At 42.3% G+C, this 1,126,453-nt stretch overlaps 5 protein-coding genes across 14 annotated transcripts in view; 2 read left to right on the top strand and 3 right to left on the bottom strand.

The window, feature by feature from the left end:
• Positions 1–240,502: 240,502 nt before the first annotated feature.
• On the top strand, positions 240,503–884,035 carry DLGAP1 (DLG associated protein 1). Of its 2 annotated transcripts, XM_054020172.1 has the most exons (13): positions 240,503–240,696; positions 357,556–357,704; positions 478,326–478,435; positions 648,239–649,264; positions 668,841–669,055; positions 732,281–732,458; positions 735,916–736,156; positions 844,846–845,219; positions 852,761–852,852; positions 863,627–864,048; positions 872,910–873,001; positions 877,007–877,159; positions 880,221–884,035. In XM_054020172.1, the coding sequence occupies exons 4-13, from the start codon at positions 648,311–648,313 to the stop codon at positions 880,428–880,430; spliced, it is 2,931 nt and encodes a 976-aa protein (XP_053876147.1). In that variant the 5' UTR covers positions 240,503–240,696; positions 357,556–357,704; positions 478,326–478,435; positions 648,239–648,310; the 3' UTR covers positions 880,431–884,035. The 2 variants fall into 2 exon arrangements, with proteins under 2 accessions (XP_053876147.1, XP_053876148.1); XM_054020173.1 differs by lacking the exons at positions 240,503–240,696; positions 357,556–357,704; positions 478,326–478,435; positions 648,239–649,264 and adding an exon at positions 650,268–650,363.
• A 25,391-nt stretch (positions 884,036–909,426) lies between these two features.
• Positions 909,427–920,963, bottom strand: TGIF1 (TGFB induced factor homeobox 1). The gene is made up of 3 exons (XM_054019294.1): positions 920,051–920,963; positions 912,035–912,261; positions 909,427–910,469 (listed from the first exon to the last, which is right to left on the bottom strand). The coding sequence occupies exons 1-3, from the start codon at positions 920,064–920,066 to the stop codon at positions 909,906–909,908; spliced, it is 807 nt and encodes a 268-aa protein (XP_053875269.1). The 5' UTR covers positions 920,067–920,963; the 3' UTR covers positions 909,427–909,905.
• A 51,675-nt stretch (positions 920,964–972,638) lies between these two features.
• On the bottom strand, positions 972,639–981,689 carry LOC128832021 (myosin regulatory light chain 12B-like). The gene is made up of 4 exons (XM_054019028.1): positions 981,579–981,689; positions 977,753–977,951; positions 977,417–977,578; positions 972,639–973,159 (listed from the first exon to the last, which is right to left on the bottom strand). The coding sequence occupies exons 2-4, from the start codon at positions 977,934–977,936 to the stop codon at positions 972,987–972,989; spliced, it is 519 nt and encodes a 172-aa protein (XP_053875003.1). The 5' UTR covers positions 977,937–977,951; positions 981,579–981,689; the 3' UTR covers positions 972,639–972,986.
• A 21,388-nt stretch (positions 981,690–1,003,077) lies between these two features.
• LOC128831627 (myosin regulatory light chain 2, smooth muscle minor isoform) lies at positions 1,003,078–1,012,968 on the bottom strand. Of its 2 annotated transcripts, none has more exons than XM_054018228.1 (4): positions 1,012,811–1,012,968; positions 1,005,730–1,005,928; positions 1,005,323–1,005,484; positions 1,003,078–1,003,585 (listed from the first exon to the last, which is right to left on the bottom strand). In XM_054018228.1, exons 2-4 carry the CDS (start codon positions 1,005,911–1,005,913, stop codon positions 1,003,413–1,003,415), a joined length of 519 nt encoding a protein of 172 aa, XP_053874203.1. In that variant the 5' UTR covers positions 1,005,914–1,005,928; positions 1,012,811–1,012,968; the 3' UTR covers positions 1,003,078–1,003,412. The 2 variants fall into 2 exon arrangements, with proteins under 2 accessions (XP_053874203.1, XP_053874204.1); XM_054018229.1 differs by lacking the exon at positions 1,012,811–1,012,968 and adding an exon at positions 1,008,148–1,008,246.
• Positions 1,012,969–1,068,782: 55,814 nt separating this feature from the next.
• The window catches only part of MYOM1 (myomesin 1), a 107,383-nt gene continuing 49,712 nt past the window's right edge, over positions 1,068,783–1,126,453 (top strand). The window contains exons 1-23 of one of the 8 annotated variants that reach the window (XM_054017449.1): positions 1,068,784–1,068,924; positions 1,072,218–1,072,286; positions 1,072,436–1,072,799; positions 1,072,926–1,072,967; positions 1,086,853–1,086,990; positions 1,092,017–1,092,227; positions 1,092,846–1,093,003; positions 1,096,739–1,096,831; positions 1,100,096–1,100,184; positions 1,100,312–1,100,374; positions 1,101,809–1,101,973; positions 1,102,585–1,102,746; positions 1,108,264–1,108,405; positions 1,111,907–1,112,106; positions 1,114,177–1,114,233; positions 1,114,742–1,114,866; positions 1,116,671–1,116,854; positions 1,117,526–1,117,700; positions 1,119,786–1,119,907; positions 1,120,878–1,121,204; positions 1,123,073–1,123,269; positions 1,125,324–1,125,450; positions 1,126,436–1,126,453. The exon at positions 1,126,436–1,126,453 is cut by the window's right edge and continues 167 nt beyond it. In XM_054017449.1, coding sequence (XP_053873424.1) covers positions 1,072,498–1,072,799; positions 1,072,926–1,072,967; positions 1,086,853–1,086,990; positions 1,092,017–1,092,227; positions 1,092,846–1,093,003; positions 1,096,739–1,096,831; positions 1,100,096–1,100,184; positions 1,100,312–1,100,374; positions 1,101,809–1,101,973; positions 1,102,585–1,102,746; positions 1,108,264–1,108,405; positions 1,111,907–1,112,106; positions 1,114,177–1,114,233; positions 1,114,742–1,114,866; positions 1,116,671–1,116,854; positions 1,117,526–1,117,700; positions 1,119,786–1,119,907; positions 1,120,878–1,121,204; positions 1,123,073–1,123,269; positions 1,125,324–1,125,450; positions 1,126,436–1,126,453 — 3,097 coding nt within the window. In that variant the 5' untranslated portion in view covers positions 1,068,784–1,068,924; positions 1,072,218–1,072,286; positions 1,072,436–1,072,497. Of the gene's footprint in view, positions 1,068,925–1,072,217; positions 1,072,287–1,072,435; positions 1,072,968–1,086,852; positions 1,086,991–1,092,016; positions 1,092,228–1,092,845; positions 1,093,004–1,096,738; positions 1,096,832–1,100,095; positions 1,100,185–1,100,311; positions 1,100,375–1,101,808; positions 1,101,974–1,102,584; positions 1,102,747–1,108,263; positions 1,108,406–1,111,906; positions 1,112,107–1,114,176; positions 1,114,234–1,114,741; positions 1,114,867–1,116,670; positions 1,116,855–1,117,525; positions 1,117,701–1,119,785; positions 1,119,908–1,120,877; positions 1,121,205–1,123,072; positions 1,123,270–1,125,323; positions 1,125,451–1,126,435 lie in introns of all 8 variants that reach the window. The other 7 variants (XM_054017445.1, XM_054017452.1, XM_054017447.1 and 4 more) reach the window with 7 other exon arrangements.

Here is a 1,126,453-nt window from a genome sequence, read left to right as displayed (position 1 = left end):
TCATCACTCTCGTCGCCGTGCTGCAATCGCCTCCTCGCCTGGTCCGGGTTTCGCCTTGGCATGTTCTGGCTCTGCATATACTCCAGGACAATGCGCGTGGTGTTCATAGTGCTCATAATTGCTGCGGTGATCTGAGCGGGCTCCATGATCCCAGTGCTAGCTATGGCGCCTGGTCAGAAAAAAGGCGCGAAAGTAGTATCTGATGGACCAGGAGAAGGAGGGAGGGAGGGAGGGAGGGAGGGCCGAGTGACGACATGGCGTACAGGTACAGGAACAGGGAGAAACACAAACAACTGTCACACAGAATGGTCCCCCCAAAGATTAAACTGGAAACCCTGGGCTTAGCAGGCCGTTGATTTCACGGAGGAAGGGGAAGCAAATGAACACAGAACAAATCTATTTTTTACATCTTAAGGTGGCAGCCGACGCTGCAGCATGAGTGACAGCCATACCAGTACGATGATGATGGGTACCAATCATAATATACCATCATCTGCCAAAAGGCAAGGGGCTGCTGCTGTGTAGCAATGCAGCCCCACGTCTGCCAGCCCCACGTCCGCCAGCACCCAGCATCGCCCTCGGCCTCTTCTGGGTGCTTAGCAGACAATATTGGGCAATTGGCAGAAAATAGTATATTATGACTGGTAACCGTCATCATCAAAACAGTAGCATGTCTGCCCAGGTGGCCATGATTGACAGCCATACCAGTATGACGACGACGGGTACCAGTCATAATATACCATCGCCTGGAAGGGGCTGGTGCAATGCAGCACTACGGCTGCCAGCCCCACGGCTATCACTCATGCTACACCGTCTACCGCCAAAAGGCAGTTAGCAGCTGCTGCTGTGTAGCAATGCAGTCCCATGTCTGCCGGCACCCAGAGGACATATGGTGACGGTGAGCTCAGCTGAGCTGAGCTGAGCGGGCTCCATGCTTGCCGTGGTATGTTGTCTGCACAGGTAACCCAGGTAAAAAGGCGCGAATCTATTGTCTGCCGTTGCTGTGACGAGGGGGGAGGGGCCTGACGACATGTACCCAGAACCGCCCGCGACACTGTTTTGCATCATCCGGGCATTGGGATCTCAACCCAGAATTCAAAGAAAAGGCGCGAACCACTTCTCGGCTCGAGCTGTGGCGCAAACGTAGTATCTGACGGCCTAGGGGAAGGAGGGAGGGGGGCCGAGTGACGACATGGCGTACAGGCACAGGGAATTAAAATAAAGAACGGTGGCTGTGCATCAGGGAGAGACACAAACAACTGTCACAGACTGGTCCCCCCAAAGATTAAACTGAAAACCCTGGGTTTAGCAGGCCGTTGATTTGACGGAGGGAGGGGGAAGCAAATGAATACAGAGAAAATCTATTTTTTTACATCTTAAGACGACGGTGCAGCGTGACTGATAGCCCTCGGCATCTTTCTGGGTGCTTGGCAGCAAATACGGGGCGGTGTATGACGATGGTCTTCAGGCCTATTGCACGAGCTGCTGCTCAGGGAAGACTCTGCTAATGTGCGATGACCCGACTTGTAATAGGCCGGCTAACAGTCATAATACACCATTTACTGCCAAAAGGCAAGCCCCACGGCTGCCAGCACCCAGATCGCCGATGAAGGCTACCAGTCTACTGCACCGTCTACCGCCAAAAGGCAGTTAGCAGCTGCTGCTGTGTAGCAATGCAGTCCCACGTCTGCCGGCACCAAGAGGACATATGGTGACGGTGAGCTCAGCTGTGCTGAGCGGGCTCCATGTTGTCTGCACAGGTAACTCAGGTAACCCAGATAAAAAGGCGCGAATCTATTGTCTGCCGTTGCTGTGACGGGGGAGGGAGGAGCCTGACGACATGTACCCAGAACCGCCCGCGACACTGTTTTGCATCATCCGGGCATTGGGATCTCAACCCAGAATTCCAAGGGGCGGCGGAGACTGCGGGAACTGTGGGATAGCTGTGGGATAGCTACCCATAGTGCAATGCTCCGGAAGTCGACGCTAGCCTCGTACTGTGGACACGGTCTGCCGACTAGAGCACCTAGAGCATTTTATTGTGTGGACATACACAATCGGCTGTATACAACCGATTTCAATAAAACCGGCTTCTATAAATTCGAACTAATTTCGTAGTGTAGACATACCCTAAGAGAAGGAAGAAGCTGTTGTGTTGTTGTCTTTTATGGTCCTATGACAGATGGCTGATAGGAGGTATCAACCTTGAGCGGAGAGATGGCTCCTGTCTAAACAACCAGCATACTGCTAGTTTCTCTGGAGGTCTAGAAAAGTAGATCGATAGCAAGGTCCAATTCTGAGTCTGCCGGGCAGGAAAGGTCAATTTAGAATATGATGTTAGTTTGGAGTGACTCCATAGTTGGAGACTGAGGATGCTTTTCAGCAACTGAAATTCTCACTTGGAGAGCAAAGGAAAGGAGACACCCATCATCCCTTCATGGATATTCTTTCCGTTCACAGAAAACATCCCAGATTATCCTTTTCCTTCCCAAAGTTGCTTCTAAATTGTCTTTTTAACCCAAACAATCTTTGCTTAAATACATAAAAACCTTCAGTGCAGTTTCAAAACTAAAGTGGAGTGTGTATCATGTTCCTCCTTAGCTTAGTGGCAATATGGCCTCTCTGAATTCTAGATCACATTTCATTAAGTTCAGTGCCTTAGCTATTCTTAACACTCTTTTCCACAGGTAAGTCATGTTCACCAATTCCATTGTCATGACAGAAGTCTGAGTTCTGGGGAAAAGGGAAAATAATTCATTCTTTGATCTAGCTGCTTAATTTTCAGATTGAAACTATTCAGGCCTAATCACACTAGATTGAAACTACAGATGGGACAAGGAGGAAGCATTGAAAACAATAGTTATCTAAATAGTATAAGGTATCAGAGGGGTAGCCGTGTTAGTCTGAATCTGTAAAAAGCAACAGAGGGTCCTGGGGCACCTTTGAGACTAACAGAAGTATTGGGAGCATAAGCTTTTGTGGGTAAGAACCTCACTTCTTCAGATGCAATCTTGCATCTGAAGAAGTGAGGTTCTTACCCACGAAAGCTTATGCTCCCAATACTTCTGTTAGTCTCAAAGGTGCCCCAGGACCCTCTGTTGCTAAATACTATAGTTTCTCTCAGAAGTACAGTGTGGGTCTCGTATCCATAGTGTGTATCTGTAATACATATTGTACACTTAGTCTCTTCTGTTGACAATGGGAGTTCCCATATATGGGTTGCACCCAGAATATGTAGCTATGATCTGCCCTGTGTGTAAGTGAGCAGCAATGTAGCTCACAGAAGAAAATTTTACCCTAGCTTATTGCATACTCAGTATGGTAAAGAAGCATAATCTGCTGCTTGGTATTTGGTAGAAAGAGTATGGTTTTGGAGAAAAATAACTGACTAGAAATTATTTCAGATAAAATGGAGGCCTTTTTACCAATACTCAAAAATGGCAGGTGGTGCACATCTCTAATGGGTGGGTGTATATCAACAGCAGAAGAAAAGCAACCTTCACTAGATGCTCTTCATAGTGCACAGATAGCAGAACATGGGGGAAGATGAATGCAGTGTTCAACCCAAACACTCATCTTTTAACAGAGTTTGAGACAATCGAAATATTTAAAGTAAGATATAGAATAATATTGCATACCACTTGCAGAAGAAATAAAAGGAGATATGAATAGCTAGAAGTACTCATGCTCAGCCAAAACCAAAAATGCTAAGTAAGATTGGGTTCTTCTGTGACTATCCCCAGCCATGCCTACTGACATCCTTCATGCTAGGTTAACTTCTATAACTTATTTCCAGGTAACTGAGCTACACTATATTTGTGATCAAACATTTCCTCTGAAGATTTTGGGAAAAATGGAAGCAAAGTGTTGTGTCTAATTGCCTGTGCAATGTATGTCCATACTTTTCATCTATTATTTGGAAAGACACTTGTTTTAATTTTAGTGCATATACATTTTATTTATGACTTAAATTAACATTGTTGCTAGAGTTCGAACATCTTGTATATCTGTTGGTAATATCACAAAAAGAGCATTCAACATTTTAATTATAGTTACTGTTCACCATTGCGTCTAACTGATTTTCCACTATCATTCCAGCACCTGAGAATGGAAATTGTCAATAATAATAATAATAAACATACAAATCAGTTAAGTTCCATCAGTAAGAGGCACTTTTAATTGAAATATATAGATTGTCCTTTTTATATGTGACATGAAATACAAATGCTATTAAGTCACTAGGTTTATATTAACAGAAGAAGGAAAACAAATCTTGGATTCGCTAGATAATCTCTCATAGTGTACAAATAGGAGATGATGGGGGAAGCTGAATGCAGCATTCAACTCAAACACAATAAGAATAAAGTTCGTCTGTGTGGGAGAGAGAACCTTCTCTGGGCCTGGTCCAAGCCTATGGCATGAACTCACCCAAAAAATGACCATCACAAACTTCACTGCTTTTGACTTCCAGTGCAAGGTGCATTTCTTTCACCTTGTCTTATCAAAGTACATAGCGACAGATATATCTATTGAAAAACCAACAACAAAACCCTACCAAAACAAGGCACTTTATTGCATGTGCTTCTTCTGCTGGGTGTGTGGGAAGGAAGAGGGAACAAACAACACAAAAAAGATGTTAGTTGCTGTGACCAGGGTTCCAGGGAGCCATGCTGAAGTTACTCAATTAAGGTAAACTGCAAAGAATGGGGCAGACAATCCCCAGAGCTGGTGAATATTCCAATACTTAGATTTACCAGACCTGCACAAAATAGCTTCTATAATACCTCACTGGTCACCCAGAAGCCAACAACACAATTCCCTTAAAGCAACCCAGCCTCAGGCCTCCACCAGATACCCAAGTCAAATATGATGAGGATTACTGAAAATCTTATTAACCATATAAGAAAGTTCTATCAATCCCAAAGGATCGGACACATTACCTTCCAGGTTAATGAATGTTCCAGATCTTACCCAATTCTTATTAACTAAACTAAGATTTATTAAAAAAGAAGAGAGAGAGAGAGAGAGAGTATTGGTTAAAAGATCAATATACATATAGACATGAGTACAGTTCTGAGATCAGATTCATAGTAGAGATGGTGAGCTTTGAAGTTGAAAAGAGTTCTTTTAGAATTAGTCCATAGGTTATATTCCAATGCCCATATTCACGGTGATCCAGACAGGACTCTGGAGATCTCAGTCATATGGTTTAAGCTTCCCCTGTATGAAGCATCGAGCAGATCCAAGATAACAGAATCTGGACCTAAGGGTTTTTTTTACAATTCCAGGTCTTCTCTCAGCAGCTCGGAGTCCTTAGGCAAACAATAGGCAATCATGGAGACTTTGAGGTAGACCTATTTCCTAAACATCACCAGTAATTAGCTACACAGATTAACGTAAGGCAATTTATCCATTGGGCAGTTTATCACAAACTTTAAAGAGACATATAGACAATGATATTATTTCACCCAAGATTCATCTAAATGTTAATATTCCCTTTTGATCTCTGAATCAATAGCTATAGTGACAGACAGGAACTGTCTGTTTACATGGCTAACATCTAACAAGATACAAATAAACACATACAATTAGTATCACTAATTCTCTAACAATACAGGTTTGAACTTCAGAGTTCTAGCCAATCTAACATGGACTGGCCCTAATTACCATTCATATACTTTTCTAACATGTCTCTAAAGGTTGACTCTGGGTCATTTATCCTGCAGATGCTTAACCCTTTCTAGTTATGCATCACACTTTGTTTAAGCTTCATTGCAATTATATAACAGTGGTAGCAACAATGATTTGCATGGTCATATTTTAATCAGATAATGCCACAGTCACCTTGGTTAATGTGTAAGCAAAAGCCTAATGGGAAGAAATTGTCTCAAGAAAAATTGTACTCCGTTTTGCTTATTTTGCTTTATACTCCATTTCGCTAGTTTTAAATTAGTAAGAAGAAATTGTTCTGAGTTTATTCTTTATTGATTGTGTTAATAATTGTTCTTAAAAGGATAGAAGTTTTATGGCTGTAATTGCCTTATTTACTGTTTGGTGTGAGTAAAAAATGTATGGTAATTAACTGAAAAAGGACAGCTGGGCCAGATGGTCAAGAAGGAAGTGGAGGAGCTGAGAGGCACAACTTTCACCCGGATGGCAGATTGATGACCCTAAAGCAAAGGCATGTCCCCAAGGACAAGATAAAGAGTGGAGCCAGAGGGATGAAATAAGAAACAGCTGCGGATAACTCCCACTAACAGCCCAAATAATGCTGATTGGAGCAATCTTGAACAGCTCCGGTGTAACACAGCAAAGTCCAGAGACTTGTATGGGAACTTACTACTATGAAAAAAGGGTGTATTGCCATGGGAATTTGGGTTCATTCTGGAAGATGATGAGATACTACAGTGATGAGTGTGGTATAAAAACCTATATAGAATAGCTCTGTTAAAGGAATACTTTTAAGGAGACTGACCTAGTTGAATTGGAATAATTGGGGATAAAATAGCTACTTGAAAGGATATGGGACAGACCACTTTCCATTGGTTACCCACTCGGGACTCATGAGGGAAAAACCCTGGGCTTTGCACAGCCTTGCTGATCTCAATGGGGCCCTACAAGAATGTAGGGGTCCACCTGTGCATAACAGCTTGCAGGATCATGTACTTAAGGGGTTAAGAAGTAAGCCTCTGGTAACATATTCTTCTTCACAGTAGTATGGGATTATCAAAAGCAGAGTTTTTACTCATTAATCAGATAGAGGTTCTATTTTGCTTACTTAAAAAAATGTAAGGGCATTATTCTCCCAGATCCTGCTTATTTTAGAATATTTCTCCTAGTGATTTATTTATGGGGGTTTGTGTATGCACCTGCTAGTCTTAAGCCTTAAGAAATACTAATTCACTCATTTTTGCTTATTTTATTGACTTCTACTTCAGTAGAATTATAGGGCGTGCTATGATGTTGTGGGGATTTTTCCCCCCATTCATCAAGAGTTTATTCAAGTCTAGCACCAGCAATAAATAATATTACAGAGGAAAGGAAGCATTTTTCAACTGTCTTTAGCAGGTGTTCTCTCAGAATACATTACACACTTCAGGACCTTCCAATTATTTGCATTTGTTTTGTAACTATAGCTAAGTTTAGAAATATGGTGGGAACGCATCCTGTTTGCATACCGGAAGAGGGACATTTAAATTTGGTGTGAACATTAACCTAAAAAGCCTCTGTCACATGGTGATGGGTGCTCAGAGGGGAGATAGATCCAGTCCTACCTGTGAATAATCAGTGTTGTGGTGCTAGGGAGCAGGTGATAGCTTGAGGAGCAGCTGGTTCTCATAAAAGCCAGAAAGAGTTCAGCTGAGGTAGAAAGGCTGTAAGAAGCAGCTAGGTTTCTCTAGTAGGTGTAGGAGAAAGAAACTGTTAGGTGATTGCCTAGGTATTTGGTTTGGGGAATAAGATCTATAGGGGGTATAGAGTGGGGAGAAAGGTACCTGGTATAGAAACCAGAGCCTGGATGATGATGTATTAAGGATGCCTGCACTGAATTACAGCACAGCCCTGGAACTAGGGGAAGTAGTTTGTGAGTCTAGGCTCGCTGAAGTGAACCACAACCTGGCTATTGATTATGGGGAAGCCTACCTGAATGGCAACACAGTTCCAGAAAGGAGCCCTGGAATCAAGGGGAAAATGTTTGTGAGTTTAGGGCTTGGAGGGGGGCCTAGTGAAAAGACTGCCTAGAGAGGTCAGGAGCTAGAGAGGGACTGACAGAGTGACCTGGATTGAAGGGCACTGGGGGCAGCTGGAACCTGAAGCCTTGGAACAAGGATGAGTTAGAGCCCAAAAAGGAAGGGCTTGGGGCTGAAGGGGCAAAAGGTATTCTGTAAGAGCTTAATAAACTACCCCCCTCCCCCAAGAGTGGGAAATGGCATAGTACTCTGGTTTATGAATGAATTATTGGAAGAAGTAGGAGGGAATTGAGTGCAAGGGGATCTACCGTGACAGATGTATTCTGTGGCTACAGCCTCATGGTATGTGTGCCTGAGAAACAGCCTTTTTTTTTCCAACTCTCACCACAGCAGTTGAGATCACCTGATGTAATTGAACTAATACTCACTAGACTTAAAAAATGGGAGTCTGGTGGCAGGATTTTGTTAGTTGAGGGACTTTAGTTCTGAAATGCCATTCCCCCACCCATACACAAAAGTCTGATGCTCAATCCCCTAGGTTTTTTCCTGAATGGTGATTATATGGATTGGGTGTAGCTCAGTGGTGGATGAGAGAGCTCACTGAAACTGAGTGAGCTAATGTAGCTGATTTTTTTTAGTATTGTTCAATAGTCCCAGACTACCTGATGGGAATTTTTTTTAATTATTATTTTAGTTTAAAAATCAGGGTTTTTTTAAAGTCCAATTTGGATATGTTCAACTCGGATCTATGGGCCTATGCTACTACCTAAACAAAGTGACTTAAGGAGAAATCAAGAATGGTAGACTGTAAATCAATGTCTGTAACTTACAGATCTGTAGGTATTACAATATTCAAACATAAAAGTATAGCTTCTGCTGTCTCACGTTGTCTCTGAAATAGACATGGGAATTTATTTTTCTTATCGAATGACCCTGTCACCTCCCACTTTTGCCAAAAACCCCTTTCATTAAAAATATCTTTAGGGTAAAGCAAGTATGTCATAACTAATATAAATTCTCTGTGAGAAATAATTCACTTCCCAGGTGAAGAGAAATTGCTTGTAACTGAGGCTAAGAAGTACAGAAAGGGCTCTTGTGAAGAGGCAGACTAAAAAATAACGCAGGATTGCAAAAACCAAAAAAACCCTGATGTAATCTAGCAATAGGCCACAGAAAGCCAAATGGCACCAACCAGCATAATAGGATCACTGAAAAGTCCTGATTACATTAAATAGGAAATATAAAAGCTATGGGTTGACTCTTGGAATCCTTATTCAGGCCAAACTTTCATCAAAGTCTTCAGGAGTTTTGAGAGAATAAGGATCGTAGGCTCTGGTTCAATACTTCTTTAAACAGAGCTTCACCTTTCAGGACCAACTCAAGCTTTTATTCATAGAGACAATTTTTGAAAACAATTGTCCAATTAACATTAATGTATTTTTCTAGCAAATGTGCATAATACTTTGTTTTTTGTGGCACAAGGATCATGAAAATACAATAAACTAGGGCATTCTAGAATTGTCATTCATTCATTAATAGTCCCAGGTCCAAATTGTGCTCTTGCTTCCATAAGTTTCAGGGAAGAAAGCAGAATAATTGGTGCAACCTCATTCAAAGCAGCAGAAGTCTGAGTGAAGAGGGTCTTCTACATCCTACCTTCTCTTCCAGCTAGTGCATGTAGACTCTCCATTACCACTCTAGAGTGAGACACTACGTGTGGATGAGATCAGGGCATGGATGAAGCTAGCTGGCTGAGACTCAATCCAGAGAAGACTGAGGTGATGTAAATTGGTTTGGAGAAAAAGCTGGAAGAGATGGCTGAGAGCATCACAATCTATCATTGATGAGGTTTGCTCTACATATGGTGTGTGTGGGGGGGTACAAAATCTGGGAGGCTAGATGGATTGTAAGAGCAGGCAGCAGCTATGGCAACATCCATTTTTTCTGTTTGTACACAGCCAGAAGATTGCATTCGTTTCCTTTGGATGCAGACTTTGCAGCTGTTATGCATGTCTTTGTCACCTCCAGATTATACTGCTGTGGTGTACTCAATGGGACTACATCTCTAGGGGCTATCTGAAATTGAAACAGTTGCAGAATTAAGAGGCTTGTTTGTTATGATACATCTTGCTGGGAGCACATGATGCTACTGCTTTTGGATCTGTACTAGCTACCAGTTAAGTAGCTGGTAGACTTTAAAGGATTGGTTCTGGCCTTTAGACAGGGCTGGCTCCAGCCTTTTTGCCACCCAAAGCGGTGAAATGAAGGGGGGGGGGAAAAAAGATAAAGCCGCAATCAGCAGCACTTTGGCGACAGCTCTATTGCGCTGCTTCATTCTTCGGCGGCAATTTGGCGGCTGGTCCTTCCCTCCAAGAGGGACCCGCTGCCAAAGACCCGGACGTGCCGCCCCTTTCCATTGGCCGCCCCAAGCACCTGCTTCCTGCGCTGGTGCCTGGAGCCGGCCCTGCCTTTAGAGCTCTAAATGGCCTGGGGATTACTATCTGAGAGACCACAACTTTCCAGACCATACTGCCCTAGATGAGATCAGTGAGGGTCTGAGTATGAGTGAGCAATAAACAAGATTCCTGTCTGATTGCACGTAGCTGCCTGCCAGTGAGCTGTGCTGTTCTCTCTCTCATCATCATCATCTGATGAGTTGAAAGGATCATAGTGCTGAAGGTGCCCTTCACAGTGTAATTATCTAGTAAAGAAGGCTGCTTCATTTCTTTATAGTTCTAAGAATAGTGATATTACTATGTAATGCCAATCCTGCACAGAAAAGAACCTAAATGCTCTGTCTGTGCCTTGGTTGTGGATCTTGCTGGAGTTTGGTACATAAAGTTTTGCTGAGCCAGCTTTCCAGGGAAACCTTAGAATCAGCTCCTCGCTTATCGTGACTACTTTCCAGATTATCCTCTGCAAATTTCCCCTGTCTGCCCTTCCCCCAACATCAATATGAAAATTAACAGAGAGTTGTAATTGTACACCTGGCTCTTAACACAGCCTTATCTGCACACCCACTGTGAGGGTCATGTATGACTGGGGAAAGAGTATTTCAGTAGTAATTCCAGTGACTCTCAGGGAGTGGAGGTTACTTCATATGCTATGAGCGTAATCCTGGCCTCACTGAAGTCACGCCAGTGACTGTTGTGGAGGCAGGGTTTCACTTAATGACTGTAGCCTTTATCTGGCCGGCAACTCTAGCTCTAATGATCTGTCAAGGAGTGGGTTAATATCCACTTTGCCCTTTAACAAGTTAGCTAGTATTTGTGTTAATAGGAAAGCTTGCTTTACACATCCACCTGATGGAAGATTTGAATACCATTGGCATGTTTACTTTGTGTGGTGAAGAGTACAGTGTGCACCCAGGAAACGTGTTTACAGGCTCAGCATTTGGATCCTAGAGAAGGATGACAGGGCGTGCATATGAAGACTTCGGCTTGATTGCATATCGCTCCTGGATCTGTCTGACCTGGAAAAATGCTGTAGTTAGATATGCAGTAATACACAATTTTTAAGAGATCATGATGTCTGTCTCCCCCCGCCCCTCCCACATGAGGCTGTCGTGTGTTGCTGGAACCCTGAGGAGGGCCCCCTCAAGAGTCTGTCACCTGTGGCTGGAACCTTGAAGGGGGCCCCCTGAGGGTGCTGTCACCTGTCGCTGGAATCCTGCCAGGCCCACAGCCCCTGGGGCTAAAACAGAAAATGTCAGGGAGGTCTCTGGAAGTCATGGATTCCATGACTTCCATGACATAAATGTAGCCTTACCTATGTGTAAAGTGTGTTTGGTTTAGAAGTTGCTCTGCAAAGTCTGTGCATTACTTGTGTCAACTATTCCTGAAGGGTTAAAAACTAGAGTGCCTGTGAGGGTGGTACACTCAGGAGGGTGTGTTTGAGGGACTGGGTTTTCTTGGGGGATTAGTGTTGTCCTGTGCCCCAGGGCAGCAGGGCTGCAGCAATTCATTTCCTAGAAATGGCATCAGACAGACAGAGCATGCCTAAAAGGCCAAAGTCAGCCATTGCAGATGGAACCTACCCAGACTAAGAGGAGCTTAAAAGCACCTGGATTCACAGCATAGATTCAAACATAGATACCTGGTGAGTACACCTCTACCTCGATATAACGCTGTCCTCGGGAGCCAAAAAATCTTACCGTGTTATAGATGAAACCCCGTTATATTGGACTTGCTTTGATCCACCGGAGTGCGCAGCCCCCCCCCCCCCCCCCGAGCACTGCTTTACTGCGTTATATCCAAATTTGTGTTATATTGGGTAGCATTATATCAAGGTAGAGGTGTATCCATAAAAGGGAGCTAACCCCACCCCCTTATGGATACCCAGCCAGCAAGTTAGCTATAAAATCCCTCTTAGTAGCTGTTCTCTACTTGCTTTACCTGTAAAGGGTTAAAAAAGTCTACAGGTAAAGGAAGGGAGTGGACACCTGACCAAAGGAGCCAATGGGAAGGCTAGAATTTTTTTTAAATTGCAGGGGGGGCGGAACTTTCCCTTTGTGTCTGTTGTTCTTCTCTGGGGAAGAGGGCAGCAGTTATGCTATGAGAAGCTGAAGGCCAGGTATGAAAATCATCAGAATCAGCAACCTAGAAATTGCTTATTTGGCAAGCCAGATATGTAAGTAGATCAGAAATGTCTAGAAAGATGTGATTAGGTTTATTTCTTTTATTTTGTAAGGCTTGTGGACTCCTCTGTGCTAACCCCAAATGCTTTTGTTTTGCTTGTAACCTTTAAGCTGGACCTCAAGAAGGTTATTCTTGATTAATTTTTGTAAGTGGGATTTTTAAATCTAGTAAAAGCCTAAGATCCAGATATATTTTCTTTCTTTTTGTTTTTAATAAAATTTACCTTTTTATTTTTAGAACAGGATTTGGATTTTTGTGTCTTAAGTTTGTGCACATGTTTTTTAATTATCTGTTGCAACAGCTGATTTCTTTGTTTTCCTTTCTCAACTCTTCCCTGTGGGGCAGGGGGTGAAAGGGCTTGAGGGTATCCCACAGGAAGGAAATCCCAAGTGCACCTTCCTAGGTTCTCAGGGGTTTTGCATTTGGGTGGTGGCAGCTTCTACCCAGTTAAGGACAGAGGAAAAACTGTAACCTTGGGAGTTTAATACAAGCCTGGAGTGGCCAGTATTAATTTTGCAGGCCCCTACCTTCTGTACTCAAAGTGCCAGAGTGGGGAATCAGCTTTGACAGAAGCTCAGCGAGGACTGTGAACACCTTGCTTGCAGGAAGCAGATGGTTTGAGGATCAGACTAAGTTGTTCATTCAGTGTTGTCTGGTCATTTTTATTAAACCCCAAGGTATGTAAGGACAGTCAAATTTTTTGTGAACACGTTGCAAAAGGTGAAATCTGCTGTCTTTGAAGGATAGTCAACCATATATGACATAACTGACGGCGATGGGGTATACCAACCACACACTGGATCTGAGAGGGTTAAAACACAATATCGGGCCAAGGAAGCCCTGCCCCTCCAGAACTGCCAAGCATGCTCTGACTGGAGGAGTGGGTTAAAAGGAGTTCAGAAGCCCAAGCAAAGGGTGGTGGACTGGCTACAGGAGACTTCTCCAGGAAGCTAGACAGAAGAGCCTGAGAGGAGACCACAGAGTGGGTAAGGCTCACAGGCAGAGCTGTCTCAACCACCACTTGTCACCCATTGAGAACCAGCTGGTCCTGCAGGACCCTGCTCCATTTGACTCTTTTGTTATGTGATTGATGGTTTGGACTGTAGGGGCCAGGCCCCAAACTGAAGGGATATATAGATAGGAAGTAGCATCAGGCAGCAAACTTAGACTCGCTGCAGGGAGGACCCTGCCAGTGTTGCTTTCCACAGGGCCCTGGGCTGGGACCTAGTAAAGAAGGAGGGATTGGGTCCCCCTACCATACCTCTTAAGGGCCAAGGCCCAGATGTGGTTGGAGAGCTGAAGATTCCCAGTTTAGGGAGAAGAACAGGCAACTCTACTGTCCTGAAAGAGAGGCAAGGGACCAGAAGTCCTATATGCTATCCACTATGTCTGCTAGGCCACCAAGTCTTCTGAGCACCCTATCACACTGGTTCATAAATCCCATGATGCCTTATGTGATTCAGTAACATTTCACTTGCCATTGTGGACGTACATGGTAGAGTATCAAGACTTTCCACAATCTGTAAAAGTTCATGGCATAAAGGTCTTATAGAATGTTCTCCTTGTAGATAGTTATACCTACCTGTTCTTCTGATTGAGCTTCTGCTGGTAGGGCTATTAAAATAATAAAGGCAGCTTTTCTTGTTTTGTGGCTAGAATAATTGTTTTCCTCCATGTAGAAATGAAGAATACCAAATTTTGATTGAAATTGCTAGGGAATTGAGGGAGGCAGAATATTATTTAATCTGAGTTTGGTACATTAGTAGGTCTAGTAATTGTTTTAGAAAAGCAAACATTTATTTGAGAACTGTAAAACTGAGTCTGTTTTGTTAATACATACTAAAAAACCTTGATTCACAAGAAGTGTACTTCAGAACTAAATGTCCTACCTACAATCTTGCTATCTGTCATCCACAATGACTGTAAAATCTCATCCAAGCAGCTTTTGATTTCACATACATCTTCATGAATACCTTCCAGATACAATACAATGTTGCATAGCTGTCACTTTCTATCAAGGGGACTAAAGGGTTACAATAAATTGTCTCTTTTTGGAGGCAAGTTGTACCTGTCTTTTTGCAAAAAATAATCTGCCTAGCCAGCCATGATGCAGTAGCCTGTATCAATCTAGACATACCAAAAAAGCCACAGGCACTGGCTGATGTGTAGAAATCTGACACGTTTAGGTTTTAAGTGTAGTAGAAGTATCTGATCTCACTGTTGGAAAGGCAACTGGCTGAGTACTGTCTCCAGTCCACTTCCCTTATGAAACCTACACTATGTCCATTTTTATTCCAGAAGATTTAATTAAATGGATTAATATTTTGAATAAGATGTAACTGTTTTTTCTACATGAAGAAAATCTTAGCCAAGCTCTTACTAATGTAGGATCTAGACAAAGTTAACAATGAAATCCTAGCCCCACTGAAGTCACTGGCAAAATTCCCATTAACTTAAGTGGGGCCTGGATTTCACCCAATAAAACTTTTATCACTGACTTCAATGAAAGCACAAACAACCCCTTAACCTAATAAAGCTGCTGCCTGCACACAATGCAAATCCTACTCTATGTCTTGGCAGCAGAGGTATGCAACAAAGCAAAATGAGCTCAGCTAAATCTATGGGGGGCACATCTGGACCTTGCTAAATTTATGTGGCATGACTAAGGTCAGTAGTGAATGCTGTGTGCTTTTAAGATTTTAAATCAGTGTTTTAATGCCCAATTTCAAACAAACTATATTGGAAAGGTTGGACATTTGTCTGTACTGAATATTTCTTAGCACCCGTATCCAAAAGTGACTCATTGGATACTCTGTGGAGCACTGTGTAGCTCTCTTGTGCTGAAGTAGAACAGAACCTTTAAAATAAATTGATTTTTAAAAGAATATTTTTCCTGTGCTCCCTAATAAGGAAATGGACTGTAACTTCAATGCAAATAGTTTTATTCCATTACCAAGAGATTTCCTGCTGCAACCACAGGCACTCAGGCTTCAATAAATTTCTAGCTATGGTATAATATTTTGTTACAGAATATACACCACTGATTATTTCTGTGCCAGGAAATTCATATACTCAGAATACCAGAGACTAGGGATGAATATGCAGGGTCGTCCCTACCCATATGCAAAGTATGCAGCTGTGTAGGACATCAGGAAATGTGGGGCACCCCTGCTCCGCCTCTTCCCCATTGCCCCTGCCCCTCCTCCACCCCAGCCCTGCCCCCACACCCCTGAGGACTGCAGCGGGGATGGGCCTGCACTCACAGGTGGCAGTAAGTGGAGCGACCTGGCCCCAGCCTGCTCCGCTCCCCTGGCTCCCAGCTGCGCTGCCAGTGAGTGCTGGGGGGAGGTTCCCCCCTGACCCCCAAGGCTCAGAGCCAGGGGAGCAGAGTGGAGCGGGCTGGGGCCGGGTCGCTCCGCTTCCCTTGCCCCATGAGTTTGGGGTCGGGCCTGCCCTGCACTCACCAGGCAGCAGGAAGTGGAGCGACCCGGCCCCGACCCGGTCCCAACCCACTCCGCCGGCTCATGCTGGGGGGCAGTTTCCTGCCAGCCCTCCCTGCCCCCACAGGGGCGCTGTGTAGGGCACCAAAATGGCTAGGGATGGCCCTGTGAATATGAATGACTAAATGTCCAGAGTCTGTCTCCCTGTCTGTCCATGTGTGTTCAGCACAGCACCTTCTCTATAGTATAATGTTTAGTCTAGTTTTCTAAGTTCCAAACAAAGCAGTGGAGTTTCAACCATTTCCCTTGGGAGACTAACCAAAGCCAAACATAGCTCACTGTCAAGACGTTTTCTTGGTATTTATTTGGGGCAATAAAGCCTCCTGTACAAATGGATGCCTGGGGTCTGAATGTTAGGGCCTGGCATGGGATTTATTAAGGAGAGAGTGAATGACTAGAGAGGCAAGACAAAGCCGTGCAGCTGGAGATGCAGGCTTGCAGAGAGAAGATATAGCTGCTCACAACTGGGAATGCAACCAGGGATCCAAATGATCCCTTTTTTAACCTCTGTTAAAAGGACTCACTGGGGTTCCACACAGTAAACACATATCTAACGTCCACTGGCAAACTGAAGGGAGCAATGGCTGATTTGTGTGAATTGCTCAAAAATGATATTTCAATTAAACAAACCATGGTGTATTCACTTTTATTGTATTAATTTAATTCCTTTATTTACTGAAGACGAGCCTGTGATGCTGGTAAACTCTGACCAAGGCCACCGGCTTTAGCCAAGAACTGACAAACTCATAGCTGGAAAACAAACTAACTCGTATGTATGTTAGTTTTGTTCAAAATAGATATTAGTCTTACAAGAATGTATTTATTTATTGTTTAGAGTCTACGAAATGCTTGTATATTGCTGGGTCCATTAATCTCACTTGCAATGTCTGTATTCCATGCTGTAAGGAAATATGTAGTGTAGTTGTGCTGGTCCCAGGATATTACAGAGACAAGATGGGCGAGGTAATATCTTTTATTGGACCAACTTCTGTGAGAGAGACAAGCTTTTGAGCCAGCGAAGAAGAGCTCTTTATCACTCAAAAACTTGTCTCTCGCCAACAGAAGTTGGTCCATTAAAAGATATTACCTCCCCTACCTTGTCTTTCTAATAATGAAATATGTAAGTGTAGTAGGTCCTAGCCGGGGCTCGACCCTTCCGGACAGGAGGGGAGCCAAACCGACTCACTACTGTGGGAACAAGCAGTCAGTTAGTCCCGAAACTCCGGCTCTTTAGTGCAGAGTCGGAGCGACCACAGTTAAAGCTCAGGCCCTTGACTGCAGGGGCTGAGCGAGCAAATAGATCAGAGCCCAGGCCCTGGATCAGGGCGGGGCAAACACAGTTAGCTCAGGCCCTTGGTTGCAGGGGCTGAGCGAGCAGGCAGTCAGAGCCCAGGCCCTGGATCAGGGCGGGGCAAACACAGTTAGCTCAGGCCCTTGTTTGCAGGGAGCTGAGCGAGTGAATAGTTTAGGGTTACCATTCGTCCGGATTTACCCGGACATGTCCTCCTTTTTGTGCTAAAAATAGCGTCCGGGGGGAATTTGTAAAGCACTCACAATGTCCGGGATTTCCCCCCCCGGCCGAGCAGAGCGAGCGGCTGGGAGGGCTGCAGGGAAGTCCCGGGCTGGACTCAGGAGCAGCTGTAGAGGAGCCGGATCCGCCCTGCATTCTGAGCCGGCAGCTCCCTTGCAGCCCAGTCCGGCAGCACTGTGCAGGGCCAGACCGGGTTTTGTTGTGCAGGGCCAGGGACCGGGTTTTGTTGTGCTGGGGAGCTCAGCCACGTGTCCGGCTCGGCTGCACAGAGCCCAACACCCTGTTCTGAGCAGCAGGGTAAGGAGGTCAGGGGGCAGGAAGGTTCTGGAGGTGGCAGTCAAGAAACGGGGGGGGGGCTTTTTGGGGGGAGTGGAGAAAGTTTTGGGCAGTCAGGGTACAGGTAGGGGGTAGGGTCCTGGGGGGCAGTTGGGGGGGGTCTTAGGAGGGGGCAGTTAGGGGACAAGGAACAGGGAGTCTTAGGTAGGGGGTGGGGTTCTGGAGGGCAGTTAGGAGCAGGGGTCCCAGGAGGGGGCAGTCAGGGGACAAGGAGCAGGGGGGGAGTGTTTGGGAGTTCTGGGGGGGGCTGTCAGGTGGCAGGGGTGGGGAGATGGATCGGAGCAGTCAGGGGACAGGGAGCAGAGGGGTTTAGATGGGTCGGGAGTTCTGGGGGGGGGCTGTCAGGGGGTGGGGAGTGGTTGGATGGGGCGTGGGAGTCCCAGGGGTCTGTCTGGGGGTGGGGGTGTGGATAAGGGTTGGGGCAGTCAGGGGACAAGAGGCAGGGAGGCTTAGATAGGGAGTGGAGTCCTGGGGGGCAGTTAGGGGCAGGGGTCCCAGGAGGGGGCAGTCAGGGGACAAGGAACGGGGGGAGGGTTGGGGGTTCTGGGGGGGCGGGAAGTGGGAGGGGCAGGGGCGGGGCTAGGGCGGGGCTCCTCCCGTCCTCTTTTTTTCTTGCTGAAATATGGTAACCCTAGAATAGTTCAAAGCCCGGGCCCTGGATCAGGGCGGGGCAAACACAGTTAGGCTCAGGCCCTTGTTGCAGGGGCTGAGCGAGCAAATAGTTCAAATAAGGTACGCCTAGGCTTCTGTAGCCGAGCGTTGGGTGAGGGGGAAGCCTGCCACCCGTGCGGAGGGTGGCAGGGGGGAACGCAGGCCCACCCACTCCACTGCGTTCCAGCCCGGGGCCCTAACAGCGGTTGCTGCCGCTGCTGGTCAGTGGGGTATCCAGACCGCAACACACTGACATAGGCTCACACTCAGTTGCAGCCGGACCGGGGTCGGCTACCCCCGTGCTACTTCCGTGATCCCCCTCAAAGCCTACCTCGTTCGTTGCGCCGGGATCGGGCCAGTCCACCTGCATGGGCTCCTCTCTGCCCGGGCTCGGCGGCAAGTCTGGTAGCTCTGCCGGGAAGTCCGGCCAATGGTCCTCAGGCGGCTCCTCTGGATAGCAGCAGGGGCGAAGGGGTTCGGGTCCAGTCTCACCCTCAGGGTTAGTGGGGTGCGGTTCCCAGGGATTCTCCCAGTAGCGGGCGTGAACGGGCTCCGGCGGCTCCTCCTCGTAGCGGGCCCGGGGTAGCTCAGGCCAGCTAGGGTCCAGGCCTCGGTCTTCGACGGTCTCCTGGCCGGGAGCTCCCGGCCACACGTCTGCTCCCTCCGGTGGCTGGCCGCCGACTGAGCTCTGGCGGCCGGCCTTTATACTTCCTGTCCCGCCCCTTGACTTCCGGGGGGCGGGGACAGGCGGTGGTGGTCCCACCCACTCTGGTGCCTGCACGTGGGCTCCCTCTTCCGGGCAGGAGGGGAGCCACACCGACTCACTACAGTAAGTTTTGCTTTATAACTTTGAAAATGTTTGCTCTGAACTTGTGAACGCAAGCACAGGAATCATCCCACCCACCCTCTCAAGAGAATTACCAAAAATTAAGTTGGCCGATCTTAAAACAAAAAACTTTAATTGCCACAGCCACCCTGGAAGAAATACATGCAGAAGGCCTCATTCCATTGGTTTGAAGGCTGAAAGCAGTAACTAAAAATAGTTGACATGAAGATTTTTCATCTCTTTGCTGTTTGAACTCTTATAGGGCCAACAACATCAAAGAGATGCCCAGGGGTTACCCATAGGCTGCCTGAAAGACATTTTGAATTGACAGATTATCAAATCTCTGCCATCTTTAGGACTCACAGATGGTAACTCATTTGTGTGAGTGTGTTTGCTTGCTTTAATCTTCAAATAACTCTCATTTATTTTTCCTAGTTATCAAAGGTTTAGTTATCAAACCTTTAGATAGTTTATTACAGGACTGGCTACAGGCATTGTCTTTGGTGTACGGTCTAGGGCAGTGGTTCTCAAAGCTGGTCCGCTGTTTGTTCAGGGAAAGCCCCTGGCAGGCCAGTTTGTTTACCTTCTGCGTCCGCGGGTTTGGCCAATCGCGGCTCCCACTGGCCGCGGTTTGCCACTCCAGGCCAATGGGGGCTGTGGGAAGGGCGGCCAGCACATCCCTCGGCCTGCACTGCTTCCCACTCGCCCCATTGGCCTGGAGCGGCGAACCGCGGCCAGTGAGAGACAGGATTGGCCGAACCTGTGGATGCGGCAGGTAAACAGCCTGGCCCGCCAGGAGCTTTCCCTGAACAAGCGGCGAACCAGCTTTGAGAACCACTGGTCTAGGGTACCAGTTGATCTGGGGTAAGTGACTGGTCTCTTGGGACTCGAAGCAACCTGAATATTTTGTGATTTTTTTGGTGTAAGTGACCAGTCATCATTAAGTGCAGCTTGCCTGGTTGGTAAGGTAGACTGGAGAGTCTGAGTAGGCTGTCTGACTTCCAAAAGACAATGATGAAGGAGTTCACATTTGTTACTGGCTTGGTCAAATCTAATTATAGAACATACCACCAGTTTGGGGTGTCTGCCCTGCTTTTGACATTCTGCCTTGAGGTTGGCACTCATGGTCATGAACCACTCCAGGCAGCATGACAGAGTCCACAGTCTATAAGGAGAATGTGAACTACTACTGATCATTGATTTGTGTAACAGTAGAACCTAAAGGACCCTACTGATATTGGGGCCCTATTGTGCTAGGCAAAGCTGTAAAAAATGGTCCTGCCAAGACTTCACAACCTAAACCGATAAGACAGGTGGGTCAGAGGGGAGAACAGAGGTGAAGTGACTTGCACAAGGTCACACAACAGGCAGATAGCAGAGCCAGGAATGGAACAATCTGACTCCTACACCAGTGTCCTGGTGGCTACAGGACCATGCTGCTGCCCCAAGCGGCAGGGGAAAAAAAAGCAAAAAAAAAAAAAAAAAGCCGATTGGCGGCACTTCAGCAGCAGCTCAATCACTCCACTCCATTCTTCGGTGGCAGTTTGGCAACGAGTCCTTCACTCCCTCTCTCCCTCTTTGACAGCGCTTCGGTGGCAGCTCAAAGAGGAAGAGAGGGACTGAGGGACCCGCGGCCGAATTCTCACCGAAGACCCGGATGTGCCGCCCCGATACCGGAGGGAGTGCCACCCCTTAATATTGGCCACTCCAAGCACCTGCTTCCTTAGCCCTGGCTACCGCTCAACTATATAGATAGTGGAGAAAATACAATGAAAGTACATCCAGTCATTGAGACAAACTTAGTGGAAGAATGAATATTGCTGGGGGAAACTTGATAAGACTGATACTATCAACTGGTATTCAGCCCCCAAACCTGGAAAGGAACAGAGATTAGTGGATGGTGCGCTACAGATTGCTGCTGCTACAGAAAGAGGTTTACTAAAAAGCTCTTAATGCAAGTGTAGTAAACTACCCATGCCTGAAATAAAGTTTCTGAATTAAAATTCTCATTAGGTAGGGAGGATTGAATGGTTTTCAGTGCAGTTTATGTACAAATGTAGATGAAAATGCTATTTAAATGCATGGCTTATGATGGCAAAAATTACACTGATGCAGAGTTAAGGTTGCTTGGTGGAATGTCAACCTCTTGCTGAGTGCTGACCTGAGCAAAACTCAAACTTCTGAAAACCAGGTAATACCCTCTGCCCTCTTGCACCAATGATCCAATGCACCCTATTAACACACATACCTTTACTCTACCAACCCCATCGTTGCTGAAATGTGCAAGCTCTTCATCTCTTATTTTCTACCCACAGGATCTAACACTATTACAGGGGACGGACACACACATTGTCCATGCCACCCTGCCTCTGTTCTCCTGGCACTGGCAGTAGCCAATGGGAATTATTTGCATACACTCCAGGTGTAGTCAATGTATTAGGTGTACCTACACTAAATGATAGAGGCAAATGGTGCTTTGCAATGGTGTTTGCAACATGAGAACATATGTGGATTACTTTGAGGTGAGTAAACAGAGCTGCGATTACAATATGAGGAGATCTATGTTTTGTACCCTCTCGTGTGAGCAAAGGGAAAAGCTGCATGTGCCCCTTCAGGACCAGTGTGCATCATGTCAATGCAGAACTGTGTAAGTTATGTCAGAAGTAGGGAATAGGGCTATTATTATTAGCAGTGAGGTGGAACATGATATGAGAGGATTCTAATGCTTTAACGATGGTTAAGTGAATGTGTAGATTGAGATGCTTTGTAAGGGAGTTATAAAGTAGTTCCTAAGGGCTTGTCTTCACTACCCGCCCGGATCGGCAGGTAGAAATTGATCTCTCGGGGATCGATTTATCGCGTCTCATCGGGATGCGATAATCGATCCCCGAATCAACGCACGTACTCCACCAGCCTAGGTAGGAGTAAGCGCCGTCAACGGCGGAGCCACAGCGGTCGATTTGCCACCGTCCTCACAGCGGGGTAAGTCGGATCAGATACGTCAAATTCAGCTACACTTGCTAGTCCAAGCAGCTATTCGCGTAGCTGAATTTGTGTATCTTAAATCGACACCCCCCCCCTTAGTGTAGACCTAGCCTAAGTTGTACACATGTAGTATTCTTTCTGGGGAGCTGGCTCAGTGTGGAAATGTATGCCAGGATCTGGAATCTCCTGAATCGTACAGTGCCAAGAGGCAGTGTGAGTATGTGCATATTGAGGCATTGCTCAAAGAGGGTAGAGGGAACGTGATGTGAGCAAACTTCTTCCTCCTTCCCCCCCCCCACATTTGTCATTTAATGGTGTTAGATCAGTGGTTCTCAAACTTCTGTACTGGTGACTCCTTTCACATAGCAAACCTCTGAGCGTGACCCCCCTTATAAATTAAAAACATGTTTTAATATATTTAACACCATTATAAATGCTGGAGGCAAAGCGGGGTTTGGGGTGGAGGCTGACAGCTTGCGACCCCCCATTTCTGTAATGTTTTTTATCTTAAGAATAAAGTAGGCTTGCTAGAAAGAGCTGTGTGGTAGCTTATATCTGTAGCAACTACACTGTTATCCGTGTCTGAAGAGAAAGCAAGCAGGTGTCCTAGAGGAAACCTGTCTAAGCTGGGAATGACCCAATGAAGGCAGGGAACTGTCCAGCCTGGGAATATCCAGGTCAGAAGGGAGAGACACACGTCTCCACCCAAGAAAGGTAACAGTTAGGGAGTTGAAAGCCAAGCGTGGGTGCCCTTGCTGGACTACTGAGGGGAAATACAGGTGCCATTGCCCTGAACTGTAACAATACACACTGCCAAAACTGAAACTAAACCTAGTCTCTCTGAGTCGGACAGTGTCTCCACTAAGGAGCTCAGCACCCCTGGCTCATTATTGGCCCAGGAAACTATTTGTCCAAATTATCCTATGCAGAAGCCTTCCTACTGGTCTCAGCAGGAGTTTCTAGTCCATTCCATCCCCACTCCTGACTCCAAACATGCTGGGAAATGGTGTTAGAGGGCTTTGGTAGCCATTGCAGTTGTAGTCCTTTGTATAGTCTGTCTGGCACTCCACAAGCTAGCAAGGTCCAAGTGGCGGTTTACACTTTTACTTAGTATTTGTTAGCATGAATGTTTCAGCTGAGGTCTTCCTGTGGTAATTGTTCAATGTTACAAACTTGCATTAGAATTTCGAATCCCAAGACTTTTGGGGCTCCAGGATCAGTAATTAGTTTTCTGTATTAAGATATGTTACTTGGTAGAGATGTAGAAAATCAATATTGTCAGATTATGGTTATCCCTTTAAGTGTAAAATGGTTAGTAGGGAAGGTAAATTCCAGTTTTAATTCATTACTGGGATGAAAATAATCAACAGCTAAAACCAGTTTGAGACCTGCAACTACCAATTTGTTTATTAGGATGATGCCAACATCATGCCTCTTATAATTTTACTCACTGGTGATGTGGTCACTGATATAAAATATATTGTTCTGTAAGGGAAGGAAGAAAGCCATGCTTCCCATTGGTTAGTGTTTATTCTCTATTCCGTCTCTTTTCACGTGATAATTTATCTCAATTTCACCTTCATCCTCTCGATGAAGTTAGCTGAGCTCTTTTCAGTATCAAATTATGCAGAGCACATAGACTGATGATTTGGAGCCCTAAGCTCTTTTAACTAGCTTTTCCTTCCCTAGGCAAACCTCTTTATTAAAGATTTATTTCATTTGCCCATTGAAACTAGTGAATTACTTTCCATTTGGAAATTTTGCTAAGGTTATTCCCCGGCAAAAAGAGGAAGCAAAATCAATCTAAGCCACTGCAAAACCATTCCGATTATGTCTGTATCATGTAACCTTTAAAGAAATTTGATTGCAGTCAGGTTTCAGATTACCTGACCCAATATTATTATTTATTATTATAATTTTAACACTGCTGCAATTTGATTTATTTTTGAGCTTGATGATTCCTCTAATTCTGCCCTTTGGAAAGCTGAAAATGATACTCTGAGTTTAAACATCTTGCTAGGATCTTTATGGATCCCGGCAAGACTTTTAAATTGAGAATTTAGGCTTTGATGTTATGAATCATCTTCATATATTCATACTAATGGAAAATTTGATTTCAGTGTTATTAGCAATATTGCACTCTAGTTGGTTGTGGGGTGCAGTACTGTTCAAGCATCCACAGAAAATGACCATTGGCAACCAATATCCTGATAATAGACATCTATCATAAGTTTCTACCCTAAGACCATTGTTGTTAATTTATATAAATAACATTGTGTGGGAGGTAGGTTGTGGCAAAGTAATGTTCTCAGGATTGATCCAGGGAGACAGACCCCTCTGCGAAGCCTCATTGACTTTGTCCTTTAGGGTCTCTCTCTCTCGCTTCTCCCCCCACTCACCTCCCACTCTATCATGGACCTAGTTCCAGGAATCTGACCCCTGTTTTTTTCAGTTTTGAGGCGATCTGTTCAAATCCTTCTAAGTTCAAAAGTAATAATGAGTGTGGGGATCTCATTCCCACTCCTAGCACTTACATCACAAAGCCACCCCACGAGAGCCAGCTTTTGCTCATGACAGGAATAGTATTGCATGCCATTATTGCTGTGAATTAGCAGAGCTGTGTGGGCAAGGCTTGCTCAGTATTATCCTGCATTATGTCCGCCTCCATCCAGTGTTATTAGTTTGTACCGTAAGTACCATACAAAATTCATCCGATTTATTTTTAGGAAAAAAAAAGTCTTATCTTTGCAAGGCTTGGGCCTTTTCCTTGACTTCATAGAGTTTTCTGGGCATTCTGATTTGGCTGTGTTTTATGCACAATTGCACAGATGCAAATGAGTACACTGCATATAAGGCAGTGGAGAATCAGACCCCAGGTCTGTATCCATGGATGTTGAACTTAGCGTAGGACTTCATTTTTGCCAAGATGCATATAATCTCCAGTCTGTCTCTAACAAAACCCAGTCTGGATTTAACAAAACCCACACAGTATTTTATTTGAATTATCTATCTATCTATCCCTGATAGGCCCACTCACTGATCGAGCTTGTCCAGACAGCAGAAGGCAGCAGTAGTGGGATCTCAAGAGGCTGGTTGGGGATTTGGTTGCTGCTCAGGATTTGTCTATAACCAGTTTATTGCATCAAATGGTGAGTTTTGGCAAGAAGAGAGAATTACACCCTGATTCTGTAACTGCCTTTGTGCATAAATTCACAGAGTTCAGTGGGGCACCACGTGGCTGCAGAGGTCTGTAGTTGCAGGACTGGACCTTTATTTGGGCAGGACAGATTGTCCCTGTATGTTTTAACCATCCCTGAGAAATCAGTGAGCTGCACAGGAACCACACAGGAGTTCACTGGGGGCATAGAGAGATGGAGGGAGGACTTCAAACTTCCCTAGCTCACAGGAGAGAGACAATGAAGGAAGACACCTGGAGGCCCAACTGATAGACAGCATGGAGAAGATGCTGCAAACCTCCCATCCCCTAATAGAGAAAGTGCCAGACCCCCCTGACTATGCCAGAGGGGGAAACAAGCCTGCTACTCCTTCCTGAACAGGCTAGGGAATTGCAGACCATTGAACCTACCCACACTGACACAAGACAAAAGAACATATGGGGATGGGGACTTTTTGAAGAAGAGATCACCTGGGGAGGAGACTCCAGGGGTTCTGGCTGTTTAGTTGAACGCACAACAGTCAACAGCCTTGAATTGTTCATATCAAAAGAATCTAAAATTCCACATGTGATCCCCTCTCACACTGGTCAGCCCTCAAAGTCTCAACTTCTTTTCAGAATCATTTCAGGGATTTAAAGTATAATGTTGACAACTATATGAATCATTCCTCTTTTCTCAGAATATTTCCTGATTTCCTCTGTGATTTACAGTTGTTGTCATATATGTCTCATATATAATCTATAGATTCTGTCAGTAAGGTTGCACATGGTTTCAATGTATATGTTAGGACAAATCCCACTTATAGAATCATAGAATATCAGAGTTGGAAGGGACCTCAAGAGGTCATCTAGTCCAACCCCCTGCTCAAAGCAGGACCAATTCCCAGCTAAATCATCCCAGCCAGGGCTTTGTCAAGCCGGGCCTTAAAAACCTCCAAGGAAGGAGACTCCACCACCTCCCTAGGTAACGCATTCCAGTGTTTCACCACCCTCCTAGTGAAATAGTTTTTCCTGATATCCAACCTGGACCTCCCCCACTGCAACTTGAGACCATTGCTCCTTGTTCTGTCATCTGCCACCACTGAGAACAGCCGAGCTCCATCCTCTTTGGAACCCCCCTTCAGGTAGTTGAAGGCTGCTTCTCTTCTGGAGACTAAACAATCCCAGTTCCCTCAGCCTCTCCTCATAAGTCATGTGCTCCAGACCCCTAATCATTTTTGTTGCCCTCCGCTGGACTCTTTCCAATTTTTCCACATCCTTCTTGTAGTGTGGGGCCCAAAACTGGACACAGTATTCCAGATGAGGCCTCACCAATGTCGAATAAAGGGGAACAATCACGTCCCTCGATCTGCTGGCAATGCCCCTACTTATACAGCCCAAAATGCCGTTAGCCTTCTTGGCAACAAGAGCACACTGTTGACTCATATCCAGCTTCTCGTCCACTGTGACCCCTAGGTCCTTTTCTGCAGAACTGCTACCTAGCCATTCGGTCCCTAGTCTGTAGCAGTGCATGGGATTCTTCCGTCCTAAGTGCAGGACTCTGCACTTGTCCTTGTTGAACCTCATCAGGTTTTTTTCGGCCCAATCCTCTAATTTGTCTAGGTCCCTCTGTATCCGATCCCTACCCTCTAGTGTATCTACCATGCCTCCTAGTTTAGTGTCATCTGCAAACTTGCTGAGAGTGCAGTCCACACCATCCTCCAGATCATTAATAAAGATATTAAACAAAACCGGCCCCAGGACCGACCCTTGGGGCACTCCGCTTGAAACCGGCTGCCAACTAGACATGGAGCCATTGATCACTACCCGTTGAGCCCGACGATCTAGCCAGCTTTCTATCCACCTTACAGTCCATTCATCCAGCCCATACTTCTTTAACTTGGCGGCAAGAATACTGTGGGAGACCGTATCAAAAGCTTTGCTAAAGTCAAGGAATAACACATCCACTGCTTTCCCCTCATCCACAGAGCCAGTTATCTCATCATAGAAGGCAGTTAGGTTAGTCAGGCACGACTTCCCCTTCGTGAATCCATGCTGACTGTTCCTGATCACTTTCCTCTCCTCTAAATGTTTCATAATTGTTTCCTTGAGGAAAACTTGTTAACATTAGATTTATTTTGACACTAGATTTATTTTTAACATTAGATTTAACATTAGATTTATTTTGACACTATTAAAATGGTAATGAATAGGATTAGGGTCATAGATGACTAATATCAACTCTTTTCACTAAGATATACTGTATTTTCAGGCAAAAATTAGAGCATATGGGTCAAATTAAAAATATTTTATAGTTTTACATAAAAAAGAAGTGAACAAAATAAAATGATACTTTCTTAATATGGAAAAATACTAGTACATAGCATCCTAATCCCACTTCTTCTCTTAATTAATAATGATTTAATGTAAATTGAAGCTGCCAGCAGGAATAGTCCAGCAGCTATTCTGGTCAACCTTGCTTTAGGGTCCATAATCAGTAAGAGTTTGCATGTTTTAGGCATACAAAATCAAAGCAGAAGTGTCCTAATACATGCATTTAACATTTGTAATATCAATACATATTTGAATAATAGGGGTTTGTGAGGAAGGGGGTTGAAGGAGCTCCATTTTAATTTGATACAGTTACCAATTTTTAAGGTGAAAAATATGCACATATATTCCAAATTTGTTGAATATGTTCAACTGTTATAATAATTTGTATCAAATACTGCATTTTGGAATGATTACTAATGTTCTGTCTCATTCAGACTACAGCGCACTGTCCAAATATGAGAAATACAGGCACTGCTTGTCATTGCTGTTTTCATCTGCAAATATTAATGCTGATATTGTTAGGTCATTGCAACACGCCACACCTTCTGGGTATGCACAGTATATAGAACTTGGTAGTTTGGCACTGTTAGAGCTACGTCTCGTAGATTTATAACATGCATCACTCTCACAAGAGCACTTGATTAACTTCAAAGTATCTGCAGGCACAAGCGTATCACTGGCTGGTACAGTTTTTTGGAAACAGACTTGGCACTATCGTCGCACATCTATCCATGCTGAAGGGTGGTGCGACTGGATCCAAATCACTCTTCCACATGTATGCCTGAAGACATGCTCATTGTACGTTTTCTAGAAATGCTTCAATTATTAGTGGTAAGGCGTTGAGCTTTGATGTTGACATGGTACCTTTGCCAATTTTCACTGCCAATTATTCCTGCCATGCTTCTGACACAGTAGCACACTATGATTGTCTGTAGCATACAGCCATGAATTTGGTTGCCTATTCAATGACATCAGACATTGCTGCTTTAATGTCACCCAGCAGAGAGGGAGTATCCAGCCCACAAAATCTTCAATGCAGTGTTTTTGCCGAGGTTAAAATAGGAAGTTACTGTATCAGAGCCTGAGAGTATGTGGACATCTAATAGTCCTGGTACAAAGTTCTGGGGTTTTTTTTTTTGCAGTTGCACAAATGTCTATTACAGCTCTCTCTTGGACTGTGCATTCTATAATCACTAAAGATGTTGCCCTATTCAAGGTAATGGTGCAAAGGTAAGACAAATATGTCAGGGTCAAATGATAATACTGATATTCCCGCCTGTTTCTCTTTTGCAACCATCATCATTTGTTGAACAAGGATATTGTCAACTTCCTTATTCAAGGTGGTCATATTTTCTCTGTTTGATCCCCACACCATTTGGTTTATTTCAGGGGGCTTTGTCTCTTCCTGTGATAATTAGCTTGTGGTTTAGTATGTGTCGTTGGTGAAACTTCTTGTCTTGAACGAGTTCTGTACAAATGATGTCAGTCAACAGTTTCTTATTTTCAGTAACCATCAAGACCATGTTCTGTGGAGGTAGCCGGATACTTGTACGCATTGGATGCTTCCTTCTGTAGCTCTGCTGGCTCTTGGGACTCTTTGTGCTGAAGTCTTTGTACTTGTCACAGGCAAGGTATACATTACCCGCTGCCAGCTTGTGTTCCGTGTAGGCTTTGAAATTGATCACAAAGCCCTTGATGATACCACTGGCTGGTGTCCTACCCGAAGAACCGTCAATGACTGCAGGTGATGTCTTCTGACGTATGTCTAGTTTGACACCTCTGCAGCTGTATTTTTAGGCAAGACTTAGCCTTGGCAATCCTCGTGTCACCAGAATCAGTTTACGCTGCTGTTGGTACAGGAGCCAACTCATGTGGCAAAATATTCTTGATATCAACTTCTCATGAACGTGCTTGGAGGTTTATCAATCACTCTTGAATAGATAAAGTTAGTGTCAAAGAACTATGCTGGACCAACTTATATATGCTTTTTTGTCACTGCCAGTGTCTCTAATATCTGTAAAAAGAACAGGAGTACTTGTGGCACCTTAGAGACTAACAAATTTATTAGCGCATAAGCTTTCGTGGGCTACTGACCACTTCTTCGGATGCATATAGTATATATATATATACTATATGCATATAGCTATATGCATCCGAAGAAGTGGGCTGTAGCCCACGAAAGCTTATGCGCTAATAAATTTGTTAGTCTCTAAGGTGCCACAAGTACTCTTGTTCTTTTTGTGGATACAGACTAACACGGCTGCTACTCTGAAATCTAATATCTGTGGTACTGTGCCATAGAACCCTGGGCGCCAACTATGTTCAAAATCTTACTTTTGATGAATTCCAATTGTATGGGTGTCATCTACATTGATTGATAGTGGTGCCACTCTACCACTGACAATGTTTACTTTTATCTCTGGGTGTTTGATGAGGTCTAAAGACCTATGCACAGCTCTAGCTTCTTACTAGTGGCTTTTCTGGCCATTGCACCTGCAGCAATCCTTGAATTCAGACATGATACAAGAGATCCACAAAGAAGAAATGGTGTGCGGTGTGTGTTTGGTTTATAATCTGTTAATGTCTATAATTGTCCAATATTTAAAAATTAATTCTCATAAGTTAGTATGTAAGAATTTAAGTGAGCATGCTCTGAGACTACAAGAAGAATGTCTTGGGTATGGTTCAGGGGTGGGAGGGATAGGATGAACTAGCAAGGTATACCGCTGATACAAATATAACATATGTACCTCCTAACTAATTATGTTCCATAACAAAATATTAGTGTGACGTTTTCATTGAAAAATAAGTGGAATTCAATTCAATTTCACTGTTTCCTGACTTTCGTGAATCAGGAGGCGGTGGTAATTGTTCATATTTCAAAATGCTCAACAGTGACAAGGTGTCATCAGGTAGTTTCCTTGAATGTAGGCACTTAAAATTCAGAATCCACAAAACAAATTGTATGGACACTAAAACAACATACTGCCAAAAACTTGCGTTTGACTATTGGACAAGAAAAGCTCTCTAGGGAAATGTGGCTTAGGAAGGGTATTGCTCGATAGAATGGGCAGGGCAAATGCTAGGGGCCCCTCACACTCCTGGATCCATACACCCTGTCCTATTTTCCCTATAGATTACTGCAGGATAGCTCCAGAAAAAGTTAGGACCCCTTTGAGCCTGATTTACTAAAGGTGTCTGCGATGCATTCGTAAGAGAGAGGCACATATGGAGTGGGCAGGTTCTAAAAAGGGAGCTGCCAGAAGGAACTGTTTCCATTTTCCCAGAGGCAGTGCTAGCCCATAGGGGGCCTTAAGCAAGATTATTTTTGCCTCCCCCCACCAACACACACAACACATAACAAAAAGCAAATAGGGGGCTCTCTTGAGCTGCTCAGGACCCCTAAGCAATAGTTTAATCTGCTTGTGCCTAGTGCCAGCTCTGCATTTTCCCCAGGAAGCTTGTGGAGTCTGTTTGGACATCTCTCCATGGTATGTTGCCTGTTTGTGGATATTCTGCTTTTGTTTGAGTAGCTAACCCAAAAACACTGCACAGAAAGTTTAAATCCGACTTCTTTTTCTGGTAACATAAACAAATAAAATAAATGAGGCCTCTGAGAAGGGGTGTTTCTTTTGTTGTTGCAAAAGAGGCACTGGTGGCGGCAGAGTTGGGCTCCAGCCATCATATCTCAGCCAGCTTTGTAAGGAGATCTGACTTCATATGCTAGGGGCCAAATTGTAGTTGTTAATTGCAGCCCTCTGTTGGAGATTGCTAGCGCTACAGGCTGCAGAAGGGAGAGGATAGTGGGGACTTGGTCCTGAGCTGCTTGCTGAAAGAGAAGAAAGGAGATCTTGTCCAAGACATCAAAAATAAGGGAGTGGTGAAGTAGGAGGGGATCAGAAATATGCAGAAAAGGAGAGACAGTAGGGTTAATATTTTTAAAAAGACAAGGGACTTGAACTTGAATAAGGTGCTCTGGTACATTTACAATTTAATCAGACCGGACAATGCAGATTTTTTTGATAGTCATAATCATAATACTTTAAAAAATGCTATTTACAAACTAATATAGAAAAATGGTCTCCTAAGATTACTTGTCTATGTTAGAGTACGGTGTTTGTCACAGTGATGTTGCAGGATCTGGAGCTTGGGAAGGGAGGTCATCCATGAAAGGGAACCTCCTAACAACTACTCTGCACTCTGAAAAAGTTTAAGACCTATAATGTGCTCCCCCTGTGTGGGATTTGAACTTTCCTTCACCTATAGCTGTCATGCATGTTTTTGCAGCACAAATGTGGATTTTGAGATCCTTAAAAATTTAACTCAGTAAAACAGGTGTCCTAAAAAAGTCACTTTGGGTAGCTTCGTCTTGCATGATGGTCCATAACACAGCAGGTGATGCTGAGTTTAAACACATTTTGGCAGCATGACAAGACAGTCTTCATATGAGCAAAAACTGTTCCAAAAAACTCATCAGTGTGTTAGACATGAACAAGCTGCTTCTCAAAATCAGGAATGCAGAGCTGCTTAGTCTTTATTTTTTTCTCCTTTGAATGCACCTTTACTTTGGACACAGTAAGGAAAATGCCACTCAATCTATTTTCAAGTTCCTCCACTGCACACCTACTAACCCAGCGTAATGATACCGTAGGTCTTGTTTCAAACTCATGCATTAAAAACAAATTGCTTTTTAAGCCAGAACTGTCAGACAAGCAAAGCTTGGATAGTGAACTGTCCACTGTGTGATATAGCAGATAGGCAGGCTATCAATGGCTATCAAGGTAAAATCCATTTCTTTTTTACATCCTGTAGTGAGACAGAGTGGCCTCCCTCCAGTACAGAGGGGGTTAATTCCCACTGGTGGGTGCAACCAACCCCATCCTGCCCTCCTCCCAGGAAGTGCGGGGTTGGGGCAGGAAGTATAAAAATGGGGCTCTGCAGTTCAGTTGCAGCCAAACCAGGGAAGGAGGCAAACATCCCACCCAGGGAACTGAGCCCTCAGCAGAGCCTGCAACTGGCAGTGGGGAGAAAAGACAACCCAGGGCCCCACAAAACAGAAGATCCCAGGGAGAGACAGGAGGAAGGGCTACCTGACCGTGAGACTGAGAGCCAGGTCCTAGAGGCAATGGAGCAGAGCCAGCAGGAGCCAATAGGAAGTAGCCCAGGGAAACAAGACTTTGGATCGATATTGCTGCTGGGACGTGAGGCACTGACTGCACATTTCCCCGCTGATCGAGAGGTAGGATCGCCCACCACTGTTAGGGCCCTGGGCTGGGACTTGGTGGAGCAGGATCGGTCTGGGTCCTCCTATCCCTTAACCTCAGCCCCATACGTGGGGCCGACAGCGCGCTAACCCTTAGGCCAGAAGGCCAGCAACATAGACTGTTGAAGTGCTTCGCCCATGCCCAGAGGGCCGGAGTCCTAGACTCTGCTGTGCACCCCAGCCAGGAAGCCAGGGCTACCAGCTGACTCATGCTGTGTCAAATCCTCCTTTTGGAAACTGGAACTAATATCTGGGTGATTGCGTGGCCACAAGGTGGACCACCTGGACAGCTGAGGGACATACTGACTCCCCCATGCCACCTCCTTGACCTCGAGAGGAAGGATGGTTACACATCCAGAAAGCACTGGATTTGATCCTTTTTATTTAGCAGTTTCAATCTGCTAATGGGTATAACAAAAGTTTAACAATTCTACATTTACAGACATCAACAGAGCAGGTTATTAGCACTGATTCAGACTTGCAGACGACACTTAGGCAGAGTCAGGGTGGCAGAGCAGTGATCAGCATTGTGGGGCAATGGTAAGGTAACCCTGACAACACAGGTTGTCGGTGCAGCAGTCAGGATGGATCAGGGCTCAGGATGATGTGGTCATATGTAGTGACATAACGCAAGGCAAGACATTGGAGTCAAGTTAGGGACATGAAGTACTGAACATCTCTCCCAATTAGAATCATAAATTCCACCCTGGGGGCACGATAGTGCTGGTAACGATAAGTACTACAGGCACCCAACCCACGTTGGGTTGTTAGGAGCATTTTGCCTGAGAAGTTGCTTAGAAAACTAGACGCAACATGGTGAATTCTTTTCCACTCTGTGGTAACCGCTATTTCATTTGACCTTTTCAAAGCAGTTTCTTGTGTATTGTATACCTTGTAATTGAAAAGGTCATGTCGACTAGCTTTGGAGGTAGCCTCCTGCCCCTAAGCTTGGCTGACGAGTGCTTTCATACAATAGCTGCGGCAGCAAAATCTTGAAGATTAGGGATTGAGAATGCATAGTGTGCACAACACAGAAAAAAGAGTTGCTGCCAATAATCCAGTCATTTAAATGTTCATTTAATGATAATTTTTTACAATTAATTATAATAAATTAAAAACACCTGCGGTACTGGATGTCTCAATCTGGTACAGATTTTTTTTTCCCCTCAATAATTCATATTTTATCTAGGGTGGAAATTCTGGCAGGAGGGAGTTTATAGTGAGAAGAATGTATGCTGTCTCTTTATTAGCAAACAATGGGTTGGTTTCAAGGTCAACAATAATTTTACTTCCTTTCTACTTCCAAAGGGCTCACCAATTCAAATTTCAGACCAAGTTAGTATTGAGAGAGTATTTGAGTAATGCTCCAACCTAGATGTAAATAGCCCCAGACTCTGGAGCAGAGCTGGCTCCAGCATTTCTGCCGCCCCAAGCAAAAAAAAAAAAAAAAAGCCGCAGCCGCGATCGCGATTGGCGGTGGCAATTGGGGAGAAAAAAAAAAAAGCCGCGATCGGCGGCGGCAGTTCAGGGCAGGTCCTTCGCTCCTAGAGGGAGTGAAGGACCTGCCGCCCCTGAATTGTCGCTGGTGCCGCCCCTCTCCCTTGGCCGCCCCAAGCACCTGCTTGTTAAGCTGGTGCCTGGAGCCGGCCCTGCTCTGGAGGATTATATCTGAATCCAGCTCCAATTTTCTCAGCTCTGTAATTGGCGAAATCCAAAACCCTGATTCACACACTTCAGAACTTTTGGGGTGGGGAAATGTAAAATCAGGCCTGGATTTTGCAGCTTTGGCCCTTTTTTAATCTTTCAGAGCCTGGTCTATGAAAAGCAGATGTAGATGTCCACACTGCAAATGGCACTAATTAACTCCCTTATGTGCAGTTTCAGCTGACAAGTGCTAATGCAAATTCTATCTGTCTGCCTCTTCCAAAAATAGAAGCAAACCACAGGTTTTTACTTTCTTCTCTGACAGATATATAATCACTGGCAAGAAATTATTTGACTCATACACAGTGAATACATGATGCAAGACTTGCCTACAAGTGAGAAGAAAAGACCAGACCAGTGTCTCCTCCTTGCTTTGACTGCTGTAGTTTGATGCCCCTCTACCTTTGCCAATGTGTGGTATTAGCCCTTAAAGTAGACAACAAGCTATCACAATGCAAATAACTAGGTTTTCTACTTGGGTGTCTGTAACCACTTCTCATTCAGATACAAAAGTGGAATGCAAGGTTGGAAGAGAGATGATGGGTTTTTTAAAATGAGGCAGAGCAATTCCAAACAAGAAAAGGTGTGGATTTATTTTAAAAATAAACAATAAACAAGATGATGTGTGCCTAATATCTCTCCTCATGTTGTATGCCTTTCTTCTATTCTTGTCTGTGACTACAGACTGCTGGTCCTATCTCTCTGTTGTGTGTATATATTCACTTAAAGAGTTAGATGCACTGTAAACAATAACAGCCAATAGGACCAGATTTTCAGAAATGTTCAACGCCCAGTCGTGTCTATTTTCAACAGAATTTAGTATAGTGGTTTCTTCTTATTATAAAAAGAATTAAAAATAAATAAATATCTGGACCATTTCATGTACAGAGAACATGCTCACGAGTTGTCTCAAAAATGCTCCCATTCAGGTGTATTTCATATACAATTTCAGCAGAATGAGAATTATGCACCATTACCTTAAAAAAAATGGCCCATTGAAGAAAGAATGGGTTCTGCTCTATCTGAATTCTACATTTGATGACACTGATGACAATTACCATGCTCTGTTACTGAGACTCTGACAAGCTGTCTGTTCCTCTGCAGAGAAAAATGGCTTAATTAATCTTCATTTTAACAGTCTAGCATGAACATCATGTTGACAGGTGGATCAATACTGCCAGTCACAATTCGGTAACAAGAAATGGGTTGATCATAGATAAGCAGAACTCTGAGGATTTAAAGCAACTGGGAGAGAACAAGAAAGTGTATTAAAGTCTCACATAGAGACCTAGGGACAAAGTTGGCAGAGAATACTTAATCAAATATTTATTAAGACCATTCTGCATCAACACAGTCTTTCCATTCCTTAGTATTGCATATATTTATCTTGGGATATTTTAAATCAACATTTTTCCTTTGGTCATATATTGATCACAGACTTTAGTGCAGAATGTGATGTCTTTATTTTTAACATGTTTTATAGATGAAATACTTTTAAATCTGTTAATAATTGAAGATATGTTTCCCAAATGGAACATGAAAATGTCTGGGATAGATTTAACAGAAAAAGCAGTTGCAGCAAGGGACTGATGTTGGCTTTGGCCTAACATTTTTTAACTAGTTTGTCTCTCTACTGAACCTGATTGATGACTCATTTTGGAGATCAAGATCAAAATATTCAGTCTCTTCAAAGGAAATCTGAGCAGTCGGCTTGCTAGAAAGGGGTATTGGGGGGGACCTATTAATGTTAAGGACCAAAGGGATTCCTCTGTAATTAAAGTCAATGTAGATGTGCCCAAGTGCTCCTGCCAATATCAAGAAAGAAAATTATAGCCCATTTGGATTCAACCAAACCACTAAGAGTCCTGTCTACACAGGGACCAGAAGAGAAGCTGGCATTTCTAGCAGACAAACAGTCCATCCACAAGTGACCAGAGAGACATCTGATCTGAGGAACCCACACTGTTCAACTAGAGCATGTATTGAGGAGTCAACACCACAGTTGATGCAAGTCAGTCAGTGAGACAGTATCAGAGAAGCAACAGTGGAACTAGAGTCCATGGCAGGACCAGAGCAGAATGAGCTGTGCCAAACCACAGTGCAGTGTCATGTGGTGTCTAGACCCAGTGCTGGCCTGACAGCTAATGCAGCAACCACCAGCCTGTGCTGATTGGCAGGGAGAATAAAAAGCTGAGAAGCAGAGGGGCAGGGTCACAACTGCCAGAGACGCAAGCAGGCTTCAGAAGGAAGGTCCTGCCAGCAAGCTGGTGAGAAGACACCCCGGAAAAGGGACGACTGGACCTACAAGCTGGAGAAGCCTACAGAACCAAAGGAGGTAGGAAGGAGTTCAGGGCACAGCAGGAGTTGTTGTTGAAGCTTGATTAAGCCTGTCTGGTTTCAGGACCTTGGGTCCACCCACTTCACTCGGTTCCAGTTCAAGTTTCCTTACCGATCCCTCAGCAGAGACCTAAGATCCAAAGTGGTTTCCAGACCCCCGGAGGACTGCACTGCTTACTCATCTAATCTTGCCTAATTTTAATTCTGTGCTCATTGACTTACTACTCAGGAGTTTGTACAGTTTTGTCACTTCAAATGTTTCTATTAAATAAGGCTGCATCTTCCCACTCTACTTGGTCTGTTCAGAATGGTCAGTAGTTCTATGTCTTAAAGGCAGCCTTACATTTAAGAAAATTCTTATTTCTTCCATACTCACTATCTCCTAATATTGTTGGTGATAGATTTCCCTAATTCCAGTTATGTCTCTGCTGGTCATGGGACTTACAAAGGAGTATTTTTGGAGCATCTAACCAGCCTTTTATAATTTGTTTTCAAAATCTAACCGGAGACACTTTTTAAGCAGTTTGATTTTCAATGCATTGAGCACCGGTCTGTTGAAAATCAAGCCCCTCTATGGCATCTCCAGTAGAGTACCCATAATCACTAGCCACTTTTGAAAATCTTGGCCTATATTTACACCACCAAAAAAAGAAAAAAAAGGGGGGGGGGGAAACGGCAAGTGAGAAATACTAATGAAAAATAAATTCAGCCTATAGACTAGCCTTATTTCTTATGGAAATTCTTCCATCCTTATTGTGCAGCACTTGGCTGTACAGTCTTCAGCCTAAATAGAATCACCACTGAACAAACATAGTGAATGTTTTCAAACAGGGATGCTTAAAGGTAGGTGCCTAAATAAAAGTGAGATTGTTTTCAGAGGAGGTGAACAACTTCAGCTCCTTTGGAAGTCCAAGGAAGCTGTGAAAATTAGGTCAGCTTTAGGCATCTGACTTTGAAATTTTTGGCTCATAGATTTAAATTACAAAGGTGTTGCGGGGAGTCGTCATGTTGCAATCATGACTTCCCTGTATAAACCCTGAAACTGTATCCAGGGTTTTCAAATATCTTGAATTCGTCAAGGTTCCTTTTACCCTAATATACTTATTAACTTGAACCTGTTTTATTGTAATTCATTAAAAGAAGATTCATGAGGGGGGAGGTGCTTTTGAAACATTTGATTTATATTTAAGAATGGGAGATCTGAGGAGGTCATAGATGAGGGAAAAACTATATATATCCTTACACAAAAGATCAAGGCAAAGTGCAAGGGCAATATTGTATTGAACAGCATAAATGTGAATACACAGTTTGTGTACTGTAAATCCTTGCAGGGTTTGGGTGGAAGATATGCTTCAGATAGGAATATGGAGAACAGTGCAAGTCATAGTGCATTTGCATGTTGCTTGGTGTTGGGGAAATAGCCCTTATAAAACAATCAGCCCATTGTTGATTAGTGCAGCATGACTGAACTGCCTTTTGTGAGGCTCCTAGGCCAGGTTGCCTAGTAAAGTTGGTCTGATATGCCATTTTAAGGTAATATTGGTGAATGATTTCATTCCAGTTAGAAGATTACACTGAAAAAGTTTGAGCAGTTATAATAGCTTCATGAGTTAGGGTTGGATAACTTGATGCTTCACAGGGCTCCCTGCTCACACTACATTCTCTCAGTTGACTAGGAAGTCTCAAACCCTTACTATAATCTTCCAGCCAACAGTTAACCCTCTAGCACCCTTGAAATGGCTAAGCACACAGAAAACCTTTGTAAGTCCTCAGAAGATAACTATTATGCGGGTCAAAACAGAAGACCCCAAATAAGTCATCCTGACAATACTTATTCAAGAGAAAAAGGGAGCAGCATCATTAATAACAAATTTCTCAAACAGAGCGTCCATAAATAGCTTCAAATGATTCTTTGTCCACCTATTGTCCCTAAACGATAAACTGAACTCTATCTGGAAACAAATTAGAGTCTACTTCCTCATAGTAGATTATTAAATACTATTAATGCAACAGATGACTGTTCGTTACACTGTGGAACCTGAATCATCAAGGGTTATCTTAGTAAAATGCTATGTCTGTGGAACAAAACTTTGGCTGAAAAATAATGTTATGAGAGAGGTGATGGGAAAGGAGGATTTCAACCTAAAAAAACAACAAGGTTGTCATTTAAGCTACTTAGAATAATTGGAAAGGGCATGGTGGGGAGGTGGGAGGAAAGAGAAGGAATAGTCATTCAGGCCTGATGGGGAGGCAAATGTTTTTAGCTTAAAACATTGGAAATATTTTTGGAGAGTGGTTAATGATTAAATAAATATTGCCCCATAATGCAGCCAAGTAATAATTCTGTCCTGGGAACCTTAGGTTATCCACTATTTAAGTGCTATGACAGACCAGTTAAAGCTGTTTGCATTTGTCATAAGTAGTATTCAAATGAATATGGCCCATGAAGCAACATTTCATCAAATTTTTCATGACAGATATGCCACCAAGTGGTAGTGGTAGTGTTCAACCATAACAGGCAGACTTTGAGGCAAGGGAAATGTGGTAGGGAAGGTACATTCCAGTCAAGTTATTTTCCCAAACTTATATAAAACGACTGTGGTAGAGATAATAATTTAAACCTGTGTCTCCTGAATAGCAGTCCAATGACTCACGTGAAAACAATCCTTCCACTTTTCTTTGTTTCTCCTCTATAATGGAATCACCTGGTTGTTTTTCCCAGCCAGAAGGAGAAAAGAGACTTCAGAACTAAGTTCCCTCTAAGCTGCATGACCACATGGCTGCACAGCAGCCTATTAAGAACCGTGCAGGCACTCAGCGCTACGGCGGGGAGAGATGCCTCTCCCCCAGCCCAGACCTGCCGCAGTGGGAAGAGGTGCCTCTCCCTGCCGGCCCCAGCCCAGCCCGAGACCTGCCATGGCTGGGGAAGAGGCGCCCATCCCCGGCCCAGACCTGCCACAGCCAGGGAAGAGGTGCTCCTCCCTCAGCCCCGGCCTGGACCTGCTGCAGCCGGGGAGAGGCACCTCTGCCCCCCAGCCCAGGTGTTGCTGTGGGGAGAGAGCTGGGGGGAGTCCTCTCTCCCCGCCATAGCCCCAGGGCAGCCTGCACCCCAAACCTCTCATCCCTGGCCCCACTCCGGCGCCCTCACCCCCAGCTGGAGCCCCCAAACCCCAACCCTCTGCCCCAGCCCTGACCCTCCTCCCACACTCCAAACCCCTCGGCTCCATCCCCACCATATGAATTTTGTTTGTGCACCAATATGGAGGTGATGTGTCACACATCACCTCCATATTGGTGCACATAACAAAATTCATTCTGCACATGTATGGGCAAAATTAGAGGAACACTGCTTCAGAGTAGCTTTGATCAAATCTAGCTCTGGCTAAATTTCCTGGCAAAGTGATGGGGGCGGGGAGGGAAGGGACATGACTGTTCTCAGTATTTAATTGGCAATCAGTGTTAAGAGGTCTATACATGTGACACACAAATAAGATCTTAATACCTTAAAATGTTGTTTTATTTGAAAGGTTTTTGTTTTGTTTAATGAAAACAGCATAATTTCTCTCTTGCTCCAAACATTTTAAACAAATGGTTGATAAAGTGCATAATAGCTTTTATATTACAATTCTCAGTGAAATCACTGTGCATTTTGCTATTCACTGGGAGCAGGAGTGAGTCCCTGGGATAAAAATTCCCTTTCAGATTTTATGATTCTGCCAATTACAGGAGTGCCGAGGCTATTACATTATGTACTTAGAAACAAGTATAGAATGTAAATCTTTGTTGATATATTAGTGCCAAGCTGGTGTGCATGTAGAACTTTCATTAACTTTAATGGGAGCTATATGGGCATTAATAGAGATGAAATCGCTTACTTAACACATAAGGTGGGCAATAAATTTTGATTTTAAATTTGATTTATTTGGAATTTGGGCCTTCATGCAAAGCTTTTAATTTTTGTTAATAAGGTGACATGCACCGTTTTAGACATGAGAATGGGTTTTGAAAGAGAAAGTCAGCTGCAGAAAAGAACGAGGATGTTATTTATTGTATGAAAACCATGCTCACAGTCCCCAGCGAGGATCACTGCTCCATTGTCTCAGGTGGAGCGCAAACAAACAGGTCTTGGTTGCTGTGTTTTTTTTTCCCTGATGGCCAGCCTGAAAAGGTTTATTGTTGTGTTTGGGAGATGTAGAAAGGACTGAAGTTTTCAGCATCTCTCTGGGAAATAGCTGCTTAAGACTTGATTAAATATAGGTATTTGGGCCCATCCCTTGAAACAGTGGTGCTGGATGACCTCAAATCTCCTGGACTTCAATAGGAATTGAGAGAGCGAGCAACACATTCTAGATACTGGAAGCTCCTGAGAACTGTCAGGCCTTGTCAAAGGGGCCAGCTACTCACATGAGTAAGGACCATTCATGTGAGCAAGAGTTTGTAGATAGAACTGGGCAAAATTTTTCAGCCATATATTTTTTTTCCCACCCAAAAATATAGAGATTTGGGTTGACCAAATACTTCACAAATTCATGTTGAATTTACTAAATTGTTTCAGTCGGGGGGAGGGACCCCAAAAAAATCAAAACATTTTGTTTTAAAAATGTTAATTCAAAACAACTTTTTGGTTTTGAAATATATTTCAATTTTGTTTTGTAAAATAAAATAAATAAATACAAAGCTCAAATGAAAGCTTTTGGGGTTGAACAAACATCTTTACCTTTCCATTCGCAGCAAAATTTTCATTTTGGTTTAACCCAAAACCAATTTCTTTATTGAGGGGTAGGGCCAGCAGCCTGAACAATCAGTTATTCACATAGCTCTATTCATAGGACTGGATTCCTGGTATGGCGCACGGAAATTGTCACAAAACTGGAAAATCCCTAGCTCATGGCAGAATTCTTTAATTCTCAAGAGTAGTATTAAAAGCAGTGTGTGATTTTGTGCAATGATTCCAAGAGGCACCATTTAAAGCTTGCAGCATAGCGGGAAGATGTAGGGCTTTTAATCCCTTTTTACATAGAGTGTCCGGGGGAAAATAAGTATCTTTTGTGAAAAAAAAATTAAGAAACATTTTCATTTGGCAAAATTCATTTAGGTGGGGGTAGGGAACTGCTTTCTCTTTTTCTTCTTTCTTTCCCTCTTCTTATGGAAAAAGGGAAGGCAAATGTTTTTAAAAGTAGAGTGAGATGTTTTCCCCCCCACCAAAACGAAATGAAAAATGTCAACCATTTTTTACCAAGTAGGAAAAATCTTCATCCAAAATGAGAACAGAAATTTGGTTGAAAAACCTTCTGTTTCCCTCTTCCCTCCACCAACTTTGAGATGGAAAAAAATTTGACCAGCTTTCCCTTTGTGCCCTCCTGATTCCATCCTGCTCTCAAGGCTGAGACGATTCAAGGTGTAACTTAGGCAGCCCAAACTAAATTTCCTCTGGGCAGCAGCCCTGCCCAGAATCACCAGAGTGGCATCTGCAAAGGCCCACTTCTGGCATACTATCTACAGTGGGGCTTGCAGAATGGGACCCATAAAACTGTCTCCAGGTGTCCTACTCATTTTCTGTTCCAGAGGAATTCTCTCCCAGCTAGACTTGGGGAGGGGGTTCACAGCCACTTTAGCTGTGGCCACAGCGAAAGGACCTTCCTGGAGCTAGGTAAAAACCTCTGTATTCTGCAAATATTCAAATAGAAACCTGTACTTGTTTTGCACATTTGATTTCTGTGACTACTCTACAGGGCCAGCTCCAGGCACCAGCCTGGCAAGCAGGTGCTTGGGGCAGCCGCTCCGGAGAGGGGCGGCATGTCCAGGTATTCGGCGGAAATTCGGCAGACGGTCCCTCACTCCCGCTGGGAGCAAAGGACCTCCCGCCGAATTGCCACCACAGATCACGATTGCGGTTTGTTTGTTTTTTTGGCTGCTTGGGGCAGCCAAAACCCTGGAGCCGGCCCTGCTACTCTAGCAAATGAATGTCTAGGCAGGAATGTTTGGAGAAACAGTGAATTTTGCATTTTGTAATGATTGTCCATAGTGAGCTACTTTTAAACATGAATATTTGCAGTACAAACCACATCAAGCTTCTCCCCTCCACTGCGGGAACAGATATCCATGTGAAGAACTGCCAATACAGCATGAATTTTGAATATACAATTCTCACAATGTATAGACAAATATTTATTTGTGGACATGATTTGCAAAATAATTTCCAAAAACAAATCTAAGAAAATCATAAGATGCTCATGGGTGGCCTATGAATAAAAATAGAGGCCAAATCAGCTGAATAAACTATTCACTATGAATTATTTAGTCATCTATAATTAAAAATGGAATGCAATGTACATATTTAACAAATTATGTTTACACTAATTATATTAAGGAAAATAAATAGTCTCCCGTTTTCTCCGTGACTCATGTGCATTTTAAAGTATTTTTTTATATAAAGAGCATTGGGAAGTAGACTACATAACATAAAAACAGAACAATTGTGCCACCTAATGCCCAGCCACAGAAATGTCAATCTGATTTTTCTTTTCCAAAGATCCTACGCATCTTACAGCTATTACCATAAAATATGACATCACTTGATCGAATAATGCTATCACTCAGTGCAACACAAGATTAGTATTGCATGTCCTTGTGATGACGGTAAATGACAAAGTTAAAAGCAAAGCTCTTCATTTATAATCATTTGCATTTTTATTTTTAATAGAAAAATGTTAAGAACAGTTTACAGTGGTTACGTGACCATAAGAATGAGAGAGGACAAAAGCAAAACACAAATGAACAAAGACAAGCTCTGTATCTCAGTGTCCAGGAAGTTATCACCATTTGTTTACTGTAGTAAAAAGAAAATAGGAGACCATAAAAGTTTTAGAACTATAATATCCTACTAATAAATTTTATAGTTATCAAATCTTATCAATTAGCCTGCTCCTGTGAAGTTTAGGCCCTTAGTCTTGAAATATTTTTAATATTCTTTCATAGGCTGCTGTCCTGGCTGGAAGATCGGTTCTACTGATCTTTTGATGAGTGTGAAGTGCCCCATCGGGTGGTAAAGGATTATTTGTTTTCCTATTTGTGCTTTTTGTAACACTCTCTTCTGGGTAGTTAATATTCACAATGGGTGGAAAGCTTGGAGCTGCGTGCCAGATGTCTGCCCCCTGTCCCAGAGGGTAGAACCATTCAGTTGAGAGTGCTCTGCACATCAAGGACTGAGCTCTTGGTGAAGAAAATTGTTGTTATCTTTTTTGATTCAGCCACTACATGTACTTCAAGCAGGGGGGAGGGATAGCTCAGTGATTTGAGCATTGGCCTACTATATCCAGGGTTATGAGTTCAATTCTGGAGGGGGCCACTAAGGGAATCTGGGGTAAAATCACTATTTGGTCCTGCTAGTGAAGACAGGGGAATGGACTCAATGACTTTTCATGGTCCCTTCTAGTTCTATGAGATAGGTATACCTCCATATATTAATAATTATATATTATTTAAGGCAGTACAGGTGTGCTGTATTAATAGAGGATACTTCTCTGGTAGGAAACTTTAGATAAGACTGAGTAGTAGTTTCAACCTTCTTTCTCCAAATAGGTAGACAAAACAAAACCCCTTTGATATTGAAACTTCCCCGGCTTGGTATAAGCATGAGGTAAACTAGGGAAAATCAGTTCCATTGTAATGTGTGAGGGACGAAAATAAACCTCTTGACTATTCTTTTTGCATGTTTAGGTCAAATATTCGGGAAGAGAGCCATTAATGTGCCATGTCTTCCACCTCATTCCTGCCCTCCGTTTCAGTCAAGCTCCCTTCATATCTAGAATGCCTTATATCACTGCCTGTGGATGAATAACTACACAAAGCAGCTGAAGTGTTAGAGATTCAGAAATATCACACATACCATAATCTACATCTGGATTCTCCTATGCAATTACAGGGTGTGGAAGCAGAGAAAAGAACTGACAGAAGGGAACTGCAATGCATGATGGTTGTTAGCAAGAGTCAGGCTTCGTTAGCAAGAGACAGTCTTTGTTAGCAAGAGTCAAGCTAGCTGTGACCCTGATAACCCTGATAACGCGAGATTTGTAGAAGCGAGGATTGTGTGAGGATTGTGTGAGGATTGTGTGAGACGGGTGAGAAAGAGCTGTGTAAGAAGTCATTGTGACCTCAGTATAGATAAGGTGTAGAAGACCTTGTGTAGATAAGGTATAGAAACTAATTGTATGTAGGCAAGAGTCAAAACAAGTAAGGAAATGAGATATCAAGATGGCCTATGTATAAACAAAATGCAGCTGTCCCTCATTATTTCTGTAATGAAAGGTATAAATGCTTGCTGTAGTTAGTTACCAGAGAGAGACCTACTTGCTCTCTCCTCTGCACATGTGAGAGTTAATAAAGCGTCTGACTTGCTGCACCTAAACAAAAATAGTGAGAACTCAGTTTTTCTCCGACAATTTGGGGGCTCGTCCGGGATGGCAACGCCCACTGAGGCAACGGCAGCTGCTACGGATCGTTCCCCTTCGAACCCCATGGCGCCACAATAGAGGTAAGAGACCTTTTGAAATCTCTATTGGGGTGTCGGAGGAGGACTGTCCGTGGGGCCGTCTGCCCCTGTTGGGCTCACGCCATCCGAACTTATTGACTGTGCAGCAAGGTCAGATGCTGAGCGGCGTAATAGGGGAATTGTTTGCCGCCCCCTGTAAGCATATGCGAGGTGCATAGGGTTTGCACCTGTATTGAGGAGTTGTTACTGCCTCAAGAGGGGTTTTTACCGCCTCAAGTGATGCATCAAGGTACTTGGGAATAGTACCTGGAGGTACTCAGGAGTAGTACCTGGTATAAGGCCTTGGTATGTTGGAGTGTGTGTGTGTGTGTGGTGTGTGTGTGTGTGTGTGTGTGTGTGTGTGTGTGTGTGTGTACACAGTGTGAATTGAGTGTTACCGGAAGACGCCCAGAGTACTCTGCGAAGTCTTTTGGCTCGTGACCAGAACTACTCTAACGCAAGCCCGGTAACTAGAGGATCTTTTAGGAGATCCGACCCATGTAGGTTGACTCGGCCTGGCATCGTCCGGCGAGGAGGCTACCTGGGTCTAGGAGTGTGTGCACCCATCTTCCCTCCCCTTTTCCTCTCCGTGTGAGCCACTGACAGTCTGACCATCTCACTGGATGCAACAGAGTAAGCGGCGCTTTCTCTCTGAGATTAGCCGACGCTCTTTGCTGAAGGGAGGTGTAGGGGGTCATGGCTATCCTCGTTAGTCACTCCTGTGTGAATACCCTGTAGGGAGAGATCCTTAGTTTATGAGCTGCTAGCGCGGACAGGGTATCCTTCCCCCTTTGAGTGTGTGATTGGAAAATGGGTGGGGGACAGTCTAAGTCTTCCCTCTCACCCCCTAAGGGTACCCCAGCTTATTTCATGTACGTACATTATGGCCCGAAAACCTGCAGGTATTTAGATAATTGGAATCTTTACACGCGTGCAAATCCATCTAAACAATGTCCACTAGAAGGTACCTTTGATTTAGACAAACTTAAATACCTTAAAGAAACTCTGGCTTCACCAAAAGCCTCTGATACACAGTGGGAGCAATTTGTCTGTTGGTGGGAGGAAGCAACAAAGAGACTCCACGAGTCTCGAGTGCGGAGTCTAAAGGACTCCCAGGAAAAGTTAAAAGCCCAAGTGCAACATTTACAGCTTAAATGCAAGGCATCCAGCTGTTTAACCCCTAGAGCGATTCCTTCTGCTCCTGTGTATCCTAATCCTGTTCAAGCAATTCCTTCTGCTCCCCTTTATCCCCAATTAGTTAGATCTGACAGTGAGGAAGAAACTGCTGAGGATATTTTAGATTTCTTCAGTAACATTCAGCAGCAGCAGCAGCCCGTGCTGCCTCCTCCCCCTGCACAGCCTGGGTCTGCTAACGAATCTCACCCGGCAGTGCCAGTTTCACCACCGCATGTATCAGCTGCATACATTGTTCTCTCTTCCCCTGGGAGAGAAGCCTCCTCTTCACCACAAAGAGGTGATTCTGAGCCTCCCAGTAGCTCCCCTGATTCTAATCCCTCTGAGGAAAGTACCCGTTATCTTACTAGAAGTGTGGCACATGCACTCCAGGTTCCTTTAAGAGGCCTGGAACTATTTCTCAAATGCGTACTTTTCTTGGCATGACTGGGTACTGTAGACAATGGATTTTAGGCTATGCAACAATGATTAAACCCTTACAGGATCTGACTAAGTCAGGTACCCCTGAGCCTCTTCCTTGGTCTCCAGAGGCTGAACAAGCTTTTGTTGCTATCAAGCAAAGTCTGTCCAGTGCACCAGCCCTGGGACTTCCTGATTATGCTAAACCATTCACTCTTTTCTGTCATGAGCGTAATGGGTTTGCTTTGGCTGTATTAACGCAAAGGCACGGAGACAAACACCGTCCCATTGCTTATTACAGTACTGCCCTAGACGCTGTGGCAGCTGGATTTCCCCCTTGCCTGCGTGCTGTAGCTGCAGCAGCTCTTGCTGTTCAGGTATCTGAATCTATTGTCTTAGGATCTCCTTTGATTGTTGCTGTTCCTCATGCTGTGGCTGCTCTCTTGTTAAAATCTAAGACACAGCATCTATCCACTTCTCGTCTTACAAAATATGAACTTGTCTTGTTGTCTTCATCTCATATTACTTTGGCTCGTTGCCCTGTTCTAAATCCTGCCTCCTTGTTGCCTGGGCCCGAAGATGGAGACCCACATGACTGTGTGTCTGTGACATCGGTTCTCTCTCGTCCAAGAGATGATTTACTAGATGTGCCTTTGCAAAATCCTGATCTTATTTACTTTGTAGATGGTTCGTGCTTGCGAGATTCTAAGGGCAAATTGGTTGCTGGTTATGCTGTGTGTTCTGCACATGCTGTTATTGAAAGTGCTTTCCTTCCTTCTGTGTTTTCTGCTCAAGTGGCCGAACTTGTGGCTTTAACTCGAGCCTGCATTCTCGCTCAGGATCAAGCAGTTACAATCTATACAGACTCTCGTTATGCTTTTGGAGTGGTACATGATTATGGGTTGCTCTGGAAGTATAGAGGTTTTCTTACATCCACTGGTTCTCCTATTAAGAACAGTCTGTATGTCTCTGCTCTTTTAGATGCTCTTTTATTGCCCAAAGCTATAGCTGTCGTGAAATGTACAGCTCACCAGACCCCTCATGATGAAGTTACCCATGGAAATGCTTTGGCAGACTCTGCAGCCAAAGCAGCGGCCCTTTCTGCACCTCAGACTGAATATACTTGTGCTTTGATTGAACAGCCTCCACTAGCCTCCCTTGAGGATCTGGCCAAGATCCAGGAAGCTGCACCGGCAGCTGAGAAACGTTTATGGAGTGCTAATGGCTGTATTCTACACCCTGATCATCTTTGGCGTGCCCCAGCTGGTCGCCTGGTTGCACCGAAGATGCTAATGCCCTATCTTGCTCGTGTATACCACGGAATGGCTCACGTGAGCAAAGGGGGGATGGTTGCTGCGGTTAACCGAGATTGGTGTGCGTTCGGGTTCCCAGTCATTGCACATCACTACTGTCAACAATGTGTGATTTGTCAGCAGCATAACATTGGTAAAGCTGTTAAAGTTAGGCAGGCAGCTCACCCTCCCCCTTGGGGACCTTTTGTAAATATTCAGATTGATTTTATTCAACTGTCTAAATGTTGTGGCTATGAATATGTATTGGTTTTGGTGGATGTATTTTCAAATTGGGTTGAAGCTTTTCCCTGCAGGAAAGCAGATGCCAGGACTGTTGTGAAACTTCTGCTTAAAGATTTTGTACCACGATTTGGCATCCCTGTGAGTATCAACAGTGACCGTGGAACTCATTTTACTGGACAGATTGTAAAGGAGTTATGTGCAGCTTTGCAGACTCAACACAACCTTCACTGTCCCCACCATCCGCAGTCTGCTGGGACAGTGGAACGCCAGAATGGAATTCTGAAAAATAAACTGGCCAAGATTTGTGCTGAAACAAACTTGAAGTGGCCAGATGCCCTTCCTCTGGCACTAATGAGTATGAGGGCCACTCCCAATCGAAAGACTGGACTCAGCCCTCATGAGATTCTGACAGGGCGCCCGATGAGACTACCAACTGCGCCCCCACTGACCCTAGCTCAGATGGACATTCATTTAATGGATGACACAATGCTTAAGTATTGTCAGGCACTAATGAAATGTGTTAAGTCTTTCTATACACAGGTGAAAGAAGCACTACCCAAGGATCCTGTGCAGCCCTGCCACTCGCTGGAACCAGGAGACTGGGTCTACATAAAGGTCCATCAGCGAAAGACTGCCTTGGCTCCACGCTGGAAAGGCCCTTTCCAAGTCCTGTTAACCACTAACACTGCTGTGAAGTGCCAAGGACTGCCCACCTGGACCCATGCTTCGCACTGCAAAAAGACCCCTCCGCCTGGAGAGGATTCTCCAGCTGCTGATCAGCCTATTTCTCCTGCTAACTCTGCTGTGCCTCCTGGACAGCAGGGAAAGAGGACAAGGTGAAGTGCTAGTAACCTCTCCCTTGTCCACTGACAGATCTACTGTGCCTTTGAATTCTTTTACAGGAATCACACCAGTACAGGGTGAAGTGCTAGTAACCTCTCCCCGGTATCATGGTGAATCACAACTGTTTTTGAAGAAGAAAAGAAGAAACACTCGCTCTGCTGAAACCACCAAAGTCCAGAACTTTCTAACTACAAAAGACATTAAGAACTGGCCCTGGTGGAAGAAACGAAGTATTGTTTATTGGCAAGGAGGGAACTGTGGGGAACGTTCCTGGGAATGTGGGGTCCAGTGGTGGGGTGGATTCTTTCCAGGATCAGGGCTTTGTGCTTATGGACAGATACCTTCAGGATGCACTGCCCTCCCTAATTGGCTTTCAGGTGATGAATATCAAAAACGCCTTGCCACCACAAAGACTACACCTACCACTAGTCCCTTGACCCTTGCCACCACCACTGTAACTTATCCAGATACAAACAGTACTACACATTCCAATGATGAGAAATTGGGCCAACTAGAGAAGGCCATAGGCCTTGTTTCTGGAGCACAACTAACCCAGGTACAGGCTGGAGTTGGTGAGTTACATGTTATCTCCGCCCTTAGTTCTATGACCCAGAAGTTACTGACAGAGATGGTATTGAATATCACTGAGGCTGGGAAGGCATTGCAGTGGGATCTAGCATGCTCAGAGATTCAGGATTTCTTGAATGACCAGCTAATGGCCATTCGGAATGATCTAGAGCACCAGGCTTGGCCCACTGCCCTTACAGACACGTCAGGAGTGCCATCTGACCTGTGGCCATGGAGACATACTTGGAAACTTTCTGGGTGGAAGTGTGGACGTTCTCAGTGCTCCTTCCAAGCATATGGACCGGTACAGGGGGTGTGGGCTCCCACATACCGTATCCTGCCAGGTCCATGGGGAGGATGCATATGGGATTGGGTAATTCATCGAGACATCTGGGAAATTAGACCACCTGGTATGCCCAATCGATTTTTAGTTAGTGCTCCTAGGATTACACCTAACATTTGGATGGGGTTAGGTAACCTGTGGACATTCTGGCCATTAGAACCCCCACAGCTTCAGTGTACACGTAAACTGAAGCCAGGAGAAGTTGTCACTGTCTATGACTACGTTTGCTGGGAAGGTAGGGGACAAGGAACTACCCTGACAGGACACTTACTCTTCCAAGCTAATGATAGCTGTGTGTATGTTAATGACACCATATCACAAGACATACATTTTAATCTCACTACCACTGCAGGCAATCATATCATTTACTGGCCTGCAGATAGAGTTTTTCAAGTAGCCCTTAGGTTCCAGATACCCTTTAATTGGACTAGCTTACTATCTGATAGATTTCAAAACTTGCTTTCATTGTTACCTGAGATTCAGAAAATCTCTGAGGTACAAGGGCAAATTCACATGCTTCAAAATGTATATCAAGTAGAAAAGTATGCCTTTCACACTGCTTATAGAGTATCTACCTTATGTACTAAATATGATGTATTGTGCTTTATGACAAAGGCTGTACAACAACCCCATTATAGTATTGCTATGGGAATGTTATTGCTTGTATTGTTATTAGTTAGTTTAGGATTATGTTATTGTTGTTGTAAAAGACGTAATAATAGTAATACCTTTCATGTTCATGCTAATCATGCATTATCATTGCATCCAATCAAAACCCCTAAGGTTGAAGCATCTAATTTAGAATCTGAAGTCCAGGACTTGATGCAAATAGAGATTTGAGAATGTTTGTTGTACTAGAAGTACAAAAGGGGGGGGTTGTGGAAGCAGAGAAAAGAACTGACAGAAGGGAACTGCAATGCATGATGGTTGTTAGCAAGAGTCAGGCTTCGTTAGCAAGAGACAGTCTTTGTTAGCAAGAGTCAAGCTAGCTGTGACCCTGATAACCCTGATAACGCGAGATTTGTAGAAGCGAGGATTGTGTGAGGATTGTGTGAGGATTGTGTGAGACGGGTGAGAAAGAGCTGTGTAAGAAGTCATTGTGACCTCAGTATAGATAAGGTGTAGAAGACCTTGTGTAGATAAGGTATAGAAACTAATTGTATGTAGGCAAGAGTCAAAACAAGTAAGGAAATGAGATATCAAGATGGCCTATGTATAAACAAAATGCAGCTGTCCCTCATTATTTCTGTAATGAAAGGTATAAATGCTTGCTGTAGTTAGTTACCAGAGAGAGACCTACTTGCTCTCTCCTCTGCACATGTGAGAGTTAATAAAGCGTCTGACTTGCTGCACCTAAACAAAAATAGTGAGAACTCAGTTTTTCTCCGACAAGGGTTAAGGTGCTGATGTAAACAGAACACTAAGCCATCAGCCTAGCACTAATGAGTTTAATTATGCATAAAATGACAACCTTCTTTAAGCTCTCTTGCAGTTTGCATATTTCTGTGATTATATAAATTACATAAATAGGGAAAATCTCATCTACCCATCCATGTTTGACATGCCTAACATTCTGTACACTATGCTGGTTAGAATGGTATTTAACAAAACAAACTATTCTGACATTGATCTATTTTCCATTTATAATGGTTAAGACTAAATTTTTGTCATGGATATTTTTAGTAAAAGTCAGCAACAGGTCATGGGAAATAAATCCCGTGACCTGTCGCTGACTTTTACTAAAAATATCCCTGACAAAAGGGGTAGGTGGGTTCAGCACCCACTGCTGCTTGGGCTCTTGGGTCCCCCACTGATGCGGTGCGTGGGAGCTCTGGGGCTGGGTTACTGCAGGGTCCCCTCGCCCCCGGTAGCTGCAGGGTCCCCCAGCCACAGCTGCAGTTGCACTTGCAGCTGTGGCTGGGGAGCTGTGGGGAATCCCCGCTGCAGCTGGGCAGATGCAGGGTCTGCAGCCCTGGTCCAGCAGCTCTGACTCCAGCAGCCTGTCAGCAAACTAGATACCATTAACTTGGGTTTGAATAGAGACTGGGAGTGGCTGGGTCGTTACACATATTGAATCTATTTCTCCATGTTAAGTATCCTCACACCTTCTTGTCAACTGTCTAAAATGGGCCATCTTGATTATCACTACGAAAGATTTTTTTTCCTCCTGCTGATAATAGCTCATCTTAATTAATTAGCCTCTTAGAGTTGGTATGGCAACTTCCACCTTTTCATGTTCTCTGTATGTGTATATATCTTCTTACTATATGTTCCATTCTATGCATCTGATGAAGTGGGCTGTAGCCCACGAAAGCTTATGCTCAAATAAATTTGTTAGTCTCTAAGGTGCCACAAGTACTCCTGTTCTTTTCATCCACACTCAGACTTCCACCTGCCTTGCTTTCTACTTGCAGGGTGACCCCAACAGACTCCCAGTCCTGAATTTTTCCCTAAATGTGTGTTCTGCACTGTCCAGCCCTCTCCTGGACAGATCAGATATTATAGGTCCATTGCTCCTGTAAGGGATCAATATCCAACAGCCTTTAAATGGAGTTACCAAACAGCACAGTTTAAAAACAATAGTGGACTAGTTTTGATTTAAAAATGAAACTACAAAGAAAGATTTTAAGTGAGTACAAATGTAAGGTATTAAAGTCAGAAATGATTACAAGAGAAATAAAGAGAAAATGCTTGCTGGGAGCTAAAACTTAAATTAGACATGGTTCAAGGTAAAATCCTTACCACAGGTTCCCAGCAACACAGCTGACCAAATTTTCAGGTCAGGAATTCCCCCAAAGTCAGAGGGCTGGTTCCTTTGTCTTCTTGGGTAAAAGAGAAAGAGAGAGAGACACACAGATAACCTGGGGTATTTTTTGCCCCTCACTTTTATAGTTCAGTCAGCCTTTGAAATGCATTTTCCTGAGGGTTACCCCTAAATAAAGTTCCTTCCTCCTGTGAGGATGGAGACATGGAGTGTCCAGGTGAAAGAGGTTCCATGTTGTGGATCTGCATTTTAGCAAGGAACCTGTTCCTGCCCCCCTTCATTGCCAAAGAATGGGGTGATTAACACCTGGCTAAGGCAGCAGCTTGTCCTTTGTCTTTGTGAAACTGGTTTACCCCGTCTTTCTGTCCCAAGGACCCTGTTTACTACTTATATGTAAATTGAGGAAAACACACATTTCTTTGTTTAGGACAGACATATTTAACAACTTCTGCCTAGTCAGGGCTAAGAGGGTTTGAACACATGCCATCATCATCATACAGGGGCAATTAGTAACTTTACATATAATGTAGGTATATACATTTCACCATGATATTACTGACCAGTGAGTTATTAGTTTTCAAAGGATACCTCACAAGGCATATTTTGTACAACGGGTATTACAATCGTGTTTAGGGTGTTATTACAGGGTGCGTTCGATCACAATCTCATCTACAGTGAAAGCAAACCAGACAAATGTGTAATTTCCTAGCGAGGTGCAGCCCTTCTAGCTAAACAGGCTATGGAGAATGGATACTGACTGTACAGAACTAGCCAGCCAGTAACTCCAAGGCCACAAGAGCAGATAAGTGAGAACAAGACAACTGTTGTAAGAAATATTGGAGTACATGACATGAATGAACAGACAGCTGGATTGAGTAATGTATCAGTTAAAAGGATTTGGAGTTTGTGTGTATGAAAATATACTTAAAACGACCTCATCTATAAACAGTCTATTCTAATCATCTGCACCTGTGTGATGGTACAAGCCAAGGCATGATCTAAAAAATAAAAAGGAGTCATATAAAAAAATGGAAACTAGGACAGATTACAAAGGATGAATATAGGCAAACACAGGAATGCAGGGGCAAGATTAGAAAGGCAAAGGCACAAAATGAGCTCAAACTAGCTACAGGAATAAAGGGAAACAAGACTTTTGCTTCTAATGTATTGATAAAGAGGAAGACCAAAGACAGGGTAGGCCCATTGCTCAGTGAAGAGGGAGAAACAGTAACAGGAAACTTGGAAATGGCAGAGATGCTTAATGACTTCTTTGTTTCGGTCTTCACCGAAAAGTCTGAAGGAATGTCTAACAGTGAATGCTAATGGGAAAGGGGTAGGTTTAGCAGATAAAATAAAAAAAGAACAAGTTAAAAATCACTTAGAAAAGTTAGATGCCTGCAAGTCACCAGGGCCTGATGAAATGCATCCTAGAATACTCAAGGAGCTAATAGAGGAGGTATCTGAGCCTCTAGCTATTATCTTTGGAAAATCATGGGAGATGGGAGAGATTCCAGAAGACTGGAAAAGGGCAAATATAGTGCCCATCTATAAAAAGGGAAATAAAAACCCAGGAAACTACAGACCAGTTAGTTTAACTTCTGTGCCAGGGAAGATAAGGGAGCAAGTAATTAAGGAAATCATCTGCAAACACTTGGAAGGTGGTAAGGGGATAGGGAATAGCCAGCATGGCTTTGTAAAGAACAAATCGTGTCAAACCAATCTGATAGCTTTCTTTGATAGGATAACGAGCCTTGTGGATAAGGGAGAAGCTGTGGATGTGGTATACCTAGACTTTAGTAAGGTATTTGATATGGTCTCGCATGATATTCTTATCGATAAACTAGGCAAATACAATTTAGATGGGGCTACTATAAGGTAGGTGCATAACTGGCTGGATAACCGTACTCAGAGAGTTGTTATTAATGGTTCCCAACCCTGCTGGAAAGGCATAACAAGTGGGGTTCTGCAGGGGTTTGTTCTGGGACCGGCTCTGTTCAATATCTTCATTAACAACTTAGATATTGGCATAGAAAGTACGCTTATTAAGTTTGCGGATGATACCAAACTGGGAGGGATTGCAACTGCTTTGGAGGACAGGGTCATAATTCAAAATGATATGGACAAATTGGAGAAATGGTCTGAGTTAAACAGGATGAAGTTTAACAAAGACAAATGCAAAGTGCTCCATTTAGGAAGGAGCAATCAGTTTCACACCTACAGAATGGGAAGAGACTGTCTAGGAAGGAGTATGGCAGAAAGGGATCTAGGGGTTATAGTGGACCACAAGCTAAATATGAGTCAACAGCGTGATGCTGTTGCAAAAAAAAAAAGCAAACATGATTCTGGGATGTATTAACAGGTGTGTTGTGTGCAAGACACGAGAAGTCATTCTTCTGCTCTACTCTGCTCTGGTTAGGCCTCAGCTGGAGTATTGTGTATTCTGGGCACCGCATTTCAAGAAAGATGTGGAGAAATTGGAGAGGGTCCAGAGAAGAGCAACAAGAATGATTAACGGTCTTGAGAACATGACCTATGAAGGAAGGCTGAAAGAATTGGGTTTGTTTAGTTTGGAAAAGAGAAGACTAAGAGGGGACATGATAGCAGTTTTCAGGTATCTAAAAGGGTGTCATAAGGAGGAGGGAGAAAACTTGTTCACCTTAGCCTCTAAGGATAGAACAAGAAGCAATGGGCTTAAACTGTAGCAAGGGAGGTTTAGGTTGGACATTAGGAAAAAGTTCCTAACTGTCAGGGTGGTTAAACAGTGGAATAAACTGCCTAGGGAGGTTGTGGAATCCCCATCTCTGGAGATATTTAAGAGTAGGTTAGATAAATGTCTATCAGGGATGGTCTAGACAGTATTTGGTCCTGCCATACGGGCAGGGGACTGGACTCGATGACCTCTTGAGGTCCCTTCCAGTCCTAGAAATCTATGAATCTATGAATAAAGAATGAGTGTTTAACAACAGGAGGTGCAGGAGCAATGCAGGACTTGCCTCAGATCAGACTGACATAGATCTGATGATGACCATAACAACCTATCTGTACCCCAGGACTGGGTAATTGATCTTTACACTATCTGCTTTACTCGTGCTTTATTCTCATGTATAGTAATTGACATGGATTGTGCTTTTCACTCATCAGGTCTGTGGGAAGAAAACACACCTGTGAGGTGAAGATATGACCCTATGTCTGCAGAATAAGAAAATGATTGTTTGATTAGGGATGAGTCAGTCACTAAAAATGCTGATACATACTGTACCTTAAAACAAATCTGAACTAAACTTTTGAGGGTCACAGGAACTTGGTTCGCTTTCCCTTCCACCTCATTTACTTGCTCATTTGCACTTGCAGGTGCCAGGTTGTGCTGAAAGCAACACTGCACCAATCACATGATAAGGGCTGTTTTGGGGATGGGGGGTTGACAAGAATGTGGATTGTGAGGGAAATGTATTTCTATAAATAATTAAATAAGAGGTAATGGATGTGAAAATCCCACTACTGAAAAATATAGTTATTTACAAGATTGCATCATGTGCTTGCTACTACAGAAGATTTTTAGGTGACAGATTTCACAATGCAGTGTGCCCCCTTTTAGCCAGAAAAAGCCAGGAATTCCTTAGGTTGTGGTTAGAGCAAAAGCCAGTCCCAGTTATATAGATGGGCATCCTTCAGAATGCAGATGCAGGGCCCAACAGGCATTAAAGCTCAAAAATATATAAAACATTGAGGCAAACATAACTAGGAAAAGTAATTTAGCACACAGCTTCAAATGCCCCGTTGAATGCTTATTAATGGTCAAAAGAAGAACAGGAGTACTTGTGGCACCTTAGAGACTAACAAATTTATTAGAGCATAAGCTTTCATGGACTTTCGTGTATATATATCTCCTCAATATATGTTCCATTCTATATGCATCCGAAGAAGTAGGCTGTAGCCCACGAAAGCTTATGCTCTAATAAATTTGTTAGTCTCTAAGGTGCCACAAGTACTCCTGTTCTTCTTTTTGCGGATACAGACTAACACGGCTGCTACTCTGAAAAATATCTCCCTAAGCTCTGGGCCAAGGGTCAGCAAATTAGGCCATAAGAGAGGAGCCAGAGTGCATCATATAGTGTACATGTAAATCCAATGACCACAAAATGCCCCTCTGCTCTGTGTTTGGACCAGCTTGTCAGATTTTGTGCCAGATCATCAGCTGGTATAGACCAGTGAAACTGCTTTTGGCTTTCACAGAGCTGCAGTGATTTACAGCAACTGAGGATCATTATAAACAATGCAGTTCTGTGCAGTTACAGTTCCACTGGAAGAAAAGCCTAAGTGATTAATGTAATGACCAGAACTCCCTCAATAGAATAATAGCTACATAAATCACAATCACCCTTTTTATATGTAACACAGGTATCTGCATTCTATAGTCACACCTTGTCTCAGCCACCGCTCTTTCCTTGCTGCTGTTTCCTCTCCACACTTCTCCATTCCCTGTTGCTATCATCCTCTTCCTAACCCTTACTCTGTTCACCTTCATAATGTTGCTCATTATTTCTTTTGACTCTTTCCAAACCCTATCCCACCCTGGCCCCATCCCCTCTGTTACACACCCCATACCTTTTCTATGTCAAGTCTAGTAGGTCTCAAAACCAGGCCCATAGAGTTGCTAGGTAGCAAACAGCACCATACTGCCACCCAGCAGCAGCTGTAACCATCTCACTCTCCATGACTCACTGCTCAAAGGGTCCAACAAGCAGCAGCCTCATGGCTCCTGATTGGCTCCCTGCCCTATATAAACCTAAGGGACATTCCAGGAAGTGTCCAGGCAACAGTGTGGATTTAGGGGAGCTGTCATGACTATGTCTGCTCTTGCACCCCTGGCTTTGACTCCTGCTTGATGTGGACCTTTCCTCCTGACCTGGGCCCTGGAACCTGAATTACTCTCCGATCCTTGGTACTGACCCCAGCTAAAACTTGACTGAGAGCTGCTCTGCTATTCTTCTCAGATTTGACCCTGTTCTGACCCTTGGTCCTCACTGCTTTTGTCAGAATCCCAGTGCTGTCTCTCTCCCAACCTTCCTTCCCCATCTCTCGGTTACACTGGCTCACTCTGACTGCTCTGTTACTCCAACTCCATCTTTTCCAGCAGCTTAGCCATCATCTACCACTCCCAACAGCCTGCTTTCTGCCCAAGGGTTTAGTCTTGTAAAACAAGCTTAGAACTGTCAGGAACTGAGGATTCTTTTGCAGTGTTAAAACATTGCAATCCAGCTATTGCTATACTTAGAGCTCTTGCATCTGAAGAAGTGAGGTTCTTACCCACGAAAGCTTATGCTCCCAATACTTCTGTTAGTCTCAAAGGTGCCACAGGACCCTCTGTTACTTTTTACAGATTCAGACTAACACGGCTACCCCTCTGATACTTAGAGCTCTGTCTCTTTATCTCGAGACAGTAGTCCCAATAGTTCCACTCACTCCTCTATTTTTGTTTCAAGGGGAGAAGAGGGGAAAGGAGGAGGAGGAGAAGGAAAAGTGAAGAGTGGGAAGGGAGTGGGGGGGGTTGGTTTTTTTTTTTTTGGCTTGGTTGGTTGTGGCTTTTTTTTTAACCAGCTGGTTATAATTTAGTCATACTAATGTTCATTAGGAAATTGACTTCTTTGAAAACAAGGGAATAGTGAATTATTCAGTTTCTGTCATACATTTGTACAGCAAACACTGTACCTGCAACTGACTACACAAGTCATTGTGTAAGTATAGAGAAGCAACTCCAGTGAGTACTGCAGTATTTAGCTGGGAGAAAGATGGACTGGCCAGGAGAAAGATGGGCATAGCTGTGATGAACCCTTTCCCTAGCACTCCCTAGGCCCTGAACTGCGGAGGAGTGACCCCCCCGCTACATGAGCATTAGGACTCAGGTTGTACCCTGCTGTCCTGCGCCATGTGGACTTTTGAAACAAATTAAATCCTAAGGAAGACCAGCCCTGGGGGCCAAAGAAACTGAAGATGGCAGGAGCAGACACGGAATCAGACCCAACTGTTCCTACTGCAGGGACCATCTGGCACTGATGTCTGCAGAGTTTTTTACAACTCTGACTGGATAGTGTCTTCCTAGTGCAGTTTCCTCCAAGCTCCTCTTATCCCCTCCCTCCATCTTTTCTCCTACTCTCTGTACACCCCTCCTTGCTTCCTTCCCTCTTCTCCCCTGCCCTACTCCCTTCCTCCCTCCCTCCAATGTCCTCTCTCTTCTTTCTGCTTAGCTAGCCTCCTCCTAACTAAACCCCATCCCAAAATTAAAAAAAAATCTTTGACCTACCATGACATTTGCTGGCCCCCTCTCTGTTCAGTCCCCTTGTGTGTTCTAGTCCTTTCCCCTACCCTTTGTAGGGTCTATCTCAATTGCAAAGCTTTTTGAGGCAAGGACTGTCTAATACTGTGTATGGTGCCTAGCACAATGGGGCTCTTTTGAATCTGTTCCTAGGCACTCCTGTAATAAAAAATAATAATTATGCTATTTGATTTATTCATCTAATTCATCGCCATTGTCTTCTCCATAGCAATAGTGTGGTTAATCAAGATGCAGTCTTCAGTAAATTAATATACACAAGAGTAGTCCTTGATTATGCTTTTAAATTACCTAAACAATACATGACTTTGAATCTCTCCTAATCTGTAGGAATGAGGTTTGTATCAAATTGGAGGAAGGAGATACTCCGGGTTAAATATTTATGAAAATAATTAAACAAGGAAAAAAAATCACAAAGGAAACTTCCACCTAAATGTTTGCTATTTGTGTTCTGGAAACATGTAATTAGCACTTGGCATTGTAGAGTATTGATGTCCTTATATTACAGGACACAATATATGGGTGAAATTCCCATTGAAGCCAATGTTGGCTGCTGATGTATATGGCTCATGGGGAGAGGCGAAGGCGGGGCAGGGGCCTGCTGCTTGCTGCGTTTGGCTGGGCCCTCCACCTGGGAGCGCAGACCCCGTGGCTTGCTGCGCTGGGGAGTGGAGCCATTTGCCCACCCCTGCATTAGGGTGTGCCTGGGCACACCCAGCACACCCCGTGCGCACGCCTATGCTTTGGCAGATCATATGTCTCAAAATATGCTTAAATATATTTTTGGGAACAACATTGCTCCTATTATATCTTGTATGGATGATTCTTCTCTGATTTGCTTACAACTCACATTGATTTCAACAGGAATTGTGCGCAAACATGTCAGGGCATAATCTTGCCCAGGCTTTCTGTTTTCTCTCTTTTTTTTATTGCTAGGGTCCTTTCCATGACAATGACCTCTTTGTTTCTTAGTAAGAAATCTGCTCTTGCTGTTCATTCAGCACCCAACATGCTAATCCACTTTAAACACAAGTGTCTCCACATTACAGTCAGTGACATCAGAAACAAAATTCTGACTTCAGGCATGGAATAAGCAGCAAGAGCAGATGAAGCCCTAGATGTTGAAATGCGTTCTTTTTATGTAAATATTTTTACAGTAAAAACGAGGAAAAAAACTACTTCCAATGACACAGAAGCAGAATTGCCCCTGAATAGGGTGATAATCAGTCATTGTTTTGGAGAGTCTCTACCTTGAAGTCAGTGGAAAGTCCTGTTTAAAAAAATCAATGGTACAATATGGCTTTTGGAGCTCATGGGGGCAGTGAAGTGTCACAAAACATTTCAGAGAAGGATTGGGATTACGGTCTGTGGGCCAAATTCTGAGAAGAATTTTAGTGAGTATAATTTATGCCTTCTTCTGGATTTCCCTTAACATTTACATTACATATGAGGAAGAGTAGAGGGAGTTTAAATGAGTGTAATTTATATCTAGGGTGACCAGACAGCAAATGTGAAAAATCGGGATGGGGGAGGAGGGGTAATAGGAGCCTATATAAGAAAAAGACCTAAAAATCGGGACTGTCCCTATAAAATCAGGACATCTGGTCACCCTATTTGCATCTATTCTCCACTGGGACTTGTCTCTGAAGTCTGTTTGCTTAACTCACAGGCCAGAGAGCAGGATGCAGTGAGAAAAGCAGTTAAACCAAGAGTATAAATGACAGTAGGCTACCCAGATCTTGCAGCTTCTCAGCATGTAAATTACACAGATTTTTTTTCCCTACACATCGATGAATTGGTATAAGCCAGTCAAACTTACCAATTATTTGGCCCTGTGAATGCCAGGGGGGAAAGATTCATTCCTCCCTTCCCCTCATCCCAAAGCTGTGCAGGGTCTCAATGTGTGGATGAAGCTTCAGAATTTAGTAGCAAAAAACAATACATGCATTGTGAACACTTGTGACAACAAAAAATTAATATAATATGGGCACAACCTCTGATCTGCAAGTTACTATTAATTCATATTTCCTCAGAGAGAAGATGCAGCTTTTGGCTAAACATAAGTCAGTTGGAGCCCCACATACATATGAGGCAAGAAGTTAGCCCTTTTCACTTTTTAAAAAGTGACTTTGCTAGTTCTGCTGAATAAATTCCAAGTAAAATTAATGAGTCAGTTGTGATTTATACTTAGAATTAACCACTTTGTGGGTTTTGCTCAAAAGATAATTATCATTTAAATTATACTGACCTGAAATGGTCTTTTTTTGTTTTTACTTCTATCATTTAGTGTTGTACTTTATTCTTAATGGATTTCTGAGTTGCTTTAGTCACTTTCATTTGTATTCTCAGCAGATCAGTAATATACAAATGTGCTGGCCAGATTCAAAGTCCATTGAATTCAGTGACTTCACTGGGTTTTCAATCTGGCCTGTAAGGCACAAGAGATGGTTGAATATGTATTACCTAATTTTGAATTTACTTGAACACTGTGGAAAAATTATGGAATACTATTGCTATTACATATCTAATTGTTAAGGGCCCTGTTCTGATTCTGCCACCCTTACTCATATGGATTAGTAATTTACTCTGTGGGTATTTTCATTGAAATCAGTAAGCTCTCATTGAATCGTAAGGTACCTCTCAACATTGCAGTAGCAATGATTGCAGAATTGGATCCTAAATTACTCTACATAATCTTTTTATTAAGCAGTTTTGAAATATAACATTTAACAAAATGCAAAGGATTGACGTGATAAAAAATAACTTGGCACATAAATATATTGTAATTTTACCTTTACCTCAAAATGCTTTGTTGTGGTTTGTAGAAATATTATTTGCTCTTTCTCTGTTCTTTCGGGTCTAGATTTTTTTCATTAGCCCAAAAATGTCAAGATTAAGGATAGTGGCTAGAAGGACTTGGAAGAATTTGTAGACTTGGACATAATGGGTCAGATCCTTAGCTGGTATAAATTTGGCATAACTCCCTTTACAGTACTTGAAGATCTGGTGCAATGGCATCATGGTTTATGGGTTTCCATGAGAGACTGTTACATATGTCCATATGTCATGCATATGTTGTGGCTTATTTTAAGCATATGTCTTGAAGTCTCCACTTCTTAAACATTGTGCCATTATCTGCAATCTGACAGTGAGGGGAGAGATGATCTGGGATTATAAAAAATATATCTGAGGAGAATCAAACAATAGGAGAAAATAAAGGGGAAGAAAATAATGGAGATTGGAGGAGGGGATACAGTAGCCAGTGCCCGTGTACTGTTGTGACAGGGTTGGGACTCACCACCACAGTGTCTCCTACTGGTCGCCGCGAGGAATCGGTTCGATCCAGTAGCGCACCTTCTGATGGTGTCCTGTCTGTCGTCCCGCCAGGGGTTGGCGTGTGGACCCGCTGTGCTCCCGACGCACAGAGTCCTCCTTCTGGAACACTGCCCTCCAGCAGTGTCCTTCAGTCCATTCGCGCCCCCTTCCAGGGAGCAGGGTGGGGTGGGAGGTGATCAACAATCTCACACCTTTAAATCCGATCCCTACAGTCCAGGATCTGGCGTGGTTCCGGCTGACCGCTCCCTGCAGCCTATGGCTGAGCATATGGCCGAGCATATGGCCAAAGGGAACACAAAGGGGGGGGGGGGGACTCAGGCCTACCCACTACTCTGAGTCCCAGCCCAGAGGCCCTCTAGCAACAGCCTTACTGTCCTCCTTCTCTTTCCTCCTCTGGACCGCTTCCCCAACGGCCCTTCTCCCCGCTAGGCCTTCTCCTTCCAGACCTGCCACCTGGCAGGCTACGGAGTAGAACCTTCTCCCGCTCTCTAAGGCTGGCCTGCGCTGCGCTGTCCATGATGCTGGCCTCCCAGCTCTGGAGACAGCCCTTACCCTCTGAAGGCCTGGGACAGACTAACTGCTCTTGCCCTGAGCAGTCTTTTATATGGCTGAGCGGGCCCCCTGATTGGCTGGCTCCAATCTGTCCTCTGACTGGCTCCCAGTAAGCCCTTCTCTGATTGGCTGCGTGTCTATGCAGGCGTCCGGGCTTGCTGCAGCCCACCCTCTCCGGGCGTGGGGGCAGCCGCCCCACCACAGTGGTCTTTTCATTCTATTATAGATAACCAGCAGAGAAGGTTGGGTAGGGCTTTAGAAACGAAGGCATACTTTCTAAAATAGTTGTAATGAAGTGAGCTTAAATAGTAAGAGCCAGATTGTGATACTCTTGCTCACACTGAGTAGCACCTTCTTCCACAAGCAGCCTGACTGAAGTGTATGGGACTTGTAATGGTTAGATTCTACTCCCAATGAATAAAGGTATGAGAGCATGATCCTAAATGGATTCGATCAAAAATCTTGATTTTTTTTTATTAAAACATGTTATTACATTTTACAAATTTTGGGTTATTTTAATATCATAGCTTCTTTGGTCCTTGGAAAAGAGAAAATGAATGTGTCACGCCTGACAGCACACAGATACCAGTGTGAGGCAGGAGAGATCACTTAGCTGAGTCAATTACTATGAAAACTGGAGGAGCAGACAGATGACAAGAGAAATTAAACAAATATCATGTAATTAATTCTCTCGATACTGGCTAATGCTCTATGGCATGCCTTTCACTACCATTGTTTGTCAGAAACTATAAGTGAAACAGAGCTGGAATAATTTTCAGGCAACACTAGTACCATTGCCTGGTGGAAGAATGCTATTCTAAAATGGTTGGCTCTGATCTGGTACACAGCTCAGAGTATTTGTGAAGACATAGAATTTTAACAAGCTTAAGTTTTTCTATATTGATTTTCCTTTTTAAAATGACATTTCCTTTCCAACCAATATTTATTCCAGTTGACACACACAAATATTTTTTCTATTTTACTTCCCTTGAGGACACTGAAATTACAGAAACTACCACAGAAGCATACTAATATATGCTTTTGGTGACTTTCTCATGCTTACAACATTATGCTTCCTTCTATTCTAAGGTGCTACTATTCTATTCTATTCTCCCATTAATGCACATGGGATTGATGTAGGCAATTATACAAATTGATAGGAGAATAAATCCTACATTTTCCGATTCATTAAGCACAGTAGAATGCCCACCTCCTATCTTATCATACCTCCCAGGCAGATGTATACATATAAAATAATAATTAATGTGCATACCTTCTTCCTTTGTACTGCCATATTTTCTGGATCTAGCTACAACAAAAACTTCTTTTGGGGGGCAGTGCTGATTGAAATTATAGGTGGCACTGGTAGCATCACTGATAGTTAAGGTTGCATAACATTTTCCACTGTAAGCAACTGAAAACAGGTTCTTACAACTTTGTCCAACTTTAAATGTTCTCATTGAAATTTTTCATGCCAGTTGAGTGTTTCAGGCTGAATTATTATGGAAATCTTCAGCTAAAATGGTTCAGCCATTTCCGAGAAAAAGGCTAGTGAAAAATGCATTTTTTTGTCCACATTAAAACAACTCTTACAACTTCGTTGAGTAGTTCTAGTGTTTCTATGCTTTGGAGCAGGGACTTGAAATTTGGCAAGGAGGCGGCCTTTGTGCCAGGGATGTGCCTTTTGCCACCCCAATGAAAATGTAGTCCAAATTTGGTCAAGGTATAAGCCTTTGAAAAATCTTGGTTTACACATCGTCAGTAGAGACTTGTAAGAGTTTGGCCGCTAAATTCTCTGGAGATTCTATCTATGCTGTACATGCTCTATCCCCTCACAGCTCCTATGTGCCAATCAAACTGTGCATGCAGTAGTCCCCTAGAGTGACTGAGCATTCTCCAGCCCAGGGGTGCATGGACTGAGCACAAGTTTTCCTGCAATTGCACATCACAACTGCCAGAGGTGACTGGGGACAGAAACTGAACGCAGGGTGATTCTCTGTCCTGTGCTGCTGCTACCTAGTCAATGGGGAGAGGGTGGAAATGGCCTGAATTGAATGCAGAGGGCTGATGGGGAAGGTCAGGAGCTGAGGGGGAAGCAAAAGAAGCCTGGCCATGGTGGGAGGAAACAGAGGAAGAGTAGGACAGGAGCTGATGGGGGTGCAGTGGACAAAAGCAGAAAAAAGGGAGCAGGTGGTGGCTGAGTAGTATGTAGGCACAGAAGTATAGAACCGAAAGAACTTGATCTGCTTGTCAAAGGTACAACATGGTACCACCAATGAAAGGCACAATGTGTTGGAAGAACCAGTGTGAGGTAACATTGTAATGGCTGCTACAAAACCTGTGGTACTGTATTTAACTCCCTCACAGCCTTGCGAATCCAGGGAAATGCTGAACATTACCAGAAAAGGTTCAAACAGCAATTTGAACTATATATGAAAGCCACAGAGCAAAATAAATGGCAGGATGGGCAAAGAATTGTTCTGCTCTTAACAGGGGCAGCCACATAAACCTTAGATGTCTACAACAAATTCCATACAAATTGTGGCAGGGAAAGAGAGGGAAAACTGTGGAAATAATGAAAATGAGGATCATTGTCCCTTGAAAAAATATTACTTATGAAAGAGATGTATTTAGGATGAGAACACAGAATGAAAGAGAAACAATAGAGGAGTGTAGTGAGGGAGTATGTCCCTCCCAGATGAATGGCGGGACAGCCCTGACTGCCTCCTGGTGGGCAGAGCCGGGATACCCAGCCCACTGGAAGCAGAGGGGCAGGACAGGAACTAGAAATATAAAAGGCGGGCTCTCCAGCTCAGTTGGAGAGGAACTGCCGGAGGAAAAGGACGTCACCCATTCGCTGCTGGAGCTCGGACCTGACAGCAGCCGCTACAGCACCAGAGAGCCAGAGGGACTACCGGAGACACCAAGGAGCTGTTGGGGCTGCCTTTAGCTGTTTATCCCGGCAAGATGAACGATGAACCCGGGACCCAGGTACCTCCCCTGAATGGGAGTGTTGGAAGTAGCCCAGGGATCCAAATATAGTTCGACTGCATTGCTGACTGACAGCCGGCCAGTTCCTTGTGACTGGATTCCCTGCTGATCCAGTTACAGACCACTCTGCCACTGTTAGGGCCTGAGCTGGGACCTGGTGGATTCGGGTGGGCCCGGGTTGCCCTACCTCCTGTAACCCCACCCAGGGGGGCAGGCTTTCCATTCTCGACCAAAAGGCCAGCATTTGTCAGCGGTCTGCCAGCGCCAGGATCCCTGACTGTTGGGGCCCCGCCCTGTCTGAGGGCCTGGGTTTATAGACATTGCTGCTGTGCCCTGACTGCAGGCCAGAGCCCATTAATTGTTTGGTGCTCCGCCCTGTCAGAGGGACTGGGCTCTGAGGTTACTGACTGCTCTACCCAGCTGAGTGGCAGGGGCCCCGGTGCTAATTCCCCCTGAACTGTGCCCCTCCAGAGGCCTTGTAGAGAGGGAGCATGGCTTCCCTACCAGATGGACAGCCACAACCACCCTATAAGGAATTTGTCCTTAAAAAAAAAAGTTCATGAATGGTTACTAAGGGAGGTGGATCTGACACTAGAAATGATAAAATGTATATGTCATGCAGCAGAACAGCAAAACAAACACAGATAAAAACCCTAGAGCAGTATTTACCAAATGGTGCATCATGGGAAGGGTCTAGGTGGGTTGCATGTTCTAACCACCTTTCCCCCAATCTAACTTCCCCTGGGCAGCAGGCTGCCACAGCAGCAGCATGGAGAAAGCACCTCCAGGGCACGCGCAAAGCAGGAACAGGACGCTGCTGCTGCCCAGGGGAAGTGCGAGCACAGGAGGGAGCACTTCTAGGACACGTGCGGAGTGGAGACAGGCTTCTGACCATCTGCTTGCTGGCTCTGGCTGCTTCCTCTGCGTCGTTGCTGCCTAGATCTCACTCTCACTTCCTCCAAGCAGCAGGCAGTGGCAGTAGCAAGGAGAAAGTGGCCAGAGCCAGAGAGTGGACAGTCAGCAGCAGCCTTGTAGCGATGTGCAGCCTGGACAAGGGAGAGAGAGGTCAGCTGGGGCTTCAGGAAGGGGCAGGGCTGGGAGACTCAGAGCAAGGGGACTGGGGCCAGAGCCAAGCAGGGGCCTTGGGGACTGGGCTGGAGGGCTGAAGTGGGGACTGGGGGCTGGAAAGATGAGGGAGAGCAGAGGACTGAGAATGGGAGGGGGAGGGAGCAGAGGTAATGGTGGGTCCCCAAAAAAGAGAAAATGCAGTTGGTGGGTCACCTTAGTCAAAAGTTTGGGAACCACTGATTTAAAGCATCCGCTCCAGTGCTGCAATTTTTGACCCATTGAAAGTTATCCAAACCCTCAAAAGGAGCCTTGGGAGCAGTACACTTATAGTGGCATGGAACTGATTGGTTGCCAGTCTCATATGCATCGAGGACTATGACAGAGAAGATATACACACAAACTGAAAAAGAGATGCAAGGTCTGGTGTATGGATGTACAACACTTCATGACTTTCTCTATTGTCTTCAAAGTAGAAACTGATCACAAACCTCTGATTGCAATACACAGAAAGGAACTTGGAGAAACACCACCAAGAAACAGTGATTACATTTGAAAATGCAAAAGTATGATGTGACCCTGGAGTTCTAATCTGGATGCCACTTCTTAATGGGAGATGCACTCTTAAGAGCATACACTCTATCTGACAGTATGCAGCCTGATGATCTGGAACAAGCAGTAAACATACATGAACATGGTAAATGCATCATGTGCTGTACTTCCAGACATATGGAATTAAGTGGAGACAGAAATAACTCAAGATGAAATGTTGCAATCAGCTATATAAACAATTATATAAAGGGGTGGAGGGGAGGAAACACTTCCTACCTGCATATTCCCTCTATAAAAATGAGCTTTCAGTGATCTCAGGAGTGCTTTTGAAGGGAACATAGACTATGGTTCCCACAGTGATGAGAAGAAAAATATTAGAACAAATATAAGAAGGACATGTGGGAATGACCAAATCCAAAAGGAGAGCTAGAGAAGTTGTATTCTGGACACAGAAGAATATTGATATTGAAGAAATGGTGAGCAGGTGTGGAGCATGTCAGAAGTACAGAGATTCCCAGCAGAAAGAACCAATGTTACCGCATGAATAACTCATAATTCTATGGGACAAAGTTGAAATGTACTTATTCAACTTGAGAAGATGTGATTTCCTGGCTATTATGGACTACTTTCCAATTTCCCAGAAGTAGTTGTAGTAGGAGGAGAGCCAGAGACATAAGCCCTCGTATCAGAGGCCTGGTATGAGGCAGGACCTGCTCACACAATCTGGCAAGAACAGGGCTGATATTACAGAAATACACATTTCTAAGAAGTACTAAGCACAGAGTACTCACGCAAACACCTCCCGATATCAAGTGGTACCAGAACATTCCAATGTCAAGGATGGTACAAAAACATTCCCGAAGGATAACAGGAACACACCGACCCTTCCTAAAAGATAAGATCAGGATGACAGTATATGTTTTGATTGAACCAACATGTACAAGATGATAACTAGCCATGTCAGGGGGCAGTAACTAATTATGTTAGTGGCAGTACTAACTTGTTTGTATCAGGGTATAAAGATGTATCTCAGAGGGAGTATGTTTGTCCAGCCGAGGGGGGAATGGAAAGTCCCACCATTCACTGAGCTGCATCCATTGTCATGGGCATACATGTGTTAGTATCCTCGTAGAGTTTGCCAGGTGCTATTACCATGCTTTGTTAACAATAAACCTGGGCTGGTGCCTTCATACCTTAACAGAACTTATGGTCACTGGGCGGTTCGCTCGAGGTCTGCTGTGATGGTTGTCTGTACAGAGCTGGGGCAGCTCACAGGGAGAACACACACACACACACACACACTCACACAGCCAAACATCTGACCATAGTAGTCACACTTGAAAATATCACAGTAGCAACAATTGTGAGGCACATTAAATCTGTATTTGCATGTCATGAAATTCCAAGGACAGTAATAACTGACAACAGACCACAGTTTAAGAATAAGGAATTCCTGAACTCTGCTAAAATATATGATTTTCATAACATGACATCTAGTCCTAGATAGCCTCAAACTAATGGATTAATTGAATGTGGTACGCCTGGGGGAATTCTGCACCACTGCACACATGCAGAATTCATGTCCCCCACAATTTTTTTTTCTCCACAGAATATAGATTCTGCTGAAGAAGCGCTGCAGTTACACCTTTTGCCAGCCAGGGGCTTCTGTGGTGCCAGAAGAGAGGGCAGCGCTGGCAGAGAATGAGAGGGAAGAGGCTGCGTTCCTCACTGCAGGGCCAGGTGAGGAGGCACAGGATGGACAGAGCAGGGCACACAGGGCTGCTGGGTGGGGTCACAGACTGGGGTTCAGAAGGGATAGTGGTAGGGACAGACTGAGTCTTAGGAGCTAGTGAGATGACAACACTGAGCCAGGGCCACATGGGGATGGGGAGTGCAGGGCCACATGGGAATGGGAGGTGCAGAGACACATGGGGATGGAGCAGATGTGCCTGACTGAATGGGAGAGGCTAGGGGTCAGCCAGGGTCTGCATGGGGGAAGCTCTCCAACTCCCTAACAATCCTTGCCCTCCCCCCCAAAAAAAACCCTGTTCCTGGGGTGACCAGACATCTCGATTTTATCGGGACTGTCCCGATATTTGCTCATTTGTCCTGCGTCCCGACCAATGTTAACAATCCTTCCCCCATTGAATAGCTCCCCAAATCCCTGCCCTGGCCCCACCCCCTCACTGCCCCATTGGATCCCTCCCCAAATCCCCGCCTCTTTCCGAAGCACACTGCATTCCTCCTCCCTCCCAGGCAAGCGCTGGAGGGAGGAGGCCCGGGGACGGCGGGGTGAGTCTGGCCTGGCCCTGGCTCGAGCACAGGCAGGAGGGCGGGGCAGTACCTGCAAGGGGGCAGCCCCGGGTCCGGCCTGGGGAACCGGCTCCCTACACGCCCATGGGTGGGGGTGAGGGGGCAGCAGCTGCCCGCGTGGGGACTCCGGTTCCTCGGGGCTTCACCTCTGCCACATGCGCCCTGGCCCCAGAGGGGTGTAGTTGGCGCCGGGTGCCAGGCGCATGCCTCTGCCTGATATGCGGCGAGGGAGAGGCAGAGGAGCGGCTGGAAGGGCCGGTCGGGTGGCGGCTCTGCCGCGGTGCTGGGGATAATTAGAATCTGTGAGTCTGTCTGCCTCCGGGGGGCAGGGCAGGGGGAGCAGTGCGTGCCTGGCTGGGTGTGCGACCCTAGGTGAGGAGATCCCGTCCCGCGATGCTTGGGTGAGTCCCGGCCTGGGGGCTGCGGCAAGGTCCTGCTTCTCCAGCGGGGTGTAGCCCAGTGGCGCGAAGGTCGCTACAGCTCCGCACTCCCGTGCCCGCGGGGAGCTGGAGCCCGCTAAGGAAGGGGCTGCCCCACTCTGGTGCGCCCACTGCCAGCCCAGACCGGTCTCCGTGCAGGAACCTGACGGGGGCACTCCCCTTGTCCGTGCCCATCTCCGTGGCGTCGGGGTGTCAGTCCTCGGGCTCCGGGCAGGGTTTGTTGCGTCCCAGGACCCGGGGGCCGCTGTTTACATCTGCGTGTGGCCAGCGCCAGCCTAGGCGCTTCCCGCTTGTATGTGCTTTTTTTTTTTTCTCCCCACTAGCTTTTCTATTTTTTGTCTCCGCCCGCCCTCCCACTCTCCCCCGCCCCACCGCGTCCCAATATTTCACCTCTGTGATCTGGTCACCCTACCTGTTCCATACTTCTCCCTCTCACACCCAACTCAGAGGCTACTTCCCTCTCCCTCTGTTACCCTTGTCTCCCCCAAGCCTTGCACTGCTTCTGAAGGGTGTAGGAAATATGTTTCTGAATTGTAGTTTAAATGAATTATTACTCAAAGTTCTTTATTAATATGCCTAGTAAGGAATCTATTTGTCAAAAAATATTTCCTGAATATTTTTGTTGTCTGTATTTTTACAGACATACTTGCTGACAAGCATTTTGAAATAAATTACCAAAATAATTGAAACTGGCGTGTATTACTTTGACAAATAAAACATGCAGAATTTTGCAAAGTTTTAAAATATTGTGAGCAAAATTTTAAAAAAAATTTTTGGCACAGAATTCCCTCAGGAGTAATGTGGAATAATTATAGTGAAGAACTTGCTCAGAAAAGCAATGGATGCAAAGAAAATCCATATTTAGTATCACTCGACTATAGAGCTACACCACTGTAATGTGGAAAGTCACCAGCTGAACTCCTCTTCAACATGTATAAATACTCGATTACCATATATGGGACAAAAACAACAGATGATTAAGGAGTCTGATAGCAAAGAAAAGACTGGGAAAATACAATCAGACAAAATGTTACAATAAAGGGAACAAGACCTTTTCCACAGTTTAAAAAACAAAGACTCGATGAGAATGGGGCAAAATGGGCACTGGCCAGTCAAAGCTACAGTAATCGAAGAAGAGTTGCTTTTTCATACTCAGTGATCACAGATGAAGGCAAAACCTCACAAAGGAATCGGAAGCATCTGCCAAACTGCTTGGCTCTGCCAGCTGTTTAGCAATATATCTTCAGGCTTCCCCACTGGTTAACACAGCACTCAATGATCTCAGCTCAGCAATTTTAGCTCTTTTAGTGATTTCAGCTTGTAGTAGGGGAGCCCCAGTGCTGGTGCACCATTGGCCCAAAGTGAATTCAGTTCAGCAACTTCTAGCTAGACTCCTAATGGAAGCAAACTTAGCTCTGCTATTCAACAGTGGAGAGAGGGGGGTGGTACAATTAGTGTTTCAGGCCCTCAAAAGGGGCCCATACCATCAGGTACACATACCTGTCCCCAACTTCTCTCAATTCACTGGGTTTTGTAACCCATGCCCCTTGTCTAGCGAGTGCTACTTAGTTACTGGTAAATCCCTCTGTCAGACAACAGTTCCACTGGCCTTGATTCACAGAATCAGGGTAACAATACTTTATTCTTCCTACCCCAAATAACAGAGAAACTGGGGATCCCACACCAGCCAAAGTAACCACTTTCAGTTGTTGTTGTCCCAGGCTAGGCGGGTGGGTGTGCCTATGCAAACAAGATCAGCCCCTGAAGTTCTTTTCCACCCTCGCCATAATTCACCACCAGATGTCAGGGTAGAGCTTATCCTGACTCTGCTTACACTTGTAATTTAACTCTGTCATTGCATATTTCTCTTTTTAAGATCTCACTCAGTTCCTTCCAAATTTCAACAGCGTCAGCAATAAAACAGTTATTTCCCTGCATTTTATTTGAGGCTACAGAAATAGGCTTCAGGGCACTCAGCATATATTCAACATTTCTCTTACACCCAATGTTGAGAACTTTGGCTGTGACAGTGCCATCTATTTTTTTTTCACGATTTTGTTCACAAACTGTCATCAGATGAGGCCAGTTCTTGATATAGCGCTCAAAACAGTCCACTACTGAGTTCCATTGTCTTGTGGGAGAGTTAGCTTGGTTCCTCCCACTTTTTTCAGAGCAGCTGCTGCAAAGTGGTTATGGAAGTGTTTTGCAATTTCAACATTAGCCTCTATTTCTGGAACACTGAAGTCTTTGGCTAGGAGGTGCATCAAAGGAGCACTGCAACTGTATATTATTAGCTTGGGACTCTCTTCTAAATTTCTTCTCACCTTGAATACATTTGCAGCATTGTCTGTGACCAAGCTGCGTATTAGACATTTGATTTTTTTTTTTCAGTTTGTTATAGCTTTTACTGCTACTTCTTGTGTAACCTGTGTGTGCATTTCCTGATGTATCAATTGTTTCTGTAAGGAAGACATTCCCTTCTTCTGTTGTCACACAAGCACATACAACAGGATCATTGTGGACATTGCTTCATGCATCAAGACTCAGGCTAACAATTTTACCCTCTAGACCTTTTGCACACTGCTCAATTTCTCTTTCATATACTTTATTCAGCAATTTGCCTGCAATATCTACTCTGTTGGATGGACTACAGCCTGATCTTAATAACTGAACCATGTTAATGAAGTGTGGGTTCTCAATCATACGGAAGGGAGAGCTTGTAGCATAAACAAACCGGGCAATTTTTCATCAATTATCTCTTTTTGTAATTTGCTGGTTCTTATCAGAAACGTATCTATGGCTGTTTCTGGATGGAGGTATGGGGTTGTTTTTTTTTTTCTACAGGTGATATACTGTGGCTATGTCACATACATGATGTGACTGAAACACTATCACTGGCAGAGAACTATGAAACTATAGAAAATGATGGTGATCTTGAAGGTGGATAGTCTTCAGAATCCTGTATGTTGAGGATGGATTCTCCTAAACAAAATAAGTCAATGCAGTTATTTAATTATCATACTGCTCATTTAGTATTCTTCATTGCATTCACTGACACTCAGTACTACTTTAAAGGTGAAATTGTAAAAGGAAGAGCTGCCTATTTCAGCTATTCACTTTTATCACAACTGCATCTAAAATGATAGTACCATAGAGGAATAACTATATTTTTTGCTCAAACATGAGAATTCAAGAATCTTCCAGAAGGAAGACAAGCAGTCCTTAAGAGAGAAGTATGAAATAAAGTTTACCAACCTGAAGATCCTGCATGTTCAGACATGTTCCTTTCATCAACTTCAACACAGCTTCCTCCTGAGAAGGAACACTTCTCATGATGATGTTGTTTCATTCAGGCAACCAGGCCTTGCATTTCTTTGTTGCACCGTTTGCATTTTGCATGCATGCCTGTCTTACCCACAGGTAGAGGAACTTCATTCAAATATTCCCAAACTGAGCCTCTTTTATGGCCTGCTGCCATGATAGGTTTTTCTTTCTAGTGAGAGAATGGTATGGTAGATCTCAAATCAATGAAGGCTACACTCAGAAAGACCTCAAGACTTCTGGAATATGCTGCTCGGACAGTTTCACTTTTATTTCTACTGCCTGTCCCTCCCTTGTCACATTATCTCCAGATGACTTCTTGTCCAGACCTATTCCACCCCCAGCAATCTTCTATTCATTTAACTTTTTGAAACTTTCCACTTTCAGGGGTAAGGAATTGACTCTGTGTACACAACTTTGCAAAGGAACAATAGGGTTGAGGTCTTATTTCTCACCTCTATGTATTTTATTTAAAAACATTTTTGCTGTTAACAAGCATGTTATCTCAGGAGACACAAAGCCAAAGTCTGAGAACTGCAAAACTAAGCATCTCCGATGGTATCTTCTAGACTGAGCACTGAGTCCCATTGGGTAGCTAGAAAGATTAACCTAAATCTATTCAGAAGCCCCTGGAGCCCCATAAGATTGGGTCCCTAATCCATGAACTACTGGAACTCATTTACAAAACTTCTTAAACATTACATGAATATATTGTCTTCTACTATAGAATTTATAATCCCTATTCCATAATGAGACATTATAGCTCAAAGATATATCTTAATTAAACCTATCTTTAGATTGGATTTTTTTTTTAAATGAGGAAAAAAACCTATTTAAATAAAAATCCCCCTTTGATTTTTATCCACCCTGATGGATTTACTCCCTAATCCTCTGTCATTGTCTCCCTGCTGCTGTACCAGAGGAGGGGCAAAGAGACCAGCCTTTAGTGATCCACATTCCTCCCTCTATCGCTTGAGGCTGCCACTGCTCCCAAGAGAAAATGAACATAAAGACCTGAACCTGTGAATTGCTGAGTACCTTGTGGAAAGTGCTGACTGCCCTCCTCTCCCACTGAATCAATGATAGTAAAGGTTCTTAGCCCCTCACAAGATTTGGCTTGAAGAGCATAGAGAGTTGCACTCCCCTCCAACACTACTACCTAGTCTCCAAATAGCTGCCATCCAGACCGCGATCCAGCTGCTGCTGTCAGGAGAGAACAAAGGTGGAGGGTGTCAGGCCATAAGCATTCTAGTAACGTGCCGTTTTTTTATCCCATTATTTATTATTATTCTTAAATCTAGCAAATGGGCAAATATTCCTTTCTCTTCTGATGACTCCAGAAGACCAAGAAAAATAACTATGGATATTTTTTTAAGCAAAGAAAAGGTCACTCGTGGAAAATAAATTGATCAAAAATGTTTCTGATTGAAACCTTCTTTAATGAAGGAACATAGGGCATTTTACTGGCTTCTGTGTTAAAGATGTTGCTGGGATTCTTTTCTCTATCAAGTCTGAGGAAGTCCTATTAGGAGTTCTAGCTAAAGCAGTGGTCTGCTCAGACCACAAGTCAGACATGATACAATCCTCAGTAAACTGGCTAGGTATTCAAACTAATGATCTACAATAAACCACAGAAAATAAATGCGTTTCTATTTCAGAAAATGAGTTTTCAAAAAAACGACCTTTCTTTTTATACACACAAACTAATTTCCAGATTCAAGGTAGATTGGCTTGAGGCGGAAACTTGAGAGGAACCTTACATTTTGTTAATTTTCTTCTTATTAAGCCAGAGGAGTCCATTTTGGACATGAAGTCCTATTTATGGTAAACTATTAAACTGTACTGCAAAAAAGTTCCCATTATTTATGTAGGATTTAATTTCTTATTTCCACATAAGAACTTTTCTGAGCAGCAAATCAGGATAAGCTTTCTGTTGTGAAGCATAATAAAGTTCTTGAATGAAATCCAGCTCCATGGTAGTCCAATGAGAAATTTTTGATTGATTTAAACAGAGCCAGGATATCACTCCTAGATTTGGTGCATGTTGTTTCTATTTTAATTTCTGAGTGTTCAACAAAATCTACCTTGGAATCTGTAGTGCCATTCAGGTATCAGTTGCAAATAGCACAACTTTGACCCATCTACCATTAATTACTGTATTTGCAGTAACAACAAGGAGTCTGGTGGCACCTTAAAGACTAACAGATTTATTTGGGCATAAGCTTTCTTGGGTAAAAACCTCACTTCTTCAGCTGCATGAAGAAGTGAGGTTTTTACCCACGAAAGCTTATGCCCAAATAAATCTGTTAGTCTTTAAGGTGCCACCAGACTCCTTGTTGTTTTTGTAGATACAGACTAACACAGATACCCCCTGATACTTGTATTTGCAGTGTTGCCAACTCATAGTTTTATGACAAGTGATATTGGGTGTTTTCATTAAAGCCATGCTCCTAATTATGTGAAAATCTTAGCTTTCAATTAAAATGCTATGCTATGAATATCATTTCTGGAGAGGAGTTTTGCCTGTTTTTCTGTCACGGGAATACCTATAAACAGGTCACAATTTTCTCTAACATGTCAACATTTTCAAAATTAATTAAAAAAAATCTTTGAAATATCTCTCTGAATTCCAGATCAGAAATTCTGAGCTGTTTAGTTGTGATTGGTCATATAAGTCACATGATATTGTTTGTATTTCCTGAATGATGAGCATAAATCATCAGCTTTCTGTTGTAGATTCTTGTAGAAAGCAAATTTTCACAGAAAATGAATACATGAAGCATGAGAACTGGTACAAATTGGTTTAGAAATTAGAATGAATATTCAAGAGTTTATTTTACAATGTTAATCCAGTTCTAGTGATAACTTATGATCCTGAGGCTTACAGCTATCTTAGAGCACGTGCTATATGATCTGTGGGATACGCTTATTACAAGTGGACTGCCAAAAGTTTACATATCTGGTAAAAGTAGGTTAAAGCCCCGTAGTAATCACTGATCAATTTTTATAGGTTCTCCCCCTGATTCTACCTCAAAGTGATCACAGAAATCAATACTATAAATCTTTAAACTATTCTTAATTACATTCTAGCATGAATTAATGCCCCTTTGGGTACATCTACACTACAGGGGGGAGTCGATTTAAGATACGCAAATTCAGCTACGTGAATAGCGTAGCTGAATTCGACGTATCGCAGCCGACTTACCCCGTTGTGAGGACGGCGGCAAAATCGACTTCTGCGGCTTTCTGTCGGCAGCGCTTACTACCACCTCCGCTGGTGGAGTAAGAGCGCCGATTCGGGGATCGATTGTCGCGTCCCGACGGGACGCGATAAATCGATCCCCGAGAGGTCGATTTCTACCCGCCGATTCAGGCGGGTAGTATAGACCTAGCCTTCGTGGCAGAAGTCTTTAATCCTCCTTTGTATTAATCAGAGCAGATTTTCAGAAACTCTGGCAGAAGTCCAAAACAGGGAAATATTTTTTTCTAAAATAGGTCATTGGCCAAAAGAGCCTGTATGTCAGGGACCCACAGCTGAAGACAGACCCTGCCCATTGCCCTCAGCTGATCAGCTAATGAAGATTCCAGTAGGCACAGTCTTAAAACCTGCAGGGGTATTTGCTTCCTGGCTGCTCAATAGTGTTCCATGGTGGCTGCAACTGTTTCTGGGCCTGATACCTGCTCGTAGCCCTCACTCCAGACCCCTGTTCCCACTTCCTGTTCTTTGTCCTTGGTTCTGCTTCCGACTCCAGCTCCTGCTCTGAACCCTGATTCCTGGCTTCCAGCTCTAGCTTGCTCCCTGGACTTGATGACTTGGCCACAAGACCTGGCTACCTCCATTTCAACCATTAAGACAGCCGCCCGCTTTGACCAATAAGAAAGGTTGCCCATGGGCTGTTTTTTACTGTATTAATATTGAAACCATTTAATTATGATCAGGTGTACTGTATATAATGCCTCCAGTATGTCCCCTGACTTGAGAAAGCAACAGTAAACTATCAAAATGTTAGGAGGCAGATCTCTCTCTTTTGGAAAACAGACCAAACTGCTTGGGATCCTCCCTGGAAGAAAAAAAACAACTGAGACTGGTTGTGACGGGATCCCTGGGCTACAACCTAGAACTGGGGAACCACTGTTCCTCTCTTAATTCTCTCCAGCCTGGGCTGTCTCTCACAGTGCTTTGCTAGTGACAAGCAGCAAACCCCTCCAGGTGCTGTTATCATTCAGTACAACAGCTTGTGAAGCCTCACACCCAGCCAGATTGCATGAATGCTCCCTGAGCCACTCATGAATCACCAGCCAGAAAGGGACCAGCCAATTCCACCCCCAGCTCCCCAGCCTTGCATCCCAGAACTGTACCGTCTTGCCCTAGTCAGAAGCCTGACCAGTGTAAGTTTATTACGCAGTCCACCCCTCCCTTGTTATGGAGAGGACATACAAAAGCCATTGTAAACTGAACTGAGATTTCCCAAGCACTTCAACCAAAACAGACTGTTTTAGGTAAAATATAAAACCACTTTAAAGTGATTATAAGTGGATGGCACAAAAGGTCAGAGATCGTTACCAAAGAAAATAAAAGTGCACAGTCTAAATCTTAAACCTTAACACACTAGGCAGTATTTGGACCAAGAAATTTTCTGGATGTTAGTGTTCTTAACACACAGGCTTCCCCTTTTAAGCCTGGGACCAGTTTCCTCAGTTGAAGTCTGTCTTCCCAGCATTCTTATTGCTTCGAGCATAGGTGGGGGAGGCAAAGATATGATATCACTGTCCCTTATTTTATACCCTCAGAACATGTCCTGGTGGGCTTTGCTGAGGCATGGAGTTGAGCAGTCCCCATTGTGTGGTGCTTGTGCAACCATCATTGAATTGTTTATCCCTTGTTTACAGCTCCCTTACTGTTTAATGGTCACTTAACACCCTCCTGGGAATGGATCACTGGCTTTGTAGTAGAGACTCTGAAACTTACAGCAAAATCTCGTAACTTCATACACACTAGCAATATTCATATTTGGACAGAACAATGGGTTTCAGTAGATCATGACCTTTCATATAACTTGCATATCTTGCTGTGTATGAAATATAGCATAATTATATGATGGGTGAATAGGAAGGTTCCAGGGTGCTGTTTTAAGATAGAGTGCCACGCTGGTCAGCCAGAGAAGGATATAACAAATGAGCAACAGTATCAGAAGAATGCGGTTGGTCAGTTTTTATTTCTCCGAAGGACAGATGAAGAACTGGTTGCTTTAAGCCTCAGAAGTAGGTTTCTGATGGCATGACAAATACCATTTCCAAATTCCAAGGTCCACAGCAAGGTTTGACATTCTCCATTCGTGTTCTAATCTTTGACCTAATACTTCCATTTTACTGAGTTGGTTGTTGTAATTCTTTTTCTGCTGTAACTGACACAGTGGCACTGTTGTGCAGTCATTTCAGCATAACCTCCATTAGAGTGCCCTGGCTAAACAATGTACCAGGTTGTGAACACCCAGCAAATCACACTGCTACAATTCAGAACTCATTTAAAGGAGTAAATGACATTACCAGATCCATAGACAGCATGTGGGGTGGGCAGTTCTCAGTGAGAGGAGCCCTTGAGGATGGATAAAGATCGATAAAATCATTGCATGATGTGACAGTAGTATCACATTAAGAGTAATCTTGGTGACAAAGTTTAAATTTAAACTTTATCTAATTTTGACCCTAAAATTTAACAAATTACTAAATTAGAAGCCAAAGATAACTTGAAGTCCTCCAGTATCAAAACTTCAACAGCCAGAATCCTCAAATAGAAATCATTTGTTTTATGGGGGAAGGAAAATGTGTACTATTTAAAAATGAAGGACAAGCAGAAAATACTAGGATAGTGCCATACTGCAAGGAAAGACAAATTAAAGAAAGTAAGCAGTTCCCTCCCTCCGTGCTCTTCTTCAAAAAGAATGGGAATTATAGATTATTCCCAGGAACATACTCTAAAAATTGCCTGACCAGGCTACTCTTACTACAAGTTCTCTTAAAGTCAAGAACAATACTTAACCAGGGGTTCATGCAACTTCTGCCACCAAAATCCTATGCACAGGGCATCAGTGGTATAAAGTTTAACCACTGGAGGTTGGAAAATAGCCAGAACCTCCCCACCTATCCCTCAGGAGGCTGAGGGTCAACCAAAACATGGTAGAAGGATTGCTAAGGTAAGTGGTGAGCCAATGCGTCCCCCTCAGCAGCACTGAGCCATAACTCTCTCCTGAGAGTGCCCTGACTGTAATCTAAAGTTACACTGCATGAGGACAATGGTAGTTAAAACTGCCACTGATCTCCCACTTGCCTGGGTGAAGTCATCCTGGGATGCAGAATGCCAGGCAGACACAGGAAGGTGTAACATATAGGTTCAGTGAATCTGTCCAACACCATTATATTCAGGTTCTTATTCTGTGCCCATAACCATGGTATCTGAGCACCATCCAGTGCATTAAGTGACCTGTCTTTCACTTGTGGCTCTTTCAATCTTTATTTTCTTCCCCAACCCAGGGGGGGAAATTGCATGTGGATTTTTAAAATTATTTTTTTATTTGTGTGCAGTGTGTTATTGACGGTAAGGTTTTGCACTTGAAGTGGTAACTGAGGTTTGTGGGGATCTGTTTAACCTTGATAAAATATTTCACTTTATGAACTGTTTTAATGTTGAACAGAGACATATTGATAGTGGTACAGGGCAGGCTGGCCCTTTAAGGGAATTGGGCTCAGCCCCACCTGCAGCCCCAGATGATGGGCATTGAGGCTTCCTACATGAGGAAGTCTGCTGTGGTTGGGAGTGGAGGGTGATATTTGCAGAAAATTAAGAGAGGAGACAAACACCCCACTCAAGGAGTAGGAAGGCACTTATGCAGTAAAGTCATATGGATGTTAGAAAGTGCTCATAGGCAGTCTGTAGTGGGAAGAAACTGAGTGAGAGAGAGCCCCAGAAGGAAATGTGAAAAAGGCCTAGCGACAGGCTGGGTTAGAAAGTGGTCCAGAGAGATGAAGCAAGTTGGACCTTTGTTTGCTACAGGACTGGAACTCAGTAGAGTAGAGCAGTCTTAGGTTTCTCTATAGGTCCACCAAGGCAGGCGGTGTGAAGATCTGACATGGAGGGTGGCAGAACTAGTGAGCTTGGAGTTGGGCTGCAAGATTGGCTACAAGATTCTTGTATTGGACTTTTGTTTATCTCCTGAAGGGGTGGGCTTTGGTGAGTGATCCAGCAGCATTGGGAGCTGGAGGACTATTTTGGGAAGACACCAAGTTGACCAGAGTGGGGAAATTGAGGCAGGTGTCTGCCTGGATGTCGAGAGCTAAAGTGATTGTCACAAAGACCCATATTAAGTTTGTTCTGTGGGTGTATATATAATTGCTTATTACATTATTTGATGCAAGAAAAATCTCTTAAACTGATCCCAACTTTTGAAAAATGCTTCCCATTAATCTTACAGAAACCTTTTGCTTATAGAGATTGTAATCTGAATCTTGACACTAATACTAATAGTTTGTCACATAGTTATGCAAGGAGTTTTACAAGAGGCAATCAAAGTCCCTATACTGAAAAATTACTCTGAAATAAAACTAAAATAGAAAGATAATGAAGTTGGGACTGGGATGTCTTCTACCCCCATCCATGCGTGAGGGCAAAATCTGGCCCTTAGCATGTGACTTCTCTAACTCAATAAGAGAATAAAAAATAAAGTGTCGGGGGTGGGGGTGAGGGGAAATAGGCCAACAGTTGTGCAAGAAGCACAGTTTCCCTGCTGTATGCTATTTGTTAGCAGCAAAAAGCATGCTGCTGAGAGACATGAATAGCATGTTACATTTTTAAAGAATAGTGTGCAGCAGGTAATCTGCGGTGGGGTTTTTTGAGTTATATGTAGAACTATGCTACAGGAGGACGTGGGTGGCTTACAACATGTTATTTATATGCTTGAGAGCACTTGATAAGAGACAGTTATTAGGTCTAAGTCCTTCAGAGAGCTTTTAGAATCATAATGTCTCAAGTTTAACACAAAGAGATGCAGCAGAGCAGGGGAAGGATTCATGAAGGCTGTGGTATACTCTATTGGCATTACTTTAAAAATAAATTAGAATAGCTGGATGATAGTACAGCACAAGCTAATTTCAGTCTCCCACAAGAGTGTGGAGCTGATGGTTTGGTTTTGTTTGTTGTTTGTTTTAAGAGAATCAAATCTAGAAAGGCCCTTTCCTGTCACTCATGTATATGGAGTGTTGAGGTTGTCGCCTCCAGAGTGAAATCAAGTGTTTCCAACATGGATGGTTGAAAAGTCTTAATCTTTTGCTTCCTTCATGCTTTTGAAAAATTTTAATAGATCTACTAGATTTTTATTGATGCTTGCTAAAAATAGCAGTGAAGCTATAGCAGCATAATGGTGTCATGGGTAGCCACCTGAGTACATACCAGGGTCCCTGGTGGGCTTGTACTCAGATGGCTAACCTGTGCTGCTGACTTAACTGCTATTTTTACCTCCATCAAAGCTAGCTCGGGTATGTCTCCGTATGCTGCACTCACACTTCCCAGTTGCCATGTAGATGCAGCCTTAGGAGGCATGTTACTGGTGTGTTCTAGGGACGGTGGTTGTTAAAGATGTGACTGATTGCAATCCTTTTAAAAAAGGAAGAGGCGCTGCGGGAGGGAACCTTCTTTGAGGGCAGTAGTAGAGCTAAGTTGGGCACTGCACTACAATCCTTCTACCAACAAAATCTTTGATCCTGCAGACCCTTATGCTCAGCTGTAGGCATCTGAGTTGTCTCACTGAAGTCAGTGGGTCTTGTGCTCCTGTGTCACAGAGGGGTTTGGAAAATCCCACGCTTAAAGATGGTCTTAGAACCCTAACTTTGGCTAAAAGTTTCAAAACTAGTAGTGACTACTCATGCATGTACATAACTTTGCATCACTCGTTGCAGGAGCTCAATGACAGGTGTAGATAACAGCAGACTCAAACTAGCATATTTGCAGATTTTTGATTTATCTTTGTTTTAAAGAGGAGGGCAGAATTAAAAGCATCCCTCCACCCCCAGGACTGTGTGCCATATTTTAGGCAAGAGGTAGGGGCATTGTGTACTTGTGGGTCATTTTACATTGAAGTTATACAACATTATATAAAACATTTATAATAGGATTGTCTCCTTACTTCCAACAGAAGTGCTGCTTCCAACTGGTGCTCTAAAGGTTTAAAAAAAATTAATTGGTCCCAGAATATAAGTTTAGGATTGATGTTAGATTCTCTGGGCATGTAGATCTAGAATATACACCCCAATCTACCAAAAAGCATATATTTGCATAGTTTCTGCATTAATTTTTAATTGGGTGCTAGTCAACAATGCAAATCGAATTGCAGTTGTTCAGCAGCCCTGTGATTGTGCTGTCCACCCTAATTAATGAACAGCTTCCTCCTTGAGTAGATTAAAGAAGGTAGTCCCATTACCCAAAGCTATTTCAGTCACGGTTATCGTGCACCTCATCAGAAGTGTGAAGTGAGGCAGCATTTCAATTAGCTGTTATACAGTAGCTGCTTTTTAGTTTCTCAGCTATTTTTTTAAAATGAGTTTTTAAAAACTCTCCTGACCTATCTCCCCATCATCCCAATGTACACAATAGAGAATGTCTCTCTCAAATGTCACTTCACTGTTGAAAGTAAAACTAAATCTGATCACATTCTCAGTGTTACCACAGAACTGTGAAGTGAAATTCAGCACTATCCTGCTTAATGTACAGAAGAGGGGCCTCTGGGCTTGACTCTCCATCTAGCATCACCTGCACAAAGTGGGTGTAAATGCTACTACCTGATTAAAATGGCAGCTTACAATCACATTACACGGGTGTAAACAGCTATTAAAGGGGCCAGGCCATAGCAAATTGAACCTGTCGTTTGTTAGTTGCACACAGGGCCAGCTCTGGCTTTTTGGCCACCCCAGGCAAAAAAAAAAAGGGGGGGGGGGGGCAGAACGGCAAAGCAAAAGAAAAACCTGCGGCGCGGCCGGAGCGCGGGTGCAGGGGGACCGGCTGAAGGGGGGAGGGAGCGGGCGGGAGAGAGAGAGAGAAGGGGGCTGCCATGCGGCCCATCCCGCTGGGCTGCTCCCTGCTGAGAGGGCGCCGCTCCAGTCAGCGGGGAGGGAAGGAAAAGGACTGCCCTGCAGGGCGCTCTGGTTCTCCGTGTCACCGCCCCCTACAGGGCGGCTGGAGCGGAACAAACAAAAAAGGGCCGTGCCGCCCTAGGATTGGGCGGAATGCCGCCTCGAACAATCTGCTGCCCCAAGCACCAGCTTGCTCAGCTGGTGCCTGGAGCCGGCCCTGGTTGCACATGGCTTTCGCACATGGAAGCCTGACAAAGATGGCAGAACAGGTTATCACCCTCTGTGGTTCTAGGGCCTGATCCTACAAACAGGTAAGAGCCTTCCACATGGACCTGAGTACCCTCACCTGACACTGAATTTAGTGTAAAGCCCTTAAGCACAACATTGAGTCCCAGTATCAGTTTAATTTAAGCACATGCTTAAGCTTTAAGCAGCTGCTTAAGTGGTTTGCTGAATTGTTTTCTAAACCAGCGGCTCTCAATCTTTCCAGACTACTGTACCCCATTCAGGAGTCTGATTTATCTTGCATACCCTTAAGTTTCACCTCATTTAAAATCTACTTGCTTACAAAATCAGACATAAATATACAAAAGTGTCACAGCCCACTATTACTGAAAAATTGCTTGCTTTCTCATTTTACCATATAATTATAAGATAAATGTATTGGAATATAAATAGTGTACTTGCATTCCAGTGCATAGTATATAGAGCAGTATAAACAAGTCATTTTATGTTCTCTGGTTTCTCTGTATTGTTTGGAAAATCTAAAGTCTGCTTCTGTAAAAGAAATACAAGTTAACTCACATTTCCGACAGGTGCTTCCAGTTGCAGCTTGCCACTGACGGAATCATACTTATCAGAATGCATGTGGCTCTGTATATCACCGACCCTATGGTTATAAGCCAAGGTCTGCTTAAAAAGAAGCCATTTCAGTTCAGGCCATTGGATAATATTTTTATTTTATTTATAATATTAAAGAATATACTCAACACACACAAATGACTTGTGGTACTGGTAGTCCTGAAAAGGGCTCAAGGACACAAGTATGAAAAAAACAGTGGATCTAGTGGAACAAATGTCAGAATTGTATTCAGTTCTTCTCCTCTACCATATCCATCACCATAGGATCTGTACCCATTGCCAATTTGGCAACAGGTATACTTATGCAAAGTTTCTTCATGGGGAAACTGCAAACAGACTTTAGTTCTTGGTTTTTGGATGGGAATAATCTCTGAGCAGTTTATTGAGGATGGTGAGAAATTGAGAGATCTGATATGGCACTTCTTCTACAGTCAGCCCATGTATGAAGGTAAAGTAGATAGTTAAGCGGTCCTATCAAAAGTCAGAACCTCTGTCTGTTAGCAAAGTGTAGATGTACCTGAGGAAGAAATACATATATTGGCATTTTCTCCAAGAGCATTTGGCTCCAATTTTTTTTAAAAGATCCTAACAATTTGTGGTTCTCCTAATATCACATTTAACTTTTTTGCAGAAGTTGGAGTGTTAGCTCGGATGTTTTGGACACATTCAAATTGGGCAGTTTCATTCTGCCTATAGCATTAATTGTGTAAAATACTCCTTTTCCTGCTCTGCAATGTTGAATGGTGTGGCTGTTAAAACATCTGCCACATTTCACTTCAGTGGCAGCTGAATTTCTGTGATGGGTAAAGTGAGTTCATTCACTATATATTGGTGACTTCCAAACTTGTTTTGGTTAAAGCTGCCTTTTTTCCTTTTAATTATTATTATTGATGCCTTGGATTTCATTACTACCTACCCTCTCCATTCCTCTGACTTTCCCTTTTTTTCTCAGGCCCTGGAATGGGGTCTGCATGTATTGCACAGAGTGCATCTAAAATACCCCTCTTTAGTGAGACTGAGAATTTTAAATAGGGGTGGTCAGAACCCAGAATTTCCTTTCTATGGGAAATACTGAATTAAAAAAACATTCATTCCACATCAGAACGAACCTCATTTAGAAATATCCCATCAAACAGGAATTCTGAAAGGTAAATTTGAAGTCAAAAGAAAATGTCATGTTGATATTTTCAAAACCCAATTTATGAGGCTCCCTCCGCTGCCTGGAGATCTGACAGCCCTGCATCCAGACTCCCAGCTGTAGACTGGGGAAGCTAGAAGCCCTGAGAGTCCTGGTTCTAGCTCTTGTTTCCAGGGCTGCCAGGCTCTCAGCTCAGGAGCAGCCCACCAGGTGGGCTACCAGGGAGGAGGGAGAGCTAGCAGGAAACCAGGCAGGTTTCCCTAGGCAACCTGCTTAGCTTCCATTGGAAGATGATTAATTGAAAGTGACATGCTCCCACAGAGCATTCTGATTTAATCAAATTGGCATTTTCCAACAGAAAAATGTTCCTTTAGAAAATTTTCTGACCAGCTGAGTTTAAACAGACCCAGTAGACTCTGATGTGTCCCTGCCCACAGGGTGTTAATGCAGCTGCAGCCCTTTATCAGGGCTGGGGTGCTTCTCCAGATACAGGGTTTTTGGGAAGGACTGACTGACAACCCCTCAGAAAGCCACTGGATTTGTGGAGGGAGCGGGGACATCAGGCCAGCTTGCTGAAGAAGCAGGAGGTGGGACCAGGCCTGTCCTCTGTCCATTGTCATCATCTTAGTAGTCAGCTGGTCCAGAGGGGAGACCCCAAATCAGTTGGCGGGGGATAATAAAAGACTAAGGTGAGGGAGAGAACTTGGCTTTAGGCTTCACGACACCTATGGCCACAGGCCCCTCCTATTTCTACATATCTAGGGCAATCTAGAAACATGAAGGAATCTTGGCTTTGCTTTAAGATTTTTAAAAAGCAAGTTTCTAACCCTCTTTCCTTTCTAAGAGCCTTGTAAACATCACCTGTGTAAACTCACTCACTGTGAGATTTAAAAAGTAGTAGTAGCTAAGCTCCCCTTCTGCAGCAGGAGGCTGGGATGGTGGGAGCTAAAGAGCCAGTTATAAATGGGGTGACTAACCTCATCAATCCTTTCCTGATTCCTCAGGTTGGCCATGTACTCATGAGGGACAGGAATTGGTTGGGGGGAGGGGGGGAAGAGGCGGCATAGGGACACTGCAAAAATGGCAGGGGTAGTTCTGCATAAGGGCCCAGGGAATGGTTGGACTGTCTCCATTCCCTTTTGTGAGGGAAATGGTATTGGCAAGTCATCTGGGTTCAAGATCTAAACTGGTTGGGGAGGGTGTGACTCTTGGGGTGACCAGGATTGTGGGTCACTTGGTTACACCCTGCCTCCAACATGAGGCAGTCTTGTGGTATCTGAGTGTGAGCACCTGTACAGTACCAGCCTTTATACCACTGCAACACTCTTCAGGACTCAACCTGCAAAGCAAAATTAGGACTGGCAAACATTAGGTGCACCCAATCCCTTGAAGAGCATTCCCTGTAGTATCCAGCCCCTGTCACTGGACACTCTAAGAAATTACCAGGTGAGTTGCATCCCAAAAAGAATGTATACACACAGCTGGAAGGTCACAACTCAGGTTTCACATTCTGCTTAATAACACAGCACTGAGATATATTCATAATAAAACAAAAATATACTTATTAACAAAGATGGAGATTCAAGTGATACTGAGTCAGGATAATGGACACAGAATTGGTTACAAATAAAACAAAAGTATAACTTGCTTTCTAGACAGTAAAACTTAATTTAACAGGCTACAACCCTTGTCTAAAGCAGTTTCTCGCCCTCTAAGTCTTTCTGCAGAGCTTGCTGGTTTTCAGTCAAATTGCCCATTTCCACCCAGGGTGTTCTTCAGTGAAATGGAAAACAAAAATGGCCTCTTGCTTTTCCTATTTCTCAAAGGTCATTATCCTGATTCTGGGGACAGAGACGACTCCATGGGGCTCAGACCCAGAGCAGGGGTAGGCAACTTGTGGCATGCAAGCTGATTTTCAGTGGCACTCACACTGCCCGGGTCCTGGCCACCGGTCTGGGGGGGCTCTGCATTTTAATTTAATTTTAAATGAAGCTTCTTAAACATTTTAAAAACCTTATTTACTTTACATACAACAATAGTTTAGTTAATATATTATAGACTTATAGAAAGAGACCTTCTAAAAATGTTAATGTATTACTGACACACGAAACCTTAAATTAGTGAATAAATGAAGACTTGCCACACCACTTCTGAAAGGTTGCCGATCCCTGCTCCAGAGTGTTTTCCCCTGTTGAATTTACATCCCCCTGTCAGTTTCCTCCCAGGATTGCTGGCTCCAAGTTGCCTTCTCTTCCCCATGTTAAACTTTTTTCCTTTTGCTTCACCTGCAAGTGTAGCATCCATTGTGTTTGGCTCACAGTGCTTAATTTACATATGACAGAGCGAGAACTACTTTCCCTCCTGTCAGGAGGAAACTTGTTTCTTCCTTGGTTTTGTTACAGACTTCAAAGCACGATATCCGTAGGCGCACATAATTCCTTGTAGAATGTCAATACATTTCACGCAGATATTAATGACCAGTTTGTCACCAGCTTTTATCTAATAACCAAAAAGTGGGTTGTAAGGTATGTACTATGAAAATGGTATTAGGCCTGACAAACTCGCTACACCTGCTAAGAGTTGCTGACAGAGTGAACTGCTGATGGGCCTCTGTCACAAAGGAGATTCTATCCAAGTTGGTTCACTTATCCCATATGGAAAATCCTGTTGTTCGGGGGCTCTCAAACTGTGGTCAGGACCCCAAAGTGGGTCACAACCCCTCTTTAATGGGGGGGCTCCAAGGCTAGCTTAGACTTGCTGGGGTCCAAGGCCAAAGCCTGAGGGCTTCAGCCCTGGGTAGCAGGACTCAGGTTACAGCCCACCTGCCTGGGGCTGAAGCCCTTGGGCTTCGGCTTTCTCCCCCCTCCTGGAGTCATGTAGTAGTTTTTGTTGTCAGAAGGGGGTTGCAGTGCAAAGACGTTTGAGAACCCCTGCTGTAGTTAACAGGGATTTGTGTGCTACACACTTGCCTTATTTATACTAGCAAACACTGTTTATGGTTGGAAGAAGTGTCTTCCACAGAACAGCAATTATTTTGGGTTCACAAGAAAATGATCAAATTGAACTTCGAATCAGTATAAATAGATTCTAAAGTGAATTCTAATAGTCACTGAAGCGTTTCAATTTCTGTCATACCTTATAAGTTAAGCAAAACATAAAGTAATTCTACAAATTGTATTCACTACTTCTAATCAGGCCTTTCAACCATAAAATGAACTATTTAAGGATGTAAAGCCTAAAAATACAAAAGAATGAAACAAGCAAGATTTCTCCTCTCCAATTACTTATTTTATCCTTGTAAGGTAGTTTATGTAAATTGCAACTAACGGAGATTGTCGTTCTCCAAGAGAACAGGTATATTCAGTATGTTTGAGTTCTACTAATTGAGATGAACTTCGTCTTTGTTACACTCAGGAAAACTTACTTTGTAAATTAAACAACATTCTAGAGAATGTATATATGGAGATCCATAGGTTCAAATATAACCTTATTTTTTACTTAGGTTCTGAGGACTGTAGAAGACTTAAAAGATGGTATGGTATCTGTCCCAAGGCATGTAAATCTAGTTACATGGTAATGTAAAAATACACTGGGAGACCTAATCTGAGTGTTAGTCTTTACTTTTAGTCTAAAAAGTGGCTTCCTTTCATAGCTGTTTGATCAGGATTCATGCTGATTCAAATTTGACCTATGAACTTGGGACTTAATAAATAAGGGGATATTGCCTTTCCAGTGATTATACAATTCAACATTATTTCTTATAATCTAGGGAAAACTCTGGTTATCTGTATAGTCTGCTCAACAGACATCTTCATTTTCATATATGTTTAGTTTCCACTATTGCATAGTTTTCCTATCAGCCAAACAGGGAGAGGCACCCAGGTCCCCTTACAGTTCAATGGAGTTGAATGCCCTGAGTCTCCTTTGACAATCCCAGACTTAAAACATTCATTATCACCTGGCTTTTAACTAGTCATTCAACATTTTATGGAGGATGTGAAGAGTTACCTAAGGGGTGGCTCTGTCTAGAATTCAAGAAAGATAATCTATCTCATTTCCCACCAGTCGCCATCTATAAGAATTGTTCCAAAAGTGGAAGGATTCTCACTGACTTCCAAAGGGGTTGGATTGGGTACCAAATAAGGATCGTGCAAACTTTCCTTTTTAAAAACAACTGATGATGATGACTGGTCTCTGAATCAGCCATAATTTCATTAATGAATATCATTCAAGTGCTGTTTACACCCTTTTCCAGAGCACTACTGACGATGTTAAAGAAGGCTGAACTGAACAGTTACCTCCAGACCACAGTAGATACCTCATTTAACTCCATAATTTTCCACTCGTTGGAGTGAAATGAGTGCAAGACATTTAATGGATTCATGGAATTTTCTTACATCTGCAGTCAGAGAGAGCTCTCTAGCCTCTTGTAATTTCACACGTCTTGGCACTTACTCTAAAGAAAACAATATAAAATCCATTACTCAAGGATATCATAAGGATTTTGATATTTTATATAGTCTTCTAGAAAGTATGACCTGACATAAAACAATGAGATTACACTAAGCTCTACCTTTTTTACATCTGTAATAGTTACAGTATTGATGATCTTCATTTAACAAGCCATCCATATATAATTTGTTACTAGCATAAGTTAACTCTATTTTTAATTTAATTTAACTATTAGAATGTTGATGGAAACATCTTTGGATTTAAAAAAAAAGGGTGCTACAGCATTGCATAGCTTTTCAGCATTCGCTAAATACTTTTGTTCCATGAAACAGTTTTTCTTTTAGGTTTCTGCAAAATCACTCAGTTAAGGTGACTACTTTCCCATAGTCCCTATTAGACACATCTTTATTGGTCTGTTTGCAACCATGCACCTCCGTTAACCCTGTATAGAGAGCAGGTTACAGAAAATTATTTAATTACAGCATTAAGACTTATTAGTTTTAGTGAACATACCTACGCTACCTGGACATCTACACAGCAGTGACTACAACTCCTGAATCCTGTCTTTGCATGTACTGTGTCCGGTTTAAAACCTGTGAACTACTTGAGTGTTGTCCCTTTCTTCAGTTCTGCAGGCCCAGCTTGTAGGATCTGTTGTGCAGAGGCCTTGGATCAAAGTTGGCCAAGGTAACAAAGGTCCAACTCAGAATGTTTTATATAAAATCCTTTAGGGAAAGGGAAGCAGACTGAATTAGTTCAAACAGAAAGCTCTACTGATGCTGCCCAAGAGTCTGTTGATCATGTCTAGTAAACAAGAGGAGAATGGGACCAGAAATTAATGGGCCAAAATTGGAGTGGTGGAAGTCAGGGTTAATTGGTGCTCAAGGTAATGAGGGACGCATTATTCCACCTATTATCCCCCTGGGGGGTCCCCAAAAAAGGCTTTGGGTGGGGATCAAAATGGCTGGGAGAAGGGTGGACTGAAAGGAGAAAACCTCATGGCTGCCACGGTCTCCTGGGATCCCAGGATCCACCATGACACCGTTGGGGTTTCATCATCCTGATCCTGAGAGAGATCGCTTGACCTGGGCAAGGGACCTCAATGATATCACCACATCCACCATCTTTGGCTAAATCCTGACCAGCTGGAATCTGAGACTTGGATTCCTGCTGTCACCTCCTTCCTTGGGCATTCTCTTCCTTCTTCCTCCACCCCCACCTTATTTCTTTCTCCAGCAGCAAGGTTGCAAGTAAAAATCCACACCAGGGACTGACACTGCACTTCCTATCTTTCCTCATTTTGTCTCCAAGGAAGCAGGATAAAACTTGGACTCCAGCCCCAGATCATTTTCTAATAATTTATTTTCACTTCCCTAAAAAGGACAGTTACTACCATCTTTAATGTCATCTAAATGATTCAAATAGGGAGATTCCTTATTAAAAATTCTACAGCTAAAGGGAATAAGGGATATTGTTAAAATAAAAGCCTTATTTAATACTTCACATCATAAATGTTTCAGCTGTTTTTCCTTTTTCTATATCTTTAATGAAAGTTAATTTTAAAAATTAATGGTGATTGCCATAGGACTGAATAGGCAAAGGTCTCTATCTGAAACCCTGAACATCCTGTTATTGTACAGCACTGATAACACTTGGAACACTCTGGGCCACTTGTTTTATCAAACGTAACGATGTAGGAAGATCTGTTGCATTAAAAGGTAGTGTTTTACAGAGGAAGTGTCTAGTTCATTTCAATGAAACATTAGGCATTATTTGCATGGGGATTTTTTTAAATGGAAGTATAGGAGTGCCCTTATTTTGATCAGTTTACAATGAGGACCAATCTGTGTTTTCAGGGTTTGTATACTCATTTGTGGATCTCTCACTGCTATCGTTGGATGCTAAGCACATGCAGCTATGGGCAGAATTTTGTTTTTCCTTGAACTGCCATTCTCTGAGAGCTGCTACAATTTTGGATCTTTAAAACTCCTTCTGTCTTGCAGGGGATTTGATACAGATGAAATTATTGAGTTCCTGACTTAAGGAAAAGACACTTCTCTCTCTTCCCCCCCCCCCCCCGTAAGATGGTGCAAATTTGAGGGCTTGAGGACTGTAACTGTAGGAGAAACATAGAATACAAGTGACATGGCCTGGATGGAACTGGGGGACTCTTATAAATGAATGGAGGTTTGATTTATTGAAGACCTTTCCTGCCATGCTTTGAAATGCAGAGATGATTGCTTGGAGGTACCTTCTCTTCTCCTTTATGCAGGCCTACATCAAACATGCCAAACCTGTGGGGGGAAAACACCAAAGTTGGGCTTGTTTTTTGGCTTGTAGCTTGTTGCGTGTAGTGTGTTGTTTGGTTTTTTGTTTTTTTTTTTGTTTTTGTTTTTGTTTTTGGCTCCTGGCAAACAGGGGCTGGGGGCTCGGAGAGTCAGGGGTGCACAGTGGGCCCACCATAGTACCAGACTGCACGCCGGGGGATCTAGTCACATAGAGTGCTGGGGTTCTTGGGGACTGGCTTGTTTTGGCTTTGTTTTGAAATGGGATTAACTTGATTTTTGGCTTATTGTGAAAGACAGGGTTCTTATTTACCTCAAGAAAGTTGGCAACTGTGGCTTACATCCTATTTTCTTTCTTTGTGTGAAGGAATTGGTGTTAGTTGATTGGGAAGAAACCCCAACAGTGAGCAAGCTAGGGCATAATTAACCATCTTGGGGTTTATGAACATTCCTATGAATTAGAGATAGGATGCTGGAGTAGATGGACCAGTGGTCCAATACAATATATGCTAATTCTCATGTGCCTGCTGTTCCTCCTTCTTACCAACTTCATCCGTGCTGGTCACCTATAAAGTCCCATTTCTCTACCACTAAACAAGACTGGAAATGAGGTGTACATTTTTAACAATAAGAATAATCATTGGAACAACTTTCCAAAACTCATGCTGGAGTCTCCATCTCTGGTGGTTTTTAAATCAAGATATGCTCGAGTTCAAACAGGATTTTTTTTTCCAGGAATGTTCTATGGTGTGTATTATGCAAGAGTTCAGACTAGATGATCATAGAGGTCCCTTATGGTATTAGAATCAATGAATCAGTATAGAAGATTAACGAGAGCAACAATTCATCCTTCTGAATATGCTTGGACACTAAGAGTAGTTTACTGGTACAAAACTCAGCAGGCAGTCTTATGAAGTCAAAAAGTGACCTGGTGACATAAGGCTCACATTAAGAACTTGACTGCAGCTATAACTTTTCAAACTGAAAACAAATAGGAATATATTCTGTGATCTTAATGCTATGGAAGGAAATCATGTGTGTGTGTCCAGTCTTTCATGACAACCCAACCTTCTTTCTTTTTGACCATGTGCTGCTATTGATGTGCACACTACTCTCAGCTGACCTCTGAGACAGGTCTCCTAGTACTTAAACTCATTTCACTGAAAGTCCAGGAGACCAGCTCTGAGATATCAATGGGACCTCTGTGGACTGAAGACACAAACTAGCACTGCAGTTTGTGTGGTGCTGTACTATTTGTCAATAGTTGGTGTGTTTGTGTGTACATCCTGCTTAGTCAGAAACCTAGTGAGCCAAGCCTACTACACCCAGAAGTCTCATGAAAGACACACAAGTCCTTTAATGCCAGTCCACAGTAAAGCTTTTAAACCACATAATCAAAGCTCTTCTGAAAAAGTTAACAGGTTCTCAAGTAGGAAGTAGCAGAACTTTCCTCATACGCTGCCTCACAGGGGAGATTATCTATGTCCAGTGATTAGAGAAATTGAACTGACCCCTAGAAGATCTGGAGAGGCAGAAATAGTAGTTTTTGAAGTTGTGGAAACTCTTACAAAAGTTCCTTCTTACCATTATCTAAGTACTGGTACGGCTCCCATCCTGGTAGGATCTGAGCACCTCACAATCCCCCAGCAATTTTATCCTTGCATCACTCCTCTGAGAGGCAAAAGCACTACTATCTCTGTTACAGAAAGGAAACTGAGGTGCACAGAGATTACCTGCCCTAAATCACATGGAGTCTGTTGTAGAGCTAGGAACTAAATTCAGTTCTTCAGAGCCCCAGTCCACTGTGTTAATCATGGGGCCGCCTCCTACTCCAAGAATGATTTGGACAAGTATACTTGGTTTCTCTAGCTGTCTGCAGCACAGAAGTGGTACTTAAGCTACTATACCCCAAGTTAGATGGAGACCCATGTACAGACTTAGCCAGTTTCCATAACATTTTAGGTCCACCTCTAATTAGCTTCATTGAGTTATTTATGCTAGCCTGTGCTCAGGAAGACTAAACAAATTATCTCACAATAGGAGAAATTCCAGGTCTTTTCATTCATGGATGTAGCAAATGAGCACTTTCATATTTACAATGGAGCTACAGCTAAACAGTGACTAAAATCTGAAACATGAAGCACGAAAGAAGCTTCATTAATCAGTTTTGACCTCTACAGGCAGTTTACTTCAGTGTTAAAGTGACTGAGAAGCACCTATATTTCATGCCTGTATGCCACAGCAATAACCAATTAGGTACAATATGCTAAGGCTAATTATAGAAATGATGCTAGCTGGGTATGAAAGGCTGAACAGAACAGCTCACAGCTGGTATAATGGAATCCTTTACTCCTGAGATCTTGCTGAAAGCTGTATCTTGCTACTGTATTTTCTTCCTCGACTTTCTTTTGACAAACACATGCAAATATTTTTTCAGCTTTACATAATAAATTGTTTCAGGGCATGACCTGATCAAGTGTTCCCTGGTGTAAACAGTGTGTGGTATTTACACAAATTGGGTTCCACAACTTATTAAACTAGGGCTGGGTTTCTTTTATTGCCTCGGAATGATTTTTTTTTCTTTCCAATTTCCTAAAGGAATAAATGATCTGTGAATTTTTAAATGGAATAAAAGACCTATTACAGCCATATCTGCCACCAGCCTATCACAGGGAAGTTAGTAAAGCACTCAATTAGAACTGAGCAGTAGCAGCCTTGCAGCTGGAATTCCATTATGTTGTATTTATAAAGCACTCTTCAGCCTGGGATTCCAAAGCACATTGTATAAACTGAATTGCTATGTAATCACTGAAGTACAGTCACTTCAGAAGTGCTATATATGTATGGGGATTGCCATTGTGTTGTCACACCTTATTAATGATTTTAAAGTTCTTTGAAGACGTAAAATGTTAATTCCCAGCACTTACATAGGTGGGTGCTGGGCATGACCTGCTATAACTAAAGTTGCATAATAGTTTCCATTCTAATTCTCAGTTTTTCAGTCATTCATAATGCTCTCAGATTTTTATCTTTTGAGCCAATGTTTTCCAACAGCATGGCCTCAGACTGAAGACATTTTTTCCCAAAAAGAGTTTGAAGATAAACCATTCAAACACTTTTGATTAAGAGAACAAAAGTGGAAGATAGGTCCATCAATGACTATTAGCCAGGATGGGCAGGAATGGTGTCCCTAGCCTCTGTTTGCCAGAAGCTGGGATTGGGTGCCAGGGCATGGATCACTTGATAACCTGTCTGTTCATTCCCTTTGGGGCACCTGCCATTGACTACCCTCAGAGGACAGAATACTGGGCTTGATGGACCTTTGGTCTGACACAGTATGGCTGTTATATTCTTATGTAAAAAGGAATACTCTTCCCATCTGTTTTAAAGCTGCCCCCCCCCCCCCCGCCCCCGATTTGCTCCCCCCCACACACACACACAAAGCTGATATTTGAAACCTGAAATTTGGTATAGAAATGACTTTGGGGAACTGTGCACGAGCTTGTTTTGAAAGAAACTGGCTTTGATTTCTCCGTTATGAGTATCTGGAAAAAATGCACTTGGAGCAGGTGTGGTAGACTTTCCCCACTGCACTCATTAAATGCTCATGTAAGGAAAGCTGTGCTGCCTGTGCACTCAGATCCACAGTAAATTAGCTGTGCCATCAAATGGCTTGTCACCTATATTGCTGAATTCAGTAGGGAGAACTGAGGAAGAGATGTTGTGCAGACCTTGTAATTTGTGCAAGACTTGAGGAACTTGGATGCAACAGTGACGGGAGTTAAACATTTACAGAGCTACAGGACGGGCAAGGGCTGCTAAGGCATCCTTGATTACAAGGTGTACAGGGGCATAATAACATAAAAACATAACTGGGTTTGTTTAGTTTGGAAAAGAGAAGACTGAGAGGGGACATGATAGCAGTTTTCAGGTATCTAAAAGGGTGTCATAAGGAGGAGGGAGAGAACTTGTTCACCTTAGCCTCTAAGGATAGAACCAGAAACAATGGGTTTAAACTGCAGCAAGGGAGGTCTAGGTTGGACATTAGGAAAAAGTTCCTAACTGTCAGGGTGGTTAAACACTGGAACAAATTGCCTAGGGAGGTTGTGGAATCTCCGTCTCTGGAGATATTTAAGAGTAGGTTAGATAAATGTCTATCAGGGATGGTCTAGACAGTATTTGGTCCTGCCATGCGGGCAGGGGACTGGACTCGATGACCTCTCGAGGTCCCTTCCAGTCCTATAATCTATGAATCTATAATGTGCCCAAGGCGTGAAGGAAGTATTCTACAGAGCTCCTAAAATGTGTAGGAAAATGTCTCTCCCTTCTGAAAACATAGGTTTTAGGAAAAGGGTTTCTTTTCCTGTCTGCCCAAAAACAGCTTCATTTATTTAATTTTACTATTTGACATGGTAAATCATGTAATTAAGCTCTATTTCTGAGTGGGTATACAATATTGCACACGCAACCTCAGTTGTAGTTTCCTGAATTTCTAACGTTTAAGTGTGCAATATTGATCTGTTAACGTTTTTATTGGTGTAGTTTTTTGGCCATATGACTGCTCCAGCTATGCAAATTGAATTGGGTGGAACGCTGTCGGAGATGCTGAGACTATCAGAAATGAGTAGAATGTACTTTTGTGTATTATTTTTAATTTTTATTGTTTTTACTGAGTGACAAGTCAGTGCTTAACGTGTTAAGTGTGGCATTAAATATGCCCTCAAAAAATGAAGTACACACTCACTGCAGGTCAGCAACAAAATATTACTGGTATTGTATGTAGTTAATGAGAGAGACTTAAGATGCCACACTGTCATTTTTAAATAAATTTTGAAAAGGATCCTTTATTTAATGCTATGGATTGTGGGACTGGCTTAATAGAACACCAGCTGGGAGAAGGAGTGTTCTCAACCTAAGATCTGAAAAGTTACTACTTGGGTTGCAGGGGAGAGTGGTCATTCAGATCCCCCTGAAAACAATGATAAGGAACAGAATGGACTCCCCTATTCCTGGAATGGGGCAGTTATTCTGGTCCTTGACAAAATCTAAAGTTCAGGGGTCCCAGAAGCTGACTGGAAGGGGGTGGCTGCAGAAAGACAGGTCGGAGTTGCTTGTGTAGACTGAAGTTTCCTGGAACTAAGTCGTGCTTGCCAATTGCATAAGAACCTGAACTCACCCAGATTTAGTCCTGTGATAACCAGGCAGGCACAGAGCTCTCCTGTGCACCCACCTTTTGGTAAAACCTGGAGTCAGACCTTCTGGAGTGGAACTCTGAATTTGTTGTGTTCAGCCTTCTAAATTGAAGGGTTGAGTAGGGTTACAATTCAGAACTAACTGCACCTCTGATCCCTTTTCAGGCCTTTCTGAGTGCACCTCTCCCCTAGTACCACCGGTATAAGACCTCATGCCTTGACCTACATGGGGTAGAATTCCATGACTGCCCTATTTTTAAAAGGGGTGCGACAGGTCCAATAGCACCACAACAGGTCCTACTTGACTCAGTACATGTGATTCTTCCCTTAGGGAGCCACGAAGCAGCAGTGAATGCAGTGACCCAGAACAGCCTTCCTAAAACAGATTATTTGCTTGTTCCTACTGTTAAGAACAAAGTATATAAGAGGTATTTTGTTTTTTAGCACAGATCCATATACATATCTTACCTAAAGGCTTAGACAGGCCTATCTTTCTCTAAGCTTCTCTTGAAGTTTCCCTGTCCTTCAGGGACTGCCCTTTTAAATGCAGCTCAAAGTCTTTGTTCCCTGCTGTTTTTCCTGAGCCTGGTTAACCTAGTCTGGGCAGCGCCGCAGGGGGTCAGTGGTGGACTTCAACGTAAATAGCTCTGTATTACCCCTAAAGTGTTTGTTTGCCAGGAGCTGGCTTTCATCTGGAGCCATTATCTGGCCTTCCTGTAGTCAACCCCTGCTTGAAGTAACTCCCTACAAGGGTCTGCCGAATATATAGCATTCATAAATTATTACAGAGAGACTCCAAATCTGTCTTAAGTATCATAACGTTTGTTTGTTATTGGGGAGGGGGAAGGGCTAGGCTGGAAAACACAAGTGTGAACCTGACAAGAACCAAAAGAAGGAAAATGATCAGGAGCAGGAAAAAAAACCACAAGCTGAGAGCAGGTCTATGCTATAAACTTACAGTAGTATAACTACATCGTTCAGGGGTGTGAAAGCCATACCCCTGTGTGACGTAATTATACCGAGCCTAAACCCCCTGTGTAAACAGGGCTCTGTCAATAGGAGGGCTGCTCCCGCCTCCATAGCTGCCATCTCTTGGGGAGGTGGAGTACCTATGCAGATGAGAGAAGCTCTCCTGTTGGCATAGGTGGCATCTACACTGAAGCCTTATAGAGGCGCTGCAGCACCAGTGCAGCTGCAGCATTTAAGTGTAGACCTGCTCTGAGTTTCCTTTCTATCATTACCCCTGCTCTGCCCTATTCCCTCAGTTCCCTCCCCACACACAGGGACACTCACTTCCATCTACAGCCGAAAAGATTACACACTGTAAAAGTGGAAAAACAAACAGCAGAGCTACATGGTTCAGCCATAGCAGAAGCTAAAGATACTGCAGTTTCACTGCTTCTAACTTGAGAGGCAGAAACTAGTACAGCAGATCATCCTACTTCAGTCACAAGAGTCTCATTTCAGAATTCCATCCGCATCAATGCTGGGCTGGCCCTTTCTTCTATGAGTCTGTTGTGTAACTGACTGGAGTAAAAGTATGGAATTGAGCACCATTAAGATATCTTACATTAGCAGTTTCTGTTAGAGGATGCAGAGTGCATCCAGTAATCTGCTTTATGCCTCTGAGGCTCTCAGCCCCTTTTTTTAACTTGCAGTATTGATGTACTGGGTAATACTGGAGCTCCATGGGATAGTGCTGATGCTGCATCAGTGGAAAGATGCTTAAAATATACCTCGAGCACTGAGTCAACAGTGATTCACTAATGGCTCCAGTGGTGCGGTTTCAGTTTTTATTTGGGGGCATGGAGCGTGTCCGACAGTAGTTTTGATCCACTGGTGACAGAAAAGATGTTTCCTAACTTAGATACAGGGCGCCAAGGTGACGCTACCATGATAGGAAGAGCATTAGAAATGCATAGGTATTGCAGATAGTTGGACTGTAACCTCAACCCACACAAGGACATTATGGTAAGAGTACATTTGAGGGGGGTGTTTTAAGGGACACTTGCTTATTCCAATTCCCCCTGCTCCACCATAAGGGAAGCTTATTTAACATGACAAAAGGCCATCTCTTCCTGGGATTTTTGTGCAATTGACTGATGGTAACACTTCAGTCAATAGGCCAGATTCAGCTCTGATCAAAAAGCTTGACTCCACCTGAAGTCAGGGGAGTTATACCCAAGAGGAGTAAGGGAGAAGACCCAGCTTTGCAAGAGACCCATTACTGTAAGATGACTAGTCAGTCTATCAGGGCTGAATATTTCATAATGAACAAAATTAAAACTTTTGAGTAAAAGTCCCAGTATTTTAGGGCTTGTCTGGGTCATTGAAGTCAATGGGGAACAGGAACTGACCCTTATTCACACTATAAGATTTTTGTTGAAATACCCTCCACCCCAAGTTTCTTACAAATCCACACAATCCTATCTTCCTCACTTGTCTGTTTTATTTTCTTTCGATTTCTACATAGCTATGACACTGATAGATGTTAAGTGCTGCACAAAATTAAAAAATGCAAGTGCTCAGGAGGGACAATAGGTGAGACAGAAGTAATAAGAACTTAAGCCCCACAGCCCAAGAGTAGTCATCCCTCATGTGTAGGAGATCTTTGCAGTAGATCATTAGTGTAAAGTCAATGAGGTTGCACAGGTATAACAGAGCAGAAAATGGCCCAATGTGCCTTCAGTTCACAGCTTCATAGTGACAATTATATATACTTTAAAAAGTTATGCAATAGTGTGCTTGAGAAATGATGCATACTATTCATCTACCTAATCAGGTTAACAACCTAATTTAATTGATCCTAACCACAGCTTTGTTTAACAACAAGATATCAAAAGCCATGCTTAGTATCTCAGATTTCTGTAATAAAAATGTTTTTCCAAAATGAGGGTAACAATAATATTAACCTGCAGAATTAGTTTTTTTTCTCTGAATATAAATGGATACAAAAGTGGGTATGCGCACAACTGCTCCTCTAAACTTCCAGCACAGGCATGTATGATGAATGCATTTGGGCAAATATTTCAGCCTTCAAATGCTAATCCACAAACTACTCATTTGTGCTCCTGTTTTTATAAGCATCATAGCCATTAGACATTTATTTGTTATAGTCATCAGCCACCTTTCCCAATGGCAACAATCTCTTATGCATAGTCACATACTCTCAACTCTGCCATAATGAGCCTACTTCCATAGTATGACACATCCTCAAAACTCCTTTTCAATTGACTACCAAAGGACGGTTTGGCTTTATTTCTGCCTTATCCTCCTCTAGTAATTTTCCAGTCCAGGTAAGTGGAGATGGGCTATGATTCGTACTTGCCAAACCCAGTTGTTCTTGGTTTTGTAGGGACACACTCCACGTGTGTGTGTGTGTGTGTGTGTGTGTTTATTTGAAGTTGACTTACAGCTGAGGAACATGTACAAAAACCACAACCCTCCACTTTTCAAGTCTCCCCTTGTCATTCATGAGTACCTGAAGCTAAATACTTATGATCTTAGAGTTACAAGAGGAATAAACTAAAAATATACACACCCCAGGCTCAGCATGGCAAATCTAGATGCTATATAGGCGCATGCAGTAAAACAACCTCCCACATTGCCAAAATGCATACAGAAGTACACAGTAAGGCATCCCCTGGTATTTTCAATGTTCATATTAGAGAATACAGTAAACCAATGCCCATTATTGACCACATGTGCACAGAAGCATCCACAAAACTAGCCTCCATCATTAACTTAAACAGAGGTTCACACAGCAAATCAGTCCATTAACAAAAATCCATCATAGTATTAGCAAATGTATATCGGGGCCTGGGATCAACCAGCCCCCACCTATGCACTTTTGCTTTGAGTCAGGACTACTGCATGCTTCAGTGTGAATTTTTTGTTATAAGATAATGCTCCAAACTGGGTGGCTTCAGCATAGCAAAATGCATATGTATGGAGTAGTTCATTTTGTACTCTTGTGTGCATTTTTGTTAAAGTTGCTTTCCTGCATGCTGTCCTGTGCCCTTTTATTAGGAAATAGGGGGAAACAGCCATATAGTCAAAATACATGAGTTCAAAGTACACTGGCTCCCGTGTGTGAGCCTAGGGGTGGGAAATATGCTGGTGTTTATATTTTCTTCTTTAATTGGATCCAAATCCTATAAGCCCATTTCTGGCTTTTTAGTTTGTAAAGTGTAGTTCCTGAATATATCCTCCAAAATGTACATTAGGATTCATTGTATTGTGTAGAGTCCTTTTAATAAGGAAGAAATCCAGTTTGCATGCTTTAAAGTGTATCTGCTGATTATTAGCCAAGTAAAGGAAGTTTCTTAGCAACACTTTCTTCTGTGATATGAATTATGCAAATTGTTTCGTCAGTAGATTGGCTAATGATAACCTGACTTGCCCCATCTATATAACAAAATGTACGAAATAGTACATCTGAAATTCCCTGTAGAAAGTTATAAATAATCCATGTAATTCAGAATAAATGAATATTGGGAAGAGGAATGAGAAGGCCAAAGAAATGCAATGTAGGATGGAAGATTGTGTTTGAGCTGCTGCCAATCACAGCTGAACAGAGAAACCATGGGACCTCTTCCTTCCATGTATGTACTTGTTCCTCCTCTTTCTCTTCCCCCCCCTGGGGCTGACTGCATACTAGAAGTGAGGTGCCATATTTTTCAATGTGTGAAATATACATATTCATGGGAGGAAAATAAATGCTTATGCAAGAACAGTGCATACACTACAGCCTTCACCTATGCCCAAGTGACAAGTGTTATATTGTATAACTGTCATCTGCTAACTGATTTTTCAAAAAGGTGTGGTTACCACAGCAACTGCTCTATACTTGTTATTTACAGTATGCTACCATTTGAATATTGTACTGAGCAGATTCTCTTTACTCCTAAGATTAATTTACATACTTTCTGTTCTACTTAAACTGTGGCTTTCAGAACTCACCAAAAAATTAACTGACCCTCAAATCTGATAGATTTGCAGAAGAGAAGCAATCTGTATCCTTCAGTTGAATTCTGACCAGGTCAGGGTGTTCAAAGTTTAACTTTGAATTTAATGTCTGGACTTAGAGGTTCTACAGTTGTACTGGTTCCATAGCTGTAACTAACAGTGAAGAACTGTAGCTGGTAGAGACTAAGGGTATGTCTACACTACGAGAGTAGTTCGATTTTACTTAAAGCGAATTTGTGGAACCGATATTACAAAGTCGAACGTATGTATCCACACTAAGGACAGTAATTCGACTTTGAGTCCACACTAATGGGGCAAGCGTCGACATTAGAAGTGGTGCACTGTGGGCAGCTATCCCACAGTTCCCGCAGTCCCCGCTGCCCATCGGAATTCTGGGTCGAGCCCCCAATGCCTGCTGGGGCAAAAATGTGTCGAGGGTGGTTTTGGGTAACTGTCGTCATTCAACCGTCACTCCCGCCCTCCATCCGTGAAAGTGCCGTTGGGCAATTAGTTCGCGCACTCTTCTGGTGAGTGACAGCACGGACGCCACAGCACTGCGAGCATGGAGCCCGTTGCGATTATCGCTGCAGTTATGACCGTTGTCAACACCTCGCACCTTATCCACCTTTTTCAGTGGCAGATGCTGAGAAATCGGGCGAGGATGCTACGGCAGCACAGTGAGGACATTAAGTCTGAGAGGGGCACAGACCTCTCACAAAGCACGGGACCCCACGCCGTGGACATCATGGTGGCAATGGGTAATGTTGATGGTGTGGAACGGCGATTCTGGGCCCGGTAAACAAACACGGATTGGTGGGACCGCATAGTGCTGCAGGTCTGGGATGAATCACAGTGGCTGCAAAACTTTCGGATGCGTAAGGGAACTTTCCTGGAACTTTGGGAGTTGCTGTCCCCTCCCCTGAAGCGCAAGGACACCCGGATGCGAGCAGCCCTGACTGTCCAGAAGCGAGTGGCCATAGCCCTCTGGAAGCTTGCAACACCAGACAGCTACCGGTCAGTCGCGAATCACTTTGGAGTGGGCAAATCTACCGTGGGGGTTGCTGTGATGCAAGTAGCCGACGCAATCGTTGAGCTACTGCTCTCAAAGATAGTGACCCTGGGAAATGTGCAGGTGATCATAGATGGCTTTGCTGCAATGGGATTCCCAAACTGCAGTGGGGCTATAGATGGAACTCGCATCCCTATCCTGGGACCAGACCACCAGGCCACCCAGTACATTAACCGAAAGGGCTACTTTTCAATGGTGCTGCAAGCACTGGTGGACCATAGGGGATGTTTTACCAACATCAACGTCGGATGGCTGGGCAAGGTTCATGACACTCGCGTTTTCAGGAACTCTGGTCTGTTTAGACGGCTGCAGGAAGGTATTTACTTGCCGGACCACAAAATAACTGTTGGGGATGTAGAGATGCCTATAGTCCTCCTCGGGGGCCCAGCCTACCAGCTAATGCCCTGGCTCATAAAGCCCTATACAGGCGCCCTGGACAGTGAAAAAGAACTCTTCAACTACCGGCTGAGCAAGTGCAGAATGGTGGTGGAGTGTGCTTTTGGACGTCTGAAGGGGAGATGGAGAAGCTTACTGACTCGCTCTGATCTCAGCGAAACCAATATCCCCATTGTTATTGCAGCTCGCTGTGTGCTCCACAATCTCTGTGAGAGCAAGGGGGAGACGTTTATGGCAAGGTGGGAGGCTGAGGCAAATCGCCTGGCTGCTGATTACGCCCAGCCAGGTACAGCCGGGTGATTAGAAGAGCCCAGCGGGATGCGCTGTGCACCTGGGAAGCTTTGAAAGCTAGGTTCCAGAGTGAGCAGGGTAACCTGTGACTATTAAGTCTGTTTAAACAGAAGCTGAACCTGCCCCCATTTCTTTACCCACTTCTGTTGACTATCCTTTCCAGTTACCAACCCCCTTCTCCCCCTTCCAACACCTTTAAAAATAAAATAAATGAAACTTTGTTCATTAACACCATTTTCTTTATTACGGATTTCGCGGTAAAGTGTTGAAACTGGGATGCAGACTATGGTGGGGAGCGGGTGTAGTGATGGAAAGGACACTTCTAAACTCAAGGAATGACAGGCTTCCGCTCCTAGAGCGGTCCGCAGTGGTGGACTGGTTGTTTCAATGGAGCCTGCCACCCCTCCTTTTCGGGACTCTGTGTGTGGGGGCTATGTGACTTTGTGGCGTGGGAGGGCAGTTACAGATTCCCTGCTGCGTGGCTCTGTCATCCAGGCTAAGGACCGCTGCATAAGATCTGTAACCACCCTCCCCTGCCACAAACTCACATAGCCCCGCCACACAGAACATGAAAACCACCTCCCAAACTGACCAGGATGCCTAGTGACTGCAATGTGTGTGTGACCTTCTGCTGAACTTGCCCCCGTGTCTGTACCCTGGTAAAGGTGACTGTCCTCTCCAATTACCAACCCCGTCCCCCCCCCCTCCACCCTTCAAACACACTCTCCTCTAAAAGAACATGATGGAAACAGTAATTAACAGAAACGTATTTTTTATTAACTACACAGTTAGGGGATGAAACTGGGACAGGGGCTTGGGTGAGGTGCTTTTGGAGTGAAGGAAAGGACTTATCAAATCTTTGGGAATGAGAGCCTTCTGTTACTTGAGCAGTCTGCAGGGGTGGAGTGACTGTTTTCACGGCCCTTGCCGCCCCTCATTCTTGGGACTTTGGGTGAGGGGGGGGGATGGGACTTTGTGGCGGGGGAGGGCGGTTAGAGAGAGAATGCAGCGGGGCTCTGTCCTCCTGCCTTCGGTCCTGCAGAACATCTACAAGGCGCCAGAGTGTGTCCGTTTGCTCCCTCATTAGTCCAAGCAGCGTTTGAGTCGCCTGCTGGTCTTCCTGCCGCCACCTGTCCTCCCGTTCGCTGTGTGATCGCTGATATTGCGACATGTTCTCCCTCCACTGGGTCTGCTGTGCCGCCTCGGCTCGGGAGCAGCCCATAAGTTCTGAGAACATCTCGTCCCGTGTCCTTCTCTTTCGTCGCCTGATCTGCGCCAGCCTCTGGGAGGGGGATGCTGGGGTAGCTTGGGAGACACTCGCAGCTGTGGGATGGGAAAAAGGGAGTGAATTCCTCAGAAAGATACAGTTTTGCGAACAATGAATATAGTCTTTCTCTGTGAACAAGATCATGCACAGCACCTATCACATGCACACTCAGTACAAGGTCGAATTTTCGGCCTTCCCATTGAGTGCCTGGGGTCTTGCTGTACAGATCACACAAGCAGGGCCGGACAATGGAATTCGGCTAGCAGGCGGACATGGTAAGCCATAGACTTTTGGCTGCTTAAAGCTTAATTTATAGCAGTGCCCTCCTTTCATGTTCCAAGCAATGCTCCTAGCATTGGTCAGTTCCTGCTGCCGGCAATCCAGCCAGCATGAACTCTGCCCCTGTCCCACCCCCCTCGCGGCTGTCCCCAGGAAAGATCCCTCCATGCTGCCCCTGTCACACCTCCACCGTGTGGCTGTAAACGGCCGGTTACAGTTATGTAAAGGAACAGGCAATCAGTCCCAATACTAACATTCCCCTAATTCAAAGAAGGTCACCATGAGTGATATCACTCTGATGAGGATTTCGGAGACAGAGAAAGACCTCATGCTGCGTGAATGCCAGCAAGCACCAGGGCCATATGCCGCCATGCTTTGCGAGGCAATAATCCCGGAGTATCTGCTGCTAGCCTGGCGCAGAAAAGTTTCCTACCATGGAGGATGCAATAAGGCCGCTCTCCCCAGGAACCTGATGCAAAGGCTTTCACAATACCTCCAGGAGACCTTCATGGAGATGTCCCAGGAGGATTTCTGCTCTATCCCCAGACATATTGACAGAATTTTCCAGTAGCTGCACTGGCAAGGACTAGAAACTAAAGCGCCTAGGGCAAACTAATCATGAAAAACCCATTGTTAAGATACCATTCCTATTCTGTTCAAAATAAATGTTTAAAGCACTTACCTACTGATGTTTCCCCTGATTCATGGTCTGGGTTACTACCTTGGGAGGGTTGGTAGGGGATCTCCGTGAGGGTGATGAAGAGATCCTGGCTGTCGGGGAAGTCAGCGTTGAAAGCGCTGTCGACTGCCTCGTCCTCCTCATCTCCTTCCTCATCTTCCCCATCCACTAACATCTCCGAGGAAGCAGCCGTCGACAATACCCCATCGTCAGAGTCCACGGACAGTGGTGGGGTAGTGGTGGCGGCCGCACCTAGAATGGAATGCAGTGCCTCGTAGGAAGGGCATGTGTGGGGCTGGGATCTGGAGCGTCCGTTTGACTCTTTGGTCTTCTGGTACCCTTGTCTCAGCTCCTTAATTTTCACGCGGCACTGCATTGCATCCCAGCTGTATCCTCTCTCCGTCATGGCTTTGGAGATCTTCTCATAGATCTTCGCATTCCGTTTTTTCGATCGCAGCTCCGAAAGCACGGACTCATCACCCCACACAGCGATCAGATCCAAGACTTCCCGATCGGTCCATGCTGGAGCCCTCTTTCTATTCTGCGATTGCATGGTCACCTCTGCTGGAGAGCTCTGCATCGTTGCCAGTGCTGCTGAGCTCGCCACGATGTCCAAACAGGAAATGAGATTCAAACTGGCCAGACAGGAAAAGGAATTCAAATTTTCCCGGGGCTTTTCCTGTGTGGCTGGTCAGAGCATCAGAGTTCAGACTGCTGTCCAGAGCATCAACAGAGTGGTGCACTGTGGGATAGCTCCCGGAGCTATTAGCGTCGAATTCCATCCACACCCACCCTAATTTGACATGGCCATGTCAAATTTAGCGCTACTCCCCTCGTCGGGGAGAAGTACAGAAATCGAATTTAAGAGACCTCTGTCGAACTAAATAGCTTCGTTGTGTGGATGGGTGCAGGGTTAATTTGAGTTAACACTGCTAAATTCGACATAATCTCCTAGTGTAGACCAGGCCTAATACAGCTAGCCCACTCCAGTGTTTTGCTTCCAGATGCAGGATCAGGCTGATCAGATCAATAGCACACGGGATTCAAAGGAGAACTGTACTACCATGAGCAAGCTGGTCTGCTTCAGGTGAACTGCAAAAGATAGTCTCATTACAGCATTCAATGCCTTTTTCTTTTTTAACATTATCACAAGAATGCTTTGATATATATTCATCAGCAATGATACAAACTTCTACCTCCGGGGGGGGGGGTGGTATGAACGTGTTTTCATTAATGAATGTACATATCCATCTGCCAACCTCTGTTATGTACTTATACAGCCCTGTCATTGTGGTATCTTAGTATCTAGCTATGTTGGAGTAGTAAGTCCATGTAATGAAGGTAAACGTAATTAATGGTGATTGCCCATTTTTTCTTCAAACAGCATGCAAGATTCTCATTTATGTGCCCTGACCTACTTGACTTGACTTAAACAGTCACAGCTTCTGATTTGGTCCCACAAGAGTCTACTTGCTTTGTCCAGATGCATTTATTTGCTGAGAAGCAATGTAGCCTGTTCTATTAGTTTTAGAAAGTTGCATCTTGCTTGAAAACCTAAGGTAGTACCTAGAAGCAGTGAAATTATGGACTGAAATCTTCTCCATTGAGCCTTAGCAGACTTGTGGGGGGGAAGCAAGGACTGAGGAAAATAATCAGGAAGCCAGTTCTGAGTCCCCTGTCCTGCACTCTCCAGACCAGCAGAAATTAGAGCTGCTAAGGTGTATACCAATGCAAGCTAAGCTAATTTTAAGCAAACTACTGCATTAAGCTCCATCAGAAAGGGCTAAACCTGTTTGAGTGGTTTAAAATCAATTTGTCTGTCCACACTACAAGCACCCCACTATAGACACTTGCTACAGGGATGGAAGGGGGATTTCCACCCTTTCAAGAGGCATAGCTAGAGCAACGAAAATTCTTCCATTGACCTAGCAATGTCTATACCTGGTCTTAGAACAGCTTACCTGCATCTCTTAGGGGTGTGGTTTGGTTGGTTGGCAGTGGTTCTCCCTCCCCTCTTATTCTCCTTCCTCTACCCCCACTCCTGAGCAATGTAGCTACGTTGACCTAAGTTTTAGGTGTAGACTAGATCTCAGTTAAGCTGGTGCAATTTTTCTAATATAGACAAGCCTGAGTAGGAAAGTAAGAGTGTGTCTCCATTGCAATCCAAGGTGTGACTGTAGCATTCATAGACACACCCAAGCTAGCTTTGGTCTACCTCACTTGAGTAACAATAGTGATTAAGTCACAGCAGCACAGGTTAGCCACTCAGGTACATAACCAGGGTCCTGGGCAGGCTGGTACAGCCACGCTGCTGTATGTGCTGAGGTGGCTTCACTGCTATTGACATTGGAGCCAGCTTTGCTCTAGCTAGCTCCAGTGTCAAACTTGTGTACCTCTACTGCTGCAGTCTCACCTCCTGAGTGCAGTGTAGACATACCTTAAGAAGAAATTAGGACAGAGATGTTACATAGGCAGGGGCTATACAGCTGGCTGACAATGAATTCACAGTGATATATATCCCATTACCAATTCCTTGAGCCTTCAGAGAACAATTGGCCACAAACACAGATTTTTGGTAGGGTGTTTTTTTTGTTGTTGTTGTTTTTGTTTTTTGCCTATGCCAAAACCTGAACGAATTATAGGCAATCTAGTAAAGGAACACTTCAGAGAAAACAACCCAGCAGGAAAATAAGTTTTTACAATGTTATGTAAAGGAACACAGGCAGCTTTAATAGCAAGGAAACTGTTTTGCGCAGAATTAGCCATCAGTACTAAACATCTAGGGAGTACTCAAGTACAGCACCAATGTGATATTGTTACGATAGCATACATCTCCCTGGCTTACTTGTCTCATTACTGGTTTAGATTTCAAATAAAATACTAATAATATGACAAGCTGTAGAGAAACCAGAGAATTTTTATATAACTCGTATCTGCCAAGATACAAGAATCCAGGGAGAAATGACACTAAATTTGTGTGTCATAAAGTTTTAATAAATTCTGGCAGCTTTTCCCAAATCTGCTTTGAAAACCCTTAACCATTAAAGATAATGGTGATGAAATTGATGGAGAAAATTCCCACATTTAAAGGAGAAAGCAAATTGGCATTTTCATGTCTATAAATGCACACTGCCATGTACAAATATTACAAGATTTATGTAATATTAATACGTTATGCAGCAGTTACTTACCATGAGCTCAAGGCAGATAATACAAGATAAAGCCAGTTCTTATGTAACTTAGATGGAAAATATAAATATATATTTGGTCCTACTCCAAATCAATAGCCTCCTACTGCATTGGGAAATAAATACATGTAGGACAGTCTCTAGGTATGAGATTAAAAGAGTTTCAAGTCAAAAAGATGAGAAGAAAAAAAAAGTTACACCAACTGTTACAGGCAAAATGAAATGAATGAGCTATTTATTTATTGCTCTATCCTAGCTTCTGGATTGTGCAGCTGACATATGTAGTATGTATAACCCACATAATGCCTGTTGTCTTCAATAGAGTTGTGCTGGATTTAAACTGGTCCAAGTGAGATCAGAATCTGGCTGACTGATTTTGGTGGCATTATGGGACCCTTTCTTTGGAGAAGCTGTCTACTCTTGTGCAATGTATTAAATATAAATAGGCTCAGGTCTTTTTTTCAGTTTATTCTTTTAAAATGATGCTCTCAATTTAGTGCAAGCCCAGTGACATTACAAAATCTGAAGTAAATGGGAAATATTCAGTGTTTTGGGGTGTTTTTTTTTTTTTTTAAGTCTTTACAGATTTTTGGATGTAAGTGGTCCCTTGCAACATTAATAGCCCACATATAACACCATAGCTATGGAAAAACAGAAGTTGAGTAGAAACAAAAATGAAACTCATCTATTTGCACTGACATTTTTGAAAAATAAATGAATTCAATAAATTGTGCAAAATTATTTTTAAGTGGTACATAGACCTCATCCTCGCCTCCTGGGTGGGATGAGTTTTCACCCAAAGCCTGTAAAATAGTGTCGAATTTTTTTATATGGGATCTCTGCTCCAAGGAGAAATTTACACGTTTCTGAAACACTCCACTGACCAAAAACTTGTATCTTTATTATATACAAAAGTAAGGCATAAAGCATTCTACATGTTCTTCTGATATTTTGATCAAAAGATGATTTTAAAAACATTTTATTGCAGTGGAGACTACCACCATTTTTCTCCACCAGAAAAGATTATTTTGAATTTACAGTACCCTGGACTGTTTATAGTGTAGTGCTTCAATAGAGGTGTTTCCCAGTCTAAAACTTTTACACAGAGAAAGTACAGACATTGTATTTAGATTTGTTGCTAGTTCACTTGACCTTGATGCATGGGGACTCTGGTTTTTCCTGAGCGTCTTTAATGTCATAATTCTTGCCAACAGATACATTAATGCTTGAAGAAAAACTACTTTAAGCTAAATCTCACTCATCCGGGTCCTGTGAAAAATGTTTGAAACTGTTTAAATTTGATTAACACTGCATAACTTCCTTTTCAGGTTGTCTGAAATGAATGTACAGTATTATGAGCCAAAGGTACATAGATGCATTTAAATTGCTAGGCACAGAATGAATCTGAGGGCAGAATCTAGATCAAAGACTGTAGAAAAAAACAGTTTTAGTACTTCATAAATAAAACTTAGGTCCAGATTCAGCAAGGTATTTAAGCATGTGCATAATTTGTAGATCCATGGAAGTCTATGGGAGTACTCACATGCTTAAATTTGTGAACATGCTTAAGTAGCTTGATGGATTGGGGCCTTAATTAGTAATATATATGCAAACAATGTTAGCAATACCTGGAAAAGCAAGCTGGGTTTCTTACATTATATCTTATAGGGAGATACTTGGTGCGCTCGGATTGTACCAGCCTTTTAATCTTAGATTTAATGTAGGTGTCAGTTTTAGATTTTGCCACAGCTGGTCTGTCCTATTTTCTTCCCACTATCTTGTATGAGTTGAGGATCTGGCCTGATTTAGTATCATGTTAATTAAGCTCTATTGAAGTCAATGTCACTCTGGTTGTGGTTCTGGCTTATCCTATGCACTTCAAAATACCTGCCGGATGTTTGACACACAGAGTATGTGGCAAGTCAATTAATCTTTTTGTGCTGCAATTTATCCCTCTACAAAATGTTTGTAATAACAGTTACCTGCCTCACAGGGTTGTTGAATGAATTTTAATTTTGTTAAGAATTTTAAAGAATCTCTGAAAGGTCCTGTAAAATTGCTACTATGTAATACACATGCACTTCATACTTCACTCTGCAGGGTCCTAGACCCCAGGCTCCAGCAGTGAAACAGCCCCTCAGTCCAACCCCACCCCATGAGCCCAAGTCAGCTGGCACATCTAGCCATGGATTGTTCTTGTCTGTGTAGACATACCCTTAGGCCTGGTCCACACTGGGGGGGGGGAAGGAGAATCTATCTCAAATACGCAACTTCAGCTACGAGAATAGCGTAGCTGAAGTCGACATCTCTTAGATCAAATTAAAATTACTTACTTCACGTACTCGCGGCGCTGGATCGATGGCCGCAGCTCCCCCGTCGACTTTGCTTCCGCCTGTCGACTGCTGAACTCCAGCAGTGCGAGCGGAGAGCGATCAGGGATCAATTTATCGCGTCTACACTACATGTGATAAAGCGATCCCCAATAGATCGATTGCTACCCGCCAATCCGGCGGGTAGTGTAGACATACCCTTAGAGTTAAACAGTAAGCACAGAAATGCTGCAATACTAAGTGTCCAGTGGAGGCTGCGGTGAGTCAATCCTTGCAATCCTGGATTTTCTTTTCTGCCTTAATTCAGTTTGAGGGTCAGTGAGGAAATTCTGATATGTGCTTTCAGAGCTGAGCAGTTTCATATCCTCAGTCTTGGTGCATCATGTGTACTTATGTCTTCAACATACCTGATAGACAATGTGGGGCCTAAAGAAGAGCTCTGTGTAACTAACACTTGTCTCTTTCACTGACAGAATTGGACTAATAAAAGATATAATATCTCATCCACCTTATCTCTCTCATATCCTGGGACTGACACAGCTACACCACCACTGCATTCAACATACTTGACAGATGTTTGACACAAATCAAAGTTCTTGATTGTGGTGATTTTATTTATCCAACACAGAGAAATTAGGTCATATTCATATCTAGCTTAACTCCCTTGAAATCAGTGGAGCTATACCAGAAATAAATATCTCCTATACTATTTTTATACATGATCCTTCAATTGCCATTTAACATTTCAGGGGAGTTGCTTAATTTTCCTCCTCAGGGTTGTTTTGCTAAAATGCTTGTCAGTATCTGGCTATTTCAAGCATACAGCCCATGTTTGCTGCTTGGCAACAGAATGTGTCAAGTTAGCATGTCTTTGATATGTCAATTATCCCTTTCCCAGCTGCTACAAAAACATCTGTTAACCCACCAAACATAGTGAAACTATTGGGTAACTATCTTTCTTGCCTGCTGCTGAAGATTGTGCTAATGCACCTGCAATTTTCCAACTCCTAAAGAGAGTCTATCTGGATTTGGCAGCACAGAAAGGTTAAAGGCAAAGTACTTTAGGTAGGCACAGAAACTACATTTTTCTCAAAGGTGCTGAACCATTGCTTTTGTATTTATTATGCAATGAATTATAAAAACAAGAAATAAGTGTAGTTTATATGACACCCAGCAGTAGAATAAATTGGATTTAATATACTATTAAATATAAAACTTTAGGAAGGGATAAAGGAAAACACCACTCTCCGATAAATAGAAGGTAAAATATTTTTAGTGGTACTTGGAAACTACAGGGGCTACCGTTGCCTCTTACACAGCAGTCAAGCACAAAGGCTTCTTGCACACCCTGGCTGTGGCCAAGGTCATCTCTGGCAGCATGACTCCAGTGTAGCCAGAACTCATGGGAAGCCATGGGGCAAAATATGGAGGTAGGCCCTATGGCTAATTCTGGGGTAGGTGTGTGGCCAGTCCTTATGCACTGATAGTGAGCAGGGAAACTGCAGGGATTGTGACCCAAGGACCCTCTTGATGCCAACTCGGAGTGTATATGGGGTGCAAAAGGGTTACAGGGATCCCGGGTCTGGTATTTATACTCCAGCTCACCAAAGAGTGCCATGTAAAGTTTCTACTGAAAGCACATGTCACACTGGTCATCAGAATCTCTGCGAAATATGTGTGCAGATAATATGTAAGGAGAGGTGTGTGTGTGTGTGTGTGTGTGTGTGTGTGTGTGTATATAATCTGGTCTTAAGGCCTTGTAGTTAAAGGCAAGTCACCCAGAGGTAATATGCCTTGAGACAGATTTCACCAGACAGGTGGTGGGAGACACTTATCTCCCTAGTTGACCATTGTGCATCTTACAATCAGATGCCTCATGCGCCCCAATAGTGGGGGGCGGCAAAGTGAGGGCAGCTGCCTTCTGCAGTGTTACTGAACATGCTCAGTACAAGCCAAGCAGCAGATCTGGAGAGGCACATGACCCTGCATGCCCTCTCCCACATGTTGCCTACGCTTACAATAAGAAGTAACGAGTCAAATGCTAATTAAGAGATTGCGGGGAATTTAGAAGGAAAAATTAACAGGGAAGGTAAATAACCGGGTGGGAGGGGGAGGACCCTGTTTTACTGAAGCACTGGTCTAATATATTTAGTGGCACAGAAAATTGCCCTGGCATCCTTCATCATGGGGAGACAAGCTGCCAGTGGGCTCCTGACAAGAAGGTTTCAGACTTCGGGGTATGCAGTACCTTATTAGACACTAGGGCATCTTGTGAGCTGAGTTAAGGCTCTAGAATGCATGTTATGATTTTATTTTATACATAACCTGGAACCGAGGATCTGGGAATACTATGAGCCTCCAGTGGGTTAGGGGCTAGACACCACAGGGAGACACTAGGAGGTTGGAACATGCTTATCTCTAACCTTTGTGAGGGACTGCAGAGTCCACATGGGCTGAGAGGGGAATGCTTGTGTTGCCTATGGCTGAGAGAGTCAAGGAGCTGATCCCTGGCAGGCACAGACAAAGTGTCCACACATGAAGGGCGAGTGTTAGCCAGGTTCATCACAACTCTGGGTATCCCCCATGAAACATTACAGGGTTCCTCACTTAGATTGCCTACCTCAGGGTGCCTTTGGCTCACCACTCCCTTAACTCTCCTATTTCAGTTCTGATCAGCTGCTCCCACGGGCACTGAATTGTACCAAATGCTATAGTGTTTTTATGATGCATGTTAGAAATTTCTATCCTAGAAATAGAATGAGACCATGAATCTTGTTCATAAGTGAGCTGTGTTGAATTGAACTTAGGTCTAATATAGGTGAAATTTCTTATGTAACGGTGTCTCTCTTTAAAGCTGCCATCTGGCCATAACTTAAAGACTCCGTCATCAAGGATCAGTGATTAGTACATGAGTTGAGGTAGAGTGGGAAGCAGGCTGCTGGATCTCTGCTAATAAAATAACATTGGATCTGTTCCTGTGTGCGAATTGATTTTCCCCACTCCCTCTGACAAACTGTTTTTAATCTAAGAAGTTTCCTTCTGTCATTCACACTTCCTCTGAGTCAGTGCATTGCAGACAAGATAATTAAAAATTAAAAACCTCCACCATACTGTACACCGTAATGTGAGCATTTGCAGTTTAGTTAGACATTTCACTTCCAACATTAAACCTAACGATCAAGAAGATGAGGGAAATGATCTTGGATAAAATAAAATGCAGAGATCTTACCCATCATCTGAAAAACACAGCGACAAATTCTGCTGATGGGATTTGTGCATGTTTTACCATTTGGCCTCAATGGGAGCTATGGGTGTGGCAGAGGGCAGATCTATTCCTCTCAAACAATCAACAATGCCTGCTTGGTTAAGGTATTTTGAAGGTATTTAGAAACCACTTCCTATCTCCCTATCGCTTCCTATAATATATATATTATACCCAAGATTTCCAAAATAGAGATACCTTCTTTAAAATGAAGCTGCATGTGGCCAATGTACTGAATCATGGGAAGGGAACCCCTGTGCTATCAAAATTAATCACTCTACAACCACACACATGAGAGCTAAGTGTCAATAGGTTTCTTTCAGGTGCTTACAGTCAGTACTCTGTTAGTAGGATGCATTCAACTTGAGAAGCCTGGGTAATGGACTGGGGGAGGTAACAGTACTTGCGGTGCATGGGAAATCTTTGCATAACCCAATTTTAGCAAAGATTATCTGGTTCCTTTTGAGCTTTGTTTTCTGAGAGTTGTGACTTGGGCCCAAATCATCAAAAGTATTTAGGTGCCTGGGAATTAGGTGCCTAAATACTTTTGAGGATCTGGGCCTTAGTGTTGATCATATAGATGCTGTATGCCCTGGGAGGGTGTGATAGAGTGCTGAGAGCCAGCATCTGACCCAGCACTCTGGTCACTTCAAACTAACTAGTTTCCCCAGAGAAGCCCTGAATGAGGGGTGGAAGACTTAATTACCTAATCAGACTGCTGAGCTAAGGGGCTAACTATCCCATTAACTGAGAAGGTAGTTAAAGCACCAGAAGGATGCACAAAAGGAGGAGAGAGGGATTAGCAGAGCTCCCTAGGTCTTTGGCCGATGATGGTACAAGCTCTTCCTGGTGAAAGGACTGAGCATTGAAGAACACTGTAGGTAGAAGTGCTGCATGGAGATTTTGATGGTGGCTTAGTGGTGGTACCATAAATGAAAATTCACAGAAGTGTGGACAATCAAAAGGTCTCCAAAATTGTGTGTGACCTTGTGGGGGGGAGAGAGTTGCCTGCCCTGTTACAGAGGGGTTATCTACTTTATGGCATTTTTAAAACCTCTTTGTGGGTTTTTGTGGCACATCCTTATTTCCTGTTTTTTCCCCTATTATTTCTGTAAAACTCCACAGGATGAAATGTCTTCTCCAACCTTTTTTTATTTGTGTGGCTAGATAAACTACATTTGTGTGATACTACCTACTTGAGGTCAGTGGGGAACTGCAGGTGTCACTAGTTGGGCACCCATCTGTCCCTGCCAGCAGGTATATGGGATCTTGGGGAGCAGTTACCACACAGGTGGGATGCCAATTAATTTTTTTATTAAAGGAAAAAGGAAGTGGTGGGAATTTAACAATGAAATACGATGGGAGGAGTGTATAGGGTGTTTACAATAGACAATGATGGGGGGGGGTTCTTCTAGTAAATGGGATAGGGGGTTTCAATAGTGGGGTACAATACAGTTGGTAACCAATTAACACTGAAGTATAAATGTAACAGGTAGATAACAATTTCTATGTAAAGAGTGTGTCACAGCAGCATATAACCAACTAACAGTATGGGTAAAATGGGTTAAATAACCAACAACTTTAGGTAAAAATGTGTCACAGTGGTGTAAATGTAAAATGTGAGGTGTGTTAGAGAGAAAAGGGGTAACCAATGGGGTTTTATGCTAGAAAGAGAGAGAGCAGACAGGCTGTAAGTTTAAACAGCAGAGAGGAAGAGAGAGAGAGAAAGAAAGTGGTAGAGAAGTGAGGTTGGGGAATGGGGGAAGAGAAGCATGTGGTGGAGGGAGATTTAAACTCAGGGAGACACAGAACAGACAGGCTGCAAGTTTAAACAGCAGAGAGACAATTATACAAAACACAGCAAAATCTTATCTATGATTTAACTTAACCAAAACTACACAAATTAGGAAGTAACAAAACACAATGCAACAATTCTTTAAGCCTAACTTACAGGGTACAATGCAAGCAATTTTCTAAACCTAACTTAACTACAGCTATGCAAAATGAAATTACAACTTATCTAGACTAAAGGACAAAATCTAACCTAATGGGTGCACCTTATACTAGGGGTAGTTCCAGAGGGCAGAGTGGTGTGTGCCCAGGATACAGCTCCAAGGGGGGAGGGGGATTTAACTAGTGGTGGCTGCAAGTTGGGGGGGGTGGCTGCAAGCTGGCAGCCCAGGATACAGTCCAGGAAGGCTTATTTCTAGCAGCAAAGGCGTTGCAAAGCAAGAAACAGATTACAGATACAGACCAAGGAGTTTAAGAGAGGTTTTAAGACACAGACCAAGGTTTAGCTTGAGTCTGTGTGCTGGGGAAACAGATCCAGCAGCTAAAGTAATAAAAGTATAGAACATTTCACAGAGGGATTCTTACCAGTCCCCAAGGCAGCAGCAAAGGCAGAAGCAGCAACAACATCAGAAGAAGAAAGGAGGGCTCGGTACGGTTTTGATAATCAGGAGGTCTCTCAGGCAGCAATTTGTTCTTCGTGGGGGGGGGGGAGGGTTAAAAACTGAGGTATGCTCAAAAATAAAACGAGAGCAGAGAAAGGACCCCCCAGAACCCCTGGCTGATCAGACCAGGTAGCAATGCAGGAACCTTTCTGATGTTTGTTTCAAAAATGCCTGTTCTTAAAGGCAATCTCAGGCAGTTTCCCTACCTGTCCCTGATAGGCTCCTTCTGTCACAGGGGATGAGATACAGGGAAAAACTGCAGGTGAGCATAGAGACGTGCGTGGGCAGAGTCCTGGACCATAGGCGTGAGTTCACACCTCAGGACTCAAAAGCACATGAGGCCTATGACTCATGCCCAGGATCTCAAAAACACATTAGGTCTTGCAGCTCTGGACATTGCCTACCCTACACCGAGCCCAGGTTTAACAAGGTGATAACAGGACCAACCCTTTGAACAGGGCAGTGGTCCCACTTAGCACGCAGCACAAGTGGCCATCCCTTTGAGAAGGGCAGTGGCCCTGGTAAACAACTGAACAGCCAGGAAGGGGCGGCCACAGGAGGAGAACAAAAACAAAATGGAGTAAGGGGACAGCTGTAAGAAACAAAATGGAATAGGGAGAAAGCTGTAACAGACACCATCCATTGAAACACACACATTATTGCAAAACTTTTGCTTGACCTTATGAAACAATCCAAGTAGACTAAATATGTAACTGCATCCTAGAGCTTTTATTAGAGATCTCAAGCTCTATTCCACTTTGGTTATCTGGGGAATTTAGAGCCTTCAAATTTCAACCTTGTCTGGAAGCTCTTTCTAACATGAACATAATGACCTAACTTTGTGTTTCTGAGCATGGATGCTGTTGTCAGTAAAGTCCATTGTAATGGCAAACGTTGCCTTGTCACCCGTTGCTTAATAATATGCACAACTTTTTTTGTTAAGTTGGATTTAATATTCCTTTTCAAACTGCACAGTGAATCCCCTTTTGTAGGGGAAACTTCTATGTGGTGTCTGTTTCTGTTACTGTATTGTTTGTCTGCTCTTTTTGTAGGCAAATACTCATTGCTGAAATATCATCTACTGTATGTGGGTGTATTTCATCACCTTGCATTCCAGCAGCATTCTCCTGAGCTGCTTGCAGAAACTATCAGAAGCCTGCATACCAAGAAAGGGGGAAAAAAATCATAGGCAGCAGTTGTAGACCAAGCTGGATGAGCAAGCATCTCAGAGAGGTGATTAAGAAAAAGCAGAAAGCCTACAAGGAGTGGAATATGGGAGGGATCAGCAAGGAAAGCTACCTTATTGAGGCCTGAACATGTAGGGATAAAGTGAGAGAGGCCAAAAGCCATGTAGAGTTAGACCTTGCAAAGGGAATGAAAACCAATAGTAAAAGGTTCTGTAGCCATATAAATAAGAAGAAAACAAAGAAAAGTGGGACCGCTAAACACTGAGGATGGAGTGGAGGTTAAGGCCCAGTATCTAAACAAATACTTTGCCTCAGTCTTTAATGAGGAGCTTAGGGATAATGGTAGGCTAACAAATGGGAATGAGGATTGGAGGTAGATATTACCACATCTGAGGTAGAAGCCAAACTCTAACAGCTTAATGGGACTAAATCGGGGGGGAAAGGGGGGCAGATAATCTTCATCCAAGAATATTAAAGGAACTGGCATATGAAATTGCAAGCCCATTAGCAAGAATTTTTAATGAATCGGTAAACTCAGAGGTTGTACCGTATGACTGGAGAATTGCTAACATAGTTCCTATTTTTAAGAAAGGAAGGAAAAAAAGTGATCCGGGTAACTACAGGCCTATTAGTTTGACATCTGTAGTAAGTAAGGTCTTGGAAAAATTTTTGAAGGAGAAAGTAGTTAAGGACATTGAGGTCAATGGTAATTAGGACAAAATACAACATGGTTTTACAAAAGGTAGATCATGCCAAACCAACCTGATCTCCTTCTCTGAGAAGGTAACAGATCGTTTAGACAAAGGAAATGCAGTGGATCTAATTTACCTCGATTTCAGTAAGGCATTTGATACAGTTTCACATGGGGAATTATTAGCTAAATTGGAAAAGATGGGGATCAATATGAAAATTGAAAGGTGGATAAGGAACTGGTTAAAGAGGAGACTACAATGGGTCATACTGAAAAGCGAACTGTCAGGCTGGAGGGAGGTTACTAGTGGAGTTCCTCAGGGATTTGTTTTGGGACCAATCTTATTTAATCTTTTTATTACTGACCTTGGCACAAAAAGTGGGAATGTGCTAATAAAGTGTGCGGATGACACAAAGCTGGGAGGTATTGCCAATACAGAGAAGGACCGGGAAGATATACAGGAAGATCTGGATGACCTCCTAAACTGGAGTAATAGGATGAAATTTAATAGTGAAAAGTGCAAGGCTATGCATTCAGGGATTAATAATATTTTTTGTTATAAGCTAGGGCCACATCAGTTGGAAGTAACGGAGGAGGAGGACCTCGGAGTATTGGTTGATCACAGGATGACTACGAGCTGCCAATGTGATATGGCCGTGAACAAAGCTAATGCGGTCTTGGGATGCATCAGGTGAGGTATTTCCAGTAGAGATAACGAAGAGTTAGTATCATTATACAAGGCACTGGTGAGACCTCATCTGGAATATTGTGTGCAGTTCTGGTCTCCCATGTTTAAGAAGGATGAATTCAAACTGGAACAGGTACAGAGAAGGGCTACTAGAATGATCCAAGGAATGGAAAACCTGTCTTATGAAAGGAGACTCAAAGAGCTTGGCTTGTTTAGCCTAACCAAAAGAAGGCTGAGGAGAGATGATTGCTCTCTATAAATATAACAAAGGGATAAATACCAGGGAGGGAGAGGAATTATTTAAGATCAGTACCAATGTGGACACAAGAACAAATGGATATAAACTGTCCATCAGGAAGTTTAGACTTGAAATTAGATGAAGATTTCTAACCATCAGAGGAGTGAAGTTCTGGGACAGCCTTCCAAGGGGAGCAGTGGGGGCAAAAGACATATCTGGCTTCAAGACTAAGCTTGATAAGTTTATGGAGGGGATGGTACGATGGTATAGCCTAATTTTGGCAATTAATTGATCTGTGACAATTAGTGGTAAATATGCCCAATGGTCTGAGATAGGATGTTAGATGAGGTAGGATCTGAGTTACTACAGAGAATTCTTTCCTGGGTGTCTGGCTGGTGGGTCATGCCCACATGCCCAGGGTTTAGCTGATCGCCATATTTAGGGTCGGGAACGAATTTTCCTCCAGGGCAAATTGGGAGAGGCCCTGGAGGTTTTTCACCTTCCTCTGCAGCGTGAGACAAGGGTCACTTACTGGAGGATTCTCTGCACCTTTGAAGTCTTTAAACACGATTTGAGGACTTCAATAGCTCAGACATAGGTTAGGGGTTTGATACAGGAGTGGTTGGGTGAGATTATGTGGCCTGCGTTGTGCAGGAGGTCAGACTAGATCATAATGGTCCCTTCTGACCTTAAAGTCTATGATTCTATTAAAAGAAATCTGATGAGGTTCAACAAGGACAAGTGCAGAGTCCTGCACTTAGAATGGAAGAATCCCATGCACCCCTACAGACTAGGGACTGAGTGGCTAGGCAGCAGTTCTGCAGAAAAGGACCTAGGGGTTACAGTGGATGAGAAGCTGGATATGAGTCAACAGTGTGCCCTTGTTGCCAAGAAGGCTAACGGCATTTTGGGCTGTATAAGTAGGAATATTGCCAGCAGATCGAGGGACATAATCATTCCCCTCTATTCAGCATTGGTGAGGCGTCATCTGGAGTAGTGTCCAGTTTGGGGCTCCACACTATAAGAAGGATGTGGAAAAATTGGAAAGAGTCCAGCGGAGGGCAACAAAAATGATTAGGGGTCTGGAGCACATGACTTATGAGGAGAGGCTGAGGGAACTAGGATTATTTAGTCTGCAGAAGAGAAGAATGAGGGGGATTTGATAGCTGCTTTCAACTACCTGAAAGGGGGTTCCAAAAAGGATGGATCTAGACTGTTCTCAGTAGTAGCAGATGACAGAACAAGGAGTAATAGTCTCAAGTTGCAGTGAAGGAGGTTTGGGTTGGATATTAGGAAAAACTTTTTCACTCGGAGGGTAGTGAAGCACTGGAATGGGTTACTTAGGGAGGTGATGGAATCTCCTTCCTTAGAGGTTTTTAAGGTCAGGCTTGACAAAGCCCTGGCTGGGATGATTTAGTTGGGGATTGGCCCTGCTTTGAGCAAGGGGTTGAACTAGATGACCTCCTGAGGTCCCTTCCAACCCTTAGATTCTATTATTCTATTATATGTTGAGCAATGTGAGGTCCTGCATTCAAGTCAATAGCAGCTCTGTCTTTTTTGCATGTGTCAGCTCATCAACTTCAGGGAACATTCTAGGCATCAGTGGGCATAACATTGACTGGTGAAAATTGGGGGCTAACCCCCCCCCTGTTATCCTCCTCCCCCGCTCCTCCCACAGGAGCCTAGTGCGGCCACAGTACCCCTAGCCCCGGTGCTGTTGGCACTGGGCAGCCAGCCCCCATGCACCAGCAGCGCCCCTAACCCCAGTGCGCCTGGAGGGCAGTGCAGCCCCAGCCTCCTTGAGACCCCTGCAGGAGGCAGGCTGGCCAGCGCCAGGCAATCTGGGCTAGGACAGAGCATTGGGAACTGCAGTAGTGGGGCCTGGCAGTGGAGCGTGGGCTGGCCATGCTAAGCTGTTTAGGGAGGCACAGCCTCCCTCTGCCTATGATACCTGCCACCCATGAGGGGGTGGGAAACAAAAGGGGCACATGAGACACATACAACTCCTGCCAAATGGTTAGCACAGCCAGTAGTTTCACCACTGTGTCAGTCTGTCTAGCTCAAAGAAATGATTGAGGGCAGCCCCCCATGCTCTCTCCTCTCCCAGTCCCAGAAAATAAGAAATGGGAATGAGGGCACAAGGAACCCCTGCTGAGGGTTGTGGGGGCAATATGGTGGGAAGAATGCATAGGGCATACAGTTCCTGATATGAGGTAAAGGAAGAATGGGGGGCCACAGCGTCCTTGGCATATGGAGAAAATGGGGGACAATCCCAGGGTATGAGAGAGGGGTCGGGCAGTTGCAGGGAGTCTCTGAACCATTGAGAGATGGGAGAGTGGAGCACAAGGAGCTTGTCCGGAGCAACTCAAGATTCTCTGTGTGCAATGTCTTGGCCTACAGACAGAGATGATACATGGGAGGCGGGCATGCGGGGTCATGGCGGGGCCCCCGATTTGCTGCTTGGCTTGTACTGAGCATGCTCGGTAACACTCCTGAAGCCGGCTGCCCTCACTCAGCCCTCCCATTATCTGTAGGTATGAGTTGTCTCTACCTACAGAAGCAACTGGAGGCCCTGAGTATGATCAGGGCCCATTATGCTTGGTACTGCACAAAGTCAGGTGGGCAAGAGTCCCTAAAGAACTAACAATTAAATTAGACAAAGGGCAAAAGGGGGAACAGTCGATGAGAGACTATCTTCACTGTTCCTCCTAAGTTGAGTCCTATCCACACACACAAAACCCCTTCATGGGAGTGTGGAGATGCTTTTAATATGAGTTGGCTGGGCCATCAGAAAGTATTGGTTACAGCTTGAGGTAGCAACTGACAAGTTGTGCTAACACAATCCCTCTGAGCAATAATATAATTACTCTGTCCAGTTTGAGAGTTATTTTGCAGTGTGGCTGCTAGGTGAACTTTGAGAGGAGCTAACTCTGCAATGATTTGCCAAACATCACACAGAAGCTCAGAGGTAGAGCCAGGAATAGAACCCAGGTGTCCTGACTCCCAGTCTAGTGTCCTATCTGGTAGATGCTGCATTTAGTTTATTGGAGCTAGCTGAATTGGTCAGTTTTTCTAGAATTCATTTTCTTCATCTAAAACACTATCACTGATTCTGGGAGAATCCTATTAAGGGTTAGTGAGTTTTCACTATTTTACCGTGCTCTGTAAAGTCAGACAATGCATCCTCCTCTTAAATGCTTGAAAGCCCAGTCACTTCAAAGAGCTTGTACATATATATGACATGCTGTGGCTTTCATAAATCTGTAAATTCTGCTGTGTTTGTTTCTGACTCCTCCTGGAACTCTCAAAGCTTTGGCTTTGCTTTTGGCATAATGTGGTGTATTTTGTTTTGTTTTACACTGTTAGCATCCTTTTCACTAAAATTCCACACTCAGTTGCCTGATTTCTTTTGGTTTTTGGTCTATTTCTGAGAAGTTGTCAGATTTACCAGACATTTCTGGGTGCTCAAAAGACAATATCCATAGAGGGCATTAGTTTCATTCTGTTCTGACATGCATCCGTGTATGCTGTAAGAAAACAATTGTTACTCCAATTCACATCTGCTCATTATGACTCCAAATGGAAGATTTCCTCTGTATAAAAGTCCCTCCCTCCAAAAATGGCTCAAGAAGGCTATAGTGCAAAGAAACAGATTAAAGCAAATGACGTAGCACATTCTGTTACAGGTTACAACTCTAGTTTAATTTAGACTTAAATGTCAGCAAATAGTCATCCTGCAAACCCTTCAAACTACCAAGTTTTTCTTATTAAGGGGAGGCAATAATTTTATGTCCAAAATAGTTACAGAATAACAAAAATCTGAGAAACTTTCTTGCATTGGGAGACTAAGACAACATGTAAAAAGCAACAGAGGGTCCTGTGGCACCTTTGAGACTAACAGAAGTATTGGGAGCATAAGCTTTCGTGGGTAAGAACCTCACTTCTTCAGATGCAAGATGACTTGCATCTGAAGAAGTGAGGTTCTTACCCACGAAAGCTTATGCTCCCAATACTTCTGTTAGTCTCAAAGGTGCCACAGGACCCTCTGTTGCTTTTTACAGATTCAGACTAACACGGCTAACCCTCTGATACTTAAGACAACATGGTTTGTTGTTTATGCCATATGTGTTGCTCTGGTGCAGGCCATTAGAGGATGGTCAGAATTCTTCATAGAGGATTGGTCTGCGTGTGAGCATCTGCTACTGCAAGGATTTGCTAACTACTGGATAGTTTGGGGTGTCTGTTGCTGGGACCTTTTTGAGGTAGAATAGTTGTGTGTGTTCCTCTCCTCTTCCCCCTTTCCCCCTCCCCCAACCCATGAAAAGAAATCACATTTTAGCTTAACTAAAGCTCTTGAAAACAAGATATCAACCATCTGAGGTGGTTGTGGGCACATTGTAGGTAACTGTGAAGGGTAAGAGGACTAGGGAATTCCTATCAAATCATTCTGTTAGTGTTCCTTTTCCTCCCATCTCTTCCCCCAATCTCTCGCCCTACGGAAGGGCTTTCTCTCTCTCTGTTCCCCAGGCCACCTTTTTCCCTTGCAGAAGATGCACTGCCATTACCAAACCTTCTTTGGGCTGTGAAGTAGTATTAATAGAGGGGACCCTGTGGTAACAAATACTATCTTGAATACCATTAACACCTGCATAGATTCCTAATAAATCTGAGGCATTGGCAAGGAACAATGCCATAGAGCACTGACTTAAGCTGGTCCCTTTGCTACTCCCATCTAGTCCTACCTACAAAGTACTGCAGATCCCCAAACTATACGTGGAGCTTCAGAATCCTAGAAAGGTGGCTAGTGTCAATGAGGTTGTCAGACCAGTGCATCTCTGTGCTCCCTACCATGAATGTATTACTGACTTTTTTTTCCACATCCTTCCACGTGCAAACCAAGTGCCTTGGTTCCCTTACCACTAACCCAAGTGTACATGGCTCAAAATGAGGGTATAATTGTATCTAATTTTTAGAAACTTTTATACATCACCCAAAAATAGCTCTTCCATCCATGATACATTAGAAGCTAGAGTTATGTATTGCTGTGTAACAGAGAAAAGGTTTATTGAATGTTACAACTTGACTGGGTTTTTTTTAACTACAACTTGAGATTGTTGCCTGCAACATCTTGGTTCTCTTTCATCTTCCCTATAAAAGAAAGGGAGAGTGGGACTTTTAAAAACGTTCTCAACTTCCATATACTGCGTTTTTTCTCTTGTGTAAAATCATCTAATGGGGGGTGGGAGGAGGGAAGGAAAATGCTGGAAAGTCTCTCAAATGGCATCCAATGCCTTTGTTTGGGTAGTGGGAGGGAGAGCTCTTAGAGACAGGCTCCTATTTTAGTGACACCTGTTTTATGACAAAGGCAAAGAGCGAAAAGAACATAAGATGAAAACAGAGCTGCATTTTTCTAGGTTACTGGAAGCCAGCAGGAACAGTATACAATCATATCAGCAACTTCTGGACTCTGGTTATGCACCCTTCGCTCACAAAAACTGACTTGCTCTGGCTGAGTTGCTCTGACTTTTGTGTCTCGCAGGGTTGAGGAAGGCAAAACACGTTTTTTCAGGGTCAAGTGTCTGAAGCATAGTCTTCAATCTGCCAAATTGATCACAGGAAAATGCTAAAGTTAAACTTGTCCTGCAGTAACTCTCAAAATTGGACAGTTATTAGACCAGGCCAGAGAGAGAGAAGAGGCCTGAAAATGAGAAAGTAATGAGTAAGAGAACAGGGAGCTAAGTTTCATATTGTAAGAGGCTCAGAACAGTGGAAATAGTAACTTTTCTCATCATCTGGCCTGCCCAGAACAGATCCAATCCACTGCCCTCCAGGATCAGGAAATATCATGATAATAAATCCTGGTTCTTAGTATGTGAAGGTAATAAGTGGTGCTGAAAATGGCAAATGTGGTGGAGCTGCCCCTGAAATTGCCAAGTCTTTCCAGAAAGATGTGCAAAAGGGGTGGCAACCTTAATCAAAGGGTTGCATCAATGTAAGTTTCTGCTAGTACTTTACTGTTGACAGGCCTGAAGTGTGAGGCTGTTAATCATGTTGGTGATCACTTACACAAGGAATCATACTGAAATGAATGGGACTACTCCGGAGGAAGCGCCCGTGTAACACCAACAGACCCTGGTGGTAGGCAGGCAGGATCGAACCTGGGATCTCTGGAGCTTAGTGAATGAGCCTCTACAACGTGAGCTAAAAGCCAACTGATTGTTAGCTAAGGCTGTAGAGCAGACTCATGTTAGCTCTCACTTAAGTGGTCTTGGTGTCACTAGATGGGACAGAACTCCACACTCAGAAGGTGTGTGAGTTACACCCCACCATGTGTAAAATCTCCATAAACTGGCTCTGTTTGAATAGGACCTCGGCTTGTTACCATAATCACTTTTTTTTAGTGCGAATATAGCAGTCTTGAAAACTCCTAATAAGCAACTTTTCTAGTCCAGACAAACACACTTAATGCCATTTCTCTGACCTCGTACTGTTCCAGCCATTTTACATAACGTTCAGAGGTTTAAAATGACTGTCCATCTATTTTAGCTCACATTTTTAACACCTAGCCTAACACAAGTGTTCACCAGAAAATGAAATGTTCTATTCGCAATGTTCTAAGGTTCCTAGTCCAAATGGTTTGCAGGATGTGTCACACTGAATCTGTCACTGTGTGGGACTGAGAGATGGCTCTCCTGCAGCTCAGATTTGTGCATTGTTGGGGAAGAGAATTCTACCTTTTTTGGGGAGGGACGCAGGGGAAGAAAAACAACTGGCTACACACAAGGCAGCTGCTTGGGGAGTTGGTGTGTTAAAAGTAGCCTCAGTAGAGACAGATTAGGATTTAGGATACAACTAGGGATGATGGCAGGAGGGTAGAAGGTGCACGGCTAATGCAACTTGTCACATGACATAGCAATTTTGGATATCAATGCCAGATGTGAGATTTGTGTATGTAGGCTCCCATCTTGGAGCAGGAAGAGGCTGTTGCTTGTAGGGGGAGAAAAATCTTATTCTCTAGTAGGGTAATAAACCATTGTGTATCTTTTTGTGTTTTTAATTTCCTCAAACAGTGAATTCCTAAGTAAGCTAGCACTAAAATATCAGGGGCTGGCTGTTGATTAATCTAGCCAACTGTTATCACCATAGCAACCATACATTCTGGATACATGCTGGAGATGTCTGACTCTTCTTGGATGTTAAAATATGATTCATTTTTTAAAACAATTTATAGCAGATTAGATACTCTTCTCTTCTTGCATATGAAGGAAAGATTTCTTTAAATCCTGTTGCAGAAAAGAGTGGATGTACTGTACATTGCAGTATAGTCTGTATACCTTGGCTTAGTTCCTAGATGGTCATATGTGAATTGCAACAAGAGTGTAAAATCTATCAAGATCAGGAAAACTCTACAGAAAAAATATTAATGCCAGACATGAGTTATTGCTTTCACAGGAAGAAATTATAACCCTAATCCAAAGATCCACTAAAGTCAATGGGACTCTTTTCTCCCCACTCCCCCTCCCCGCCCCATTGGCTTCAATTTTATTTGCATCAGGTCCTAAAGCTGAAACTATGACTGTTTTTACCACTGTTGTAAAATGAAATAAATATCTTGCTACGTTTCACAGCGTGTACAGTGTTTGGTACATCTGTGGTCCTCTCCAACAATTGGAAAATGAAAACAAGCCAAAGTCTTAAATGACCTCTAGTTTTCCATTGAGGAAACTGCCCAAAAATCTGTGTGGAAAAAGGTTGGACTAGATCAGCCTGGGGCAATTCAGCATGCCTGTTTATCAGCTGCTCTTGTTTGACATGTTGTTCCCCTCCGTGAAAACAGCCAAACTGCATTTTTTATTACTGTATTTTAATACTGGGCTAAATTACCAGGATTAAACACTTCTTTTCATACAGTATAAATCCAGGCCCTAAAATGCACGCTGTTTGTCACTCTTAATCCGTTGCTTTTGTCTTGCAGAAAATGCACTATTTTGCAAGATGACTGTCTTTAAAAATTGGAATTGGCACCCTTTATAGCAGTTGGGTGCACTTGTATTGTATACATGCACTGTGGCTACAGGAATAATGCCCCCTCTTTCCCTTCTAATCAGAATTGGCACTGAAAATTTCCCAGTGGCCTTATGAAAAAGGTTAAGGCACAAGACTGCTTTTGCGACCTGACTGCATGCAATTTGTCCAAGCTTTTCAAAGTGGTTGCTGATTTTTGAGTGCACAACTTGGATACCTTGCACCTGATTTTCAGGTTTCTGTAACTTGTATTGATTGTTAGAGGAGCTCTATGCTTCTGAAATCTAGGCAAATCTTGAGATGCCTAGAGCCCCTAAAACTCCTAGTCAGCCTTGAAAATGTTGGTCTTAATCTTTCCCTCACTTCCTTGTTAAGGATAAGAGCTGCTACCTATGATCTAATCAGAAGAGGTGACCACAATAACTGATGTTCTGATGGAAGCATTATTTTGGTTTCATATTGAAACATTAACAGACAGACATCTCTGCAGAGAGAAAGAGAACCTACTAATCTATTATATGCCTTTTCCACAACTGATTCGGAATTTACAATGACTGGCTAATTAATCACACATCCTAAATTGTAGGTTATGAAATGGAATTCTGATATCACTTGTACATTAGCTGTGCTTTTTCCTTTTTTGAAGTCACTGACAGCAAGAGGTGATATCTGGCTAGACAAATTCAGTCCTGGTGCAAGTGAGCACAACTCCTGTATGGTCAATAGGGTTATGGCAAGGCTGGCTTTCACCAACTCCTGATAATGCACCTACATAGTCAGTATGTGTGTGGGGAGGTTATCTCTAATATAGTCTACGTGTGTTATACCAAGGCAGTTTGCTTCACTTCCTGCCATGTTTTCAGTGTAATTAACGGGCAAGTTGTTGAATGTCATACCACTGCCTAATGTTTCTACTGACTCCACACTTGTTCTAGAGCTTTCCATGTTTAAGTCTTCTAGATAACATTTAGAGAATGGTGAATTTAGAGATGGGATTGAGAGAGGGTCGGGGGAAAAGAGGAGGGGATATAATCCTTGACTACAACACACTCATTATTTGAACCTTGCCGTTTTTCATTGAATAACTTAACATACCTTTTTTTAATGTGATCAGCTGTACTAATTACCCTCTCAAAAACTATTGGCTGCCACCAATCCGTTCATGGAGGGAGCTCCTCCCGTAGGAGACTCACTCCCACATGCTCACACTCCTGGGAAAGTAAGGAGGGGCAGCCATGGACTATGAGAGGCTATTCAGGGAGGTGTTAGTACAGCCTGGGGAGGAGTGGGCAGGCTTGGGGAAACTGCATCACAGAAAAGCAAGAGTCACGAACCTTCCACAATTTTGGCCCCTATTACAGGCAATCTTGCAATGATGCAAAAAGTGCTTGCTGCCCCATAATTTTGGGAAAGCTAACTCAGAGCGTGAGGAGCGCTCTTGCACATGATGACCTGTTGCCACGAAGAAGGTGCACTAAACAGCAAGCCGGCAAATCATGAGGTCTAGTCCAAGCTCTTCTGCTGCCTTGTTAATATTTCTGTGCACTTCACAAGCCTCATTATGAGCCAAGGTTTCATACTGCAACTTTCTTGGGGTATAGCCATCACTCACTTGTCTCAGATAAGATAATGGAGAGCAATAAGGGGACAAAATACTTTCAAATCTTGGTGGGGGGGAAGGCTTTTGTTTGTGCTCTTTGTTTGGGGGTTGTTCGCTCTTGGGACTAAGAGGGACCAGACATCAATCCAGGCTCTCCAAATCTTTCTGAACCAGTGTCTCATATTTCAAACTTGTAAGTAAACAGCCAGGCAAGGCATGTTAGTTTTTATCTTTTTCTCAACTTGTAAATGTACCTTTTTGCTAGAGTGTTTTATCTCTGTTTGCTGTAACTTTGAACCTAAGGCTAGAGGGGATTCCTCTGGGTTCTTTAAGTTTGATTACCCTGTAAAGTTATTTTCCATCCTGATTTTATAGAGATGATTTTTACCTTTTTCTTTAATTAAAGTCTTCTTTTTAAGAACCTGATTGATTTTTCCTTGTTTTTAGATCCAAGGGGGTTGGATCTTGATCCACCAGGAGTTGGTGGGAGAAAGGAGGGGGATGGTTAATTTCTCCTTGTTTTAAGATCCAAGGGGTTTGGATCTGTATTCACCAGGAAATTGGTGAAGAGTCTATCAAGGCTACCCAGGGAAGGGAATTGGCACTTTGGGAGTGGTGGCAGTGGACCAGATCTAAGCTGGTAGTTAAGCTTAGAAGTTTTCATGCAGGCCCCCACATTTGTACCCTAAAGTTCAGAGTGGGGAAGCAGCCTTGACACAGTGGCACTGCTATGGGTACCCGCATGGCCCCACGATATGCCAACATTTTTATGGCTGACTTAGAACGCTTCCTCAGCTCTGGTCCCCTAACGCCTCTACTCTACTTGCACTACATTGATGACATCTTTATCATCTGGACCCATGGAAAAGAAGCCCTTGAGGAATTCCACCATGTTTTCAACAATTTCCATCCCACCATCAATCTCAGCCTGGACCAGTCCACACAAGAGATCCACTTCCTGGACACTACAGCGCTAATAAGCGATGGTCCGGTAAACACCACCCTATACTGGAAACCTACTGACCGCTATACTTACCTATATGCCTCCAGCTTTCATCCAGACCACATCACACGATCGATTGTCTAGAGCCAAGCTCTAAGATACAACTGCATTTGCTCCGATCCCTCAGGCAGAGACAAACACCTACAAGATCTCTATCAAGTGTTCTTAAAACTACAATACCCACCTTGGGAAGTGAAGAAACAAATTGACAGAGCCAGAAGAATACCCAGAAGTCATCTACTCCAGGACAGGCCCAACAAAGAAAGTAACAGAATGCCACTAGCCATCACCTTCAGCCCCCAACTAAAACTTCTCCAGCACACCTTCAAGGATCTACAAACTATCCTGAAGGACGATCCCTCACCCTCACAGATCTTGGGAGACAGGCCAGTCCTCGCTTACAGACAGCCACCCAACCTGAAACAAATACTCACCAGCAACCACATACCACACAAAGCCGGTTGCCAACTCTGTCCACATATCTATTCAAAGGACACCATCATAGGACCTAATCACATCAGCCACACCATCAGAGGCTCATTCACCTGCACATCTACAAATGTGATATCTGCCATCATGTGCCAGCAATGCCTCTTGCCATGTACATTGGCCAAACCGGACAGCCTCTACGCAAAAGAATAAATGGACACAAATCAGATGTCAAGAATTATAACATTCAAAAACCAGTTGGAGAACACTTCAACCCCCCCAGTCACTCAATTACAAACCTAACTTGCAATTCTCCAACAAAAAAACTTCAAAATCAGACTCCAAGAAACTGCAGAATTGGAATTAATTTGTAAACTGGACACCAGTAAATAGGTTTGAATAAAGCCTGTGAATGGATGGGTCATTACACAAAGTAAAAACTATTTCCCCATGGTTATTTTCCCCCTACTGTTACTCACACCTTCTTGTCAACTGTTGGAAAGGGGCCATCCTGATTATCACTACAAAAGTTTTTTTTTTCTCCTGCTGATAATATCCCACCTTAATTAATTAGTCTCATTATAGTTGGTATGGCAACACCCATTTTTTCATGTTCTCTGTGTGTGTGTGTGTGTGTGTGTGTGTGTATTGCTACCGTATTTTCCACTGTATGCATCCGATGAAGTGGATTTTAGCCCACGAAAGCTTACGCTCAAATAAATGTGTTAGAAATGTTGTGTTTGATATGTTCTTCACTGTACTGGCTTTCCCTGAAGCTCACAAGTTCTTTAGGGCTGATTAGAGCCTCACTCTGTGGTCGTTGCTGAAAAGCCTCTGCCTGCAGCAGATGCAGTTTTATCCAGGAGAATCCAAGGTGGTCTCTCTTCAGTGAGCTCATTATTAGTGCTTTGACTGAGCCTAGCCCTTTCTCCATTTTTAGATGTCCTCTGACATTCCCCAGCTCCTTCAAGAGCTGTTAAACACAGCAGGCACCAGTGTCTTGCTGGGGCAATTTCCTCTTCAAAGGGCTGTTTCCTTTGCTGCAGCTATTCAATTCTATGAAGGGAGCAGAAGCCATAGGCACAGTTGAGGTTTCATTATGTAGGTGGCAAAATGTGAATTCTTCCCACACTGACCGATGTCCCTTAGGGCATGAATGAGGCTGTGCCATCCCTGTCTATCATGCTACTTGCTGGCATGGCTACCTGCTTATTTCTATAAGTAACTTGCTTGTTAATACAGGTTGTTGGCCTACCTCTCAGCCCCCAGTCTGGAGGGCCAGTGGACAGCTCTGTATCTGCATGCTACCTGATTGGGATGCCCAGACAAGGAGTTAAAACTCCCACCAGCATAGATCTCAAGGTTGTTGGAACACACAAGCCTTCCTACTGAATCAAAGGGCTGGTCCACACAAAGCCCCCACTTCGAACTAAGATACGCAACTTCAGCTACGTGAATAATGTAGCTGAAGTCGAAGTATCTTAGTTCGAACTTAAAGGTACTTACCACGGGTCCACACGCAACAGCCAGGCTCCCCCATTGACTCCGCCTACTCCTCTCGCGGAGCAGGATTACTGGAGTCAACAGCGAGCACTTCCAGGATGGATTTATCGCGTCTAGACAAGACACAATAAATCGATCCCAGAAGATCGATTGCTTACCGCCAAACCAGCGGGTAAGTATAGACGTACCCAAAGAGTAGTCCCCGGGGAACAAGGTGACCATAACTAGAAACCATTATAAAAGAGCTACTGGAGTTGCTAAAGATCCTTTCGGTCCTCATAATTTAGAACAATTATAAAGGAACAAGGATTTTTAAAAATCTAGTTACTGCATTGCAGAGCTGCATCGGCTAAAAAGGTATCTATTCCCTACATAGAGCTTCCTCCTCGAGATTGTTGCTATGGCTGCTTGTTTCTATCAGTAATGGCAAGTCTCGATGACAAAATTAAGTCGACCTAAGGTACATCGACGGACAGCCACCGCAGTAACTGAATCGGTTTTACACCTCCACACTACACTCATTGTGGCAGCAGTACGCATCCTCCCCAGGAGCGCTTGAACCACTTTAACTGCCACTGTAGGGTAGTGTGGGACTGCTTCTGAAAGGCAGCAACAGTCGATGTCAGCAATACAGTGTCTACGCTGACACTGCATTGACCTAACTACATCAACTGAAGCACTATGCCTCTCGCAGAGTTGGAATTAAGTCGGAGTAGTGGGCGAATTACATCAGTGGGAACACCATTGTAGTGTAGACGCTTACAGAGTTAAGTTGATGTAAGCGGGCCTCACTCTGTAGTGTAGACCAAGCCTTAGTAAGTCCAAAACAGTATTTTTTTGTTGCAGACTCAAACCGTCCTAGAAGTGCCACAGAACAGCAGAGAATCTTTCAGGGAGGGTCCAGATTTAAAAAAGCCTGAGGAATTAACTAAAATGAGATTCCTGCCCTAAACATCCCCCTCAGACAAAAGCAGCCATAACTGGAGCTTTTTTTCTTTTTCTTTTTTTTTTTTCAGCCCCAAAATTCCTGGAGAGTAGTGAGTGATTACACAGGGAAGAGCACCTGTGTGGTGGGGGGAGGGGGGACATTGTCTTTTTTATTTTTCCTCCTGTTCTTTGAGAATTTTAACTTCAAGGCCTTTCTCCTGAGCATCCTGTATTTCCCCATCCACTCTTTCCCTGCCCTAAAGTGGTTAAAACATAGCTGGAATGAGACTACAGAAGAGCTCTGGTCAAGTGTAGGTAGTCTCTTGGTCCATCCAAGGCTGTGATCAAGTGTCTTGATGTTTTTGGTCTTTTGGCCTCGAGATGAAAACCTTGCCTTTGATTCTGGGACCTTGAAGTGAAAAAATTCTCTAAGTTATATGTGTTCTGCTTGCTGAAGAAGCTGTATAATCCTGGCATTAATATCCACCGGGAAATATGATATGGCTTGAAACTTCACACCAACCACATCAGTTGTCATTCAAAGCTATTTCGTAACTGTCCTAAGATTAACACTGACAGATTTACCAGGCTGGCTAGCCTCTGCTACAGCTGGTTCAGACTGCTCCTGTATAATATCAACATACTCCTGTATAATATCTTTAGGGCTCTTCATTTTTTGTTTTTTTGTTGTTTAACTTTTCCGGGGAATTTATCAGTGTTTATTACTACAACAAAAACCGCTGAAAGTTTGTGCAAAAAAACTATTACTATTTTTTCCTGTTAAACATTGGGGTTTATTTTGGTGTATGGAAGGACGGGGCGAGGGAGGGGGAAGTATTCAGTAGATTAATGCTTTGATGAATGGAATTCAATGTGGTTTGCTGCAGAACTCAAAACAAAATGTCACCTCTGAGTTTAAGAAAACAATATATCTAATCCCCAAATAAAACTTTTCATTTGAATAAACAGTTTATTGTTGTAGACTTAGAACTATTAGCCTATCAATATTTACATTTAATAATTGGGCCCAATATCTTAAAATATTTATAAACACTCAGTCGTGTGTGAAGTCCTTCAGTGTCATTTCCAAAAATCCTACATACCATAGGCTCACAGCAGTCTTTTAAAGGAGTCATTTTGAAGGCCCGTTTTTTGTTAACCGCTTGAAATGTGTATGTGGTGGGAGTGAGATTCATCAGTACATTCAGACGCACATGCACTACAGACCTTGCATCCATGCCTATTTGTGGAAAGGCTATCTATTAGTCTAAGATACACACTTCAATGGGTAGCTTTGCATATACACATAGACTAATGTATTATCATAATACATATATCTCATGCAATGTATCATATTTTCATAATAAAACAAGTTTTTTTTATATATTTGAATGATACAAAAATAGGTGAGGAAATCAGGGGGAGGGAGGGAGAAAGGAATAATACTTGTAAAACCTGGGATTTTTTTTTTAGTAAATCAATTTTAAACTGAAAATGAAGGATCTTAAATATCATTTTTTACAGAAGTTGCTTCCTATTCTAAATATTGGGGCGGAGGAGGAGGGGAAATACTGCAGTGTCCAGATACTAAGGCTTGGTAAATGTTGGTGGTTTAATGGCAACCACTGTACTTTCTATTTTTGTCTTCAGCAGTTTTTTTAATTGTATTTGTACTGATTTTTAAAAAAATTGGAGCAAAAAGCAGTGTGATCCAATTTAGAATGCATAGCAACACTGGTGCACTAATTATAATTTTGCCATGAGCAATTGTCAAAATCATAAAACTGCCAGTCTGTCTGGTTATGGGCAGCATTCTATATCACAGACATCTGGCAGAATCAGCAGAGGATGATTGGCTTGTCAGACAACTGGCAGTGTGCAGGAACAAAAAAATTCACTGTGTGGGAGATTACTAGTTGTACTTCGTAGCTGAAATGGTGCCTCCAGCCCTCCCTCCCCCCATCATACCCCATCACCACCTAATGAAGTGTCAATTGGTACTAGGCAAATGACTCTGTGACTGCTACCCCAACAGTGGCTGTTACAAATATTAAGGGGGTATGGCTCAGTGGTTTGAGCATTGGCCTGCTAAACCCAGGGTTGTGAGTTCAATCCTTGAGTGGGCCATTTAGGGATCTGGGGCAAAAATAAATAAATAAAAAAAACTGTTAGGGACAGTACTTAGTCCTGCTACTGAAGGCAGGGGCCTGGGCTCAATGACCATTCAATGTCCCTTCCGGTTCTGTGAGATAGGTATATCTCCATTTTTATTTTATTTACACTCTTGCTGCTCTCAAACTTCTCCACCACTCCTTACAGAGACTTGGAGTATTACTGTATTTGTCTAATAATGCCTAGCACCTTTTTGTAATATACAAGGGCCAAAGAGCTTTGCTGCAAGATCCATGTATATGCCACTGCCCTAGGAGAAGAGTGAGCAGCTGTTGCATGTGGACCATTGCATTGTCTTTTTGCATTATTTCAATAGAATATCAAATTAATCATTACATAAATCATCAACCAGGTTAACTTGCTAAACAGCTTCTAATTGACTTCAGTAGATAAGGTCTTTGGGGGCAAGGACCATTTTGTTTTAGGCCCTGTCTACACTGGCAAGTTTCTGCACAGTAAAGCAGTTTTCTGCACTGTAACTCCTGATGTGTACACACTGCCAAGCCACTTAGTGCGCAGAAACTGCGCCGTTGTAGCAATCTAAAAAAAACCACCCTGACAAGAGGCATACAGCTTTCTGCACTAGGGCTACAGCACTGTGGTGCCAGTGTAGATACCATGGCCATTACAGCACTGCGATTGGCCTCCAGGAGGTGTCCCACAATGCCTGTCCTCGCCTCTCTGGTCATCGGTTTGAACTCTACTGTCCTGCCCTCAGGTGACCAACCGTCATCCCCACCCCATACATTCCTTTGCATATTTGAAAGTCCCCTTCCTGTTTGCTCAGTGATACATGCAGTGGTCTCAGCGAATCTTTCCAGGTGGCCATGCTCCATGCACCAGGTGATCCCCTGCTTGGAGCAATACCGAGCTGCTGAACCTCATCAGCATTTGGGGAGAGGAGGCTGTGCAGTCCTAGCTGTGCTCTAGCCATAGGAATTATGATACCTATGGACAGATATCACGATGCATGATAGAAAGGGGCCATGACTGGGACACATTGCAGTGTAGGGTCAAAGTGAAGGAGCTGCGGAACGCCTACCACAAGGCACGGGAGGCAAACTGCCGGTCCGGTGCTGCGCCCTTGAACTGCCAGCTCTACAAGGAGCTGGAAACTATACACGGTGGTGACCCCACCTCCACTGTGAAGGCCCCTGTGGATATTTCGTTGGCTCACGTGCCAGTCGAGAGCTGGAAATATTGGATGAAGAGGGGGAGGGGGACCCAGAGGCCGAGGATGACTCAGAGGCCAGAGATGCATGCAGCCGGGAGCTCTTTTCTACCCAGGAGGAGTCTACCCAGTCACAGCTGTCGGCTCTTGGCAAAGTGCAAACAGGAAAGGAGCCCCGTGGTAAGTGGATCTGACTATGGGAATTGCTGAAGCGAGTTGTTGGGGGCAGGAGGGTTGCAGAAAGCAGGCTTGTCTCCTGCGGCATGCCTAGTCTGAGGGGCGGAACAGGCTATTGATTGACTCCCTCACTTCACAGGAATCTCCCTCAGATCTCCAGGAAACTCTCATGGAGAGACTGGGCAATCTGCTGCCACAGGTTCCTCGGCAGAGCTGCTTTGTTTCTTGCCCCATTAACGAAACTTTCCCATGCCACTTTGCCATCATGGGGGTGGGGACGACCATTGCTGAACACAAGCAAGCCTCAGAGGAGCTAGGCCAGAAGCTGCAGGCTTGGAGAAGACCCTCCCTTGATTCCCCGCTCACTCTCAGCAGCGAGATATCTTCCATAATGATCACATCCTGTGGAAAGTGTGGGGACAGGAATGCTTATCAGGGTTCTCCCCAAGAGTCACATGCCCAGTGTACAGCAGGGTCTGGGAAGAGAGATTTACCCTGCCCCTGAGGCTACTCACCATTTTGGGGGTCTTATGGCTCTTGTGTGCTTGCCTGGGATCGGACAGTTAGTGACAGGTGTGTGTTGTTTTAAAGCACTGAATCAGTGTTGTCTGTGTTGCAAACAATACTGCTTCTGTAAAATGTTGCATTTAAACTTCACAGAGATGACCTTGGGAGGCCAGCCTCCCTCTTTGTTATCGGCGGCAGAATGGCTGCACAGAATTAGAAAGCAACCAAGAAGAACTAAGGAGGACTTTCTCTGTGAGGTTATGATGCACTCCGCTGCCGAGAAACAGGAATTGAAGGAGTGGTGGGACAGCAAGAAGAGGGACCGAAAGGAGAATGTGGCACACCAGAAAGAAACCACGGAGTAGCTCTTAAACGTTATGGAGCGCCAAGTGGATATGTTCCAGGCGATACTACCTCTTCAAACTGAGCAGCTCCGTGCCCACCCTCCCCTGCAGCCACCATCGCAAAACTCTTTCCCATGTGCCCCCAGACATTGCAAACACACTGTCATCAACCTCCTGGCCTCACTCTCTACTCACAGCAGTCCACTCCCACTGCACTCAACAGCCATCCCGCTACAGTTTGGCTCTCCTGAAGTACAGCACCCACTGCATTGTACTCCAAAGGAGAAGGTTGTGTATGATCACTGGACATACACAAATCTGTAGCTGTCCCAGGACCCCTCCTCCTCTTGGGACCTTCCTATCCCCTCCCTGCTGATGAATTTTTTCATTTGACTCTCTCCTCCATTTGTAGTCTTTTAATAAAAGAATTGTGTTGGTTTGAAAGCAATCTTTATTCTATTAAGCGAAAGCAAAAAGAGCACTGCAAAGCAACATACAATTATGTTAAGGCCCCTTCTTACATCATGTTCATCCATCCCCTCCTAGCATTACAAGCACTGCAATCCCGAGCACAGCAACAACGATTAGTGGCTTTCAGCTTCAAATTGCTGCCTCAAGGCATCCCTGATCCTTATGGCCTCACGCTGTGCCCCTACTAGCCCTGGTCTGTAGCTGTTCAAACTCAGCCTCCATGTGCTGAGCCTCTGCGGTCCAGCCCTGAGTGAAGCTTTCTCCCTTCCCTTCACAAATATTATGGAGCATACAGCACGTGGCTATAAGCATAGGAATATTGTCATCGGCCATGTCTAGCTTCCCATACAGGCATCCCCAGCAGGCTTTTAAATGGCCATATGCACACACAAGAGTCATTTTGCACTTGCTCAGCCTGTTCTTAAACTGCTCCTTGCTGCTTGTCAAGTTACCCTGTGTAGGGCTTCATATTCACAGCATTGAGGGGTAGGCACAGGGCTGGCCGTGCCATGAGGCGAACTGAGGTGGCTGCAGGACCCGCTCCAGCTTTTTTGCCGCCCCAAGCAGCGAAGCGAGGAGAGAAAAAAAAAAAAAGAGAGAGAGAAAGCAGCGATCAGCAGCACTTCAGCAGCAGCTCTACCGCACCACTTCATTCTTCTGCAGCAATTTGGCGGTGGGTCCCTCACTCCGAGAGAGACTGAGGGACTTGCCGCCGAAGACCCAGACATGCCGCCCCTTTCCAAGGGCTGCCTCAAGCACATGCTTCCTTTGCTGGTGCCTGGAGCCAGCCCTGGGCCTCAGGTGCCAGACTGTGGGGGGGCGCCACTAGGACCCCGAGTGTAGAAAATTGTGTCTGCTGCTGGTGCATATGTATTCTCTCTGCTCTAGATGCACAGAGATGGTGGAGTGCTGTGCTGGAGGAAGGAGGGCACAAGAGACATAACAGGCAGGCAGGAGACAAGGTGAGAGGGAATAACAAAGCAGCAGGAGCTGCAGGGAGAGGAGGAGGATCCTCTTATGTACCTCTCTAGCACCCCCAGGAACCTGAACTGATTCACACCAGCTTCTCAGGGAGCTTCCTGTTTCCTGCTGCTTCCCTGAACCCACTTGAGGAGAACAGGCAGTCAACTGAAGTAGTAGGAGCCAGTTAGGCCCTTAAGACGCTGATATCTTCTCTCACTCAGGCCCTGCTACCAGCCTACTTATTTGTCCCCTTCAATTGAGTGTTGAGAGCCACTATAGCTGGCACAGAACAGCAGTCATGAGTGAAAGAAGAAAACTCCCCTCTGGAGCAGCATTCAGAAGAAAGCAAGCAAGCAAAGGAAGCTTTTCTGTCTAAGCAAGAAGGAGCTCTCCTGAGATACATAGACACAAATGTTCACGGTGAGCCTTCCGGCCCCAGTGAGGATGTAAGTGGTGAGGAGATGCCTGATCTTTCAGTTAGTCAGAGTGCAGGTGACCTGGCAGTTACTGCCGCATCCATATCTCCATCTCAAATGGATGTAACCATGCACATTCCTGAAGAAAAGTGTAGATCAGAGAAGAGTGTGGTGGAGGCACAATAAACAGCTTCTGCTGAGTTTAGTTCCTTAAGTCTAGATGATCCAGGACTGTGGACCCACTTGAGCAGTAGCCTGAGGGACTTCCTTGTACTGCATGGGCCACAGCAAGTGAAAAACTTCATGTTCCCCAAAGACAATGAAAATAGTTTCCATCCAACACATTGGAAATCCCCAAGGGTGACAAAGTGGAGAGGCCATGGCTTATGTACTCAAAAACCCAGAATGCTGCATACTGTTTTTATTATAAACCTCTTCCAGTCTAATGTTCCAGCCACATTCGGTTCTATAGGAACAAAGGACTGGAAAAATCTGGCTAGAAATCTGGCATGCCATGAGAAGGCAGCAAATCACCAGAGAGCATTCCAGAGGTGGAAAGAGCTTGAGATGAGACTAAGGTTAAAGGCCACCATAGATGATCAGCATCAAGAGAAGATTGCATCAGTCTCTCTTTACTGGCAAAATGTTGAAAATGCTCATTGCTTGCTACCCAAAACCTAGCACTGCGTGGCACTTCAGATCAACTGTATGCTCCAAACAATAGAAACTTCCTTAAAATTGTGGAGCTGATGGCTGAGTTTGATGCTGTAATCCAGGAGTATCTAAGAAGAGTCACCACCCAGTAAATGTACACACACCACGACCTTGGAAAAACAATTCAAAATGAGATCATACAGTTACTGGCAACAAAAGTCAAACAGAAGATTGTGGCAGATCTGAAGTCAGCAAGATATTACTCTGTTGTTCTGGACTGCACCCCTGACATCAGCCATACAGAACAAATTACTTTAATGGTGCGTTTTGTAACAACAACAGAACCTAGTGAAAATGTCCCTGCAATGGTAACTGTCAGATTATTTTCTAGAATTTATTGACATTGATGATACTACAGGAGCTGCTATGACAAATGTGCTTCTTAAAAAGCTGAAAGATACGGGAATTGCGATAGCTGACGTGAGAGGTCCGGCTACGATAATGGTGCCAACACGAGAGGAAAAAAACAGAGGAGTGCAGACACAGATCCGAGAGTTAAACCCTCAAGCTTTTTTTTGTCCCATGCAGTTCTCATTCATTGAACCTGGTGATGCAGCATCAGCTTCTAGTGAGGCTGCTGAGTTTTTTAATGTAATTCAAAACATCAACGTATTTTTCTCTGCATCAACTCATCGATGGCAAATTTTTAAGGAACATCTGGGAACATCCTCTCTGACACTGAGACCACTGAGTGCCACATGATGGGAAAGTCGACTGAAGGCAATAAAGCCTATCAAATACCAAATTGGGAAGATAGATGATGCCATAGTTGCCATTATGGAGGATAATGCTATGACAGGCACTGTTTGTGGGAGAACAGTAGCAGAAGGAAATGGAATGACCAGAAACATACATAACTTCAAATTTCTGTGTGGCTTAGTGTTGTGGCATGACATACTGTGTGAAATAAATGTTGTAAATAAGAGACTCCAAGTTGTTGACCTTGATATATCTGGAGCAATGGAACAACTGAACAAAGCAAAGTCATACCTACAGTCTTACTGGTCAGATGAGGGATTTCAAAACGTTCTGAAGAGTGCTCAGAAGTTGGCAGAGGAACTTCACACTGAAGCTATTTTCCCACCCATTCAAGAATACAAGAGTCACCAAAGAAGAAGACATTTTGATTACAAGGCACAGGATAATCCCATAAGAGACCCCAAACAACAATTCAAAGTTGAATTCTTTAACCAGGTGCTAGATTGTGCAATACAGAAAGTTGAACGTTTCATGCAGCTCAAGGAACACAGCAGTATATTTGGGATGTTGTATGATATTCCAAAACTCCTTAGTATACCTGAAGAAGACCCTAGATGCAAGGCAAGGCACTAGAGACCGTGTTAACATATGACGACATGCGCGATATTGATGCGAGTGATTTAGGTGATACCCCCTGATACTTGAAAACCCTTTCAAGATACATTTCAGCAGGATCAACTCGAAAGGCTGTTCTGGAATATATGTGCACAAATAAGATGGCCACCCTCTTTCCAAATGCTTTTGTTGCTCTGCACATACTTCTAACACTTCCTATAACAGTTGCCAGTGGAGAACGCAGCAAAAATACATCTACGCTCCTCAATGACACAGGAGAGGCTGGTCGGCCTTGCAACCATCTCAATAGAGCATGAGCTGGCCCAGACTGTGGACCTTCAGCAGAAAGCAGTTCAAATCTTTGCAACCAAGAAGGCACGGAAAGCACCACTTTGATTATTTAAACAGATAAAAATGCCAGTGTTTACTATGCAGACAAGAAAAGTTACAGTCGTTGTTCAGGCGTTTGAAAGTTGTGTTACTTAAAATTTTTGAACAAGGCATTTTAAGTTGTTTGTTCTCCTTTATTGGGGTAGATAGCAAAGCAGTGCCATGAGAGGAGTAGAACAGGAAGAAGGCAGAATTGAGACCTTTCAAAGTTTTGGCCCAAGCGAGTGGGCACAGGGGCATCATTTGAGCTCCCCGCCTCAGGTGCCAAAATGTTGTGGGCTGGCCCTGGGTAGGCGTGGTCTCCCAGGATCACAATGGGCATTTCGACTTCCCCTATGGTGATCTTCTGGTCTGGGAAGAAAGCCCCTGCTTGCAGTTTCCTGAACAGGCCAGTGTTCCAAAAGATGCATGCATCATGCACCTCTCCGGACCAGCCTGCGTTAATGTCTGTGAAATGCCCACGGTGATCCACAAGCACCTGGAGAACCATTGAGAAATACCGCTTGTGATTAACGTACTTGGTGGCTAGGTGGTCTGGTGCCAGATTTGTAATATGCGTGCCATCTATCGCCTCTCTGCAGTTAGGGAAGCCCATTTGGGCAAAGCCATCCACAATGTCATGCCCAGAGTCATGGTCTTTCGGAGCAGGATGCGATTAATGGCCATGCACAGTTCCATCAACATAAGTCCAACCATAGGTGCCGAGTCCATGGGTGCTCCGTGGCGGAGCACCCATGGGGAAAAATTAGTGGGTGCTCCACATGCACCGGCAGCCAAGTTCCCCCCCCCCGCCCAAGTGCCCCGTGTCCCCTCTCCTCCCCCTCCCACCCAGTGCTTCCTGCCCCCTCCCCCCATCACCTAACAGCTGTTTGGCGGTGCTTAGGACTTTCCGGGAGGGAGGGGAAGGAGCGGGGACGCAACGCGCTCAGGGGAGGAGGCGGAGAAGAGGCAGGGCAAGGATGGGGACTTTGGGGAAGGGGTAGAATGGGGGCAGGGCGAGGGCAGTGTAGGGGCAGGAAGAGACGGGGACGCAGGGGTGTCGAGCACCCACCGGGCAGAGGGGAAGTCAACGCCTATGAGTCCAATGGTCGACTTTTCCACTCCAAACTGGTTGGCGACCGATCGGTAGCAGTCTGGAGTAGCCAGCTTCCACAGTGCAATCGCCACACAGGGCAGCTCTCATTCTCGTGTCCTTGGGTCACAGGGCTGGGGCGAGCTCATCACACAATCCCATGAATGTGGCTTTCCTCATGCGAAAGTTCTGCAGCCACTGCTGCTCATCCCAGACGTGCATCACGATGTGATCCCACCACTCAGTGCTCGTTTCCCGAGCTTCTTTCCTGGAGATGTGCTGAGGCAACAATATCTACTGCTATCGATGCTTAGCTGTAGGCGTAAAGACCTTTCCTCTTACAAATTTATTTAGCAGATAATTAACTTGCTCTCGCACTCGCTGTCTCTTTCTCTGTGTATATATGTGTAATGTGTTTATATATAAAATGGTATGCTAGAGATGTGGGTTTTTTTAGGCTATGGCTATACTAGAGAGCCTACGGTGGCTCAGCTGCACCGATGCAACTGTGACACTGTAAGCTCTTTTTGGTGTAGTGGTTCTAAGCAATTAATTACACCAGCCCCTGCAAGCGGCAGTAGCTATGTCTGGCAGGAGAACTTCTCCCACCAACATGGTGTTGTCCACACCAGCACTTAAGTTGTCATAAATTATGTCGCTCAGGGGGCGTGGCTAATTTACACCCCTGAGCAACATAATTTATTTTGACTTATGCTGTGGCGTAGCCATAGCCTCCAAAGAGAAAATTAGCATAAGGGCGCACACACACTTGTAATAGTTTAAAAACCCTGCTACAATAGTCACATTTGAACTTTTCCCCCCTTATTGATGGGGGAGGCCTCTTCTGCCCTGATTCCAGCAACCAGTGGGGCTACACCATGGAAACCCCAATCATAGACAAGGAAAGTCAGACTTTGTACCAGTGGTGCTTAGGTCAGTTTTAAGCAAATAATGGCTTTCCATGTCTGCACTATGGATTTGTACTGGGGCAGAAACATTGGATAGTGATATCTGGGGAAAATTCCCAATGTAAACAAGGCCTAAATAACTTCGCACAAATACTGTGCGAACATTAGTTAAGGAAGAATCGTATTCTGGTGGAAATCTATCGAGGGAGGGAGTGACATAGGTAAAAGCCAGGCCTTCATGGGTTCACAATTGTCACAGAAGCATGACTTCTGGAATTTTGTTAAAATTGAAGAGATTTACAAAACTCTTCTTAACTGTAGTCCTTATTAGTATACGCTACTTCCGTACATTATAAAGCCGTGGGTGCGAGTGCTACTAAACATGAACAAATATTTTTTTAAATAATGGAGTCAGTTCAAAGCAATTGTTACACAAAATATCATGCCAAATAAAAATGGTAATATTGCCTCTTCTGTAATGTCACCAATTACACCTCTACCCCGATATAACGCAACCCGATATAACACGAATTTGGATATAACGCGGTAAAGCAATCTCCGGGGGGGGGCGGGCCTGCGCGCTCCAGCAGATCAAAGCACGTTCGATATAACGCAGGTTCACCTATAACACAGTAAGATTTTTTGGCTTCCGAGGACAGCATTATATGGGGTAGAGGTGTATATGCAATTAATCGCTTTAATATTCCAAAGCTAGTCTAGATAATGATGCTAAGGCTAGGGAATACTATAAATGCTGTGGGGGGAGGAGGGGATCAGAATTATTGGTGGGTTTTGTTGTATTTTCTATTTTCTCTGGCATTGGGCGGTATAAAGAAATGCAATGAGACTTTGTGTCGGTACAATAATCTTCAGTGCAATGCCAGAGAATGCTTTGCCTGCAGTTGAGCACCGTGAATAGCAGGTAGAACAGGGCTGGTTTTAGACTACAGACAGAATAGGCTGTAAACCAAGGCAAAAAAAAAATGGAGGGTTTAGATGCTCCACTTTGCTGAGAGCCCTGATTATTTTGTAACCTGAATAAAAGGACTTGGGAGCTAAAACATCCTGATGTTTTTCTGCTGCTTTTACCTGCTGTAAAAGAACAAAGAATTTTTAAGGACTTGTCTACAGCTAAAATGCTACAGCAGTACAGCTGCGCCACTGTACAACTTCAGTGTAGCCACTACTTGTGCTGATGGGAAGGATTGTCCCATCGGTATGGCAGTCCACCTCCCTGAGAGGCAGTAGCTGGGTGGATGGAAGAATTCTTCCATCAGCCTACTGCTGCCTATATGGGTGCTTAGATTGGCTTAACTACGCTGCTCAGGGGTGCATTGATAGTCAGATGTATGGGTAGAAATATGTTTCAAGAGAACACATTGAGCACATATTGTAATTTTTCACACCCTTGACTGACATCGTTAACCCAACCTAATTTTCTAGTGTAGATCAGCCCTAAGTATAAGACAATGGAGAGAGAAGCTCTTTGTGGTGCAGGATGGACTCTACTGTTGCCCTATCTGGGTTGCAGCAGTGGGGGAAGGGAAGCTTTGCAGGGCCAGGAAGAATCTTCATAGGAACTTCACCAGAGTGAGATTCTGAGAAGAGCTGCTGGAGCTGAACTGGTACATTCTGAATGAGTGGATTTTTTTTTTAACTGTGCTAAATGCACCCCCTTTGGTAGTGCTTCCTTATGATAAGCTCCCCTCCCCCACATCAGGTAAATGGATTGCAGACTTTCTGCCACTGCAGCTTGGTCCCTGTGGATACCTGCCAGGAGTTATGCTGAACTTGGCCCTGTGTTTGTGATCTCTCTTTAAAGCAGCATACTGAAAAGTGCATTATGAAGAGAGAGAGCTGCATTTAATTTGGAAATTCTATTAAACATTGCCTTTCTGGAATGAAGTATTGCTTGGCATATCAAGTTCCAGCCTGAATAGAATTGTTATCATGGAATGGTATAGTGCTGTTAGCTAATTCTAGATGGGTGAAAGCTATTCGTTATAATTGAAAAACATTGTATATTCATTCCTTCTCTCTCTCTATTTTGGTTTCTGTCTAGTTGGAGGAAGCTTTAAAAGTACCAAATTTGCTGCATTGATCAAACTGGCTTAAAAGCTAGTGACTGTGCATTTGGATAGTCCCTTAAGCTCACTTTTTTCTAGTCCTTTATTCTTTTAACTTTCTCTCTGATATTTTTCAATCAGATTTGTCTTCTGACATTCTTTTGGCTCAGGTTTGATAGTCAGATGTATGGGTAGAAATATGTTTCAAGAGAACACATTGAGCACATATTGTATATTTCCCTTTATTTTTAAAGTGATACACTTAATTTTATCTAAGCTATTTTCCTTAAATTCTTTGTATGTTTAAAGATTAATGCTACCAGTTTGCCTTCACAGGACCTCTGACTAAGAATTCAGAGAGTTATTTCAGTCAGGAACTAACTTTTTGCATCTTATTGCTACACCATCACAGGAGTTTCCCAGGGAGAAAAAGTGTGCCAGATGCCTTTCCCATTTAGTAGGGGGGAAAACTCTTATGGCCTAGTGAATATTGATGAAGGAGGATGTGAAGGAGACTTTAAGCATGCAACTTACACTGGCAAATATGAAAATTACAACTCCACAGTCCGTCCATCTAGAGATTAAGCTAGCCACTAAAATAATCTAACTACCGTCAGGGAGGTTAGGGACTCTCATGATCCGGATACCCGAAGGGTAGAACAAGGGTTGAATCCCAAAGAATAAGGAGTCAAATCAAGTGATTGTATACAATGTTTTTGGGCTGTTAAAACATGTTGAGGTTTAAGATTGCTCTAAACTTAATCACTGAGATGTATCCAATGTATCCAGGCTATGGTTAAGAATTTATGTAGTTGTGTATAGTTGAGAACTGAGCTTACAAACGTCAGCTTGGACAGTGAGTGATCAGCCAGGCAGAGGCACTTCCCACACCCGGTGTTGGGTATCTGGACCTGTTTTCAGTATAGGACATTTTAATCTTTATTTACAAAACTCTACCATATAGTTGGTGGTTTTTTGTTTTTATTTTTTTACTTCCTTAGTAAGCAGAACTTTTGGACAGAATTTTAATAGTTGGAGGTTTTATAATGTTTTTCAATGGCTGCTTCACCATTCAAAGTAGCTTTATTGTTCATAATTAATAATCTGTTAAAAGAAAACAGCATTTGGATGGTACTTTTGAATAGGATTTTGGTGTTTAGGCTTTACTGATATTTACTGGTTTTGTTTCTTTTTCCTTGCTGCTGGGTTGGTTTTTGCTTTCAAAGCACACAGCTCTCTGAAAAAGAAAACACAATATATTGACTCCTTTTTTGAGCCCTTATAGGATTTTAATTAAGTAGCACGGCTTGTTTACTTTTTTACTGTATACATTGCATGTTGCATGGGAATGCACACTTTTGTATGTTTTACTGTTTATTTGCTATAACATCAGATTATCCATATTAAATTAATTATAAAATACCTTTTTTCAGCTTTTTCAGGTATTGCTTTGTTACTGAAAAAGATCCAGGTATTTTCCACTATCCTGGTTTTGGTCACCCTTTTACTTCCTATTTTTATTTACTAATTTATGTTTAACATTTAACTTAATTTAAAAAGTTAAACTTGGTAAAAGCATTGAGACATCCAAAAGGTTAACTAACAAACTTAAGACTGTATGCAGTATTGTGTAGCCATGGTGATCCCAGGATATTTGAGAGAAAAGGTGGGTGAGGTAATACCTTTTATTGGACCAATTTCTGTTGGTGAGAGACAAGCTTTCAAGCTTACACAGAGGTGCTCTTCATGTCTATGTAAGTTCAAAAGCTTGTCTCTCTTACAAACAGAAATTGGTCCAATAAAAGATATTACCTCACCCACCTTGTCTCTCTAAACTAAATGTAAGATTGCCAGGAGATGTTGGCTGCTGCCCAAGGGGTGTGTGTGTGTGAGCTTTGCAACGCTGATTGAAAGGTTTGGGTGGATGTTTAGTGGGATCTTTTGAAAGCCAATTCATTTTACTCATACACTTCTTTGTAAATAGGTGTTTTCTTAAATTCTGTGGTCCTTTGCTATGTTGTGAACAGTTTATTATGAGGGACCAAATAAACATTTTAAACTTGCTCAGCTTAGCCTTGCTAGCGAAGCCAGTGAACCATCTTCTTTCCTAAAATGGTTTTATCTACTGAAGTTTTCCTTTTGTAAATTGTAAGTTATGAACAAGTGACACATTTAAGTTGCCTACATTTCTGCAAACTCTCTTTTTATATTTAAGCCTTTGAATAAGTTCTTCATAAGTGAAAACTTTTTTGGCCTAGACTCTGATAATTGCTGTATTCTAGCAATGTATTACACTACCTTTTTCACTCCCTTATATTTCTTCTGTATTTCTGCTATCTGAGACTTTAGTAAGCTCACTGTTATACTTAACGTTTTCTAACAGGCAGTTTCAGCTGCTGTTTCATTTATTTTTTGCTTTAACTTACCATTACAATTTATTACCTTCCTTTTCTGTGCCCAGGTTGCATCCCTGCTTGTACATTTGGAAGCAGTTAAGCCATATAGGGATTTCTATTTCCTTTAGTTGTTTTAACTAAATTGTCCATAGTCAAACAATTTAAATCAGATTGTCTCTGTGCCTGCAGTAGCCAGCACAATTGATTTACAGACACATTCATCGGTAAGGCCCCAGTTTCCTTTCAGAATGGCTGTAAAGACTTCTTGGAGGGCAGGGAAAAGCATAGCGCCTGACCTCCCATTTGCGTAATTTGTTCGATTACTCAGGATTTCACCAGGCATGACTGCACCAAGTTACACTTCAATAACTGGATTTCATTATCAAACCAAGCATTCACTTCTTTAACACTTTCACTGTTTAACATTTCCACAACCTCCAACTGCTTAATTCCCTCAGAACTCTGAAGTATTCCTTTGCGCAAAAATCTCCTTTTAACTTCTCATTCTCTTTCCTTAAATCACTTATCTCCCAAAATAACACATTTTCTCCGCCAAATTTTTTTGGCAGCTCTTTGTTTATGACATTTTTTGCACTTATTGCTTAACTTAGTACACTGTGCCAGCAAAGCTGTACTCACTAAATACAGTCCTTGAAGGATGGCCACTTTTTCCTTTAGATTTATGCAAATGGGTAACAGACACTGTTTTGGGTTTTTTCCCTGACTTTTCAGGATTCTTTTCCATTTAGTTTGTTTCATATTCTACAACTTTGATTTATGCTTTTTGCATTCATCTCTTAAAGTGGCACATTTCATTTGCAAAGTTTTAGTCATCAGAAATAATCCTCATGAAACTGATGCCTTGACTTGGGCTCTCTTTGCCAGCGGATTAATAATAATAATTAATAAAAAACTAGATACTAAATTTTCCCTGGCTGTCAGTGGGTCTCCTCTATAAAAAAAATTCAGTGGCATTTAACAGACCTCTACTGTACTCTGCCAAGCATTCTTTTACACAGGTATTTAAAGTACCTCTCTAATTTTGTAACAACTTTTACTTTGTTTCAAAAATGCCTGAGACTGAACCCTTATATCTCTTTGCTCTTCCATGCCATTCTTTTCTTTTTCAATATTTCCCACATAACTGACTAACTCTCTTACTTCTCTACACAGAGCTCCTATTCCCAGGATTAGTCCTGCAATCAGAAGTGCTGGAACAATTTTTATAGTGGGGGTGCTGAGCCATTGAACCGAACTGTAAACCCCTGTATAGGATGGAAAACACTTCAAGCCAGGGGGTATGGCAGCACCCCCAGTACCCGTAGTTCCAGCACCTATGCCTGCAATAACTGGATTTTGATTTGGGGTTTTTTGGGTTATCTTTGCATTTTTTTTAAATCCAACACTATTCACTGGAGTTCCTTTTTCACCCAGTCCCAAGGTTGCCCTAATACCTTTCTTGGGAATCCATAGGGACCACCTTATATTTAACCTACTCCTCCAGTGCCCTGGAAACCTCCTCAGAGTTAAGCCCTTCTAATGCCACTGCTAAATGGCTAGACTGCGAATCTTGACAGTAAAGTTACACATATAACAAACTATATGTTACCTACTCCAGATGACTGGATCTGATCGAAGTCACAGCACCATTATGTTGGGAAGGTCTCCAAGACCTCTTCCATTCAATTCCCCATGAACTCACTTTGACTCTCATCACTCTGGTTCATTTAACTGGCATACAGTAAAGCTACATTGAGGCCTGGTCTACAATGTAGAGTTATGTCGACATAAGCTAACTTACGTCAACCTAACTGTAAGCTTCTACACTAAAATGTTGCTCACGCTGATGTAAGTCTCCACTACAGCGACTTAATAACTCCACCTCCACGTGCTTAAGTTGATGTAGGTCGGTTGAGGCAGTGTCCATGGAGACGCTGTGTTGCTTACATCGCCTGTTGCTGACACCTGGAGCCCCACTGCCACCTTCCAGTGAAGGAGGGAGGGGAAGGAGATCTCAAGCCGGGCTGCATCCCAGTGAGGGATTGGAAGGAAGTGGGGGAAGGAAAGCCAGAGCCTAAGCAGCGGGGCTCCAGCTGCCAGTGCCCCACATCGTCAGTTAAATCAGTGCAAGTACTCGTGGTGAGAATGCGCACCACCGACAGAAGGAGCATAGTGTGGACATTAAAAATTGAATTAATTACTGTGGTAACTGTATTTTAACTTGTAGACTTAGTTTTGTAGTGTAGACATGCCCTGAGTTGATGAGACTCAAGCATAGGGGGTGGATATAGAGCATACTTCACATCTAAAGTTACACAGCAAACCTCTTCCTTTATATACACTTACATGTTACATTGCATTCACTATACAGTGCATCACTTGTTTGGGGATTGGCTCGGTCACTTTGTAGGAACCAACCCTTGTACAGCATGCTCTGTCCATGCATGACTTACTCTTTACCTCACCTTTGTCCATTGTAAATGGTTCCCTGAGTATTCCCCCTTATTTTAGGTGTATAGACATTTTGTTTCCAGCCTTCTGATCCATTTATCTCCCTAATCCTGTCTCCCAAAATATGAGGCCTCATCCTTGTCCAATTACTCATGTCAAACTAAGCCTACAGTTGTAAGAAACACTTAAAAGGCCACACCTAGAATAAGGCCTAATAGCTTCTGCCCAGAAAGTAGCTCAATGGGGGTGCAGGGGCTTTTAGTGTGTGTGTGTGTGTGTGTGTGTGTGTGTGAGTGTGTGTGTGTGTGTGTGTGAGTGTGTGTGAGAGAGAGAGAGAGAGAGAGAGAACACACACAAACTGGAAGAGACTCAGTCAGGCAGACAAGCCCAAGGAGAAACTGAAAGTATGGTGTCTGATCCTGGAAGAAACCTGGGGAGAAGTTTTTGGGTCAGCGGTGCAGGCTGAAAAGACCAAACTTTGATTAGCTGCTCAGCTTAAAAAGGGGTAACAGTATTAAGAAAGGAATACATTATGTTCTTTCTAATGGAATTCTATAACTAGATGGTATTGCTTCACCTACAATATGTACAATTCTAGATGCCATCCAACATTTTAGGAAGTATTGCAAAAGAGCAACAGAAATGATGAGGAATAAAAAGATCTCCAAAGGGGAAAGACTATAAACTTTATAGGCTTAGATGCTATGGTGAGGCATGCCCTAGATTAAACTCTAAAATAATTTAGACTTAAAGAGGAGACAAATAAAATGTGACATAGCAGCGTATAAAATGTGACCTGCTGCGTATAAAATAAGGATAGAGATCAGATCTTTATGTCCAATTCTGAAATGCTCTAAAAATCCACATGCTGACTCTTACTGTCTTGAAATTTGCTGTGCCACACAGGAATATGGGCTACAGTTAGTGGAACAAAATTTGGGTTTGTTTGAGCAAAGGGATTCCTGATATGCAGCCCCCTAAATCATGTATTTACAGAATTGTCTGGCTGTTCTTCTGCACACCTGGAAGTAAGACTATATGGCTTTGATCCTCCCCAAACTGCTTTAACCCTTTTGATTTACTTCTGCTAGGGTATAGGACCTACTGGCCCTTTGGAAAAGCAATATTGGAGTTATCTGGGATACAGTTAGTGATGCCAAATCAGCACAAGCTTAACTGACACACTGGAGGTGAAATGTGCAAGTGCAGTGAGATGAGAGCTCCAGTGCTAGCTAGATGCTTTACAGGCAATCTGTTATCACAGTGGCTCAAGATGACATGCTGTGGTCCCTGAACCTGAGCTGCACCTATGCCCTGGGAATTGGAGCCCTAACCATGGCAATTTTTCAGAGAATGTCTGTTCTGTATGCTTCTGCTTGCTGTTAGGGGTTCCTTTGGAAAGCTTTGCCCCAAACCTCTGCTCTAAGAGCAATATTCTAAAATTCAAGTGCCAACTTTGATTTTTCTTCTGGAATATTGACAGAGAAAATAGCATCAATTAAATAGAAGGAAGATGAAAGGCTTTCGTATGCAGGTAAGATAATACAAGCATGACTCGTACTCTTCACCCTTTCCCTGAACAAGGGGACGGAGTGTGACCAAAGGAAAATAAGGTCACGAGCCATTTGGTCAAAGGGTTCCTGATACATAGCCCCCAACATAAATTGCTGATAACATTTTCAGATTCTTATTCACTACCTCTTCACCAAAAAATTATATGTGTCGGGATTTCAGAGCAATGAGGGGGAAATATTTGGTGGTGGGAAGCAGTGTGGGGGTTTGAAGGCAGTTGATAGAGGAAGCAATGAAGGGAGTGTGGGGACTGGAAGGCCGTAGCACCCCAACACTATCTATAACCTTTTTTATTTAAAATGAATTTAGTAATTTTGTATTACATTACCATGGGTTCAGCTCTTGTTACTACAATTTCAAAACTCCAAAGAAGGAAAATTACCTCTGGTGCTTTTCTCAAATGTGGAGACTCTAGGAACACACACAGTCCAAAGATAATGACCATAGTCATTCATTACTGACCATTCCCAGTGGCTATTACCAGCCTTATGGGGGTGACATGTACCTTAATTTTGTATTTCCTGGTTTTCAGAGGTTTGAGTACAGCTGAACGCATTGCTCTGAAAAGCACAGTGAACCACTGGGCAACCTTAACTTTGTGTTAAGTTTGGGGCAGTTAAGAATTGATCTATGGAACTTACTGCCACAAGACATTGAGACAAAGACCTTACTTAGCTGGATTTAAGAAATTATTAGATGTTTATGGGTAGAATTTGGTCCTGTGGAGAGGCCAAACATAGTCTTATTTACCACTTGAATCCTCAAAAATAACGCTGACTCCTGGGCAATACTGAATTTCACTCTTCTATAAATAACAATAACTGCAGTTGCACTAGCTAGTATAAAAACTTAAGATATATTTGTCCTAATGATTCAGGCTATATACCAATCACTAACTGCCTGGGACTAGGAAGAGAGGCCCAGATCCACAAAAGCTATGTAGGCTCTTAACGTCCATTGATTTTGATGGACGTTAGGAGATTAAAAACCTGTATGGACCTGAGCCAAACTTCCTGTTCCCCATCTCCCTCCTCCCTAGCATTTTATTGCATATTTTTTCACTTCAGGATTTTGCTCTTTCTCCGAGGCTAAGGATCTGGTCCTGGTCCTGTCACAGACTAGATACATTACTTGTGTGCACCAGCCTGGTCAGTTGTACAGCCAATAGGAAGTTGGGTTTTTTTAATTCTGGAATAAATTCCTGAATGAGGATCTACTTTCAATAAAACAAACACTGTTTAGAGATGGACACGCTAATCAGAGAATGATCTGTTCCCCTTCTAGTATGAATAGACTATAGACCTCTTGTTAGTGAAAATGAGTGAATAGACCCCAGAGAGAATAGTGTATTTACATACCCTCTCACTTCAAAAATTTGATTAACAAAGGGTTGTTTTTGTGGAGGGTATTAAAAGTCTTGCTTTCAAATTACCTTAGGAATCAAAACCTAGACAAATTTTTCAAGAGTTTCAGGGGGAATCTATTTCCTAGAGTTTTTGAAAGTGAGGGCAGAGCTGAATTTAGTTTCTCCACTAGATGGTCCCAAATTCTCCTGATCCTTGGACCAATGTGTACTAAATTGACCCCTGACAAATCCTTAGAAATAGTTATTTTTTAAAAGGTAAGATATATTTGCTGTTTCTCTTTTACATTTTTAATCACCAGCTTTATGTAAATGGAAATTTTAGTTAAATCTTAGCATTGTTTTGGGAGGTATTTTTAATGCAAAAGATGGAGCTGATGACTTATGGTCTATAAATCGAGACTGAAGCACAAAAACTCCTTGAAAGCACAGTTTTGACCCCTACTGGTCTTGACTCAGCCTCTCATGCTTCTGGGGTAAATGAAATGAGCTGCAGTGAAGATTGTGTCTTTCTCAGGGGACTTTAAACAAAAAATTCTTATTTGCTTTCTGCAGACAGAAAAGATCCAATGACCACTATCAAAAAGTTAGAGATATGTCCTGGTTCCCTTTGCCAAGCTCCTCCTGTCGTCTTCCCCCAAAATTATACCACAGAGGATTACAACCATCTGACTGACATAGTAATGACTGTGTTTTAGCTCAGCTTTTTTTTCTGTTTGTGAATTGTCCAAACCAACTTCGATTGTTATGAATATTAAAAATTACTCAGATTTTGTGAACATATTTTAATCTCCTGGATTGTTCATGCACTATTCATTTTGGCTCTACCTTCAGCTATTTAGTTATTTGTTCAAGATAGAGGATTATTGCTCAGGTCACATGGTATAATCTTTGGTCCTGATTGGATAACTGAAACGTTTATAAATAGAGGGAAATTGGAGACTTCAAGATGTCTACAAACACTTTGGTGGAAATCTTAACTTGAATGCATTTGTGAAACCTTCTTGTTTTCCTCAAAGATTCCTGTGAACAAAAGCAAATCACTCATATAAATGTGATTTAAAAGGGCCATAAATACCATCACAGAAGACTGCAGTTATTACTTGAACAAATATTTAAATGTTTTTGTAGATTTTGACACCATCTATTATATCATTAACTCTCTAACCCTCTACATTAAGTATTATGTGTTTAAAGAATCTGTTTTATAAATGCCTGGAGTTGTTTTAATTTTAAAATGAAAAAATGAGTAATAGTAAACTGTTTTTGACTAAATACTGTGTTAAGTCTTGCCAAATTATACTAATGCATGTTGAGTAATATCTTTATTGCAAAAAGAAGAACAGGAGTACTTGTGGCACCTTAGAGACTAACAAATTTATTAGAGCATTAGCTTTCGTGGACTACAGCCCACTTCTTCGGATGCACTTCGGAAGAAGTGGGCTGTAGTCCACGAAAGCTAATGCTCTAATACATTTGTTAGTCTCTAAGGTGCCACAAGTACTCCTGTTCTTCTTTTTGCGGATACAGACTAACACGGCTGTTACTCTGAAACTTATCTTTATTGCAGTATGGCAGAGGTTCTCAAACTGTGGTCTGCGGACCACCATTCAGGTCGTCCGCAGATAGTTCCCTCTAAGGTATGCACCTGGGTGGCCACACACCTAATTAATGGAGCCGCGCAGGCATGGCTCCACTAATTAGGTGCCTGAACCACATGTAAGGTGAGGTGGTGGCCTTGGGAGGTAGGTGGGAGGGGACAGTGGGGTGAGAAGAGGAGGTGGGGTGGAATTTGGGACATGCAGGGCTCTGGCGGCCAGCCAGAGAAAGAGGCGACTTTCCTCAGCTCCAGGGCTGTGGCTGCCGGGGAGAGACAGGCCTCCTTCCCAGCCTCAGCTCTGTGACTGCTGTGGCAGGGGAGAGAGGGCACATCCATCGCATTAGAAAGGTAAGACTACCGATATTAAAATATGAGTTGTGTGCTTTTATTTGTAGAACAAAAAAAGTTAATTATTAAAAAAAAAAATGTATCTACCGCTTTTATCCAAAGTGCTTTACAATAGTTAGCTGACGGTACAAAAAACATTTAGAAAGATCATTAAGTGGTCCGCCGAGACTCTCAGCAATTTTCAAGTGGTCCACGAAAAAAAAGTTTGAGAACCACTGCAGTATGGGATACATGTAAATAGTTAGCATGTGTAAAGAATGTGAGGATTCTTTAAAACAATGCATATCAGCAGAATCAACTAGTACTGAAGTGACTAAAAGGTATAAGTGAAAACAGTTGCCAAAAAAGTGTTCTTAACAATGGTCTCTATAAATACAGCCTGTTATCATGAAGTCTAGGCCTATGACACATGTGATTACCAAGCCTTGTGTAAATTTAAAATATAATCCTCTTTTGTACAGTAACATGTGGATTCTTTATAAGAGCTTAGAGAGTAATTAGCTGAGGATTTTGGATTTATTGACTGCATACAACTAGAGCAGGGGGAGGGAAAGACTTGAGCAATTTTCTGTCCCATACTTTAGTTCTAGTTTTCTCCAGCACATAGTAGCTCTAAGTATAATTCCATCAGGTTCTGATACTCAAATTGACTCTGTCAGTGATTCCTCTAATTCATCCTCTGCTTTTTAAGTATTAGTCCTATTAGGGCTGTTGAGTCTATTTACTATTAAGTTAGTGTCTAATGATGTCTCCACTGAGAATATGCTCTGTGTTTTTGTATGGTAGGTGAGAGAGGGGAGGGGTGATGGTCTGTGAAGACATGGTAGATAATCTGTGATTTTTATTATCTCAGTCTCACTTCTTATAGAGACCTTAATACTGCAGTTAAAACCTCCTCCCATTTTGCATTCAGTTATCACCTCTAATCCCCTGCTGATTAGTAGTGATGAATTCACTGAGTGAGCATTATCGTGTACTACTGTATTAGCTCTTACTGTTTGTAAGATTTCCACATGCTTACCTGTTTAACTGACAGTGATAAGATTCTGCATTACCCTACTGGCCTCTTAATACAATGTGATTCCTTTTTTAAAAATTAATTACCAGTGTTTGAAATGCCCTGTACCTACACAATTCTCAGTGGCATCAGTCATCTCTTTTAAAAGCTGTACGTTACTTTGTTCTGCTGAAAGATTAATGCTATTTTATGTGCTATTTCCACTGCGCACATCATCTGTGTAAGTTCTTGGGTGATAATTATTTCACTCAGAAATAGCCTTCAGTAGCAGACAGATCTTTGTGGGGAGGGTCTCCCTGAGGGTGCACTACAAAGTGTAGGATGAGATGGAGTTCCAAGACAACTGATATCTGTGCCATTTACAATGATCCCGATTCCCACTCTGCTGGAAAGATAAAACTTGCTGGCAGCGTTAGAAGCTTGGGCTCTTTCCCTTTGCCCTTTTATCTGTTGCAACCTATTCCTGTCTGAAGTGTAGCAAGAAAAGAGCCTTTTTCTTGTTGAAAAGAATGGGGTTGGGGCTGGCCTTTTGGTGGAAATGAGGTTAATGTTTGAAATCTCCTGTCAGGTTTTTTCTTTCTTTGAATTGTAGCAGGGTAAGAAGAGAAAAATCATGTGAGGCAAAGTCAACACGGCATTTGAAAAAATAGAAGCAAAAAGTATGGGATTTTCATTGTCCTATCCCACAGCCTGCCATTTTGGATCAATGGGTTAAGAACATTAGACTGAATGGAAGTCAGGGAAGAGAGAGAAGGAACAGAATGTTTTGAGGGGGAGATTGGGGTCAAGTAAAGAAAGTGATCTCAGGAAAAACGGAGAGATTTTGGTGGAAATGTGGGGTTTAGGTAACCTAGGGAGGTTTATGAGGAAACATTTTGGCAGCTAGGGTGAATATTATGGTGGTGTTAATTACATTGAGTGTTAGTCTATACTAGAACATGTTGCTAATATGTGTTGATGTACTAACACCAAGGTTCCATCCTTCCATCTGATCCATGAAAACAAGACTAGCTGGAGTCCCATGGAAGTCAATGGGGCTGTACACAGGTACAGGGGTCACTTACATGGATCAGATTGCAGGGGATCTAATGGAGAAGACACCGAGCTGATAGGTGACTTGGATAGATGAAGTTTATCTGTTGCTGTTGAGCAGGAACAACGAAACGTCTAGCAGTACATAGCTACTCTTTCTAGCTGACAGTATGCAGCAAGTATGACAAGGTTTGCATAGTATGACAAAATGAAGGAAGCTTGTTAGTATCTAAGACTGTCTTTGTTTGCTCTTTTTAAATTGGATGGGGTCATCTCTTTGATTCTCAAACCACCCATTTATCTAGCACAGAGATTTCTTGGCATGCTTTTTCAGTCACTCAACTGAAACACAGGCCAGCTTTTGGTGGGGTAAGGAAGATACTGTCATAAAACAGCTGTAGAGACCCATAGGTCAGCAAGAAGTAGGCTCAGGCAGGAAGTTTCTCTATTGAAGGCTTTTTGAATAAAAGGACAAATTCAGGCAATTGTGCACAATCAAATCATCCTTTTATAGTAGAACTTACCAAAAAAACAACACAAGAAATAGTTCTGCAAAAAGTTTTGGGTTTGTTTTCATTTGAAATGCCCAAAACAAGACTCATTATTTAGTTTTGGGGGGAAATGTGGGAGGTTTATATTCTTAATTTTAGTTTATCACATTGTTGAAATTTGTTAGTCTCTAAGGTGCCACAAGTACTCCTGTTCTTTATTGTTGAAATTATCATTTACGTTTTATTTAGCAAAACCTGTTTTTGGTTTAAAAAAATCAATTTTTGGTAAAAATTGAAGGAAGGTTATTTAAAAGCATAACTTTTTTGCAAAAAATGAAAAATTATGTAGACAACTTTTCAGTTTTTAAAAGGCCTTTTCCCCCCAACAATTTGTTCATTTTTTTCAACTTGTTCAAATAAAGTGGAGTGGAGTGGCTCTAATCTAGAGCCAGAAGTTCTAGTCACAGTTTACTTCTCAGTATCCTTCACTTAAGGCCCTGGTCCTGCAAAGACTTAAATTTTGTGTAATTTTATATGTGTGACCAATCCTATTGACTCCAGCTCATATATAAATTTGTACACATGCTTTAAATCAATTTGGTGCCAATTTCAATCTTTCTCTATATCAGACTCCAACATTCCTCCAGATTATTAAAAGAGAACTGAAGTGATTTTCACTACTTTCTTATACCCAAATCCTGCGAACACTACTGCACTTATTAACTTCACTGAAATGAATACTAATCCCATTAAGACAATTAGACTATTTATGTGAGTAAAGTTAAGCATGTGTTGAAGTGTTTGCAGGACTGGGGTCTTAGAGAGCTACAGACTCTTTCACTTCACATGGAGATATCAAAGAAACGGCAAACTGCTATCTAAAATATCTCAAGCTGTTTCAGATATTCATTGATATGAATTAGGCAGCTGTGTATTCCCCGGGGGCTGTCATTTTAATGATTATTCCAAGAGAAATCACAGCCTGATTACTCTTATCAAGATAAAAAAATCAAAGATGCTGGGAATAGCAGAAGATTCCAAAGCTCTTTCTATATTAGAAATTTAAGTATCATATGGATATGCATTTTCTCTCGCTCACACACTCACACTTGTCTGAAAAGAACTGTTCAAGTCTCCTGTTATTCCTGTGGCTACAGTGCAAGGTCTCAAGATACGGTAGAAGTGGGATTTGAATGGTGCATAGGTCTTTGACTGGTCTCCTGCAGAATTGTCCCCTGTGTCTCCAGCTACAGCTCCTCATGTTCATATGCTCATGCTTACAATACGGTTGACTCCTGCTTGATATGCAAGGGATTGTAAAACAATAGTTATTAACGAATTAAGATCAGCAAACACTTATATGCATGAGTAATTTTGAAAAGGACTACTCCCATGCATAAATTTACTCACCTACATAAGTAAGTATGTGGTAATTGTGGTATGTAACCTATCACTTAAATCAGTCTCTACTTGATGAGTGGAGGATAGCTACTGTAACACCAATTTTTTAAAAAGGCTCCAGAGGCGATCCTGGCACTTACAGGCCACTAGGCCTAACTTCAATACCAAGCAATTTGGATGAAACTATAGTAAAGAATAGATTTATCGGACACATAAATGAACACGAAATGTTGGTGAAGAGCCCACACAGCTTTTGTAAAGGCAAATCATGCCTCACCAGTCTATTAGATTTCTTTGAGGGGGGTCAACAAACATGTGTACAAGGGTGAGACAGTTGATACAGTGTACTTGAACTTTCAGAAAGCCCTTGATAAGGTTCCACACCAAAGAGTCTTACGCAAAGTAAACAGTCAAGATATAAGAGGGAAGGTCCTCTCATGGATAGTAACAGGTTAAAAGATAAGAAACAAAGGATAGGATTAAATGGTCAGTTTTCCCAGTGGAGAGAGGTAAATAGCAGGGTCCTCCAAGGATCTGCACTGGGACCAGTGCTGTTCAACATATTCAGAAGTGATGTGGAAAAGGGAATACAGAGTGAAGTGGCAGAGTTTGCAGCTGATACAAAATTGCTCAACACAGTTAAATCCAAAGCTGAATTCAAAGAGTTACAAAGGGATCTCACAAAACTAGGTGCCAGGGCAACAAAATGGCAGATGAAATTCAATGTTGGTAAGTACAATGGAAACACTGGAAAATATAATCCCAACTATCCATAAAAATGATTGGATTTAAATTAGCTGTTTTCATTCAGGAAGGAAGATCTTGGAGTTATTATGGATAGTTCCCTTAAAACATCTGCTCAGTGTAGATCAGCTGTCAAAAAAAGCTAATGCTAGGAACATTAAGAAAAGGATAGATAAGACAGAAAATATCATAATGTCACTATATAAATCCATGGTACACCCACACCTTGAATACTGCATGCAGTTCTGGTCACCCAATCTCAAAAAATATATTTTAGAACTTGGAAAAAGTACAGAGAAGGGCAACAAAAATGATTAGGGGTATGGAACAACTTCCATATGAAGCTAGATTAAAAAGACTGGGACTGTTCCTCTTAGAAAAGAGATGACTAACGGGGGATATAATACAGGTCTATAAAATCATGAATGGCATTGAGAAAGTGAATAAGGAAGTGTTATTTACTCCTTCACATAACACAAGAGTCAGGACTCACCCAATTAAATTAATATGTTTGTTTTATATATGCTACCTAAGGAAGTACTTCTGCATTCAATGCACAGTCAACCTGAAGAACTCATTGGCAGAAGATGCTGTGAAGACCAAAATATAAGGGAGTTCAAAAGAGAATTAGATAAATTCATGGATAAGGCTACGGTTTAGTCATGGGTATTTTTAGTAAAAGTCATGGACAGGTCACGGGTAGTAAATAAAAATTCACAGCCTGTCCATGACTTTTACTATATACCGTTGACTAAAACTTGGAGGGTCCCTGGCAGCTCAGGAGGGTGGCCTGGGGGTGTTTGGCCTGGGAGGGCAAGCCTTGGGTGCTGTGGAGAGGGGGTTGGGGAGACTGGGACAGGCTTCCTACCCAGCTCTTGGGAAGTGGTGACCCTAGCTCCATGTGCTGCCTCCGCTCCACTCCAAGCCCCAGTTCTGCAACTCTCATTGGCTGGGAACCGTGGCCAATGGGAGGTGCGAGGGCGGTGCCTGCGGATGAACGGGGGAGGGATAACTCAGTGGTTTGAGCATTGGCCTGCTAAACCCAGGGTTGTGAGTTCAATCCTTGTGGGGGCCACTTAGGGATCTGGGGCAAAATCAGTACTTGGTCCTGCTAGTTAAAGCAGGGGGCTGGACTCGATGACCTTTCAAGGTCCCTTCCAGTTCTAGGAGATAGGATATCTCCATTTAAAAAAAAAAAAAAAAAAGCAGCATGTGGAGCTTGGAGCTGAGGGAGGGGAGTTGCTGTTGCCCATCCGGGGAGCCCGCCCAGGTAAGCACTGCCCTGTATCCCAACCCCCAGCCCTGAGCAACCCACACACCCAAACTCCTGGTGCTGGGAGGCAGGAGGGCCCAAGACTGCCCCAGCAATGGCCAGGCACACCACCTGGCCCAGGGGCTGCCCGAGCTGCTCAAGCTCGGGCTGCTGCAGAAGTCACAGAGGTCACGGAAAGCCACAGAATCAATTACTTCTGTGACCTCCATGACAAACACAGAGCCTTATTCATGAAGGATAGGTCCATTTATGGCTATTAGGCAAGATGGTCAGGGATGCAACCCAGGCTCTCGCCATCTCTAAACTTCTGACTGTGAGAAGATGGGACTGGATGACAGAGGATGGATCACTTGATAATTGCCCTGTTCGTTCCCTCTGAAGCATCTGGCACTGGCCCCTGTCAGAAGACAGGATACTGTGCTAGATGGATCATTGGTCTGACCTGCATGGATATTCTTATGTACTTATCCTTGTGCTGTTACATTACCTCTCATTTCCAGTGCTCTGTATGTTACAGCAACCTAACACAAACATTTATCCAACATATAACAAGCCTGATTCACTACTGCATTACTCCAACTTTGTGCCAGTGTAACTTAGGTTGTAACAATATACCTACAGTGTGCCCAACTATTGTCTTTTTTCCCTCATGAATCTCATGATAGTTGTTTTTCATTAAATCCCCAGCTCCTGGAGTCAAGTGATTACATCAGACTCTCAGCTTTCAATATGTTTTTAAGAAAAGTAAGCTTTTAGCTCTATTTGTTTCAGAGAAAAGTTTGAAGACATGAAGTGAATGCACCCTAAAGGCTCAAAAATGAGAAAGCAAATAAATATAACCACAATTTTATTATTTTTAAAATATCATGGTTGTAAGGGGCCTTATTTGAGTATTTTGAGTACTTGATGTTGGCATAAATTTTCATTTGAACATCTTAACTGTTATTGTTCTGATTTTTCTTTAATTATTTCTTGTTATCTCATCATACTCTTACATGGTGTTATGAAAATTAGCAAGGCTTATTTTTAATTTTTCTAGGAATAAGAGTCACTGATGCTTAAAAGTGGCAGTGCTTTGCTAAAATAACTGACACTTATGTAACTTTGGCCACAAATATTTGGAAATAAAATTTCAAGTAAAATTGCATCACACTGCAGTCAGGAAGTCTAGCTACTGCAGAATCCTAGAAAAGGAATGATCAATAATGGCTAATTAACTTTGGTGTGAATGTGGGTGGAATAATTATTGTGTGGGAGGAATAATTATTGTAAGACATCGGTGGGAGATCAGATAGGGTTGACAGTTGAGCTCTGAAGAAAGAATGGTGGAACAATTGCCTTGTGATAAGGAAATATGAACAAGCCTGGTATTTTGTGAATGGACATTGTCTCTTAAAAAGACAATGATCCACCCATATTTTATTGTTGAGATAGGAGAAGTTTGAATACTGGAGTTCCAGTGGTTCCACCCCTCCCCCACCAGGAATCAACCATGAGGTGAGATTTTTTTGAGGAGAAGGGGTTTTGTTTTATGCAATATTGATTTAAACTTTTAAATAAGAAATTAATGGTCTTTATGCTTGTTTTTATCCTCCCTCCCCACCCCCAATATCCCTGCAGGTATTTCCCATGTACTTAATACTTTTGTGTTTGTGAAAAGAACTTATGAGTTGCCTAAAATAACTTACATCTGACTGAGACAAATGAAGTATAACCATGAAGTGACAGCTGCCAACTTGCAATTAAATCCTGGCTCTGACCAGCCAGTGTGCCCAATTTCAGACTGAAAATGAAAACTGGCTTCTTGCCTCTAGTTCCTTGTAAATGGCTCTGAATAGCAGAGGGAATCAGTGGTTTCCACAGCCTGCTATAGTGGGAGGAGAGCAGATGACTATATATGTACTCTCTCCAGAGAACACCATGAAGAGCTGGTGACGCAACACAGCCTGACGTACCTGTAGCATGTGATTGATGCCAATCCTCAGTGCAGTACACTACAGTGGAAAAGCAGTACACCATCTCCAATATTCTTCAGGACAGATGTCACATGGTTCACTCCCAGGTGGCCGCAGCAGTACAAGCAAATCTCACCTCAATTTCCCCATGCTGTCCCAACATGTCAACCGAGTTGCCCATCTTCCTCACAATAGACCAAAGGGATAGTTAGCTCCCCCTCCAGGGAAAAGAATGATGTTCTTTTCCAATTCAAGTCCAGTTTCTGGGTAATTTATTAGTACAATTCCAGGCCTCAGCAGATCCCTACAAGTAAATCAAATCACTACCCCCCAAAGTAAAACAGCTGGAAAGGCAGTCGTGCTCCATCCCCACCCCAAGGACATTATCTCCAGGTCCCCCACCTGAGAATCCATAATCAGTCCATTTCCCATTTCCTCTATCCTTATTCCAGCACCCATCCTCCAGGCCATCTACCTGGGATGGAACCAACCCCATTCTGTAAATTCCTGTGCTTCTATTCCAGGCCTCTACAGCACTGGCCATTCTTCATACTACTTATTACTGTTCCACCAAATCCTCAAGTCAGGGCTTCTACAATAGGGCTCTGCAGCATTCTGCTCCTCTGACACTGTCACTGGTGAGTCCCACCACTAAAGAGCTCCTCCAGACACTCTCCCTTGTTTTGGGGGGCCTCCACATGAGCCTTTTACCCAGCAGTATGCCCCAGCTCTGGCCAGTCCTGTACTACCAACTCTCTTCAGTTATTCCTCTACACCAGGTCTCCACTACTGCTCACTCTCTCTCCATCCATGCAGGTATCGTTCCCCTCCCCCCTGAGAATTCCAGTTAGTACCACTACTGCTTCCCATTACTCTTTAGCGAGGCCTTTTGCCCTTTATCAGGAGGCACCTAATTAGTCACAGATGAAAGGGACCTTTTAAAGAGGCAAATCACCCTGGATGGGATCCACACAGATACTTAAGTGTGTAAATCTGGGGTTTAAGAACCTAAGTCCCAGTTTTAGGCTCCACTGCAACCCACAAACTCCTGCCAAAGCCATAGGTTACTAAATTCACTTGGTGCCTAAGTTTTCAGGATAAATGTTCTTTTGGTGCCTAAGTTTCTGCCTCTGGGCACGCATGCTGCTGCCTGCCTCCGTCCACACAAATATTCAGAGGGCAAACAAGGATTTTTTTTAATCCCTTCAGAATCATTTTAATTTTTGTAAATGAGTGAGAGAAAATCAATCTGCAATGGCAGGAGGAGAAAATACATTTATAATAGTTGGAAACAAACCCCCTTCAGTAGCTCTGCAAATAAAGTGAAATCAAATGACTATAACAGGCATGATCTAGCCAGAAGAAATACTGCAGGTAAAGGAAACCTCAAAGATTTCTCCCTACCCTCGCAGGTCAGAAAATGCCCCCAAAAGATTTCCCCACACACACACAAAACTCTTTCCTGGCATCATTGCTCAGATGGAGGACCATCTGGTTGTTGGTACATATGTAATAGTAATGAGTGTTATGCATTGAAGAGGCACTAGGCCTCACATATTACCTTTTTTCCATCCCCTCGGAAATGCACTATGAGCTTAGAAAACCAGCATCTAGTTGTAACAATAGCTATTTCCTAAACCCAGCATTTTAGTCAATAAGATGGAGAGATTTCAAAACTGTAGGGGGGCAGTTTGATATTAATATGTAGAGATTTATACTTCTCTCCCATTAGGACCCTATCCTGCAAACCCTTATGTATGTTCTAATTATAATTTTGTATCCAGGAAATAACTAAAGCCCAATTACGATCACTCAAGTGTCAAACGCTGTTATCAGTGTATAAGCACCACCCAGCTGATACATTTATCTATTGCATTACCGGGATGTGGTGAATTACCACCTTAGGCACTTTATTTATGTTTTCCCCTTTGTCCATCTGTTTTTAGGCCCTATTGAGAGTGCACTTCATTTATTGATAAGATATCTAGTAACTCGATCTAATCAGTTTATTAAACATAGATAAATCAACACAAAGAGGTTTGTACTTTACCAGTCTGGAGAACAGGCTTGCAGCAGTTACATCTTCACTCTTTTCAAAACTATGAGATCAGTTCTGCTCATATTTATATTCCCCTTGTTCATAACAGATAGAAGATTCCACTGTATTACCACAGACCTTACATATTACTTCTTATCCAGCACAAAGACATCTGTACCACTTATCCCAAGCATCTGTACCCACAGTACCTAGCACACTGCTCATATCTGGCAATCCTCAACAGAACATATATCTTGTTTCTGACAGATTCTACACATTCAGAAGAAATAGATATTACAATTGTTTAAATCCTAGTAAATTTCCACAAAAAACTTAGCATGAATACAAAGCATTCTGGGAGTACAGTTCATAGTTATACAAGTTGGCATGAATTTAAACCATTCTGGAAATGTATGATATTGACTAACGGCCCCAATTCTGCAAACACATAAACCATGTGTGATGGAGTGTACAAACCACACACTGGGCAAGAAGGGGTTAATAACAACTTGTGGGCTCAATCAGCCCCACGCGGCTACATCTGCAGTAGGTGTCAAATCTGAAGGAAGGAGCTAAAAGGGTTAAAGCTGGGTCAGTAGAGGGTCTAGAGGGAAGTAAAGCAGATCTCTGGCTCTTGCTCAGTGAGAGAAGCCTGGCTAGAACTTGGTAGGTAAGTTGGGTTCTGATAGACAGAGCCTCCCTTAGGGAAGGTAGGTCTGAACCAGGACTATTGTTTAAGATCCTTTCTAGTGTCTTGCCTGTTGGCCCTGGGAGGGATGGCTGCATGGCACAGCCTTCCTGAGCGAATGTTGGCCTGAAGCAAGGAGCCCATGGTAGTTGTGGTGGAAAGCTGGGAGAAACTGAGTTCACTCAGGTTTCTTTGCTCTGGTGGAGAGGGCATCAAGGTCAGGGAGTGACCAGTGAAAATAGCAGTAGCAAAATGCTACTGAAGCAGAACCAAATGAGTGGCAGAAAGTGCTAGATAGCTGATGCAGTGGGCCTAGAGAATCTCACAGGTTCACAATGAGCCTGAAAAGAGCTGTGGGAAAGGCCTAAAGACAGGTCAAAGTAGGAAGTGGCCCAGGGAGGAAGCGTGGGGTCCGAGTACAGCAGCGGTTCTCAAACTGTGGCTCGGGACCCCAAAGTTGGGTCACAACCCCATTTTAATGGGGTCACCAGAGGTGGTGTTAGACTTGCTGTGGTCTGGGGCCAACACCCAATCCCCACCACCCAGGGCCAAAGCTGAAGCCCATGCCCCACGACACAGAGCCAAAGCCCAAAGACTTCAACCCTGGGCGGCAGTACTCAGGCTACAGTCCCCTACCCCGGGGCTGAAGCGCTTTGGTTTTAGCCCACCCCACCCAGGGCAGCAGGGATTGGGTGGGCTCAGAGTTCAGCCCCTGCTCTTAGGGTCACGTAGTAATTTTTATTGTCAGAAGGGGGTCGCAGTGCAATGAAGCTTGAGAACCTCTGGAGTAGAGGGACTCTGACTGTGTGTTACCGTCCTTGGACTGGATCCTACAGTAGCAGGAATCCTGGGTTCCTCTCCAGGCCAACAAGGAAGGTTGTACAGAAACCCCCGATAAAAGAAGTATTGAGTCTGGAGTTGGGCTGGAGACCCAATTTGAGATTGGCAGACTACTGTTTGTTGCATTATTTGTCTAACCCAGAAGGTGAGAGACTGTGTAATCAGGCCAGAAGGCTTAGTCAAAAGTGGCTCACCAGCAGGCCTGCCTGACTATTGGGTGGGGGTGACTGAGGGGAAGGCCCTGCAATGCCAGACCAGGCCACAAGGAGGTGCTCTGGTAGTGAGTCTTATTCTTACACCATGCTTAGCATTGCCCCTTCCCTTATGCCCACACATACTCTTCTTAATCTTTTTCCCAATCCACAGTCAGAACTGGTTTTAAGCAGAACAGGTTTTCAAAGCTGTGTCACACAGTAGCAGCTGTCTACTCAGCATAAACTCTTGGGAATGTTCTATCTGCCTCTCTCTATCCATCTCACTGACTCTCTTTGGCTATATACATAATATTCATTTAAAAGCACTCAACATACTCTTTCCACTGGCAAAAATCATTGAGCTCTTAACCACATGGGACCTGATTATTCAGTAATCTAAGTGTGTACTGATGCGAGCATATAAATTCTGATTCACATGGGTATGGATAGATGGAGGCCTATCTATCTGTGTGTGCATGCACAATAAATGCAAACGTGCATATATACATCCATTAGTGTATGTGAAAAATGTCTTCATTTGCCTACTGCGATGCACAGAAAATCAAACCTCTTATCTGGGAAGCAGTGTGGTCTAGCAGAAGATGTGAATGCAAGTCAGGAGGCCTGGTTACTCTTCTCCACTCTGCTCCTGGTTTACTTGGGCTTACCTCACATGTTTAAGTTTCCCATCTTTGTATACTGCTGTGAGAACTGTAGATGAAAAGCAAAATAAATGCAGATGATTATGACTAGATATGACTATTGTTTAAGTCAGTGGTTCTCAACCAGGGGTACGTGTACCTCTGCGGGTATGCAGAGGTCTTCCAAGGGATACGTCCGCTCATCTAGCTATTTGCCTAGTTTTACAACCGGCTACATGAAAAGCACTTGTAAGGTCAGTACAAACTAAAATTTCATACAGACAATGACTTGTTTATACTGCTCTATATACTATATCAGTGTTTCTCAACCTGGGGACTATGATTTATTTTGTAATTGTATGGTAAAAATGAGAGAATCAGCAATTTTTCAGTAATAGTGGGCTGTGACACTTTTGTGTTTTATGTCTGATTTTGTAAGCAAGTAGTTTTTAAATGATGTGAAACTTGGAGTGTGCAAGACAAATCAGCCTCCTAAAAGGGGCACAATAGCCTGGAAAGGTTGAGAACCACTGATTTAAGGTAAAATGTTAAAAGCACTTGTACCAAACAGAAAAGAAGAATTTATGCAATGTGATGTTGATTTATCACAATATAGGTTACATGTAAAAAGGTCTCCTAAAGGATTAACATAAAATCATGGTGACTGTCTTAAATATTACACATATGCAGGGAAAAATACAGTGTTGTTAAAATGTGCGATTGACTGACAGAGTCTGCAAGGCAAGAATTCACAACATTTTTTCTCAGTAAACATACCCCTTCTGTGCCATGATGTCCATTCCTTTGTACAGGGGATTACTAAGCCTTTTGTGAGTAATAAGCCACTTTTGTACAATAACACATGTGGATTCTTCCTAAGAGCTTACATTGTAATTAGTGAGGCTTTTAGATTCATTGACTGGATACAATTGTAGCATGGAGAGAGAAACCCTGGCTGTCTTGTCCTTTTTCTGACCTGTACCTTAGATTTTCCCATTATAAAGCATCAGCTACATTAAACATCATGAAGAAATGTAGTCTAGTGGGTAGAGCCTGGACTGGGACTCAAGAGACCTAGAGTCTATTCAGGGCTCTGTCACTGGCCTGCTGGGTGACCTTGGGCAAGTCACTTCACCTTTCTGTGCCTCAGTTTCCCAATCTGTAAAACGGGGACAATGATACATTAAGCATCATTAAAATTACCACTGACACTCATTCTATCTGGTGGGGTATTTGAGAGGTTTCTCAAGAGAATACTACAAATCCTGTTTTTTAAAAAAAGATAAATACAGCGTAGTATTTTTAATGCTGCCCACTATTTCTCCAGGACAGCACTACGTGGGTCTAAAGCCAGAAAAGATTGATTAGCTCTCTAGGTTCTTCATAAATCAGTGTACACTTGTCCGGTACCACTCTTCCCTTATGGCTGTTTTAAATTGATCTTCAATTCACTTTGTTCTTCACTCTGCTCCATTCAAAAAACAAAACAAAACTCCTTCCATTTGGCATTATTAGCTCTAGGTCCCAGCAGAGTCTGATGATCTATGGTGCTAAGTTCAGCCAATGTGTTACCTCTCAGAATTTTTCAGTTTTCCACATGTCTTTAACTGTCATCAGATTTCTCACTGCTATTGATTCCTTGGTCCCTATGTTATTTCTCTTGGAATCTTTGAGGTAGTGAAACTCTGCTTGTGGTCCCTATTATTCTTCAACTGCATCTACTTAGGAGTAAGGTAATGCAATAAAGGTACAATGAACATTGTTCTAGAAAAATCTGGTAAGTGTCTAACTCTGGTTAACCTAGTTCAGGTGAATGTAAGGTTCTTGAACTGTTAATGATTGTCACAGAGTGATATTGCTCAGGGGGAGCAGGGCCAGTACACACATGACTCATGAGTTTACCCTAAAAGAGGGCACCAGGACCTTAGAAGTGAGAGAAACCTGGTGAGTCAGGACTGCTTGGTTCAGTGAGGAAAAGCCAGATGAGAGCTGCCTGGGAGTCAGGAGACTGCAGGAGGTCTTGGGAAAAGCTACAGAGAGCAGAAAGGTGGAAATTGGGAGGCATTGTCAGGAAAGCATGGAAAGTGGAAAGGGCTGAAGGCTCAGAGCAGCAGAGGGAGATGTGGCCAGAGAGGGCTGAAGGCTGGGAGTGAGGAGTGGTGAGAGATGACAGAGCAATACCTGTGTGGTGAGAGATGCTGAGAGTCAACTGACTCGGGCTGGCACTGTGAGCTAAAAGTAGCAGTGTAGATACTGGGGCTTGGGCTACAGCCTGGGCTCTGAAAGCTGGAGAAGGGGAGGATCTCAGAGCCTTACCTCTGGTCTAAGCCCAAACATCTATACTGCTATTTTTAGTCCCATTGCACAAGCCTGAGTCAGTTGACCTGGGCTCTGAGACTTGCGGCTGTGTGCTTTTTTGCTATGTACCAGTACCCTTGGGGACTTGGTTATAATTTATGTACACATGACTTTGGGGGAGAAAAGTAATCTGAACACTGAGTTGCCCTGCAAGCTGTCCTTGTGGCAGTGAGCTTAGTCACAAAAGGCCAAGATCATGTCATTTAGGCAGCGCTGTGCACAAGAGGTAGACCGACTCAGGCAGTATTTAAGAAAGCAAGGGTCAGTCTGTCTGTATGGGAGAGTGTGGAGAGGAACAGTCCTTCCACTTTCCTGAGAACAGGGACTATGGTTGTGCTAGGCCCTTCTTGCATGGGGGACAGAAGAAGGTTCCTTGCATACTCTCCCCAATCTGGCTGGTCATAGTTTGTCCCAGAAATACTACATATTTCATTATATTTCCACTGAAGCTCTGCGACTGATAATGGATCTGTCAATGCTGCTTTTAAAAATTACTATTTAAGATGTGGTTTTTCTTCCCCTTCAGAAATAATGCTGGCGGGAAACAACTTACTTTTTTTTTTTTTTTTTTTTTTTTTTACAAAAGCTATTGGCATTCCAGTGGGATTTCCAAACTTCAGGGAACACTAATGAATGTCACTGGATGTGCAGGAAACTGCCTTTCATATTTTTAACCTTTAAGGTGGGGATGTACCTTGGCAAATAACCAGAGATTGGTTAAACTACTGCTATTATCAGTTCATTTAATATTCGATACAGTATGCAGTTGATAAAATTGGAGGCAGAGATTAAAGAATAAAGGCACCAATCGTGCAAATTCGGAACTATGTCCTTAAACTTCCATATCTGAATAATACCAATGAAATCAATGTGACTACTCATATGAGTAAAGTTCAGCATCTGCATAAGTGTTTGCAGACTCTGGGCCCAAAATACTTATCCAATTTCTAATGAAGTAATGGAAAATGAATTTCCTGTCTAAGGGCTCGTCTCCACTTACCAGGAGATTGACGCGCGGCGATCGATCCACCGGGGGTCAATCTAGTGAAGACATGCTAAATCACCCGCCGATCGCTCTCTGTTCACTCCAGTACTCCACTGGAACGAGAAGCATAAGGTAAATCAAGGGAGATATTTCTCCCATCGACCTAATGCGATATAGACACCACAATAAGTCGACCTAAGGTACATTGAGTTGTGTAACTAAGATCGACTTAGCCCCATAGTGTAGACCTGCCCTGAGAATTTGAAAGGGAAATCTTTAATGAGATGAACTCTAAGTCCTTGTCCAGTAGGATATTTTAAATCAGTATGGTTGCTCAGTGTTAGAGACCCTCTGTGTGCTTGCAAAACAGTTGATCCACAGTGTAACTATTTATAAAACTAAAGCAGGCTAAATGCAAACGTGTACAGAATTCCAAACTTTGAATTATTTACTACGAGCACATAGAGGACTTTCCGTAGAAGAGGGTAAACATTTTGCTGTCTGAAGGATCAGTTTACTCAGTGAATAAAAGCTTTTGGTGATATCTGAAGGAAAATAAATCTGGTGACAAGCCTGAAGACATTTCTCTAGCTTCAAACTGCAAGAAACAAGATGTATCTATTTGTAAAAGGGATTGTTGAAGAAACAGATGAACTAATGGTTCATCTTCAGTATCTCTCAGCTTGAACTATAGTGAAGAATGGAATATCCCTGAAGCTAATCAGATCTCTTCACGAACACTGGTGACATGCTGAATTTTTTAAGAAAAGGAACGGCAGTCATTAAGCTTTTCAATAATAGTATAGCTGTTAGGTGAGAGTCCTAACAACATTTGAAATACTAAAAAGTACACTTTCAACCTACTGTCCTGCTTAGCTTCTGAAATGTACCTTTTTGTCAAAGAAGGTAACCTTCTAGGACTCTTCCATTGAGTCCACATGTACATGGACTAGGAGGAACCTTGAAATGTGAGATTAATTCCTTTCTAATAAGCATGCTATAAGATCTCTGTATATATTAAGCAGAAGTTTGCTGAGGAAGGCTGTAGTTTCTTTGCTCGGGATTTTGAGTTCTCTCTCAGTATATTGTACATCTTATGCGGGGGGCGGGGGGGGGCGTATTTTTGGTCTTACTAATGTGCATGTGCCTAAAGAAACTATAAACTACAAGAAATGTTTTTAAACTTTTTTTTACAACCTTCAATTCAAGTCAACCTGTCTGTTTACAGTACAGTAGTTGTGTTGGTCCCAGGAGAGTAGAGAGCGAAGGTGGGTGAAGATTTTATTGGACCAACTTCTGTTGGTGAAAGAGACAAGCTTTTGAGCTTACACAAGTCTGATTTGAAAAGCTCTGTGTAAGCTCCAAAGCTTGTCTCTTTCACCAATGGAAGTTGGCCCAATAAAAAACTGGGGAGACAAGATGGATGAGGTAATGTCTGTCGGAGACACAGTAAAAACTGAGCTAATGCTAGGATTGTGTGAGACAGAGAAACTTGGATCTAAAATGAGTGAAAGATCTTGTAGCAATGAATTACAGTTGAGGGATATGCAGGCCATAGCTGCAAGATCCATTATACAATATGTAGATATATTTTATTTAAAAATAGATTTTTGTGTGACTCGGATACTTCAGATGTCGTTTTGATATGCATTAACTTTGAAAAATTCCTTTGATATAAACCAGAACTCTTTTCTATGCATCATCAGCATGACTTATTTGCATGTTGTGTTGTAAGATGTGAGGAAAGGGAAGATGACTGTTCTTTGACAAGCTGGAGCATTCTTTAAGTGCCTGCCTACAAACAACATCCGCACTGCAGTAGAATGAAAAACTGGTAAATTTTCCATAAGAAATGGGAACACCTTTCTCCCTACTCCTGCAACTTGACTCCATCCTCTGCATAAGAGAACTAGGTAAATTACCAATCTTTAAAACAAATGTTGCCCTTGCACAAAAAGAACCTGAAGCTTTTGCTCTATTGTCCTTCACTAAGAGCAAGTGTCACCTCTATCTACTAAAAAGACTGGGGAGGGATATTTTTAAAAATCAGATTCTCTGATACCAAAGGCCCTCTGTGCTCCCCTCAGGTGGCTGTCTACTTCTCCCCTCTCCCCTGGGAAACAGTGCAGGTGGGCAGCTCTGTTTTATGCTAGGCGTCCATAGGAGCCCTAAAATGGAAGCTCCATTTGGAGGTGCAGTGAACAGGCATCTACCATCCCCTCCCTTTGTAGCCAGCATCAGCCAGCTTTAGATCCCTTGCAGGGGTTATGGGCATCTGACACTACTGTATTCCTATTTCTTGTTGGAGAGTGAGAGACTTAAAGCCTGTGTTGCACTGCTTGGGAGTAAACTGGGCACCGCATCTTAAGGATTCAGCCCATTTCTGATTAATTTAATGATGGAGCCTCTGAGACATCTGAACATCTGCTTTGTCAGATTCCATGTGTAGGTCAACTTGTCCAAGGGGGCACAGAGTCACCGTCTCTGTTTAAAGCTGGAAGCTTTCACTGACAGGCGAAGTACACATTTTTATGCCAACACATTAAGAAAAATCTGCTGGTTTACATTCAAGCAAGCCTCTTAGCAGAGGTAGAAGAATGTCTGGCCGGGGGGCAAGAAACCCAAACAAATAAAGCTTTGACTACGGAGGATTCCACTTTTCAGTCAGTACCAAGCATTGCTGCACCTGCATGTGAATGATTTGCTGTTTTACATATCTAACTGGTTACTTTTCATGCCACCTTGGTTCCTCAGTGAACATATTGACAATTTATCTATGGTTTGGTGTATTAGAAGTCACACACTTTCTTCCTCACTAGGATTTAGTACTCATGTTTCAGACATGAACATGATTGATTAATAAAATAATTGTAGCAAACTGACCTGCTGTCCACACACCAACACCATATGCTGTACAGTTGAGAGATCTTGTTTACCTTATATCCAAATTGTGTGTTTTAAAAACAGAAGAAACTACTTTGCTTGCCATCTTGGTGCAGAGAGGACAAAGTGCATGCACCTATGACCCTTCCTTCCTCCTTGACAGGCCCTGAGATCAAAGATCCCTGGGTTTGGAAGTGGAGGCACGCCTACCATGGTACTGCAAAAACTGAAAAGTAAATGGAGTTGTGCAAAAATGCTGTAGCTAAACCTATTTTGTTACAAAAGCAAAACTCTTGTAGGTTCCCAGACCTCAAAACAGATTCTGCTGAGCAGTCCTCAAACAGGCTCTGGGATTCTACCTTGTGTTATGCAGTCCTCAGCTGGAGGAGTGACACAGTGGCTTTGTCCTTCAGAGTGACAACCAGCTGGCCTCTGAATTTTCCCTCCACCCTTGAAGATTCAAGAGCAGTCGTTCTCAACCCTCAGCCCCTAGGCCACTTGCAGCCCAATCAGCACACAGCTGCAGCCCATGTGCCATCTTCAGGGTCATACAGGTAGTATATATATTGTGTGGATTCAGCCCACATAACACATAGAGAACTGCATATGTGGGCCACACTGGTAAATAGGTTGAGAACCACTGTTCAAGGGTGACTAGGTGAACGGGCCCATTGCTTTCACCCTCATTTCTCATGTTGCTTTTATATAGATTCAAACCTTCCATTTCCAGGAGGCAAGCAAGATGGGTCTGCTCCATTGCTTCTGTTGCTTGCAGGAATTCCATTTGGAGTCATGTAATCTTGGGAAGTCTTTCAACCTCAGAAAGGAGTAAGAATAAAGCATGATGGCAGCATGGAGACTGCCCACAGAGGTGTTTGTACTTTTACTTTTGGTAATGTATAGGAGATTTTTTTTTCCCTCTCCCTTAGTCTGAGCTAACAACTTTTAAGATAGTATCGGGGGTAGCCGTGTTAGTCTGTATCTACAAAAACAACAAGGAGTCTGGTGACACCTTAAAGACTAACAGATTTATTTGGGCATAAGCTTTTGTGAGTAAAAACCTCACTTCTTCAGATGCATAGAGTGAAAGTTACAGATGCAGGCATTATATACTGACACATGGAGAGCAGGGAGTTACTTCACAAGTGGAGAACCAGTGTTGACAGGGCCAATTCAATCAGGGTGGATGTAGTCCACTCCCAATAATAGATGAGAAGGTGTCAATTCCAGGAGAGGAAAAGCTGCTTCTGTAATGAGCCAGCCACTCCCAGTCCCTATTCAAGCCCAGATTAATGGTGTTAAATTTGCAAATGAATTTTAGTTCTGCTGTTTCTCTTTGAAGTTTGTTTCTGAAGTTTTTTTGTTCAATTATAGTGACTTTTAAATCTGTAATAGAATGACCAGGGAGATTGAAGTGTTCACTTACTGGCTTATGTATGTTACCATTCCTGATGTCCGATTTGTGTCCATTGGTTCTCCACTTGCGAAGTAACTCCCTGCTCTCCATGTGTCAGTATATAATGCCGGCATCTGTAACTTGCACTCTATGCATCTGAAGAAGTGAGGTTTTTACTCACAAAAGCTTATGCTCAAATAAATCTGTTAGTCTTTAAGGTGCCACCAGACTCTTTGAACTTTTAAGATAGTAACTTTAACAGAGAACAGATCCAGATAATGGCCAGCTAGGATGATGCTCTTTATTAAAAGGCCATGAGAGGTGGGGATTTCCAGTTGGGCTAAAAGTTATAAAGATTTTTCTGAGCATGGACTTGGGTGGAATCAAATTCTGCAATTCCTTGAGCTGTGTGCCCATAGGAGGCGCATTAAGATATCTTTTTTTGAAAATTTTATAGGTCGCAGATTGTGAATGTTTGTCCATTTCTCTGCTCATGACATACTCCCTTCTTTGTCATTCTCCCACTCTAGGGATAAGCTCATCTAGTGTCAGGTTTTTCTTGGCCAGCTGATTGCCAGTGGGGCCATTCCTCTGTTACTATAACATAGTTTCAGTTTCAGATTATTTTACTGCAACAATAGGAAATCAAATGGGCTCCTCTCTCTGTGGGCATGTGCTCCCAGAGCTCTGAGAAACATCTCCTCTCCTTCTCTTATTGGTGGTCTCCTGATATTGACTGACCACTCTGAAGCATGGCATAACATCTTTGCGATGCAAAATGTCGCCTTGGCGGATCAAATCCCAAAGATAGTTTGTCTGCTGCCAATTTGTGTCTGCAATACTTGGATTCAGTCTGCAAAATTATGATGTAGCCAGTTTGGGCACGTTTGGATTTCTGCCTGAACTGTTTGCTTGACGATAGCCAAAATGCTAAAACTACCAGAGTTTAAAGGGATACTGGGCAGAACAGAATTTTGATATATCAAAGTCATTTCACTGAACACTCTTGATGGGAATGAGTCACTTGTTCATTGAGATGCAAAATCAAGGCCTGTAATCTCTCTGCCTGGCCAATCATGTTTGAATGACAATATAAAGACAAATGCTATTTATAAAGATGACTAGAAAGAGTTAGCAGGCTGATTGGATAGCACAAATTTCAAAGGTGTAGATTAATCTCTGAATTACACAGCTCAGAAGAAATGCCCTTCAGTTAATGAAGTTGAATGCAGTGTACTAGTAGCAGGACATATATGTACATTAGGCCTGATTTTTTCCACTGCCTGGCAGCTTGTGGATTCATTAACACTTGTGGAAGGTGTTAAAATGCTGCTGAATTGGGTGTAAAGCACCATTCCACTTTCCACAGAAGTAAATAACTCCCCAAGGGGCAAGGCATATGGAAATTCTCCACACAGAAATGTTTAATTACAATAATGCAACCTTAAATACCCTGAAATGAAATTGCCTCTACCAAGTGGAGTGCAGGGATGCTGTATTGACCCACAGTTCTGTAGTTATTTCTCCATTACAGACGCCTGCACTCTGAGGCCATGTCTACTCTACCACTTATATTGGCAAAACTTATGTCGCTCAGAGTTGGGAGGAAAAACACACCCCTGAGTGACCTAAATTTCCCTGGCATAAGTGGCAGTGTGCACAGCGTTATGTCAGCAGGAAAGTTTCTCCCACTGACATTGCTACCAGCGCTGGTTGAGGTGATTTTATTACGTCAACGGGAGTGCTCTCTGTGTCGGCATACAGAGGCTACACAAGTGATCTTACAGTGGGAGGGAAGGGATAGCTCAGTGGTTTGAGCATTGGCCTGCTAAACCCAGGGTTGTGAGTTCAATCCTTGAGGGGGCCACTTGGGGATCTGGGGCAAAATCAGTACTTGGTCTTGCTAGTGAAGGCAGGGGGCTGGACTCAATGACTTTTCAAGGTCCCTTCCACTTCTAGGAGATGGGATAGCTCTATTAATTATTATTATTATTATTAGCAGCACAGCTGCCTCGGTACAGCTGTGCCTCTGTGAGTTCGCTAGTATAGACATGGCCTAGGGTGACCAGATAGCAAATGTGAAAAATAGGGACAGGGGGTCGGGGATAATGGGCACCTATATAAGAAAAAGACCCCAAAATCAGGACTGTCACTATAAAATCAGGACATCTGGTCACCCTAACATGGCCTGATTTGGCCGTTGCCTTCAGACCTCTACATTCATATGTTGATGACAAACATGGCTGGTTTGGCTTCTCGTCTTCTCTTGTTTCAGAGGAAAGGGGTGAGAAGGGGGAAAGCATGTTCCTGCACATGCAGTACCCACCAATTATAATAAGGCCCTTCATGGAACTTTCTCCCCCTCTGGCTGCCTTTTTTCAGCTTTGTCCTATTCCTGGACCCTGCAGTGTCTGGTTTGCAGTGCCCACCTCAGCTGGGATCTCCTTCTAAGAGGTGCAGTGCCAGGGACACGGAGATGTCATGTTGGGGCCAAACCCCAGTCTCTTGACAGAATGAATATGAAAAAACTTCCAGGAGGAAAATGTTGTGGAGACTTTTTCCACTTTACCCTCCCATGCAAATTTTCCCACAGGAGAGGGCAGCTGGGCCCATAGTAATTCCAGCATACTGGGCTAATAAACAATTTAGTCTCTGCCTTCGTTAGCCCAGGATGTGGTTATTACTGAGTTAATCTGAATTAGTCCTCAAATGAATTTATACTGAAACCTTAAATTGTACCTTTTTAAATACAAGGAGCTGTAATAGAAACAACAAAATTGACCATTGAACTGCTACAATTTGAAAAATAAAAGTGAAATGCTATGGTGGGCTTCTGCATCATTTCCCTTTATATCTTCTCTTTCTCCTTTCCTAGGCCACTGAGGTTTATATTGCTTTGTAACAACATTAGCTTCCATGCAAGCTGGGAGGAAGTGGCTGTGTTCAGCCTCTGAGGATAAACAATCTATGGGAACAGGACTGTTGTTTTGGGGGTTAGTTTTTTTGTTTTTTTTTCATGTGGAAGCAGTGAGCTGAGGAGAGTGGGAGGAAAGAAGGAAAGCTAAATCAGACTCTAATTCTCTTTGATTTTTAAAGGAGTTTCCTAATCCTGTTTTCTCTGCTTTTTGAATTCCCCCTCACCCTCCATCAGAATGTTACATTTTCCGTTTCAGATGATGCTTCGGGGGAACGGCTTGTTTGTTAACACAATATGAAAAAAATTGAGTCCTAGATGCTGCTTAGTGTAGCAAGATGAATAGTCATAGTACAGTCATTCAGAAACGATGGTTTAGGGCCAGATTCTGCCACCCTCTGCTTTGTATGGGACTATCTGGAGTAAAGCAATACTCAGCAAGAATAAAGTTTGCAGATTCTGGCCATGGGGATTATTCAAATTAAATTTAGACCAATTGAAAGGTGGCATCTTTGCAGTCTGTCTATAACTATTCAATTTCAGTGTCATATCTCAAACAAGAACCACCCCTGAGCTATTACATCACATACTTTCTGATAAGTTTGGGTAAAACCACAGGATAACCATTTCTTATTTTGCATTACAGAAATAATGGAGTAAAAACTGCAGTGCTAAGTTACTTCTTTTTAATGAAATATTGTGTGCTACTTTCTAAAACACATTAGAGGTTTAATATTTAAAAATGTACAGTTACCATAAACTTAGCCGCATGTGGTGGCTAACAAATCCCTTTTGGTAACTGAAGTCTCTCTCCCACTTCATCCTGATGTTACGGATTCCATACAGGAAGATACACAATGCTTGCTATACAGGATGATTTACCAACAAGAGTACCAGAGACCATAAACAGGATAGCTCTGCCAGGAAGGACTCATTAAACAGCTGTTTAAATTGCCAGAAGACTTCACACAAGTCTGCCAGGTTTGGAAGCACATCTATCATTCATAGGGACAGGATTCAGTCATAAAGCACAACAGCAAAGTGAGAAAGAAATGTCCTGACAGTAGAAATGTCATCTTATTTATAATTTGACCATATTACTCTGAGTGATGGTTCAATCACAATCTTTTTTTCAGATTGAAATATGACTCATCAAAACTAAGGATAAACATCAGTGATGTACTTTCATTCAGGCTTGTATTTGCTAAGGGGAAGAGACAATAGGATCTCATTCTAGGCAATGGCTAGAATTTTTATGAGCAGGAACCTGTAATTATTAAAGCTGAAGGTGTCAGAGTGCCCTGTATCTGCTATAACTGAGCATTTCAAGTTAAAATGGAAGATTATTTTATCTGCCCCATGCCCCTAAACCAGAGGAGGAACATTGTATCCAATCACCAATCCTGTGCTCCTTTTTCCTCAACCAGAGTATTTTGCTTCTACGTGGCCAGTTCGAAACCAGCTCAGATCTATAGTGATCAAAAACGAATACCATCTGATAATAGTCAGCAGTCTGTGACGTGAGTTAATAGAAGAACTGGGGGTAGAGTAGTGGACAAGTGCTCTTATCTTAACAATCAAACTTGATACACAACACTCAAGAGTGTTCAAGGATTGAATGGATATGAGGACTGAATTATCTTTGGTAAAGTTCTATTTAAATGTGGGGATACATCATTTTCTGCTGTGAAAAGGTTTACATTGTTAACTGTTCTGTGGATGGAGAAGTATGAGCTTGAGGGCTATCAATCTAGGGCTCATGAAAGGAAGCTAAGTCAGTAGCCTCAGTGTGCTACCCACCCATGTTTGATCACATTTTTCTGGTTGTCTGGATATTCATGATGTGGAGCATCACGAGGCCCATCTCGGGTGGAAGGTATTGGAGGCACTGGTGGTTTCATAGCACTCACTGGAACAATAGTGGTATCAAGCTGTCTGGCCAGACTTTGGTTATTCAGGAATGTTTGAAGCAGAACTTGACATTCCTCCACCTTCCCCCTCCCCTAAAAAGGCATTTTGGGGATAATTCACCTACAGTCCAGTAGCAGTGAGCCCTAGTTCTTAGTTCCTTGGGCACATTATCATCCCCCTCCCCTCCTCCTCAGGCCAGTCTTGTATACTGTGTATCTGTCAGGGGTAAAATTATCATTCTAGACATTGGAGGCAGCAGCCTAGGAATGTGGTCCTAGGATGACCAGAGGGTGAAAATCCTCCACCCATCAGCTATCACCTGACAGGAGCAGTCAGTCTGCTATAACAGCTGTTAGGGACAAGTTTCAGAGTAACAGCCGTGTTAGTCTGTATCCGCAAAAAGAAGAACAGGAGTACTTGTGGCACCTTAGAGACTAACAAATTTATTAGAGCATAAGCTTTCGTGGACTACAGCCCACTTCTTCGGATGCATATAGAATGGAACATATAATGAGGAGATATATATACACACATACAGAGAGCATAAACAGGTGGGAGTTGTCTTACTAACTCTGAGAGGCCAATTAATTAAGAGAAAAAAAAAAAAACTTTTGAAGTGATAATCAAGCTAGCCGAGTACAGACAGTGTGATAAGAAGTGTGAGAGTACTTACAAGGGGAGATAGTCAACGTTTGTAATGGCTCAGCCATTCCCAGTCCTTATTCAAACCGGAGTTGATTGTGTCTAGTTTGCATATCAATTCTAGCTCTGCAGTCTCTGTTAGGGAATTCTCCTTGATTCTGATCCTGAAATCAGTGGGAGTTACAATACAATCCTAGCATTTGACCCCCAGTTCGTGCATTCAGCTCTTAGGAATTATAGTATAATGAACTGGAGGAATTATCAGACAGAGCTTTAATCACTATGTAATGGGCTGGACTAGACCCAGAGGCCCCTTGCTGGCTTCAGGGTCCTGCCACACCCATCCCAGGAAAGGAACAGTGGAGAGGTCCTCCAAGTAGGCCAGAGTGGTTGCAGGGAAGCAGCCAATGAAGGCCCAGCAGGCTCATATAAAAGGGGCTGCAGGGACAGACCAGAATGAGTTCAGTCTCCTTGCAGAGACTGAGGGTGCAAGAGGTACTCCTGGCTGGCTGTAGGGGCTAAGGTGAGTAGTTGCTGGCAGGGACTGGGGAAATGAGGGAATAGCTTCTGGTGGGCTGCCATGATCTATTCAGACAGGCTACAGGGAAGTGTCCCAGGGAAAAGCAGTTAGTTAAAGGGATGTGGCTGTTACTTAAAGGGTCCCTGGACTGGGACCCAGATTAGTGGGCTGGCCCAGGTTCTCTCCCCCACAGGGCTGGAGTGCTTGCGACTAACTCTAAATGGCTAGAGCCAGCTCCAGGTGGGCAAAGTTAAAATTGCCTGGGCACCTACGTTAACTCTGTATTTCCCTGTTGTCAGAAGTATGAGTTTTGCTGAACTTGATGTTCTGGAAGGCCACAAGCTATTGCCAAGCAATCATAACTGTGTGTTAACAAGGGTTTTGCTATTTAACTTCCTAGAATTTTTTTTAGAGAAATGTTTGTTGGTAGGAGCTAATGCTCATTTAGACAGTTGTCCTCGTGTAGGTTTGCAGCTGATGTGTGGCTGTGATAGGTGATTAATAAAAAAAATCTACCTTTTTTTATTATTTTTTATATAGTGCTTTTTATCAGATCTTAAACTCTACAGCATTCACATTTTACAGATGGGAAAATGAGACACAAAGAGGTGAAGGGACTTGCCCAAAGTCACCCAGCAGGCCAGCAGCCAAGCTAGGTATAGTCCCAGTCCAGTGGCCCCTCCCCTAAGCCACCTTGTCGCTATGTGATTCCTCAGTGTTCTTCCCCACCCCCTGCTCTCCTGCACACTTTATTATAGTGGAATGGGGATAACGGTTGTGCTTTGAAACATTTGCAATGCATAGCTGTTAACAGGGCTGGTGAGAGAAATGTTATCCATGGTCTATGCCCCACAACCTTGGCAGTTGTATTACATAGTTGTTACAGTAACTTTAAGCATATGAGAGAAGACTGGTGTGTGTCTCCTTCTCTACCTTCTGCCCCACCTTTTCCTGCGACATGTAGCCCACCTAGGGTGACTATATTTCCCAAAGGGAAAATGGAACACTGAGTGGGGCTAGCCTGAGTCCTCCTCATACCCTTCTCCACTGCGGGGCTGGCCCGAGTCGCCCTGCGGGAGGCTGGCATCACTGCACATTCCTCGACATGCCACTTTTTTGACAAAAGGGGGCATTTGTCCCATTGGCTCTTGCCAACTGATCAAGAGCCACTGGTACAAATGCTCACTTTTGCCAAAAATGTTGGGACAGCTGGGACAGAGCTTAAAAAAGGGACTATCCCGGCCAAAATGGGACATATGGTCACCCTAAGACACTTCCCCTTCAACTTTTCCAGCTCCCCACTGCTTCCTGTCCTGTGGTTGGCACTGTAGAAGACACTAACTTGTAGGAAATTGCTCCTATGTCTCCTGCCCTGTGCTGCTGCATTCATGTCACAGGTTGATTACTGGAAGGCTGCATGCTACCTTGGTTACGTAGCCTGAGCTGTGCACTGAACTGGGCCCCTCGTCCACCACCCTCCCCGAGCTGGGACTACTGCTCACTAGGCTGCCCATGCCCACTCAGTCCACCCCACCTCAGCTAGGCTGCCCATGCCCACTCAGTCCACCCCACCTCCAAACCAGCCCCCTTCCCCACACACTCTGGCCAGACCCCCTCACACACCTCACATGGGTGACTTATCTTAAATATTCACATTTCTGGATTTCAGGTGTTTAAACTGGTTACCTTCAGTCCCCCAACTGTAAATCCCAGCTCACATGGAGACAAGCTCAGACATCCCCTGGACAGCAAGTCCCTTCAGAACCTAGGGGGTCAGAGGTGGTACAGTCAGAACCCCTTACATGTGTAGAGACCCTCCAGAGCCTGACCCACATGTGGGAGGCAAGGCATGGGGCTCCGGAACTTGCAGAGGTCAATGATCCCAGCTCGTGTAGGGGTATAGGGAGAGGGGCTCAGACCTTCAGATAGGCAGGCTTCCTCCAGAACTTAGCTCACATGAAGGGGGGAGGTCAGACCTCTGTAGATGGGGAAGCCCCTGTACTCTGGCTCCCAGGGGGGAGGAATGTGGACTTGACAGGTGTACCTGCCCCTATTCTTCCCCCAGTCCCTTTGTCACTCACCTCCATGTCCCCCTTTCCAGAGTCTCACCACTCTCCCCTTATTCCTACCTACTCTTCCACTCTAATCACCCTCCACTCCTATCAAGCATTTGCTGTGTAGCTTCCTTCCAAAAAATACTTTCAGCCCCTTCTGAATACTCTGCTGTACTTGGGTTGCATTTCTCCAAAATTCATTCTGCATTGAACTGAAACCCACTTTGCAAATATCAAAATGTCCCACAAACCCCACATTTCAGCCAGCATTAATCTTAAAACGCTGGGATTGCAGCTGCACATTAAATAGGTCTTAACTGAGATATCAATGATGATGCACAGGTCCCTTTTCTGATTCGATACACTTAATTTAGAACCTAGCAAGATGTAGGGGTAATTCCCACCCCCACCCCCACAAACACCTGACCCTGAAAAGCTAAGGGACCACTTTAAAATCCACTGGGGGAGGCTGATCCACTATCACTGTGATCTCACTGCACCCTAGGAGTCCAGCTGATGATGGCTGTAGGAGAAATGCTCAATCGGGGCATTTTCCAGCTATTCTGTCCTGCTCTCTCCCAAGCCACCACCACACAATGTTTGAGCTCTGCTAGCTTCCACTTGAACCACTAAAAGAGTGGAGACTATTCCAATGGAAGATGGCTATAATCCTACACCTGTGTCTCTCACATGCACTCCCCTTTCTGACCCAGGGGGTCTTTCTGGGGTCTGCCATGATAGAAACAGGCATAATGCCTGAATGAACTTACTCCTGTGTGGTTATGCTGTTAAATTACAATTCTTGTGCTGCAAAGGACATCTGTTCTTAAGGGCTCCATCTCTAAAAACTCACCTCTTTGGGAGCAGGGCAGGGGATATAGTGAGAAACAGAGCGCTGGCTCATCCCTACGTTTTAAGGTGTGGAGTGTATTTTGTTTTCTAAATGTTAAACTAGTCCATGCTTTGCTGGCAGGTAAATGCTTTCCCTTATGACTCAGTTTGCACCTGATGAAACTCATGTGGCTTTTTCAAGAGGTTTGGGGGGGAAAATTGATTATTACAAAGTTGGCTGTCTCACTTGCACAGTGGAGTCTTAAACATTCAGTCTTGGCATTAGTATAGCCATAGAAGATTGAAATGTAAACCAGGCTTTCTCAGCATGTGTCTCCAGATCATGGAAGGCAAAAAAGCAGATCTCCTCTTGTTTTAGTAGTACCCTGGAGAACAGAGCAAATCAAATAACCCAGACTCATTTAAAAACTTTATTTCTTGAGGGAGCATTTCTTCTACCCAAAAACTGTCTGGATCAGCAGAGAGCTATTTGAGTAACTTTAAAAATAAGCAGCTTAGTACTTCCTATTTTGACAAGGTTTATACATTTTGTTGCAGCCAGCTACACAGACTTCTACACACCAAGCTGCCCTGGACTCAGTTTCTTCTTTTTTTAAAGGGAAGATACAATGTGCATACACACACCCAATTTCCAACTGGTTTTATGGGGCGCTGGTTATACAAGAGCCCTCATTACAAGGCCTACTAAAAAAAAATTACTATCACCTTTGCTCTAGCTTGTGATGGTTGTGAATACCTTGACAGACTTAACAGATACTAAGTGGTGTTTAAGCAGGTGACATTCTTCCCTCAGAGTTCATACTGAATTAATGTTCTAGCAAAGTGGAGCAGGTCATAGCCCTAAATTTGCAATGGAGGAATTTCTCTGCCTGTAAATCTGTACCTGGCCTGTACTGTACATATCAAACACTTCCATAATACCATTTCCATAACTCTGCTTCCCTCCTGTATCTCACCAGACCTCAGACTCTTCTCCGGTCTAGGAAATCGATGAAGATGAAGAGAAATGTCACAGTGAACATGGGGAGGGGAAAGAGCATCCACTCTCCCAAATCCTGTAGGATCTCTGCTTGCTCAGCAGTTAATAATATAGCCTCAGGATGTAGTAACCGATGAGGAGGCTCTTTGCACTCTGGGGGTTTCTTCACTTGAAGGGGGGGAGGGTGGTCAAAGGACATCTGCTAGCAGGGGAATGCCTTGTTGGTGTGACTAGGAGCTATGCTGATAGTGATACTCCAGGGGGGAATTCTGCGCCAATGCGCACGCACAGAATTCATGTACCCTGCAGATTTCTTTGCTTCCTCTGCAGAAAATGATGGGGAAAGCAAAGGGAAACTGCAAGAGCAGTCACGTGCCTCTCCCCAGCAGTCCAGGCATGTCATTTTGGGTGCTGGGAGCAGCCAGCAGAGAGATAAATCACTGTGGCGGGTGGGAAAATAGCTGGGGATGCTGCAGCCGGTGGCTCCTACCCTGTGCCAGGCTTAGCTGCTAGTACTGGCTGGGCTGGGGATGAGGGCCGATGGGAACTTCCTCTTCCCCTTCAAGGAGCGTCCAGGTCCAGGTCAGACCCATTCCCATGCCCAGAAACCTCCCCGGCTGCAGAAAGCTCCACAGTCTGCCTCCCCCGCTTCCTGCCCCCACCACCCCTCTGCCACAGAAGGAGGGGGTCACTATATGGGTAGCTGCTCTCCCATCTGCCCAACCCCCATGCATCCAGATCCCCCAGACCCCCCTGCCAAGCCTCACCCCCCACACCTAGAACTCTCCACTAAGTCCCCTCACACCTGAACCCCCACCCCACTGAAAACCCACCCCTTGTATCTGGACTCCCACCCCTTCACACAGACCAGCTCCCATTGAACCCCCACCCCAATGAGCTCCACCCTCCACTGCATCTGGACAACCGTGATGAGCCCCCCCACACACACCGTACTGAGGTCCAACCAGCTGCACCCAGACCACTGCTGATCTCCCCACACCCCCCAAAAAAAACCTGCCAAGTCCCAACCAGCTTCACCTGGACCCCCCCTGCAGAGAAACCCATCACCGAGCCCCTGTGCATTCGGATCCCCCCAGACTCCCATCCAGATTGCCCCACACAGAAAACTCTCACTCCACATCAAGCCCCTCCACACTTGGATCCTTCCAGCCTGAGCCTGCCTGCCTACACCTGGATCAGGGCTAGGCATGTGTGCAAAACTCTGTCACTGTTGCTTAGTATCTTGGTGTACCTGGCGTGGAGGGGTAGGGCCCTGTGGTGTTTCTGGGGCAGGCCTTGCCCTTTCACTGTGTCAGAATTGGATGCAGCCTCACCACCATGTCTGTGTCCGGGGGGGAGAGAGGAGGGCTGCAGGATGATCTCCCATCTCTGTGCAGCCAGTGGCCTGTGCTTCCCACTGCTATGCTGGAGTCTCCACATTTATATATTAACAAATAAAATATGCAGAATTTTGCAGAATTTTAAAATATTGTGTGCAGAATTTTTTTTTGGGGGGGGGGGTGCAGAATTCCCTCAAGAGCATAATGAGCCAGGGTAGATCAGCAAGGGCCTATAGGCACAGACATAGAGAACAAGACAACTAAGGGTGTGTCTACATGGCAAAGAAATCCCACAGCTGGCCCATGCCAGCTAGCTCAGGCTGCAGGGCTGTTTCATTGCTGTGTAGACTTCTGGGCTTGGGCTGGAGCCTTGTTTTAGGACCCTGTGGGGTGGGAGGGTCCAAGAGCTCAGGCCTCAGCCCAAGTCTGGGACTCTACACAGCAATGAAACAGCTCCGCAGCCTGAGTCCCACAAGTCCAAGTCAGCTGACTTGGGCCAGCTGCAGGTTTTTCTTTGCTGTGTAGCCATACCCTAAGCCTCCAGCAATCTCTCTAAGGTTTCTAGATATCTTTGGGCTATTACAGGGTTGAAGGCCAGATTTACTGCATGTAGGAGAACAGTGGAGACCCTTGAACCCAACAGAAGACTGTAGAAGTAACTTCCGTCTCTTTAGACCACCAGAGTGCTTCACAAACACTTGAGTTATACACACAAGGATCAGATACTCATTAATTTTCCCCTCTATGGGAGGGGGTGTATTAGAGATGGTGTTACCAGCTCTGCCTATTACTGTTGAGGATGTCTGACAATTCCCGTTATAAAACCCTATTTTCAGTTGCTGATAACTTTGACAAACTTTAACTATTTGGTCTGAATTCTTCCATACAAGATATCTGCCTCAGGGTGGCTTTTTGTAGGGATGAGGGCGGTGAGGGGAGTGGGAGGTGGCATGCACAGGGCTTAAGCTCCAAAAATGGTTCAGCTGTTTCTAAGAACAAGATTAGGGGAAAAGACATAGTTTTGTCAATTGGTAAAAATTCTTACAACCTTTTTGCTGAGAAGCTCTAGTGCCTTCTTACTTTGGAGCAAAGGCCTGAAATTTGGTGTGAGGAGAGAGTAGTCACCTTGGTATCAGTGAGGTGCCTTTTTCTGTTCCTGTGATTGTAGTCTGGGCCACTTCATATTTGAGACCAGCAGCCAGGGCCAGATTAACTTTTTGTGGGCCCCGCGCCAAACATATTTGTGGGTCCCCATTGGGGAAATAGGGCATGTGATAGGGAGGTGGTCCGCAGAGCGAGGGGTGGTTGGGGGCAATGAGGCACAGCAGGAGTGGCCCCACTCAGCCCAGCACAAGGGAGGGTGGGAAGGGAGCAAGCTGTGAGAAGAGGCGGGGAGGGGGAGCTTGGCTGCCCTACTGCAGCAGGAGCCTCACTGCCGGGGCACCAAGCTTCTGACCCCCACAGGAGAGAGCGGGGGTGGAGAAGAGTGGGCCTGGTCAGGGCCCCCCTGGAGTGTGGGCCCGGCTCCATGGCACCAGTAGCTCCATGGTAAATCCGCTACTGCCAGCAGCAAACTATAAATCAGGTATTAGGGATCCAGTCTCTACTCCACTTGTTTGCTTTCAAACTGGCAGATGCAGAACACTAAGGCTATGTCTACATTACCACGGTAAGTTGACCTAAATTATGCTACTCCAGCTACGTGAGTAACTTACTGTGGTGTCTACACCATGCTGGGTCGACAGGAGATCCTCTCCTGTCAACTTACCTTACTCCTCTCATTCCTGGTGGAATACCACAGTCAATTGGAGAGGGCTCTGCTGTCAATTTAGCGGGTCTTCAGTAGACCAACTAAATCAACCCCAGGTGCATTGATCTCAGCAGCATGGAGGTAGTGTAGACATAGCCTGAGCCCTAGAGGAAGAACTGGGAAGGAATTTCCTCATAGTGCTTCTTAGGGTGTCTTCTGCCTGACACAGGAGTAGCACTAATAGTCTCTGAAAATGTTATTCTGGTTGAATACCCTAGCACTAATTTAAAATGATGTTAAATCAGACCTGAAATGCACTTCCAGTTTTAGGGGTTTTTTCCCCTTCAGAGCTTTAACATTCAATTATATGTTACCTAGAAATATTGTAAAATTTATAATCCTGCATCTGATCTGTGTACAAATAAGGGTTAGGTTGACCGTGGGAAGGACTGAGCCAAGTGAATTGCAAAGACTTTTCAAAAGATTTGCTTGTTTGGAGCCCTAATCCTGGGTTTATTACAGTTTAGTCATCTGCAAAGCAACTGATTGGGTTGGCAAAAGTCTTATGACTTAAGATGTGGAGTAAGCACAAAGAGTAGAATATACTTTGATGCATACTTGGGTTTTTAATGCAAATCTATAGAACTACTTCCAAAAAAATTCCTGGGAATATTAACACACACTTAATGAATTTGTCAATCACGCTATCTATTGTTTGCTTTCCATTAATATTTGTGTGATTTAGTCTTATTAACATGGATAGTCACTGAAAGCACACAACTATTTGTATCAAAAGTACATGCACATGCATTCAATTAGTGAATGGAAACCCTGGTCATAGGTAATATGATAATTGTAACTAGCCAACAAGCTTGAATAGCAAATATTGAATATTAACAGAACTCGGTTCAGAGAGCTAAAACACAAAATAATGATTTAATTACAAACTAGAGAAAACCTCAGATCTACACACAGAAATATCATGAATATAAAGAGGTAATAGTCAGGAAACAACCTGCTCATGTCTCTCTAGGTATTTTATAATGACCAATAACTGTATCGAATAATAAAAAGCATGAAAGGAGATACACAAGGGAATTATATGACACTAGAATGCTTTGGGGTTTCTTTAAATCTTACATGATGTGTTAAAAGGGTACTCATACCACAGGGATAAACTATAAACATTTAAAAAAAATTGGGTGGGGAGCACCCATCCAGAAGCAATCGCTAAGGAATGGTTATCTTACAGCGTTAGGAACACTAGAGTTTTTCTGTCAAAATAGTTGGCCAGTTCGACATCTTAGATTGGATTTCAGCTTTTTTGTAGTTTCTGTTTATGTTCTGACTTTTCTTCTAGGCTTTCCTTTAGAAAACGTCTCAGCTAGTACTTGCTGCCTTTGTGTGAAGAAGTCATTTTGATAATTTAACATCCTTCATTTTTGAATGAATACCTCTGTTGCTAAAGATAGGGATATGACATTTCACTTTTAGATAAGTGGTAATTTTTTTTTTCAAAATTGCCTCTCACTTAGGTGCCCAAGTATCATTGAAAGCCAGTGAACCAGGCCATTCCAATCAGGTTAGTGTCTTAAAAAAAAAAAGACAGGCATTTTAAAATTTTCTTTCCTTTGATTAATTTAATTTTGCTTTTGTGCTAGCCTAGCTGGTATAAAATATTTGATTTCAAGACAAAACAATTTTTAAAAGAAAAAATATTGTAAAACAATGCACACTGGCCTTGAATCTGTTTCCATTATGCTGCTTTGTCGATGTTGATTTAGCCAATTGTCTCTTTTGTAAGAGCAATCCCTGAGTTCTACAGAGCCATTTCAAGGGCTCTATGCCCTTTCTGCAGCCTTCAGTGTAAGGGGCATGGCCAGGGGAAAAGAAGGGAAAGGACAAAGTGCATCTGGGCTCCAGAAATTCCTACTGCCAGAATGGTCTGGCTGTGATCAGCTGAACGTAAGTTCTCTAACTTATTCTGTGGGTCAAAATAGTCCCCCAAATCAGGCCCAAAATCATAATTATGAAGATGGTGTAATGTCAAACTTGTCCCACCATCTCCCCCAAATTCTGTACCCAATACAGACTTATCAGACCAGAGAATTAGGTGCAATTGTTCATACATGACTGCACTCTATTTGCTCTCTTCCTTTTTTTTAAATACTGTGATTTTCCACTTTTTTTTTAAGTGCATCTCAAAGGGAAGAGAACTGCAGAACTTTCAGCAGAAAGTCCTAACTCAGTGTTCTTAAGGTGCAATGTTTAGTAATAACTTTCCCAGGTCATTAATTAGAAGCTGTAGGGTAATTACGTTAAATCTTGAAATACTGCTTTGCATTGATTACAGCTGGACAGTAAATGTCCTTGCTGTATTGTTTAGCATTTATGCAATACTAGACACATACTCTGACAGCTAGTATGGTTTCCCACAAAACACAACATAGGATTCTTCACTTTACTACCTGTGTGTCAGAAAAAGAATTGACAGTTACAGAAGTGAGGGCTATTTCATAAAAGAAGTGGTCACATAAATGTCTACACCAGCAATTAGAACTGGTAGATGAAACTGATTTTGCTTCATGACCATGTCCCATTAAGTGGAACTTTGAGTGTGTTTCTATAGATTCAGAAATAGTTATTGATACTAGATCACATGATATAGCTAACACACTCAGATTCTGAGCATGTCTAAATTTACAGCAAAATGTGCAACTCATGTCTACTTTTAAGTATGTTCTAGAATTGCAGTAAAGCATTTTGATCTACTAGGGTTACCATATTTTGTGCCTCCAAAAGGAGGACACTCCACGGGGCCCTGGCTCCGCCCCCTCCCCAAAGTCTCCGCCCCCTCCCCTGCTTCCCGCGAACATTTAATTCGCGGGAAGCCTGGGCAGGTAAGGGGCGGTGTGGGGGGAGGAGGTGCGGCCCAGGCTGGCCCCCCGGCGGCTCCAGCCTGGGTCGGCTGCGGCCCTGGGGTGCCGGCCCCGGCCCCCGGCCGACCACCCCCGGCCCGCCCAGCACTGCCAGCCGGCCCCGGCGGCCCAGCGCACCCCCCGGCTCCCGGCCCCGGCGGCCCAGCGCACCCCCCGGCTCCCGGCCCCGGCGGCCCAGCGCACCCCCCGGCTCCCGGCCCCGGCGGCCCAGCGCACCCCCCGGCTCCCGGCCCCGGCGGCCCAGCGCACCCCCCGGCTCCCGGCCCCGGCGGCCCAGCGCACCCCCCGGCTCCCGGCCCCGGCGGCCCAGCGCACCCCCCGGCTCCCGGCCCCGGCGGCCCAGCGCACCCCCCGGCTCCCGGCCCCGGCGGCCCAGCGCACCCCCCGGCTCCCGGCCCCGGCGGCCCAGCGCACCCCCCGGCTCCCGGCCCCGGCGGCCCAGCGCACCCCCCGGCTCCCGGCCCCGGCGGCCCAGCGCACCCCCCGGCTCCCGGCCCCGGCGGCCCAGCGCACCCCCCGGCTCCCGGCCCCGGCGGCCCAGCGCACCCCCCGGCTCCCGGCCCCGGCGGCCCAGCGCACCCCCCGGCTCCCGGCCCCGGCGGCCCAGCGCACCCCCCGGCTCCCGGCCCCGGCGGCCCAGCGCACCCCCCGGCTCCCGGCCCCGGCGGCCCCAGCGCACCCCCCGGCTCCCGGCCCCGGCGGCCCAGCGCACCCCCCCGGCTCCCGGCCCCGGCGGCCCAGCGCACCCCCCGGCTCCCGGCCCCGGCGGCCCAGCGCACCCCCCGGCTCCCGGCCCCGGCGGCCCAGCGCACCCCCCGGCTCCCGGCCCCGGCGGCCCAGCGCACCCCCCGGCTCCCGGCCCCGGCGGCCCAGCGCACCCCCCGGCTCCCGGCCCCGGCGGCCCAGCGCACCCCCCGGCTCCCGGCCCCGGCGGCCCAGCGCACCCCCCCGGCTCCCGGCCCCGGCGGCCCAGCGCACCCCCCGGCTCCCGGCCCCGGCGGCCCAGCGCACCCCCCGGCTCCCGGCCCCGGCGGCCCAGCGCACCCCCCGGCTCCCGGCCCCGGCGGCCCAGCGCACCCCCCGGCTCCCGGCCCCGGCGGCCCAGCGCACCCCCCCGGCTCCCGGCCCCGGCGGCCCAGCGCACCCCCCGGCTCCCGGCCCCGGCGGCCCAGCGCACCCCCCGGCTCCCGGCCCCGGCGGCCCAGCGCACCCCCCGGCTCCCGGCCCCGGCGGCCCAGCGCACCCCCCGGCTCCCGGCCCCGGCGGCCCAGCGCACCCCCCGGCTCCCGGCCCCGGCGGCCCAGCGCACCCCCCGGCTCCCGGCCCCGGCGGCCCAGCGCACCCCCCGGCTCCCGGCTCCCGGCCCCGGCGGCCCAGCGCACCCCCCGGCTCCCGGCTCCCGGCCCCGGCGGCCCAGCGCACCCCCCGGCTCCCGGCTCCCGGCCCCGGCGGCCCAGCGCACCCCCCGGCTCCCGGCTCCCGGCCCCGGCGGCCCAGCGCACCCCCCGGCTCCCGGCTCCCGGCGGCCCAGCGCACCCCCCGGCTCCCGGCCCCGGCTCCCGGCGGCCCAGCGCACCCCCCGGCTCCCGGCCCCGGCCCCCGGCCGCCCAGCGCACCCCCCGGCTCCCGGCCCCGGCCCCCGGCCGCCCAGCGCACCCCCCGGCTCCCGGCCCCGGCCCCCGGCCGCCCAGCGCACCCCCCGGCTCCCGGCCCCGGCCCCCGGCCGCCCAGCGCACCCCCCGGCTCCCGGCCCCGGCCCCCGGCGGCCCAGCGCACCCCCCGGCTCCCGGCCCCGGCCCCCGGCGGCCCAGCGCACCCCCCGGCTCCCGGCCCCGGCCCCCGGCGGCCCAGCGCACCCCCCGGCTCCCGGCCCCGGCCCCCGGCGGCCCAGCGCACCCCCCGGCTCCCGGCCCCGGCCCCCGGCGGCCCAGCGCACCCCCCGGCTCCCGGCCCCGGCCCCGGCGGCCCAGCGCACCCCCCGGCTCCCGGCCCCGGCGGCCCAGCGCACCCCCCGGCTCCCGGCCCCGGCGGCCCAGCGCACCCCCCGGCTCCCGGCCCCGGCGGCCCAGCGCACCCCCCGGCTCCCGGCCCCGGCGGCCCAGCGCACCCCCCGGCTCCCGGCCCCGGCGGCCCAGCGCACCCCCCGGCTCCCGGCCCCGGCGGCCCAGCGCACCCCCCGGCTCCCGGCCCCGGCGGCCCAGCGCACCCCCCGGCTCCCGGCCCCGGCGGCCCAGCGCACCCCCCGGCTCCCGGCCCCGGCGGCCCAGCGCACCCCCCGGCTCCCGGCCCCGGCGGCCCAGCGCACCCCCCGGCTCCCGGCCCCGTGGCCCAACGCACCCCCCCCCGGCGGCCCGGCTCCCGGCCCCGCGGCCCCGCGCACCCCCCCCCCGGCGGCCTGGCTCCCGGCCCCCGCGCACCCCCCCGGCGGCCCGGCTCCCGGCCCGACCCCCCGGCTCCCGGCCCCGCGGCCCAGCGCACCCCCCCGGCGGCCCGGCTCCCGGCCCGACCCCCTGGCCCCGCGCACCCCCTCGGCAGCCCGACCCCCCGGCCCGGCTCCCGGCCCGGCACCGCGCGCCCGGCTCCGCGACCCCGGCCCAGCCCTCCCTCCCGATTTTCCCGGACATGCCCGGCTTTTGGGGGATTTCCCCCCGGACGGGGATTTGAGCCCCCAAAAGCCGGACATGTCCGGGAAAATCCGGACGTATGGTAACCCTAGATCTACTAAAGAGCAGGCACTACTTCTTGCTCCCTGCATTTTCTTCAGCCACTTTGGCTGCACATGGCTCCATTTCTTCCAAATCTATGTAGGTTCTTATACCACCTTTATCATTATAGTATCTGAGGGTCTTCGAGTAATGCATCAGGTGAAATGTGGTTCATTCTGTCTCATCCTCTCCCCAGGAGCAGAATTGCAAGCACGTGTAGCACGCTGTTTTGGTAGATTCCCCAAAATAAAACAATTTCTCTTTAATGTTCATGCTACTGTGTGAGTGTTAGAGGAGGCAGGTTGAAGAAGTGAGCCTTGCACTCAGATCGGAAGGGGGTGAGGTTTGTGATGGCCCATAGTTCCTGTGGGAGTTCTTGTTGGCTGCTGAGAAAGCTCTGAGTAGTGCACAGTTGAGGTTTACCCTTATTGTAAAAAGTCTCATTATGCCTGAGGTGTGGAGTTGTTGATCACGGTCCATCGCCCTCGAACTTTAGGTGATCTTTTAGATATGTTGGGCATAGGCCATTGAACACCTTGAACTTAACTCTCAGCTGGCTTCCCATAGAATAGAGAGAGGAGGACTGGTTAGGTATGCTCATGATAACCCATTTTGCTGAGAAGTTGTGCTGCAGTGTTTTGTAGTAGTTGGAGTTTCCTAAGGCCGGTGGCTTCGTGTCCAGGCATACTGCACTGCTGTAGTCAAGATGGGAAGTAAGAAAGGCATGGCTAACCAAGCCCAGTTTGCCATCTGCCAGGATGAGATGGAGTGTCCTAGCCAACTGAAGATGTCAGAAAGTGTTACTCCTGGATGATGACCTTAATGTCCACTCTTAAACTACAGACAGGACTGACAAACTCTGGTTATATAGCTTTCTCCAAAGGAGACTGTGCCATAGTACCAAACTCCTCAAAGTGGCCAACCACAAAGGGTCTCCTCCTGTGGTGCTCCTAAAGAAGGGAACCCTTCATCTTCAGTAGCTCTGCACCTTTGGAACTCCTCAGGGCAAAAGTGCCCATCATAGCCTGACTCCTGCCACCTCTCTCTCTTCAGCGTCCTCCTCTGGCACTGCCTGGTGCCACTCAGCTTTTCCCTCAGGCCTGACAGCCAGTCACGTGTGGCAGAAAGAGAGTCATGTTGTAACGTCGCAAAGAGAACTTTTTGGTTGTGTAACTGAATGGTTTGTAAGGCCTTGGCTAGGCCTCTCTGGATCAGCCATGCATACGCTCCAGTCTCAACTTTCCATGTTACAATGTTACTACAAAGCTGCCAGACTGATCTCAGTGTTTTGTAAGTATACAGGGGGTTTTATTATTGTACATACTCACAGGAAAAAAAAATTCAATTCTGTAAGCGCCATTGCCAATTCCAAGAAGTGGACAAAGAGCATGAGGCACATCTTCAAATTGAGACTTCTACGTGAGTAAATAAATATTGACTCTTTATTTGCCTTCTGTTGTTGCTTTTTAGCCTTTAGGATGCTGTCAGGCTTTTCACATTTTCTCACTTTTCTCTGCACCATAAGGCCTAGAAACATATTTTAAAAAAAACAAATAAAAGCTGAGATTCTCATGTAATCATTTTAGAAATCTGGGTCTTGTTTAATAAATAAATAAAGTACTGTGAGGCTTGCAATAAAATTCTGAGTTGTCAACAGTGCATCAGTAACTATGTAGGTTGAGATAAGCAGAATTTTGTTAAAGTAGGTAATTGATATTCTTGAGGTTCAGAATAAGTTTCATAACAAGTAGCATTCACACACTAGATTTATTTACACATCCTGTGTTTCACAGTTGTACTCCACATCTGCATAGCTCTTCCACATGAGCAAAAGAGAGCTCACTTCTCTGCTTGTGTGATTATCATCAGCAATGATGAGACTTAATTACTGGAAGAGGCTGTTTATAATTAAAATAACACCTGTTTATTGACCTGTACATAATAGCCCAGGGACAAATACTGCTCCCTCTTTAGTGCAGAGAGCTTCATACTCAGTGGAACAGGTGCAGTTTCATTGTGCAAGAGGCTAGGATTTAGGAGAGATGGGTAAAGGTGCATGACAAGGGATGGAATGGTTGATCTGTGGAGATGTGGCTCCACCAACACTAAGATTGCAGTAATGCCCAGGCTGCCTGCATTTCTAGCATACAGGCACAATGGCTGAAGTAGCAGCTCCTCATCTTGGGCAGGGGTACAAAAGGTTCCTTCCCTCTGGGCTTCACAGCGATCACAAGCACACAGCCTGATACTGGAGAGAAAATAGATGGAAATGCGTACCTCTTGTAGACTTGTACCCATCATACTTCCATTTATAGTCGGACACCTTTGCCACCACTGGTATTGCATTCATTACATTTAAGATATTTCTATCAGACATGCTGAATCCAACCTATTCTTTCGCCAGACCTTGTTCAAAGTCTTAGTGTGAGGTCACTTTAAAGTTTAGATGTCTGATGGAAAACTCTGCCCCTTAAGAAACAGCCTTTAAAATAGTAACGGATGCTATTTTTCCTTTTTTTAAAAGGAATTGTTAGCATATTATCTGATAGTGTCTAATTGGATTTAACTGTCAATCAGTTATAAAGCTTTAATTTAAGCAAATAACACTTTAAAATAATGTTGAAGTAATAAACATATTTGATGTTAATAGATTTCAAATAAGTTTATACTGTGCTTGTATGCATGTTTATGCTTTGGGAGGACTTAAATGTAAAGCAGATTGGAGATGAACTTACTAATGAGGATCTTTGAAGATACCATTTCCTTGGGGGAGAATGCTTACATGCTAATATATTCGGATTAATTTTCATGTAGTTATCATTCACTTTCAGGATTAAAGTTAATGCTTGGATTAGGAGTAGGAAATGGTAAATCATGAAGTCAACACTAAGTTCTTATACCTGTAGAGATTTTAGTTGTGGATCTGTATTCAGTCATTTAATGCTTCATGTCCATATACAGTCTTTTCCAGAAAAGATTGAATTACCTTAAATTATAGAATTCAAAACTGAATTAGGTTCATGGTCAAATTAACAAGAACAGTACAAAGCTGACACGTTTAATTTATAATTCCTGACAGAATGTGGGTGTGGGTGTGTGTGTGTGTGTAAAACCTGTTTTGTGCATCTGTTTCCACTTCCTGGATTAAAATGATCAAATGTGTTGGAGATATCACTTTATTTTGGATTAGTTTCCTGTGATAGTAAATTTATCAAATCCTAACATAAAAGTATGATGAAGGACTTGGGCCATGCAAATGTATTGGCATAAAGAGGAGAGATGTGTTGCACTGCTGACTTTTTTCAAAAGGATTAAACTACATTAATTCAAAAGACAAAGAATGCAAGAGCCTACAGAACTGATGATTTAAGAAGTCTAAAGATAGAGTATTGTTCAAGAACTGAGTGTAATGTAAGCAACATCACAGGATTCTAAACGTCAACAAAGTAGTAGATTCCAGTGAGTCCTCAAACAAGAAATTAATTGTACAGACATGTATAGATAAGAAAATGAGAAACTTTAATATAATTTCGCTGTTCATGCTTACCAGCTGATTATCAAGGCAAATGAAGTGATCTGAGGATATAGTCTATATACTGTATCAGTGTGTGAGGTGCACTGGGATCTTTTGGAAAGCAAGATACTATATAAATACAAGAACCTTCTGGATGTTCAAAAAATATTAATTAGCAATGCTAGGAACGTGGCAACCATCCTGTCAAGTAAGCAGTGGGGTGATGCATACCCCATGTGTCCAATGGTGCATGAATATTGGGACTGTACTTGCAATGTCTAGTTTGTCAAGTATTTAAAACAAAACACTGTACCACCGGTGTATAATAGGGTAGTTGGACCCTTAAATGAAATTGGGACCAGCGCTCCTCTTCCGGACCTAGTTTGATGTAATGAGAGGGTGGGGCTGTCCCTGGGAGCTATAAATGGGAGACAGTCCAAAGGCAAGAGGGTTCAGAACCTAGAGTCCCGATAAGGAGAGAGATTCCAGAGTCCTGAGTGGAGAGAGATCAGAAAAGAGGAGCTGGGCTGAACGAGTCAGGGAGGGAGTGCCCCTGAAGGAGGGAACAGTGGGAGTTCCCAAGGGAGCAGTGGTGCCAAATCAGGTGATGAAAGCAGAAGGCATTTGGGGTGTGGGAATGTCACCTATGAACTGCCATGGCCAGAGGGCTGGAGAGAGCTGAAGGCTAAGAGCAGTAGGGGGAGATGCTTGCTGTCTCAAGCTAGACCGCTGAGGCCAGAGGGCCAAAGAGGGCTCAGCGCTGAGGAATGATGGAGTGAGTTCACTGTGGGCTCCAGGCATGAGCTGGAGCCAGACCTGGAAAGGAAATAGGGTGGAGAAGTACCCCAGCTTTAGGGGTTTGGGTGAGGGGTGGTCAGATGCTGGAGCCCTGCTTGAGAGCTAGGGCATGGTGAGATGCTGGTGCTGTACTTGCTGTGTTGATGAACTGGTGGGACTTGAAGGATTGAATGTACTGTTCAGACTGTACTAGGGAATGCTGGATTATGGTTGTGAGATCATTTGTAATAAATTAACACCCATAAAAGACTATTGGTACTCTAAAAGCATGCAGAGTATTACTGAGGTCTCCAGAAGAAAGGGAAAACTCAGGCAAGTGCATCAGTCATGCAATGGCCTGAACTAGGAGGGTGCCCGAGGTGGAGCTGCTTTTTTATAAGATGTTTAAGGACTAAAGACCTCATAAGACTGACTCTATTAAATGAACTTTAAAAAAAAAATCCTGCCTTTCTCTTATTTCCCAATTTGTCACAAATGCATACTTGTGCCATTACTGACATCCAGTCTCTTGGAGGTGGCAACATTCAACTAGCAAAATGAGAGGCTATTACTGAAGTCTCTTTAATTTTCTGAGTGTAAATTTGTGCCCATAAAATCAAAAATTTGGGTTAAAGCCTTGCTTTAAAGCCAGGCCCTCAAATGATTGTTAAATGGCATTTATTGTACTTGCTTGTGAATGATTTGGAAAAAAAATAAAGGCACATTGGTCACACACAATAGTCCTGGTATCCTTAAATGTAGCATATGGTGGCCAGTAATCTACTTTAAAATAGCGGAGCTATTTATCGGGGTTTCACCATAATGGATATCAGAGAGAATTTTTTTTAGTACATTCCAAGGATATGAATACTGTTTCATAACAACAAAACTAGATAAAATTCAACATACATCAATATGACTTCAGAAATAATAACTACATGCCACTAATTTAGCTAAAAGTAGTTGGGTTGCATTATTCAAACAAAACAAAGTTGTGTTGAAGTAGGAACATTACGGTATGACTTTTTAAAGAATCGAATTCTCAGTTTCCCTTTTCACTGTGTTAATTACAATGACTCATCATGACATCTGTTGAAATGAACTAATTAAGTGTTTAAACACCTTTACTTCCATCTGTCAATATGAAGGTCTTCTTGCCCTTGCATTTGCTATTTATCTAATGCGTTTTTCCTAGTATACCTTTTTCTAGTTCTCAAATTAGAAATGATGTTCTCCCCCCTTTTCCCCCCCCCCCCACGGCCTTGGCGATGTTACTATCAATTATCTGCACCAGCTTAGAAAAATACGTTAGCAACAATTAAATCTTGTTTATTTTGCAATTAAAATTCTCAGTCAGGCATGCATCATTCGCCAGCGGGTTGGCATTCTGTGTTGGTCATAACTTGGCCTGCTACCTATTTCTTATTTTTATTTTACTCACCATTCTACTGTTTCTGCATGTGTTCATCTGCACTTAAAAATAACAAAACTAGTTGAGGTATTGGCTAGGTTTTTTCCAGGCTATCCAATGAGACAGATGGAATGGAAGAGGCTAACATGTATTTGGGGAGGGAAGGAGTGTTTTCATTATGTATCCATGAGCTCGCAGGGTCAGTTCAGGACAGATCTCAAATATTTTCATAGCGTGGGCTACAACAAAATAGCTTCATGGACCCCTTGCCCCTGCCCCTTCACAATTGCATATAATCTCTGCAGCAACTACAGCAATTGCTTACATTGGGAAGGTAACCTCAGAAGAATTTGTGTACTGAAGTCTTTAACCCCTCCACCTGTCCTCTCAACCCAATCCCCTGTTGACTGCTAACCTTCTGCACTCCCACTCCTCCTCTTCTTTTTCTGTTCTGTTCCATTCCTAATACAAAGCATGCTCCAGTATCACCTTCCCCCACACTCCATTTTTATTGTTAACATACTGCCCTCTCCCCATGTCTAGAATTGCTTTTGACTGCTCCCTCTTGTTCAACACATACACATTTGTGTTCAAGTCTTGCCACATCTTCCTCAATAACACTTCTAAGATTGTCCCTTTCTTTCTGGTTAAAACTCTCATACAGGCTCTCAAAACCATACTGAGTACTGTAATTGCCTCACTTCCAATGCAAGGGGAAAGATACTCATCAAATGGGGAGAGGAAAGGAAGCACAGTACCCTAGTAAGGGATGTCTATTCATTCTGCTACTTTGATATGCTTGATTTTGCTGATTTCGCTCCCATTCTCCTTAATTTGATTCCTTTCCTTTACCAGTACTGGGTCATCCAACTATGTGGGCATTATTAATCAATCAAATGAGAGATCAGGAAGTCAGAGCCGTACCAGGGGCTCTGGGGGTCTTCCTCTGCTTTACCTACTGGTACACCTGGGAACTAAATTCTAAAGTCAATATGTAAATTACTGAAGTCTTCTGTTACAACTGGATTTTTTTACATCTCAAAACTGCTGATTATCTTCAAAAGATAAGACTCATTTAGCTGCACTGATATCAAATTTATTTTCCTATTTCTGTACTGCATTGGTACCTTTCTTGTTCTGTTCTGACTCCCATCTTCCTTGGGACAGGTACGGTATTCTGTTGCTTTAGTTAACTGTTCTGAATTAGGACCCTGGTACAGGGAATCTCATTCCACCATTTTTCTTTATCTTCCTGCACCATCAGATGCATGCCATCAATTTCTGCCATTTATTTCAGTCTTGTGCTGGACTGTTCAGGCCTCTGAGTGCCATGTTGATGGAATTTGGCTTCTTTCTCTATTCTGTGTAATGTTTCTGTCACCCTCTTTCTCTGCCCAGGTGGTGTCCATATCATCATTTGACATGGAAGTCATGCTTAAAGCATGTTCTAAATATGTCAATTGTCATCTCACCATGTGGGATACTTAAGGTTGGTTTGTTGTACTTAGAATTTCTGATGCTGCAAGAAACCCTCTAACAGATGCTGAAGATTTTCTGTAGGCATTTATTCTTTCCATCTACTCAGGAAATACTGATTCTGACTCCATAAGAAGCAGATATCTACTAACACGGGGCTGAGTCCTGAAGTCAAAGGTCAATGTCCTCCTACACTTATGCAGGTCAAAGACTGTGCTCTAGCTATGGAAGACTAGGCACCTGCCTAACGCAGCAGATTTCTGTAGACTTGCCCCCCATTCCCTCTATGGGCAGTGGCAGCAGATGAAGTGGAGGGGCTGCCTGGGGAGGGGAGCAGCCCTGAGGCGGGACTCCGAGAAGCAGGAAACAGCCCCTGATTGGGCTTCCCACCATTCTCCCCAGCTGCTCCCTGCCCCCAGCCTAGGTAAGATTGCAACCCTGGCTATAGCTTAGGGCTGCTCTTGGTAACACTGTGAGCACTGCTGGGGCTTTGGCCACAACCACAAGCTCAGTGACTTGCCTTGCTCCTTGTCAACATCCAGCCTGCACCTGCTGTTCCTCATCCAGCCCCTGTAGGCACCTTTGCTACCAGGCAGCCCTGGCTTCCACTGCTCTGGACTCACACAGCAGTTGCTGCTTCAACTCCACTGAGCCTGGGCTCTGGAGGCACTGCCAGGTAATGAGCCTGACAGCAAGGAGCTCATCCAGAAAGGTGTCGGGCAGGCTGGGATGGGTTGGGGGGGACAGAGTGTAGGGGCTGAGGGGAGCCAGGTATGGGGTCAGGCCAGGAGTGTGGGGGCTGACGTGTGGGAACCTATGCAGTGGGAAGGTGCTCTCTGTCCCCTTGCAAGGGGGAATCAATGCCCCCTGCTTGGATGGCTTAGTGTGGGGTGGTGGGAGGGTCTATGTTGTCAACTGGGTCCTACAGGCTGGGAGCTGCACCCTGCTGGTATCCAGGTCCTGTTGCGGTAGAGTTGAGTGGCTCCCCTTTCAAGTCCTGTGCAACTGGTGCCAACCCACACAAAGGGACACTAGAAGGAGCTGCCCAAGTGGATGGCGGGGGAGGAGGTATTTTCTACTCCGAGAGTGGGTCTTGGCCACTTGTAGGGCTTCGGGCAGAGGGACTTTCTGCCTGGCATGGCCTACCTCAGCTTGCTTCAGTGTCACACTGTTCCCATCCCACAGAGTCTGTTGCCAGGGCCTGGTGGTCTCTGCAGCCCCATCAGTCTCTGATGCTGCTGCATGAGGTTTTGGGGTGGCAGCAGAAGGGGAGGGTCTGCCATGAAATTCTAAGGCCGTAGGATGGGGGGAGGGAAAATGAAGTTTTGTTTAGGGCAGCAGGTTGTCTTAAACAGCCTCTGATGCAGGTAGAACTCTCTGGGTTGAGGGGCACAGAGATGGGGGGGGGGGGGGAAGCTGGTTCTGAGTATGCTTTACCTGCCTGGGAGGTAACAGAATTTCCCTCCTCAGGCTTACCAAGCATTTAGGATTTCTAATTACTGGGGGGAGGGGGGGGGAGCAGATGTTTTACATGGCATGTTTTGCTAGAGAGGTGATGGACTTCTAATTAGAAGTTTGCATGAGAATTAATGGTAGTAAGGGTGCTCCAAGCAGCTGTAACTCCCTCTCCATCTTGGCTTCCTGCAATTGGCTCTCTTCTGTTTAGAAAGTACCTAGTACACAGTGGGGACTACCCGAAATAAATTATAAAAACTGCAGGATTTGACCCACAGTGAAGATACTCCTATTTTTTCACATTGTGAAATTCTTGCTGTGATATTCTGTATACAGGATGCTCTTTCTTTCTTTGTTGTAGTTTGCAGTTATTTTACAGCTGGCATAGAATTTTTTTTAAAGGTGTCTGGTTACTCTCTCATTCCTTTGTTATGTAATCCAGTAACACTAACTATTCTAACAAGATTTTTTTCTACATTAATGAAAATGTTTTAGCTGTACCATAATTGTATTTCCATTGAGAGCTCTTTACTCTCACTAGAGAGCATATTTCAATATGAATGTCTTCTTTTTTTCCCCTTGAATGTTCCATTCATCACTTAAGTTTAAGTGCCTGCACTTCTCAAAACACTGGTTCTAAAGTTTGATTTCACAATCAAATATGATTGAACGTTGCATAGTGAAGGCCTCAACTAAGCTGACTTGATTGTCCAGTCATGACACCAAGTCTTATCCATAGCTCTACATAAGCAGAATAAAAGATGACCTGGGCATACATGACAAGTACTCTAACAAATAAGTACCAGGGCAAGATTGCCATTGAGATTAGGGTAATTCCACTTTGAACATCAAAGCTAATTGTAAATTGACTACAATTCTCTTCCTGCCCTGACATACGATACTAGTATGTTACATAGTATGGGAGAATCTCAGATGAATTCAATTAATTCAAAATATGGACAAATCCCAAACTTCTAGTCTATTGTTACAGATATAACATGCTAAAATATTAATTTATGCTGCTTCATATCTCTACTTTTCAAGACTTTTTCTTCAGAAAACTCATGGTCTCTATTTTCACTCTTGTACAAAGGCTTATATTGCACCTAATGGTGCTGCTAGAGGGATGTTCAAACCAGGAAAGAAGAATGGCATCAAAAATGAGGCATTCTGATTAAAAAATTTGCATTATGCACACACTAAGAGAATTGCTATAGTGACTAGGAGAGGGGCCATTTAAATGGGATTTGAGCTGGATGGATGCTGTAATATTAAATACTGGACAATGTCCGGTATGCAAGGGAAATCATTGCATGTATTCAAATAATTTGAAAGTAATTTTAATTAGACTAAGCAACAGAGGGCCCTGAGGCACCTTTGAGACTAACAGAAGTACTGGGAGCATAAGCTTTCGTGGGTAAGAACCTCACTTCTTCAGATGCAAGAGACTTGCATCTGAAGAAGTGAGGTTCTTACCCACGAAAGCTTATGCTCCCAGTACTTCTGTTAGTCTCAAAGGTGCCTCAGGGCCCTTAGTCTGAATCTGTAAAAAGCAACAAACACGGCTACCCCTCTGATACTTTAATTAGACTGTAATTTGTATTCAAAGCTAAGATTCCACTCATACAATGGTAATGTCTACTCCACAATAAAAGACCCACAGCTGGCCTGGTTCAGTTCTGAGACCCTGTGGGAGGAGGCAGGGAGGTGTCTGAGCCCAGACTCCAGCCCCAGTCCAAGCCCAAATGTCTACATTGCACCTTTATAGTCAACTGACCCAGCCTCTGAGACTCCTTGCTGCAGGTTTATCACAGTGTAGATATGCCCAAAGGAACTAAAACAGTTCACAATTGAAGTATGTGGAATTTACACCATTGATTTCACTAAGAGCAGGTTGAGCCCCAAAAGAGATCCCAAATGGCACTACAGAAAACTTACAAATCTCCAAAAATCTAGAGGAGATATCCACAAATTCTGCGGTTTGGAATGTAATGACATTAAGTACCGTACTAAAGTATGGCAAACATGCTTCAGATTTACAGTGGACAATCCTGGCCTAATAGGCGTGAAATCTTAGCAGCTTATACTCAAACTGAGCAAATTAGAAACTAGAATCAGTGGGGCAAGATCCAGACTTTAGAGGTGTCTGAAATCTGAGATGGGATTTCTATACAATATTTAGATTGAGATTTTATAATAGACAAACACTCATGAACCCTGGGGTATTAGAAATCTAGATTTTTTTACAACTTGAGCCCATTTCTTCTAGTAATAGCTGTCACAGTTTCAGGCTCACCTGCACCTTTGACCTCCTTCCTGGTCTTTCTGGAGGGCACCACCTTACGGCTTCAAGTGTCCAGTAGTCACTTCTCTCTGGCATCTAACTGGGAATCCAAAACTGAACCAATTAACTGGTTTCAAATGAAAACAGTGACTGGAGGAAACTCGGGTTTGAAGATCCTACGTCTGGAATTTGAGCAAGAAGTCTGGGTGGCTCAAATAGTGGGTGAATTAATATTTGGCTTGGATTTCATTATGGCTAATAATTGTGTAATCAGTGTCAGGAAAGGTGTCTTACAAATTCAGCTTGTGGAAATTTTTGTTTAAAGATAGGGCCCAGGTGAGACAAATGACTTGTAGGCAATTGGTTTTCCATGAACAAATTGTCCTGCCCCCCCAAGCAAGGGAAAGATGGGAGTGGTTGAAACCTATTTTGAAACTGAGGGTACTGCGAGAGAGAGAGAGAGAGAGAGAGATCTTACCTGCTAAAGCTCTTGTGGATCTAAAACAACCTGTTCGCTTGTTGAATGCTGCTGACAAGCAGCAAATAGTAAAAAAGGGAACTGCACTTGCAAAATGAATTTGAATACTAGTATAGAGGAAAATTACAGGTGAACTCCCTGAGTTTCTATTAGACTTGTTCTAATGCAGTGTTGTACGCTTACAAGAGGAACAGCGGAACAGTCCAAGACTTTCTGGTTAGGAATCAGTTGTTCTCCTGATGCAGCAAAGATACAGGTTGTACTGCACTGGTCTGGGACAAGTTTGATAGTGGAGGAAACCAACTCATTAAATAGCCACCTCAGTACTTGCTAGAAGGAAGAAGCATTTATAGGCTATTAAGGACATATATCAGGAAGACATAACTGAGCCTCCAACTTTGGGACTTACCCATAGTTCTGGCTAAGAAAAAGATGGCAGCACCAGATTCTATGAACTACCGAAAATTAAGTGAAGTTGCAAAGGATTCTTCTCCATTGCCATGAATAGAAGATCCAGTGTGAAAAACCAGGTTGAACCTGTTACAGAATATGGGGTATTTGTCTTTTGGATCCTATGATGGTTGGACTAGGCCCAGAGCCCTTCTGCTGGAGGCCTCAGGGTTTTGCCATACCCATCCCAGGAAAGAAGCAGTGGAGCTAAATCCTCCAAGTTACCTAGAGGGATTGTGCAGGAAAGAAGCCAATCAGGAGGAGGTTGGAAGGAGCTAGCCAATCAGAGGGTTGCAGGCTAGTATAAAAGAAGCTGCCGCAGTGCTGCAGATTAGTGTTGGTCCTTGATGGAGCCAGAGGAGTGCAGAAGGTGCTCCTGCTGGCTGAAGGGAAATGCAGCACCCTGGACAGCTCACTACTGTCAGAGACTGGGGGAGCAAGGACTACCTCCTGGCTGGCTGCTGGGCCTGAACATAAGAGTCCCCAGGTAAGGGTGAAGCATTAGTGAAGGCTGGGGCCATGGGGAAGTGGCCCAGAGAACTGAAAGCAGTTTTGTTAAAGGGACACAGTGGCACATGGCTGCTATTCTTAGGGTCCCTGGGCTGAGGAGGGAATTTCCACTCATAGAAACTTAAGGTTATACAGAGTTACTCCCCAGACACTTTCAGATTTGCAGTTTTATAGGGCTCTGCTCCTATTACAGAAGGTTCATTTGTGGGTTGGCCAATATTGCACAGGATTTTGACCCATGTGGATTAACAAGAAACCCTAGAATACAAAACTGAAAAAGTTCACACCTTTGAGGATCGCCTCTGATAAAATAAAGACTCTAGAGAAAGAAGGGTAGAAGCACTAAGATGGACCCTGTACAGTATGGATCCAAATAAACCTGGGTACATTTCTGTCCCAGGATTAAGCCCCAAATCACCCATAATCATCCATCTAAGGAGGTATCAGGGAACTTCATTGTGGCTTCCCCCTGAAACTGAGAATGTAGCTGTGGAAGTTTGACAGTGAATTCTATGTTTTAATTGAATGGGTGGGGACTATCACCACTAGTAAGTACCACAGAAACAACAGACACAGCTCAGGAACACTCTGAAAGGAAATCCAGGGAGATAAAAAGCCCCAAAGAGATGTAGGTGGGAAAATTTTTTGTTGGGTGATGATATGAAACTATCTTGACAGACACTGTATATATCTAGATTGTTACATTTGTATCACCTATTTATTAAATTACTGTATTTTTCTTTCAGTTTCGGATTGGTGGTTAGCTGTCATCAATTTAGCCTCATTGGGAAGATGAGCAAAGCTGAATTGGTATTACAAACTGGGTGAAACCTTGTTATGGATTGAGTGAAAACCTCATTGAGATTAATAGATGTGAACATACCCTTTAATTAAAATAAGTGGAAGAACATACCCTTTTGTCTTGGGGAGGAGGGGTTATGTGAACTTGTCCAGGAGTTTTGAACTGTGTGGGCAGAAGGGCTTTTGCTGAATGTTTTGGGTGTCTGGGAAGGCTGAACACAACATCACATAGTGGCAGAGAGCCTGGAGAAATCCAAACAGAAGCCTCTAAGCATGGTGTGACAGTGGAAGAAGTGAGGGAGAATGCTTTTGGGCATGGTCTGGCTAACAAAGCTTTGGACTGTAAGCTAAGAAACTTCTTCTTTTGCCTTTAGTTCCTCCTGCTTTCACAGAACATTCCTTTTAAACAAACAAGATTCCATTAAAAAAAAATTACCAGACTCCCATCATCCCAATCTCTACTCCAGACTGGAACATTCACAGGGCCTGTAACTTTTGACTAGCCAGTCAGGTCAAAATATTAACTCTCCAAGATTTAACAAGATTATATAGCCTTTCTTTTTTGTTTTTGGGGGTTGTTTTTGGCAACTACATCACATTACTGACTCATTCAATTTGTGATCCACTATAGCCCGCAGATTCTTTTCAGCAGCACTACTGCCTGGCCAGTTATTCCCCACTTTGTATTTGTGCATTTGACTTTTCCTTAAGTTCAGTATTTTGCACTTTAGTGAATTTAATCAGGTACAAATTATTTTTTAAATTTTTGCTGATCTACAGTGGGCTCACTCTTTCCCCAGGGGGCAGGATCTGGACAAACTGCTCTAGTAGGACCCATTCAGCGACCTGCACCCCCATCTTTGCTTCTGGTCTGAGCCATCTCCAACATGACTCACGCAGCTTCTGGGTGACCAGGCGGGGTTGGGCCCTGGCGCATACCTCTCCCCTGGGAAGCATTGCCGGAACCTTTTCTCTGAGATATCTAGGGCATCGAGGATCACTGCCTTGACCTGGGCATAGTCCTGGGTAACGGTGGGGTCTAAAGCGCGGTATGTAGTCTGTGCTACTCCAGTTAAGTATAGGGCCAGCACTGCAGCCATTGGTTTTGGGACCACCGGACAACCATGGCCAGCCACTCAAAAGTCTCTAAGAAAGCCTCAGGATCATCATCAGGCACCATTTTGAGGCAGGGTTAGGCAGCTCTGCTGGGGCAGCAGGTTGCACAATGGAGGCCACCTGTTGGACTAGCTGTTGCTGCTGCTGCTGGGCTGCCAATTTGCGAATTAGCTGCTGCGTGGCCATCTGCTAGAGGAGTTGCAGTTGTTGCTGTTGATGATGGGTGTTTTGCTCAGCCATCCATGTCAGCAGCTGTTCCATCTCCATTCCAGGGCTTGGCCCGGGGCTTCTTCTCACTCTCTCTCCCCCCTTTTTTTGTTTTGCTTTGTTTTTTGTTTTGACTCCCTTCAGCAGGGAGTGGGGTCAATGCCCACATTTTCCACCATTTCCAATAGGGCCTTCAGTGGCCGGGCAGCCTAGTGGCTAGATCGTTGGTTAGGGGCTGGAGGGGGGGGGACCTGCCCTTCTTTCCCTCAGGTCCTGGCTCAGAGTCCTGGGCCACTCACACCCCTAGACAGGGGAGATGGATCTTGCTCCCTGCCATGAGGGAGTGGGGGTCCTCAGGACCTGTTGTTTGAGCTGCTCTGTATGTAAGTTCTTAGTTTGGGGCATGACCCTGCTAGTTCAGTTTCCCCACAGTTGGGGCTTGGCGGTATATTCCCCTTGGCAGGGGAAGACTTACTTGCTTCCAGTGGCTGTATTGGCAGGCAGGTGGCGTCTGTTCCTTCAGGCAGACAGACACAAAGCTCCTGCCTCTTCACCAGTCAGCCCCTGACTGAGCCAGGCTCCCTTCTTTTCTCCCCCTTCCAGGCCTGGCATTGGCTGCAGTTATAACGGGGCAGGGCTGGCTGAACCCACAGGTTTTCTTTAACCCCTGTTGTGCCTGGCAGTCATCTCTGTGCTCCTTCACATGATGTAACTACTTTATTTCTTAAAATTCAGAATGATAACCCAAGAATGCAAAAACAGACAAAGCAGGGTGCTCCCTAAAACAGAGGCACAACTTACCTCATCTTACTTTAGGCTGGCTTCCTGCAGAACTGACTCTGATCGCATGCTCCCCTATAGGGCCCTCTAGTTTGCAAAGAGAACCAGGAAACCCCTTGCACTTTACGTGATAACTTGTAATTTTTAACAGTTTCAATACACCAGAACCTTCACCTATCCACATTGACAGTTACAATCCGCTTCAGTGCTGCAGCTGAGAGTCTTGATGGTGGAAACTCTTGAAATCCATGGACAGGGTAGTAGGGAATCCCCACCTGTGGAACTATCTTCCAATGGAGCCGGACTCCTTTCAGTAACTCCTGTTTTTACATATTAAATTTATTTTACACTTCCTGTTTTTAGTATGCTGTATATTTTCATCTTTGGGTTGTTAACTCTGAAACCAACTTAGATGACTAGAGTAGTTCATACCTCTCAGTTATTGTCACAAGCTGTAGGCAAATGCCTGACAGTATCTTGACCTCAGTTTTCACCTGGTTTGCACTTTCCAAGTTTTGCTCACAACTGAGAGCTAGAAACATACATGTGTGTTATTTAAATGAACACTGGAAAACAATTCTGTGCCAGCGGTGAATTTTGCAGCGCCAAATCCATGGCATACAAGGAGTCTGTCATTACTAAGATTCAGTTTCATTCTCTTTGTAAAATGCTTTTTTATCATACACACTCAAACTTTTATTTTCTGTCATTGTCAGGACTTTTTTTTTTCTTATTAGGCACTGTTAAATATTCTGGTATCAAATTGAAATAACCTCATGTTTGGCTACAGTGGAAAATACACACTGGGTAGAGCAAATTGTACATTTTCACTCATTCTGCAAAGAAGTATTGGCCAAATTTATTTCAGTTTCATTCCAGTTTAGCACAAATGCTAATGATATTTTTAATGGTATCTTGTGTATTATAAATACTAAGTTTGGGGAGTCTTGCTGGCAAGGTATCAGGAGTTGAGGTACATCTGCAAAGTCATAAAGCTCATTTGCTTCTGATGTCTTACTTATAAATAACAGAGGAAATTAGTTTTACGCAATTTCATACCTATTTTGCAGTTCTTCAGAGAAGCAGAACCATTATCCTATGAATATTTAAATTTTATGTTTCCTCTTTATTTATTGCAAACATACATCTCCTATGTTTCTTGGATAGTAAGATCCTAAGAAACTACCTAAATCATGCTTTAATTCTTTTAAATCATATGATAGTTCTTTCTCATCTCCTCATGCACCTACTCTATTTGCTATAGCACATGAATAGATTACTGTGAGGTGTATTGTTGCTTGAATAGCAAAACTGGAAAATTCTGCTTTCTGGTAAAGAAAAAGTCAAATTTTCTAACTACAAGGTGGCAGTAAGGCTATTTTTTAATACATAAACACAAATCATACTTAATATACTGCCAGTCTCTCTGTCAGCAGTATAAAGAGTGCCATTTAAGTACATCATTGAACAAACTCCTGGCCACGTCAGTACCAGGCAAATTAGCTGAAACAATAGTAAAGAATATTGTCCGACACATAGAAGAACATAAATTGTTGGGCAAAAATCAATATGGTTTCTGTAAAGGGAAATCACGTCTTACTAATCTATTAGAGTTCTTTGAAGGGGTCAACAAACATGTGGACAAGGGGGAATCCAGTGGACATAGTGTACTTAGATTTCCCGAAAGCCTTTGACAAGGTCCCTCACCAAAGGCTCTTATATAAATTAAGTTGTCATGGGATAAGAGAGAAGATCCTTTCATGGATGGAGAACTGGTTAAAAGACGGAACAAAGGGTAGGAATAAATGGTAAATTTTCAGAATGGAGGGGGGTAACTAGTGACGTTCTCCAAGTGTCAGTCCTAGGACCAATCCTATTCAATTTATTCATAAATAATCTGGAGAAAGGAGTAAACAAGGAGGTGGCAAACTTTGCAGATGATACTAAACTGCTCAAGATAGCTAAGAACAAAGCAAACTGTGAAGAACTGCAAAAAGATCTCACAAAACTAAGTGATTGGGCAACACAATGGCAAGTGAAATTTAATGTGGATAAATGTAAAGTAATGCACATGGGAAAAAATAACCCCAACTAGACATACAATATGATGGGGGCTAATTTAGCTACAACTAATCAGGAAAGATCTTGGAGTCATCATGGATAGTTCTCTGAAGACGTCCACGCAATGTGCAGTGGCAGCCAAAAAAGCAAATGGGGTATTAGGAATCATTTAAAAGGGATAGAGAATAAGATGGAGAATATCTTATTGCCCTTATATAAATCCATGGTATGCCCACATCTTGAATACTGCATACAGATCACTTGATCATTACCTATTAGGTTCACTCCCTCTGGGGCACCTGGCATTGGCCACTGTCAGTAGACAGGATACTGGGCTGGATGGACCTTTGGTCTGACCCAGTATGGCCATTCTTATGTTCTTATGACTGAGTGGACTTGTTGGCTCTAAAGTTTTACAGTTTTGTTTTTGAGTGCAGTTATATAACAAAAAAACACTGCATTTGTAAGTTGAACTTTCATGACAAAGAAATTGCACTTCAGTACTTCTATGAGGTGAATTGAAAAATACTATTTCTTTAGTTTCATTTTTACAGTGCAAATATTTGTAATAAAAAATATAAAGTGAGTACTGTACACTTTATATTCTGTGTTGTAATTGAAATAGATATATTTGAAAATGTAGAAAAACATCCAAAATATTTAATAAATTTCAGTTGGTATTCTATTGTTTAACAGTGCAATTAATTGCGATTAAATTTTTTGAATTAATCGTGTGAGTTAACTGTGATAAACAACCCTAATGTTTTTATTTTTCGCAAAATGTAAAAACTAAAGATTCTCTGTAGTAAAAAAAAAAAATACCCCCCACACACAGACTCCACATTTTTCCATGGCAAATGGCTATCTCGGATCCCTGGTGACCATGTAATTAAAGACTGTACAGTAATGCATATGCGCAAGGGGGCCACATTAAGGTGGCACAAGTAACCTTAATTCTGGCATTTTCCTAGTTTGAGATAATTGTATCTCTATTTGGAGCCTTTCAGCCAAATTCCACTTTCATACAGCTATAAATACAGGAGTAACTAGCAGAGTCAAATCTTCCAGTTGAAATCATAACAGCCAAAGTGGAGCTTTCAACTCCCATTGACTTCAGTAGGCGTTTTGGGCTCCAAGCACAAGTAACTTTGTAATCTCACAAGTTCAGCCCTCAGTTTAGTGGGGGTCATGAGAGTAAAGATAGTTACGTGCTTATATATTTACATGATTGGGGGGGTCTTAGTCTCAGATATCCAACACCCTCTTCAGGTTATTTTAATGTTACCATGTTCAAATGTAAATCCCCCTTTGTTCAAAGCACAATTCACCAGGCACATCATTGAGAATTATGAAAGATATATTAATTCTTCTACATCAACTTTTCTACTTAGTATTTGTTGCCTTTATTTTCTCTTTGATAAGAATATTTGTGAAAGAAAAGGAGTTTTGCATAGAAGTCCTTTTGGTCCTATGTGTTTCTACCCTAAAGTGACAGACAATCTTTGACACCACACAAACAGTCACTGTTTGTCTCAGGACTGTTACAGTTCCAGGTGGAGAATAAGTAGCCAGTGAAAACAGTGACCAAGACATTTCATTTCATTATATAAATACACTTACACATTTTGCATTTAGAAGTCACATCATTTTTGTTCTGTTTGTACAGCGCCTAGCACAATGGGGGCCTGGTCCATGATGGGGGTTCCAAGGAGCTAACAATACTAGTGCTCAATTTTGAAAACGCAGCCATGCTTTGTACACTCTTCGTAGTCTCTGCATCAAGTTATTCCTGCGACAGCTGTCATTCCCACCCCAGTCTCCATTGCACTTTTTGTTGCGCTATGTGAAACTATCTGAGCCTGAATCTTTTTTAAACTTGTATGCACTGTAACTATTGGGGCTGCTCAGTAACGGAGTATACCAAACCTTTCAGGTGCCAGTAGTGTGCCAGGTGTACTGCAACTTGGAGGCAAGCACTGTAGGTGCTTCAGCAGATAGGCCTTGTAGGCAGTAGCCTTGGGAGTGTCTGAGTTTGGACCATGGCTCCGGGAAAGATTGTTTTACTATGGCTGGAAGGAAAGGGAAAGGTTGTAGATACCCTAAGTACAGAGGCGTAAACAGTTGCAGTTCAAAGTGAACAAAAGAAGTATGTGTTTGGGTCCATGGGGCGGTATAATTGAGAGTTAAGGCTTGTCTGGCCGAGAGTCTGGGCTGCCCTCTCCAGTCCAGTCTCTATTCAAGCAAATAGGTGCTTACAGGTTCCCAGGTCAGGCTCAATTAGTGTCTCTCATAGGGGCCCCTCTGCATTGACTCCCTGCCCAGCTGCTGCTCCCCCATAAGTCCTGCACATACCCGCACCCAGCTGTAATGTCTGGCTCTCACTCTTTTCCACACATGCAATTCTTGGGGAATTCTGCCTCCAGTTTCTCTGCATCTCCCGACTCACTGTGCAGCTGCTGCTTCCCAGAGTCGAGCCACTACCTGCTTCAGCATTTTTCCCCTTATGTGACCCAGGGAAAGGCAAGTGCAGTGGGGAGGGAGGTGATGGGAAATAGTTCTTGCTTAGCAGATCCATCACAGTGCTGTGGGCCACCTCTTTCAGGTACTGTACAATAATAAATATGAAGGATTCCTGATTGAGTCCTTCAACTTGAAAGCATCTTTAACATGTCTTACAGACTATATCACCTTGGACTTCAGATGGTGTGCCAAGTCTCCAATACTTGAATATGAAGTAGAAACCTGAGATTTCCAGTGATTTCAATTCAACTTGCTCGCAAAGAAGTTGGTTCAATGTATGACTCTTTTCAGAGTAGCAGCTGCGTTAGTCTGTATCCGCAAAAAGAACAGGAGTACTTGTGGCACCTTAGAGACTAACAAATTTATTTGAGCATAAGCTTTCGTGGGCTACAGCCCACTTCTTCGGATGCATGTAGTGGAAAATACAGTAGGAAGATTATACACACACACACACACACACACACACACAGAGAGAGAACATGAAACAATTGGTGTTACTATACACCGTATAAGGAGAGTGATCAGTTAAGGTGAGCTTTTATCAGCAGGAGACCAAAAAAAAGTGTGGCTGATGTGATTAGGTCCTATGATGGTATTCCCTGAATAGATATGTGGACAGAGTTGGCAACAGGGTTTATTGCAAGGATAGGTTCCTGGGTTAGTGTTTTTGGTGTGTGGTGTGTGGTTGCTGGTGAGTATTTGCTTCAGGTTTGGGGGCTGTCTGTAAGCAAGGACTGGCCTGTCTCCCAAGATCTGTGAGAGTGCTGGATTGTCCTTCAGGATAGGTTGTAGATCCTTGATGATGCACTGGAGAGGTTTTAGTTGGGGGCTGAAGGTGATGGCTAGTGGCGTTCTGTTACTTTCTTTGTTGGGTCTGTCCTGTAGTAGGTGACTTCTAGGTACTCGTCTGGTTCTGTCGATCTGTTTTGTCACTTCAGCAGGTGGGTATTGTAGTTGTAAGAACACTTGATAGAGATCTTGTAGGTGTTTGTCTCTGTCTGAGGGGTTGGAGCAAATGAGATTGTATAGTAGAGCTTGGCTGTAGAAAATGGATCGAGTGGTGTGGTCTGGATGAAAGCTGGAGGCATGTAGGTAAGTATAGCGGTCAGTAGGTTTCCGGCATAGGTCCTAAATCACATCAGCCACACTATCAGAGGCTCGTTCACCTGCACATCTACCAATGTGATATATGCCATCATGTGCCAGCAATGCCCCTCTACCATGTACATTGGCCAAACCGGACAGTCTCTACGTAAAAGAATAAATGGACACAAATCAAATGTAAAGAATTATAACATTCAAAAACCAGTTGGAGAACACTTCAATCTCCCTGGTCACTCGATTATAGACCTAAAAGTCGCAATATTACAACAAAAAAACTTCAAAAACAGACTCAACGAGAGACTGCTGAATTGGAATTAATTTGCAAATTGGACACCATTAAATTAGGCTTGAACAAAGACTGGGAGTGGATGGGCCATTACACAAAATAAAACTATTTCCCCATGCTTATTCGCCCCCTTCCCCCACCCACAGTTCCTCATATCTCCTTTTCCATTGCTGGAAATGGGCCATTTTCATTACCATTACAAACAGTTTTTTTTCTCTCCTGCTGATAAAAGCTCACCTTAACTGATCACTCTCCTTATAGTGTGTATAGTAACACCCATTGTTTCATGTTCTCTGTGTGTGTGTGTGTGTATGTATATATATATATATATATATATATATAATCTTCCTACTGTATTTTCCACTACATGCATTGGAAGAAGGCTGTAGCCCACGAAAGCTTATGCTCAAATAAATTTGTTAGTCTCTAAGGTGCCACAAGTACTCCTGTTCTTTTCGTATGACTCTTGTTTCAGCTCCTAAGAAGACTTTTGGTGGTAGAATTCCATATATCCGTGCTTTTCATCACTGTGTCTCCTATTCTGCATCAAGATAATCTCCACTGTGAAAATCACTTATTTTCATCCCTGTTTTTAGTGACAAAATTGTTGATAACAATTTACAGGAATTTGTTAAGGAATTTTAAAAATTATCTCCAAAAACTCATTAAGAGAACCAAAAGCAAAACCCCCAACCAAAAATCTGCTTCAACCAGCTGCAATAAGTCACTTAGGTCATCAAAGTTTTGAGTTGACTATCTCCCCTTGTAAGTACTCTCACACTTCTTATCACACTGTCTGTACTCGGCTAGCTTGATTATCACTTCAAAAGTTTTTTTTTTTTTTTTTTTTTTCTCTTAATTAATTGGCCTCTCAGAGTTAGTAAGACAACTCCCACCTGTTTATGCTCTCTGTATGTGTGTATATATATCTCCTCATTATATGTTCCATTCTATATGCATCCGAAGAAGTGGGCTGTAGTCCACGAAAGCTTATGCTCTAATAAATTTGTTAGTCTCTAAGGTGCCACAAGTACTCCTGTTCTTCAAAGTTTTGAGTGACATTGTCATGCCCTGAGAGAGAAAAAAGCAGAAAACCTACTCTTCAGTCCAGAAGCTTCAAGCCACTGAAGTATTAAACCCTTCAGTTCTGTGTTCACATAACTGCCACTGACTTCAACAGGTGTTACAGGTGCATAAATTTGCAGGGTTAGGCCTTACAAATGGTGAAAAGGGGGCAATTGTATGAATCACCAAATTTCGTTGGAAGAGAGCTAAAGCAACAATACCAAAACTTGAACTACCAAATCCCTGGCTACTGCGTATGAAGCAGCATTCTGAGATCTTAACATACACCTAATTGTGTAGCTATTTTGCAAATGGTGGGTTACCTCCCTCAGTCAGGGGAGTTATAATAATCTGCAGAAGTTCTTTCAATTGCTTGCTCCAACTACTGGTGTTATTTCAGTCTTGGCTGGCTGAAGCTAAATCCAGATAACTCCCATCCACCCCCAATCTCAAACACTGAATCATTCATTCCACTACACACGTGGAATCAGAAATGGAGATGTAGAGTTGTGTATCATTAGCATAAGGATATTAATAATCTAATTAAATGCAAATACTGTATGCATATTAAAATGATTATGCAAAAGTCTAGATACAAATTATGTAAAACAACTGAAATTAAGAAAACACACAAACATTGAGTAGAGTTCCATGCAGGCAGAATAAAACTTGTTATTTTTCAGTCCCTGTGATTGAGATGGTTGATGACATTGATGACCCTTCATAGAAATTTGGTAAACATTGATATGGGTATGTGCATGGATGTCTTATGATTTGTTAACTTTATAATATCACATGGTCCTTCTGTTGCTCTTTGTTACACTAATAACCAAGTCTCAGTGGTGGTCCTAGTGACCTGTGAGAGTAAAGTGAACATTAGAATGGCCATACTGGGTCAGACCAAAGGTCCATCCAGCCCAGTATCCTGTCTACTGACAGTGACCAATGATAGCTGTCCCAGAGGGAGTGAACCTAAGAGGCAGGGCCGGCTCTAGGCACCAGCAAAACAAGCTGGTACTTGGGGCGGCACATTTTTTGGGGCAGCATTCTGGCACGGGCCATGCCGCCCCTAAAAATGTGCTCCGGCCGCCTTAACTCACCTCCGCTGCTGCCGCTCGCGCGCCGCTGCTCGCCCTCCCTCCCAGGCTCTCAAACCCAGGAGGGAGGGGAAGATCCCGAGCGGCCGTGGTGTGCGAAACAGCTGATTCGTGCACCGCAGCTGCTCGGGGTCTCCCCCTTTCTCCCAGGTTTGAGAGCCTGTGAGGAAGGGGGAGCAGCGGTGCGCGAATCAGCTGTTTCACGCGCCACAGCCGCTCGGGATCTCCCCCTCCCTCCCAGGTTTGAGAGCCTGGGAGGGAGGGGGAGACCCCGAGTGGCCACGGCGCACGCGCTGCTTCTCCCTCTCCCTCCCTCCCTCCTAGGTTGAGAGCCTCCGGGGAGGAGGCAGGGCTGGGGATTTAGGGAAGTAGCGGAGTTGAGGCGGGGCCGGGGGTGGGGTAAGAAAAAAACGGGGGGGGGGGGCCAAAATTGTTTTTGCTTGGGGTAGCAAAAATCCTAGAGCCGGCCCTGCTAACAGGTGATGATCAAGTGATCTCTCTCCTGACATCCATCTCCACCCTCTGAAAAACAGAGGCTAGGGACACCATTCCTTACCAATCCTGGTTAATAGCCATTAATAGACTTAATCTCCATGAATTTATCTAGTTCTCTTTTAAACCCTGTTATAGTTCTAGCCTTCACAACCTCCTCAGGCAAGGAGTTCCACAGGCTGACTGTGCCCTGTGTGAAGAAAAATTTCCTTTTATTGGTTTTAAACCTGCTGCCCATTAATTTCATTTGGTGGCCCCTAGTTCTTGTATTATGGGAACAAGTAAATAACTTTTCCTTATCTACTCTCTCCACATCATTCATGATTTCATATACTTCTATCATATCCCCCCTTAGTCTCCTCTTTTCCAAGCTGAAAAGTCCTAGCCTCTTTAATCTGTCCTCATATGGGACCCGTTCCAAACCCCTAATCATCTGAACCTTTTCTAGTGCCAGTATATCTTTTTTGAGATGAGGAGACCACATCTGTACACAGTATTCAAGATGTGGGTGTACCATGGATTTATATAAGGGCAATAAGATATACTCCATCTTATTCTCTATCCCCTTTTTAATGATTTCTAACATCCTGTTTGCTTTTTTTATTGCCTCTGCACACTGCGTGGACGTCTTCAGAGAACTATCCACGATGACTCCAAGATCTTTTTCCTGATTCGTTGTAGCTAAATTAGCCCCCATCATATTGTATGTCTAGTTGGGGTTATTTTTTCCAATGTGCATTACTTTACATTTATCCACATTAAATTTCATTTGCCATTTTGTTGCCCAATCACTTAGTTTTGTGAGATCTTTTTGAAGTTCTTCACAATCTGCTTTGGTCTTAGCTATCTTGAGCAGTTTAGTATCATCTGCAAACTTTGCCACCTCACTTTTTACCCCTTTCTCCAAATCATTTATGAATAAGTTGAATAGGATTGGTCCTAGGACTGACCCTTGGGGAACACCACTAGTTACCCCTCTCCATTCTGAGAATTTACCATTTATTCCTACCCTTTGTTCCCTGTCTTTTAACCAGTTCTCAATCCATGAAAGGACCTTCCCTTTTATCCCATGACAGCTTAATTTATATAAGAGCCTATGGTGAGGGACCTTGTCAAAGGCTTTCGGGAAATCTAAGTACACTATGTCCACTGGATCCCCCTTGTCCACATGTTTGTTGACCCCTTCAAAGAACTTTAATAGATTAGTAAGACATTATTTCCCTTTACAGAAACCATGTTGACTTTTGCCCAACAATTTATGTTCTTCTATGTGTCTGAGAATTTTATTCTTTACTATTGTTTCAACTAATTTGCCCGGTACTGATGTTAGACTTACCAGTCTATAATTGCCGGGATGACCTCTAGAGCCCTTTTTAAATATTGGCATTACATTAGCTATCTTCCAGTCATTGGGTACAGAAGCCAATTTAAAGGACAGGTTACAAACCATAGTTAATAGTTCCGCAACTTCACATTTGAGTTCTTTCAGAACTCTTGGGTGAATGCCATCTGGTCCCGGTGACTTGTTAATGTTAAGTTTATCAATTAATTCCATAACCTCCTCTAGTGACACTTCAATCAATGACAGTTCCTCAGATTTGTCACCTACAAAAGCCGGCTCAGGTTTGGGAATCTCCCTAACATCCTCAGCCGTGAAGACTGAAGCAAAGAATGCATTTAATTTCTCCGCAATGACTTTATTGTCTTTAAGCGCTCCTTTTGTCTCTCGATCATGCAGGGGCCCCACTGGTTGTTTAGCAGGTTTCCTGTTTCTGATGTACTTAAAAAACACTTTATTACCTTTTGAGTTTTTGGCTAGCTGTTCTTCAAACTCCTCTTTGGCTTTTCTTATTACATTTTTACACTTAATTTGGCAGTGTTTATACTCCTTTCTATTTACCTCACTAGGATATGACTTCCACTTTTTCTTGTTCAGCCAATTGCTAAGAGAAATACATGTATTTACATTTATGGGAGATAATGCTGCCCACTTCTTAATTACAATGTCACCTGAAAGTGAGAACAGGCATTTGTGTGGCACTGTTGTAGCTGGTGTCGCAACATATTTATGTGCCAGATGCGCTAAAGATTCATATGCCTCTTCATGCTTCAGACATTGTTCCAGAGGACATGCTTCCATGCTGATGACGCTTGTTAAAAAAATAATGCGCTAATTAAATTTGTGACTGAACTCTTTGGGGGAGAATTGTATATCTTCTGCCCTGTTTTATCTGCATTCTGCCATATATTTCATGTTATAGCAGTCTCGGATGATGACTCAGCACATGTTCATTTTAAGAACACTTTCACTGCAAATTTGACAAAATCCAAAGAAGATACCCATGTAAAATTTCTAAAGATAGCTACAGCACTCAACCCAAGATTTAAGAATCTGAAGTACCTTCCAAAATCTGAGAAGGATGAGGTGTGGAGCATGCTTTCCAAAGTCATAAAAGAGCAACATCTGATGTGGAAACTACAGAACCGAAACCACAAAAAAAGAAAATCAACCTTCTGCTGGTGGCATCTGACTCATGATGATGAAAATGAACGTGCGTCAGTCTACACTGCTTTGGATGGTTATCAAGCAGAACCCATCATCAGCATGGATGCATGTCCCCTGGAATGGTGGTTGAAGCATGAAGGGACATACGAACTTTCAGGTGACACTGTACACAAGAAGCAGGCAGAATTATCTTCTGCAAATGTAAAGAAACTTGTTTGTTTGAGTGACTGGCTGAACAAGAAGTAAAACTGATTAGACTTGTAGGCTCTAAAGTTTTACACTGTTTTATTTTTGAATACCGAGTTTTTTTTGTACATAATTCTACATTTGTAAGTTCAACTTTCATGATAAAGAGATTGCACTACAGTACTTGTATTAGGTGAATTGAAAAATACTATTTCTTTTGTTTTTTACAGTGCAAATATTTGTAATCAAAAATAAAGTGAGCACTGTACATTTTGTATTCTGTGTTGTAATTGAAATCAATATAGTTGAAAATGTAGAAAACTTACAAAAATATTTAAATAAATGGTATTCTATTATTTTTAATTGCTTAACATCCCTAAAAAACATATTAACTAAATTTTACTGAAAGTGACATCACTTTCAATGTGTGCAGCTTCTCACTCTTGTGGTTGATTTTTTTGAATGCCCTTTAAATTTACATAGCTAAACATACTCAAGTAAACTGCTTCCAACATGTAAAGGTTCCTCAACATAGTATAGGGTTAAATGCACATCAAATTTCACTTCAGCCTCCAGAAGTAAGTAAGTAAGGTTATGAAAAGATGCCAAAAACTTTAAAAATCACCCCCAAAAGACTGTCACAAGTTTGGCAAGGACAAATTTCACGTTGATGATAATGTGCTGTACCGGACACAGCAAGGCTGTAGATCACATTCGACGGCAGACAATTGTAGAACACAGGGAAAGCGCTAAACAAACTGAATGAAAAGAAGTGAAAACAAGAGGCTGAAACAGCAGGGCCATCGACAACAGTAAAGGAATAATGCACTGTGACTGGATCATTCCAGCGTTTTGCAACTGCCAAACAACAGCATGAACCTGTCATTTCAAATTTTGTTTGAATGTGTGTAAAAGCAGACATTTCTCTGCATAAAATGGATTTATCTGTTGTCAGAGATTTTTTTGAGCAAGCACTTTAAGGGAGTTGGTGTCATTCCCAAGTCAGATCAATTGTATTCCCATTGCTTACCAATTCTTTTTGAAGAGGAAAAACAGCACCTTATTCTGAAAGGAAACTCCATTGCCGTGATCGCCGATGAAACAATTGATTTCCAAAATAGACCAATTTTCAACATTTTATTTCAGGTGTTCAAGGTAGAGCCTCCTAAGCATGCTGACGCTACCGCACCACAGCTTGTAAAGACAATGTACCTCGGGAAAGTTAATCATGCCACCATTTCACAAGCCTTGATTTCCTGCATGGTGGAATTCAGCATCCCACTTGATCAAATATTAGCATTTGTAACAGACAGTGCGAGCTACATGGCAAAGGCTTGGAATGATGTGCTTTGCAACCTGAAGTCAAACTGTGCCCACATTCATTGCTATGCACATATAGTCGCTCTGGCAGGGAACACCTGTCGAGATTCCTTTAAGCAAAGCATCTTGCTTTGATGAAGTCACTTTTAGTAAAAGCTCCAGCTCATGGTGCACGGTTCTTGAAATACCTGAATAAACAGAGTGTTGATTTGCCAACGCTTCTACCCAAATCAATTGTTACTAGGTGGAATACATGGTTCAATTGCGTAATGATTGCTGCTGGTAAATGTCAAACTTGCTTAAAAATTGTAAATATATCAATAAGCTATTGTGTTCAACTGATACCTATCTGTATATTGTGGCTAGGGAAACTAAAGTTCAGCATTTCATTTTAATTGCAAAAAAAATGCTGTTTTTTTTTTTTTTTAATTAGAGAATTTGGGGATTATTTTATCATGGAAACTAGGATCCCTCATGATCACATACCATTTTTTTCCATGGGACCCCCATCTTATTGTGGTGAGGTTCTGGCATAATTACATGACTGCAGGAGCTGAAGTTTTAAGAAGAACACCAAATACCATCAGATATTGACAAGAAGGGGTGAGCAACAGTTGGGAGAAATTAGAATTGGGGAAATTAAGTTTAGGTTTTGTAATGACCCAACCACTCCCAGTCTTTATTCAGGCCTAATCTAATGGTATCCAGTTTGCAAATTAATTCCAGTTCTCATTGGAGTCTGTTTTTGAAGTTTTTTTTTATTGAAAAATTGCCACTTTTAGGTCTGTTATTGAGTGACCAGAGAAATTGAAGTGTTCTCCTACTGGTTTTTGAATGTTATGATTCCTGACATCAGATTTGTATCCATTTATTCTTTTGCGTAGAGACTGTCTGGTTTGGCCAATGTACATGGCAGGGGGCATTGCTGGCACATGATGGCATATATCACATTGATAGATGTGCAAGTGAACGAGCCCCGGATGGTATGGCTGATGTGGTTAGGTCCTATGATGGTCTTCTTGTCAACTGTCTCTAATGGGCCACTCTCTTACCACTTCAAAAGTTTATTTTTCCTCCCTTAGTATCCTACTGTTAATTGATTTTATCTCCTTAGACTGACCTCACACTTGGTAAAACAACCCCCATCCTTTCATGTATTTATAGCTGCTCCTGTATTTTTCACTTCATGCATCCGATGAAGTGGGTTCTAGCCCATGAAAGCTTATGCCCAAATAAATTTGTTAGTCTCTAAGGACTCCTAAGCACAAGGACTCCTCATTGTTTTTGCTGATACAGACTAACACGGCTACCACTCTGACACCTGTCACCAAATATCATGAGACTTAATTTAAATAGAACGACTACAACACTCACTCAAACCCATCTACTCCTCTACTAATAGTGTTTCTTAGTAGCAAGGGGAACAAGAGCATGACATGGCCAGGGCTGGGAGGAGTTAGAGCAATTGATCCACGCACCATGTTCCTCTTGAAATCCATTTGAATTTAAGATGCATTAAGATGTATTAAGCGTAAATGACTGCTACTTTCTGACCTGTGAACAACAACCTCTGAGGGACTGAACATGAGTATCCGGGGGAAGGAGCTCTATGGGCTGATCCTGTCCCACTGAGAGCAGAACACTCACATTGATAAGGGCTGGCTTTGAGGTAAAACAGAGATCTGCAATCTCTGCTAATCCCATTTTCTATAAATATTTCACAGAAAATTCCCATTCCCAAATTTTCATCCCTACAGGCCTCCCATTGCAGCAGGGATGATAATACAGAGACGCAACCTTCTGCTTTTGTTTTAACCTAAAAAGGGAGAGATTTGGCTGTATATACCTCTCCCTGTTTACTTTACACTTTGATTAATGTGATGTCTATAAGAACATGTGTGGATGTTAATTCTGATTAACTTTAATTGCACTGCTTGCACACCCTTAACTTTGTAAACTAATTGACCTTGTTCTTTATCATTCCTTTTGTAAAGGGTAACTGTCCAAGACTGTGGTGTGCAGTAGCGCTTAACCTTTTCAGAGCCATGGCTGTTGTACTGTTTTCAGTAAAACTGACTGGTTGAGCCTTTGTTTCCCCACCCAACACTGCCTCTAGTTAATCAGAGGAAGTTCTCAGAGCCAAAAGCGTGGCAGATTTACACAATTGAACTTTGAATGTTTTGATTTAAATTAGAAATTGAAAAGGCCATTCTCAGCCCAGCTAAGCATAACAACCTTGTGGGCAACACATAGCCTGTGTTCTAGTCATGAAGACAAAAGAAAGTGAACACAAAGAGCAAAGGAAGAAATATTAGCACACTTTTCTGGACCCTTGCTATGTCTCTTAGTGGAGACAGGAATCTTATGGTCAAGTGTGTTAGTAAGAATTCTATATTACGAGGTCCAGGATGATAAGAATGTCTGATCATCATCCAATGACAGCAGGAAATCATCCATCAGTATCACTAAAGCTGTTTCCATCCTGTGTCCTGGCTTGAATCCAGATTGTCCAAGGCCTAGGATATTGGCTTTAGCTAGATCAGCTTGTTGTTGGCATTTGGCTAGCTTCTCTAGGAACCTTCTGAGGAATTTAAGGTTTGATACTGGGTAGTAATTGGCTAGATCCAATATATCCAGGGTGGGTTTTGTCCGTGCTTGGTTGGGTTAGTGTGTTTTCAAGGAGAGAGGATTAATCCCTGAATGACCCACTGGCTACCTCAATCATGAGATGCATCAGTTTGCTCCAGATTTTCACCAATCAGTACAGGTACTGGTAGAGGTCAGAATTGCAGGTGTTGGGTTGAGACTCCTTCAGGGATTTATAATACCTCTTCCAAACTGAAGGGACTAATCTCAGGGAATGATGGTGGGCTGTTTGGCTGGTATAGTCTGTTCCCTTCTCAGAATAAAGTAAGATGATAACTACAGGAAGAAAAGCAAACTACTACATTTTCTGGGATGGAGTAACATCAAACCTCCTTTTCACACAATCACAGATTATAAATTATTACCACCTTTTAAGCCTTCCTCCTTTATTTTAGGGTTATGGATTTATCATATAAATAGGCATGCAAATCAATACAAAGTCTGTCTTTTTGAATAGACCTATTAAGCTATTTAACCCACTACTTTGGCAGTGCAGGAATGTAGTCTCAACTGCTTTGTCCAAGCAAATTTTTAATAATGAAGATATGAAGCTTTTACTACTTCCCTCAGGAGTCTTCCACAGACTAATATCAAACATGTATAGGCTAAATATCAAGAAAAATGTTGCAACAGTCTGTTTCATCCCTCACACTCACACTCTCTCTCTCCCTCCAAGAACCACATTGCACTGCAGTTATGGTCAGAAAATTTGCTATTTGATTTTAAAACATCACATTCTTATTCAATGATTTTTTCCTCTTTGTGTGTATTTTAAATCACATCTGCTTAGTTTTCTGAAAAATATTAAGTTTTTACTATTTATACTCCTGTTAGTCCTGCAGAACCAATGCAGCAAAAGTGAGTTTGATTTGTTTCTGGCCCAAACAATAACAGAATTATTAACCAAATTCCAATGGCAGAATCTTAATTATTAGTAATTTTCCCTGAGCCAGAAAGAATACAACATAACCTTGGGACCCTGGTTTGAATTGCATAGATGGGAGTTTTCAAAGCCATCTTTCAACTTGCTATCTGAAAAATACGTGGTGAGACGAACATGGGACCTTACTGTGCCATTCCTAGTGACTTTTGAGAGTTTAACTACACTTTAAATGATTTGTCTCCTTCACTTCTAAGTGGTTATCCTATTCCCCCTTGATTGTTTGTTGAAGCTATATATATACTTTTCTCACAAATCCAACCCTCCCTAGCCCATGAAACTATTCCTCTGTGTGTGCAACCTAAAACTGCATTTGCTTTTTTGCTTCTACTTTCCCTCCACGGTAATCAGTTAAGTCAGCTTTATGGCCCCTTTGTCACTGAAGCATTGTGAAAGAGTGGTAATGTTGCAGAGAATCTGGCCGCTGGATATAAGGAATCATAGAATTACTGACTACCCTACACTGCAGTATTTTTCATAAGTGAGCAGTTTCACCTGGTAACACTGGTCAAACTCTTTTTTTCTTCCCCTCAGTGTTGTCTAATAAGCTATGTACTAATTTTCTGTCAGATGACCTCTACCCCAAAGATGGCTGTGCTATAGTGGTGAAGTGATTTATTTATGTTAATTTGCTCCCCGTACTGAATGCCTTTTTTACATTAAAATAGATTTTAAATGTGTTTTTAAAAGACTAATGACTATACACACCTGCTTGTATCACTGAAATGTTTTAACATGTATTATGGTTTTGGATCAAAAACAAATCTTTTGTGATTCTCTGTTATACAAGGAATGGCATTTGGAATAGTGATTCAAATGAAAATGCTGTCAATGTATTTTGTGTCTGTCTTCTGAAAATTGAGTAAAGTATACTGTGGACTTTTTTCATGTATCTGCAGTTTTCCAAGGCTGTACAAACTATGAAAGGTCATGGAAACTGGCTCTACCGCTAGATGCCTGATACTGGGGGAAATCAGCTTGCAAAACACACGCACTCTGAATATCGGATTGTTGTCAAGAAGTTTGGAGGGAAGAAGCTCATATAAACAAGTTCCTCATTTTCCTTCTTACAGGAGGTATACAAGTGTGTTCCCTAACATCTTACAAATCTGTTGTTTTGGAGTTGTATAATCCACTTCAGCTGCTGGGAAGCAAGCAATCAACAGTGACAGCATAATGTCTGAAGTACACTATATGGCTGCTACCAAGGGGAGAGAAGGCTATCAGAATCAGAGTAATGTCTGTGGCTCTGCAGACAGGGGAACTGCCCTGGGCAAGTAGCAGCTGCTGACTTGCTGCTGGTAAGACAAGTATATTGAATCAATTGTCCCCTCTGCCTCCATGCATTGAGAAAATGAATACCTGGCAGATACCTCCCCTGGGGGCTACAGCAGAGAATTAGCTGCCTTTGTGGCATCACACACCTTACTCCCATGGAAGACATGGAGATATGACCCATGTGTGGGAAGGGAGAGGGTATAAAGGGGTGGATATGCCATTTCCTCTCCTCAGGCGATCAGCAAGATAGTCACTGAAAAAAGAATAGACTGTATTAACTTTACATGGCATGTTTCTCTGTGTTAGGGGGCTGCTAAGGGCAAAGGAAACCAAGCCCTGTCAACTTGATTCCATGATGGTAGGGAGAGAATCACTGGAGGGTTAAGGAGCAGGGTGGAGGTCAGAGGTTCCTGAGTGGATGTTCTTGGCCTCCGGTGGATTACAAAGACCTGGAAATATTTGGAAGTTGGAACACTTTGTCCTTACACTGCGTGGAGCAGACACTGCACCCTAAAATGAACTAGAGGTGGTTGAAAATTTTCAGATCTCAACGTTTTTCAACAAAACAGTGGGACATATTTTTCAAACATTTGGAAATAAAGGGATGATTTTTTCATACAACTAGTCTAGGAACAATCTTTTGGAACTCCATGGAGTTTTTTGTCCCTATATCCCCTATATCGTTTTTTCTGTTTGTAGGAAAAATCTAGGCCTTTATTGTTGCTACCAAATTAATACTGCACTATTTATATTGTTTATTAGTAACATACTTTACACTCTCTCTCTCTCTTCAGCACTAAGGAAGTATGGAATAAGCAATAGTTCATATTTTTAATAAGCAAGAGGTGTGGGGGGGGCAGTCAACTTGCATAGCCCATTAAGCGATAGATTTTTTTTAAAGTGATGTGCAAGAATTCTCCATGTGACTCCAGCTAACATCAACAGGAGTATCATAGTCCCCAGATGTCACTTAAAGTTTTTTACCCATAGACTTTTTTTAAAAGGGGGTTGTTGTTTCTTTGAATAAAAAGAAAAGAAAGGACTTCTGTGGGATTGCAGTAAGGGCAGATTTTGGCTGATGAAATTTAGAAGCCTAGTACGTTTAGGAGGGATCCAAGAAATGCTCACTTCTTAAATTCCTAACATGACTATTTATTATTTAACATTTACATTCTAGTATTAGAGACTCCATTCAATACCAGGGCCTTGTTGTCCTAGGAGGTACTGTACAAACATATATGAAGACATGCTTACACTCTAAAATATCTAATACATTTTCTTTTGCCCAGTTTCAAGTTTGTTTTATGGTAGAAATACTAAATTGCTGTATGTTCTCATAAATTTTTCTTTAGTAGCTCACATAAATTGTTCCTGTGCCTCTTTTGGTTTAACTACAGGTTCTGTAAGAAAGACCATCCTTAATTTTAATTACGTTTTATTGAGGCATGTTATTTTTGTGTGAATGATCACATAAATTGGGGCTGAAAAAGGAATTTATTTATTTCCAAATTGCCTGATCCTGCTGCCATTAAAATTTATTTCAAAACTCCCATTGACTTCCATAGGAACAGGAAGAGACCTGAAATGTCATCTTATGTCAGTTTTCAGTCTTTATTGCACCTTGAGATAATCCCTTTCCCATGCTTGACTGACACCTTTATTGATGTAAGTCTTAATCACCGATTGCTTTTGTAGTGTAATTCTACTACAAGTTCCTGTTAAAAGCTTTCCTCAAAACTATCCTAAATGTGAGAGATCACCATATCTTCCCACTGAGAAGTGGAGAGCAATTGAGCATGTTATAAAAATGTGTTTTAATTTTGGATATGGGGCATCTTGATTGATTGGTAGTAATGTTCTTAGGCAAGTGCTTGCCACTTGACTTATCAGGAATCATCTGCCCATGCAGCAATGACAAAAACTCACAGAAAGGTTCTTTCTTTTAACACTGGAGAAGGAACTTCAACAGAATAAAGACAACAGTTTTGTATCTCTACAGTATGTCTCGCTCTGCTTCATTGCAAAGCAGATGACTACTCCCCTCTTGCCTGACTCTCTGCTATTGGTTTAAAGAAAAGGCAAACTTCACATTTTTGCCCACTCTCCTTCTCTTTTCTATATAAACAATCTTTAATAGGAATTAATATATCATCTGGATAAGGCACTGGTTCCACCACTTATTCACATCTGGACCTTAAGGAGAGTTTTGTCTGGTTGATTCATTTGGATAATCATCACAAAGTTGTCCACTCCTGTTGAATAAGTTTAGGACTCCTCTCAACACAATTATCTCCCTTCTGTAAGGTAGTAGCATGAGCACCTTTGCTATGAGGTTCACTCAACAATTCAATTGATTTAGAATCAGCTAAAAAGGACAATCTTGTGGTTATCGCACTGGCATGGGCCACAGAAAATCTGAGTTCAATTCCTAGCTCTTCCAGAAATGTCTTTTGTGAGAACTATCTCCCATCCTTCTGTTTGACTTGTCTGTTTAGATTGTAACTATTTAGGGCAAGGACTGCCTCTTACTATATTTGTAACAGCAACTAGCACGATGATGGCCTAGTCTCAATCGAGGGTCTCTAAACGCTGCTGTAATACAAATAATAATGAAAACGCTATCTTTTTCTTCAATACCTCAACTGTATAGTATCTCTGGTGCAGCTATGTCCACTGACAACAGTGCCACTTAGGACAAATATTTATTTCTAAGGTTTGCAAAATTGTTCTGATATGTCAGGGGAGATTTTGACAGCCCAGCTAAATGCCGAGGCCACTGCCAGTACTGGAATATTGATTATTATGCTTATTGCCAAAAGCAGCTGTAAAGCCTTTATAACTAAGCAGGCCAGGAGGGGAGGGAGAGTGACCACAAGAATTGAGCATGATCCTGCACCATCCTGTCTTGCTTCTTTCAAACTGCTGAAGTATGCAGTTTTGGAAAGACAGGAAGTCTGTCTATATTTGAATTCTGGTGTGCGTGAGTTGGGGCCCAGGAGACTGAAGACTCTGCAAAAACACATGTATAACTAACCACTTGAAACTTCTTGCTTAACAAACTGCTTGTTCAGCGGTTATTGGTGATTGACAAGCTATGTGACATTTTGAGCATAAAAAGGGAAAGAGGTCTGCATGATTTGGATTTGAACCTTCGGGACATCTCTTGGAATCCCCAGCAACAGGCAGAGGGCTGGTCACCTGAACCTTGTCGTTCAGGTGGCCAGCCTCTCCAGATTGTGGGTAACTATAGATTTGGGGAGTTCTAATCTCACTTGCATCTGAAGAAGTGAGGTTCTTACCCACGAAAGCTTATGCTCCCAGTACTTCTGTTAGTCTCAAAGGTGCCACAGGACCCTCTGTTGCTTTTTACAGATTCAGACTAACACAGCTACCCCTCTGATACTAACCTTTTGCATATCTGTGTATGCTGGAGCTCAAATACAATAGTAATTTTGGATACAAGCACTTTGGGTTTGTGCCAATCTTTAATCAGACAGAGGGGCTGTGTCCCTAATGATTTATTTTCTGAAACTGCCTCGCAAAGAGTAAAGTTACCAAGAACTTTGGGTTGAGAGAACCCTGGATAACATGTCAACCCTATAAGCAGCCGAACTGGGTCTCTGTAACTTGCTGGCTATGTCATGTTCCCCACTAGTTGCTGGTCTACATACAGGAGAAGGGCCTACTACTGTTACCTGTTAAAAGTACTACTTAGCCATAACGGCAGAGGGTAGTGTTTTTTGGATGCTGAAGATCCCCACTGATGCCCAGTAGCAATGGTGGCTCTAACCTAGCTCTGACTACTGTTATTTGCATGATCTGTTCTAGAGTTAGGTCAGACACTAACTGTAATGTTTCTGAAAGCTCCCTGTTTAAAACTCCAACTACTAGACAATCTTCTGAGTTTTTTCTTACTGATTCCCATGTGATGCTGCTCTGATTTCTTGTATGAGTCCTTGTAAGACTTCCATGCTTTCTCCTGGCCTCTACACCCTTGGGTAAAAACCTATGTGTTCTTGTGGAGCATTCTGGCTTTGGAATTAAATTATGCACTTGTTTTCTCCTTTCTCAGTAAAGGCAAATGATTTATACAAATTGAACTTCATTTCCCCACTGCATACGTCTATGAGATGACTTATACTTCGTCACTCTCTCGGTTAAGTTTTGTTGTGGTTCAGACTCAGGAAAGGACTCTTTCCACTCAGGCCATTCCCTAGGTTTATCAGTGTGAAAGTCTCATAGAAGGCTGAAGTTCAGCATTTTCTTTTCCTCCTTATTTGTGCTTATTCAAAATGACTCTACTTCTGAAACCATTGTCATGTGATAATGGTAAAGATTCATGAAGAGTTGCTAACTTTGTATAATGAACACGGAACTTTTATTTGAATAAGGAAAATAGTGTCATCCATAAAACTGCTCTGGCTGTGTCTTGCTCTTTCTGTGCTTCGCTGTGGAGATTCTGCCTAGAACCCTCCCTAGTCCACTTCTGCCAGGCTTCCTGTTACAGATCTCTGGCACTCAATAAGATAGGTCTCTAGTAGCAAACTAAAATTGGGAAAGAGAGTTATAAATAGAGAATATTTTTGAGATGTCTGCTACTACTCCTTGTCCAGGTACGTTCGTGAGCAACATACATAAAACTACAAGTCTGGCTTTGAATAACTCTGTACTAAACAAAAGGAAAAACAGATTGACAAAAGCAATTAATAAAGTCAGAGGACAGTATAACAATGGAAAATGGCAGAGATCGGTTACCCTTCTATATCCTGCCATTTAATTTATTTAGTGTATTGTTTTAGATATTTGTTTCAGTTTGCAGGCAGATTTCGATATAGGAAATACTGAAAAATTCATAGATATGGCATTTTCCCCTCAGTGATTTGTGTCTGACTAATAATCCAATTTCATCTCCTAGTCAGAGCTTCCTGACCCTTCAAATCGTTGATAATATTTTTGCATGCTCTGTTCTGAAATATTTCCTGTAGATTTTAGGATGGAAACAAGCCCTCGCCACTGTGATAGATGCATTGGAATTGAATGTTCGTTTGATAGCTACAGCAGGGATCGGCAACCTTTGGCACGCGGCTCGCCAGGGTAAGCACCTTGGCAGGCCGGGCCAGTTTGTTTATCTGCCGGTTAGTCTGCAGTGTCTGCAGGTTCAGATCGCAGCTCCCACTGGCTGCGGTTCGCCGCTCCAGGCCAATGGGGCCAGCGGGAAGCGGCGGCCAGCACACCCCTCGGCCCGCGCTGCTTCCCGCCATCCCCATTGGCCTGGGACGGCAAACCGTGGCCAGTGGGAGCCGCAATTGGCCAAACCTGCGGACGCAGCAGGTAAACAAACCAGCCTGGCCCGGCAGGGTGCTTACTCTGGCGAGCCGCGTGCCAAAGGTTGCCAATCCCTGGCCTACGGGGTCATAAGAATGATTTCTTTGACAAAATACTTAATTTTATTTGTGAATCAGAAAAGAAAGAAATGAGAGAAGTGCGTGTAATCAGGTGCAGAACAAGGTCAAGCTTTTTCTAATGTGTCTGTATCAGTTGTGCTGAACTAGCATTGTATTTGGATTGCTCTACACCATATTTCAGCAACTCTTCTTCCTTACACACTGGGGGATAAGGGGGAAATTTATTACAGTGTGTTTGTCAGATAACCAGGCACCATGACATGATCCAATCTGAGAAGAGCAATGTATGTAACTTTCTATGATGTGATCTGCTATAGAAGCTCCATGTGATGCAGTAAGAAGCAACAAGTAGCCTTATGATGGGCACAGCTCTCTATTATGAGTTCTTTAGATTACTAATTATAGGCAGAACTGGTAGTGCTGCCTGTAGCCCAACACTTCCCATTATCAGACATTCTTTCTAGGTGTTTGTCTCTTATAACTGCCAAACTTTAACCATTTGGGCTGAAATTTCCTATGCCAGATGTCCTCTATACTCTATAGGCTATATTTTTTAAGTGATAGTTAAAATGATTCATCCATTGCAGATTAGGGGGAAGAAAAGTTCTTTTGCCTGTTTTTTTAAAAGAAAAAAAAATCTACAGCCACTTAAGAAGCTCTAGTATTACTATGTCTCGGAGCAAGAACTTGACATTTGGCAGAAGGTGCGTCACACTGATGTCAGGGAGATGTCTTATTGCTGATCCTTGGAAAATTCATCCAAATTTGGCCACCTAATAAAAAATCTCAGTGCATGCTCAATCGAGACTTATTAGAGTTTGGAAGCTAAATTATCTGAAGATTGTTTGTCTATGCTGGGCATGCTCGATCCCTTCACAGGTCCTGTCTATGATCAGATTGTGCATGGACTATCCTGCAGAGCAACTGGGCATGCTTCAGCCCAGTAAGGCAGGAGCTGAGCTGAGCAGGACTTTTCTTGAAATTGCTCCTTTTGGCAGGCAGGGGTTGTAGTGGTACCAGGAAGACAGGAACTGAGAGCAGGGTTACTTGTCTCTCCTGTGCTCTCAATGCTTCTGTTACTGGCATTCAGGTAGCAGGGAAGAGAAGAGAGAAACAGTCTGGACGAAATGCAGAAGGGTGAGACGTGGTGGGGAGAGTGAAGGGGGAAGGATCTGGAAGAAGGTGGGGGGTTGGATAGCAGCAGAAACGGGGGGCCCTCAGGCACACATCCAACAAGGAAAATCTCAACCCAAAAGGTTAAAATTTGGCAAAGTTATAAACAACTGAAAACAAGGCATTATACTAGAAAAGGTTGAGTGACCTTAATAGGCAGCCCTACCAGTTCTACTTATAACTAATATGTAAAAGAATTGGTAACAGACAGCTGTAAAATGTGCATCAGATGTAATATGGCCTAAACTAACTTTGAACAAAATTTCTCCTCTTACTGAATTGTAATAATTGTGTGTTGTAGGTAGGTTTAACAGTAAAAATCCAACCTCTCTGGAGCAGAAACAAGGCTGATTCAGAGGAACAAGATCTAGTTTTGGAAAGCAACACATAGCCAAAGTTAGGAATTCATGCCAATGAGGTAATACTCCTGGAGATTCTTAAAGCCAGGGAGTGAATTTAGACACATCTTTAATCGAAATTAATGGAAGAGATGGGCTTGTTTGCACAAACAGAGTGTGGCAAGCTGGGGTATGAATTTACCCTGCATTAGGCTGCCTCACTCTAACTATTTGTGTGCACCTTACAGATGTGCCTTAACGGTTCACTAGAGCGCTTTGAGCTAGGCCTGTTTTTAAAAGGAATAGATAAGCGCACTCTAATGAACTTCTAACATATGTCAGTAGGATGCACATGAACAGTTAGATTGTGGAAGGCTAGTGTGGGGTATATTTACACCCCAGCTTGCCATGGACCAAGTGTTCATGTAAACAAGCCCTAAATTGTCTCGATGGCTTTGAAAATCTCAAGTATTCCTTAATAAAAGCTTTGTGAGAACAACCCTCTTAAAAGTATACTCATCCACTTGTTAAGATCCACTACAGAGAGTAAGATTTACGATCAGCCAGTTTAATTCATATTGTAAAGAAAAACAAACTTATTACTACAGGTACAGGCCACCTCTAACTTCTTGGTTGTAACCATGGGTTGAAGTTGGGTCCTTCAGCTACACAAGAGAAACTTCAATAGCTGTAGCAGTATTAAGGCTTATTATGACATATAATTAAACAGTTCTAACTTTCTACCCAGTAGAAGGCAATGGTACATAAAAACTGATTGTGTATTACAAAAGGCTTGTTGCCTGAAGCTTGAATTGGTAAATGCTTGCATTTGGAAGGGCAGCATATGAGCATTTATGCAATCATTTTAATTTGCCACTATTGAAAACCTGTATTAGGATCTCTCTGTGCAGTCATGAGAAAGAACACTGACTCCTGGAAGTAAGAGGATGAAGTAAATTACTAAAAAAAAAAATACTTAAAACTGCAATTTAAAATTTGGGATTATTTAAGGAGATTAATAATTAAAATATCTCACCTACTCAGGCTCTTGTCAAGTCTAAGGGTCACCTTCCCATTTTCACTGTTCTTGATCTATACATGATTTCAGATCACTTCCTTCTTCAGCATTCTGTCTTCTCCTTTTGCTTCTCTGACACCTATATTCTTCCCCTTGGGGTGTACTGCCAGTGCTGTTTCCATGCCTTCTTGAAATGCCCTCTTCACCCCAGTGAAGTATCTGTGCTCTCCTCTTTCACACCCCTCCTCAAGAAAAATTTCTTTCAAGATAAGTATTACTCTGCCACTAAGCCAGGCACTATTGTTTAATTTAAAAAACAATCACACATGCACAAAAAAATCTGCATGGTTATGGGATGAATGTACCTCTTGGAGGAACAGAAAGCTCAAGCTTTCCTCCAGCCTAGCCCAGGAAACTCCTGTTCCCACCCCAAAGTCCAGGAAGCAAGGAGGAACTGAAAAATTGACCATTCTGCTTACAGATATGGACTACATTGTTTACAAGAAACAGTGTAGTTCGGAGGTGCTGATAAGAAAAGACCATCACACAAGAATGGATGCTTTCTCCTTTCAGCTCTCTCTAATCTTGAAAGTAAAGTGGAGCTACCTCTTTTCCTGGGACCCTTCATAAACTCAGCCTCTGCTGCCACATCATTCATGTTTTAAGGGGTTACTAGCATCTAATTCCTTAGATTAGGCAGAACGCAGTTAACCCTTCTGCTATATTTTTTTCAGGCTGACACAGGTAACTCTGCTAAACCCTGAGTTACAACTTCATAGACCCACTGCTGGCAGAAGAAATCTTTACATAACTACATATGGAAGATTACATGCATTCTAGTATGAGGTTGTCACACTTTTTTCCCCTCAAAGTTTCAACAACAGAATATGCCAGGTTTGAAGCCAGCATTAAAATATAGTTCATTATGACAGGTCAAATAGTTCTACTAAGACACAGACGAATCAATTGCATACTGAAAGTACTAAACTGCTCTATGTAGAAGCAGAAAATAAAACAACAAATCCTCTATTTTTAACTATTTATCCAAATTAGCTCAGATCAGATTCAGCATCTGGTTTTCAGTTAAAGGAGACTTGCAAGAATTTTTGTAACTTTTTTGTGTGTATGTGTGTTCAGCTTTTATGCTGTATAAAGGCCTGAAAGGGTGTGGATTTTTGTTTTACTTTCATTCTGTTTGTTCAAAAATCAGGCCACCTATGCAAATCATAAAGAAGCAAAACAAACAACAACAAACACAATTTTTCTCCTTTGCAAGTTATTTTGTCTTTTTTAAACATAAACCCAGTTTTACAGCTGGATCACTACAAGGGTTACTGGTACAACTTGCTCGTAGGGTGGTACTCTGCCTGGTTTGAAAGGCCTGTGCCATATCCCTTTCTACTACATAAGCCTGGTTATGAGGCTGCTCGAAGCCAAACAAAGCAGATTTCATATGAGCATCTAGGTAGGCAATGGAACTGGCTTCAGTGGGGGGAAAGTTACCGGATTGATTTTTACCTGAATCCAGTGGTCCTAACACTCTGCTCAAGTTATATAGAAAGGCTGAAGTTGCAGCCCACACCCATATACAGAGATAGCAGATGTAGGAAGAGGGCTGAATTTACACCAGACTAGAGGGATAGATTTTTCCCTTCCTAGCTCTCTTGCACTTCCTCCCTACTTCTCATTGAGAACTGGTTTTAATAAAGGGCATACTAGCTTAGGGCTGGTCTTCACTACCCACCCGGATCGGCGGGTAGAAATAGATCTCTCGGGGATCGATATATCACGTCTCGTCGGGACACGACAATCAATCCCCGAATCGACGCGCGTACTCCACTAGCCCAGGTAGGAGTAAGCGCCTTCGACGGGGGAGCTGTGGCGGTCGATTTGTCGCCGTCCTCACAGCGGAGTAAGTTGGATCAGATACGTCGAATTCAGCTACGCTATTCCCGTAGCTGAATTTGCGTACCTGAAATGGATCCCCCCATAGTGTAGACGTAGCCTTAATGTCCATCATTGTTTTAAGATTAGATTTAAATTTGGAGAGGTGAGAAGAGAAACATGGGAATAAATGAAAAAAATAAGGAACCATGGAATGTAGTGGTTAGTAAACTTTATTAATCTATATATAAATCTCCTAAACTAGAACTCAGTGTCCTGAAATAGGGATTGGGGTTGTGGAGGCATGAGAAGGGGAAAAGTAGAACAGTGTTTCATGGGAAGGTTAAGGGATCAAGGCAAGGATAGTATATTTCCCACAGACTTTTTCTCTGTATTCACATACCTAATGAAGTCACTCACAGAAACATAGTGGAGTGCATGTTGCCCAGCACTAGAGTTAGCTGGGAACAGTTTATTCATCAGATCTAGCCTTTCTTTCCCTCTCCCTCCTGCCCCCCCCATGAATTGTCTGTGACTAGATCTCAATTTACATTAATTTATTCATTGATTGAATGCACCATCTTTGATCTTATACATTTCCCAAGAACTCTTTGTTGCAAGTATTGCTTTAAGTACAACATTTGAAATTTGAGTGTATTTGATTGGACATATAATTGCCACAATGTTTCTGTTCTCTAATTTGGATGAACGTAACCCTAAATCAGGTTTCCACTTTGAATACTTGCAAAAATAAATTCAGAACATTCTTTTCTGTGAATATTTTGCAGTGCTCACTCTAAATTTTGCTGTGAACACAAAAAAGAGATGGAAAGCAATTATGGCAAATTTGTTCAAAAATTCTAACAAATGTTCATCCATAACTTTTTGAAGTATTTACGCATCATTACCCAGCACTCTCCAGTCTGTGCATTCTTTAAAGCCATTCTGGCCAGAGTCAGCCCTACAGGGATGGTACAGGGATGATACCTCCCAACCCCTGTTCTTTTGGGGCCCTGTTGTCACTTATCCATGAGCGAAAAACCCCTTTCCATATCTCTTTGCACAAAGTCCTCCAGAATTTACAGCCAGCCATTATTACCACTGTTTATTATTTTGATATAATAATCATAGGACTGGAAGGGCCCTCCAGAGGTCATCTAGTAGTTCAGTCCCTTGCACTCAAGGCAGGACTAAAAATTGACCTGACAGGTGTTTTTCTAACCTGCTCTTAAAAATTTCCACTGATGGAAATTCCACAACCTCCCTAGGCAGTTTATTCCAGTGCTTAACTACCCTGACAGGAAGTTTTTCCTAATGTCCAACCTAAACTGCCCTTGCTGCAATTTAAGCCCATTGCTTCTTGTCTTATCCTCAGAGGTAAATGAGATCAATTGCCTCTAATGCTTGGTGAAATTTTTCAGACAAAACTTTTTTTTACTGAAAAAAGCAGATTTGGTGACATGAAAACATTTTGCAAATTCATGTCAAATTTGCCTAAATTGTTTTTGCTGAGAAAATCTAAACATTTGGTTTTGATGCTTTCAAAACAAAACATTTCAGTGTTGATTTTTTGATTCAAAATGACTTTTCGTGTAGAGTATTTGTTTGTTTTTTAAAAGGTTAACCCCCCCACAAGAAATTGTTTCAGGCTGAACAAAATGTTTCATTCAACCCACACTTTGACCTGAAACTATTTTTTTCCTGGTTTGTCTGGGAGCTAAAAAACAGTTATTCAGTTAGCTCTATCCTTGACACCCGAATCAGAATTCAGCTCTTCACTAGTCTAGGTGCAGTATAAACATGTAATAATAGGAGTTCCACCCCTGACTATGCCCTGTCTACATTGGCCAGGGCAAGGATGTTAGCACCTTCCTCAAGCACCAGATGTAACCAGGCTTTTCTGCTGTAGTCTGGCCATTGTAGAGAAGGCCTAATGGCAGCAGTACAGACTGTTACTAAACTGCTGTGGGCTAATCCCTGCTACCCAAGGAACCTGGTATTACATTTCTGGCAAGCCCCACGTGTAAACCACTTTCCCCAGTTCCTCCAACCCCCGCCCCCAGCTGTGAGTGATTTCTAGTCCCTGGGTGTACAGGTGGAGGGTCTTTCCCTTACATAATCTCTCGGGGATTGGGGCGCACCGGGCGGGCGTCTTTCCTCCTCCCCTCAAGGGCCAGGGGGGAGGCAGGCTCGCCCGGGCACCCCGCGGCCAGCTCCTGGGGGGGCCGCGGCGGGGCACCGCGCTGGCTGCATGCGGGTGCAGGGGCCAGTAGCAGCGAGGGCTGCAGCGAGCGCTGTGGTGGGTGGGCGAGGGAGCGCGGGGCTCCTCCCCCTCTCCCCAGCAGCACTAACGTGCGCACACGGGTGGGGGTGTGCGAGCGGCGAGTCTCCCTCCCCGCTCCTCTCCACGGGCGCAGCCAGAGCCGCGCGTTGCAGGACTCCACTGCAGCCGCCCGCGCCTGGCCAGGAGGGCTGCGCGCTGCCACGCGGGGCAAACGCGCCCCGCACACGGCTACTGCGGGAAGCCTGGCCACAAACAGGGGATTAGCTGCAGCTGCCTCCCTCTCCTCCCCGACTCTCCCGCCAGCGCTGGACAGCCGGAGCGCGGGCACCTCAAGGTAAAGACGCGCTTCGGGTTTGTTTGCTGCCCGTGTAAACGGGCGGCATGGGGGGGCGCTGCATTCTGCCCCTGGCAAGCCGGCGGGGCCCCCTCCGCCTGGCCCGGGGGTGGCTGCTCCTGGGGGCTGGGGGACTCCCTTCCCTGGGAGAGGTGTCGCCCCTTGGCTCTGCGTGGAAGGGCGTGTGTGTGGGGGGGGGTGCTTAGCAAACGCGGGCCCCGCTGCAGGCTGCTGCTGGCGGGGGGTGTGAGGCAGAGGAGGCGAGGTTTTGCCATTGCTGCCAGGGAGGCGGGCATCACTGGTGGGGGGGCTGGAGAGTGGCGAGGGAAGGCGCCTGAGCTGCCCCCACCCCTCATATTTGCTGCATCGTAGGGCTGGAGAGTTCGTGGCTGGCCCCACGTTGTGGTTTGCCGCGGGTGTCTGGGCGAGAGCGGCTGGTCTGCGCGGAAAGCGGGGAGCCCCTCCTCGCTTGCCCCTCTGAGTCCCCCGGGCCCCGCTCGCCCGCCGGGTGTGTCTCTCTGTGTTGTTCTCGCAGATTTCCAGCCCCGATCCGCATGGACTCATTCCTAGTTCACAACACCGCGGGGATGTAGTAACCATGATAACGATCGCTGGCCCCCCCGGTGCACCTAGCACAGAGACGCGCGCACACACAGAGGATGATAGTACAGCAGAGGCTACTAAAATAGGTCCCTTGCTTGCTGTGTGGGCTTGACAGCTAGTTCGGCTTGCATCCGCACCCCCCCCCCCCCACACACACACTCTAGAAAAAGAAGTAGGGTGAGAATTGTGTGCTCTCCCAGCAAAGCCCCGGGTTGGGTATTCCCTGACACCGAGGGAAGACCCTGCCTGTATTCGGTAGTTCAGAGCGAGCAAATTGAGTAAGCCGGGCTAGGTTTAAAAATCAAACAATGCCCGCTCCGCAGGGCTGGAGGGAGAGGGCTAACACATTACACTTTCATTTTCTGGGAGTGCGGCTGCTGGAGAACCTTTCGAGGCAGAAAGGGGGAAGAAATGAAGACTGCATTCAGGAGTCTGCGCTGCTGATGTATTTAGGAAGTGTAAATCTCTCTCTGTGCGAGAGAGGATGGCTGAAAACCCAGGGAAGGCTGAATTGGTCATAGTTCCTTGTCAGTTTAAGCTACTGCGTTTGGCTCAGCTGATGCTAAAAGAGGTTCAGCACTGAAATGTCTGGAGGACCCTCGTTAATAAACCCCATCACTAGTCAAGGAACAGCAAACCTAGTCTGTGTGTTTGTATGAAGGGACAGACTGGGGAGGTCAAGGCTTTTAGATGAACTAGAAGCTCATCATCCCAATCCCTTTCACAGTAGAGAGATGTTTCGGTGTGGCATTTTCCCTCAAAACACCTAATACACAAAAGCAGCCAAATGTAAACAACCTATTGTAAAGATCAATAAATGTTAACTGGACAGTTTCTGAAAAGCCAGGATTATTTGTCTCCCCCCTCCAGGGGGTAAAATGGCCAGTATTCAATTTGGGCTAGGACCTGAGGACCACAAGGTATTTGAAGTTGCTGTTAGGGATAGTTGGGAAAATCTATGACACAGAAAAGTCTCATTTATGCTATTTGATTAGGAATTTTGGTCCTTTAACTTGGATTGGGTTTAGGGAAGGCATTTTTACTGCTCATGGTACTCAGTATTCATAATGGGGATTTTCATTTGATTTGCATTTTTGAGCAGGAATGGTGTACAGAAAGTAAAGGGTGTAAACATGCCCTCCCAGACAATCACCAGGAGATTTTTCTTCTTGTGACTTGATTGGTGGTAGAAGTGGGGATTTAAGGTATTTCAAAAGCAAATTTGGAGAACGTGTAAATCTTGCACTTTTTTTTTTTTTTTAAATCATTTTCTAGATTTCTGAAGAGGCAGAGTGGGAGAAATGGAACATATCTTGTTTTGGAAGATTATTCTCACCTACTGTGAACAGATTCAAACTTATATAAATCTCCCAGTATCTTGAGAAAAATATCACATTTAGCAAGGGCCGTTATGTAATTGTGGTTTTATTTTTGTAATCTAGATAAGGATAACAGTCAGAAAACTATTGTACTGTGTTTATTTTAAAACAAGATTGATGTACTTATTTAGTCTGGGGGGAATGCTGAGAAATTTAATATTAATCAGGAACTACTTTGATTCTACATGTGATTGATTTTTTTGGATAATGTTTTATTCATATTTTTATATTTACTAGAAGTATACTGTATACATTTTCTATTTAAAAAAAATGTAGCTGACCTATGATGAAAACCGGAAAACACTGAGAATAGTTGTCTAACGTTCTGATAATCTACTTCTAAATTAATATCAAGGGCATAGATGTGATAATCATAGATGACAGATGCTCTCCCTGTTGCATTGTACAATACATTTCTATATTAATAAACATATACTATTTTATATAGTGGTCAATTTTAAAAGGTAACATTAGCCTGCAAAGGTCTTTGAGATATAGTAGCGCACTTCAAAAGTTTCTGCTGGTTTGATAGATGTTACCTGTTCCACCAGTATTCCCCCCTGTTAAGTACAGGGGTTATCCTGAAACAACTGGAGTATCCAATACCACTTTTAACTGTTGGTGAATACTGAGTGTTTAGTGACAATCACTGTATTTCTTATTCCTTCTTCGCTCTTTATACTTGTTTTCCTGTTATACTTCCGAATTATTGAAATCAGATGTCAGCTAATGAAAACAAACATCAGCACAAATGCTGTATTTTTTTTACTAGAGAGGTAATTAGGTACTTTATTTTTTAAGTTAACAGTAGTGCTTTGCTTTATGTATTTTTCTGAATTAAAGGGATTTTTTTTCTCAACTAACCAGGCATTTTGATACTACATTTTGTAAATAGTCGCTTAATCAGAGACCATTCTAATCTATTTAGTGTTGGATGGGCACTTTAATCATATAAATATAAAATGTGCGTGAGAGATATTTTGTGATGTTGCCCTTCGTATAATGATATTACAGCTGAGGGCAACTGAATTAGTCACGCTAGCATCTGGAAGTACAACATGTAATGTGCATACAGTTGTTAAAAGAATATATTAGATAAAACTCAGTTCCTTAACAAATAGCTTTTGAAAGTACTGTCCACACAATTTCACATTATGATTTTCAAGCTATAGTCTCAGAGTGTGAAACTTGATTCAAGATATTCTAACTGTAACAGACGGGCACAATGCCGTCAAATCTGTGGTGTCATTTTAAGACGATAGAGCTCAAGGCACTTAATCATGAGATATTGTATCCTATCCTTAATCTCTGTAACCAAAATTAATTTTTACGGCTTCTACAGTGTAATCTTTCAAGATTTAAGAAGGCTGTTTTTGTCATAATACATGTTGTGTGCCTCTGTTAATTCCAAATTCTGGACCTCTGCACAAAGTCCAGCCAAAGGAACCTGAATAGGGGATCTCCATGGGAACTAGAGGAATGGAATCCTTTCCCTTACCGCAGGACAAGAATACAAGCATATCCATTCTATAGCTTCTAGCAGCAGTCACTGGCACCTTCTTCTTTTACATGGGATTGTTGTTGAGTGACTATGCATAGCTGTGCCTTTGCTGCTCCCTAATGCTTCCTCTCCGCTATCTCAAACAGAGCGGTGGTCATGCGGAGGGTGCACAGTATCCTTTCACATGTGCAGCACTGCTGCAGTTGTTGCCCCCCACATTTTGTTCCTTCCACCCCATAGGTTTGCCCTTCATGAATATGCTTTTTGCTCTTTGAAGAAAGCACTTTTTTTTTCTGTCAGGCAGTTGGTTTGAAGACCTGCCACATGCTGGTCCTATCTATGTCTAAGAACTCAGAGAACCTTATTTATTTCATTTCTTTTTATTCCACTTTGGAGGAATGATGGACCTTTCTTCTTTGTTATGTAGGACTTTCTTGGACAAAGTTTCTTATGGTGTTATGATGTGGCTTTGTATAATTTGAAAACATTTGTGAGGGGCAGTGATTTTCTTTTTGTGTTGATATCTGATGTCCAGATTTCTATTTGGGTAAAGATATGTGATATTGGATCATTTGAAAACATCTGCTAGAGCAACCAGCCTTAATACAAATACTAGTATCATTTGTGGATCTGTAATTAGAAGGCAGATACTAATTCCAAGTCTAGCTCCTCAAACTACTCTTACTTGGTGGTGAGTTGTTCAGGTCTATACACTCTTTAGAATGCTTCAGGATGCTTTGGAATCATGGAACATATTTCTGCTCCAGGAACCCTCCACTTCCACCATGTTTCTATGGGAACTACCTTGTTATCCCTTCTTTTTTAGAAAACTATTCTCTCTATCACATCAATACCAGCTCAAGAAGCCATCACTATATGCAAAACCAGATACCTTTGGAACATGACCTACTAAAGAGAACTGAGTTTGCACCTCTTTTCACTGTTTTCTAGTATGCGGACAGCTGCATTTTATTTCTTTTAAGCTGAGGGAACAGTATTTGATCAGTGAGAAGCCATTTTCAAAGGGTTCTCTATAGGATGTCAGTTACCCTTCCCATATCCGAAACTATCATTCCAGTTCCACACCACGATGTTTATTCCTATATTGTAAGAATTTCAGACCAGCATGTTGTCTCACAGTTCTTTCTTTTCCAACCTCAAACCCACATAAAAATATCCTTTCTGAATTCCCATGCACAAGAAAACTGGTGATTTGAGAACTGTGGGCCCTCTGTATAAGTGTGTGAAGAAGAGTAAACTTTTAGATGCTGGTAGGTTGTCTTCCTTCAGGCTGTGACTCAGTTGCTACATTTTTATCTCCGGACCTCAAAGATGTGTATTGCCAGTTCGTATTTGACTGTCCCACAAATTATGCCCAATGTTCTCCGGTTCAATAAAACTCCATTCTGTGCAGGACCTGGGTGAGGAGAAGAATGTATTTTATCTTGTGATTCCCAGGACTACTGGGGGCTAGTTTTATGCACAGCACCAGTAAAACTAACTCCAAGATTGCTCTAATTTGTGTTGGCTTGTAACAGCTCCCAGCAAACACTTCTGATGTCACTGTGGGGTGGCATAGAAGGATGTAGAGCCTATGCTGGATCTTACTCCAGCTAAGATTCCTCAGGCTATTATTCAGCAGCCTGGTCTGAGAACCTGCTTGGACACTTTTTTTTCTTCCAGGCTCAGTCTTAATCCCTATCTAGAGCATACAGGCGGAAAGTAACAGCTGCAGATAGCAACTGGAGCATTCTCATTAAAACCAGCTAAGGTGGGTTGGTAAGATGGCAGGCCAGTGTTTAATAAATAAATTAAAATACCATAATAGAGAGTGGGGGTTTCTGTGGCAGCTGCCCCAAAAGTAACTTCTGTAGCCAATTCTTTGTTGGTATTCTGCAGCTGTCTTGGGAGATGATGGTTTCATAGGCTGAGCATGTAAGTATCTCTCTGATTAACATGTTGAGAACTGCTTTGTCTGATGTTCTCACCTTGTCTTACACACAGTAAAAGTGTTGAGAAATGAAAAAGAAACCTTGGTTTCTATTAGTTGGTAATAGACTCAACTGTACCTTTTACCCACCACCTTATTAAGGGGTTAATGTGGAGATGCACTGCTCCAGCAGAAGCACTGGGTGGCATCATGTCTCAGAGAAACACAATGCCTCATGGAACTCCCCGGTACTCAGGGAGGTCATGCCTCGTGCTGTGACTTCAAGGGGTTGAACATTCTCCTATGCCAATGGTACATCTCTGTGGTGTACGGTGGGACAAGGGCCATGGCCCAGCTGCTTCCTCTCCTTTTGCTGTGGGCCTAGGGATGCTAGAAGCTTGAGGTTTCCAGCTGTGTCTAACCACAAGGAGGCTGACAGAGGCTTCTTGTTCTTCCCAGTTCGCACCCATTCTCTGCCTATGCACCTGTAGAGCAGCCGGGCATAATTTAGCCCAGTATTTGCTATTGTGGTTGATATTCCTCCTGTCAACTATATTGCTGCCATACCTCTGTTTTCATATTTTCTGCCACAGGACAATTCTGTAGAACTCAGGAAGAGTGAATTCCTGTAAGTTCTTACAAAATGGGATCCTGTCGTAGCAAGTCATCTACCCAACTGTTTGCCTCATCTCAGAGAGAGCAGGTCCCTTCCTCATGGAGTAAAGGCTTATTTGATGAAGAGAGGAACTTAAACAAATGTTCTTAAATGTATTTTGTGAATACCATAATCTCTCTCTCTCATTTTTTCTCCCAGTGACAAGAGGTGTATTACATGGCTGAGAAGCAAATAAGAATAAACGGGGAAAAAACTCACACAAAGGATAAATAGTGCAGCTAGGACTCACTTTTATGAGTTCTTAGGTGGTAGCCACGCTGGCTGTATCAATAAAATATTACAACCATTGTGATGTCAAAACAAGTTAATTTCATCCAGATCCAAACAGGCTAGTATATTTGTATAGTTCTGTTAGCTGAAGAACATTAGTATGATGTAACATAATATATCTATCATATAATATAGTATAATTTTATGTATAGCATACAATATTATTGAACCATTTTCTATGGGAAAATCACCTTGAATAGTTAGACATTTCTGTTTCTAGCATTAATAGTTTTAATAAATATATGCAGTCTGTTTATTTATATATAGACTCAACTAGCATTGACAGTTATTAGACCAGTAATTGTGTATCCAAAAATATACTGTATAGAGTATTGTTGTTTTTATTTTTTTACAGATTACAGGGAAATGCTTACATTTATTTGGGAAACACCTTTTCTCACTAAGAATGACTATTATTTTTATTGATGCACTTATTTATGATATTTGGTCAAGAGATTAGATATTTGCTGCACTAAATAAACTCAAAATTGCACTACGGAGCCTTTGTTTCATGCCCTCTGAATGTTTTCTTGCCGATAGAGAGAAGATGAATCTAAAAGTATTTATAGTAGAGGTACTGATGTTGAAGTCAATAGAGGCTAATGTGCGGTGAACAAACCAGCTGGCTGCTTGCTTATCCAAGAGAGCAGTATTTATAAATCTACCTGCTAAGATGCTATGAACTCATTTGTTTTATTGGTTCTTAGATTTCCATTTTTAAAACTATAAAACACATAGATACGGCACAGACAAAATCACTTGAAAGATGAGGGGTTTTGTTTTTTTCCCCCCAAGAAATTCTGCAGAGTTGTCATAAGGCCCATATCAGTTCAACTACAGTACTTAATGTTTAATTGCAGATGAATAACGGTTAATTTCTAATAGGTTAGTGACATAAGGCAATATAGTACCTGGTAATTACCATTTTCCTCTGAAAATCTGCAAATGTGTGATACCAATAAAGATCTCTTACCATAGATCAGCAACAATGCTCTAGTAGATTTCTGGGCTGCAGAATGCTCGTGATGCTATTTTATTTCTCTGTAACTGAGAATGGTGGTATGTTTGCTATCTGGGAATTTGTACACTGTTTTATAATGGAAGATATATGGCAAAATTATGTGTGAACAAGGGTATTTATGCATGAAAAGGGGTATTTTCTATTCTTTCATCTATTGCTAGTTAAGTGTTTCAGTCATCCAGTCAATAGACAGAAACAACATTGCATGGCTTACGTGACAATACACCACAAATAAATAATGAATGGGCTAAGTGAACAGTACATTTACAACCCACAGATAGTTTATTAGCGTAAAGTATTTGGCAGCTACTTGCAAGTTACAGGGTCAGTTTGCAAACGGGGGGGGGAGGGGGAGAGGGATAAATGTAATCCGGTAACTTGTTTGCAACCAGTAATTTGTCCAGTTCTATAAATAATATGCTGCTATTAACAATTTACATCAGTAAATGGGGGATCTAGACAAGTATGAATATCCTTATGAAGACAAGCCTGCCCCCCCCATTCATGTAAACAAAGGCCCAATCATGTGAATGTTCAAAAATCGCAAATAATAAAGAGTAGAAACATGGACATGTTCTGCAATACAGTATTTGACTAGCTTTAGTTACAAAGCACCAATAGTGTGCTAAGTACATATAAAACCAACATAGCATGTTTTGAATTAATTTACCTTTTGCATAAATAAAAAATGGAGTTTCCTACAAAAACACTTCAGTTTGTACCCTGGGCTTGATCCTGCACTCACTTTAATGGAGATCTGTTTTGAGCAGGGAATTCAAGACAAGCTCTTTGACCTATCAAAAGCAGATGAGTTTATGTGAACAGCAGGTAGGTGGTGTGTTACATTGGGGATGTTCCATTACCCAAATGCTATGCAAACACCTTAATTGATTATGCTTAGCCTACTGCTTACCTGTTATTTTTTTGCACTACTTTTGGAGATATATATGGTAAGGGATTCGATCATACCATCTTTTTAGAAGGCCAGACTTCTCTCCAGAGCATGGAAAAAGTGAACAAGGTACATGCATTGCATCAATAATACTCCCCTTATTCTAGGCTTAGATTGTCCCTGGGAAAACTTGTCTGTAGCAGAGGACCTTACGAGAAAGAGAAGGACTCAGCTTCATGTTTCAGTTTCTTCTGAACTCTTCAGTCACTGAGACAAGGTTCACTCCCCTTGGAAGACGATGCAGGGACTTGGCTCTGCCACCATACCCACTCTCTTGGCAGACTTTCCATTTCTGTGGACACTTCAGGTTGGCTTATGCTGCCATCCACCTTGCTGAGTATTTTGGCTCTTGAACTTTAGTATGGCCAGAAGAGAGTTGGACCTTTTGTATTAGGCTGGAGAAAGGTTTAATTTATGAAGAAAGTCTTTCCTCTAAAACTTAGTAAAGATCAGATGTGTGGCAGTATATCACCTGGGAACCATGTATATATGTAAATCAGATCTGCAAAAAATCTCAAACTATTGAAGTTAGTTATTTGTGTATAATGATCTCATGTTAAACTGTTGAAGAGCAGTGTATAATACAGTACATTATTATTTAGGACTAAATCATACAAGTCTTTCACACACAACTACACATGGAGAACACTGGGAGAAGGTTTGCAGGGTCAGGCGCTTATTCTGTAAAACACAACATAGTTCAGAAAGACTTGTTGTTGTAGGAAGAGATAATAAATGGAGGATTCAGGGATCCAATAGGACTTTGTGTTTTTACAGAACAATTGTGACCCATTGGGAGCTCTGCTGTCCCATTTTAATCTTCTTTGTTTCCCTTACCCTAGCAGAGAAGAATATAGGGCTTTTATAAGTGGTTCAGAGATTGATTTAGACATGCTGACCTACTCAGGATATTTCATGTCCACTTCCTTCACAACTATAATGCATTCAAAACTGACTATTATGTTGGTCCCAGTACTGTTTGAATAGACTAACATTGTGTTATCCCAGTTGTGTTGTATGAATTGGTCTTTTACAATTAAAGACAGATAAATCTATTGACATTTCATTAGCATTGAGCTGAAGCTTTACATGCAAACAATTGGCCTTGTTCACTGTTCCTCTCTCCCATCCCACAATGGTTGCTGGCCCTAAGTCACAACATGGGTGGCAAACCTGGAGTACATGCTGAGATCGAAGTTTTTCTTCCTTTTAGTTTTTGCATTTTTGTCTAGGCAGGATTGATCTTTTAGGATTTTGTCTTACTCAGCCAAACAGGGAGGGGGTAAGATCCCTTAACCTCCATGCCTTCTTAGCCTACTTGCAGTTTAGTTCTGCCCCTGGTCTCTAGAAACTCCCCACAGTGTGGAGAGAGGCTGGGAGTAGCTGGCCAAATGCAAGGGGGATGCAAGTGGAATCCTTTCAGGAGGAATTGTGGCTGTGAATTTCTTTCTGGGGCTGCTTCTGTGGCAGGACGCTTTCTCGGGGCTAACCTGAAAGCCCAATCCAGCCCTTAGTGATCAAACCCTTCATACTACCCTTGAAAACATACTCATAATGGTGAGAATTAACACTGTTAGTCAAATACCACTGGCCATGTAATATCACCATGGATACAATCACAGTGGAATGGGAAGGTTTACCACTATAATAACCACAGTAGATTGACAATGGCAGAGCAAATAGTATTTTGAAAGAATTTTATATAAGATGATGTGCCCCTCCACAAACTAAATAATCACTTCATTATTTAGTGTGCCATGATATATGAATGAATTTTTAAAAAATTGACTACAGTACAGCTGTACTGTGAAGCCTAATGTGATAAAGGTTTTCCTACCACCAGTAGAGTCCAATAACTTATTACTACAATTAAGATTCATAGATGTGATTCATTCTGTCTAACCAGATACAAATTGGTTTTTATTTGTGTAGTAAGTTGTTATTCAAAGCCATAGCTGAATTCATATGATACAAGAATATTTAAAGGACCACTGAATTAACTATATTTCATATATATTTGAAACAAATAAAACTTTTTGACCAAACAATGTTGAAATGATTACTCAAACTAAAACACAGGCTACTAATCAAGAGGCCAGTTCCTATGCCTAGTGAAATTAATTGCAAATCTCCCATTGACATCCCTTGGAGCAGGACTGAGTCCTGTGTTAGATACTGAAACGTACAATGTTTGTAACCCAGATAGATGGTCATTTTCTGGTTTGTTCATCCTTGCTAAGTATTGTTTTAAGCTTTACTGCCTGCTGTGTCTTTTGCAGAAGACAAATTATAGCAAAGCCACAGTATAGTGAACAAAAACTTAATTCATTTTAATCAGTGTGTGGATTGCACACATTGAAATCTGTCAGAAATGGATACATTAAATAAAGGAAAAAAATCATGTTTTGGTGTCTGAATTACCAGATTAGTCATGGATTGTTGCCCACAAACAATTTTACAGAATCTTAACAGATAGTACTTCCTGTCTGCTAGGTTCCATTATTGTCTTTACAGTATTCTGCTAGTCACACTGAATAAATTCATTGGATTTTCACAGGGATAAGTTTGAATAAATGCTGTAATTTATCAGCGTGCTTGCTTAAGTTAATACACATAGTTTCAAGGGTTTTTCCCACCCACTGTAAAAATCAGAAGGAAAAATGCTGAAAATGTAGGATTAATTTTGGCTGTATTTAGAGTTGGGTAAATACTCTTTGGGGGGGGGGAGGCGGGAAGACAATTAATCATGACTTAGTCACTAACTATTTTTACTAGTTCTGTTTGTATTTAATAAAATACGAAATCAAAATAAAAAATACTAAGGAAATAGTTCTGCCAAAGAACATTTTTTTTTTTAGCCTTTTCATAATGTCAAAATAGGCCTGATCCTGTTTTCCTTGTGCACCCACTATCCATTGATTTCAGGTAAATTCCTACCTAGTGCTACATGGAAGCACAAATTACATTGTCATTATCCTATCTCTCAGGAGACATTAAGCACCAAAGGCCAGGTTCTTCTCTAGCGCATCATCAATGAAGTAAATGGAGTTATAGCAGGGATGAATGTGACCCAATGCCAAATTCAAGTAGGTATGAAACTAAGTACTTGGAGCCAACTACTGAGTTGTTCATTCTGGAATTCTAATTTTTGGCATATGGTATGTACACATACTTAATTCTCTTATCTCATCCAATACTTTTCTAAAGAAAAGGGGAGAGAGAAGAAAAGTGACTGACAGGAGTATTGCATCACTGGCTAAAGAAATGGGAACAAATTCACCTGTGATGTAAACCTGTTAGATTATGTCAGGAAAGTATTTGGTCCTTCGTGACTTAATATTCTATAAGTGCCATATTAGGCATCACAGTAGACGGAGGTTAAGATAAACAAGCATGAAAAGTGCAAAGGAAAAGGCTTATCTTCTATGCAGTAAGATTATAATTTGACAAATCATACGTATGAAGCTGAATACAGTAGCAAATAAGTGAAACCATATTTTTTCTCCTTGTTGCTTTAAAGAAATGTTTTCTATTGAGCTTAACTCTATTGTCAGGCTAATGAATTTGAAGCAAAATTGTGCTTTGTAAAAGGAAAAGAATTTATATATAAATTATGACTTGAACCACAGAAGAGAACTACATCAAACTGAAACAGTCTAAATAATTTGTTTTTTGTCTAGCTTAACTGTAAATAAGCACTTTGTTCAAGTGACCTTTCTCAAATGAAGTAATAAAAATGTACAGCAAAGCATGAAAGTAACAAATCAGTCTCTTCGAGCTTTAAAATATTTAGGCCTGTATTTATGATGATAATTCAGAAGTGACTTTCCCGTTTCACAGATGGTAAATTAAATAGTTCATTTCTGCAGTTTCAGACCACTTAAGTTAGTTAAATAAAAAAGGTTTTGTTACATATACTTAATATAATGCCACATTAATGTGAAAATGGTAAACTTATAAACAATTTCAGTGCTAAACAAACCGTAACAAATACCATTATTTTCCATATAATTGTGTGATACATGAAATTAGTAAGAGGTTAGAAGGAAAGTATGCTCGTATTTCTAAAATCTATCATTAATCACAAAATTTAGTTTATCAAGAACCTGAATTGCAATCCATTTATATTAATTTCAGTAAGATATTCTCTAAGGTCACACTGTTAGAATTGTTGATGTCGTTATAATTCATATATAGAGTAAAATCCTCCTGGCCATGTTGAAGACAATGGCAAAACCCCCATTGATGTAAATGGGGCTAGGATTTTATCCATTGACTCTCACTGAGTTGCCCCCAAAAAAGCTTGTCACAAATCCTAACTGTAAAATGTACATCTAAAATATTTATCAATATAGAAATAATTTATGGTTTAGTACAGGGTTCTCAAACATGGGGGTCGTGAGCTGTCGGCCTCCACCCCAAGCCCTGCTTTGCCTCCAGCATTTATAATGGTGTTAAATATATTTAAAAGTGTTTTTAATGTATAAGGGGGGTCGCACTCAGAGGCTTGCTGTGTGAAAGGGGTCACCAGTACAAAAGTCTGAGAACCCCTGGTTTAGTATAAATGGAACAATCCATAGGACCCTGATCTGCTGTTCATTGAAGTTGAGACTACCGTTGACTCCAATAAGCACTGCATCAGGCCCTCTGTACAAAATTTTTAAAATTTCATCAGTGATTCATGTGTCACTACATAACACACATTTGTGAGAATTTTAGTGTTAGAACTAAAACAGTGTATTACTGAACAGCATAAGCATCTATGATTGTGATCATGTGGCTAGAAGTAACACAAAAAGCAAGAACATGCTGGGAAAAAAAAGTAAATGCACCTCCAAACAGAATTTGATGATGATCAAAAATGGTTTTTATTGACAAAATAAACACAGAAAAAAGTGATAAAACTGATATGCTAATAAATTAATCAAATGCAAATTTTGAACATACCCAGAGACAAAACCATAGCATTATTAAAACAATATATAAAATACAAAACAGATGTTTATTGATAAAGCCTTCTAAGCTCTATTAGAAAGCAGCAGGATTACTAGATTCCAACAGATCAGCCTGTCAGTAATTGGGGAAGTGCTACTATATATACTGTATTAGGCCCCAGACTCCTTCTTTTTTCTCAGGTGGAAGGATTAGCCTATTAAAGTAGATGACGTTCCTTGTGGTATTTCATTTCTCAGGGTGCCTTGCATGCTCAGAACAGTGTCAAGTAAAGGCAGACTTGTAAAAGTAAAAAAGCAACCACCTTCTCCTCCCCCCCCCAACAGGTTCAATGATGTCTCATTTTTATGCACGGGAATAAAAGTCATGCAAGGTAGCATTTCACAGTAGCCTTTCTAACTACAGTGGGATTTATGCATGTGCTTAAGTGCTTTGCTGAACAGGGATGGACTTAAGCACATGTTGATAGCTGTTCTTTTGTTCTACTGTGCCCGGAACAGCAAGTGTCCCTTATTATGTGTTTATGACTAGCCCAATGGGAGTCCAGACTCTCATGGGACCACAAGGTGCTACTGTAATAGAAATAACAATAATGAATATCCACAATGGGCAGAGCGTTCAGACTCCTTTCCTTTTTCTTGACTGTTGAGTGCTTAACTGATCAATCTTAATACTCTCTTAATGTAGGTTTTTTGTATGGAATGCTGTTTTGGATAGTGAGGCTCACATATTACTCTGTGTGCTGAGAACCAGCTATTCGAAAGTGCTCAGGGCACACAACTAGGGCCAGATTTTCAAAAGAACTCAGCACCCAGCAGCTTACTCTGTTCTCAATGGAAAGTGCTGAGTGCAGAGCACTTCTGAAAATCTGGCCTCTAAACATCATTCATTCATTTTTTTCTTCATTTATTATTTCTATTATAGTAGCATCTTGCTGTCACCTCTTTTCCTTTTGTATTCATCTAGTACTTGTGAGCCCCTCAATATTTTTCTTAACGTCACTTGCACATATTGTGAGTCTATCAGGAAAGTCCATTGTGTGCCGTCAGTGTTGGCTTTCATGTGTCTCTGTCTAAACTCGGGTGGAGTTCTAGTGATCTTTCTCTTAAGACTCTGAGTTTGCACCACTGTGTAACCAGGACATTCACCTATCTGACTTACTGGCTTGTGCACTAGCATTTAAAAAGGCACAAATATTAAGGGCAAACAAACAGACCCATAATCCATGACCCTCCTGACAGTCATGACATCACCTACTCATTAAAATATTGTTCTCAACCTGAACTTCAAAGGCTAAGTCTTTAAAGCTCTGTATCTGAGTTGAGCTTGCAGTACACATATGGACAATCTGGTATTTGTGTAAAATGTATATTTTTTTCATGTTGAAATATTGTGCATGTCTGCACCAATTTTTGGAATCCAGTTTAGGCTCAGCTTTGGAAAATATAGGCAAAGCAACAGAAAACATGAGCATGCACAATTACATAGTATCCTAGTTTTAAGACTACAAGGTGAAATTCATCTCTGTGCGGTGGGCCTGCATAGGGCCTTATGTACCTCTTATGTCCCACCTAAGACATACATTGAGGGTTTAAGTGAGGTTTAATCAGTGCATAGGGCCTTTTACAAAGAGATGAATTTTTCCCATAGAGAATAAAAGCTAGTGGTTATTAGGGTTACCATATTTTCACAAGCAAAAAAGAGGATGGGGGGGGGAGGAGCCCCGCTCTAGTCCTGCCCCATCCACTCCCTCCCACTTCCCACCCCCTGATTGCCCCCCTCAGAACCGCCAACCCCCCTGCTCCTTGTCCCCTGACTGCCCCGACCCTTATCCACACCCCCACCCCATATTCGCACCCCCGCCCCCAGACAGACCCCGGAGCTCTCCTCCTCGCGCCTCCCCACCCCAGCTTACATGCTGCTGCCTCCCGCTTCCCCCTGCTTCTTTTCAGACTTCCCGTGAAGATCTGATTCGCAGCAAGCAGGGGAGGGGGAGGAGCAGGTGGGCGGAGCGTTCAGGGGAGTAGAGGAGGGGGAAGACAGCTGCGGGGCCGGACAGCGTGGTAAGGCTGCAGGGGATGGGGAGAGCCGGGAAGGGGCTTTGGGTGCCCAGCGGTGCTTGGCCGCCGCTTTTCTGTCTATAAATAGCTGACCCGGGGGAAATCCTGGATATTTTTAGTTTTTTTTTTTTTTTTTTTTTTTTTTTTTTTTTTTTTAAATCCCCCTCCGAGCGGCTAGTTATAGACCGAAAAGCCGGACATGTCCGGGGAAATCTGGACATATAATAGCCCTAGTGGTTATGCTGGAAGATTAAGATAGTGTATATTTCTCTCACTGAGGACTTAGAATACTTAAGACTATCAAACTCATTTCAATGTCAGTTGCTTTTCTAGGGGTGAAAAGTCAGCCAGGCTTTCAAGAGAAGTTTGCTAATTGGAGCAATGAACATTTCATTAATATTCCATTCACAATAGAAGATAATTGCACTATGATGGGCTGTCCTTTTGATTCACATACAGAATAAGACCACAGGTTGATCTGCTCTTGTCAGATCTTGGTGCCTGACAACAATATGTATGTGTCTGTTGTAACGTTTCTGAAAGACTTTTTCTGTAAACCCCTTATTTATTGCCACGCTTTAGTCTGTGATTTGATGTTCCTCTTTTGCTTCATTTAACTTCTTTTATACCTCAGACATCTGCCCCTTGACATTTTATTCACTGGCTTGAGTCTGCAGGGAACAAAACATCTCTGCACAAGAGATGTGGTATAAAGATAAATTCTAATCTATGGACACGGAACTAAAAAAATTACAGTAAAATCTTAGGACTGAAGAGGAAAATGACTTGTGCTTGATGTTTAGGAATTAAGTAACTTCTTTAGAGTAGTGGGACCACTGGGATGTGTACTAACAGTACTCTGCTCCCTTCCTGTGCATGCAGCTTAGTCCTGTGATCATGAAGCTTCTGGTGCTGTTTTATGTAGCTGAGGTATCAGCCTTCTAACGTGACTCTGGGATCTACTATTGATGGTGTGATGGATCTGCTGTGCAGAGGACTACAATGCCTATCAGCACTCTTTCTAGTGCACTTCCCTTTCCCCTGATGAGGTAAGGGAAAAATCCTGAGCCAGGAAGTGCGAGGCTCCCTTGGGATGAGGTGGATGCATGGCAAAGTGGGAGCTGCAGGAGAAGATGAAGCATGAGCCACGTGGCAGACCTGGAGCTGAGGAGAAGCCCTAGGAACTGTACAGAGCTGCAAGTGGAACAGGCTGTGACTGCAGGTCTGTGTGGGACACATGGGAGAGCAGCAGTGACTGTGCAGGGAGCCAGTGCAGAGGGGCCCCGATGAGAGACACTAACTGGGCCTGGCTTGGAAACGTGCAAGCACCTATTCGCTCAAGTAGAGACTGGACTGGAGAGGGCAGCCCAGGCACTATGCCTGACTCTCCGTTATACTGCCCCAAGGACCCAGCAAGAACTGCTATTGCCCACTTTGAACTGCAACTGTTTAAGCCTTTATACATAGGTATTTGCAACCATTCCCTTTCCTGCCAGCCCTATTAAAATTCCCTTTCCCTTAGCCATGTGTCTGAGTGGTTACTGGGACCCACCAGGAATAGCGCCCACAAGACCTGGGTGCTGAAGCACCAACAGTACTTGCCTCTGAGTTGCAGTATACCTTGCATGCTACTAGCACCCTGGGGGTTTGGTGTTCTGGGCAGTCCCAGTAAGTGCAGTACTGAAAATCTTGACATGAGGCCCAATAGACAGCAGACGAGGGGATTGTGTGCTGGGAGGTGCAGCACAAAAGAATGTCGGAGGGAAGGCAGGGACTGCTCTTCAGAGCTACTGACTATGGTCTTGGGGAAAGGATTCCATTCCCCATGGAACATCAGAGGCAAAAGCCCATTTTCCTGGGTTTATCTTGTTCCTCAATGACTGAAGATCAGAAATATATTGTAATGGTTGTGGTCATGTATGCTTAGATGCATCATACATTAAAGGCAAGCTAAGGTCGCAACGGTAAGCATTATACACCTCTACCCCGATATAATGCGACTCGATATAACACGAATTCGGATATAACGCAGTAAAGCGCAGGGGACGGGGCTGCACACTCTGGTGGATCAAAGCAAGTTCATTATAACGCGGTTTCACTTATAATGCGGTAAGATTTTTTGGCTTCCGAGGACAGCGTTATATCGGGGTAGAGGTGTAGTTGCAGATGCAGCCCCTTTCTGTATAAGCACTATGACACAGCATGGGCAAGCTTAATTCTGATATTGCCTGGCTTTTCAATCCTACCATTCTTTTAAAGTGCTAAATTTTTAAGTAAAGAAAACTGAACTCCTCCGCCCTCAGAAGTTCCATATTGTAGAATCACATTCATTCTCACATGGGTCAAGAGCAGTATTGGGACTGCTACAGCACAGAGTTCCAACGAGCTACTGGAGAAAGAGGTAGCAGTAGCAGGCTGTTATCCTTCAGGGTGGCTAGCATGGTATTGCCCCTGCTTCTGTGGCTGCACTATTTTTAGTGTGCTAGCTCAAATGAGAACTAGCATGAGTATGTGTATGCAAGCTGGGAATCACATCCCCTAGCTCGTATTGTAGACCTAGCCAAATAGGCCTCCAGATGCGATGGTCTGCAGTACTGCCTATATTGTTAAGGGGCAATCTAGCATGTCTACTTCTATGTAAAACCCTCTTCCAAAGCCTCCAAACTCTGGGGATATACCAGATATGAATAGAGCTACAGCTATTAAGATTTCTTCAGATGCTGTAGCTTCCAAACTTCTTGACTGTGAAATTCGAAGGAAACAACCCACTTAAAAACTGAAGTGTGTGGTCCTTGAGAATAACCAGAAATACTGTAATTCAAAATTTGAAATATTTCCTTTTTTGGCAAACCCATTTACAGTTCAAGTTGCCTGTATCACCTTAGATGCGCTGTAACTTACTAAGACTTGCGTTACAAGTGCTACAACAGCACAGCTGTCGCACTGTAGCTGTGCTGCGGTATGTAGGCACTTTAAAGTGACAGAAGGGCGTTTTCCATCACTAGTAAACCCATCCCCTTGAGAGAAGGTAGCTAGCTGATGGAAGAATTCCTCAGCAGTTGGGCTTACGTTGGCTTTACTACGTCTCTCAGGTGTGGGGGGTTTCCACACCTGCTGAGTGACATAGCTAGGTACACCTAAATTTTAGGTGTAGACCAGGCCTTAGAGTTTTACTGGCCTTGTTTAAAAGATTAAAAACTGCTGCTTATAAAATCTTTTTAATGAAGTACTTGCTGTGTGTGTGTGTGTGTGTGTGTTTAAACCCTCCTCTCCCCCCCTTTATTGGTGTTCAACCAAAAGCCTTATTGCTGTAATTACAGCTGCTGTTTCTACTTGCTCTGAGTTGGTATGGAAACGTTCCCAGATAAGGTGGCAGTAGAGGCTTGACTGACTGACTGCAAACAAGTATTTGCTATTTCAGCACACTAAAGGGAGTGCAGGAAATTGTTATCCACGCTCAGTAGCTACTCTGAAGGTGGTGTGACATTTTTCATTAGGGGCAGACATTCCTGCATGTGCACACTTCTCCCTTGGTTAGAAGTTGGAAGCTCCTAACCAATCACTAGTGAGGTCTCTCGGGGTAAAAAACTGGCAGCCATTTTGAGCACTAGTCAGATCCAGTCCAGCAGGGAGATGATAGAGCTGCCGGGGTAACCCAGACTGAATCTGTGTTTTGGATCTCAATACAGTTTCCTACAATTTTATGGAAATCAGTGGCATGGAGACTGTGAAAACACCATGAAGGAGACATTGTAGGCCAGCAACCAAATATCTTTGAGTTGTATCTCATTGACCCAAGGACAATGTATGAGCCTAATAGCTACAGCAATTTTTAGGGGTGTTTAATTTGCAATTGTGCATGTGCTCAATATGTGTCTGCCATAGCAATTGGTTATGTGGTACAACTAAATGATTTTATCTAGTTATCAGCATAATACCAAGGGTGAGCCTACATGAAAACAAAAGATCTCTGACTGTCAAAAGTCCCAATCTCTACTCCTTTTGTGCAGTTTATATATATTTTAGGGTTTAGGTGCTGTTATATTCATCTTAAAGGAAAATAATGCATCTCTAGTTAATGTTAGTCTAGCTAGGGAATGCTCTAACTGTTATGCTGAAATGGTTTCTTTTGGAGTGTTCGGAAAAGAAGAAAAGCATGAAACTTAAATGTGTGTGTAACTGGTAAAGACTGTCTACTACTAATACTAATATGGAGATATTCCTATCTCATAGAACTGGAAGGGGCCTTGAAAGGTCATCAAGCCCAGGGCCAGCTCTAGGTTTTTTGCTGCCCCAAGCAAAAAATGTTTTGGCTGCCCCCCACCCCAGCCCTGGGCTCTCTTTTCCCCCCCCCCCCCCCCCCCGCCGCCCTCAACTGCACCCTCCTGCCGCCCCAGCCCTGGGTCACTGGTAACTCGCTCCCAGAGCGGGTCATTCAGCAGGAATTTTGGATGTGCACAGAAAACAGACAGGATTGGTTCCCATATGGTTACAGAACTGCAGTAAAGTGGAACAGTTTTCAGCTTGTGTGACTGGAGGATATCTGGATGCATATTATAAGACTGTCCTACATAAGTGAGAAAAAGTTGAGGTGCCTTCATTATTCTTTTGTTCCCTTCTTTGTTTCTATGGGGAATGCACTATCATGGTCTTCCTTTTAAACAAGTAAAACTAAAACTTAAAAAAGCAATGGCTGTTGAAAATAGCAATTCCAGTCCTAATAACCACTGGGAAGCATTTCTTGCTCAATTTATTCTACTTTTTCTACAGCAAGTTACAGTGAATCAGTGTATTTGATTTGGGGGAAATGAAGTAACAGCTGCCCAAATTGAGCCTGAGCACTCCTGAATTTTGAGGGTGTTCAAATCTGGAAGGCAGGTGCTAGATTCCCTTTCTGAATATTAGCTATATCTGGAAAGGAAAAGTCAATTTCTGCTTCCATGGCTCAGAAGTGGAAATCCTCCTAAGTGCCTGGTACTGTATCTAAAGCTGCCCAGGTCCAGAGCCTCCCCTCCCTTACTTTTCATTTTAAATTCTAGTGGGATCCACATACCTCCCTTGCTAGGCTTCAGATAGAGAGGTGCACCATCCATTTAGTCCACCCAATTCTTTCTTTGGAGGAGAGCCCAGGGCTGGGGCGGCAGGGGGTATGGGGGGTGGGAAGAGCCCAGAACTGGGGCAGCAGGAGGTGCGGGTGGGGGGAGAGCCCAGGGCTGAAGCAGCAGGGGAGTTCAGGTGGGGGCCAGAGCTGGGGCGGCAGGGGGTGTGGGAGAAGAGCCCAGGGCTGGGGCAGCAGGAGGGTGCAGGTGGGGGCCAGAGCTGGGGCAGCAGGGGGTGTGGGCAGGGGAGAGTCCAGGGCTGGGGCAATACAGGGGTGTGGGGGGAGCCCGGGGAGGGGGGGCGCCCGGGGAGGGGGGGCGGGTGAGCGGCAAAAAACCTAGAGCTGTCTCTGTTCCTACCATTCACAGCAAGCTGCAGATTTCAGTTCCACACTCCTTCCCCCACCCTTTCCTGTTGCTAGTGGCCAAGGGAATGCTGGGAAATGTAGTTCTTTCCCTGCTCCAGGGCTGGCTCCATAGGCAGGGAGCTAACCAAGAAACTACAGCTCCAGGGCCCCCTGTTGATTCTCAGCTCCCATGCTGGATTCTTGCGCCCCTTGCAAATCTGCCGCCCCAAGCAACTGCTTGCTTTGCTGGTGCCTAGAGCTGGCCCTGATCAAGCCCAGTCCCCTGCCTTCACTAGCAGGACCAAGTACTGTCCATGACAGACCCCATCCCATCCCTAAATAGCCCCCTCAAGGATTGAATGCACAACCCTGGGTTTAGCAGGCTAATGCTCAAACCACTGAGCTATCCCTCCCCCCAACTGGTAGTGGATTCCTAAAAAAAAAAAAAAGTGAATCCTATTATCATGTTCATCTTCTAGCATTTAGAGGTTTCCTATAGAAAAACATTTTATACGACTGTAGAATAGAAATGTGGCATTTCATATATTGTGGTGTTGTCATCATCAAACACATTCAGTTTACTGAGGACTGCTGCACCAACCAGAGTAACCACAGTTGATAAAATCGTAAAATGAAGTTCCGAGGACTGGCACAATGCTGCTAATCCATAAATCTCTGGGACGGCCTCACAGGTGAAGCCAGGGAGGTTAAGGCATGCACCCTTCACATGTCGATGGAGATCACAGTGTGCTGATATATTTTTGTCCATCCTGACAACATGGCTGACGAGTATACAAAGCTGCTTTTAACATAATGAGTGATTGGAGGAAGCCCAGATCTCTGTAAAATTATGGCATATCACTCACAGTTGAACCACTTTATGAACATAAGTCTGAGTCAGACCAAAGGTTCATCTAGCCCAATATCCTGTCTTCTGACAGTGGCCAATGCCGGGTGCCCCAGAGGGAATGAACAGAACAGGTAATCATCAAGTGATCCATCCCCTATCGCCCATTCTCAGCTTCTGGCAAACAGAGGCTAGGGACACCATCCTGCCAATCCTGGCTAATAGCCATTGATGGACCTATTCTCCATGAATTTATCTCATCAAGGATTTGATATGCTCAGGATTTGGTGCTGACAGTGCATGTGGAATGCCTCTAGCCATTCCAAGTCTCCCTGTAAGAGGGTCCAGCTTTCTGACTCCTATAGCAATATGCAGGTTTGACAGTTCCTAAACTTTGTCTCAGCGCAGACATTTTTGTGCCATAAGTGAGACGTTGACTTCATGCAGGAGGCGGTTGGACCTACTTGTTGGAGTCCATCCTGTTTACAGCGATTGTTTGAACTGTGATTGCAGCATAAGTAGATGAACTTGTCAACATTCTTCACGGTGCTTGACCCCAACCTGCACCAGGGGTTCTGTACCTTGGTCTTGTGCCGTGAGTCGTTCAACCTCAGTGCAGGCAAAATCTTGGCAACTTGGCAAGTAGTGTGGTAGCTACTGCAGACTGTATACTCTTTTTAATGGCTATCTCTTTCAGTATTACTCCTGTATACAAGATATCCTGGCACTACAAAGTATGCCTCTTAGTCTTTTGACATCCAGAAAATATTAATGTTACTCAAAAAGGGTGTGAAGTAGCCCTTTTTGTTTAGGCTAAACTGTGCTTTCATTTCCCCTAATGCGATGAATGATATTGGCATTTCAGCCCAGTATCAGAGAAGCTATTTGTTCAGTAGTTGAACTATATGCTCCAAAGAGAACTAGTTGCTGTCTGATTAATTGCAACTTTGTAATGTTTCATTTATTTAACTACCTCATTGCAGCTGGTTGTTTCCCACTGAACATAGAGGTTACCTGTTGGTTCAAGTCTATTTTTATTTTTAGTAACTGTGCATGTGACTAACTTATTTTTGTGGCAGTGGCAAATTAGATATGTTTTTCCTAACTCTTGAAATGTTATATTAATAAGATTGCATTTTAGAGACATTATTTAGTTATGAACAGAGTTAGTGGATTAAGCTACACTCTTACTGAAAATAAATGCATTTTATGCTTCAACAATTAATGAAATTTGACAGAAGCTAACATGTGTTTCAAAATAGACCAAAATTAAGAGTGTCTATAATCATTTCAGTGGTTGCTTTGTGGCATTGATATTATTCCATAATCATATCTTTTGGGATGACTACAAGTAAGTTAGCATTAACCAGTTTACATAGACACAGGAAACTTTTTGAATGTTTAATACTCTGAGTTCACATGGTAGTTCTGAGATATATCTGTAGGCTGAAATGTCTTCACAGAAGATTTTGGTGAATAATTTTGCAGATTGAACAAATGCTTAGAAATCATGATCTCCTTGTGGATGACTTTTTTGTGTGTATGTACAAATACAGGACTAAATTGGATGGGAAAACTGTCTAAATAGACCTGTATAAACTATCTGTAGTAAGCTAGTTGTATATAGATGGTGTGGTAAATGATGGTGGAATACTTACAAGATTGAGTGAGGATCCTGATTTGTCTAGCATCTGAGTTGGGGCCACGCACAGTGACAAACTGATCTTTTTTGACCTCATTGTAGGTCTTGGCTGCTTAAATGTAGCAGGAAGGATAATTGCTAGAGATTATATCCTGTTCTACTGAATGGCAGAATCGGAAGGATCATTGTTGCAATACATAATGCAGGAAGGATTAAAATGATAGACTGTATTAACAAGTGTATATATACCCTTACTACTATCCAGTAAACACAAACTTTCTCCTACACATTTACATTAGGAAAATACATATGACTATACAATTTCATAGATAAATGTACTTGGAATTATACATGTTTTCTTCTGTTTAGATCACCTGAACTTTACTGAGCCAGACTCATTGTAGTAAAGTATAATGATGTAAATTACTGTAGGTCACAGCAGACAGTACAAAAATATATGAAAAGATGGTCAGAAAATTCTGACCTACATTGTGGGCCGTTGTAGTCAGAATCCATAGGCCATTTAGAACATACCGGAAGTGGCACCTACAAATTCACTTATCTCTATCCTCACTTTACAAGTATGAGCAAAAATGCTTTCTTGCCAGACCAGAAGGAATTAACTAGAATGCTGTTCTTGTTCCTTCCAATGTTATAATGCTTCATGTTCTTAAAATATTCATTTGTACTCACCAATATGACCTAGCCTTAAGAGTCTTATCATTCAGACTTCACACAACTTCCATTTTAGGAACATGTTAACTCTGGTGAAACAGAAGCTAATAGAATTTGTGTGGGAGAAAGGAAGATGTTCTAAGTAAAATTTTAATTAAATAGTGAAATTTCTGTTTTGGGACCTCTGAATATTGGTGCTCTACTTCTTCTTTTTTTTTTTTTTCTTTTTTTTTTTTTAAGTGATTATTGAAGCATATGATCTGGGAGCCAGCAGTCCTGAGTCATAATTCCAGTTCTGATAATGACTCCCTTTGTGTTCCTGGGTATATCACTTCACTTGTCCTCTTTGCTTCAGTCTTTCCCCCTGGATAATAGGAATAATTGTACTTTCCTATTCTGATATGTAGGTTGTGAATGTCAATAGCTAAGCTACTAGAGTCTGTAAACTTGTAATCTATTTAAGTTTACAAAGAGAAGGTTAAGGGGTGACTTGATCACAGTTTATACGTACCTACCTGGGGAACAAATATTTGATGAGGGGCTCTTCAGTTTAGCAGGCAAAGGTATAACATGATCCAATGGATTGAAATTGAAGGAGGACAAATTTGAAATGAAAATAAGGCCAAAAAATTAACAGTGGGGGGTAATTAACTATTGGAACAATTTACCAAGGGTTGTGGTGGATTCTGCATGGCTAGCAATTTTAAATCAAGTATGGATGTTTTCCTAAAAGAGATCCTCCAATTTCAAACAGAAATTAACTCAGGGACATTGTATGGCCTGTGTTATTCAGGGGGTCAGATCATAGTGGTCCCTTCAGGCCTTACAGTCTAGGAATCTGTCACTTTGAAGAGAGAGTAGTAAATATTAAAATGGTGCTATACTTACATTAGTTGGTATTTGTGAATATTTTGTTCCAGGGAGCTGTAGTAAGCATCAGTTTGCTATTCTTGTTTAGCAGCTTTCCTAATCTGTAGAGAACCTTCCTTGTGTGGAAACATTGCCACTGGGGGGAGTGGGGGGGGGGGGGCTATTGCTTTGACAGGTCTTTCCTTCACTCCTCTTCCATTCAGGATTACTTGGAAAGGACACCCCTTAAGGGATGTAGTCTCCCCCTTATTCATATGGTTAACTTAGATAAAGGTAAAAAGAGTGTCTCCTATGCATCAAAGGGAAAACAGTCGTTAATGCTAGAATGTCATTTGTTTTAATAACACTGCTCTACAGCCAAAATGCTTCTGAAATAAATGTAGTCAAACTTTACTAAGTCTGGGTCACTGAGAACGAAAATGATGCTTAAAATTGTTGATTGGCTCTAGTTTTCAAGATATGCTGTTGGGTCAGTATATACAACCCTTGACTTGGGAATGGCGGAGGATAAGTGAGTTATAAAGGGAAGGGATCTCAATTTAAACCAGAAATGACTAAAATACATCAATAGGTAGGTCTACACTTACCCGGTAGTTCGGCGGCGAGCAATCGAACTTCTGGGTTCGACTTATCGCGTCTTGTCTGGACGCGATAAGTCGAACCTGGAAGTGCTCGCCATCGACTGCGGTACTCCAGCTAGACGAGAGGAGTACCGCGGAGTCGACAGGGGAGCCTGCCTGCCACGTGTGGACCGAGGTAAGTTCGAACTAAGGTACTTCGAACTTCAGCTACGTTATTCACGTAGCTGAAGTTGCGTACCTTGGTTCGAATTAGGGGGTTAGTGTAGACCTGGCCTTTGACTGGATTTATGAATAAATCTGACTGGGTTTGGACAGTACTTGCTTTTTAGGCAAAACAATGAATGATGCAATCTGAAGCTGGTATTGCGTCATACATGATATGAATTGCATCATGTTATTCCTAGAAGTCATGGATGATGCAATCATAATGAAGCTTACATCACTCTGCTGAACAAATTGCCCTATATCAGCTCTAGAAATCATACAGTGTCATGCTCTTATTTGTCAGTGTTTGATTTTGCAAAGGGACACATTTCTGTTTAGCCAAAGTGAGCAGAGATGCCTCATACTTGTGTGAACAGTGCAGATAACTTCTGCTATGTTTGTGGTGAAGTGACTTTTGCATCACAAAAGCGCAGTATAACCACTATGGTTAAGAAAGCCTATCACCTTTATTTTGGCTGCAAAATTGGAGATCAGGACAAGAGGTGGGCCCCACACATATGCTGCAACACTTGTGCAACAAATCTTCGCCAGTGGTTGAACAGGAAAAGGAAATCTATGCCTTTTGCAGTGCCAGTGATTTGGAGAGAGCCAACAGATCATACCAGCAATTGTTACTTCTGCATGGTGCCTCCAGTTGGGAAAGGTGTGTCAAAGAAGAAAGTGGACTGTGCATTATCCAAGCATTCCATCAGCTATACGCCCATTACCCCAAGGAGAAGAACTTCCGGTTCCTGATGCACCAGAATCATTCTCACTTGAGTCAGACGAGGAAGAGGATGAAACTTCTGGTCCTGAACCATCAATGTCACAGGACCCACATTTTCTCCCATCCCCCTCCTCTGGACCACACCTCATAACACAAGGTGAACTGAATGACCTTGTCAGGGATTTGGAACTATCCAAGAGTAAGGCAGAGCTGTTGGGCTCCAGACTACAGCAGTGGAATCCCCTGGCAGGTGATGTTAGGGTTTCCATGTTCCGTGACCGTCAAAAGGATCTTGTCCCATTCTTCTTCATGGAAGATGATCTTGTAGTGTGCAACAACATCGATGGTGTGATGGCAGCCCTCAACATTGTTCACGATCCAGATGAGTGGAGACTGTTCATTGATTCATTGAAGACGAGTCTTAAAGCTGTTTTACTGCATAATGGCAATGTTTTGCCATCAATTCCAGTTGGTCATGCAGTCCATATGAAGGAAACCTATGACAACATGAAACAACTTTTGAGGTGCATAAACTATGACCAACATCAGTGGCAGCTTTGTGGCGATTTGAAGGTTGTTGCTCTCTTGCTTGGTCTGCAGACTGGATACACAAAGTACTGCTGTTTTCTCTGCGAATGGGATAGTCGTGCAAGAGATTCCCACGACATCAAGAAAGATTGGCCACTCCGACAGTCATTGGAGCCTGGGAGGAAAAGTGTTCAGCATCCACCACTTGTTGAATCAAGGAAGATTTTGTTACCACCCTTACACATCAAGCTGGGTCTGATGAAGAACTTTGTCAAGGCCATTGACAAAACACAAGCATCTTTCAAGTACCTCTGTGGAAAATTTCCAAGGTTAAATGAAGCTAAGATAAAGGAAGGTGTCTTTGTTGGTCCTCAGATTTGTGAACTTCTTCGAGATGATGCATCTGACCATGCACTGCGTGGCAAGGAAAAGACAGCATGGAAAGCCTTCAGTTAGTGGCAATAAACTTTCTCGGAAACAACAAGGCAGACAACTACAGGTTGTTGGTGGAAAATCTCCTCAAGGCATAGAAAAGCTTTGGTTGCAACATGTCACTAAAGATACATTTTTTGCACACTTATCTAGATTTTTTTCCACCGAACTGCGGAGCAGTGAGCGACAAGCACGGCGAGCGATTTCACCAGGACATTGCAACAATGGAGAAACGCTATCAGGGCAAATGGAGCCCATCAATGCTTGCAGACTATTGCTGGACAGTGACAAGAGATGCTCCATTTAATGAATACAAGAGACAAGCGAAGAAGCGCCGAGTAGACACTGAATAGGACTAAACTGTGTACATAATAGTTTTTTGCCTTTTGTTTCATAATCAATTTTATTTATATAACCCTTTTGCTGATTTTTAAAGTGTTACATAAACAGGACAGGTGAATTATTATCATGTAAAGCAACCATAAACACATGAAAAGACCTAGGTTTACAATTTAGGATTAAAACTCTATCTACACAATATACAGAGACATAAAATGTAAAAACTTAAATATCTTAGAAACAGCCAATCAGATGTTTTAATTGTCATATTTGAATTCAGCACATCAAAATACATAATAAATAGCACATTTTGTCTCTGAAACAGACGACTTCTCAAAAATTGTAGACCAGTGTAAGGAAAAGTTAAAAGGTATTTGGATACAGTAGCACACTACATGCAGCCATAGGATCTGGGAAGCAGGTATATTCTGAATGCTGTAAAGAGGTATTATTTAACAAGCCATTGTAATGAGGATTAGCGGAGTTGGGAGCTCAGTTATAGTAATTTTATATAAGATTGCAGAACATTTTAGGAGGTGTTGAAATGTATTTATATAAAGTTGTTGTATTCCTGCCAAGTTCTGCATGTGAATAACTGCTTTAATAGTCTGTTTTACAGTTAAATCTTCTAGAACGCAACAGCTGTTATATATTTTGTCCCTATAGTTCTATCCAGCTGAATTTTCCTATTGCCCTTGTTAACCCTCTGCAGTAGTGCTCATTAACTACTTAATGAGAGAATGATTAATAGGTTACCTTGTTGATGAATTTGGACAGCAAATACTTATGACTCTAGAGTTTGATCTTTATGTCACCCTTAAGGCCACCCTTAAAACGACTATTTTGTCCTATTACTGAAGTGTTTTTGCAAACGTTGGGTGGCTTTCTGACTTTTTGTTTACTGCATGGAATGGTCCACTGTGGCCTTCCAGTGAATGTGACTTTATTATCATGATTTATGACTAGAAACATGACTCCTTATTCCCACTGTGGAATAATGGCAAAGGTGGAGATAGTGAATGGAGGCAGTTAGGGGAAGGATGGCGTTCTGAAAGAAAGTATAAGGACCTGGTTGGTTTGGGTGGAGTGAGGAAGAAGCAAAGACATGGAGAAGGAGGAAAGAAGAGATCAAGATTTTCAGTGCTTGCATGAATGGAACTCTGAGTATGTTGGAGTTAGCCCTCTGTGCTATGTGTAGTAATTGGGGGAAGAACCACATGTGGCACATCGTTGTACCACCTTCACTGTAGCAATTAAATAGACAGGGTAAAATGCCGAAAGCCGCCTGCCTGTCGTGCTTGGGGTGGCAAAAAACATAGAGCCGCCCCTGGATACTAGACAGTTGTTCTAGGGCATGGGTCGGCAACGTTCGGCACGCGGCTCGCCAGGGTAAGCACCCTGGCGGGCCGGGCCAGTTTTATTTACCTGCTGACGCGGCAGGTTCGGCCGATCGCGGCCCCCACTGGCCGCGGTTCGCCGTCCCGGGCCAATGGGGGTGGCGAGAAGCAGCGCGGGCGAGCGATGTGCTGGCCGCGGCTTCTCGCCAACCCCATTGGCCCGGGACGGCGAACCGCGGCCAGTGGGGGCCACGATCGGCCGAACCTGCCGCGTCAGCAGGTAAATAAAACTGGCCCGGCCCGCCAGGGTGCTTACCCAGGCGAGCCGCGTGCCGAACGTTGCCGACCCCTGTTCTAGGGAGTCATTCTTCTATCACTTTTTTGCTGTGGTAATTCTAACAGCAACTAGGAGATGAGTGATCAGTTGTTTATAGATTGTATACACGGTTTTCAGGATAGTTCACTATAACTACTAAGATTACCTGACAGCTGATCTCCCTTATGGAGTCTCCAACAGTTTTCCAAAATTTCTTAATTTTTAGATACATGTCCAACAAATATGGAAAAATTCTCCTATTTCATTACATTGTATCCAGCATTTACCCATTCTTGTACTATATACTTGTTTAAATGTAAGGGCAGTTACAGACCATGGATAAAGAATTTTAATGTTTTCTTTTATTAATGTTTATTGAGGTGTGAGGATCATTTCTCCATATATTCTTCCATTCTTCTAAACCTATATCAACTTTTTGTATTTTCATGAACAGAATTATTTCCTCTAAGTAATAGTTAGACATTACTTTGTATAGAGTGGAAAGTAGTTTTTTCAGATTCCGTGAATTTTCTCCCGTTGATTTTCAGTTAAGCAAGGATTTCACCACACTATTTTAGCAATCTCTACAAAACATTCTTTTAAAATTATTTTTTAAAAATCATTACAAATTGACCATAACACATTGAATTAATAATTGACTATCACATGAATTGGCCATATTGGGACATAATAGCCCACAGTATTTCATATCTGAAAATAAGCCCAGTGCTATTTAAATTGGTTTTTATTTTTAATGTCCTAATTGTAGAAAAATATTACTTTTTAAAAATTGCTTTTATTCCTGAGTGAATTTTGTTATAACCAAGCTATACATTAATGAAAAAGAGGATCTGTAGTGAAAATAGCAATACAGAATTTAACTATCATGTGCCAACAGCTATTATAAACTAGAACTGGTTCCCAAACCCTAAACTATATAGAATATTTGTACAGTAAATGTATAATTCCAGTAGGCATTCAGCAATTCAGTTTTAATTAGCTAATCAAGAGGATTTCTCTGTTCTGGCATTTTGTATAGATTAATTTCCAATTGAATTTATTTAATCCAAACTCTATTAGTCAAAGTTTATGATTACTAAGGGACAAATACTTCAGTTCTTAGCGAAAATGCACATTCATTTGAATGGGAGTTTTGATTGGATTAAATATTATGGTATTTGCCCCTAAATGCCATTGAATCTATAAATGTTGCAAGCTTAAATAAATATTTCCAACTTTTCTTTTAAAGAGGGACTGCCACTGTAGAATAAATGTGTATATCAATTAACCCCCTTTCAAAAGAAGGCACTCCTATTGAAAAATAACATTAATTCACATATTAAATCCAGTTTCAATTAAACCTTGTAGCCATCCCTCCAACATAACACTGCAAAGTCTGAGACAGGCAATATAGAATCTAGGAACATTTACAATAGCAGAAAATGTATCTGTTCTTTTAGGAAGATTTTGTTGTGGCTTGTGCTTAAGAGATGTTAGTAAGAGTAAGGGTATGTCTACGCTGGCAGAGTTACATCGCCACTCAGAGAGTGATGAAGGGAAACCGCTGTTGTATGTTCACACTGTCACCTGTCTATGCAATAGCGTCTTCACACTTGCATCAGTATTCGGAGCGGTGCACTCTGGGCAGCTATCCCACAGAGTATCTCTTCCTCTTCTGCCGCTAAGAGTTGTGGGAAAGCAGAGGGGGTTGCAGGGCATCCTGGATCCTGTCCCAATGCTCCGGGATGCATTGCTTCACATCCCAGCAATCCCTGTGCTTCATCCGCGTTTGGTGCCATCTTTCAATGGTTTGTGTACTGCGTGCTCTGCCTCTTTGGTCCTGCACTGCTGACCAATATGCTGCTCGCTCTCACTAACTCATCACTAGTGGCAGTGGAGTTATTCCTTAAACTACAAAGGCAAGAGGAGTTTGACATCGATCTCGCCACTTGTAGTAGCTACGACACAAGATTGCTTGTGGCATTCACAGAGGTGCTGACCACTGTGGAATGCCACTTTGTGGCTTGGGAAACAAGAACCTAGTGGTGGGATCACATCATCATGCACATCTGGGATGATGAGCAGTGGCTGCAGAACTTTCAGATGAGGAAAGCCACATTCATGGGACTGTGTGATAAGTTTGCCCCAGCCCTGTGGCACAAGGACATGAGAATGAGAGCTGCCCTTTCGTTGGAGATGCATGTGGTGATTGCACTGTGGAAGCTGGCTACTTCAGATTGCTACCGATCAGTCACTACCCAGTTCAGAGTGGGAAAGTCGACCAGTGGACTCGTGTTGACGGAAGTGTGCAGGGCCATTAATTGCATCCTGCTCCGAAAGACCATGACTGTGGGCATGACATTGTGGATGGCTTTGCACAAATGGGCTTCTCTAACTGTGGAGGGGCGATAGATGGCACACACATTCCAATTCTGGCACCAGACCATCTAGCTATCAAGTACATTAATCAGAAGGGGTATTTCTCTGTTTCTCCAGGTGCTTGTGGATCAGCGTGGGCGTTTCACGGACATTAATGCAGGCTGGTTCGGACTCATGATGCACGCATCTTTCGGAACACTGGCCTGTTCAGGAAGCTGCAAGCAGGGAATTTCTTCCCGGACCAGAAGATCACTGTAGGAGAAGTTGAAATGCCCACTGTGATCCTGGGAGACCCTGCCTACCCTTTAATGCCGTGGCTTATGAAGCCATACGCGAGGAACCTGGACAGCAGTAAGGAGCAGTTCAACAACAGGCTGAGCAAGTGCAGAGTGACTATTGAGTGTGCTTTTGGCCATTTAAAGGCCCGCTAGTGCTGCCTATATGGGAAGCTGGACCTGGCCAATGACAATATTCCTATGCTTATAGCTGCGTGCTGTACACTCCATAATATTTGTAAAAGGAAGGGTGAAAGCTTCGCTCAGGGCTGGACCACTGAGGCTCAGTGCCTGGAGGCTGAATTTGAACAGCCAGAGACCAGGGCTATTAGAGGGGCGGAGAGCGAGTCCATAAGGATCAGGGATGCTTTGAGGCACCAATTTGAAGCTGAAAGCCACTAATATTCGTTGCTATGCTCGGGACTACAGTGCTTGTAATGCTAGGAGGTGATTGTGATTGGTGCAGATGATGCCTGTGAAGGTTTAAGAAAATTGCCTGTTGCTTTGCAGGGCTCTGTTTGCTTTCAATTAATGGAATAAAGATTGCTTTCAAACCAAAACAATTCTTTTATTAGAAAAACAACAACCAGAAGAGAGAGAGAGAGACAAAAACACATCAGCACTGGGTGGGAAGGGAGGGTCCCAGGAGGCGGTGGGACCCTGGGGCGGTTAAAGATTTGTGTATGTCCAGGTATCATATGCAACCTTGTCCTTTGGAGTACAGTGCAGCGGGTACTGTTCTTCAGCAGGGCTAAACTGCAGAGGGACGGGTGTTGAGTGCAGTGGGTACTGGGAGTCTGCAGGGCTGGACAGTGAGCGGGGAGGAGTGGAATGCAGCAGGTACAGACTGGAGCCAGGAGGTTGATAAGAGTGTGTTGGCGGTGTCTGGGGGGTGCATGGGAAAGAGTTTTGCGACAGTGGCTGTAGGGGAGGGTGGGTGCAGAGCTGCTCGGTTTGCACTGCTAATATCACCTGGGGTGTGTCTGCTTGACGCTCCATAACATTTAAGAGCCACTCCGTGGCTTCATTCTGGCGTGCAGTGTTCTCCTTTCGGTCCCTCTTCTTGCTGTCCCGCCACTCCTTCAATTCTTGCTTTTCAGCCGCAGAGTGCATCATGACATCACACAGAAAGTCCTCTTTAGTTTTTCGTGGCCGCTTTCTGACTTCGTGCAGCCGTTCAGCTGCCAATAACAAAGAGGGAGGTTGAACTCCGAAGATCGTATCTGTGAAGCCAAAATGCAACATTTTACAGAAGCAGTATTGTTTGCAACACACAGACCACTGATTCCATGATTTAAAACACAGCCACTATTCACATACCTGTCACTAACTGTCTGACCCCAGGCAAGCACACATGCGCCACAAGACCCGCAAAATGGTGAGTAACCTGCTGAGGGTGAGCAGGAAATCAAGGGAGAGTCTTCTCCAAGACTGTGGCTTCCGCCCGCGCCCTTATGCGGCTTGCCTGTGTGCAGCAATGCTGCCCCCACCATTGACTGCAGAGTGGTGCGGGAAAGTTAACCTTAACGGGACAAGAAACAAAGCAGCTCTGCCAAAAAACCTGCGGCAGCGGATTGCCCAGTATCTCCATGAGAGTTTCATGGAGATCTGAGGCAGATTCCTGTGAAGTGAGGGAGTCAATCAGCACCCCGTTCCGCCGCTCAGAGTAGTCATGTGGTGGTACGTGCATCATACAGAGACAAGCCTGCTCTCTGCAGTCCTCCTGCCCCCAACAACTTGCTTCAGCGATTCCCAAAATCAAAGACACTTACCAAGGGCTTCCTCTCCTGTTTGCGCTTCGCCAAGATCCGAGTTTTGTGACTGGCTAGCCTCCTCCGGGATAGAGAGGAGCTCCTGGCTGCATGCATCTCTGACCTCCAAGTCGTCCTCTTCCTCCACATTCTTGTCCAAGATTTCCTCCTCCTGGCTCAGTCCACTCTTGACTGGCATGCGAGCCACCAAAGTATCCACAGTGGCCTTCGCGGTGTGTAGAACTGGAAGCTCGTGGGCGCAGCACTGGAGCAGTGGTTTGCCTCCTGCGCCTTGTGGTAGGCATTCTGTAGCTCCTTCACTTTGACCCTGCACTGCACTGTGTCCCAGTCATGGCCCCTTTCTGTCATGCATTGTGAAATCTGTCCATAGGTATCATAATTCCTATGGCTGGAGCGCAGCTAGGACTGGACAGCCTCCTCTCCCCAAATGCTGATGAGGTCTAGCAGCTTGGCATTGCTCCAAGCGGGGGATCGCCTGTTGCATGGAGCAGGCATGGCCACCTGGAAAGATATGCTGAGACCACTGCAAGTGTCACTTAGCAAACAGGAAGGGAACTTTCAAACTTCCCAAGTAATTTAAGGGATGGGGCTCACAGTTGGTCACCTGAGGGCAGGGCAGTAGAGTTCAAACTGATGACCAGAGAGGTGAAAACAGATATTGTGGGACACCTCCCGGAGGCCAATTGCAGTGCAGTAATTGACCATGGTGTCTACACTGGCACTGCGGCGCTGTAGCCCCAGCGCAGAAAGCTGTATGCCTCTCGTCGGGGTGGCTTTTTTTTAGTGTTGCAACTGAGCAGTTTTTGCGCACTAAGTGGCTTGGCAGTGTGTACACCTCAGGAGTTAAAGCGCAGAAAGCTGCTTTACTGCGCAGAAACTTGCCAGTGTAGACAAGGCCTAATGCTCATGGAACTGGAGTATACTACCAATAACAGCTAGTCTAAAGCCGCAAATATTCTCAATTTTTTTATTTAGCAAGCACCTGTTTCAAAAGATCAGAGTAAATTATGCAAGAGTAGATTGAAAGCAGTCATCATAAAGCTCCGCTCCAGCAAAACACCTGTATAGGGCAGGGGTCTCAAACTCAGATGACCCCGAGGGCCGCATGAGGACTAGTGCATTGGCCCGAGGGCCGCATCACTGAACCTCCCCTCCTCCCTGCTGTCTCTGGCCCCGCCCCCACTCCACCCCTTCCAATTAGGCCCCGCCCCCTGCCCCACCTCTTCCCACCCCTTCCCTGCTCCATTCCAATCCCTTCCCTGAAGTCCCCACCCCAATGCTGCCCCCAGGGGGTGCAGAAAGGGTGCAGGGTGCAGCGGGGGCTGAGGGCAGTGAGTTGAGGTGTGCAGAGTGCTCAGGACAGGGAGTTGGGGGTACAGGAGGGCTGTGGGATGTGGCAGGGGGCTCAGGGCAGGGAGTTGGGGTGTGGGATGTGGCAGGGGCCTCAGGGCAGGGAGTTGGGGGTGTGGGATGTGGCAGGGGCCTCAGGGCAGGGAGTTGGGGTGCAGGCGGGGTTCGGGATGTGAACTCCAGCCTGGTGCCGCTTATCTAGAGTGGCTCTGGGGTGGCAGCGGCGCTCACTGGGGCCAGGGCAGGCTCCTTGCCTGCCTTGGCCCCGGCTCCATGCTGCTTTGTTCCAGGAAACAGCTGGAACCGTGTCCCTGCAGCCCCTGGAGGAGGGGGAGGGGCTCAGGCTTCCCTGCTTGTGTGGCTTTTGCCGCTCTTCTAGGTACCTCCCACGAAGCTCCCATTGGCCGCGGTTCCCTGTTTCCGGCCAATGGGAGCTGTGGGGGGCGGTGGCTGGAAGGAGGCAATGCCGGAGCCCTCTGCCTCCTTCCCCCTACCCCCAGCCCCAAGGGGTGTGCTGCCGGCTGCTTCAGAGAGCAGTGCGGCGCTTGCAGCATCAGGAGGCAATCCCATGGGGTAGGCAGAGTGTGTGGGGGGGTGCGGGGAGCTTGGCGGGCCACGCACAAGAGCTGCGGCCTGCGTGTTTGAGACCCCTGGTATTGGGGAATGCGTGTGATCTGATGGTTTGAAGCATAAATACGTAGTTCTTTACCCACTTAAAGGAAAGCTGATGTAATGTAGTTCTCGGCTCTGTGAGCTGAGGGGTGAAAACATTATCTACTACATCTATAGTCACAGCTATAATCTCTGGGCCGGATAAACTGTGGTTGTACTAGCAGTAAGTCCACCATGAACAGGATGTAGCAAGTCCCTGCTTCATTCGGAGGTCTGGAACTTGCCAATACTAATCTCAAAGTGGGTTGGCCCATCTGGTTGGGGCAGGGGCAGGTTCTCTAAGAAATGCATTATTAATTACTATTTTCTTGGGGAGCCTCCACCAGCACTTAGTTTCCCTTTTCCCAGCATTTATTCCACCCGTGATGCAGCTACGCCAGCAAAGGGTGCAATCGTCATTCCCTCTCCCCACCTGCAGCCACTGAGGTTCGTAAATTCTAAGGCCAGAAGGAACTGCGGTGATCATGCAGTCTGACCACCTGTATAACAAAAGCCATAGGTGTGCCCAAAATAACTCCTGCTTGAGCTAGAGCATATACTTTTAGAAAAAAAATCTAATTTTTATTTAAAAATTGCCAGTGATGGAGAATCTGCCAGAATCCTTGGTAAGTTATTCCAGTGGTTAATTATACTCATTTTTAAAAATGTGTGCCTTATTGCTAATATGAATGTGCCTTGCTTCAACTTCCAGCCATTGGATAGTGGTACACCTTTGCTAGATTGAGGAGCCCATTGTCAAATATTTGTTCCCCATGTAGGTACTTATAGGGTGTAACAAAATCACCCTTTAACCTTCTCTTTGTTAAGCTAAATGGACTGATGTACTGGACTCTGTCCCTTTAAGGCATGTTCACTATGAGGTGAATCTGGTCTACTCAGCTGAAATATAAAGAAGGGTAAACTTTTAAAATATAACTAAGTTAGTAGATACCAGAATATAATAAAAATAATTTACAAACTGTCAAGAAGCTGTCCCCTTTTAAAGCCCTTGTTTTGTCACGAATTCAGACCATGAGCCATGTATCTCTTCTCTCAAATAATGTAATCAAGCTGGACCACTGAAAAGTGTGAGTACAATGGCAGCTCCCACTGGAAGCCACCAACTCCGTGGAGAGATAGAAACAGTAACAGCTCAAAACATTCCATAGAAAACTATGCTATTGGAGCAGGGTTGTTTTGAATTCACATTTTGATGGTGAGCTAATAGCTTTTGTGCTACAGTGTTGTTGTTCTGACTTCAGACTCTGTATTGTACGCTGCAGAATGAAGCACCAGAGGAGAAATTCTTGCTGCTTCTATGAAATAAGTAATTGACTGAATTAGGGAGGCTTAAGGATATGTGGGAAACGTTCAGCTGATCCCATCCTATATAGGAACGGATATTTGGTTGTGTCAAAGAAGCACTCATCAGTCAGGGGTGTATGTTTGAACATGTACATGTGTGCAACGATAATTAAACTCTTGTTTGTCCTCCCCTAACATCTATATTTTTCTACTTTAAACTTCTTATGTCTGTATTAACTATAAAAAGAAGAACAGGAGTACTTGTGGCACCTTAGAGACTAACAAATTTATTAGAGCATAAGTTTTCGTGGACTACAGCCCACTTCTTCGGATGCATACAGAATGGAACATATAATGAGGAGATATATAACTCAGAGTTGGTAAGACAACTCCCACCTGTTTATGCTCTCTGTATGTGTGTATATATATCTCCTCATTATATGTTCCATTCTATATGCATCCGAAGAAGTGGGCTGTAGTCCACAAAAGCTTATGCTCTAATAAATTTGTTAGTCTCTAAGGTGCCACAAGTACTCCTGTTCTTCTTTTTGCGGATACAGACTAACACGGCTGTTACTCTGAAACTTGTATTAACTATGATGCTAATTTAGGCTCTGATCTTCAGGTGCTCAGTTGTAGCATCTCTTCTGATCACTTTAGTGCTGGAGTTGGTGGTATAGCTTCCAGTCATAGCAAAAGCTACTATTGCACATTGATGAAACTGTCTGATCGTGCCCCTTTAGGTGCCTATGGTAGCTTTGCCATTTTCTTCAGTGCAGCTGGCTCAAAAATTAGCCTCATAACTTTTATATGCTTATTTTTAACTCTTGAGGAAACAGTAAAAAGGCATGTGTTCTCAGTAAGGACTAGGCCTTCTGATTTCACATGGTAAAATTGATCTGTGTTGTGATCTGTGAGCAAAAGAATTGTTTTAAATGATGAAAGCATATACAGTACTTTCAACTTAAAAATAGTTGAAGGGAATTCTATTCTGTCCTTCAAAAAAATTGTCTGAGCTGAGACCAAGCAGAGAGAATATCTGCCACAAAGGAGCATTTTTCAAAAAGTCTGAGCTTGTGAACCAGGATATTAAAAAAACAATACTGTACTGACACAACCTTAACTGTAACATGTTTTCAAGAGTAATGGGACTATTTTGACTCATAGTAATAAAACCTTATACCACACCATAAGTATTCTCTTTCATGTGTCTCTGCTGAGTGACTCGGTGAGGTGTTGAGTGCCCTTCACTCTTGCTGGATCAGCCTCTAATTACAGAAGTGCGATGGGGTGTTCATAATGCATACGTACTCTGTGTGTGTTTCTAATATATGTAATGTAATATTAAATGAACTTCAATAAGGTTTACAGTCTTTGTGCATGCCCAAATATCAATTAAATCACTAAGAGTAGGATCTGGTCTGTTGAATGCAATCTTATGTTTGCCGGAGTCGAAGGCTATGTCTACGCTACTTGCTCAGAGGTGTGAATAAAGCATCCCGAGTGATGTAAGTTACACTGACATAAGCGCTGGTGTGGACAGTGCTGTGTCAGCGGGAGAGCTTCTCCCACTGACATAGCTACTGCCACTTGCGTTAGGGTTACCATATTTTGTGCCTCCTAATGGAGAACACTCCCAGGGGCCCCGGCCCCGGCCCCGCCCCCCGCCCACGCCCCCGCCCCAACTCCGCCCCCTCCCCTGCTTGAAGTCTGAAGCAGGTAAGGGGGGGGGGAGGAGGAGGCGCGGCCCAGGCTGGCCTCCGGCGGCTCCAGCCTGGGTCGGCTCGGGCCCTGGCCGACCACCCCCGGCTCACCCCCCGGCTCCCAGCCCCGCCGGCCGGCCGGCTCCCGGCTCCCAGCCCCGCGGCCCGGCCCCGCGGCCCGGCTCCCGGCCCCGCGGGCCGGCTCCCGGCCTCCCGGCTCGGCGCCCGGCCCAGGCTCCCCGACCCGGGCTCGGCTCCCCGGCCTCGCGGGCCCGGACCGGACCGGCACTGCGACCCTGGCCCGGCCTGGCCCCCGGCCCGGCTCCCGGCCGGGCACCATGCCCCCGGCCCCGCACAAAGAGGCCCCGGCCGAGCCTCCCGATTTTCCCAGATATGCCCGGCTATGGGGGATTTCCCCCCGGACGGGGATTTGAGCCCCCAAAAGCCGGACATGTCCGGGAAAATCCGGACATATGGTAACCCTAACTTGCGTAGGTGATTTTAGTATGCTGACAGGAGAGCTCTCTCCCATCAGCATAGAGCATCTTCACCAGATATGCTGCAGTGGCACAACTGCAGTGCTGTATGTGTAGACTTGCCCTAAGTCTTTGGACTGAGATTTCAAAGGTTGCCTGTTTAAAATTAATGGCAGTTGTGTATCCAGATCCCTTTAGATAGCTTTGAAAATCACATCCTTTAATGTCTTAACGATATTAAGAACAACTTCGGTAGTAAATTAGGTGCAATATTACTTTGATATTATATGCAGTACTGACTGTCAAATGGAACCGAATATGAACAATAGGGGACAGCAATGTAGAAGGCCTAATTTTAATATGAAATCAAATAATTTAATGTGTGTGCAAAATCAGCAGTTGAGCAACTACAACTCCCATTGCTTTTCTATTTCTTTATTTTTATTAAATCTGAAAATTCTAAATTACAATTTAGACTACAAAAAGCACTAATGTACTGTATATTTTGTTTTAAATCTTCGTGCTTTGTAAATTTGCCATATTTGCATTTTAGTTTAAATAATTTTAATCTTACAGAAGATAATTACTTCTAAATTAGATCTATATCTGAATATTATTCTCTAGGTAATATTTTCATTTTGAGTGAGATGCAAAATAACTGCAAGTTTCGTCTTAATTATGTGGATTGTATGTGGTTTCTTTTTTTTAAGGTAATGTTAACAAAATACAATAGGAGAGACACACACTGCTTTTTATTTCCTCGCTGCCAAAGAGGAATGTTCTGCAAGCACTGAGAGCTTGGAAATACCATATGACCAAAGCAAGGTCTGCAATGAGATAGATGCCCTCATTTCCCATGGAGATTAGTGAGAATTGAGAATTTTCAGAACCGCCGGGGCCTGGCATCTCACAGGACCAGGCCTTAAATGAACACGTTGACCAAAGCAACCATTAGGGCTGGAACTTTCATGAGGAAAGGTCATACATTTAGGCTCACATGTATCCCGGGGTCAAAGTCATTCCTAGTGTAATTCCAAGCTTCATCAGATATGAATTTGACCATTGTTTCTGTGCAAGGGTTTAATTTTTATCCAAGCTAGATGGCCTACAAAGGAGAGCTTAATCATAGCATCAGAAAACATCTGAGTAGTTTTGCTTTGCTTCTCTGTTTGAAATACTATTACTGTTCTAGAGGAATTTCCAACAAGTGTGCTCTGCAACGTCCAGGGCAATTGTTCCTCCTCCCCAGTCCTGACCAAAGGAGAAGGTAGTTGGCACGCTGATAACAGAGATGTTGCTTGCTTAGAATGGCAAGATTCCTTGGGTCATACTCACTCCTTCATACTGAGCTCCAGTTTTCAACCTGTAAAAGTAGCATGCTCCCTAAAAATTCTGTTAAAGGTGAATTGCAAAGAGGGGAGCCCTCCCACACCCTAACAACAAAAAGCTTTATCTTTGATTGTCTGTTTTGTCTAAAATGTGCCTCAAAGGTGTGTGTGCTCACACACACTCACTCTCTCTGTCTAATCTCTTAAAAAGCAAAGATTGTTTAGCAAAAATCTGTGGCTTCTTTCTGTACACACAAATCTACCTTTATGATGCCCTCTCATGCTTGGACATGGTATTGCAGGGGACTTTGCTTCTTGTATCCCCCCTGCTGGACACCTCTTTGGCCCTGTGATGGCCAGTCCAAGTCAGCGTCTTCTCCTGACTCCCTCTCTGAGTCTTCTGTGGCTCTGCCCTCCTGTTATGCTCATACAAAGCACACGGGATCTTTATAGAGGAAGGTAAATACACACAGGGTTTATTGAGAATACCACAGTTAGCATATGCTTTTTAGACACACACACACACACACACACACACACACACACACACACACACACACACACACACACACACACACACACACACACTCCTGCAGTGATGTTTATAGTTACCAGTCCAGAGTTTGGATCAATCTAGTGGCCAGCCAGATTGGTCGCAGAGGGGAGCGGGGTTCTATCGGTCGCGATCCGATGCTCCTGGAGTGTGGCAAGACGAACCCAAAGTCCTATGGCAAAGCACCCTGTTCTTATAGGTTTTCTTCTCTGTTGAAGCCTATGGATTTTGCTGTGTCACTTTGTGACCGGTTACTTCTTAATTGGTGTAAACATTTCAATACACCTCCCAGAGGGTCATCCTGTCCTTTGTTCCGATTTAATCAATTGTCCGTAGGGGTGCCAGCCTTTACCTCAGGGTCGTCAATCTGCCCTTCATTATGGATGCGCGTTGATGATTCTTTGATGTTTAAGTTTCTTCACTCCTCCTTCCTTGACTCTGGCTATAACAATGGCCTTCACACCTTATCTTTTTCTAATGTATACATTCCTCATTCACACAAACAGATTGAGAATACAAACAGTAGTGTTTTATATTGAGCAAAAGGGCATTGCAACTTAAACCTTGCTAAGTTTTACAATCAATAACCAAGCCAATTTACATTGAGACCCAGGCCTTCAATGTTCCTCTAAGCTACTTAACATAGACACAATAGAGAATCCTGTCTCTTACTTCCTAATTTGTAATACATATAGGAAACCATAGTAGCTTTATAACTTACTCTAAAACAAAAGGATGACCATAATTAGTCATAAGGATTGTTCTGGTCTGTCATTCCTTTTTGCTATTCAAAAGGGGTGGCTGACAGCATGAAATCAAATCATACATTAATTCTCATAGTACATTATAAAATCCAGCTCCTACACTCCAGCCAACTCATGTGATGGTTCACTCCCCTTCCAATGTAGCTAAAGGTCCAACTTAACATTGTTTGTCAGTGTCCAGACGTCTAGTTCTTGTGCCCTTCTCAGACTTGACTGAAATCTTCTGTTTCCTGGCTCCTGCAGATTCTCTTGAACTGCTTCTTCCTCAGCAGGATCCCCGCACTGCTTCCCTTCAGCAGGGACTCCAGCAGTTTACCTCTGAAGCTCTCCCTGCAAGCCTTATCTCAGGACTTTCCTGCACATGAGCCTTTCCTGCTCTCTGTGGATGACTCAGTCTGACTTCCTCAGGGTTTTCCCAGAGGGGATGCCTACTTGTGCCTCTCTCCAGGGTCTTCCCCCTCTGCTGAGGTCCCAGCTCTATTTAAGTAGTGCTCTCCTTGCTTATTAACCACAGCTGGGGTCAGTCTTTCTAATTACGCCCCATTACACCTAGCTGTGGTAATTAATTAGCCGTTAGGTTGCCAACACATCAATTAGCCTGAAGGCTAGCTGCTAAGTCCTCAAAGGGCCAGTCCATCGGGGACATCTTGTCACGTGTAATTAATTATTTCCAGAATCTAAACATTGTCACTTTTGCCTACCCATAATTTAATGTTGGAGAGGGACCTACAGCAAAATCTTGGATCTTGCTGTCATCTTGGCTAACAAACCAGGTATTGAACCAGGGGTGTACAAAGCTAAAGCATAAGGCTACAGCTTGAGTAAGAGAGCCAGGTTTTGTAGCTGAACACTATGAATCGGTATAGAGGAGGAATGTAACGCTCCAGTGGGTTATACAGTACAAGTGCTTCTAGTCTTTAGAAAAGAGAGGATCAAGATCTGAGCTTTGGAGCTAGCTCCTGTTCCTATAATAGGCTGGACCAGACCTCTGAACACACCCAAACTATGCATTCATTTGGATCTTGAGCTAAACTTTGCATTTAGAACCTATCTCTCTCCAATAAAGTGATTATTTCAGAATATTTTTGTATGCCTTGGGTTTAGTTTCCCCTTCTGTCTGTCTGCAGACACTTTAACCTCTGTTCATGATCATGGAAATTACTGGTGTAAATCCCCATGTCTCTTATTTAGAAGAGACCCACTTCTCTCTTCTGTATGATGCTGCACAGATATTATAAAGGGCAACTCCTACCCCAGCATCCATAGAAGGCCCCATGTATAGCAGAATCCACAGCTAAATGGATCTGCCAGTTCTCCTCCTCCTGGGAAGGGACTCACTAGCATTGCAGTGTCTACTCCTAAATGTCTTCATGCTTGTATTCTACAATAAACTATAAAGTTTACTATGAAGTTATAGCTACTATGTTAATGTATTATGAAAATGTAAAGTAATTTCAATGAATAACTGAACATGAATTTAATTCAGAAACCCTTGGGGCTATATTCTCATTTCAATGAGAGGAGGTTTATCCTTAATAAAAGTCTTAAGCATAACTCTCGGTGCATTGAGATGAGAATATGCCCAGTACTACTTGAACATGAAAGTTATGAACAATCTATTTAAAGATTTTACAGTCAAAAGAGCGGGAATTAAAAAGTAACTAGTTAGTCCTTATTTACGTAGGAAAATTAGCTCAAATTTGAGTCTCAGGAAATTTCAAAGGACTGTGTGTCACCTCTATTCCGTGTTATCTGATCAAATTGGACATGAAAGCAAATGGTCTAATCCTTCTTGTTATATAAGCCTTGCAAAACATGCTTTATAAAATATAAATTGACTTTAAAAAAGCTTGTTTCTAAAGAAAATTGTTTTGTTGCATTTTTCACTAAATGAAATTAGTCTTGATTATGAAATATGAACATTCCAAATGCTTTCCAATATATTAAATACAAGTTATTAATGATTTTGTTTTGTTTCAATGAAATTTAGTGAGTCTGTCTTCTCAAATAAACTTTATATTTCAGACTCACAGTAAGATTTTTTTTATATGCCCTAGTTTGCTCTAAAGAAAATACATATTAATATTACTATTCTTTGTGAAAGAATTACATCATTTGGTACAAAGCCCTCATCCTCTCAATAGGTAGGCCATGGGCAGGGACGGTATTGGCTTCCCACATCTGCCTCATCCCTGATCTAATTGGGCTTTTGGGAAGACTCCCATGTCGCCTCAAAGCCTTGGTATCCCAGTTGAGACTGACAAGATGGGTGTCAATTAGTGTGGTGATTTTGTGATCTCAGCAATATGCATTGGAAACTACACTGAGACTAGCATCTTGTATTATACAGGCCAATAAACAGCCTTTAGATAATTATAAAGTTTGTTATTGCAGAATAGTGTAGATTTGAGCTAGTTATCTGGCAGTGAAAGATCTTTATAATAGTGACCAATCCACTTGACTATCTAGTACACTGAACTCCTGCTTCTCTTACTGCTTTTATATCACTTTTCCAATTGAATTTCCATGTATACATTTAAACTTTTTTTTTTTAATGTTGTCTGGAGTTAAAATGAACCATGTTCATAGGGTCCATTTCTTATCAGTGTGTAGGATATTGCTTTTTCAAGTTATTCTAATCAAATTTTTTTCATGCAATCAATGTACTAGAATTCTTTATAACCCCACATGGTGGGGGAACAGTGGAAAGAGTCTTGGCCAAAAAACAACCACCAACCAAACTTTTGCAAAATATTGGGGGATTGAGTTTTCACACACTTAATTTTTCTCTTGTTATTTTAGTCACAGTTATATGGGTACTCCAAAGATGAGGGAGAAAGTCTCTCTCACTCTACAAGCTTCCTAGCTTGCTTATAGGAGAGAAGGTCTCATTCTGTACCCAAATTTAGCTTGTTGCTCTTAGCATTCTGTATCACCTAATTAAACCTAAATGTAGAGCTGGTCAAAGATTTTCAGAATGAATGTTTTTCTATATTCAGTCTGAATGTAGCTACAGCTGCATTGGAATTGTAATGTTCTATGGAAACATTTTGATTTTGACAACTTTGTTTAGAGGAAACAAAAAGCATTTTGTTATGGTTGACCTTATCAGAATGGAATGGTTTGTTTGTTTATCATTTGTAACAGTGATTTTTAAACAAAAAAGTAAGAAATAAATTGTCTAACTCAAAACTTAAATGATTATTGACACAAAATGGTTTTAATGGGAAATCTCAATTTCAGCTTTTTGTTACAATTTGGAATTAATTATTTTTAAATGTCAGAATTTCCCATTGAATGGAAATTGCAGTTCCTGACCAGCTCTACTTGAATGTTTTATTTTGATGTAAATGTATACATTTCAACTGGTTTTGATGTAGAGGGTCATGGCCTACATTGCAAAGTTGTCCATATTGTGACTATATGATCTGTCCTAAGTGAGGGCCACGTGAGCAGCCCTCTCCCTCTCAGTACTTGGTGCGTCTTTTCCCTCCCATGATGCAGGAAACTGGTGAAAGTGAGTAAGGGAGCACTTTACAGCCGTTTCTCTCTTCCAACCTTCAAAAGTTGGCTTGAGACTTGGCTATAAATTCCAGTTTCTCTTCTCCAGAGATTTTTCTATAATTTAATTTACAATTTATTTCATAACCTTTCCTTTTAATCAGTCGTTTTATAATGCTGAAATAAAGTACAGTTGTCTTATCTTTACTTAGTGAGCAACTGTGTTTTTCACACTAACGGTGTTATTTCCCCACTCTGTATAGGAGCAGTTTTATTGTTGCTTCAGAGTCCAGACATTTTCCACTGCAGAGAAGAATACAGCTTCTGCAATTTATACTCAGTACTGTTAAGATTCATATGAAATTCTTTCTTTTACAGTAATTAGTAAAATTGCTTGTTACCAAAAAATGTAAGTTTTAATATGCTATTTTATTTAAAGTATGCCTTTTATTTAAAACTATTATCTGACATATTACCTGCGCTTTATACATTTTGGTAATGTGATGTCAGAGTTTACTGCCAAGCAGAATTAAAATCTGAAATGATTTTGGCTAAATGATTATTCCTAAACTTGTCACCTTTTGAAGCTGGGGCTCAAACCAAAGCAAGTGGGATTCTTTCGTTAAGTTTGTGAGCTTTAGATCAGACTCTAGCTCCCCTTCCATTTAAATACATAAATAAACCAAAATAGAAATTTCCATACCCTCTTAAAAACATCATTAAGAGGGTAACAGATCTAAATCAACTTGGTCAAAGTGATTACTGGTCATATTGGAGATACAGTGCATGTCCAAAGGAACTCAGAAAGGATTCTGATACATGAAATTAATGGTGGTGTTCTGAATTTGCACAGTAGCAACTGAGATCAGAATCTAGACCTTTGATTATCAGTTTAATCAAAATTATAATCTATAGTGGAGGAAAGATTCAGCCCAGAGGAGGAAAACATTTAAACTCGGCTCTATTTGTTGGTGTACCAAGAAGCCATGTTCTTCAGCAGAAGAATAGCCAGAATGAGATAGTAGGAGAGAATGGATTTATGAAACAGGAGTATGTGCCAAAAATAACTATTGGCAATGCTGGAAAAAAAATATTTTAGAATGTTATATAAGAGAGCTAGTTTAACAGCTGGTTATTGCCTGTGCCCACATGCAGTGTTTAAAATAACTGCATTATATTCAGTGGGATTATTTAGACTTTAGGTTGATGAAAAGAGCTATTTCATGCCTTCCTATGGCTGTATGCAGTTTAAAGTTTTTAGGCTTATACTGAGTTCACTTCAGAAGATCTGATGTACAACTAATACCACCTGTTTCAATTATCCTTTGTATATTGGGCATATTACATAAGTATTCTGTCATTAATTTCAAACACATTTCAGCTGTATCAACAGGTTAAAATATAGACAGTTAAGTAAACAAGACTTGTTTAAAATTTTAATAGTTTATTACACATTCTGCTATTAATAATGTGTCCAAAGAATTGGAAAGATGTAAAATGTGGACTCTCAAACTGCGATGAAATAGTAGGATTTTAAAACACCAAGCAGAGAGATCTTCCTTGTAATTAGAGACCTGAATGTAAAAGTGTTAGCTCTCATAAATAAGTAATGGGAAACTATATGGCCTTGGTTTACAAAATGAGAGAGGAAGGCTTTTAATTGAATTCTGCTGCTCTAATCACTTGGTCATTATAAACTCCATCTTGGCCCTAGACATTTATATATATGGACATCACCCGATGGTATGACAAAGAATCAAACTGAGTATGTAATGCAATGCTGGGGATTGAGCATCCAATGGGTGAAGACTTTTCCAAGGTCAGACCATCAACAGTTAGCCTCAAAAATAAAATTAAAACTTAAAGAAAGATAAGATGTTTGGCAGGTCCATTGCAGTTGGGTATGTCCAGCATCAGCAAAAACTATGATTTCTGTCAAGAATGGGTTTAGGCATTGTCACAGGTGAAAGAGGACAATAATCCAAATGAATTTTGGAATAAACTAAAACTATTATGCTTGAAGCCGCCAGAGCACATATTCCAGAAAGTCCACATCGGACTGCATCATGGCTGCTTGAGAAGGTGTTTGAACTGGAGAAATGATGGGACTGAGTGAAAAAGAATGACATGGGGGCTGAAGAATGAAGGAGACAGTACAAGGAACTGAGCAGTCCAATCTGAAGACAGTATAGATGAGACGGAAGTGAATACATAAGGGTAAAATGCATGGGATTTGTGAACTGCAAAGAGGAAAAAATATAAAAGATATGTTCACAGTGGTTAGACTTACCAAAAAGTTTTCCACGTGACCAAGTACAATAAAAGATCCTGATGGCAGAGTCCTCACTGAAAGTGATGGTATCAAATGTTGGTGAAGAGAGTGCTGTGCCAATCTGTATGCCTCGGAGCCACTCACAATACAGGATGACAGAATGAATCTGAAGCTGGAGGTATTAATCCTGAGAGTGGAAGTGGTTTGTGCTATGAAAATGAAGCCTGGGAAGGCACCAGGGTTACCTAACATACCTGTAGAACTGTTAAAAATGATTGACTGTGGTATTGATTTCATGTGGAAAATTTGCAGTGATGCATGGATGACTAGTAATAGGCTAAATGACTGTACAAATGGAATCCTTCTGCCCTTACGAAAGAAGGGAGACATAACTGAGCGTAGTAACTATAGTGTCATCTCCTTGATATTGCAGGTGAGCCAAATTCAGCTCTATATAATCCAGGATCTCATTAAGCGAATGGTAGAAGCAGAACAAGCTGGTTTCAGAGAGGGATGAGGCACACATGATCAAATTGTGAATATATCATATCCTTGAAAAATGCAGGGAGTACAATCACCTATTGATTGTTTGTTTCCATTGACTACTCAAAAGCATGCAGTATCATCTGACATGACTGTCTTTGGAGCATACTGGCAGATATGGAGATTCCAAAGCATCTCATTGACCTCATTGAAAGTCTGTACTGCCAACCACAGACCAAGGTGCACACAGCAACAGGCAATACCGCGTGGTCTTATACTGGGCAGGTTGTAAGACAAGGGTATATTCTGTCCCAAAGCCTTTTCAACATGTATGTAGAATGTATTATGAGACAAGCCTTGGAAGGTTTTGATAAAGTAAAAAGAATGGGATTTCCATTGGTGGCTGCTTCTTAATGACCCGATGACATGACACTCTTTTGCTGCAGTTATGGATGGAATGCAACAAAAGTTGGTCTGTTGGAATCTGCAAAAACCATTAGGCGTATGGATAAATATGGACTATTCCTGAATACGTCAATGTACATGCATTTTATATTCACCATGATTAACAACAAACAGGACGCAAGTGGAATCATGATTAATGGCCGAGTTTGTAGAGGCAGTAGATGAATTCAGTTATCTGGGATTACGTTGTTTGTCCTTCACATTCAAAGATGACCATGACATCACTGGTTGGTTTAGTCTTTGTGAACACTCAAGTAGCTGATCAGGCCAATTTGAGCTTTGACCTCTATTTGGCACACTGAACAAGAGATGCCACTGTGGGTTATTTGATTAACAGCGGATATGCTGCTATTGCGAGATTTATGCTGCTAGTGCTTCTGCTCTGCCTCAGCAGTTCTCCAGTATCTGAGACTTTGCCAAGTAGAACGATCATGAGCAAGATCTTCCCAAAGCTCTGGGTCAGTGTTGAAACATACCAAGGATAACTTCAGGGAGTCCTTAAAATGTTTGTTCTGGCCTCCCTGAGAGTGCTTTTCCTTCTTTAGCTCACCATAAAATATGTTCTTTGGCAGTTGCTTATCTGACATTCTGGTGACATGGGCTGCCCATCTTATCTGTGACTTCATCAACAGAGTATGGATGCTTGGAATGCCTGCCTGTATGAGAACCTCAGTATCTGGAACCTTGTCTTGCCATCTTATCCTCATCCGTTTCCTCAGATAGCTCATGTGAAAGTGATTCAGCTTCAGAGCTTGATGTCTGTACACTGTACAGGTTTCGCATGCATACATCAGAATTGGCCACACAATAGCTTTGTAGACCTTCAGTTTTGTCTGACTAATACCTCTGTGCTCCCACACATTTGCACATAGTCTGCCAAAGGCCATACTTGCATTGACAATTCTGGCATTGGTGTCATCATTGAGGTGAACTGCATGTGACAGTGTGTTGCCTAGCTAGGTGAACTTGTCCCCTGCCTGGAGGGTTTGGCCATTCACTGTGATAGTAGGCTCTATATAAGGCTTTCCTGGTGCAGGCTGGTACATAACTTCAGTCATCTTGATGTTAATTGTGAGACTGAAGTTGTCACAAGCTGAAGAGAAATAGTCCATATGTTGCCGCATGTCAGACTCAAATTTGGCATGCAGGGGACAGTCATCAGCAAACAGAGGATCATGAACATTCACTCCCTGTACCTTCATCTTTGCCTGTAGTCTCCTCAAATTGAAGAGCTTTCTATCAGTCTGGTATCTAATGCCAATCCCAGTGTCTCCGTCACGATAGACATCTGTAAGGATGGCAGAGAACATCCAACTGAAGAGGGTTGGGGCCAGCACACAGCCCTGCTTGACTCCATTGGTGACTGGGAATGGTTCAGATGACTCTGTCCACAATGCTAGCAAGCATGCCATCATGGAATTGCTGAACCATTATGATGAATTTCTCCAGGCAACCAAATTTTGCCATGATCTTCCAAAGGCCCTCCCAACTGACTGTATCGAATGCTTTTGTCAGGTCAATAAAAGTCATATACAGGTTGGAGTTCTGTTCCTGGCATTTCTCCTGAAGTTGGCGAGCTGCAAACACCATGTCTATAGTCCCATGTCTTCTTGTGAAGCCACACTGACTCTCAGCAGGAGCCCTTGTTCGATGTGTTGCAGAAGGCGATTCAGCAGATTTCTGGTGAGAATTTTGCCTGCTATTGACAAGAGGGAAATACCCCAATAGTTGTTGCAGGATTGTCTGCTGCCTTTCCACTTGTACCAAGTAGATGATGGATACATCCTTGTACTCCCAGGGTATAGTTCCTTGAGTCCACATTGATTGGAAAAATTCAGTTTCAGAGCCATGTGTGAGCCTCTGGCTTGTAGATTTCTGCTAGTATAGCGTCTGCTCCAGGTGCTTTACCATTTGACAGCAGGTAAATTGCTTTCACAGTTTGTCAGTATTGGAGAATCAGCAAGAGATATATGGATATCGTTCTGGGGCAGTTGATCAATTGCTTCCTCACAAATAGATGTTTGTTGATTTGAGGATGTTGTTAAAATGCTCTGCCCACCTTTTATAGTATCTTTTCTTTGTCAGTGAGCAGCGTGGTGCCATCAGCACTCAGTATTGGAGATGTTCCTGATGACTGTGGCCTGTATATTGTCCTCAGAGCATCAACAAAGTTCTTCATGTCATTTCTGACTGTGTAGGATTGAATTGCATCTGCCTTGTTGCTCAGCCATGAGTTTTGCATCTCTCAAACTTACATAGGACAGTCCTCTTGAGGTTGTTGAAAGCTGCTTCCTTAAATGTTGAAGTGCTGTCTCCTAAACAGGCCTTATGAAGCTGATGTTTCTTGTTCAATAGTCTCCCTATGTCAATATTTTTATCAAACCAATTTTGATGTTTTGGTGTGATAGGACCAAGGGTATTAGATGCAGCTGACTACACAGAGTCTCTAAAGAATGCCCAATTTTCCTCACTGTTAGAGTTTGCTTAAATTGTTACAAGTTGGTTGCGCAGTTCTTCAGCAAAAGCCTGTTTCACATTCACCTGTTTCAATTTGGAGACATTAAACTTTTTGGATGCTTTTTAACCTTGTGGTCACCTACTAAGATGTATACAGATATTCAGCTTGGAGATTATAAGCCTGTTATCAGTCCAGCATTCTGTACTTCTCATGGCCTTTTGCCACTCTAACATCCTGTCTGTCTCTTCTGATGATGATGTAGTCAATTAAATGCCAGTGCTTGGAGTGTGGATTCATCCAAGATGTCTTGTTATGGTTTGACAGGCGGAAGACTGTGTTGCTGATGAGGTTGTGTTTGGCGCATTTCCCAAGGCCATTTTTTCTAATGACACCTGGCCATGCCTGGTAATCTGCGCCAACTCTGTCATTGAAGACACCAAGGATGATGAGTTTGTCTGCTTTCAGCACTTAAGGGATCTCAAGTCTTTGTAAAATTTGTCCTTTATCATATCTAGGTTGGTCGTGGCGGGTGCATGGGATGATATAATTGATAGTTTCACATCTCTTCCTGGACAGTGGGAGTCTCACTAGCATGAATCTATCATTCACACCCTTTGGGAAATGTGTAAGCTTGCCAAGCAGCAGTGTTTTGATGGCAAACCCAGCTCCAGCTTCACGTTGCTTTTCTTTACAACCACTCCAGAAGAAGGTATAGCCAGGTCCTTTTTTTTTTTTTTTTTTTTTTTTTTTTTCAGTGAGTTATCCTCCTTCAGCTAGGCAAGTTTCACTCAGGGCCACTATCTGGATTTTGCAGCAGCTCTAGTTGGTATTCTCTCAGGTCCATCTACTGTTGTGCAGTCCATTAACGTGCGCTCATTCCAAGCACTGATGGCGAGTGGTGATATAATCTGGGATTATATGTATGCGAGAAAGGAGGTTGTTCCAAAGAAACTGGAAGATCAGAAATGGCTTGTTTAGCCTTCCTCACAAAAGCTTGGAAAAAAAAAACATGGCATCATGAAATGTACAAAAGTTTAATTTTCTCAGTAACAAACTATAGATATGAATCATTGGAAATTAATGCTGCTGAGAAGAAGAAAATTGAAGCCTTTAAGGTGTGATTCTGTTGAAGAGTCTTTTCTATATCCTGGACATAAAAGAAAAGAATGTGTATGTTAGAAGTGCTACTGGACAGAAGCAGACCTTGTTGTCGGAAATCAACAAACTTTTATGTACTTTGGTCACATCAGGCATGGAGATGGAAATAACCTTGAAAAAGTTATCATGGAAGGATTGGTAGCAGGTTGTCATAGTAGGGGACCAGCAAGGTGATGGATAGATGGTTTGTGACAGATCACTGGGAGCCAGCTGCTGAGTGTTCGAAGTTACAGATGGATCAAGAAGGCTTCCAAAAATTCTGCTATGATGTCATCAATATTCAGACATGTATAAATGAGTTTTATTTACTTACTTTTAGTTAAGAGCTGAATAGCACCTTTAACTTGAAAATTCCATCTCAGGCAATGGGAAGCTAAATATATTGTATTTCACAAATGCAGGTGAATAACTTATAAAGTATTTTCCATCTTCGTAGGTGGTAAAACCTATATTGACTTCAATAGAAGAAGAGTTAGATCAGTACTTCTGAAAATTCCATCTAGGTTACATAAAGGAAAATATTTCTATATCAAATACTCTTTACCACAAGTATTCCAAGAACTGTTTGCTAAGAACAAGTTAATAGTAGCTTTTCCACTTGGATCAGATTATCATAGCTTGTAATTTTTATAATGTTTCTTCCTTACTGACTCAGGCTCTGCTCATTCAAAGCATTTAAGAATTTTAACTAGTAGGGTATTGGGCAGTTCCTTTAGTTTCAAACCACGGGGACTACTCCATGTTTAAGTTAAGCATGTACTTAAATGCGCTGAATGCCAAGGGACTCATTAACAAGATCAGGTTCTGTGCCTTTTTAGGAGATGATGGCCGTTGATGTAAGAGCAGCATCCAACAGAACTTGGGTTCTGCAAGCTTTTCCTTCCTGCTTCCCAGGTGAAGTGAAATGGCTGTGGTTCTGCAGTGAGCGAGAGGAGCGGCAAGAATATCAGGTGCCTCCATAGGGGTTGTACATGGCACTGTGCAGTACAGAATGTTGCCCTGAAAGGGCTCCATGAGAGCTGTTGTGTAGGGCATCGGGGACATTGCTGGCATATCTGATCATATGTTTTCATTAGCTATTGCACTAGAAAGCATTAGGGCTGTGGAGAGATCTATTGGAAATTTTCCTTCATCCTTGCCCCATGCAGGTTCCTAACATCCTAGTCAGCCCCTCAGTCTGGATGCTGGGAAGATAATTTGTGTGCGTGTGTGTATTTGCATTTGCCTTGTATAAGGAATTATTTATTCTCAAGACCCAAGCCAGAACATGGGATAATTCCCATTAACTTTAGTAGGATTCGGTAGAGAGTACACGTAGGATCATGGAACTAATCAGAGTTACAGTACCTGAAATTTTGTTCTTTGCTGTCAGCCAATACAGACTTTTCATTTCAGCTCAAGGAAGGATTTCTCTCTTTGAATCCTCTCTTCATATCACTTTAATGTTTTATCCCACAGATAAGTCAGACATGAAGGAAGAGGGAGGGGAAGAATGTGGTGGTTTTTTTTTTTTTTTTTAATGCTTTCTTTTGTGCTCTCAAATTCAAAAGACACTGAAGGCTGATCCCAAATCACTGAAGCAGAGCTTAAAACACTCTTAAAATAGTTTGCATGGTTTAATTATTGGACATGTAGAGGGCCAGTTTACAAGTGGGCCAAAGATCAGAATTTGTAGGTGAGAGTAAGTGAGTGGATTTCCCATTCTACTCCGAAAAGAATCGACATGTGCTATATTTACAAATACTCTCTTGCTGGGATTTCAGTTTTATTAACTTTTATTACCCACAGCAAAACCGTAAACCTTTGGCTATGCTTTCTCCCTAAACATAGCTATTCCTAGGGTTTCCCTGCAGAGTACTTACTGACCTTGACCCCAGGTTTCTCTCAAAGAGCCATTCACCTCTTATTTCCAGGACAGTGGTAATGAGCCATATCTGCAAACTGTGGGGTCATATCCGTTTTATGAATACCTGCTAGCGGGGTGAATGAGCAGAAAAGTCCAGCCACTACGTTACGTTGCGTTACCTTGGGTATAACAAAGTGCCCAGGATGGGATTCTGAAATTTAATAGACCTAGTACAAAGTTCAAACACACTATTTTAATCCATAGATTTAACCAGGTGTAATTGTTATAACATCAGCTTGTAATTTATTCTTGCTTCAGGTGTTGATGGCATAGAGCAGTGTTGTTGTTGTAGTCAAAAGTGCAGAACATAATGCAAGACCTCTGTGTCCAGGGTTCCAGAGGAGGCACGCTGAGATTGCTCAGTTAGGGCAATCTGCAAAGAGTGGGGCAGATGATCCCCCAAACTGGTGGTCATTTCTAATAGTTAGATCAACAGTTCTCAAACTGTGGGTCAGGACTCCAAAGTGGGTCGCGACCCTGTTTTAATGGGGTCATCAGGGCTAGCTTAGACTTGCTGGGGCCCAGGACCAAAGCCCACGCCTGACCACCCAGGGCCAAAACCTGAGGGCTTCAGCCCTTGGGGGTGAGGCTCAGGTTACAGGTCCTTGCCTGGGGCTGAAGCCCTTGGGTTTTGTCTTTGGCTGCCCCACCCAGGGCAGCTGGCCTCGGGCGGGCTCGGGCTTCAGTACCCCTCCTGGGGTCATGTAGTATTTTTTTGTTGTCAGAAGGGGGTCGCGGTGCAATGAAATTTGAGAACCCCTGACTCTAGATTCACCAAGCCAGCAACAGCTTCTACAATACCTTAGTGGTTACCCAGAAGCCAAAACACAGTTCCCTTTAAGCAACCCAGTTTTGGGCTCCCCCCCGGCCCAGACAGCCGAGTCAGATATGATGAGGACTACTGAAAATCTTGTTCATCATATAAAAAGTTCCACCTATTTCAAAGGATCGGACGCATTGCCCACCAAGTCAATGAATATTTCAGATCTTACCAAAATACAGGGTTGTAGTCAATTCTTATTAACTACACTAAGATTTATTAAAAAAAAAAGGGGGGGGAGAAGAGAGCATTGGTTAAAAGTTCATTATACATACAGATATGAATAAAGTTCTTAGGTCAGTTTCATAGTAGAGATAGTGAGCTTTAGAGTTGCAAAGAGTTCTTTCAGAATTAGTTCCATAGGTCATACTCCAATGTTCCCTGAGAGCCACACAGTTCATACAGAACTGTGCCCAAATGACATAATTAATCCCTAAGTAAGAACCTCTGGACTTCACCCGACGTGAATAGTTCAGTCATCATCAAAAGCAAACCATTGCTCGTATCTGTCTACCTGAAGTACTTTGAGAGTGTCCATTACTGTAATAGCTAAGCCTTAATGAGTACCCTATAGTCACGTGACTAGACCCTCTGTAACCCATAGAGGGAAAATGCCACCTAATATCAGGGCTAGGCACTGTACGGACACGGAGTGTCCCTGCACTGTTTTCGCCCCTGCGTGCCCGTGGCAATCCACGTGCACCAAAGAGTTAACAGTCTAAATAGATAAGACAGAAAAAAAGAGTATGAGAAAGGAAGCTTTATTATCCCGGTCTTAGAGAGATCATTATAAAAATAAGTGGTTTGCCCACATGTGGAATAATGTGTGCAATCCTGGTTACCCCATTTCAAAAAAGTATATTACAGATTTAGGGGATAAGATAAGGCCATTGAAGATGTTTAGGCCCATAGAAAAATGCTCATATGAAGAGTGACTGAAAAGATTGACATTTGTTTACCCTAGAAATAAGACATAAGATGGGACAGGATAAAAAATATACAAAATAATATACAATATAAAGAAAGGGGATTGGGAGTTTCTATTCTGTTCTGATCCAGGATGACCATTCTTGTGTTTCTATGTGGCACTGAGGGATGAAATGATTTGTCCAAGAAGAGAGCATGTCAGTGGCAGATTTGAGAATTGAATCTAATTCTGTGGACTACCAGTCCATTACTGTGACTGGTTGGATCACAGAAGCCTCCTTGGGGCTGCCAAATGATGTGCCAAGACTACTTCTGCCCCTGCTTCCCATGCCAGCTTGGGACTCCAGCACCCTGTCTTGTTGAGCCAGACACGCCAGTCTGCTCCAACACAGACACAGGATCTGAACCACGTGTCCCAAAGCTGCAGACTTAACTGAAAGCAACTTATAGAAGTGTTCCTGTCTTTAACACTCAGATGCCCAACTCCCAATGGGGTTTAAACCCCAAATAAATCCATTTTATCCTGTATAAAGCTTATATAGGGCAAACTCATAAATTGTTCGCCCTCTGTAACACTGATAGAGAGAGATGCACAACTGTTTGCTCCTCCCCCCCCGGTATTAATACATACTTTGTGTTAATTAATAAGTAAAAAGTGATATTATTGAATAGAGAAAGTAGGATTTAAGTGGTTCCAAGTAGTAACAGACAGAACAAAGTGAATTACCAAGTAAAATAAAATAAAACATGCAAATCTAAGCCTAATACAGTAATAAAACTGAATACAGATAAAATCTCACCCTCAGAGATGTTTCAATAAGTTTATTTTACAGACTGGACACCTTCCTAGTCTGGGCACAATCCTTTCACCTGAAACAGCCCTTGTTCCAGCTCAGGTAGTAGTTAGGGGATTTCTCATGATGGCTGCCCCTTTGTTCTGTTCCACCCACTTGTATATCTTTTGCATAAGACGGGAATCCATTGTCCACCCCTCCGTCTCAATGGAAAAACATCAGGTTAAAGATGGATTCCAGTTCAGGTGACATGATCACATGTCGCTGTAAGACTTCATTACCCACTTGCCAGCACACACGTATACAGGAAGACTTACAAGTAAAACAGAGCCATCTACAGTCAATTGTCATGGTTGATGGGAGCCATCAAGATTCCAAACCAGCATTAAGGGCCCACACTTTGCATAATGACCATAGGCCCTCAGAGTTATATTTCATATTTCTAGTTTCAGATACAAGAGAGATACATTTATACAAATAGGATGGCCACACTCAGTAGATTATAAACTTTGTAATGATACCTTACAAGAGACCTTTTGCATGAAGCATATTTTAGTTTACATTATGTTCCCACTCATCAGCATACTTTCATAAAATCATGTAGAGTGCAACGTCACAATTACATTAACCACAAGCCCATTCTTCCTTTCACATGTAGAGCATATGATGCCATTGACCATCTGGAAAACACTGCTAACATGGCTTTCCATGAACAGACTGGAGCCTGCCTTCGGTTACTGGCAAAAAAACAAACAAACAAAAAAACACAGTTGAGTTGACACAACACCTAATGCTTCTGTAATTATGCTGTGGCACTTTTTCTAATGCTTTTCTTCTGGAGGTTTAGTTACAGACTGTATTATACATGTTCAGTGTTAAAATTAATTTTCACCCAAAGGTTTTGAAGTTGGTCTCTTATAAGTTAGGTCAGTGAAGAGAATGCATGTACACTTAACTAATACAACTTTCAGGGCTCCCTGCAGTTAGTGTACCTCCATTATGAGGTCTTTTCCATCCTGCTTTCATTGGGTCAAAATAGAAGATGATTCTTGCAGGGAAATTGGTAGGCATTTGGAGCATATCACTTAAGGTATGTCCACACTGCAAATAAACGCCTGTGACGGGGCTGTGTTGACTGACTTGGACTTGCAGGGTTTGGGCTACAGGAGTGTTTCATTGTGTACGGACTCGGGCTGGAGACCGGGCTCTGGGACCTGAATCCTTCCCAGGCACCAGCCCGAGCCTGAATGTCTACACTCCATAGCCAGAGTGAGCTGACATAGGCCAGCTGCGGGTGTTTAATTGTAGTGTAGTGTTAGAGAGTGTTGAGCAACAGAGTGGAACCTATTTAATTAAATTGATCTCTTTATTTGACTTAAAAAAAAACACGTGGTATGAATTTTTCATATGGAGATGCTTCATCAGAATGGTGTCCAACCTCTTTTCATTCTTGACAGTGAGTGGCCGTGTTTCAATCCCTTACATCAGAATACTGATTACTAAAGTGTAATATCTTCCCCTTGTCTTTCTGCTTATCAGGGTCTCCAGTTTGCAAAAGGTATTTTTGTTGAGACACTCATTTATTGTGAGACTACCAATAGGATTTGATAATGTTTGATGGACTATTTTGGAAAAGGGGTAAGAGAACATAATAAACAATAAACTGTGCTTTGAACTTTATTTAAAATAAAAAATACTTGAAGTTTTATGACTTTTAGAATATCTTATGTAGCCACAATGACTATCTAATATTGGAATTGTTCTGGATATTTACTAATTATCCTTCTTTAGAAGGCAGCTCTGATACAGAGTGACACAGTGACAAAAGATTGGCTGCCAGTGATATCAAAATGATTACAAAACTCATAACTATTTAGTTCTATAAATGTTTCATCAATGCATATTTAGTGACATTAATGGAAGTTGCACAAAGGCATTGAAGGAAAAATGTATCCCTTTGTTTTTAGATGCTAATGGTGCCTGTATTCAAAGAAAAGCTTCTTAATGGTAGGGACATCAATAATGGCTAAATGTGAAAGATTGATGGTTGGAGTTGCTAGGGCAAAAAGTAGAGTACACTGTACAAAGCAGATAATGTTTAGGATGCAGATTTATGGCATCAGGTTGGTATGAAAACCTTGTGACATTCAGTGATTGCTGTAACTTCTGAATCACTTCAGCCTAGTAAATCACTTTTTACATATTGTGACTGTGATGTAGAGCTATACTAGTCCACAATGAAAAGATCTCTACTGTGTGTATATATGTGATTAGCATATGCCCACATAGTATATACCTCTCTATTTATTGTACCATTAAAAAAATTCAGTTTCTTCTACATTCTTGATCTTTTCCATGATTAATTTTTTTTTTAAATAGTAGTGACATGGCTCAGGAGTGAACATAAGTGTTTATGGTTACAATTCTGCTAATAGGTCCCAGTCAAAAATAGGCCCCAATCAAAACTCACTCATACTTAATGTATCTCAGAGGGACTATTCATGTATTTAAAGTTAAACATGTGCTTAAGGGCTTTCCTGAATCAGTGCCTGATTGTAGATCTTTAAGAGCACATTTTAAAAAATGAACAAGATTCTTAAAGATAATACAGAAATGTATTCATTGAAATGCAGAGCTGGAAGAGAGCTTGAGGGGTCATTTAGTCTGAGGTGTATCTCTAGACCATTACTGACAGGTGTTTGTCTAGCCCGTTTTTAAAACGTTCAATGATGGGTGTTCCACAACCTCCCTTAGAAGCCTATTCCAGTGCTTAACTAGCCTTAGAATTAGAATATTTTCCCTAATATCTAACCAGTCTCTCTTGTTGCAGATTAAGTGTGTTGCTTGTTGTCCTACCTTCAGTGGATGTGGAGAACAATTGTCACCATCTTCTTTAGAACAGCCCTTAATGCATTTGAAGACCAACAGTTCCCTCCTCAGTCATCTTTTCTCAAAACTAAACATGCCCAGTTCATTCAAACTTTCCTCATAGGACAGGTTTTCTGAACCTTTTATTATTTTTGTTGCTCTCCTTTGGACTCTGCCGTTTGTGCACATCTTTCTTAAAGTGTGGTATTCAGAACTTGACACAGTACTCCAGCTGAGGGCTCACCAGTGCCAAGGAGAGCAGGAAAATTACCTCCCATGTCTTGGCATACAACGCTCCTGTTAATACACTCCAGAATATTAGCCTTTTTTGCAACTGCATCAAATTGGTGAATCATATTCAATTTGTGATCCACTGTTACCCCTCGATCCCATTCAGCAGTATGATCACCTAGCCAGTTATTCTCTACTTTGTAGTTGTGCATTTGATTTCTTTCCTTCAAGTGTAGTGGTTTGCACTTGTCTTTACTCTGTATTTTGTTGATTTCAGACCAATCCTCCCATTTGTCAAGGTTGTTTTGAATTTTAATCCTGTTCTCCAAATTTCTTGGGACCTCCTTCTCCTCCCCCACCCCTCACCTTGGTGTCATCTGCAAATTTTATAACACTCCATTATCCAAATCATTAATGAAAATATTGAATAGTACCAAATTGAGGCTACACCCCTGCAGGACCTCACTAGATACTTCCTCACCATTTGGTAGCAAACCATTGATAACTATTCTTTGAGTACAGTCTTTCAACCAGTTTTGCACCCACCTTAAAGTAATTTAATCTAGAGCATTGGGGGTGGGGGGAAGAGAGAGAGGAATAGTTCAGTGGTTTGAGCATTGTCCTGCTAAACCCAGGATTGTGAGTTCAATCCTTGAGGGGGTCATTTAGGGATGGGGGAGGGGAGGAAACAAAAACAAAAACAAAAAACCAAAACTGTCAGGGACAGTACTTGGTCCTGCTAGTGAAGGCAGGGGATTGGACTTAATGACCTTTCAAGGTCCCGTCCAGTTATATGCAGATATACCCATCTCATAGAAGAAGATAAGCATGTTTCTGTAATTAGTTTGAGAATGTCATGTGGGATTGTCAAAAGCCTTACTAAAATCAAGATATAGCACATCTACAGCTTATATTCACTAGGCCAGTAACCCTATCAAAGAAGTAAATTAGGTTGGTTTGGGATGTTTTTGTTTTGGCATGTTTGACAAATCCATGTTGGCTATTACTTATTAATACTATTATTCTTTAGGTGCTTACAAACTGATTGTTTAACAACTTGTTCCAGTATCTTTCCAATTATAAAAGCTAAGCTGAATGGTCTTTAATTTCCTGGTTCCTCTTTGTTCCCCTTTTTAAAGATAGGAATTGTTTGCCTTTGTCCAGCCCTCTCTCCTCTGGGACATCACCCAATCATGAGTTCTCAAAGATAATTGCTAACAGTTTTGAGATAGCTTCAGCTATTTCCTCAGGTGAATTTCATCAGGTCTTCTTGACTGGACTACATCTAACTTATCTAAATATTCTTTAACCTGTTCTTTCCCTGTTTTGGTTTGCATTTCCCCCCGCTTCCCCCATTACTAATATTAATTCTGTAAAGTATACAGTCACAATTTACCTTTTCAGTTAAGACTGAAGCAAAATAGGCATTAAGCACTTCAGCCTTCTTGATGTCATCCCTTATTAGCTCTCCTTCCCTGCTAAGTAGAGGGACCTACACTTACCTTTCTTTCTCTTGCTCCTAATGTATTTATAGAACCTCACACTCCTCTCCCACTCTTGGCCTGCAGCGGGGAAAAATCAAGATTCCTAATAGTTTAGTGGAAAGAAGTAAAAAGTATTGGAATAAGGTGGTGTTGGTCTTGGAATCCACATTTGCCAACAATATTTGTGTAAAAGTATGAGTGATCTTAAAGTCAATGTTAACGGAAACAGACACATTTAAGAACAAAACTGGAAGACATTACAATGAGACCGTACAGTTATGTTTTGAAATTGGGATTGCAGATGTTGGAGAACCTGGTGCTGCACTAAACTCACCTGAAGGTTGTTCAAAATTTAATGTTGATGGCTGAAATAAATTTATAAAGGATATGAGGGGAAAAAAACACCCCCATATATTATGTAATCATCTGTGTAACAGTCAAAGTAACAATGTTCTTCATTTTCAAACTGTATCTATAAACAGTACAAAGGAGTTTTAAGGTTTTCCTAAGTCAGCAGAAGAAGGGGTGTTTTGGAGAGAATCTTTGGTTGCCAAGAGACTTACACTAAGGCACTGAAAAAGCAAAAGTGCATTCTGCATCTAGTTAGAGATGTGCTCTCAGAGCCTAAAGGTGTGAGATGCTGAGACCCCCCCCCCCATTAAAGGGTGGTGACTTAATTCCAATTAAAATTCGTTAGCATGTCTATAGGATCAGCCCCATCAAAATAGCTTCATTTTAGGTTGTTTTTAAAAAACAAAAATGCACTTGCTGTTGTCCTAGGCATATATACAATGAAATCATTAACAATTACTAAATACATGATGATTTTTCTTTATGCCATTGTCTGTACAGAAAGAACAACATTTATTTCCTTTTAACCCATGCTTTCCTGAGAAGCCTTGTACCCTGCTTCAAAGTCAGCAAGCTCAAGCTGTGTCACAGCAAAGGAGAAAGCAAGTACCGTTGCTGACCGATCATTTTCAGTGAGGGGCAGTCTGCAGCTGCCCCCTTTTTAAACCAATATATTGCCATCTTGAGTGCATCAGCTGATCTCAACTGTGGGCATATATAGAGTTTTTATTGTTTTTTTTTTTTTTTTTAAGCTTGAATTGCACTTGGAAATTAAATGAAATTAAAGCTAGTGTGGACATTGAAATACAAATCAGAAAACTTCTATCAAAGTGTTGACAAAAATGAGTGGAGAAGGGGAAGCTACATTTCCCTCGCCCCTTTCCCCGTTTTCCAACCAGCTCCAAACACAGGTGTTACTACTTTAAGTGGGCTGCCTCCTTCTGCACTAGGTGTAGCTTTTAAATGGTCAGAGCCCCAGCTCTGGGACTGTCCCACCTTGCAGGGTGCTGCAGCCTGAGCCGGAACATCTACACCACAATTAAATAGCCCCCTTAGCCTGAGTCCTGTCAGCCTGAGTCAGTTGGCATGAGTCAGCTGAGGGTGTCTAATTGCAGTGTAGACATACCCATATACATTGCAGTAATCCAGGTTCAAAGTCCGAATAGATGGATAACTGCTGTAAGGTCCAGCTCTGAATTAAAGTTGACAAGCACAGATGGAGAAACAGTTGCTGTTCTTCATTGCTGATACCTGACCATCCAGAAGCAACTGGTATCTCCAGAACATTCAGGCTGTAGATGTATGTCCCAAGCACTGGGCATATCTCCCAATCACAGAAGCTGAAATAAATTCTGCCAAATCCTCTGTTTGCTTTGCCAGATTATGGGCCTTTGTCCATCATTTTATCCAGACTGAGTTTCACCCAGTTAGTTGTCATCCAACCCCAATCTCTGATGACAGTAAAAAGATTCTCTGAATAATTGTAATGATGTGCTTGTCATTTATGACTTAACTTGGAAACCCTTTCTGGATTTATATTGCAAATAAGTGCATATGGTTCTCCTCCCACTTGTTTTAGTCATGTGTGTCCATGTGTTGTGTGGTGAGACTGAATGATTCACTTTTGTTTTTCTTTTTGAAGGGCAGTTGTTTTTTATCTTTTATTATTATTATTATTATTATTATGACATGGAATTGCACCTTTCTTGAATTAACACCTTCTGTAATATCTCTAACTTAACAAAATTTACTGTAGTGAGCCTTTTTATGAAGCAGTACCAAACTGGGATTCACATTGGGAGCTCATTGGTGGAGACTATAGACTGCTCAAAGAGACTGGGACTGGTATGAAGAGCCCAGAGGGGTTGACACCGGAACTGGCTAGGTGAGAAGACTGAGATTGGAACTGGGATGAGAATCTGGGGAAGGGGAAGAGACTGGGACAATGAGGTGGGGGAGCATGGAGGAAGGGGAGATAGGAGTAAGATGAGGACAGAGACAGAAGGGTCTGTGACTGCTGGGGATGAATTAGGGTTGTGTAGTGAAGGATAACGTTGTCTGAAGGATCACTGCTTCATCTGTTGCAGAAGTTGGAAGGTTGTACAGAAAGAGATCGGAAAATGCAGGCACAGAAAGGGAGGGTTTTTCTGCTAAGGCGTTCCCTGGAGACTTGGATTTTATCCCTGCATCTGCCACAGAGTTCCTGTGTGATGCTGGGCAAGTCACTTAAATCAGATTTTTCACAGATTATCACTAATTGTGTGTTCCTCATTTTCTGGGTGCTCAACTTGATACGGTGAGGTCTGGTTATGCAGAAGTATTGAGCACTCACAGCTGCAGTTGAAGTTATTGCATACAGGCAACCTTAATTCTAGTGTTTCCTAACTTTTCAGTGCTTGACTTTGCAACCTGAACATTTTTAACATCGTTTTTTTTATAGTGTGTAATATTGTGACAGCACGTTGCAAGCTAGTAGCTAACCCAGTACTCTGATCACTTAAGTATAAATTAGCTCCACCAGGAAAGGTCTGATGGAGGATGAGTACTTAATTGCCTAAGCAGAGTGGGGAGTTGATGAGCTAAGGAGTTGTTTATCCCACCAGCTGGAAAGGCTAGTTAAAAAGTGGGAGGAGGTTAGGGGAAGCTAGGACTTTCTCGCCCCTCTCAATTGAAGAACCTAGTGTCATTACATAGGATTGTGATGGTGGTGGAGGTATTGTAAAATAAAACGTGCAGAGATATTAATAGATGATGAGGCACCTAAAGACTATGAGGGGACCCCAGGATGGGAGAGAGATCTGCCTTGTTATAAATATCTAAGTTAGTGACAAACGTAAGTGTTTACTGTGATTTATGTGTTCTCAGAGTCAGCACAACTAAGGGAACATGTAAATTGGAATCTGTTCTGTGTTTGTGTATTGTCATTGCAAGTTACAGCCAGTTATAATTGTGCAAATCCACTGAAGGCATATGGTCCACATGTGTGTGATTGAGAGCATAATGCACCCTGCAGAACCTGCATTACAGGTAATAATACACAACAAAGAGAAGTTTCAGAGTAACAGCCGTGTTAGTCTGTATCCGCAAAAAGAAGAACAGGAGTACTTGTGGCACCTTAGAGACTAACAAATCTATATGCATCCGAAGAAGTGGGCTGTAGTCCACGAAAGCTTATGCTCTAATAAATTTGTTAGTCTCTAAGGTGCCACAAGTACTCCTGTTCTTCTTTTTACAACAAAGAGAGAATCTAGCTTGACTTTTAGACCCAAGATTGAGCTTACAGGACTGGCAGTTAGAGGAAACACCTCTTTTTTTTTTTTTTTTTTTTTTTTTTAAATTGAGTGTGTTTGACATATCAAAGATGGTGATGCCATCTTTACAGAGCTACATTTCAAACCAGAACCACACTTTGAGATGGCCAAATGACATAAAAACTGATTCTGGGCTGTGAACTGCTTCTCAGGTGTAAGGGCAGAGTGACCAATTAAACTTTTTATTTCGTTGCCATACTAGCATCACTTTCCCTTTACTCTAGAAAAGATTAAGTTTAAATGCTTTTCATTCTCTACATTGTGTAATGTAAACTCTAACTCTTACACAGTATTTTGTTTATGCGGCTATAATTGGATTTGACTGTTAATGTTGCAGAAGAGGTGCTGCCTGAATGTTATAAAAGACAAGAAAATATGTGGACCCAGCAGAGTATAGGAAAATGGGCAGTGTTAACAATTCTAGAAATACAGTGCCCTAGGACAGTGGTCTTCAAAGTGGGGTGTGCAAGAGGATCCTTGAGGGTGCGCGGCAAGAGGAGGGTGGTTTTTTATTTTTTTATTTTTTTTGCTTTGGCAAAAAATGGTAGAGCCGGCTCGGCAAGGGGTGCGTGCTCAAAAATTTTTTACTGATAGGGATGCGTGATCAAAAAGGTTTGGAGACCACTGCCCTAGGAGATAAGAGAATCTAGAGGTGATTTGTGGTCTTTTTCTATAGAAATAGTACAGGTGGTAAAAAGGTGTCTGTACTGGCATAAAGTAAAGCACTTAGCAGCTCTAGGGCATGGTTATCCACAGGTACATCTTACCTTTAGTTAAAACATAAATTAGCTACTTGAATAGCAGTATGTGAGACATTGGCATTGAGCCAGTGTATTTATTCCTTAATATTTACCCTCTATGTAGTCATATTATATTATATTGTTTGTATTTTTGCTGAAAAATAGATCTTAATTGTAAAGCAAAACAAACAAACAAAACCCCTCACATTGGTAAGTCCTATAGTTCATGTTCATGGAAAGCATGTACGGTATATAGGAGGAAATCATTCCACCTACTGTATGTTATAAAGGTGATTAGTGTAACCAAATGTAATGCAGGGAGAGGCACTTGGTTGAAAGATGGCTGCACTGCTGTGATGCCCAAGAGTGTGGATGCATTTTTGTTTCTGTATGCAGCTGGATGGGAAATTTTTTTTTTAAAAAGCATTGGTCACATGGTTTTAAAAATTCATCCCAAACTGAAATACATGCCACCCTTAAAGCCGTATAATTGTTCCTGTTGCATATATTGTACCTTGCACATATAGCTGTCTTTTCACCCGTACAAAGCCAGATTGTAAAAGTTATGTAGTTGCTCAGTGGCCGGGAATGCACCCTGAAAACCTGCCGCACACCATTGTGGGAGTTTTGGATTGGGGAACCACATAGACTATAGACCTGCTCATGAGTCAGCTCTTACAGGCAAGCCAGCAACACCTCCTGTGTTGCCCTGGTGAGACATGCCATGGAAAATTCTGCTCTGTGCCTGTGTGAGATCTCTGCACAGCATCATCTTGCCCTTCCCTGCCCCACCCATGCAATATGGCCATGTACACCCAAACAAGGGGGATGAGGAAACATTTGTCCGTCAATGGGGTGTGGTTTGCAGGGAGGGTTTCAGTATTGCCATCCAGTGTTTGTTTAAAAATCAAAATCAGACCCTCCCCCCCCCCCCCCCCAAATCATGAGATTTTAAAAATAGCTTTTGGTGTCTTTTTATTTGTCTTTCTTCAGGGAGTCACGTTTTCAGGCTTTTTCTCCAAATCATGAGGGCTAGACCCTATATTTTATTTTAACGAAGGGTGAGATTCTCATGTAATCAGATGAATTCAGGTTTAAGGAGTTTTAAGGAATTCACAATAAAATTGCAACAGTTGATGACACAGGGGCTTGGTGGCAACTCTTTCCTACATCTCTATCCTCTTGTGATTGCATGTGCTTTTATCTTATGCTCATGTGAAATAATAATTGGTGTGGCATGTAGGGCCAAATAATGTATTCTTTGAAGTCCATGTTTAAGTACACTATGTTGTCACGAGGTTATTTGATTTGATCTTTTTAAATTGATGGATCTATTTTTGTTTTTCTTTAGTGTACTTTCAAAAGATTGTCATGGGGCCCCAGAGCATTGTACAGATGCTGTTCATTTTAAAGTAGTAAAAATCCAAAGAGATTCATGAAGTTGACATTTAAAAAGTGGCTCCCTAAATTGCACCTGTATAAACGTGTGGAAAATGGCTAATTGTGCGTGCAAATCAGCATTCAGATGTGCAAAAACAGATTAGTAAATTCAGGATAGGCAGCAAACTTTAAAAACTTAATCTTAACTTTGTCTTTTTGCTATTTAGAGTTGAAAATCAGTTATGGCTCTTGGAGGTAGCCCGGGCTGGGAAATAGCATTTTCGTTGTATATGTGCTTTTTGGGGAGGAGGAGTGGGGTGAATGAGGTGATGGTGGGGAATTCAGCCTAAGAGATCAGTTCATTAAAGAGCCTGCTGATGCAGTCAAAGAAAATTGGATTCAAGAAGCTGACTCTGTCTGTAGGTGCTACTGTTATCCCAAAACTGAAAGAGTATGAACTTAACAATGGTAGAGAGCATAAATTCTAGGTATTGAAAATTGCTCCAGGTGGTTGCTATTTATCCATAGGGATGAGTTGAGGGACAGATTGGATCTGTAGAATTGTCCATGGGTTTGAAGATCAGTTTGTCCTTTTTGTGTAACCTTTTAAAGAATTTGCATATTCATGAGCAAAGTGGCAGCACAGATTCTGTTGGATCATGGCGGATTCTTACATAAGGCAAGCAGTTCCACTCTGCATATGTTTCCAGTTGTGTATCAATAGATGTAACAGTTAATGTAGAGAAATAGAGAAGTCCAGCTTTTGCTTGTGTATCACATGGGGCTTGTCTTCTCTAGACTTTATCTCTAACTGGTTCACTATCAGTTAACTGGAGGTACTTATGTGTATGTAAAGGCTGTGTGGACATTCCCCACAAGTTTAATCCAGGCTACAAACATTGGTTCTTTATCCTAACCTGATTGCCAATTAACTCAAGATATTTAATTTAGGAATCAACTCAAGGTAAAAAAGTGTAATGAAAACGTACCATTAGTATTAGCTGCCGGTCATGACAATAACTGGCAATAACTCCCAAGAACATTTCTGTTAGTTTGACTTGATCAATTTTTGTCCTACAGTAAATATCTGACAACAACCTAGCTAACCTTAACTTTAGTTTACACAGACCTATCACCAAACTTTTATTCACTAACAAAAAAAACCCACCATTTTTTTTCAAATAATTGTAATTCAAAGTGCTTTAAAACAAAGCAAACGTTGGAAATTATAGAATGATACAGTTAAGGTCACCCAAGCAACCTTAACTTTGCCCCGGCATACACTCAGAGTCATGTACGTGCTCTCATATTCACTCAGTTGTTTGGATGGACTCATAGACTTTAAGGCCAGAAGGGACCATCATGATCATCTAATCAGGCCACAGACCTCTCCCACTCATTCCATAACCTCTGGCTGAGTTACTGAAGTCCTCAAATCTTGATTTAAAGACTTCAAGTTAGAGAATTTCCCATTTACTCTAATTCAAACCAGCAAGTGACCTGTGCCCCAGGCTGCAGAGAGGGGCAAAAACATTGTTGGCTTGTAGTCATCTTGTGATCAAGCAATACACTCAGGTCTTTATCTGCCTTTTTCGCTTCAAGCTAGTACATTCCCAGCCTATAGCAAAATGTCTTTGTCAGTCTCTAAAGGCATGACTTTTCATTATTGAATTTCATCCCGTTTCTATGACTCTAGTTTTCAAGGTCTTGCAAATCTTCTTGTATGATATTCCAGTCCTCCTCTGTATTGACATTATTTCTCAACTTTGTGTCATCTGCAGATTTTATTAGTGCACACCCACTTTTTTGCCAAGGTCATTTAATGAAAATCTTTACACAATAAATTGCTCACAAAGGTTTTCACAAAATCACACCTGCACTCAATTTCACCGTTGTCTAAACTGATTTTTCCACTTGCAGAATCATTCTTGTGCACATGCATGCTCACATATACGCCCATTTGTAGTCTTGTGTGCTAGCACATGTGCATACCCAGTTGGTCTCCTGCATAGTATCTGTCAGCCTGCTCTACACACCCATATTCACAATCACCCATGAGCCACACAAACATTCATCCTCCCTATTTCCATTATCCCCAGCACGTGCTGACAATGGGGAAGTCAACTTATTTCCTGACCTTGCCTTTTATATAGACAGGGTCCTTGAAAGTCTCCCACAACAAGCAGGATTCCGTTGTACTAAGGGAAGTCGTTAACTCTCTGAGTAGGCATATTCCTTTTACTGAGGAGGAAATCTTGCCTACATTAGTGGGACCTTGCACCAACACTCTGTAGCAATTCTAAACATTTGGGGTAGGAGGGTGGCATTTTCCCATGTCCCTACTTGACCTTTGTGGAAAGTACTCACTCAAGGGTCTTCCACGGCTCTTCGTTCAGCTCTTCCCTCTGAAGTACTCTGTGATGATATGGAATTTAAGGCTAAAGTCAGATCACTGTGTGAGAAATAAGTAGACATGTCTAAGGCTAAATACTGTGTGTTCATGGAGGTTACTTACAGGTTTCTGTTCTGGATTCCACAATTATGATGGTATAACAAAGAAAGAAGGCTTTATTTCCAACTCTTCAACTTAAAATGATTGCCGCTAGAGATAAAATATTCTCTTGGTGTACAAGTGATGCGTGTTTTCATAGTCGCCTTTCCTTCTAAGATCAGGCATGTCTGATTACAGTCAGATACACTTGTATGTCTTATGTTTGAAGTTTCTTAAAAACTGGAAAATTATCCATTTGTTAGCCACATCTTTGTTACCAAAAATAAGACTCTGTGAAACAAATAAAATACCAGCAATGTAGGTATAGAACGTATAATAAAAGTAATAATGAATAATAACACTTCCTCAGCATGTTCATCTAGGATCTCAAAGCAATTTATCAAGTAAGTCTCTCAATGTGATGTCAAGGACATAAGTTACAATAGAAAAGAAATGATTATTCTTTGATTTAATTTCCATAAGGATGCAGGTTGTGGAAGTGAAGCTATTTTCTGGGGACCCCACTTTAAAGATAGAAATGATGAAGGCAAGTGTCTCTGTCCAAGGAAATGAAGACTTGCTAAATTAAAGATTTAGTATTGCATTAAAAATATGCTGTCTGTCTCAGTGATAATGGTAGTTATAGATGTGATTTCAATGCCACCTGAATTTGTATAAATCTTCATACTAGTAAATCACAGGACCCCCCTCCCCCAAATTGGTCAGTATGAGGTGCTAGCTACTAGAAGCCGCTGGCAGTGATTTATCTGCAGCAAACAAGCTAACAATTGGTCAGTAGAATGGATTATGTAATTCCTTCTTAATATTCCTTCCTGTGGAACGTTCATCACTGTCAAGCAGAACCTATAAAGGCAAAAGCACTGAGTATCTGCTGAGCCTGACTGAGCTAAATATAGCTTTTTTTTTAAAAAAAAGATGGATATGACTTCTTGATGCTCTTCATAGATCTTTTCTTTAGCATTAAACAGGTTTAAGGGTTAATCAGAATTAGGGTGACCGTATTTTCCTATGCTGAATACAAGATACCGTGTAAAATTACTCATATTCAAGCAAGTTCAATAGCAATCAATCACAACTATGCAGTACAAACGTTCAAATTAACATAAAGTTGACTGAACCCCTGTTAAAAAGAAATACTGCATAATTGGATTATTTTTATTTACCTTTTAATCTTTTTATCTTTCAGGCTTAAGGGCTCACACGAGGAGAGGTGACACACACGCTCCTGTACACCTCTTTAACACAGGGGGTGTGACCGACTGACCCTCCCTTCCCTGCCTGCCACACTCTGCCCTCCATGCCTGGTTGGGCCCCAGGGATGGACCCTCCTCTCCTGGTACCTGGTGCCATGTCTTCCTGAGGTAAAACGTGGACGGGGGCAGGCAAGTTCACATGCCGCCCTCCCACCCCAATTTCTGTCAGGGTTCACACCAGAATGTGGCCAGCAGCAGCCTTTTGGCACCGTGTGGGAGGGAAGGGATGGCAGCTGCTCCCAGCCGCAGGGGAGGAGGAGGGCAGGAAGGGACGACCATGTCAGGAGGGCTTCAGAGTAGACACTACTTGTGCTGGCGGGAGGGGTTTTCCCGTCGGTATAGGTAATCCTCCTTCCCAATAGGCAGTAGCTAGGTTGACAGAAGGATTCTTCTGTCAACCTAGTGCTGTCTACATGGGAACTTAGGTCGTCTTAACAATGCCATTCAGGGGGTGTGAATTTTTTGCACCCCTGAGCTACATTAAGCTGACCTAATTTTCTAGTGTAGACCCAGAATAGAGCGCTCTCAACTTAGCATCTAGATCTGACACTCACTTTGGGAAGACAGTTCTGCAATCTTTCTTTAACTGGTATGCCTCACCTCACATTCCTTGGAGGTTGTACTGCTCACTAGATTTCCACAAGGAAGAAAGTAGTCTGACTGTTGTATTGTGACTACACAAATGCCTGATTACCTTCCTCTCTGTCCTAGAGTTCTGCTCTCTTAGGCCTCTGGATGGTGATGGGCGAGGACTTCTTACAGCCTTGATTCCAAACATTCAGTGTAGAGAATGGTGTGTCTGCTGCCCCAATGGGCATTGAACTGGTGTGTTTCCTGGCCAGTAGCAAGTTGCCTTGTAGAACAGTCAAAACTTTTCCAACTGTCATTTATTTATTTTTCTGTTTAATTTCTATTTCTATGGGAGAAAAGTAGGATTTAAAATTTGTATCTTCATATACTTTTAACTGCTACTTGTACTGGATTAAAACTCTTTTAAATCTTTGCTTCAATGAAACTGAAAACGTCTAGATCGCTAGAATGTAAAAATACGGACCCAGATCATCAGCTGATGTAAACTGGCAGAGCTTCATGCATGTAGCCCATAGTACAGTGTTTTCCTTAATTAAGTTAGCACAAAAATCTGAGATACATAATTGTGAATGACAGAAGAGCAAGGCACTACAGTAAATGTGGTACCACAAATGATATATGCAATCTTTTGAATACTTATCAGGGAACTTTGGTACATGTATGAAAACGATTTGTGTATAGCCCTTCCTTTTTTTCTTACAGCCTGAAAAATAGGCCTATGTGTCATATCTCACAACGTATTGCAAATGTTAATCATAGCAGAGGAGACAGGTAATATTTCATTTGGCTTTACTGCAATCAAAAAGCATTAATTTCTTTTCATTGCACCGCTTGCTCTGGAAGAACTGAGCTGTGTATAGCTGATTTCAATTCTTACCGACAGAAGTACAAAAGAAACACATGAATAAAACATTACTATAAATATGCGAACATCAAAGTTACCTTCTTAGAATATTATTTTATATTTGACTGTGTAAAATAAGGGCTATTTTGTTTGTTTTTTTTTAAAAGCTGAGCATTATTTAAAGTACTACAATACATTTCAAAACTTGCTATGTTCCCATATCAGGTACCAAATTCTGGATTACAGTTGAGAGAGCTTGCTTCCTTTTAACATTAAAAAATATGCAGTAATACAGACTGAAATCCACAATGATTTGTTCACAGATAGGCATGCAACCTAGTGTATCTTTTTGTGAAAATAAGGGATTGTGTGATTCCCCAAATCTGCAGAATAGCCCCAATAGGCTATTCTGGGCGATTGTTTGAATCAGGGTGGACTGAGAGTCAGCATGGTCTAGTGCAGGGGTTCTCAACCTTTTTCTTTCTGAACAACCCCCCCACACCCATGCTATAAAAACTCCAGGGCCCAGTGGGGTGAGGGGTGAAGGAGGGTGAACTCTGGGCTCCAGCCACTGGGTAGGTGGGGGGAGCCTTTGGCATAGGCATAGTTTGACTTCTGTTTGGGTGGGCAGGGCCTGGTAGGGCTCGGGCCAGGTTCCACATGCAGGGCCCAGGGAGGGAGCGCCACGTCCAGGGCCGGTGCAACCGATTAGGCGACCTAGGCGGTCGCCTAGGACACTAACATTTGGGGGGCAGCGACCGCGGTGGCCGGACCTTCCGCCGCCTCTGTCGGGGGCGGGACCTTCCGCCGCGTAGGGCGGCAAAAAAGCTGGCGGTGCTCCTGGCCACCTTCATCCCCTGACTCACCTCAGCAGGCCTCCCAGCCTGTTGGGGTTGTGAGGGAGGGGGTTGCACCAGCTCAAAAAGTTAGAAAACCACTCAGGGTGCAGGGAGAGAGAGTAACTAGGGGCTGTGTACAGGCAAGGGGTAACTCAGAGGGCAGACATGGTTGGTAGGGCTGTGCATGGGCAGGAGGGTAGCTTAGGGTTCTGGGCAAGGGTAGCTAGGGGCTGTGTGCAGGTAGGGGGTAGGTAGGTGCTGTGCATAGGCAGGGGGTAGCTCAGGTGTAGGCACTGGGTAGGTAGGGGCTGTGCAGGGAGAGGAGAGCTGGGGCTGTGTGCCCCCTCCCCTCCCCGATGGCTCTATGGGCCCCAGAGCTGAGTCCCCCCACCTGGGCAGCTCTTATCAGTTGCACAAGTAGTCAAAGGGGTCTGGGGCTGAGGAGCAGCCATAACCTTGGGCACCAGCAGCAAGAGATGGGGAATGCCAGGGCTGCCTATTCCATATCACCAGCCAGGGCAGCAGCTGCCCCGCACTGCCCAGCTCCAGCTTTATGGTTTCTGACCTGCCCAGGGGACAGGGCCTCGAGGGAGAGCCGGGGGGAGCACTGGGTGAGAAGTAAGTGTGTGTGTGTGTGTGTGTGTGTGTGTGTGGTGGGGGGAGGGGGGCGGAGCTGTCCCTGGAGCTGTCCCACTCTGGGTAAGGCACTGCAGTTTGGTGGGGCAATAGCCCCTGTGCTCCCGCAACTCTGCCCATGGGTTCGGGGCTTCTGTCCTGCCCTGTGCCTTAGTCTGGTGCGGGATGCTGGGACTTGGGCTTTCAGCTCCCTACTTTAGCCCCCTGGGGGGGCAGCATGACTCAGGGCTTCAACCCCGGGGTTCCCGACTTCCGCCCTGCGGGGGGCGCTGGAATTCAGCTGTGCAGCTCCGGGCTTTAGCCCCACGGGGGTGCCAGAGATCAGGGCTCTAGGCTTCAGCCTCGGGGGATCTGCAGCCCCCCAAAACAGCCTCTGCTCTAGTGTATGTGGGGCATGGGATGTGAGAGTAGAGACCTGGGTTCCTAGCTTTGCCACTGATTTGCTGTGTGGTGTTAGGCAAGTTCCTTCACCTCTCTGGGCTTACGTTTTTTGCTCCCACCCTATCTCTCTCATTTATTTACATAGTAAACTCTTTGAAGTAAGTGACAGTCCCTGTGGTATGTTTGTGCCTAGCATGGTGGGGCCTATAAGCAAATAAATAATGAATCTTGCAGAACGAATAGTTTACTCAGTGGTTGTACAGTGACCATTTTTTTTGGACTAGATGGACCTCTGGTTTATTCTGGAATAGCAATTCCTACCCATACCAAATATATGTTTACACTGGTCTTTTAAAATAAACCTTAAACGTCTGAAAACAAACCATTCCATTTTTACATTGCAATACACTCTAACTAAGAAAACCAATAAACGTGTGGTGCTCTCCGACTGGTTGCAGGCATCTATTCCACTCATGTCCACACATACGAGAGGTGGCACTTGCTCCCCCAACTCCCCTCAAAGCCCTTGCTATGGTTATTTAAGAGCAGCACTGCCCTGACTCACCCCTCAGTTCCTTCTTGCTGTTCGTGGCTAGAGTCAGTGTGCTTTGTGTGACCTTTCCTCATGCTTGTCTTCACAGCTTTTTGTCTTTTGTAGATAGTTATAGTTAGTACACTTAATTAGGAACCGTTAGGTAGTTTCTCCTGGTGGGATGCTCTTTGTGTGCATATCTTCCTCTACACTGAGGGAGGGAGCAAATTTCATGAGCTTACGCTATACAGATTTCTGTGCAGCACAAAACAAGACAATTTTGGGTTTACGCTCCAGAGGGGGTGTGCACTTGAGTGCTGGGCAATTCCCGAGCTGAATCTTCCCACACAGAGCTGATCTCAGTGTCTGTCTTTCTGCAGCTGGTGTGGGGGTGTGTGTGTGTGTGTGCGCGCGCGTGCTGGAGGAGGCTTGAGGGCTTGGCTCAGCAGGACAAAGAGGCCCAGGCTGGTGGAACGGGTGGGCTCAGTGGGACCCCAGTATATCAGGTGGCACCCTAGAGTGTGTGTGTGGGGGGACCTGTTACACCCACTTTTTGAGAAATGGAAAGATATGAATTCCCCTCCTTCTGAGAGAGGCTGCCACCATCATAATGCATTTGGTAAAGACATGTGGGACTGGTGACAGGCTGAAGGAGAGAACCATGTACTGGTAGGTGATAGCCTGCGAAGATTGCCATGTGAAAATAAGCATCCTTGAGATCGAACGCAGCAAACCAGTTGTGATTCAGAGCACAAAGAACGGTAACCAAGGTGACCATAAGGTTTGTACCTGCTGAGAGGGGTCCCTGAAGAGGGACAGAGTAGGGGTGACAGGACAGAAAGGGAAGGGAGGAATGGATAGGAACTGAATGATGTAACCTGATCCCAGAGAGCTTAAGGGCTGTCTGTCCATAGCTGTTGTCTCCCAAGCACTGTAGAAGCAAGACAGCCTGTCCACAAATAGTTGGAGAGTAGATAGGATATCAACAACTGAGGCCCGCTTTCGAAACACCACTCAGACTGTTTAGCCACAGAACGAAGAGGACAGACCATCTCACTAAAAGCAGACTGAGATGGTTTCCTCCTCTGTGATTTATGCCCCTTGCTGCCTCGGAGGATAGGTGGGCTGACAGAAACATCACCGAGGACAAGATTGTTGCTGCTGTTGATGGTTCCCAAAATTCTGTCTCTACAGCCTAGGTATAAATCCCTAGTGAGAGTAGGGTGGCCTGGGAGTCTTTGAAACAGGGTTATATTTCATCAGTTTGGAGACTACCATCAAACGGCAAGTCCTCTATGCTTTGCTGGGTCTCAGGAGCTATGCCAGAGTTTTGTAACTATGAGATTCTTCTCATTGTTGCAGCTGAGGCCATGAGCCTGGACGAAGCATCTACTATATCCAGGGCTGATTATGAAGGATGTCTTGGCCACTAAATGACCTTCCATAACAAAGGTCTTGAACTCCTCCCTGAAGGATTCTGGTAACTCATCCACAAATTTGGACAGTGGCCCAGTTCACAAAATCCTATTTTGATAATACAGGCTGCTGGTTTACAAAATGCATCTGCAAGGAGGGAATCAAGTATAACTTTCTCTCCACCAAATCTAGCTTTTTGAACTCTTTCTTTAGGCATATCTTCCTTGTCTCACTTGCTGCCATGTCAGCCAGGGAGTTTGGAGCTGGATAAGTGAAAAAGGATTCGAAGCTCTGCATTGGCACATAGTATCTTTTATCAGTGCACTTTGCTGTGCATGTTAGAGTTGAATTATTCCAAAAAGATTTAGCAGGCTCTAGTATTGCTTCATTTGTAGCAAGAGCAACTCTTCCAGGAATCAATGGCTGAAGGATATTCACCAATTTATGGATGTTTTCCTGCACAAACTTGTCCTGAATATCTAAGGATGTTGCCATGCATTTGAGCAGATCCTGATATTTCAAACCAATTTCACTTCAAAACTAGTTCAGGAGTCAGACATGGCAGTTTTTCCACAGTATTCCTCTGTGTTACTCTGCTTTTTCCTGTGTAAACCCATGGATATCTCCTGCTACAATTTAGCCATTAATTTGGAAGGCTATATGAATACTGACATTGATGCATTTTGCTTTGACTAGTAACCAATATTTAACAAAGTTTTAGTGTACCCAGGATGAAATGTTAAGTTCCAAGTTACTGCTGACCTCTATTTTAAAATGTCTTACTTTTCAAAATTAAAGCTACATTTGTAAACGTTGGGTTATTTTTAAAAAGGGTTGTAATATTGCTTAATCATAGCAATCTGCTATCTAATAGGTTTATCCTTTGGATGGGTTGGAGTGGAAAAGCTTGCACAGCTGCTACCCATGCTGTACCTGTTTGGATAAACAGAGAAATTCATTATCCAGTGCTGTCAATATAGCACTCTTAAACACTAAAATTCAGAAGGGAAAAAATGGCCACTAGATCTACATCAAAATTGCATATCTTTATTTACTAGCTGTTCTAACTTGTACAGGTCAGGTTTATTGCTACATATAGCTGTAGAATTTTTACTTGGGGCATGATTCTCATTTGCATTGAGGCCCATTTATATTGCTCTGGTAGTAAAGGGGCCTTGATATGGTTGTAAATTAGTGACACCAACTCTGAGCAGTATAAATGGGCCTTGAGCATTTGTTTTATTAAATGGTCATATTGCAAATGGATACCACCTTGTTGCTGGCATACTACGCTTGTGCTACTCCTCTCTTAGCACACACATTTTTTTTTTTTTTTTTTTTTTTAAATGGAGCTATCCTATCTCCTAGAACTGGAAGGGACCTTGAAGTCATAGAGTCCAGCCCCCTGCCTTCACTAGCAGGACCAAGTACTGATTTTTGCCCCAGATCCCTAAGTGGCCCCCTCGAGGATTGAACTCGCAACCCTGGGTTTAGCAAGCCAATGCTCAAACCACTGAGCTATCCCTCCCATCCCATTACACTTTTGGTGGCTTTTCTATTGCACAAATTTTACATGAGGCGAAATACTGCTAGTAACAATGAAGTGCTAAAGCTGTTGACATTTATCGTCATTTCAGCCAAGAATTGCCTGGAAAGTGTTCCACATAGATTAAAAAGTTCCCTTGTTGCTAGTTCTGTATTTTTATGAACGTCTTTGAAAATGCGTTTGGTAACAAGTTATTCTAATCACAGCAAAATTTCAGGAATATGCATCCTTCTGACATTATATTGACATTATAGTGACATCCTAGACCTAGTTAGCAGAGATTCTTTTGCATATAATGAACTGAATTACAAAGAACAGGAAAACCCAGATTTAAGGTTTCTCATGTGTCTCTATGTTGCAGCACATCAAGATTGCCTGCTGGTCTCCATTCTCTGCAATATTTAGGATCAATGGGATGAGTTTAGGACTGAATTATAATTATAAATATAGAAAAGACTAATATTCTTTTAATGTAATGCAATTTAAAAATACTAGTCAAAAACCACTAAACAATTAAGGGAAATAGCATAGGGAAATACAGCTAAAACACCCTGCCACTAATGTTAAAATGGATTTGTGTGACTCTCAGTGCTCTGTTAAATAATAATAATTAATAATAATACATAGCTTTGTATAGTCCTTTTTATTCCAGTTTACATTACAAAGGAGAGCAAGTATCATCTCCATTTTACAAATGGGGAAACTGAGGCATGGTGGCGTAAAGTCACTTTCCCTAAGTCACTGGCAGAGCTGGGAATAGGCTGCAAATGAACAGATGGCTGTGTGGGTAGCTGTTCTTTCATGGCACTTGACTCTCTGACCCATTTCCCCCCCAGTTTTCCTGTGATTTTTTGTTTTGTTCCTCTTTGCACTGGTTAGTGGTTATATAACCTTAATTAATTATTATTTGCCTCCCTTCCCCACCAAAAAATGTACTTGAATGAAACCTGATATCTGGGAGGATATCTGAAGGGGAAAAAATGTCTGAAATACAAGGAATGTTGTAGAGTTTACATATCTTTGTATGAAAAGGACCAACTTAAGAGTTCAGCCCATCTCCAGGCCCCTGTGGGTTGCACACCTTTATCTCAGGTTTTACAATGTGTCTATCCCCCATTATCTTGGGGGTGGGGGAAGAGGAGGGTTTTCTTCCCGCTTCATGAGAGGGTGATTGGTAGGAGAGCCTGGGCCCTCCCTGAGGTTGCCTCCCTGGGTCACCACTTACTTTCCCATTCTAGGGCATGGTCATAATCTCAAACAATCCAAGTGAATCCTTAAGGACAAGCTAGTCTCTCCTCTGGGACCAGGGATAGCTGCTGCTTGCAGACCTATACTTTCCAGCAGCAAAGGGCCCCTGCTATATTCTTATTCAGGAACTCTCAGGATAGCTCCATCTTTCCATCCTATGTGCTATTTACCCCTCTTACTGAGCTGTCTGTCTCTCTTTTAAACTCCTCCTCCAGCTAGAGCAGGCAGAGTCAATTGGGCCCAGAACTGCCTCGTTATCCCTTCTATACGTGTGTGTGTGTGTGTGTGTAATGTATAACCCCATCACAAGGATCAAAAGGGATTATAAGCGAAGATGAAGTGAAAGATGCAGACAGCGGTGTCCTTGTCCTCCTTGAGTCACAAGAGATTCATATAAGGTATCCCTTATTCACAACACAGTACCAACAAGGTAGAGTACTCCATACTTGTATTTCACAGATATTTAAATATCTTTCTCACCTCCCAAAAATTATAATATTCATCAATAGTAGAGCAGCAGCACTGCATAGCCCAAAAGGAAAAACAACAATGATGCCAATAGTGCTATAAAGTACAGAAAGAAAGAGACACAAATAGACGTTTGCCACTAGAGCTGGTTGAAGTTTTTTCTATTTGGAAAAAGCTTCCTCAGGAAGGACAGGCAGGGAAAAAAGGGAGGAGGTGTTGCCTTATATATTAAAAATGTATACACTTGGACTGAGGTTGAGATGGAAATAGGAGACAGACTTGTTGAAAGTCTCTGGGTAGGGATAAAAGGGGTAAAAAACAAGGGTGATGTCATGGTAGGGGTCTACTACCTAACTAGGAAGAAGAGGTGGATGAGGCCTTTATTAAACAACTAACAAAATCCACCAAAGCACAGGACTTGGTGGTGATGGGGGACTTCAACTATCCAGACCTCTTTGAGAAAATAACACAGCCAGGCACAGATTATCCAACAAGTTCTTGTAATGTATTTTTTATTTCAGAAGGTGGAGAAAGCTACTAGGGGAGAGGCTATTCTAGATTTGATTTTGACAAATAGGGAGGAACTGGTTGAGATGAGAAGTTGGAAGTGGAAGGCAGCTTGTGTGAAAGTGATCGTGAAATGATAGAGTTCATGATTCTAAGGAATGGTATGAGGGAGAACAGCAAAATAAAGACCATGGATTTCAAGAAGGCAGACTTTAGCAAACTCAGGGAGTTGGTAGGTTAGATCCCATGGGAAGGAAGTCGAAGGGGAAAAACAATTGAAAACAGTTGGCTGTTTTGCAGAGACACATTGTTAAGGACACAAGAGCAAACTATCCCACTGCGTAGGAAAGATAGGAAGTATGGCAAGAGCCACCCTGGCTTAACCAGGAGATCTTCAATGGTCTAAAAATAAAAAAAGAGTCTCACAAAAAGTGGAAACTAGGTCAAATTACAAAGGATAATATTAAAAAAATAACACAAGTATGTAGGGAGAAAATTCGAATGGCCAAGGCACAAAACGAGATCGAACTAGCTAGGCACATAAAGAATAACAAGAAAACATTCTAAAAATACATTAGAAGCAAGAGGAAGACAAGGACAGAGTAGGCTCATTACTCAACGGGGGGAGGGGCGAGAGAAATAACAGAAAATGTGGAAATGGCAGAGGTACTTAATGACTTCTTTGTTTTGGTTTTCACCCAAGAAGGCTGGTGGTGATTGGACGTCTAAGAGAGTGAATGCCAGAGAAAATGAGGTAGGATCAGAGGCTAAAATAGGAAAAGAACAAGTTAAAAATTACTTACACAAGTTAGATGTCTTCAAGTCACCAGGGCCTGATGAAATGCATCCTAGAATACTCAAGGAGTGGACTGAGGAGATATCTGAGCCATTAGCGATTATCTTTGAAAAGTCATGGAAGACGGGAGAGATTCTAGAAGACTGGAAAAGGGCAAATATAATGCCCATCTATAAAAGGGGAAATAAGAACAACCTGGGAATTACAGATCAGTCAGCTTAACTTCAGTACCCAGAAAGATAATGGAGCAAATAATTAAGCAATCAGTTTGCAAATACCTAGAAGATAATAAGGTGATAAGTAAGTCAGCATGGATTTGTCAAGAACAAATCGTGTCAAACCAACCCGATAGCTTTCTTTGACAGAGTAATAAGCCTTGTGGCTGGGCAGAAGCGGTAGACGTGGTATATCTTGACTTTAGTAAAGCTTTTGATACTGTCTCGCATGACCTTCTCAGAAACAAACTAGGAAAATACAATCTAGCTGGAGCTATTATAAGGTGGGTGCAAAACTGGTTGGAAAACCGTTCTCAGAGAGTAATCATCAGTGGTTCACAGTCATGCTGGAAGGACATAATGATTGGGGTCCTGCAGGGATCCATTATGGGTCCGGTTCCGTTCAATCTTCATAAATGAATTAGATAATGGTATAGAGAGTACACTTATAAAGTTTGTGGATGATACCAAGCTGGGAGGGGTTGCAAGTGCTTTGGAGGATGGGATTAAAATTCAAAATGATCTGGAGAAATGGTCTGAAGTAAATAGGATGAAATTCAATAAGGACAAATGCAAAGCACTCCACTTAGGAAGGAACAATCAGTTGCACACATACAAAATGGGAAATGACTGCATAGGAAGGAGTAATGCGGAAAGAGATCTGGGGGTCATAGTGGACAACAAGCTAAATACGAGTCAACAGTATACACTGTTGCATTCCAGAATGATGTTCACTTTTTTTTTGCATTAGCGGGAGTGTTATAAGCAAGACACGAGAAGTAATTTTTCTGCTCTATTATGTGCTGATTAGGCCTCAGCTGTAGTATTGTGTCCAGTTCTGGGCACCCCATTTAAGGAAAGATGTGGACAAATTGGAGAAAGTCCAGAGAAGAGCAACAAAAATGATTAAAGGTCTAGAAAACATGACCTATGAGGGAAGATTGAAAAAAATGGGGTTTGTTTAGTCTGGAAAAGAGAAGACCGAGAGAGGACATAACAGTTTTCAAGTACATAAAAGGTTGTTATAAAGAGGAGGGAGAAAAATTGTTGTTCTTAACCTCCTGAGGATAGGACAAGAAGCAATGGGATTAAATTGCAGCAAGGGAGGACATTAGGAAAAACTTCCTAACTATCAGGGTGGTTAAGCACTGGAATAAATTGCTTAGAGAGGTTGTGGAATCTCCATCATTGGAGAATTTTTTAAGAGCAGGTTAGACAAACACCTGTCAAGAATGGTCTAGATAATACTTAGACCTGCCATGAGTGCAGGGGACTGGACTAGATGACCTCTCAAGGTCCCTTCCAGTTCTTTGATTCTGTGATTTGACAAAACGAAACATTCCATGGGAACATATTCATTTTGCACTGCAAATTTAGACAAAGTCTAAAACAAAGAATTTCAATAACGTCAGTGTTTAATTTCAGTAAGGTCAAAACACTATAATGTAATAAATTTTAATATAAAAAAAAGTCAAGTCAATAAAGTCAAAATGAAATGTATCAACCTAATTGAAACCATCTACCCACACTGGCTTAATTGGGAGGTGAGTACACAGCACTATTAAGTCAAGACAATGGTAGGCTTATTTAAAAACAAAACAGATAAACCCACAGAACAAATCTGTACTACTCCTCAAGATTAAAATATATATATCAGCATTTGATCACATTCTTGTATCTTAACTATCCATGACAAATACATGCCAACTTGAAGCCATTTTATTGACATTTTGTTCACTTAGACAAATATAGTTAGCCAGGGATAATACTAAAGCAGGTTTTACAGTGATATAATCTGGTTTATTCAGATAATTTAATTTTAACATTGTCACAATTCTGGTATCTCAGACGAAATCCAGCTATTACAAACACAACAAAACTACTTCTTCCTTCTTCCTAATATTGAACTATAGCCTTCTAAAAATGTAAAAGCTTTTTTAAATAGACATGGATACTAAAATGATGAGCATGGTCAAAAACCTTACTGGAATAGAATCCGATAACGATAGCTTTTGGTAACAAGTCACCAATAGTGAATTAACTCAAGACAAATACACAGAGTATTATAACTAAAGAATTCCTTTCTAATGCCCACAGTGCTTACTACTAAAAGTAGACCCATTGACTTCAACTACACTCCACAGTATTTGCAGAACTGGCCTTTAACTCAGGAAACTTGTCTGGTTTTTGTTTCATCTGTGAAGGCTTATAATTCAGATAATTGTCATGATTAATTATATGTGTAAGGGCCATGCATACTTAATAGAACAACATGAATAATAGAAATATTATACCCAAACTGTACAGTTTACTGAAGAAAAGGAAATGCAACCAGTATCCTTTTTTTATAAGTGGTTATGAAAGGAAAGAATTAGTTTACAAAAATAGCTTTTGATAGATTATTAGTAGTAAGAGGGTCAGCTTGTATTGGTGGTAGTCCATTAAATATGATGTAGATCTTCCAAGTTTTGAATGAAATATCCTCTGTTTCAGTTGGGTTTTTTTGGGGGGGGAGGAGGGGGGAAACACACAGATTTTGGGTTGAGTTCTGAATTTCTAGTTTGAAATAGGTAACTTAAATCTCCATGGTTTATTTTGTGTTCTTTGCTGGCATCACATTTTCTGCTATCTGTGTTGAACTCCAGACCCAAGAACAGGTTCAGTTTATCCAGATAAAAGCCAATGGCTGTTCTGCACAGCCCACAGTCAATCCCTCTGCTGTAAATCACCTCAGCTCAGTTGCGGGTTAAACTTGAAACCTGTAGAGCTAAGGAATTACCGTAGTTGTTCACAGCTGAAATAGTGTCAAAACCAGGCTGCAAATATGGGAAGAGAAGGAATGTGACTTAATTATACATGTTACAATCTGTTTCTAACAGAGGCTTGTAGCAGTTTTTTAAACTATCCACTGTGACATTTTATAATCCTGGTATCTTTATAAAGTGTGGCTTGTAGACAGCAGTTATGATTTTTTGTAATCAAAAGTCCACAACCATATAATGTTTTAATAAATATTTCCCTGTTGAAGTTATTCTTTTTTGAGAAGCAACTCTTAAGTAGTTGAATACAAAGAAATAGGTCAAGGTACTCTGTTCAGTGGGAAACCTTTTTTAATTGTAAACACCTATTAGTTTAATAAACAAAAAACTGAGCAGAATTCAAAATACCTCCTGGAACTCCCTTTGTTAGGAAGTATAAAAAGGATAATATAAGTTGAGTTTTTTTATAAGGAAAAATCTGTTTGCAGATTTTCCTTTAAATGCGTCATGCAAATGAACAACTGATTCTTTTGTTTGTTTTTTCCAGCATTTTAAACAAGAACTCTGTAACAGAACTTTCACCAGGTGTCCAGATATAATTAATGAATAATTTGGGCAGGCTTTTCAAGGAAAAATGGCATAATGGTTGTCAGACTGTCTTGAGTAACCAACCTCCAGGCAGATTGTCAAGGAACAGGGCACAAACCCCAAACTGGTTGCATCTTCTATAATTAGATTTCACCAACCAAGAAACAAGAGTGAACTCTGAAATGGAGTCACAGATGGTCTCCTTGGGCACTCCGGTCTATTTTGCCATTGAGGCAAGCCTGCCTTTGTGATAGTTCATCCCTTACACCAAAAATCACAACAATATTCAGATTACTTCTAGTCCCAAAGGGCCAGTCCCCAGTAATGTAGCTAGGCGGGGAAGGGGGCACTGGCCGCTTCCCCACTGAGCATAAGTGTCGCCTTGTCAATTTCTTGACGCCTTTGTACTCACCCGGGGGAGCGATTTAAAAAAAAAAAAAAAAAAGCGACACCTGCTGTGGCGCTTTTATTTTACTCACCCGGCAGCGCGCCGAGTCTTCGGCGGCGGGACCGTCACTCACTCCGCTGGTCTTCGGCGGCAGGTCCTTCAGTGCCGCCGAAGACACCCGGAGCGAATGAGGGGCCCGCTGCCGAAGACCTGGATCGCTGCCGGGTGAGTAAAAGTCCCGCAGTGGGTGCCCCCCCTTTTTTTATCGCTCCCCCTGTTCCCTCCACCTGACTACGCCACTGCCAGTCCCTTACCCCAGATCAATTGTATGCTAGATCTCTCACCAAAGTCAACACTTACAGCCAATCCTGTAATAAACTAACTAGACTTATTAACTAGGAAAAAGAAATGAGTTATTTATAAGGTTAAAGTAGGTAAATATACATGCACAAATGAGATACAGTCTTATGTTCTAAAAGGTAATACTAGCTGCTATAATGTGCAAGCTGTATATGTCCTTTAGGGCTAACCCAAAACAAGCAGCTTGGGGATCTCTTGCTTCTGCTAAGTGTATTGTCCTTTCCAAATTCCAAGCAGCATAATGATAACAATTTCTCCTTAACAGGGATTTTTATTCCCTTCCCCCGGTGTCCAGGCTGTGATGGGACGAAGGCAGGCAATAAACCAAGTCTTTTGGTCACTGATGTTTTACAGTGACTTGTCTGATGTCAATAGGCCTTCTTTTGTTGCAGAGGAGGTGACGCCTCTTGTGGTAAACTAGTATTTGACACTTGACAATGCTTCTCCCCTGGCTGTGGGGAGTTAGTTTTGGCAAACACTTATAGATACAGAGTAAATGCTTAAATATTACCATTAACATGAGATACAGATATTAGTGATATTAATACATGCAGCATCCTACAAAGATTTCATGAAGTCTAAACACAATCTTATAATTATAAAATATCTCTTTTTAATAATAACACACAGGTGAGCTAGACTGGCTTCCACCTATGCGTTTGTCAGTGTTCAGTGAGACCCAGGGCCCTTGGCGTGAGTTGGCATCTCATCTGCCATCATCACACCACTTTCCTGAGGAAAATTTACATTAAATTGTTGTTTTTGTTTTTTATTTTATTGTGTTTAACGCTGGTTACTCATTGGTTTTCTGTATCTCAGGTCATTCTGGGTCATATTCTGATCTCAGTTACACAGGAATAAATCTCTAGGATCTGTTTCTCCTTTATACTAGGGCCCATTTGCACCACAACTGGCAGTATAAAGTGAGTGTCACTATACACCTGAATAAGAATCAGGCCCATGGATTTAATTGGGTACCAAGGAAAGCATCCTAAAAGATGTTGTGTTGCAGTGTGTGCACTTCCACAGTGTTCTTGGAACGCTTTTTTTTATTTATTTGGGGGGGGGTATGGGGGAGGATGGATATGCCTTCTTCCCAACACAGGGCTGTGTATAATCTTTCAATCTGGTGTGCTGTCTCTGTAAATATATAAATATTTATATGACTTGTACTCACCCATTCAAAAAACCCCATGAAATTAGGGCATCAGAATTTAGCATAAGCCAGTTCTGTATTTTACTCCCCCCCCCCCCCCCCGATTTCACTAAGGGGAGGCGTCAGTAGCTCTGTGACTTATGCAGTGCTGATGAATGTACTGATTCATAGATTGCCTAGATGTATCTGCTAACAGAACTCTCAAGGCTACATCAAGGATAGCTTATTCCAAGCCCTATGGGAGAAAGAGGACCCAATTCACTAACTTATTTTTCTGGGAAACTTATTATAGGACTTAGGGAATGTATACGCTACAGGGGGTGGTTTGGGTGGTATTTAAACTAAAAGGTGCAGCTGTGTGATTTTGAAGGGAAATGGGAGAGCACTTAATTTGCCTGGGTTGACCCTAGCAGTTCAAGTGGGAGCTACAGTATCCCTCATAATGGGAGATCATACTAAATCCTCATTGGCCTCCAGATTTGGCAGCTGAATTCTAACACTGGATCTTTACCAGCACTGTGCAAATAATGTGTCTTGAACCACAAAATTACACATACTTAGTCTCAGTTCTCTGTTTGAACTGGATCCACAAACCAATAATGGTTTGCTCAAATTTTGTTTGTATTGGTGATGTGTCCATAAAATTGTTGTGAAAACTTCTTTTGAATCATCTGGCTACCTGCACATTTTTTTCAGGCTGTGCTTCAGGATCTGTTTCTAGCTAAAGCCTGATTTGTTAGGATAGATCATGTGGTACAAGTTACACGGCAATTTGCCTGTGTCTGACTGAGCCTATCTTGTGTTCAGGAAGTTTGAGTCCTGCTCAGCAGAAGCCACTTTGGACTGGATTCTCAGAGGGAGACTTTGCATTTTTTTTTTTATTGAGCTTCCTGAGTCATCTGTAATAATGTGTGTGTTGGGGGGAGGGGAGTGGAGAGACATAAAAGCAAAACAATTCTCTGGGAGCCCCTTTCTTTCTGCATCTGGTAAGTGGCCTAATACATTACCTTAATCAGTTTTCTTTCAGTGGGAACTGTACAATTTCTATTTGTAAAAATAATTTATGCATTGTATTGTCCTTCTTTTCCAAGAGCATCTTGTTTCACCTCTTCTGTTGTGTCAAAAGGAGACCCACAGCATATTTGTTTTGGATTTGAGAGGGCCAGCACAGTCTAGGGTCTCTTCACCCCCAGCCTGATACTTTGTGTATCCTCTGTGGTGTATGCATGAGTGGTGGTGGTCATACAACACAAATGGTGTTTAGTTTTTTAAATGTAAATCATTGCTATGTTTAGAAGAATCATTTGATCAATGTCAGCAATTAATGGTGTCACCACTGTATAAAACTGCCAGAACATTTCATTTTAATATTAATAAGTAACCTCCATGTCAGTTATAATGGATGGTTACGGTATATTTGACAGTGGCATCCTTCTCTTGAATCTAGTGAAAGTGAGGAAAAGCCAAAAAATATTATGATAAATACACTTTTCTTTCTTGTACACTGACAATTTGTTTTAAATAACTTAGGTAAAACTTTATTCAGTTTTAGGCATGAATGTTTATACACTTGCAAATTCTCCTATTAATCCTGAGGAATATGTTAGCCTTGGGGCTAGTTGGCATGCTATTGTGCACAACCCTGCATTGTGGGTATTGGGGGAGCCCAGGGAAGAAATATGACTCAGGAGGCACAATTCTTCTTGGAGCTCCATCTCACACAGAAACACTGCACCCTCTCTTCTATCCCTCAACAAATGCAGCAGTGTTCCCCGCACCCCCCCCTCCCCCCAGCCTTCACACCTGTCTAGTGGCAGAGAGGGATGCGTGGTCCAGGCCTCTTTGTTATGGTTGGAGTGGGTTTCCCCCCTCCCGCCAGGATCACTTGGAAGGAACGTTCCCTGAAATCTAGCAAGCACGGGGATTATACTGAGTATTGCCTTTTATAAGGGAAACTCAAAGGAGACAACTTCTTGCACCCTCTTCTGACCCCACAGCACATCTGGGCAATTGCTAGATGCAGACTAGCTCTTGGTGAGGGGATGATATACGTATGGTAATATTTGCCATCCTGTTGCACAATAACATTGCTTTCCTTTTCCTTTCATTCCTCACCTAATGAAGGGATGGGGGGGAAAGTTGCCTGTATTATTTACTCTGCACAGATGACCCCCATGTTAGCTTTGCAAAGTTCCTTCCTGACAAAGTATGCTATAATTACAAGGTTTGCTTCTTACTGGTGTACAGTATTTGCACAGTGAGCTCCCTTACATCCAAGAGAACATATTTTCAGGGAGTTTGTTCATATACAGAGAAAAGTGGGATGGTGATGCACCAGAAGGTCTCTCTGCAGCCCTCATTTCTTTTCTGCAGTAGAATAAGCAGAAAGTTAGTGATGCTAAAAATATCACCCTTTTGAGTTTCCATGGATGTCTTGGGTTTCCATGGAGGTTGAGGTATTAAGTGTTAAGGGCATCTTTAATTGTTTGAGTGAGGGGGCAAAAATGGAACTACATAATCGGCTTTGATTGTATTTACAGGAGGGGAGCGGGGAACACTCAAAAAGCAATATGAATCTCACATTCACCAAATCATCCATTCTCTGCCTGCATTTACCTCCTACTCATTTTTCACTGCTTTTCTGAATTGCATAAGAGGAGTGGGGTGTAGTGTGGAGGTGTCTGAGAGAAGAGAAAGGAAAAGAAAGTGAGATAGAATGACAACTAAGACTCCTGAAAAGAATTGGGGACTATCCTATATAACTCCATTAAAACCCACTGAATATTTCAGAATGTAAGTAGTTTTATTGAAGCCATTCTATATTAGGCTGCTGTTTTGAATGCGATCTGAGATGAATGAAATAGGTAATGTTCTTATCAAATTGGCACATTCCTTTTTGCCCAAATAGTGATGTCACTATCTTCCAGTACCACTTACTAAAGAAAAAGACGTAGGCAGCAATAAATAGGGAGGTGAAAGGGAAGATAACCACATCCATTATTGTCTCCAAACAACTTTGATTGTGTCTGTCTTAATCAGGACCATATTCTCCCCTCTGCTGCAAGGCATAGTTGGAATTAAACTACAGTAAATATCAGCCATATCTGGCTAGCAAAGGTGGGAGAGAAAGAGCAGAAGCTGTGAGGCATTCTGTCTCTCTCCTCTGAGATGGCAGATGCCCCTGCATACAAACACAGTATGTTCGGGGTTCTCTGGGTTTTCTGGGGGAAAGTGACCTGTTGGAGACTGGATGAGCCCAAGATGAGCTGCCAATATTTTTAACAAGGAACTCACAATTTTTTTCCTCCTTAGTCTATAATAAAGCTTGGCAAAGTGAAAGATTGGAAATCTATTTACTTTTTCATTTAAAAAAAACAGGAAAACACATTCTTATCATAACCAAAGGAGTTAACAATTATGGGGCACCATCACTTACTACTCAGTGATATTAAGCAGCGTACTGTAGGAAACATTCATACTTTGTTCCTGAAAAATGAGTATATGAATATTATAACACTGTTGAGCCCATATAACTTGACATGAGGGCTAAGACTTTATTTTCTGGTGAGTCTGGCTTTATCCTCTTCCAGAACATTTTTTTTTTTTTAAACAAATGCCTGTCATTTGGTGCCATCTGGCCCAATCTGCTTACAAAATACTTCTAACGGGAATTAATAAATACTCTGAGCAGCCTCTTTCAAGGCTTCTGTCTCTTTGGTAAGTATAATGTGCAACTGCAGTTGGACCACCAAAGACAGCATAGCTCCTAAAGTAGCCCATACTGCCAATGGTAAGGGACCAAGGGTCTGTGTGGTGGTGCTGGCTCTATACCCAGAAGCCTCAAAATCTACAAACTGCCCTTTGGATCTTGGAGCATCTGTAGGGTCAGAGGGTCCAGCCCCTACCCTGTCTGCATTGCTACAAACTATTTCCCTGGAGTGAATTATCTGTTCAGAGCTTTCAGTACAACTTTCTTCTCATCTACTTTTCCTCAGGAAGTGATGAAAAGACCTTTAGGTATAACTCCGGGAAAGGAACTGGGAGGAGGATAGGAGCAAGGGGAACAAGGGCAGGAGTCGGACAGAGAGGATGTGCGGGGCGTGGACGGGCAGGAGCTGAGAAAGGGGCATAGGAATAGAAAAGGACAGGGAGAAGAGGCTGGAAGGGACAAGGACAGAAGGATCTATAAACCACAGCGAACATTCCCCTACAGAACCTAGAATTTGAACCCATTATTCCTGAGTGTCAACATTTCTTTGCTCTCTAGCAAATAATTATCAAACCTACTAATGAAGTGTCTTACTATCCCTCTACAGTGGCATAGTCCACATACAAGATAACAGCTAGGTGACTGTTGGCTGAAGAGGTAGCACTAAAGATCTCAGAACTCCTGTTGGCCCATGTTGAGTGGAGTGGCCAATGTGGTTCATGACACACTTTCTGTTTTTTCAATTTAAGTATGTAGGAAACTACATCCCCAAAAGCTATGTTAAAAGAACATACAAATTAAGAAACATCAGAAATAAGGTTGTTTTGTTTAACTTTCTTTAATAGCTCTTATGTACAAACAGTTGAGGGCAAAATAGACCAGCAAGCGTGTGGACAATCAATTTTTCAGGTAGAACTGGTGAATATAAGTGCTCATTTCTTCTTTCAATACTTCAGTATTGGAGTATTGCACCAAATGCATAGCCCCTATTTTCACCATGCAGAGTGTTAGGAAGGGCTGGTTGATTGCCTTTTAATGCTTAGCACTCTGGAGTATCCTGCTTAGTATTGTGTTTTTTACCAGTGGTTCATGTCTCCTAGAAATAGGTCAATGTATTTTTAATCATATATTTGATTTTTAACTATATCCTGTTTGTTTGAAATGTACTTAATAAATATTTCAAATACCTCTGTTCACTTGCTAACTTGTTTTTAATTAAATGCTTGTTAAATTGATTGACTTAATTGAATTGAGTGTTAACACTCTGATGAGAACTGGGTTATTTTGAATCTAGTTAGCCTTCAAATGAAGGTGGGTTTTTTTTCCGTTTTTTCTGCAGCATAATTGCAATTGAGATTACATTATTATGTGCATAATATGTGACCTCTCATTTCATGCAGGGTAAAGAAATGATCTGAGCTATTTAAAGTACGAACATAAAGTACATGGGTTTTAAGATAAGGTATAAATGTTACTGTTTAGCATCCAAAAAGCACTGTTGCTCAGATGGAAACATTATTTATAAAGTGTAGAAAGGGCCCCAGGCAGGCCAGGGCCCCATTCTGCTAGGTGCTGTACAAAGCCTGGAACAGAATAGTCTGTTCAACCTCAGACTCAGTTTTGATTTTTCAAAATGAAGCTTATGGTTTTTAGGTGGCCTACAAGTTGAATTTGTCATGTCATGAATAAAAATGCATCCGCTTCAGAATTACTTTATTATTTTCCTGCCGTCAGGCTTATAAATAATACTCAGTGCAAAAACAATTGAAAGCCTCAGCGACTAGTGTATATAGGTCTCAAATGTCGAATCCTTCTCATCAAGGCTTCTGTGGTTTTTCAAGGATCCCACTCATTGGGAAAACTTGTTTGTTTTTTTTTTTTTGTTCAGTCAGGAATTTGTATGCTGTTATTTCATTTAAATAGTGACATGGGATACAGTACTGTTGGTTTTTAATGAGTGCAATGATGACTTCAGGCACTTCAAGTATGTAGAGGAAATAACAAAGAAGAATATAATTATGCCTTAATTGACAGCATCTCCATAATAGGGAGCATCCTAAGAGCTGCCATAGTGGGTCAGACCATGGTCCATCTTGCCCAGTATCCTGTCTGACAGTGGCCCATACCAGAGCTTCAGGGAGAGCATACGAAATGGCAATTATGGTATGATTCTCCCCTGTCTTCCACTGCCTGACTTCTGGTAGTCAGAGATTTAGGATTTTCCTGAGCATGGGGCTACATCTTGACCATCTTGGCTAATAGCCATTGATGAACCATGAATTTATCTAGTGCTTTTTTGAGCTTTTTTGGTCATAACATCCCATGGCAATGAGTTCCATGGGTTAGTTGCATGTTGTGTGAAAAAGCACTTCCTCTTGTTTGTATTAAACATGCTGCCTGTTAATTTCATCAGGTAACTCTAGTCACTTTTTCCACATGATTAATGGTTTTATAGATCTCTATCATGTGCCCCTTATTTGTCTCTTCTGAAAGAACAGCCCCTTTTCTTTCATATGTTTAACAGCAAGATGACAATCCCCCCCACACACACACTCTAATTCACTGCTATTTTCACCCCTCTTTCCTAATGAAGTTTTCATTGTGGGCTGACATTAAGTGTTAAGAAATCATTCAAAGTCAGATGATTCAAAGACACATGAGACGCTACTTTCAGATGCTGATTAGCTCATAAAATGACTAAGTCCATGAATGATAGTCTGTATAAAGGATTTAATAAAACGTCACAACTAATAATTTCATGGGATTTTAAATCCCACTTTTTTTGGTTGATGTATTATGGCCCAGACTGTCAGCAATGAATCATTGGTCTCTTCTCCTATCTTATTTGTTCCATTTTTATTACTGGGATTTGTGAAATATACTGAAAACAAAGATTTTTTTTTTAAAGGGGAATGGCAAGAGTTCTGTGTCTTGTGCATCTTATCAAAATAAAACTGATCCAAGTGACAGGTAATTCATAATGAGAGACAGAATTCAGAATCATAAATGAGCCTGCAGTAATAGTAGTGTGTACAGGAACATATACGATGAAAAAAGCACCTAATGAGAATTGTTTTCTTGTGAAGTTTATAAGGGGGTTAGGCAATTGTCTTAAAGCTATTGTGGGCCCACTTACACCAGTGCAACTTCGTTGAGTTCAGTGGACTTACACAGATCTATACTTATGTAAATGAAAGCAGGATGAGGGCCCAGGTAGTTAGGCAGAGATGAGGGAGGATTGAAACTTGAAGTATCTAAATATATTGAGAATTAGATCCATTTTCTTGGATATGACCTCATCCTTTCAATTTTGGGTCTAGTGAAGAGCCAGACCCAAGAAGTGTGTGTTTTCTGGATCCTGTTTACATGTAGCCCAAGATGGCAGAAATCTCACAACCAGTTGTGAGTTTGGTGCCCTTGAATTCACACCCAAAATTTAGCTCTAGTTCAGCCTTAGATCCAAAGTCTTAAGCTTGCCCTACTCTAATCTTGATCCGAACGATGCTACTTATGCTCATCTTTAATTTCTACCTACTTCTTGCCAACAAACTTGTTTTTGTCTAATTTCAATGTCATAAGTTTTGAATGGCTGATTTGAAGCCAGCCATTGTCACAATCTATAAAACTATCTCCGTATCATCCTTAAAATTCCCTCTGCTGTGATACCTACAGAATACTGCCATCCAGTAAAGGTTATGCAGATGGCAAGATGTGATTACTGCTCCTGATTAGTTTATTATGACTGTGAATTGTACACAGAGCTAGTCATTGCTAAAACATTTTATTATTAACTCATCTTTTCTCTATAGCGTCCTCCAACTACTTTTTTTCCCTTCCAACCTGTTTTCTTGTTTTTTGGATTATAATCTCTTGTGAAAAGGGAAAGTCACTTGCAGAATGTTTGTACAGTGCCTAGCACAGTGGAACCCAGGAACTGCGGCCAATGGGAGCTGCAGAGGCGGTGCCTGCAGGCGGGGCAGTTTTTTGGATTATAATCTCTTGTGAAAAGGGAAAGTCACTTGCAGAATGTTTGTACAGTGCCTAGCACAGTGGAACCCAGGAACTGCGGCCAATGGGAGCTGCAGAGGTGGTGCCTGCAGGCGGGGCAGTGCATAGAGCCGCCTGTCTGCAGCTCCCCATAGGAGCCGGAGGGGAGACGTGTTGCTGCTTCTGGGAGTTGCTTGAGGTAAGTGCTGCCCAGAGCCTGCACCCCGAGCCCCTTCTGTGCCCCCAACCCCCTGCCCCAGCCCTGATCCCCCTCCTGCCCTCCAAACCCCTCAGTCCCAGCCCGGAATACCCTTCTGTACCCCAAACCCTTCATCACCAGGCCCATCCCAGAGCCTGCACCCCCAGTCAGAGCCCTTCCAAGCCCCAGCCCTCACCTACCCACCCACCCGGTGCCCCAATCTCTTGCCCCAGCCTGGAGTCCCCCTCCACACTCCGAACCTCTTGGTCCCAGCTTGGAGAATCCTCCTACACCCCAAACCCTTCATCTTCAGCCTCACCCCAGAGCCTGCACCCCCAGCCAGAACCCGCACCCCCACCCCAAACCCCAACCCGGAGCCCCCTCCTGCGCCCTGAACTCCTCATTTCTGACCCCACCTCAGAGCCCATACCCCCGGCCAGAGCTGTCACCCCCACCTGCACCTCAACCCCAATTTTGTGAGCATTCATGGCCTGCCATACAATTTCCATATGCAGATGTAGCTCTTGGGTCAAAAAGTTTGCCCACCCCTGTTCTAGGTGCTACCACAATATAAAATATAGTGACTAAAAATTATTACCATTTGACTGCTGTTCAGTGGCCTTTGTGAATTGCATTTGCAGAACATCACAATATCGCTACCAAAAGCATAACTGGCATACTTGGTAGCATTTTTAGTAGAGGTAAGAGCAGAAAGAGTAGGGCCCTACCAATTCATGGTTGTGAAAAACATGTTACAGATTGTGAAATCTGAACTTTTGTGTACTTTTACCCTGTCCTTCAGAGCTGGGCAGCTGGAGAGTGGCGGCTGCTCTCCAGGCACCTAACTCTGAAGGTTACGCCTCCCCACCAGCAGCAATGCAGAAGTAAGGGTGGCAATACTGCTGCCAGCTGGTGGGGGGGTCGTAGCCTTCCGAGTTAGGTGCCTGGACAGCAGCCACCACTCTCCGACCGCCCAGCTCTGAAGACAGCACCGAACTAAAGGTGGCAATACCGTGACCCCCCCCTAAATAGCTTTGCCAGCCCCTTTTGGGTTGCCCCCCCCCCAGTTTGAGAAACGCTGAGTCTTAAGGGCTTTATATGTTTATATTTTGCTGTTTTAAAAATACATATTCCTGGTGGTTACAACACTGTGAAATTTAAGATTTTTAAAATGCTATGTCTGTGAAATTTACAAAAATGGATCATGAATGTGGTAGGGCCCTATGAATTTGCATGGAGATTGAACTGCCCTGTCCAGAGGAAATCCTCCTAGGTCAGGGATGAGGCACAGGATGTGGGTGATTTAGGAAAGCTTATACTGCCATTTTATGTGCTGTAATCATCGGCGATTCCTCGAGGTTGAGAATGATCTCTTTCACAGGTTTTATTTTTCATTGGTCCGTCAGTGACTGAAGAGTCCCATTCTTGAGCCAGAGGCTCATTTGCAGACATTGCAGGTGGTGCTGGAAGACCAGGTTGGGCCGCAATTGCTGTGTGACTGTTGTCTTTCCTTTCTTTCCTGGCGTTTTTCTGCGACCAGGGCAAGGCGATTTTCCTCAAAAGTAGACGTTCCCTTCTGACAAGTCTTCACCAGTTATCCCTATCCTGGGATGCTGTCTCCCAGTGTGCTGTAATCATTGTGCAGATAAATAGAGGACTCTTGTCTCCATGGCAGTCAATCCAGAACTGTAAATAAGCACTAATTTAATTTTAAAAATAAAAAAACCCAACTACAGTATTTATTAAAGCGTGCTTTCTTGGTATTATGCATGCTAGGTGATAGCAATAATGGCGGGATGCAGTCATTTTCTGAAAAACAAAATCTTGTTTAAAAACAAATAATAAACGAAATACTAACAAATTAAAGTTAATTTGTAAATACCTTATGCCATTCATATCTCAGTTGAATATGTATGACTTTCAAGTGTCCCAATAAAGGGATATATTATTTTAATTCCTCTGCAGTTGCCAATAAATTAAACTATTATACCTGTCAGTCTGCCCTTGGTCTTTCTAAAGGGCTCTTAGTTAAGTTTTCTTGCTGCTTAATAATTTGGTTCTACTTGGCTGAAGCTCTGAAGAGGTGAAATTTATTTTCTCTGGAAAAATATATGAACTTTTTCCTAATTTGAGGCCATGATATATTTCTTAACTGGAGCAATATACTGTATATACACTGTAGGGATCAATTCAGTATTGGTAGGGAGATGGATTGATAATTGTTGGGGTGTGGATAGATAATGAACTACAAGCAAAATAGTCAGTAAAGGTATTAATTCAAATATATAGGTGGCCCTTAAGATAGTAGGTAGCATTCTAAAAAGTCACCAACAACAATTTATATTGAAACAGAAAAATGAAGTCTCAAGAATTGTCAAGTCACTTAAACTGATTCTGATTTTTAAAAGTGCATCAAGTCTAATGTTTATAGATCTTGAATAAAAGCCATAGAAGCCAGTTGGAGTTTTGCCATTGACTTCACTGGGGTCAAAATTTCACCCTTGACTCCTCCTCTGAGATGTGCACTCCACTGTTCTGAAGTGAATCTTTCTTTAAATATGTCAGTTGCACCCATACATCACCCTCTATTCACAATAAAGGGAGGAATACAAATGACTCTTCCTCACTTTGCTCCAATCCTCCATATCTGCATAGTGCAGGAGAAGATCATGCATGCTATTTAAGTGGGGAAACTGCCACCAATATAAGTAGATACAGCAAGGCCATTTTGCTCAAGAGTTTAGCACAAGTGTATTGTACTCTGATGTGATAGCAAAGCCATATAATACCAGCCTTTAAAATCAGTGTAATCTATATATTTCATTTTCTAGCATGTTCATTATCTTAGTATCTGAGCACAAGGTTTGAGCCTCTTTCTGGACTCTTAACATCAAGAGTAAATGAACCCTCATGGGCCATTTTTTAACTGCCAGTTTTGTCTGGCTAAGGGGAGGATTCATCGATTGAGAGACCAGGAGGGACCATTATGATAATTTAGTCTGACCTCCTGTATAACATACGTCAAAGAATTTCACCGAGTAATTTCTGCCTCAAGCCTGATTGAAGCTAGAATATATTTTTAGACATCTAAGTTTGATTTAAAGACTTCAAGTGATAGCGAATCTACCACTTTCCTTAGTAAGTTCTAGTGGTTAATTTACCCTCACTCTTAAAAATACGTACCTTATCTCTAGCTTCCGCTTCCAGCCATTGGCTCTTACTAGGCCCTTGTCTGCTAGATTAAAGAGCTCTCTACTGTCAGAAATCTTCTCCCCATGTAGGTACTTATAGACTGTAATCAAGTTGCTTATTAACCTTCTCTTTGGTAATCTAAATAGACTTAGCTTCTTAATTGTTTCACTGTGAGGCAAGTTTTCCAGACTGCAAATCATTCTTAGTTTTTTCCTGAACTCTTCCAATTTCTCAATATTCTTGTGTTGTTTTGAAGTGTGAACCCCAGAACTACTCCAGTAATTGTCTTACCAGTGTTATGTATAGAGATAGTATCACCTCCCTGATCTTCCTTAATATCGCCCTGCTTATGCTTCCAAGAATTGTATTTAACGTTTTTAGCAACAGCATTACCCTGGTGATTCCATGTTCAGTTGGTTATCCACCATAACCTCTACGTCATTTTCAAAGTCATTTCTTTCCAGGATACATTTCCCCCCATCCTGTAAGTATGACCTATGTTCTTTGATGCCAAATGTATGACCTTGAATGTTGATCAAATGAGCCCCACTTACTAAGCAATCCAGATCTAGATGTTCATCCCTCTTTCTCTCAATCCTTTTGTCAACTTTAATGCACACAAATATATAACAAAATAAGATGCAAGAAGCACTTAAAAAACAAAACCAAATCCCACAGATTACTTTCTTCCCTTTAAGTCAGAGGTTTAGGAGGAAAACTGACACAGGATTACTTTGGATCCTAAATGGCCCAGCTGGGTCTTAGGTGGAAGCTAGTATACTTGCAAAGATAATGAAAGAAGAAGTTTGGAGAGCTGTTAGCCAATGGACATAAGATAATAGTGTAATAAAACTCCATTACTTCACAGAATTCACACTAGGGCTCATAATTCATCATTTTTTTTTTTTTTTAAGATCCTCCAGAGAGAAAAGACGGGGATAGCTGTCTCTATATTGCAACACCCCATAATATCCTAAAATGGGGAACATGAAGTTTCTCCCTTTTGTCTTCAGAAGTTCCCCTTCTCTGAAGAAAGAAACACTTAAATACACTTAAGGTTCTACAATGAGTGTATTCCTGTGAAAACTTCTGTGGCAATTGATATTGCTATACAAATTTCTTTTCCCAGAAGCCCCTGACTTACAGGCAGCCCAAGTCCCACAATGACCATTCAGGGCTGAGGAAAGGAGAGACAATTGTACCAAGGCCATGAGCTCAGGGTCCCATCCTAGAAATATTTGTAACTGGGGTGAAATGGGGGTAAAAGCAGGGTGAGAGGCAGCATGATGTGCCAAGGTCCTAGATTTCTCTTGACTTGTATCTTTTCTAGTTCGTATTTATGTATAAACAATAACATGGGGGGTGCATTTAATTTCTGTAGTTTATTTTTTAAAAGTGAATAGTTGCATATTGTTGTAAATAAGTTACCTTTATTTAATTCAGTGTGCAATGTAATAGTGGGATGACTTTGCAATGAAATAAGCACACACTTCCAAGGCATGCACCATTTTCTGTGTGCATGTAGTTCCACGGTAGACCATCACTACAAGACACACCAAGCCTTAGAAGTAAAGTTAGGGTTTTAGGATGCCTGCTACCATATTCTTGATTTTGAAAAAAAATGTAAGTGACACCCTAGTTGATTTACCTGATGTTAAATGATGATCAAGGTGTCAGTCTTCACTGTCATGTATCTGTAAACAAATGTTAGAGCAGCTTTATCTATCTGATTCAGTAGAATGTCTCATGCTGCATTAAAAAGACAGCTAATTTTAAGAGAAGGGAGGCAATGTACGTGCAGAAAGATTTGTTGAGTCTCAAAAGGAAAAAGGCCAAGTTAATATTTTTGTTAAACCAAATTTTTGTTGGCTTCTGTGAAAGTGAACTGTTAAGAATAGATTGAGAATTCAATATTAATTTTTGCATTTTCAGTTCCGCTCTTCAGGGAGTGGGCTAGCTGTTTAAATCTTAGATTGTTTGTTGATATTGTCAAAACTGATTAAGAAAAAGTGAATTCATATCCTATTAGTGTGTGACACCTAAATAGCGGATTTCTGAACATGTTGGGGGGGGGGGGGGGGAGGAGGTGATGATGAAAGGATAAGATGATGGACTTTTACTAAGTAGCTTTGCAAAATTGTTATGAAAATTTAACAGCTTGGCATAAAATCTATTCTCCAGCTTTTTACTATGAAGATTGGGTTTTTTTTCCAGATTTTATTGGTCACAAAAAATTATTCCCCTTCAGTGAGTAGAATTTTCAATTATTTTCCAGTAATCTTGTTTCCTACACAAATTTGTTTTATTTTTTCCATTAAATCTTTTGGTAGAATTGTCTATCTCTTAATAACAGAGAACTTTCAAGAGAGAGGCCTTGATCTAGCTCTAAAATTGAAAGATAGGCATTGCTGCATATTTGTTAAAGCCATCTATTGCCTGTGAGTACATAAGTTCAGTAGCCAGTTTTGCAAGATTCAAGAAGATGATGTGTGTATTTAGCCTCAAGTCTACATTTGCAATACAATGCAGTATTCCAATAGTTCTCCAATTTTTTAGGAAGAACTGCATAGAGAAGGAGAGGAATAGTCTGTTTATGCGTGCGCATGTAAAATATATTATATATGGCAGGGGTGGGCAAAGTATGGCCTACGGGCTGCGTCCAGCCCACCAGCCATTTTAATCCGGTCCTGGAACTCCTGCTGGGGAGTGGGGTCGGGGGCTTGCCCCGCTCTGGCGCTCCAGCCGGGGAGTGGGGTCAGGGGCTGCTCCGCGCGACTCCCAGAAGCAGCGGCATGTCCCCCCTCCATCTCCTACGTGTAGGGGCAGCCAGGAGGTAGTCTGCACGCTGGATGGGGCAGTGTGCAGAGCCGCCTGGCCGCACCTCCACATAGGAGCCAGAGGGGGGACATGCCACTGCTTCCGGGGGCTGCTTGAGGTAAGCCCAGCCTGGAGCCTGCACCACTCACCCCCTCCCACACCCCTGCCCCAGCCCTGATCCCCCTCCAGCCCTCCGAACCCCTGGGTCCCAGCCAGGTGCCCCATCCTGCACCCCAAATCCCTTATTCCGGCCCCACCCCAGACAGAGCTCTCACTCCTCTGTGCCCCCACCCTCTGCCCCTGATCCCCCTCCTGCCCTCTGAACCCCTTTTCAAGGCTGTATCCCCACTTTGAACTTTAGGGTACAAATGTGGGGGCCTGCATGAAGACTTCTAAGCTTAACTACCAGCTTAGTTCTGGTCCGCTACCACCATTCCCAAAACCTAATTCCCTTTCCTGGGTAGCCTTGAGAAACCTTTCACCAATTCCCTGGTGAATACAGATCGAAACCCCTTGGATCTAAAAACAAGGAAAAATCAATCAGGTTCTTAAAAAGAAGGCTTTTAATTAAAGAAAAAGGTAAAAATCATCTCTGTAAAATCAGTATGGAAAATAACTTTACAGGGTAATCAAACTTAAAGAGCTCAGAGGACCTCCCTCTAACCTCAGGTTCAAAATATAGCAAACAAAGATAAACACTTTAGTAAAAGGTACATTTACAAGTTGAGAAAACAAAGGAAAACTAAGACTCCTTGCCTGGCTTTTTACTTACAAGTTTGAAATATGAGAGACTTGTTTAGAAAGATGGGGAGAAACTGGATTGATGTCTGGTCCCTCTCAGTCCCAAGAGCGAACGACTTCCCAAACAAAGAGCACAAACAAAAGCCTTCCCCCCACCAAGATTTGAAAGTATCTTGTCCCCTTATTGGTCCTTTGGGTCAGATGCCAGCCAGGTTACCTGAGCTTCTTAACCCTTTACAGGGAAAAGGATTTTGGAGTCTCTGGCCAGGAGGGATTTTATAGTACTGTACACAGGACAGCTGTTACCCTTCCCTTTATAGTTATGACACCCCTCGATCCCAGCCCGGAGCACCTCCTACACCCCAAATTCCTCATCCCCAGCCCCATCCCAGAGCCTGAATCCCTAGCCGGAGTCCGCCCTGCACCCTAGCCCGGAGTTTCCTCCCACACCCTGAACTCCTCATTTCTGGCACCACTCCAGAGCTTGTGCCCCCAGCCAGAGCCCTCACTCCCTCCTGCACCCCAACCCCAATTTTGTGAGCATTCATGGCCTGCTATACAATTTCCATACCCAGATGTGGCCCTCTGGCCAAAAAGTTTGCCCGCCCCGATATATGGTATGATATACAGTATTATCTTACACTGTGAGTATGTGATATAGGTACAGTTTCCCATCCTATTCCCACACTGTCCTCATCTCAGAACATTTTGAGTTTTTGCAATACAGATGCTCCCTGGGTTATGCAAGACCCGACTTGCGCAAATCTGCACTTACGGAAAAAGTTCCGTAAGCTAGAAATAAGAGGGGTGTGTGTGTGTGGTAGTAGACAGGCAATATAATAGAAATAATACTCTTTGGAATTACTGCTTCCATTAGGTTATTTTTATTCAAGTGATCTATTACATCATCTAAACTGGATTTAGAAGAGTTTAAAAGTTTCAAAAAGAGAACCACCAAGAGAGAGAGGCTTTATTTTATTTATTTTAGCTTACAATAATACATATTAGCTATGCCAGGCTTTAGGCAAGGTGTCTAGATGCCACAAATTAATAATACTGCCACATAAAAGATTGAAGGAGCTGCTGCTCCTCACCCCAAAATCAAAGGAGTACACGAGGAAAATAAAAGTCTAAATAAATACCCCTTCATACCATGAGCACTCACCTTTATCATGTCCTTCCCTGGGTAAGTAGATAGGTCTTGTGGAGTTCCCAGAAGGCCAGATCTGGGATGCTTTTCTTGAGCACTTGTCACTAAGGCTAAGGTGCACTTGTCATGGGTATTTTTAGTAAAAATCATGGACAGGACTCGGGCAATAAACAATAAATCACAGAAGTCCCAACCCCTCTGCCTGACAGCTGGAGCCCCCTGCCATGCTCAGGGCTGAAGCCGAAGCTGTCATAGAGACCTGTTAAAATCACGGAATCCATGACCTCTGTGTCCAAATTGTATCCTTAGTGATAAGTCTGCATTTATATCACTGTCTTCTGAAATTGAAGAAATGGGTAAAAAGTTTGCGACCCATAGAAAGATTTCATGTTCACTAAATAGCAATGATACAACAGTAACAAGAGTCAAAGCCAATTAATGCTTACCTGTGCAGTGTCACTGCTGTAGTATAACAGGTTGTCAGATTTAATTTATTTTAAATTTTTCAAACGCATGCTGCTGTCTTATCCAAATAGTCTAATAGAGCTTTCTATTGGCTTATTTCACAAGAGCATCTCACACTTCCATGAAGGGTATGAGAACAAGCCACCTCAAAATCACTTTTGAACTAAGTTTTTAAAATATTAACATAATAGGTTTATTACTTCCTAGTAGCAGCGGTAGCTCCTCCATAGTTGATTCAAGCTAGCTTCTCATTTCAAATCCCAGCTTCAGTACCCACCTTGGTCCCTAGATCAAATAACTTAATGTGATATCTCATCCCAGGGTACAGCTTTTATGGAAAGTTTGGAAAAAACTTAAACAGGAGTTTAAAAGTTTTTTTTTAAATGGTCCCATCACTGCCTTTCTGAACATTTCCCTAACATTTCCCTAACATTTTTTGGATGATCATACCTTCAGAATGGCTTGGCCTATAAACTCAAAATTTCATGTTCTTATTTGGACTTGACGAATAAAAGTGCTCTTTTTTTTTTCTTTCTTTCTCTGAGTTGATAGGTGCAATGGGGGACAATACCAATATATACTTCAATTTTATAAAGCTTGTACATGCTATGGCAGGCGGGAAAGAGATTAAGTATGGGCTCATTACAGCAGAGACCCTGTGCCTCCTCTTCAGATTTCTCCGTGCCTCCTTATCCAGATCGGAAACATTGTCAGGAAGGTCTGGGGCCCCAACGAAAGCAGCAAGGAGGAATTGGGAAACAGACTATTTTGCCAGTTTACAAGAGACGTAAGTTTAGGATTGTCTGCTCTACCAGCTGAAGCAAGCCATCTTTTGCTATTTTTTTTGGCTTCTGGAAGCTAATACCAAACTACATGGTCACCCATACTTTAGGGGAGAGCCTCCAGCTTCTCCTCTGTGCTGTTTTTTTTTTTTTTTTTTTTTATATGGAGAATGGGCCCATTTACAAAAACTTTGTCTGTTTGGGGAGTATAGTGATAGGAGAGCAGCAGATCTTGGGTGTGCAGTAGTTTGCTATGTCCATTTACAGAGAAAGTGGAGCATAGTGACAGGATTTTCTTTTCAACATCTTTATTTGCCATTAGAGAGGCAGCATGGTCCAATTGATAGGGCATTGGCCAGGAATCCAAGAGAATCTAAATTCTATTTTTGGCTTTGCCATTGGCCTACTGTTTAACCTTGGGCAAGTCACTTCAGGTCCATCTGTTTCTCAGTCCATCTTTTGTCTGTCTTATCTATTTAGATTGCTCAAGCTTTTGGGGGCAAAGCCTGCTCCTCACCATGTGTTTGTATAGAACATATCACAAGGGGCCTACTCTATTATGGGGCCCCTAGTACTGCTATGATACAAATAATTTAAGAAAACCTATAAAAGCAACAGTATACATTTGATAACACATTGTCTCTACAGAACAAAGGGAAAAGTTCTGGATAAATCCATTTTACTGCAATAGAGCTTTGATGATTTACAGGCCCACTGTGTCTATAACTAATCTTTTGTATCCCTGCGCTTAAACCCATCTGGCTAAATGGCAGTCTGCTCCTTCACACTGTTCATGTTACCTCTCTAAGGATAGATGCCAAGTGATCCTGCCGGAAGTTTCTCCACTGTGACAGCATTGCCACATGGATGACATATTTCGCTTTACACCTGCTGGGACTTGTGTGTCAAAAAAAACAGTCTGCATAGGTGCAGGAACTAGGGTATGCTGGGGTGCTGCTCTACCCTTTGTCTTGAAGTGGTTTCCATCATATGCAGGGTTTACAGTTTCGTTCAATGGCTCTCAGCATCCCCACTATAAAAATTGTTCCAGCATCCCTGACAATGGTGAAATGAAAAACAGTGTTCATGGATGCTTATAGCTATACTGCAGCTAAAGGTTGGGAAACCATTTGAACTACATGGGGGTCAAAACCTAAGTAAAGTGAGTGTATAACCTACAGGCACTCAGAGAGAAGACAAGTCTCATGCAGGCAACAGGGACACATTACAAAGGAGTGAATTTGATGAAAGATAACTGCAAAGTAAATATTTATAAAATGACAATATGGGAATCTTTCTGCCTGTGCACTATACACTCCATTCACAGTCCCTATAGGTATGGCATAGTCAGCTAAATTATTAACAGCATATATTACTTAGTGTTTATATGGGGCTTTTCATTTTTAAGGAATTGTACAAATATTAACTAAGTATTATTAATACTGGTCTATATTGCTGCTCTTCTCATTGCCCTCCCTCCCCCACTCCTTCGAATACCCTTTTTCAGCAATACAAGGGACTGGTTAAGGGGAAAGGAAAACTCTGCAAGAGATCCCTTGCGTTGTGTACATAGGGACCCAACTAAGATCTGGGCTACATTGAGCTAAATGTGATACATCCACAGGAGGTTTGTCTACACTGTGCTTTTGTCCACACTAGACAGGTGTGAATTTTAGTGCGTGCTAAAGTGCTGCTCACCAACTGGCCTGTGTGGACCCTGTTGGTGCACACTAAAAGTTCCTTAGTGCATGTAATGTAGTCCCGTTTCAAACTAGGGAACATGCACTAGGGAACAGTTAGTGTGTGCCAGCAAGGTCCATGCTGGTCAGTTAGTGCAAAACACACTAGAATGGGCTAAAATTCACTTCCCAGTGCTGTGGACTAAAATACTGTGCAGACAAGCCCTGAGTAAGAAACAATCCCTGTCCCAAAGAATTTACAATCTAGATACACAAGGTAGACAAAGAATTATTATCCCCTATTAAATAAGGGGAGCCATGGCATAGAGAGATTACGTGATTTGCCCAAGGACACCCAGGAAGCTTCTGGCAGAACTGAGATATGTATACAGATCTTCTGCGTGCCAATCCAATGCCTTAACCACAAGACCATCCATCCTTCCTAAAAACGAACCATTGGCCAAATCCTGTAGATCTGCCAGGAGGCCAGAGCCATCTGAGTGTCTGTATGTTTCTGTCACCCTATGCAGCTTCCTGGCTGTTGCTCCTCTGACACTGGACAGTCATAGGCTCTCTGGCTGCGTTGCAACCTGTGACCCTCCTTAATTGGGAGGACCCTACTGTGGTGCTGGAGATTGGAAAGGGGAATGCAGCCTCCGCTTTTATTACCTTTCCTGCCTAATCTCCCCAGAGCTAGTGGGAGCTGATGGGTAGATTATGAAAGTTTGATCTGGCCTATTTATTCATATTATTTGTACGAGGCAAAATCCACTTTATTTGAAAAACACGGTTAAAATGTTTTCTTGCCTGTTTATTTTTTCCCTCCTTATCCCTTTTGTTCCTCATCATTTAGTTTGCATGCGTTGACTCCTTTGGTCAGTGTGCTGGCTGTAAAACTGAAACTATACATTTATGGTTGGGACTACAAATAGGCAGGGTGGATGAAAAAGAATGAGAAATTTGAAATCCATTATGCTAGAACCCAGCTTTTCCTTTTCCTTTGGAATTTTTGGAAGGTCAACAAATACAAAGTGTAAGGAACATTTTAACAGTTTCGTGTCTTTGAGCACTAATCACGTAGGGTGTTCTTGTGGAACTGTCAGAGCATATAATTTTTTTAATATATGGTTTCCAGAGGAACATATTGATGGTGCATACCATGGAACAGTAAATGGATCTCATTGCACTTTATAAATAATGGAGGTAAGTATAACTTTTCTTTGGGTATATATCCCTGTGGGTGCTCCATGTTGTGTATATGTGCGTATGCGCCTGTATGCCTTCAATTGGAGATTTTTCTTCAGTAGTGTTTGTGGGTCCATGCCTGCATGGTACACATCCTCATACTCTGGACCGAGGATGTATAGGGAGGGGCAGACCCGCTGCCACTCCAGTTCCTCTCAACTGCCTGTGCCTAGAGATGAGTGTTGTGTCCACTACTTACCTGATATCTTTACCTTCTTTGTTCTGTATGTTACTTAAATACCTTATTTTTAGTTTTTCACCTCAGCACTGGTTTTCAGTTTCCTTCTGCCGTTGGAGGGACATCACCCCTCCATTCTTCTTGGCCATGGCTTGGACCTCCAGCCCTGGGCCTTTCTTCCTCAGCTGGGGTATAGTCCATGGTAGGTTATGCCCAAAACTCTGGGCTTCAAACCCTGCCAGACCTGCCACAGGTCTTTCCCTCTCAGTGACGGGTGCTCTAGCTGCCTTGAAGGGTCTCGCATCTCATTTAAATGCAAGGTCTGTGCTAGATTTTAAAAGCCAATCTCACAAGCTTAGAGGAGATGGATTGAAGCTCTTTCTCATTGAATGATCTCTGAGACCACAGGGGCTGACTCTCCCCTGCCCTTAAATCCCATACATCAGTATGTCTCTCAATGTGTACTGGTGGCCTCTTTGACTTCGGCTCCAGGGAGCAAAGGTAAGAGGTCTCTGGGAGAGATCTCCCCAAAAATTGGGGTCTAAGGAGACCTCATGCCCAGCTCTAGGTACCGGCTTCTTCTAGCAGGGTCTAGTACTGCCAAAGAGATCTTCCACCACTCCACCCAAGGAAAAGTCACTTGGTTAGCAGCCACATTCAACACTATCCTCAATACCCCTAGAGGCCTCTGGATGCAGGGATTCAAAGAAGCCACTGTCCTTGACTTTGGCATCCTCTGTGGGCCCTGGGCCTAGTGAGAGCACAGACCGCTCATCCGCACCATCTGGTATTGCTTGAGGAGTACTGGAGGAGTACTGCCCCGGATCACCAGTACCAACTTCATTTCTCTGACAAGAGAAGCAAGTTCCCCTCTCCTGAGAGTTGCAGATGAGGAAACCTTTCTTGGTATCGACACACCCAGTGGCTCCAACTTACCCATCAGTACAGCCACATTCCACCTCAAAAAGCTGGATGCTGATACTAACTTGGATCCCATCTCCCTTCAGCCACTCATACCTATCCAACTGCCAATACCAAACCATCTGCTAGTACCACTGCCCTTGGCTTCCCGATAGTACACGGGATGATGCAGCTTCTAATCGGACATCTCTGCCGGGACTCAGCCATCTTTCCCTTCCACCCCTCCATTCCCTTCACCATACCCGTAAGAGGAAACTCGAGGATCTCGCCATCGTCCTCCCTGCCAATCTTGGCAGGAGCACTCCTGAGGTGGTCCTGCCATTTCTTAAGCCCTGCCCCATTAGGCATTTTGGAACTCTTTGGTGACCAGTTTTACAGGGTGCCATAAATGGACCCTCAAAATCTCTTCCCCGGGAAGTCCCCTGAACTAAAGAGGACTTCGAGGAGCAGCGGGGTCTAAGAACTGAGGAGGAAACACCTCCTTCCAACAAATCTTCATCTCCTGATGCAGCAGGCATGCCTCCACCCCCATCCTCCAGGTATGACTTTAAAGTTTGTCAGGGCTTGATGAAGAGTGTGGCCAAGACTTTACAGATCCCCCTGGAGGAGGTGCAGGAACCCTAGCATTCCCTGTTGGAAATCATCCATACCACATCACAAGGCAAGCTAGTGTTGCCTGTTAATGATGCACTGTTGTCACCTGCCTGTAACATCTGGCAGCCACCTGCAACCATTCCACCTATGTGCAAGAGGGCTGACAAAAACCACCATGTTCCAGCAAAGGGTTCTGAATAGCTGTTGTTGCATCCCACCTCCTCATTGGTAGATATGGGCAGTGGAGGAGCAGCTAGCACCAGCAGAGATCTGCTCCGCCCTACAAAGAACTTGCGTTCCTTGGCTGCAATAGCTGCTCCTCAGCGACATTACAGTATTCAGAGTTGCAAATTATCACGTCCTACTAGCAAAATATGATCACGCCAGCTACTCAAAATTCTCTCCATTTATTGATTATCTGTCACAGAACCAAAGGGACTAATTTCAAGCCCTTATTTCTGAAGATCAGACTGTCGCTCGGGCATGTTCCTTGATGCACTTGACACAGCAGGTTGCTCTGCAGCCACCGATGTGATTATGTAGCAAGCTTTATGGCTGCAGTCTTCCTCAAAGTGTAGATAACCATAGAGTTCATACCCTTTGAAGGGCCTGAGCTCTTCAGCAACACGAAGGACAAGTCCCTGCATTCTCTCGTGGACTCCTGGGTGGCTCTTGGTATTTATGTTCCTGCAACCAAGAGGAAATTTAGTACATTTCAGGTGGACCTATGATCTCACCTGGACCAATGATCTCACCTGGCTCACTTTTATATTTTATCCCCTTTGAGCCTATGGGAAGTTGCTCTCTCTTCTCCACTGATCCTTCTAAGACGGTGTTCCTCCTACCCATTACCTCAGCCAAATAAATAAATGAACTGGGAACACTTATAGCTGACCCATCTTTACACAGTGTTCTACCATGACAAGGTGACTCTCGGCCCTCAACTTCGCTTCCTGCAGAAAGTCACTTTGGACGTTCACATCAATCAGGCTATCCAACTACTGGTCTTTTAACACAAATCTCACTCCTTCCTCCAGGGAAGAGGCTACCTTACATGCTCTAGATGTGAGAAGGGCCCTCACTTTCTGTCTCGACAGGACCTGACCTTTCAGATTTTCACCTAGTCTTCATCTCTATTGCTCATGCAAGACAGAGACATCTGCACAAGACTGTCCAGTGTGGCATGCTATGAAATGACCCAAGTTGCACCTTCCATCTAGGGTGGTGGCCATTCTACAGGAGCTCAAGGAGTTCTTCAGTAGCCCTGCTCAAGAATGTATCTATTGCTGATTTGCAAAGCTGCTACTTGTTCATCAGTGCATACATTCACTCAGCACTATGCCTCCATCTGTGCTTCCAGATCCAACGCAGCCTTTGGTGAGGCTGTCCTCCAAACTGTTATGGATTCATCTCCTTAGCGCCTTCCTCCATATTGAAATACTGCTCTGGAGTCTCACAAAGTGGAGACCCATAGGGACATATACTCAAAGAAGGATAGGCTTTTCACCTGTATAGTAATTGGCGTTGTTTGAGATGTTATGTCCCTATCGGTGCTCTACCACCTGCCTTCCTTTCCCCTTTGCTTCGGAGTCCTTGTCTTTGGACTTCAGAGTTAAGAAGGAACTGGGGTACCAGCAGGTCTGTCCCTCCCTGTTTACCATCAGTCTGGAGGACGAAGATTATTTCTGACGCAAGTGTAGACCCGTGGACACTGCTGAAGAAAAATCTCAGATTGAAGATATGCATATGCAGACAATATGGGACATAACATCTGAAAGAACTCCAGTTCCTGCACAGGTAAATAACCTCTCCTTATTTCCGTTGTATAGAAAGGGAAACCAAGGCAAGGAGTGGTGAAGAGACTTGCTCGAGGTCATGCAGCAGGTCAGTGACAAAGCTAGAGGTCTCCTGACTCCCAGGCCAGTGCTCTATCCTCTGAACCACTCCTCCCTCCCCGTTCTGTGGGGTAATATATTATCATTTTTATTTTTAGTGTAATATATGGTAATAATTTATTCAACAGATCATAACATAAGTATTATAAATAGATTTTAAATGTATTTATGTACTATAACTCTGAACTTTTATGATCACAAGCAAATCATATTCTCTGTTAAGAAAGATTTCTCCATCCTTATTCCTCCAGTTCAGCGGCATTATTTAAGAGAAAAAGAGAGAGAAGTGAGCCTAAAAGTATTTTAGTTATAACTTGATGGTTCTGACACAAACCAGTGAAAGCTAGGAGAGTCAAAGATAAGGCTTATACGCTAGGGGTACGTCTACACTGCAATTAGACACCTGTGGCTGGCTTTGCCAGCTGACTCGGGCTCTCTTGGGCTGCATGCAGGGCTGTTTAATTGCAGTTTTGACTTTCTGGGAGGCTGCAGGCTGAGCCTCACAAGCCCGAGTCAGCTGGCACGACAAGCCCTGGGTGTCTGATTGCAGTGTAGACATACCCTAGCTTTCATTTACATTTGTGGCTTTTCCCCTCTCCTTCTTCCCAATGGTCAAAGTTAAAGATGCATTGTTAATCTTCAATGTTCTTGGTTTTTCCAGTTTGGTTTCATATGTTATGATTTAATGTTTTGTAGGATTTTAAGCAATAATAAAACACTTATTTCATAAGTGTGGGAATGTTGATGAATGGTTAGAGACAGGGACTAAGTGCTATGACTCCCTGGTTCTCTTCCTGGTTTTGTTACTGACTCGCTGTCTGATCTTGGTCAAGTTAGTTTAAACTCTCTGGGTGAAATCCTGGCCTCACTCAAGTTGACAAGTAAATTCATACTGACTTCGGTTGGGGCCAGTTTCACCCTCTGTGGCTCAATTTATTTGCGCATTAAATGAGGTTAATGATACCTACCTCATATTGGTTTTGTGAGGCTTATTTAGGATTTGTAAAGAGTTTTGAAATCCATGGATGAAAGGTGCAAAATATTTGCTTTTCCTTTTAAATGAGTGATTGTCTCTTTGCTATATGATAGTTATTCGTAGCTGATATAACCAGCAACCAAAGCCATGATTATGACATGATTAAACATTATATACACATGCATGTAGTTTTGCTTAATGGGTGTGAGACACAATAAATATTTTAGCTAGAACAAAGCTTTCCTTCAGTTCTGATACAGGGATTGTTGCCTTTAGTGTTCACACAGGCATTAAGCTCTGTTGAGTTAGCAAAGGTAGAGGCATTAAAAAGTAATCTGATGTCTGTGAAAACGCACTGGTCTTTTGCCAGGCATATTGAACAACCTGTGAGCTGTTTGCGTCAGAACAGCCCATCCACTGTTGTAATTCACAGCTGACTGAGGAGGATAAGAAATCATGCCTTAGAGAATGACTACACATGCCTGCAGTGTGAGTGGCAGTAGCAAGCAGTGGTGATTCATTCTCTTGATGCTGAAATTGCCAGCATCCAGAGAAAAACTATTTGTTTTGAACAAGAAATATTTTATCCAACAGAGAATGTAGGCATTCTAAACTATTAATCAGGACCTTCGTCCTGAAAGTGTTTTTAATTTGCAGATTTAGTGGAGAGGGAATCTCAGATTAGTCTATGAAGGCGGTAGATTGAACTGCAGGTTTTTAGGAACTCCTCAAATTGCACCTTAGAAAGTTTCAGTATGTAAATGCTAATGAAATGTTTCCTATTTGTATGGCTTAATGTTTTCTTGGAATGACATCTCTCCAATACAGATATAAAACAGCCAGTTTAATTTGCTATGGCTTTTCTACAGAAATAGCACCTGAGGCTGTTACTTTGCTAAATCTCATGCATTAAGCAGGGTCCAGCCTAGTTGCTAGTTAGATGGGAGACCTCAAAGGAAAACTCAGGTAATTGTGTTGGTGATTCAGCCGGTAGTATTCTTTCCTCTGAATCGCTACTGAACCATTCCCAAACTAGGTGTTAGGGACATTATATTGCTGGAGCAGCTACAGCTATTATCTGGATGAGCCATAAAACTCATAAATGCTGCCTCAGCCCTGATATTGTCATGAGCTCTGGAACAGTGAACCGCCACTGGAGTTAATGAGGTTCCATGCAGGCTCAGGGGTCTGTTCAGATGGAGTTTATTAGAATCCTAGAATATCAGGGTTGGATGGGACCAGAGGAGGTCATCTAGTCCAACCCCCTGCTCAAAGCAGGACCAATCCCCAACTAAATCATCCCAGCAAGGGCTTTGTCAAGCCTGACCTTAAAAACCTCTAAGGAAGGAGATTCCACCACCTCCCTAGGTTACCCATTCCAGTGCTTCACCACCCTCCTAGTGAAAACGTTTTTCCTAATATCCAACCTAGACCTCCCCCACTGGAATTTGAGACCATTAATCCTTATTCTGTCATCTGGTGCCACCGAGAACAGTCTAGATCCATCCTCTTTGGAACCCCCTTTCAGGTAGTTGAAAGCAGCTATCAAATCCCCCCTCATTCTTCTCTTTTGCAGACTAAATAATCCCAGTTCCCTCAGCTTCTCCTCATAAGTCATGTGATCCGGCCCCCTAATCATTTTTGTTGGCCTCCGCTGGACTCTTTCCAATTTTTCCACATCCTTCTTGTAGCGTGGAGCCCAAAACTGGACACTTCTTTTAAGCTTCTTTTTAAGATCAGCAAGGATTTCACTGTGAAGCCAAGCTGGTCGCCTGCCATATTTACTATTCTTTCTACACATTGGGATGGTTTGTTCCTGCAACCTCAATAAGGATTCTTTAAAATACAGCCAGCTCGCCTGGACTCTTTTCCCCCTCAAGTTGTTCTCCCAGGGGATCCTGCCCATCAGTTCCCTGAGAGAGTCAAAGTCTGCTTTTCTAAAGTCCAGGGTCCATATTCTGCTGCTCTCTTTCCTATTGCAGGTTTGGGACCTTAATTGCTAGGAGGAGAGAGAGCCCCAAAAGTTCTTAGCAAAGTAACTGTAAACAGTGGAATCTGTGCTCCACAGCATGGAATGCACTGGAAACCGCTCTGAAATTGGTATGATGTGCTCTGAGAATATAGGCAAAAAAGAACTGTAGAAATACAGAAACACATTTTTAAAGTGTGGATACTATGAACGAGCTTTTAAACACTACAGAAACTTAACCCTAAAACTCACAACTATAATTGCTGCTGTGCTATTGCGGGTTATGATATATTGTACTGTGTTGCAGTTCTTAAATATAGATATACAGTAGGGGGCTGATTCTCTACTGCCTTGTGTCTTGTGTAGTTACACCTGTGTAAAGAGGTATAAGATGCTACCAATCTTATTTGGTAGTGTTTTGCACCAACTCTACACAAGTATGCATGTCCAAGGAATGAGTATATGCATGTCCAAGGAAAGAATCTGTCTCAAATCTATGCATAAACTGATACCATGGCACAAGTATTTTCATCACATTCATTAATGTTGAAAATATAAATTTGTGTGTGGTAGCTGCTCGCCTCTCCTCTGTTTACTCTTGTTAAAACATTTGCCGAACAGCCTCGAAGTTTTCAAGTTTACCACTCTGTGAGTCATAAACTAACAAATTATTTACAACCAAGCTGTTACAAATATGCTCAGAGTGGGCTTTCTGTGTGATCTTTATGGAATGTTATGTGATTAGATAATCGGTTTTATCACAAAATTAACCCAGCCTCCCATTGACTTTTGACTTCGTTCATATGGATGTGTGTTCTGGTTCTACTATTATTATGGAGATTCATATCTTCATAAAAAGCAACAGAGGGTCCTGTGGCACCTTTGAGACTAACAGAAGATCTTCATAGTGACTGATTTAGCAAGAGAAATAGAATCTAGAAGTGAAAGATAACTACAGTTGTATGCTATGCAGTTCAAATAGATTGTTTTTCTATTATGTATGTAAAATAGAACTTGAATCTGTAGCTGTGTTTTTCCTGGAAATTTCATAACACATTTTCTGCAAGAATAGAATTAAAAGACAAATGCAGTATAACCCAGAGTTTAATTTTCATTTGTCTCAGACTGGGGAGCTTGCTTTGTGTGTTCAGAATTTTTCTGCCAAAGTCCTTAAATTCCCCCAAACATCTGAATAGAAGTGATTCAGGATAGCTGTGTGATTTAAGGAAGCGTGTGTGCTGCCCTGACAGTACATACTATGTGCAGATGTGTAATGCTATATATTTGGGTTTGATTATTTCTGTGTCCTTTTAATGCAGATTCCATCTATGATCATGGTGTAGTGCTTGCTGCATCTGCCACTGATGGCAGGAAAGTCACATATGTCATTTAAATAATTAGATCAGACTCTGTTGTTCCATTTAGGCAGAACCTGGAGCTCTGAACTGTGCAGAGTCCTCCCCTCTCAGGAGGAATTAAGTGTCAGGAAATTCCTCCTGGTGCTAACTGGTATGCAGAGGACACACATTCACTGCCACAGTTCACAGTAGCATACTCCCTCAGCACAACTGGCCAGATCAGCTGGGTGAATCGTGGAAAAGGCAGTGACATGGCCAAACCCTTCCCTTTGGGGTTTTTGGTCCCCAGAAGGTGCATGGAGGGAACAATCTTTGTGCTCCAGGGAGATCAGGAGGCCCAACTGCTATACAGAGAGACAAGAAAAAGGAACCCCTGACCCCTGCAGGGTCAATTGTACATTCACAGAGCAGACTTGCGCAGTCTGGCCCATCAGTATTCCCTACATCTGGCCCAATCTGTTGGAGGAAACTGGAATGCTGACTCAAGATATTTTTATGTTGAGTGAAATCTCATGGGGGACTGCTTTTAAAGATAAAGAGTGAAATCCTTCCCCATTGGCGAGGTTGGGAATTTTTCTATTGACTACTTTGGGGCCAGGATTTTACTAAGCTCCTTATGTCCATAGAAAAGTGCAGTATCTCATGAATTGCTGTTTTGGGTCTGTTGTGCATGATTTGTGGTACTGTAGCTCATGTTAAGAACAAAACTCCAAAGTGAAATTCAACTTTATTTGCTGAAGTTTTACACGCAGCAGCAGCATATTTGCTGATCAGGTTCACGTTGCTGATGTGCTTCCAGGCAGTTTTACAACTAGAAATGTGCAGTGAGCTGAAATACTTGTGACTGACTGAAAATTCCTGTTAACTTCATTTTTGGGTTGTTTATTCAGAAAACTTTTAAAAATAGCGCAATGCTGCCATGTTTGCTATTAAAACAATAAATAAAAAAACCTCCACCTTTTCCTCTGGTGTAAATGGAAATGGGCCACTTGCTCATTTGATCAGAAGAAATTCACGTATGTGAAAACTGTGTAACTCCCTTTTATTTTTATGGGATGAGCAAAAATATATGGAGATGGAGAGGACAGGTGTATCTATGAAGCAATAGAAAGTTTAGGAATAATGTGTTTCATTGAAAGTGAACGTGGTGAATTATTATTATTATTTTTTGAAGGAGAGAGGAGAGTAGCTGTAAGACACCTTTACCAGAAATGTCAGGTGTTTTTTTTGTTTTTTTTTAAACATAGATACATTGTGCATTTGGATTATCAATCAGAGAAGGAGCTTATGAGGATAAAACTAAGCAGCCCAGAATGTAGTAGGGAGAGGTTCTCAAACTATGGTTTGTGGAGTACTTGGTGGTGGTTTACAGAGAGGTGGCTAGTCATATGGTCCTGATTCTTCTTTCAAGCCAATAAGTCATATAAAAGACAGATAAATACACATTTACTACTTTCCTGATATTATTTTTCCATGTAAGCAACTGTTGTAGTTGCCGTAAGGACATTATGTGTGGAAAAGGAGGTGATTTGTGGCCCTATCTTTGGTTCATGCTATGAAATATTTGAGAACTCTTGTAGTTATGGATGAAAATGTCATGAGCTCTGCCTGGACTAGTTCAAAGTTTAAAGATCCTGAAGCAAGGGCTTTCTTTGGCTACAATCTTTCTGGCGCATGGAGATGGGTGAGGAAATCGTATTGCTAGTTTCTTTGTGCGTCTTGATATTGGGTCTGTTTTCATTAACTTTCCTTTCATATTTACATTGTTTCTATTTATGTCCTCTTATCTAAATTGGACCAAGAACAGGAAACTGCCATGGATTATCCATGCCATTAGGAAGAATTTTAAATGCTATAATTAGTCTTCTTTTATCAAAGCCCATTACTTTGAGTTGCTGGATGCTGCAGCTAAAAATTTATCCAAATCTCTTTGTTTCTTCCATTCCTGCAGTGATTATTAGCAATTTTAAAAAATCTGACAAGAACCCTAAATATCTGTATTATATGGTTGTTTAAAATGTGTTGAGTATGCCATCAGCAAAGGAAGAAATATCCCAACTAATGAAAGAAGTATGAAAGACAGAAATTTATCCACTGCAATCAGCTGCTATCCGTGTGGAATGTGTAACACAGCTTGAGCAATGAATAGATTGGAGAAAGAGGGAATGATTTTTGGAGGGGGGAGGAGGGCTGTTCTTTAGAAGACAGAATTATTACAGACAAACTATCCCTTTTTATGTGCAGCTTCAGTTAATCAAATGCTTTGCGGCATCTGCTGATTTTAACAACTTGGGTGGTCAATGATGGATAGCTGGCTCGTTTCACTGTGGCTTTCCCACCCTACCTGCTGTCTGCTTTGCTGTGTATTGAACTCAGTTTATGGATTTTCTTGGCTATACCATATGATTTTTGGCAGCATTCAGTGGTGTCTAACAGTATGTGCTACCTTGCTCTTCCTAGTTTTTCAGACGCCTTTGTACAAAGATTAGTTGCAGTTAGAGATGTGCACCTGCTAATCTCTCTTCCTTTTCAATGAAAGGCATTATTCCTAATCTTTATATTGCTTCATAGATATACCTGTCCTCTCCATCTCCATATCATTCGTTCAGAATCCTACCTTCTTTTTTTATTATTTGTAAGGGTAACAAATAAGGGCTATGTTCATGAAATGATGAGATACCATATGATGTGTACAATATAAACACCTAGATACAGTCAAATAGATTCTTAATGTCAGCCAGGAATGAAAGTGTACAATTAAGTGCATCATTCAGCTGTCACAAGTGTCTCCTGCTTTGCTAGTTAATTAGAAAGTCTTAATTACTTCTAAAGAAATACTCTTCTGTAATGAGGAATTATATATATCTCAAGGGCTTCTTTTCACAGTTTCAAATAAGATTTTATTAATCTAAAATCTGTAGCTCTTCAATTGACTTATATTTGTTTGTCTTTTTTCTTTTATTCCTTTGGCAGACAAAGTTCCTAGGAAATCGCAAGAGTCATATTGTTCAGGATTTCAAAGAGCTGTCATTTATCTTTGTGGATACAAGTAACGGACAATGGTGCCCCAACCATCAGTTCAAGCTGCTTGAAAAAAGGCTTCTGTACAAACGGCATGAAAGGTAACCTAACCACAGCAGGAGCCCCGGTGTACTTTAGCTCTGCTTGACATCTTTTCTCCCCCACCCTTCTTCCTCATTCAGACCTCCTAATTCCCACTCTGAGTAGTAGTTAATTAGACTGTTTAATTCCAGGATTCTAACTAAAAAAGGATTGTTTCTGCTCTCTGATACTTTTCTAGATAGAAAACAGCTCTTGAAGACAAATGGTACGTGCCTCATATTTGTGCTCCTTGCAATGGAAGGCTGTTGGTTTTAGTCAGTGTTTTTCAAGAGGTATAGAGTAGTAAGCAAACAGGGAGTGGTGAGCAGTGGTTGGAGATGTACTCTTCTGAATCTCTGTCTGCTATGGAACCATCATATTTTGACTTGGCCAGTTCTGAGGCATCTGAACAGTTTCACAGAGATCCAAGTCTTTGACAAAGGAGCTGTTACAGAAGCTGTGGCTTTGACAAAAATCTTCTGAGATGAAACGTGAATGTCCTGGATTAGAAGAACCCATTGCCTTTCATTGAGTTAATCCCCCCCTTTCAGATGCCGGGAATGTTGTTGCAGTCATATAACAAAAAAGAATCTTGCACCCTCCTCCCACCCCCAAACTGTTCTGCATTGCCAGATCAATGAACAGAAGTAGTCCACATAAACCATGTTTTCTGGTGGCTACCCACAACACATAAGGATTCACTTATAATGAATTATGCTAACAATATTTTGATAATTAGCAAAAAAGTCTTACCCTCTGACAGACCTAATTCTCACTATGTATAATATTTAAAATTCCAACAATTGGGTTCTACTAGCGTAAAAATACAAAGTAGTTATGAGACTCCTGAATGTGATCTTCTTTTAAGGGTAATTTTAATTTATTAGCATTTGGAAACTGATTAAGAGATTTGCTTGAAAATAGTTCAGTTTTTTTTTTTTTAAACCATCAAGCTTTACTCAGGATTTCTGCGCCAAATTTACACTTTTTTCCCCCATAGGAAACAAAGATGTTGAACATCTGCTTTAAATGCAGAATGGAACCTAACATTCAGCGGTGTTGCTCCTGATGCAATTTTACCCTTAAAGAAATCTGAGCAGATCTACTTCTGAGAGAGATTTTTTTTAAAAATCCAGAAGAGGTGGAATATAACAGATTTCAAAATGTTTTATATAACTTTCAACAAGAAGCAATTTATAGCAACCTTAGATTTATATAACTTCTAACTCTGATTTTTAGTGGCACAATTTAGAGAAGCTGTAGTGCTTTCACTATAATTTTAAGGAATATGTAATCAGTCTGTCTAATCTATTTTAAGCATTTCTAAGGAATACATCACTATAGTTTCTAGGTGCTAAATCTGAATACAACTGACAGCTTGCCATAAACTTGTATTATACAGAATATCAAAAAGGAAAATGTGTGTATTTGTTTTTAAAGACCGTCTGCTTACTGCAATCCCGGGTTCCAGAATTGTGCCATTAGTAAAGCCTATATTAAGGAATCTGTATTCATTATGAATCTCACTCTTTGGTCTGTGGGAAACTCAGTTTGTCCCAGAAAAGTGATGCTTTTGATTTGTTGAGGCCAGGTACTTGTTGTCGTAGTCAGACAATACTGAGGAGTGTCAGAAACATCAAACAAGGGTGATTTCATATCATCTTAGCCGAAAAGTGATGCATGCATGCATCCAATTGCAGTGGCCCAGATTTGGAACATAATGAACAATATGAAATTTTCAAATGAAGAATAAAAGATACCTAGGCGAAACCTGCAATATGGCATAATACCTTTTGTATGCATATAACTGGAGGTAGTTGAACAATCTTGAATAATTTATTCAATTAAATTTATGATATTATTCAAATAAATTATTCAGATATTTTGCTCATTATTTGCTTGGTTTATAGAGATGGGTGAATAATTCATGAACATTTTCATTGAATGGTTTAATCAGGGAATCTTCTTAATAAATATTTTCATTATTTGTTCTGTTCTACCAATAGCAGCATCTGCCCAAACCCTTCTCTTAGACGTGCAGTAAGTATACACTATTGTGCAATTGTAGGAATTTTGTTATATGCTGTATGGTAGGGTATACTACTTGTCTGGGTCTTGGGAGAGGCAGGAGAAAGGTGGCAGTTAGAAAGCTGTGGAGCTCCAGGCCAGGGAGGTAAGGCCAACAGTGGGCACATGAAACACCTGAACCCTGTGGGCCTTTCTGGAAGCCAGTTGGCGCACATAAGAGGAAGTGCAAGCTAAGAGCATTGGACTGGGAATGGCTAAAAAACCAGGAGCAAGTGGCCAGGGGGGCCAGGGAGTAGATGCTATATAAACATACCAATAATAACATTCCATTTACTGGTGTGTAATTGTCTGCCATCACTGCAGCCTTGGACACAGTGCAGTTGTGAGTGTACATCCTCATTGCACAAGCTGCAGTCAGACCCTTTCTGATTCATGTAACTGCTTCTTGGCTAGGGCCATGGTGACAGGTTTTGAGAAAACCTTCTCCCTTTTGTGTTAATAAGTAGTGCCCCACATAATATTCATTAGCTGCCTTCACTGATCTAGTATTGCTAGACTCAATCAGTAAAAATAATGAGTCAGCCCCTCCCCCTATAATAAATTTGGATTAAAAAATGATGCCACTTTTAAAAAATAAATGCTGGATCCTGTTTGTTTGCCTCTTGGGTTTTGACCCTTCAGGATTCACATGATTCAGCTTTTCTCCACAACCACGAGGACTAGAAACATATTTTCATTTTTTAAATGAAAGCTGAGATACTCCCCTAATGGCATGATTCTAGATGATGGAGGTTTCAGAAAATGTCATAAAACTCATGGTGAAATTGCAAGAGTTGGGAATACTGCTGCTGATCAGCACACAGTAAGGTGTAATGGTAGCAAAGGAAGGAAATATGTCCGTTTCAATAGGCATGTTTAGGCCTAAACGCAAGGGCCTAGTAATCAAATTAGTACCAGGATAAAATTGTCTTCACCACCAAGACCTTCATCTAGTCACAGGCCAGAATATTCTGCTGCAGAGAAATGTTTGATTTTTTTTGTTCTCTTTGAAAAGGGTGGGGGAGGCCTACCTTTTGAGTTCAGAAGATGTATATGTTGTGCGGTCAGAGAGAGCTGTCAGTTTGCTATTATCTGGAGCCAGAAGGGTCATCTGAGGATGAAAGGGGATAGATGAGGATGCTGACACATTGCTCAAAATAATTTACATCATGGGGAGTATTTAAAGGAAAGTATTACTAGAATTGGGCAGGAAAGAACAGCACAGTTTTTTGAGCTAACACCTATGTCCAAGGACAAAGTGTGCTTGCCATTCAGGAACAGAGTAGGAAGGATAGTTTAATGTTCAGTGCAGTGGACTGGGAACTTGAGAGTTCAGGATTTAATTTCTAGCTCTGATTAATAATTGAGAGTGGCTCTGATACTATGGTTATGGGAGCACATGCTGAGTTCTTAAAGTGATCACAACTGGTAATGAAAGTGGGCATATCCCAGATGTGATGCTTATAACACCTTCATACTAGATGATCTAATGAAAATAATTCAAAGGTGTGCAATTTATTGGGGAGTAAAAAATTAAAATGGATTTCATTATAGATCCTATATCATGTTTAAAAAGTAAAATAAAGTAATCACAGGTGGATCTGACAGTGCGGTTAGACTTCTTAGTGGCGATGAAGAAACTACCCACAGAGTTGACACTGTAAATAGATTCATGAGATCTCAGAAAGGCAATCAAGCAAGAACATTACCTATTGATGCCTAAACTTGCAGATATAACAAGTAAATTGGCTGATGCCCATTTTCTCAGTTCTGGAGGCTAGATCTAGGTACTAGCAAGTAAAACAGGGCAGAAGAAGTTCATTCTAACCATGTTTAATACCGTAATAGGCACGTAAGATTCACTTACTCTTTGGTATTCATTCAGCCTGTGATGTGAGGTTCCAAAAAAAAATAAAAGGGGGGGGGGGAATATATGCTGAGCTTTGTGGACTCAGCTATTGTGGGTGATGTATTGATGTTTGGTGCTGTCGTGGAAGAATATGATGCCAATCTATGTACTATGCTCCAAAATCTAGAGGAAAAGGAGTTAAATCTACACAAAATCATCACCGACTAACTAAGCTAAAATATTTTGGTCATTTTCTCAGTGGAGAGTATGAACCTGATCCTAAAAAATGGCAACCATCACTGAGATGAGGCTATCTAGAGAATTATGCTGAGCAAGAAAATTTATCCAGGATTTATCTTTTTGGGTTTATGTGTTACCTTGTAGAAATTTTGACACCAGGTTTTCTAAAAAGAAACTGAGTTTCAATGGGATGCAGTATTTGATTTTCAACAAACTGAGGCAATTAGCTGTCAATGTTGACATACTATGATAAAAATAAAGAAGTAACAGTTCAGGAGGATGTGTTACAGGATCTGATTCAATGCCCAATAAAGTCAATGGGAAGCTTCCAGTTGGCTTTAGTGGGCTTTGGATTAAGTTCAATGTCAGGGCTTGAAACTGCACTACTTCAAGAAGAGAAGCCAGTAGTTTATGCATCTTAACCCTCTGACATGTATAGAAATAAATTGTGCACAGAAGGAGATGTTTGCATGTATGCTTAGCTAGGAGTGCTTCCATCAAAATACATACGGGAGAAAAGATGCAGTGGTGTCTGAGCAGAGCACTTTGGAGGCAGGCATGAAAAATCATGTTACAGCCTCACCACAACTATAAAGAATGATGTCTGAAAAAACATGATGTTGTAGGTAAGAAAAATGCCAGATGTTCTTAACTTGAGCAGGTGGAGTTGACAAGGCTTTTGACCACACCTAAAAACTACCTGCATGAATATATGGGCACTTGACAGTTGTCATCTTACTTAAGCAGGCCAGGTCTTAAGGCCCACTGAGGGACTGAATGTGTATATTTTTTCTAATGCTTTTGAAAGTTAAATATCTGCCTTCTAAAATATTTGCTTCTAGCAAGCCTCAAGTTTGTTAACAGTACATTTTATATGGCTTTTTTTCCCCCCTGTGTGAAGGGAATAGTCAAATCAGTGGTAGTCAGCAAAAAACAAGATGGTTTTGCTAGTTTTGGTTATCTGAATGCATAGGAGTTAGAGCTTGAAGAAATGCCTCTTGTTAGCTTTTATGCAGTTCTTTTTAAGATGCAGTCACATGTAAAGTTTGTTCTGATTCTCTCTCTCTCTAAAATTAAGAATAGTTTATTCTTATGGATTAGTCTCACATAAAGAAACTATTATTTCGGAGCCAAAACATTATTTATGTCCCTTTTTTATTTTATATTAAAAAAATGATTAAACACACAACGTCAGTGAATCTAGACAAGTAGGAAATTCCCAGGGTGGATGGGTAGGGGAGGGGATATTCATACAGCCATGTGTAATTAAGTTATGGTAGTTGAGAGGTTTTTAAATAGTGTCAATTAAAGTACAGGAGAGAGACAATGATATATGAAGAGTGAGCAGATAAGATTGCCTATATACCACATTCCAACAAATAAATACTTCCTTGACTCCTTTAGTGCGTCTTCTGTTGTTTCATTTCTCTTATTTAATATATGCTTGACATCTGGTGTGAAACATTGCCTCTGTTAGAAAATTTTCTGATTTTTCTCAGCTTTGGAAAAAGCTGTGTGGGAAGAAGTTGTCTTTTAATCCTGCATTTTGACTACGTAATACCTTTATTGTAAGTCTCCCTGTAAGAAGTTGTGTATATATTTAAAAATGGGGAAAATGCTCATTTTATGTGTAACAAGTTTAGGCCAGTACCTGCCAAGTCTAACAGTGGATATTATAAAAAGGTAGCATGCTAATAGCTTAGTACCAAAGTGGTGTTACGTGTCTGAATAACAAAAATTAAAATGCAACAGAGGGTCCTGTGGCACCTTTGAGACTAACAGAAGTACTGGGAGCATAAGCTTTCGTGGGTCAGAACCTCACTTCTTCAGATGCAAGACTTTAAGGACCCTCTGTTGCTTTTTACAGATTCAGACTAACACGGCTACCCCTCTGATACTTAAAAATTAAAATGAGAAGCTCATTTTGTGAATAAAAGATAATTTAGGAAAGATTTACATCATGTTGTAACAGCCATTAGAATATCAATATTATGGTATTGGCCAGCCAGCCTTAAAATGAGGATTTAATTTCTGTTCCTCTTTGCTGTAGGGTTGTTACAGATTTGGTTTGTACCTTTTTAGTTGCAGAGCAGAACTTTTTCATATGACAAACAAATCAGTATGAGTGATGCCAACCGTTGGTTGTAAATGGAATGACAGAGTTTGCAAACTTTACCAGCAATTTTAAAGACGTTATTAAAGTAAGATATTTTTTGGAACGATTTTGTTTCCTGTCTGACTGATGTGTAGCCCATGGCTTTTCTTGAAAATGTGATAGATATAATTAGTACCTTTCCTGTGAAATAAATGAGGAGGATTTATTCTAAAATTTCACTAAGAAAAAACTGTGCAGACAGGTGCTCTTTGCTTGTTTCGAGAAGATATTCAGTGTTTACTTTCAAGCTGCAACAGTTTAACTGGGAAATGTGAAGCCGATCTCCTATTCTACTTAGCACTTAGAAGAGGAAGTCCCTCACCCCAAAGAGTATTAATTTGTTGGGTGTTGATTTTTTTTTTTTTTTAAGAATTGGCTTTTTTTAATGTCCTTGTGACGGACCTCAGTTGGACCACACTAATCAAGCTATTCAAGATTTCTGATAGTTATTCTTTGAGAGCATGACACTGTAGAGGTGTGTGAACAAAAAACATATCATCCACGCAATTTACCTAGTTGTACTTTTTTTAGTCGCTAGATTCCCTCTTTTTTTTTTTCTTTTATTTCGAACTTTATTTCTTAGTAGTATTTTCCAGCCAGGAGGGTCATTGTGCCCCACCCAGTACTGGGGGACCCTTACCATGGTCCTCAGATTTTAGATTTACTCAGGCTGCAGAGTGGCCGTGCCAGTCAGTGATCTTCAGTTGCACTGTCTCAAGTGCTTGAGTGAGGGTTGTGTAAGATCAGTTTGTCCATTAGCCTAGTTGTCATGGAATCAAGACCAGGAGAAGGAAGTTGAGGGAGGAGCGTCTCCATTACCTTTTGGTTGAGGATGCCCTTAGACTGGAGTTGGAACCCCACTGGTCATCCAAGGGAGGTACTTTGATTCCTTCCCAAAGTGCTTTCCCCCAGTTTTTCTGCAGACAGGAGCTGAGGGAGATCCCTGTCAGTGGGACTATCTTCTTTGAGGCCCAAGACTTCAGAACAGTCCTGGCCCCAGAAACACAAGAAGGAGGCATTGGGCTCTTTAGAGTCCAAAATGCAAGACTCCTATACAGAAGATTGTTCAGGTACTGATGGTAGAGCGAGCCCTTTGGCTTGCTGCTCCCTGGTACTAGCTTATACAGAAAGACCTGAGACATCAATGCATCAGTCCTCCCAAGGACTGGCAAGACTGGCTAACTCTTCAGCCGCAGTGGAGTAGTCATCCCAAATCACTGTGGGACAGCCACCCATATCCGTACTCACTATGCCAGAGGCTTTTGCTGTGCCCAGGGACTTGTTATGCCTGTTGTATCACCTTCACTATTGCTTCAGGTCGGCGGCATGGATGCTGAGATCATCTGCAAAGGAATGCTCTATTCTGGGGTCACCAGCTTTGGGCTTGGTACCACCTCCTTCGACTTCTTTTGGTCCAGTAAAAGTTCCTCCACACTGCATGTAACTGGCGGCTAGGAAGCTGCCTATACTTTCCCTAGTGCCACATCCCTGTTGCAGATCTAGATCTCAGTTACCGAGGTCCCTTTCCAGTACCGCACCATCTCAGAATACTCTGTGTCTTCATCAGACTCTGAGGTAGGCTGTCGAGTATCTCAATACTAGAGTCTAGAGCTTTCTAGATCCCAATCCACTTCCCACACTTATCAGCATGGGTTTTAGAAGAGCTTAACCAGGGATTGGGATGCTTGGGCCAGACATGCCTGGGGCCCCGCCCCGATACTGTTCCAGCCCTATCAGTGGCCCTGTTAGTTGCCCTATAGGATGCCTCCAGCATCCAGCTCTATATTGCCAATAGCTCATACGAGTAGATCCCCCGCAGAAGAGAGCCATCTCCTGCCAGTACCAAGAGACTGTGTTGGTTGATACCGATCAGCCTTCGGAATCTTAAGCTCAGGATTTACCTGTTCAGCTTTGGAGCTGCAACCTGCCTTGGTACCACAAGAACAGCCTTGAGCGCTAACTCCTTTGCCTCCCCCTTATGCATCCTCCTCACCATGCGTCTCTGACTTTAAGGCATTTCAGAAGATCTTCAGGAGAATGGCAGCTTCTTTGGGCATTCAAGTGGGGCTAGTGATGGAGAATACCCGCAAGCTGACTGACACTCTCCATCCCGCTGTGGTAGAAATGGTAGCCCTGCCTATCAAGGAGGCCCTTATGCAGCCAGCCAAAACACTGTGGCAAAGTCCTTCCTCCATTGCACCTATGGCCAGATGAATGGAACATAAATACCAGCTTCTGTCCCAAGGGTTTGAGCAGTTTTATTTACATCCCACACCTGGCTTATTAGTAGTGGCCATGATGAATGAGAGGAGTTGGCAGGGCTGGGCTAGGGCTACCCCCAAAAATAAAGATCCCCAAAAGCTCAGACTTTTTGGTAGAGAAAAATATTCTGCAGCAAGATTACAACTCCAGATCACCAACTATAGTACTCCTGTTGACAATGTATGACTTCTCTAACTGGGAGGCAATGTCTCTTTGCAAGCAAGCTGCCCAAGGGTTCCGGAGAACAATTGCAATCACTCATCACCCAGGGCTGCCTCGCCTCTCAATCAGCTCTGCAGGCTTTTTTGGATGCAACAGATTCAACAGCCATGCTTGTGGACTGCCCACGAGGGCAAGTTACACACAAATGTATTTAAGTTGCATGCAATATTCCAGGCATGTTGGCAGTTCCTGCTTTACATTCAGAGCAAAACTGTCCAACTACTTGCTGACAACATCACAGCATTGTCTTATGTAAACACGCAAGAGGGTACCAGGTGAGACAGTTTCCGTCAGGAGGTAGTCAAGTTGCAGAATTTCTGCATTCAGAGTTTGGTCACTCCCAGGTTATCTCACTTGCTGGGGTTCAAAATGGGCTGGTGGACTGTCTGAGCAGATGCTTCAATTTAAACACATACATAAGGGGTTTTTCATTGGTGGATCTGTTTGCAGCTGGGCAGAACAGGAAATGTTCTTGGATCTGTTCCAGGGCTGCTCACAATCTTGGATCAATATCAGACGCTTTTCTGTTGCCATGGGACAAGGGTCTGCTGTATGTGTACTCACCAGCACCCCTGATTCCCAGGGTCATCCTCAAGCTCAAACAGGATCATGGTAGAATTATCCTTATAGATCCAGCCTGACCAAGACAGACTTGGTATTCAGTTCTGTAAAAATTGTCCACTCAAGATCACTTGTTACCAGTGTAACTTTAGCACCCTCGTGGCCAAGATGGAGTCTGCTCTGCAGGCAGCTCTGGCCAAGAGAAGGCGCGTGCAGGAATGCAGCAGGAGAAATCCCTTCCACCCCAGGGGCACCTATTCCAAACCCACCAGAGTGGACACACACACCCCCAGGAATCGTACAATGGATATGACAAAGGGAGATATTTATTTACAGAGGGATGAAAGGAGAAATACAACAAGGGAAAATATAGGGGGAGCAGCAGAACAGGGTTGCCTCCAAAACAAGGCCCCATAGGCCCAGTGGTAGCACAGTCTGGAAGGGCAGACACTGAGCTGAACTCTGCGTGCAGACACGTTGAAGTCCTGAGCAAAGTTCCAGTCGAGTGGTGAGTCTTGGGAGCTCCTGGTCGTCTTCGGAGCCAGTGAACTTTCCCCCAACAAACCCCTCCGGTGCCCTCTTCTGCCGCACTCTGCAAAGCCACACAGAGCGACCTCCCCACTTAACTAGCTACAGCCTCCCTCCTTGTTCCCAATGCAGAGTCCCAAGCCCCAGTACTCACAGCCCCATGCAGCTATGGGCAGCTGTGATATTAGGTCCAGTTCCGGCCTGTCCTTCTCGGCAATTCCTCCCTGGCACAGTGCTCCTCCTGGCTCCTGTCCTTGGGGGTCCTCAATCGGCCACCCTGCCCTTTGCAGGCTTCAGGCAGGTTGTCTCTCTGCTTCACTTTTCCAGGGCCTGCAGGCTGCCTCTCTCTCTCTCTCTCCTTGGAGCTCCAGCGCTGCCCCCTGAGTTTCCCTCCTTTTTTCTTACTCTCCCCGTCCCCCCTAGGAAAAATATTTAAAGGGACCATGCTCTCTAAACCCCAAAGGGATTACACCAGTAACCAGAGACTTCATGACCCAGAACCAGTTCCTTGTGCTGCATCTGAATCCTCAAGTGCTGCATCTCACAGCCTGTGAGTGATTGAATGCAGAGGCACATGGTGTTCAGTAGCAGTTGAGAATGCTCTTCTTAATAGCAGAAAACCTTCCACAAGAGCTACTTACCTGAGTAAGTGGAAGCATTTCTCTATCTGGGCAGCCTCCCATAATATGTCCTTGGCTCAGATTAAGAGTCAAACAGTCTTGGGCTATCTGTTGCACCTTGAGGAATCAGATCTAGCCATCAGCTCTATTCGGGTGCATCTCAAGGTTTCACCCTATAGATGGGTAGACTGTGTTCATTAACCCTATTACGACCAGATTCCTGAAAGTTCTAGATAGATATCCAGCTTGGGATTTGAATTTAGTGTTGTATGTTCTTATGGATCTTCCTCTGGAGGCCCCAGCACCGTGCTTGCTCCTACATCTGTCAGTGAAGGTAGTTTTCTGAGTGGCCATTGCCTACCTCTTCTAGGAGAGTAGAGAACTGAATGCATTGGTCACTGACCATATACCGTTTTCTTCCAGGACAAGTTTCAGCTTGGACCACACACTAAATTTCTCTTAAAAGAAATGCCACCTGAATCAGTCTGTATATCTGAGTTTCTTCCAAGCTCTTTATTTCTTATGACGAACATCTGAGAGACAAACCAGTCGTGACTCAGAGACTCTTGAAATGGATCACCACCTGCATCACCATATGTTAGGCTGTCAAAGGGGTAACAACTGCTGGCAAACTCACAGCACACTCAACAGAGCACATTCAGCCTGGGCAGTGTTTGTGGTACACAATGTCCAGATTATGGGCAACAAAGTGGTCTTTTCTTCCAACATTCACTAGAAGTTATGCACTTTCTGCTGCATCGAGGGAAGAGGCAAGTGTAGGTAAAGTGGTTCTACAGCCCCTCCTCCTGGGGAGATAAGAGATTTATGAGCTATAGTTCTATAGTGTCAGTTAAAACGGAGAGTAGGTTTGTAATGTGATGTATCACATTTGGAAATCAGAAAATGTAAGCCTTGAGTCAGTGGTCAGCTTGTATCATGCAGCCTGTGACAGAATGCAGGTAAGCAAACAGGTAAGCTTGAGAAAGCTGATGGAGGTCATTAGACAATCAGACTGGCCAGCTGGATGGTCTAAGGAAGCCAAATACCCCATCAGCCCAAGGCTGATAAAGAGGCAGGAAGAAAGTGCCAGGAGGGAGCGGGAGGGGAGACCAGGGCTAGTTGAGCTCAGAAACACAGAGGCCTCAAGGGAGGGAGATCTCTGTTCCCCTCAAGAGTGCTGTTGGAGGGTGGTGGTGGTCAGGGACTCCCTCCTCAGGGGGACTGAGTCATCTATCTGCCGCCCCGACCGGGAAAACCGAGAGGTCTGCTGCTTGCCAGGAGCTAGGATACACGATGTGATGGAGAGACTGCCGAGACTCATCAAGCCCTCGGATCGCTACCCCCTTCCTGCTTCTCCATGTGGGCACCAATGATACTGCCAAGAATGACCTTGAGCGGATCACTGCAAACTACGTGGCTCTGGGAAGAAGAATAAAGGAGTTTGAGGCGCAAGTGGTGTTCTCGTCCATCCTCCCTGTTCAAGGAAAAGGCCTGGGTAGAGACCGTTGAATCATGGAAGTCAACGAATGGCTACGCAGGTGGTGTCAGAGAGAAGGCTTTGGATTCTTCGACCATGGGATGGTGTTCCAAGAAGGAGGAGTACTAGGCAGAGACGGGCTCCACCTAGTGAAGAGAGGAAAGAGCATCTTTGCAAGCAGGCTGGCTAACCTAGTGAGGAGGGCTTTAAACTAGGTTCACTAGGGGAAGGAGACCAAAGCCCTGAGGTAAGTGGGGAAATGGGATCCTGGGAGGAAGCATGAGCAGGAGAGCGCAAGAGGGGAGGACTCCTGTCTCATACTGAGAAAGAGGGACGATTGATGAGTTTTCTTGCCTATACACAAATGCAAGAAGCCTGGGAAACAAGCAGGGAGAACTGGAAGTCCTAGCACAGCCAGGGAACTATGATGCGATTGGAATAACAGAGACTTGGTGGAATAACTCACTTGACTGGAGTACTGTCATGGATGGATCTAATCTGTTCAGGAAGGACAGGCAGGGCAGAAAAGGTGGGGGAGTTGCGTTGTATGTAAGAGAGGCGTATGACTGCTCAGAGCTCCGGTATGAAACTGCAGAAAAACCTGAGAGTCTCTGGATAAAGTTGAGAAGTGTGAGCAACCAGGGTGATGATGTGGTCGGAGTCTGCTATAGACCACCAGACCAGGGGGATGAGGTGGACGAGGCTTTCTTTTGGCAACTAGCAGAAGTTGCTAGATCGCAGGCCCTGGTTCTCATGGGAGACTTTAATCACCCTGATATCTGCTGGGAGAGCAATACCGCGGTACACAGACAATCCCGGAAGTTTTTGGAAAGTGTAGGGGACAATTTCCTGGTGCAAGTGCTGGAGGAACCAACTAGGGGCAGAGCTTTTCTTGACCTGCTGCTCACAAACCGGGAAGAATTAGTAGGGGAAGCAAAAGTGGATGGGAACCTGGGAGGCAGTGACCATGAGATGGTAGAGTTCAGGATCCTGACACAAGGAAGAATGGAGAGCAGCAGAATATGGACCCTGGACTTCAGAAAAGCAGACTTTGACTCCCTCAGGGAACAGATGGGCAGGATTCCCTGGGAGAATAACATGAAGGGCAAAGGGGTCCAGGAGAGCTAGCTGTATTTTAAAGAATCTTTATTGAGGTTGCAGGAACAAACCATCCTGATGTGTAGAAAGAATAGTAAATATGGCAGGCTTGGCTAACCAGTGAAATCCTTGCTGATCTTAAACGCAAAAAAGAAGCTTACAAGAAGTGGAAGATTGGACAAATGACCAGGGAGAAGTATAAAAATATTGCTCTGGCATACAGGAGTGAAATCAGGAAGACCAAATCTCACTTGGAGTTGCAGCTAGCAAGAGATGTTAAGAGTAACAAGAAGAGTTTCTTCAGGTATGTTAGTAACAAGAAGAAAGTCAAGGAAAGTGTGGGCCCCTTACTGAATGAGGGAGGCAACCTAGTGACCAAGAATGTGGAAAAAGCTAATGTACTCAATGATTTTTTTTTTTTTTTGCCTCTGTCTTCACGAACAAGGTCAGCTCCCAGACTGCTGCACTGGGCAGCACAGTATGAGGAGAAGGTGACCAGCCCTTTGTGGAGAAAGAAGTGGATCGGGACTATTTAGAAAAACTTGATGAGCACAAGTCCATGGGCCCGGATGCGCTGCAACCGAGAGTGCTAAAGGAGTTGGCGGATGTGATTGCAGAGCTATTGGCCATTATCTTTGAAAACTCATGGCGATCGCGGGAGGTCCCGGATGACTGGAAAAAGGCTAATGTGGTGCCCATCTTTAAAAAAGGGAAGGAGGAGGATCCGGGGAACTACAGGTCAGTCAGCCTCACCTCAGTCCCTGGAAAAATCATGGAGCAGGTCCTCAAGGAATCAATTATGAAATACTTAAGAGGAGAGGAAAGTGATCAGGAACAGTCAGCATGGATTCACCAAGGGGAAGTCGTGCCTGACTAACCTAATTGCCTTCTATGATGAGATAACTGGCTCTGTGGATGAGGGGAAAGCAGTGGATGTGTTATTCCTTGACTTTAGCAAAGCTTTTGATACGGTCTCTCACGGTATTCTTGCCGCCAAGTTAAAGAAGTATGGGCTGGATGAATGGACTTTAAGGTGGATAGAAAGCTGGCTAGTTCATCGGGCTCAACGTGTAGTGATCAATGGCTCCATGTCTAGTTGGCAGCTGGTTTCAAACGGAGTGCCCCAAGGGTCGGTCCTGGGGCCGGTTTTGTTTAATATCTTTATTAATGATCTGGAGGATGGTGTGGACTGCACTCTCAGCAAGTTTGCAGATGACACTAAACTGGGAGGCGTGATATATACACTAGAGGGTAGGGATCAGATACAGAGGGACCTAGACAAATTAGAGGATTGGGCCAAAAAAAACCTGATGAGGTTCAACAAGGATAAGTGCAGAGTCCTGCACTTAGGACGGAAGAATCCCATGCACTGTTACAGATTAGGGACTGAATGGCTAGGAAGCAGTTCTGCAGAAAAGGACCTAGGGGTCACAGTGGATGAGAAGCTGGATATGAGTCAACAGTGTGCTCTTGTTGCCAAGAAGGCTAATGGCATTTTGGGCTGTATAAGTAGGGGCATTGCCAGCAGATCGAGGAATGTGATCGTTCCCCTTTATTCGACATTGGTGAGGCCTCATCTGGAGTACTGTGTCCAGTTTTAGGCCCCACACTACAAGAAGGATGTGGAAAAATTGGAAAGAGTCCAGCGGAGGGCAACAAAAATGATCAGGGGTCTGGAGCACATGACTTATGAGGAGAGGCTGAGGGAACTGGGATTGTTTAGTCTCCAGAAGAGAAGAATGAGGGGGGATTTGATAGCTGCTTTCAACTACCTGAAGGGATGGATGTCGGCTATTCTCAGTGGTGGTAGATGACAGAACAAGGAGCAATGGTCTCAAATTGCAGAGGGGGAGGTCTAGGTTGGATATTAGGAAACACTATTTCATTAGGAGGGTGGTGAAGCACTGGAATGCATTACCTAGGGAGGTGGTGGAATCTCCTTCCTTGAAGGTTTTTAAGGCCCGGCTTGACAAAGCCCTTGCTGGGATGATTTAGTTGGGAATTGGTCCTGCTTTGAGCAGGGGGTTGGACTAGATGATCTCCTGAGGTCCCTTCCAACCCTGATATTCTATGAGATATAAGGAAAAACCACACACTTTCCCAAACCCATTGCAGTATTAAAGGAGGAGAGTCTACAAGCTGAATTTTATGAGAGGAACTACGCCCTTTGGCAGAACTATTACGGTATGTCTACGCTGCAAGGGAAGGTGTGATTGTAGCATGGGTAGTCATACATGTGCTCGCTTTAATTGAGCTAGAATGGGTAACAATAGTAGTGTAGATGTGGCAGCATGAGCTAACAAACTGAGTAACAGGCTCCCTAGTTGCTTATACTCTGGTGGCAACACCAGGGTGAAGGCCATTTGTCTCATCTGTAATTACATTATTATTTAATTTGTCCTTATTGAGATTGCTTTGTAATCCGTTGTAGCCACTAAACATAGCAAAACAAAATAAACATCTGGTGAAGTATTAAGCACTGTGTACACTGACATCATATAGCCCATTATGTATTAGTAAATTATAAGTAATGAAAAAAACCTCCAACCATTGGTCCTACTATATAGGATTACATCAGTGAAAGGCATTTAATAAACTAATGAAAATCTAATTTATGCAGTTCTTCTTTGTACAGCACCATTCATGTAATTAATAATTAAATCACCTCCATTTACTCCCTCTATATTAATGAAACACAATGTAGCAAAGTAGTTGGAAATTGAAGTTGGAGGGGATATAATGAGATAACACGAATTGAAAAGTACATTAACAACTCTATTTGTACTGCAGTTCAGCACAGTGATACAATAGCCTCTTGAGCAATTTTTTCTCTTTTTACTCGTTTATTCCAAACAAATACCCTCTCAGCCTGACCTTTGAAAGCAGCCCAGACTCTCTACAAATGAATTCTATCAGAGCTGGTCAGATAGTGTAAAACCCTATTCACAAACAATTAAATGAATTTGAAACTTGGTTGTGATTTAGCCCATTTATAACACTTGATGGCCGGAAAGCCAATTTCATTTCCATGCAGAATTTTGAGGGAACCTCAAACTGGGAAGAGAAGCCAAAATCTTGAAAAAACTCAGACATGAAATTCTGCAATATTTTGCTTTAGAAATGTTCCCGCAGCAGGAATGTTTTGGTGTTTCTGAAACAACATCCCTGGGAGCCCCAGCTCCACAGTAGCCCGCCAGGCAAACTGCCGAGGAACCAGGGAGCCTGGGGAGTCCAGCACCCGAACTCCCTGACTGGAAGGTTGCTGAGCAGCCAGCAAAGCAAGTGGAGAGGTAACCTGTCAGGAAACCAGGCAGGTTTCTGCCAGAAACCTACGTGCTTTCCTTCAAACGATTCATCAAAATTCCCACAGAAATGTTTCTCTTTCAACAAATCAACGTTTTCTGCACAGCTCTATTCCTGAATCTTCATAGTACCTAGGTTTAGTTGGCAAACATTTGTTCCAGTAGTAAATTTGGGGGCCATATCCAAAATATTGCTCATTCAGGTACAAAAATTGTTTCATGATGCAACTAAGTTTGTTTCAGTGTACATATGGTTTAAAATGGTCATCTAATCAAGGAACGGGAACAGCACTGCATGATTTACATGACCAATCAGAAAGCTTCAGTAATGTATTCCTTGCAAATACTGAATACTCACTACAGATATTTTGTGACCATTCCAGAGTTCTAATATAAATGTACTCTGACAATTTCAGACAACAAGTAAATTTGTAAAAATCATGATTTGTGGACAATTTGTACTCAGAAAAAATAGGGGAAAACTTGAAATGCCATACTGAACCCATGGACGGCAATGGCAGAAATCCCATTACTTCAGAGAGGTCAGGATTTCATCTTTGGTGAATCAGTTATACTCCGTAAATAGTAAGACCAGCTCAAGCCAGTATCTCATTTAACAAAATATTTTTTCTATTGTAATACTGGTCAGAAAAGTTAGAAAATTAGAAATTTCTACCAACATTTTTATTTTGGAAAATTTGTGAAACATCTATGGAAAATTTGTTACCTGGTGAGGAACATAAAGAACCTGGTGAGAAGTGGGGGAATTTGAAAGGTGTAGTTGGGATAACCTTTGGTATAGGAAGGGGAGGCTAGGTCGAAGGGGATTGAAATTCAGTGAGGGATGGGAAAGGAAGGGGGAGGTTACATGCTTGTAAAGGGGGAGAAGGGAAGCAGTGTTGGAAGCAGAGGCGTAGCGAGCACCCTCCGTACCCTCCAACTGGAGGGGGCCCTGCAAGGAAGAGAGCCCCTAAAAGTGGCAAAATAAATACCACATTCCAGTTTCTGCATTGTAAGGGGCCTCGCCCGGACATATGTTTGGAGGGGACCACCGTTCGGAGGGGGCCATGTTCTTTGTTGCTACGGCCCTGGTTGGAAGTTACATCAGAGGAGCTATTGTAGGAGGGGAAAGAGCCCCAAATTACTTAATTGGTTGATTTTATTTGGGAAATCTGAAAAGACTTCGGAGGAGGGTGGGAAGCCAGAAATATTTTATATCCAATTCGCAGCTCCACCGCTTACTTTTGGCACCAGCTGCTACTTGTTTGTACCTGTGTACACCAAGGCCATGTCTACACTATAGGTGTTACAGCGGCACGGTTCTGGCATTATAACTATGCCACTGTAGCTCCATAGTTTAGACACTTCCTACAGTGTCCGAAGGGATTTTTCCATTGTTGTAGCAACTCCACCTTCCTGAGCGACAGTGGCTAGGTTGACTGAAGCATTCTTCTGTTGACCTCTATGCACCTACACTGGGGCTTAGATCTGCCTAGCAACAGCACTCCATGGTGTGATAAACTGACACCCCATAGCAGTGTAGCTATGTCAACTTAACTTTTAAGTGTAGACCAGTCCAACAACCAGATGAGATTCATCGATCCTTTTTTATTTTAAGGCCAGAAGGGGCCATTATGGTCATCTAGTTTGATCTCCTGCATAACGCAAGCCATAGGACTTCCCTGAATTAATTCCTGCTTCAAGTCCAATAGCTGTGGTTGCACTAGAACTAAGGTGGGCACTCTCACATTCCCAGAATACCAAACATTCTGGTATTTCTGGAAATGGTATGGCCTGCCCTCGCTGGTGTGTCCACCCGCCTCCCCCCCTCCCCCACCAAATCCAGAGCATGACTGTGCATGTAGGGTGACCAGATGTCCCGATTTTATAGGGACAGTCCTAATTTTGGGGTCTTTTTCTTATATAGGCTCCTATTACCCCCCCCCCCCATCCAGATTTTTCACATTTGCTGTCTGGTCACCCTATGTGCATGCAAATTGACGCTGCATGGAGAGGCACAGTTTTGAAGAGCATGCCTCACCTCCTCAGCTGGCATGACTTTATGCACACGGTGTGTGAAAGGTCACTCTAGCAGACAGAGCAGTACATTCTTCATTCTGGCACCCTCCCATCTGATAACAGACAAGACCACTTCCGGTTGTTTCTTAGTTCTGGGTGGGGGACAAGCATTAGAAAAGCAGGACTATCCAGTTTAAAACCGGACTAAGGTGATCTTTAGAAATATATCCAATCTTGATTTAAAAATGTCTAGTGATGGAGAATCCAGCACAATTCTTAATGAATTGTTCCAGTAGTTAATTACCCTCACTGTTAAGAAATTGCACTTTATTTCCAGTTTGAACGTGTCTACCCTCAACTTCCAGCCTTGTTATCTTTGTCTGCTCCCTTGAATAGCCCATTCTCTAGTGTTTACTACCCAGGCAGGTAGTTAGAGTGTGATCAAGACACCTCTTCACCTTCTCTTTGTTAAGATAAATAGATTTAACTCCTGCAGTTTCGGATTATAAGGCACGCTTTCCAATCTTCAGTCATTCCTGTGGTTCTTCGCTCAACTCTTCCCAATTTTTTAACATCCTTCTTGACGGTTGGCAAACGGGAACCAAGGCAGTCTACCTTGCTGCTCCCCCATTGTTGGCAAGTGTACCCCAGACCATGATCCTGATCCAGCAAAGTACTTAAACATGTGCAAAACTTGAAGCATCTGAGCAGGGGTTCTGGAACAATTTGTATGGGGGAGGGGCGGTGCTGAGAGCCATGGAACCAAACTGTAACCCCTGTATATGATGGAAATCACTTGAAGCTAGGGGGTGCAGCAGCATCCCTCGTTCCAGCACCTATGCATGTGAATAGTCCCATTGACTTTAATGTTGTTTTGAATTACAGCTGCTTCTGTATGCCCCATTCAGAGATTGAAGCCCCCGTTGTGCTAGATGCTGAACAAGCACAGAGCCGGAGATGTTTCCTGCCCTTAAGAACTGACATTATAAATAGACAAGTCAGACAATATTTTTACCTCTGTGTTTGGCAGTGGTGCAACCGCTGCTGGCATACTGTATCTAGTTATGGTCTCCACAATTCAAGGAGGATGTTGATGTATTAGAGCGGGTTCAGAGAAGAGCTATGAGAATGATTTAACAATTAGAAAACATGCTTTATAGTGATAGATACAAGCCTATTTAGCTTAACAAGGAGAAGGTGAAGGGGTGACTGGATCAAACTCTAAAAGTACCTATACAGAGAAGGAATATTTGATAATAGGCACTTTACTCTAACAGACAAAGATATAACAAGATTTGATGGCTGGAAGTTGAAGCATGATAAATTTAGACTGGAAATAAAGTGTAAACTTTTAACAGTGAGGGGTAATGAATCATTTGAACTATTTACTAAGGGTTGTGGTGGATTCTCAATCACTGGCAATTTTTAAATCAAGATGGATAATTTTTTGTAATGATATGCTCTAGTTCAAAAGGAATTATTTTGTGGAAATTATATGGCCTGTTACACGGGAGGTAGGGTGACCAGACAGCAAATGTGAAAAATCGGGACAGGGGGTGGGGGGTAATAGCCTATATAAGAAAAAGACCCAAAAATCAGGACTGTCCCTATAAAATCAGACATCTGGTCACCCTAACAGGAGGTCAGACTAGATGATCACACTTAAGACCTTGCAGTCTAGGAATCTGTTAATCTAGGAATCTATAATAAACAGGTGGCATACAAACAAAATGTTAAGTACAAAACTTGGTGGTGTGTTTTTTTTTTTTTGTTTAATTCCCCTAAACTCCTTTATTCCAGTTTATCCTGTGTACAAGTGTTCCAAGCAATCTGCGCTACCACTGTTGATCCATAGAGTCCTTTCTTCAGTCAGACCACATCTATCTTAAGCACTTTGCAGGACTGGGTCCTTTGTGCCTACTTCAGCCACATGCTAGCCTTTAAGCAATAGTGTTCCCTATTGTCAGCATTCATTGAGAATTCTTTAAAATTTGAAAACTACTCTATGGATAGGCACAATGAGAATGTATCTTTACCCGTGCTGGTTCTCTGTTAGGAAGAAAGTTAAAATTATATGGTGTCTCTTGTATATCCATGTCCTTATTGGATTTGCTATTACCCTTCATAATTGGACTCTTCCAGTAGCTTGCTGATTGAGATATTTGAAAAGACCACAATGAAGTAAGCTTTAATTTTAGAGCTCAAATTCTTTCTATGAATGTGATGAAAATGTTCAATATCTAGTAAAGGACTTCTTTCTAGACGGAATTTTTGCAGTTATTGTAGCTGTCCAACTTTCTCAACTCAGTCTTTGTAAATTCTGTTTCAGAAATGATTGCTGAGCTACCAACTATATTTTTGCAGAAGCTTCTATGGCTGACTCCATTCCAATAACAGTAAAATATTGTAGAAGAAAGGGAGAGTGGTTATCACATAATCCAGACATTTTCAGATTCTCTGATGCTGTTATTGCAAAAATGGTTTTACAGAGGGCTGGGAACAAAACTGATTTATACTGAAAATAAAATAACCATTTTACAATAATGTGAAGATTCTTGAGTGGAGATAGGCAAAACCCTGGATTCAAATACCTACAAACTTTAGGAGCTTTGAAATCTAGATCTTAAATTTTGCAGCTTGAGTCTATGATTAGTCTATTCTATGATTCTAAGTCCATCCTTATTTCTGAGTGACTAAAACCAACAAAAGCTAGGAAATTCAGCTTGTAGACTCTCCTCCTTTAATACTGCAATGGGTTTGGAAAAGTGTGTGGTTTTTTCCTTATATCTCATAGAATATCAGGGTTGGAAGGGACCTCAGGAGGTCATCTAGTCCAACCCCTTGCTCAAAGCAGGACCAATCTACAACTAAAACATCCCAGCCAGGGCTTTGTCAAGCCTGACCTTACAAACCTCTAAGGAAGGAGATTCCACCATCTCCCTAGGTAACCCATTCCAGTGCTTCACCACCCTCCTAGTGAAAGTTTTTCCTAATATCCAACCTAAACCTCCCCCTCTGCAATTTGAGACCATTACTCCTTGTTCTGTCATCTGGTACCACTGAGAACAGTCTAGATCATCCTCTTTGGAACCACCTTTCAGGTAGTTGAAAGCAACTATCAAATCCTCCTTCATTCTTCTCTTCTGCAGACTAAACAATCCCAGTTCCCTGAGCCTCTCCTCATAAGTCATGTGCTCTGCCCCCCACAATCATTTTTGTTGCCCTCTGCTGGACTCTTTCCAATTTTTCCACATTCTTCTTGTAGTGTGGGGCCCAAAACTGGACACAGTACTCCAGATGAGGTCTCACCAATGTCGAATAGAGGGGAATGATCACGTCCCTCGATCTGCTGGCAATACCCCTACTTATACAGCCCAAAATGCCATTAGCCTTCTTGACAACAAGGGCACACTGTCGACTCTTACCCAGTTTCTCATCTACTGTAACCCCTAGGTCCTTTTCTGCAGAACTGCTGCCTAGCCATTCGGTCCCTAGTCTGTAGCAGTGCATGGGATTCTTCCATCCTAAGTGCAGTTGTCCTTGTTGAACCTAATCAGATTTCTTTGGGCCTAATCCTCTAATTTGTCTTGGTCCTCTGTAGCCTATCCCTACCTTCCAGCGTATCTACCACTCCTCCCAGTTTATTGTCACCTGCAAACTTGCTGAGGGTGCAGTCCATGCCATCCTCCAGATCATTAATGAAGATATTGAACAAAACTGGCCCCAGGACCAATCCTTGGGGCACTCCGCTTGATGTCGGCTGCCAACTAGACATGGAGCCATTGATCACTAACAGGAGCCATTCTATAGAACAATGGAATTACTTAACATCTGCTTTCTTCTTTATAGTATATGAGAATATATGTTATTTTCTTGTTGTCATAAGCTTTTTTGATCCTGTATGTCCTTGGCATGGTTCTTGCTAGATGTCTGACTTTTTTGTGCATATTGTAGGATTTTGCATAAATGTTGTGACTGTTTGCTTTTATTTTCTCAGCAGCAGCATCATGGTGGCATGGTATTTGAAACTCTAAGGACATGCCTCTCATTGATTGTTAATTGTAAAGGAAATCATTTTAGCTGTGCACTCGTGTATTGTGTTGAAATACACCAAATTTGAAGGTGTATTAAGGATAGCTCTGATGTGCCCCAAAGGAACGTGTGTAACCAGGATACCCAAGGCTCCTGAGAACATTTTTGATACACAATAAACACAATGTGTAATGTGCATGTTAATGTCAAATCCATACTATGGAGATATTAATATGTGGGACTTATTTCCAGCTTTGTAGTAGTGGAAAGGAAGTTATTTCAGATCCATTGATTAGTATTTAAGCACATGTTTAAGTCAATGGACTTAAAATTAGGCATATGCTTTGGTGAATTGGGGCCTTAATTCATATGGTGGCAGGGGTTGTTTTTTCAGGAACTTAGGTGAATTCCAATAAAAAACATTAAGTGGAACTGATCACCTTAAGTGGACAAGAACTGTGTTGTAAATAATTTTAAAACCATAAGTTGTAAATCGGATATTTCAATTTTTTTAAATATACAACGTCAAGTAAGGGATAACTGTCTGAAATGGCTTATACGTTAAATGTCAGCTTTTTTTCCTTTTGTTAAAATATGACACAAACTATTTATGAAAGAGGAAAAACATATATCTTAATGGCGCTAATAATGAATAAAAATCAGATCCTGTGTTGACAAGCATGTGCACCAAGTTTCAGTAAAAATGAATTCGAATAGCCTCTTTTGGGATTTAGATTAGATGACTGAGGATGTTCCATGCAACCATGTCAGCTGTGATTTTGTGATGTATACTAGAAATGCTGATAGAGCCTTAGCTGTACCAGTCCACTCCTGAGTGTGACTAGAATTAAGTAATAAGGCATGACAGAGAGAGCATTTCTAGGCAATTTTAGCTTGTTTGAGGTGGTTTTACAAGACAGAGTGCAAAAAATCAAGAGCCTAATTCTGCCAGCCTTAGTAGTTCGTTCAATCAGTGTGGGACTATTTGCATAATAAAGCACAGTTGTTCACTGTGAATAACCTGACATAATTGGGTCCCAGGTGATTTGAAACTTGAGAATTACTACTTGACCACTTGAGAATTGTAAGAATGACTAGGCATGCACTGCTTTTTGTTCTATTAGTATTATAAAATGGAACAAACGCATAATAATGATAACTGGTCTCTGCATTTATTAAGCTTTAGTGGTATGATATCGTTGAGAGCCAGCCAGAAATCTCAGCTGATGTCCTAAATTCTAAAGTAATTTTATAGTAAACATTTACTGTTCTATTCAAGCTTCCTGCCTCGGTTTCTACATTCTGCTAAAAAGAGAGATGATGCCTTTTGTTTCATCCTCATATTTTGCTTTATTTTCAATGTAGCAACAGCACCCAAGATATATAATGTAATAGTCATTCTTTCTGGCACCAAATCCTTTTGCATTTTAAAGTAATTAGTCACAGGTAAGGTTGCTAGATTCAGTGTACCAAAATGTGGGGCTGCGTGCTGATACTCTCCAAAGGGAGAGATCCCTCTAAGGAATTTTTCAGTCCTTCCAGACAACTTGTCAGGATTGAAAATGGAAGTTGCAATCCTGATTCATCAAGTAAATGATTGTAGAATGAATGTTTCCACTGCTCCCCACTGCATTGCCTACAGCATCTTTTGCATTGCTTGTTCTAAGTAGGAAAGCAGTGAGCATGAAGAATGAGAAATACCACATCGAAAATCTGGAGTTCCTCTACAAATTCTGGATTTTTTTTTTTTTGACCACCTTCTTCAGACACATGCCTGTACTAGTAGAATTCAGCTAAAAAAATCGACAGTTGATTTTTTTTGTTTGTTTTTTCTCCTTTGTTGTGCACAGACCTACGTTCTGTATAATATTTATGTCAGGACATCTCTGTCCTTTGGAACTATACTGCATATAAAATCTATTCTGATATTTTCACATTTTGAATGATGCATGATCTTCTACAGCAGCTAACTTTATTGGCTGATTTTTATTCACTTTACTACAAGCCTTTAAAATATTCTTAGCAAAAAACACAGAAATAATTTTTAATCAAATTATCTCCGAGATAGATAATCTTTCAAAGAGAGGGCTAGAAAGTGACTTAAACTTGAAATCCTCAAATCCACTATGATGATGTAAAAAAAGATCTTATTTATCATGTCTAACAAATTACAGTCTATTACAAGCTTTTAGTGATGCTGTCTGATGCCTCTGCTGAGCCTGCTTTATAGCAGTAGTGTTTCTCTGCTTTTTATTGTGCATCTGGAGAACTAGTGAGTGATGATAAAATCCTTACATTTACTGAAGTGTTTCTGCCAAAAAGACTAGCAAAGCATATTATAACTATATGCATGCAGCACATATCTAGGCTGGCGGTGGGCAACCAATCAATACACAGCATAGTGAATAATAATGAAAGGAGGGAAAATTCTGCACCAGGAAAAAATTCAGTTCTTACAATGGGATCATGGTATTTTTAAGTTGCTAAGGTCTTGTATGAATCTGAGTCTGTTGGGGTAGAGCTATCCCTTTAAAAACCATTGAATGATGAACATTTATTAGTAGTTTTTTGCCAGACACCTATTGGCTGCCTGTGCAGTTGTCAGCCTTGTAAAGAAGCTACCTTTCTCAACCTAGAGATATGGCAAAATCCTCCCATCTGGTCCATGGAGGAGATCTGGGATAACTAGGGGGAAAGGGTTTCAGAGAAGAAAAGCCTTCCTATTAAAAGGTGTACAAACCAGTCCAACATCTGTGCAAAAGCATGGGGGTTTTTTTGTTAAAGTAATTTTTACCATGACTAGGGGACCTCTTGGTTGTTGTGAGTCTACATGGCATAGAGTGCATGTCCTGGTAAGATAGGTGCTAAACCCAGGGTTGTGAGTTCAATCCTAGAGGGGGCCATTTGGGGATTGGTCCTGCTTTGAGCAGGGGGTTGGACTAGATGACCTCCTGAGGTCCCTTCCAATCCTGATATTCTATGAAATAATATATGGAGATATACCTATCTCATAGAACTGGAAGGGACCCTGAAAGCTCATCGAATCCAGCCCCCTGCCTTCACTAGTAGGACCAAGTACTGATTTTGCCCCAGTTTCCTAAGTGTCCCCCTCAAAGATTGAACTCTCAACCCTGGGTTTAGCAGGCCAATGCTCAAACCACTGAGCTATCGCTCGCCCCCTAGATAAATATATCTATATGGGTCCAAATTGTCAATACCAGCCATTTCTTCACCCACTGTAGTTTGGGGGGAGTGCATAAAGGGTTATGCCAGCAGGGTGCGTAAAGGGGAGTGTCCGCTCCCTGAGCTGGGGCTGCTAAGGACTAGTCTAATTACAAATTAAGTCTTAGAGGAGCCTTTGCCTGTTCTAAATTGATAGCCCCAAAGGGCCATTCTGTCAAGTGACAGAGACATAAGAGGTGACATACTTCAGCAGCCCTACGCCATATAGTGATTTCCCCGGGATGTGGGAGTTCCTGAATATCTGCTTAGGATGAATTTCAAGTTGTCTGTGCTGCTAGATCAACACTGAGCAGCCTCAACAGTCCTGGGAATCTGGCCCATATCATTTCTCCTGTGAAAGAGAATGAATGGAGTTGTACAATATCTTTACCATCAGTGTTTCTCACACAGATACAAACTGTCCTAAACTCCCTGAGAAAATACTGCATGAGCAGTAACAACTCCTGGAATTTGCTAGTAGAGTAATCAAGCTATTCAGAAACACTAATGATGCATGGTAGCTCCCTGTTGAGTATACCTCTTGATCTGGGCCATGCATCATTTACATACTCTACCCTATTGCTTAGATTGTTTTTACGAGAAAAAGCAAGAATAAAAATATACTGTAGCTTTTATTCGTACAAACAGTATATGCAGATCTAGACTTCTGCAAACCTGAAGGTTCACAAGAGAAAAGAAGAAATTGTTTTGACAGCCAATTCTGAGCATAACTGTAGTGAAAAGCAGCTCACTTCATGGTGCATGATTTTGAAGTATTGAGTATGAGGACTCCATCAGAGTTTCATCAGTGGTTGAATGTGGCGCTAGGTGCTCATTCATAGACGACCACAGTGCAGCAAGCAAAGGTCTGAAGTCATATCACTGCAAATCTAACAAATTGATTCTTGCAGCATTTAATAGATAACACCTTTGAAGCAAAATTCAAAGTTAGGAAATAATTTTTGTTACAGCAAATGTAGCATATGATCTGTACATTGAGATTGTCTGGGGAGGGGAAAGAGATATCACAGACACCCCAGGGGAATGCTTTTACATTTCTCTAGGGGGTGGCTCTATTATCTTGACTAGCAATAGAAAGCATAGTTGATTGTTTCCATAAAGAAAAGCTATCTAGTGCTGTTTTTCAGATGAGAATTTCATTTCCCACAAAAAGTTTCCTAAGCATTTTTGTCCCTAAATGGTAATGGAAGCAGGATTGTACCTCAGCTTCCAATTTGCAACTTCTATGTGTATACAAGGCACTTGCGCTTCCGCTTCAGCTGAGTGCATCTTTGGACACTAATGCTTCTAACTTCAAGAAAGCCATCTTTTATGATTGACTATATTGCATTATATAATCTATATTACTAGGTTTTGGTTCTCCCACTGCTATTGTACTTATCCTGAGTTACTTTCACTTTAAAAGAGACATTCCATCTTCATCTTTCTTTCCAATCTTTCTGACTTAATGATTGCAACTTGATTACAATATATACCTCATTGAACATGGCTCTGTTGAATGTTTACCAGCAGAAGATGATGGTGGCTTTTTCCCCCCTCAGCAATATTTTCTTTTATAATCAGCATGTCATGCATTGCTAGACAGTTGTCTTTCAGATCTTTACATTCAGTCTTTGAAACTCAACAATAAGGACTCATTTAGAGAAAATCTCACCCTCGGTTGTGTTATATTCTCCACCAGTGGGTTTTCCATACAAAATTCTTAGCATTTTAATGCTTTGTTTCTTTTCTTGCTGTGAAGTTTTATTCATTAGTCATAAAAAAAGAGGGGCAGAGGCTGAAGGGAGAAAGAAGCATGCCCTAAGGTGCGGCTGAGTATACTTTGACAGAGTACAGATATTTATAGAATGACACAATTACTTTCAGTGCTAAGATTTATCAGTAATCTGAAAGTAAGAATAGCTTCATGTAGGCCTCAACTGGGGAGGATCAGTGCATGTACTTTATATTTAAAGCAGGTGGTGATCTTCATGCAATGTCTAGTATCTGAGCCAAGGGAGGATTTTTACAGCTCACGTCAAAGGAAATAAATCTTATGTCTGCATTGTTTGAGGAGAACTAGCTTGTAATCATATTTATTGTAATTTTTTTGCAATCATTTGGTAGTAAATCTATTAATTTACTGCCATAGATAATTTTCACTTGTTTCTATGGTCCTGCTAAACGGAGTCCTAAATGAAATAGACAGCACTGTGACACCGCACAGTGGGATACGAGGAAGGTGTCTTTTTTTAATTCTTTTCATACTGACAATGCCTAGTTTTTGACTCCGTGCAAATAATGAGGAAAGCTAGTATCAAACATAATTTTTCGTAATGGAATTCAGCTTGTAAATGTCATTAGAATGCCATGAGCCACTCTCTTCCTGAAGAGTCAGTCAGCTCATTGTTTTCTTCTTTTGAGGATAGTATGTTTTGTTTTTTATGAGATCTTGAAAATACAGGGGCATCTACATTCCTGATACAACACTGGTCTACAATTTTTGAGAAGTCGTCTGCTTCAGAGATAAAATGTGCTATTTATTATGTATTTTGATGTGCTGAATTCAAATATGACAATTAAAACAACTGATTGGCTACTGTTTCTAAGATATTTAAGTTTTTACATTTTATGTCTATGTATATTGTGTAGATAGTAGAGTTTTAATCATAAATTGTAAACCTAGGTGTTTTCATGTGTTTATGGTTGCTTTACATGATATTTCACCTGTCCTGTTTATGTAACACTTTAAAAATCAGCAAAAGGGTTATATAAATAAAATTTATTATGAAACAAAAGGCAAAAAACTATTTTGTACATAGTTTAGTCCTATTCAGAGTCTACTCGGCGCTTCTTGGCTTGTCTCTTGTATTCATTAAATGGAGCATCTCTTGTCACTGTCCAGCAATAGTCTGCAAGCATTGATGGGCTCCATTTGCCCTGATAGCGTTTCTCCATTGTTGCAATGTCCTGGTGAAATTGCTCGCCAGGCTCGTTGCTCACTGCTCCGCAGTTCGGTGGAAAAAAATCTAGATGTAGAAGTAACAATTGCTGGTATGATCTGTTGGCTCTCTCCAAATCATTGGCACTGCAAAAGGCATAGATTTCCTTTTCCTGTTCAACCACTGGCCAAGATTTGTTGCACAAGTGTTGCAGCATATGTGTGGGGCCCACCTCTTGTCCTGATCTCCAATTTTGCAGCCAAAATAAAGGTGATAGGCTTTCTTAACCGTAGTGGTTATACTGCACTTTTGTGATGCAAAAGTCACTTCACCACAAACATAGCAGAAGTTATCTGCACTGTTCACACAAGTATGAGGCATCTCTGCTCACTTTGGCTAAGCAGAAATGAGTCCCTTTGCAAAATCAAACACTGACAAATAAGAGAGCACGACACTGTATGATTTTTAGAGCTGATATAGGGCAATTTGTTCAGCAGAGTGATGTAAGCTTCGTTATGATTGCATCATCCATGACGTCTAGGAATAACATGATGCAATTCATATCATGTATGACGCAATACCAGCTTCAGATTGCATCACTCATTGTTTTGCCTAAAAGCAAGTACTGTCCAAACCCAGTCATAGATTTATTCATAGATCCAGTCAAAGATGTATTTTAGTCATTTCTGGTTTAAATTGAGATCCCTTCCCTTTATAACTCACTTATCCTCCACCATTCCCAAGTCAAGGGTTGTATATACTGACCCAATAGCATATCTTGAAAACTAGAGCCAATCAACAATTTTAAGCATCATTTTCGTTCTCAGTGACCCAGAATTAGTAAAGTTTGACTACATTTATTTCAGAAGCATTTTGGCTGTAGAGCAGTGTTATTTGCATGCAAGATAGATAAGCAGTTTGTAATGAGTGAAGGGGTTGTTTGGATAAACAGCATATACTTTAAATAACTCCGTTTCATTATCAGCAATACTAATAACACTAGAAATGGTTAGAATGGAAAGTAGAAAAAGCAAATTTATTTTCCAGTGTTTTTGCCATTCTTGCAGTGATCTAGGGCAGTAACATTATGCAGTTTGGTTGCACTTTCTGGTGGATCTGGGTTTCTGACATTTCTGGGAATATTTTCTTTTTTTAAAAAACATTTTTAAAAATAAAACTGAAAATATTTGTATTACGTTTTTAACTCTTACCTCTGTTTTTAAGATAACTGAAATATTGTCCCAGAACAATGTGGCAGTGTCCCTTTAAACTGCAAAAGACCTTGACTGAATAAAATAAAGGAGTAAATAGAAAGATGCACAGCCCAAGTGCATGTAAACATGACGTTATACACCCATTTGGTGTGAATTAACTTACTGTTTTCCTTCAGGCGATGCATAAGAAGGGGTAATTCCCACACACAAAGACAAAACAGACTTTGTGTGAGGACCACTGTGGGAGTTCGTAGGAGGGAAACCTCCCACAGCTTGGGGTATGGCCAAGTATCAGCGCAACCAGGATGCAGCTGCTCAGTTTGTATGAAGTGAATCCACTCCTTTTGCAGACCTATTGGCCCCATCCTACCACTCCCATGCTTGACGCTCTCCTCACATGCTAACACTTAGAGACCTACAACAGAGCTCAGCTCTGTAGAGCACAGGAAGATGTAGAGTCCCCTGTCCAGCCTCTCTACTCTCTATCTTCCCTCACTGGACTGAATCCTAGTGTCTCTGGTGTATTTTGGGGCTTCCACAGCTTTGAGGTCCCTGGAGGACTTTGCAGAGCTAGTTGGATTATTTTGTAGCAAAGAAATTAGCTGGATCAGGCCCTTTATGATCATGAATAATTTGCAAACTGATGCAGATGTATTTGTTGATCACAACTGTTCACCAAATAGTTTGAACAAGCAGTTTTCGACTGTGGAGTTTTTATTAGCTGTTCAGTTCATCTTTTCATTATTTATTGTTCATTGCATGTGATTGGCCGCTTAAATCATTTGGTATTATTTCTGCTCCCTTATATGGATCCCTGAAAGATTTTTAAACTGATGAATAATGGTGATTAGCAAATGTAGAAGAGTGAATACTCATGTTCATGCATAAATGCCCTGTGGTCACAGTGATACTAGTATTGAAACAGGATGAAATTCATCCCCATAACGAGGACCTGCACGAGACCTACCTACTGCTTAGCCCCTTAAGTGGGATTAACTGTTACAGTGGCTTCCTTCTGGTCGTCTGTGCAGAGGTGAATTAATCCATTTAAAAAAAAATTATTCCCCAAGCAGACATAACAAAAACCCACACTTCTAGCTATTAACAAATAAAAGGGGCACAAATATGGGGAATCGGCCACGTGGAATATGCACACATTTTTGCAAACTCTGTTACAGTATTTGACAGTGTTTCTAAATGAGTACAAAATAGGTAGGTAAGGTATGAGGTAATTATAATTATATTTATAATTTCCTTAAACTATTACACAGGCTACCCTGATTTTGAGTCAAGGCATGCAAGCATAAGGGTGCTGTGCACACCCCCGCTTACCTTTGCAAAGGACTGGGGAAGGGAGAGGAATGGACATAGACTTGGCCTGCCCCTACTGATGAGTGTGTCAGTGGAGCTGAGCCAGCAAAACTCAGTAGTTTTCTGCTGCTATTAGGCCAGCAGCAAATTACTGTCTCCCAGAAATAAGAGGGAATAGGAAATGAATTGTGGCCTGCTTCTGGACTGTGTCCTTGGGATACAATCTTAAGCAATCAACAGGGGGAAACTATAACAGAGAGAAATGTACTCCTAGCCAACAAGTACAGTTGTAAGGGGACTATGGTGATGAGAAATGTATGTGCTGTATTAATAAAATTCTTATCCATGTCTGATTCAATAACAGATGCTTATTCAGATGGTACAGTTTAGAGCCTCACATCTTATGTAAATACATGATTAGATTTCAAGTACCTTTGGAAAAGCTGCCAAATCTGCCTGTATAAATCTAGCCAAATCTGTCTTGATAACTCCAAACAATCTTGCATGTTTTCAGGCACTGGAAAAAGTGACAGCAGTAAGAAGGTGTTTTCACTCTGCTAACAGAGTGTGACAGTGTGCAGGAGTGATCCTGCCTAGTGCATTGACTGATCTTTCCTTTACCAAGGGGCTGTCCTCACCTCAAGCTTCCTTCCCTCCTCTTTACACAGGTGCTTAGGAGAAGGAATATAATAGTGCTATGGTGATTTGCACCAGCTGAAGATCTGTTTAGAGAGAGGAAAATGTCAGTGGAAGGCAGGACTCAACACCTCAGGGTCGCAGAACTGAGCTGAACCTCATCTGGGGAATTTCTGGTCACTCTTTTTCTTGTGGGTAACTTGTTTTGATTTCTTGTTATAAATATGATCCCTCGAGGAAAAAGCCTTGCTGACTGCACCTCCGTTGTGTTTGTGCTGAGTCATTCCACCAGGTTATAGGGAGAATGCAGGCAAAAGGTTAGTTTTTTCTAATTCTTTCAGAGGAGTGAGTATTTCAGTAGGTGTGACAAACTGAAATGAATAACTCTAGGGAATGAAGAGAAAAGAAGTTTTCATGTTTCAAGTAATACTCTTACAAATTTGTCACTGCTAAAACTCTTCTTGGTTACAAAAGATATGTACATACATGGTTTATTTGAATAACCATTAAGAAGGAAATGGTTGTTTAGACTGTGCAAATGAGAGCACCTGTCTCCAGGGTAGGTAAGGATGTTAATCATGATGTGATTTTGAGCACAAAAATATGCCCCTGAGTTGTTTGTAAATCGGAGAAATATGTGCACATGCTTAGATGCATGCAATTGCATGATCAGAGCTTTTAATTCTGCACTGCTTAAAATGTCTCTCATTTACCAGGTTAGGTATATACACACTAAGGGCCAAATTCTGTCTTTGGGCTGCAGCTGCTATTGAATTCAATAGGAGTCCGTTGTGTGCTTGATTGGGCAACAGTTGGACCTGAAAAGCTATTAGAAAGCTATCAAACTAGAATGTACTGGGAAAATGCAGATACCTTGAATGTACAAGCAGACCCCGTGCAAAAAAAAAAAAAAAAAATCGTATTGCAAGACATTTTCAATTATTTAAACTTAGTGAAAACAGAACATGGTTCTAATTCCTCCTGTTTTCCTTTTGAAATTACCGTTGTGCGCACACAGTATATAAGCATTTATACCCAAAACATCCTGTTGGAAAGTAAGGAAGATTTGTTTTCTACTTTCTGCTCCAAGCAACCAAAGTAAATAAGACATTTGTTGTAAGGCTAGGACTCTGTGTTTAGTTTCATCTTAGAGCAAAAACTTGTGGTCCTGAAAATAAGGGATTTTCATGGGAACACTAACAAAACCATAAGTATAGTGGTATGAAGGTCAATAATATTCCCTCTGGCCATAAAAATGAAATCTGTTGGGAGGAAGGGGTTACGTAATTTGTTCCTAGTTCAGAAATGACATGTTTAACAGTTCCACCTGTGGTGATGCTTTAGGGCAACCTCTAAGCCTTAATGCTGAACTCTAATTAGTGTGGACAGGATCACAGTGCTGGCTTTTTGAGGGAACACAAGATAACATGCAGACAACATAAATTACCAGTGAAGTAACATGACTGGCTTTGACATTGTGATCAGTTCATTTATAAAAATACATCTGTCCACTATTCCATTTCGTAATAATTTGGCGATAGCTACCAAAACATTTTGCACCCTGGTGCTGTAGGGAACCAGACTTCCAGATAAGTATAGAAGTAGCTATGTAGCTGGAGGGTTTATGGTAATTCTGTAAGCAGTAAAGTGTCTCTGCAAGGGAGAGATAAACAGCTAGTAATCCTCATAAGTCCCCACTGATAGCCTATCCATCTCTGCTATAAATTAGAAAGCCTAGAGATTAGGAAAGCTAGGCTGGGTGTAGCTCACAGCATTAATCACAGATTTAGGACAGCAGTGTGCTGAAATACTGTCCATGGTATTTTACTCCAGGTTACATTAGTACATAATGTAATTTGGCATAAATATATAGGAAGACTGATTTTTGTTTAACTTTTGCAGAGAAAGTTTTGCAAAAGACCCTATTATTTCATAAATTCTTTAAAACTAAAAGATCAACTACAGTGTATAGATAACAGTACATTAAGTTTGTTATGAAAAAAAATTGTGCTGTTCTGAAATTCTTCCATTCCTCCAAATGATGAAGAATTTTTGATCTGTTTTTGTTTACATTCATTTTATATGCACTTAGGGCGAAATTGACTTCAGAGCTTGTGTGTGTTTTTGTTTGCATGGGAAGACAAGGTGGGTGAGGTAGTATCTTTTATTGGACCAACTTCTGTTGGTGAGAAAGACGTTACTTTTTGCTTTCAGAATCTATATTTGTTTATGCAAATTGGGCTATTAGACATGCAGTCACTTGATTTTTCACATGCAAATTTCCATTTCAGCATGCAAAATTTGCATGGGCTCTTCTAAAAATATGGATTTCAATGGCTAGAAGCAAATGGTTGAAACAAATGTTCTTCTATTAGTGCAGAAGTTATTTTAAAATGGTAGCAATCATTTCATAAATAACATCGCAGACTCATTTTATTCAGATCCATAATGAGGAAATAATGAATCATTTCAGTCAGCAGAATAAAGAAATAATTTACTCAGCAGAAAAGTCTGATACCCATATGTTTTTATGATGATAATTCAAAGGCAACCAGGTTAGATGACCAAACTGTGTCATAAACAGAATGAATATGCTTTAAAAGACCATTTCATTTTCTAAAGTTGGTTAACTTTTTTATTTTGCTTTGTTACATACCACATTCGTACCATGATGTTTTATATTCCAAACCCAATATAAAATGTTTTAATACATATAGTTCTAAAATTGGATATTTTATAGTATGTCAGAGTCTTGAATTTTATATCCGATTCTTCTGCCAAACATTCATATCTCTTAAAATCTGGAATTTATGTTCACGGGTTATTTTAAAGCTTTCACAGTGGTTGTAACCTGGAAACTATATTTTTCTATGCACTTGATTTAAATCTTTGAAAGTGTGTGCGGGACTGCAGCTTGAACGTTTTAGATAGTATCAAATTCAATGAACTATTGCTTAAATGATGAACATGGATATATAGCACCAAAAACCTCATTTCATGGGTTTTTATGTACTGTAACTGTGTGTGAGGTCTAAGATACAGTGAAGGTGTTTCCACCATGTTCTCTATGGGTATGTCTACACAACGAAATTAGGTCGAATTTATACAAGCCGGTTTTATAGAAATCGGTTGTATACAGCCGATTGCGTGTGTCTCCACATAAAATGCTCTAAGTGCGTGAAGTTGGCGGACTGCGTCCACAGTACCGAAGCGAGCGTTGCACTATGGGTAGCTATCCCACAGTTCCCGCAGTCTCTGCCGCCCATTGGAATTCTGGGTTGAGATCCCAATGCCTGAATGATGCAAAACAGTGTCGCGGGGGGTTCTGGGTATATGTCATGAGGCACCTCCCCCTCCGTCAGAGCAACGGCAGACAATCGATTCGCGCCTTTTTACCTGGGTTACCTGTGCAGACAACATACCACGCCAAGCATGGAGCCCGCTCAGCTCAGCTCAGCTCACCGTCCCCATATGTCCTCTGGGTGCCGGCAGACGTGGTACTGCATTGCTACACAGCAGCAGCTAATTGCCTTTTGGCAGTAGACGGTGCAGTATGACTGGTAGCCTTCATTGGCGATCTGGGTGCTGGCAGACGTGGGGCACACAGCTGGCAGACGTGGGGCACACAGCAGCAGCCCCTTGCCTTTTGGTAGAAGATGGTATATTACGATTGATATCAGTCGTCGTCCTACTGCAGTGGCTGTCAATCGTGTACCTGGGCAGACATGCTCAGTCCTATCGAACAGTCTCAATGATGATGGCTATCAGTCGTAGTATGCTATTTTCTGCCAAGTGCCCAGTATTTTCTGCCAAGCACCCAGAAGATGCCGAGGGCTATCAGTCATGCTGCACCGTGGTCTGCCAGCTTAAGATGTAAAAAATAGATTTGTTCTGTATTCGTTTGCTTCCCCCTCCCTCCATTAAATCAACGGCCTGCTAAACCCAGGGTTTTGAGTTCAATCTTTGGGGGGGGGCCATTCTGTGTGACAGTTGTTTGTGTTTCTCCCTGATGCACAGCCACCTTTGTTGATTTTAATTCCCTGTACCTGTACGCCATGTCGTCACTCGCCCCTCTCTCCCTCCCTCCGTCAGATACTAGTTTCGCGCCTTTTTTGAGGCCGGACGCCATAGCACTGGGATCATGGAGCCCGCTCAGATCACCGAAGCAATTATGAGCACTATGAACACCACGCGCATTGTCCTGGAGTATATGCAGAGCCAGGACATGCCAAAGCAAAACCAGGACCAGCCAAGGAGGCGACTGCAGCGCGGCGACGAGAGTGATGAGGAAATTGACATGGACATAGACCTCTCACAAAGTACAGGCCCCAGCAATGTGCAAATCATGGTGTTACTGGGGCAGGTTCATGCCGTGGAACGCCGATTCTGGACCCGGGAAACAAGCACAGACTGCTGGGACCGCATCGTGCTGCAGGTGTGGGATGATTCCCAGTGGCTGCGAAACTTTCGCATGTGTAAGGGCACTTTCATGGAACTTTGTGACTTGCTTTCCCCTGCCCTGAAGCGCCATAATACCAGGATGAGAGCAGCCCTCACAGTTGAGAAGCGAGTGGCAATAGCCCTGTGGAAGCTTGCAATGCCAGACAGCTACCGGTCAGTCGGGAATCAATTTGGAGTGGGCAAATCTACTTTGGGGCTGCTGTGATCCAAGAAGCCAATGCAATCAAAGACCTGGTGATATCAAGGGTAGTGACTCTGGGAAACGTGCAGGCCATAGTGGATGGCTTTGCTGCAATGGGATTCCCAAACTGTGGTGGGGCCATAGACGGAACCCATATCCCTATCTTGGCACCGGAGCACCAAGCCACCGAGTACATAAACTGCAAGGGGTACTTTTCAATGGTGCTGCAAGCCCTGGTGGATCACAAGGGACGTTTCACCAACATCAACGTGGGATGGCCGGGAAAGGTACATGATGCTTGCGTCTTCAGGCACTCTGGTCTGTTTCAAAAGCTGGAGGAGGGACTTTCTTCCCGGACCAGAAAATAACCGTTGGGGATGTTGAAATGCCTATGGTTATCCTTGGGGACCTAGCCTACCCCTTAATGCCCTGGCTCATGAAGCCGTACACAGGCAGCCTGGACAGTTGTCAGGACCTGTTCAACTACAGGCTGAGCAAGTGCTGAATGGTGGTGGAATGTGCATTTGGATGTTTAAAAGCGCGCTGGCGCAGCTTACTGACTCGCTCAGACCTCAGCGAAAAGAATATCCCCATTGTTATTGCTGCTTGCTGTGCGCTCCACAATATCTGTGAGAGTAAGGGGGAGACATTTATGGCGGGGTGGGAGGTTGAGGCACATCGCCTGGCCGCTGATTACACGCAGCCAGACACCAGGGTGGTTAGAAGAGCACAGCAGGGCGCGGTGCGCATCAGAGAAGCTTTGAAAACGAGTTTTGTGACTGGCCAGGCTACAGTGTGAAACTTCTGTTTGTTTCTCCTTGATGAACCCTCTGCCCCAACCCACTCTCCCCTTCCCCTTCGAGCACCACTTGCAGAGGCAATAAAGTCATTGTTACTTCACATTCATGCATTCTTTATTAATTCATCACACAACTAGGGGGATAATTGCCAAGATAGCCCAGGATGGGTCGGGGAGGAGGGAAGGAAAAGGACACACTGCAGTTTAAAACTTTAACTCTTATTGAAGGCCAGCCTTCTGATGCTCGGGCAATCATCTGGGGTGGAGTGACTGGGTGGCCGGAGGCCCCCCCACTGTGTTCTTGGGCGTCTGGGTGAGGAGGCTATGGAACTTGGGGAGGAGGGCTGTTGGTTACACAGGGGCTGTAGTGGCGGTCTCTGCTCCTGCTGCCTTTCCTGCAGCTCAACCATACGCTGGAGCATATCAGTTTGATGCTCCAGCAGCCGGAGCATCGAATCTTGCCTTCTGTCTGCAAGCTGACGCCACCTATCATCTTCAGCCCGCCACTTGCTCTGTTCATCCCGTGATACAGCCCACCACCTCTCCTCTCGTTCATACTGTGCTTTTCATAGACTCATAGACTTTAAGGTCAGAAGGGACCATTATGATCATCTGGTCTGACCCCCTGCATGCTGCAGGCCATAAAACCGTCCCTACCCCTTCCCTGGACTCTGCTGTTGAAGTCCCCAATCCTGTTTTTAGTGACTTCAATCGGCAGAGACCCTCCTGCTAGAGATCCCTGCCCCATGCTGCGGAGGAAGGCGAAAAACCTCCAGAGGCTCAGCCAATCTGCCCTGGAGGAAAATTCCTTCCCGACCCCAAATGTGGCGATCAGTAAGACCCCGAGCATATAGGCAAGAGTCTCCAGCCCAACCCCGTTAGCCATTATACTATTTACCCACCATTGCTTGGCTTTCCTTGACTACTATGTTTTACCATTAAACCATTCCCTCCATAAACTTATCTAACTTTATCTTAAAACCAGACAGGTCCGTCGCCCCCACCGTTTCCCTCGGTAGGCCGTTCCAATATTTCACCCCTCTGACGGTCAGAAACCTTCGTCTAATTTCAAGTCTGAACTTCCCCACGGCCAGTTTGTATCCATTCGTTCTGGTATCCACGTTAGTACTAAGCTGGAATAATTCTTCTCCCTCCCTTGTATTAATCCCTCTAATATATTTAAAGATAGCAATCATATCCCCTCTCAGCCTTCGCTTTGTCAGACTAAACAACCCAAGCTCCTCTAGTCTCCTTTCGTACGACAGCTTTTCCATTCCTCTGATCATCCTAGTGGCCCTTCTCTGCACCCGTTCCAGTTTGAGTTCATCTTTTTTAAACATGGGAGACCAGAACTGCACACAGTACTCCAAATGAGGTCTCACCAGCGCCTTGTACAACGGAAGCAGGACCTCCTTATCCCTACTAGATATACCTCGCCTAATGCATCCCAAGACAGCATTGGCTTTTTTCACCGCCACGTCACATTGTCGACTCATAGTCATCTTGCGGTCTACAAGAACCCCTAGGTCCTTCTCCTCTTCCGTAACTTCTAACCAATGCGTCCCCATCTTGTAACTAAAATTGTTATTAGTCATCCCCAAATGCATCACCTTACACTTTTCACTATTAAATTTCATCTTATTTCTGATACTCCAATTCACAAGCTCATTCAAGTCTCCCTGCAGGATATCCCTGTCCTCCTCCGAATTTACAACGCCTCCCACCTTTGTATCATCCGCAAATTTTATCAGCCCACTCCTGCAATCGGTTCCGAGGTCAGTTATAAATAGATTAAATAAAATGGGTCCCAAAACCGAACCTTGAGGCACTCCACTAGTAACCTCCCTCCAACCTGACAGTTCACCCTTTAATACAACCCACTGCATTCTCCCCAGTAACCAATTCCTTATCCACTTCTGGATTTTCATATCGATCCCCATGTTTTTCAGTTTAACCAATAATTCCTCATGGGGTACAGTATCAAACGCTTTACTGAAATCCAGGTATATTAGGTCCACCGCATTTCCCTTATCTAATAAATCCGTTACTTTCTCAAAGAAGGAGATCAGATTCGTTTGGCACGATCTGCCCTTCGTAAAACCATGTTGTAATTTATCGCAATTGCCACTACCCTCCAGGTCCTCCACTAGTTTCTCTTTCAGAATTTTCTCTAACACCTTGCACACTTCAGATGTTAGACTAACAGGCCTGTAGTTACCCGGATCACTTTTTTTCCCTTTCTTGAAAATAGGAACCACATTAGCTATTCTCCAGTCTAACGGGACCACCCCCGAGTTTACAGATTCATTAAATATTATCGCTAACGGGCCTGCTATTTCCCGGGCCAATTCCTTCAATATTCTCGGATGTAGATCGTCCGGTCCTCCCGACTTAGCCCCATTAAGGCGTTCAAGTTTTGTTTCTACCTCGGATACGGTAATCCCCCATCCCGAGTGCCCCTCTATAGTGGTGCTAGTATCCCTAATACCTTCATTGGCCTCATTAAACACCGTAGTGTCTGTAGTCTGACATTGACTGCCTCCACGCATTCTGCTGTGCTCTTTCAGCGTGGGAGGACATCTGGAGCTCCGTGAACATGTCATCCCGAGTCCGCCGTTTTCTCCTTCTAATTTTCACTAGTCTCTGTGAAGGAGAAACATTTGCAGCTGGTGCAGGAGAAGGGGGAGAGGTGGTTAAAAAAGGCACATTTTAGAGAACAATGGGTACACTCTTTCACGTTAAATTTTGCTGTTCACATTACACAGCACATGTGCTTTCGTTACTAGCCACAATATCTGTGAGAGTAAGGGGGAGACATTTATGGCGGGGTGGCGCATTTTTCCTCTTATATTGAGGGCCTGCCGGTTTGGTGTGAGAGATCACTCACGCAGTGCCAGGCAACAGATTTCGACTTGCAGGCAGCCATGGTAAGCCACAGTCTTTTGGCTTTTTTCACCTCCTTACCATGTGGGAATGGTTTCAAACAGTAGCGCCCTCATTTCCCATACCAAGAACTCATTGGGTTGGCCATTTAAAATGGGTTTGCAATGTAAAAGGAGGGGCTGCGGTTCCCGGGTTAACATGCGGCACAAACCCAACTAACCCCCCTCCTCCCCCACATCCAATTCTCTGGGATGATCACTTCACCCCCCCCCCCCCCAACTGCTTGGCTAACAGCGGGGAACATTTCTGTTCAGCTGAGCAGGAATGGGCACCTCTGAATGTCCCCTTAATAAAATCACCCCATTTCAACCAGGTGACCGTGAATGATATCACTCTCCTGAGGATAACAAAGAGCGATAAGGAATGGATGTTGTCTGCATGCCAGCAAACACCGGGACCATATGCTGCCATGCTTTGTTATGCAATGATTCCAGACTACGTGCCTCTGGCCTGGCGTGGTAAAGTGTCCTACCATGGCGGACGGGATAAGGCAGCCCTCCCCAGAAACCTTTTGCAAAGGCTTTGGGAGTACATGAAGGAGAGCTTTCTGGAGATGTCCCTGGAGGATTTCCGCTCCATCCCCATACACGTTAACAGACTGGCCGCGATTGCCAGGGCAAATTAATCATTAAACACGCTTGCTTTTAAACCATGTGTAATATTTACAAAGTTACACCCACCAGAGGTCCCCGGTGTGCCCTCAGGGTCTGGGAGCATGCCTTGGGTGAGTTCGTAGTGTAGACCAGGCCTATGACTGCATTGCTTGTTTTTGTTTTCAAGCTGCCTCTATACATTTTCCAAGTTTAGGAGGAGTCAGAAGGTGCTGACTTTGCCTGAAAGGACAGGCAGACAGTTAACTGTCAGACAAACTGTCATAACTATAAAGGGAAGGGTAACAGCTGTCCTGTGTACAGTACCTGGCCGGAGACTCCAAAATCCTTTTCCCTGTAAAGGGTTAAGAAGCTCAGGTAACCTGGTTGGCATCTGACCTAAAGGACCAATAAGGGGACAAGATACTTTCAAATCTTGGGGGGGGAAGGCTTTTGTTTGTGCTCTTTGTTTGGGAGTGTGTTTGTTCTCGGGACTGAGAGGGACCAGACATCAATCCAGGTTCTCCACATCTTTCTAAACAAGTCTCTCCTATTTCAAACTTGTAAGTAAATAGCCAGGCAAGGCGTGTTAGTTTTCCTTTGTTTTTCTCAACTTGTAAATGTACATTTTACTAGAGTGTTTATCTTTGTTTGCTGTACTTTGAACCTAAGACTAGAGGGGAGTCCTCTAAGCTCTTTAAGTTTGATTACCCTGTAAGGTTAATTTCCATACTGATTTTACAGAGATGATTTTTACTTTTTTTCTTTAATTAAAAGCCTTCTTTTTAAGAACCTGATTGATTTTTCCTTGTTTTAAGATCCAAGGGGTTTGGATCTGTATTCACCAGGGAATTGGTGAAGGTTTTTCAAGGCTTCCCAGGAAGGGAATCCATTGAAATGGTGGCAGCGGAACCAGAGCTAAGCTGGTAGTTAAGCTTAGAAGTTTTCATGCAGGCCTCTACATTTGTACCCTAAAGTTCAAAGTGGGGATCCAGCCTTGACACAAACTTTGAGACTTTCATAAAATACTGTAGTTATTAATCAACTGTGTGTGTGTGTGTGTGTTTGGGGGGGATTAATGTGGTGAATCGGGGGGGGGGCGGTCGGAGATTTTATATATATAAATATAATAATAAAAAAATGGGTGTGTGGTGTTTTCCTCTTGCAAGTCTCCTGTTCCTTTCGCATCTCCACTCCTGTCATGTCCCTAACAGCATGTATGCCCCATCCTCGCACCGAATGATGTCTCCCTTCAATATTGCTCCTTTGCTCCAGAGCATGTTGTCAATCTACCTGCTTATTACAAGTGTCAATCTGAGGAACTAGTTGCCAGTGATCCACAGGTGGCTCTCTCGGGAAATATCTCAGCACCTGAGACATCATCAGCTGATCTCCCCTCTCACTGCTCTCTCCCAACAAAATGGGGCCTGGAGGGAATAAAAGGAAGGTAGGAGCAGAAGATTTCTCAAGGAAAAAAAGCTATAAGCTGTGCATTTTAGGGAACCTTGTGCATTCTGTGCAGTATGGCATATGTGATTAAATTTGCCTGCTTTTTCTGGTGTCCTTCGTTTCATTTTAGGGGAACTTGTCTCTTTTTAATGACCAGATGCTTCTTGATTAGTATGAGGAAAGTGCTTACAGGTAAGAAAATACCTAGTGAGCTCACTGTGTGCTTTGAGATCAGGATGCGGAATCCTGGATTAGCATAAATCTATCCCTAAATATGGGAGTAACTATTAGGCAAACACTATGTTTCTGAAACTTAGATATGAAATCCCTCCCACACCAATTTCCTCAACATTATGCTCTTTATCAAACTTTGATCTAATCAAGTAGAGGTCTAGAGCCCTCATGATGTATACCTGTTACAAGAATATGAAACTGATCATAAATCACTTGAAAGCACATCTGGGGGAAAAAACACTCTTGTCTTTTACCACCTAGAATCCCATGTATGACATTGCTGTGCTCTTCTAATTGTCCTGGTGTCTGGCTGCGTGTAATCAGTGGCCAGGCGATTTGCCTCAACCTCCCACCCCGCCATAACTGTCTTCCCCCTTACTCTCACAGATATTGTGGAGCATACAGCAAGTGGCAATAACAATTGGAATATTGGTTTCGCTGAGGTCTGACTGACTCAGTAAAATGCGCCAGCATGCTTTTAAACATCCAAATGCACATTCTACCACCATTCTGCACTTGCTCAACCTATAGTTGAACAGCTCCTTACTACTGTCCAGGGTGCCTGTGTATGGCTTCATGAGCCATGGCATTAAGGGGTAGGCTGGGTCCCCAAGGATAACTATAGGCATTTCAATGTCCCCAACAGTTATTTTCTGGTCTCGGAAGTAAGTTCCTTCCTGCAGCTGTACAAACAGACCAGAGTTCCTGAAGATGCGAGCGTCATGTACCTTTCCCACGTTGATGTCGGTGAAATGTCCCTTGTGATCCACCAGTGCTTGCAGCACCATTGAAAAGTACCCCTTGTGCTTTATGTACTGGCTGCCTTGGTGGTCTGGTCCCAAGATAGGGATATGCATTCAGTCTATCGCCCCACCACAGTTAGGGAATCCCATTGCAGCAAAGCCATCCACTATGACCTGCACATTTCCCAGAATCACTACCCTTGATAGCAGCAGCTCAGTGATTGCCTTGGCTACTTGGATCACAGCAGTCCCCACAGTAGATTTACCCACTCCAAATTCATTCACGACTGACCGGTAGAGCAGCGGTGTCGGTGAGCTGAGCAGGCTGCACGCTTGCCATGATGGCGTCTGCACGGAAAAAAGGCGCGAAACAATTGTCTGCCTTTGCTTTCACGGAGAGAGGGGCGACTGATGACATGGACCCCAAACCACCCGCAACAATGTTTTTGCCCCATCAGGCATTGGGAGATCAATCCAGAATTCTAATGGGCAGCAGAGACTGCAGGAACCCAGTGCAACTCTCCGAAAGTCGATGCTAGCCACGGTACTGTGGACGCACTCAGCCGACTTAATGCACTTAGTGGGGACACACACAATCGATTGTATAAAATCGCTTCCTAAAAATGGACTTCTATAAATTCGACCTAATTTCATAGTGTAGACATACCCTGAGGTTGCAGAGCTAGATGGGGGCTAGATTCTTCAGTGCGGTGCCGCTGCCCAGTGAAATAAAATATAAGTAGCCTTGAGAGGCATTAGGAACCAGGTCACAGGAAAAGTGGCTAGATAAATATACATCTGAAATAAAGTATAATTGATTGATTAAATGACTGACTGAAAAGTATTTCAAAATATGTTGGCCATATATATGTAAAGTTACTTCCAATTATCATAGAGTAGTTACAGTTGCTAAAGAGAAGGATACATGGATGGATAGATTTGCTCCTGAAAGGATGACTATGCTAATCAGATTTTGCAATTTTAGCATGCCAGTGCTATGTTAATGGCTGTGACATGATGCTGAGCATGCTCAGTATGAGATAGCTCAGTGGTTTGAGCATTGGCCTGCTAAACCCAGGGTTGTGAGTTCAATCCTTGAGGGGGCTACTTAAGGATCTGGGGCAAAAATCTGTCTGAGGATTGGTCCTGCTTTGAGCAGGGGGTTGGACTAAATCTCCTGAGGTCCCTTCCAACTCAGATATTCTATGCTTCTATGTTAAAGTATATGGAGTCAAGAGCTCATGCACTCAATAAAAGTACTGTGAATTCTCTTCTGACTAACCTGCGTTGTTGAGTGCTTGCTAACAGTTATGTATATCTGATGATGTTTCACTTATGGGGAACTACTAGATTAAAAATCATGGGCCAAATTCTGCTATTAGTCTATTTGTTTTACTAAACTAGAAAGAATTTTAAAAATCTACAACTTTTCACAATAATACGTTTTTTACATTTTGCAGTTTGTTCACCTTGGATGATGATGATTATTTCTATGAAAATAGAGCCATGTTCCACATTCATGTTATAATATCCTACCAGGCAATTGCAATGTTTGGATTACAAACAAAGCCCCAGTTCTTGTTGGACAAGCAGTTTTTTTTTCCAAAAGTGATTTGGCCTCAATATTAATGGCTTACTATTAGACCCCTAAAATTAATATTGTCCTAATGAAGGGTGGGGAGGGCTAACTTTCATTGTTAGCTTATTTTTTTCTTCTTCTTCTTTGTTTTCTCTTAACAGTCTGGCATATTGGAATTATAGTATAATAATGGATTCCTGAATTAAAGTTATTAGCAGATGCCAGAGAAATGAACTTGCAGCTCATGCAGCAGATAAAAGCTATAACAGATTTTTTTATTGTTTGTGTAGTTTACGTTTTGTCATCTTATACACTGCTGTAACGACATGACATATACATAGATGAACACCATTTGTTAGAGAAGAGTCAACATGGCTTTTGTAAAGTGAAATCATGCCTCACCAATTTATTAGAATTCTTCGAGAGGTTAACAAACATGTGGACAAGTGTGATCCAGTGGATATAGTGCACTTGGACTTTCAGAAAGCCTTTGACAAGGTCCATCACCATAGGCTTGTGATGGGTTGGACCCCTTGGGAAGCCACCTGATGTGCTGAGATACTACTGAGTGTACCTGTTCTACTAGCATGGGCCCCCTTTTACCTGTCTTGCTGAGCCAAGCTCTTAAAACCTCCTCTAACACGCACACAGGCAGGGCCACACCCAGCTGCAGATCAGCTCTGGGAAGACTCAGTTTAACGGTCTTGCTCCAGCACTCAGATGTCCATCTCCTTTGGAGTGCAGACCCAAAGATATATTATGAAATTCGCCCCCTCCCTCAATGGGGAGAGAGGTGTGCACACTCTTTCACATAACGCAAGAACCACGGGTCACCCAATGAAATTAATAGGCAACAGGTTTAAAACAAATAAAAGGAAGTACTTTTTCACAAGACACACAGTCAACCTCTGGAACTCATTGCCAGGGATGTTGTGAAGGCCAAAACTATAGTGGGGTTCAAAAAAGAATTAGACAAGTTCATGGAGGATAGGTCCATCAGGCTGGTCAGGGATGCAACCCCATGCTTTGGGTGTCCCTAGCCTCTGAGTGCCAGAAGCTGGGAGTGGATGACAGAGGATGGGTGTTTCAATGATTGCCTGTTCTGTTCATTCCTCTGAAGCATTTGGCATTGGCTGCTGTCAGAAGACAGGATATTGGGCTAGTTGAACCATTGATCTGACCCAGTATGGCCGTTCTTATGTTCTTGAGACATATTTCAATGATTGAAGCATGCGTTGCTTACTGCCACTTTAAGAGGGAGCGCTGTGTTTCTACTGTTCCACCATCTGGGGAGAAGGAGAAAATGCTGTAAGACCAAAGAGTCTAGAGATGGCTGCCAGACAGGCAGATCTCTGCATATGCTGCTTTTTCCAAGCCTGAGTCCTTTTTCTGACCTTCAAAGACTTTGGGCATGGCTACACTTGCGAGTTAGAGTACATTAAAGCAGCCCAGTGTGCTCTAACTCATGACCCTCCCACACTGGCAAGGCACGTAGAGCGCTCTGACTCCGCAGCTAGAGCGCTCCTGGCACTCCACCTTGTTGAGTGGAATAATGTTTGATGTGGCCCCATCAAGCACCCCAGTGCCAGTGTGGACACCCTGGTCTGTTAATGCGCTCTGATCGGCCTCCAGAAGTGTTCCACAGTGCCTGTTCTAGCCACTCTGGTCATCAGTTTGAACTCTACTGCCCTGCCTTCAGGTGACGAACCATCGGACCCACCCTTTAAATTCTCTGGGAATTTTGAAAATCCCTATCCTGTTTGCTCAGCCAGGTGTGGAGTGCTCTCAGCACATCTTTCCAGGTGACCATGCCTCCATGCGCCAGGCGATCCCCAGTATGGAGCAATGGCGAGGTGCTGGACCTCATCAGTGTTTGGGGGCAAGTAGCTGTCCAGTCCCAGCTGCACTGCAGCTGTAGGAATTATGATACCTTTGGGCAGATATCAAGGGACATGATGGAAAGGGGCCATGACCGGGACACTCTGCAGTGCAGGGTTAAAGTGAAGGAGCTGCGAAATGCCTACTGCAAAGCCCACGAGGCAAACAACCGCTCCGGTGCTGCCCCCACGACCTGCCGTTTTTACAAAGAGCTGGACTCAATACTTGGGAGTGACCCCACCTCCACTCCGAGTACCACCATGGACACTTCAGAGCCCAGTCCAACAAGGCAGGAGGAGGAGGAGGAGGAAGACACCCTGGCATCCCTAGATGCATGTAGCCAGGAGGAAGGTAGCCAGTCGTGGTGGCCGGTGCTTGGGGAAGGACAAACACCAGAGGAGGTTCCCGGTAAGCGGCTTTTATTTTGGGAAGGAAGTTATTTGGTGCGGGCTCTTGGGGCGAGGAGGGTTAGGGCTGCATGCGTGCCTAGATGCGGAATAGGGTGTTGATGTGCTCTCTCACATCATGGTAATCGGCCTCAGTGATCTCTTCAAAGGTCTCAGCTAGAACTTGGGCAATGCGCTTGCGCAGGTTTTGTGGGAGAGCCACTGTGGTCCTTGTCCCAGTCAGGCTAACATGTCCACGCCACTGTGCCTTGAGGGGCGGGGGGACCATTGCTGCACACAGGCAAGCTGCATATGGGCCAGGGCGGAAGCCGCATTGTAGTAGAAGACCCTCCCTTGCTTCCCAGGTCACCCTCAGCAGCGAGATATCTTCCAGGACGAACTCCTGTGGAAAATGTGGGGACAGTGTTCAGTATAGGGGCCCCCTTCAGCTGTTGGCTTTCCCCAAGGCACAGAAACCCAGAGGACAGTACAGCCATGAAAGAATCAGTCCCCCTTGACTCTGTGCTTACTTACCATTTTGGGGCTCCCGTGAGTTATGTGCATTCGCTTTGGGATGGGCAAAGTATGCTATTGTGTAGACTGTGCTTGCCTTCCTTCAGTATAGGGGAACCATTGCTCTGTCTGGTGTGAACAATGCTGCCTCTGTTAAATGTGGCATTTTGCCTTTACAGATGCAACCTTGAGATCTCCGCCATCTGTGTTATCACTGGCCGAAAGGCTGCAAAGAATCAGGAAAAGGCCACGTAGATGCAAAGAGGACATGCTGCATGTAGACATTCAGCACTCCCTTAATGAAAATCAAAAAGGGCAGGAGTGGCGGGAGAATGAAAGGAGGGTCCGCCAGTAGAACGCGGATCATCAGCACCAAGCACGGAGCAGCTGATAAGTATTATGGAGCACCAAGCGGACTCGATCCAGGCGCTCGTAGCCATGCAGGCGGAGCACTACCGCACCAGCCCTCCCTCCCACCCCAGCAGCCCTTGTCCCAAAACTCTTAACTCTTTCCCTTGTGCCCCCATGTCACCTCCAACCCACTTTCCCCAACATCCGGATTCTTATCACCACCAGCTGTTTCCAACACTTGTAGCTTCACCACTCAGCCCTGAAAACTACAACCCTTACCGACTGTACTCCCATTACCATGCAGTATAGCCATCCTGAAGTGCAACACTCATTGTATAGCACTCCAAACAGGAAGGCTGAGTATGATAACAGGACATATGCAAATCTGAGATTGTACCATTCCCCACCCCAGCCCCTTGCCCTTTCTGTTTCCCAAGCAGTTGTTTCTTTTCAATCAATGGATTTTCTTTTCAATAAATGAATTTTTTGGCTTTGAAAACATTCTTTATTATTGCATAAAGTAAAAGATACCTTAGCCCAGGAAAGCAACAGGCACTGCAAGTCCGTGTATCATGTGTAGCAAACACAGATTCCTGTTAACATTGGAACCACTGCATTTTACTCCCATTCAGGGCACCAGACATTACTGGGGTGGCTTTCAGCCTCAAATTGCTCTCTCATCCCTAATTCTTGCAGCCCTGCGCTGGCCCCCTCTAATAGCCCTGCTCTCTGGCTGTTCAAATTCAGCCTCCAGGTGTTGAACCTCAGAATTCCATGCCTGAGTGAAACTTTCACCATTCCCTTCACAAATGTTATGGAGGGTACAGCATGTGGCTAGAACTGCGGGGATGCTGTTATCGGCCAGGTCCAACTTCCCATACAGAGAGCACCGGTGGCCCTTTAAACGGCCAAAAGCACACTCTACGGTCATTCTGTACCGGCTCAGCCTGTTGTTGAACCGCTCCTTGCTGCTGTTAAGGCTCCCTGTGTAGGGTTTCATGAGCCAGGGCATTAAAGGGTAAGTGGGGTCTCCAAGCATCACAGTGGACATTTCAATTTCCTCTACTGTGATCTTCTGGTCTGGGAAAAAAGTCCCGGCTTGCAGCTTCCTGAACAGGCCAGTGTTGTTCTGAAAGGTGCATAACGCATGCATCTTTCTGGGTGAGACAAATTGGAGACAAATCCCACAGTGATCCACAAGCGCCTGGAGAACCATTGAGAAATAGCCCTTCCCATTAACGTACTCGGAGGCTAGGTGGGCTGGTGCCAGAATTGGAATATGCGTCCCATCTATCGCCCCTCTGTGGTTAGGGAAACCCATTTGTGCAAAGCCAGCCACAATGTCATGCATGTTACCCAGAGTCATGGTTCTTCTGAGCAGGATACAATTAATGGCCTTGCAAACTTGCATCAACACGATTCCAATGGTCGACTTTCCCACTCCAAACTGGTTAGCGACTGAGCTTTCTGGAGTTTGGCAACTTCTAGATTGCAATAGTCACCTGCTTCTCCACTGGCAGGGCAGCTCTCAATCTTGTGTCCTTGTGCCACAGGGTGGGGGCGAGCTCCTCACACAGTCCTATGAAAGTGGCTTTTCACATCAGAAAGTTCTGCAGCCACTGCTCGTCATCGAAGACTTGCATGACGATGTGATCCCACCACTCAGTGCTTGTTTCCCGAGCCCAAAAGCGGCGTTCCATGGTGGTGAGCATGTCGATGAATGCCACAAGCAATCTCATGTCGTATGTGTTATCTAGTCGATATCATTGGAGTCCTCACTGTCACTTTGGATCTTAAGGAATAACTTGACTGCCAAACGTGATGTGCTGGCGAGACTCATCAGCATATTCCTCAGCAGTTCGGGCTCCATTCCTGCAGACCGAAAGGGAAAACAGAGCGCGCAGTACAAATAACGTTTAAAGATTACACCAATTGTGGACGGAAGCAGAGGGATTGCTGGGATGTGAACCAATGCATCACCCTCTCCCCCTTCCCACAAGCCACAGCGCCAGAATGGGAAGAGGTGCTCTGTGGGATAGCTGCCCACAATGCACTGCTCCCAAAGCCGCTGCAAGTGCTGCAGATGTGACAACACCAGTGTGCTTGCAGCTGTCAGTGTGGACAGACTGCAGCACTTTCCCTACTGCGCTCTACGAAGGCTGGTTTAACTCAAAGTGTTCTACATTTGCAAGTGTAGCCATGCACTTTATGTGAGCTTCTGCATGAATGAAGTTGGATCTGGTGTGCATGGAGGTGGGTGTGAATTGCATTTGTTTTCTGGGGCTATTGCCAGTATGAGATCATCCGTTTATCTCACGATCCTGGTCATCTCAGAATTTTCATTATTATTCATGCAATGTAGCTTAGACATATTAAGAAAACATGCTGCTAATGACAATCAAGCCTTGGCTGCCCTTGAAGTGTTATATTATGTCATTGCAAAAAAATAATTCTAATGTTTCGGCTATATACTTTTTCCTTTAGGGCTGAGAAATTCACACAGTTATGTCGCATCTTATTTTTCAGACATTAAATTTCTCACAAATGCAGCTGCTGTAAGTGATAGGTGATAAACTTTAATGGGTATGAGAAAAAGGGAAATATGATAGAATGTGGCTTCAATGAACAAACAGACGTCTCTATCAGGAGAAAAGAGTGTCTGGAATATATATGTGTAATTCAGTGATGTTCTGGCTACATGGTCATTGTAGTCTACATTTTAAAGAGGATTTTATTTTTTAGACTCCTTAAGAAGGTAAATAACTGCAATTGATATCTTGGAGAACTTTCTCAGGGCAGAATCCTACCCAGGTTTGTATGTGTGTGGTTCCCACTGGAATAAAAAAAGAGTTGCACACAGAATTTGTCCCTTAAGTTGCTGGCCTTGATTATAGTCAGTGTCGTAGCAAATAATATTGGGACTTCAGGCATGAAAATGTGAATGCTTAACGTTGGAGACAAATATCATTCAGTTGGTTGGGCCTGAAATCTGAGCTACAAGTTTTTCTTCTTCTTACTGTTTGCAGGATGGAAAAAAAACACAAATCCTTAGACTAGCAGCCCTGTAATAACAAGATAGGGCGGGCCTGTGCGGAATAAAAGAAGATAAGACAGATTTAGGGATAAATCATGGCTCTTCAGTCACAATCCTCTAATAAAGGGGTGCAGAGAGGGAGGTACTATGGCTGAATCAAGTACCATGCTTCTGGGAGTGCAGATCAGTGACACCACTGCTGTACTCACTACCACCCTTTCAGAATGTGTCCTTCTACATATGCCATTCCAGTTCTACTGGCCAATGTGAAAGATGGGAAGAGAGGACAGAATCCTGCTCTTTCTTCTTTGGGGAATCTGAGGTCACTTTTGGCACTTGACTCATAAATCCTTTATTCTCCCGGGGCACAAGGATCATGATTGTGCTTGGCTTGTTACATGGGAGTTCAAGAAGTTGGAGAAGAGCTTCTGGTCCTTCTTCCTGTGCATCCACATATGGGTAGTTAATTAGTAGTGAATTAAGGTTTTTTTATTAATTGTAAAAAATGAAGTGATCCTGTGTTAATGATTTTCATTTCCAGATCTGGTAAAGGTGCAGTAGCTGATTACTATTCCTGGTCCCAGTCTCTTGATCAGCAGGCTGGCAAGTGCTGGCAGTGCTATAAAATAAACCCATTAGAAACTTTGCATAAATAAGTTCCTTACATAACTGAAAAATGATATTTCCTGCCAATAATGGAGAAATCTTGAGGAACTCAAAAAGAGGAAGTCCCTCCCAATTTCTCTGTATCAGAAGGGTGTGGCTGTGACATTATTGTAGCGTCCTGAAGTCGGGAATGTAAAATGAGAAAAATGAAGCCTTGAGAAAATAATTCTGAATACAATCGTTTTAACTGAGTAGTCTGATTTCCCCATATAAAAGGCAGGAAACATTTTGTGAAAAATGTCAGGAAATGTTTGCATGGGAAAATGTCTTGTCAGAAAATAGTGCTATAAAATATGGTTTTACTGGTGCTGACTACCTTTGAGAGATTTGGATGATAAATCTAGCACTGGAGGGTGTTTTAACAATAATACTTAATATTGCTCTAGTTTTATTGGGTTTACATCATTTTATATTTTACTGGGGGGAGACAGACCTTTCTTCTTAGTAGGTAAGTTCTGAGCACTTTCCTTTAAAAATCCATGTATTTTCCTAGTGATTACACTCAAAATTCCCTGTGTTCTCACTTTTCTGTCTCCCCTCCCTTCCCCTGATTACTCTGTTTTGGTGACCTTTCCTCCAGGGAGGGTGGATGGCTCTGCGTCCCTTAAGATCCTGCCGGTGAAATTCCTTCCATCATCCATAAGTGACTGCTGGAGAGTGATGAAACACCCACACTCCCCTCAGAGAGTGACTGTGTTGTCTCTATAGTATTCTGAGTTGATGCCAGTCTGAGGATGAGAAACTGATGTAGGAAGCCATATTAGATCTCCCACTCTGCAATGTGATATGGGAGATCTCTCCTAAGTACAAAACGCATATATTTATTTGTTGAAATATCTCCAGTTCTGTTTTTTTCCTGCCTTACGTTAGCAATATAAGGATATTTTATTCTTTTTAGTATTGAGATAAAACTTAATTATTTTTACAAAATGTATTGACTATATATTTATTAGCACATTATGAAACCTCATCATAAATAATTAATGCTAAGTTACACAGTGGGCAGACTGGAAAAAATAGGTGATAGTATTCACCAGAGTAACTATAAGTTCTGCCCACTTGTGGTGCCTCAGTAAGATGCTATTCATAAGATAGTGAAGATCTTCACAAAATAATATCTCACTTTTTGGTAAGCTTGGATCAGTATAAGAAACTTCCTCACTACCTTCTGCATCCTTGTGTAAGGGGCCAGACACAGTCATGGTCCTCATGCTCAGGAAGTGTAAGGAAATTTGAGATAAGTGCTCAAGGTGACATTAGTGAGCAGACATTTTCCCGTGTTATAGCCTTCAGAGTCAAGAGCCCCTTGAAAGGAACAGGAGCAGCTTGCACCATTCTGAGAGTTATTGATTCAGGCTCTCTGCAAACTTGGACAGATATGAAACTGATACAGTAATATTTTGAAGGTTCTGTTCACAATCATATGAACTAGAGACTTATTTTAGAGAGACGGAACTTATTTTATATTTGATAAAAGTTAAGATTCTGGAGCACAAGATAGAAAATTACCACTTCGCTGAACTGCTGAGAGTAAGTGCAATCCAACTGCTTTAAACTATCACTGAAAAACCCAAATAAAAAGAGTACATTTTGTGAAGCTTTATGCTTGCTTTTAATTGTCTATTCTCTAAGCACCCATTTCTGCAAAATATATGCCTCTGAGTGCTGAACGTACACAACTCTCATTAACTTCCTTGGGAATTGAGGATGCTCACACTTCTCATGACTTAATCCCATATTCACTACATTTGCAATGAGTCTCCCAGCTGAGAGAGGTTCTCCAGAACTATAGATTTTGAGAGAACCTTTCCCTAATTGTGCTGTAAGAGCAAATAGATTATTTATTGCCAAAGGTCACAGAGTCACTTGCCTAAATTGATTTTTGCACTGAGGACCCTCCTTTCTGCATAAACTGTTGCACTAGACGGGTTCCCTACTATTAAATAATCATATATATTCAGCCATGAAAACATAGTGAGTTAATTGTAGCAGCTCGTTTCTTTGGGAAGTGTTTTGGGGCCTAATCCTGCTCCCATTGAAGGCTGTCATTGATATTAGAGGGAACAGTAGCACGTGCTTCATATTAACATTGTGTAAATCATCCTGAAAGAAAAACCACGAGTGCATTGGGGGAGGAGGGGGGAAAGGTAGGAATACAAAATCAACTTAACATAAATTATTATTTTTTAAAAGTTATAAACATCTATCACTGTTACTATTGCAATATTAACTGTGTACAAACTGAAACTGAAAAAGGTTTAATTTATATTTATTTTAGTCTGAAAAATATGGCAAATAATATTGCTATTAAAGTAATGCAAACAAATTCAAAATCTTCTGAATATGTATGCCTCATACGAATTACTCAGCCTTCTGTAAGTGAAAGAATTGTGTCATCAGTTTGGCCAGATGACAAGGCATATGGCAGGCTCTTTTATGATGCCTTTGATCTGTAATGATAGCTGTATGTGTAGCTGTACCATTTGAGTGAGGATAGAACAGTAGTGCAGCACATGCTGCTAAATGGAGCAAACTGCTTTTATCGAGGACAAAAAAATCCCCAAAGAGCAACATTTCAGAAAGAGGAAGGAAAAAGAAAAGCAATGCAATCACCCAAGGGAGTTGCTATAGAAGCAGTAATCTCAAGCATCCAGGCACGTTGCCAAGAGCTCCAGTACGTTGGGTTAATCAAAACTTCCAAGTTTCCTGCCAATCTGTGGTGCTGCTTTTTGGACAGCTCTGTGCATCAGAGGGGAAAAAGAACCTGAAATGGTAGTATATGTGCATGGGGTAAATGTATATTTTAATTGTCTGTTAATTTGCATTCTTACCCTGTAGATTTTTCTTTTTTGCTCCTCTAAAGAGATTTCCACAGTATTAGATTTTTAACAGAAGTAAATGTATTTTTTTACAGATACAGGATCAATTCAAATACTCTCAGATAATATATGCTCTTTCTTTATTAATTAGTTAATGTCCTAATGGTAACATACTATACATTTGATGCTTCCTAGAAGTAGAAAAAGAAATAGTGCTAGGAAATTTTTTTTAAGTAAACTATTTTTAAATAAATAAGAATAAATGTTATAAATTCCCTGTTTATTTAGGTAGTTGTTGGATTAAAGTGTTTTTGTTAAATATTATCAGACCTCAAGGAAGTTACATTTTTTAATTGACTTTGATGAGCCTTGTGTCTAGAGAATGTACCACAGGAACAGTGTTACATTTGTAGAGGGACAAATTATAATTTTAAGTCCTCTTCATCTTTAATTTCTGTGAGATGGATTTTTCCCTCTACTCCTATGAGCAGAAAGGAGCAGGAATCAGATGGATGCAAAACGAAAAAGTGTTGTGTAGTTTGATTTTCTCCACACCTGTCCTATGGTAACCACCAGAAATGCTGCAGGGGGAACGGGCTGCACAAGCTGGGGAGGCAGTGCAGGAGTTAGAAGGAATGGAGTGTCGCCTCCACCGCTCCTCTTGAACCCTACTGCAGTCTCCACACAAAAAACAATCATGGGGTCAATGTTAACTTATATGGTATGGTACACTTTAAAGTGAAATCCCCCCGCTTCCCCAGGGAGACTGGACAGGTGCATGTAGGAAAGCCTGGGAACCATACTGCCATAGAAACTGAGAGGCTACACAGGGGTATTGGCCTGGAGGCAAGGGCAACGCACGGAGCCCTGTGCCTCCTGCCCAGGGGCTGCAGAGACGTGGTGCTGGCAGCGCCGCGGGCTGGATTTAAAGCCCTGAGGGGCTGGATCCGGCCTGGGGGCCATAGTTTGCCCACCTCTGCTCAAGAAGGTCATCCACTGATTCCCTGCACCTACAAGGAGGCAGCTGGCCCCAGTGTAGCGGCTGGGCAGGATAGGTTCAACAAAGCCCCAGGGTGAGCCGTTATGCATTCTGTGCTGCAACCCTCCACCCTTACCCAGGGATAGTGAATGGGGGACTCTACTGAAAGGACTTGAGTGGGGAGCCCCCTCTCCATCAAATGCAGACAGTTTGGCTTAATTTAGTATAGAGAAGACATTTATGTGAGCAGGGAAGCCCTATGGATTTAGCAATGCCCAGGCATTAGAACAGGTTTCAGAGTAGCAGCCGTGTTAGTCTGTATCCGCAAAAAGAAGAACAGGAGTACTTGTGGCACCTTAGAGACTAACAAATTATAAGGTGCCACAAGTACTCCTGTTCTTCTTTTTGCAGGCATTAGAAGGCTCCTGTCAGTGACCCAAGTAGAGTGACACTTCCCCTTCCACATCTACCCCTCCCCCCAACAGGAGAATTTTGAAGGAAATTCTTGAGTCTAAACTAGTAGAGTTCCCACTGCTCCTTGGTTTGACTAAGATATTTTTAATGGTGGGAAAATATACCCAGAAAATTAGATTTGGAATAGGACTTCATACTTTCCAGAATATACCTCTAATTTAACTTTATTTTAAATTTACCCCCTGAAGTTTCCCACTCACTATGATTTCAAATGTAGCAGTGAGCAATTGGCCTCGTGATATGACAACTTTGGGGCACTGTTGTAGCTGAGTCGCCATCTCTCTTACACTCATTCTTTTTTCTTGTAAAGAAGGGCAGAAAATAGTTACACTGTGGATCAAATTTAGACAAAACTGGATTCTGATTTTTTTTTTTTTTTTTTAATTCAGGATAGGCCATGTATTATAACCTTAATCTCAAAACTTACAATCGGCCACATGGCAAACTATATTCTAATCATATTGATGGTACTGGCAGTCCATTTGCACAGAAGTAGATAATTTCTTTGCTTTTCTCAAATATTTTGGCCTTTCGAAATTGACATCTAGAATAAGACTCTTTGCACACCAATTATGTTTCAAATGTCTGTATTACGGAAGATGGTTTGTTTAAAATGTCACAGACCGCCATTTATTAGTATCCAGAGAGAGAGTTTTCAAAAGAATATGAAAAAGACGGAGACACTTTAAGTCAGTTAGATATTTTAGGTATTACGGGTCTGGATTGGTACATTATATGCTATTACTACATAAAAAAAACCCTATATATGTACACATTTTATGGAGGGAGAACAGTCAACTGCAAAGCTGTACCATTTTAGTGATGACTTGCTAGACATTCAAATATTTAACTATTATTAAAATAACAGAAAACTGTTCTAAAATGTCATTGCCATAAGTGGGGTTTTGGCTTTACAGCAGAGGTGTTGATGTTTTGATAAATACTGTGAACTTTAAATGCAATTTCAGTTACTTATTGCTTCTTTTCATAGGACAGAGATTAGTAATTTGCTTATTAATTTTACACAATCAGTTCTTCTATATACAGCTACTTAACATAAATCTCACCATGGCAATCAAATTATGTCAGTTTCCTTATTGCAGGTGGCCAGGCTGCAATCCATTACACTGCAGCTTATTTGATGTTAACAAGAAGGGCCTAAAATTGGGGCACCCGGGATAAGCTGGGATTCATAGGACTGAAGCTGTGCAGGAGGCACTTTCCTTTAAAATCACAAGTGATTAGTTTTTATAACCGTCCCTGCTGTAGCACCATGACTCATCAAATCCCAAAGGCAGCTTTACAATTACTATACCGCATTTAGAGGGGGAGTGCCTAGTGAGTGCAAGGATCATCACTCTGGATCACTCATTCCCCTCCAATAATGTTCTTGGTTCTGCTATGGGAATGTTGAAAAATAAATACTGCCAGTCTGATCCTCAAGTCATAGAAGGGCCAAATTCGGCTCTGAGACACAAGCACAATTGCCACTGTCTCATGAAATACAGTTGGGATTTATAATACTGTACATGTCTTACCAGCCTTTCTACTGACAAGAAAAAGGGTCTCTTCCCTGAACTGCATTTAATATACCTCTGCTAATTTGCACATTCAGCCCACATGCTGCTACATCTACATAAGACCAGGCTTGTTTTCTTTTTTTAATCAGAAACGCCATTTAAACCTTACATGCATAAAAAATCTGCATCAAAATTAACACCCCCATAAGCATTTTTCTTCATGAATCAGGCTCCAAGTCCCCTTTAAAGGGAACTATTTATAGTGCAACTCCGTCACATATTATGTAAACTGACAAGCTTCCTTCCCACTGTACAGCTGGCAATAATAGATGAGATCGGTCCAAAGAAGCCACATTTCCCCCCCAATTCAAATAAAATGTCAGTCCCTGCTCCATAAGTATTGTGAGTATTTACTGGTTACTGGGGTAGTAAGGAACCATCAGAGATTTTTAATGTAATATAAAGGGATTACCTTTTTATTGGGTCTCAACCAGAGGAAGCTGAGAAAAATGTCAGCTGTTTAATTATTAACACTGAGTCTAAATCAATAGAAAAATAAGCTTTGATGGTGATCTTCAAAAGGGTTTTTATCATTACTTTCCCAGTTACAGAGAGAAAATGACACTGAATTCCAAGGGTCTAGTCTGTGTTTCTGTTAACTGTATTAGAAGGTTACAGCTATGGGAGATTGCACAAACATTTATATCGATGATTAGTTTAGCACTGTGCTTTTTAAAAGTATTAGTGTGTTCAGCTTCATTATCCTCTCAATGTACTTATGGGTAACTGCTGGAGAACAGACCATAGGCTAATGATTAACACTCCATTAAGTCCTATTGATGTTAATGAAATAATGTGATGTGGAAGTCAGTGTAGAATTTGGACACATGTGGTTCTGGGGCAGCACACAAATGTGGACTGCAAACAATTAAACATAACACCATTTTAAAAAGATAGATGCATGCCACTTACGACTGGCTGGACTGCTGCTGTTTCTTCCTAGGTTGCTATATGAAAATATACATCTGTGATTGTTTTTGGACAATGAGCCTACATAGATCTTTTCATATTCCTGTAGTTTAGGTTATGTACATACATTTTATTTCGGAAAAATATATTTAGTACTACTGAAAGTTGCTGGATTGACACTTTCGGAGATTGCAGTCCTTAACGTATACATAGAAAAAATATAACATGAGAGGTAGAGATGGAAAAAGAGTTTTGAGGAATGAAACAAAGCTAGGGGAGAACTGAAAATGTGGGTGCACTGCTCTGAAAAGGAGAGCTGTTGAGCCAAGAGGTTGATGATGATGATGATGATGAAAGAAGAGAATAAAGTTACAGTGGAGGAAGTTTGTCTGGTCCTGGATTTCATTCAAACATAGCCAGTGGTGTGGCGGTGGGACCTTTTGATTAGCAAACAGGCTGACTGCTCCAATTTGCCATATTGGTCATTCGACAAAGTTTCCAGTCAGTGGGTGATGCTATACAAAGCAGAAATAAACAATATTTTTTAGATGTTAGCTTATACTGGATGCAGCTAACCAATAGAAATCTGTAGTGCACCATTTAGAAGTATGCCTAAAATAGTTGTTTTTTTAAACCCACTTATTTCAAGGGGTTTGGTCTAAAAAGATTTACTTTAGCTAATGCCATAAACCAGTCCTTGGCATTCAAGCTCAGAAGACTGGTATCTTGTGCCATTTGCATAGCAGGATTGCTTTGTTTGTGGCTGTTTTCTGGTGTGATGATACTAGTAGTACAAAAGCATTTTCCCTTTTTTCTCAATGTAGGGAGCTTTAACTGTTGCACTATAAAATGATAGAGTACATTCCTTTTTATTTTTCCCCAAGCACATTGCCATTGTGGTGCTGATTTCAATGTACTTTAATTTAGTTGGGCAAGTAAATGGGCCACTACTGCTGTTCACTTTGTGTTGGTTGGTCTGGGGTGAATAGTACAAATTACCATATTTATTGATTCATTGTCAGGTCAATAGCTTAAGTACACCACAAGAGACTCAATCTCTTCAGTTTCTGAGTTTAGGATCTGTAGCTGGCTTTTAAATGTGGGTCCCCCACTTGAAAACAAAAAGCCCTCCTGCTAGGATGAAGAGTTTTCATAGATTGAGCTGTCTAGGTTATCCCACCCTAAATATATATAATAAATCTTATAAAGCAACAAACTTTCTCTCCTCTAGAAATCGCTTTAACATGTTTTAAAATGTTTAAAAAGGGAATTTTTCAAGCTTTTTGTTCCTTAAGTTTTATTTGTTTAAAGTGATTAATTTCCCACCCCCAATGATATTTCTGTTCCTCCTTTCAGTCACTTTTATCACAAATCTAGATGCTGTTTAAGGAGTGACTGTCCACATAGAGTTCACTCTTGGCATGCCTGCACCCCATTCATGCAAGATCTTCTTAAATAGCAGTGTCCAGTGGGTCTGCGTCTGCACCCTGCAGCACTTGGAATCACCGTTAGTTGAAGGTATAAGGGGCTGGGTGGCTCAACCACCTCTTAGTTTCTTCTTACCGTCCATGGTAGAGATAGAACCTTGTAGTGTCCATGTCTTTTCAACCTGCATGAGATTTATTAGTTATTGCTCTAATTCATTATCTGTAGCTGTTATTTTAGCATACTCCATTGGTGTAGAAGCATGTACACTTTCTTACTAATTAAGTATCCAGTTTCAGGAAATAGCCCATTGACTAATTTGGGTCCTCATGCAAGAGAAAGTCTCTGTTATCACCAGATTTTTGCTCAACCATCAGCTTTCAGCTCAGTAGCTATTCACAGCAAGCTGACACTGCAAACACAGGTGGAGCAGAGGACTGACACGACTTTATAGTCTTTTCCTGGTGTGCTAGCAGGCAACCCAAGTTGCAAAGAAAGAGACAGTTAATGGTGCCTATCTGAGATAGATACTAGATATTACCCAGAGGATTCTCACGTGGCTGGTCCAAGACTTTGGTCTTCTCCCTTCCAGGTGTCTTCAGCTTTCAGGAAGCAATGTGCTGAAGGAGACAGGCCATTTTATCCTATTTCTGCTGGGTAGTCAACTTGGTTCCCCTTCTTTGAGATGGTGACATGGACCAATCAGATGGCGACCCATAGTTCTGATGAAGATTTGAAATGTCTAGTCAAAATGAGAGTTGTCCCCTCTCACCATCCAGTCAGAGAATGATGCATCACTCTTGAATTCTTGGGGCTGGAATAGTCTAGTTTCTTTGTGCAGAATGTCTTGTCATACCATTTTTTGTAAGACAAGGCCATAGCTATTGATACAGCCACTTTGGGACAGCCATTTAAACAACTGCTGGTTAGCTCCAGCCAGTACCTTACCTCTGCAAGCCACTTTCCATGAGCCCCAGTTGCAAAGCATCCCTTGGCCAACTTTGCATGCTCTGCCTGCTCCAGGTGCAGTTTCTCTATTAACACCCTGCTTTCACTGACATGTCTGATTTAAAGTTCACGTAGTTTATACAACGTCCCTCCATGTTCTTTGATGCTCTTTAAACTTGCTTTAACAGTCTATTATGAAATCACAAAATCACTTCAAGAGCTGTTGTTCTCCAGCAGGCTGGAACAGCTGAATAAATCTTCCATTTTTGTTCTCCTTATTTTAACAACAATGGGGGGACCTTTGTATATGTGGCTGAGCTGTGCCTGTGCATTATTGATCAAACAGTTATATTTATGATTATTCAAAGTTGTGATCAATACACCTTATGACACATTATTTGGTTTCAGTCCCTTTTATTTACTGCCTTTTCCAGCACAGGTGTATTTCACTAAATTGATAACATAAGCATGCTTGATTGCAAATATTAACCACCTTCACTTTATCACTGAGCTAAAAGAAACCAATATGAATATGACCTGCTTCTTTCCATAACAGTACTGCCCATAAGGCAAACCTTGTCATTAAAGTTTGATATTTTGCCCAAAGTGGTATCATTTATAGTAGACTCCTGTTTTACATGTAACTTCATTGAATCAAAATAGTTTTTTTCAGTCTAGTTTCCTATTTTTTTCCTTTCTGCTGCATCTGACAACCTCTTATATCGTATCTTTATATTTAGTATCTGTATTTTAATTCATTCATTCATTCACAGTAGATTAGAGAATGGGTACAAGGGAAGTCTATTCAGTTGCAACAATGGTGGGATTAACAGGCTTCCTGTCTTGCCTGTTCTGGGTTATATTTCTCTCTTGAGAGAGGCTGTAGAAACTCTTGAGCCTCAGACTACTCGGTAAGTCTGAGGAAACTCAGAAGAAACCGTGCTGTTAGACTTCAAGTTTTTACTCTCTAGACCCCTGTTCTTTCCTTTCTAAAAGACCTTGATACTGGGAATTCTTACATAACAATGGCATTGCCCTACATCAACAGGCAAGGAGGGGCCTGAACATCCCACTCTGCCAAGAAGCCATGAGTTTGTGGTTGTGGAGTATTTTGCACCAGTCACCCTGGAGCTCTGTCTCCTAGGTCTTCAGAAAACCCTGGTGGACTAACTCAGCAGAGATTTCTCCAAGAGCCATGAGTGGTTGCTCAAGCCCTTGGTCCTTCAAGACAGTCTTTCACAGATGGGGATACCTGACGATAGACCTCTGTGTGACATTTACACAGTTACAATTACAAATGCCAAAGGTGGTGCTCCAGAGGAAATGAGAATCCAGGATCCCTCACCAATGCTTTCCTCATGGCCTCCAGACCTCCTGTATGGGCTTCCATAGATACCCACGGTCTCCAGTGTCCTGTGGAAACTCAGTTAGGACTCAAGAACTATAATCCTGATAACCTCAGTTTAGTGTGACCCAGGAATCTCTTGGTACCAACTGGCAGAGGGTATAGGGGTGCATAGGGTTACAGGGATCCCGAGTCTGGTCTCTACATAATAGTTTGTCAAAGGGGGGGGAGGATGTCTACTGAAAGCTTGTCTCACACAGATCACATAATCATTGCAAAATGGATGTGCATAAGGAGTTGAGTGTGTAAATTGAAAATTATGCTCTTAAAGTCTGTGAGTTGAGGCTGATCACCAGAGGGAGATTATACAAGTTTCTTTCAGACAGGAGATGCTTATCTGCCTGTCTGCCTATATGTAAATTGACTATTGTATATTTCACAATGAACACCTATTTTGCAGTCTGAGCAAAATGCTAATCAAGTGATTGCAAAGTCTCCAGAAGAGGTTCTACACAGGAAAAAACAAGCAGCGGGGGTTATCCTGTTTACAAGTAAAGAGAATAGATGGTCGAAACTATATATCTGGGAGTGCAGAGGTACACTCAGGTATTCTTCACCTAGGGGACAAGCTGCCAGCTGGCTTGTCTTACGAATGAAGGATCACAGCCAGTCTGGCTGTTCAAACCCGGAAGAAAAACTTTGGGTGAACTAACTTCTGAGACGGGAGAATGAGTTGTTTAGTTAAGTTTAGGCTCTAGAAAGTGTTATAATTTTATTTTGTATGTAATTATTTGTTGCCACTAATTCTGCTTGCTTCTTCTTGAATGTCTGCCCTTTGTTAAATAAACTTGTACTTGATTTCACTATACAAATCTAAGTGCTGTGTGTTAAGTGGAGTGGGAAGCCTGAGGTGTAACTGATAAGGTGGAGTGTACCATTCCTTTGGAAGTAGTGGATCTGTGAATTCTGAGAGTGTCCAATGGAGCAGAGGCTAGACAGTCCAGAGGGATGCTTGGGGGTTGGAATGTGACTATTGCTTACTTGCAGAGGGACAGCAGAGCCTGCATGGGCTGAGAGGGCAGTGGTTGTACAGCCTGTGGCTGGGAGAGTCAAGGAGCTGACCCATGGGAGGCACAGACAAGGCTTCCTCACTCTAAGGCAGATAACAACAAGATGCCTTGCAATCCTGGGTACCCCAGGGAAGCATCATATTGGGCAAGACTGTTCTGGTACTCCGATATATGAGACTGTCAATCTGGAGCTGTTACTGAGTCTGCCTGACTTGCTGTCTAAGAAGAGCAGCTAGGGCCTACATCACCAGGAGTTGCTGCAATGCTGGTTGGCTGACACCCACTGAGAGGAGTTACTGAGCATTTGTCCTGGACGTCGCCTTCCAGAGCAGGAAACTGTCCATGAAACAATCTAGGCAACTTAAATGGAGGCCGTATTCCATTTGGTCTGAACAGTAGCATGTGACATCCCTACAGGGGTCGCTTCTGGCTGTTCAGGACTATTGCTCTCACTGAAACAATTGTGGCTATCACTCAGCTTTATTAAGGGCCATCTGGACACCATTTTGGCTCACCATCCCACTCCCATTGAGTGCCACTCAATATTTTCTTTCCCTACCATGACAAGATTCCTTAAGGGACCACCCATACCTTTTCACCAACCAGAGAACCTCCTCCTCATTGTCCTTTTACATGGATAGGACCTGTCTGAGACGGTTTATGGCATTCACAGAATGGACAAGGGGTCAGCCAGTATCCTCACAAATACTGTCCAAGTGGTTTCAGAATGATATTTACCTGCCATGTTCTTGTGAAGAAAGATCCACCTGGATGTATTAGAGTTTGTTAGACTAGAAGTCAGATCACTTCTGTCACCCCTTTCAATTGATTTCCCTGAAGGAGATTTGTAGGGCAGCAACATGGAGTTTGATCTATACATTCACCACTCACTGTGTGTTGCTGCAGGCCTTTAAATCAGATGCAAGCTTTGATAGAGCAGTCCAGTCGGTATTACAGTAGGACTCCTTACCCATCTCCAAGAAAGGATACTGCCTACAAGTCACCAAGAGTGAAATCTGTGTGGACAGTCACTCTAAGAAGAAAATAGGGTTACTTACCCTACTATAACTGTAGTTACTTGAGATGTGTAATCCACACAGATTCCACAACCGGCCCTCAATCCCTGCTAATAGGAATCATGAGACATGGGATTCTTATGGGTGGAGGAACTGAGCACTGATGGTTCTTCACCACTTCTACCCTCCGCTGTGGAAGTCACAAAGGCTCCCAGGGTGCAGTCACAGCCCCAGTTGGATCTCACATGCATGGAGTGCATGCGCACCAAGAGTGGAATCTGTGTGGACTACACATCTTTGAAGAACTAGAGCAGCGGTTGTCAAACTGGGGGTCGGGACCCCTCAGGGGGTTGCGAGGTTATTACATGGGGGCTCGTGAGCTATTAGCCTCCACCATTTATAATGGTGTTCAATATATAAAAAAGTTTTTTTTAATTTATAAGGGGGGGTTGCACTCAGAGGCTTGCTATGTGAAAGGGGTTACCAGTACAAGAATTTGAGAACCACTGAACAAGAGTTACTGTAGGATAAGTATTTTAAAAGGTCTTTTTAAAAACCTATTTTTCCATCCTAAAATGGTAGACTCTTCCTAGATATTTATGATGTATTCATGAAAGAACCCAAATTGACGAAACAGATTCAAGAACCAGATCTGTCAACTTTGGAAAAAAATCAGGTAAAAATGACTTTAAAACAGCTATATAATGATATCCAGTAATCCAGAAAGAAAATTCCTTATGTTTTAGAGTATGAAGTCAGTGTACTGAGATGCATGGTAAGGTAAATGACAGTACACAACCACAACCTATATGCTCTGAATTACCAATATATGGGAAAAACCCAACCATTTTTGGCCTGTTCAATAAATGTTTCCACCTTCTCTATTTCCAAATAGCTCCTAAAGGATATATGATTCAAGAATGAACCAGACCAATTCATGCAACAATAGTGAATTATGCATAATTGCTATTGGAATTATATTTCATAACCCAAAACATTACATTTGAATTACCACAAATATTTAAGGAAAGAAATCATTTTCATATGAAATATTTACCAGTTTGAGACTCAACCAGTTAGCATTTGGATCTGCTCTGCATCCTAGAATTGATCAAATTAATGCAAATTATTCTATCTCACAGTTGCAAGTACAGTAAATCCTCACTTCAAGTCGTCCCAGTTAACGTTGTTTCATTGTTACGTTGCTGATTAATTAGGGAACATGCTCGTTTCAAGTTGTGTAATGCTCCCTTCTAACATGGTTTGGCAGCCACCTGCTTTATCTACTGCTTGCAGGAAGAGCAGCCCGTTGAAGCTAGCTGGTGGGCACTTGGAACCAGGGTGGACCGGCAGCCCCCATCAGCGCCCCCTATCAGCTCCCCGGTCCCCTAAGTTCCCTGTGAAGCAGCTGCCTGCAGTTCAGCTGTGTCCCTCCCCCCACTGCCATGTGCTGCTCCTGCCCTCTGCCTTGGAGCTGCTCCCCGAGACTCCTGCTTGCTGTGCCGGAGGGGAGGGAAGGAAGAGGGGGGCTAATGTCAGGGTGTCCCCCTCCCCCCTGCTCCTGTACCCCGCTTACCCCATCTTCCATAGAGCAGGGCTCAGGCCGGAAGGAGCTTGCAGCAGCTGCAGTCTCAGCAAGCTGATCTAATTAACAAGGCAGTGTACCTAAGGGAAATGCACATATCTCCCTCCATTACTGCTGCCTTGCAGAGTGAGAGAGTTAACCATTGAGGGCTCAGCCAATTGCTAGTTCATCATTTAGCAGTAAGGGAAATATCCCACTCTCTGACTCCTCCACCTCAACCAAGCTTCACAATCATCATCACTGTGTACCAGTATTAAATTGTTTGTTTAAAACTTATACTGTGTGTGTGTGTGTGTGTGTGTATATACATATATATATATATATATATATATATATACACAAAAACATAGTCCTTTGTCTGGTGAAAAAAATTTCCTTGGAACCTAACTCCCTCATTTACATTAATTCTTATGGGGAACTTGGATTCGCTTAACATCATTTTGCTTAAAGTCATGTTTTTCAGGAACATAACTACAACGTTAAGTGAGGAGTTACTGTACAAATCGTATGGGAACTTGTTCTCTGTAGAAAGTATCTCTAAATTTTTGCTGTTAAATAGACTTCTTGCCTGAAAATTGTGGTATGATTTTTGCAGCATGTGTGAAGAATGATTTTATACATTGATTTCTGAGATGCTTGCAAATATCAACAGTAGTGTGTGTCATACCTTTAGGTACACTTGCTCCCTTCCTCTGTGGGCTCTGAGAATGTCTAGAAATTTGTATATGTATGGGTCAGTTTGTTCCCAGGTAATCTTGTCTCTTGAATCTCGTAAGGAAATAGCATCTTCTAATCAAACCCAGATATCTTTTGAAATTGGAGAATCCAGTCATCTTATTTGTATTTTATTAAATATTAGTCACTCTAATTTTTCATAGTCATGGAGTTCAGTCGTTTAAAGCATGCATAGTAGAACTTAATTTGCCAACGCAAATTTTCTTAGTGGATTTTATTTGCCTGCCTGGATTCTGAGTTCCTGCACTGCATCCATTTTTTTACAAAGTGTGGAACTAATTAGGCATGGACTTGCCCCGTGTATGAAGATTCTTGTGTGTCTGAGTACTTGTGCTGAGGCTTAAAAATAGAGCTACATGTTTCTTTCTGGTCTGCAATATTGTGAATAGTTAGCCCATCATGTACTCTGACCAAACTGTAGTACATGTCATCTCTTCTGTAGAGCCCACAATAAGTAATTCAGTGTTTTTTATATATTCAAAATTATTGATTAGGGTATAAATAACTAACCGCCTGACCCACCAAGATGTGTGCATGTCTATACCCTGTTGCCACATGATCATGCTACTGTAGACTGTGTCCATCTGTACCCTTTCCCCCATCTACTGTTTGTCACCATTGTTCATTGTGTCAGGAGTGTAATTTAGACTGTAAGCTCTTTGAATACTCTTTTTTTTGTTTTGTTTTGTTTTTTTCTCTGAAGTGCCTAGTACCTTTTTGGGTGCTATAAAATAATGAATAATAGCAACTGTTTGCTGTGGGAGAATCAGAGTTGTTGGCATAGGCAGACTGTGTGGAGGATATATTTTGCTTTCAGTGCTATGGAAACAACCTCTTCTTTTCCATTTCTTTCTAACAGATGGTGCTTCTTCGTTAATTAATAAAATGTAAAGTGATCCATTTGTGGCCCCAATCCTGCAAACAATTCACATACAGTATGTATATATATTTAAACATGCAAGTAGTGCCATTGAAATCAATAGAACTATTCCTGTGCTTAAAGTTAAATCATGCGCTGAAATGTTTTTAGGATTGGCACCTAACTTGAGATTGTGCTGTTAAAAATATACACAAATGTGGTTAGGCAAGTCCTCAGGCAGAAGGTGATACACAGGAACTTATTTTGATGTTCTGTGTGGTGATATGCAAGCTGCATATCCTTTTGCCATACAGAGAAGTTGCTTGCACATCAAGATCCGTCTCCACAACCCATCTGGGAAAGACTTGGAATTTAATGTCCTTTAAAATATGTGCTCCTTAAACTTTAATATTCATATTGTATCTTTCCTGCCAAGCAATTAGTTAGAAAAGTATGACAGCCAAAGATGATGATGTTATAGTGGAGGACAAGGCTCCTGAGCATGTTGATTATTCTTTCTAACTCATTGCCTATTACCTTTGCTGAAGTTGTATAAATCCTGATTATTGCATGCAACTAGTCCTCAATTGATTACATTACTAGGAATTGTCAGTGTTGTCATCATCAGGGTCAGTTCTTATCCTTGAAATATATGGAGAGCTCTTTACAAAATTATCTTTAACTCTCTCATTTCAAAGCTCATATCCTTTCAGCCAATTTGGTGGCTAAATCTACTATCTCACTGTGTTCTAAGTATCATAGTTTGAGTTCCCATTCTGTCCTGGTGGTATGAGGCATACCTTTCCATTTCTTTTTCCCTCTGTGCTTGATATATGTAATATACTATTTAACATCAGTTATTTTAGTAAATATTTTTCCCATTTCTTGTAACCTATGTTAGCTTTTCATTCTGCTGGTTTTTAATTTTTATGCCCTATATTAAGAGAGACTGCAAATCATAATAAAATATTTCCTTAAAATTCTTGGCCAAAATTTTCAAACATCTATATTTAGGTCTGATTTTTTTTAAGAGGTGCTGCTTACACACAACTCCTTTTGATATCATTAGGAGCTACAAAGGCAAGCATCTCAAACTCAGACAACTTTTATTTATGTACATAAATAAGGATATATATGCCTAACTTTATGTACCCTTGTTTGAAAATTTTGATCCTTAAGTATGTTTTTTTAACATGCTATAGGAGTAGTCCACAAACTCTGGGATGCATGCACCTAGAGGGGTGTAGAGAAACAATTGGGGGGGGGGGATATGTGGTGGGGCCCAGGCCAGCCTCTTTGGGGGTGGGGAGGGAGAACCACCTAGCCCCACTCGGCCACCAGACCAGCTCTACCCCCATCTACAGCTCCATTCTGCTCCTAGCCACAGCTCCACTCTGCCCCCTGCTCCAGCCCCAGCTGCAGCTTTGCTCTGCCCCCAGGGAAGCTCCACCCCCATCTACAGCTCCGCCTCTGGCCCCAGCTCCTCCCCCATTCCCAGTTCTGCCCCCAGCTCAGCCTTCAGACCAAGCTCCTTTGAGGAAGCCTTAGCTGTGTAGAAATGGAGGGAGTGTGTGGACAGATTCCATTACTGGTGAGGGTGTGTGTGAGACCAGAAAAGTTTGGGTACCACTGTGCTGTAGTCATTACTCTGTCCAACAGAAAGCCATATATGTTTAATTTAAGGTTACAAAGTCAAGCCCTCAAAAGTTAGGAAATGCCCTAATTAAGTTTGCCAATGTAACCCTAATACTGCCCCCTTGTAGGTATGCATTATGATACCCGTTGCCTCATTCAGTGCATCTCCTCACCCCTGCCCTACTTTCCCCTGCATTCGAGTCAATCTGGTTGCTCCTTCTCTTCCATGGGCACCTGTTGGGGGACCATTGAGAGCGCAGGAGAGACAGCCTCTGTGCTCTCTGTTTTGTGTGTCAACTCCACAGCAGCCTCTGGCAACTAGAAGGAGCAATTGCAGGGATTTTCTCTGCAGTCCTGCGCTGGATCATGCCCAGTGCCAATAGACTCTTTGGAGGATTTAGCTGCCAAACATCAACAAACAGAGCACAGGAAAACTGATCATTTTTTGGAGGGCTATCTTTTGGTGGATTTTGTTTAGGGACAGCAAAAGGCACATCTCTGATGCCAGGACAATTTCCCCACCAAATTTCAAGACCCTGCTTTAAAGGATGGAGGCACTAGAGATTCTTAATGAAACATTTATAAGAACTGGAGTACTTGTGGCACCTTAGAGACTAACAAATTTATTAGCGCATAAGCTTTCGTGGACTACAGCCCACTTCTTCGGATGCATCCGAAGAAGTGGGCTGTAGTCCACGAAAGCTTATGCGCTAATAAATTTGTTAGTCTCTAAGGTGCCACAAGTACTCCTGTTCTTCTTTTTGCGGATACAGACTAACACGGCTGCTACTCTGAAACCATTTATAAGAATTGTTTAACATGGGTAAAACAATGAATTTTTCTCTTACCTCATTCTTGGAAATAACTGGATCATTTTAGCCCCTGCCCTGAGTAGGATCAGATGCATTATTTGAGTTTTTCACAAACATTAGTTTTCACAGAACCCCCCCTGAAGTGAGTGGGGGTATTATCTGCATTTTACATATATATCTAGCAAACTAAGGCACAGATAGGTCAAAAGTATCCTGTAATTTTCTGTACCCAACTTTAGATATCTAGGGCTTTAGTTTTGTATAGTGTGCTTAGTTTTGTATAATACTTTTTATATTTGAAGCACAGCTACCATTGACTTCAGTTGCAGCTCTGAGTGCTTAGTGAATGCTACTGGCCATGTCTCGTTCGCCTCGATTTTGTTTAGAATTCTTTACACATTTTCAAGTGGCATGCTTGATTCTTCGTTCTCAGTGAGATGAACAAAGTAAATCCCATCAGGGAATGGAATTTATTTTTTCCAAGTCTTGTAAAGCGCACTTGATGTAAACATTGGCTAGATCCTAATAGAACCACTAGAATGTATCAGATGCTTATCTCTCTGCAACTGAATGGAAAAGTTAAATGTTGTTTTTATGTGAAGTGTCTCCATTTCCCCTCCATAAGTTCCCACCCATTTTCATAGCAGTAAAGAGGTTTTTACTACATTCCATGTTGCATAGCAGAGGGGAGCATATAGGTCGCCCTTCAGACAGAGCTATCTGGTAAGTTAATAGACTACACAGGCTTGAACTGGCACAGCCACAGGCATCATTTCTGTTTTCTACAAGTCTGTCTGATGGACTGAGAAGCATAACCAGTTTCTGGGTATCTCTTGGAACATATACCTTCTTGAGAAGTATCTCTTTATGGGACCTCTGCCCCTGAGCTAACTAGTCTCTTCTCCCTGTGCATCTGGAGTGGTGGGGGTGATGTGGGCTTTTCCTGTCTGATGTCTCTGCCAACCATATCTCCCTACCAGGTCTAGAACCAGAATAAAGGAATTCCTGGCTCCTGGCCCTTTGTGGCAAGTCTGCTTGTACTTATTATTCTGGGCTTTCTTTTAACTTCCTTTTCATTCATTTTCTCACGTATTAAGAGAATACAGTGACACATTTTGTCTCTGGGGTCCAAAGGGCAAGATAAAGTATATTGTATGGTTGTACAGCATGTGTATTATGCCATTTTATTTGTCACTTCTTTCATGTAATTTTATATTGTTTTTATAATATGTTTGTCTCTTGGCTGTTTGGTTCTTTCACTCTCTCTGTGTTTGTAAATACAAGGCTAAATTCACCCAAAGCCTATTGTGGGAATGATTGGCATAGGGCCTCTTGTTGTAAAACATCCACTGGAAGTTAAATAAAACATTTTCCCCTCCTTATTTAAAAAAAAAATGTAAAGTGTCCTAAGGTGAAGGTTTCTCTTTGGGAAGTCACCATAAGCATCTAGGGGGCAGGGAGGATAAATACACACTGGTATTTCCTCTCAGGTGGCTTCTGTTCAGCCTTACAAGTGGGATAGAATTTGGTAGTGTCCGCCTAATGCAGGGGTAGGCAACCTATGGCACGCAAGCTGATTTTCAGTGGCACTCACGCTGCCCGGGTAATTTTAAATGAAGTTTCTTAAATATTTTAAAAACCTTATTTACTTTACATACAACAATAGTTTAGTTATATATTATAGACTTATAGAAAGAGACCTTCTAAAACCGTTAAAATGTATTACTGGCACGCGAAACCTTAAATTAGAGTGAATAAATGAAGACTCGGCACACCACTTCTGAAAGGTTGCCGACCCCTGGCCTAATATATGGTTATTCACAATACTATAGACATTAGTGTCAGTTTCTGTACGGAGAGGGATTGGATTGGAAGACTCTGGATTTGGCTGTTCAGAATAGATGCATATATACATAAATGAATAATAGTATAAATCCAAAGGGGTAACATACAACCATGCAGTGGAGGATTCTCAGAACATTTCTAAAATTGTGGTTTTATTATCAGAACCCTAAAATGGAATGCTTTTGTATTATGTTTCATACTTGTATTTCTTAGAGTTCTGTTAAAATGTTGGTATTTCATATATGTTGATGTTCTGTATTCAGAAAAGCATGTGTCACATCTGTACTTTTAAAAAAATTTGTTTTAATGTTGACAGTTGGCCTTTAGGAATCTTCAGCGATCATACGTAGTATTTTGTATAGGTTTGCTTGTGACAGAACAGCTGCACTGAATAATATGAAACAATTCAGATGTCCCTAAATCCACACAACAGCAAGACTTTTTTTTTTTTTTTTTTTTTGCAAACTTGTAACAATTAATTGTTTCTTCCTGATTTTGTGGTCTCTTGAGGTTCTGTTGTATCTTCAGTTTTGCACATAATAGCTATTGTTTAGGATGTGGAATTCAAAAAATAGATTTATTTGAATTTCTAGGTCATTTATTATCTCTGTGTATTTGGTATATAGCTGAGCACACACTGTACCGTATCTAGAGGAGAGATTGTTTTGAGGTATTATTTTTACCACCAGTGTTGTACAAGCTGAGAGACTGATTAATATTCTCTCTTTTCGAACTTGAACTGTATAATCATAGCTGCTATGTCATAGCCATAGGGACAGATTTTAAAGTATCTCAGTTTTTCTACAGGATTGCAGCCCTATCTTGTCTAAAAGTTAAAAATGAACACAATTTCCTCTCAAATAACTAGCAATAGTAAAGATATTTGTAATTAAAGCCAGTGTTCCATGCCAGCTTTCCATTTTCCCTAAACTCAAAGAAAATCAAATTTTAATCAACTGGATTAAAAATTAGAGCTATGAAAACAGTGGTTGCCTTGTGTTAGCTCTTATGTTATCTTTGGAGAAAGGTAAGTAAAGTATGTTTGTGGGAATGAAAAATTCTGAACACTAAAACAATTCTCATTGAAACTTAAGGGCCTAATCCTGCTCCCACTGGATTCAATGATAAGACTGATGGATCCTCAGCTGATGTAAATCAATATAGCTTCAGTAGAGCTCTATGCCTGTTTACATTAGCAGATGATCAGTCTTATTACCTATTTATTAATTTCTATTATTGTATTATTAATATTAATATTATTAATATTAAATTATGTTTAATATTCTAGCAGAAACACAGCATGCTGTAATATATGCCCCAAATTTCTGAGTTTTTAGTATATTTCCAGCTTCCTTTGTTTAAAAAAAATCACATCCAACTCTTTTTAATATTGCACTACAAAGCTGCAGTATCATTGTCACAGCAGCAAAACTGCTTCTCAAAATTGTGCTATTGACATCCAAACTGTCAAACATTACACTTCAAAATGCTTTAAAAACATCAAGGACTTACAGTGAACATAAAATTAAGGCAGAGTAAGGAAGTGAGATATCTGTGGGTTTGTATTTGATTTCTAATGCAAAATTACTCCTATTTGGGGGAAATAAATCTCTGGCAAAAATGTATTTTTCTCTTTCTCTCTCTCAGTACTATTGGGCATTTGTTCAGAAATGTTTATGAACATTCAGACACAAAAGAGTAACAATAGCTTCCCACAGTGAGGAACACACATGAAAATGCAAAAAAAGATGCTCTCTCAGTTAATTGAATGGTTAGGAGTTCAGAAGGGACACATTTTATGCTGGAACCTGTGGGCACTTAGGTACAGTACCTAACTTTACTAATGCGAGTTATCCTATTGGAAAAAAAAACTCAACTTGTATGAGAAAAGTCATTCATATGCATAAGTATTTGCAGGATTGAGCTTTTGACTGCATTACTTTTTTAGCTGTTGTATATTAAAACATTAAGCTTTCCATTTACATCTCAGGGGCACTTTATTCCAATTAGTTTAATATGGTCTGTCTTGTGAGTTTTACTAAAATAGTTTCAGAAACCAAATTTAAAAGCTTGTATGACATTTTGAAATACAGAGTGTATTGGCTATTAAATGGTGAATGACAAGCTGCTATCTTGGCTGTTGTCAAATGGAAATTGAAATTAAATTTAGCACGGCTTCTTAGGTATTACCACACTAAAGAGCTCTCCATCAGCAGCAAGTGTCATGCCCAATTGAAACAAAAGCTGAAATCCGACAGTACAAATTGCTGTCTTTAGCGTGCTCTCGATGAACCATTCCAATTCCTTGTCAGGTTCTCTGGCTGCTACTCACCTAGCACAGTCATATTAAGGCTCATTTGGAGTTACTGTCATGGTTCCATGTTTTAGTATCATTTCTGTTCCTTACAGAACCTGGCTCCATGTTCATGGTGCTACAAAACATTATTTGAAGTGGGTGTCCTTTTTGTAACAAGCCCCAAAATCATATGAAACTTTGCTGGTTTCTAGTTTCATTCCAGACTTAAAACTTGGCCCAGTTTCACTAGGGTTAGTGACCTGGATCAAATTTTGAGCAATCCATCTCTCTATCCTTGAGTTAAAGGAGTTATTTATGAAAATATATTAAACTCTGCAACTCAGCTGTGGCCATAGATGCCCTGCTTTAGTTGTGAAACCTGTCCTCCTGCTTCCTTAATGAAGTAGTCTCCTGCTTTAGGAACATCATGAAACAGAAACTTTGTTTTTTACTGGGTATTTTAAAAATCTGGTAAAATTGATGCTTTAAATTGTTTCTGGAAGTGTATCTTACTGTGGCCCTGTAATAGCAAATCACAAGTGTGTCTTAATAAAGATTAAAAAATCCTTCTTACTTTCTCTAGCAAACTAGGAGCAATATCCCATTTGATTATTTGCCATGTTATCTCTTCCTTGTCCGATGCTCCCAAATTAGGTAAACTTGCCTTCTTTAATAATGTCCAAATAATGCCTTCTTTAATAATGCTTTCTTTGGGCATCTATCATTGTGGATCCGTGCAATGGAGAACCTATATATGTTTTTTATTACAGTGGTAAGCATTACATTGGCAACATTTTTCCTAATTGCCATATAATACGCCATATAGGTACATTTCCCAGACCTGAAGAAGAGTTCTGTGTAAGCTCAAAATCTTGTCTCTAATAAAATATATTCATTCACCCACCTTGCCTCTCTAATATAGTGGTATCTGAAATACCATTATAATGTCCAAAGTGCAAAGGAAATTGCTGTGTTTCCTGAATGACAGCTATGAGGTAGTTGTACATAGATGTTAGCTAATATTTTCAAAAGTGATAAGGGACTTTGAGTGACTCTAATTGGCCATCCTGAAACCAAGGCATGGTCTACACTGGAGGGTGGGGTGGGGGATTGATCTAAGTTATGCAACTTCAGCTACATGAATAACGTACCTGAAGTACTTAGATCGACTTACCGTGGTGTCTTCACTGCAGTGAGTCGACTGCTGCTGCTCCCCCATCAACTCCGCCTGCGCCTCTCGCGGTGGTGGAGTACAGGAGTCGACGGGACAGGGCTCGGGGGTCGATTTATTGTGTCTAGACTAGATGTGATAAATCAACCCCCACTGGATCGATTGCTGCCCGCCGATCTGGCGAGTAGCGTAGACATACCCCAAGTTACCTTTTAAAGGTGGGGATATTCAGAGGATGGCGGAAAGTCAGGCCTCCTTAAAGTACATCAGGTTGGGCATCCAAGACACTTTTGAACATCTTGGCTGTTGACTGTCTATAATGGCTACTAGGATGTGAAATTTTTACAATTTGGATGTAGATCTTAGGGTTTTTTTAGAAGCTGTGTAGCACTTCTAGATACTTTCTTTGTTCACATTAAGCAACAGAATGTGCTAGTTGCTTAGTGGGTGTTAAAACTGATAAAGGTGGCTTGGCAAAGTACAATTTCCCTAAAGCGGTTACTTTTGGTTTAAGAGCAAATCATCCTCTTTACTGTGACAACTTAGAGGCTGCTGAAAATGTGAGTGAAGGGAGTCCTCTTGGCACCAGTATTAAGAGTTATTTAAATGTTCTTTTCTTTTACTTAAGAGAATTAAGTAAACCGTTTTGGTCTCCCTTTCTCAGGTGAGCTCAGTTCCAGCACTAGAATAGTGCCAGTAAAGAAAATCAAACTAACAGATTCACTAAAGCAGAAAAGTCTCATTAGTGGAGTGAGCTATGATGCCCGCTCTGGAATGGCATTTGATCACTCAGCTGTAGTGATTCAATCATTCCACACAGCTAATTTAGTGTGTTTCTCAACTCATGTCATGGAAGATTATATGAAGATTCTGGCCGTTGTTTGCCTGTGTAGGCAGACTGAGATAATCTGTGTTCTTATGTGCAAGGAGGAAGATGCTGGATCATAATCAAAGTTATTAGGCACTAGTATGTTTTATTTTTACAGTCCTAGATGTAATGATAGTAATAGTGAAGCAGTTATCAGCTACAGTTGTAAAGATGCGAGGCCTGTTAAGAGTAGAAAGAAATTGAGGTCGTACTCTTAGTTACATCAAGTCAATTCAGGTATGAGTAAAAATACTTGATAGCTCAGATTGGGTTCTGATTCTACTTTTTACTAGACTATCAATGTCACTAATATTTATATATTCCCACACATCAGAGAGAAACAAGAACAATTTCCTCTAATCCATGCTCAAGAGTTTATGAATTCTTTAGTCCAATTGTTGTCTGCTGTGTGATACCATTGATTGCAAATAGATTTCAGAGAGAAATCATCCAAGGTAATTTAGGATTCCTTAATCTGCTTTTGGAGAGCCAGTTCAACTGAATTTACTAATATGTTACTGTGATGAATATATATAATTAATGGTAAATAGTTGAAGGATAAAATATCGTTCTCTTGAGGCAGAATTCAAAGCCATTTATACAATGCACAACAGAAACACTAGTACAAGAGATGAAGTGGTAGCAAACAATATGGCTTTCTTTGCAGCAAACAAGATGGCTTCTTTGCATACTGAAAGGTAGGAAAAGGGATGACCACTGTGCAGTGCTGCCCACTTCTTGACTCTGAGCTGATCTCCTCAAGTTGTTTTTCCTCCACTCCCCTAGTCTCAATGTCTTTTACATCTGTCTCTCACAGGCATTTCATGCCTTTTTCCATATTGCCATTCACACTTCACTCTTCCCAAACCTGTTTGCCAAACAGTCTCCCTCCTCACCACATTCATATCCCTCCTAAAAATACCCTTTTCTCTTCCACTTTCTCTCTCATCTGTGAGACGCTAGAGGAGGCATAGTTAAGTAAGCAAAAATAAGTGCCTGATGCATCAAGATGCATACATGCTTTCCTGACTAATTTTATGACCTGACTACTGCTACCTTTGCCTACCCTCTTCTCTTTCTCACACTTTTTTTTTTTTCTGGTTACAACTCACTAATGCATCACGATGAAGGTAGAGTGCCTGTTCCTCAGTCTATGGGCCACGCCTCTTAACTATTTTTGAGGCACGTAGCACATCTTGCAGTGCTTGAGCTATAATTCCTATTACGTTTTATTTTTTCATTTGGGTTGAAAAAGGCTAGTCCACAGCTGAAGTCATTGTTAATATTCTTTCCTAGTCATTTAAAAAAAAAAAAAAAAGCCCTCCCCCCAAACTTTATTTAATAATTTTCAATAGATGCTGTATTAAGACAATAACATCACTGGGGTTTGCGGAAGAGCTATTGCTCTTAGTAAAAGAGCTTGGTATCCAGTTGGGAAATCTTGTTTGCCTATTGACTGGATGAAGATTATGGTAAGGCGTACCTCCTGCATATCCATGTGTCCTCTCAAAGGGGTAAATACTATATTGAGAAGTAAGAAAACACTTTTCTTGGTCCCATAGTATGCTGTGACTTCCATGGGAGTTGGACGCTCAGCACTTTCGAAAATCAGTTGCCCACTATGGACATGGGAACCTAACTTTAGGCACCTGATTTTGAAAATGTTGGCTACTTGTGGATAGTAGTGAGCATGAATAACCGTACCAGAATGTTGCACAAAGCCACTGAACCTGAAATGCCTAAACCCAAAGAGAAAATCATCTCACACAGAAACAAAACTGAATGTAAAAACTCTGCTGTCTTCCTCTGATATTCCAGCTACATCTCCTGCAACTAAATCCCCCAAAGAACCATTTAAATGCATTATCGAATAAATTAACAGAAAATTTCAAAGCATACATGTTATAGTTTCAGCCATGGATGGAGAATTGGATTCTGTGAGGCAAAATGTAATAAAATTGGATATATGTGGTCAACAACAAAACCTTTAAAGCTGAAAATGACTATTTAAAAAAAAGGTATTAGAAAATGGATTTTTTTAATCTCAAACTGTTAGTACACTTACAAAGAAGAATAAAATCCTTAGCAACAAAATAGAGCCCAACACAGACTACAAATATTAGATTACTTGGATTTTTAGATAGTGAAGATGACTTGAAATTGTTTATGGAGCTGCTGGTTCCTAAATTATTAGATTTAAATCTAACAAGACCCTATTCAATTTGAAAAGCTTATCCTGTCACAATAATAGTACCAATTTTGAATTAATGGATAGAAAAACAATTTTTTTTAAAGTTGCTGAGCTATAAGGTAAAGGTAGAATCTTACTGAGACCTAGACAAATGAAAGAAATGCTCTATAAAAATACACAGTGGATTTTGCTTTTTCCAGACTTGAGTCCAAGCCCTCAGACAAAAAGAAGATTGCTCACACTTACTTAAAAGGTTTTAATAAGGAGTAAGTTGAAGCTGCGCTCTTCTTTTTTTTTCTTTTCCCCATGCAAAACACTGGAAGACTCAAATTAACCGTTGTTGAGGAGCGCTAGGTCAGATCGTAGCATGTTTGAAGGGTGCCTATGAACCACTATTCACTTCTGAAAGGGTCTCTGTCAGCTCTACCTTGGCCAGCATGGAAAGCTGCTATGAATCTGGGCTGTGGTGGAGCCAAAATCCATACTGATGTGGATCCAGTGTTCTCATTTCTTGACAAACACTAGTATAGTGTTCCATGCTGATCTGGAAGCTATATGTTATCTCTGGTCTTCCAGTACAAAGTGTCATAACGGTTCCACTGTTTGTCCTAAAATGAGATTTGTCAACATGACCAACCATAAAGCACTTTTGTACCCTGAAACAGAAATATGTAACAATGCAGTATCATAACAGACCTGCTCTTTTGAGAATTTGGGTTCATGCTTACTCTAAGGACAAAAATTAATTCTTGCTGCTTTTTACTCCTATTAGTACTTACTCTCTCCACATGGTGTAGGCTTTTAAGCTAGATTCTATTCCTTCGTGTGCACATACAGACTTGTTTACTGAGGTCTGCTCAGCTACATTTAAGCAAACCCACTGAATGCAAATAAGTTGCATAGGTGTTGCTGAGTGACTAGTTTGGCCTGCAGGGCTGGTGACAGACCAGATGAAGAGTCCAACTTGATCTGAATTTCCATGTCCGGTTTGCAGGGCTGGTGGCTGGGGGGGAACCCACGCTTTTTACTTCTAACCTTAGCAAATTTGAAATGGAAATCCTTGTGTGACAATAAATGTTGAATTTCACTATGCTACTTCTAGTGTCACATTTCAGATTAGAGCTGTGCTTAGTGGCAATACATAGTTGGCTCCCCAAGAGATATCTGCAAAATGTGAAACCATTTCTACTCATAGCAACAAATTTATGGATAACAAAAGGGGGCATGCAAGTTTAATGAAATAAAGCATAAGAGGTGAATTTGGACAGAATGGACTGTTAACATTACTGTTATATGAAATAATTTAAATACTCTTATGTCAAATAACTCCTACTGTAAGTAAAATACATGAGAACCATATAATAGACCAACGAGAAAAACATTCATTGTACCATTAATGAAATGTTGCAGTTTTATAATCGGATAAAATTATATAAAATTCTTTGTTTTAGGCAAGCAGACACTAACATAGTCACATCAGTTCATCCCTGTACTTTTATTGAGGTACAGATCTTCTGTTTGGTGGAAGTTTTCTTTTCCTTTTTTTCCCTAACCAGTAATTATCTGCAAATAAAAGACAAACATCTAGCAAGCTAATTGGCTCACATGGAGTTCGTTGCATCAGTTTAAATTAAATAAGCTTTGGAGAGAGTTAGAATTGACACACATTTCTGACGGGAGGGAAAGGCTGATTTTTAGTTAGAAAATGGTCTCCCATGGAAGGCCTGCCCAAGATGGTAAACACAGAAGAATGCACTCCTCATAACACTACTAATGTCTGCCTTTTTCTCTCTTGTTGAATCTCAGCATACCCTGGAAGATGTGAATTTGCTCAAAACTATGGTGGGTTTGCAGAAGTTTTTTCTCTACCAGTGCTAGCTTATAATCATTGCTGAAAAATGACAATGCTGTAGATCAGTGTGTGCCTATGAAGTTGTTTCAAAATTAGTGAGGAAACGGCTTGATGTGCTTGCAGTGTGCTGCTGAGAGATAGCTTTTCTCCGTATTATCCAGTGCAGAAGATACAGGTATCTCTTAGTGTCTGAGCGAAACTGAGGCGTAACTGATAGCGAGTTTGGTCTGAGGCTCAGTCCAGCTAAGATTGAGGAGCTGATGGTAAATTGGGGAAAGCATGCTCTATCACGTAGAGCTGGAGGAATCTTTGTTCTTTCTGGAACCTTACCACTGCTCTGGTGTTTCAAAGTCTAAATTCTCTGGCAAAGGTAAGCAACTGTCTAAGTCAAAATTAATTAAAATTGTTAGCAGTGATATTAAACAACATAATCCTGTTTAGTTTTATATCGTCAGCATCCATTTTTGGCAATGGAATACAAGTAGGCTCAGCTTTGTATCCTAAAAACCATTAGAAACTTGGCAATGTACCTTTTACTCCAAAATGAGAAGTTATTAGGATAAGACCATATTTCATCTCATTTGTAAGACTGTCTAGTACCAAATTTCATAAAAAATTGCTATCCAGAAAATATGAGGTTAACTAATAGTCTGATAAAGGAATATGTAAACATTATCTTAAAAGTTGTTTAATGAATGGCTCTAATTCTTATATTTTCATCTCATGTCTGTCTGTTGTTGCATAACCAGGCACCTGAATGATGATGTAGACTAGAGAGAAGTGAATTGTTGGTATCTGTGTGGGATTTTTTTTTTTTTGAGTAATTTTTTCTTTTGATACTTCCGTCATCCCTTTTTTCACATATCCTTAACTGCAGAATCATCTGTGAACCATAAACTTAAGATAATTATATCAATAACAATAAAAGCTTTTTTTAAAAAGTCTTTCATTCTACCTATCCCGATGTGTTTTGTCGGTGATATACACGCAGGAAACACTTTATTACTGAAATTTATCCAAGTCTGCAATGGAGGACAGCTGTCAAGGAGACCATCAGCATTTCACAATTGGAGGAAGAGGGGTAAACCTCCAATGTTATGCAGTCTTTCAAATCTGTTTGCCATGAAGTGAGACCAGAGGTCCATGTACATTTGTGCAGTTATGATGCATTTGTATACGTTTGCCATGACTGAATGTAGTTTTGCCACTTAGAAATGTAAATGGCTCATGCAAATATCAGATTTGCAAGCACAATTGCAGCAGTTGTATTCAAAAATGCATTTGGAGCTTGAACTACATATCATGAAAATCAACATATAGGAGTTTGTTTTTAGGAGCTGCCCAAAAGACCAACCTGTAAACTAGATATTATTTATCCTAGCTTGGAAGGAAAGATGATGAGCTGAGTTAAACCTGTTGGGATTTGAACTTGTAGTTCAAGAGAATCTAAGTGTTTCAGCTCTGTGTTAAGACTTCTAAACCATCTTTTGACATTATAAATTAGCAGTAATTGATTTGGCAGACTTTTTATTTTTTATTTTTTAGTCTTTAGAAAATGTGATACCTATAGAATGGAATGGAAACACATTAAGCTTGGGATTTTCAAAGGCATTTAAGGGCACTAGACCCAATTTTGTCATTGCTGTGATCAAGACCATAGAAGAGAGATTATCTCTAATTGCTTCTTGTTTTTAGCTGACAATTTAAATGGTTAATCTTATTTTGATATGGCTAGGGGGGTTATATTTATTACATACAAAAGAGCTACACTAAGTGTTAAGGTTACAAAGTCAAGCACTCAAGTTAGGAAATGCCAGAATTAAGGTTTCCCAGCAACCTTAATTTGGCTCTCTTGAGTGTATGCATTGTGATAGGATGTGTTCACGTAATTAAAAATGCTGTCTTTTTCCACAGGACCTCTGCCTCATTCGTGCACAGGATGAACAGTTCTCAGGGAATGAACGTGAATTTATTTAGTGACTAAGACTACTGTCTTTAGGATCCAGGCTTCATTTGTTGCACAAATTGAAAGATGTGTAGTGACTAAGCCAGGGGAATGCAGGAAGAGAAAAATGATTGTGTGGTTAAGGCAGTTGAATGTTGTCCTGTGGAAGTGGAATCCATCCCTGCCTCTGCCATGGAGTTTTCTGTGTAATACTGGACAAGTCACTTCAACCAAACTTTTCAAGTTTTCTTCTGTGTGTTCCTCATTTTCTGGGTGCCCAGTTTAAGATAGCTGGAGCCTGATTTGCAGAAAAGCTGTACATTCACAACTGCAGCTGCAGTCAGTGGGAGCTGTGCTTTGAACATATAAAGTGCTACAAACATACTAAGTAAAAGGCCCTAAGCATCTCAAGATGGTGACCCAAAATTAGTGGATAGTTTTGACAATTATGGATTTAACCTTTCTGTGCCTCAGTGTCCCATCTGTAAAATGGGGGTAATAATCTAATTTTACTTCACAAGGATGGTGTGAAGATATATTAATATTTGTTGTGCATTCTCATACTACAGTGACAAGCACCCTAAAAGACTGAGGAAATTAATAATTCTGTATTAAGTCCAGGGTTTGGATAGTGTGCAGTAAATAAGGCCTAGAGCCACACATTGAATGATGAGGATAAAAAAAGAAATATTGAATAACTACCTATTCAGAGAACACCATCCATCTTGTGCAATCAATGAGGCAGGCGTCGTGTGGAAAAACAGTATTTGATCATGCAATTAAAGTCTCGATTGAAATGTATGCAGAAGGGATCGGTGCAACCTTAATTCTGGCATTTTTTAATTTCTGAGTGCCTGATTTTGCAGCCTTAGTGTTCTCTTAACATATTTTTGGTATGTAATAAAATATATTTGATGTAGTCTGAATTGATCTGTACCCTTCTATGGAGGAAATGGCAAGTGGATCCACATAGTCATGAAACAACTATCTCCAGCTTACTTTTCCCCCACCCCTTCCCAGATCCACTCCCCAAGGCAGGATGCAGGAAGCCCTCATGGAAGTGTGCTCTATGATGCACCATGGTTGTGGGCTTATCCAGTCCTTTCCACTCTGCAGTTGAACCAAACCACATCTATTGGTAGTCAGGACCCATTATCCATATAGAAGGAAGTAGGATTCTTAGGGCTTGTCTACACTACCCGCTGGATCGGTGGCAGCGATCGATCCAGCGGGGGTCAATTTACTGTGATAAATTGATGGCTGAGCACTCTCTCGTCGACTCTGGTACTTCACCAGAACGAGAAGTGCAACGAGTTGACGAGAGAGTGTCAGCTGTTGATTTACTGCAGTCAGGGCCGGCTCCAGGCACCACTGCAGCAAGCAGGTGCTTGGGGCGGCCAACAGAAAGGGGTGGCATGTCCGGCTCTTCGGCAGCAATTCGGCAGCGGGTCCCTCAATCCCTCTCGGAGGGAAGGACCTGCTGCTGAATTGCCGCCGAAGCAGCTTTTTTTTTCCTTTTCTTTTTTTTTTCGCCGCTTGGGGCAGCAAAAACGCTGAAGCCGGCCCTGACTGCAGTGAAGTCACCACCAGGGCCGGCTCCAGGGTTTTGGCCGCCCCAAGCAGCCAAAACAAAAAAACAAAACAAAACAAACAAAAAAAAAAAGCTGCGATCTGCAGCGGCAATTCGGCGGGGAGGTCCTTTGCTCCCAGGCAGAGTGAGGGACTGTCTGTCGAATTGCCACCGAATACCTGGACGTGCTGCCCCCTCTGGAGCTGCCGCCCCAAGCACTTGCTTGAGAAGCTGGTGCCTGGAGCCGGCCCTGGTCACCGCAATAAATAGATCTAAGTACGTCGACTTCAGCTACGCTATTCTGGAACGGATGTGTATTAACATCAATACATGTTTTTTTCCTATTTTGTAAATCTGCCTTTTTAATTCTTTCATAATGTGACTTTATTCTTAATTTCTGGATGAATTTTGGCTCATAAAATGAGGGAGATGAATTGTACTGGCTAGATAAAGACACAATGTGAGTAGCTGCTATGCCATATTGACCAAAGCATCTTAGTCCTGACCTGCAGCATCCCTTATGTTTCATTGCTGGGCTCTTTTGAGCAACTATTGCTCCCTATGGGTAGAATTTTCAAAAGTGTTTAGATTACTTGAAATCTGCTCCCATTGAAGTTAGTGGTAAACCTCTCATTAATGTCTATAGAAGTTAGGTCAGCCTTGAATACTTTTTAAAATCCCACCCTCTGCTAAAATATGTGATTTTTCCAGTACTAGAGAACCACTGATCTTCAGAGCTAAAAATGCACTTGTTTTCATTCAAATTCCTAGTATCGCTTTCCATACTTACTCCTTTTATTCCATTCCCTTTTTCAGAGGTGCCACTTTGAGGCACTTATCACTCTGCTACTATTTTGTAAACCATTACTGCTGCTCTTCTGAGAAGGTCAACAGAGTCAAACGAGACACTTCTTTTAGGGACTCGTAACATGCATCTTTTTCTGTGTTAATGTAGCTATTTTGAAAACGACAATAATATGCCTGTCAAAAACTAGGGGGAACAGTCAATAAAAACTTCTTCCAATTTCTTTGTGGCAGGGAAGCACAATTGTCTATTTATGTGTGTGTGTGTGTGTGTGTGTGTGATATGTATAAAAGGCATTGTGTATGTATGAGAGAGAAAGGCTTGCATGAAAATTTGCAGTGCTGAAGATGAATAGAATTTTCCTTGACTCCTATCCATGTAAGAGTGTCTGTTTTTAAACATACAGCTGGCTGTAGCACTTTGGGGAATTATTACTCGGTCTACTTGTATGTGTACTTGATGAGTGCTCTTAGCTATGCTTTCCTCTACAAATTGTTAACCACGTGTTCGTCTGGGAGAGTGGCTCTGTCAGTAATAGTTGTTTGTAACAGGGCAGAATAATGGTTACTTTTAAAACTTAAAAGGCGATGAAGTGTGGAGTAGTTGAAACAGTGGAATTGTATTATTATTTGTATTCAAGAAAGGTGATTGGCAGATAGTATTGGACACTAAAATATCTGGAAAGGACACTATTAGGCATGAGAAGGTAGTTCAGTCTTCGTGCCTATTCAGAGCTTGGCCTTCTTGCTGAAAGTGTTGACAGTTTGTAGTGGTGTCATCACAAAAACACCCACCATCTCAACAGCTATCGAATGGTCAGAACCAGCTTAAGCTGAATTTGAGCCACTAAGCAAGAATTAAAAGGGAAGTGCTTCTCATCATTTGAGTGCACTGGAAAAGCTACAGACTTGCTTCAAGGTAATTTCCAGTATTCGTTGTTTTTTTTCCCCTCAAGTAACTTTGGTTTAATAAAAGCAATGTACACATTTAATAGGGTGGCAGATTGTAAGACCCTGCATAGCAATGTGTTGCTCTTCTGTTGGGTAACCCTAGGCTCAGATGGAAAAAACACTGTATTAAGTTTCAGGGAAATTACTGCAGAGTTAGGCTGGCAGGAAAAACATACCATAAAAATGGAGAGGGGATCTGTTTGGGTCAAGGAGGAAATTCTAGAAACAGTCCAACTTGCTGCGGAAGCTTATGTTGAGGTTTATGCTGGGTTTTTTTGTGGGGAGGAGGGTTATAATAAAGCCAAATCCCAGAAAGGGGGTGAAGTATTTAGGCAATTAAAGGTGCAGATAGGTGTCTATTGAAATTTTCAAAGCACCTAGCATCTAACTCCCATTGATTTCAAATGGAGTTAAAGGGTCTGAATTACTGCCCCAAAGCTGCAGGTTTACCAGAAAACAGCTTACAGAAGTGTGCTTATCTTTAGCACTGAGATGCCCAACTCCCAATGGGGTCTAAACCCAAACAAATCAGTTTTTACCCTGTATAAAGCTTATACAGGGTAAACTCATAAATTGTTCACCCTCTATAACACTGATAGAGAGGTATGCACAGTTGTTTGCTCCCCCACGTATTAACACATACTCTGAGTTAATTAATAAGTAAAAAATGATTTATTAAATACAGAAATAAATGTTGGGGGGAGGGATAGCTCAGTGGTTTGAGCATTGGCCTGCTAAACCCAGGGTTGTGAGTTCAATCCTTGAGGGGGCCACTTAGGGATCTGGGGCAAAATCAGTACTTGGTCCTGCTAGTGAAGGCAGGGGGCTGGACTCAATGACCTTTCAAGGTCCCTTCCAGTTCTAGGAGACAGGATATCTCCATTATTAAAAATTAATTAAAGAAAGTAGGATTTAAGTGGTTTCAAGTAGTAACAGACAGAACAAAGTAAGTAATCAAGCAAAATAAAATAAAACACGCAAATCTATGTCTAATCAAACTGAATACAGATAATCTCACCCTCAGAGATGCTTCAGTAAGTTCTTTTTTCTCAGACTGGATACCTTCCAGGCCTGGGCACAATTCTTTTCTCGGTACAGCTCTTGTTCCAGCTTAGGTGGTAGCTAGGGGATTCTTCATGATGGCTTTCATCTCCTTCTTTGTTCGCTTCCACCACTTTATATAACTTTTGCATAAGGCAGGAACCCTTTGTCCCTCTGGGTTCTCCCCTCCACTGGAAAAGCACCAGGTTAAAGATGGATTCCAGTTCAGGTGACATGATCACATGTCACTGCAAGACTTCATTACCCACTTGCCAGCACAGACGTATACAGCAAGACTCACAGGTAAACACAGCCATTTGCAGACGATGGTCCTGGTTAATGGGAATCATCAAGATTGCAAACCACCATTAATGGCCCACACTTTACATAATTACAATAGGCCCTTAGAGTTATATTTTATATTTCTAGTTTTAGATACAAGAGTGGTACATTTATACAAATAGGATGATCACACTCAGTAGATTATTTATAAGCTTTGTAATGATACCTTACAAGAGACCTTTTGCATGAAGCATATTCCAGTTATGATAAGTGAATATAATGTGTTTTTATAAAACCATATAGACTGCACAGTGTCACACCGTCCTATAGACTACACAACATCACAAATGCAACCAACAGGAGGTTGATTTTCCTTTTTGGTGGTTTGGGTTCTGTAGTTTCCGCATCAGAGTGGCTCTCTCTCAGATTTTGGAAGGCACTTCAGATTCTTAAACCTTGGGTCGAGTGCTGTAGCTATTTTTAGAAATCTCACATCGGTACCTTCTTTGCATTTTGTCAAATCTGCTGTGAAAGTGTTCTTAAAACGAACATGTGCTGGGTCATCATCCAAGACTGCTATAACATTAAACATATGCAGAATGCAGGTAAAACAGAGCAGGAGACATACAATTCCTCCCCCTCCCCCCCAAGGAGTACAGACACAAATTTAATTGATGCATTATTTTTGTTAATGAGCTTCAGCATGGAAGCATGTCCTCTGGAACAGTGGCTGAAGAATCAAGGGGCATTCTGATGTTTAGCATATCTGGCATGTAAGTACCTTGCAACGCCAGCTACAAAGGCACCATGAGAATGCCTGTTCTCACTTTCAGGAGACATAAATAAGAAGCAGGCAACAGTATCTCCCATCAGTGTAAACAAACTTGTTTGTTTTAGCGATTGGCAGAATAAGAAGTAGGACTGAGTGGACTTGTAGGCACTAAAGATTTACACTGTTTTGTTTTTGAGTGCAGTTATGTAACCAAAAAAAATCTATATTTGTATGTTACTCTTTCATGATAAAGAGATTGCATAAAAAGGTGAATTGAAAAATACTATTTCTTTTGTTTATCATTTTTACAGTGCATATATTTGTAATAAAATAATAATATAAATTGAGCACTGTGCATTTTGTATTCTGTGTTGTAATTTAAATCAATATTGAAAATTTAGAAAAACATTCAAAAATATTTAATAAATTTCAATTGGTATTCTATTGTCATAAGTGCAATTAATTGTGATTAATTTGAATTAATTTTGTGAGTTACCTACGATTAATGTACAGGCCTATTAAATACCTTTGAAAATCTGCCCGTAGTGGCCTGTGTGCTGTGTTGGTAACTGAGTAGGGATTCAGCCTGTCCACTTGCCTTAAATTGTGGTCCTATTGTGGAGTTCCATGACAACTTTCTTTCAGTAGGAATGATGAAACTGAGGTGCATCAGAACATTGGCTCTCAGTTGCAAAGATATTAAAATATTGAGGAAATACAACATCTGCCTAAGTATTAAAAACTAATCAATACTTTCTTTAGACCAGAGCATAGAGTGCCTAAGAAGTACAGGGTCCAATGATCTTGAAAAATAGATTCCACAATATTGATCTGGATCTAATGGAATGCTGCAACTTTTAGTGACCTTGTTACATGAAATGTATTTTAATGAGAAACGCTTCTTCTCTCCTTAACCAGCAGCAAACCTATCCAACTCAGTCCTTCTCATTAGTTCTTTGGCCATAAAACACCAAACTGGGACTCTCAACTAGCCCCCACAGCAGTCGAGACTGACCTCTTCCAACCCATCTCTATTTCAAGCAAAAATATTGCACTCCAATGAGGGAGCACCTCACTCTAAAATTAAAGCCCATCCTTCCCCTCTGTTTCCAAAAACATACTTTGTATCCTGGCCTTGTTCCCTGTTACATCTGTATCCTGAATTAGGGACAAACTTTAGCCGTGTTCATGTGCCACTATCACAATAGACTCCTGCCACTCTAAAGCTTTTGTTATTGTTTACTTTTTATATTCTGGCAGTGCCTAGGAACCCCAAATCAAGGCACTGTACGGACAAGTAATAATAATAATAATAAAAAGACAGCTCTTCCCATAGATTGCTCACAGTTAGCATGTCAGACAGGTGCAAGAAAAAACAAAAAGGCACATCTGCCATATCTGACAAAAATAAGCGCTTATGAGCATGTCAGTATTATATCCACAAACCAGCAAGTCCAGCAGCAGTCACAGAATACTGGAAGAAAGGGACTAAATAAATAAAATAGCTAGCTGCATTTGCCTGTCGGCAACAAGAAAAAAAAACTACCCATCCTCACCCTTAAATGTGTGGTTATCTGAAGCTCAGAGTAAGTCGCTGCACCATTAAACCATATGATAGGTTTTCAAATGCCATTTGGGAAAACAAAAACTAATCAGGAAAGAGAGAGCAGGAGAGCTCTCAATCACTCTCGGGAGCAGGAATGAATTTCCTACTGCGGTGACAGGATACAAACCCCACTCAACTTCAAAGGATCCGTCAAATCCTGGGGGAGCCAGTTCTGTTTCTTATCCCAGTGAGCTCTTCCAAAGTACTACCCTCCATCAAGAAGGGGGTAGGCATAGGCACAGTTGGAACCTTGTTTTTCTGATCTTGGAGGCATTATGAATGCAAGCACATGACTGACTTAAAAAATGAGAATATCTTTCTTTGGCATATAAACAAGGGCATGCTGTGTGGAGTACAAATGGTGGCAAGTGAGAAAAATGTAGTGTGTGCAGACTCTTTGCAAAACATAAGAAATACGTTGTTTCTGGATGTGATTCAGAGGAAGTGTGAATTCTTAAATAGGGAGAGCCAGTGTACCATCTGGTGGTGAAAAAAATACAAGTTGGTGCTCTTCTGCCTTAGAAGATCAGGTGAAGGCTACTTTATGAACATCATAGTATATGCCTTTTAAAAAATATATATATAAGTTGATTTTTACATGATTGGTAGTCATAATCTCTGCTGTATTTGATAATCTATGTTCTAGTTTAGCTGTATATTGTTTTACTTTGTCAAAATGGCTGCATATTATAAATAAACAAAGTCCTGATGTTAGTATGGACAAGGGTGCAACAGAAGCTCCTTTTATGCCTTTCTTTGCACATCAAAAATAAATCCTTATAGATTCATAGATTCATAGATTCTAGGACTGGAAGGGACCTCAAGAGGTCATCGAGTCCAGTCCCCTGCCCGCATGGCAGGACCAAATACTATCTAGACCATCCCTGATAGACATTTATCTAACCTACTCTTAAATATCTCCAGAGATGGAGATTCCACAACCTCCCTAGGCAATTTATTCCAGTGTTTAACCACCCTGACAGTTAGGAACTTTTTCCTAATGTTCAACCTAAACCTCCCTTGCTGCAGTTTAAGCCCATTGCTTCTTGTTCTATCCTTAGAGGCTAAGGTGAACAAGTTTTCTCCCTCCTCCTTATGACACCCTTTTAGATACCTGAAAACTGCTATCATGTCCCCTCTCCGTCTTCTCTTTTCCAAACTAAACAAACCCAATTGTTTCAGCCTTCCTTCATAGGTCATGTTCTCAAGACCTTTAATCATTCTTGTTGCTCTTCTCTGGATCCTCTCCAGTTTCTTCACATCTTTCTTGAAATATGGTGCCCAGAACTGGACACAATACTCCAGTTGAGGCTAACCAGCGCAGAGTAGAGCGGAAGAATGACTTCTCGTGTCTTGCTCACAACACACCTGTTAATGCATCCCAGAATCATGTTTGCTTTTTTTGCAACAGCATCACGCTGTTGACTCATATTTAGCTTGTGGTCCACTATAACCCCTAGATCCCTTTCTGCCATACTCCTTCCTAGACAGTCTCTTCCCATTCTGTATGTGTGAAACTGATTTTTCCTTCCTAAGTGGAGCACTTTGCATTTGTCTTTGTTAAACTTCATCCTGTTTACCTCAGACCATTTCTCCAATTTGTCCAGATCATTTTGAATTCTGACCCTGTCCTCCAAAGCAGTTGCAATCCCTCCCAGTTTCGTATCATCTGCAAACTTAATAAGCGTACTTTCTATGCCAATATCTAAGTCGTTAATGAAGATATTGAACAGAGCCGGTCCCAAAACAGACCCCTGCAGAACCCCACTTGTTATGCCTTTCCAGCAGGATTGGGAACCATTAATAACAACTCTCTGAGTACGGTTATCCAGCCAGTTATGCACCCATCTTATAGTAGCCCCATCTAAATTGTATTTGCCTAGTTTATCGATAAGAATATCATGCAAGACCATATCAAATGCCTTACTAAAGTCTAGGTATACCACATCCACAGCTTATCCCCAAGACTCATTATCCTATCGAAGAAAGCTATCAGATTGGTTTGACATGATTTGTTCTTTACAAATCCATGCTGGCTGTTACCTATCACCTTACCACCTTCCAAGTGTTAGCAGATGATTTCCTTAATTACTTGCTCCATTATCTTCCCTGGCACAGAAGTTAAACTAACTGGTCTGTAGTTTCCTGGGTTGTTTTTATTTCCCTTTTTATAGATGGGCACTATATTTGCCCTTTTCCAGTCTTCTGGAATCTCTCCTGTCTCCCATGATTTTCCAAAGATAATAGCTAGAGGCTCAGATACCTCCTCTATTAGCTCCTTGAGTATTCTAGGATGCATTTCATCAGGCCTGGTGACTTGCAGGCATCTAACTTTTCTAAGTGATTTTTAACTTGTTCTTTTTTTATTTTATCTGCTAAACCTACCCCCTTCCCATTAGCATTCACTATGTTAGGCATTCCTTCAGACTTCTCGGTGAAGACCGAAACAAAGAAGTCATTAAGCATCTCTGCCATTTCCAAGTTTCCTGTTACTGTTTCTCCCTCTTCACTAAGCAGTGGGCCTACTCTGTCTTTGGTCTTCCTCTTGTTTCTAATGTATTGATAAAAAGTCTTCTTGTTTCCCTTTATTCCCGTAGCTAGTTTGAGCTCATTTTGTGCCTTTGCCTTTCTAATCTTGCCCCTGCATTCCTGTGTTGTTTGCCTATATTCATCCTTTGTAATCTGTCCTAGTTTCCATTTTTTATATGACGCCTTTTTATTTTTTAGATCATGCAAGATCTCGTGGTTAAGCCAAGGTGGTCTTTTGCCACATTTTCTATCTTTCCTAACCAGCGGAATAGCTTGCTTTTGGGCCCTTTGAAAAACTGCCAACTCTCCTCAGTTGTTTTTCCCCTCTGTCTTGATTCCCATGGGACCTTACCTATCAGCTCTCTGAGCTTACCAAAATCTGCCTTCCTGAAATCCATTGTCTCTATTTTGCTCTTCTCCCTTCTACCCTTCCTTAGAATTTCAAACTCTATGATTTCGTGATCACTTTCACCCAAGCTGCCTTCTACTTTCAAATTCTCAACGAGTTCCTTCCTATTTGTTAATATCAAGTCTAGAACAGCTTCCCCCCAGTAGCTTTTTCAACCTTCTGAAATAAAAAGTTGTCTGCAATGCAGTCCAAGAATTTGTTGGATAGTCTGTGTCCTGCTGTGTTATTTTCCCAACATATATCTGGATAGTTGAAGTCCCCCATCACCACCAAATCTTGGGCTTTGGATGATTTTGTTATTTGTTTAAAAAAAGCCACATCCACCTCTTCCACCTGGTTAGGTGGCCTATAGTAGACTCCTAGCATGACATCACCCTTGTTTTTTACCCCTTTTGGCCTAACCCAGAGACTCTCAACACTTCCGTCTCCTATGTCCATCTCTACCTCAGTCCAAGTGTGTACATTTTTAATATATAAGGCAACACCTCCGTGCTTTTTCCCCTGTCTATCCTTCCTGAGCAAGCTGTATCCATCCATAACAACATTCCAATCATGTATTATCCCACCAAGTTTCGGTGATGCCAACAATGTCATAGTTGTATTTATTTATTAGCACTTCCAGTTCTTCCTGCTTATTACCCATACTTCTCGCATTTGTATATAGGCATCTAAGATACTGGTTTGATCTTTCCTCCCAGTTTTGTCCTGACCCTCCTTTCTCTCTGCCAATATAGCCCACACTCCCTCTCGTTTCCGACCCATCTCCCAGGTCTCCATGTTCCCGACTTACCTGCGGGCTTTGCTCACCTGTCCCCGTCGAACCTAGTTTAAAGCCCTCCTCGCTAGGTTAGCCAGTCTGTGTCCAAATAGGGTCTTTCCCCTCCTCAAAAGGTGAACGCCATCTCTGCCTAGCAGTCCTTCCTCAAATAGCATCCCGTGGTCTAGGAAGCCAAAGCCCTCCTGGCGACACCATCTTCGCAGCCAGGCATTCAACTCCATGATGCATCTGTCTGCCCGGGTCCCTACCTTTGACAGGAAGAATCAAAGAGAATACCACCTGCACTCCAAACTCCTTCACCTGTACTCCCAGAGCCCTGTATTCACTCTTGATCCGCTCAGTGTCACACTGCACAGTATCATTTGTGCCCACATGGATGAGTAGCATGGGGTAGTAGTCAGAGGGCTGGATAATCCTCGACAGTGCCTCCGTAATGTCTCGGATACCTCCCGAGATGAAATGTCAGGGCAACAGATGGGCGCCTCCGTCCCCCTCAGCAGAGAGTCTCCGACCACCACTACCCCACGTTTCCTATTCGCAGTGGTGGCAGCAGACCTCCCAGCCTTAGGGGTACGAGGCTTCTCCTCCTTTATTGTAGGGGGTGATGCCTTCTTTCGTGTATCAAGAAGAGCATAACGGTTACCTATTACCACGGTGGGAGGGTTCGGAGCAGGGTGAAGCACTGCCTGCTGCCAGAAGTAACCAGCTGCCAGTGTCCACCCTGAGCCATCTCCTCCACCAGTGGTGTATCAGCAGTCCGGTGTACTGGGACAGCTACCTCAGCTGTCTCCACATGGACACTGTCCAGGAATTGCTCGTGGATTCGGATGCTCCTCAACCTAGCCACCTCCTTCTGTAGCTCTCCCACCTGCTGCCTGAGAGATTCCACCAGCAGGCACCTTTCACATTGGATGGTCCCCCCAGCCTGGATATCAGTAAGTGGAAATTGCAAGTTACTGTCTCTGCAAAACCACACCAGGATCTGGGTAGAAGCATCCATGCTCAGGCGCTCTGTCTGGCTACAGGCACAGGTGGAGGAGACAGAAGCAGTGCTGGCACAAGTGTTGCGGGTCTTCCTAACCATCGTAAGCCTCCCTCTGTCAAACTCCCGTCTGCAGCCCCCTGCCCGCTGAACGGGTTGTTTAAGCAAGAAGTTTTAGGTTTTAAGGGGAATAAAGGGAAAACAGATAGAACCGGCAAGGGACCCTCGCCCCTTCCCACTCCCCTTCCAAACTCCCTTGCGAAACTCCCTGTTAGCAGCCCCTGGTCGCTTGTGCGCTGCTTTATACAGCCTGTATGAATGCCCCGCCCGCTGATTAAGACTCAGCCACTTACCAGAGGCTTCTAGCTTTCAAACCTTCCTTTGAAGCTCACAGCTTCCAACTGCCAGCCACAGCACACGGTCCTTCAACCAACCAACCAACCAACCAACCAACCAAACAGACTGACAAACACAAGCTCAGCACACAGCAAGTAACCCCCAAACACAAACAAACACACACTACAGTCAGTCACTTATTCCAAAAGGGTGATGTATTGCTCCTCCTTCACCTGGAGATCTCCCTTGCGAAACTCCCTGTTAGCAGCCCCTGGTCGCAATGCGTTTAACTTCTATCAATGTACCACAATGTACTTGCTAGATGTAATGTTGCAAGCCTTATGACATAGGACAATTCATGGTCAAACTTATCAATATCATCTTCATTATACTGTTAATCATACCTCCAGCTTTTGAGTACTGTGTTCTCAGTAGCTTCCACTTCAATACTAAAGCTAAAATTGCCAGCTAATGCATTTCAGCTGCATCTCAGTATGAGTATTGTGTTAATGAGCAGGTTTGAAAATAAGTGTAATGCCAGTTTAATATCTTGCATGGAAAGCCCTCTATTATGGGGTAGACTTGATCTTTTGTATTCGAACAAGTATGATCTCAAGATCCTGTTATTTCAATAGTTCTCTGACCATTTCAAATAAGAATGTGGAGTTGTTCCAAATATATTTCCTTTTTGCACTTTTAAAATGAAATTGTGCTAAGTAACCATATATTGAGATAAATGGAGCTATTGAAAAGGAGATATTTAATTTAGAGAGGAGGCAAATAAGAGGGGACATAAGAGGCATACAAAATAATGACTGCCATAGAGATGGTAAATTGGGTGATCCTCTACCAGAATAAGGTGCCATTCAAGGAAAAACTTTACAAAACTAACCTGAGAATTCATTGAAGCCAGGTAGAATTAAAAAATTAAAAAATAAAAAAAAAATAAAGCCTAGACATTTTTATAGAGTTGTAGAGAACAGCCACAGTTACATTAGATAGGACTTTTTGAAAGGGGATATAAATACCCTCATGCTCCAGGGCATAAGCCAACAATTCTCTAAACTGATTTTTTTAGGAGGAAAATCTACTATGGGTTTTCCTGTGCCGCCTTCTGAACTTTGATCACTGTAAGAGATGTGATGCTGGGGTGGATGGACCACTGATCCAGTCTGTTACAGCAATTCCTATTGAACATCTCGCCTTAGAATGATTCTTCTAGTCCTTGATCCAGGTCCCAGTGCACAAGGAAATTGCCAATATTATATATAAGATGCAAAGTTTATTATGGAGAGTTGAATTATTTGGAAAGAATGTGGACTATTGCAATCAGGGTTGGTAAATCACTGTAATTTGAGTTACTGTTATTAGCAGGCAGCACTTTTTGAGGGTGTGATACACGGAAGATACTATAGTACTAAAGTAGTTCTAGAAAATATTGTGGTAAGGTTTTGTAAGATGTCAATAAGTTGTTACAAAAATATGTCCTCATATGTTTATATTAAAGGTTTTCATAGCATATCTGCAGCCCAGCAGAAATGTTTTTCTGGTGGAACACTTGTTTATGCTAGTGAGGCTTGATTAGATACTCCATTCCTATTTGAATACTTAATGTTTTCCTAGTTACTGAAATAGGGATGTAATCGAAGGACTAGTTTAGAAAGTTAGTTAATGCTGCTGCTAATGTGGTACAAAAAAAATTAAAGTTCAGGAGAGAATATACAATAAAAAACTTATATTTAATTGTGCTTTTAGCAGTATATATGCTTAGCACTATTTCTAAAATAACATCTTCACTGTAATAATGTTGGATATTGTGAGGACTCTTTCTGAATGAGGGTCACCTATGTTACAAGAGGAGAAAAATCTGTTGCGGAAGTTTCTGAGAGCTGAAGAAAAGATTGAAGTCTACACTATTTATTTTTAAATACAAAATAAGCTAGTCTTGTCACACAAATAAACCCGAAATTAGAGAAGTTTTTCACCTGGTGAAAGAGGCACTTATTATAGCATCTTTTATATTAAGTGTAGGACTCTTAAATTCAAATTTTGTTCACTGTGACAAGATTTACCAAATTATAGTTTGAAATTATACGTGCATACATAAGCTTACACTGTAGTCCCCCTTTCTAAATAAAATAACTTGATAATTGTTAGGGATTTTTTTTTTCGGTAGAATACCCAGAGGAGCTAATTTCTATGCACAGATGGTCTGCAGAACTTCAGCTGAAAAAATCCAAGCTGCTTTTTTAATTATAGAAAGGCACAACATGGCATTTGATTCAAGTAACAGCTTTTTTTTGTGACACAAATCCTCATCTGAATCATCTTATAACTCATTTCTGGTGAGATTTCATTTTAGTCTAAAGCAAATGGCTGCAGTATAGGTGGTTCTATGTAATAGGTCTATAATTAATGTCATTTATAATGTCATAACAACTCTACTGTGTCTTATATAAGAATTGTAATAAGCAGGACATGTCACTACGAATTTGGTTCCAAATGTGGCAGGCAGGTTGATTCCTTGCTTCAATACCTTAAGCCAATCAGAGAAATTTATTTGATAGGAAAACATTTTAAAAAAATTATTTGAATTCATACATATTCCTTGGCCAAAACACTGTATATCTTTTGTGGTTATCCTGCAAAATCAAATTTTATACACATTCAAACAAACTCCTGCCTAATCATATCTCTCTTCTCACACTAGCATTATTTTAGAAGAACAAATTTCTTTTTTCTTTTCCTTCAGAATACACCATTACCCCGATATAACGCTGTCCTCGGGAGCCAAAAAATCTTACCACATTATAGGTGAAACCGCGTTATATTGAACTTGCTTTGATCCGCCGGAGTGTGCAGCCCCGCCCCCCCCGGAGCACTGCTTTTCCGCGTTATATCCGAATTCGTGTTCTATCGGGTTGCGTTATATCGGGGTAGAGGTGTACTCTTCACTCACCATTCTGGTGAGTCTTTTTGAAATATTCAGGCAGGAGAAACTCGCCCATCATGTACTGGATTAAAGTAACCTACAATATGCTTTCTTTGCAAATATAAAATTGCAGGCTACCTTTTATGGCTGCACTGTTTCATCACTATCGCATGACTGCAATGGGGTGGAGAAGCTCCCTGTGCAACATAGTTAGGAGGAAAATATAGAATTCTGCGTTCATATTTCTGTCAGACATGAGAGCCAACTCTTTTTAATACCTGAGCAATCATGCTGTGTAAGTAGAGTCTTATATGGTCATAAATAACATGTATTTAATTCAGGCAGTGTATTATATATGTAATGTTAATGTATGTAGTTTGCTAATATAACAGGAAGTTACTTGGGCCTTGGCTACACTTGCCAGTTACAGCGCTGTAAAGCCTCCCCCAGCGCTGTAACTCACTCCTCGTCCACACTGGCAGGGCACTTACAGCGCTGTATCTCCCTGGGTACACCGCTGCAGGTACTCCACCTCCCCAAGAGGAATAACAGCAGCAGCGGAGTGGCTACGACTCACAGGTGTGAGTGTAAACGCTTGCAGCGCTGTACTAATCACCTTGTCAAGTGGCCAATCCTCTCCATTGTTGTGAACGGCTGCAGGAATGTGGAAGTGCCGGTTTCAAAGCTTGTACCACAGAGAAAAGGCAAACAGTTTGCTGTTTGCTTTGAGTGAGTGAATGAATAAGCAGGGGGCCAGGAGTTCGGAACTTGCAAAATACAGAGCTGACACGCTCCAAAAAGCGCACAGTCTCCCCCCACACTCCCTGTCACACTCTACCCCAGCCCTCCACCCCTGTTTTGAAAAGCACGTTGCAGCCACATGAATGCTGGGATAGCTGCCCATAATGCACCGCTCCTAACACAGCTGCAAATGTTGCAAGTGTGGCCACGCCACTGCGCTGGCAGCTGTCAGTGTGGACAGACTGCAGCGCTTTTCCCTACTCAGCTGTACGAAGACAGGTTTACCTCACAGCGCTGTACAGCTGCAAGTGTAGCCAAGGCCTTGGGATGCTGCAGCACTGTCAGTATTGTGTAATGCTAGTGTTTTATATTCACTAATCTGAATAATTTCTTATATGAAGCGTTCTACTACAGCAGAACTAGCAAATAGATGCCAATGATCAAATTCACCAGCATAGTGAGAACATGTATAGAATGAGCATATTAAGACATCTGAGTCTACACTATGTAGAGCTAGTGCCAGAGGCATTAATTGCGTATTTTCCCAGTACATTATTAATCTTTTCCTCGGCATTTGATGAGAACCCCCCACCCCCACCCCCCCGGAATTATCCATCTCTAAAAATATGGTTGAGCAAGCACACTTTTAAATAGCATGCTTTCAGAGAATCACTGTGACTAAGATGAGAGCCTGATAGAATGGTAGTGAATCTCTAGAACAACATTCCAGTTAGGCAAGGATTTTCTTGTAGGGAAATGAAACTTCTGTTTTACATTTACATTTACGTTCTGTGTTACAACTGAGGGAATAAGAGAAGCCCCTTCACCCATTAAGAAAGTTTGTTGAAGAGGAGTTGTTCGTAGTGAGGTTGGATACCACAGTCAGTGTCTTTTTTTAAAAATGCCTAAAGAACAGCAAGAGGCAGGCACTATCTTAAGAAAGAAGTGGTGATGTTACTAAAAGCCTGGAAGGAAAAAAATTGTCCTCAAAACCTGTTGTTTGCCATGGAAAAGATATTTCCAGGTAGATTTGTCAAGTCTGTGGCTGACACATCTAGGGGATTGAGGATTATGCTAGAAAACCTTCACCTTGATTGTGAATTACCATGCCACTCGTCAATAAACAGTAGGGTGACCAGATAGCAAATGTGAAAAATTGGGACAGGGTGTGGGGGTTAATAGGAGCCCATATAAGAAAAAGCCCCAAATATTGGGACTGTTCCTATAAAATCGGGACATCTGGTCACCCTAATACACAGTCATTACACGGTTATGGAGTAAAATGGTTGCCTTCCATAGCATATCATGGAGTTTTTACTGTGGTGGATATTTTCTGAATTCTGTGAGGCTCCTACTAAACATGCTAGACCTGATATTCTACTTTCCTGCACCTTGTGTATTCATCTACCCTTGGGTAAAGTAGATGGAAAGTGCTACCATTATGACTGGTAGCACTTGACAGAGATTTGGCTGTTACTTTGCACAGGTGTAAATCACCACACAAGGTGTGGAGAATCAAGCCTATTGTATTTACCTTAGTTCCCTTCCTTCATAAACCTTTAATACATGCTCTGTCTAGTCATATTTTTCTTTAGGTGACTGCGTGTAGGTGAAGAAAACATGGTTTTGGGACTTTGTCCAAATGGCAGCAGAAATTCTGTTCTTTAAAAATGCATTGATTTTCTTTTTCCACTAAAACAGCCCTCTTTATACGCAATGGGAAGATATTTACAAAGTTGGCAGGGACTACAAGGATTTGCCAATATACATATAACAGATTTTTAAGTGGAGTAGAAGATATAGGCATATTTTTGCCATTAAGTTTTATCTAACTTTAGTAGAGATTAGTTTGACTAATTAAATAAATGAGAAACAAAAAAGAAGTTTCCCATTATTCATATCCAAATACATAAGAGAGAAATTAGCAGAGAGAAGGACCAGATCATCACCTCCTGTAAATTGATGCAATTGCATTGACTTAATTGAAGTTTACATCAGTTTACACCACTTGAGGATCTGGCCCAAAATTTCAGCTAACATGTAGCTAAATGCTTTTAGTTTCTTAATCTCCTGATATTTAGTGGCATTTTCCCTACAAACATTTTTGTTTTTAAATTTCTTTTATCAGGAGTAATCAGGCACCTAGGCGCTGACTCTGTGGGTGCACTCTGGGGCTGGAGCACCCACAGAAAAAATATAGTGAGTGCTCTGCACCCACTGGCAGCCCCACCAATCAGGTCCTCCCCCACACATGCTGCTGTTTGCGTTGTTTGAACACTGGACCTTCAGATCCTAGCACAACCACAGGAGTAACTGATATCCTCTATGTTGGATCAGCCACTAGAGGGGAGAGTTGTGTAACCCAAAATGTTTTTCAGCTACTTTGCTAGACAGCAGTAGAATATTACAGACCAGGTCCCCTGGGTTCCATCTCTGGCTCTGGCATGTTCAGTCTGAAAGGGAGCGTGGCTGAGCAGATAAGGCTTGGGTCTGCTACATTAGAAAGCTTGGATCTATTGGCAATTCTGCCTGAAGCAGGGCTAAAAAGTGGTGGTGGAGCAGGGCAGGGACAGTAGTGGTGGTGTTCTCACAGTCTCTGTCCACAAGCCAAGCTCCATACACTTGAAATGTAAAAATGAGCTGCCACTCACAGCAGATTTTGTTTATGTTCAAAATATGATTATCCAAAGTCTGATGGGCTCCACAGGCTGGGTTCTTCAGTGCCATTCAGATACATTGTAGGTCCCAGATCCCCGTGTCCAGTAATGATGTCAGAATCTCAGCTTTCATTTAAAAAAATAGTCTAGTGAAGAAAACTTAAAAATACATATAAAAAAAATATACTGCCCTGAGTATTACGGATGGAGTGAAATAAGATTGAGTCTGCAGACAGCTTCCAACAGATGGAGGAACATCAGCCACTAGAACCAACCTGGTCTTTCAACCACTAGCCTGTCACTAGAGCACACCCGGCCTACACTGCTCTAATGGTGCCAAGAGGAGACTATCTAGTTGTGGGGTTGGATGTCATACTGAACTCTGGGACTGGCTAATTCTTGACTGTCATCTAGGGTTGGGGGGGTGAGGTCTTGGTCGATAGCAAGAGCTGTGACTAGCATAAAATATAAACAGCTGTCAATAGAGATTTGAGCTCATGGTCCCCTGGCTCCCAGCACAGTGCATTTTCCCTTAGGCTATGGGATATTGGATGAAGGAGTTCTCTGTGTCCTCCTCCCATCCCCGGCCAATGCAGAATGGAATAGGCATAGAACAGTGGTCTTTCTCCCTGGGACATACGTGTGTGTGCATCTCCCATTAATGTTAATCGGGGTAGGGTTTATGTATATTGAAGGGAAAATAATCTATCAAGATTTTCCTAAAATCCACAAATATTGCATCACAGAGCAAGACTGTGACACTCATTAAAGTTCTGTTGAGGAGGGCAAAAGGATAGCTACTTCCTCCAAAACATTAAAACTGTCTGACCATCCTGATGTCCTCTGGAAAATAACCTATTACAGCAAGGGGCCCCTAAAGAGACTTATCCATGTTTGCTTTGATGGCTCCCGATTTAGAAGTGCATGCCATTAACATTAAGTATAGTAATTCCCATCAAATAACCATAAAAAAAGCTCAGTAACAAATGTTCACAGAAAGTAAAGCAAAAGGAGCACACACATGGCCAAAGCAAACTCATTTAACAATTCAAATGAATATTAAAAGACTCTTTTTGCTCTATTCACTAAGCTCTGATGATGATGATACTTTAACTCTGCACAAATCTACCTTTCAGGATGGGCCTCCAGTAGAGTATCTAGCCTGCTCTGTGTATACAGCAGCATAAAGTACACCTCTACCCCGATATAACACTGTCCTCGGGAGCAAAAAAAGCTTACCGCGTTATAGGTGAAACTGTGTTATATCAAACTTGCTTTGATCTGCCGGAGCGCTCAGCCGCCCTCCCCCCCCCCAGAGCACTGCTTTACCGCAGTATATCTGAATTTGTGTTATATCAGGTCGCGTCATATCAGGGTAGAGGTGTAATTTCTAATAGAGTGTGCTGTACACTTGGCTGCCTTTACTTGGTTTTTCTAAAGCCTTCTGCATATGATTTTCATATTTCAGTGGGCTAGAGAAAAAGAAACATTAAAAAAACCTACCCCATGAATATGTTTATAATTTACCTGATATATATTTCAAAACTTGTTTTATGAAGTACGTTCAGTATTAACTATCGTGGAAATAATTTTGATGTAAGAATATAAATGTTCTGTCTTAAGATTATAGAGAAATTGATTTGATTTGTCATGTACTCCTCCATAAACTTTTGCACTTTTATGTTCTTAGGTGGTTTTTACTTTTTACCTATGAAATTAAACTACAATATTTCAGAAGAGTTTAGTTCTACTTGCAAAACATTTCTATCTTTTTGTATCTTACCATAATGAATTTGTGACATTTGGTGTAAATTATTTAGGATATTTTCTTTCTCATCTATACTCTTCAATTGTTTCCATAGTCCTCAAAGAAACTTTTACTTTTAAAGCAATGCATCTTTGTCTGTTTTCTGCGTTCTCCATGCTTCATATACCTTGTCCATTTCTCCCACTTTTTTTTTTTTTTTTACCATCGATGAACAATCTGTTCAGTTGGCTTCATGCATTTATGCATGATCTTAGACTTGGTAAAAGTGATAAATACCCTGTCTTCCCTTTGCTACTCAGCCCCTAAGTCATTGTGACAGCAGTAACCAATGTTCCACTTAGAATGGGTTCATCAGGTCCTCAGAAAGTGCCTACAAAAGCACCTTCACACCTCCAAGCTCACTGCCTTAAATATTGTTATATCATATCACCTAATTCATGAGTCCAAGACTGTGTCCAGCAAAGCTCATAATAAAATATAGAACTATCCTGTCTCCCTGGATGGTGGAATTATTACTCCTAGTTTGCAATCCAGTGGCACTGTCACTTTCTCTGCTATTTCGCTTCATTTCCTCCATATGTTCTCCTAAATGTGAACACTTGGGCAACTGTTTTACATATCATTCATTCACATCATTTTCCATCTTACAGTGAAATCTACTTCATGCAGCGTCTTCCTCTCATTTGCTAACTACACCTCTACCCTGATATAACGCGACCCAATATAACACGAATTCAGTTATCACGCGGTAAAGCAGTGCTCCGGGGGGGCAGGGCTGTGCACTCTGGCGGATCAAAGGAAGTTCGATATAACGCGGTTTCACCTATAATGCGGTAAGATTTTTTGGCTCCCGAGGACAGCGTTATATCGGGGTAGAGGTGTATGACTGTTTCCTAGTCCTTTTTTCCCCCCTGAAGCTAGTTCCTCAACTAATATAAGCCAGTTTCTTCACCAATATTTATATTTATAGTTTTTTATGATTCACCCACCAATTGCTACTGCACTTGAATGTTACATAAATAATACTATTAATTTGCACTTATACTGCTTTACATTTTCTAAGCACTGTGCAAACTAACTAATCAAGCCGTTAATACACAAATTAATCAAGCAACAACAGCAAGCAATTATACTGCATCTTGATACATTGGTACAATCAGGAACCTCTTGCATACTGGTGTACTATAAAGTCTAATCAAGAATAGCATGTATAGGTGAGATACCTAATTAGGAGTTTTCTTCAGTTTTCTTAAATGAGACTTCTTAATATGATTGCATATATAATTAAAATAACCTGATTACATAATGAGAAGGGATTTTCAGAAGCTGTCGCGATTGGCTTGACTCTGCTTCCATTGAAATCAGTGGCAAAATTCCCATGGTCTTCAGTGGGATCAAAAACAACGAGGAGTCCTTGTGGCACCTTAGGCAAACCCTAAAATCCTATGCTTAAGATTCAAAAAGCAGTGCCATCTTGATCTCAGAATGCCTCTTGCTTATTAGTAAGGGGTAAAAAGAGAGAACAGTGTGGACTGACCTCCCAGCAAGAGGGTAGAGCCTGCTCTTTTGTGGAATAAAGGGCTGCCAAAATGCCTGCTTATGCCATGTTTCACAGATAGCAAAATTTAGTTATTAAAAAATAAATTCATTTGCTGTTTCACTTTTTGAAAAGTTTGAATCAAGTTTTTCAGTTTATAACTAATAAAGCACAAACTAATTCTTTTGAGTAATAGTGATATAACTTAATCTTTTGACATTTGGAGATGTACAGTGAGATTCTGTTTCCTCCGATATATACAAATAGGATGATGATATAACTGTCAGTATATTATTTGCAAACAGCTGTCTTGAGAAGACTGTCATAAACCTGAGAAATCTAGGTAATGTTTGTCTGGGTCTTTCACCCTCAGCCTCATTAAGATGACTCAATCTTGTTATAGCGTCTCCAGATGAAAAACATAATTTATTTTACTAATAAAGGTACATTGTAATTCTGCAGGATATAACAACATCTAATCCTTACTGCCCATTGTCTCACTGGAACAGTTGAGGTTGATGGGGTTAAGGTGATGCCCCATTCCAGGATGTGAACCTGAGTAACTGAGGAGCCATGCCCTTTTCCATCAGAAGCCTGCTTTTTGAAATTTCTCATTTTTGATCTTTTGCTACTGTAGATCCCAGTCATCTTTCAGACAAGGCTTTAAGACATTTATTTATTTATTATATTTTTGTTCTTCATTTTAATGTGCTTGTTTGCATGTCACCCAGCCCCATTCTGAATAGCAATTAAGATTTGTTGCTGGAGAGATGTAACTTTGTTTTGAATTAAGATAGCTAGAAAACTTTGAGTATTTTGGTGCAAAATACCCTCATCCAAAAATCTTCAGCTTCATCTTAATGTCTGGGGATTTTTGTGGGAACTTTTTTGTCCTCCACAAAAAGGCACTTATTTTCTATGAAACTGTTAGTCTTTAAAGTAGTATGCTTTTTTTTTTTCTTGCTCTAGTGGTTCCGTGCCACAAGCTATCAGAATTGTCCTTGCAATGGATTTTAATGGGTAACAGTACAGGAGCATCAAAAAGAAGAGATTATGATAAGCTTCAAATACCTCATTGAAATATTGTATTTGCACAAAACAAACTAACAAAAAACCCCAAGGCTTGAAATCTTTCTAGCAATTTTGCTTTCCCACTAATCTAATTCTCTTTTTGATTTAAATTATCTTGACAGTCATTGCTGTGTTTTTCTTTAAATTCATTTGCTGTGAGGTAAATCATCACAAAAAAATTATTTTTGTGCCTAAAAACTTCAAATACATTTATCAATTGCTATAAGTTATAATGTTAAAGAATCCAAAATGCTATCAACATTTTCATTTGGGCAGTACATTTTCTCCAATATTTTCTTTGAAGAACCAGCCAGTGTTCCGTGAATGAAGGGTTCTTCAAAGACTTAACGACGCTCCTGTTAGCAACGTGTTTTTCTCTTGACATAATGCTGTGTCCAGAATGTTTCAGAGTGGTAGCCATGTTAGTCTGTATTAGCAAAAACAACAAGGAGTCCTTGTGGCACCTTAGAGACTAACAAATTTATTTGGGCATCAGCTTTCGTGGGCTAGAACCCACTTCATCAGATGCATGGAGAGGAAAATACAGGAGCAGGTATAAATACATGAAAATATGGGAGTTGCCTTACTCAATGTGAGGTCAATCTAACGAGACAATTCAATTAATAGTAGGATACCAAGGGAGGAAAAATAACTTTTGTAGTGATAATGAGAGTGGCCCATTTCAAACGGTTGACAAGAACGTGTGATTAACAGTAGGGGGAAATTAGTATGGGGGAAATTACGTTTAGGTTTTGTAATGACCCAACCACTCCCAGCCTTTATTCAGGCCTAATTTGATGGTGTCCAGTTTGCAAATTAATTCCAGTTCTGAAATTTCACGTAGGAGTCTGTTTTTGAAGGTGTGTTTTTTGTTTTTTGTTTTTTTAAAGAATTCCCACTTTTAGGTCTGTTATTGAGTGACCAGGGAGATTGAAGTGTTCTCCTACTGGTTTTTGAATGTTATAATTACTCGTGTCAGATTTGTGTCCATTTATTCTTTTGCATAGAGACTGTCTGGTTTGGCCAATGTACATGGCAGAGGGGCATTGCTGGCACACGATGGCATATATCACATTGGTAGATGTGCAGGTGAACGAGCCCCGGATGGTGTGGCTGATGTGGTTAGGTCCTATGATGGTGTTCCTTGAATAGATATGTGGACAGAGTTGGCACTGGGGTTTGTTGCAGGGTTTGGTTCCTGGGTTGTGTGTTTTCGTTGTTCAAGTGAACGGGACTGCTATGGGTACCAGCATGGCCCCACAGAATGCCAACATTTTTATGGCTGATTTAGAACAACACTTCCTCAGCTCTCCTCCCCAAACGCCCCTACTCTACTTGCGCTACGTTGATGACATCATCATCATCTGGCCCCATGGGAAGGAGGCCCTTGAGGAATTCCACCAGGATTTCAACAATTTCCACCCCACCATCAACCTCAGCCTGGACCAGTCCACACAAGAGGTCCACTTCCTAGACACTACAGTGCTAATAAGCTATGGTCACATAAACACCACCCTATACCGGAAACCTATATTTACCTACATGCCTTCAGCTTTCATCCAGACCACATCACGCGATCCATTGTCTACTGCCAAGCTCTAAGAAACAACCACATTTACTGCGATCCCTCAGGCAGAGACAAACACTTACAGGATCTCTATCAAGCGTTCTTAAAACAACAATACCCACCTGGTGAAGTGAAGAAACAGATTGACAGAGCCAGAAGGGTACCCAGAAGTCACCTACTACAAGACAGGCCCAACAAAGAAAGTAACAGAATGCCACTAGCCATCACCTATAGCTCCCAACTAAAACTTCTCCAGCGCATCATCAAGGACGATCCCTCACTCTCACAGACCTTGGGAGACAGGCCAGTCCTCGCTTACAGACAGCCCCCCAACCTGAAGCAAATACTCACCAGCATCTACACACCACACAACAAAAACACACAACCCAGGAATCAAACCCTGCAACAAACCCCAGTTTCCTCCCTTGGTATCCTCCTGTTAATTGAATTGTCTCATTAGACTGACCTCACACTTGATAAGGCAACTCCCATCTTTTCATGTATTTATACCTACTCCTGTATTTTCCACTCCATGTATCTAATGAAGTGGGTTCTAGCCCACGAAAGCTTATGCCCAAATAAATTTGTTAGTCTCTAAGGTGCCACAAGGACTCCTCGTTGTTTTTATCAAGAATGTTCTGCAGCATTTCTCAGGTTTGATTTGGGGTACCTTAACTGAATGAAGAGTGAGTGTATTTTATATGTCTGGTCTATGGAGAATATCCATCAGTTTTCCACAGAGGAGAATGCCAGCTCTGTCCATATGCAGTTCCAACTGCAAGCATACTTATAGAGCAACATTTGAGTTTTGATCCATAGAAGAGGTTATAATATGGAAATACAAGAACCTGACAAGGGAAGTGCAAGAAGACTTTCAACAAGGAATAGTAAAGTAAACAAGAAACAACTTTGCCTAGTTACAGTCAATTATATAAATATGGTCCTATGTGCTATGGAATATAGTCTGATATAATATTGCATGAATTACTTATTACAGATTGTCTTGACAGGATAAGTAGAATATCCCCTACCTGACTGATGTATACTTCTGTTGCACAGGTAGAATGTTACTGCATTTGCTCTTCTTCACCTCTCTAGTGTGTCTTTCAACCAACTGTGAAATTAAAAATTCTTCCCTGCCAACAGCTGGATGCAGTTTGTTAGTTTGTATGTTATCAAAAACTGTTTAAATGCATCTCAAGTGCTATTTCAGCAATAATTGAAAACAGGCTTTCAAAGTTTTTAGAGTGAAGTACATTTCAGTGATTACACAACTCCACTACCATAACTAACGGCAAGGATTCTAGTCCATTGCGGGAAATAATATGGACTCTATTTTCTATTGTCTGTTGGCCTCATCTCCCTACTTACTTAAACACAGTCATGATACTGATGTGATAAGTGGTCATTGTTGGCCTACATGAGTAAGAAAATCTCTCTCTTATAAATAAATTTAGCAAGTGAAGTTAAAGTATCCGAAAAGAAACGTATCCCACTTCCATATAACGTAATCTTAGATCTAAGTTTCTATTTTACTTTAATAAGATAGAAAGCTAATTATACCTTATTTCCTAAAGGAACACTAGCAACCCTCTTAACTATTTTTTTTTTAAATGACCAGATTTTGAATCTTTTTCAAAGTGTACAACTGAGATTCACAAATCCAAAGAGAGTAATTAAAAGTTAAAATGTGCACAGAGTAATTCAAAACAAATGTTAAAATAAATCCAGCCACAGTGTTCTTTGTCTGCATATACATTCTGCTACAATGTTTAAAGGATCATGTAAATGTATTTACAAATGATAAGAGAACAGTAAAGTAATTTCATAGATTTTTAACACCAGATAGGGCACTATGATCATCTAGTCTCACAACCTGCTTAACTCAGGCTATAGAATTTCAACCAGTAATTCCTGCAGTGGAGGGAATTGTTCTTCCCTGCCACATAGATAAATACTATCAAGCCCAGTTCCTTGTGATTGAACTGGAGCACATCTGATCTCAATTTAAAGACTCCAAGTGATGATGAATTTACCACTTTCCTTGGTAAGCTATTTGAATGGTTACTTACCCTCACTGTTAAAAAAGTTAACTTATTTTAGGGTTTAATTTTTCTAACTTAGCTTCCAGCAGTTGGTTTTTGTTATGCTTTTGGGTGTTAAATTAAAGAACCCAGTAGCGTCAGATATCTTTTCCCTGTATAGTATCAGGGGGTAGCCGTGTTAGTCTGTATCCACAAAAACAACAAGGAGTCCAGTGGCACCTTAAAGACTAACAGATTTATTTGGGCATATGCTTTTGTGGGTAAAAAAATCTCACTTCTTCAGATGCAACAGATTTCTCCCTGTATAAGCACTTGCAAACCATGATCAAATTACCTGTAAACTTTCTCTCTGATAAACTGGCGATGAAATAGACCTTACAGTTGTAGCTGCATTTAGCACTTGCAAACCATGATCAAATTACCTGTAAACTTTCTTTCTGATAAACTGGCGATGAAATAGACCTTACAGTTGTAGCTGCATTTAACTTTATATGATATTCATGCAACTTATTTGGAGTACATTTTCAGGGTAATTGATACTTACTTAATGACCTGTAAGAGCATGGGTGGGCAAACTATGGCCCAGGGGCCGCATCCAGCCCTTTAGACATTTTAATTTGGTTCTCGAGCTCCCGCCAGGGAGCGGGGTCTGGGCTTGCCCCGCTCTGTTGCTCCAGCCGGGAGTGGGGTTGGGGGTTTACCCTGCCCCATGTGTGCCATGACTCCACGCAGCTCGCGGAAGCAGCAGCATGTCCCCCCTCCGGCTCCCATGAGTAGGGGCAGCCAGGGGGCTCTGCATGCTGCTCATTCTCCAAGTGCCGCCCCCATAGCTCCCATTGACCGGGAACCACAACCAGTGGGAGCTGCAGGGGCGACACCTGCAGATGGGACAGTGCACAGAACAGCCTGGCCATGTCGCTGCGTAGGAGTCAGAGGGGTACATGCCGCAGCTTCTGGGAGCTTCTTGAGGTAAACGCCGCCAGGAGCCTGCACCTCCGATCCCCTCCTGTGCCCCAACCACCTGCCCCAGCCCAGCTCCCCCTCCCGCCCTTGGTTCCAGCCTGGAGTACCCTCCTGCACCCCCAACCCTTCATCCTCAGCCCAACCCCAGAGCCAACACCCCCAGGTGGAGCCCTCACCCCCCCTGCACTCCAACCCCCTGCACCAGCCCAGAGCCCCCTCTCGTACCCAGAACTCCTTATTTCTGGCCCCACTCCACAGCCCGCACCTCCAGCCGGAGCCCGCACCCCAACTCCCAATTTCATGAGCATTCGTGGCCCACCATACAATTTCCATACCCAGATGTGGCCCTCGGGCCAAAAAGTTTTCCCGCCCCATGTAAGAGGATGCCTTGCCCTAGCTCTGATTTCTAACCCAGCTCTGATTTCAAGATGAGCCACATGTGGGTTAAATGAAGTGATCCCAGGATAAAAAGAGCAGGAAGTTGCAGTAAAGGGGGGAAGTTGGGGAAATTGCAGATCTCTATAGACACTCCAAGGAGCAAGAAGGCTTCTGTAGAGTATGTCACTCTGTCTGGAGTGGTTCATGAGCATGAGTGATGACCTCAAAGCAGAATGTCAAAAAGCAGGGCAGACACCCCAAACTGGTGGTATGTTCTATAATTAGATTTCACCAACCCAGTAACCAATGTGAACTCCTGAAGCACTAAAACAGTCTTACCCTGGAGTCAGACTGTCCCCTTGGGCAATCCAGTCTATCTTGCCACCCAGGCAAGCTGGACTTAGTGATAGTAGTTGCTATACACCAAAGATCACAAAAGATTCAGGTTGTTTCCAGTACCAAGAGACCAGTCGCTTACCCCAGGTCAATTTGTACCTGAGATCTCACACCAAAGACAACCCCAGTATCCAATTCTGTAGCAAACTAGCTACGGATTTATTAATTAGAAAAAAGAAATGAGTTTTTTTACAGGTTACAGCAGGCAACATATATACACAAATGAGTTAGTCTGTGGTTCCAAAAGGTGACAGAGTGGTAATAATCTGTCAGCACTGAATGTCTTTTAGGGCTAATGCAGGTTGACCCTGGGGATCTCTGCTTCTTTTCCTAACTCCAGCCCTGTGAGAGCTCAGACAGCAGAGAGAAAAAATATTCATGTCAGCTGTCTTTATTTCCTTCTTCCAGAATTCAAGATAATGGAGCAAGATTTCTTGCGTGTAGAACCTTCAGGGGTCTGAGAGGCCATTAACCCAGTCTTTGTATTGTTATGTTCCACAATGGCCCATTTAGTTTTGATAGCCCTTCTTGATGGTCAGGGGAACTACTCCTCCTGCCTGGGTTCACAAGTTCAGAGTAGGCGTTTTTACAGTTATAAAGCAAAACTTACATATTACCTTATATCATGGGATACAGACATTACAAGTAAGATTAATGCATGCAGCAATTCTGGTTTCCAGCTACAAATTTTTCAGTGCTCCACTGATGCCTACAGCATTGGCAGGAGCTGGCACCTGGTCTATCAGTGTCGCAGGGAAAAAAGCTGAAAGACCAGGAGAGAGATCTCCAGGAAGGGAGGCCTGGGAGACACTGTAAAGGGCAGCTGGGATGAAGGCTATGTGAGTTTGTGTTTTGATTTTATTTTAATTTGGGGTAAGCAGGAAAGACATTGAACTGCTTGGGGCCTATAGGGCCAGTATGTATCAGAGGCCCAAACAAATGGGATCTCTTGTGGGGATTTTTTTGAACCACCTTCAAACTGTGAGTTCTTAAAGGGCCCTGAAGAGGCAGAAACAGAGGCTGAGTGGTGAAGACTGACTGCCAGCCATGAGGGATCCTTGGGAGCTGGCTACATGGTATTACAGATCCTTAATGAAAACTGAAGGCAATGTATTACTCAGGATAAGGTTTTTATTTTGTTATGATGATAGATGTGTTAGCAGTTTTTATTTTACTTTCAGTTTTTTGAGGTATGGGGTCTGTATTTGATTCATTAAACTATATGTCTGTCATTATCGTTTTTTAAAAATGAGGACAGAGCCATGAGTTGACATTAGCGCTCATGAGAACTAACTGTAACTAAGTACAGTTTCTAGACACTGACAACAAAAATCAAAAATAAATAACAGAAATAATTTAGGGCCAGTTACACAATTGATGTAAATTAGATTATTGTTGCTCTGTTGGAATTAAATTGGCCTATAGCGTCTAGAGATAACTATTTGATCCCAGACTACTTCTCACTGAAAATAAAGGTTAAAGCAAAAGTTCACATTTTATTGTAGCTTAATATGAAATAATCAGATATTAGTGACTTGGGCCAGGTCTTTCTGTGGTAGACAGACTGGCTTAGCCTTTAAAAATAGTAAAAAATTGAGACTTCAGTTAAAACCCCTTTGAGATAAACGGTGTGTTATTTGACTGAGGGGGAAACAGGACTGCACTGATTGATTACAGATGAGATAGAAACATTAAAAATGAAGGCTTGGATTCTAGAGAATATACTAACATTTGTGAAAAGCAGAAAACGCTTGAATCCAGTTTTTTCTGCTACCTCTGCTTTTTATTACCCCCCTACATTAATGTGTAGGAAAAGAGAGAGGGGGATGAAAACTGAGTGTATATATAAATGTACAATAACTCATGAGATGATGTAATCCAGGGATGAAGGGTACAGAAGAGAGAGTAAAATTGTGGTTTAAAGTCTGCATGGGCATAAGATTAGATGGCCACAACATTAAATATTGAGGCAGAGCTACTACATTATATGGTATTCCAGACGAATGCCAGTAATACTCTTAGACCATACCATTATGTATCCTGTGCATCTTACATAAATCACAGGAAATTATTGAAAGTTTCTAAAACATTTCTAAACATATTTTCGAGTGGGAATACTTTTGTATCTCTACGCCAAGATGTCATTGTACGTCTCCCTGTATAGACTTCTGAGGGTGAGGGGGAAACAATTAACTACTAAGCACTATAAAGAACTTACTCTTCATAAAAATGTGACAACTTTAAGGTCTGATAGTTTGGAACATTTCCTTTTCATGGAATCATAGAATATTATGGTTGGAAGAGACCTCAGGAGGTCATCTAGTCCAATTCCCTGCTCAAAGCAGGACCAACACCAACTAAATCATCCCAGCCAAAGCTTTGTCCAGTCGGGCCTTAAAAACCTCTAAGGATGGAGATCTACCTCCTTAGATAACCCATTCCAGTGCTTCACCGCCCTCCTAGTGAAATAGTTTTTCCTAATATCCAACCTAGACCTTCCCCACTGCAACTTGAGACCATTGCTTCTTGTTCTGTCATCTGGGAGCTGCCCTTGTCTGTGAAGACCGAGGCAAAAAAAGCATTGAGTACTTCAGCTTTTTCCACATCATCTGTCACTATGTTGCCTTCCTCATTCAGTAAGAGTCCCACACTTTCCCTGACCACCTTCTTGTTGCTAACATACCTGTAGAAACCCTTCTTGTTACCCTTGACATCCTTTGCTAGCTGCAACTCCAATTGTGCCTTGGCCTTCCTGATTACACCCCTGCATGCTCTAGCAATATTTTTATACTCCTCCCTAGTCATCTGTCCAAATTTCTACTTCTTGTAAGCTTCCTTTTTGAGTTTAAGCTCACCGAAGATTTCACTGTTAAGCCAAGCTGGTCACCTGCCATATTTGCTATTCTTTCTTCACTTCGGGATGGTTTGTTCCTGCGCCCTCAATAAGGCTTCTTTAAAATACAGCCAGCTCTCCTGGACTCCTTGCCCCCTCATATTAGCCTCCCAGGGGATCCTGCCCATCAGTTCCCTAAGGGAGTCTAAGTCTGCTTTTCTGAAGTCTAGCGTTTATATTTTGCTACTTTCCTTTCTTCCTTTTTTTAGGATCCTGAACTCAACCATCTCATGGTTACTGCTGCCTAAGTTGCTACCCACTTCTACTTCCCCTACCAATTCTTCCCTGTTTGTAAGGTCAAGAGGAGCACGGCCCCTAGTCGGTATCTCCAGCAGTTGTACCAGAAGTTGTTCCCAACACTCTCCAAAAACTTCCTGCATTGTCTGTGCACTGTTGTATTGGTCTCCCAGCAGATGTCAGGGTGATTGAAGTCCCCAATTAGAACCAGGGCCTGTGATCTGGAGACTTCAGTTTGTTGTCCGAAGAAATTTCCTAATGATATAAGGATGGGTCATGAGATATTAGACCATAAACCTGTCACTAGTCCAGGGCTGAAAATTGCTGACCTGGGCCTCAGGCCAGAGTAATTTGGAGGACAAATTCTACATTGTGAGAGGTATTTTTCCCCCCAGGCAGGTTAACTTTTTTTTAAAATGACAGAGGTTTGAAATGTTAGAAGTAGTTCCAGCATGAATGAGTTTGTAGGCAGAGACTAGGCCAGATGAATAAAGGTATATGATAGATAAAATTTGTAACATGAGGTCTGCAATATTTCACTTGACTCTGCAATTATTAGATTGATATCACCACCGCACCTACAGTGTTAATATTTTATAGCTTGCCTAATAAATATTTTTAAAGTAATAATTATATTTAAAATATTTGATTATTTTCTCCTATTCTTTTGCTTTATGTGCAAGAAAACTCTCATATATGATTTACATGGAATATACATTTCTTGAGACTAATTGTATAATTATTCTTTTGTACAGTAATGACTATTGCTGTTAGCACTATTGCCATTGGAGATAATTCTGAATATATACCAGAACACTATATCCTAAGTCAACAAAGCTTGAACTTTTGGATGACTTTGATAGTGAGAAAATGTAGTTTCATTTGTTGTTGTTGTTGGTTTTTTTTTTTTTTTTTTTTTTTTTTTTTTTACAGATTCAGACTAACATGGCTACCCCTCTGATACTTTCATTTGGTTGTTCATCTATATTCAGAGAGTTTCACGTCACTAGGAATACTTGTGTTCACTAGGTGACATTAAGCATAATGAGAGAATGACATCGCAACTGTTAAGACTGTTATATTTAAGATATAAATGTTGCATAGGACCTCTCCTTTTTTAGTTTCTCACAAGTTCCTCTTGGGTAACAAGCTCTTTCTTCTCCTCCATAATCTCCATTAGGCTTCTTGTGGCCTTCCTCCAGATTAATAGTGATTTCCCCCCCCCCCCCCAAATCTTTTATGTGAGCCCGTCTGAGGTTTCTGACTTATGGCTTCCTATCTGACATCCTTCTGTCTTTAATGAGTCATAGTGAGAAAAAATGGCTGTGCCCTTATGTATAGTGTGATAGTGTCTACTGTGAGCTGCATTCAGCTGAAGTACTTCTCTGTTACGGTCCTAGTGTGGAGATAATTGATTGAGCAAGTGGAGCTTTGCGGAGTCTGTAATTATTTGTTACTGCATACTTACAGATATGACCATTGTAAGCTAACCTGCTCGTGTGGTGCATCGGGCCTAACATTCGTAACCTTTAGAGTCTCCAATAATAATATTTTTAGCATAATGATATAAATGATGATGTGTTTCAGAGGACAGTTACTTCACAATGGAAAAAAAAGTCACAAACATTTGGGTAGCTCTTGTGCCATGACAGTAGAATGATATCCTCCAGTATAATTTACTCCTCATAGTTAAGGCAATGGTAACCCCACTGCAGAGTATCTGGAGTTCAATAAAAGTCAGTTCCAGTGGATAGCTACAGAAAAGGACATCAGCTACATTTCGGTTATGTAGAATGGGGAATATCATTCATGACATTCTGCAATTAAAAATTGATATTTATTGCACTATATTCTACACTTTGAGCGCAAATACTGCAGTGTTTTCAAGTATAGCAGATAATAAATGTCCACTTTTAATGGCTTTTTCTTCCTGGATGTACTTTCCTATACATGAGCTATGGGAAAAAACTCACCCTTTTATCCCAGTTGTTACATGAAGTTGCAGAAATAATTTTCAAATAAATAGGAAGAGGAGACCTTGGTGAGTAACCAAGTAACCTTTTTCAAGGAGACATCTTTAAAATGTTGCTGTTAGGGTTTTAAAAATTTTGTTGTTAGTGTGATTTGGTTATTTTCCAAACTAGAGCTGGGACCCTCCTTCAGACAGGCTTAATAACGAACAATAAGAATCTTATGGTGCAACATTCTCATATGAATTGGACACCTGAGGATGGAGCAATCTCATTTGAAAACACTTTAGAAACATATAAACTTCAACTTGATTCCTTCAGTTGCATAAAAGAGTGAACTAGATGGGGCCATGTTCTGCAGCTAACCAGCAGAGATCATCAGTTATGCCAAGGGTCGGCAACGTTCAGCACGCGGCTCGCCAGGGTAAGCACCCTGGCGGGCCGGGCCAGTTTATTTACCTGCTGATGCGGCAGGTTCGGCCACCCCCACTGGCCGCGGTTTGCCGTCCCGGGCCAATGGGGGCGGCGAAAAGTGGCGTGGGCGGGCGATGTGCTGGCCGCGGCTTCTCGCCGCCCCCATTGGCCCAGGACGGCGAACCGTGGCCAGTGGGGGCTGCGATCTGCCGAACCTGCCGCGTCAGCAGGTAAATAAACTGGCCCGGCCCGCCAGGGTGCTTACCCTGGCGAGCCGCGTGCCGAATGTTGCCAACCCCTGAGTTATGCAGAACTTCCCATTGGTTTTATTTGAATATTTCATAGGGAATTTCCATTTGCAGGCTGATAGCTGGATAAAGGCCTATGTTTGTCTTTTTTCCTTATGTTATATGTAGACTAACCACTCAGTTTCATATGCAATTAATACTTAAGGTCAGATTGAGAATAATACAGTTGCAGTGGAACAGGAAGAATAAAGTATCTGCCATTCACATGCTGCTATAATGTAATAAATACATAATTTAGTCGTGAATGAATGAAATCAGATTTAGTCTATCTGTGGAAACAGATACCAGTTTCTATCATCAGTAGAGTATATTGTTGGCAAGTGACATGAGCTGTCAGCATGATTTTAGACTCTTCTCACTTCTTGCAGAGTGCACAGCTGAAGTCTTCAGTGATTCAGAGATTTAAAATGCCTCTTCATTTTTGTGCTAGACACTGATATCAGTACGTTTTCTTAAGATATGAATAATTTCTGCTTCAGGTACAGGAAGAAGTGATTGTCGTTAATGATTGTCTGTTGACTTCCTAAAATAGCATAATTAAAAACAACTCTTTGTAGAGCACTTTAATCTGCATTCATTTTTGATCCTTTATTGTTAAATAGCTTTAGGGTATCTCCTTTTCAATTTAGACTAAAATATAGTTTTGCATGTGTGTATAATTGGTGGCAAATACAATGAGGCTAAATGTTGCAGTGTGACAGAAGATACTTATGGCTCAGTATTGATAATGCAGTTCTCCAATTGTCATGGGAAAAATAATCAGTATGTTTTGACTTAGAGCAAAATCTGTGTGCATTATTATTACCATACATCAGTGATTGAGCTGTAGAAAATAAAGTATTGCATTAATATTTGCTGTGCGTGGATTAGTTGAATTGGTTGACTTGGTAGAAGGTTTAAGCAGAGATGTGGGCTTTCATATTATTCAATTATATTTGAATTTGCTGGAGCACAGGCACCACGGGCCCATATAACTTGCCGCCCCTGAAACCATGTACATTCACACTGAATTATTTTTATTTTACATTAAGAAAAACAACAAAATAACCAAGGACAAAGGTGCTTATCTCTAACAGAAATGTTAGTGTCTCTTCTATACAACGCCCTGTCAACTCAAAATGGCAGAAGACCGGCTGAGAAAACAAGCTATGCAGTCAATTGTCTAACAACACAGTTCAGGGCCCTGAACTCTGAACTGGATTTTTCCACTGACACTTATATTAATGCTCATGGGAGCACTGTGAACTGAAGACTGTTATTAATCCACAGAATAGGTACAGCAGAGGTGAAGGTATCTATCTTCCTTATGCTTCCCTTCAGACCAAAACTACAGGAGCCACAAATAGAGGCGATAGGTAGTGGCCACTTGTCGCCTCAGAACTGGTTTTTAATCATCTACTTTCTGTAAATAGGCTACCAAACAATTGTCAACTGGTGTGAAAGATTTTGGTCCCCAGCATGTGCTGAAATTGAACCAATGACTCATTGTTGTAAGATGCCTGTCTTTTATATAGGGGTTAGATAAAGTTCTGACTTTTACATTAGCTGAATTTTGAGCGAGTCTGTAATGAAAAATGGTATATACAGTCTGTGAAGCTTCAGCTTTAGGTTTTTGCAATGAAGGGCAATTCATAAATATACAGTGAAGTATTAATCCTGTTATTTCTCTAAAACACTGTGATCTGACATTGATCAAAACATAAATCTCTAGTGTTCCAGTTAAGGATACAAGTCAATCATTATTCAAAGGAGCATAAATAATTTTTAAAGGCTTTAGTTTTAGGAACATTTGTGATATAACCATTATATCACCTTGCCTTCTGATCAATCAGAATTCCAATTAATCTGGCTAACAGAATGAAGAGTTGGTGTGGCAGCAGTTTAACTACCCCAATGAGAGCTAGTCTGGCCATACAATAATGGTAGACCTCTGACAAAGTTATAGCCTTCAGGTAAAAGTTGTGCAAGTGTGTGTGTGAGAGAAGGGCAAAGAGTGAATGTATGTTGTGAGCAGAAAAATAACTGGATGAAGAATTGAAAGTAATATTTTAAAGTCCCAAGCCAATGCAGGCAGTTGACTTAAATAGTATCCGTTGTGGGAGAAAATCCAGCCCGCAGCTGAGCACGCAAAAAAATTAGGCACAGAAAATTAGAGATCACCTCTAAAAAATGGGTTGCATGTATTTACAATACATTTATTTTTTTCAGAAAATTCTTCTGATAGCTAATGAAAAACACTAAGCAAAATTTAATTTTGTATTGGGCTTTTCAATGGTTTAGCACTCAGTGCTTTACACAGCCATGTGGGCAACATCTCTTCAGTTCCTGCCTCTAACTTCTTGTACCCTGGTGAGGTGGTGGTAGTTGCACAGGTAACTCATTCGGCCTGTAGGGTTCTGTGGGCCAACAGCAATTCCTTTTTAAGCCTCAATTCAGGAAGATACGTAAGCACTTGAGTTTTAATGGAACAATTCACATACTTAAAATTAGGCACTTGCTTAAATGCCTTGCTGGTTTGGGGTCTTAAAGAGCAACTTTGGCAGCTTCCAAAGGGAATCCTGTGTATCTGGGGAAATGCAGAACCTTAAGGTTGTGGTTATGGAAAAACACAGGAAAAACATGGAACCAAAACAAAGTCTCCTTGAGGCTTATTTTCAGAAGCATTGTTGAAGTCAACAGAAAGTGCAGATACTCAGCACGTCGGAAAATTAAAGCCTCTGGTGTATATCTTTGGATGAATTGCATCTTGGATTTAATTTTAAATGTTATATTTAATTTTATTTAATTTTATAGTACAGGTAGATATTTTAAAAAATTATAATTTTTTAAAAAATTTGCAGCAATATTGCATTCCAGTAAGGAAATCTGAAAATGTATAGTAAAGTTAGTATTGTCATTAAATTAATGTCTTTTCCTTAAAGAGACTTTCTCAACTTGAAATCTACTACATTTCAAAATATGAGTTAAAAGTGGTATCTAGCACTACACCTCCATATAAGTCTTCCTGCCAATTGTTGTGGTTTTACAATCACTATTTATTTATTTGTTTTTTAAATTCCTCTCCCATGGAAGACCCACACAAACACAGTAAAACTGGCTAACAAATTGACCACACAAGGTTGTACATAAAGTGCTGTCAGTTGCGCTGTTAATGAGATGACGTTCTATCCTTGCTTCTGTAGGGTACACAGACCCTGAATCAATGCTGAAACTCACCCCTTGCTGGAAGTTGGATTTATTACTAATGCAAAAGACAATAACATAACTAACATAAACTGCAGCCTCCTTGAGTATGGTCATTCCTACACTTCCCCTCCAAGGCCTTTTCTGTCCTACCTTCCCAGTTTTCTCCTCAGATTTCCTTCTTCCATATCTTGTGTGAAATGTTAAGAAGCTGTACTTGCTATAATGTGCTATTCAAGGGAATTTAATAGTGAATGTTTTCCTAGATGATATACTCTAGTACAAACAGGAATTAATTCAGGGAAGTTCTGTGGACTGTGTAATGCTGGGGGTGAGACTAGATGATCACAATGGTCCCTTCTGGCCTTGGAATCTCTGAATCTGTGACACCATCTAGTTTTTAAAAAATGCTTTGTCACAGTTAATGTAAAGATGCTTACTCTGCAATATGGTAACAAACTGTTAAACAGAGAGGTCTGTTGACTATATTACTGAGTAATGTTTCTGTAAACAAAAGCTCACTGTTGTAATGATTACTGTTTTGTTTCTGATATTTACCAGGCAAGGATTTGTAAACCTATTGAAACTTCCAAAACAAATAAATAGTTTAAAAACACCCCACAGGCTTTGCTCTGAAATTTTTTACCTGCTATTATTACCATTAACGCCTGAGGTTAGTAAAACTAAAAGAAATTTAAAATATACTATTTTGTTCTCACTCTTTCAGTTTGCTTACTCTGTGCATAAATAGGTTGTCAGGGCTCTTTTCTTGATCAGCCCTGTTAACAGAGGCTGGAACCTGGGAAAAAAGCTTTTGAAGTTGGTCTAACTCATCATTGTGTATTGTCCACCTGAAAAAACTACAATAGAATGTGAATGAACAAACCTGTGCTTGAAGAGATGTATAATAAATTTGGAGTGATGAGATGATTCATCTCACTTGCTTAATAATGAGAAGACGTTTATTTACTTTATTCTCAACACATAGTTTTGATGCCACTAGAGGGGAAAGATAATCGATATCACTTTAAAATGTTGAAAATAATGGAACTTTTCATACCGAGAGAGAGGCTGGCTTGAAAAGAAATATTTTTTCAGTTACCTTAAACAATTTTTAAATGCACGTTTTATATATAATTAATATGGCTGATCTGTAGAGTTGTTTTGACATTATTTCTCCACCTTCTCAGTCATCCTTTGACAGTTGCCTTGTGAGTAGGGGGTTGGCAGCTGGGAGGAAGAAGAGGTGAGAGGAAAGAAAATTCAGTATGTCAAGTGTGGCAGAACTATCAAAGTCAAACATACCAAACCAATCTATATATGTATAAGGGAACAAACAGTGTGCTTGTATGTTGTTTGGGAAGAAATCAATTATACAGTACCAGGAATATGGCTTTATAAATACTTCAGTTTTCTATTTTTTTCCCCCTTGTACACAGAAAAATGTAGAATATGGCACCAAGTAGCTTTGGTATCAAAATCTCTCATCACTGCAATTACTCTTAATGGCTGAATGAGTAGTTGCTTTTGAGACTGTTATTAATTTTTATCTTGTTTCTGGCTAGTCATTTACCTATTGCATTTTTATTACATTTCAGAACAGTCAAGCATCACATATCGCAACTGACATCTGTATTAAAGACTGTGCAAAATTCTCCTCCCACTTTAAGCCTTGAAACAAACCAAAATGGAAAACTGATTAAAAGAGGTGAGCCCTTTTTTCTTAATCTGATTTTTTTTCCCAGTCTGCCTCTGCATTTGTTCTTTCAGATGTTTCTCTATAGCGCTGAACATTTTGGGTAACCAACCATAAAAATAAATTGACCCCAAATTGATTGCCTTCTTAATGAAAATGAATATCAATCTGGTGACTTGGTATCTTTCAGTTGGCAAAGTATCTGTACTTGGTGCCTATATCTGTAGACATCTACGCTTGCAGGTTTTAAAGAGCATTAACATTGTTAGTCTTCTGTGAACATTATTCCATCTCAGTAAACTATTTTCATTGGACTTGCATGAACAGAAAAATGTAATATATAAATGTAACTGTTGGGTAAAGCCCCAAAGGACTGCATGTACTGTAACTGTAGAGCCAGATTAGAGAGAGGATTGGTTTGGCCTGGAGGAGTGGGGCAGGGAGGGTGAGAGGGAGATCAGAACAGAAAAGGAGCACTGAAAAAGAATGGGGGAAGGGCTGCAGCATCTTGGAAGGAACATTGGAATAGCCTAGAGGAGCTTTGAGAGTGAAAGAACTGCTCTCTCCACAGCTTCCTTACGGTGAGAGCTGCAGAAAAACAGGACCTTATGGATCTCATACACATGTTGAAGATAAATAAGCCTCTAGCAACTCTACCCCATTGAGGGCAATTGGTATGATGGTGAAATGTGGCCCAGTTTGATTTACATCAACATATTTTTTCTCTTACTTGTAAAACTTATCCCAACCTTAAAAACACTGTCAATTGCTCTCCTGCAAAAAAAAAAAAAAAAAAAAATTAGTATGTAATTTAGCGGAAATGAAAAAATGACTTTAGAATGCATACTACTCATTATGCAAACCCAGATACATCCTATCTAGACACAAAAAAGAGAGAGAAATTGTATTTCCAAGTGTTAATTTAATGGAGGCAATAGAAGATTAAATGGTATAGAATCTGGCCTTTAGCATTAGCACACAACTGGTCTGACAAGCCATAATAGGAGATGGAAACTTTGTGGGGGTTTTTAGAGAGGTTTCCTTTCAGAACATTAGTCATGCTGCTATAAAACTGTAGTTATTTTGTAAAATAACTCTCAGCACTTGCTTTTAATGCACCTCTGAAAAATCAAGGACATTTAATTGTGTAGCATATTGTAGCTGTAACCAATAGAACATCAAAATTAGATGTATACCATGCTTATATTGCACCTTCTAGATTTTCCCTGAGTCAGCTGAGCTTGATTTATCAAACCCAGTGTTTTGCAGTCTCTGAACATTTTTATACCAGTGATTTTCTTCCCCCATTGGGTTATCAGGTTTAATATACTCTCTGTTGGTTGCAAAAGTAACTGCTTATCAATAGGTATGTTAATAGGGTTACCATACGTCCTCTTTTTCCCGGACATGTCCGGCTTTTCGGCAGTCAAACCCCCATCCGTGGGGAATTGCCAAAAAGCCGAACATGTCCGGGAAAATGGCAGCTCTGCTCCTCCCCGACTCTTCGGCTCTGTTTAAGAGCCGGGCTGCCCGAACGCTACTGGCTTCAGGCAGCCCCCGTGCCTCCAGACCCTGTGCCCCCAGCCGGGCACTTCCCCGCCCGGGCTCCGGCGGCGCAGGGTCCGGAGGCACGGGGGCTGCCCGAAGCCGGTAGCGCTCGGGCAGCCCGGCTCTTAAACAGAGCCGAAGAGTCAGGGAGGAACAGAGCCGCCGCGGCTGGAGGCTCTGCTCCTCTTCGGCTCTGTTTAAGAGCTGGGCTGCCCGAGAGCTACCGGCTTCGGGCAGCCCCCATGCCTCCGGACCCTGCGCCGCCCGGCTGGGGGCACAGGGTCCGGAGGCATGGGGGCTACCCAAAGCCCGAGCGCTACCGGCTTCACGGTTTGCCGGGCAGCCTCCAGACCCTGCGTCCCCGGCTGGGCGCTTCCCCTCCCGGGCTCCAGCTGCGCTGGGGAAGCGCCGGCTGGGGGCGCAAGGTCTGGGGGCTGCCCGGCAAACCCTGAAGCCGGTAGCGCTGGGGCAGCCCTTTCCCCCTGGCTGGGAGTGGGAGGGAGGAGGGGGCGGATTTAGGGCGGGGAAGGGGCGGAGTTGGGGCGGGGCTAGGGGGTGGGGAAATGGGCGGGGACAGGGCCCATGGAGGGTCCTCTTTTTTTATTTATGAGATATGGTAATCCTAATGTTAATGTGTATTTTTAAGAGTTAATTTGTTCCTTTTAAATAAAGATAGTGCCTGCAATGGCAAGTACATTGCATTTTAGTGCATTTGGTAGAAATAAAGTATCAGTGCTTTTGGCAATATTTCTGTCCTTGATTAATTGTCCTGTGTGCGTATATTAAAGGAAGGACTTGGAACCAGGATGCCACTGTCCTTTTCCTGGCTGTGCCAATGACTTTTGTCAGTTCAACTCTCTCTTCCTCTGTTTTACCCTTCTGTAAAACAGCTATCATACTTACTTGAAGGGATGATGAGAGTTAATGCTTTGACTCTCCCAAGTAAAAGCTGCTATATAAAAGAGCAATATATTGTTCAATAATACATTTATTAATTGCTTATATTTTTGGCATCAGCTGCAGTGCAAACTGAAATCTAAAAGTCTCTTCCTGTTATAAGACCTATTTTCAGTTGCTTATAACTTTACCAAACTTCAACCATTTGTGCTGAAATTTTCCATTCCGGGTGTCTGCCTGAGGTGTGGGTTTTGTTTGTTTTGCAAAACTGCAGCCATTTCTCACAATGAGGCTAAAGAAAATATATTTTGCCCGAGTTTTAAAAAAAGATATTCTTACAACCGTTCTACTGAGAAGCTGTAGCAGTCCATTCTTTGGAGCAATGACTTGAAATGTGGTATTTGGGGAACGTGAGTTGGTGTTACATATGTGCCTTTTGCTCTTCCTGTGAAAATCCACCATATTTGGCCAACTTGAGCCTCTGAAAATCTCATTTCACACGTGCTCAGTAGACAGTTACTAGAATTTGGTGGCTAGATTCTGTCTGCACTGGGCATGCTCCAGTTCCCTCAAAACTGGACTGAGCATGTGCATGGAGCGACAGAGCATGCTTCAGCCCCAGGCATAGGTGCTGGAACTACGGGTGCTGCGGGTGCTGCCACACTCCCTGGCTTGAAGTGGTTTCCATCATGATACAGGGTTTACAGTTTGGTTCAGTGGCTCTCAAAACTCCCACTATTCAAATTGTTCCAGCACCCCTGGCCCCAGGCATCAGGGGCTGCACAGGATTTTCCCTGCAGTTGCACCTTCTGACAGCTAAGAGCTGTCATGGCACTAAGGGATAATAGGAAGACTGTCTCCCGTGTTCTCAGTTTTCCCACTTCTGGCACTGAGTAGGAAAAGGAGGAAGCCTGGCTGGAACACAGAGGGGTGAGGAGCCAGTCCCAGGGGACTGGTGAGGGAGAGACAAGAGGTCAGGAATGGAGTCGGGGGGAGGGGAGGGTGGAATCTAACTAGGTTGAGTAGCCAAAAAGGAGGGAGTGGCGTGAAGGGATGCAGGGGACTAGGATGCGGTGGGGGTGAGGGAGGTGAGGGGGGCAGAACTGTGATGAAAAAACAGGGGAGAAGGGAATGTGAGATAGAGCCTGAGGGTAGGGAGTGAGATGAGAGCTAGGGATGGTCACAATGGAGACTGGAATAAAGACAGTCTGGAAGACCCAGGGGCATACTTTTCCACTGGGCATCTCAGTAGTATTGTTGGTGTTAAATTGAGTGGAATAAGTTTCCTCTTTAATGATTGATTAAGAGGTTAGCATTTGGAATTAAATATTGTTTGCTTTAGAAGCACAATCAAGGGCTAGGTGTAAAGGGATCTATATGTATAGATGAACATTGCCCTCTTTAATATCATAGCCCTCTGCCTATGCACTAGAAGCACAAGCAAGGCCTCTTGGAGTGTGGACAAGAGACTACTTCATTAGAAACTGACAGTATAGATGCCACAGGGGAGGCCTTTCAGTATGGCAGAATATTTGGGGAATTGGGTGCAGAGCTGAAAGAGAGGACAAGCAGCCATAGGCGCTGACTCCATGCTGGAGCATGCTCAGGGAGGAAATGGTGGGTGCTGAGCACCCACCGGCAGCCCCCTTATCTGAACTCCCCCTCCTCCCCCCGTGCCTCCTGCCTTCCAGGGGGCCCCACCTATCAGCACCCCTCCTCCCCCTCCCACACTCACACTCCCTGCCCACCACAATCCACTGTTTTGTGGCATGCGGGGAGGATCTGTGGGAGAGGAGCGAGGATGTGGTGTGCTTGGGGGAGGGGGTGGAACGTGGCTGAAAGAGGCGGGATGGGAAGAGGAGGGGTGGGGTGGGACCTTCAGGGAAGGGGTGGAGTTGGGGGCAGGGCCTGGGGCAAAGCTGGGGGTCACTTTGGAAAGTTGGTGCCTGTGCAAGCAACAGATACATTCACAATAAAAATAGTATATCAAATTGTTAGAGAAGGAATTGAAAGATAATGTAAGGAAGTAACAAATGGAACTCTAACAGAGGATAATAATTCTCGTGAAAATAGCATTAATGTAACCAAAATGTTATGGGGACAACATACAATGATTAATTGCACAACACACAGTGGGGTCTCAGTCTATGACTGGGGCCCGTAGGTGCTATGGTAATGCAAACAGTAAGTAATAATCTAATGCACTGGGCTTAAATCGGGCTTGTGAAATGAGAGAGGGTTATGACTGAACTGATATGATCCCATCATGAATTAGTCATTTGTAAAAAGGCTCACATTTTTCAAAGGCTTATAAAAGTCTACTAGTGTATGGCTGCTTTGGATAGGAGTTTGTTTTCTGAGCCAAAACAAAATGGAGGGAGGTGTGATGGGTTGAATCACAGAAACCCCCTTGGAAACTGCCAACTGATGTGCCAAGACTACTTCTGCCCCTGCTTTCCTTACCTGCCAGCTTGGGACTCCAGCACCCTGTCTTGTTGAGCCAGACATGCTAGTCTGCTCCAACACCGACCCGGCGTCTGAACCACATGCCCCAAAGCTGCAGACTTAACTGAAAGCAGGTTACAGAAGTGTTCCTGTCTTTAACACTCAGATGCCCAACTCCCAATGGGGTCCAAACCCCAAGTAAATCCATTTTACCCTGTATAAAGCTTGTAAACTCAAATTGTTCGCCCTCTATAAGACTGATAGAGGTATGCACAGCTATTTGGCAGAAGAGAAGAAAAGTGTTTAGGAAGGTTAGTGGGGGAGAGTCTACAGGAAATTGATTATTAGATATGTGGAGAGAGCTGAGTCATTCTTATCCCCAATTTCTCTGTGTGAGGATGGGTATTACTGTAATTTCTCCCTCTCTTAATTTCTTCCTCTCACTGTTAGCGCCAATATTGGACATCTGATATGTCTTACTCTTTCTAACTGATTAGGCCTGTGGAAAAAGGGCAAAACACCTAGAGAACAAATAATCACCAATTAAAAGATGTGAGGTCTTATATGGCATAGAAGAGGATACCTAGGTTATTTTACTAATGATGCTATGTGCAGGTTGTAGTTTATACTATAAATGAGGGAGAAACTCATAAGTAGAGCCTCAGGTTTAATTCATAGAAGAAGAAAAGTATAGATGTCTAGATGAAATAAAGATAGTGGAACAACAATGGAAAGAAACATGTTTTAAAGAAATCTTGAAAAAGCTGAGAGCTCTTAGGGCTAACTGAACACGATACTTTTTGGGAAAAATAGTGAGCAGATTTTATTATGGCTTGAGCAATATTTCTAGGAACAGAGAAACAAATCCCAGGTGTTCCTAGCATATAAACTTGGATTGGGGGCAGGGGAAAGAGAAATATTTTGACCATTAGAAGAAAAGCATTTGAATTGTTTCAAAAATTCTATTCTCACCTCTACACATGAAAATACAGCCTCAAAACAAAAAATCAGGGAATAAATCTTTAAAGCAAAAATGCCCAGACACACAAACAATATAAAGGAAGAGACCTAATAAGAATGAGGATATTCAAAAGGTGATTAAGGGTCTTTCTGCAGGCGTGAATCTCTGTCCCAAAATCTGCAGGCCAAGATGTGCTGCAGTCTTCTAGCTAGTCATAGTTGGAAGAGGAGACCACTTTTTACAGCTGTCACTGTACAGCTGTCACAGAAGCAGGAGTCCTAGAAGACTCCCACGCAATGCACCCATTTGACACTTTTAAAGGAAGATTCCTTTGATGGAGGGTGAGATGATAGTTTGAGAGCCCAAGTTAAAATAACCCAACTACCAAACTCATGCTTCTTGTTCAAAATCCTACTTGAGTTTCCTCAGGAAAATGACAGGACTACATGAGCGAGTATGGATATTTGTTCTTAAATGGATGGCTTGATTGTTAAATGTATGTATCAATCTGTTTTCCCCTTACTTTATTTGAAAAGTTTGTAAATAAATTCTAGGTAGATGTGTGTGTACGTGAATGTTTTGTGAAAGTAGTGCCAAGAGACCCCCAACTTAGTTTTGCGAATCTACTGTGCTAGGCATTTACAAGTACAGTCCCTGACCTGAAGAGCTTACAATCTAAATAGACAAGACTGAATGTGAAGAATGTGGGAGTATTCTATATTATTTTTGTTACAAATATGTGTACCTCTGTCTTTTTGCTTAACATCAGATGTGTTCTACATGGGTACAAAGATTAAACAGTCCTGGGCAGTTGGTTCTCTGCAGGTAGGCAAATAAGCATCAGCGATTAAGTTAGTAGTATTAATGGGCTATATAGTGAACCCACAGCCAGAAATCTACCTCTGACCCCTCCAGTGAGATGCATAAACCAAATCAGCTAGGTTCAAGGGTCCTAGAAAAATGGAACTTTGAAATGACTTAAAAAGTCAGCTGGTGAACTCGAAGGGATAGACGCTGACTGATGGTCAGACAGATAGAGGCAGCTGCTGCAGGGGTACAGGCTGCCTTGCTCAACTCCAATGCTGTAGCAGGGGGAGAGAAATGGGACTTACCTAAACATTACCTTACCTGGCAAGGGGTGCCCACAGAGAGACTGAGTGAGGAGTCTAAGGTACTGCTCACTCTGGCACCGTAACATTGGGAAAGGAAATGGACACAGAGGTAAAGTGAGACTACTTAGATGAGTAATCTCACACTGTTGGGAATATAGGTTATGCTGAATTCTGTTGGAATAAGATTATTAATGATGATGATGATGAAAGCATTAAGTCCAGCATATATCTGATTCAAATAGATCTCTTTAATTCAGTCATAACAAGTATCCAAACTGCTGTATAAATAATGAAAAGAGAAATCTGTGCCATTGCTGAAGAGCAGATGTCAGGCCTAGAGTAAACTGAAACGTACTTAGTGTTAGGTAGTATAAAGTTATGTTGACATGGAGGTGCTAATTTTGTTGTTTGTGTTTTATTTAAAAAAAAAAGGCCACCACACCTTTTTCTCTCCCATCTCTTTATTCCCTTAATCTATATCTGCAAGGTTGTTCTATCTCTGGGGTACCATTATATGAACTCTAGTTATCTTTTCATTTCATTCCTATCTCCTTCAATCTGTTGTTACTTTCTTCTACATATTCTGGGAAAGGTTTTCAAAAATGGATTCTGGTGGGGGCTTGTCTACACTTACTGGGGGATCGGCGAGCGGTGATCGATGTGTCGGCTTTTGATTTAGTGGGTCTAGTGAGGACCCACTAAATCGACCACAGATCGCACTTCTGTACTCCACCAGATCAAGAAGGGTAGGGGGAGTCAAAGGGACCCCGCGGTAAGTAGATCTAAGCAACGTTATTCACGTAACTCAAATTGCCTAGCTTAGATTGCATTTCCCCTGTAGTGTATTTCCCTGTATTCAATTTCCCCTGTAGTGTAAATATTTTGGATGTCCAAATGGAGATGCCTTAAAGGAGCCTATTATTTAATTAAAAACAAGGCCCTTACGATGGTGTAGCAGATCAACGCTCTCCGGCGCGGTGCCTCCTGTTGGTCATCTGGGAATTAGCTCTTTTCCAGCTTCGGAGCACCCTCTGCTGCCTCAGGCTCCCCGTGTCCCTCCCGGATCCCAGTGCCCCTTTACCTCAGGGTTCTGCCCCAGAAGTACCCCCACAAGTCAGTGAGAATTTAGAGTAAGACCCATACTCTGGGTCTCACACTCTGCATCGCCCCTCCCAGGGGAACTCCCAACCCTCAACACCCACCTTGCCTCAGCGGCTACTGCCAGTCGTCATCTTGTCCCCGCTCACTGGGGCAGACTCTGCAGCCCCAGTACCTCTTTAGGCCTTGCACAAGGCCTCAGCCTGGGGAGTTGCCAGGCTGGAGCTCCCCAGCTCCTTTTGCCCTTCCCCAGCACTGCTCTGCTTCAGGTACCCTATTCCTAGGCAGCTAGGTCCTTCTCTCTCCAAGGCTGGAGAGAGACTGCCTCAGCTCCTAGCTCACGGCCCTTTTATAGGGCCTCCTGTGGCCTAACTGGGCATGGCCCCAGCTGTGGCGGCTGCTTCCCCAATCAGCCTAGCTTTTTCCACCGGAGCAGGGTAACTGCCCCACTACAGATGGGTATTCAGAATCACCCTGGGTGTGTTTCTAAGATCCAAAGGGGAAAAAAGTCAAAGAAAAGGACTTGACTTATATTTTGCTGCACACCACTTTACTTGGTCTTCTGTAATTATAAAACTTGCAGCAATCACATTTTCCCCTCAGATCAGATATTAAGCAAGAATTTGTCTTGGGCCTTTATTGAAGCTTCAGCGGGGTGGAAATTTCTTGTTAATATCTTCTTCCTTATATTTTTTTTAAAGAGGGAGAAAACATTTAAATATTTTAAATTTAACAGAATAATTTGCACACAAAAGTTTTCAAAAGAATGAGCCAAGAAGCTTTCAGGAACATAGATGTTAGATTTTAATAAATCTTGGGAAACTGTGGAAATTCCAGTGAACTGGAAGAAACTATAAAGTAATTGGTGATAAAATTTTGGAAATGACAAAGATTGTTAGTGGTAAATACTGATGAGGTTGGGTCACTTAAACAGAACTATTTGGATGACTTGGTAAAGTCAGACTGATGCAGCCAGATACAGGATTATACATTCAGGAATTTTTAAAAAATGAAGACCATTTTACAAAATGGGGAAATTCTGTCCTGTAAAAGTAACTCTCAAAATAATGTAGGGATCAGGCTGAATCACCAGCTGAATACAATCTCCTAGACCAGGGGTCGGCAACGTACGGCATGCGTGCCGATTTTGAGTGGCACGCAGCTCCCTGCCGCGGTCTCAGCCCCCAGCCCCATGCAGCCCCCCTGCCCACCGCTCTCCCCTGCAGGGGCAGGAGGCAGAAGCTTGGTCCTGCGGCAGCCAAGCTTCCCCCCTCCCCTGCTTCTTCCCTCAGTGGTGCTTTCCTGCCCCTCCTCCTCTCCGTCCCTGGCCAATCAGCTGATGGCCCTAGCGAGGGGGAGGGGGAAGAGCGGCAGCGTGCACACAGCTCTATAGAGGATGCAGAGAGAGGTAGGGATGGAGCCTGGGGGAAGAGGGTGGAACAGGGCATATCCCTTCCAGCCCCCTGCTATGAGCCGCTCAGGGCAGGGGGCTGGGAGCATCCCCACGAGCTGAGCACCCCAGCCTTCTGCCCTGCACCCCCAGCCCTCTGCCCTGAACCCCCCCCACGCCAACCCACACCCAGCCTTCTGCCCTGAAACCCCCCACACCCTCAGCCCTCTTCCCTGAAACCCCCACACCCCAACACACACCCAGCCTTCTGCCCTGCACCCCCACAGCCCCCAGCCCTCTGCCCTGATCTCTGAACCCCCCTCACACACCACAGCCTTCTGCCCTGAACCCCCTCCCCCAGCCCTCCTCCCTGACCCCTGAAACATCCCCCTCCCAGGTCTGGGGTCCCGGCCGCAGGCCCTGATCAGCCCGCTGCCGGCCTAGGTGAATAGAACCCCAGGCTGGCAGCGAGCTGAGCAGGCTGGTGATGTAAGATCAGCATTTTAATTTAATTTTAAATGACGCTTCTTAAACATTTTGAAAACCTTGTTTACTTTACATACAATAGTTTAGTTATATAATACAGACTTATAGAAAGAGACCTTCTAAAAATGTTAAAATGTATTACCGGCACGCGAAACCTTAAATTTGAGTGAATAAATGAAGACTCGGCACATCACTTCTGAAAGGCTGCCAACCCCTGTCCTAGACTGATGCTATAGCTTGGTCCAATAGGTCCAGTGTGACCATTGGACCTGTGAATATTACTTCTGTGTCCAGCATTGGTAAGACCACTACTGGAATATTGTGTCCAGTTTTGGTGTCATTGCTTTAAAAAGGATGTTGAAAAACGGAGAGGGCTTAGAAAAGAGATACAAGAATGATTAGGGATCTGGAAAGTACATCTTGTAATGAAAGACTAAAGGAGCTAAATCTATTCATTTATTAAATTGCAAGTTAAGTGGCTTCATCACAGGTAACCTGACAGGGAAAAGATAACTAATACTATAGGGTGTTTTTTATCTAGCAAACAAAGGCACAACAAGATCCAATGGCTAGAAGTAGAACCTACGAAATTCAAATGAGAAATAAGGTGTACATTTTTAAATTATGGTAAATAACCATGGGAACCAATTTATCAGGGGATGTGATGCCTTCTCCATCCCTTGAAGGCTTTCAATCAAGATTAGGGCTAGGATTTTCAGAGATTCCAAAGCCAGAAGGGACTACTGTGATCCTCTAGTTTGACCTTCTGTATAACAGAGGTCACAGATCTTCCACCAAATAATTCCTAGAGCAGATCTTTTAGAAAAACAGGCAGTCATGATTTTTAAAACTGTCAATGATGGAGAATCCATTGCAACCCTTGCTAAATTGTTCCAATGGTTAAATTACTCTCACCATTACAAAATTATTCCTTATTTCCAGTCTGAATTTGTCTAGCTTCAACTTCCAACCATTGGATTGTGTTATACTTTCTCTGCTAGATTGAAGAGACCATTCTTAAATATTTATTTCCTCATGTAGATACCCATAGACTGTGATCCATTCATCCCTTAACCTTCTTCGTTAAGCTAAATAGACATAAGGTATGTTTTCTAATCCTTTAATTATTCTTGTGGCTCTTCTTTGAACCCTTTCCAGTTTATCATCAACATCTTGATGTATGGACACCAGAACTGGACACAGTATTCCACATCAGTGCCAAATAGAGAGGTAAAACAACCTCTCTATGCCTACTAGAGATTCCCTTGTTTATGCATCCCAAGATTACATGCTGTGACCAAGAGTGCTAACTAATCACATTGGGAGCTCATGTTGAGCTGATTGGCCACCATGATCCCCAAATTTTTTCCAGAGTCACTGCTTCCCAAGATAGATTCTTCCATCGTTCAAGTATGGTCTACAGTCTTTGTTCCTAGATGTATACAGTTACATTTAAATGTATTAAAACACAAATTCTTTGCTTGTGTCCAGTTTATCAAGCAATGTAACTTGCTCTGTATTAGTGACTTGTCCTCTTTATTTACCACTCCCACAATCTATATACTTACCAGTTACAATTTTGTTGTCTTCCAAGTCATTGATAAAAATATTGAATAGCATAGGGCTAAGAACCGATCCCTGGGAGACCATGCTAGAATCACACCCACTCTGTGATGTTAGTCATCCATGTTAATCTAGTTTTCAAAAGACACCACTCTTTCAGTTGGAATTAAATTGAATTAGTGGCAATGTGGACATAATACATATACGATCAGCCAAGATTAGCACAAATAGCTGTCCCAGTACTAACATGCGCTCCATCTGCAACTCCATTTTGTTTAGAATCATAGAGTATTAGGGTTGGAAGAGACCTCAGGAGGTCATCTAGTCCAACCCCCTGCTAAAAGCAGGACCAACCCCAACTAAATCATCCCAGCCAGGGCTTTGTCAAGCTGGGCCTTAAAAACCTCTAAGGATGGAGATTCCACCACGTCCCTAGGTAAACCCATTCCAGTGCTTCACCACCTTTCTAGTGAAACAGTGTTTCCTAATATCCAACCTAGACCTCCCCCACTGCAATTTGAGACCATTGCTTCTTGTTCTGTCATCTGCCACCACTGAGAACAGCCTAGCTCCATCCTTTTTGGAACTACCCCTAGTAGTTGAAGGCTGCTATCAAATCCCCCCTCACTCTTCTCTTCAGCAGACTAAATAAGACCAGTTCCCTCAGCCTCTCCTCCTAAGTCATGTGCCCTAGCCCCCTAATCATTTTCGTTGCCTGCTGCTGGACTCTCTCCAATTTGTCCACATCCTTTCTGTAGTGGGGGGACCAAAACTGGACACAATACTCCAAGTGTGGCCTCACCAGTGCCGAATAGAGGGGAATAATCACTTCCCTCGATCTGCTGGCAATGCTCCTACTAATACAGCCCAATATGCCATTGGCCTTCTTGGCAACGAGGGCACACTGCTGACTCATATCCAGGTCCCTTTCTGCAGAACTGCTGCTTAGCCTGTCGGTGCCCAGCCTGTAGCAGATTTTTCTGGATTCTGATGTCCTGGGATCAGAATGGCAAGAAGTGTCCATTTTGTTAAATAGTTCTGATAGTCCCACATAGGTCCTGTTTGCAAGCTATTTTCAGTGTGTAGATCATTTCTCAGACATGCAACTGAGTAAAGGTGGCCAGAGAAAATGAAGTAGAGGTCATACACTGAATTTCATGCATGGGAAGACCTCTTGAATCAAGTTTAGATTTGGCAATGGTGAAGCTTCTGACTTTTGTGAGAGCTGTGGAACTCTGAATTTTCACTAATAGCCTGTCTATAAATGTAGAGCAATAATCTGAAATGAATAATAAAACAGCCTTTTGGCCTTATCCTGAGAGAATTCTTCAGCACAAACTCAAGCACAGGCTATACATTAACAATATGGAAACAGAACAGAAAATAGGATAATGTGCTAGTACACATGATATACTTTCAAATTCTGTGTCTTGCCATTCCTACACAATTCTAAAACGGTGTTTTTATTAAAATATATATATGAACATGCTTTTGTGAGCCCAATCTTTTAAATTCATAATATAAATAAATTGTATATTTTATACTTCTGATTCCCTGTTTGATCTATTGTGAATATTTTGGAACCTGATTATAGAAGACATCTGTTTGACAACTAAGATCTAATTGTAGATTGTTGAGGTAATATCAGTGCTATAGAGGTTATTTGTCATCTTAAAGAACCATACATCATTATCAGAATAAAAATTATACTGACGAGATTGCTGCAGTTCTCATTGTGATTGTGTAGCTGCTCTGCGTGGACCATCAAGTCCAACAAGGAGTTGCAGCAATATATATTTGAGACAAATTGCTACTGACAACTTCTCTATATGCTTTGGAAGATTTATAAAAGTTGGAACTATGAGCAACCACTGAAAGGATGTTTAGGCCATATGATGGAGCTGTGACTGCAAAACAAATAATTTAGTTAATGTGATTTTAAAAAATGTTATGAGTAGGACTGTCAATTAATCACAGTTAACTCACATGATTAACTCAAAAAAATCGTGATAAAAAATGTATGCAATTAATCAGTTTTAATCGCACTGTTAAACAATAGAATACCAATTGAAATTTATTAAATATTTTGGATGTTTTTCAAAATTTTCATATATATTGTATTCTGTTTTGTAACAGAAATCAAAGTGTATATTATTTTTTATTACAAATATGTAAAAATGATAAAAGAAATAGTTTTTTTCAATACACCTCATACAAATACTGTGGTGCAATCTCTTTGTCATGAAAGTGCAACTTACAAATTTAGATTTTTTGTGTGACATAATTGCACTCAAAAACAAAAGAGTGTAAAACTTCAGAGCCTACAAGTCTACTCAGTCCTACTACTTCTTGTTGTCTTAGTGGTGGGCTGAACAAGTTTGTTTACATTTACAGGAGATAATGCTGCTCTCTTCTTATTTACAATGTCACCAGAAGGTGAAAACAGGCATTTGCATGTCACTTTTGTAGCCAGCATTGCAAGGTATATACGTGCCAGATATGCTAAACATTTGTATGCCCCTTCATGCTTCATTCACCATTCCAGAGGACATGTTTCTATGCTGATGATGCTTGTTAAAAAAAATTGCGTTAATTTAATTAGTGAATGAACTCTTTGGGGGAGAATTGTATGTCTCCCGCCCTGTTTTACCCACATTCTGCCATATATTTCATGTTATAGCCGTCTCGGATGATGACCCAGCACATGTTGTTCATTTTAAGAATACTTTCACTGCAGATTTGACAAAACACAAAGAAGGTACCAATGTGAGATTTCTAAAGATAGCTACAGCATTCGACCCAAGATTTAAGAATTTGAAGTGGCTTCCAAAATCTGAGAGGATGAGGTAAGGAGCATGCTTTCAGAAATCTTAAAAGTACAACACTCTGATGCAGAAACTACAGAACCCGAACTACCAAAAAAAGAAAATCCGTCTTCTGCTCGTGGCATCTGACTCAGATAATGAAAATGAACGTGCATTGGTCTGCACTGCTTTGGAGGGTTATCGAGTGCAACCCATCATCAGCATGGACGCATGTCCCCTGGAATGGTAGTTGAAGCATGACGGGACATATGAATCTTTAGCGCATTTGGCACATAAATATCTTGTGACATCGGCTACAACAGTGCCATGAGAATGCCTGTTCTCACTTTCAGATGACATTGTAAACAAGAAGCAGGCAGCATTATCTCCTGCAAATGTAATCAAACTTGTTTGTCTGAGCGATTGGCTGACCAAGAAGTAGGACTGAGTAGACTTGCAGGCTCTAAAATTTTACATTATTTTATTTATTTATGCAGGTTTTTTTAACATAATTCTACATGTGTAGGTTCAACTTTCATGATAAAGAGATTGCACTACAATACTTGTATTAGATGAATTGAAAAATACTATTTCTTTTGTTTTTTTACAGTGTAAATACTTGTAATAAAAATAAATATAAAGTGAGCACTGTACACTTTGTATTCTGTGTTGTAATTGAAATCAATATATTTGAAAATGTAGAAAACATCCAAAAATATTTAAATAAATGGTATTCTGTTATTGTCTAACAGTGCGATTAATCGCGATTAATTTTTTTAAATCGCTTGAAAGCCCTAGTTATGATGTTTCAAGATCAAGAGATTCATGGTAAAACTTTAGTGAAAGAATTCCAGTGTCCAGACAACTGGGATGTCTGCATTTGTGTGTGGAAAAATAGCTCTTTAATGCAATTTTCAAAGATTAGGTTTTAATAGTTACACTTGTTAACTACAATAACTTTTTATGGTAACTAAAGCAATTCAGTTTCTGATATAGCCAAATGCCTCTGGAAATTTTTTTACCAACAGTAACCAGTAGAACCTCAGAGTTATAAACACCTCAGGAATGGAGGTTATTCATAACTCTGAAATAGTAACTCTATTATTCTTATTTCAAAAGTTTACAACTGGACATTGACTTAATAAAGCTTTGAAACTTTACTATGCCGAAGAAAAAATGCTGCTTTTAACCATCTTAATTTAAATGAAACAAGGCACAGAAACAGTTTCCTTACCTTGTCAAATCTTTTTTTTAAACTTTCCCTTTATTTTTTTTTGTAGTTAATGTATAGCATAGTACTGTACTGTATATCCTTTTTTTTTTGTCTTTGCTGCTGCCTGATTGCATACTTTCAGTTCCAAATGAGGCGTGTCATTGACTGGTCAGTTCATAACTCTGGTGTTCATAACTCTCAGGTTCTACTGAATATAATATATATTGTTTTCTAAATCATTTCATAAATGTTTTTCCTAAAATGAAATAGGCAATACAGAAAAAGCTGTGTTATCCGGCACTTTACCAACTGGAATGCTCTAGAAACCAGCATTTTGGGAGGGGATGCATGGCACGGGCTTGGGGAGGGAGTTTGGGTGCAGGAGGGGGCTTGGTGGAGTGGGTTGGGGGCGCGGAAGGGGTTTCGGGATGCCGGATCCGGGTGGCGCTCACCTCAAGCAGCTCCCTGCAAGCGGCAACATGTCCCTGCTGCTCCTAGGTAGAGGAATGGCCACAGGGTCTCCATGCACTGCCCACCCTGCCCAAGTGCCAGCTCTGCAGCTCCCATTGGCTGGGGACCATGGCCTAGGAGCTGCGGAGGTGGCGCCTGCGGGCAAAGGCAGCACACAGAACTGCCTAGCTGCGCCTCCACCTAGGAGCAGCAGGGACATGTTGCCACTTGCAGGGAGCCGCCCAAGGTGAGCGCCGCCTGGTTCTGGCACCCCAAAACCCCTCCCGTGCCCCACCCCCCTGCCCTGAGCCCCCGCCTGCACTCAAACTCCCTCCCTCTTAGCTAACCAGAATTTTTCACTTACCAGCATACCCTATTCCCCCAACACGTCGGATAACACAGCTTTTACTGTATATGCAACTGGTAAATTTTGCGGTATGAAATGAGGCAACCCATCCTTCCTAGAAGGTACAAATTTGCACTGATTAGGTCAAAACTTATTTTCTTTAATATGGTTTGGAGTTTGCCCCCAAGCAGAATAATCCCAGGGCAGGATTGAAGACAATCTGCAAACATGACATCAGGAGGGAAATAACACCACTGGGTTGGAGTGTTCCTTTAAATAACTTCTGTAGCGCTTCTTTGGATTTAAGATCAAGAGCAATCAAGAGAGTGCACACCGCCTGCAAGCAGCTTAAGATGTATCTTATTATATGATATATAAACTGGGTATGAAACCAGAACCTTTTACCCAGGGGCTATTTCCCTAAGGTCATTTGTTTTTGGAGGAAAGTTACAAGAAGAATCAGCTTAGTCCTGCAGCAAAATTTCCAATATAACTTTGAGTCAGTAATGTTTGATGACACCGGTCAGTCAGATTTCATAAGGAATCATGGTCAGAGCTAGTTTCTTAGCGCCACAATGACTCCAAGAAGTTCCCGCTGTGGGAAAAGTATGACAGACCCAGATATAACAGATATATCTGCAGTGCAGTTTTAAAAATTGCCAAGTTTGGGAGAACACCATTTTTAAGGCTGGACAGACTAATACACTGGGACTACTTGCATAATGAATTTGGGCCATATGGAGATCTGTGACCTGAATATATGAGATAATAGAAAAATCATTAATGATCAAGTATCCTGATACTCTGGGCACAACCAGAATTTATTTATCCAGTGTTGACTATCTGCTGTTTTCTTGAATGAACTTGATGGTTTAGATAAAAGGTTTTAATTTTGAATTACTAAACTCTCTCTCTCTCTCTCCTGTAGTTAAGTACACAAAAAAACCAAGGTTTTGTGTGTTGTGTCAAGTAAATGGTTAGGAGCCAATATGTAAGGAGAATCAAAGATAGCTGTATTAATATACAAAACTTGTATATGAATTCAGTGTAGCACACATTAAGTGGGCTTTAGATGTACATTTTTGTCTACCTATATTTTATTTGCTTTTTGTTTTTTAATTTTTGTTTGCATTTAAACAAAAAAACCTAATGAAATTTTAAAAACTGTTTTCTTTTCCTCTTTACATTGTGTTTCTACCATGTGAATAAAAATTGGAAAAATATCTGGCACAAGGTCAGACTTTCTGGTTTCAGTTAAAATTGACTAATCCTGCTTATTTGTGTTTGACATCAAACATTGGAGCAAATTCTGGATGGCAAAATGTAGTTATTTAGTCTACGTTAATTACTACTTTCCTGAATCATAGCTGTCCTGTCAATTCCAAGTAGGATACAGTGATCAGGTACAAAATGTTGTGATATTGTGATACTTTGTAATAGACCAGATACCTTCTCAGAGATACTTCTTGGCTAGAGCTAGAAAGGTGGAATCCTGTTCATTACAATTACCAACAATTTATGCTCTTTAGGTAGTCTTACGATATGTCTAACACTCTTTATTCCGACATACATTCTTGAATTGATTTATATTTCAGTGTTCGCTCTCTATGGAAATGTGCAATAGTTTCTAACTTTGTGAAGTGGAAGCATCTAATTTTGTGAAATATCTGCAGTGTTGATCAAATTTTGACCTCTGCAAAACATTTTTTGACATTCTGAAGTATTTTATATTCATTATTTTCAAGGAAGGTTAATAGCTAGTAGACTTATTTATAGCAATAAAGTCTCAAAAACAAAAGAAGCTGTACCGGGTATGAGTACCATATTGTACTCATCCAAGGAAAAATAACTGATGGCATATTTGATTAACTTAGGTTATTTATATATCAAACATTGGCTTTAAAAAAATCTAGATTAAACTAATGTGAATTGCCTTCTTGTACTCAGTTGTTTTCTCCTGCTGTCTTAATGATTGTTGGGAGTCTGACAGTTATAAAACTGGGATTTTCAAATCCCAGCCTAAATAAATACTTTCATAGCCAAAGATGTCTCTGTTTTCACCCAGTGCAGACATTTTTCATTTTTTGCATTGAAATTATTTATCTCATTTATAGGGGTGGTTTGAGCACTCTACAGCTTGATGAAATAGAGGAACAACTGAATTGAAAGTATTTACTCTGTTAATTAGCTTTTTTATATGGCTCATTGTCACAGTTCACAGGAACTGCAGCTGTATTCACCATCCATGGACCAACAAGGGCTCCCGGCTTCTCAGCCGTCACCTCTCTTGAGCAGAGACCCGCATCTCTCTCCCTCCTGACCAGGTTTTTCCAGACTGCACAGTTCCCTGCCTACATTGTAAGTTCCCCAGCAAGTAAGACTGCCTAAGCAGTCCTGCCTTGCTTTCTTTTCAGAGGCTATAAGCAGGGTAATTGTCAACAGTTATAAATTACCACTCAGCCCTTTCTTAGCAAGCATGTTTATTCTTAAGGTACAAAATGTTATAGAGAAAACAATAAAAGAATTTACATGCATGCTAATAAGCTCACGAAACACCACCCCAACTGCAACAAGGGCTCTGGCAGGTGATCTGTCCTTCAACCCCACCAAGGAGTTTTTCTGTGGGTACAAGTTCATTAACAGCTATTAGCTCAGAACAAGCACACCCATAATTTTGAGTTCTCCTGTTATGCAATTTGAGCTTCTGATCTTGGGACCCTAGGAACAGGTAATCAGCTTGCAGTCACCCTTTCCTAAGGGCATAGCTTCAGAGGGCTGGGTTTTTGCATAACTGGAGGCGAAGGGTATGGATGTGGGGGATGGGATGGGAGGGCCAATCTGCATTTGCCTCCTGCTACATATTTCTCAGGAAGTCCTCTTCACACACATTGTCCCAAAAGTTAATTCTTGTCTGCCTCATTGTTCAGTATAGTCCTTTGATCATCCAGACCCATAATAATACATAATTTTTTTGCATTTAATGCAATAGACTCCAAAGATACTTAAACTGAATCTAATAAGATTTCCCATAGATATTGCAGGAGCTTGACATATTTGTCAACACTCCTCACCATAGTATCTGAGCACCTCGCATACATTAATTAATTGATTCTTTCCACCCTGTGAGGCAGCAAAGTAGTGAGCTGTAGAGGGTATACCAAAGAGAGAGCCACTCTTCATTGGGACGTTTTTTGAGATGATGGGGCCTCGTGCCCAAATGTGAAGAAGTGTCTCTTTCTTAGTTGGGAGGATGGCAGGCTTGGAATTTGAAATTGAATGGGAAAACCATTTCAAATTTGTCAGTAGCTCTTTGTTGGAAAAGGGGAATGTAATGGACTTCCACCACTCCCCAGGATCCTGTCAGTTCCAGGTATTTGGAGGGACCCACCTTCCATAAATATCTCTGCTGTCAATGAGTTTGGTGGCATATGTGCATCTTGTTTTGCTTTGGGGAGCTTACTGCTGCTGATGGCATCTCAGGTCTTACTGAAAACCACATTCAATATGAATAATCCTGGAAGACTAGGCATGTGTGTTGACTATGTCGCTGAGCACAATTAGCTTTCACCCACCAGCAGCACCTAAAATGGCAAATAATTTATGTGGGTAATGACCATTATAATTTTATCCTAAATATTAATTGATGCGCTCCTGCTGAAGGTAGAATTTAAGGGCTGCCAGCAGGGTGCTTTTAGTGAGGAGGTTAGATGGCTCAGGATCTAGTGTCCAGAGACTCTCAGAACAAAATGCATGTCAGTTAGCATGTTCAGTGTGTGAAGTGGCTTAGGAAGGCAGTGTGGCCTTGTGATTAGAGTATTGAACTGAGACAATAGACAGGGTTCTACTCCTGGCTGGGCAACTGGTCTGCTGGGTGAGCTGCAAATCACTTCTCCTATCTGGGTCTGCTTCTCCATCTCTAAAATGGAGATGGTAATAATGACCTCCTTTGTATAGCACTTCGAGATCTACTCCATGAGAAGCAGCACCATATAAGGACTAGGTGGTATTATTTATTACCCTGTTTCCCCGAAAATAAGACATCCTCCGAAAATAAGGCCTACTTACAGTTTTGCCTCTCGTTGTAATATAAGGCATCCCCCCGATAATAAGACCTCCCCGATAATAAGGCATCCACCGATAATAAGGCATTTTTCATTTCTGAAAAATAAGACATCCCCTGAAAATAAGACCTAGCGCATCTTTGGGAGCAAAAATTAATATAAGACACTGTCTTATTTTCGGGGAAACAGGGTAGAGAAGGCAGCAAAATGGTTGGTGAAAGTTACTGCCTATAGCATAGTATAATTTGTTTTGTTTAAATTATGTAAATAAAATACACCCAGTATGTAAATCTCTCTACAAATACATACTTTTCTTTCTTTGCAGCAAATAGTTCCTGAAAAACAGTTTCTTTGCTGTTCCTGAAAAAACGGTAATTTTGCATAAAAGATAATGAATAATTTTTGGTGAAGCTAATTAGTTGATTGCTATAAATTGCATTAGTTTTTTAGTGTAAATTTAGCCCCTTACTATCCATTTACAATTTCATTTGACAAGATCATTGATGTTGATGACTAAACACTTTTTATTTTGCCTTCCATTCTCAAAAGTTGTTTAAAGCACAAAGTGGCAGACGTCAGGCAGCTAAATGTTTTCAAATGTGCTGGTTTAGTGGAGAGGCTGTTTGAGTAACAGAGGAAGAAAGGGAGACTCAGATTAGTTGGTATACTGTAAATAACTTTAGTTCCATATGGTTGTCCATAATAAGGTGACAACTTACCATTTTATCTACCTTGATGTACACTAATTAACAAATTTAGTGACATACCACGTTGTCGAAAAGTGTTACTCCCAGCAAGGAAAATTTACCTTGAATTCCCTTCAGTTGCTGCAACACTACACTGTGCAGGCCTGTCACACACATTAGATAACCTTGTGTATATTTAGTCACTTTAGAAAGGAAAATGAATCTGGATTGCTTTTCACTTGTTTTTCACAATCTTCCACTCATGTAAAGTTACAGTAACAGAGTACGAATGCATGTATTTAGCGAGGAAACAGAGTGGTCTGCAATGTACAGTACCAAAATCCAGAAGATTGAATCCAAGCAGGATGCCAGGCTTCTTCTCAGGTGCTTGGAATTTTTTAAAAGGTTCTATTTTCTCGGGGAGTTGTAAACCATAGTGTTTCCCTCTGGTGGGAATTCCTTTCTTTCCCACCCCCTCCCCCCCCCGTTTCTGAGGGAAAAAACCCAATGTGAGTCACTCAGCTTTATTTGATAGATATTCGGTTATTCATTGTTTCTTACCTTGAAAACCCATAACATCTTTACCAGTTCTCTTTTATTCCTTTGCAAACCTCTTATTCAAAAGTAAATTAACATAGGTTAAGTAACAAGTGCTGCTGCTATGCCGCTGCAGAGTAGATGCTTCCTACGTCGATGGAAGGGATTTTTCTGTTGATGAAGCTAATCCATCTCTCCGGGAGTCAGTAGGTAGGTCGATGGAAGAATTCTTTTGTCAATTTAGCTCCATCTACACTGGGATTAGTTTGATACCACTCAGAACATAGAATGTTTCATAGCACTGAATGACATCGCTAGGTCCATCTAATTTCTAAGTATAGACCAGACCTTAAATATTAACAGTTGCCTCTCCGTGCAGGAGAGAGCTATCTTAAACTGCTTGTGGCTAGCTATTAATGCTCTCTTTTACAGGCCACTGCGGAGATGCCACAGCTTACTCGCTCACCCAGCAGTGTGATAATTCTGCCTTCAGGAAAAGAACTAATGGGATGGTCATGTCTTTCTTTAGGATAACCAGTAATAAAATGAAATGACAATCATGTGGATTTACTAAGGAAACATGAGAGTTGGGTTTCGAGTTCAGAATAATTGCCATTAATCATTACAGAATTCAAGGCTGCTCATTACACTGGGAAACAGTTTGACGGACAGAAAATGCATTTTTCCATTTTAAAGCATGGGAAAGTTGTTGTAAATTGTTGTAAAGACATTTCTGTGCTTTTAAAAAAAAACTAGGAAGTGTATTGATTTTTCATTTTCTTAGAAGAATTTACCTTCTAAATCTACCAATCTGTGCTTTTCCTGTGCTTTACAGTGACGAACTGTTCCTCTTTCCTAACCTAGATCATGAAAAATGTTTGAAATTTTTGGCATGATTTAAAACTTTTCTTTACTCTTCTTATTTACATATTGTGATCTTTCAGTTAATGGCAGAGTGAACTGTTTCATAATTTTTCTTCATAATTCATTGATGCGGTATTCCCTCATAATTTGTTGCGATTAATTCTTGGGCAGCAGATTCTTTTCATTTTTTAATTGCAAATATTACAATCAAATATGCATTTTGTGTTTTGTTCTGTAAATTATGTAACTGTAAATATCAAAGAGCATATTTGACTAATAGTCAATATAGGACTAAAGTGTTTTATAGGCTTATGCTGGCTCTGTGCATGAGAATGAATTTCACCCAGTTTGCACCAAGTTGTTTCACATTTTGCTAGTATTCAGTTAAGCAAAACTTGAGCAATTTGAATGATCCATGGAAAGTGAACATGAGAGGTGTTAGCATGATCAGAGCAGTTAACTTTTAGATTTGGGGAAAAAATCATTAACATATCAATTGTTCACTCAATTGTATTTATATTATACTGGAGTTTTCCAATACTGACTTTTCTGTTTTTGTAGTCTACTTCCTTCTCAGACAAAAGAGCTTGTTTAAGGCTACTATTTATGCAGCAGTATTAAAAAAAAAAACAACCCTAACAAATAAATATCTTATCAGCTACAGATATTGTAGTGACTTGATTAAAAACAGCAAGAGCAGCCGATAATTTGTTTCTAAAAATTACCTTAGTGGGCCATCACGGCAGTTGTGTATTCTCTAACTGCAGATGTATTGTAATTCTTTTGACAAGTCAGCCAGTAATAATAATTTGTCCATGGTTTAAGTCACTGGGACATGTACCTTTTTCTTTTTTAGCTGTCTGCATTTCTTCCCCCCTGTCCCCCCCCCCCCCCAGCTTGGCTGTAAAAACACCCCAACTCTGGCAGGAAGGGCAAGAGAAAAAACTTGATTTATGGGCAGATAAGGTGCTGCTTAAATCACTGCATCTGTTAACCTCCAGGCCTTTCTCTCCTTTCCATCCTCGATAATGTCCTGGGGTAGATGCCAAGTGCCACACCTAGACAACATACTTTACTCCACCTTATACCTTTCATAAGCACTAAATTAATGTAACAGGTTTTTTAAATAATTTAATTTTAAAAGATTCAAATGTAAATAAAGTTGTAGGTAACTACCGTGAAAGTGCTGTGCCTGATCCAAACACAGCCTTTTCATATTGACTTTCCGTCAGGTGAAGGATTAAACTCATGACCTTTATTGTTTGGCCGTTCCATCTACAATGAGGATAAGAATCCATTTCTAACTGTTTTACCCAATCAATTACACTATTTGATGGCCTGTAACAATTTAATTGGGCAGCTTGATAATATTTACTGGCAGAGTAAAGCTTTTTGACAGTTGTGAAGAAAATGCCAGCTAAACCACTCGTCTTGTTTTGTCAGCATTCTTCAGAAGTAATGAATACTTTAAAGCTCTCTTGATGATAGAGTGCATTTTAATTGTCAGTGGTTACTTTACAGACTTGCTAAACATGCATTCTCTCTATTGTATGTTTTTGAGGGAAACTTTCAATCAAATCATGGGCTGTAAGTCATTGCACCCCTTTCCTCCTCCCTTCTCCCAATTCAGGAAGCTGTAAAACAGTTCATTGTCAAGGACTTTTACTTTGCCTTTAGTGATTTTTTTTTTTACAGGGTTTCAAGGGACTATTAAAATTGAGAGTCACTGAATCATGCAGATCAAGAATGTTTTAGCATGTCATGCAAGTTAATAAGCAAGAAAATTTATACAACCAAGGGGCATCTTGTTTCATAAGGAAGTAATCTGAGAGCATTTTCAAAGCACTGCTACATTGTCCTACTTCATAGTAGATCTTTCATTGTGATGGATTATGAAATATTCTATTAAGTAGTAACTTCTTAGGTAAGAATTAAATGAAGGATGATGTTACATCACAGCTAGATCATTTCAAGTTAGTACCTGTAGGGAAGCATAATGCAGAGCATGCACACTCAATGGGAATAGAACTGGGTGAACAATATACTCCACCGCCGTCTGGGCCACAGGGGAAAGCGAATCCTTGGCCCCGTTCATAAATTACAACCAGCTTTTTTCTTCCCACCTTGTTAGGCACTCAGCCGAGTTGTGGATGGGGGATCCTTTGCTGATTAGTGGGGTGGATTGGTGTACTGTAAGCCTGTTGCCTCACATACACTCAAGGGCTGGGGGAGTGTGTTCATAAGCCCTGCCTACGATGCCATTCTGCATCTGGAAGCAACTGCACCTATTCTCCCTGCCTTGGGATTAGAGTAGCTCTGGGGTTTTGAGCCTTGCTGTGGTCATATTGCGAGTTGCCATTTTGTGGCTGGGAAAGAATTTTTCCATCACCCCCTCCCCCCGACCCTCCTGGTAAGCACCGCCCCGCATCCCAACCCCCAGCCCTGAGCCCCCCCAACACCCAACTTCTGCTGCTGGGGAACGGGCCCGAGACTGGCCCAGCAGCAGCCAGTGCAGCTGCCCCAGGGGCTGCCCAAGGTGCTCAGGCGGCTCCTGGGCCAACTGCACCGGCTGCTGCAAAAGTCACAGAGGTCATGGAATCCATGATTTCTGTGACAAACACAGAGCCTTAGTGATAAACTGTGTACTGTCATGCAAAAATGGTTGACTTCTCTCTCCTCTGCCTTGTGGCCTCTGCTTTTTTGCCAAAATTTTTATTTTTGTCAAAGACTATTTATTTTGTTAGGAAAAAAATGCTTTGATTAAACGTTTTTGACAACTCAGACCCATACTCCTCCACTGTATTTACACATCCCATTCCTTTCTGTCAAAAGAATAGTCCACTAAAGAAAACGTTAGTAATGCTGCCCACTAGAGGTTGAACAGGAGACTTGTGTGAACTACATGCCAGGGGTGTGATTCCCCTGCTCTCATACACATACGCGCACTAGCTCAGTGAGCGCTAGCATAAGACTGTGTATGCGAACGGGGAGTTACACCCTTTGCTCGTAGTGTAGACATAGCATTGGGGTTTGCCTACGCTGCAGCTGCGAGCGAGTCTCCCAGTTTAGGTAGCCAGAATCCCACTAGCAGGGCTCAAACTAGTGCACTAAAAATAGCAATGTGGATGTTGTGGCTTGGGCTGGAGCTTGGGCTCTCAAGTCTAGGTAGTTGAATGGGCTTGAGAGATGGAGCTCCAGCCTGAGCTGCAACATCCACATTTGCTATTTTTGGAGCTCTAGCTCGTGCCCCACTAACACGAGCCTGTGTATCCAGGCTGAGAGGCTCACTCCCAGCTGCAGTGCAGACATACCCTTAGAGGTCTGAATTATATGAAAATTGGCCTTGTGTGGAGAAACTGTGGCCTAGTGGACAGAACACGGGACTAGGTCTTTGAGACCTGGCGTCTATTCTTGGCTCTGACACTGGTTTCCTGGGTGGCCTTGGGCAAGTCACATAATCTCTCCTTGCCTCCGCTGCTGGGGGAGGGATAGCTCAGTGGTTTGAACATTGGCCTGCTAAACCCAGGGTTGTGAGTTCAATCCTTGAGGGGGCCACTTAGGGATCTGGGGCAAAATCAGTACTTGGTCCTGCTAGTCAACACAGGGGGCTGGACTCGATGACCTTTCAAGGTCCCTTCCAGTTCTAGGAGATAGGATATCTCCATAAATTAATTAATTAATTCCCCATCTTGGGATAACGATACTTGCCTCCATTGTAGTAAAGTGCTTTGAGATCTGATGATGAAAAGCACCATAGAAGAACAAGGTGGGATTTATTATTGATTGTAAAGCCAGAATGCAACTTGCAATGAAGGAATGCAGTTATATGAGCAGCTCTTCAATAGTAGGAAGTTGACTGAGGGAAGAGGGAGAACTTGGGGCAAAATCAGTACTCGGTCCTGCTAGTGAAGGCAGGGGGCTGGACTCGATGACCTTTCGGGCTCCCTTCCAGTTCTAGGAGATAGGATAGCTCCATTTATAAATTTTATAAGTAAATAAACTGAGGCAGTTTTCCCAAAACGGCTTCTGTATTTATTGTGAAGAGCAGAGTGCCTATCTACTGTGCCAACAATAAATGTAGCCATTTGGTGCTGTGGAGCAGCACCACTGGCTGTGCCAGAGATTTACAAATATCAAGATAGGTAGAAGAAAAGACAGGAGTGCTTGATCCTTGGCACTGACTTTATGCTGCACCTGAGTTCTTTCCACCTCATACCAGTTCCTGCTGCTCCCCTCTGCTCCCCACTGGCTCCCATCTCTACAATGTTGGGTTGTGAGAAGTGGTCTTGACATAATTTAACATCAGAATTTTCCTTTATATGGCCCTGTGCAAGACATTTTGTACTAATAAACATTTTTGAGGCAATTTTTCTTTGTTCCAGGGCACACGTTTGTACAGTATCCAGCTGGATATGGACTGTATGGTTGTTGTCTATGGGCAATGATATGGTCTCTGGCTGTTACTTTTAATAAACAAATCATCTTGCTTTTATTTTTGTATGCTAAACTTGTTCTAATTTTTATTATAAAACTCCATTGGACCCAGTATAACTTGCAGAGTTAGGCAGTGCCGATTAGGTAAAGCAGGCTCTTTAACTGTATTTTCAGGGGGCTCAGTGAACAAGAAGCTCAAGACAGAATTGTATTTAGTTTAGGAAGGTATTGGTATCAAGAGTATGACTACCAAAAAAAAATAGTCTTGTCAAAAACACGGTTCAGTTGAGTCCCCCATTCTTGGGTTCCTTAATATCCATTCCCCTTTCCTTTTATGATTTAAAAGTCACCATTTTGCTTGTGTGGGTCAGTCAATCTGGAATGACCTCTCACTCCTACTGAAGCATTGACCCATTTCATCTTTTTAGTTCTACTCTTGCATTCCTTTTCTCTGTAGCGTGTCACTGGTACTGTCTGTATATCTTTTTGATACTGTGTGTAACAAGGCAATATGAAAAAATTGATTTTATTGACATTTTTATAAATATCCTTAAGACAGTATGTACTTGCATGGTAAAATATAAACAAACTAGTGAGTATAATAAAGAGAAACTATTCTGCTCCTATCAAAAAACACACATTAAGATAAAGATTGTGTGTATTTTAAGGGTAGGTGCCGTAAACTTCAATCTAGAATCATGGTGTCTGTACCTGCACTTGTAATGTCAGTCGTAATATTAGAATTAAACTCTTACTGAAACATAAACCCATTGAACACATTTCTACATTCTATATCCTGACCACCCATTCACCAAAAAATCAGCAACAACATAGAAATGTTATTGTTTATGTTAGTGTCATGGGATTGCTTTGTAAGGGCATGATTATGACATTCTTACTCTTGGTGAAAGTATCTTGCTGTACAAGTAAACCCATTAAAGTCAATGGGACCATTTGTGGAGTAGGGTGCTACTCCCAATGAGTAAAGATATCAGAATCTGGCCCAAAATGAAGAGAAGATTCCAGTAGAGTACTTCAGCTTATGCTCCTGCATATCTCTTCACTTGCCTCATATAGTTTACCCAAACCTGCCTCTCCTGGATGTTTGATCTGGAGTTTGCGTTCTAACACATTCTGAAGTTCTGTTGCTGATACCTTGCTTCTTGAATCTGTAACACTAGGCTGGAAATCTTGTGGGAGTTTTCTCATGAGAATGTTTTTACTTCTGTTTCTGACTGGAAATACACAAATACAGGCTTTCTAGAGATATTTTGGTATATATGGTCCTGCCCAAAACCAAGATGTACAAAATAAAAAATATCTGATCATTTCAGAATTCAAAAGGTTTGTTACAAGTCCTTTTCTAAAAAATAGATAAAGCTTCTGATCTTCTCTGAGTTGGTTAGCTGAGATGTTTTGAACTCAACCCCCAGGATGAAATCTTACATTGCCTAAAGTGGGTGAAAAGTAAGAGAAAGGGCACTGTAACCTCTAAACCTGTAGGTGAAATTTCTGTTGAAAGGAGAGAACAGAGTCAAAAAAGATGCAAACTGATGTGGTTTGACCTAAAAGAACTGTTGCCTGGATGAAAGGAAGTGTCTACATAGGAACGATCAGAAATGTGTTTTGACTAAATAATTTTGGTGGAACAAGGTTGCCACTCTTTTTTGATATTTCTTTTTTGAAGAGCATTTGTCAGCTTACACTGCTCCAGTGTGGCTGGAAAGTGTAAAAAGAATCATCATTACCACCACATTGACCAGCTTTTGTCATCATGGTTATGACTACGACCACATGGTGGGACACAGAGATTTGCCACTGGGCCTTATTCTTGATTTGCAAATTGTTCTAACCAGACCCAATGAGGAGAGGAAACCAGATAATATCAACATATTCACAGCTCTGTTCTGAGCAACTTCTGAGGTGTGAACTTAAGGATCCTGTTGTTTCCCCTTGTGCTCATTTCCAGCCACATTTTATTCTTCTCTCTTTTGTTGTCTATCCAATAAGAATCTGGATTAGCCAACCATGGCAAACCTAAACTTGTATTGGAACACTGCTGTGACCAGTTTGGCAAGCAAAAAACAATTCCTGATCATTGTGAAAATGTTGATCTCCCACAGACTAGCAAGTTGACAATAAAAAGTATATTAGCCAAATGTTTTTCATGGTGGGAAAATAAAGCTAATTGGGTCTTATGCTGTGCCTCAAATTTTCCAGTAGCTCAGCTACAATCCAAAGGTAACAGCTGCATTTTCCTGTCTTTTTTTCAATATTTACTTCACTTCCCCGTTGTTTGTCTTTTCTTAAGACTTGAGCAAAACAACCTGAGGACCTCAAATCTACCACCTAATACTGATTTTTTTTTTCTTTTCTTCAAAACAAGGTCATTTGCTACTGTCGAGACTGTCGAGCACCGGTTTTCCCTTTTGAAAGACTCTATAGAGTAGAGAGAAGAACTGAAGGAGATATTAAAAATGAATGTCGGTGTTTAACTCTTTTGTTGTGTGATTATGAAGTGTTTGGGGTGGTACAATGAGCAATTCCAAGCCCTTCTAATAGAAGTCCAAATTCTAATTATTATTCATGTTCTGGCAATCAAATACTGTTGCCCCTTGGTCTGAACGATTTAGCCAATATTAGGGATTTGCAGGGTAGTTTCCCTTAACAGGAGAAACTGATTATAGGAGTCGGGTATTTCTGGTACACTATTCTTTATGTACAAAGAATGTACCTAGTGTCCTGTTTCCCTGAACACAATAGGAACAAACCACAGGAGGTAGTTTACTTGCTTACAGTTTCCAAGCCTGCCTTTCCAGTTAGTCCTGTGCCCCAAGGAGCTCTGTCTCTGCTCGCTGCCATGGCCATGCTACTGTGGCTTTCTCTGGCCTTCTGCCTCTGACACACACAGCTCCAACCAATCAATGCCACAGCCCCAGTGTTTGCAACCAGTCCCAAGGGAAGCCCCTTGCATGCATGGCTTAGCATCTGCTGATCAGTCTGGTATGCAGCCTAGTGCCTTGACTTCCATTATCTTCGGCTAGCTGACTCCATAAAGGAGCTTAATTGCCTCTTCCCATTAGCCCGAATGAAGGGTGGCTAGCATGCCCAACAGCTTTAACGATGCCTGTGATTGCCTATAAATCAGACACTGGGTGGCAGGCATTAATACCTTCCAACATAACAGTACCAAACAGATAGAATTAAAAATGACATCCTACAACCCAAAGCTCATCCCTACTTATAATTATGCCCAGTTGTTGAAAAGGCTGTATGCTATTATAAAAGTTAGTGACGTGTTTTTATTAGATTAGAAATGTCAAGGAAACATGGTTTCATACTAGTGATTCCTATGGTGGACCCAGATAGTTTGAAGTTAACTACTTAAAGTTTATTGAAGTGTCAGCTATGTAAAGAACTGTTTCATAAATTCATTTTGTTCCTCTCTGCAGTTAGCTTTGGTTGATGTTTGCTCTTGTTTCAGTTCATGCAGTGTTATACCCTTATATTTTCTATTCCTTGCTGTATTGATACCTAAATGAGGCCCTTTCTTAATCTCTTCTTTGCTAAAGAAATGCAGACCTACATTTTCCATCAAAGCTTTCAGAAAAGCAGGGATTCTTGTGTTTCTATGTGAGCCTGGTTGACCTACACTGTAACACTTCTCTCTATAGTGCTCTTTTTATAATGTAACTAGAATACTGAAATCCGAATTGCTTGCCTACTGCCTTTAGCTGAATAGCCCATTTAATCCAAAAAAATCTATTCTGATCATGAAATTACTGTTGCTTCTTGTAATTGAGTTTTGAGTATTTCAGTTTTTAGAGAAAGATGTGTGATGTATGAGCAAGGTGAAAAGAGAACAAAATAACCATGTTAAATTGCATGAAAGGAAATGTTACCAAAGTAGGTGTGTAGGTGGGTGGGAGAGGAAAGGATTATATCATAAGGACCCCAGAAAACTGTCAGATTTTTGTAACACAACTCTTTGGAAGTATTGAAGTTATCCAAAGGAAGTGCTTCAGAGCAGGGATCAGACATGACTCTCTGTTTATCATTACAAATGGAGATTAAGTATGCATTCTGAGGTGCTAGCAAGAAATTTCATATAAACTTGAGCTATTATATATCAGGCCTTAATCTTTGTAGAATTTGTAAACCACTTCTAGACAGACATTACAGTGCAGTTTGTTGTAATTAAAAAGTTATTCTATTTTTCACTGTGATTTAAAGGCTTTTTAATATTTAGTGTTAGACTAAATATAAATTGGCAGTCTAATTCCAGTAGGTGAGGCAAAGATAATGGTTTGTACTGTGATGGAGCAGGGAAGAAAAGCCTTATAATACAGCATGAGATGATGTAACTGCTGTGCTGATGTAAATAAGGGAAGTGCATAGTCTTCAATGGAGATAAAGCTATTAATTAACATATAACTGAATCGCATGTTGATAAAGATAATCACTGCTATGGGTTAGATAATCAAACCCAAAATTCCAAACCCTCTCGCCACCTCTGCCTTGTTTTAGGAAACCTATGTCTGTGCAATAAATAATTAGTTTCTTGACTTTTAAAAAAGCTGACACGTAAAAAGACTCTATATCTAGTATATGTAATTAATTTTTTCTGAAGAGGAAGCTCCAAGTTTTCCATTTACTCATTTAGTCTGCCATTCCATTATACTCAGAGGGCAAAGCATCTTCAGTAATTTTGTACAGAATACAGAGAAGGAACAAATAAATGACTGAAGTCACAGAGAATTTCATATGCAAGTAGGTGTTTCCTACTTTCCCCTGTACACCTTTGAATAAGGAGACTGCAAATTTCTTGAATGGATGGTAATAAACAGATTTCCATACTGAGTTTTATAGATGTGTCTATAGAAGTTGATATTTGCCTCATGGTTTGAAATAAGGGTCTTAAAAGAATTCACTACTGAATCTCTCTGTCTCTCTCTCTCTCTGTGTGTATATATATATATATATATATATATCTAGTATCTCTGAAGCCATTATATATATATATATATATATATATATATATATATATATATATAATGGCTTCAGAGATACTAGATTCAATGCACATTTCAAAAAGCTAGAAAATCAGGACTGATCTTGTTAGATTATTTTCTATTCATTTTATAGCCTTATCTTAAAGCACTGCCTTCTAATATTCAGTACAATGAAATAGGGCAGTGGTTCTCAACCAGGGGTACATGTACCCTTGGGGGTACATGAACCCCTGGGGGTACGCAGAAGTCTTCCAAGGGGTACATCAGCTCATCTAGATATTTGTCTAGTTTTACAACAGGCTACATAAAAAGCACTAGTACAAATTAAAATTTCATATGAACAATGACTTGTTTATACTGCTCTATATACTATACACTGAAATGTAAGTACAATATTTATGTTCTAATTGATTTAGTTTATAATTATATAGTAAAAATGAGACCATAAGCAATTTTTCAGTAATAGTGTCTGTGACACTTCTGTATTTTTATATCTGATTTCATAAGCAAGTGGTATTTAATTGAGGTGAAACTTGGGGGGATACGCAAGACAAATCAGACTCCTGAAAGGGGTACAGTCGTCTGGAAAGGTTGAGAGCCACTGAAATAGGCTTTAAAATGAAGAAATTGTCTCAGAACTTTGACTTATGAAAGACTTAAAAAAAAAATTAGCTAAGCAAGGACGTACAAGATGGTGGTATTTTTAGAGGTTAAAAACAGGGTTTGAATTTGGTTATTGGCTCACTTCACATTCCTGGCAAACAAGAACATAAGCTCTTTCACTAGATGCTATAAAGCATTTTTAATGGAAGAATAAAATCTTACATGACAAACATTTTTAGTAGGATGCCATGCTATCAAAAATAGATATCAGGCTGTCTGTGGTACTAAAATTATTTTTCACTCTGTTTTCTGCCCAGTCTGATTGATGAACAGGAATTTGATGAACAAATACTATTAATAACATGAATGAAATAAACTAAAAAAGGAAATGGTGCTAATTCAAAAAGTATGGATGAAGTGCAGTTTACTAGAGAAAAGATTATTAGGTATTGTCATGGGAAAATCTAATACCATATGCAGTAACCAGTCTAGATTCATAACACTGGACGTGCTTTTCAGGGTCTACTTTTACCAATGTCACAGCAATGTATTGATCCCTTGATCTGTCCCTAACAGGCAAACTGTTTTCTTGTTATGTTACTTGCATGTATTTCTGAAATAAAACAAGAATTGTATGTTCATTTTCATAATAATTATAGGATATATGTAACATCTGGCTAATGAAAATATATATTTTTGAGAAAAAATATTTAGTAGAGATGAGCCAAACTGAAAATTTGGATCTGGATTTTTAATAGTTGTCAAAATTTAGGTGAACCAGTGTTTTGGTTTGGCCTATTATGAAGAATTGGGTCATTTGTAAAACATGTGTCAGGGTTTGTTTTTTGAGGTTTTTGTTTTGGTCCATCTCTTGTACTGATATTACAATCTGATGTTCTGGTTGCTAGGATAAATTATGTTTACAATTCCACATTTATGACTGAATTTCTTGGTTACATTAGCTGGTTATCCAGTCTAAAAAAGTCAGTAAAGCTCAGGTACAGAAATACCTTGAGCAAAATGACATCAATAGTAAATTATTGTTATGGCCAGATTTTCAAGATCTCAGCACCTAGCGGCTGCCCTATGACCCTTTTTGACAGGCAGCCGGTCAGGGACAGGACTTCTTACCTAAAGTGTTCTTAAGTCCACCTTTCTGACTCTCACTGCTATTATGCTTTTTAGGTCTCTTTAAGCCTGTCACACCGCACAAGAGTGTATGCTGATGTCTCTGTTGAGGCAGATACTACCATACATCTTTCATGCCGTGTCGTATGTTTTCCTTCCAGTCATTCACTATTGTACTTGCTGCTTTGGATAAACATTTAAATTCTCATATATATATATTTTTTGGTCTTCACCTTTCACATTCTTATTCCCAGATAAACTTACCCACTCTCAGGCCTTTTTGCCCTTTGTTCTAGCCTAGGGAACCATACTTCTGCATGTTGATTTTCCTGGCTGGAGGTCTCAGCCAGAAGCCAGCTCACAGAGTTCCTTGCATTAGTGGTTAAAGGCACAGGGCTCATATAATTATATCTGGGTGAAAGTCAGGGCTTAATTGGCATCAAAGTGGCTTTGTGCTGACCCTCTTCAGAAGGGTGAATTTCACTTTCTTGGCATTAATTCAGCTCTATATCAAACACGAATTATTGACAGATTAATGCTGATTTACCACAGTAGGCATGGGGAGAACATAGTATCTCCAGGTGAGTTTTGAAAGTGGAGAGTCAGTGAAGCAGAGAGATGAGGAGGTTATTTTGAAATGACAAGGTGAGGGGGAAGAAGGCTCTAGCACAGAGTGGTGGTGGTTGTGTGAAGGGACAGAGAGTAGGCTAACAGTGGGCAGCTAAAAGGAGCAAGGAGGGAAGTAGAGATGGGATTGCATCAGAATTCCTGATCCATGCATGCCTAATATTTGGGTGTGTCTATATCCACAATATGGGGACCAGAGCCATACGTTCGGTTTTGTATCCAACCAGCTGTAAGTGTTTGAAAGTGGAAATTAGACCCAGGCCCTGTTCACCCCGAGTGACGTTTGTCTCTACTTGCTCTCTTCTTGGAGTGTCAGGACCACAGAACTCCACTATTCTTCTATGGTCTGTTAATTCGGGCTGTTGTCCCAACCTTCTAGGGAGTTCCTAGCATCATGTTATTACATAAGACTCTCAGCTTTCATTTTTAAACTAGGAGATCACACATTTTGTTGCTTCTTTAGGTCGAACTCATTGTACACACCAGGAGCTCTTTGCATCTCTCTATTCTCCCCCACAAGCCCTTTCCATTCCCCCCTATTTCAGGGGAACCTCGCTGCAACCTCCCCAATCTCTCCTTCATGCCAGCAGCTCTGTGTCCCCTCTCCCTCTCCTCCCTGTCTCAGAGACTCCCATTCTCTATCAGGGACACCCATACTCCTGCCATGAGAGGTGCTCTGTGTGCCCCCAATTCCGGAGGCTCCATTCTTCTCCATTTTTCCTCTCCCCTTGCCTCCCCATTCCTCTCTTCCCTCCACTAATGCTATTCTCCTTCTTTTTTTCTCTTTCAGGATGTTAACAATATAAAACTGTATTGGGAGAATGGGTAGAGCTAAAATGGAGGAGTATTGTTATTCTGAGATGTGTTAGTGGCTGCCATCAATCAGTTCTTTGACCTATAGATGATTGCAGAGTTAGTTCAAAAGTTATGTTATATACAAACAGAGAAATGACAGCAAGTTGAGTGTAAGGCCTCACAAGCTTGGCAGAAAACCTTCATGGTTGTGGATAAATGCTTGAAAACAAGACCCCTACAGGTTCAAAATCCAGGGGGCAAATAAAAAGACACCCCCCCCAGTTTATTATTTTTGAAAGTCTTGTGATGTTTTAAGTCAATATCATGATATTTGGGACCTGACGTGACTTCTGAATGCTGTGCATTGGCATTAGTGTTTGTCACACATGAAAACATTCATGCATGTACAAACTGTGAAAATCTGTAGCCTATGTTCACCCTGTGACAGGTTCCCTGCAGTGCAACCTGGAACTGGTGTAGCGCTAAGCCCTCTGTCCCTCCAACCTGAGCTCCCTCTCACACTGTTACGCTGTTGCTAAGCCACAAACCTCTGTCAGGTGCTGTCTGACAAGCCTGACCAGTGTAAATTTATAACCCAGTCTGCCCCTCCCTCAATGTGGAGAGGTCATGCAACAGTTTTTGTTCCTGAGCAGATTTCCCAAGCACTTCAACCAAAATGCACTGTTTTAGGTAAAACATAAAACAGGTTTATTAACTACAGAAAGATAGATTTTAAGTGATTATAAGTGGTAGGCATAAAGGATACAGACGGTTAGCAAAGAAAATAAAAATAAGCGCACAATCTAAGTTCTATAAGCAGGATTTGAATCAAGCAGTGTCTCACCCTGATAGATAGTGCAAACAGGTCACAGATCTTCAATACACAGGCTGTCAAGTATCAGAGGGGTAGCCGTGTTAGTCTGGATCTGTAAAAAGTGACAGAGTCCTGTGGCACCTTGTAGACTAACAGACGTATTGGAGCATAAGCTTTCGTGGGTGAATACCCACTTCGTCAGACGCTGGCTGGAACTCTCCTTCAGCTTGGGACCACCTCCCTAGTTCAGTCTTTGTCCTCCAGATGTGTTTCCAGGTGTTGAGTTGTGGGGAGAGTGAGGCTAAGTAGTAATGTCACTTCTCTTTTATAGCTTCTTCCAGCTTGCTGGAAAGAGCCTTTTTTATAATGTGGGTCAAGCAGTCTCCATTGTCTATGTGCTATCTCTGAGAAATCTCCATTGTATTCAGTTCCTGGGATAATCCTTGGGAGTGTGGATTTCCTTTTAATGGGCCATTGGTGTGTCGGGCTCCTCCATTGTTGTACCTGAAAGGCTGCTTGTTGGTGTTCCCAACCGCACAACATATTTCAGTAACTCACACATAGCAAAAATTCGTAACTTCACATATGATGAATGCATATACAATCCAACAGGCCAAGACATTTTAAAATAATACTTCACAGGACATACTTTGTACAAAACATATTAAAATTATATGATTGTAGTGAATATGGGGGTTCCAAGGTGCTGCTTTGAGGCACAGCATGTCACACATCCTTTTTACAAAACTACAATGGATTTTGTACAAAGTATGCCTTGTGAGGTATCAGTTAAAAACTCATAACTGATCATTATTGTCCTGGGGTAAAATATGTGTGGCAACATTGTATGTCAGGTTATAAGGTTCTACTGTATGACATTGCTGAGACAGATTCCAAGTTTAGAAAAGCAGGCACAGACCAATTCCTCAGAGACAAAAGGCAAACTGACGTCGCAGCCAGGTGACGTCAAAATCAAATGGACTATCGCCTGGTTAAACAGTTATTCTTTGGCAGGAAGAAGGGTGTGAGTGAGAAATTTACATCTTGGGAAACAGAGTTGCTTTAGCTTGAACCCCAGCTAGAAATGATTCTCAAAGAAGATAAATGTTATAAGAAAGGAGAACAGAGGACACAAATCATCTCTCTCACCTCATCTCTACTCGTGGTATCAACAACATTTGAAAGACAAAGAAAACATCACTGAACTGGGAGAGGGGTCCTACCTGAAATATACAACCAGACTACTGAGAGCATGTAGTGAGAAAAAACGTTTTGCTTTGAATTCACTTAGTTTGCTAAATTAGGTATTACCGGGAGTTTGCGTTTTACCTTTTATTTTTTGTAACCAATTCTGACTTTTATGTCTCATTACTTGTAATCGCTTTAAATGTGTCTTCAGTTAATAAACTTGGTTTATTGTTTTATCTAAACCAGTATGTGTTTGGATTGAACTGTTTGGAACCTCCATTTGAGATAACAGGATTTGTGCATATCATTTTCTGTTAATGAAATGACGGACTTTCTATGAGCTTGTATTGTCTAGGAGGGGACTGGGCAGTACAAGACGCACATTTCTAGGGACAAGTCTGGAAGTGGGAATTTGCTGGTGTCACTCGGCAATATAATTCAGGAGTGGCTGGCTAGGAACACTCCTGTAACTCAGCTGGGAGTAATTTACATACTAGAAGCTGTGTGTGAGCAGGCCAAGAGTGGTGGTTCTCACAGCAGAGCAGTGTAAAAGGCACCCCAGGTTGGAGAATTGAGAGGACACAGCTGTCAATCAGTCCAGATTGTACCCTGGAGAATGTCACACAAACATACCCCAGTTGGTTCAGAACTTTCAGCTTCTTGTGGCTAGCACTGCCTTTCAAAACCGCAAGTCCGAGAAACCCTTGGGGAGTTACTAGGAAACATTTGCCTTCCATTGTGTTATAACAGCTTTCAATTCGTGAGTGTTTTGGGGGGTTTTCTAGGTGTGTGATTCTGAATGCATAGAACCCTAAGGTAAACTATTAGATTTGTGAGCAACTACATAATTTGTGTGTGTGTGTGTTAATTAGCTTCTGAATATTAGCACTGTTAGAAAAAATAAATTCCAGCTTGATTTATTAGACTACAGAAAAAGTGAATAAGTGTCAGTGTCTTTAGCATGATATGAGGAGGATTTCAGATGTACGTATTCAGGGCTAATGATAGACCAACCTCATTATCTTATGTTTTAGACCTTGAAATAAGGTTTTTTTGACATATTTTATGCTGTTGGGATGCAAACATAAATGATGTGCGAACCGGAGATAATTCAAGGTTACTTTTCAAAACATCTAATAGAAATATATAACTCTGTATTGTGTTTGACATGTGCTGCTGCAGAATTCATTAAAGTCTTATTTAATATGATTATTAATTCTTATATTCCAGATTATTAGAGCTGGGTCTTGCTGCTGTTTTTCTAGCCTAATGAGGCTAGAAATAACAAGTTTACTTTGTTGCTTTGTTAAATGAGGTTCTTATAACTCATTATTTAATAGCTGGACCTTGGCAACAGTGTATCTGTGAATGAAAGGACAGAACCAAAGCTGATGACAGGTGCAAAAAGTGGGAAACGTGGTTAGTATGCGCTGACATTTAAAATGGGGGATCTGTTTAATATGATTTGTTAGGAATACCCTAGAATTATTAGCCCATTTCTTCTCCACTTATACCAATTTATTTAGGATTTGAGTGGGGAGAGAGGGAGAAAGTTGCCAGTGGAGACTTGAAAGCTTAAAACAAACATTCATAATTAAAATGTTTGAAGAAGATTTTCAGTTACTGAGTGCTTCCATATGGTATTGAAATAAGTCATCTTACCAAAACTCCTGAGAAATGATTGCATGCTTTGTGTGGGTATGTTTGTTTAAAATATCTAGGAAAAAGGCATTTAACAGCAAGTGGTTCATGCTGCTGTGCACATATCAAATGGCATTTGGTTTGACCATGTTACAGTCAACAAAAATAGCAGGACAAAGAGAAGCTAATGTTGATTTGAAGGCTCAGGAAGGAATGCTATAGAAGAAAGAGAGACAGCAGGCAGGAGGATACCTGTACAGCTTAAATTAATGTTGCTACATAAAAGACCCAGTGGTGTATCTTAAAATTAAACTGGTGAGCCAGGTATAGTGATTGGGAGCACAAAATGGAGGAAAAAGAAAAAAAAGCTGAATGATTTTATAAACAAGCCACTCCTGAAAGCGTCTCCAGCAGCTTGACAGAAACATGTCTATACAAAATTGTTAATTGTGATTAATAATATCTGTACTTCATTACTTTACTAAATGTGAAGAATGACTGTCACTCTTTTATAGACTATTAATGCATTGTTACAAACCACATTTATGAAAGTCAGTATCTTTTATGTATGTATTTCTCTGTGAAGAGCTGCAGATATTCGTATTCTCTTAAACCGTTTTAAGAGTCAGTATTTGATGTATACATGTGGAGCAGGGTTCATAGATTGGGTTCTCCCCATCCATTCACCCCTGCCCCACCATCTCCTATGGGAAAGGCAAGGTCAAATCAATGTGGCTACAGCAGTGAGAGAAGAGTATATTTTCAAAGACTTGGGAGCTTCTCCTCTGTCATCAGCAGTTTTGTTCATACTGTAGAAGGAAGGGGGCTTTCTTTGAGGTCAGTAGGAAGCACAGAGGACACACTTGGTCAACAGTGGTAGCGCAGTTTGGATGGCAGATGTAGAGTGGAGTTGGGGGGGTGTTTGAGGAACTAAGGAATTTAAAAAAAAATCTTGGCATTCATTTCTAGATCAAGCCCTGTATATCCCTATGTATTGAAAAGATGGGCCCTATTGTTTTTGCCCTCTACTACTCGTATACACACAAACAAAGCCCTCACCTTGAGGTGAGATGGTAGTTGCTTGTGCAAAAGGAATGTCATTTAAAATGAAGTCTAAGCATTCAAAGAAACCATGGCAGTAGGGTTTTGGGGTTTTTTTTGTATTTACAGTAACTACCTTAAAGGATCTTATTTTCCCAGCAGCTGAACTGAAAGTTGCCCTAGTAAACAGCAAAAGCTATTTTTATGATCAAGTTAATATGTCAAAATTTTTATGATGAATAGATTGTCTCTTTCTGTCTTAGCAGTGAGGGAGGGTATTTGGACAGGCAGGGGAAAGGCTAGCTGTTGGCATCTTGCTGGGAGGGGTTAGGACATGCCTTCTACCAGTAGGGGCCCTCTCTCTACCCTCTCTTCCCCACCCAGAATGTGTGTGGGGCTGAGGCTAGAGAGGGTTGAGTAATGGTTCACTTGCCCTAGCCCACCATTGGTCCTGTCTGAGGGGGTGAAGAATGCAACTGATTCCGTTGTGTTTAAATATTCCAGGGTGCACAACAGCCCTTCTTGCTGTTGAAAACTGCCCTGCCCACTCTGCCCTGTGGGTGGTGTAGTTGTCAGAGCTGTATTTCCAGGCTTGCTTTGGGTCTAACCCGATCACCTTTTTGGGGTCAGGAAGGAATCTTTCCCTAAGTACAACTTGGCAAGGTGTCCAGAGCGTTTTTGCATTCCTCACAACACCCTGGAGGCCTGGTAAGTTGGGGACAATAAGAATTGGTGAAAGTACTTTTTTTTAAAAAGGTGTGATGTTGTGCAGTCTATGGTTTTATAAAAATATGATTATAAGTGAATATAATGTAACTTGGATATGCTTCATGCAAAAGGTCTCTGGTAAGGTATCAATACAAAGCTTATAATCTACTGAGTATGATCATCCTATTTGTATAAATTTACCACTCTTGTATCTAAAACTAGAAATATAAAATATAACTCTGAGGGCCTATTGTAATTATGCGAACTGTGGGCCATTAATAGTGGTTTGGAATCTTGATAACTCCCATTAACCAGGACCATTGTCTGCAGATGACTGTTTTTTACCTGTGAATCTTCCTGTATATGTGTGTGCTGGCAAGTGGGTAATGAAGTCTTGCAGTGACATGTGATCATGTCACCCGAACTGGAATCCATCTTTAACCTGGTGCTTTTTCAGTGAGGGGGGCGTGGAAATCCAGAGGGACAAAGGGTTCCCGCCTTATGCAAAAGATATATAAAGGGGTGGAAGAGAACAAAGGAGAGAAGAGCCATTATGAAGAATCCCCTAGCTACCACCTAAGCTGGAACAAGAGCTGTATCAGGGGAAAGAATTGTGCCCAGGCCTGGAAGGTGTCCAGTCTGAGGAAAAAACATACTGAAGCATCTCTAAGGGTGAGATTATCTGTATTCAGTTTGATTAGACATAAATTTGCACGTTTTATTTTATTTTGCTTGGTGACCTACTTTGTTCTGTCTGTTACTACTTGGAACCACTTAAATCCTACTTTCTGTAGTTAATAAAATCACTTTTTACTTATTAATTAACTCAGAGTATGTATTAATACCTGGGGGAGCAAACAACTGTGCATATCTCTCTATCAGTGTTATAGAGGGCGAACAATTTGAGTTTACCCTGCATAAGCTTTATACAGGGTAAAATGGATTTATTTGGGTTTCGACCCCATTGGGAGTTGGGCATGTGAGTGCTAAAGACGAGCACACTTCTGTGAGCTGTTTTCAGGTAAACCTGCAGCTTTGGGGCAAGTAATTCAGACCCTGGGTCTGTGCTGGAGCAGACAGGAGTGTCTAGCTCAGCAAGACAGGGTGCTGGAGTCCTGAGCTGGCAGGGAAAACAGGAGCAGGGGTAGTCTTCGCACATCAGGTGGCAGCTCCCAAGAGGGTTTCTGTGATCCAACCCATCACAGGAGGGAAAAAAAGGTATAAAAATGTCAAATTCACAGCTTGTAGCCCATATCACATGCGAGTAAGAGCTCCCCGGGGCCATCTCCTGAAATAACTCGAGCATATGACCTGGGAGAGACTGATAGAGCCCCTTGGTGATCCCAGAATGGGCTGAATCAGAACTTGAATAGTGGGGGTTGAATAAGAAACCAACCTTTATTCCCTGGTTGTATGGCATGAAGCCATTCAACCCACACTGGCCACAAATAATGCCCGCTAGTTTGAAGTGAGGGTCAGCTTCTCCTTTAACATTAAAATTAATAAAGTTGCAGCCTCCCTCTTTAAATGTCACATGTCTATGTCATCATTCTCCTGCATGTCCTGGTCAAATGATATATGGAACATAGAGCAAAAATTCCATTTAAATATTCTGATATGATTTGAAAATTTCCTTTATAACATTCAAAGTACATAGGGATTTTAGGCAGCTTGTGTGTTGAGACCACAGCCTATTATGCTGATCTCATTGTTCTAGTCTCATTGTTTCTTTGTATTCCCCTCTCAATCTGTCTGCATCCCGCTATTATGTCTTAGATCGTAAGCTCTTTGGGGCAGGGTTTGTTGTTTTGTTCTGTATTTGTACAACACCTAGCACAAAGAAGTCCTGGTCCATGATTGGGGCTCCAAGGTGTTATGACAGTACAAATAAATACTAGTGATAATATTGAACTTCAGTAGTATTTGTTCAAAAGTCTCCCTAAGGAGCTGTTAAAAATCCCTCCCTCTCTCAAAGTATAAGATTAAATTGGCTTATTTATATACTCAAAATTAGAACTATAATTGTAGTGATCAATAAAAGAAAAAAAGGAAGATTTCCTTTTGCTCACCACTGCATTTTCTTCACTTGCAGTGCTAGGAAACTCTCTGTTAATCCTTTTATTAGGTATTATAGCACCTTAGATCATGAAGTATAGTTGGAGCAGTAAAGGCTATATTGTGGCATCATTTCAGCATGTTGTCATCTGATTTTGATAATACTGTAGCTGTTGCAGTGAGTTTGGTTTGTTGCAACAACTGGTTTCCAGTTAATATTTTGAGATCTTAATTTGGAAATGCTACAGGAATTCATCCAAACTCTGATATTATTTCTGATTTATAGTAGAGTACTCGCTGGCAGGCAGCAGTCATTTGCTGACGGATCTTGCTTTTACATGTACACTGATGTTATGGAATTGTATCTCTCAATTAGCACGATTGAACACTTGGCAGTTACATTGTCAAGGGGAAGTGATTTGTAGGAACTGGTCATCATGTTCCTTTGCATAAAGAACCTTTTGTTCTTTATTTTTCTGTCTCATTCCATAATAGATTGTCTTGCATTATATCATGTTCTGTGCCATATGTAAGTACATGTCTGTCTCGAGTCTAGCTGCACACTGTTTTGGTATTACAATACTCACCATTGAACAGTGAACATTTACCAGCAGTAATCATGTTGCCGTGTTACTTCAGCATTTGCTTAAACTTAGAATGTGGACTCTTCAGTACCACAGTGTGGTAATTTTTGGTGCATTTCACTAATGATGACCCTCCACACCTGAATGTGAAATTCATATTATGAAGATATAAAGTTCTTTGATGAAAGTTGCTATCAAATCTATCTTGAATTTGTACTACTACTGTACGAGACAGAAGATAGCTATATAGTGTTCCATTTTCTGAGATCTGGGTCTTTTGTGCATCTTTCATGGTAGAAAAACAGATTTCTGTGCTTGAAGTCATTGAATAAACTAATTTCTCTGCCTTTTTTGGATTGACACAGGGAAAATATTTTGCAAAGGAAGTCTGAAGTAGTGTCAGGTAGATGGAGGACTTTATGCATCCCCTGAAAACAATTAATTTGCTAAAAACATCTAACCTTTTTTAATGAATTTTGTACTTTTTATACTTTTGCTAGATTCACTTTTAAAGCTATGGAGACTGAAGTCTCTTATTTAGCCACAGAACAGGTGTAATAGTGTAAGTTTCCTCAAACTGCCTTACAATTGTACATCAACCATGGTCTGGAAGGAACACCTATTGAGGTGATGGATGGTAGTCCTTGCCTATTCAATCCTTGGCTTTTCTGCTGTTGATACCAACAAATTCGTCAGTTTTGTGTGTGTGTGTGTGTGTGTGTGTGTGATATGTGTTTATGTGTCTCCTGTGACCTGGAATGAGACCATCGACTTATTGTACATAGGAAAACAATCACCTATGGCAAAGACTTGTGGTCACCATATATTATCAGTTCCTGAAAAAATACAGTCTCCTTATGCAATGTCTCACCTGTGAGGGAATGGATACATCTCAGAATAGTTTCATCTGTTTGCTGAATTGATTCGAGAACAACAGGAAAGTAGCAATATTCATCTCGCATACAGGTTCATGAACTTTAGCTGTGAATATCCGAGGTGTAGGGAACCTGGGCCAACTTTGACTGGGCCTGGATAACTTTATTTGGTCAAATGCTAAATGAAGTTTAGTATTATTAAGGAATGCTAACGCGTCTGATTTTAGGTGAAAAAATGGAGTAGGCCAGGCATTCACCCTGGACTAGGCCTCCCTCAGATACCCTTTTCCCTTGTCATGGTTACTATCACAAGGAATTAATGGAAATCTGTGAAAGGGTAATTGAGGATGAACCTTTAACTATATTTATCAAAGTAAGAATGGGACTTATTCCATTAGATGGAAGTCTGCTGCTGACTCCTTCTCACACAGGCCTCTGACATGTCCTGCTTACAAAGAGGACATCCGCTTGTTGTCACCAATTGATTGTGCAAGAAAATGTCCATCTTAGACTGGATTCTTCAACTATGACCTTAGCTTGAGATATCATATTATTGGTCCTTGTTGAGCTATACCCAACATGCTGGAATCTCTAATTCCAGTCCTCAAGATGGAGCAAGGGGACACTGAACCCTACAAAAGACTCTAACCATGCAGAAAGAAGTGGGGACTCTTTTCCACCAATGATGACACCCAAAGTTGTATCCTGCTCTCTTCCCTGAACCAGTCAGCTAGAGAAGGAGAATTGAAGGATGCTGACCGCCAGCTAAACCAAATCTAAAGTCTACAATGAAGAGAAAGAAAAGATCAACCACCTCTGTGCACATGAAATGAGCTCAAGTTATTTACAATACCAGCATTAATTCTCAACTAAGACCAACCACATGAGTTAGAGACTCTAGGAAGACAATAACATGAGGTGTTTCTATAGAATCCACAGACATCTGAACTCTCCAACGTTCCATTTGAGAGAGACAGTGAGTGTGTGTTTTTGTGAGTCACTAACCATTTTCCCAGGCAGACACTGAAAATCCAAGTCTGTTATTTTAATTAGTAAGAAAATATTTTGGATTAAAAACATTTCATTCCAAAAAGTGCAAAGTACCTGATTTTTAAGAATCACTTCTGCATCTCTATATAAGAGTGCCAGAAAGGTACACACATTGTATTAATTTGAGAAGGAGAATAAGCTAAGTAAAACCTATGCTGGACTATATTTATATTCAGAGAAACTTAAAGTGGAACACCAAAGTGGGAAACTATAAAGCAGGGTTTCTCAATCCATGGATCAGGATTGAAAATTGGATCACCAGAATGTTTGAGACTCACGTGGCAGCTCCTGTGGCCCCTGTTCCCCAGGACTGGCTGGGCTCACCTCCCTGCTCCAGGCACTGCAACCTCAGTGCCACTCAGGTTTGGCCCAGCCGTCATGATGACAGGAGTCCAGGTAGGCCAAATTTGAGTGAGTGCCACTGCAACCCCATGAGCCAGGTCACAACTCCACTCACACAAATTTGGTCCAGTCAGGGGCGGGGCCAAACCTGAGTGGTGCTGCAACTCCAGAGGTTGCAATGCCTGAAGCAGAGAGCCAAGCCCAGCCGGCCCCATAGCACAGGAGCTGCCGCTCTGGGGTGATTTGCCAAGCAGAACCTTCACTTCCCCCAGGCAGGGCATTCACCCCCAGACTATTTACTGGGTTGTAACAGGCCATAAACATTTACAAATGGGTCCTCAGCCCAAAAAGGTTGAGAACCACTGCTATAAAGAAATAATTCCAGGAGTTTTTTCCTTGAAACAAAGTTGAGAGTCAGCATCTGCTTTTTAGCAGACTCTGAGCCCAACTGATTAGTTTAAAAGAAAAGCCTTCTTCTTTAACTTTCCTATTGAAGTATTTCTTGTATTAACCTCATAAATTGATGTAATTACTCATTGTAGTAATTTAGCGAGCCAGATAAATTGAACCTTCCATCTATTAATTGAATTTCAATTGTAACCTTAATTTGATCATGATGTGTTATATTTGATTAGTTTAGGTAAATTAGTTAGTGACATATTTGTTTGCTTTTTCTTTTAATGAATCCATAAAAGCATACTGGACTGGTTCTTCTCTCAAAACTTTAACATGGGAAAACAATCTACCTAGAGGTAAAGGTAAATACATTGAGTAGCTTCTGGACCCGTATTTTGATTATTTGATTAAAATTTTATTACCACGGTAGAGGGGAAAGTTGAAAACAGGAGCTGGTATTAATGTTTCTGACTCAAGCAACGCTTAGCCCCATATTTTGAAATATGGCTGTCTCAGTTCTGTCTGCAATATGTCTGCTCAGCTGCTATGTATGCAGCAACCACATTTGCAGATGCAGACCAACATTTGTGTATTCAGATTGGGTAATTGTATGTGTAATGAGTACTTAGGCATGTATTTGCACAATTTGTATATGTAGTATACATGCAGTGTAGAAATATAACTTAGGTACTGACATTTGAAAACGTTCCCTTTATGCCTGTTACACTAAAAATAAAATACATTTTGTAAAAGGTATAATAATCTAATAATAATAATGATAATAGTGGGTTGGCCTTACACTTACGATGCAATAATCCCAACAATAATATGGATATTATTAGAAGTGGTAAATCAGTTTTGTATATGATGGAGAGTAGGCAGTTTTCTTCCAGAAATGATTCTACTTTAACTGTCCCAAAATCTCAGTATAGTGTCTTCTTTCAGTATAACAATTTAAATATTTCAGTATTTGCAGATACAATATGCTGTATGTGCAATTGTGCTTGCCGTATCAAAAGTTATTAAAGTACGCTGAGACGTCAAAGTGACTAGAAAAGAAATTAATAATTACAGTAATGAATAATTATTATTCTTGCTTGTTCTAAGTAATATTCTAATTAGCTTTTAGGAAATGGTCACTTCCTCTGTGACTGTCACCTCAAACAGTTCCTGCGGTAGAAGGCACTTTGGGTTAACACTGAAGGTCTCACTTCACCTAGAGATAGGTGTTTGTGTCTCTGTCACTTCCAACATGGACCACTCTTGTAACCGTATATGCCTCTGTGGGTCTTGCTCCTGCTTGCACCGCAATATGACAGTTTCTAGAATTTTTCTAAAAGCTTCTGTGCCATGGAGGCACAAATCAAAGTTGGGATTCCAACCTGTAGTGAGTGACTTACCTTTGACTTCCCATTCCTGCCAGCTCTTGTCCACTACTTTATCTCAGGAAGCAACAATATGCAGCAGAGTCCATAGACAGGAAACTTTAGCTTCCATGCCCAAAAGTTGCCCCCTTGCAGAAGGGAGGAGTGAAGCTGTCTGCTCTGTATGGGGTAGTGACTCTGTTAATGGCCACAGCAACAGAAGTTACTAGAAGTCTTTGGGTGGTGTGTTTGGGCAGGGATCTTATTTTGAAGATTAGAAGGAGGAGTAAGTTGTATAGAAAAAGTGGAGTGGCTGCTGTGTTGGAAGTGTTGGAAGCTATCCAAACAGCTCTTCTCACCCATCATTACAATATATTGTGAATGAGTAACTCATCTTTAGGATCCCAAAGGTAGGTGCAGTACAACCGCCTAAACTATGTTTAACAATGATTGATAAACAGGAAATGACTTTTATTCCCTTGACTTCCAAAAGCAGGCTAAAATCGACCATATGGTTTTCTCATAGCCTTTTTAATGTTTCATTCAGTCCATCCCAATCTTCTGTAATGTTTGTGGCTTGACTTCCTGAATTGCTCTCCCTCTCTTCTGCTTATTAGGTAGTCCCATAAACACTGGAACAAAAAGACGGGACTTTTTCATCTTGATAGGAGAACTTGAAGCTTTTGCATGTTATGGAACTTCCTTGTAGCGTTTGCCATAGTGAATACATAGGAACTAGAAACCATCCCTTTTGGGGACTTGCCACCTCCTGCTCTTTGACTTCTCTACCCAAGAGACATCTAAGTGCGGTTGGGATTTTGTACATGGAGTGGAGTGAGTCATGTTGATAACAGTATAAAAGTACAAACAGGGCAAATCTGAGATTAGTAAACAGAATCCGAAGAAAGGATTTTGATTTTGGTAATTTTTTGGGTGCTTTATGAAAAAGAGAAGTTGGAATATATTGTTCAAGAGACTGCTGGTTATTTGAGTATAGATGAGTATGAGTTTGGTGAACAGGGGGATGTAGCTTTCACTTCAACTTTTTTGTCTGCATATTGCTTTTTTTTTTTTTGTCCACGTCAAGGCAAAATCCCCACTCTGTCACTCCAAGTGCAGGAAGTGAAGGCCTGCAAGGATTTTAAAAATTAATACTTGCCACTCCAGGCTTGTATTAAACTCCCAAGGTTACAGCTTTTCTCTGACCTTGTCTTGGTAAATACTGCCACCACCCAAATGACAAAAAAACCCTTTGAACCCAGGAAGGAGCACATTGGAATTCCTCCCCGTGGGGTACCCTCAAGCCCTTTCACCCCCCTCTGGGGAAGAGCTGAGAAAGAAAACAAAGGAAATTAGCTGTGGCCACCAGCTAATCAAACAGCATATGCACAAACCTCTTAGGACGCCAAAAATCCAGTCCTGTTCTTAAAAAAGGTAAATTTTATTAAGAACAAAAAGAAAGAAAATACATCTGGAACTTAGGCTTTTGCTAGATTTTAAAAGAGCAATTCCAAAAATCATGCACCCAAAAATAGCTTTCTTGGGGTGCATGATTAAAGGTTAAAGGTTACAAGCAAACAAAAGCATCTGGGGTTAGCACAGAGGAGATCCACAAGCCAAAATAAAAAATAAACCTGATTGTGTCTAACTAAACATTGCCTATCCAAATAATTTCTTATAGTTATGGAAGGTGAATTTTCATACCTGGTTTAAGCCTTTCACAGCATTGCTGCTCCGTGTCTCCTTCTCCAGAGAACAAAAGACAAAGGGAAAGTTTCTTTCCCAAATTTAAAGTTCTAGCCTTCCCACTGGCTCTTTTGGTCAGGTGCCCACTCCTTTTCTTTTACCTGTGGGCTTGTTAACCCTTTACAGGTAAAGCAAGCAGAGAACAGACCAAGAGGGACTTTAGGGCTAACTGCTGGCTGGGTGTCCATCAAAGGGAGCTACTCCCCACCCCCTTCATGTATCACAGTCCAAGCCTAGTTATATTTGCTTACCAAATTTTGATGAATCTCAAACTTTTAAAATCCTTTTGTTAGTATATTATAAGCCCATTTTCAGGATTAATTCTGAACTGGGAGGTCCTTTGACCACTGAAGTTCAAATGGAACACAGGTGAAAGATCATTTAGGAGATATGTTGTTTCAGCTGCTATCAGCAAAGTAAAACACTATGCACAATGTGCCCTGATGTAGCAGACTATCGTGTATGAGGGTAGTGAAAAGGGAAACCAGTGCTAAAGAAGAAATGTAGGAGCAGAACATGGACAACTAGAAAGGGAGGATAAAACAAGTTTTGAAAGGAAACTTCGCTGTAAAGGAGGAGGAAGAGGAACCAGGGAGAGGGGAGAGAAATAGGATAACATCTTCTAAAAACTGTATAGGGGGCAGAAGGAATGGGTTTCCCAGAGGAACAGAATTCTGTGACCAACATTGTTTTTTAATGTTTTTCAGGCCTAAATGGCCCGTTACATTTAATTTTAAGAATTAATGCTGCACATTTAACCAGCAGTTCAAATGAGAAGCAAGTGAACAATCTGATGTATCGAACTGTATGGGAGTCTTTATTACTTTTGGCAGTATTACTTTAATCAGTTTTGCGGTTCGCAATGTGCCAAGCACTTGGTCTATAGCTATCGCTTAGGGAGATTCACATTTGACATATGCAGCTAAGCTGCCAATTTTCAGCAAAGGAGCCTGACAGACCATATTTCCAGTGCTAATTTATATTTGACATCTCATTTAAACCCAGGAAAGGTTGATAGAAAATCTTAGAATACAAATAATGCCAGTGCAGCAAGATTCTGAAAAGGAGATGCTGTTGACCTTCTTTCCGTGGAATTATTAAATAAATGTATCTAGTATAAGAGAACTGTAGAGTTAATGAAAAATAGCTCTAAAAAGCAGGAAAAGCCAGAACTTTTGAGAAATCTGTACTGTACCTATAGAAAAACATAATACAATGTATTTTTGTGGAGGTGATGTCTGAATAGACCATTCATTCAAAGAAACTATTGTACCTCAGCCATTAAATGTGTTTCAGTGATACTTTACAATCTTATTTTACTGAATTTGTGCAAGGCATTTAAAATGACTAAATCTGTGCAGACACAGACCAGGAAGGTATTTTTAAATAGCTTTTCAGTGAGAGATGAGACTTAATAATCTTAAAGTGTACTTGTTGTTGTATTGGAACAAGTGCACTTACAAAACACAGTGGGCCAGAATCTCAGCTGGTGTGAATCTTTCGGATCTTACTCAGTATGTGAAGCTTGGGGCTTTATTCTGGTGGACAAAATATAATACAGCGATGTGCACACTAAGTAGTAGATGGACAACATCCCCTCCTGCTGCAGTCATACAGATTTGGCAAACTTACAGCCTCACTATTTTTGGCCTCCACAGCGGAAAATAGGGGCAGGAAATAGTGCATACTAACGTAAACAGTAATGTAACCACTTTCAGTCAGAATACTCAGGTATGCTAATTTAAATATAATTTCTGTAAATACTTGTAAATCAACTTTGAAATGTTGCTGTCTGCAAGTATTCATGACAGTAAAACTGGATACCTTTTATTGTTTGAAGAAAGTCCATGCAGCAAAGGTACAAATATCTTTAAATAAAATGCTTTAAATTCCAGAGAATATTCATAGAAAACATTTTACAGTATTAAATTCAAACTAAACATTTTAAAGTTAATCCCCCCTCCCCCCAAAATTTAACAATATAAAAGTGTCCTTTTGGAACTAAAGGTGGATGACTCTTGCTGAGTTCAATCCTCCCAGATGCTTTGGGGTACTTCTTTGTACAGCTGTCATGCCATATTTTACAAAACCAGTAACTCTGATGGTTTGGCAGTCCCATGGGGGCACAAAATACAAGGTCTTCAGGAGCCTCAGCAGGTGTAAATTGATGTACATCCAATGAAGTTGATGAAACAATGTTGATTTACACCAGGTTCTGGACCACAGTGGGTATATGAGAATGTATCCGGGTAGGATATTGGCAGAACTGTCCATAATAGTACAGCCATTGAAAAGGCTACAGAATCTGGGAACAAGTGCAGAATTCCCCTCCTGCTCACCGTTGTGAATCCCACCTGTGGTCTCTTCAGCCTGCATGGAAAGCTTGGGAGGGAGTAGATACATAGATAGACTAGAGTTACATTGGTTTTTATTCTAATGGGGAAAAAAGAGAGCTCAGAACACCTCAGTATGTGAATACCAAGAAAAATTAGTCTTCACTATATTCAACTGTTTAATAGCTACAGCAATATTTGATAGTTCCCCATTCTAAATATAGAGAATCTTGCAAATACTGTGAATATCACAAACAATGGTAAAACCATCTGTTGTAGTTTCCAAGCAGTGAGAATGAACATTTTCATTTGTTCTAAAAACTGATGAAGACATCATCTGTAAAAGTACTACTTTGCCCCTTTGACTTGAGTCCTCCTTGTGCTTACTGGAAGGTCAAAATCCAACCAGTGGACCAAACTTGGTGATGAAACCTGGTCACGTGTCACCTGAGGCGCGTTGCGCAAACGCTAAGAAGACTGCAAATGGAAACTCCCAGGCATCATAATACATGTACATTTTCCAAGCAGCTAGGTCTTAGCTCCTACTCTAATTTAAATAAATGACAAAGTCAGTACTGCCAGCTCCAAGTATTCAAAAAGATGTTTAAGGTCCCAAGAGATCATGATTTTGACTAAAAAAGCATGAGGTTTTATGTAAAAATATATATGGTTCTTTCTATTTGCCTTCTTGGCTTTTAGTCATTAGGGTGCCCTTGGGTCACATTTTCAAGTGTTTCTATGCAATGATTAAGGCTAGAAACTTACTTTATTTTTAATGTAAGGAGATTTTTACCTATTCACATGCTTCTCAGAGATGGGGTTCAAAGAAAATACCAAATATTCTGAGATTTGAGATGAAACCATGAGCCTTGACAACACTGCAAAGTTCTCAGTGGTTTCATGAGAGTAGTCAGGGCCATTGTTTTTCTCCCAAGAGAAAAGAAAAGAAATAAGGTCTTGCATAAAGTCTTAATATTTCTGGTAAACTAGAAGTACTGTAAAATATAACTACACCACTAATGCAACCTGGGTTCCTCTGAAGAACCTCCATTACTTTTGTCAAAGGTGACAGGTCTTTTTAATCTTTAGACAAGCTGAACACGTTGTTGTTTTTACAGCTAACTTAATTTGTTCAAAGATGTCGTGAAGCTGCTGGCTTGACTTATGAAGTGATGATATGATACCCAATATGGTAAGTTTGAGAATGGTTTTCTTTTGGAAGGCAAAGTTGATTAGGGGTCGTTTACACAGTGCTTTAGTATGCACCAGAGGGGTGTAACTTTTAGTCTGCACAAGTGTGTCATGCACTAAATGGCTTGTGTGACACTGCTGGTGTGTACTCAAAGTACCCAAGTGTATGTTAATGTCCCATTTCAAACTTTTGTTTCAAACAGGACTTCTTTTATACGCACTAGGGAACTTTTAGCATGCACCAGCAGCGTCAATGCAAGCTAATTACTGCACAGCACACTGGTGCAGACTAAAATTTACACCCCGGTTGTATGGACTAAAGCACTATGTAGATAAGCCCTTCTCTCCCTATATAAGGAAACTTCTTGTTTGTCAAGCTCTTGAGAGAAAAATGCCATTTTAAAAAGTTCACAGATGGGAAATCAACCAAGAAAATCTCAGCAGACTCATATTAGTATATTCACAGTCCCATCCTCTCTTATTAAAACCAGTGGCATACTAGAAGACCAGTAAATCTCTTCATTTATCCAGCAAAAGCTGCTGAAACCTACCGAAAAATGACTGTTTTATTCAGTTGTGAAGAAAACCAAAAGTCTAATCACAGGAGCTCAAAGTTACTCCTCTCTAACACGTATGTATAGAACAGGTGTGGATATCTCTGGAGCTAGGTGTGCTTCTGTCAAACAGAGATAGAGATTTGTGAGAGGGTGTGATTTGATATGTTGCCAAATAACAAAATGAACCTTTCAGATATCAGAAGAAAATATTTTTGATTACAAGGAATATTGCAAAAATTAGACCTTTAGTTCCAAAATCAGACCTGAGGGTCTGAAAAATAGAGCTGCTGACTCTTAAAATTACAGGGAATAGTCTGTTTTTTGTTCTCTTAGAAAAGTTTTCTCCACTCTCCTTTGAAGACATTAGTCTAGTGCAGGGGTTCTCAAACTGAGGATTGGGACCCCTCAGGGGGTCACGGGGTTATTACATGGGGGGTCGTGAGCTGTCAGCCTCCACCCCAAACCCCGCTTTGCTTCCCTCATTTATAATGGTGTTCAATATATTAAAAAGTATTTTTAATTTATAAGGGGGTTGCACTCAGAGGCTTGCTATATGAAAGGGGTCACCAGTACAAAAGTTTGAGAACCACTGGTCTAGTGATATGATCTGTTTCCTTCCCTGTCAGGCACCGTAATGACACACTCTGGGAACTTTATCAGCATTGGACTAGATTGTCATATAGCTTACACCAGGGTGGCTCCCTTTAATTCAGTGGAGTTACTCCTGATTCACACTGGTGTAAATGAGAGGAAAATTAGGGCCATTTTCCTGATGAAACCCTTAAGAGTACACACAATCTAGGGGGGGGAAGACCAGGAGATTTCTCCTTAGCTGATGACAAGATTTTATCACTTTGATGTATTTAAAAATACCATAAGAAACTGACAATTCCAAGTCCAGTTCAGATTTTTCTGGGCTTCTAGTTCCTGGTATTAAACGTCACTGCTAACTGTTAAAGGACAGAATCCACATCTATTAATGCTTCTTAACTAATATCTAATGATTCACTTATATTTAATATAGAATATAAAAGAACTTAAACTATAATTGAAATATTGTGACAATAAAAAATATAGTTTTGTCCATATAGACTATTAGTTAAGACATTCCAGTGGAAAACAAAATTGATTAAGACATTATTTCTACAGCTATTCCAATACCATGAAGGATTTATGCAAATACCTTAGAGTCCAATTCTTCTCTGAAAGTGACTGTAAAAATAGTATTGTGGGGCTCCATGTTTATCTCTCGTAACAGTTAATATTTAGGTAAATTAAATGTATTCAAGTCAGCAAGGGCCTGACAGAATTCACGCTGGAGTAGTTAAGAAACTAGCTGAAGTAGGCTTGGAACCATTAGTGATTATTAAGCCTGCGTGTCTGTCAGGGAGGTCACAGAAGTTATGGATTCCATGACTTTCTGTGACCTCTGTGACTTTTGCAGAGGCAGGTGCGGCTGGCTCTTGGGTTGCCCGAGCACTCGGACAGCCCCTGGGCCAGTAGCAGCAGCAGTTTGTGTGTGGGAGGGGATCACGGCTAGGGCAGGAGGGTTGGGTGCGGTGTGGCGCTTACCTCGGGGTCGGGGGCTTCCTGGAAGCAGCTGGCATGCCCCTACAGCTCCTAGGTGGAGGGATTGCAGCGCTCTGTGTGCTGCCCCTGCCTGCAGGCACCGCCCCCAGAGCTCCCATTGGCTGTGGTTCCCAGCCAATGGGAGCTGTGGAGCTGGTGCTTGTGATGGGGGCAGTGCGCAGAGCCCCCCTGGTCTTCCCTCCCCCAGGAGCTTCAGGGACATGCTGGCTGCTTCTGGGGAGCTGCGTAGAGCTGGGTAGGGAGTCTGTCAGCCTCACCAACCCCACCCCCCCAGCACCAGCAGGGGTCCTGGGCCATGCCAGGCCCCCCCCCCCGCCTCTCCCCTAGTACCAGTGGGGGGTCCCGGGCTGCACGCTGCCACCTAGTCTTTCCCCCACCAGCACCAGTGAGGAAGTCCGGGACCACCGCCCCCAAGGCACCCGCGATGCCCCCAGAGCACCGCCAGCCTCCGAGCCCAAGTTTTTGTTAGGGGTATGTAGTACAAGTCCTGGACAGGTCACGGGCCATGAATTTTTGTTTACTGTCCATGTCCTGTCCATGGCTTTTACTAAAAATACCCGTGACTAAAACGTAGCCTTAATGATTATCTTCATGAACTCATGGAGGACGCGTGAGGTCCCAAAGGACTGGTGAAGCGCTAACGTAGTGCCTATCTTTATAAGGGGGAGCGAAGAGGACCCAGAGAATTATCGACCAGTTAACCTAACTTCGATACTTAGAAAGATACTGGAACAAATTACTAAGCAATCAGTTTGTAAACATCTAGAGGATAATATGATGGCATGTAATAGCCGACATGGATTTGTCAAGAACAGTTATGCCAAACCAACCTAATTTCCTTCTTTGACAGGGTTCCTGGCCTATTGGATACAGGGAAAGCAGCAGATGTGATATATATCTTGATTTTAGTAATGATTTTCAGACAGTACCACATGACATTCTCATAACCAAACTAAGGAGATGTAGTCTAGATGAAATTATTAGAAGGTTGCTGCAGAACGGTTTAAAAAAAACATACTCAAAGAGAAGTTATCAATTGTTTGCTGTCAAATTGGGAGGGTATATCTAGCGTGGTCCCTCAGTGGTCCATCCTGGGTCCAGTACTATTCAATGGTTTCATTAATTACTTGGATAATGGAGTGGAATGTATGCCTATAAGATTTGCAAATGACACCAAGTTGGAAAGGGTTGCAAGCACTTTGGAGGACAGGATTAGAATTCAAAAGGACCTTGACAAATTGGAGAATTGGTCTGAAATCAACAAGCTGAAATTCAGTGAATACAAGTGCAAAGTACTTCACTTAGGAAGAAAAAATATCAAATGCATAACTATAAATGGGAATAACTGACTAGGCAGTAGTACTTTAATGTAAAAGGATCTGGGGGTTATAGTAGATCACAAATTGAATGTGAGCCACCAATGTTCTGCATTTGCCAAAAAAAGACCAATGTCAATCTGGGGTGTATTAACAGCAGTGTTGTATGTAAGACACAGGAAGTAATTGTCCCTCTCTACTCAGCACTGGTGAGGCCTCAGCTGGAGTCCTGTGTCCAGTTCTGGGTGCCATAATTTAAGAAAGATGTGGATAAATTGGAGGGAGTCCAGAGGACAGCAGCAAAAAATATTAAAGATTATAAAAGCTAACCCATGAGGAAAGATTGAAAGAATTGGGCATGTTTAGTCTTGAGAAAAGAAGACAGAGTGGGGACCTGATGACAGTTTCCAATATGTTAATGACTGTTATAAAGAGGACAGTGATCAATTGTTCTCCACATCCAATAAAGATAGGACAAGAAGTAATCTGCTTAATCTGCAGTAAGAGAGATTTAGGTTAGATATGAGGAAAACATTTCTAACTGTAAGAATAGTTAAGCACTAGAATAGCCTTCCAAAGGAGGTGGTCTCTCTTATTGGAGCTGTTCCACTGTATAAATAAATATTCATTGGGCCCAAGAAAGACTGACTTCTCTATGATGCAGCAGTTAGGGCACTCAACTGGGGTGTATGAGACCAGGTTCAGGTCTAGCGCTACCTGATTCAAAGCAGGGACTTGAACCTCTGTCTCCAGCATCCCAAGTGAGTGCCCAAAGAATTAGGCTATTAACTATTCTGGAGAGGGTCTCTCCCTATGTTTTTCACAAAAAATTTAAAAAGATCTAGCTTTCATTCCCATGCAGCATGAAAACAAATACTGAAACGTAAAAATTAACACATGCTTAGGGACTTTTCAAACCCATGTATTATTGAAAAGACAATAAAACCCTGGGTTAATCTGCATTTGGCTACTTCAGTGCTGTTATCACCTGCATTATGAAAACATTGAAGAGCTTCTTTACACAATATTGTTTCATTATGTTAGCCTGTAATATGGAGATGTTCTGATGTTACTACAGATAAGCACATTAAAAAACAATTAGGAAAAAAGTGAGAGTGTCTGCACAATAACGGATGTTCAGACATTGGGTACTGCTATTAAATGATTAATTGAAATTGCAGTCAGCAGCACAAATTCTGTACTGCATTATACACCCAATGACTTAATTGGTGTTGCATGGAGTGTAAGTTGGCGTGGAACTTGACCCAAGGTCTAAAGTGGGGGGGGGGATCAAAAACACAGGCAAAAAGGGGTATATTCTATATAGACAGATACATGAAGATCCTAACATTTTTTCCTTAGATTGGTTTAACCTAGTACACGGCCACATTTTGCAACAGATACTGCATTTCTTCACCATATGTTCCTATTGCTATTGCTACAAGGTCCTGCCTTCCATGTGTACCTGTGTGTGTGATGGGAAAAAGGAATGGTGCATTGGATATCTGACCTGATGTTGCATTATTTACTTCAAAGGTCTGTTTAGTTACTTTACTTTCAGGGAGGAAGAAAAAAGTAGATGTTGCACTTCTAAGACTGGATCCACTTTGCTATATTACTATTCGGTCACAGCACAGAACTACATCAGCAGCATGTTTTCAAAGACGCTTTGTTGCATTTAGCTAGTGTAACCAGGCTGCAGAAAATACATGTTGACATTAAGGTAAACAACCCTTCATTCTCCCTAAGCACACCTGTCAGCAGAGATGTTTAAAGGACTCTGCCTTGGAATGCAGGGCTTATGTATTTGGCGAGTTGTCACAAAGATAAGTCTGCTTTCCAAAAGAGTAGATTCTTCCTTGAATTTCAGCTGCAAACATTTTGCTGCTGTGAATATAATAGGCTGCAACCCTAGGTTGTTTGGATTTGAGTTCCATTACAGATATTAGGTCTAATCCAAACAAGATGGGTCCTGAAACTCCAGAGTCATGTATTGCACTGTTGGCATTTCTTAGCGTTGTTCATGACAGTGACATGGCGGAAGGCTTTCTGTTCAATAGTCGGAATGTAAAAAACAATTGTAGGAATGCTTTTTAAATCTTGCATAGCATTTATATGGGGGTTTTGTGAAATGGACTCAGCAAAAATAAAGGGCCAAGCAATGAAACTAAATAAAACCTGAGTCTTTGCCGCTAACATTGAAATGAACCTAACTTTCCAATGTGTTCTGAAAGTCTCTACTAAGGGTATGTCTACACTATGAAATTACTCCGATTTTACAGAAGTCGATTTTGTGGAACAGATTGTATAAAGTCGAGTGCATGCGTCCACAGTAAGCACGTTAATTCGGCAGTGTGCGTCCATAGTACCGTGGCAAGCGTCGACATTCCGAGTGGTGCACTGTGGTAGTTATCCCACAGTTCCCGCGGACCCCGCTGCCCATTGGAATTCTGGGTTGAGCACCCAATGCCTGGTGGGGCCAAAAATTTGTTGCGGGTGGTTATGGGTAAATGTCGTCAGTCAACCCTCCCTCCATGAAAGCAACGGCAGACAATCATTTCGCGCCCTTTTCCCTGGATTGCCTGAGCAGACGCCATAGCATGGCAAGCATGGAGCCCGTTCAGCTCACTGCAGCAGTTATGAGCATTTAAACACCTCGCTCATTATCGTGCAGTTTATGCAGAACCAGAAGCTGAAAAACCAGGCGAGGAGGCGACAGCAGCACGGTGATGAGAGTGATGAGGACATGGACACAGACTTCTCCCAGAGCACAGGCCCTGGCAATGTGGACATCATGGTGTTAATGGGGCAGGTTCATGCTGTGGAACGCCGACTCTGGGCCCGGGAAACAAGCACAGACTGGTAGGATCACATAGTGTTGCAGGTCTGGGATGATTCCCGGTGGCTCTGAAACTTTCGCATGCGTAAGGGCACTTTCATGGAACTTTGTGACTTGCTTTCCGCTGCCCTGAACCGCAAGAATACCAAGGTGAGAGCAGCCCTCACAGTTCACAAGTGATTGGTGATAGCCATCTGGAAGCTTGCAACACCAGACAGCTACCGGTCAGTCGGTAATCAATTGGGAGTGGGCAAATCTACTGTGGGGGTTGCTATCATGCAAGTAGCCAACGCAATCACTGAGCTGCTGCTATCAAAGGTAGTGACTCTGGGAAATGTGCAGGTCATAGTAGATGGCTTTGCTGCAATGGGATTCCCTAATTGTGGTGGGGTGATAGACGGAACCCATATCCCTATCTTGGGACCGGACCACCAAGACAGCCAGTACATAAACCGCAAGGGGTACTTTTCAATGGTGCTGCAAGCACTGGTGGATCACAAGGGACATTTCACCAACATCAATGTGGGATGGCCGGGAAAGGTTCATGATGCTCGCGTCTTCAGGAACTCTGGTCTGTTTAAACGGCTCCAGGAAGAGATTTACTTCCCAGACCAGAAAATAACCGTTGGGGATGTTGAAATGCCTATAGTTATCCTTGGGGACCCAGCCTACCCCTTGGGTGGTAACAAAATCTTCCTTGATTCAACAAGTGGTGGATGCTGAACACTTTTCCTCCCAGGCTCCAATGACTGTCAGAGTGGCCAATCTTTCTTGATGTCGTGGGAATCTCTTGCACGACTATCCCATTCGCAGAGAAAACAGCAGTACTTTGTGTATCCAGTCTGCAGACCAAGCAAGAGAGCAACAACCTTCAAATCGCCACTGATGTTGGTCATAGTTTATGCACCTCAAAAGTTGTTTCATTTTGTCATACGTTTCCTTCATATGGACTGCATGACCAACTGGAATTGATGGCAAAACATTGCCATTATGCAGTAAAACAGCTTTAAGACTCGTCTTCGATGAATCAATGAACAGTCTCCACTCATCTGGATCGTGAACGATGTTGAGGGCTGCCATCACACCATCGATGTTGTTGCAGGCTACAAGATCACCTTCCATGAAGAAGAATGGGACAAGATCCTTTTGATGGTCACGGAACATGGAAACCCTAACATCACCTGCCAGGAGATTCCACTGCTGTAGTCTGGAGCCCAACAGCTCTGCCTTACTCTTGGGTAGTTCCAAATCCCTGACAAGGTCATTCAGTTCACCTTGTGTTATGAGGTGTGGTTCAGAGGAGGAGGATAGGAGAAAATGTGGGTCCTGTGACATTGATGGTTCAGAACCAAAAGTTTCATCCTCTTCCTCTTCCTCGTCTGACTCAAGTGAGAATGATTCTGGTGCATCAGGAACCAGCAGTCCTTCTCCGTGGGGCGTATAGCTGATGGAATGTTTGGATAATGCACAGTCCACTATTTCTTCTTTGACACACCTTTCCCAACTGGAGGCACCATGCAGAAGTAACAATTGCTGGTATGATCTGTTGGCTCTCTCCAAATCATTGGCACTGCAAAAGGCATAGATTTCCTTTTCCTGTTCAACCACTGGCCAAGATTTGTTTCACAAGTGTTGCAGCATATGTGTGGGGCCCACCTCTTGTCCTGATCTCCAATTTTGCAGCCAAAATAAAGGTGATAGGCTTTCTTAACCATAGTGGTTATACTGCACTTTTGTGATGCAAAAGTCACTTCACCACAAACATAGCAGAAGTTATCTGCACTGTTCACACAAGTACGAGGCATCTCTGCTCACTTTGGCTAAACAGAAATGTGTCCCTTTGCAAAATCAAACACTGACAAATAAGAGAGCACGACACTGTATGATTTCTAGAACTGATATAGGGCAATTTGTTCAGCAGAGTGATGTAAGCTTCGTTATGATTGCATCATCCATGACTTCTAGGAATAACATGATGCAATTCATATCATGTATGACGCAATACCAGCTTCAGATTGCATCACTCATTGTTTTGCCTAAAAAGCAAGTACTGTCCAAACCCAGTCATAGATTTATTCATAGATCCAGTCAAAGATGTATTTTAGTCATTTCTGGTTTAAATTGAGATCCCTTCCCTTTATAACTCACTTATCCTCCGCCATTTCCAAGTCAAGGGTCGTATATACTGACCCAATAGCATATGTTGAAAACTAGAGCCAATCAACAATTTTAAGCATCATTTTCGTTGTCAGTGACCCAGAATTAGTAAAGTTTGACTACATTTCTTTCAGAAGCATTTTGGCTGTAGAGCAGTGTTTCCTATCGTTACATGCATTAATAAAAAGATGGTATTACAAGGTTGAGAGGAAGGTTGGTCTTGTGGCTAAAGCACTGTGCCTGGACTCTGCTGCAGATTTCCTGTGTGACTTGGGCAAGTTCTTTCACATCTCTGTGCCTTCATTCCCTTTCTGTAAATGGTAATAGTACTTCCTTTCTCCTCCCCTTTGTTTGTCTTGTCAAGCTGTCTGTCATGTCTTCTTAAATTATACACTCTTCGTGGCAGAGACTGTCTGTCTCTACTATGTGCAGTCACAGCACCTTGCACAGTGTGGCCCTCATCTTGGTTGGGATCCCTAGGTGCTAATGTAATACAGATAGTTCATAAAAATGCAAAGGAAAGCTGATTAACAGTGGAGCTTTAGGCTCTCACTATGATAGATGGAACCTGTAGGATTCAGACTCCCCTAAGCCTATAATTAGGAAAATGTTTAGAAAGTTAATAGGTCTGGTTTATTTGAGTAGTAATTAATTGGCTATGGCTTTATGTGCAATCTCTTGTCGGACTGGAGAAACTACAAAAGGAACTCTCTCTGTGCCAGCTTGACAAAGATCCTTTTTTAAAGCATGATGTTAAGAAAGGATATTTTTATCAGTCTTGCAGTGTTGTCATGACACTTTTCTAGCCACATACAAAATCTTTTTGCCTACATTTATTATGATGCTTGATGAAAATTACTTCACTTTATGCTTCAGCCTAGTCCATTGTAAAATGGGCCTAATAATGGTTACCTATTTCACAGGGTTTTGAGGCTAAATTGATTAATATTGATGAAGCACTTTAACTTCTTTGGATGGAAGATGCTAAAGTTGTCCCCTTAATTATTGTCAATAGTATTACCAATAAGATCATGGATTTGAGCTATGACTTCAAGGTTACAAAATGCTAATCATCTCTGTCAGCCATTAGTTTAGATTTCATTTGCTATTAATTTACAATGGTAAACTCAGTAGAATTTGTTAATTTCTTACCTTGAATAATAGCACTCATAGATAATGTTTTATTTGTTCAAACAGTTTTATCTATGTAAAACAGGCATTTTTATGCCAAATGGACAAGGCATTAAAGGGCCCTAAAAGCACCATCTCAGCCATTGGAGGATTCCTCAGTTCCTAGAACTGAGGAAGACAGCCAGAAAAGACTGCCCTCTGATGATCCCCTCGCAAGTCCTGGCAGAAGGGGGGTACAAAAGCAATGCTGGAGGTTGGAAAGGTATTATGGAGGCAGGGCCACAGCATGGTTGCTCACAGGGCAGCCCAGGGAGACTGCTGTAACTTAGACAGGCCCTCATGGCTGTCTAAGGGTATGTCTACACTACAAAATTAGGTCGAATTTATAGAAGCCGGTTTTATAGAAATCGGTTGTATACAGCCGATTGTGTGTGTCCCCACATAAAATGCTCTAACTGCATGAAGTCGGCGGACCGCATCCACAGTACCGAGGCTAGCATCGACTTCCGGAGCGTTGCACTATGGGTAGCTATCCCACAGTTCCCGCAGTCTCCGCCTCCCATTGGAATTCTGGGTTGAGATCCCAATGCCTGAATGATGCAAAACAGTGTCGCGGGGGGTTCTGGGTACATGTTGTCAGGCACCTCCCCCTCAGTCAGAGCAACGGCAGACAATCGATTCGTGCCTTTTTACCTGGGTTACCTGTGCAGACCACGCCAAGCATGGAGCCCGCTCAGCTCAGCTCAGCTCACCGTCCCCGTATGTCCTCTGGGTGCCGGCAGACGTGGTACTGCATTGCTACACAGCAGCAGCTAATTGCCTTTTGGCAGTAGACGGTGCAGTATGACTGGTAGCCTTCATCGGCGATCTGGGTGCTGGCAGACGTGGGGCTGGCAGACGTGGGGCTGCATTGCACACAGCAGCAGCCCCTTGCCTTTTGGTAGAAGATGGTATATTATGATTGATATCCGTCGTCGTCGAACTGCAGTGGCTGTCAATCATGGGCATCTGGGCAGACATGCTCAGTCCTATCGAACAGTCTCGACGATGATGGCTATCAGTCGTAGTATGCTATTTTCTGCCAAGCCCCCAGTATTTTCTGCCAAGCACCCAGAAGATGCTGAGGGCTATCAGTCATGCCGCACAGTCGTCTGCCAGCTTAAGATGTAAAAAATAGATTTGTTCTGTATTCATTTGCTTCCCCGCCCCTCTGTGAAATCAGCGGCCTGCTAAACCCAGGGTTTTGAGTTCAATCTTTGTGGGGGGCCACAGTTGTTTGTGTTTCTCCCTGATGCACAGCCACCTTTGTTGATTTTAATTCCCTGTACCTGTACGCCATGACATCACTCGCCCCTCCCTCTCTCCTTCCCTCCCTCCATCAGATACTAGTTTCACGCCTTTTTTCAGACCAGACGCCATAGCACTGGGATCATGGAGCCCGCTCAGATCACCGTGGCAATTATGAGCACTATGAACACAACGCGCATTGTCCTAGAGTATATGCAGAGCCAGGACATGCCAAAGCAAAACCAAGGAGGTGATTGCAGCGTGGCGGCGATGAGAGTGATGAGGAAATTGATATGGACATAGACCTCTCACAAAGTACAGGCCCCAGCAATGTGCAAATCATGGTGTTACTGGGGCAGATTCATGCCGTGGAACGCCGATTCTGGGCCCGGGAAACAAGCACAGACTGGTGGGACCGCATCGTGCTGCAGGTGTGGGACGATTCCCAGTGGCTGCGAAACTTTTGCATGCGTAAAGGCACTTTCATGGAACTTTGTGACTTGCTTTCCCCTGCCCTGAAGCGCCAGAATACCAGGATGAGAGCAGCTCTCACAGTTGAGAAGCGAGTGGCGATAGCCCTGTGGAAGCTTGCAACGCCAGACAGCTACCGGTCAGTCGGGAATCAATTTGGAGTGGGCAAATCTACTTTGGGGGCTGCTGTGATCCAAGTTGCCAGGGCAATGAAAGACCTGGTGATATCAAGGGTTGTGACTCTGGGAAACGTGCAGGCCATAGTGGATGGCTTTGCTGCATTGGGATTCCCAAACTGTGGTGGGGCGATAGACGGAACCCATATCCCTATCTTGTCACCGGAGCACCAAGCCACCGAGTACATAAATCGCAAGGGGTACTTTTCAATGCTGCTGCAAGCCCTGGTCGATCACAAGGGACGTTTCACCAACATCAACGTGGGATGGCCAGGAAAGGTAAATGATGCTCACGTCTTCAGGCACTCTGCTCTGTTTCGAAAGCTGGAGGAGGGACTTTCTTCCCGGACCAGAAAATAACCGTTGGGGATGTTGAAATGCCTATAGTTATCTTTGGGGACCCAGCCTACCCCTTAATGCCATGGCTCATGAAGCCGTACACAGGCAGCCTGGACAGTTATCAGGACCTGTTCAACTACAGGCTGAGCAAGTGCCGAATGGTGGTGGAATGTGCATTTGGACGTTTAAAAGCGCGCTGGCGCAGCTTACTGACTCGCTCAGACCTCAGCGAAAAGAATATCCCCATTGTTATTGCTGCTTGCTGTGCGCTCCACAATATCTGTGAGAGTAAGGGGGAGACATTTATGGCGGAGTGGGAGGTTGAGGCACATCGCCTGGCCGCTGATTACGCACAGCCAGACACCAGGGCGGTTAGAAGAGCACAGCAGGGTGCGGTGCGCATCAGAGAAGCTTTGAAAATGAGTTTTGTGACTGGCCAGGCTACGGTGTGAAACTTCTGTTTGTTTCTCCTTGATGAACCCTCCACCCCACCCCCCCACCTGGTTCACTCTACTTCCCTGTAAACTAACCACCCCACCCTGCCCTCCCCCTTCGAGCACCGCTTGCAGAGGCAATAAAGTCATTGTTACTTCACATTCATGCATTCTTTATTAATTCATCACACAACTAGGGGGATAATGGCCCGGGATGGGTGCGGGAGGAGGGAAGGAAAAGGACACACTGCAGTTTAAAACTTTAACTCTTATTGAAGGCCAGCCTTCTGATGCTCAGGCAATCATCTGGGGTGGAGTGACTGGGTGGCCGGAGGGCCCCCCACCATGTTCTTGGGTGTCTGAGTGAGGAGGCTATGGAACTTGGTGAGGAGGGCTGTTGGTTACACAGGGGCTGTAGCGGCAGTCTCTGCTCCTGCTGCCTTTCCTGCAGCTCAACCATACGCTGGAGCATATCAGTTTGATGCTCCAGCAGCCGGAGCATCGACTCTTGCCTTCTGTCTGCAAGCTGATGCCACCTATCATCTTCAGCCCGCCGCTTGCTCTGTTCATCCCGCGAGATCACTCACGCAGTGCCAGGCAACAGATTTTGGCTTGCAGGCAGCCATGGTAAGCCACAGTCTTTTGGCTTTTTTAACCTTCATAACATGTGGGAATGGTTTCAAACAGTAGCGCCCTCATTTCCCATACCAAGCACCCATTGGGTTGGCCATTTAAAATGGGTTTGCAATGTAAAAAGAGGGGCTGCGGTTCCCTGGTTAACATGCGGCACAAACCCAACTAACCCCCCTTCCCCCCACACCCAATTCTCTGGGATAATCACTTCACCCCTCCCCCCCACCGCGTGGCTAACAGCGGGGAACATTTCTGTTCAGCCGAGCAGGAACGGGCACCTCTGAATGTCCCCTTAATAAAATCACCCCATTTCAACCAGGTGACCATGAATGATATCACTCTCCTGAGGATAACAAAGAGTGATAAGGAATGGATGTTGTCTGCATGCCAGCAAACACCGGGACCATACGCTGCCATGCTTTGTTATGCAATGATTCAAGACTACGTGCTACTAGCCTGGCGTGGTAAAGTGTTCTACCATGGGGGACGGGATAAGGCAGCCCTCCCCAGAAACCTTTTGCAAAGGCTTTGGGAGTACATGAAGGAGAGCTTTCTGGAGATGTCCCTGGAGGATTTCCGCTCCATCCCCTACACGTTAACAGACTTTTCCAGTAGCTGTACTGGCCGCAATTGCCAGGGCAAATTAATCATTAATCATTAAACACGCTTGCTTTTAAACCATGTGTAATATTTACAAAGGTACACTCACCAGAGGTCCCCTGTGTGCCCTCAGGGTCTGGGAGCACGCCTTGGGTGAGTTCGGGGGTTACTGGCTCCAGGTCCAGGGTGATAAACATATCCTGGCTGTTGGGGAAACTGGTTTCTCCAGTTTCTTGCTGCTGTGAGCTATCTACATTATCTTCATCCTCCTCTTCCTTGTACCCCGATCCCTCTTCCCTGTGTGTTTCTCCAGTGACGGAGTCATAGCACACGGTTGGGGTAGTGGTGGCTGCACCCCCTAGCATGGCATGCAGCGCCGCGTAGAAGCGGCATGTTTGCGGCTCTGCCCCGGACCTTCCGTTTGCCTCTCTGGCTTTGTGGTAGGCTTGCCTTAGCTCCTTAATTTTCACGCGGCACTGCTGTGCGTCCCTGTTATGGCCTCTGTCCTTCATGGCCTTGGAGACCTTTTCTAATATTTTGCCATTTTGTTTACTGCTACGGAGTTCATCTAGCACTGATTCATCTCCCCATATGGCGAGCAGATCCTGTACCTCCCGTTCGGTCCATGCTGGAGCTCTTTTGCAATCCTGGGACTCCATCACGGTTACCTGTGCTGATGAGCTCTGCGTGGTCACCTGTGCTCTCCACACTGGGCAAACAGGAAATGAAATTCAAACGTTTGCGGGGCTTTTCCTGTCTACCTGGTCAGTGCATCTGAGTTGAGAGTGCTGTCCAGAGCGGTCACAATGAAGCACTGTGGGATAGCTCCCGGAGGCCAATAACGTCGAATTCCGTCCACACTACCCCAATTCTGACCCGCTAAGGCCGATTTTATCACTAATCCCCTCGTCAGAGGTGGAGTAAAGAAACCGGTTTAAAGGGCTCCTTAAGTCGAAAGAAAGGGCTTCGTCGTTTGAACGTGTCCAGGCTTAATTCGATTTAACGCTGCTAAAGTCGACCTAAACTCGTAGTGTAGACCAGGCCTTAGTCATACTAGGGGTCACTCTAGGCCTTCACCAGTCCAGAATCAAGAGGATGAAAAGGTGGCTTAATGCCACCTTAGTGCTCTGCCCCAGTCCTTCCCTGGGCTACAAGTTCTGTTCTGCTACTCTTATCAGCACAGACTCTCACCCTTGCTATTTTTAAATATACATAACAAGAGAGGAGACAGTGCAGACAATTTCTGTCCTAGCACGTAATAATGTGCTATGCCTTAATAAATGAGACTGTGTTTCTTTAAAACCGTACAGTGCAAGTTCTCGGTGTTCTGTTTGCACCTATCTTTTGTTTGATCATGTCTGTTTCTATAAAGGCACTTACATTGATGACCTACTATGTTCCTTGCAGCATACTTTGTGTGTGGCCTCGTTCATGCAGCAATATCTCACTGAGCTAATGAGAGATTTTTTTTCCTGGAAGACCATGCCAACATAGCTTTTTAATTACAGAAAGAACAATTTGATTTCATTGTGTTAGGGAAATTTCTGAAAAAATGGAAATGCTGTCAAAAATGTCTGATTGTGGGAACCTTAACAACTAAGGGTATCATTTACTAAACAACCTGTAAGCCATAAATATGTATGTGATATACTCCCCTACCATAAAAGAATTTCAAATTAATTCAAAATTGCTGGAGGAAGTCATTTATTTGCATTGTAACAGTTATTTGCACTGTAACAAATTTCTAGTTTTTCTCCTAGGCAAAAATCCAGCCATTCCTTCTATGGCCATTGTGGTTGCACTGAGTCACGGGAGTGTCCGGATTTGGGTCCCCATGCAGAGCTGTGTTTTCCAGCTCCATGGTGGGTTCATTCTACCCCAGATAATGAGTTAAAGTGGGGGCAAAGTGGCGGCAGGGTTGGTGGATCTGCAACTATTCAGATCCTACTGCCATTCTGTGACCTACTGAGGGGAAGATTCTATTTTTCCCCACTCTCCATAACCCTGATACCAAACCCAGCTCATATAAAGAATAAGGCTTTGCCTTTTGATAAATAAGTGGGACAAAATCAAATCTTTAGCCATAGCCAATCGCATCTTTTTTAGTGTCAAGTGAGTCAGAGGTATGATGGCAATATGACAGCTGTAAGCTTGTGAGAATATCCTATAGCTGCAAGTCCAGTAGAATTGCATGTAGAACATGCTCTAAGGGTTAAAGCCTCGATGGCAATAATGTAATGTGGGATGACTCATTTCTTCATATGTGATTAGATGTAAGCATCCCTGGCAGATAATCAGGTCTCGCATTGTACAGATTACAAAAACAATCCATTTTTGTTAATATCCCTGCATTACAGTGATGTGTTTCAGCCTTATTTGCATTTTTAATTCCGAGGAATCCCATTGTCTTTATCCCTAAGACTCAGATGCTAAAACACAGGAGAGAATCTTGTTAGACCTGTAATTTTAACAGGCATTATTTGCACTGTTCTTTAAACGGGGATTGAACTGAATGGAAGAAATTTTGTTGGGGAAGCCCATCCATGCAGCTAACATAAAATGGGAATGACCCTATCTTTTGTCACCAAATATTTTTCAGGTTAGACCTTGGCAGGAGAATAACCTTGTTATAAGAGAGTAGCTTATTAAATGTAAATATCTTCAGCCTTCTCTGTCTAGGCAAGAACAGCATATTGGAAAGCACTTAATGAACAGAGATAAAACTTAATTAGACCAAAGGAGACAAGAATAACATTAGGAATGGCATTGGAATGTCAATATGTTCTGGCACTTGTTAGTGGTTAGTAGGAAGCCAGTGTATTTCAGAGCCTAGCATACCCTGACATGAGGGGAGCTGCAAGCTGTTGGTTCAGACTAGTTCGAATATTAAGGCCTGCAGAGAATTGAGTGGTCATATTAAAGCTTCTATTGGTTATTGGAGGAAGGTGTGTTAGATTCATACTCTTCAGAAGCCATTCTCTGTAATCATAGAATCATAGAAATGTATGGCTGGAAGAGATCTCAAAAGGTCATCCTATCCACCTCCTGTGCTGAGACAGGTCTAAGTATATCTACTAGATAGGGTGATCAGACATCCCGATTTTATAGGGACAGTTCTGATATTTGGGGCTTTATCTTATATAGGCATCTATTGCCCCCATCCCCGTCCTGATTTTTCACACTTACTCTCTGGTTACCCTACTAGGCCATCCCTAACAGGTATTTATCTAACCTGTTCTTAAAAACCACAAATGACAGAGAGTCCACAATCTCCATTGGAAGCATATTCCAGATCTTAACTACCCTTACAGTTAGAAAGCTTTTCCTAATATTTAATCCAAAATCTCCCTTCCTGCAGATTAAGCCAACTACTTCTTTTCCTACTTTCAGTTGACATGGAGAACAGTTGATCATTGTTTTCTTTATAACAGCCCTTAACATATTTGAAAACTTATCATGTGCCCCTTCAGTCATCTCTTCTCAAGACTAAACATGCCCAGTTTTTAAACCTTTCCTCATAGGTCAGGTTTTCTAAAACTTTCAGCATTTTTGTTGCTCTCCTCTGGACTCTCGGCAATTTCTCCACATCTTTCTTAAAGTGTGTAGCCCAGAACTGGACACAGGACTCCAGCTGAAGCCTCACTAGAGCCACATAAAGTGGGACACTTACCTCCCACCATTGCACCCTGTCCTACATACAATAATCTTAAGTATCCCAGAATGATATTTGCGTTGTTTGCAGCAGCATCATACTGTTGACTCTTATTCAATTTGTGAACCACTATAACCCCAAGATCCTTTTCTTCAGTACTATCACCTAGCCAGTTATTCCCTAATCTTTATTTGTGCATTTAATCTTTTTCTTCCTAAGTGTAATATTTGTCTTTATTGAATTTTATGTTGTTGATTTCAGACCAATTCTCCAATTTGTCAAGATCCTTTAGACTTCTAATCCTGTCCTCCAAAGTGCTCTAGCAACCTCGCCCAGCTTGGTGTCATCTACAAATTTTATAAGCATCCAAGTCATTAATGAAAATATTGAATACCTGTAGCACTAAACCCAAGACAGACACCTGCGGGACCCCACTAGATATATCCCCCAATTCTGACGGTGTACCATTGATTACTACTGTTTGAGTATGGTCTTTAAACCAGTTTTGTACCTACCTTATAGGAATTTCATCTTAACCACATTTCCCTCATTTGCTTATGAGAATGTCATACGGGGCTGTGTCAAAGCCAATATACATCACATTTACTGCTTTTCCCTTATCCACTAGGCCGGTAACCCTGTTACAAGGGGTTTTTAACTAAATTAAAGGAGATATCCTATCTCCTAGAACTGGAAGGGACCTTGAAAGGTCATCAAGTCCAGCCCCCTTCCTTCACTAGCAGGACCAAGTACTGATTTTGCCCCAGATCCCTAAGTGGCCCCCTCAAGGATTGAGCTCTCAACCCTGGGTTTAGCAGGCCAATGCTCAAACCACTGAGCTATCCCTCCCCCCGGGTTGAATTTGATGGCATGGGAGTTCCCATCAGATTTAGATGTTGTCCCCCCACCACCAAATGAATATTTTTTTCAAAATATCAAGAATAATCTCGTCCATTCTTGGCATGCGTGAATAATTGTGATTTACAGATCATAGCTCGATATCTAATAGTACAATTGCAGGGAACTTCTCAGGTTCTAAACAAAGCTGTCCTTTCTGATAGCAACTGGTTATTGAAAAATACTGGGACGTTTTTCTGCAGGCAATCAGTCTTTTATTTTTCTTTGTTTTATCAATGTTTTGCTTGAGGGCACTTTTATATTAAGTGCTGTGGATCAGAAGAATAGATAACTATATAGTGTGTCTCAATAAAAGAGAATAAAGTTGAAAACACAACCATGAGCTGCATAATAGGATAGTGTTTTTTAAACTGTGGTACATGTGATTTGTATTTTCTGGACTCAGATCCATCTTTATGATGCAAAGTTTGGAAAATTCTTGTGACTTTTCCAAATATATTTATGTAAAGTGTGATTGTTCTCTGAAAAATGGTCCTCTCAAAAAGGCAATGTGAGGTTCCATTATTTATTGTTCCTTGCTGACCTCCAGTTTACAAGAGGACTTTTTGAAATGTTAGACCTTCAAACTCTACCTGGGTTCTGGAAGTCAAGTTGGGTTCTTTTCTTCTTGTGCTTCATTTTCTTCAGATTTATGCCTTTAAACACACCAGGACAAATCCATTGAGTCAGATTTTCCATTCCTTCTTTCCTATACTGAGGCCAGGGAAGAAGAGGGGCAAAGGTAGCTTTATGCCATTTTTTTTCCTGGCCCTGGTCCTCTGTACTAACTTGTAATAGCTCATTATCAGCTGTTGTCCTGGCATAGAACAGCCAGAGTGCCAAATACTCCAGCCACATACCCTCTTTTTCCCCAGCCTACCCCAAATTAGCCCTTTCACCAGGGACCAGACATAGAGCTATTTAGGTGGGTATACACTGAGTATTCTGTAGGTGCTATGTACATTCCCATTGAGCTAATGGAGTGATTTTCACCAGTTATAAAGTGTTCCTTGCCAAGGTGCTTGGACACTGCACAATTAAGTCATAACTATGATGGAACCTCATGATCTGTTTGGTCCCCTTTGTGATCACATTGGTATTCACATGCATTTCCGTGGCACTATTGTAGAGGAAGAGCACAGCCACTTTTGTGCCTTTGAGCTTGTACCCAGGTAGTCTTGAAGTAACTTCGTAGCAGAAATCCCATTGACTTTCAATGGAATGTGTGTGTACTAAATGTGTGTACTTGTCTACAATTACATTGCTGCAGTGGCTATAGTGCTTAGTGAAGACACTGCCTATGCTGACGGGAGAAGCCCTCCCTTTGACATAGCGTTATCTACACTGGGAGTTTAACTGTGTTGCTCAGGGGTGTGGAAAATCCACAGTTATACTGACCTAAGTTTGGTATAGGCAAAGTCTTTTAGGGCAGGTCTACACTAACCCCCCAATTCGAACTAAGGTACGCAACTTCAGCTACGTGAATAACGTAGCTGAAGTTCGAAGTACCTTAGTTCGAACTTACCTCGGTCCAGACACGGCAAGCAGGCTCCCCCGTCGACTTCGCGTACTCCTCTCGCCGAGCTGGAGTACCGCAGTCGACGGCGAGCACTTCTGGGTTCAACTTATCTTGTCCAGACAAGACACGATAAGTCGAACCCAGAAGTTTGATTTGCTTGCCGCCGAACTACCGGGTAAGTGTAGACCTACCCTTAGACAGGGCAAAATCTCTTAAACAGGCCCTTTGGAAAATCCCAGTCCCCTCTCTGTCTTTCATTAGAGCCCAGTTCATTTTAGATTGAACCAAAGGAATACTTAAAGGCAGTTCTCACAATCGAAAGATAGAAAATAAAAGTTTAGTTTAAAATGTATGTCTTCATATGGGGTTTAAGACAAAATCCTGAGAGTGGGCTATAGAACATAAATTATACAAAATGGTAGAGGAAATCCGATTGTTATCAAAGAGTTGTTCTTGGCATTGCCTTTCAGTGTTGTTTCTTCCTACAAGAAGAATGTATAGTCAGCGTTAACTCCTAGACCAATTGTAGATGCTTGAGTCTTTGATGTGGAGGAGTGAGAAAAAATAATTTATTTTGGAATAAGGTTGCTTTTGAAGTCTTACAATCTACAGCCATATATCAGGCCATTAACATTTGGTCAAAATACATGTTAAGTGTCTGATTAAACATCCTCCTCTTTTGTAGCTCAAAATAAACCTAATTATGAACATTTGTTATAAAAATGTATTGACATTTGATGAACGATACAGTATTTTGTTTCCCCTATCTGCATTAATGTCATTGTGTGTTACCAAGGAAACTTGTCAAAGGGCTTTTCTTTACATAGACCACAGGGAACTTCCACCCTTGAAATAAAGCAAACAAGATCTTTACATATTTTCTAATTATCCCTCCTTTTATCTTCCTAATAAGTTCATCAGCACCTTTCTAGTAGCAGAACTTAATTAGCACCTCACTCAGTTTTACCCAGGTGGTTTAGTCTTGTATTTAATAGCAGACTCCTGAATGACAGATTAACAGTGAATACCACATTAGAAATTATCTATAACAGTGTTTTTCAATCTTTTTTCAGTTGCGGATTCTTAAAAAATTACGACTGGAAGTGCGGATCCCTTTGGAAATCTTAGACATAGTCTGTGGACTCCCAGGGGTCTGCAGACCACAGGTTGAAAACCACGCATCAGATAATATTAATATTGCACAAATTGATCACATTTATTACACTAACCAAAAGCCATTAAAATAGCAAGAAAGATAATATAATTTCAGAAAAGAAGTTTGAATAGCTATCCCAGTATCACTTTAAAAAGGCAGGAGGATCATAAACAGGGGCCCACTGGTGATAACACCAAGAAAATTCTGACAATTTAAGGGGAAAAACTCTCAATTTATTTTCTTGATGATTAACTTCTTCAGTACCTGGAAAGATAATGGAGCAAATAATTAAGCAATTAGTCTACAAACACCTAGAAGATTCTAAGATAAGTAACAGCATGGATTTGTTTAGAACAAATCATGTCAAACCAACCTAATAGCTTTCTTTAACAGGGTAATAAGCCTTGTGGATAGGGGGGAAGTGGTAGATGTAGTATATCTTGACTTTAGTTAGACTTTTAATATTGTCTTGCATGCCCTTCTCCTAAACAACCGAGGAAAATACAACCAAAATGGAGCTACTATAAGGTGAGTGGAAAACTGGTTGGAAAACTGTTCCCAGAGAGCAGTTATCAGTGGTTCACAGTCAAGCTAGAAGGGCATATTAAGTGGAGTCCCACAGGAATCAGTTCTGGTTCTGTTCAATATCTTCATCAATGATTTAGATAATGGCATAGAGAGTACACTTATAAAGTTTGCGGACGATACCAAGCTGGGAGGGGTTGCTTTGGAGGATAAGATTAAAATTCAAAACGATCCGGACAAGTTGGAGAAATGGTCTGAAGTAAATAGGATGAAATTCAATAAGGACAAAGGCAAAGTACTCCACGTAGGAAGGAACAATCAGTTGCACACATACAAAATGGGAAATAACTAGGAAGGAGTATTGCTGAAAGGGCGCTGGGGGTCATAGTGGATCACAAGCTAAATATGAGTCAACATTGTAACACTGTTGCAAAAAAGCAAACATCATTCTGGGATATATTAGCAGGAATGTTGTAAGCAAAACACGAGAAAGTAATTCTTCTGCTCTACTCAGCACTGATTAGGTCTCAACTGGAGTATTGTGTCCAGTTCTGGGTGCCACATTTCAGGAAAGATGTGGACAAATTGGAGAAAGTGCAGAGAAGAACAACAACAATGATTAAATGTCTAGAAAACATGACATATGAGTGAAGATTGAAAAAATTGGGTTTGTTTAGTCTGCAGAAGAGAAGACTGAGGGGGGACATAACAGTTTTCAAGTACAGAAATTATTGTTACAAGGAGGAGGGAGAAAAAATGTTCTCTTTAACCTCTGAGGATAGTACAAAAAGCAATGGGCTTAAATTGCAGCAAAGGTGGTTTAGGTTGAACATTAGGAAAAACTTCCTAACTGTCAGGGTAGTTAATAATAAATAAATAAATTTTATTTGGAATAAATTTGGAAATAAATTTGAAATTTGGAATAAATTTCCTAGGGAAGTTGTGAAATCTCCATCATTGGAGATTTTTAAGAGCAGGTTAGACAAACACCTGTCAGGGATGGTCTAGGTAATACTTAGTCTTGCCTAAGTGCAGGGGACTGGACTAGAAGACCTCTCAAGGTCCCTTCCAGTCCTAAGATTCTGTGATGGTCAAATCTTAAGCACACTGTAGAAAGTGTGGCATAAGAAAATAATGTTTCTTTTTCCTATAAAGGAAAGAAAAAACAAACAAGTACTGTCAAGCAATATTGTAAGAATAAAGATGGTGAGCATACAGAATGTGCCCTTGTCTCAGACACATCAGTCATTCTTCAATTCTTTAATCCTGGAGGACAATTCATTTCATTTTGTAGGATTAAATTCCAAAGTACTGCAGTTGCCAGACCCTATAGCCTCTGCTAGCTTCTAATTATCAGGATTTTATATTTTACTTTTTTGTCCAAACAGTTTTCAGAATCTGGTGATTTTAATAGATCAAGACATACCTAAATAGTGAGATTAAACTAAGAATAACCCTCTGATGGAAAGCACTAAATTAATTGTTGCTTTCAACATGATTTGTAGATGAATTTGAGGAAATTAATTTCATGTGCTTGATACTTTCCCTTGAAATATTAACTAGTCATACCCACATATACAGCTATATGGGATGTTTCTGTTTGTCTGCCTATGCCAATTCAAGTGATATGTGGTGTTTATGAAACTATCTAATGTGATGAGGTCGTAACATACCACTTATAGAAAGTGAAGGTAGGTACTGGAGATTTTATAATGTACACTTCTCATTTCTTTTTCCTCAGTTTCTTCCTCTATTGTTCCATTTTCCAGAATTGCTCCCCAGAGTATCTCAATTTGATTCTTGGAGAGTGAAATGACTTTTTTATTGAGATAAATAAGAATGTAGCCAGTTGACTCTCCAAGAACGTTCTTTGAGTTATTTTCTTGCTATGCTGTTTGGAACTCAAGCAAAATCAGCATGAGACTAAAAGCAAGAAAAAAAGTCCTTAAAGAATATGATTCCAGTCTATGTACATTGGAACTGAATTGTTTTGTTCTTTCAGTATCCTAATTATCCTGCACAAAGGTCCAGAGCCTTAACCTCTTGCTTTGTATCACTCTAGCAGCATAAAACAGGCTTAACTGTCTGGTTGGGGTTTTCTTTAGCATTGGGGAATCCCCAAGTGGACTAGAGCCAGCAAAGCCAAGTGTATGTCACTCCCTCTCTCATCCCAGCTCCCATACAGGATGCATGTTGGGAGACGGCAGCAAAGCCACAGTGCTGTTGCAGTCCTTGGTTTGTGTAATATCCTTATTGGGATCATTACTATCTGGTGCAATTTAGAGCTCCTGGCCTACCTCCTGGAGTGGGGGCAGAGGCAGGGAGTAAAGGTCTAAAGTCACCTTTGCTTTCCCTCACCTCAGTTGTACCAAGACCATTGATTTATACAGAAAGTGATAATTTGTACTGAGCAACAGAAGATTCAGAACATTGCAACTGCAATCTTTCATTTGGCATATCTGTATGTTAGGATATGGGGGAAATTCCTCTTGTTGGACTGGCAGGATGTTACTACCCAGATGTATAGTATTCCTAATAAGAACATAACATAAGAATGGCCATACCGGGTCAGACCAAAGGTCCATCTAGCCCAGTATCCTGTCTACCGACAGTGGCCAATGCCAGGTGCCCCAGAGGGAGTGGACTTAACAGGTAATGATCAAGTGATCTCTCTCCTGCCATCCATCTCCACCCTCTGACAAACAGAGGCTAGGGACACCATTCCTTACCCATCCTAGCTAATAGCCATTAACGGACTTAACCTCCATGAATTTATCCAGTTCTCTTTTAAATGCTATTATAGTCCTAGCCTTCACAACCACCTCAGGTAAGGAGTTCCACAAGTTGACTGTGCTTTGTGTGAAGAAGAACTTCCTTGTATTTGTTTTTAACCTGCTGCCTATTCATTTCATTTGGTGACCCCTAGTTCTTGTATTATGGGAATAAGTAAATAACTTTTCCTTATCCACTTTCTCCACATAACTCATGATTTTATATACTTCTAGCATATCCCCCCTTAGTCTCCTCTTTTCCAAGCTGAAGAGTCCTAGCCTCTTTAATCTCTCCTCATATGGGACCCGTTCCAAACCCCTAATAATTTTAGTTGCCCTTTTCTGAACCTTTTCTAGTGCCAGTATATCTTTTTTGAGATGAGGAGACCACATCTGTACGCAGTATTCGAGATGTGGGCGTACCATCGATTTATATAAGGGCAATAATATATTCTCAGTCTTACTTTCTAGCCCCTTTTTAATGATTCCTAACATCCTGTTTGCTTTTTTGACTGCCTCTGCATACTGTGTGGACATCTTCAGAGAACTATCCACGATGACTCCAAGATCTTTTTCCTGACTTGTTGTAGCTAAATTAGCCCCCATCATAATGGATGTACGTCTCTAAAGATATTCTGTACTGGAACAAATGCTGTGCTGTATTATATGCAGATCTGGCAGCACTCACATCCAAGCCACTTGGAATAAAATTTGAACAATTTAAAATATAAAATAGTTTAAATACAATCAATCAGGACTATTTCTGCACTGACTTTAACTGACCGACTTAACTACTGGAGTTGCACCAGTCAGGTAACAGAGTCTAATAATTAATAAGATTTAAATCAATACAGAATTTAGTTTGGTGAGTCTTCTTTACCATAGGACATTTTATATCTCATAAAATTAAACCAAAATATCTTTGGTAGAAATATTGCTTTTTAGACTGAAAATTTCTTGAAAAATCACAACAATAAATAGCATTCTATTGAATTTGGGAAAATGTCTATAAGGGGACTAAGCAGCCTACTAATGAAATTAGCAGATTATACTACTAAGGAAAGTGACCGTAAAAAGCATGGACTAAAGCAAATGGAGCTAGAGAGGTTCTTAACATGGGCAAAATATTCAAAATTCATTTTGGACAAATGCAAGCAAATACATCTAAAGAAAAATATCTTCCAAGGCACGCATGCTCAATAAGAGCAAGAAACCTGGAAAGTTGCTTTGCACTGAAAGATCTTGGGCATTAATGCACAACAAATGTGTTATGAGATTGTAATTCAGTATGGCAAAAAAATAAAAAAGGTTAGTTTAACTCAGATGTGGCATATAAAGATGCATCAAGTCATTGAGCAGGGAGGTAATAGATGCTTTCTTAATAACTCCAGTGAAGTGTTGGGTTTGACTCTGAGTACTTTGGTGATGATAAATTAGGAGTTCAGAAACAACCAGCAAAATAATCAAAGGGCAAGAATGACTGAAGTAAGGATAGATTAAGAGATTAATCTTTTATGTTTTGTCTAAATTATAATTAAGGAGGGAACATGTAAGCCAACAACAAGGAAGTGTAAATGCAGTAAACACCAAAGCGGAAGAGAAATTAACTAGGGCTGGCTGAAAATGTTCTGTTGGAGCTGTTTTTTCAAAGTGTCTGCTTTCTGTTGAAAATTTTGACTTTTAATTGAATCCCAGTGTCACGCTGTCTGGAGTAGTTCACAATTGTATCCTCAAGCCCTTTTGCCACCCCCTCCTTCACCGGGGAAGAGCTAAGAAAGAAAACAAAGGTAATTATCTGTGCTACCAGCTAATCAAACAACATGCACAAACCTCTTAGGACACCAAAAATCCAATCCCGTTCTTAAAAAGGGTAACTTTTATTAAAAACCCAAAGGAAAAAATACATCTGGAACTTAAGCTTTTGCTAGACTTTAAAAGAGCAATTCCCAAAAATCAAGCACCCAAACTAGCTTTCTTGGGGATTCAGCTTAAAGGTTACAAGCAAACAAAGGCATCTGGGGTTACCACAGAGGAGATCCACATGCCAAAATAAGAAATAAACCTGATTGTGTCTAACTAAACATTCCCTATCCAATAATTTCTTCTAGGTATGGAAGATACTTTTTCATACCTGGTTCAAACCTTACACAGCATTCCTGCTTATAGCATTGGTGCTCCGTAGGGTGACCAGACAACAAGTGTGAAAAATCGGGATAGGGTGGGGGGTAATAGGAGCCTATATAAGAAAAAGACCCCAAAATCAGGACTGTCCGTATAAAATCGGGATATCTGGTCACCCTACTGCTCCGTGTCCTTGCAGCCCAGAGAACAACAGACAAAGGGAAAGTTTCTTTTCCCATTTTAAAAGTTCTAGCCTTCCCATTGGCTCTTTTGGTCAGGTGCCCACTCCTTTTCTTTTACCTGTGGGATTGTTAACCATTTACAGGTAAAGCAAGCAGAGAAGAGACACCAAGAGGGGTTTTACAGCTAACTGGCTGGCTGGTGTTCATTAAAGGGAGCTACCCCCTTTCACTTCATTTATCACAGCTTCTTTGGTGTCTGATGAGTTATTTAGTTAAAGGGATACTTACAATGTAAATATTAGCTATTACTTTATAACAGGAACAGGTAAGTGAAAACAATACATGTAGTTTTCATGAAGTTTAAACATCTGAATACACACTTACACATTTAAAACTTTGATCTATACTAATACACATGTGAATTGGCCTGGTGTTCTGACCTGAGCTGTCACCTGGTTTGCCAGCATCACATGCCAAACACCTGAAAACTGAAAAATTTTGGTTTGGAAATGATGCAATGGTGCTTCATAGGAGAGTTGTATTCAGCTGATTCATGCCTCCATCCTCTATGGGCTCGGTTACCCAACCAAACTACATCTTTCAAGATGCACTATGGCAAGGGACTCCCAGGATGCACCATGGGAGATGTACTTCAACAAGGAAAATATTTATTTTTTATCATTCATTGGTTATTTTCACTGCTTGATAGATGATTTTTTAAAAGAATCTTGGTACTATAGTGTGATGGATTGCTTTTAAACTGTGATACCACTGAGTTTTAAATCTAATAGTAGCACAGAAATTGTTGTGGTATCTCTCATGTTGACTAACAGCAACCTTATTCTACCCCTAATATAACCTATCAACAACATTTTACACTACTGTATTAAATACATTATCAATACTCTATAGTTGAAAATCACCAAATTGTGACTGTGGTGAGGTACAAACCGTGCGACACATCACCAACAACTGCCCTATTCATGCAAACAGGATCCACCTACCTAGTCTAGAAGCATTAGAATGGCTTTTGAAACACAAGATTCAGTTATAATCCCAGCCCATTGCTTTTCAAATGACATACGAAAGAAGTTCAGTTGCTAAACTAATCTATATTCTGCTAATATAACCTCAGTTTCCCACTGTTCTATATAGGGTCCAGTCCTGTGGAGAGCTGGGGGAGAGAACATTCCAGATGGGGGCAGGGAGAAGTCTGATTAAAAACTGGGGTCCCACATGTATCAGGTGACCAACCTCACAGAGATGGGACCATTGAGGCAACTCTGATAAGGGAAGCAGCATTCCGACATGATCGAGGTTGTGGGGCCTCTTTAATAAACCCCCAGTCAAGGATAAGAGCAACTCTGTAGGATCAGGGGCCAATAAAAGCCTTATTTTTAGGGAAGCAGCAGCCATTAGGAGGTATTAGGGGGCAGAAAATAACTCCAGTCAGGTATAGCAACTGGGAGGTGAAAGCCAGGGAGGAAAGTACTGTGGTGCCTCATGTCGCCCTGACCTCAGATGTCTTTTCCAGTTGTGTACATTTGGGGATGGAATGAGGCCTAGCCACAGGTAGCTGCAAACTCTTGGCCAGGCTGGGAGTCCGGGATTCACAAGGAGAGAGGTTCAGCATAGCTTTCTCACACTTACTCTTTATATGAGCTATGGAGAAAGACTGAGGAACAAGCAAGAACTCTCTCTGATTCCCTGTGGGGTCCTCTCTACCCTAGGAAACCCCTGTGACTAAAGCCTTGCATCCTTTTAAGATTGACGGTGAGCTGCCATTAATAGGAAATGATACATGAACTGAAAAATCTTCCTGTGCTAAGTGCACAGCTACTGCTTTGCAATCAGAGAGTTTATTTGTGCCTGTGTTAATCTTATGCACAGAACTCACCAAGCACTGGAGGGAAAAAACAAGGTTTATAGGATAATTTTCCTCTCCTCTGGTCATGAACTCTTCCTCTACTTCCAGTTAGGCAGCTGTCTCCAGTGAAGGCCCGATACAAAACCCACTGAAGTCACTGGAAAGACTATTGATAATGGAAATAATAGATGCTATACAAATTGACTAGAAAGAGAATTGTAATAAATCTCAAATGGCCTTTAAATTATTATTTCCAAGCTCTGAGTAGTTTTTCATATGGCCCTTTTTGTTTTTGAAATTTTCAGTAAAGGTATGTGAATATTGTCAGTATAGAATATTGTCATTTTGTAAGAATTGGGCTTGGGCAGGTGCGTTTTGGTAAAACCCTCAGTTGTTTTACTTTGCCTTTCCAGTGACAACTAAAACCACTCATGGTTTTGCTTCAGGATTTGTGATCTGTGATCATATCTGTTTTACACTTTCCAAATTTCCCTTGATCATTTGCCACATTATCACTCTAAAATGATAATTTCTTTCCCCCTTTTGATAATTTCTGTCCTGCTCTTAGTACAATGAGATTAATGAAGCATATCAACCCTCTCTCTTGTGTCACTTCTACCTCTTTCCCCATTCCTTATCCACCCTTGTCTATATTTCTCTTGTCCTGCTACTATTACTCCTTTCCCCATCACCTCCTCTTCCCCAATGTTGCCCCTTCTCTCATATTTACTCCCTTGTGTTTTAATTTCCTTCTACTCTGGTATTTCTGTGTATCCCACCCTGGTTTCATCCCTTTTCTGCCCATGATGTCTTGAGCTTCCACCTTTGTCTTCATTCCTTCCAACTTTTGTTTCCTGGGTCCTGGGAAATAGGTTGTTGAAGAACATCACCTGTAGTTCCCACCTCTTACCTGAGGCACTGGGAGGGGCACTTGTGGGAGGAGCAGACTTTCTCTTTATCCCCTTTGAGTAAGTCACTGAGAAGTAGTAGTTATGCAGAGTAAAGGTAACTTTTCATCTTCCTCTGAGGTACTGGCATGTGGGGCCCGAGGACTAAGAAGTTGGCGTCTTATTTTGCTAGGTCTGAGCAAGACCCAACTTTCAGTGTCTCTATCACTCTTGGTTCATAGATGAAAAGTGATAGTATCAAGCATATTTAATCTATCATGCAGATTTACTTCAATATCAGAATCTTTTCTGGAAAACTTTTTCTGAGTTTGGATATAATGAGACAGAACCAAAAACAGTGTTATGATTCCAGATTTGGGGTTTCCATTTTGAAAAAAGAAAAAAAAAAAAACTCTAAGTTTTTTAGCTGGTGGTGAGTTAGCATCCAGGGATATGTGTGACCCCGCTTAGATGATGGCCTTCCATTTCTAGATAAAAAGCCCCAGATCCAAGCCTTTTTAACAGATTTTCTTTTTCTTTTCTTTTCTTTTCTTTTCTTTTCTTTTCTTTTCTTTTCTTTTCGTGATGACTCATGGCCATATGGAGGAGGGGAAACTCCCTCCTTTTCCGTTTTTCAAGACTGGGGTGTTCTTTTCAGTTTCAATGTCTTTTCATTAACTTTAATGGTCCAGCATTGTCTCTGCCTTGCTAGACAATGGATGGGTATTTGAATTTAAGTTTTGGGAAACAACTGGCTTGGGTGACGCACCCTGCTGTGATATATACTTCAAATTGTAGCTTGCTTAATGTTTTTGGTTTACAATGTTGTTTTTTGAGGAAAGTTATTAAAAGTGCTGAAATGAATTGGAAAACCATCAGTTGCATATTATTAAGATCTTGATTCAACTATACAAACAGCTATGAAAGCTAATTCCAGCTTGGATCAGTTTTCAGAGAACTCCACTTACACACTCTTACCAGGACACTGAATGACAACTTCTTCAACCAATAAAACAGAAAATAAAAACATTATAGCAAAGCATACTGTCATTTGCTAATTAGACTTCTGCAGGCAGGAGGCTGTTAATTATGGAGGGCTAATTAACCATTTCATGTATAAAATACATCACAAAAATAACTAACTCACGAGTTTTAGCTCACTTTAAAATACTTTTTTTGGGCAATTTTAAAATGTTTTTCTGCACAGTGCTTCTGATGGGTCCATTGGTCATTTGACAGTACATACACACCATGAAATTTTATTCCCAATCAAATACTCCCATTAAAACCTATGAAATAAAAAAAAATATGTATTGAAAAGTTTGGAGTAGAACCAATAAGATCAATAATAATCATAAAGAAGAATAAATAACAACATGAAATAATAGCACCTTATATGGTTGGGTAAGCATTATTATCTCAATATTAAAGAAGAGGAAACTGAGGCAAGATAAAGGACTGGCCCAAAGTCATACAGTGAGTCAGTAGCAGAGCTAGGAATGAATCACTTTCCCAAATTCCAATCCAGTGTTCTATCCATGGACCATGCTGCCAGATAATGTAAGAGAGGGTGTTCTACCAATATCTGTCAGGCTATCACCAAAATAGGTGAAGTTGATGAAGGAACAAGGTGGAAGCAAGATAAGCAGGATAGATTTAACCTTGCATAAATTTAACTTTTATTATTTAGAAAGGAAAGGATATTTGATCATTCAAAAACCCAATACAGGCTCTGAGATATCCTTCTAATCAAGTCTTGTCTGTATCTTTCCACATCAGTGGGGCGCACCATCACCTCTCTCCATTTCCCCTCCACTAACAAGATGGTTGCCTTAATCCGATGTACTGAAATTCTGTGTATTATGATATTTTGTATTTTTTTCTTTACTCTTTGTTAGGGGTGTGAAAGTTAAAAAACGAAGAAAAAGAAATCAGCCTTGGTAATGTGGTAGATAAAATTCTGTCACTCCCCCCTTTCCCTACATTTGAGGGCCACTCTAATGGTGAAAATGATTTAGGCCTTGTCTACACATGAAAGTTATTGCATGTTTAACTAACATGCAATCAGTAAAATCTCTGACCTACAAGGTTTTGCATAAGAATAAAAGATTTATACTGAGGATTAGGTACTGTAGTGTTAGGAGCATTAAAAATTCATAGGTAGTAGATAAAACTCTCTCAAAGTAGAGTGATAAGTTAAGCAAAGTGTCTTTGCACTTAAGAGACAGAGGAGGGTACACAAATGCAATGAACCATTAATAAAAGTGAAAGAAAGACACCTAATGGTCAAAAGGAAATTAACAGAATAGAACACAGCACAAATCTAAAAACAGATGGGAGTACAATTTAATATCATAGCCTTATATACTGAGGGGCTGAATAATCCAATCAAAATGTTAAACCTCTTGGCACAACAGCATTGGTCCATAGGCATGCTCTGAGAAACACAGTTACAATAAAAGAGCAGGAAAAACTCCAAACCCTCCCACACTGAATCCAAAGTAAGACAAAGAAGTAACCATTCTCATGCCCAAACTTATCTTCCTCCCTCTTTCCCCCCACGCCCTATTAGATGACTCAGACAGTAAAATGTTAGTATTAGGAGAAATTAAGAAGACAGCTCTCCCTCCTAAGTAGTTTCTTTCTTTCGGATTTATAAAAATAAAAATGCCTAGGTACAAATAACAGTGCTTTAAAATACATACATAATATACAACCTGAAATAGTGTTGCTGTTAAAATATGCTAACCCATTAGCTCTAGGTTCCCAGCCATACAATTCTTTACCAGCTCCTTGGAAGAAGGAGTAGGTAAATAAATAGTTCTTGCAATGTGTCTTGAACTGGAGATCCCTCGCAGTTTTCAGGATAGCAAGCAAACAAAAATAACTATACATTTGTATACTAGTATTAAAACTTTATGCTGCCACTTGTATCTACATGTACCAGTTTTACACCAAATACTAGTATATATCATTGCTAAATCACTTAAAAGCTTTCCTACCTCTGCATTACAAAGTTGTTTCAAATATCAACTGATCTTTTGCTAGCCTATCTAACCATGTATAATAAAGCCTCGATAAATATATAATTATGTACTTTTAGATAAACAAAACTGCATTGAGGCCCCAAACTACATGTTTAACGTAAATCACTGCAACAAAAAGTTTTGTTTCAGAAAAATATGGACAAATTACAGAGATTGCATTTCAGTATGTAAAGAGTACTTGAAATGGAAAGAGGAGGCTTTATGGGATATCCAACCCAACTATGTTATGATCCAATTTTTGTTTTGTTTTCATGTATAGAATTTAACTATTACAGAGTTCCGTCTAGAGCCCCTCAAAAGTACTGGGTTTTATTCACCACCCCAGTACTCCAGTTTTACATCAGCATCACTCATTTGAAATCAGTGAAGTACCCCAGCATAAAAACTGGAATAATAGTGTATTGATACCGGCCTATTATATCCATTTCTATATCTGTACATCAAGAAGCAAGAATTTTGCTCCTGTTACTTTCTCACGTTCTTTAAGATGCACTTTATGTCCCCTCTGAAAAGATTTGGGTTAGGTTTTCTTTAATTCCATAAAAAGAACAGGAGTACTTGTGGCACCTTAGAGACTAACAAATTTATTAGAGCATAAGCTTTTGTGGACTACAGCCTACTTCTTCGGATGCAAGAAGTGGGCTGTAGTCCACGAAAGCTTATGCTCTAATAAATTTGTTAGTCTCTAAGGTGCCACAAATACTCCTGTTCTTTTTGCGGATACAGACTAACACGGCTGCTACTCTGAAACCTTTAATTCCTTAGTTTTTCAGAAAAATAGTGTGAGTTGGTTCATAGCAAGGGGGATCCGCAGCTGTTTGCCTTTTATGTCAAGAGGTATCCAAATCTCCTGTTAAGTAGTTTGGCACATGCTGTGTTTTTTGGATTGGTTACTGAGCAAGTATTGTTAGAAAACTGACTTTTCGATTATAAGGTTAAGCATCTTCTGACTGAATACTGAACATAATTTGATTTTAGTAAACTGTAACTCCTGTATGTTATTAATAGAAGGTATGAAGAGGGGATTGAAAACTATGTTGAAAATGTTCTTCTTTGTCACACCTTTCGTAAGTCGTTTCCCCTTTTGTACCATTGCAGTGATGTTCTAGATTAGAACGGTAACACATGGAATGGCAAAATAGAACATTCACATACTGCCAAGCGATTATTCGTGTCTTGGTATGGATGGCTTTCAACTAGAATTATTTATCTCAAAATTAATATATTTCCAAATTCAGCTGCTGACAGCACTTTTTTTTTTTTAAATACTGATCCAGACAATTATTGGTGATCTCTATGTTTGTGAAATCGATACGTCAGCACCACTTTTCCACACAGGAATTATTCATCCATCCGTTTGTGTGGGTGATGATTCACACAATAAAAGTAAGCCGGAATACCTCACCTTCAGCAAAGCTCTTTCAGTAGATTCTGACAAGCTTCTAGTTTCTATGTATTCATCATGAGCACTATATATTGTTTTTCAAAGATGTGGTGAACATTTTGCGGGGTGGAGGGGAATCTTTTGAAGGAAACTTGCCTTGGGTAAGCAGACCTGCTATACAAATTAGAAGCCATGCTGTTTCCCTGCTTTCTCCTGCCACTCTTAACTGTCTGCTCTGCTCAGCACTGCTTTGATGCAGCATTATCAAAACCCACACAATCACAGCCAAAAGAGCAAAAGGTACACAGAGTCCATGCTTTGTGCTGCTCTAACGGTGTATGTGTTTTTCCATATGTTGTATTCATGAAACCAGCATGCAACTTGTATTTAGTCCTGGGCAGCTTAGTGTCAGAAAGATGTCAAGAAGTTGGATTGAATTCAGAGAAGAGCAACAGAAGTGATTAAATGGATCTAGTCATTGAGAGAACTAAATATAACTATGGGAGGGCTAATGAGAGAAAGGATGATCTTGTAGTCAAGGAGACTTTAGTTCCATTCCTTGCTCTACAATTGATTTCCTATGTAACCTTGGGCAAGTTACTTAATCTTTTTTTTCTTCAGCCCTCAGGGTATGAAATGAGGATAATAATACTTCCCGGCCTCACCATGTGGTTGTAAAGATAAATTAATTCAGGTTTGTGGGGCACTCTGCTACTACCATGATGAGGTCTATATAATCATCAGATAGATAGGACTAGAGTGGTTTATGATAACTGACTGGCAGTATTTGAAGGATATAAATCCTAAGGAGTTAGAATACTTGTTTGGGATGCACGTGGATATTAACAGGGGATGAAAATAAGCAAAGAAAATATAGGTTGAATATCGGGTAAATGTTCCTGATATTTGGAAATTATTTCGGGTCTAGAATAATCTCCAAATTCCTACTATCCACATCAATTATAAGAACTGAATTTGGCAAAATACTCAAAAATATCCTTTTTAGGGATATTCTTAGGGATACTACCTTGTCAGGAGGGATGAATAAGTGATATAGTACATTTTTTCTCTCTCGTGTCACTTGGACCAAATTTAAAAGCCTGTTGCTGAGATTTTGACAAAAAATCCTTTTATTCTCTTTATATTTTTTTTTATCAGAGAGATTAGCAGTCTTGCATAGAGTTCTCTCATTAAGAGGCACTATTTAAAACTACTATTCTGTTGTCTGAGGAATGCCCCTAGACGTCTTTTGGAAAGCGTGAAATGAGCATGCAGGATTTAAATAGTACATGCTACCTGAATTTCCTTTTTGGCTGGAAGGAAAATTGCCAAAGTGGTGATTATGGCTAAATTCCTGAATGCATGAATGATTCATTTGAAAGTGCTGATAGGAAGCCACGTGGATTATAATGTTTATAAATAGTGGGACTAAGTACAAGTATTTGCTAATTCAAATAAATATAATTGAAGGACATTTAGGGAAGGTTTTGCTGTTTTAGGCCCTGATTCAGCAAAGCACCAAGGAATTTAAACACATGCTTAACTTTTAGGTATGTGAGTAGCCCCGTTGAAATCAGTAGATTTAATTAACAAATCATAAAACATGAAACACAATATCTAATAAATAAGAAAAGAGAGAATGTATAAAGGAATTCTACTTGATGGATTAAATGAAATGATAGGGCAATTATAGTCATGCCTGATATCCCATGCCAATGATTCTTATTAGGTTTTTCCTTTCTGTCAACTAAATTTGCCTTACAGACTATCCATACCAATGTTTTAGCTTTTTGTATAGTATTTTCCCTCTTCAAGGTGCGTCACAACTGTTAACTAGTTGATCCTCATAAAACCACTTGAAGGCCCATAAGTGTTAGTATCTCAGTTTTAAAGAAGACAAAAATAAGAGAATCTTATTCTCAAATTCTCAAAAGTATCCACTCTCAGTTCCACAGGAGGCTCTGGGTGTCATAAATTGCGAAACAAAAATTGAGGCACATAACATCAGTGGACACTTTTGAAAATGTTGGCTTAAGTATGTTGCCCAAAGACACAAGGAAACTCAGTGGCAGACCTGAAGGACACAAGTGGTCAATGGGGGTCACAAGTAGAACTAAGGGGCTCCAGACTCTTCTTAGTCTTGTGCTCATCTGTCTCCCTCTGCCACCTTCTCTCTCTCTCTCAAAGAGATTTTTCTTGTCTGCTGAAAGTGCTAATCCTCAGACCTTGTCCAGAGAGGATTTGTGACGAAGGACTTTCCCTCTTCTTCTCTCATCGCACCAATGATTTTATTTATTTATTTATATCAGACTTGCCCCCATCTCATTTACAACATGATTTCTTCAAAAGCTCCTTCTGATTGACCTATTTAAGTGTCTGCTGATGAAAGCTGACAATCTGATCTTTTTAATCATTTAATGTCACATCACATATCTGTAATTAAGGGAGATATGAAACCCTTATGAATGACTCATGTTTTTTCCTGATGTGACTTGCAAGCTTGCTTGTTACTGTATGTGCTGTGTTCTCTGGCAAACTGCTCCCTTGCTCTCTTCTTGATTGACAGGTATGATGGTGACCTAAATTTATCCTAGAACTTCTTCTCTCCCTCTCCTCCCTTCACTTTACTATTGTTCTTCCAGATTCTTGGGAACTGAATGTTTCATATATCACATTGTGTGTTTCTGTGTACTTACTATGGATTTTTCACTTTCATTCTTCAAATCCTGTGGAAAATCCATGCACTGTAAACTACAGCAATGAATTTTAATAAAGTAGCTGCCAATACTTTGAATGTACGAGGTGATACACGATTATTTGCTTTCACATGAGATTAAGTTTGCAAAATGTGTTCTGAATAATCTAAAACATACATTTTTTTTTTGCATTCAGTCATACATTCCTCCTCACTCCCAATAAAACCAAAAACCCCAAAACAAGAAAGGACAATTTAAGCATGTGCTTCCTGCCATATTCCAGAGTCTCTAAAGAGAAGGCTATATTTCTAGTCACTGTGGTATTTGTCATTGTTAAAATTATTTATAATTTATATTGCAATAGTGCCTAAAGCGCTCAACAAGGCCGGGCACCCATTGTAGTATGTACTGTATGAACTTACAATAAATGACAGTCTGTGCCCCAAAGAGCTTACAATCTAAAATACAAGACATAACAGGTGGCTGAAACAAACAGTCAGGGATGAAAGAGTTACAAATATTACAGGATGGGTTCACATGAATTAGCTGTTTGAGCAATTCATAGCCAGTCAGTAGCAGTGATCACAAAATTACAGCTCAGCGCTGTTATGATTTTACATTGTAGCCATTGTTTTCAGATAGCCCTAGAAATTGCTGCTCTTGAACACTTGCTTATAGATTTGGAGTGGTTTTCTTCAGCTATCTAGCATCTCAAGTAGTTTTATAGAGTGTAAAATTTAAGGCTACTTCACCTTTTGCAGTAGAGTCAAAAATACTACACAGTTGCCAACTTTCACGCAGTAAATAAGCACCATGACTTTCACAATAGCCAAAAATCAAGCTAATCGCATTTCAAAACAAGGCCAAAACAAGCCAGTCCCTAAGAATCCCAACACTCTATGTGACTAGATCCCCCAGCATGCTGTCTGGGAATATGGTGGGCCCACTGTGCACCCCGACTCTCCTCCCCCCCTTTGTCTCCCCCTTGCTCCTGCTTTCTGGGAGCTGATAAAAAAAAAAAAGAAGCAACAAGCTACAAGCCAAAAACTAGCCAACAAGCAACTCTCAAGCCAAGTAAGCCGAAAACAAGCCCAATTTCTGTTTTTTTCCCGTGGGTTTGGCATCTCTGAAATAGTATTGTGACATTAAATATCAAATCTTACTTAGTCTTCTGTATTTGGCTTCATTTCAGTAATCTTTTTTGCTGTGACAAAGCTCCTGTGAATCATTCCTGAATCTGTGCCTTGTGTCTTTTGTGAAACCCGTTGGCTCAATGCAGTTTTAGCACTAAAAGAAAAGAACACTGGGAGATTAGCCATTGAACATATTTCATTTCAGGCAGTTATCCCCAATATAATTATTTTAAAAGGTCATCATGGGTTTCCGATATCACAATGATGGTAGATATTAGATATGAGACTATGATTGCACCACCTATATCAATAGGTGGGGGTGGAGAGAAAATAATCTGCTCCCAGGCATGGGGGTTTGTGTGAGATCTTTGTTCTTGTGGGCTGAACAAGATTTTTCTTCTACTTTTGCCTCTTTTTTTAAGCATCTGCCTGATATTTGGCAGGTCTATGCATTTAGAACAAAATCTATGCAGAAATATTAAAGCTAGGAATTGAATAGAAATTTACTTTGAAGAACTTCACTCAAATACTGATCGTTTTCAGATATTTTCAGTTCACATTTGTGCCTCACTAATAATAGCATATTGATGTTGATTTCCATAAAGAGTAAGTAATGTGTATACAGCTGTGACAGCCCCAGGGCTAACATGGCTGTCGATGAAGTTTTAATATTACAGCCTTCTTATCTCATACTGAATCCTGCCAATCTGAGGAAGAATTCTTAGGGTTTAAACAGATCATGAGGATAATTTGACAAGGCACAGCCAAATGTGGCATTTGAAAGGTACTAGTTATTTTTGCTCTGATATAGTTTTTTTTTTTTCTCTTTCATTTATAAGACTCAGTGACAAGCTGTTTCTATTGTTCATGGGTTTGGGACTCCTAAACTTCATAAATAACAAGTGCTGAACTATTTAGGATGGAATAAGATAGGGGAGAGGGAATCGTAAAGAATAATATGGTGGCACTAAGAGAAAAATTAGACTGAATATCAAAAGAATCTTGTTGATATTGAAGTTTATTAGACTTTGAAATAATCTGATGTAAGAAGTGGCTGAAGTGCCTTTGTTTTTCATCAAACACTAGATTGGACAACATACTATAAAGTGCACAGTAGGTGGAAACCTGCACCAGCAGGTAGATTGACTAAATGACTACCACTAATTGACCTTTTTCGTCTTCTATGTCTTTAATCATATAGCATTTGGGAACAAGTGAAACAACCACTACATGGAAAGATAAAAAAGTAATGCAAAAAAGATGATGTTGAAACAGGGTAACATTTTCTAAATCTACTAAATGATTTAGAATCCAAAATCCCCTTTTCAAGTGCTCTGACCACAGGATTATCGTGTTAGTATTTGTTTTTCTCACTCCCTTTGGAGGATGAAGAGGATCGGAGCAGCAGCTGGAAGGAAAGTAGGACGCCAAAGTGGCCCAATGACTATTTAAATGACTTTGATACTTAGAAGCCGAGTCTCATGGAAAATAAAATAGAAAATTCCATTTTTAAAAGTGATTTAGGTATTAGGAAACTGAAACTCAAATGTAATGATGAAATTTAAAGCAAAAGTCTACAACTTTATGAACTTTTAACTTTATTTTTGTAATTTATTGCACATTCAGGTTTGATTTTCAGATTGAAAATCCATGTGCATTTCTGTGGCTTTGTGCACACAGAACATTATATATTCATATGTAAATCAGGTCAGATAGGCAAACAACTACACCTCTACCCCGGTATAATGCGACCCAATATAACATGAATTCAGATATTACGCGGTAAAGCAGCGCTCCGGGGGGCCGGGGCTGCGCGCTCCAGCGGATCAAAGGAAGTTCGATATAACGCGGTTTCACCTATAACGCGGTAAGATTTTTTGTCTCCTGAGGACAGCGTTATATCGGGGTAGAGGTGTATGTGCAGACTTTTTAACTGAAATTTGGGCCCTCAGTAAAATGCACTGAATGACTGTCTTAATCCTACCTTTAGCATTCCAACATTATATTATAGTGAGTTCTCTGTTTTATATCCCAATCCGGAACTAAAAATAAAGCTTCATTTCACAACTGCAAGGACTTTATTTTCAAATCTCTTGACTACTGTGTTTGTTTGGGGCTGCATCTCTCTCCTGTAAGTAACTTGTACCCAGAAGTTCAAGGTGACTTATATTCAGTTTGGGACTCTTTTCCTGAAGATAAAGAGGACAGAACTAGTTGTCTTTGTGTCCTTTCTACAGAATCACCTTGGATCACACTTTCTGGCGTCCCACTTTCCTTCCAGCTGCTGCTTCCACCCTATTCCTCCTCCAAAGGGAGTGAGATCACCCCAACTCTATAGCCACACTCATCGCCTGCTCCACATACAAAATGGTCTCTGAATCTGGCACAATGTGGGCATCAGAACATCTGCTTCCCAATAAGCCAATGGCCTCATAATGCCTGCTTGCCCCATCTTAGGTGCTGGGCCTGTATCTCTGAGATTCCATACCAGTTCTTTTGCCAGCTACAGTCCAGTCTCCTGACAGGAACTACCCAGCCTGAGGGAAGTGTCAGGAACTGACAGCAAAGGGATAAGGTGGTTCATCTTGTGTTTACCGTTTGTCCAGTCAGAGGATTATGAGGAGTATATATGATGTGGGACTTTATCCTTGCAAGATTCCTAACCTGCTTTGCTTCCCATTGGCCAGAAAATCTCCCTCCTTTTCAGTACTATACCTGCTATTTGCCATGGTTGTGACAGGGACTTTTAAATCCCTCCTAAGAATTAATCAAATTGACTTTTGGGATTGAAAAATAAACATTATCACTTTAAGTCACTTTTGATACTTTACTACACCCTACTCCTGGGGAAATTCTGTGTCACTGCGCATGTGCAGAATTCATGTCCCCTGCAGATTCTTTTTTTCTCCACAGAAAATACATTCTTCTGGAGAGGTGCTGCAATTACACCTTTTTCCCACCAGGGGCTGCTGTGATGCCAGAACAGAGAGCAGCTGGCTCACTGGCAGTAGCAGCCAGCAGCCAGCTGTGTTCCTCACAGCATCCTGCCCACCAGTCCAGGTTAGGAGATACGGGATATGGATGGGGGACAGACAGAGTGGGCACATGGGCTGCTGGGGGGGGTCACACAGACTAGGGTTCAGAAGGGCTAGTTGAGGGGACAGACTAGGGTAGAGGCTGAATGGGAATGGGGCTACAGGGCCACATGGAGATGGCAAGCAGGGTGAGACTCAGTGGAGTTGCAGGGACACGGGGGAAAGAGGGTGCAGGGACATTTGGGTACAGGGGCAGATGTGCCTGACTGAATGGGAAAGACTAGGGGCCAGCCAGGGTCTGCATGGGGGAGGCTCCCCAACTCCCTAACAATCCCTACCCTAAAAAAAAACTTGTTCCATACGTCTCCCACCCACACCCAAACACCTGCCAGGTTTACTCCCGGGCTCCTTCCCTCTTCATCAGCTCCTTCGTTACCCCTGACTCCTCCCAAGCCTTTGCACTGCTTCTGAGGGGTGTGGGAAATACATTTCTGTATTGTAGTTTAAATGAATTATTACTCAGAGTTCTGTATTAATATGCCTGGTAAGGAATCTATTTGTCAAAAAACATTTCCTGAATCTTTTTTGTTGTCTATATTGCTACAGACATATTTGCTGACAGGTATTTTGAAATAAATTACCAAAATAATTGAAACTGGTGTGATTAGACTGAGTGTTATTTTGACAAATAAAATTTGGAAAATTTTGTAGAATTTTTAGTTTTTTTGGCGCAGAATCCCCCGGGAGTAACACCCCTAGCCATCACATCTTGAGGGAATCCTCTCTCCGTCCCCCTCTCATTTTCTTCATTCTCTTTTCTACTACCTTCTCTCTCTCTCTCTCTCTCTCTCTCTCCTGCAGCCCAAATCAGTCCCTTCTTCATAATCAAATAAAACCTCCAAGTACTTAATCCTTACCTCATACCACTGAGGACTCTCCCCAGGTATTCCTGTGCCAGGTCTGCTCTTGAAGTGCTTGTCTAATTAGCACTCTGCATGTGCTATAGGTAGAACGGGAAGTGGAAAGCTGATTAGACAAGCACTTGACTTCAGGAGAAGACCTGACTTAGGAAGAGTCAGCTTTTCATGCAGGGGGTCTTGCTACAGGCCTGTGGTAAGGAAAGGGAATTTGGGTGTTTAAAAGGTGGAGTAAAAATTTCTCTTATAAAATCAGGAGGCTTGCAGTTGAATTAGGAGTATTGGCAAGGATGAGAGACACATCAGGTGAATGATGCAGTTTATTTTTCAAATGAACAGATGGCACCTGCAGGTTTTAATAACAAATTGTGTCCTGTGAATGCTTTGTTCATACTGCACCTGAATTATTTTACTAAATACTCAGTTTATGGTGTCTCGTTTCGTGATGATACACAATTCATTGTAGTATATTATCAATTTTTGTATACGGGAGAATTAAAAGACTATATTACAAACCGGGTTCCTTAAAATGATCAATTCTGAGTGGCAGTACAGACTGGATCAAGAAGTCTCTTGCCCATCCATTCCTGTTATTTCCTTTCAGGAAACAGAAGCTTTGAGCAGGCATGCACATCTCATTAAGGGGTGGAAAAGCCACTATGACCTTGATTTTTTTTTTTTTCTTGTCAGAGGTGCCCAGAACCCACAATTCAAATTGAAGTCAGTCAGAGCTGGGAAACTCAGCTCCTCTGAAAATCAGGCTCCAAAAGTGAAAAACATTCTGATTTATTTCATCTTATGCTGCCTTTTGGCCAGATTTCAATGTATTGTGGAAGTGGGTATGTAGATAGATCATTGAATTTATGAACCATCAGTAAAGCAGAAGTGCTTAATTGTTTGTAACGCCAAGCCTCAAAGATTGAAGCATTGATAAAGAAATGAAAAAAAATACTACTAGAGGTTCAACTCATAGGAAAAAAGATGGCTCAAGGCTGATGGTGATTTATGGAAGAAAGTGGAGGAATATCAGTGACTATTCTAAAATAATGTAGAATATTTCCTAACAACTGTTCTAATCATCACATATAAAACGTCATTACAAATATAAATGATTATCAGAATATTGTATCTTTGTGAAACCAGGTACAAAAAAAGTGGCTGACCTCATAATCTTTCTTTATTGAATACTGGTTTAAAAAAAGTAAAAATATTGCAACGGCTGTAGACAAGTTCAGTTTTAAAGCCCTTCACTTTGGTCTAACCCATTTGACAGTGATTTATTGTGTGAATAACTTTCAGTGGAGACTGCTATCTTTGTAATACTGTAGACCCAATAAATTTTAAATGGCTTAAATACACCTCCCAGTTTACGGAAGACAAATGTGCAAATTAAGCTTTCTAGAGGATTAGAAACCTAATTAAATCAGATCAGAATGCTTCCAAGTGTGATATCTCTCTCTCACCTCTGTCAATACTGTAATTTGTTTATCAACAGAAACGTAGAAGTAGTGATAGCAATAGAGGTTCTTAGACGAAGACAACAGGGGAATATATTTTTCTAGCTTAATTCAGTCTGTTTGATTTTTATTGAAAAACCCAGAAGTCCAGTAATTTAAGTAGAGGATTTAAAGTCAGACCTATCCCAGCACTACTACTGATTCACATATCATTGTAAATCTGGCCTGCTCTGACTTTGTGAGAGGAGTGTAAGGGAGTGAGGTGCCCAAATCCTACTGACTTCCAAAGGTGTCTTCCTTTGACAATCACAGCCTAAAACGCTCTCCTTTCAATTTGCTAATCTGAAAACTAGCTATAATACAATCCTGGAGCCTTAAACTTCCACCTCTCATGCAGGAATTCAGTGTTGTTAAATGGAAATCACCCCATGAGATAGGGGAGTAAAATTCTATATTCTCCATTTGAAAGAGATGTTGTGGAGTTCAACATTTGTAAACTGTTGTGAGATCCTTCGATGAAAAGTACCCTGTAAGTGTAAATTATTATTAACCTTGCCTGTTATATATGGTGATATAAATTAAACTACCATGTGGTACTTTTCTTAGAAGTGAAGGACATTTTTTTCCAGCAGAAGTAGTAACTAGTAATGTAATTCACACTTCCAGAGAAGGATAATGGCAGCAATATAGTCCTCATTTGGAAAAGCTCTGAGGCTCTGGATAGGATAGTGATTATAATGAGTAAGATTGTCCATCTGTAACAATAGAAAGTTTATAAGTTTAAATAGCTCTGTCAAATTTAGAGGTAACTGAAACTCTCTATTTAATGGCTCTGATAGTATGTGAAATAGAAATTGCATATTACGGTTTTACTGTGTATAATTCAAAGGCAGAAGAGCAGACTAGAAAAACACCAAGATATCTAACAGGAATTCTGAGAGGTGAGGTCGAAATCCATTTGTTTGGGTACACAAAGAAGGATTTGTCTGCCACAGATGTAGAGCAGCACAGTAATAATTTAGAATACTGTATATTGACTAGGTATTTAGGATGTTTTCTGTTGGTTTAGTTTAATAGTGTGCTATAAAGAAAACACAGGTGGGAAGGAAACAGTGGCTCCAGATAAGTCACTTCTTGGTGCATGCTTAAGAGTTGCTGTAAGAGACAGTGCCTATTAGCTGTGAAGATGTTACCTCCTAGCTCCAGCTGTCTTAGCATATTGCCTTGATCCAGAAGGCCAAAAGTTCAGGAACTTACAAGAATAAAGGCATTCTGGCTGGGGTAAAAGGACTCCCTCTCTCTCTCTCCAGAGATTGGGAAGCTGTTCAGACTGACACAGGCACCCACTAGAGTGTTGGGAAAAGCTCAGGCTGCCTAGGCTACCGTTAATGGATGGTATAACCCTTTGGGTAAGATAGACATGCTTGTTGTTTTAAAATATTTTTTCTCTTTGTTCCTACTGTTGAAATTAATCAATATTTTTGTGACACTCCCTAGGATATACAGGGTTGTGTGGCACCTCACTATTACCTGCCCTTAGCATGAAGCAACCTTGGCTGTTCCAACTATGGATCAGCTCCCTGAATCCAGCAACCTCTCCAACACAAGCACTACCTTCCAGACCTCAGAATCTCTATAAAGGTAGCAATATGCACACACCAACCACCAAGGTCTTGGGGTGTTTCCTGCAGTATTCAGCCCCCTTATCTGCTGAACGCTCAAAGAATTACGAGGTCTGTTGTCCCCAAATGGACAGTATACACACCACCTTATAAGATTCAATTCAGGACCAGCACTTTGCTTAACAGCACAGCACTGAGATATATTTATAGTGAAAACAAGAATAAGTTTATCATCCAAGACTAGAGATTCGGGAGATAGTGAGTAAGGATGTTGGAAACAAATGCTTACATATAAAACAAAATCATAATATGCTTTCTAGAGACTAAACTTAACTAACAGGTTAACCTCCTGTCAAAAGAAATTTCTCACCCAAAGTCCTTTTCAGCATTTTCAACCAAGGTTGTCTGAGACCCTGTTTTCATGAATGTAAATGCATTGTCCATTTACTTCCTAGGTGCAGGATGACAGGGTGTCTTTTTTTTCCTTCCAGAAATACACCTGAAGTTCACTCTCTTTACTCATAGACAGGATAATCTCTTGTGGTACGTTTTTTCCTGTGTGCCCCTTTCCCCTTGATTCCATATCTTTGTTAACATTTGCCTTTGTATGCAAATGGGTATCCATTGTGTTAGCTTACAATGCTTAGTTTACATCCCCACAAAGAGAGAGGTGAATAAACATCTGTTGTATGACAGAAAACCTGTTTTTCACTTCTGCTGGTGAGTAGTACCTTGATTCGGACTCTGAGAACATACCGTATTTTCAGTATATATACATAACTCCCTATGTAGTATCTGTACATACATTTCACAATGATCATTATAACCAGTGTGACACTGGCTTTCATTTGGGACCTCGCAGGACCATAGGTGCTGGAACTAGGGGCGCTGGGGGTGGGGGAGTGCTGCAGCACCCCCTGGCTTGAAGTAGTTTCCATCATATATGGGGTTTACAGTTTGATTCAATGGCTGTGAGCTCCCCCACTATACAAGTTGTTCCAGCACCTCTGCACATAACATTCTTTGGTGACCCAAAATATTCATACCAGAATCTGGATATTCCTGTAACCCTCTTGCTAGTTGGCGTTAAGAGGTTCTTGGATCACCACTCTGGTTTAAACACGACTGCTTGGTCACTGTGTTAACCACTGGTCACAGACTTATGGAAGGAAGGACCACAAATGTCCAAACTCAGCTAGACACGCTGGGTAAGCTTGTTTGATACACAGGGTTCTGTAGTGCAAGGTTCAGTCTAAAGGTATCTTTACACTTGGAGCTGGGGGTGTGATTCCCAGCTCACAGAAATGCTTGCTCTAGCTAGCACGCTAAAAATAGTAGTATAGCCACAGTAGCATAGGTAGTGGTGTGCAGTGGGAGGAGCTAGCAGCCGCAAGTACAAACCCATCTGGACCCCAAGGGTAAATACTCGAGCGGCTAACCCCTCTCACCATTGCCAAGGCTACTTTGACTGCACTACTATTTTTAGCATGCTAGCTTGATGAGATCTAGTGTGAGTATGTCTCCTCAAATGGGGAATCACAACCCTAGTTTGTAGTGTAGGCATTCTCTTAAAGTAGGGAAATTGCAGAATTCTACCCCAGGAGAAGTAAAGTCATGAGCTCTGACACTGGAGGGATGCACTCAGAGAGATCAGAAAGGGGGCAGTGGTGCAGCTAACCCTGTAACCATGCAAGTGCCATCCTCATAAAGTATTATCCACTTTCATGCCAGAGATATGACGGTACCTAGCAAAAGGTTCAATATAATGTAAGTGGGGGAGAAAGAGGAGAAAGATGGCAGGCACATCTGATGCCACTCAGTGGGGGGAATGGATCAGAGATTTTGTTATTTTAAATGTATCCTCTAGGAATGGCTACCACTTAACTTTAGCTTGAAACGCGAGTCTATATCATATATTTTTCATTATATTGAACAAAATTCCCATCCAAATCCACTGAAGGTGTTCTTTTTTTCTTTAAGAGAAACACATGTAGTTGGTCCTGACACCAGATTTCATGAACAATATAAATCATTATCCTTACATAAAAAGGCCATCTGTTTTCAAATAAACCTAACTGGACCTATCTTTCCTAACAACTTTTAATCTGACTGTTCATGTGACAATAATGGAATAATTGTTATCAGAACAAAGGACCACAGCGGCTATGTCTACACAGCAAAGAAAAGCCCACTGCTGGCCCGACCCCACCCACTTGCGGTCACGGGACTTGACTGCAGGGCTGTTTCATTGCTGTATAGACTTCTGGGCTCGGGCTGCCACCCGGGCTCTAGCACCCTGCACGGTGGGAGATTCCCAGAAGTCAGGCTCCAGCCGAAGCCCAGAAGTCTACACAGCAATGAAACAACACCTCAGCCCAAGCCCTGCAAGTCTGAGTCGGCTGGCATGGGCCAGCCATGAGTTTTTCTTAGCTGTGTAGACATAGCCAGTGTTGTCCTTAACGTTGTATCAGTGCACATATTTAACCAAAAACAGTATCACCTGCATAAGCCAGTTTTATTTGTCATGTTCAGACTTACCACCTACTGTAATAGGAATTACTCTGCGTCTTTCAGCCTGTAGCCTCAGGATTGTTTGTAATAGCCGCTGGGAACTGGGTCAGTTTACTGACCTCTACTGTTCACTACTAATGGCAAGTCTGCTCCATTTCAAGAGTGAAGAAAAGCTCCTATACTTCATTCTACTGCCTGTTGCAGGATGTTCATTTAACTGTATGATTTAAAATGAAGAACATTTGGCAAATTAGCAGGCAGCTGTTCACTTAGGTGAATGACTCATACAGAGATATTTATGGTGCATAACTATTTTTCAAGCCTGTAGAAACTTAAAAAGAAAAATGAAGACAGAAAAGGAGATGTTTTTGCTACTGTGTCCATGAAAAATGTTGAAGACTGAACCCTGTTCTTATTTAACAGTTTATCTTTCAAAACTGAATGATAAGTAGGTAAATCTGAATCTTAACAAGTATTTCTTAGGGAATAATAATGTAATGTAGCACTGCAAAAGAAATTACTCCGTTTTGGATATACTTTATTTCATATAGAATGATTGATTTGCAACCTATTAAATTATGAGGTGGCATAAAATGTACTATAGTTGGGACCAATTAGCTGAGGATCAAAGGAGTCATCTTTAATCTTTTCTTCTTATGAGATGCTATATACATATATTTCAAATGCAAAAAGAAAAAGTGGAGAAAAACATTTTAATCTGCCTTCTACATTGCATAGATTCCATTTAGAAATACCATTATTGCAAGATTTCAGAAGTATCATATTCATATAATTGTAAGAGCCAATCCTCGGCTGGTGTAAATCAACTATACTAATTGATATCAGCTAGGATTTAGACCTTGAGTCTGTTATGGATGATATAGACAGTAGTGTTTGGAATTGTAAATTTATGGGATTCTTTCACTGAATCTGTGTTGCCCCATGTTTTGGTGCATTTCTTTTGGTTATTTGTTACCTTACAGTGCTCAGCTAGCTATCTTCTAGATTTCTTTTAACCCACTCTGCTGTCCCCAGCTGTGAAACACAAAATGTGTGTCTCCTGCTCTCAGGTACTGCTTGTCAGTTCTTACTCTTACTCTCCTGCCTAGATTAGCACAAACTCTTCTGGGTGTTAGATTAGTGCCCCGTACCTAGGATACATAGACTATAAACATAACGGGGAAATATATTCAGATCAAAGGAGAAAATTGAAGAGGAATATTTTTGTTGCTTTTGTTCTCTGTCTCTTTCTCTTCAATTCTGTCTCTTCACATATTTGAAATTGTGTAGTGCAAACTGCTGCTTTAAGATTTGTAGGACCTTTAGTGCCACTTTGTGCAAAGTAGCACTCTAGAGAATTAGGCAGCTGAGCAGTTCTCTTTAATTCTGCACTCATTATATTCGAGAATCCTGCTTTTAATTTGCTTTTAGAATATTTCTAAAAGCAGTTGTTTAAAATATGTAACTTTTAAATGCTTCAAGCGCTACAACAGCTGTTTCCAGTAAGTGTCTGAAAGGACCCAGGCTTCTCTTTCATGTAAATAAGGTAAATTTATGTTCAGAAGGGGGGAGGGATAGCTCAGTGGTTTGAGTATTGGCCTGCTAAACCCAGGGTTGTGAGTTCAATCCTTGAGGGGGCCACTTAGGGATCTGGGGCAAAAATCAGTACTTGGTCCTGCTAGTGAAGGCAGGGGGCTGGACTCAATGACCTTTCAGGGTCCTTTCCAGTTCTATGAGATAGGTATATCTCCATATATTTTAAGAAATTACATGGATACATTCTGCCACTGCCTGCTATATTTCTACTTCATCGGTGTCGAGAGCAGATAAGGGCTTTTTTGTTAAATAATCAGAACACAATTTAAAGTCTTAAAAATACCCTTGAATGGAAGGAGAGCAGAGTCGTTTATATAACAGTTACTGTTGTTAGATAATGTTCAGATGCTTAAACAGAAATACTGAGGTGAATTGGTGTCTTGTCACTAATAGAAAAACTGTGCATTGCTGGAGATCACAAGACCTAGTACAGTTTATAAGGTTATTCATAAAGAATAACTTTGGGCTAGATTTTCAGCTGGGCTGAGAATCACTCAGTACAGCAGAGGATGGGACCCATCAGTGGACTGTAACCGGCTCCCGATTCTCTGCCTGACCTTGGAGCTAGTGTAGGTTAAAGACTGTGGAGCTGCTGTAAATTGTGCCCACTGTAAATGCATTCCAACGGACTATCTGGGGATGGCAAAGGGACATCACACTCCAGCCACATCTCTGTAGGCCCCTATTCCAGTGGCCATTGCACGGTCATGTACAAACCAGCTGTAAACTCACAGGGAGTTCCCTCAGACCAGGAGATTGCCTCCTAGAGAGGTGTGTACAGTTTACATTCTTTTACATTGCCTGAACTACATGAGAGAGTGAAGTGGGGCTGTGAATTTGGCCCTCTATTGTGTTTTTTTAAGTGCTTTCAGCTTATAGGCTGAGCAAAGAGAATAGAAGATCAAGTTCAGTGAAATAAACACACACACACTTTTAAAACTATTATTTGAATTTAACTGGAATTGTCAGGTGAAATGTCAGTTCTTTTCAGTGTAAATTGCACTCCTCGTTCATATACACACTCCTCGTTCACAGTAGGTTATAGCTTCAGAGGTGAACTGAACACGTATGCATTAGAAATCCATGTGCTTTAAAGAAAAAATAAATAAATAGACCAGGAGTGGGGGAAGTGAGAGAAAAGTACTGTAGTCCTAGGATAAGTGTTATGCTTTGTTCTATTTTGAACATATTTCTGTTCCTATTGGAGTCAATGGGAATTTTGACTGACTGAAATGGGAACAAAAGCAGGCTCTTTATCTGTTTGTTTGTTTTTTTTTAATCTGTTCACACTTTACTGTAGCTCTGCATGCTGTGCAGTTCTCTGAATCATGAGTAAATTACCCTTGAGATGGCCACATCATGTGGTGCTTGTCCTGCTACTTAAAACCCAAAAGATCATCCTTAAAACACCCTTCTACATGTGTTTTATATTTAATTTCATATTTTCTGCAATGCTCTGGGAGAAAAAATTTACAATATGCATTTAAAAATAGAGATAACAGGCTGGTTTGGGAAAATGGGCACATCCACAAACCTGGAGAGATAGAGGTTTGTTACTACTTGATTGCCTAGGAGTACACATTGTCTACCTACCCACTGGCCTAATTCTCTCTTATTTGGTTTGATTCCCCATTTTACAGATCCAATCACTGTATCAGGCCGTGTCATACTTGGTTACCCTAGGCCTATAGACAAATTACCCTGACAATCAAAATAAAAGGGAAAAAGGCCACGAGAGGTTGAAAAAATATTGGTGGAAAGTCTGTACTCTATTTAGAATATAAAAATATATTCTATATCAGCAAGATTTCACCAGCGTAAAAAATGGATAACCGAGCTAAAGGACAATTGCAGCTACTTGTAAATTACAAAACTGAATTTGCCTAGCATACAGTAGCTGTCCATCTCCAGCTAATAGTAGTTGATTTAGAGAATTGCTCCAGGTGAAACAGTATTCAAATTGGTAGGTACAGGAATAAAATATTTTAATTAGAATATGTTTACGTGAGTTGCTGGATGTAATTAATCTTTTCTTTCCTTAACACTTCATGTAGACTCCATCACTCTCTGGAGCATGCCAGCAGTAGAGAATTTCCTCTGGCACATTATAGCCCATCTTGTCAATTTGTAAAGAGAACAAAACTCTCTGTACTAGGAAAAAAGAGGAAGTTGTCAGACAGACAATTTAGCTAAAATCACTCTGTAACTATATTTCACCCAGATAGCAAACAACAGTAACAAGATACTTAAAGTATCCAAATTACAAAGCAACTGAAAGTTCTTCACACCCTCTATGGAATACTATACCAGCAAACTACCAAGCAGAATAAATAGGGGAAGTAAAATTCTTCTTCTGATCTGCAATGAAAATAATCTGCATTTTATAAAGGTGCCTCCTGCTCTTGTTGTAGTGTCAAAGGAATTAAGAGCAGCCAAAGAACACAAATACAGCACAGGAGTTCTAAGGGAGTTAAAAAGAATTTTGAATACTGTATTTGCATTGCACATCAGTCTCCCAAAGTGTTATCTTAATAAGGATGTAGAATGGATAAACGTCTACATAGACAGAGTTAGCTTTCTATTAGTATTTATTTTTGTATATATCATCTCTTTGTAGTGTCTATGTGAGTGTGTAATAAATATACTGTGTTAATATAATCTTTCAGAAATGTGAATTTATTAATTCTGAGAAGTGTCCTTGAGCCTTGAAGTTGTCTATCAACCAGGCCAGCATGGGCAATGGCAGTACAAATTCCCCACAATGCCTTGCTGACATGCCTTAAACATGCCAAGAAATTTGTCAGCTGAGGTGGTGGCTTTCTGATGTGAACATCTCTGCTGTAACCAGACTAAAGACCAATATGCTCATTTTACATAGGCCACAGAGGTTAACAACTTTGTCACTACAAAATTTGGCAGAATTTGAAATGGTAAAGAGGTGAGAGGTTCTACAACATACTGCTTTTTCCTTAAACATCTCCTCTGTTTTCCTGTGACGTCAATAAAATGTGAGTATTTTTGTTTAATTGGGATCATACAAGCTAAAACTCAATTGTTAGGAATAGTGTAATTGAATCTTGCTCAGCTAAACATTGCTCATTTAAAAAGAGAATATATTACTAGCTGACCAATGCCTTGCATGGGTAAAACACTGACTGAAAGAACACCAGTCTCCCAACAATTCTTTAAAATGTGTGTAGCTAAACCTATCTTTCAGGTGGATGACAGGGTCTGACTCAGGTGTAGGCAACCTATGGCACGTGGATGACCGGGTCCTGGTCATTGGTCCGGGGGGCTCCGCATTTAAATTTAATTTTAAATGAAGCTTCTTAAACATTTTGAAACCTTATTTACTTTACATACAACAATAGTTTAGTTATATATTATAGACTTATAGAAAGAGACCTTCTAAAAAGGTTAAAATGTATTACTGGCACGCGAAACCATAAATTAGAGTGAATAAATGAAGACTCGGCACACCACTTCTGAAAGGTTGCCGACCCCTGGTCTGACTTGTGATAATGCTGGAAAAGTGTATTGTGGTCTGCAAACCTATCCCAATCGTGAATTGTAGTACTCAGTCTTAAAATCTTTTCAATGTTGACTTAAATGACTAGGTAGCATTCCCTCACAATTCACAGTATTTTTGAATTAGTTATCTGAGTCATTGAATGTTTTTCTGTGTAGCATGGGAATTCATTCACTGAGTTGGCCATCCAGAGTGTTTGGGTAGAGCCCTCTCCGTTCACTTTGCATTATTAATGAAAATAGATTGGATTTTGGAAAGAGGGCATCTTGAACTATGGAGACTGAGTACATCTTCAGTTGGTGCCTGATAAAATTTATGTAATGTTTTTTTCATCATGTAAACTTGTATTTTAAGGAAAATTCCTATTCTGGTTCATTACTTTAGCCTTCTGTAGGAGGCATGATGATGATTACTGTTCAACTTCGCAACTGACATTATTGCTGCTATTTTTGTTGAAAATCATATTCACGCTTACTCATTCAAAATCAAAGAGGAAGACGATAAATTTAACAGGAAAAACAAGGGTATGTTTGAGATAAGGAAAAATCAGTAGCTTCTGGTTTTATAGATGGTATAAAATATAATTACTTCACTTTGTCAAGGTGGATATGAATACAGACAAATTATGTATAATCAGATGTAACCCAGGGATCTAGATATGTGGAACATAAGATTAGAAAACAGCTAACCTGGTTGATTGGGAAAGAAAAGAATGAAAATTATTTGACAAATTAGTGGGGAAATGAGCTGTAAAAAAACTGCTTTAAAAGTAAACCTGACATTCTAAAAATACAAATTACCTAAATGCATGTAAATTAAAATCAGGAAATAATGCTTGCAAGTTGCATGGTTTGATCACAAAGGCTTCTATAACTTTAGAAGAAACTTTGATCACATAGCTTCTATAACTTTAATCATACAGTTGTGATGAGAATAAGAAGGTGTGTGTGTGGGGGGGGGGGAAGTGTCTAACAAACTGGGTTCTCATATTTAAAACTTAAAAACAAGTTAAAGACTCAGATCTGAAACGGTCCTAAGTAAAATGGGAGATGGGCTCTGGGTTTCTTATCCCAGGGACATGTGGTGGAGTTTGAGGGCAGGTGGTTGGTAAAATATTTATTTTAAGAAAGATCAGATCTGGGCCCTTGATTTTCCATTATCCTCCCACACAATTTTCATTATTTTCATTACTATTGCAGGCTGGTAGACCTTTGGTTCCAAAACCCACAAGCCTCTGTCACTTGAGTTAGAGGACAGTCTCTGTTAATTATAATATTATTAAGGCTTATTATTAATAAAGTTAGTTACTCAGTAATAAGGCTTATTAAGCTTTATTCTTAATATTATAAAACAGTGTAAGACAAGCAGTAGAGAGCAACATAGCCACTAACATTGGTGCAGGTCTGACATTTTAAGCAATAAAGGTAGGCTTGGAAGGATTAGATTTTTATAAATAAATACTGATTTCACAAACAGGCAAAAAATACTCCCATCAATAATAGTTGAAATTTACAGACAGGCAAAGTAAGAAAAATGCTACTTGAAAACATATTAGAGTTTGATTTAAGGATATTTACTTCGCATATTTTGATGGGATGTTGACAATTTGTGTTTTAATAGTTATAAAGCTTTAATGACAGGATGCATTGAGATTCTAAAAGTTAAATAATTGTCTGACACGTACTCCCCATTGCCTGACCATCCCCCCATAGTTTCCCACAACTGCAAAAATTTAGATAAATAAAAATAGAAAAAAATGCCCCCATAATTTTATACAATTGAAAATTAGCATCAATATCGATTGAAATTATAAAAAAATAAAAACTGAATTCTGCCAAACCTAAATAAAGGGCAGCGGTACATATACACAGTGCATTATGTCAGCTTTAAATGTGTTACCCATTCTAATGAACTGAATCTTTTTGAATACATGTAATCTACATGACAGTCTCAAAACAGTAAAAAACACTTTTAGGAAGAGGTGTTAAATCTCTGCCAAAACTCTGCATAGATGGAAAACAACAGGTTTAGGTGACCTATTGAAGAAATTTTGCAAAACACTTACAGCTTTGCTAATGCATCCTATATTTAGACTGCATAATTTCTCGTTAATAAAAAGAATTTCTAAGAATCCATTTCAACAATGCTAATTACCTATATAGAATCCTACTGAATGTAGAGCACAGAGTTAAATTTAGCTGGGTTTACACCAACAAGGCTTTGGCAGCAGAAAAAGATCCAAAGGAAGGTTGCTGCAGTAGAAAGCAGCTGCAGTTTCCCATCTCTGAGAGAGGGGTTATAGATGTCCAGCAGTTGAGCACTGCCCAGAAATTGCTGTTGGCCAGGAAGAGTGGGATGGCCACGGAGAATCAACTCATCCTTTCAGTATCGTTATTTAGCGGGGCTACTTTAGAGGTTTGAAAGTAACCTAAAACTGCTCTCCCTTCTGAGAAAACTCAAACAGTAGGTAGTGGCAATATGCCACCTGCTCTCTGTTAGGATCAATCCCATGAGTGAGCAGGTGTATGGAGGTGCAACGGCTCTTCTCTGCATCAGCTTGAGAGAAGCTGACCTACAGATTTTTTTTTATTATTTGTATTTGACATGATCTTCAAGATACTGACTAAAGTTCTGCAAAATGATTTTTTTTAAAAAACCTATCAAGCATATAATTCACCTTAACCAACATGATTCTAAAGCCAAATCTGTGTCAATTTCCATTAATAAATGTCCTTAAACACAATGTTCTGAGTTGTTAAAGTGGTGCAGAGGGATTTAGCTGTCTGATCCCCAGTCGTTGAATAATAATTGAATGGCTATATTTCTCTCCCTCTTCCCTATACCTCTCCACTGTATCTCCTATTCTGAAGATGGAAAAATTACACCCATAGATTTCCATTACACCTTTCCATTGCAAGATCACTTGATACAGGAAAATCTGTTGACTTGGTGGACTAGGTATATTGAATGTATTCTTCATGCTAAGTAAACTTTTACCAGTGACATTAACATCAGAAACTGGAACATAGTATTTGCCGTGATGCATCAGACAGTTGTCCGTAAAGTATGAGAAGCTGGTTCTAGCAGTATCCATTATCTGATATCTCAGATGGATTATAAAAAGGCCACAGTGCACCAGGTTGTCAGCTTACATCTCAAAGCCCAAGTTTTAATTTGGTTGTAATATTCTGCCTTTTTTAAAAAATGTAGCCACAGTATTTGATTTAGCCTGCTGAAACGTTTATTTCTACAGATTGTCTCATTTTCTTTTATTTATTCTAAGTTTTGCTGCCATTGAATTACTGATCAGTTTTCACTAGAGATGGGCCCACATCATCAAAATTTGATCTGGACTTCAAATACACAAATCTCGGGGGTTTAAATCTGTAGTATTGCTTCTGCCCAATAAAAATGGGGCCAGCAGCAAGAATTGGATCCAAATCAAGGTTTAGATTACAACATGCTCTTATGCCTTCACGGCACGTATATAATATTTGCTGTACTTTTGAGTGTGTCACACTCAAGTTATTTTCCTCTTTCCAAGCTGAATATTCCCAGTTTTTGCAATCTCTTGTTGAATACGCTTCAGCCTTATCATGTCTTTAGACTTCTTCTTTGGACACCCTGAGGACTGAAACTGCCGGTCTTGGAAGAAGTTAAAAAGGGGTTATACTTCAGCAATGTGTAATACCTTCCTCTGTACTCAGTGCCAGGTTTACAATGGCTCCAGTGGCTCCATGGAGCTGGGCCCATGCTCAGAAGGGGCCCTGGCCTGCTCCACTTGCACTGCGCCCCGAGACCCCACTGGCTCCCTCCACCCACCTCCCCTGCTCCTCTCTGCCTGCCCGTCAGCTGGGTCTCACCTCTGCCCCCTGGCCCCTCCGCCCTGCTCCTCTCAGCCCCCTGGCCGGACCCCAGTGCACCTCCAGCTCTGGGCAGTCTCTGCTTCCCATCACTTGTGGGGCCCTACCTGTCTCCCCGGAGCTGAGCCACCTGGGACTGTGCAGAAGCCTGGCCAGACTCAGCCAACTGTGCGTTGGGGGAGGCGGGGAACAGCGTGGAGGGCTTGGCTGGGCCCCTCCAGGCAAGTGGGTTCTGAGGAACCCTGGCCGGGCCAGGTCCTGGCCTGGCTGATCGCATGACTCCCAAGGGGCCGGAGTGATTCCCAGCCCTGGGACCAGCCCTGGCTGTGCTGCCGGCTCTTCCCGGCAGACACAGTCCCCTCCCAGCAGTGCCGGCGAGTGCAGCCGGGAGGTAGGGCGTGGGGGGAGTGGGTCTGTGGGGAGCCAGGGGGGTGCTGGGCTGTGAAGGGGCGGGGAGGATCTGTGTGTGTTGGGGCACTAGGGAGTGGGGGTTCTGTGGGGGGTGCTGGGCAGTTGTGGTGGAGCTGTGGGCAGAGTGATGTTGTGCAGGGCACTGTGAATTTGTGGTGGGTCTGGGGGGGCCTCTGGCCATAGGGGGTCAGGGGGTGTTGGGCAGGGGAGGCTGTGTGGCATGGCATGGGTCTGCCCCCAAGGGAAAGGGACACGCTGGCAGCACAGGGCCGGGCAGGCCACTGTGCATCTGGCAACTGCTGGTTTGTAACTAGTGCTCTGCACTGGGCGAAGCAGGGCTGCCCCTGCCATGCCCCATTGCCACTGGCTGGCTCCTCGCTCCGGGGACTGGCCTCCCCGCGCCATGCTCCATTGCCTCCACGGGGGCCCACAAATATGTTTGGTGCCAGGCCCACAAAAGGCAATTCCAGCCCTGTCTGTACTGAAAAATTCCTTCTCCCCGTGGTGAGTTACATAGGAGAATGATTTCAACGAAGGTTAGATTTTAGAACTATAGTAATTCAAGGGCACATGGTGAGAAGTGAGTTTGAAACAGTCCTGAACAGGAATTGTTAAGAATGCAAAATGAGCTCTTCAGAGATTCCATAACTTGAAATTGTGGATGAGTTACTTATTTTATAAGGGGGTGCTAAGGCAAGGGAGGATTTTGATGACAAGCTGACCTTTCTGCTGGATAGGCCAGATTCTCACAGAGCCAGGATGTGCAGCAGAGAAGGTCATGAGTATTTTCAACTAGATGGGGCCCTTAGGACATGTATACACATCTCATTCTTTGTTAGTCAGATTCTATGAACGTGTGTTGTTATCCACAAACACCATTTCAAGAAGAAAAATACATATTTTAACTGAGAGAGAATACAAACCTTGTAAGTATTTTTATGTAAAATAACAGTCAACGACAGACAAGTAAGTAGCCCTTGATGACTAAATTCACAACTCACTCTAAAAATAACCAATAAACAGATGCATTTGGGGAACTTTACTAAGGCCTAACTGTTATATAGACTATATTATTTTATCATGTGTAAATTCAGGTGCTTCAGAGTTTTGTAAGTGGCATGTATCTTAATGTTTCTGTGTTTATAATTGTTTGCTGAAGCTTTACAAGCAATACTTCTAAAGGCAGCAGGGGAAACATGCAGGGATTGAACCAGGGAAATACAGAGTTGAAAGTACAGTATCAGTCTTTACAGCTTGAGATGGAGAACCAGGCTTTGTAGCTGTGGGCTGTAATTGCCGTGCATCCTGTATGGATCAGGCACAGGATGGAGGGACAGGCAGAACACACTGACCATAGTTTACACATATACCCACTAGTGCAATTGAAATAGTTTTGTGGATGCACATTTTCCAGGCCTGGCTGTTTTTGCAGACGTTTGAAAACACCTTTGAAAGTACCAAGAAGAGAAGTCCTGTTAAGGTGTGATGGCCACTGACTTAAAGCAATTCCTGCTTGGGGCCCTAGTGTGTGATTGACTTTCCTTTGTGTTGCATATGTTGTCTGAGAAGGATGACATTCCATTCATTTCAGAATTTAGATGGTGACAGTATTATCCCACCAGTGATTTTTTCTTAACTGAATTTTGATATGTCATCTTTGCTGTCTGAGAAAGAAATACTTAAGGACCTGACCCAGTGCCCACTGAAGTCCGTTGGAAAGCTCGACATTGGATTAAATTGACTTCACAAAAGCAGAGATATGATCTCAGTGATGTGTTTTTCTTATAATGCTGTTAGAACAAACGTAAATTCACTCAAAACATACAGATCAGTGTAGCAGATAATAAAGCCCTTCTTGTATAGAATTTGGATATTTGTAGGCAAATAAGTTCTGTATCTTTCATTAGGTTTAGTAGCAGATATAAATGACTTTTGCTTTAACTTTTGAATAATAAATGCCACTCTCATCTTACCTGGTATTTCAACACTGCCATGGAGAAGTTGAGAAACTCTTGCTGTATGAATTACAAATCCACATATGTACCCATTACCCGTTCGTTTTTTTTCCAGAAAATCAGAACACAGTGATATGCTCACTACCACTCGAGTGGTGTTGTTTTTAAAGAGACAGAACATGTTCACCATGGTGCAGCCTCAGCCTGAGTAATCTGTGTGGATTATGAGAATTATTTAAATGTTGAACATGGCAGCTATTAACTCTCTTCAAAAAATCACTTAGTTTTTCTTACTCCATCTAGTTAAAATAGAATTTATTATTTCAGTCTTATCAGTCTGAGGCAAGTCTAATAGATTCCCAGCCAAGCATAAGACTTAAGAGGAGGTTACCTTTCTTGCTAAATCAAGATGAGATCCCAGCCACTCAGATAAAATCAGAGAAAGCAGGTAAATGCTCCCTAAACCAAACCACCTGTGTGCTAATATGCAAAAGCTGACACCATACCATGGTATAATGAGGGGAAAATCCTTCCTAGCACCTGAGAGACTGCTGGTAGAAGCCAGAGCACAGATGTCCAGCAGTAATAAAGAAACTGCAGCAATTAACAAAATCCCAGGGAAGTGAAAGCAGGAGCCTTTAAAGGCCGCCCACCTTGGTTTCTTTATTGCTACTAGACACCTGTGCTCTGAGTGCTACCAGCAGCCTGTTGGGGTAGGAAGGATTTTTCCCTCATTGTAAATGTGCAACAGGGTTGTCATATTAAGGCAACCATTGGCTAATTGGGACATGGGGAAAGCAAGTCAGATGTGACACCAACCCTGCCTCGACTGCATGAGGCATCATAGGAAGGAGGGCTGCAATCAGTCAGGCTGACCAGGAACACAGGAGTCTCCCCTGCTGGTTCAGTAACCCCCCTTCTCCCCAACAAGCAAAGAGACTGCATTCTAGCATTTGGTGAATGTTCAGTTAGATACAAGAAGAAACGTTTGAGCTTTTAATACCCTGTTTAAGAACTAAAATGGCAAGATTTCTTTTTATTGTTACACTGATTAAATTAATAATTTCAAAGATGCACCACTGTTTCATATGTACATTCCTTCAGGTTTTGCATAAGGTCAAGACTAGTGTCTGCAGTGGACTTCTAATACGATGGGTGGGGGGGCGGGGGGAGGCTGTTAGAAAACTGTGTTTCAGCCTTGTAAATGTCCCCCGGTTCCATTTCGTGCCTTAAGATTCCACACAAGTTCAGGGCATATCCTGGTGGGTAACAAGTACGTGAAAGTGAAGGGTGCTTTTTGACAACTTGTCCAGTTACCAATTTGCAATCAATTTCTCATTAGAAAGTGAAGAAAATAAAGCAACCTGTCCATCAGGCAGTTTTAACACCAAGCTCATCTCCAAATGCCATTAGGTGGCAACTGGATCTTTATTTCTGACTCCTATCTTTACACTCTGGATTTTCTGAAATGTGCATTTGGGATTTCCTTTTTTCTTCTTCTCGTATTTGTGTATTTATGGACAGGTTGCTTACACTGGCTGTTTTGTGTTCATCATAGTAACTAAATTGTTGAATAGAATTTTTTTTCTTTTGAAGTATTGAAGTTCTCTCTTCAAGAAGCATTCTCTAAACATTTTTGCAAATTTCACATAGCTTATTTGTGCAAATGGGTGGCCAATTTAAAAAATGTCTTTTGGATGCACTTGTTATTAAAAATGCCATAGTGATTTTAGCCAGAGTAAGAGTATTAGCCCTGTTAGCCTAACCAAATTCAAATTGTGCGATTGTTTTCTGCCTACCAAAATTCTCTTGGTAGAAATACTCATTCCGATGAGATATTCTTTATTTTCTAGAACTGTTGCATATTATCACTTTCAAAAAACAAAAATTAGAATAGGAAGCCAAATATTACAAACCCTCAAAAATGTTCCTTTTACATTTTCAGTGAATCTTAAGGTCTTTTCTTATTTTTCTGAAGCAATTCACCCATCTCCATAATAAATATTCAGCCTCCCAATACTGGTGCAATAGTTGCTATCGGGATGGGTTGATGCTTTCATTCCAATGCCTTATTCTAGTACCTCTGAAGTTTAACTTAGTTTAAACAATGACTGTGGAGACTTAATTTTCTTATGCTTCATCTGATCCCAGAAATTACATTTAAAGGTATTTTATAACTAACTGGTCATTTTTAGATATCCAACTATTTAATCCTAGAGAGTTTAGAAGTAGGTTGGCAGAACTCAATTTTTATAATTTTGATGGATAATATTGATTATTTTTAACATTTTTTCTGATTTTTATCACTTTTAATGTTTATAGTTGTGCAAAATTATGTGGTTAAATCCTCTGTTTTCTATTTTATTGATTTTAAATGTTCACAGTTATGGAAATTACAGGAGGGGAGTCAGATAATTATTAAATGATAGATGTTGATATTCAAAAAGTTCAAGGTTAGTAACCATTAAAACACAAATTGTCCACATCACATTTCACACTATGCAAACTAAATATCTTTAGTTTGATTTAAATTTTCAAGCAGTGTTTTTCTTTCTTTGTTCATCTGACAGTTTTGATTATCATCGCTGGAATATGTTGTCAGTTTGTGTGTGCGCGGAGAAATTGACATTCACGATAAAAATCTAATCCTCCTAAACCTATTTATATGTTGTTTTAAGCCACAGCCAATAATAAGGCAAGTTGTAGAAAAACACATCCCCTGCAAGGGTTTCTACAGTCATTTTGCCTGACTGCCAGTGTTACAGAAGTTCAGCTGCTTCCACTCCTCTCTTGCTCCTCCTCTGTGTTGGTGCAAAAGGGTAGGAAAGCTCCCACCTCCACCATCTTTTAGTGGGCTGGACACAAACTGGCTTAGAGGAAGACATGATCCATGTCCCAAGGAGCGTACATCTAAATTAAATGTTAGCTTGATAGCAAGTATTTAAGGAGCCCTCTTTACAATTGAATAACTAAAAAAACCACAAATGTACAAACAAATGTTAGTTTTAAAATTTCTAATTTCACACACTTGCATGCTTCAAAGAGGACGACTGGGGTTTGTTTGAACAAAGGTACATATAATTCTCTGGCTTTGCACAAAAATGATACACCTGGAAGTTCATGCACAGAATGAAAGTAGATTGACTCTTAGTTTTCAAATGAAATATATAGTTGATAGGAAATGTAGCTTTTTCACTAGCTTCACAGAGTCCTGCAGCAATTCAGTGCTGTGCTTTAGCTCTGATTTCCCTGGCTTCAGTATAACACTTTGTTACAAGGTTTTAACTATTCAGTACTACAGAGAATACGTTTTTGTATGATTGGTAAAATGCTTCAAGTGGCATTAAAGAGCATCACTTGAACTCACTTTTCTCATCACCAGTGGACAATGTTTTTTAAGAAAAGGGTAATTTATTATGCAGATACATATGAATTTTATTTAACACATTTTAGTTGGCAAGATGTTTATCTTCTTGAACGTGTTTTCATGTAAAATTATTAAATCTCTTTCACCTGGAAAAGAAAATTGCATATTTGGAATCAGCAGTGTTGGTTTTTTCTGTATGGTATTTTTTATGTCTTGCACATTAATGGGTGCCTGTGTATAACCACTTCCAAGATTGTTCTGAGCCAGGTTCAATAATGTGTATAGCACCAAGCTTAAACACTTGGCTGAATTCTGCCCCCACTGTAGTCAATGGCAAAATTCCCACTAACTTCAATAGGGCCAGAATTTGTCCTTTGTGTGGGCCAAAGGTAGGACTCATTAGGAATGGAAAACAAAAGGTTTTCCTATTATATCTACCCTCTCCAGAAATTCAGACTCCTCTGATCTTTTACATACTACAGTACCTATGGAGTTAAGACCTGATCCAAAATCTTTCAAAGTCAGTTGGTCTTTTTTCATAATGAATGGAAACTGTTACCATAGTTTTCTTATAATAAATGTATCAGTATTCTATAACATTGGTGTCTGTGTGTGTAACTTTAAGTCCCAGGTTTTTGTAAGTATGAAGAATGTCTTAAGCCTCCAGGAATATGGGGTGCATGGTTTTTATTGACTTTATAAGAGAGACTTTTGAGGCTTATATAGAGTATTTTAATTATTTAGAGTACTCCTCTATTAGTGTTTTCCATTGTCTCTTCAGAACTGTAAAAATAAAAAGGCAATAGTATTAAATACTGATGATTGGAACTGGAAATAGAACAACACTTTTAATTATTCATTTGAGTATATCTCATTTCAAATTAAAATGAGGCACCCAGTCTCCATTATGTTGGAATAATGTCATCTCTTGAAGTCAGTCTGTGAGCTTGGCTGGAGGGGGAATTGGAAAGGCGGGGTGAGAAATCTGTGCAGTGGAGGGGTGACCTCAGTGGTAGCAGAGTGGATCAGACAGTTTTGGAATTGGTGAGATTGTCCAGCTCTGAGTTGTCTGCAGGGTAAAAGCTCCTTTCAGCACAGCTTTTTTATATCCTGCAGGTCAATTTAGCTGGAAGCTTATCGTGATTAGGAAGCATTAGCTGGCTAGGGTGTGAAACTGTTATGCAAGTCTGTCTGCCCGCTGACCTTACTATTCTTGAACTGGCCCAGACACTCCTGCTTGATGACAATTTCTTTGTCATAGTTGTTTCCACAAACCCAGTATCTACAATAGGCTGCAATATTTGCAAATAAGTATGTTTTGTGTGTGCTCCTTATTAGAATACTAGGACTATAAATAACCAGAGCCATCACAAGAATATCTCTTACGCACTTTGAGAATTAATAAAAGTGCAAGTGTTGATATATAAAGATACAGCTCATGTGTACTTATACTTACCTGCCACTTGCTTTCATGCAAACTATTGGTCCCATTGTGTTCCCAATTTAGAGAGGAGAAACAAAACAATGGAGTGGTTGCTAAAACACCTAGGAAATGGGAGCAGGATTCTCCTCCACTCATCCTTTGGGGTATTTATCTTTAAGACCGATTGGAGCAGAATCAGAATTAGATAAGTTAAGATGTGCATTGGATACAGCCATTATAAAGGTCCAGGTGGGGAGAGGAATTTTTTTGCCCCTTAAGGGAGACTTGACCCATTAACTTTCCATGTTCCCACCCCTGGCTTCTGTTATACAGGTAACACTGCATACTCTAACACAAATAGATAGAATTCTGATAGTTAAAATGTCTTTACGCTTCAGGGTCAGTGGAAGGCTGCACTTACATGACCACCCCCCGAGGCATAGCATCTGAGGAAGGCACAATGCCTTAAGTCATCCAGTTTTGCTGGCTGATGCAGAGAATGGGCAGGGCCATCGCCCTTACCCATTTATTTCCTACCCACTCTGAGAAGTCTAGTGCCAGATTCCTCCAGTCCTTGAGCACCAGGGGCCTTGATCCAAAGTCCACTGACGTCAGTGGAAAGATTCCCATTGACTTCAGTGGGCTTTGAATCAGACCCTAGGAGCACAAGGACTAGGATTGTGCTTAGTCTGTGTGGCAGGTGGGAAGACTTCTTGCTCTAAAACTCCCACAATCCATTCCCCCCCTCCACTGTGCAATTCTAGAAAAAGTCTATTCTGTTCTATTTAGCTTCATCTTCCATACCCATCACCATTGTGTGTGAGCACCTAACCTGTTACTCTGTTCGCAGTTTTAGATCTTTTGGCGTTGTTGACAGGCTGAAAAGAATAGAGTAATTAATTAAAAAGAGAGGATTATATATTCAAAAAGATGTTTTTGTGCTGCAGGATTAAATGTGATCATAAACTGTCACTCAAAATCCATTCTGAGATTAAAAGTGTATTGTGCAGTGAAATGAGATCACAGAAGGACTAGGGTGTGGAGAAGAGCTGGATGTTGATTTTGCAGTGCAGTAACAGGTTCAACTTTTCCCAGCTGTGATTTGTCAACTGATTGCACATCCAAACAAAGCTGATGGATTTTCATGTAAATTTAATTATGATTTCATTAAAAGCACTCTGTTTGTGGCACTCTGTGTTCCATTTCATACATTACTAATTGCTGAGGATGAGATTCAGTTGTTGAAATGCTTATGAAAATTTTTGAAAAACGTTTTCATTAGCTGTACCTTTTAAAAAGTGGTGAAAAAGTGTTTTCAACAAAAATTCATGAAAAAAGTCTGCTTTCCTTGGAAATTTTTGATCTTTTGACAAAAAAATTAACATTCAAAAACTGAAAAGGTTTTGGTTTTCAGCTGAAATATTTGAGCTAAAACCCAAAATATTTCAATTCACATATGCTGCCATAGAGGCCTCATGGGAATTGTAGTTTGGGTGCCTCATGTCCCAATTCTTCACTGTGGGACAGGTTCCCCAGCCAAACTACATCTCCCATAATGTACCAAAGCCAGGGACTCTTGTGATGCATCACCAAGAGGCGATACCATTGTGCATCATGGGAGATGTACCCCAAGCATAGAGCCCAACTTATAGAGGAGAATGGAAGCATGAAGAACCAAAAGTACAACTCCCATGAGGCCCTGTGGTGGCACTTCCATTTCAAAGCATTTTGTTTTATGGCCAAAATGTTTAGGGGTTTTTTTGCAAAAAAAAAAAAAAAAAAAAAAAGTCAATAGAAAATTGACATTTTGTTTCCTTTTTGATATTTTCTGTAGGAGAAAATAAATTTTCCAACCAGCTGTCGTTTTCACCTTGCTAGTAGATTATTCAGGCAATGGGAAATTGTTTTGATCAAACAGAAATCAATTTTCAGCAAATTGAAAAATATTAAAAAAAGTGTCAAACAAAACATTTCATGTCTACAAAATCAAAATATTTTTTCATTTTGATCATTTTTAAATGATTTTGATTGTTTATCAATAAACGAAAGGAAGCTTTTCAACAAAAAGTCAGTTCAAACCAAAAAAAATAAAAGATTTAATTTCCAAAATATCAAAGTGAAATGTTTGTTTTCAGAATTATTTTTAGTTTAGTTTTTTTTCTGCAGCCACAATGATTTGGCAAAATCAGCATGAGTTTGCTGAATATTTCAGTATAGCTGAATCTGCAGTTTTTGCCAAAAAACGTTTCAGCCAAAACATTTCACCCAGCTCCAATAAGGAGTCAGGCTGTGTGAAAGCCTTGCCTAGAGCTCTGAATCCTTAGTTTTACAAATTGATAAATTAAGTGATTTACCAGTGAGTCAGTATCAAGGAAGGAAACTCAAGGTTCCTGACTCCCAATTCTGGATCCTATCCACCAGACCATTATAGGAAAAAGTTGGTGTTTTCAATCCATTAATCTGTGTAGGTTTGATATATATTTTGTTCATTCTTAAATATAAATCTCATGTACTCAATAAATCTTTGTACTAAACCGGGGGAGGGGGGAGAGAGGGGAAGGTTCAGAGTAGTGGCTAATGTTACAGTAAATGTTTTGAATAAAACCTTTATGCATTCAGGGAATTCTTCAAATATTATAAAATATTGGGTGAAACCCTGGTCCCATTGAAATAAATGGGAGTTTTGCCATTGACTTCATTGAGTCAGGATTTCATCTGTTGTTTCTGGAGTGAGTAATCTGACCTGTTAGTCTAAACAGAATACTGTCAATTGGCAGTTTGAGAAACTTTGAGGGTGCAGATACCCACTAAACATGGAATTCAACAAATGTAAACAGATTGGGCCAGATCCTCAGCACATGTAAATCAGTACAGCTCCACTGAAGTCTATGAAGCTGCTGTCAGAATCCTGGGCAAAGCTAGGCAGGACTAGTGGCAGGAGCTTGGGATTCCAGGACTGAAACTAGAGATCAGAGCCAGTATCAAGGTCAAGAGTCAAGCTGCAAGTCAGGTCAGAGTCAGGAGTTAAGCCAAGGGTCAGAGGCAGAGTCAGGAATCAGGCCAAGAGTCAGTACCAGGTATGAGGGTCCGTGTTGGAGTTCCACCGGTGAATCAAAAGTCAGAATCCAAGCCAGAGTGGAGGTCAGTACCAGGAGTTCAGGAACAAAGAAACAGTACAGTCATGGCAGCTAACTAGGAGCCACATCATTGCCTGGACACTTCCTGGTATGCCCCTGGGGTTTATATAGGGCCAAGGAGCTAATCAGGGATCACTAAGACCACTGTCAGTCTGGTCACTTTAGCTGGAACTTCCTGTGGCATTGAACCTCTGCAAATTGTGAGTCTCGAAGAGTGACTAGGTTATAGCTGCTGGTGGGTGGTAATATGAGGATGTTGGTTGCCTAGTAGCCCTGCAGGCCCAGGTTCTAGTCTCACTGATCCTTACAGCTGTGCAAATATAATACTACTGAGGAGCTGTCCTACCGTTTTCTCCAATTTTTTTTACTAAAAAAACCAAAGCTGCTTGATCATGTGTGCAGGGGACCATTCAGACTGGTGCAGTGTCCCCGTATAACTGACTGGATAAGAAAGAAAGCTGAGTGAGGTATGGAAAGCTCATTCCTACTGTACCTTGATTGATCTTATGTTTGTTTTCTAGGCCAAAGGTAAAGCAAACTTACGCTGTGGGCAAAAATTCTCAGGAAGGCATATATTGTTGGTTATAGTCAAACCGAGACACTAGCAGTTTGCCCTGAAGTTTTGTTCTGAATAGCTGGTTTTGCGAGAAATGAGTTATCTCTGAATAAACGAAAATACAGTTCAGCCTCAATTTTCCCAAATGCCATTTTATTAAAGGCAGTGGTTGTATTAAATCTGAATTCCTAACAGTGCTAGACTCTGAAATGGTCTTCCCATAGCTTGAGCCGATTGAAATTGAACTGAAAGCAGCATGTACTAAGAATATACTGGAGGGCCAAGGAGCTAAACAGGGATAACTAAGACTACTGTCAGTCTAAGACCACTGTCCAGAATATACTTTCTATTCTATTTCCCTGGCAAGGGAATGAACAACATGAAAAGCTGTGTGAAGTTTAGCACCTTTGCTTCATGGGGGTTTCAGTCTGGCTCACCATTATTGCTGGTTTCACTTGCAGTTTCACATCTGTGCAAACCCAGAAAAAATCAAAGCGAAATTTGGACAAAATGAGCCAAGGTCACTTAATAGGAATAGTATTTGAAAGGGTGCAGTTCAGAAGTTAGGAGATTCTTGTTTTACATTTGATCTTCTAACAGGTTGCCCCCTTCATTGAGCTTTCCTCAGCTGTCTCAAACACAGATAACCATGGCACAGGTATCTTATCAGGTGCACTGTAAACTTAAACCCTAAAGGCTTGAAAAACAGAAGGCTTTCTAACTGGAAGGTATTCTGACAACAGTTTTCATATGAAAACAAAATACTCTGAAATGGTCTTCCCATAGCTTGAGCTAGCTTTTAGACATGAAAGAGCTAGGAAATCTGAATCATTTTATGGTTTTGCCCTCTCATATGTCTGATTTTTTTGCATTCAAGAATATAGAAGCTGTTTTTTAAAAAAACTGAGGCTAGAGTAAACTGAAAGCAAAAATGGCATTTACTATGTACTGCATAGTACTGCAAGTCCGTCTGTCCCGTAGCAAAGTCCTGAACCTAAGCCGGGCACAGTAAGCTTAGTGGAAAAATCTTTGCCTGACTCCAAAAGGATGGCTAACTTCTGTGATTTCATTTAGAATAGAAGTACCAAGAAATGAAAGACAGTGTCTGGATTGCAATAAAGTCTTGCCCATTACTGTATTAAGCCACCATGTCACTTGAAATTTCAAGTGTGCAGAGGCTTCCTGTCTATTGCAACTTTAAGAGAAAGTGACTAGGTCCTATGCTAAACACTAGAGGTTTATTTTTTCCTGTCTGCCCTTTGATATAGTGTGAGTGGCACTTCAAAATGTGTCAAAAGTTGTTTTACCTCAGGAGTGGGCACTGACTGAGAAATCCGGTGATCATAGCAACTTTACAAATTTAAACAGAATAGCACTTCCTTTTCATATGAAATTCTAGCTCCATACCACTTCTTAGCATGGGTTTTCTTCATTTTGGTGTGCTTTAAAGCACTTAATGTTTCTCCTTTGGGAAAAGCATCATCTATTATTTATCTGTAGCCTCAAGCGGCTTCTTTACATGTTTCTTTCTAATGCAGCCTGCACTGTTTCAGCAGGAGAGCAAGTTTTATAAAACATAAGGGTGTTCATTAAGATGTTGTGAAAATGACATTTGTCTTTTTGTACAGATTTATTACAGATTGTTATTTTTCTAGTGCTTGATTCTCATTTTACTTTGCATATAGTAAAATCAGTATACAGTGATTTAAGAGTGCAAATTTGGAAATGCTTCCTCATGCTTTTGTTAATGTGCTTGTTTCCCTTTCTTATACTTGTAAAATGAAACAAACACATCTCATGTGACTTGTAATGAATCGGGCAGGCCCTGGCAATGTAGATGAGTACACGGAAAAGAGTTTTAGCTGCAGTATAAGCTTGTCACATCATAGCCTGGAAATAACATTTTGTAGGAAGGATTTTCTTTCTGTTTTCACGGAGGCCTCAAATGAAAAACATGCCAGTACTGCAGTATATCTGTCATAGATTGGGAATGTTTGTGCAGGTGTTGGTCCTGCTGGGAAAAAAGTTAAGTGGGTTCTATTGACTGAGGCTTGATCTACACTAGAGGCCTGGTCTACATTACAGGGTTAGGTTGAATTTAGCCGCATTAGGTCGATTTTAAAATGAATGCATCCACACAACCAACCCATTTCCATCGACTTAAAGGGCTCTTAAAATCGACTTCTGTACTCCTCCCCCGACGAAGGGATTAGTGCTAAAATCGACCTTGTTGGGTCGAATTTGGGGTAGTGCTGACGCAAATCGACAGTACTGGTCTTCGGGAGCTATCCCAGAGTGCTCCAATGTGACCGTTCTGGACAGCACTTTGAACTTCGATGCACTAGCCAGGTACACAGGAAAAGCTCCAGGAACTTTTGAATTTAATTTCATGTTTGGTTAGCGTGGCAAACTCAGCAGCACAGGTGACCATGCAGTCCCCCCAGAATCATAAAGCATAGAATGTTTCTACGCTCCCCCTATCATCTCCGTCCCTGAGGTTATCGCAGATTAGAAGGCGATGACATGTTTTCCGAGCTCATGCAGTCCTCCCGCACTGATAGGGCACAGCTTAATGCATGGAAGCATTCTGTGGCAGAGGCCAGGAAAGAATTAAGTGAGCGTGAAGAGCCGAGGCAGGACACGATGCTCAGGAAAGCCAGCAAGAGCACAGACCCCCGCTGCATCCACTGTATAACTGCCTACCCTCCTCCCCATGTTCCATAGCTTCCTCACCCAGATGCCCAAGAATGCGGGGGGGAGGCTCCGGGCACCCAGCCACTCCACTCCAGAGGATGGCCCAAGCAACAGAAGGCGGTCATTCAAACAGTATGATTTTTAGTGTGGCTACAATAAGCAATATGGCCGTGGCCTTCCCTCCTCCCCCAGCTCTCCTGGGCTACATTGTCCTTTCTCATTTTTTTTTAATTAATAAAGAATGCATGGTTTCAAAACAATAGTTACTTTATTTCAAAGGGGGGAGGGTGGTTGGCTTACAGGGAACTAAAATCAACAAAGGGGGCGGGTTTGCATCAAGGAAAAATACACACAACTGTCACACCGTAGCCTGGCCAGTCATGAAACTGGTTTTTAAAAGCCTCTCTGATGTGCAGCGCACCTTGCTGTGCTCTTCTAATCGCCCTGGTGTCTGGCTGCTCAAAATTGGATGTCAGGTGATTTGCCTCAACCTCCCACCCCACCATAAATGTCTTCCCCCTTACTCTCACAGATATTATGGAGCACACAGCAAGCAGCAGTAACAATGGGAATGTTGATTGCACTGAGGTCTGACCTAGTCAGCAAACAGCGCCAGCGAGCTTTTAAAGTGTGTGACGGTGAGATGAGTGGGCTCCATGCTTGCCGTGCTATGGCGTCTGCATGGGTAACCCAGGAAAAAAGGCGCGAAACGCTTGTCAGCTGTTGCTGTCATGGAGGGAGGGGCGACTGATGACATGTACCCAAAACCATCCACGACAATGTTTTTGCCCCATCAGGCATTGGGAGCTTAACCCAGAATTCCGGGTGGGCGGCGGAGACTGCGGGAACTGTGGGATAGCTACCCACTGTGCACCGCTCTGTAAGAAGATGCTAGCCAAGGTAGTGAGCACGCACTCCGCTGACTTAATGCGCTTAGTGGGGACACACACAATCGACTGTATAAAATCGATTTCTAAAAATCGACTTCTATAAAATCGATTTAATTTCGTAGTGTAGACATACCCAGAGTTAGGTCAATGTAAGGCAGCTTAAATTGACCTACTTATGTCAGTGTACACACAATAGCCTTCCCCCCCGCCGCTGTAAGAGCCCTACTACACCAACATCCTAACTCCATCTCCATGAGAAGCATAAGGCTTATGTCACTGTAGTTAGGGCAACGCAGTGTCCGTGTAGACGCTGCATTACTTACAGTAGCTGTATCTGGGTGGTGTAATGAGTGTAATGTTGGCTGTAATTCTTGTCAATTTCATGGTTCCATGCTTGGCTTCACCAACAGAAGGAGGACAGTGTGGACATGAACCACCGCAGTAATTACTGCAGTGGTTGTAAGTTAACCTAATATAGGTCGACTTATCTGTCTACTGTAGACATGCCCTTAGTGAGGCAAGAGGCTCATTATGCCACTCAGATACCACTCAAAGGAAAGTGAGGATGGCTGACTAGATAGAGATGATCTAGACTGTGGGCTGAGCAGTTATGAGGTAGGAACACTAAGAACAGCTAATCCTGAAGAAAAGGCAAGTAGACTTGGCAGGCAACTAGCTATTTTTTTATTTCTAAAAATGGGTAGTATAATTATAATATAAAATACACTATACATCATATATAATAATATACACACATCTGGTGTGGTGATAGGCATATGACCATCATGGACCTTTACTGCATGACTTGTACTCTACTTGCTAATCTATCTCTACCAGGTCTGCCTCCAATTTTCCAAAATTGAATAGCTTCAGATAGCCACCATTTCTTTAATTAACTTGCTAGAGAAATATTTCCTCCTTCCCCCTTGTATATGAATTTTCTCCCCAAATTAACACAGAGTCAAAGTCCAGAATGGGTCATAGTCAGTCTAACATGATTGACAGGTTTAACTTCTGCTCTCTTGTGCTGCTGCTTCAGCATCAGTAATGAGATCTCTGTCATTGTAAAGATGAGATTTACAGTTTAAAAATCTCTTGCTTCCAGACCTGGAAGCTTCTTAGATATCAGACTTTAAAGTTGGGACATTTTTAGGAGGTTTCAAAAGTTTTATTTACTTACTTTCCCTTTTCTCTTGGTACTGTACAGCTGAACTTGTACTAACTAAGGCACCTAGGTTTACAGGTGGAGGAACACAACAAAAAAGAGTCTCAATAAAATTATTTCAAATGCGAAAAGAATTTCTAAAATAGTTTTCCCCCTGTGAGATTTTCCCCCCTGTAAAATGCATTGCATACAGTGTGAATGATGGCTTGGTGTAGTATAAAAGATTTTAGAAGGAACTGAGTATGTGTAGTTTGGAAAAGAGGAGATTAAGGGGGGACATGATAGCGATCTTCAAATACTTGAAATGTTGCTATAAAAAATGGAGAAAAGTTGTTCTCTCTTGCCACATAGAGCAGAACAAGAGGCAATGGATTCAAACTACTGCATAGCAGATTTAGATTAAATCTCGGCAAAAACTTCCTAACTGTAAGAACAGTAGGACAATGGAACAGTCTGCCTTGGGAGGTTGTGGAAGTGCCTTCACTGGAGATTTTCAAAAGGAGGCTGGGTAACCACCTGCCTTGGATGGTTTAGACACAACAAATCCTGCATCTTGGCAGGGGGCTAGACTCTATGACCCTTGCAGTCCTTTCTAACCCTATGGTTCTGTGATTTGGTCCATGCTTGTTTGGGGGGAGCTTACATAATTCACTCATGGTTTTGCTGCTCATGAGCAAGTATAATGCAAACTTTTCAGTTTATTAATAAAGCCATACCATAATCTCACTCACACATATAGACAGACACAAACATACACTGCATTTTATATTTGAGAAATTATTGTGGCTACACACACACATCTACACAAAATATCTAAAAATGAAGGTCCGTTTTGCTATTACTAATTTAGTTCCTGTTGTACGGATAACATGCTTTAAAATGTTACGTTGTCAAAAATGTATGTCGGTTCAGTAAGGCGAATACAATTTTGAATGCACTACATGAGAAATTGTGACCTTTTAAAAAATATATCCATAAAACTATGAAAATGTTTATCATTTTGCTCTGAGCTATTTAGAGTATAATGCTTTTTTTGTTTTACAAATATGATTGTGTGATTTTCTTTAAAATGTGCAATCGTGGTAAGTTCAGCCAGCTAAATCAACTATCTGTAATGCATCTTTTTGTTTCAATGATATTTTAATTGAGGGTATATTTTCAAGGCCAGTGAAATGTTTGTCTTTCTGGCAGCTTCTAGCTCAATACATGGATTCATCATGTGGACAAAGTATCATTTAGTTAAAGTGCACTTCAGTGCCAGAACCAAGAATTATTTCCCATCAGCTTCCATTCTAATTGGGTTTTAGTGTTATAAAACAATGTGCAATCCAATTAAATTATTCTGTAACAAGTGTTAGAAGGGTGCTGCTTAAAGACCTACAGTAAATGTAGGCAGATGTTCAGTGATTAAGGATCTCAGCTTTCATCCAGTGAAATATTTTGATATTTTTGTGTATGCGCGCACCTGTTGGAAATGCAGAAGTACAGTCTCAGAGATATCCATCAGTAAGAGAATATATTATGACAATGACATTGTGCAAGTTAAAGTAATTTTGTAAATGTAGATGACTAAAGACCTTGCTGCTAATCGTGGGGATTTTGTCTGTTCCTTTTTCCCCCGCTCATTCTTCAGAGAACCCTCAGAGAATTTGGCAGATTCAGAACCTTGGACAGAGCGGGAGAGAGAATGGCTGTAATAAACAGTGTCTGCAAAAGAAAGATGCCCAGAATGAACACACAGCCTGCTAAAATAGTAGGCTGGGTATTCAGCCTTAATAAGACAAGGGATTCTATGAGCGCTAAAGGATTTGTGAGCAGTGGATGTTGTGCAGTAATTGCCTCAAATTGATAAGTAATGTTCAGTTCCGTTGGTTGGTTGGCTGAGAGATTTAGAGTGCATAATATTAATTCCAGAGTACTGATGCTCTTTAGATATTGAAATTGAATGTTCAAAAGATGCTTTCAAAATTATTAATTTTCTAATTAAGGGGAAAATATCCCAGCAAGTCTCTATTAGTTGGTGAAGGCCCACTGCTGCTTTTCAGTAAATTCTTTAGCAAGGCATGAAAATTAAAAGTTAAATACTGCATTAGGTTTTCTAGCAGGTCTTGATAAGGGTTATTTTCAGAACTGATGCTTAATTTGGTGACTTTTGGCATTCACGAAAGTGAGACATAATGACTGTCATGTATTTTAAATCTATGGGGTTTATTTGTAAATAGGTACAATTTCAAGAGCAACTAAGTGACTTAGGAGCATAAGTCCCATTGATTTTCACTGGATTTTAGGTTCCTGTGTCACTTAGATGCTTCTGAAAATGTTACCCCCCCCCCAAATTACCTATATTACAGATATAGCACTGATTCCCATTTGCCTTCTAACTTGCTAATACTTCTGCTATATGTATTGTTATGGCGGGCGTCACCAGGAGGTGGTACTACGCATAGTCTTCCAAGGTCTTTTTCTTAGCATGTGAGCAATTGTACAGTCTTTGTTATGTAAGGTGCTGGGTAGAGGAAGCTGTGGCTTGGCAGAGGGGAGATAGCATTTGATTATGTTTTCATTAATCATTTTAAAAGTTTGGGCATGATTGTGCCTTGTCCTGCATGCCCATGCAGGTAATAAGGGGTTGTAAGGTGCCTCCGTACTCTCCTACAGCACTGCAGATATTGTATTGCAGGTAACAGTGTAAGGGAAGAAGCAGCCTCTGCAGAACTGCTGCTTCCCCTCCCATGCTGGTGAATGGGAAGAGAGTAGGTGAGAGTGGGAACAGGTGGAGCCTTGGGCTGTCTCTGGGGCCATCTCCCACCACCAAGGGAAGGGGAAACTGGGAGACAGATTGACTGTGAGTCACAATCTCCTTCACAGGCTGTTCCTGATGCAGCACAACAATGCCACAATTCAGCCCTTTATTTAAAATTGAATTTATCCTGCTAGAGATGGGCCTGAGCTGCAAAGTTGGGAAATGAAGATGAGCATTCCATTACTCCAGATATATCAAGGTCAACACCTTGGAGTCTCTTGCTTACAACATTTATTTCACACAGTATGTCATGCCACAACACTAAGCCACACAGAAATTTGAAGTTATATATGTTTCTAGTGAGTCCATTTCTCTCTGCCATTGTTATCCCACGAACAGTTCCTGTCATAGCATTATCCTCCATAATGGCAACTATGGCATCATCTATCTTCTCATTATGCACCATTAAAGTCATTTGTTCCGTATGGCTAATGTCAGGTGTGCAGTCCAGAATAACAGAGTAATATCTTGCTGACTTCAGATCTGCCACAATCTTCTGTTTGACTTTTGTTGCCAGTAACTGTATGATCTCATTTTGAATTGTTTTTCCAAGGTAGTGGTGTCTGTACATTTCTTGGGTGGTGACTCTTCTTAGATGCTCCCGGATTACAGCATCAAACTCAGCCATCAGCTCCACAATTTTAAGGAAGTTTCCATTGTTTGGCACATACAGCTGATCTGAAGTCCCACGCAAGTGCTAGGTTTTGGGGAGCAAGCATTCTCACAATGGCAATGAGCATTTTCAGAACATTTTGCATCAGTAAAGAGTCTCTCTGATGCAATCTTCTGTTGATGCTGATCATCTATGGTGGCCTTTAACCTTAGTCTCATCTCAAGCTCTTTCCCCTCTGGAAAGAGCTCTCTGGTTATTTGCTGCCTTCTCATGGCATTCCAGATTTCTAGCCAGGTTTTTCCAGTCCTTTGTTCCTGTAGAACCCAATGTGGCTGGAACATTAGATTGGAAGAGTTTGCAACAAAAACAGTATGCAGCAGTCTGGGTTTTTGAGTACATAAGCCATGACCTCTCCACTTTGTCCCCATTGGGGATTTCACGCCAGTAATATGTTGGATGGAAACTTCTATTTTCATTGTCTTTGGGGAACATAAAGTTTTTCACTTGCTGTGGCCCATGCAGTACAAGGAAGTCCCTCAGGCTACTGCTCAAGTGGGTCCACAGTCCTGGATCATCTAGACTTAAGGAACTAAACTCAGCAGAAGCGGTTTATTGCACCTCCACCACACTCTTCTCTGAGCTACACTTTTCTTCAGGAATGTGCATGGTTACATCCATTTGAGATGGAGATATGGATGCTGCAGTAGCTGCCAGGTCACCTGCACTCTGACTAACTGGAAGATCAGGCATCTCCTCACCACTCACGTCCTCACTGGGGCCGGGAGGCTCACCGTGAACATTTGTGTCTATGTATTTCAGGAGAGCTCCTTCCTGCTTAGATAGAAAAGCATCCTTTGCTTGCTTTCTTTTTCTGAATGCTGCCCCAGAGGGGCGTTTTCTTCTTTCACTCATGACTATTGTTCTGTGCCAGCTATAGTGGCTCTCAACACTCAGTTGAAGGGGACAAATTAGCAGGTTGGTAGCAGGGCCTGAGTGAAGGAAGATATCAGCGTCTTAAGGGCCTAACTGGCACCTGCTACTTCAGTTGACTGCCTGTTCTCCTCAAGTGGGTTCAGGGAAGCAGCAGGAAACAGGAAGCTCCCTGAGAAGTTGGTGTTAATCAGTTCAGGTTCCTGGGGGTGCTACAGAGGTACATAAGAGGATCCTCCTCCCTCTCCCTGCAGCTCCTGCTGCTTTGTTATTCCCTCTCACCTTTTCTCCTGCCTGCCTGTTATGTCTCTTGTGCCCTCTTTCCTCCAGCACAGCACTCCACCATCTCTATGCATCTAGAGCAGAGAGAATACATATGCACCAGCAGCAGACAATTTTCTACACTCTGGGTCCTAGTGGTGCACTCCCTTCCCCCACACACACAGTCTGGCACCTGAGGGGGCTGCCTCAGTTCGCCTCATGGTGAGGCCAGCCCTGCCCACAGGTTTTGAAATCGATACAAATGTACTAACAATTTTTCATTCTTAACATAAATAACATTCTCACACCAATCAGTATTTATACAATGAAAAGCTTTACTTCCCTGCCTCGCAGATCCAATCCTGGGAGGTGCTGAGCCCCACTACCTGGCAAACTGAAGTTGTTGGGGGTAAAGGTGCTCACTGCTCCCAATCACATCAGTGTGAGAGTTGCGGGGGCTCAGTGATGCCAGGATCAGGGCTTTAGCTGAAAGCTGAAGGTTAATATGGGGACACACTGAAGAGAGTGAAAGGTAGATTTCAGAGAGTGACTTGCATAAAAATTATATTCTGCTGAAACTCAAATTCAAATCCTACAGGCAGATTAAGAGCACAGGAGTTACAAAGGTTTTGGGATTTACAGCCATACAATGCACATTTCTTCGTGTAGTTGAATTTTAATATTGTGCTGGAGGGATGTTGGTGGCTACTAATAAATAGGTCTTTGATCTATAGGTAAACACATACATCCCTGAAACTGATAGGCATGCTAGCCACCTTTCATTGAGGCCAAATCAAAGAAGCATTTGAGCTTATTTATGGAGCAAGGTAACTGAAACAATAGAGAAGCCACTGCCCAAGGCACAGAGTCACATGAGAAGGCATGAGCAAGAACTCACTCAGGGACAATGAGGGGTTTGCTTGGGACTGATGGGAAGAGCAGGGGTGGCAGCATTGACTGATAGAGCGGTGTGTGTCAGAAGTAAAAGCGAGCAGATAGTGTGAGTTTGGCCCTGGGAGGAAGCCAAGAGAGCTTCTTTTGGGAAGAATGATGGCTGGAGAGGCAGGCATGGAAACTGTGAGCAAGCAAACTGCCTGCTGTTGTTTTTCCCTACAGAGAAACAGGATTCCAGGTACGTTGTTTGTAAATAAACAGGATTGCACCAAAGAAATATCTGACTCTATCATCAGTGTCTCTTCCTAACAGAAACAAACCAACAAGGCCCTGAATATTGCCTAACCGCTCCGGCAACAATATGCAGCAGTTCTAAAGTCTATAAGGCTGGAGTCTCATTTATACTAAGGAACTATACTGGTCTAACAATGTGTAGGTGGTCTTAAAATGGATATACTGCCAGAGGGGTATAAAGGGACCTTAGCATAAATGAGAATCCCACCCTATAGTGCTACAATATTAAGTTACAGTGAATTTAAATAACAGAAAACAGTACTAGTTTTCTGCCCTTTTACTGATTTATTGCTATTAGACAGCTAATTGCAATCTGGCTGAGTCCTAACCTGTGTGGATACAGTTTGATACCTTCAGGACTCTGAGGCTTCATTAGCTTATCATTTTCTAAATTATTTTACATTCCCAATTATACCATTATGGCCATTTAGTCTCCTGAGTGATCTAACTGCCTAAAAATCCATTAAGCAAAAGGACCTTGCGGAGTGCCTGTATGTTATGAGTCACAAGCCTGTAACTGCTGTAGGGGCCCAAACACGCCTTCTGAGTGAAAAAACTTGCTGGAAGGGATCCTGTGAGAGGAAAACTCCATGAATGCCTCCCAATTGTTTGTATGTGCGGTGGAAAGATATTATGTCCCCTTAGAACAACCAAGGAGTTCTGCTCTAAGAAACTATGAATCCCTTTCTGAGGACCATTTACACCAGCTCTGTGGCCAATTGTCCTTTCTCTGGTACTCAGCCAGGGCTTTCTCTACCAGCTAGTGTGCCCGTCCAGGAAGTCAGGTGGGGAGTATGCAGTGCAAAAATGTGAAAGCTAACACAGCCATAGGCTGCTGGATTGTGTGTGTGTGTGTATTCTGCACAGCACTGGATGGAAAATTCCCTTCTGGACTTGCCCATATTTCCTCTGGTGCCCCAGCCTGACCCCCTCTCTAACAACAGATCCCTGACTGAAGAGTGTTTAGTGGCATGTAAATAGCTAACCCTCCTCCATGAGCAAAGAATGAGATTCACATATGGGTGGTCCCCTCTATGCATCTCAGGGGAATGATCAGGTCCAAAAAGTGTGCCTATATTCATGTATAATTTGATTTCTTGAAACATAGTTCTCCTTTTAGGAAAAAAGAGTTGAATCTGATAACTAACCTAGAAAACTCACTGGCCATTCAGATTCCTTGTTTTATCCTCCCAGTTTAAAAAGGAAATTTAGATTAATGTATTTTAGGGACTATACCAGATTGGTGCAGTTAGCCAATAAACCGTCTGTACTGCCATCAAGTCACCACCAAGAGCTCCCCTAATCAAAAATCCAGCTTCAGACCCTCACGAGTACAGCTGGGTGGCTAATCCATACCAGAGAATCTATCAGACAAATCTCACCTTTCTTCGTGAATTTTCCAAGGACAGTTTGTGAATTTCTAAAACATATTCTTTGTTCGACAAATAATTTCTTTAGCTAACTCTTTGTCTTTAGATTATTTGTGACTAGTTCGTTGTGTGTATCTGATCAAAAAAACCATGCCAGTTCACATTTCCTTTAGATTTGAGTTTCAACTGATTTAATGGCTCATCCTGCGATAGAGTGGCTAAGAAGGAGAATCTGATATCTTTTCTTGAAACAATGCAAACATTACTTAATGGACTGAATCTGTGCATGGGGGAGGGGAAGTAGTTTCTTCAGGTCAAGAGCACAATCAACAGCCATTTTAACCAACTTGTATAAATACAGTGGATTCAAGCATTTTTTCAAAATGTTTACAATAAACTAATAAAAAATGCATGAAATAGATTTGCATGAGTAAAGGCTGAAAGCATCATAAAGAAAGTTTTGTGTCCAAGCATTCAAGGTTAGAATTATCACTCCAATAGAGAACTCCCAGATTGCAATACAGAGACACCATTAGGAGAGAGCAACGGACACAGAAAGGAGTTTATATCTCCTTCCATTCCAAGTTCAGATGACTTAAAACCAACAAATCATATGTTGTTTTTTTCTATCAGTTACCATCTGTGTTTTGGATTTTAAGTTTCCCTGAACAAAAGAAAACAAAACATTTGGTGCCCCAAAATGAGTAGAGAGGTGGTCTTCAAAAAAGATATTTTTCCCATTGTGGTTTGCACCACCATTTAGTCTAATTATCCCTATCATCTCACTCTTCATATTGTGATTTTTTTTTCCGGAGGAAAGCAAATATAAGCATTTCTCTTCAAGAAAAAAGAACTAAGTTGGAAATGATACAAAAAGCAGCACTGGCCGTCAGTACACTTACAAAAGCTTGTTGGCAACAAAATAAGACACAAAGAGACATTTAAAATCTAATCAATTTGAAAAAAAAACTAACTCAATTTTTAGGTTGTACTCCTGTCTTTGATCCCACTGCCAATTCATATTAGCTTTTTGTGAACATTTGTGCTAGCAATCTGATAAGAATTACATTCACCTAGTCAGAGAAAAGAATGATGATGAAGATGGTGTTTGTTTTTTTTTCTACTCAGAAATAAGAATTGCAGCTCAGATTTCAAACAGCAAAACTAAAAATAAACTACCTTCCTGAAAAATTGTCAAAAACTTTCATGTTGTGAATAGATTCAAGACCATCACAATCTGTCTGTGGACATTCGAAGAACAAAAAGGTGAAATTATTCATATAAATGGTTTGTTATGAATTACACATCTGTTTCTAATAACTAAGCATGTACTTTATTTCTATTTGACTTGTACAATGTTTGATACTAGAGTGTCTGGCTCAAGAAGTGTACATGTGAAAGACAATCTATGCTGGAAGACCCCGAGAACTGTTAAAAGGTTTTGTTTTTGTTTTTAATTCAGATGGTCTTGTTTGGTGGTTGTTGTTTTTTAATTATGATGGCCCATATGGGGGGATAATTGTTGTAGAAGGAGTGGATTTTCAGGATGGGTAACAAGGAAGAAAGTAGGACGCCTCCGGGACACTGAGCTAAGAAAGTTTGGTGGGGGAGTGGCACTATATGTGAAAGAAAGCATAGAGTCAAATATAGCAAAAATCTTAAATGAATCAGACTTTACCATAGAATCTCTATGTATTGATATTCCATGCTTAAATAATAAGAATATAGCCATGGGAATATACTACTGACCGCCTGCCCAGGATGGTGGCAGTGATTGTGAATTACTCAGGGAGATAAGAGGCTACAAAAAACAGAAAACCTAATAATAATGGGGAATTTCAACTATCCTCATATTGACTGGCTAATTGTCACCTCAGGATGGGATGCAGAGAGGAAATTTCTAGACATCATTAGTGATTACTTCTTGGAGCAGCTAGTCCTGGCACCCACAAGAGGAAAAGCAGTTCTTGATCAAGGCCTTGGCTACACTCGCGGATTCACAGCGCTGCCGCGACAGCACTGTGAAGCGCGAGTGTAGTCACGCTGCCAGCGCTGCGAGAGCTCTCTCGCAGCGCTGCAAGTACTCCACCTCTCCAAGGGGAATAGCTTGCAGCGCTGCGAGAGAGCGTGCAGCGCTGCAGGTGCTGATTACACTGGCACTTTACAGCGCTGCGCTCGCTGCGCTCAGGGGGGTGTTTTTTCACACCCCTGAGCGCAGCAAGTGCAGCGCTGTGAATTGCCAGTGTAGCCAAGGCCTTAGTCTGTAGACTAGTAGAACACAAGATCTAGTCCAAGAGGTGAATGCAGCTAAACTGCTAAGTAAGAGTGACCATAATACAATTCAATTTAATATCCCTTGATGTGGGGGATATACCAAAGAAGACCACCAAAGTAGCATTTAACTTCAAAAGAGGAACTACACAAAAATGAAGACACTAGTTAAACGGAAGTTAAAAGAAACGGTGACAATGGAGAAATGCTTGCAAGCTGCATGGAAACTATTTAAAAACACCATAATAGAGGCTTAAACTAAATGTATACTCCCAAATAAAAACAAACAAAACTGTAAGAGGACCAGAAAAATGCCACAATGGCTAAACAGAGTAAAAGAGATGAATAGAGACAAAAATTGGAAGTCAAATCTTACTGAAAAAGTAGAAAGGAACATAAACTCTGACGAGTAAAGTGTAAAAGTATAACTAGGAAGGCCAAAAAAGAATTGAGAATAACTAGCAAAAGACCCAAAAAACTAAGAGCAAAATTTATTTTAAGTACATCAGAAGTAGGAAGCCTGCCAAATAGTCAGGGTGGCCACTTGACAATCGAGGTGCTAAAGGAGCATTTAAGAAAGACAAGGCCGTAGCAGAGAAGATAAAATAATTCTTTGCATTGGTCTTCACTGCAAAGGATGTGAGGAAGATTCCCACTCCTGTGCCATTCTTTTTAGGTGACAGAACTAAGGAACTGTCTGGGTCCATTTGGTGGCCTGCTCCTTGACCACCTGGGTCCCGGCCTCATGCTGGGCCCAATCAGTCTTGTTTCTTTATGTGTAACCGGCTCGGCGACGGTCTGGGTCCTGATCTCCTGCTGCCTCCGCCACCTCTTGTGGGTGGCCCAATGGCTGGTCAGCCATTATTCCTGCGGCCTCCACGTTGTCCAGTTTTGCCTCCTTCGGCCACCCCTCAGTTCCCTCCTAAGGTGGCCCGGTGTATGGCAGTCCCAGCAGGCTCCCTGCCCCTTTGCTGCCCTGAGCCCCGGCTTCTTCTGTTGGTCCTTCTCAGAGACAGCCTTCTCTGGGCTGCCCTAGGTCAGGCTCCTTGAGGCTGGGCACTCCCTCCATAGATGCCCCCGCCGCCCACAGGCCCATCACCTTCATTGCCTCCTGACTTCCCTCGCCAGGTGGCCTCTCTTCTGGGCTTGTCCCTTCCCCCATTCTGGGTGAGGCTCCCTGCCCCCATCCCAGTAGGGACAATCCACCCTTACATGTCCATGCCGCCCACAGGCGTAACAAGCCCTGCGCTCCCCCACCGGCCTCCTGGCCCAGGCTCTGGGCTTCTCCCACCGGTCTCAGCAGTCTCTCTGGAACTCCCTCTGTGGGAGTTTCACCAGGGCCCGCTGCTCCTCTGCCAGCTGCCCCAACTGTGCCTGTAAGGCCCACTGTACCTCCCATTGTCTCTCCTGGTTCTCCTGGACCACACAGAGCAAGGTCTCACGCCTCTCCTGTGTTCCATCAGTCCCCTTCTGTCGGGGCCCTGGAACTGGATCCCAGCCAGGAATGGCACAAGAGCCTTCAGCAAAGAACATCTCTGTATATGCTGGGTCCATTGTCCCCTCCTCCTCTACTCGGCAGTAGTCCCAGTCCTATCCCTGCCCCTTGTATCAGGGGTGACCATCTATGCCCACAGTCTCCACCACATGTAGCAAAGACTCACCACTGCAGCGCCTCCTGCTGGTCGTCTTGGGAATTAGCTCTTCAGCCTCAGAGCACCCTCTACTGGCTGGTGTCTTGCCTGCCTCAGACCCTGTGTCCCTCCCGGACCCCGGTGCCCTTTACCTTGGGGTTCTGCCCCACAGTACCACCACACTCTAGGTCTCTCCTCCCAGGGGAATCCCCAACCCTCTATTCCCAACTTGCCTCAGTGGCTACTGCCAGTCATCATCTAGCCCCCGCTCCCTGGGGCAGACTGCAGTCTGTAATGACCAGTCATCATTGGCCGGGGTTGGACCAGCTGCCTCTGCCTAACCCCAGGCTGTACCTGTGCAACCCCAGTACCTGCTTTGGCCTTTAGCAAGGCCTGCAGCCTGGAGATTTGCCAGGCTGGAGCTCCCCAGCTCTTCTTGCCTTTTCCCAGCACTGCTCTACTCCCGGTATCCTGAGCTCCCAGGCAGCCAGGTCCTTCTCTATCCACAGCTAGAGAGACTTACCCAGCTCTTCCCTGAGCCCTTATAACAGGGCTAGGTGTGGCCTGATTGGGGTGTGACCCCAGCTGTGGCTGCCTCCCCAATCAGCCCAGCCTTCCTCCACCAGAGCGGGGTAACTGCCCAGCTACAGGTGTCAATAAAGGTGTTTTGGAACAGATTGATAAACAGTGATAAGTCACCAAAACCAGATGGTATTCATCCAAGAGTTCTGAAAGAAAACAAATATGAAATTGCAGAACTACTAACTATGGTATGTAACCTATCACTTAAATCAGTCTATGTACCAGATGACTGGAAGATGGATAATGTGATGCCAGATTTTAAAAAAGGCTCCAGAGGTGATCCGAGCAATTACAGGCCAGTAGGCTTAACTTCAGTACCAGGCAAATTGGTTGAAACTGTAGTAAAGATCAGAATGATCTGACACATAGATGAACGTGATTCTTTGGAGAAGAATCAACATGGTTTTTGTAAAGTGAAATCATGCCTTACCAATCTATTAAAATTCTTTGAGGGTGTCAACAAGCATATGGAAAGGGTAATCCAATGGGTATAGTGTAATTGGACTTTCCGAAAGCCTTTGACAATATCCCACACCAAAGGCTCTTAAGCAAAGTAAGCAGTCATGGGATAAGAGGGAAAGTCCACTCATGGGTCAATAACTGGTTAAAAGATAGGAAACAAAGGGTAGGAATAAATGGTCAGTTTTCACAGTGGAGAGAAGTAAATAGCAGAGTTCCCCACAGAGATCTGTATTGGGACCAGTGCTGTTCAACATATTGATAAATGATCTTGAAAAAGGGTGAACAGTGAGGTGGCAAAGTTCGCAGACAACACAGAGTTACTCAAGATAGTTAAGTTCAAAGCAGACTGCAAAGAGTCACAAAGGGAACTGACAATACTGGGTCACCATGCAACAAAATGGCAGATGAAATTAATTGTTGATCATTGCAAAGTAATGCATGTAGGAAAACATAATCCCAACTATACATACAAAATGATGGGGGTCTAAATTAACTGTTACCCACTCAAGAAAGAGATCTTGGAATATTATGATTAGTTGTATGAAAACATCTGCTCAATGTGCAGTGGCAGTGAAAAAAGCTAACAATGTTAGGATCCATTAGGAAAGGGATAGATAATAAGAGGAAATATAATGCCGTTATATAAATCCATGGTATACCCACACCTTGAATACTGCATGCTGTTCTTGTCACCCTATCTCAAAAAAGATACACTAGAAATGGGAAATGTACAGAGCGAGGCAAACAAAAATGATTAGGGCCTGGAACAGCTTCCATATGAGGAGAGATGAAAAAGACTGGGTCTGTTCATCTTGGAAAAGAGGCTAAGGGGAGATATGATAGAGATCTGTAAAATCATGACTGATGTGGAGAAAGTGAATAAGGGGTCACCCAATGAAATTAATATCAATGTAAAACAAACAAAAAGAAGTATTTCTTCACACAACACACAGTCAGCCTGTGGAACTCTTTGCCAGGGGATGTTGTGAAGGCCAAAACTATAACTGAGTTCAAAAAAGAATTAGGTAAGCTCATGGAGGATAGGTTCATCAGTGGCTGTTAGCCAAGATGGCCAGGGATGCAAACCCATGCTCTGGGTGTCCCTAAGCCTCAGACTGCCAGATGCTGTTTCTGGATGACAGGGATGGATCTCTTGATAATTGTACTGTTCTGTTCATTCCCTTTGATGCATCTGGCATTGGCCACTGTCGGAAGACAGGATACTGGTCTAGATGGACCTTGGTCTGACCTAGTATAGCCGTTCTTATGTACTTATAAACGAAGGAAGAAAACATTGCACAGCAATTCTGGTCACAGTACAGTCAGTCTCAGTATTGCAGTAGTGGACATCTGCTTTAGTGCATATGCTTTGCAAAATATCAATGATCTATTGCAAAGAACATAGGAAAGGGTAGTATGAGAAAGAGATGCTTCCATTAGGGGCTTGGTATTGAGTCCTTATTGTACGTAACTAAAAATAATAATTATTAATTACAAAGAATCCAAACTTCCTTTGATTATGGATTATGAACAGAATTTGAATTTAAGAAATTAGAGGCCAAATTACCAGCCCAGTTCAAATCAGCCCTTCACATTTGCAGGTACAGATAATGGTGGTTGCAAAATTGCACCCCAAATCACTTATTTGCGATTGCAGTATGCATTTGCAAAAATGGGTATGAGTAGCAGAGAATCTCAGCCTAAGCACAGCTGTCCTGTGAACAGACCCATTAGTAGTTTTATATTTCTCAGAAACATTTTATTTAGCTGATGTTACAAAAAACATGTTGACTAATGATTTCATTAGTTTCTCATCTCCATCAAATTTGGCAAGCTTCAGAATATGTGGAACAGATGATATTTCTGGAGATGAAAGGTGCTGGAGCAAGTATCTGAAGAAAGAAGATAGTGAACTGAATAAACAGGAGGAGGTAGTGAAAGTGATGGCAGAGAAGTCAGAAAAAAAAGTCAGTGCGTGCACTCCCACTCTGTGATTGTTTCCTATTGTTTTGTTTTGTTAAATTATGCTAGATTGCCTGCAAGTTTGATCCATGTGTCTTGTGGCTGGTAAAAGAACAGCTGGGAAGTTTGGGGCTAATTATTAATGAGATTGAGTAAATACTTCTCTTGGTGAATGCAGGGTGCCAGCTGCCTGTAAACAAATAGTGGAAAGGCCCATAATTCAAGAAAACATTTTGGGCTATTAATAACCTGGAGGAAGTGTGTCCTAGTGGATAGAATACTGGACTGGGACTCAGCAGACTGGGATTCCAGTCCCATCTCACCCACTGGCTACTTAGTGATGTTGGGCAAGTCCTATCACCACTCTGTGCCTCAGTTTCCCCATTTTTGTTATCTGTGGGTGATGATTTACTCCTAATAATGGACACAAGTAAAATGCCTCTACTGGATTTGTCAGATTGCTGATACTGTTGACCATATAGTTTTGTTTATACACTTTGAAGTCTTGTGGGAGTGGATGGAAAAAGCACTCAGAAGGTTTGTTCCTGCTGTTGAGAGGTTCTCAAGGATAGTAATGAGCACTTCCTGCTCCTTTGCTAAACTCTGGCAAGAATTTTTACAGGTTTCCATGCCTCCTGTTTACTATGTACTGTTCAGTGTGTATTCACAACCACTAAAGGAGATGTTGGTTTACAGCATCACTCATGGCTAGCACTCAGGTCTACATCTCCTTTTCACTGAGCATAGTTACTGTAGTTTCTGTGCTTTCCAAGTGTTGACAGAGATGGGGAAGTAGATGAGAGCATGCTGGTCACATAAGATGGAGGCAATGCTCCGGCCTATATTATTGCAATGTTCTGCACTTGGGGCTACCTTTGAAAAGGATTTGAATGTTTAATTTAAATAGAGAGGTGAGTCACAGTCTCCATTTAACTCAAGTTCTCTATGATCTGCACTCGTTATTAGAGCTGTGCCAATCACTGATTATTATTTTTTTTTGGTTCACTGACAAGAAATTAGAAAAAATATCATTTTGGGTCAGATGAAATGCTTCATTTGACCCGAAATGAAACATTTTGTTTCAGGCATTTTTAACTGTTTACATTTCTAAAAAAAATATTGGGAACCAAGGACTAGATTCACAAGGGGACTCAGGTGCCATTCACAGAATGGAGGTGGTGCCACCCCCTTTATGCCAGATAGCCCAGTAGCTAGATCACTCATCCAGGAAGTAGGAGACCCAGGTTCAAATCCACACTTCAGAGCAGTCTTGAACCCAGGTGTTCCCCCTCTTAAATGAGTGTCCTAACCACAAGGTGGATAGTCTGTGCTTTGGTTTTCTCAACCTCTCCTTTTGATATAATTTATCACTGAGAAAATAATGTATTTGATGAAATTGTTTTTTCTTCTCATGGAATATCCCTGAGCAGGTTGCTTTTGTTATTAGAGTGTATTCAGAAAAAAAAAATCAGTATTTTATTCTATGGAATGTCTGTGAATATTGGACTTTTGAACTGTGTGCTTAGTGGTGATTGGCTAGATATGTCACCTGACATTGTTTTGTTTCCTGATTGAATGAGAAGGGAAAAGTACTTCCTACACAAATAACTGTGTATGCCAATTTAAAATTCAGTTTCTATGAATACTTACACATGCAATTTTAAAATTTGCTTTCAATAAGTTTGCCAGTAAAATTTTATTGCTCATATAGTCAAAGAAAGATAACACAAAAGGTATAGGAACTGTAACCCAGAGAATTTATTTAAAAATTATAACCAAATATTCACAGAAAATGTTTTGCATTATTCAACCAATATCAATTTAATGTTTAGGTATATTAGGTACAATATTTAACAGAATTAAAATCAATTGAAATAATATTGGATGACGTACAAAATGCAACTATTTTTAATAAGATTTGTTAAAAATATTAAGAAAGGAAATGGGTATAGGAGATGCTTCCATTTGGGGAAACAGTCTTCGCAGTATGGGGTCGTCTACCCTGGGAAATTAGAGTGTGTTACAACACAACTCTGAGATGACATGATGACTAACCCAACGTTAAACACTCAGGACCCAATTCTCATTTATATCACAGTTAAATATAAAAATAATATATAAACGGAGATATCCTATCTCCTAGAACTGGAAGGGACCTTAAAAGGTCATTGAGTCCAGCCCCCTACCTTCACTAGCAGGACCAAGTACTGATTTTGCCCCAGATCCCTAAGTGGCCCCCTCTAGGATTGAACTCACAACCCTGGGTTTAGTAGGCCAATGCTCAAACCACTGAGCTATCCCTCCCCCAAGGGAGTACCTGTACCTGTACCTGTATTTCCTCTTAGTGGTCCAGCATGGGCAAACCACTCTTAGGCTTCCAGCTCCCTAGCTGTTGCCTCTCTTGAGTGGAGGCCTGCATCTCTCTCCCTTCTGACAGGGGTATTTCCAGGCTGTACCGTTCCCTGCCTTCACTGTGTATTTCCCAACAAAGACAGTCTGCCTAAGCAGAGCTGCTTGCTTTCTCTTCAGAGACTGAGAAGAGTGATTGCTACAGATATGCTACCACAATTTTTTTCATAAAGTAAAAGCATCACAGAAAAAACATACTAAAAACAATAAAAGAACCTTCACTTATGCTAATAAGCTTGCCAGAATTCACCTCAACCCTAACATGGATTCTGGCAGGATCAACCCTGCCTGGTGAGTCCTTGTGGTTATCCGTTCATCACAACTTCAACTCAGAACAAGCACACTCATGAAAAAGTTTAGTCCGCTCTTTATACAGATGAGGGGTCTTTGATCTGGAGTTTCCAGAAGCAGGTAGTTAGTACACAATGGGTCTCTCTCCCCAGGGCATCTCTTCAAAAGGTTGGCTTCAGAAGGGAGAATTTGCATTCCCTTCACCTCAAATTATTTCCTAAGGAAATTCACTTCGCACATATTGTTTCAAAAAGATCTTGGGACTTCCTTATCCCTTCCAGAGATTGTATTAATATTTTTTCCTGCTAAAGAAGTTCCATACAATCTCCCAATAATACGTAAACATTTGTATTTGTAATACAATGAACTCCAAAGATGCTAAATTCAAATAAGTAAAGTTTAATTTAATTCAATAAGGTTTGGCCAGGGTGGAACAATTTACATTAAAGACCTTTTTGCACCACTTTGACAATGTGAAGAATCCTTAAAGAGGTGGGAAGGTGTAATTTGTGTCCTCTCTAAGGCCCGTTTATACTTCCAGAGCAATATAAAAATATCTTAGTGTAAATGAAAATAAGGTCCTGAAAGTAGATGTGAACTGTCAAAAAGAAGAATTTTTCAGAATGTTATGAGCATGTAAAAGGTTATAATAAACTCGTTACAGTGTTTACCAAATAAACATGACTGTCCTGACCACTCTTTTATTTATATAATACAACCATATTGGCATAACAGACTTGGAATACGTGAACCAGATTTTCAAAACTGGTGTCTAATTTGTACCCATAAAAATTGCATTTATATATTTTGCTAAATTTATGCTTAAAGATTTCTATGCACACAGACTGGGTACTAGGCATATATGCACCTGTTTGTGCAAGCCATTACTAATGGGGTTTTACAAGCAACGGTGCATGTGCAAATTTTGCAAGCACAGTTCGGGTTCCCATATTTGAAATTTTGGCCTCGCATAATTATTTACCTGGTCTATAGATGATAAAAGGAATGTTTCCTGATACATGTTTTATTTTACTTAACAGCATTACTTAGATTGTATGAAATTATTCATGTTCAGTTTTTAGTTAAATTTAAACCCTAGTAAATGCATTAATCCAAGGTGCAGTAGATCCATTTAATAATTGTAGGTGAATCTCTGTAAATATTCTTTTAATGAAAACATGTGGCAAGTGTTTAAGTGTTGGCCTATTGAAAAGCAATGAATGGTTTTCCACTTTAACCTAACACAATACATTTCTGGTTTCAAAGGAACATATGAAACATATATAAAATCACTTAGATAAGTCAGGTATGAAGAATAGTGAGAAACTTACTATATTTAGTGGAACCAATGAAGAGAAGGCAGAGGGTGAGCAGTGCTCCTTTATTAAAGATAGATGTGCCATAGATGATCTGAGATAAAGAGCAGTACTGTCTCAAGAGCATTTCTTTATATTTATTGAAAAGGTACTTCATTTAAGATAAGAAAGAACATATTTGGCTCATAATGTTTTCACTGTTGCAGTTACGGTGCTGCTCACTTAAGCATCACTTAGGAAAATAAGTAATGCATCTACGTTGTAACTGGCAAGATTCTCTTCTTCAAGACACCTCCAGCTGATTATTAATATTTAAAGAGTTCTTGATCAAATCCTCCTTGTGCACTGTATGTCAGTCAGTGCAAAGGAAACTGAATTAAAATGCCAAAAAATGGAATACAGAGGCTAAAAATGTATTCTCAAGCATTTCCATATTCAGTTGCAAGGCTGTTATGAACATTTTGGCCCCAAAACTACAAACACTTAAGCATATGCATTACTATTCTGTTGTGAGTAGTTCCATTAGCTGTTATGAAACTACTTGTGTGTGTAAAGTTATTCGTGTGTAAGTGTTTGCAGGATTGGGGCATCTTGAGGACTATATGGCTGTATGCTAACAACGAGTAATTGATTGAACTTGTACCATTTTATATTTTTCTACTTCTTATTTGTAATGGACCAAGATATTTCATTGATATCATAACTGCATTATTACCACCAAATTTATCAAATGGGTTGTCAGCTAGCAACCTGTCCTAAAAATCCCAAAAATATTATGGGTCAGACACAGATGCATAGGAAGGAAATTTTGCTGTATTAATTTTTTCCTTTAATTTCCCCCTAAACAAATATAGGAAACTGTACCAAATGGCGTTTTGTGATGTGGATAATGTCATTGAAGAACAAGTTGGGATTTATTTCTTGAGAGGTGAAAGACTAGGTCATTTATCAACTGTGCCATCCCCCTTCATGGTTCTTATACAGACCTGGGATTAATATTTTGCCAAGGAAATTGAACTTTGAAGCGTGCTGGTAACAATTCCACAATGTTTTATTTTTTCCTTCCAAGATGTGCATATGCAGCTTCCTGTTAAGGGTTCTGGTAATGTCTTTCCTATACTAAGGAGTACTCCAACTGCCTATACAGATAATTGAAAGCGCTGTGTACACATATTAATACATCACAGCCTGCATTAATTGTGATAAAAATAAAACCCTCTGCAGTGTTGGCTCTACACAGGGTCTGTGCAGCACTGTCAGTATTATTCATTCTACAGACGGCAAGGATTTCCTGTTTCACACATCGTTTCATAATCTCAGATGTGCAATCATATGTCACATGTACAGCACTTCTCACAGGGAAGCACTGAAGAAACACTTTGATGCACTAGATAGCAATCTGTAGTGGAGGACAGCAGTTTTTACTAGCACTTGCCACAGTGCAAGGCCCTTCTTACTTGAGTCCAGTGAGCCATTCACAATGGAGATATTTTTCCACTGACACAGATCCAGACTGTATTTGCATGAACCATGCTTCCCCACTGTAGGTTGATGGCATAAAGCCTAATCTATCCATATGCTCATGTGTGCTCTGGAATTGCAGAGGCATGGTGACAAATTGGCAATTACTACTGTTCCTGTGGGCGTCACTGAGCTATTGCTGATTTCCTTCATCTCTTATAATGTGTGATGTTCTGGGAAGTTATGCACATTCTGTTTCTTCGTGCTGCACAGGGAGCTGAACTCCAAGAAGTTAAGAAATATGGCCCATGACCCACTGTTTCATGTACAGGTCAATTACATCTCAAGGGACAATACTGCTATTTTAATAGTAGGAAAAGTTTTTCTAGAGTGGTTTAACCCTGCCATACAATGCTGCTGAGCACCAGCATGAGTTTCACAGATAATGGGACATGTGTGGCTAAAGCCACTGCACTGCTTTGAAAAATCTTGTGGAAAAAAATCTATGTGGAAAACATCCATCACCATTTAATGTGCTTTCGAAAATACATTGGGTGCTTTTGAAAATCTCCCTCTTAACTGTTGGCAAATGTTAATATTTAGCACACTGCCATATCTGAGGTACCACAGCTATTTCCTGTTCTTAGCAAAGGGAAATAGCAGCAGTACCTCAGATACTGTGTACTGTGGTGTCTTTAATATTGGTAAAAAACTGCCTTCTTAATGGGCATCTTTTGGGGCGGAGTGGGGGGGGAGGGAGTTCTTCATGTCTGTCTGTAAAGTACCTACTACTCTTTCAGCAGTATGTAAATATTTAATAATAATACAGAATAATTCATAATTTAATAGTGTTTAAATCCAGAAGGGACCATTAGATCATCTAGTCCAACCTCCTGTATCTCCCAGGTCATTATTTTTCATCCAGATACCCATGTATTAACCCCAAAAATTTTAGTTAGACTAAAACATTTTAATCCTCAGAAAACTAAACTGTGTGCCACAGGGAGAGAACAGAAGAGACCGAGGTACCCCCAGCGCTCATTGCCACTACAATGGCAGGGAATTGATTAGGTGAGATATGCCCAGATGATTTTAGCAGCCTAAGCATGACAGAGGAAGGGGAAAAACCACCAATATGCCAGCCAATCTGACCTGGGGGAAAATTCCTTCCCAAACCCAAATCTGTTGATCAGTGTGTCCCTGAGCATGTGAGTAAGACACTCCAGCCAGGCATCCAGAAAGAGAATTAATAATAAATGGTATTAAAAAGCTATAATATTCCTGTTGATATAGGTAATAATAAGACTTGGCATTCTGTAGCATATTTCATCCCATTTGTGGTGCCTAATCCATCTTCATATCTGTTTACATTCAAGCGCTGTTGAATTTTGCATTATTCAAAAATGAATAGGCAAGTTGACAGTGAGATTTTTAAAGGCTGATATGATCATCTGAAACTAAAGATTGTACCAAATATATTCATGGTATGATCATATGATCATTTCTACCCTTAAAAAAAAAAAAGTCTAGCACATTCTAGTTCAGTAATAGTGAGCTAGATTTTAGTTATTCATCACTTTGGCAGCCCAAAATACAGTAGGATTCAATAAGAGACTGTGAAACGGTTGTTTATTTGAAATCCTGTTGAATATTTCATATTAGAGCTATCAATAAGCTTACTGGACAGCAGAGTAGTCTTGCTAGCCTGGATGATTTGTGCAGACAGACGCTGAGAAAATCATACATTGTGGAGTTTAGTTAGTTCTGAAAACTAGGCTGTCACTAAATATTTAACAGAGAAATCTTCAATGAATAACTTGTAAGGAAAGTCAGATAATTGTCCTAATTCTGCCAATTGTTCTAACTAGTCATTAGAAGGGGTTTAAAATAGAGATCTTTTACCAAAATTATCTCTGATGTTTCCATTGAAGTCACTGGAGTTATGTCATGGATGGCCCATTATTGTAATAATACTATTCAGTGCATGTTTATTTTGACTGCATGGGAAATTAATCTCCATTTTGGCTGTTAGTACAATTTTAAAAACTGTTTTTAGATAGTGGTCCAAATCCTGCTCTCTGATATGCATATACATATCACCCAGGAGGGGAATAGTCTTTTTTTGTCCAGAGGCACCAACCTATAAAAAGGGGAAAATATATTACTGCGTTTTGCTTACATTTAAAAATCTTTGAGCAGAGGCCAAACTTGATACATTTGAGCTCCAAAATGAAGATTTCAGAGTTGAGAGTGTGAAAATATCATTTATAAACAAACATGAGAATGACCTTTTTATGGAAACTGTTTTGTAATCTTTATACAATGGAGGCTACCTAGACTTGCTATAATAGCTAAGCGTTCATTTAAGTTAGTGGGAGTCTTTCCATTGACTTCACTGGGTTTTAGATCAGGCCCTTAAACATCTTATCAAAGGAAGTCAAATTTCAAAGCTTCTTAATACAATACATTCTACTCCGTGATGTTTTTGTATTTACAAAATAAACACACAGAAAGAAAATATAAGGACTCGGGGACAGCTGATATTCCCACTATGCCATTGGGAGACCATGCAGAGGCACAGCCAGGAAGCCTAAAAAGAGTAGGTGCTGCAGGAAGTACCACCCAAGCGGCCCAAGTGACAGTACCTGCGACACTCTGCCAAGCACCCTTTTAAACCTCAGGGGTTGCTCTAGGAAGTTGTCTGGGCAACCACACAGCCGCCCGAGGTAAACGCTGCCCAGCCTGAGCCCGCACCCAACCCCCCTGCCCCAGCCCAGAGCCTGCACCCCACACTCAAACTCCTTCCCAGAGCCTGCACTCCGCACCTCTGCCCCAGCCCAGAGCCCACACCCCATGCCCAAACTCCCTCCCAGAGTCCTCACCCTGCCCCAGCCTGGTGAAAGTGAGAGAGGAGAACAAGCGAGGGAGGGGGGATGGAGTGAGCGGGGCCTCAGAGAAGGGGTGGGATGGGGGCGTGGCCTCAGAGCAAGGGGCAGGGCAAGAGTGTTTGGGTTTGTGCAATTAGACAGTTGACAACCCTACCTCCAACTCCTGCCCAGTGACTCTTGTCTCTGGTGGGCAGACCTCAGCCCAGCTGTGACTTCTAAGCCAGACTGCCTACACCCTGATCCCTTACAGAAAGAGACATAGATATAATTTGTTTGTAATTGTCATAATACAACAGAAATTCTCCTTCCAATTTATTGTTTCATCTAATGACACACTCAGCAATGCCACATGTCAAAGCAGCAGTCACTAAATAAATTTCTGGTTTAAGTTAACTTCTTGTTTGTTCCTTTAGACTAGTTGATATCAGCGTGCAGTCCTCCTGTCATTGATGAATTGATTTAAAGACTTGTCATAAATCAGAATACAAAAACATTACAGGTAATAACACAAGTATATTTATTGTCATAACATAAAATAATACTTAACACATCTTTTTTATTATCAGGAATCTCATTGGTAGTCTTCAAAGGCTTTTTGGTAATGGTCTGAGATCACCCTCATCACTATTATGTTAAGACCGTAGAAGTCTCTTTTAGACCACAATATAATGGAATTAAACCAGCATTAAGGGTCTCAACAGATTTCAGAGTAACAGCCGTGTTAGTCTGTATCCGCAAAAAGAAGAACAGGAGTACTTGTGGCACCTTAGAGACTAACAAATTTATTAGAGCATAAGCTTTCGTGGACTACAGCCCACTTCTTCGGATGCATATAGAATGGAACATATAATGAGGAGATATATATACACACATACAGAGAGCATAAACAGGTGGGAGTTGTCTTACTAACTCTGAGAGGCCAATTAATTAAGAGAAAAAAAAAAAAAAAAAAAACTTTTGAAGTGATAATCAAGCTAGCCGAGTACAGACAGTGTGATAAGAAGTGTGAGAGTACTTACAAGGGGAGATAGTCAACGTTTGTAATGGCTCAGCCATTCCCAGTCCTTATTCAAACCGGAGTTGATTGTGTCTAGTTTGCATATCAATTCTAGCTCTGCAGTCTCTCTTTGGAGTCTGTTTTTGAAGTTTTTCTGTTGTAATATAGCCACCCGCAGGTCTGTCACTGAATGACCAGACAGGTTAAAGTGTTCTCCCACTGGTTTTTGAGTATTTTGATTCCTGATGTCAGATTTGTGTCCATTAATTCTTTTGCGTAGAGACTGTCCGGTTTGGCCAATGTACATGGCAGAGGGGCATTGCTGGCACATGATGGCATAGATCACATTGGTAGATGTGCAGGTGAACGAGCCCCTGATGGAATGGCTGATGTGATTAGGTCCTATGATGATGTCACTTGAATAGATATGTGGACAGAGTTGGCATCGGGGTTTGTTACAAGGATAGGTTCCTGGGTTAGTGGTTTTGTTCAGTGATGTGTGGTTGCTGGTGAGTATTTGCTTTAGGTTGGGGGGTTGTCTGTAAGCGAGATCTTGGGAGACAGACCTGTCCTCGCTTACAGACAACCCCCCAACCTAAAGCAAATACTCACCAGCAACCACACATCACTGAACAAAACCACTAACCCAGGAACCTATCCTTGTAACAAACCCCGATGCCAACTCTGTCCACATATCTATTCAAGTGACATCATCATAGGACCTAATCACATCAGCCATTCCATCAGGGGCTCGTTCACCTGCACATCTACCAATGTGATCTATGCCATCATGTGCCAGCAATGCCCCTCTGCCATGTACATTGGCCAAACCGGACAGTCTCTACGCAAAAGAATTAATGGACACAAATCTGACATCAGGAATCAAAATACTCAAAAACCAGTGGGAGAACACTTTAACCTGTCTGGTCATTCAGTGACAGACCTGCGGGTGGCTATATTACAACAGAAAAACTTCAAAAACAGACTCCAAAGAGAGACTGCAGAGCTAGAATTGATATGCAAACTAGACACAATCAACTCCGGTTTGAATAAGGACTGGGAATGGCTGAGCCATTACAAACGTTGACTATCTCCCCTTGTAAGTACTCTCACACTTCTTATCACACTGTCTGTACTCGGCTAGCTTGATTATCACTTCAAAAGTTTTTTTTTTTTTTTTTCTCTTAATTAATTGGCCTCTCAGAGTTAGTAAGACAACTCCCACCTGTTTATGCTCTCTGTATGTGTGTATATATATCTCCTCATTATATGTTCCATTCTATATGCATCCGAAGAAGTGGGCTGTAGTCCACGAAAGCTTATGCTCTAATAAATTTGTTAGTCTCTAAGGTGCCACAAGTACTCCTGGTCTCAACAGAGTTTTCTTCTGTCTATTTATTCTGGCAGAAATCAGCAATCCTTTTCTTTTGATAACAACTCTTTCCCAGATTCTGTCCCAAACCTCCTGCCCAGATGCCCTTGACCTATCATTCACTTTTCAGCTGGGAGAGGAGATGAATGACTTTTTTGAAAGCTATTATGAACATGACTGTGTAATCATCCGGCAATGAATGCAGCCTAAAAAAATCCTGTAATCTCCTTTCTCCCTGAGGGAGACTGGAGTCACCCCTTCTTAGCATTGTACATCTCCACTAATATAAAAAATACCAGGATAGACTGACATTACTTAGGTGTTCTGATTTAAGGCAACATTTTCAATAGCTTATATGATGCATGTGAGTTTGTGTATTTTAAATTTCCCTATGCACGGTGCTTTACAGAACTGTCTAATGGATATTGTGAGGTAAAATAATAGGCCTTTGCCCCACCCTACCTCTCAGCCATATTTCTCTCTGAATCTGCATTCTGAACCCGAAGCATAAAGGAAGGATGAGATCTGATAAAAGATATACATGTATCCCAGTATACTTATGAGTGGCTCAGTACAGTCAAACTGAGCAAGAAGTATAGAAACTCTGTGTACAGTGGCCGAATTCTCTGCTGCTGTTGTTGCTATGGCTCCATTGAAGTCCATGGAATTGTGTCAGTTTACAGCACTAGAGATTTTGTCCCATTATGTCTTTCCTTCATTTCTTTCTGTAGCTATTTTTATATTCACCTACTTCAGACTAACAAGGGGAGTGAGGGGTGGTTTAATCACTAGTAGAAATAAATTCTGGCTTACTTTCATTTTTCTGAGAATGGCAGGCACTGAAACCCAGCTCCCTACATAGATATCATATGATATATGAATAATGTAATCAGAATTCTTCATGGGAGACTGTGATGGTTCTGGGGGCACCCAGGACTGTGAGTCACCTTGTTACTCCCTGCCTCTAGCATGAGGGAGTCTTGCCTTTGCTTGGCTAAGTGTCAGTTCACTAATTGCAAGCCACTCAACCACTCTTCTCTGGGCTACGCCAGCCCTCACTTCATCTTGCAGGTTAATAATAGGTGCAACCCAGTCCCTGAGTCCCTTTGAATCATTCCCCTCTGATATCCAGCCGCTGACACTGGCTACTCACAGAAATCCCAGCTCCTCTGCCCTCAAAGGGCCATGTGCCCCATTTGATTAGTCTTACCTTGTATCGCCACTCCTGTGAAATCACAGAGCACTTATGACTGCTTGTAATAAAACAAAAGAATAAATTTTTAACCTAGAAACGAGAGAATGGTGGACAAAAATGGTTACAACACAAAACAAAATCGTAAGTTGTGAACCTGGGTCTGCACTTCTTAACAGTTTCCTTTTCTATCTAATAAAGTAGGTTCCCTCCCCACCAAAGTTCAGTCTGTTGCAGCGTTGTCAGGCTTCACAGAAAGTAGGATTCAATTTTTAATGAGAACATCTTGCTCCTCAAGATGTCTTCAAGAGGTTTTGATTGTTTGCAGTTGTCTCTGATGGTTTTCCATTGAAAGTCTTGGGATTGAGCAAAGCTAAGCAGTTGAGCTTTGCATTATATCACCAGCTAAACAACTTCGGGTGACAACTTTCTTCTGTCTGAATGGGTCATCACTGAAACGTATTATCCCCTGGTGACTACATTTTAGTCCAAGTCCAGAAAGCATACTTGCAGTATAAATACACCTCTACCTTGATATAACGCTACCTGATATAACACAAATTCGGATATAACACGGTAAAGCAGTGCACCGGGGGAGCAGGGCTGCGCACTCTGGTGGATCAAGGCAAGTTCAATATAACGCGGTTTCACCTATAACCCGGTAAGATTTTTTTGGCTCCCGAGTACAGCTTTATATCGAGGTAGAGGTGTACATTATCCCTTAAATATCACCCATACTTGTATCTCACAATGATTATGAATCTTGACAGGTTACGAGCTTTCTGTAGATATTTTACATGTTACACTTTATGGATAAATATCCTGTACAACATGTTTGGTGTAGTGAGTTTGTCAGGTTTGGGTTGAGTGTTGTTTGCAAAGAACTTCTGTGTCACATAGACAAATGAGGTGAAACAAACAGAAACTGATCCGTTTACTTATATTTTTGTGGTAGTTTTTACCTTAACTTAAAGAACATTCTCTTTTTAAAATGTCTGAAATTTTAAGTGAATTTAATGCTCTTAAGGTGTCAGATTGACACTTACAGAAACAGGTACCCTCCATTTATCCACTGAACAGATAACTACTAAATCCAGACTCTAAAATAGCAAATTTACATTTGCCCATGTCCCTTCTGTAGGCCTTTGGTTGTTTGGGTTTTTGATGGGGACAGGGGGTTCAGCTACAGTGTCTTAAAATAATATGATCTGATGCTGCTGTAGTTCAGATTTCATAACTCTAGTGCATACAATACTTTGCTAGGACACACATGCATCGCTGTTTTAATTATGGTTGGCCAAATTTCTAGAATGTGAGGTTTGATGATGATTTCTAGGTCTGGCTTTATTGCGAACCTCCCAAGCAAAAGAAATGTAGTCTGAAATAGCGTTTAACACAGCCCTGAATCTTTCATTTCACACTGCTCTCTGTATCATGCAAACTACATGTCAATAAGCACTGATGCTGTAGTCATGAATGTAAGTTAAAAGTACAGCCAGGACACTGGTTGTAATTGTGAGTTACAATGGGAAAAATCTAGAACAATGTCACTGGTTTCAGTAGGATTACTCTAGATTTACATGTTCTATTTGAGATCAGAATGTCGGCCATCATGTGATGCTATTTTAAGAATATGAAGAATATTGCTTTTGGTTAACACTCAATCTCAAACATATGAACATTTCTTAGCCTATTTTCAGAACTGATAACAAGCTTAATCTACGTATAGGTTCATTTCAAAACCTGATCGTACTGGACAACATGGCCATAACCTTAATTTGTCCGTTGTGTATTTTAGTGATGATTCATATTTGTTATCAATAGAGGCTAATGTGCTAATGTAGCTATTTGCTTGAACCTGCATTCTTGAACAGAATTTGGCCAATGCAGTTGATGCTTTTGTCACACTTCTTGGATTTCAGGTGTTCTAATTCCATGTTTCTTTAGAAATAAAAAACCTGCTTTTGTGAACTTTTAAAGAACAACAAATTGTAAATGTTTCCAAGTTATCTTGGGTGATAGAGGGGGCATGGGTGATTTAGGGATACGTAATGGGAGAGGACAGAGCCACTACTGTTTGGCATCAGTTCAAAATCTGATCCAGATGGTAGTGACCAAAGCCTAAGTAATATTTGTAAAATGAGTTTGCTTTAATTATTTTTTTTATTTATTGTATTGTGGTAGAGACACATGAGAAGACATGATCCCTGCTTTGCAGAGTTCACAATCTGAGCTCACTCTAGTTCTTAATGGATAGTTCACCACATCAGAAGTAGTATCCATCTGTGCTTATTTTGATACGATCCCTGGTGGAAGTTATTCATAGATTCATAGATTATAGGACTGGAAGGGACCTCGAGAGGTCATCGAGTCCAGTCCCCTGCCCGCATGGCAGGACCAAATACTGTCTAGACCATCCCTGATAGACATTTATCTAACCTACTCTTAAATATCTCAAGAGACGGAGATTCCACAACCTCCCTAGGCAATTTGTTCCAGTGTTTAACCACCCTGACAGTTAGGAACTTTTTCCTAATGTCCAACCTAGACCTCCCTTGCTACAGTTTAAACCCATTGTTTCTGGTTCTATCCTTAGAGGCTAAGGTGAACAAGTTCTCTCCCTCCTCCTTATGACACCCTTTTAGATACCTGAAAACTGCTATCATGTCCCCTCTCAGTCTTCTCTTTTCCAAACTAAACAAACCCAGTTCTTTCAGCCTTCCTTCATAGGTCATGTTCTCAAGACCTTTAATCATTCTTGTTGCTCTTCTTTGGACCCTTTCCAATTTCTCCACATCTTTTTTAAAATGCGGCGCCCAGAACTGGACACAATACTCCAGCTGAGGCCTAACCAGAGCAGAGTAGAGCGGAAGAATGACTTCTCGTGTCTTGCTCACAACACACCTGTTAATGCATCCCAGAATCATGTTTGCTTTTTTTGCAACAGCATCGCACTGTTGACTCATATTTAGCTTGTGGTCCACTATAACCCCTAGATCCCTTTCTGCCATACTCCTTCCTAGACAGTCTTTTCCCATTCTGTATGTGTGAAATTGATTTTTCCTTCCTAAGTGGAGCACTTTGAATTTGTCTTTGTTAAACTTCATCCTGTTTAACTCAGACCATTTCTCCAATTTGTCCAGATCATTTTGAATTATGACCCTGTCCTCCAAAGTAGTTGCAATCCCTCCCAGTTTGGTATCATCCGCAAACTTAATAAGCGTACTTTCTATGCCAATATCTAAGTCGTTGATGAAGATATTGAACAGAGCCGGTCCCAAAACAGACCCCTGCGGAACCCCACTCGTTACGCCTTTCCAGCAGGATTGGGAACCATTAATAACAACTCTCTGAGTACGGTTATCCAGCCAGTTATGCACCCACCTTATAGTAGCCCCATCTAATTTGTATTTGCCTAGTTTATCGATAAGAATATCATGCGAGACCGTATCAAATGCCTTACTAAAGTCTAGGTATACCACATCCACCGCTTCACCCTTATCCACAAGGCTCGTTATCCTATCAAAGAAAGCTATCAGATTGGTTTGACATGATTTGTTCTTCACAAATCCATGCTGGCTGTTCCCTATCACCTTACCACCTTCCAAGTGTTTGCAGATGATTTCCTTAATTATTTGCTCCATTATCTTCCCTGGCACAGAAGTTAAAGTAACTGGTCTGTAGTTACCTGGGTTGTTTTTATTTCCCTTTTTATAGATGGGCACTATATTTGCCCTTTTCCAGTCTTCTGGAATCTCTCCCGTCTCCCATGACTTTCCAAAGATAATAGCTAGAGGCTCAGATACCTCCTCTATTAGCTCCTTGAGTATTCTAGGATGCATTTCATCAGGCCCGGGTGACTTGCAGGCATCTAACTTTTCTAAGTGATTTTTAACTTGTTCTTTTTTTATTTTATCCGCTAAACCTACCCCCTTCCCATTAGCATTCACTATGTTAGGCATTCCTTCAGACTTCTCGGTGAAGACCGAAACAAAGAAGCCATTAAGCATCTCTGCCATTTCCAAGTTTCCTGTTACTGTTTCTCCCTCTTCACTAAGCAGTGGGCCTACCCTGTCTTTGGTCTTCCTCTTGCTTCTAATGTATTGATAAAAAGTCTTCTTGTTTCCTTTTATTCCCGTAGCTAGTTTGAGCTCATTTTGTGCCTTTGCCTTTCTAATCTTGCCCCTGCATTCCTGTGTTGTTTGCCTATATTCATCCTTTGTAATCTGTCCTAGTTTCCATTTTTTATATGACTCCTTTTTATTTTTTAGATCGTGCAAGATCTCGTGGTTAAGCCAAGGTGGTCTTTTGCCACATTTTCTATCTTTCCTAACCAGCGGAATAGCTTGCTTTTGGGCCCTTAATAGTGTCCCTTTGAAAAACTGCCAACTCTCCTCAGTTGTTTTTCCCCTCAGTCTTGATTCCCATGGGACCTTACCTATCAGCTCTCTGAGCTTCCCAAAATCTGCCTTCCTGAAATCCATTGTCTCTATTTTGCTGTTCTCCCTTCCACCCTTCGTTAGAATTGCAAACTCTATGATTTCATGATCACTTTCACCCAGGCTGCCTTCTACTTTCACATTCTCAACGAGTTCCTCCCTATTTGTTAAAATCAAGTCTAGAACAGCTTCCCCCCTAGTAGCTTTTTCAACCTTCTGAAATAAAAAGTTGTCTCCAATGCAGTCCAAGAATTTGTTGGATAGTCTGTGCCCCGCTGTGTTATTTTCCCAACATATATCCGGATAGTTGAAGTCCCCCATCACCACCAAATCTTGGGCTTTGGATGATTGTAAATACCCACTTCAATAATAGGAGACTAGCCAACAGTTGTAAATTACATATTTTTGTAAATGGTGTTTATGTATAAAAATAGACGAGTTAATAGTTTAATTGTTTGGGGAAGTGATATATCTTTGTATAAATGTCATACTGCTTCCTTGTGCTCACTGTTAAAACTGACAGGATTTCTGGTGGCATGTTTGTATATTTTATTGGAATTTTTTTCTTTGCGATACCCCTGATTGATACATACAAAATTGATTTAAGGTCTGGGTGAAATAAGACCTACAGGAGTGATTTGAAGTCTGGATAACCTGTTTTACTATGAGAGACTAAGAAGCTCAGTCCATTTATATAATGAAAGGGAAACTTAAGAGGTACTTTATCATAGTCTAGAAGTGCCTACGTGGGGAGAAGATTTTTGATGACGGAGGGCTCTTACGTCTGGGAGACAAAAGCATAATGAGATCAAATGGCTGGAAGCTGAAACTAGATGAAATTAGACTGAAAATAAGATACAGATATTTAAACGTCAGGATAATGAACTATTAGAGCATCTTTCAAAGGGATGTGGTACAGTCTCCATTGCTTAAAGTCTTTAAATCAAGAGTGGATGTCTTTCTAAAAGATGTGATGGGGATCAACCAGGTTATATATAAGTTGTGGACCTGATGCAGGAATTAAAGAATGAATTTCTATGGCCTGTATTATACAGGAGGTCAATTAGATAGTGATTATGTCCCTTCTGCACTTAAAAATTGATTATTCTGGTATTCAATTGAGTATCTGCCCAGTGTTTTGAATGGAAAGGCAGGATTTCTGCTGAATAGCAAAGACATAATAATCAAAGTTTTTTTATTACCTTCAAACTAGTGAGCCTTCTCAGTCTTAACGAGAGAGGTTCTAAGATTAAACATATTCTGTTCCTTTTCACTCTAAGCCTGATTTTCATGTTACTTAAATTGTCAATCAGGAGTAACTCCACTGAGGTCCATGGAGTTATACCAGTGAATGACTGATGAAAGCCAAGACAGAACCTGTTTCCATCCTAGTGCCCAGGCAATGCTGCTGGGATCATACCATCTCTCCCCCAAAATTAGGGTTAAGGTGGGCTATAAAGTGGGGGTTGTCTCCCTGCCGTGCCAATCATAGGAGCCCTGCACACACCCCCACCACCGTGTTTCCGCTCCTGTAACAAACATCTCGTTTAAATCCTTTACCAAACCATTCATCTGATCACTGTATCCCTTCCTGATGGAGTACCTGCACTGGACATCTGCCCCTCACTTATGTAATGAGTTGCGATATCATAGCCTAACTCTCGTTTCCTGCTCACCCTAATTAAACCCTCCCCCAAACCTGCTGGGTGGCAGGCGAAATAACCCCTACTCTGAAAAAATTCCTTCCCATCCCCCTGAGAAAGGAGTGGCTAACGCAGTGCCCACAGCAGATCCTGACCAAACCTGGTATTTCATTACTTGCGAGGTTGCGGGTTGTTCTGCCAGATTTGGGAAACAAGGGTTATCTCCTGCTGGGCTCACTCTTTATCAACTTCTTCTCTTGTGGTCCTTGAGCATTGTCATGCTGATCCATTCTGCATCTGCAGCAATGTCCATGCCTCTCTACCACCCACCTTAAAGCCCCCCGGCAAGTGTGACAATTTCTACACACACACACACCCCGCTTAAGGTACAGTGCAGTCATTTTCCTGTCCTGTAGAGCTAAATAGACAACATACAGTAATAGGGCTGGAGATGTGACAAAGTCAGGCATCCTTCAGTACTAACATGATATTTCACCTCTACTGTTTGTAATGCATTTCTAGAGAGAACATATGCAGTGACTGAGACTACATGGCTTGAATTCTGTTAATTATGTATACAGGAACAAGAAGTACATCTAACAAGCCTCCACTGGGGGCTCCGTCTTTTTCTTTTGAGAACCAATGCTTCAGAATTAACCATCTCTGACCTCACTAATTTGATGAAGAATCAGTCCCAGAACATGCAAATAAAGATCAGTCAATCAGCTACACACAACTCTAGAGCTGGCCAGTTCAATCCAGGATATCAGAGAGTTTATTCATTGTTTCTTTTGAGCTTCTTAGTCAAGTTCCTACATCCCTATTTTTACAAAACTGAGGCAATAACTGGTAGCAAATAATTGATGCAATGGATTTTGCCTCCTGGTTTGCTAATTGTCCACAAGCAATTTCTGAATTTCTCATACTTGTTCAATATTTTAAATTATTAATCGAATAGTTTCTGTGAGTGATTTTTAGTTGTGTTATTTGCAAGTTGTTCACTGCAAGTATTCAAAATCCAATATTTGAGCTATGTTAGTTTTGATTTGACCCATGGAGTACACAGCATTCTTTTCTGCTACTTAACTGGGTGAGCATAACTCTTAAAATCAGGTTCTTTTTGTGACTATGGAAGTTCAGAACTTGCATGAGTATTCTATGCTGCTGTCTTAAAATTAACAGTTTGCATACACATTCAGGCCACTGAACCAAGTCACTGAAATATTCCTGAAAAATGAACACAAAAAGGCCATGAACATAGCTGAAGCAAATTACATTTTTGTTTGGACAAATATTAGTGGAAATATTTTGAGGTATTTAACCAAATCTTCAATTTTCCCAGTCAGGCTGATGGCCAAAAGAGAATCCAAAATTGTGATTGTAGGCTTTTAAAAGCCTTTAAACTATATTTATTTAAAATATATATATTAAGTGCTTCCATATTTAAGGTGGAGTTGAATTGATCTTTACATATAAATACAGATTAACTTCCTTAAAACTACAGCACTGTTTGAGCACCGAATGCATTTTCTAAGAATTTATAAGTAAATCAATTAATTAGTTTAAGTTAAAATTAATTTTAAAATGGTCCCTAACTGTATTTTCATACCTTAACATGTTTGGATTTCTTTTGAATTTATAATGCTTCGTTTGGTGATAATTATAACATCCCTGTTCTATTTTACCCTCATATTTGATATTTACTCAATTTTAGTGCCATTTTGCTGCAGGGTTTTTGTTTGTTTTTGTTTTGATCTGGGAATATAGTTAGATGTATTAAACTTGTAAATTATGGAACAAACCAATCAAGCAGTACAGTGTCAACAAAAACTAATATGGTAAATTTTGGCAGTTCAGTACAGTGAATTAGAAATCCTTTCATGAATTATACGAGAGCTTTACATTTCTTTTTGTTAACTGTCTGTTTAAACAACATGATACATTTACCAGTACCAATACCTTCAGATAATCCTTTTATGTGTGTCAACTAATCTCAAGAGTCCACCATATTAACATTTTTATAATAAAAGAGTGTGTGGAAATTAGCTCAGGAAAAATCCAAGCTCCTTCTGATCTTGCGATTTAGATAAAAGTGAGATGAACTGAGCATTAATTATTTGGCTCCTGTTGCTTCTAGAATGAGGAGTTTGTAGAAGATGATTTTGAAGAGGGCATTCTAAAAAGTAATTCCAGTTTTGAGCTAAGCAAAGGTATTTTGTTTCTATCTTATCAACTGTCTTTGCCGAGGTGGTATATATAAGGTATTTCAAAAAATTCCTTAGGGTAGTTCCTCAAGCATATTTCCTGCAGCAGTTGGTAGGCCCTTTATATAAGTGAAACTTCCTCACATCTGTATCTCTGGCCTGGTTTCTTGGTGTCCCATTGAAGAGATGTGGTCTGGGCAGATAACTGGTAGGAATCAGAGCTCTATGAGGAATCTTCAGGATCCCCCTAATTTCTCCAAAGCATTCATACATCATTCACAACACTGTCACTGAGCCCTACCTTACAAATATTTTTTTCCCAAGAACTAAAAACCCATCAGCACCATATCATAGTCTGGCAAAATTCTGAATATATTCAAGGCTGTATAATACCTAGCTTGACTGTGAAATGGGTTCCCCTGATAATATTTTCAAGGGTATTTTTATGGGGCCTTACAATTGGTTGTCCAGTGACACTCTGATGGACTTGTGGTGGCAGCATATGGAATTCCCAGCTACTGAGGCCAATGGTCTCATCTTTCTTGTCATGTCACTAAGCCCTTGCAAGTTCTTATGTTGCCCTGGTGAGGCTGTTCCATTAGACACTCAATTATATTTTATTTGGAATGGAGGGGTAGGCAACAAACCTTCAAGAAAAGCATCATCAGAATTAAGGTTGTTGGTATTATTCCACCACTAGTTCCAGCAGCTGACAACCTGGTCCAGGACAAGAGGCAAATGGAAAGCTTACAGAATGTGATATTGACATCCTTTGTGGAATATAATGTTGCTTGGACTTAGAAGTGTACCATATAAGAAGTAAAGAGTCATTGGCCGGGGGTAGTGAAAGAAAACAAAGAATCCTATATTTCTGTTTAAGTAGGTCAAGGCCTACAAGCACTCCATGCTGAAAGCAAGAGCAATGGAAAGTGCCTTATAAAACTATATTTTATTATGTTTAAGACAGCCTGGTACTCTCAGCTGAGGGGGGGGGAAATGAAGTGTTTTATTTAAAACAATGTTCAGTTTGATTTTTAAATAATAAGAAATGTGAATCTAAAAATAAGAGCCATTTTAGTAAAATGAATTTCTGAATTTAATATGTCACTATTTGAAAGCATGTAAAGTCACATACACACAAACGCCCATCACCATAAAAACTTAGGCATAATGGTATGTGTTGTGCATGGGGTAGACCCCTGCACATGGGACTAAGAAAAGCCAGGCACCTGACGTGAATGTGAATACTGTAATTTCAGGATGGCGTACAGTAACCCTCTTAGAACCACACAAACAGTTGTCTGGCTATACTGAAAGGAGGACAGGCGACATTTGATACAGTTTTGATCAAGCTGAAACTTTATTATTAGATGTCTGGGACTACCCAGCAGATTAAAATGTACAGTGCAAGTAACTACATGTTCATTCAATAACTACCCAGGGACGCTTCCCCTGTTTTTTTCCATCCAGGTGCCTCAGCCAACCCATTGCTGGGACCTTACCATCCACCCCCCCCATATGAGGGTTAAGGTGGGCAATCAGAAGGGGGGTTGGCTCCCTGCCATACCATTCATAGGAGCCCCAAACCCCTCCCCCCATTCCATTCCTTTAACCAATACCTCCTTTTAAAATCCTTTACCAGCACATGCTGCCTCACCTGCTCCATGGAGAAAGGGCTTCTCATGTCTGGGTTTGCTTCTTTTCAACCCCTCGCCCTTCCAGACCCAGGCGGTGAGTTTGCAGCTCTATGCTATATCCACACCCCCTTTTGCAGCAGCTTCTGACCTCTTCCCCTCCACTCCAGCCCCCCCAAGCACTGTTCCCTTTTTCTCAGCAAGCGGGACAATCCCCCCCACACACACACACTTAAAGGTGGAGTGTGGTCCATATCTGAGGTCAGAATTTTGCCCTGATTCTTGCTGCAAAAATGGTGTGCTACAGAGTTTCACGAGGCTCAGACTATAAACTAGCTAGCAAAATGTGGATTAGTAATCTTGCAGATGCAACTGTGGATAATGTTAGTGGAAGTCCCCTGTAGGCTTTGATCAACAGTGTTCATTATTCTGTTGTAAAATAATTACTGATTACCACAATGGCTGTCCTTTGATCAGTGATGTATAGTGTCCGGATGACTCAGATCAAATCCTGCTTTTATAATATAAATTAAAGATGACCTTTTTTTAAAAAAAAAATGACCAGGATTTGACAACATTAAAATACCTGACTTTTACAAGAATAGTATTGTACATTACATGCATTGTATGTAGGTTTTATCTGCTGAGCATCACATTCTGATTGAAAACACAAGCCTTCAACAGTTTGTAAGTGAATAATGTATACAAAATGAGTCCTTCTGCATGTAAGTTCTTAACGTAGCACTTCTTGTGGCAGTAATTCCCTGTTCACAAGACCTTCGGTGTTGTTGGGATGTCCAGAGTATATTCTGGGACTTGCCTCTACTGAGAATGCAAGACAGGTTCCTTCTCTGTGTGATCCTGAGCAGTTGAGTCATTTGAATGCTATGCGACCAGCATGCAGTGATCCAGATTCTCCTTTCCCTTTATGATGAAATACTAGAGAATCTCTGTGCCACTACAATAAGTGAAAGATCTTTAGCATTCACAACCAAAACAGGTACTCTGCAGATCCTTAGGTTTCAAGTGAGGTAAATGACACAAGCCAGCCAAGTGGTATATAACCATATAGTTCCAAATTATGGTATTTTGCTTTTCTTCTCCTCAAATATCCCTCTTGAACTTTCATGTAACACTGTTAACAGAATGCTAAGGTAGCATTCAAAAGTCAGAAAATAGAATTAGAGCTTCCTTAAACTGATCTCCTTAAACATATACTTTACAATATAATCTTTAAATGTATATTCACATAGTGTTTCCCAAATAGTACAATTTAATATATTTTCACACACACACATTATACCCATCCCTCTCCCTCTTCTTCTCTCTGTGTGTATATATACATACACATTTCTAGTAATTTAAGAATTTGATTATGAACAATAGTAAAGGATTCATAACAAGACAAACTTTCCAATTATATATATAATAATGTGTGTAACATAATATATTGCTCATCTAGACATTTTAATGCATTAAAAGCAGCTGGGTCATTTTCCTCCTCAGAGGCAAGAATAGAAAATGGCAATTATGAATCTGCGATAGGACCTACAGTACCACAAATTCTACATACAATATACTGCACCCTACCCTAAGAGAGAGATTCTGTACTGAAGTACCACAGAAAATGCATGACTACGAGCAGTCTAATTATATAGTATATCATTATTTATCATAATGGACCTGACTTTGAAACACATTAAGGATCAATTGTGTGTGTGTGTGAATGAGGTAAGTGGGAGTGAAAATTATCACTGTTTGCCATTTTTATATGCAGTTCCCAGATTTGTGCATGCAATCCAAATAATTGCACAGCTAACATGATTAAAATTCAGTCTCAATATGTCAAAATGTTGCAGAGATGTATCACTGTTGCAGCTTTTGCAGACTTTGTAATGGTATTTGAATGTGACTCACAGATTAATTATGTGTTAGAAAGTTCTTGCAGTGACTACAATCTTAGTGACACACTCAGAGAAGAATTAATTTATTATTAGTTATAGAGACAAAAAACTACAGATAACATGATAAGCTTGGACTTCAATACTGTCTCACCACAAACACCCATTTTGGTGAAAATGTGGTTCCTATGTGGCTATAACATTTAGAACCCCCAAAATGTATTTCCAGTAGGTGTATCTAATGCAGTGGGTCATTTGTGATCACATTCTAGGACAGGAGTTCTCAAACTGGCGTGTCGGGACCCCTGAGGGGGTCGTGAGTTATTACATGGGGGTTGCAAGCTGTCAGCATCCACCCAAAGCCCAACTTTGCCTCCAGCATTTATAATAGTGTTAAATATATTTAAAAGTGTTTTTAATTTATGGGGGGGGTCAAACTCATTGGCTTGCTTTGTGAAAGGGGTCACTAGTACAAAAGTTTGAGAATCACTGTTCTAAGGTATATAAGTTTCTGGCACCCTTCACCACAGTCATTTGTGAACTTAAAAATGCTGGGGTATGATAACGCAGATAGGAAAAGTAGACAAGGACAAAAAAAGTGTTTTTGTTATAATCCGTCCATTCTAATCACATAATCCTGTTGTTTCTCTCTGTTGTGAGTTTTCCTTCAATGCTATGCTAATTTCAATACACTCCTCAAAGATCAACCAGCGTATGATTGGTTTTTTTGAGATACTCCCATTTATTGATCTGTCTATAAAGTTGGAACAAGCAGAACCTTTCTCTTGAGGATTCTCTTCAGCTGTTCAAAGCTGTAATTATAATTTAAACGTCATTTGCCTGGTCTGTCTGCTTGGCATGGCACCAAAATCTGCACATTCTTTTGAGACGTTTACCCTAAACACATTTCACTTCAGGACATATGCCAAAAAGGATTGGGAAAATTAATGGGGCATCTTATTTTCCTTTTGTTGGACTCGGGATACCTTTAACAAAGTACATGGGCACATCTTTTTACATACGTATCCTTGTATTTATTTATATACCTGCATTATTGTGATGTAATACTGACATTATTAAAGCCTATAGAAAGGCCAGGCCAGAATAACTGGTTGTAAAATATCAAGACCTGGGAGATTAGTGCTCTGTGTCATGACTGAGGAGTGTATGGCAGTTTGAGTCTCAGTTCAAATGTATTTTTCCTGTGTTTGTAGGGGGTTAGAACTCTTGAGGCAATCCCTGGTATACTCTGTTAACAGCTATTCTTTTTGGTGACACACATTAAGTATGTGGATGAAATTCTCAGGACTTACTTTGAGGATAAGGAGAATTTCCTCCATTTGTCCAGGATGGATACAATAGGATTAAATGTGAGAACTGTTATAGATGACAATATTAAAAAGCATATTTATGAGGAAATGTGTTCATATGTTCCAAATTGCCACACACAATACCTTTGGCAAGACTATTCTGTTTAGACACAGAGGTCCCAATTCAGGACAGCATCCCTATACAGGAAGGGTGCTTAAGTGCTTTCCTGAATCAGAGCCATAGTTTTAGTCTGACCCTGTCTGAAACTTCAAAATCAGGCTGTGACTCACTGAATGATATTTCAAAAGAATTATGTTCACTGCACAAAGAAAATGCAACCTCCAGAGCATTCTGGCCCTCATTTTCTCAGATGTGTACTGCAAGGATTACGTAATGTGGTTAGGTGGCTTTTACCCTTCAATAGGAAATCATACATTGCATACAAAGTAATTATTTGGTGTCAATATTGTATATTGCTAATACAGTTTTCATGTTCACTTGTTGCTCATAAAATTCTCAATTCCTTAAAGTTTTTCTATATTTAAACTATGCAATATAATACAAATATAATTAGGTGGTGGTTCCTTCAAATGACCTCTGCAAGTATCAGTTGTACTTTCTGTATGTTATGGAGTTTGTCTCATTATGAATCTTATGTTGTTGCATAATCAAATTCTGAAATTACTAGAAAAACAGTCAGTATTTACTACATATAATATATTGTCCACGTGAAAGAAATATCTAACCTATAATGTAATATTTTATAAAACACTAACTATAACCTATTTCTGAATACATAAGAATACACAAATGTTAATGCTACATTCTATATTTTCTGCTCTACTCTGCTGTATTATCTACCCTCTATAAATAAGGCTACAATTTAGTCAGGGGTATTTTTAGTAAAAGTCATGGACAGGTAATGGGCAATAAACAAAAATTCACAGCCCCTGTCCTATCCATGAATTTTACTACAAATACCCCTGACTAAATCTTAGGTGCTCTGGGGAGGCCTGGGCACTGTTGCTGCTGCGGGGGCGGGGGACTCCTGGGGCTCTGCGGCTGGCTCTGGGACCAGGGACGGCTCTGGCTTTTTTGCTGCCCGAGGCAAAAAAGCCTCCCGCCGCCTGCCCCATTCCCCCCCCCCCCCCCGGCGGGGAGCGCAGCAGGGGAGGGTGCCGAGCCCGGCCGCGGGCCCGCTTTCCCCGACCGGCTGGAGCGCCGGGGGGGAGGGCGGCGAGCCCGGCCGGGACTCCGCTCTCCCCAGCAGCCGGCGAGCCCAGTCGCGGCACCGCTCTCGGGCTGGAGCACCGCACCGCCCTCCTCCAGGTGCCGCCCCCAGCACATGCTTGGTGGGCTGGTGCCTGGAGCCAGCCCTGTCTGGGACCCCCTGAGCAGCTGGCCTCCTGAGTGGCTCCAGCAGCAGCCAGTGCGGCTCGCCCCGGGGTCACCCCAGCTGCTCGGGCAGCCCTGAGGTTATCTGCATTGACTGCTGCAGATGTCATGGAGATCCCGGAAAATCACAGAACCCGTGATCTCCGTGACAGACTCACAGCCTTATCTATAAATATTATGTGCACATGATTGTAACTAAAGAATTTTGCTACCTAATAGTTTCTTCATGTTTTATTATGAAACACAAGTAACGTAGTTGTGTGATCTTCTCAGATAAAATTGGAGAGGCTGTGCTACATATCACTAAATCTTTTTAAAAGAGAGAGGTTTCCACAGACATATAAAACAGGAAACAGGTTTCTGGAAAGCATTGCACATTAATAAACACAGAATATAGATGATTTGTGTATCAGTTAATACAAATAAACATCATAATAGAGTCTATGTGCATAGAATACTTGAAAGCTTATAAAACTTGTTTATTCAGGTTCTGATGTTTTGTATGCCACTTTGATTCCAAACCATGTTAGTGGCATATGAATAATCTAGGGCACAGTGTTCCAGCACATTACATCATACCAACATATAACTGATATATGTATTGTGTACTGTAATATGTGTGGTCATCCTGAGTCAGTAATAAGTATGAATAGGTTTTTATCTCCTTCTCTCCTAAGGCATACTTAAAATAACAGTGGCAAACATAATACTGATTCTGAATAAGATTAGACTTCTCCAGCCTTACAAGATAATGTTTTATTTCTCTATTATGTCATCCATCACTATGCTATCGAGTGGTCTTATGTTCTTCTAGTCACAGAGCTGCTATTTCCATTGTTTATAAATCTGTAATATCTTCAGAAAGTATCCTTTATTATTTTTATGATTGATTAAACAGTCTTGGTTTGGCCAAGATATAACAATACAGCACAAACTCAATTTTCCTCATCTCAGCTACTTGTGATATGATCAGATTCCCCATTGGCTATTGATGACACTGAAAAATTCCTTGATAGGTTTAACCAATTTTGTTATGTAAAATAATATATAATCATATTAAATCATTCCCAAATGGGATGAGGGGATGCAGTTGTTTAATATTGTTTGTCAATGTTTCAAGTATTTTCTGAATGGAGTTTACATAGTAATGAAAACAAATGTGCTTTTTACTGTTCATAAGGATAGTCCTTTAAATATATAGTAGAAGCACTATAAACCTCTGTAAATAGGGAAACTATATCACCAGTATGCTTTATTCAATGTAATGTACATTAGCGCACCAACTTAGCCTGATACTTTTCTGTTTTTGTTAGATCCTCCTATAGTAGCAGAATAATTAAAGTACAATGGGACATATCTTTGTTAATTAGATATTTGATACGTAATAAAAGAATGGTGCTCATTTCTGGGTAGATATTTTCAGCATTATCATTTTCACAATAGTCAATGCAATGTAAGGACCTCCGTAATTTAATATAACAACAGCCTAAGGGTTAAGAATAAAAAAAATTCGACTCTGCCTTTACATTATATAGAACACATTTCTGGCTTTTATTCCATCTGTATCCATATCTTTAGATACTGCTGATCACTCCCTTCGCCATGGCAGCCTGTTTTTCCTCTTCTTGTTCTCCTGCCATTGTGAGATCTTCCGCACTGCTTTAGGTGTTTCTTTTTCTCCCTGATACCTTCTTTGTAGTGGTCCTGCCAGGCCTTATTCTTAGCCGCCTCCTCTTTACTGTAACCCTGCATACACTTGTGAGTGGAGAGGGTTATCTTCTTCATGGCAGTGACTTTCAAATCTTCTTTCTCACTCTCGGTCCAGTCCATTTTCTTCTGTTTATCCAGCATTTTCTCCTGGATGATTCATTGACAACACTGACTTAATACGGATATAAAACTGAACTCTTACTTTCCTCCTAAGCCTCTCCACCATCCGGTCGTCCAAGACCACAACTTGTCCATTAGTAAAATTATTCTCCTCTTCCATCAGTCAAACCACATCTTCCATCTCTTTGAAGCCCTCCACCTTGCGCACCGCATCTAGTTTAAACTTTTCATCTTTGCCTTCTAGTTCCCACATGGCTCTGCTGCAGCCTACAAATCAGACCTTTCCTCTTACAATGCTCTTGCTCCTTCCCACAACCACTCCACCCCACCGGTGACACAGTCTATATATGCCATTCATTTCCTTTCCTTGCTCTCATCTCCACGACTTCTTCCATGCTGCCCCCTTATGCATGGAATGGCCTCCCTATCAAGGCTTCAAACTCTTCTCCCAGCTTTCCCCCCCCCCCTTCTCATTCAAATTTCTCCTCTGCCAAATTGCTACTTTCACAATACCCACAAGTTGGGAATTCATAATAACATGGATAACTAAAAAATAAAAGTTGCTCAGTCACCATTCTGGATTTTTCTACTTCACCCTGTCTCCTTTAGGTCTATGTTTTAGATTGTAAGCTCTTTGGGAGTGGAATCGTTGCGATCATTTTCTTGTGTGGTGAACTTGTATTTTGTTAGTGCTAAAATAATTATGAAGTAATCTTAAGGCTCACAATATGACAATGAAGGGATTTTTGTAAACATTATTACATGGTTGAAGCCCCCATTTGCCAAGCTTTATAGTGTGAACCTATATTCATAGATATTAAAGAATGGGGGAGACTTATTTGGTCATCAGGTCCATTTTGCAGAACTGTTCTTGATGGTATATTCTTTGCCAAGTTGCATTTTAAATTACTCAAGTAATAGAGCTACCACCATTTCCCTTGGGAATCATGGCTGTTCCACAGCCTAATAGATCATGTTGGTAAAGCTGTAAAGTGTTCTTTACAACTGCCGGATACTTTAAGTACTGTGTAGTTGACAAGACCTGAGCTCTGAATATAGTCTCTTTTAGTGCTTTTAAAAGTACTTTAGGTCATGTCTCTATTTGAGTAAACCAGTGAGCTCATCTTGTTTGAATATTTCAAATGCCATCTGTGATATTTTGAAAACTTTTTAGCATTCAAGGTCTCCGGACAGTGAACATTTTCTGCATTGCCCAGAGGTGGTATGGAAGAGTAAAATGCAGCACATCCGCATCAGATCTGTAGCATATCGAGAAACATTTTTAGCTTGCTAGAGATTCAGAGGAAAATATAAAATATGTTCTGGTTAATGCAAAACAGGCTTTGCTAGATCAAGACCAATTTAATGCCATCTTTGTGGTTGATTTTTCTGGGAGATGTTATGTCTACATCTCATTAAAACATAAACACTTACCTGATGAAAATACCTTACAGTTTCCACTCCAGTTGCTACACAAGTCTTTCCACATTCCCAAGAAAGACTCAGACTGAAATAATGTTCCGAGAGATACAGTGCATTATCAGCCCCAATGGAAACAATAGTGTAGATGAGAAAGTTCCAGTTCATTTATCTTAAAAGAAGCTGCAAAGAGACTGCACAACAAGAACTCCCCAAAAAAGCCCAATGCTGCTGCATCACCCTTCTATGCACCAGCTCCTTAGACATTGCTGTGAATTATTTTACAACATTAGCAATTCATACATTAGTGGTGTAGATGTTGCAGCAACATTACTCCAACTGGTCCTTTGGACTACTAAATTTGCCACTGGTGAGATATGAACTGGGGACATGTAGATTGAAAGGTTGTAGTTATTGAATCACTTGAGCTAAAGGAATATATCTGGTTGCCAGTTGTAGTACTGTAACCTTTGAAAGTGACTCTGAGGCCAAATATTTCCAATCCACTCAAGTAACATACTCTTTTGCATTTGAAAAAGCAATGTAAAAGATTTGGTTGTACAAATCCCATTGACTTTAGAGGGAGCACTGATACTGAAACACTTTAGTTCTTTGAAAATTTATGAGAATAAGTCTGAACACCAAATACCAGTCCACTCTAAGTCTAAAATATTTCTAGTAAAGAGTAGGAGTAAGTCAATAGGTATGTAATGGTTCCAAAGGTGTGTACTGTAAAATGATTACAGTTGGGGTATGTTTTCATGGAGTCAGCATTATTATTATTTTATTATTGGTTTGATATTATGCTTATGTACTGGGGGCGGGAAAGGGGATGAAGTGCTCAGACAATATACTGTATAAATCTATGACAGTCCCCTTCTTCCTGCACCTCAACTTTATTCCTTGCTCAATCACAGGCCAGGGTTCTGTCTTTTCAGGGCTTTTCAAAAAGCATTACACAGAATTAAACCTCAGGGCTATTGTATGTAAACCCCTGATAAATTAATTTTAATAGTTCCCAGTTGATTTCAAAGGGCGCATACCATACTTTTACTAAAAACAAACATTTAATGCGCACAAAACTACCTTGTAAATAGTATTTGGATAACTATGAATAACTTTTAAACAAAAACTATTAAGCAGTACATTTACGGTGTTTTACGTAAATTTACGGTGTTCTCATACAGACTTTCCTCCTGGTCCTGTGTCAATCAACTACTGAGTCTGCTGGGCTGTTTTTAACTTCTTTGTTTGTAACCTTCCCTCTCCCACACACCCACCTTGGTCTCTGATTGAGTCAGCTTTCAGAGGATGACTAGGTTATCACCTGCCAGGTGAGTTGCCCACAATGAAAACATCATATAGAGCCTTAGAACAGCTACTGACCATATATGGTAACTGCCACATCATGTTCTGGAAGTTTCTGGGTCTTTCTAACTGTGTTACCCTGACCACCTCTCTGCACTTCTGCAAAGACACAGACTATCCAACTAAGATGCATGGCTCCCACACTGGTTCGCTCCCCTGAAGAAATAAAGTCTCATACTGCAATATAAAGCATGTGAGTTATTCTTAGTGTAGTATAAGAAAGAAAAGATGCTTACAATCTAAGTAGACAAAAGACATAAACTGAATGGAAAGTACACTTGAAGCCTGATCCAATATCCAGTGAAGTCAGTGGAGAGACTCTATATTTTGCATTGGGCCATAAGTAACCCAGAAAATGTTCTGAAAGACCATGATTTTGTTTAATGAATTCAGGCCTGATCCTGCAAATATGCATGTGAGTAATTTGGGACCCACTCAATATACATATAAGGATTTGCACACATGCATAAGTGTTTGTAGGATTGGGGCCTTAGAGAGTACATGACAGCATTTTTACTGCTGTTAGTTAGTTAGCAATGGCGGGTTTTACAGAAGAAAATCTTCCCTTATCTAGTTTTCACTTGTTAGAACAAGTTTGCTTTTTGTCATTTGTTGAGCTATCCTTTCTGTGATGATATAAGGGGTGACCAATTGTCTAACAAAGGGGAGTGAGAAAGGATTTTATGTTTAAGATTTCTAATATTAAAGGCAATTATATGAAAAATATGCATGTCAATTACTGCATTGGTTTAAATATCTCACATCTTCTGTTGTTTTCCATTCTTCTAGGCCTTTCTCTGAAATCTGTCTGTAACGTAACTATACATATTAGATGACTTTGGGATACTCTTTACATCAACAATGAAAGGATTATCCAGCAACCGCAGTCATCATCATGGGATTACCTGTGACCCTCCATGTGACAGTCTGCCACATCACCCAGACAGGCAGCCATATTTGTTAAATCCAGTGGACCCTCACCCTGCAGATCACCCTTATTATACTCAGAGAAACTCTTTTCAGGCAGAATGCATGGTACCTTATAATGATCAAATTGCCAGCAGCACATTTCCTCGGCGACATTACAGTTCCCACCATGAACTTAAAGATGAGTGTGCTCTTGTTCCCCATGGAACAGCTAACAAAACTAATCGCATTCCTGCCAATCTTTTGGACCAGTTTGAAAGGCAGTTGCCTCTTAATCGTGATGGCTACCATACCTTACAATACAAACGGACTGCCGTGGAACATCGCAGTGACAGTCCAGGGAGGATCCGCCACTTAGTTCACTCTGTTCAAAAGCTCTTCACAAAGTCTCATTCTCTTGAGGGACCATCAAAGGGAAGTGTCAATGGTGGCAAAGCAAGCCCAGAGGAGACACAGACTATGAGGTATGGGAAGCGTAGCAAGAGTAAAGAAAGGAGGTCAGAAGGCAAGTCCAGATCCAATGCACCAGGATGGTGGAGTTCAGATGACAACTTGGACAATGATGTTTGCATTTATCATGGTCCCAGTGGAGTTATGACTATGGGAAGGTGCCCCGATCGTTCCACTTCTCAGTACTTTATGGAAGCCTATAATACTGTAAGTCAACATACTGTGAAGTCATCCAAAAGCAATAATGATGTCAAATGCTCTACTTGTGCAAACCTGCCCGTGAATTTGGATGCCCAGTTAATGAAGAAAAGCTCTTGGTCCTCTACATTGACAGTGAGCAGAGCCCGTGAGGTTTACCAGAAAGCTTCAGTTAATATGGATCAGACACTAGTGAAGTCAGAGACATGTCAACAGGAGCGGTCTTGTCAATACCTTCAGGTATAGTATGTAGCACTGATTGCTGTTTACTGAATTGTTCTTTTTGTGGATGTTTTTTCATTCTGATATTTCAGAGGTCATCGTCTATCATGTTTTGAGAGGTCATTGGACGTAGAAAAGGGAAAGGGGTAATCCAGATAAAATTTAAAATAAATTTGCATTTTATTGCTAAAAGTCAAGTTTCAAATGAACTTTTCCAGTGGGCAACAGGCTGATTTATTTATTTATTTATTTATTTATTTATTTATTTTTGCGCGTGTGGGAAGAATGAGAGCTTGGGGGGGGGGTTGGATTCAAAAGGCAGTCACAGCAGGGACCTAGGGAATTGGAGGTTGCTTTGCTTGTATTTAGCATTACAATGTCACTCAACAGGATGTTACCAGCAGAGGTGCTGGAACAATTTTTCTAGTGGGGGTGCTGGGAGCCATTGTACCAAACTGAAAACCCCGTGTATATAATGGGAACCACTTCAAGCCTGGGGGTGCTGAAGCACCCCCTGCAACCTTAGTTCCAGCTCTAATGGTTACCAGTATACAAATTCTTTGGTTTCTGTAATTTCAGGATTTGCCTTCATTAGTTCTTATTTTATTATGAAAATTGGAGACCCTTTGGAAACTTTGAGATGTCTTAATCCTTTATACACCAGTAAAAAAACCTGCTAGCTGTTTTTCCACAAAAGATTAAATAGTTATTGTAAAGGGTCCAGATTTGTGTATCTGGCTATTTCTCTTTCTTATGGCATTGATTCAAAAACATAAAATTGAAAGGCTGTAATGATTGCTTGTTCTGATTATACACTTTAAGAGTACATCACCTACTCCCTCACAAGCTGTTTGCAGTTAATAAAGCGTCACTATTTTTCACCAGTATTGTATCTTTAAATGTCAAGAATCAGATGTCTGCTCTTGGAGCTATCATACTGCCGGTGGATGTGTGTGGCAGAAACATGGATCAGAAAATATTAAAACTGTTTCATTCTTAGTTGAGCTGGGGATAGCTTTTATGCGTTTTAAACGAAGCAGTTATGGCACATCTAAGTGTATGTGTAAAATGGAATAACGTTACACAGAGAAGAGAGAAGACCATGAGGAAAAAAGAGGTTTGAGAAGAGAACTTTGTTTTGCTTTAAAATAGTGGGACTCTTGCATGTTTATATGTATACAGAGCCCATTTTTCTAACGTGGTTACCTTTATGGGACATTCCGTTTCCACATTTTGTTGCTCAGGTCATTACTCAGATAAAGGGCAGGATTCAGATGTCCTAATAAGGCACCCACATTTTAAAATTGAGCTCTATAGGTTAAATGGAATATAAAATCATTTAGAATACTAAGCTTTGAAACTCTGTTTACAATATTTAAAAAAAGGATGTGTATATTTTCCATTAATTTATAGCAACATGGGGGAAGGGGAAATGGAGAAAGTATGTGTTCTCAGGGTGTGTGTATAGATGCGCGTATGGAGTGGGGAGGGACTTTAGGGCTGAGTTACAATTTTAAAGGTTTGATACAGTCGTTTTCTTCAATCTGAGTTTTGGGAGCTAAAAGAAATTTTAATTTTGGAGTTGAATGTCTTGGTTATTTTGGATTTGAAGTTTTTTGTTGTTTGTTTACTCGTTCAGTTTCCAGGCAGGTATTGATAAAATAGCTGACAATTCAGTGTGTAACCAGATGGATAGAAAAGAGTAAAAAACTATGCCAACATCAGCTTCAAATAAGCACTTTCAGAGAGACTGTTAGATAATATTTAATTGACAGGAATAGGCTTATAAGTGGAATTAGAGGAGAGTATCTGTATCTTCATGGAAATATGTCCAACAATGCATGGAATTAGAATGACTGAACGTTCTCTTATACATATGACATGCTATTTATGTCCAGATTATTTATTTTTATTATTATTATTATTATTATATACTTGCTTTGAAAAAAAACTGTGATATGTCAGTGTTTGAAATTTGCTAAAAAGCAGAGGAAATCTTAATCAAGCTCTAATTTACATTGCTAGCATTATAAGACATCAGCCGGGTAATAATTGCTAGTGTATGAGGCAGTCTGAGACAACTGAAACTGTTATTTATTGACCATTTTAAAAAATAGCAAATGTATATGTTAGTAAAAAATTGTGCATATTTAACTGCTTCCCATTTCCTTCCCCTTCACATATCACTTGTCCTCTGAGAGTATAAGCCCTTTATGGCATGTACAATATTTCCTTTGTATTTGTACTGCTCTTAGAACACTGGGGCCCCAATCCTAATTGGGGCCTGTAAACTCTACTGCAATATAAATATTATAAATAAAAATAATCAGTATCCTTCTGTCAATAAGATGTAGATATGTTTCAACTGTTTTTTGTTCTTGTTGAAACATAGGTAGGCTGGTTTCCTGGGTTAGGACAATTTGAAATGTACTAATTGAGATTACAAAGCCATGATAGTTTTGGACAACTCTGATAATGACTTTGACTAATGTGGTATTTCTTTGCTGCTTTTTTTTACTCGTTAACCAGATTACTAGAAGCTCTTTGCAACTCACTTATAATTTAAGTTGCTATTAATGATGCAGCAAGTGGACTACATGATCCTTGGATGAGGCTAGTGTTTTATTCATGCAAACTGTCCTTATGCTATAAATGTCTGAACACAATGGATATGTGACTTTTTTGTTCTACTGAATATTGTGATTTTTTTTTTCTCTAAAGCTGCAGGCTTGAGTCTGGCATGGGTCACAAGTGAAATAGTTCTCTCAACCCTTCCCCTCACCCCATGCCTGCCTGCCTTTATGGCCTCTATTACTGTAGTATCAGAACACCTCATTATTTAGAAGTAGAAATGATGAGCAATAACAATCTCACTCTGTAGAAGAAATAACTTAAGTTTGATCATTTCAGTCTAGTCCCCAATTCGCATTTGTCCATATTAGAGATGGCTAAATCTCTGAGGGTTTGGAGTGTGGATTCAGAGCAGACTCCAAACCTCAGGTTGCTATCCAAACCTATGGATGTTCCTCAAGGACCCATTCTTTCCTCTTAATACAATCTTTCCTCTCTCCAATAGGCTCCAATAGCTGTAGGAAAGCTAAGTGGAAGTGGCTAGTAGGACCCCCTCCCAGTTCCATTTTGTATACAAGTAGCTGTGAGTTCCCCTGTGCTATTTTAGGGGGATGGCTGATAGACCACCTCTCCTCTCACCTGCTTTTCTGAGAGGATGGTGTCTTGCCTACTGCCTCCGCCGCTTCCTATGGGGATGTTGTTTCTGGTAGACCTGCTCTGATAAAGTCCCAAGTGAAATATTATAGGGGCTGGGAAACTTGCCATCCCACCACTTCTACAGTAGTGAAAGGCAGATCCTCACTCTTAGGTCCTGCTACACCTGCTCCCTTAAATCTCGCAGTATTCTTAGCCTGATACTTCTGTGCTTCTGCAGCATAACTGGGGATGGAGACCCTGCGCAGGTGCTTTCATTAATGTGGACTTTGGGAGAAAATAGATGATTCTTTTATGTGGGCATAGGGTAAATTAGAACTACCCCATCTCTTCTCTGGGAAGTAGGTGTGTGTTGGTGGGAGGGAAGGGAATGGGGTACAGTCTGGTACTGAACTTTTCCTTACCTCAAGAAAATATTCTGATTTGGTTCAGCTCTAGGAATGGTCCAAGCAGCGGAGGGCGGGAAATGGGAAGGAGCATTCTTATTTTATCCATGATAGTTCCCCATGCCTTGACAGTGAGATTTGTTAGGTAGTGGAACAGTTTCCCAAGGCTTATGGTAGACAGTCCATTGGAATGTTCTAAGCTAGACATATCACTAGAATTTGCAATGTAGGAAGCAATACTTCCCTGGCCTAAAAACGGTCTAAATGCATAGATATTTTACCATTCTTAATTTTATGGATCTATGGTAATTCATGCACCAGCACTACCACACTACACAGTTAGTCTCTAATGATGTATTTACTGCTGGATATTCCCCACAATTGTTTTCATAGCCTTCGCCTATCTGTAAAGAGAGAAAAAAATGCACAGATTATTTTTCATATTTTCCCCCATTTTTTTATTTGAGTCAGTCGTGTTTTTTCATGACACACTGTAATCATTTGTGTCAAGATACACAGGGTAGGGAAAGCAAGCTATTTATTTCCTGGCTTCAATTAGAGTTCACTAAGCTCTTTGGAGCAAAGACTATATTTTTCTTATGTGTTTGTACCGTGCCTTGCACAGTGAGGGCCTTGGCTGGGGGCCCCTAGGCACTACCACAGTATAAATAATAATTTTATATTCTTGGCATAGGGCAGCAGAAAAAGTAGAACTTTGCTGCTGGCAGCTACAGTTCAAGGAAGACTCAGCAATAGAAAAGTGGCAGGGTGGGGTGGGAAAGTGAGGTATCCAGTAGGTGAGGAATCCTATGCAGCTATCAACATACCATGCTTTGTCCAGCAGCCCATGAACAAGCGACTTGGAAAAAAATCTGTAAAACTTGTAAGCCAAAAGGCTTGAGTATGAGATGCATATTTTCTAGTTTATTGTCATTGGATCTGGTAAAGAAGGGCCTGATTTGTCCCAGAGCCTATGTCTTATTTTCTCTTATGGCTTAGACCCTGTTGGAGGCCATCAACAATGTCCATAAACTACTCCGTGTAAAGAAACTCTTCTGCTTCAGTAAATCCTGCTTTCTTTTCTTAGGACCAGGCACCTCCTTTGTAAGATGATTCAGTAGGTATCCCATAGCTTCTCTGGTCCCATTTCTTTGTAAGGCTAAATTGAGTTTATTGCTTAACTTCCTAGTGCTAATCTGTATTGTGAGATATCATATTATTTGATCATTTAGTCTATTAAATCACCTGGTAAATTGTTTATTCTTCTGGGATAGTAATTTGTTTAAAATCTGTTTTGCTGGGTTTATCTGTGCACATTCATCTGAATTTGCAATCATTCTCTACTTGTTTTTCTTGTGAACTTTGTTTGCATTTCTGTCACGGTGAAGTGATTACTAAATTAATCTACTCAATGTGTCCTTGTCTTGCATACATATCTAGGGAAGATGCTATTTGTTCTCTGCTGCAGCTTACATATCTAGAACTTGATTCTCCACTCCTTTCTTCCACTGAATGGTAAATCTATCCTTCACAGCTGCAATTTTCTTATCAGTTCTGCAAAACGGCTAAAGTTGAAGCCTCCTATTATCATTTTATCCTGATTTCTATTTCATACTTCTTAATAAAGCTGGTGAAATAATTGAAAAGACAAATATACTTGCAAATAAAACACCAAATATAATAATGGAATTATATTATTCTCAAGTATTTGAACGATCTCCAGGTATTCATGAAAAAATTTGTGAATCCCAAAAGTTTCATGAACTGTAGCATAACTGCAAAAAAGAACAGGAGTACTTGTGGCATCTTAGAGACTAACAAATTTATTTCAGCATAAGATTTTGTGGGCTACAGCCCATTTCATCAGTAGCATAACTGGTTATTTATCTCACATTTCATACCAAAAACACAATTCACCCAAAAGTGATTTTTCAACCATGAAAATTGGTCATCCAACCTGTTGGTGAATGCTTATGAATAATGAGTAGATCTGTAGAAATTGGGATGGGTTTGTAAATGATTCACAAATGGGAGCTAAATTTGCAACAAATATATACATAATGAATAATTCAACCAGATCTTCTACTTAGGCATACATAGTCTTCAGCCTAATTCTGTATCTATCCAAGACACCTTTGCTGTGCTGTGAAAAACCTTTCCTATGAAAATAACCCATAAATAGGTATATCTCCATATATATATATATATATATATATATATATATATATATCATAGAACTGGAAGGGACCCCAAAGGGTCATCGAGTCCAGCCCCCTGTCTTCACTAGCAGGACCAAGTACTGATTTTTGCCCGAGATCCCTAAGTGGCCCCCTCAAAGATCAAACTCGCAATCCTGGGTTTAGCAAGCCAATGCTCAAACCACTGAGCTATCCCTCCCCGCCCTTAGCAGAACATTGCTAAGTAATCCTGTCTTCCTCTTGCAACCTCTTTTTAAATGTACCCTACAATAACTTTCCATCACCTTTGTTATTGCAGTTGGTAAGGATGACATCACTGTATATTTCACTTTAACAACCACCATTTTCTCATACAATTAGTTAAAGACTGGTCTTTGGCATAGCTGTCCCATTAGTTGCTCAGTACCCCACTGATGCAGGCCCTGTAAGTACCTAGCTAGATCTTCTATGACAATGTCCACTCTTTAATGATTATGCCTGCAATTTTATCTGCCATTGTACTTGAGATTGTTGTTTCCCATCCACTAGTTGCTTCACAGTTCCATTACTTCTCAATGTTGGTGACTGTACACATATACACAATACATTGTTCTAATTTGACTTTTAGTTTCACTGTCCATCTTGCTTGAACATCCTTTCATTCCAACAGCATGTTTACCACTCTGTATAAAATTCTATCACTTGGATTTATGCCTCCTCTCAGCTGTGTGATGCCATATAGTGTTAATTGTATAGTATAAAGGGGCCATTAAATACAGCTGTTTGAGTTATCCCATCATAAAGTACCTTAGAAGCTTGTGTTTGTGGAAACTGTATCTAAGACATTAAAGTTGATGCCTGGTAACAACTCCAACTCCAGTTGATACTAAGAGAGAAAACAGACTAGATGTGATCCCATCTCAGAACCCTGGATCTGATACCTTCCTGTCACCATGAACACTGGGGATGTTCTAATCTGAATTTTGTGGATTGGGTCTTTCTATAGTGGGCCCAAACCAAACCCTATTCTGGACAACCCCATCCTCAGGGACAGTTTGGATCCAGATCTAAATCTGGTCTGAATTCTACAATGTGGGCCCATTTCTAATGGAGAAGTGTACAGTAGTTTGGAGGTAAATGTTGAAAGTGATGCTTCTCTTTTTAAGGGTGGGGAGTAAGGAATATTTCTGCTATTTTAAATTAAGCTTCTTATTCCAAGATTGAAGTAGAGATCAAAAAGCACCACAACTGCATTACCCAATGCAGGCAGACTGGTCTAAGCTAAGAACAGTATGACTCAGTCTTGTTGGTCTTGGCTGTTAGGAACCTAATACCAGTTTTTCCCCATGTAAAGATGCATACAGTTATTTCAGTCAAATGAACTGATTTTAAAATAGAACCTCATTGCTAAAATCCCACAAGTTGAAACAAATGTTGGCAAGAATATTGCAGATATTTGATTTTCTCTAAATGGAAATAACCTATATATCTGCTTTTCTGAAAACTGCTGAAGGTTATTTTTAAATACAGTAAAACATATAGTGTTAATTATATCTTAAGTCCTCCTTTTTTGCATATTTCAGTGACTCCTAAAACATGCACATTGAAAGGATGCTGTGATATTCATTTTTGTTGTTCTAAGAATTCAGTATTCATGATTGCCAAGAATAGATCTAGAAAGTGGAAGAGGGCAATTGAATTTTCTCTAACATACAAAATAGCCATAATAACTGCTAGGAGAACCAAATTGCATGGGTTTGAAAATCTGCACTGAGGAGTCATTAAGTATTGTTCTTAGTTGTGTGATTTCATTTCATTAAGTATTTGCATACTAATAGAAAGCTAAAGTTACGAGTCTACTGTTGAGTGATGGCCAGCCACTCCCCTCCAGCCCTTGTGTTTACTTCCAGTCACCCACATTGCATTGGCAAAGCACAGGGAGAAGCTTAATGCTCTCAGCTGCAGTAAACCAAATCAAAATTGAGATGAATAATGAACTTAATTTTCCAAAAAGACAGTCTGTTTGATATTTCATCTAATAAGGTAAGTTAATAAACATTCTAGGCAACAGAAAGGAAAATATTCTTTTTTTATTGTTTAAAGCCTGAATAAAATCCATATTTTTATCCTCACATGCTGGAGTTTATTTCAAATTTCATCCAATGTGTGAATTAGAGATGAATAATCTAGCACTTGAATGCCACTATATACCTGTCTTTTGTTTATTTGGGACCCAGAAATATACATAAGAAAAATCCAGCTTTTTACACAAAAAGAATACGAAAAGAAATTTACCAGTCACCGCAAGCTTGCTAATGATAAATTTAGTCTCTTTCAGAGCAAAGTAAATGTAGATAAAGATCAGAGCATGTAAATGGCACAGCAAATGCAACTGAAACCAGTGAAGGGATTGGCTCTTGACTGTATGTGTTTTGCATGGTCTGTTTATGGTACAGTAAATCTAATAGCTGATGTTTGAGCAGAAAGAAAGAAACTATAGTCAATATTATTTTTCATACTTGTAAGGAACATTATATTTCTACGTGATTACTTAAAATGGAAGTGGTGTGTTTCATTAGCTGACCCAGTTCTGAGGCCTCTGTCAGGTGCTATTTTTCTTCCTTACATTTGTTTTCTGTTTCATCAGACTTTTTTGTTTCATTAGAGCACATTCTTCGTTATTTATTCTGTAAAGAATGAAAAATCACTATGAAGGATCTCACTTTACATTTATTAAAGCCCACTTGCAAAATAAAATGCCTCTAAGTCTCCATATTATTTTGTTTAATAGCTTGATAATAAAAATGAGATTTTAATTAAAGAGGGGACGTTCTTTGGATTTGGCTTTTATTTTCTACTGTTCTCTCTATATTTCTCTCTCTGTCCCTCCTTCTCCCCCTCTCTTCTGGAAATAAAAATATTCTGTGTGATGCCAGGATGGTTTAATTTAGTTAGGCTGTAGTATCACTTCCCGGCTCTCAGAGCTCTGGTCAAGTGAAAAAATTATCTAAGTTATTCCTAATGCTGGAAAAAATTATACTGTTGAGGCAATTGGATATTACAATATGCTTAAACATTAAAGAAAAGTGAAGGTACTTTCTCAGGTATAGAGATCTTATTCCCCTGCATCTTCAAAGGCAGCAGCTACTATCTACACATACTTACATGCAGCATAGTATTTGACCTTGCAAGATACATGCTGGCCATCAAAAGTTGCAAGAGCTGAGCAAACCTCGCAATCAGAAAAAATGATCTGAAAACTCACATAGCCACCTTTCCTCGACATTTCCCCAGTACCTTTGGATGCACAGCACTGTCATATGTGACACCGTATCTGAGAATGTAATAATAAGGCTCTTGGAAATATTATTGTTTGTTTTATTTTTGGTTATATATAGTCAATTTTATTTTTCGTTCTCTAAGGACTGAGTACTCAATATATTTTTTTCCCCAGAATCTGAAACATTTTTCTGTGACAGCAGATGATATCAGCCTACTAAGCCACAGAAGCTTTTTGCTTTAAGAGCCTAAGTAGAGGCAATAAGTAAAAAACAAAACCCAGCATTGATTTGAAATACTTTTAGTAAATTACTGTTTATATTAAAAAGATGCGCAGAAGTGGCAATACAAGAAATACATCTAAAGTTGTTGAGTTTTAAAAATAAGGATCTGATACATAGTAGGAGTTTTGTCTAATAGGTAGGACAGAGGTTTGGAATTCAGCTGGACTCTTGAGTTCTATTTCCGCTCTGCCACAAACACATTTTTTAAGATTGTGCTTGTATCGCTTCTACTGAAATTATCAGATTTGGATGCCTAAACTTAACGTGTAAATCTATACTAGATCAGCTATAATGGGGACTCTCTAAATGAGCTCTGAAAATTAGGTCACTTATTTTAGAGCTTACGTACTGTGTTGATTTAGATACCTAACTTTATACGAAGTATGAAAATGTTGGCCTAAATGCCTTATGCCTCAATTTATCCATCAGCAAAGGGGGAATAATAATAATGCCTAGCATGTAAGGGGGTTGTGTGGTTTAATTTATTAATGTTTGTGAAGCACTTTGAGATCCTTTCATATAAGGTGTTATAGAGACATGGCTAATAATAAATTAAATGTCAACTATTTTATCAGCATTTTTCCCCTTGAAAATGCTCTGATTCATCACTGTGATACAGTTTTACCCTGACAGGTTTCAGATTGTTAGCCGTGTTAATCTGTATCAGCATAAACAACGAGGAGTCCTTGTGGCACCTTAGAGATTAACAAATTTATTTGGGCATTAGGTTTCATGAGCTAAAACCCACTTCATCAGATGCATTGTGTGGAAAATACAGTAGGCAGGTATAAATACACAGCACATGAAAAGATGGGAGTTGCCTTACCAAGTGGAGGGTCAGTGCTAACGAGCCAATTCAGTTAAGGTGGAAGTGGCCTATTCTCAACAGTTCATAGAATCATAGAATATCAGAGTTGGAAGGGACCTCAGGAGGTCATCTAGTCCAACCCCCTGCTCAAAGCAGGACCAATTCCTAACTTTGTCAAGCCTGACCTTAAAAACCTCTAAGGAAGGAGATTCCACCACCTCCCTAGGTAACCATTCCAGTGCTTCACCACCCTCCTAGTGAAAAAGTTTTTCCTAATATCCAACCTAAACCTCCCCCACTGCAACTTGAGACCATTACTCCTTGTTCTGTCATCAGATACCACTCAGAACAGTCTAGATCCATCCTCTTTGGAACCCCCTTTCAGGTAGTTGAAAGCAGCTATCAAATCCCCCCTCATTCTTCTCTTCTGCAGACTAAACAATCCCAGTTCCCTCAGCCTCTCCTCATAAATCATGTGCTCCAGCCCCCAAATCATTTTTGTTGCACTCCGCTGGACTCTTTCCAATTTTTCCACATCCTTCTTGTAGTGTGGGGTCCAAAACTGGACACAGTACTCCAGATGAGGCCTCACCAATGTCGAATAGAGGGGAACGATCATGTCCCTCGATCTGCTGGCAATGCCCCTACTTATACAGCCCAGAATGCCGTTAGCCTTCTTGGCAACAAGGGCACACTGTTGACTCATATCCAGCTTCTCGTCCACTGTAACCCTAGGTCCTTTTCTGCAGAACTGCTTCCTAGCCATTCGGTCCCTAGTCTGTAACAGTGCATGGGATTCTTCCGTCCTAAGTGCAGGACTCTGCATTTGTCCTTGTTGAACCTCATCAGGTTTCTTTTGGCCTAATCCTCTAATTTGTCTTGGTCCCTCTGTATCCTGTCCCTACCCTCCAGCGTATCTACCACTCCTCCCAGTTTAGTGTCATCTGCAAACTTGCTGAGAGTGCAGTCCATGCCATCCTCCAGATCATTAATGAAGATATTGAACAAAACCGGCCCCAGGACTGACCCCTGGGGCACTCCACTTGAAACTGGCTGTCAACTAGACATGGAGCCGTTGATCACTACCTGTTGAGCCCGACGATCTAGCCAGCTTTTTATCCACCTTATAGTCCATTCATCCAGCCCATACGTCTTTAACTTGCTGGCAAGAATACTGTGGGAGACTGTATCAAAAGCTTTGCTAAAGTCAAGGAATAACACATCCACTGCTTTCCCCTCATCCACGAACCCAGTTATCTCCTCATAGAAGGCAATTAGGTTACTCAGGCATGACTTGCCCTTGGTGAATCCATGCTGACTGTTCCTGATCACTTTCCTCTCCTCTAAGTGCTTCATAATTGATTCCTTGAGGACCTGCTCCATGATTTTTCCAGGGACTGAGGTGAGGCTGACTGGCCTGTAGTTCCCCGGATCCTCCTTCTTCCCTTTTTTAAAGATGGGCACTACATTAGCCTTTTTCCAGTCATCCGGGACCTCCCCCAATCGCCATGAGTTTTCAAAGATAAGTTGACAAGAAGGGGTGAATACCAAGGGAGGGGAAATGACTTTTGTAGTGCTAATGAGGCCAATCCAGTCAAGGTGGCCCATTTCAAACAGTTGACAAGAAGGTGTGAGTATCAGCAGAGGGAAATTACTTTTTGTAGTGACCCATCCACTCCCAGGCTTTATTCAGGCCTAATTTGATAGTGTCCAGTTTGTAAATTAATTCCAGTTCTGCAGTTTCTCATTGGAGTCTGTTTTTGAAGTTTCGTTGTTGAAGAATTGCCACTCTTAAGTCTGTTCTTGAGTGTCCAGGGAGATTGAAGTGTTCTCCTACTGGTTTTTGAATGTTATAATTCTTGACGTCTGATCTGTGTCCATTTATCCTTTTGCGTAGAAACTGTCCGGTTTGGCCAATGTACATGGCAGAGCGGCATTGCTGGCACATGATGGCATATATCATATTGGTAGATGTGCAGGTGAACAAGCCCCTGATAGTGTGGCTGATGTGGTTAGGTCCTATGATGATGTCCCTTGAATAGATATGCGGACAGAGTTGGCAATGGGGTTTGTTGCAGGGATTGGTTCCTGGGTTACTGTTTTTGTTGTATGGTATGTAGTTGCTGGTGAGTATTTGCTTCAGGTTGGGGGGCTGTCTGTAAGTGAGGACTGGCCTGTCCCTCCCAAGGTCTGTGAGAATGCGGGATCGTCCTTCAGCATAGGTTGTAGATCCTTGATGATGTGCTGGAGAGGTTTTAGTTGGGGGCTGTAGGTGACGGCTAGTGGCGTTCTGTTACTTTCTTTGTCGGGCCTGTCCTGTAGTAGGTGACTTCTGTGTACCCTTCTGGCTCTGTCAGTCTGTTTCTTCACTTCACCAGGTGGGTATTGTAGTTTTAAGAACGCTTGATAGAGATCCTGTAGGTGTTTGTCTCCGGGATTGGAGCAAATGCAGTTGTATCTTTGTGTCACTACAAAAAGTAATTTCCCTCTGCTGATACTCACACCTTCTTGTCAATTGTTTGAAATGGGCCACTCCATGCATCTGATGAAGTGGGTTTTAGCCCACGAAAGCTTATGCCCAAATAAATTCGTTAGTCTCTAAGGTGCAACAAGGACTCCTCCTTGTTTTCCCGTGGTGTAACATGTTTAAAATCGATAGTTACTCCATCATAAAACTGGAGTAAGTGGTGAATCAGGTCCTGCATAATATAATAATATAATATTTTCTGAGAAAGTTGATACCTGCATAGCAAAAATGAAAATTGGCTTAAACGGATTTCTGCAAGCAAGCTAAGCAAACTATATAACCATTCAGTGGAGGGAGAGGGGGGAAGTTGTAACTAGTACCACCCCTTTTTAATGAATGGTTATTTTTGTGAAATTGTCTTTGTACTTCCTTGTTCACTGAGGATTGAACAGTATGTATCATATCCTGACTTCCCAAATGCCATGAATTGAAAATTAAACTTATCTTTGTGGTACTGCATTCTGAGTTATCACATAATTCTGTATTTAGCTCAGTTTTTCCCTTACCATATTGTCAGGGGTGCTGTAACAATTTGTATAGTGGGGATGATGAGAGCCATTGAACCAAACTGCAAACCCTGTATCTGAGGGAAACAACTTCAAGCCAGGGGGTGCGGCAGTACCCTCAGCACCCCTAGCTCCAGCGCCTATGTATATTGTCATTTTCTTTGTCAACTATGGATTTCCCCTACCAGCCTCAATGTAGTAATGGTACTTGAAATTTTTTACCTCCTTATTTTTGCACCAGCAAGTTCCCCCATTCTGGAATTGTGCAGACAGCAGCAACCAGTTCTCTTTTTGGTGCCCTTGGACTTCTGAATTCTCAGTCTGTACCTTCACATCTCATAGCTCAGCAACAGCAAAGTGGATGTTAACAAGATTGTTTGTTGTTTTTCACTAAATAAGCCTGTGTCACTGAGCTAGGAGAGCCTAGACTTCTGAATGATGATCTGATGCATTGTGTTCACGTGCACACACATACAGCTAACTTTTCAAAGCTGGACAGGACCCCCATTTGTGCATGGAATTACACATTTGCATGTGTAAGTATGAGCTTATGTTGTAAACCCATTGCAACCAGCTTCGGAAACTTGTTCAATAGTATCTAAACCACTGGAATAATCTTTGTGACAAAAGGCACTGTATGCACTAAGACATCGAATTTCTTAAGTTCTGTTAGAGTTATGGTTCCCACAACAATTATGTCTCATCTATATTACAGCTAAATACTAAAACATTACATCCAACTATACATACAGTATTGCAAAAAGTACAGGCGCACAACTTGGCTGAGATATGGGTAATGTGTATTAACTTTGAATTCCCGGACTTTTGACCAATTAAAAGTCTCAGTCTTAATGTTGCATTAACATAGGTTTTTAATTTAATGCAGTATAATTTGTTTTTAATTAATTTAGTATAACAAGGTGAGCATAGATACTAAAATCAAACATAATGAATGGAAATTAAACAGAAGAGATTTATGAAGTAAATGTTCCCTCAGAGCATTCAGATGTACTGTACATAATACGACTTTAAATAATCTTTATCCTAAGGGTGACTAGAAATCTATTTTCCTGAGCTTTTCTTATATGTTGTAAAGTTCTTGTGAGGTGTCCCAACTTTTCATTCACGATGTCAACAAGCCCTGATTTTACTAATCTTGTGTCAACTTCTTTTGAACAATTTGGAAACTCAACTCTTTACTCCCAACACAGGAGGTAGGGAGAAGGGGTGATTTTGCATGCTCTTAGGTGTATTTGAGAAATGCTGAGGGTACGGACCTCATGCATTTTATTTTATTTACCCTAGAAACGGTGCAAGAAGCTAAGGTGAAAAGAGATTTGTGTGTGTGTCATAAGTGTACTGGTGAAAAAGTGTAAAATACTCCCTATTTCTATAGGCTGTGGATCCAAAGTCAAAGCCAATATCAAAAGATATGTACATATACAAATATACACACACACGAAGTGGGCATGGAGAGCAATACAGCGGTGCACAGACAATCCAGGAAATTTTTGGAAAGTGTAGGGGACAATTTCCTGGTGCAAGTGCTGGAGGAACCAACTAGGGGCAGAGCTTTTCTTGACCTGCTACTCACAAACAGGGAAGAATTAGTAGGGGAAGCAAAAGTGGATGGGAACCTGGGAGGCAGTGACCATGAGATGGTCGAGTTCAGGATCCTGACACAAGGAAGAAAGGAGAGCAGCAGAATACAGACCCTGGACTTCAGAAAAGCAGACTTTGACTCCCTCAGGGAACAGATGGGCAGGATCCCCTGGGAGAATAACATGAAGGGCAAAGGGGTCCAGGAGAGCTGGCTGTATTTTAAAGAATCCTTATTGAGGTTGCAGGAACAAACCATCCCGATGTGTAGAAAGAATAGTAAATGTGGCAGGCGACCAGCTTGGCTAAACAGTGAAATCCTTGCTGATCTTAAACGCAAAAAAGAAGCTTACAAGAAGTGGAAGATTGGACAAATGACCAGGGAGGAGTATAAAAATATTGCTCAGGCATGCAGGAGTGAAATCAGGAAGGCCAAATCACACTTGGAGTTGCAGTTAGCAAGAGATGTTAAGAGTAACAAGAAGGGTTTCTACAGGTATGTTAGTAACAAGAAGAAAATCAAGGAAAGTGTGGGCCCCTTACTGAATGAGGGAGGCAACCTAGTGACCGAGGATGTGGAAAAAGCTAATGTACTCAATGATTTTTTTTGCCTCTGTCTTCACGCACAAGGTCAGCTCCCAGATTGCTGCACTGGGCAGTACAGCATGGGGAGAAGGTGACCAGCCCTCTGTGGAGAAAGAAGTGGTTCGGGACTATTTAGAAAAACTGGACGTGCACAAGTCCATGGGGCCGGATGCGCTGCATCCGAGGGTGCTAAAGGAGTTGGCGGGTGAGATTGCAGAGCCATTAGCCATTATTTTTGAAAACTCATGGCGATCGGGGGAGGTCCCAGATGACTGGAAAAAGGCTAATGTAGTGCCCATCTTTAAAAAAGGGAAGAAGGAGGATCCGGGGAACTACAGGCCAGTCAGCCTCACCTCAGTCCCTGGAAAAATCATGGAGCAGGTCCTCAAGGAATCAATTATGAAACATTTAGAGGAGAGGAAAGTGATCAGGAACAGTCAGCACGGATTCACAAAGGGGAAGTCGTGCCTGACTAACCTAATTGCCTTCTATGATGAGATAACTGGCTCTGTGGATGAGGGGAAAGCAGTGGATGTGTTATTCCTTGACTTTAGCAAAGCTTTTGATACGGTCTCCCACAGTATTCTTGCCGCCAAGTTAAAGAAGTATGGGCTGGATGAATGGACTGTAAGGTGGATAGAAAGCTGGCTAGATCGTCGGGCTCAACGGGTAGTGATCAATGGCTCTATGTCTAGATGGCAACCGGTTTCAAGCGGAGTGCCCCAAGGGTCGGTCCTGGGGCCGGTTTTGTTTAATATCTTTATTAATGATCTGGAGGATGGTGTGGACTGCACTCTCAGCAAGTTTGCAGATGACACTAAACTAGGAGGCATGGTAGATACACTAGAGGGTAGGGATCGGATACAGAGGGACCTAGACAAATTAGAGGATTGGGCCGAAAAAAACCTGATGAGGTTCAACAAGGACAAGTGCAGAGTCCTGCACTTAGGACGGAAGAATCCCATGCACTGCTACAGACTAGGGACCGAATGGTTAGGTAGCAGTTCTGCAGAAAAGGACCTAGGGGTCACAGTGGATGAGAAGCTGGATATGAGTCAACAGTGTGCTCTTGTTGCCAAGAAGGCTAACGGCATTTTGGGCTGTATAAGTAGGGGCATTGCCAGCAGATCAAGGAACGTGATCGTTCCCCTTTATTCGACATTGGTGAGGCCTCATCTGGAATACTGTGTCCAGTTTTGGGCCCCACACTACAAGAAGGATGTGGAAAAATTGGAAAGAGTCCAGCGGAGGGCAACAAAAATGATTAGGGGTCTGGAGCACATGACTTATGAGGAGAGGCTGAGGGAACTGGGATTGTTTAGTCTGCAGAAGAGAAGAATGAGGGGGGATTTGATAGCAGCCTTCAACTACCTGAAGGGGGGTTCCAAAGAGGATGGAGCTCGGCTGTTCTCAGTGGTGGCAGATGACCGAACAAGGAGCAATGGTCTCAAGTTGCAGTGGGGGAGGTCCAGGTTGGATATCAGGAAAAACTATTTCACTAGGAGGGTGGTGAAACACTGGAATGCGTTACCTAGGGAGGTGGTGGAGTCTCCTTCCTTGGAGGTTTTTAAGGCCCGGCTTGACAAAGCCCTGGCTGGGATGATTTAGCTGGGAATTGGTCCTGCTTTGAGCAGGGGGTTGGACTAGATGACCTCTTGAGGTCCCTTCCAACTCTGATATTCTATGATTCTATGATTCTATGAACTGGAACTCCAAATTTGGAGTTAGGTGTATCATCTTCAGGGCATCAGCTCTAAATCAGTCCCTGGGGTGTTAATATGAAACCAAAGCTGGATTTGGGCCTAATTTACGGTTCTTGTTTGGTTTCTTAACTCCTGATCTCCAGGTGGCCCACCTTCCCTTTATCTGGTACTTCCTGCTGAAAGTACCTTCCTCTCAAGTCCCCCACCAGTTACTCAGAAGGAGAGGGGTAGAAGAGAAATTTGTTTAAATGCGTGGGGTTTTTTTTTTTTCATATGGCAATGTAAATGTACGTGGGATTGTTTAATAGGTGAACTAGGCGCAACCCAAAATATGTCTCTTCTCTGAAGAGCTTAAATTCCTGAGACATTAATAGGTACAATAGAGTGCAACACAATACAAAACAAACTCAGTGTGCTGTGTGGACATTTGAACTGTAAAGCTTCACAGAACTAGAGTTTTCAGGGCAGTAACTGGGAATTATTTCAAGAATATAGAAGATTGTAAAAGAAGGCATGAAGAAAGAAGTGTGCAAAGGAGTAAGGATCAGTCAGGAGAGACGCTTGAGTGGTAAAAAGAAATTACGGCAGAGACAGAGGCCAGAGTAGACTTATGGGGTGAAATCCTGACTCCATTGAAATCAGTAGCAAAGCTCCCATTGACTTCAGTAGGGCCAGGATTTGCACCCATGGGGTACTTTGGAAGAGAAACAGAAGCTTAATACAGAAGAGGAGAAGGAGCCAGTGCAGAAAATCCAGTAAGGCGATGACACGATAATAGTACCAAAGAAGGATGATGAACTGGAGGAAGAAGAGATGAGAAAGGAGGAAGTCAAAAGGAAAAAAGCTGCAATAGTCAGCATAAAGGTACCGAAGAATGAAATACTGTCATGGCAGTAGGGAGGGAAGAAGGAATGAATTTTGGAAATATTGTGAAAAAAGGATTCAGGATTTGATGAGGTCCTGGATGTGGCAGGAAAAGAAATAAAGGAACCAAAACTGCACCAGGGTGGTTTACAACTAGCTTGGGTGGCTAATTATAATCATTTGGGGTCTGTGGAATACTTTTTTCATCATCTGGTGCAGTGTTTTGTTGAGTTATGTTTTATAGCAACATTGCCAGAGTTTGTAGGCCATAAAGCTTCACCTGCACTGGCTGCAGTTACATTTGAAAGGGCTTATCTGCCTTCAGAACTTGTCATGTTCCTGGTTGTGGGGAGTCAGCAACTGAACGTTAATTTAAATTTAACAAACAACTAAGTAAATGTTTGACTTTTCATTATGACAAGTTAAACAAACTGTTGCACGAGTGCTCTAAGAGGAGACAGTGTATAAGAAGCAATGTACACTCAGTAAGCTGCATTGAAAGTTGTGTGTTGTGGGATCACATTTAACAATTTATATAGCACCAATTTAGGGGGACGCTACTATTCAAATGTTGTAGGTCAATTTTTGACCCCTAAAATTTGACAGTGTCCATTTAGTATAACATACAATGGTCACTGTGTGAGCCATATAAATTGCCTTTATATGTTGATCGCAGTAAAGGGAAGGAGAAAAGAATAGGTGGGAAAACTAAAGATTACAGGTACTTTATTTCTTTAAAATGTTGCCTACTTGCTTTTATGATTTTGGAGCATCTGCTCAAATTACGCCAATCTGGAAATATTGGGGTGCTGCAATCAAAGAACTGACTGCAGGACCACTTCTTCAGTTACCCTATTCCACTTCACATCTGCTCTCATTTCTACTCTTATTCAGGCAGGAATGTGTTTTCTCAACTTCACATCCCAAGATGATGGCCTGTAACCCCAGGCCAATAGGAATGGGAGGCAAGGCCTGGACAAGGCAGCTGTCCTCATGGAATTTCCAAAATTGTCTGAAAACACATTCTCATTGTGATGATTTTCTATAAACAAGGAGCAAATGTAATGTTTGGATAAATTTTATTTTAGATTCAAGGAAATAACAAGGAGAAAGAACAAATATAAAGTCACCATAAGAGAGAGAGGGGTGGATAAGTGTGATTTTGAACACACAGCCATTTTGAACTTCTGAAACTCAGAGGGAGCATCCCTGCAGGCAGACTGTTGGGTTCACTTTACTATAAAAGGTGCAGTACATAGAAAACAGCCTTAGAGTCACACAACTATATATGCTGCTTCATTACATTTAACATGCATCTAAACTGGAAATGGAAAGTGAGGCCTTCTGGCGTGGAATATATCCTGAACCAAAACCCTAGGGTTGGGTTCAGATCAGAACACACACCCACCCCGTTTGAAGAGATTCTGATTCAAGAATCTAGATTTGTCCCTTCTGTACCATGCAAAGGGCTGACCCTTCTCTTCCCTGCAAATATGTTAACTATACTGGAGCCACTGGGCTTTACTTAGAAACCCAAGAACAGAGTCATATATCCTTTCAATGAAAGCTCAGCTGCAATTTACTGTTTTTAATCTTACTGTTGCTACAGAAGAAGGTATATTGAATATGTAAATTGTGTTTATTACTCTAGGTTCCCCAAGATGAATGGAGCGGGTACGCTCCGCGAGGCAAAGATGACGAGATTCCATGCCGGCGGATGCGCAGTGGCAGTTATATTAAAGCCATGGGGGACGATGATAGCGGGGACTCAGACACCAGCCCGAAGCCATCGCCAAAGATTGCAGCACGAAGGGAGAGCTATCTCAAGGCCACCCAGCCCTCACTTACGGAACTCACCACCCTCAAGTAAGACATTGTCAGAATAAACTACTGAGCCTCGGAGAAACACATTTCTGTTCCTCTCTCCTTTCTCCACTTTCTGGACCCCAAGTAAGGAAAGCACTTAAGCATGCGTTAAAGTCCCAATTAAGTCCTCATAAATGATTTCCTGATTGGGGTGAACTTTAACACATGCTTAAGTGATTTCCTGAACTGGGGTGCTAATGTTTAGGATTCAAACCAACAAAGCACCTAAAATCATTGATTTCCATGAGACTGCTCACATGCTCAAAATTACATACATTCTTTAAACACCTTGTTGAATTAGAACCTTACATGCCATATTCCACAAGCCTTACTATGTATGTACTTCTGCAAGTGTGAGTAAAATTTAACATGAGCGAGGCATGTGAAATTAGACCTAAATCAGTCTTTGTAAATCCTCAAAGAGGGTTTTGACAGTAAGCCCTGAAGAGTGAGCATTGTAAAATAGAGAAGTCCATATCTTCAACCCACCCATCCAAAAGTACATTATTATTTAATTGAGAACTATGACCAAAAAATTAAGTCTGAGAATTGCTTTAAAGAGACTTTGATTAAAAAAAAAACAATTACAAAGTGACACAGAGAATCTAAAATCATCATTGTTTAATATTTGTAGCTCTTTTCACAAAAGCTAAAGTCCCTAAGGAGTTTCAGATAATGGAGAAGTGAAGTGTCAATATACTGGAGGAGGTAGTAGCCTGTGGATAGAGCTTTGCTAGATGAAACAACTTTGGAGATATGTTAACTTGCTTGGAATGGGTTTTTTGAGTTAAAAGTAGCACTCAAAATAGATTGTGTTTTTAAGACCAAAGAAAACATTCAGTGTATAATTTAAAAAACCCAAACAATATAACATATATTTAATCTACATTTGTGCTGGGTCAGAACACAAAACAATAATGAAAGAACAAGAGCCCATTGCTTCTGCCACTGAAATCAGTGGCAAAACTTCAACTGATTTACAGCAAAGCAGGATTTGACCCAAACTAACTGAAAATCAAATAGTTGTATCTAACTAGAGCTAGCTAATGTTTCGAACATTCATTCTGACGATTCTTTGTGAAAATGTCATAACATTTTGTATCAGCTGGGACCCAAAGTAAAAACCCTTAATAACTCAAATTAATTATTTGAAAAATGTTGTTGTTGTGGAAATTGAGGGAACATGTTACTGATTACTATGCAATGCACTAGGAAAGAGGGGGAAATGAACAGTACCCAAGCAACAACTCAGACAGGAGAGTGAGCCAAAACATCTAATAACGAGACTGAAAACATGTTTACACTTCATAATTTTGGGAGGCATTGATGCAATCACTTATCAGGTGGCAATCACTTATCAGAAGATGATTGACCAGATTATATTAAATTAGGTTAGATTAAGTTAAATGTGTCCAGTTGAAGGGAGTAACTGCAAACAGGTAGCAGCAGCCATGAAACTCTAGTGTAACTTTTCCCTAGATTTATATTAGGTGAAAAGTTTCTAAATGAATTATTATTTCCAGGGAAGCAAGAATATCTGCCAGATGCTAATTCAGAATGTACGGCTCCCAACATTGCTAATAGCAGTGGAGCAGAACTGTTGTTAGCAATACTGGGAAATCATGAAATGTTTTCCGAGTGTTGGCAGGGCAGTTCAGCAGCATCCAGGATCAGTGTCTGTTATTCCCTGCCCTCTGACTTCTTTTTTCCTGGAACTCTAGATACTGTTCACATTTTCTCTGTGGCCTTGTGTTCAGGTTTCAGAAGCCTTAGTTTGCAGAATTTGTTACTGAACATCTTTTTCCCTTGTGGCAGCAAAGCCATGTTCTGGCCTGGGGCTCCATGGCCTAATCTAAATGGATTCCAGTTACTCTCTTGCTTCTTTATTTTATTGGGCTCAGTATTACAAAATGCTGAGCACTCTGGCCCTGATCCAGTAAAGCACTTAAGCACCATGCTTAAATAAGCATACGAATAGTCCCACTGAAGTCAACATGCCACCAAAATTATATAAATGGAAGAAAAGTTGGGAGCAAAAAGAGAACAAACTACATATTAGAAAAAACAGAAATCTATTACTCCTCTCCCCATCCCCCAGTAAATGGATGGCAAAGCTACAAATAGAACCCAGTTTGTTAACTGTCACTTTTGTTCTGTGGGTTCATCTGCGAGGCCATGAATCAATTAAGCATAGATTTCGCTGGTGTTTTTGGCTCGCTAGCAACACCAAGATTGATCAACTTCTGTCTGTCTGTATCTCATCAGAGTATTAGAGTGCCATTGTGATATTGTCCAGGTAACTACATTTTTAATTGAATTCACTGAGCACTAGATTGTACCTAGCTGTCATACACCAATGCAGAGGTGTAGGGGTGAAGAAGTACAGATCTTGAGTCCAAGCCCTGTTGAAAGAATGGTTGCTGCTCCCACCCATAAAGTGACTAGGACCAGGGAAAAAGGGGGCAGGGAGCAGGCAGGCTCTTCTCGTATATGCCAGCCCACACAGCTGGACAGACTGGGGAAAGTAACCTGCACCCTCTTCACGGCCACAGTAAATTACCCTCATTTTGGGATAAGAAGAGTGTCCTGTGAGGAATTTTGACACTCACAGTCACAAATCCACCCTGGTTATAACCGGTGCCACTCCTGTGGTTAGCCAGGAATAAGGCTACTTTTATGTCATGGAGGTCATGGAAGTCACGGAATCCATGAGGTCCAGAGACCTCCATGACATTCTCTGCTTCAGCCCCAGGGGCTGCAGGACTCTGGAACTGACAGCCAGTGGGGCCCTGGCAGGGTTCCAGTGACAGGCGACAGCAACAACAAGTGATAGGGGGCCCCTGCAAAGTTCCAGCGATGGGCAACAGCCTCACACGGTGGAAGTGGGACGCCTCAGGTGAGCAGATGGGGTGTCCCAATTTCTCTTTGGGAAATTTGGTCACTCTGCAGCTCCTAGCCACTGTGAGTGGAGAGGAAACCCCACAGCTCCCAGCCACCACGGTGATGGGGGAAACCATGGAGCTGCAGCAGCAAAAGTCACAGACAGGTCATGGCTTCCGTGAATTTTTGTTTGTTGCCCATGACCTGTTCATGACTTTTACTAAGAAAACCATGACAAAATCTTAGCCTTAGTTATGAACATTTACAACCAAAGTCTCTGTAATCTCTACATGCAGTTTATGCCCTATCTCTTACGCAGGGCTTCATTGGACTTCAATACCACCAACCCCAAGTATGCAAGAAAAACTCTCATGATGGGCTTTAATACATGTTGGAATTTTTACACTTTGGCTTTGGAGGTGTTAAAAATAATAAAATTTAGGTTCATTTTAGTTGCCTTCTGGTGTTGCAGCTTTTAGGGTTCACATTTTCAAACCCTTTTCTCTGCAGCCAAGAGAGCTAGAAACCTACTTTTTAAAAATGAAAGCTGAGATCAATCAGGATCTAGGGCTCAGAGAAATACTCCAAATGTCTTGAGAGTCACAGGAAAATTGCTAGCACTGGTACATGTATAGTAAAGTGATTCTAGATTGGTGAATTGACGTAAATCTGTAAAAGAAATGCTGTTCCATAAAAGAGAATGGTGTACTTGCCTGAGATTTAAGCTAACAATTGTTTCTCCCTGTTCTCTGCAGAACCTCACAGCTGTAATAGTGAATCATAACTCACTGAACCAAAAAAATAACCTAAAATTAGTATGAGATGCCTAGGGCTACAGCTTTTAATTTTTTTTAACTTAGGTCTCCTCTGTTGTCTGTGATTAGTGACAAAAGTATCCTTCTGAATTTCCCTCATTAATTTCCCCTCTCCTCTTCTTGTCTCGGACACCTCATCTGAGATAGTGGTCATTGGTCATTACTAACAAAGATTAGTAAAAATGAATGGAATTAATTAAAAAATAAAAACACAAGTTCTCTGCACCACTTAAAAAGGGTTTTAGTGAAATCTAAGGTGCGAAGCAGCAGAAATGTATGTGGTAGCCAGAGATTTAAAAAATAGGGAGGGCAGGAGCTTTGTTTTCATTATGGCCTCAGTTTAGGAAAGTACTTAAACCTGTGCTTAACTTAAAGTAAGTTCTTCTTAAGTCCTTTTCTATTCAGGAAAGCATTTAAGCACATGCTTAATTTTAAGCACCTTTAAGTCCCATTGATGTCATAAACTTATAGGCTTTGATGAAGCAGTATCTAAGTCACTAACATGGAAAAAAATGTAAAAAATATTTTTCCTTATTATCTACTTTTCAATATGAAATAATGTTAAGTAGAATCGTTTTCTGACAGTCCAGATTGGCATTTTGTGTGAGATCATGCCACACTGTTGTCAGGGTCTTAATGTGTGAAACGTACTACAATATTTCTTTTAATGAGATTTTTTGTGAAAAGGATTCAATTAATCTCTGGGAACTGAAGTCTGCTCCATATAACAAGCCCCGTCCAGTCCATTCAGTGGCAGTGCAAGCAGGGCCGGTGCTACCATTAAGGCAAACTAGGCGGTTGCCTAGGGCTCCAAGATTTGGGGACACCAAAAAGCGGTGCCCCCAATTTTTTTTTTATCGCGTTCCTGGGCTGGGCTGCCGGCGGCGCACTGACACGTGCGGCTCAGACTCCCTCTCCCAGCACAGTGGTCGCTCCACTTCTCCCGCCTCCCAGGCTTGCAGCACCAATCAGCTGTTTGGCACTGCAAGCCTGGGAGGGAAGGAGAATTAGAGCAAGGGCGGCGTGCTTGGGGAGGAGGCGGAGCAGAGGTGAGCTGGGGTGGGGAGCTGCCGCACGGCTCCCCATGGGGGGAGGAGATGCCGCGGGGGGACGCCTCGGCGGGGGGGAGCTGCCGCGAGGGGGCACCTCAGGGCAGAGGTGGGGGGAGCTGCCGCAGGGCTTGGGGGGGGTTGCAAGGTGTAAGTTTCGCCTAGGGCGTGAAACTTCCCTGCACCGGCCCTGAGTGCAAGTTCCTTTTCGCTGCTCTATTAATGACTCAATCTTGACCTAAAGGAGACCATCTCAGGGGTGTTGAGGATAGTTTATTTTCTGTGTATGTTCATTCCTTGGCTTCCCTGATCAGTGGGTCGGTGAGGTTCTGTGGCCTGCAGTGTGCAGGAGGTCAGACTAGATGATCACGATGGTCCTTTTGACCTTTAAAGTCTTTGAGTTTGAGTCTTCTAAACCTACAGCTTTGATGGAAATAAGGCATAATTTTTAATGCTGAGAGTAATTAACCATTAGAACAACTTACTAAGGGTCATGGTGGATTCTCCATCACTGACTATTTTTAAATCAAAATTGAATGTTTTTCCTAAAAGATCTACTCTGGGAATTATTTTGGGGGAAGTTCAGTGGCCTGTGCTTTACAGGAGATAAAGACTAGGTGATCACTGTGATCCCTTCTGGCCTTGGAATATATGGAGCTATAGTTTGTTTTGTGAACATGTCTGCTGGGAACCGCACTAACGCCCCTAAATCATTTCACATAGGCTACCTAGCAGTGGTGTGATGCACAACAAGTTGCTTCCTTTGGTCACTGTTGATTCAGGCTAAATCTGTACACAAATAAAAGACTTTATGGGAATGATCAAAAATCCATTCAAGTCAATGGAGACTCTCTTATTGACTTCAGTGGACTTTGGATCAGACCCTAAATTCCATTACCAGTACCCTGAAGCTGAGCTCCTCTTCCCTCCCCAATCTTGTCTTTTCTAACAGTGAAGAAGAGAATGTGATGGATGTGAAAGGAGTTGTTATAAAGAGACAGCAGTGGTAATGTTTCAGGGACTTTTTGCATTCCCTTCTGCTTGTCTCGTCTCTCCCCCCACCGCTCCGTGTATGAACTCCTGTGTGACATCTAGTTGGTCTTAACTTTATCTTCGGGAGAAAAATGGGGCTGGTAACTTAAAGCCATCTCCCCTTTTGCTTTCATTGTTTTTTCATTATGTGGGATTTTTTTGTCTCCAAATGCACTTTGCCTCACATTGGTCCCACAGCCCACACACTCCCTCCCACCTACCTACCATTGCTCACGCTCCTTCTCTTCCAAGAAAAGAAATGGTTTTCATTATCTGTGTTTCTTTTTCTATAAGTAGCAAGCTTTTAAAAGCACAACTGTGTCATATCTCCTTTATGTAATATGAAATTTATTTTCTGTTTTCTGCTGATTTTTGTTGTTATACCATACAATCTACCTCCTACAATCTTCCTCTCATGCCATGGTTTCCATGTGGTTACAGAACATGTTTCAAATGCTATGGGTAAAATTCTGAATAAAGCACAGCTTGCTATGATCTTGAAATCCGTACCTCCGCTGCTGCACTCCCATTATCCTACCAGGAAGTGAGAAGCTTTTTCTTTTCTTTGCTGGCAATAAATATCCCCTTAGATTTTAATAATTAACAAACTAGTAAAATCTGGCCCTACAGAAAAGGTGAGATTTTTCTGCCTAGTTCTGAAAAATGGTAAATAGTTTGACTATTTTTTGTTGTTGAACAGATAGAAACAGGATTTATTAATCTGACTTTTAAAGAATGTGCACAAAACAGGTGACTGATGTTCCTGGTACATCTGTCCTGAACCAGCACCTTTCCCTTTATTATGTGCAGTCATCTTTAACTTATTTTAGTTATGGTAAGAAAAGTAGTATAAGGTATAAAGTAATCTTTATCCCCATCCATGTCTATCTGATCCAATGTGTAGGTAACATATTCAGCGAAAGGTGCATATGTTCTCTTGATACCTGGAATCAAAGGAAGTTTTCTCTCTGCCTCCTTCCTATGCACACTATTCCCCTTCTGACAGACTGGCAATATCCTGTAATATACTGAACATACCTTATGGAATTAAGATAAGCTTTACTGAATTAGGGTTAATGCCTTTGGAGTACAATTATAAATGCAACTGTTTGTGTTGTTGTAACACTGTACATACCCTCTCTAGCAGGGGCGGGGGGGAGGCAGATGCGTATGTACTTCCTCCATTAGACACCTCCTTAGGAAGCTATGCATATACTAGTTCAAACTGGATTTTTGGATAAAAGCCTGGGGTTTAACCTGCCTCAGGGCCTTCTTCCAGTTCCAGCAAACAGACAGGACCCCTCCTCCATGGTCCCAGTCCTTAGGGGAAGAATGGAGGGACTTGGCTTATTGGAGCCTCATAAGACTCTGTGCTTGTTGTGAGCTGAAGCTGTGATGAACTTGTGTAACCACAAGGATGTTCCCAGGGTGGAGTATAAAAAGACTGCATTTGCCAGAGCTCATGTGAGAGTTGGGATAAATTCTGGTAAATGTATTAGCTAAGGCTGTCAATCAATCACAGCTAACTCACGTGATTAACTCAAAAAAATTAATCGCAATAAAAAAAATTAATTGTGATTAATCGCACTGCTAAACAATAGAATACCAATTGAAATTTATTAAATATTGTTGATGTTTTTCTACATTTTAAAATATGTTGATTTCAATTACAACACAGAATATAAAATGTACAGTGCTCACAAATACTTGCACTGTAAAAATGATAAGCAAAAGAAACAGTATTTTTCAATTCACCTCATACAAGTATTGTACTGCAATCTCTTTATCATGAAAGTGCAACTTACAAATGTAGTTTTTTTGTTACATAACTGCACTCAAAAGCAAAACATTGTAAAACTTGACAGCCTACAAGTCCACTCAGTCCTACTTCTTGTTCAGCCAATTGCTAAGAGAAACAAATTTGTTTACATTTACGGGAGATAATGCTGCCTACTTCTTAATTACAGTGTCACCTGAAAATGAGAACAGGCATTCACATGGCACTGTTGTAGCTGCATCGCAAGATATTTACGTGTCAGATGCATTAAAGATTCATATGCCTCTTCATGCTTCGGCCATTGTTCCAGAGAACATGCTTCCATGCTGATGAAGCTCGTTAAAAAAATAACGCCTTAATTAAATTTGTGACTGAACAACTTGGGGGAGAATTGTATGTCTCCTGCTCTGTTTTACTTGCATTCTGCCATATATTTCATGTTATAGCCGTCTCAGATGTTGACCCAGCACGTGTTGTTCATTTTAAGAACACTTTCACTGCAAATTTGACAAAATGCAAAGATACCAATGTGAAATTTCTAAAGATAGCTACAGCACTGGACCCAAGATTTAAGAATCTGAAGTGCCTTCCAAAATCTGAGAGGAATGAGGTGTGGAGAATGCTTTCAGAAGTCTTAAGAGCAACGCTCTGATGCGGAAACTACAGAGCCCAAACCACCAAAAAAGAAAATCAACCTTCTGCTGGTGCCATCTGACTCAAATGATGAAAATGAACATGCGTCAGTCCCCACTGCTTTGGATCTTTATCGAGCAGAACCCATCATCAGCATGGACACACATCCTGTGGAATGGTGGTTGAAGTGTCAAGAGACATATGACACTCTAGCGCATCTGGCATGTAAATATCTTGCGACGCCGGCTACAACATTGCCATGCAAATGCCTGTTCTCACTTTCAGGTGACATTGTAAACAAGAAGCAGGCAGCATTATCTTCTGCAAATGATAAAGCAATTGCACTACAGTACTTGTATTAGGTGAATTGAAAAATACTATTTCTTTTGTTTTTTTACAGTGCAAATATTTGTAATCAAAAATAAATATAAAGTGAGCACTGTACCCTTCGTATTCTGTGTTGTAATTGAAATCAATATATTTGAAAATGTAGAAAACATCCACAAATATTTACATAAATGGCATTCTATTATTAACAGCACGATTAATTGCAATCAATTTTAATCGTGATAACAAATTTTAATCACTTGACAGCACATTAGCATGTGTGTAGGTTTTTATAGGTTTTAATATGTTTTTTTTCTGTAATGCTTTCTACCTTAATAAAGTAGGCTTGCTTAGAAAGAGCTGTCTGGTAATTTACAGCTATGGCAATTACAGTTATCCATCTCTGAAGAGAAAGCAAGCAGATGTCCTAGGGCAACATCTCTGTGCTGGGAATGACTCGGTGAAGGAAAGAGAGACAAGCTTTCGAGCTTACACAGAACTCTTCTACGGCAACACTGTATGCAACAGTAAGGAAAGGCAGCTGTCCAGCCTGGGAATAGCCTGGTCAGAAGGGACAGAGACACATCTCCACCCAAGACAGGCAACAGCTTAGGAGCTGGAAGCTGAGTGGCCCCCTGTGGTGAACTACTGAGGGGATATACAGGTGCAAAGGCCCTGAATTATGACAGCCTCAATATACAAACTCTGTTTAAAACGAGGCTTCTGGCTGTGCTTGCCAAATTCAACATCCTTGCTGGTTTGGGGGCATAGGGTTACTGAAGCTTCTGGGATTTTACTTACCTCTCAGAATATGTTTTTAAAATATCACAATGTGGATACATTTCCAGTCATTTGCATTTGTTGGATTATATCTGATCAAAGCAGTGTTGCTTTGATCTCGTTTGATCATATATGTTGTGGAAGAAAGTCCAACTCGATCACCGATGCATTTACTTCACCAGTCTTGCAAAAGGAGAAATTACAAAGACACAAGTAAGAGGAAATTCAGTCTCACAAATCCATACTTTTTTCAAGATACCATTTTATGGATAAGTTAGTTTTATTCATCCCAGTTGTATATACAGCATTACTGACCTGTACCCTAAACAATTAGTCACATCAGTGATGATGAGAAAGTAACACACAGGAGAAGTAGCATATGTCTGGGGAAAGTGTTAGGAAGGATTTATAATTTACAGAATTCTGTTATGTAACTTACTTCATCAATGTGTCTCTTCCGGTGGCCTCCCACTTATCAATGTAAATAGTACTTTATAAATAGGATGAGCCAACACTCCCTTCTGCTAATCATATGCTGGAAGCAATACAGTAAAACTTATATACTGAGAACTGCTTATTATATACTTATATAATGTGTGTGCGTTTGCGCGCGCTTATATAATGTGGGTGTGTGTTTTAGGATATAATCTCAAAACAAGATGAGATGAGACTGAGAATCTCTGTGTCCTGTCTTCTAAGAACCTATACAACCACCTCAAACAATAATGATAAATTGATACAGAAAGAGAGAGAGATCACATCCCAGTAATGGCAGTGGCAACAACAGACTTGTAGCAGAGATTGGCCTGGTCTTCTACCCCCTAATATCCCAAACTCACTGTTTCAGTGTACAGCGAGCTACAGTGGATATTCATTGACAGAATAAAATATTTCAATAATAATATGAACCCAAAGAAAATAATGGGGGCACTCCCACACACCTCCACAAAACTTAACATATGTTTTTTTTTAAAAATGGGCAGCTGATTAAAAATCATGAAATTAAGTCTCCCAACAACTATTCAAGGGTTGATCCTGGGTCTGTCCCTGGAGAACCAAACTGCAAGAGTCAGCTCAAACCCTGTTTCCTTTAGAGTGGTAGCCATATTAGTCTGTATCAGCAAAAAAAAAAATGAGGAGTCCTTGTGGCACCTTAGAGACTAACAAATGTATTTGGGCATAAGCTTTTGTTGGCTAGAACCCACTTCATCAGATACATGGAGTGGAAAATACAGTAGCAGGTGTGTATATATATATGAAAAGATGGGAGTTGCCTTACCAAATGGGGGGTCAGTCTAATGAGACAATTCAATTAACAGTAGAATACCAAGGGAGGAAAAATCACTTTTGTCCTGGTAATGATTGTGGCCCATTTCAAACAGTTGACAAGAAGGTGTGAGTAACAGTATGGGGAAATTAGTATGGGGAAATTGGTTTTTGTAATGACCCATCCACTCCCAGTCTTTATTCAAGCCTAATTTGATGGTGTCCAGTTTGCAAATTAATTCCAGTTCTGCAGTTTCACGTTGGAATCTGTTTTTGAAGTTTTTTTGTTGAAGAATTGCCACTTTTAAGTCTGTTCTTGAGTGACCAGGGAGATTGAAGTTTTCTCCTACTCGTTTTTGAATGTTATAATTCCTGATGTCAGATTTGTGTCCATTTATTCTTTTGCATAGAGACTGTCCAGTTTGGCCAATGTACATGGCAGAGGGGCATTGCTGGCACATGATGGCATATATCACATTTGTAGATGTGTGTGAACGAGCCCCTGATGGTGTGGCTGATGTAGTTAGGTCATATGATGATGTCCCTTGAATAGATATGCGGACAAAGTTGGCACCAGGGTTTGTTGCAGGGTTCGGTTCCTGGGTTAGTGTTTTTGTTGTGCGGTGTGTAGTTCCTTTAGAAGCTCGTCCCTGGCTGCTTCTTCCCAGGGTTATTACTCTCCTGCCACCTGGACTCCTAGAGGACAAACTTTGTATTGCAACATGTTGACATTTGCATCAGGACCCAGGTTGGGTTCAGATTTGGGCTGCATTAAACTTTACACCTAGAAAGCAACCCTTTGGGATAATCCACACCTACTGTATTATAAAATATAACCAAATAAACGTACTAGCGGTATTTATTATTAGGCTGAAAAAAGCCACTGGAGATAGAAGGGCAGAGAGATACCAGGATCACTAGTACATGGAGCTATAACATCAGAAATCCTACATAATTTACACAGGTCTCCGGTGTTAATTTGTGGAGGGAAGAGTTGGGATGGCAGGTGCGCACACACTCAGCCCACACACCTGGGAGGAAGTGTGCTGCATTTGCACGATGAGGACCACCATTGTAACGCAACACCAACAGGATTATTTCTCTATTAGCACATGAAACACATTTTGAAACTTGGGATGCTGCCCAATGAAAGGAGGGAAGAAGGGTGCCAAAAAGATTATTGCATTGAAAATGTAGTAAGAGTTATTGTGTGAGCTTTCATATCTGGGATTCTGTTTCAACATTATGCTCAATATTTCAGGAGAAAGGGGTACAATAAGATAATGAAATAAATGATTTTTACATTGTTCTCTGCTTTTTCTAAACTGATGTTTCTAGGGAGGAAGGAAGGCCTGGCATTTAAACAGTAGCAGTGGGATGGAGAGGAAGAAAAGGAAAGTAAAGAAAGATGTCGGAAGCCACATTAGAACCAAATGGAAATAAGGAGAAGAGAAATGGAAGAGGGTAAACAGAAAATAAAAACCATCAGGAGAAGGTTAAATAAATAAGGAAGGGACAGGGAAGAAAAAGAAAGAATAATACATTTTGCAGAATTTGTCAGACCTACTGTAGAATGGAGGGGGAACTTTGTACAGCTTGGAAATTACCTTCCTGCAAGTGCCCTGGGAGGTAGAGTAAGGTTCTCCCACCTTGTCAGCTGTAGTACAGAGAGGGAGAGTTTAATGGGATTTGTTTTCCTCTATCCCTCAGGCACTTTTGAAAATATCCCCTAAAACTTCTCAGGCCTAATGCAAACAAGTGGTTTCAAAAATGGAGAGTGAAATACTGGCCCCATTGAAGTTAATGACAAATATCTAATTGCCTTCAGAAGCCAGGATTTCAGCCAGAGGTGAGGAGAGGCAGAATGCAGGGAGAAAAGGTCTTCATCTTCACTCTGGATGTGTTTCTCAACACCAACAGGGCAGCCTGTTCAGTTTGCTTTCTTGTTGAGTGATTTTCAGTTAGGGCTCGGTACAAGAGGAATCTTCCACTGAGTAGTTAGTATTAGTAAGATTTAATACTAGGCTTCAGTTTTGTCAAGTCTTTAGTAAATGAGAGAGAGAGAGAGAGAGAGAGAGAGAAATATTTTGTTCTCATTTTTCTTGGGTTTGTTTGGGCCTCACAAGAAAGAGAATGCAGCCTCCCCAAGAAGGCCAGATTCCCAATTTAAGAAACAAAGTTGGTTTTCAATAACCTTCCCAGCCCCAGTTACTGGCACAGTAATCCATTGCTAAACTTTTTACTGTCCTTATTACTTTGTCACTCATAGCAACCACCTCTTCTCTCTGTAAGGTAGAGCTCAGCCTGTTTTCAAGCTTTCTCTCTATTCAGACCGATGAGCCTAGAGATAGCTCAGTTAGGGTTAATAGATAAGAACATAAGAATGGCCATACTGGGTCAGATTAGGTTGACCAGATAGAAAGTGTGAAAAATCAGGACAGAACGTGGGGAGTAATAGCACCTACATAAGAAAAAGCCCCAAATATCAGGACTGTCCCTATAAAATCGGGACATCTAGTCACCCTAGGTCAGAACAATGGTCCATCTAGCCCAGTATACTGTCTTCTGACAGTGCTGGTGCCAGATGCTTCAGAGGGAATGAACAGAACAGCGCAGTTATTGAGGGATACATCCCCTGTCATCCAGTCCCAGCTTCTGGCAAATGTATAAGTGAAAAGAAAAATGAAGACAAGACGTTTTGGGTGAAAAAAGTACTAGGTGCTGAAAGCAGTTGTAGAGCCAGTGGTTTCTTGATGGCAGCTCTCTTTAGTTTTCTATATGTGATATGATATATTTAAGGATTAGAGAACATTGATTTATTGTGGGAACTTAGAATGAGACAGCCTTGGCAATAGGAGACCAACTATCGTAATTTCCCACTGGCAGCAGAACACAATTATTCTAGATGTAAAACATGTTTGGTCATTAAATCCTTGCTTTTACTAACAGGAATGTCAGGAACACTGCTCCTCTCTTGCCGGCTTTGTCTTCACTGGCACTGGTGGTGGGGTTCTTACAATGAGACAGCTGGAAAGTCCTACTGGAGACAAGGCACTTGTAGTGTTTACTTTAAGGTAGCTAGGTGAGGTCAGCACTATATCCTTCCCTACCCATGGCCTAGTTTACCTCTCAGAACTACAATGCCTTGCCACCTCTATATTTTTACAGCAGGATAGTACCATTAATGTTAGATGAATACTGTAAAATAATTCCCATCGATATCAAATAGAATTTTCAATGAATTCATTTCCCCATTTCCATTTGCATTTGCTTTCTGTGAACACTCCAACCATCATGAGTTACTGACATGAATTTGGAGAGCACATTTGCACACAAGTGCTAATATTTGTGGAAACTGAATTTTAAATGTGTGTATAAGTATTTACACTATAAGTGCAAGCAAGTTGTGCAATTTGGGAACAGAAACAATACCATGCAACTTATGTAACCAATCATAACAAAGCAGGGCAGTTCACATTTTAAATAATTAAATCAAATGCTTGCAATAGAATGTTTGTGATTAATACAGAGAATGGAAAGAAAATTGTCAAATAAATTTGAATAATACATACCTTCAAAAAAAAATCATAAACCTCTTGCAGATAAGCCATGAGCAGAAAAAGAGGCTAAAACATTTGAATAATATTTGTGATACTATTCACTCAACCGTAGAGTAACAGCAAGAGCTACCTCTTTTGGAGGAAATGTTTTCTCTTAACGATGTCACTTAATTCACATTTATTTATTGCTTAATAAGAAGATTCCCAGCTGCCCGGAAGATACATTTGGAATAAACCTGGATCCAAACACCCTCAAACTTTGGGAATGTTCAGATCCCAGTCCAAACTTTGCAGTCCACATCTCTAGGATAAATGCTGAGGAGAGACTAGCTTGAATATCTAATAGCAGTTGTACTCAATATCAGCAGCTGTAATCAGTCAGAAGCCAGAACACCAAGGAATCTTCCCACAACAACATCATGGCTTTGTCATGTATATGAATGAACTTTACTCATAAATATAAGCTGTCAGCACTAAAGTGGACCTTCCTTACCCATCTCTTCTCTCTTTCCCTTCCCAGATGCTAACCCTTCCCAATTTGCTTTCTCTCATTTTCATTGGAGCATGAAGGACTGTTTAATTTGCACTACCCCACTGTACTCCTACAAAGTAGTGATTCTTTGTGGAAGTGCTGAGAGCAAATTTAAATGAACAAACTTTGCAGCAGAGATGATTGAAAATTTAAAAATAACTGCTGGGGGTGGCAATCAAAATTTCAAAGTTGCTTTTCTTTCAGAGAGTTCAGAACAGGCCCATTTTTTTTTTTTTTAAAGTTTTATCTAAATATTATTGAAATAATTATTGACTCTTTTTTTTTAACTGGGGGGGGGAGCTATTTTGCAGGGGTTTTGACCAAGTCTGGCTTGCTTTGTAGAAATGCATCATTCACTGCTATTATTTTCAGTTGTAGTCCTGTTTAAGTAGAAGAGTGCAGAGAACCTGTGATTCTTTGGTTCTTTATGTAAAAATTACCTCTTCCTCTATACAAAAGCCAGTATTTTGTGATGCCTTTGCTTTTTCTTTTGGGATTTGAGATGATATAAATCCTGTTCTTCACTTCCTTCTTAGTCCTAGTTCAGAGGAGTTGCTAGAAGTAATTTAGGAGGAGTAATTTAGCGGTATATTAGAAAATAGAATGGCTGTTTGCTGTCTCTTTATCATCAGACTGTTCTTGCTGGCATATATGACCAGCAACTACTGTTGCCAGCATATCTTTATTTTTTTCCCCAGTCATAACAGTTAAGACCCTGATCTTGCAAGCACTTACACACATGATTCCAGGGCCGCCCAGAGGATTCAGGGGACCTGGGGCAAAGCAATTTCGGGGGCCCCTTCCATTAAAAAAAGTTGCAATACTATTAATAATAAAATGTATTTGGAAATGTAAAAAATAACTAGTGAAATACATTCAAAAATTAATTTGTAATAATTTGAAAAGACACTAAATACATTATTTAAAAACATTAAATGCTTTAATGGTATGTATACATTTGCAATTACATAATGGGCTGTTGCTGGGTGATGGTGATGGCTGGTGCCAATGGGCTGTCGCTGCCTGGGGGTGGTACTGCTGTTGCCCAGGGCTGGGTGGGGAGCTGGGCTCTGGGTTGGGGGGTGTCCGGCTCAGAGGGGCTGGGCTCGGAGCTGGGGGTCAGGGCTGTGGGGGGGCTGGGGTCAGGGGGGTGTCTGGCTCAGAGGGGCTGGGCTCAGAGCTGGGAGTCAGGGCTGTGGCGGGGATGGGGTCGGTGGTGCACGGCTCAGAGGGGCTGGGCTCGGAGCTGGGGGGTCTGGACTCAGAGGGGCTGGGGTCAGGGCTGTGGGGAGGATGGGGTCAGGGGAGTGCCTGGCTCAGAGGGGCTGGGCTCGGGGCTGGGGGTCTGGTCTGTGGGGGATGTGGTCGGGGGGAGCTGGCTCATAGGGGCTGGGCTCGGAGCTAGGGGTCAGGGCTGTGGGGGGATGGGGTCAGGGCAGGCCTGGCTCATAGGGGCTGGGCTCGGAGCTGGGGGATCAGGGCTGTGGAGGAATGGGGTGGGGGCGTGCCAGGCTCAGAGGGGCTGTGCTCGGAGCTGGGGGTCTGGGCTATGGGTGATGTGGTCGGGGGGGTGCACAGCCCCTTACCATGCCGCTTACCCCCTGTCCCAGAGCCTCAGCGCTCTGTCCAGTGCTGCAGCGGCGTGGTGTTTCTAGCGGGGCCTGAGCTCCCGCCGCTCGGCCGCAGCTCGCAGCCCGGCCCCCTTACCAGCTGAGACGCCGGGGGATGGGGAAAGATGGAAGCGGGGGGAGCCTTCAACATACTCGTGGGGGTCTGGGGCAAATTGCCCCACTTGCCCCCCCCCGGGCGGCCCTGCATGATTCACTTTACTCAATCGGAATTCTTAAAGTTGAGTATGTGGAAAAGTGTTTGCAATATCTGGTGTTTAGTGGATTAAGTATGGTAAGTAGAAAGTAACAGAGTAGGGAATTCTTACATACTCTCAATTTATTACTGGTATTTATTTACTAACTTTATAATAAATTATACCACCCCCTCTTTAAAGCATTTACCATCAGGAAGGATATGACTGTCTCTGTATCTTAGGGGTAGAACTGTGGGACATAGTTTTAGAAACTCCATTGTGATTAATTGGACAAAACCAAGTTTTACATCTGTATCAGGCATTCAGGTCTTTCAGATTTGTGTCTGTCTGCACCAGATCTATTTTTTTTGTTGAAAACTGTCTCCATTTGTTCTAAACTCCTCCACCCATGTCCATATTCCAGTATCACAGGCTATTGATTGTGTCCAGCACTGTGCTCCATACTTGTAGTCTTTGTAAATCCTCATCCAGTCGGTACTATCACCAAAGAGCTGATAGTGCTTAGTAATCTGCTCTCTTAGTTATATCTTTCAAAACTAAAATGCCCATTATCTGAATGCTGCAGTGGAAGAGGAGGGAGTAATTTTTCAAGGATCACAACTGGCCTAAGCACTGATGCATTTTGATGAAGCAGTTCTCCAATCCTGTCCTGTGAAATTAATCAGTCCCTAGGTTCTACATGGTCATGGAGACTGCTTTTTCTGTTGTTGAATAATAAGTACAGGTATTCAGCCTGCATTTAGACCTGCACAATTCCTTCATATACCTTACATGGAATCCCCATGCCCGCATTTGGAAACTGTACTCTAGTATGCTGCTAGCCACACCACACTTACATCTCACTGTGTGGTCATGTATTTGCTGGTTTAGTTTGCTAAAGAGATTCACCCAATCAAATTAATAGGCAGCAGGTTTAAAACAAACAAAAGAAAGTACTTCTTCACACAACGCACAGACAACCTGTGGAACTCATTGCCAGGGGATGTTGTGAAGCCCAAAAATATAACTGGGTTCAAAAAGAATTAGCTAAGTTAATAGCTCCCTCCACGGCTATTAGCCAAGATGGTCAGGGATGGACTCCCATGCTCTGGGTGTCCCTAATTCTGTGAATGCCAGATGCTGGGACTGGATGATGGGCGATGGATCACTCAATAATTGCACTGTTTTGTTCATTCCCTCTGAAGCAACTGACTTTGACCACTGTTGAAAGACAGGATACTGGGCTAGATGGACTGTTGGTCTGAACAAATATGACCTTTCTTATGTTCTTATTAGTACAGCTGATGTATTAAACCTGCCATGCAGAAAATTCACAGGACTAAAAAGAGAAGTGCACTTACACAAAATTCTGTGTAGAGCCCTTATCGTCCAGTATAATGAGGTGAGCAAACAGGCAACAATAACCTGGTTAGTTATTCATGGTAATTTTCTGTTCTGAGCAGCTAGAAGTAATAGAATGTAGACATTAGTTCACCATGAAACTCTGGAACATTTATATTACAATTGCAAAAGTAGATATAAAATAATCTATAGTTGGTTTTGTTGGGTTTTTTTAATACTGTGTTCCTACAAGATGAACATATCTCATACTCTGTGAACTCTTTGGTATCTTTTGCTTGAAGGATATGTCTACACTGGAACTGGAGGTAGACATACCTGAACTAGCTCTGATCATGCAATACTGTGGCCACGGGTTGGCCAGCTGTCCCAAGTATTTACCTGAGGGTCTCACACAGGATTTTTCTTGTGATGGCTGACCCATCCTGCCACCCATACTGCAGCAAGTACACTGCTATTTTTTGCATGCTAGCTCAATCAGAGTTAACACAGGTATGTCACCTACCTGGAAATGACACCCCAAACTCCTGTGTAAACATAGCCTAAGACTGTTGACTCACACAGTCTTAGGTGAGAGAGACATGAATGTGAGAAGTTCTGCTGCCCTTTGACTGAGAATGCAAGAAGATACATTGATGCACATCCATTTATATCATATACTTTTGCATGGTTGTTTTATATAGGAAGCTGAAATGTTATTCAAAGTATTTTTAAATAATCTCTATGAATGAGGGGGCAGAGGGAGAGAGCCTGACACACAGCAGGAACAAATATTGAATAATATGAAAAAGAATAGCTTCAAATATAGCTCTTTATCCCAGGTAGATAAGAGAGTGCAATGTTCATTTGATCAGATTGGCTTGTTATGATCTGCCTCTTCTCCCTAACCAATATGTAAATAATTCTCTTTTGTGGGGGGACCTGTTTGACCTTTCTCAAAATGTGCTTGCTTTCTAATTAAATGGATGCTACAAAGTCATGGAACCATTGTGTCTGATCAGTAACATGGTCATCGTTTGTGTTTATTCATGTAAGAAAAGGTGCTTATTGAAGATACCACAACAGTCATTGGCTTATTTAAGAAATTTGTGTTGTCACATCTTCTAAGTTTCACAGTAATTTCCAGCTACCATGCAGAAAGACTATGATACCTGATAAGACTCTACTCCTGCTGCCCAAAGCCTGGCCTGTGGCAAGCCCACAGAGTCTAGCCAGCCCTGATTGACTTTGTCATCTCTGAGTGCCAGCACCTGCATCTAGAACACTCAAAATCCATTTTTTTTTTAATGAAGCAGGAGTGGCGGCCATGTTTTTTTATTTTATTTTATTGTCTGTGCATGTCTGCAATGTGACAGTGATGTATCATGCTGAAAGCAGGTTCAGGAGCTTTCAGGGTCAGCACATAAATCTCTCCCCTTTCATATCTGACAATTGGTGTTGCAGATCTGCACGCTTCAAAGGAAATATTGAAAAACTCCCATGGAAATGAACTCATTTTTCTGCTGGGCTCATCTGCAAAAATGATGTACTCTGGTCCCAGGAATTTATGATTTTGTCATACAAGCGTAGGGATAATGCAGTCAGTAAATTAGACAGAAACCTGTCAAAATTCTCTCCTTATAATAATACCCTGTATTATTCATCATTCCATTCACTGTCTGCGTGACAATATTTGAGACGTGTAATCAGCTGCAAAACAACATTAAGGATCTGACTGCATCTGGTTTGTGTGTGTTTGTTTTTTAACTTAAGAACTTGCTTTTTTTTTATCGCATTTACTGAAATAATTTATTTCTGGACTGAGATTTGCTATGCCATGTTTTAGTCAAGAATATACTTGTATTAAGACCTTAAAATGGGTGTAAGTAATTCACAAAGACTTATAAACACCTGGGGTGAAATTCTGGCACCACTGATTTCAGTGGAGCCAAGATTTCATCCCATAAATGGTACTGCTATAATAACAAGGATTTTGGACCAAAAAAAAAAATCTGTATTTACGGTGATGTTTATTCAAAATTTAAATCCATACCTGTTTGAATTTCAAGGGAGGGGATGGTAGCTCAGCTTCTAAAACTGAAGGAGTATATTATCTGGTGGGAATGCAGCCAGAATATCACAAGAATGGCCATTCTTATGAGATTTTGGTCCAAAATGTTAAAATAAATAAATTATAGGACATATCCTATCTCCTAGAACTGGAAGGGACCTTGAAAGGTCATTGAATCCAGCCCCCTGCCTTCACTAGCAGGACCAAGGACTGAGTTTTGCCCCAGATCCCAAAGTGGCCCCTTCAAGGATTGAACTCACAACCCTGGGTTTAGCAGGCCAATGCTCAAACCACTGAGCTATTCCTCCCCCCTGAGTGATGTTGGAAATCGCTTAGTATTTTGGCATTGTCTACTCAGAACCCTAGATCTGATTTACCTCAAACCTGAACCTCCACTAAGACTGATCCAGATCCAGAGCCACTTTGACTCATGTACAGTCAACTCTAGACTCCAGAGTCAAATAGACTCAGGGACATAGGCTCCGTATTTTGGAAAGAGTCAGGTACTTCCTGCTCAGATTTTGTTGAAATTCTGCGGAGGCAGATTATTCCATCACAGCTGTTCAGTCCTTTGGTATTGGATAGAACATAATTTCTCACATAGCAATAACTCTGTCTTTTTCTCTAATACATACATTCTGTCCTGTGTGAAGTAGGGCATGGGTTAATTGCCATGTACTTTCTCCAAACAGTGACATTTGAATTGAAGGGGTGCGCATTATACCATATTATAGTATTAGAGCCTTAATTTGACACTTTGAGCTCACTGTGGTCACTCTGTGCCATTGTGATGGTGTAAAATCAGTGAAAAGTGTTTCAAGCATGCAGCATGAGATTTCTCAGCATCTGTGTTCTACTCTTGTTCTTTCTTTTATTAAAAATGAATATTTTTATTATCTTATGAAGCAAAACAGAATATAACAGAAAAACATTCAGAAATATTGCAAAACAGCACAGGAATATATATAACTGTGTGTGTGTGTGTGTGTGTGTGTAAGTAAAATTAACATCTAACACAAACACAATACAAAAAGCAGGTTACAAATCCCATCAATTTCCTTACTCTGCCATGCACATATTCCCAAGAAACGTGTCCATAGCTCCCGCGATTTCTGAAGTCAATTGTTTATTTGGAAAGAGCTTGACCAAGTTTCAGTCCTGACATATTGATTTTTTAGCCAGTTTTAAACTCAGGCCAAAATCAATGCCTCCAGCCAAGGAACACAGTACAGCGCTCAGGAGCAGCTGAAAAGGTGGCCTTTTTGTTAGCCTGATTTAGTGCATGCTGTATCCTAGGGGGCATCCCCTGCCCACAGTTGCACCAACTGCCATCAGTCCCATGCAGCTGATATAGAAGCTAGGGATCAGCAAAGCATAGGAAAGTCCTGGCCATTTACCGCCTTTCCCTGTGCTAGCACCAAGGCGCTGGGTGGGAGGGGTTAGGAAGCACTGGGCCTGCTGTCAGTGAATGCTCAATCTCCAGGAGGGTAATTCTCCCATGGCTACATTGGCTTTAGGTCCACAATCCTCCAGCAGTGCAGCACAAAGATCTGGGCTTCCATCTCTTAGGAGTCATACAAGCCTATAATAGAAAAGCCTCATGTTCCCAAATTTTAAGCACTTGAGTCATCCCATTGAACTCCAGAGGAAAAATCACATACTTAAAATTAAGCATATGCATCTTTGCAGGATCAAGGCCTCACTTTTCTAACTTTTCCCAAAGCCCATCTACATTCCTAGCTTCCCTTTTCTGAATTTTTTACTAATTCTCCACTATTCTTTCACTAACACAGTGCCAAGATTTGTGCATGGAAAACCCCTGGTATTGTGGTCTCACCATCCCTATACATATTCACACATCCCAGTTATCAGTTTTGTTTTCTATTTTATTTACTTTTGTTTAAATACATTTTTTGTTGTTCAAATGATGAATGAATAGCATTTGGGTAGAGTCGAGCATAATTCCCAAAGGTGGTGGTTAAGCTTTTCTTAATTCCTTTCTTTACTGAAGCAAGATATTGCGCTGATTATCTGTTTTGGAGTGTTTTATGGTAGGTCCTGTCTTCAGGGTTGTTAAGGTATAATGTGAACAACACCAAATCTAATACTGATCTCTGTGGACCTCTGCTTCCCACTTCCCTCCGTGATCTATACCCATGTATGAATACCCTGTTCTTGAGCAGTTGTTTATCCTGTTATCCACTGTCAGTAACATCCTTATTAACCTTATATACTATTCTGAATGCTGTATTGTATCAAATACTTGCTTGAAGTCCAAAGTATGTGGCTTTATTCCTGTTAACTCTCATCGTCTCTTCCTCAATCAGATGTGTGTAGCAGATTTATCCTTTATGTATCCATGGTGACTTCCTGTTTCCAGTATATGCTTGTCCATGTGTTCTGCTTTGTCCATAATATAAACAACTCTTGATTTTCTTGTCCGTATTGAAGTTAGGCGTATGTCTGTTGTCTTCCAGCTGCTCTTTCTCCTGTACTCAAATTACTAGGTCCGTATGATGATACAGATAATTCTTTAATTTATGCTATTTCATATTAAGGCAACACTGTTTAAAAAAAAAATCAACTCAACATTTATATACATGAACAAAAATAAATCTTTTCCATAACAGACTAGTTAACTAATTTGTTACTAGTCTGGTGAGAATTTTTTATCTATTTATACATTTCGAGGTTAGATGTTAAATGAGTTGTACTTTATACGTATGGTTAACAAAGGAGGCTCAATCATTTCTACAAGTATTCTTTTTTTAAAGAAATAGGAACAAACACAATTTCCATGTAAAATATGACTTAAAGCATCCATTTCAGAACTTTTTGGAACTTACTCACAGTGCATTTGAAAAAAAATGTTTTAAATTATCAACATGAATAATATAGCTTAAATTTTTTTCTGTAGAAGGTCCTTTAAGCAAATTATGTATATTATCCAGAGATGGGCTAAGAAGGTAGTTTCCCTAGCCTAGGGGAAGGATTAGATTTAGGTTAACACTTAAAATTCAGTTCCAGAGTGGACGAGGGTTATGGTTCATATATGATTAGGCTGAAATCTTACAAGCTGTTCCCCTGGTGCTTCTGCAATTTTGTGTTGTATTGAAACCAGATTCGGAAGACTAGCCTCCTTCCAGTTTGGATGTGGGGATTTGAGGGCAAACCCTCTGCCCTCTTTCCACCACAAAAAGATGAGGGTAGAAATCAGATCTGACGTTCCATTTGGACCTCTCCCTGATAATATAATCCAAACAACTTTTTTTAAAAAACAATTGCGTACACAATATATACCTCCATATGGAATATAAATAAAAAATCCAAATGCACTCTCACAGAGAAAAACACTTGGATATTGCACTTTTGTATATATGGTTTTATTTGGATTTTAATTGTATAACAGCCATATTATTAATGGAGATATCCCATCTCCTAGAACTGGAAGGGACCTTGAAAGGTCATTGAGTCCAGCCCCCTGCCTTCACTAGCAGGACCAAGTACTGATTTTGCCCCAGATCCCCAAGTGGCCCCCTCAAGGATTGAAGTCACAACCCTGGGTTTAGCAGGCCAATGCTCAAACCACTGAGCTATCCCTCCCCCCCACTTTGTCACACCTATGCCCATTTCCATGCCCAGTATATGCAATCCACCAAAACCAATATTCTATAGATATCTTTCAGTTCTAATTCATTTGAATTAATAATGATAAAGAAAAACTAGTGTCAAGCTGTGGATCCTATCCTGTTCCTATTAAAGTCCTTGGGAACTTCAGTGTAAGCAGGATCTGGACCCTCTGTCCTTAATCTACAGTGTATTGCTTATTAGTTGCATCATCTATAGTATTTAAAATTGCAAGTTGGTTTTGGGGGGTGGGGGGGACCAACAAAGGAGATTTGAATGTAAAAATGTCAACTCCTCCCCCCCCCCATACAAATACAGTTGCTTTAAGCAGAGGATAACATCTACTATGAATAAACCAAACTGCTTGTAAAAACAGTATCTTGCTGCTATTCTTCTAGGCTCTCTTCAGCGTAGACAAATTTAACAGCTTCCTCTTCAATAAAATGATACACTAAGGTTAATTATAGTGCAGGAGCACCACAAGGTATGATTTGTCTTCTCAGCATCTGTCACATTCAAAAAGAACATGATGGGTGCACCTGGAATGAGAATACTTGGATCACAACATTAAAGTAGGGAAGGGGAAGGACAGTCTAGTGATTAAAGCAAAGAACTGGGAGTCAGGAGATGGTTCTATTCTCAGTGCTACCATAAGCTTCATGGGTGCCCTTGGGTATGTTATTAAACCTGTCAGCGCCTCTGTCTCCCAGCAGTAAAATGTGGATAGTACTTCACATCGGGGATGTTAGGAGAATCGATTAATTAATGTTAGTACTGCAATCTGAGAACTGTGTATTGAGGAGACTATAGAAGTGCAACCAATTGTTGTTGTTAGTTATGTACTATACTTTTAGCCCTTGATTTTTATTCCTAAAGGAATATTTGCAATTATATTCCGTTCTGTTGACCAAGATGTAAGAAAACTCCCCTGTATATTTCACAGGCAGATGATGCATGACTTTGGGAAGAGGTGAATCCTCCACATGCACTCTCTTGGATGGGGAGTGGTTAGGGTTGAAGAATCAGCAGGGGCAGGGCCCTTCAAATGAAGGTAGACAGAGGATCCATGAGCCAAAAGGGGCCAGTTCCTGTATTTGTTAGTCATCTTCCCACATGCATCATGCTGCCATTGACTGCCTTCCCATCCACTGTACATACTCCCTCCCTCCATAATGTCTAACAGCCACAGAAGGGAGAATTACCACTGCTTGATGCGGCAGTATCTTATGCTGCATTTTGCAAGCATGTGTCTCCCCATCCTTGACCCCTTCTGCCCACACCCAAAGCTAACATATGTCACAGAGAGCCCACAGATGGATCCATGGTGGGGGAGAGAAGGTATGATCAGTAGACACTGTTCCCTTCAGTGCAACTCTCCTACCCCATTAGCAACAAATTTTCTTTGAAGTTGTTCTCCTCCGCACTGCAGCAGATGGGAATATATGGATTTATTTTATAGCAGGAAAAGTAAAGCCTCTATAGGTATCACAAGATGTTTTAAAATATTTTGCCAAGACCCTGCCTCCTGGGATGTGTATGGCAGAGAGGAGCAAACGCACACACTGTAACTCTGGAAGGGTCACAGTTTGGATGGTAGGAGAGTCGCCATGTCATGCTGTATGAATTGTGTTCTCAAGGGAAATTAATGTTGCTCTGAGCAGAAGTAATTTTCAAAGGAGACTGTCAGAAAATCCACAGGTTTCCAAACTGTGGCTTTTACCCTTTTTGGAAGGTAGAATGCAGCCGCCATGAGAGGGTGCCGGTAGTAAACTATCCATGAGTTGACCAGGCTGATGGGGAAAGGACAGCCCAAAATAGCATGTGGAAGGAAATGTGTTTTGTGCAGCTATCCCAGGATCCTCAGGGAATTTCTAGCAGACCATCAGGCTCAGCCAAGTTCCCTTACCCTCCTTGACACAGCCACTCTATTACTGTTATTAGCCCATTTCCTCAACCAAACGTCCATTGACCCTAAACCTGCTCTCATTGAAGTAGTGGGGGCAGGACTGGTCCCATTCATTTCAGCAACATTTGTCTGAATCAGGATTGAATAATAACTGGGAACTGTATTTTGCCATCCATTTTAAATCTGATTTCTCCATTGGCAGACTGTGTCAAGACCTCAGGATTTGATCCATTATCAATAATTGAAACTGTGTATCTGATTCCTCATGTAGGTCAGTGTCACTCCTGTATTTTGTACTTGGATTTTATAGCTGCAGATATTGCATAAAACTAAAAAGTTATTTTTATCATCCAGTTATGGTATATTTTCAAGTGCTGAGTAGCTGCTACACAAGGATGATTAGTGAAGAAGTGTACATGAAAAATCCTGCCTATGTGTATCCAGATTGCCATATCTACAAATGGACATTTAGCATTCCTATCTCTAGGCAAACAAATGTTAGGAAATATAGATATTGTCATCATAAGTGTATTATTACATTGGGCTCTATCCATTTTCCGCTTCCACAGAGCTTCACTTCTCAGCCATGTGCAGATTACCATGTTAACAGGTCTGCTAGCTTCTGGAGAAGAAAGTCTATTTCTTTTTTCATCAGGAACATTTCCTTCTTGACCAGAAAAAATAGAATAAATATAAAATAACTGAAGTATACTTTCCGTGAAGAGTACATAAAAATCTTTTAACTCTGCAGCTATTTAAAACTGCTGCACATTGGCTTCTTGTGTGATCATCAGCATTGCCAGCCCTACATGTTCAGGAGTCAGGCTTCAAAATACCAAAATTTGCATAAAAGTCAGAATATATTTTTAAATACATTTGGAGGTTTTGTTGTTTGCCTTCTGATTTTAGAGTCCTTAGGGTTCATGTGTTTAAGGTTTTTTTCTGCAACCATAAGGGCTAGAAACTTTTTCTTCAAATGAAAGTTGAAAATCTAATGCATCCAGGAGCTGGGTCTTTAAGAAAAACATATGCTAATACAAGACTCACTGGAAAAATTGCAAGAGTTGGTAATAATGGATTATTTCTCCCTCTAATGGCTGACTAGTCCTGATGAGCATAATACCAGCTACTTATTGACATCTAACGGAATTACTACTTTAGCTCAGTTGTCACGGGCTTATGCTTTTGATGCTAAAGTTCTCTGGTTCAGGGCGTGCTTGGGTACCCATATTGTTTATGTATATGGCCATGTCCTCATTACACCACTTTCATCTTTATCAGTCTACCTGTACTACAGTGCTGCTGGATTTTGGTATTAATTTCATTTAACTATATTACAAACTCTATAGGCTTCTAATATTAGAGGTGCCAAGAAGAGCACCTTATCAGTCTGCTTCTATTACATTTCTAAGATTCTACAGTATACTATACTTTTGCTAATTTAATACACAACATAATTAAATACAAGGAGTCTGTACAGCATCTTGTGCACATTGTTTTAAACTTATTGTGTGGTGGATTTGGGCTGGGTGGATTGTCTAGAAGTCCCCAGCTATAAACACCTTCTAGAACTGCATGGGTTTATTAGTAGTGGAAGGAGCTTTATCACATCCACTTACCAGAGGGCAGCTTACCTTAGATGACATAAAAGGGATCAAACTCATCCTTTCAATGCTGGGACAGGAGAGATTAGATGTGCTGTAGAGTGGCATGCTTGGCCCTATGCAAGAAGGAGAACCTAATTTTGTTTTGTAATAACCTCCTGCTGGTTATGAGCAGAATTAATGGATTCAAGAAGGAGGTACATCTAGTCCTCTTTGGCCTGCAGCAGAGTGGGCATGCCACAGGACCTTAAGGCAAAATCCTCAGGGTTCGGAACTGAGCTTGGAAGATCCATCTCCCATATAAACTCAAGGAGTCTCTGTATTCAGATGTCATCAGATATGTCTTCAGTCTGTGGTTCCTGCCAATGGGAAATGGATTAATACATTGTCATGACTGTGTTATATTTCTACGCAAGAAAATAAAAACATAAGTGATAAGTGATGATAAACATTTGACACAGACAAAAGCAGCCAAGTAAGGAAAAGAAAAGGTCAACTGTACAAAGATATGATATCTATCTGTAAGCAGAGTCAGGATGAGCTCTACCCTGACATCTGGTGGTGAATTATGGCAAGGGTGGAAAAGAACTTCAGGGGCTGATCTTGTTTGCATAGGCACACCCACCCGCCTAGCCTGGGACAACAACAACTGAAAGTGGTTACCTTGGCTGGTGTGGGATCCCCAGTTTCTCTGTTATTGGGGCAGGAAGAATAAAGTATTGTTACCCTGATTCTGTGAATCAAGGTCAGCAGAACTGTTGTATGACAGAGGGACTCACCAGTAACTAAGTAGCACTAGCTAGACAGTGAATTGAGAGAGGTTGGGAACAGGTATGTGTACCTGATGGTATGGCCCCCCCCGCCTCTTTGAGGGCCTGGAACACCAATTACACTACCCCCCTCTCCACTGTTGAATAGCAGAGCTAAGTTTGCTTCCATTAGGAGTCTAGCTAGAAGTTGCTGAACTGAATTCACTTTGGGCCAATGGTGCACTGGGGCTCCCCTACTACAAGCTGAAATCACTAAAAGAGCTAAAATTGCTGAGCTGAGATCACTGAGTGCTGTGTTAACCAGTGGGGGAGCCTGAAGAAATATTGCTAAGCAGCAGGCAGAGCCAAGCAGTTTGTGGGACGGTTGGAGCGGCCCACGGAAGAGCGAGTGGAGCGGCGCAGAGCGGAGCTGAGCCATTTGCGGGGGCAGCTGGAGCAGCCCAAGGAACGGGGAGCAGAGCGGAGCAGTTTGCGGGGACGGCTGGAGGAGCGGAGCAGAGCGGCGCAGCTGGTAGAGTGGAGCCATTCGTGGTAAAAGCTGCAGCAGAACTCCATGGAGAGGTGGGGCAGTCGGCCTCGGACCACATAAGGTGCCCCTTAACATCCTGTGTGTCCCCCCCCCCCCCATTTCCACCCAGGCTGGGGGGAGGGGTAAAACTCTGCAGATAAACTTTTGAACTCTGGGGCGGCACTGACCAGGGACAGAGACTTTGGGGTTGTTGGACTTTGGGGTGATTGGACTTAAGATCCTGAGGGGAAAAGGACACTGCCAAACTTACTTGGAGGTGGGTCTTTTGCTCATGGTTTGTGTTATGAATCCTGTTTGTGGTGTTTCCCCAACATAATGCCTCATTGTTTCCCTCCTTTATTAAAAGGCTTTTGGCTACACTCAGACTCCGTGCTTGCAAGAGGGGAAGTATTGCCTCCGTGCTTGCGAGAGGGGAAGAGGCGCCCGGGGGGGTGGTATGTAATTGTCCCAGGTCACTGGGTGGGGGCTTGAGCCGGTTTTGCATTGCGTTATTGAAACGGAACCCCTAGATACTGAACCCAGCCCTTGTTGCTCCCAACTCAGAGGGGCAGAAGGGTTACATTTTTATAAATTAAATGAGAATAAGGCATTTACAGGCCTCAGTTAAAGAAAACACAAGGTAAAACTGTAAATTCCCTTTAAGGTTCAGAAATCCACATGTGAGCTCAGGGGCTTTGGGAAGCAATGTAGACTTTATTGTAATTTGTTTTAAGTGGGTCATTTCAGTGTTTTACTCTTTCCTGACTTCTCACTAGGGCTGTGAGACTTTTATTGATTGATTGATTGGTTCACTGGCCAAATTGAAAACATTAAAAAATTGTTTCCAAAACAAAATTTCAGTTTTCTTAGGGGAAAAACCCAATGTCCTTCCCCCAAAAATAACCCACCAAAATTCATTTGGGGTCAGTTAAAAGGTTTTGTTTTCTGGTATTTAGGAAATGCCATTCACAAAACTGTAAGAGGAGGCTGGGGAGCCTGGTTCCTTCTTTTACCATATAGCCCGGTAGTTTCAGTCCCTGCTCCAATTAATAGTTAATATTCAGAGCACTGATCTGCATGTGGGAGACCCAAGTTCCAATCCATGTTCTGAATCCTGCAGAGTGGGGACTTGAACCTGGTTCTTCCACAAACCAGGTGGGTGCTCTATCCCACAGGGCTTTAGGATAAAGGGCAGGGGAGGGGAATCCTGGCCAACTCCTGTTCTTTGAGTGGTGCCTAAGTGAATCTTGCTGGAAGAGAACTTTGTCCAAAAATATTCAGTGAATTTATGTCAAATTCACAAATATTTTCAGTCAACCCAAACCTGCATACCTGGCCAAAAAATTTCCCCCAGCTCTACCTACCATAACTTTTCTAAAACACTATGTCTTTATTCAGCTGACATTTTCAATGAAGATAATCCAAACATCAACAAAAATATTGAACAAAACAGTTCCATAAATCAGCACATCTCTAGTTAAAGTGTTTTTAATCTAAGGGATAGATTTATTTTTCCTAAAGCAGATTTTGACCATCATCCCACACATTCTTTTGTCTTTACTAAACAACTACTCACCTGCTGTATCAGTTACAGTAGTTGAGATTTATTATTTCAGTCATTTAGTCAGTTTTGCCTTTGGAATATAGATAAAAATAATCTTAGTTTGCTATCCCCTTCCATCCAAGAATCTCAAGTACTTTTGCTAACTTTAATTTAAACCTCATAAGCATACTAGAGAGGCTCTGTAGGGAAGCATTATCAGACGTCTTTGCACTGTGAGAAAGGTTAAGTGACCTTCCCCCAAGTCACATAAGAAATCTCTGACAGAGGTGGAAACTGAATTCAGGAGTCCTGGTGTGGAGACCCGGGCTTTGATCACTAGACAACAGTACTTTGCCCTGAAAAAGCAGTTTCTTTTTCAAAAATTTTAATGGTATTTTAAACAAGATCCCAAGGATGTTTGGTGCCTCTTTGGTTAACTGAGACATGTCTTGAAAGTCTTCCATGTCGCCAAATATCCTATCATTACATTGTGATAGGGAGCATTCTTTTTTACCTCATTCATTGCTGTTGGTTTGATATTTGGCTTTACCTTATAATTGTGCTGTTAATCAACACTGCCCAAACATATATTTAGTTTTGTTCTTGTGCTGCCTAAATGGAAGAGTGTCTCACTTTTGGCACTACATAACATTTGTGTTTATTCATTTTCTCTTCCTCTATTTTTCTCCTATATGTTTTTCCCCTTTTTTCCTATCTTGAGATTGCTTGGAATCCGGGTGGATTTGATTTAAATCAAATCGATTTAAATCATGATTTAAATCACTAGTCAGGAAGACTCGATTTAATCCTGGTTTTCTACATAAAAGTGCATTTTTGTTGGTTGTTATAACCTTAATACATACTCTTCACAACACAGAGCTAGATGTAGGTTCCATTTTTAGAAGGTACACACTATACATTTTTAAAGTGATTTATTTTGAAAACTTTTCAGATTAGTTTTACTGCTATATCAGAAAATGAATGACTGTTTGGTTATTTCATTTACCAAAGGTAATTGAAGCAGATATTTATGAAGTCATTGAGAGATGAACTATCTCCAATTCAACAGGTTAATCATTAATATTTGGAGGATTTTCTTGCCATGCTGTATTAGGAGGAGAACATCACCATACAGACATTTAAATTGTTTTATTTAACTAAAACAACAACGTTATGTATTCTGGATTTTTTTCTTCAACAGCAAACTTATAATATTTTAACAAAACAAGCATATGAATTTTTGAATTTAGTTAAACATTCAAGTTTTTTAAAATCATGGTTATTTTTGTTAAAAACAATGTTAACTAAAATAGTTAAATGAAATATTAAAAAAAATTTAAATCTACTATGTCAGCCAGGTCAACACGAGAAACTTAAAATATTGGCTTCTGCAGCTAACTCAGTCATCTTCACCTTCATTTTCCTGTTTGTTCATAATCTGGAAAAGAAAAACAAGCATTCCTCCTTTTTCAGGTCCCAAACAGTTTCTCAATTTGGAATGAATTAGTCCAAAGGAAGAAATATTCTTTCTACACCAGCAGAAGAAGCTACTGCTGTTAAAAGTGAGATTATCACTTCAACGGTCTCCGAATCCAAGTGCTTAAGTGACTTCCACCAGTTCACTGGTGTGACTTTCTTTAAAACATCATCAGCAAACATATATTTCTTGAATGGTTCACCCTTAGCTCTAAAGTTTATTATAGTTGGCATTATGGAGGGATGATTGCTGGATGTCCATGTGATAGCCAACTCCTCTTCTTCAGCAGTTAAGATTTGACCCTGGTACCGAGTATTGAGAATAATTGCAAGAAAATGAGCTGGAAATAGTGCTTGTCCCATTCGTTTTTTTAATGCTTGTAATTTTACTCTGTCATTGTATATTTCTCTTTTTAAGATCTGACTCAGTTCCTGCCAGATTTCAACAGCATCAGCAATAAAACCGCTATTTCCCTGCATTTTGTTCAAGGCTACAGAAATAGGCTTCAGGGTACTCAGCATGTGTTCAACATTTCTCTTAAGTCTGATGTTGAGAACTTTGGCTGTCACAGTGCCATCTATTTTTTCACGATTTTGTTTACAAAGTGTCATCAGATTAGGCCAGTTCTTGATATAGTGCTCAAAACAGTCCACTACTGAGTTCCATCACATGTCTTGCGGGAGAATTAGCTTCGTTCCTTCCCTCTTTTTTCAGAGCAGCTGCGGCAAAGTGGTTGTTAGGGAAGTATTTTGCAATTTCAACAACATTAGCCTTTATTTTTGGAACACTGAAGTCTTTGGCTAGGAGGTGCATCAAATGAGCACTGCAACTGTATGTTATTAGCTTGGGACTCTCTTCTAAATAATTTCTTCTCATCTTGGAGACATTGTGACCAAGCTGCCTACTAGACATTTGAAATGTTTTTCACAGTTTGTTATAGCTTTTACTGCTACTTCTTGTAAGTATTCTGTTGTGTGTGCATTTCCTGATGTATCAGTTGCTTCTTTAAGGAAGACATTCCCTTCTTCTGTTGTCACATAAGCATATACAACAGGATTATTGTGAACATCGTTCCACCCATCAAGACTCAGGTTAACAATTTCACCCTTTAGATCTTTTGCATGCTGCCCAATTTCTCTTTCATACACTTTATCCAGCAATTTGCCTGCGACATCTGCTCTGTTGGGTGGACTGTATCCTGGCCTTAATGACTGAACCATGTTAATGAAGTGTGGGTTCTCAATAATACAGAAAGGAGAGTTTGTTGCATAAACAAACCGGGCAATTTTTTCACCAATTATCTCCTTTTGTAATCTGCTGGTTCTTATCACAAACTTATCTATGGTTGTTTCTGGATGATGGAGATTTTTTTTCTTTTTGCTACAGGTGATATACTGTGGCTATGTGACATACATGATGTGACTGAAATACTATCATTGGCAGATAACTCTGAAACTATAGAAAATGATGGTGATCTTGAAGGTGGATAGTCTTCAGAATCCTGTATGTTGAGGATGGATTCTCCTAAACAAAATAAGTCAATACAGTTATTTAATTATTATTACCATACTGCTCATTTACTATTACTCATTGCATTCACTGGCACTCGGTACTACTTTAAAGGTGAATTTGTAACAGGAAGATCTGCCTATTTAAGCTATTTATTTTTTTATCACAACTGTATCTAAAATGATAGTACCATAGAGGAACAACTATATTTTTTGCTCACACATGAGAATTCAAGAATAGTCCAGAAGGAAGACAGGCAGTCCTTAAAAGAGAAGTATGAAATAAAAAAAGGTTTACCAACGTGAAGATCCTGCATGTTCAGATATGTTTCTTTCCTTATCTTCAACGCAGCTTCCTCCTGAGAAGGAACGCTTCTCATGATGTGGTTTCATTTGGGCAACCAGGCCTTGCATTTCTTTGTTGCACTGTTTGTATTTTGCACGCATGCCTGTCTTACCCACAGGTAGAGGAACTTCATTAAAATATTCCCAAACGTTTTCAGCCTGCTGCCATTATATGTTTTCCCGTCTAGTGAGAGAATGGTATGGTAGATTTCAAATCAATGAAGGCTACACTCAGAAAGACCTCAAGACTTCTAGAATATGCTGCTCAAACAGTTTCACATTTGTTTCTACTGCCTGTCCCTCCCTTCTCACATTTATCTCTAGACTTCTTCTCCAGATCTATTCTGCCCCCAACAATCTTCTATTCATTGAACTTTTTGAAATTTTGCACTTTTAGAGAGAGGTAAGGGATTGACTCTGTGTACACAAATTTGCAGAGAGGGACAATAGGGTTGAGGTCTGCTATTTCTCACCTCTATATATTTATTTATTTTAAAACATTTTTGCTGTTAACAAGCATGTTATCTCTGGAGACACAAATGCACAGTTTGAGAACTGCAAAACTAAGCATCTCTGATGGTATTTTCTAGACTGAGCAATGAGTCCCATTGGGTAGATAGAAAGATTAACCCAAATAATCTATACAGAAGCCTCTGGTACCCCATAAGATTGGGTCCCTAATCCATGAACTAGTGGAACTCATTTACAAAGCTTTTCTTGAACATTACATGAATATATTGTCTCATACTATAGAATTAGAATTTATAATCCCTATTCCATGATGAGATATCTTTGAGCTATAATGTATCTTAATTAAAACTACCTATAGATAGGTTTTTCCCCTCAAATCTGTTTTTTTTTTTTTTTTAATCGTTGATTTTTATCCACCCTACTTGGAATTTCCTCTGACTTTTCATTTTAAATAGGCAATGTGTAGACTATGGCAAAGCACTTAGTCACAGTCAACGCTTAATCGCATAATTAATTTTAAGCACAATGCCTAAGTCCCACTGAAGGTTAGGCAAGTATGACTGAATGCCTTTCCTGAATTCCTTTATTGGGAGTTGAGGATGCTCATCCCCTCGTACCAGATGCTCACCACCTTGCAGGATCCCAGTCTTGAAGGAGATTTAGACTTTGAACACAGTTTTCACATCAATTTTTAGCCCTGCACTACTTGAGTCTCTAACAGCCCAATGACATTTTCCCTGGTTCTTAAAAATTCACCCCTTTATTCCCAAGCTCAAGTGAATGTTTCAATCTCTTTCACTTTCATAAGATTACAAACCATATACTTTAAGTGATTGCAAGGGAGAGTGCTTAAGTCTATAGCTGGCACTGGCATTTTTAGGCAAGCTTGCAAAGCTATTTTTTTGCTGTACTCCCTCTCACTCAAAAATATAACCAATTCCTGTCTGCCATGAATGACTATGCACAGGGCTGGCCTGAGGACACAAAAAGTATCTGGATTTTCTTTAAATAAAATTTTTTTGGTTGAATGCAATTCTGAGTCTTTTTGAGCATGTTCAGATTTTTAAGAAGAGTTTGCAAAGTGAAAATGAGATCTACACTGTACTTTAGGCTGTTTAACAGTCTAACGTTGCCTTCACAGGTACCGATTGAATTATCCAGGCAACACTAGATTTCACACGGATCTGAAATAACAGGTTACCACTCTCTTGAATCCTCACTATAGCTGATAAGTCCCTGATAGCTTCCACAATGCAAAGCTGTAAAGAGAAGAAGGCAGGAAATTGTGAAACACACACAGACAACTGGACTATCTGGAATTATCTGGATTTCTTTCAATAGAGAAAAAGCTGAAAGAAAAGCAGTGGATCTGCTAATCGAACAATAGCTCTGGTTAGGGAGATTCTTTGAGTGGCATAGAGGGGAAATCTCTGTGCTCCAGGGATGTTGCCTTTATGATCACCTAGATCACTTGAAAAGCAGAAGGTCCTTAAAGTAATAAAGAATTGGGCCCTGAGTGTCATAGATAACTTGGCAGGAACCGAAGGATCCCTCTAATTTTCATAGCTACTTAGATGCTGGATTTATTTTTATCACAAATAAATGCACACAACACGGTATTTTTGTATTTCTATCTTCCTTGATATATAGGTACAAGTTGCTGCTGATTTCTCCTAGCCAACAGTAAACTCAGTTGAACAGCTTTACATTGGCCCTGCAGCTGCAGGGAGGAGGCGGATCCGGGTCATATTTGAGCTTCAAGCTACCCTTTTTAAGACACAGCTAGAGAAACTAGATGTAATGACATCCAGTAGGCACTGATCCTTGCTCCCAACATGTTCTCAATTCACACACAGTTTGCAGCAGCAGCTCTATCCTTATTAAACTCAACAGCTCACAGATGTTCAAAGGAAAAAAAAATTTACCAATTCCAAACCTCTCGCTTAAAAAAAGTACCCTGCAAAGAAGAAAAGCAGACTCCTCTGCAGGCCCTTTGAATACTTTAGTGTTCTTAAAATACAAACAAGCTAAAATGGAGGATATTGAAATAACCACTTAGTAAAAGTGCACACATGCAATCTCCAAATTATGCCATGAGGGGGAAAGCGAAGAAAAATAGTTCAGCACAACTTCACAGTTTGCAGGTGTTAACCAGAAAATGCATACTTGGAGTTGAGAACTAGTCGAAGTATTTGTTACAAATAATACTGTGACGGGGTTGGATCACAGAAACCCCCTTGGGAGCTGCCACCCGATTTGCAAAGACTACCTCTGCTCCTGTTTTCCCTGCAAGCTCAGGACTGCAGGTTTACCTGAAAACAGCTCACAGAAGTGTGCTTGTCTTTAGCACTCAGATGCCCAACTCCCAATGGGGTCTAAACCCAAATAAATCCGTTTTACCCTGTATAAAGCTTATACAGGGTAAACTCATAAATTGTTCGCCCTCTATAACACTGATAGAGAGATATGCACAGTTGTTTGCTCTCCCAGGTATTAATACATACTCTGAGTTAATAAGTAAAAAGTGATTTTATTAAATACAGAAAGTAGGATTTAAGTAGTTCCAAGTAGTAACAGACAGAAAAAAGTAAGGCACCAAGCAAAATAAAATAAAACACGCAAATCTATGCCTAATCAAACTGAATACAGATAATCTCACCCTCAGAGATGCTTCAGTAAGTTTTTTCTCAGACTGGACGCCTTCCAGGCCTGGGCACAATTCTTTCCTCTGGTACAGCTCTTGTTGCAGCTCAGGTGATAGCTAGGGGATTCTTCATGATGGCTCCTCTCTCTCTCTCTTTGTTCTGTTCCACCCCTTTATATATCTTTTGCATAAGGCGGGAACCCTTTGTTCCTCTGGGTTTCCACCCCCTCCCCACTGGAAAAGCACCAGGTTAAAGATGGATTCCAGTTCAAGTGACATGATCACATGTCACTGCAAGACTTCATTGCCCACTTGCCAGCACACACATATACAGGAAGACTCACAGGTAAACACAGCCATTTGCAGACAATGGTCCTGGTTAATGGGAGTCATCAAGATTCCAAACCACCATTAATGGCCCACACTTTGCATAATTACAATAGGCCCTCAGAGTTATATTTTATATTTCTAGTTTTAGATACAAGAGTGGTACATTTATACAAATAGGATGATCACACTCAGTAGATTATAAGCTTTGTAATGATACCTTACAAGAGACCTTTTGCATGAAGCATATTCCAGTTACATTATATTCACTTATTATCATGTTTTTATAAAACCATACAGACTGCACAACGTCACAAATACTCGTTACAAATCAAGGCTCTCCTCCTTCAAACGTTTACCCACATCAATAGAACCACTCACAGTGGTAAGTACTACTGCACCCAGGAGTAGCTGTGGACAAGATCAGGCTCTTATCTGCTGTTTTTCATTAGGGAATCCCAAGCCAACCCCATTTACTTCCATTTGTAAGAATTTTCCCAAGTAATTTGACTGGCTATGTGTGTTGTGTGGTTAGTTACATAAGTCACGTGGTATTGCTTCTGCTCCATCACTGGATGACTGAAATGTTTTAAACTGGAGAAAAATAAAAAGGAAATAACAAGCAGTGCACTTCTGCTGTACATTTTCACATAAACATTCACTCTTCCATTTGTGAAACTTTGGGTAGTGCTCTTGGTTGGTTAAACCAAGAAGTGCTCTTAATCTTATCTACTTCGAACTAGAGAGACCAAACTAAGATATTTAGACATTTTCTCCCCTACAAAAAAGGTAATGAGAAACAAAAATACTGGCAGGTCCTGTAGTCTAATGATCTCCCTGAATTTGCGGTATCCAGATTTGATCCCAAGTTTTCCAGGCCACGTGGGGCTGAGATTGCTAAGCAGGAAGCATGCCAAGGTTCTCAGAAGAGGAAGCTTTTTGCTTTACTCTTAAGTAATCATGGCACTCAATCAGGGCCGGCTCCAGGCACCAGCCGACCAAGCATATGCTTAGGGCGGCACCTTGGAAGGGGCGGCCAATCTTGGGGTGGCGGGGGGCGCTTGGGGTTTTTTGTTTTTTTGGTTCGGTGGGGCAGCGCTCGAGGTTTTTTGTTTCTTTGTTTTTGTTTCAGCGGCACGGCACTGGGGGGACGGGGGCTGGCACGGTGCTCAGGGGGGCGGGGGCTTTGGCGGCGTGGCACTGGGGCAGGTGGGGGTTTGGGCAGCGCAGTGGTGGAAAGTCAGCCCACTCCACAGTGGATTCCAGCCGACCAATGCTGTCTCACAAACGGGAGGCACTGGCCAAGGAGGGGTGTTGTAAGGCTAACTGAGAGAACCCCCAGGGAGTGCATCAATGTAAATACAATCTACTGCTCTCTAAGATGACATTCCTGACAAGTAGCAGCCTTTACTGATGTAGTTGGCAGGGAGTTGCAGTTTTCTCCTCCCTCTACTAGCAGAGGTAAATCAGTCCCCTAGATTGTAAAGTGGCTTGAGAGGAACAGTGAAGATGCTGGAATGTCTAATTTAGGAATTGTCTAAATTTGTAAACGAGGTTGAAATTAGGACCACCGTGACCAGCTACATTGAGGTAAAATGTGTTACTTGGCATCTAGATTAGGGGAACGGTGGTGGATTAGTAAACTTCAGCCTCGTTACCTATCTAGTCAAACCCTTAGAAAAGAAACTGAGGCCTAATTTTCTTTGCTGCAGAGTAATGCTGAGAAGCTACTGCTAATATTTAAGAGGCTATGCTTGGAGTGCTGTTACTAGGTACCTGGGAGATGAAGAAATGTAAAGGTGTAGCTGACACCTGTGCTGTGACAGTAATCAGTTACTGTGATCATGGCAAAATAATCCCAAATGACCAGAGCAAACATGAAATCTTCTTAGAGGGTCGCAAGCTATGCTAGTGGATCTTCTGATATGTACTGAGAGGAAAGTTTTAATACACCTCAAGAAGTGAAGCTGGGCACCTTTGGGCATGTCTGTGGTACGAGTGCTACAGCTGCCGCACTGCAGTTGTGCCACTGAATTGGAGCGCAGACTCTTGCTACAGCAAACGAATTGGTTTTCCAGCACTGCAAGTAAATCCACCCCCTTGAAAGGAGTAGCTAGGACCACAAAAGAAGTCTTCCATCAACCTTGGCATTGTCTACACTAGGGTTTAGATGTCTCTCAGGGTGAATTTTTCACTCCCCTGAGTGATGTCACTAGGTTGACCAAAGTTTTAGGTGCAGACCACGCCTTACCAACCTTGTTATATCTTGCCAGACTGAGTGTGACTAAACAGGATGGGATTCTTTTCGGGAGGTGTCAGGACTGAGATCCCCACTTTGAACTTTAGGGTACAAATGTAGGGGCCTGCGTGAAAAACTTCTAAGCTTAACTACCAGCTTAGCTCTGGTTCGGCTGCCACCATCAATGGATTCCCTCCCTGGGAAGCCTTGAAAAACCCTCACCAAATCCCTGGTGAAAACAAATCCAAAACCCCTTGGATCTTAAAACAAGGAGAAATTAACCATTCCCCTCCTTCCTCCCACCAACTCCTGGTGAATCAGTTCCAACCCCCCCCTGGGATCTACAACAGGGAGAAATTAACCATCCCCCCTCCTTCCTCCCACCAACTCCTGGTGAATCAAGATCCAAAACCCCTTTGGATCTAAAACAAGGAAAAATCAATCAGGTTCTTAAAAAGAAGGTTTTTAATTAAAGAAAAAGGTAAAAATCATCTCTGTAAAATCAGTATGGAAATTAACCTTACAGGGTAATCAAACTTAAAGAGCTCAGAGGACTCCCCTCTAGTCTCAGGTTCAAAGTACAGCAAACAAAGATAAACACTCTAGTAAAAGGTACATTTACAAGTTGAGAAAAACAAAGGAAAACTAACACGCCTTGCCTGGCTATTTACTTACAAGTTTGAAATAGGAGAGGCTTGTTTAGAAAGATGTGGAGAACCTGGATTGATGTCTGGTCCCTCTCATTCCCGGAGAACGAACACACTCCCAAACAAAGAACACAAACAAAAGCCTTCCCCCCCCAAGATTTGAAAGTATCTTGTCCCCTTATTGGTCCTTTAGGTCAGATGCCAGCCAGGTTACCTGAGCTTCTTAACCCTTTACAGGGAAAAGGATTTTGGAGTCTCTGGCCAGGAGGGATTTATAGTACTGTACACAGGACAGCTATTACCCTTCCCTTTATAGTTATGACACACCCCCCAAATCACAGATAGTGTTGGATGTTCGGTTCCACACTGGCTGTGATTTCTTCCTGGAGTTCTAGGAGAAAACAGAGTTAATAAGACACATGTACCTTTAGACATACTACTAATTATATAAAAACTAACAATATGTTTCATTCCAAAAACAATTGTTAACCAGTTAACTCTGGGAAACTTTCCCGGGAGAGTGCATCAGCCACTTTGTTAGAAGCTCCCGAAATGTGTTGTATTTCAAAATCAAAATCTTGGAGAGCTAAACTCCACCGAAGAAGTTTTTTGTTATTTCCCTTGGCGGTATGAAGCCACTGTAGCGCAGCATGGTCTGTTTGTAGTTGGAAACGCCGTCCCCAAACATATGGGCGTAGCTTTTCGAGCGCATCCAGCAGGCAGGACTAACTGTTAAGGCTAAAAAGTGTCAAATAGGCCAAAACAGAGTGACTTACCTGGGGCACCAGGTGGGTCAAGGAACTATAAATCCCATACAGGCCAAAGTGGATGCTATCCAAAAGTGGCCGGTTCCAAAGTCTAAGAAACAGGTCCAATCCTTCTTAGGCTTGGCTGGATATTATAGGCGATTTGTACCCCACTACAGCCAAATCGCCGCCCCGCTGACAGACCTAACCAGAAAGAAACAGCCAAATGCAGTTCAGTGGACTAATGAGTGTCAAAAGGCCTTTAACCAGCTTAAGGCAACACTCATGTCTGACCCTGTGCTAAGGGCCCCAGACTTTGACAAACCGTTCCAAGTAACCACAGATGCGTCCGAGCGAGGCGTGGGAGCAGTTTTAATGCAGGAAGGACTGGATCAAGAATTCCATCCTGTCGTATTTCTCAGTAAGAAACTGTCTGAGAGGGAAAGCCATTGGTCAATCAGCGAAAAGGAATGCTATGCCATTGTGTATGCGCTGGAAAAGCTACGCCCATATGTTTGGGGACCAATCTGTGCGTGGCATTGGATAGTTGTCAGGACGAGTTACAGCATTTAGCTTACGGTAGTCCACGCAAAAGCGTATTTCCCCATCTGGTTTGGGAACTAGAACCACTGGAGATGCCCATGCACTCTTAGAGGGGCGGATTATACCCATCTGTAGCATGTCCTGGATCTCCCTTTGTATAGCAGTTTTGGCATGAGGTGACTCCCGGTAGGGTGGGGTTCTAATAGGGTGAGCATTACCTGTGTCAATGGAGTGGTATGCCCGTTCGGTCCATCCTGGAGTGGCTGAGAAAATTGGTGCAAAGCTTGTGCACAGCTCCTTGATCTGCTGTTGCTGCAGACGTCCAAGGGTCATGGAGAGGTTCACCTCTTCCACGCCACCATCCTTTTTTCCTTCGTAGTAGACACCTTCAGGCCACTCCGCGTCATCTGTTTCCTGGGCTGTAAACTGGCAAACGTTTAATTCTCTGGAATAAAAGGGCTTAAGAGAATTAACATGGTATACCTTAGGCTTTATGTTGGAGGTGGGGGAGGCTATGAGATAGTTAACAGCTCCTAGGCGCTCCTGGACCGTGAATGGTCCTTCCCACGACGCTTCCATTTTATGGGCCTGGATTGCCTTTAAGACCATGACTTGGTCTCCTACTTTGAAGGACCGTTCTCTGGAATGTTTATCATACCAGGCCTTTTGCTCTTCCTGAGCATCCTTTAGGTTTTCTTTAGCAAGGGCCAAAGAATGTTGGAGGGTGTTTTGTAGGTTGCTTACAAAGTCTAGAATGTTTGTTCCTGGAGAAGGTGTAAACCCCTCCCATTGCTGCTTCACCAACTGTAATGGCCCCTTAACCTCACGGCCATACACAAGTTCAAATGGTGAAAACCCTAAACTGGGATGTGGTACAGCCCTGTAGGCAAAAAGCAACTGCTGCAACACGAGGTCCCAATCATTGGAGTGTTCATTTACAAATTTACGTATCATGGCCCCCAAAGTTCCATTAAACCTCTCCACCAGGCCATTGGTTTCATGGTGGTAAGGGGTGGCAACCAAGTGATTCACCCCATGAGCTTCCCACAGGTTTTCCATGGTTCCTGCCAGGAAGTTAGTTCCCGAATCTGTAAGGATGTCGGAGGGCCAACCTACCCTGGCAAAAATGTCTGTTAATGCCTGGCACACACTTTTAGCCCTGGTGTTGCTTAAGGGTACTGCTTCCGGCCATCGGGTAGCAAAATCCATGAAAGTCAGTACGTACTGCTTTCCTCTGGGTGTCTTCTTTGGGAAAGGACCCAGAATATCCACAGCTACGCGCTGAAATGGGACCTCAATTATGGGTAGTGGCTGGAGAGGGGATTTAACCTGGTCTTGGGGTTTTCCCACTCGTTGGCACACCTCACAAGACCGGACATAATTAGCAACGTCCTTGCCCATTCCCTCCCAGTGGAAGGACTTCCCCAACCGGTCTTTGGTTCTGTTCACCCCAGAATGGCCACTGGGATGATCATGGGTCTAAGCTCAAGAGCTTTACCCGATACTTAGTGGGAACTACCAACTGCCTTTGAGGATGCCAGTCTTCCTGGTGCCCACCAGAAAGAGTCTCCTTGTATAAAAGTCCTTGTTTTACAACAAACCGGGATCGGTTAGAAGAGCTGAGAGGCGGTGGGGTGCTCCGCGCCGCCACCCAAGCTTTCTGAAGGCTGTCATCTGCTTCCTGCTCGGCCTGGAACTGTTCCCTTGATGCTGGAGACATCAGTTCCTCCTTGGACTGTGGACTGGGGCTTGGTCCCTCTGGAAGTGATGCAGGTGCTGGGGCTGTTTCCATTGACTGTGAACCGCTGTCCGCTGGTGCACTATGTGGTAACTCAGGCTCTGGCTGAGCCTCTTGGGTAGGGTTATCTGCTGCTTCTGCCAGTTCAGGCTCGCTGGTGCCCTCTGGCATTGGAGTTGTAGACGGGTTTGCAAGCGCTGGACTCAGGGCTGGCAATGGTTCTGGTGCTGGTTGCGTTGCCAGTTCCGGTTCTGGGACTGGCTTTGGCTGGGTCTCTGGGATTGGATCCACTACGGCTGTTGCAGTCGTTGGCAGGGGATCCAGTTCCACCACCTTTGTCTGGGTCTCCGGTAACACAGACGGGGCCCTGGTGGACGGCTCAGGAACAGGGATGGGGGTGAAAGCTTGCTTAGCCTGACTGCGGGTGACTATTCCCACCCTCTTGGCTAGCTTCACATGGTTGGCCAAGTCTTCCCCCAGCAGCATGGGAATGGGATAATTGTCATAGACTGCAAAAGTCCACATTCCTGACCAGCCCTTGTACTGGACATGCAACGTGGCTGTAGGCAAGGTTACAGATTGTGACACGAAGGGTTGAATTGTCACTGTAGCCTCTGGGTTGATGAGTTTGGGGTCCACTAGGGATTGGTGGATAGTTGACACTTGAGCCCCAGTGTCCCTCCAAGCGGTAACCTTCCTTCCGCCCACTCTCAAGGTTTCCCTTCGCTCCGAGGGTATGAGAGAGGCATCTGGGTTTGGGGATCTTTGGTGTGATTGGGGTGTAATGAACTGTAATCGGTTGGGGTTCTTGGGGCAGTGAGCCTTTATATGTCCCAGTCCATTACATTTAAAACATCGCCCTGCTAAGGTATCACCGGGACGAGGTTGGTTGGTGGAGACTGGTGTGGTGGGGTGAGAAGGCGTCTGGGGTTTCCTTTGGGATGTGGGTGGGGCCTTGGGTTGTCCCCGGTGGTAAGGTTTTGTTTCGGCTCGCCCCTTCTGATATTCGCTCCAACTGCTACTAGTTTTTTTCTTTTCTGCCACCTCCACCCATTGGGCTCCAATCTCCCCCGCCTCAGTTACAGTTTGGGGCTTCCTATCTAGGATGTACCTTTCTATTTCCTCAGGAACACCCTCTAAAAACTGCTCCATTTTTACTAGGGAAAGCAGATCTTCCAGAGATTTAACATTTGCTCCTGATACCCAGGCATCACAATTTTTGTCAATGTGGTAGGCATGACGGGTAAATGACACATCCGGTTTCCACTTTAGGGCTCTGAACCGCCGACGGGCATGCTCGGGTGTTAGCCCCATTCTGAGTCTGGCCTTGTTTTTAAAAAGTTCATAACTGTTCATGTGTTCCTTAGGCATTTCAACCGCCACCTCTGCTAAGGGTCCACTGAGCTGCGGCCTCAGCTCTACCATGTACTGGTCTGCAGTGATGCTGTATCCAAGGCAGGCCCTTTCAAAATTTTCTAAGAAGGCCTCAGTATCATCGCCTGCCTTGTAGATGGGGAATTTTCTGGGATGGGAAGTGGTACCTGGAGGGGGGTTGTTAGCATTGGCTGGTGCATCCTGCTTAGCCTTTGCTACTTCCAGTTCATGCTTCCTTTCTTTTTCTCTCTCCTCCATCTCTTTTTCTTTCAGCTCCATCTCTTTTTCTTTCAGCTCCATCTCTCTCTTGTGGGCCTCCTCTTTGGCTTTTTCTTCTCTTTCTCTCTGCTCTGTCTCGAGTTTTGTTAATTGAAGCAGTCTCTGATGTTTTCTTTCATTTTCTTCTGCTTCTAGTTTGGCCAGTTCTATTTTGTTAGCTACTTCTTTGGTAGTCATTTTCCTGTTTTCTTGTGCTGGGTAACCCCCTTTGCAGTTGACAAACTGGGAAGCTCTCAGCTCTGGCTGCTGCAGAGTTAACAGTAACTTTCTAACTAGCTACTCCCGAGGATGTAAAAAGAAAAAAAAAAAAATTCAGCTTGTAAATACCTTTTACCAGTCATTTGCTAATTGAACCCTTCTCTTAACAAAGGACCTGTAAAAAAAACTTAACACCTCTGCCGTCAGGCAAGGAGAGATAAGATATGCATCTATCTACTTCCAGCTCGGCTTTCCAAGCAGCTAGAAGGAAAAAAAAATCTCACTGGCTTTTGGGTTTAAAATGATCCCACCGCTATTCACCATGTCAGGACTGAGATCCCCACTTTGAACTTTAGGGTACAAATGTAGGGGCCTGCGTGAAAAACTTCTAAGCTTAACTACCAGCTTAGCTCTGGTTCGGCTGCCACCATCAATGGATTCCCTCCCTGGGAAGCCTTGAAAAACCCTCACCAAATCCCTGGTGAAAACAAATCCAAAACCCCTTGGATCTTAAAACAAGGAGAAATTAACCATTCCCCTCCTTCCTCCCACCAACTCCTGGTGAATCAGTTCCAACCCCCCCCCTGGGATCTACAACAGGGAGAAATTAACCATCCCCCCTCCTTCCTCCCACCAACTCCTGGTGAATCAAGATCCAAAACCCCTTTGGATCTAAAACAAGGAAAAATCAATCAGGTTCTTAAAAAGAAGGTTTTTAATTAAAGAAAAAGGTAAAAATCATCTCTGTAAAATCAGTATGGAAATTAACCTTACAGGGTAATCAAACTTAAAGAGCTCAGAGGACTCCCCTCTAGTCTCAGGTTCAAAGTACAGCAAACAAAGATAAACACTCTAGTAAAAGGTACATTTACAAGTTGAGAAAAACAAAGGAAAACTAACACGCCTTGCCTGGCTATTTACTTACAAGTTTGAAATAGGAGAGGCTTGTTTAGAAAGATGTGGAGAACCTGGATTGATGTCTGGTCCCTCTCATTCCCGGAGAACGAACACACTCCCAAACAAAGAACACAAACAAAAGCCTTCCCCCCCCAAGATTTGAAAGTATCTTGTCCCCTTATTGGTCCTTTAGGTCAGATGCCAGCCAGGTTACCTGAGCTTCTTAACCCTTTACAGGGAAAAGGATTTTGGAGTCTCTGGCCAGGAGGGATTTATAGTACTGTACACAGGACAGCTATTACCCTTCCCTTTATAGTTATGACAGGAGGTATTAAAAATACTTCAATATTCTACAGTAATGCCCTATACACCACCATAATAATACTATCAGAAATTGTGTAATACTGTATTGCAGTATTTCTTTTATAAACTCTCAGACTGTATGTAAAAGAGACAGCATTGTCACACCACTTTAGACAAGATTACAGGGTTAATTCCAGGATCTGGGCAAGATTTTGGTTAAGAAAATGATTCATAGATTCTAGGACTGGAAGGGACCTCGAGAGGTCATCGAGTCCAGTCCCTTGCCCTCATGGCAGGACCAAATACTGTCTAGACCATCCCTGATAGACATTTATCCAACCTACTCTTAAATATCTCCAGAGATGGAGTTTCCACAACCTCCCTAGGCACTTTATTGCAGTGTTTAACCACCCTGACAGTTAGGAACTTATTCCTAATGTTCAACCTAAACCTCCCTTGCTGCAGTTTAAGCCCATTGCTTCTTGTTCTATCCTTAGAGGCTAAGATGAACAAGTTTTCTCCCTCCTTCTTATGACACCCTTTTAGATACCTAAAAACTGCTATCATGTCCCCTCTCAGTCTTCTCTTTTCCAAACTAAACAAACCCAATTCTTTCAGCCTTCCGTTGTAGGTCATGTTCTCTAGACCTTTAATCATTCTTGTTGCTCTTCTCAGGACCCTCTCCAATTTCTCCACATCTTTCTTGAAATGCGGTGCCCAGAACTGGACACAATACTCCAGTTGAGGCCTAACCAGTGCAGAGTAGAGCGGAAGAATGACTTCTTGTGTCTTGCTCACAACACTCCTGTTAATGCATCCCAGAATCATGTTTGCTTTTTTTGCAACAGCATCACATCATATTTAACTTGTGGTCCACTATAACCCCTAGATCCCTTTCTGCCATACTCCTTCCTAGACAGTCTCTTCCCATTCTGTATGTGTGAAACTGATTGTTCCTTCCTAAGTGGAGCACTTTGCATTTGTCTTTATTAAGCTTCATCCTGTTTACCTCAGACCATTTCTCCAATTTGTCCAGATCATTTTGAATTCTGACCCTATCCTCCAAAGCAGTTGCAATCCCTTCCAGTTTGGTATTATATGAAAACTTAATAAGGATACTTTCTATGCCAATATCTAAGTCGTTGATGAAGATATTGAACAGAGCCGGTCCCAAAACAAACCCCTGTGGACCCCCACTTGTTATACCTTTCCAGCAGGATTGGGAACCATTAATAACTACTCTCTGAGTACGGTTATCCAGCCAGTTATGCACCCACCTTATAGTAGCCCCATCTAAATTGTATTTGCCTAGTTTATTGATAAGAATATCATGCGAGACCGTATCAAATGCCTTACTAAAATCTAGGTATACCACATCCACCGCTTCTCCCTTATCCACAAGACTCGTTATCCTATCAAAGAAAACTATCAGATTGGTTTGACATGATTTGTTCTTTACAAATCCATGCTGGCTATTCCCTATCACCTTACCACTTTCAAAGTATTTGCAGATGATTTCCTTAATTACTTGCTCCATTATCTTCCCTGGCACAGAAGTTAAACTAACTGGTCTGAAGTTGCCTGGGCTGTTTTTATTTCCCTTTTTATAGATGGGCACTATATCTGCCCTTTTCCAGTCTTCTGGAATCTCTCCCGTCTCCCATGATTTTCCAAAGATAATAGCTAGAGGCTCAGATACCTCCTCTATTAGCTCCTTGAGTATTCTAGGATGCATTTCATCAGGCCCTGGTAACTTGCAGGCATCTAACTTTTCTAAGTGATTTTTAACTTGTTCTTTTTTTATTTTATCTTCCAAACCTACCCCCTTCCTGTTAGCATTCACTGTGTTAGGCATTTCTTCAGACTTCTTGGTGAAGACCGAAACAAAGAAGTCATTGAGCATCGCTGCCATTTTCAAGTTTCCTGTTACTGTTTCTCCCTCCTCACTGAGCAGTGGGCCTAACCTGTCCTTGGTCTTCCTCTTGCTTCTAATGCAGTGGTCCCCAACCTTTTTCGTCTGGCAGGCGCCAGACGACGAGCCACCGCGGACCGTGGCTGGCGGACAAGCATCTGCCGAAATGCCGCCGAGAAGTGGCAACATCAATAGGCGTCACTGCCGAAATGCCGCCGAAAATCAGCAGCATTTTGGCAGCGACGCCTCTGGATGATGATGCTTGTCGGCGACATTTCAGCAGATGCTCGTCCGCCGGCCAGTATGCTGGTGCACATAGATGCCCCGGCGGGCGCCATGGCACCTGCGGGCACCGCGTTGGGGACCACTGTTCTAATGTATTTGATAAAAAGTCTTCTTGTTTCCCTTTATTCCTGTAGCTAGTTTGAGCTCATTTTGTGCCTTTGCCTTTCTAATCTTGCCCCTGCATTCCTGTGTTGTTTGCCTATATTCATCCTTCATAATTTGTCCTAGTTTCCATTTTTTATTTGACTCCTTTTTATTTTTTAGATCTCATGCAAGATCTCGTGGTTAAGCTAAACTGGTCTTTTGCCATATTTTCTATCTTTCTTACCCAGCGGAATATCTTGCTTTTGGGCCCTTAATAGTGTCCCTTTGAAATTCTGCCAACTCTCCTCAGTTGTTTTTCTCCTCGGTCTTGATTCCCATGGGACTGTACCTATCAGCTCCCTGAACTTACCAAAATCCGCCTTCCTGAAATCCATTGTCTCTATTTTACTGTACTCCCTTCTACCCTTCTACCCTTCCTTAGAATTGTGTACTCTATGATTTCATGATCACTTTCACCCAAGCTGTCTTCCACTTTCAAATTCTCAACGAGTTCCTCCCTATTTGTTAAAATCAAATCTAGAACAGCTTCCCCCCAGTAGCTTTTTCAACCTTCTAAAATAAAAAGTTGTCTGCAATGCAGTCCAAGAACTTATTGGATCGTCTGCGCCCCGCTGTGTTATTTTCCCAACATATATCTGGATAATTGAAGTCCCCCATCACCACCAAATCTTGGGCTTTGGATGATTTTGTTAGTTGTTTAAAAAAAGCCTCATCCACCTCTTCCACCTGGTTAGTGGCCTGTAGTAGATTCCTAGCATGACATCACCCTTGTTTTTTACCCCTTTTAGCCTTTTACCCAGAGACTCTCAACACTTCCGTCTCCTATGTCCATCTCCACCTCAGTTCAAGTGTGTACGTTATTAATATATAAGGCAACACCTCCTCCCTTTTTCCCCTGTCTATCCTTCCTGAGCAAGCTGTACCCATCCACAACAACTTTCCAATCGTGTATTATCCCACCAAGTTTCGGTGATGCCAACAATGTCATAGTTGTATTTATTTATTTTAGCACTTCCAGTTCTTCCTGCTTTTTACCCATACTTCTCGCATTTGTATATAGGCATCTAAGATACTGATTTGATCTTGCCTCCCATTTTTGCCCTTACCCTCCTTTCTCTCTGCCATTATAGCCCATGGTCCCTCCTATTTCCAACCCATCTCCCAGGTCTAAATGTTCTCCACTTACCTGTGGGCTTTGCTCATCTGTCCCCGTCGAACCTAGTTTAAAGCCCTCCTCACTAGGTTAGCCAGTCTGTGCCAAATAGGGTCTTTCCCCTCCTCGAAAGATGAACGCCATCTCTGCCTATCAGTCCTTCCTGGAATAGCATCCCATGGTCGAGGAAGCCAAAGCCCTCCTGGCAACACCATCTTCGCAGCCAGACATTCACCTCCATGATGCAACTGTCTCTGCCCGGGCCCCTGCCTTTGACAGGAAGGATTGAAGAGAATACCACCTGCATGATATCATGCCTATCTAGATTTTCCCCTGTAGATTCAATTCACTATCATATTCTCTGCTTCATTTGTCCATAACTGTTGTGTAGCTTTGCTGTGCACAGTTAAACACTGCTGCATTTCACCCTAAGGTGAAATGCAGCATTCCAGTAGTGGGTGAAAGCATCCCTAATTATTTGGCCTATTCTTTTGTTTGTATATGATGTTTTGGGATCCTTTGAGATGAAAGGCACTATGTACATATATGGCTTCATTGTATAATAAGAGCTAAGACATTAATAGATGAAGCACAGAGTGGTATCAAAATTAAAGACTGAAGATGCCCTTGATTTTGGCCCATGGTCCTTACAGCACAACCTCAGAAACAAAGACCATCATGAGATCATCTGGGACCACAGCTAGTTGTAAAAGAATGGTTTCTAGATTGATTCTGGCAGTGACTTCATGGCCAGCCAGTCACAGGTAGCTTTAAAGAAATTGTGCTTTTGAAAAATGTTTATGAATATAAATTGATCAAGGTCCTCTTGTCCTTTATCTATCAAATAAATAAGGGCTCTCTGGCAGGACACCATGTGCTTATACAGAAAAACAGCACATTTTGCCAGCTGGAGATAGACACATCAGAAAGCAGTGTGGCATTTAACAGAGCTGAGTTTTGGATTAATTTTTTAAGTGATATCTTGTTCAGCCATATTAAAGCCTGTAATATCAGGCAGAGAGACAAATATGAGTGAAAAAACACTGAAGTCACTGCCCCTTCTCATCCTGTCTCTGTCTGACATCTGATCCACCTCAAAAAGACATGTAAGGTATTATTAATAAAATAATGCATACCCCACATGATTAATGGGGATGAATGCCAATTGGTCTGTATAGTTAGAATGATTTATAATCTGATTAATGGAGTCTTAGAATCAAAAGGGAAACAGCTGCCACTTTTGTACTATTGCTGTTGAATTTCTGCTCAGCAAGAAAGATATTCTCATTATGTGCAAGTTTTTGTTTTTCTTTCTCATGGCTGGCTCCATAGCAACTGTACCATGACATGTACTAAGATTTTATCTTCAAAGTGCGAACCCCTTAGCAAGACAATCATATTATTTAAAAAAATACGGGAAAGGAGGTTTTTCAAAATGTGGCAAACTTCTAGTGAGAACAAATGCACAAATCAGTTGATATTCTGCCCTTGCCAATTTCTGTAATGTGACAGCCTTGTACACTGTGCAATGAAAAGTTAACACAACATAATGCAAGAGCAACAGCAATAAAATTACCCATTTGATGACCCATGTCATGACGGGAATAAGATTAATACGCTTGAATGGCTTTGTTCTGTGCATGTTCTTCATTGGTGTCCTTCTGCTTTTACTTAGCATCAGACAGCAGATGATTTTTCCCTTAAAGCAAAATCCACAATGAAAATATAGTTAAACACAGAACTAAGCGCTGGATGCTCCCACCAGCCAGGTTGGGGGAGAGGGTGCATTCAGCATAGAATTAATTAGCTCCATGGGAACTATGCTATCAGGGATAGCCTAGAAAAATGAATTCTGGGATGTTTAACCAGCAAGAGGCAAAGATTTTTTTTTAAAGATGAGTTAAAATATATTTCTACACTGGCTGCTCCTCACAGCCTGACTAGTGGAGGTATTCATTACATATTTCTGGACACAGCACCATTTCCTTTTGTCTTGTACAGCTATGACACTTAATATTGACATGACAAGGAACCCATGTGGCACAACACTCTGCTTTGTGCTATGAATTTGCACATTGAAATGCAGAAGACCATCTAATTATATTTTCTCAGGGATATCTTATTTTATTGTCAGAGCTTTCAAAACAAAAAAAAACACACAAAAAAGTCAGTCACTGCCGACACATTCTCCCAACTCTACACTCCTTTTCATGCACAAGTGAAATATTGTAATACTTGCTTACAGAAATCAAAGGATTTATTGGAACACTGCAAGTATCAACCCCAGCACATATGGGCAGGACTGAATATCCTCCTAGTGCCACTGTCTCGCCCTGCCTCAAACCAAGACAACAACGTAATATCAAAGTACACAACAACTTAACACTAAGATAAAGACACTGCACCACCTATTGGTGGAGGTACTGTCTGCACTGATCATATGATCATTTAATACATTTGCCATAGACAGCACAAGTACAATTTTTCCAATCTCCTCTCAAAAATAAAAGGAAATATTCCTATCATCAGATTTTTCCCTGTTCTTGTAAATAGAAAAATCCTCCTTGTCCATCTTACCTTTTGCATCTCAGAGTCAATTTGAAGATATAGTGGCTCTTCCTGTAAAACATTCAGAAGCACTGCATTCAGACACAATCCTGCTAACATAGTTTTACCCCATAAGTGTATTTGAATAAATGTCAGGGGCCACCTCGGGTATGGCCAATTTTCACAGAGCACTAGTCACAAAGAGGTGTGCAAAGAGGGCTAAAAGTTTTCCTTTGCACTGTTCTGATCCTCAATTATATTATGGTTTAGACCAGGGGTGGCCAACCTGAGCCTGCGAAGGAGCCAGAATTTACCAATGTACATTACCAAAGAGCCACAGTAATACATCAGCAGCTCCTCCCAGCGCCTCCTGCCCACCAGCAGTCCCGCTGATCAGCGCCTCCCCGCACCTCTCGATCAGCTGTTTCGTGGCATGCAGGAGGCTCGGGGGGGAGGGGAGGAGGAGTGAGGGCACAGCAGGCTCAGGGGAGAGCCTGTGGCAGAACCAGGGGCACATTGGAAAGTTGGCGCCTGTAGCTCCAGCCCTGGAGTCTGTTCCTATACAAGGAGCCGCATGTTAACTTCTGAAGAGTTGCATGTGACTCCGGAGCCACAGGTTGGTCACCCCTGGTTTAGACACTGGACTAGAATTCACTTGTTGCCTTTGTCACAGGCTTCCTCATAGACTCATAGACTTTAAGGTCAGAAGGGACCATTATGATCATCTGGTCTGATCCCCTGCATGCTGCAGGCCACAAAGCCGTCCCTACCCTTTCCCTTGACTCTGCTGTTGAAGTCCCCAAATCCTGTGGCTTAGAGACTTCAATTGGCAGAGAATCCTCCTGCTAGCGATCCCTGCCCCATGCTGCGGAGGAAGGCGAAAAACCTCCAGGGCCTCTGCCAATCTACCCTGGAGGAAAATTCCTTCCCGACCCCAAATATGGCGATCAGTAGAACCCCGAGCATGTAGGCAACAGTCTCCAGCCTGACCCTTGTTAGCCATTATACTATTTACCTGCCATGGCACGGTATTCCTTTGGCTAAAATCATGTTTTTCCATTAAACCATTCCCTCCATAAACTTATCTAGCTTAATCTTAAAGCCAGACAGGTCCTTTGCCCCCACCAAGACAGGTCCTTCGCCCCCACCTGTGTGACATTGGGAAAATCATTTAGGGCTAGATTCTCCCACACTTACTTATATTGAGCAGTACCTTACTCTGTGAGTAGTCTCATTGAAATGAATGATGCAAATGAATGGAGCACACTGTGCGCTGTGTGAGTAAGGCTCGCAGCACCAGGCCCTACATCTTCTTTGCCTCAGTTCTGCATCTTGGGGCTAATAATACTCCCCGTGTCTCACAGCGATTTGGTAAGGATCAATTCACTACTGTTTGTATGGTGCTTAGATATTATAGATAAAAGTTGTCCTCTTTGTGCTGTGTTAAAGCTGCCTGAAGGCTTCCCTAAATTACACCATCTTTCAGTGGCCACAAAAGATCAAATCAAGATAAGCTTAAGGGCACCCCAACCACACCTTTATCTTTCCATCCTACTAGTCGCAGGGGTCTAGTATACAAGCCCTGTGTAAGTAAGCTCTTTGCCTCTCCCTTCAGGGCCACTCTTGTACTTGAGTGATCATCCCTGAGTCATGTAGACAGGCAGTGCAATGCAAAGAGGATGCAACACACCAGAGGAGCTGGTTCCAGGATCTTTGAGAGCATCTGCTCGTGCTGCTAATCATAGTATATACTGAAGTCAGTGGAGCTAGCTAAGCCATTTCACTTCAGCTGTAGATCTTGCCCATAGTCATAATCCTCTGTGAATCATAGTTGGTTGAAGTCGCTGATAATAAACTAAGGAAGTGAAAACTTGAAACTATGATATATTGGCAGATTTATTCCTAAACAGAATGTTTTTCAAAGTTTCCTGTGGCTTTTCAGCTATTCTTTAAAGACTATTGTATAGTTATTGTGGAATATGACGATGATAATGATTTATTACACATTTATAAAGTGCCAGTCCTGAACATGTATGGAGCTGTTAAATAACTCTTTTGCTATATAAGGGATGCCTTCAACAACAGTTTAGCTATCTGTATGCACTCCTTGCCTGTCTTTTAAACCTTAGTTATTTTTTCCACCGTTTTTAAACTTAGTGAAACCTGTGAATATGGTCATCAGTGAGCAACAGTCACTTCCTCTAATGGCTGCCAAAATCTCAGTCCCTGCATGGCGCCCCATCTGTCATGTAAACCAGCAGTATGATAAGTAGCCACCTGTGAAACACATTCCCAGACACGTGCTGAACTGGTCAGTTGTATAGTTAAGGACCAACTATCTGACCAAAATAAGTCAGAAAAAAACCTATTTGCTTTGACCACCCACATCCAGAAACAATAAGAAAGCACATACCATGGCAGAGAAATTAGGTGATTTTGTATGGAACTGGGAAAATACTGCAAAAAAATGTGCAAATACATGCTCAAATTTTCACATGGATTCATGCCTCTTTTGTATTTGCTTTCCATGAACATTCAAGCAATCAAAGTTTAGTGGTGCATAGGGCACGTGATCATGTCTCCATCTGATGGCAGGTCCCTCTGACCAGAACAACTTGCTTCTTATAGCCATGGGGAGATCTCCTTTAGCCCAAGCCGGTGAGGTCTTTGTTTTTGGTACTGAATATCCCAAGTTTGTTCCCTGTTGATGACTAAGGTATCTGTATCACTCGTTACAGTGGACCAGACATTTGCAGAAAGCAAATTTCAAAGATGCATGCCTGGGTATTTACAAAAAACAAATTTTAATTTGACAATACTTGTGCATTGAGTTTTGTGATTTGTTATATTCAGTGCTTGCATGCTCATCCAATCAATGAACAGAAACAACACCAGGTGACGTATTTGATTAATTTGCAAATAATCAACACAGTTTGAATTTTTTATATCAAATATTGAATACGGGCAGCAACCTGCTTACAATCAATCCATAAAATAAAACAAAAAATGAATTAATTTGTTTAACAAATATATTTGAGGTCCTTCTGATCTGCTTGCAGCTCAAAAGAGAGCAGTGTAATAGTTTGTATTCATCTGATAATTTTTTTGTGATGAATTATTCATTTAACTTGGATTTTATGCGTATTTTCAGTGCTCCAAGTAAATTATATACAGTGAATTATTTCCAAGAGATCTACTAATCAGGTTTTGGTAAATTGTTATTAAAAGGCTCTGCCAGCCACAAACAGAGGTGATAGGTAGGTCAGTCATTTTATTTTTAGTGTTCTCTGTGTGTGTGTGTGTGTGTGTGTGTGTGTGTGTGTTGTGTTTGAGCACTGCTGGAGAGTATCTTAAATGGAATTCCAGATTCCATTTGGAAATCTGGAATTATTGCCCCAAGAGTAATCTGAATATTTTTTATATCTAGTCCATCCAATTACTGACTCACTGCTTGAAGAAGGCAAATGAATGACCAGTCTTCAAATGGTGGCAGAATTCTTTAATAATAATTCTCTAATAATATATTGTTCAAATTCATTTTATTACATCGTCCAGAGAACATGGCATTCCAGTTGTTATTAATAGGTTTTACAGTATTGTCATAATTACGCATGGGGTCTAACCATTAAACTAGTTATGTGTACAATTACACAATCAAACTGCACACCTAATATATGTAGACAGTTACCAGACTTATGTGTGCAGTTGGGAAACTGCACATACAAATAACTACTATTAGCTATTTGAGTGCACAATATCTGTAATTGCTTGCAGAAAGTAAACACAGAATGGCACACAGGTTCTCTTTAAAGTCAGCCTTGTGTGTGTGTTTCTTATGATTAATATTGTGTTTTTTGTCTCTCATTCTCATTCATTCATACACAGACATAAACACACAGTAGTGAGGTTTCCATTTCACAATGGAAAACTGACTCGTTCAATATTGTGACCAGAGCCGGCTCCAGGGTTTTGGCTGCCCCAAGTGGTGCAAAAAAAAAAAAAAAAACACGATCGCAATCTGCGGCGGCAATTCAGCAGGAGGTCCTTCGCTCCGAGCGGTAGTGAGGCTCTGTCCGCCGAATTGCCACCGAATAGTTGGACCTGCCGCCCCTCTCTGGAGTGGCCACCCCAAGCACCTGCTTGGCAAGCTGGTGCCTGGAGCTGGCCCAGATTGTGACAATGCCAACTTTGTAAGAAACTGAGGGCATTCCGGGGCAGGGGGCGGAAACATGTTTGATGTAGAAGAGCTGTTCCTTTCAACATTTACTGCACTCAGTGCTCTTTAAAAAAAAAAATCTCTGAAGCTGTTTGTTTAAGTGGAAGGCCATGATGGAGAGCACTTTGGTGTGTGGTTGCCATCCTCTTTATATGGTGATACAGCCCTTGGAGACCATATTGTGCCATCTTTATCTACATAGAAAGTTGCTCAGATGGAGCATTTCATATAGGGACTTGTAGCTTTGAATGGCTGAGGCTGCAATTTGTTCCATTTTGGGCAAAAGAATATGTGGCCCTGCTGTGCCTAGTAAGGTTCCAGTGTTGTCAGCCACTGTTCATATAAAATTTGGACACCCAGCTCAGTAAATGAGTCTGCAATGGATAACAGAAATACAGTTGGCTACAAACTCAGAGAGAGAGAAATCAAAAGATGAACTGAAGTTATAATTGTTTTTCCAAATACTCCAAAACCCCTCATTATTGGAGATAAACTTGTGGAAACTCAAATAAGTTTTCTTTCCTTTCAAGAAATTCTTCAGTGTCAGGACTCAACAAAACATCAAATGAGTTGCAAGTCTAAAAACGATTCCCTCAACCCCAGCATAAGGGACCCTCTCTAACCTGTCCCAAAACAGCATCTCTGAAATGTTTTACTAACAAAAATATTTGAAATGTGCATGATCAGATAACTATGATGAACAAGGCAGTGCAATAATTTTAAATAGCATTTGTCCTGTAAATGAGAGATGATTTCCTTTGCTACAATTTCAGTATACGAAATCACAACTAGAGGGTCACTATTGACACTGGAATCCATACAAAATATTATTCCCACTTACGATGACAATATTGTTGCTTTGGGTCAAATAACACATCAGTTAAGGAAATGTATTTATCATTAGTCTGTCTGGCCCAGTGTGATGAAAGAGGACCTTTAGCTATATTGCTTCTAGTCAGTTCCCTATTTTTCTAATGATGTGTTCATTATAGGTGGAAAAACAGAAATGGACTTTTCAAACTTTTGAATTTAAATGAATGTGCATTTACAAGCTACTTAATGTGTTTCCTGAAAATGGAAAATAGCTGTTTGACATGAAAAATGCCTACAGCCTGGCAGCTATTGTCACTATCCAAAATAACTATTGAATGTAACCAAATTACACCCATATAGCAGTATATTCTTGGAATGATTTACTATAGGGTTAGGTTGTCCAATGACCCCAGCTGCATTTTGTGTACATCATATGTAATTGATTTACAGTTAGCGGCCCTTATCTCCTAGAATTCCATAAGAAGCAAGCTGTCACGTCAAACTGGAATATGCTATAAAATACATACCCTATCTATGTATCAAATGTATATTGCAAAAGATTAGCACCAGGTTACCTCCCTATGAAACAAACCCTAAGAGGAACTGAGCACCTACAACTCCCACTGATTTCAGTACGAACAGTAGATGCTCAGCAGCTCTGTGCTTGATGACCCAGTCAACTATATGGCTTTCCCCTAGGTCTTTTCTTCTGGACTCCCCGTCCCCCTTATTGATGGTCGTTGTAATGAGATTCCTTCAGTATATTATGTTTGAAACAGCCATTTCTTTGACGGCACTCACCATGTCTTCACTGCTCTTTTAATAATGGAATGTGTATCCTTCAGCACTTTACTCTTAATGCAAACAGTAGTCCATTGTCTAATTGCTTTAAAAGTAACACCCATTGCACTACTTGCTATGGTTCCCATAAAGCTCACCTCTGCTGTTGTCATTACAGCATGAAGTTTTGCTTTGGACTAGTCTGTCAATAAATATAGTGCAGATTATGATGTTGTGACTGATTTGTCCTTGATTTACCAAAACAAACAAACAAAAAACCCCCAAAACCTACCAAACAAAATGGAAAGTCAGTTTGGGTATATAAGAACATCATAATGGTCAGACTGGATCAGACCAATGCTCCATCTAACCCATATTCTGTCTTCTGACAGTGGCCAATGCAAGGTGCTTCAGAGGGAATGAACAGAACAGGCAATCAAGTGATCCATCCCCTTTCGTCCACTCCCAGCTTCTGGCAAACACTGGCCTAGGGACACTCAGAGCATGGAGTTGTATCCCAGACCATCCTGGCTAATAGCCATTGACGAGGCTATCCCCATGAACCTATCTAGATCTTTTTTGAACCCTATTATAGTTTAGGTCTTCACAACATCACCTGACAACAAGTTCCACTGGTTGACTGTGCATTGTGTGAAGGAGTAGTTCCTTTTGTTTGTTTTAAACCTGCTACCTATTAATTTCATTGGGTGACCCGTAATTCTTGTGTTCTGTGAAGGAGGGAATAACATTTCCCTATTCACTTTCTCCATACAGGTCAAGATTTTATAGACATCTATCATATCCTCTCTTAGTTGTCTCTCTTCCAAGCTGAAAAGTCCCAGTCTTTTTAATCTCTCCTCATACAGAAGCTGTTCCATACTCTTAATCATTGCCAATTCCACTATATCTTTTTTGAGATGGTGTGACCACATCTGCACACAGTATTCAAGATGAGGGAGTACCATGGATTTATATAGAGGCAATATGATATTTTCTGTCTCATTATCTATTTGTTTCCTAATGGTTCCTAACATTCCATTAGCTTTTTTGACTTCTGCTGCACACTGAGCTGATGTTTTCAGAGAACTATCCACAGTGACTCCAAGATCTCTTTCTTGAGTGGTAACAGCTAATTTAGACTCCATCATTTTATATGTATAGTTGGGATTCTGTTTTCCAGTGTACATTACTTTGCATTTATCAACATTGAATTTCATCTGTCATTTTGTTGCCCAATCACCTAGTTTTGTGAGATCCCTTTGTAATTCTTTGCAGTCTGCTTTGGACTTCACTATCTTGAGTGATTTTGTATCATCTGCAAATTTTGCCACTTCACTGTTTACCCCTTTTTCCAGATTATTTATGAATATGTTGAATAGCACTGGTCCCAGTACAGACCCATGGGGGACACCACTATTTAGCTTTCTCCATTCTGAAAACTGACCATTTATTCCTACCCTTTGTTTTCTGTCTTTTAAACAGTCACTGATCCATGAGAGGACTTTCCCTCTTATCCCATAACTACCTACTTTGCTTAAGAGCTATCAGTGTGGGACCTTGTCAAATGCTTCCTGAAAGTACACTAGATCCACTAGATCAGCATTTCTCAAACTGGGGTCGGTGAGGGAAGTCCAGGAGATCCGTGGGCCCTGCTGATTAACTCATCCCCCTCCCTTCCAGCACCCCTTGCACACCGGGGAACCTGTTCCTTTGGAGTGCAGGAGGTGCAGAGAAGGAGAGGGAGGATGGGGGACTGGGGCACTTGGGGGAGGGGGTGGAAAGAGGCTGGGAACAGGAGGGGCAGGAGTGGAGCAGGGATAAGAAGATTTTGGGGTGGGGTCTTGGGGGAAGGGGTGGAGTGGGGGCGGGGCCTAGGGCTGAGCAGGGGGTTTGGGGGTCCACGGCAAAATTTTAAATCAAAATGAGGGTCCTTGGGTTACTAAAGTTTGAGAACCGCTGCACTAGATCACCCTTGTCCACACGCTTGTTCACACCCTCAAAGAATTCTAACAGATTGGGGAGGCATGATTTCCCTTTACAAAAGCCGTGTTCACTCTGCCCCCAACAAATCATGTTCACCTATGCGTCTGATAATTCTCTTCTTTACAGTAGTTTCAACCAATTTGCCTGACACAGTAGTTAAACTTACTGGTCTGTAATTGCCAGGATATGGAGGCTTTTTAAAAAATTGGCATCTCATTAGCTATTCTCCACTCATCTGGTACAGAAGCTGATTTAAATGATAGGTTACATACCAGAGTTAATAGTTCTGCAATTTTGCATTTGAGTTCCTTCAGAACTGTTGGGTGAATACCATCTTACTACAAATTTATCAATTTGTTCCAAACCCTCCTCTAATGACACCTCAGTCTGGGACAGTTCCTCAGATTTCTCACCTAAAAATAATGGCTCAGGTGTGGGAACCTCCCTCACATCCTCTGCAGTGAAGACTGAAGCAAATAATTCATTTAACTTCTCCGCAATGGCTTTATCTTCTTCGAATGCTCCTTTAGCACCTCGATTGTCCAGTGGCCCCACTGATTGTTTAAAAAGCTTCCTGCTTCTGGAGTACTTAAAAAAAAATTGCTGTTAGTTTATGAGCTTTGGCTAACTGCTCTTCAAATTCTTTTTTGGCCTTACATTGATATAATAGGCGTCACATAAACTTGTTGGAATGATGATAATCAATGGGACACAGTAATACCAGGGTACAAAATATATACGAATGACAGAATACGTCATGCTGGTGGGGGAATGGCACTATATGTGAAAGAAAGCATAGAGTCAAATATAATAAAAATCTGAAATGAACCAGATTGTACCTTTGGCCTGTAATTATACCTTTTCACTTGTTTTGCCAGAGTTTATGTTCCTTTCTATTTTCCTCAGTAGGATTCTTTGTTTCTAAAGGATGCCTTTTTGCCTCTAACCACTTCATTTTACTTTGTTTTTTAGCCAGGGTGGCACTTTTTTTGGTCTTCTTACTATGTTTTTAATTTGGGGTATACATTTAATTTGAGCTTCTACTATGGTGTTTTTAAAAAGTTTCCTTGCATCTTGCAGGCATCTCACTTTTGGGACTGTATCTTTTAATTTCTCTTTAACTAGGTTCCTATTATAGTGTCCTATTATTATATCCTATTATTATTCTCCTTTCTGAAGTTAAATGATACTGTGGTGGGCTTCTTTGGGTGTCTCTCTCCCACCCCACCCTACCCAAGGGATGTTAAATTTAATTGTATTATGGTTAAGGCTAAGATTATGTCACGAAGGACGTGGAAGTCACAGAATCCGTGACTTCCAGCAAGCTCCATGACATTGAGGGCCCTGCAGCTTACCAGCCACTGGTGGCAGCAGGGGCCCCACAGCAGCCCAGCCTCCGTGGTCAACGGGGGGCCCTCCCATAGCTGCCCAGCAGCTGCAGGTGGTGGGACCCCCTTCAATTGACCACCTGGCACCGCCGGTGGTGATTCCTGAGTTGCCCAGCCACTGCCACTGGCAGGGGTCTCCCCTGCAGCAGCTTAGCCGCTACAAGCAGCCAGGGCCCCGTGGCAGCTCCTAGTCACCAGCGACAGCAGCAGAGGGACCCTGGAGCTGCTCAGTGGTTGCGGGCGGGGGGGCCCCTGCAGATCCCAAATGCTGCCACTAGTAGGCCCCACCCTGCAGCTCCCCTACTGCCTCGAGCAACAGGGGACACACTCCCCTGCAGCTCCCAGCCCTGCAGGGCAGTGGGGGGTCCCCCTCAGCTCCAGTCCCTCCCCATTTTGTCAGGGATGTTTTTAGTAAATGTCAGGGACAGGTCACGGCTTCCGTGACTTTTTGTTTTTTGTCCATGACCTGTCCCTGATGTTTACTAAAAATATCCATGACAAAATCGGAGCTTTAGTTATGGTCGCTATTATCAAGTGTTTCAGCCTCTGGACCAGATCCTGCGCTCCACTTAGGACTAAATCAAGAATTGCCGCTCATCTTTTGGTTTCCAGGACTAGCTGCTCCAAGAAGCAGTCATTTATGGTGTCAAGAAACTTTATCTCTGCATCCCATCCTGAGGTGATATGTATCCAGTTAGTATGGGAATAGTTGTACTTGTGGCACCTTAGAGACTAACAAATTTATTAGAGCATAAGCTTTCGTGGACTACAGCCCACTTCTTCGGATGCATATAGAATGGAACATATATTGAGGAGATATATATACACACATACAGAGAGCATAAACAGGTGGGAGTTGTCTTACCAACTCTGAGAGGCCAATTAATTAAGAGAAAAAAAAGAGAAATAACAGAACACCACTAGCTGTCACCTTCAGCCCCCAACTAAAACCTCTCCAGCGCATCATCAGAGATCTACAACCTATCCTGAAAGATGATCCTTTACTCTCACAGATCTTGGGAGACAGACCTGTCCTCGCTTACAGACAACCCCCCAACCTAAAGCAAATACTCACCAGCAACCACACATCACTGAACAAAACCACTAACCCAGGAACCTATCCTTGTAACAAACCCCGATGCCAACTCTGTCCACATATCTATTCAAGTGACATCATCATAGGACCTAATCACATCAGCCATACCATCAGGGGCTCGTTCACCTGCACATCTACCAATGTGATATATGCCATCATGTGCCAGCAATGCCCCTCTGCCATGTACATTGGCCAAACCGGACAGTCTCTACGCAAAAGAATTAATGGACACAAATCTGACATCAGGAATCAAAATACTCAAAAACCAGTGGGAGAACACTTTAACCTGTCTGGTCATTCAGTGACAGACCTGCGGGTGGCTATATTACAACAGAAAAACTTCAAAAACAGACTCCAAAGAGAGACTGCTGAGCTAGAATTGATATGCAAACTAGACACAATCAACTCCGGTTTGAATAAGGACTGGGAATGGCTGAGCCATTACAAACATTGACTCTATCTCCCCTTGTAAGTATTCTCACACTTATTATCAAACTGTCTGTACTGGGCTAGCTTGATTATCACTTCAAAAGTTTTTTTTTTTTTCTCTTAATTAATTGGCCTCTCAGAGTTGGTAAGACAACTCCCACCTGTTTATGCTCTCTGTATGTGTGTATATATATCTCCTCAATATATGTTCCATTCTATATGCATCCGAAGAAGTGGGCTGTAGTCCATGAAAGCTTATGCTCTAATAAATTTGTTAGTCTCTAAGGTGCCACAAGTACTCCTGTTCTTCTTTTTGCGGATACAGACTAACACGGCTGTTACTCTGAAACCTATGGGAATAGTTGAAATCCCCCATTACAGTTGAGTTTTCTGTTTTTATAGCCTCTAATTTCCCTGAGCATTTCCCATCACTCATCATCTTGGTCAGGGTGGTAGGTAGTATATCCCTATTGTTATACTGTATTCTTCTTATTCAAGCATGGAATTTCTATCCATAGAGATTCTATGGTACAGTTTGGTTCATTTAAGATTTTTATTATATTTGACTCTACACTTTCTTTCACATATAGTGCCATTCCCCCACCAGCATGACCTGTTCTGGCCTTCCGATATATTTTGTACCCTGCTATTACTGTGTCCCATTGATTATCATCATGCAACAAAGTTTATGTGATGCCTATTATATCAATATTCTCATTTAATACCAGGCACTCAAGTTCACTCATCTAGCATGTGTATACAAGCACTTATAAAATTTGTACTTATAAGCGAACTGGAACTGGCCGATTTGCAGTACTGTACTGAATTTATATATGCCCCAGGGTTACATAATTTCTGGTTTGAGTCTTACTTTCCTGCAGAACAATTTACTGTCATTCCCAGTCACAGTTAAGCTATTTGGATTTGATGAAATGTCTCTTTCCCACTGTTTCCTTCAAGGATATCCAGCGAACACTCTCCAAAACTTCAAATCCGGAGCCACAGTTACTTGAGGGCAGTGAGTGAAGTCTCAATCAATAGGAGTTTGGACAGTCTGGACCCTGCAAGTCTGTTAACTTCTCCTAAATTCCGTTCCCGGAATGAGAGCTACATGAGAGCCATGAGCACCATTAGTCAGGTGGGTGGCAAGCATGCACAGCTAAGGACAAGATCAAAATCAGTCCCCAGCCAATTCAGCTGCATGTGCAATATGTAGAACCAGAAACCCTTTTTGTGTGTGCATTGAAGTCAGACATGCAACAGATTACATATTTTCAAAAGCATTTGAATTTTAAAAGGACTTATGGGGATGTTTTTCGTGTACATTTTTGTGAAGGAAGAAGATTTGAAAATGTTATAGTCTAAATTTTAAAAATTGTTTGGTGATTTTGGTTGCACAACATGAAATGTCTTAAAGGGGCCCAATTTTTAGTGGACAGGTGCTCAACACTCCCTCTAAGAAGTTTCAGGTTTAGCATACAAAATAACGAGTCACTTCTAAAAATGTAGGACTTGGAGTCCTAGTGAGAATGAGTTTTCCTTTAAGGAGTGGGGACCATAAAATGTTTGAGGGGAAAAAGAATAAAGGTTACTGGTATTTTCTATTCCACAATTGTTGTTTTAACATTAATCCAATATTTTGAAAAGGTTTATTAGCTCCTTTTACACATTTTTTTAATTCTGATAGAGCTTTGACTTTACGATGTACATGGTACATATGTGTTTGGTTCACACATTAATTATGAAGATGTGCATTATTTTCCTGAAAAATCATAACATCCTCTTTTGTGCCAGCTACAGTCTGTCGGTTGAATATTGTGTACTCTGGGGCATTTTAAATTGTGAGTGTTGACACAGTAGAATAGCCTGCCCTTATATAAAATACGCATATGGAGTCATCATGCTGTCATATCTGCCTAGCTGCCATGCATGCAAAATAGGACACAGGGCAGGGATGTGTTGAGTGCCCTCAACTTTGCTTAAAAACAGTGGGAGCAAAGGATGCTCAGTACTTCACAGAGTTGGGCCCTAAAACGGTGCTAAGATAAAAGGTAATTTTCTTTGGGAAAACTTGAATGAATATGCACATTAAAACATCATAGTCAGATATGTTATTCTGCAAGGGTATTCTTGCATGTTGTGTATTTTTTGCCAACTAGTGTAAGGCACTGCATTTCATTTGGTGTTGTATGCTGTGATAAAGTTCCTCCTCTAACTTGATACGTTCTGCGCTTTCTGGTGGATTTGCTCGCCTCAGAGGTTCACGGCAGTCCTCAGTTTGGCTCCTTTTGTTAGTGGCACAAACCTGCCATTCATTCGGCTAACCTCATCACTGGCCAGCATTGGGAAAAGGAGAACAATCCCCGCAGTCTCTGCTGGCCCACCTAATGGGTCGGGGGACAGGCCAGAAACCTCCCCAATGGTAGGACCCACATATCAAATAGGGAGTTGAGGGGATGGGGGGAACCCAGGCCTGCCCTCTACTCCGGGTTCCAGCCCAGGGCCCTGTGGAATGCAGCTGTCTATAGTGCCTCCTGTAACAGCTGCGTGACAGCTACACCCCCTGGGCTACTTCTCCATGGCCTGCTCCCAACACCTTCTTTATCCTCACCACAGGACCTTCCTCCTGATGTCTGGTAACGCTTGTACTTCGCAGTCCCCCAGCAGTATGCCTACTCACTCTCAGCTTCTTGCACCTCTTACTCCCAGCTCCTCACACATGCCCCTCACTGACTGAAGTGAGGTCCTTTTTAAACCAGATACCCTGATTAGCCTGCCTGTCTTAATTGATTCTAGCAGTTTCTTAATTGTCTCCAGGTGTCCTAATTAGCCTGTCTGCCTGTCTTCCCCCCCCCCCCCCCCCCCCCCGCACGGCCACCACAGTGAGGACCTGTCTGCCTTAATTTGTTCCAGCAAGTTCCTGATTGTTCTGGAACTGCCCCATTACCTTACCCAGGGAAAAGGGACCTGGGGCTAATATATCTGCCTTCGATCACTCTCCTGTAGTCACCTGGCTCGACCCTGTCACAATGCTCTAAATCACTGGTAATAACTCATGTTATAGATGACCATCACCGCTGTCACAATTTTGAACCTCCAATTTATGCCAGCAAAGGTAAAAGCCAATTTAACTGGATAGTACATTTTCAGTGGAGATTTCCTTTTTGGACTTAGATCAATTTTCATTTTAAAGTATTCATGGAATAAAAATAATGCTGTCTCTGTGTTCATATAATATAATTATCAAGGCAATCTAAAAGTATCACTGGTTGAACTTAAGAAATCCTGGCCCCATTGATGTCACTGAGTTTTTGCCAGTGACTTCAGTGGGGCCAGGATTTCACCCAGGGACTTTTATGCAGGATAAATGGGCTAGAGGATTGACTTTGGTCCAAGATGAAGTCTGCACTGCTCAGGCAGGGATTGCTGAATATGGACATTCAGAGGCATCATCTGCTTATTACACGCTGTTGGAGTCTACAGCACTAGCACAAAGTATAAGCAGGTGCTGTAGAAACCGAGTTATGAAGAAAGCCAGCAGAAAACAGAAAACTGAAATTGCAAGTGTGGGATAAAACTATTTGACTCCAATTTAGACGGATTGATTTGTGAGATGGTTGAAGCTATCTATGGTCCGAAGAGTGTAGGCTTCCTTGCCAATAAAAATAGGAAGTTTAAAAGAAATCCTAGAAGTGAGCTCTGGGAGTCACCTATCTGATAATCTAGTTTATCCCCTGCCAATGTAGGATTGTTCTTTACAACATAATATCCAGTGCTTTGTCCAGTGTTTTTTAAAGCAATCAATCTCTTTCCACTATTTCCCGTAGGAAGTTATTCCACAGTCTAATAGATTTCACTGTTCAGAAATATGGCCTGATACTCTACCTATTTTTTCTTAAAATTCATCCCAGTATAGCATCTTTCATATCTTCCTAAACCATTCACATCTTCCCTTGGTCTCTGTGCCTTTAGAATGCCTGAGAAATAATGAAATCATGGTATACATTATTGTTTCAGATGTGCATTTTTCCTATGGTGGTGATTATAATTTTAATACCAATCTCAAGGCTCAATCCTGAGTTTAGAAATGTGGGTGCCCATTGCCATATAAACACTGGCAAATGGCTGCAAAGTTTGTAAGTTTGCAAGCCCATGTGGTTTTGTGTGTAACTCAAGCTAGGAGAGCCTGGCTCTCTGGCAGCTGGTTCACAAAAAAGGGTTAAATAGTCTGTTATAGCTGCCAGCCAAGGGAGTTAGTCCTTTCATTCAAGTTGGAGAGGCGCAGACTCTTAATATTAGAAGTCCAGATTTAATCCCTACTGTTGGCCCAAGTTGGGTTAGTTACATGAGATTGGGGCTGAGCCCTCAATGTCCATAGCTCTGTATTTTCTTGACTCTGAACATGCACATTGTATATTTTTCTTGGAGAATTGTTACTGCATTAAAAAAAACCGTTTAAAGTGTAAATCATTTACTGTTCGAAGGGAACTTTTAATGGAAATTTTAAGTGTTGTTCCATGTTTGTAAATGTTATTATAGGATAGATTGCTCTAATGGGATATAATTACAGGAAACTACCTGTTCTTGGCCTGCAGGTGAGTGAGATGGAAGTAAACGGTCAGTTTGAATCAGTCTGCGAGTCAGTGTTCAGCGAACTAGAGTCTCAGGCCGTAGAGGCCCTGGATCTGCCAATGCCAGGCTGCTTCCGCATGAGGAGCCACAGCTATGTGAGAGCAATTGAGAAGGGCTGTTCCCAAGATGATGAATGCGTGTCACTGAGGTCCTCATCTCCCCCCCGCACGGCCACCACAGTGAGGACCATCCAGAGCAGTACTGGTGAGTAACAAAGAGGGAATTCAGGAGGGGGCAAAAGAAAAGCACCAGTTGGCACAATATATATACACACGTGGTAAAACCCTGGCTCCAAATCCTTGCTAGGCATGAAATGCACTGGAGATGCTATGTTTCTTCTGCATATGTGGACCAGACTGTGGGAAACCTGCATATCCTCACATACCATAGAACCATGCTCTTCCTGGGAGCAGGAGAGCCAATAGTGTAAGGAGAGACATGCAGATCCACTGACCCAAAAACACAGGGGTGGAGAGAACAAAGAGGTCACATCTGCTACTCTTCCTATTCCCAGGAATGCAGCTACAGCTAGGCTGGGCAGGAGCAACACACTCTGGCTCTTGTTGAAATGGATCCTAATTGGCCCACAACTGGGCAGATTGTTACTGGTACTGTTGTCAGAGGCTACCGGTGTGGTGCTTCTGCTTTCTCCTGTTGATATCACTCGGCTGCGTGCGTGTGTTCCCTCTGTGTGCTGCCCCAGCTCTGCGCAGATAGCTGACACAGCAAACCCGACGAGAACCCCCAATGACCACAGAGTCTAGTAAGGTACAAAGGCACCTCGGCCAGGTTTATTGCGATCTCAGACACAATTGCAGTTCCCCGTAGATTACTTAGTCTACCGGGCATACTACTAATAGATGCCTCTTGGCAAGGACCCGGCTCAGTGGCGGGACTTTCCACTGCCCCCGTGGCCGGACAAAGACACCACCCCAGGGATACATTTTTATACACAGGTACAAACAAGTTACACATCACTCCTGACGTATTGAGGTGCAACCCCTTTACGCAGCAAGGTACAACCCCTCTACGTAGTAAGGTGCCGCCTCGCACCTTGTACCTGTTGGTTCGATCAAAACAACTCTATCCATCATTTTACCCTTTTGCCCCTGTCATTGGGATGGGTTGGTCTGTTCCCTGTTATCTGTGGAATGTTCCAGTTATAGTGTATCTTGGTACCATGTTTATACTGTAACTATGCTAAATGAATATATATTTATGCAACATCAGCCCTTTCCTTGCCAACTTCTGTGAGCAGGGCCTGCCTCTTGCTCACAGCTTTACTTTGCTTCATATTAGCAAAGTCTTGACCATTACTTTAGTTTGGTTCAGGCCTCATACTGGGCCTTCATTAGGCCTTCACTTACTACATTGCCTTCACTTACTGCAGGTACCAGTGAAAATTCGGATTCAATTTGCTCGATGCACAGCAGTTTATTGGAGGAAGAATTACACAGGCAATAAAAGATTATATAATGTGTCTCCCTAATAAGCCTCAATTCCCCAAGCATAAACCCTCCGTAACTATATTGGCCTTACACAGTATCCTGATTGGCAAACAAAGTAGGTTTAGCTACCAGTCCTAGGCTAGGTCCACGCTACCCGCCCGATTCGGCGGGTAGAGATCGATCTTCTGGGATCGATTTATCGCGTCTCATCTGGACGCGATAAATAGATCCCAGAAGCACTCCCCCGTCAACTGTGGAACTCCTGCTCGCTGAGAGGAGGAAGCGCTGTCGACGGGGGAGCTTGCCTGCACCACCTGGACCCGCAGTAAGTAAACTTAGTTCGATCTAGGAAACGTCGACTTCAGCTACGCTATTTTCATAGCTGAAGTTGCATTTCCTAGTTCGATCCCCCGCCCCAGTGTGGACCAGCCCCTAGATGGAGATTTCTTTTTCTTCTCTTCTCTTTTTTCTCTCAAGTACTTGGTCTGTCAAATGTCCCCCAAAGCAGGGTCTTGGTTACCCCGAGGACCTCTGGTTCAAAAGTTCTCCAAAAATCCCTCATAGCAGGGTGTTGGCTACCCTGGGACCCTCTGTCTTACAGCGTCACAGAACTCTTCAGATGTTAATTGGGGAACTAAGAACTGTACATATGATATTCTTAATATTTATACCCTCTGCTCTCAAAGGAGTCTCATGTCCTCGAAATATGCCCTATGGACATTTCATTACTGATTTTTCCTAATTAATATTTTAAAAGGGACTGCAAAACAGAGACCAAAAATCAGTTGATGTTTATACCCTCTCATAAATCATTCACTCGAGCTCTTAGTGTGGTGCCATCCAAAAGGGTCATTTTGACCCTAGTCAGCCTGTGCCACGTTCACTGATCGCATGTTTTTGCGTTTTCTTTACTTGGTGAGCTGGCCTTCGGCTGATATGTTCTGAAGTTCCATGTTGAAACACACACACAGATAGAGCCTCCGATCACTCTCATTAAATTTCCATACCAAATGTCTGATGTTAAGAGAACCCTGCTCCCAGAATCCTCTAGCAAATTCGGACATATCAAGCCATACCAAAATCATGTTCATCACATTCACTCATATCAATCACAGGTCTGGTCTATACTACCCGCCTGAATCGGCGGGTAGAAATCGACCTCTCGGGGATCGATTTATCGCGTCCCGTCGGGACGCGACAATCAATCCCCGAATCGGCGCTCTAACTCCACCAGCGGAGGTGGTAGTAAGCGCAGCCGACAAAAAGCGGCAGAAGTCGATTTTGCCGCCGTCCTCACAACGGAGTAAGTCGGCTGCAATACGTCGAATTCAGCTACGCTATTCACGTAGCTGAATTTGCGTATCTTAAATCGACTCCCCGCTGTAGTGTAGATGTACCCACAGTAATTCAACACCATCCCAACAGCCCTCAGCTGGTGTAAATCAATGCACTCAGTGGAACTATGCTGATTTATACAAGCTGAGGATTTGACCCTCTGCTTGCAGATAGGTTGGGAGGATCCTCTTGCACAATAAAACCTGCATAAAGTCCTCCTCTTTGTGGTGGTGTGAGCACATTTTAACAATTGGAGGGGACGAGGTGTGATAATGAATTACTCCTTCAGCCACTTTGCTTAAACAGGATAGCAAACAGTGGGGGAGGGGCATGTCTGTCTCACTCTCCTGCCCTTCATCCTAATGGGGTTCTGGCTTTGTAACAGAAACCAGAAGATATGAGGTTGACGATTTTTTGGAATCTTAAATTATTTATGGTTGCTTTAAAAAAAAAAAAACTCTTGCTGTTTGACGTGCAAAGATAATCATGATGTCCACTAACCAGTATCAGCAGAATTCATACTCAAGAAAAAAAAAACAGATCAGGGAACAAAAGCAAAATCTGTATTTTCAAAGCCCTATTCAGGAAAGCCAGAAACAAGGCCTCTCAAGCTGTTTTCTCCAGAGGAGTATTGAAAAGAGCCTACTGCTTTTGACTTATTCCTCTGTATCCATTCTACTGCCTCACGCAAACATCACTTCATTCTACATTCAAGTTGCTAGAAACCATTTCATATTCCACCTACCATTTTTCCCCATGGTCTGTTAATTCTACAGTCTTCCCTAATTTTTTCCTCTTTTGTGTGTGTTATCTCACTCTTGCAGTTGCTTGAGTTCCTTGTCTCTGATCCCTTTCCCCCTACAAGGCCACTTTTTCAACTGGTTTTCATCGTCAAAAGACTTTTTCGGTCCTTTTATGAAAAATGTGCCGCCTAATTTATACCATTTAAAATATGAAGTGTAAGCATTATTGGATGTATGTTGGCAACGCATCATAAACTTCAAAACATCTTTAACAACTGTGATAGTACAGTTCTCTTCTAAACCAATGGTTAGTAAGAAACAACTTCCAAACTACAGGGTTATGAATGTGAAAGGTCATTTTTCTGTGTGCACAATTTATCCATGTAATTTGCACCCAATCGCAACTGAAGGATTTACATAAAATGTGTGTTTCATCATACAATAATAGTTCATTTCCAATGTGTTGGGAAGCATGCAGCTAAAGGCAGAGAGCTTGCAGTACGTAGGTGCCATTATTAGCCTGTAATGGATGCCTGGGAGTGTGAGAGATCTTTTCAATAAATTGATTTTTTCTTAAGAATGAGAAAAGCTATGTTTAAAATGTTTTCTATTTTAAAATAATTCTAATAATCAACCCACAGAAGAAGAATGTCCATTCTTTTTGTACTCAAAAGTTTTGGTGGTTTAGAAAAAATGTGGGTGGGGTAGTGTATGAGTAAGAGAATGAAAGATGATTGTAGATGATCCCAGAGAGGAGAGAATGTGGGTTAGAGAATATGGCCCTAAAACTATAATATAAAGAAACAGATCTTTAGTCATTTGCTACTCCTTTTCCAGGTGCCTCTTTAAAGTCCAGAGAGGGAAGCACCTGCAGCCCTATACTGGACATTGCAGAAGGATTTAAAAGACTGCTGCAGGTTTCTGTTCTTTCTCCTGAATTATAGGAATTACTGGGTTATTTTGCTTTTTATTTTGTCTTTCTAGGCTCTTCAGGGTCACATTTTGTCCTTTATTACCACTTTACCCATATCTCTTATGGGGTTCACAACCTCAACTGGTAGTTTAATTTCATCCTAGGGCATCCATGTAATCTCTTTCACCCTTGCCTCAGGCTAATTCACAGGCAGTAATGCAATAGTCAGCCTGGGTAGTTCCTATTCGCAGTGTAGAAAAAAGAAGATCCTTTTTGTCCCATGCAATTAGCCAGAAATTCAGGGGTTTTGCAGGTTCTTCCAGTTAGGAGGAGAAATTGATGATGGAGTGAAGTAATTTTGATGTAATCTTGTGTACATTCTTTGTAAATAAACAAGTCCTGTTTCTGTGAACACAGGAGGAATTGAACAACAGGAGAGAAGTTTTCTTGCTCACAGCTCCAAACCTTTTCAGCTAGCACTCAGCTCAAAAGGAGCTCTTTCTTTAGCCTTTTCTCAGGGCCACATTCCTAGTTTTTATTCAAGTTGTGTCGGGTGTTTCCTTGCTGCCTTCTCTGTACCTTTTTCCTCTCTTTCACAGACGCACAGTCCTTCACAAAATAGACACCAAAACCCCTCTGCCCACATGTGCCTTGCATGTATCTTTGTTTTGGGCGGTGATGTGGCTGGGGTTAGGGTGGAGACCCCTATTGTTTCAGCTATCTTGTTCTATAAAGGAATTTAACCATTTCTTACCACCATCTTGCATGATGGATGGTAGTAACTGCCGTTCCACCCCATAACAACAGATAATAGGTCTGTTAGATAGTTACAGAAGGAGGGGAAAGGAGTCTCGGGTTTATTTCCTTGTAGGTGGTGTAACAGATATATTTGCTGCAGACATCAGACACAGTTATAATTCAATCTACATGCACTTAATAGTCCAGGACTAGAAACCTGTTCCACCTACTCCAGAAATACTGGCCTCTATCAATTTACACGTTCACTGTCAGTAGTAGGTGGCTAATGAGGAAAATAGAAAGGAGCAAAACCTCTGGCAAATAAATTGTAAAAGTATCATAAAGCAAGCCAAGAAAGAATTTGAGAAGTAACTTGCTAAAGAGGTAAAAACTAATGGTATTTTTTAAGTACATCAGAAGCAGCAAACCTGCCTAGTAGGCAGAGGGGCCACTAGATGACATAACACTCAAGGAAGACAAGGCCATTGCAAAGAAGCTGACCAAATTCTTTGCATCAGTCTTCACTGCAGAGGATGTTAGGGAGATACCCACATCAGAGCTATTTTTGGATGACAAATCTGAAGTACTGTCTCAAACTGAAGTGTCAATAGAGGAGGTTTTGGAACATATTGATAAGTTAAACAGTAATGAGTCACCAGGACCAGGTGATATTCACTCAAGGATGCTGAAGGAACTCAAAAATGAAATTTCAGAACTACTAACTTTAGTATGTAACCTATCAATGAAATCAGCCTCCTTACCAGATGACTAGAAGGTAGCTAATGGTATACGGATTTTAAAAAGTTCTCCAGAGGGAATCCTGGCAATTACAGAATGGTGAGTCTTACCTTAGTACTGGGGAAATTGATTGAAACTATAGTAAAGAACAGAATTATCAGAGATATAGGTAAACATAATTTGTTGGGGGAAGAGTCAACACAGCTTTTGTAAAGAGAAATCATGCCTCACCAATCTATTAGAATTCTTTGAGGGAGTCCACAAGCATGTGGATAAGGGTGACCGAGTTGATATAGTGTACATTGGTTTTCAGAAAGCCTTTGACATGGGCCCTCACCAAAGGTTCTTAAGAAAGCTATGTAGCCATAGGATAAGAAGGAAGGTCCTCTCCTGGATCAGTAACTGGTTGAAAGATAGGACACAAAGGGTAGTAATAAATGGTAAGTTTTCACAATGGAGAGAGGTGAAGAGGGAGATCCCCCAAGGATCTGTACTGGAACCTGTGCTGTTCAACTTATTCATAAGTGATCTGAAAAAGGGAGTGAACAGTGAAGTGGCAAAGTTTGCAGACGATAAAAAATTATTCAAGATATTTAAGTCCAAAACATACTGCGAAGAGTACAGAGGGATCTCACAAAACTGGATGACTGGGCAACAAAATGGCAGATGAAATTTAACGTTGATAAGTGCCAAGTAATGCACATTGGAAAAAACAATCACAACTATACATATACAATGATGAGTTCTAAATTAGCTTGTTACAACCCAAGAAAGAGATCTTGGAGTCACCATCACCATGGATAGTTCTCTGAAAACTTCTAATCATTGCACAGCAGTGGTCAAAAAGGCTAACAGTATGTTAGGAATTATTAGGAATGGGATATAAAATAAGTCAGAAAATATCATAATGCTACTATATAAATGTTCCCATGCCTAGAATACGATGTGCAGTTCTGGTCGCCCCATCTTAAAAAGGATATAATGGAACTGGAAAAGGTTCAGAGAAGGGCAACAAAAATGATTAGGCATATGGAACAGCTTCCATATGAGGAGAGATTAAAACGACTAGGATTTTTCAACTTGGAAAAGAGAGGACTAAGAGGGGATATGATAAAGTCTATAAAATCATGAGTGGAATAGAAAAAGTGAATAGAGAAGTGTTATTTACCCTTTCACTCAATACAAAAACCAGGGATCACCAGATGAAATTAATAGGCAGCGGGTTTAATACAAACGAGAGGAAGTACTTTTTCACACAGTGCACAACTAACCTGTGGAACTCATTGGCATGGGATATTGTGATGGCCAAAAGTATAATTGAGTTCAATTTACTCAATGGATAAGTTTATGGAGGATAAGCCATCAATGGCTAAGATTGTCAGGGATGCTGTACTTGGGGCATCTCTAAACCTCTGACTGCCAGAAGCCAGGAGTAGAAGGCAGGTCTGGATCACTCAATAATTACCCTGTTCTGTACACTCCATCGGAAACTCTTGTATGGGTCACTGAAGGAGAAAGGATACCAGGCAAGAAGAACCACGGTCTGACCCAGTATGGTATCTCTTATATTTTTATCCTCTAAGACGGCCTGCCACTTGCTCACTCATACATACACAGCCGTGATTGTACATTGCAGCAAAGACTTTAACTGCTTGTGGCCTCGGGATATACCAAATTAAGTTACATGAGGTAGTAGGACCACAGGAAAAAGAAAAAGGAGAGTTCCTACCCCGTCACTTGCTACAAACTCCTCTTCTTAGAAACCCAAAATAAACAGATTTACTATAGACTGAGTGTAGATATCCATGGCCCCGGCTATGGCAGGTTTTACTTGTCATCAGTCTCCTGAGGAGAGCCTTCCTTTTAACTTGGTACAGAATTTTATCTGATCACCTCTCTCTCACTTAATGGGTGGTGACAGCACATTCTTACAAGGCCTGGTCTATACCTAAAACTTAAGTCAACCTAGCTACGTTTTTCAGGGATGTGACAAATTCACAGACATAATTATGTCCTGGTGTAGAACACTGCAAGGTCAACAGAAGAATTCTTCCATCGACCTAACAACTGCCTCTCAAGGTGGTGGATTTAAATCAACATTGCTGTAGTAAGTGTCTACGGCGCTACATCTGTGCCACTGTAGCACTTGTAGTATAGATATACCCTAGGACTCAGTCCCTTATAAATGCATATGCCACTGATATCTGGGCCTAGACAATATTATCAAAAACATTTGGTCCCTGTGCTGGTCAGCGTTGGTCATCAAAGTCTATAGTGTACAGGAGAGCATTTGGGGAGGAGGGTATTCCTTTTTTTTCTTCTTTTTTAGTGAAACCAAATGAATCTAAAATAATCAGAGAATTGATATGTTATAACAACTCTTTCAGGACCGCTCAAATGTGACCTCTGTGGGGTTTCGTTTAAAATTAAGCTCCCTAACTCTTCATTTCATTCAGATTCAACTAGATAACTATGTGTTTAAACATCATAGGTTCCATTCTGCATGTATGTAGCTCTCACTGTAGGGGCATAGTTACAGCCTAACCAGAGCTGACATGTCTTTTTTCAATTTATCTTAAAGTGCGGTCTCAACTTCCATGAAGGCCTTATTTAGCTACTTTTTATCCAGCTCTTTACTGGCTATGCCTCACTCTTGGCATTTTCTCCAGTCGCTGTGACTCCTGGCTACCTGAAAATCAAACTTAAAATCCTAAGTATCTGTTTCTCTATGGACAGATTGGCCCTTGGACAAAAAGCTCTGAGGAATCTAACAGAACTTTGAAATAGCTGGTGCTCAGTCAGTTCCAACTTTCTCCCCCGGGTACATGTGCATTTTATTTCTAAATACTTCCTGCCACAAACTCTTTATTTATTTCAATTGCAGTTTTTCTATTTGGTATGCAATCCCCTTAGATCAGTGGTTCCCAAACTTGTTCCGCTGCTTGTACAGGAAAAGCCCCTGGTGGGCCGGGCCGGTTTGTGTACCTGCTACGTCTGCAGGTTCGGCCGATCGTGGCTCCCACTGGCTGCGGTTTGCTGCTCCAGGCCAATGGGAGCTGCTGGAAGCAACATAGGCCGAGGGACGTACTGGCTGCCTCTTCCAGCAGCTCCCATTGGCGTGGAGCAGCGAACCGCAGCCAGTGGGAGCCGCGATCGGCTGAACCTGCGGATGCGGCAGGTACACAAACTGGCCCGGCCCGCCAGGGGCTTTCCCTGCACAAGCGGAGGAACAAGTTTGGGAACCACTGCCTTAGATATTTGTACATAAAACACCTAGCCTGTCTTGGCCAGATATCCAAAGGAGGAAATAAAAGCAGCCTATTTAGCTGAAGAATCTAAATGAGCAAATATTGAGTAAAGGATTTTTTAAAATTTAAAGTCATAATGAAGTTCCCTTTCCAAAACAAAAAAGCCTTGTATCCCAGCTGAACCTGTGCAACAACTGATGTACTGTGTAGCCACCAGATTACAAAGGGACCAACAACTTTGGTGGTTGTTTTTTTGTTTGTTTGTTTGTTTTTTGTTTATATATATATATATATTTGGTTGTTTTTGTTTTTTGTTTTGTTTTTGTTTTAAACAGAAATTTTTGAAATCTCAAAAACGCTCACAGGACGGGAAAACCATTTCCTAACTAGCTCCATTATTGTGTAGCTTTCCTGTTTGCTCTTCCCGCAGACCCTTACTAACTTAGATCAATACATTCATTCAGAAAATTCTAATAACGCACCATAGTTATACAGTACCTTTACTTCACTAACTAGGACATTTACAATATTCATACCATTACACACTATTATATCTCACTCTATTATATGTCAGCAATCATAGATTAATGCATAGCAGCTTCTCATCTGTCACAATGTTTATGTGATATTCAATATCATTTTATTAAATATAAATTTAAAAGCAGATTTGGGATCCTTACTTTAAAGTAATTTCTAGCTTTGGTAGCCTTGCAAAGTGCTCCTTGTGTGCTCTCTTCATAGCTACATGATATAAAACGGATTAATAGAGCGAAATCTAAGACGAATGTTTTGTTTGATTGGTTGTTTGATTGATTGTTAGCTTTCCAGTCAAGCTACAATAATAGTGTGGCTTTTGCTTCCTAAATGTCTTCTTCATGGGCTGTGCATGTCTCCATCTCTATATAGTAGTAAGATCATGTTCTTGATTTTTCATTTTAAAAGGCTACTTTTAAAAGCAAGGATAAAATACAGTTTTATGTGGAAAGCCTGTTTCAACTGCAGTTTAACTGTCTTCTAAGAATTCACAAAAATTTTGCCAGACTTCAGTGAGCTAAGTTTTCTATTTCATCATGTAGTATTCCATCCATCTGATCGCTAATTTAAGGTATCCGTTTTCTTTTTATTTAACTGTCTTTTAACTTTTAATCCCATTTTCCTTGTTCCCAACTCAGAGTTTTCTGCATCAGCCAGTATATCCATATACCAGATAAATACAGTACTGTTTGTGATTCTTTTCTCAACCTCTTATGGCTATCATGTAAGATTCTTTTTTCTTTTTACATATGTCACTTATCCTTTCCCACTTTAGCTTCTTGAGGTCAGCCTGCTCTTACCGAATTTATTTATTTCCTTGGTTAGCCATCCATGCTTAGAAGAGCTTTTTGTCTATAATATCTTTTGCCAAATCATTTTGGGGAAAAAGTGTATTATTCAGCTACATGCTCTATGTGTAAGAATTGTTGAAAGTGTCTTTCATTTTGATGAAGCTAGCTATAGAATATCTGATTGTTAGAGTTGTTATGGGTTTGACAGGATTAAATGAAATAAGAAAGCATGGATTTATTCAGAGAAGGTGGTTTTATCAGAGATGCATAGATAATCAGTTAGTTTTACTAACTAAACGTATGGAGGGTTCATTCATATATAGTTTATATGGTGCAATTGTGATTCCTTCATTGTGAATGTCTTTGTATATTTGAATTAATTGAATGTTTCCTCGGGCTGCCTTTTGTCATGTCGGGAATGGGAGGATTTAAGCAAAAGTTGGATTCCCTTCTGCCTTAAACTCCTGCACCCTGCTTGCATCATACATATGTGACACTTTGGGGATTTACCCAAACAAGTAAGGGGTTGTGTCACTCCTGCCCTGGAACCCTGGGTGCTTAAGTGCAGTACAGCTTTGGCTCAGAGCCCTGACACCAGTAGCCTGCTTTTACAGCCCAGTGACCTCATCCTTGCTTCCACCATCCTGGTTACTTCTAGCAAGGTGACACTGACAGTCCTTCCAGTCCCAAAACCAGCTCCTCTGCAATGCTCAGCCCCTCTTACTGTAGCATGCAGAAAACCTTAGCAAGTTTGCTGCTATGTAGACAATACACAGTACAAGCCTGCCAGTTGGCTGAGAATGTTGCTTTTCAGTTTGAAACACTGAGATGGTTGTGGAATAAAACAAGATTTAGTTTATTACCAAAAAACAGACATTTAAGTGTTACCAAGTAGAAGGAATTTAGAAATTGTTACAGAGAAAGTAAAAATATGCTACTTAATAAACTCGAGCCTTTTGTTCAAAGTAGTTTTCTCACCACAGTTGTTCTTCCAGCAGGGCTGGCCAGTTCTTAGCCCAAATCCAACACAGAGGTCACAGTGCTTGCTTTCTTTGTCTCATCCAGTGAAAGATGCTCAAATGGCTTTCTCGTTCTGCTTATATCCTCAAAGTTTATCTTTGTTTTCAAAGTCAGGAAGCCCTCCTGGGGGCTCCACTTGCCGTGTCCACCAGGGAGCTGATGCCATGTTAATTTTTGCAGTCTCTTCCCATCACCGTGGTAGTTAAGCGGCCATCTCCCCCACTCGCTGGTTTGATGGCCTTGTTTACCTCTTATGTATATATACTTCTTTTGTTTTTCTTTGCTCAATTTACATTGGAGACACATTTAAGCAGGCAGGACCACATTCCTTCATTTAAGGCGGGGTGAGTTAAGCCCTACCTGCAAACATATTTTAAGAGCATATTTCCAGCACATATTAAGAATTTTTCATATATCACCCATACACACACCACACCATAATAATAATGACCAGCATGCTACCAGTTCTCATATGACACCTTACATGACACCTTTTAGATACAGATTATAACAACAGTGAGCTGGGGTGCACTGAGCTGGTCAGGCCAGCTGAGACTCACTGCTAGATACCAGGGAGCCCCTTGCTTTCTGGCACAGGGGTGCTCTTACAGTCACAACATGCTTATGTGAAATTTATATTCATCATTGTGTGATCAGAGGTGCCAAACCCATTTTGCGCAGACTCAGGAATCAAATTTGGGGTGATATAGGCTTTTTCATCAGAACAGGAGTGTGTGAGTTCACATGGACCAAAATTTGCCCAATATGGTTATTTATTGCAGCGGCAACCAGTTCCCCAGTGAGACTGAGATCCCATTGCGCTGAGTGCTAAGCAAAGAGACCGTGAGAGACAGTCTATGACCTAACAGTTTGACAGTCTGAGGCCTCAGTTCTACAGACACTTATGCATGTTATTAACTTTACTCATGTGAGTAGAGGGAGCGGAGGAGGTGTGATGAGTGTAACAGTGACTGAAAGGTCGTTCCGTCGGCTGGCCATGGGCACATGTTGCAGGCTTGAGAGTTGGTTATTGGTTATTTTTTTAAGGATATCAATACATTCGAAATTTTAATGATGTCAGTGATCCCCTGGGTAAATATTGTTTCAAATCAATAACTGAAGGCTGGCTTCAACATATTTTCAACTAACTTCTTTGGTTGCCTGAACTATGAGTGGGCATCAGTTCTGATACAAGAAGAGAATTCTGATCTCAAGGAAACAAATTTTCTCTGCTAATCTGGGCTAAAATCATGTGTGGCGGGTATCATAGGTAGGAGGAGGCTGTGCCTCCCCAAACAGCCTAGAGTAACCCTGCCCACGCTCCGCCCCCAGGCCAGGCTGCTCTGTCCTGGCTGGTTGGGGCTGGCCAGCCTGTCTCCTGCAGGGACTCAGGGCGACTGGTGCTGGGGCCATGCTGCCGGCCCAGCGCTCAGACCATGCCGCCCAGCGCACCGGGGCTGGGGACACTGCAGCCATGCCACCCAGCACTCTGGGCTGGCTGCCCAGTACACCAGGTCTGGGGCTGGGGGCCGCAGTGAGGGTGCTCTGGGCAGAGGGAGGCAGAAGGGGAGGGGGAGCAGAAGGGAAGGAGTGAGGCCTTGGGTAGATGGGGAGGGGCCGGGGGCTAGCCTTCCCCATGGCTGGGTCACCGGCTGCCCATGGCTAAAATTGTTGTGTGACCTAAAATATAAAATGAGACGGATTCGACTTACCAGATGAATTATGAAAGGACTATATAGCCCTTGTCCAGAAGACTGTATGCAAATTAGTCCTCAGTTCCAATGAAACAACAGAATTCTGAGACATATTTTCCCCTGTACAGCTGAGCAGAAAATCATTCAAATTTTACCTTATATGGAAGTCTTACTAAGCTTCTAATTATTTTTGTTGACCTTCTCTATTTCTGCTGCATCCTTTTTGAGATGGGAGTGACCAAGCTGTCTTCAAGATGAAGATGTACCGCAGATTTGTATAGTGGCATTAAATTTTCAGTATTATTCTCTGTCCTCTTTTTAATACAGCCTAACATCTTGTTCACTCTTTTAAATACAGCTGTGCATTTAGCAGATGATTTCACTGAGCCATCTACAAGGGCCTCTAGGTCTTGTTCCTGAGTGGTTACAGTTAATGTAGAATCCATCAATGTGTAAGAATAATTCATGTTGTTCCTTCAAATGTGCATTACCAAGTGCTTTTCTGCACTCATTTTCAGCTGCCAATGTGTTGCCCAATCACTTAATTTTAAATCCTTCTGAAGTTTCACATAATCCTCTTTAGACTTCACTAATCTGAATAATTTTGTGTCATCCACAGATGATAATTTTAGCACATTGAGATACTATTGGACTTTGCAAGCACTCACAAACAGGTTTCTTTGGTTTTTTGAAACAACGGAGTCATTTTGTTTTTAATCAAAATCTTTGTAAGAATTTTTAATAAGTGGATTTAATGAGCACAGCTCCTGCAGGGTCTCTTTACTACAGAACAACTCCTTTGGAGCCATTACACTTCATCATGTCAATACTTCCCATTTCAAAGTTCCCATATTGGATATTTATTTACCTGATCCAATGCATATTATATATTTTCAAACCTCCTAAGTATGTATTTATGCAACAGTTCATAACAGTAATTGGCTTTTTGAAGTGGCTATGGACTATTGGCACATACATTATTAAGCAGTTCTCAAAGCAAACACTCTATTGTTTTTTATAATACCATAAAGGAGAAACCCAAAGGAAATGCAGCAGCAACAATAAACATACATTTAATAAGTGGTAAGGACATGACATATACATCCAAATGTAATTTACCTTCTTATGCCTTGGTATGCTCCTCACTGATTTCAGACACTTGCAATAACAAGGCACAATAGGACTTCAAAATACAGGGATGTGAAAAAAGTCTAATGTTATTTGTAAAGAGAGAACATTTAGCTGACTTATTAGAGCCTGGTATCTGCTTGATCAAAGACATTACAGGCAGGTGCTGATATTTGATCCTAATGCTCCTCCAACCATTGTTCTCCCTAGAGCTCCTCTAGATAGAGTAAATGGATATTCTGGTCTTCAGAAATTAGTTTCCCTATCGAATTTGACTTTGGTCAGCTGGGAGTGCCCTAAAATTGCATTCCTCTTAAAATTTAGTAAACTGTCTAATAAGAATAATTCCTAGTCATTCTGATCAAGGTTGGATTTGACTACACTATCAAAGGAACAAGACAAATAATTGTGCAGATCCCTCTAGTAGGACAAATCTTCGGTTTGTTCTGTTGCAAAAGACTTCCAATTTTTGTCCTGAAGCTTTTCGTCAGTACGGCCAAGGGAATAGTAAAACCTGACTTAATAATCACATTCTTTTTGTTGTAATGATTCTCCAATAAGCTGTCTGTTCAGTTAAAATAAAACTTAGGTTGGAAAGTTTGAGAGAAAAGTCAAAGTTCTTGCAATATTATAACAAAATAGATGATTATGACACACTTTTTTTGGCTTTAAAAGTTGTAGCTTTCTTCTTGGCTTCCTTCAATTAAATTAGCATAGTGTGTTATCTGTAAGTGGTTTACTTCGTAAACTGCCAGATAAAATGAACTAACTATGTCAGAAACAGTATCATTAATACTATGTTATTTTAGAAATGCTTTCAGCGGGTCAGAAATTAACAAGCTGTGCGTAAAACTGAGGCAGCCCAGGCATTATAAAAATAATCTGGCTGTCTCAAAATGCCTTTAGAAAATCTCACTCTCTGGACCCAGTGTAGTGTATGAAAAATAATTTACACCTGTCATACTGATATTGCATTTTTAAAGAGGTGTTACCTCACTCAGCTCTATGAATTCTTACTTGGCATTTTACCTGCAAGTCAAAGATATCTAAAGTTTAACACTGTAAAAAATGGTTCTAAGAATAAAATGTGTAAATATTGCATTGCATTTCACTTTCTGTATGGGTGTTCTGTTTTAACGCACACTCTTCAATAAGGCTACTGCACTTTGGTACTCGACTTTGTTAAACTGTCATTCACGTTATTCTCACTGTGGATCTGACCTAACGCCCATTAAAGTCAATGGATGTCTTACTATTTACTTCAGTCAGAAGTGGATTAAACCCCATAGCACAATCTTTTTGCAATGCTCAACATGCTTGTTTCCTTGGGATGTTGTTATAAGACAGGTGCAGCATAATCACCATTCCCCATACATAAAGAGTTGAGTTTCCCTTAAAATGTTAATGCACAACTCAATTTATTCTCCATGGAAAAGACAAATTAATCACAGTGTTAAGGGTGAGAAGTTAGCTATTAAGTTTCCACTGTCAGCCTTACCACTATGCCTCTTAGCTTTGCTCACGTTTCACTTAGGCCTTATTTACACGGGAGAATTGTGTCATGTTAGAACATGTGTTAATGACGGTGAATTGATTATAAACGAACACTTATGTTTGTCACATCGTCTGGTCATGGAGACAATGTTAAAAAGGACTGTCTTTGTCTACACTGAGTGTTTAACATCATGTTAATTAATACCTGTTCTAACACAATGTAATTTCTCAATCTAGACAAGACCTGAAACTCCTCCTGTAACTCTACTTATCCTCACAACTCTGGCTTGGTCTACACTCACCCCCCAAATCGAACTAAGGTACGCAACTTCAGCTACGTGAATAAGGTAGCTGAAGTTCGAAGTACCTTAGTTCGATCTTACCTCGGTCCACACGCGGCAGGCAGGCTCCCCCGTCAACTCCGCGGTACTCCTCTCGTCTAGCTGGAGTACCGCAGTCGACGGCGAGCACTTCCGGGTTCGACTTATCGCGTCCAGACAAGACGCAATAAGTCGAACCCAGAACTTCGATTGCCAGCCGCCGAACTAGCGGCTGGATGTAGACATACCCTCTCATGCCTTCCAGCCTTCAGGTAGAGGCTACCAGACTCCCCGTAGTCTCCCCTCCATTTTTCCACTACTGGGATGGGACTATATACTTTCCTTGTGGAGGATCTGTGAAAGTTAGGAGGAGTCTTCAGTGCAAAGACTAGCAGTATGTCCTGTAAGCACAGGTGGGACTGCTGGATGACAATTTTAGGAGATGCTGAGCTCACATAATGAAAGCTCATGTGTCTATAAAGGAGTAGGAGTTTATAGAGTTCTAGCTTTTAATATTCTAACCAAGAATTGTTCATAGTATTCCAGGGAACATGTCCTCCTCGAGGAGCAACTGGTTTGATGGTGTAAAAATAAGCTATTTTTGAGTTATCAGATGACCAAGAAAGGTTGGACTCATTTTATAATACAGAAATGTGCTGCATCACACAAAAATAGCTTGCTCCAAAAATGTAGATCTCAGTTATGCCTGATCCTACAGGGAGGAATGGGTGCCAAATGTTTTTATCTTACTTACTCCCCGTTAACTCCAGCACATGCTTTCACAGCTGTGCAGAGCAGAGCCGGATGAAGTGTTTTGGACAAATAGTTTATTCAGTGAAAAATGCCAGGTTGACCAATACTATTTGCAAATTTTATTTGAATTTGTAGAATAGTTTGGGACATAAAAAAGCTCTAAAATCATGAGCGGACTTAGGAGCCATTCAAAAAATCAGAGGAGGAGGTGGCAGCAGCAGCAGTAGCCTTATACCCAATGGTTAGGGCGCTCACCTGGGATGGGAGAGACTTGGGTCTCTCACCAGCTACAGAGTGGGGATTTGTAGCTAGGTCTTCTACATCCCAAGTGAAGTGCCATTAGCACTGGCTTACGGGGTGTGAGGGGGCACCTCCGCCACCTCCTCTGTCATTCTAGCCCTTCATTTCCTTTGCCTTTATTATTTTTTTAAATATAAATGCCGAGAAACAAAATTTTTTGTCTGACCCAAAACAAAAATTTTGTCAACTTTTTTGATTTGCTGGAAATTCTGAAAAGTTTTACTTTCGGTTCAGGTCGAACCGACTTTTTCTTTTCCATTTTTCAGCACTGTCAGTGAACCAAAACATCACTTATTCACCCAGCTGTAGTGCAGTGACATACGAGGGCATCTCTTTCTCCCTCCAAGATCCCCATGGGCCGTGTCTAGAGTAGGAAAAGAAGGTACATTTAAAAATGTGTTAGCTAACACGTTGTAACGAACACATGTTTAAAAATGTGTTTGCTGGCTTCCCTCCTAGTGAGTAGATACATACCAGGTGTTTGGTAGGCATAAAAAGTAATGCCTTCTTCAAAAGTCTCTTCGTTGCTTTGAAAAGACAGACTCAAATAGTGAATGGAAAATATAAAATATGACAGATAACAATGGGTGAGGAGCGGTAAACTTAAATTTGGAACTATAAGGTGCAGAGTTATTTGCCGTCTCTTCTCCCCCCCTCCACCCCCACCCCACACCGCCAGGTCACACTTGCTCTTTCCCCAGTATGTTTACTACATTTTTAAGTATACAATTGCAACGCAGTGCACTCATGCTGTAAAAGTAAGCTAGATTTTTCTTTTAGAATTTACATGGCAAGTTTTGCTGTTTTATGGCCTAATAGTGTGAGGTACTGTGTATCCTCAACTGCCAGCATCACAGGCCTGGTCCATAATTTCCATATGCCTGATGTCACAGAAGCATCTCCTTTGCTGCAGAGGGTTTTACGATGAGAAGAGACTGGGTCAGGGGAATAAATGTGTGGGAAGCCAGCTTACAACGTCTTTTGAAAAATATAAACCTAGCTTTTGTAGTTCTTGTTCTGATGAAAGCTTAAATCTCAGAGGCAAGCTTTAAGCTTTTACCTGTCTCCCTGCGAGAAAAGCTCCCTAAGCAGTGATTTAAAAAAAAGATTCCTATCACTCCTGATCTATGAGAGTCTTTAAAAGACGTCTTTTTTAAATTGTTCTCTTCCCTCTGGAAAATAGGAGTGATGTAAAGCATGATTTGTAAATCATGATTTCTGGACAGTCTCTTCAAATGGAATTGTTCGTTATCCATTACGTTACTAGATAACAAATCTTGGGGAATGTATACCTTCTATTGCTTACTTGTCTCGGAAAGCAATCATGCCACAACATACGCAAAGCAAGGGATGCTGACTTTTGACCAATGGTTAGATCATCCCCTTCGCTTACATGAATGAAGGAGACCCAAAATCTGTCAGCTCCCAACTGGGAGACAAAAATAGTGGGAAGGGCAGCTTGATGGGGTTTAATATGAAAAGACTCCAAGCTTGTAAAACTAAATTGGCTCTTTATTAAGAGAACTATTTCCAGACATGCTGTCACTGCAACTAGCATTCCTAGCCAGTTGCACACACAGACTGACTTTCTGGTGTCTCCTGCAAACTCTTCCCTCCTTCAACCTGTGCTCCTCCCTCCAAATCCCCTGCAAATTGCTACATCTTTCCTTGTAATAACTTTTGTTGTTGTTGTGTATTTTGTACAACTTTGATGATTTGTTGGGGCCAGAGGTACTAGTATATAATCCACTGTAGGGACATAGCCTTTAGTACCATCCCATTGCAGTGTATTAGGCCTCAAAATTGTACTCCAATCCACTCAACATGATCTGGAGACACTGGAGAAATGGTCTGAAGTAAATAGAATGAAATTCAATAAGGACAAATGCAAAGTACTCCACACAGGAAGGAACAATCAGTTACATGCATACAAAATGGGAAATGATTGCCTAGGAAGGAGTACTGCAGAAAGGGTTCTGCGGGTCATAGCGGATCACAAGCTAAATATGAGTGTAACACTGTTTCCAAAAAAAGAAACATTACTCTGGAATGTATTAGCAGGAGTGTTGTAAGCAAGGCACGAGAAGTAATTCTTCTGCTCTACTCAATGCTGATTAGGCCTAACTGGAGTATTGTGTCCAGTTCTGGGTGCCACATTTCAGGAAAGATGTGGACAAATTGGAGAAAGTCCAGAGAAAAGCAACAAAAAATATTAAAGGCCTAGAAAACATGACCTATGAGGGAAGATTGAAAAGATTGGGTTTGTTTAGTCTGGAGAAGAGAAGACTGAGAGGGGACATGATAATAACTTCTTCTGTACTTGAAAACTGTTACAAGGAGGAGGGAGAAAGTTGTTCTCCTTAACCTCTGAGGATAGAATAAGCAGCAATGGGCTTAAATTGAAGCAAGGGCGGTTTAGGTTGGACTTTAGGAAAAACTTCCTGTCAGGTTAGTTAAGCAGTGGAATAAATTGCCCAGGGAGGTTTTCTGATCTCTGTCATTGGAGATTTTTTAACAGCAGGTTAGACAGACACCCGTCAGAGATCATCTAGATCAGTGGTTCTCAAAGCCAGTCCGCCACTTGTTCAGGGAAAGCCCCTGGCGGGCCGGGCCGTTTTGTTTACCTGCTGCATCCACAGGTTCGGCTGATCGCGGCTTCCACTGGCTGTGTTCGCCGCTCCAGGCCAATGGAGGCTGTGGGAAGAGCGGCCAGCACATCCCTTGGCCCTCGCCGCTTCCCACAGCCCCCATTGGCCTGGAGCGGTGAACCGCAGCCAGTGGGAGCCATGATCGGCTGAACCTGTGGACACGTCAGGTAAACAAATTGGCCCGGCCCACCAGGGACTTTCCCTGAACAGGCAGCGGACCAGAATCACTGGTCTAGATAATACTTAGTCCTGCCATGAGTGCCTCTCGAGGTCCCTTCCAGTTCTATGGTTCTGTGATAATCCATCAAGTATGATGGTTTTCAAACCAGTCTCCCATTTCTTGTTTGTTATTACTGTTGGTGGGGGACGTGCTTCCACTGTGTTGCCATTTTCATTCTGTTGAGTGGTGCCCTATTGGTCCTCTGTCTTGCTTATAAACCTTGTTTATGGCTCTCCTATGTCAAGCTAGCTGATGGCTGAGGCTCTTTCTATGTCCTCCTGGTCCTGGCTTTCTGTCACTCCTCAGCAGTTGTCTTTGGTTTTGTCTCCACTGCTCTCCTGAGTGTGTAACTACCACCTATGATTTGTGTCCCAGTGTAGCTTGGACAGTTGTTGCCTTTTGCCATTGCATTTTGCAGCTATTTGATGATTGGATCCAGCCCTTCTGCCCTGTGCGTAGTGGCCTCAAGTCCAGAGCGCCTTTGTTGTAGCAGGCTTCCCGCCCCTGCTTAGCTTAACTGCTTCTGTGTACTGTCTGTAGGTTCTCTGCTAGGCTTCAGTATACTATCCGTCATGAGAAGCAGAGTCTTGGTGTTCCGGCCATCGGTCTTTGTGCTGAGCTACTATTTAGTTCCTGGGAGGGTGTATTGCAATGGTTCAACAATGCCAGGTAGAGATCCTTTCCTGTCTGTTTTGCCTTTGCCAGCAGTCTCTTGGCTGTCTTTTGTGCTGTCTCTGCCTTCCCTTGCGGATACCTAAAGAAACACCTCTTGTGCTTAAATTCCCATTTGGCACTGAATTGTCTGTACCTTGCAAAATGCCCCTTCATTTTTCTGATCACAGTTCTTGTCCGAGTATTCTCCAGGCAGTCTGCCCTCCCACAAAAAATTGGAGTAGTAATTTAGTGTGAGGATGTAATTCCTGCTATTAAAAATGAACTAACCTACACTTTTACCAAGGCTGGGATTTCATGTGGCCATATACTCTTGTGTTGTCAATCCTTATACGCTTTGCACACCTCACCTCTCAGTTTGCCATTCATGCCTGGCCAATAGTTACACTCCCTGGCTCATCTCAGCCATGCCTCTATTCCCAGGTATGAAGCATGTATCCATCACATGAAGTTAACTTTTAAATAGTCTGGGATTACTATTAGGCCCCTTTTAATGAAATCCAGTTTTGCGCACACAGCTCGCCCCTTACCTAGGAGTAAGGAGTAACCTCCGGTGGCACTTGCTTTTTGCAGTCTGGCTAACCCTGGAGTATGAACTGTTTTACTGCCTGCAGCACCCCATCCTGTTCAATGCTGTGTTGGATTGCCTGGAGCATCCCATCAAAGACACGGAAATATTGTAGCATGTTGATAGACTTGATTTCCTGTTACACCAAACTATCTGTGTTTTACTTTGTAAGGTATGCCTGCTCATTGTATCTGACACCAAGAGTGACTTTCCTAGGCAGTACCTTGTCTTCACCTCATAGTGCTGGAGTCTCAATAACATGCATTGTGGTTGCTTGGGTACACTCAGCAGTGACTTCTTCATGATGTTTTCTAATGGCTTGTGATCAAAATGCACATCCACCTTGTGACCACAGGTTAGGGTGACCAGATGTCCCGATCTTATAGGGACAGTCCCAATATTTGGGGCTTTTTCTTATATAGGTGCCTGTTACTCCCCACTCCCTGTTCTGATTTTTCACGCTTGCTATCTGCAAAAAGAACAGGAGTACTTGTGGCACCTTAGAGACTAACAAATTTATTTGAGCATAAGCTTTTGTCAGTTACAGCCCACTTCTTCAGATGCATAGAATGGAACATATATTGATGAGATATATATCCATATACAGAGAGCATGAAAAGGTGGGAATTGTCTTACCAACTCTGAGAGGCCAATTAAGTAAGAGAAAAAAATTTTGAAGTTGCTATCTGGTGACTCTATCACAGGTGAACTGATGGAATCATTCCATTCCAAGAGCACAGCCAGTAGCTCCTTTTCTATCTGAGCATATCCCCTTTCTGTGTCTATCAGGGCTCTATTAGCAAATGCTATGGGCTGCTGGTTTTGCATCAGTGCTGTTCCGAATGGCTGTAGTACTTTGGGACTGATGCCTCTTGTGATTTTCTTTACTCTGTCAAATGCCTGTTCCTCACCATTCTGCATTTTTGTGTGTTAATTGCCTCAAGAGTTTGTAGGCTTCTGACTGGTGTATACAGAATCTGGAAAGACAGTTGGCCACCCCTATAAATCACTGGACTCCCTTGCCATCCTTTGGTCTGATCATTTCCTTAATGGCTCTCAATTTCTCAGAAGCCCACAGATATCTGAGATGGAGACCTCAGTTCTTTGCTTCAGCTTGTCTGCATTCAGCCTAATATTCCACTTCCAGCACCTGTTTAGGAGTCGTAACAGCTTGGTATCATGGTTATGGATTGCCTCTTCATTGAGACCTCCTTCTCCTACAATAAGAGTATGGTAGCTACAATCTTGATTCCTGGGAGAGCCTGGTTCAATTTACACTGGAACACCACTGAAGCCAGGCTGATGCCCATAACCATTCGTACTCAGCAGTACCTGCCAAAAGGTATGGCAAAGGTTGTCCGGTGGCTGGATGGCTTATCTATTACCCATTCTTAACATCACAAACCGTGAACACTTTTGCTCTGGATAAAGCAGGTACCAATCAGTAGTAATGAGCAGTGACTCCTTTTCATTGAACTAGTCAGTGATTTTGAGTCCAAGTGCTGCCTCAGTTTATCTGAAGGCTTGCTCACCACTACTAGGCTGCTAATCTAGGGTACATCTACACTACAGGGGGGAGTCGATTTAAGATACGCAAATTCAGCTACGTGAATAGCGTAGCTGAATTCGACGTATTGTGTGGTGACGACGCAGGAAAGGAAACAGAACGCCAGGTCTGTGGTAGCTAGAGAGCTTTACAAGCCTCTTGCAAAAAGCCTCCCAGGAAAACTTTTCCTGGGGTTTTTATTTCTCTCCTTACTTTGTTTACAACTCTTCTTAGTGGTTACATTCTTGCGCATAGAAGAGCCAGGCAGTATACATGCACATAAGATAACGAACCCATCTCTTGAGCGCGTGAACACCAGCTGCGAGGGTACAATCAAATCAGCCAAATAAGTTTCCCAAACACAAACGCTGGATTGAAGGTCACTCCTGCCTCGTAGCCATGGGAGCAGTTTGCCGCGCCTGTGGACTGGCGATTCGGGAGCTATGCATCTCTACAGTATTGCAGCCGACTTACCCCGTTGTGAGGACGGCGGCAAAATCGACTTCTGCGGCTTTCTGTCGGCAGCGCTTACTACCACCTCCGCTGGTGGAGTAAGAGCGCCGATTCGGGGATCGATTGTCGCGTCCCGACGGGACGCGATAAATCGATCCCCGAGAGGTCGATTTCTACCCGCCGATTCAGGCGGGTAGTATAGACCTAGCCCTAGTCTGTGCTAGTTTCAACCGGTGAAATGATGCCTCTTCTTTGAAGGCTTGATAGGTCCTCCTTCATTGACTCCACTGGAACTAATGGAACTCTCCGTTTCAGAAATCTCACAGGCTGCATGTGGAAGTATATTTCTAACTTCAGCTTGCCTTTTAAGTGTCCATTCTTCTGGCCTCCCACAAACGATTCTATCTTTTATTAGGAAATCTTTAATCTCTCCAAAGTTACATGTAGATGCCAGATTTCTCAGCTGTGTACCATAAGTATCTATTCCCTCTTCTGCTTCTTGGTTTCAAATTTGCAACAGTGTGCTCAGAGGGCTGGGTGGCCCAGTGGTAGGCATGCCTGACTTCTGGCCCCTCTCTTCCCTGGCAGAGGTGCCAGAGTCCTTAAGGAAGGGCGGTGGGGGACTCGGGCCCTTCCTCTCCACTAGATCCCAGCCCAGGGCCCTGTGTGAAGCAACACCGACAGGGTTCTCCCAGCAGAAAGTCTAAATCCACTGGCTTGGGCTATTTTCTATCTTTGTCTTTTCAGTTTGGGGTGTGGCCTCTATATTCCAAACAGTCTGTAGTGGCTCAACTCAAGTGAACCTTTTGTGGTGCCCTGCTGCAGTCTCAGGTCCCCCTGGGCAGGGTGGCTGTAAGATTGGTGGGGCACAATGTCTCTATAGTTAACTCACATTTTTCACTTACTGCTGAGTGCTCCTCAGTCAGGGATGCAGTGCTTCTTCCCTGGTGGCTGTCCTGGCTTTCAGGCTCCTAGTGTAGGGAAGCAACTTGCTCCTGCCTCTTCGCCAGTCAGCCCTGAACTGAGCCACATTCCTTTTCTTCTCCCCTCAGGCCTGGCATTGACTGCAAGTATAGTGGGGCTGGGCCCAGAGGCTCTCTTTAATCCTTTCTATGCTGGTGTGAGGCTTCTCAGCTTCATCACAAAGTTAAAAAAGAAACAGTATCTCTCTATATCCTGATTCTGTCAGAGCTTTGGAGCGGGGCCCAGAGCTGGAGCGCAGAGCAGCTCCGGAGCAGTGGAGCTGCAGGTTTTTGCCTGGAGCTGTAGCGGAGCCGGAGCACAGCTCCAAAGCCCTGGCACAATACTCATCAACCCCTTTATCAGTTCTTCCAGTGTTTCGGGTATTATTCCTGGCAACTGTCTCTCACTCACTTCTCGTCCTTTTTTCTGTATGAGATAGTAAAAAAGTTCTACCTTCATTTTCTCCTCTTTATCCTCCATGGTCAGCTCTTTACTGACTCATTCTCCCAAGATTTTTTGTCTGGAAATCCAGTACTCCCAGTGGACTGAGTCCCTCCGTGCTGTTTGTTTGTTCTAGTCTAAATACTGCCTTGTTTTCCTCTTGTTCACACTATGTTCCTTGATATAGGTCTCACTAGACTGATCACTGCCACCATGTCTCATGTACTACGTTCTGGGTAATAACATGAAAGGACTCCATACTTGTGAAACTTAACTGGCTCTTTATTAAGAGAACTATTTTCAGAGATTCTCCTGCTGTATCCTAGCCATATGCACACAGAGATTGACTTCCTGTTGCCTCCTCCAAACTCTTCCCTCTTACAGTCTGTGATCCTCCCAAGTTCAATGCCCCTTCACTTTTACCACCATTGAAGAAGTTGCAAGAAGTTATTTTGCTGACCACTGCAGAAGGTGGGAGGAGCCCTGTCTCCAACCTCACCTGCCACCTCTCCAGAACCTAGCATCCATGTATGTATTCTGGCCAATATCTTCTGCGGAACGACAAGGAAGGATTAAAGCTTCCTGTTCCAGGCCAGAATTTGGTCCTGTATAAGTAATAATAACTATCAATCTCTGTGGATGTATCAGAACATACAGTGCATCTCTAGGACTATACAAATGCAACCATTCTGGCTATATGGCATGAATCACTGAAGGGATTAATCATGAGAACACTATTAGACATCCACTACTTTTCCTGGGCTTCCAGAATGTCTGACACTATTTCAAAAATATACACCAAAAGCTTTCCTATTTCTTTCTTTAATTGCTTGGCAATGTGATAATTATTTTAATTGGCCCTGAGGCCTTGACTACTTTGTCAGTTTCTGATGTTGTACCACGCTGGCATCATCTGGCATAGTTTTTGCAACTAATTTTTCCTCCTGAAAAATGTATTATTGTCATTGGAGCATGACCTTGTGTTTCTTTAGGAGAAAAAGAAGCCAAGGCAAATTATTAATTCAGGCTGTCAGCGATATCTAGCTCATTTGTATTGTTGTGGAAAACGTTTTACATGTAAACTAAAATTGGGGCATATTGTTGGCAATTGAGCAAAAATACATGAGTGGGGGAGGCAGACCTTTTCACTGGGGCAATTTGCAGCTGGAAAAATGAACATTTTGCAAAACTTAAATTTGTGCAAAGCCTCCCCCAAACTATTAATAAGTCACAAAATGACAGGTTTTCATAGGAAAAGTTTAGAGTTTGTGAAATTAGATTAAATTAGGAAAAACTTTAGCCTAACAAACTGTTTAATGTCAGTGCATTCATTTTATGAAACAAAAACTGCTCCACTGAGTCTTGTCTGATTATTTACTTCATATATGTCTATCTAATGAGCCAGGTTCCCCTTTTTTTTTAATGGGAACTGAATACATTATGATTAAGTTGATCTGGTTCTGAGTCCACAAATCAGTCCATTGCCTTGATGGTTTATGCTTGAACAAGGTATTCGTTAATACTGAGGGCATGGCTACACTTGCAGATGTAGAGCGCTGTGAGTTAAACCAGCCCTCGGACAGCGCAGTAGGGAAAGCGCTGCAGTGTGTTCACACTGTCAGCTGTAAGCGCACTGGCATAGCCACATTTGCGGCACTTGCAGCAGCAATGAGAGCAGTGCATTATGGGCAGCTATCCCACAGAGCACCTCTTCCCATTCTGGCGCTGTGGCTTATGGGAAGGGGGTGGGAGAAGGAGGGGGATTCTGGGTCCTGTCCCAATCCCTCGTGATGCATCGCTTCGCATCCCAGCAATCCTTGTGCTTTGTCTGTGTTTGGTGCCATCTTTCAACGTTTTTTGTACTGCGCGCTCTGTGTTCCCTTTTGGTCTGCGGGAATGGATACCAAAGTGCTGAGGAATATGCTGGCAGGTCTTACCAGCGTGTCACGAATGGCAGTCGAGTTACTCCTTAAGCTACAAACTGACAGTGAGGAGTCCGACGATGATGTTGACTTGAGTAATGCATCTGACACGAGATTGCTTGTGTCATTCGTGGACATGCTCAACACCATGGAACGCTGCTTTTGGGCTTAGGAAACAAGCACCGAGTGGTGGGATCACATTGTCGTGCAAGTCTGGGATGACGAGCAGTGGCTGTAGAACTTTCGGATGAGAAAAGCTACTTTCATGGGACTGTGTGATGAGCTCGCCCCAGCCCTGCAAGATTGAGAGCTTCCCTGACGGTGGAGAAGCGGGTGGCTATTGCAATCTGGAAGCTGGCAACTCCAGACAGCTACCGGTCGGTCGCAAACCAATTTGGAGTGGGAAAGTCGACCATTGGAATCGTGTTGATGCAAGTTTGCAGGGCCATTAATCGCATCCTGCTCAGAAGAACCATGACTCTGGATAACGTGCATAACATTGTGGCTGGCTTTGCACAAATGGGTTTCCCTAACTGCGGAGGGGCGATAAATGGGACGCATATTCCAATGCTGGCACCAGCCCATCTAGCCTCCGAGTACGTTAATTTCTCTATGGTTCTCCAGGCGCTTGTGGATCACCATGGGTGTTTCATTGACATTAACGCAGGCTGGCCCAGAAAGGTGCATGACGCACGCATCTTTCGTAACACTGGCCTATTCGGGAAGCTGCAAGCCAGGACTTTCTTCCCAGACCAGAAGATCACCGTAGGGGAAGTTGAAATGCCCATTGTGATCCTAGGAGACCCCGCTTACCCTTTAATGCCCTGGCTCATGAAACCGTACACAAGGAGCCTTGACAGCAGCAAGGAGTGGTTCAACAACTGGCTGAGCCAGTGCAGAATGACTGTGTAGTGTGCTTTTGGCTGTTTAAAGGGCCGCTGGTGCTGTCTGTATGGGAAGCTGGACCTGGCCAATGACAACATTACCACGGTTATATCCACATGCTGTACCCTCCATAACATTTGTGAAGGGAAGGGTGAAAGATTCACTCAGGCATGAAACTCGGAGAGAGCAGGGCAATTAGAAGGGCTCAGTGCAGGGCTGCAAGGATTAGGGATGCCTTGAGAGAGAAATTTGAGGCTGAAAGCCACCAGTAATGTTTTGTGCTCTGCACGAGAGTGAGGAGCGGTGGTTCCAATGTTAGTAGGAATCTGTGTTTGCTACGTATGATGCACTGACTTGCAGTGCCTGTTGCTTTCCTGAGCTAAGGTATCTTTTACTTTATGCAATAATAAAGAATGTTTTCAAAGCCAAAAAATTCATTTATTGAAAAGAAAATCCATTTATTGAAAAGAAACATAACTGCTAGGGAAACAGAAAGGGGAAGGGGGTGGGGTGGGGAACGGTTCAATCTCAGATTTGCATATGTCCTGTTATCATACTCAGCCTTCCTGTCTGGAGTGCTGTGCAATAAGTGCTGCACTTCAGGCTGGCTAAAATGCATGGTCATAGGGGTTGAGTGCAGTGGGTAAGGGTCGTAGTTTGCAGGCCTGGGTGGTGAAGCTAGAGGTGTTGGAGGCAGCTGGTGGCAATAAGTACCCAGATGTGGGGGAAAGTGAGTTGGAGGTGACATGGGGGCACAAGGGAAAGAGTTTGGGGACAAGGGCTGCAGGGGGGGGGCGTGGTAGTACTCCGCCTGCATGGCTACGAGCGCCTGTATCGAGTCCACTTGGTGCTCCATAATGCTTAGCAGAGTCTCTGTGCTTTGCTGCTGGAGATCTGCATTCTACTGGCGAATCCTCCTTTCACTCTCCCACCACTCCTGCGCTTTTTGATTTTCATTAAGGGACTGCTGCATTACTGCTTTAACGTGGCCTCTTCCTAATTTTTTGGAGTCTTTCGGCCGGTGATAACAAGGACGGCTGAGATCTCAAGTTTGCAGCTGTAAAGGCAAAATGCAACACTTAACAGAGGCAGCATTGTTCACACCAGACAGAGCAATGATTCGCCCGTACTTAAAGACAAGCACAGTCTACATAATAGCAGAATTTGCCCATCCCAAAGTGAGCTCACATAACCCCCAGGAGCCCCAAAATGGTGAGTAAGCACAGGGGCAAGGAGGAGTGATTGTTTCACGGCCATACTGTCCTCTGGGTTTCTGTGCCTTGGGGAGAGCTAGCAGCTGCAGGGGGCCCCTATACTGAACACTGTCCCCACATTTTCCACAGGAGTTCGTCCTGGAAGATATCTCGCTGCTGAAGGTGACCTGGATGCAAGGGAGGGTCTTCTACTACAATGAGGCTTCCGCCCTGGCCCATATGCAGCTTGCCTGTGTGCAGCAATGGTCCCCCCCACCCCGCCCCTCACGGCACAGTGATGCGGACATGTTAGCCTAACTGGGACAAGGAGCACAGTAGCTCTCGCAAGGAACCTGTGCAAGTGCATTGCCCAGCTTCTGCATGAGACCTTTGAAGAGATCACTGAGGCAGATTACCGCAATGTGAGAGAGCACATCAACGCACTATTCTGCATCTAGGCACGCATGCAGCCCTAACCCTCCTCGCCCCAAGAGCCCACACTGAATAACTTCCTTCCCAACATAAAAGCCACTTACCGGGAACCTCTTCTGGTGTTTGTCCTTCCCCAAGCACCGGCTGCTGCGACTGGTTACCTTCCTCCTGAGAACAGCTCCTGGCTGCATGCATCTAGGGATGTCGGGGTGTCTCCCTCCTCCTCAGCACTCCTGCTTTCCTCCTCCTCCTTCTGCCTTGTTGGACTGGGCTCTGAAGTGTCCATGGTGCATCTCGGAGTGGAGGTGGGGTCACCCCCAAGTATCGCTTCCAGCTCTTTGTAGAAAAGGCAGGTCGCAGGGGGCAGCACTGGAGCAGCTGTTTGCCTCGCAGGCTTTGCGGTAGGCATTCCGCAGCTCCTTCACTTTAACCCTGCACTGCAGTGCATCCCGGTCATGGCCCCTTTCCATCATATCCCTTGATATCTGCCCGAAGGTATCGTAATTCCTACGGCTGGAGCGCAACTGGGACTGGACAGCTTCCTCCTCACAAACACTGCTGGGGATCGCCTGGTGCATGGAGGCATGGTCACCTAGAAAGATAGACTGAGAGCACTCTACGCCTGGCTGAACAAACAGGAAGGGGATGTGACGGTGCCCCCCATAAGGCTTTATGGAATATGCTTATGATTGTATATGTGACATAACTGGAATATGTTTTAGGCTACATATGCCATGTAACATATCTATGTAAAGGTTATGATCTACTGAATGTATTCATCCTATTTGTATGCATGTATCATTTTTGTATTCAAAGTTACGAATATTGGCTATGTACTGGCTTGCTTTTAACTAGCCTAGTAGAGCATTTGGTCAGCTTCTTGAGAAAAGTGCAAATTAAGTGCCCAATCAAAAACCATTTAATCCAACAATGAACTTGAAAATGCCAATCCACATCTGAGCCTTCCCAGGAATGTGGCTTGGCTGGTAAAAACTGAGTCATGCATGGCCATGTGGCTTGCCCCTGTGACTCCAAAACTCCATCTTGGAACTGGACTTTGCATAGGAGAGAGGAGGCGGTCTCCACACACAAGAGAAAGTCTATTTAAACCCCTGGGAGACCCTTCCATTTTGTCTTCAGCTGGCTAAAGAGATAGCCTCCCCACCCCCAAGGATACCTGAAAGGAACTGAAACAAAGGACAGTAACTACAGGGGGTGTGAGTGATTGCTAGACCCAGACTAGAAGGAGATGAGTCTGTAAAAGGAAGCTTACTGGACGAGGTTTTTATCTGTATTCAGTTTCTTAGACATAGATTTGAGTGTTCTATTTTATTTTGCTTGGTAATTCACTTTGTTCTGTTTGTTACTACTTGGAACCACTTAAATCCTACTTTCTGTATTTAATAAAATCACTTTTTACTTATTAATTAACCCAGAGTATGTATTAATACCTGGGGGAGGGGCAAACAGCTGTGCATATCTCTCTATCAGTGTTGTAGAGGGTGAACAATTTCTGAGTTTACCCCGTAGAAGCTTTATACAGGTAAAACGGATTTATTTGGGGTTTGGACCCTATTGGGAGTTGGGCATCTGGGTGTTAAAGACGGGAACACTTCCATAATTTGCTTTCAGTTTAAGCCTACAGCTGTTAGGGGACGTAGTTCAGACCCTGGGTCTGTGTTTGCAGCAGGCTAGCCAGTCTGGCTCAAAACAGGCAGGGCACTGAAGTCCTAAGCTGCCAGGACAGGAAAGCAGGGGCAGAAGTAGTCTTGGCGCATCAGTTGGCAGCCCCAAGGGGGTTTCTGTGATTTAACTCATCACAGGGGATTTTCAAAATTCCCAGAGAATTTAAAGGGGGGGTCTGACAGTTGGTCACCTGAAGGCAGGGCAGTAGAGTTCAAAGTGATGACCAGAGTGGCTAGAACAGGCATTGTGGGACACTTCTGGAGGCCGATCAGAGCGTATTAACAGATTAAGGCGTCCACACTGGCACCGCGGCGCTCCAGCCAGGCACATTAAGCGTTATCCTTCTCGTCGAGGTAGATTACCAGGAGCGCTCCAGCCGCAGAGTCCAGGCGCTCTACGTGCCTTGCCAGTGTGGACGTGTCATTCGTTAGGGCGCCCAGAGCTGCTTTAATATGCTCTAACTCACAAGTGTAGCCATGCCCTAAGTTGTTTTTAGTTATCAATTGCATGAGTTTCAATCCTCTGCTGTTTGCCTTGTCATTCCCAAACTTCCCAACACAGCTGCACCATTCTGGATAACTCTTGGGGCCAATATGTGCATTCCAGGAACCTTTTACAATTAAGATGTATCTACACTGAACAGCTGCTAACTTCTTATTAATGTTACCATAGAATTTTTCGACCTCAGTCACTAGTCACTGGAAAAACAATTACCTTATAGGAATGAGCTGCCAATCTGATGGTCCTCAGCCCCAGTTTGTTGACCATCACTTAGGAGCTGATCTGCTTCCTGATCAGCAGCACAACTGCATACTGCCTTTTTTTCCTGCCACCCCCACTTCAAATTAGCATGTTTCTTTCTGCAGTAATCATCATTTCATTCCCAGTGCATCTGGAGTCTCACAAACCAATCAAATTCCACTTATAGGACAAGAGCTCATTGTGTATTAGTTGGGGGTAACCTGCTTTCAAAGTACAAACATTCCATGTGCCAGTGGAGAACATTTGCTTAGCCAGTTTAATTTGTTTGAAATCCAGTTGCCCCTTCTCAAATGCTTCACTGGAATTATCCAGTGCAAACATGTGACTTCCTCCCAAATATTGTATCGTCTCTGCTGAAGTGTCACCCATGGCATTGTAAGTGATTATGGACAGTAATTATGGTGGTGTCCATCTCCTCTCCAGTATCCACTGCTGTTGTCTTCCAAGCATGATCATCCACTTCGGGGAGCGCGGCACCCCTGGTTTGAACTTGGAGTTTTCCTTCTCCTAGGTGGCTGCCTGCCAAGGTTGAAGATCTCCACCTAGCCTGAACAGTCTGGTTTCTTTTAAAAGGCACCAGACACTTGCCTTTTAAAAGAAAGTTTGGCTGTCGGGGGTGGTTGGTTTTGCTGGCCATTTGGGGCATTTAATAGAAGTTGGAAACTCATCCCCAGCCTCACCAGGGCCACAACAGCCCTTGTTAGAGGCCTCTAAGTCCTGCTTACATTTGAATTTTGTTGTACAGCAAGCTCCTCAGAATTGCACTATTAATCATATTTTAATTCTATGAAAAAGGAGCTAGACTTTCAGCAGAGCTCAGGGTAGGGAAATGTATTTTTAAGAAAAATACAGAACACACATTTAAAATGTCATACAGCAGGCAAAATTCCTGTTGGATAATCCAGAAACCTCTCTGCCGGGGTCACGGTCCCACCACTCAAAATTGTGTGATCATAGGGTGGTAGCAGAGAGAGAGTAGGGGAGGTGACGGGTTATTCAGCCAAACAGTGGAGGAGAAGGCGCTACTTCTAATGTCACATTTCCACCAACTGGTCCTTATTTTGCATAGAATAGATCAAACATACAGATTGTATGTGTTTTCCTTTCATTTCATGAGGCACACAGAATTCAATCATAAAATAATAGGTTATACATCACCCTTAGTATAATTATACCAAGTTTAGCTGAAAGAGTCAATTTTCCTTTATAACCATTTTCTCGTTATCTAATCATATGTAGCAGGAAGCTTCATAAGTAATTTGTCTGGTTCCATTCCACCTTATGATTTGCCTTTCACAGAAATCCATTTTTGAACAAGGTGTTATAAATATAGTATAATTAAATATGTTGCATTCTTTCAACTGGTAAATTAGAAAATGTGAGTATAAGGTAGATGAAATTGGGAACATAGAAGCTGTGTTACATTTCAAACCCATTTCCTGTGTGGCCAAGGATGGGAGTGCTTTTGTACGTGCATACAGAAGTGCTAAGGTGGATTTGTCTCATCTCTTTTGATTGCCTGAAGGGAGTTTCATTATATGTCAAAACTCATCACAAGGATCGAATTCAACACAGAAATGCACATCTGTTACTCTAGTTAAACTAAATACAACTGTCTAATCTTTAGTGTATGGATTGATTCATATTCAGAGCCACCTATGAATTATGTACAAACTGATGGTCTGAAAAGTCCTGGGTTAATTCCCCTTTTTCTGTTGTACACACATTCTGAGTGAAATACAATAATATCCCTGCTAAGTACTAAAGGCAGTAGTGTCTCTAATAAGTGGAATGGATTTGTCGTTGAAATAAAGGGGACTCAGATAATCCTTCTGAAATAGCTGAAGGGAATGCTAGTGCGTCATGTCTTTTGAAACTCTGAAATCTGTGAGGATATCTGTGAAATCAAAACATAATCGAGCAAGCACCGCTAGTGTTAGCACCTTCTTCTTAGCGTATGTGCAACGTGCCTCAAGTGGCATATGACCAGGATACATCACCGAATTTGGTCCACTTGGATCATTAACTTCCCCAGGCCAGGTACTAACAGGGAGTGCGACATGAACACTGATCCATGCCTCACAGGGCAATATAGATGTTTCACAGACTGTGATGCACAGTTGTACAAGAAGCTTGGTCTTGCCACAGCCAAGATATAATTCAGAATTTCACAGATAACAGTAAATGTTGAGGTTAGATCATTCCACGGTGTAGAGTTGGTCTAGAATTAAAATGATAAAATATTTTAACAGATGCACTCCTACTTCCAGTTCTGGGAAAGAATATGCATTGTACAGGTATAAGAATTTACTATTATGCAACGATTATTTAGTTGTGTTTTGTTAATGTGTTTCTATCATATTAACTTTTAGCCAGTCTATCATTTTTGTTTCTTCTTGACAAGAATTGTAAGGATTTGCATTTGAAGTTGTTCTCTGGTTTTTTACATCCTTTGAGCCAAAGTATTTCATTTGCATCTGCCTTTAAATTAGTGTAGAGATGGGTCCAAGCCAAAAAGTTCAGATCTGAATCCTAATTTCTTAAAGTATAAGTCATTTGTGGTTTTGGTAAAGCTTATTACTAATTTAAAGGGGAGAAATGAACTATTTTAGAAAGGCCTCTGCAAAATCGATAACGATAGGGGTCCTACCACAATAAACAAAATCCCATAATGTTGCCCACTCTTCTGAAACTAGTGTCCCTGTGATCGGCGTTGGCCCACCTACCCGCTAGGGGGCGGTGGGGAGCTATGAGATCACTGGCCGGCCTGGGTCACGCCTCCGTCAGCGGGGAATTAGCGGCGGGGCGGCCGCCAGCCAGAGTCTGTAGCGCGCCCCTCAGGCAGGGGAGCGCCGGCAAAGGTCAGTAGCGCGCCCCTCAGGCAGGGGAGCGCCGGCAAAGGTCAGTAGCGCGCCCCTCAGGCAGGGGAGCGCCGGCAAAGGTCAGTAGCGCGCCCCTCAGGCAGGGGAGCGCCGGCAAAGGTCAGTAGCGCGCCCCTCAGGCAGGGGAGCGCCGGCAAAGGTCAGTAGCGCGCCCCTCAGGCAGGGGAGCGCCGGCAAAGGTCAGTAGCGCGCCCCTCAGGCAGGGGAGCGCCGGCAAAGGTCAGTAGCGCGCCCCTCAGGCAGGGGAGCGCCGGCAAAGGTCAGTAGCGCGCCCCTCAGGCAGGGGAGCGCCGGCAAAGGTCAGTAGCGCGCCCCTCAGGCAGGGGAGCGCCGGCAAAGGTCAGTAGCGCGCCCCTCAGGCAGGGGAGCGCCGGCAAAGGTCAGTAGCGCGCCCCTCAGGCAGGGGAGCGCCGGCAAAGGTCAGTAGCGCGCCCCTCAGGCAGGGGAGCGCCGGCTAAGGTCCCGGCGTGGCTCTGCCGGGTAGGGGAGCGCAGGCCCACCCTACACCACTGCGCTCCAGCCCAGGGCCCTGACAGTGGCAGAATGGGGGTCCCACCACTGGGTCAGCGGGGTCGTCCCGCTACATAGACTCACCACTGTGCAGCTCTGTCCCTGGGCTACTTCCTACCCGATTGCTCGCCCGAATCCCTCTGGTCCCGTGAGTGCGTCGGGGTAGTCCGCTGCTGGCAGCTCTGGCTCCCCTTCAGGCTCAGGCTCCTCCAGCTCTTCTGGGTACTCGGCTGCTGGCAGCTCCCGCTCCCCCTCCGACTCCTCCAGTTCCTCTGGGTACTCGGCAGCGGGCAGTCCTGGCAGCCCCAGTCCGTCCTCCAGGTGAGGTTTCCATGGGTCCAGGGCCTCCCCTGGTGTGGCAGCAGGCTCTGAAGGGAGCAGCCCACAGTCTGTGTCTGCCTCCCTCCCTGGTGCTCCCTAACTGAGCTAAGGGCCCCGCCCTTTATACTTCCTGTTCCACCCCTCCCCTTCCGGGGGATGGAGCAAGCTTGGGCTGGCCCCGCCCACTCAGGCTGAGGGAAAGGCCCTTTACCCTCAGGTTCGGAGGGCAGCCACCCTGGCCCCCTACAGTCCCATAGCCAATATTGGGGTCCTCTTTCTGCCAAGTGGTCAGATTCTCTGGTTTTCCAGGTTGGCTTCCCAGTGAAAGAGAAATTAGTGACACAGAGTCTATGTATAGTCTGAAGATATGTCTACACTACAAGTAGGGGTGTGATTCCCCTGCTATTGTATACATCAGGGGTCGGCAACCTTTCAGAAGTGGTGTGCTGAGTCTTCATTTATTCACTCTAATTTAAGGTTTCGCGTGCCGGTAATACATTTTAATGTTTTTAGAAGGTCTCTCTCTCTATAAGTCTATATTATATAACTAAACTATTGTTGTATGTAAAGTAAACAAGGTTTTTAAAATGTTTAAGAAGCTTCATGTAAAATTAAATTAAAATGCAGATTTTATCAGTTTAGTGCAGTGGTTCTTAACCTGGGGTGCATGCACCCCACTGGGGTGCGAGATGGCCTTTCTGGGGGTACGAGACATGCAAGATTTTTTTTAGAAGGTAAATAATCAAAAACACAAATTAAGCACAGACACATAAGTACAACCATGGTACTTTGTTTCACCAAACCTATGTATTTATTGACATTATACATTTTTTTAACAATTACTGTAATATACAAAGTTTTCAAGTTTTTAAACTAATTGTAGTGTAATTTTGGATAAGGGGTGTGAGAACATATATTGAAAACTCCAGACAGTCAGCGGGCTGAGCGGGGCCGGATGTAGTGTATTAAATTGCTCCCCATAGGAATGTGCTTCTTACGGTGTACTACTTATGGCTGCCAGTCCTGATGCTCTGAGTGGCATGGTAAGGGGATGGGGAACGGGGGGGTTGGATAGGCGTGGGAGTCCCGGGGGGGCCTGTCAGAGGTCAGGGGTGTGAATAGGGGTCGGGGCGGTCAGGGAACAGGGATCAGGGGTGTTTGGATGGGGGTGGGTCCCGGGGGGAGGATAGGGGTGAGGGGTCCCAGGAGGGGGCGGTCAGGAGACAAGGAGCAGGGGAGGTTGGATGGGTGGAGGGTTCTGAGGAGGGCAGTCAGGAGGCAGGGGGTCCTGGGAGGGGGTGGTCATGGGACAAGGAGCGGAGGGGGGATTGGATGGGTGGAGGGTTCTCAGGGGTCAGTCAGGGGGCAGGAGGTCCTGGGAGGGGGCTGTCAGGAGCCAAGGAACAGGGGGGGTTGGATGGGTGGGGGTTTCTGAGGAGGGCAGTCAGGGACTGGGGGGTCCCAGGAGGGGGTAGTCAGGGGACAAGGACCTGCGGGGGGGGTTGGATGGGCCAGGGGTTATGAGGGGGGCAGTTGGGGGGCAGTTAGGGGGCAGGAAGTGGGAGTGGTGGATAGAGGGTGGGCTGTTTGGGGAGGCACAGCCTTCCCTACCCAGGTGTAGTGTATTAAATTTCTCCTCATAGGAATGTGCTACTTACGGTGTACTACTTACGGCTGCCAGTCCTGGTGCTCCGCAAGTAACACATTCCTACAGGGAGAAATTTAATACATTACACCTACGGACAGAACCCCAGACCGGCGGCGGGCTGAGTGGCTCAGCCCCCCGCTGGTCTGGGGTTCCAGCCGCCGGTTCCTGCCAGCCGGGGTCCTGGCTGCTGGCCCCGCTCAGCCCACTGCCAGCCTGTGGTTCCGTTCAGGCAGGCCGGCAGCGGACTGAGTGGGAGCGGCGGCCAGGACTCCGGCTGGCAGCAGCATGCCAGTAAAAATCGCAGGTTGTGACCCCTGGTATACATACTTGTGCTAACTCTTATCGAGCTAGCGTGAGTATAAATAGCAGTGTCGTGGCAGCAGCACTATGCTGAGTACATGCCCACCAGTTTCAGATGGGTTCATACTTAGCATGGCTCAGACATGCCTCCAGTGCCGTTAGGATGCCCAGATGTCCCGATTTTTTAGGGACAGTCCTGATTTTTGGGTCTTTTTCTTATATAGGCTCCTGTTACCCTCCACTCCCATCCCGATTTTTCACACTTGGTGTCTGGTCTCCCTAAGTGCCGCTGCCTGTGCTACTGTGGCTATACTGCTCTTTATACGCATGCTAGTTCGATGAGAGCTAGCGCAAGTATGTGTGCGCCAGCAGGGGAATCAGACCCCTAGCTCGTAGAGTAGATGTAACCTAAGCGTAACTCGGATTTATACGTATACACCAATCCTGGAAGAGAGCAGTCACAAAGCATGCAGGCACTCCCCTCTACCAGAAATCACAGCCCCTGTACCAGTTGTGCACTTGGAGATAAAGGTGCTGAGGTTTGTGATGGTCCTTAGTTCCTGAGTGAGTTCATTCCACTATCTCGGATTGTCCCCCAAGAAAGTTCTTTCTCCCACAAAGATGAGCTTTACCCTTTTGTACTGATTGTGCCATTGTGCCAAAAGAGCAGAGTTATCATCCGTGGTCTTCATCCTAGAGGGGATGCACTCATCTGGCCACTGACTAGGTATTCTAATGAGTCAACGTTCTGTTGATCAAGATCTCCACTGTACTTCTCTTATGGCATGATTTGATTGTATTTGATATTTTAGTTGCCCAGCTTTTAATCTGAGTGGTATTTGTTTGGATGAATTCATTTTCGTAGTTTAAATCCAAAAATTAATTATATTTGTAAGTGGTTTTTCAAAACTTAATGTTAAAAAGTATCTTCATGAGAGCATGCAGAAACCCAGCTGAAATTGGTGATTGACAGTTTGTAAATAAGTAGTGAGTGTGCTTATACAGGATATTGATAAAGTTCATGTTAAATACAATGTTTGTTTTACATTTTGCAGCTGCTGATTAATATAAGGAGTAACAAGTTTCATCTAATTGTAATGCTTTAATGGAGGAGATTTTCAGGACTACACTGTAAAGTGGTTGCTTCACTGTTTGTCTTTTTTCTCTTCTACATTTCTCATTATGTGTTCTTCAAGCTGTCATTGATCTGTTTATAATGTTTTAAAAGTGAACTTGTCCAGGATTTTGAGCCAGAGCTTCACTAATTTCTGCCGCTCTGAGACTATCAATTGCACACAGTAGTAGTATTAAATCAGCTTCTCTTCCTTTTTAGAGCTACACACAGACTAAGACTGCTAAGTGAAAAGAACAGTATTTTCCTGGTGACCTGCATGAAAGAATGTAGTGGGCAGATTTTGATTATGTAGATTTTAATAGAGTTGATAGTTGGGGAAACACCGAGCTAATAAAATACTCTTGTTGCTTAGGAAAGAGGAATTCTTCAATAATTCTGTAAATCCTCTCATAAACCATCTCATATGCCCCCTCATTTTGTTCTGGGGAGTCATTTTAGGGCAAAATAAACTAATCTAGTACAACTATATTTGAATCTCATTTAGGAAACAAATTTATTCAAGAATTAAAATTGAAGCATCAATTTGAAATGTGCTGTACTATCTATTTACAGAATACTATGAAATATTACAATATACTTTATAAATTAGAATTGGCACTAAATCCAGTAGATTGCAAAGGCCATGCTGTTATTTTCATATTATAGGATCAGATGCTGTTAATATTTATTTTATATTCAAATTACAGGGGGGGAAGAAAGAAATAGAATCTTTGGAAAACATTGATTTTCAAAGGTAATGGCAACCCAAAGAAATAACTAAGGAGAGGAATATCTTTCACGTAAAGCAAAGCGGTCACCTAAAAGCAGTCAAGGAAACAAAAACAATAGATGTTTCTTTAGGTGAGTTACAGAAGACAAAAAACGTGTTGGAATTCTTCACCCAATAACTGGTGCATCAAGAAATAAAGTTGGATTTCTCTTATTAACCTCTTTGCTGCAGGAGAATACACCTATACATAAGACAGTTTTTAATTAACAGTTTTTTAATCACTGACATTTCTTTGTGTATTGTAGGTGGAGCTGGTAGCACTACCAGTTACTAAGGTTGCCTGGCACGTCCCATTTTACAACCCTGTTTTCAGTTGCTTGTAACTTTGCCCATGTTAAAAAATTCAAATTAACTTTTATTTTAAAAGCTCTAGATGCCCCATCCTTTGGAGCAGGGACTTGAAATTTTATGAAGTGGAAGCTTTTGTGTAAAGGATACGTCTTTTAATGTCCCCATGAAAATCCCCCCAAATTTGGTGAACTTTTAAGCCTGTGAATACAATTCACACATGCTCAGTAGAAACTTGCCAAGTTCCCCCAAAGATTCTGTCTGCACTGGGCATGCCCCCGTCTGTCTTTGAGCAGGAATTTCTCTTTAATTGTTGGTGTAGGCTGGGGCCAGATCAGAGCACCAGAACTGAAAGCAGGGAGCCTGTCTCTCCCATACTCTCAATGTCCCTTCTGCTAACACCCAGGCACTGAAAAGGAATAGGCTACTTGATTCTAATGCAGATGGGACAAGAACAGCACCTGAGGTGTTTATAGGAGTAGATTGGGACAAGGAGACTGGGGATGGGGAAATGGGGACTGAAAGGTTTCAGGGAAGAAAGGGAAACTGGGCCTGGGAGTTGGGGTGGAGGGAGACTGGGACTGGCTTGAGCCAGGGGACAGAGGAAACCAGAGCTGGTTAGGCAAGAAGACTGGGACTGGAAGCCAATGGGAGGGGGAGACTGAGACTGGATGAGGAGCTTTGTGGAGACTGGGGTGAATTGGGAAAGGAGACTGGGACTGGCAATCAGTGAAATGGAAGTTCAGAAGAAGAGGAGACACATCTGACAAGGAACCAGGGTGCAGGAGAGACTGTTATTGAATGAGGAGCAAAGTGACTGGGACAAGGAACCAGCGAGGAGGACACTGGGATTGGAGAAAGGTGCTGGGAGGAACACTGGAAGCCCATGGGGACGGAAAGCAGGGAAGGAGACGAGAGACAGATAAATGGACAAATAGAGATGGGACTGGTAAGGCAAAACTGGGATTGGGACAAGAAGCCTGAGGAGTGGACACTGGAACTGGCTTGATGAGGAGAATGGTACTGGAGTCAGGGGTGGGGAAGAGACAGGACTAGGACAAGGAGAGGTTGGAGAGGACAGGGCAGAAAGGTCAAGCATGAGGGGGGGAAATGGTCAGAGGAGTCTGGCCCCACTCGCCTCCAATGGAACCCAGAATTTGAGTCTCACCATTCCTCTGTTGTAAGGAAATATCTGAGACACACACTGGCAGAAGGTGTGTCTCATCCCCCTTTAATGCTGGTCTTTATAGAGGATGAAAACTACTATTGCTATCAGTTACTCTGTTAGCTCAAGTGGCAGAGGTCTGCGCAGTGGATCTAAAGGTTCCAATTCTGCTGATGACCCGTATGGGAGTCAATATGGTGCCACGCGATGGAATTTCTGTTGGGTTTTTCTGCAGTTTGCTTTTTAAAAAAACAGGAAATAACACACAAAAAACTACAGTAAGAAAACGTTATTAAGTTTGCATAGTCAAACATTCCAAAGTTAGGAAACATCAGCATTAAGGTTGCCAGGGCAACCTTGTGTATATATGCATTATGATTCAGTCTTTAGTTACATAATCACATACTATTTTTCCTACAGAACCCCTGTCTCATTCAGTGTACCAGGATTGAACTGCTGTGGGAATTAATCAAGGTGTGTAGTGAAGAAGGCTGTTGTCTGTAGGATCCTTGCTTCATATGTTGTAGAAGTTGGAAGATGTGTAGTCAATGAGGCAGAGGATTGCAGGAAGAGAAAGCAGGGTATCATGGTGAAAGCAGCTGAATGCTGCCCTGGGAGACTTGGATTCTATCTAGAGCTGCAAAAAAAATTTCAGCTGAAACGTATTCTGACAAATAAAGCAAATTCAGAAGCACTGAAATCTTTCATGGATTTGTGTTGTTTTGCTGAATTGTTTGTCTAAAAAAAATTGGAAAAAGTTGAAAACATTTTCTAAATGAAATATTTTGATTTGAGGGTTGAAACTGTTTCATTTTGGAATTTCCCTCAAATTTATGTTGAAAAATGTAAACATGTTTTTAAAACCACTAAAAAACAACATTTCAAGTCAAATAAAGCATTTTGTTCAACCCAAAAGTAATTTTTTTCTTTTATTTTTTTTAATTTGCCCACAAATTCAGAAAAAAATATTTTTCAGTTGACCAGCACCAATCTTTTTTTTTTTTTTCAACAGCTCGCAAACCAGAAAATTCATTATTTTCACAGAACTAATTCTATCCTTGCTTCTGCAACAGAGTTCCTGAGTGAGCCAAACATTTCTTAGGTGGTCACTAATTGTGTGTTCCTCATTTTACAAGTGCCTGACTTGAGACTCTTCAGTCTGATTTGTTGAAGAGCTCAGCACTCAGAGCTGCAACTGACATCAGTGGGTGCTGTACTTGGAACAAATAAACTACTATATAATGCTAAATATTCAGGTCGTAGTTATTTCAAATTGGGCACCCAAAATTAGTATTTTTTACCTTAGTGTCTCTGTTCTTCCTTTGTAAAATGAGGGAAAATACCACCCATTACTTCACAGGGTTGATGTGAAAATACATTAATGTTTGTGAAGCACTCAGATATTATAATGATGAGCAACCATAGAAAAGCCACTAATTAAATTAATAATTCTGTCTATTTGAATACTGTGCAGTAAATAAAGCTGGAGCGACACATTGAACAGTGAAAATAGAATATTGAATAGCTGCTGATTAAGTGAGAATCACAGGCTTAGAAGGGACCGCAAGGGTTATCTAGTCTTACTCCCCAGAATTGTCCATCCCGTGCCTTGAATGAGGCAGGGGTCCTGTAGAAAAAATAGTTAAAGATTGTATCATAATGCATATGCACAAGGGGGGAGATTAAGTTATAAGGTTGGGATTTTCCTAAATTTTTAGTACTTGATTTTGCAACATTAATAATGTTAATTTAATAGTTTTTAATGTATATTATATTGATAGATATAGATAAATAAATATGGTGGGTGTGGATGTGGGGGGGATTCATGCCCAAATATATATTATATGTATGTGTCAAGGCTGATTCCCCACTCTGGCACTTTGAGTGTAGAAGGTGGGGGCCCGCAAGGATTTTAAAAATTAATACTGGCCACTCCAGGCTTGTATTAAACTCCCAAGGTTATAGCTTTTCTCTGACCTTGGATGGATAGATGCTGCCACCACCCAAGTGCAAAAACTCCTTTGAGAACCCGGGAAGCCGCACTTGGGAATTCCTTCCTGTGGGGTACCTCAAGCCCTTTCACACACACCCCTCCGGAAAGAGCTGCGAAAGAAGAAAAAAAAAGGAAATTAGCTGTTCCCACCAGCTAATTAAACAACATATGCACAAATCTCTTAGGACACAAAATCCAGTCCTGTTCTTAAAAAAGGTAAATTTTATTAAAAACAAAAGAAAGAAAATACATTTGAAAACTCAGGCTATTGCTAGATTTAAAAACCCCACTTACAATAATTAAGCATCAAGAATAACCTTCTTGAGGTCTAGCTTAAAGGTTACAAGCAAAACAAAAGCATTTGGGGTTAGCACAGAGGAGTCCACAAGCCATAAAGAAATAAACAGAAATAAACCTAATCACATCTTCCTAGACATTTCCTGATCTACTTACATATCTAGGGTTTCAAATGAGTAGTTTCTAGGTACTGATCTGGTGATTTTTCATACCCGGCCCAAGCTCTTATAGCATAGCTGCAGCCTTCTCTCTGCTTCTTCCCGACAACAACAGAACAGACAAAGGGGAGTTTTTTCCCAATTTTGAATTTCCCAAATCTAGCCTTCCCATTGGCCTTTTTGGTCAGGTGCCCACTCCCTTCCTTTTACCTATGCAAGGAGACTTTTTAACCCTTTACACTTAAAGCAAGTAGAGAACAACTACTAAGAGGGATTTTACAGCTAACTGCCTGGCTGGGTGTCCATAAAAGGGAGCTACCCGCCTCACCCCCTCCCCCCGCTTTCATTTATGACAGTATGTACGTGTGATACTTAACTTTCAGACCTTTGACCGTTACTTTGCATTATGTTGCAGCCTAATGCTAAGTGTACACTAGCACTTTTGTCAGCAAAACTTTTGTTGGTCGGGGTGTAAAAAAACATTTCCCTGACCAACTCACGTTTCACCGACAAAAGCGCTGGCGTGAACAGCACTTCGTCGGCAGGAGACGCTCTCTCGCCAACATAGCTCGACTGCTACTCTGTGGTGGTAGTTTAATTATGCTAACAGGAGAGCTCTCTCCAGTCAGCATAGAGCGGCTACACAGGAGACTTTACAGCAGCACAACTGCAGCGGTACAGCTGCGTCATTGTAAGGTCTGTAGTGTCGACATACCCTAAGTGTGTGTATTTTTCCATCTAGAAGCTCCTGTAAATCTTATTCTAATAGGTCAGTCTGCTAATGAGCAATACTCTTCATTCCTAGTCTTTTTAACAGTCCATAGTATTCCTACGTAGACAGAAGATGCAAAGAGAGATCAGCACCACTAGGGGTCCTCTCTTACCAATTCTGCTCTTACAAAGTATTTCACCCACTTTCAGAGCAACCGCTTAGGCAGTAACGTCAGCTGTAAAATACTTTTGTAAAACCAGCTGTGCAATATGTAAGGGCCTACAGTGTGTCTCAGAAGTAATTGATCATAACATAAGGCTGCAAATAAACAGAAAACAAAGCTAGCTATTAAACATATATTGCCAAATGAAAGTGAAAGGTGCTGGAGCAGCATAGCACTGATGGATGCACTGGTGCTTTGCCTTTGGTGTATAACCCTTTGTCTCATACAGATGCATTAAAGTGTACTGTAAATAAGTATAAAAAACAGAAGTTGAAGAAAAGGTGATTACATTGGGGTAAATGGTTAAGCGGAATATGTTCATTTTAATATTCCAGACATCTAAGCAACTTCCATCAGTTGCCATTTTTAAAATTGTCTCCCAAAAGTGTTTCCTCCTTCTCCCCCAAATGTGGAAAAATTCTTCCTTCTCCCTTCAAAATACTATCCCTGCCTAAGGCCCATGGCAGCCAGTGACAGCTTAACAATGTGGTGTTCTCAGTGTAGTGTGCTTGAACTTTGTCTATTTTGGGAAGTAGGCAGTATCGCGTTTACTGGCTCCTCTCCTCTCCCCCGCCACCCACCACTTGCTCCTCTCAGGCTGCCCACCGGTCTGCCGAGGGCTCCTCTTCGCCCCTGTCCCCACCCGCCGGCTCCTCTCTGCCCCCTGGCTGGACCCCAGTGCACCTCCAGCTTCAGATAGTCTCTGCTTCCCACCTCCTGTGGGGCCTCACCTGTCTCCCTGGAGCTGAGCCACCTGGGACTGGTGCAGAAGCCTGGCCAGTCTCAGCCAGTTCAAGGGAGGGAAGGGAGGGAGCAGTGGGGGGGGGGCTTGGCTGGGCCCCTCCAGGCAAGTGGGTCCTCACGGAGCCCAGGCGGGGTAGCCCTGGCCTGGCTGATCGCGCCATTCCTGAGGGACCAGAGTGATTCCCCGCCCCGGGATCAGCCCTGGCTGTGCTGCCGGCTCAGCTTAGCAGGCACAGTCACATCCTAGTAGGGCTGGTGAGTGCAGCCAGGAGGCAGGGCATGGGGGAGTGGGTCTCTGGGGGGGCGGGATTGCTGGGTTGTGAGGGGGCGAGGAAGATTTGTGTGTGTTGGGGTCCTGGGTAGTTCTGGTGGGGCTGTGGGCAGGGGGCGCTGGGCAGCGGCTGTGTTGTGCAGGGTGCTGTGCATTTGTGGGGGGGCGCTGGGCATAGTGGGTCCGGAGGGGCTCTGGCCAGAGGGAGTCAGGGGAGAGGGTTGCAGAGGCACCAACTTTCTGATTTCCCTGGGGGAGCTTGACCCCCGCCCTGCACCAGGCCCTGCCCCCACTCCACCCCTTCACCCAGATCCCACCGCTGCTCCACCTCTTCCTGCCCCTACTCCTTCCCCTCCCCCGCAGCACCTCCTGCCAGCCGCTGAACTGAGAGAGGGAGGAGCTGATCGGCGGGGCCGCCGGTGGGTTCTGAGCACATACTATTTTTTTTCTGTGGGCATTCCAGCGCCGGAGCACCCACAGAGTGGGCCCTATGGGGTGTTGGGCAGGGGGGAGGGGGGCTGTGTGGCGTGGCATGAGCCCATTCCCAAGGAGAAGGGGCAGCCTGGGAGCACAGGGATGGGAGGGCCACTGTGCGTCTGACAACTGCCAGATTGTAAATAGTGTCCTTGCACTGAGCTGGGCAGAGTGGGGCCGCCCCTGCCATGCCATGCCCCATTGCCCCTGGCTGGCCTCTCGCTCTGGGAACTGACCTCCCTGTGCCATGCTCCATTGCCTGCATGGGGGCCCACAAATGTGTTTGGCACCAGGCCCACAAAAGGTTAATCCAGCCCTGGAAGTAGGGGAGAATTCTGTTAATTTTCACAAAGCAGCATCATGTTCATTGTATCAGCAGCTATCTGGTTACCATGACCTTTCCACAGGAAGTTTTGTTGCGATTCAGAACAATAAAGGTAAAGACCCAGATCCTCCTGTTGGGTACAGCATTGCAATCACAATTTGGCAAGTGAGCAGAATCCTGAAAAATGCAGTGTCAAGAAGAAATAATAACCCCCAAAATAGTGTCAGTGATGTGAAAAAGGGACCAGACTTAACAAAGGGGTGTAAATTGGCAATAAAGCTATGCTGATTTACACCAGCTGAGGATCTGGCCTAGAATTTATAAGGCTTTTAATTGTATTGTTGTTTGTTGTTCTACTGACCTGTAGAACAGTAACAAGCAAATTGTGCATACTGTATGCCCTACCCAGGTCTAAAGCATGATTTCTGCTTGGATTAGTTTTAATATATTCAGAAGGTTTATTTGCCTGCGGTTATTATACCATTTATCATTTTGTTTTGCTATGACTTTCCGTGTAGGGTTAATTTTTTCCATTTAAAAAATAAATGATGAATAGTTTTCTTTCCAGTATCACTGACTTTTTAAAAATACATGTTTAGCTACAAAGTTCTTTATTAATTCTTTCTTCCTCTTCTTTATTCATAGACCCACTCTTTGGGGTTACACTGTGCCTAGATCAAAATAGAGCTGAGTATATGATTGATTTAAATGTGAACAATTGCTGCATAAACCATCTTAGACTGGACCTCTGAATGGAATGTCAACAAACGTCAGTGAATGCAATATGGCACTTCCTGAAACCTTCACTTACTTTTCAGTTCCAAAATAAAATGCACACATTTTTTCCTAATCAGACATTATTATTCCCTGCTGGATTCAGTGCCCAGTGTTTGAAGTTGTAAATTCCTTACATTTCTTTACATGAATATGATTTTATCGAGAATTTTTTAAACTAATAACTCATAATGATAATACTCAACGTTTATCTAGCACTTTTCATTTCTAAGGTACTTTACAAACAAATTAATTCTTGAAAGAATTCTGTGAACTAGCTAAATGAGTATGATTAGTCCCTTTTCACAGATGAGGAAGGTTCAACAGAAAGGGAATCAGAGCTTTAATTTGAACATCCTGGCTCACAATCTAATGTCGATACCACTAGACTTCTCATTTATATATGTTAAGATACCTCTTCCTCATTTTAGTGACCAATATGCAGCATCTTTACTTTGGCTTCTGTTCTGATCACTTTCCATTCCATCTCCTTACTATATTTCAGAAGTCAGATGAGTTATGAAACAATAATAATAATAATAGCTCTTATATAATGCTTTCCTTCAATAGATCGCAAAGCATGTTACAAAGATAAGTTTCATTATCCCCATTTTACAGATGGGGAGAGAATCTGTGGCAAAGTGTGTTATAATACAAATTTTGTTATTTTTTTTAAGATATACTACATAAAATGCTTGGTAACATATTTATTTTGTTAATTATTAATATTTAGCAAGCAGCCAGGGTTTGTACTCTTTGCCCCGATAAGGCCAGAACTGGACAGGAAGGATGTTATGATTTGGTTTTGAGGTGTGCTGGCTTAACAGAATGAGAAACTTTGTACACCATTTCATCTATGACTTGCTCAAAACACCAGTGTTTTAGCCTTCTGGCTTTCAATAATTTTGATCACCATATTGAAACTCATTCATTTAAAGTTTTTTAGTAGCTACAAAGGTATATTTGCTGCTGAATTTTAGAATCTAGAAGTGTTAACTGCATCCAAACAGTCAAGATATTTAATGTTCAACATTTAAAGTCTTACTGTTTGGAGTATTTTGGGGGGGGGGAGTTGGAGGGGGCTGTATTTGTATGACATTCACACAAGTAATATAAGCATTAACATTCTCTCTACTTCTTGCTCATTTTGTACATACAACTATGTGTGTGTGCCTGTGTGCCTGTGTGTATGTCTCTATGCTCACATGTACTCAGATTTTGCAGGCACAGCTTAGATACCTATATTTGATAAGTTACCCTTATTTGTTACTTGACTTGTCTTTTTTGCCAAATGAACGTTTGCACTCATGAGAAAATTCAGATGACTTAATTAGTGCAAATGTAGGGAATAAATGTTGGAACAGCTGTAAGGAAACTAATATTTGCCAAGTTTACTTGCAGTGCCGTGGATTTCTTAATGAGGAAGAGTGTCTTTCTCCTAGGGCCATTAATTTTGCTGATTATTGTGAACATTTGAAATGGCATAAAAGGGCCAATTTTTATATTCCTCTCCTCTTGCAAGAGATAATATGGCCTAATTCCCATGTGCTAGGCAGGCGTATATGGTTGTGAGTGTTTATCAGTGCTGTACATCACCACTGTTATGCTCAGGTTGCAGTCTTTAGCATAGGAGTCTGTGTATGACCATTGTTATGATTAGAGACAGACTTGCAGCAGTGCAGTAGATCCAAATTCCCTTGAACCTTAGGCAAAGTTCCGATCTGGATCTTTGCAGTTGGGGGTCTCTCTAGAATAGCCTGAACCAAAACACATCCCCCAAACACCTTCAGATTTAGGGAAGTTCACGTTCAACTTTGTGACTTCGGTCCAGCTGTCGTTATGATATAAATCTCAAATTAACTAAATATCCTTTTATACTTATTTCCTGAATGTTAAGACCTGAACCTTTATAAACAAATCATCATGTAGGAACATTGAATCTGAGGAGTATATATGAAGGGAAGCTTGGCATAGTGACCAAAGAATTGGAAAGATGTAAGATGCACACTCATTATGGCAGCATGTAGAGTGCTTGCACTGCACTCTTCCTTAGCATGAGTATAAATAAAAAAAGATAAGCTCTTTGGAAGGTCTACTGCATCTGGACTTGTACAAAATCAACGAAAACCGTATGACTTCTTTACAGAACAGTTAGTCATTGTCACAGGTGAAAGAAGAGAACAACCCAAACAAACTTTGGAATAAAATGAAAACTGTTATGATCAAAGGCACACATTAAGAAAACTCATTATCGGACCGCACCATGGTTGTTAATGAAGACGGTAAAAAACAATGCAGAGTAAAAGAGAGCATCTTAGAGACTGAAGATCATAGGAAGGAATACAAGAATTGAGGAAACAGACTCAAAGGCAGTCTAGATGAGACAAGAGTGAACACACCAGGCAAAATGCGAGGAACTTGAGAATTATAAAGAGAGTAATAACACATAAGGTATATTCACAGTGGTCAAAGTTCTTACCACAGAGCTTTTCCCACAACTGAGCATTATAAAAGATCATGATATCAAATGCAGGTGGAAAGAATACTGTGCCAATCTGTATGCCTCATTAGAGCCGCTTACTCTGCAGCATGACAGAAAAGAGAGTACAGAGCCATCAATCCTGTGAGAGGAAGTGGTGCATACCGTTATGAAAATGAAGCCTGAGAAAGCACCAGGGATAGATAATATATCAGCAGAATTGCTAAAAGTGATTATTGACCACAATATTGATCTCGTGTGGAAAATTTGCAACAACGTATGGATGACTAGAAATTGGCTTGACGACTGGATCCTTACCAAAGAAAGGATATATAACAGAGTACAGTAACTATCGTACCATTTCCATGATACTGCAATCAAGTAAAGTGCTGCTCTATATAATTCAGGATCTCAAGAAGTGAATGATAGAGGCAAAACTACAACCACTACAAACTAGTTTCAGAGAGGGATGAGGCACACTTGATCAAAGTGTGAATATCTGTCATGTCATTGAAAAATTCAGGGAGTACAATCAGCCATTGATCATGGGTTCCACTGACTATTCCAAAGCATTCAATACCATGCAATATGACCATCCCTGCAGAAGATTGGCGGACATGAGGATTCCAAAACATCTTATTGGACTCACTTCAAGTCTGTGCTGTTGACAACAGATCATGGTGAGAACAGCAGCAGGCAGCAGCATATGGAGCATTCTGCCTCCAGGTCTGCCTTTGAGATGTGGTGCTGCCTATATCCTGGTTGGAAAAGAAGACTAATGCTTAAGTTAGAAATATTATTGGAGAGAAGTGGACTCTGCCCTCAGAAATTAACAAGCAAAAACGTATGTACTTTGGTTGCATCAGGTGTAGAGGTGGAAATAACTTGGAGAAACTATCATGGAAGGAATGGTGCCAGGTCATTGTAGCAGGGGACGACCAGCGAGAGATGTATAGGTGGTGTGCAGCAGATCACTGGGAGGTCAACTGTTGAGTGTGGAAAGTTAGTCATGGATTGAGAAGGCTTCTGAAAATTCTGCTATGATGCCACCAGTTCTCAATTATAAATAAATGGACTTGACGACTACTGTTGCTTATTTCATTCATATTATAGTTTCATGTGTCTTCAGAAGACAACTTTAAGTCTCCTTGTCACAAAATCAAACAACCCACATTATGATGCATAACTAGGGATGAGCAAATCAAACAAATTTGCCAGATAGCTGTGCCATTTAGCACAACAATATTTGTTCATCCACCCTGGTAGCTGCTGGCATGAGCCAGCAGCAGACCCAAAGTTTCTAGATGATTCTTTCACCCTGCCTGGTTTACTGAGCCAGAGGGAGAAGAGAGAGCATTGATGCAGACTCAGTGGGACAAAAATGAGACAACAGGGTGATGATGCAGCCTCTATTTTTCTAAGCAGACCACTGTGGTTCAACAGACAACTTTTGGTGAAGTGCACTCAGAGTTTTTACATGTGAAGTATTGCAACATCTGCAAATCTGTAATATCATAATAATGAAACCTAGAGCAGTCAACAACTTTTTAATTTCTGCTAGCAAGTGGCCAGCTGTTAACATGGGGCACTCTCCTCCCTATTCCAGTGGTCCAAGAAAGGAGAGAGATTCCGAATGTTGGGTTTTTTTGTCATTCTGAAGAACTTTTTTCCTCTGAATCTTTCCTCCCTAATTCTCCTTTCCATACCATGCACATTCTAAAGTGTCATGTTTCAGTGCTTCCCTTGTCCCAGTCTCGACTCTATAGCTGGCTCCAGCCACCAGGCCTAGAGCCTGACACCCATTCTCCCAGAAATGTAATGTCCCAGTTTTGACAGTACAAAAAGTGGTGTTATCAACAGAAAACTGCTAAATTGATCTAGTTCCAGCCAAGTATCAATTCCAGCACAGTTTCATTCATTTTAAAAATTCTAATTATAAGGAAAGGAAAAAAGTGTGTTCCCTAGCAGCCAGTAGCTAGCACCCAGAAAACTGCATATGAAAAATTTATGATGAAAGAGCTTGAAAGAGCATATGTGATTTTAGGAGGATTACCATATACAGAGAGGATTATTATTTGAGAGACAAAGAGAGTCACAGATTACAGGTCATTTAAGTAGAGTAATTTTTCATACAGAGGTATACTGTACACACTCTGTACTAGGCTCTTGGCAGTGGAAGCCTCTTCAGTTGGGTTATTTGTAAAACAGAGCATTGTGCCAGACAGCTAGAATTTAGTAGAAGCTTTTAGAACATAAAGCATTTTAACTTTTGCTTCTGTGCTTTTAGCTTTATACATCAGCATTTGAAGCAAGCAAACTGCAAGCTATTTGCATTCAGAGGTGCATCAGCAACAAAAAATAATCTTCTTACAGATTCCTGGCCTCTGGTGTGTTAAAAAAACAAAATCCAGAAATCTAGGTCAAATATTAAAAGCCTTTTCATTGGTGGTTGAAGAATATCCAATGGAAAAAAATAATTGTATTGCTCTTTGTAGAAACAGTCATTGTTGGTCTGCCCTCCTGGTTTTTGACATGATTACATCACAAACATCTGAATTTCTCTTAATTTTCCATGTAAATTGTTTCCTAACTGATCCTTGCAACTACTTGAAAAGTTAAATTACAACAAAATTGCTAATTTACCATTTTAATAGCATAAAATAAATGGGTGTCAGTGCAAACTAGGGCAATGAGTGTTTCAGAGAGCAGGATTCTCATATGTTTCATTTTGCTACCTGGGCCTGCAGATACAACTTAAAAATATAACTTGTAGATCAAATTCTAGGGCGGGAAGCTGTGATAATGTTCCTAGGAGTGTTGTGAAGTTGCATGATAGTTCACTGACTCCCTGAACTGTTGTCCAGTTATTTGACATATCCTTATGCATATGCTGTGTCGCCCTGGAAATGGGAATATGAAGTTAAGTTTTAGAGGTGCATCAAACAAAATGATACCGCATTTTAAACAACATTAATCTATTACCCTATTTTCTTACTAATGACATGCTTCACGAGTTTTGAAATCATCAGGAAATTTAGAGCTTTTATTTTCAAAAACCTAGCACAATACTCATTTGTCTTTTTGAATGATTTAACGAAGATGGTGGTCTTCCAGCAGAACTGCTGGGAGGCCTCTTGAAAAGTTTCCATCGCTTAGGGTACACATACACAGCATCTGGGAGGTATAATTCCCAGCTCAGGTAGACATTCATGTGCTAGCTCTGTTTGAGCTGGCACCTAAAAACATCAGTGTGATCATGGCAGCATGGACGACAGCTCAGGCTAGGAGCCTGAGTATAATCATCCCTTAGCCCTATGTGTATATACTCAGGCAGTTAGCTCAAGCTGCCACCCACGTAGCCAGAGACACATCACTATTTTTAGGCACTAGCGCAAGCAAACTAATTCCCAAACTGGGAATTAAACCTCCCAGCTTCTGTGTAGATGTACCCATAGAGCCACAAACATGGTTAATAATCTGGATCTGAATTCTCAAAGAGTTCAAGGAAGTTAATTTCTAGTATTTGGAATGGCCCTCAACCACAAAGTTAAAAAGGGGATCAGAGTTCCAGGGGTCTGGATCCAATCTGTCCAGGTTCCAAAATTCTTATTCAACATTTGAGGAGGATCAGAAGGGTACCGAGAAGTCACCTATTACAAGACAGGCCCAACAAAGAAAGTAACAGAATGCCACTAGACATCACCTACAGCCCCCAACTAAAACCTCTCCAGCACATCATAAAGGATCTATAACGTAGCCTGAAGAATGATCCCTCACTCTCACAGACCTTGGGAGGCAGGCCAGTCCTCGCCTACAGACAGCCCTCCACCCTGAAGCAAATACTCACCAGCAACTACACACCACACAACAAAAACACCAACCCAGGAACCAAACCCTCCTACAAACCCCGGTGCCAACTCTGTCCACATATCTATTCAAGGGATACCATCACAGGACCTAACCACATTAGCCACACAATCTGGGGCTCGTTCACCTGCACGTCTAACAATGTGATATATGCCATCATGTGCCAGCAATGCCCCCTGCCATGTACATTGGCCAAACCAGACAGTCTCTACGCAAAAGAATAAATGGACACAAATCTGACATCAGGAATCATAACATTCAAAAACTAGTAGGAGAACACTTCAGTCTCCCTGGTCACTCAATAACAGACCTAAAAGTGGCAATTCTTCAACAAAAAAACTTCAAAAACAGACTCCAACATGAAGCTGGAGAACTGGAATTAATTGGCAAACTGGACACCATCAGATTAGGCCTGAATAAAGACTGGAAGTGGTTGGGTCATTACAAAACCTAAACTTAATTTCCCCAATACTAATTTCCCCCTACTGCTACTCACACCTTCTTGTCAACCGTCTGTAAATGGCCACTCTGTTACCACTTCAAAAGTTATTTTTCCCCCCTTGGTATCCTGCTGTTAATTGATTTATCTCATTAGACTGACTTCACACTTGGTAAAGCAATCCCCATCCTTTCATGTATTCATACCTGCTCCTGTATTTTTCACTTCGTGCATCTGATGAAGTGGGTTCTAGCCCACAAAAGCTTATTCCCGAATAAATGTGTTAGTCTCTAAGGTGCCACAAGGACTCCTTGTTGTTTTTGCTGATACAGACTAACACAGCTACCATTCTGAAACCCATCCAATATTCTGATTCAGACTCATCCCATCTCTTATAATAACCTAAGCTAAGCTTTATATAGAGCTGGTTGGAATTTTTTGTGCAAAAAGTGTTTTAGTCAACAAAGGGCTTTGATGTGAAAATGAAACTTTTTTTCGGTTTTTCGTGAAGTTATCTGCAGCATTTTGTTGAAATTGTTTTCAAAATTATTTTTATTCAGTTTTCAATAAGCAAATGCAGTGTTCGCTAAATTTCAGTAAAAATGTTCTGGAAAATTGATCCATTTCATACCTTGTGAAATTGAAACAACTTCGAAATTTTCATTAACTAGTTTCCCCGTTTTTCAACTAAGTCTAGCTTCATAGTTAAAGGTGTTTAGGTATTAGTAAACAGCACATGTGGTACTAAAGATCATAATATGGAGGTGAAATCAGGGATATTCAAGTGGAAAAAAAAGTCCTTAGTTTTAACTTACATGTTTAAAGTGGCTCTCTACAAAACACCAGATTAATTTCGAGTGTGATCCTCATGCTTAAGACCCTGATCCTGCACCACTGAAATCTTTGAGACCTTTGCCATGAATTTAATGGTATTGGATCAAGCTCTTCCTTGACAGTTACGCACCTTGAGAACATGAAGCCATAGATGCTGGAACTGGGGGTGCTGCCAAACCGCCTTTTCTCCCCTCCCCGGTTTGAAGTGGTTTCCATCATATACAGGGTTTACAGTTTGGTTCAATAGCTCTTAGCACCCCCACTATAAAAATTGTTTCAGCGCCCTTGCATGAAGCTGTCAGATTCATGTCAAGGGTCAGATTCATGAATCTGAGGCCAGAGCTTTCTCAATCATTGGCTCAAAATTCTGTAACTCCCTTCTGGACCACAGACCACACCAGCTTTATATAAAAGGCAAGACTCACTTCTGTAGCCTAGCTTTCTCTCAACAATAGTTAAGAAAAAGTAGACTGGGAGGAAACCAAGAGCGCATGCGCACACCCTGAAAGAAGGGAGTGTGCAGAAGAATTTCCAGCAACCTCTTAGGAAGGAGGTAAAACTGTAGTCCCCAGTTTGGGCCATGTCTGATATTATTTTGTTATGGATGGAGGTTGGATACTACAGAGATGGGTGCCCAATACAAATGCAGATATGTAGATCATGAAAGTATACAAGGTGCTGGCCTTCTGACCAGGGCTGCCCCAAGCCAAAAAAAAAAAAGAAAGCAGCGCTGCTCCGCCAAAACAACCCCCCCCCCGCAGCGCCGCCCTGCCCCGCTGAAACAATCCCCCCCCCGAGCACCGCCCTGCCCTGCCGAAACAACCCCCCCCGAGCACCGCCCTGCCCCACTGAAACAAACAAACAAATAATAACCTCGAGCGCCGCCCTGCTGAACCAAAAAAACAAAAAAAATACCCGAGCGCCGCCCCTTACAAGGTGCCGCCCCAAGCACGTGCTTGGTCAGCTGGTGCCTGGAGCCGGCCCTGCTTCTGACAATGTAGTGTGTTCTGTTATTCTTGGTACTTGGATCATTAATACAATGAGATCATCATGGCAAAAGTAAATAGTTGTATTTTTGTTTGCATCCAAAAACAATACTATTAGCTGAATATTTGTATAATTAAATAAATCCAGGCAGCAGATTAATGATTCATTGACAAGGAGAACAGTTCAGAATGGTAGGAGCACAGTTTTCCAATGAAAATTTGGCAACTGACTTTTCAATCTAGAATGGTGTTCACTTGAATATGTGTGTGTTTGGGATGGGTGTCTGCCTGATATGTGCACAAGTCGTCTTTCCCGTGTTCAGTGAAGGGTACAGTATACTGTCAGAAGGTATAGTGTTCACATTTATAATACATAAATTATCTGTCAGCATTTTCCGCTGTTGTGGATGAAGAAGTAACAATATCAGGCAAACACCAGAGGGAGTTGTAGTTCTACTGAAGAATTATAAAAGGAAAGACTTAGGGTCAGATTTGCACTCTGTCTCTGCCTGAAGAAAAAATCTGTGAGGAAGGAGCTCTGCTTTCACTATTTGTCATTCGCATTCTTTTGATTGCTCTGTGGAGATTAATAGAGGTTATGTTCTGCATAATTTAGAGCTGTTTGTTTTATATGATGGTACTATGGCTCTAAGATACTTTTGCAATAATAAAATAATGACACTTTAGCCATCAGAGCCAGATAAATAGGAAATAAGAAACAACCTTTCTTGCTTGTTTATTTAAATAAGACTGTTGTTGAACCATTCTAATGCATCCTCCCTCTATGCATGATGATGCTGTCCAGTCCCCCCGGCATTTAGGTGCAAGTCTTACACCTGGCCATAATCAGTGAACATGGTAGACTGAGCCCTTAATATTTTCCCAATTGTTTCATTCTAGACACAAATTATTGTCCCTTGCACTCTCCTCTTGCCCCACCTCACTACTTACCCACACAAATCTTCTCCCTCTATTGCCACAGATATAGGCTCAGGTCATCTTACTAGCCACATGTAGAGCACTTTCCTTGCTAGTGAAGGAGTTCTGCCTCTGTGGCACTGTATCACAAACGAGCCAGATCCTCTCCTGCACCAAGATGCACTTGGCCCGAGAGGTGTGGAGCTGTAAGTTAAGGCTCCCTGATTCTCTGGGTCTGGTGATTACTAAAGTGCAATGTGCTTCAGCCTTGCTACAGACATGCCTCTTTCCACTCCCAATGTGAGGCTGAGACCAGCTTAGGGGCTGGCTATGTTGTCTCTGTGCTAGCTAAAAGCCAGCCTCCCTCATGCTAAGGGAGATGTCCAGATCCAGGAAAAGCGAGCCACTGGGCTCTTTGTATATATATTGGTGCTATCTATATGACTTTCCACTAGTGGTTAAGCAGATGTCAAAGCACCGAGAAAATCCAAAGATGAATCTGTGCATTTATTAGAAGGACATTTCAATGTACAAACAGATTCAACTCCACAGCCATTTGCACAACACCAGTTCTGAAGGAGGGCTTCTGGTAGTTCCATTTGAACTTCCAAGACAATAATAATATAAATGTAGACTCTCTCTGACCTCACCCACTTGAAATTGCTGCTTTTTTACTCTGGCTGTTAGGTTCTATTATTTACAAGGTACTTAGCATTCTGTAGCTATAGAATTGAGTTTCACCTGCACAAAGTAAAAATATAAAGCAGCTCATTACAGAAACAATCTGCCTTTTCAAAAGGGAGGACCTCAAAGTGCAGCTCTAGTCTGAAAAGGGGATTTTGTAAAAGTGGCATTATGGGGTTCCATGTTTATGGTTTCTCAATGGCTTTCATAACAAATTTACTCCTTTACAAGTAACAAGATAATTTTCCTAAGAGCCAACCTGGGGTCTGAAAGTCAAGCTGTTTTCTTTCTGGCTGACATGTCACCACTTCCAAAAAATATTCTGCACTAGGTTAACAATTCCGTTTGCATTGTGTGGTATACAATAGAACCTAATGCTCCCACTCTTTCAAGTGTGTTAGCTCTACGGGGCTAATAGCAATAAAACATAATCAAATCATAGTTTTGTGACTAACGGAGCAGATAACTTTTAATGCACTCAGGTGGCAAATCTAGAGAGGAAGAAGGTAACATTTTTCTAGATGATCTTCAGGGAAAAAAAACTTTTTTTATAATCTATGGGAACATCATTAGATGTCAATTTAATTGTTGACCTCAGAAAGTCAGATCCATGCACAAAATATCCATACATAAATCTTTCTTTCAATACATAAAAAATCTGAGAGATCTAGGACCAGATTCTCATCTCAGTTACACCAATTTAAATACAAAGTAGGGGCCAGATTTACAAAGATATCTAAAGATACTAAAGGTGCAGACAGGTTCAGAATGGAATATATAAAATCGTCTAAGCTGGTTAGGTTAACTCCCTGCTTAAGTGTTTTTGAAAACCCCACTAGGCACCTGTCTGCATCTTTAGGTGCTCAAGTACCTTTGTAAATCTGGCCCTAAATCCATTAATTAAAAGCCAATTGAACTACTCCTGATTTAGACTTTAGACTTTAGACTTTAAGGTCAGAAGGGACCATTATGATCATCTGGTCTGACCCCCTGCATGCTGCAGGCCATAAAACCGTCCCTACCCCTTCCCTGGACTCTGCTGTTGAAGTCCCCAATCCTGTTTTAAGTGACCTCAATCAGCAGAGACCCTCCTGCTAGAGATCCCTGCCCCATGCTGCGGAGGAAGGCGAAAAACCTCCAGAGGCTCAGCCAATCTGCCCTGGAGGAAAATTCCTTCCCGACCCCAAATATGGCGATCAGTAAGACCCCGAGCATATAGGCAAGAGTCTCCAGCCTGACCCCTGTCAGCCATTATACTATTTACCTACCATTGCTTGGTTTTCCTTGACTACTGTGCTTTACCATTAAACCATTCCCTCCATAAACTTATCTAACTTAATCTTAAAACCAGACAGGTCCGTCGCCCCCACCGTTTCCCTCGGAAGGCCGTTCCAATATTTCACCCCTCTGACGGTCAGAAACCTTCGTCTAATTTCAAGCCTGAACTTCCCCACGGCCAGTTTATATCCATTCGTTCTCGTATCCACATTAGTACTAAGCTGGAATAATTCTTCTCCCTCCCTTGTATTAATCCCTCTAATATATTTAAAGATAGCAGTCATATCCCCCCTCAGCCTTCGCTTTGTCAGACTAAACAACCCAAGCTCCTCTAGTCACTTTTCATACGACAGGGTTTCCATTCCTCTGATCATCCTAGTGGCCCTTCTCTGCACCCGTTCCAGTTTCAGTTCATCTTTTTTAAACATGGGAGACCAGAACTGCACACAGTACTCCAAATGAGGTCTCACCAGCGCCTTGTACAACGGAAGCAGGACCTCCTTATCCCTACTAGATATACCTCGCCTAATGCATCCCAAGACAGCATTGGCTTTTTTCACCGCCACGTCGCATTGTCGACTCATAGTCATCCTGCGGTCTACAAGGACCCCTAGGTCCTTCTCCTCTTCCGTTACTTCTAACCAATGCGTCCCCATCTTGTAACTAAAATTGTTATTAGTCATCCCCAAATGCATCACCTTACACTTTTCACTATTAAATTTCATCCTATTTCTGATACTCCAATTCACAAGCTCATTCAAGTCTCCCTGCAGGATATCCCTATCCTCCTCCGAATTTACAACGCCTCCCACCATAGATACAATTAAGATCAGAATCAGAAGATTCGCCCTAATCTTCCATCACTGTGCAGGGGACCTAATTGTAATTTTCATAAGCTTTAATAGGGATCGTTTTCATCACTACCTTGTAGGTTAAGAGTTACCTATGTGAATTGCTCACATAACCAGTGGGAGAATAGACCTTAAAAGTATTTTAAAAGTGTACAAATAAGGTTAGGTATCCTGCAGGTGTGAGTGCTACCACGTTGTTTGACACTATTGATGGTGGAAAGAAACTGTGTAAATCAAGTTTTATACTGAATGCTGCTGGTGTCCTGGAAGAATATGATGTGGCAGGATGTGTAATGCATGCATCTGAGACAGAGTAGGCTTGCTGTAGATCATGTTTCGAAATGTTGAATTAATCTGTCAAACAGGATGCCAGTGGATATAAGCCATGCTGGCATTGACCATTTTTCAGTGCAGGCACTTCTAACTATTGGAATAATATTTGTACAAACCTATATCATTACCAACAGTTAAAAATAGGATATTGCCACTTGGCAGTGCGAGGAATGGGTTATGTTTGAAGTAGCTGTTGTACATTCTCTCATCGTGCAAAGCACCGTACAGTCACATCACAATAAACAGTAAACACAACACCTGGGTTCACTGGCGAGCAATCTTCCTCCATGTTTCCTGGTCTTCACACAGCCTTGAGAAGCCATACCACATCTCATTCAGTCAGCCACATCATTGATCCACGCTCGCAGCAGGCGCCCCTGGCACTTCGCACCAGCCCCTGCAAAACTTGCTTTGGCAATCTTCTTATGCTCATCCAACCCATCTTTCCCGCAAACTCAAGTTTTCTTTGTCTGATCATGTTGCTGATATCCAGTTTCACTCCAGTTATGCTGTAAATTTGGGCAAGTACCTCCTTGTTACTCACATGCGAGGTACAGCTAATGCACGCAATCACCTGTAGCATTTCAATTTGAAGGCAGAACGCCTTTAATGTCCTGTTTCCTTATGCTTGCATGCATATACCAAGATGCTGAAGACAGGAGACTACAGTAATTTTATTTCACACTTCATGGTAATTCCTTCTCCAGAAGTGGCTGAATGTCATCGAAGCAGCAGTCACAAGTCAAATTCTATGTCAGATCGCTAAGTGATGTCTCACATCCCTCGTAGTCATACCACCCAGGTATTTGAAGTACCTTATGCATTCCAATGCCTCCTCAGATTTGGATTGAAATATCTTCTCTTTTTCAACAGACTTAGATGTCACCATTTGTCTAAGCTGCTGTAGTATTACCTTAAAGCCTCAGGATCTTTTGCCAAGCAGCATGTATGGGCAGTCTGTAAAATGAGGACCTTCTGAATTTAAAGAGCCCGTGGGCTGTAGTCCACGAAAGCTTATGCTCTAATAAATTTGTTAGTCTCTAAGGTGCCACAAGTACTCCTGTTCTTCTTCTTTCTCCCTCTCTACGATTCCCTCAGAGGCTTCCACTGTGAGGAGAAAAAAGAAAAGAAAAAAAGATTAGCTCACCTTTTGGAGAGTATAGTTTGCAGAATGATACAGTATCTAATACATTTTTAAAATCTGTGTATGTGTGCCTATGTTGAAAATCACCTGGCAGAATTAAGAGGGCTGCTTTCATTAAGGCCAATCTCATATCATGAGATGTCACCCAGTCACTTGCACAAACCCTCAGCATAGTTCAGACTGTAGAAAGACAAGGAGATAGACAAGAAGCCCAGGTTTGGGGACAATATCCTAGCAACAAAATAAGCCCAGATTTTCAAAAGTGAAGTCCTAACCTGGGCAGACAAATCAGAGTTTGCATGAGTGTGCTATGTGACTCCTTTCTTGTTAATGTCTAAAGTCTTTGCACCAAGGAGTTAGGGTACTTAATTTGTGTGTGTTCACTTTTCAAAATTGAGCTCTTATAAATGTTCTATTTATGCCTCTCCTGCCTGCGATACCAGCCTGTTGAACTGTTGGTTAAAATCCCAGGTTTACAAAATCGGAGTCAGGCTATATCTATACTTGGAGCTGGGGGTATGATTCTCACACAGCCACACTCACGCTAATTCTCATCAAGCTAGCTAAAAATAGTAATGTAGCTGCAGTAGCATATGCAGGGGCAAGCAGCAGCACAGGCTAGCTACCCCAAGTACAAATCCGCCTGGGCACTGTGGATACGTGGCTAACCCGTTCCACCGCTATCACTGCCCGTGCTTACATGGACACACTATTATTTTTAGTGCACTAGCTCAATGAGACTTAGGGTGAGTATGTCTGTGCAAGCTGAGAATCAACCCCCTAGCTCCAAGTGTAGAGACAGCCTCAGATTCAGACTCACTTACTGGAGTAGTACCTTACTCTACAAATAGTCCTGTTGAAGTAAGGTGGAAGAATCTTACTGCCTGATTTTCCAAAACTCAAGAAGCCTTCATATCTCCCAGACTGATGGTAAATTAGGGCATGTACCCCAAAGTTTTTGAAAGCCAAACCTTTAGTTTACCTGTATTACGACAGTGCCTGGCAGTTAGCTTTAATCAACAAGTATCTTTTATCAATGATTGGCAGATAAATTATCATTATCCCCGTCATTAGATCTTATTAGTTTCATTTATACAGCACCTTTCCCTTTACAAAGCTACATTGGAATCAACTCTGGATTTGCTGTCTCTTTTCTGCTTGAGGCAGGCAGATTCTTTCAGAGGCTGCAAACTGAAAGCATTTTCAGGGTAGCTGAGAACAGCCCTAGAGAGTGTTACGCTTTCTCTGCCATGTCCAACCTAATCTGTCACTCTTCGAGACTTGAATCAGCATTGAGTCATTGCAAGGCCCCAAAATGTGTCCAATATACTTTGCAACATTTAAAGAAACTGAGGTCTAACCAACAAATCTATATGAATCTAATTTACCTTCTCACACCAGGGATCTGATCATAGGGGTTTATTTCTTTTTCTGTCTCTGATATGGACTAGTTTAAAGAACAAAGTGCAAACAGTACATAAGTTAATAAGTCTGAGTAACTCTTCTGCATGAAAGCAACAGGACAGTGGAGTAAGAATGTGCATTTCACCTCATCTTTGTTTCTTGTACCCTTAAAAACACCAGCACAAAACACCCACTCTTAAATTAGTCCATGATTCATGTTAAATCCTACCCTGGGCCAAGCCTGTACTAAACCATTTTGATATGTTGTAAGCAGAGGATTATTTTAGAGGTGAAAATACGCCAAGCCTGAAGCTTTTTGTATACACACAGATGTATATTTTGGGGCCAGCAGTTCTCTGCCTGACCTCAGAGAGACATGATGAAACACAGCAGCAGCAGATGAGCTGATCAAGCAATTTGAGCTAATAACCATGGCATGTCCTGTGATGTGGTTTGCCTACAAACCTATTTGTTTCTTTTGAAAATCCAAACTACCAGAATGACATCAACTGTACCTTCTTTTAAAAGCCTAGGCAAGATAGTGAGACTGTTTCATTTCTTAAAATGGTTGCAGATGTTTGTGTGAAGGCTACAAAATGTGGAGCTTTTGAAATGTGCAGGTGTGGGAGATGATCTCTCACGCGTTACAGCTGATCACATTTCTGAGTGGCCAGCATAAAATATATGTTCAAAAATAAGTGAAAAATATGCTAAAAGCGATGTTTTTGTGAGTGTTTTTTATTTCTGATTATATACATTTGCCTCCTTTTGTCTGATGCCAGCCACAGCCTGGACCTACAGAACTATCACTAGTCGGAAGTAGGGATTCGAAAGACAGGCTGGTGGTTTTCATTACAGCCACATTGCTAAAACAGACATCCATCGCTGGTTCAGGATTCTCATTTGAGCGAGCCTCACCTCTACATTCTGGGAGTGTATTGTGCTTACTAAGGCCAGGTTATGCCATTTACGATCTTCTCTAAGTAGTGGACCTTCTGTTAGTGTCAAGAAAGCATCCCTATAACCACATGCTTAAGTACTATGCTGAATTGGCATGGACTTAACACATGCTTAAGTGCTTTGTCGAATCACGGCCTGTCTCTCTCATACACCATGCACTCGGTAAAGCCCCTAAGAAAGTTGTGTGTTTGTTTTTATTACAAGTGATTTTTAAAATCTGTCATTTCATTTCTGGAAACTATCTTTCACTATCCATTTTGTCCTTTTCCATTTGGCAAACACTTTATTTTGCAATGTTTCTGGTCCTGCAAATGTCTCCCTTTCGTTTATGTTTCTGTCTTTGCATCAGCCAGTGATGTCAGCAGTAATGTGAATAATCCAGGAACAAAAGAGCAATGAGGGGAGGACACACGTGGCATTTTGATCTGATCATACTGTTATCCCTTTTGACCCGAGTGACAGTCGAAGGTCAGGATCTGGAAGGTGTTCCAGCTGGGAGCAGAAATTGATGATGGAGTCTGGATTTTGTTTTATTTTGAATCCAGTCATTTTTATTTACAAGGAATGTACAAAGTCCTGTTTCCTTAAACACAGACAAAACTTAGCAGGGGACAGTGTCCCTGCTCATAGCCCTCAAAGCACTCTTTTTAGCCAGCACCCCAAAAGCTCACTTTCTAGGCTTTTTCCACTGGTGAGTTGCCAGCTGCTTGTTCATTGTGTCTCTCTTTCTCATCACTTCTTCATCTTGTCTCTCTCTCACATGCACATCCCATACCATGGGTAGTCAACAGGTGGACCACGGGCCAAATCCAGTCTGCCAGACACTTTTAAACGGACTGAACAATCTTTTTCTGTACTTCTTATTATCATTATTGTTATTGAGGTGTGAAAAATGTTTCTCTGGACCTTGACTCTACCTTGGCCAAAAAATTTGGACCTTGACAAAAAGTAGACCCCCCATCCCATACCACATACATACACACACACATCACCCTAGTTAGCCAATACCCAATGGAACCCTCCATTGGCATTATGCTAATTTCTGGGCTAGCTCACATAACCTTTGTCTTAGGTGGGGGCTTGTGATTAACGTATTTTAAATGAAGGGTGACGGTTAAGCTTGTAACAGTACCAAAATAATAGTAAATTAATTGTTCATTGACAGGGAGGAAGAAGATTCACTATGTTTATATACATGTATATATGTATACAGCCTGTAAAATACATGTTTAATTACTTAGGTGCTCAAATATCATGGTAATGAGCAAAGTAACTCATTAGATTTGACCAAAATGGTCATTGTCAGCATGGATAGACTCCAAATATGAGCTTCTCTAAATATATAGGTTTTCCTTGCAAGTAGGCCCACACCAGGAAGTGTCACAAGTGTTAAAAAAAATTCAGAGCATTTCATGTTTAAAATTGTGCAGACTAAACACTTTGGGCCAGATACTGCCTTCAGGTGCTGTACATAGATTCCATTGAATCAATGGGAGTTGGGTACATGTATCAGAAGGTAGAATTTGGGCTTGTGATTTCAGAACTATTGGTGTTCCTATTTTGTGGCTTTGGCTCCTTGTTAGTACTTATGCTCTCGGCGAGAACTGGTCCCTGTTGTCTTATTGAAAACAGAAGCTTTTAAAGCACAGGTCTGGTAACAGAAATTATGCTGTAGTATGGGGGGAAATTTCCACTGTTTTTATCTGATTTTTCTACAGATTTGTACTGGCCATTGAGTGTGTTTACAAGCATTTATTAGAAGTTCAATTTCATCAATTAATAACTGTATTTTTGAAGGCTTTCCTCATGTCATACATTTTAATGCCAGATATTATTGTAAAAGTACATCAAAAATAGGAAACAAAAAAGCAACCCCCCTACAGAATCTGCCCAAATGAAAGGCAGCAACACAGTGCATTGCAGGGCATTACCTGTAAGAATGTCCCCAAAGTCCGTTGAAGTCAATGTGGCACATCCTCAGATGATATACATTGGCATAGCTCCATTGACTTCCTTTGATGATTTATGCCAGCTGAGAAACTGTCCCAATGAAAGACTCCTGTTGACTTCAGTGCGCTTTGGATTGGGCCTTAAAGCTGTGAAAGTAACATGCCCAGTGGAATGGTAATTGAGTCCCCCTGTGTGGGGCCCCCCCTCTGAATAAGGAAAAGATGTTGAACGTGAGGAACATTTTCTCAGGCGCTTCTTGAGAGAACTTGCCGCTACTCTTAGAGTAACTTTCATAGGGAGAGGCCAAGATCTCTTCGGGTGAGGGAGTGGGAGGATACTGTGCCTGAGCAGGAGCCTCCAGAAGTTCTGGATTGACTTAAGAGAAACATCCTAACTTCCGGAGGCAATGTATAAATTATATTCTGTTCTTCAGCATTCTCAGCATACATGGTAACCATCAATGTCCATGTAACCGTGTGAAATAACAATCCAAATGCTGCTTAGGAAGAATGAATCTAACACCTTTCCAACATTTAAACCTCAGTCTCACAAAATAGACCCTGCTTCTGGGCTGTGCTATAGGGCCAGCTCCCATCAGTTGCTCTAGTAAACCCAGGCAGATCCTCCCTACCAGGAATTCCCACAGTGCAGGTGTGGCATAAGCTACGTTGCCCCCACATAGTCGCCAACGTAAAAACATATTGATGGGTGACAGGGGTTCTCTTCTCCAGCTATTCTGGATTGAGAGACAGCCTCATAGGGAGCCATGGGGAGCAACATAAATTAGAGCAGCCCGTGGGGTTGATTTATGCTGCAGCCACACTGGCCCACCAGACATGTCCAAAATTTGGGAGGCACAAAGGGGGGTGCACTTGCCCTCCCCCTCCTTGGGCTAAGCACCTGTGTAATGCTGCTAAAGAAATGCAGCACAGAATCAGGCCCAAAGTCTCACTTTATGTCTCTAAAATTGCTGAGAGTTCTCTTGAAACAGCCCATAATGTGTAAGGTTAAAGTAATCTCTTGATTACGTGGTTTTATGTGTAGGCCTGGAAGTAACAGCCTATTCAAAACACCCATAACAACAGCTAAGATTACCTGAAAAAGCAGCTTCCCTTTACCATGCCAAGGTACTTATCCAACAACAGTGCATTTGTACATTCAGTGGATTTGATTTAATTCACTGGTATGTCTGAGGGTTGTGGTTTTTTGTTAACGAGGCTCCCCAAAATGAAATCCAGAACACTTTATGATACTTTTTCCTCTGAATGAGAAAATGATTTCAGGTTCTTTGGGGGGCTTATAGCACATGTTTTCTGCTGCGATGGCAGAAACAGAAGAAAAATTTCAGTGAAGTCCCAGTCCAAGGTACGTCACTTGTTTTTTGACTAGGCGGTAGGAGAGGAACTGGTGAGGAAGTGTGCTGCTGCTGGTGGAGAAAGGTTATAGCTCCTGGCTGCAAGCCCAGACCTGGTCAGTAGATCAAAGACTCTTCCCTTGGCTCTCATTGCAGCTGGAAAAGCAGCTAGTCCATAGCCTGTCAGCATCCCTAGACCCTTTCCTTCCCTGCCAGGCTCCCAGCAGCTAAAGGGTTCACTTCCCTGCCCCTTCCCCACCCCAGTATTGTGTTTGTACCTTTCTTTCCTCGGTGCTCTCCCCAACTAGGTCCTTAGCAGTGGAGGATATTTTTACTTACTACCTACAGTGTCCCAAGATCATCTGTGCTGCAATACTGAATGCTCCACCCCTCACTCATTACAGTACTACCCCAGCCCTTGATTTTTACCAGGAACAGAAGGCAGGGGCACCAGAACAAGGGGGGTCAGGGGGCCATGACCTCACCACTTTTTACCGGCTGAAAGGGCAAGTGACAGGAGGAGGAGGTGGAGAGGAGGGAGCGGGGACTTGGGGGAAAGGGCAGCACAGGGGATGGGGCCACGGTTCAGGCTCCTGTGGCCCTCCCACTTTTAGGAAGCTTCTCGCCACTGCTGACTGGAGGCAGGGGCTAAAAGAACAAAACATGGTTCTAGAACTACATTTTCATTTGAGTTTTGTTTTATAACCAACTGGGGACTTGCTCCAAAGGAGGATTCCATGCTGGAAAAGTGCTCTCATGACAAACCAGCATAAAATCCATACTTGAATAGCTCTTTCACACACGTCTCCACCCCAAAAAATGTTGATTTTTTTCATGTGGTTTTTCTTTTTGAAATATATAAATGGCTTTCTCCAAAGATGCTGCTTGTCAGTTCTATGACCTAAATTGGTTGACAGTGTCCTTTTAATGGTTTCTGACTGTAGCTCAGTGGTTTGAGCATTGGCCCACTAAGCCCAGAGTTGTGAGTTCAATCCTTGAGGGGGCCATTTAGGGAACTGGGGTAAAAATCTGTCTGGGGATAGGTCCTACTTTGAGCAGGGGATAGGACTAGATGATCTCCTAAGGTCCCTTCCAACCCTAATAGTCAATGATTCTATTTGTCCTGCATGAGAGTCAAGTCAACATGTCTGAAAATGGAGTACAGTCTGTGAAATAAGCTTTGTTCATAATTCTCATTTACAGTGGTATTATAAGGGATGGTTATTTTTTAAAACTCGCTGTACACTAAAGAGGAGATTTCCAAAGGCACAAGTGGCAGTTGTACCCAACACCCACTGAAAATCAGTAACTGCCATTTAGGTTAGGGGCCTAACTGCCATTTGTGCCTTTTGAAAATCTCCCACTAATAGCTTTTCTTGGTGATAATCAGACATGGACACTCTTAGCTTAAAATTGCAGCTGGAGCAGCAGGCACTGGGTTTTTACATTATACTGAAACCTGCAAGTTGTTCCTTCATGGAAATAACAGAGGGCCTAAAGTATTGGTTTTATGACAAATGATATGCCACTATTCAAATTACTATAAGAGCATTGTCTCAAGTTCACAGTTCATAGAATCATAGAATATCAGGGTTGGAAGGGACCTCAGGAGGTCATCTAGTCCAACCCCCTGCTCAAAGCAGGACCAATTCCCAACTAAATCATCCCAGCCAGGGCTTTGTCAAGCCAGGCCTTAAAAACCTCTAAGGAAGGAGATTCCACCACCTCCCTAGGTAATGCATTCCAGTGCTTCCACTACCTCCCTAGGTAACAGTTACCAGAGTGAGCTACTACGGGCTATTTAGACCAGAACCTCTTTGGGGCAGTGAGGTGGGAAACACTCATCCTTGGAGCACCCTTCCATCCACATGTAACATCACTGGTATCCTCAGCTCCAGTACCTCCTGCAGCCCATCTGCCTCCCACCTGGTCTTCTGTGACTCAGCGCTCTGGCCAAGTCACATAGACTCATAGACTCATAGACTTTAAGGTCAGAAGGGACCATTATGATCATCTGGTCTGACCCCCTGCATGCTGCAGGCCGCAAGACCCTTCCCTGGACTCTGCCGTTGAAGTCCCCAATCCTGTGTTTTAGTGACTTCAATCGGCTGAGACCCTCCTGCTAGTGATCCCTGCCCCATGCTGCGGAGGAAGGCGAAAAACCTCCAGAGGCTCAGCCAATCTTCCCTGGAGGAAAATTCCTTCCCGACCCCAAATATGGCAATCAGTACTACCCCGAGCATGTAGGCAAGAGTCTCTAGCCTGACCCTTGTTGGCCATTATGCTATTCATGTACCATTGCTTGGTTTTCCTTGGCTACTATGTTTTACCATTAAACCATTCCCTCCATAAACTTATCCAACTTAATCTTAAAACCAGACAGGTCCGTCGCCCCCACCGTTTCCCTCGGAAGGCCGTTCCAATATTTCACCCCTCTGACGGTCAGAAACCTTCGTCTAATTTCAAGCCTGAACTTCCCCCCGGCCAGTTTATATCCATTCGTTCTCGTGTCCACATTAGTACTAAGCTGGAATAATTCCTCTCCCTCCCTTGTATTAACCCCTCTGATATATTTGAAGATAGCAATCATATCCCCCCTCAGCCTTCGCTTTGTCAGACTAAACAACCCAAGCTCCTCTAATCTCTTTTCATACGACAGGTTTTCCATTCCTCTGATCATCTTAGTTGCCCTTCTCTGCACCCGTTCCAGTTTGAGTTGAACATGAAGTTCACACCCCTTCTGGAGTATCACGAATAAGTCCAAAAGAAAGTCCAAACAAATCTGAATAATTATTCTGCTCATTTGGGCTACTGAAGTCTTCTACTTCCACTTACTCTGCTCCCTGTGGATTTCTCTCTGTAGAAGAGTCTTGCATCCATTGCAGTCTCTGCCTGGATTTTCTCCCTTTCCAGGGCCCACCACAAGGATCAATTCTCTCCCCATGCCTTCCGCAATCTTCCTACCCCAGACCTTTTCCAGAGAGAGCAGGAAAGACCTCCCTACCTCCTCTCTTCTGGGACTTCTCCCTTCAACTGAGCTCCCTTGGCTCAGGGATGTCTAGCTGTACCTCCTTTGGCCAGGGATAAAGGGACATATGGCATATAAGGAATAATGGAAAAATTAGTTACCTTTCATTGTGTTGTTCATTGTAACTTACACTGTTAAACACAGTAGAACTTAATTATCTAACTCCTCTTTCATACAGATGTCTCACATCATAAAGCAATGTTACCATAAAAGAAATTAGAGTAAATGAAGACAATGGAGTAAGAGATTATTAACACCAGTTATAGGTATTGCTGTTCTCTATCGCAGTGTGTCTCTGATGAGGTGCAGTTGGACATGGTGTTTTTGCATGTCCATCTTAATTGTTCTTCTCCATCTGTGGTACTCTGCGGGCTCTCTTCTCCCTTTTTATTATTTATATTGTGGGTAGCACCTAGGAGCTCCAGTTATGGGCCATTGTGGTACATTTAATTTATCGCCTAGAACTGGAAGGGACCTTGAAAGGTCATCAAGTCCAGCCCCCTGCCTTCACTAGCAGGACCAAGTACTGATTTTGCCCTAGATCCCTAAGTGGCCCCCTCAAGGGCTGAACTCACAACCCTGGGTTTAGCAGGCCAATGCTCAAACCACTGAGCTATCCCTCCCCTACATATTGGACAAGCTCAGAACAAAAACATACAATCGCTTTCTTTTTTCTTCCCATCTGTCTTTTCTCTGTGCCTCTCTCTCCCCTTCCCAGCCCAAGTCTCTGCAGTTAATATATTTTTGCATTTACAATGCATGCAATAATTTATCATCATCAATTAATATAAAAGGAGCAATCCATCAGTCTTAGGTGTTTTGTTTTCAAGAAAAATGTAATTTGTTTTAAAATATTGTACCAACAATGATTGTTTCAGCAACTTTAAAGTTAAAAAAATCTCATATGCTAAGTACATCTGTATTTGTGTAGGTCCAAATCAAGAGCATCTAAGAATGTGATTATAGTGAGTGCTGTCTAGAATTCCCAGCCATGCTTTTAAATAGACTTTAGAATTCAGGCATATTAATCATTACAAGAAGCTTTGAATTGGCTTCAAGGGGGTGTGGGTGTGAGGGGCTGAGTTGGTCTGAGAAGCCAAATCCAAACTTATTCATAGATTCATAGATTCTAGGACTGGAAGGGACCTCGAGAGGTCATCGAGTCCAGTCCCCTGCCCTCATGGCAGGATCAAATACTGTCTAGACCATCCCTGATAGACATTTATCTAACGTACTCTTAAATATCTCCAGAGATGGAGATTCCACAACCTCCCTAGGCAATTTATTCCCGTGTTTAACCACCCTGACAGTTAGGAACATTTTCCTAATGTCCAACCTAAACCTCCCTTGCTGCAGTTTAAGCCCATTGCTTCTTGTTCTATCCTTAGAGGCTAAGGTGAATAAGTTTTCTCCCTCCTCCTTATGACACCCTTTTAGATACCTGAAAACTGCTATCATGTCCCCTCTTAGTCTTCTCTTTTCCAAACTAAACAAACCCAATTCTTTCAGCCTTCCTTCATAGGTCATGTTCTCAAGACCTTTAATCATTCTTGTTGCTCTTCTCTGGACCCTCTCCAGTTTCTCCATATCTTTCTTGAAATACGGTGCCCAGAACTGGACACAATACTCCAGTTGAGGCTAACCAGCGCAGAGTAGAGCGGAAGAATGACTTCTCGTGTCTTGCTCACAACACACCTGTTAATGCATCCCAGAATCATGTTTGCTTTTTTTGCAACAGCATCACGCTGTTGACTCATATTTAGCTTGTGGTCCACTATAACCCCTAGATCCCTTTCTGCCGTACTCCTTCCTAGACAGTCTTTTCCCATTCTGTATGTGTGAAATTGATTTTTCCTTCCTAAGTGGAGCACTTTGCATTTGTCTTTGTTAAACTTCATCCTGTTTACCTCAGACCATTACTCCAATTTGTCCAGATCATTTTGAATTCTGACCCTGTCCTCCAAAGCAGTTGCAATCCCTCCCAGTTTGGTATTATCTGCAAACTTAATAAACGTACTTTCTATGCCAATATCTAAGTAGTTAATGAAGATATTGAACAAAGCCGGTCCCAAAACAGACCCCTGCATAACCCTTGTTATGCCTTTCCAGCAGGATTGGGAACCATTAATAACAACTCTCTGAGTACGGTTATCCAGCCAGTTATGCACCCACCTTATAGTAGCCCCATCTAAATTGTATTTGCCTAGTTTATCTATAAGAATATCATGTGAGACCGTATCAAATGCCTTACTAAAGTCTAGGTATACCACATCCACAGCTTCTCCCTTATCTACAAGACTCGTTATCCTATCAAAGAAAGCTATCAGATTGGTTTGACACAATTTGTTCTTTACAAATCCATGCTGGCTATTCCCTATCACCTTACCACCTTCCAAGTGTTTGCAGATGATTTCCTTAATTACTTGCTCCATTATCTTCCCTGGCACAGAAGTTAAACTAACTGGTCTGTAGTTTCCTGGGTTGTTTTTATTTCCCTTTTTATAGATGGGCACTATATTTGCCCTTTTCCAGTCTTCTGGAATCTCTCCCGTCTCCCATGATTTTCCAAAGATAATAGCTAGAGGCTCAGATACCTCCTCTATTAGCTCCTTGAGTATTCTAGGATGCATTTCATCAGGCCCTGGTGACTTGCAGGCATCTAACTTTTCTAAGTGATTTTTAACTTGTTCTTTTTTTATTTTATCTGCTAAACCTACCCCCTTCTCATTAGCATCTTCTTGCTCTTCTTACTCTCCTGATAAATCATTTATTGGAACACCTTGTTACAAAATTCCCTTAAAGACCTATAAAATTTATTTAGCACAAAATACAGTTCTCCTAGCAATAATATTCCAGTCTGTGCTTATGCTTCTCAACACCTAAGTAATAGGTTGTGAGCATCAAGATGTTACAGGGTGCTAGGGAATGGAGTGAGGGTATGTAGTGGTTTCTTTCCTGAAAACTTCTGTAATAGTGAATTGTTTGTAACTTTGAGGCCCCTTATTTCTAATTTGACCTGACACAAGAGTGCTTTTGCTTGTATGCTTTCTTATCGTGATATTCAATACAAAATTCCATATAGGAGCTGCAAGACATAGGAAAATGCTACATTTTAACTTTTTTAGAACTAATGACTTTGAGAGAATATAACGTTTTTATTTTGTCTTATCAAACTTTTTTTTATTTGATTTTGCTGAGTTTGGAGTAGATGTGGGGGTTGAAAGGTCTAGATTTTAAAATACTGACTACAGGGGTTTAGTTCCCATCCGAAGATAACCTTGAGCAACTCCCAGCAAAGTAAAAAGGAGCTACACATACTTTTTGAAAGTCTGAATTTGGCCCTATATTTATAGAATGTCAGCTTTTTCCCTTGCTGAAAATCCCAAACTGTACAGAACCAGTTGTACATGATACACTGTAGTATTGCTAGCCAAACTATTCAAATATCATCTGTCAGGCATCCAAAAATTTAAGACTGAATTAAAAATCAAGAAATTTAAAAAAAGTACATTCAGGGTTCTGCATATTTTCCATCTGGTTTTTGAGCCTTTAGGATCACATTTAGGGCCACATTTTTCTCTGCAACTATGGGGGCTAAAAACCTTGCCTTTATTTTCCTTTTTTCTTTTTTTTTTTTTTAAGAAAGCTGAGGTTCTCACATATTAACATGACTCCAGGAGGTCAGGTTTTAATAAAGACACCAAATATCAGAAGACTCATTAAAAAATTTCAGAAGTTGGCAGCAGTGTGCCATGGGAACAAAGAATCATAGAAGATTAGGGTTGGAAGAGAACTCAGGAGGTCATCTAGTCCAATCTCCTGCTTAAAGCAGGACCAACACCAACTAAATCATCCCAGCCATGAGTTTGTCAAGTCGGGCCTTAAAAACCTCTAAGGATGGAGATTCCACCACTTCCCTACGTGACCTATTCCAGTGCTTCACCACCCTCCTAGTGAAATCGCTTTTCCTAATATCCAGCCTAGGCCTCCCCCACTGCAACTTGAGACCATTGCTCATTGTTCTGTCATCTGCCACCACTGAGAACAGCTGAGCTCCATCCCCTTTGGAACCTTCTTCAGGTGGTTGAAGGCTGCTATCAAATCCCACCTCACTCTTCTCTTCTGCAGACTAAATAAGCCCAGTTCCATCAGCCTCTCCTCGTAAGTCATGTGCCCCAGCCCCCTAATCATTTTCGTTGCCCTCCGCTGGACTTTCTCCAATTTGTTCACATCCTTTCTGTAGTGGGGGGGGGGGACAAATGGACACAGTACTCCAGATGTGGCCTCACTACTGCCGAATAGAGGGGAATAATCACTTCCCTTGATCTGCTGGCAGCGCTCCTACTAATGCAGCCCATTATGCCGTTGCACACTTTTGACTTATATCCAGCTTCTCGTCCACTGTAATCCCCAGGTCCTTTTCTGCAGAACTGCAGCTTAGCCCATCGGTCCCCAGCTTGTAGCAGTGCATGGGATTCTTCCGTCCTAAGTGCAGGACTCTGCACTTGTCCTTGTTGAACCTCATCAGATTTCTTTTGGCCCAATCCTCCAATTTGTCTAGGTCACTCTGGACCTTATCCCTATCCTCCAGTGTATCTATCTCTCCCTCCAAGCTTAGGGTCATCTGTGAACTTGCTGAGGGTGCAATTCATCCCATCATCGAGATAATTAATGAAGATGTTGAACAAAACTGGCCTCAGGATCAATGCCATGGAGCACTCTGCTTGATACCGGCTGCCAACTAGATATTGAGCCATTGATCACTACCTGTTGAGCCCAACAATCTAGCCAGCTTTCTATCCACCTTATAGTCCATTCATCCAATCCATACTTTTTTAACTTGCTGGAAAGAATACTGTGGGAGACTGTATCAAAAGCTTTGCTAAAGTCAAGGTATATCACGTCCACCGCTTTCCCCATATCCACAGAACCAGTTATTCATCATAGAAGATAATCAGGTTGGTCAGGCATGACTTGCCCTTGGTGAATCCTTGTTGACTGTTCCTGATCACCTTCCTCTCCTCCAAGTGCTTCAAAATGGATTCCTTGAGGACCTGCTCCATGATTTTTCCGGGGACTGAGGTGAGGCTGACCGGTTTGTAGTTCCCTAGATTCTCCTTCTTCCCTTTTTTAAAGATGGGCACTATATTTGCCTTTTTCCAATCATCCAGGACCTCCCCCGATTGCCACAAATTTTCAAAGATAATGGCCAATGGCTCTGCAATCACATCAGCCAATTCCCTCAGCACCCTCGGATGCATTAGATCCAGACCCACGGACTTGTGCATGTCCAGTTTTTCCAAATAGTCCTTAACCTGTTCTTTCACCACTGAGGGCTGCTCACCTCCTCCCCATACTGTGCTGCCCAATGCAGCAGTCTGCGAGCTGACCTTGTCTGTGAAGACCAAGGCAAAAAAAGCATTGAGTACTTCAGCTTTTTCCACATCATCTGTCACTAGTTTGCCTCCCCCATTCACTAAGGAATTAGGAATGTTAGGAAGCATGGATAAATTCTACTATATGTCCTATAATATCATATCTATTTATAGTAATTTGATCTAATATGTAGTCAAATGGAACAGTACACACTGAGGAGAAGGATCACAACAAGCTTTGTGTAGGTGGTGTGTAACTTTGTCATGAAGCAAGTTTCATATTGAAACGGACAGGTGCTGGCAAGTGTTTAGAGAAGTGCAAAAGTATACATGGAGAAATCAAAATATACATTTAGAGGGAATATGCCTTTTATTTGCACATATTATCAACAGCTGGATTATGTGAAGCACCTGTATCTAGTGTATATAATTTAGGGGGGGTGGGGTTCTGTACTTTCAGACAGCAGCAACAAATGGGATTATAGCAGAAAATTGACATCGCATCACATTGACACATAGCTGGGCAAATATTGCAAAAAGTATTTGCAAACATTTATTTAAATATAAACCTTATAAAGGTGACAGCTGCAACTGCACAGTAAAGGTTGAATTTTTTCACTTCAAGCAGGGATTCAACATCTTTGTTCTATGTATGAAAAATACAGCATATCCTCCCAACATTACAGCACTTTTACCCTTTGAGTTTAGAACAAATGTTCAGACAATTTACAAGTAAATCTGTTAATTAGTTTAGGAGTTAAAATTAATCTTAAAATGTGTCCTTTAAGAAATGTAGCACTTGGTCACAGACCCTTTTTGTTGTCCTGAGTTATCTTAACAACAGAATAATACAAATGCTTCAGACTTCCCATATAGTTTAAACCCACTGAAATATTATTCATAGGCTACATTTGAAGGGTTTTTTAGGTTTAATGTTAATTTTCTCATGTTCTTAGTATTGCCAACCCCCAAAAATTTGCAAATTAATAAGTCAGCCTCCCCTCCCCTCATACACACACACAATCAGGAAAACAGTATTTTTGGTCTGTCTTTTAATATTTGAATTCCCCTGCCCATCCCTTCTGTGTGTGTGCATAACACTAGTGTCACCAACTCTCCAAAATTTATAGAGCAAAGTGATTTGGGCCCCCACTGCAATCAAATTATAAAGATTTGTATATAATGTTGCCTTTTGATGTGGAGCTTCCAGCTTCCCACCAAACCCCAAAATACTAATTAATTAATTCTGCTCACATCTGTCCTCCCCCAGCCCAGCAATTCTCACATCAGCCCCAGGTCTGCCCCTTGCCCCCAACACACCTATGCTCCTCCTGCAGCTCCAGGGGTTCTTCTCCCCCCGCCCCTTTGCAGGCCTGGAATTGCAGTAATGGAGAGGGGAGGACCAGAGTGACCCATTTTTCACAGTAGGGGTGAGGAGGGGGAAAGAACCATTCTGATATGTGGAGCTCTTTCTTCTCCCTTCTTTGCCTTGCCCTCTCATGAAAATGGTATTGGCTGCTCCCTCCTCTACCCCAAACTCCTCTGGCTCCGGTTGGGAGGAGGCAGAGCTCTGCCTGCCATTGCAGCAGCTCTGATTGGCTGCTCTTCCCCAGGAGGTGGGGAAGGGAGGAAGGTGGCCAGTCAGAGGGTTATTTCCATGATTGGGAGAGTGGCTTCAGCAGGACTTGAAATCACATTGTGGAGAGTTGGCGATGCAGAATCCTGCTGCAAGGGCTGACGCATAATCTTCAGCTACAGAGGATGCCATGAAGAGCTGCCACCTTCAAAAAGCGTTTCCATTAGGGTTACCATACGTCCTCTTTTTCCCGGACATGTCCGGTTTTTCGGCACTCAAACCCCCGTCTGGGGGGAATTGCCAAAAAGCCGAACATGTCCGGGAAAATGCCGGCCAGGCACTTCCCCTCCCGCGGCAGCTCTGCTCCTCCCCTGACTCTTCGGCTCTGTTTAAGAGCCGGGCTGCCCGAGCGCTACCGGCTTCGGGCAGCCCCCATGCCTCCAGACCCTGCGCCGCCGAAGCCCGGGAGGGGAAGTGCCCGGCTGGGGGCGCAGGGTCCGGAGGCAAGGGGGCTGCCCGAAGCCCAAGCGCTACCGGCTTCACGGTTTGCCGGGCAGCCTCCAGACCCTGCGCCCCCGGCTGGGCGCTTCCCCTCCCGGGCTCCAGCTGCGCTGGGGAAGCGCCGGCTGGGGGCGCAGGGTCTGGGGGCTGCCCGGCAAACCGTGAAGCTGGTAGCGCTCGGGCAGCCCTTTCCGCGTGGCTGGGAGTGGGAGGGAGGAGGGGGCGGAGTTAGGGCGGGGAAGGGGTGGGGCTGGGGTGGGGAAATGGGCGGGGCCAGGGCCCGTGGAGGGTCCTCTTTTTTTATTTGTTAGATATGGTAACCCTAGTTTCCATCCCATTGCTCTCAATAGACCAGGAGTCTCAGGTGGCCCTTTTAAGAAAGGTACCTATCTCCTATTATTCTCAATGGGACTGACTGGTGATCTCCACCTCCTGACAGCATTCAGGCCCACAAGTGATGTCATCTTGACTTCACTTTCATTGGGAGGCGGTGGCCGAGTCCCTTTGAGAACCTTGGGAGACAGCAGTTACTTTGAATGACAGCAATTCTTCGTGAGTTGTTCGGAAGGCAGTGACTTCATGCACCAGCCGCTGCTGACGGATAAACTATCACTTTTCAAAAACAACGGTGAAAAATGACCATTCGAGGCAGGAGAGAACAAAATCTAACGTGTCTTTAAAATCTGTTTAATCTAATCTGGATCCACAAGCATTAAAATGCCATGGCTATTGCATGGTTTCACTGCTGGGCAGAGGTTAGGTTATTTGGTGCCCTAACGGTGCATTCCATTCCTTAATATATTTGGATTTATTTTAGGTTTTAACGTTAACTTTGAATTTCCTAAGTTTTATAATGCTTGGTTTGGGGATAATTACAATGTGTTTTACCCTAAGTCACTGATATGCACTCTCAGCCTTAACTCTTCCTTAACGTAGGTTTTATGTAGCTGCTACTCTGAAACCTGTCAATAAAAAGTATGAATTTGTTTGATAGTATTTCTGACCATGTCATATATTTTCCACAAATGTTTGTATGAGTAAAAGCTGGTTCTCAGAAAGCAAAAATGTCTCACAGCAACCTGAGGGGAATGTGGGTTCATGCTAGGGTTGTTCTTGCGGCCATTTTGAAGCCTCTGATCTTTCTCCCCTTTGTAGAAGAAAGTTTGTCATCCAAACAAGAAGCCAGAACAGTCCCATGTGATAAAGAGGACCAGTCAAACACCACAAATACTGAATACTTCAAGATACAGCTAAAGTGAATAGTTTGAGAACAACCTCTAATCTGAAATAGCTCCACACAAAGTGTACATGGAATGATTCTGAATAACAAACAAATACACAAATATCTAAGTATTTTTGCTCATAATTTGTGTAAAAAAAAAAAGAGTTTAACAAATTATTTGTTATGAAAATTTTACCCAGCTATACACTTAATGTGGTTTTACTGGCATGCACAGCCTTCCAAGTTCCAACAAATATTGTTGCTCATCATTTTTCCTTGCCACAAAAATGTGCTTTTAAAATGAACAAAGGGAAACTGTAGAACCTCAACAGTGCTGTAATGCACACATTCATTAAATCCTTAAAACGTGTGGCCTTATATTATATATTTGAAGTGTTAAAGTTCTTATGATTAGCTTTACAGAGGGCATACGGCTAAAAGACACTGAATCTTATCTAGATATAATGCTGTATTTGTACCCACTTAGATTCATAGTTTGTATTAATTATTCCCACAAGTGGTCCTACACAGTTAAAATTTTTAATAGCTTATGGGCCTTGTTAACTCTCTGAAATATCAAAAAGTTTATATCCTCCATCTGAAATACTCGCTCTTTTGTTTTTCAACTAGCGTTAATTAGCTGGTATTGCTCACTTCTGAAACATATTATAGGTAGGGAATATAGTGAACCAGAGAAAAATGCATTAGGTGGTGGTGTGGGGCAGAATGCTTTGCATTTTGTGCTATGTATCCTTTGCAACCTGGGACTGTTCATTATTATTTTTCAATGTATTGACAGAAGAGTGTATTTAGGCAGCTATTTGAACAAATGTCTCAGAGGAGAAATGGTAATAAAATAATGATCTCACCATGCTGGCAGTGAAGAGGTGTCTTATGTGCTAAGATATTGAATTTTTTATGAGAAAGCTTCAGTTATTGCCATTTTCATGATATTCATGACTTCTAGGGAATGTGGTTTATTAGTGGATACCGTTGAAAACCAGACACAAACTGCAGTGCCCAATAGTACAACTTCTCAAGGGCCTGCAGAAACAATGATGTCTTGCTCAACAAGCTATCTGTTGTTTGCCAAGTGTGATTCAAAGTCTGTCTTTAAGCATTCTGACCATGTCTACAATCCAGGGGCTACAGTGCTGCCGTAGCACCATAGTGCAGATGTTTCCAACCTTGACAGAAGGGGATTTTCCGTCAATGTAGATAATCCACCTTTGTCGCAAGGTTGCCAGAAGAATTCTTCCATTGACCTAGCTGCACTACACTGAGTTAGCTTAAGTCCGATGCTCTGAATTAAGTCCGAATTTTTCACACCCCTGAGCCATATAACTAGTTTTAAATTTTAAGCATAGCTCTAAATTGTAAGTGTAGACCAGGCCTAAGATGGGACAGAAAGGAGATACTGGCAGACCGGAGGGGCAAGCAGCCCCTTCACTGACCCATCTGACTCCCCCAAGTACTCTGGCACGTTTTCCCCTCCGAGCAGCCTGGTGACACTCTGGAAACCAGATAGCAAAGTAACACATTCACCTGTTTAGATTGTAAGCCCTTCCAGCAGGGAACTCTCTTTTTTATGTTTGTACAGTACTCATCACCATGGAGCCCAGTTCCTGATTGGGGCTTCAGGCACTATCATTGTACAAATATTTACTTCTATTAATAATAATAAAACACGCAGACACACACCACTTCCAGTGACCCCCTCACCAAAATACCCCATTCCATTTCCCAGTTATGTTGACCCAAAACAGCCCTTTCCACTCCATGGTAAGTCTTATTTAAATCAGCTCCTCTGGACATCAATAACATTCATCCCATTTTCCAAACCTTCCTATGCTCTACTATAACCCACCTCCGCACACACCTTTCATTGATGTAACTCTAAGAAAGAAGTCAGTTTATAGGGGGCAAATATTTGGTCATTTTAGGTACAGGACCTACAATTTTGGTTTTGTTGTTTGTAGGTTAAATGTTGATTATTTACTAAATGTGGAGCTGGTACTTTGGGTTATTTCTTCACTCAAGTTTTGTGGTTCTGTAGGCAAGTTGCCTTGTTTGATTGAAAGTTATATTTTTAGTTATCCTCTGTAAAGATGCCCAGATGCTTTGGGGCATGTGTTCCTACAATAAATAGTATTATTATCATGATGAACTATTATTCCCACTGTAGGACATAAATACTGTAGACCAAGCTTAAGTCTATACCATTTTTTCATTAGAGTCTGTATATTACTACACTGTACAGATTTAAGTCTGTGAACTTACTACTGTCTTTATGTTAAAAAAATAATGTGAGTCCACTATGTTATACACGCTGGGCCTGATTCTTATGCTTAATTTACACTGGTGTAATTCCACTGATTTCAGTGGATTTATTCCTAGTGTAAATTGAGATCAAAGCCAGGCCTACTGCTCTTGATTCATTTTACTGAAAGAGCAGTAGGAGCCTGATTTTGATCACATGTACACTAGGAATAAATCAACTGAAATCAATGGAATTACACCAATGCAAATGAATCATAAAGAGATCAGAATCAAAATGAATCAAGATGAGTTTAATAGTACTAGTGTACTAGCACACCAGTATAGTGTACTAAACGAAATGCACAACTACTAGGAGAAATTACTTGGCAGAAGTTGAAGCACCAGACATACAGAAATGTTTGCTCTGAAATTCCAGAGACTTAACCGTCCCTTTGGTTTTCTGGAATGCTTTGATTTAGTCATGTGGAGTGGAAATAGTCTGTAACATCAAAAGGGCACTTGGAATAATACCTCTTGTGCAGTTACAGGATATGTGAAGTGAATTAAGTGTCAGTGAACTTCAGTGTGATAGTAAATTTATATATAATATTAAAGACAGTTAGGAAAAGTTTAGTTATCTACAAATGTGGAAGTATTTATAATCAACATATCTTTATATAGCACCTTTCCTCTAAAGCATTTTATAAAATATATAATCTCTAGGTGCATAATATATAATATAGGCTATATTGGAGGATGGTGGTAGTGAATCTATTACAGGCACACATCGGAGTAGTTTCACTTCCTCTACCTGGGTGCAGAGGTAAACCAGGCAGTTATAGTTTTGTGAGTGCAAATTTTACATTACAGAAAGACTTGTTCTTAGTGCTGCTAAATTAAAGTATTATTAATTTTAAAAATAAATAATACAAGACTTCTTTGCAGGTACAATTTGGACTCCCAGAACTTGCATCTGCAAAATGAATTGTACACAAATTTGAGGGTACTGTTTTTGATATAACCCACCATGACTCATAAATTAATCCTGTTATCTGACTCTGATTTACTGACACTGGTGACAGGTATTTCAGTTTGTTTTCCACTATGAGGCTGACACTGTTGTTTCTAGGGTTTAGTTTCTGTTGTAGCCCAACTATGGTTTTTTTGTTTGCTTAAAACCTTGTTAGAGCGGGGAACCAGATTCCTGGCAATAACAGTCAAGAGAAAAGGGATGTGGGTGTGTCATGTGGGCTGGAGCCCACTGACAGATTTTGACAGTTTGCAGGCACATACTATCTAACAAAAACTACAACGAAGTATTTCTTTAACCACAATTTCTTCTAAACTTCTCTGGACGTAACTTGCAGAAAATGTTATTAATTAAATAATAGCCTTTTACAAATTATTTTCAATGTAGTAGGGTGTAGTCTGTCAAATAATAAACACTCCTGTGTCATGAAACATGTCCAAAAGAAATCTACAGCTTCCTTTGTACCTCTCTGTTAGTCTTGTTGACGTTTCTTTATTAAGTAGAGTATACAAGGAGTGGCTTAAAGATTCCAGCTGCATGTAGCAGGAAATAAATTTTACAAACATAAGCCACAAACTGCAAAGGCTCCTTGTGGATATAAGGCTCTCCCAGTTCAGAGTCCCACTGACTTTAGTGGAACTCTGCACAGACAGATCCTTACTTCTGCCCAGAGCCCTTGGCAGGACCAAAGCAATGTGAGGAATAGTCTATTTAATATCATTATAGCTAGACAAGAATTAAAATGCTTTTGAAAGTCAAACCCGCTTTTCCTTGATGACACACTTCTGAATTCTATTTATAAACCATTGAGGCCTTTTCTGATTGTGTTGCTGTACAAGACATAAAATTGCACAAGAAAAAACAGAAAATTCTCAATATAATTTAGTCCAAAATAATATTAATCTCATAACTCATATGACCAGATTCACCTACATCAGGGGTTCTCAAACTGGGGGTCAGGACTCCTCAGGGGTTCGGGAGGTTATTATGAGCTGTCAGCCTCCACCCTGAACCCCGCTTTGCCTCCAGCGTTTATAATGGTGTTAAATATATTTAAAAGTGTTTTTAATTTATAAGGAGGATTGCACTCAGTGGCTTGCTATGTGAAAGGGGTCACCAGTACAAAAGTTTGAGAACCACTGATCTACATACTCTGCCTGCTTTGTGTTGCTCATAACACCATAAGCAATATAAGCAGCTATAAACTCAGTTTAACCTACCAATTAAGGTGGAGTTGTGGCTACTTTGTGTTACGTTACAGCAGTAGGTGCATACCAGTGATCTGGCCCATAACTTTTTAAAAGATGATTAATAGAACCCCTCTTCTCATCATGTATTTATAACAAAAAAACTTGAGGTGGGCATCAACCACAACCTCAGATCCAAACTCCCTTAAATGTTGGCAGTGTTTCAAATTAAAAGCTGTTACGTTTTTCTGTATGTAAAGAGCAGATATTTTACTCTCAGTGAAAATGACCTTTTTTAGATTTAGAAAAAGACTAAATGAAAACCTCCAAGACTTGTGTGTGTCTCCTCTTTAATTATCTGCACCAAAGTGAACACAAAATGGCCGCTTGTCTCTCTGCAGACACCAGAGTTCTTAGCGAATTAAAGGTCATCAAGCACTCAGTAAACCATAGAACTGAGGTCTGACTCTGAATGCAAATTCTGCAAATGACAACCCTCTTTAAAATGAGCCAAACAAAATGCCCAGTCTAAACACACTCTAACTTTGGAATTTTAAAATTGGGGTTTTAGTATCAATCTCTCAGAAAAACCAACCAAGTTGCAAAGGACTTCCTTCAGGGATATTTTTCCTTGTGTTTGTCAGATGAATAGTCTGAAAGGCAAAGAAAATTCTCTTCAAGTAACTGAATCTATCTCATACTTATATCAGACATTCCACCACTTTGGCATCCTGTGGAAATGGTAAAGCTTGTAATCCACCACTCAAGGGGGAGTCGGGGAACATGGATGATGGTCAAGAATACTGTAATTATGGAGTTGGGATAGAATAAGCAGTGAGTAGGGTTACCATATTTCAGCAAGCAAAAAAGAGGACGGGAGGAGCCCCGCCCTAGCCCCGCCCCTGCCCCTCCCACTTCCCGCCCCCCCAGAACCCCCAACCCTCCCCCCGTTCCTTGTCCCCTGACTGCCCCCTCCTGGGACCCCTGCCCCTAACTGCCCCCCGGGACTCCACTCCCTATCTAAGCCTCCTTGCCTCTTGTCCCCTGACTGCCCCAACCCTTATCCACACCCCCACCCCCAGACAGACCCCTGGGACTCCCACGCCCCATCCAACCACTCCCCACCCCCTGACAGCCCCCCTCAGAACTCCCAACCCATCTAAACCCCTCTGCTCCCTGTCCCCTGACTGCTCCGATCCCTCTCCCCACTCCTGCCCCCTGACAGCTCCCCCCCAGAACTCCCAGCCCCCTACCCCCCGCTCCTTGTCCCCTGACTGCCCCCTCCTGGGACCCCTGCTCCTAACTGCCCTCCAGAACCCCACCCCCTACCTAAGACTCCCTGTTCCTTGTCCCCTAACTGCCCCCTCCTAAGACCCCCCCCCAACTGCCCCCCAGGACCCTACCCCCTACCTGTACCCTGACTGCCCAAAACTTTCTCCACTCCCCTCCAAAAGCCCCCCCCCGTTTCTTGACTGCCCCCTCCAGAACCTCCCTGTCCCTTCTCCTGCCCCCCCTTACCCTGCTGCTCAGAACAGGGTGTTGGGCTCTGTGCCAGCCGGACACATGGCTGAGCTCCCCTGCACAACACAAAACCCGGTCCCTGGCCCTGCACAGGGCTGCCGGAGCGGGCTGCAGGAGGAGGAGCTGCCGGCCGGCTCAGAATGCAGGGAGGGGGGGGTGGGAGGAGGAAGCTGCTCCGGAGTCCAGCCCGGGACTTTCCTGCAGCCCTCCCAGCCGGGGGAGGGGGAAATCCCGGACATTGTGAGTGCTTTACAAATTCCCCCCGGACGCTATTTTTAGCACACAAAAGGAGGACATGTCCGGGTAAATCCGGACGAATGGTAACCCTAGCAGTGAGGTAATGTGTATCTTGAGCTCAACTTTTTTTGTCACAGTAGGCCGGTTCCATGTGTAATTGAGATGCAGCTTTTGTTTGTGTTCTCACACCCAGGCCAGTAAAACACAGGGAAGGGCTCACCCATCGGGTGGTGGTAACTGAAATTTCCTTTTCCAAATGCATCAAAGATCTGATCACTTCTCAGACCCCAGTCACTTCCTCTCCTCCCCTCCCCTCCCCCCCAAAATAATGCAACACATTTACATTTATCTTAAAACTGAAAGAGACTGTATGTTCATTGGCATGTTACTAGCTTACATCAACTGCAACCAGATGGATTTTCTGTATGGAGAAGAACAAACATTGATGCAGCTGTTATTTTCCGATAATTTTTAATTAAGACATTTCATGTATCTTTTTGTAAAGTGGTTGTGGTGTGTTTCTTTCCAGATTAGTAACATATTTATATTAGTGCCTTTCTTCCTGAAGAACTTTGCATACTATATACAGTACCAGACATACAAAAAGCAGCCACTCTGGGTTAGAAGGTTACAGCCAGAGAATTGTGTAAATTTTGGACATGGACAACAGCAGAGAAAACCTCTACTCTTACAAAGCTGCCAAGGGCTATTTAATACCTACCCAGAGCAGACAGGATGTTGGGGGTTTTTTAAGGTTTCATTCAAAGGGTCCCATAGACAGTAAGACAGCCCTGCTGGGATTTGATCCTCTGACCACAGAATTGCTAGGTATGCTAGGCCTCATGCTTTACATCACTAAACCATGCCTCTGCTGTTGTATTCTCTTCCATGTTGTCTTAAAAACTTCAAAACAAAATTAAATTTCCTACACATTTTCCCATTTGTATTTAGCAATGTTTTTCCTTGTCTGAAATTAAAACTGATATTGACAACTTTCTCTTCCTTTTTGTATTGGTCTTAGTTAATTGCTGTTTTGTGCAATAGCATTATGGCAGAACAGCTTAGTGAGTAAGATGCATTAGTAAAACTTGTGCTCCCTCTTGCCCTCTGTGACAGACAGGCTGTCTGGATCTGCAGAAAATAAAACATCAAGGGCCAGATTTTAAAGAAATAAGGGGCAAATCAAATTGGCCAAGCAGCTTAGAGTAACACACATGCATTTCTATATGACAGGAGAAAATTGTCTTATTTTTCAAAGATTTAATGATTTTTGAAGACCTCTCCATATCCCCATTCTGGGAGGATGTGAAATGTCAGGAACTTGCAGGGAGAGGCAGTTGTATTCTTCTGAGTCATACTGTTTTTTGCCTGGAAGGCAGGTCTCACTAGCTCTAATCTATGGTACAGAAGGGTTCAGGGCCACCCAGAGGATTCAGGAGGCCTGAGGCAAAGCGGGGGAGCTGCGGCGCTTGTACTCACCCGACGGCGGTCCAGGTTTTTGGCGGCATTTCGGCGGCAGGGGACCCTTCAGTCACTCCGCATCTTCGGCAGCACTGAAGGACCCGCCCACCGAAATGCTGCCGAAGACCCGGAACAACTGAAGGGCCCCCCACCGCCAAAATGCCGCCAAAGACGCGGACCGCCGCCGGGCCAGGGCTCGCGGGGCCCCTGTGGGGCCCGGGGCAATTTGTCCCACTTGTCCCCCCCAACCCCGGGCGGCCCTGGAAGGGTTCATGTGTTTAAGAGGGGAAGGGTGGAACTAGGGGCAGAAATACAGATGGGCCTTGGTGGGAGAAACCCAAAGGACAAAGTCAAGCTCAGGAGAAAACTTACACTGCAGTTTCAGTTTAGGAAAAGACAAAACTCAGGAAGAGGTTCATTTTGAATAGTGGGGGTGTGTGCACATATATGCACGCAAGCACTAGTGTGGAAAGAGTGGTCTGTAGACTCTGCCTGTTCACTGTACGTATACTTACAGTGTCCCACCAGGCCTGTGGTCATATATACTGTATATTGTACAGTGAGTTTTTCCTACTATATTTCAGAGTGATAATGCACTGAGAGCTGCCCAGACTGTTGCGATTAGAAAATTATATTTACACAGTAACAATCATTACTCAGTTCTGTCTCCACATAATCTGCAGAAATGCAGAAAAAGTTGCACAGACAGGCATGTGTGTTCATTATGTGCTGATTTGAACATGTCATGCAGGCCTAATATCCCACATGGCAGACTGTGCATTCACATGGGTTTTCAATTCTCAGTTGATGTGAGTAAATTGCAGCACTTTGAAAAGCTAGGTTCTATGTAAAGAGTAGCTTTTTAAAAGTTAGCAGCAGATTTATTAAAAAAACAAGATGTTACTGGGCCTGATTCTCCTAAGTGATACCACTGTAATTCCATTGACCTCAGTGGATTTTATTCCTGATTTATACTGCCATACATGAGGAAAATTAAGCCCTTGGAATCTGCAGAGCATTCCACAGAAGATTATAGCATACAAAAATATTTGACTATAACAACAACATATATATACAGAAATGTAGTGCCTTCCATCTTGAAAACGTAAAACAATTTACAGACTTGGACCTCTTCTGAAGTCCTCAGGGATCATCCATTCACCACCAGCATTTGCTAAAGGATACCCTCTTTCAGGATATTTCATATAATTGTTAAAATAACATTTTTCATTGTGGTTTATATAAAAAAATATTTTAAACCCTTGGAAGCTCATCTCTGCCATCTTTGTGCATGCACACTGATTTATCACTGTGAAGTAGCTCATGAGTACTGGCCTCCTAACATTTATTTATTCTTTTAAGAGTCAAACACTCACTGAATATATTTTTAAAAGCACATATAAAGATATAGTTGTGCTTTGCACAGAAGTAAAATAAAGGTTGAAGCTCAGCCCTTCCAACTTCAGTGTCTATTTTTAAACAAACTGCTTTACCGCGTTTTATCTGAATTCGTGTTATATGGGTTGCATTATATCGGGGTAGAGGTATATAGTGTGGATGTGGTCCACATAACACACAGAGACCTGCATATGCGGCTCACAATGTTAAATAGGTTGAGAACCACCCCGTCCTCCCTTCAGTTCCTCTTTACAATCCCTGGTCAGTGGCGGCCAAGTGCTGTCAGTTATTCCTCTGTGAACATGCAATTAGTGATTTTGGCTAGTTAGTGGTACTCATTTTTGGGTCCTCAAACTCCTTTTTCTTTCTTTCTTTCTTTCTTTCTTTCTTCCTTCCACAGTTGGTCAATCAGTGGACTCTGGGCAGCATAGGTCCCCTGGCTTCAAACCTTGCTCTGCATGTTACAAGCCAGTGTCAGTGAGTGACCCTCATTCTTGCTGTCTGAAATGCTTGGATGAGGATCACATCAGGGCCAGGTGTCCAGTTTGCCAAGGCTTCAAGTCAGCACCTAAGAAGCTAAGAGAAGAATGCCTGATGGAAGCCACACTTTGCCTGGCATTGGTCAGTTAGAAAGGAGTTGCTCCCCATCCAGGAGTGCTCTCCCAGCCTTACAAAAAGGTAGAGAAAGGTGATCCCCTTCATCAAGGCACTCCTCAGAAAGACATAAGCACTCAGAGCCCTCTCAGTCTCCGAAGCCAAAGAAAGGGACGGCTTCCACTTCAGGACTGAAGTAGAGTGCTCCTTGTCTCACTGCCCACAGTACCACTTTGGTTTAATCATAGTAGAGCCATTGAATCCAGTTACAAAGCCAGAACTGTCGAAGCCAGCTGCTGCTTTAGAGCAGGCATTAGACTATCACTGTCTATCACAGTGGGGCAAAGGCCTGTCTTGGTATTGACCACCCTGGAGGCCTGTGCAGCTGCAAAAGATCTCTTCAGCCCTTTTGTATGGCCCTCGCCAGTTATTCAGACTGATAACATCTTGCCAAGGTTGTTGCATGGGTGCATTAGGTTGCTTTTCTGTTCGTGTCCATTATGCCACCAGTGGCTTCTGGTCTGGTACATCCATCCATCGTAAAGCTGCCTCTGAGACCAATGGCAACCAGTCTGTCTCAGGGCATGGTACCATAGCCAGGAAGCCCCTGATGTAGCCACCGGTACCACAGAATAGTCATAGATCTTGGTCCCGATCTCCGATTACGCTGTCCGGTACCGTGCCTCCCTGCCTGGTGGAGTACTCAGACTCTTCAGAGTATGAAGTGGACTACTAAGTCTCCCACTACCGGAAATCCAGGGCATCCTCCAGGGATCGTTACTGCTTTCATAGGCGTCATTGTGGCAAGAACAGATCAAGAGAGTGGTGGGCCTGGTGCAGGCACAATTGTCCCTACCCTGCCAGCCCCATCATTGGCCCTACTGGGTTCTATTCTTGATACTTCCTAATAGCCAATGCAAAAGGAAGTCTAAAGCCAATTCTGGACCTTTGGAACTGAAATAACTACATCAGTTCTGCATGATCGCCTTCACAACTATTATCCCTTTATTAGATTCAGGAGATTGGTATACTGCCCTGGACTTGAAGGTTGCATATTTCCACATAGCTATTGCCCTATCACAGAAAATTTCATAATAGAAGGGAACCACTTCCAGTTTACAGTTCTACCCTTTGGCCTATTGTCTGCACCAAGGGTTTTCACAAAATGCATGGCAGTGGTAGCTGCCTCCCTCCACTGCTGGAATGGCCAGGTATACCTTTACCTAGATGATTGGCTGCTGCGGAGCCATTGCCGTCAGCAGATGGAAGAAATTATTCATCGAACTGTCCCCGTTTTCATGCCTAGGCCTGACAGTGAACAGAGAGAAACAGATCCTAGTAGTCCTCCAGAGAATAGAATTTATCACTTGTCCCAGATTCAATCCTAGTTAGGGCCTTTCTGCTGCTACCAAGGTTCCTAACTATATGAGACCTCTGCATGTCCCTCAAGAACCATCACTAAAGAATTACTTCAGGCTCCTGGGGCATATGGTAGCATGTACTTGACCCCACATCCATGCTGCATCTCAGAGCATTACAGACATGGCTCAAATCAGTGTACCACCCTCAAATATATCATCTGGAAAGACTAGTGTGTATCCCTGGGAAAGTCTTATCCTCCCAGGATTGGTGGATGATCCAAGACAACGTCTGCAAGGGAGTTCCTTCCTCCCCACCTCTTCCTTCCATGAATTTAGTCATGGACACCTCAGCTGTGGGGTGGGGAGTGCATCTGGGAGACTTGCAGCTCAATGCTTGTGATCCAGTCAAGAGACAGGACTACACACAAACATTCTAGAGCTAGGGGCAGTCTCCAGAGTGTGTCGCCATTTCCTGCCCCACATACATGACAGACTTGTCCAAATACTTTCTGACGCAGGAGAGCACTGTTCTACATCAACCGGGGGGGGGGCGCGCGCAGAGAGGCGGGTCAAACAGCCTGTGCTAGGAGGCAGTCAGGCTGTGGAGCTTCTGTATACTAAATTCATTGATACTCAGCATCACACCTGCTGAGGGTTCAGAATGGCTTAGCAGACAGGCTAAGCAGATCCTTCGCCTTGGATCTTGAGTGGTCCCTCAGCATGACTATTCTGAGATCAGTGTCCACTCTTGGACTTATTCACATCCCATCAGAATAGGAAATGCTCCCAGTTCTGTTCAAGGACGGGTCACAGCCCAGGTTTCATCTCAGATGCGTTTCTTTTTTCTTGGGACAAGGACCTGCTCTAGAACTACCCCCAGGACTGCTGATTTCCCAAGTCATCCTCAACCTGAAGCAGGCAGGACCGAGACAATATGATACTCACTGTGCCAACATGGGCGAGATAATTGCAGTATTTGGAACTCTGCAAACTATCAGTCAAGGAACCTTTCCCCTAGCTCCAGTCAAGCACCTGATATCACAAGATCACAGGTGGGTGTTGCACCAGAATCCTCAGGCATTACACCTCATGGCCCAGTTCCTGATTACACCCTGAGGAAGCACATTATTCAAAAGTGGTCCAGAATGCCATGCTTAATAGTGGGAAACTCTCTACAGGGGCTTTATCCCTTTAGAGGAAGCGATTCTCAAACTCAGCAACTAACTGCAGTGTGTCCCCTACACAGACTGTGATTCAAAAGATGTTGCACTAATTTTTAACCTAAATGAGTCAGGTTTGGTTGTGAGCTCCATCAAAGTGCACCTGGCTGCAGTCTCAGAATTCCACCTCTGTATCACAGGGAGGATTGTTTTCTCTAATCCAGTGACTACCAGGTTCTTAAAAGCTGTAGATAGATTGTTCACACCTTCTCTAGGGACCCTACTCCACAATTTGAACTTAACCGTTAGCTCCTGCTCATGGTTACATTTTCCAGGAAGGGGGCCTTTTTAGTAGCCACCATGTCCATGAGGAGAGTAGGAGAGCTGCATGCCTAGTAACAGACCATTCAAATGCTCTTTTCTCCAAGGAACAGCTTAGGCCACATCCTAAATTTCTTTCAAAAGTAATATCTAACTTTAATCTCAGCCACTCGATTTATTTACAGGTTTGCTTTCCAAAGCAAAAGTCCCAGACTCTGCATGTTCGCTGAGCCCAGACAGACTCTGCATGTTCGCTGAGCCCAGACATTTTATCTAGACAGAGCAAAGCCCCTTCATGTATCTTCCCATCTGTTCATCTCCTACCCATAACAAATGAGGGGGCATCCTGTGACGGCACAGCGCCTGTACAAATGGATCACCAGCTGTATCGCCATGTGTTATAATGCCAAGGATGTTATTCCTCCAGAAAAATTGTCAACCGGAGCTCACTCAGCATCCATGACATTTATAAGTAAGGTCCTGATTGTAGACATTTGCAGAGCAGTAATGTAGTCCACAGTCCATACTGTTGCTAGACTTTATGCACTTACTCACACATCAAGGGAAGAAGCTAATGTAGGGAAAGCAGTTCTCCAGTTCCTCTTCCAGTGAGACTCCCAGACCCACTTTCACTGGAAACTGCTTGTGAATCACCTAATTTAATGGACATATGCAGTCACTCAAAGAAGAAAAAACACTCATCTTTCTTAACTGTTGTTCTTTGAGATATGTTGCATACATCCATTACACGATCCACCCTACTTCCCCCAAAGCACCAGAGTCTTTCATCTAAGGATCCAGTATGAAGGAACTGTGAAGGGGTGGGGGGCTCCCTACCCTTTATACCCTCATCTTGGATCACAAGGAGCAGCAGGGCGCAGACATGCCACCCATATGATACCATTAGGCAAAACTCCCTGTCATCAGCGCATGAAACATACATACACATCTAGTGTAATGGGCATGTGCATCACATCTGGAAGAACAATGGTTAAAAACAAGGTCAGCTAAGTTCAAACTCTATAAAACAAGAGGGGGAAAGGTTTTGTCCTACAATGCTTTTATATTTTAGCCTGGCTCTGTAATTCAGGTTTTTAAAAAAAAAAAATTATTCAGAAATGGGAAAAATAGAAAGGAAATGTTTAAAACAATCTTGTCCTTTTGAGATGATGCTTTTAATGAACAGGTCAAATCAGCAGGTTCCCAATCTCAGAGAAAGCAGCTGCAATGACCTAGTTGGTTGCTAATACACTGCACATTCGTATCATGTATAGAAAAGTCAACTAAATGGGATAAAGTGGGATATAGTCAGGAAAAATGCTCTTATAAAAATATTCACTTCTGTTGTATTAGTAAATTTCACTTCCCAAATTAAATGAATTTCACTCCTGAAATTCACTACATTAATTAAACACCAATGTTATACACAGAAAGATTCCATTACTGTGACAAATTACCTTTGAATTGTATGACTATCTAATTGTTTTATGTTGGGGGTTTTTAATAATTCTGTTCCCTGATAATTCTAGGATGGGGCTGATTTCATCTACACCGTTCCTGTGTTCCAAAAGCCTGCCTGACCCAAAAAATTTGGCCAAACCATCTTGAATTATTGCTCTTATCAGATTTCAAAAGCTAAACAAAGTTAAGCTGGTTAGCACTTTGATGGGAGATCTTTACAAAACAAAGGTAGCAGCAGGAAGTAGGGTTGGTGATTCACTAAGTTACAGTCTTCCCTTGCATCAATAAAGCTTATCTGCATTTGGAAATTTACTGAAATAGCTATAGAATAAGTGGCTGTGTGAACACTTATTCCAGAATAAGAGTACCTTTTCCAATTTAGCTTAATCCACATTGAAAGTGATAATTATTCTGGAATAACTATTTAAGTAAATTTCCAACTGTAGACAAGCCCTAATGAACCAGTGCCTCAGTGTGGTACCCAAACATGACTGCATTTGAGCAGTGGGTAACACTAATGTGATTTATGTGGTGTGTATATCCTTTCAGATCCTTTACAATAAAAGGTGCTAGACAAATGTAAATTATATGATGATTATTACTAACCTGAGCTGGTTGAATTATTCATTGTGACTAACATTCATTGCAAATTTATCCCGTTTCCCTGATTGCAGATGCTTCATTGATTTTACAAATCTATTTGTTGTTCATAATTAGCGGTTTATACAAACAAATTTTAGTCTATGGATTATTCATGAACTGTTCACTATTTGTCCTTTGTGTTCTGTGCTTGGTCATCTAACAATGGTAATGTTTCCTCTCCATGATTGGATGAGAATAACAAATAGTGAATAAACTCATGCCAGGGTTGACATGCATATAGGTGTGAATATGAAGAACGGCCATTCCCAAAACATTAATGCAAACAAAAATTCAAGTCACACAAATATTTGCAAGTGGCAAACAACAAAAGGTGTGAGCATGGTCAAATAGGACAGCTGTTTCAATTCTGAATCAATGTTGGCTAGCACTGTTTTGCAGTATTCTGCCAGCTCTGTCAATATTCTGACTGAAATCTCTGTTTTATAATTTCTGTAGGAAAGTAAAAAGAAATGTTGAATTATGTGATTAATTATGGCTAACAGATTTGGGCACAGGATCCAAACTTGTAGAGATGCTTTCTCTTTTAAAACACATGTGTTCTAACTTCCTCAGCCAGTGTCAAAAGTTGTCTTCTGGGGCAGCACTGGCCAGTGAAGACCCAGAATATGAAATATTGACTGCAGAAGAGACACCAGACCTAGAGAGAGAATACATTTGTGTAGGTAGTGGGATCTGTTAGGAGTGGGATTCAGGAAGAGGAAGCAAAGAGTCAGCACTGAAAGTTGTGGGGAGAGAAAGGAAAAATGGGAGAAAGAAAAGGTGTTTTATTTGAAAATCTGAGTCCGTCTTCCTCTCACCTCAGTTTGAGGTTTAGGAGAATGTGTTACACGCATTTATGGGATTCTATGAATGTGTGGGACTAATTTTGCAGGAGTTTACAAAGATTTTATGTGAGTTTGTGATCTCCAAAAGCGTTTCCATAGATTAAAAATGGTCTAAATAGTTCAAATTGTCAACATTCAATGTATTTTTATTTGGGGGGAGGGAGGCTGTATCTTTTAACTGATGGCCCAGCCTTAACTTTCAGTTCTGCAAGCACAAAAATGTATCTTTAGGTTCCTATATTTGTGTAAATTTCAGAAATCCTAAAACTATTGTGTTGGGTGGGGGTGAATGAGGGGCAGTGTTCATCCAGGCTGAGACCTTAAATAAAAATTCCTAAATCTTTGCTTTAGACAAGTTGCAGTTAAATCTTGGGGGCGAGCTGGGATGGGGTGGGAAGGGAGCATGGAGAGAGAGAAATATATAATCAAATCAGCAACAGTCTCTGTACTATAATGGTGCTACTTTCTAATGCTGGGAACTATGGTAAGTATACCTTGGGTTTTGCCATTGGAATGACATGCGATACATGCAAACTTCAGGGCAGCATGATCATCATCTTGGCAAAATTTAAAATTCCTTCGTTGTGAAATTGAAATTATTTTTAAAAAATTATGAAGGTAGATAAAGTGTAGCTGGCAGCCCATTATCACAGGCAGCTGATGCTGAGTATGCAGCCTGCATAGAAGTTACAAGATTTTGTGTCTGAAGTCTCTTACATGCAGTGGATTAGAATTTCCACAGGGACCCCAGTCCCTCCCCCTCCCGCTCCCCATTGCATAACCTATTTTACATGCATTTCTTCAGGGATATTGTGGGGGTTAGGAAAAAAGGAAAATGTCTTTCACTCAGCTCTTGTTGAGGCTGGTTTTACTCTTTCTCTTTCAATGTATCCCAGGACCCCAATCCTTCCTTGTCTTTTACTTTTTGAAACAACAGGGAGTGGCTACCTCCCTTGTGTTAGCCCAGGATTCCAGACAATAGGTGATTTTTGAGCTGTGAGTTATTGAAATGGTCTTATCTGTTTCCTGGGGTGACAGTAAATGAGATGTCAATATAACGTCTTTTGTGCTGATGACATTCAATCTGATGACTAGGAATTTTTCACACTGGGCTAGTATTTCAAACTGCTGTGTTGGCATATTAACTAGGACTCTTACCAAATTTGTTGTATGTAAAAATAAAATGAGATCACTCATAGTGACTTCAACTATCCTACTTAACGAGGTGGTAACTAATTAATGTACATTTAGAATGTGAAGATCATCACGGCCTTTTTTAGATATTCAGATGCATACATTTTCAGTTGCTTGTTCTTGTCTCTGTGGAATAAACATATCACACAGAGTGCTCCAATGCAGACCTGGTCAGAAAGACAATTCTGTTTTCCCAGTTCTGGACAAAGTTAATTTTCCTCAGTCTTGATAAAAGTTTGCTGTTTTTCTCAAAATCAAACCAATGAAAACAGATATATTTTCTTGCCTTATGCTTCTTTTCTAGTTTTCCTCCTCTTTGTAAATGACTACATTTAACTGTGATCTGACCAACTACTCCCTTGGCTGATAAAGGAACTGCCCCAGACAGGTGACTGAGGATGGCAAACTGTGCTTTTAACGGATTCATTGATAAGGTTATCGGTAACTGCAAAGAGACTGAACCTTTGAGCTGTGTCAGATTTCTCCCAGTCTCTGGTGCCAATGTCTGGTTCCTCCCTCCTCCCGCCAAAAACCACTTAGTTCACTTCCAATCTGTCGTCTTCTCTTTCTTTTCCCTTCTGCAGGCAGACTTCACATTTCATTTTCTCCTGGGAAAAATGAACATACAAAATGCTTGTTTTAGACATTTCTGATCACTGAATGGAACACCCCAAAAATGACAGACATACTGAACAACATGAAACAAATCAATACTTCTCTGTTTGAATGAACACTATTACACAATACACATGTATAGTTGCTTTCCAAAATGCTGCTTGCTATATTTTGTTTTTATTATCATTCCTGTAATTCTAAGAAAAATAAACAGAGCATATTTACTTGACCCAACCCATACTAAACTTACAATAAAATACATAGAAATGGATTCTCAGTTGGTATAAATCAGCTTCAGTGGAACTATGTTGATTTGCACCGGCTTAGGACCTATCTGAACTACAGTTATCAACTGTTTTCTTCTTAATTTATGTTAGCTTTATTTTCTTGTCTTTGGCATTTGGAGAATTTTCTTCCAGAATACTTCTGATTAAAAAATGGCAGTCCTTCCTCCTCCTGGCATCTAGGTAACTCTTTTTTAAATGATGACCAACCTATTAATAAATTCTTCCATATGAAGCATTATAAAATAAAATTCCCAAACCAAACAGAAATGGAGATCCTCACACATGCTACTCAACTCACTAAGGACTTGATCCTCCAAGGTGCTGAGCACTGTAGCTCTGATCCAGCAAAGCACTTAAGCATGTGCTTAACTTGAAGCATGTGGATTACTCATATGCTTAAAGTTAAGCAGGTGCTTAAGTGTTTTGCTGGATCAGGGCCAAAGTGCTCAGCACTGTGAAGAAGCCCTAGGAGAAAATTCTTTCAACATAATCAAGTAGTTTGCTTAAGAATAATAGAGGCAGCTACTTAAAATGTTAAATTGCATCTTACATACTTTTTGCTAAATAACTTGTTTATTAAGTTTATCTCAAAAAAACAACAATGAGGAGTCCTTGTGGCACCTTAGAGACTAACAAATTTATTTGGGCAGAAGCTTTTGTGGGCTAAAACCCACTTCATCAGATGCATGGAGTGGAAAATACAGTAGGCAGGTATAAATACACAGAACATGAAAAGATGGAAGATGCCTTATCGAGTGGGGGGTCAGTGCTAAGGAAGCCAATTCATTTAGGGTGGATGTGGCCCTTTTCCAACAGTTAACAAGAAAGGGTGAATATCAACAGAGGGAAAATAACTTTTGTCGTGCTAACGAGGCCAGTTCAATCCTGGTAGATGTGGCCCATTCTAATCAGTTGACAATAAGGTGTGAGTATCAACAGAGGGAAAACATTTTTTGTAGTGACCCAGCCACTCCCAGTCTTTATTCAAGCCTAATTGGATGGTGTCAAGTTTGCAAATTAATTCCAGTTCTGCAGTTTCTCATTGAAGTCTGTTTTTCAAGGTTTTTTGTTGAAGAATGGTCACTTCTAAGTCTGTTATTGAGCGTCCAGGGAGATTGAAATGCTCTCCTACTGGTTTTTGAATGTTATAATTCTTGATGTCTGATTTGTGTCCATTTATTCGTTTGCGTAGAGACTGTTCAGTTTGTCCAATGTACATGGCAGAGGGGCATTGCTGGCACAGGATGGCATATATATCTGAACAACCTCAATGTTTATGGAACAATAAACACTCCTAGGTTCACTGCATGTATCTAATATAAATATATCTATCACATGTACTATAACTTCTCTAAGATAAGGTTCTACTCTGAAAAGCAAATTTATAAAAATGGCCTCATTTTTATTGTGTTCCAGAAATCTCTGAATCAAATGTTTCAGAGTAACAGCCGTGTTAGTCTGTATCCGCAAAAAGAAGAACAGGAGTACTTGTGGCACTTTAGAGACTAACAAATTTATTAGAGCATAAGCTCTACCCTCTGGGCTGTAGTCCACGAAAGCTTATGCTCTAATAAATTTGTTAGTCTCTAAGGTGCCACAAGTACTCCTGTTCTTCTTGAATCAAATGTGTTCAGTTTACAGGTAAAAAATATGCCAGTTCTCCAAACTCAGCCTGGAATCTAAAAGTCAAGCTGGATTCTTTCCATTTCATGCAGTGTCATCAGTAATAAATTCTGTTAGTCTGTAAGGTGCCACTGGACTCCTTGTTTTTATCAGTAATAAAAGTTCATTTACACCTGTACAGACTTCAGTGGGGTAGCACAGGTATAATTTATTAGAATTTAGGACTTGTCAACACACAAAAGTTGTACCAATGTAGCTAAGTCCATTTAGAAACCAATACACTGAGTTCAGTTGGGGTAAATTTCTTGTGTGGACACTTTTATTTCAGCCCTGTTTTGATTTAGTTTAATTTTTAATAGCCTAATCCAGAATAAAATTATCCATGCAAGAGATTGGTTTGGACCAATTTAACCTAATTGGTTTCTAAACCAGTTTAGTTAAATTGGTGCTCAAACAATGGATAGACCATCCCCTTGAAAACAATTCTGTTCATGATGCACATAATAAAATAGCATCATGCTCATTCCATCATAATTGAATTGGCTCTGCAGGGCTAATGGGAGTAAAAAACAGTAAAAATTTATGTTTTGTTGCTATCGTCAGCAGTAATTACTCTGAATTCATAAATGGAGCTGTTCTGTTGAGGAGGAGGAAGGAGCAGTTGTTACATTTGCAATCAGCGAAGGATCATGCTTTAAATCAGTGGTTACCAACCGGTAGATTGCAATCGACTGGTCGGTCCTGGAGCCTCTGACAGTCGATCGCGATCTCTGGCCGCTAAAAGTCCGACAGCGCAGCAGTGCTAAGGCAGGCTCCCTGCCTCCCCTGGCCCGGTGCCGCTCCTGGTAGCGGCCAGCATGTTCCTGCGGCTGCATAGTCTCTGGGGGGGAGACAGGGGGTCTCTGCATATTGTTCCTGTCTGCAGGCACCGCCCCCACAACTCCCATTGGCCATGAATGGGGAACTGCCGCCAATGGGAGCTGCGGGGGCGGTGCCTTGAGCCACGCTGCCCACCTCCCAGGGCCGCAGCAAGGTGCTGACCCGTTTCCAGGAGCGATGCGGGGTGAGGGCAGGCAGGGAGCCTGCCTTAGCTCAGCTTCGCTGTTGTCTGAGAACCTGAAGTAAGCGCTGCCAGGCGGGAGTCTGCATCCCAACCACCTGCCTCAGCCCTGAGCCCCCTCCCAGAGCCAGCACCCCAAACACCCTCCTGTACCCCTCACCCCTTCCTGCACCCCAACCCCCTGCCCCAGGCTCAGCCCGGAGCCCCCTCCCACACTCCAAACTCCTCAGCCCCAGCCCAGAGCCGGCACCCCAAACGACTTCCCCAGCCCCGTGAAAGTGAGTGAGGGTGGAGGAGAGCGAGTGATGATGGGAGGGGGCTGGAGTGAGTGGGGCAGGGCCTCAGGGAAGGAGCAGGATAGATTCTGGATTGCACTTAAATTCCAAAAGTGATCTTGTGCGTAAAAAGGTTGGAGGCCACTGCTTTAAAGTGTCAATAGTCCAGTTAAAGATGGTTGCTGTGCAGTGGTTAAAGCAGTCCATGCTTGCAGTGATGTAGTTAAAACACAGATGGACAGATGTGTTAATATCCAACCTGATTATCTGTGAGTAATTTGATCTTCTGGTATCTAACTGGCTAAATCAAGTCATCTAGTACCTGAAAGACACATGAATTCTTGTGATTGCATGCAAAGACATTATCTATAGATTTTTCAGCAGTTCTCAAACATTTGTACTGTTGACTGACCCCTTTCACGCTGCAAGCCTTAGAGTACGTCTTTTCCCCCTCCCCCCCAAATTAAATCACATTTTATTAAAACACTATTATAAATGCTGGAAGCGACGTGGGGTTTGGAGGTGGAGGTTGACAGCTCGCAACCCCCACGTAATAACCTCACGACCCCCTCAGGGGTCATGACCCCCAGTTTGAGAACCCCATTCTAGTCTGACCTCCTGTATAAATAACATAGGCCATAGAATAGTAACTTCTGCATCGAGGCCAATTACTGCTGGTAGAGCTAGCTATTTCTAAAACCACTGGCTGAAATTGCTGCTTTGATTGTTTCATCAGCATTCATCAGGTAGAGAGGAAATAACAGAAGAGCAGCAAGAACAAAAAATTGCTCCTTAATTGAACTGTGAAGGAGGTCGTGACCTGCAGTGCTTTCTTTTATGAGAAGTTTAGTAAAATATGAACCTGATTCTGAGCTCACTTTCAGGTCTATTACCCAGTTTCACTGATCTTAGTTCTGATTTACATCGGCTATCAGTATGTTGACCGTGGCCCCTTATATATTTTAAGTATTCTTTCCAATTGTGTGTAAATGGGGGCATGGGTGAAAATGGCTAATGCCATAATATTTTCTTGCACATATTGAGTAAAAAATTTTAAAATGGCACCTAAGTTGCACCTGCAAAAAATATAGATGTATGCAATGAAGTTACTGCACTTAGAATCTGCATTGGCATGCTCAGAATGGGTATTGTGGCATAGAAACAGGTGCTTGTGTGTACTAGATTTCAAAAGTGCTCAGCAACTACAGTTGGGGTCAGATTATCAACAGGGTTCTGCTGACATTTAGGCATCTAAATAAGGGTTAATTTCAAGTAGGGTGACCAGATGTCCCGATTTTATAGGGACAGTCCCTTTTTGGGGTCTTTTTCTTATATAGGCTCCTATTACCCCCCACCCCCGTCCCGATTTTTCACATTTGCTGTCTGGTCACCCTAATTTCAAGTGCGCAGCACCCAAATATCTCCCATTGTGGCACACATGGCCAGATTTTCAAAAAAGTGTAAGACTCAACATGCTAGCTCACCATCAGAGCTCAGCTCTTATTTAGGCATCAATATAAGCGACCAGATTTTCAAAACCAGTTTGGGTGCTGAGCTGTTTTGAAAATCTGGCCCCAATTGTGGGGGCTGAGCACTTGAAAAAAAAAAGTCCAGCCCCAAGGTTGTCACCTCCAGCATGCAGAAAAACCAGCTGCTGGCCACCCGCACCAACAAAGAGAGTCCTGGTGTCAACTATGGCTAATTTCCCCCCCAAGAGTCCCTGTCTCCCGTCCTGTTCCTTATCCCTGCCTGCTGGTGACCCTCGAGTCCATCCTACTTCCCAGCCCCCAGTGCTGAGGAGCCACAACGGTTTCAGCTGGTTGAGAACCTGGCCCAGACAGGGAGACCCAGGTGCTGTCCATGTTCCTACCATGTGACGTGCGTAGCAGCTACAAGCCTGCTGTGTGGACGCACAGCTTACAGGGAACATTGGTCCAAAGTGGGGGAAAAGGGGTCATTAAAGCTTTACACCAGAAAGTGGCAAAGCAGTACAAAAACTGGTAATCTTATCCAAAAGCTGAGTTATTTTGAAAGCGGGCCCTGGGTGTATACATATGCAGGTTTTTCACACTCAAATACCTGTTTGTGCATACTTTGAAAATGTTGCCCATTTCAATTTATGGACAATATTACCTGATAGAAACTGCTGGGAACTCTTTGGTGTTTATGTGCATTGTAGTAAAACCTAACATAAATAGAATACCAGTGTCCAATAAAGTGTTTTGCTGGAGATATGCAAGTCCTAGAAGATGTACAGGAAAAGGACCTGGTCTCTCTAAAAAGCAGGTTATTACATTCATCAACGACAGTGTTAACTGCCATTTTTAATATAGTTTCGTCGCTTCACCCTAAAAGCTTTTTTTTATAGAACAAATTTATGGTATTCAAAAATGTTTTTCAATTTCTTACTGTAATGTTTGTGACAACATTTAAGTTCTGTAGGATAATATACTTTTCAAGGATCCTTTTTCATCTCTAATATTTCATATATTGCTCTTGTCTTCAAATAAGTCAAGGGGGTTTGAGGAGGTATTTAAGTTCAGAAAGAATTAAGAAAGTTCACTGGACTAAGCTATAGCTCAAACAGTGTTTCCCTGATTAGCTCAGTTTAACACTGTAAAGATGAAAAGAGAGGGTAAATAATTTACAGACTGACTAAATAGGACAGTAATGCAGGATTCCACACACACCACCCCCTGTTGCAGCCTTCGGTAATGATTTCAGACCTTATGTCAACTAATAGAAGTAATAGTCTTCTGTTTTTTCTTCCCTTCCCAACACACCCTGATTTCACTGGGCATAGAGGTTTGTTTTGTATTGAGAATAACCTGCCACAGTGGTTTTGAACCAGTTTCCCTTTGAAAGAATCTGTCTGGAAGAGTGCCACATTATTGTTTTATCGTGGTTCTTTGGTTCTGCTGTTCTGGGCTTCTTTTGTTCCAGGTGGTTTGCCAGTCGCCAAAGGTTACTGATAAGTCATCAGTCTGAGTGAATTCCCATTCAGTTGTCCATTGATGTATGTAGGTTACTGGCTGATTTGATGTTATCCATAGAGTCCTTGTGAAAAGTAAAAACTCTCTCTAAATAGTTCAATATTACTTAGACAATTACTGGATGGCACTGGTCAAAGCAGAGGTAGGTGCCATTCATCTCCTTTGTTACTTCACTAGACAGTATGTTAAAGCAAATGCGCTCATTTTTCATTCACTGAGATGAATTCTAGATTTGACCATGCACAGTATATAGATCTGTTTTATCTCTGTCCTTCAGATAAGAGAAAATCAAAGTCGTAACTACTTGAAACCATTAAAGATTACATTGCATTTTTTTCTTGAGTAAGGTGTTATGCTCTGTTCTAGCCGAGTTGTAATTTAGATAATTACATTCAGTCTACATAAAACTCCCCCTGCAGTTTCAGTTGTGTATGGGTTTCTTTACTTCTACAGCTGTTGTGTAATGTCTGCTGTGTACTGTTAACCTTCTGCTCTGTTCCAGCACAAGGGGACTAAATTTCAATAACAAGTGAATGATTTCTGTGAGCCAACTGTGTGCATATAATTCCATATATGTAATTATTAGATGGTAGCAATATCCATGTAATAAATTGCACATAGACTCCTTTCATGGCCTCACCTACACTCCGCACACTAATTTATCTCCACAGGGACAGTGATTAAATTTCTGAACATCATAGCAGCTTCAAACAGCTAAGGGGAAAAAAGAGAAAAAACGTGCCAGAGAAATATTTTCATCTTTTCTGCTCAGTATAGTTTGAGTTGCAGGTTAGCCATATTCAGCCCTATACTTGTGACAAGTTTCTGGTCTCATTTCTTGCTTCCCTGCAGAGCTAGAAATTGCTGCTGTATGGTACCAGCTTTTCATTAGGAGAAGCGGCACTTGCTTTTAAGCATTGAAGAACCTGAGATACTGGACCTTAATACTGTGACTTATTATGTATACTACAGCTATTTTAGATAATCTGTATAGCTTTCTATAGTTTGCTAATTTCAAATTTTGTCTGTTTCCAAATCCTGTAGAGGGTTAGGTCATGATAATTAAGGCACTAGGCTTTACAATGCATGGATATGGAAAAAATGTGACATACCCAGAATACATGATGGCTTTAGTGGCTCTCATTTGGGATGATACCTATAACTGACACGGATATTATGCTGACAGGCAGTTTAGAATTTCTTATGGAAGGCTTTATTTCAATTTTGTTTTTAATTACAAAGCTTTGCTGCCTCAGCAGCCATCTGCCATCCAGAAATAAGTAAGTTTTTTTTTATTAAGAAAGCATAAACATTGAATGTGTACTAACAAAAGTATATAAAATATGGGCCCAAACCAAAATTCCAGCTCCAAGCACTCCCCCACACTTGGATGGAACAGGGTAGAGTGTGGGTAGGAGGGAAGGAGGTTGACATCTTAGTTGTAATCCAAATTTCATGTCTGGGTCCCATCTCTGTAACAGGCCAAATCAAAACCCTAAACCTGAACACCCCGGAATTTGGGGAGTTTTTGAATCTGAATTACGAGTCTCAGGCTGGTTATTTAGTTTGTAAGATCTTTACCAATGGGTCCCTGTCTACCCACATGCAGTACAGCATCTGAGTGGGATATATGGGCACTGCTGTAATACAGTACAGATATTTAACAATAGTTGCATGAGAAAAGTGGCCACCGTCTATAGGGTACGTGGCCAAGTAACAATGTTTGCTTTATAGTTTAATAATTTGTGTTATATAAGTACTGATTAATCCTTTTACTGCACCCTGTAAATTGTGGACTTAATTGCTTTTTTTTCCCCATGAGACAGTGACTATTAGTTACTTAACTTTAAATCTGCATTCTCTTATTCTTCCTTTTGCTAACCATTGTGACAATGTTCCTCCTCTATCTTGGTGGGTCCTGCGCTTATTGGCAGATTTTCTTGCCGCAGAGATTCACCATGTGGGTTGGGGAACAGCCCAGAGACCTTCCCCTCTGGAAGAACCCACAGTCCAGGTCAATTGGGAGGTTTGGGGGGAACCCGGGCCCGCCCTCTACTCCGGGTTCCAGCCCAGGGCCCTGTGGACTGCAGCTGTCTATAGTGCCTCCTGTAACAGCTGCATGACAGCTACAACTCCCTGCCTTAATTGATTCTAGCAGCTTCTTCTTAATTGGCTCCAGGTATCCTAATTAGCCTGCATGCCTTAACTGGTTCTAGCAGGTTCCTGATTACTCTACTGCAGCCCCTTCTCTGGTCACTCAGGGAACAGAAAACTACTCACCCAGTGACCAGTATATTTGCCTTCTACCAGACTCCTGTACCCCACTGGTCTGGGTCTGTCACACCATGCTTATGTGAAAATGTCAAATTAGACAGGGAATTGCATGGCTTACATATCTTCTCATTTGCACTGTCCAAAATACTGTCTGAAACTGATCCCATTGCACAACTCGATCTGTCTGCCTGCGGGTTTTGTAGAGCACCCGTCACTGGTTTATACAGCAAGCCTGTGATTGCATGCTCGTGTTTGTTCCCTAGCATTCATCTCCCTAGTGAGCTTGTTTAAACAACAGAAGTTCTCTTACAATGAAAAGTTTGAATTCAAGTCTTGATATTAAGCAAGGCTGGGTTGTTTTTTTTTAAACCATTGGACTTCCTTCTGGTTGACACTCCTTGTTGCAAATTCCAGTCCTGTGAGTTAGCACTTCGGAAACATTAGCTGGTAGAAGAAACACTCTCACTTTTTTCCACCTTGGAGAAAACTGTCCCACCAGGTATTTGGAATCAAAATATCACAAGTAGATTTGCCACAAAAATAGGAAAAGAGCAAAACTAATTATTAGGACTTTTTTCGTTAGTCCGTTAATACAAATGGGAATGATGGGCTTGATCCAAACCTCACTGAAGTCAGTAGGAATCTTTGCACTGACTTCACTGGTTGGATCAGGTCCTATGTATACCCTGGAGGGAAAGAATAGACTCTTTTGCAGACTCTGGGCCCTATATGATAATATGAAAAACAGCTTTGTATCTAGAAAACCATAATAATGCTCTGGGTTTGAGTGAAGGATTTCCTGTCTTTGTCACTCATCCACCAGTGTGCAACCTTCTCCCTCAAAGCCCACCTTCCTAGTGGTCTTTTTTGGCAGAGAAGAGCAGGGTGGGATTCTCTGGCTCCCACTGACACAGCTCCTGGCATGGCCAGGAGAGCAACATGATGCTCTCCTGCACTGACTGAACACTCAGCCCCAGTTAGGCTGGGCAGAGACTGCCAGGTTTTTTAGTATTTTTAAACCCCTTTTTAATATTCAAATGTGGTAGCAAATGTAAAAGCCAAATGCCTTTTTAGACCCTACCGGTTGCCATATCACAAGTTGCCAGGTTCTTGAAAGTGATTGGGAAGAACAATGAGGAACAAAGTCCATTTGCTTGTTATGTTGCAGACTTCTGAAGGGCTCAGTCAGGTCTGACATTTAGAGAGCAGCTGCTACATGTTGCAGGTTTAGCATTGTTTTGTTGTAGTTTCAGCAAAGGAGTGGCAGCAGCTTACCTCATTTCCAGTAATGAAGTGCCTGGGGCTTTTTTATGACTTGCACTCTGCCTGGGTTTGCTCAGTATGTGACTCCGGGAAACTAAGACTATGTATTGACTTGTTAAAACAACTTTGTCTTTTTCTTCTTCTGTTTCTTTTTACAATTTCAGCATATGACTTCTCGATTCTTTGCTCCTCTCCAGAACAATGCTGTGTTTAACTAGATGCAGGCATGTTTCCTCACAGTGTGAACTGTTTTCCCCATTGGATGCATTGAGCAGTGGAATAAAATACTTCTAAACCAGATGCTTACCTAGGGTTACCATATTTAAAAAATAAAAAAAAGAGGACACTCCACGGGCCCTAGTCCCGCCCCTTTCCCAACCCCGGCCCTGCCCCTTTCCCAACCCCGGTCCCGCCCCAACTCCACCCTTTCCCCGCCCCTTCCCCAAAGTCCCCGCCCTAACTCCCTCCGAGCCACGTGAAAAGGGCTGCCCGAGCGCTACCGGCTTTACGGTTTGCCGGGCAGCCTCCAGACCCTGCGCCCCCGGCCGGCGCTTCCCCAGCGCAGCTGGAGCCCGGGAGGGGAAGCGCCCAGCCGGGGGCACAGGGTCTGGAGGCTGCCCGGCAAACCATGAAGCCGGTAGCACTCGGGCTTCGGGCAGCCCCTATGCCTCCGGACCCTGCACCGCCAGCCGGGCACTTCTCCTCCCCGGCTCCAGCTGCTCTGCTCCTCCCCGGACTCAGACTTCGGCTCTGTTTAAGAGCCAAGCTGCCCGAGCCAGCGCTACCAGCTTTGGGCAGCCCCCTTGACTCCGGACCCCAGCCACCGGCCGGGCAGTTCTCCTCCCCGGCTCCAGCTGCTCTGCTCCCGCGGCGCAGGGTCCGGAGGCATGGGGGCTGCCCGAAGCCAGTAGCGCTGCCTCGGGCAACTTGGCTCTTAAACAGAGCCAAAGTCTGAGTCCGGGGAGGAGCAGAGCAGCCGCGGGAGAGGAAGTGCCCGGCTGGTATTTTTCCCGGATATGTTCGTCTTTTTGGCAATTCCCCCCGGACGGGGATTTGATTGCCGAAAAGCCGGACATGTCCGGGAAAAAACGGACGTATGGTAACCCTAGCTTACCTGCTATCAGGAAGTGTCCAGATTGCTGGTAGATACCACCCTATAGTAGATATTGGCTTCTTTTTTAGGGTGAGGTGACCAATGACAAGGCAGCTAGTGTTATTACTGCTTCCCTTCTATTTTGGAGGATCTTACCCCATTTGAGACTTCTTCTCAAGGTTTTTCATGGTTTTCCCATCTGTTAAATAGGGGAAATTACATGTACTTTTCTGGGATGTTATGAGGATTAATTATTTAATGGACCAAATTCACTCCATACAGGGAAGTGCAAATTGCTGTGCCTCCAGGGGGGATCATCCAAAGTACTGCCACTAACACTCCAAGGACATTCTCCTGGCCATTAATCAGCTCAGTCACTTCTGGTGCAGATGTGTTTCATCAGCACCCAAACCACATTCTCCATCATTCTTTTTAAGTCCATCTGCATGTGCTTCATCAACAGCAGTTAACTATCCTGAACATCAGTAGGTTTTACATCGTAAATGCCATGCTGCTTTTGGCTGCTCCAGAACTGGTCAAGAGTTATACAATATTCAGTCCTGTTCAGAAATTGTTACCTTTTCTTTTGCACCACCAACTTGTCCCCTTTCATGGGCTGTTTAAACCAGACCTTAGTTCACATAGGGCACTACTAAATGCACTGTTTTTAAAATACTAGGAGCTTGTTTTTATTCATTCCCCTCACACTGGTTCCATCCCACAAAGAATTTGTTGTTTCTGATGGATACATCATAAATCAGGGCTTGTCTTCACTACGGGGGTAAGTCGACCTAAGTTACGCTACTCCAGCTCCGTGAATAAGCTCCACTCCAGCTGAAGAAAACGTAGTTTAGGTTGACTTACCCCGGTGTCTTCACTGCGCTACTTCGACGGGAGATGCTCTCTGGGTCGACTTCCCTTGCTCTTCTTGGAGAGCTGGATGGCGTTGACCAGAGAGCGTTCTGCCGTTGATTGAGCAGGTCTTCACTAGATCCACTAAATCGATCCATGCTGCATCGATTGCAGCAGCGTTGAACTCCCCGTAGTGAAGACCAGCCCCAATCACAGTTTGCTTTATTACACTTTCAAAACCCTAACTACTTCAGTGAGCTTTTCTTTTTCCATCCTCATTTCACATGCTTGATGAATCTACTGATGGAGAATTTTATATTTGCAGACATATTATCAGAAATACTGGAAGCCATGTATGATTTCATGACCTGGTGATGCCTTTTACTCCATAGAAAAGAAAATGCCTTCATACAGCCATCAAAAAGAGGAGTTGTGTGGATCTGGGTTAGCCAAATTAATACCATAATGGCTTTGGCTCAAGAAGCATATAGTGCAAACAGGCAGCAGAACAGTTGTAGTACAGTTACCTTTTGTGTGGGTGGCACAGATTTCTGCCAATTAAGAGGCTCTGATAAGTCATTTCTTGTCTTGTGATTGTTGTTAATAAGAATGTATATGAACATGTTTGCATCTGAACTATGCACAGATTAGTGCCTGTATTTATTTTCTTTAAAATAAAATATTGCTTCATTGGGTTTTGGTTCCTAATAAGCTTTTTTCTCATTTTAGAGCATTCCAGGATTTCACTAATACAGAGCAGCCAAATGGCCTTTGAGGATAGATTTTTATTTATTTCTTTAATTTTGTATGCACAGACCAAAATTCTCAAACCTGGGGGAACCTAAAGTTAAGCTTCCAAATTCATATTCAGGCACCTGAATAAAAGTGCTCTGACCTTCTGAAAAGCAGGGCCCCACAGTCCCAATGAACCATGGTCTTTCTTTATAGGCCCCAATACAGCAAAGACTGATAGAACTACTCACAGTGTGTAAAATTAAAGAAGTGCATAAATCTTTGCAAAACTGGGGCCGTCATTAGCACAGGAGAAATCTGCGATAACAGTTGGCAATATGTTTTTTTTTTTTTAAGTGGCTTCTACCGTTATTTTTCATGTTTAATAAATATTTCAAAGAGACCTGAGGACCTCTGGCAAAGAATGAGACATCTCTTGTATTCAGATGCATAGACATAGGTTTTCATATAATTAGTAGTAACAGACTTTAAATAAGGATGTTCTTTGCTTTTCTTAGGCCATGCCTATACTACAGGGACTGTAGTGGCATTGCTGTGGCTCTGTAGCTATGCTGACATAATCCCATAGCATGGATGCAGCCTATAGCTATGGAAAGAGCTTTTCCGTCTCCCTGATAAACGGTAGCTAGGTCAACAGAAGCATTCTTCTGTTGACCTTGCTTCCTCTACACCCGGAGTTAGGTTGGCATAGCTATGGCACTCGGGTGTGTGAATTTTTCACACCCCTGAGTAGTGTAGCTGTGTTGACCTAAATTTTAAATGCAGACCAGGCCTCAAATGCAGTAGCTGCAGCTCCCGTCTTCACTGTCCAAAGAACTGTTTAAAAATTCGGCCTAAACATGGATCTAACGTAGTATACTGATACCACTATGATAAGTAGAGTAAAAATACCTAGAGAGAGAGAAAACCTGGCTTCAGTAAAACTTTGCATATAATACAGTTTAGCCAGAGTGAGTGTCTGGGGGCCAATCTCTGTTAATCTTGTTTTAAAACCATGCCATTTTGGAGGAAGCCCCATTGCTTGACTCGTTTAAAGACTGGACTGACACAAATTAATAGAAAAATCCAGTGAAAGAAATAATAAACTGGCAGAGGAGGGACTAGATGTCAGTGTCTTTTCCAGCCCCTGTATTGCTAATCATGTGATTCACATCTGAATGAGTAGAAATATTAAGTAGGGTAATGCAGCTCTCTAACTGGAGCCTACTGTGGCATGTTGATGTACAGGGCCCTCCTCATCTTCGCCTCCCCACCCCACCCCACCCCCTATACAGATTGACCTTTGCATGGTTGGAATCCATTCTTTTCCCCATTGGTTTGCTGCTAAAATGTGAAAACCAAAATGTAAGTCAGAGTCTTTCTTACTCTTTCCAGTGTCATCCTGCATTACCACGTATAAGAAGACACCACCTCCTGTTCCACCAAGAACCACCACAAAACCTTTTATTTCCATCACAGCCCAGAGCAGCACAGAGTCTGCCCAAGATGCATACATGGATGGGCAGGGACAAAGGGGCGATATCATCAGTCAGTCTGGACTTAGTAACTCTACAGAAAGCTTGGACAGTATGAAGGCCCTAACTGCTGCTATTGAGGCTGCTAATGCACAGATCCATGGCCCTGCAAGTCAGCATGTAGGCAACAATAATGCAACTGTCACCACAACCACCACCATTGCCACCGTTGGTGGGGAAGACAGAAAGAAGGATCACTTCAAGAAAAACAGATGTTTATCCATTGGAATACAGGTGAAGTATAGGTTTTTGAGTAGCAGATAAGTGTCTGTTTTTGTTGGTGTGGGTTTCTGTATTACTTATGGAGTGGTCCATTTTTTTCTCTTTTGAATCCCTTTTTTGGTTAGTTACCCATTTCTATCAGGTGACTGTAGAGATTTCAGTAGTATTTAATTATTCTCAGTGTTGCTGGTGATGTTTTCCTAATTAATTTTAAATATATCAAATGTAAGGATTTCTTGAGTCTTTTTGCTACTTATTATTCAGCTCTGTTAAATTGCACACATGAGCACAAACCTATGAATCATATCACAGCAGGGGTCAATGATATCATTGAAAGAGAATCTGTAAAACAATGATTTACACTACACTATCACCAGAAAAATATTTTCAGCCAGCTTGGCTGAATTGTCACTGTTTATTCATGCATTTGGAAACAACGGTTAGTCATTTGAATGAGGCAGCATTGTTCTACTTAGCTGTTATCTCAGCACAGGATAAGATCCCTCTGATTTGCCCTGTTTTAAAATAAATTAAACTTTGTTACCTCTAGTGAAATGTAACAAGAAAACTAATCCAACCACACTCAGTTGAAGCTTAGGGAAAAGAGAAATGTAAATAAGCTATATATTTCCATTTTAGATTTGATCTAACTTTTTTTGTTAATCTCTCTCACGTATTCCTTAAAATAATGACTGTAGAAGTATGACATACTCATAATCACTATCTACTTTTTCATTCATGCTGTTAGAACAAGACAGTCTGGGTTGGAGTCAACTAAGACTCAACTCTGGTTTTTGCAGGGAAAATAAATCCCAAGCAAATAGGGCAGTGTCCTCAAACTGTCCAACCCTCCTCCCCCTGGAAAAAGTGGTTAGTCTTTTCCTAAAGATGAAGTTTGCACATGAATGGTCTCTCACAGATTTCCAGTATGTTGGTCTTATTAGGTTTATCTAATTACTATGGGCAAGGCTGAGATTTTAGGCTGCATGTGGTGTGGAATTGGGAGCAGCCCCTGGATCGAATTGTGACAGAAGACGTGTCTACACTACTGTCGCTACAGTGGCACACCTTCAGCATTGCAGCTATGCCACTGTAGCGCCATACTGGCTTCCTACAGTGACAGAAGAGGTTTTTCCGTTGATCATAGAATCATAGAACTGGAAGGGACCTCGAGCGGCCATCTAGTCCAGTCCCCTGCACTCAAGGCAGGACTAAGTATTATCTATACCATCCCTGACAGGTATTTGTTAAACCTGCTCTTAAAAATCTCCAGTGATGGAGATTCCACAACCTCCCTAGGCAATTTATTCCAGTGCTTAGCCACTCTGACAGGAAGTTTTTTCTAATGTCCAGCCTAAACCGCCCTTGCTGCAATTTAAGCCCATTGCTTCTTGTCCTATCTTCGGAGGTTAAGAAGAACAGTTGGGTCTGCCATGGGCAGTACTTCCAGTAATGCCTTGTCTCTCAGGGTTCACATTGCTCGTGGCCATGCCATGGCTGCTGGTGGTAGCATGGAAGCATCAGTCACCCAGAGCCCTGCACACTCAGGCTTTACTTCACCAGATCTTTATATCATTCCCACTTCAGGTCCCCTGGGTCATCGACGCTAGGCCAGGCTTATCTGGGTGTTCCCTGTGAAAACTCTCAACCTGTTCTGGGGTGTAGACCTTACTCTCAGGACTGTTCTTTGGGACCATAGCTGTCCCAGTCTATGAGGTACCACAGCCTGCCTAATTTCAATCTGGAATCCAATATGGCATGGACTTCACATTCCTCATGGTCTTGAACCGGAACTTGCAGGACGGTGGCTGCATCTGGTTGGGGAATGGGTTTACCATGTATGGCTTTTGGAGGGAAATATGAAAGACAGGGTGCAGGTTGAGAGACCTAGGTAAGTGGAGCCTGAAAGTAACAGGATTGATTTTCTGACAGATTTGATAAGGAATTGATGGTCTAGTTTGTGAGATGGCCTGTTTGTGTAGAGATTTTTGACAGATAGCCAAACCTTTTGGCCTACCAGAAAGGTTGGTGCTTCCTGTCTTTGGTACTTTGTGTGCCATTTTAGGCCGCCTTAGCATCCTCAAGGTGGCCCTTTACCTCTTTCTGACGGTGGCGAATCTGCCGAACCAAGTCTGCCCCAGTCGAGTTCAGGGAGGCTGTCAGTAGCATGGGGTAGAATTGGAGAGGGAACCCATTGGAACAGTTTAGGGCAACTGTGCCTGTATGTCCCCTCAGGTGTTCAGCAAGAGTACCCACTCTTGGCTTTCAGATCCCCAGCTGTTTCCTCTCTTGGATGGAGACACGTGTCTCTCTTCTGACCCAGGTATATCCAGGCTGGATAGTTACCTTGTCTTCACTGTATAATTCCCTGCAAAGACAGTTTGCCCAAGGATACCTGTGTGCTTTCTCTTGAGAAACAAATACAGTGTGGTTGCTACAGCTGTAAGTTACCCCACAGCTCTTTCTAGGCAAGCTTACTTTTTTCTTAAGGTACAAAGCATTACAGAGAAAACGTATTAAAAAAAAATAAAAGGACCTAAACCCATTCTAATAAGTTTACCAGAGACCATTCCAACTCTCACATGGTCTCTGGCAAGTGTTCTCTTTTAATACCCTACCCTAGGGAATTCCTTATGGTTAAAAGTTCATCATAGCTTCAGCTCAGAATAGGCACACTCATAACATGTTCAGTTTCCTTTTTTGTACAGTTCAGGAGTCTTTGAACTGGAGTTTCCAGAAGCAGTTAGTTTACAAAAGGTCTCTCTCCCCAAGCCATATCTTAGAAAAGTTTTGCTTCACAGGGAGAGAATTTGCATTCCCTTCCTCTCAAGGTATTTCCTAAGAAAATCCACTTCACCCATATTGTTCCAAAATGACCTTTGAACATCCAGAAATTGCATTAATCTTGTCTTTGTACTAAAAAAGTTCCATACAATCTTACAATAGTACATAAACATTTGCATTTGTAATACAATGAACTCCAAAGATATTAACCCTAGTTCAGTGAGGTTTAACTTCATTCAGTAAAGTTTAATTTAATTCTATAAAGTTCAGGATTTTACAGGATAATGTCAATCCATCACACCTGTAATTGCAAAAAAAGGGGCTCTGCCCAGTGGAGGCATGGTCGGTGTTGTATGCAAATTCAGCATAGAAGCAGGAGGTGGACCAGTCCTCTTGGTGATAGAGTTAACTAAACATCATACATTTTGCTCTAATACTTGATTCACCTTCTCTATCTGGCCAGCCGTCTGGGGGTGATACACAGAGGAGTGGACATTTAGTAACCAGAGGGCTTTACACCTTAAGCATGAGATGAACTGTGGTCCTTGATCTGATTTGATGCAATCAGGAAACCCATGGAGGTGAATGACATGCACTACTAGGAACTGAGCAGTCATCTTGGCTGAGGACAAGTGGTCACAGGGGACGAAATGTGCCATCTTGGTCAATTGATCCCCGATCGTTCGTACTGCCATGTAGCTGTTGGATTCAGAGGGTTCTACGATGAAGTCCATGGTGACAGCAGCCCATGGCCTGGATGGGGTTTCTGGTGTCACAGGGGTGCCGAGCAGCTTAGTGTGTGGTATCTTAGTATGGGTACACAAGTCGCAACAGTGAATATAAACTCCAACGTCAGCCCACATCAGGGCCTCCAAAAGAAGCAGGAGGCTGAACAGTGGGTTTTGAGGCACCCTAAATGGCCTGCTAGGGGGTTATTGTGATACAGTTACAGTACCTCCAACTGCAGAACTTATATGCAACCATCAACATAAATTATTCTGTCCTGCATGAAATGTTGCCTCTTGGTCCCGATTCTTGATCAGTCTGGGGGGGGTCCATTCTAAAGCCTTCTGGGGAGAGGATGTACCCCAAAAACTCTGGAAGTTTGGTCAAAGGTATATTCTCTAATTCTGCGTACAGGCCATGATGTCGTAGTCTCTCCAGGACAGACCTAAGGTGGCATTTGTGTTGCTCATGGTTTTCTGAAAAGTCAAGCATATCGTTGAGGTAGACTACTACCTACTGGTTCAGAATTTCTCTGAACACATTATTAACAAAGTGTTGAAAGATTGTAGGTGCATTAGTTAGTCTGAATGGCACTACCAAGTATTCAAAATACCATAATGGGTCCAGAAGATGGTCTCCCACTTGTACCCCATCTAGATAGGCATTAGGTCCTCTGTGGTGAATAATCCATACAAATTGCTCATGATCCAATAGTTTTGAGATTAGAGGCAGGGAATATCGGTTTTGGTTCAACACAAAGTAATCAACACATTGCGTAAATTCAGTCATAACGGTCTTTCACCCTGGGCTTTTGGTCAATGGGGCAGTTATAATCCCAGTACATAGGTAGTGTGTCTAGATTTCTTTTTTGAAAAATGTCAGCATAATATTGGTATTTATCAGGAATGTGGGAGGTCGAAGCTGGGGTGGTCCCCACTTGCCAGCTGCCGCAATCTGGGATTCATTCAAGGGAGGGATTGATGCTGCCTGGGATGGGGTCCCAGATCCAACAATTCATCGCTGCCGATGCATAGGCAGATCTGTTGGCAATGCTCAGAGAAGAAGCTGAAGTAGATGGCACCAGTTAAGGAATCCCCTGAATTTTTGGCAGTTTCCATCAAGGCGTTTGAGTCGAAGCACCACAGGCCCCTGTTTGAGTGGTTGAGCCACCATTCATGCCTGGAATGTAACATTCTTCTCTTGCGAGAGGCCCACTAATTCGCAGAGGGCTTGGTTTTCTGCCAAAAATTGCATCACCCAAGCCCGCAGAGCATGAACCTCAGTCTGGAGACATGGTGACCTGGATCTGGTGACCTGTGTGGTGTGCCACGCAGTAGGAGGCCCATCCCTTCCATCACACTACTGGGGCATCGTCCATGGGGGGGATCAGAGGCGGTCTGTGCAATCTATTACAAACTGGGTTATTGGCAGTCAGGCCTAGTGGTCGGAGCAGGAGTCAGGGACTGGTAAACAGAATCAGGGATTGGAACCAGACTCAGAGACCGAATTCAAACCCGAGTCAGAACCAGGAATTGGAACCAGATTACCTGGAGTGAAGGAAGGCAAGAGCAGAGCTGGATTCAAGGCAGGAGCAAGGCTGGGACAGGACTGGAACAAGGCGAGGAAACAGGGATCAAGAAGAAGGCATGGAAGCAGAAACAAGGCAGGGTCTGTCTCAGCAGCAGGTCAGGGATTGGCCTTGTTGCACACACAGCTTCCTGGGACCCCCTCCATGCTTAAATAGTGGCACCTGAACCAATCAGCATCAAAGGGGGTGCTGCCATTCAGGTTTCCCATGGCTGGCACATCCTGTAGTGCCTCGTCTCCCAGGATTTACAGTGCAGTGATCTTGGCTGTGCTGTGGCTGCCAGGTGGTGGCATGGAAGCCACCTGGAGCCCTGCACACCCAGGCTCTAGCCCACCAGATCCTTATGCTCAGGGGTGTGGAGAGTAAGGACATGTCTACACTTAGCGGATCAGCACTGCTGCAATCAATGCAGCGAGTGTCGATTTAGTGGGTCTGGTGAAGACAGGCTAAACCAATGGGAGAGCACTCTGCCATCGATTTGTGTAGTCCACCTCCCCAAGAAGCGTAAGGGAAGGCGACGGGAGATGTTCTCCCATCGACACAGCACAGTGTAGCCACTGCGGTAAGTGGATCTAATTACGTCGACTTAAGTTACATTATTCACATAACTGAAGTTGTGTATGTTAGATCGATTTACCGCTGTAGTGTAGACCAGCCCTAAATTTCTGCAGCCCTTGAAAGGATGCAGCTTATTGCTTCCCTTGTACTCTTAAAAGGAAGAACACGGCTGCTACTCTGAAACTTGTACTCTTAGTTCCTCCCTACCCACTTGCTTGCAGGAGGAAGTATCCAGATACCTGGATACCTCAGCACTAGACCTGAAACCAAGATCCAGATAGGCTGAGCAAGCTGGGGAGCCCTTAATCCTTCTTACTCCCCTAATCAGTCATAAAAGGCAATGGCACAGTCTAGCCCTGTGTCCCTCATTTCAGTGAACAACTTTACTGCTGACAAAGACCATCCTACAGGAGAAAAAATTACAAAGCTAGAAGTAAAATTATTGGAATAATAACAAAAAAATCTATGTGGATTACATTGGAGGAAACCTGAATTAACAATGGTATTGTAACCCTTAATCTTAAAAGGACGTCTAGGGGTCTCCCAATCCAGTCTTAAAATCACTGTTGCTGTAAGTAAAATACATTTGAATTTAATACTCTATTGCAGTAGCCATTAAGGGGGAGATTTTCAAAGGCACAACTGGCAGTTGTTTGTGCCTTTGAAATTTTCCCCTAAAATAGTGACCTATACTGATTGCAAGTAATTATATTCCTTATACACAGTGTGACAGGCATATTGAAAATACAGTGGGAATGTTAGTTACTTATAAACCATAACAGTGTCCAGTGAACTTGTCTGTCTCAAGCAACAGTGTTGAGATGCTCCCTTAAATGTTTTGAGAGATATTGCACCTTGAACCTTTCACTGATCCGGGTCTACTACTCACCCAAATCTCAAGTAATAGTAACTTTAGAGGGAAAGTCAACTGTTGTCAGAAAGAAGGAAACATTTTTGTGGCAGGTTGCTTTAATTTTGTTGCTGTTGTTAACCAGACCTTTAAAGCAGAGCTATGAAATGTCAGCAATCCTGGTGTAGACAGTAGAATTTCTATTACATATATTTGTGCACATTGAGCAGTCCCTACATCATGAGTAATCCATTGATTACAGTGTCACTAATTCCAGAGGAATTTACTAATTATTATGCCACTTCTCAACATGAGAAGACACATAGAGTAAGATGTTCACTGCCCAATCCCATAAGAGTTTACAATCCTCCTGGGTCAATGCATAATCTCCTGTGATTGAATTTTAATTTCAATTTACTTTGTAAAGTAAGCCTAGTTAAACTAGGAGAGTCATATGAAGTCACTGAATATGTGTTATGATGAATATCTGCATGCATGAATATGGAGAGCAATAAAATAACACCATCAATAAAGAGCAGTTGATAGTTCTTTGGGTGCTCTGAATATTCCCATTTCTGGGTAATGCACTGACTGGTGCAGAGTCATTTAAAGAACTTGGGTTACAAGTAAGTAACCTCCATTTTCTTTTAAATCTTGTATCTATAATAGTCAGTTCCAGAACCCTAACATTTAAATAAAACAAATTCCTTTAAAAATGTAATTTTAACATCACTTCACATTCACATTAATTAAAGTGTGTTGTAGAATAATCAGCATCTGTAATACACTGGATAAATTTCATCTGCATTTTGAGAGTCCATCATTGACTTAAAAAATATATAAATTAGCACAAAATACTATTATTTGAATAACATTATAAATGTGCATAGCATTTGGCACACAAACTATCTGAGTAGATGAATGTAGTTATGGTACCAGCCCTGTGTGTATGTCCTTGGTAATTAAGACAATAATAAGTAAAGTGATTCAGCTGCCTTAATATCTTTCTTAAAAATACATTCTATTTATATCTGGTTATTTCTTCAGGTTGATGACGCTGAAGAATCCATCAAACCAGGTGAAAATAAAGCAACCAGTAAGTTCCAATCCATAGGAGTTCAAGTAGAGGAGGAGAAGTGGTGAGTAAACATTCATTTGATTTTCTTAATGCACATGTACAATATTCTCTTTCGTGCCTTAATAAAAATATCTCAAAGCAAAATCAGACCAATGAGACCAAATATCCAAGAGCCTGGCATGCAAACAGCATCCTTTTGAGTTTTTATGACATTTAGTATTTTAAAAACTAAATATGAACAAAGGTACCTGAAGGTAAAGCATGTATATGTTTCCACAATTCATTATGTTCCTGTTTTACAATTACATTAAAAGTGATGCATGTTCATTTGGAATGTCATAATTTAAAAGGTATAAAAACATTTTGAAAATCTTTTCTAAAAAAATAAACAAAACAATCTCACTTAAAAATAATATGAATCTTGCCGTAGGAGATAAGTTCTGTTGATATTATCTCTCTCAGTAAAACACTGTAGTCTGAAATCATAGGTGAATGGCAGCTGAGCACAGATGTGTGGTCTAATGGTCTGAACACAAGACTGGGAATCCGGCTGGCCTGAGTTTTACTGTTGGATTTGAGATTGATCTCTGGGGGGATTTTGACAAGTCAATTAATTTGTCTGCCTCTGTTTCCCTACCGGTAAAAGATGGATAGTAATATTTTCTTGCCTATGCTGTGAGGATTTATTATAAAGTAATATCTGTAAACCACTTCAAAAATAATACTGCAAAAATAATACTGTGTTATTGCTCTGTTGACCAATACAGTGACAATATGTATTGCTAGTATTGAAGCTAGTAGTCTAGAATTAAATGCACCATCTTTACATTAGTGGATACATGAGTACAAGCCAAAAGCTGGCTTCTTGTACATTTCATCCCCCTACTTGTTCACAAGTGGACAACAGATAGGTAATATGCAGTGTTGTTGTAGCCATGTCAATCCCCGGATATTAGAGAGATAAGGTGGTGAAAGAGACAGAAGTTGGTCCAATAAAAGATATTATCTCATCCGCCTTGTCTCTCTAACAAATAGGTTAAGCAGGGGATGGAGCTGAAGTGCATGAGTGCCTGCAATCATGATAAAATTCACCTCCTGGATTGGCTGTTGTTGGGTTGCTGTGCTGGAAAGTTGAGTACGATTCAGCATATTTTTCAGGCACTGATTTTTCAGGAACGGTAGGAGAGTTAAATGAAAAACATTATATACTTTAGAGATCCATAAAATTTTGACAGGTTTCAGAGTGGTAGCCATGTTAGTCTGTATCAGCAAAAAGAACGAGGAGTACCCGTGACACCTTAGAGACTAACAAATAAATAAATGCCCAAATAAATTTGTTAGTCTCTAAGGTGCCACAAGTATTCCTCATAAAATTTTGAGTAATTATCCGTCAGTGAGATTTTTTTAACCCATTGTTTTGCGACACCTAAAGTAAAACGTCAGTTTATAAAACGTGAATCTCTTCTAGAATTGTTTATTAAATTAGTGCTTGAGATAAAAATAAAGAAGCCCACCCCTGGCATTTATGCTTTTTTCCTGCCTGGAGCGCACTTCTGGGGACCATTTTCTGTCTAGAAATTGCCAAAGGGACTTTTACTTTCTACATTTCATCTATAGGGCAAATCCTGATCCCTGCACAAACCTGACTCAATGGGTTTTATATGAGGGTTGGGTGAGGGGCAGAATTTTCTCCTTCCTCTCAGGACATGGAGCACCAGCGGAGGAGCTCTACTGCCACAGCTGCAGAGGTGGACACACAGTCCCTCTGATCCCCCTTCACGGGGGAGTTTTGGCTGGCATAATTGTGGTTCGATGGGCCACACTGCCCAAAAGCCACTGTGCAGTAACATAGAGCCACTGTGAAGCACTGCTTCATTCCAGGCAGTGGGAGAAGAGTCCCCTGTAGACTCTCCCCTCTCCCCCTAGCAAATATGAACCACTTCCAACTGGGGCCTGGCACCTTCCTACAGACTGCAGGATTTGGCCCATTGACAGTAGTAGAGAGTGGGTCAGAAAAGTATTTAGCACTAATTTTCTATATTTGACTGTTGCGCATTTGCTAAGCTGATAACCAAATCACCTATTGTTTACACTATTGTTAAATAGACCAGACTGTCATTATCTTCTACCTGAGCATTTCTGTTGTGGTTCTAAAAGGTTAAGGGGACTTCAGAGGGGAAATGTGAACTGTAGTGACCTTGTTATGTTGTTGCTAAGCAAGGTCCTCATTAACTGTTAAAACATCTCTTTCTGGAAGACATTCCTTTACATATGCATCCTGAGCCTCCACCCCCCACCGCTTTCCTAGTGTTAAGTAAATTAGCGCATTTAAATAGGTGATGATAGCCACTTAACTCCTCCCCAAGGACAAAAGAAATAAGTGTCCAAAATAAGCCAACCACTGATGGTAAATACCTTACTTAAGCAGTATTCTTTCTGTTACTGTTTTTATTGTTCTAGAGAGCAAAATCAAGAGATAGGATTTGCCTGTCAAGGTCTATACTGAGATAGCATTATTTCTGCATTACCTAAGGACAGCTGTGTTTTGGGATTCCTTGCTGATAAAGTTGAGACTGCTGCTGTTTTGAGCAGAATGGCAAATAGTAATCCATCATGTACTTCCAGAAATGAACTGACTGATAAAAGACAGCAACCTAATAGTCAGAAAATGAGTGCACTCAAGACACAAAGAGCTTATCATCACAATTTGGATTCCTATGCATTTTGTTAACACAGCGGGAGGACTTTTAATGAATATCTCTTAAAGGAATAGACTTGTAAATGGAGTGCATTCTTCCTGGCCCCAAACCACAACATCTGCAGAAACACAGAGAACCCATTTCAGATGGATACATGACAAAGAAATAAACCTGTTAAAGAAATCATCTTCCAGGACACTGAAAGATAAAATACACTAGAAGACTGACTCTAAAAGAATAAATATATTAATTGAATAATTTTCTTTGTGCACCAGCCAAATCAACGTATGTCATGAATCAACAAAATTGGCCTCCCTCTACAGCAAGAGCCCTCCCCTATGGCATTCTACAAGGTCCATAATTTCTCAGCCCTATTTTTCATTCTATCTACTTTGTCCCCCTTGGTCATCTTACTGCTACCCTCTAATCTTCACCACCATTCTGATGCTGATGAATCTCACCTCTCCATGTCTTTTTATTTCCTTAATGACGACTCCTCCTTCTTCGCCTTCTGTGTCTGGACCAAATAAACAGGAGGATTTGTCTCAGTTTCTCCAGCTAAAAGTCTCAAAAAACAGAAGTGCTTCTTTTATGCAAGGGGAGCATCCTCAACACACAGCTCTATCTCTTCCATCTTCCTCCTCTTGTAGTGTCTGCACTACAGTGTCACAGCTGCAGCACCATAGTGTAGATGCTTCCTACATCAGTTGAAGGTTTTTTTCTGTAATAAATCCATTTCTCCAAGAAACAATCTTCCATTGACCTAGCTGCATCTACACCAGGAGTTAGGTTGACCTAACTATTCGATTGACCTAATTACTCATGGCATGAAATTTTTCACAGCCATGAGTGACGTAGGTTGTTCTAATTTTTAAGCGTAGAACAGGCCTCAGACTACCATTCGTCTCCACTATACGTGACCTTGAATGCATCTTTTACTCGTATCTCTCTTCCTACACTACCTGTGTTTATAAATTTGCCCATCATTATCTCTGCTACGTTGTCCATATACAAAAATGCCTTGGGTCCAAATCTATTATGTTTTTTATCCAACCCTGTGTCCTCTTTCCCCTTTATTATAATAATTCTTTCATACTGGCTCCCAAGCCCCAGCTCTGCAATGTTGTTCAATTATAGATGCCTTGTCCACCTTTTCATGTGTCCAAAGATCATGTGTAACCTTGTGAACTGGCTGCAGTTACTCACCCACCCCTCATCCTTTCCCCCACCATCATTGCTAACTACATCACCCCAGTCCTCGGATGACTCTACTGGCTTCCCACTCATTTAAGGGGAAATTTCAAAACTGCTGTCTTCATTTTTATAGGCTGGATCAGGGTCATGGACACTTATTTTGTGGTCCTACATTTTCTCTACTCTTCTCCTGATCTTTCCTTTCACCTGCGACTCAATCTTCACCTGAAGGGACCACCTCTAGGGCCTTGTGTACACCAGAGACTTGAATTGTTTGTGCTTCAACTACTTGTATCAAACCAATTGAAGCACAAGCTATTCAGTGCACCCACACAAGCCATTCTGAATAGGTTTAAGGGTTGTCCCACATCCTCACTAGTACTGTTCTAGACTGATTCAACTGCGGTGCCCTTGCTGGGTGCCTGTCCCACTGCTCGATGGTAATTCCCTGTCTCTGCTACCCTCACACTGTCCCCTCCAGCCCGATCTAGGCCTCCATGGTATTCCCCCAATCTCCCCCATCTTTGTCTCTATGGTATGCCCTTGTCATACCTTGCATTCACATTCTAAGTTAATACTATAATTGGTTCGCTGGATGTAAGCCTGTCATAAATGGTTTATTAGAAAGAGACATGCAGCCATAGTTCATAGACCAAGAATACTGTCCTGGGGCAAAACAGGGGTGTTAAACGCCCACATAAGTGCCTCCCCACCTTTCCAGGCCAGGGAAAGCTGTCCTCTTCTCCTGGATACACTTCTGCTCTGTCTAGTACATTAGATTTTATCTACTATGTACACTGAGACTCTGTCACGTTAAGGAATAGTATCTCCGTTTTGGTTTTGGGGGTTTTAACCGGCTAAAATAGAACGATAACATATTCTAAAGAGGCTAAATTACAGAGCAAAATGTTTCCAGCAAAATGTGAAAAATCGACCAAGACGTCTACAATCACTGTAAATGCTATGAGAAAAAAAGAAAGAGAGCCCACTTTTTACTCTGGCTTTTGTGAGTTTGTGGAGCACAATCCTTCCTATGCTGCCTTTTTCACTTTAGGCTTTAATTTAGCTTAGATGCTCTTGCATTAACATTAAAACAAACTTCCATGGGTTCCTGCTTGTGTTGCTTTAACATAAAAATAATGCAAATTATTGGGATTTCATTGTTTTATGTTTGTAGTCTGTTGTTTCTCTGTTGCAAGTCAAACTTCTCAAATCTTAGCTCTTTAGGTGAGGCATCTCCAATCTATACTTGAGCTAAGGTGCTAAGATTCATATTGACTTGGTTCTGATTTGAAGTATTGTCTGTCCCCACTTACTCTGTCAGTGGAGAAAGTTTTGTTGAACAATTCTAAAAGATCATAATAACATAGAACAGCAATAGAGGAGTAGACGAAAGATGGTTACAAACAAAAGATTCCATAACTTGAGAGACCCGTTAGTCTATTACCTATGTTTGACATGAATCTTGAAGATATATGGTTCAGGATCCTGCCATTACAATACACGCATATCAATGATATTGAATCTGCTAGCCTTTCCCACAACTTGCTTTTTTTAGTTAGCATCACCGTAACCTTGGCAGGCAAGCACAATACAAGAAACAACAGAACCAATAGGTACATAATGAAGCCAGTTGAAATTATTAGAAGCGCCTTTGTGAGTTGACATCTGTAAGATGCTTTGGAACCTCTTGCAGTAGAAATGTAAACATGTTTCTCAAAAGAAACACAAAGAAGCAGCAGAGAGATGAATGCTAACGAGTGACCCTGCTGTTGCTGTTCAGAACAGACACTGTATTGTGCCCCATACTGGTTTATCCAGTCTGCAGTTTCATGGTTTTCTGCACCTTAGGCCAGATATTTGCTGTTGTTCTCCAAAGTTGTAATTATTACACCTTTTGCCTGCAGGGCACAAACGAGCATGAAAGCACTGAATCTAAAAACAGGGGAAGAGGCAAGTCCATGAGTTCATGTTTTTAGATCCTTATTCTAACAGTCAGCAATTTACGAAAGCATTTTTTTCCAGACAGACTTAACTACTTGTGAATGCTCTGTATGCGTAAAGACATTGTAAACTTTGCACATTAGCTGTAGAAACTCTCCTGCATTATTGTTGTTTTTAGATTATCATTATTTATTTATTTGTATTGCTGTAGTGCAGTCATGTATGCAGCATGGAATTTTAATTAAATAAGCAGAGAGGTTTTGGATACAGATAGTCATTTGTAAGAATAGAACATCTTAGAAATGGCTGGAGGACAGAAGTTACTTTCAGGAATAAACAAACATTAGCGGAGGCAGTTTGTATAGGTGTATGTTCTGAGCACAAAGGCAGTGCCTTCCATCTACAGGCTTTTTCATTTCAATTCATTTGTATTTCTGTGGCCAGGTCTACGCTAAAAAGTTAGGTCAACCCAGCTACATTGCTCGGGGTGTCAAAAATCCACACCCTTGAGCAACATAGTTAAGCTCACCTAACCTCTGGTGTAGACAGCGCTAGGTCGGATGACAGAAGCGCTAGTGACGGACCGATTCTTCCGTCGACCTAGTTACTGCCTCTCAGGAAGGTGGCTTAACTATGGCAAAGAGGGAGAACCCCTCCCATTGCTGTAGTGAGTGTCTATGCTGAAGTGGCACAGCTGCAGCTGTACAGCTGTGGCAGTTTAAGCGTAGACATAGCCTTTGAGTTATTTAATTCTAAGCTGATGCTGTATTGCGTTGACAAGTCATTTTTCTTTTGAAGGCAGATACCTTTACTCAGTCCAGTGCCAAGAATAGTCGGTTAGGCAAGCACGTTGCGTTGTTTTATTAGATAAAAACAAAGGCAAGCAAAACTAGGCCATTCTCTTTTATATGTTGAGCAGAGTCTGTGTTTGGTGGCACCAGCTCATATTGAAAACAGGAAGGATGTACTCCTGAAAGTTTTAAAATGTGATGCCTCTGGCAATACATCGTCCTGGTAAGCAGAGCTTGATGTTTTCACATGTGGGATTTGTTGTGTATTGAAAGCCAGACTGTTAACTGCAGTTCAAATAGTCATTCAGTTCGCACAGATGCTAAGACAGAAGCATATTAGCATTTAACTCAAGCTTGGCCTACACTACCAACTTATGTCAGTATAACTACGTCGCTTAAGGGTGTGGAAAATCCACACCCCCGATCAACATAGACATACCAACCTTTCCCCTGGTGTAGACAGGGCTATGTCAATGGGAGGGCTTCTCCTGTTGACATACCTATAGCATCTCGAGGAGGGGGAGTACCTACGCTGATGGGAGAAGCTCTCCTGTTGGCATAGGAGCATCTTCACTAAGCTCTATAGTGGCACTGGTGCAGCGCTGTAAGTGTAGACAAGCCCTAAGACATGCAAACTGTGGTGAAATCATAAGAGACCTCCTGAGGGGCCTGGAGAAGATGTGCTGTCCATATTAAAGGAATTGCTTTCCCCCATGATTGCTGTCCCATTATATTAATTATCATTAGAAGAGGAATGCTTTTTTATTTTTATTTTCCTGCTATCTGTGGCTCCTGACTGAACAACTAAAAGGGAACTCTTTTTGCGTGCGTGTGTGTGTGTGTGTGTGTGTGTGTTGGTGGCCACTCCAGGAAGAGGGGAGTAATAAGAAATATAAAGTGAGAAAATGGGAAGAAAGAGTTTTGCTTATTAAAGAATAAATAAATACCTAAAACTGAAGAGATCTGTCTATGTCATATTTTGTAGTTTGTCGGTGCAAATGGAGCCTATCGTGTAAAACTTTAATTGGATAACTGACTTTTGCATCACCTAACAACCTTTTTCAAAGCAAGTGCATAAAAGCAGCTGTTTTGTTAGAAACATTATGTTGTATGATGTAAAAAAAAGTCGCTATAATTATAATAAACTTGACAGATGCGGATATGACATATCTGTTTTACTGAGAAGACAACTGGTATCATTAACAATTTCCTGCATAATCCCTGAGTCTGTTTTAGTATTAAGGAACCCCTCCCAACTCCCATTTTGTTTTGTTGTGCCTCTCTCAAAGCTTCATATCAATAGCCATTCTTCTTCTACTCCAGTAGGATTAAAGAGGATTCTCTTTGAAGTCTGTCAGTGAGGCTCCCTGCCTGGATTGTCACTATTAAATGATGCAAGATTCTCCCCTACATCCTCCCATCCATCACTCCACCAGGGATTAAATACACTTGACCAGATTTTGCTCTCAGTTACATATGGTAAATCTGGACTCACTCTTCAGTGGAGTAATAAGAAGAGAATGTAAATGAGAACAAATGAAAATGAGGTCTGAATCCAGCCTAGTGCCTCTCCAGCAGTCCCACCCTGTAGAAGGCTAGGCCTGAAAATAGAGCTGTGGTCTTCGAAGGGTAGGGTTCAAACTGGACTAGCTGACAGTAGCTTGGAAAGCAGATAATTTCTTTGAAAGGGAGTGAGGAGCAGGAGGCAATTGCCGTCTTGTACTCCAGAATCGATGTTTACATTAAACAAAATTAAGGACTGGATTCACCAGTACACTATTGCTGCTTTGCACTTCTCCCACAATAGAGCAGCTGTACACCTGGCTTAGCTCTGGCTAATTAAGGGGGTGGGGCTCTATGGCTACTTTGCCTCACTGGAGCTGTGCAAAAGGATTTATGGCTGCAGAGATTACTGTCAGACTGTGAACCAAGTGTAAACTAATGCAGATTCAGACAGACACAATTGGACACAGCCTGAATTAGCAGTGTGGAGAGCTATGAACTGTACTCATTGCAGGTGGATGTTCACTCTGAAGCCTAATTATGTTAATTTAAATGTTATCCTTTTTACTTATTTCATCAATCTACCTCTCTCTGTTCTCCTCCCTAAAGAGGTAAGCTAGGCAGCTGCCCAGTTACTTTCTTCCTCTGTGCTCCCACACAGGTCTCCAGACCTCACCTACTCACAACATTCACTTGACCCCTATTTTTCCCTCTGTTTCTCTTCACAATCTACAACCGCTTATATTCACCATCTCTGCCATGCCACATTCTCCTGCAACACACTCAGTTTCCTCCTGCAACCCTTCAGTCTGCCTCCTGCCCCTTATGCTCCTCTTTGTTCCCTTCAGTTTGCCTCTTCCCCTCACACTCTCCTGTGCCCTCTCTGTCTGCCTCCTGCCCCTCAGGCTCTCCTGCTGCATCCCCTTTCAAGGTATGTCTACACTGCATGCTTCTTTTGGGAGTGCAGAGTGTACATATGCACAGGCCCCCCTAGAATGGGTATAAATAGCAATGTACCCGGTGAGGCACGGCTTAGGCAAGTAAAGACGTGCCTGAGAAGGCTGTGGGTATGTAATCGAGTACACACACTACACAGCTCTCTGCTTGCCCAAGCTGTGCCTCCCTCTCTACACTTATTTTCACCTATGTAGCCTCCCTCCTGCTGGAGTCTTTCCCTGCCACAGGAAAATACTCTGGCAGAGGCGCAGCAGGGGAAGACTCACCAGCTTTTTCTGGTGCCCTTCCCTGTAGGAGTGAAAGGCTGTAGTGGGGGGTTTCCCCACATCCTTCCCTGGCCAGACCCTTTTCCTCCCTGCAGTGAAAGGCTCCTGTGGCAGAGAGCTGCTGAAGCCTTTCCCTGCTACCTCTAGGCTGCTAGAGTCTTTCACTGACATGTGTAGCTACACACCACACTGTGAACACAGCCTGCTTTTCTCTGCCGTGTGTAGCTATGTGTGCCATACGTCATCAATACTAGTATGTAGTATAGACTTAGCCTCAGTCTGCCTACTGCCCTGGCCTTTCTCTGACTCCCCATACTTTCCTGTACTATTTCCGCAACTCACTCCCCATTCCTCCTCCCCCAACAGTCCCATTCCTTGTATCTCCATATCTCCTGTCTGGCCCTTACGTGCTGACTAAACAGCTGTTTCTTCCCTCAGAAGAGCCAGGCTTTAACCATATTATAAATTATAGGAGACGAAGGCCATTTTTGCTGAGGGAAATTTCACTGTCCTCTACAAATCTTAGGACATGGTGACCATCTTGCTGCAGGTAGCCTGTGGCTTTAGTCCTGCTGACAGTAATGGGAGATGGCGGCCATTACGGATATGGGCAGAAGATTGTGATATTGAGGGAGGAAATTAGAAAATCCCAGAAGCCCTTTAAAAAACAATATTGTGAGACTTGCAATACAATTATGAGAGTTTGCAATAATGTCTTTTTGTGAAAAAGTAAATTAACCTATTCATAACTGAGGTAAATTAGAAATTAACATATAGAATATTTATGCTGAAAATACTTTTCCTTACCCACACTGTCATAAAAATGCTTTCTGTAATTAATTTGGTGGTCATAGCTTATTGGCAATCTCAGCAGAGAGGCAAGGACTGAATGTACATGGACACTGAACTATCCTGGCATCTACGGGTGATAATATTGACTGGGGAACATGGTTTCTCACTTCTCTGACTGTGCCTGCTTAGTGCATAAAGAACTTCAGGCCAAGATTTTCAAAAGTGACTAATAATTTTGGCTGCCTCTGTTTTTGGATGCCCAACTTGAGACATCTTAAAGGAAGTCTTATTCAGAGAATGGAAGTTCAACACTTTCTGAAAATCAGGCTCCTTTAAAGTGTCTAGTCTAATTGGACACCCAAAGTCAATAGTTAGCTTTGAAAATCTTGGCCTAATCTCCAGGCCTGTCAATCCAAAAACCATCACAAATGCTAACTTCAAATCATAATTTGGGGGGGAGGAGGAAATGTTTGTTTTAAGAAAAAAATCTATGCTGATAAATATTATGAACAAGATAAATCGGTCTTTCTATTTAAAATCTATAGCAGGGACAGCCATTCCCTCAGTCTTTGCAAGGAGAGACAGAATCTTAGAATATCATCTTTTACTGTATTTCCAGTTTATCATTGGAATGTTTGTCTAGGAAAATCTCTTTAACACTAAGCGTTTTGTTTTTATGTTCTTTGAAGCTTCCGCAGGTTTACTCGATCTAATAGTGTAACAGCAGCTGTGCAAGCAGACCTGGACTTCCATGAGAATTTTGAAATATCATTGGACCCTCAGGAGGACAATACATGCACTGGGCAAATATCAAGACAATATTCCCGAGATGCAAGCACCTCCACTGTTAGCATACAGGGGTCAGGAAACCATTATCATGCATGTGCAGTAGATGACGACTTTGATACAGATTTTGATCCTTCAATTTTACCCCCTCCGGATCCCTGGATTGATTCTATAACTGAAGATCCTCTGGAGGCTGTTCAAAGGTCAGTTTGTCACAGAGACGGGCACTGGTTTCTGAAGCTTCTTCAGGCAGAAAGAGATCGTATGGAGGGCTGGTGCCAACAGATGGAGAGAGAAGAACAGGAAAACAACTTACCTGAGGACAGTAAGTAACTGAATACAATAATATCACTGTTAGAAATAGTCATTTCCGACCTGATCCAAAGCCTGTTGAAGTCAGCAGGATTCTTTCCATTGACTCCTATAAGGTTTGATAAGGCCATTTGCCATTTATCTGTACAATAATCAGATGATAGGCCTGGTTATCAGAAGTGCCCAGTACCTGTAACTCCATTTGAAGTTGAGAGCTGCAGATGCTCATCAGCTCTGAAAGTCAGGCCATAATAGTTTCCGTGGATACCATGTTCCTAAGAGGTTGTGGATGGAAATTAAGCTGTCTTGTGTACATCTGTATAGATGACATACATGGGCCTTATTTAAATACACTGTACATCCACAGTGTATGGATTGGCATATGAAATAATTTTTCGGGGTTACACTATATGTGATGCTTGTCAAGAGTCACAGCTTCCTGGATAAATGCTCCTCATATGATAAACTTTATCTTAAATGGGAGTGGCACAGCTAATTTCCGGCCACTGAGCTGGTCCTCTAGATATTGCAGGCTCCCCATATTCTGTGACCCTCACACACTAGGGGTGTGTGTGTGTGTGTGTGTGTGTATATATATATATATAAGTAAATAGGTTGCAAGTGTGTGTGTATATATATATATATATATATTTATATATTTATATAAATAAATAGGTTGCAGTATGAGTGTGCCAAATCTATGTGTTATGTGCCTTGTACTCACAATGTTGTGTAACATTTGCATGTGCAAAATTAGAGGCCATTCTATAGAATGTGGCCTCTAATTTTGCACATGCAAATGTTACACAACATTGTGAGTACAAGGCACATAACACATAGATTTGGCACACTCATACTGCAACCTATTTATTTTTCACTAGCCTCATTATCAGAAATGGCTGAACTATTGTTACTGAAACTATTTAACCTAATGTAGAAACCAACCATGGAGAATTTCAGACCAAATGGTTATAATTTGGCAAGATAGTAAACAACTGAAAATGGGTTATAACAAAGTGTTACCAAAACCTTAACTATAGGATATAACTACCCATTCCACCTATCCAAAAAACTGTTGCCCAAACCACAACTTCCAACGGCAGATCCAAACTTCCCAAATTTGAAGTGTGTTTGGATTCAAGGTTTTGGTTGGGTTTCATCTTTAATGTATATTATTAGTGTTATTTGCACAGGACACATGCCAGAATGGAACAATTACCCCCTGTAGGTATGCAGATGATACAACCCATGAACTGGGCTGTGGGGGTTATAGTGAAAAGTGTGTGCACACATACATATATGGGAAAAATAAATATCAGTCCAATCACAAAATATACTTGCCTGCTTGTTATCATAATGACTGATGATAATGGAAAAATCTAATGATATTTTACTTGCCCATCAACACAATTACTCATCTAGGGCAAGTGGGGAAATTGAATTTAATAAGGCTAATTTATACACAGCTTTTAGTGAGAACTTTGTTGATGTATTTCATTGTCTTTTTAGTTATAACGTTTTTAAATTTTTAGCAATCCGTGGAAAAATTCTCATTTGGAGTGAGTAAGGTCGGAGTTATGTAGGCTCTACTATTGCCTCCATGTACAGTATAAATTACATTTTACATATCCTGCAGATTATTTATCTGCCTCTTTATTAACTGGCGCTTCCTTGTTTTGGTGGAGGTTACAGGGGGGAAAAGGGGCAACCTTGTTTAACAACCATTAGTGAGTTACTGGCTTCTTTGTGATGTCATCTGCGATTCTTGAATGTGACAGCTGCTTCCTGTGGACATTGTGTTTGACATTCCACTGCAGGACAGAGTTTCCTATTCTACCTGAAGCCAAATAAAAGCATATGGTCAGGGCCACAGTAGCCAGCTCACTCATGCTGAGAACAAAAGCTTGTTGTTGGAAACTCAGAAGCAAATTGTGTCTTTTTCATATACACACACACACATAAACTCTGCAGAGAAGGAGGGAATTTGTAATTGATAAAATGTAAGTAGAGCAAGGAATGCATCTCTTGTTTTCAACCTTCAACTCTGACAGTCTGCAGTGTGTTTTTGGCCTGATAACAAAATAATGAAAATCTGCAGTGAGCGAGGTTTCTTCAATGCCATGGCAGCTGACAGAATGCTTGTTCCCTCAGCACTTGAAGTAAAATGATACAAGCTTCTCTCAGACAATGCAGCCCTTGTGTGAAACAGCTGTCTCTGGGAGACGGCTCGCTGCTATTTGACAGTAGCTTGTATGTTACATAGATACGTTTGGTATTATCTAACTGGGAATGAATCTACCAGATGGGACTGAATGTTTCTAGCTAGGAATGAAGTCTACTGCTGTGTATAAAAACACAGGTTAGGGTTGCAGTCATTCCAGGGAGAAATACCAGTATACATAAATATGTCTTTGCCCCCGCTTTCTTGTCATAAACTACTTATTGTATGAAATTTGCTGGTTTTATCTGAAAACATTTCCTCATAAAACTGTAGCATATGTAGTAGGCAGATTAATACCACTTTATTGTTGTATACTCACTCTTACAGTCAGGATACCTGATACTCCTTCAGCATATTTTACTATTTTGTGAATTCAGCAATGATTCTAGAGCTTTCTCTTTATGAAAGGAAAGAGTTGGAAGTAAAGATGCAAACCTAACCATGTATTAAGGACCTGATCCAAAGCCTACTGAAGTCAATGGGATTCTTTCCATTCATTTTAATTGACTTTGTATCAGTCCTTTAACTGACCCTACCACACAACAAACTCTGACAAACCTTACATCAGTGGGCCAGAGCCTCACTCTCACACTATTAATCAATAGAAATATGATCTCAAGGCACATTTGCAGCTGGTTGTGGGTACAAACAAAAGCATTCCTACAATCCTTGAGCCATTTACTGAATTCACATAGAGTTTCAAAGGAATTTGAAAATGAATTTGATTTCATTAATCTTAAGAAACATTTCTATTCATCTGTGTGAAGTAGTGTAGCTTATTGACTCATAAACTTTCAGATGACCATCCAAAGCAAACAGAGGGTCTGATTCACCATAAGTCCTGGGTTTTAGGCAGGTGTATACAACAGTGTAATACTGGTGTAATGGAGAGATGAGTCAGACCCAACAAACTAAAGACTAAGAAAGAAAACAAAGGAACTTACAAAATTTGTGCCCATCATCAATCTTATCACTTAGCATGTATACTGTACCCCTTTGGGCTTGCCTAGACATAAAAGTTGACCTCAAATCTGTAGTAACCCTGTATTCAAATCTAGGGTCTCGGCTAAGCAAAGGCAACAAACTGTGATAAATTAATGTGGGACTGGCAAAGTTTTAGTAATTTGTTTTAAACAAAGCATGAAATGTGAAGCTAAGGAAGGAAAGTTTGGGGAGAGATAGGAGTGACTCTTCTTTCTGCAAGTGATTATGAATGAGAAAATAAAACTAAACATTGATTTCTCCTTGTCCCTCAGATGTATTCCTGTAGACCTAATTATGAGCAAATAAAATCATCAGTTATTCCTACAGCTCCCTGGCTCTTCCCTGAACTCTGCTTTTCTATAACTCTTCTCCCCGACTAGTTCCCTCTACACCAGCTTATTTCCCAAAGTCTCAGAAGAGCCAGGTCCCAGATGTTATCCTTGCCAGTGTACAAAGATTTAAAGAAAAGTGAAATATCCGCAGGCTACAAAATACAATAACTAGAAAACTTGTCAGTCACACTAATAAAAACCAGGTAAATCAAAGGACCAAAGGCCTGATTCTGCAATGCTTATTCATATTAAGTGGCACTTACTCATCCAGATAGTGCCATTAATCTTCAATGAGATCACTCACAATAATAAATGCTACTCAGTGTAAGGTTGTAGATTCTGTCCTTAACTTGTTTCATTCAGCTTCTTTTCTCCTTAATAGCTGACTAAGGACAGGAGTGTTAGCCTTAACTTTGAATTTCCTGGCTTTTGTCATGCTTTGAGTTATTTAAATGCAAGTCTGTTAACACAAATAGGCTAAATATTGGTCCATCCTGGCTGGGAAATGGATTGTACCATCTCTATGGCAAGGTTCTTTCACATGCACAGTGCACAACTAACATCTGCAACACAAACCTCAGTCTTGGTCCATTTTATTTTCTGCCACTCTTCCCTCCCCTTATTCATGATGCTCATCCTTGTAGTCAGCCAGTCTTCTATCTTCTGTTATCCGGCTGGTTCCCCCTGACTAACTGTCAGGTGTTAGAGAGACACGGTGGGTAAGATAATATCTTTTATTAGGCCAACTTCTGTTGGTGCAAGAGGCAAGCTTTCCTCTCTCACCAACAGAAGTTGGCCCAGTAAAAGATGTTACCTCACCCACTTTGTTTCTCTAGTATCCTGGGACCAACAGGACTACAACAACACTGTAAACATCAGGTGTTCATATTTTATGTGGCATTTTATAACCACAGTCCCAAAGTGGTTCCTTTGTTCTTTGTTAGACACTGAGATCCATCATAATCGAAGTGCAAAGAGTTCGGCTGGTGTTTAGAGTTCAAATAATATTTTTTAAAAACTCATCATATTATGACTTTTCACATCACCTCAATTTTACTTCTTCATCACTTTTTTCTATTTCTTGTTACCCTTTGATACATATGCAGGCAAACTCCTTTCAAGATGTACCAAACTCCACTTTTTGTCTTATTTGGGGGGGTGGGGGTGTTGCATTTTCCCTCCTCTACCCCTGCGTTTATTTATGTATCATCCAAAATGTGTACTAGGCACCATTAGAAGTGATGGTCCTTGCTCCAAAGAGTTTATAGTCTGTGTGGCTTTAAATAATACCTACCTATTTTCATCAGTACATCTCAAAGCGCTTTACAAAGGAGGTCAGCATCATTATTCACATTTTACAGAGAGAGAAAATGAGGCACACAGGGGTGAAGTGACTTGCCCAAGGTCACCCAGCTGCCAATGGCCAAGATGGAAATAAAACTCAGGTCTCCTGAGTCCCCGCCCAGTGCCCGATGTACTAGACCATTCTGCAAATATACCAGATTAAGAGCATGTGTAATCTGGGAAATTGACCAATTTAGCTATTCCAAATTAAATATTTCACTATAGCTATTGCACAATAACTCCCCCACATGGACACTTCATTCTGGAATAAAAGTGATTTTATTCCAAAATATTTATTTTGCTTGCCAAATCACCTTTTCCCCAGAAGAGAGTGTCCACATGGGGGAGTTATTCCAGAATAAAGTATACCAGAATAACTATGGTGGGATAGCTTTTTCTGAATAGCTATGATGGGCAATTCTCCCCACAGAGGCAAGGTCAAGAAGTGGATTTATGAGGGGAGGGAGGTCCAGGCTATTAGGAACAGAAGTATATGGTTGCTATGGTCTGTTATGACTGCGTCTTGATGGATTTAATGAACAGGAGGGATTGTTTGTTTGCTTACTTTGTAAATTTTGTTTGTAGCATTATGAACTAAAGTAGTCAATTTTAATGTTTTAATATATACTACTTTCCTCCTGCACTCACCTCCCCGAGCTGCTTAAGACTCCGTCAGTCATTTTCTGATATATTGTCACTTTCTCTTATTCACTTAGTATTTGTCCCCAAACTTGTGTTCAAGAATGGAGCCTCTCAGAATTTTAGCCAGATAAATGCAAGTGTGTTTTTATTTCTTTTACCACAGTACACCTTAACCCTTCCATTTCTGGCACTAGAGATTTTGACTCAGTCAGAGAAATGGGTACGCTGCCTTGAAAACAAAAAGCAACAAGTATTATAAGGCAGTATTTAGCTTTTGAGAAGACTTTTGCCTTCTGGGGAGATTCCTTTCAGTCTTTCACGTGCTTTGTTTGAAGTCTTTTTTTTTAAACTTCTGTGACAGGGTTGGCCTTGTTGACTGGACTGCTTGTTTTCAAGGGGTAGGAAAATCAGTGACACTTGACTAGATACAGCAGGAGCTACAGCAGAAGTGATAACAATGGAGAACAACATCAGCATGCATCTCACAATCTGCTGGGGTAAAGGTTTTAAACAACTAGCCAGTCGTAGGCAGCCAGGGGTAAGAACTTCCTTTCCCCCCAGTTCTATCTAATGATAATTTAGAATATTAAACTTATTAAGTATTCTTTAAAAACAAAAAGGAAGGGGTGCATCGCCATCCCCCACCAAAAGTGTATTTTAAATTCACTTCTAAACAGACTCTCAACATTACCTCCATGCAACCAAAGTTCTAAATAGATAAAGTTCTATCTTAACTTTTTACTGAAAAGTTGAGGGATCATTTCCCCCCTCTCAACTCCTAGGCTGTGTTGTGAAGCATCAGATGGCCAAGCTCCAGATGAGGCAGCTGTTCTGAAATATACACAGTGGGAAGAGTTTTCATAACAATGGGAACCACATGAAAGCTCTCAAAGTAGCTCCTCCCCACCATTGAAAGTTCCTTTCAGTTGAGTGGTTTGCACACTGGGTTGCATAAATGACTAGACACTCCAAGGGGTGCATTTTCAGCACAGTGTGCAGGGAATTAGACACGCAACCTTTACTAACAATAATGACAGTTGTAAGTAGAATTCCCGGTGCAACGTGCTGAAAACATTCCACTTAGTGAATCTTCCAGTTCAGAGCTGTTTCCTGGCAGCGCTGAGCTCTGGGAGCAAAGTGGAAGGCTTGGACTGTGCTTGTGTGTGCATGGCGTTCTTTTCTGTAGCGCTCTGAAGGGAGAATCATAAAAGGCTCTCATCCCACCCTACCCCCGACTATTTTACCCTTCTTCCTTTTACATTTACAATGTATTCTATGTCCAACTTTACTTCCACCTGGCTAAGTTGTTGTGCTACTCTGAAACCAGCCTTAAAAGGGTAAAACATGGAGCTATGATTGTATACCTGGCTTCGGTTAAGCCTACTTCAGTTCATAACTTAGTTTTGTCCCTACTTGGTTGTTCTCTGTGTTTGTGAATACCCAGAGTAGTCTTTCAGTGTTAAATGATTTTGTGGCAGTGCTCTGGTAGTGCACCTATAAAGTCTGGCCTGTGCTGAGTGGGCTGAGTTCTTTACTGTGGATTTTACAACCCCAAAGTGCTGAAGGGATTTTCCCCCTTTGAGCTCTCCTCAACACTGTGTTTGAATTTATAGGGATTTAGCATGGTCCATAGACAGGGCATCGGCTTTGGAGTCAGGAGAATTGGGATCTATTCTGGGTCCTGCCACTGACCTGCCACGTGACCTTGGGCAAGTCACTTCACCTCTCTGTGCTTCAGTTCTCCCTACTTCACGTTGTCTGTCTTGTCTGTTTAGACTGTAAGCTCCTCAGGGACTGCCGCTCTCTATGTTCTTGTACACTGCCTACCACAATCGGGCCCTATCTTAGTTGTGGCCTCTAGGCGCTACAATAATTATTTTAATAATAATGGTTTGAATCAAAGAAGAACGAATGTTGTTCATGTCTTTAATTAGTCAAGTGGTAAATATCAATTTAAGTTCATCCAGACTGCTGTAAAACCATATACTATGGGCCAGATTCTCTGGTCTACTATAATGCATTGCACCACTCTGATGGTGCAAAGAGACCATAAAGCTGGCTTAACTGACCAGTGTGCGGGAATCGCCAAGAGGAGCAAAGCTGCCATAGTGACCCTTTGCTGCCTTCCTCTGGGTCACCAGTGTAGTAGACGCAGCTCGGGGAAGCATGGCCTGGAGCACCGTTATGCTCTGGTGAGTGTTGGCTACTGAAATGGCCAGTTAGGGCCATAGGTGGCTGGGGATGACTGAGAGCAGCCCTGAAGCTGCTCGAAGTTGCAGTGATGACTGAAAAAGCCTCTGGATAGCCCTAGGACCAGGGTGGAGGTTGTAAATGTGATATAGAGCCACTGTTCCCTCCTCCTAGGGCCAGCACCAGCCAGCCGTCAGCCAGACCCAGGAACTGGGCCCTCTGTTTCTGAGGGAAACAGCAGAGGTATTGGTAGAAGCCGTGTTTCCCCAATGTGGCACATGATTAATTACACATTTGTAACACTTTCTGAAAGCTCTTCACTGTTCTGCATGTGAGGCCAGGTCTACTCTAGAAACTTTGGCAGGTATAACAGTGTCAGAAAGGAAGGTGATTTTTCACAACATTTCTATATCAGCAAAAGCTATTGTGTAGATGTGGTTATACCAGCATAGAAGTATCAGAAGGGTAGCTGTGTTAGTCTGGATCTGTCAGACGAAGTGGGTATTGACCCACGAAAGCTTGCGCTCCAATACATCTGTTAGTCTATAAGGTGCCACAGGACCCTCTGTTGCTTTTTACAGCATAGAAGTGTGCTTGCACGGTTTATTAATTCAAACAGAAAATTCACCAAATAACTCAAACCAAAGCTATTCCCCTGACCAACACAGGCTTCAGGAGTCCAGAGACCTTTCACTCTACGCCTCTCTGCTCCAGGGACAGTCACAAGAGCCAGTCTCTGTCCTGCAGCTCCCCACAACTAAGTGCTCTCAGCCCTTTGTAAGTATGACCTGGCTCCTTCCCAACTGGGACTGATAATCAAACAGGGTTGGCTGATCACCATCCCCTGGCCTTTAAAAGGGCAGAGCATCCTGTTACACCAATGTTTTTATTTGGGGATCCCGTATAAGCTATACCAGGAAAAATACTTTCTGTATAACTATCCAGGCAAACCTTTTCTAGTGTACACTTGGACTTAACTGTTATCAGCTGCTCTAGAATGCATGAGTCAGAGGTAACATTCTTTTAAAAAATGAATGATATTTACTCCATAACTTCCTCATTGATGTATATGGTTCAGTCACTACAGAAGGGCACTGGTCTAACTAGTGCTGGTCTAACCAGGGTGTAACTGGTGCTGACTTATGTTTGCTTTCCTGTCAGTTCTAGGGAAAATTCGAACTGCAGTGGGCAGTGCACAGCTTCTTATGGCCCAGAAATTTTACCAGTTCAGAGAACTGTGTGAAGAAAACCTGGTATGTAATGTTTATTATAGATATGATTGTGCATCTGTTATTGCTAAGGAATTTACTCTGAGTCACTATGCCTTAAATTGTATAAAGCTTTTTTTAGATTAGAATATCTGCTATTTATTCCAATAAAGGGCTTGATTCCTCCAACCAATGTAAATCCATTGAATTTAATCAAGTTACACCAGTGTAAAAACAGTGGGAGATCAGTGTGAGGCCCATAATAATTAAAGAGAGAAACTCAAAAGGCTTAGGATGAAATTCAATGGGAGCTTTGCCAATGACTTCTACAGAGGCAGGATTTCACACTTGGAATTTGGATTCTTTTCAGATAAGCACCCAAAGGTTTGGATGCTTTTCAAAACTGAGTTAACCTCTTGAGTCTTCAAAATTGGACTGGAAATCTTGTGGGATGACACTTTCTCATGGGATTTCCAGTGCTGCTTGCTTTCAGTTGGACAGATGTACCGTAAAGCAATATCTATTGTGCGGGGAGGGATAGCTCAGTGGTTTGAGCATTGGCCTCTGAGACTGAGGGTTATGAGTTCAATCCTTGAGGGGGCCACTTAGGGATCTGGGGCAAAATCAGTACTTGGTCCTGCTAGTGAAGGCAGGGGGCTGGACTCAATGACCTTTCAAGGTCCCTTCCAGTTCTATGAGATAGGTATATCTCCATATATTATTATAATTTTCGCCCATCTGCCTCCAAACCAGGGAAATATAGATATTCAAAAATAAAAAATAATGAATAATTGAAGCTAACCAAACTCTTCCAAATCTCCAAAAAGGCAAAAGAAAGTTCTTAATTTCTCAGAATCAGTTTGCCTATCCCTAATAATGCACAATACATTGTATACCACATACCTAAAATGTTGATAATACTTTGCATTTATCAAAGATTTCAAACCATGTTTTATATACTCGTTCATTAGCCCATTCGTTTATAAGCCGATTCCCCCCCCCCCCCATGATGGTTAGGTAAAAATAGCAAAAACTGTATGACCCTTTCATAAGCAGACCCTATATTTCAGGAGTTGGCAGACTTTGGCTCCTGGCCCGTTAGGGTAAGCCGCTAGTGAGCCTGGACGTTTTGTTTACCTGGAGCGTTCACAGGCATGGAGCCCCTCAGCTTCCAGTGGCCGCGGTTTGCCGTTCCCAGCCAATGGGAGATGAGGGGCTCCATGCCTGCAGATGCTCCAGGTAAACAAAATGACAATGTATTAGATATTCAATTCAATGATTCCATAGAGTTTAAAATCATCACATTTTGGTGTAGACCCATTTATAAGCCGACCCCCGCTCTTTGATACGACACTTTTTTACCAAAAATATTCAGCTTATGAACGAGTATATATGGTAATTCTTAGATTTTAAGGCCAGAAGGGACCGCTGTCATCATCTAGTGTGACCTTCCAGTATAACACAGGCCATAGAACTTCCCTAAATTAATTCCTGTTTCAGCTATGGTATATGTTTTAGAAAAATGGCCAATCTCGATTTAAAAATGTCTAGTGATGGAGAATCCACCGCGACTCTTGATAAGTTGTTCCAATAGCTAAATACTCTCACTCTTAAACATTTTCATTTTATTTTTAGTCTGAATTTATTTAGTTTCAACTTCAACTTGTTATACCTTTGTCTGCTAAACGGAAGAGCCCTCAGTTATCAAATGTTTAATGATTCACCATTGGACAGTGGATAAGGACAATTATCCCAAATTTACTCATGAGGAATCTGAAGCACAGAAAGATTCAGGACAGAGCAGAGAATGGAACGCAGAACATATGGCTCTCTTTCCTCTGCGCTAGCCATCCTGTTATTAAGCTCTCTTCTTAAAACATCCAATCAGACTGAGATAAGACTGCCGTGGCTCCAAATTACAGATAAACTGATTTTGTTTTTCATTGTTACAAAAACACTTTTTAAACCATGCCAAGTTGACATTATGGGATAGTGTGTATTTTAATGTGACATTTGCTTTCAGCATCTGACCCAGTTCTCATCCAAGTCATTAGGAGTCTCTCAAAGAGAGCTGGATCAGGGCCTTAAAGTGAAGAATATAACTGTAAAAACTCCATATTGAACTGTATTTTGTAATCAGAGGCTCAATCCTGTGGCAAAGTACTGAGGGCCTTCAGCTCTCACTGACGGCAAAGGGAGATGAAGCAGCACCTCAGAGGATCAGGACCTAAATTAGAAATCTGCCTAAATTGCAAGATGCAACGGAAATCAGCTCTGCATGAGTTAGTCCTTCTCTTATTAACATGAAGAATGAAAAAGTATTTTGTTCCCGTATCTGTGTATGTAAAAGTTACTATTTCAGTTTGCCTATCTAATAATGTCAATGGTCAAGAAATAAGAATCCTGTTATAACCTTTATCCTTTCTATGTGATTACTTCGTTTTCCACAGTCAATGCTTTGGTGGGATAAGCATCACACTTCTCTGATGTTATGAAAAAGATGAGGTGGTAGAAATTTCTTAAGGGAAACAGGTTTCAGAGTGGTAGCTGTGCTAGTCTGTATCAGCAAAAACAATGAGGAGTCCTTGTGGCACCTTAGATACTAGCACATTTATTTGGGCATAAGCTTTCATGGGCTAGAACCCACTTCATCAGATGCATGGAGTGGAAAATACAAGAGCAGGTATAAATACATGAAAAGATGGCAAAGGAAACCTAATTTCCCCCTACTGTTACTCACACCTTCTTGTCAGCTGTTTGAAATGGGCCACTCTCATTACCACTACAAAAGTTATTTTTCCTCTCTTGGTATCCTACTGTTAATTGAATTGTCTCGTTAGACTGACCTCACACTTGGTAAGGCAACTCCCATCTTTTCATGTATTTATACCTGCTCCTGTATTTTCCACTCCATGCATCTGATGAAGTGGGTTCTAGCCCACGAAAGCTTATACTCAAATAAATGTGTTAGTCTCTAAGGTGCTAGTTCCTTAAAAACAAGGACTCCTCGTTGTTTTTAAGGGAAACAGTTTCACAACCAACACTTGGTTTATTTTTTGCTGGAAAAAGATATGTTAACACAACGTGACATAAAACCATAATCTCAACCGAGCCAGCTATCATACAGAATTGTTGGGTGTCAGGACAGGTCTGATTTGAAGAGGCGCTGAGCACCCAGAGATTCCATTATTTCAAGTTCAAGTGAAGTTGTGGGTGTTCAGCACTAATGAAAAATCAAACTGTAAACCAGTGTATCCAACGGTCTATTTTATTTAAATCATTTAAAGAGATCCTTCAGACAAACTTCACCAGAGCAGTGTGCAGCATTTAACTGGAAGGTCAAAATCTTATGAGCCAGTGGCACAAGTAAAGTTTTAACGGCCAGATTCTGGTTCAACATATAACTCTCCCCAAAAGAGTGCCCTGCAAAAGTAGGGTTAACATGCATCCATATTTTCTGTCCCCATATATTTCCCTCTGCAAAGATTATTTTTGCCAGGAATATAAATAATCTGTCCAGGGTACATTTATTTAAACTGTATTATTTTCAAAGTCCTTAATAACATTGAAGCACTGTACGAATGTGAATTAATGCCCTGTTGAATCAGTAGATGCACATGCAGAAATGTGGGATGAAATCCTGACACCAGCAAAGTCAACAGGAGTCTTGCCATTGATTTCAGTGCAGCCAGGATTTCACCCATGTTAGACCCCTGGGCTGTGCCGAAGAGTGTCACTCTACTGCTCCTGGACAGGGACATAGGACCTTTCCCCATGTTTTGATGGGTAGCCAGAATTGAGGCCACTGACTTCAGGGGAAAGCACAGGTTTTCTGGAGCACACCTGTCAGAAATTAGCTCTAAATCGTTATTATAAGTAAAAATACTAGTAAGAAGTGTTCTTTCTCATCTCTATTAACTCCTTCTAAGTATCTCATTGATCATTTGAATCTAAGTAAACTGCTTTGCTGGTGAGGTGCATAGCCATTTGCACAAATGCTTTACATTAGAAGATACTAAAGCCAAAATATTTTTTTCTTCTGTTGTACAGAATCCTAATGCACATCCAAGGCCGACCTCCCAGGATTTAGCAGGGTTTTGGGATATGCTCCAGTTGTCTATAGAAAATATTAGTATGAAATTTGATGAACTTCATCAGTTAAAGGCCAATAATTGGAAACAGATGGATCCTCATGACAAGAAGGTAGAACAATGTAGATTTTGTATGCTTCATTTAAAACCCTGCACAAATACTGGACAAATTAAATAGTCCTCTGCGTACAGATGTTAAAAATGTGCAATGAAGCTCATATCAGATTCATTTCACTGTAATAACAATGTTTACATAATAATCATCTGGGATATTATCTGTAATATGTTTCAGACATATTTTAAAACCAAAACTGTCTTTGTGAATTGGATAATGGGAATGTAGTACAGTACTTTGTTCAACTTTACATTTAATCATACTAGATGATCAGTCGTTGGAAGGAACTGCCAAATATATTGATTCTTAAATTTAAATAAATCACATTTATGGTGCATATTATTGCATATAGCAAGAATTCAGTTTACTTGCACACTCTAGGCTTTGTTATTGAGAAAACTAGGGAAGTAGTGTAATCATCACTGACTTTGGTAACCAGATCATAAGTACAGTGATAACCAACTGCCATCATACTGAGCTAAAAACAAACTTCATGCAAGTTGCATGGTAATCTTTCCATGCCATTTCTTTTTTGTTTGCTTTCTTTTGTTTTTTAAATGGAAATTCTTGTAATTGGGTTCATTTTGCTGGTAATGTTATTTTTCCAAGATAGCCCAAAAATAATTTGTAGCACTGTTAATTATTTTTAAAAGAGTTTTCCATTGTTGCCATAAAGAGACTACCAGGTTTCGAAGTGTGAGCCACGTTCCTTTTTTCATTCTGGTTTGGCACATATCCTTATTTTTAATCCTTACCATCAGGACAGCTGATCAGCTGGTCAAACAGCACCTTGGGTGAGCCACAATACAGTTCTCCAAAACTATTGTTATCATAATCGATTATTTTATAGAACCCATAAGTGAGCTAGAAACTTCACGGAAAACACTTAAAGCCACATCTGTGTCCAGAGGAACTTACAATCTAACGCTATGCTCCTGCTGCCATCTAATTCTACAGCTGAGTTTCCATTAGCTTCATTAGGCTCAGAAGTGGGCACTGGCTGATGAATATGACACATAGGTGGGGATATAACATACATCAAAAAGGCAAGGGAGCAAGGAGTGCACCATTTACAGACAAAGTATTATACCCTTGTTCAAGTAATATATACATCTGGGTGACCCACGCTGATGTCTGGATTACTTGCCCCTAAAAATAGCACTGATCTGTCTTGTTGCTGACAAGCAAATTGGCATTTTCTTTTGGACAAATAATAATACAAATTTCCACAAATCTTCCAGCAGGAAGGTTTGAAATACAGTTCTGTTAGCATCCTATTCCCACCAAACAAGACTAAAAAATCATGCCCTTTGTTCCTGAATTCGGAGTGCTAAATTCCAGGTTAATCCCAAACCATCTGAGGACTACCATTAGTGTTTTATTTGGGGGTGGCCCTTGGTTGTTTTCTGAGGCCATGATACAGAAGTCAGGTAATTATTTTTTAATATGTCTTTCTTGAGAAGGAGCTGTAAAACTGCAAACACACATGCGCGCACGTGCTAATGTACCATTTTTCATTAGCTTCTAATGCAAAAGAATGTGTCCAGGCTCCAGCATGAAGAAAAGAGAGTTTTACTAGAAATGTCCCTTTCATTTTTCTTGAAAACATTTCAAGGAATTCCCACCAAAAGGAAGACTATAAAGGGTTAAAAGAAGTTAAGCAGTAATGAAGAAAGGATCGTATGTATTTACAATCTACTATAGGAAGGTAGAGGTTATGCACTTTAAAGAATTACACTGACTCTGTTCCTGTTTCATTTGACTGTGATTTTAAATTAAACTGTTCATCTCCTTATTTAAAAAGAAAGAAAGAAAGAATGAAAACTTTCTGTGGAATTGATATTTGCCTCTGTCTTCCTCCCCTTGGGCCCTTGTTAAACAGCATAGATTAATCTTTAGATGTAGAAGAAAAATCAAAGTGTGAATAAGTGCAACTAGGCGGCTTTACATTTCAAGTAATGAAGGCTGTTGTGATCAACATGAAAGCAAACTAAAGGCTAGAATGGAATCTTTGTAGTAATAAAATCCCTACTCTCAGAAACCATGTTCACAGTTGGAAGGGGATGTAATTTAAAAGACAATCTAAATTGACTTGACAAAAACTTTATAGCTGCCTGAAATTCAGAACTGAATCCACACTTTTTCTAAAGCCATCCTTATATATATAAAAATATATAAATTTCCTCTTTGTTAACCATGTATCTTTGGCTACCAAAGTGACAATTAGTGTTTGTTCTCTCAATGATTTTTTTAAAATTCCTACCCATTTTCAGTTTGTAGGTTATTGTAATTCCTAACAGTCATTCAGCATGGTGCTAAATTTTAAGAATTTTTATAGTGAGACATGAAAAGTATGGATTATTTGAGCTATTACCAAGATCGGCCACCACTAAGCACATGTTTTTTATTCTAACTGTGGTACGCTAACTCCAAGCTGCCAGTTTACATTACATTTACTGTGTGATATATATCCATTGAATCTCAGTGTTGTAAGCCCATCTAGTGCTATGTATGTACTGTGTGTAAGGGACAAGGTCATTTGTGTATTTCACTTCTGTAACACAGATTGCTGCTATAGTAAATTAATTTTATTAACAAACCCGAAGAGTTTGATAGGAGTTTTTTTTTTTTTTTTTAATTCCGTAGTAGAATTTATACATTAGGTTTATGAAACTGTATTACCTTAAATAGTGCTACAAAGTTCTGTTTAAGATGCTCTCCTTTCTAATCCCTGGCACCAGGACGAGAAGTCTGGATTCCCCAATGGGAACCGCATTAAGTGGTTAGCTGTGGGAGCTTCGGCCCTTTCAGCGCCAGGCGTTTAATACACATCGTACCTGTGGAGAACTAGCACTGCTATCAATACTATCCTTTGCTTTAAGCTTACATTATTTTTATGAACCCTTGAATACAAAAGCCAGTTCAATGAAGAAAAAAATGCAGATAAGAACTAACAAACCTTAGGTAAAATGTGTGTTCTAACTACTGACCTATCCTAGTTTTTTCCAAGCTTTCCCTAAGAAGCTGTATAATGTCATTAACCTTCTGCTTTGATCAGGAGAGAAGGGTCCCTCCTCCAGTGCCAAAGAAGCCAGCGAAAGGTCAGGTGCCACTCATACGGGAACGTTCTTTGGAAAGCTCACAGCGTCAAGAGGCCCGGAAACGGCTGATGGCTGCCAAACGAGCCGCATCTGTCCGCCAGAATTCAGCCACTGAGAGCGCTGAAAGCATTGAGATTTACATCCCTGAAGCCCAGACGAGGCTATGAAGGGATCCCACCAGGAGGACTCTCACTGGCAAGACAAGTCTCTTGTATAATCTGCTCCTCTAGGTCCCTATTCAGAGCCACCATTAAGTATTTGTATTCCCCTCTTTCTTTCTTTCTCTCTCTCTCTCTCTCCCTCTCTCTACATAATCCCAATGATCCCAATGAATTCCACTTTTGTGGTGTAGTTGTCGATCCTCCAAGAGATGTCCTCTAATAACCGTTGCTTTCTAAAGGTTTGCCCATGTCATTATGCTTTGTCACATGTATTGATGCTGCCACCTTGCCTCATGTAAGAGAGTACAATCCTTCTTTCTGTTTAAGAAATAAATACAGAACTCACAGACACACACACACACCTGTATAGTAAATACACCATTTAACGCATTCATGATCTTTAGTTTATCTAAAGTTAGTCTGTTACCTGGTGTACAGCAATATAAAACTATAGAGTATTTTGGAAATTCAGTAATGCAGGGTGACCCTTTGGGACTCTGCTGTCTTCCTCATTAAAGATTAAAGGAGCTATGGCTCGGATTCCCTTCTTTTTATTATTATTATTTTTTAAGCAGATGGCGCACTTTATTCTAAACCTCAGAATCATATCTTACCTGAATTTAAGACGTCACAAAGGGCGAGGTAGGGGGAGAGATAGCTGTGGTGTGGTGAAAGGAGGGAGAAGTAAATCCTGCAGGTGAGATTGTGAGGGACAGAAAAGATCCTGTGAAAAGATACCTGCACACTCTCACAGCTGCACAAACTGCCTCATTTGTATTTCATCAATCACTACTTAAACATTTTGATCAGCAGAAGATTGTAAATTCGATCTTCCAGGGAAATCATCTATTTTGAAAGGCAATAAAAAGGCAAAAGGAAAGGAGATAAGAAGAAATGATGGTTGAAGATAATATAAAAAGGGACTTTTTTGTCAAAGTATTAAGAATTTTTAAAACTGTACTGTATTGTCAATTCCTATCGTATTGTATTGTACTCTATTGGTTTTAAAAAAAGAGAAGAAAAAAAAGAAAAAAAACAGCTTGGTTTTGTTGATGTCTTAATCTTGGTGAAACTATCAGATTTCACACCCATCCATCCCTGTTACTGAAATACTGTAAATGGAATCCATGCTGTTTTTCAAAGCAAGACTTTGTTTTGTTTTATACACAGCTGGTTGTAAGCTTCAGGTCAGACTGCTTCCATCAGATGGTTCATAGCTGGGAGTAAGTTTCTCCTTTAGTCTCTTTTTTAACAATATAAAATACCCCATTTTTCAAAAATTAGGATTTTTCAGATGCAGTGGGACCATAATGAGCCTATATTTGTTCTCTACATTAGCTTCTGAAATCATGAACAATATGCATTCCCTAGTCTTCAGCAATTTATTTGATATTTAGGGTAAAATCTTGCCCTTGCTGCTTGGAGTTGCACTGATGGAGGAAGGTGTTGGCTGTGCATTAGTGACACTAGCCATTGTGCCAGCACAGGATAGGATGTCTTGGGTATGTCGCTGAAAATGAGCAACTGGCACATGCTGCAGAAGGCAACGTTAGTGCTAGTTGGCCGGGCCCACCTGGCTATGCCCCATAGTCAGCAGACCATGCCCTTTTGGGACTGTTGTGTGTCTTCTGGCATAGTAGCCATTCCCCATTGTTAGTGCTCTCTTGAGCTCTAGGTTAGAATCCTGCCCTGCTCAGGGTGGTTCTTATGATCTCTTCTCCCACTTGGACATCCATATAGCACAGGGCAGGGTGTGACCCTTACAAGAAAGGAAGATCTTTTCTCTCTAACCTGGAAATGGTATAGCGACAGAGTCCACTGAGTGGTGGCTAATGTGCACTTTGCATCCAACCAAAGTTGGCTGTAAATGCCCTTATTCTTTAAACAGTGTGAACATTCCACCTGTGAAAATTCCAGTGCATGGTAGCCTTAACTGTGTAGCTCCCATCTTAAAACATTTGAAATTCCCACCAGATAGTTAAGCACTTTCTAAAAATATACATCTAAGATCATGCCAGACAGCTTCTTTTAATGTAACATAGCCAGGTGCTAATTTAATTTCATTCAAGAAATTAGGAGAGGTAATAGGTTCTGGCACCAAATAGTTTCATGAAAACATTGTAAAGCCACTAGAGAATTTGCTACCTCTCAAAGCCATTGATATCTGAGCTATGTCTTTATAAACAGGGCACAAATATTTACTGCTGTGGTTTACAAGATAAGGGCTAATAATTTAATATTTAAAAGACTTTTAACTACAGTGATCAGAAATCCAGTGTAACCCCACTGAGTGCTTCATGTTAAGGGAGCTTTGAAAGGTTGGCCCTATAAGCATTTGAATACCAGTGTATTTGCTAGTTTTGAAAAGAACCCACTTAATTTAACTTTTAGCAGCAATGAAAGATCACAATGTTTGCAGTATATATAGTGCCAACTGCCACTTTTCGTCATATAGTCATGTTAAGTATTAAAAATTATTTGGAACTCATTTGTACTAAGATGTACAAAGCAGCATTCAGGTGAGGATGCACGCTCATAACTACATTTCAGTTGATTTGAAGTTTTCTGAAAGAAGAGTTAAGACTTATATTGAGAAGTGGCTACAGAAATTTATATAAAGGTTATGCCATAGTGAGTTCCAAAAAATAGAAGAAAACAGAAGACTTTTTAGTCTTGTACATTATGAATTGTATTTGTATATCATATGATATTTTTGGTATGTATTTTAAATTGATTCTTAGTTGAATGCCTGTTGGTTCCTAATGACTGTGGACAGGCCATTATAACATTTGCCTAGCTTTATAGCAAAATTTGAAGTGTACACCCAATTTAGGAATTGGTAAATATGGGACAGAAACTACTTCTGCCCCCTAGAATGCCACTAGTTAGCCACTTGACTTATTACATATCACCACAGACAGTTGTTACATCATTTATTTTAGTGTAAGTTGTAATTATTTATTTTTATTCTTATCTGTTCAAATATAAACTAAAAGTTACTATATTGCGTTTAACTTGGTATAAAATTGTTGTTGTTTTTTTTCCTTGGGGGAAAATTTAAAAGAAAAAAAGGTTGTTTTTGTCTCCTACATTGAGTTTAAAAAAAAGTATTTATTATATTTTTTGCAGATGTTTCCATAAAATTCTCATAATCTTTTTGTAAAGAATGATGAAGAAATGGATTAAAGATTTTTAATATTTGAAAAGGTAAATAGAAATAACTTATTTGTAATATATTTCAGTTTATTTATTGGTGTTCCCTTGATGTTCTGATGTGCACTATCACTTTAATTTGAATTTTATCTTTGTGAATTTATTGTTTCTTTTTTTAAAAAAATGTTTAAATGCATATTTTAAATAATAACTGGAATGTAAATCACTGACCTACCTGCATTCCCAAATGTGATTTTAAAAGTGTTTTTGGTTTGGAAAAAAAGGAACAAAATTGAAAGCCTTTAGATGGAGGGGTGGAGAGCATTTTTATGGCTTTATGAATTGGGTTTTCATAGGATTATCTATCTAGTTTGTGTGTGGACAGAAAAATGTAAATAGACGAACGTTTCCCATAATGTAAAAAAAGAGCAAATTAATAAAATAATTAATGCACTGTTTGTAAGAGCTGTGGGTTTTCAATGCAAATTCACAATCCCATAACTGTAAAAATGATTCATTTGATGTGGTCAAGTATAAAAGCATAACCACCAGAATGCTACCGTTAAGTATTCAGAGGTTTAGATTCTGATCTTCCAAAGACTTTGCATGAGTCACTCAACTCACATGAAGAGTCCCCTTGAACTCACTGGAAATAGTTGCATGAATAAAGTTACTCACATATGTAAGTGTTACCAGGATCAAGGCCTGGATCCTTAGAAATATTTTCAAAGGCAAAGCTACATGGGGTTAAGCCCCACAAAGACAACAGAAGTTCTGCTGTTGACTTCAGTGAAGTGAGGACAAGCCCTATGTTTGTTTATTTTTCACCACACTGGGTCCCTTCATGCTGTAATTACCTTCACTTGTGGCTAAAATGTGGTGAGACAAATTGGCATAAACAAGTACAGCTGAATTCCTTTCAGTGGAATTCTGTCCACCTACACCAAAAAGAACTTTGTCCAGTATATGTGACAAAGATATTCTGTAATTCTTAAAGCAATGCCCATCTGAATTCATCTGTGTTTCATAACAATACAAATGAATGCCAACATTATAAAATAAATCAGGCTGTGGAGTCAGTATATTGAAGATAATTCTTTTAATTTCATGCCTGTACTCCACAATGTACCATACCTTATGCTAGTTAAGCCAATTATATTTGAATTTGTCACCCTCAGACGGTATAACCACACTAACATCTTGTGTTCTATAAGAGACAGTGTCTAAGCACAGGAAGATTACAGTGGAGGTTTGTGTCAACGATGTGATAGATGGGGACCCATTGTTAAAGCTTTACCACCCACCAGATGGAAAGAATTTCCCTTTCTTTGACAGAATTCAGTCTCTGGATACAGCTAAACTGTCTCTACTAGAAGTGATATCCCTGAGGTTCATTAAAAATCCTTCTGAAGTAGATTTTTGTACATTCAAAATGGACCAGAATGCACCAAATATCAGATATTTTCAAACTGTTTTCCAGAGGGAGAATGTACAGATCCCTTGTGCAAGGTCTTTACCCCCACCCCACCCTCATGATTAATCAAGGTGAACACAGTCTGTGCTAGCAATACACTTGGTCTATTTTTCAAGACCAAATTATGATTACTTCCTGCAAGCGTGACTTAATATCAGGTTATTTGCCAAGCATTGTTGGTTTGTGCTTAACTGTTTGGAGCAGTCACACTTCTCACTCAGAAGAAAAGTGACACATGCAATCAAGGCAAACTCCTCTAGTTTTTGTGTTTTATGAGTAATTGGGCACTGTGGCATGCTATAAATTGGAACAATGTTGGGTGAAAACTGACACCTGTAGCTTCCTTTTTTATTGTAACTAAGCTTGGTGGTGTTCAATCAACACAATACTGCCTCCTGTTCTTCCTCTTCAAGATAATTGGAAGAAAAGTGACAAGGTAACAACCCCTGGCAAAGAGCAAATTATCTTAGCTGGCACACCAAGTCATGGGTTAATGCAGCAGTTCATCTAGTCAATAAAAATGCACCTTTGCTAGGAAAATCTTTGCTTCATGTGCTACGCAAATAGAACTAGGCTCACCAGCATGTCATGAGAAGATTGTGTTACAAAAAACTAACATTTCCCCAAGTACCAGTACCCACATTAAAAAGATTTTATGTGTGTGTGTTTTGCATCAATAAAAAAATCTGTTCTTCCATGCACACCATGCACCTGCAGGTGACACAAACACATTCTCTTTCTCTCTCTTTTTAAGATGCTTTTGTGCTGACAGAGGTGGCTTCACAGTTCCCTTCTGTGTTCTTGCTCGGATATTGTGTATAGCAAAAAGGTAGATGCTATTATTTTATTCCGCAGGATTTGTTTGTATTTCAGCTGCTAATCATGATGTGATTGGCATGTTCAGCGGACAGTCAGACTTTCCCACGCGTAGGACTTATCTTCATTCAACAGCCTCTCACTAGTACAAATTAATATAGCAGGTCTTGTATTTCTCGGTGAGACACATGTACAGTCTGCGCAAAGACAAAGAAACAAGGAAAGGAACGGGGCTTCCTGGTAATTGTGTTTTTCATGGTTCTCTTCATTGATCCAGTAACAATATAATCATAGAAATTAGAGACAGAAAAGCTTTATTAGGTCATTGTGTTAATCCCTCTGCCAATGCAAGATTGTTATCTATTGTGCTGCTGTGTCAGGTAAATCCTGACTTTAGTGAGTTAGCTCCACCCAGCAAAACCAGGTGGGAAAATTGAGCTGTGGCAATGACATAAGCTGCTCTGCGTGACTCATAGTGCGGCCTCCATCTTCTCACCCAGGAGGGAACAATCCCCATGGCTGGGTGCCTTTTTAATCCAAACAGAAAGGAAGCAATTATTGGCTTTGCCGGCTCCATTGAGAGAGACATATCTGAGAGTTTTAGAGCCTCTCGAGGATTCAAACAACACGGCCTCTCAGAGCTTCTAATGGGGGCTGCCATTCTGTGGAAGGTACATTTGAGAACTGTCAAATATTCAGGGAAAGGAACGGGCCTTGAGCGGAAGAAAAAGGATCAGGCCAGAATGTGAAGAATAGGCTGACTGTATCGTATGTAAAATCACACAGAGTAAGAAAGGTCACTTGGGTAAAATCTCTGCTGAAGTAAAAACCCATTATGGGGCTCATAACAGTATAGCAACGGGGACTGAATGGTAAATACTTAATGAGGAGGAACTCCTTTTACAGTCTGTCTTCACATATTATAGCTTGCTATACAATAACTTATTTTAACTAGGGGAGTATTAACTTGACCAGTTCCTTCTCTCACTGAACTCTGGAGAGAGACCTGGAGGGGGTCCTGTATCAATATTTTGGCTTTGAAATAATGTGCCCTACGTTTTACAATTTTATTGTTACTGAGGCTCAGAAAGGTTGCCCGAGGTAACTGCATGAGAATGTGATCATTCTTGAACTACTGCAGCTCTTGAAATACAGCTGAAACCATTCCTTTTTTATTTTATAAAACCCAGGCAAACAAATGAAATAAAGCTTTTAAAAGCCTAGTGCATGGTGGAGGGTTTAGACAAGTCATAAAGTTCTTCTCTAATACAAAAACAACAAGGAGTTTCACTCTATGCATCCGAAGAAGTGAGGTTTTTACTCACGAAAGCTTATGCCCAAATAAATCTGTTAGTCTTTAAGGTGCCACCAGACTCCTTGTTGTTTTTGTAGATACAGACTAACACGGCTACCCCCTGATACTTCTCTAATACAGTGTAACCAAGTACACAACAGTTTCTTGGATATCTTAAGCAGAAAAGTTTTCCACCATTTAGAAAACAATATTGAGTCATTTGTTAGTCTATAGACAATAATGGCAAGTGATTGCCCAGCTTCATGTATCCTAGACTTACAGTAGTTGATTTGCCCGAGAATGGGATGCCTAATCCCGCTATTGAATAATTGACATTGGATGGGGAAACTGGTACCAGTGATGGACCATAAATTATATACCGAAGAGGTATGATGCAACAAGGCTTGGTTGCATGGCTGGCACCAGGAGAGAAATGGCCACCTGACATGGCAGGAAGTGATGCCATCAGTATGAATAGCTGACACAGAGATCTCCCAAGGACAGATTTGGGAAGGGAGCAGCATAGTGATAGGGGAAAGAGAGAGACACTGGAAGGTAGAGAATGGATAACAACAGTAGTATTAAGCTTGGCACTGGAGCATTGTGTCAATTTCATTTGTGATCCAAATGTTTGTCACCACTGGTCTATAACCACAACTCAAGGCAGGTAGCCCTGAAGCTCCTTGAGCCTTGTACGCAGGGATGGAACGTTTTGTTTTACCCATTTCCCAAGAACTTGTTTCTTTGCCATCAAAAATAGTTTTTAAACATGCTGCTTTGATGAAGAAATTTCAATTTCCCAAAACATCAATGCCAGTGTAATGCTTATAGTATTGTTGGTTGATTGATAATGTGCCTTTTGCAAGCCTCAAAGTGCATCAGAAATGCTGAGCACCCAAAAATCCCCTTGAAGTCAATGGGAGCTGCAAATGTTCAGCATGTTTGCAAATCTGTGTAGGCTTCTACTACATAAAGAGTTCATCACACACTGAAGTGCAGCTGCCGTTGGGATGGAATGTGGCAGCTGTTAAACACAAGTAACAGTACACACCAGTTTTAGGCCAAGAAGAGAGAATAGTGCTATGGCCCATCAAAACTGCAGCAGAGATTCGGGTAGACCAGTGGTTCGCAACCTATTTACCATTGTGGGCTGCATATGCAGCTCTCTGTGTGTTATAAGAAGAACAGGAGTACTTGTGGCACCTTAGAGACTAACAAATTTATTAGAGCATAAGCTTTCGTGGACTACAGCCCACTTCATCGGATGCATATAGAATGGAACATATATTGAGGAGATATATATACACACATACAGAGAGCATAAACAGGTGGGAGTTGTCTTACCAACTCTGAGAGGCCAATTAATTAAGAGAAAAAAAACTTTTGAAGTGATAATCAAGCTAGCCAAGTACAGACAGTTCTGACAGGGACAGCTTGATTATCACTTCAAAAGTTTTTTTTCTCTTAATTAATTGGCCTCTCAGAGTTGGTAAGACAACTCCCACCTGTTTATGCTCTCTGTATGTGTGTATATATATCTCCTCAATATATGTTCCATTCTATATGCATCCGATGAAGTGGGCTGTAGTCCACGAAAGCTTATGCTCTAATAAATTTGTTAGTCTCTAAGGTGCCACAAGTACTCCTGTTCTTCTTTTTGCGGATACAGACTAACACGGCTGTTACTCTGAAATCTGTGTGTTATGTGGGTCTCATCCACACAATATAGCTACTGCCTGTGTGGCCCTGAGAATGTCACATGGGCCGCAACTATGTGCTGATTGGGCCGCTAGTGGCCCGCGGGCCATGGGTTGAGAACCACTGAGGTAGACAGAATGGGTCTCATTCACATCTCATACCAGTTTTAATCCTGTTTCATGCCAGTATTTGACTTTAATGAAGTTACTCCTAATATACACTACTGTAAGAGAAAGGAGAACTGCTGTGTAATTACCATTTTGATTTTGCTATAACGATGATGATGCATATTAGCTCCTCCAATAGAAAAGGCGCATGCATCAATTTCCAAGTGAACCAGAAACGCTTTTTTAAAGTACCTGCATTTCAGGCCACAGTCATATGCAAGGGCACAAGGTCACTGTCCTTATTCTCCACTTAGTAAATAGCTTGGAGATAAAAAATGTAAAACCTGGTGGTTTGTGTCATTCATGGCTTGTATCACTCCAAAAGTCTCTAACTACAATTTAATATTTCTCTAATCTAATGTGTCAGCTGACAAAGCAACTTCCTTTAGTTTACATCTTTCTTTGTAAAAGCCTCATGACAACAGCAGTGATGTCTGCAGAAATGTACGTACAGCTAGGAACTCAACCATATGTTAGCAAACTGCTGTGCACTTCATACAGATGAAAAATGCAATGTGTATGAATAGTGATGTTACTGATTTTTATTATTATTGTCAATTAGTTTCTCCCAGCAGGAGCTTGGGTAGGCACCAGACGCTGTATATTCGGTTGTACCTGTGCCAAAATAAAAATAACAACAAAAAAAATTTCAGTGACAAAGAGATGTTTTAAAATAAAATGGCTGTCAAAATGTAGATGACATTTGTCATTAGATTTTAATAATTGCAAAGTAGATTTTGATCATAAACATGTGTATGTGTCAATTTGAAGATGAGCAGTAAAGGTTTCAAACTGAAAATTTTAGTGCTATGTGCTGAATACCCCAATCAATAGGGCATGTAAGTTAAAATTAATGTTCAGTGGCCTCATGCCATGAATGGCAAACATGATCTGAAGATCCAGCTTCCACCTGAGGGCACAAAACAGGTGCCACACAGCTAATGTGCTAAGTATTGGACTTTCCTAATACAATCATATCTACAAAACTGGCTAGTCCCAATACCATCCAGCTAACCAACAACTGAGATTCTGCTCTTTCAGAACCTCCCTTTATGTCCCCTTTCCTGTTCACATACCCATAAGCCATGGCAATAGAAAACCTACATGTCTTAGCCTGTGTCCTCTAGTCATGCTAATTCAGAAATTGCTGCAAGTGCAGCACTGACTATACACTTCCAGGTGGGACCAGAAATTACTAATCCCGAATAAGGCTGTCATACCGTAGGTCCTACTCCAAATGCCTTTCAAGCAGCTTCCTATCTTTGAGGTGGCCCCATAGATTTCCAGCAGGTGGCTTGGAAGCCTGCTTTCAGCTACACCTCTGTGAAGGGGGATTATTCCATTTACCCTACATTTACAGCAATAAGAACTGAGACTCTGGCTAAATTCTTCTCCCTGCTCCACTAGTGTAAATCCAGAGGTCAACATGGCAAATGACAGATTTAACATTTCCCCCTCTTTTGGTTGCAGAATACTTGGAACCTTCTGTCGCATCTTATGCAGCTAATTTATGCATGCCTTCCTCTCTTGGTACCATCGAGTTCTGATGAGTTTATTCCTATCAATATTTAGCTACAGCATCTGAAATCCAGTCACCCCATTATGAGTGTGATAAGACGAATATGACCAGACCAGGGTCTTAACATAATCAAAACTTTGTTTCATCACACTGATGCATTAGTGCCCCAGAATATTATTTTCAACAGTACAGAATTAAAATTCCAGAGTATTCCATTCAAGCAAACGCAGAATTAAAAACAAACTTGTAAATAGTGTATGTGGAAAGTATTTATATTACAGTTTTCAGTAGTGCTCAAAAGGCCCAACTAAGCTAGGAGCCATGTTGTGCTACACACTGCAAAGTACTGTTGGTTCATTGTCCTGAAGCACTTACAAATAGTCCTTTACCCAATTTAACACGGCTGTGCTTTGAGGCGATAATTATCTAGATACGTGTTTGAGGGGCAGGATGGTCTAGTGCAGTGATCCCAAAATTTTTCAGGGTTTGGGGGCTTCTGGGAAGGTTGGGGGAAAGGGTTGGGGATGCGGACAGGAATAAGGGGCACTGAGGTTGAGGCCACAGCTGGGGGTGGGGGCAGGCGTGGCGCCCCCCCCACACACGGGCCGAGGCCAGGAGTCGGGCTCGGGGCGAGTAGCCAGGGCAGAGAACGGAGCCCTGGATGTGGGGCCAGCAGCCAGAGCCAGGAGCGGGGCTGGGTTGCGCTCCTCCCCCATGGGTGCTGGCCTGGGTCCCAGCCATGCCCCCCTGGGGGGGGTGCACCCCACATTTTGGGGACTGCTGATCTAGTGGTTAGGGCACTAACTTAGGACACAGGTGGCCACGAGGCAATTCCCTGCTCTGCCACAAACTTCCTGTACAATTTTGGGTAAGTCACTGAGCCCCCACCTGAGTTCCCCATGTGTAATATTGGGATAGTAATAGCTCCTACCGCACAGGTAAAGCTATATCTATTAAAGCATGTGAAGTGCTTGAAGAGCTACTGATGCAAAAAGTGCTATAAGAGCTGCATGTTATTATTTGCAGTCCCAATAATTATTCCTCTTTAATATATTACTAGTCTGGCACTAACAGTGTGCTAGACACTTACAGAGCGGTATAAAGTCAAAGTTCTATGCATGAACAAATTTACAATCTAAATAAAATGTTACCATTTAGATAGACAATCTTGAGCTAGTCCTTTGGCAGAGGCCGTGAGCAAACAACAATATCTTACAACGTCAAGTGAAGCACTAATGACCAAAAATTATTTTGCTAGTCCGGAACAAGGACATTGTACAATTTAAGGAAGCTAAACCCGGCTGTTCCTCCATTAATGGAAGAGACTAATGCCTAAACAGCCCTACTAGTGAGGCAGGCATAGTTAGTAGCTGCTGAGAAAGCTAAAAGTGGGACTCAGGTGAGTTAATGCTTTTAGATATATTACACGTGCAGGCGGTATAGGAACCCGAGGAGACATTTATGGCCCATGGCCAAGAAGCGGAGTGTAAGCAGAATCTGAGAGCCCCACTGAAGGTGTGAGTGTTTGTAAAGGGAATGACAATTTCTACAGCTGTGAGTGGCTGTGGTTACGTACATGTTGGATCCCCTCCAGCTGGGGAGAAAACATTTGCAGTGAGATCTGGGCGCCGCATGGCCCAGCCGAACACTGCCATAGATCAGAAACACAACGGTTTCAAAGTTCAAACGTAACATTGCAAAAGACTTGTTTTTCCCAAGTGTGTGCCTAAGATTTCTATACTGTCACCTCCGCTGGCAACAAAAGCTGTTTACTGGTTTTGAAAAGCTATGTAATTCGAGCTCAAGGAGTAGTAAAGATGATTACAACATCCCTGCATTCAGCAGTGTTTGGTGGTTTGCTGTGTCTTTGTTCTTGATCTCTGGGAGCTCAGGTTTGTTTAAAAAAGGAGGGGGTGGAGGGGTTAAAAGGGTAAGTTTTCCACATGGAGATGAGCTAAGTTTATTAAAGCAGGGGCACATGTAAAAAAAGAAAACCCACAAAATCAGGTATAGTATGTGCCTATGATTTCTATGAGCCAAAAGCCAGAATCTCTGACTCAGGAGACTTCCCACTTCTGACAGATCTCCTGCTGCTCTTTACAGGAAAGAACAAACCTTTTAATTACTGCTGTTTGTACAGCACACCAGACACTTTTCTGTACCACCACAAGTAGTTCCGGCTGCATTGTGCAAACACTGCTGTGCCCTCTCCACAGTAATATGACGATTCGTATTCCCTATTTGCAAAAGTGCTGCTGAGGACATGAAGCGGCAACTACAGACAATTTCCCAAGGTCTGGTTAATGTTTCAGCCCCTAACCATTACGGCGTGTACTTTGATCTTACACACAGCACATTATTGGTTATAGGTTTGTTTCCACCACTTCCCTTTAGGGAAACCAGAGAGGAGGGAGCTCATCCAAAAGTGCTGATCTCTGCCAGCTTTGTCCTTCATGGATAACCAAAAACACAGACATAACTCTGATTTCTATATACACACTTTGATATCTTTACACAGGAGACACGAGTGGGGCACAGCTGAAAATTTGGAATATAGTTTCATTGTCAGCATATGAGAATGCAAAGGTCTTGTTTCTTTTGTGGTGAAAAGCTCTGTGCCAGACTTGTTTTAGTTATTACGTTTTTAATTACTGTGGTATAGCACAGACGGTAGTAATGTACATCAGACATAGATTAATGATTAACAGGGAAATTAAAAAAAAACAGAAGAACAAAGAAAAGCCTGTACTCTGTTTAGTTGCTGCTTCTATGTATAATGAATGGTGTCTACATTACTGCATAGTCCAGGCAGGTAACAAATAATTAGCTAATGAAGGATCCATAGGACCTGCCGACAATGTATCCCTCAGGCACAAAAGGGCTGGGAAGAGGCATTATGACTAAATGAGTAAGAATGTATTCGGGTTAGCATTGGTCTTCTAACAAGAGTCATAGGGTGGTTAAAATGCAAATTTAAAAAAAATGAACAGTCCAGTGTCATGCACATGGGTTTGTACACCAAATAACTTATTTTTTCCCAGTTTTAGTGCTAACTGGAGCTGTGCTTGAGATGTAGAGTAACTACAGTTCTGAATACAGCAGTGGTCACATTGACCATTAGAAACCCAACCCTGCCCGCCACATTTTTAACAGTCTTACTTTTAAAACACTGGGGAAGGCGAACGCTCCTAACTCTCCGGGGATCTAAAGCTCGCTGACCTGGGTCTGTGTTGCTGAGCTGCGGCCCTCTTTCAATCTGCCATGCAGCCTTGGCAGCTCTCAAGGTTCTCAGTGAAATTGTTTCGTCTGTTACCATCACATCCACCCACCCAACTGCAAAAATCCCGAAATGTCAAAAGTCATGGGGATTTAAACACAAACATGAAACCGGCAATGCCTGTGACTCCCAGGACAAAAATGCAGCCAAAGGGCCAAAATGCGCAAGCCTTACTCTGGGAGCAATCCCACTACAGTCAATTTAATTACTCCTGTCGGAGCTCACCAACTTGAGTAATGGTTGCACAATTGGACTGTGAATCATTATGGTCATCAGCCTTAAGAAAAATAACAGAAACTGGAACTCAGTCACAATATTATCTTTGCTACCATGTGAAAATCCAAAGCATTTAGCTGCAAGCTATTAGTATGTGGTTTCAAGAATTGATATTACCTATTTATTTTTGGACTAGAGGATTTTTGTCACTTGTGATATATATACATTTGCTTAAATGTATAGTAAGTCAGATCAGTAGTATAGTAATGAGACTTTAAATGATCAAGGTCAGGTTATGATGGTAGCATAATAGCTCATTTTTTACATGTACCGTATATATTCGTTCATTAGCCTGTTCATTTATAAGCCGACCCCCAAAATGGTTAGGTAAAAATAGCAAAAACTGTATGACCCTTTGATAAGCGGACCCTATATTTCAGGGGTTGGCAGACTTTGGCTCCTGGCCGGTTAGGGTAAGCCTCTAGCAGGCCTGAATGTTTTGTTTACCTGGAGCATTCACAGGCACAGCGCCCCTCAGCTCCCAGTGGCCGCGGTTCGCAGCTCCCATTGGCTGGGAATGGCGAACTGTGGCCATAGGGAGCTGAGGAGCTCCATTCCTGCAGACGCTCCAGGTAAACAAAAAGAGACAATGTATTAGATATTCAATTCAATGATTCCATAGAGTTTAAAATCATCAAATTTTGGGGTATACCCGTTTACAAGCCGACCCCTGCCCTTTGATGCATCACTTTTTTACCAAAACTATTTGACTTATGAACGAGTATATATGGTAAGTTTTTTTCATGTAACTTCTAAGTGTTGCCTGACTTGGACATTTCTTAAGGATGTAAATTTAAATGAGCAGTACAGTAACAGAGGGGTAGCTGTGTTAGTCTGAATCTGTAAAAAGCAACAGAGGGGCCTGTGGCATCTTTAAGACTAACAGAAGTATTGGAGTATAAGCTTTCGTGGGTGAATGCCCACTTCATCAGACGCAAGATGAAGTGGGCATTCACCCACGAAAGCTTATACTCCAATACTTCTGTTAGTCTTAAAGGTGCCACAGGACCCTCTGTTGCTTTTTTTGAGCAGTACAGTTGACTAAGCAATTTTTCTTGGGTAGAGTATTTAATTTATTTACATTTTAATTTTTTAATAAAGCTGCTTAAAAATGCACCTCCCCACCACACACACACACACACACACACACACACACACACACACACACACACATTGTATTGGTATCCCTTTTGGCCTGGGCACTTAGCCAATATTGGGGTCTTGCTAGTTGCTACCACTAGAAAGCAGAACTGATGATGGAGTCAGGTATCTTTGATGCAGTCCTGTTTACAAAGACTGTGCAAAGTCCTGTTTCCCTGAACTCAGGAGGAATCCAACAAACAGGAGCTAGTTTCTTTACTCAGATCTCCAACGCCCTTACAGCCAGCACTCAGCTCAAAAGAGCTATCTCTAGGCTTTTCTCAGGAACACACGCTCAGTGCTTGTTCAGGCTGTGTTTGGCTTTTTGGTCCTTCTCTGTGTCTATTTCTGGGATGTTTTGCTTGCTTTTCTCTCTCTCTCTCTCTCTCTCTCTCTCACACACACACACACACACACACACACACACACACACGCTCCTGCCCCTCTATTGAAAGAGCTATCCAACCAATCCCCTCGCCCATAGAGTTCAAATTCTTGAGCAGTCTCACATGTGCCCTTTTTTTGTGTGGTGACATGCCTATGGTCAGAGTGGAGGTCGCTATTACTTCATAAAGGAGCTTACCTCTTTCTTACAGCTATCTTAAAAGAAGGGCGGCAGTTACACCCATCAGCTTCAGTGACATTTCTCCCAACCCACAACAGCTTTTATTGCTGCAGTAATTACTGTCTGTAGTTTAAAGGACTGAAACCACAAGGTAAGTCCCCCAGGTTAATTTTTATCATTAAGTGTGCCCGTTAAAATGTTTATTTTCCACCTGGATGAGATATAACAGGGCCTTCCCTAACAATTGTGAAAACTAAGCAATGCGCCAAGGGCTAAATTTCTGCTGGTGCTCTGGTATGGAAATGACCCATGTTTGATTCCCAGGCTGCACCTACACTAGGAGGTTATGCCAGCAAAGTTCAAAGATAGACTTAGGCCTGGTCTACTCCTAAAGGTTAGGTTAAAAAATTCACAGCCCTGAGCACCATAGTTAAGCTGATCTAACCTCCAATGTAGACATGGCTAAAGAGCTGGAAGACTTCTTCCATTGACATAGTTACCACTTCTGAGGGAGGTGGATTGCCCCTACATTGACAGAAAAAAACCCTTCTGTTGCTTTAGGAAAAGTCTGCACTACAGCAGCATACCTGTAGCTGTACCACTGTAGCGACCAATACCATAGTGTAGGTAGCCAACTCATCTGGTATTAAACTGGACAGTCCTGCTTTTCAAGAAACAGAATCAGATGTACAGTATTGGACAGGGAAGCCATTTTGAAGCGTATGCTTCCAGTCACTCAGCAGGCATCCCTAGTATCATCCAATCACAGCAGGCAATAGCCTGAACTGGCAGGTAATAGCACAGAAGCTGGCCAAGGAGAATGCTTGAGGTTGCCAAAGAAAAAGGGAGCTGGCCTAAAGAGATCTTTTTCAAAAAGCTGGGTGGAGAATGAAAATAGGAAGGGGGCAGTGCTTTGGGGGAGCCTGGCCAATGGGTGTGAGGCATGGCGGAACTCAGGAGTAGACCTAATAACGTGTTTTGTGGGCAGTACCTGACAGCAGCACTGGCCAATGGGTGACAGGTGTGCAGTGTAGGGGAGCCATTGGCTGGAGGCGGAAGACGACATAGCTCAGGAATACAGAGGAGGGTAAGGGGTTGGGCTTTTAAAAAATGGCATCACCCATGTGGCATGACCTCAAACATACCGTGTGTGTGTGAGGTCATCCTGATGGGGTGCGGGGTGGTGGGCAGTCCCATGCTGTTCCCAGAAGTACTGGAATGTCCGGTATTCCGGGAATGCATGCGTGCCCACCCTATCGTAGCATGGACATTACCTCAGGCCAGGTCTACACCAACAAGTTAGATTGACCGAGCTATGTCACTCAGGGATATGAAAAATCCTCTCCCCTGTGGTTTACACGGCGCTAATTTGACAGAAGAATTCTTCTATCCGTCTACATTAATCTTCTTCTTAGCATATGCACAAGGTGCCTCAGGTGGCACATGACCAGGATTCTTCACCAAATTTGCTCCCCTGGTTGGATCATTAGCTTCCCCGGCCCGGGCCAAGTGCTGATGGGGAGTGTGATATGAATGCCAATAATGGTGCCAGGAAAACCCCTCCTGTTGCTTTAGTGTATATCTACATTGAAGCACTGCAGTGCTGCTTCTGTGCCACTGTAGCAATCATAGGTGCTGACTCTGTGGCTGCTCTGGAGCTCAAGCACCCACTGAAACAAAATAGTGGATGCACAGCAGCACCTGCAGGGCTGGATTAAACTTTTGTAGACCACACCGCCCGGACTGTGGTCCCACCCCACTCGGCTGCTTCCCCTGAAGGCCTGCCCGCCGCTCCACCCTGAGGCCCTCCCCCACTCGGCCTCTTCCCCCGCCCCCCTGAGGTCCCAACTGCCGCTTGCCCAAGAGCAGAGAGGAGCACCCACTGGTTAAAAACAAAAGTCAGCGCCTGTGGTAGCAGTTTATGTGTAGTCTCATTTCCCAGGCCAGCTGGAAGGGCTACAGAAGTAATTAGTCTCCAGGTGAAGAGAGTGCCTCCAATTGCTCAACAGCAACCCCACTGCCCATTTAAGAAGCAGTGCTAATGAGCTTTGAAAGGAAGCTCTTACAGTCTTTGTCAGCTCAATGAGCGTGGTGGGGTGTAGTGCTGGGAATAAAAGGAGATTCTCAAGGGAAGTGAGAGAGATGCTGAGCTCTGTTCCTCAGGAATTTAAACAAGAATAGTCTGAGTTACCCTAGTGTTGTTTTGTGCCCCAAGAAAATCTCTCCTGGAATCACTAAGGAAGCCTGACAAACTCTAACGTACCAGTTGAAAATCCCTTGTTACCAGAGCCATCTTTTTGTCCCTGTAGAGAATCTTAGCTTTCATTTAAATAAATAAATAAATAAAGAAAGAAAGAAAGAAAGAAAGAAAGAAGTTTCTAGCCCTTTTCATGCTAAAGCTAGCTTCGAAAATTGAAACAAAGAGATTGCAAAGACTAAAAGAAATATCCAGCAAGAGGGGCCAAAATGCCCCACCTCCCCACTTCCATAAATGCTATGTATTTAAATTAGTGAGTTACTGGTTGTGGAGCAGCCAAAAGAATCATTTCTCTAACCCGTCCCTTCAGCTGGCACTGTGCATCCATGGTATGATACCAGGACAGAGAGAACTATTACAAAAGAGGGTGGCAGCACAGCTCTGTTTTTCAGCCCACTCTAAAGCGGGCCGACTTTGCTTGTTAATATTTGCAGCCTTCTCTGAGTGCAGTGACTCTTGCAGCTGCTACAAGAGGCACACGCTTCTTGTCTTCCCTCACCAGAGCCTCTAGGCATATGTATTGATGTAAACACGGCCAGGAACAAGAACAAACCGAGGGACAGATTTGAAGTGGCAGGCCACAACTTTACCAAACTTAACACAGGAAGGGGGCTCCTGCCCTGTCACCCATGCCTACTAGGTATTTTAAGTGGTTCCAGTGTGGGGGTTCCAAGGCTTCTACCATATAATCCATAATTTGAGGTAGACTCACCTCAGCCTACCACTGGGATTCAGCTCGCTCTTCGAGTCCTGCCACCCCATGAGGGTACTAAAAGCAGGGCCTGCAAAGGCCACAAGATCTTGCCCTATCCCGTGAGCATAAGGCCCACCAGTAATATCCCAGGGCTTTTACTTCTGGGAATCTTTCCTTTGAACTGCACTGCAAACCAGCCACAAGTTGCAATGAACTAACATCTTTACTAAGTACTATCACTTATTATTAATTATTAATTAGTAATAAATGTTCCTATTTAACTTCACTGCATCTCCAGGACACTGCAAGGAAAGCGGAAAAACTCCCCTGGCTGCTGCCAATTTGGCCTATAAGAAGAAAAATTCCTTCCTGACCCCAAAACAGGCGATCGGTCAGACCTGCAGCCTCTGCAAAACACAGCTCCAACTAAGGCTACCAGCACAAGATGGGACAGCTGGGACTGTGCAAAAAGAGTCTCCCTATGGCCACAAGCCAAACTAGGGTTTAAATGAAAGAAAGGAGCTGGCAAGGAGTGAATCAGCTCCCTTCCTCCCCAAGCTAGCCAATGAGTGGCTAGAGACCCTGAAGGGGAGGGGCACTCCTGCATCCCCTCTGTGCACTGTTCTCCTCCCCCATTTAACTGGGGCTGTCCCAATCACACTCTTCAAGTTTCCCATTTGTTGAGGTGGGTGGGTAGCATTTTCTACACCAGCCCCTGCCACTCCAGTAGCATATGCAGTACATGGAGCAAGATGCTGTTGCATTGAGTAGGAAGTCTTGTATCTATTGCAGCTACCGCAGCTGGAGTCTGCATGCTCACCCAACCTCAGTCCAGAGTCCAAAGAGCCCTGGTTCCCCCTCTCCAGGGGAGGGGAGAAACTGGGCCTTTCCCTCCCACCACCCAGCTCAGGGAGATCTTCGCAAATCAAAGGAGGCCTACCCACTTAAAGAACCAAAAGGGACTTATTTCCGCACTGACCACCAACAGGGATGCACTCCCTGTCTAACCAACCACCCCAAGGCCAGACATTGCATGATGGTCCATCTACTGCCACTGTAGTTGCTGCTCTTCTGAGGAACTGATAGGAGTAGTGGCTGTCTAGGGAGAAGCTATGGATGAAGGGGAAGTACAGTGGGTCAAGAGCGACTGGGCTGAAGGAGGTAGTGAAAGGATTGCTAGATCTGTCAGTAGGAAGTGTGTGGGGATTGGGATGGAATAAATGGATATTTCTGATAGTAGTGAAGTATTTTACCTATCAAAGGTTGCATGTATAACTATGGAACTTTTTGAGGGGAGCCCTTTGTTAAAATTAGGCAGCACATCGCTCAAAACACCTCAGCTGAATGAAAACAGGCTGAAGTCAAAATGAACCATGAATAACAGCAGCACCTACCTGCTGACATCAGTAGCATTAACTTGAACTAACCTTTTAGTCAAGCTTGTCACTGGAATTTCTACTACATACCTTAGTTGGGGAAGTTAATATCTGTCTGTTGCAAATCACAACAGAATAAAAATTTGGCATGCAGTTCAGCAGTCCAGATGAATAATTTTTTTTATTGAAACTAAAGATGCCACAAACCAGCTTTTAAACAGTTGACTGATCAAAATAAAAGTTGGCAGTTTTTGAGTGCATTTTTATCAGTCCTAGCGCTTCTTAATGCATTCACTTTTAAACTGTTCCTTGTTGTAGCACTACAGCAGAAGTTAGAAAAAGGCCACACTTGTTACATGTTTAAGAACAGCACATTGGTGTCTCTGTATAATCTCCTTTCATACCATATGGGCACTAGGTTGTTTATGTTTGCTTCCTAGCAAAGTAGGGATTGGCTGTTTTTTGTTAGCGAGACCACACGGATTAGATGACTTTCAAAACAACACAAATATAGTCAAAATAACTACTAACTAGTTAAATAGACTACATATAATATCATATAAGCACTCTGAAATAAAACAGAAGAGAGACACAATAGGGGGAAGTATTCAACCACATGATTATATTAGACATACAAAAGGAAAAAATAAGAGCTGCTTAACACAAGGTCAGACAATCAGAACACTGTGGGCTAGAAAGGGAAGTGAAATAACAAGGACTGGCAAAATAGCTGAATGCTTACTCAATGAAATAACACAACAGTTGCCATCTTGACAGTGAATGTGTGTCTAATATCCACAATCTCGAGAGCAGCCAGACAAATTTACAAAGCAAGTTAGAATGTGTCAAATATAACAAATTTCTCCTAGCCTAGAAATAGATGGAATTCAACCATGCGCTTTAATTATAATACTAATTAATATATCATGGTTGAAAAAAATCCAGAAGTTCTTGGAAATTATCATAAAGATTTCCCTTCCCTCCCACAACTTTCAGAATGCTGAAGTCCTATACCCAACGCATTAAAAGTTCAGTCACCAAACAAACCAGGAACTAGTTTTGCATCTGTAACGTACAACAGAATGATGCTACAAATGAGGTTGAGAGCAAAGTGATGACCAAATTTTATGGTCCATAAGTCACATGAATCAAAGACTAATCAGATGGTGAGGGTTCATCCTCTAGTACCGCTCTCCTCACTCTGTGGGTGGTCATGCGTCCAAGGATATATATATGCATCAGTTCCCCATGTGGCTGCAGCCCCACCCGGGATGTTGCAGATGACCCTTTGCAGATATGAAGAGCCACTTGTGGGAAAGAAGTGGGGGCAAGCTTGAAGGATATACATCCTACCTTCCCCTCCTCCCCCCATCTGTAAATTCCAGGATTGTAAGTGCTTTAGGGAAGGGAGCACAGCTTCATAATTTTTATTAGTATATGTATTGTGGTAGCACATATAGGCCCCAATCAGGGATCATGGACCTCCTTTGTAGTATTTGTGTGAAATACCCAGAACAAAGGTGCTAATGTAATACAAATATTAAATAATAATGTTAATGTTATTGTAACTCCTGGGGTTTCTGTGATCCAAGTGTGCAGGGCCATTAATCGCTTTCTACTAAGAAGAGTTGGGACCCTGGACAATGTGCAGGAGATACTGGATCATTGTGCTACAGTGGGGTTCCCTAACCGCAGTGGGGTGATAGATGGCATGCATCTTGGCACCACACCACATTGCCAAAGAGTACATAAACAGAAAGGGACACTTTACTCTGGTGTTGCAAGCGCTGGTGGATCACTGGGGGCATTTTACCAACATCAATATGGGAAGGTGCATGACGCATGCATCTTTAAGAACACATCTGTTCAGAAAGCTACTCGCAGGGACTTGCTTTCTGGATCGCAAAATCACGTAGAACTGCCAATAGTGATACTGCAAGACGCACCTCATCCCTTACTCCCAGGGCTCATGAAGCCATACAACAGACACCTGGATCGCACCAAGGAGCAGTTCAACAATAGGCTGAGCAAGTGCAGAATGGTGGTTGAATGTGCCCTGTGCAGTTTGCTCAGTAGGTTAGACCTCAGTGACAAAAATAGCCCAATGTTTATAGCTGCCTGTTGTGTGCTTCATAATATCTGTGAAACAAAGGGAGAGAAGTTTCCAGATGGGTAGGGCATGGAGGCAGATGGGCTGTCTGCTGATTTTGAGCAGCCATATACCAGGGCTATAAGAAGAGCTCAGCATGGAGCAATGCGTCTCAGGGAGGCTTTGAAAATCCATTTTAGTAATGACCCACAGTAATGCGCGCTGCTTTTCTCTGTTGTGCCTACCCATAGTCTGAATGTTGCCGTGACTGCGTCGTTTCTTTCTTGTGCACAGCCCTCCCTCCATCCCTCCCTTTGAAATTGCATATTCACCAGTGGTTCCGTCCTGGCATCATGCTCAGCCATGCTGCTGTGCTGCGACTGGCTGGCCTGCTCAGGGGTAGCTCCTGGCTCTCCAGGACAATGGATCCCTTGCTTGCCGGTCTCCTATTCTCCTCCTCCTGTGCTGGTCAGGGATTCTGACTCCTCAAAGGTCTCCAAACTGCTCTTGGGGGTCATGATGGGGGTCACCTCTGAGAATTGCATCCAGCTCCTTGAAAAAGTGGGCTGTCTGTGGTGCTGCACCAGAGTGACTGTTTGCCTCCCGTGGCTTCTGGTATGCCTGCTGCAGCTTCTTAATTTTCACATGGCACAGCCGTGTCCCCCTGGTGTAGCCCTTCTCCTCCATTCCCCATGCTATCCACTCGTAGATTTGTACACTTCTACAGCTGGATTGGAGCTGTGCCTGCATAGCCTCTTCTCCCCACAGACTTGGAAGCTCCACCACCTCCTGTGTATTCCAGGCAGCAGCGCATGGAGAAGGCATGAAACAAACAGAAAATGGAAATTCAAGAGTCCCTGGTCCTTTAACAGGGGGAGGGGCTGTTTCCTGTGTACCTGACTGCTAGACAGTGGAGTTGAGAACAGTGACCAGAGTGCTCACAGTGAAGCATTGCGGGACACCACCTGGAGGCCAGTTAAATTGACGTAAGCAATGCAGTGTCTACACTGCTACTACATCAACCTAATTATGTTGAATTAAGTGCTATGCCTCTCTTGGAGGTGGAGTAATTAAGTTGACGGAGCAGGTGAGTTATGTCGGCAGAAGGGACTTGGTAGCATAGACACAGACATTATTAGGTCAACGTAAGGCAGCTTATGTCACCCTAACTATGTAGTTTAGACCAAGCCTGAGTTACTTATATGTGATATATGGCCAGATTCAGACCGTGTTCGTACTGGACTCCACTGGCATAAACCCAGGGACAAGGTCCCACTGATGGAAAGCCTTTGGCCAATGATGGGGAGGTTGCAGTGGCCAAAAGCAGCATCATCCTCCTTTGGAAAGGACCAGCCCAGGGGCAGAGGCAGCCCCAAAGGAATATGGGTGCATGGCCAGAACAGCCAGTGGATGCCCTAATTCAACCCATCCGCTCAGAAACCAATCACCCTGGTTCTCCTATGGAATCACTGAAAGAAACTTTACGTATGTGAGTAGTCCCCTGTTCCCCAAGATGAGCAGGTGTGCCAGTATTTGCAGGAGCTGGGTCTAGAGTTGTTTCTTTCTGGATGGAAACACTAAAGGGTGGTAGCAACTCTGCCCACCCTCTGAGCATGGGATTAGCTGGTGAGACAAGTCTGATTTACACACTAAATCTGATCCATACTGTGTGAGCCTTTTAATTAAGGCTCACTATGGCAGGCTGCTATATATGTATAACCTAGCTGTACAGCTGTGCAACCCAGCACTTTTACGTCACAGGAGTTTGTATAAACTTCTGCCGCAGTTTATACCCTCATTGGTTTGCAACCCAGTGCTGAAAACTCTTGATTGGGTGGTAAATCTTGCAATATTTTCTGTGGGGGCAGGGGGTTCCCCTCATCCCTAGTTCCTGGAGTCACGTGATTAGAAGGAAGCTGAGATTTTTGCAAAGAACAAAGCAAGCCTTTAGTCCTTATGGGTGTGGAGAAAAGCTTGAACATGTGCTCCAGCTACACCCTAAAGGCTCAAAAAACAGAAGGCAGATGAAAAAGGCAGAATCCTTTTTTTTTTTTTTTTTTTTAAAGATTTAATGATTTTTAAGCCAATCTCGTGACTTGACGGGGGGAATAGGATCCTGACTTTTGAATGCTTGGAGATGGCAAAACTGCAACCCTGACAAACGAATCCCAAATCTCAAAGTGTAAGTCAAGCAAAATGGCTGATTGACATCTAATCTCAAATTGAAACACCATGAAATCATTAATTTCATGCGAGTCTGGTACAAACCTTTGTGAGCCTTTGGATACAACTGGTCTGAGTTTTGAGTTTGCAACATAACCAGCAGCATTTTGTGTAATACTGGAAGTTAATGTGTTGCACAACTGTGAGAAAATTCCAGTCATGACATGGAACAGATTATTCAAGTGGACAGTGGAGACTATACAGCACGCATGAATGTAATTATGATGTCAAGAATGGGGCAAGGATTAAGGGACATTGCACTAGACAGTTGGTAATCTAACCGCTTTCATTTTAATCTAAATACTGGAGCTACAGGCAAAGATCCAGCTAAACCAGTGAAACAGGATAAAGACATAAGAATGTGGGAACTCAGTAAACAGACTTAAAACAAGTAACATTCTGCACCAGGAATATTTGCTGTGTTTGTGGGCTTGACATCTAGCAAAAACAAGGAGAAAAGGTTAACAACTGTAATACACACTGGATTTAAATGGTCACTAGCATGGAGAAAACATTGAAATGGATCTTAAAAGAATTGCATGTTAATATCGAAATATGTTTGTAGCATTTGCAGAAAGCCAGCACAGAACGCTGAAACATGCAGACCAATAATCTGAACAATACAAACTTTTTAGTTATACAATTTGCTGTTAACTGTAAATGACATAAACACAATAGGTATAAATAATACTCAGTATGTTCATCGTACACATACAACCTAGGCAGTACATCCCCACGTCATTTGGTTACAGACTTTAGGTATTCTTTCCCTGTCTCAAGGCCATACATATTCCAGTTATGCTCCCCACTCCTACCCAATTGTGCTCCCTCCGGATCCCAAGTTCTGCTTCCTTTCTCCTTCAAACCTCTTCCCATTAAGTATGGTACCAACTCCACCCTTACTTCTCGCTCTCCTAGTTCAAGTCATGCTCTGCTGGCGCACAGGCAGCACTCCAGAAGCTGAGTCAGTGCCACCCAGGAGCCTGTAAACAAGCTGCTCTGACTTCAAGTGAGTTAGACCAGTCCCTAGCTCCACCCCCGCTTGCGGCTTGGTAGAAGGGAAGGATGGTGAAAGTGGGATGAGAATGGCCCCAGCACCAACAAGAGAGTGCAGCGTTGGCAGTCAGCCTATCTCCCTTCAGCACATGAAGCTGGCTGCTATGCTTTCAAGCTCCCAGGCCTGTGCACTGAACTAAACTTAAGAGTACAGCTGCAGCTGTGGTACCACCAGCCCCACTTTGAGGATTCCTGAGTCTAGTTTCATCATTTCTGCACAGTAGACAGAGACTGTATCTATAGTCACTCACGCTGTAGATATTCAGCAACATAGTTTTCTTGGCTTTTGATCAATTTGTGAGTTAGCTGTTTTTATTGGCATCGGTCTGTCGTGTCTCTCAGGTCACTTACTCTGTTCCAGCAGATGATATATTATTGCTCTCTATTCAAATGTGGTAAACGACTGTGTCATGTCCTCTACTTGGGTTCTGTGAGTGGTGCTAAATGTCAATCTGGTTGTGCCGCTTGAATTCTAGGTAGAGGACAGTTTTGTTTTAATTAGCCTTAGCACCAGTTATCCCAGCAGCAAACACCGTCAAAGCTGCTTCTGTTCTTTCATGGTTTCTTTTTTTTTTTTTTAAATGTTTTTTAAACGCTGTTTCCCTAAATAAACTTTCCTTTTGTTCTCTCAAGGCTGAGTGGCTGGCACATTTCTCCCAGGCTTACTCGTTAGCTACTTGGACTCATGTTCAGTTTTGAACTCTAGCTCCATCTGATACCCCAAATTTATCTCCACAGTTTTGTTAGTCATCTTAGTCCCTTTGCTGGCTAGTACCGCAGGGACTGAATCGCCACAGGTCCAATCTGTTGAGAAGTCTTCCCAGAGCTTACCAGGACTAATTTACAGCAAACAGTAAATAAAACTCTCTTTTGAGATTATTTTGGTGGACACTTCAAAATGAGTCCCATTTTTTACCTCCAAATTAAATAAACTCTTCAGGGCAGGGAGAGTCCTTACTCTATGGCTAAGTAGCACCCAGCACAAAGGGCTTCTACTCCTGACTCAGGCGTCTTGCTGCTTCTTTAATACAAATAATATATAAAGTTTGGCCCCAAATAAAATAGGTTGTAAATTCAAGAAGTCCCCAGAATGGTACCTGTACCATTCATTAGAGATTATTAGTCTGATCCCATGACAGATGGGTAAATGAAAATCAGGCCTACAGCCACCATTCTTATTTCACAGCTAAGACTATTTTAGCCATGACCAAAGGAGCTTTCTCCCTCATCCTGCTGCACCTTCATGCTTGTTGCTATTTTAGTGGAACTGCCGAAGTCAGCAAGTGAATCTCTTAATATTCAGATTCTGAGTAAACGTCCCATTTAAAAGGCTAAGGAATGAAAAGAAGATCTCAGAAAAGACTTCCTTTTTATGGCCTTGTTTCCTCCCATTTTTCACCCCTCCTCCAACTCATAACACCCTAGCAGCAGCCAAAAGTAATCTGTAACACAGGGGAAAGCTATGTAAATGGATGCTTGTTTACACACTTCAGAAAAAATGTAGCTTATTTTTTGCTTGAGGTCAGTTTCTCCTTAACCCAATGCCTGGGGCATGGGAGTCAGGATAGTTAGCAGCAAACTCCATCTCCCTCTTGTAGGTTACATAAAATTTCAGAGCAAAGAGCATCAAAGTAATTAGCCTCTAGCACCATTTCAGACAATGCCCATACCATAGGAGATTGGAAAACAATTCCTCCCTTATGGACTTGGGGGTCCTGGTGGCTGAACATGAGGAAATGCAATTCTAGGATGCATAAACAGGGGAATCTCAAGTAGGAGTAGAGAGGTTATTTTACCTCTATATTTGGCATTAGTGCAACCACTACTATAATACTGTGTCGTTTTGGTGCCCACACTTCAAGAAGGATGTTGATAAATTGGAGAGGGTTCAGAGAAAACCACGAGAATGGTTAAAGGATTAGACAACATTCTTATATAGATAGATGCAAAAAGCTCAATCTATCTTAACAAAGAGAAGGTTAAGCGTGACTTGATTACAATCTGTAAGTACCTACACGGGGAACAAATATATAAATGGACTCGTCGATCTAGCAGAGAAATGGTGGGGTGTTGAAGCTTAGACAAATTCAGACTGGAAATAAAGGTGGTTCTTTTAAAGAGAGGATAATTAACCATTGGAGCAATTTACCAAGTGTCTTGGTGGATTCTCCATCACTGACTATTTTTAAATCAAGATCGGATGTTTTTCCAAAAGATATGTCCTAGAAATTATTCCAGGGAAGTTCTATGACCTATGTTATTACAGGAGGTCAGACTACATGATCACTCCTCTGGCCTTACAATCTATGACCAGATTTTTCCTTCTGAGAGTCAACCTCACACTTAAGAAGAAGTATCCTTATGATATATATTTACAGGTAGTTATAAAACTGGACTTAAACATTTTGAATAGGTATTCCAATAAAAACAGCACAAAGGAGATAGAACTGTGTCTAGACAGGCTTGGAAATAACAACAGTGTAGAAAGTTTCTGAACCTGAAAATGCTGTTCTGTGAAAACAAGGTACATTCTCCCTGGTGCATACAGCTATGTCTGCCTATGCTCAAAGGAAGTTACAGGTTTTACCTGTATACAAAATACTTCTATTTTCCTTCAAACATAGTATTTTCTAAACATACAACATACGAGAGGACCTTGGGGTGTCATATTTGAAACCAAAAGAGTCGCCTGACCATTGAATTTGTTTTTAAAAAGTGCAGCACATGTAACCCCTAACATGGAAGTGAATGGAGAGCAAGAGATGGGCAGAATAAATAAAGTAAAAGCAGCAATGAAGTTTAAAGCTTTAAAGAGTTCCAGACTTCCAGCCAAAGAATACTCAGGAGGGTAGAGACATGTCTACTATCTCCAAAGGATTAAAATCCACTGCAAAGCACCAAAAGAAAAACAAATTATTTTTAGTTATATAAAGATGTCCTCAATGACCCTCCCCTTGACATCCCCCCAAAACACCGTAGAATTATTAGGGAACTGATTTTTCAGGGTAAGTACGGTTGATTTTGTAGCTGGAGGACTGGAATTGGGTAGCGACATTCAAATAGACTGAAATCCAAGCTGCAGATCTTAGGGTAAATTTTTTTTAGAAACAGGTACATGATTTGGAAGCTTAAGTCCCATTTTCAGAAGTGACTTCGAACACATTTTAAAAAAATATTTAGGCACCTTGTATGATTTTACAAAAGATCCTAAATTCCTCACTCGCTTAGGAGCTTTCGTAAATTCCACTAGGCACCTAAGCAGAAAGGTGCCTCAACACTTTTGAAAATCTGGCTTTTAGGAGTCCAAGTCCCTTTTTGAAAATTTTATCCCTCATCTCACTTCCAGGCTGGGAAAACTGCACGTCAGATTTCAACTTATTGTGATGTCTATCCCACTCCAGTCCACCAGAAAAAACAGGTAAATCAACCCAGACATTATTAGTGTAAGAAAAGAAGCAGGAAAAAAATTCTTAGGCCATCTCTGTACATCACAAAAGACCAATGAAGAGCACAAAGGCAACTGGGTCTACTCTTTTCAGTTCACCTTCAAGAGAATGTTCTCCACTGATCTGTCATATACATCAACTCAGCAATATTTTAGGAATGAGGCTGGGATTTTTAAGGGATTTCTAAGGCAGAGAGGTACCCAAATCTCACTGAAAGTCAATGGGAGTTGGGCACATAACTCCCTTTGGCTCCTTTGAAAAGCTCAGCCCAAGAGGACACTGTCAGGTAGCTCTGGTCCACCTCATCCCTGTAAACGTCCTTTTTACAACAATTTTGTAATTTGCTTGTGCAGGTCTCTGATTGACACAGAGAGAAGACATTCTTTTCAAGCTCATGCTGGCTTCTTTCTATTTCGGTTATATTTGGAGCATAACTTGGTGTCCCCTGTGACGCTCCTGTTCAACAAAACACACTGTATGCGTCCATTTTTAAAGAAAATATTTTATTACATCGTGGAAAAAAAGCATAATCATCCAGGTTCATATTGTTTAAAAAAACTGAACATTTGTTTGAGACAGCATGTCGGTATATTCTGTTCCACATGGGAATGATAAGAAGTCTACATCATTACTAGATATTGCACAGTCTGAAAGAAACAAAAACAAAAATCACATGATCTTGGGAACCATCTCACATTATGAAAAACCTACTAAGAAACATAAAAACAAACAAACAAACAAACAAAAACACCCCTTGTTTCTACAGTAGCTTTAAGTTTATAATTCTTGGAATGACCATATTTCACTGAAGACCACCTCAGTGACAGGAAGCTTCATTTCAGCAATCCCTTGTGCAAATAAGATTAATAATAATAATAAAAAATGCAGTTAGTCTTTTGATATCACATGGGCAGCAATAATCACATATGTGTTAAATTCCTGCCTGAAAAAAAAGGGGGAATTAGGCCATAAGTTTTGCCTGCAACTCCATCTCTGCTGCCCTTTTGAGTGCAACATCCACCAAAAGCTGAAATCCACTAAAATCTTGGTTGAGGTCTGGTGGAGTAGGAGGAGGAGTGTTGAAAAGGCCACTTTGTGCATTTGTACCAGGTCCCAGTTTAGAAGCATCCTCGTGGTATTCAAGAGTGTTGTCTGTGAATCTGCTAGCTGATGTCTGCTGCAGGTCGGTGGTTGGGCCTACACCAGCTGGCTGGCACAAAAGGAAAGGGGCATCTTTCAATGCAGTTACAGTGGTATGGCAAATCACTGAAGGTCGAGCCAAAACAGATCCTGGGGAAGAAGGTTTAGAAGAGACAGCCTTGTTTAGTCCTGTGGTACCAGAAAGAAATGAGTTCTCTTCCAACAGTGGAATGTAGTTTTTTGTGCCTGTGGAAGACTCCACTGGGCTGCCTTCAGAAATCTTGGTCCCTCTTCGTGAGATAGTGAATTGATTTGGATCCTTGCCATCCTTCCTCAGCATGTCAGGTAAAAGCCTGCGGCGTGCATTGATAAACCAGTTGCAGACCTGGGAACATAATGATATCTTAATTTCTACCTTCATTCACTTCCGCACTACATGCCATTAGAGTCTTTCAGTTAGATTAATGAATCCCTCCAAGCAGTTTCCTTAACTCTGCAACAAAAGAGACTGATCGACAAGTTCTGACACACCTAGTAAAAACCTTTCCACCCCCAACTCTTCTCTCCATTGCAAAAAAAACAAAAAAGATTGCTAGCCTGAAGTGGAAGGTTTTAGCTTTTAACTCTGAACATATATTAACCTATTACCTATTGTTCTCTGCATTTAGGTTAATTAACAACAGGAAAACCTTTTCTCTCTGAAAAGAGCCACTCCTCCCACAAACAGTTACTGATTTTTCCTGCTCAACTGACTGTGTCAACAGACATAACATGAATTACCTCATTGAAATGCATCCTTGTTTAAATATCAAGTCAGTTTCCTGGGCAATAGCAGATGACTTAACGTCTTTTTTAAAAGTATTTTTAAAGTAGTTTTTCCTTACAATGTTATATTAAAGAAATTTTACTTAACTAATTGCAACATTTATATCAAAATACTGATCTATAAAGAAAAAAAAAATAAAATTTACCACTAATAGTAATACTTTGCAATTCTATATGACCTTCCATCCAAAGATTTTAAAATACACAAACATTCATGCCCTAAAGGCTTGTCTACACTATCACTTTTGTTGGTATAACTTATGTCGCTCAGGGTTGTGAAAAAATAGCCCCAAGTGATGTAGGTTACACCAACAGATGCACCGGTGTGGACAGTGCTCTACTGGCGGGAGAGCAGCTACAGAAGCGATTTTACAGCAGTGCAGCTGCCTCAGTACAGCTGTGCCACTGTAAACTCGCTAGTATAGACAAGCCCTAAAGACTCTCAGCTTTCCTGTGAGGTTACCCATACTACAATGGAGTAAAGAGAGGCACAAAAGGGCTAAGTGCCATGCCCTGAGTCACACGTTTCAGTGGCAGAGTCTAGAACAGAACCCAAATCTCCTGACTCACCATTCCCAAATAAGGGCTTCATCCTGCAAACACTCATGCATATGAATAGCTTTACCCATGTGACTTGTCCCACTGACTTTATGAATCATGAAGACTCATATAAATAAAAGTTACATATACTCAAGTGTTTGTAGGATTAGGCCCAAAGTCACTATTTTAATAGTGTAAAGAAAATTATACTGCTAATACATGTGCTTATCACCCTGATCACTTTGCTTATATGCAAAGACTGATGCACATGCTTAACTTTATGCACTGTCAGTAGACCCACTGAAGTCACTTTAGCCACAATGTGCAAAATTAAGCATGTGCATAAGACAATACAGTATCAGGGACATCATCTGTAAGCTTGTATTTGTACACTACCTAGAACAACAGGGTCCTGGGTCCTAATCCTAGTCGGTGCCTTTGGGTGCTACCACAACACAAACAATAACAACATATAAAGAAAATTACATCTGTAGTATGAACCTTTTTAGAGAGACTAGAAAGTGGGTAACTTCAGAAGCGAAAACAAAGGCTCATTTTTATTTTAATTGGAGCTTTTAAAAATACCTGTAGTGTAGAAAGGTGTGTTTGTCGGGACAATAGTGCTTTTTCTTGCTCTGATGGATAGGCATTGTATCGGTGCTCATACAGCCAGTCCCGAAGAATCTGCACTGACTCCTTGGGCAGGTTACCACGTCTCCTCCGTTTGCCTGAGGCAGTGGAAGAGGAAAGATCCAGTGGGACATCCATGGTGTCATCCTCCTCCGTCTCACTGCCAGATATTGCAGCTACACCTACAGTAATAAAAAGGTGAGAATAGTCACTTCAATTCAATACACTTCTTATTTGCAGCATTTTTCACTTCGACACTTTTCTCTCTATATATATATATACATATATGCTTCCTAACGTAAACATATATAATTATATATAAATTATTTTTTAATGTATGAAGTATTAACAAGTGGACAATTCCTTGCCAGCTCAGATGTTGTGAGCCTCTATTGTGAGTCAAACCAGGCCTCATGTTTAGAGGATGTGTACTGTAACAAAAGTAGCACCAACTACCTATTCCTAGGGGATACTTCTCCACACAACCTCATTTACTGGTTCCCTTAGCAACCTTTTATTTGGTCATATGCAGTAAGTAACTTCCATCTGATGCCAATATCATGCCAAATGTTGGTCAGCAAAGGGTGCTACTGTGGTATGCCTCCAACAATCTTTTTTTTTCAAGGCTGTTTCATGGCTAGGCAAAAAGCCAATAGACAAGAATTTCAAAACATGCACCCAACCTAAACCTTGGCTGTATTGAATTACAATTTAACATGCTGGTGCGTCTCCTTCTGATTAAGGATAACTTTATAGGTTTAAAATGTTAACAGCGCTTTCCAGAACGACTAATAAAAATGAATAGCACAGGAAAAGAACAGAAAGCAAGTTGTGGCTGGTTCTTCTAAAGTGACACAAAATTCACTCACTGAGGAAAAAGTGTACAGCAAGGTAACAGTAAGTGCCTAAATAGTGCCACAAGGTAGTATAGAATTGCTATCATTTATTTTTCTGGAGAACAGGCCACACTTCAACTTTGTCCTGATTACTTATGCTTTGAACCTTATAGTTTTCCTCACACTTCAAGTAGTACTTATTCAGATTTTGACATATGTTTACTGCAAGAACTCTAGATTTACAGTTTTATTGCACATTTTTTCTCCCATAGAGAAGGAATTTATTTCAAATCTCATTTAGTCTCTGTCTTCTATAATTAATTCAGGAAACCATATGACTAATAATTTGGAACTACAATATGTGAACAATCAAATAAATACTTCATATTCTGTGGCTGAACAACAGTCTGCAATTCGGCTCTTCAGCAAAGTGTACAGTGTGACTGAGGAAACAAAACAAATAGCACTGAAATCCATAAAGGAAACTTTGCTTTGGCTTTAAGTACTTTAATCCCACCAGAAATTTTAGGAATCTTACAAACCATATATAAATCTAAATCACTGATACCACTAGATTCAATTAGCACACTTCAGAAGCTTTTTTGATTCACAATAGGTTTGCTTTCAAAAGTATTTTCTCGAAATTACAAAAGGAAAACGAGGCCCTAAATCAGTTAAGTTAGTTTGAACATCCTTTTTATTTAAAAAAGAAAAGAAACTTGCATATTTATAAAAGCAAGCAAAGTTAAAAATCAGACAGAAAGGTTTCATATGGGCAGCTGTCCAAATTTCAAAACTACACCGCTACCTTGATATAACGTGACCCGAAATAACACAAATTGGGATATAACGCAGTGAAGCAGTGCTCCCGCGGGGCGGGGCTGTGCACTCCGGTGGATCAAAGCAAGTTCAATATAACGCAATTTCACCTATAACGCGTTAAGATTTTTTGGCTCAGGACAGCGTTATATCGAGGTAGAGGTGTAATACTTAAACTAAACTAGAAAAAAAATCAGTTCTATTAAAATGGAAGCTATGCCTGTGAAACTCTACATTCATGTTCATACTTAAAGATTTAATGGGAATTGATGTCAGACCCAAAAGAGAGAGAACTAATCGTGAGTTTTTGCATAGTAGTTTCACAGATACCTATGAAATGCACAAATGTGGTGTGACAGAGTTGAGCATTTGAAAAGTTTTGCCTTATCTCTATTCATGAACAAATCACAGTATTCTTGAATTTGTCATTTGCAATTATTGAGATTTATCCAGGGATTTTTTTGTTAATACTCTGTGAATATTCACAATTCAGTCTGTGGTGGTTACTTAAGTAACTTGTGTGGTATTGTTTTCTGTTCCCTGGATGGATGATTTATGTAACTAACCAACACTCTGAATATTACAGTTGAATATACAATTCATACTATGATGATTAGTTACATAAGTTATCCAGTCAGGGTACAAAACCAATGACATTCAATTTAAATAACCAACTCAAGGTAAATTCTGAATTGTATATTTGATTTAGTTCTTAGTGCATGTATGTGGCATTTTCAAGTGGGGGGAAAAAAATCTATCAGGACCCTAATAGCTTCACATTAAAATATTATTTTGCTTGAAAAGTAAGTTATGATGGCTCTACACAGCAGCTCACTAACTGCAAAGTAGACTTATGACTAGCTAAAACTAGTTTACAGAATTCAGAGAAAGATATACCACAATCCCATGGCTTAAAGTTGAAGCTAGACAAATTCAGACTGGAAATAAGGCGTTTTTAAATGTTTAACAGTGAGTATTAACCATTGGAGCAATTTACCAAGGGTTGTGGTGGATTCTCCATCCCTGACAATTTTTAAATCAAGATTGGATGCTTTTCTAAAAGATCTGCTCTAGGAATTATTTTGGGGGAAATTTTATGGCCTATGCTATACAGAAGATCTGACTTGGAATCTATGAATTTACCTAATGTTCCAAACATTTCTGTTTTTGCTTGAGGTAGATTAAAAATGTTGCCGCACTGATTTTTTTAAGGGGATAATAAAATGTTAGGCCACAGAGACAGTTATCAAAACAGAGACCTTGGGAGACAGGTAAAGAAGGAGCTGAAAGCACAGCAATGGTGTAAAGCAGGAACAAAAGAGGTGCAATCAGTGTGCCTACTCACAGGAATAAATTTACATTCATAAGTGCAGTTATATAGAAATCATTTGAGATTAAACTCTCAAGGTTTAGTAAACATTCCATGCAAAGCTTCTTTCTAAACAGTAAGACCAGAGTTCTGCTTTGATAACAAAGATTTAGGTTGGAACTGTTGTTCTTTACCCGCTGCTAAAATTTGACATAAAGATTTATTAAAAAAAAAAAAAAAAAACAACAACAAAACCACCAAAAATATTTGTTGAAAATGCAATCTTTCTGAGATCACATTGTTTTATTAATTTAAAAAAAAAAAAAAGTTTCCCTTCAAACAACTGTAAGTTTCCTAACTGTAACGCAGTAATAAAAAAAATAAATGAAACAACACTGGAGTCTGCACTTTGATCTGCTTACTTAGTGTGACATGTTCCCTCAATTTTATGACACAAAACAGGTTTTGGTTAAACAGGAACAAACGGCATTGCAGTTTCTCATTTAAATAAAGGAGCAGCAGACCTCTGAACCTTTAACAAACATCTCCAACGGCATGTGCAGAAGCTGTAGCAACAGGAAGTTAAGGCTGTAGATCTCATACAACCTCAGCTGATACTCTAGGAGAGCAGAAGCCACGTTGTTGCTGTCAAAACCCGTGTTTTCATTAGAACATTCATGCTGATTGCAACTCAACTTTGTTTTTGCTTCTTGTTAGTAATCAGACTATATGCTGTTGGTTTCTACTTTAGTAGGGCACAGCTGAAAGGCTTCCCACCGAGGCTCCATGTCTGGACCATTTACTGTTATTTATACCCCAGAATAAGGGCTTGTCTACATGCAGAATACTTCCATCTTATTTTAAGTTGTGATTTTAAAACTGATTCTGTTATACTGGTATAAAAGGCTTTGTGGACACTTATTTCTGTTTAAATCAGGCTTTTACAAGTTAGCTTCAGTTGATATGTTTAAACTGAAATAAACCCCTCTTAAACTGATGCAAGAATGTCTACAGAGTGTTTTGCACTACTTAAACTGAACGGGTGCACATTTGTATGTAAACAGGGCCTCTAAGACACAAGAAGTGACCCTGTCTCTAATGCTATAAGCTTTACTCAGATAAGCAGTCCTTATTCATACAAAAATAGTTTCACTGATTTCAGTGAGGACTACTCCTAAAGGTTGATAAGTTTTGCCTTATCTCTATTCATGAACAAATCACAGTATTCTTAAAGGATCAGCAGGCCCCCCTCTTTTATATAATGTGAATCGATTTACCTGCACCCAGCTTCTAAGTCTGGCAGCATGTAGAGAATTTAACATACTGTGTTACATCACATCACAGGCCAAAGAGTTCCTAGGTCCCTTTCTTGTTCACTGCTAGGGAGATCATGCCCTGAACATAAGGTGCATAAAATTCTGAGCACCTCAATACCTGGATGATACTAAATAACGGTAAAGAATTCAGTTAAAGCTTCCTGGCTTAAAAGCCTGGAGGGATAAATCTGATGAGGAAAAAATAATTATGTGCATAGTTTTTTCAAAATGATAACTAAAGTTGATATGGAAAAAACTATCAGTACTTATAAGGTATGAACACCAAGAAGGAGAAAGAATTATTTGGGATAGATTGGGGCCTTAACTTTATTCCATTTCTCCAAGTTAAGTTAAGCAAATTAAAATTTGGGCTGAATATCAGGAAAAATATCCTATTGTATTGTAGCAGAGCTTCCCAAGAGAACTGGTAGAAACCAATTGTTTGAATCACTTGAAACTGAATGAGTATACTGCAAGGCACAGTCTCCTTTGGCAGAAGGAATAGATTAGATCACCTCATGGATAATCTAGCTTCATTTTTCTGTTTCTGTGAATTTCTTTGGTTGGGGTGTACATGTATTTTTCTAGATAATATTTTCAATCTAAAAAGCCCCCAATCTTCCTGTAATTGACTTCACTAGGACTACACATAGTCATATGCATAATCTTAAACAGGGCTATACCTTTGCAGGACTGGAGACTACAAGTGTAGTCTATAGGGCTAGCCTACCTGCTTATATATCTTCTCTTAACGGGTTTATTTGTTTTATCATAATAGCATTATAAATTTGTATTAAGAGTATTTTTGGCTGTAATGCAAGGCCACATCCTGTATGCTGAGCTAATGCAAGTTAGCATACATCTGTTTGAGACTGTTAGCCTAGATAGGTGATGATTACATATATATGTATAAGTATATATGTATGTATGTGACCTTTAACACAGATAAGTGAGGATGGTTAAGAGCGAGATAGTATAGGTAGGGGCAACCTAAGTTCATATAGTCTTCAGACTTAACAAGTACACCACAAAGAACACAGAAATAACTGGCTAGGCCAGAAATAACAGATAGTGTGAATATGTCATTAATATGTACAAACATACCAGCCTATAGAGTAAGTGTACCCTGATATTTTTTGTGGGTGAGGAAATTAAGTTTGGACATGGAAGGAGGGGGCACATGAGAGAGCTGCAGTGTGACTGCTATAAGAGCTACATTTCATTATTATTATTTAAGAAATAAACTTTTGCCATCCATGGAAGAGGTTTCAGAGATTTAACTTAGGATATACCAATTTAGAAAGTAACTTTAGTTAAAGGTTTGTGAATTTTTAAAAAAAAATAACCAGGTTAAATAGTATTTATAATTAACCAGATCAGACACAGGAGCTATGGGGATGTGTAAAGGAATTTTCCATTGCAGATAATTAGAAAAGTTTTCCTTTTCCTTTAAATGTGATTTTACAAGTAGAAGAACCAGTTTTCTTTCCTCTGCATTGCTTTGAGATTTACTGGTTCCACAAAGTAGGCAAACTTGGCTGTACTATAAAAAACAAATTTTAATATTTTTTTTTAGACTACAATAAAGAAATCTGAAATCAGGTCATGCTCTGAAACGTTGTAAGTATCAAAATACAGGCCACAAAAGCAAACTGCAAGCCCAGCCTTTAATTAAAAAGGAAACAACAAAAATCATTGTCCTAACTTCTTTGAAAAGTTTCCATGCATCTGTGAGCTTCTTCTCACTTCCTAATTTCTGCCACATGAACTCTAAACCAATTCTTCTGTCTCAAAGGTTTGCCTTCCAATATGCCGCCTTTCATTGTTTCAGTGCAGAACTCCCAAATCACAAGGCAGATTACACACAGAGAGAAATACATAGGCAGACATGGTAACCTCATCAGCATTTTTCACACATATTTAGTTTGGAGTTGGAAGTGTGTGAAGTTGGTATTTAGACAACCAGTAGCTGCCCTCTGGGAGAGGAATCTGAACAATGGAAGCAGCAGCAGACAGGAAACCAACTCATCACCAAACTACTGTGCAAATAGGGAGCACAGGAATGTTCTAAAAATAACTAGTCTAAATAATTCAGTAAAACCATATACCTCCAGTAACCTTAACAATCTGAACAAATCTACAAAAATGGGAAAATCTAGAGTCAAGGCTGTAACTGTCTCTAGGTACAGAGGGCTGGGCTTGGTATGCAACACGTGTTATCTAACATCACTCCAGTTAGGAGAACACTGAAATATTTGGCGGGGGAGGGGGGTATATAAATACAAAGTTTCGGTTTGAACTCTGAATTCCTTGCTTTTTTGAGAGTGTAAACAGGACCCGCACTGACTGTTGTCTAAACTTTGCCTTTGCGGCTTAATTTCCTTTGTGTGTTTTGTTTTAAATCAGTATAGTCCAAGATTACTTATGAGAACTACAAACTATATTGGAGCGCATCTTAAATTATACAGCAAGAATTCAGAAGGTGCTTAATAGGTGTATAAAAATACATACTCTAATGGCTCCAGCAACATTAACAACGACGTAGATTTCTGGACCCTTGAACAACAAGAGCGTGTAGTAGGAAAAACAACACTGCTCTAGAGTAGTAAACATGCGCAGTACTCCTTTTTTTAACCCTCAGTATCTTGGATATTTTAAAGGTCTTTAAATATCAAAAATCATTAACCTACATTACTGATTAGCCACTTAAAAATGGGGAGCTGGGGAACTGACGAGGAAACAAACATCCGAAATCTGTTTTTTTTTAAACAGCAGTAACGTTTTTAAAATGTTTTCCTATTCTTTGCAACCACGTTTTAGTTTTCACGATACGTAGAGGACTACAGATGGAAATATCGACAATCCCATGATTATAAAGTCTGTCCAAGTGGTAATTACGTAAGTAACACCAATGAAAAGTTTTCCAAACGTCTTTTTTGCTACTTCCCCGCCACGTGGTGGGTAAGTTTTTAAATCATTTTACTTTTAGTATTCAAACAAAAAAAGAAGAAGAAGAACTCTTTGATAAAAAGGCAGGAGATAGATCTGCAGATCGATTAAAAAAAATCTCACTTTAAATTCTCCGACAGTCCCCCACTTTTGTCCCCTTTCCCCATACTAACTCGCAAACAAAGAGCTCCTGCCACCCCGTTGTTCTGGCTGCATTGCTCAGAGAGTTGTATTTGGGTTGGGATTTGCTTTTTAAAGTTGTGAAAACAATTCCAGTCCCGTCCTTGGGGACCGGACTGGAGAAATTAGAGTGAAGAGAGAGAGGGAGGAGGAAAGGGGGAAGAAAAGGGCTGTTTTAAAAAGCGAAAATAAAACTTTGTTGGGGACAAAGCAGGCAGTTGACCAGGTTTTTGACAGGGAGCCAAGCAGCATGGAGAGAAAGCAGCGTCCAAACAGCCCCTCATGTTTTGTCTGGAAGTGAAACATTATCAACTGCCATTTCAGACATGAGCTCAACAAAGAGGAAAAGGGCCAGATTAGAAAGAAAAAAAGGAGGGTGAGATAAGAAACCCGGTTCCACTTTATTTAATAAGCCAAATCAAACTCCGATGAAGTTTAAACCACACGCCTGTTATTTCCATATGGCGAAAGCAACATGCTTTCCACTTTCCCGTCCAGGTTTAGCAACAGCACGCTGAGGAATCACTCTGTCTCACTCACACTCACACGCACCCCTCCCTACCTTTTTTACTTTTCATCGTGGTCTCGAGCACCGGACTGCACCAGCTGGCAAGGCTTGCTACCCAACGGGCACCCCACGCACAAATCAAGTTGCCTTTTCTTGCTTGCGGAGCAATCTTCGCTTTGCAACTTGAAAGGCGGGCAGAGGGCTCCCTTCCCAGCCGTAGCTGCTACCCAGGGCGCTTCAATGGGCTATGTGTTGTGTCACGGCGAGCTGACAGCTTCCTTCTGCCTGGGATGTTTGGTCCGGATTTGGTGCTTTCCCTCCTCTTCTTTCTTTGTTCTTTTTTCCCCCCCTCTCCGGTGCTGGGCCCCAGCTTGTCAACGTGAGAAAAGGCACCAGGGGGAAAGGTACCCTCCGCCCACCTTTCAGCAATGAGTGAGAGAGTAACTGAGAGCAATAGACGCTTTGCCTCCTCCTCCTCCTCCTCTCTGGCTGCGGAGACGGTTGTCAGCAGAGGGGAGGGAGAGGGATACTCACTCACACACACACAACAGAGCGTGTGATGTGACAGTGCAGGGCAGGCAGAGCCTCTGCGCCTTCTGGTTCCTGCCTTTCTTCCCAGCCAGGCGTTTGATCATTAAACTGGGAAGGGGGGGGGGGGAGGATTTTGACAGCTGCCCCTGACTTAGCCTCCTCCTGTTGCTGCCGGATGAGCCACCCACTCCTTAGCGTGAAGAGAATGGAGAAGAAAGAAAAGCAGCGTAGAGCAAGAAAAGAGCGCTTAAAAGATTAGCATAGCATTGAACAAGCCCTGCTCTTCCTCCCCACCCCCACGGACTAGTCTCAGACCAAAAAAAAAAAAGGGAAAAAGAAAAAAACCTAAGACGCCAAAAGGCTCTTTTGCTCCTTCTCCTCCTCGGGGGTTGTTATGGTTGGAGCCGCCTTGTTATGATGCTGACGGGCTTGCAGGGCAGTTTCGAAATTCCTGGCACGCCGGAGCCCGAGACACACTGTCATTCTCACATGCTTTCAAACTTCTCAATCACGGTGCGCGCCGCAGCGTGGCGTGCTCTGATTCAGCGCGCCGCCGTCCCAGCCAGCCCCCAGCTGTGGCTGCCTTGGCTGGAAACGGGGCGACGCGCCTTTAGGGGTCATCCGGGAAAGAATCCAGCCCCTGGTCCAACGCGGATTTGGTGACCTGGGGGTTGTTTCTTTCCCACCCACCACCCTAGTGTTTTAGAGGAACGAACACGAAAGTCCCCCTTAATTCGGGTTTGTCCGGGCCCCCCGTGTGCGAGAAGATTCTCTCGTGCTGGGGTTATTTTAAGACGATTTTTAAAGGTTTTTTTGTTTTGTTTTCACTTTTTTTGCTAGGCTTTGCTGTGCGTTTCAATCAGACATGCTCGCTCGTGGCTTTTTAAAAAACAGCTCGACTCAGCCCTCTTAAGTTATCACGTGGTTTCAGCAACAGTTGAGTCTGACTCTTTGAGATGAGACACGCTGGAGTTCGAGCTGCTTGTTCCTGTAGGGTTCGATCCACCCTCCCGCTCCTTATCCCCCACCCCCACGTAGGGTGACCAGATGTCCCGATTTTATAGGGACAGTCCCGATATTTAGGGTTTTTTCCTATATAGGCTTCTATTACCCCCCCACCCACTGTCCCGATTTTACACACTTGCTATCTGGTCACCCTACCCCCACGCGAGGTCTTTCCATTGACTGAAATGGGAGCTGGCTCCAGCTCGTAAAATAACAAAGGCTCCTTTCCCGGAGTTCCTTTGTGCTCGTCCTTCATCAGTTCCAAAATTGGATTTTGTTTGATAAGGACGAATAAAAGTATTGACACAAAACGTGTGAGACGAGGAATTCAAGGGGTTCATCCTCTGCTTGACCTTTAGCGGGGAAAACAAGCAAGCCCCTGTGCACTCGCTCTCAACACCACGTAACACTGTTTGAATTAAGGAAGGAGCCTTCCTCATAGTTTAGGCTGTAAAAGTAAACCTGGTTTTAAATTACACAATGAAACAGACCAGGAACCATGGCTTTACTTTGAGTCCAGCAGCCTATAGCTAGGCACAAAAGCCCATACGCGTCTGACGCAGAAAGGGAAGCAATAGTATTTTTTAAAATGTCCTAAGACACCTTGTAGCTGTTTTTCTGTAGAGTAATTACCCTGCCATCGCTGAAGATAAAACAGCTGTGACGTTCTGAATGAGGGACATATGTGGAATGGGGAGGGTGGCTTTGGAGCAATTTAAGTTAACAAGGCACTAGTGTTTGCTGCTGCCTTCTTAGTGGTTCTCTTTTATGTAACTTAGGGCAATTTGGCACAGGGATTGGTAGCTCATATCCGGTGTATCTGCATGAAAGAGACGGAGCAACGAGTGAGTGAGTGAGCGGGGAAGGGCCTAATGATAGCCAGCCAGACATACTGACTCACGGAGGCTTGGGCCGGTGTAGTGAGAGTAGGGGAGGAGACAAGCAGTGCAGACTAGAACATAGGTTGGGGAGGGAATGCTGTGTAACTATGAAAGCAACAACAGAGTGGGTCATCTTTTGCAAAACCAAAATTGCTATTCAAACTTTCCTGGTGTTACTAGATGGGTTGGACAGCTTCAGCTTGGGGGGAAAGGGAAAGTAGCTCCCTTTCCCACTAGCTGTGTAGATTTTTAAGCTTTTTTTTTTCTTTTTTTTTTTGCCACAGGGGGTGGGTGGCTTAAAAAAAAAAAAAACGAATTGACTAATTCTGTGGCTCAGGTGAGGGAGGTGTAAGTGTGTAGCTAAAGTTCAAGATGCTTTATAATGCCTTAGTTAGTTATCCTCCTCTAAGAGCTTGAAAGCAAGAGACCTAGTCAAGAGTGGGTATTTTTAACTTGAAATGAAATAACACTGCTTCTGAAGCACCGGTGATGACTCATGGGATTTTTTTTGTTTGATACTTTCCTGTTCCCAGCTGTGAGGTTTGAGTTTATAACTGGGGTTTTGCATGTCTTTCCCAGGTAATCCTAAAATATAATTAAGGGGGTTTTCAGAGAACTTCTGGGGGTACATCAACTCATTTAGATATATTTGTCTACTTTTACAACAGGCTACATAAAAACCACTAGCAAAGTCAATATCCACTAAAATTTCATACAGACAATGACTTCTTTATATTGCTCTATACACTATATATTGAAATGTAAGGACAATATTTATATTCCAGTAGATTATTTTTATAATTGTGGTAAAAATAAGATAGTCAGCATTTTTTCAGTAATAGGGTGCTGTGACACTTGTATTTTTATGTCTGATTTTTGTAAGCAAGTAGTATTTGAGGAAGGTGAAATTTGGGATATGCAAGACAAATTAGACTCCTGAAAGGGGTATGGTAATCTGGAAAGGTTGAGAACCCCTGCTTTAGAAGATGCTACATAACAGCCAGGCCCGTTATCACTCACTAGTTTCATATTGGCTTTGGAGTTGCTAACATGTTAGTAGTTTAAAATCTTAATTTGTACATTTTGAGTATTTGAAAAACAAGTAGAGCCATTTGGTGAGGATAAATCAGGAATGTGTGCCTATCATGGTTACTGAGATGCTCCTGCCTCCTTTGTTCCAGAAGTTAGAGGGTTGTACCAGGATACCTGCTCTTGGCCACCCAAAACCAAGGGGGAGGGACTAATAAACACAGATTACCAGTGATTTCTGAGAATGAGAAAATAGGGACAGGAGTGGCGGTCAGGGTAAAAATCAGATAACCAGAAGGGACACCGAGCAGAGAACTACTGACAGTGCCTAGTGCTCCTCAGAGGCATCTAAGGTATCAGTGGACATTGTCCAGAAGAACTCAGCTGGGAGTAGGGTTGCCAACTTTCTGATTGCAGAAAACCAAACACCCTTCCCCTACCCTGCCCCTTCTCTGAGGGCCCCATCCCCTGCTCACTCCATCCCCTCTCCCTCTGTCACTCGCTATCCCCCACCTTTACTCATTTTCACCCAGCTGGGGCAGTGGGTTAGAGCGAGATTTGGAGTGTGGGAGGGGGCTCAAGGTTGGGGAAGGGGGCTGGGGTGTGTATGGGGGGGTGAGGGCTCTGAAGTGGGGCAGGTGAGGGCTTTGGGGTGCAAGAAGGGGTGCAGGGTGGGGGCTCTGGGATGGAGTTTGGGTGCAGGAGGAGGTTCTGGGCAGGGGGCTGAGGTACAGGAGTGGATTCCAAGCTGGGGCGGAGGGTTGGGGTGTGTGTAGGGGGGTTGAGGGCTCTGGCTTGGGATGCAGGCTCTGGTGTGGGGCTGGGGATTAGGGGGTTTGGGGTGCAGCAGGGGGCTCAAAGCTGGGGCTGAAGGGTTTGGAGTGCAGGCTCTGGGAGGGCATTTGGGTGTGGGAGGGAGCTCAGGGCTGGGGCAGGGGGTTGGAGCACGGGAGGGGGTGTGGGCTCTGTGCAGTGCTTACCTCAGGTGGCTCCCAGAAGCAGCCGGTATGTCCTTGCAGGCTCCTAGGCAGAGGCACAGCCAGGTGTTTCTGTGCACTGCCTCTGGCCGCAAGCACTGCCCCCACAGCTTGGGGTGGGAGCACTGTGTGGAACCTCCCTGGCTGCCCCTGAGCCTAGGGGCTGCAGGGACATGCCATCTGCTTCCAGGAGCCATGCGGAGCCAGGGCAGGCAGGGAGCTGCTGTAGCCCTGCTGTGCCACTGACTGGACTTTCAGTGATGCTGACCAGAGCAGCCAGTGTCCCTTTTCGACTGAGTGTTCTGGTCAAAAACTGGATGCCTGGCAACTCTAGCTGGGAGGCCTCACTGGAAAAGGGAACGGAAATAAGCTCCACAGTCAGAGTATTGCTCCCCCCTCATCCAGCTTCTTCCTCCTCCTCCTGGTATAATGGATGGCTGTGCTGGCCAGTGCCATAAAGTAACAGTTAATTTAGATCCCATCATTTTGTATGTATAGTTGGGATTATGTTTACCAATGTGCATAAATTCAAAGTAATCAACATTGAATTTCATCTGCCATTATGTTGCCCAGTCACCCCGTTTAGTGAGATTTCTTTATAATGCTTCACTGTCTGCTTTGGGCTTAACTATCTTGAGTAATTTTGTATTGTCTGCAAATTTTGCCACCTCACTGTTTACCCCTTCTTCCAGATCATATTCATAATATGTTGAACAGCACGGGTTCTAGTACAGATAACTGGGGGACATCACTATTTACATTTCTCCATTCTGAAAAATGACTATTTATTCCTACCCTTTGCTTCCTGTCTTTTAACCAGTTACTGATCCAGGAGAGGACCTTCCCTCTTATCCTATGACTGCTTACTTTGCTTAATAACCTTTTGTGAGGGACCTTGTCAAAGACATTCAGAAAGTCCAAGCACAGTATATCCATTTGATTACTCTTGTCCACATGTTTATTGACCCCCTCAAAGAACTAATAGGTTGGCGAGTTATGATTTCCTTTTACAAAAGCCATGTTGACTCTTCCCCAACAAATAGTGTTCATCTGTCTGATAATTCTGTTCTTTAATATAGTTTCAACCAATTTACCTGGTACTGAAATTACTGGCTAGTAATTGTCAAGGTCCCTTCTGGAGCCTTTTTAAAAAATTGGTGTCACATTCACTATCCTCCAGTCAGCTAGTACAGAAGTTGATTTAAATAAGTTACATACCACAGTTATAGTTTTGAAATTTCATATTCGTGTTCTTTCAAAACTCTTGTGTGGCTACCATCTGGTCCTGGTGACATATTACTGTTTAATTTAAGTTTGTTCCAAAATCTCCTCTATTGACACCTCTATCTGGGATAGTTCCTCAGATTTGTCACCTAAAAAGAATGGCTCACGTGTGGGAATCTCCTTGCATCCCCTGTATGATGTTGTGCAGCCTATATAGTTTTATAAAAACATGATAATAAGTGAATATAATGTAACTGGGATATACTTCATGCAAAAGGTCTCTTGTAAGGTATCATTACAAAGCTTATAATCTACTGAGTGTGATCATCTGATTTGTATAAATGTACCACTCTTGTATCTAAAACTAGAAATATGAAATATAACTCTGAGGGCCTATTGTAATTATGTAAAATGTGGGCCATTAATGATGGTTTGGAATCTTGATGATTCCCATTAACCAGGACCATTGTCTGCAGATGGCTGTATTTACCTGTGAGTCTTCCTGTATATGTGTGTGCTGGCAAGTGGGCAATGAAGTCTTGCAGTGACGTGATCATGTCACCTGAACTGGAATCCATCTTTAACCTGGTGCTTTTCCAGTGAGGGGGGGTGGAAACCCAGAGGGACAAAGGGTTCCCGCCTTATGCAAAAGATATATAAAGGGGTGGAACAGAACAAAGGGGAGAGAGGAGCTATCATGAAGAATCCCCTAGCTATCACCTGAGCTGCAACAAGAGCTGTACCAGGGGAAAGAATTGTGCCCAAGCTTGAAAGGTGTCCAGTCTGAGAAAAAGCTCACTGAAGCATCTCTGAGGGTGAGATTATCTGTATTCAGTTTGATTAGACATAATTTGTGCATTTTATTTTATTTTGCTTGGTGACTTACTTTGTTCTGTCTGTTACTACTTGGAACCATTTAAATCCTACTTTCTCTATTTAATAAAATCACTTTTTTCCTTTATTAATTAACTCAGAGTAAGTGATTAATAGCTGGGGGCACAAACAACTGTGCATATCTCTCTATCAGTGTTATAGAGGGCGAACAATTTATGAGTTTGCCCTGCATAAGCTTTATACAGGGTAAAATGGATTTATTTGGATTTAGACCCCATTGGGAGTTTAGCACTCAGATGCCCAAGACAAGCACACTTCTGTGAGCTGTTTTCAGGTAAACTTGCAGCTTTGGGACAAGTGATTCAGACCCTGGGTCTGTGTTGGAGCAGATGGGAGTGTCTGGTTCAGCAAGACAGGGTGCTGAAGTCCTGAGCTGGCAGGGAAAACAGGAGCAAAGGTAGTCTTGGTACATCAGGTGGCAGCTCCCAAGGGGGTTTCTGTGATCCAACCCGTCACATCCTGCATTGAAGACTGATGCAAAGAATTCATTTAGCTTCTCTGCCATTGCTTTATCTTCTTTGAGTGCCCCTTCAGCATTTCAATAATCCAGTGGTCCCACTGATTGGCAGGCTCCCTGTTTCTGATGTACTTAAACAACTTTACTGCAAGGTATATGAGTAGTTTAACATTTTTCCTCTGGGTTCTACTTTGTATTTTTCAACCCTGAATTTAATTTGCCAGGGTGTTCACCTAGCTTATTTAGGTCTTTCTGAAGTTCCTCACAGTCCTCTCATTCTAGTAATCCTAAGTAACTTTGCATCATCTGTGAATTACGACTTGCCACTCTTCCAGATCATTAATGTATTAAATAACAGAAGACCTAGTAAGGAATCTTGATGAAAATTGACCTTTTAATTAAATCCTTCTTTTTGCTTTCTGGATTTTAGCCAGTTCTTGATCTATGAAAATATTTTGCCTCCCTGCCCACCATGACTATTTAGCTTATTTAGTAGCCTCTTGTGTGGAATCTTGTCAAAGGCTTTTTGGAAGTATAAATTATTTATCAGCCAGTTGCGAACATGGTATTCAGGGCTGGCTTTAGGATCTGTGGGGCCCGATTCGAATACCCGGCGGCGGTCCGGGTCTTCAGCGGCACTTTGGCAGTGGGGGGGGAGGGGGGTCCTTCACTCAGCTCCGGGTCTTCCGTGGCACTGAAGGACCCCCCGCCACCAAAGACCCAAAGCAGACCGCCGCCGGGTGAGTAAAAAAAATTAAAAAGGTGCTGCGGGCGTCGGGCCCGATTCTGGGGAATCAGCCTAAAGCCAGCCCTGATGGTATTTATTTACATAAAGATTACAAGCCACATAGATGCCATGGGGGATGTTTATGAAATGCAATTTCTCCACTAAAATTCAGATTTGTTTGAAATTAAAACATTTTTAAAGTGAATTATAGGTTTAATCTCATTTAGGATAACTAACTGTACTAAATGGTGTTCATTTTCAGGAATTAAAAAATAAATAAAATGTGGTCAGGGAATTGGATACCTCAGGAAATATGGAACCTATTTTCTCTGGGTCTATATTAGTGACAACTTTTGTCTACTACTGACCAAGTCTCTCAGCTGTTTTGTGTTCTGTGTGTAACTTGTTGCTGGTTTTAAATTTGTATTATAGTGGAACACAGATGTCTATATCAACACCACCATTATAACTGGAATCCTTGTTGACAGTTTTTCAGCATAGCTCAAGAATTTGTAGGCAAGCAACAAACACTACAATCTGGTTGATTTAGTGTACCCCCTCTATCTAATCTATCTACACACACATTATACCTCATTTGAAAGTTTGTCTACTTTAAGAGGAGGCATGATGTGGTGCTGTCAAGTGGTGATTTTCTCTCAGAAATGAGGATAAACAATGACCTAGAATCATAGAACTGGAAGGGACTTCGAGAGGTCATCTAGTTCAGTCACCTGCACTCAAGGCAGGACTAAATATTCTCTATATACCATCCCTGACAGATGTTTGTTAAACCTGCTCTTAAAAATCCCCAGTGATGGAGATTCCACAATGTCCCTATGCAATTTATTCCAGTGCTTAACCACTTTGACAGTTACGAAGTTTTTCCCAATGTCCAATTTAAACCGCCTTTGCTGCAATTTAAGCCCATTGCTGCTTGTCCTATCCTCAGAGGTTAAGAGGTCTCCTTCCTCCTTGTAACAACCTTTTATGTACTTGAAAATTATGTCCCATCTCAGTCTTCTCTTCTCCAGACTAAACAAACCCAATTTTTTCAGTCTTCCCTCATAGGTCATGTTTTCTAGACCTTTAATCATTTTTCAGAGAAGTAGCTGTGTTAGTCTGTATCAGTAAAAACAACGAGGAGTCCTTGTGGCACCTTAGAGACTAACATTTATTTGGGCATAAGATTTCGTGGGCTATAACCCACTTTATCAGATGCATGGAGTGGAAAATACAGTAAGTGGGTATAAATATACAGCACATGAAAAGATGGGAGTTGCCTTACCAAGTGTGTGTGTGTGGGGGGGGGGGGGGGGGAGTGTCAGTGCTAATGAGGCCAATTCAATCATGGTGGATGTGGCCCGTTCCCAACAGTTGACAAGAAGGTGTGAGTAGCAACAGAGGGAAAATTATTCTTTGTAGTGACCCCGCCACTCCCACTCTTTATTCAGGCCTAATTTGATGGTGTCCAGTTTGCAAATTAATTCCAGCTCTGCAGTTTCTCATTGAAGTGTGTTTTTTGAAGTTTTTTTTGGTGAGGAATAGCCACCTTTAAGTCTGCTATTGAGTGTCCCGGGAGATTGAAGTGCTCTCCTCTGGTTTTTGAATGCTACAATTCTTGATGTCTGATTTGTGTCCATTTATTCTTTTGCGCAGAGACTGTCCGGTTTGGCCAATGTACATGGCAGAGGGGCACTGCTGGTACAAGATGGCATATATCACATTGGTAGATGTACAGGTGAACGAGCCCCTGATGGTGTGGCTAGGTCCTATGATGGTGTCCCTTGAATAGATATGTGGACAGAGTTGGTAACAGGGTTTGTTGCAGGGATTGGTTCCTGGGTTAGTGTTTCTGTTGTGTGGTGTGTAGTTGCTGGTGAGTATTTGCTTCAGGTTGGGGGGCTTTCTGTAAGCGAGGACTGGCCTGTCTCCCAAGATCTGTGAGAATGAGGGATCGTCCTTCAGGATAGGTTGTAGATCCTTGATGTTGTGCTGGAGAGGTTTAGTTGGGGGCTGTAGGTGACGGCTAGTGGCGTTCTGTTACTATCTTTGTTGGGCCTGTCCTGTAGTAGGTGACTTCTGGGTACCCTTCTGGCTCTGTCAATCTGTTTCTTCACTTCACCAGGTGGGTATTGTAGTTTTAAGAATGCTTGATAGAGATCCTGTAGGTGTTTGTCTCTGTCTGAAGGATTGCAGCAAATGCGGTTGTATCTTAGGGCTTGGCTGTAGACAATGGATCGTGTGATGTGGTCTGGATGAAAGCTGGAGGCATGTAGGTAAGTATGGCGGTCAGTAAGTTTCTGGTATAGGATGGTGGTGTGACCATTGCTTATTTGCACTGTAGTGTCCAGGAAGTGGATCTCTTGTGTGGACTGGTCCAGGTAGATGGTGGGGTGGAAATTGTTGAAATCCTGGTGGAATTCCTCAAGGGCCTCCTTCCCATGGGACCAGATGACGAAGATGTCATCAATGTAGCGCAAGTAGAGGAGGGGCGCTAGGGGACGAGAGTTGAGGAAGCGTTGTTCTAAGTCAGCCATAAAAATGTTGGCATATTGTGGGGCCATGCGGGTACCCATAGCAGTGCCGCTGACTTGAAGATATAAATCGTCCCCAAATCTGAAATAGTTGTGGGTGAGGACAAAGTCACAAAGTTCAACCACCATGTTACCTTTGTAACATTTTAAAGTGCATAAAAGGTTATGTCCTCTGTCTTCTGTTCTTGACTAAACCAGCCCAATTTTTTTCGATCTTCCCTCATAGGTCATGATACATGACCAGAAAGGATTAAGCATCCTGAAGGATAAATGACTTAAATTCAATCTTTACAGAGGTATGGGGAGATGTTTGTTTTTACACATATATTGGTAAAGGTCAACAATGTAATCAAGCATTCCCTGTCTCTGCTGTATTCTGTTAATTCAGAGATCAAAAGGACATCTTAACATTTAAATGAACTGTAAACATAGGATATGGCAGTATTAATCTCTTTGACATGCATAGCAAATCATCTGTGACTGGTGGAAAAACAGGTAATTGCCTTATGTTAATCTGTGTGAATAATTACCAGCAATGCTTAGGAAATGGGGCCACTTCAAAGTCCTCATAGAATATCAGGGTTGGAAGGGACCTCAGGAGGCCGTCTAGTTCAACCGCCTGCTCAAAGCAGGACCAATCCCCAGACAGTTTTTTACCCCAGTTCCCTAAATGGCCCCTTCAAGGATTGAACTCACAACCCTGGGATTAGCAGGCCAATGCTCAAACCACTGAGCTATCCCTCCCGCCACTTCTGCATGCCTACTGTTTACGATAGGACTCCGAGCTGTCAAAGAAGGCCTGAAGCTGTATAAAAAAATGGTTTGGATCCTGATCCTGTCATCTCAGATCTGCTTGAGGTTTCATGCAGGGGAAGCCTATATCACAAGGACTGAGATCCCAGTTCTGACTGGACCACCCTGAATATAAACATTAGACTATAACTTATGGACTATTTCTGAAAGAACTCTTTGCATCTACAAAGCTTGCCATCTCTGCTATGAATCTGAATCTCAAGATTATATTCACGTCTGCATGTATACTGATCTTTTAACCAATGCTCTCTTTTCTTTAATACATTTTAGTTTAGTTAATAGGAATTGGCTGTAAGCGTGTATTTGGGGAAGATCTGGAATGTTCATTAACCTCGGAGGTAATGTGTCCGAACCGTTGGGATTGGTAGAACCTTTTCTATATGATTAAGATTTTCAGTGATCCTCATCATATTTGACTTGGGTGTCTAGATGGAGACCTGAGGCTGGGTTCCTTTAAGGGAACTGTATTGTTGGCTTCTGAGTAACCAGTGAGGTATTATATAAGCTGTTTTGTGCTGGTTTGGTAAATCTAAGTATTGGAATGTCTACCAGCTTTGGGGATTGTCCGCCCCATTCTTTGCAGTTCACCCTAATTGAGTGACCTCAGTTGGCTCCCCTGGGACTCCGGTCACATCGTGTTTTCTAGACCTTTAATAATTTTTGTTGCTCCTCTCTGGACATTCTCCAATTTGTCCACACCTTTCCTGAAATGTGGTGCCCAGAACTGGACACAATGCTCCAGTTGAGGCCTAATCAGTGCGGAGTGGATTTGGAAGAAAGACACACGAAATAAATCTGTTAGTCTATACCCAAATAAATCTGTTAGTCTTTAAGGTGCCACCCGACTCCTTGTTGTTTTTGTGGATACAGAGTAACGCAGCTACTCCCTGATACTTGACAAGAAGTAATTCTGACAACATTCCTGCTAATACATCCCAGAATTATGTTTTTTTGTTTTTGTTTTTTGTTTTTTAACTTTCCCACACTTCAGTGATATTTCTTGTGATCCTGGACTCTGTGCAGATTGTTCTTGTAATAACCACTCTAGCAATTAAATGGAAGGTATTCTTTCCATCCATGGTCTATATGTTGTCTACATTATCCTCTCCTTCATGGATGAGATTTCCATCAGCATGCAGTGGTAGAATTCCATCTGGAATGAACACACCAAAGAGTCTTTCTACTCCAGCTTTTACAGCATTAGTGTTGAACCGCCTCAGCTCATCATAATTGACGCAGAATCCATGAAGCTGTAGTATGTCAATTAATTGTGGGACCCAAACTTATGGTGTAGCTTTGCAGCAAGACTTGTGTATCACGGTGTGGTAACTTTGGAACTGTTAAATACTATGCACTCTGAGATTGAGGCACCTTCTTTGAATGTCTTCTGAAGGATGATACTCATTGCTGGCTGAATTATATGTCTCTTTATCTGTCAACCAAAGGACAAACTCCTGCACACAAGAGTAGCTGACCTCTGTAAACTACAATTGCCTGGCCTTTGATGATGATCTGATGCTTTCATTTTGGCTATTTCAGAGTGAAGGACTGAAGCGGCATTATACAAAACAACTTGTTCATTTGAAAGCTGTTCATCAAGCTCACTCACCAGAAAGACATCCATGAAACATTTGGATGATTTACGTTCCTGCCTCAGATTACTAGCTGTTTGGATAGCATCAGCTGATGTTATTGTGCAGCATAGAACAATGGTAGACTTGCCTTATCCATGCTGTGCATGGAATGAAATTGCAGCACCACAGTATTCTTCTAATCTTGCCTGTAATTTGCTATTGGCGTAGCTTGCCGTTTCTACTTCTGAAGGTAGTAGGGCTTTATAATTTGTAGCAGCTTGGACAGGAGAAGAACCTACTTTATACATAAGATCTCTCCAATCAACTGATAAAATGCAATATCATAAGGTGATTACATTGCTGCAGTGTAACAAGGTGGCTTTCCTTTAAGATTTGTTTTACTCAAGTAGGAAGAAAGGCATGTTGAGTGATTAAACTGCATCCTTAGCAATAAAGTCTTCCACAGAATATCTGTGGAACATGTGATCATCTCCTCTTTTGAAGTGCCCCTCCCTTAGATTGGTTGTTCTCCAGCGTTACACGACAAAAAACGACATAAAATAGTGTGTGTGTGTGTAGTTGTTTTCCCCCTCAAGCAAACAATGCAACAGGACCAATTGCTGGAGGGCATGCTTGCTCTGGTGGATATAGAAGCAAGTGAACATGATAGACTCTGAATCTGATCAGAGAGTATTTTCTTTCCTTGGTTCAATACAACGCTGACAAGTGCCAAATTTGACTTGCTTGAGTAGTTCTGAAAGCACCCTCTGTGATAGAGTATTGGTGGCACATCGTGTGAACTAGAAAACTCATCTCATAGCTGCCAAAACAACTCATCTCTCCTGGCTTCTGTTGCCAGTATCTCAGAATTCTGTCCAGAACTGGTGTCTTTTGACAGTTTGAATTCTTTTGATTTCTTGACAAATAACATTTTTTCAAAGTTTCTGGAGAGTCTTCCTCTTTTGATGTAAGCTTGAAGGGGCTTGTTTCCTCTGTCTTCATATGTTGTAATTCCCTATGGAGGTAAAATACCCAAAGTATATTGTTAGCATTACTGTGACACTCTGTACCTCAAAGTAGCACCCTGGAAACCCCATATTCACCACTGTCATATAATTATATATTTTATGCAAAGTATGCCTTCAAGTATCATTTTAAAAGTCTTGATCTGCTGAACGTTAATATCCTGTTGGATGTGTGTGCTATTGTTGTGTTTATGAAGCATTGCTATATGTGTGACTGGAAATATGTTGAGATGTCCACAGCCAACCTTTCAATTGCAACAAAGGACCAGCCAGAAATGCTGATGTGAGAGTAGAGTCCCTTTAATGGGCCAACAGCCATCCCAGAGACCTCTTGGAGCATGTATGCAATAGGGACTGCCTGATTCCCATGTCACAGCAAAGATCTTTCCAGCAAGAAGAAAATATAAAAGAGGGGAAGTGACATCACTTGGCCCCTTCTCTTCTCCCCACCCGCCCCCGTCAACACCTGGAAGAACATCTGGAGGACACAGATTTTGAACTGGAGAACGGTGGTCCCAGGCTGGATCTGAGTCTGCTTGCACCATCTGTCAGAGTGAAGCATTGTTTGATTCAAATCCTGTTTCGTTTGTAGAACTTACACTGTAAATTTTATTTTTATTTCTTCTGTAACTAACTTTGACCTCTACGCTTGCTTCATAAAACCAGATCTACACTGTGGTATGACTGGTTTTTAAATAGCTTTAGCTGAACCACTATTCAAATTGATTAGAAAAGTTCTCCAGTAGAGAGAAACCATTTATGTTTCAAACATAAATACTGAACAATAATACAGAGACGTATAAAGCTGCCATATTTATCACAATGACTTATCTCTAAAACCTAATTGTGATGGGGTGTACTTCCCACATTGGCCTGGAGAGGGTAAATTAGGCCAAATTAACTGCCCAGGCTCCAGCTGGAGGAGTAGCTGGGGAGCAGGGGTTGATTAAATGAGGCTTGGCTAGGCAAGAACATGAGGGGCCTGTGTAAAGCCCAGGAGCAGAAAGCAAAAGGGGGCTGCAGAAAGGTAAGTTGTAATCACTCCTAGGGAGGTGTATTGGGACTATAGAGGGTAGTCCACAGTTGCTCCCTGGGCGGAGGGAATTGAGAGGCTGGCAAGCCCAAAGAGAAGCCAGGAAGATAGGAGAAGGCCCAGGGGAACAGCAGCAAGAAATAGTGCAGGTCTTGGCTGCTAACCAGAGTGCCCCTGAGCTGGAGCCTGAAGTAGAGAGAGGGCCCAGATTCCCCTATCAGTCCCTGGCGATGTGGCAAGTACCAGGCAGTGGAGAGTGGGACAACTTGGTTTGGGAAGGCGGAATCATATGACCTGCCTGGAGGGATGTCATGAAAAGGAGGCTGCAGTTCCTGGAAGGAGAGGGGCCACAGGATGAGAGGAAAGTTGGGGCGAGACAGCCAGAGGAAGGTGCAGTGCCTCGCCAGAGCTAATTCGCAGGAGGCACCACCATGGTGAGTGCACATTGTGACATTGATTAGTAGCATTTAAATGCAGACATCCTTAAATGCTCACTGCCACTTCTCATAGTGGGAGGGGGAAATAAAGCTAATGCATGTATTCGGTGTACTTTGTGTGTCCTGATGTTTCATTTATTTGAAAAGAAATTTCATTGGCTTTGTCTTCACTGCCAAGAAAGGTGTGTCTTTACCACAGGGGAACTAACATTGATTAGTTGTCCTGCTGTCAGTCTTAGTGGGGACAAAGCCCTGTACTCTTGATTGTAGTGTAGTTAGGCAAAGTTAACACTATCCCTTCCACCCCAGGGGCATCTGTTCCAACTGCCCTGGAGTGAACACCCACACCCACCGGAGAAGTACAAGGGATATAAGAAAGGGAAATATTTATTTACAGAAGGAGAGGAGAAAAACAACTTGGGGAAATACAGGGGGAGCGGTAAAACAGGGTTGCATCCAAACCAAGGCCCCACAGGCCCAGTGGTAGCACAGTCTGAAAGGGCAGACGCAGAGCAATGTGTCTGCACACAGAGTTCAGGAGTCCTGAGCAAAGTTCCGGTCCAGTGGTGAGTCTTGGGTGCTCCTGGTTGTCTTCGGTGGCAGTGAACTTCCCCCAACAAACCCCTCCAGTGCTCTTTTCTGCCACTCTCTGAAAAAGCCACACCGAGCGACCACCTCCCCACTTAACTAGCTACAGCCTCCCTCCTTGTTCCCAGTGCAGAGTCCCAAGCCCCAGTACTCACAGCCCCATGCAGCTCTGGGCAGCATTGATACTGGCTCCAGCTCCGGCCTGTCCTTCTCGGCAATTCCTCCCTGGCACAGTGCTCCTCCTGGCTCCTGTCCTTGGGGAGGTCCCTGATTGGCTGCCCTGTCCTTCACAGGCTTCAGGCAGGTTCTCTGCCGCTTCACTGTGCGAGGGCCTGCTTGCTGCAGCCCTTCTCTCTCTTGCTCCGGAGCCACACCCTGGAGTTTCTCTCCTTTTTCTCACTTCTCCCTCTCCCCCCTTAGGAAAAAGATTTAAAGGGGCCATGCTCTTTAAACCCTAAAGGGGTTACATACATACATACATACATATATCTAGCATTAATAATTTGAATAATCCAAAGGATCTGTGAGCAGTGCGTGTGCATGTCCTTAAAGTGGTGTTTGTTGAATCAATCAAAAAATGCTGGACTTCCAGGTGTGGTTTTAGAGATTGTGGGTTTTGTCTAGCACTTGGGGTAGCAGCACTAGTAGTTCATTTTAAAATGTAGGCCTAAATCTGATCGCAGATAAGGATTACATTCAAAACAGTGCATTCATTGCCTGGTAATGAATCAGTGTGTTATTAAATATGTTCCCAAACAGGCATTTCAAAGTAAATTTGCTGTTTAAAAGGGTACACTTCTCATTCACGAGACAAAGCAGAGTAGACCGTTTTTAGAATAGTTCTAAACTGCAACGGTTAAAATTCTGATACATGTAATTTGTACTGAACAAGGATGTTAAAGGGTTTACAAGATGATAGGTAATGTAAGAGTCCTAATAAAGATAGTTAACATACTACTAAGGTGAGAAGCTTGTTTTCTTGGGTGTTTTATCAATGCTATCTTAACATGCTATGACACAGCATAGGATGAATCTTACCTTACAGTAAAACTATGTGGGTGTACACTGAAGAATAGGCTTAATAGCAAAACATACAATAAACTGACCAAAAAAGTTGTTGGTTTTTGTTTGTTTGTGGTAAATCCTACCACTCTAGGGAAAGAGTAACTAATACATAGAGTGTATGTGTATGGTCCATTTCATTGCAACAATGTGTTGGTACAGCTACTACCATAGACTGTTGATCAGCATACTTTATATTTACAAGTGAATACCTAAATTTAAAACTACACTCGTTCATAGGAAGGATGACTTTTGTTGATCTTTGCAGGGTATTTTGAGATGTTTGCATAGGAATAGGTTCTGTAATGATGGGAAATGTATGCTTTTTGGCTAGTTTGAGAAGTATAAAACATAATTGTAAATTACCATAAGCATATCAGTGATGCTAGTGATTAGTTAGGACTTAATCCCGCAAAGACTTAAGCACATACTTAATTTTATACACTGAGTAATTCTGCTGAACACACTGGCACTACTCAGTGTATAAAGTTAAGCATGTATATAAGACTTTGTCCACTTTGGCAAGTTTTACCCACCCCAAAATCTTTCCTTATTCGTGGGAGTAGAACTTAGGACTATTTATATGATTGAGGGTGATTACTCAATGAATAAGGATTGCAGGAGGTGCTTAGGTGGTGAGCACGGTAGAAGCGAAGATTATATCCTTAAGTTGCATGTACCGAAGTTTTTTATATATATGACGTTATAACTTTGTAATATAAAACAGATTCTTACACATAGTGTTTCATCACTGTTCGTTGCTGTCTTATTGTAATAATTAATATGTAGCCAAGAACATTTTCAGAGGATATTATTTTGAATGCATGTATAGATAACACCACTGGCTTTTTACAAAATTTAAATAAAAATGGAATGGTCAAAAATAATGAACATCATGGTGTACATGTGTTGCACTGACCTCTGCTGGAGAACGATGGACCTCTGTATATCAGTTGTCTATGGGAGGGTTTATACTAGGAAAATGAACCAGGCTGATTTCAGAATTGAGGTGCTAGTGAAAATGGGTTAAGTGCTTGTCTAGTGTAGATGAAACTGTTTTATTACTATTTCATATGGTATGATACAGTTTACAAGGGGAAAAACCGATGCAGACAGGTTTCGTTACTTGCCCAAGGCCACAGTGTTAAAAGTGGTATTAGAATAGGGTTACCATACGTCTGGATTTTCCCGGACATGTCCGGCTTTTTGGGCCTCAAATCCCCGTCCGGGGGGAAATACCAAAAAGCCGGACATGTCCGGGAAAATAGGGAGATAGGGCCCGGCGGTGCAGGGCCGGGGGCCGGCGCGGTGCTCGGCAGGGGCTGGGGCCGGGGGCGTGGGCACTTGGCCGGGGTTGGCGCGGTGCTCAGCCGGGGCCAGGGGTGCGGGCGCTCGGCCAGGGGCCGGGCCGGGAGCGCGGGCACTGGGCTGGCGCGGTGCTCGGCTGGGGGTGCGGGCGCTTGGCCGGGGCCCCAGCCGGGCGGGAGATGCTGGGGCCAGAGCCTCTTGGCCTGGGTGGGCCGGCCGGCCGCCAAAGGGAGCCGCTCGGCCAGGGGGGCCGGACTGAGCTGCGCCGCACCGCATCCCGCCCCAGCTTACCTGCTGCCTCCCTGTTTCAGGCTTCCCGCGAACATTTGATCCGCGGGAAGCAGGGGAGGGGGAGGAGGAGGAGCAGGGGGCAGAGCGTTCAGGGGAGGGGGCGGAGTTGGGGCAGGGCTGGGGTGGAGTTGGGTGGGGCTGGGGTGGGGAAGGGGCGGAGTTGGGGTGGGGCCGGGGACCCATTAGAATCCTGGGTGAAATCCTGGCCCAGTTAAAGTTAATGGCAAAACTGCCATTGACTTCAGTCAGTGGAGCAAGATTCCAAGACTTCTAGTCCTATGCTCATACAAATAGTTTCCCTTCTCGTTAAATTAGTCTCCCTAGTCTGGATGGATCTGATCAGCACGTTGATAAAATGTAACTGTTTGGCAGGATAGAAAAAAGATCTAAAAGATGACTCATATATTGGAGAGGAAAATTCTGAGCTGTGCCGGGGAAGAGAATGAGAGGATGTCCAAGAATACATGGTGATGGAATACTATGCTTCACTGACAGCCTGTAGGCTCATCTACAATGTACAAACTGCAGACATGGGACCCAATTACAAGAGATATCCCTTGATGCCATGGTAAAAACATGGTTTTGTCTTGCAGTGAAGATGAGACCTAACCTTGTCTTGACAGTATTCTAGCAATGTTGCAGAACTGCACATGTCATTGTAAAATAGAACTTCTTTTTTTTTTTTTTTTTTTTTTTTTAAACCGCGTCCGGAGACAACCGTGTTGTAACTTGATTACCCAAAAGCAGGTCTTTTTATGGAGTTGATGGGCCATGTGTACACAAGTGTCAATTGTGCTGCTTTGCTGTTAAAATATATTTGTGTAAAGATTAACTGTAAGAATTCTACAGCTGTAATGCAGATGATGGTAATTTATTAACACTATGTCTGGTGTTGACTCATTTTCCCTCCCAAAAGCAATAAGCTTTTTTTGGCAGTGAAATAACAGGCTTTTGATTTCTGTACAACACTGTTAGTTGTTACCTCAACTTGTTTTGACCCTGCCCTTGTCAAAATGTGGGAGAACTTGTTTGAAGAAATTGATAATGCCTGCATTCACTTTTAAATTATAACAGACCAGGAAGTGAAGTTTACAAAACAAAGATGATAGATAACTGATGACAAGCCATTTATTTCAGTCTCCCATTTCTAATGATGTCATCTTTGGTAATAGAGAAAGAGCCTCTATTCATACAAAGATCAAAGAGTGTGTGTGTGTGTGTGTGTGTATGTATATATATGTTTGTTTTTAATATATTTCATAACTATTTATTTCTGGCATCTAAGGGAGAGGTTATTTATCACCCCTTGCTGACAGCAGTTTGGGAGCTATCAAAACTATATGCTGTTGCATTTTGTTTTAGTGCTCAGCATGCAGGAAATTCTCCCCATTCCCCATAAGTGCCAAGGGGTAGAAGAATATTGGCATCTTTTAAAGTAAGTAAAAGTTAATGTTTGCAAGTCAATTAGGACATCCATCTTCTCCTGCTGTTTCACAAAAAACAAAGGGTTATTTTAGGCATCTTTATCTGATTCTACCAAGTAGTGGTTTCCAGATACTTAATGTTTGGGACTTAACAGAGCAGCTACCTATCTCTGAGCTCCAAACTGTCAAATCCGCATTACTGTCCATCAAGTACCAGTTGAGGAGTGTATTTTAAGAGGTTTTTTAACATGACTATGATCATGGTGCCATAGCTTGAAAAGAGTACAATAGAACCTCCGATTTACAAACATTTTGGGAATGGAGTTTGTTCGTAACTCTGAAATGTTTGAAAGTCTGACCAAAACGTTATGGGTTTTCTTTCAGAAGTTTACAGCTGAACATTGACTTTGAAACTTTTCTATGCAGAAGAAAAATGCTGTTTTTAACCATCTTAATTTAAATGAAACAAGCACAGAAACAGGTTTCAGAGTAGCAGCCGTCTTAGTCTGTATCCGCAAAAAGAACAGGAGTACTTGTGGCACTTTAGAGACTAACAAATTTATTTGAGCATAAGCTTTCATCGGCTACAGCCCACTTCTTCGGATGCAGTAATGGAACACACAGAAAGAAGTGTGGGCTGTAGCCCACGAAAGCTTATGCTCAAATAAATGTTAGTCACTAAAACACAGAAACAGTTTCCGTACCTTGTCAAATCTTTTTTTAAACTTTCCCTTTATTTTTTTAGTAGCTTAACACAGTATTGTACTATACAGTATTTGCTTTTTTTTTTTTTTTTTTTAAATCTCTGTTGCCTGATTGCGTAATTCCGGTTCCAAACGAGGTGTGTGGTTGACTGGTCCATTCGTAACTCTGAGGTTCTACTGTGTGTCCAACTACAACAGTATGATATAATCCTCTGCCAGATTACTCACTGGTGTCTGGGATTCAGTTCAACCAAAGAAGAGCCACCGTGGTTATACAACAAAGCTTAAGGGACTTGCTCCAGCACTCAGATGTCCACCTCCCTTGGAGTGCAGACCTAAAGATATATTATGAAATTTGCCCCCTCCCTCAATGTGGAGAGAGATGTGCATACTTCTCCCCCCCACCCCCCGTTAGAAATTACATAAACTGGATTTAATAATATAATAATATAATATAATAATGGAGATATCCCATCTCCTAGAACTGGAAGGGACCTTGAAAGGTCATCGAGTCCAGCCCCCTGCCTTCACTAGCAGGACCAAGTACTGATTTTGCCCCAGATTCCCAAGTGGCCCCCTCAAGGATTGAACTCACAACCCTGGGTTTAGCAGGCCAATACTCAAACCACTGAGCTATCCCTCCCCCCCCCTAATAAACAAAACACATTTTTATTAACTATAAAAAGCAGATTTTAAGTGGTAAAAGGGGTAATAAACAGAACAAAGCAGATTACTGAGCAAATGAAATCAAACATGCAAACTAAGCTAGTTTCACTAAAGAAATTGGTTACAAATAGTATTTCTCACCCTAGATATTGTTGCAGGCATGTTGCAAAGTTTCTGTGGTTCAGAGTTCCAGTTATATTTCTTTTGAGACTGGACCCGTCTCAGTCTGAACTCCCCCCTTGTCTTCAGTCTTCTTGGGCAGACAGGCCATGGAGAGGAGGAGTCCTGTTTGCCTTCCTCCGCACCCTTAAATAGGATTTTCATAAGGCAGGAATCCTTTGTTCCCCAAACTTGACCCCCTTCCCTTCCCTTACAGTGGAAAGTTACAAGAAGTCCCAGGTAATGTTTTAGTATTAGGTGACAAGACCATCTGACTCTGTAGGATCACAGCGTCCATGAGTCAGTGGCAATATGGAGTGTTCACAGGAAGGCCAAGCTTTTCACAATCTATTGTCCTTGCTGATGCGCCATTGCCCTGTCTGGCTTTTCCGTTGTTGTACCTGAAGTGTTAGGAGTGGGCATCACCCAAAGTCACATAGTTGGAATACAGATACATAGTAAATATTCCTAACTTCAGATACAGCAATGATACAGGCATACAAATTGGCTAATCGCATTCAGTAAATCATAACCTTTCTAACGATCTCACATGTGCCATCTGTCAAAGTATATCTATTGTCATATTCATATCAGCATATTTTCATAAAGAATATGGAATGACACATCACAGATACAAAACTACTCAAGATAGTTAAGTCCCAGGCAGACTGCGAAGAGCTGCAAAAGGATCTCTCAAAACTAGGTGACTGGGCAACAAAATGGCAGATGAAATTCAATGTTGTTAAATTCAAAGTAATGCACATTGGAAATGATAATCCCAACTAAACATATAAAATGATGGGGTCTAAATTAGCTGTTACCACTCAAGAAAGAGATCTTGGAGCCATTGTGCATAGTTCTCTGAAAACATCCACTCAATGTGCAGCGGCAGTCAAAAAAGCTAATAATGTTGAGAATCATTAAGAAAGGGATAGCTAATCAGACAGAAAATATCATATTGCCTCTATATAAATCCATGGTATGCCCACATCTTGAATATTGCGTGGAGATATGGTCACCCCATCTCAAAAAAGATGTATTGGAATAGGAAAGCTTCAGAAAAGGGCAACAAAAATTATTAGCAGTATGGTATGGCTTCTGTATGAGAAGAGATGAGGTGACATGATTGAAGTCTATAAAATCATGACTGGTGTGGAGAAAGTAAATAAGGAAGTGTTATTTACTTCTTCTCATAACACAAGAACTAGGGATCACCAAATGAAATTAATAGGCAGCAGGTTTAAAACAAAACAAAAGGAAGTATTTCTTCACACAATGCACAGTCAACCTGTGGAACTCTTTGAAGAGGAGGCTGTGAAGGCCAAGAATAACAGGGCTCAAAAAAGAACTAGATAAATGAATGGAGGATAGGTCCATCAATGGCTATTTGCCAGGATGGGCAGGGATGGTGTCCCTAGCCTCTGTTTGCCAGAAGCTGGGAATGGGCGACAGGGGATGGATCACTTGATGGTTACCTGTTCTGTTCATTCCCTCTGGGGCACGTGGCATTGGCCACTGTTGGAAGACAGGACACTGGGTTAGATGGACCTTTGGTCTGACCCAGTATGTCCATTCTTATGTTCTATGTAATACCTCGTTCCATATAAAATATTCATCACATGTAAATACCTTTTGGCATCATTGACCTGTTACCAATTTTAACGTTGTTTATTGAACATGGCTAGGAAGCCAGGGCTGTTCTAGTTTGATATAACCTCAGTTTGGTATTTGGGTCAGAAACACTGGGCAAGATGCTTTGGACCACACTGCTGACATAATGTGACCCTAAAGTAAGTTAGTCTGACCCAGCATAAAGGCGATCTTCTTGTGGTATAGAGCTGACATAAGGACTTTAGACACTACTCACCTGCACTTCTCAGCCCCTTTCTTCCCCTGCACTCCAGAATAGCAGGGGAAAATGTGTGTGTTTGGGCAGGGGGCATGATGGAAGGGAAAAGGCTGTGGCAAGAATTCTCATGTGCTACATTGATCTTTGGTTGCATTTTCAAACCCTTATAGCTGTTGCAGCCCAATGTTAATTAGAATAGTCTTTGGGCTGCTCTAACACAGCAGGGAGAAGCAGTGAGTAAAGAGATACAGCAGGATCAGGGAGATATAAAGGTGAGATTTTTTTTAAATCATCTTTGTAGGTGTGCGCATACACATGCTTTGAGATTATTTAAAATGTAAAAATTCTCCTTTTTGAAAAGATTAAGTGGTTTTTAAAGGATTAAGAACCTGGACAGACAAATACACACACAGCATAGCAGGAAAACTGCAATGGCTTCAATTAATTGCAGTCTGCAGTAAAACTGGTTTAATTGGGGTAGGGACCATCTTTTTGTTTGGTATCTGTACAGTGCCTAGCACAATGGAGTCTTTGGTCCCTTACTGGATCTATCATAGGTTCTATCACAATACTAATAACTGAATCTGTGTTAACATGAAAATGTAACGCGGTACTAAAACCTGATAATTAAAACTTTTTATTGAAATTTCATATAGAGCAAATTATATACATGGTACATGTTGTGTATGAAGTTACTCATATACATAAGTATTGGTAGGATTAGGGCCTAAGCAAAGAACAAACATAGAATACAGGCTATGATATGGTAGAACGTATTTAACCTTCATTCAACACCCCTCCTCCGCCAAAAGAATTATTTATAAATTATCTTTGTGGTCAGGAACAAAAGTGTTTCATTGATGAAGTATCATGGAATGAAAATAATGTGTTAAAATGGTTAAAATAATATTAATTTCATAGCTTCTTTTAAAATATCAACTTGCTTATCATGCAGTTGGAAGTCTGGTCCATTCTAAGCATGTGCCATTTCTCCACTGCTGAAATTCCAGGGCTATGTGATCGCAGAAATCTTTTTCCTTTTCCTTTTTATCTTCACTTGGCTTTCCTTGGCTTTGAAGTGCAGTTCAGGTCAGAACGCACATACACCCTTTAAAGCATCTGAAGTGGTTACCTCAGCTTCTGCTTTAGATCCTGAAAGTTTACACTTTTGTTCTAAGGCAACTGTACTTCAGATCTTGAAAGCCTGTCGCCAGGATTATTAGAGGCAATGGGGGATTTATTTTTAATGAAAATGTGGACCTCCCTATATACAGTTTCTTCCGAGACATTGTTAGGATCTATTTTGGGCAGAAAAACTCTTGACTTTTCTCTGCAACTGTCACTGGTAAATCTGAACTACGGCCAGGAAGACAGAGGCCCCTGCAAACCTGCCCATTCCCGGAGAACAATTAGCACTTTTTCACTTGTGGTTGTGCCAGGCAAAATCTGTACTATTGACATTTCCTCCTGAGCTAAAAAGGATTCTAGTCTACATTATTGTTTCCCTGCCCCTTGTGTCAGTGTTACACCAGTGCAACAAGTGGGAGTAAAATGCAACTAAATCTCAGAATGGTAAAGATTTGCACTCACTTTGCAGTGGTGTAAACTGCACAAGGGGCAGGGAAACAAAATCTATCTATCAGTTGACTAGGTTTTCATCACAATCTCTCTCACATTTTGAATTCCTTTTAGCTTTGTAATCTCTATTTTGTATGTGCTAAACGCATCTAACCTTGCCTAAGGCAGGTTTACTGTAATGCATGCCAGACAGGTATCCTGCCCAGGAAAGAGGCTAGGACGGTCACTGAGAAACCATCACAGAACAGTCTAGGGCCATCCTCTGTGATTGTGTCACAACTGCTGGCCCAACCCAATGGAACAATATCTGCATCTGCTCAGTCCAAGCACATGGCAACAAAAGAGAACCTATATTTAAAGGTTTTTTTCCTCTGGGCAGGGCACCGTTCACTGCTATTTATAACCAGGACTAGCTAATGAGAGAGAGCAGGAGAGACTATGCGGAGACTGAAACGCTGATAAACCTTGGACTCTCAGTAAGATCAGGGGTGCCTCAGGACTTTTGTTATTCAAAGATCTGTAGCTCTCTGGTTCTTTTTAAGAGTAAAGAGATTGTGGTTAAGTAATTCCTTTGCTTAGCCTGTGTTCCTTGCTTTCCAGATGTTTCTGAAGGGGTTAAACTAGGAGCCCAGCATGACCACAGGCTAAGTGGGATTCTGAGGGAGCATGTGTAAGTGACTAGGGGGATTGAGAGGCCTGAGGCACTGGTTCCAGAGTCTGGCGTGCTGCACTGCTGAGTCTCACGTTGCAAGAAAGGGCTCAGACAATATGTCTGAACCTGGGAGCATGTGTCGCAGACCCAGAGCTAGGAACAGTGACTGGGCTCTGCCCAGACCCAATTTGTTTGGAAGCATGTTGGACCCTGCAGTTCAGTTCAATTGCAACTGATTGGTGAGCATGGAGGGGTAGTGGGGCAGGCTGTAACAGAGATTGGTAGTGTTTCATATAGATGGTCACGCTCTGGACTTGCCTGATCTCTGGAAGATTGTTCCATAGCTAGAGCTCCTTGACTGAGAATCTGGCCTTGGTTTAACAAAAAAATGAATATAGTTTTATTTTCAAGAATAATCTTGCAACCTTTTTGATCCTTGACTCACATGAGAAATCCTGATTGGACCATAGGTTTGTCAGCTTCTTAATATTCTTGTATCCTTTGAGTAGCTCTGGTCTGGTGGATTTATCAATGGGCTGGGAATCAAGAGGTTCTGTTTCTGGCCATGCTTACTGCATGACATTGGGCAAGTCACTATACCCATTTCACAGACTGGAAAACAGGCACAGAGACAAACATTGGTTAAAGTTAAATATCTAAATTCATGTTCACTTTCTCACAAACACTCCGTGGAGCGGAGCTTAGTGACACAGGACACATTTGTATCTTGTATTTTGCTGTTGTGGACATAGTGGGCCTGATTCTGATTGCACATCATTTTTAAACTCGATTGACTTCAATTATTATTCCCAATTAACACTCACAAATGAGGGGAGAATCAGGTTCTTTTAGGTACATGCTATCCCATAACTCTGGTGATGCTGCCCACCCTGATGTCTCCTCACATCTCCTTTCCTCTGATGTTTGCAGCTACACCCATTAGTGACAGGGCTGAGACACTTCAGGAGCTTAATTACAGTGAAGCTCTGCAAATATCTCCCAGTAGGATTGTGGATAAGCTGCAACAGTCCTCCTGGCTTCGTCAGAATCCCTCCTCTTCCTCTGCTCCGAAGAGCAATCACTGTAATTAATATATTGTTTTCAAAAGCACATACCGACCTATAAGAATCAGTGCTACCATCCTTAAGACATGGAACCAGATTCTCAATGGTGTAAATCTGCATAGCTCCATTGACTTGAATGGTGCTAGATCAATTTGCAACAACTGAGAATTTTGCCCATGAACAATTGTTTTACTTTTTTTAAATGATTGGGAGAACCTTTATTGCAGGGATCGGCAATCTTTGGCCTGTGGCCCGCCAGGGTAAGCCCCCTGGTGGGCCGAACCAGTTTGTTTACCTGCCGCATCCGCAAGTTCGGCCGATCGCGGCTCCCACTGGCTGCAGTTCACCGTCCCAAGCCAATGGGGGCTGCGGGAAGCAGCGCAGGCCGAGGGATGTGCTGGCCGCCACTTCCCACCGCCCCCATTGGCCTGGAGCGGCGAACCACAGCCAGTGGGAGCCACGATCAGCCGAACCTGTGGACTCGGCAAGTAAACAAACCGGCCCAGCCCGCCAGGGTGCTTACCCTGGCAAGCCGCATGCCAAAGATGGCCGATCCCGGCTTTGACAGGAATGAAATGTGGGCTTTTTGGAAGGGCTGAAAATCAAACAGAACATTAATTAGAAAAAGTGCTGTGTCTGCTGCACGTCATGCTGAAAAACGACACGAAAACAGTACCTTAAGGAATTAAAAGTAAGGTATTGATTCTAATTTACACCAGTTTTACACAGTTATTTCTGATTTACGCTGGTATAAGTGACAGAAGACTCAGGCCCAGGAAAGGTAGGGGCCTGCTGGTGAACTGAAATGGTGCTGCACTTCAAAGAGCAGTAAAAATGCCTCTGCAGAATTTGTTTGGTGCAGTATCACTCGTTTTCAGGACTGGATATTTTAGTGCATACCAGTAATTGAATTAAATGAAAAAGTTTTAAATTGCTTTTAATTACCCCCATTGGATAGACTGAATTACACAATTCTAAAAGTGTACTTTCAGGACCTGTAATTGGAGCTCTTTGGGTAGGTAGTGCTGGGAGGTACTTCCCTCCTGCACTGAAGCGTGAGTTTTGTCCATGCAAGTGTCCTTTTGTAAGACAGGATCCTGAAATGCCCTGAATAATCCTCAACACCTTGGCTCTGCACAGGAGGCTGGGGAAACCACCAGTGCCATGATTGATTCCGGCCTTATCCGCACCAGGGATCTGTAGCGCCAAAAAAAAACCCCACAACCAAACCCATGAATGGGGATTTTTTTTTTTATTATTGCCAGATGGGGGCGATGGATTTCCTAAAAGTGGAGGGGGAAGAGATGATGCTCTGCCCCTCCTCTTCCTCCCCCCTCAAGGCTGCAGCCTCCAGCCAAGCTGGACCTGGGCCAGGGAGCCCAGGCCCCTCCAGCTGCCTGGGGGTGTCCGAGAACAGCCCCTGGCCTCTGTCCCTGTCCCCCAGGCTCCCCGCCCAGGGCAGGTGGAGGGTTCGTGGCTCCCCACCACTGCCTGCACGGCTCTTACCCCGACCCAGCTCCAGCTTCCAGCCAGGCCTGGGGGTGGGCTCATGGGGGCCAAAGAGCTGCAGCTGGGTTATGGTAAGAGCTGCCCAGGCAGCTATGGGGAGCCGTGGACTTTTCACCTGCCCGGGGCGGGGATATGGGATGGGGACTGCTCTTGCGGGGCGGGGGCAGACACCCCGGCTGGTGGAGTCTCTGTGGCTCTCTGCAGCTGCCTGGGGACCCCAGGCCACTCTTACCCTGACCGGGCTCCAGCTTCTGGCCTGGCCAGGGGATGGGACTTGGGAGGAAGAGGAAGGGCAGGGGGCCGGTCCTGTGGTGAAAAGCAGACAGGCCAGGCCCACTCACTTTCAAAAGTGGGAGGGCCATGGCCCCTTGGCCGCCCCTGTTCTGGGACCCCTGCTGCCAGACATGTGCAGCCCTCTGGTACAGAACCTTGGTGGGACTGGTAGGGAAATGAGGCCTTCTGTAAGGATCAATCCTTACTGACACCACTGTGCTAAGCATGGCTTTCTGGGTGGCTTCCTGTCTTCCTTCCAATCACCTGCCCCCCAAAGATTGCTGCTTCAGAGATGGCTCCCATACAAAATCCTCTGTTTGGGTGGTGGCAGTGACAGCTCCTCTCCCCCAGACATCTGCTGGGGCGGCAGAAGTGCTACCTTAATTTCCAGTGCAAACTTAATTCAGCCCCCTTTAATTCCATGACCACGTGCTATTTTTCCCACAGGACCACTGTTTCATTCAGTGCACAGGCTGGACCTGCCCTGGCGATGTGTAGTAAAGAAGGCTGTTGTCTGTTAGACCCTTACCTCATTTGTTGTAGAAGTTGGATGGTGTGTAGTGAATGAGGCAGGGGATTGCAGGAAGAGAAAGGAGAGTCTCATGGTTAATACACTTGAATGCCACCCTGGAGTATTAGATTCTATTCCTGTCTATGCCACAGAGTTCCTGTGTGATGCTAGGCAAGTAACTTAAAGCAAAATATTCACAGGAAGTCATTACTTGTGTGTTCCTCATTTTGTGGGTGCCCAGTGAGACACACCTGGGGTGTGATTAGCAGAAGAACTTAGCACTCACAGCTGCAACTGAAGTTGATAACAGCTGTGCTTTGGATGTATTAAGTGCTGTAAAAATGCTAAATATTTTGAAAAATGAGGCCCTAGGCATCTCAAATTGGGCACCCATAATTAAGGCTGCGAATCTATCACGGAGGTCACGGATTCCGTGACTTTCCGGGACCTACATGACTTCTGCAGCTGGCAGGTACAACTGACCCCTGGGCCGCCGGAGCAGCTCGGGAGGCCCTGGGGCCAGCCGCACCGGCCCCCCGCAACAGCGGTGGTCCCGGGCCAAATCCACCCCCCACCCCCTCAACACCAGCAAGTGCCCCAGAGCTCCCCCTCCAGAGCCGCAGCTGCACCCCCAGAGTCCCCCAGAACACCCAAAATTTAGTCAGGGGTATATAGTACAAGTCATGGACAGGTCACGGGGCTGTGAATTTTTGTTTATTGCCTGTGACCTGTCCATGACTTTTACTAAAATTACCCATGACTAAATTTTAGCCTTACCTATAATCAGTGGATACTTTTGACAATGCTGGTCTTAATCTCTCTCTGCCTCAATTCCCCCACTATAATTAAAAAGGTAATAATACCACCTATTCTCTTGGGAGGTTGTGAAAATAAATTGTTTGTGAAGCACCAAGATACTATAGTGTGAGTACATGGAAATGTTCATGGGGAAAATGAACACATTTGTATTCAGTGCAGGGTTTGGATGGTGTGTGTTAAATAAGACCTGGGGCCACCCACTGAATGTGGAGGATAAAAAAGAAATACAGAATAACTACTGGTACTAATTCACTGAAAGAGGCAGGACTCCTGTATTAAAAATAGGATATGAACATGTAATTAAAGACTGTATAATAAAGCATATGCACAAAAGGGCTGAATTAATGCTGCATGAATAACCCTAATTTTGGCATTTCCTAACTTTTGAGTGCTTGACTTTGCAGCCTCAATAGTCTTTTAATTTCAATATAATGTTGCAGTTGTATACTTTTAAAAAATGACCAGAAACCTGTCTCTTCCGCTATTTCACATTCTCACTGTGGTCAAGAGACCACAATGTGTTTACATTCTACTTGCTAGGTACAGTCCCTATACATTCACCATTATGAGGCATTCCACTCCAAGGAGTTCCATAGCCAAGGCAACAGAGCTGGTACAGTCATATCTACCCTGTTTACTCGCCGTACAGAATGCTCATACCACTATCATTATCTTAATTCTCCTTGGTCTGAGATCTAGCATCCGTAAATCAGATCTCAACCCTGACCCCATCCACCGACGAAATAATAGCCACAAGCCACAGAGTATCTCAGTCTCCTAATGAATTCAGCAGGCTCTGACTTTATCTAGGTTGACAAAATATTGAAAGTTAATTGTGATAGTTCTGAATGAGAGAAATCCATGTTGTGGACTGTGCACCGTATGAGACCACCAGGATCCGATTTGGATATGGATAGAGACCATGGGAATTGTGTGATTATGGGAGACTTTAACTTCCCAGACATAGACTGGAGGACAAGTACTAGTAGTAATATAATAGGGCTCAGATTTTCCTGGATGCGATAGCTGATGGATTCCTTCACCAAGTAGTTGAAGAACCAATAAGAGGGGATGCCATTTTAGATTTGGTTTTGGTGAGTAGTGAGGACCACATAGAAGAAATGGTTGTAGGGGACAACCTTGGTTCGAGTGATCATGAGCTAATTCAGTTCAAACTAGATGGAAGGATAAACAAAAATAGATCTGGGACTAAGGTTTTTTATTTCAAAAGGGCTAATTTTAAAGAATTAAGGAAATTAGTTAGGGAAGTGGATTGGACTGAAGAACTTGTGGATCTAAAGGCGGAGGCGGCCTGGAATTACTTCAAGTCAAAGTTGCAGAAACTATCAGAAGCCTGCATCCCAAGAAAGGGGAAAAAATTCATAGGCAGGAGTTGTAGACCATGCTGGATGAGCAAGCATCTCAGAGAGGTGATTAAGAAAAAGCAGAAAGCCTACAAGGAGTGGAAGATGGGAGGGATTAGCAAGGAAAGCTACCTTATTGAGGTCTGAACATGTAGGGATAAAGTGAGAAAGGCCAAAAGCCATGTAGAGTTGGACCTTGCAAAGGGAATTAAAACCAATAGTAAAAGGTTCTATAGCCATATAAATAAGAAGAAAACAAAGAAAGAAGTGGGACCGCTAAACACTGAGGATGGAGTGGAGGTTAAGGATAATCTAGGCGTGGCCCAATAGCTAAACAAATACTTTGTCTCAGTCTTTAATGAGGAGCTTAGGGATAATGGTAGGATGACAAATGGGAATGAGGATATGGAGGTAGATATTACCACATCTGAGGTAGAAGCCAAACACGAACAGCTTAATGGGACTAAATCGGGGGGCCCAGATAATCTTCATCCAAGAATATTAAAGGAACTGGCACATGAAATTGCATGCCCATTAGCAAGAATTTTTAATGAATCAGTAAACTCAGGCATTGTACCATACGACTGGAGAATTGCTAACATAGTTCCTATTTTTAAGAAAGGGGGAAAAAAAGTGATCTGAGTAACTGTAGGCCTGTTAGTTTGACATCTGTAGTATGCAAGGTTTTGGAAAAAAATTTGAAGGAGAAAGTAGTTAAGGACATTGAGGTCAATGGTAATTGGAACAAAATACAACATGGTTTTACAAAAGGTAGATCGTGCCAAACCACCCTGATCTCCTCCTTTGAGAAGAGAACAGATTTTTTAGACAAAGGAAACGTAGTGGATCTAATTTACCTCGATTTCAGTAAGGCATTTGATACGGTTCCACATGCGGAATTATTAACTAAATTGGAAAAGATGGGGATCAATATGAAAATTGAAAGGTGGATAAGGAACTAGGTAAAGGGGAGACAACGGGTCATACTGAAAGGTGAACTGTCAGGCTGGAAGGAGATAACTAGTGGAGTTCCTCAGGGATCGGGTTTGGGACAATCTTATTTAATCTTTTTATTACTGACCTTGGCACAAAAAGTGGGAATGTGCTAATAAAGTTTGCGGATGACACAAAGCTGGGAGGTATTGCCAATACAGAGATATCATACAGGAAGATCTGGATGACCTTGTAAACTAGTAATAGGATGAAATTTAATAGTGAAAAGTGCAAGGTCATGCATTTAGGGATGAACAACAAGAATTTTGGTTATAAATTGGGGACACATCAGTTGGAAGTAACAGAGGAGGAGAAGGACATCGGAGTATTAGTTGATCACAGGATGGTTATGAGCCGCCAATGTGATATGGCCTTTAAAAAAGCTAATGCAGTCTTGGGATGCATCAGGAGAGGTATTTCCAGTAAAGATAAGGAGGTGTTAGTACCGTTATACAAGGCACTGGTGAGACCTCATCTGGGATATTGTGTGCAGTTCTGGTCTCCCATGTTTAAGAAGGATGAATTCAAACTGGAACAGGTACAGAGAAGGGCTACTAGGATGATCTGAGGAATGGAAAACCTGTCTTATGAAAGGAGACTCAAAGAGCTCGGCTTGTTTAGCCTAACCAAAAGAAGGCTGAGGGGAGATATGATTGCTCTCTATAAATATATCAGAGAGATAAATATCAGGGAGGGAGAGGAATTATTTAAGCTTAGTACCAATGTGGATACAAGAACAAATGGATATAAACTGGACATTAGGAAGTTTAGACTTGAAATTAGATGAAGGTTTCTAACCATCAGAGGAGTGAAGTTCTGGAACAGCCTTCCAAGGGGAGTAGTGGGGGAGAAAGACATATCTGGCTTCAAGACTAAGCTTGATAAGTTTATGGAGGGGATGGTATGATGGGATAGCCTAATTTTGGCAATTAATTGATCTTTGATTATTAGCAGGTAAATATGCCCAATGGTCTGTGATGGGATGTTAGATGGGGGTGGGATCTGAGTTACTACAGAGAATTCTTTCCTGGCTGTCTGGCTGGTGAGTCTTGCCCACATGCTCAGGGTTAACTTTAACTGATCACCATATTTGGGATTGGGAAGGAATTTTCCTCCAGGGCAGACTGGCAGAAGCCCTTTAGGTTTTTCGCCTTCCTCTGTAGCGTGGGGCACGGGTCACTTGCTGGAGGATTCTCTGCACTTTGAGGTCGTTGAACCACAATTTGAGGACTTCAATAACTCAGACCTAGGTTGGGGGTTTGTTACAGGAGTGGGTGGGTGAGACTCTGTGGCCTGCGTTGTGCAGGGTCAGACTAGATGATCATAATGGTCCCTTCTGACCTTAAAGTCTATGAGACAATAAGGGGACAAGGCAGAGTTAGGAGATTTCCAAATCTTCATATTTTTTTAAAAAAATCTTTAAACTTAGACTTTCCTGGCTTTCATGCATTTTATTTTATAATAATGTATTTTCTTCAAGTAATCCATCTTTAGAACTTTATCTTACCTTTTTTGGGGTGTGGCAGGTGGAAGGAGGCTGGGATCCAGGTTTGGGTTTATCTTTATATACAGATCAGGGACTTTTAGGGAGATGCATGCCTCCATGCTATTGTATTTCTTTAGGCCTCTGTCAAGATCCTCAGCTGTGTTACCAAGACATCTGCAAGTGAGTGGTTTTTACTCTCTAGTTCTTCCACTCTGAATCTCTCTTGAAAATAGGGCTGTTCTTTAGATTTACCGTATTATTTAGAATGATTTTACAAATAGGATAGATAAAGAGTGACTGTAGTTTCTAGGATCACTGGGGTTTTTAGAATCCTACATAAAGTCCCAGCTATTACACTACTTCTATAGTTAGGACACTTTTTTTTAAACTAAAAACTTTAATCTTGCCAGTCATTCAGATTCAATAAAAATAAGTCACTAAGTAGGACAAGCTCCTGCTATTTAGCAATCAAAGGAATAGGCTAGCCAATGGAGAATACAATTTGGCTCAGCAGAGGGAGTAGTCAGCTGGTTAGGGAGGGATGAAGCAGACATGTCTCTTGCTTGGGAAGGGAAGCCGTGGGAGTGAACTGGCTTTTCAGAGAGAGAGGCAGATTGTCAGCAGATAAAATGGCTGACTCAGCTGTAAAGTGCCCACATTGCCTGACTCTTGGCTGAAATCCTAAACAGGGTAAATTAGCCACTTATACTGTGGGTTCCATTTCAAAATTCATCTGAGAAGTGGTTGTTATGCCATAACTTTGATTATTACAGTAAATTGTCTGAAGGTTTGTGGTTAGGGTTGCCAACTTTCTAATTGCACAAAACCGAACACCTTTGCCCTGCCCCTTCCATCCCCTCCCCCTTTGCCCTGCTCACTGCATACCCCCTCCTTTTGTAGCTCGCTCTCCCCCACCCTCCCTCATTTTCACCAGGCTGGGGCAGGGAGTTGGGGTGCAGGAGAGGATGAAGGCTTTGGCTGAGGATATGGGCTCTGGGGTGGGGCTGGGGCCGAGGGTTTGGGGTGCAGGCTGGGGTTCCGAGCTGGGGCAGGGGATTGGGGCCGGGGGAGGAGGATGGGCTTTGGGACGGAGTTTGGGTACAGGAGGGGGCTCAGGGCTGGGGCAGAGGTGTGCAGTCTGGGAGGGAATTTAGGTGTGGAAGGGGGTTCACGGCTGGGGTTTGGGGCATGGGATGGGGTGAGGGGTGCGGGCTCCAGGTGGCACTCATCTCTGGTGGCTCCCCGCAGGTGGAGACATGTCCCTCGGCTCCTAGGCAGAGGCGTGGCCAGGCGGCTCTGCGCACTGCCTCTACTCGCAGGTGCCACCTCCACAGCTCCCACTGGCTGCGGTTCCTGGCCAGCTGTGGAGCTGGTGCTTGGGGCTGGGGCAGCGCACAGAGCTCCCATGGCCGCACCTCCTCCTAGGAGCTGAGGGACATGTCGCCGCTTGTGGGGAGCTTCACAGAGCCAGGTAGGGAGGAGCCTGCCAACCCAGCGCCAACTGGACTTTTAACACCCCAGTCAGTGAACTGCCAAGGTCCCTCTTCGATTGGCTGTTCCGGTTGAAAACTGGTCACCGGCAACCCTACTTGTGATCTGTGTTACTCTGGTTGTGATTAAAGGAGGCCACATCAAGACCAATCTCCGTAGGCACCATTATTTTTTTTTTAAAGGCACTAGTCACACTAGTCTCTTTAAAATTGCTAAACAGGGACAAAAGGGTTAGAAACACATATCCCGGAGACACCATTTTAAAATTAAAAAAGCATGTGTGAGTGAAACAAGAAATACAAAGTGGTCCCTGAAACATCTATAAGGATCCTGTCTCCTTCATGGGGGGAAAATAGAACTGGATAACGTTTGATTTTTTGGTGTTGACACTCATTCATAAAAAGCAGCCCCTATCCTTTTTTCTCTAGGTGCTCCTTGACCTATTTTAAAAATATATTTATATAGTTCAATTCAGTGACTGCCTTTCAGCCAATAATTCTCATACACAATAATCCAGGACAGGAGCAGAAAACCTATTTAAGATCTTTAAACTCTCCCACAAGCCTTTTCCCAATCCCTCACAGACATGGAAAACAAATGAGCCTTGTAGCATGGCCAGAAGGTCAATTAAACTAGGATTATTTCAGACTAGAGACAAGAGGAGTGAGTTCCAAAGTAGAGGGGTGCCTCTCAGAAAAGGCCCTGCCAGCTGTCCCCCTTACATGAATAGTGCTCCAGATCAGTTGCCTGCACCAATTTCAACAGTGGCCGTATGGCGTAAGGAAAGAGACAAGTAGGTTCCAGATTACTTAGCACTCTAAGTCAGAATTTAAGGTGTTGATTTTATCTTTGACTTAATAGGGAACCAATCTAGATCCAAAAGCACAAGAATCATGTGTTCCAGGAAAGTTGTGCCCTGTAACAAATGACCTGCCAGATTCTGCACCAGCTTCAGTTTCTGAATAGATTTAAGATGTAACATGTCATACGAAAAGGGAGAAAATAGTTTGTTAGATTCCGTACATTCTTTTTCATATTCACTGACATGGCAGCTTAGTTCACTCTTCACCAGTTATCCTATTTTCATTCCATACCTGACCTTAAAGATAATGGGCTGTATTCAGATCAGTTATACTGGTGTAAATACAAAGTGGCTTCAATGGAGTTGCTTCAGAGTTACACTGGTGTAAATGAGAGCAGAATGTGGCACAATGCAAACAACGTAGCTCAGATTTTTTGTATGTTCTCTTTTAGGAGCTTATTCTTCTGTGCCTGGGAACATCTCCAGCACTTTCTGGAGACCACTGAAATTCACGCCATTTGGGAAAGAGAAAAACACAATAGTCATTTTTAAACACCTTACTGTCTATTCATACACCATCTAACCTCACATTAAAGCCAAATCACCTGAGTCTGCTAGATGGACATAGCACTTTAAAAAGAATTTATCTTATAGAAAGGACACTTACACTAATTTCACTGTTGTATTACTCTCATATCTTATTTTGATTTAGATATTTATCTGGAACACACACAGTACCACATATGGGTATCTAAAGCTGTATTCAAAATTGTATATCTTTAGAAAGTGAGTAGCTGTTCTTTACACCTTCAGTACATTTTTCACTATACACAACAGCTTAGCCAGCCATAAGAGTATGTGCAGTGGAGCCTCCCTTAGCTGCATGCTTTACAAGCTTAGGCCCTCTTCTTGTAAACACTTACACACACACTAAATTTTGCACACTGTGCATAGTCCCATTGAAATCAGTCAGACAGTTCATGGTGCATAAAATTTAAATATGTTAGGGTTACCATATTTCAGCAAGAAAAAAAGAGGACGGGAGGAGCCCTGCCCTAGCCCCGCCCCTGCCCCTCCCACTTCCCACCCCCCCAGAACCCCCAACCCTCCCCCCGTTCCTTGTCCCCTGACTGCCCCCTCCTGGGACCCCTGCCCCTAACTGCCCCCCAGGACTCCACTCCCTATCTAAGCCTCCCTGCCTCTTGTCCCCTGACTGCCCCAACCCTTATCCACACCCCCACCCCCAGACAGACCCCTGGGACTCCCACGCCCCATCCAACCACTCCCCACCCCCTGACAGCCCCCCCCCAGAACTCCCAACCCATCTAAACCCCTCTGCTCCCTGTCCCCTGACTGCTCCGATCCATCTCCCCACTCCTGCCCCCTGACAGCTCCCCCCCAGAACTCTCAACCCCCCACCCTGCTCCTTGTCCCCTGACTGCCCCCTCCTGGGACCCCTGCTCCTAACTGCCCTCCAGAACCCCACCCCCTACCTAAGACTCCCTGTTCCTTGTCCCCTAACTGCCCCCTCCTAAGACCCCCCCAACTGCCCCCCAGGACCCTACCCCCTATCTGTACCCTGACTGCCCAAAACTTTCTCCACTCCCCCCCAAAAGCCCCCCCCCCCGTTTCTTGACTGCCACCTCCAGAACCTTCCTGCCCCCTGACCTCCTTACCCTGCTGCTCAGAACAGAGTGTTGGGCTCTGTGCAGCCGAGCCGGACACGTGGCTGAGCTCCCCAGCACAACAAAACCCGGTCCCTGGCCCTGCACAGTGCTGCCGGACTGGGCTGCAAGGGAGCTGCCGGCTCAGAATGCAGGGCGGATCCGGCTCCTCTACAGCTGCTCCGGAGTCCAGCCCGGGACTTCCCTGCAGCCCTCCCAGCCGCTCGCTCTGCTCTGCCGGGGGGAAATCCCGGACATTGTGAGTGCTTTACAAATTCCCCCCGGACGCTATTTTTAGCACAAAAAGGAGGACATGTCCGGGTAAATCCGGACGAATGGTAACCCTAAAATATGTGCTGTGCATAAGTCTTTGGAGGATCAGGGCCTGTGTGAAAACTGCACTGTGCACGTGTGACATGCAGCATTTATAAGGTCATAACTTGGTTAAATCAAACCTAAATCTTATGAGAACTCTTAAGAAGCATTTTTTTTCTTCAGGGTGGGCTCCTTGGATACCAAATTTAAAATATCAATGCCAATCCAAAAAAGATTACAAAAATGTTTTTAAATGGGAAAGTATTCATTCCTCCCCTCCTCCTACTTGCCCTCAAAAGTGGAGGAATTGTTTAGTCCAATCTTAAGCAAAAATAAAATCTCCTTCAGGCACAGGCCAACCCTGGAAAAATTTCAATTGCAAAAATTGAGTATCTAAGAAAATTAGGCATGACTGAAAACAGGGAGTTAGAATAGAAACAGTTATTCAATCTTAACCACATGGGTCTCTGCTCCCCCTGCTGTAATGTTCAGTAGAAATGTCTGTGGATGTGAAATGGTCTTGACATCTCAGCTATGCTAGATGGGTGTCTCTTTGGCTTTTTGGCCAGCAATGTTGCTTTCTGTTGTTGGAGACAACAAAAGAGATGGGAAGAATGAAAGCAGGAAGGAAATCACAGTGCTAAATATGCTCAGCACAATAATGACAGGCTATTACACTCTGGTCTCGCCCTCTCACTGAGCAGACACTGGTCTGTTGTGAATCAACCCTACCTTTGGACCCCTTATGCTACTGAGCTCTCCCACCACTACCTGGATCTGGGCAGTGACTAGTTCACTGTTGTTAGTTCTGGGTGTCTTCGGCACACACCCCAGCTGCAGACTCTGTGTCTGACGGCCTTCTGGGCAGTGGGACCTTACAGCCTGGCTGCCTTAGACCCTGGAACCAGTGCCTCATCCCTCCTGAGCCCCCAGTTGCTTAGCCGTGTTCCCCCATAGAGTCCACCAGGCTGCAGGAGCTCTTGTTTCTAGTTAAACCGTTTAGGGGCAATGTGGCAGGCAAGCAAGGAAAACAGGCTTAGCAAAGAAATTTCTTAACCACTGGCACTTTACTTTTCAAAGCACACTAAAGATACAGATCTTTGAAAAAAATAACAAAATCCTGAATGAAATCCCCTGGAGTCTGAGCTCATTCCTTCTGTGAGTCTTGGGTTTGGTCAGCATCCTTAGTCAGGCACTGGTTCTGCCTTTTTGGCCTGGTCTGCTTGCATGTGGCGGTGGTTAGTGCTCACTTAATTTTGCATTTAATTTTCTATTATCCTTTTTAAAGAAACAGGTAAGAGTTTCTTTTTCCCCCCCCGCAAGGCCTCAATCCTGAATCAGGATCTGTTTGGACTCTGCCTGAACAACATGTTCCATGTTAGCAGATCCTGACTCAGGATCGGGGGCCTTAAATATTCATTGTGCTATTGATTCCACTTCCACGCTTTATCAGGGTTGAAAGCACTATGTATGTATTTGTATAAAATGCCGCATAGCACAGAAGAACCTAGGTAACTCTCAAACCACACAATTATATGTGTAGACTCCTGAACTGAAACCCCAGATTTGAAACCTCTCATCTGAACTCCAGATCTAGATCCAAACTTAATGGTCTGGATCCTTGCCTGTGGTCACAGAGTGGTTGATGTAACTCCAAGAGAGTGGGGGTGCACAAAGGTGGCTTTCAGTCAACTATGCACTCGCCTCAGGATTGGGGATGGGGTGAATCTGTCCACATATCTCTCTAATGAGCAGAACCAAAATCTTGTATCTGAACACTTTTGAATTTGGAGTAATTTTCAAACTCCACATCTGAGTTTTTTCTAGGGTGACCAGACCAGATGTCCTGATTTTATAGGGACAATACTGATATTCAAGGCTTTTTCTTATAAAGGTGCCTATTTACCATCCCCCCCATCCCAATTTTTCACACTTGCTATCTGGTCACCCTAGTTTTTCCCCGTTTTGGGGTGTTCAGCTGAGGCTCCCTTTAAGAGGAAGAGGTTCAAGCTATGAAGCTGGATCTGAACCCAGCTCCAGAGTTTAGATCCACTTTTTTTGTTCAGTCCTCTCTCTAGTTTACAGTAGTGCATAATCAGGTAGATAATATCATCATCCTACACTTAGCACAAATTTTGTCCTATGTAGCCACAAAAGTTCATAGCTAAAGAAATAAAATACCTAAGATCTGTAAGAAAAGAGTTTTAGGTAAAAGGGAAAAAGATTTCTCTTTTGGGTGAAGGCCAAACACAGAATGCTTCTGCGAAAAGCAGACTTTCTGAGAAAGTTATATGAAAGCAGGAGTTATAAGGAATGTCTGTAACTAATCTTAACTATACAGCATTCGCTACCCATGAATTTTGTCACAGAACATACTGTAGTAATAGGACTGTAGCATAATTACATGCAAAAATAACTTTTCCCATCTCAGTTCCTGTGCCTCGCTTCCCTTTCATCAATTTAAGCTTTAAGGTTCCTTTTATGATATTATACTGTATATGGCAATCTGTTGCTAAAGGGACAGCTATAATGACAAAAGAAAAAGATATTGGCTTAATAGCGTGAATAAACAGGAGTAAGTGATTGATGAAATTTCTTTTCACACATGAGTGTCTTAATATTCAAGTGAGAAGTTTTAGAAAAGAGAAAGTTTAGGAGAGGAATGGACTAATACTTAACTGTCATTTTAATCTTTGTGTAAGTGGACAAGGTTATTTTAAATTTTAGGGAGTTTAAATACAGAAACTATTCCACTGCTATTGCTCCATTCAGGCAAACTTTCAAACTGTAATATCTGATCAAAACCATCCTCCTAACCCTAGCTCCCTCCTTGTAGAAATGTCATGTCTGTGGCTCCGCACCAGAGGTGACTATTTGCCGCCTCCCTTGCCTTTTGCTATGCCTGCTGCAGCTCTGATTTTTACATAGACCACCTAGGGACACCCAGCTGTGCTTTCTCCTCCATGCCCTGACCAAGTTCCTGAAGCTGGAGCAGAGCTGTACCTGCACAGCCTCCTCTTCCCAGAGACCCAGTAGATCCACCACTTCCTGTGGACTCCATGCAGGAGCCAGTATACTCAGCTGGGCAGCTGCTAAGTGAACTCTTCACATGGCGCAAACAGGAAGAGCACGTTCAACACTTCCTGGGGCTTTAGCAGCAAAGGGGTAGTCACCTATGTTCCTGGCTGCAGGACAGCAGAGTTCAAAACAGTGACCAGAGCGGTCATTGTGGGATACCTTCTAGAGGCACACAGTGTTTACAGTGACTGAGTCACTCTAACGAGGTCACCCTAAGATCTACGACTCTCATTGAGGTGGTTTTAATATGTTGGCATAGCAGGCGAGTTAAAGCAGCAGGAAGAGCATTGCAGGGGGTACACCTCCATAGTTAGGTCCAGTAAGCTGCCTTATGTCAACAAAACTGTGTAGAGAAGACATGGCCTAAGTGTGTCTCAGATAAGAGAGCCACTGAGGTGTATGGGATCCTTCAGCACCTGTTAGGAGTGGAGGAAGGACTGTTCCTGTATAGACTAACAGACGTATTGGAGCACGAGCTTTCATGGGTGAATACCCACTTTGTCGGATGCATGTATTCACCCACGAAAGCGCATGCTCCAATACGTGTGTTAGTCTATAAGGTGCCACAGGACTCTTTGCTGCTTTTACAGATCCAGATTAACACGGCTACCCCTCGGATACTTGTTCCTGAATAGGCCATGGTGCATCAGGTGCACCGAAGGGGTGTGTGCTGAGCAGCAGCATCACTGTTAAGACAGAATGTGCCCCCCCCCCGTGTAGACCTGCGGGAACTAACTGGTTCTCTAGGTTCATATCCTCAATCCCTCTTTAGGATTTTCAGCACCAGTGGTGGTATTAGCCCTCTTCCCATCTTATGCCCTGGGAGTGTGTGAAGGTGTTTTATAGTTGCCTCCTGCACAGCTGTGCTGAAAGAGTAGGAGTCCCTGCCTCCAGCAAGCCCCTGCAGGACACCACAATTTAGTCCTAAATATGCTACTTCTCCTTTCTTATTCATGTAAGGAAGCTACCACCAAGAAGCTACTTGTTGTCACGAGAAACAAATTAATCACTTAGATCCAGATTCTACTATCCTTCCTCACGTGGACTAGTCTCTTGCCCTGTGAGTTATACCATCGGAGTTCAAATCAGTGGGACTACGTGCAAAGTAAGGGGTTACTCCATGAATAAGGGACAGAGATGTGCCTCTAAATGACACGAGGGAGGGGAAGATAGGGGTGATTAGAAAGGAAAGCGCTGTTACTACACACATTTTGTTAATTTGCAAAGCCAAGGGAGAAAGAGAAACAGTACCTGACAATTTAATATGGCTTTGGTTCAATATTAAATTTTATTTTTAATTTGTTCCTTGTGTGTCAGTCTTATTAATGCTCTAGTGTTGAAATGGATGACACCCGTAATTCATGTAGTGCTCCTGTTCTTTAGCTATTTAAGCATCTGATTTCCAACCCGTCGCCTACAGCTGCCCTAACAAAGGTTGTCAGATTTTTAATGCTAAACAGATTTAAAACTGGCTGCAAAACACCACAGTAAAAATAACTCTCAATTCTCTTAACTGTTTGGCAAATCTCTCAATGAACCAAATCAACTAATTGAAACTCAGTATGATATGATGTTGTGTCTCCATTCTTGGCTTCTTTAGTCTCACTCAATGTGTACTCTCTCTCACCCCTATTCAAATTGTTTGAGGCCATGACCTTAATTTCATCATTGATCATTCCCTGCTGGGCTCCCTATGCTGCTATTGCTCTCACCTCCCCCACTCCTCGGTTATATTTGAGCATTCTCTCCATTGCCTCACCACTCCGAAAATTACCATCTATCTCACTGTCCTCCCAAAAACTTTGATCCCATTAGACACTCTAGCCTGATTTGCTCGCTTGATCAGCTGCAGCCTAATTTCTGTTGTTCATTGATTTCAGCAGTTGCTGACAATCTTTGTTCCCTTTTCAATACCATTACTACAGTAATACAAATAAAAAACTCTTATCTCTCCACCAAACTCACCTTCTTCCTCCCAGCCTTTACCTTTAGCCACATACAAAGAATTTGCTTCCTTATTCAATCTAAAATTTGCCCCCTTTTCAAACACCTCATCCTATTGTGCCCCACCGGTTTTTATTACTACTTCCCCTCCCTCTGACTCATAACAGAACTTCCTTATGCTATCTGGGACCTACTGACTAGGGCCATTGGGCTGCACTGTTGTGAGGCCCAGGACAATCTGGTAGACTGTAACTGCTGTGTCAGTGTACCCCCATCCATGCCAAAGGGGGAAACCGGGTGCATACACTGCCACACAGGTCCTTACTTGCCCCTAACAAAACTTAACATTCTTTGTCCCAGCATAACTCCATATCAGCATGCCTTTCATACACATCATGCATCATTACAGTCTTCTGTGCAGCAGTTATCTGGGGAATACTTGCAGCTGGTTGCCAAAAGATCATGCTGCCACCTCACTAGGCTCACAGCTGCTACTATGCAACTCAAAAAGCTTGCATCCAGACTGGGAGACTACCAGGAAGTGGGAACATAAATCTATACTACAGGATTATGCTAGCATAGGTACACCAACATAGCTATGCCAGTGTAGTCTCCATATTCTAGGCCTAGTCTACACCTAACGTTCGACTGATATAGCTATGGCACTGACGTAGCTATGGCACGCCTGAGCATCACAGTTTAGCTGACCTAACCCCAGATGTAGATACAGCTAGCATGAGGGAAGAATTCTTCCTTCCCCACATGGCAGGTTAAGGGGATTATCTACTTTGAAGGAAAAAACGTTCTGTCGATATAGGAAGTGTCTATACTATAGACCAGTGGTTCTCAACCTATTTATCATTGTGGTCCACATATGCGGCTCACAACGTATTACATGGGCTGCAGGTTTCTCCCTCCCCCTACCCCCAGCTAAAACCTCCCACAATCTCCTATGCCCAGCACCCATTTCCCAAAGACCCTTCCACAGAGCAGGGCCAGGAGCGGAGCCTTGGGCAGCTGGCACCCCGGACCCCACTGCACCCCCCGGCGTAGGCCAGCAGCCAGGACCTGAGGCATGGGGCCAGGAGTGGAGCCCCACATAAAACCTGGGGGTGCTGCAGCACCCCTGCCCTGTCACTGCCCTGAGGCCCCCCCAAACTTGCCCAGAGACCCACTGTCCTGCCCCCTACCCCCCTGCAGCACTCATCAGCCCCCTGCTGGCAGGAGTGCTCCTGCAGGCTGCCAGATGCTCTCTCTCCCTCAGCCAGCCCTGCCTGCTGCCAGACCAGAGCACCATTGCCAAATTTTGAATTTTTTAGCATACAGCTGGGCCACAGCTGTGTGCTAATTGGGCCACATGCAGGCTGCAGGTTGAGAACCACTCTCTAGACGCTACAGCAGTACAGCTTTACTGCCATAGCTGTACCATGTAGCACCTGTAGTATAGACACAGCTATAGCCACAGGCTTAACAGGGATCAGAGTGTCCAAACACAGACTAAGTGAGCAATAGCTATTCAGAATTTAAGAACATATGCACTTTCAGTCACACCCCAGCTTATTTGGAATAGCTTTCCTGTGTAGAAAAACCCTAACTCATTCTAACACCAGGATTGGAAATAGTATTATGACAGATTTGACAGAGAGAGAGAAACTGGCTAAAGCTTTTCAAATACAGATACCTTTATTACTTCTTATTTCTGTTACGGCAGTGTCTAAAAGCCCCATTGTGCTAGATGCTACAAACACAGAGGAAGACAATCACTGCCCTGAGGAGCTTACAGTCTGGAGTTCTGAAAGTCGAGCTGCACATGTGAACTGTGAGCACGGCCACTGCCTTTGCTGTCAATCCATTTTGATTCAAGGTAATAACAGGAGCTATGCACAGACTATTCATAATATAAAAAAACTACTAAAGCAAATTATCCTGAATCTGTCTCCTCTCTTTTTTCCCCCAATAACAAAAAAAAAAAAAAAAAACCCACACACTTCAGGAGTTCAAACCACTCTTGACTAAAGAATCCAGGATAATGTCTTTTTCTTTGTTTTTAATGTCTATCTCATGCTGCTATTATCATATAGCTAGAGTAACTCTGCACACTGTATGATACTATATAAGACTGCCCTGTGTAAAGTACTGTAAAGGGCCTCCATCTATTTTAAAAATGTCTCATGGTTTCTGGGTGACTACATCCAAAATGCCAGGGCAGAAAAGCAATGAAAACAGCGAGACAGTAGAAGTACTGTTCAGAGAGCTTTGTAATCTTAAGCAATTTAATTTTCTATACTGAAAGTTAATTATTTAAATAAGTGACAGACCAATTTGATGCCTTCATGAAATAAGTGACTATGCATCATTAAGAAGCACCGATATTGCAAATACCTTCATACCCTGTTGGTTTATTTTCCAGGGGTGGAAATATGCAGTATATTTAAATATTTTTCATAGGACTTCTCTTTGGTTCTATTTAAGTTCTCGTATCACCTTCATCCGCATAGTATCTGGGAAGGAAAACTTGAAATAAATCCGAGAATTATTTAAGTATGCAGATAGCTATAATAGCCTTCTTGCGTCAGCTATATGTCTAACAAACAAATGTAAGAGAATCACTGAGTACAAATCTCAAGTGCCACACAGAGAGACAGTGGGCAAACTGTGTAGGAATGTCAATAAATACAGTATTGACTAAAGGCTGGAACTCAGCCAGCTGACCATTTATTTTTTGGATAATAAATACTGTCTAGAATGGTGAAGGCAGGACTGAGAAGGAATTATACTGGCACTGTAAAGATAAATATGGGAAATGAACTCAGATGATTGAAGTGCCCCTTTGAGAGTAGTCCTAAAGCAGACCCCACTGACTTTGGAAGGAATGTGCCTGAATCAGCATTGCAGGATGGGGCTGTTAAGTTGGTTTCAGAGGAAGAAAAAATAATTAAAACAAACCCCAACCATTATCCTTAATTTTGATAATGATGCGATCTCTCACGTGCCTCTAGTAGGTAATCTTAGTGCTTTTAAAGCCATCCATAGGGGGAAAAAAATCTTGTTAAGAGTGAGCGTGAGTAAATGAGGTAGGGTGGGAGAAGAGGAGGGGTGTCCCATCCAGCCTTGCAAATTCAGCAAGGAATCTATTTGTATTATAATGTCTGGAAAGAAAGATTGTCTAGGCCAAAATAGCCCCTCAATTACACTGTGCAACCCATTACTCCTGTGTAATCCGATTGCTTTCAACCTGGTGATCTGTATGTGACTAACTTTGGTTAAAATTGTAATGGTTGGCTCTAAATGCAGTTTGCATCTGCACGCCACACAGTTAAAACTCAGTTTATAAACTAGCAGTTTTGTCCTTTGGCAGAGGCATGGTTTGCCTAGGGCTGCCTTCTTATAACAGGAACAGCACTCTGGGTTTCTGCCATGCAGACAGGACTGTGTAATCAGTTTGCTAAGTCCTCCTTCAGTAATAGTTGTAGTAGAGCATCCCAGACTGCATGTGCTGCTGTGTGCATCTCTTCTGGGCGTTTTGGGCTTGGGAGAGGTACCATGAGCTAGCTGGCCAAGTTTTCCCAGAGAATATTGATACAAACATAAATTATGCATGGACAGCTGAGATGGCAGAAAACTAAACTGTTACCTGTAGCTGGTTGTGGTTACTATGTCTAACCAATTAAAAAAAAAAAAAAAATCACACTTAGTAACATGGAAAAGACTTAAGAGGGATGGACAATGGTTTCTGGTACCTAAAGAGGACATCAATACTAACTTTATTTTTAATGGTTGTGTTGTGTTAGCCATTATGGAAAAATACATCTTAGGATTCTTGCTACTGCTCTTGTGTAACCAACAGAATACTGGCACACTCCTCAATGTTTTTTTAAAAAACTTTAGTGCCAGAGAGATACATTGTGCTGTAACTAACAAGTAACAATAGGATTCCTCTACCTTACAACCTAAATTAGGATAAGAACAGCAGAAGGAAACAATACAGAAGAGTATTAATTGAAGATTATACAATTCAATCTTTATTCTGTCATTTAGAAAAATGTTTTTACTACAAGTCAGTTTTAGCTTTTTTACACAAAACTGATTTTCTGAAGCTCATCGTTTAGGTATCCCTTTCTGGGGTTGTGAAGGTGAATGAGGACCATGGTAGGAGTCTGTGAGAGATCACTTCAGGGAAGCACAGTGAGGGTTGTTAAGGAGCAGTGTTTGTGCTAATGTCTCACTGTAGCTTTTTTTGCAAGAGTTTCAGATGTCATGTTGACCTACAGCTACTGGGAGAGAAGACTCATGGCTGCAGGTGTCTTTATGGCCATGAGTACCTATAAAGGTTGCAGCTGTGCACCATCCTCTCAGACTTGCCACCCCTGTTGAAGCTTTGTGGATCCCTCTGCTCTACACCTACTTTGCATGATATGCCTACCTTCTGGCTACTGGTTACAACTACCGTCCTTCTGCCTGGGAATCCTGGCCAGGTTTTGTTTCAGAGCAACTCAAAACTGTTAAATAGAACTTCAGCCTGACAGTGATGGGAGGCACTCAGCAGAACTCAAGTCACACTGCTCTTGCCAGCCTGAAGTGCAAGAGACAAAACCAGCAGCATGAGGCTATGTCTAAACCGTGTAGCATTGGCAGCAGCAAACTTCTAGGGTAGATGCAGTACATGGGGAAAGTTTTTCCTGTTGGTGTAGGAACCCCACTGTCCTGAACATTAGCTATGGTAACAGACACCCTCTTCTGTTCACATTGCTGTTTCTACAGTGGAGGGTTTAGCAGCATAGCTGTGTACCTAGGGCATGTGGTGTTTTCACACCTTTGACCTACATAGCCATGACAGTGTAAGTTTGAAGTGCAGACCATGCTTTAGACAAGGTCTCCTATATAGCAATAGACACCATGAATACTAGCTCACTGGACTGGCCCATACAAGTTCATTTTATAAATCTCTCCGGCACCTATTATCAGAGCAGATAAATGCTAGAGACACCTGGAACATTTCAGGTTATGTATTGTGGAGCAGTCAGGGTAAATTGTAATAAAAGTCATGAGTTTAGGGAAAATTGTATAAAGGCACAGGCATGCCATTTAGTGGGGTAGATCAGATTGGGGTGGGGGGTTGGGTCCAGTCCCCAGGGAGAGGCCCAGGGCAGTGTAGCAGAGTGAGCCTACAGTGCACTCACCCTACAGCAGTAGGTACTATTTCACAGGGTGATCCTAACTCCCCCCTCCAGCCTGCTGGCTCTCACCTCAGCATGCAGACTGGGCCACCCTCCTCCCTCACCCTGTCCTGGGAGTTGCCAAATAGCCTGCTCCAACCTGGGGTGTGATGCAGAAGGGCCCAGGCCAGTGCCCACCCTAATGAAATCACAGTCATTAAGTATAATGGACAAAAATCACACTATCTGGGACACGAATGCTACAACAAACCTGTAGCCCTAAAGATAAATAGTTTTAATTACATCTAATGGTCAAGAAATATGGAACATAGGAACTGCCATCCTGTATTATACCCATTGTTCCTCTAGTCCAGTAGGCTGTCTCAGAACAGCATCAGATGCTCCAGAGGAAGATGTAAGAAATCCCACAGTAGGCAGCTGTGAGATAGTGTATTCCCACCTGTATAGGTCTTGTCCTTACTAGTCAAGGATTAACCATATCTATAGAATGCTTCAATATCTAAGATATCAGAGTAGATAAATAAGGAAAGATTTTCAAAGGTTTTTAGGCCCCTAAACCTGCACATTAGCACCCAGTGAGATTTTCAAAAGTGTTAAGCTTAGGTGTTTTTAAAAAAATCCCACTATGCACCCTAAACATCTTTCAGAAATCTGGCCCTTAGCAAACAAATGGATACACACACTGCATAACAGCGTACAAGTGAACTGTGTCATTACTTTAAGTAACATTTTCTTCTCCCCTAAAGACTAAACTTAGAGTAAACTTTCAGTGCATACCAAGAAATCCTGATATCAGTTTTGCTTTAATTGGAAATTCCTTGGGGGCAGAGACCATATCTTTCTCTATGCGTTGTCCAGCACCAAGTAAGGTAATGGTACTTAGGTAATGACTATATTGTACAGTCAAGTTAGTACTAGGAATGGTAGTGCCACCTAGTGATAATTTTAAATGTTGTTCAAAGTCAAAAATAATACTTGTTTTAAATGAAAATGAGGGTGTTAGAACATTTAAACTGTAGAGGATATGTAGTATGTTAACTTTCTGTAATGAATCGGATGGTAAGATTCAGATAAATTCCACACCACCATTAAAATAGCCAAATTCCATAGATTTTTATGAAAGAATTAACCTAGACTTTTTATCCTTTCCATTTTCTCCTTATTTTCTAGTCTTCCTTGTGTGTATTAGTACATGTCTCATTCACTACTTCTTTCAGATTTCAGAGTAGCAGCCGTGTTAGTCTGTATCCGCAAAAAGAAGAACAGGAGTACTTGTGGCACCTTAGAGACTAACAAATTTATTAGAGCATAAGCTTTCGTGGACTACAGCCCACTTATCCGAAGAAGTGGGCTGTAGTCCACGAAAGCTTATGCTCTAATAAATTTGTTAGTCTCTAAGGTGCCACAAGTACTCCTGTTCTTCTTTTTACTTCTTTCAGACTTTTTCTATTATTTCACTTTTTCCTACTTTCTTTGAGACATTTTATGTTGCAGGTTTTTTTCTACCTTTATTTCTCCTGTTCCATCTCCCCTCCTGCCTGCTCTTCTGGGGACAGTTCTGGAGCAGAAGCAGCTGTCCTGCATTACTTCCAAATACAGGTGGCAATATTTTTTTCAAAGGATAACCAACAAAATGACCATCCAGCTGTCACACTCCCTAAGAAGGGTAGAGCTGAAGGGCAGAGCTCTAGGACATTTCACTGGCTATTGAAATTACATTAAAAAGCCAGTGAAGAGTTTTTCATCCTGCAAGAATGTTCTCAAAACAGCATTTATTTCTTAATACAATAAAACATTCAACATTATTTCTCCACCGGCTTATCTATCGTTCATATAATGGGATTAATAAATGAAACTGTCAAGAAAAATGTTGGCTGGGTCAATGATGCTACAGATGACTTCTCATGTGAAATCACTAATTGTATGGTATGAATTTCAAGCATGTGAAATTTATTAATATTTTGGTTTAATTTTTTCTTTACACTAGGAATGAAACAAATCCCCACATCTAGGTCATGATCATGCTGCCTAGACATCTTTAAAAATCACAAGTCCCCACTGTGGTTTTTGAGACATTATCCTTCTATTGCAGCTCTGCTGGTGCTATCAATTACCATGAGTGAGAGGGAGTGTTAGTGTAGACTGACCACCACTATCTTTTCCACTATCGTATCTAACCCTAGTCTAGTTGAACTAGACAACATGCTAGTAAAAAAACCCACCACCACAACAGCAGCCAGTCTACATCAGTGGCCATATTTGAAGCCTACACACAGGCTAGAATCAGCTGGGGGAATATGTCAAAAAAACCCTCAAAGACAAGACCTTCAAATACAGCATTTCCCAGAGTAAGTTCACAACATTCTAGCATCAGAGGGGTAGCCATGTTAGTCTGTATCCACAAAAACAACAAGGAATCCGGTGGCACCTTAAAGACTAACATTTATTTGGGCATAAGCTTTCGTGGGTAAAAAAAACCCCCACATTTTACCCACAAAAGCTTATGCCCAAATAAATCTGTTAGTCTTTAAGGTGCCACCCGACTCCCTGTTAACATTCTAGCACTATGCCTTTTTTTGGGCAAACACTGGACAGCAGTTGCACTATAAACTGGTCAACTTTCAAACCAGTAGAAAGTTTAAGAGATGTTTCCTATATGAAGCATCAACAGAACCAATAATTGTAAAACAAGTAGAAATTTCTTAAGACTGCTCACTGTAGGCAGTTTCTCTACTACTCCATCTCAATATACTAACGTATCAAATGCAAAAGAAACCAAGACAACACATCCTAGGATGAATTCTTTATAGGATTCAGCCCCTTTACATTAACTTTTTTACTAATACCATGCTCAAAATGAATTCATTTGCATCATAAAATTATTTTCACTGAGCTTTGAAACCTAAGACAGTTCAGTTAGAATGCCACAAACTTACCTCTAAACAAAACTAGTTATATTTCCATCTTATAGATCTTTTCCCAAAATTCAGTTCACAACAGCAACCTTTCTAGAACCAGCAAAACAGTCTCAGCCAATGTCAACTGGTCAGTTCTGTAACCTCACTTCCAGAGGTATAACCAATAACTGTAAAAACAAGTGGAAATTTGGTAAATAAAGCAGGGCCTCCATTCTCATAGCTATCCTAGACTGTAAAATTGAACCTCAAGAAATCTGGAAGAGATGGGTGGGGATATTTTATTGAATCTGCCATTACTGTTATGCATATTACAACAAAGGGGATACAATCTAAAAATAACTTGTCTACATGTTGCAAAATTCATACCTAGACCTTCCCTCAAAAGTTGAGAAGTGTTCAGTTCAGTAGTTTGGTCCAGTCAGAGAGGGCAGCACTATGCATCCTGGATCCAGATACATTTGGAGGGATCCAGTTGCAAGGTCCCTCCTCATTTTAAGGTACAAAGCTCATGAGCAAAAGTTATATTATAGCAGCTTCCTAGCAAACATATTAAAGAGCACTTGGTTTGTCATAACATAGTAACATTGGAATGCTACAATCCAACCTTCTACTCAAAGGCCAGGCTGTAGCAACAAACTACAGCTGACAAGCAGCTAAATCCCAAGGCAACACAGTCTAATACACAAATTGTGGCCTCTAAGTGTGCAGAATAACGGATAAAATGATGATATATACCCTATACTGTGGCACAAGAACAAACATACGTTAGCGCCAAGGTAGACCAGTTATTTCATTAAGTTGCTTTGGACAAAAAAAATTTATCAATAACCCCCCCCCCCCCACACACACACACATTTTTTTTTTAAAGAAAGAAAAAGATTAAAGAATCAAGTTTACCGGAACTGTCTACTGAAATTATAGGAACTTTTAATAGAATCTTTGTGGGTAGAAAATGTACCCCTCAAACTTAAAATTTACAGAAGGCCTAGGATCAAATACAAAGCTCTGAATAAATCCAACCCCATGTCATATTTTTTCCATAATTGTACCTTTTATTTTTTTTAAAGTCTCCAAACTGGCAAGTGGGCAGAAGCTCTCTTTCCAAAATAAACTTCCATTCTGAAAGCAAAATTTATATGTTCCCAGTTGCCCCAAAGAGGCAGAAATAACATTGTAAAAACAGAGAGAGAGAAACATTAGTTAAGTTCACACTTTCTGTCCAGCCCCAAAGCCAAAACAGTTAATTTTGAGAGAGGATGGCAAGAAGAGATGAAAAGGAGAAAACATTTTTCATCAACTAAAAAGAAACCTAGTACCACCACAGGTCTGAGATTTGCCAGAAGGCTCACTCCTGCAGACATTGTAAGGAGCATGAAACAGGTGTTCTGGTCATGTCTAGCCAAAATCTTCCATTTACATAATATTTTCCCTTTGGAAAAGCCTAGCATATTCCACAAAAAACTAAGTTACCAGAATATTAAATGCTGTACAGTTAACACTGGGCACAACTCCAGGATTTTTTCATAACACCAAGCAAATCTGACTTCCAAGACTAGAACCATTCCTTTGCTCCGTACCAGAGTTTTAAATAAAGGAGGTTCCTCACCATGTTACATAAAATGTAATACCACTGCCCAACTTAAGTGCAAGAATGGTAACGTCTAAATGAAGACTTGTAGGTTACTGTCATACAAGTTGTAAACCCACTGCTTAGCATTTTAATTCTGAACTAAAATATCAAAAGTGGATACAACTGTCAACTTGGGAAAATGCTTCCATCTATCGTTAGAAAAGCCTCTTTACAAGAAAAGGTTTAATGAGGTATTTTATTTATATAACAATCTTTATTTCAAAATGATATTTATTATAAAAATGTAAAAATCCAGAAATAGGTCTTTTTCTCTTGGCCTTCACATTCACTGATCTTTATCCCCAAATCGTTTTCACTACAATAAAATCCCCCATTTCCAGTCTGATTACAGAGGTGCAAGTGTGCCATAATGGCCTGAAATCCATAAATTCATGGAAAGGCAAAAGCTGTGAAGCTAAACTGCATGCAACAGGTTCTACCAGCAAACAAACAAACAAAAAAAAAAAACAACCCTGAGAAATAAACATGAGTGAAAACAAGAAGTTATCTGCAGGTGTCTGCAGTTTTGTTCAATCATCTTTGTCTTTTGCTCCGTGTTTAAGGATGCGTGTGAATTCAATGTAATTGAAATTGCCCTTTTTGTCAATTGGTGCCTCTCTGTATAGCTCATCTACTTCTTCATCTGTAAACCTGTCTCCCATTGTTGTCAGCAACTCTCTCAGGTAATCTTCTTGAATGACCCCTAGAATGCAATATATACAAGGAATCAGAATAGAGAATATTTTGTATTTCTTCAAATGCAAAGATATGTCAACAACAGGATAAACAGTCATGCCAACAGCAATAGATATGTATCTGCCTATTACAGCATACAATAAATGAGTGTACTTGCACCAAGAGACCAGAATGGCTCTTCATGACATGATTAAAACTTCCATAAACTAATCTTCTCAAATTCCAGAGAGGCAGTTGCTTTGATACAATTTACAAGGATTCATGAAAAGAGGATATAGTACATGGAAGTACAGGCACTTGAAACAGATTTTAAAATGGAGGAACATAAAGACGTTGCTAACTGAGGCAGGAATAAATAAGGTCACAGCTGTTCTATTGTGCAATTTGCATTTTTTTAAGGGATTGTATTCTTCTTAACTTTACCTTACAGTGGATGCACAAATACACCTAGTAGTTTCCTCTAATGACTAAATAGCAGCAGTTTGGCTTTTTCATTGCTGTCAAGTTCTGTTGCTAGAGGGGGTTTCATTTGGATACTGAAAGTATGTGGCACATGTCCAGGAGGAGGGTTTATAACTGAGGAGACCTGCAGACAGCCTGAGCAAGTTAAATCAGGAGGCAGGAAAGCTTGCTATGAGGAGTTGGAGGAAGGGAAATGGGCCAGAAAGGTGGGATAACTGAAGCTACTTATTTTATGATAAATAAAGATTAGCAGAACACAAGGAAATTATTAACACAGGGATAAAATGACTAAGATGACTTGGATACTGAAAATCAAGTTAGGTTAACTTAACATCAATGGCTATTACTAGAGCCATTGGTTGCCAAATAATCCCAGAGAAGTTTAGAAAGTACAAAAAAGTGGTGTGTGGGGGGAAAATGGCAGAAGCAGCAGAGTGCAGAGGATTGGCCACATCCTGATGTCGAGATAAGAGACCTACATTACCTCAGATGCAAAGCTAAGTTATTGAGCTCTAGCTAGAGACAACCCAGTCATAAACAAACTAGCTGACAGACTGCTACAAGAAGGACTATTAGACTATGCAAGACAGCTGTACTCCACAAATGGACATCACAGTGATTAAGGAGTAAACAACCAGCATGTGAAGAAATAGGTTCTGCAGAAACTGATGCTTTAGAAAGGGACTAGATAACCTCAGTGAGCAGAGATCAGAGAAGACCGGAGGACAGAAAGCCAGACAAGCAGAGTGGACCAAAAGCAACCAGTGAGTCATAGACAAGTCTTTGTATGGTGTCGCAATGTTAAAGAGTTTAAACCAATATTCTACATTAAAAAAACAGTAGGAGAGAAGCTTTCAATTATCCACATCTATATTAACAGGGCCGGATGCTCCATAGGATGGGATCATAGCACTTCACAGACCTGGATCAATAACTGAAGGAGATGACAACACAGATTAGCATCTGGTAGAATATTTAGAGGTAAATGCGTGACAAGAGATGGCGTAGGGATTATTTGTCATAGGAGTGCAGGACTTTTTGGTGCTGGAGTTCATCTACATGGATCTGAATTCTTCCATCTGAATAGTTCTGTACTAGATTAAAGCCCTGAACAGTGCTATCAAATAGGAAAAGTTTGCAAAGGATACTGACAGAATACCATAAAGCAGCCTCACTAAGGCAGATGCAATAAAAGAATCAAAACAACTAATTTAGAATTGATCTTGGGGCACACCATCAGAGACAAAGCAGATATTGAGGGAACTAAGAGTAGAGGAACAAACTTTACTAGTACAATTAGATTGGTTCCCGGTGCTATTCGGATAGATATGGAGGAGTAGTATATACAACTACAGTATAAAAGGATATGACATGTTTTGCAGAGGGAAAGAGAAAAACAAATGGGGAAGAATATGTGCTATATCAAGTCAGCCTGGGTCACAACTGCATTACTCTAGTTTCACACTACTAAAAACTCCATTCCTTTGTATACTTTCTTGGCATTATTCACCACACGGAGTTAACTGATGTAGAACTGGGGTAACAGTAGTTAGTCGACCCATATACATATGCATGCAGATGGAGACAACTGATAAATACTGAAAATGGCTCAAGATAACTAAGTTTCTTAATAACACATTGTTCAAAGTACAGATCTCAGGAAAAAAAAAAAACAAGTAAAAGTCAAAGGCAACCACATAGTGGTCAAAAATGTATGAACGGATATTATAAAGAACATTTATATTTATTAGTCAATGAAGACAAAATAGGCACAACTATCAGCAGGAAAGATGTGTTAAATGTTAAGAAAAATAAAGTATACAATTAGGCAATGGAGCAAGATGCTAAAGGAGATTGTGGAATCAATTCAAGACAAGACTAAAACTGATTTATCAGGGATGCTTTACAGATAATGACAACCAGACAAGTCAACCTTGTCAGTAGGTGGGAGGGGGCTGAACCAGAGGCACCTTTCAAGCCAATTGATAAATAAATAAATAAATAAATAAGCTAGAAAGCATGGCATTAACAATACTTCTGAGTAAAAATTTTCTATATGTTCTTATTGGTAGGCTCTCTTTTTTGACATACAGACTAAACTGTAGGCATAGTGAATAAGAAAGACTACCTGTGGAGAGAAAATAATTCATCTACTAACAGACTTCCTCTTTTAGAAGAGGATTGAGACATTTCCTTAGGGAGGGAGGAAGTCACTTAACATTTGAAAAGACCTTTCCAAAGAAGGGCTGTTTACCTAAGCTCCAGCAGGAAGGGGATATCCCCTGAAAAGGCAAAAGGTGCTAAAAATATAGGTTCAAAATAGCTGTTTGAAATTGGACAATACACTTTGAAAGGCTCAGACTGAATATCCACAGATGAGATTAAAAATGCTACAGGAGACAATTGTGAGATAAGGTAATGTGTAATGACATCTGTGGTATGAAACTGATGTAATTTCAAAACATGCTAATGAAGGCTTGGCCCCAGTTTCCTATAGGACTATATTTGCTAAGTATAGTGAGTGCTGTGGAATTCACCCCTTTCTGCTGGATTGTGCTCCAGAATCTCAACTTTCATTAAAAAAAAGTTTCTAGACTTGCAGTTTCAAAGATAACTTTGAAACATGAAAAGACTGCAGACCAATGCAATGGCATCTGCCTGAGTCAGCAGAAATCTTGAAACAGTAGCTGAGAGGTGTGACCACCTCATTTCTCTAAACCTGGGCCCCGTGGATTTGTGATTCTGTGACAACGGAAATGATCTTTTTCCAGGACACCAGGAAATTCACAGTCAGGGTGATGTAGTCAGAGTGACAAATAGGGAAAAGTGGCATTGTGTGTGGACTTAAGTAGGGGACAATGTGGTTGGCATCAAGACTAGAGAAGAGGAGATTACAGTAGTTAAGATGCAACAGGGGGTCCCGAACAAGAGCCTTGGATACTGCGTGGATGTATGGGTCTGGACAAGAGTGGGCCAAGTCAATTACCTTCAAACTAAAGGTTTCAGAGTAACAGCCGTGTTAGTCTGTATCCGCAAAAAGAAGAACAGTACTCGGCTAGCTTGATTATCACTTCAAAAGTTTTTTTTTTTTCTCTTAATTAATTGGCCTCTCAGAGTTGGTAAGACAACTCCCACCTGTTTATGCTCTCTGTATGTGTGTATATATATATCTCCTCATTATATGTTCCATTCTATATGCATCCGAAGAAGTGGGCTGTAGTCCACGAAAGCTTATGCTCTAATAAATTTGTTAGTCTCTAAGGTGCCACAAGTACTCCTGTTCTTCTTTTTGAGGAGTACTTGTGGCACCTTAGAGACTAACAAATTTATTAGAGCATAAGCTTTCGTGGACTACAGCCCACTTCTTCGGATAAAGGCCTCCCATCTCAGTTACATTTTAAAAGCCACAGAAATTGATGTCTGCCCACCCAGCATTCTACTTTGGTGAATTCCTCCTCCTCAGGCAGTTACATACTCCATTTTGGGGAGTTTGCATATTGCCTAGTTACATGTTCTTCTTTGAAGTCCCATCGTAGGAGACAAATACTGGTATGCAAATACTCATACAGAAACAGACAAGAGGACAATCTTCATCTGCACTCCAAGTCTGATATATCAGTTTCTTATCATTTGATAGGACATGAAAGTTAGGACAACTGTCCCTGTGTCATACCACATTTTATCAAGATGAACCTGTTAGCAAAACAGATCCTCACCTATGTATCAAATTTAGATTATGCTGTTAGGCTTGAACAACAGTGGAAAAACCAGAAATCCCAAGAGAGGTGTTTCATCCACTTACCTGTTGCCTCTTCATCAAAACAAGCAAAAGCATTTCTGATTACATCTTCCGGATCTGTGCCATTTAACTTTTCACCAAACATTGTAAGGAACATAGTGAAATTAATGGGGCCTGGAGCCTCATTCATCATGGCATCTAGGTATGCATCAGTGGGATCCTTTCCTACAAGTAAATAAGTCACTTCTTAGAATTAAAGAGCACTGTATGCATTTAGAAGTTAGTCATCTTTCACAACACAGTTCTCACATATTGAAGTTTTAACAAATTCATACTATTGGACTTATTTGAGACAACTGTTAACAAGAAAGTAACAATTTTGTAACTGGAGAACATTACCAAGGGAAGCGAGCATATCATGCAGGTCTTCTTTGTCAATGAAACCATCTCTGTTCTGATCAATCATGTTGAAGGCCTCTTTGAATTCTTGAATCTGTGACTGATCAAACATTGCAAACACATTGGAGGTTGCGCGCTGAGGGCGCTTCTTGGCGGTCTTTGTCTTTGCCCTTTTGCTAGACATGTTGATTATTGGTTTCTGGGTGGGGGAAAGTAAATATATTGACTAAAATACAAACTTAGAACTTACATAACAGCTGTAATGACAATTTACAGTTAAAGTTTACAGCTAGCAGATGAAATAAATGTTTACCATTCCCCTACTCCCCAACTCATCACCAGAACCCCTTTTCTTCCTCAGGAATGAGGGGAGAGAAAGAAGACAAAAATACAAGAAAACAAACGACAGCCAGACTTCAAACCAAAAAAAAGTCATTAAAAGACTTCAGTTTGAAAATGAAAAAAAATATCATGCTTGCTTTATGAGGCGTCAACATTTTGGGTTTTTTTTTGTTTAAGTTGTACAGTCTAGAAATGATGTGCTAAGACGTTTAAGCGGTTCCCCAATGCCATATAATCATTCACAAGTCACTATCACCTCAATATGTTTACAACACAAACCCAACCTTAACTCTGTTCTCTTGTTTTGTTCGGAAATAAAAATATGCTGTGGAATGTATCCTATCAAAGTTTATTAAATGTACAATGCCAATATTGAAGGAATATATTTCCAAGGTGCATCAGTTATAATGGAGCTTGATGGTTTCTAATATGATGGAAGGTTGGTAGAATAGAAGAATATTTTTACAAATTGAAATAATTGGTTTGATGTTAAAAAAAACCCTGTTTTAGAGTAAGTAGAGCTTGTAAACTCTACAAACTTTAAGGGAAGCAACAGAGGGTCCTGTGGCACCTTTGAGACTAACAGAAGTATTGGGAGCATAAGCTTTCGTGGGTAAGAACCTCACTTCTTCAGATGCAAGTCATCTTGTCTTGCATCTGAAGAAGTGAGGTTCTTACCCACGAAAGCTTATGCTCCCAATACTTCTGTTAGTCTCAAAGGTGCCACAGGACCCTCTGTTGCTTTTTACAGATTCAGACTAACATGGCTACCCCTCTGATACTTGAAACTTTAAGGGCAAAGTTAAAGTTGGATGAGCATGGTAAATAAAGGTGGGGTGAGATTAAGGATAAAAAAGGAATTGGCTGGATCCATTAACTGATAGGTTCCAGAGCTGTGCTCCCAGCACTGGTAGCTACGCCTCTCGTGGAGATGGTTTTTTTAGAGCACTGGGAGAGCTCTGCCCTGACTTCACAAGCCACATTAAAGCCCTGCCTTGGCTTGCCAGTGTAGACTAGCCCCCGGGCTCTGCTCCTAAAGACTTTACCAAATCCACAGGAGGACTGCTTGTGTGGAAAGGAAGATTATATCTGCATTGGAAATGTAGATAGTTAGTGGAGAGAAAACTCATCCACATGAAAACTTTAAAGGACCTAAGGGTACGTCTATACTTACTTCCTGGTCCGGATGTAAGCGATCGATCTTCTGGGATCGATTTATCGCGTCTTGTCTAGACGCGATAGATCGATCCCGGAAGTGCTTGCCGTCGACGCCGATACTCCAGCTCAGCGAGAAGAGTACGCGGCATCGACGGGGGAGCCTGCCTGCCGCGTCTGGACCCGCGGTAAGTTCGGACTAAGGTACTTCGAATTCAGCTACGTTATTAACGTAGCTGAATTTGTGTACCTTAGTCCGAAGTGGGGGGTTAGTGTGGACCAGGCCTAAGTTTTATACGTAGAAGCATCTGTTAAGTGTTTGACTTGGATAGGAGTCGCCTCCTTTTCCTCTCCCCTATTATTTTACCAGACCTCCAGCTGGCAAGGCTCCACAAATTATATTCTTGCTAATGTATCTTTGAATAGCATGACTGATATCAGTTATTGTTTAAAATTTATTCTTTTAAAACTTGTGATCATTACAATACACAAGAACTGATGTGCCCTTCATTAAAAGTGAACATTTAAATAATATATTAACTGCTCACTCATCTATGAACTAGGAGAAAAGTCCTCTTTAGAGCACTTTTACTAATCTCCCAAAACCAAATGTTCAAAACTATACTCTTGTATGTCTTCACAACAGAGTTGACTCAGAGATGTGCCCAGATGGATTCATTGGAGGGTCTAGCCCTTTTTAGGCAGCAGTAGAACATTGGGCATGAGAAGTGTTTTGCCCTAATTTCTCAAAACTACAGCTATATCTGCAACCTGGTTCTTTGATATAACTGCAACACCTCACTACATTCTAAGACAAACTGTAAATGGAAAAAATGAAAGCCAAGGTTAGCAAGGAAGTTGCTACATCATGGATTTAAAGTTTACAAGTTTTCCCACTTGTGTGGCAAACTGATGAGCTTTCCTCATAGTTCGACAATTTCCTACTGTCTAATTAGGGGCTATTCCTAACATGAAAGATAGCACAAAAAGGCACAAGGGGAAGCAGTTAAAAATAGTAAATATCGGAGAGTGCACCCGTTTCTTCTTCCTGTCATATAAGGTTGGCTTAGATTGTCACATGGCTCTATAAAACCCAGTGGCTCTCAAGATAGCTAGGCCCATGTGTTTGCACAGTCTGAATGGGTCTGTGGTCTGCGTTTTACTATCTGAGACTAGGTGTAGCAAACAGAGCACTGATCAGTACAGCAGCTGAACTCCACAGTTCCATAGCAAATAGTAATTTGTGGTGCTATATAAATACTTTACTCAAGTTTAAAAACAGTCAGAGCCTAAAAAAAACAACACTCAATTTGGTCGCTGTATTTACATCAATAAAGTGGCACCCTCAACCCTATAATACAAAGGACAATTCCATTTCAGAAGCAGGTCAAAGTATGCCAATGTCCCACTAATTGGAAAGAACATAAGAGTCACCTAAATGCCCCATATTCTGTCCCTTACCTTTGAGTAATCTCACCCTGTGGTACAAATTCCTATTGCTTGAATTATCTTCTTCTGGAATCAATGCTTCAGTTCAATGACTAGACCCACCACTTTGAATGGGATACTTGTATTTCCTTTCCTTATCTTACCTCTCCTATTTTCTGCTCTCTTTTATTCCATTATTTCCCTTCCATCACTGCTCTCTCTCGTCAGACCACATTCCCCTACAGCTGCACTGAACGGATGGGTGTAGCAAATTCCTGGGTATGTAGATACAGTTTATACAGCGTTTTCAGATCCTTCCGGACTAAAAAAAATGCTACATAACCGAGGTGCAATGCGAGCGATTGCAGAGCTTAGCATCACCCCTGGGTGGGGTGGCTCCCTGTCACGGCTTTCTGCAGCCGTTTCCTGCCAATCCCTTTCCCCGCACGCACAGACCGGAGCTCCCAGTCCCCGGGCGCTGCCCGCCTCTCCGCACACAGCTACGAACGGGGCTGCAAGCAGTTTCCCTCCGCCCCCACCCGGCGGTGTCACGGCGGAAGGGGCAACTGGCCGGGATGGAATCGGCCCCACCTCCGGCTTGTCCGGGCCCCAAGGGCGTGGGCGCTCAGAACGGGTCCGCCTGGGATGTTCGCGCAGGGCCCCGGGTAACCCCCGCCCCGCGGGTCCCAGCGTCAGTCGGCGCAGCGGCGCGTGCCAGGGCCTGGTGCTCGGGAGGAGGGACCCTGGTGCCTGCCCGGGCGTGCGGCTCGGAGACCGGCCTGAGCTGCCCTCCGCTCCCGGGCGGGGCCCGCCAGAGCCTTGGGGAAGGGGCCCCTCGCCTCGCCCCGCCCGGGCCCTGCGCTGTCACCGGCCTGGGCTGGGCTCGGCGACGCGGCCTCACCTGGCGGCTGCAGTAGAGACTCGGGTCCAATCGGAACTGGCAGAAACCAGCGGTGCTTCTAGCCGCCCCAACACTTCCGGAGAGCGCGGTTCCGGAGCGAACCACCGCCCGGCCAGGGGGGGAGGGACGGGGGACACAGGGGCTAAACCATCAACGCGGAGAGGGCGTCAGTCGGGCCCGGGGCACAACCGCGCCGCACATTGTGGGGAGGGGAGCGCGGCTGCTCCGCAGTAACTCTGCTGCTCACGACCCGCTCCCGGCAGAGATGGTTCGGACCGTAACCCCCCCTCCCTCGCTGATGTGATGGTGCAGTCCGGTGCGCTCACGGGGCGGGGCTAGCGAGGACTCGTACACAGGTAACCCCGCCCTATAGCGCGCGTGCGCACAACCCGTATAGTTAGCCCAGGAAGAGGGCGGGGGCTGTGCTGCCCTCTCCTGACGGGTACGGTAGCGGCCTCACGGGGGCGATCGAGGGTTGCCCGCTTGCTCTGGCGCCCCCTGCAGTTGGGGAGCGGGTGTTGTTGCCAACCTCGCCTGTTTAAAACTCAGGATCATAGAAATGTAGCCCTAGAAGGGGACTCTATAAATCATCTAGTCCAGGGGTAGGCAACCTATGGCATGTGTGCCAAAGGCGGCACGCAAGCTGATTTTCAGTGGCACTGTCACGGCCCGGGTCCTGGCCACCGATCCTGTGGGCTCCGCTGCCAGCCTGGGGTACCGTCTGCCAGCCCCCTTCCAGACCGGGTCCCGTCCGCCGGCCCCACTCAGCCCGCTGACAGCCCCAGGTCACTGCCACTAGTCTGGCGGGCTCCGCTGCTGGCCTGGAGTTCCACTGCCGGCCTGGGGTCCTAGCCACTGGTCTGGTGGGCTTTGCTGCCAGCCTGGGGTCCCAGCCGCCAGCCCGGGGCTTTGCTCCTGGCCTGGGCCCGGAGCTCTGCAGCCGCCCCTAGCTGTGGCCCTCTGGCCCCAGCCTGGGGCAGTGAGGGGTGCAGACAGGGGCACGAGGGGGCGCAGCTCAGCACCCCCACCTTAAAAATTGTTCCAGCGCCACTGCACTGGGATATTTTTAAGTCCTGATTTGCTGCTTACATCACTATCACATCACATGGTACAGCGCACTGCGTTTGACATTGTGTGTGCCATCTGTTGCGATTTTTTTTCCCACTGTAAGTTGAGGGGTATGTTTGCTTTCTTAGGAGCTCACATTTTGTGAAAATTAGATGTCCATTCATTTCAGCCTTCTTGGACAGACACATTTGGATTTATTCAAAAGAAGGACCGTGCTGTTTGTGTTTTCTGTTGTAAAAGTGTTGTTTGTCGCACATCAAGTGTTCGAGGACATTTTCAAATGAAGCACGAGAAAACCTTTCTTGACGAAGCAAACAAGACAAGATCAAAAAGGCAGTAGCATGATATGAGAAGGAAAGCAGTGTTTTTAAATACTAAAGTGTAAGTAAAAATCAAGCCACAGAAGGAAGTTACAAGATTGCACAGTGCATTGCAAAAAACGGAAAGCTGTTTACAGATGGGGAATATATAAAAGAAGTTTTTCTCAGCAGTTCAGAGGTTTTGTTCAATGACTTGCCAAATATCTAAAATCTTTATCTAGAATAAAAGAACTGTCTGTCTCTGCCAGAACAGTTGAGAGACACGTAAGTGAAATGGCAGAAAACATTAACAAAAAGTAGACGACTGCATTAAAAGACACAGCAGTACAACTGATGAGAGCATGGATATAAACAACATTCCACGTTTGGCAGTTGTTGCAAGATATTGTGCTTCCGATGAAATCCAAGAGGAACTTTGTTGCCTAAAACCCCTGCATGGCACAACAAAGGGGGAAGATATAGTGGAAAGTTTTGTAAACCATTTTGAAGAACGAGGAGTTGGCATCAGAAAATTATTTTGTGTGACAACAGATGGTGCTCCTGCCATGGTCGGAAAACAGAAGGGATTTGTAAAATTACTTGAAGATCAAATTGGCCACCCGACAGTCAAATTTCACTGTATCATCCATCAAGAAAACCTGTGTGCTAAAATTTCTAATTCAGAGCTTAATAATGTGATGAATACAGTGGTGCAAATTGTGAATTTCTTTGTTGCTCGATCTGCTTTGACTCACAGACAGTTTCAAGCACTGCTAGAAGAGATGGACAGTGCTTATAACGACATTCCACTTCACAGCAACATTCGGTGGCTAAATTGTGGCAAGGTTTTGGTGCGCTTTGTAAACTGTTTTGATGTAATCAAGGCCTTTTTGTCGGAAAAAGGACAAAACTACTCCGAACTGGATGATGCCAAATGTCTGTGTAAGCTCATGTTTCTAACTGACATCACCACTCACCTAAACAAACTCAATCTCTGTCTCCAGGGTGCAGGGCAAATGGTTCTGGATCTTTATGAAGCCTGAAAGGCATTTGTTGTAAAACTAGCATTTTTTTCTCAGGATATTCAAACTTCGACTTTCTGCTACCTCCAACACATAAAAGAGCTATCAACACGTTGCACTGTTAGTGTCGATGAGATTGGAATGTACATGCAAGAACTGGAATCAGAATTTTCTGACAGATTTCAAGATTTCCAGCGATTTGGCCTAATGCTTTCTTTCTAATTAAACCTGAAAAGTTCAACTAAAGTGACTTGGATTTGTCTGTATTGCAGTGGATGGGTGCTGAAGATTTCGAAATACAACACATTCAGTTAAAAATCTCAGAATTGTGGGCATCAAAATTTGGAGATTTGCGGAATGCACTTGAAGCTACTGAGAGAGATCATGGGGCCTCTGTTCTGACCTGCTCGATGTCCCTGCCCATTAAATTTAACTGTTTGAAGAAAATTGCATTTGCAATGCTTTCAACATTAGGATCCACATACCTGTGTGAACAGGTATTTTCACACAAGTCCTCTGTCCTTCTCGGAGCTGGTTAACAACTGATCACTCAGAAGCCTGTGTGCAGCTTAAAGTATCCAAATACTTGCCAGACATTGGAAAACTCAGTAAGGAAAAGTAAGGGCAAGGATCACACTAAACTGATAAGATCTGCATTTTAATTTAATTTTAAATGAAGCTTCTTAAACATTTTAAAAACCTTATTTACTTTACATACAACAATCATTTAGTTATATATTATAGACTTACAGAAAGAGACCAAAAATGTTAAAATATATTACTGGCACGCGAAACCATAAATTATAGTGAATAAATGAAGACTCGGCACACCACTTCTGAATCTAGTCCATCCCCTGCACTGGGGCAGGACTAAATATTAAGATTACCCCTGAGAGGTGTTTGTCTAACCTGTTCTTAAAAACCTCCAGTGACAGAGATTCCACAACTTGCCCCTAGGTAATTTGTTCCAGTTAGGAAGTTTTTCCTAATGTCTAATGTAAATCTCCCTTGCTGCAATTTAAGCCCATACATTCTTGTCTTGTTCTCAGTGCTTAAGAAGAACAATTTATCACACTCCTCTTTATAGCAACCTTTTATATGCATGAAGGCTGTTATGTCAAGAGTCAGCCTTCCCTGCCAAATCAGGAGCTGCCTTAAAATCATGAGGGTTTTTTTTTTTTATTTATAAAGGGAATGGTGGGGGTCTCTTATTTGCCCATTTGGAGCCCATGAGCTGCACTCAGGTTACATTTTCAAGCTCAGCTCTGTAACTGTGAGGGCAGCAACTGATTCTGTAAGTAAAGTAGTGGAGCTGTTTGGCTACCCACGCACTCCCAGGAACACACCCACCAGAGTTGGCCACGCAAGGGCTGGGTTGGCTCCCACATGGGGTAGTTTCCGACCCTGTAGCTGCCCCCATTTGCCCTGGGGGCCCTGGTGGGTGCAGTGACGCCAGGGAACACCCTGAACACAGCCAGGCCCCACAGGCTATACTGAGAGCTGACCACAGAACCCTGCCGCTCTTCAGCCACCCTGGGGTGCTGCATGCCCCAGCTGCTTTGCTATGCTAGGGGCTTGCACCAGTGCCCTTCCTAGGATTGCCAGCTTTCTATTTGCAGAAAACTGAACACCCTTGCCTTTCCTCCTGCCCCACCCCTTCCCCGAGGCCCCACCCCCACTCACTCCATTCCTCCATTGCTTGCTCTCCCCCACCCTCGCTCACTCATTCATTTTCACCGGGTTGGAACAAGGGGTTGGGGTACGAGAGGGGGTAAGGGCTCTGGAGTGGGGTTGGAGATGAGGGGAGTTGGGGTGCAGGAGGCGGTTCCAGGCTGGAAGTTGGGGCCAAGGGGTTTGGAGTGTGGGAGGGAGCTCCAGTCTGGGGCAGAGGGTTAGGGTGTGGGAGGGGGTCCGGGCTCTGGGCTGGGGGTGTAGGATCCAGAAATGAGGGGGTCCGGGTGTGGAGGGGGCTCCGGGCTGGGGTATGGGAGGGGGTGAGGGCTCCAGCTGGGGCCACGGGCTCTGTGGTGAGGCCGGGGATGAGGGTTTGGGATGCAGGAGGGGGCTCAGGGCTGGGGCAGGGGGTTGGGATGTGGGAGGGGTGCAGGGTGCAGGCTCCAGGAGGGAGTTTGGGTGTGGGAGGCGGCTCAGGGCTGGTGCAGAGGGTTGGGGCATGGGAGGCAGTGCGGTATTCAGGTTCCAGCCAGCGCTGACCTCAGGCGGTTCCCAGGAAGCTGCCAGTATCTCCCTCCGGCTTCTAGGCGGAGGCGTGGCCAGGTGGCTCTCCCCGCTGTTCCCAGCCAATGGGAGCTGTGGAGTCAGCAGTCTGGGCAGGGGCAACGTGCAGAGCCCTCGTGGCCACCCCCATGCCTAGGGTTACCATATTTCAGCAAGAAAAAAAGAGGACGGGAGGAGCCCCGCCCTAGCCCCGCCCCTGCCCCTCCCACTTCCCGCCCCCCCAGAACCCCCAACCCTCCCCCCGTTCCTTGTCCCCTGACTGCCCCCTCCTGGGACCCCTGCCCCTAACTGCCCCCCAGGACTCCACTCCCTATCTAAGCCTCCCTGCCTCTTGTCCCCTGACTGCCCCAACCCTTATCCACACCCCCACCCCCAGACAGACCCCTGGGACTCCCACGCCCCATCCAACCACTCCCCACTCCCTCCCCAGAACTCCCAACCCATCTAAACCCCTCTGCTCCCTGTCCCCTGACTGCTCCGATCCATCTCCCCACCCCTGCCACCTGACAGCCCCCCCCCAGAACTCCCAAACACCCCCCCCTGCTCCTTGTCCCCTGACTGCCCCCTCCTGGGACCCCTGCTCCTAACTGCCCTCCAGAACCCCACCCCCTACCTAAGACTCCCTGTTCCTTGTCCCCTAACTGCCCCCTCCTAAGACCCCCCCCAACTGCCCCCCAGGACCCTACCCCCTACCTGTACCCTGACTGCCCAAAACTTTCTCCACTCCCCCCAAAAAGCCCCCCCCGTTTCTTGACTGCCCCCTCCAGAACCTCCCTGCCCCTTCTCCTGCCCCCCTTACCCTGCTGCTCAGAACAGGGTGTTGGGCTCTGTGCAGCCGAGCCGGACACGTGGCTGAGCTCCCCAGCACAACAAAACCGGGTCTGGCCCTGCACAACAAAACCCGGTCTGGCCCTGCACAACAAAACCCGGTCTGGCCCTGCACAGTGCTGCTGGACTGGGCTGCAAGGGAGCTGCCGGCTCAGAATGCAGGGCGGATCCGGCTCCTCTACAGCTGCTCCTGAGTCCAGCCCGGGACTTCCCTGCAGCCCTCCCAGCCGCTCGCTCTGCTAATCCCGGACATTGTGAGTGCTTTACAAATTCCCCCCGGACGCTATTTTTAGCACACAAAAGGAGGACATGTCCGGGTAAATCCGGACGAATGGTAACCCTACCCATGCCTAGGAGCTGGAGGGAGATGCTGGCAGCTTCCCAGGAGTCGCATGGAAGTAGGGCAGACAGGGAGCTTGCCATAGCCCCGCTGCAGGCAGCTGACCAGACTTTTAACGGCCCAGACTTTTAATGGAATCACCAGGGTCCCTTTTTGACTGTGTGTTTTGGTCGGAAACCGGATGCCTGGAAACCCTACGTAGGCCCGCTCTCAGCCTCGCACCCTCCGCACAGCAGCTTGAGCCACATGATTCACAAGGGCACGAGCTGTGACGCGCACGGCCAAATGACCACCACGTCATTTCATTGACGCCAAATGAAAACCTTATAGAAAACTAAGGGAGTCAGATTTTAGTGGTTGGAAGCCAAAACTGAAGTTCAGCACAGTTTAAAATTGACCTGCAGAAGAAAAAAAGTGGGGCTGTAACTTTTTTTTTGGTTTTATATGTTGTTTGAATGAAGGTTTCCTCAAAAAAATTATGTTTTTCTGCTTTTTTGTTTTATGTTAAAAATTCAGGTCTTATCTACCATGTTTTTCCTGGAAGTCTTTATGGATGATTAGAGAACTAGCAGGTTTATGACATCACAGATACTAGGATAATGAAACCCGATTAGCTGAGAGGACAAGTGGTTTTTATTGTTATTTGGGGGGGGGGTTGTTTGTTTGTTTGTTTGTTTTGTTGGTACGATAAGACCTCTTTGTTAAAGTCTTTGATAAAGAGTCAACCCTTCCTCCCTCCTTTCAATTTAAGTGCTGATGAAGATCCCAGTTCACATCTCCGGGTCTCCCAACAGTGATCACCAGCATAAACAAGATGATGTTCCTAATATTTCTAAAGTAAAAAATAAGCAGAAACCCCCTTTTTAGACTATCCTCATACATCATAAAAGTAACTAACAAAAAAGGCACAACCTCAGTCCCCCTCTCCCTCCCGCCCCCCGCAATGGCCTTTAAGGACTCCCTGATCCCATTAATGCAGCCCCTTGAAGAAGTGGTAGGATTGGTTCAAATGTAAGTACTCTCCTGAGGCTGAGGACTGAAATGTGTTCAGGGGAAGTTGTTAGTCTGGGACCCAAATGCTTCTGCATTTTTGGAATTTTTCTAATGTGCTCGAGGGCTGGATTAATTTACATGTTACATATTCAAGTCACAGAGTGTGAGGAGTCTGGGTGTAAGGAAGTTGTAAATGGTTTACAATGTTGAAAATAGGAATAATAAAAACATGAATTCTGAATCACTGTTATTTTAGAAAAATACATTGCCAGTACCTTACCTTGTTATCATATCTCAGTTCCTGCATCTTCTTTCATTTTCATCATTAAACTTTTCTCATGACTATATATGACAGCCTATTAAAGTGATAGCTGTAATGGCAGAAAAGGAAGCCAGACTTAATTGTATGAATAAACAGGAGAAGATGATCCATGAGTGATTGATAAAGATTCTTTTCATTAATCAGTGTCTTGATATACAATACAGTACTTCTTTTTTAGATAAAAGAAAAAAAATGTAAACTGAATGGATTATTGCTGAAATGTCCATTTACATAGCTGATTAAGTAAAAATGATTTAAGTTGTAGCAAGTCTACATACTGAAAATATTGGCACTCATACACTGTAGAGCACCATATAGTTTCTGGGGAATAAGGTCCCTTTTTTCCCCTTCAAGTACAATCTTAATCTCAGTACCCCAGCATCACAAACTTTTCCATTGTTTCCCATGTTGGTATTCATGAATACCTACTCTGTGGTCCATTAATCTTTGCAGAACAAGTCATCTTTTTGATTCACATAGTCACTCACCCCTTTTTGTCAGCAAAGTATAGGGATGTGGGTACCATTGATGGCCCTTGTGCAGTTCGGAAAACCCATCTTCTGAAATCTAGCTATTATTTCTGGAACTTTGCTTATGGAAACCACCTGTGGGTAGATCACAATGTTAATTGCCTTGCAAACCTGCACAACCATGGTCCCGATATAGGAATTTCCAACTCTGAAGTGGTTTGCATCTGACTGATAGCTGTCTGGTGTTGCCAGCTTTCATTGGGCTATAGCTGTCTGCGTCTGCCCTGTATGGCTTTGCTGAATCGAATGTTCTGAAGCTGCAGGTTTGGTGCAAGCTCATCACAGCTCCATGAAGGTCTGTTTCCTCATTCAGAAGTTCTGAAGCCACTGCTGGTTATCCCAGGTTTCCAAAATGATGTGATTTTTGTTGTAGGAGCAGCAGTGATTTGTATGCTGCGCTGTATAATCTGTATGCTCAAAAGGTCTGTTATACTTCCCCGCCCTCCCTTTTGTCTCCTCTCCCTCTTTGAATACCTGTGAAGTGGCTTTCCCTCTCCCCCTCCCTCCTGGAATGCTTGTGGGATGAATGGGCTGCTTGAACAGCTGGAAGATCAGAAGAGCTCCCAGGTAGACAAAGTGTCTGGAACTCTAATTAAGCAGCAATCACATGCCCAATGCCTGGACACTGCCCGAGGTGGAGTGTGACCAACCAGACGCGGCCAAGTCATCTCTAGTCGCAGGCCATGAGGAGCAGGTCCTTAAAAGGGGAAGGGGCCATGTGCTCAGGAGTGCAGTCACAAGATTGTTCCTCTGGTGAAGGCCCTTTGCCCCAACCGCCTGGCCAGTGTTTCACCGCGTTGCATTCCATCGTGCCTCAGAAGACTTACCTTCATCGCACCGTCCATCGCTGCGTTGTGGGACACTTATCTTGAAGAATCCTGACATCTCCAGTGCCGCGCCTGTCCTGGGAACGTGAGTATGCAAGTGCGAGTGTGACCTCCCCCCGCTTCTTTTCAGCTTAGCTATCAGTATAATAAAAGTGCTGCTTTCTGCCAAACTCTGGTGGGTCATTAGTCCTCCCTAAGCTTACTAGCTGGCCCAATTTCAGGTAACAATTTTACTACACTGTGCTGGTTCTCCTGCGCCAGAAGTGACAGTCCATCCGTGGCCATACTGGCAATACCAGCATTCATCATATTTGTTCCATGGAAGCTGAATGGATTTGTCATTCCCCCTTAAGGTCAGCCATCCTAGGCATGTCAGAAAGTTCTGCGCAAATTCTACCCTGCATCTCACCTATCATCTGCTCCAGTACATAAACATATGTCTTGAAATAAGTCACATGAGCATAGCCAGATCATCAGTCAGTTGCTCCATGTCTTCCACCCAGTTTAGCAAGAGGGAGAGGTGAGCAGGAACTGCCATGGGCAAATGTGTGAAGGTAGGGGACCATACCAACAGCACATAGCAAAGGGGTTCCTAGAGTGTCTCCTGATGTCCCTGAAATGGTAGTGCTAATATTGAGTAACAACAGTAGCAGTGTGGATGTAGGTATTAGGCAGGCCACTCATCCAGTATTAAACCAGACAGTCCTGCTTTTCTAGGGTTTGTCCCCCATCCAGTACTCAGACAAAACCGGGCATGGTTTTGTTTGGTATCAGATGAGAGAATGCCATTTTGAAGAGTACAGCGCTCCACACCCACCAGCAGGATCTTGCATTCAAAGTCATATCAGCTGGGGTGGGGTGGTGCACTGTTCAAAATGGCACTCCCCATGCGGCGTGACCTTGTATGAACTATGTCTGAGGTCATGCTGGCAGGGGCAGGGTCACACTAGCAGGGGCAGGCCTATGCCATTTCCAGAAGCACCGGAATGTCCAGTATTCCAGGAATGTGTGAGTGGCCACTCTTGCAGGTATACGCATGTACTCAGCATTATACCTATGTCCAGCACAGCACATGTGGATGCTCGGCATAGGTATACGGAATATGCACACGCATGTACACAGTGTAATAATGAGTATGCACGCCTGTGTATACATAGCCATAGTCTTAGCCTTAGTAACAGCTGTTAGTACTAAGAAAAGTACTGCCACCTACAGATGATTTTCATTTTGCTTGTAAAACTGAAAATGCACACACACACACACACACACACACACACACTGTGGATTGGTAAAAATCAATTGTAATACAAAAAGGCTATAAATATGCATTTAAATAGTATTTACATCCTAATACAAGGCACTCAGTAATATTTTCCCCAGACAAATGTACAGAATAGAAATCATTTCACATTAAGTGCTCCAAAACACTAACAGAAAAAAATTCTTTCACACTAAGCACTTCAAAATGCTACATTTCTGCTCCCATTTCTTCCTATATTTCCTTCTGCTCCTCCCACTCTCCTCAAGATTTTCTCTTGACTGGTCTCTTTGTCTCCTTCAATCACTTTCTACTTTGTACCTTCTTTCTCATGCATGTCAATCCTATTTTGGGGGGGTAAAGGGAGAGTGAGGGGGAAAGTCCCTGCTATTTTAGCACAATATTTAATTTTTCCACTCTGTCCATCTGAAAAGCTCCAAGTTCATCTATTTTAATAGAATTGAAATTTGTGTCTCCATTCTTCTCCTAAATGGTCCTTATTTATAGCTCTGAAAGCATATTTTGCCTTAAGCTTAAAACAGCCTCCCAATTCATGTACAGTACAGGAAACCTCTTCCCTCATTTCCTAACACTGAAAACTCACTTGTTTATGAAAATATTCCACCTACAATGACCACTTAGGCATTGTGAATTTAGATTTGAAGCAGGGATAGACTATTAATTTCTATACTTGCTGTAAATCTGCATAATGGAAATCATAATGGCGATGATACGCATAAGAAACAAAAGCAAAATTATCAAAAGAAATGCAGGGTTAGTTGATAGAGAGAGAATATTTAAAAACTTTTCACATGAAATCAGTGATTAAAAAAGTAGTGACAGTTCAAGTTGCACTGAAGAATATATCAAATATATAGGATTTTACTTAACTTTGCTGAGTGCTTTGTCAATGCTTACCAAATAATATGCATCCGAAGAAGTGGGCTGTAGTCCACGAAAGCTTATGCTCTAATAAATTTGTTAGTCTCTAAGGTGCCACAAGTACTCCTGTTCTTCTTTTTACCAAATAATAATAAATGATAATCAGATATTTACAGTAACGATAATACAATGAAAATTTAGCTGATCCCATATTTTTTATTAGAATACCATCTGGATGGACATTGAACAAAAAATGTTCTAGCTATATTTTAACCCTCCAACATACCCTATTTATGAAATTTATCAAGCATATTTTGGTTCAATAAAGATATCCCAGAGTGCATTATTGTACAACATCACAGATGTCTCGTACCCATGATATTAAATAGGGGTGTAGGGGTTATGTGTCAGAGTGTTTATGTCCAGTAGTGCTGCAGTGTGAAATATTTCAGTCCAAAAGAAAAAAATTGAAGTTATGAGTGAGGAGAGTGATTCTAATGGATATCTTCTCTGGGACACCACAGAGGGGACCTGCTTCGGGCAGCCCCCATGCCTCTGGGGGCACTTCCCCTCCCGGGCTCCAGGGGCGCAGGGTCCAGAGGCATGGCGGCTGCCCGAAGCTGGTAGTGCTCGGGCAGCTCGGTGCTTACAGAGCCCAGGAGTTCAGGGAGCACAGCAGCCGCCGGAGCCTGGGAGGGGAAGTGCCCGGCCGGGGGCGCAGGGTCCGGAGGCATGGGGCCTGCCCGAAGCCCGAGCGCTACTGGCTTCACAGTTTGCCGAGAAGCCTCCAGACCCTGCGCCCCGGCTGGGTGCTTCCCCTCCCAGGCTCCAGCTGTGCTGGAGAAGTGCCGGCCGGGGTCGCAGGGTCTGGAGGCTGCCCGGCAAACCGTGAAGCCGGTAGTGCTCGGGCAGCCCTTTTCGCGTGGCTGGAAGGGAGGAGGGGGAATGTGGGGTGCTCAAGGGAGGGGGCGGAGTTAGAGCGGGGGCATTGGGGAAGGGGCAGGGCTGGGGTGGGAAAGGGCGGGGCCAGAGCCCCGTGGAGTGTCCTCTTTTTTTATTTTTTAAATATGGTAACCCTATCTTATGGGATTATCCCATGCTTTGTAATCAAAATGTCTTCTTCTTTGTTGACTCTTGTATTCTTGACTGGGTGAGAAAATAGCTTCAGTGTGAAGTTTCTCTGCCAACTTCTGTGCACTCTTCAGAACGTTTTGAAATCCCTCATCTGACCGGTAAGACTGTAGGTATGACTTTGCTTTGTCCAGTTGTTCCATTGCTCCAGATATATCAAGGTCAACACCTTGGAGTCTCTTGCTTACAACATTTATTTCAAACAGTATGTCATGCCACAACATTAAGCCACACAGAAATTTGAAGTTATGTATGTTTCTGGTGATTCCATTTACCTCTGCCACTGTTCTCCCACAAACAGTTCCTGTCATAGCATTATCCTCCATAATGGCAACTATGGCATCATCTATCTTCCCAATTTGGTGTTTGATAGGCTTTATCGCCTCCACTCGACTTTACCATCGTGTGGCACTCAGTGGTTTCAGTGTCAGAGAGGATGTTCCCAGATGTTGCTTCAAAATTTGCCATCGATGAGTTGATGCAGAGAAAAATACATAGATGCTTTGAATTACATTAAAAAATTCAGCAGCCTCACTAGAAGCTGATGCTGCATCACTGACCACCAGGTTCAATGAATGAGAACTGCATGGGACAAAAAAGCTCGAGGGTTGAACTCTCGGATCTGTGTCTGCACTCCTCTGTTCTTTCCTCTCCTGTTGGCACCATTATTGTAGCCCTGACCTCTCATGTCATCTATCGCAATTCCCGTATCTTCCAGCTTTTTAAGAAGCACATTTGTCATACCAGCTCCTGTAGGATCATCAATGTCAATAAATTCTAGAAAATGCTCTCTGATAGTCACCATTGCAGGGACATTTTCACTAGGTTCTGTTATTGTTACAAAATGCACAAATAAAGTCATTTGTCCATATAGCTGATGTCAGGTGTGCAGTCCAGAATAACAGAGTAATATCTTGCTGACTTCAGATCTGCCACAATCTTCTGTTTGACTTTTGTTGCCAGTAACTGTATGATCTCATTTTCAATTGTTTTTCCAAGGTAGTGGTGTATGTACATTTCTTGGGTGATGACTCTTCTTAGATGCTTCTGGATTACAGCATCAAACTCAGCCATCAGCTCCACAATTTTAAGGAAGTTTCCATTGTTTGGCACATACAGCTGATCTGAAGTGCCACGCAGTGCTAGGTTTTGGGTAGCAAGCATTCTCACAATGGCAATGAGCCTTTTCAGAACATTTTGCCAGTAAAGAGACTCTGATGCAATCTTCTCTTGATGCTGATCATCTATGGTGGCCTTTAACCTTAGTCTCATCTCAAGCTCTTTCCACCTCTGGAATGCTCTTTGGTGACTTGCTGCCTTCTCATGGCATGCCAGATTTTTCCAGTCCTTTGTTCCTGTAAAACCCAATGTGGCTGGAACATTAGACTGGAAGAGTTTGCAACAAAAACAGTATGCAGCATTCTAGGTTTTTGAGGACATAAGCCATGGGCTCTCCACTTTGGGTTTCACACCAGTAATGTGTTGGATGCAAACTTCTATTTTCATTGTCTTTGGGGAACATGAAGTTTTTCACTTGCTGTGGCCCATGCAGTACAAGGAAGTCCCTCAGGCTACTGCTCAAGTGGGTCCACAGTCCTGGATCATCTAGACTTAAGGAACTAAACTCAGCAGCAGCTGTTTCTTGCGCCTCCACCACACTCTTCTCTGATCTACACTTTTCTTCAGGAATGTGCATGGTTACATCCATTTGAGATGGAGATATGGATGCTACACTAGCTGCCAGGTTACCTGCACTCTGACTAACTGGAAGATCAGGCATCTCCTCACCACTCACATCCTCACTGAGGCTGGAAGGCTCACCATGAACATTTGTGTCTATGTATCTCAGGAGAGCTCCTTCCTGATTAGATAGAAAAGCTTCCTTTGCTTTCTTTCTTTTTCTGAATGCTGTTCTGTGCCAGCTATAGTGGCTCTCAACACTTGAAGGACATAAATCCACACTGTGTAGAGGTCAAAGCATAGGAGTTTATTACACACAGCCCTGGCAGAGTGTCAACTTGCTTATTAGGCTCAGTGATACTGTCAATCAATTGATTACAATGAAATATATAGATTTTCCGTAGGCAGGGGAAAGTGACGGGGTAGGCAGTTCCACACCCCGGGATAGATTTTGCAGCAAGACAAGATAGCACAGTAGCCAATGGTTAAAAGGTTACATAATGTCTCCGCCCATGGTCTCAAGTTAGCAAGTTAACATTTAATTAATACTTTGATAAAATGTTATTAGTATAAAATATATATGTTGACTTCTGATTTGGGGTCCATAGGAATGGAGCAACTCCTTTGATTGTCCAACAAGTACATTCCTTGGGGTTAAAGCAAAGAAACAGTGAAAGGATATGGTAATACAGATTGTCTCCTTTATGTCTTAAGGCAGGGCATTGGTCCCTTGGAAGAGAGGTGGAAGGATGCCATATCATTATACTGACGTGCCAATTTTCATAAACTCAAGGTTGGATCTGTGGGAGGACTGTTTTCCCTTCAGGAGAAACACAATAGGAACAAGTATCAGAGGGGTAGCCGTGTTAGTCTGAATCTGTAAAAAGCAACAGAGGGTCCTGTGGCACCTTTAAGACTAACAAAAGTTTGCATCCAACACATTACTGGTGTGAAACCCAAAGGTGCCACAGGACCCGAAGAAGTGGGCTGTAGTCCACGAAAGCTTATGCTCTAATAAATTTGTTAGTCTCTAAGGTGCAAGTACTCCTGTTCTTTTTACAGGACCCTCTGTTGCTTTTTACAATAGGAACAGGGATCCTTTGTTCAACATTAAACATAATTATTCAGTTACTGCTTCAACATCTGGCATTTCTATTGACCAAGCATATCTTAGCAAAGGCAATATTATCTTGCTTATTCTGCTTTCTTTTAGCTAATCACTATTAGCTAGGCCTCTGGTCTCTTAACCAAACTCTGGACTTCGGGTCTGAAAAAGAGCTGGCACAATCCATATACCAGGTTGTTATATAAAATGCACATGGATTTTAACCCTTCAACACTCAATTGAAGGGGACAAATAAGCAGGCTGGTAGCAGGGCTTGAGTGAGGGAAGAAATCAGTAAGTGCCTAATTGGCTCCTACTACTTCAGTTGACTGCCTGTTCTCCTCAAGTGGGCTCAGGGAAGCAGCAGGAAACAGGAAGCTCCCTGAGAAGCTGGTGTTAATCAGTCCAGGCTTCTGGGGGTGCTAGAGCAGTACATAAGAGGTTCCTCCTCCTCTCTCTCCCTGCAGCTCCTGCTACTTTCTATTATTCCCTCTCATCTTTTCTCCTGCCTGCCTGTTATGTCTCTTGTGCCCTCCTTCCTCCAGCACAGCACTCCACCATCTCTGTGCATCTAGAGCAGAGAAAATACATATGCACCAGCAGCAGACACGATTTTCTACACTCTGGGTCCTAGTGGCGCGCCCCCCTCCCCCACCCAAAGTCTGGCACCTGAAGCGGCCGCCTCAGTTCGCATCATGGTAAGGCCAGCCCTGGGTCCAAAGAGAAAGAGAGACACTATTCTGGTCCCAAACAAAGTAGCTCTGCCTATTGTGTTGCTAGCAGACACCAGCTTGCAAGGCCTGCAGAAAAATGGGAACATGAGCTCAACCAGAGCAGCAAATGGGAATGACAGGAATATGCTGGTGCTTGGAACAGGAAAGTGCAACTGACCATCAACAAAACAATGAAAATGACTCTAAATACTGTCAAATACATTAAATAAAAAAACTGAAAAAATATAGAACAATTAATTATTTTTTCTACTGCTTTTCAGTTATATTAATCTTCAGTGTTATGTATAGGAATAGTAAGTTAAAAAACATCAGATTGAAATGTGACTTTTAAGTTGGTTTCCCCATAATTTCTATCCTTTGATGTTTCTATTTTGTATAATTTATTATACTGCCAGTAGAGCAGTGACTCCATTTATTGTTTTTCTGCCTCAGTTTTTGCAATCAAATCTTTTGCCTGTTACACTTTTTTCATACCAGTATTTAAAGGGAAATATGGATAAAATCTGTGGTCTTAAAAATCTTATAGAAGTAAACAAGTGTATATTGATAAGGACAGGTGTAGCTTAAAAGAAAAGATTTAGGCCCTAATCCTGCAAACACTTATGCACATGGTTAACTTTTCTACTATGAAGTAAAAGGTAAGCACATGCACAAATGTTTGCAGATCATGGCCTATCCTTGTGTCTTGAATAAGTGTTCATACATATTTGATAGTATATATCCAAACAATAGGTAAGAAAAAAAATTTGGTTGGAGCCAATAGGACTGAAATGGTTTTTTTTGTTTTTGTTTAAACAATAAAAACTAAAAAATACTGTAGTGTATTCAATTAGATTTTCAGGATAAAAATTAAACTATTTTGTTCAAAATTTGTTGGTTGGTGGGGCCATTTCAAAATCGTCACACCACTTGTGGGGTGATATAGTGTTGACATTACAAAACATATACTTCATAAATGATCAGCTCACAAGCTGGAAGACGTTTCTTACACTTGCTGTTTCTTTACATAACCGTTAATTTGTTTTTGTATTTTTACGTAGTGCATTTGTCTTTCTTTCCCACTTAACTGCTCCATTTTTACCATTAGAGACAGCAAAAGTTGTAAGATTAAAAATGGAAAATGGTGTTGTGTCTGATTAAGTGTTTTACCTCATCATAGGTTTCTGGCAACACTAAAAGAGAATGCTGCTGGCCATTTTCAGCCTCCCAAAACGGCACACTGAGTCAGGTGTAAACAGGAATAGCACCATTGATTTCCATGTTGAGAATCTGGCCTGTTAGTCACATTTTCTCCTTTTAATTTATGGTGCTGAACCCAGCCATCTGAAAGCAACCTAGAACTAGTCCTCAGATCTGCAGTAAAATAGATTTCCTCCTCCTTCACTGTATATACAAAACACAACTACCTCAAAATAATGCTATCACTTCTATGACATCGGTAACTTGTTATAGTGTATTATGATGGATTTAATGTTTGTCAAATATTTTAATGTTGTAACCACTATATGTATGAATATATTATTAACTCAAGTTCAGAATTAGCAGCAGGAGCAGATGGAGCCTTAAGGAACAAAGATCTTTTGTTCATGCACATAGTCCCAGTAATAATCAGGGAGAAAGGAAATATTTATCAGCAGCATTATCTCTAAACGGAATGCTTTTCAGATTTTTCCATGAAGCTTCACTGGCTCTTTGAATAGATTGACCTTCATAGATGTAAAGACTCAGGGTAAATCTGTCATAAAAAATAAATCATTGCACTTTTCAATGGGACTTCATGGAGCACTAATATGTCAGTGCAGATTTAAGCCTCTACGAAATAAAATGTGTGTGTTAGCTTGCAAAAGACCCAAACAATTCACCAGAAACGTAGTTTGGTGCGGAATAGGTAGACCATTATATAGGAGCACTATGGAAGAATTCAGAGTAGGTTAAGCTGGTGTTATGTCTTCCAAGTTTTTTAACTCCTTACACAATGCTAAACCGAAATTGTCAGTGTTTCAGACTCTGCTTCAGTGACTGAACAAGTTATTTTTTATTTTTGGAAGTGGATTAGTAATGACATCCTCATGACCCCAGGCATCCAACTTCAGCTGTTTAGACATTCCTGGCTAGCTTGTTACAAAAGCATCTGACAGTCTTATATGGTCTCTTCACTGCCTATGTTGATAACCTTGCCTTGGGATAGTATTGTGACCTCTTGCAAGCTGGTCAGTCCCTTTCATTACAGCATGGGTACCAGGCAAACTTTAACTCAGAAGGGCAGCATGAGTAGTACAGCAACATCTTTGGAAGTTCCTCCTTAGTGACAAATGTCTTCCTGATGAGATGATTATAGTTTGTACATAAAAATGTTATGAACACTGTAAGAAAGGGAGGCATAAAAGGCATAAGCAACAAAACCATTGTTTTGCAATGGGATCCAGAAAATTCAGAGGAGCAGTTTGTCAAAATGCAGGTTATATGAGAATATTGGCTACCAGGCCTTTATATTAAGAAGACCCTTGATAGGGAATGGCATCACAGGAATATTCATCACAGCACAAGAGAACTTACAGCACAAGTTGTGCTCTTTATGAAGTGGGCAAACATACTGGGTGGTAGTTGATGATGTGCTTTTCAATTTGATATAAAGAACCTTGACAGATATTAATTTTAAGGCAGTGGTTTTCAAAATCTTGGTTGATTGAATGAGAGAAATCCACAGGCTTCTTACCTACTTGATGCCAAATGGAACATATCAGGAGCTAAGATGTAGAATAAATACAAAACTAAAGAATTAGAGGCAAAGAGTCCTGTGGCACCTTATAGACTAACAGATATATTGGAGCATGAGCTTTCGTGGGTGAATACCCACTTCGTCGGATGCGTGATGAAGTGCATCGGACGAAGTGGGCATTCACCCACGAAAGCTCATGCTCCAATACATCTGTTAGTCTATAAGGTGCCACAGGACTCTTGGCTGCTTTTACAGATCCAGACTAACATGGCTACCCCTCTGATAAAGAATTAGAGTTAGCTGAAGTTTGGTTAAGGAAATATATGTGTTGTAAAGAAAGGCCTTGAAAATAATGTTATAAGGCCAGAAGGAATGGAGTAGGGAGGACGTCTGGTTCAAAGAATAATTAATGAGATAAGGAAAATTTTAAAAAGGCCTCTGACTGCTAGCAGTGACTGCAGCTGGTTTTAAATAGGAAATAAAAAAATCTTAAAAGGAGCCACCATGGATCTTCCCACCCTTTTCACACCCATGTTATCTTAAAAGTAAAGCCCACTTGAACGCAAATGCAATGAAAAAGCTGTTGGTCAGCAAGAAGGAAAAGAGATAAGAAAGGAAGGCCTTGGAGAAGGGAAAGTAACCAGGACAAGTTGCTTCGGACTGGGTTTCTGCTAAAGCTTGCAAGTTAGCAAAGGGTCTAGAGCCATGACTCTGAATGTTCTTTGTGAGACCTGACCTGATCATGCTGGAGCACACCAAAATGAGATGGTTTCCCCTAGGTCTGTCCAATTTGTAAGTATACTGATCACATGCTTATGAATATTTTGTTACTGTATTGGGTATAGTGACTGCTTGTTTTTTATTCTGAGAGTATTTTTAGCTTAATTGTATAAAATACTATTTAGCCTTTGGACTTCAAGGAATTCATGGTTAAATTAGTATGTGGTGGACTCCCATATTATTAATTTCTAATATTAATTCAAACATAAGGTGTGAGGGATTTGGATGGTGGGAGGTCCATCATATGACAAGTTTTGAGACCCACTGTTAAGAAAGACACCCATTATTATGTGTGGCAGAGAAAAGTCATGTAGAAGAAAACAGATCTGGATCTCAACTTACTTAGAGTAAGCCTCCACATCCACAAACAACAGAAAGCATAACGAAGTCTACATTTTGTGAAGTTATATGCACTATAAATTTATTTACACATCGAGAGTTGTTTAAATGTGAAAGGACGATGCCCTAGCCAAGGTTGGTTTTTTATTATTTTTTAGTTTTAATGTTACAAAATGATTTTTAAATGTGTTTTCTGCTGTTGTTTCTTAAAGGTCTGAGTGATTGCTTTTCCTAACTGCAACATCCCTGTCAGGGTGTTGCAGGAAAGAATTTATTGCATATTTGGCAAATGGCTTTTCAAAAATGCACTGCTACTGAGGTCTTACTGATATTCCCACAGGGTGTGCCATAGGAACCAGGCTGAAGAGCACTGTGACAATTGGAAAACAGCTACTGGGGAGGAAGAGCTGGCTGGGTGGTCTTTTAATGGCAACATTGTTGTTAAAGAAGAAAGACTATCCAGGTAGGTAGGAAAAAACAAACCAAACCCACAATGATCAAGAAAAGCAATGACTACGGGCAAACTGCCAGTTACAACTTGGATAAAAACACACTAGGAAATGTAGAAATAACTGGTTTTAATTAAAACAGAGGGGGGAAGAGACCACCCAAGAAAAATTTGAGGCAAAACTATTGAATGTTATTTTAAACTACATATTTTACAAAGAAGAAACAGATCAGCTCCAGGAATTACTATGCTAGAAACATCAGCAATATTAGAGAAAGGAATCTCTACATTATATGAAACAGCAGCTGTGGACATACGTTATTTCACAGTGCCATACTCATCTTAAAACATTCCCCCTTCCCCACTTAAGAACCCTTAGCAAGAATAAGGCTTTAGAGGAAGTGGAAGAAGTAAGTACCTCTGTCCAGAGCTCCTACAAGTAGTAAGAGGGCAGTACTATACTTCGACACTCCACAAGTGCTCCACCCTACCTCAGACTTAGGGGGCCAGCAGTGGAAAGAAAACCTATTGACGCTTTAAGGATTTCACCCATCACAGGCTTGAGGAAGTAGGCAGAAAGGTGCAGAAGCCATACTGACTCCTATGCATACAAGGAGTGGAGTGGGAAAGAGAAGAGACACTAGTCTGCACTGGAAAGAAAAATCTTCTTGCTTCTGAGAATTAAGAGTAGAAGCAGATTTTTTGGGCCTTGCTGTGAGCATCATGCATGTCCCTTTTTGGGGAATGGGAAGGAATTTTTCCCTCTGTGCCAGGTTGGGCTGGGTAGGTGGGCTTTATCCCTTGAGCTGCCCCATGAGTCAGTGGATAGATTAGGTTGTAAAAATATTTTATTGCAACTTGGCAGGTGACCACTGCATGTAATCATTCACTAGGGAGTCTGGTTCTCAGATAAATCAGAACTGGATTAGGAGAATGAAGACATCTCCTACAGGAACTGAGGAAGGGTGTTGGGGTTCCTAATATCTGACATCAAGGGGACAACCCCCTCCTCCCCTAACCCTCATACAAGGGGAGTGCAATGGGGTTCTACAAACAGTTCTGGGACCAGGTCAATATAGGGGACTGACAGCAGATTGTAATCAATTCCAACTGATGGCTAAGGAAAGATGACCTGCAAGAACTGCAAGGAGGTGGAGAGGCTGTGCACGTGCAAGGAATGAAATAGATAATGATCTATTTGCATCCTACTTTTTAGAACATGACAGCACTGCATGTACTTAATTGAAAAATTCAAACAAGGAAGACCCTTAACATCAGCACGATTGTTTAAGAATGTGTAGATGAAGAAAGTTCTCATCGTGCTGCAGCTGCACATGAAATCAAGGGGCCTGTATAGCAACAATATATCATTTTTAAAATGCAATCATTCAGTAGTGATAGTGTAGACGTATCAGTCTAGAACAAGTTAGTGGTGGGGGAGGGAGGCAGAAGTAGGCACAATGGAAATATAAACGTGTCCCCTCCTACTTGAATCATCAGCATCATGCTGGTCTTTATCTTCTGTATTCCTGTTCTCCAAGTTACAATTTTCCAAATGCTCTCACTCTTCAAGTAAAGGAAAATAAATAAGGGCTAATCAGCATGCACACACACACAAAAAAAAATCATGAAAGCTGTTTACCTCAGTAGCACAATTCAGGGAAGAAAGAATTGGTTGCTGTCCAAGTGAAAGTCTTCCCCACCCATTCTGTTTATGCCTACATTAAACACTAGCCAGACTTCCCTTCAAAGACTAAAGCCATTAGTTGTGAGTGTTAATATTATAAAATTGAGTATCACTGCCTCACTTAAGTATAAAGAAATAGTACTTGATGCAAACATTTTATAAACTGTAAACTTACTGTAATATTTTGAGTATTACCCAGATATCAAGAGTAGGTACATATGCTTTTAAAAATGAAGACATTTAGTAACAGGACAATGTCACTTCACAAAACAGTTTGAGGTATTTTATTTATATAGCAATCTTTATTTCAAAAGGACATTTTTATTACAAAAAATGTAAAAATCCAGCTAAACCAGAAACATTGAGACTTTTTTCCTGGGCCTTCAAATTCATTGATCTTTGTCCCCAGATTCTTTTCACCACAATATCATCCCCCACATCCAGCTTGATTACACAGGTGCAAATGTGCCAGAATGGCCTGGAATAGATAAATATACTGAGAAAGGCAAAAGCTAGATGCATGCAACAGGTTCTACCAGGAAAAAACCCTCAAAAATAAACGCAAGTGAAAACTAGAGCTAGCTGCAGGTGTCTGAAATGTTGTTCAATCATCCTTGTCTTTTGCTCCGTGTTTAAGGATGCGTGTGAATTCAATGTAATTGAAATTTCCCTTTTTGTCAATTGGTGCTTCTCTGTACAGCTCATCTACTTCTTCATCTGTAAATCTGTCTCCCATTGTCGTCAGCAGCTCTCTCAGATAATCTTCTTGAATGAACCCTGGAATATAATGTGTACAGTGCATTAGGATAAACAAAAAAAAGTTCTTACTGAATCTTCAAATAGAAAGAATTTCTAGTTTGGAGTTAAGCAATCACATTATATAAATAAGCACCACACATGTATTGCTTAAGAGAGACATAAATATTTACAAGCCCATTTAAGCATTAACTCCAGGGAGAAGGAAGACACAAAGCTGTCAATTTAAGACTGCAGGAGGCCAAAGTTAAATACTGTAGCTGCATTTAATAACAGGGCTGGATTATTTTAATTGCAAAAAATAATGTGTTTAATTATGCAAGCTAAGATTATATCCAAGTCTCATGCTTCAGAGTCAAGCTGGAGCACAACAACAGGATTATGACAGCCTCTACACCTTCCAACTCCCTCTGACACTTAAGGTAATGGCCACCGTAAGACTTGGATGAATGGCCTGATTTGGTACATTCTGCGTGACAACCTCTCAGCTTTTTCCACACATAATACTCCCAGAACTTCAATGGCAAGAAGTGACCTCAAGTTGCATCAAAACAGTCTGGAAAGACGCAAGTTTATATTTTGGTTGAAACAAACAGATTTAAGACAGTATTAAGAAAAAACATTTCTACATGGAAGTTTGTTTTAACTGATTGTATTCACTTGTCTTAAACATTTTCTACTTAAAACTGCTGAGCATACAATCCAGCTCATATTGAATGGGAGCTGAATCTAGCCTAATTTAAATGTCAAGGCCAACAATGTGAAGAAATCTGAATATTTCAGATATATTTGTATGTTAGTATCAATTTAATGCCAAATTCCAAGACAGAGGTTCCCACACAGCATGGAATACAGCATCATAGAGCTTGTGTTTGGGCAGCCTCCCATAACATATATGTGAGCCATCTCTCCCACTCCTATTGGTGATCAAACATTGCTATGGCAACTTTCTCTTACATAAAAAAATTTCGATATTTTATACATTTTAGTTTTCTTTTAAATACAGTTTAACAGGAGGAAATGAGGTGCCAGCAAGTGTTGGAAGTCAACTCTGTAGACCACCAGCAAGTCTTTTGTGGGCAACTGGTATTCCATTAACCAATTAAAAACTACTGTTCTAAGCTTTTAAAATTATAGGAAATTTAAGACCGCTCCCAATCGCCACATATTTGTTTTTAAATGGCTCTTTCAATATTTTGGGTTCTGATAGATGGATTTTAAGCAACTGTATAGGTTTAACAGTCTTTAAGCCCAATATTTCACCATTTCTGATGCAGAGATGATAAAATTACATTCAATGTTTTTTAAGCTTGCAAAATAAAAAAAAGTAATGATTATCAGTAAATTGTATACTGGGGATATACACGGCTTGTCTACACCAGCAAGGGTGTAAATTCTAGAGTGCACAATACACTGATGCACAAACTGGCTCATATGGATCTGCTGATGTGTACTAAAAGTTCCCTAGTGCATGTCAATGTAGTCCAGCAGTACTACATTAAATGCGCACAAATGGAGCTTTACTGCACACCAGCAGAGTTCACGAGACAGTTAATGCACAACAAAAAGGGATGTGCATTGGGATTTACATCCCTGAAGACATGCACTAAGGCACCATGTAGACAAGTTTTTAGAAGCCCATAATAACCTCAAATGATCTACTTAAATTCATTATATATTTACAGTCATAGCTGAATAAAAGAAATCCTTTAAAGATTCAAAAGCAGATAACCCAGCATTGATATTTCACCTACTTACCTGTTGCTTCTTCGTCAAAGCAAGCAAAAGCATTTCTGATTACATCTTCTGGATCTGTGCCATTTAGTTTTTCTCCAAACATTGTAAGGAACATAGTGAAGTTTATGGGGCCTGGAGCTTCATTCATCATAGCATCTAGGTATTCGTCAGTTGGATTCTTTCCTACAATTAAAGTATTCATATTTTCGATAGTCATTATAATGTGTTTATTCATCCACCCAATTATATTTGTCAGTTTTAAACAGACTAACACCTTTCATAAAGCAGCTCAAAAATGTATAAAAAGTTAACAGCTATGCTATTGTGATGATTGCAACAAGCACATAGACATTTTATAATGCTCAGTTAATATAATGATGGGGGCCACAAGTATCAGATAAATAGACAGCTGGAGAAATAAACATTACCAAGGGAAGCGAGCATATCATGCAGATCTTCTTTGTCAATGAAACCATCTCTATTCTGATCAATCATGTTGAAGGCCTCTTTGAATTCTTGAATCTGTGACTGATCGAACATTGCAAACACATTGGAGGTTGCGCGCTGAGGGCGCTTCTTAGTGGTCTTTGTTTTTGCTCTTTTGCTAGACATGATGGCTGTTGGATTCTAGGGGAGAAAAACAGTGACTAAAGTGGAGGAAATTAAATTTAAACAACAGATGTTTAAGAATTAGAGTTGTGTATTAAACTACATCACAGTTCCTTGAAAAAAAAAGTTTGAATTCTGAATAACGTGGTACATAGATCCACAAATTTACCATCCACCTTTTGTTATATTTTCTTTTATTAGAAGCTTGACTGCGATGATGTGTACTGGCCCTTTGGGGTTCAGAGGAAAACCTTCCTGGGCTGACAGCAGACTGCATCAAGCTGGTCCTTGAAAAGAAGCCCCCAATACCCATGTCCCTGTACATCAGCATATTATTCAAGCCTTGAGGGGTTAAACAGATTGGTATATTTGGCAGGTGAAGGGCCTTGCTAACCTGGCAGTTAGAATTATAGTCTGCTTACCTTGCCTGAGTGGGGCCAAGGAGCTCACAAGTAAGCCCAGATATCTAGAAAAGGTGATTCTCCTTTTTGTGAAGTTTATTTACTTTGTTATATTAGTTGAAGAGCATAAAAGACTCCTAAGCAATCTGAGTTCAGAGAGAGAGTGGTTCTTGGCTCTTATGTTTTTGTTTGGTTTAGGCGGTTGAGAACAAAAACACAGCATCCTAGGAAAGTTGTGTGTGTGTGAAAGTTTTTTCAGCATCATTAGGCAGAGGGTCTGGTGTATGTTGCGTGGAGGGAGAGTCAGGGTTTAGTTACAAAACAAACTATGTACTGCAGTTTTGTTAGGTAACCAAGAAGCCTGAACTAATATAGCATATCAATAGGTGCATTCTAAACTATGAAATTGCTTTTCAATATGCACCAGATTGTGTCCCTTTAATGAAGTAAGGTAGTTTCATGTACTACACAAGTATGTGGTTTTACAATACACTTTTTTTTTAATAAAGGAAGTCAACAATATTGCAAGTGTGAAATGGGAAACTGATAAAATTGGGGGAACAGTGAAATTGACTACACAAAGTATTTTCAAATGTGCAAGTAAACTAACACTTAGTAAGTAAAATAATTCAGACAGAAGTGAAGCGTTCAAGTTTATGGTATCCATTCAGTTGTGATTATTTAAATATTTACCTTTTAAGCCAGCTTAACAATAACACTGGAACTGATCCACTAGCTTGATATTTAAATACTAAGGCCTCAGTTCTACAACTGGATCTGCATGGATGAACCTTTGTGCCCATAGGGTATATCCTGTTGATTTCTGGCCTGCCCATGCACCTCTGTCTGAAGAATCAGGGCCTTACTGTTTAGTTAAAATATAAGAATTGTTGGCAGAGAAGATTAAATATTTAAAGAAACCTTTGTCAAATTAAAAAAAGTTACACTTAGTTATAACACCTAACTATTATAACAGAGTAACAACCCTTTTCCAAATTATTTACTTTGGGCATCAGATTGACTATACAGAGTGCTAGCGATTTCCCTATTTGCCCTGATGTAGTTAGTTTCATCCTTCACACAGCAATAGGGTAGAGAAACATTTTGGCTACTAACAAAATGATTGTAAAGCCACAAAAACTGGCAGCTCTACTCTTGAGTAGATGTACCCTAAAACTATTTTTTAACTCAGCTCATTTAAAAAATGAATTTCAAGCTGACAGTGTCCCATTAACCTATATTACTGTCCATATCAACCCAGATTTGGATTTAATAATTATCTCTCTCACAAAAACTGAAGCTAGCTTAAAAGTGAACTACAAGGTGCTAACTTAGTGTGCCACAGAATTCTGCATCATATCCAGACTCGGTTTTGTTATATGCCATAAATTTCTTTGCTCCTTGATTATGAGCTTCAGCCTAAACACCTGCAATTAAGTGTCCAAGAAGCCATTACCACCAGCCTATGTTTACTTGCAACATCCCGGTTTGACTAATTTACAATATTATCAAATGTTGATTTTTAAAACAAGCTACTTCTAAAAGTTAATTGCACCTCTGAAAAGAGCTAAATCAATGAGTCACAGAAAATAGTCTCTCAATGACTCCTTAAATAGATCGCTTGTAAAGTGACCTTGGAGAAGTCAGTCTATTCACAATAAAATAAAAGGCAATTAAAGGAAGGGTACAATTTTAGTTCATTTTAGAAGTGAACTGAAGTTAACTAAATACAGCTAAGTAACTGCCATTGGCAAGCAATTAGAATTAAAGTACATAATTAACAACCAAGTTAAAGCTAAAAGATCACAACTCTTTGTCAAGTAAGAAGTATTTTACCTTGCTTTATATCCAAGAGAGCGAGTGAGTGCTTTACCAAGCCTCCAGATGGTAAAGAGAGGCCACTGCACAGGTTATAGTCTTCCCAGTATATCTACAAATAGCATTACTGATTTTATCCACTGATTAATTCTCCACTTTTAAAACTTACGTTCCATATACGACATTCTTCTGACATATGAAAAACAAACTGCTATGCCCTGAACTAAAAATAACCAACAAAGCTCAACTGCAAGTCACCCAGCAACGCTCTTCATTACACTTTCACAAAACAATCTCCCTAAAACAAGTGTTCAGAATACAATGAAAACAAAATTTCAGATTTAATGTCAGAAATAAAATGGATTTCCTGCAGTAACATAGCTCACCATAAACCATTAAGCTAATAAGCTAACAAATCTGCTTTTGAAACAAGAGAAAGACAAACATTTTAAATTGGACACACTTCAGGTAGCAAGCCAATAACAACTCATCCTTATAATCTGAACCTCTACTCAGATTCACTGCTACTCAGAACAGGGTTATGCCCTCAAAACTTGTTAGAATGACAATCCCCTTAATTATCTGAAGTTCTTCAATGTGCTCTGATAATTGAGACTATACTGTAAGGAAAAGGGCCATGCAAATCAAACATACAGAAGAAGTGACTCCTTGCCAATCTCTCTTCTACTATTCTATTATTTTGTGCATGTAGAAAAAACAGACTACTGCAGAGATTAGAGGTAAATCCATGGAGGAAACAAAAAAAACAACCACCCACAAATACAGTTCAATTTGGAAAATTTTTACTTCGCAATCTTCTATATCTTAAGGGGTAGAGGGAGAGGAGCAGATTCAGTGAGCGTGAGGAACCAGGAAATTTGCTACGGGAGATTTAGAGGTGATGGTGGACAGTGCATTCAACATGAATTTGCAATCACATATGGCAGTAGTTCTCAAAACTCGCCCCCCCCCCCCCCCCGCAGACCACTTGAAAATTGCTGAGTGTCTCGGCAGACCACTTAAAGATCTTTCTAAATGTTGTTTATACTGTTAGCTAACTACTGAAAAGTGCTTTGGATAAAAATGCTACATAAAAACAATTTTTTGTTCTACAAATAAAAGCACACAATTCATATTTTAATATCAGTATCACCTTTCTAATGTGATGGATGTCCCCTTTCTCCCGTGCTGCAGCAGCCTCCGAGCTGGGGCTGGGAAGGAGGGGGGGGTCTCTCCCCAGCAGCTGTAGCCCTGGAGCTGGGGAAAGTCACCTCTTTCTCTGTCCGCCGCAGCCCTGCATATCCCAAATTCCCCCCCCCTCCCCAACCCCTCTTCTCAGCCCACTGCCTCCTCTCACCAACCCCTATTCTCCCCAAGGCCACCACCTCAGCTTATGCGCATCTTCTCCAGGGTCCAGGCACATAACTAGTGGAGCCACGCAAATGTGGCTCCGCTAATTAGGTGGGTGGCCCTTCATTCTCTTGTGTGCAGCCGCCCAGGTGTGCGCCTTACAGGGAACTATCCGCAGACCACCTGAATGGAGCTCACAGACCACAGTTTGAGAACCTCTGACATATGGCATTAAAAAGGCAGGAGCAATTTTGGACTGCATAAAGAGAAACATTACGTTTCACAAGCTAATAGCCCATCTATACAATCCTGGTGTAGCCATGTCTAGAGTATAGTGTTCAGGTCTAGGCACCGCTTTACTAGAAAGATATCAACACATTGGAGGATATTCAAAGAAAAGTAACAAAAATGCTTTAGGAGGCTAGAGGGATTAATTTATGATGAGTCTCTGAAGTGTTAGACAAGTATAGCTCAGGTTTCAGAGTGGCTCAGTGTCAGCAAAGAGAGGACACAGGATGGGTGAAATCCCAGTCCCACTGAACTCAATGGCAAGACACCCACTGACTTCAATGGGGTCAGGTCTTCAGATTAGTTTAATAGAGGGAAGTACACTTAGGAGTAACTAACATAGGTTAAGTTTAGGCTGAAAATGAGGGAGGGCTTCTACAGACAAGTTGGAATATCTGACGCTGAACAGAACAAAATAAAACAAAGGAATCTCTGGCAGAACATAGATTAGAAACATTTAGTACATTTTTCACCTAGGCAAGTTTCTAAACTGAACGGTGAAGGCAACTGTTGATACTCTTGCTCTAATGTACACTTACTTTGTCCATTGCCTCTCAAGCCCTCACTTGCAATGTCATTGTAGGGCAAGAATATTCTAATATTCTTGATCGGTGGTAGATTGTAAATACCAACCTAAATGCTGATCTACTAAATTCCTAGACTGGTCATTTGTGATTATCTATTGTTTAAAACAGAGAAGTCCCAAAATATTTTATTACTTGGAGTGAGATTATACAAGAGCTGTGACCAAGAAATGATGCTTTAAGAGTATCAGAAGAATTCCAGTTGCTGTACAATATCATTAATTAATTTCTGTATTGCAGTAGCTCCTAAAGGCCTAAGCCCCATTATGCTGGGAACTATAGAAATAGAACAAGACAACTGTCCCAGCCCTGAAGATCTCACAATCCAATATTTTCATTGGATCTTACAAAAGCCACCTTCCTTAGATTCATAACTATATCCTGGTTTTGATTTTACTATTTCCAAAGTGAAGGAACATATGTCAGCGCAAAAATGAATTCAGTATTGGCATAAAACTAAACTGGATTTAGTCTTTGTTCCTAAACATGAAGCTCTGAATGGTCTAGACCTTGTTTATTTTGGGAACTTTTTAGTAGTACCTGTGGTAGTCATTTCTTTGAGAGTTTGTTGGCCTTCACACAAGAAGGCATTTATTTAGGCAGACTTTTGCAAAAAATTCTGAAAGCTGGTGCAGATAAATCTAAAAGATAGCAAGTGCAGCCATTGTACTAAAACTGTGGTGATCATTTAACCATACTATGTGGTTAGTATTCTTACTTGAAAGATATAAAAATAAGCTATAGAAATGGGTACCATCTATATAGTGATATTCCAGGGTTATCACTTGTCTGTCTGTATGTCACTCTGAAGTCTACAATGTCTCCTGAGTCAGTGTGAAGGGATGGAAACAGCTACAAGCATGGTTGAGAGCTCACCAGGCTCAATCATCACTGGGATTCATGGTCTGTTACCATCCAATTTTTAAGTTCTCTGCCATTTTGACTGTGTACAGCTGCAGTAGGGCAGGTGTCCGTCACTCCAGATTGTGATATCAGAGGTAACTCAGCCAATCATCACCATTACTTTGCAGCTAATTTGCATTCAACAACTTAATTAGTTGTATGAGGAAGACTACACAGATGGGATTTACTTGGCCCAGCTGCCAGACCTGTGAAACAACATAGGCTTTCAACTACTAGAATATAAATAATTAGAGGAGGACAGTAAAGCTTCTTACTCCTCCACATCTGAGGGGGGAAAAAAGAAGGTAAAACCTAGTGACTAGATAGTTTAGGAGATTGGTAATAAGCTTTTCATTTCTATAGCACTGGTATGAATCAAGGACTAACCAATGATTAGATAGCTAACAGAAGGCAGTAACTTTTGGCCACTATCTGACAACACATGACATGGGTTGAAAAACATTCTGGTGATATGCATTCCCATCACAAGGAAACTCACCAATCATAACTGGAAACATGGATAGCAGTCTCCACATGAAGGTCCAGGGCTGAATGCTATATTTTAATATGCTCATCACCCTAGTATTTGGGAACACTACTAAATTAAGATATCCTCTTCTATTACTTTCTCAGTGATCAACTTCCAAAACAGCCCTGTTGTTCGCTGAACTCTTACTCATGTGGGTATTCACACTGATCTCAGGTTATTTTATTCCAAAAATTTAAAGAGGATGTTTGTCACATTTTATTTATTTTGTACAGCCTTCAGTATGTTTAAGAATGGCTCATTAAAAATGTGGAGTTAATGGGAACAGGATCTGACTCAATTTCCTAGGTCAACGTAGAAGGTTACAGATTGATTATCTGAGCATATATTGGTCTAAAAATTAAGAAACCAGTTAAAATATTTTAGAGCAGAAGCAAGTGATTAGAGCAAGTGATTTAGCCTCTCTGTGACTCAGTGCCCGGTTTGGATGGTAATAGTAAATAGATAACAGTAACTTTCTGCCTCACAGCAGTGTTGTGAGGATAAATACATTAAAGATTGTGAAGCACAGAGACAATACAGTGATGGGGGCCACATAAGTGCCTTAGCTCAAGGTAATACCTGGACACTTCATGTGTTAACTATTCAGAAACATAACATCACATCTCTTCTAAACTTATTTAGCTCTTCTGATTGTTTGACAATGTGGCTGTCCACATGCTAGAAAATGGAAGTCACAATTATATCATTATACTGGAGCTTTTCTTTAACATGAATCACGATCAAGCCTGCATTGCTAAAATATGACCTACAGAATGATAAATTAATGTATGTGCTCTTAATCTGAGCACACATCCCTCATTTTCACCATTAGCTATTTTGTCAACTACTCTGGCTATCTTTATACATTTTCCATTTATGAAAAAAACAGTATTTCAGCCTTGCAATATCATAGGAGAATCATCATCCAGGCACAAAGTCTACTCACTCACTGAGTGCCAGGATAACGGAGATGAGAAAAGCTACGTTATTAAACTGTTGGAAAAAAAAAAAAAAAGAGAAGACTCACCCCAAGCAAGTTTTGCAAGGTTGATGTATTAAGGCAGCTTATGTAGTAAGGTTAGGTGTCTGCACCTCTTTCCACCCGAGCTATTTCGTGAGTTTCCAAACTGTGTAAGTTTCTTATAGTGAGAAGTCCAAAGGTAGCCGGGTCACGTGAAACCAGGGACAGGGTAAAATCTATCCTGTTTGCAGAAGCTGCGGAGCACAAGTTCATAATTTCTCAGCCACCAAACACAGTGCGAGAGATTGGAGAGTTCAGCATTACACCAGCCGGGGATGGCTCCCTGCAGCCGTTTCCTGCCAGTCCCTTTCCCCGGACACTGTCCAGCTCGGACCCGCTTCTCGCCAGACTCCTTAGAGCTACGGAACCTACCGGGGGTCTGCTTCCTCCCAGCGCACCGGCCACAGGCCGCGACCCTGAGCCGCGCCGAGAGCCCCCAGGCGCAGTCCCAGCGCAAGGTGCCGCTGTAAAGGCTCTAGGGAAACCGGCCCCAGCCTCAGAACCGCCTGAGACAGCCCGCACCGGCCCGTCAGCGGGGCGGCCCTTTCCATCCCCACCCACCGGGCGGGGCAGCCCCGGCAGCCGCCTCCCCACCCAAGAGGGGCCGCTGAGCTCGGCGGCGACTCACCCATCAGCCCCACCCCGCCTAGGGGCAGCAACTCTGCCCCCTCCCCTCCACCCTGGGGCAGCGGGACCCAGCCCTGCCCCTCGCTGACAGCCCGCTACCGGCCAGTGCCCACAGAGGCAGCCAGACACGGGCCGGCCTCCCGCCCAGCGCGAGCACTTAGACGCAGGACCCAGGAGACCCCGAACCCAGCCCCCCGGCCCGCGAGACGCGGCCTCACCTGGCGGCTGCAGCACAGACTCGGGTCCGAACGGGACTGGCAGAAAGCGGCGGCTGCTCTAGCTGCCGCGACACTTCCGGAGAGCGCGATCCAGACCGAACCACCACCCGGCCAGCGGGGGGGAGGGGACCCGGGCTACACCATTGGCGGGGAGAACGCATCAGTCAGGCCCAGGGCGCCGCCGCAGTGCATACACCAGGGAAGAGAGTGCGATTGCTCCGCAGTGAGCCTGCTGCTCACGACCCCCCGCCCGAGAGAGTTGGTTCGGACAGCACCCCCCGGTGATGTGATGGTGCAGTCCCGTGCGCTCACTGCATTCCACCGGGCGGGGCGGGGCAGGGGAGAGGGAGATGCTGATGCCCTTGTAAGGGAATCGCAGGGCGTTTCCTGTTTGTCGCCGTTACGACACAGGCTTCGTACGAGTCCCGGGTGAAGCGGAAACGTCCGCACCCCGAGCTGGAGGGAGGAGCTGAGGGCTCCCAGGCCGCGGCATAGACCCGCCCCGCCGGCTAGGGAAACAAGCAACAGTCCGGGGCGCTTGCGCAATATGCGGCCCACCAGGGAGGCGGTTCCTCTTGCGGACTCCTGGAGCAATTCTCATGGCCACGCAATGCCCGAACCCCCCAACTCCCATTTCTAAGGGGCCCGAGGCGCAACTGGCACCGAACCGCAGTGTCCCCGGATCCTAGCTACCAGGGACCATTCCCCCTACTATCACCAACCACAGAGTATCCCAGGATTCAAGCTCCCATGGACCCCCCCCGCACCTGTCACCCAGCCACAGAGTGTCCCAGGATTCCAGCTACCATGGAACCCCTCCCCCACATACCTCTCACCCAACCACAGAGTGTCCCAGGATTCAAGCTACCATGGACCCCCCCCGCACCTGTCACCCAGCCACAGAGTGTCCCAGGATTCCAGCTACCATGGAACCCCTCCCCCACATACCTCTCACCCAACCACAGAGTGTCCCAGGATTCAAGCTACCATGGACACCCCCCCCCCCACCTGTTACCCAGCCACAGTGTCCCAGGATTCCAGCTAGCATGGAACCTGCACACACCTGTCACCCAACCACAGTGTCCCAGAATCCCAGCTACCATGGAACCCCCCCACACCTGTAACCCAACCACAGAGTGTCCCAGGATTCCAGCTACCATGGAACCCCCCCACACCTGTAACCCAACCACAGAGTGTCCCAGGATTCCAGCTAGCATGGAACCCCTCCCCCACATACCTGTCACCCAACCACAGAGTGTCCCAGGATCCCAGGTGCCAGGGACTCCCTTAGCTGTCACCCAACTGCAGAGTGTCCCAGGATCCCAGCTGCCTGAGACCCCCAAACTGCACCGATTCCCATCTGCTGTTGGTAACTGGCTGAGGGACACAACTGTCATGCACAGCTCAGTATTTTCTTGGAGCCTCGCTCATAGTTTCATTAATTTGTTTCACTCACGCTGCTTCTCCCCCTTATTCTGGGGTTGTTTCTGCGAATGTGTCACCAAGGCAATCTTAACGGCATATACGCTGGTAGAAATTAATTTCAAAGTGTGTGTCCATGCAATTTAACATTTTCATGCACAAAGTATTCATGCCAGAAGTGCGTGGAGCAGACCCAACACCACATGACTTGCCTGATCACTCAAACTAATCAATAGTGATTGAGTGTCAATCCATAGAGTGAAAAACATTTCACCAATTTGAAATTTTTCATTTCTGATTACTTATATTACAGTAATGCCCGGATGCGCCAGACCAGCTTGGGGCCCCATTGGATTAGGCATTGTTCATGCACGCAGTAAAGGGCTTGTCTACATGGGAAGTTATAGGAGTATACAGACAGTAAAGTGTGAATTTAAACCAATAGTTATGCTAGTGTAGCTGTGTGAGCATGTTATTCTGATATGAGTGCCTTTTACTGATTTAGGTTAGGTGGCTTTGAAAACAAGTTAAGATAAATCAGAAAAAGCCACTTATTCTAGACCAGGGGTAGGCAACCTATGGCACGGGTGCCAAAGGCGGCACACGGGCTGATTTTCAGTGGCAGTCACACTGCCTGGGTCCTGGCCACTGGTCCTGGGGGCTCTGCATTTTAATTTAATTTTAAATGAAGCTTCTTAAACATTATAAAACCTTATTTACTTTACATACAACAATAGTTTAGTTATATATTATAGACTTATAGAAAGAGACCTAAAAATGTTAAAATGTATTACTGACACACAAAACCTTAAATTAGAGTGAAAAAATGAAGACTTGGTACATCACTTCTGAAAGGTTGCCGACCCCTGTTCTAGACTAAGGCCTGGTCTACACTAAGAGTTTAGGTCGAATTTAGCAGCATTAAATCGAATTAAGCCTGGACACGTCCACACAACGAAGCCCTTTTTTTCGACTTAAAGGGCCCTTTAAACCGGTTTCTTTACTCCACCTCTGACGAGGGGATTAGCGCTGAAATCGGCCTTTGAGGATTGGATTTGGGGTAGTGTGGACGGAATTCAATGTTATTGGCCTCCGGGAACTATCCCACAGTGCTTCATTGTGACCACTCTGGACAGCACTCTCAATTCAGATGCACTGACCAGGTAGACAGGAAAAGCCCCGAGAACTTTTGAATTTCATTTCCTGTTTGCCCAGTGTGGAGAGCACAGGTGACCGTGCAGAGCTCATCAGCACAGGTAACCATGATGAAGTCCCAGAATCGCAAAAGAGCTCCAGCATGGACCGAAAGGAAGGTACGGGATCTGCTCGCCATATGGGGAGACGAATCAGTGCTAGCTGAACTCCGTAGCAGTAAACGAAATGGCAAAATATTAGAAAAAGGCTCAAAGGCCATGAAGGACAGAGGCCATAACAGGGACACACAGCAGTGCCGCGTGAAAATTAAGGAGCTAAGGCAAGCCTACCACAAAGCCAGAGAGGCAAACGGAAGGTCCGGGGCAGAGCCGCAAACATGCCGCTTCTACGCGGAGCTGCATGCCATGCTAGGGGGTGCAGCCACCACTACCCCAACCTTGTGGTTTGATTCCATCAATGGAGAATCATGCAACAGGGAAGCGGGTTCGGGGTACGAGGAAGATGATGATGAAGACAATGAAGATAGCTCACAGCAAGGAAGCGGAGAAACCGGTTTCCCCAACAGCCAGGATATGTTTATCACCCTGGACCTGGAACCAGTAACTCCCGAACTCACCCAAGGCGTGCTCCCAGATCCTGAGGGCACACAAGGGACCTCTGGTGAGTGTACCTTTGTAAATATTACACATGATTTAAAAGCAAGCGTGTTTAATGATTAATGATTAATTTGCCCTGGCAATCATGGCCAGTACAGCTACTGGAAAAGTCTGTTAACGTGTATGGCGATGGAGCGGAAATCCTCCAGGGACATCTCCAGAAAGCTCTCCTTCATGTACTCCCAAAGCCTTTGCAAAAGGTTTCTGGGGAGGGCTGCCTTATCCCGTCTGCCATGGTAGGACACTTTACCACGACAGGCCAGTAGCACGTAGTCTGGAATCATTGCATAACAAAGCATGGCAGCGTATGTTCCCGGTGTTTGCTGGCATGCAGACAACGTCCATTCCTTATCTCACTTTGTTATCCTCAGGAAACTGATATTCATGGTCACCTGGTTGAAATGGGGTGATTTTATTAAGGGGCCATTCAGAGGTGCCCGTTCCTGCTCGACTGAACATAAATGTTCCCCGCTGTTAGCCATGCGGTGCGGGGGAGGGGATCATCCCAGAGAATTGGGGGGGGTGGGGGGGGTCAGTTGGGTTTGTGCTGCATGTTAACCCGGAAACTGCAGCCCCTCCTTTTACATTGCAAACCCATTTTAAATGGCCAACCCAATAGGTGCTTGGTATGGGAAATAAGGGCGTTGCTGTTTGAAACCATTCCCACATGTTATGAAGGTTAAAAAAGCCAAAAGACTGTGGCTTACCATGGCTGCCTGCAGGCCAAATTCTGTTGCCTGGCACTGCGTGAGTGATTTCTCACACCAAACCGGCAGGCCCTCAATATAAGAGGAAAAATGCGACCTTGTAAAGAAAGCACATGTGTTGTGTAATGTGAACAGCAAAATTAAATGTGAAAGAGTGTACTCATTGTTCTCTAAAATGTGTCTTTTTTAACCACCTCTCCCTTCTCCTCCACCAGCTGCAAATGTTTCTCCTTCGCAGAGGCTAGTGAAGATTAGAAGGAGAAAACGGCGGACTCAGGATGATATGTTCTCGGAGCTCCAGATGTCCTCCCATGCTGACAGAGCACAGCAGAATGCGTGGAGGCAATCAATGTCAGAGTGCAAAAAAGCACAATATGAATGAGAGGAGAGGTGGTGGGCCGAATCGTGGGCTGAAGAGAGCAAGTGGCGGGCTGAAGAGGATAGGTGGTGTCAGCTTGCTGACAGAAGGCAAGAATCAATGCTCCAGCTGCTGGAGCATCAAACTGATATGCTCCAGCATATGGTTGAGCTGCAGGAAAGGAAGCAGGCGCAGAGACCGCCGCTACAGCCCCTGTGTAACCAACAGCCCTCCTCCCCAAGTTCCATAGCCTCCTCACCCAGATGCCCAAGAATGCGGTGGGGGGGGCCTCCGGCCACCCAGCCACTCCACCCCAGATGATTGCCCAAGCATCAGAAGGCTGACCTTCATTAAGTGTTAAAGTTTTAAAGTTTTAAACTGCAGTGTGTCCTTTTCCTTCCCTCCTCCCCCACCCTTCCCGGGCTACCTTGGCAGTTATCCCCCTAGTTGTGTGATGAATTAATAAAGAATGCATGAATGTGAAGTAACAATGACTTTATTGCCTCTGCAGGCAGTGCTCGAAGGGGGGAGGGTAGGGTGGTTAGTTTACAGGGAAGTAGAGTGAACTGGGGGGGGGGGCGTTAATCAAGGAGAAACAAACAGAAGGTTCACACTGTAGCCTGGCCAATCACAAAACTGGTTTTCAAAGCTTCTCTGATGCGCACCATGCCCTGCTGTACTCTTCTAACCGCCCTGGTGTCTGGCTGCGCGTAATCAGCGGCCAGGCGATTTGCCTCAACCTCTCACCCCGCCATAAATGTCTCCCCCTTACTCTTACAGATATTGTGGAGCGCACAGCAAACAGCAATAACAATTGGAATATTGGTTTCGCTGAGGTCAATCTGAGTCAGTAAACTGCGCCAGCGCGCTTTTAAACGTCCAAATGCACATTCTGCTGCCATTCGGCACTTGCTCAGCCTATAGTTGTACAGGTCCTGACTACAGTCCAGGCTGCCTGTGTACAGCTTCATGAGCCATGGCATTAAGGGGTAGGTTGGGTCCCCAAAGATCACGATAGGCATTTCAACTTCCCCAACGGTTATTTTCTGGTCCGGGAAGAAAGTCCCTTCCTCCAGCTTTTGAAACAGACCAGAGTTCCTAAGACGCGAGCATCAGGTACCTTTCCCGGCCATCCCACGTTGATGTTAGTGAAACATCCCTTGGGCTGCAATCCCACCAGGGCTTGCAGCAGCATTGAAAATTACCCCTTGCGGTTTATGTACTTGGTGGCTTGGTGCTTCGGTGACAAGATAGGGATTTGGGTTCCGTCTATCGCCCCACCACAGTTTGGGAATCCCATTGCAGGAAAGCCATCCACTATGACCTGCATGTTTCCCAGAGTCACTACCCTTGATATCAGCAGGTCTTTGATTGCATTGGCTTCTTGGATCACAGCAGCCCCCACAGTAGATTTGCCCACTCCAAATTGATTCCCGACTGACTGGTAGCTGTCTGGCATTGCAAGATTTCACAGGGCTATCGCCACTCACTTCTCAACTGTGAGGGCTGCTCTCATCCTGGTATTCTGGCGTTTCAGGGCAGGGGAAAGCAAGTCACAAAAGTTCCATGAAAGTGCCCTTAAGCATGCGAAAGTTTTGCAGCCACTGGGAATCGTCCCACACCTGCAACACAATGTGGTCCCACCAGTCTGTGCTTGTTTCCCGGGCCCAGAATCAGCGTTCCACGCCATGAACCTCCCCCAGTAACACCATGATTTGCACATTGCTGGGCCTGTACTTTGTGAGAGGTCTATGTTCATGTCAATTTCCTCATCACTCTCGTCGCCGCTCTGCAATCGCTGCAATCGCCTCCTCGCCTGGTTTTGCTTTGGCATGTTCTGGCTCTGCATATACTCCAGGACAATGCGCGTGGTGTTCATAGTGCTCATAATTGCCGCGGTGATCTGAGCGTGTTCCATGATCCCAGTGCTATGGCATCTGGGCTGAAAAAAGGCGCAAAACTATTGTCTGACGGAGGGAGGGTGGGGCGAGTAACAACATGGCTTACAGGGAATTAAAATCAACAAAGGTGGCTGTGCATCAGGGAGAAACACAAACAACTGTCACACAGAATGGCCCCCCCAAAGATTGAACTCAAAACCCTGGGTTTAGCAGGCCATTGATTTCACAGAGGGAGGGGGAAGCAAATGAATACAGAACAAATCTGGTCCATCTATCTTTTACATCTTAGGCTGGCAGCAGACAGTGCAGCATGACTGATAGCCATCGGCATCTTCTGGGTGCTTGGCAGAAGATGCTGTATTACGACTGCTAGCCATCATCATCAAGACGGTTCAATAGGACTGCCGTCAGGACTGAGTCTCCAGGAGACAAAACATGTCTGCCCAGGTGCCTCTGACCGAACTCACTGAGGAATATGATGACAATGGATACCAGTCGTAATACACCATCTACTGCCAAAAGGCAAGGAGCTGCTGCTGTATAGCAATGCAGACCCACGTCTGCCAGTACCCAGATAGCCGATGACGGCTACCAGTCATACTGCACCATCTACTGCCAAAAGGCAATTAGCTGCTGCTGTGTAGCAATGCAGTACCACGTCTGCCGGCACCCAGAGGACATATGGTGATGGTGAGCTGAGCTGAGCTGAGCTGAGTGAGCTCCATGCTTGCTGTGGTATGTTGTCTGCACAGGTAACCCAGGTAAAAAGGCATGAATCAATTGTCTGCCGTTGCTCTGACGGAGGGGGAGGGGCCTGACGACATGTACCCAGAACCCCCCGCGACACTGTTTTTGCATCATCAGGCATTGGGATCTCAACCCAGAATTCCAATGGGCGGCGGAGACTGCGGGAACTGTGGGATAGCTACCCACAATGCAACGCTCCGGAAGTCGATGCTAGCCATGGTACTGTGGACGCACTTCACCGACAAATGCACTTAGAGCATTTTATGTGGGAACACACACAATCAACTGTATAAAACCAATTTCTATAAAACCAGCTTCTATAAATTCAACCTAATTTCGTAGTGTAGACATACCCTAAGAGTGTCCATATGGAGGGTTATACCTATAGCAGTTTAACTAAACAGATATAAATATACTGGTATAACTTCTCATTTAGACAAGTCCTATTAGTGCCTTCCTTGGAGAGCTTACAGTCTAAACCGACAACACAGACAAAGCAGGGTTTAAATTCAACCAGAGACAGAGTAAATATTTTCAAGCCCATGGAAGGAAGCTAGGGCTCAGGGCTTCAGCACTGTGACGTGTGCCTGGGCCCTGTGGCTTCAGCCCTGAGGGAGGCATCAGGGCTCAGAGCTACAGCCCCAGTGCGCACCGTGGGGACTGAAGCCCCAAGCCCTGGCACCTCCCCTCCTTGTGGGCTAAAGCCCCAAACTCCAAATGGGGTGGGGAGGTCCCGGGAAATAAATATTGGGAATTTAAGCCCTGAGACAAAGGATGAAAGAAGGAAGTATTATTTGCATTTTAGCAACAGAGAACTGCGGCCGGAGGATATGACCTGCCCATGGTCATGCAGAATCTTTGTGGTAGAGCTGGGAATTGTACCCAAAAAATCATAAACACAGTCAAGGAAAGTCTGATCGATTCACAGATATTCCACTTGCAGAAAGAGACTGAATTCATTGGCTGTTGAGTTTGGTTTGTTGATTCCTGTTTACTTAACAATTCACATTTGTCATGCTTGTGAAATTTCATGAGCACCTAAATGTCATTCCCCGCTGCAACAGAGCACAACTATCTTTTCCATCTCCCATAAAACCACAGTTGTCATGAAACTCTTATTCCCAACTGCCAACAGAGCCACAATTGTTATTTCCAAACATCATCTTCATCTGTTACAGAGCTGCAACTGTCTTGCAAGTGTCACGGAATGTCAACTGTCATTCCCAACTGTCAAGGAACAACAAATACCTTCTCAGCTATCATGAAACCTCCAGTCCAATGTAAAAGTCCATTTACCTTTACAATTAGATTTTAATACAATATTCTTCATTTTCTGTCCTGAACTATTTTATTATTAAACAGCTGCTGGGTTGCAGTTGTGAGTGAAGCAGACCCATATCTATCTAATACATTTTTATACCTCAAAGGACTGTTCAGAAGCTTAATTATTCAATGTTTGTTAAATGTTCTGACCCCATAGTTTTTAAATACATGATTGTATTTATACATAAAAACTTACATACACCATGTCACTACCAGTGCTGTTGACAAGATTATTTATTGTATTGGTGGTGAAACCTGATAATAACTCTCACAAGTCCTTTTTGTGTATACCAGAGGGAGTGTTTGAGGATTTCTATAGACTTGCCATGTCTCACACATTGGAAAAATACTTCATTCTGGAGTAATTATAAGGAGACTTTTAAAGGGAGCTGTCCTATGAAGAAGCATTTTGTTGTGTGTTTCAATAAGACTTGAGAAAGGTATTTCTCTCTGATTTTGAAATCTCTATTCCAATTGTCATAGTTTGTAACCACCCACCTTGTTGTGAACCTAGAAACCCACCCCTTCCCCATGCCGTCTGTGATGTTGTATGGTTGAAATATACCACTTATACAATTGCAACAAATCTTATACAATGTATGTCATGTAAAGTATCAATGAAAAAGTTACAATCTATCAAATATGATAATCCTATTTGTATGCATGTATCATTTTTGTATCTAAAGTTATGAATACTGACTATGAACCAGTATTTCAAATGTGTTTGATCCAGGGGTAACACCCACCTGGTCAAATCTACATAGAAGCCAGACAGCTTTGTGTTGATAACCTATCTAAGGCAATTAACTCTCACAATGGGCCACAGAAAAAACTCATTCTGGCCAAATGGCTCTTCCTGCAGACGCCTTAGCCTCTTGTACCTGTATTTTTCCACAAACTTTTCTGAGGGCTTTGTTTGGGACAGTAAAATTCTATCCACATGGAAGAGGGTATAAAAGACCCTGGAAACATCTTCATTTCCTGCTTCATTTCACTGGACTTCTAATGAGGAAGGAAGCTCTAAACAAGGACTGATGACCCCCAGGGCCGGCGCTTCCATTTAGGCGACCTAGGCGGTGACCTAGGGCGCCAGGATTTTGGGGGCGGCATTTTGCCGCCCTTGGCAGCAATTTGGCGGCAGGGGGTCCTTCTGCGCTCCGGGTCTTCAACGGCAATTCTGCGGCGGGTCCTTCACTCGCTTCGGGACCCGCCGCCGAAGTGCCCCGAAGACCAGGAGCGCGGAAGGACCTCCCCCCCGCGAATTGCCGACAACAACCAGGAGCGTGGAAGGACCCCTGCCTATGGCACCAAAAACCCTGGTGCCGCTTTGGGTAATTTCCAGAGAAGACTTTTTCAAACTGGCAGTTTATTTCATCATTGCTTCAAACCTGATACAAGAACTTTGCAATGACTGTGTGTGCATATAATTTCCTTAACCATTTTAACTCTTTTTTCTCTTATAAATAAACCTTTAGATATTAGATACTAAAGGATTGGCAACGGCATGATTACTGGGTAAGATCTGAATTATATATTGACCTGGGTATGTGGCTGATCTTTTGAGATCAGAAGAACCCTTTGTTTGATTAAATTGGTTTTCAATAGCCATTCATCATAATAGTTTAGTGTCTGGGTGGTTGAGACAAGGGCTGCGATGCCTGTATTTTGGACTTCTTGTTAACCAGTGTGATGACACAGAAGCTTACTTTTGTTTCTGGCTTGGTATATCTAACAATAGAATAACCACCAGTTTGGGGTGAGTCTGCCCTATTTCTCAGCAGTTTGTCCTGAATCTAGCATCCTCAACCATGACCCACTGAGGCACAGTGACACCATCCAACACATTTGTGCTTGTTTTAGACGTCTTTCTTCATTTTCATTTCTTGAGCCCAATACTTCTATTAAAGTCACTTGCAAAAGTACTATTAACTTTATTGGAAGCAGGATTGACACTTTTCTCTTTGTACTACATGAGAGAAATGGTTATGTGTCATACAAAAATTGAATGTTGGAAATTAAATATTTAGAGGAACACAGTATCTTTTATCGATCAATAAAATAATAAATAATTAAAAATAAATAACCATATTCTAAGTGCTATCCTCACAAAAATATTCTGTCAAACTGAATTCAGTGGTGTTTTAAGTATGTCCCTAGTTCTATGACCATTTCTAAAATCTTTAATTTGTTAGCATCTCCAAAATTATATTTTTTAACATTTTATAATTAGGAGGAACACTTTAAAGATAAAATGGTAACAATGTGTATATGGAAAGACATATAAGACATGTAAGGCTGTAATATGTGTACAAAACGTCCACCTTTATTTTAACATGATGTGTAATTCTAGTTAAATCAACTACAGAGGATGTTAGCTACTGTTAGGGAACAATTTATTATTAAGGCTCTAGCATAAAAAGGACCCATCAAAAATGCCACGGGTAAAATTACGGAGTAGGCCTTTTAATAATTTACAAACCTGATGGGGTGATGGTAAGCTTTGAAAAAAATTATCCTGAAAAACTATGTTTGAAAAGGATAATAACATGCTAAGATTAAGGGCATGGTAACCCCCATAATGTTCCTATTAAATAAAATGTAAAGGTTATATAAATGTTTAATCTGGGATTATCTGAATGTACATATATACTAAAATATGAGGGAAATTGCTGAGTAGTAGAAAATAAGGAATAAGTATTGTTAGTTTAATGCTGATTTATGTTAATGATTTATAAAAACGAATGGAGAATGAAAAAAATTATGAAAGTTTGGTACATGGATAACTGGGTATCTGCAATGTTAAATAATGTTGATTGGTGGAAAGCTAATGAATGTGTAATATGGAAAGGTATAAAATCTAGTGGATAAAGGCGCTCAAGTCAGATAAATACTGAACCTGAAACTAAAGGAATGAGACTGAAAGGCTAGAGACTGACACCATGAAGTGCAGGAGGGCTTCCGAGTGCCCCAGAACTCGGTAATTTGAGCCCTTACCTGTTTGTTTATTATCTGGCATAAGTGTATATTCAGAAACCATAAGTGACAATAATTCTGTTTGAAAATTTCTAAATAAAGGTGAAAAGTGATTGAGCCTAAATTGGGTAGACTCGCAACTCAGTTTCCCATCTTACATTCCTTGAACTATACTTGACTTTAGTGCAGAGAAGTTTGCCTCATTACCAATTACCTTTTGGTAAAAATTATTCATATTAACTATGTGATTTCAGACATTAAAAAATATTTTGTGGGGAGAAAAGGAAATTTATTTTATATAGTGTCATTTAAAAGGACATTAAGGCTTTATGCATGAAAGGGGAAAAAAAGAGATATATCTCCCAAGGAGAGAAAAGGTACAAAAGAGTCTCTCCCTGCAGTTTTGTTGTTGTTTGTGTTTGGGTTTTTTTGCATCAAATTCCTCAAAGGAAGAGGTGTGCAACCTTACATATTGAGAAGGGGGGAGGAAGTCTACAAACCCATTTGATCCCAGGTTTCCTTAGGAAATGCAGAAGGCAGTAGGATAGATGCACAAATCCTACCCTTTTGTTCCATAATAAATAATAATACCTAGTTCTTATACTAGGGAAACTGAGGCAAAAGCACATAAGCAAATTAGGTGCCTAACTCCCATTGAAAGCAATAGGAGTTAATGTGCTTAACCTGCTTAGGCATTTTTGAAAATTCCATTTGGCACCTATCTGCACCTAAACACCTTTGAAAATCTAACCCAAAATTACTTGCCAAAATCACCCAGCAGTAGAGTGACCAGATAGCAACTGTGGAAAAAATGGGACGGGGATGGGGGTAATAGGTGCCTATATAAGAAAAAGTCCTCAAAAATGTGACTGTCCCTTTAAAAACAGAACATCTGGTCACCCTACCCAACAGGCTAGTGGCAGAGCCAGGTGTCTTGAGTCAGAGCTAATTTTCTATCAAGTAGACCACAGCAGCATGATACCTGAAAAAGTTTGTTCAAGACGTTATAAACCATTGTTGAATACATAACAGCCTGCAGCAGACCCTGATCCTGCAAAGAGTTCTGCATGTGTTTAGCTTTACACATCTGAGTAGCCCCATTGATGCAGAGACTGTATTGCTGAAGCAGCTGACTCAACCACTTTGTGTAGGATGGGGGCAATTTGAATGGAAGTCCCTTATGCGTTGGTCTGTTCGGGGAAACAATCTGGCTTCCTGGCCTTACACAATCAAGAGTACTTATTGTGCAATATATTCTCAACAGGTTTCTGCATCCTCCATTATAAAGTTATCTTCACCAGGTTACCATTACTTTCCTTATGGTCTTGGGCCACACTGCAATACCTTTTCTCAAATTGAGTGTTATCTTACTTCATCAGTAGTTCCATTGAAGTAAATGGCACATTATGTAGAGCAGTGGTTCTCAACCTATTTACCATTGTGTTATGTAGGCTGCATCCACACAATATATTCACTACCTGTATGGCCTGAGGATGTCACATGGGCTGCAGCCGTGTGCTGATGTTGAGAACCACTGATGTAGAGTAAGATGCTACTCAGCATGAGCAAAGCTATTACAGTATGGCCCAACAATAGCATTAAGTTAATCATCCAAATTTACAGAGAAAATCTGTTGCTGGCATATGTCTTTGGGGTGAAATCCTGGCCCTATTCAAGACAATGGCCAGCATTTCACATCCTATCATGAACATGTCCTCTCTAAGAGGATTGTAGCTTATAACTGCTACTATAGGTCCATACATGTCAAGTCTCATTTATTGGGTGTGACACTCACTCACTAGCATGCTATGTCACTCTCACACACATTCCTAAGCTTATCTCACTCATTTTGCGTAAATATATAAAGATTTAAAATATTTTTAGTCAGGCGCTGAAAGAGACAACAATACAACCGGGGCCTCAGAACTGGGGCATAGAGCTTGGAAAGTCACTTTCCCAGCTTGTATACTGTGGTAACCATGAAGATTACAGGTCCCTGTTCAATACTCTGGGAGAGGAGAGAGGAGGGTGTGTGTGTGTGTGAGAGCGAGAGAGAATACTTGACAGTCAAAAAATACAAGTTTGCCCAAAAAACGAGCATGACTTGATGGAAAGTTTGCAGGTTCTGCAAAATACAGTTCAAAATTTAAAGCACACTGGACAAATTCATGGCCCTTCACTGTCCTGGTTGCAGTCAAGACTTCTTTTTTTTAAAATGTGGTCTTCTCAATTTCTCATTGCTGTCCAGGGTTTCCTGGCTTGTCTTAGTTTTACTCCACTCAAATGCAGGAGAAGAAAGTGTTCAGTTTGTTTGAAAGAATAAGACCCCATTCAGACCAAACCTTGGACTAGGTGAGACACTGTCCTCTATTATCCCAGTGAAGCTGGCAAATCCTGAACTACCAAAAAAAGTTATAAAACCAACAAGGGGGGCCACATGGCAATATAACAAAGCATATGAATGAAATGTGAAACCAAATTAGATATTAAAAGAAACATGGAATCTGAATCCTTTATCTATGGTTTGTTAACTTCAAATTAATTGAATTCAATTTAATTACTTTATTTTTGCATTCATTCCATGTATTGCTAGGATGTGTTTTTAATTATTTAACTTTTATTTTGGAATCTGATTACTTTATTTTAGTTTGCTGAAAATGTAACATGAGCAATAATATACAAACCAATTATATTTGTACTGTAAAGTGTTTTTCAAATTGATGATCACTATGACAAGATGATATGCAAAATAAACATATTGTTGTATTGATTAAAACAGTTTTTGTTAGGTTTATATGAAAGTTTATTTTTGAATATTTCTCTTGTTCTGTCCACTGACTGTAGGGTGACCAGATGTCCTGATTTTATAGGGACAGTCCTGATATTTGGGGCTTTTTTCTTATATAGGCTCCTATTACCCCCTACCCCCGTCCCGATTTTTCACACTTGCTGTCTGGTCACCCTAACTGACTGTGTGCCTAAACCATGGGTTATTAACTCTGGTTCTCAGGGATCTCCTACCATCCAGGTTTTTGTTTCAACCAGCAAATAATTGTTTTTATTAAAATCCACTGGGTTACATTGCATATGGAATTTTCACGTGGCCTAGAGTTTAGTATGAATTAGGACATTTAAATGTTTGCATATACAATATTAAGCAGTGTACATTTTAAAACAAATGATTAAGTGCTGGTTGGATTAAAAACCTGGATTATTGGATGTCGCCAACGATGAGAATCCCTGTCTTAAGCAATGATCTAACACACTCCCTGGAAAGTCTCACTCTTTGGTCTTGAATCTCACTCTTTGGGGCTCTAAATCTTATACTTAAGGACAGCCAACCCTTGGCATCTCTGTGGTCACATTTACCCATACATTCAAAGTTTTATCTCTTCTTTTGGTTCATAAGTAAACAGAAAAACAATTACCAGACTATTTAACTGTTTTTAAAAATAAGAATTTAATTACATTTGCAGCAAAATACAGCAGCATATAAAAAGTTGGGTACACACAGTCCTGTAGGGTATTTAGTTATTTAAATAGTATGTACAATTAATCAGGATATTGCTACACTAGTCATCAAATTCTGAAAAGAAATAACCCATCATGTGGCATTTTTGGCTATGTTGTAGAAACTGCTTACAGACAGGAAGGGTGGATTTTGCTCCGAGCTGTTACAAACCCCAGTGGTAAACATACTTATCTCTTCTAAATTACACTAACTGGTCCAAATTCTACTATCACTCACATGGTGCAACTGAAATCAATAATTGGCACTCATTTAACTGAGGGCACAATCTGGCCCTGTCATTGCTAAGGTATTCCAGTAGTAAATTGAATATACAGGCACACAGATTAATGGAAATCTGACCCACACAGATTAATGGAAATCTGACAAGGTCCATAGAGTTGCTGCTCCCCATCTTCCCAGAGTGCCTCTTTCCTTCTTTTTGCTTCCCTATACACTTCCTAGCTGAGGGGAATATGGAGCCCCAAGTTAGTTCTCTCTTCTGAATGATAATGTATGAATTAAAAAAGCATATTGAAAATGCATGGTAACTTCAATACATTTGTTAAAAAAAACAGTTCAATACCAGTTTTATGGACAACACAGTGGTATATGGCATATGCAAGAAGGAACTACAACCAAAGTGTCTGAAACTTGAAAACAGAGAACTTTTGTGTGTTGGTCATGTTGGCTGGAAAACCATGTGTACATTAGGGTTGTACCCTGCTGAGACTGACATTGCAGAACTGCAAATAACTTGAAAACAATAATTATTTTAATATATTGTCTCCCTTGGTGATGTTATGTTGCATTATTCCAGTTCCTATATTTACCTTCCTTGTTTCCTCCAAACTGATATATACACAGGCCGCTATGTTGTAGTTTTTCTAATTACGATCAACTCACATTTTTTAGTATGGACAGTACTGTATCATTTCTTTTTAACCTTGTGAGTGTGTATGTTTTCTGTTGCTTCACACAGTTACAGTTCACTGAAGTTAGATTTTCAACTTCATTTAAGGGCAAAACCAGGTCCTAGCATACAACCCAAATAACCAAGCCAGTAAAAGGAATATTCCCTCCATCCTTGCTGCCTTTTGGCCACTACTGAAGCCCTGAAGATGCATTGTAGCCTTTGTGGTCCCTGCATCTCTTCTCCCTGGGGAACGAATGTTGTTTCCACATAGTAGCAAACATACTAACAGTGTATCTGGACATTTGCTATCCATCCTTTAAATATTTCATGCATGCTGGGACACAGGGATTCCTTCTGTGCTCTATAATGCACATGGTGTATGGAACCCTCGTGCAGAGTCCTAACATTTTACTCCCCATTCCCTTAGCCCACCAGTTCTACTACTGTCAGGGTTGCTGGAAGATCTAGAAGGGATGGGGCAGAATTTTAATTTTAGCATGTTCCAGGCCTTGAGTATTGACCTAAATTCATTGTTAGGCATGTTTTTTCATCGGGTTGAGCTTCATGCAGATCATTCTAAGAGGCACAGAAAATGTGAAAAGTTCTAAAGGAAATGAGCTCTGCACACATAGTTAAGGCTACGATTTAGTCACGGGTATTTTTAGAAAAAGTCATGGACAGGTCAGGGGCAATAAACAAAAATTCATGGCCCCTAACCTGTCCATGACTTTTACTAAAAATACCTGTGACTAAATCTTGAGGGGAGGAGGGTGCTGCTGGAGGAATGTCTGGGGGGGAGCACTGCTGGGGGAACCTGGGGGGGGCGCCGCTTGGGGGTGACACCTGGGGCCAGTGGCACCAGCTGCTGGGGGCAGCAGACTACAGCTGCTCCGGCCGGAGCCCACTAGCCCCATGGCTGCTTTGGCTGGGGACCACTGCCCTGGGCCAATGGACTATGGCTGCTCCAGCTGGCTGATGACCGCTGCCTGGGGCTAGCAGACCATGGCTGCTCTGGCTGGGGACTGCTGCCGGGGCCAGTGGACCCAGCTGCTCCGGCCAGCCAGCTGGCTGGCCAGGGACCGTGGCTGCGCTGGCCAGACCACTGCCTAGGCTACAGACTGCGGCTGCTCCAGCTTCCCAGCTGGGGACCACTGCTAGGGCCAGCAGACTGTGACTGCTCCAGCCGGCCTCCCAGGGACCGCTCCCGGGGCCAGTGGATTGTGGCTGCTCTGGCCAGCTGCCCAGGGACCACTGCCGGGGCTGGCGGACCGCAGCTGCTCAGGCCGCCCTGCGACCACTGCCTGGGGCCACCAGAGCAGCAGCTGGTGTGGCTGTCCCCAGGGCCACTCCAACAGTGGCTGGTGTGGCTATCCTGGGGGGCTACCTGTGCAGCTGGCCCCAGAGCCAGTTGCTTGGGCAGCCCTGTGGTCAGCCACACTAGCCCCAGAAGAAGTCATAGAGGTCACGGAAAGTCTTGGAATTCATGACTTCCACAATCTCCCTGACAGACACAGAGCCCTACACATAATTTATCCTACCATTGTTAACGGTCAGCAAATAGTTACCCAGTAGTTCTATGTAATTTATATCGGTTATAACCAGCAGGAGGAGCTCTTCACTTTGGTTTAAAAAAGACGAGAGAGAATATGTATCTAGGTATAGGAATTGGCAGAATTGACATTGTTTGATTAAACCTAAACTGATATTGGGCTAAATCCTGCTCCGGTCTGTAAAGGAAAGGATAACAAGGATATGTCCTATAGAAGTCTGACAGGTGAAGATGGGTTTGAGGGATGGGATATAGACAGGGCCAGCGCAACCCATTAGGCGACCTAGGCGGTCGCCAGGGTGCTACAATTTGGGGGCCGGTGACCACGGCAGTATTTCGGCGGCGGGACCTTCTGCCGCCTCTGTGTGGGGCGGCATTTCGGGGTGGGACCTTCCGTCGCCTAGGGCGGCAGAAAAGCTGGTGGCGCTCCTGGATATAGAACAAACCTGGACTCTTCAGGAGATTAAGTACATTATTGCTATAAAAACAGTTATTTGTCATTATGTTTATATGTCTATCAAATAGTAACTGTTGGACAATTTTCAGACAGTGTAATGTCCATCTTACTACAATAGCCGCCTTCACTCTTCTTCAATGATGATAGTTCCCTACTCTCTGGTCCCAGAAATTTTAGACATGCAGCTTTACTATCTCTAATTGCGGCAGATAGTTGTCTGAGAATTCTGTTTCAATGGTTATCACTAAGCCTACATTTTAGTCATGGGTATTTTTAGTAAAAGTAAACAAAAATTCACGGCCCATGACCTGTCCATGACTTGTACTATATAACCCTGACTAAATCTTTGGGTGGCCCGGGGATGCTGCAGGTGCTTGGGGGGGTTGGCCCGGGGAAGTGCCATGGTTGCTCTGTGGGGAGCAGCCCAGGATCCATGCTGGTGCTGGGGAGGGAGGACGGGTGGCAGCATGCAGCCTGGGACCCTCACCAGTGCTGCGGGAGGTGGTGGGGCTGGCAGGCTCCCTGGAAGCGGCAACATGGCCCTCCCTCAGCTTCTAGGTGACGGCACAGCCAGGCAGCTCTGAGCATTGCCTCCGCCCCAACTGCCAGCTCTGCAGCTCCCATTGGCCAGGAGCCACGGCCATTGGGAGCTGCAGGGGTGGTGTCTATGGGCAGAAGCAGTGCACAGAGCCATCTGGCTGTGCCTCTGCCTAGTAGCCAAGGAAGGGACATGTCACCGCTTCCAGGGAGCCCCCCGAGGTAAGAGCCACTCAGAGCCCTCACTCGCTCCCATGCCCCAATCCCCAGCCCTGAGTCCCCTCCCACACAGGGGGTGTGGTGGCCCAAGAGCGCCCCAGCAGTGGCCAGTGCAGCTGGCCCAGGGTTGCCGAACTGCTCAAGCAGCCCCCGAGCCAGCTGCACCATCTGCTGCAGAAGTTGCAGATGTCCCAGAAAGTCACGGAATCCGTGACTTCCATGACCTCCATGACAAACTAGCAGCCTTAGTTATCACTACAGCTGTGTGATACTTAACAAAGCTTGAAACCTGAAACAACTTGGTTGGTTTCATTACAAACCTAGAGCCAATGTATGCTCATTGGGGCAGGGCTCAAGTCTTCATCTCTGTATGGAAGCATTCAGCACACATTACATGTCATCACAATCTAAATAATAAATTATTATTATGAATAATAGTTATAATTATGTTCTCTTAATACAAGTAGTCCCATTGACTTCAATGGGAGTACTCGGGTGAATAAAGAGATCATGATTTTGTCAGCTGATGATGGTGGTCTAGCTTAGTGGCCAGAGAGGGCAGCAGGTCTAGTGGCTGGGGTCAGAGCCATGATCAGTCATCGGGAGCTAAAGTCAAGGCTCAAACCGGAAGGCAGAAACTGGGTACCAGAGCCAAGGGTCGAGCTTAGGGTGACCACCAATGTTCCCTCTAATTTTTCCCATCCATTAATTTTGTTATGTGCACCAATATCGAGATAATGTGTGGATGTGCGCCAGCAGCAGGAAAAAAACCTAGATATAATATATATTTTTAAAAAGTTACCATAGGGATAATTACTCCAGCCAGGACAGATTAGGCAATTTAGAGCTCACTACTCAAAGAATTAATTTAAGCATAAGAGAGAAATAAAATTATGAAATGCATAGGCCAGTCAAAAAACTAAAATAACAGCACTTTGAAAGAATAAAATTACAGAGAACATATGTGCATTGTAGGAAGTACCAAGAAGTAACAACAACAACAGGAAGCAGAGAAGCAGGAGGCATGGCCATTGAGTGGGGCGTGGCTCCTGCATGTGTCCTGCTTTTGCCTTTTGAAAAGGTGGTCACCCAAGTCGAGTTGCAGTCTATAGTTAGGAGAAAGAGCCAAGGGTCAAAACCAGAGGTCATGAACTGGAGCAAGCAGGGTATAAGGCAAGGAGGGGTTCAAAGCAGGGGCAGGACAGAGGCACAAGGTAGGAGTGGCAGGAACAAGGTAACACAGGAGCAGGCACAGTGGTGGGCATGAGCATTAAGAAGACAGCAAGCTGCTGTTGCTGCTGCTGCTGGCTTAAGCGCCAGCCTGATGGCCTCAGCAGCCAGTCAGGCCAGTTGCCTGCTGCAGGTCAGTTGTGCTCAGAAGACTGCCCATACTCAAGTTAGGGTTACCATACGTCCGTATTTTCCCGGACATGTCCGGCTTTTTGGTTTTTAAATCGCCAGCCAGGAGGAATTTTTAAATATCGAAAAACGTCCGGGATTTTGCTATTATTATTTTTCACCAAAGAAGAGTTGATCATTCAAGAAAGAGAGTGAATGTTGATCACTCGAGAGAGTGCCCGCTTCCCCCCCCAGCTCCCAGTGCTTGCGATGTGAAACAGCTGTTTCGCGCGGCTGGGAGGAGGGGGAACGCAGCATGCTCAGGGGAGGAGGCGGGGCCGGGGCGGGGATTTGGGGAAGGGGTCCAATGGGGCAGGGAGGGGGCAGAGTTGGAGTGGGGACTTTGGGGAAGGAGTTGGAATGGGGGCGAGGAAGGGGTGGAGTTTGGGCGGGACTGGGGAGCGGGGGGCACCAGGGAAAGTTGGCACCTAACCCTATGGTTCTAGACAGGTATGATCATTTTTCCATAGTGGCGATAGTGCAACATTGATAATTTCAGTGTCTTTTCTGAGTTCATATCGTGCACGGTAGTGTTTCCTCCAGAGCGCTTTATTTGATATTTTATTTTACTACCCCCAAACACAATGCCAAAATGAAAGTGTAAATTCACTGCAGAACTAAAGAAAAAATTCCCGTGTTTTTGAAGTGGTAGAGAAGAATGGGAAGCTGAGTGCTTGGTATGTAGACCTGGTACTTACATCTCTGTGAAAAATAAAGGTGTTAATAATTTACAAACTCATGTGGACTCAGATAAGCACAAAAAAGCAGTTCGAGGAGAGAGCTCATCAACAAAATTGACAGATTATTTTGTAAAATCAGGCAGCAAATCAGAGGATGCTGTTACTGCAGCAAAGGATGCTTTTGCATTTCACACCGTTAAGCATCATAATAGCTTTAAGTCAATGGATTGCACATCTGTCTTGTTGAAGAAGACATTCCCTGATTCTGAAGTAGCACAGAAATTTTCAAGTGCTAGAACTAAGACAGAAGCAATTGCTATCTCTGTGTTTGCACCACATTCTGTTGATGTTCTGAAAATGTTTGAAGAAAATGACATAGCTTACTGTGGAGTTGCTACAGATGGAAGCAATCATGGTTCAGTGAAAATATTTCCAGTAATTATTCAGTATTTCGACTGGGAGAATGGCGGTTTGCAGTCAAAATTGATTGAGGTCCAGAACCCACCTAATGAGACTGCTGACAACGATTGCTCATTACGTAAAAGAAACGCTTGAAAAAAATGGTTTGTTCAAGAAGTGTATTGCATTTACAGGTGACAACTGCAGTACAATGTTTGGAGGACTCCGGCGTGATGAAGATGGAAAGAATGTGTTTGCCAACTTAAAGAAGTTGTTGCAGAAGAGAACATTAATTAGTGTGGGTTGCCCAGCACACATTTTGAACAACTGTGTTCACCATGCAGCAGAAAGAATGAACATCGACATTGAGAACATTATTTTTAAAATTTACCAGTACTTTCATATCTACACTGTCCGAACTGAGTGGCTGAAGAAGTACTGTGAGTTTGTTGATGTTGAATACAGAAAGCTGCTTTCTCATAGCAAGACACAATGACTGTCATTATTTCCAGGCATTACAAGGCTGATACAGATGTTTCCGGCCTTGAAGTCATTCTTTCTGTCACTGGACAAACCACCCACAGTGCTTAAGACATTTTTTTAGTATGAATTAAGTGAGATTTACCTCTGGCACATGCATTCACTCATGAGTGTATTCCAAACTTACATCCAAGAAATCAAAAGGGAAAGCAATTCTGTCGTGGAACTATCCTTCTTGAACGCAAGACTCACAACTTTATGTCCCTGAAAGTTAAGGGACTACTGGCACAAAAACGCATGGAAGGAATTGATGAAGAGTATGACAAATTCTGTGCTGAAGTAGATAATATGTACAGCAGATGCTTAGAATATTTGGAGAAGTGGCTTAGACCCCTGGAAGATTTCTCTTGTTTCAGGTGGATTACCCTGAGTGAGATACTGAATTGGAGTGATGTGGAACTTTGTATCAAGTATCTGATCGATAAGGGGGTGCAAATTGATGACGTGAAGTGTTTTGATCAGGTCAGCAACCTGAAGAAGTTTACGGAAAGTTGCAACAGTGATGACGAGTTCAGTAATTATTTGCTAGCACACCAGAAGTGGACCAAATATTTTCAGAAATCCAAAAACATTGAGTGTCGTTCAGAACTGTTAAAGATTGCACAGTTCTTCTTTGCTATTTCTTCTCACAATGCAAATGTAGAGTGAATTTTTTCACTGATGCAAAGCCAGTGGATAAAGGAAAGGAACAACTTGAATGTTGAGTTGCTGAAAGGAATTCTACTTGTACAGTACAAGTTCAGACAAACTTCTTGTAAAGACTTTCGTGTCTTCTTAAAGAGCAATCAACCACTGCTGAGAAAAATGCGAGCTACAGAGAAGTATGTGTGGGCACATGAGGAGAAAGAAAACTGAAGAACTGGTGAAAGGAAAGGACTCACTACATATAAAGAAGTACAGTAAACTTTAAATAATTAAACTTCACTTTTGAGACCATATAACTTTTTCTTATACACCTCTACCCCGATATAATGCTGTCCTTCGGTGCCAAAAAATCTTACCGCTTTATAGGTGAAATCGCGTTATATCGAACTTGCTTTGATCCACTGGAGCGTGCAGCCCTGCCCCTCCCAGAGCACTGCTTTACCGTGTTATACCCGAATTCATGTTATATCGGGTCGCATTATATCGGGGTAGTGGTGTATATACTCAATATAGACGACCTATAGCGCACAGCATATATAACAGTATAAAAACACATTAATACAACATGAGCTGGTAGATACTGGTGCAAATGCCCCCCATTGAGTTTCCTCTTTTTTGAATGTTCAGATATGGTAACCTTAACTCAAGTCAAGTTTGCAAATCTTCTTGTGAATCTGGGTTGAGTTTTGAACAAGCCTAGGCTAAACTTTTCAGTGAACCTGGGTTGAATTAAACATGCATCTATTTATGGATTTGCTTGGAAATTATATGAAACTAACTGGTCTCTAAATCCAAACACCAGAGAAAAAATGGAGGTTTGAGGTGAGGTGAATTCAGAACTGAAATGAAAAGCAAAATTCACGGGTTTTGAAACCATGTGAACGAAGACTGAAAAAAGCTGCATATGAGCCACTGCAAACTCCAATAATTCAATTTCACACAAAACCCTCTTTTCAGCCATGCACCCCAGCTAAACTGTAACCCTCTTTTCAGCCAGGCACCCCAGCTAAACTGTCTGATTGAGCACCCGACATCAACACCTCACAACTGACTTCATGAATTCTTGCACGTCTTTGGTAAGGGGCAGATGATTCCCTCCCTTGTGTAGCATCAGAGGAGTCTAGTCACAGTAAGCCTGTGGAAATTGTGTTCGGGACTTTGCAGTAAAGATGAGTAGTAGCATCTAACTGAAGTGACTAAGCCACCCTTCTTCCTTCCACAACCATTATGTTTGCAGTGACACTGTGCTAAAAGGGCCTGGCCAAGAGGAGGTGGGAAAATAACTTTTCACTGTGACGTGTTCCCCATGAACTCCATCAGAGCCTTCTGTCCATTTTATGGCCTGGCCTTGATGGCAGGCATCCCCAGAAGAGTGTGTATTTAAATTGGTAGCAGGTGAAGAATGGACAGTAGACATAAATGCTTTTAATACCGATGCTTTGAAAACCTGCTTATTTGTAAACCTAACCCATTGAACACTATCTGAATGTGTGAGCTCCTTTCAATGTAGTACTTGATTCCCATTGCCAAATATTGAAGTGAGTATGATTTTTCCACTGATGAGCTAGAGGGGAAGGGTTTTCAAGAGCCCTTATTAAGAGAGCTGGCTTTTGTGCCTTTTAAAAGAAAATCTTACCATCCATTAAACAACAACAACAACAACAAGTAAATCTCTGGCCCTTTTCCTTGCAGAAGCAGCCTTGAGAACAGAAACCAATGCAAACAGATTGATAAGATTGAAAAGCATGTGCAACTTGACTCAACTTCTGGAGTAGGAGGCTGGGGGGAGATGTATCCCAAGGAACCAGTACCCCAACCCTCTACAGAATGCTGTGCATAGTGGGATGACAATGATAGACAGAAATCGATTACAAATTGTTGGGGAAAGTGAACTTTTTTTTTGCAACTACCCCAAAATGCTAAAGTTAAAATGTTAGCCCTCTTTCAGTGCAGTTACTATTGGGGGTAGCTACTGCAAGGGAAACTCCAATCTTGTGTCCCCACACCAGTGCCTCAAGGTGCACATGGAGGATGCACCATGTAGTCCCCATCCTCCTTCCACCTAAACAAGCTATCTTGAGTGAGAGAATAAGAGATGGAGCCAAGCTTTACTGTATGGGAGTCCTGTAACCATTGCCATCTGGTTATCTCCATCAGAGCCTGCTTGCCCAGTCCCAGCTGGAGTCTGCAGTGCTGGTAGTGGGAAGAATGATGGACTCCTATTTGCCCTGAGGAGACTTGTTCTCCCATCTGATACAACCCACCAGTCTGAGAGGATTTGCCTTTCTGCCTCTCAGCAGTCAGGGCATCCTCTGCCTCAGGAACAGAACAGGAACCATTTTCCAACTAACCACCCAGCCCACCATGATAGGGGAATTGGTCCCAATCAGCCACCTCACAGCCAGAGATTGCAGGACCATTTACCTGCTGCCATCACTGCTACTTGAGGCAGCTGGACACTTCCACAGCTTGCCAAAAGCTGCCAAATATCCACTTAGAAGGTACTCCATTAGGTGCTGGAGAGGGGAAGCTTGGCAGCTTGAGAGGTTCTGGTAGGGTTTCCAAATTGGTAATATTTAAAAACTGGAAACTTCAACAGGAGTGCCGGAACCTCCCCTGCCCTGCCTCTCCCCACCCCTGAGGCCCCACCTCTGCCCCACCTCTTCCCCCAAAGCCCCACCTCTTCCCCTGAGTCCCTACCCCTGTCCACTCATCTTCTCCCCTCCCCCCATCACTTGCTACCTTTCCCCTCCCACTGCAACCCCGCCCAGATCAGGACTGACTTGCCTGTGGAGTTGGGGCTGGGAGCTGCAGCTTCCTGACAAAGGTAGGAGGCAGCCCTGGCTGAGTAGGGACTGGAGTGGGTAATGACCCGGCACCTCCCCTGCTTGCAGTAACTGGACCTTGGGTGTCCAGTCAGTAGATCTGACTGGACATTGTCAGGTCCTCTTTTTGACCAGGCTTTCCAGTCAAAAACTGGCAACTAGGTTCTGGGCTGAAGGGTGGAGGTTGAAGGGGCTGATAGGTTTTGGAGGTGGGAGAGAGTGGATTACTGACTTTTTTTGAACGGGGGGGGGAAGGCATATGGTATTGGTGGATTTTTCTTTGAGGGGGAATATATTTTCAGTGAGCCCTGTGGCGGGGCGACGCCTCACCGATGCGGCGCCTCCTGCTGGTTGTCCAGGGAATTAGCTCTTTTCCAGCTCCGGAGCGCCCTCTGCCAGTTGAGGTCTCACCTGCTGCTGGCCCCCATGTCCCTCCTGGACCCCAGTGCCCTTTGCCCAGGGGTTCTGCCCACCGCAGCAACCCACAATCTGGATCCCACCCCTCAGGGGAACTCCCAACCCCCTATCCCCACCTTGCCTCAGTGGCTACTGCCAGTCTCCATTTAGCCTCCGGTCACCGGGGCGGACTGCAGTCTGCAAACCACTCATCATCGGCAAGGGGGGTTGGACCAGCTGCCACCGCCTATTCCTGGGCTGCCCCTCTGCAGCCCTAGTACCCTTTTGTGGGCCCTTAACTCAGCCTGCAGCCTGGGGCTTAGCTAGGCTGGAGCTCCCCAGCTCCCTCTGCCCTTCCCCAGCACTGCTCCACCCTAGGTACCCTCCTTAGCTTTCCAGGCAGCCAGGTCCTTGTCTCTCAAGAGGTGAGAGAGAGAGTCTCTTCATCCTTCTCGCCCACCACCCTCTTATCAGGGCCAGCTGGGCCCTGATTGCACTGGCTGCAGCTGTGGCTGCTTTCCCAATCAGCCCAGCTTTTCCCCTGCCACAGCCCTCTCCCAGGGCTGTTTTAAGCCCTTCAGGGCAGGAGCGGGGTGACCACCCCGCTACAAGCCCCTTGTTAAAATTTTGGCAACAGAACACTAAATTACAATTTTGATTTTATTGATAAGGTAGTATGTACAGAATAGTAGTTCATTGGATCTTGAGAAGGGATGTGAAGGAGGAAAAGGTAGTGCTTTGGGGAGGACATTCCACATGTAAGGGGAAGCATGGAAGAAAGCACAGACATATGTACTAGGGGTGCTGCTCCACCCCCTGCTTTGAAGTGGTTTCTATTATATACAGGGTTTACAGTTTGGTTCAGTGGCTCTCAGTATCCCCACTATACAAATTGTTCCAGCACCCCAAGCACAGATATGTTTGTGGGAGGAGTCAGCCATTTGGCAGACAAGGCTAGCAGGCTTAATGGAAGGAGTGGGTGGGGCTTGTGGTAACAGATCAGGAGAAAGGGGGCAGAGCTGTGAAGGGTCTTCAGGTGGGAACAAGAAAGTTGCATAATATTATAGGGTGGAAAGGGAGGAACCAGTGGAAGTATTCAAAGAATGGGTTGTTGAGGTCAGAATGACAGAGAAGGAAAATAAACTTAGCAAATGCATTTTGAAAGGAGAAGAGGAGGTATATGATGTGTGCATCAGTGAAGCCAAACAGAAAAAGGTTATAACAGTTGGGAAATGATGCAGGGCTGCTCCAAGTTACACTAGCTAATATGAACCCACTAGGAGCCATTATACCAGCCGGGGATTGCAGCAACATTCTGGACATGCTTAGGGTTACCATACGTCCGGATTTTCCCGGACATGTCCGGCTTTTGGGGGTTCAAATCCCCGTCCGGGGGGAAATCCCCAAAAGCCGGGCATGTCCGGGAAAATCGGGAGGGAGGGAGGGCTCGGCCGGGGCCTCTTTGGCCGGGGCCGGTGCGGGGCCGGGCCAGGGTCGCGGGGCCGGGGGCATGGTGCCGGGCGGGGAGCCGGGGGCGCGGTGCCGGGCCGGGGTAGCGGGGGGGTGCGCCGGGCCGCGGAGCCGCGGGCCGGTCCGGGGTAGCGGGGGGGGTGCGCCGGGCCGCGGAGCCGCGGGCCGGTCCGGGGTAGCGGGGGGGGTGCGCCGGGCCGCGGGGCCGGGAGCCGGTCTGGGGAAGCGGGGGGGTGCGCTGGGCCGCGGGCCGGTCCGGGGTAGCGGGGGGGGGGGTTGCGCTGGGCCGCGGGGTCGCGGAGCTGGGAGCTGGTCCGGGATAGCTGGGGGGTGCACTGGGCCGCCGGGGGCCGGCAGTGCTGGGCGGGCCGGGGGTGGTCGGCCGGGGCCGGCACCCCAGGGCCCGAGCCAACCCAGGCTGGAGCCGCCGGGGGCCAGCCTGGGCCGCGCCTCCTCCCCCCACACTCCCCCTTACCTGCTTCAGGCTTCCCGTGAATTAGATGTTCGCGGGAAGCAGGGGAGGGGGCGGAGACTTTGGGGAGGGGGCGGAGCTGGGGCGGGGCATGGGCGGGGCTGGGGGCGGGGCCCCGTGGAGTGTCCTCCATTTGTAGGCACAAAATATGGTAACCCTAGACATGCTGTACCATACTGCCCCTTGCTAGTGGCAGGAGAAGGAGTGGCCAGAGTGCTTTCTGCTCTAGTCATCACTTGCTGGTGGAACATCCCCTAGGGCTTGTCTATGTCAGGGCTTAAGTCTGTACTAACAAATTAGTGAGGATTGAAAAAACCTGTGTACCCATGACACTAACCCTTAAAGTGTGCTAGCTCCCTATTCGGTGCAAATTCTGGAATCCTGTTTCAAAGTATACTTCATTTGATGTGGATTGAGTTAGTGTGGCCTATTGTTCATGTGCTCCAACTACTACTCCACACTGCTTTGTGGGTGTCTGTGGCTGACCTGTGTGTTCACCTGTGTGCCCTCCATTGGGTTCTGGGGTCTAGCTGACTGGATGTCTCCTGCCCCCCCACCACACTTTAAAAACTAGCATGGGGCCAGGATTGGGTCATCTACTCTATAGTGCGATATCACTTCAGAAGCCTGACAACAGGCCTCAAGGGTGTTGCCTGGAGCTGTGGTAAGGTCCTTGATCTCCTGGGGAGAAGTAACAGTGCAGGCAGCTCTTGCAGCCAGCCACCAAAATCAGAAACAGTTTGTGAAGACCGATTGCTAACAGGGTCTCACTTGGGATGCTTCTCAATGCCTTATAAAACTGAACAGCTCAGGCAAATGTACAAAGACCCCAGGGTAGAGTTACCATAGTTAACAAATAAAAAAAGAGGACCCTCCACGGGGTCCTGGCCCCGCCCATTTCCCACCCCCGCCCCCTCCCCGCCCCAACCCCGCCCTAACTCCGTCCCCTCCTCCCTCCCACTCCCAGCCACGCGGAAAGGGCTGCCCGAGCGCTACCGGCTTCACGGTTTGCCGGGCAGCCCCCAGACCCTGCGCCCCCGGCCGGCACTTCCCCAGCGCAGCTGGAGCCCGGGAGGGGAAGCGCCCAGTCGGGGGCGCAGGGTCTGGAGGCTGCCCGGCAAACCGTGAAGCCGGTAGTGCTTGGGCTTCGGGCAGCCCCCTTGCCTCCGGACCCTGCGCCCCCAGCCGGGCACTTCCCCTCCTGGGCTCCGGCGGCGCAGGGTCCGGAGGTATGGGGGCTGCCCAAAGCCCGTAGCGCTCGGCTCTTAAACAGAGCCGAAGAGTCGGGGAGGAGCAGAGCCGCCGCGGCCGGAGGCTCTGCTCCTCCCCTGACTCTTTGGCTCTGTTTAAGAGCCGAGCTGCCCCAGCGCTACCGGCTTTGGGCAGCCCCCATGCCTCCGGACCCTGCGCTGCCGGAGTCCGGGAGGGGAAGTGCCCGGCCGGCGGCTGGGGTCCGGAGGCAAGGGGGCTGCCTGAAGCCCATAGCGCTCAGGCAGCTCGGCTCTTAAACAGAGCCAAAGAGTCAGGGGAGGAGCAGAGCAGCCGCGGGAGGGGAAGTGCCCGGCCGGCATTTTCCCGGACATGTTCGGCTTTTTGGCAATTCCCCCTGGACGGGGGTTTGATTGCCGAAAAGCCGGACATGTCCGGGAAAAACCGGACTTATGGTAACCCTACCCCAGGGATGACAGAAGAAAATCTGGTACTGGCCATTTGACCTGTCCCTTTTTTGAGGAGCTGGGCAGGTTTTATAGCTACTACAGAGCCCATCACCATTGTGGAGACTTGAGCTGTGCAGGACAAGCAAGAGCAGCAGCAAGACTCATTGTGCGAGGAGGACAATGAGGAGGACAGTGAAGAGATCTCCCTGAACAGCTCAGATCTCTTTGGAATTCAGAACCCAGAGGGTGACCTTGGAGGCAGCAAGCCCGATTCAGAGCCCCAGACTCAGCCCACAGCACAGGAGCAAGATTTACGAATCCAACTGAGGGGACATGTAAGATGTATCTTCTATTTTGCAATGTATTATTAGGCTATACAAATACAGCTGCAGATTTTCAGGCCCCAGACTCAAGTAAGAACAAAAGGCATCCCTGACAGCATTGCCCTGGAAGTTTACACTTTCTAATGGATGCCTGGATGCCACTGAGCAAGTTTCTGCACCTCAGCCTCCCACCTATTGTTAAGACTTTCTCTCTTCCTCTCACAAATATAGTGCAAAACACAACATGCAGCTTTTATCCCAGGCTAGTTTTGTTCTGTAACTTCTAACCTAGCCATAAGACAGTGCCTTCTAGCTTTGAAATGGCCAAATGCACATTCAACTATCATTCTGCATGGTGCCTGAGTCCTAAAAATAGAAGTGCTGGAACACACTTCTTAGCTGGATCCCTGGGTTGATTTGTTCACAGGCAGCAAAAGAGGGAGGGGGGGTCACTCTACTTCTGCCAGGACCCTTTGGCCTGTGCAGCAGTAAAAGCTCTCCCCCATTTTGGGGGAAGACAGGGGCACCTACAGCACTGACCATAGGTAAGGCAGGAAAAGAAGAGCAGGGGACATGCTGAGCCAAGGAAGTTCTGAGATGTGCCACGTCTGGGTCCCCGGTGCCAGGGAAGGATGCAACCCGGAGAACGCAGGGGGAGGTACCATGCAGCCCTGTGGGCCCCCTGCACACCTGCTCCCTGTGGAAAGCCCCAGCATCTGGGCTGCAACCCCTTCCTTGCTGCTGCCTCATCCAGGGCAGGGAGTTTGGAGAAGTGCCAGGGCCTCCCCTCCAAGCCTGCAGTGCCTGGAAAGCCAGCAGGGGCTCCCTCGCTGGGTGGGGCTGTGGGCAGCTCAGCCAATTATTTCCTGCATAGGCGGTGGGTCCCTGTCCGCAGGGCAGACCCGCACTGCTGTCTTGTGCATGGCCGGGGGGGGAGATGGTGGCTGCTGGGTCTCCACTCAGAGCCAGCCAACGGGGGAGGCCTTTGCCCCTTACCCCTCCTATTCATTGCGCCCCAGTTAGAAGTACCGGAACACCATTCCAGCTCTCAAAAAGAGCTCCATTCTGGAGCATTCCAGCACCACTCCACTGCTGACTCTGCAACTATTGAGGCGATAGTTAAACATTTAGTTTCTTCTATCCAATTGACCTGTAAATTCATTAGCCAGGGAATCTAGGTCTCCTAGAATTAGCTAGGTGATCCTGGGGGCAAGCTTTCCGTTATTCACTGAGGTAAACAGGTGTGTGTTCCGAAAGATCCTAGCATTGTGGGCCTTTCCAGACCTCCCTACATGTATGTTTATAAACCTGCCATCGTGGTCAACCAGGCATTGGAGCATGAAGGAGAAATCCCCCTTTCTGTTGTAGGAGTCTCTGTGGTAGTCACATCATTGGCTCAGTGGTGGGTCACTTGGCTTCCAAAACCAAATTCACCCAGAGCTCATGTAAAGCGCAAAGAACCTCTACTTGTTCACACCTGCCGGCATTGCAGCGCAGAGCTTTCTTGCATCCATGCTTGCCAACAGCAATTTGAAAGTGATGCTTGTCCACCCAGAAAGAAAAAAAGCATGAGATGGAGGGAGTGGAATCATGGGATTTTTGGAGTTTGACCGCTAAGTTCCAGAATTCCACTGACTTCCACCTGGCTTCTGCTGTGCATCCCACAGTGCACAGCAAGAAAAATCCCAGAATTCACACAGCTCAACAGTAAAGCAAAGGGTCATGTGATACCCTTTGCTTTACTGTTGAGCTGATATGCCATATGCTTATTGTGCACCAAGCCCTTGCCATGTGTACACAATAATATCAAGGGATAGAAGGCACAGCTGCCCTGTTTGCATGCTATTAGTGCAGTTTATGTATTACGCACCAACTAGTGCACAACATCTCAATACAAACAAAGCTCCTGCATGTAGACAAGCCCCAAGAGGGCCATTGCAAACTAGAGTAGCTTATAGCAGGTGTATAGGATGGCAAAGAATCAGCCCCAGTATTGGGAAACAGACAGCTCTTTGCTTACTGGTTGCAGCTGAGGATTCAGCCTTTTATGATCATTGTTAGACCTGTGCAAACCTTCCATAATGAAACCACAAATAAATCTCATTCATGATCTTCAGAGAAATTTTCAAACCTCTATACAATGTAAAAATATTGTAGTCGAATTAATAATCATGCTATTTTTTCCATAAGCAAAATTAGTGAAATTTGATCTAAACTGAAAAATTTTAATGGATTTTGAAAATCTGCAAAAATAGATGTACAAAAAGTAATTTCCAGTTTTTCTGTACTAGGTTTGGTGACAGCTCATGTTTCATTACACAAAACATTGATAATTATAAAGAAAACAGTGGCATAAATCTTAAGGAATAATATGTGTCTTTGGTCCCAAAATCTTGGCAATCTTCCCTAATATAGACCAGCTGTAGTGAGGTTCCACAGAAATCCAGCTAAAACTGGAACATTATTCAGGAATTTTAACCTCTCCAAGAAATTAGCCAACATGAAGCTTTAATTAAGGAAACCACAGAATGTGAAAATAGGCTTGTGAACAATTCATTTCAGTCTCTGCTTTGTGGTTAACTTTTGTTATTTTGGCATCTGACCAGAGCTAAAGTGATGCTTTAGCTAAGGGAATCTCATTGCAAGTACAAATACAGTAACAATGGCTAAGCTTCAAAGAGCTGCCATTAGGTGACAAATGGTGGACAGATGGGTTCAAATTTGAGCCATCTAATAGAAAATAAAACATATATCGGATGATCAAATTTTTCCTCTCCATTTTTTGCCTGTGACTATAAATAGTGAAGAAGATTCACATGCCATGTTTCTCATGTCTGCTGCATATATTTCTTTCTTGGATTGTTAACTTTAAACTCAATATCATTCTTAATATAACACAAGCAGGTTCCACATTTTTAAAACTTTGTTCTATAACTTATAAAGTGTTACCTCCTAGTCACTGATCTAATTACTCTATGCGAAAAATTATACTGTTAACTACAAGAGTTCTTTCAATTGAACTAATCTAAACAGTAAAAAGCAACAGAGGGTCCTGTGGCACCTTTGAGACTAACAGAAGTACTGGGAGCATAAGCTTTCGTGGGTAAGAACCTCACTTCTCGCATCTGAAGAAGTGAGGTTCTTACCCACGAAAGCTTATGCTCCCAGTACTTCTGTTAGTCTCAGGCCTGGTCTACACTAGGCGTTTATGTCGAAGTTAGCGCCGTTACATCGAATTAACCCTGCACCCGTCCACACCGCGAAGGTATTTAGTTCGACATAGAGGTCTCTTTAATTCGACTTCTGTACTCCTCCCTGACGAGGGGAGTAGCGCTAAATTCGACATGGCCATGTCGAATTAGGCTAGGTGTGGATGGAAATCGACGCTAATAGCTCCGGGAGCTATCCCACAGTGCACCACTCTGTTGACGCTCTGGACAGCAGTACGAGCTCGGATGCTCTGAACTGCCACACAGGAAAAGCCCCGGGAAAATTTGAATTTGAATTCCTTTTCCTGTCTGGCCAGTTTGAATCTCATTTCCTGTCTGGACATCGTGGCGAGCTCAGCAGCACTGGCAACGATGCAGAGCTCTCCAGCAGTGATGGCCGTGCAATCTCAGAATAGAAAGAGGGCCCCAGCATGGACTGATCGGGAAGTCTTGGATCTCATCGCTGTGTGGGGCGATGAGTCCGTGCTTTCCGAGCTGCGATCCAAAAGACGGAATGCAAAGATCTACGAGAAGATCTCTAAAGACATGGCAGAGAGAGGATACAGCCGGGATGTAACGCAGTGCCGCGTGAAAATCAAGGAGCTGAGACAAGGCTACCAGAAGACCAAAGAGGCAAACGGACGCTCCGGATCCCATCCCCAGACATCCCGTTTCTACGAGGCACTGCATTCCATCCTCGGTGCGGCCGCCACCACTACCCCACCAGTGACCGTGGACTCTGAGGATGGGATAGTGTCCACGGCTGGATCCTCGGACATGTTAGCGGACGGGGAAGATGAGGAAGGAGATGAGGAGGACGAGGCAGTCGACAGCGCTCACAACGCTGATTTCCCCGACAGCCAGGATCTCTTCATCACCCTTACAGAGATCCCCTACCAACCCTCCCCAGCCGTTACCCCGGACACAGAATCTGGGGAAGGATCAGCCAGTAAGTGTTGTAAAAATCTAAACATTTATTTGTAACAGAACAGGAATATTAACAATTTAAAAAATGGGTTTCTCATGATTAGTTTGATTAGCTTAACGGTTCAGTCATGGGCAGTGCAACTATTGAAAAAAAATCTAGCAATGTCCGGTTTTGCATGATTGTCCTGCCCAAGCCGCTCTACTGGTTAGTCACTGCTACAGCAGCTACAGTAAAATGCGGTCTATATGTCCGGGGATGGAGCAGAAATCCTCCTGTGACATCTCGAGGAAGCTCTCCTGGAGGTAATTGGAAATCCGCTGCATTAGGTTCTTGGGGAGAGCGGCCTTATTGGGTCCTCCGTAGTAGGACACGTTGCCACGCCACGAGACTATCAAGTACTCTGGAATCATTGCTCTGCACAGCATGGCGGCATACGGCCCTGGTCTTTGCAGGCTTTCCCGGAGCATTCTCTCTTTCTCGCTGTCAGAGATCCTCATGAGGGTGATGTCGCTCATGATGACCTGCTTTGAATGAGGTAGGGGAATGTTAGTGTTGGGACTGCTTTGCCGTTCCTTTACAGAACTGTAACCGCTGGTTTGCAGCCACGCGGTGGAGGCGGGAGAGGGGCAGCCGAAAGGGATCGTTCCCGGGGACAGCCGCGAGGGTGTGGGACAGGAGCAGACTTCCTGCTTGCCGAATTGCTGGCAGCAGGGACCGACATTGATTTCAATGTGAAATGAGGCCATTGCTAATATTAAAGTTTTAAGCTGCCACAAGTCTACGGCTTACCATGTCTGCCTGCAACAGAAATTCCGTTCTACTGAGAGGCTTCTCAAATGTGCTGTAGAAGACCTCAGGCACTGAATGCGAAGGCCGAGAATTCGACCTTGTGCTGAGTGCGCATGTGATAGGTGCTGTGCATGGTCTTGTTAACAGAGAAAGACTATGTTCTTTGTTCACAACTACATTTATCTTTCTGAGGAATTCACTCCCTTTTTCCCATTCCCACAGCCCCATCTGCGACTGTCTCACAACCTAGCCTGTCATCACACTCCCAGAGGCTAGCGCGGATTAGGCATAAGAAGAAGAGGACACGGGAGGACATGTTCTCGGAGCTTATAGCCTGCTCCAGAGCCCAGGCAGCACAGCAGACCCAGTGGCGGGAGAACTTGACCCGAATGCACCAAGCCAACATGGATCGGGAGGAGAGGTGGCGTCAGGAAGACCAGCAGGCGACTCAAACCCTGCTTGGACTAATGAGGGAGCAAACGGACACGCTCCGGCGCCTTGTGGATGTTCTGCAGGAACGGAGGCAGGAGGACAGAGCCCCGCTGCAGTCCATCTCTAACCGCCCTCCCCCGCCACCAAGTCCCATACTCCCCTCACCCAAAGTGCACAGAAGGAGAGGCGGCAGAGTCCCTGCTAACTCTCACTCCACCCCTGCAGAGAGCTCGAGCAGCAGAAGGCTCTCATTCCCCAAAATTTGACAAGTTCTTTCCTTCCCGCCTGACACAAGCCCCCGTCCAAGTTTCACTTTCCCAGTTCCATGTTTGGTTGATAATAAAAAATACGTTTCTGTTAACTACTGTTTCCATCATGTTCTTTTGGAGGAGGGGGGGATAGGGGGTTGGTAATTCGACAGGACAGTCACCTTTGGCAGGGTATATAGTCGGGGGCAGGCACAGCAGCAGGGCACATACATAGTGCAGTGATGCAGTGACTAGTTACCCTGGTTAGTCTGGGAGGTTGTTTTCATGTTATGTGGTGGGGGGTGGGTTGCTCTGTGACTTTGTGGCAGGGGAGGGCAGTTACAGATCTTAAGCGGCGGTCCTTAGGCAGGATCACAGAGCCACACAGCAGGGGATCTGTAACCGTCCTCCCCCTGCCACAAAGTCACATAGACCCCCCCATACACACAGTCCCTATCAGGAGGGGTGACAGGCTCCGTTGAAACAACCATCCCACCGCAGCGGAGCCTGTCAATCCTTGAGTTTAGAAGCTGCATTCGCGCCACTACAGTACACCCGCTCCGCACCACAGTCTGCGTCCCAGTTTTAAAAAATTCCCGCGAATACAGTATTAAAGAAAACGGTGTGCTTTAACAAAGTAGAACTATTTTTATTTTGAAACGTGTGTTGGAAGTGGGGTGAAGGGGGTATGTAACTGGATAGGATAGTCAACATTAACTGGGCAAAGAAACGGGGGCAGGTTTAGCTTCTCAATACACAAACTTTAAAGTCACAGGTTACCCTGCTCACTCAGGAACTTTGCTTTCAAAGCCTTCCGGATGCACAGCGCTTCCCGCTGGTCTCTTCTAATCGCCCGGCTGTCTGGCTGTGAGTAATCAGCAGCCAGGCTATTTTCCTCAACCTCCCACCCCGCCATAAAGGTCTCCCCCTTGCTCTCACAGAGATTGTGGAGCACACAGCAAGCTGCAATAACAATGGGGATATTGGTTTCGCTGAGATCACAGCGAGTCAGTAAGCTTCTCCATCTCCGCTTGAGACGGCCAAAAGCACACTCCACCACCATTCTGCACTTGCTCAGCCGGTAGTTGAAGAGTTCTTTTTCAGTGTTCAGGGCGCCAGTATAGGGCTTCATGAGCCAGGGCATTAGCGGGTAGGCTGGGTCCCCGAGGATGACTATAGGCATCTCCACATCCCCAAGAGTTATTTTGTGGTCCGGGAAGTAAATACCTTGCTGCAGCCGTCTAAACAGACCAGAGTTCCTGAAAACACGAGCGTCATGAACCTTGCCCGGCCATCCCACGTAGATGTTGGTAAAACGTCCCCTGTGGTCCACCAGTGCTTGCAGCACCATGGAAAAGTAGCCCTTTCTGTTAATGTACTGGCTGGCCTGGTGTTCCGGTGCCAGGATAGGGATGTGAGTTCCATCTATGGCCCCACCGCAGTTTGGGAATCCCATCGCTGCGAAGCCATCTATGATCGCCTCCACGTTTCCCAGGGTGACTACCTTTGGCAGCAGTACATCAATGATTGCCTTGGCTACTTGCATCACAACAACCCCCACGGTAGATTTGCCCACCCCAAACTGGTTCGCGACTGACCGGTAGCTGTCTGGCGTTGCAAGCTTCCACAGGGCTATGGCCACTCGCTTCTGGACAGTCAGGGCTGCTCGCATCCGGGTGTCATTGCGCTTCAGGGCAGGGGACAGCAACTCACAAAGTTCCAGGAAAGTTCCCTTCCGCATGCGAAAGTTTCGCAGCCACTGGGATTCATCCCAGACCTGCAGCACTATGCGGTCCCACCACTCAGTGCTTGTTTCCCGTGCCCAGAATCTCCTTTCCACGGCATCAACATGACCCATTGCCACCGTGATGTTCTCGGCGCTGGGTCCCCTGCTTTCTGAGAGGTCTGTGCTACTCTCAGACTTCAGGCCATCACCGCGTTGACGTAGCCTCCTCGCCTGACTTTTCTGCATCTGCCTCAGGGAAAGGTGTATGATAAGTTGCGAGGCGTTGAGAGCGGCCACAACTGCAGTGATGGTTGCAGCAGGCTCCATGCTCGCAGTGCTGTGGCGTCCGCGCTGTCACTGACTAGAAAAGTGCGCGAACTGATTTCCCGCCGGCGCTTTCAGGGAGGGAGGGCGGGAGTGATGGACGGATGACGACAGTTACCCAAAAGCACCCTGGACACATTTTTTTTACCCAGAAGGCATTTGCGGCTCCACCCAGAATTCCAATGGGCAGCGGGGACTCCGGGAACTGTGGGATAGCTGACCACAGTGCACCACTTCCAATGTCGACGCTTTCCCCGTTAGTGTGGACTCACAAAGTCGAATTACTGTCCTTAGTGTGGACACACACGTTCGACTTTGCAATATCGATTCCAAAAATTCGATTTAAGTAAAATCGAACTACTCTCGTAGTGTAGACAAGGCCTCAAAGGTGCCACAGGACCCTCTGTTGCTTTTTACAGATTCAGACTAACACGGCTACCCCTCTGAATCTAAACAGTGTGTCTAGTTACAGACAATAAGTCTGGAAAATATCTTCTCATTGTTAACATCATTAATTGTGTCAGGTTTAAAATGTAGTGGGTCATGTAACATGAATATCTTTTGTGATAAAGAGACTGTGTTCTAGTTATGCGGTTAGGTATTCTGGGATTGTGTCTATGCATGCCTATCAATGAAGAATAGATTCCTCTGGGACTAAATTACTTGTGCAGCTCTTTTTCATGTGTAGCATGCAAGGTTTGGAGGAACTGATAGAATAAACAGTACAAAAGTGGGAAATAACTAGTTTTGGCAGAATTCAATTTTTTTTTATAATTTTGATCAATAATATTACTTTTTATTTGTAAGCACTTTTTTGGATTTGTATCAATTTAAATGTTCACAGTTGCATGAAATTATGAATTTTAAGCATTTTTTCAGTTTTTATCAATTTAAATTTTCACAGTTATGGGAAATTATGGGGGTCAGATGATTATTTAATTAAAATAGGCACTGAGATTCAAAAAGTTGAAGCCTTATAAACTGTTAACACAAATTATCAACATCACATGTTAAAATATACAAAGTAAATATCCTTAAAATAAAAAAATTAGACCTGTTCTTACTATTCATTCACGAGTCCATTTGTAACAAGCCTAATTCCAAAGTCTAAATCACTGGATTTTGACATTAGTAAGTTCTAAAGCAGCATTTTTCTTACTTTGTCTACCTATATGTTTAGAGTTTTAGTGATAGATTTTTTGTCAGTTTGTGTGCGTACAGAGAAATTGATGTTTGCTGACATCTTCCGATCAATATCTAATAACCAGCAAGAAGAGACCTGTCCATCCAGTTGCCAAAATCTTCACCAACAACACCAAGAAATATTTCGAGAGGTGGAAATGATCTTTTGTTACGTGGATAAATGCATGTAACCAATGCTTTATCAAAACTACCAATTCAGAGACTCATGGGCAGAAGGACCAAAATCTTGGTGCCAGTATCCAACATACTTCTTGAATCAAAGACAGCTAACCCTAAATAGTCACAAAGACGTGTATGCAAGGAAACTAGAGCAGAAGGAATTCTGTGAGAAGAATGACAAATTGTTACCCCCACTACAAGTGGTTGACTTGCTATCAATGTAACAGCTCTACCAGCTGCACTAAGGTCATACATCATCATACTCTTCGAAGGTCAGTCCTAAAGGAGGAACAGAAGACATCTAAACAAACCAAGGAGGACACTGGCTCTTTGCTTGTTGTGGACATCTAGAATGAAGTAGCCAGCTGAAGTAACGCATGCCAACTCAGTCAGGGTAAATGAAAAAGACTAGCAGAAGAAAATACGGACTCCAGTTGTGGACACTGCAGAAGGAATTGTTCTGAGAACAAGAAGTGGCTAAGTGTTAAGAAACCCATTTTGGTTCAGAGACTGTAAGTATTGACAGATTATTTTGTGTTTGTTATTTTTGGCTGGTGTTATGTTTTATTTTCATTTGATTAAAAAAAAAGAAACACTAAAACCTGACCTAGCTAAGATGACCATATTTTCCCAAAGGGAAAAACGAGACACCACACGGGGCTGGCCCGAGGCCCCCCCGCCACCCAAGCCACCCCCTCCCTCCCAGCCCTCTCTACCTCCTGCCTGCAGGACTGGCCCAAGGCCCCCCTTTCTCCTCTGCGCGTGAGGCTGGCCCAAGCCCCCTTGTTGCCCACCCGAGCGGGGATGGCCCATCCCAAGCCACTCTCCCTAGCCCTCCCTCCTGCTCCAGGGCTGGCATTGCTGCTCCTCACTGTACATTCCTCTGTACCCCGCTAGGGGTCGCAACCCACTTGTTTGGCTTTTTTGATCATCGCTTGGCAAGAGTAAATGGGACAAATGCCCAGTTTTGCCAAAAAATTCAGGATGGCCGGGATAGGGCTTTAAAAAGGGACTGTCGCAGCCAAAACAGGATGGATGTGGTCACCCTAGACCTAGCTCACGTGACTAGGGTCAGACAATAAAGTTTCAGGGCTGGATTCTCTGGTGTGCTAAGGTCACTTTGCACCACATTTGCCTCCTGTGCCAGTTGCCTCCTCCTTACCCACCAACATAAGAAAAGGTGGCAGCAAGATGCAGGGAGGGAAGGGATGAGAGAAAGTGCCACCACTACTTTCTACTATGTTCACACATGGCTAGGACATAGCAGGGAATTAGGGCTTCATCCAGTTCCTTATCAGCACTCATTTGTGTCCAACCCTTATTACACTGGGCAGGCCATTGATTACTTGCATATGCGGCTCACTGGATAAGCTGTTATTTACGAACATTTTTGATATAATGGACTATATCTTGAAAAAACCCATTACTGTGTAGTCTACTCACTTGAAGGCGTAGGATGCTTGGAAGGTTTATTTTTCCCACAGCTGCCACCTCTAGCAAAAGCAATTTTATTCCAAAACCAAATTTGATAGCAACATTGAAAAAATTGATTTTTATTTTTGCTTACAGAACTGAAGCTAAGGAAGAGCTGACTGGCTTTTAATTTCAAGGACTCTTCCTGTTAGCTCATTATTTTAAACTAATTTTACGCTCATATCTGACACTTGAAAAGTAAACATTACTGAACAAAGAAAGCATTATGATGTTTACTGAAGATCTCAGATATTACAATATTGCCATTAGCATTTCTCACTGATACATGGTCATATGTGTGAAAGATTGATTAGCTAGTTTTAGCTTTTACCTTTTAATTACAGGCATAATTTGAAGACATGGGCCACTTTGCAGATTAACATTGTTCAATTTCTAACCATCTAGTATGTTCTGCATTTGAAATGGTTTTCATTGTGACTAGAGCTGTCGATTAATCACAGTTAACTCACGTGATTAACTAAAAAAAATTAATTGCGATTAAAAAAATTAATCATGATCAATCACAGTTTTAATCACACTGCTAAACAATAGAATACCAATTGAAATGTATTAAATATTTTTGGATGTTTTTCTACATTTTCAAATATATTGATTTCAATTACAACACAGAATACAAAGTGTACAGTGCTCACTTTATATTATTATTTTTGATTACAAATATTTGCACTGTAAAAATCATAAACAAAAGAAATAATATTTTTCAATTCACGTCATACAAATACTGTATTGCAATCTCTTTATCATGAAAGTGCAACTTACAAAATGTAGATTTTTTTTTACCTAACTGCACTCAAAAACAAAACAATGTAAAACTTCAGAGCCTAAAAGTCCACTCAGTCCTACTTCTTGTTCAGTCAATCACTAAGAGAAATAAGTTTGTTTACATTTACAGGAGATACTGCTGCCTGCTTCTTATTTATAATGTCATCTGAAAATGAGAATAGGCATTTGCATGGCACTTTTGTAGCTGTTACTGCAAGGTATTTACATGCCAGATATGCTAAACATTTGTATGCCTCTTCATGCTTTGGCCACCATTCCAGAGGACATGCTTCCATGCTGACGACGCTCATTAAAAAAATTGCATTAATTAAATTTATGACTGAACTCCTTTGGGGAGAATTGTATGTTTCCTGCTGTTTTACCCACATTCTGCCATATATTTCATGGTACAGTAGTCTCAGATGATGACCCAGCACATGTTGTTCATTTTAAGAACACTTTCACTGCAGATTTGACAAAATGCAAAGAAGGTACCAATGTGAGATTTCTAAGGATAGCTACAGCACTCGACCCAAGGTTTAAGAATCTGAAGTGCCTTCCAAAATCTGAGAGGGACGATGTATAGAGCATGCTTTCAAAAGTCTTAAAATAGCAAAACTCTGATGCAGAAACTACAGAACCTGAACCACCATAAAGGAAAAATCAACTTTCTGCTGGTGGTGTCTGACTCAGATGATGAAAATGAACATGCTGCTCGGTCCACACTGCTTTGGATCATTATCAACCATAGCGTCTCCGCTGAATCCTCCCTGGCAGCAGTTGAACCTAGTGACCTTACCCTTCCTCTTTGGAAATTATTGAGTCCTCAGAGCTGCATTGGCTGCTGTGGGGCAGCAGAGCAGCTGCTCCATAGCCTGGGGGGAGATTCCTTTCTTCCTTTCATGTTCAACTACTCAGGCTGGGTGCTGGGCTAAGGATCCGTCTGTCATTGTGAATCCATACTTATGGTAAGGTTGCCATGTGGCCATGTTTTTTTCACTTGGGACATGGTAGAATGCCCTACAATTCACACCCCAATAGTCCAGACTGCCGACTGTTAGGATAAGGTAAGTAAAGAAAAATGATAAAATAAAAAAATACACATGGTGTGTGTGTGTGTGTAGGGTGGTATAAAATAGTTCGTTAAAACATTTTAGTAATAATTAGCCATAGTCAGCAGCACTAAGACTATTTGTTGCTGGGGCTGGAAGTGACCATTGGGTGTTTATTCTGCATTTCAGAGGTGGCAACTCTATAATATGTGCTCTGTTTAAACATTTGCAGTCTGATTGGCTGCCTTCCCCACCTCCCTGACAATGCCATTTTCATAGGAGGGAAGGGGGAAGGAAGGAGTAGCCTCTCTGCTGCCCTTTGTGAAAAATGGATCAGTCTGCTCCCCCTTTCTCTCCCCCCTCCCTGCAGCACCAGATCTGGGAAGGGGGAGGGGGGAAATAACTGCCCCTCCCCCACAGGCCTGAGAAAGGGATCCTCCTGCAGCTACACCCCCAGACCTGGGAGGACATTGAAGCACTCACTGAGTGCAGGAGGTGCACTGAAGGGTGAGGGGCAGATATGGGTGCTCCTGGGCAGAATTGATGTGAGAGGTGGGGGGAATATTGGCACAGGCCTAATTAATTAGGGTTACCATACGTCCTCTTTTTCCTGGACATGTCCGGCTTTTCGGCACTCAAACCCCCATCCGGGGGGAATTGCCAAAAAGACGAACATGTCCGGGAAAATGGCGGTTCTGCTCCGCCCCTGACTCGGCTCTGTTTAAGAGCCGAGCTGCCCGAGCACTACCGGCTTCTGGCAGCCCCCATGCCTCCGGACCCTGCACCGCTGGAGCCCAGGAGGGGAAGTGCCCGGCTGGGGGCGCAGGGTCCGGAGGCAAGGGGGCTGCCCGAAGCCCAAGCGCTACCGGCTTCACGGTTTGCCGGGCAGCCTCCAGACCCTGGGCCCCCGGCTGGGCGCTTCCCCTCCCGGGCTCCAGCTGCACTGGGGAAGCGCTGGCCGGGGGCGCAGGGTCTGGGGGCTGCCCGGCAAACCGTGAAGCCGGTAGCGCTCGGGCAGCCCTTTCCACGTGGCTGGGAGTGGGAGGGAGGAGGGGGCAGAGTTAGGGTGGGGTTGGGGTGGGGAAGGGGCGGAGTTGGGTCAGGGTGGGGTGGGAAAATGGGCGGGGCCAGGGCCCGTGGAGGGTCCTCTTTTTTTATTTGCTAGATATGGTAACCCTATAATTAATTAATTAGTATTTAGGGACTTGGGAAGAAGCTAAAAGCTTTGTGCCATCAGGCAGGCAGCAAGAGTTCCTGCAGTGGCAGCCAGAGTCACCTTACTCTATGCATTTGGGAAAGTAAACACTGTAACTGGCCCAACAAAACTGGGCTGGACTGGGGGGAATTTGAAAAACAAGACAGACCAGAAAACATGATATTTAGTTTAGACCAGTGATTTTCAACCTGGAACGCGGACCCCTAGGGGTACACAGACTATGTCTAAAATTTACAGCAGGTCCATGCCTCCATTCAAAATATTTTAGGGGCCTGCAAATTAAAAAAGGTTGAAAACCACTCCTTTAGACAAATGTAATAATTTTTAGGCCAGACTTATGATTTTTGAACATTATGGGGTGGCAATATTGCCTATATGGAAAGCATATAATGAAACTGTATATTAAGGTTGCTCTACAAATGTATATATCATTGCATTTTAGCAATAAGAACAATTTTTAGTTACTGCATAATGAATTTAAAGTATGCTTTTGGTTCTTTAAGGTTTGGAAAATAATATGCATATTAAAGCAAATATAAGGCTAGGAAGACAGAAATAATGGCAAAAAAAATCTCTATCAGTAAATTAACAGGCATCTTGTCTTCTGGTTGTCTAGCATTGGCATCCCATCATCCTAAACACCTAGTGCCAATTTCTACAGTTCTTATTCAAGCAAAATTCCCATTGATTTCAGAGGGAGTTTTGCCTTAATAAATAATGGAAGATTTGACCTATATTGACTAAATGAAAATTCAACAATAAGCAACTTCTGAAATAGCAATTGATAAATCTTGCACAGAGCATACAGATCCAGTCTTTCTTCATGCAAGACATTTATTTTCCTATATTTTCAATCTGTGATAACTTTCTTTATAATTGAAGTATTACTCTAAACTTACTCCAACACAGGTAACAAACATTTTTTATTTCAGTTCAGACCTGCAGGGTCTGGGTAATTATAATTGGGTTATACTGCTGTATACTATTCTGCTTCATAAGGGATAAGCTTGATTGAAAACCACAAGTGAAGTGGCATTGGATTTAGATATTTTGCTAGTGGTGCATCATCCGAAATAGTAATTCCCTGTGGGGTATGGAAAATTTAGAAAGTGCTCCAAGCAATCAAGCACTGTTTTGATACTGTGAACAGCAAAATATGAAAGAGAGAAAGAGTGGACTATTACACCTGACCTCCTCCCCACCCCTAAAAAGCACAGAATAATAGATTAAAATCTTTGTAAAAGAAATGTGAACCAAACAGAGTCCTGTCTATGGCAAAAATGAATACATTGGAATAACATAGGGATAGACTGGGCAAACTGCCCAAATTCTCTCACTTTGATGGTGAGAGCCGTGCTGAACAGAGACATTTTGCCAATTATATAGTGGTGTTTACTGTTTTGCCAGCAGAAATTAAGTAAATTTGCTTTTATAGAAACAAACAAAAACTGGAAATGAACCTAGAAAATGTGATTACATTTTTTTCTGGTGAGGAGAACATTTTTGTATTGGTCTAACAGTAACAGTGGACAACTGATTATCATCAGTAGATACTAGCATAGTTCCTCTAAATCATGTTTATTTGGTGCTTTAGAATCTGCAGTGCCTTTGGGAGCAGGATTCAGTCATGACAGAGTCAATTTTTCCTCTTGCAAGCTCTTTTTTCCATGACGCTGGAACTCAGTCACTGAGCTTTCGTCCAGACTCCAAATCAAATCTTTATTTTCTTTCACTACTAGGCTGATCTCTTTCATTAAAAACAAACAAAAAACATTTGCTTAAAAGAGTACTTATATTTTAATTTATGCTCACAAAAGTATTTTAATCTTCCTGGCTAGTCTCCAATATGATAAGAAAATAATTGTTAATAGTTCAGTCTTTCTAGTTTTTCAACGACACATTCATAAAATGGGGAAAATAAAAGTGAGTGATAATCAGTGAAACTCCTGAACTGACTTTCCAAATGAAAAGGGATATAACATCAAACACAAATGGAAATCAAATATGCCCAGAGAAGGCCAAGCTAGATCAGGGATAGGTAGCCCAGATTTTACTACAGAGAAAGGTCTAGATAAAGTCTATGAGATACAGTAAACGAGAACAGAGCAAAAAACAAAAGCCAACAAGAAATAAAAAACTGAATAAAATAACCACCTAAATACAAAACAAAGTGGCAGATGGGAGAGACTGTACTATATAAAATTGTACTTCTTGTAAAAGCACAGTAGCAGATAGACTTCCAATGACTACTGATTCTACTCAGGATGTTGCTATTATTCTTAAGGAAAGTCCTTATAATCTCTTCCTCTCCCTCATATTTAGCTTTGATTTATGGCTAGACAGTAGTAGCCACGATCTAAGAAAAAAATTAGGGGAATGTTAGAATGTTTCTGTTTTCCAACTTGCATGTTCCCATAAATTTGTACCAAATATTCCTGTCAAATTTCGGGCAAATAAAAATCTCCACAGAATTCCCAGTTGTGAAGATTCAGTAGTGGTGTCTGAATCAAGGAGAAGCAGAATAGTTAGTGTAACAGAGCACATAGATTTTTAAAGAATGATTTTTAGTGCCAGTGGACTACTACATCCGCCCTCCCCACTGCCCCTATAAATAACTGAAGCGCTAAATGAAAAATGAGGCAGATGAGAAACTCAGCCCACAGAATAGGGCCTAAGTTGTGCACTCAGCAAAAATGGGCAATATATCAGTTGTTGATGCATGCAGCAACCTGCCAAATTATGGTATATACCAGCCATTTAAGACCTTGGTAGAGACTGGTGAGCCCCAGGAATAGGGTTTGCTTATCTGACAGCACGTAGATTGATTACCTGATGTATGAGGCAAAAGATACTTCTGCTTTAGTGCTTCGTTCTTTATGCCAGATTTTGCATGCCAAATTTCATGATGCAAGTTCTTATGCCAAATCTTGTCCAGCAACATCAGCATACAGAATGGTGATTGAAAATGGAAAGTAGAAGATGAAAAGTAAACAAGGATATATATTCTAAGAATTGCACAGCAAAGTACAGACTAAGAGGAGGTGGTGAACAATTTGGTCACCCTAGCAAAAATCTTTTCTGTGCAGTGAAAAAAATATTATATGATCATGTAATTAAAGACTGTATCATAGTGCAAGGGACAGAATTAAGATTAAATAAGCAACCCTAATTCTGGCATTTCCTAATTTTTAGGTGCTTGACTTGGCAAATTTAACATTCTTTTAACTTAGTTTGAATGTAATTTCCTATGTATTTATTTTTTTTAAAAAGGCAAACAAACCCTATGATGTACAATTGTAAGAATCCCTCGTCACACATCATCATCACAGTTGGAAAGTGGTGCCTTCAGCACAGAATCCTAGGCCTCATCACTTGAGCTAAGAGAGTAATTTAGCTGACGGTAGGAGAAGGCTGTTATCTTATGCAAACCAGCCACTCATGTAGGACATATAAGTTGTAGCAGACTGAGACAGTGGGTTACATTTGCAGGAGTAGCTACATTTTACAGACAGCATACCCAAATACGAAAATTTGGTAGTCTTTTTTAGAACTAGTGTGGTTAAATGGCTGAGAGTTGGGTTTGCCATATTAAAGGTCTAGGTTCCTTTCCCATCATGTATAACTCCTCAGTGAGGTATAAGGCCTTACTCAATAATAAAGATTGTGAAGAGCACAGAATTCTCTCTTCTTACTGTTTGTTTATTTAGGAAGTATTAACAGGCTTACAAATTTTTGCATTGTAAATATCAGAAACAAAACTATAATAATTACAACCGTGAGCTTTTGTTTAAAGAGACATTATACAGTAGTACAGTCATCAGATCTCTCTATTTAACAGTGTTACCATATTACAGAGTGGGCGTCACTGCACTTATGACATGTTGTTTCTAGTGATTTTATTAAATTGTGTGGAATCTCTGATTACACATATTGAACAGAACAGGCAATTCTATCATGTGTTAATATTTAAACAAATTGGAGAGGTGCACTTTTTGCATGTGAATGTGTTGTCTGAGTAAAAGGTGACCAAATATCAATGAATTTATTTGTCCTCAGTCAATTTTTCTGGGTATGTAATTGGTGTATTAATTTCTCCATAACAACATCTTCTCATATTTTTGAACCATTCCTCTGCAGTTAGCCTGGAAAAACAAAAATAGTCCATCAGTAGAATTCTTAACACTAGTCATGAGAAGGACTGAGTCTAGAATTCATAGTTTCTTAGCCCTACGCTCCTTCCCCAATTTGGCGAAAAGGTGGAGCCATTTTTTCTGTGTCCCATCCAGAAGGTTAGTGCTGTGCGGCTTCCTGAGTGTGGTACACGTGCAGTGTTAATAGAACATCAACAGTTTTTGGTAGCAAGCCAGGAACAAGCTACAGTGAGAAAAAACAGATGTAAATGGTGATTTTTGACAATATGTAATTTAGTCATATTCAAGTGGATTTTCAAGGGGACAAACAAAAGGCACCTACTTGAGCTCAGAACTATCACCATGCCAAATTTCAAAGTGTTACTGTAAATCATGGGATCACAGAGCTCGTAAAAAAATAATTTTTAGAAAGGAAAGTGGTAGGCAATCTCAGTATAGGTCACTACTACTCCTCTTATACTATGCATAAACTATAAAGGCTTATGCTTCAGGTCTTAAGCCAGTCCGATATGTGATTGTGGAGAAGGCATATAAAACCTGGAACATCTAGTGAACTGTTGCCCAAGAGGGGCAGCCTTGATTCAAGCCATGTCACCAGAAGTCATAGAGTGGATGACAAACTTGGATATCAATCTTTCATGTTGCATTTCAAGTTTCCATATGAAAGAAGAATGACAGATGTTAGGGCAAATTTCTCTATGGGCAGGTTATTCCATAATTGTCCACTATGCGGTTTCTTGCACCTTTCTCTTAAGCATCTGGTACTGCCCACAGTCAATCAGGACACTGGACTGATCCAGTATGGCAATTCCTATGTTCCTATCTCCTAGGGTTACCATTCGTCCGGATTTACCCGGACATGTCCTCCTTTTGTGTGCTAAAAATAGCGTCCGGGGGGAATTTGTAAAGCACTCACAATGTCCGGGATTTCCCCCTCCCCCGGCAGAGCGAGCGGCTGGGAGGGCTGCAGGAAAGTCCCGGGCTGGACTCCGGAGCAGCTTCCTCCTCCCACCCCCCCCCCCTGCATTCTGAGCCGGCCGGCAGCTCCTCCTCCTGCAGCCCGCTCCGGCAACCCTGTGCAGGGCCAGGGACCGGGTTTTGTGTTGTGCAGGGGAGCTCAGCCATGTGTCCGGCTGGCACAGAGCCCAACACCCTGTTCTGAGCAGCAGGGTAAGGGGGGGCAGGAGAAGGGACAGGGAGGTTCTGGAGGGGGCAGTCAAGAAACGGGGGGGGGGCTTTTGGAGGGGAGTGGAGAAAGTTTTGGGCAGTCAGGGTACAGGTAGGGGGTAGGGTCCTGGGGGGCAGTTGGGGGGGGGTCTTAGGAGGGGGCAGTTAGGGGACAAGGAACAGGGAGTCTTAGGTAGGGGGTGGGGTTCTGGAGGGCAGTTAGGAGCAGGGGTCCCAGGAGGGGGCAGTCAGGGGACAAGGAGCGGGGGGTAGGGGGCTGGGAGTTCTGGGGGGGAGCTGTCAGGGGGCAGGAGTGGGGAGAGGGATCGGAGCAGTCAGGGGACAGGGAGCAGAGGGGTTTAGCTGGGTTGGGAGTTCTGGGGGGGGCTGTCAGGGGGTGGGGAGTGGTTGGATGGGGCGTGGGAGTCCCAGGGGTCTGTCTGGGGGTGGGGGTGTGGATAAGGGTTGGGGCAGTCAGGGGACAAGAGGCAAGGAGGCTTAGATAGGGAGTGGAGTCCCGGGGGGCAGTTAGGGGCAGGGGTCCCAGGAGGGGGCAGTCAGGGGACAAGGAACGGGGGGAGGGTTGGGGGTTCTGGGGGGGCGGGAAGTGGGAGGGGCAGGGGCGGGGCTAGGGCGGGGCTCCTCCCGTCCTCTTTTTTGCTTGTTGAAATATGGTAACCCTACTATCTCCTCTTCTCCTGTATTTGTTTTGTAAACCTTTGCCTCCTTTCATCTTGACTGATAGTTTTTGTTTTGTTTTGTTTTGTTTTTGCTGTCCCTTAAGTTGGTTCAAAATGTAGAGATTTGTCTCACTATCTGTACTGACAAGTGGAAAAACAAAACCTTCATTACCGAAAATTTCCAATGGCTTCCTGTCCATTTCAGAATTTAGTACAAAGCCTCCCCCCTAGTCATCAGAATCCCCTGTGGACTTGTGCTCCCTCCTTTGTATCTCTCCAATCTTATTCCTCCCTATTCTCAAGAGAATTCCTTATGCTCTTCAAATACCAGATTTCAGTGCATTCCCTCTCTTTCCTCAGTGAGTGATAGAGCCTTCTTCCAAAGTGTCCTCACCTTCTGAAACAGTCTTTCTGTATTAGTTGACTCCCTGACATTTCAAATCTCTAATCAAAACCCTTTTTGGCCATCTTCAATAAAACAATCCAAAGATTTCCAGGTTTCCCTGGCTCATTTTCTCTGAAGCTTTTGTCACTGTTGCAGGGCTGGCCTTACGATGAGGCAAACAGAGGTGGCTGCCTCAGGTGCCAGACTGTGTGTGTTGTGGGGGAGGGGGTGCCACTAGGACCCAGAGTATAGAAAATTGTCTGCTGCTGGTGCATATGTATTTTCTCTGCTCTAGATGCGCAGAGATGGTGGAGTGCTGTGCTGGAGGAAGGAGGGCATAAGAGACATAACAGGGAGGCATGAGAAAAGGTGAGAGGGAATAACAGAAAGCAGCAGGAGCTGCAGGGAGAGAGAGGAGGAGGAGCCACTTATGTCCCTCTCTAGCACCCCCAGGAGCCTGGACTGATTCACACCAACTTCTCAGGGAGCTTCCTGTTTCCTGCTGCTTCCCTGAACCCACTTGAGGAGAACAGACAGTCAACTGAAGTAGTAGGAGCCAGTTAGGCCCTTAAGACGCTGATATCTTCTGTCACTCAGGCCCTGCTACCAGCCTGCTTATTTGTCCCCTTCAATTGAGAGTTGAGAGCCACTATAGCTGGCACAGAACAGCAGTCATGAGTGAAAGAAGAAAATGCCCCTCTGGAGCAGCATTCAGAAGAAAGAAAGCAAGCAAAGGAAGCTTTTCTATCTAAGCAGGAAAGAGCTCTCCTGAGATACATAGACACAAATGTTCACGGTGAGCCTTCCGGCCCCAGTGAGGATGTGAGTGGTGAGGAGATGCCTGATCTTCCAGTTAGTCAAGAGTGTAAGTGACCTGGCAGCTACTGCAGCATCCATATCTCCATCTCAAATGGATGTAACCATGCACATTCCTGAAGAAAAGTGTAGCTCAGAGAAGAGTGTGGTGGAGGCGCAAGAAACAGCTGCTGCTGAGTTTAGTTCCTTAAGTCTAGATGATCCAGGACTGTGGACCCACTTGAGCAGTAGCCTGAGGGACTTCCTTGTACTGCATGGGCCACAGCAAGTGAAAAACTTCATGTTCCCCAAAGACAATGAAAATAGAAGTTTCCATCCAACACATTACTGGCGTGAAATCCCCAAATCCCCAATGGGGACAAAGTGGAGAGCCCATGGCTTATGTACTCAAAAACCTAGAATGCTGCATACTGTTTTTGTTGCAAACTCTTCCAGTCTAATGTTCCAGCCACACTGGGTTCTACAGGAACAAAGGACTGGAAAAATCTGGCTAGAAATCTGGCATGCCATGAGAAGGCAGCAAATCACCAAAGAGCATTCCAGAGGTGGAAAGAGCTTGAGATGAGACTAAGGTTAAAGGCCACCATAGATGATCAGCATCAAGAGAAGATTGCATCAGAGTCTCTTTACTGCCAAAAAGGCGCATTGCCATTGTGAGAATGCTTGCTACCCAAAACCTAGCACTGTGTGGCATTTCAGATCAGCTGTATGTGCCAAACAATGGAAACTTCCTTAAAATTATGGAGCTGATGGCTGAATTTGATGCTGTACTCCAGGAGCATCTAAGAAGAGTCACCACCCAAGAAATGTACACACACCACTACCTTGGAAAAACAATTCAAAATGAGATCATACAGTTACTGGCAACAAAAGTCAAACAGAAGATTGTGGCAGATCTGAAGTCAGCAAGATATTACTCTGTTATTCTGGGCTGCACACCTGACATCAGCCATACAGAACAAATGACTTTAATGGTGTATTTTGTAACAATAACAGAACCAAGTGAAAATGTCCCTGCAATGGTGACTGTCAGATGTGGCCTGGGTTGGCATAAGTTAACTGCAAATATCTTTCATAACCAACCATTGGTGGTTAAATAGAAGTAATTTTTACTCCTATTGGCTCCTTGGTTACCAAGCAAACACATACACATCACCTGAAAATATGGACATGTTGATATTTTTGGATAACAATTCCACTTTTGAAATGCAGGAATGATTCTGGAGAGGAAAATGAGGCAGAAGTATGTCATCAAGACCATTAAGAAAATATTCCCTTACAACACAGATCTAATGTATATACATAGGTCTGGTCTATACTACCCGCCTGAATCGGCGGGTAGAAATCGACCTCTCGGGGATCGATTTATCGCGTCCCGTAGGGACGCGACAATCAATCCCCAAATCGGCGCTCTAACTCCACCAGCGGAGGTGGTAGTAAGCGCCGCCGACAAAAAGCGGCAGAAGTCGATTTTGCCGCCGTCCTCACAACGGGGTAAGTCGGCTGCAATACGTTGAATTCAGCTACGCTATTCACGTAGCTGAATTTGCGTATCTTAAATCGACTCCCCCCTGTAGTGTAGATGTACCCATAGCTGTACCTTTGGCATATACCGGGATAGGTGGGTCTAAGCCTGCCCAAAATTAAAGATCCAACCTCTCAACCAAGGGGAAGGGTGGGCCACAGGCCCTATACAGTGACTAATACACTCAGCAGTAATGCACAAAATCTGAAGTGCTGTTTGGTGCTAACCACTTGTAGCAGCTTGTCATGTATCTCATGCATTTGGAATCTTGGCAGAGCCTGGTTAAACCTGCACAAAGATAAGAGGGGCTGCTTCTCAACTGCCTTCCATTCTATGTAGTCATTCACACCTGTGCAAAGAGGGTGTACAGTTGATGTAAAATGAGGTGTCATTAAACCCACTTTGTCATGGCTTTATACAGGGGCAAATGTCATAAGGTGCAAGGCAATGGGGAATCAGGTCCACAGCTTCTATGTCTTAGGGGGGCAGTGAGACTGCTACTTTTGTGTGTGAAGTAACAACATCTGAAAGTTTTAGTGACCTCGGTGCTTTTAGTATGCGTGACAAACTTGCCCTGACAACAAGAAGTCAGAAGCAATATATATGGCAGGTTAAGCCATGTACTGTGACCAGAAATTGTTAGGCAAAATGTCCTTGGACTGATGGAAAAATCAGTTAAAAGCTACCAGACTATTCGCTTGGTCACTGCATGAGCTCACTACTGCTCTTCTCTGAATGATAGGTCTTTTGATGAGCTCAGAGAGAAGAACTATTATGCAATTTACCTTTACCTCCCTCACAATAGTTGGTATAAAGGCAAATGGCTGGCAAAAGACCAACAGCAAATTTGGGCAGTAATCCCTTTATTCTCCTGCTGTGTGGTTATGAGGTAGAACCTGCCCCTGCATTTGGCTATGTAGGGACCAATTGATCTTGTTCAGTGAGCTCCCTGACAACACTCTCAAGAGCCTCGCATTAGATGGTAATTGTCATGAGTGGAATCTGGGACTCTACCATAGGGAAATGGGAGTGCAGAATACCTTATGAGGCATTTCACAGCCAGCAAAAGAAGAGAAGATTGCCTCTACAACAGCAATTTTCAACCCATGGTTTCCACAGAGATCCACACCTCCATTCAAAAATTTTTAGGGGTCTGCAAATGAAAAAAGGTTGAAATCCACTGCTCTACATCATAAAAATTAGTACCACAACTGCAGAGAGTAGAAGGCCTGTGGAACTGTTATGGGCTAGTAGCCTGGGAACCTTTTTCTGCCAAATCACACTCTAAATGTGGTTTCCAGTTTTCCCATTCAGAAAATTGTGTTGGTGTCTGTCACTTTGTAATTCTAAATAGCAGGGAGCTGAGTTAAAATTCCAATGATTATGATCTCCCAATGTCTAGGTAACTAAATATATGTTGACACACCATGTCACAGGAGTTTTTAGACCTTAAATGCTCTGTGATTTGCACTGTTTATTTAGATAGAAGTTAAATGGTTTGAAATTAGCACCTGAATAGCATCCCTTCTATAGCCTGAAACAGATTATATACCCCTGAAAGGTCTAAATTTAACTGCCAGGTATAATGAAGGAACCCAGAGGAATTTACTCTTAATATCCTATATGTATCTTATTTTCAATGTAAGCCATTCAGGACAAGGATCCTGTTTCCTTATATACCTATAAAGTACCATGCATGGTAGTGGCATTTTATCATAATAACTAATAGTAATATAATCTTTTGCAGGTTTTAATATCTGATCTGTCATGTAGGCAATTTATGGTATAATAAAAGTAAATTAATACATACTATTAATATTTTGCACTTCTTTACTGTCTTTCATTGAAAGATTCCAATGTGCTTTGCACTCTTGAAAGTGTTTCTAATTAAGGAAGGGTGTGAAATTTAAAGTGCAATGGCTGTTCCTGAATTGCTCCATGTGTGGACACTCTTATTTTGTTCCCATCTAGCTTTGAAAGTGCTTTTGGCTAATGGGAACAAGGCACTCTTACTCTGGAATAAGTATGTCCGCACGTGCAATTAAATGGGAGCAACTTCATGTGTCGACAAGCCCTAACAAAGCCTCATAAAATATTTCTACGCATTAAGCCCTAACAAAGCCTCATAAAATATTTCTATGCATTATTGTACCTATTTTACAGATGGTTGAACTGAGGAACCAAATTTGGGAATCAATAGCAGACCCCAGAAGTCCTGAAACTCAATTTCCTACCTTATCTAAATTAACATATATTATGGCCCATATTTTCTGGCCTAGCTGCAGCTGGAGAGGCACAGGACTGCGGATCGGTAGAAAAGGTGACTTTACAGCATCAACTTTGCATTCTCCGAGTCCTGGGGCCAACAAAGGGTCTGACCAACCCCTGAAGCCCAGCTGCTAACTGCTCCAAGGAGTGATTCCAGTGGCCAAATATAGCTAAGGAAGAGGGATGACTCAGCTGCGCTCCTTTTTACTGGCCATGTCCTCTTTGCTGGGGAGCAGGTGACCAAAAGCTACTATGATGGATCTAATCTATACCACCCAGGGATTCCACCTAGGAAAGAGGTCTCCTAAGGAGGGAGTTTTCAGCAGACTTTTCAACTGTTTTGCACTGCTTGGATGATGCAAAACAATCATAGTGAACCTATGAGTTAGGGCCTGTATCTATATAAATCAACATGCACAAAATAAAATAGTCTAATAGCTTGTATCTTAAATAAAATGCACAGTGCTGGAGAAAATACTTGTTTGTTGTAAAGTCACAATACATGCCACATATTATACACAGATATTTCAAGTCACAGAAATTCATCTGTTGTTATATTCAGCCATATTAATTGCATATAATGTCTGTGTCAAGTTTCTGTGACTTAAATGAAGGAAAAAGAAAACCCCATTTAATTATCTGTGGGCTAAAGCTAAAGGAAGTTTTCCCTGACTATAGCTTAGTAGAGATAATACTTTTATTAATTTAGAAAAAAATGTTGGCTCTTAGAACTGTAGTGTTTATATCTAGTTAAATGCCTGGCATGAGGTTATGTCCTTAATTTAGAATCTTATCTTAAATATGATTATAAAAAATGTGACAGCTTGTCAACAGACCAGAAAAATCATGTTTTCTATTTAAGTGACACTCACTGCTTCACCTTATGGACATTAGCCATTAATTACCTCTCTGAATTCTCTTTCATTTAGTTGGAATCTGTTCTGTACATAGCTATACATGTTATGTTGATAAAATCATGTAGTGTAATTTGGACATAAAAAAATCCAAGGAGTCCATATAAAATTCAGGTTACTGAACACTGGCTTTTGCAAGTATGGAGACTTCTCTTTTCTACTTTTAAATCATGCTGCAGAACATTCTCTTCCTTTTTCTAAATCTGATTGCATTTCAGTGACAAAAATATATAGAAATGATCTTGAACTGAGATACAGATTTTGTGTTGAATTTAGTGAGGATACTTAAAAGAGAGAACTCTTAGCTTGAAGCTACAGTCATCATGTGTTTGCATAGAGATAGCTCCCTGTATCTGTCTCTATCTCTCTCCCTCTTTGCTGCTATATTTATCAGCCTTCCTGGCCATAAAAGGTCTGGACTGTGGCTCTGACATTCCACTGACTACAGGCATTATTTCTGTTCTGGACCTTGGAGTCCAGTTCTTAGCCCCGGTCCTGACACCTCTTTGCTGGATTTAATTTTGCTGGATTTTTCTTTCTATCATTCATCCACTTCAGGACTTTTATATTTGTCATTGTTCATTTGGCAACTGGTAAGTGTTCCATTTAGACAGGAAATATTTCTAACTTGTTAGCTCTCTTTATTTTGAATCTGTACTCTGGATTGATGGTAGCTCCCTTTAATCTTTTGAGCTCAGCAGTTAGTTGAGGGAGTTGTGGTAACAGGTTGGAGAAATCTGAAAGTGTAGCTGCAGAGACAAAGCCAATCCATTCAGGGGCTCAGTTATTATCAGCTCAGCTATCCGAACAGATAGCTATAGGACTTTTCAAATGATGCATGAGTTATTAGAGGTACAGGAGACTTTTGTTGTATAAATTCCTCTTGAATGAGAGAAAGTGTAAATAATCTTCTAAATATTTTCTAATTGTATGGGATTTATGGTGAATTCTGAAGCAGATGAAGTGACACTGACTAAGCTCAGAGGAAAATCTGATATTTTTTCCTCTGTCAACATTTTTGTTTTTCTATTTCAATATTTTTTAAAAAAGGATTTTGAGTAGATTTTTAAAAGCACAAACTAGTCATACTTACTACTAGCTCAATGGATAGGTTACAAATTAAATATTTCTATAGTATATTTATATTGTACAAATAAGTACAGAATATATGGACCCAAAAGCTGTACCTGTGGGTACCTATGATATGGACCATTGGCCACCCATGTCTAGGCTAGGCTCTGCAGTCACAAAAGCATATACAAATTCCAAGGGGAAATGCTACCCTCACACATAGCTGGGTACTGTCAGGATGTACTGAGCATGTTATAAAAATTAATCCTACTCAATCCTACTCCACTGAAGCCAAAGTCAACACTCCCATTGATTTCAGATTTTCTTGTGGGCTTTTAAAGGAACATAGGAATTGCCATATCAGATCAGACTAACCTGTTCCTACCAATGGTCATTACCAGATTCTCAGAGGAAAGTGTAAAAACCTTGTAATGGACAATTATGCAATAACATGCCTAACATTAGTTTCTAGCTAATGTCAGGCAATTAGCAGTTGGCTTATGTCCTGCACCATGAGGCTTGATATCTCATGTAAGTTTGTATACTAGCTAGTGTAACTAACTAGTTAGTGCATATTCGTATCTGTATAAATGTATAATCTTCCTAAGAATCCTACTGAGCTCTTTGCTACAGTGATTTCTTGTGGCAGTGAGGTTCATAAGTTAATTAAGTATTGTAGAAAAAAAGTGTTTCCTTTTAAAAATGTTAAATATGCTGACTTTAAATTCACTGACTGTTCTCTTGTTCTCATCTTCTAAAAATGTACATAGGAATGCCTGATTTAACTTCTCTCTACTATGCATTTTATTTTATACTCTTCCATCATGCCGCCTCTTATTTTGTCTTGTTCTCTAAATTAATCAATTCTAGTCTTTTTAATCTCTCCTCCTAAGGAAGTCTGTCTAATCATTTTAATTGTCCTGCTCTGGACCTTTTCTGTTTGTTTCATATCCTTTTTGAGATTGGTTGACGAGACTCAACGCTGAAATATTCAAGATGAGGGCGTACCATAAGCAACAGGAACAATGCAACTGCTAGTATCCAGAATGAAGCTTGCCAGTGCTGGAGACAAAGCTGGTGAAGATGAATGGGGATCAGCTGTAGCACTCTCCATGACAGGAAATCAGAGTGTCTTGCTTCCTTTTAATGTATAGAGCAAGACTCATCTCTTTGCACTAGCCTGTCTTCTGTGGACATGGATTCACTCTGGCTGGCAAGCCCTATCCCTATCTTTGTGTGGGGGAATGAAGATGATGAAGGTGTAGAAGAAGAAAATAAGACTTATACTACAGTGATTATTGCTATATGAATAAGAAGACATATAGTTTATACCAGCAGTTCTCAAAGTGGGTCGTGACCCCATTTTAATGGGGTCACCAGGGTTGGCGTTAGACTTGCTGAGGCCTGGGGCCAAAGCCAAAACCCGAGCCCCACTGCCCTGGACCAGAGCCTGAACCCGAGGGCTTCAGCTCAGGTTATGGGGCTCAGGTTACAGGCCTTGCTGCCTGGGATTGAAGCCCTTGGGCTTGGGCTTTGGCCTTGCCAGCCTGGGCCAGTGGGGCTTGGGCTTTGCGCCACGCCACCAAGGTGGGTGGGGCTCAGGTGAGTTCAGGCTTTGGTCCCCCCTTCTGGGGTCGTGCAGTAATTTTTGTTGTCAGAAGGGGGTTGTGGTGCAATGAAGTTTGAGAACCCCTGGTTTGCATATATCAACCTCCTTCTTGTTGAAAATTGAGTTTATTCCTAGTCTTTATTTTCTTTCTTATAACAAGTTCCAACTTCAAGATAGAAGTTAATCTCTCACCCCATAACTAATTATTTAATTGCCTCTTATGAGGGACTTCAAATATTTTTTGAAAGTCCAAATAAAATATACCTTCTGGTTTTCTTTTATATACTACCATAACTCATTGGGTCCTTCATGGAATTCTAACAGATTAGAGAGGCGTGATTTTCCTTTACAGAAACCATCTGGTTTGTCCCTATCCTATCATGCTCATCTAGCTATTTAATAACTCTGTCCTTCATTTTTTGGTTACCTGGTGTCCAGTTTACCTTGTACTGGCTAGCTCTTTGGTCCATCATTTACAGGATCACACCTAGCATCTTTTAAAAGATAAATATAATATTGGCTACCCTCCAGCCCTTTGATATAGCAGTTTATTTTTTTAATGATAGTTAAGAACTCTTGAATGAATATTCCACAGCGCTGCTATATAATTGCAATTTAAATGATCATTTTGGTTCTAACACATCTTCTTTTGATACCTCAGAGACCCGTAACAGAAGATAAACTATAACTGGAAAAATGTATGATGAAATTAGGAAGGTTAAGAGGAACTATGAAAAGCAAATTGCCAAAGACATAAAAATGAATAAAAAAAACTTTTGAGGTATATTAGAAATGGGGATCCTGCACAAGAGTTAGTGGGATCACTAGATTTCCAGGGGGAAAAAGAGCAGTCAAGAAAAATAAGGACATTGGAGAGAAGCTAAGTGATTTGTTTGCATCAGTTTTCATCAAAGAGGACAATAGGCAGGTGTCTCCCCAGTGCCACTTTTGAAGGTAAAAATGAAAACGGGAGTGAAATTCTAGCCCCAGTGAAGTCAATAGCAACACTGTTATTGACTTTAGTGGGACAGGTTTTCACCCAGATATTTAATGACAGTTGAGAACTTTTGAAAGAATACTCTACAATGTTGTTAACTTTGCCATTGAAAATTATCAGTTTTGTTATCAGGACAATATAGCTGTGAGACTTTGGCTAAGTTGTATCAGTGAGCATAGGAACATTAAAACTCTATTATTTTTTCATAGTTTGATTAGTCCTGGGGATTACTTGGTTGACTCCAGATCAGAACAGGATTTCTGAACCCTATGAATGACGTGAGTTTCCTGAACCCTAAAAAAATTGTCTGAAGATTGTCCTAAGTGCATTGATTTGAATTAAGGAAAAGTTTTAGGTTTTATATTATTTGTTAATTCAGAAGTTTCCCTGATTTGAGTTTTCTTCTGTTTAATATATTCTTTTTCAGACGGTGCACACCTTAGCATTTCCAGGCAGAAAAGCACAGTGGACAGTGAGTTAGGAGGCACCATGATGGCTTTACCTTTCTACCAGAAACATCACCAACACTATGACCGTGCGTACCGCCACAAAGAGCTGCAATCCACTCTGAGCCAGTACCAAAAGGAGGAGAAGCGTAAATCGGCTGTCTACAGTCATGGGTCTACAGCCTACACTCGTGGATCTGCCGCCTACCGCCATGGGTCTGCAGCAGCTTACGGTCACGAGTCTGCAGCCTACAGTCATGGATCTGCAGCCTATGATCATGAATCTGCAGCTCAGAGTAGGAGGTCTGCTGCCTACAGTCTTGGATCAGAATCCCTCAGTAAGATGTCTTCAGCCTATGATCATGAATCTGCAGCTCAGAGTAGGAGGTCTGCTGCCTACAGTCTTGGATCAGAATCTCTCAGTAAGATGTCTTCAGCCTATGATCATGAATCTGCAGCTCAGAGTAGGAGGTCTGCTGCCTACAGTCTTGGATCTGAAGCCTACAGTCACGGGTAGGACAAAACACAGCCATATTTTTGGGGCAATGGTGGGGAAAACTGTTTGCTGAACTTGCCCCCCTTAGATCAGAGTCAACGCTCCTATTGACTTCAACAGGAGCAGGCACTGTAATCAATAATGTTAATATATTTTCCATACTTACTGCTTTCAGTTAGTTCTGGGGAGGTGGAAGAAATTTAGTCCACTTCTTGGAAGTACTGTGGTGACGGGCCCACTATAAGAAGAACGTAGATAACTAGATAGCTTTTCTAAGGTGCAATGGCTGTGTTTTTACATTATATGCACAGTTCATATTAATGTTCAAATTGTCACACTGTAAATTGGTTGAGAAGCTTGGTATTTTCAAAGCAGAAACAACATGAAGTTTTTGTCAGGTGCAAGAAGAGCACGTCATAATTGACACTGAAATAATATAATAAAACATTGTCTAAACAATTAGATTAGTGGAATGTGCTAGATTTCCTGGCCTCAGGAACTTCAGTGATAATAAAAGCAGCTAGGGTAGTATTAAAGCAAGATTAGTACTGCAGTTAGCAATAGAAGAAATGATCATCAAGTCATAGCAGAAAATATCTACTCTCAATTACATCAGCGTAAACTCATTAAAGTCACCAGTGTACTTCAGAGGAGAATTTGATCTGTTAGGCCAAATTCATGCTTGGTGGAACTCTTCTGATATCAGTGGAGTTACACTAGGGATGAATTCTACACTCAGGTCAATAGAGTTACACCAGAGATAATGAATTTGGCCTAATGCATTTAACAATTTTCTTACAGAAACATAACCTTAATACGTTTCCAGTTATTATGAAGTTTTCATATGAGTAAATAGATTTGATTTTTATTTTAAGTCATATATATTATGATGGCTTCCAGGCTGCTCTATTTTAAACCAGAAGCCAACAGCTTTTAAAAGCCATACTAACCCCCAAATCCAAACCCAAATATAGATCTAGATCAGAAAATTTTAAATAACCCCCATTCTTATAACGGGCTGATGCATGACACTGGATTCTAAATACAAACCTAGATTTTAATTGTGTAGCTTAAGCCTATCTTGGGAAAAAATATGCCATTTGAATTTTGAGCTAAATTCATGGAGGATAGGTCCATCAATGGCTATTAGCCAAGATGGTCAGGGACACAACCCCATGTCCTTAAGACTCTCACTACCAGAAGTGGGGACTGGCTGACAGGGGATAATTGCCCTGTTCTGTTCTTTCCCTCTGAAGCGTCCGGCACCTGCCACTGTCAGAAGACAGGTTACTGGGTTAGATGGACCATCGGTCTGACTCAGTATGGCCATTCTTATGTTCTTATGAACTTATGCTCACATCAGTTCTTATTTTATCCAAACTGGATCCTTTAGACCAGTGCTTCTCAAAGTGGTTTTCGGCTGCCAGTCTGCGGCAAATTTCCTTATAAGAGCGTCGAATAGGATAATAATATGGCACCGGTCCCTGGCACATTGGAAACAAAAATGGCCAGTCCCCCACATCAGATAGCTTGAGAAGCACTGCTTTAGACTCTGTCATACTCAGTGGTGCAAGTAAAATCCATTTCTTGCTGGTATGGGGCGGGGGGCACTTGCTAAGGGGAGCATGTGACCTCCCCACGTGACCATCCATGTGACTCCTCCCCACCCCAGCCCCAGCCTGGAGCCCCCATGCTCTCCCCATCCCTCCCCATGATCCATCCCACGTTGCCTATGGGAGAGCGGGGGGCTCTGTCCTCCTCCTGCTGCGCCAGAGACTTTGGGAAAGGAGCAGAACATGGGGCCACTGGGTAGCCCCATGCTGGCAGCTCCTCCGGTGCGGCTGTACCACCCGCAGCCCCACCCCCTGCCCTTCCACGCAGCTGCATCTCCTCTGTCTGTACAGCAGCCCCGCCAGGGGGCGGGGCTGGCGGTGTACAGCTGTGCCAGAGAGGAGTTGCCGGTGTTCTGCTCCTTTCCCCACTGCAGTTCCTGGGAGAGCTCTGTGGTTCAGGGCCCTCCCAGGAACCACAATGGGGAAAGGAGCAGAACCCCCAGCCCCACCCTCTGCCCTTCCATGGAGCTGCATCTCCATCCTCCGTCCACGTACTACAGCAGCAGCCCCACCAGAGGACAGGGCTGGGGGGCGGGGCTTGGGGCGGTACAGCTGCCGGAGGAGCTGCCAGCATTCTGCTCCTTTTCCCTGCTGCCCCTTCCTGCGGGGAAAGGAGCAGAACCCCCAGCCCCACCCCCGTCCTTCCACAGAGCTGCGTCTCCCACTGTACAGCAGCAGTCCCACTGGAGGACAGGGCTGGGGGGGCGGGGCTAGGGGTTCTGCTCCTTTCCCCACTGTGGCGGGGCAGCGGGGAAAGGAGCAGAATATCAGCAGCTCCTCTGGCAGCTGTACCGCCCCCAGCTCCACGCCCCAGCCCTGTCCTCTGGTGGGGCTGCTGCTGTACCGATGGAGCTGGAGGAGAGGCAGTTCTGTGAAAGGGCTGGGGGTGGTACAGCCACGCCAGAGGAGGCGTGGGACTGCCAACTCCTCCTGTGTCTTTCCGATACTCTGTACTGGCTATAAATAACTTGCTGGTATGGTGTACTGGAGTGTACCAGTGTACTTGCACAGATGGTCATATTCATAGGACCAGATTCTCACCCCTCCTGTGGCTTCTTTACACTGCCTCAGGGCACGTCTTCACTACCCACTGGATCGGCAGGTAGCAATCGATCTATTGGGGACTGACTTATCGCGTCTAGTGAAGATGCGATAAAATCAATCCCCGATGGCTCTGCCGTCGACTCCAGAAATCCACCACGGCAAAACGCGGAAGCGTAGTCGACGGCGGCGTGGCAGCGGTCGACTTGCCGCCATCCTCACAGCCAGGTAAGTCGACCTAAAATACGCAACTTCAGCTACGCTATTCACGTAGCTGAAGTTGCGTATCTTAGGTCAACCCCCCCCATAGTGTAGACCTAGCCTCAGTAGCACAAAGCAGCCATATTAGAATTGGAAAAGGTACAGAGAAGGGCAATGAAAATGATTAGGGGTATGAAACAGCTTCCATGTAAGGAGAAATTAAAAAGATTAGGATTGTTCAGCTTAGAAAAGAGATGACTAAGATACGGATATGATAGAGGTCTGTAAAATCATGAATGGTGTCAAGAAAGTGAATAAGCGAAGTGTTATTTACCCCTTCACATAACACAAGAGCCGGGGGTCACCCAATGAAATTAACAGGCAGCAGGTTTAAAACAAATATAAGGAAGTACTTCTTCACACAATACACTGTCAACTTCTGGAACTCATTGCCAGGGGAGGATGTGAAGGCCAAAAGTGTAACTCGGTTAAAAAAGAATTATATATGTTCATGGAGGATAGGTTCATCAATGGCCATTAGAAAAGATGATCAGGAATGCAATCAAGGCTCTGGGTGTCCCTAAATCTCTGACTGCTAGAAGCTGGGACTGGATGACAGGGGATGGATCACTCGATAGTTGCCCTGGTCTGTTCATTCCCTCTGAAGCATCTGACACTGGCCATTGTTGAAAGGCAAGGATACTGGGCCAGATGAACCACTGGTCTGACCCAGGATGGCTGTTATGTTCTCATGTTCAGAAAGCATTACTACAGGGGCAGCCAAGGATTCCTTGAGAGGCAGTCTATGCTACCTGCGTCCCTCACTTTGTGAAGGGGATGTGTCAGGAAAGGTATACTGAGATGCAGAGTGGATTGCACAGCATTTGACCTGATCCCCAGATGGCCTGTCATGTAGGACAGTGGTATTCAACCTTTTTTCATTTGTGGACCCCCAACAAATTTCAAATGGAGATATGGACCCCTTTGGAAATCTTAGACATAGACTGCAGACCCCCAGAGGTCCATGGACCACAGGCTGAAAACTAATGTAGGAGACTCAGTGGTGCAGAAAGCATTCTCAGTGCATTTGGCATATACTGTAAAGAGTTTTGTGGCGCTGGATCATGCTCAGTGTAGATGGAATGCTTGTCAGTTTTAGCAGCACGCTTCTAACAAGCTCTGCTGAGTATAGAGAAATGACAACTTTCAGAGGCTTATTGACAGGGACCAGATCAGCTAGGACCAACTGCTGGCCTGCTCCCTGACTGACTTCTCTGCTAGGGAGCCATGAGCCAATCCGCACTGCCTGGGAACTGACAGAGTGGCCACAGGCCCTGACTGGCTGCTGGTTTCGAAGCTCTGCTTATAATCCTGGCCCTGACACCAGATCAGCAGCTGCTCAACGCATACCATGCCTGCAGCTGTGCTTGCCCTTGTTCCAGTGCCTGCTCCCCTCTGGCTTCAGACTTCTGGCTTCAATCCCCAGCTCTGCATGACTTACCACTCTGGTTGACCCTCCAGTTCTGGCATTTGGCTTCTGCCTTTCCAGTACTGAACCCTGGCTCCACCTCAGGGTTACCCAGCTCGGGCATTTGGCTTCTGTCCCTCCAGTACTGACTCTTGGCCTGTTTCCTGGACTCTGCCCATCCTGGACCCAGCTCTAACTGGTAGGCCGAACTCTTGCTTCCACCACTAAGCCTGAGTACCCATGGCCCAGTCAGCTATAGTTTGAGCAGCCCCAATACAAAGGCTAAGGACCCACATCACCGGCATGGCCCCCTCTGGTGGGGGCCCATGCAGAACTTGCAGGTGCACAATGTGGCCCTACAAGCCCAGGAGACTCCACTATCAACCCTGGCTCTTGCCCCCCAGGTGCCAAAAGTCCCACTCCCAGACAAGTTTAGTGGTGATTGTAGTCAGTTCTGAGGTTTCCTAAATCAATTCAGGTTCCTCTTCTTGTTACACCCCCAATTGTTCCCCACAAAGCAGGCCTGAGTAGGGCTCATCATTAGTCTGCTCACTGGGGAAATCTTGGCCTGGGCCTCCTGACTTGAAACAGTAAATCCCCCTCCTGGGTCAGTTGGAGCAGTTCATTCAGGCCATGTTGGTTCTCTTCAGTGACCCCCACCACACCCAAACTGCTGAAGCTGTGCCGCAAGCATTACAACAAGGGTGTCAATCAGCCACCAATACGCTGCCAAATTCCATCACCTTTCTGTGAACACCACATGGAATGAGACTGCGCAGCGTCATCCATTTCAGATTGGGCTGAACGATGATATAAAGGATGCACTGATGTGGGTTGAGCTGCCATCCCATCTTACAACCTGATCAACCTATGTATCAGAATTGACAACTGTCTTCATGAGCAGTGCCGTGAACGTGGCCCAACCCCGTGAGCCCTGACAACACCCAGGCCTTCCACCGCTCAACAATGCACCTGCTCCAGAAACCATGTATGTTGACTAGGCCCACCCAGGATATCAACTGGGAAATCTCTGAAGTTCAGGACTCGGTTCCTCAGCTAGGTGTGGTGCTCTGTCCTCTAATGGCACCTAGTCCAGCTAGCGATTCATGAGTCTGCTACAGCCTTGGCTAAGAGTCATGTGGCTTTTAGGTCATGCAGTAGAGCCTCATGCAATAGCTCCAAGCCCCCACTTGTAACCCTGACAGACCCTGGTTGTCAGTGGGCAGGATTGAACCTGGGACCTCTGGAGCCGTTCTTATTTTCTAATGCCTTGGAACTGATAGAATGGCCACAGCACCTGATTGGCTGTTGGACTGGTAGTCCTGCTTATAAGCCTGCCCCCACCCTCACCCCACAGCAGCTCAGTGGCTGCTCTATGAGTACCATACCCACAGCTATGCTTGCCCTTGTTTTCAGTCTTTGCTTCAGCCTGCTTCCAGTTCCTGCTCCCTTCAGACTTACAGCTTTGATCCCTGGCTCTGCCTCTGATTTATGACTCTGGTTGACCTTTTGGTTCTGGCATTTGGCTTCTGTTTCCAATACTGATCACTGGCTCCACCTCTGGCTTATGACTCTGGTTTACCCTTCAGCACTGGCTTCTGTCCCTCCAATACTGACCTTCATTTCCTATATCTGCCCACCCTGGACCCAGCTGTAACTGGTTGGCTGAACTCTCGTCTCCACCCCTACGCCTGACCACATACAGCACAATCCGTTACACTTTTAACTCAGTCAAATCTGGGTAGATTTTCAGGGGGACCAAAAAATAGGCATCTCTCTGACACTCGGGTGACACCTCAAACACCACCAGATTACATTTCCCTGATCCAAAGCATGGATGTACAAGAGCTCTTTGAAGAAATGAAGAGGAAAAAATTAACATTGGCAAAACTGCCTGTTGTTTGCTAGCATCATTTTTGGAAATGGTTGAATCATTTTCATTGAAACTATCCGAAGATATTCAGCCTCAAGCAGGGACCAAGTATGGAGAATTTCAGCCTTAATGGTTACAGTTTGTCTGAATTATAAACAACTAAAACCCAAGGTCTGGAATGGAAAGTGTTAGGCAACTTTACCGATAGGCATCACCGCTAGCTCTGCCCCTTACTTCTGTACAATGGCAGAGCTAGACTAATCCCACTTATTTTCTTACATTGAAGGATTAATCATTCAAATTTGTGTGCAAGATTTCAGTGGTTTTTCATGTGTATTTTTCATGGCTGGCAACATATTGTTCGCTGACAACAGCTAATAATCCAGTGCAAAGGAACTTGTGCTGTAGACTTGTTGTTCACCACATCATGGGTCAGATATTTACTTAAAGAGAAAATACAAAATATTTGGCAAAGTTTGAGCTTGAAACATGTTCACTTATTTGCAGAAAATTAATGATCGTGAGGACATGACTGAGACAAACCAAACAAACAGAAAAACAGGGTGTTTTTTTCAGTATGTGCAATTAATGCTTCTGTCAACAACAAATAAATATCACGAGCAAAGTAATGAAGCTAGGATCAGTGCAGAGTTGAGTAATTCATATGCATTAGTATCTGTGAGAAACACAAGAAGATAAATGTGTAATCTTGAAATCTCTATTGGCACTGCCCCCATCCATTAGTTTATTATAGGTGAGGATTAAAAAGAGCTAGCTTACAAAAGTGTCAGGCAGAGCCAGAAAATGTTTTCATGAGACCTGCTTCATGAAAGCAGTGTGACCAGCAATGTGACCTGGCTGCATGATGAATCTGTCAAGAAGTTAAAATGAATATAATAAAAAGAGTACTTCTCATCTATCTGGAAGAGATTGGCTCTCACATGTGTCTGATGAGGCTCCACATTTTTTTTTTTTGAGTCTATAGCCAATTCTCTAGTCTACTATGTCCTCTTTGCACCATGTAAACGTAAACACTGCAAAGTGGACTTAAAAGAGGAGGAGATGGCCCAAGGAGAATTTCCCTTTCACAGGGGAACTCTGCTTGCAGAGGTGGCTCTGCTATCTCCTATACCTGATGCACTCCCCACCCTCGGTATAAGGGGATTGAAGGGGTGTTCTGGGGGCATGCTGGGGATAGGGTGCCTGATTCTCCATCGGTGTAAGGTCAAGCTCCCCTGCAGCTCTAACTTGTGTTGGGGCTGGCGGCTCAGGATCAGGGAGTTACAATCAGTTCCCTGAGCATTCCAACCTCCATTGTACCCAGGCGTCACTCGGGTGGAATGGAAAATCTGCCCCTACAGGCCCAGAAACAATGACAAGACAAATCACATAGGGTAGATTTATATTTAGTACATTTATCTGGGGGCAAGATACCAAAGCAAAGCCACAGCCTGGGGTACAAAGGCACTGTGCAATGATCTCAGATTGGGCTTCTATTATGAGAACTGGGTAGAAGTTCACATTGATAGCTATCCTGTTTTTACATCTATATAGGATTACATCTGGGTTTACATCTTTAGGGACAACTCTAGTTCTGCTCCCATTTCATGGGTAAATTCAGTGAATCTGAGCAACTGAGAAACACTGGCATTAATATTAGAAACACACTGAAAATTTTGCAAACTATATCCAGAAATGAGGACAGTAAGCTCAGTTCACAGTCCTGCTAACGGATTACAGATAGCGTCTGACCTGGATAAAATATACATATATTAGTTGGGGAGATCAAATTAGGCTGAGAGCTATTTAAAGGTCATGGTAGTGTTCCTCTGTGAAATCAGAGAGCAATGTTGGTCTGCTAGGTTCTTCTCCAGGGAAATTCTGTTGCACATATCAAGTAAAAGCTTTGGTCACAACTTATTGAAATAAAGGGCAAGATTTTTGGAATCTGTTTTCAAGACGGTAGCGGCCTCTTTCTTAGGCCAGCTAAATGGTGACTATAGACAGAATTTATTTATTATAGAGCACCATAATAAAGATTGTGAATAACCAAAAAGGAACCAGGAGGTGCAGTGATACCGAATTTGTCTTCATATGCAAACAACTCAATTTGAATGTGCTCCTGTGTTAGTCCTTCATATAGCCCACTTTGCATGGAATGGAAGCTAATGAATGATATGAAGATTAGGAAAGAAAATGAAGTCCAGTTCTGGGTTTTCTTGCCCAGAAAGCCTCAGTGAAAGCCTGAAACATGTTTATTCAGCTCTTCAGTACAGTTCCTTTGCTGTTTGAAGCTTTTCAATACTGTAAAGGGACAGACTAGATCCCACAGGAACAAGCCTGTGCTGGGGAAGATGAGGAGATGCACTGCTCTAGCGCATGCACTACAGTCAGTCTTTCTATGACTGTTTACTCCAGGCCAGGGTTTAGGAAGTGCAGATTGTTAAAGTAGTTAGTCTGTGAATAACAAAAGCCAGGAAGAATTATAGGGTCTGTGTGGGTCCAATAGCTGGACTAAGGAATCATATTGGTATGCTTTACAATAGAGTGGTGTCTCTTATCTGCCACAAGAAACACTTCATCAGGGGGCAGGTTCTGCACTCTGGAGACCACAGGGGCTGCAACTGTAGCTGGCCCTTAGACAGGGGGAACAAGAAAGGTGACGGCTCCAGTGCTTTTCTTACTCTCACAGGGGCATACCATAGTCTGGTCAAAAGGATATAGGGAATAATCTCAGCTTTCTGTAGCAAAAGAGCGACAAGATGGGTGAGATATTGATAAACCTGTGAAAGATATTCCTCACCCATCTTGTCTCTAATATCCTGGGACTGGCACAGCTACCACTACACTGAATGCTACCTGTCGCAAAAGGGACGGTAGCAGGTAGCTCTCACGGGAGATTCAGCTCAGTTGATTTAGTTAAAGGCAGTGAGTGGGAAATTTACAGGATTCAGGGGGCCTGGGAAGGACCCCCCACCGCGGGTCTTCAGGGCACTTCGGTGGCGGGTCCGGAGCGGAAGGACCGCTCGCCGCCGAATTGCCGCCGAAGACCCAGAGCGGAAGAAGCTCCGGGGGCCCGGGCGCCACGAGAGTTTTCTGGGGGCCCTGGAGCGAGTGAAGGACTCTGCTCCAGGGGCCCCGAAAAACTCTCGTGGGGGCCCCTGTGGGGCCCGGGGCCTGGGGCAAATTTGCCCCACTTGCTCCCCCCCCCCTCCCCGGGCGGCCCTGGAAATTTAAGGCAGGGCAGGGGTATGTGTGATATTTTTATCATGTGCAATGGCTCTCAATGAAAATCTCAGGTCCATTCTTGCTGGCCAGGACTACACATTCTAATGGAAATTTCCTACATGAATCTGCAGTACCTGAGCAGGAATGGAACTGACCTTTTCAGTAGTACCAGTTGTAGAGAAAATAAAAGAGGGGATATTCAGCTGCAAATTTTTAAAGGCACACTTAGATCACTTCATAGGAAATGGAGTATGCAATTTATTTTATCTTTGCAAACTCATTTTATTTTAGAGAGTTACAGTTAGGGAAGACAAAGATACTTGGTAAAAGAAATCACAAGTAAAGCAAAGGGAAGGACAGTGGTAGTCTCAAATACAGGTAATTTTTACCCCTTTTAAATATAAATTGATTGTATTCATTCTTCATATGTTGTTTTCTTTTCTGCCTATCTGACAATCACTGTACTCCACTTGGCAAAGTGCTTTGAGCCATAGATTAATGGGCCCGGTATTTTTACTATAGCTCTAAAGCCTTTTGTGAGCCTTTTTATACTTATATTTGTGTTACTTTACTTTCCCTTCCACACCAAGGCTCCACCAAGGGCCATCCCCACCCACTTTATGGGAAGAAGAGTAGCAGCCCCTTGGTGCTTGTTCTCCCAACAGCATTGTGATATGTCATGTGAATAACCTGCACAAGGAAGTAAGGGTGCTCTTTATGCTCCCCCTCCCAAATTCCTTGTGTGGGTATAGAGTCTGGCTTGTAGTCTTGTGCACAGTCTGATTTGAGAAAAGAATTGACTAGAACTAGATATGAGCCAAAGAAGTGAGGTTCAGTTCCTAATCAAAGTTAGGTTTAGGTTAGGTGTGACAGGGTTCCACTCACCATGCTCGTGCTCCCTGCTGTCCGTCTTGGGGATTAGCTCTGCAGGCTGGTACACCCTCTCCAGATGGTGCCTTGCCCCCTGTCACCTGCTCCTGGACCCAAGTCACTCCAAGAACTGCAGTATCATCTTCATGACACAGCCCTCTGGCCATGTCACAATCTGTGCTCCCCCATTCCAAGGGTAAGTGCTGCAGTCCAACTGTCCCACCATTTCCCCGTGGCAACTGCAGCCAGCACCCTCTTTGCCCTTGCCTCAGGGACTCAGCCTGCAAATCCCAGCAGCCAGCCAGGAGCTCTCTCTAGCTCTCCCAGTCCCTGCTAGCAGCACTGCTCTGTGTAGGGTGCTAGCTTCTTTCTGTCTGCCTGCCAGGCACCCAGTTCTCCCTCCTTAAGCTCCAGGGAGTAACTGACTGCTCTGCCCTGCAGCTCTTCTTATATGAGACTACCAGGCCCTGAATGGCTGTTCCTTTCAGCCCCTCTCTAATTGGCTGCCTCCTGCACAGCCTTCCTAGGGTTCTATTAATCCCTTAGAGGCCAGTGTTGGGCCATCACGCTACTGTTCTGGGTTTGTGCTTCAGGAAGAATCAAGGGTGGAAAAGGCCTGGGTTGGATTTAATGGTGCTGAAAAATTGAATGAACTTAGATTTCCATCACTTTGGGCCTGACATCTAATGAAAACAGATGTTCCCTTATGTTTCAGTTAAATCTAAATGAGAATTCAAAATTGGTCTCTCTAGATTTGGAAACATCCAGGAATCAAAAGGCAGGTTCAGGTCCAGGTTTTCAAATCTGAACCTTAGGAAATTTGAAGGGGTTCAAATTCAAGATGCCAGTTTTGTACCATTTTAAAGTAATACATGAATAAGACTTTTTGGTGGGTAAAGAACTTAGTTTTCCTTCTGAGTAGCGCTCATTTATGAACAGTAACTAGCATGCTTTGGGTTTGATGTAATATTTTTACCACTTGTTTGATGCCTTGTCACAGTGCATTTGTGGTTTGGCTGCAATGCTCTTATTATATCATCCACAAATCCTAAAGATGAGTATATTATCTAACATTATACTACTGCATATCTTGTTTCACTTCTCTCATGCTCTGTGTTGCTTTGTCTAGATTGTTGGTCACACTCTGTTTATGCCTGGATTTTGGTGCAGGAGGTTATAAAGCTTGGAGTTTCTAATGGATTTGCTCTATGGCTGCTGCTGAGCAGTGCAAGCAAATTCAGCCAATGCCACTACAGTTCCTGAAGGAGCCATACTGCCACAGGGCATGGGGGCTAGTGGAGCAGAAACCACCCCTAAATGTCTCTGATCTGAGTGGTATTGGGAAAATTCTATGAACAGAATTTTTCTCCCCACTCTTAGCCCCTTCTTTGGGCTTTTCTGCTGCAGAGGCTGATTTCATCCAATAAATCCACTTTGTGTGTATGAATATGGGAGAAACATTAGGAAAAGTCCAGACATAGTGTAATAGTGGATGGAGTATAAATGCAATGGTCAAAGATGCAGCAAAGATGCAGTCAGTCCTATTTAGCATATGGATATCCCCTACATTATAGGCAGAGCTGGTAGCACTGCCTATTATTCAGGTTGCCCAAAGCATGTGATCATGTAATTAAAGACTGTCTTATAATGGAGACACGCAAGGGGGCAAATTAATGTTTCAGAGGGACAACCTTAATTCTGGCATTTTCTAACTTTTGAGTGCTTGCCTTTGCAACCCTTAATAATGTTCTTTTAATAGATTTTTGTGTGGTATATATCCATCCATTTAGACACAACTGTAGATCGGAGGTGTAATTCATAGTTTATCATATAGGTATAATCCTTTCCAGGATTTCACAGAGTGGCCAGGAGCAAAGTATTGTGAAATGCAATTTGCTAGAACTCCAAGCAGAAACAATTGACATGACCACCATTTGTTGGTCAATGTGTGCAGTTTGTAGCAGTGGACATGCTAGTCTTTGCCCTGAAGATAAGGATGAGATGTACATCCCTGCTTGCACTTTCTTGAGCACTATGGAGAGATTCTGCCTGGCAACCAAACCTGGAACAATGCTGCTTGTTCCAAGTTTGTGGGAGCCTGTAATTTTTTTCTCCCTTCAGGACTATTGCAAGTGAGGGTGGGATTTAGCACATATTTTGGAATATCAGGAAGTTCCTTCTTGGAATACAAATTATGGTACTGACATCTCTAAAGTATGTTACCTTCTAGACTCAGGCTTCAGCCTACAGACTACACAAGCCCATAGATACCTGAATATTTCATGTATTAGCACTAACAGTATAGATTTGGAGATCATCTTGCGTTTTCATCCAAAGGTTCCAATACCAAATACCTGGACTTAAGATGTGACTGATAACTATGGTCAGTCCTTTCGGGCTGCCCATTTATAGCTGGTGTTAACATGGATCTTGGCGACATACAGTCTGAAAACCGGATATCCTTGGATTACTTGTGCCATGTTCTGATTGCAAGTGGGTAGACAAGCCAAGGATTTAGAAAAGGCTGATGCTTATTTGGGACTTATACCTTTGGAGCATATTATGAATATGAGGAAAAAATGGCTAATAATAAGTTCAGTGCTCATTATTGTATTGTGTAATACTGAAAATATCAGTAAGGAGGACCTGTGCTTTTGGAAAGAGGAAGGCATTTGGTATTCCATTTTTAAACTAAATTATTACACTTCTAAAAATAAACCAAAATACTGTACGACTACCCATGCCTCAAATGTATTCTGACTGTCTTCAGAAACTTGTCCAAAGTTGAGGGGAATCCATGGATTCGGCAACTGTGGCATTCCCTTTTCCTCTGTTTCTCCCCTCCTCTACTTTTCCTTCATTAAATGACAAATTAATTCATTGTGCTTGCTTTTTTTCTTTATTTGGTAGTGGGGTAGCATGGTATAGTAATAGTACATGGTCTTATCAGTCACTGAAATTCATGCTGCCATACAGTTTGCATACATATAGTTTAAAAAGCATTAGCACGCTGAAGTGTTTTGCATATAAAAAATTATTCCAGCTAGGGGAACTAGATAACTTCATGGCTGGTTTTAGAATATAGAGCTTTTCACCCATAGTTCACTGGTTCAAATCGAGTTCGGAGGATTAAAATTCTTTAGGATTTGTTAGATGTTCAATGGCCCTGAGTAGCAGGTGAGGTAGTCTTAGTCTAGGATCTAGTAAACAGGTAGCCACATCACAAAAAATATCATTACGATTTACATGAGTTGGAACCCGCCTGTCTTGATTGACAGGCTCTGCAGACTACCCATGGACAGGGGTATAGAAACTCTAGAAGGCCCAGCTCACAGGAGTGGTGAAATGTGCACTGCTACTAGGTATGCTGGACATTCTCTGTACATAGAGGGATTTAATTTCAAGGCCCATCACTTTGGCACCTTTAATGAACAGTGAGATAAAATGCATTTTGAAAACTTGCTAACTGAAACATCATAATTGTTTGCTAAGAAAGCATACGAGAGCGTAAATTATAAAATCCCTAGTATTTCTTCTAGTTTTCTGAATGTTTTTTTTCAACAGCTTCCCAATTTTCTTTGAGTCTAATAATGTGGCTTTTATTTCAGACTAAAAGATTCCAATATAATGATAGAAGATCGATCCTATAAATTGAGTCCCAAAGCAAAGAGGGCAAAGCAGAGTTTATTCTCTGAGGAGAAAGAAAATAAAGCCATTGACTATGTAGTACCAGTGTTCACAGGACGGTATGTTTGTTTTCCTTTCCCTTTTTCTTGATATCCTTGTTTATTTATAAAATATTCCTTATTATAATAATTAATAATCCATCTTTTTTTTATTTATCAACCTCAAAATGCTTTAAAAAAGGGGGGTTAGTTTTCTCCACTTTGCATATGGGGAAACACACAGAAGTTAAGTGTCTTGCCCTGGTCACTGAATGTGTGAATGACAAAGCCTGGAAGGAAACTCAGGTATTCTGATTTAGTTTTGTGCCCTTGTTTCTGTGCACATCTTATTTCCTATGAGAAGGAAAGAGAGGAAGGACATTTAGCCATGAAACCTGGGCTTGATGCAGGAATTACTGGGTAAAATTCCATGCAATAGGTCAGATGGTTTTTCTGGCTTTTCACATCTGTGAATCTGTGGTGAATTTGAAGGGTCAGGCACCCCATTTCCTAGAAATCTGAGAAACAAGTTTGTACCCACAATTTTGTTGGCTTTTCTAGTTTAAATATTTTCTCTATAATTTAAATGTCTCTTATCAAGTCAGTGTTAAATATGGCAAAATTGAAAAAAACTTGGTCATGTTTTGCCCTGGCAGAGGAAAAAATGTTAACGATAAAACTAATTAAGATCTCAAGTCCAACATAATCAACTCTAATGCTCCCAGGTAGTGGTGGTATTTATATCATGTCTGCTATTGACGTGATAAATTTCTGCTGCAGCAATGTCCTAAGTAAATCTGAATGTGAACTTTACATAGTAGCCAAAACCAAGGCAAACATGGAGACTTTCCTGGGATATGGCATAATGATTTATTATAAGATAATGACAGTCCAGGCATAGTCATTTGTTCAGGTTTATTCATACCAGGACATGTCATGGAAAACTAACTCGTGATTGGAGATCAGGAGAAAAGCCCATTTGTTGTCAAATACACACCTCTGTTTAGCTTTTATGTCTCCTGCGAAGCTGGGATTTTCACATGACATTTATGAAGTGTGAGAGACAAGGTAGATGAAGTAATATCTTTTATTGGACCAACTTCTGTTGGTGGAAGGGACAAGCTTTTGAGTTTCACAAGCTCTTCTTCAGGTCTGGAGAAGGAAACTAGAGTGTCCAAGCTAAATACAAGGTGGGACAGATTAAGCATAAGGGGCTCACAAATATTGTAGGAGACCACATAAAATGAAGTAATTCATACTTCTACAGTTGTAGGACAATGGAGGGTCAGTGGGCAGCAGCATGTGTTATAAGTTGTTGCAAAGGGCCATAAAATCAATGTCTCTGTTAAATCTATGTTATTGTCCAGTGGAGTTATGAATTTAAGTTCCCAGACTCATCTGTTGAAGGTATTGTGCAGGTTTCCTTTCAGGATGAGGATTGAGAGATCAGACGTGGAATGATTGCTATGTAAAGGTGTGGAATTCAATGGTATCATGTGCTACTGCTGAATTTACACTTCTAAATTGTAGCACTTCTACTGTGTGTGTAACCTCATGCTTTTGTGTGGAATTCAAATTTTCATCTAGTTAGTGGGACACATTTGCTTTTGCCTTTTTAATACCCTGTTTTTGAGATGAGGCATCTCTAGCCCAGAGGTTTTCTTTCTTGTTCTATCCCCTCCCATTATCTCTAAATCCAAGAGCCATTTTTTTTTACCCTGCCTACTCCTCCATGCCAGAGATTCACTGCTCTTTAATTCAACTAAAATACAAAGACATATGCCCCCTACAAAACACTATTTTGGAGTTTTAAGTATGTCTCCCAGGATGGAAATAGATACATTTAAAATTTCATGCACAATTTGCAATAAATCTCCTTTAAGGCTACTTACGATTTATGGCACTAGGTGATTTAGGGCAGGTCTACTCTAGAAGTGCTACATCAGCGCAGCTGCACCACTGTAGCATGTCTGGTGAAGACGTTCTAAGCCGCTGGGAGAGTGCTTTCCCATTGGCATAATTATTCGACCTCCACAAGAAGCGGAAGCTATGTAGGCGGGAGACACTCTCCCACCAACATAGCGCCGATGTGGACAGCGCTTAAGTTGCTGTAACTTGCGTCACTGAGGGGATGTCTTTTTCATACCCCTGAGCGATGCAAGTTAGATCGACTTCAGTAGTAGTGTAAACCTGTCCTCAGGTAACTGGGCTGTTTTAAAGAGTGTTGCATTTGCGATGTTCCATTAGCTGCTTCTCCTTCTCTCCAAGACAAACATGTCTCCTTTTATGTGTGCCTAACCTTTACAAATACAGGATTTATTCCTCCTTTTGGAAGGAAGTGTTGTCCAGCAACTGGATGACATTACTCCTGATTTGCTTTACTTTGCTTTGCTTTACTACTGGGTTGTGTGATTTGGGGCAAGTCACGACCACTCTGTAATTCATTTTACTTGTTTGTAAAATTAGTATAATAGTACCTAACTCAGAAAGGAGTTGTGAAGCTTAATTAATTTCTGTCTGTACAGCACCTGGAAATCCTAAAATAAAAGATGCTATAGAATTCCAAAATATTATCATCAGTATAATTATTATGCCTTATACTACTACCTATTGTCGACCCTATTTCCTGCACATGGCAACTCAGAATGTTGTGAATGCTTTTGGGCCATTTTGTTGGCCTGCACTGTGATTTTGAATTAGTTTAAGAGTTTTAAAAGGCACATGATGGTCATTAAGTGTCCAAGTAGGCATTTTATCACGTGTTTTGTTTTTGTGAATTTGTTGGCATCATATTGGTGTCTGTGTGCCAGGATTGTGGAAGTGATATGTTGCAATAGTGTCAAGTATTTATTCTTGTTTGAAGGATAATAGCCCAGACTCATTGAACCATGTGCATGTTATAAATCAGACCTAAATTCTCCTGTGAAACCAATCCAAAGTTTCCCATGCACAGATAGTTTGTCCAAGGAGTAGGTACTTAAAAAGGTCAGCATTCTATCCATTCTACAGTGCTAGTACATTGGCTGTGGTACTGTTTCAGTAATGTTTCCATTATAACCCTCTGTTTTCAGGGGTTTCAAATTCTACTGTAAAAATTCACTCACATGGAATACAATGACTCAACTCATTATTATTTGTTCTTACACACACAGAGTCAGCATCAGCTTCTGTGTAATTGCAGGGTATAAGTCAATGCAGAATTTGATCCATGGAGGATAAAATTAGGGAAAACATGTTGCTGTTCTAGCATATAAAGCAACGAGTGCCCAATCCAACTACCACTGAAGCCAATGAGATCATTTCCACTAAAGTTAATTGAAACAGAATCTGGCTCATAGACAAGAACTCTGCACCCAACAACACATGTAAGCCGTAAACTTTGTGGGTGCCATACACCGAGAACTGTTTTCCTGAAGAAAGTATTTTAAATATATAATTTTAGGCTTGAACCTGCAGTCTATACCCAGGTAAAGTTCCCACTTATGTCAATGAGAATTTTGACTTTATAAGGAATGCGGAATCAGGCCCTAAATGCTCTGTTGTTTTTGCTGTGATTCACCCTTTCAGGGAACACTGAATCCTGATCTTTGGCCTTGGCAGATAAGGAAAGGAAGAAAGCTGTAGATCTACACACTTGAGGCCCAATCCTGCAAGGTGCTAAGCCCCTATTTGGAGCTGAGGGTGCTTATTATCTCACAGAAGCTGCTCAGCAGCTTAAGGATCAAATCCACGTTCCATTAACGTTATGGTATCTTAAACATTTGAAGAGCGCTACCAAATTCATGGTCCATTTTGATCACTTTCATGGCCAGAGGGTTTTTAAATTGGTCAATTTCACATTTTCATCTGTTTACAGCTGAAATTTCATGGTGTTGTAACCATGGGTATCCCAACCCAAAAGGTACCTTGCAAGATTAAGCTTTAGATGTGTGTTTTCACTTTCATTTGCTGGTATCCATTTCTAACTTTAACTCTTATACTTGAATTCACTTAAATCCTATCTTCTTTTGTTAATAAACCTGTTTTATTTTTAATCTAAACCAATCTAGTGCTATGTTTAAACTGAACTGGTTGATAACTCCAATTAAAGTAGCAAACTGTTGAATATTTCCTCCTTAGAGCGGGAACAAACCATAATATCCCTCTGATTTTTCCAGGATAGGGCGGGATATTTCAGAACACATATTTCTGGGAAAATTCAGGGCTGGGGAGATGTGGAGTCACCATACCAGTTGTTAACCACAGTTGGTGGAAATCTGTGGTATTGCAGGGAGGCCCCAGGATCCAAAAAGCATTGGAGCAGAGCTGCCCAGTACATAAACAGAGTGCATGCTTGTTGCTGACTATGGGCATCCCACGAAGTGAGCTAGGGGCAAGGCATTGTGAGGCACTTGGGGTTACAGGGTAAGAGGTGACACAATGCTTCACTAATCTGGATTGCACACCTGAATGTGACAATATTACTAGAGCTGATGTTGATTGTATCCTCCATTGTTGAATGCCTGAGAGGGATGCTGAAAAGAGAATAAAGTGTTTATGAAACGCTAATAATCTTTTAAAAATATTTTAAAGAACAAATGACTTTACCGACATTAAAGAAAAAAGTGCTCGTTTGATTGCAGAGAGCCTGGGACTGTTCTTTTTCATATAAATCAGAAGTGAGAACTTTGTTATACTGCTGCTGTAATCTCCAGTTTGTGGTGTTATTATAAGTGCCACTGCTTCAAATCACTATTTGAAGTGTTATTGTGATAGCTCTATGGGTATATCTTACACTGTTCTTTATAGCCATGGAAATGTGAAAGTACAACAGGAAATGTATTAAAATGAAAACCTGCATGACATACTTGTAATAGAGAAATGCTCTGAAAATGGTAATGACCTTAGATAGCATGATATACTCAGTCATTGAGCTGTACCCTTCTGTGTATCTGTTGTTAATATGATATGAAATTGTTTATTGGGTAATGATCCTTAAAGTAGAAATGCATTCTGAAGAGTCTAAGGCCCATTATTAAATCGAGAGGGCCAAGCTAAAATGAAGTGTTATAAATGAAATGTTTTCTCACCACTTTCCAGTGTGATTGTGCTTTTTTAATTCCTTCAGTCAAGTGTATGTCAGCGGAATTACAGATACAGAAGAGGAAAGAATTAAGGAGAGTGCTGCATACATTGCCAGAAGGAACCTCTTTGCTACAGGCGAAGGAATTAGTGCAACTAGAGTGGCCACTTCATCCTCTACAGAAGAGCAGCATGAAAAGAAGTCAAGGAAAGTAGCGATACGAGAGTCAGCTGAACGTCTGGCCCTGAAGAAAACGGTAATAAGACACAAATGAATCCATGGAGTGTAAGAACTTTGGGCCTGGGATTGTTTTTTTGTTTGTTTGTTTGCTTTTTGTTTGTACAGTGTCTGGCACAATGGGGCATGTCATGGCTGTCTAGCCAGCACCCAGCTCCCACTCTGCATGCTTGCATCATGCCAGGGGCAGACAACAGTCAATGGGGAAGCAGCTTCTTAGTCCCTCCCCTAAATCCTTCCAACTCTTATGCAACTTTCCAACAGTTGAGCCTTTCACTAAGGTTCCCCTCAGCCCTGGGACCTGGCCCTGCCCACAGACCAGCATCCCCCAGCCCTGCGACCTGGCCCTGTCCACAGACCAGACCTGCCTTCCTTGGCACCTGGTCCCACGCACAGATGGCTGATTTTTGTGTGCCTTGGAGGTGGCATCGCTAGTAATTTTAGAAGACCATCTTGAAGCTGAAGAATATTGTCTGTCTGTCTAAGTAAGAAGGATTTTTATTTTAAAATAATCTGGATTTTAAAATAAAAATAGCATTCTGCATATTGCCCTAGAAAAAGCTCTAAAACTTTCTTGGGGTGTGGAGCAGTAGTATACGTAAATGGTGAGTTTTATGATGAAATATTTCTGTTCTAGTTAGAAGAGACTGAGGAATTTCACAGAAAGCTGAATGAAGATAAACTTTTACATGCTCCTGAGTTTGTTATCAAGCCTCGTTCCCATACTGTCTGGGAGAAACAGAATGTCAAATTACATTGTACTGTGACTGGCTGGCCAGAACCCCGTCTTACATGGTAGGCTTGTATCTTCATCAGCAATACTGTTCTTGATTGCAAATATGCGTTCTGAATTGGTAAATTCTCAGGAAAGCTATGTGGGCGACACTGAGGAAAGCGCAATGTAGATATGTGATCAGTGCAGAGCAGTGATGTAAAAAGCAAAGGCATTCATGAGAAGCAGGAAAGAATGCCATACACCCTTATTCGCAATGAGTAGCTCCTTACTCCATGAGTGGTCCCACTGATTTCAATACTTAGCACACTTTAAATTAAGCTGAGAGAGCTCATAATGAACATACTCTGAGACTCCCCAGAAGTCCTCCAACAAAACAAGGAAGACCGGATTTGACATTTTTGATATTTCTAAGATAAAAAACAAGCAGAGGCCATCCTCCCAGCCCGCCTTCCCTTTTTAAAAAACACTTTTCAGGCCACCTTTACAGAGAAAGAAGCATAAAGGTTACAAACAAGCTCAATTTAAAAAACAAATCCTTTGCAGGTCATCTTTAAGGTGCAAAACTGCTGTTTTTTATTAAAATGTCCCAACTAACCAAAAAAAAAAAAAGAAGAAAAAAATGGAAATAAAATAAAATATATTATCAAGGCCATCTCGAATGGAATGTTTTTCTTTGAGGCATCAGAGTGTCTTTATTGTCTCTGGAGCATTAATGGCTACTGTGGTTAAGAGCAGATGCTTAGCTGCTGATTCAGTTAGTTTTTCTCCATGTGAGGACACAAGCTTGTTCCTGGAGGTCACATCATAATTATTTAAGTTATATGCCATAGATAGATTTAGGGCCTGATGCAAAGTCCATTAAACCCAGTGGGAATCTTTCCTTTCACTTCAGTGGGCTTTGGATCAAGGCCTTAGTCTAAGGGCTTGTCTCCACTTACCGTGGATCGATGCTACAGCGATCGATCCACTGGGAGTCGATTTAGCGGGTCTAGTGAAGACCCACTAAATCAACTGTCGATTGCTCTCCCGTTAACTCTAGTACTCCACCGGAACGAGAAGCATAAGGTAAGTTGACAGAAGAGTTTCTCCCGTGGACCTACTGTGGTGTAGACACCGCAATAAATCGACCTAAGGTACGTCGACTACAGCTACATTATTCACGTATCTGGAGTTGCGTAACTTAGGTCAACTTAACCCCATAGTGTAGACCTACCCTACGAGGTCCCAAAATATTCTCTTACAAATGTGTGGGGCATAGATGAAAGTCTAAGTCTCTTGGATTAGTGTCTTTCCTGGCTGGAATTTAATTTATGCTTAATTAGTGCTGAGCTGAGGAGCCTTTCTGTCTCATTTTTTTTAATCTGGCCTGGGCTATCCAGAAATACAATCAAGTTATTGAAACAATTAGATGGGGACATACTGGTGTTTTTTCAGACTTTAAATGGAATTTGATACTTGCTTTTATCTTATACAATACTTTGAGATTGTGTCTATCAAGCCATAAATATTTACAACTAAGAGCTGACAGAAAATTAATTTATGTTCAGTACTGAACATTAAAGGATCTATAAACTGGAACTGAAACTGCATTTGTGGAGGCGTTAGAAAAACTGATAAAGACTAACATGACTACCACTCTGAAACCTGCTCTCATATCAGTATTTTAAATATTAAACAAATGTTTGGGTTTGCTGCCTGAATTATTTAGCATCCTACAGGAACTCTGCTGTACTTGTCATTTTATTTACTATCTATATTTCCTTAGCATTGTGCTTTTAGACAAATAGCTCACTACCAAAAATTTACCTATGGCCCTGATCCAAACCCCACTGAAGTTAATGGGAGTCTTTCCACTGAATTCAGATCAAGTGCTCTGCGGACAAATTGTTTCAGTTGTGTACACATTTAATATTTTAGTTGCATTTATTCAAGAGATAATCTAAAACTGGTATTTCAGATCTGACTCATTTTGAACTTAAGAAAACATCCAGTTTTGGATCAAAATTCGTAGCTGGAGCCCAGCCCTATAAGATGGATCCAAACCAAAACACCAGATTTGAACCCTTTTTAACTTCAGCTCAGATCTATCTTTAAATTATTCCAAAAGATTGACATATTCATTTAGGGCTAAATGAAGCTTTCAGATATATGCCCTAGCCTCTCATTGAAGTCAATGAGAGTATCCAACATGAATGCAAGGACAAACTGGCTCTTGAATTAAATTTAAACCGCAATAAATTTGGGTAGTGGAATTTAGTACATTATTTTACTTCAAAAAATGTGTACTTTGTGCTTGGTCACTAATGGAAAGAATGAATTCAGAGCCCTTACAGCAGGTGGTTTTGCTCAGACATAAGAAGAGCACTGAACAGTATCTGATAACATTCATTCAGCATTTGTTAACCAAATGTCATTCACATATTCCAAGCCGTTGTTCATTATGTGAACAATGAAGAATTTTGAATGCCGTGGGTGACAAATTAAAAAGCTTCAGGGGCTTTCATTCTAGAAATCCTTACAGTGTGATGCAGGTTCATTAACTGATGCAGTTTTATTGGCTCCATTGGAAAGAAGATATGAAAAACCAAGGATATTTGGGACTTGCAGTAGAAAGTAAAAGTTATTAGTGCATAATGATAGTGGGCTGGTTGCAATCCAACATTTGCTAATGATGTGGCTGTTCTGGAATTTATTTGACTTTCCAGAAATAACAAGTGGTCCTTCAAAAGTGTGAGGCAGATGAATATAAATCTGCCAAAAATGTAATCATTTATTTTTCACTAACATGATCATGAAAAGAAAAGGAGTGCAAGGATTCTAAAATCTGATAGAATTCATTTAGGGTTTGATCCTGCACAGTGCTGAGCACTGAATGATCTCAATTCCTACAAAGTTCAGTGGGTGCTCAGAACCCTGTCACGGTGTTTGGTAGCTTGCTGGATCAAGTCCCTTGTTTTGTGTGTTACTATTGGGGGAGTCAGTGCATGTGGTCAGAGATGAGTTCTGCATAGATGCCCTGCACATCCCCACGCAATGCAGCTGGGGAGCACCACTGGCTAGTCCAGGGAAGAAGTGGTGGCAGTTGGATCCACTGTTATGTAGATCTTCTGACCATTGTTCCCTATAAGACAGGATATAGAATAGCAGGGCAATAGTGCCTATCAAACAACTCTGGTGTTGCGCACAATCTGAGGGATAGGATTCCTTCACCCCCAATCCTTGTGGAATGCCCTTGCACCAAACCGATCTCCTTAGACTTTGCACTGAGAGGAAGATCAGACTGAAAGTTAATGGGACTTGTGATGTTAACTCACTTAAGCATTTTTGAAAACCCCATAAATTTGCTGTTATGGGTAATGTCTGTTATTCCCAACAGTAGGAAGACTTGAAAGGCAACTTTCAATGTAAGGGTTGATTAGCAGAGATAGCTTTGGCTTGATCTGTTTCAAAAGTGATTTAAAAATACTGTTATACTGGTTTCCCAAATAAAATAAGCTATACTGGAAGAAGGGCTTTTTCGTGGGTATAACTAAGTCTACCCGGGGGTTTATACCAACATAGATTGGTAACGTAAGTTTTAAGTGTCATCTAGGCTTTAGACTGAATATATGGTGATGTAGAGAGCCACAGAGTTATTATTGTCATTGATATATAGAGGTCTGAAATATCTCAATGTGGCTCTGCTACTCATTAATAATATGATATAGATTGTAACCTAAACACCAAGCATTTGCCCTTTTATTGTAAATGATTTACACTTCAGATTACTATATCTTGTTTTTGTTGTTCCATAGGTACAAAAACAATGTGCCCATCAATGTGCATACTCACCCTGGCAAGTATTTCATTGAAAGTCGATATGGGATGCACTCACTGGAGATTAACAAGTAAGGGAGTACCAGATAATTAAATGATTTCAGTAAAAATGTTACTGTTGATTTACAACTGCCTGATGTGTGTATGTCTCTTGGGAGTTGAGGGATAAGAGCTATGAAAGTGGTACAGTTGAGCAGAATAGTGTCTCCTAAAAATGTACGAAGCTGTGGTTTTCATCTATCAAGGATAAGCAGTCTTCCTAAGTGAGTTATAGCTGGATTGTAGTTCAATTTATAGTTGAGTCACAAATACTTGGGCTACTTTTGATAACCTCTGCCACCTTCTTCTCCTCCCATTTACAGTATAAACATGATAAATAATCTTGTCCAGGCTTACAATTGTGACTAGTACAATATTTGATGATTTATTTAGCTCTATTTTCAAATACAAATCTTGGGTGTTAGTCTTACAGAAAAGAACAGTATTGGGCGCCACCCACACAAACACAAGAAGGGTTTTAGCAATATTCTTCATCCAAATTGGGAATTTTTTGCAGTTGCCTGTATTAAAGAAAAATTGAAACATGGAGACCTCTTTGTAATGTGAGGCTCCTTGAGTGATCAGTTCTGCTTTCAGCATTCAAGTGCCTACTTTAGATGCCCAAGTGCTGATTAAAGCATACAAATGTGAGATTTGGACATCATAGTAAGATTCTCACATTACAGAGTTCACCAAACAGTTCCCATAGGTCCCATATTAGACCCCTCTGCGGGATATAATAACATGGACAACATCCCAGGGATAATAATCAGTACATTTGGTTTTTTTCCTACTTCTTCTATTCATTGATCCTCATCCTGAACTTCAAAGAGACATTTTAAAATAATTATTTCTCCTGTAGCTTGAATTTGAGTCCTGGAGAAACTTAATATTTACTAACAATACCAGTTAGAAATACTTATCTCTTCAACATTATGTTCCCAACAGTTTTAACCTGTTCATATATTTAATTCAGCTTTATTTCTTATTTCTTGAGCTAGCTTATTTGAATCTTAAACAATTGTTTGAACATCTATGCAAGGTTTTTTATTTGTTTGTCTTTACTCTTCCATATCCACATAATGGAGAAAAGTATTAGTATGTTATTAATTAAATAAAGAAACATGCACATACTCCTTGTACATCGTACCAGGTGAAATTCAGAGAATTTGCTCAAACGAATAAAAGTGAACCTTCCCTTGGCTCTTTGGCATCTGTACAACATCTGGGAAGATGCTGAGCACCTCCTGATGAAAGCTGAAAGTATTCAGCACTTCACAGTATCAAACCATTTGTAAGGAATATTGGATCTGATTCTTCTCTTATTATATCAGGAGTGAATCAGTTTAGTTAAATGGTGTTGTATTGATGTAAAAACTAGTAAGGGGAGACTCAGGCCCCTTCTGTACAATAATCTAGGTTTCTTGTTTCCATTGAAGTCAATGGGAGTTCATGAGTATGGACTAAGTAAAAATGGCGAGGAGGGGGAATAAGTAGCTGAGTGAGTACTAACCAAATACTAGGTAAGGACCTCAGGATTGCATCCCCAAACTTTTCAGAGTACAATTTACTAGATTCTTTACTGAAATGCTTTGACTGGCAAAACAAAACTGTGCTTAACTGTAGTGAAGTTCTACTGTGAAGAAAAATATGTCAGCAAGGTACAATTTTAGTTAGGAAATGTAATTAGGACCCTGAGGAAAGGTTTAAAGAATTAAGAAACAAAGAAACCCTATAAAGACCACTTTTCTCTCTTTCACTGCCTCAGACCCTTCAATAACCACTCAGCCCCTTCCCTGTCCCCATCATTCAGTTAATTCCCTGAATCCTTTTCAACTCCCTGCTGCTCTCCAATAGCTCTGGAAGAGTTTCTGCTGGCCTCAGGCCTCTACTGAATTCTACTTTGTGCTCTCTGGGACTAAGTGCTCCAGAGAGTTAGACATTTGAATTCAGCACAGACAAGGACTAAACAGATGGAATATGTTTGGACATGATCAGTAAAGTTGGGTGAAGGGTGAATTGGGGAACTAATTGGATGTTTGCATGGAAGGAATAGGTGCTACTGAAGGGTTGGAAGAAGGGAAAGAGTAATGGGGATCTAATGAGAGGTTATAGGTAAGGCTCTGTGTTTGTCACAGAGGTCACAGAATCCGTGACTTTCTGTGACTTCTGCAGTGGCCCATGCGGATGGCTTGGGAGCTGCCTGAGCAGCTTGAGCAGCCCCTGGGCCAGTTGCACTGGCTGCTGCTGGGGCAGTCTCGGGGCCCCTCTCCCCCAGCAATAGGAGTTTGGGTGTGGGTGTGGGGGGCTCAGAGCTGGGGGTTGGGGCATGGGGCGGTGCTTACCTGGGGGGAGAGGGGCACCTGTAAGGGCGACAGGAACTTCACTCCTTCAGCTCCTAACTCCACATGCTGCGTCCAGCTGCAGGCACCATCCCCATGGCTCCTATTGGCCACAGTTCCCAGCCAATGGGAGCGGCAGAGCTGAGACTTGGGGTGGAGCAGAGGCAGCACATGGAGCTAGGAGCTGGAGGTTGCTGCTTCCCAGGAGCTGGGTAGGGAGCCTGCCCCAGCTCCGCCAACACCCCCCCCAGCACCCATGACACCCTCTGGGCCACTCTCCCCAGCACCAGCGGTGCCCCCCGAACTGCCCCCTCCCCAAGTTTTAGCCATGGGTATATAGTAAAAATCATGGTCAGGTCATGGGCCGTGAATTTTTGTTTACTGCCCATGACCTCTCCATTACTTTTACTAAAAATACACTAAAAATACACAAAAATGTAGCCTTAGTTATAGGTAAGAAAGCACAGCCATGCTGGTTGCTGAAGAGAATAAAGGAGGGAGATAAGCAAGTCATACAAGTGAATCCAAGCATAATGAACTTTCAAGTTCAAGTCAGTCTGGCGGATGGGTAAAGTTTCAAGCAAATTCTACTTTTAAGACCAATTCATTTCTTCTAGTTAATGAGTAAAGGAGGCTTGTGTTTTCAAAAATCTCATAAGGCCCTGTCCTGCACTCCTCACTCATGGCCTGCTTCAAAATCCATTTAAATCAATGACAGTCTAAGTTTAATCAGGTGTAATTTATATTGACTTCAATGGGACTTTTACCTGAGTAAGGTTTAGGCCCCTCGTTAATTGAATGAGAGAGAAAAGCATTTAAATCAACACTGAGTAACTATTTGCTACATTACATTGTGAAAATAATGTTTAGAAAATGAAGTTTTGATATCAGGCATAGATCCTAGAAATGTCAAAGAGTACTAGATGCCCTGCCTAATCATTTGCATCATTTCAGATGTGATTTTGAAGACACCGCTCAGTATCGAGCTTCTGCTATGAATGTTAAAGGAGAACTTTCAGCTTATGCTTCCCTTGTGGTAAAGAGTAGGTTTGCAGGATATATTTCCTTTGATTTTTCTTTGAGGGGGCACATTAAAAATTCTGTTTACATGGCTCAAAGTGCTGATTACTTCTAGGCAATTGTTGACTAGAGTTGTTCTCTTTTTTATAGGATATAAGGGAGAGTTTGATGCAAGTTATTTTCATGCTGGAACTGTTACCATGCCTCTCAGCTGTAAGTTCAAAAAATGTGTTTGCCTGACCTAATCCTTTAAAAATTGTGCCATTGTGACAAAACAACCAAGCAGATTATTTGGTGACATTGTTTAGAAACAAAATGGGTCTGATTTTCAGAAGCTCTGAACAGCTGCAACTTCAGTTGAAGTTAGTGAGAGCAGCAGATGCTCGGCACCTCTGAAAGTCAGACCTTGTATGATATAAACTGATGTTATCTCTTGGGGCTGGTCCACACTAACCCCCCAGTTCAAACTAAGATACGCAACTTCAGCTACGTGAATAACGTAGATGAAGTCGAAGTATCTTAGTTCGAACTACAAGGTACTTACCACAGGTCCACACGTGGCAGGCAGGCTCCCCCGTCGACTCCATGTACTGCTCTCGCAGAGCAGGAGTACCGGTGTCGACGGCGAGCACTTCCGGGATCGATTTATCGCGTCTGGACAAGATGCGATAAATCGATCCCAGATCGATTGCTTACCGCCGAACCCGGAGGTAAGTATAGACGTACCCTTGGTGTCCACAGCAATTTTTGTTTATTTTACAACTGTCTACTGTACTTATCTGTTAGAATAGTGAGATAGACACTGATACATGCTTTGTGTTTATACCTTTGGCATTGCACTTAGATCTGGAATATAAATGATCAAAGAAAGAGGTGGAAGCCTCATCCCTTGAAACCTGTAAGACTAGACTGGATAAAACATTAGAGGACAGTCTTGCATTGGCTTCATGGGAGGGACTGGATGACTTGATAGCTCTTGTTCATCTCTAACTTCTATGATTTCATGAGGATGAGTAATAGAGATCAAATCAACAGAACCTGAAGTTAAGTCTTCTAGGTATAAGTAATCAGTGGGGCAGATCCTCAGCTGGTATCGAAGTAGCTCTACCAAAACCAATGGGGATATGCTGATTTACACCAGCTGAGGATCTGGCCTTATATTTATAATTACTTTCAAGTTTTACATAAGTACATTGAAATTTGAGGAGTTGTAGCAATGCTGCTCATTTAAATAAAGTATATTGGATCTGCTTCTGCAAGGTGCTGGGAGCTCTGTATTTCATAGAATCATAGAATATCAGGGTTGGAAGGGACCTCAGGAGGTCATCTAGTCCAACTCCCTGCTCAAAGCAGGACCAATCCCCAAACAGATTTTTGCCCTGCAAGGATTGAACTCACAAGCCTAGGTTTAGCAGGCCAATGCTCAAACCACTGAGCTATCCCTCCCCCCGAAGATTTGGAAGATTTGAGAGAAGGGGGGTTTTGGGTGTTTTTATTATTTATTATTGTGAAATGTAGTAATAATGTGAGGGATCTGCTATAAAAATATAGAAGGTTCCATTTATATACAGTAGTTTTTGCTGGTTTTCGTCATTTATCACTACAAAAAGATAAAAAATTAAATAATCAGACAATTTTCTTTAACAGTTGGTGTTACCCCCCATGGCTATGCTTCCAAATTTGAAATCCACTTTGTTGACAAGTTTGAGGTAACCTTTGGGAGAGAAGGAGAGACAATGAGTCTGGGTTGTACAGTTATCATTCATCCCGACATTAAGCGCTTCCACCCAGAGATCCAGTGGTACAGGAATGGTAAGCACATATTACAAGATGAATTTTAAACTTGTCTGACACAGAGCTTCATTCCCTTTCATATCCAAATGAAGAATGAAAAGAGGAAATATAAGGGTATATTGTAGCTGTAAGATATGGTATAAAAACAAGAGGGAAATGTTAATGACTTTTTTTCAAAATTTTCCCTTTTTTTTTAAATTAAAAAAATGGCAAAATTTTGAAATGCAAAAAATTTCAATTAGCTCTACAGTTGGTCAAAAATGAGAGGAAAAATTTGGGAAACTATCTGAATTTTTCCCATTTCTTTTCAATATTTTTAAATCTGAAACATTTCAACCAGCTTTAGTATTTATATAGCCATTCAGTGCTTGTGACTTTTGTTATTCATTGATATGTTGAAACCTCTCTTAACTGATCACTCCAGAGACTGAGAAAAATCAGTTGCTTAACGGAGTTAGATCACTGAAGTCAGTGTAAAATAGGTCTGAGAGAAGAATTAGGGATACTTTTGTGATTCTCTTTTAGGACAGGAAGTTGTCTAATATGGATAATCTCTTGTACAGGCTTCATTGTATTTAGGAATAGATTCAATTCAGACATCTCTCATTACAGAACTCTCTAATTTCTAGGTGTTCTTATTACACCATCCAAGTGGGTCCAGATGCATTGGAGTGGGGAGCGGGCTACGTTAACCCTTGCTCATGCTAACAAGGAGGATGAAGGTCTTTACACTCTTCGTGTGGTCATGGGGGACTACTATGAACAGTACAGTGGTTATGTCTTTGTTCGAGGTAAGATCTGGTGATGTTACCCTATGAAGAAAGCAGGATAACTAAACAAAGTGAAGAGAAATCAATCCCATTAATTTCACCTTTTTTTCAAATGAAAACAGTGTAACTATTGAAAACTGTGAGATGCTTTTAAGGAGCTTGTTAATCAAGATGAACAAAATGCTGTGACGTTGAAGAAATGTCAGTTGTTTAGCATTATAATTTCCCATTATTGTCATGTGGAAAACTTGATAAGATACCTCATACCTGGGTGGCACCGCCATGTGTTTGAGGGTCTTTGGAGCCTACTGATAGCACCATTATTCAGATGAAGAAATTCACTGTATTGGTGCAGTTATACAACCCTTTGACTATAGTAGCTTGTGGACAGTGATGAGCACTAATGATAAAGAGGAGAAACCCATGTAACAGATTATGAATGCATTATTTTGCCCATTTGTTGCTAACTACAGCCCATTGGTTTGACCAAGATGCTGTGCAATAACTATTTGACTCTCTTTAACACAGTGTGTAATAAGTTAAAGTACATTAGGAAGTTTATGAGGCAAGTAAAGAGTAGAAGTTATTTAAAATTCAGAACCCACTAAAAGATTAGTTTTCTGTCTATCTTGGTTTATACTCTTGTACATTGATAAACTTCCTACATTTTCCTTAGAGGGAATGTCCCTTTAAAAAGAGCCTTGATTATCAAATTTCACTGGTCCATGCACTGATTCTATATCTGTCTCAGCTGCTGAAGGCAGCTGAAGTGTGTAATGCTAATCCTAAAGGCTCTTGAAATTCTTGGCTCTGTGAACGTGCCCAGAATGGCGCCACTTTGCCAAATATAGCAGAACCCGGTGATATGCAGATTACAGCCTGCTTGGAGATCATGACTAAAGCAGTCATGCTCACAAATTGTAGAAAGAACCCATCAAAATGTTTGTTTGTGACCTCACAACAAAATAGAAAGATGGGAAAACAGACATATCAAAAGCTGTGTTGGTATATACATAAATTATCATTTTTGTTAGTATTTCATCTCTTGCATGAGACAGAGAATTGAGGTCTTAGCCAATTGTTACCATTAAAGGCCACATAGCACTTTTTGCAAGAGTATGGATGTAGCTTTGGTATCCTGGCAAATTCAAATTAGGTGAATTACAGTCTTGCTTATTTAAATTCCCCGTACAGTTTCAATTGGATAATACAAAGTTCACTTCCTGTCCTAAACTGTTGTGTAATGATGCTACATACAGTTCATCAGCTGCCATATTTACTCTGAAGTGGTTGCCCTTATAGAAATTCCCATCTATAGGCCCCCAACTTGTGAGGTGCAGAGCACTGCGCAGGATCAGGTCCCTATTGTAAGTGCATTAGTAAAGTTTCTGAAGTGTTTTGTGAGCCTTCTGTACTACTGTACAGTGGTCACCATTAACAAGTCAGCATTTGCTAGCAGGCAGTAGGGGTGAAATCCTGGCCCCATTGAAATCAATGGGAGTTTTACCACAGTTATTTCCTAATCTAACTATTGGAGAGGAAGTGTGGTACTCAGATACCACTATGTGTAGGGCCCTACCAAATTCAAGGTCCATTTTTGAAAATTTCATAGTCATAGCATTTTAAAAATCTTGAATTTCATGGTTTCAGATATTTAAATCTTAAATTTCACAGTGTTGTAACAACCAGGAATATGTATTTTTAAAACAGCAAAATATACAGCCCTTAAGACTCCGTTGTTTCTCAAACTGGGGGTCCTGACCAAAAAGGGGGGTGGAAAGCTATTGTAGGGGGGTAGTGGTATTGCCACCCTTTCTTCTGCGCTGCCTTCAGAGCTCGGTGTCAGAGAGTGGTGGCTGCTGGCTGGGCGCCTAGCTCTGAAGGCTGCGCCCCCACCAGCAGCAGCACAGAGGTAAGGGTGGCATGGTATGGTGGCAGCAGTATTGCCATCCTTATTTTTGCACTGCTGCTGGTGGTCGTGCTGCCTTCAGAGCTCGGCTCCTGGCCAGCAGCTGCTGCTCTCCAGCTGTCCAGCGCTGAACGGTAGGGTAAAAGTACACAAAAGTCCAGATTTCACGGGGAGACCAGATTTCATGGTCTGTGACATGTATTTCATGGCTGTGAATTTGACAGGGCCCTATGTGTAAATATTGGCAATTAAAGGCTTTTAAATGTTGACCACTAGACGTACATTGAAGATTTACTATTATTGCTATTAATAATGTTTATTATTGAGCTATATTTAATGGATTGTGTAAATAGTAGTTTTTAAAGATAACACCAATGCTATGATAGAACAGGAAAAAAATTATATAGAAGTCAGGCTCGGTAACATTGACATAGGATAGCTCCAAAACCTCCCAAATTACACTGCAATACCTGCAAGGAAAAACAGTGTAATATGGTCTTTTCCAAAGCTTTAATTTAGAGTGCTGAATAATCTTTTCATGTTGTTATTTTGGAGCTAGAAAGAATAAGGGTTGGAAACTTATTGTAAATAAGATCATTATAATAAATAATATAAAATGCTATAATACCCTGGGATCCAGCAGTTTTAAAACTTTTGATTTTAGATAGAGTTTAAAAAATGTTTACTTAGCAGAGATGTACTGTTTTCCTTCAAGTGTTAGGCTCCTTTCTGTCTAGCCCTAACCCATCCCCCGGTCCTGTGAAGTAGCACACAACAGGACTGGGAAAATGCCAGGAGTAATTGGACAAACTGATGTTGATCGAGAAAGAAACAATGCCTCTTCTATGAAAACCTGTCACACAGACTTCTTGGAAAGGTTACAAAATGTTTATTTTCCTCACAAATATGCTAATAAACATACAGCTACACAAACAAGTCATGTCCCACAAATGAGGATACAGTTGCATAAACATTTTCAGCTCCCTATATCTAGCACTGCACTTCGGCATTTAAAGTTTTAGATAAGGTTTGCCTAAAAACAGACTCCACAGTATCAAAATCAGGGCTCCTCTGACACATAGGCCCAGACTTGTAACAAACATTTGACAGGAAGTACATATATACCCTTCAGTTTATTTTCCAAAATGAGTCTGTCTAAAGTAGTAATAGATAGACCTCAAAGGGTCTTTCTTGATAAGCATCCTTGCTTATCTGAATTCCTTGTGCCTAAATGTCCTCCAATTTATTCTGGATTTGTACTGTTGACTTCAGTGTATTTACTCCTGATTCACACTAATGGAAGTGAGACCAGAATCAAACTCCTTCAGTTAGTTCCGGGTTTACAGTGGCATCAAAGGCACTGGGGTGCCAGGTCCACACTGGGAAGGGACCCATTAGAGACCTGTCTAACCCATCCACCTGGCTGGGTCTGGCCCCTTGCCCAGGGCAGTCTAGCGCCCAGGTCTTGCTGTCTGAGCGGCTCCCCAGTGCGGCTCCGGCTCCAAGAGGTCTCTGCTATCCATCACCTGTGGGGCACTGCCCGCCTCTCCAGGGGCCGAACCGCCTGGGACCATTGCAGAGGCTGGGCCAGTCTCTGCCAGTGGGGGGAGTAGTGCGGGGGGCTTGGCTGGGCTCTGCCAGGCAAGTGGGTCCTGAGGGAGCCTGGCCTGGACAGGCCCCACTCCTGTTCCGGCCTGGCTGATCGTGCCGCTTCTGAGGGACTGGAACAATCCCTGACCTGGGACTGGCCCCGGCTGCACTGCTGATTCAGCCCAACAGACACGGTCACCTCCCAGCAGGGCTGGTGAGTGTGGCCAGAGCGTAGGGCACAGGGGAGTGGGTCTCTGGGGGCCTGTGGCAGGGTGCCGGGCAGTGAGGGGGCAGGAGCACTGGGCAGTGGCTGGGTGCAGGAGGTTTGTGTCTTTTGGGACACTTGGCAATGGGGAGTATGTGGGGGGGGGGTGGGCAGTGGGGAAGGTTTGTATGTATTGGGATGCTGGGCATAGGGGGGCTTGTGGAGCGGTGCTGGGCAGTGGGAGATGGGGGAGGTCTGTGTGTGTTGTGACACTGGGTTGTGGGGGAGTCTATGTGGGGTGCTGCGCAGTTGTGGTGGTGGGGCTGTGGGTGGGCACTGGGGGGTCTGTGGATGGGGGGACGCTGGGCGGGGTGGTGGTGGTTTGCAAGGCGCTGTGCAGTTGTGGTGGGGGGTCTGTGGGGAGGGGTCTCTCTGGGCAGGGGGCACTGGACATAGGGGCTTATTGGAGGGGTCTTTGGGTAGGGGACACTGGGCGTAGGGGGTAGGGAGGCACTGGGTTGGGAGGCGGTGTGGTATGTGGCACAAGCCCGCCCCCGAGGGGAAGGGGCGCACTGGCAGCACAGGGCCGGGCGGGCCAGTGTGAGTCTGGTGGCTGCCAGTTTGTAAATGGTGTCCTTGTGCTGGGCTGGGCCCAATTGTCCCTAACCTGCCCTTCACTCCGGGGACTGACCCCTCCCGTCTCCCTGCGCCATGCCTCATTGCTGCCATGAGGGCCCACAAATATGTTTGACACTGGGCCCATAAAATGTTTATCTGGCCCTGCCTTCAGTCTGAAAAAATTGGGCTGGAAAGCTCAAGAGAATAAGTTTTCTTGTGCCAGCCCCATTGATTCCTGCCTCCTAGTGGAGTGAATATCCTACAAGAATAGCTTTTCTTCCAAGCCCAGCCAGAACAAGCAATGAAGGGAGTGTGGAGGGGGGGTTCAAAATGAGAAAGGAAATAAAAAATTTCCATTTATATTCACTTTTTGAATGAAAAATATATTCAAAATTTTTCAAATGTCAAAGAATGGCTTGGACTGAGTTTGGGATTGGTATCTGGTTATTAATTTTATCCAACCTTCTTATGGAATCCATCAATGTTTCTGTTATCCTTCCCAGATCACCCACCACAGTTCATCCATCTAAAATGGAGTTGTATCTCCTTAAAAAATACATCCTCTCCCCCACCCGCCAAGTTCAGGAGTCTAGCAAACAATCATTTCATGAAGATGATTGTTTTCAGGGGCGGCCTGGTTAAAACCATACCTTTTAAGGGGGACACTCTGTCTATCCAACAGTAGCTGGGGTTGAGGGTTGGGGAAGATGTCTGAGACCTAATAACATTTTGTCAACTTGTAATTTCATCATGAAACATGTCAGTGAGCTCACAAAAGTGTACCGTATCACTCTTTGTCCTTGAAAACTACAACACTCTAGATCCAAACAACATTGCCTGAGCTACTGTCCAGTGCTAAGAGAATAGAGTTTGATATTTTAGGTCAATAAAGCAGCAGGATGACATTTAATCACCCAAGAGATTTTACTTGAAGTATGGCAGTATCTTAATCAAGAAGCAAGATTCCTGATTTGGTTTGTTTTAGAGGGCCTCGATCAATGATTACAATATGCTGCAACATACTGGGTGTTAATAAATATTGATAACAGAAAAAGAAATCTATAATAATAAGGAAGATGTAGGACCCAATCCTGGTCCCACTGAAGTGAGTGGTAAAACTTTCATTGGTTTCAATGGGAACAGAGTTTGGCCCTTAAAGAGTAACCTGGAAAAAACTGTGACTCAGATTTAAAAATGTAAATCTCCATCTTCATAGATGCAGATGCTGAAATGCCAGGAGCCCCAGCTTCTCCACTGGATGTGGAGTGCTTGGATGCTAACAAGGATTATGTCATCATCTCCTGGAAACAACCTGCTGTTGATGGTGGAAGCCCCATCCTTGGATACTTTATTGATAAGTCAGTATTTATGTCAAACTGTACCTACTACTGTATTGCTGATCATTGTTATTCAACAGCCTAATAATAATTTAGTGACATAAAATGTGATATTGTCATTTGTAGCTCTTCTTGATAGCTAAAAATACTGCTTTTCTATTTCAGATTCAGACTCCTAGGGCCTAATTTTATTTCCACTAAGTTTAGTGGGAGTTGGATTGGGCCCTTAATTATTTAGGAAATAATCTTGTGAGTTGCTCCTTACCCTGTACTCCCTTTGACTTCAGTGGGATTCGAGTCCTCAGTATCATGCAGACAGTGCTCGGTAATTTGCAGAATCAGGCCCTTAATAAGTCAGCCTGGGATTCCTTCTGCAGTATTGCCAACCCCAAATATTCAAAAATCATGTCAGGCACCAAAAAATCATGATATTGGCTATCAAATAATATATGTTGAGTTCTTTATATTTGCCTTTTGGTTTCTGAACCTTTGGGGCTCACTCAAATCATATTGCCAAGCTTTTCTCTGACAATTACTTTTAAAAGAAATGAGACCTGAGATGCTCACATAATGTGATGAGTCATCTCTGAATTACCCCTGAGCCTGTTTAAACCTGATAAGTCACCCCTGAGCCAGAGAGTGTGATGAGTCATCAGAGGGAATTTGCTGCAGGTCTTGTGATAGGGCCTGTGCCATTCAACCAGGGTTCAGCCAATCCACAGGTGAGGACCCACCCACGTGATCCCAAAGCAGGTACATAAGCGCCTAAGCATAGCAGTCTCTCCACTCTGTTCAACATTATTACTTGGCTAGGAGCATTCTCATTGCTTAGTAGTTCTGACAGCTTGCCTGTGCTCCTGCTCTAGCTCATCCCTGTTTCCATACTAGCCAGTCCCTGCTTGAACCTGTGTCTGCTTCTGCCTCAGCCAGCCACACAGTTATTCTGACATGTAATCACAGGATTCCAGGAGCTGGGGCTTTATGGAATACACCAAATATTGTAAGACTCCTGATAAAATCATGAGAGTTGGCAATACTAATCAGTGATAGAATGTCGCTTATTCAGAAGTGTGTATAAGGATTTATAATGAGAGACCTAGACCGTGGGGCAGGTCTAAGTATATCAGTGTTCAATTCAAGCACGTTTTCTTTTGTTTGATCATTTTCCAGTTTCCCGTAGCGTCCTAACTGATATGAGCTTGGTCTAAATTCCATCCTCCCCTCCCCCCCCCCAGGAATTAAAAAACAACAGAACAAGACACTGAAAAATAATTAATTTTGAAACTGAACTAATATCAAACAACGTTAGTCAACAATTCAGGTAACTGCTAGCTCAGCCACAGGATGTCTCTTATTACCCTCTTGCTTGTCAATCCATAGAAGATGTTAATAATCTACTTTTAGCTCTGTACTTTGTTTAGATCTTACAAATGCAAATATTCATCACTATTCTTAAACCCCTCCTCAAGACTTATTTCTGCCTTGGTGCCTATAGTAAATTGTCAACAGATAATGGCCAGGCATGTGGTCAGTAGGGCTTACTGAGATCACTACTTCTTTTGTTTGTTTATATCATTTTAATAAATTGACTCAAAACCTGCTTATTGTGTATGTAACCACCTGTTCCCATTATTGTTACCTTCACCCTCATTTCTACACTCATTTGTTACATCTTGTCATAAATTAGACTGTGAACAATTTGGGGTAGGGACTCTCTCTTTGTTTGTGCAGTGCTGAGCACATTTGGTTTTAATTCTTTATATTATAATAGTACCTACAGGCACCAACAAGTTCAGGGACCCATTCGCTATATGAACATATAACAAGAGACAGGCACTGCCGCCAAAGAACCTACAATCTAAGATGCGCAAGACAGATAAAGGGTGGAAAAGGGTCCAGTGATTAGGCGACTTGGGACTCAGGAGAGACTGGTTCAAGTCCCTGCGCCACCCCAGACTTCCTACGTGACCTTGGGCAAGTCACTCTCCCTCTGCCTTAGCTGTAAAAGGGGGATGATTGTATTTCCTTTCTTCAGGGAGTGTTCTGATGATAAATACATTAAAGAGAGTGAGGTGCTCCGCTACTACAGGATGTGCTACAATTAAATACCTAAGGTAGCTAGATTGTCCCTGTTTTACAGGTAGGGAACAGAAGCACCAGGGGGCAAATTTTCAAAGGTATTTAAGTGCCTAAAGATGCTGACTTTCGATAAGGCCACTTGGTGCCTAGCCCCCAAGTGACTTGCCCAAGATTACAGAGGCTGTAGTAGAGACAGGAATTAAACCCACATTTCCTGAGTCCCAGCCCAACACCTTGGCCACAAGACTATCATGTTGCAATCCTGATTGGGACCTTTGGGTGCTACTGTAATACAAACAATAATACCTGTCAAAAAGCAAAGGCTTTCTTATGGGTTCAGAGAACTATTTAGGCAGAGGAATAGTTACCCAAGCAGTTATTTCAGAAGCAACAAAAATGTTAATGGAGCTGCTAGTTTATCTTCTTATTTATCGTGTTCCTAGAAACTGGGAGGCCATTGAAGATAGATCTTTGTCTTGTTATATATCATGAGTGCAGATGGGCTGGCTAGAGCAGTGACACATAAGACAAAATGAACCTGCAGTGCTGGGTTTCTAATAAGATAAATTGGCTTTTCCATAACTGATTCCCCACAAGGAAAAAGAGCTTCCTTCAGCCCATAGTTCAAGCATGAGAGAAGTGCAGAGTTTCTTTTAGCTTTAATGTGCATAGGAAGAAACAAATTAATTAGACCACCAGCCTGGTCTCCTAAAAACCTCAGCCTCTCCTGAACACCTTCCCTGCTGCGAGTTACATTTCTCTTTCCCAGAGACTCAGGTTATTGCTGCCTGGTAAGCTCACCAGCATTTTGCCATGGAACTACTGCTGGACAACCAAGCCTTGCTGATGCACTGCTTGCAGTCACTGCCTCCCTTGATAATCCTGGCAGCATTCAATGTGCTGTCATGTCTGACTATATGCTAGAGGTTTTTTTTACCCTATCCCATCTAGGGGCTGTGTGGGGTCTATCCACCTTGTCACAGAACACACAGCTTATGTTTTTACGTCCCATGAAGCCAATTATACTTGCTGGATGTTCAGCAGAGGATGTAAATTTTCAGTGCAAAGGCAGAGGAGTTCATTTCCTATAAACAGGAAGGGGAGTTGTGTGTTTCATTTCCCATGGTGAATTTGAAACTCTCATTGAACATCCTGAGGCACACTTTAAAGTGTTTAATCAGTGAATAGTGTTAAGTTTCTTTTTCACTACCTCAGGAAAGAAGCAATGCAGCTGCAGAGGATTTAGTGCCAGCATTCACATAAGGTATTTGAACCCTTAGCGTTTTGTGAGGCTGTTTTTATGCTGGCAATATGTGAAGCTGTTAGGCAGGCTGGTAGGATCAACAATGGACATGAACAGCTGTTTGGAGTATTAGGGGTGTGTGCTCGGAGTTCTCTTTCTCTTTCCATCTTCAGTTCTACTTGAAATGTTTGTTTTTTCAGATGTGAGGTTGGCACCACTCACTGGACCCAATGCAATGAGACTCCGGTGAAGTTTGCTCGTTTCCCTGTCACGGGTTTGATAGAAGGTCGCTCCTATATATTCCGAGTCCGGGCGGTGAATAAAGCTGGAATAAGCATACCATCACGGGTTTCTGAGCCTGTGGCGGCTCTGGATCCCTCTGACAGAGCTAGGCTTAGAAGTAAGAGTTTTTCAATATATTCCCTAAGACCGTTGTTCTCAACTAGGGGTACACATACCGCTGGGGGTATGCAGAGGTCTTCTATGGGGTACAACTCATCTAGATATCTGCCTAGTTTTACAACAGGCTACATAAAAAGCACTAGCGAAGTCAATACAAACTAAAATTTCATATAGACAATTACTTGTTTATATTGCTCTATATACTATACATTGAAATGCAAGTACAATATTTATATTTCAAATGAGAAAGTAAGCAATTTCTCAGTAATAGTGCACTGTGACACTTTCAAATTTTTATATCTGATTTTGTAACCAAGTAGTTTTTAAGTGAGGTGAAACGTGGGGTACGCAAGACAAATCAGATTCCTAAAAAGGGTACATTAGTCTGGAAAGGTTGAGAGCCACTGCCCTAAGAGGCTTAAGAAATTTGACTCCTGCAAGAATCTATGCACATTTGTTTTGTAAGACCTCAAAGTTTCCACAAGAGGGAGCAATGCAAAAACAAAATATCATCTTTTGTAAACTTGGATTTGCCAAGAAAAACCCCCAAACTTGAAGGCTGAATCTTCTCATCAAAGCTTGTCTTTTGTTATCTAAAATACAAAGCTGTGTACTTACAGGAAATTGAAAAAAAGGAGCAGAGCAGTTTCCTGGAAAGTGCTGCTTTTGTTTTATTAGCAGATTCCATGAATAGTCTCTTGCTGTGTAGCAGGTAAGGGAGCCTAATTCTATCAAAGCCATGGAGTAACACCTGCATAAAACTGGAGTAGGCCAATGGAGAATCAAGCTCAAACTCTTTATCCTGAAAGTTAATGTTTTGTGAGTCACACTCCTTATCCTGTGGACTGCCAGTTTTGCTCTTTAAATGACAAAAAGGCCTTCCCAGCGCTGATGGTAGATTTTTATTTAAATGTTTATTTTTACTTCCAAGTATCCATCCCATGCCGAAACACAAGCCTAAAGTCCAGGTCTTCCCATGCTATTCTGAAGTTTTTGTCATTAAAACAAGTCAGGGTGAGGGAAATACTGTACTGAACCCTGTCCTGAGTTGTTCAAATGGCATGCAGAGCCACAGGAGTGATGCCACAGGGATCGCCAGCCAGCGCTGTAGTCAGATAACCAAAATACCCCACTTGAAATGAAAAAAAAGGAAATGTTAGAGAAAGGCTCAGGCTCTAAATGCCCAGGAAAGTTAATCGCCACCTTGCTCAGAGCAACCTGGGACTTGGGAGGCATTGTTCTATTGTTTTCTTGTTGGGGAGAGTGGAAAGGCAAGACTTGGAATGAGTGAGGAGCTTGTCCATGAGAAGGAAGCCTGATCTACATAGCATACTTCCATCCTCCTTGTTATCTCTCCCCTTCCTTACCTCCATGCTGCCCCTTGCTTAGTCTATCTTACTCCTGGATGATCTTCTCTTCAATCCCCTTCTTTTCTTCCCTCCCTTCTACCTTTCATGGCCCTGCAGCAATTCAGAAAAGTAACTCAGCAGATCTGACTTTCATCTGTGAGGAGATCCGCTACTCCAAGGTGAAAGTGCATTGAACAGGTTAATAGTCTAACAGGCAGAACAATGCACTGGACTGGCAGTGAGAAAATCTGGGAGGCTTTCCCAGTTCCTGGGTCAATCTAATAACCATTGCAGGATTTCTGCCACTTAGAATAAAATGTCTTCAGCCAGTCCATCTGCTGGATAATGGACTCAAGCTTTCAATCTGGCCTTCTGTTAATGTAGTCCATTTTCATTATTGAAACCCTTCTTGGTACAAATAAAGGAGGCTTACAGTGCTGCTAATGGGCTGCAGTGCACTACCAAATGTGTCCAGGATTTCTTAAATACTGTGTGTGTAGTTTTTGTTGTTGTTGTTTTTAAACTGACATTTGAATAATAACTCTAAAATCGTTTTTTAAAACTTTTGTCCAGAACATTCAGTATCTTAGATGAAGATTACATAAATCTCATGTCATTCCAACCATTTGCTTTAAATAGTAAATGAGTTACTTTTTCATTATTTTCAAAACAGTTTCTGATCTGTCTCACTCTCATGATAAATCTACTCTCTATTTCAGGTCACCCTTCTGCTCCCTGGACAGGACAGATTATTGTCACTGAGGAAGAACCTGCAGGTAAACACATACCTTCTCTTAAAAAGGTCTGACCTGGCGCTGATTGAAGTCGATGGAAAGACTCCCACTGACTTCAATGGGCTTTGGATCAGACCCAAAGTCCTTTACAGTTAAAATCTCTGTAGCCTAAAATACCTCTGAGGTTAGCTGTCATGGTTTATGTTATTCAGGTCCAAATAAATAAACATGAAAACAATTTATGCAAATTCAGAAACAGTATTTAGATATTTTTAACTCTGCTATTTTTTAAAGAAATCACACTTCAAAACAGTGAGATCCGTATGAGATACTTGATTTATGCTTTCATCAGGATAATGATTCAGAAATTCAAATAAGTCAGTGCACATTTTGAGGAATTTTAAAATCACTCAGCTTTGAAATTATCCAACCTGACAGAAATAAGTCTATTGATGTTTTCTCAGGAACACCTGGGGCAGGGCTAGGGACTCGGCTAACCTAGCTACCTGATTCAAACCTAAACTTCCTTCTCTTCTGTCCGGTTCTACAGAGGGTGTTGTTCCCGGCCCGCCATCAGATCTCCATGTTATTGAAGCCACCAAGAACTATGTTGTGCTTAGCTGGAAACCCCCTGGAGAACGGGGTCATGAGGGTGTCATGTACTTTGTGGAAAAGGTAAAATTGCTGCATCAAAGTAAAGTAAAATGTCATCTTCTTAAAAGTTTGCTCTGCCCTCTTGTCTAATCTTCCCAAGCTACTGTACCCTTTATACTGAGACCTTCGGACTATTGTCTTTTCCATATTCAAAGATCATAACATGTGCACTCAGTCTAGATGACTTTTACTGTTGATTAAGGAAAACCACAGATTAAAGAAGAACAAAGATAAAATATCCACGAAAGTGAAAGCAGAGTGTGCCTCTCACTTGAACTACATCATGGGTCCACCTCCTAGCAGATAGGCAGATGGACTTTCTACATAAGGGTGCAGTACAGGGAAAGCAGAATCCTACAGATACCTCACCTGTGTAAATAAGGCTAGTCTTGTGGGAGGTCTGGGTTCACACTGTGGCTGGAGATGTTCCTCCAGAGGGCCATTTGGCATCAACTCTTCTTTTCCTCCTTCATCTGTATTCTCACATTCATCCTCTATAGTAAGATTTTCATTGGCTGATAAGCACTTTTCCAGTCATACACAGTCATCTGTCTTAATTTTAGTGCCCTCTCTTTTCTGAATCTTTATGTTGTACCTGCTGGCCAATGTAATTCTTAATTTTCTCCCCTTTTAGCTCTTCCTGGTCTGTTACTGCTCCCCCAAATCCTCCTGACAATGCTTGTTTTTCCCCTCTTTGTTCCCTACTGGTCTAGGTGTAAAATCATGAGAGACATACTTTGTGGGTTCTCTACTTTGTGAATCTGGTAAATCAAATCTAATTAGCAAAGTACATTTAAAGAATGATGAATTTTCTGTACCGCGGACTGTGGTATACATGACAGAAGAAAATCTGCAACACAGCGTGGCAGGGTTCTCCCTCCATTTTTTACCTTCATGCCCTTTTAAGTGTCTGCACAAGAAAGTGTTTTGCTAGCCCATTGAATGCTGGGTGACAGGCCGCAGATGTGATGTGTGCTACTAACGTTTTCCTGAGGAATATTTGAAATTCCTCAAACAAATTGAGGACCATTTAGGTGACCCACATGGAGTGAACATATTCTTTATTTTCTCAGTAATATTGGTAGCAGAAGTGTTCATCATATGCAATACTTCTGGCCACCTGGAACAAGCATCAGCCACAAATTCAATGCACTTGCTTTCCCCCCACCCTCCACCCCTGAAAAATCAAGGCCAGATTGTGGCTGATCATGACCTAGTACATAAGGGAAGGGAGAAAGTGCAAGGAACCACCTCTACTTTGCAGCCCCTCACAGCAGCCTCCAACAATCACATTCTCTGGATTTAGAAGAGAGCAGGGACTGCACATTGTTAGTGCATTCTGTGCTGCAGTCCACCCTCAAAGGATGCTCTGGAGTGGCCAGGGAGCTCCAAGAAGCACTGTGGTGATGTTACTGCTTTGCACCTCTGATGATACTGGAGACCTTTCTGTGAAAGATGCTTCTTTTCCCCCCCTGAAAATTCTAGAGCCAGAGCAAGGATTGGAGCACTGATCCCAGGATATGATGCAGACTTGGTCCTAGCAATGGCAGTGCTTCCTACACACAAAGGATTCTAGGATGTATCAGCTATGACATAGTGAAAACAGGAAGCCTCTAGAAATAGGTGATCACTTGGAGAACTCATGAGGTGGGAAGTCTATTTACACATTCTGAGGCCTGGTCAAGAAGAAGAATGTGGCTCCCCATCTTCCATAATAGCTGTGGGGTTGGCAGTCAGATGGAACTTCTTGGCAGTCTAGATTGTCTACTAAGTTCTGTGCATTGAATAGCTCTGTCCTAATGGCTCTTTCTTGTTTTGAATGCAGTGTACTGCAGGCACAGAGAACTGGCAGAGAGTGAACACTGAGATCCCTGTAAAGTCTCCTCGCTTTGCTGTTTTTGACTTGGCTGAAGGGAAATCTTACCGTTTCCGTGTTCGCTGTTGTAATTCAGCTGGCATTGGTGAGCCCTCAGAAGCAACTGAAGCTACTGTGGTGGGTGACAAACTTGGTAAGTGTATAGTCAGACATATTATCCCATGTCTGTGGCTACCCTTTAAGAGCATCGGGTAGTTATTTTGTTTGAAGCAGACACATGGATGCTCCATAATTGACACAACTGTGAACAGTAGACAGTGATTTGTTCTTTATTTCATTGTTCATTGTGACTTGAATTGTGGATCCTTTAGTATATATTGAGGTGGCAGATGCTAATCAAGGGCATCAAAGACTTCAAATAATCATGCAAATAACTGGAAACACCACAAATAATAATAAAAAAAATGGGCAATTTTTTTGGATAAAAAATGTTTTATTTCATTTGAAAATTTTCACAGAAAAGAATTTCCAAATTTGACCAGCCCTAATTGTTTTTATTTTATCAAATTATGCAATCTAAACCAAAACTAAATCTAATACTTCTAAAGTTGATACAGGGACTTCTTGTGGAGGAAAATCCAAGATAGTAGCCATAATAGAGTAACGTTGGCTACTTTAGAAGTTGAGGGCTGAATTCTACTCAGAGTTACACTAGTGTAAATTTGGAGTATAGAAACTCAGATGAAGTCATTGGAGTTGCTTGGATTCACACTTTCATAATCAAGAGCAGAATGTGATCCTTATTTTGATGTTGGTAAATTTTACCCTTATTGGTCACTAATTTATTTTTGTTTGTCCCCACAGATATTCCCAAAGTCCCAGGCCGTATTATACCAACCAGGAATACAGATACCTCAGTGGTTGTCACTTGGACAGAATCTAAAGATGCCAAGGAGTTGGTTGGGTACTACGTAGAAGCAAGCATAGCTGGATCTGGCCATTGGGAACCAAGCAATAACAATCCAGTGAAAGGCACAAGGTAGTGGTCATAAAAACATGGAAGGCAGGTTTGCTGGTCCCTAAGCATGGCAAGTTTGTTTGCTGCTTTACATACTTTATGGCTATAACAATAATAGTATAACTAGTATAGTGGTAACAAACTAAGGTCTGAATCAAGATTGGGGCCACATTTCACTAGGTGCTATACAAACATCTATTAAATCATGGTCTCTGACCCCAAGAAACTTACAAGCTAATTTGAATTCAGAGGCAACAAATAAGTGTAACAAACAAACAAAAAGGGGAAGTGGCAGCAAGCAAGGAAAGAACAAGAGTAACAAATAGGTTAGCTATTGTACAATAGTACAAAATAGTAAGATAATGAATGAGTGAGCTTGCAAACTTAGAAAACTAGATTGCATGGTGTTTGGGAGCAAAGCTTTCCATTTTGAAGGGCAATGGTAAATAATTCTAGAACTGTATAACTAATATGACATCAGCAAATGTGGCTGCTTTCCCTCCAACTGCCCTTCCTGTCACTGCTATTTCACTTTCATCATCAAAGAGACTCATGAGCACATTAGAAAATTCCATGCTACATTGCAAATGTACTAATTATTTGCATACAGAACTTACATCCTTTATTCATACTAAATTCATTCTGTCAGTCAATGAAGTTACTCCAGATTTACACCTTCATAAATTAAACCAAAATTTGTCCTAATAGGAATTTTGCCTGAGTAAATTTTACACTGCTGTAAATCCAGAGAAATTCCATTGAATTCAAGGGAGTTATTGAATATTTATGTTGTAATGGAAAGCCAGGTCTGGCTTATTATGACTTATTATAGTAACTGATTAATATTGCTAACATTACAATCATTAGCCACCATGATAGAGAATTATTATTTATTTGTATAACTAGCGTGCTTAGGTTCCAGTCAGCATTGAGGGGCTTTTGTTGTATTGAGGACTTTACAAACACAGAGTAAAAGATGGTCCCTGCCATGAAACGCTTACAACCATTACTATTTATTATGCGATAGTGTAATGAAGATGTTGCCTGGGCAAAAATGTACATCAACCTTCTGTCCACTATTGATTCCCCTATTTAAATGTTAAGGAGGTTACTGTGTGATGTTTAGAAGCAAGAAATTGAAGTTGAAATTCTGATATCTTTTTTTCTGCTCTTATTCTCTATAGTTACTGTAACTTTCATGGTTATTGTAATTTTTCAAGTATGGTTGAAGACAAATTATAGCAGAAATTCATACTAACCACATAACTTTACACCTAGCATTATAAGCATGGCACTGAAGCAGACAGGTCTAGGTCTTGCAAGTCTTTGTGATGTACCCGTTGGAAAGTACAAGCGTGAGCAGAGGCTACATGTGGGTGCAATTAGGTCTGTGTATTCCTCTGCACTGAGCAGAAGGAAGCTACCCCCTGACACAGCAACTCCCATACTCTCATGAGCTCAGGGAAAAAAGTGGTAGGTGTTGGAGAATGGGCATGTCTCAGGAGACAGGAGTGTGATCCTTGTTATGCAAATGAGGTGCTTAGCTGTGCCTTCCGGTCTTTGACCTTTCTCCTGCTACTAGGCAGAAGTAATTGATTGCTTACTGAGAAGTTCTCCTTATCCTGCCCATCACATTGTACTTATCCCTGCCACTAGCTATACTTGGGCTGTGCAAGATCAATGTTATAGGGGGTTAATATGGCAATTAAATGAATATTTCATTTTTAAAAGGAGCAATGATCATTAACTTCTTCACAAAAATCAACATGCTCATTTTATTTTTCCATATTTCACCTCCGTTTGCACACTTCCATAAGCCTTGCTTTTATCAGACAGAACCCTTAAATTAGCATAAGAACTGCTCACATACAGATCGGGTTGACAGTCATTTCCAGACATTATTACTGAAACAAACCTATTTGCTTCCTTGAGATAAAATTTCATATTAGCCTTCCTGCTGATATCCAAATCTCCTTTGTATGTTGTCTCACTGCAGTACAGCTACTACAGGGGTGAAATCCTGGCCTCACTCAGGTCAATGGCAAACTCCCATTCACTACAGTGGGATAAGGGTTTTCTAAATGTTCCTTTACTGTTTTGCTTTAGATTCATTTGCCATGGACTCCTCACTGGTGAGAACTACATTTTCCGAGTCAGAGCTGTTAATGCAGCTGGACTCAGTGAATATTCACAGGAATCAGAGGCTATTGAAGTCAAAGCAGCCATTGGTAAGCTATGTTCCATTGCCATGGTCAATAGTAAACAAAAAATTGAATGATTCTAGAAAGTTTTTTTCAGCAATTATTTGTAACTAATTATATTGTTTTACAGTATTGTCCACAGATAATGATTTTCCTGTTGGTCATATCATGTGTAATGCTTCACAGCCATACTTTTACAGTCACTCAGTCACTGTAGATTGTTCATCTTCACCATCCAGGCTTCCTCAGATGTTATTCATGAATCACTGTATGAAAACGCTGTTAAGTTCACGTCATAGTTACGCTGGAAAATGGAATGCCAGTCTAATTTCATATTGATATAAATCACCTCTAATACACATCATCCTGCATAAAGTCAGTTCCTAAATCTAAGGGCTTGATTTATTTTCATACCTGAACCTACTAATAATGCTGTCGTTCTCTTCTGTAAACCTCCTAAAACCCTGTGCATCCTCCATACTGTTGATGAGCTTTTTCTGTTTTGCCTGAACTAACATAAGGAGACTAATGAACTCACTGAACCAGAATAAATTGTATGTTTTCAACATTCTAACACTATTTGTATCGAACTGACATACCTCCCAACCTCAGAAGACAAGTGTGGCAGAAGAAAGAGGCACTTCTAAAGATGAGCTGAAACGATCCTAGATATGGGTAAAAGGATCTAATCTTAAAAGAAGTGTGGCAAGTGACAATCACTTTACTTCTATTAGCTTTCCAGATTATTGACTGTCACATCTGTGCTGTAAAATATACACCATTAAAAAAAGAGTTACTTGTAGTGAGAAGGTTGGGAGGTACTATATGCTTTTCACATTTCTCGTGAGTTGAAGCATATCGTAATGTCAGCAAAAATCATGTTCGTTCATGTCCTGCCTATGTTGTTCTTTGTGATCATTTCTTCATTCTGTTGAATAAATGAAGAAAAAGGAATGATGTCTAATTCAAAATGTCTGTTATTTTCTGGCAATTGCAGGGGGAGGATTGCTTCATGGTGTGTGTCCTGAACTGAGTGGTAAAGCTGGTGGACTAACAGACTACACTACCTCCTGGGAAGGCATGCATGAGTCCTCCCAGCCTATTTTTGACACAGATGCTTTGCTAAAATGCAATGCTAAATTTAACAGACACGTGCTACCCAGTAGCTCTGATAAGCTGGGGAGTACAGGAGTCAGTGAAGTAAGAGAAACGGTTAAGAATGTTCCTACACCTTCACCACAGAAGGGAGCTGCTAAGCAGGCAAGTAAGACTCAACCTGGGGACCCTTTGGCATTGGAGAAAATGAAAGAGAAGAAAGATATAGGTGAGAGCTAATAAACAAATTTCACCATTTCAGCACATTCATCTCAGATAGTGTTCATCGCTTATCATCCAAGTCACAATGGACATTCTCACCAATGATGCATCTTTCATCAGATCCATTTACATGCTCAGCTTTTCATTAAGGGTCATTATGCATGGAATGGTATGGGGGACCATTTCCCATACAGTGTGTCTGTTGACAGCAAAACATTTAAAATCATTTACTAATTTAATAGCTTGCTTTACTTTACTTTATATATTACAGTTATGTATCCAAAAATACCATGACTTCTAAATCACTTTGGTGGTATTTCTGGGGATAGCAACAAAGCTTGTAATGCATAGTCAGAGGGATTTTTAACACCTGCCAGCAATTCATTCTCTATAAGGAGTCTTGATATTCAGACTTTAGGTTATAGACAAAGGAAACAAAATCTCGTGAGTTAATTGTTACATCATAGTGAGCAGAAACAGCTCTGCTGTTATCAGATATATTGAGTTCCTTTCTGGATTTATGCTTAGACTTCTTCTTATACTTTAAGGCATAGTGCTAGTGAATATTATATATTGTATTTGTTAGTTGACAGTAATACTTTAATGGAGAAAATCCATCAAGTTTGTAAGTGCACATACAGCAGTTATATGCAAATCGACACTTTAGCATCCACCATACTTAAGGACACTGGGCTAGATCTTCAGCTGGTATAAACTGGTTACTTCAGTAGAGCTATGCTGACACCAGCTGATATAGTCTGTTAAACAGGACAATAAGAAAACGGGGAATTACTGTAATATGTACACAATTAAACTTTTCTTATACATCTTCCAGCAATACATGCCCATCATGTATCTGAGCACCTGTCTAAATGTATACCTACATACAGTTGAGTACACTTCAGCAACAGTTTCCTGCTTAAATGTAGTCAATTATTGATAGAGTTATCCTTGATTTCAAAGGCAATAGGGTTTTTTCTGCGGGTTTCCTTTACTAATTAAAATAAAGTTTTTGCTGACTGGATGATGAGTTATTCTGAAAGAACATTCAGCAAATGAGGTCGTTCAAAATTCTATCTGAGCTACATCCAAAGTGAGACAAGGAGTTCCTAAGTATTGGCAACAGCTGATCAGTGGTAAATACTCTGTGTACAAATATTCCACCGGTATGCATATAGGAGATATTGTAAGAAAGTGGGTGCAGTTGCAGGACTGAAGTTTCATGCTTTCTATGTTGGTTTAAAAAAAAATTGTGCTCCAGATATTTTTGAAGTAAGCTCCAGAAACAGGCCTCTTCCATTTCTGATCAGACAGCTGTGCTATGACTGTGCTTTCCTTCAGTAAGGTAAGTTTACCCAAAGGGTGCAATGATATCATTATAACATTCAGAGACCAAAAATGAGGAAATAGGTGGTGTTGCATTACCTCTTTTCTCATCATGGTACTGTGGGGTAAAAAAGGAACTAAAGAAAAAATTGAGTGTGGGAAAAAGGTTGGTTTCAGCAAAAGAAAACAAATCATTGCATCTCCAAAATTTTGCAAGTCTGCTATGGTGTTAGTTTTAGTTTCTGTTCTTTCACTGTACTGAAAATGAAACCTGTTCACTTATATGAGAGCTGCAGTTGCGACACATACTTTCACCGTGTATCAGCTTGTTTCTCAAATATCAAACACTGCTGTATAGCTAATGCTTATGTAGCTTAGTTTTTTATTGGCTCATGGAGGCCTTCATCCTGCATTCCTTACAACAGCAAAATTTCCATTGACTACAAATGGAATTTTTCCTGACAAAGAAGTACAAGATGAGAAAGCCAAATGCTCATTTGACTAGTAGAATGAATAGGCAGTAATCATATGATGTTCATGTTGACACAGCTGCCCCATCTCCACCTTATGACATCACTGTACTTGAAAGTGTTCGTGACTCAATGGTGCTAGGATGGAAACAGCCCAAAATCATTGGCGGAGCTGAAATTACTGGCTACTATGTGAACTATCGTGAAGTGATTGATGGAGTTCCTGGAAAATGGAACGAGGCCAACATTAAACCAGTTAGTGAGAGGGCCTACAGGGTAAGAGGTTAATTTTCATATTGCTGAGCATGCATCAGAAATATATATGTAACAAGACAGATTAGGAAAAACAGCTTCTAATTCATTGTTTCCAGTGGATTGGGATGTTTATGTCAGAGATACTCTATTGCAAACAAATGCTAGTCTAATATTTGCTTGGTTTGCTCATTCTTTAATGCCACAGATATAATAAGAGCTATGCTGTCCTTTTTTTGAAGTATTTTGGGTTTCTTGATAGAATGGTGTTATATAAGTGAAAAAGTATTATTACTCTATTAAATGTGACTCAGAAACCGGTCTACAATTTAATAGAGGGTATTCAGCTTTTTAAAAGGTGTGTCATGTCCTAGATGGTTAATATGTTGCTCACAATGATTTGTGATGCTATATCAGGTATGTATTAGAATGAAAAGTAAAACAACTTATTCTTCTAGTCCTTTGCTTCTTGTCAGTGTTTATTTCTAAAGCACGATAAGAGTCACCAGTTAACACTTCTTGGATGCAGAGGGTTTGTATATAAATGTTTAGTGTCATACCCTGCCCTCTGCTTTGTGGGTAGGAGTAGAGTAGGGTAAACTTTTTCCTATGGCTATGTCTACACTACACAGCTTTTAGCGACATGGCTGTGTCACTACAGCCATGCCGCTAAAAGTCACGCCATGTCGCCACTGTTTGTCGGCTCTCCTGCCGACAAAAAACTTCCACCCCCAATGAGTGGCATTTGCATTGTTGGCAGTTAGGGTGACCAGATGTCCCGATTTTATAGGGACAGTCCCAATTTTGGGGGGGTTTCCTATATATGCACCTATTACCTCCCACCCCCTGTCCTGATTTTTTTACATTTGCTATCTGGTCACCCTATTGGCAGGAGAGCACTCCTGACGACAACACGCTGGTCACACTGGTGCTTGTCGAAGCAGAACTTTTGTCTTTCGGGGGAGGGGAGTTAACACCTGTGAAAGACAAAAGTTTTGTCATTCAATTACCAGTGTAGACATACCCTAAATGTGTGAGTACAAATTATCTGCATTCAGTAAGGCTGTGTCTACACTGCCATTTTCAGTGCTAAAAGTTTAGTCATTCAGGGGTGTGAAAAAACACCCCACTGAGCGACAAAAATTTTAGCACTGAAAAGCGCCAGTATAGACAGCGCTCCCGGTGATAAAGCTACCATCCCTTGTTGTTTTCTATTGCCGGGAGAGCTCTCCCACGGCGATAAAGTGTTACTACACTGCCCACGTCACGCCACAACCGTACTGTAACGTGGGCAGTGTAGACATACACCTCTCCCTCGATATAACGCTGTCCTCGGGAGCCAAAAAAAATCTTACCAAGTTATAGGTGAAACCGCGTTATATTGAACTTGCTTTGCTCCGCCGGAGTGCGCAGACCCGCTCCCCCCGGAGCACTGCTTTACCGCGTTATATCAGAATTCATGTTATATTGGGTCTCATTATATCGGGGTAGAGGTGTACCCTGAATGTACCATCAATCTACAAACTTATCTATTGAACGAGCTACAAACTATCTTTCAGTCTTCAGAGTAACAGCCGTGTTAGTCTGTATCCGCAAAAAGAAGAACAGGAATACTTGTGGCACCTTAGAGACTAACAAATTTATTAGAGCATAAGCTTTCGTGGACTACAGCCCACTTCTTCGGATGCATATAGAATGGAACATATATTGAGGAGATATATATACACACATACAGAGAGCATAAACAGGTGGCAACTGCACCACTGTAGTGCTGTACACGAAGACAAGCCCAGAGTCTCAAACCTTCCTCAGTTTGCTGAGATGTGGCTGCTTATAGAAGGTATTGCCCAGGTGTCAGTGCACAAAGGTAGCTTTTGTAGTGCCTTTTCATTCTTAAATGATTGAAAAGAAATGAAAGTATACATAACTGATTTTTAATATTGCTTTCACCTGTTCATTGTACAGGCTTTATAAAGAGGGTTTGTATCCTAGAGTTTACATATGTGACAGTCATCAGTACAATCTCCTTCTACAACTTTAAAGCAAGGTTAATGGGTATTGTTTTCTTAATCCTACAGATTCACAATTTGAAGGAAAACATGGTGTATCAATTCCAAGTGGCTGCTGCTAACCTAGCTGGGGTCGGCACACCCTCCCCACCTACTCGATCCTTCAAATGTGAAGAATGGACCATTGCTGTTCCAGGTAAAAATCTAAACAAAACATCAAAGTTCAGCATCATTCAGTGGAGCATACCAAACCCCCACTCTACACAAAATGAGAGAGGAATGCTGCTGGCTAGAACAGGGTTCTGTTCTTATTCTCAGCAGGCTGCATCCTGAGATCTGCTATGGGTTTGCTGCTACACCTGCTGTGTGCTCTCAGTTCCACTTCCAATAGAAGTCAATGGAAGTAAAGTATCAGAGGGGTAGCCATGTTAGTCTGGATCTGTAAAAGCAGCAAAGAATCCTGTGGCTGCATGCATCCGACGAAGTGGGTATTCACCCACGAAAGCTCATGCTCCAATACGTCTGTTAGTCTATAAGGTGCCACAGGACTCTTTAATGGAAGTAAAGTTGCTCTGCACATAAGGCTCTCCATTGCTTTGCAGAGCCATTTACACCTGTGCAAAGTGGGTGTTAAACATTGCTCTTCTCATTTGGTAGCATTTAATACCCATTTTGCAGCTAATTGTTTATTTATTTTCTATTTAGGTTCCTATACTACATCTATGCCTGGTGTAAATGTCTACACAAGGTGCAAGGCAGTGAAGAAACAGGCCCTTTAGCCCTGTCCTAAGCATGTCAGTTCAGGGCCAGATCCAATACCCATTGAAGTTAATGCAAAGACTCCCATTGGCGTCAATGGGCATTAGATCAGGCTCTCAACAAATGAATGAGTTTAATAATTAACTTCTCTCCCTGTCATTTGATGAGGCTGGTCATTTATGTTTGATTGACAGATTGTAGGTTAGAAAAAAGGAAATTGGATCATTTTGGGAGCTAGTTCATTTTGAACATGGCCAGGACTGTATAAGATCACAGGTACAATGGAGTTGTATCTACTTACACCCACTCTGAATTTAGCTCACAGTCTTTTTGAGATGGTACATTTTTCATTTGTTTTATGCAATGGCCTGCTTGTGGCTTTATTTAACGCACAAGATTCCAACTTTATTTTTATCCTTTAGGACCACCCCATGATCTCT

Source organism: Malaclemys terrapin, chromosome 2 (assembly GCF_027887155.1).
Source record: "Malaclemys terrapin pileata isolate rMalTer1 chromosome 2, rMalTer1.hap1, whole genome shotgun sequence".
NCBI classification, from domain to species: Eukaryota; Metazoa; Chordata; order Testudines; family Emydidae; genus Malaclemys; species Malaclemys terrapin.
The sequence above is the reverse complement of the archived record's forward strand: the minus strand, read 5'-3'. Positions and strand labels throughout refer to the sequence as shown.

Bases quoted from the DNA above. Each gene is read 5' to 3' on its own strand.
- LOC128832021 (XM_054019028.1), bottom strand. From the start codon at position 977,936: ATGTCTAGCAAAAGGGCAAAGACAAAGACCGCCAAGAAGCGCCCTCAG. The intron at 977,579-977,752 runs GTAATGTTCTCC...ATTTACTTGTAG, and splicing joins TGATATGCTCGCTTCCCTTG to GAAAGGATCCCACTGATGCA. The intron at 973,160-977,416 runs GTAAGTGGATGA...ATTGCATTCTAG, and splicing joins TTTTGATGAAGAGGCAACAG to GGGTCATTCAAGAAGATTAC.
- DLGAP1 (XM_054020172.1), top strand. From the start codon at position 648,311: ATGAAAGGATTATCCAGCAACCGCAGTCATCATCATGGGATTACCTGT. The intron at 649,265-668,840 runs GTATAGTATGTA...TTATTACTCTAG, and splicing joins GGTCTTGTCAATACCTTCAG to GTTCCCCAAGATGAATGGAG. The intron at 736,157-844,845 runs GTGAGTAACAAA...TACTCTTTCCAG, and splicing joins GACCATCCAGAGCAGTACTG to TGTCATCCTGCATTACCACG.
- TGIF1 (XM_054019294.1), bottom strand. The intron at 910,470-912,034 runs GTATTTTTAAAA...TTATGTTCCCAG, and splicing joins CACACCTTTCTACACTACAG to GTCTGCAACTGGTTTATCAA.
- LOC128831627 (XM_054018228.1), bottom strand. From the start codon at position 1,005,913: ATGTCTAGCAAAAGAGCAAAAACAAAGACCACTAAGAAGCGCCCTCAG. The intron at 1,005,485-1,005,729 runs GTAATGTTTATT...CTTTAATTGTAG, and splicing joins TGATATGCTCGCTTCCCTTG to GAAAGAATCCAACTGACGAA. The intron at 1,003,586-1,005,322 runs GTAAGTAGGTGA...ATTATATTCCAG, and splicing joins CTTTGACGAAGAAGCAACAG to GGTTCATTCAAGAAGATTAT.